At 41.7% G+C, this 1,153,433-nt stretch overlaps 1 protein-coding gene across 4 annotated transcripts; it reads right to left on the reverse strand.

Annotated features, from left to right (window-relative positions):
• Window positions 1-145,035: 145,035 nt before the first annotated feature.
• On the reverse strand, window positions 145,036-758,955 carry ZNF385D (zinc finger protein 385D). Of its 4 annotated transcripts, none has more exons than XM_073630229.1 (8): window positions 758,458-758,955; window positions 584,448-584,590; window positions 421,246-421,356; window positions 285,617-285,776; window positions 236,760-236,993; window positions 194,833-195,011; window positions 154,723-154,824; window positions 145,036-145,339 (listed from the first exon to the last, which is right to left on the reverse strand). In XM_073630229.1, the coding sequence occupies exons 1-8, from the start codon at window positions 758,477-758,479 to the stop codon at window positions 145,106-145,108; spliced, it is 1,185 nt and encodes a 394-aa protein (XP_073486330.1). In that variant the 5' UTR covers window positions 758,480-758,955; the 3' UTR covers window positions 145,036-145,105. The 4 variants fall into 4 exon arrangements, with proteins under 4 accessions (XP_073486330.1, XP_073486332.1, XP_073486331.1 ...); XM_073630231.1 differs by lacking the exon at window positions 758,458-758,955 and adding an exon at window positions 601,993-602,760; XM_073630230.1 differs by lacking the exon at window positions 421,246-421,356 and having other exon boundaries at window positions 758,458-758,953.
• Window positions 758,956-1,153,433: the final 394,478 nt, after the last annotated feature.

Raw genomic sequence — 1,153,433 nt, forward strand, 5'->3', positions numbered from 1 at the left:
CAACATTAGGAGCATATATATTAACTAGGGTAAAAGAAGAGGTCATGTAGCCACACTCCAGGATAAGATACCTCCCATGAGGGTCCGCATGTACTTTTTGGACCCTAATAGGTCAGGATTTTTTAATTTAAAATTGCCACCCCAGCCTTTCCTGTGGAATCTGAAGCTAGAAAGGAGGTGGGAAAAAACCTGGAGGCAAACTTCAACGTACCTCCCGCTCGAAAATGAGTCTCCTGGAGCATGACCACATCCGCCCCCGAAGATCTGAACTCCTTCAGTGCCATCCAGCGCTTCCGAATGGAGCCCAGGCCCTTTACGTTATATGACATGATTCTTAACGCCATATGTATAAGTCGTCGGTGACCACGGATATAAGTTTATGGACCCTTTGAGGAAAACAGAAAACAGAACATAAAAAACCTTGATATCTATTAAATGAACAATATAGGGCATGATGGAGGAGATTATCCCAATGAGACCCATGGAGTAGCACATACATCTCTCGAACATAAACCCCTAACAGTCGAGGTAAAACCTACAACCTATAGAGCTGATACTATGCGTGGACATGTTGGAAAAAGGAAAAACAAAAATGGAAATAGAAAAGAAAACATGTATGGAGGTAAAAAAAAACTCCATACGAAGAAAAGAAAAACACATTTTTGAGACCTGAGATCTGTTGGCATCTCAGGAGGTCTCGCGCCATGGCTGAGACCAAGTAGGGACACATGGGGGTCTCCAACAAGGAGGGTCCAGGAGAGAGGAAAAGAGCACCGCCCGCTCCCCTTAAGAACTTGGCAGTTATAGAAACATTCTGGCAAAGTTAACTCTTCAAAAACCAGTCTTCAATATGCAACTGAACATTAACAGCAACATTACCTATAATACCCCATGAGCTTGGGAAAGTCGAGCCCCTGATACAAATTATCAGGAGGCTCAAAATACCTGAAGTCTAGCACTTAGCATTGTGGGACCTGTAATTGCAGGAGGAAAAAAAAACACAGTTGAGCCAAAAGATCCGACCGGGAGGATCAAGGAGGTTGCTTGGAAAAACGGGAGTGTTGAGGAGTAGATGCTTGCTTTCTTGATTGACCCCTTACAGGGGTCCACACACGACTGGAGGTGGTAGAAAATGGACAAATCTGTCTAGGAGGAGGTAACAAATCTTCAGGTAGTGAGGGAAGATTTAAACGTTTCACAAAGGCGTCACTTTCCTGAAGATCCCGTAAACTGTGCTGAACCCCATCTCTGGACACGATGAGGCGAAAGGGAAATCCCCAGTAGTATTGGACCCGATGATGCTGCAGATGAGCTGTTATTAGTCGCAGGTTCCTTCGTTTCACCAATGTGATGGGAGAGAGATCACTGAATATTTGCAGTGTAGCCCCCTGGTACGTGATCTGTGAATTGTTGCGTGTGGCCAGTGTCATGGCTTCTTTACTATTGTAAAAATGAAATCTCACAATCACGTCCCTGGGCCTAGCTCCAGCCGGGGGTTTCGGGCCCAAAGAACGGTGGGCCCTGTCTAGGCGCCAGTCCACATCTACCACCGGGGGGACCAAAGTGTTGCAGAGCCCCAGGAGATAAGGGCGTAAGGCGGAATCGTAGATTTTGTCTTCTTTCTCTGTTCTCCAGGTCTTCTTGCTGTAACTGCAATTGGGAGACTGCATGTTTAAGGCTAGAGTTCTCTTCCTCTATGACCTGCACGTAATGCACCATTTCGTCAAATTTATGTTCCAGCATGTCTGTACATTCCCCAATTTGAGTGATTTCCCCCCTCAGTTCTGTAGATATTTTACTTACAGCAGCCAAGATAGATTGGGTAATTTGGAGTAGTAGTTGAAATTTAGTGTCTAATTTAGCATCCAGGATGTCTGGGGTTAAAACTGCTGGTGTAGAGGTGAACGGGGGCCTGAGGCCTGTGTTGCAGCCTGTATTGTTGAAGGAGGGGGATTTCCTGCATCCTCCATCCCCAGTAATGGATCCATCGCTGCGAATGGATCGGCGGGGGAACTCGAGGCCGAGGATTGCGGCCTTGTGATGAACCGATCCATGTCGGATCCCTGGCATGGCCCAAAAAGAGGTGTATAGCCTTGGCGCTGCTGGCTGATCTTGCACATGGGGTGCCCGGGTAGGAGAGAGTGTGTACCGGCTTACCTCCCGTTGCTTTTAGAAGCTGATGGTGCTGTGTGGAGATCACGGAGAGCGGACGGAGCCCGGAGCTCTCTTAAAAGACGTCCGCCATGATCGAGAGCCGCGCATGCACCCACAAATGAGGTTTAATGTTGAAAAATGTGTGCATTGTAAGGCATTTGGGTGCTAATAATACGAATGCAAGTTACTCGCTAGGGGGAGAACCTCTGGGGGAATCTAGGATGGAAAAGGACCTGGGGGTCCTAGTAGATGACAGGCTCAGCAGTGGCATGCAATGCCAAGCTACTGCAAGCAAAGCCAACAGAATATTTACATGCATTAAAAAGGGCATTCACTCCAGAGATAAAATGATAATAAAATAATTCTCCCACTCTACAAGACTCTGGCCTGGCCACATCTTGAGTATGCAGTCCAGTTCTGGCACCTGTCCTCAGAAAGGATGTAGCGGTGCTGGAGAGAGTACAGCGAAGAGCAACAAAGCTAATTAAGGGAATGGAGGACCTCAGCTATAGGGAAAGACTACAAGCATTGAACTTATTCTCTCTGGAGAAGAGACGCTTGAGAGGGGATAATCAATCTACAAATACCGTACCGTCGACCCTAGCATAGGAAAAAAACTATTTAGTGAAAGGAAATTCAAAAAGACACGCGCCCATTCACTAAAACTGGAAGAGAAGTGGTTTAACCTTAAACTGCACAGAGCAGTAAGGATGTGGAATTCTCTTCCAAAAGCATGGTATCAGCAGGGAGCGTCGATAGTTTAAAAAAACTATTAGATGGGCACCATATCGACCAGAACATACAGAGGTATACAATGTACTATTGACATAAACACCTACACACACACACACACACACACACACATCATAGGTTGAACTGGATGAACTGGTGTCTTTTTTCAACCTCACCAACTATGTAACTAACAAGGGGCACCCAGATCACACCCCCCCCCATGTGAATGAAGATGAGGTACATAGTATCCCTTTTAGTTCTCAAAAATAAGTTGGAACCTAGAAATAAAGACATCCACATTTTTGACAAGTGCTTCATTGAAAAAAATGAAAGTCCCCAAAAAAAGTGTCTTCTTGTAAACCCATCATCAGTCACATAGTCCAGCGATGCAGATCCATGTCAATAACACAATGATGGGCAATAACCTGCCGGGAAAAAAAACGGCACTGCAGAGACAAGTTCCACTTGTTCGCTTATCGTCCACTGAATGGAAAGTTTGGTAGCTGACAGCTGTTATATAAAAGTGTCTGGTTTTTCCGGTGATGTCATTCACCATATATACGGTACATACTGTATGGTCAATGATGTCACTGAGATCCCGCCTCTTTGCCTACATAGCAGGGGATTCTTGGCCATGTAGGTGAATAGGACCATTAATGTCCCTGGTCATTAAGGACTTGGTGGTGCCTGCACCTGTCAGTGCTTCTGACAGCGGGAATTTGTCATGTGTAGTAGTGGTAGTAATATCTCTATGATACATGACGTTCAGCTCACGCTGAGTGGGTAAATATTCAGGGGTTCTTCTGAATGCCTGAACAGCCAAATTTCCTTGAGTTCATCCTTTTTTGTTAGGGACTGTACCTATCTTTGCTATGGTTTTATAGTAAGTTGCATTAACATGAATTTCTTAAAGGCAGTTCCTCTCTAATGGGCTACCAATGCACTACTAGCATGCAATAATTGACAGGTGCTAATTTTTAATGCATTGCACAATCTTGTGCATTGATGTGCTTTTGTGAGATGCTTTGTGGTGCCATTCAAAATGCACAGATGTGAATCTAACCAAGGAATAAGAAAAGTTATGCCCTCCTTCCCTTCTTATTTAGTTAGGCAGTACTTATGTGATGTTTTTTTCTGTTTTAACACTTCACACCATAAGAACCCAAAAATGTCAATAATTTTAATAATCCTTCCTAAATTGCTATACTGCCAGTTCAAGCCTAAACCGGCGTACCTTTTACAACTGGATAACTAACTACCTTTTTACACTTCAACAAATATTTCTTAGACTTCATTGTTGATGCAAAATCTAATATGCACTGTGAGGCACAATTAGTTTTTTTAGCAATAAATATTTATAAGTAAGCCATTTATGCTTTAGCTTGGAAAAAATTACACAAAAGACTGACTTTAAAATAAAAAAAAGTGACTGCCAATTGTTAACAATTGTACTAAATTGGTATGTGGATAGCTGCCAAATAATGTAATAGCACACACACTGCTTCATGCTTACATAACAGCTGAGGAATGTCACATGCTGTCAATACTTGTGTGTTCATATTTTCATCCCTGCATTGAAGAAATCTTCACTGCACATTAAAATACAAAGTGGATCTGCAATTTCTTTGTACGATGGCAATATTGTCACTCCAAGAACAGTAACTGTTTTATTTCTGCAGTTGTTAAACTTACAATATAATTACAGAAGAATTAATAATCAGACTTCATATGTGAAAAGGCAATGTGCAGTATGTCAATGTCCGTGTTTAAATAAGGTGTTCATGGTTAAGATGAAGCTGCTCATTCATGTGCAAGGGAAAACAAAAGCTAGGCTATTTTTTTTTTTTTACACAAGGAGACTACAAAGCATACACACACAATTGGTGAATTGCAGGTGCAATGTCAGGCTCTTGCAGAAACTGCCTATTGCTCTCTGCCTGTGTCTCTGTCTATCCGTGCTGATTTTAAATGTGACAGTGGCTGAGAGGAGAAGAACCGCCACCCACTGTCAAAAGGGAAGGGGGTCTGTGCGTTAGGGGGCTGTGATTACCAACACAGTACATATGCACCCTATATACAGATGTAACATGTAACGTGTTGGTAAAGGTGAACTTATCTTTTAAAAAACTGCATTCTGCTATCACACTAAAGCCACGTACACACAATCAGATTTTCCGCCGGGAAATGTGTGATGACAGGCTGTTGGCAGCAAATCTGACCGTTTGTACGCTCCATCAGACAACTGTTGTCGGATTTTGTGGACGAATGTTGGATGGCAGGTTTTAAAATTTTCCACGGACAAATGTCTGTTGTCGGATTTTCCGAGCGTGTGTACACAAGTCCATTGTGCAAAAGTCCAAAGTACAAACACGCATGCTCGGAAGCAAGGACAAGCTGGAGGCGGTCACTCTTGTAAAACTAGTGTTCATAATGGAGAATTAACATTGGGCGGGACAGTGGTGCAGTAGATCGCACTTTTGCTCACTCCAAAGACATGCTGGTAGGTTAATTGGATCCTGTCTAAATTGTCCCTAGCATGTATGAATGTGAGTTAGGGACCGTAGATTGTAAGCTCCTTGAGGGTAGGGACTGATGTGAATGTACAATGTATATGTAAAGTGCTGCGTAAATTGACGGCGCTATCTAAGTACCTGAAATAAATATATAAAATAAACATTTGTGATGCGGCAAATAATGAAATCTCCAAATGCTGCGCACATTGTCTTCTTCCTTATAATGGGATAATAATGAAGCTGCTTTACTGGTGATACTGACTGAGTTCTGCCAAACGTATTGTGGGGAAATTAGCTTGCGGGGATCACCTTTTTCTGAATTACACTAAACAGGCACTTTCTTAAAAATCTGGCGGATGCCAGGTTTATTTGCAGGAGGTTTGAAAAATTAAAACAAACAAACAAACAGTAACTTAAATCCTTGCCGTCCGGCGCTAACTAAACAAATAGTCTCCTCTCTATACAGTGCGGGGCTGATCCCCGTCACCCAAAAAAACATGCGGAAAAGCAAACCTTTTAATCCAACACCAAAGCTCCTCTCACTCAGGTTCCTTTCTGAGTCTCAAAACCGGAGCAACCTGCTGTGCTCTTCCTGGATATTTAAAGACCAGCTGACTGTGGACTCCAGTGGACCCGAACATCCGGACCGGAACTCAGCCTGTCACCAGAGGCTGGAAAAACCGGGCCAGATTCCGGTTCAGTCCCTTACAATGGAACGAATGCGAGGTGAAATGTACCTATTATCGTGTATCTCACCTCGCATACCGTCACATATCCTCCCCTTCTGCTCAAGCCCCTGTGGCTGAGCACTTGACCCAACCATACAGTGCACGTGAGAGAGGGCATCTGCGTTATTTTAGAATTTTCCCGGCCTGTGCTCCACCATAAAATGAAAGGGCTGTAAAGCCAGGAACCACCTTGTCACACGGCCATTTTTCTCCCTGTTGTCACACATCCACTTTAGGGGAACATGGTCGGTGACCAGTTTAAATGAACTCCCCAGTAGGTAATACCTTAGGGAGTCTAAGACCCATTTAATGGCGAGACACTCCTTTTCTACGATGGCATAGTTCTTTTCGTGCTTGTTCAGCTTCCGGTTTAGGTATACATCTGGGTGCTCCTCACCATCCCTGTTCTGTGACAGTACAGACCTAGGCCCACCTCAGAAGTGTCCGTCTGTATGACAAACTCCTTGCTGAAGTCCAGGGCCACTAGTATTGGTAACCCACAAAGGGTCTGCTTTAAATTCTGAAATGCCTCCTCGGCTTTGGGATTCCACTTGACCATGACCGACCCTCTACCCTTCATCAGGTCAGTCAGAGGGGTGGCCATGGTGGCAAAGTGGGGTATGAACCATCTGTGATACCCCGTAATGCCCAGGAAGGCCCTCACTTGTTTTTTATTGATCAGTTGGGTTCATTTTTGAATTGCCTGAACCTTATTGGTCTGCGGCTTGACCACTCCCCGGCCAATAATGTACCCAAGGTATTTGGCCTCCTCGAGGCCTATGACACTTTTTTTGGGTTAGCCGTAAGACCTGCTTTCCTAAGGGAATCTATCACCACTTGTACACGGAGCAGGTGCGATTCCCAATCTGGGCTGTGGATGACCACATCGTCCAAATATGCAGCCCCATACGGGCAATGTGGTCTCAAGGTTTTGTCCATCATTCGCTGGAATGAAGCAGGGGCTCCGTGCAGACCAAAAGGCATCCGTTTATACTGAAACGAGCCCTCAGGAGTAGAAAAGGCAGTTTTCTTCTTGGCCGATTCAGTTAGCAGTATTTGCCAATAGCCTTTTGTTAGGTCTAGGGTCGTTATGTAGCGAGACTGTCCTAACCTGTCCACGAGTTCGTCGACCCGGGGCATCAGGTACGCATCGAACTTGGACACACTGTTGAGTTTCCTGAAGTCGTTACAAAACTTGATAGTACCATCAGGCTTTGGGACAGCACTATGGGGCTCGACCACTCACTGTGGGACTCTTCTATCACATCCAACTCTAACATACTTTTTATTTCCTTCACGGCTGCCTCTCGTCTGGTCTCTCGGATTCTATATGGTTTTACATTTACGCGAACCCCTGGTTCCGTCACTATATCATATTGGATCATGTTGGTCAGTCCGGGTAAGGGGGAGAAAAAGTCTCTATTTTTCTTCACAAACACCCTAACATCACTTTATTGTGCCACGGACAGGGTATCTGTTATGGGGACATGGCCAGTAAAGTCTCTCTGTCCTTCCAGGGCTTTAAAAGATTTACATGGTAAATTTGGAGTGGTTTCCTTTTCCCTGGCTGGTAGACTTTGTAGTTTACCTCTCACCCTTTCAACAACCTCAAAAGGACCCTGTTACTAGACTAGGAACTTACTTTCCACCGTGGGAACCAGTACTAACACTCTGTCCCCGGGACTGAAAGTACGGACCTTGGCACCCCGATCATAGACCCTCCTCTGGGCCTCCTGGGCTTGCTCCATATGTTCTCGCACCAGGGGCAGGACAGCTGCGATTCCATCCTGCATCAAGGAGACATGCTCTATGATGCTTCTATATGGGGTGGCCTCCCCTTCTCACGTTTCTTTGGCGACATCAAGCAGCCCCCTGAGATGTCTACCATACAAAAGCTCAAAGGGGGAATAGCCTGTGGATGCCTATGGAACCTCGCGTATGGCAAACATGAGATATGGTAGCAAAAAATCCCAGTTTCTCCCAGCTTTGTCGACCACCTTTTTCAGCATACTTTTTATAGTTTGATTAAATCATTCAACCAGACCATCTGTTTGGTGGTAGACAGAGGTACGGAGATGGGAGATTTTGTATAATCTACACAGTTCCTTGGTAACCCTAGACATAAATGGGGTGCCGTGATCGGTTAAGATACCTTTTGGGATCCCCACTCGACTAAACACCTGAACCAATTCCTTGGCGATAGCCTCAGTGGAGGTGTTGCGCAAGGGTATGGCTTCAGGATAGCGTTTTGCATAGTCTAGGATCACCAGAATATGCTGGTGACCCCGGGCAGATTTCACAACCGGTCCCACGAGATCCATGCCAATCCTCTCAAAGGGGACCTCGATTATAGGTAGAGGGACAAGTGGGCTGCGAAAATGGGGTGACGGTGCTGACATTTGGCACTCGGGGCATGATTCGCGGTACTCCTTGACATCCGCATGCAACCCGGGCCAAAAAAACCTCTAGGCAATTCTCTCCCTGGTTTTTTCAATACCAAGATGTCCCCCCATTACATAACCTTGGGCCAAGTCTAGCACCACCCTACAGAAGGGTTTGGGAACCAGTAACTGTTCTACCTCATCCTCTCCATGTTTTATCACTCAATACAATAAATTGTTTTTAACGGCCATGTAGGGGAAAGACACCACTCAATCAAGATCCACCGGTTCCCTATCCAAGATCTTAACATTTTCCTTGGCTCTCATGAGGGTGGTCTCTCACAGTTGCTCGGTACAGAAATCCTCTCTCCTGACCTCTAAGTAAGACATTTTGGCTACTCTCAATGTCAGGGTCAGAGGGGGTCTCCTGTTTGTTACCCTCAGGCTGAGAGCTAGCTTCTAGGTCCTCCAGCTCCCCAGCCATGACAGGGAAAGGAAGAGGATCTCCGGCTTCCTCAATCCCACCAACAGGATCCCCTTCCCTTTGGCAAAAGGGGTCTGGTGAGAGTTCCCGTGCTTCCCCAGCAGGGGGAGCTCAATCTACCAGCCTCCCCTTGCTCTCCCATAAATTCCAAAAATGGGGAAAATCTCTCCCTACTAAAGCTTCATGAAGCAGTGAAGGTACCACCCCCACTAAATGTGTTACACTGCCCCAGGGGGTATCAACCTCAACCACCAGTGTGGAGGGGTCCACACAATCGTTTCTGACTAGGGTCACCACACTACCAGAGTCTAGCAAGGTTGTGAGTGGCTTTCCATCCACTGAAATAACACACATCTGTTTTTCAATGTGACTCTGCCATGATGCAGTACATGCGACCTGTGCAAACAGAGAAATGCGTCTTTTCATAAAAGCATAATCACATTGCATAGGTTCATCATCTATAGGACAGTTTGCTGCAATATGCCCTAATGCATAGCAATGAAAACACCGTATGTTGTCTACCCCCAGTCCTCTTAATGGCCCCAGAGACCTTCCTGGCTTCTTTGGCCAGTCTCGAGGTCTAGGACCCATAGTCTCATCATCTGTAACAACAGTCTTATCAAATTTCCCCAAGCTCTTGAATATCAGAACAGTCTTACCAGAACCGCTGGGAGATCTTGCACCCCTAGACACACCGGAGTGGGGCATAGATGGGTTCACCAAGCCCTTAGTAGCACTGTACCTCTCCACTAGGTCCACCAGTTGGGCCGCAGTTTTGGGGTCCCCCTGTCTGACCCACTTCCTCAGGGCAGCAGGGAGCGCATGCAGGTACCGGTCCATTACCACACGCTCCATGATCTGAGGGCTTGTCAAGGTCTCTGGCTGAAACCACTTCCTGGTGAGGTGGACCAGGTCAAACATTTGTGAACGGGGTGGCTTGTTGCTGGAGTAGGACCACTGATGCACGCGCTGGGCCTGGACTGCCATGGTGACACCCAAGCGTGCGAGTATCTGTCTTTAGAGTCTCATAGTCCTGGGCCTTATCTGGTTCTAGATCAAAATAGGCCTTTTGTGATTATCCTGTTAGAAATGGGGCCAACAGACCCGTCCACTGTTCTTTTGACCATCCCTCATGGACAGCAACTCTCTCAAAAGTCATAAGGTATGCCTCAACATCATCGACAGATGTCATTTTCTGTAGGTGGTAGGAGGCACGTACCATGTTTGGTTCCACTGGCACAGGAGGTGGGGACCCTTTTTTCAGTTCCACTAGAGCCTCTGTGAACTGCTGGTTCATCTCCTGCTGGGCCGCCTGTTGTGCTGTAGTGGCCTCTGCGAGTTGGCGGTGCATCTCCAGCTGGGCTGCCTGTTGTACTGCATGTTGTGCTGCAGCGGCCTCTGCGAGATGGCGGTGCATCTCCTGCTGGGCCACCTGTTGTGCTGCAGTGACCGCCTGTTGTGCTGCAGCCGCCTCTGCGACTTGGCGGTTGGTTTCCCTCTGAGCTGCATTGGCCTGTAGCAGGACCTTTATAATTTCCTCCACCTTCAGAAATTGCCCGCTGAATCCACCACGAGTGGGGAAATTAGCTTGTGGGAATCACCTTTTTCTGAATGACAGTCAGCAAACGGGCACTTTCTTAAAAATCTGGCAGATGCCAAGTTTATTTACAGGAGGTTTGCAAAATAAAACAAACAGTAACTTAAATCCTTGCCATCTGGCGCTAACTAAACAAATAGTCTCCTCTCTATACAGTGCGGGGCTGGTCCCTGTCATCCAAAAAAAATGCAGAAAAGCAAACCTTTTAATCCAACACCCAAAGCTCCTCTCACTCAGGTTCCTTTCTGAGTTATAAAACCAGAGTGACCTGCTGTGCTCTTCCTGGATTTTTAAAGACCAGCTGACTGTGGACTCCAGTGGACCCGAACATTCGGACCGGAACCCAGCCTGTCACCAGAGGCTGGAAAAACCGGGCCGGATTCCGGTTCAGTCCCTTACAGTGGAGCAAATGCGAGGTGAAATGTACCTATTATCGTGTATCTCACCCCGCATACCATCACAGTATTTATACATTCTTTTTTTTCTAGTGATATCAAGAAGATTTTTTTTTTTTTTTTTGGATCAAGTTACCACAACACCATTATTCCGTAGTTTAGAAGATCAAAGATACAATTAAATTGGTGTCTCCTTGTAAGTTTTACATTGGGAGTAGGCAGGTACATTTTAAAAATACAAACTGTCATTTTTTTTATTTAATAGGGATCACAAGAAGGTCCTATAAAAATCAAGAGGAAGGCAGCGATGGAGAAAATGTTGGAATTGGTAAACCCTTTGTACCCCAGGGCAGACCTCAATTATGTGAAGAGCAAAATTGGGAACCTGAGGAGTACATTTATAGGGAGCACAAGAATGTCCTGGACTCCAAGAGATTGGGAGCAGCAGCAGATGACTGGTATGTCCCCAGGCTGTGGTATTACCACAGCCTATGTTTTTTGACAGACCAGACCGAACCCAGGCCATCGCTGTCAACGCTCCCTTCCACATCGGCTGAGGCCATTTTTTTTCTTGTGCATTATTCAAAAAAAATGCAAAAAAATTATACATGTGGTCTGCCATCCAAACAAAAATTAAATAACTTACTCAAAAATTGCATTCTCAGCATACAAAAATAAAGTATAACAACTAAAATCATAATTTTTGAACAAAAAAAAGCAAATTAGTAATTATATGGATGAAAATCCCCAGCCCAGTGGTGTTGTTGGGGGTCTTGGGGCTGGAACTGCCAATGTCTGGCATGCTGCTGTGGTGGGTGGGGCTGCTGTGGTGGGGCATCCAAATCATTGATCTGGGTTTTTGATGTTTTCTCCCCTCCTCCCATTGTTGAGGAGCTGGAGGATTCGTTCCTCACACATACTCCTTTGTTCCACATCCATCTCCCTCAATTTATTTGCTGTCAGACAGCCAAATGCCTCAGCGACATCTGGGGCCATAGTGATGGCAGTTGTTGCGTGGCTCAGGAAGCAGCTGTGGCCTCGTCCAGGTTCCTGCTCTTCCTGGCCCTTTTAGCAGAAGGGTGTAGGAGAGGGATCTGGGACTCCATGTGGCTGCTGCCCATGGCCTCCTCCCGACTGACACTTTCCTGTGTATGAAAATGGGGCATAATTATTTTTGTTAAAATTTTGTTCATCATTCACACACAGTTTTGAGCTCATGACTGTTGCAAATTGAATGTTGAGAAATAAGAGACTATCATTCTGACCCCAGCATTTTTCCTTCTTGTCTCAATCATTTTTTGCCACTACTGTCTATTGATATTGAAACCACTTTGTTAAGTCAGACATTTTGGAACAATAATGTCTAGTTATCATCATTCTATTTTTGGATAGAAATATGTTATACAATGCTATACCTGGGTCAAGCTGGGCTCCTCCACATCTTCATCCTGTGTTGAAGGACCAGTGTGGACCTCATCCGATGTGGAAGAGAGTGTTGACAGTGATGGCCTGGGTTGGGTTTGGTCGGACAAAAACGCAGGCTGTTGTAGCACCACAGCCTGGGGACATATATGTCATCTGCTGATGCTCCCGATCTCTGTGATTCCTGGACCTTCTTGTGCTCCCTATTAAACGAACTCCTCAGGTTCACAATTTTGCGCTTCACAAAATTGATGTCTGCCCTGGGGTACAGAGGCTTCACCAATTCAAGAAGTTTCTCCATCGCTGCCTTCCTCTTGATTTTATTTGAGTAATCCCTACTTTTCACCTTCCGCAGACAGGGCAGCTCCCGGTATTGGTCAAGAGGCAAAAAATGTGGTGCAGTGAACTTATCCACCATTTTATAATATTTCTTTGATGCCATCAAGACAGAACACAAGACAAACCATAAAGTCAGGCTTAACTCATAATCTGGTCCCAATATAGGCCTCAATCTAAGCAGTATAGGCCACTAACACCAGCGATGCCCCAATTTGCAATTGTACCTTTGTTTTATGGTTCCTTTTGTGTGTTGGCAATCGTTCGTCCTCCACAGATTGTTCCTACGGCCATTACATCGAGCGCACGTTATGGCTTTATATACACTGCGCATGCATGAAACTCTGACCCTGTCCTTCTTCTTTCTAGTGTATTACCTGCCTCTTCTCTTTTGGGGCAGTGGGAGAGCAAATGGCGACGAGACAGCAGGTGTGTAGTGAGAGCAGCAATGAGAAAAACCTGGAGAAAGCCACTTCCAGATCCAGGAGGCGCTATAAGGCCACAAATATGTCATTTGAAGAAATGGTAGAGATGGTGGACATCTTAGTGAGGACAGACTATGATAGGAAGCATGGACCTTACAGAAACCCAAATGCCAGAAATGCCAAGATCATGGCTAAAGTTGTGAGAATAAACAAATATGATGGTGAACCCGCGCAACAGAAAATAAATGAAATAACCAAAAAGTAGGATAGGACTGCTGCCTCCACAGAAGCAATCACCACCGAAGTTGGAGAAAACTGAGTATGAAAGAAATGTTAATGTGTGGGTGTGGCGCTGTCCTAATTAAAACGCATGTACAAATATAGATTTAAATATGAATGAAATCATCTAGTATATGTGCTATCATTGTGGTAGTGAACTAACTATACCTTTGAAAAACCAGTTACATATTACAAATGTGAAATGGTACCATATCCGAATAGGCTATTGCAAAAGTAGTGAACGAAAAATATATATAATACATGAAGTTAATATAATCCACTCTAGCACATGGAAATCAAAACGTACATAGGTAGATGGGGGGGGGGGGGGGGGGGGGCTTCGGCGAAAGAAGGGGATGGGAAAGGGAATGCAGGGAAAAAGTGAACCAAAAATATATATAAACTGCAATCGAAAATAGTTGCTAAAAATAATCGTAAAGTGCATATATAAAAAAGTGACTTGTGCTCAGTGCAACAATAGTAATTTCAAACAGTCCTTATAAATTTTGCTGGCATTTAAGATAAACAGGTGTATCCAAAACACATATTCTAGTCTTTATTTAATGTGGTGACCAAGTGGTTGTATCTCATGCTCTTATTATGCAAACACTCACCAGCTTCCTTAACCCCTGCAGGGGTGACAAGCAGTCACAGTCTATGCCACTGTGTGGCAGTCCTTGGCACTCTTGCAGTCTTTCTCCAGGCACTGCACACTTAATTTAAAGAAGCTCCTGTGAATTGGGGGTATCAACCTCACTCTGGTGTCTGTATAAGGTGTCGGCAGAAAGGAATCTCCACTCCGGGTGTCACTTCCAAGTTGACAGGTTAGCAGAAAAACCCTTTTTAAGGGTTTACCTTAAATTAAGAGAGGAAGATCAGTATAGAAAGATCAGGAAAGTGCTACGAAAATAAGTATTTGTCCTGTGTTCCTATTATTACTTTTGTGCTGGTCCATGTTCTTTTCTTTACTGTTCTACAGTTTCAAATGCCAAGTTTTATTTCCGTGGACACAGGAATCATTTACGGGACATTAAACATTGTTTGATCGACCACTAATACTTCGTTATTGGGAGATGCATATTAAATGCATTTGTTATGACCTATTTTGATGTAAATAAGTTCATTATATTGTTGTCTAGATGTGCTTGTAGCTAATGAAATGTCAACTTTATTCAGTGTCAGTAGAGGACACTCAGCAGCTGTTACGTAGCTGTACACAGGAACACCAGTGTGGGACACCATAACACCCTTGAGTGAATACTAGGGGTATATCCATGTGTGAAACTTGCACAAAACAGATAAGTATTTCTGCTTTGGAAAAAATCATGTATTCAGCTTGGATCTCTGCCAAAAGAGACAATTGAAAGTCACTTCCAAACAATGTTTCATATTACTATTTCTAGTCTAACATATCTGTCTGCTAAGTATACTTTTTGGATTCACATAGGGGAGAAAAGAAGAGGGTCATCTGAGCTGTGTGCGGACACCAGTAACCCAGCACCTCCTGAAAATACAGAAAGTCAACTCACCAGACACCCTGAAGAAGATGCTGATGCTGATGTGCAGGAAGTACTTGTGAAGTTCTCAAAACTGTGTCGACCACAGGTCAGTGTCTGAGACCACAGCCTCAAGTAATAGATGGATGCCTGCATATTTATAATACATGGTGTGTTTTCTAATTTTTAGGTGACGTGGATGTTGTGGAAGACCAAACTCACTTCAGCTGTGCAAGTGCACAAATACCTATCAGTGAGCTCTTGGTTTGCAATAGGGAATTGGAGAAAATTAAAGAAAACATGCATGATCTCCAAAACAGAGTTATCAACATCATCGATATTTTAGCTAAAATTTAAAAACTAAACACGTTTTATTTTTTTTGTTATGTTATAAATGTGTTTGTACAGTTTTAAATTGAGACCAGATGACTCAGAGACATGACTTGTAGGACACAGACTTGTGGGCACCGAGCTTCACACAGTAGTATAAACACAATAGCAGGAGCTAATTACAATTAACAATACAAACAACAATCTCCCCCCCTCCTCAGCCTAGTCATCAACAGTTCATCTCCTAGCCAGTCCTGGAGGCTAATGTGATCAGCTCACTCAATTAACAGGTTGAGTTCAGAATCAAACAAACCCATAATAGTCTCTACATACATCCTGGGAGATATTGTGGACAAATATTACTGTCCCATTTTAAGTAGTCCAAGATATTTTTTCTCACTTACCCTGTGTCAGGATAGCACAGGGTGACTTAGACATAAGAGGTATATGGGGAGCTGAAACAAGGACATCCCCTACTTTGCAAGGGATTCTGAGTTCCAAGGGCCCTCCCGTCACACTAACCTTTGCCCATTTCTCAGGGTGGTTTGCTCCCCCAGCTACAGCATCAAATTGGACACTGCACATTGTTAAATATGGTGGGGTAGCTTGTACAAAAGTATTGTCATGTAAAAAAAGTTTGAAGGTGTGCTTTCACACATTGTACAAATATCCTTGTTTTATATATTACTATTTCACCCAAAAATCTGAATACTTTCACCAGTTTTTTTAGTTACACGATAACCTGTAATTTTTGTAGTTTTATAAAACTTTTATAAGAAAGGTAGCTGTTAGCCAAGTTACATCTAAAAAAAATAGGAATCAACTTTGTGTCTATCCTTGCTTCTTTAGGAATGCTGTATTTTGTTTTCAGGAAAGTACAAATACGTACTTTGTTCATTTAAGGATGCAAATTGGTTTGGGCAACAAAGCCTTATGTAGCGAGTGCAAAAGTCATTGTAAGCCCTGGTTCACATTGATGCTACTTTGAAATCGCACTACTTCACTTGAATTTGTGTGATTTCTAAGTAGCAAGGTCAGCAAGATTTCAGGTGCTACTTGATAGACATTTGTGTGGCTTCATGTCCAGATGTCTATTGAAATCGCACCTGAAATTGCATAAAGTAGTGCAGGAACTACTTTTGCAAATTGGTGCGCCACTGCTAATTCTGGGTCGCACTGATTGGAATAGTGCCTTTGCCTCCAATAGGCTGCGACTTGTCATGCGATTTTATCTCGCAAATCACATGACAAATTGCTCCAATGTGAACCTAGGCTTTAGTGTCAGAGGTCAGTGTTTCTCCACTCCACTTCTCCACCCGATTCTTTTTTCTGTATTTTCCTCATTAAAAAAATGACTGTGTGAATTACTAACATTGAAAATGATGTCATCATCTGTGACAAAAGCAATATATATAGAAAACATGACCTGGGAAAGCATCTGGAGAAGGAGAGATGGGAAACACTGCCCTAGGTAATGTTAATTGTAATGTTTATGTGTTTTTAAGAATATCAAAGGTAAAATTTGAAGATGCCCACAAATGGTGCCGAAATATTCTTATTTCCCTCATGATCCCATGCCTAAAATGTGTGTCTTTCCCTACATCTAGTTTGCTAAAGTCACAAAACAAACAGTGGGTCAACATGTGCTAGCTCTCATCATGGGGTATCAATGGATGTGTTTTGGCAGTTGCAACCCCTTTCTCTTACCTACTTTAGTTATGAGGTAGGGGTTGCACCCCCAAAACATGCCCATTGATACCCTGTGATGGGAGATAGCATATGTTGACACACTCTGTGTTTTGGGGCTTTAGAAACAAACCTGTTTGTACCTACACACATTTTAGGCAGGGGATTATAAGGAACATTTAACAGTTATGCCTCTACGTGGATGTGTCTTCAAATTTTGGCTTTTAGAGGGGTGAGATCACCCCATCTGAGAAAGGCAACATCAACACAGTCTTGGGATACTAATGTCTCATATGGCCTTCACTTTAACAAACTTGAACTTTCTAAGTTCCTGAGTTGGGGATGTGTATCTTATGTTTTCAAACATGCCTGTTTAGCCCCAAAAAAGGCAAAATAATGGCAAACATTCATGTTTATACACCAAGATGTTGGTTTGTTCTAGAGCCTTAAAACGCACATGTGAATGTGCTTTGAGTAAAATGTTTTTTACTAAACAATGTGTGGCTTATTATTTCAATGTTCTATACCAGTGTATTTGTTAAGTTGGTGTAGTTACAGTGACAATATCCTCTAAAATGTGCCAAACTCAGGCAAGTTTATGGCCTCAAAGAAATGAAAGGAGTTGAAAAAGCATAATGTTTTTGAACTTATTGCATTATATACATTAAGAACAAAAACATTGTGTGTGAGTAGCAGACCCACAGCACAACATGATAGTTAGCTGAAGAAGAGATTGTCACTACATGTAGCAAATATGGTACGTTTGCACTATTGTCTAAAATGGACAAAAAAAAGGCCATTTGACAGCCTATTATACAGATAAGAAACAAAGACAACAGTAGTTCAAATGAAATAGTATTTTGTGAAAAAATATGATTCTTGATCAGCTACATTTTGCTGCCAAGCCACACCCCCATTACCCACAAAATATTCTAGATATTTTTGCCCAATATCTTGGGCATTTTGTGAGGACAACCCAGCACGGGCAGGTTCCAGAGCCATCATGTTTCCCACTGATGTATGAGCTGCAGCCTCTTCAGCTGGCCCCCCGCTGGGCGGGGTCAACATCAGCTGGCAGTGATGAGAGATAGCTGCCTGCATTTCTCCATAAAAAAATGTGGAGGATGCAACAGCACAAAACCACATAGTTAATTTTATATTAAGCCAGTTTGATGGGGGTTAAAAAGAGCCTGAAATTACTTGACAGGATGCCAAAGGCATTTTCAACAACCCTTCTGGCATGAGAGAGCCTGTAGTTGAATTATCTTTGCTCTGGGGTGAGGTTCCTCATAGGAAAGGGCTTCATAACATGTTCCCCAAGAGTAGAGACCTCATCTGCAACAAAAACAAAATTGAGGCCTTCAGAATTGTCCTGAGCAGATGGCAAATTTAAGGTGCCATTCTGGAGCCGATGGTAAAACTCGGTCTGCATGATGACACCTCCATCCGAGTTGCGGCCATTCTTCCCAACATCCAAAAAAAGAAACTCATATGTTGCAGAAACAACAGCTAGCAGCACTATGCTGCAAAAGCCTTTGTAATTATAGTAGTATGAGCCTGAGTTGGGTGGTGAGACAATCCTCACATGTTTCCCATCAATTGCACCACCACAGTTGGGAAAATCTCACTGATGCTGAAACTGGCCTGCAACATCCTGTCATAGCTGGGGGGTGGAAGGAAACTGTGGAGTCAAAAAAGAAAGAAGAAATTACTACTTCTGCACATAACATTGCAAGCAGATTTGACAAAACATTATTGACCAAGATAAGTATAAAATTGAAATGAGTATTTAAAGACAAAAGTGTAAGGTCATCTTATCAGATTCATCACTCCCTCTGATGGCCCATTAGAAAAATGTTATGGTGGAGGGAGGTAATGGGTAGATGTTTTGGACAGGTAACCCTCTCCACTTCCATGAGAGCTGGATGCATAAATAACGTGTGATACATTGGCCAGCCCCTCCTTAATGACACTATTGGCAACCCAGTGGACAGGTAAGAAGTGTCATGATCGAAAAATATGGATACACACTCTCCAAATTGAAGCACATTTTGGCATTCATAAATTATCTATCAAGATAATATGAGACAAAAACTTACTATGTTACAATTTGAAGGTAATCAGACATGCCCTTGCACTATATGCTTTGGTGAATTCATCCAGAAATAGAACCACAAAAAGGGGAAAAGTATGTATGGGTTTTGCAAAGTCAGCAGATAGAGTATTGGTATCGGTTGTCTTAGCATTTGAGGGGGAGAGGGTTCCAAATGAGTTTGGGCCCCCAAAAAAATGACCTTTTACACTCTGCCTGAATTTGAGGACTAGAATAACATTTGTACACATTTTAGGGGGTGTTTAGGGTAAGCACAAAAATGTAGCTGACAAAATACATTGTTAAGTTACTAGGCTAGGTGTGTATGGGCCCAGGATAGCATGCCGGGGAGGTTAGTGAAGGAAAATATGCATGAAGGACAAAAAAGAGCATTAAAAGCATGCATGAGGACAAAGAGGACATTAACAGCAATTACAATAATGGTAATTATGGAATGAAGAAATTAATACAATACATTAGCAAACATTAAATACATAGAATGTGGAGGACTTGAATAATGGCAGAACAGGTCTCTGGAATAATGAGTCCCAGAGCCTGGGGGGAGATCCCAGTTGTAAACTTCAGGTCCTGGAGATTTCTCCCCATCGCCAAGTACCGCAAGATGGCTATGAGCCTTTGCTTGGGAGTAATGGCAAACCGCTTGCATGTGTCCTGCTTCTTAATATAGGGGTCAGCAATGCCAAGAGACGGTGAAAGCAGGGTTCCATCATCTGGAGATAATTCCTAAAATCATCAGGATTATTCTCCTGGAGCTCCCGCAACAAAGGCATATGAGAGAATTGGTCACAATTAAGCAACCAATTCTTTGTCCAAGAGCTCCTCCTCCTCCTGTTCCTGGACTGGACTTGGGTCAAAGCAACAACTTTAAGCCCAATGATAGCATGATCTCTCCGACAAGAATGCAACATAGCTAGTTGACGAATGGCCGCTCAGAAACGAACTGACAAGCACAACTTTAAAATCAGAAACGAACTGACAAGCACAAACTGAAAATCAGAAATGAACTGGTAAGCATGAACTGAGAATCAGAAACAAACTGACAAGCATGAACTGAAAATCGTGAATCGACACTCACCAAACTTCTACTAACATGAAATTAGTAGAAGGAGCCCAAAGGGTGACGCATGACAATTGAACTTCATTTTTATAGGCTCATAGTACGTCTAGTACGTCACTACATTGTGTGATTGTTGGCCGACAATTGTGTGACATTTGTATGCAAGACAAGTTTGGGCCAATGCCCTTCAGACAAAAGTCTGCGGTTTTTGTCGGTGGAAAATCCGATCGTGTGTACGAGGCTTAATAGTTGATTGCAGTAAACACAGTTTCACTTTATATATGTCAGAAACCATGAACCAGACCGAGACAGAAGTACAGTTAAATCACACTTGTTTATTAATAAAAATAAAAAGGTAAATAGAGTAAGCATAGTCAAAGCATAGCCAGAGTCCAGTAACCGGATCGGGTAGTCAGCCAAGCCAGAGTTCAGTAACCAGATCGGGTAATCAGCCAGGCCAAAAGTCAGGGATCCAAGTGGAGGAACAGCAAGCAGGATAAGGAGATAGAAGGGATGTTAGCAATCCAGTCTTTAAACAGGAACACAGGAGATGGTTTCTTGTGCTGTGACCAAGGCGAAGGCAGGAAAGAAGTGAACTGGACATTTTTAAGTAGGCAGGACTGACGAGCAGATCCACAACAGCTGGTTAACTGTGGAGAGAGAAGAGAGCTGGCAATTAGCCAACAGCTAAGCGGCCAGCTCAGAGAAGGAAGGGCTGAGCCAGCCCTGACAATTTACTAACATTTACTTTGCTAAGTGAACAGTCTCTATTAACCCTATTGTGTTTCATTGAGTGGGGGAAGCATTAAAATAAATGTTCCACTCTTTTATGGCACCCATATTCACTTGTACCAAAACTACAAGTGTTTGAGTAAGATCTACCACCCTCCACCCTTTTGGAGTTCCAGGTTTTCTGTAAAATAAAAAAAGTTAAAAAAGCTTCAACCAAAACCCACATTATCCGTGGTCATGGAACACAAAATGCAGGGAAATTTACTCAACGTACATATAAACATTGGAGAAAAAACTGCCATACGTTCTAACCATTCTTGCATTTATCCAATACTAAACTAAAACATAGAAAATTGTAAATGCAATTTTTATTATTATGTATGTTTTTGATATGAATAAATAAAGAATATGAAAAAAAATCTTTTGTCTGGGGTTACACATAAATGAAGCATCCAGCATGGAACAGGAAAGCCTTAATAATGTACATAATAAGTGGCCATACAAGAGAAGGCAAGATCCATGATTTAATCTCGGAGAATGGCAGTGTGTGTGATTGAACTCTTAAGCATATACAAAAGCCTAAAAATCCAAAAACAAAACCCATAAAATTTCATTTAATTTCCCTGTCAGCCTTTCCATGCTCCCAAGCTATTTTAGTTTTACCCTTGTTAATTGAAGAAATACCTAGAGTTTAAAGGCTTATGATGTGGGTTGCTATGGCCATTTGTATTGTCTTGATAGCAATAATATAGAGTTAGGTTTGGTAAGAACATATGTTTACAGAGGCCCTTCCCCCTCCATTGATATGTAAATAAACCAGATTGATAGGTTTTGGAGCTGAGCAGAGGAAGTTGGTGTATGCAGGAAATGGGTGGGAGGGGCTTGGGGAGAGTTGGAAAGAAACGTGTTTGGACAACAGAGATGTGTTTTGGAAGGACAAAGAGGAAGACATGGCTGCCGGATGCTGGATAACTTTGGAGACGCTTCGGTGAGTTGGACTCTGAGCAAGGAACTATGAAGGACATCTTGACCCCTAAGTTGAGTAACTGTTTAGTTTACTTAATGTGTACATATTGTACTTGCTTATATTTGTAGGCATATTTTGTAAGCTATAAGTTGTGTTGTGCATCCTACAGTTTGTGCAGATTTTTTCCTGTTTAGTAAGCATTGATACACTTCAGAAGTTTAAGCTTCCTTGGTTTTGCCACAAGAACTTAATAGATAGACGGCAAAGCATTACAATGGGGGCTCGTGGTCTGGATTTGTGCTACAATTTCAACTTAAACAGATCTGTTTTCTGTGGTGTGTTTTGTTGCTTGTGCTGGGGGGAAGATGCTGTGTACACTGTTTAGGAAGAGTAATGCTGCAAAGGTTTCTGGTGTCCAGGAGGCCACCAGAATTCCAACCGTGTGTGGGCTCCATCGGACTTTTTCCATCGAATTTTCCGACACACAAAGTTTGAGAGCAGGTTATAAAATTTTCTGACCGGATCCCTAATACTGAAGGGCTTCCCACTTCACACCTTGATCCCAGAATAACAGCAGGTGCTCCGGATATTGAGATTTTCTAGGAACTGAGGACACATAACGTAGCCGAAGTTGCTTACTACCAAAGCTGATGTCTAACTACGGATGATCCTGCTAACCCCTTTTTCTTCATAGGTACGCCTCATAGAGCACTTTACCGGAGGTATTCACTGCTGGCGTGGACTGCATTTTGTCTTAATTTTATAGTTTAACTAATATTCTTCGAAGGTATGTTGAGCCTTATACTGTAATGGTTAGTAGACTTAAGCATAGAATAGGTTTTAAGCTCATTCGCTATACTATGTAGATTTTATCTTATGCTTAATCTCACACCTTGGAATCTTTGCTGCATATCTCCACAGACATTGCTGCAATTCCAGAGGTCTGAGTGACTCTTAACGAAACAAAAAACATGGTACTCTATCTCGAGTAAAGCACACATAGGATGTTCTTCGGAATCACTGAGGTGATCCAACCATCACCTCTTTTGCTATCCATGGTGAACCCCAACGTCAACGGATAGTGCACTGATAGTGTACCCCTCCTTTATTTAACTTTCATGGTCACGTGATGGCGGGGCCTACACCCCTCTCACTCACACACCACCTCACTCGTGTAAGGTTTACACCAACCCCCACACGGCAACGGTGCAGTATAATAACCCGTATCCCACGGGATAGGAGCTGCACCCACGCTGTATTATTCCGATCCCTTTTGTAGACCTGAGAAGGCGGGATAATCAAGGGATTGATTATCTCCGTAATCTCTTCGGATAATCAAACCCCCCCCCCCCCTTTCTTTTTTTTTTTTTTGTGATTGAAGGCTATGGATCTTAATCACGCACTAGCTGATAAGGAGCTATCTCCCGCTCTTCTAAATCTTCATTCCGTCAACATACGCGGTCTGAACACACCAGAAAAACGTTCCCTCTTACTCTCCTCTCTGCACAAGTCCCAGACCCATATTGCTCTGATCCAAGAAACACATTTCAGAACGGACACAATTCCCAAATTACAGGACCGGCATTTCCCAACAAGTTATCACGCATCTAATGATGAAGCCAAATCGAAAGGGGTGTGCATCCTCATATCTAAAAATTGCCCACTTGTTGTTTCAGATACCCTTAGGGACCCCCTTGGGAGATACATTTTCCTAAAAGGCACCCTACATGAACAACCAATAACTATAGCAAACCTGTATGCCCCAAATTCGCGACAAGTCTCCTTTTTCCGCGACACTCTTCAGACACTCACATCTTTTCGATCAGGTCTGTTAATACTTGGAGGTGACTTTAACGTCCCGTTAAACCCTAACCTTGATACATCCAATGGTCACTCCTCCCTCACATACAGAGCCCTTCGGGCCATAAAACAACAACTGAGAGGCTTACTCTTGCACGATACCTGGCGTACTCTATACCCTAATGAAAAAGATTTCACCTTTTACTCCCCACCACACTCTAAGTACTCACGGTTAGACTATTTTTTCATTTCCCAAGACGACTTACCAATGGTCAAAAAATCCTCTATTGAACCCATGGTCTTATCAGATCACAGCCCCATATCATTAACTTTACAACTGCCCGCCAAAAGACTACACTCCCCAATATGGCGTTTAGATAATTCCCTCCTATCTGACATTGCTGTCACAAATTCGATCTCCCATCAACTTACCAAGTACTTCATGGAAAATGGCGAGGGAGAGCCCACACCTGAAGTGGTATGGGCAGCACACAAATGTGTGGTACGAGGCATACTCATCTCTGCAGCTGCAAATCGCACCAAACTTCGAAAAGCGAAAATAGATGAACTGACTAAACTTATCGCGCATTTAGAACAAAAACACAAACAATCCTTAGCTTCTGAGGCACTTACCGACCTAACGCAAGCCAGAAATGATTTACTAGAAGAACTCCACAAACGATTAAAGCGCAAATACATTTTACAGCGGAAATGTTTTTATGAGTTTGGTGATAAGTCAGGAAAACTCCTAGCGAGAGCACTGCAGGCCAAGAGAGCCGCACATACCATACACACAATTAAAGACCCTTCTGGTACACGTCATGTTTCCTCCGAAGCCATAGCACATCAATTTGTCCAATACTTCACAAAATTATATAACTTACGAACCTCCCATACGCCAAATTCCCTAGAGGATAGACAGGAAGCTATCAACCATTTCCTAGCCCAATACGCCCCGACCCCACTCACGGCAGAGGACTCAGAGGCACTAGATTCTCCCCTATCGATAAAGGAGCTTACACTAGCTTTAACACAGATGAAACCAGGCAAAAGTCCGGGCCCAGACGGACTTACGGTAGGATACTACAAAGCCTTTACTGACATTTTAATCCCACCTCTAGCCAAAGCGTACAACAACTTTCCGCCTTCTAGTGTCGCTATCAGAGACACATTAGAAGCACACATCTCCCTTATCCCGAAACCAGGTAAAGATGAAACCATGGTCACCAACTACCGCCCTATCTCTCTACTAAACGTAGATATCAAACTGTTTGCCAAAGCTATCGCCAACCGTCTTATACCTCTACTCCCCAAACTAATATCCACAGAACAGGTAGGTTTCGTCCCCGGCCGCGAGGCCCGAGACAACACCACCAAAGCGCTAAACATCCACCATTGGATCACTACCTCTAACTCCAAAGGCTTCCTCTTGTCCCTCGATGCGGAGAAGGCGTTCGACAGGGTGGCATGGGACTTCATGGAGGCTACCCTGCATTACATAGGTTTGCCTCCACACTTACTCCGGATGATCATGACACTGTATTCTTCCCCCACAGCAAAGGTGAGGGTGAATGGTCGCCTGTCGAACGCCTTCTCCGTATCCAACGGTACCAGACAGGGATGCCCCTTATCCCCACTGATTTTCATTATCACTCTAGAACCATTCCTCCGCAAACTTAGGGATAACCCGAACATCAAAGGGCTGGAAATCGACAATAAACACTTTAAAATAGCCGCTTACGCGGACGATATCCTACTGTTCCTCACTGACCCGCTCATTACCATTCCTAACCTACTTAAAGAATTTGCTCACTTCAAATTTCTTTCTAACCTACAAATAAATTTCTCTAAGTCCAAAGCACTAAACATATCTCTACCTGATGAAATAGTCACTCAATGTAAACTTAACTTCCCGATTGACTGGGAACCTCATGCGCTCACGTATCTTGGCATTAAAATACCCTCCAAATTGACAGACCTATATAAACTAAACTTTTTACCCATCTTACAAACCATCCAAGCAGATCTAAAAAAATGGAGCTTGGGACCGTTCTCCTGGTTCGGAAAGACGGCGATCCTAAAAATGAACATACTTCCCAGATTGCTCTACTTATTCCAAACCATCCCTATACAACTCCCTCCTTCCTTCTTTGGCATACTTAAGAGAACATGTAGGAACTTCGTATGGTCTTCTAAACAACCCAGACTGAAATGGAACAGATTGACGTCTCCTAAACTCCAAGGAGGCTTACACATACCAGATATACAAAAATATTACTGGGTATGTCACCTCGCTAGGATAGTTGACTGGCACAATAACAGACCTAACAAAGACTGGATACATGTAGAAAATGCTTTTACCGCAATACCTCTACATCTTTTACCATGGATTAAGCAAAATAAAATACCTGAGGGGGCCACACATAACCAATTCATCAATGCAACTCTAAACACTTTTAAAGTAGCCTGCAAACTACTCCAACTGACACCCACACCGGGTCCCTTGACACCTTTGGAAAACAACCCGGACTTCATACCAGGAATACATAATAAGACCCCAAAGACGGATATGAATCGCCCCAACCTTAGACTACAACAATTGTTCCAACAGGGCACTCTCATGTCTTTCCAGACCATGACTCGGACATTTCCAGACTACCACATTCCCTTTTATAAATACCTGCAGATACGCCACTTCGCCAATAGCGTCCAACCTATTGCAAACTTACACAGAGATCTTACACCCTTTGAAAGCTTTTGTAATAACCCAGAGCCCCAAAGACACCTTATCTCGTCTATATATAAACTCTTATTCACATCACAAGAAATCAAATCTGATAGTCTGATTTTACAATGGGAAAGGGATTTAAATCTAGACCTCACCACAGAAGACTGGCAACATGCCCTTACTCATATACACAAGGGTTCTCTCAATATCTCCACACAGGAAAACAGATATAAAATCTTTACAAAATGGTACAGAACTCCAGATAGGATACACAAATTCCACCCAAACCTTCCCCCCCTCTGCTGGCGTTGTCAAGCATCCAGGGGCACTCTCCTCCACATATGGTGGGATTGTCCCCTCATACAAAATTACTGGATAGACATACATCGACTAATTACACAGATTACGACTTATTCGCCTGATTTCACCCCGGCCCAATACCTACTTCATCACACCTCCCTTCCACAACACACCTACAAGAAATCCCTGGTTCTACACCTCATCAACGCAGCTACCTTATGCATCCCTATCCACTGGAGAGACACCTCCCCCCCCACTATTCAAGAATGGATGCAGAGGGTAGACAGAATAGCTGAAATGGAACACCTTATACATCAATCCAATGATACACCATCCAAGTATGAACATATATGGGCTTGTTGGACTCATTTCAAATCAACCCACATACTGCACACTTCCTCTGACCCCACCCCTCAAAGGAATGGAGAGACAGTACACACGCATTCAACTGCTTAATCCATGGAATTATCTTTGGGCTTTCATTGTTCTTCCATCATTCCTTCCCCCTTCCCCCTCCCTCGTAGGACCCTCTCTACCACCCAAGGGATCACTAATGATCTGCATGATCCCTCGCTGCCGTTCTGAGATCTGATAGGCATCACAGTTACGCCTTTTTTCAAACTATCTAGGCAGATTCGACATGCTTCTGTCTTCTCTGTCCTCATATGTCCCACACTGGGCACAGATTGCTCCCAATAGGGGTGCCCAGAGGTGGAACGGAGCAACCAAGGTCGGTTAAGGACAAGGAAAGACTTTAGGAAAGAAAGCAGGGAAATAGAGTAGGTTGCTGACCGGATGATAAGGAGAAGAGAAAGGAGGAATTGGAGATAGGATTTAATTGAAAACATAACAATACGCTTTTACAACGATTTTCATTCAAACTGCTACCTTAAATTCCAATTTTATCGACCTAAGTTACACCTTGACTCAAAGGTAGATATAATTGCATTGTACTGATATAATACACACCTTACCTTAGATGTAGACGTAAACACATTAATACCTATAAAGTCTGGGATGATAGCGTACTATGGTTTATTCCCCTTTTTTTTTTTGTTTTTTTTTTTTTTTTATTCCATCCTTTCCTGCCACATTGGCAATGCATTTTAATGACAAGAGAATTTCGCAGATATATTTTACCACAACTCAAGGCTTATTCCCCCACCACATAAGATATCACCTACAAAATTTCTGATTGTAGTTCCTTCGTTCGTTTGTTCATACTATGTTATAGTACTTATAATGTCATGCTTTATGATGTAATGTTATATCTGGCTATGGGCTAATATGTGACATTTACTTTCATGCTTTCATTTATGTAACACTTGTGTAAACTCAATAAAATTATACTTTTAAAAAAAAAAAATAAATAAAAAAAAAATAAAAAAAAAATAAAATTTTCTGACAACAAAATCCGATTGCGTCAATTCTGACCGTGTGTGGACAATTCCGGCGCACAATGTGCCACGCATGCTCAGAAGAAATTCCGAGACGGAACTGCTCGATCTGGTAAAATTAGCGTTCGCAATGGATATAGCACTTTCGTCATGATGCAATGTTTGAAATTCTTTAATGCAGTGCACTCTCTTCTTCTTTATAATGCTAGAAGAATGAAATAGTTTTGCTGCTCATATTCACACAGACTTCTCACAAACTTCTTTCTTTATTATTTATCGTGATTTCATCACTATATTTTGATTTGTCACATTTGACTAAAAAATTTTCAATTTTTTTGGTTTGTATTTTTTTCAGGCCTGATCTTTTTTTAAAATTTTTTTGACTAGAATATTTTTGGGTGTGTGTTGTGTTTCAAGTTACCACAACACCATTATTATTGAGTATTATTTAATCTCAAGGAGGTTGCTTGGTGTTGGTGTCTCTTGTTAATTTCACATTTTATTTTTGAAATGTACCTGCCTCCTCACAAACAAACTGTCCTTTTTGAAGGAAAACACACATAGGCAAGTATAATTGAAACAGTTCTTGGTAACTCGCAAAAAGGATAAGCTCACGAGATTGGATTTGGAAATCAAGACCCTCAAAGACAATCTCCTTCCCTATAAAGATGATGAAGAATACAAAGAAAGGACCAGTTCCCTGATAAAAACCCTTGATAAAGAGGAGAGGGAACAAAAAATCAAAAAACGCAAAAAATATAATAGGGATTATGATGACTATCAAGCTAGCCTGGTTTTTGAGTGGCAGAAAAAAATGGTGGCTGAACAAACGGCCCATTCTGACCCCCGTATGAAGGCCATTACCCAGGGAGAGGCACGCCCAGATGCAAAGTATGCCCCCAGTTTGGCCAACCTATTTATGGCCAAGTGGGAGGAGGACGTCATCTATAAAGACCGAAGTCCTCACCTCAAGTTTTGGGCCAGGTATATAGATGATGTCCTCCTCCTATGGGATGGGTCCATCTCCCAGCTTGAGGACTTCTTCTCTGTAATTAATGACAACAACAGGGGGATAAGGTTTGTCCATGAAAACAGCTATGAGAGGATCAACTTTCTTGATCTTACTATCTCTAAGGAAGGCGATATGTTTACAACAACTTCTTTTTTTAAGAAAACGGATCGGAACTCTTTCATTCCCATTGGGAGTTGCCACCATGATCCGTGGCTTAAATCCATTCCGAAGAGCCAGTTCACTAGAATGAGGCGCAATTGCACTGACATCAGAGACTACAGGACACAGGCTGATATCATATCCAAACGATTGGAGGAAAAAGGATACGATAAGGAACTCCTAGTCAAAACTAAGCAACAAGTGGAAACCATTGATAGAGCCTCCCTGCTGAATGAGGCCCCCAGAGACAACTTAGGGGGACCATCATTACCGTTCATCACGGGCTTTTCCACTCAACATTATCAGATCACAAGGATCTTGCGAAAACACTGGCACCTCTTAGAAAATGATAGGGTCATCAAGACAATTTTGCCCATCAAACCACAAATTGTCTTTAGGGGGGTCCCTTCGTTACGGGACAAAATTGCCCCTAATGTAGTTGACCCTCCCACTCAAAAGATATCCTTTTTCCAGAATCTATCTGGCTATTATCAATGTCGAAGGTGCCAGATATGTTCACTTAATAAGAGTAAACAGAGGAAAACAGAGTCTTTCGTATCCTTCAGCACTTCTAGGGTCCATAAAATTGAGCCTTTTGTCACATGTAGCACTAAAGGGGTGGTGTATTTATTGCAATGCCCTTGTGGGTTGCAGTATATAGGCCACACCAAACGACCCATGCAGGTCCGCTTAGGAGAGCATATCACTAATATTAAGAACGGATATCAATACCATTCGGTATCAAAACATTATGCGTTACATCACAATAGGAACCCTGCTAACACTTTATTTTTGGGGATAGACAGGTATAGTGCTCACTGGAGGGGTGGATCCTTGGTCAGAGAATTATCCAGATTGGAAATGACTTGGATCCATCGCGTCCGGTGTTACACCCCCCATGGTTTGAATATTGATACCGATGTGAACGCTTTCATTGATAATGGTTAAATATGTAATTTTGTGGCCTTGGTCTGAGATCATGGTGTCCGGAGGTGGGTGAATAAAGTATGGATAAACCCCCTCAACCCCCCTCTTTCATGCAATTTTTGAGTTTTTTTAGTCTTTTTTACGTTTTTTTTTTTTTTTTTTTTTTGAGTCAATTCTAGTCTGTGACACAGTTGACACATTGATTGGATATTCCTGATATCCTTATAGGAAAAAAACATTCTTGGTCACGAGGGAGTAAGATACTTGGGCTATACTTCATCAAGAAGTTTGGTCCATTCAATAGGCAAAAAGGTCCACTAATTCGTTTTTGGGCTTTCGCAATGAGGCATTATTTGTAAAAATTATGACCATCTTATCAATTCATCAGCACTGGTTTTGGATAGCATAGGATAACTAATACCCCTTTGTATGCTATCTAGATTTGAGTAAGTGACGCTTTTTACCTTTAAAGGGAATTCCCTCTTTTTTGACAATTTTTTTATCCTTCTATAATGAATTTTTAAGTATAATTGAGATTCATTTGTATAAAATATTATTTTTTATATCTATTCATATTTGGGTTCCATACGGTATCCCAATATCAATTTCTTCTTGAATCTCATGTTGCATTCCCACACGGATAGACAGCAGCATATAGTTAATATTGACAGGGATGGTGTGACCTCCTTGCCTATGGTGTTTTTCACTATGATCAAATGGGTCACTCTATGCTAGTAGTTTTTGAACCTTAAGGGTTAAATCACTAGTTTTTTCTGGCCGGAGGCTATATTAATACCATTAGGTCATCAGGGCTTTTAAGGGTTAAATTACTAATTTCTAGCTTAGTCAATGACAGCATTAGGCCACTAGGGCACCCTTATATGCTGATGATCTGATATTTTCTTCTTAAAACTTTTTTTATTAATTTTTTATGCTTTACATGATTCATTACTTTCAGATATGGTGTAATCCGGTCTGAATCTTAGAGTTCCTTTGGTATTCAGGGTATCATTGTGGCTTATACGCTATGGGCAACAATAGAGTGTATAGGCTTATTTGGTCTTTTCTCCTCTGCCCTGACTGTGATTACACTCTCAGTAATAATACACAGGTCCCAGTTGCCCTATTTAAAGATGGCGGCGATGGCCTCGGACGCCCTGATCTCAGAGGGGGGCGTTCCCTTGTCTTTGAGTTCTCATATAGGTGGTGTGTCAGCACGCCGCCCGTACCCCAGGAAGACGACAGATTTGTCGAAACGGCGTAGGGAGGAGCGGCGTGCTAACGTCACCACCACACCACGCTGTACCCGGAAGGAACAGGCAGCAACTGAAGCCGGCCGGCGCTTTTGTGATTTTAGAGGCGAACATACACTGCACATTTTGTAAGTGCTTTTCTTTTATTTAATAAAGTAGTTTTTAACTGTATTACGCTATGGAATATTTTTCTTTATGTTACATTCATGGATTGGGAGCGGTAACATCATCATTAGGCTGATTTCCCGGAGAGGTGGCTTGTGACACATATCCTGACAGAGACCCAGTGGCTGGGGGACACAGCCACTTGCGTGTTTGATCTCCTTGACAGGAGATCTTTGGATCTGGTAAGGGGCTCATTTACTTGAGGTGGAGGAACTCCATACAACACCACGCTTCCTAGAGTGACAGTTTTTTCCTGCATGTTATCCATCACTTGAAGAAAGGGTGTCTTTCTCCCTCTATCCATCAAGTTTCTGCACCCATAGGGACTTTAATTTTTTGATTATACGGACTCAATTGTTGTGATCACTGTACTCTTATTCACCTTCATGCATGTGATTTATATCTTTCAGGTATTGAATATTTTTTACTATTTTGCTCACGTTTAATTATCACAATTATTTTACTTACGTTTAATCAACACCTAGTTGGTTGTACTCATCGTGATCACATTCATTTATTAGCAGCGCAGCCTATTATTTGTACATGTATAATTGAAACAAAAATTCCTTTATTAAGGGCTCATAACCAAACAAAGAGGGAGGCAATGCTGGATAAACAGCAGAAATTGGCGAAGCCTTTGGCCCCAAGGGCACACATCAATTATTTTACTGCAAAATTGGTGGCCCGAGGAGTCCATATATAAGGGAGTACAGTCTGGACCAGAAGTCCAAGAGATCATGAACAGCAGCAGATGACATGTATGTCCCCAGGCTGTGGTCATACCACAGCCTGCATCTTTTGCCAGACCAGACTGAACCCAGGCCATCACTCTCTGGTCTTCCTTACACGCTTCCTTCCCAGCTGTGTCTCTGGTGTTGGAGGTGTGGCAGGAGGAGGAGTAGGACCTGGAGGAGGAGGAGTAGGACCTGGAGTAGGAGGAGGAGGACCTGGAGGAGGAGGAGGAGGACCATGGGTGAGCTGACAAATGTGGCTTTCACATGTGAGTTGGCCCCTCAACCCCTTCTGTAGGGCTTCTAAAATGACACACTCACATAAGAGGTGTTGGCCCTCCTTCATTTGCAGCATTTTGCAGGCTGTTATGGCAGCAAAATCCTCTTACACACTGTGGGGTGTTCTGAGGGCCTCAGTAGCCTTCCAAAATAGGCCAATTGCAGCCTCCTCCAGGTTACTCCTCTTCCTGCCACTTTTTCTTTGAAGGTGGAGGGGAGGAACCTGGGTATCAGGCAGCCTACTTGGCCCAGCCACCTCCTGGCTGAGACTTTGCTGTGTATGAAAAAAGGACATGGTTTTAGTTTTTGGTTCATCACAATCAGAAATTAGTACTCCAGTCAAACATAGATTTAACATCATTAATTTGACAACCAGAAATATTTAGAAGAATGCTATACCTGACTCAAGCTGGGCTCCTCCACATGTTGCTGCCTGGAAAGCCCAGGTTGGATGTCGGAAGCCTCAGCTGGGGAGGAAGGAAGCGTGGAAGGAAGATTAGAGTGTGCTGGCCTGGGTTCAGTCTCACCTGCCAGAAAATGCAGTCTGTCATAGTATCACAGCCTGGGGACATAAATGTCATCTGCTGCTCCTCATCTCTGGAAACCCTGGACCTTCTTGCATTCCCTAAGATAGGTGCTCCTCATGGCACCAATTAGGATCTTCAAATAAGTGATGTCTGCCATGGGGATCACCGGCTTCACAAATTGCAGCAAATTATCCAGCGCTGCCTTCCTCTTTGTTTGGTTCTTATAATCAGACAATAGACAAGGCAGCTCCCTGAACATATTTATGAATATGCTCATAAACTCCTGATCCTTCAAGATATCCATTTTCTCTGCAAGACACAACACAAGACAAACCATAATGTCAGGCTAAAGTCTCCTAATCTTGTCCCAATAGAGGCCTGAACCTAGAAGCAGTATAGGCCCAATGTTAAATCTTACCCTCGTTATCACAATCGGCACCTCTGATACTCCTTCCTCCGCTCACAGATCGTACATACTACGCACACGTGATATGCTTTATATACACTGCGCATGCGTGAAACTCCGCCCGCCCCTGACGTTCTTTCTAGTCTATTCCCCACCCCTTCTCATTCGGCGCAGTGGGGGAAGAGCACATGGCGGAAACACAGCAGGTGCGTGCTAATTACAGCAACAAGGAGGAGGAGGAAAGCCCGGAGACAGAAACGTCCCAATCCCGGAGGAGATGATTTAAGGCCTCAAATATGTCCTTTGGGGAGATGTTGGAGATGGTCGACATCCTGAAGAGGACCGACTATGATGGGACGTATGGACCTTACCCCAACCCCAATGTCAGAAAGGCCAAGATCATGGCAAAAGTAGTCAAGAGTCTGCAGAAGAATTTTGGGGTACGACGATCGAAAGATCAACTGAGGAAGCGGTGGTCGGACCTCAAATTAAGGGAGCACGAGCAGTACAGAAGGATCAGGAGAGTGCTGCAAAAAAGTAAGTAGTTGTCCTGTGTTCCTATTCTTTATGTTTCTAACGTTCGTGCTGCTCCATGTGCTTTTCTTAACTGTTGTACAGTTTAAAATGGCAACTTTCATGTTCATGTGCACATTATTCGTTCGTATGAAACATTGTTCGTTCGGCATAAAAACACCATGTTTTGGACATATGCATTTGAATACATTATTGCTAGCCTACTTATCTTCAAATAATTTTTGTGTCTAGATGGGTTGTTAACTAGAATGAAATGCAAACTAGATTCTGTGTAAGGAGAGACTCTCAGCAGCTGTTTACACATCTGGACACTGGAGTAGTGTTGGACACCAGAACACCCTTTTTATTATGGGGTCCCACACAGGTGCTCCGGTGTATACTATAGGGGTGACTCCATCTGTGAAGCTTGTACAAAACAGGTAAGTATTCAAGCTTGACAAAGGAAAAAAATATTTCTTCATCTTGCAACTCTGCCAAAAGAGACAATTGTATCCCACTTCCAAGCAATGTTTCATATTCCTATTTCTGTCATAAAATATCTGTGTGCTAAGTATACCTATTTTTTTTTTTTACATAGGGGAGAAAAGACTCAGAGGACACCACTTATCCGAGGAGACCACAGACCCCCCACCTCATGAGGAAGTGGAAATCCCCCAAAGGCAACAGGAGGAGGAGGAGGAGGAGGAGGAAGGAGATGTGGTGGAAATTGTCACCACAACAGGTAAGTGTCTGCGACCACAGGCTCAGGTAAGAGATGGATGGCGGCATATTTATAATACATGGTGTGTTTTTTTATATATTTTTAGGTGATCGGGATGTTGTGGATGAAGGACATTTCACCAGTGAGAGTGCCCAGATCCTGATCGGGGAGATCATGGGATGGAAAACATCCAGAAAAACATCAGTGATGTTAAAAACAAAATGAAGAACATCATTGATGTTTTAGGGAGAGTTTAGAACCCCTCAAAATCCCTAATGTAGTTTGCATTTTTTCCACAAAAAATTGTTGCACCTTTTTTTACATAGTGTTGAAAAGCCAGATTTTCAAGATGCACACAGTGTGTCAACATGTACTATCTGCCATCACGGGAGATCAATGTATGCGTTTTGTGGGTGCAACCCCTTCCTCAATAATAAAGTAGCTGAGAGGAAGGGGTTGCACCCACAAAACACGTCCCTTGATCCCCCGTGATGGCAGCTAGCACATGTTGACATTCTTGAATTTGTGTGCATCTTCAAAATTTGGCTTTCCAGGGGTGACTTCACCCCATCTGAACGCAATATCAAGCACAGTTTAGAAATACTCATGTCTGATATTGCCTTCAATTTATAACAAAGTTGAACTTTGTAAGTTCCAGAATTGTGTATTTCTTGTTGGTTTTAAACATGCCTGTTTTACCTTAAAGGGACATTTCTACTTTTATTAATGTGACCCCAAAAATTGTTATACAACAAACATGTTCGTTTGTGTTAAAAACCTTTGATAAATGCACATGTGATTATGTTAAAAAGATTGTTCATCAAGAATGTGTGGATTCTTCTTTCAATGCTCCCCAAATTTTTGGTTGTTAAAATTGTTGGTTTCTGTGACAATGAGGGTTATTTCCTAAGGGCAAATCCACTTTGCACTACAAGCGCAGTTTCAGTGCAGTCTCAAGTGCACTTGTAGTGCAAAGTGTCTTTGCCTTTAGTAAATAACACCCAGCAATGCTTTCTAATGTTACACAATTACGCCATTTTCAGGACTCCCCAAATTTATGTCAGGGTCAGCTAAAAGAAAGACAAGCAGTAAATGTCAGCAAATATTTTAGTTGTTCAAATTTGTTTTTTATTAAAAAAAGTCTCAGACATTGTCTGGCATATTGATGGCCCCCCTACCCGCAAAGTATTCCATGTATCTTAGACGGACCTCGCGGGCACTCAGGGGGAGCAAGCCAGGACGGCCAGCTTCAAGTGCCGTAAGGGGTGGTTCATTTAATTGAATTCCGGATTGAGGCCCAACTGAGCCAGCATAGTTCACAGAATTTCTCTGTAAAAAGTTGTGGAGAACACAGCATGCCAGGATGATATGATTGAGTTTATACTCCGCCATATGTATGGGTGTAAGAAATAGGTGGAACCAGCTGGCCGTTATTCCAAATGTGTTCTCCACTACTCTTCTGAATATAGGACCAGGAGAGCATGCTGGGGAGGTAAGTGAAGGCAAATATGTATGAAGGACAAAAATAAAAATTACATAAAAATCCAACATGCATGAGGACAAAGGGGACATTCACAGCATATTACAATCATGGTAATTAGGGAATGAGGAAAGAAATACAATACATTAGTAAACATTAAATACAATAAAATGTGATGTTAAAGAATAAAAATCTTACCTTAATATACTCCTTCTGCAGGACCTGGATGATGGCAGAACAGGTCTCTGGGATAATGATCCCCAGAGCCTGGGGGGAGAAGCCTGTCGAGAACTTGAGGTCCTCTAGGCTTCTCCCCATCGCCAAGTACCGCTGGGTGGCGATGAGCCTCTGCTCTGGAGTGATGGCTTGCCTCATGCAGGTATCCTGAATGCTGATATAGGGGGTCAGCAAAGCCAACAAACGGTGAAATACGGGGTTTGTCATCCTGAGAAAGGAAGCCCAAACTGAACAGCAGAAAACGATCTGAAAGCCACGAGTCTGAAAAAGCGTGAATCGTCTCTCACCAAACTTTTACTAACACGAGATTAGCAAAAGGAGCCCAAAGGGTACCGCGCTTGGTTCTGAACTGCCCTTTTATAGTCTCATCGTACGTGGTGTACGTGACCGCGTTCTTGGCGATCGGAAATTCCGACAACTTTGTGCGACCGTGTGTATGCAAAACAAGTTTGAGCCAACATCTGTCGGGAAAAAATTCATGGATTTTGTTGTCGGAATGTCCGATCAATGTCCGATCGTGTGTACGGGGCATAAGTGTTTCTGTTGCCATACTGTTGCCATGCTGTGAAGACTGGACAACAGCAGGCCTGTGTGCTTCCCAGGACAGCACGGAGAGACATGCAAGTTTATTCATTATGTTGGAAGTCAATGCCTTTCCGTGAAAGTGTTTCAAGGCAACAGTGGGCACCCTACAATAGTTTTGCAGTTAGAAATGGGCAGATAGAGAAATGTGAGCAGTGAGCTATGTTTTTGGCACAGTTGGAAGGAACATATAATCTGCTTTTTCTCTTACTCTTTTCAGGTATTGAGCATCGAGATGGTGGAGCAGGTAGAGCAGATGACCATGCTGGATGAGAGGAGGCAGACCAAAAGAGAGCCTAATGAAGATGCAGATGATTTCCTGATGGTGGCTGAATTGGAGTGGACTTTCATCTGAGCATTTCCTTATGACCAATAAGACAAGAGACTTTCATCTGGGACTTTCTTTACAAGCTGCCAAAAGACATTGTTAACCCTGCTCAAAAGTAATGTTGCAGCCTTCCAGGGACAAACAAATCGTCTGACCGCCCAGAAGATGGGGGTTGTAAGGGAATTTTTTCCTCCCATTTACAATATGGGGGGTTTATTTCACCCTTTCCTGAACAAAAGGCTTTAAGAAGTTTCCTATATTATCCTATAAAGTCAAGAGGTGGTATGTGTTGCTATGGCCATTTGTATTGTCTTGATAGCAATAATATAGAGTTAGGTTTGGTAAGAGCATATGTTTACAGAGGCCCTTTCCCCTCCATTGATATGTAAATAAACCAGATGGATAGGTTTTGGAGCTGAGCAGAGGAAGTTGGTGTATGCAGGAAATGGGTGGGAGGGGCTTGGTGAGAGTTGGAAAGAAACATGTGTTTGAATAACAGAGATGCGTTTTGGAAGGACAAAGAGGATCACATGGCTGCCGGAAGCTGGATAACTTTGGAGACACTTTTGTGAGGAATTATGAAGGACATCTTGACCCCTAAGTTGAGTAATGCCCCGTACACACGGTCGGATTTTCCGATGGAAAATGTCCGATCGGAGCGTGTTGTTGGAAATTCCGACCGTGTGTGGTCTCCATCGGACATTTTCCATCGGATTTTCCGACACACAAAGTTGGGGAGCAGGAGATAAAATTTTCCGACAACAAAATCCGTTGTCGGAAATTCCGATCGTGTGTACACAAATCTGACGGACAAAGTGCCACGCATGCTCAGAATAAATAAAGAGATGAAAGCTATTGGCCACTGCCCCGTTTATAGTCCCGACGTACGTTTTTTACGTCACCGTGTTCAGAATGATCGGATTTTCCGACAACTTTGTGTGACCGTCTGTATGCAAGACAAGTTTGAGCCAACATCCGTCGGAAAAAATCCTAGGATTTTGTTGTCGGAATGTCCGAACAAAGTCCGACCGTGTGTACGGGGCATTACTGTTTAGTTTACTTAATGTGTACATATTGTACATGCTTATATTTGTAGGCATATTTTGTAAGCTATAAGTTGTGTTATATTGTGCATCCTACAGTTTGTATGTGCAGATTTTTCACTGTTTAGTAAAGCATTGATACACTTCAGAAGTCTAAGCTTCCTTGGTTTTACCACAAGAACTTAATAGAAAGACGGAAAGCATTACATGATGTGAAATCGCACAATGTTGCGATCATATGGATAGGATAAGCTCAGATGGACATAAAGTTTTAAAGGGATTTTAATTAAAAGAGAAACAAATTAGCAGCAAACTCCAGATAACACTTTTTAAGAAATTACAGCAACAGTTTATTTGTGTTTTGGAGGACTGCTTAGGTCACATGAATAAATGCTGACTGTTATAAGCACCCTTACTCTTATCTTATTGGGTTGTCAAATCCAATAAAGGGTAATTCCACTTTCAAGGGGGAAAAAAATAGGAAATAATATAACGTACAATTGCGATACAAGTCATATTGTAATTGAATTTTATTAAAAATGACTTTTCCTTTTCAATCTGCAGCCACTGTAATTTTCTATAAATGTAATGCAATTTGGCTACCTGGAGTTGTTCTGTACACAGAATATGTACTGACCACCTCCCAGAAACATCATTTCCTGCTTGTGTAATTGGCTCACCAATTTTCTTAGAAGTTTGCCTAAGATACAAGTCTGATTTCAGGCATCCCCTGCAGCAAAGATGTCATTTTTGGTGAGATACTTTCAATAGGAACCCAACTAAAGGGATGTATGCCCAGCAGCTTTCCTCATTAGTGCCCTGCAGGTGCCACAGCTGACTGATAATTATGAAACCACTCCCATTAGATGCACTCAGCACAGAGGCACAGACAAACACACAGTGATTTCTTCAGAATAACAAAAGGTAGGAATCTGCAACAAAGGTTGTTATAATCCTTGTAATGTACAGTACATAGTTCACCCAGAGGGGAATTTTTTTTTCTCAACAATAGTGGAGTTACGCTTTAACTGACTGGCACTGTTGCTGGACAGCTTGGCCTGTTACAGGAAGGTAAAAAATAATGGATATACTCCAAAAATTATAGCCAAATCTAACTGAATATGTTATTAAAATCTTGCTGTCGTGGCACAGAACTTAAACTTTTTAAACTCCATCCCCTAGCCATAATTTACACCATAGAAACCATAGCAAAATGAAATAAAAGACACATGTTTAAATGATCCTAAAGTTGCCTTTTCTTGAGAATTATTTTGTTTGACATTTAGATGAGTCCCTTAGTAACCTAGGGCAAAATGATTCTATGTTCCCCAAAATGATATTTTAGAATTCTGCTTGGATGAGCAAGTTTGTAATGAATGACTGTTTGGTGTTTGTTGGTCTGACCATTGCTTTTCAGTCAAATTTCTCCAATGATTGATGTTCTCATTGAGTTATATAAATCAGTTTACTTTTAACATGATACTTGTCACGGAGGTAATGGGTTTTCACAATAACCATGATAGATTTATCTTGCTGAGTATAGAATACAAAAAAGTCTTTTGAATAACAAAGATTTAATGTGAAAAAGAAGTCCTGCTACAAAATAACAGAGCAGTTATTAATTTGCTAAATCCCTAATCAACATGTCATTACTGTTTGTATACTTAAGAGCAGGCAGGTGGGTAGGGACTATTTTTAGTGTTTTTCTGGTTGGCTTTGTAATTCCATGTCTTGGAAATACATATGCCTATTGTATGTTTTTGTGACTGTGAATCCAAAGCTTTTCATTTGGGAACATGTCACAGCATGCTTTACAGTTTTTATGTGTAAAATAGGAGTGAAATTGCTGTGCTAAACCAAAAAAATTGTAATATAAAAACTAAGAGCAGCTAGCACACAAACCAAGTCCACTGAGAAGTAATAGAAATAAGTGCAGCGCTAAAAGTATCAAATATGCAATATATTGACATATAAATGTGAATCAAACACACATTCAAGTGCAAAAAGTGAAAAAAATAAAATAAAAAGATCAAATGTCCATATGTGAAATATGAAAGAGCAAAATGAACTTCTAATTACTGAAAGTCCACAGGTGAAATGCAAAATAATAAAGGGGTTTCTTCTCAATTTCCAATCAAAGGGTGAATATGTGTAGATATTCAATAGGTAGAGGTAGGTACCCTTACCAGATCAGTAGGACACACATACCATATAGCAGTGCGTCAAAAAGGCATAAGGAGGATCTCTCGTGATGTAATGATGTCAAGCCGGACAGTATCCTGTGAGTCACGAACAGCAATGGATACAAGGAGGAAAATGGTCCCAGGCGGAGGTTCGAAGGCCATCACTCACAATACCCTTTTTCAGGAGGGGATGGTCCAGGGATGATCATCAGTGTTCAAACATGGGAGAAAGAGAGAGGGGAACTCCACATGGTGCAGGTCAACCAAAATGGGATTTTTTGGAATAAAACGCCATATATAGATAAAAAAAAGTGATCACAATAGCTGTAAAGATAAAAATGGCAATGTGGGAAGCTAAAAATGCTAGCCCTACGCATTTCAACTGAAAAGTCTTTAACAGGGGCATGGTGGGTAGGGACTATTTTTAGTGTTTTGCTGGTTGGCTTTGTAATTTCATGTCTTGGAAATACGTATGCCTATTATATGTTTTAGTGACTGTGAATCCAAAGCTTTTCATTTTTGTCACAGCATGCTTTACAGTTTTTATAAAAACATTTTTGGGTTTTCCATTGTTACCCCAGATGACGGCTCCTTAGCTGAAACATGTCGGGTGGACCCCTCACGATCGCCGCTATTTGATATTCGAGCTCTGTTTCATTCTTCCAAAATGTGAGTCTGTTTTTTATTATTTAAATAAACTAATGTTTTAAAACGTTATTACGCTATGTAAGTTTTGTTTGCTCCTTGCATGGCATATGAAACTACACGTTTGGCTTATGTTGGATTACTTATGGGAGAGGAAGCCGTGCGGACCCCCCCTTTTCTTTCCACCATCTGTTGATGACATCTGACAAGACGCATTTCTTAGAACCTGTGGTTATTATGCTTTTTTGACTTGTCTGGCGTACGCCATTTCAGGTCAATTTTTTCCGGTAAGCCTCCTCTACTCCTGGTGTTGGCCCCGGCACTGATGTACAATCTACGCACACTTGTGGTCTTCTTTCTGCCCGCTCGCCAGATTTGGTGTGACTAAACTTCTGTGAATACCATCTGGCCATGCATCACCCCTCCTTTGAACTCTGCTGATGTTTTCTTCACTATTTTTCTACACATTTTTTATGGATTGTTAGGTTTCATGTTTTTTTATGTTTGGTGTCTGGCTTTGGAACCAGCACGGGTTCCTATTAATCACTGGCAGATCTGATAACTAAGTATTACTGTGTATTTACCTTATATGTGATCAACACTGATTCATTATTTGACACTATCCATATTATGGTCATACATTTTTTGGTAGTATTCACCATTTATATATGTCTTTATTGTAATACACACGGCTGTGGATGTGATATATAGCGCCACATTTTTTGTTTCCAGAGATTCCTCTTTGTCTGTTCCAGTAGTAGCACTGATCAAGACAGAAATTGAAGCACAAACATCAATAAACAATGGAAAATGTACTAACTCTTCCCCACATGGTTACTTGGTGCTGGTCACCTTTTTAAGTGCATTTTACTTGCTAAAAATCCTTACATGTTAAACTTGCTGTGTAATGTTTAGCAGAGGACTATGGAGTTAATGTTTAACATAATCAACTGTGTCTGTACTGTGTTTGTAGTTCTTCATTACCAGCTATAACCTATTACCTGTAATATATGGCCTGCCTTAGAATCAGAGATGACACCTTATCTTTAGAAGCATCTAAAACGTAAGTCTGTGAATGGGGAGCAGGTGTGTTAAATTTGGTGTTATCGCTCTCACTCTCTCATACTGGTCACTGGAAGTTCAACATGGCACCTCATGGCAATTGAACTCTCTGAGGATCTGAAAAAAAATGCCAGTGCTTGGTTGGCTGACCTCCAAAAGGAATTTAATCTGCCCAAGAACAGCCTAATCTGTGACTTGCCCACCAGGTGGAATTCAACATTGGCCATGCTGCAGTGGCTGCACATGCAGCAGAGGGCCATCAATGAGTACCTATGTGACTGTGGCACCAGGACAGGGTCAGGGGAGCTTGTTTTTTTTCACCATGCCAGTGGGCTATGATCAGGGATGCATGCACTGTCCTGTCACCATTTGAGGAGGCCACAAGGATGGTGAGCAGTGACAGTGCATGCATCAGTGACACTGTCCCTGTTGTCCACCTGTTGGAGCACACACTGCGTGGAATAATGGACAGGGCACTTGAGGCAGAACAGAGGGAGGAAGAGGAGGACTTCCTTGCCTCTCAAGGCCCCCTTTATCCAGACAGCGTTCCTGTGTGCCCGCCGATCACACAGGAATAGGACAAGGAGGAGGATTGTGTCAGCACTGAGGTGGAGCCTGGCACTCAGCATCAGCAACAGTCTTCAAGGGATCATTTACAGTCCGAAGAAACCCATGGACTTGTACATGGCTGGGAGGAGGTGGCTGCGGATCATGTAGTCCTTAGTGACCCAGAGGACTCTGTCCCGAATGCCTCAGCAAAACTACACTGCATGGCCACCCTGATCCTGCAAAGCCTGCAGAAGGATCCTCATATTCGTGGTATCAAGGGGAGGGATCATTACTGACTGGCAACCCTCCTTGATCCACATTACAAGGGTAAGGTTGCGGACCTTATCTTGATATCACAGAGGGAGCAGAGGATGAAACATCTTCGGGAGGCCTTGCAGAAAGGTTTGTGCAACGCGTTTCCAGAGCCTAGGAGGTTACAATTTCCTGGTCCTCCTGGACAACGTGTTGCTGAGGCTTCGGTCAGTCACAGAAGGAGCGGTAGAGAAGGTGGCTGTCTGACCTTTTTTAGTCCGCAGCCCCAAGGTATGATTGGTTCCAGCAACCATCGCCAGCGCCTGATTCACATGGTGCAGGATTACCTAAGGGCAAGATCAGACTTGGACACCTTTCCCACCGAAAATCCTCTGGGTTACTGGGTCTTGAGGATGGATCACTGGCCAGAGCCAGCACAGTATGCAATTGAGCTACTGGCTTGTCCTGCATCCAGCGTTCTTTCGGAACGCACATTCAGTGCTGCTGGAGGCTTTGTAACCAATCACAGGATGCGCCTGTCCACCGAATCGGTCGATCGGCTGACCTTCATAAAAATGAATCAGTCTTGATTCACCAGCTACCAAGCACCTGATGCTGATGTGACCGATTGATTTTTTTTTAATGTGAGATCCCTTCAAGACTGCCTATGCTGATGCTGAGTGACTATCCTGTTATGCTGAGTGACAATCCTCTTCCTCCTCAATTTTCATGCTGATAGCTTGTAAGAACATTTTTGGTTCTGGGAACCGCCACCAGTGGCCAAGGCCCAATTTTTCTGCCCCTGTTTAACAGGGGCATGTAATTACAATTTTTTATGCAATACTTTGCAGCAGGGCTCATTCCTGCTCTCCAACTATAGTATCTGTGAGGGGTTGCAGTGTTTTGGCACCAGCACCAATGCCTAAGGCCCAATTTCTCAGCCCCTGTCTAACAGGGGCGTGTAATTACAATTTTTGATGCAATACTTTGCAGCAGGGCTCATTCCTGAGTTCCAACTAGAGTATCTGTGAGGGGTTGCAGTGTTGTAGCACCAGCAGCAGTGCCCAAGGCCCAATTTTTCAGCCCCTATTTAACAGGGGCGTATAATTATAATTTTTGCTGCAATACTTTGCAGCAAGGCTAATTCCTGTGCTCCAACTATAGCATCTGTGAGGGGTTGCAGTGTTGTGGCAGCAGTGGCTAAGGCCCAATTTTTCTGCCCCTGTTTAACAGGGGCGTGTAATTACAATTTTAGATGCCATACTTTGCAGCAGGGCTTATTCCTGTGCTCCAAATATAGCATCTGTAAGGGGTTGCAGTGTTGTGGCATCAGTGCCAATTTTTCTGCCCCTGTTCAACAGGGATATGTAATTACAATTCTTGATCTAATATTTCACAGCAGGGCCCATTCCTGCGCCCACCAAGAGTAACTGTGAGGGCTTACAGTGTTGTGGCAACACCACCACCACCAAAGGCCCAATTTTTCTGCCCCTGTTCAACAGGTGCATATAATTACAATTCTTGTTGCACCAGGGCCCATTCCAGCGCCCACCAAAAGTAACTGTGAGGACTTACAGTGTTGTGGCACCAGCACCACCACCACCACCACCACCACCAAAGGCCCAATTTTTCTACCACTGTTCAACAATGGCATGTAATTACAATTCTTGATCTAATATTTCACAGCAGGGCCTGTTCCTGTGCCCACCAAGCGTAACTGTGAGGGCTTACAGTGTTGTGCCAACACCAACACCTAAGGCCCCGATTTCTGCAGAGTATATAGGGCAGGCCCCTACTTTCAAACATCCAACTTACAAACAACTCCTACTTGCAAACGGAAGCAGACAACAGGAAGTGATACGAAATCTACCTGTAAGAGTTAATGTGGGAAAAACATGTCTCCTCTTCACTGATGCTTTATCACCAATCCTTGTTTCACTAAAAACCCCACATTTTCAAAAAACATTTGTCATTGGGACAGAAAGTGAGGTGAAATCTTCTGAAGAGGTGCACAGACAGCAAAACAAATTTTACAGGGGTGATAACCCTTCCCTATGTTTTCCAAAAAGCTTAAAAATAGATTTTTTGGCTGGAGCTACACTTAAAAAATGTACCAGTTCAAAATTACAAATAGATTCTACTTAACAACAAACCTACAGTCCCTGGCTTGTTTGCACCGCCTGTATACTGCTGTTCAGAGTATATAGGGCCTGGGGGCCCCATGGCTTTCCTTTTATAATTCTGGTGCGGGGTTCCCCTTAATATCCATACAAGACCCAAGGGGGCTGGTAATGGACTGGGGGGTACCCATACCGTTTGTCTCACTGATTTTCATCCATATTGCCATGACCCAACATTACATTAAAACCGCAAGCAGTTTTAAATGACTTTTATTCCTTTGCAAATGTAATTTTGTGCAGGGACTGTTCTAAGCACGGGAAACACGCGCCACTTTACAGGCATAATATAGACACCCCCAGGTACAATATTTAAAGGAATATTTCACTTTTTTTCACTTTAAGCATCATTAAAATCACTGCTCCCGAAAAAACGGCTGTGTTTAAAACTTATTTTAGCATTGATATATGTCCCCTGGGGCAGGACGCGGGTCCCCAAACCATTTTTAGGACAATACATTGCATATTAGCCTTTGAAATTAGCATTTTTTATTTCGAACGTTCGAGTCCCATAGACTTTAATGGGTTTCTAAAGTTTGCGCAAACTTTTGTTCTGTTCGCAGGTTCTGGTGCGAACCGAAACGGGGGGGTGTTTGGCTCATCCCTACTTCAGAGGTTGAAGGGGTGTGGGGGTCAGCTTGTCAGTGCTCAGACCATATGCTGCACACTGCATCAAATTGGTCTGCATGGCTGTCGTCCCAGAAGGATGCCTCTTCTAAAGATGATGCACAAGAAAGCCCGCAAACAGTTTGCTGAAGACAAGCAGACTAAGGACATGGATTACTGGAGCGATGTCCTGTGGTCTGATGTTACCAAGATAAACTTATTTGGTTCAGATGGTGTCAAGTGTGTGTGGCTGTAACCAGATAAGGAGTGCAAAGACAAGTGTGCCTTGCCTACAGTCAAGCATGGTGGTGGAAGTGTCATGGTCTGGGGCTGCATAAGTGCTTCTGGCACTGGGGAGCTATAGTTAATTGAGGGAACCATGAATGCCAACATGTACTGTGACATACTGAAGCAGAGAATGATCCCCTACCTTCGGAGACCTGGCCACAGGGCAGCATTCCAACATAACGACCTCAAACACTCCTCCAAGATGGCCAGTGCCTTGCTAAAGAAGCTGAGGGTAAAGGTGATGGACTGGCCAAGCATGTCTCCAGACCTAAATCCTATTGAGCATCTGTGGTGCATCCTCAAACAGAAGGTGAAGGAGCGCAAGGTCTCTAACATCCATCAGCTCCATGATGTCATCATGGAGGAGTGGAAGGGGAATCCAGTGGCTAACTGTGAAGCTCTGGTGAACTCCATGCCCAAGAGGGTTAAGGCAGTGCTGGAAAATAATGGTGGCCAAGCATAATATTAACACTTTGGGCCCAATTTCGACATTTTCACTTAGGGGTGTACTCACTTTTGTTGCCAGCGGTTTAGACCTTAATTGTTGTGTGTTGAGTTATTTTGAGGGGACGGCAAATTTACACTGTTATACAAGCTGTACACTCACTACAAAGTGTAATTTCTTCAGTGTTGTCACATTAAAAGATACAATAAAATATTTACAAAAATGTGAGGGGTGTACTTTTGTGAGATACTGTATATTTCTAAAGGTGCTATTGACATGACATTTTCACTGCATGTTGGTAACAATCCATGCAATCTATACACACAAAGAAACCAAAACAAATACGTTCAGAGACTAGGTTATATGTAATAAAATGGAATGACGCAGGGAAGAAGTATTGAACACATGAAAAAAGGGTGGTGCGAAAAGGCATGGGAGGCCAAGAAACCACCTGAAATTTATCAGTAATTAGAAAGCAATCCTGCCCCTTGTCAGTACAAATACATTTCAGCTGGTTCAGTCTCAACTGATGGCCTATAAAAAGGTCTCATTACCAAGGTGTCACACAAGAAACATCTCATGCTGGGTAAAAGTAAAGCGCTCTCTCAAGCAAGACCTTCACAACCTTATTGTTGCAAAACATACTGATGGCATTGGTTACAGAAAGATTTCTAAACTTCTGAAGGTTCCAGTGAGCAGAAGTGGAATAAAAATCATTTCACCATAAACCGGCCACAACCAGGTGCTTCTGGCAAGATTTCTGACAAAGGGGTGAAAAGAATTATCAGAAGTGTTGTCCAAGAGCCAATGACCAGTTGTGGAGACCTTCTGGAACTGGAATTAGCAGATACAATTGTATAAAAAAAAAAGTAATGCACTCATGCATGCTGCATCCTGCATGCATGCTCACCATGCAAGACTCCATTGCTGAAGAAAAAGCATGTTGAAGCTTGTTTAAAGTTTACTGCACAGCATTTAGACAAGCCTGTGAAATATTGGGAGAACAAAGTCTGGTCAGATGAAACCAAAATTGAACTCTTTGGGTGCCATAATACACACATGTTTGGAGGTCAAATGGCACTGCACATCACCCCAAAAACACCATACCAACAGTGAAGTTTGGAGGTGGGAACATCATGGTGTGGGGCTGTTTTTCAGGATATGGTACTGGCTAGGGATGGTCCCGATATTAGAGTCGAACGTAAGTTCAACTTAAACAATGGGTGTTCGTTCGTTCACAAACGAACTGAAAATATGCAGCAAATTCGAGTGCTGCAGAGCGCCCCATAATGCACTGCGAGATCACCAGACCGCATGCTTTGGCCAATCACAGTGCGATCTGCTGTGAGAGCCGTGATTGTCTAAAGGCAGGGTGCGTTTGGCCAATCATGGTTCAGGGGGCTATGTCCACGCACCTCACTATATAAGGCTGCTTACGTGGCAGCCGTGTATAGTGTGATAACATGGAGAGGAGAACTTGAGCTAGATTAGGCAAATTAGTTAGTGGCATGCAGGCAGTTTAGTATATATATATATATATATATATATATATATATATATATTTATATATATATATATATATATATATATATATATATATATATATATATATATATATACAGTACAGTCAGTGCAGAGTATATAATGGTGCATTGAAGTGGTCACCCTATGACAGAATTAACCCCTTAGTGCCGACCGTACACACATATGCAGCCTTGGCTTTAAGGGGTTATACAGGGATGCCAGCAGCTGCAGGCATCATCCCGGTACCATTTTTTAGAGCAGGCGGTCGGCTCTTCAGGGATAACAACTGATGCGGCTAAAAGCTGCTCCGCTGTTTTCCCAAAGGAGCGAGAGGGGACGTCCCCCCTCCTGCTGCCTTCAACCGCTCTTACCGGGACTCCCATCACACTGGGAGGCCCGATCCACGATCCGGAACTTCCGCCGGCTAGAGTGAGACTGGAAGGAAGTTAGAAATGGCTTCTTTCCAGTATCCTAAGGGTAAACACGAAAGCGACGTCACTTCCGATTTACTTGGCTGCCAATGGCGGGAAATTTAACAAAAATGACAGTGTTCAGAATCGCTGTTTTTGGCGATCTGAATACTTTAAAGTGCAAAGGAGGGACGTGGGGTCTTTTAGATGTTTACATTCCTTGTGACAGCAATAAAAGTTATCTTTTTTTTTTTTTTTTTTTTTAAGAGACATGGTAAAAAAATAAAAATAAATAAAATAAATAAGAATTTTTTTTTTAAAGAGCCCTGTCCCCACGAGCTTGCACAGCAAAGAAAACCCACACGTAAGTCTCGCCCGCATATGTAAACGGTGTTCAAATCACACATGTGAGGTATCGCTGCGATCCTTAGAGTGAGAGCAAAAATTCTAGCAGTAGACCGCCTCTGTAACTCTAACCTGGCAACCATTCATTTTTTTAAAGCGTTGCCTATGAAGATTTTTAGGTACCGTAGTTTGTCACCATTCCACGAGTGTGAGCAATTTTAAAGCATGACATGTTAGGTATGTGTTTACTTGGAGTAACATCATCTTTCACATTATACAAAAAATTTGTAAAAATGTAAAAAAGTAAAAACCACAATAATCAATTTTTGACAATTCCATTATTAAAAAATAAAGAAAATAAAAGTGTTCCACGATGTCCATCCATCTTCAATCATGCTGCCCTAAGGACCCGAAAAAAATATTTTTAAAAAAAGGTCCGCCTTGATGGGAGGCTTCCCGCCCACTGCTGTCTTTTGACTGTGACAGCTGTTATATAGACAAGGGCGGGGCCACCCGGGGATGTAACTGAGTAACCAGGACCCTTCTGACATCATGGGGGCGGGGTCATCCAGTTACATCAGTGGGTGGCCCTGCCCTTGCCTAAAGACAGCAGTCACCGGGAGGCTTCCCATGGAGGCAGAGTTTTTTTCTATTTTTTGGGTCCGCTGGGCTGGCGTGATTGAAGATGGATGGACATCACATGACACTTTTTATTTATTTCTTTTTTTTAATAAAGGAATTGTCAAAACTGTCTATTGTGGTTTTTACTTTCTGACACTTTTTTTGGTGAACCTGTAGGGGTAAACTGTACCCCATACCCATTCACATTGGGGGGGCGGGATCTGGGGGCCCTCTTGTTACATAGTTACATAGTTAGTAAGGTTGAATAAAGACACCAGTCCATCCAGTTCAACCTGAGTGAGTGTGGGTGCATGTCTACAGAGCCGTCAATTTATGCAGTGCTCCACACAAACATCAAAAACACACAAAAAAGGGGGCTTCCAGATTCTGATAAGCCCCCCACCCACAGACCCCCACAACCACCCAAAGGGCCTGGTATGGACTGGGGGGGACCCACACCAATTTTTTCCTTGATTTTTCATCTCTATTGCCGGGAGCAATACATTACAGCCACGAGCAAGTTTAAATGACATTTTTTCTTTTAGAAATGTCATTTTGCTGTGGCACTGTTGTATACATCACACAGATGTGCCACTTTACAGGCAGACTAATGGGACCCCCCAGGCACAATATTTAAAGGAATATTTCATTTTTATTCTTTCAATGTAAGCATTATTAAAATCACTGCTCCTGAAAAAGTGGTTGTTTTAAAAACTTTTTTTTGCATTGATACATGTCCCCTAGGGCAGTACCTGGGTCCCAATATGTTTTTTATGGCAATAACTTGCATATAAGCCTTTAAAATGAGCACCTTTGATTTTCCATATTCGTGTCCTATAGACTTTAATAGGGCTCGCACAAATGTTTTGCCTGTTCGCATGTTCTGTTGCGAACCGAACCAGGGGGTGTTTGGCCCATCCCTAGTACTGGCAAACTTTATATCACTGAAGGAAGGATGAATGGAAAAATGTACCAAGACATACTTGATAAAAAGTTGCTGCCATTTAGCAGGAGGAAGAAGATGAAACGAGGGCGGACATTTTAGCAAGACATTGATCCCAAACACAAAGCCAAGGAAGCTCTCAATTGGTTTCAAAGAAAGAAAACAAAGCTGCTATAATGGCCCAGTCAATCACCTGATTTGAATCCAATAGAAAATCTATGGAAAGAACAGATCAGAGTTCATAGAGGAGGCCCAGGGAACTTTCAAAATCTGAAGACTGTTTGTGTGGAAGAATGGGCCAAAATCACAACTGAACAATGCATGCGACTGGTTAATCCATACAAAGAGGTGTTTTGAAGCTGTCATTACCAACAAAGGATTTTGTACAAAGTGTTAAATACATTTCAGTTAGTGTGTTTAACACTTTTTTCCCTGTGTTATTCCATTTTATTACATATAACTTCATTTCTAAACTTATTTCTTAGATTTTTTTATATGTATGTATTGCATGGGTTGTTACCTACATGTTGTGAAAATGTCATGTCAATAGCACCTATAAAAATAGATTTACCTACAAAAATGGTGAAATGTTTTACCTATTTTACCTGCTGTATATACAGTATATACAGTGGGGACGGAAAGTATTCAGACCCCCCTTAAATTTTTCACTCTTTGTTATATTGCAGCCATTTGCTAAAATCATTTAAGTTCATTTTTTTCCTCATGAATGTACAAACAGCACCCCATATTGACAGAAAAACACAGAATTGTTGACATTTTTGCAGATTTATTAAAAAATAAAAACTGAAGTATCACATGGTCCTAAGAATTCAGACCCTTTGCTGTGACACTCATATATTTAACTCAGGTGCTGTCCATTTCTTCTGATCATCCTTGAGATGGTTCTACACCTTCATTTGAGTCCAGCTGTGTTTGATTACACTGATTGGACTTGATTAGGAAAGCCCCACACCTGTCTATATAAGACCTTACAGCTCACAGTGCATGTCAGAGCAAATGAGAATCATGAGGTCAAAGGAACTGCCTGAAGAGCTCAGAGACAGAATTGTGGCAAGGCACAGATCTGGCCAAGGCTACAAAAAAAATCTGCTGCACTTAAGGTTCCTAAGAGCACAGTGGCCTCCATAATACTTAAATGGAAGACGTTTGGGATGACCAGAACCCTTCCTAGAGTTGGACGTCTGGCCAAACTGAGCTATCAAGGGAGCCTTGATGAGAGAGGTAAAGAAGAACCCAAAGATCACTGTAGCTGAGCTCCAGAGATGCAGTCGGGAGATGGGAGAAAGTTGTAGAAAGTCAACCATCACTGCAGCCCTCCACCAGTTGGGCCTTTGCGGCAGAGTGGCCTGACGGAAGCCTCTCCTCAGTGCAAGACACATGAAAGCCTGCATGGAGTTTGCAAAAAAAACACCTGAAGGATTCCAAGATGGTGAGAAATAAAATTCTCTGGTCTGATGAGACCAAGATAGAACTTTTTGGCCTTAATTCTAAGTGGTATGTGTGGAGAAAACCAGGCACTGCTCATCATCTGTCCAATACAGTCCCAACAGTGAAGCGTGGTGGTGGCAGCATTATGCTGTGGGGGTGTTTTTCAGCTGCAGGGACAGGATGACAGGTTACAATTGAAGGAAAGATGAATGTGGCCAAGTACAGGGATATCCTGGATGAAAACCTTCTCCAGAGTGCTCAGGACTTCAGACTGGGCCGAAGGTTTACCTTCCAACAAGACAATGACCCTAAGCACACAGCTAAAATAACAAAGGAGTGGCTTCACAACAACTCTGTGACTGTTCTTGAATGGCCCAGCCAGAGCCCTGACTTAAACCCAATTGAGCATCTCTGTAGAGACCTAAAAATTGCTGTCCACCAACGTTTACCATCCAACCTGACAGAACTGGAGAGGATCTGCAAGGAGAAATGGCAGAGGATCCCCAAATCCAGGTGTGAAAAACTTGTTGCATCTTTCCCAAAAAGACTCATGCCTGTATTAGATCAAAAGGGTGCTTCTACTAAATACTGAGCAAAGGGTCTGAATACTTAGGACCATGTGATATGTCAGTTTTTCTTTTTTAATAAATCTGCAAAAATTTCAACAATTCTGTGTTTTTCTGTCAATATGGGGTGCTGTGTGTACATTAATGAGGAAAAAAATTAACTTAACTTATACTTAACTTATACTTTCCATCCCCACTGTATGTATGTGTGTGTATATATATATATTACAGTATCTATATTTTTTTTTTGATATGCTGTGTGAATTGTAACACAACAAATATATATAGTAGGTGTTTTTAACTGCAAAAGTGGAAATACCTTTTTTTAAAAAAAGAAAAACAATCACTTTAATGCCTAAATGTCTGTCAAACAAATTATACAGAAGCTGTTTTACCTGCCAGAGTATGTTTATTTCTGTGCATTCATTCATGAGATTTACACAGCTCTGCAACATACCAAAGCACTGTTTGGCATGGCAGGAGAAAGGGGGAACTGTTAAGCTCATCTCTCTGTTTATTCTTCTCTCTCCTCCCATAAGCATGTTCCTTGTAAGTACATGAGCACTGTATCATGACCATTTGGCGTCTTGTGCTGCTTCTCCTCTCCCAGTCTGAGCTCAGTTTTGCGTTTCCTACAGTTAATTAGAACAACCTGTTCTTTGTTAGGGTGATTTACAGAATAACAAATAATTATAATATTGATAGCTAAAAAGTGCTGCTGAAAATTAGCAGGCTTATTTTAAACCAGCACAAAACCATTCTGGTATAAAGAGGGCAACACATTTGTAGACTGCATTGTGCAAAAGCAGCATGCAGATAATGTGAAAAAATTTAGCTTTGGCATCTGTTATATGAATTGGTAAATAACCATTATACAAGACTTTCTTCTGCATGACTACATTGACATTGGCAAATTAATGATTTAGACATTTATTGCATAAAGGATTGTATTGTAATTATAAACTGTTTTTTTTTCAGATTCTGTCTGTATTTGAAATTATTATCCCCATACTGTATATTTGCGCAAATGTAGTATATTTGTTTAATCTCATTTTATTAAGTTTTCAACACATTGAAGTACAAAAAAAACCATCCATAAGCCATGTAAAAAGCCATGTGTAGGTCCATGTAAAGTTAACATTTACACATGTAGATAATGCCTATCTAGGCAATTGACAGTAATAACATAGTTATGGTACAGAGAGGAAGAACAACAATCCATAATATATGGCATATGTACTGTCAAGTCTTAGGATGCATTTTTTTACATTTATTATGTATTCATCTTTGGAATACTGTATTTTGTTATGGAATATATCATGTAATTATACATATTATATAATATGTATATATAATGTTATATATTATATATTATTATAACTACAATTCCGATTGACAGCATGGTATTTGGTTGATTTGCTACTTTACTACTATTGTATTTATCAATACATTTGTATATCATTTATCCATTCATTGGGTGTGTTGCTCCTCATTTAAAGTTCCAAGGGCTAATTTATGTGTTTTTAACTTCAGTCAGTCTCAGTCTGTCTCTCCCTTGATTTATTAAGTAAATAGTTCATTCTTTATCATCTCATTTTGTCACCCCTATTAAACTTATCATTGAAAACCATAAAATCCCTTGTTTCACTATGCTGGACTCTGGGCCAGGGCGAAACTTCATGAATATTGAATTTGCCCAAGACAATAACATTTAAATGGGAAATAACTAGACTTGCACTGATACAACAACCGATAAGACTGAGTACAAGTACCGATACATTTTTCAAGTACTCACTGATACTGATTACCAATACTTTTTTTAATGCCATGTGATAGTGGCACTAATATGCAGCACTGATGGGCACTGATAGGTGGCACTGATGAGGCGTGGACTGTGTCAGTTTTTTTTTTTTTCATTTTATTTTATTTGTTTACATTTTTTTGTATTTTTTAAAATGTATTTATTTTTTTATTTTTACAATGCCTTCTTTTGTGTTTTTTTTTTTTGCTTTGTTTTTTAGGTGGGGGGGGGGAGTGGACGGTGTCAGTGTTCTTTTTATTTAAATTTTTATTTTTACAATTTAACCTTTTAAATATTTTTTTATTACAATTCTTTATTTATTTAGTTTTAATCATCACTGTTGGGGGGCTTTGGGGAGATATCAGGGATCTAAACAGACGCCTGACTTCTCTCCTTTGAGACAGTGAAAGGGACTGATGACACAGATTACCCAGTCCCTTTCTCTGCATCCTCAGCTGCACTAAAGATGAATGGACAGGAGACAGAGGTATCTGTTCATTCATAAACTGAGACATCATAAACACAGTTTACGATGTTCAGTCATGAATGGACAGAGTCAGTGATTACTGACTCTGTGCATCTGGAAAAGGAAAGAGCCATTAAATGACATATATACCAGCTCCATGTAATGTAATGATGTGTTGAGTGTGTTTTTTCACCGTTTTATGGAATATGAACTTTATCATTGGATCAGACTTTATATGTATACACTGTATTCAACCACATGATTTTATTGGACATTTTGTTAATAAATTGTTTTTCCAATACCATCTAGAAATAATCTCTGTGATGTTGCACATTGCTGTTTTAAAGTCCCACTGGGGAACAAACCTTTTTTAGATAAACCATTCTCGGGGTGCACAGCTCCTTTGGTCTCTTTCATATGTGTCTTTCCCATTTGCATTTTCTTTTGGGTGGTTAAACACCTCTTCCCCGCTATGACACAATAGAGATCCAAACAGGAACTGTGTGTGTTTTGCCATCTTCAAATTCCTGCATTTGCCAATTTTTTATACATTTTTTGTAAAGAATAGAATTTTTCTAAAAGGTTGTCTAATGGGTAAACCCAAGTTTGGGATTACATACACATTCCCTTTTGGGGAACTGGATTGAGATCAAATCCCTTCCCTCTCCATGCATCAGGAGGAATCCAATGGACTCCTATATTGCATGATGCTCAAATATCTTACACGGTATTTGTGGTGAAATTTTACTGGATCTCATGCAGGAAGATGGGGTTATGGTCCTAGCACACTGCTCCTGTGTACAACACACAATATCTACTGTTCCTTTTTTGGTACATTTATATGACCTTATCTAATTCATCATTAATATGTCCCTTTGGTACATTCTATGTCTCCCATCACATGATGCACTTTCATAGTGACTTCATAATTTTATCCACATTGCACGTTTTTATACACACACTTTGTATTCTTTGTGCACCACATTTTTTATTTGTAATATTATTGAATACTACTATTTATGTACTACTTTTCCACATCAGCACACCCCTTTTTTCATGCATTAACTGAATACTAATTTACTTTGATTACTCATATTTTTTTTTATTTTTTTATTTTGTATTTAGTTTTAATTTCATGGGACGCAAACAACATTTTGAAATACGTATACATTGATATTTTTATATACTATCAGTCTCATTATATACAACTAGAAACATTTACAATGATGATTCAATTACTAGTTTATTAATTTACTAATGGCTACCAATGGGTGTTTGTTGCAGGTGTATGCTCCTTTGCCCCCCGGGAGGCGTGTTCCAGTGTGGCTCCTTGTAAGCCGCTTGGGGTTGGCTCCTCTTTTCTGGGGAGGGGGGGGTGGCCTGCGCACCCTTCGGACTCTCCAATGGCTCTGACCATCTTAGAACTTGAAATACTTATTCCTTGTCAAAAAGGTTTTTATTAGTTGAGCATAAAAGTTTAATACAATTAGGTACAATAAGTACTAATAATATAATATAAAAGAAATGATAAATGGTACAACTCATTGGCTTATTAATTCATTACAACCAGGTAATCAGTACAATATCTTCCATTTAACATTTGGTTACTGTCTGACCAAGGGAATGAAGGGGATTTTATGTTAAAATAAATTGTCTTATTTGTTGGACCAGAGCTTTGAAAATATTGTTGTATTAAATCATTACATAGGTAAAATATAGCAAAAATGAGTTTAAGATGTAAGAAAGGGGAAAGGAAAGAATAGTAGGAAAGATAGAAATAGAAGAGAAAGAGTCCACAGGATTGATCCAGATAACATGGCGTGATTTTGTTGATATTAAGACCGCTATATTATCATAATAATGGGGTGAAGAGTTTCCTTAGCTACCACGGTTTAAGAATTGAATTATCAAATATTGGTGTTAAATGATACTTAATCCAAGGGTTCCAAGTTTTTACAAATATAGGAATTTGGTCTCTTTCTATTGCCAGCATTTTGGCATGTGACATGAAAGTGTTTAGTCTGTGTTTGGTCTCGGGTATTTCTAAGTTGGCAGACCTCCATGCCTTTGCAATTGTCTGTTTTGCAGCAGTGAGGAGTTGAGTAAAGAGTTTAAATTGATAATGTGTGAGACAATCTGGTTTTAAGTTGAGTAAGGCTATGACAGGATCTGGTTGCAATTTTAGTTCAAACATTCTGGAGGCAATTTCAAATATTTTTCCCCAAAACGTTTGTACCGTTGGACAGGACCACCATATATGCATATGAGTGCCTGGATCTGAACAGCCCCGAAAGCATTGAGCTGCTTGGGTTGGCACAAATTTGGCCAACCTGGATGGTACAAGGTACCAATGAGTTAAAACCTTATCGTTAGTTTCTACCGCCAGAATGTTTGGTGAAAAAGATTTAGTTGCAGTCCAGATTTTAGACCAATCAGCCATATCCAATGATTTTTCCAAGTCCTCCTCCCATTTCTGGGCATAAGGTGGTTTTTTCGAGGCCAGGATTCGTTGAAATTTGTGAATATATGGAAGAAATCATACCTCTTGAGTGGGGGTCTTTTAGGCATACTGATTCAAAATTATTGATTTGGGACATGGAGGCATTTGTGCTTACCAAAGGTGAATAGAAATTTTTAATTTGAAGGTATCTAAACAGTTTGGAGTGTGGTAGCTTATAGGTATCGCAGAGGGTAGGAAAGGTGAGGAAGGATGTGGAGGAAATCAGTTTATTTAGCCGAATAATGTCTAAAGAGGTCCAGGCTTTGAATGATTTAGGGGAGACCCATGCTGGATAAAAAGCAGGGTTTTTGAGGAAGGATAAAAGAGGGTTATGAGGAGATTGTAATTGGTGTTTAAATTTAAGCTTATCCCATAAGGATAGAAAGTATTTGGTGATAGGATTACGTAGATTCTTCCGATCTTTGGAGTGGAGCCATAATAGATTTGAAATAGAGAGTGGGTCGCATTCTGAAGCTTCTATTATTACCCATAAGGGTATTTCTTGTGTTGCATGGTATTTAGAGAGGCTGGCAATGTGTGCTGCTCTGTAATAGTTTGCAAAGTTCGGAAAGCCAAGGCCTCCCTTGAGTTTTGGCAGGTGTAATGTGTGTAAAGATATGCGGGGTTTGATGGAGCCCCAGATAAAAGTTGTTGATCTTTTTTGTATTATTCTTAAATAGTGAGGAGGGATTGAGATTGGCAAAATTCTAAATAAGTAAAGCAGTTTTGGCAGAATTGTCATTCTTACTGTGTTAATTTTGCCTATCCATGATAATGGAAGATGTGTCCATTGCTGTAGGAGTTTTGCAATCTGTTTCAGGATTGGGGGGTAGTTGCTGAGAAGAGGTCATGATAAGAGGCTGTTGAATTGCTAGATAGTGAATTCCTAGATAGGGAATTGACCTTTCAGCCCAAATAAATGGAAGTGCATGTTTTACCGAGTCCAATTCCACTTTGGAGAGAGATATATCCAGGGCTATGGATTTTTTAGGATTTATTGAGAGACCTGAAATCATCACAAAATTATTGAGAATGGGCAGGAGATTGGGTCCAGAAATTTGTGCAGATGACAGAAATAGTAAAATGTCATCTGCAAATAGACATAATTTGTGATGGTATCCAGCGGTTTCTATACCAGTGATAGTCAGGTCTGATCGAATTTGTTGGGCTAAAGGTTCTATTAGGAGGGCAAATAAGAGAGGGGAAAGTGGACATCCTTGGCGTGTTCCCCTCTCTATATTAAAAGAATTAGATTTGTATCCCGCATATTTGATATATGCTTTGGGTTTGTTGTAAAGTGCTTCAATCCATGTCAAAAAGTGGGGTCCAAAACCACATTTTTGTAATGTGTAGCGTAGATAAGGCCATGATACAGAATCAAAGGCCTTTTTTATATCGAGTGAAATGAAACAAGAAGGAATATGGCGTGCTTTAGCTATTTGCGCTAATAAAACTGCTCGACGTACATTGTCGCCAGCTTGGCATGTTAGCATGAAGCCTACTTGGTCCCTGTGGATTAAATTGCCTATGATCTTGTTTAGTCTTTTTGCTAAAATTTTTGCTAGAATTTTGATATCTAGATTCAAAAGGGATATTGGATGGTAATTTGTGCAAGAGATGTCATCAGTGAGAGGTTTGGGGATCATGCAAACTATGGCAGTTAGTGATTCTTGTCTAAAAGATTTTCCCTCTAGTAACACATTAAAAGCATCAGCTAACATAGGTGATAGGGTATCTGTAAAAGTTCTATAATATAAGGCAGAGTAACCATCCGGGCCTGGTCTCTTACTTATCTTCAGTTCTTTAATGGTATTAGAGACATCTTCTGGAGAGATGCTTTCTTCTAGTAGATTCTTTTGATTTAGGGAAAGCTCTGGTAATTTTATGCTAGAAAAGAAAGCATCTGCTGAGTTTGAGTCAAAATTGTTAGAAGATGAATATAATGAGGTTAAGTGGGAGTGGAATTTTTGGACAATTTTGATAGGGTTACTTGTGTATATGTCTTTTGCTAATTTTAAGCGAATTGGTTTAAAGGGTTTGTTTATTGAGTTAAGTGTATGTTCTAAGTAAGTACCCGGTTTATTGGATTTCATAAAATAGTCCCACAATCTAGGATAAATTTTAGAAACGGGATCCAACATAATTAAGGAGGAGAAACGGGGGAAGTGGGAAATTTGAGAATGTTACTAAGCATTTTCAAGATCCCATGGTAAAGTGTGTATCGGGCTGTAATAATGAAGAAGGGAACTGGAGGATGGAATAGGATTAATGGGTCCCTAAACTAGTAATAAGTGTAGAACAATAGGTCGACCTGAAGGGTTTGGAGTGAACAACTCCTATGATATTAACAGCATATTAGAATTCCTAATATTAAACTAAAAGTCAACTAAAGATTGAGAACTATAATAAGTAAATCAATTAAATCTTGTGGTCAGACTAAATACTTTTAGACCTTCTGTAAGTATCTTTTGAGGAGGTTTAAAGTATTTTAAATTTTCTACACTATATGTGCAATGGTCTATATTCTAATTTTAGGATATTGACCGTAGTTTTAGAGAAAAAAAAAAGGGGGGGGGGGAGTATATATAAAAAAAATGAAAAAATGTAAAAATATTAAAAAAATACATTTAAAGATAAGTATCTTCAGCTGTGACTAAAAAGATAAATGAAAATTATAAATCATGTGGTAATTAAATAAAGGAAATGTAAAATAGAGGTTTTATATTAGTAGATTACTAGTTTCAAGGCAAGAGTGCACGGTGCATCTGTGATTAAAGCTTTTATCAGGATGAAGAATGAACAGTAAGCTCTGCTTAGATTACTTCCTTCAGTCCATAGAATCATCTCTTTCCTGAGGGGGAGATGCAAAGCGACCTCTCTTATGGGATGGATGGTTTCCATTTCTCAAGGTGGATTGAGAGGAGTTGCCTGCGGATGATAAGGATGGTGATCTTCTACGTGTTGAAGTAATATGTGGTGAGGAATCCATTAGGTGCAAGTCTATGAGCGTTTGTTGAAGTTCTTCATTGGATCTACAGATGTATTTCGTTCCATTGTAAGCAAAGCGTACAGAGAATGGGAAGCCCCATTGATAAATGATGGTCTGACGTTGCAATTCCATGAGGAGGGGTTTCATTGCTCGCCTTTTTGATATAGTGACCTGGGATAAATCAGCGAATAGTTGGTAGTTGTTACCTTGAAAATTTAGGCCTTTTTTATCTCTGGCTGATGATAAGAGCTGTTCCTTTGTGCGATAATAGTGAAATATCACGTGGCGGACCGTCTAATTTTTTTTGCTGTAAGGGCTCGGTGTATTCTGTCAAACTCCAATCTTTCAATTGGGATATCTGGTTGCAGTTCATGACATAGAGCCATTATGGTGGATTGTAGGTCAATGATCAATTCAGGAATTCCCCTTATGCGTAGATTGGACCTTCTGGCTCTATTCTCCTGGTCTTCCAATTTAGTTTGGAGCATTAGGTTTTCCTCTCTGAGATTTTCCATAGCAGTGTTATGTTCTTGTGTGACATTTTCCAAATCATACATTTTAAGTTCTAATGCAGCTGTGCAGTTGCCTAATTCTCTTATTTCTCTAGTAAGGTTGGTTGTAATTTGCTCAGAGGTTTGTTTTAGGGCTTTATGCAACATACGTTCAAATTGTTTAAGTATAGCTGGAGCTAATTGTAAATTCTGTGAGGTATCCTTTGAGGTGACAAGTTCACTTTCTGAATCAGCTGGGGAGTCAGGCTGTGTCATTTTGTGCCTGTCAGGCTGTGTCATTTTGTGCCTGTGAGAGCGCACTGAGGCAGTGTATGAAGAGGGGGGTGGCGCCATTTTAACCGCTGCTTTCCCCTGTGAGGTGAGGGGATTCTTTAACTTAGAACGACCGCCTCCCAGAACCATATTTTCCCACAAAAACGGACCCCCGAGTTCCCGGGTAGATACTGAAGCCCGTGGATATTTCAAATACTTGCGCATTTTAGTTTGACAGCGGCTCTTCTCCTGTACGGTACGGAGCTCTAACTGTGCATGTCCGCACCGCTAGACTCCGCGCATGCGCCCCCTTTTTTTGTTTTTTCCAATTGATGGATCAAGGGCGGCAGATCTGAAATACTTATTCCATACTTTAACGGTAAAACCCACCACTATGACTTATTTAATGTGACAAATGACAAAAATTTTTTTTTATAATTCTGAATAGAAGTATTATATTTTTAGATCCAAATGTGCCCCCTAAATAGACCATATCTAGGTCGAAACGCATCGGGGCTTATATATCATACAACACCATGTAATGTAATGATGTGTTGAATGTGCTTTTTTACCGTTTTATGGAATATGAACTTTATCATTGGATCAGACTTTATATGTATACACTGTATTCAACCACATGATTTTATTGGACATTTTGTTAATAAATTGTTTTTCCAATACCATCTAGAAATAATCTCTGTGATGTTGCACATTGCTGTTTTAAAGCCCCACTGGGGAACAACCTTTTTTAGATAAACCATTCTTGGGGTGCACAGCTCCTTTGGTCTCTTTCATATGTGTCTTTCCCATTTGTATATACCAGCTCTTTCCTCCGCTCTCCAGATCCAGGACAAGAGGGGGACCGGAGGAGCACAGAGGGGGCAGAGAAACACGGAGGAGGACATGGAGGGGGAGTACAGAGGGGGACCGGAGGAGCACTCAGGAGGACACAGAGTGGGAGCACAGAGGGGGACTGGAGGAGCATGGAGGGGGACACAGAGGGGAGAACAGAGGGGGACCGGAGGAGTTTTGGGATGTTGGTGATAAAAAAAATTCAGATCAGTTACCACCTCATTGACCATATGACTGTCCCACTAAATTGCTTCCAGGGGTAGAAATAGCCTTTGACCATATTTAGTCTCTAATAGAACCTAAAATGAAGGTGCTCAGGTAGTGGCTTGATGAGAATTTAAAGGAGGGCTTTATCAGACACTCAAGCTCTCCTGCTAGGGCAACCTTTTTCTTTGTCGAGAAGAAGGACTCCACCATGTGTCCATCCTACTGTATTGATTACAGGGATTTGAACAAAATTACTGTTAAAAGTCACTATCCGCTCTCTCTAATTCCAGAAATGCTGGGAAGACTCCACTCTGGTAAAGTTTTTACCAAATTAAATTTACTGGCGGCAAACAACCTTGTAAAAACGTGCCCTGGGGACAAATGGTAAACTGGTTTAGAACCAGATATGGACATTTTGAGTCTTTGGTCATGCCTTCTGGTATTTGCAGTTCTCCCACAACTTTTCAAAATTTCATTAATAATGCTTGGTGAGATCTGTTTGACCAGTTTGTAATAGCATATTTGGATGTTCTAATTTTTTTCTGATAACTTGGAAGAACATCACAGGCATGTCTGCACTGTCTTTGAAAAGCTAAGGCGGATTTAACTTTACATCAAACTGGAGAAATGTGAGTTTGTACAAACTCAGATCCAATTCTTGAGATACATAGTTTCTCCAGAATGAGTAAACAAGGATCCTGATAAGATCAAGGCAGTGATTGATTTGTCAAAGGAAATACAATGATTTGTTGGATTTGCCAAGCTTTACAGAAGGTTCATTAGGTAATTGCTCCGATTGTGCAGCTGACAAATAGGGGGCATGGAGTTGATACTTCAGATACTGCTGTGGGAACTATCCTTGCTCAGCAAATTGGAGAAAAGATGCAGCATCATCCTTGTGCGATTTCTCTTGATTAATGTCTTCAGCTGAGAAGAATCGTGACATTGAAAAAAAGGAGTCACTAGCAATTAAGGAAGTGGAGACATCTGCTGGATGGGACTAAGCATCTTGTAACAGTCTTCGCTAATCATAGAAATTTAGAATGTATTCGCTCTGCCAAAAGAATGTCATCTAGACAAGCACATTGGACCTTATTCATCTACATATTCTATTTTGTTATTTCATACCATCCTGGCCCAAGGAATGGCAAGGCTTATACCTTATTGTGGATGTTTGGGCCTCTCCAGGAAAGCAACTCTAAACATACAATCCTGCCTCAATAAAATTTTCTGGTGGAAATGAGTTTTAACACATTTTTAATCTTCTCAACGAGGGGTATAAGCATGACCCACTTCTCAATCAGCCTCCTAAAGACATTAAGTTTGAGTAAAGGCATAGATTTTGGACTCATGTACATTGACTCTTTGTATCTGAATCAGTTCAGGTAGAAGCTCTCTGGTTGGTTCAGGGCTCTAAACTTGCTCAGCATTTTGGGGAGTTCTAAAACACAACAATTTTTATAATGTTCCTTTTGGTGGCCTGGTTACAAGAAATATATCAAAACCTACAGTATGTGGCCTCATGTCTGACCTGTGCACACAATAAGGCACCCCGATTTTCCCTTTTGGGGTTACTTCAACTTTTCCCTTGTCCATCAAGACCATGGGGGTCAATTTCTATGGCCTTGTGGTCGATCTTCTTCCCTTAAAAGAGATGACTGGTATCTTGGTAGTCATCAACCATCTCACTAAAATGGCTCATTTTATACTGTGGATTTTATACCATGGAGTTGATAGCTTAAGATGTCTTTAAACTACAAAGGATTCCTAAAAATGTAGTGTCTGACAGATGGGTACAGTTTCTAAATTTTTTTTTAGAAAAGCCTTTGCTCAGCTTTAAGTGTAATGCCGCGTACACACGAGCGGACTTTCTATCCTACTTGGTCCGGCACACTTTCCGACGGACTTTGTCCGCCAGGTGCGCCGGACTTTAAAACGAACGGACTTGCCCACACACGCCGGGATTTTCCGGCGGGCTAAGTCCGCCCGTCTTTCCGACGGACTTTCGCCGGAGTTCCGGCGGACTTTCAGAATGAACGGACTTGCCCACACACGGACAAGTCCGTTCATTTTGAACGTGACTCAGGTGCGACGGGACTAGAGAAGGATGTCAATCTTGCCGCTTTTATCGGCGAGATTGACACCTTGCTAGCCCCGTCGCGGGGCATACCAGGCCCTTAGGTCTGGTATGGATTATAAAGGGGAACCCCGCTACGCCGAAAAAACGGCGTGGGGTCCCCCTAAAATCCATACCAGACCCCGATCCGAGCACGCAGCCTGGCCGGTCAGGAAAGGGGGTGGGGACGAGCGAGCGGCCCCCCCCCTCCTGAACCGTACCAGGCCGCATGCCCTCAACATGGGGGGTGGGTGCTTTGGGGGAGGGGGGCGCCCTGCGCCCCCCCCCCCAAAGCACCTTGTCCCCATGTTGATGAGGACAAGGGCCTCTTCCCGACAACCCTGGCCGTTGGTTGTCGGGGTCTGCGGGCGGGGGCTTATCGGAATCTGGGAGCCCCCTTTAATAAGGGGGCCCCCAGATCCCGGCCCCCCACCCTATGTAAATGAGTATGGGGTACATGGTACCCCTACCCATTTACCTAGGAAAAAAGTGTAAGTAATAAAACACACTACACAGGTTTTTAAAATATTTTATTAAACAGCTCCGGGGGGGGGGATCTTCCTCCGGCTTCGGGGGTCTTCTTCCGGCTTCGGGGGTCCCTCCGCTTCATCTTCTCCCGGCGTCCGGTTGGTTCTTCTCCGCTCTCCGGCCTCTTCTCCCGGTGTCGCAGGTCTTCGGCCGGCCCCTCCGCTCTCTTCATGTAGCTCTATTGCGAGCGGAGGTCCGGACTTCTTGGCTTCTTGGCTTCTTGGCTTCTTGGCTTCTCTTCTCTTCTCTTCCCCCAGATGTTGACACGACGCTCTCTCCGGCTGGACTGGTCTCTGAGGGCTGCGTTGTGACTTATATAGGCGGAGACCCCGCCCCCATATGATGTCACAGTCCCTGGGCATGCTGGGACTGTGACGTTTTAGGGGGCGTGGTCGACCACGCCCCCTAAAACGTCACAGTCCCAGCATGCCCAGGGACTGTGACATCATATGGGGGCGGGGTCTCCGCCTATATAAGTCACAACGCAGCCCTCAGAGACCAGTCCAGCCGGAGAGAGCGTCGTGTCAACATCTGGGGGAAGAGAAGAGAAGAGAAGCCAAGAAGCCAAGAAGCCAAGAAGCCAAGAAGTCCGGACCTCCGCTCGCAATAGAGCTACATGAAGAGAGCGGAGGGGCCGGCCGAAGACCTGCGACACCGGGAGAAGAGGCCGGAGAGCGGAGAAGAACCAACCGGACGCCGGGAGAAGATGAAGCGGAGGGACCCCCGAAGCCGGAAGAAGACCCCCGAAGCCGGAGGAAGATCCCCCCCCCCGGAGCTGTTTAATAAAATATTTTAAAAACCTGTGTAGTGTGTTTTATTACTTACACTTTTTTCCTAGGTAAATGGGTAGGGGTACCATGTACCCCATACTCATTTACATAGGGTGGGGGGCCGGGATCTGGGGGCCCCCTTATTAAAGGGGGCTCCCAGATTCCGATAAGCCCCCGCCCGCAGACCCCGACAACCAACGGCCAGGGTTGTCGGGAAGAGGCCCTTGTCCTCATCAACATGGGGACAAGGTGCTTTGGGGGGGGGGGCGCAGGGCGCCCCCCTCCCCCAAAGCACCCACCCCCCATGTTGAGGGCATGCGGCCTGGTACGGTTCAGGAGGGGGGGGGCCGCTCGCTCGTCCCCACCCCCTTTCCTGACCGGCCAGGCTGCGTGCTCGGATCGGGGTCTGGTATGGATTTTAGGGGGACCCCACGCCGTTTTTTCGGCGTAGCGGGGTACCCCTTTATAATCCATACCAGACCTAAGGGCCTGGTATGCCCCGCGCTCGCCGCAATAGGAAGATTTGTTTTTCCTATTGCAGCGAGCGCGAGATGCAATACCATCCCCTCGTGTCGTATCTGGTCTGTCGGACCAGCCTACACACGAGCGGGCTTTCCGTCGGACCAGCACACACACGAGCGGACTTTCCGCCCGAAACTGAGTCCGACGGAAAGATTTCAAACATGTTTAAAATCTAGGTCCGGCGGGCTTTTGGGAAGAAGTCCGCCGGAAAAGTCCGCCGCCGCCCACACACGGGCGGATTGTCCGGCACACTCTGGTCCGCCGGACCAAGTATGCCGGAAAGTCCGACCGTGTGTACGCGGCATAATTCTGTCCTTTGCTTTTCATCCTCAGTCTAATAGTCACACGGACAGGACCAGTCAAACTGTAGTGGTACCTTTAATGTTTTGTCAGTTTTCTTCAGGATGACAGAGTGTATAATCTTCCTGCTGCAGAGTTTGCTTGTAAAAATTGTAAACATGCTCCACACCCATGCTCCAAAGCCCTTTTTTTTCTTGAAGTGATTCTAAAGGCAGAATTTGTTTTCACCTACATTCTATGCATTAAGGTAAAAAAAAACCTTCTGAGTGCAGCACCCCCCTCAGCCCCTCCTACTACTTACCTGAGCCCCATTTCAAGCTGTGCACAAGAGCATTGGCTCTCCAGAAGTGGGAGCCAAAAAGGAGAGAGAGGGGGGCAGGGCCAAGCAGCGCTCTGTGTGTGAATGGAAATTGTCCATTCACAGGAGCTCAGCTTGGGAGTGAGCCTGCTCGTGTGCCTCCATAGCAAGAGGCTTGCTGTTGGGGGCACTCCACAGGGGGAAGGAGCCAGAACCACTAGCGGAGAACCCGAAAAGAAAAGGATCATGGCTTCTCTGTGCGGAATTATTCCACAGAGCAGGTAAGTATAACATGTTTGTTATTTTAAAAAACCTTTAGAATCACTTTAACCACATGCCGACCAGCCTCCGCAGTTACACTGTGGCAACATGGCTCGGCTGCGCGAATCGCTGTCTTGGTATGTCGGTACGCTCCCTGCTCGCCCACGGAGCCGATGTGAGTACCCGGCGGTCACGATCACCACCGGGCTCCCACGATCACTCGGGGCACACTGAGACTCGGGATCTGTGTGTGTGTAAACACACAGTTTCCAGTTCTCTGAGGGGAGAACAGACAGATGGTCTGTTCATACAGAGTATGAACAGACGACCTGTCATGTCCCCTGCACAGTCCCCTTCCCCCTTCAGAACACGTACTAGGATACACTTAACCCCTTCGCTGCCCCCTAGTGGTTAACCCCTTCACTGCCAGTGACATTTTTACAGTAATCAATGCAATTTTATAGCAATGATCGCTGTAAAAATGCCAATGGTCCCAAAAAAGTGTAAAAATTCTCTGACGTGTCTGCCATAATGTCGCAGCCCCGCTAAAAATCACAGATCGCCACCATTACTAGTAAAAAAAAATTAATAATAAAAAAGCCATAAAACTATCCCCTATTTTGTAAACGCTATAACTTTTGCGCAAACCAATTAATATACGCTTATTGCTATTTTTTTTTACTAAAAATATGTAGAAGAATACGTATCGGCCTAAACTGAGGAAAAAAATGTTTTTTATATATTTTTTGGAGATATTATTATAGCAAAAAGTAAAAAAAATTGCGTTTGTTTAAAATTGTCGCTCTTTTTTTGTTTATAGCGCAAAAAATAAAAACCGCAGAGGTGATCAAATACCACCAAAGAAGGGGGCGGAGCCGGCAGCCAGAGCGGATGGTAGTGTGAGGAGAGAGCTCTGACACAACGGCTTCTACAGAGCGGCTCACAGCAACACTACACCCTGCAAAATACATCCACAGAGAGGGGAGACACAGTGGAATCCAGCGGTTAAGATGTACAAAAGAAAAGCGAGAGAAGCACCGAAAAAACTGACCGATTTCTACCCCCTCACGGCCGGCCGAGATTTCCAAGATGGCGCCCGCTCCGAGAATAGAAATGCGGCATCCCCTGCACACTCCTGCAGCCATCCGTCGCCATCCTCGGGTGAGTCTAATCTCACACAGCATCCACCAACATCCTCACCCTCTGATAGCCCAGTTAAGCAGAAAAGGAGGATTGGGGTGGAGGAGGAGAATCAGGATGAGGCAGGGGCAGAGGAAGACATAATGGAGGATTCATCCTCTCATAGCCAGCAATTAGATGCCTTTCCCACATCAGGGCAGCCCATCCTGGATACCACAATGAAGGAAATGTTATTAACCCTCAGGGGGGCCCTCCAACAGGATATGTCAGCATTTATGCACACTACAAAAAAAGAACTGTCAGCGATTGGTAGCAGAGTAAAGTATGTGGAAAAAAAAATGGAAGAATTTACACTAGCTCATAATGAGCTGGTGGATGCGCACTTTGATGTAGAAGATGAGATAAAATCTATGCGCCTTAAAATGGCGGACATCGAAGACAGGGCACGAAGGAACAATATAAAGTTCAGAGGGATCTCTGAATCGATCAAACCAGCAGAACTTACGGCGTACCTCCAAAAGCTCATGACCACGGTTCTGCCGTCCTTGGGGCCTAACGACATAATCATAGACAGAGCCCACAGACTGCCAAAACCCTCATTCCTGCCGGACCAAATTCCCAGGGATGTCATTGCTAGGATCCACTTTTACCACATAAAAGATCAGCTGATGCGATTTGCCAGACAGCACCCCACACTCCCTGATCCATTTACCGGAATCGCATTGTATGCAGACTTATCGCAAGCTACACTAACGGCAAGGCACAACTTAGTCCCTATTACAAAAATCTTACGCAATCACAAGATTCTGTATAAATGGGGATTCCCTGCCAAACTGCTGCTAGAAATGCATGGCGAATCGCACGCAATTACTTCACTGGAAAAAGGAATGGATCTCCTCAGAAAATGGCGACTTCTACCGCTGGATGGAGAAGCTGCAGACCCTGATCCACTGCTTGACAGACGAAACAACTTCCGTCAACAAAGAAGAGGCAAGTAAATTCTACTCGGCTACACGGCCGTCTCAGTAGATGGCTTTTATACACGTGTGGCACATCTCTCAGGATCATCAACCCCTGATGCCTTCCAAATCTTCCATGTTCTCAGGTGTAGACTCCAGAAGCAGCCGTTGTTCGGCTAATATGTTTCTTAGATATCCCCCTTCTTCATTTACAGGATGACACCTGTGACCTGTTCTACACAAACTTTAAAGTTTGATTGGTATATATTGCTGCAGAAGTCAGCTTGGTTTTTTGTTCATGTTTTTCTTTTTCTTTTTACTATTCTGACTTTTTTTTCAGAATATTTATTTCAATCCTTACACATACCCAACATCAATCCAAGAGCATATTGTTTATTGATCTTCACCACTAGATGGCAGCAGCTTGTACTCATTGAATGGAATGAATCTTAAAATAGTATCACACAATGTGAGAGGTCTAAACAGCCCCTACAAGCGCAGGGCTATGTGGAAGTCAGCTCTGGACCTGAAATGTGACATCCTATGTGCACAAGAAACACACTTCGCCAGCAGCAAACCTCCAAAGTGCACGCACAATAAATTTTCCAAAGTATTCACCGCTAATGACACTTCAAAAAAAAATGGGGTATTGATCGCTATTAAGGACACATTAACCTTTTCTTTATTGCAGATCCATAATGACCCCCATGGACGCTATATTATTTTGATCGCAGAAATAGATCGGGTCCTCTACACACTGGTAAACTTATATGCCCCAAATGTTAAGCCAATGAAGTTTATCCGTAAGGTTGTTAAACATGCCAAATCCTTGCAAAAGGGCAATCTAATAGTGTGTGGGGATTTTAATATGGTCATGAATGAGGAATGTGACTCCTCCTCGGTGGCTCTGAGGAAGAGGCCCTCTTTAAGCACTTGGTGTCATGAAGAAAGGCTCTTTGATCCCTGGCGCTGCCTTAGATCCACCGAGAGGGACTACTCTTATTACTCTATGGTGCATAATAGCTACTCTAGAATTGACTTTTTTCTAACAGATATGTATACCCTGCAGAAAGTGATTAAGGCTGATATCTTCAACATTACGTGGTCTGATCACGCGCCTGTGGCCATTGAGGTTGAAACTAGCAATAAAACATCCCACAAACCACTATGGCGTAACAATACCTACCTACTGTCTTGTCCTCACATTAAAGAGGAAGTAGAGAAGAAACTTAAAGAATACTTTAGTATCAATGCCAATGGGGAATGCTCCCCAACAATGATCTGGTGTGCTCACAAAGCATACGCTAGGGGTATTCTTATTCAGATTGCTTCAAGAGAAAAGAAAAAGAAATCACATCGCTTAGCGAAACTCCATAAAGATATTGCAGATCTAGAGGCTCAACACAAGGACCCCAACACCGCATCCCCCAGTATCTTAAAATGCCTTAATTCTTGTCGCGAAGAACTACGACAAGAACTTAGGGCAGATTACGATCTATATTTCAAAAGGCTGAAACTATCATTTTACTCCCAAAGCAATAGGGCAAGCAAACTTCTGGCCTCGCAAACTAAAAAAAGACATGCAAAAGCCAACATCACTCATATTCAACATCATAGCTCTAATACCACACTCCACAATCCTAAGGACATAGCTAATGCCTTTGGAGATTACTACAAAACCCTTTATAATCTCAATAAGGATCCATCCACCTACCAACCCACAGATAAAGAGATAGATAAGTTCCTTCAAGGAATCCAACTCCCCTCAGTAGACTCAACAACTCTCCAAACCTTAAACTCCCCAATCACCGATGCAGAAATTGAGGCAGTTATTAAAACTCTCCCCATGCATAAATCCCCGGGAGCGGACGGTTTTTCTGCTGAGTATTACAAGGCATTCAGCTCCCTGCTCGCACCGAAACTAGTAGATGTTTTCAATAAAGCAGCCATAGGGGGATCCTTCCCAAAAGAAATGCTCCAAGCAATAATAGTAACACTACCCAAACCCGGCAAAGACAACTCCCACCCCCAAAATTATAGGCCAATATCCTTACTCAATTGTGACCTAAAGATATATGCGAAAATATTGGCCAACAGGTTATTAGAAATTACCCCTTCCCTAATAGGATTGGATCAGGTGGGATTTGTAAAGGGCAGACAAGCACCGGATGGAACTAGAAGGATGTTAGATCTACTAAGATACGCAGAACTTAATCAACTACCAAGTATTTTTCTTGCATTAGACGCCGAAAAGGCGTTCGATAGGGTGCATTGGGGTTACCTATCGAAAACTTTACAAAAATTTGGACTATCAGGAACAATACATTCGGCAATTATGTCCCTATACTCGAACCCATCCGCCCAAGTCTATACCTCTAGTCTCCTATCTGATCCTTTCCTACTATCTAATGGTACACGACAAGGTTGCCCCTTATCACCAATAATCTTTTCACTCATTATAGAACCTCTGGCACAAAGCATTCGGTCCAATACTTCCATCAAAGGCATAAATATAGGTAAAGAGAATCATAAAATAGGACTCTTTGCCGACGACATAATACTAACCCTATCCGAGCCAACAACCTCTATACAAGAAATTAAAAAACTATTGCATAATTTTAGTAAAGTCTCCTTTTACAAAATCAACACAAAAAAGTGTTTTGCTTTAACACTCAATATACCCCCAGATGAACAAAGCACGATTAAACATTTGTTTCCCTGTAATTGGGACCCCCCCTCAATTACGTATCTTGGTGTGCAGCTCACCTCCTCTTCCGCTAAACTATACTCCAGCAATTACGCTCCTCTACTTACAAAGGTGGAAGAAGAAATGGCCCAAATAGGTAAACTGCATTTATCATGGCTGGGGAGGATAGCTGCATATCAAATGCAAATATTACCTAAACTTCTATACCACTTCAGAACTATGCCCATACCTCTCCCTCAAACATTCTTCTCACAACTAGCGAAAAACTTAAATAAATTTATTTGGGCAGGAAAAAAACCTAGAATTGCACTGACTCATCTATATAAACCCAAACAATTAGGAGGAGCAGGTCTCCCAAATGCACACACTTATTACCAAGCTGCTATATTGGAACAAACCCGATATTGGTTTGCATGCCAAACTGACAATAAATGGTCTGAATTAGAACAAGAGATTACTCCCGGACATAATCTACCAGCCCTGGTGATAGCAGCTGGCATACACCATAGACCAATCACTCCACTATACCCTACGGTACAAGCTTCTATAACAGCCTGGTCCTCCTTGCTAAGACAACCATTTAAGGATACTCCTATGCAGGTAATACAAATCCCTTTGGCATCATACGAATACTTGATCCCAAACATTTCGACCCATACTTTGAAAATTAGAGGGGAACATTTCCACACACCTGACCTACAAGGACAGGAAACATTGGAAAATTATCAACTGTTTCAAATAAAGCACTACCTAAAACAGAATAACTCTAGACCACTTAGACTACCCCAAATACTGTGGAACTATCTAATAAACAAAAACCCGGGGAAAAACAAGGGAATATCGTTATTCTACAAATTCGCTACCCCTCTATACTTCCAAGCTAAATTGCCTAACATGAGAAAGTGGGAACAGGACCTCAAAAAGGAATTCCCATTACATCAATGGCAAATAGCGGTGAAGAGCAATAGTAAATCTTCAGCGTGCATAGACCACTGGGATAATGCATTGAAGATACTACACAGGTGGTATCTTACTCCCCTTCGTATTCACAAAATGAATCCAAGTTCTCCCCCAATATGCTGGAGGAAATGTGACAACACCGGCAACCTTCTACACATATTGTGGAGCTGCAAGGTAATAAAACCTTTCTGGCAGAAAGTAGCTTCCATCATCCACACAATTACCAACACCACGAGCCCACTAAATCCTGAACTTTCCCTCCTTAGTTTGGGCATAGACAACTTTCCTCATTTGACGAGAAAGGTTGTTATAAATATTCTAGTTGCAGCACGCATATCATTAGCAAGAGAATGGCGCTCTCAATCACCCCCAAAAATCGAAGAAGTAATTTCCAGAGTGAATGCCCACTACACAATGGAAAAAATGCTAGCGTATAAGGAAAGAAGAGTCCCAGCCTTCCACAAACACTGGGAGGTCTGGAAATCTTCTCAGTATGCTCCCTCTCACTTGTGAAACCGAGTACTGTGTTTCATGATATTTAGGCTAAACGACTAGGCTTATAGTGGTAAAAATGTTTAAATAATTAGATAAAGCAATCAGAATATCAATAAACAAGTCGACATCATTAGAAGTAGTCAAACCAGAAAAACCATCCCAGACTATATTATTAAGTGACTGCTCTAAAAGGTATGTGTTTTCTGTTCTTAATGTACTAAGAATATATCTATGTTTGAAGTTCATAAGATAGCTGTCTACAAAGTTCAATATGAATATATATAGCATTTCCTCACTATTGACCCTCATTAAGGTCAGTAGAGGGCTGCCTGGTTTAAGACTACTAGAGGTTCCTGCTCACAGTCTGTACCCAGTCGGGGTGACAGGGCCTACCTCCTGTTGAGGTCATTAGCTACATGGTTATAGGCGGCTCACGTAGAGTTATCTCTTTGTGGAATTATGACTGTCAGTCAATTCTCACCCTGTTTATGTCTTATACTGTAAACAATGCTTTGTACTTCATGTATAAACTGAAATTCTTTAATAAAAATCTATGGTTAAAAAAAAAAATACCACCAAAGAAAGCTCTATTTGTGGGAAAAAAAGGACGCCAATTTTGGAGAATGTTCATGCTCCAGATTGACAAAAGAGGTTTACCAGAGATTTCTTCACAATCCTGGCCCTAAGATGTCCAGGGGCTGTCTTGGAAGGAGGAGAGTACTGCCAGGGTCCAGATTTGAACCTGGGACCTCTGCGTAGCAGAGAGCAGAGCTCTTCTCACTGTCTCACCTGAGATTCTGGACAGCTTCTTGCCTGACCCATTGGACAACCTTGCATTGTATCTTCTGAGGCTGAGGAAGAAGCAACATGCTTTGAAACGTGTTCCTCTCTCCAAACTCACTCCTAGCAGTGTCAGACATCCCCTCCATCTCATCGGGTTGTCTCCCTGCAGCAGCAGCTCCCTCCTGCTTGTACTCTTCCTACCCTACTCATGAACGAAGCAGAGGAATTCCACTGTGGCTCCAGGTTACAGAGGCAGCAGCTTTGACTTTTTCAGCTTTGCACAAAAGCTCCCCTTTTGTGAGTGCGTTTTTAATCATTAATAAATACTGTTCACCTTGTTTACTACACTATGGAGGTTGTGCTTGTCTTTCCCCCTTATTTTGCATTTTATCCTGTTTCTAGTGAACCTTGAACTCTTTGCTCCTCCCATGAACTTCCTGATTTAAGCCATGTATCTGAACTTCCTATTTGTCAGATATTTGTGCTATCTCTAGCTGATATATTGCACGTTGTATTCCTGCTGTTGTTCTTAAATTCGTTAAAACTCATTTTTGACCCTTGGCTTGTTCATCAACTACACTTCCTTCTCATTCCATCTGATCCCACCTCTCTATTGCTACAGCTATTGGCTCACAAGCCTAATCCAAGACCATGACAGTCGTGTTTCTATTGCTATATATTTATAGGTCAGCTTTTTTATTCCTTGTTTGTATAGACTATGCCTAGTAACATTTTTTCATAGATCTTATTTCAGTCATAGTCAGTGAGCTATGAATACTTACTGTTTATTATTTTGTGCTTATATTACATGGTTCAAGGGTCCTGCATTGCACCATAGTGAAAAAGTTAACCTTTTTCAATTAAGCAAAAGAGTAAGGAGCTTTCATTCCTCTCCTTTAGCGCTGAAGTAAGATCGTGTTCCATGAAAGCCATAGGTGAAACTATATATAGAGATGTGGTAAAATTAACTCAAACTAATGAACTATTATCCTTTATATATGCTCATATATCATATACTGTATATATGACTTTTAAGATTGCTCTTTTAGTGGGGGAAAATCCTCATCTGCTTCCATCAAATTTCCTAACTGCTTCATTCAAACTCAAACAGTCCTGGTATCAGTGAATAATATCAGAAAAATAAACGTCTAAAAAGCATCGATAAGGTAAGTGACATAAAATGTGAAGAGACTCAGTGAGGAGAAGTTTGTAGAAGACACCACCACCAATTGCATGAAGGCTTACCGGAAGTAATGGACTTAAAGGGACTTATACATCTTAAGTCAAACAGGTTTATGGCGATAAACACTGTATATGGAAAACCATCAGATCTCCTGGACAGATCTTTGAATAGTATTGATAAACATCAAATCCACAGCATACAGGCACATGAGGCTCAAAATGGAAGGAGGGAAAGCCAGAGGCCTCTGGCTTTCCCTCCTTCCATTTTGAGCCTCATGTGCCTGTATGCTGTGGATTTTATGTTTATAAACACTATTCAAAGATCTACTCAAGAGTTCTGATGGTTTTCCATATATGTGTTTGTTGCCATAAGCCTGTTTGACTTAAGATATTGTTACTGAAATACTGAGCTTCCTTGCGGATGAGGCACAGCACTGCTTCTTAATAGTCATTAAACAAGCTCAGCGTTTTTTGTCTTCCTTCTGTCTTTGCAGTAAAATAAATGCCAGCCCCTAATAAAGACCAGCGCCACAAGCAAAGGTAGGGGACAGTGCTCATCTTCTTCCCAGGAAAACAGCCCTATTCAGACTCTTCCAAAGAGGAAGATACAGATAGACAGTCATACATGGCTGTATGAATCCTGCTTTGTTAAAGCAGTCAGTGATGAAGATGGTGAGGACCAAAAGGTTGTCAAATTGAATTAAGCACATTGTAAAGGAGTTTTTTCCACTCAACCTGTGTAAAGATTATCTATTTTGGCAATAGCCAGTTTTCCTTCCAGAACCAATCAACTAGTTTCAGAGCCTTCCCTGGCTAATCAATCCTAATGTGACTCTTCCAAAGAAGATGCAGATGAGGATGACCAGTTTTTGATCCCTCCTTTGGAAGGCTGGTGAGATGTCTTAAAATAGAAGGAAAGCAGTGGCAGTATTTCAAGTGCCTTCAAAGAAGTCTTTACAATTTCCCTGTGGTGACTGAATCAAAGCTCATTCTGAAAGAATGGTGGAAAAAGCATGTTTTCACAGCGGATGTCAAAGTTATGCCCTTGTAAGTAAGAAGGTGTGCAGCATTTGAAGTCACCCCTTTTGGTCAGCGTGTTCCTTATGAGATTGGCCAGATACGTGAATTAACCTTCAGAAGATGATGTGTCATGTACCTTTTGGAGATCGAGCTGGAGAGGGGGCTTCTCTTGAACCTCATGTTCAACCCCCTTGGACAAATGGCATGAGGGCCGGTGTAGCAGGCAGCGCTGGCTAGTGTTTGCAGGAAGCAGATGACCATAGATCACCAGGCAGCAGCCAGGAACTGGAATACAGTGACACTTGATTGGTGGACAAGAGCATAGCCAGGACACAAGCTAGAAGGTTATCAACCGCTGGGTAGTGAGGTATAGGAACATCAGGCAGAGGCAAAGTCAGGATTCAAGCCAAGATCTGTACACAGTCAAGCAGCAAGGTACAGGAGCGCATGACAGGAGCAGAGTCAGAACACAAGCTGAGGTCACAGTAGGCAGGCAGAAAACCAAAGACAGGCCAGGAGCAAGCTGAGTTATACATGGGTATCCAGATAAGGCAGGTCAAGGCCCAGGTTAAGCAGGAACTAGGTAAACACCGCTCAGCAATCCATTCATGTCATAGCCTAGCTTAAATAGGCCGTTTAGTGCATGCTCGCACACGGTGTGTGCGTACACATGCTCATGCGCATGTGCATACATTTTCTGCACACGATAATACCATCAAAAGGGAAGAAGAACAAAATGTACTTTTAATATGCCAGCAAGAACACACAAATAAAAACAATACATTTTATTAGTTAGTCCAACATGTACAAAACATTCTCATAAAAGACGGCTAATAAAAAAAAAATTGACCTCCCTCTGGTGCCTCCCACAGAGTAACAAACACCTAATACATCAAATTAACAAATAATTCAGAACTGAGAATAAAATAACAGATAAGGTGTTTTACATGGGTAGGTAATCTTGCTCAATCTCAACCCATTTCACAGGTATACCCCACTTCTTCAGGAAGCGAGGGAGCTGAAAGGTAAAATATAATGAGTCACAGTACAGAGTAAGTGATTTTCAATAGAAATAATACCACACAAACATCATAGTAATCTCACCAAGCTACAGTATATAGGTCTAACCAAGAACAAGAGGGGGTGCAGCATGGTCAGAGACATGTACTATCTCTCCCCAGGGGCAGGTATGGGAGTCAGGGCAAGGTGGCAAAACTCATTATCCTACCACTATAAAGAAAAATTCCCATGACAAAACTGAAAAATAATAATAGTAATAGTGTTTTTGGTTGGACCTATATAGCTTAGTGAGATTACTATGATGCTTGCGTGGTATTGTTTCTATTGAAAATCACCTACTCTGTACTGTGAATCATTATATTTTACCTTTCAGCTCCTCCCGTCTCCTGAAGAAGCAGGTTATTCCTGTAAAATGAATTGAGACTGACCAAGATTACCTACCCACGGAAACTTGACTGTTATTCTATTTTCAGTTGTAAATTATTTGGTAATTTGATGTATTAGGTGTCTGTTACTCTGTAGGAGGCACCTGAGGGAGGTCATTTTTTTAATATTGGCTCTGTCTTTTATGAGACAGTTTTTTTTACAGTACATGTTGGAATAATAAAATGTATTGATTTTCTTTGTGTGTTCTTGCTGGCACCTTAAAAGTCCATCTTATTCTTTTTCTCCTTTTGACCGTAGTATAGGATGTTGGCGCCTTTTGGCAATCCTTAATATTTTCCTACAAATTACCTATGCACAAGCTAATACATTTTCACGAGTATGCCAATGCCCATTGCACAATGAGCCTATGTTCATAATTATCAGCATGCGCATGAGCCTTCTTGTTCCAACACAAACTGAACTTCTCCTGCAGTGCATGCCTGATGATTATTGGGACCATGGTCTCTCCTGTCCTTGAATTCTGTAAATCAGTGGCACCCTTTCCAGAGGTTTTTTTCTTCAACAGTGGACATGCATCAATTGGTGCAGATTTAGTTTGCTCTCATGGGAGCATGGAAAAGCAGCATGAACAAAGTCTACAACAAAGTCTGGCTAAAATTCCTAAGTACCTGCTACATCAGAGAAGTTTGCTCCAGGGAAGTTTGTCATGTCCTCGGTTTTTCTCAGAGGTTTTGACATGGACGTAAGCTCTCTGTACAAATTTGGCAATGCCAAATCTAACTAAACTCCCACCCATATGTGGGAGTGATGTCATCCCGGCCAATGAAGCCCGGAAGTCTGCTGCCCAAAGATGTCAGCAGCCAGGCAGGGAGCTCGAGGACAGCGCATCGCTGGAACTGAGGTGAGTATTTGTCGCTTTAATTACATTTATTTATTTAACTGATAATGTGCATATGTTATGTAGGACTCTGCAGAGTACATCATTTAAATGAATGCCCCATTACAACCCTTTCATACGAGGCTCGTCTGTTTTGATGGACTCTGGTTGCTGAGCTGGGGATTGATCGGTTGAGGAGAATTGTTTTTTTCTTGAGTATTTTTTGTTGGGGAAGGTGCAAGCTGCTTCAGTGACAGAGTTGGTTAACTCCTAACTTTCACCTGGGTTGCCCACCCTTATAGGACAAATGCCTCAGGTCAGGTACTAAGGAAGTACTTTGAAGTTTGTGCAAATTAGTATTACTTCACTGGTAGCATAACTTGTGATTACTGGTTGGTATTGCTAGATTACTTGCATATTTTTTGTTGTAGCAGCTTGGGATTTCTATAATGTTATGCCCATTCCCAATACGCTTAAAGCCTGTTGGCTGTAATGCCCTGTACACAGGATCGGACATTGATCGGACATTCTTACAACAAAATCCATCTGATTTTTTCCGACGGATGTTGGCTGAAACTTGTCTTGCATACACACGGTCCCACAAAGTTGTCAGAATTTCCGAATGTCAAGAACGCGGTGATGTACACCATGTACGACGAGACTATAAAAGGGCAGTTCAATACCAAGCGCGCCACCCTTTGGGCTCCTTTTGCTAATCTTGTGTTAGGAAAAGTTTGGTGAGAGACGATTCACGCTTTTTCAGACTCGTGGTTTTCAGATCATTTTTATGCTGTTCAGCTTGTGCTTGTGGGTTTGTATCTGGTCTTCAGTGCGTGCAGTGAGTTCCCATTGGTTTATTCAGTGTGTTCTTGTCCGCTCGTTACTGATTTTCAGGTCTCTCTTCACAGGCCTTGCTGTTCTTCAGTGCATTCTGTTACTTTGTTCTGACCAGCCGACCATTTTAAAGCCATGTTGCGTGTATGTACTCATCGTAGAGTTCATACTGTGTGGGGGCTTGGTGTTGGGGTTTTTACTTTGACACAAGCCTAGTCCATGAACAGGGTGGGGAGGAGTTCATGGACCAAGAATTGGTTGCTCCAGCGTGACCAATTCTGTCACATGCCTTTGCTCCGTGAGATCCGTGAGAATAATCCTGCTGATTTCAGGAACTTTCTCAGGATGACGGATCCCGTTGTTCACCGTTTGTTGGCTTTGCTGACCCCTTATATCAGCAGGCAGGATACCTGCATGCAGCAAGCCATCACTCCAGAGCAGAGGCTAGTCACCACATTGTGGTACTTGGTGACTGGTAGAAGCCTGCAGGACCTCAAGTTCTCGACAGGTATCTCCCCTGAGGCTCTGGGGATCATTATCCGGGAGACCTGTTCTGCCATCATCCAGGTCCTGCAGAAGGACTATATTAAGGGAAGATTTATCCTTTAACATCACATTCTATGTATTTAATGTTTGCTAATATATTGTATTTCTTTCATCATTCCCTAATTACCATGATTTAATATGCTGTGAATATCCCCTTTGTCCTCATGCATGCTGGAATTTTTTAACGTTTTTTTTGGTCCTTCATGCATATTTGCCTTCACTTACCTCCACAGCATGCTCTCCTGGGTCTATATCCACCTCGCCTAGTCACTTAACAATGTATTTTGTCAGCTCCATTGTAATGATTTACCCTAAACACCCCCTAAAATGTTTAAAAATGTTATTTGTGTCCTTAAATTCTGGCAGAGTGCCAGAGGTTTTTTTTGGGGTCCCAAACTCATTTGGAACCCTCCCTCCCCCCCAACCGCTAAGTCAACCCATAACAATCCTCTATCTGCTGACTTTGCCAAACCCATACACACTATACCTACCTCTTTTGTGGTCAGATTTCTGTATGAATTCCCCAAAGCATGTAGTGCAAGGGCCTGCCTAAATACTTTCAAATGGTACTGTTTAAAGTTTTTGTATCCTATTATTATCTTGATAGGTAATTGCAGAATGTTAAAATTGTGCTCCAATTTGGACAGTGTGTATTTATATTTTTGTATTATGACACTTCTTACCTGTCCAGTGGGCTGCCAATAGTGTAAGTATGGAGGGTCTGGCCAAAGTAATACACATTATTTAGGCATTCATCTCTCAATGAAGTGGAGAGGGTTACCTGTCAAAAACACCCCCCCTTAAAATTTTAAGGGCCATCAGAGAGGGTGATGAATCTGATAAGTGGATCTTATATTTTTGTCTTTAAATACTCCCTAAAATAAATGTTATACTGATGTTGGCCAAGAATGTTTGTGTCTAATCTGCTTTCAATGTTTATGTGTAAAATGACTAATTTTTTTTCTGGTTTGACTCCACAATTTCCTTCTACGCCACAGGAATGGCAGACTGTGGCCTCCCACTTTACTCAGCGGTGGGACTTTCCCAACTGCGGAGGGGAAATTGATGGGAAACACGTCCACAAAGTCTGACCCCCCAACCCGGGGTCATACTATTACAGCTACAAGGGGTTCAATAGTATTGTGATGTTGGCGGTGGTGTCGGCTACTTACGAGTTTCTGTTTGTGGACGTGGGAAAGAATGGCCAGATGTCGGATGGTGGAGTCATCACCCAGACCGAGTTCTACAGGCATCTCCAGAATGGCAGCTTGGGTTTGCCACCTCCAGCAGAAAATGCGGAAGGACTCCCATTCGTCTTTGTTGCGGATGAAGCGTTTGCGCTGGGGGACCATCATCCTATGAGGACATTCCCTATGAGGAACCTCACCCCGGACCAGAGGGTTTTTAATTACTGGCTGGCAAGAGCCAGAAGAGTGGTGGAGAATATATTTGGAATAATGGCCAGCCGGTTCTGCCTATTTCTTACACCGATACACATGGTGGAATATAAACTCAATCACATCATCCTGTCTTGCTGTGTTCTCCACAACTTTTTAAGGATAAATTCTTTCAACTATGCTGCCTCAGTTGGGCCAGAGGCCGGAATTTAGAATGAACCAATCCTGACGGCGCTTGAAACTGGCCATCCTGGCTTGCCCCCCCAGAGTGCCCGCAAGGTCCGTATAAGATACATGGAATACTTTACGGGTAGGGGGGCCATCAATATGCCAGACAATGTCTGAGACATTTTTTAAATGAAGATATATTTGAAACTGAAAAAATATTTGCTTTGATTTACTGCTTGGCTTTCTTTTAGCTGTCTCCTCGGTTATCTTTTATTAATGTTATTTTTTTTGGCCATTTTCTTCAACAGTGCAAATGAAACTTTATTGACACATGAGGTGACAATCTCTTCTTCGGCTAACTGTTATTATTATGTTGTGGGTCTGCTACACACACCTTGTTTTTGTGGTTAATGTATGTAATGCATTACTGACAAAATTATTAATATTTTTCTGCACCATGATCGAAATTTGGGGAGTCATGAAAATGGCGTGATTGTGTAAAATTAGAAAGCACTGTTAGGTTTTATTTACTAAAGGAAAATACGCTTTGCACTAAAAGTGCACTTGAGACTGCACTGAAACTGCACTTGTAGTGCAAAGTGGATTTGCCACTGAAAACAACAACTTTATTTCAAAAAATGCTTTTGAGCATTGAAAGAAGAAGCCACACATTGTTGATTATCAATCTTTTTAATAAAAGCACAATCACATGTGCGATTATAAAAGGGTTTTTGAACAAACCAACATGTTTGTTGTATAACATTTTTTTAGGTCACATTAAGTAGAAATCGCCTTTTAAGGTAAAACAGGCATGTTTAAAACCATAAAAAAATACACAACTCTGGAACTTACAAAGTTCAACTTTTATAAAATGAAGACAATATCAGACATGAGTATGAACAAACTGTGTTTGATATTGTGATCAGCAGATGGGGTGAAGTCACCCCTGTAAAAACGGAAAATTGAATACTCACCTTTCTTTAATTTTCCTTTCCTGGTGCCTACCCATGGCAGAATACCAATGGTTGGTGGCTCCGCCCTCGACCAACCCACAGGACCACGTAACTCTATAAAAAAAAGAGTTACTCCTCCCTTCCGGTATTCTTGTAACTAGTCTTTGAACCTTAAGGATTATTGAAGAGGGGGTGTATGCTGCCATGAGTAGCCACCAGGAAAGGAAAATTACAGAAAGGTGAGTTTTCAATTTTCCGTTTTCCTGGTGCCTCCATGGCAGCATACCAATAGTAAATAACTTGCTTACAGGGTGGGTACTGCAATAATAATTTTTAATGAGTTTACAGAACTGAATGTTCTAAGGCTCTTCTCCACAAGTCTCGGGAGGTAAGAACCTCTGGATCTAGGCTAAAGTGCGACATGAAGGTGTTGAAGGATGACCAACTAGTCGCTCTGCAAATTGTCTCAGGGGAGACCCAAGCCAAAGCTGCCCAAGAAGAAGCCATCCCCCGCATCGAATGGGCATTCACCCCATTTGGAACTGGGAGACCACTAGCCCGATACGCCTTCTGGATTACTTTCACGATCCAGCTGGCCAAAGTCGTTTTGGAGGCTGCCATTCCTTTTCTTGCGCCCTTGGGAATAACAAATAGTCGATGATCTTTGCGAAATTGTTGTGTCAGCTCCAAGTAATGCCTCAGGGACCTTGACACATCTAATTCATGTAGTTTTGAAGAGGTTGAGTCCTCTCCAAAGGCTGGGAGAACCCATTCTTGATTGAGATGGTAGACCTTTGGGACAAATTGATGAATAGGCTGCAGAACTACCCTGTCTGGGAAGAACGTGACATAGGGTTCTTGTGCTCCTAGAGCTTGAATTTCTGACACTCTGCGCCCTGATGTGATGGCGATCAGAAAGGTTGTTTTCCAGGTAATGTCTTCCGATGCACATTCCTCCATAGGTGCAAAGGGTGGGCTGGCTAAGGCATTGAGGACAACTGTCAAATCCCGTTTGGGGTAAAGAGTCTTCCTGGGAGGACGTAACCTAAGGACTGCTTTTAGGAAATGGTCTGTGAGGGGAATGCAGTGCCCATCGTGTGTCTGTTAAAGCTGATAAGGCCGAAACCTGAACCTTCAGAGTGCTAAGCCCCAAGCCTAAGTCTAGGCCTGACTGTAGAAATAGTAGAATATTATGGACCCCAGGATCCATTGGATCGAAATGGCTGGAATCAGCCAGCTGGACAAATTTCTTCCATACCCTGTAGTAGGTTGCATTGGTAGATGACTTCCTGGCTTGTAGCAATGTTTGGGTGACCTCCTGTGAGCACCCTAAGTCAGCCAGTCTCTTCCGCTCAATTTCCAGGCCTTCAAATCCAGGATCTCTGGATGTGGATGAAAGACGCTGCCTTGAGATAGGAGTTTGTCCGTGTGGGGAAGCGGAAGTGGGCCGCACAGAGCCATCTTGACTAAGAGCGGAAACCACTGTCTCCTTGGCCAGTATGGAATGACCGCCAGGATAGTGACTTTCTCCGATGTTAGGCGCTGGAGGAACCTCAGTATCAGAGGAACCAGAGGGAAGGCATATCCCTTCTGAAAGTTCCAGGGCTGGATTAGGGCATCCACCCCTGCTGACCTCGGAGATGGGAATCTCGAGAAAAACAACAGAGTTTTTGAATTTGAGTGGGGAAGCAAAAAGATCTATTTGGGGAGTACCCCACTGTTGGCATATCCAATGGAAGACTTGAGGGTCCAGTGACCATTTGATGTTGTTGCTGAAAGACCTTGAAAGGTGATCGGCTAGTTGATTTTCAGGGGCTGGGATGTAAGTGACCCGAAGATCGACCAAATTGTTCTCCACCCAAGATATAATTGGGGCTACTTCGCTGGTCAGGGACCTGCTGCGTGTCCCCCCTTGGTGTTGAACATAGGCCGCTGCTGCTCAGTTGTCCATTTGGAGCAGTATGGACTTGCCCTTGAGAAGAGGAGCCAGATGTAGAATTGCCATCCATGCTGCCCTTAGCTCTAGGATGTTGGAAACTATTACTTCCGCCTTGAATCGCCACCCCCTTTGCACTAGCTGGTCCAGATAGTGCACTCCCCATCCTAACTGACTTGCATCCGATGTCAGGACGGACCATGAGACAGGTCCCAGGGAATGATGGTTGGGTGGTCTTGTCCACCACCAGAGGCTGGATTTTATGGTCAAGGTGATGATTATTAACTGCCCCAAATGCTTTTTTCTCCATTGCGCCAGAAACCCCGATTGGAAATCTCGTAGATGCCATCTGGCCCATTTCACCATTGGTATGCAGGATGAAAGGGACCCCAGGAGACTCAGACAGTCTGATGCTGGCATGGAGCGGCTCCCTAACACCTGCTTCGCCTTCCGTATTAATATCGGGATCTTTTCTGGTGGGAGTGGCAACACCTTCTCCGGGGTGTTGAACAAAGCTCCCAAGTATATCATTTTTTGCATAGGTGTCAATTGACTCTTTGAGTAATTGATAAGCCACCCGAATAGGCACAAGGTGTTCAGGACTAACTGTACTTGCACCTCCAGAGTTCCTCTGTGTAGCGACAGGATTAGTATGTCGTCTAAGTAGTGCAAGACCCTGACCCCCTTTTCTCGGAGGGGAGCCAGGATTGCCACTAGAACTTTGGTAAAAGTTCTGGGGGCTGATGAAATCCCAAACGGCAGGCACTGGAACTGAAGGTGGAAATCACCCACCTTGAATCTGAGGAAAGATTGGAGAAGATGGTGGATGGGGATGTGAAGGTACGCATCTTGAAGATCTATAGAGACCATCCAATCCCCTGGTTGTACTGACAGGATGACTGTGTTCAGGGATTCCATCTTGAAATGTTCTACCCAAATGTACTTGTTTAGCCTCTTCAGATCCAGTACGGGCCTCCAGCCTCCCGATTTCTTGGGGACTAAAAAGATTGGGCAATAGAACCCCGAGTGTCTTTCTGAGTGTGGTATTGGTAGAACCGCCCGCTGCTGAAGTAGTATTTGGATATACTGAAAGAGAACCTGCTTCTTCTCCTTGGAAGTCAGAATCTTGGTGGGCTGGAAAGAAAAGGGTGGAGGATGGCTTTTGAACTTACAAAAATGCCCTTGAAGAACCGTGGAGACTGCCCATGGATCCGCACAATTTTCCACCCAAACCAGGGCAAAAGACCTGAGTCTTACTCCTACTGGACTGGCTTGGGTGGGTAAGGAGTCAAAAAGACTTCTGGCCCTCAACCGCTGATGTTGAGGCCTTTGGCTTCCCCAATTAAAGAAAAGTGGCTTGTGAGCCCTTACAGCCTCTTCTGTACTCCTTACCGAGCCGATACATTCTGGCATCTCTAGATCTTTGTTGGGTAGCTGGTCGTGAGTTGAATTTCCTTCTCCTATTCCTATCCTGAGGAATTAGGCCACTCTTGCCCCCTGTGACTCTGGTTATGGCTGTATCCATTTTCTCGCCGAACAGGGCCTTTCCATCGTATGGAATACGACACCAGGACTGCTTTGACGATGGGTCCGCTGACCATGGTTTTAGCCATAACGCTCTTCTGGCTGTAATGGAGTACAGCATGGCCCTCGAGGAACACCTCAGGATATTGATGGCTGCCTTTGCCATAAAGTCCGAGGCCAGTTTCAGCTCATCCAGTGCCTTGATGATTTCATCTGCCCCTAAGCCTCGTCTGAGGGCCGTCTCAATATTATCTGACCATACTCTGGTAGCCCTGGAGACTGAAGACAGTGCCACTGCTGGTTTTCAAGCTCCCCCCGTTGCCTGATAAACTTTTTTAAGATCCGAATCGATCAAATGATCCAGGGGATCCCTGAAGGAGACTGCATCCTCTAAAGGCAATGTTGTGTTCCTGACTAATCCCATGACAGATGCATCCACAATCTGAACAGAATCAAAGAGATGAGCATCTGCCTCTGCCAGTGGGTAAAGTTTTTGGAACCTATTGTAGGCGACAGGTCTCTTGTCCACTTTCCGCCACTCCTCTGTGACCACTTCCTTTATTTCATCCATCAAGGGGAAGTTTGAAACCTTTTTTGTCAAGTGAGGAAAATACTTTTTGGTTTTGGATGGAGGCTCCGGGTCTTCCTCCCACTGAATTGCATCTTTCACTGTGACAACGAATGGATCCACCAAGGCGAAATCAAAGTATGTTGAATTATCCTCGACTGCAAACGATTCGTCCTCTGAATTAGCCTCCAAACTGGGTCGGAGAAGAGGCGTGTCCACCGGTCTCTCTTCCACCAGCGGAACTGACTGATCCTGAGATATGGCTAGCTCCCGGATGGAATCTTTGATCAAATCTTTAATTGAGTCTATGGACCCTTGCTTGTCTATCGTGGCTTCCAGGAGGCACTGACTACATGCCAATTTTCCTGGTAGGGCTTGTTTCCCGCAGACCCAGCATGCTTTTTCCCCTGGACGTGTTGATCTGCTCTGGGAGTCACGTCTGCTTGAGGTGTGATGAGGTGACCTCCGACTGCTACGGGAAGCATGAGCAGAGGATGAGCGTGAGTGACCAGAGCTTCTGTGACCTTTCGACCTATCATCAGAGCCTCTGCAGGAAGATCTGCAAGATGAATCGTGGCATGGGCTGTGGAAATAAAGAATAAAGGGATATTTCCATTTGCCCCAAGAAAGCTCTTTTAAAGAAGAAACTTACCTGATTGATGCAGCCCTTACCTAGTGGTATGTTGAGGATCTTTATTTTGATGTGGCATTGTGACAGCTAGGTACAGAAAGGGATAATATTAATAGTTATACACATATATATATATATGTATATATACACCGTTACATGTATATATATAAATATACATGTAACGGTGTCAGATATATATATAGATATATATATATATCTATATATATCTATATATACACATATGCATATACATATATAGTAATTAGCCTAGGGTGCACCAAGATGGCCGCTGCTTGGCCTCAGAAGGCTACTGCGCATGCGCCGTATGTTCCGCCGAAGCTCTGTCCCCCCCAGAGGAGATGAAAATGTGCTGAGAGACGCCAACGTCCAATGCGCACACAGGAGGGCAGGGGGCGGACATCTGAGCAGGAGGAGGCTTCACTAGGCTGACAGCGACTCCAGGAAGCACGCTGTGTAAGAGGGGAGCGGTATGCCGGTCCAACTTGCAAACACACAGGTATTTTGCCACTGAAAGTCCCAGACCGTTTGGTATAGCCAGCGTTAGAGACAGAGGGGAAGGAAATGCTCCTGGATCTCACATGCCCCAAAAAAGATCCACAGAAAAAAAGGGCTTCCATACTTATGTGGTGCATTTAGCAAGTAATGGGACTCCATACTGCAGGAGAACATGAACCTGGAGGATGAGGGATGAGGACAGGAAAAAGAATACCGGAAGGAAGGAGTAACTTTTTTTTTATAGCGTTACGTGGTCCTGTGGGTTGGTCGAGGGCGGAGCCACCAACCATTGGTATGCTGCCATGGAGGCACCAGGAAAGCCAAATTTAGAAGATGCACACAAATTGCCTAATGTCAACATGTGCTAGCTGCCATCATGGGGGATCATTAGACGTGTTTTGTGGGTGCAACCCCTTCCTCTCAGCTACTTTATTATCGAGGAAGGGTTTGCACCCACAAAACGCGTACATTGATCTCCCGTGATGGCAGACAGCACATGTTGACACACTGTGTGCATCTTCTAAATTTGGCTTTTAACATACGTAAAAAATTTTAGTCATAAAAAAAACAGAAGTAATTTAGGGATTTCTGGGTGTTTAAGATTCTCCCTAAAACATCAGTGATGTTCTTCATTTTGTTTTGAACATCATTGATGTTTCGCTTTGTTTTCTAAATCTCGATTACACCCCATTATCTCCCGATGAGGATCTGGGCACTTTCACTGGTGAAATGACATTCCTCTTCCACAACATCCAGATCACCTACAAAAAAAACAAAAAAAACCCACCATGTATTATAAAAATACAGGCATCCATCTCTTACCTGAGGCTTTGGTCACAGACACTTACCTGTTGTGGTGACAATTTCTACAACGTCTCCCTATTCCTCCTCTGGTTGGGTTTGGGGGATTTCCCCTTCTTCCTGAGGTGGGGGGTCCCTGATATCCTCTGATGAGTGGTGTCCTCCAAGTCTTTTCTTCCCTATGTGTACAAAAATAGGTATACTTAGCACACAGATATTTGATGGCAGAAAAAGGAATATGAAACATTGCTTGAAAGTGGGGTACAATTGTCTGTTTTGGCAGCATTCCAAGCTGAAGAATTTTTTTGTCCTTTGTAAAGCTTGAATACTTACCTGTTTTGTGCAAGCTTCACAGATGGAGACACCCCTATAGTATACACTGGAGCACCTGTGTGGGCCCCCTAATAAAAAGGGTGTTCTTTTGTCCCACACTAGTGCTCCAGTGTCCAGATGTGTAAACAGATGCTGAGTGTCCTCTCCTTACACATAATCTAGTTTGCATTTCATTCTAGTTACAAACCCATCTAGACAACAAACTTTTTTGATAGAAGTAGGCCAGAAAAACGGTATTGAACTGCATCTGGCCAAAACATCGTATTTTAGTGGCCGAACGAACAATGTTTCCTACGAACGATTAATGTGCCCATGATCATGAAAATTGCCATTTTAAGCTGTACAATAGTAAAGAAAAACACAAGGAGCAGCACGAACATAATGAAAATAAAGAATAGGAACACAGGACAACTACTTACTTTTTTGCAGCACTCTCCTGATCCTGCTATACTGATCATGCTCCCTTAATTTGAGGCCCGACCACCATTTCCTCAGTTGATCCTTGGATCGCCGTACCCCAAAATTCCTGTGCAGACTCTTCACAACTTTAGCCATGATCTTGGCCTTTCTCACATTTGGGTTGGGGTAAGGTCCATACTTCCCATCATAGTCTGCCCTTTTCAATATGTCCACCATCTCTACAAAGGCTATATTTGAGGCCTTAAATCTCCTCCGGGATCGTGACGTTTCTGGCTCTGGGCTTTCCTCCGCCTCGTTGCTGCAATTATCATGCACCTGCTCTGTCTCTGCCATGTGCTCCCCCCACTGCACCGAAAGAGAAGGGGTGGGGAATAGACTAGAAAGAACGTCAGGGGCGGGTGGAGTTTCACGCATGCGCAGTGTATATAAAGTGTAACATGCGTGCGTCGTACGTACGATCTGTGAGCAGAGGAAGGAGTATCGTGATAACGAAGGTGCAAGTTTAACTTGGGCCTATACTGCTTATAGATTGAGACCTATGTTGGGACAAGATTAGGAGAGTTTAGCATGACATTAGGGTTTGTCTTGTGTTGTGTCTTGCAGAGAAAATGGATGGCTTCAATGATCACAACTTCCTCCTCCTGTTCATAGACAAATACAGGGAGCTTCCCTGTCTGTGGCAGGTGAAACACCCGCATTATAATCATTAACAAAAAAGGCAGGAAGCGCTGGAGAAACTGCTGGAGTTGGTGAAGCCAGTGGTCCCCACAGCAACCATCCCCTATTTAAAAGCCAAAATTGGTTGCCTGGAGGAGCACATTGGAGGAGCACATATCTTAGGGAGCGCAAGAAGGTCCAGGATTCCCAGAGATCAGGAGCTGCAGCAGATGACGTTTATGTCCCCAGGCTGTGGTACTATGAGAGACTTTGTTTTCTGTCAGAGCAGACTGAAGTCAGGGAATCACTCTCAACCCTTCCTTCCACTCTTCCTTCCACCCTATCTTCCACCCCAGCTGAGGCTTCCGACGTCCAACCTGGGACTTCCAGCCAGGAAGAAGTGGAGGAGCCCAGCTTGAGCCAGGTATAGCATTGTTCTACATATTTCTTAATAAAGAAAAAAAGTTCAGTGCGCTACTCAAAGTAAAACCAAATAATGTGAATATAAAGAAATGAAAAAATTATAGTTCATATGGAAAGCGATGGTATCATAAACCAGAGTTGTGATTCCTCTTTAAATCTTCAGTAAATCTTCTATGGATCTTCTAAGACAGTGCAGAAATAGGAAAAGGGGGCTGCTTACCAGATTTGATGGATCCCCACCACAGAGATCATGCGAGCCTGAACAAACTCCTCTCGGGGTCAGGAACAGCTGGTCTTTGAGTAGAGACAGACTTCCTTCCACGCCAGTTAGTTGAAATTTCAGAGGCGGCAATCAGGAACACTCTCATCCATTAGCTGCTCCAGCAAGACCACTCGTAGCAGGAAATAGTATATTTTAAAAGAAAAAGAGGCGCTTCATTGTGCAGTAGTTTAAAATGCTTTAATCCATGAATGGACAACTGACATCAAAGCACTGGCAGGGTAAAACACAGTTGCAATTAAAAAACACAGCCGACGCCAAAGCCGATCAGCTGAGAGTGTGGTGACCTCAGGTCCTCTGGTTCCACCCAATGCTACATTTCTCCTAAACAGGCATCTACTGGCATCTACAGCATCCTCTCCCAGTAGATGCCTGTTTAGGAGAAACAGAAACAATTTGCAACAGTTATGAGATGAAAATTGTGTGTGATTGATGAAGAAAAAACAAAAACTATGTCCCTTTTTCATACACAGGAAGACCTCAGCCAGGAGGAGGCTGTGGAATGTGGCACACAGGAGGAGGCTGTGGAATGTGGCAGCCAGGAGGAAGCGGAGGTTAGTGGCAGCCAGGAGGAGGCAGGGCCCAGTAGGAGCCTGACAAAATCGCAGGTTCCTCCCCTCCATCTTCCAAACAAAAGACCTAGGAAGAGGAGTAATGTGGAGGAGTCAGCACTTAGGCTGATTCAGGAGGCTTCTGCGTCCCTCAGAGCCACCCCCACTTGTGAAGAGGCCTTTGCCTCCATGACTGCCACAAAACTGCAGGACATGGAGGAGGACCAATGCCTCATGCGTGAGGAAATAATTTATAAAACATTAAATAAGGGGTTGAAGGCCCAAATCACACCCAATACCCACCTGTGTGAGTTTCATCCTCCTCCTCCTCCTGCCACAACTCCAACACCACAGACACAGTCTGGAAGGAAGAGTGGAAAGAAGACAAGAAAGTGATAGCCTGGGTTCAGTCTGGTCTGACAAAAGATGCAGGTTCTTGTATGACCACAGCCTGGGGACATACATGTCATCTGCTGCTGTTCATGATCTTTTGGTCTTTTGGACCAGATTGTACTCCCTTAGGTAAGGACTCCTCAGGCCACCAATTTTGCCCTTAAAATAGTTGATGTGTGCCCTGGGGGCCAAAGGCTTTGCCAATTTCTGCTGTTTCTCCAGCGTTGCCTCCCTCCTTATTTGGTTAGGACCCCTTAATAAAGGTATTTTTTGGAAATAATACTTGCCTATGTGTGTTTTCCTTCAAAAATGACAGTTTGTTTGTGAGGAGGCAAGTATATTTCAACGTGAAATTAACAAGGGACACAACCAATCTTCTTGAGATTAAAAAAGATAAGATAATAATGGTGTAGTGGTAACTTGACACACAAAACACACCCAAAACAATTATGAAGATCACCAAACAACAAAAAAATAAAAAAAACATGAGATCTGGATTTTAAAAAAATACAACAAATAATACAAAAAATAAATATAAAAAATAAAAATTTTTTTGGTAGATGTGACAAATAAAAATATTATATTCATGAAATCACGAGAAATAATAAAGAAAGAAGTTTGTGAGAAGTCTGTGTGAATATAAGCAGCAAAACAACTTCATTCTTCTAGCATTATAAAGAAGAAGAGAGTGCGCTGCATTCAACAATTTAAAACATTGCAGCATGACGAAAGTGCTATATCCATTACGAACGCTAATTTTACCAGACCGAGCAGTTCCATCTCGGAATTTATTCTGAGCATGCGTGGCACTTTGTGAGTCAGAATTGTCCACACACGGTTGGAATTTACGTGAACGGATTTTGTTGTCGGAAAACTATATAGCCAGCTCTCAAACTTTGTGTGTCGGAAATTCCGATGGAAAAAGTCAGATGGAGCCCACACACGGTCGGAATTTCCGACAACAAGCTCTGCTCACACATTTTCCGTCTGAAAGTCCGACCGTGTGTACAGAGCATAAGCGTTCCAGGAATGCTGTGGAAAGATGTGCACTTTTAGTTTTTTAGTCAGAAATGGGGACAAAGTAACTTAGAAATCTCCCTTGCTTATACCCAAATATCATGAGAGTCTTAAGTACTTTTGTTTGTATGTTTATATAATCTGCTAAGCTTTTTTTAACCACTTCATGTCCAGCCTATAGCAGAATGATGGCGATTGGTGGTGCAGTGTGTCAGTCTGACAGACGTGACTCTGACGGAGGCTCTTTACCATGTGATCAGCCGTGTCCAATCACGGCTGATCATGAAGTAAACAGGAAGAGCCATTGATCGGCTTTTCCTCACTCGCATCTGACAGACGCAAGTAGAGGAGAGCCGATCGGCTGCTCTCCTGATGGGATGATTGTATGTATCCACTAATATGGGGCTAATTTTTGCCAATCCCAAGATAGGTGTGAATGAAAAGATACCCCCCCAAGTAAGTAATGAGGGACTTTGTAGGCAACAAAAAGGAAAATTAATCAAAAAATGTATAAATGTATAAATGATATTTATTTTAAGGAAGATATAAAATTATTCAGGTGCAAACATCACCTAAGGAGTATATTGAATAAAAACAACAAGTTACAACAATGAATCGTTAGTGCGTGGTAATTTTGTGGATTTTCGGCCCAACACGTTTCAGGACACTTGAGGGGGTCCTTTCATCAGGGGCATTCAAGACAAGGTGAAAACTACCATAGCATATTCTAAAAACAGAAACAAAAAAGAGATATAATAGTAATGATAGAAAAAACTATAAGAGTAAAAATAAAAATAAATATAAATAATAATAAAAATAAGAAACAGTAAAAATAGAATCCATCATGGATGAGGGTCAAGAGAAGAGGAGCATCGTTGAGGCCGAGATTGGGAGTTCACCTACCGATTGTATAAACTTGATACTGCATACACATCCAAATAGCATGCCAATTGATGTCATACAGCCATAGCAACAGAGCGGATGCCATGGGGCAGTATGGGATAGAGATGACTGGTTAGTTGTAGCTAGCCAAAAGTTTTGCATAGTTGAATGTGAATTGGTATAATGCTTCAATGGAGCAAATAACCGCGCTCTAAGCGGCAAAGTATCTGTAAAAAATAAAAAATGTATAGAAAAATAATGTCTTTAAATGTAAGGCTCATCAAAGAAGCTCATTATTATCCACATGCTAAAGGGGTACACCCCAAAGAAGGGAAGACATGGACTTTGTAGGCACCAGTCATAAAATTAAATATGGATTTTTATTTATACAAAAGATACAAAAAAGCACAAACATAAACATTAATTTATAATATTTTTTATTGAGACGCAGTACTGTCAAGGTTTTGTAAAAAAACGATATTAAATATTTTATTCCTTGTTTTGGTGTATGTCTTTTTTCTATTTTTTCACTATCACAGGTAACTCAAACAAGCTCCTGAAGAAGCATTTAATTGCGAAACATGTAGAGCTACACTGAGCTACATCAGTTTGAGGTTTCTTAGTGGAAATAGAGGGGTTGAATTCCCCCCTTGTAAGGGATACCCCCCGGTCTATTTTCAATGTATTTATGTGGTAGTACCTATCACCATTTTTGCAATGTATTGCGATTTTAAAAATGTTTATGTTTGTGCTTTTTTGTATCTTTTATATAAATACAAATCCATATTTATTTTTATGACTGGTGCCTACAAAGTCCATGCCTTCCCTTCTTTGGGGTGTACTCCTTTAGCATTTGCAGTTTAGGACGTTGGCACTGCCCTATATATGAAATCTCCACAGTCCGTCCTGTGATGAGATTTAGCAATCTTCCATTTTTTCATTATTATCCACCATGATATTGTCATTGAGAGTAAAAAGTATCTTTGTTTATTTAAGGATCCCCGCCAAATCATTAATTGACAGGCTCAAATTATAAATGAAAGTGGGGGGTAAAAGGTAACTCAATATTAGTGTTGGTCATTTAATGGATATTGCCAAAGGGGGAGAACTTAGACAATAAAAAGATAAAGGAGAAGGTCAGTTGTATAAATATGAGTCCTTATGCTAATAATAAGCAGGTAATGTGCAGGAAATCTTCAATGAGATGCCCCAAAGTGATTTAAAATGGACAGATACTTTGTATGATAAAATAGTGAAACCCGGACCTAGTACAATAGCTCTGAATCCAGTGTTGTATAGACAAAAAAAAAAAAAGAGAAATGTCCTATCATTAGAATCATATAAATAAAGTTGTATCTCAAAGCTGGATAGTAGACTGACCTTGTAGTGGATATCGATCATGAGCTATCCCATATATATGCTGGCGTCCATCCTGAAGGGAGTGGAGGAGGCTAATGCCTGTGTTTAAGCTTCTGCTTATGTAGTAAGGGGAGGACGCGTGCGCAGTGTCCCACCCTATGCACGCTGTGTCATGTTGGATGGGGGAGGCGTATCATAGGGCGAGGTCTGATGTCAATCCCAGCCTCTGTAGTGCACAGCCATCGTCTGTCATTCAAAAGCAGACGTGGGCGGCAGACGCAGCAGCGTTAGCAGCGCCGTATGTCCGCCTCCTCCATGTCCCCATATACTGAAAAGAGACACAAGGGGCGGGGCTACAGTGCCGAGCAGCTGAAGATGCCTGTGTCTACTGTGAAAATTCCCCCCACAGCAGCAGGGAGAAAGTGGCAAATAACATGTCGCTCAGAGGGAAGAAAAAGCAGCTCCCAGTAGAGCTCCAAAACTAAACCAGATCCAAAAGGCATAAGAGTAATAGTTGTGCTGGGACTAGAAAGAAAAGGAGCAGTGTCGATGGCATAAAAGTCATGCATCTTGGCTGCATAAGGATATGCATGCAGCTATATACATGTTTAAGTAATTGTCTAATGGGCATAATGTTTCTAGTCCTGCACACATGAACTAAAAAGCAGAATGAAGCTCAGAAGTGACAGTAACCACAAACACTAAGCCATGGTAGTAACTCCCAAATAGGGATGAGCTTTGAGTTCGAGTCGAATTCACGTTCGACTCCAACATTGGCTGTTCGCCAGTTCGCCGAACAGCAAACAATTTGGGGTGTTCGCGGCACATTCGAAAGCCGCAGAACACCCTTTAAAAGTCTATGGGAGAAATCAAAAGTGCTAATTTTAAAGGCTTATATGCATGGTATTGTCATAAAAAGTGTTTGGGGACCTGGGTCCTGCCCCAGGGGACATGGATCAATGCAAAAAACGGCCTTTTTTTCGGGAGCAGTGATTTTAATAATGCTTAAAGTCAAACAATAAAAGTGTAATATTCCTTTAAATTTCATACCTGGGGGGTGTCTATAGTATGCCTGTAAGGGGGTGCATGTTTCGCGTGTTTAGAATAGTCTGACAGCAAAATGACATTTCAAAGGAAAAAAGTCATTTAAAACTACTCACGGCTATTAATTAATTGCCGGTCTGACAATACACATAAAAGTTCATTGATAAAAACGGCATGGGAATTCCCCACAGGGGAATGGTCTGGTATGGATATTAAGGGGAACCCCGGCCAAAATAAAAAAAAATGGCGTGGGGTCCCCCTCAAAATCTATACCAGACCCTTTCGGTCTGGTATGGATTTTAAGGGGAACCCCGCGCCAAAATAAAAAAAAAATATGACATGGGGTCCCCCCAAAAATCTATACCAGACCCTTATCCGAGCACGCAACCTGGCAGGCCACAGGAAAAGAGGGGGGACGAGAGAGCATCCCCCCTCCTGAACCGCACGAGGCCACATGCCCTCAACATTGGGAGGGTGCTTTGGGGTAGCTCCCCAAAGCACCTTGTCCCCATGTTGATGGGGACAAGGGCCTCATCCCCACAACCCTTGCCTGGTGGTTGTGGGGGTCTGCGAGCGGGGGACTTATTGGAATCTGGAAGCCCCCTTTAACAAGGGGACCCCCAGATCCCGGCCCTCCCCCCTGTGTGAAATGGTAAGGGGGTAGTTTTTGACAATTCCTTTATTTAAATGCTTCTTCTTTCTTCTATCTTCTTTCTTCTATCTTCTTTCTTCTATCTTCTATCTTCTTTTGGTTTCTTCCTCCATCTTCTTCTTCTTCTGGTTCTTCTGGTTCTTCCTCCAGTGTTCTCGTCTGACATCTTCCTCCGCGGCGCAGGCGTCTTCTTCCCTTCTTCTCCTCGGGCCGCTCCGCAAACATGATGGCATGATGGGAGGCTCCTGCTGTGCGACGCTTCTCCTCTTCTGACGGTTCTTAAATAATGGGGGGTGGGGCCCCCTGGTGACCCCGCCCCCCTCTGACGCATGAGGACTTGGCGGGTACTTCCCTGGGGCATTCCCCGTGACGTTAGGGGGCGGGGTCACCCATTACGTAACCCTGCCACCTTCTGACATCACGGGGAATGCCACAGGGAAGTCCCCGTCAAGTCCCCGTGCGTCAGTCCCCGTTATTTAAGAACCCTCAGAAGAGGAGAAGCGTCACACAGCAGGAGCCTCCCATCATGCCATCATGTATGCGGAGCGACCCGAGGAGAAGAAGGGAAGAAGACGCTGGCGCCGCAGAGGAAGATGCCGGGCGAGAACACCGGAGGAAGAACCAGAAGAAGAAGAAGATGGAGGAAGAAACCGAAGGAAGATAGAAGATAGAAGACAGAAGATAGAAGATAGAAGAAAGAAGACGCATTTAAATAAAGGAATTGTCAAAAACTGTCTCTTGTCATTTTTAACATTTTTGACAGTTTTTTTGTGAAATGGTAGGTGTACTTTTGTACCCCCTTACCATTTGACACAGGGGGGAGGGCCGGGATCTGGGGGTCCCCTTGTTAAAGGGGGCTTCCAGATTCCGATAAGCCCCCCGCCCGCAGACCCCCACAACCACTGGGCAAAGGTTGTGGGGATGAGGCCCTTGAGATGCGTCAACACAGGCCTTGCTGCACTCAAGGACGGGAAACCCTAGTGCAAACCGAGACAAAAGAAAAACAGGGGCGCACCAGCCTAGTGTATTAACTTTTATAAAAGGATTTATTTAAAAATGATTAAAAGAAACAACTCACAAGCAATGGATGGAAGAGGCACAACACGAAGTGTACCGACAGCCAGCATGCGACTATAGGATGAGCGATGCCTTCCAAAAATCGTAGAGAAATGCATACATATCACAACAGCTTACGCGTTTCGAAGGGAAAATCCTTCTTTTCCCTTCGAAACGCAAACATATGATTATGCTTTTTTCTTGTGCTGGAGAGTTGTATAAGGCTTATATGGAGCATATTATAAAGAATATCCCCACATTCATCTCCTTTATGAACATTGTTTCTAAACAAAGTTTGCCAGTCCTTAGATAGTTATAAGGACCACTAGAGATCTTTCTCACACACTCCTGACTCGAAACCCTCCAAGATAGGCCAAAAACTAAGTTGGGTGTTCAGGCCTGGGAAGGCAGTGGCATTTAACTCCACTATCCATCGAGTTTCTCGCTGTAGGAGGAGCTTATCCCAGTCTCCTCCCCTAGTGCTTGGATGGATTCGATCCAGTATTAAAAAGTTGAATGTGGGGCATAGTCCACCATGGTGGTTGGCTACATGTCTGCCAATAGGTAAATTTGGATCTGCTGTCCGCATGCTGGGGATATGTCACCTTGCTCGCGTTCAAAACTCCAGTTTTGTCTTACCTATGTAAAAACACTTGCACTGGCACACCAATAAGTATACCACCCCAGGAGTTCTACAATTGGCGTAGTGTCATGGTTTGAACACCACGCCATTGGGTAATAGGATATTTTTTTAAATGTTCATGTATCGGCATGTGGTACATCAACCACAGGTAAAAGTACCCATGTTTTTACAGGGATCTGATCTAAATCTCCCAACAAATTCACTCTGAACCAGTTGATCTCCTATTGATTTGGTTCTACTGTATGTAATCACTGGATATAATGGTACATGTGGTCTTAGGATTGGATGAATGGTAAGCAAGTGCCCATATTTTTCTTAATTGTTTTGTGCTAGCTGTTATATCTCGTGATAATACGAGTTATCTGTGGTTTGATGTTTTCAAAGTTTTGAGTTTCCGGGAAAAGAAGGCTATTCCTTGATTGCTCACTTGCACTTTAAAGGCTCTCTTGAGGCGTTTATGCGAGTAGCCTTGATCTAGGAGTCTCGTCCTAAGATGGTCGGCTTCTATATGAAAAGACTCCTCAGTTAGCAGTTTCTCCTTAGCCTTAGGTATTGGCTATAGGGGATGGACTGGATGAGAGATCTGGGGTGTGCACTGGAGGCATAGAGGACAGTATTACCCACAGGAGGCCACTGGAAAGGGTGCCATCCTCATTTTTGGAAATAGCGATGTAACGAGCCCCTTGCTCCTCTGCAGCTATTGAATCAGATTGCAACGTCTGATGGTTCGGTCATCCGATGCTCCGGGACTAGAACTACAGCTCTGTGCCGTTCTAGTCCAGTTGTGATAGCTCAGAACAAACACCAGGCAGGCTGTATGTAAGTTCAAACAGGAATCTCACTTTATTGCAAAATACAGGCTTTTATACACTAAAAGTGGAGGTGCAGACCTCCTGCTCATATTACTCTAACAATACAGCTGTAACCTAATTAACCTAATTAACATGAGCTAATTAACTAATCCCTTTAGACAGCCTAGATGACTCAGACATTACTTTTAGGCCAGGCTGGCCGTCTTGTAGTTCAGAAAATCCAATCAACATTATCACAATCAACATAGACTCTTCTTCACACAATAGCAGAGTTAATTAACACAAACAACAATGGGGATCTAATGACTCTTAGATCCCATACTATAGACGTATTTACAATACACATTTTAGCAGACAACAGACAGACAGGTGCTGGAATTTACATCAGCATCTCCTAACAGTATCTGTCCCAGCATTATGAATCAGCCACTATTCCAATATGGCAAATCCAGGGTCCCCAGAGTCTGTGTGTCCTGGGGGACCAGGACCCGAATCCACAGTAATACCACCTCAAGGGTCCCCAGGCATACAGCTCACAAAGAGCACCATTCCCCCAAATGCAAGGGCCCCCGATCGATCAGCAAGAGGCTAGCATACAGTCCCCTCCAAAAGTCTCTCTCATGGCTAGGTCTGTCACATTTCTCCCCTTTCGGCAGGAGACTAACACAGGAGGAGACCCCAGACGGGTTGACTCCGAAGTTAGTCAGTAGTTCCAGTCCTCTAATGCCTGTACCCACACAGTACCCCAAACAAATTGTTCCAAACAAAGCATTACTCACCCAGCCAACCTCTGCCTCTCTCAGAGAACATATCTGCCGCTGGGGAGAGGCCTGGACTGGCCCTTCTCCCTGGAGTCCTTTCTGCCGCTGGAGAGAAGACAGGGTGTCTGGGCTCACTCCGTCATGCTGTTGGGGATCTGGGCCGACTGCCCAGCATCCCTGGGGTATACAGGTGGAGACTGAAGTCCCATCCACCTTCACAGGACATCCATCCTCTGTTAGTTGAGGGAAGAGTCCAGCAGTAATCGGCCCTGTTGCCAGCCCTCCTGCTGGAAACCCCACACCATCTGCTCCGGCTAACTGTTGGGGTGGGACGACGAACACCTCCTCTCCCTTCTTCCCCTGTATCCTGATCTTCTGCTGGGAAGTGACCACCTCCTTCTCACCCTGAGCCTCCGGAACCGCCGCAGGTGTAGGGCAGAGATCTTGGACCCTCTGTCCGGTTGCCAGCGCTTCAGCTGGGGAAGTTCCTTGTAACTTCACAGATACTTCTGTTGGTGCTGGGCAGAGCATAGTGAAGTTTAGCCCTAATAACAGCTCCTCTTCTGCTGGAGGCTCACCAGGTTGTTCTTCCTTAGCAGAAAAGTCTATCAAATCCCCTGTCTCTGCAACTGGTGTCTGGGGATAAAGGTTCACCATCTCCTCTCAGTGGAACACAGAAGATGCTATCAGTGCTGGGCAGAGCACAGTGAAGTTTGGCCCTAATAACAGCTCTTCTTCTGCTGGAGGCTCACCAGGTTGTTCTTCCTCAGCAGAAAAGTCTATCAAATCCCTTGTCTCTGCAACTGGTGTCTGGGGATAAAGGTTCACCATCTCCTCTCCGTGGAACCCAGAAGATGCTATCAGTGCTGGGCAGAGGTTAGCAGAGCTCTGCCCTGTTGTCAGCACTTCAGGTTTGGGGATGGCAATCTTCAGATTTTCCACTGCCGATTCTCTGGCAATCTGCTGGACAGGCACATTGCTCCATCCAAGATCATCCAATGCAGAAACAGGTTCATCAAGGTCAGTCAGCACTTGCTGCATCCGCCATAAGACCTCTGCCTCCATAGCTGCGAGGGCAGGTTGGCAAAGCACACTGTTACTCTGCCACATTGTCAACTCTTCAGCCAGGATTTCAGAGTTGTCAACTGGTATTTCATGATAGTCCCAGGCAAAGGGAGCACCACCCTGCTGCTGAGCAGAGTCTAACAGCTGTTTGTAGGCGATCTCCAACTCCCATTCCTGAATGGCCAGAAACTCCAAATCTTCCAGTGCCCAGTGCACTTCTGAGACATTCAGTCTCCGCTCTCTGTGCTCCATTATTTCCTCCAAACGCCACTCCCAAACACTTCCAAAGTCAGGGTCCCTGGACAGCCTCCAGTATAACAATCCCAGGCCATCGTAGTCAAAGCCTTCTGTGGGGCTGTCATCCGCTGTCCATGGGCACACTTGGGCTACATACCACTGGAGGGCTCTGTAGCTCTCGTCCAACCGCATTTCTGCCTGGATCAGCCTGCTTAACTCGGCTGTCCACTCCTGGTTCGGCTGTTCCCCCAAAAACAGCATTCGCACTTCATACTGCGACCAGTACCTCACATTGATGAAGGGGAGAACTTTTCCCTGGTGTCGCTGCTCACGGGCTAGCGCTTCCTTCCAGAGTTGACAGCGGATAGAATCAAACCATCCTAGCAGGACCTGCACTGATACTGGTCCTCTGTGCTGTATCTCCTTCTCTCGCAACCTCCTTCTGAATTCCTCATCCATGGTGGCTGGTATCTCTCCTCTCCTGCTATCCTGCTACCTTGGATCCAGGTGATGGTTTGGATGTGTTCACGGCAAGGAAGCACGATCCCACCATTCCCTCCACAGCTCTCAAGTAAGTCTTTCAGCGTGGCTCTCCTGCAGGCTGGTTTGGAGTGTCCCAGTAACTGGAGAGCAAATCCCATGGCTGCCAACTAATGTAACAAGCCCCTTGCTCGCTCGGTTCCACTCTCCCGACACTCCTCTGCAGCTATTGAATCAGATTGCAACGTCTGATGGTTCGGTCATCCGATGTTCCGGGACTAGAACTACAGCTCTGTGCCGTTCTAGTCCAGTTGTGATAGCTCAGAACAAACACCAGGCAGGCTGTATGTAAGTTCAAACAGGAATCTCACTTTATTGCAAAATACAGGCTTTTATACACTAAAAGTGGAGGTGTAGACCTCCTGCTCATATTACTCTAACAATACAGCTGTAACCTAGTTAACCTAATTAACATGAGCTAATTAACTAATCCCTTTAGACAGCCTAGATGACTCAGACATGACTTTTAGGCCAGGCTGGCCGTCTTGTAGTTCAGAAAATCCAATCAACATTATCACAATCAACATAGACTCTTCTTCACACAATAGCAGAGTTAATTAACACAAACAACAATGGGGATCTAATGACTCTTAGATCCCATACTATAGACTTATTTACAATACACATTTTAGCAGACAACAGACAAACAGGTGCTGGAATTTACATCAGCATCTCCTAACAGTATCTGTCCCAGCATTATGAATCAGCCATCAGGAATCAGGACCCGAATCCACAGTAATACCACCTCAAGGGTCCCCAGGCATACAGCTCACAAAGAGCACTGTTCCCCCAAATGCAAGGGCCCCTGATCGATCGGCAAGAGGCTAGCATACAGTCCCCTCCAAAAGTCTCTCTCCTGGCTAGGTCTGTCACAAGTGACATACAAGAATGTAATTGTGTCCTTACTACAGGACATAGTAAAAAAACAAATTGAAGTTGTTTTTATTGATGGCTAGCAAAAATGTGTTTAGTAGCTCAACTGATCCCTCCCAGATGATGAGGACATCATCTATGTACCTATACCACGTAGTGATATGGCACATCAATGTGGTCAAATCCTCATCATCTAGGAGGTACCGTTCCCACTCCCCCAGGTACAGGTTCGCGTAGGATGGGGCACAGCAAGTCCCCATTGCTACTCCCTGCACCTGGAGGAAGTGGGAGCCATTGAAAGAGAAATAGTTGTGTGACAAGATAAATTACAGAGAGGCAGTGATAAACTGCCAGATTTTCCAATCATCTTTGTGAGACTGTGAGAGCATGTGCTTCACAGCTGCAATTCCCAGATGATGGGGTATCGAGCTGTAGAGCGCCTTGACATCTATAGCCACTAGTAGAGTATCTGGGGTGAGTTGAATTCCTTCTAGGTTTTTTTAAAAGATGTATCATATCTTTTATATATGATGGAATATTCTGTACGTAGGGTCTAAGTTGGACATCTACAAATTTACTTAGATTTTCAGTAATACTTCCGATTCCTGAGATTATTGGTCTGCCTGGTGGAGTCTGCATGTTCTTATGTATCTTTGGCAGGCTGTAAAAAGTGGAAATCCTAGGATGTTTTGTACGTACATATTCCCAGGTCTCTCTACTGATTGCCCTGTTGGCAAACCCCTCATCCACTAGGGAATAGAAGTCTGTGTTGTATTTTTCAATCGTACTTTTTGAAATTTTCTTATATCACTTGCTGTTTTGGAGAATCTTGTCACGCATTTCCTGGTATTGGTCATTTGTCATCACGACAATATTCCCCCCCTTGTCCGCTGGTTTGATCGTTAAATCGTGTTTGTCTTTTAGTGATTGCAGTGCGATTTTTTTCTTCTTTGGTTAGATTTCCAATTGGTTTGATTTTGTTTATCTTGATTTTTTTAAGATCCACACTTACAAGATTTACAAACACTGCCAAATTTGTGTTCTCAGACAGGTGGGGGAATTTGTCTGATTTCTTTTTAAAGACAGGAGGGGCTGATATGGGTTCAATTTTTTTGGCATGCTGTTGCAGCACATTAATGATGTCAGCATTGTCGGATAGATCGTTTGGATCGGATTCCTCCAATAAGCTGACTGGAGTCTCCAATGCTTCATCTGTTTCAACATTTTTAGTTGTTTCTTCTTCATTTGTTTCTACATTTTTAACTGTCTCAGTTATGTTTTTTTTCGAGTAAAGACTTTTTAGGAATAGCCGTCTTGTGAACAGTTGGACATTCTTGGTTTTTAGTTCATGTGTGCAGGACTAGAAACATTATGCCCATTAGACAATTACTTAAACATGTATATAGCCGCATGCGTATCCTTATGCAGCCAAGATGCATTACTTTTATGCCATCAACACTGCTCCTTTTCTTTCTAGTCCCAGCACAACTATTACTCTTATGCCTTTTGGATCTGGTTTCCTTTTGGAGCTGTGCTGGGGGCCGCTTTATCTTCCCTTTGAGCGACAGGTTATTTGCCACTTTCCCCCTGCTGCTGTGGGGGGAATTTTCACTGTAGACACAGGCATCTCTAGCTGCTCGGGAATGTAGCCCTGCCCCTTGTGTCTCTCTTCAGTATATGGGGACATGGAGGAGGCGGACGTACGGCGCTGCTAACGCTGCTGCGTCTGCCGCCCACGTCTGCTTTTGAATGACATTAGACGATGGGCGTGCACTACAGAGGCTGGGATTGACGTCAGACCCTGCCCTATGATACACCTCCACCATCCAACATGACACAGCGTGCATAGGGCGGGACACTGCGCACGCGTTTTCCCCTTACTACATAAGCAGCAGCTTAAACACAGGCATTAGCCTCCTCCACTCCCTTCAGGATGGACGCCAGCATATATATGGGATAGCTCATGATCAATATCCACTACAAGGTCAGTCTACTATCAACTTTATGCAACTTTAATTATACAACTTTAATTATACGATTCTCATAATAGGACATTTCTCTTTTTTTTTTGTCTATACAACACTGGATTCAGAGCTATTGTACTAGCTCAGGGTTTCAATATTTTATCATACAAAGTATCTGTCCATTTTAAATTACTTTGGGGCATCTCATTGAAGATTTCCTGCACATTACCTTAAGTTCTCCCCCTTTGGAGATATACATCAAATGACCAACACTAATATTAAGATACCTTTTACCCCCCTCTTCCATCTATAATTTGTGCCTATCAATTAATGATTTAGCGGGGATCCTTAAATAAACAAAGATACTTTTTACTCTCAATGACAATATCATGGTGGATAATAATGAGCTTCTTTGATGAGCCTTACATTTAAAGACATTATTTTTCTATACATTTTTTATTTTTTACAGATATTTTGCCACTTAGAGTGTGGTTATTTGCTCTATTGAAGCATTATACCAATTCACATTCAACCACGCAAAACTTTTGGCTAGCTACAACTAACCAGTCATCTCTATCCCATACTGCCCCATGGCATCCGCTCTGTTGCTATGGCTGTATGACACCAATTGGCATGCTATTTGGAGGTGTATGCAGTATCAAGTTTATACAATCGGTAGGTGAACTCCCAATCTCTGCCTCAACTATGCTCCTCTTCTCTTGACCCTCGTCCATGATGGATTCTATTTTTGCTGTTTCTTATTTTTATTATTATTTATTTTTACTCTTATGGTTTTTTTCTATCTTTACTATTATATCTCTTTTTTGTATCTGTTTTTAGAATATGCTATGGTAGTTTTCACCTTGTCTTGAATGCCCCTGATGAAAAGACCCCCTCAAGTGTCCTGAAACGCGCCGGGCCAAATATCCACAAAACTACCACGCACTAACGATTCATTGTTGTAACTTGTTGTTTTTATTCAATATACTCCTTAGGTGATGTTTGCACCTAAATAATTTTATATCTTCCTTAAAATAAATATCATTTATACATTTTTTGATTCATTTTCCTTTTTGTTGCCTACAAAGTCCCTCAATACTTACTTAGGGGTATCTTTTCATTCTCTCCTGGTGGGGGGGTCTGTGCTGATTGTTTATCAGTGCAGCCCCCCTCGGATGCCTGCCCAGGACCACCAGGATGCTGCCAGGACCACCAGGGATTGCCACCACACTGGACCACCAGGTATGCCACCCTAGACCACCAGGGAAATGCCAATCAGTGCCCAGGCAGCTGCCAATCAGTGCCCATCCCCAATGCTTACCAGTGCCATCAGTGATGTCTATCAGTGCCATCTATCAGTGTCACATATCAGTGCCCATCAGTGCCACGTATCAGTGCTCATCAGTGCCCAGCAGTGCCACCTATCAGTGCCCATTAGTGCCACCCATAAGAACCCATCAGTGCAGCCTTTCGGTGCCCATCAGTGTCGCCTATCAGTGCCCATCAGTGGCCACCAGTGCCACCCATGGGTGCCCATCAGTGCCACCCATTAATGCCCATCAGTGCTGCATATCAGTGACACCCATCAGTGCCACCTACCAGTGCCCATCAGTGCCACCTATTAGTGCCCATCGTCAGTGCCCATCAGTGCCACCTCATTGGTGCTGCCTTATCAGTGCCCGTCAGTTCCACCTTATCAGTGCCCATCAGTGAAGGAGAAAACTTACTTATTTACAAAATTTTATAACAGAAACAAAAGAAAAACTTTTTTTTCAAAATTTTCGGTCTTTTTTTTATTAGTTTAACAAAAAATAAAAAACACAGAGGTTATCAAATACCACCAAAAAAAAGCTCTATTTGTGGGAACAAAATGATAAAAATTCTGTTTGGGTACAGTGTAGCGTGACCGTGCAATTGTCATCTAAACAGAGACAGCGCTGAAAGCTGAAATTTGGCTTGAGCAGGAAGGGGGTGTAAGTGCCTGATATTGTAGTGGTTATCCACTTCAATACCCAGCAATAGTCAAATGACCAGAAAAAAATGGGGGATTAACTGCGCATAAGTGAGATTGTGTAATCAATAAAATAAAAAAATTAATTAAAAAAGCTGCGGATTCCTATATGTAACACAAACACAAAAATAAATAATATAAAACTATTGAATCGTGCTATTGAGAAACAGATGTGCATACAAGTGATGATCAGTTCACTTTTGGGATATAGTCCAAACAAATGTGTAAACATGGAAATTATATATTATATAAATTGGCATTATATAAATAAATAAATAAATAAATAGCAAATAAATAAATCAATCATCAAAAGTGCAATCTTGATGTGCAACAGTGAGAAAATTATTAATGTGAGTCCATATGTGAAAAAATAGAACACCCGAGTGTTGATTAAATTGTAATGGAGGTCCTTCTGGATGAGGACAAGGTGCTTAAGTCCATATCAGTGTCACATATCAGTGCCCATCAGTGCCACGTATCAGTGCTCATCACACCACCACATACAGAGTGACTGGCCGCTTACCAGAAACTCATGACCCCCCGTTACAGAGGGTCTGAGTGAGCTGTTAGATCTGATGGGACCACCGAAAAACCAAGATTGACACTGGGATGGAACGTCAGGGACCTTGGTGTGGATGGATGGATCAGCGGAAGTCAGGCTCAGAGCTCCATGACACATTCATCTCTAAAAGTGTCTATAAGCGCTTTCATTCACAACTCTCCTGCGTATTTCTTTCTGTGATGGACAATGAGCCAAGAAGTTCCAGCGGACTCCTCATGGATGTCTTCCCTCTCTTCAGTCTCCTTAGCATTTCCTGAAACTCCCCTTTTCAGGGAGTTTAGCACTTCCTGAAACTCCCCTTTTCAGTTTCAGGAAGTGCTAAGGAGACTGAAGAGAGAGAAGACATTGCCCCCTAAACAAAGAGGACCTGTCATCTAGTACCTGTCATCTAGTACCTGTCATCAGGAGTACCTGTCATCTAGTACCTGTCCATCAGGAGTAGGGATGAGCTTCGTGTTCGAGTCAAACCCATGTTCGACTCAAACATCGGCTGTTCGATCGTTCGCCGTTTTCGTGTGGCGCGTCACGGCCCATAATTCACTGCGGCATCGCAGTGCATTGCTTGCTGATGATTGGCCAAGCATGCACTATGACCCGCATGCTTGGCCAATCACAGCGCCGCCTTAACAGAGAGCCATAATTGGCCAAAGCCAAGGAGGCTTTGGCCAATTATGGCTCAGGGGATTTAGTACACGCCCCACACTATATAAGGCCGCCTGCACGGCGGCCCTGTGCAGTGTGTTCCGGTGTGCTTAGAGAGAGAGAGAGAGACAGTGTCATTTCATTTGAGTTAGCTAGATTAGGCAGGACAGTCAGTCAGTTAGCTGCACTTAAAGTGTATTGTGTATATATATGCATCCCAGGTGTTGCATATATATATATATATATACACTGTATTCAGTTTAGCTAGATCCGTTCCTGTTATCTTCTAGACTATTTACATTTAGTGCACACAGTCAGGCAGCTAGACTATTTACATTTAGTGCAGTGCGTCCTGCTCACAGTGTTCAGCTAGATCCATTCCTGTTATCTTCTTACTGACAGGCAGGCTTGTCTTGTTACAGTATTTTAAAGAAAATTACTGGTGTTCTTTTGATCCTATTAGTACCACAGTCAGGCAGCTAGACTATTTACAGTTAGTGCAGTCCTGCCCACAGTGTTCTGCTAAACCTACAAGTAAGTGGGGTGCGTCCTGCTCACAGTGTTCAGCTAAACCTACAAGTTAGTGGGGTGCGTCCACCTCACAGTGTTCAGCTAAACCTACAAGCTAGTGGGGTGCGTCCTGCTCACAGTGTTCAGCTAGATCCGTTTCTGTTATCTTCTTACTGACAGGCAGGCTTGTCTTGTTACAGTAAATACAGCTACCTGAAGAAAATTGCTGGTGTTCTTTTGATCCTATTAGTACCACAGTCAGGCAGCTAGACTATTTACAGTTAGTGCAGTGCGTCCTGCTCACAGTGTTCTGCTAAACCTACAAGTTAGTGGGGTGCGTCCTGCTCACAGTGTTCAGCTAAACCTACAAGTTAGTGGGGTGTGTCCACCTCACAGTGTTCAGCTAAACCTACAAGCTATTAGGGTGCGTCCTGCTCACAGTGTTCAGCTAGATCCGTTTCTGTTATCTTCTTACTGACAGGCAGGCTTGTCTTGTTACAGTAAATACAGCTACCTGAAGAAAATTGCTGGTGTTCTTTTGATCCTATTAGTACCACAGTCAGGCAGCTAGACTATTTACAGTTAGTGCAGTGCGTCCTGCTCACAGTGTTCTGCTAAACCTACAAGTTAGTGGGGTGCGTCCTGCTCACAGTGTTCAGCTAAACCTACAAGTTAGTGGGGTGCGTCCACCACACAGTGTTCAGCTAAACCTACAAGCTAGTGGGGTGTGTCCTGCTCACAGTGTTCAGCTAGATCCGTTTCTGTTATCTTCTTACTGACAGGCAGGCTTGTCTTGTTACAGTAAATACAGCTACCTGAAGAAAATTGCTGGTGTTCTTTTGATCCTATTAGTACCACAGTCAGGCAGCTAGACTATTTACAGTTAGTGCAGTGCGTCCTGCTCACAGTGTTCTGCTAAACCTACAAGTTAGTGGGGTGCGTCCACCTCACAGTGTTCAGCTAAAGCTACCTGTAGAAGGTTGGTGGTGTTCTCATACTACAGGCAGGCAGTTGATTTTGCTAGCTGCAGTATCAGTACATATATATATATATATATATATATATATATATCCCAGCTTAGTGCAGCTACAGGCCATTAGTATGTCTGGAAGGCCAAGAAGGAGAGGCAGACAGTCACAAGCCAATAAGAGAGGGCAAGCAGGCTCTGTGTCTAGTGCTGGTCGTGGAGACGGTGCATCCTCATCAGCATGTGGCCATGGGAAACGCTTGGCCTTTTTTTCGGCAGCTGGCCATGTTGAGCCGCAACATGCGGAAGACTTGGTCGAGTGGATGACCAAGCCGTCCTCATCCTCCTCATCCTCTCTCACCCATGCCCAGGGTACTTTGTCTGGCAAAGCAGCGGCCTCTTCCCTCGGCTCAATGTCATCAGTGACTCCTTCCCTAGCCCCACCATGTCCTCCTGAGGAGTCCCTCGAACTGTTTGACCACAGTGTTGGGTACATGCTCCAGGAGGATGCCCAGCGTTTGGAAGGCTCTGATGATGATACTGAGCTCGATGAAGGCAGTAACACGAGCACGGACAGAGGGGGTGCCCAAGAAGGACAGCAATCTGGCAGTCATGCTCCCCCTGCTGCAGCATACTGCCAGGTTTGCTCCAGTGATGAGGAGGGAGGGGATGATGAGGTCACTGACTCAACGTGGGTGCCTGATAGGAGAGAGGAGGAGGAGGAGGAGGAGGAGGCGGCACATCACCAACGAGGCAGGATGCCCTCCAGGGGCCAGCCTAAGGGCAGCACATTGACTGCATCACACCCCAAAGCTCCACATGTGCAGGGCGCTGCAGTCTCTGCACGTTATTCAAAAAGTTCTTTGGTGTGGGCTTTTTTTGAGACGAGTGCATCAGATCGCACCGCTGCTATTTGCAACATATGTCTCAAGCGTATCTCGCGTGGCCAAAACATCTCCCGCTTGGGTACCACATGCTTGACCAGACATATGTTGACCTGCCATGCAGTTCGTTGGCAAGCGTATCTAAAAGACCCACACCAAAGAACAAAGAGGACCTCTGCTTGCTCCTCATCAGCTGAGATTTCCAACCCCACTAGACCTTCAGTCCTCTCTGAGACCTGCACTGAGAGGAATGAAGGTGTAGAATTAGGTGTGTCACAGCCACGTACTTGTGGGCAATCTGATTTTGGTACACCGACGTCAGATTGTACCAGGCAAATTTCCCTGCCCCAGCTGCTGCACCGCCGAAAGAAGTTTGCTCCCAGCCATCCACATGCCCAACGGTTGAATGCTAGCTTGGCAAAATTGCTAGCACTTCAACTGCTGCCTTTTCAGTTGGTAGACTCTGCCCCCTTCCGTGAGTTTGTGGAATGTGCGGTTCCTCAGTGGCAGGTACCCAAACGCCACTTTTTCTCACGGAAGGCGATTCCGGCTCTCTACCAGCATGTGGAAGGCAATGTCCATGCCTCGCTGGACAGGGCGGTCAGCGGTAAGGTGCATATTACCGCTGACTCATGGTCCAGCAGGCATGGACAGGGACGTTACCTAAGTTTCACGGTGCATTGGGTGACTCTGCTGGCAGCTGGGAAGGATGCAGGACAAGGTGCAGTAGTGTTGGAGGTTGTTCCGCCACCACGCCTCCAAAATGCTAATGATTGTGACACACCTCTCTCCTCCACCCCCTCCTCTTCTTCTTCCTCCATGGCCTCTTCCTCGGAACCAGCGGTGCTCCGTAGTCGTTCAAGGGGCTACGCAAGTACGCAGGCCAAAAGATGCCATGCGGTGCTTGAGCTGGTGTGCTTGGGGGACAGGAGCCACACTGGGGCAGAGGTTCTGTCAGCTCTGCAGGGGCAGGTTCAGAGGTGGTTGACGCCACGCCAACTTAAGGCAGGAATGGTGGTTTGCGACAATGGCACCAACCTCCTCTCTGCCCTCCGACAGGGACAAATGACCCATGTGCCCTGTTTGGCTCACGTCCTTAACTTGGTGGTGCAGCAGTTCTTGGGCAGGTACCCGGGCTTACAGGATGTCCTGAGGCAGGCCAGGAAAGTCTGTGTGCATTTCCGCCGGTCATATAATGCCAGTGCTCGGCTGACGGACCTCCAAAAGGAGTTTAACCTGCCCAAGAACCGCCTAATCTGTGACATGCCCACCAGGTGGAACTCAACGTTGGCCATGCTGCAGCGGCTGCACACGCAGCAGAGGGCCATCAATGAGTACCTGTGCGACTATGGCACCAGGACAGGGTCAGGGGAGCTTGGTTTTTTTCCCCACGCCAGTGGGCCATGATCAGGGATGCATGCACTGTCCTGTCACCATTTGAGGAGCTAACGAGGATGGTGAGCAGTGACAGTGCATGCATCAGTGACACTGTCCCCCTTGTCCACTTGTTGGAGCACACGCTGCGTGGAATAATGGACAGGGCACTTGAGGCAGAACAGAGGCAGGAAGAGGAGGACTTCCTTAGCTCTCAAGGCCCCCTTTATCCAGACAGTGTTCCTGCGTGCCCGCTGATCACACAGGAAGAGGAGGAGGAGGAGGAGGAAGATTGTGTCAGTATGGAGGTGGAGCCTGGCACTCAGCATTAGCAGCAGTCTTTAAGGGATCAGTCCCAAGAAACACATGGACTTGTACGTGGCTGGGAGGAGGTGGCTGCGGACCATGTCGTCCTTAGTGACCCAGAGGACTCCGGACCGAATGCCTCAGCAAACCTACGCTGCATGGCCTCCCTGATCCTGCAAAGCCTGCGTAAGGATCCTCGTATTCGTGGTATCAAGGAGAAGGACCAATACTGGCTGGCAACCCTCCTTGATCCACGTTACAAGGGTAAGGTTGCAGACCTTATCTTGCCATCGCAGAGGGAGCAGAGGATGAAACATCTTCGGGAGGCCTTGCAGAAAGGTCTGTGCAACGCGTTCCCAGAGACTGGGAGGTTACAAACTCCTGTTTCTGGACAACGTGTTGCTGAGGCTTCGGTCAGTCAAAGAAGGAGCGGTGGAGAAGGTTGCCGTCTGACCGATGCGTTCAGACAATTTTTTGGTCCGCAGCCCCAAGGTATGATCGGTTCCAGCAACCATCGCCAGCGTCTGTTTTACATGGTGCAGGAATACCTAGGGGCAAGATCAGACTTGGACACCTTTCCCACCGAAAATCCTCTGGGTTACTGGGTCTTGAGGATGGATCACTGGCCAGAGCTTGCACAGTATGCAATTGAGCTACTGGCCTGTCCTGCATCCAGCGTTCTTTCGGAACGCACATTCAGTGCTGCTGGAGGCGTGGTAACCGATCACAGGGTGCGTCTGTCCACTGACTCGGTCGATCGACTGACCTTCATAAAAATGAATGAGTCTTGGATCACCACCAGCTACCAAGCACCTGATGCTGATGTAACCGAATAATTTTTTTTGAAATCTCAGATCCCTTCAAAGACTGCCTATGCTGATGCTGAGTGACTATCCCTGAGTAATTATCCTCTTCCTCCTCAATCATCACGCTGATAGCTTGTAAGAACATTTTTGGTTCTGGGTGCCACCACCAGTGCCTAAGGCACAATTTTTCAGCCCCTGTTTAACAGGGGCGTGTAATTACGATTTTTGATGTAATACTTTGCAGCAGGGCTCGTTCCTGCATTCCAACTAGAGTGTCTGTGAGGGGTTGCAGTGTTGTGGCACCAGCACCAGTGCCTAAGGCCCAATTTTTCAGCCCTTGTTTAACAGGGGCGTGTAATTACAATTTTTGATGCAATACTTTGCAGCAGGGCTCGTTCCTGCATTCCAACTAGAGTGTCTGTGAGGGGTTGCAGTGTTGTGGCACCAGCACCAGTGCCTAAGGCCTAATTTTTCAGCTCCTGTTCAACAGGGGCATGTAATTACAATTCTTGATCTAATATTTCACAGCAGAGCCCTGTGAGGGCTTACAGTGTTGTGGCCACAGCAACACCTAAGGCCCAAATTTCTGCTGAGTATATAGGGCAGGACCCTACTTTCAAACAACTAACTTACAAACGACTCCTACTTGCAAACGGAAGGAGACAACAGGAAGTGAGAATAAATCTACCCCTAGGAAGGGAAATTCTCTCCTGTAAGAGTTAATATGGGAAAAACATTTCTCCTTTCCACTGATGCTTTCCAATCCATTGGGACAAAAAGTGAGGTGAAATCTTCTGAAGAGGAGGAAAGACAGCAAAACAAATGTCACAGGGGTGATAACCCTTCCCTATGTTTTCCAAAAAGCTTAAAAAAGATTTTTTGGCTGGAGCTAAACACGTTAAAAATGTACCCGTTCAAAATTACAAAGAGATTCTACTTAACAACAAACCTACAGCCTGTATACTGCTGTTCAGAGTATATAGGGCCTGGTGGCCCCACACCTTTCCTTATTTTAATTTGGGTGCGGGGTTCCCCTTAATATCCATACAAGACCCAAAGGGCCTGGTAATGGACTGGGGGGTACCCATGCCGTTTGTCTCACTGATTTTCATCCATATTGCCAGGACCCGACATTACATTAAACCCACAAGCAGTTTTAAATGAGATTTTTTCCTTTAAAAATGACATTTGGTGCAGGGACTGTTCTAAACACGGGAAACGCGCGTCACTTTACAGGCATACTATAGACACCCCTCAGGTACGATATTTAAAGGAATATTTCACTTTTTTTTTTTTTTACTTTAAGCATCATTAAAATCACTGCTCCCGAAAAAACGGCCGTTTTTAAAAGTTTTTTTTGCATTGATACATGTCCCCTGGGGTAGGACCCGGGTCCCCAAACCCTTTTTAGGACAATACCATGCAAATTAGCCTTTAAAATGAGCACTTTTGATTTCGAACGTTCGAGTCCCATAGACGTCAATGGGGTTCTAACGTTCCGGGGGGTGTTCGGCTCATCCCTAATCAGGAGTACTGTACCTGTCCATCAGGAGTACCCGCCACCTCACCAGAGTACCTGCCACCTCACCAGAGTACCCGCTACCAGAGTACCCGCCACCTCTCCAGAGTACCCGCCACCTCACCACCTGCCACCAGATTACCTGCCACCAGAGTACCCGCCACCTCACCAGAGTACCCACCACCTCACCAGAGTACCCGCCACCTCACCAGAGTACCTGCCACCAGACCAGAGTACCTGCCACCTCACCAGAGTACCTGCCACCTCACCAGAGTACCTGTCACCAGAGTACCTGCCACCAGAGTACCCGCCACCAGAGTACCTGCCACCAGAGTACATACAGCCACTATGTCCAGAAAGGTGTACACCCCAGAAGAGGCATACCAAATACTCAGCCTGACCGATCAGAGCAACGGGGAGCTCTCACCGCTCAGTTCTGATTCCGATTCTGGTTCAGAATATGAGCCCCCCGAAGGCAGCACATCAGGATCCAAATCAGAGGAGGAAGCAGTCTGTCCAAAAAGATGATGGTCTGAACACCAGGCAGCTACCAGCAGTGCCAACGGCGGTAGACCCCAGGAGGAGAGGCCCAGTACAAGCGCTGCTAGACCCCAGGAGAAAAGGCTCAGTACAAGTGCATGCCAAGAATTAGGGCCCAAACCCAGCTTCTAGATGCCTTGGCAAACCCATTGTGGCTGCCTTCTACCACAGGGTCAGCCACGATCCCCCCTTTTACAGCACAGCCAGGTGTGCAGGTCAACACTGCAGGTTTTTTACAAATGGATTTTTTTAACTTATTTTTCTCTGAAAAATTAGTTCAAGGCATCATGGACCAAACCAATCTCTTTGCCCAACAATTCATTGCAACCAATCCCAGCTCCAGCTATGCCCACCCTTTTGAATGGAGACCCCTAACAGTGGTGGAGCTTAAATTGTTTTTAGGCCTAACGCTTAACATGGGGCTTACAAAAAAATTAAATGCATAAGTATTGGTCGACCAAACCCATCCACCATATGCCAATTTTTTCATCAGCCGTGTCCAGGTCCCGATAGGAAATTATAATGCGCTTCCTGCATTTCAGTGACAACTCACAGTGCCCCCCCCCGAAATCACCCAAACTTTAATAAACTATATAAAATTCACCCACTAATTAATTAAGAAGTTTGCCAAACTTTAAGTCCCTGACAAAAACATATCTGTGGACGAATCCCTGGTGCATTTCACAGGCCGGCTGGGAATCAAGTAGTATCCCCAGTAAGAGGGCAAGGTACGGCTTGAAGCTCAACAAGCTCTGTGAAAGTGACACCGGTTATGTGCACTCATTCCGTGTTTATGAAGGCAAAGATTCCCAGCTCCAGCCCCCTAAATGTGTCCATCGTACATGGGAATAAGTGGAAAAATTGTTTGGGAGTTGGCATTCCCACTCCTCCAAAAGGGGTATCATATTTACATGGACAACTATTACACCAGTTTGCCCCCTCTCCGCCACCTATAAATAAAAAAACTTTGGCCTGTGGTACAACAGGGAAAAACCGAAAGGGCTTCCCACAACATCTTGTCACCACAACCATTCAAAGGGGGAATCGACAAGCTTGAGGAACAAGGAAGTGTTGGCTGTGAAGTGAAGGGATAGAAAAGATGTGTACATCGTGTCCACCATCCAAGATGACACCTCGGTGGAACTTTGCAGAAGATGCGGCCCCGTTCGCAAGCCTTCCTGTATCAACGAGTACAATAAATTCATGGGGGGGTGGATTTAAATGATCAAATGTTGCAGCCCTATCTTTCAACAAGAAAATCCCTCTTCTGGTACAAAAAAGTCGCAATTTACTTTTTTCATTTGGCCCTTTTAAATTCTTTCATCATCTACCAAAAATCAACGGAAACACCCACCACCTTCATAAAGTTTATTGAAGACATTGTCACTGCCCTGATCTACCAACAAGTATCCCCCCCAGAAAGCATTCGCTACGATTGTGTCAGCAGACTACATGAGCGCCATTTTCCGGACCATATTCCACCAACAGGATCCGGAAGACAACGCCAAAAAAGCCAGGTGAGCACCAAAAGAGGAATTAGGAAAGTAACTTCCAGAGTCCTGACTGTCCTTCCCAACCTGGCATTTGCATCGGAGAATGCTTCAAGCGATAACACACTCTCGAAAACTATTAGCCTATATTTGTAATACTGCCCTTTCCCCGTTTTCAATTTCTGTCCTGAATATTTCCCTGCTTCAACCAACCATATCATTGTCTTCCATGTGAACTGACTCTGGTCTGTTTCTTGACTATACCTCTGCCTACCGTCTGCATTGTTTATCCGCCATGTTTCTGCCTTTCACGTGAACTGACCCTGGACTGCATCGACTATGCCTCTGCCTACCGTCTATTTCTGCCTTTTACTTGCACTGACCTCGGCCTGTTGACCATGTTTTTGCCTTTTGGATTGATCTTTCACCCTGCTACAAAGGGGTCTCAGATATGGGAGAAGCCTCTACCCCTGTTCCTATTCTTTCCTGACCAATGCCCTAAGCTTGATGGTCCTGCCTGCTCCCTGGACAAATACTCTGGCTGTGCTGACCATACCTCTGCCTGCTGCATGTACTAACTATGGACAGTATTCCTGCCTGCTGCATGAACAATCCTTTCATCCTTTTGCTGCTGCTGACCACATCCCTGCCTGCTATCTGAACCAATGCTTTGGCTGTGCTGACAACATCTCTACCTGTACTGACTATTCCTGCCTGCTGCCTGTTTTTCTGTCACTGTCCATTTTCCTGCCTGCTGCCTGGATCGATGCTCTCCTCTGTGGACCACTGCACTACTAAAACCACAGGTAATCTTTTCTTTACCCTTTGCTCAGCAGAATTTATTTTGGTTTGTAATTGGTATGTACAGTACATGCTATTTGTTAAAGATATGAAGGGCATTCAACAATGTGATAGGTTGGCAGGAATTTATGTGTGTAATTTATGCTCATAGAACACCTGACAGTGCTACTTGGATGTTGGGCCTCTGTATGTGGCCAGGCTGTGTAAAAGTCTCACACATGTGGTATCGCCATACTCAGAAGGAGTAGCAGAATGTATTTTGGGGTGTCCTTTTTGCTATGTACATGCTATGTGTTGGAAATATCTTATAAATGGACAACATTGTGTAAAAAAAAACATTTTTCAAAAACTTCTGGAAAAAAACAAACCATTCAAAAGACTCATGATGCCCATAGATTATACGTTGGGGTGTTAGCTTTCCAAAATGGGGTAATTTTGTGGGCGTTTCCATTGTCCTGGTGCTCCACGGTCTTCGAAATTGTTATACAGGTAGGTGATTGAGAAATGAGGTGTGTAATTTATGCTTGTAGAACGCTTGACGGTACTACATCAATGTTGGGCCTCTGTATGTGGCCAGGCTGTGTAAAAGTCTCACACATGTGGTATCGCCATACTCCGGAGGAGTAGCAGAATGTATTTTGGGGTGTCATTACAAGTATGCATGTGCTGTGTGAGAGAAATAACTTGTTATTATGACAATTTTGTGCAAAAAAAAAAAAATCTTTCCCAAGAATTGTGGGAAAAAATTAAAACTATGAGTAAGCATTTGGTGTAAGTGTGAAATGCGTTAGTTATTCTTGTACCACCCCACTGTAGTGTTTTGTGTACCCCATGATCCTGTATTTTGAATAAAAAGATGGATTTATCCATTCTGGTGAGCGGCTGTCCAGGTCTTCTTGTTCTCTTCTACTTATAAATGGACAACTTTGTATAAAAAAAATGCGTTTTCCTTTTTTTTTTCACATATTCCAAAAACTTCGGGAAACAAATGAACCATTCAAAAGACTCATTATGCCTCATAGATTATACGTTGGGGTGTTAGTTTTACAAAATGGGGTCATTTTGTGGGCGTTTCCATTGTCCTGGTGCTCCAGAGTCTTCAAAACTGTAATAGGTGGTTGAGAAATGAGATGTGTAATTTATGCTTGTAGAATGCCTGACGGTGCTACTGCAATGTTAGACCTCTGTATGTGGCCATGTGGCCAGGCTGTGTAAAAGTCTCACACATGTGGTATCACTATACTCAGGAGGAGTAGCAGAATGTATTTTGGGGTGTCATTGCAAGTATGCATGTGCTGTGTGAGAGAAATTACTTGTTATTATGACAATTTTGTGCAAAAAAAATTAAAATTTTCCCAAGAATTGTGGGAAAAAATTAAAACTTCAAAAAACTCACCATGCCTCTTACTAAATACCTTGGAATGTCTGCTTTCCAAAAAGGGGTAATTTGGGGGGTATTTGTACTTTCCTGGCTTGTTAGGGTCTCAAGAAATGTACATCAGGTGTGATCAGATGCGATCATTTTTCAATGATTTGCACCATAGCTTGTAGTCTCTATAACTTTCACAGAGACGAAATAATATACACTTATTTGGGTTGTTTTTACTAGAGATATGTAGCAGTATACATTTTGGCCCAAATTTATGAAGAAAAATGACTTATTTGCAAAATTTTACAATAGAAACTACACAAAAGTTTTTTTTTTTCAAAAATGTCTCCCTTTTTCGCTTATATTGCAAAAAATGAAAAACCCAACAGTGCCAACAGTGATTAAATACCACCAAAAGAAAGCTCTGTTTGTGAGAGAAAAATGATAAAAATTTGGTTTGGGTACAGTATAGCATTACTGAGTAATTGTCATTCAAAGTGTGAGAGCGCTGAAAGCTAAAAATTGGTCTGGGAAGTAAGGGTGTATAAAAGCGCTATATTGAATTGATTAAAGAAGGTAATTCAAATGTGGGTAGGTCCATACCTAAGGTGTTAAAAAAGACTAAATTAATTAAGGAAAATGTTGTTACTGTGGTGCATATGGGACAAAGGGGTTTTGGCTATGCGATTTAAACTTAAAGCTTTACCTACCATACAAAAAATTATAACAAGAGTTATGCCCTGTACACACGGTCGGACATTGATCAGACATTCCAACAACAAAATCCATGGAATTTTTCCGATAGATGTTGGCTCAAACTTGTCTTGCATACACACGGTCACACAAAGTTGTTGGAAAATCCGACAACTTTCGTCTCTTAATTTATTCTGAGCATGCGTGGCACTTTGTGTGTCGAATTTGTGTACACACGATCGGAATTTCCAACAACGGATTTTGTTGTTGGAAAATTTTATAGCAAGCTCTCAAACTTTGTGTGTCGGAAATTCCGATGGAAAATGTGTGATAGAGCTTACACACGGTCGGAATTCCCGACAACAAGGTCCTATCACACATTTTCCGTCGGAAAATCCGACCATGTGTACAGGGCATTACAAGGAGAATTCAAAGGGATACGTTAATGGTTAAACAAGGGAAAGCTTCTTTGCTTAAGTTACCACAGTCACCGATGCATTCTGGGAGGAGGGTAGAAACGGATATTTATATTCTTACTGAGTGTCAACAAATATCTCGAGAGAATAAGACTGACATACAGTATATGGGGAGAATGAATATTAATGGACCAGTCAGTACAGTGACATTACAGTAGTATGTGAGGTGGGTGTGCCCTTCACTAATATTTATTTATAGAATTATACAGTATAAGTGCTTAATTTGCAAGAAGTGTAATTGTTTAGTACATGTTAACCACTTGCTTACTGGTCACTTAAACCCCTTTCCTGCCCAGACCAATTTTGAGCTTTCAGCGCTGTCACTCTTTGAATGACAATTGCGGGGTCATGCTACAGTGTACCCAAATTCAATTTTTATCATTTTATTCACACAGATAGAGCTTTCTTTTGGTGGTATTTAATTGCTGGTTTTTTATTTTTTGCTAAAAAAAACAAAAAGGGATTGAAAAATTTGAAAAAAAAAGTGTTTCATAGTTATAAAATTTTGAAAACAGGTAATTTCTCTCCTTCACTGATGTGCGCTGATGATGCTGCACTGATGGGCACTAATAGGCACTGATAAGGCAGCACTAATGGGAACTGATAGGTGTGGCACTGATAAGCACTGATGAGGTGACACTGAGAGGTGGCACCGATGGGTGGCACTGAAGGGCACTGATAGGTGGCACCGATAAGTGGCACTGATAGGTGGCACTGATGGGCACTGATGATCACTGATGGGTGGCACTGATGGGGACTGGTAGGCACTGATCTGTGGCACTGATTATGAGACACTGATGGGCATTGATTGACAGCACTGGTGGGAATTGATGGGTGGACCTGTGGGCACTGGTAGGTGGCACTGGTGGGTACTGCTAAGTGGCACTGGTAGGTGGCACAGTGGGCACTGGCAGTTGACACTTGTGGGCACAGAAAATGCAGCCACGGCTTTCTGTGTGAGGGACCAATGTCCCTCTGACAGAAGCCGTTGAAGGCTTTTTTTCCCTCACCCTGACAGTGTGAGGAAAAAAAATACTGATTACCGAGCTTCTGTTTAGATCACGTGATCAGCATAATTGGCTGACAGCTGATCACGTGGTAAGGGGCCCCTTACTCGGATCTGTGATCAGCCGAGTCGCATTGACTCAGTGATCACAAAGTGCTTGCTTGGGAGGACGTCCATGGATGCACTCCCGGCAATTAAGGCCCACGCTGTAGCCATCTTTCAGCTATAGTGCGTGCGGCAAGTAGTTAAATGTGTTTAGATGACTCTTTAAAGGTAAAGGAATAGAATTATTTCAAGGGTACCAATGAAAGTGCTTTAGGTGTGCTGGGGGATTGTGTAGAGAGGAAGGCTTTTTAATGAAAAAAAAGGATTTAGATAACAGGGGGAGAAGAAATAATATTAGGGTCAGAGGTATCCCGGAGACCGTGGAAGCTGACCAAATCACCCCAGCCTTACAGAGGGTCTTCAACAGCCTGCTAGAGAGACCAGAGGAGACAGACATAGAATTCATAAGAGCACACAGAGCACTCAGAGCAAAAGGCCCAGACAACATGCCATCACGAGATATCATATGCTGTCTGCAGAACTTTTCTCTGAAAGAGGACATTATGCGCAAAGCACGCAGAAACGATCAGATTGTATTTAATGGAGAGACTATCATGCTCTTTCATGATCTATCACAGATCACTCTAAAGAACCGCAGAGCTCTTAGACCATTATTGGACAAACTAAGAGAAAAAGATATCCGTTACACCTGGCGATTTCCGTTCGGACTCCTGGTAAATCACAATGGGAGACAGCACACATTGCGCTCTCCAGAAGATCTTCCGGATTTTTGTCAGGCACTTAAATTGGAACAAGTGGAACTACCAGAGTGGTATCAGGAATTCATGCTGCCCCCACTGGAAAGATCTCCCTTTGCATCGCTGGAAAAACGCCTCCCTAAAAAGATGAAAGCTTCACGTTCGGGTGGCTCTCAAGCAGGAACACCTAACAACAGACCCCACTCCTCCAGAAGTTTTGAAGAGGATTCTCAGTCTGCAGCTGAAGAGAACGGTAGGAGTACTCCTCACCCGGACCTCCCTCTAACATATGCTGGAATGTCAGGCTTTGCAGCCGACATTAAAGCCACCTTTTTGGCTGCAATAACGCAAAAACAGACCCCACTCCTCCAGAAGTTTTGAAGAGGCTTGAGATACTCCTTGAGACTAACATTACCCCTGGTAGGCCGTAAGTAGCCTTAACTTGCCTGAGACGAGGCCCTGAGGATTGACTCCATTGGGTTTAGTCAACAAAACCCATAGACACTCCGGCTGGAATGTCCTGTTAAACAAGACCTCACTCTCCTTACAGGAGCGGAACTTAATGAATAAGTCGCTATTGCCCATCCTTACCAAACGGGGATAGCACTCCACTGGACTAAAATTTACTTTTCCCTTATTAGGGTCCAACAACTTAGGGGTTATTTAACTTAGTATTTAGGACCTAAGGAAATGTCGATGATAAACACCTCTATGAGTTTTAAAAATCTTAAAAAAAAAAAAAAGAAGAAGAAAAAAAAAAAACAAAAAAAAAAAAAGAGCATAAGTTAATATTTAGGCCTTTTTGCAATAATTCTAGATATAAGACAATGAGATGATGCCCCTGCGTGGAAGGAGACCTTAGTGTCTTCAGAGAGAGTAGGTACACCATCATACATATTGTCAGGTAGATCATCGACATTTCCCACTAAGTTGGTTAATATGTTAAATGTTAGGGGTTTTCGAAAGCTCCTTCACTGTTGCATCTTAGGTGTCTAATTGACCAATATGGTTTATGTTTGCTTTTAGTGGCTGCTGCCGGTTCTGGCTCATTAGTTGGGTGTTACATATTTACTTGATTAATTGGATTATTTTGAGCAATTAAGCGGCTGCCCACCACGCTCCAACAAAGTGCTCCTTACCAGGAGAGACCCTCTTCCCCTTACTTCATATCTTCTTACCTAATCTTTATTTCTTTCTACTCCTTCTCTCATATACTTTGGAATTTATACCTCTCTTACAGGTTTACAGACTATAGGTTTGTGTACTATACAAGACCCAAAAAAAAAAAAAGGAAAATTTCTAACGGAATCTTAAGCTTTTTTTTTTTATTTTCCAGAGACTGATTCGACAGCTCTCTCTGAGTCCTCAATATGGCATACTCATCATTGGGGCATGAGCCTACAGTAATTTCCCACAACACGAAAGGTTTGAATATCCCTGAGAAGCGCAAAACCCTCTTAAAAGAACTCAAAAAAGGTAATCCCCGCTTTGTATTTTTACAGGAAACTCACTTCAAAACCCAACAAATCCCCAAGATTACTGATTCCTTCTTCACACAGGCATACCATGCAACAAATAACCAAGCAAAATCCAAGGGAGTGTCCATTCTCATTAGTAGAGATGCCTCCTTTGAATTATCAGACAAACTTATTGATCCAGAGGGAAGGTTTATATTTCTGAAAGGAAAATGCTGTGGTACACCTATTACGCTAGCAAATGTTTATTTCCCCAACACAGCACACCTGACCTTCTGCCGCAGATTGCTAGGAAAACTCAAGGAATTTAGCTCAGGATGTATCATACTAGGAGGGGACTTTAATGTCCCACTAAATCCTCTTACTGATACATCCACAGGCAAAACCTATATCATGTACAAAATACTTAAACAAATAAAAAATCTACTATACTCATTACAACTAGTGGACTCATGGAGATTCATTTACCCTGAGGACAAAGATTACACCTTTTACTCCATTCTGCATGACAGATACTCGAGAATAGACTACATTTTTATCTCGCAAAGAGATTTGGAGAGGGTTGCGGATGCCAAAATAGGGATCCAGACTTTTTCGGATCATGCACCCATTTCTCTTTCGTTAAAAATATCAGAACCACAGCCAAAAACGAACACTTGGAGATAAAACTCTGCACTGCTGACAGATCCAATCTTACTACCTCAAATAGCCAAGTCATTGACGGAATACTTTCAAACTAACACCACACCAGATATCAACCCCCTATCAGTTTGGGAAGCACATAAATGCACAATCAGGGGAGAACTCATCAGAATGGGTTCCCAACGCAAAAAAGAAAGAGACAAAAAAATTAAAACCCTGACCGAGAAAATCCACTCTTTAGAATCTTTACATAAACAAACGCTGACAGAGCACACTGCCGTAGAACTCCTAGAAAATAGAAAGGCACTCCAACAGTTATTTGACACAAGGGCCAAAAGACTTTTATTCTTCCCAAAAAAAATTTACTATGAACATGGTAACAAAGTAGGAAGTTTATTAGCGAGAGCTGTGAAAGATAAGAAAACACAACAGAATATTTTGGGCATACGTACAAAAGATGGGAAACTAGACATTACCACCAAAAACATTGCTCAACACTTTCATGACTATTACACGGCCTTATACAACTTACCTAACCCACAGAAACCCAGTACAATGCAAAACACTAGGTTACAAGCCATTCAACAATACTTGAAGGAATCAAAGCTACCAACATTGTCCACTGACGATATATCTCAGCTAGAAAGCCCCATAGAAGTTTCGGAACTACAACAAGCAATAAAACATCTTAAGACAGGGAAAAGTCCGGGACCAGACGGTTTCACGGCAATTTATTATAAAACTTTTCAGGATACTCTGCTTGAGCCGCTTCTACGAGCTCTGAATCATCTATCAGAACCTAGAGAGATTCCAATAAATTTCCTCTCAGCGCATATAACGATCCTTCCCAAGCCAAATAAAGATCTGACAGAGTGTGCTAGCTACAGGCCAATTTCATTGTTGAATCTGGATGTGAAATTGATTTCAAAAATATTGGCTAATAGACTGAAACCTCTGCTTCACAACCTGATAGGAAGTGAGCAAGCAGGATTTATGCCAGGTAGAGAAACCAGAGACAATGTTATTAAAACACTCAACCTAATACACGCTACTCAGATGAAGGAAAATCAAGGGCCTTCTCCTGTCCACGGACGCGGAGAAGGCCTTCGATCGTGTGGCCTGGGATTTTATGTTAGAAACCTGCAGGTACATTGGCTTGGGAAGTCATATGATGTCTTGGATCTCTATGCTATATAAAAATCCCACTGCGCAACTCAAGATCAATGGTTCTCTTTCAGACACAGTACAAATCAAAAATGGTACGAGACAGGGTTGCCCTCTCCCACCCCTTCTGTTTATTCTTACCTTAGAACCATTCATCAGACGGATTGTAGCAGAGAGGGCTATACAAGGGTTCGAGCTCGGTGGCAGGGAGTTCAAGGTGGCGGCCTACCTGCTATTCTTTATAACGAACCCACACCTTTCACTCCCTTCATTAATGAAAGAATTCGATACCTTCGGCTGCATGTCAAACTTAAAAATTAACTATGCCAAATCAGAGATATTAAACATTTCTATCCCCACAAATAAAATAGAATATATCAAGTCCAATTGTCCCTTTAAATGGGTGGTTTCTGCACTCAAATACCTAGGGATATGGCTGACGCCCAAACTCTCTCAAATTTACGACCACAATTTCATCCCCCTATTGAAGGCAGTGTGTTCTGATATTAAGAGTTGGCACCCAAAAGGCTTCTCCTGGTTTGGAAGGGTGGCCATATGTAAAATGATTGTCCTTCCAAGAGTACTGTATCTATTCAGAAATTTGCCAATAAAAATTCCCCAGAGTTTCTTCAAAACGCTTCACTCAACTCAAATACAGTTCATCTGGGCACACAAAAAACCTAGAGTGAGATACACGAGGCTTACTCAGACCAAAGACAGAGGGGGTATGGGCATCCCGGATTTCCGCACCTACTATCTAGCTTCCCATGTAACTAGAATAATAGACTGGCATTGCCACTACAAAATAAAAGATTGGGTCGAACTAGAAGAAATATTAAGTCCTATGCTGATCAGATACTCACCATGGATTCCCTGGAAGAGTCTTCCAGCTAACAAAAGATCACATCCCTTAGTGGGTACCACTTTAGCGACATTTAACAAACTAACGAAACTCAAAAATTTTTCGTCACAACTAAGTCCGCTCACTCCGCTACAACATAATCCTGACTTCCTGCCAGGAGTAGGAAATAGATTTTTGCAATCTGAAGACACAAATAGACCCCTGTTAGCTATGCACTGTTTTCACAATCTGGAGTTCAGAAACTTTACAGACATTAAAATCACTAACAAACTGCCAGACTTACCGTTATGGACTTATTTTCAATTCCGTAGCTACCTCAACAACACATCGAGAAAACATGACTTCAACAGACCATTAACAGAACTAGAATCAATATGCCAGACAGAGGAACCTATTCCTAAAGTGACCTCGCTAGCATACAGATGGATTCAAGATGGGGAAAATAGGTGCGAGGAGGATCTCAGAGAGAGTTGGTCGAAAGCACTGGATACCCCATTGTCGGTATCACAATGGAAAAAGGCATGCATTTTCGCTCATAAATGTTCTTTGAGTACAAGAACTCAAGAAACAGCTTACACATTACTCACTCAATGGTATGCCACGCCAGTAAAGGTACATTCTTGGTTTCCTAATCACTCGGCACTTGTTGGCGCTGTAATAATGATAAGGGTTCATTGATACATATTTGGTGGCACTGTCCTATACTCAGCCCCTTTTGGGCAGAGGTCAGGGAAAAAATATTCTTGATCACGGAAACCAAGTTGAAGCTAGATGCTAAGGGTTGTCTCCTACATGTCACGGAATTCCCCATAAAGAAGTACAAACACTCGCTCACGAAACACCTTCTGAATGCCGCCAAAGCCCTAATCCCACTCTATTGGAAGTCTACAAAAATCCCAACTATTCGGGAATGGTTTAATAAAATCTCAGAGTTCTGTGAAATGGAGGAGACTATTGCCCAAGCAGGAGAAAATGTGGAACGCTTTCATAAAACATGGTCACCATGGCTCATATATAAATACTCTCAAGCATTTCTTGATGTAATGAACTAGACTGATGTCGATGTGAATACACTTAGTTAATGCATATGGAAAATAATAACAATAATTACCTGAATGTTACAAATTCAATTTTGTAAATATGATATGAAAAAACACTACCATTCAATATTCCGTATAGAACTCCCAATTGCCTGAAGTAGAAATATTGTACACAACTATGCTTCTTTCTTTCTATCTGTTTTCAAACTTTCTATTCTCTTTTGAAAGCAACCTTAGGTTAGACGACTATTGGATAATGGTAAATGTTTGGTTAAATTTAGAAGTTGAAATTTAACAACCATCTAACTAACTAATACAACATTATTAGAATCATTTAAATTTTTCTAATGTATTACACAAACTGAAGTTTACTGAGTGGAGCTGCGTCTCCACAGTTGCATTTCTTTATTCTTTATCAATAAACATTGATGTTAAAAAAAAAAGAATAAAGTAAGTGAGTTTAAAAGTTTAAAGGTGTTTTAATAAGAACACCCTACATTGGAAAGGGTAATGTAAGTTAAGATTTGAAGGAAAAGTCAGAGAGGAGTTATTTATTCATGAAAGGTAATAAATTGAAAAACAGCAGCCAAGAAAACTCAGGGAGTATTAGCGTCTTAGGATTGCAGTGGAAAAGTTAATGGAACTTACCACTCATAGGCCAGGTAGAACTCAGATCTAGAAGCTTAGTAACTCTGTGTCTGCAGTTTAATCCATTATCAAAGGTAAATTAGTATGCTACCAATATGCCATACAGTTCAGAGGCAAGACACACAGAAGTAAAATAAAGTTTTAAGTTTTAAAAATGGGAAGTGACATTACGGAGCTTAGAGGTTTAAAGGGGGCATTGGAAAACATTGATGGTGAAGCGTACCATTCCTGGCAAAGTGTCCATGTGTTTGCTGTAGCTACACAGATATTTATCGTTATCCATATTTTGATGATTATGTAGTGAAACAAGGGATGGTCAGGAATGATCGTCAAGGACAGTCCTAATCCTAGTTTTTTAGCAGTTAAAACTAGACTGATTTGAAAAGTTTTCAGTATAAAATGAGGAGCAGCCAGTCTCAATCTACGCAGTAAATTTTGAGATATATATGTTAGCCCATGTACTACTATTGAAACTAAGAAAAGGGGAACTTGACATTGAACATAGTATTATTATTTATTATCATTTAATATTACCACATATAATATTGCCATCTTTGTTCTGATAATTCAATAATAAAGGTTGGAAATTAAAGTAGATAAAATGATAAAATAGATTCTTATAAATTTTGCTTTATGGGTGCACTTTACCCTCTATTATTCGAGAATGCATATTGCTACATTTGCATTCCACGTTCAGCAAGTCCTAGCCTTGCTGGAATGGAAGGTGAGTGTGGAAGACAAATGCGAGTTTTTGAAAAGGGTTTAGTTCAGAGAAGTTATCTGTATAGATTTACACAGAGATGGTTATCTCAAGTGAGTATGTTCTCTTATTTTGGGTGTAGAGGTTATTAGGCCCATGTTTCTGATAATTTATAAATGTATATTTACAGAAGATTTTCCTAGAAGTGTGGGGTTACATTTAAAATTTGATAATGGGATTTTGGTAAAAAAAGGGTGAAATTATAAAAGTTTAAAGAGTTACTTAAATTAAGTAATCTGGACCAAAATAAATTGTTGCATGTATATTGAGTCCGTGAAATGCTAAAATTTGAGGGGAAAGTTTGTTTAAATAACAGACAGGGTGACTATTCTGAATATATTACTTTTTGAATTCCCAGAATTTCAACTGTAAAGTGTTGATGATAAAATGTTGTTTTTTCATCAAATGCTTTGTTTGTTGCTGATTAGGGATGAGCTGAACACCCCCAGGTTCGGTTCGCAGCAGAACCTGCGAACAGCCCGAAAATTCGCACAAACTTTAGAACCCCATTGAAGTCTATGGGACTCTGATGTTCGAAATCAAAAGTGCTAAATTTAAAGGCTAATTTGCATGGTATTGTCCTAAAAAGGGTTTGGGGACCTGGGTCCTGCCCCAGGGGACATGTATCAATGCAAAAAAAGTTTTAAAAACTGCCCTTTTTTCGGGAGCAGTGATTTTAATGATGCTTAAAGTGAAAAAAAAGTAAAATATTCCTTTAAATATCATACCTGGGTGTGTCTATAGTATGCCTGTAAAGTGGCGCGTGTTTCCCGTGCTTAGAACAGTCCCTGCACAAAAAATAAAGGAATAAAAGTCATTTATAACTGCTTGAGACTTTAATGTAATGTTGGGTCCCGGCAACATGGATGAAAATCAGTGAGACAAACGGCATGGGTACTCCCCTCCAGTCCATTACCAGGCCCTTTGGGATTTGTATGGATATTAAGGGGAACCCCGCACCCAAAATAAAAAAAAGAAAGGCGTGGGGCCCCCAGGCCCTATATACTCTGAAAAGCAGTATACAGTATGCGGTGCAAACAAGACAGGGACTGTTAATTAGAATCTGTTTGTAATTTTGAACTGGTACATTTTTAAAGTGTAGCTCCAGCCAAAAAATCTATTTTTAAGCTTTTTGGAAAACATAGGGAAGGGTTATCACCCCTGTGACATTTGTTTTGCTGTCTGTGCACCTCTTCAGAAGATTTCACCTCACTTTCTGTCACAATGACAAATGTTTTTTGACAATTTGGGGTTTTTAGTGAAACAAGGATTGGTGATAAAGCATCAGTGGAGAGGAGACATGTTTTTCCCATATTAACTCTTACAGGAGAGAATTTCCCTTCCTAGGAGTAGATTTCATCTCACTTCCTGTTGTCTCCTTCCGTTTGCAAGTAGGAGTCGTTTGTAAGTTGGATGTTTGAAAGTAGGGGCCTGCCCTATATACTCTGCAGAAATTGCGGCCTTAGGTGTTGGTGTTGCCACAACACTGTAAGCCCTCACAGTTACTCTTGGTGGGTGCAGGAACGGGCTCTGCTGTGAAATATTAGATCAAGAATTGTAATTACATTCCCCTGTTGAACAGGGTCAGAAAAATTGGGCCTTTGGTGGTGGTGGTGGTGCTCGTGCCACAACACTGTAAGTCCTCAAAGTAACTCTTGGTTTGTTTAGAAATGGGCCCTGCTGTGAAATATTAGTTAAAGAATTGTAATTACATGCACCTGTTGAACAGGGGCAGAAAAATTAGGCCTTTGGTGGTGGTGGTGGTGTTGCCACAACACTGTAAGTCCTCACAGTTACTCTTGGTGGGAGCTGGAAAGGGCCCTGCTGTGAAATATTAGATCAAGAATTGTAATTACACGCACCTGTTGAACAGGGGCAGAAAAATTGGGCCTTAGGCACTGGTGCCACAACACTGCAACCCCTCACACATACTCTAGTTGGAGCGCAGGAATGAGCCCTCCTGCAAATTATTGCATCAAAAATTGTAATTGCACGCCCCTGTTAAACAGGGGCTGAAAAATTGGGCCTTAGGCACTGGTGCTGGTGCCACAACACTGCAATCCCTCACAGATACTCTAGTTGGAGTGCAGGAATGAGCCCTCCTGCAAAGTATTGCATCAAAAATTGTAATTGCACGCCCCTGTTAAACAGGGGCTGAAAAATTGGGCCTTAGGCACTGATGCTGGTGCCACAACACTGCTACCTCTCTCAAATACTCTATTTGAGCGCAGCAATGAACCCTCCTTGCAAAATATTGCATCAAAAATTGTAATTACACGCCCCTGTTAAACAGGGGGTGAAAAATTGAGCCTTAGCCACTGGTGGTGGCGCCCAGAACCAAAAATATTCTTACAAGCTATCAGCATGATCATTGAGGAGGAAGAGGATAGTCACTCAGCATAACAGGATAGTCACTCAGCATCAGCATAGGCAGTCTTGAAGGGATCTGACATTTCAAAAAAAAAATATTCAGTTACATCAGCATCAGGTGCTTGGTAGCTGGTGGTGATCCAAGACTGATTCATTTTTATGAAGGTCAGTCGATCGACCGAGTTGGTGGACAGACGCACCCTGTGATCAGTTACAAAGTCTCCAGCAGCACTGAATGTGTGTTCCAAAAGAACGCTGGATGCAGGACAGGGCAGTAGCTCAATTGCATACTGTGCAAGCTCTGGCCAGTGATCCATCCTCAAGACCCAGTAACCCAGAGGATTTTCAGTGGGAAAGGTGTCCAAGTCAGATCTTGCCCCTAGGTATTCCTGCACCATGTAAAACAGACACTGGCGATGGTTGCTGGAACCGATCATACCTTGGGGCTGCGGACTAAAAAATTGTCTGAATGCATCGGTCAGACAGCCACCTTCTCCACCGCTCCTTCTTTGACTGACCAAAGCCTCAGCAACACATTGTCCAGGAACAGGGGTTTGTAACCTCCCAGTCTCTGGGAACGCATTACACAGACCTTTCTGCACGGCCTCCCGAAGATGTTTCATCCTCTGCTCCCTCTGCGACAGCAAGATAAGGTCTGCAACCTTACCCTTGTAACGTGGATCAAGGAGGGTTGCCAGCCAGTATTGATCCCTCTCCTTGATACCACAAATGCGAGGATCCTTCCACAGGCTTTGCAGGATCAGGGAGGCCATGCAGCGTAGGTTTGCTAAGGGACTATAAATGATCCCTTAAAGACTGCTGCTGATGCTGAGTGCCAGGCTCCACCTCCATGCTGACACAATCCTTCCTCCTCCTTGTCCTCTTCCTGTGTGATCGGCGGGCACGCAGGAACACTGTCTGCATAAAGGGGGCCTTGAGAGCTAAGGAAGTCCTCCTCTTCCTGCCTCTGTTCTGCCTCAAGTGCCCTGTCCATTATTCCACACAGCGTGTGCTCTTACAGGTGGACAAGGGGGACAGTGTCACTGATGCATGCACTGTCACTGCTTACCATCCTCGTGGCCTCCTCAAATGGTGACAGAACAGTGCATGCATCCCTGATCATGGTCCAGTGGCGTGCGGAAAGAAAACAAGCTCCCCTGACCCTGTCCTGGTGCCATAGTTGCACAGGTACTCATTGATGGCCCTCTACTGTGTGTGCAGCTGCTGCAGCCTGGTCAACATTGAGTTCCACCTGGTGTGCATGTCACAGATTAGGTGGTTCTTGGGCAGGTTAAATTCATTTTGGGGGTCAGCCAGCTGAGCACTGGCAATACATGACCTGTGGAAATGCACACAGACTTTCCTGGCCTGCCTCAGGACATCCTGTAAGCCCGGGTACCTGCCCAAGAACTGCTGCACCACCAAGTTAATAACGTAAGCCAAACAGGGCACATGGGTCAGTTGTCCCTGTCGGAGGGCGGAGAGGAGGTTGGTTCCATTGTCGCAAACCACCATACCTGCCTTAAGCTGGCATGGTATAAACCACTTCTGAACCTGCCCCTGCAGAGCTGACAGAATCTCTGTCCCAGTGTGGCTCCTGTCCCCTAAGCACACCAACGCAAGCACCGCATGGCATCTTTTGGCCTGCGTGCTTGCATAGTCCCTTGAACAGCTACGGAGCACCGCTGGTTCCGAAGACAAATCAGCACAGGAAGAGGCCATGGAGGAAGAAGAAGAGGAGGGGGTGGAGAAGAGAGGTGTGGCAGAATCACCACTAGTAGTATTTTGGAGGCGCGGTGGTGGAACAACCTCCAACACTACTGCACCCTGTCCTGCATCCTTACCAGCTGCCAGAAGAGTCACCCAGTGCGTGGTGAAACATGATAGGTAATGTCCCTGTCCATGCCTGCTGGACCATGAGTCAGCAGTTATATGCACCTTCCGCTGACCGCCCTGTCCAGCGAGGCATTGACATTGCCTTCCACATGCTGGTAGAGAGCCGTAATCGCCTTCAGTGAGAAAAAGTGGCATTTGGGAACCTGCCACTGAGGAACCGCACATTCCACAAACTCACGGAAGGGGGCAGAGTCTACCAACTAAAAAGGCAGCAGTTGAAGTGCTAACAATTTAGCCAAGCTAGCATTCAACCTCTGGGCATGTGAATGGCTGGGAACAAACTTCTTTCGATGGTGCAGCAGCTAGGGAAAGGAAATTTGCCTGGTACAATCTGACGTCGGTGTACCAATAGCAGATTGCCCCCAAGTACTTGGCTGTGACACACCTAATTCTACACCTTCATTCCTCTCAGTGCAGGTCTCAGAGAGGACTGAAGGTATAGTGGGGTTGGAGATCCCAGCTGATGAGGAGCAAGGAGAGGTCCTCTTTGTTCTTTGGTGTGGGTCTTTTAGGTACGCTTGCCAACAAACTGCATGGCAGGTCAACATATGTCTGGTCAAGCATGTTGTGCCCAAGCGGGTGATGTTTTGACCATGCAAGATACGCTTGAGACATACGTTGCAAATAGCAGCAGTGGAATCTGATGCACTCATCTCAAAAAAGGCCCACACCAAAGAACTTTTGGAATAACGCGCAGAGACAGCAGCGCCCTGCACATGCGGAGCTCTGTGGTGTGATGCAGTCGGTGTGCTGCCCTTAAGCTAGCCCCTGGGGGGCATCCTGTCTCGTTGGTCATGTGCCTCCTCCTCCTCCTCCTCTCTCCTATCAGGCACCCATGTGGAGTCAGTGACCTCATTATCCCCTCCCTCCACATCACTGGAGCAAAGCTGGCAGTATGCTGCAGCTGAGGGAACATGACTACCAGATTGCTGTCCTTCTTAGTCACCCCCTCTCTCTGGGCTCACGTTACTGCCTTCCTCTAGCTGGGTACCATCATAGGAGCCTTCAAAACGCTGGGCATCCTCCTGGAGCATGTACCCAACACTGTGGTCAATCAGTTCGGGGAACTCCTCAGGAGGACATGGTGGGGCTAGGGAAGGAGTGACTGATGCCATTGAAGCGAGGGAAGAGGCCACATTGGCAGCTGCTTTGCCAGACAAAGTACCCTGAGCCTGGGTGAGAGAGGATGAGGAGGATGAGGACGGCTTGGTCATCCACTCTACCAAGTCTTCCGCATGTTGCAGCTCAACGCGGCCAGCTGCCGAAAAAAAGGCCAAGCGTGTCCCACAGCCACGTGCTAATGAGGATGCACCGTCTTCACGACCAGCACTGTTGCCTCTAGACACAGAGCCTGCTTGCCCTCTTTTATTGGCTTGTGACTGTCTGCCTCTTCGTGTTGGCCTTCCAGATATACTAATGGCCTGCAGTGAGATGTAGCTGCACAAAGCTGGGATGTATATATATACTGATACTGCAGCTAGCAGAATCAACTGCCTGCCTGTAGTATTAATAGTATGAGAACACGAGCAATTGTCTTCAGGTAGCTTTAGGTGCACACTGTGCAGAGGACGCAGTACACTAACTGTAAATACTGTAGCTGCCTGCCTGTGGTATTAATAGGAGCAGAACAACAGCAATTGTCTTCAGGTAGCTTTAGGTGCACACTGTGCAGAGGACGCACTACACTAACTTGTAACTACTGTAGCTGCCTGCCTGTGGTATTAAAATAGGATCAGAAGAACACCACCAATTTCATTCAGGTAGCTTTAGGTGCACACTGTGCAGAGGAAGCAGTACACTAACTGTAAATACTGTAGCTGCCTGTCTGTGGTATTAATATAGGTTCAGAAGAACATCACCAATTTTAGTCAGGTAGCTTTAGGTGCACACTGTGCAGAGGACACAGTACACTAACTGTAAATACTGTAGCTGCCTGCCTGTGGTATTAATAGGAGGAGAACAACAGCATTTATCTTCAGGTAGCTTTAGGTGCACACTGTGCAGAGGACGCAGTACACTAACTGTAAATACTGTAGCTGCCTGCCTGTGGTATTAATATAGGATCAGAAGAACACCACCAATTTAATTCAGGTAGCTTTAGGTGCACACTGTGCAGAGGACGCACTACACTAACTGTAAATACTGTAGCTGCCTGCTTGTGGTATTAATATAGGATCAGAAGAACACCACCAATTTCATTCAGGTCGCCTTCGGTGCACACCGTGCAGAGGACACAGTACACTAACTGTAAATACTGCAGCTGCCTGCCTGTGGTATTAATGTGAGCAGAACAACAGCAATTGTTTCCAGGTAGCTTTAGGTGCACACTGTGCAGAGGACACACTACACTAACTGTAAATACTGTAGCTGTCTGCCTGTGGTATTAATAGGAGCAGAACAACAGCAATTTTCTTCAGGTAGCTTTAGGTGCACACTATGCAGAGGATGCGGTACACTAACTTTAAATACTGTAGCTGCCTGCCTGTGGTATTAATATAGGATCAGAAGAACACCTCCAATTTTCTTCAGGTAGCTTTAGGTGCACACTGTGCAGAGGATACACTACACTAACTTGTAAATACTGCAGCTGCCTGTGGTACTGTACTAATAGGATCAGAAGAACACCGCTAATTTTCTTCAGGTAGCTTTAGGTGCACACTGTGCAGAGGACGCACTACACTAACTTGTAAATACTGCAGCTGCCTGCAGAACTGCCTGCGGTACTGTACTAATAGGATCAGAAGAACACCACTAATTTTCTTCAGGTAGCTTTAGGTGCACACTGTGCAGAGGACGCACTACACTAACTTGTAAATACTGCAGCTGCCTGTGGTACTGTACTAATAGAATCAGAAGAACACCACTAATTTTCTTCAGATCGCTTTAGGTGCACACTGTGCAGAGGACGAACTACACTAACTTGTAAATACTGCAGTTGCCTGCGGTACTGTACTAATAGAATCAGAAGAACACCACTCATTTTCTTCAGATAGCTTTAGGTGCACACTGTGCAGAGGACGCACTACATTAACTTGTAAATACTGCAGCTGCCTGCGGTACTGTACTAATAGGATCAGAAGAACACCACTAATTTCCTTAAGGTAGCTTTAGGTGCCCATTGTGCAGAGGACGCACTACACTAACTTGTAAATACTGCAGCTGCCTGCGGTACTGTACTAATAGGATCAGAAGAACACCACTAATTTTCTTCAGGTAGCTTTAGGTGCACACTGTTCAGAGGATGCACTACACTAACTGTAAATACTGTAGCTAATAGGACTAATAGGATCAGAAGAACGCCAGTAATTTTCTTATGGTAGCTGTAAATACTGTAAAAACACCTGCCTGCCTGTCAGTAAGAATAGAATAACAGGAACGGCTCTAGATAAACTGAATACAGTATATATATAAAAAAAACTAGGATGTATATATATGTATATATATATATATATATATATATATATATATATACACAATACACTGTAAGTGCAGCTAACTGACTCGCCTGCCTACTCTATCTAACTCAAATCAAATGACACTGTCTCTCTGTCTATCTATCTCTCTCTCAATGCCGGAACACACTACACAGGGCTGCCGTGCAGGCGGCCTTATATAGTGTGGGGCATATACTTAACTCCCAAGCCATAATTGGCTAAAGCAACCCTGGCTTTGGCCAATTACGGCTCTCTGTACAGATGGCACTGTGATTGGCCAAGCATGCGGGTCATAGTGCATGATTGGCCAATCATCAGCCAGCAATGCACTGCGATGCCGCAGTGAATTATGGGCTGTGACACGCCACTCAAATTTGGTGCGAACAGCCCATATTGTTCGTAATTCGGCGAACGGCTGAACACACGATGTTTGAGTCGAACATGGGTTCGACTCGAACACGAAGCTCATCCCTATTGCTGATGGTCAGATATATTTGCAAAGTTGGGAGGCTGACTTCTGAGTCAGAATAAGCATTTGGGTAAAATGTTCTGTTCTGAGGCCCACGGGTCCACTTGTGTCCCAGGGATAGAAAGAACTAAAGGTGTTTATATTTTGTTGAAATCCTGCTGTAATACTGGATTTGGTAAAAATGTTTAGTTAAATATAGTTAAATATTGGATCTATATAATGAAAACTGTTGCTGAGAAACATTTTTATTTCTGCATGCTTTATGGATTTATGTTTGAATTAATGCGGGATACTATTTTTAATACCTCCAATGGTCAAGGCCTGAATTGATCAGATAGATTCTGTGGTTATTCATGTTGGATGAGAAGTATCCACCCCAGCAAGTATTCACCCCCATCCCCATGCACATGAAGAAATGCCCCCCCATTCACGCTCATTCATACCCTCCCTATACCCTATCCGGATGTCAACTTATTTGAAGAAATTACTACAGCTTTTACATGGAAATCTTCATTGTTCATCTTTGTTGTTCTAATGCCATGGGAGGTGCTCAGATGAGTAAAGGCGGACTCCTGCTGGAAAATGTTTCTGGAAATGATACCTTGAGGGGGAGCCAAACCCGATGTCTATGAATTCCAGTGAGCATCACAAGGGAGAGATCCAGTTGCCAGCCCAAAGACCAACGTCTAGCCCAATGCATCAATTTCAGTCTGTATGTGGATGTCTAGTTCTGTCCTTACAAAGAGGCAGGGTTTGGGGCCGAGAATTTATTTCTGTAAATATGGATTAGCACAGAATCAAACCAAAAGTTTGGGAAAAGTTTCAGGAAAAGTTTAGGTGAATGGAAATTATGTGGACATTTTCCTTTTCCTTCTTTTTTATGGACTTTCATAAGCCATACAAGAGACTTTTTTTTGTGTTTTTCTTTGGGACTATTTTTCATTTGGCCTAAAGGCTGTCATGCCCCTCCTACTTGCTTTTATGGACTGTCATGCCCCTTCCTCTTTATATTTCATGGACAATTCCTATGCAGCCAAGATTTTGATATCTACTAATTCTGATGTGTTTGTTTTCTATTTTTACATATTTAAGATAGTAGTATATTTATGGGAAAGTAGTCCAAGTGAATGTTGGGGCATATTGGGGGCAACAGGTTTTGTGATTGTCACGTTCATGATAACAGAGAGGATTGAAAGAGTCATGTAAAAAGCCCCCTTGTGTTTTGTAATCTAAGGCTCAACTGCTCCTTTAAACCTATCATTTTGCTGATCAAGTAAATATATATATTAATGTTCAAGAAGTGAATTTGTGTTGAAATCGAAACCAGACATAGGGAAGTTACATGTGTGTCATAAGATGGTCTACAGTTATGTCTGTCTTGGGTGACATAATATAATGTGACATAATGAGTTATAATGCTAAAGAGTTAATGACTATGATTGGTTGAAAGTATGTTAAAAGGAAATGTGTACCCCTTATTGGGGGAAGATGGTCGATAACGCCTATCTTTTATCCATATTAAACCCCTTGTCGGGGATAATAAAATCTGAACAGTGTATGAAGCACTGTGCTATGTCAATTATTCATATACACTGTCTCCTATGCATAGAGAAATATTTGGGTATGAAAGCAATGGAATCTGCCGACAAGGTAATTATTATTAGATAATAAGATAATAGTCAGGACTAGTGGTTAAAGGTGAAATTGCACCTTTCAGTAGGAAGAATGTGCCTTACACTAGTGGCCAGGGGTAAGGATTCCCTCTTACATTGGCAGGCAGTGGAAATAATTATCCTGAAATTGGACTTCATTGAGGACAAAAAGTTGCACTAGTGGTAGAAGAGGATAAGCGGAACTTATCAATGTACAATATGTATCAATGTCTGGTAAAAATGTAGAATCACACGACTCCCATGCGTTTACATACAATAAACCCCACACTATCGCCACTATGTTGGAGAGAATGCTATCACAAGGGCAACCTCCTACATATCATGTGGCATTGTAAAGCCCTACACACCTTCTGGAAAGATGTGTTCTCCCTACTATCGAAAACTACCAATACTATATGTACACCCTCTCCAGCACTAGCTTTATTAAGCCTAGGGATAGAATCTTTCCTCCCCTACATAGGAAAGTGATAATACACATTCTCTTTGCAGCACGCATCTCTATAGCAAAAAGGTGGAAGAAAACTTCTCCCCCCAACATCAAAGAAGTTATTGCTAGAGTGAAATCACAAAGCCTTATGGAAAAAAATGCTAGCACATAAGGAAGGCAGGATACACACTTATTTTAAGTATTGGGATAGTTGGTTAACCATCCAAGATAACCTCTAGTGTTGAGTTGGATGATACCTACTACACTCAATTATTGAAACATACAGCGCATCTAAGGTGCTTTAGCAGTCACAGGACTAAGGGATTAATGGCTAGAACTATAAACGTGAAGACTTACTATGGTTATTATTAAGATTTAGTACAAACGATTTGTATTTCAGATAATACATACTAGGAAAGGTTAGAGTTAGTATTACTTGGTTCCGAAACTAAAGTATTGGTTATACTACATGATCTACTTAAAATGACCGCCTTCCGGGTCGCAAACTCAGTTCCTCAGAGAATAACTGGCAAGCCTGCTCACAGAATGCTCCCAAATGGGGTGACAGGCTTCTCCCTCCAATGCCGAATACTCAAAATGTTTTATGGGGAACCCTGACGTTCTATGTGTTCTCAACTGTTGATGTAATAAACCGAGGATACTCAGTTTTACTTTTATTTTATTTTTTTTTGCTCCATGTAAATCTGTATTCCTTTCTTTTCTGTACAACTACTTTGTATTCAACTACTCTGTATATCTTGTATAACATGAAGATCTAATAAAAATTCTCAAAGTTAAAAAAAAAAACAAAATGTAGAATCAAACTCATTTCCATATTTAACTGAATCCAGTGGCTGGAGCAAGGCACAGTGACCATCATTGTACAAGGCTGCACAGTAATGTTGTACACTGTCCTGACCCCCATACTCTAAATGCTACATAGTGCTGATCTCTTCATTCTATAGGCCAGTGATGGCGAACCTTGGCACCCCAGATATTTTGGAACTACATTTCCCATGATGCTCAACTACACTGCAGAGTGCATGAGCATCATGGGAAATGTAGTTCCAGAACATCTGGGGTACCAAAGTTCGCCAGCACTGATATAGGCTATGTGTTACTAAAAAAATGATTGTGCAGGGGTGGGGGTTAAATAATGTGCTGTGCTGGGAGTTAATTATTGTGAAATGTTGGAGACTTATCTTTTGTGCAGGGCTGGGGGGTTTATTATTGTGTTGTGCTTGAGGTTTTATTATTGTGCCAAGCCAATGGTTATTTATTGTGCTGAGCTGGGGATTAAATATTGTGCTGTGCTTGGAGTTAATTACTGTGCCAAGCTGGGGGTTAAAGGAGTTGTAAAGGCTGACAATTTTTCACCTTCATGCATTTTTTGCATGAAGGTAAAAATCCTTCTGTGTGCTGCTTCCGCCACAGCCCCCCTAATACTTGCCTGATCCCCCTCTCAATCCAGCAATGCTCACAAGAGCCTCAGATGCAAGGAGAGTAGGGATGGGACTAAGCTACAGCTCTATTTGTCTTATGGATGCATAGAGCAGGGTTCAGGAATGAGCATGCACCAGTGCCCCCATAGCAAGCGGCTTGCTATTGCGGGAACTGGTCAAGGGGGAGGATCCAGGAGCATCGGTAGGGGACCCAAGAAGAGGAGGATCATGGCTGCTCTGTGGAAAATTACCTGCACAGAGCAGGTTAGTAAAACATGTTTGTTATTGTATTTTATTTTTTAAAGGCGAACCTTTAATACCACTTTAATTATTGTGCTGTTCTGGGTGTTAAATTGTGTGCTGTGCTTCAATATTGTACCACATTGGGGTCTGATTATTGTGTAATGTCTTGGAGGTTATTTCTGGCCCTGACATATGCTGGGGGTCATCATTGCTTGTCCTTACACTTGCTGGGAGTTAGCATTGCTGGTCCTTACACTTGCTGCGGGTTATTACTGGCAATGACACTTTCTCGGGGTTTATCAGCTCACACTTCACCTTGTAACTTTTAAAGGGTACAAAACAGGAGTAAAAGCACCACTAAGGCTCCCTGTGCTAAGGGCAAAGCTCTGAATTTTCACAACTGAAGACCAGAAACTACACTGTGGTTTTACACAGAAATGCCACAAGACAGGAGAGAGGATCTAGGAGACATGCTCTTTTCCATTAGTCCTCTCCCTCCCATTGAGCAAACACTCTAAGGAGTCTTCAATGACAAAGGTCAACCAGATGGAGCATTACAACTCTAGACCTGTAGAGCACATTGCAGCTAACTGGGGGAAGATTTACTAAAACTGGTGCACTCAGATTTTGGTGCAGCTATGCATGGTAGCCAACTGTTTCTAACTTTAGATTGTTCAATTAATCTTTGGCAAAAAACTGGAAGCTGATTGGTTTCTATGCAGAGCTGCACCAGATTTTTGCACCATGCAGTTTTAGTAAAACCCCCCCCCCAGTGTCTAGGCAAGCACTTAATGCAGATCCCAGTGCCCTCAGGACACATTAAAGATCATCCCCAATACTTCTTCCCAGTGGGTTCCAGGACAGACAGTCATAAAAGCTGCAAAATTAGCCTCATATGGCTCAGAAGCTATTGTAAAAACTTTGTGAAAGAAATTGTTAAATCGTGATAAAAAGTAATTTGTTTGCTTCACTCAGAGCAGAAGGAAGATATCTGTTCTCTTAGGGCACTAGCAAAAAAACTGATGCAACGAGGGAGTGGGACAAATTGTCTTTACAGCTTTGTTTTCCATTGTCCAATTTCAGTTGGAGGGCACAGCATAAACCTATGTACCTTAATACTCATCTCATAATATATGATTCAAAATGCTTTATTTCATTTTAAATGTCCTTGCCTATGATTGGATGTACTGTATGTGTTTATGTCACCTTATTTCATGGCAGTTCACCATACTTTATTTCTTTGTAAATCAGAATTATTAAGTAAGTGCATACATTTAGGGCCATTTACATTTTGTGGTGCTTTAACTCGTCATAAAATGTGTGACTCAAACACATATAATTTAATATACAGCATATAATATATACAGTATACTGAAGCCCAATAAAACTATGTTTATATTAAAAAAATCCAGTATCTTTAAGGGAGAAATAAATTAATTTCATAATTTATTGTAAACCCTTACCTTATAAAGCAAAGTTTAAAATAGAAATGAAAGTAAGACATTTGTATATAGATATAAAAACATTACAAATACCTTTTTCCCCCTTTTTTTATAAGTGATCACATTCCCTCTGTTCTCAGCTGCATAATAGCTGGGGGAGGAGAAACAGAAGCTTCCCAGTGAAAGGCTGCGCAAGGGGGAGGGGGGTGTCAGGACAAGTCTGATCATTGGAGACAATTTTTTGGGGGGGGCTGCTGTGGTGGTGCTGCAAGTGGGGGAGAAGTGCTTACTGGGGTGAGCAAATGCTCTAAATATCCCAATTAGGACCTGCAATGATAACCCCAGAAAGTGCCAGAGTCAGTAATATCCCCCAGCAAGTGTAAGGACCAGTAATGCTAACTCCCAGCAAGTGTAAGTACAAGCAATGATAACCCCCAGCATATGTCAGGGCCAGCAATAACCTCCAAGACATGTCACAATAATCAAACCTCAATGTGGCACAATATTGAAGCCTTGGCCCAGCACAAAACTTAACACCCAGAACAGCACAATAATTAAAGTGGCATTCAAGGTTCACCTTTAAAAAAATAAAATAAAATACCAGATGTTTTACTTTCCTGCTCTGTGCAGTAGTTTTTCACAGAGCAACCCCGATCCTCATCTTCTCGGGTTCCCCGTCGGTGCTCATGGCTCCACCTCCTTGACCAGTGCCCCCATAGCAAGCCACTTGCTATGGGGGCACTGGTGCATGCTCACTCCCCAGCCCTTCTCTATGCGTCCATAAGGCTAATAGAGCCCTACTCTCTCCTCATTGGCTCTCTGGGAGTTTCGGGACATCTGAGGCTCTCGTGCACATTTCTGGATTGAGAGGGGGCATGAAGGCAAAAAAGTTTCATCATTTACAACCACTTTAACCCCCAGCTTGGCACAGTAATTAACTACAAGCACAGAACAATATTTAATCTCCAGCTTAGTACAATAAGTAACCACTGGCTTGGCACAATAACAAAAAAGTCTCCAACACTGCACAATAATTAACTCTCAGCAAAGCACATTATTTAACCCCCATCACTGCACAATAATTTTTTGTGACACACACAACATAGCCTAAAGAATGAAGAGATCAGTACTGTGTAGAATTTAGAGTATGAGGGTCAGGACAGTGTACAACATTACTGTACCCCCTTGTACAATGTTGGTCACTGTACCTCCCTCCAGCCACTGGATAAAATTCAATATGGAAATGAGTGTGATTCTACATTTTGACCAGACATTGATACACTTTAAAGCTTAATGCTGAATTTCACTTTAAATGTGAAGTTACACTTATCCTCTTCTACCACTGTTGCAACTTTTTTCTTTTTCTCCTTTTCCTGACAGTACCTGCTCCCTTTGCTTTTCTCTAGATGGGAAGAGCAGAAGTCTGTTCTCCCCCCAGCCCACATTTCTACAGACCCTCTGCTTTCAGTAAATATGTAATGTTTTTGGGGCTTCCAAATAATCATCAGACCAATAATGAGCACTTAAACATGTGCACAAAAACAAAGAAAAAAAAGGGTTTAAAGGCCACTATAGTGAAATATATTGTGTTCTGGTAACTGTATATGATTAATATCTTTAGTGATTGAATTCAATATATTGATTTCCTTTTTTTTTTATTTCACATCTCTTGTATTTATATTTTTCTCCATCTTTACATTCAGGCCAAGCTGTTCAGCATGTTTTCAAATGGCAAATTCAGCTTTTGCTAAGGAAAGCTTATGTTTGACTTGCTTTGCCTGCATTTCAAATGCACATCAATAGTACATGTTGCAACCAAAGAAACCCAGCGCAATGCAAAACAGATTAGACACAACTTCAGTTCAATGTCAAATTACCATGTTGAAGAGAAAAAAACAACGCCCTAAAACTGCCCTCTCTACAGGATGATAGCTTTTTTTTTGTCAAATGGACACCATTGTCATCCTATTACAGGAAGTGGAAAATCAACATTCATTAATAGGATAAACAATTGTTAAAACAGGAGGGAAAAACAAACACAATTGTGTTAATGCTAATGATAGTCAAATTAACAATTTTTGCTTTTGCCCTTATTTCTAGAATAAATGTATTTCAAATATGTTTGAATTTTGGAAGCAAACCTCAAAAATATACTATCTAATGTAGTTGAGATGCTGAAGAAATGCTGTCAACTATGGGTAGGCAATTAGTTCTGAGCGAGAAACTCTTACTAAGAACTATTAGGTGGAGTGTAAAACACTGGGAAACTGTGTTTTTATAAATAAGTAATTATTTTCTACATTATCTTATCACATCTGTTACAATTTTTATAGTAATGTGTTTTATTTTATAAACACATTTGTTAATGTATTATGTTATTTATAGGTATGTACCAGGCCTTATACATTAGAAAAACTACACTTTGAAGCAGGTTTTTTGGCAGATGCTAAGCTTTGAAACCAAAGCCTATCTAACTGTAGAGGTGTTGTGTAAGAGAGTACCAATCCACTGCGCTTTCTGTGAATACACATTTAATAATTTATTTCACTTTATGGCATGTATCTTCCTTAATCTGATAAACACAATAAATTATTTTTAATTTGTATTTTCTTCATTTGAAATGAGCTATGTTGTTTTCTTCTAAAAACAAATACATTTGGTAAAATCCATGAAAATAGCTCCAAAAGGCAAATAAAATATATATAGGTATAGTGAAAAAGCAGGAACTATGTTTAAAACACAGAATGTATTTCATTTAAACATATTCCCTAAATGAAAATTACATTGCACTGTTTCCCCGTTAAAAACAATCTTACAACATTAAAATTAACTCCCACTATGGAAAGTTAATTTAACAGTTCAGCTATAAATCCCATAGCATATTTAATAGAAGCCTATACCATAATGGCTGAGCAGCAGGAATACATCTGTGTGTTATTACAGAGAACAGTATCACATACATGAAAAGTCTGGGACAATAGTCCACACATACACACATGGCACATATAATACATTACATACTGTATTTCATTCACTAAATGACAATCCATAATACAGCAGTAAACATATTTAGATGAAGATACACATAATCTCCTTAGCATTTTAGTTTTTTTTAATTTTGCTTGTATAGAGCCTAAAATATCTTTAAAGAAATATTTAAAATGTATTTTGGAAATGCCAAGATCAGCTAATGCCTTTTTTCTCTAAATAGGACAACATATAACACTACTGCTTGAAAAAATACCTATAGCTTCCAATAAGTTTAGGTACCCAGCAAGCCTTGAACTGAGCATGACTTGGATACCATTCACAGTGTTTATACATTGGGCATCAAATATCTCCTCATCTCTGAACTCGTAGGGTATAAGGGCCAAATGTGTCTTTCAAAGCTAAAGGAGAATACTACTTACACTACAGAGGGCTACTTGGCTTCCCCTCCATGCTATGGCTGTTGGTATTTTGTCAAAATGAATAAAGGTGTCTGAAAGCTTCTGGTCTTGCACTAAGCAACTAGGTTCCAAATATATTTTTTCAGGAGAGATTGTAGAATCCAAAAAGATTAGTTGCTATGAACAAGACAGTACATTTTCTTTTATATATTCTTGATACAAGAAGTTGGGTGTTTCTAAAAGCACTTGGTCAGTAGAAGAAAGAAGACCAGAGATACCATTGCTGCACTCTTTAGCTATTCTAGAGTTTCTCTAGGAAAGGAACAAAGGTGATATCACTTGAACAGGTCATCGATAGTCTCTGCATCTCAGAAGTTCCCCAAATTTAGTTTATTCATTTTTAGTTTTCAGGATTCTTGGTCAAAAGTCGAGATTTTCCTATTAAATTACATATTGACAACCTGGAACTTAATATTATTTTGCCTTTAATGCTAATAAAGTGGCAAATATATAGGCCAGGAAATATGTTGCCACACATTGCAGCAATTTAACAAGAAAACTGCACATTAGGGAATGCTTACATTTAGGAAAATACAACCTTTGATGTTTATCTCCAGCATTTTCTGCTATGAAAAGTTCTGGCTTACTTTAGAGTTCAAACTATAAATAACAATGCATAGTTCTTTTCTATATTTTTTTATTTTGTTTTGGAAAAAAAATTATTGCAGTACAGTCATCCCTGCTTCAAGTTCAGTAAGGAGCAAACAAAACAGGTGTGTGAGTGGTCCGTATTGGTCCAGGAGCTGGCCTCAGAAGTGCTGGAGGAAGTGCTGACGTTTGGAATAGCGTGGCTGCTGGTGCAGTTCGGAGGCTGAAAGATGAATTCACAGCCGCGGCGCAAACAGCGGCAGCTGCTGCAAGTGGATTTGATAGGATCCGTGCTGTTAATGGCTTTAGACGCTGTTTGGAAAAAGCTAATTTTATCTATAAAAAAAAAAAATAGTTTTTAGACATTTAATCTGTGTAATTGTCACAATAATAAAACAAGAACACTATAAAATAAAGATAAATACTGTAAACTACTACAAAATGTACAATTTCATATTTGGTAATCTTTGAATAATATAAATCAGTCATGATAATTTCATTCCACTTGTAAAAAAATGTACAATTTCATAATTGGTAATGTTTGAATAATATAAATCAATCATGATAATTTCATTCCACTTGTAAACGCTTGTACTGTATACTGATGCACTTATTGTATAACCTTATGGGCCTGATAATGTGTTCTTTTTTCTTTGCTATTCTTTGTTATATTTTATAAAAAAGTCAATAAAAATGTATTGATGCAAAAAAAATATATAAATCAATCATATTTTAAAACATAAACGTTATCACCAGCAAGAACACCACCATCATCGGTCATTATTATTATTATAAACAGGTAGCACTTATCCATTGCTTTACCGTGTATGTACTAGTATTGAAATAGCAGAGGCTTGCATATTCACTCTAGATATTAGATAGAATATTACACTTTAAACCTGTTTGGCCATACTGATGTCTTTCAGGGAAATAAGAGCCCACAGTTTTTGTATTTCACTAAAAGAAGTTACATTTACAAAAAAGGCAATACAGTTAATGTAGTTCAGTTTGAATCAGCTAACTACTGCACATTCTGGCAGCTCCTACACAGCGTAGGACTTTCATGATAACCTTGGGTTTTGGTAGGAATAAGTAGTTAGGAATTGCCACATCATAATATTAGGGTACAAATATAAATCCATAGTTACTTAACACTTTTTTGGGCCAGTGAGGTCCTGGTCCATCTAATTTATTAAAGAACAACTCCTGGAAAAACTCTGCTGGGTTAAAAAAAAATAATAGTCAGGAGATGTATGCCACCTCCTGGATCTCTGGCTGTTATTTACAGTTAAGTAGTTAGGAATTGAAGAATCACATCCTAATATGTGAATACAAGTTTGTTTCAATGCTAAAATATATACAAACCCAGCACATGTCATAGGTTGTACTTCCACTCCCTTCATCAGGGCTTGACAAAAATTGAAACCGTGAAACTATTTTTGTGTACTCAAAAACAGTTTGTAGTTAGATATTCTTAATATGGGGTTGCACAAATACCGTAAGCATCTAGTTTGTGCTTATGGAAAGAAATATTTCCATTTAAACCCATCCTGGTTCACACTAGTGCGATTTCAGATGTCACACAGAATTGCATAACAATGGAAGTCACATTGTATTCAATGGGGGCCATTCACATCAATGCGCCTGAGCGTGGAGAATTTTTGGAAAAGGTCCTGTACTTTATTAGTGCGATTCCAGCATGATTTTGTCCCCATAGACTTTAATAGAAATGCACAGAAATCACATGTGCATCCAATCACGATGCGAGTTGGCAAGCAATTTCATTTTTAATGTTAACCTTTGACTTTCCTCCCAGGCAAATAAGTAGTGGTTGTAGTAGTACAAAAACACACAGCCATAAAATTGTATCAACACTGCAAAGAAGTCGCACTATATCAATGCACTTGAAATCGGATCAAAATCATATCCCACTAGTGTGAACCAGGCCTTAAATGTATTCCAATTATATGGGCTTAGATGCTACAGATTAATATTACACTTCCAGTGAAAGTAACTCAGCTCTCTACTCTTAGCACAAAGGTGCCTTTGAAGCATTATTTCTGTTCTTAAATATTAATGAACAATGTAGATGTAAAAGCAGCTATATTGTAGAAGAATGACTACATGCAGATTGGTGCAATTAGAAAGCAAACTGACAAGGGTATTCCCTTGCTTTTAAAGCAGCACTGCTAAATACTTTTGTAAAATATTAAACATATCTAGATTATTAAATTAGCATAAGACATAGATTGCAAGCTAGTAAAAAATTAAAGCCATATTAAGCATACACATTTTCTTGTTTTATTTTTTCTCTCAAGATATGCTATATTCAGATAAGAGAAATGCTTTTACAGAGTGCTTATCTTAATTTTACAGTGAAACACCCTGGAGGACAAAAATCCATTCTTGCATGCAGAATGTTCTAATAGCTGTAGATACTTTCATTTGATGATTGAAAATGTTCAAAAGATGTTCTTTTAAGATAATTTTTATCAAAGGATTCACTAATTTGGAGAGAAAAACAAGCCTACAAGAAATTATACAAGTTTAAGTGCTGTTTACTAAATGTTATTTTGAAATAAGATGAAAATATACTGTAAGTACTGTAACTTTTATGTTATAATATAATCAAAAGTATGGTTAAATTAATAGCACATACTTGAACTGATATAGTATTAAAAACCCATTGACGCAACAGGTAAATAATACCTACCAACATATATAGACATTATAGCAGATGATTGGATATCAATTGGTTTGGCTTTTGATTACGAAAACATATTATAATTAGGAAGTTAGTGTTCCCAGACAAAATATTCAAAATGTATTTCAATGTTTGACCGGCAAAGCTATATCATGTGCAACACAGTTCTATATTGACTGGTAATGTGCTCTGTTGTTATATAGCAAAGTAATTAACACCTTCCCTTCCCATCTGGTCTTTTGTAAAATGTTAGCTGGGCAGGAGCACTGTTGTTCTGGAAGGACGTCATATGATGGGCCACTCTTCGGCACAATCTGTCACCTGCCGTTTCCACTGGACATTACAGATGACAGATCACTTTACTGTTCTGCTGCCAGTACCATGTGATCACTGTGGCCAATCACAGAAGATCACATAACAGTTGTACACAATGAAAGGCTTTGATTCATGCCTTTCATTGTGTTCTATTATGATGAGCTGTGTGATTGGTCAGTCATCACATGGTGCAGACAGGGCCAATCACAGCCCACTCATATCATATAATTGGCTGTGGCCAATCACAGCTAATCACAATAGTAAACACTGAATGAGTACTTTTCATTTAAAAAAATGGTTGCTTATAACTGTAAAATTCACAGTTAAAAGCAATCACAGTGTGTAAAAAAAAAGAAAATCTGTTCACCTCCCCAGAGTAGTACAGTTACATTTACTGTGGTAACACTGTATTGCTCTGGTCTGGTTAAAAAAAAAGAAAGAAAATAATAATAATAAAAAAAATGTATGTATTTATTTTTACATACTGTCACCAGTCAGTGTTGCTTTTCACTGCCACACCAGTTATATGATGATGCTTCACTGCACTGGTGACAGTATGTTAAAATGTTAAATCTTTTTTTTTTTTTCTTAATTTTCAAAAAACATGCCATGCCTTTTACTAAATACCTTGGACTGTTTACATTCAAAAAGGGGTCATTTGTGGGATATTTGTACTGTCCTGGCATTTTTGGGCCTCAAGAAATGAGATAGGCCGTCAGTACATCAGGATTGATCGATTTTCAGATATACCATAGTTTGTGGACTCTATAACTTTACAACAGACTAAATAATATACACTGAATTGTATTATTTTCATCTAAGAAATGCATTTTGGCCTAAATGTATGAAGAAATATAATTTATTTGCAAACTTTTATAACAGAAACAAAAAAAAAACAAATTTTTGTTTCAAAATTTTAAGTCTTTTTTTAATTTGTTTTCCAAAAAACAAAAACAAAAAACAAAGATTATTAAATACCACCAAAAGAAGGCTCTATTTGTGTGAAAATAAAGGATGCAAATGTCATATGGGTACAGTGTTGCATGACCGCGTAATTGTCATTCATAGTGTAGTTAAAGACTAGTTACAATAATGCAATTTAAAATTAAATTAGTAGTTTTAGATGGGTGTGCAGCAGGTAGTTTTAGATGAACTGGCAATCATTTGACAACAAGTTCCTGTTTACTCTGAAAACCCAATCATTCACAGATACTTTTCACATGATTAGAAACATTAAGAGAACATTCATACACATTATTGAGTGAAGCTTCTCAACTCCTTTAGTAAAATATGCCAATCTTATTTCCAATTAGGGTAACCGTTCCTATGTGCTGTATAGTGAGATCTACAATAAGATAGAACAAGTTCTGCTAGTGCTGATGTCATTGTGATCTGGAGACTGAACTCACTAATGACATCAGTACCGAATAATAGTTTGTAATGCATGTACTATCAATTTTCTACTCAACTTTTTCTGTATTCTGGTGCCTCAATGGCTGCTTTAAGAGAAACTTTTAATTTACACAAAGGGAAAAAACAGAAGCTGAAAAACAAACAAACAGGGAAAAGCCTAGGTCATATACACTGAGCAAAATTATAAACACAACACTTATGTGTTTGTCCCTATTTATCATGAGCTGAACGCAAAGATCTACAATTTTTTTTATGTACACAAAAGGCCTATTTCTCTGAAATATTGTTCACAAATCTGTCTAAATCTGTGTTAGTGAGCACTTCTCCTTTGCCAAGATAATCCATCCACCTCACATACTCACTGGACATGTCATCCATTGAGCTTGCCATTGAAGAGGAATGGACCAACATTCCACAGGCCACAATCAACAACCTGATCAACTATATGCGAAGGAGGTATGCTGCACTACATGAGGAAAATGTTGGTCACACCAGATACTGACTGGTTTTTGGACCCTCCCGACTCCCCAATACAGTAAAACTGCACGTTTTAGAGTGGCCCTTTTATGTGGCCAGCCTAAGGCATACCTGTGCAATAATCATGCTGTCTAATCAGCATCTTAATATGCCACACCTGTGAGGTGGATGGATTATCTCAGCAAATGAGAAGTGCTCACTAACACAGATTTAGACAGATTTGTGAACAATATTTGAGAGAAATAGGCCTTTTGTGTACATAGAAAAAGTCGTAGATCTTTGCGATAAATAGGGGCAAACACAAAAGTGTTGCGTTTATAATTTTGCTCAGTGTATAAACCATTCAAGTGAGAGCTCTGCTGTTTTTTTTCTTGTGCGTGCCAAACTCTTTAATAACCTAAAAAAAAAACAAAAAAAAAACATGCCGTATTATTATCTACATTTTCTTGGTGTCTTAGCCTTTTATTTTCCCTGTAAATCAGAGCACAGTCTGAGAGAAAAAGGACAGCAACATGAGCCATTCAGCTGTGCTGTAGTTCATATATGATAACAAGGAGCATGCTGATAGGATGAGAGGGATGATTGAGCTGAGTAAGTAGCTCTCAAGTATACTGCTGCTCCTTCTCTGTCCAATCAGCAGGTTGGAGACAAAGAAGTGACCTAACGGTATTGCTCAATCGAACCTTAAAAAAGTTTGGTTATCATCTTGGCACTACTATCAGCCAGAACTGTGTAAATCTCAAGACTGGCTTGACAAAATCACAAGTTCTCTGACAGGTAAAAACAGATGCCATATATATTTTAGCTGTGTTTGCTTGGAGTTCAGCTTTAATGTTGGTTCTTTGCAATCCAATGCATTTATAGACTACCAGACAAGGTCAGCAGGAGGCAGAAGGAGTGTACTATTTGCTTCCTGTATCACCAATCACATTTAAACTTACAAGGTGGGTCTAACCCTTTAATTGCCACAAATCAAAGGCTTATGTTGGCAGCAGCTGTGGCATTTAAACACACTCCTGACTACACCAGCATCTCTTGGGGGTTTTATCTTTATTGTTGCAGGAGCTTTTTTTATTTTCCTGTTATTTATATATGCAGAGCACAACAATTGCCACTTTATATGCTAATGCTTTGGAATGACCACCTTTACCTAGTAGGCACTGCCAGTAGAAAACAAACATGCATTTGTGTGGGGAACGTTTTTTCCTATAAAAGACCATTCAAAAGTAACCTTTAATAAAAAATTAACAATCTAATTTATTATAATCTCAAAAAATCAGTGAACTGGCAGATGTTTGAACCTGAGTAGTAAACTGTAGTTGGAACTTATTTTGTTTAGGACTTGGTCAGCTACAGTAAGAGGGAAAAAAACATATAGTGTCTACTGGAATTGCCCAGCTAAGACTGAATTTTAGTTTTCAAGACTATTTTAGCCTTGCTTCATATGTACTTTAAAATCCAATGTGATTAACCTAATTACATTCATGGCATAATACAATTAAGTTATCTAAATGTTTAGGTTATCTTAAATTACCTTCAATCAGGAGTAGGGAATAGAAATAAAGTATTCAAGAGTTTGAAAAAGCTAACTTTTTACTAGAATCAAAGGGTATGCCTAGACAAAAACATGTACATTTCTAATCCATAGACATTCCTCCATGTTTTATCCTTAAAAACAAAATAGAGTCCTATTTCTCTTTTACCATTGGAAGAATGGAAAAAGAAGCACATGTAACATTGTGCCTTCACCTCCAGTTCTCACGCTGCACAGCAAGAAGATACACATTATCCTGCCAGTCTTGAGCACATGCAAAGTGGACCTAGTCTCTTCCTCTGTCAGGGAGCCAATCTCAAACAACCTGACTCCAGGATCCTCTTCACAACTATCCTAATGCCTCAGCTAGGAATACTTAAATAGCAAACTCAACTCCTGGCTCCCTTGCATGTCCAGCCCGGTGCTGAAGCTCTAAGGCTCCTCTACACAATAGGTCCTGAATGCTGAGGAGGGGGAGCCCAGGACATGTGCAGCAGAGAGACTGGAAACAGCAACACTGGGCTGGGCATACAAGGAAGACAGATGTGTTAAGCTTTTTTTGTCCCATGCACCTCTGTGCTCTTCCTGGTTCCTCAGTATCTCTCCCACAGCAGAACTTTGAAAGATAGCTCCTTATCAACAATCCCTAACACAATTCACCTTGCCCCTCAAATCAGCCCTCCAGCACATCTCTTGCCCCAAATTGCCACCAGCAAAACCTGCCTTTTCCCCTTCCCACTCAGTGTTCTTACAGCAAATCCCCATCATAAGTGCCCTTTCTCATTACACTGTGTCCTCATTACTCTAGGAAGTGCATGCATTTCTCCCCACACATCATACAACAGATACCACCCTACCTGAGCACAGTACATCCCTTTCCTTCACATACTTCCCACCATTAAACTCTCCAACACTTCTCTCCTGCACATACTGCTTACTACCATAACCTCTTCCACTCCTCTGCAGCATTTACTGCCTGCTGTTTAATGCTTCACACTTCTCTTATGCACATATTGCTGTCAGCATGCTATCCACACTCCCCTCCATCTCATACTACCCATTACCATATACTTAACATTCATCTACTGCACACATGGACACACTTTTGGACACATTGCAAAAATGGACACACTTTTGCTAGTTCCTGCTGAACTACAGAACCCCACCAGTTGTCATTGCTCTCCACATGCATAAATTGATTTCATAGCCAGCAAAATAATGCTACTTCCTTGACTCGCAGAAGCCTTCACAGCCATTGCATGTGGGAAAAGAGGTTTTGGGAGCTGTAGTTTCGGTGGTCTGCCTATGTCAGTAGGAACTATTCCTCCAGTACCTACACCTACAGTGTGATAGACCAACACAAAGTGGCACATAATTGTGAAATGCAAGGAGAATGATAAATTGTTTTCAAAATGTTTTACAAATAAATATGTGAAAAGTATGGTGTGCATTTGTATTCAGCCCCACTGAGTCAATACTTTGTACAACCACCTTCTACTGTAATTACAGCTGGAAATCTTTTTTGGGTATGTCTCTACTAGTTTTGCACATCTACAGACTGACATTTTTGCCCATTCTTCTTTGCAAAATAGCTCAAGCTCTGTCAGATTAGATGTAGAGCGTCTGTGAACAGCAATATTCAAGTCTTGCCACAGATTCTCAATTGGATTTAGGTCTGGACTTTGACTGGGCCATGCTATCACATGAATATGCTTTGATCTAAAAAGATTATAACAGGTTTTTTTCTAAGATTGCCCAGTATTTGGCTCCATCCATCTTCCCATCAACTCTGACCTTCTTCCCTGTCCCTGCTAAAGAACACCATCCCCACAAAATTATGTTGCCACCACCTTGTTTCACGGTGGGGGTGATGTGTTCAGGGTGATGTGTAGTGTTCGTTTTCCACCACACATAGAGTTTTGCTTTTAGGCCAAAAAGTTAAATTTTGGTCTCATCTGACCAGAGCACCTTCTTCCACATGTTTGCTGGGTCCCCCATATGGCTTCTCACAATCTTCAAATGGGACTTCTTATTGCTTTCTTTCAACAATGACTTTCTTCTTGCCACTCTTTCATAAAGGCCAGATTTGTGGAGTGCATGACTAAAGCCCTATACACACAATTGGACATTGATCAGACAATCCGACAACAAAATCCATGGATTTTTTCCGACAGATGTTGGCTCAAACTTGTCTTGCATACACATGGTTGCACAAAGTTGTAGGAAAATGCAATCGTTCCGAGCGCGGTGATGTAAAACACGTACGTCTGGACTATAAACAGGGCAGTAGCCAATAGCTTTCGTCTCTTAATTTATTCTGAGCATGCATGGCACTTTGTGCGTCGGATTTGTGTACACACGATCAGAATTTAACCGATCAGATTTTGTTGTCGGAAAATTTTATAGCCTGCTCTCAAACTTTGTGTGTCGGAAATTCTGATGGAAAAAGTCCGATGGAGCCCACACACGATCGGAATTTCCGACACTTTTTCCGTCGGAAAATCCAACCGTGTGTACAGGGCATAATAGTTGTCATGTGGACAGATTCTCCCACCTGAGCTGTGGATCTCTGCAGCTCCTCCAGAGTTACCATAGGACTCTTGGCTGCTTCTCTGATTAATGCTCTCCTTTCCCGCCCTGTCAGTCTAGGTGGACAGCCATGTCTTGGTAGGTTTGCAGTTGTGCCATACTCTTTCCATTTTTGGATGGTGGATTGAACAGTGCTCCAGGAGATGTTCAAAGCTTGGGATATTTTTTAATAACCTAACCCTGCTTTAGGCTTCTCCACAACTTTATCCCTGACCTGTCTGGTGTGTTCCTTGGCCTTCATAATGCTGTTTTTTCACTAAGGTCCTCTAACAAACCTATGAGGGCTTCATAGAACAGCTGTATTTATACTGAGATTAAATTACACACAGGTGGACTCTATTTACTAATTAAGGTGACTTCTAAAGGCAATTGGTTCCACTAGATTTTAGTTAGGGGTATCAGGGTAAAGGTGGCTGAATACAAATGCACACCACACTTTTCAGATATTTATTTGTAAAAAATTTGGAAAACCATTTATCATTTCCCTTCCACTTTACAATTATGTGCCACTTTGTGTTGGTCTATCACATAAAATCCCAATAAAATACATTTAAGTTTTTAATTGTAACATGACAAAATATGGAACATTTCAAGGGGTATGAATACTTTTTCAAGGCACTGTATGTAATGATTTAAAACAAAAACCTTAATTTTCTAAATCGTATGCATTACATGAATTCAACTTACCACAGCTGGAGTGGGCGTCTTCTGTACTTTATTGTAAGGACTATATTTAGGTTTTGGTGGCTTCCCAGCTGCTCTGTCTTTGTGCCTTCGACTGCTTATGTGCTGAAAAATATTAGAACGGTAATAACAGAGTTGTAAAAAAAAATTATTGGATCCCTTTTAAAAAGTAACAACTACATGTCACAATCAATAGCTCATTCCAAATTGTTATTGTTCATTCCCATGCAAAGGAACATACTGTATTGATCTGTTTGTCTCTATACATACAATAACATGCAATATTTTGATCAACCTGGTTAAATTACAGCATCGATTTTCCCAGTGAAAATAATGTGATACATAAGCATGACGTGTTTCTGCAAATTCACAATTAATTGGAAACAAAAAGAACATAAATAAGGAACCTTCAAAAGTTTGAACAACCTCCTGAGTAATCCACAGGTGTTTTTTTTTTTCGTGTTTTTTTGTAAGGTACCAGACTTTATTTTCTAAGGGCTTATTCCAAGATAGGGGGGGAACAATTCTGTGACCCTTTGAATCTGTCAAGGTGGTGTTCTCACAGTTAGCAGCCATGGACTTGGACATGAAAATAAATATAACTGATTCTCACAAAGCTTTGTAAGGATATCAAATATATAATTTTAATTTCTGTAAAATCACTAAGATATAAAGGAGTTAAAAGTAAATGTTAAAGTTGAAACAAAATCAGGAAAACCAAGAAAAATCTCCAACAGAATCACTGGTAACCATACAAAACCCCAGTATCACTCCAATAGACCAGCAGTAGGTTTAGGTTTAGTTGCCACTTATAGTGCATTACTTTACTGAAGAAAAATGATTAACATGGAAATGTCACCAAAAGGAGACCTTGCTTGTGATCACTTTACTAAAATCAATGTCTGAAGTAACAAACATAACACTTAGATACGTAAAAGACATTTTGGAACCAACTGCTTTATAGTAAATGAGTCAGGAAGGCACTAGCACTAGTACAGCTGAAGCTCCTAGATGTCCATAGGGGCACAAATGTGCAGGTGCCCATTTGCCTGTGCATAACTTTGCATGAATGAGCATGCTCCTGTTGCTAATGTTGGCACCAATGACACTATTTAAAATGCAGCATGCTATCAGCTAGTGTTGGCTGATCTGTAGCTATTACCTGTGTCCTTGCATTGACTCCTGTTATTGACCTGGCTTGCTTGAACACTTCCTGCCCTGACCTTGGCCTGTCTCTGGATTTGCTCTGTCTCCTGTTCGTCTGCCTGATTCAACATCGCCGTCCTTTGCTTGTACCCTGACTGTTCTCTGCCTGTATGAGAAGCCTCCCTCTACATGTCAGGCTCTGTCACAAGGTACATGACAAAATCATAACACATTGCTATTATAGCAAGATATATTTGGAGGAAAAATAAGAATTTGAACAATACAACTGTTCCAATTGTTAAAGCTGAAATCCAGCAGATATCAATTAATGCTGCTATGTTGTGGAAACACACAATAGAAGATACCTGTTACTGCAATGCATGATGATGTATGAATGTGTGGTTGCTTAGTGGTGCCATGCTTTCTAAATGGAACCCAAATGCTATTTTACAGTTGTGGGCAACACACTCATTCAACACACGCTAAAGTGTGTATGGCCACCTTGCAAGAACAATGCATTAAAACCTAATTCCATAAATCTGTACCTATAAATAGTACCATATGCTATGCTTTTAACTGAAAAAGTTCTAAGGATATATTCAAGTGTTCTAAAACCAAATAGTAATTGCTACTTTTTCCTAATTCCTAAATTTTGCAGCATAAATTTTGCTAATGCTTTCAGCTGCTGAGTGAACAGTTAGTATACATAAAATATTGCTTGATTGATTTTGTATGTACGACAGGGCTATAGTATTTTTGTTTAATTAGTTTTTATTAAAGAATATAACATGAACAGCATCATATACAGTTCAGAGAAGAGCAATACACTTTAGCATTGTAGACAATCGGTAGGCAAGTAGAAATATTAATGTAGGAAAGGTACATATGTAAGGGAATATTAATTATCCCTTCAGTCTGGAGCAGATATTCCCGAAGGCTATCCAGTACACAACATGAAATCCCTATGAATCATATATCACAGATAGGTGACATAGTCCCCTCTGAGAAAAAATGATAGTATATACAAAATAGCATAGAAACTGAAAGTAGGGAAGAGAGAAAGAATAGTAGAAAAAGGGTATACAGAGAGAAGGGGAGGTTGGGATGGGGGGGGTGTTAGCACCTCGGTCCAGACTCTATTGGAGCAATAAAAGTTGTCAGATGCTAATTATTTGGTTGAGGACATAATTTCCGCGAAAGCGGTTGTATATTTAAAGACAAACCAGGGGGACCATATTTTTTCGCTAAGTCAGATTTTTGTCTAAGAGAGAGAGTAAGATCTTCCATAAAGTATAAACGATCTACCTCCAGCAGCCAGTGGCGTATGTTAGGTATGCTCGGTTGTTTCCAAAAACGGGGGATGAGAGCCTTTGCAGCATTAAGGAGGTGTGGTGTTAAAGATTTTTTATATGATACCACTGGTTTGTCTGTACAATGTAGCAATACAATCCATGGGTCATTAGGAATCTCTGTACCTTGGATCTCATTAATCCAGTAAAGGATGGACAACCAATAAGGTCATATAAAAGGGCAAAACCACCATATATGAGCATGTGACGCATGTTCCCCGCAACTTCTCCAGCACAGAGGAGATGTTTGAGGAAAGGTTTTATGAAGCATGACAGGGGTATGATGCCATCTCGTGAGTAGCTTATAATTTACCTCTGCTGCTTTAGATGCTCCAAAAGAGGCATGGGCCATTGTGAGAATAGTCATTTTTTGTTCCGGTAGCAATTCTTTTTGTAGATCTTCTTCCCATTTATGGAGGAAAGACGGATCTCTAGAGGGGGTTAAACTGTGCAAGGCTTGGTAGAAGTAAGAAACGGGTTTCTCAACCAGTTGCTCTTCATTGAAAGCTAATTCAAGGGGTGTCAATTCCGAGATGGACCTTAGAGGTTTTAGGAGAGAATGGACAAAGGCTGCCAATGTACCATGGGCGTCACTGCAGAAGGTTGTGTAAGTTTATTTAGTGGCAAAATACCCATTGGGGTGGTTACGTGATGCAATAGGGAAAATGATCCAAAAGACCATGAGTGTGACTCAGGGTCCATGTTTCCCAGTGGGAAGTAGTTGTGTCCAGTAAGAGGTAAAAGTGGTGAGTTGTATGCCCATCTATGTGTTTTGCATGAGTCCCATATCATCAAGGTAGAGCGTGTGAGTGGAGATATTGTTGAAGATATGCTCCTGTATCTCTTGGGTATCCATATTTGCATGAGATCAGATCCACTAAGTTCACACTCCAGGTTTACCCACAACTTGGAGTTTTTATGATACTTCCAATCAGAAATTCTACTCAATACAATTGCTAAAAAAAACTTTTCAAATCTGGGAGGGCTAAGCCCCCCTCCCTTTTAGGTCTAGTGAGGAGGGATCTAGCAAGTCTAGGTTGCCTTCTGTTCCAGATATACCGACTAATTAAAGAGCTAATGATCGTAAAAAAGCCTACCGGTATACCAAAAGGTATTATTTGAAATAGGAAAAGCAACCTGGGTAGTATATTCATCTTTACAACTCTAATTCTCCCTAGCCACGTATGAGCTATTTGAGACCACTTCTGTAAATCTGATTTAATCTGATTTAGTAAAGGCAGAAAATTATGACGGAAAAGGGCTGACAGATTCGGAGTGAGATATATACCTAGATATTTCATTTTATCAGTCTGCCAGCAGAAAGGGAAGGACTGTTTCAGGTGTTCTACATTTTGGGCCGGGACTGAGACATTGAGGATTTCAGATTTTGACATATTAATCTTAAAATTGGATATGGCGCTAAATGACGAGAACTCAGACATAAGGTTAGGTAGGGAAATCAAGGGTTGTTGTATGTAAAACAGAATGTCATCTGCATATGCAGCGTATTTATGTTCGAAGTCACCTATAGGGATACCATGTATGGAGGGGTTCCGACGCACAGTTGATAGAAATGGTTCCAATGAGAGGGCAAACAAAATAGGCGAAAGTAGACATCCCTGTCGGGTGCCATTATATAGGGTGAATGAGTCACTGAGAGTGCCATTTATGCGCAATTGCGCAGTAGGATAATTATATAGGGCGGCAATCCGTGACAAAAGAGAAGAGCCTATGCCGAAATGTGCCAGCGCTGCCATAAGGTAGTCCCAGTCCACCCTGTCGAATGCTTTTTCGGCATCTGTAGATAGTAACAGGGTGGACTGGGAGGACCCATGGACCTGTGCCATTAAGGAGAGGGTACGTAGGGAATTGTCCCTAGCCTCCCTTCCGGGGATGAAACCAGTTTGTTCATTAGATACCCACTGAGGGAGCAAGGGGAGAAGTCTATTTGCAATCGTTTTGGCATACAATTTAGCATCTATGTTCAGTAATGAAATAGGCCGATAACTTCCACAATTGGTTGGGTCTTTTCCTGCTTTAGGGATTATGGTAATATGTGCGTGTATAGTCTTGGGTCAGAGGGTACCACCATTAGAAGTAGTGTTGGCATAGCAAGATAAGTGAGGTATTAAGATGTCTGCAAATGCACAGTAATAAGCTACCGTAAACCCGTCGGGGCCAGGGGCCTTGCCAGTAGCCATATCTTTCAATGCAACACGTAATTCAGAAACAGTGATCTCTCCCTCTAGGCTAGACAAGGATTCAGGTGATAGTTTAGGTAGATTGGCTTTTTCTAAGTAGTTTCTAATGAGATTGGATTTAGTGACCTGATCTGGTATAGTGTTTTGGACATGATATAGGTGTTGATAAAATTCTCTGAATTCTCTCGCTATGGCGGAGGTATTATATAGTAGAGTATCTGAGGGACCTTTTATTTTCGCTATAAAAGATGCAGATTTCTTCTGCTGCAATGATCGGGCTAGGAGCCTACTCAGTTTGTTTCCCCATTCATAGAAACGTTGTGCTACTATGCGTGCTTGATGTTTCTGTTCAATGTGAAATAGGGCTTTTAGCTCCTCTCTTTTTGCTGTCAAAGTAGTGAGTATGGCTTGTGTTAAGCTTGCTTTATGTTGTATCTCCAGGGCCTCAATTTCCCTAAGTAGCTGAGCTTGTTGGCATAAGCATTCTCTTTTTTTTCCTGGCTCCCAGTTCCATTAGTTTACCTCTTATATGGGCCTTATGGGCTTCTCAAAGTATGCCTGGTGATACGTCTGAGTGGGTGTTTTCCTTAAAATAAAATGCCAAGTCCTCTGCTATTTGTTTTCTATCTATGTCCTCAGTTATAAGGGATTCGTTAAGCTTCCAATTAGTGGCCCTCAGGGGTAGTGACGGGATTTTCAGTTCAAGCGAAATCAGTGTGATGAACCTGGGAGAAATGGGTGTAGTCCTTCGCCCCTGGGTGCATAATCCTCCAAACGTCCATCAATTGGGAGTTACGAAGTCGCTTACGTATAAATGACAAACGACTGTGTGAAATACTAGATCTCCCTTTGGACGTGTCTATACATGGTTCCAAAGGAACATTAAAATCTCCAGCCAGGAGAATGCATCCCTGGGCGAAATCCCTCAGTTTTTTCAAGGTGGTGGTCAAGAATCCTACTTGATCTCTATTAGGAGCATAAAGATTTGCTAACGTGCATGGCATACTACCCAGGCTGCCCCTAAGGAATAGAAAACGGCCCATTGGGTCACATAACATCCTAGGAAAAGGAAGGAAAAGAGGGAATAGGTTAGTAAAGAGAAAGAAGAAAAGCAGGAAAAATAGGGAAAAAAAACACAGCATTGATTCGTAGAAAAAACCGACCACGTAAAAAAGTGGTCAACATGTGCACGCAGTAAACTGCCGTTATGGAAAGGGTGCAAGTGATGCCCAACACCCACACAACCCGAGGGGGGCAGGATCGCGAGGGCATGGGGCCACGCCGCACCCTATGTTGGGGGAGTAAGGAGTTCCAGGCATCCAAACGCGGACGCTAGATTGGCGAGCGCGTCATCCCGAGGCTCCGACTCCGGCACCATATCTCAAAAAAGTATTGCTAATAAAAAGCACTCAATATATTGTTTGAATGTTGTAACATGTACTCAAAGAGCAACACTTGGCCTAGGATCTATAGGCATCGGTTGTAAATAATAAAACCTTAAAACGTATAATGGTCTAAGATAATCAAAATAAGTAAAATAACATACTATAGAAAAATAAAAGATGATGAGGATGTTAGGATCAAAGCATGTCCACCATCTTATACAGCCCTCGCGGCATGGTAAGATGTATCAAGGTCTATTCCCCCAGCCAGGAGCGTAGGGTAGGAGCCGAAAAATGAAAAAATAGAAAATGAAAAATAAAAAGTCAAACCATAGTAAGCCAAAAGGGAAAAAGAAATAATAAAAAGGGGGGGGCACTTGTGGGCCACAATGATCCGGTAAAATCAGGTGGAAGGAATGGAGTAGACAAGGCCATTTTGTTTAGGAACTATTCCCCCGGGGTCAAGCTCCCTACGGGGGAGGTTCGGTGCTTACGGCCCACTTTCTGCCACCTGGATTCTGAGTTGTTGGGCAGAGCCGGGATCACCTCCTGCCAGCCAGGTAGTTCAGGCAGTGTTATGTTAACGTCCATGCAAAACTTCTCAAGGTCCTCTGGGAACCGTAAGATCGCCGTCTTACCATCTCTATTTGCAATCAACGCTGCTGGGAAGCCCCACCTGTATTTGATAGAGGCAGCTCGCAGCTTCTCCGTCAGGGGACGCAGGGCCCTGCGCCGTTACAAAGTTTCCCTGGCCAGGTCAGGATAAAAGGATAAAATGGCGCCATCAAAGTCCAGTGATGTGGCTTCCTTGGTTTTCTTCATGATCAATTCCTTTTCCTCATAGTAGTGAACTCGACAGATGACATCACGGGGGTGTCTGAGGATAGGTTGCGGGGTCTAAGGGCCCTGTGAACGCGATCAATTTTTAGAGGGTAGTCAGCGGCCTGGCCCAACATGCCGTTAAAGATCCCCCAGACAGATGGGAGGAGATCTTCATCCCCAGTCGCTTCAGGCAGTCCTCTGATGCGTATATTATTATGCCTGTTGCGATTTTCCTGATCTTCGATTTTGTACATAGCCATTCTATGTGCTATTGCAAGTGTGCGGGTGGTGGACTGAAGGTTTCTTATGGCCACCGCGTGGCGATCCAAGAGTTGCTCCGATTCCTCCACCTGCTCCAGTACCTGGGAGAGATCGGAGCGTACAGCAGAGACCTCTTTCTTAATGGCCCGCTCTAGGCTCAGTAACATGGAGGCAAGTTCCGTTTTAGTGGGTAAGTCACTCACCAGGGCCACGACTCCTGAGTGCCTGGATGTGATTTCTTCCTCCTCCGTGCAGGCTGAAATGCCGGCAAGCAATGTCTACGTTCGGGTCTGTGCCGGGGGGCGGGGCTTACGCCGGAGCTCGCGCCCTGCGAGGCGAGCAGCCTAGGCCATCCATATCCCCTGGATCGTCTGGGTCCACAGCGAGAAATCACTTAATCGAGCCGCTTGAGGGTCCCTTTTTAGGTAGGGGCTTGCCAGACCTCTTTCTCATCCTAGTTGGAGAAAGGATGGTGGTAAAAGATAAAACGAGTGCTGTAAACCTGGTGTCGGCGCCGGAGCTCGGGAGAGACACGTCCTCACTGCAGCCCCGACAGGGCTATAGTATTTTTCCTGATGTTAATATCTCTAGTCCCAAATCACTACATGTCAGATCTCACTATCTAGCTATCCTTTGTGATAAAGTAGATTTGGTTGTAAATCCATTGGTGTGACTGGATCAGTTTTCATATGCCCTCATCATCCAACCATCCAGGCTACCCAAATTATGCATATAAGCAGATACTCCGTCATTTGGCTGTAGTGTTCTAAAGGAATTATTCAAACAGAACTATAAAAAAAAACATAAAAATTGCTAGAGATGTGCTAACATGTGTAGAAAAGTTGCAGACTGAATTCTATAAAGATAAATGTATCTAATCATTTATTAGGGCATGGTTCATACAAAGTCTACCCTTCTTTGAAAGCAGTAGATAAAATGTAGATTTGGGTTAATAGTAGAATAAATGTAATTGATAATAAAACCTATGAGTTCAATAATAGCCCAGGCATGATCATAACTGTTTAGCACTGGGTGTACATAAGTAAATAAAATGATTATTCAACTGTAAGGTTTCAGGCCTAACACCAAACCTTTGAGATTAAAAAGATTGGACCCACAACTTTTGATAATGTTCTTTTATTCCATGTAAAATAAATTACTTTACAGAACATCTCTCTCTAGGTCAAATTACAAAAGAAGCACAAAGGGACCTGAATTGGATTACGTTATTTACACTGGACCTTTCCAAAAGGTAATTGTGCAGGGACTAAAACACATTGCCTGCTTCATTTAAAATCTTGTAGCTATACAATAAACAGTAATTTAGAGGTGACATTGGTTGAGAACTGCTATTCCCCTGCGAAGAACTGCACTTTAGATTAACAAATTGATGCAAAGCTGACCAATAGACTGCTCTCCTGTAGCAACATCATAGATTATGGAAAACGATAGTTTTAAATTTCATGTGAAGCCTTTGTGAAATGAACCAGTTTAGTTACAATAACTTGTAAGGTTACCTATTAAACTTTGCACTTATAGGAGTACAACAGAGTTGCAATGAGTGGGTTGGGTTTCTTCTGTCTCCCATATGAGAAAGAGAGATCAGCAGAAGTTCTGAGACACACACAGCAATAAAAATATAACAACAGTCTTAACTGTTTTCCGCTACAGTCAAACCAAAAAATGAAGTATTTTTTTCACATTATATATTTTTTTCTAATCATAACAACCCCTCCAATTTTCTATATTTTTATCTTTTCTAGATAAATTATCCAGTCATTATTTTATGCCAAACCAAGTTTCTGTAATAATGATTATTTCATAATCTTTGACTAACCAATCAACAATTTAGAGCTGGTTTTCTTTTTCCTGATCTGTTGCAGCTACATAGGTACCTTGGGATAGAAACATACGCTGAGAACATTACACACTATGTATACTTTCATAGAAGAAAAGTGGATGTTAATTAAAACACAATGGCAAAGACATCTTCTGGAGGCTGGATAGTTGCTTAAAATGATTGTATTTTTTTAAAATACCAGACATGTCATACTTACCTGCTCTGTGTAATGGTTTTGCAGAAAGAAGCTCTCCTTCTCTTCTTGGGTCCCCTGCCGGTGCTCCTGGCCCCCTTGCTGAGTGCCTCCATCACAAGCCGCTTGTTATGGGGCCACTCGTGCATGTTTGTTCCTGACCTGGCTTTATGTGACCCTAAGACACACAGAGTGTGGCTCAGCCTCACCCCACAGCTGGCTGTGATTGACAGCAGCAGAAGTCAGTGGCTCGACTGCTGTGTCTGAGCCGATGAGGATGCAGCAGGGGGCAGGGAAATGAGGAGGGAGAGAGCACCTGTTCCGATGCACATCGCTGGTTTGATATGTAAGTATTTAGGGGGGTGGGGGGGAGGCTACATACTGAAGGGTTTTTACCTTGATGCAGAGAATACATTAATGTAAAAAAACCTTCAGGTCTTAGAACTACTTTAAAGTCTATCTATCTATCTATCTATCTATCTATCTATCTATCTATCTATCTATCTATCTATCTATCTATCTATCTATCTATCTAGATAGATAGATATCTATGTACCGTATTTATCGGTGTATAACACGCGCCGGCGTATAACACGCACCCCAAGTTTAGGAAAGAGTTTTAAGGAAAAAAACTTTTAGGAGGGAAGTTTAAGGAAAAAAAACTTACATTAAAATGCCCATCAATGCAGCCTTATCGTGTCCATCTGCAGCCTTGTCAGTGTCATTGCAGCCTTTTCAGTATCAGTGCAGCCTTGCCCCAGTGTCCATTGCAGCCTTGTCAGTGCAGCTTTGCCCCAGTGCAGTCTTGTCAGTGCAGCTTTGTCCCAGTGCAGCCTTGTCAGTGCAGCCTTGTCAGTGCAGCTTTGCCCCAGTGGTCAGTGCAGCTTTTCCCCAGTGGTCAGTGCAGCCTTGCCCCAGTGGTCAGTGCAGCCTTGCCCCCAGTGTCCATGCTTGGACAGATCGCCGCCGACATACACCTAGCATGTAGTTTTAAATATGGCGCCGCTGAGTTCGGAGGGACTCGGCGATGCTGAACGAGCGCCGCCGAAATCACAGTGACTGGGTGAAGCCGCCGAGATACACATAGTCGAGTGTACTCGGCTCTTTCCGGCGCCGCTCACAGTCCCGCCCAGTCCCACCCTATGATGGACATAACACAGGTCCAATGGCGGGACTGGGCGTGACTGTGAGTGGCGCCAGAAAGAGCTGAGAACACTCGACTATGTGTATCTCGGCTCCGCCCAGTCACTGTGATTTCGGCGGCGCTCGTTCAGCACCGCCGAGTCCCTCCGAACTCCGCGGCACCATATTTAAAACTACACGCTATGTGAATGTCATCGGCGATCGCCGCCGATAGATCACAATTAGCGGGGATCGGCGTATAACACGCACCCACGATTTTCCCCTGATTTTAAGGGGAAAAAGTACGTGTTATACACCGATAAATACGGTATATAGATAGATAGATAGATATCTATCTATCTAGATATACTGTATATATATATATATATATATATATATATATATATATATATATATATAGATAGATAGATAGATAGATAGATAGATAGATAGATAGATATCCCAAAATGTATTTATCTCTCTCTCTTTTTTTTTTCTTTTGCTGTCTGTGTCTTTTTGGGGGATGTTCTTTTACTTCTTGTCTTGGAAATGCAACATTTGGTCTCATGACAACTAGAATTTAGGTTTTTACTGTATATATATATATATATATATATATATATATATATATATATATATATATAGATAGATAGATAGATAGATAGATAGATAGATAGATAGATAGATAGATAGATAGATAGATAGATAGATAGATATCCCAAAATGTATTTATCTCTCTCTCTTTTTTTTTTCTTTTGCTGTCTGTGTCTTTTTGGGGGATGTTCTTTTACTTCTTGTCTTGGAAATGCAACATTTGGTCTCATGACAACTAGAATTTAGGTTTTCCACTTACCTTCTTTTTCAGTGACAATCTTCACCAGGACAAATAAGGGGTGAATCTCCCCAGCAGGGACACAACCACAGCAAAAGTTTGGAAGAGAGTCTATCCCATCATTACACCACCCAATTTTTTTTTTTACCAACAATCTGCCCATTGCTGTGGATCTACTTTAGGACCCTAGAATGTATAGTTCACAGTCCTTAAAGGGGTTGTAAACATAATTTTTTTATTTGCTAATTAGCTTCCTTTAAGCTAATGCAGTGCTAGTTCACTTACCTGTTCCTTCTTGTTCTCTGCCAAATGTCAGAAATCCTTCCTTGAAAAGTGCACTTCCTGTTGCTCTCCCTGTAGCTTGCCACCGTCATCCGAGCCGTTGCTCCTAGTGGTGACTGAACGTGCTCGCCCCCTCCCTTGGACTACAGCCCTGCGTGGAGACGCTCTCTACGTTTCAGAGAGACACAGGGGCTGGGAGTTAGTGGGCGTGTCTACGATGCTGCAGTGATACGCCTCCATACACTCATCTTCACTGCCCCGCCTTAACTCCGCCCCCTTGCAGTCCTCATACTTGGATTCCTAAATCCATACCATTTTTCATTTATGCTCGCAGGGAAGGCTGGGGAGGCTGGGGAGGCGGGAATGGGCGTGTTTAAACTGTGCAATGTGTGAACGAGAATGTTGCTCGTTCTCGTTACAAGAAAAGTTTAAAAACGGCACTGCGCATGCGCGGTGCCGCTAAGCACACTGGGAGATGTAGTTCCGTGGTTGCGGTGACGCTGCTTTAATGCACGCGCACCGCAAACCAGGAAGAAGAAGCCAGAATCACTGTGGCATAGACGGAGGCGATTTTGAAACACATATTGCACTAGTAAGTAAAGATTTTGGCTTGAATTCATACAATTCTTTGCAATAAGTATACAATTAACAGCGGAAATATATTAAAAAAAAATTATGTTTACAACCCCTTTAAAGTACATCCAAACCCATAAGAATTTAACACATTGTAGCCTACCAGTCCTTAGAGATGGTGGCTATATTCATTTTTTTCAAAGGCTTTTCTTTTCCTTTTTTTTTTTTTTTTTAGTAAGTGATCCTGCTAGTAACACACTTTTTGTCCTTGGATGCTCACTAGCTGTACTATATCTAGCAGGAAGCACAGTTGTCACTTCTGGACAACAAGGATCGATTATTTTATGGAAAAAAAAAAAATTGAAAATGTCTTAACATTCATGCAGGCATAATGAATAATTCATATAATGTTTGTAATATGTGTGTAATAGTTTAATTGTTGCCTTTTTTTAATGTAACAACTCCTAACATTCAATCCCAAGAGAAAAATAGCTGAAGAACATTCAACCATGAGAGTTAATTGTCTAAGAACATTTGACCAACAAGGGACATAATATGAGGGAAAAATCTACACTATGTGCAGTCTATGAAGAATCTTGTCCAAATGATCACCCTTAAACTCCAAACTCTTTATCTGAGCATGCAGCCTGGGTGGCAGGTAAAGGGGTGGGAGTGAGCAATCTGAATCATACAAGGCCATATGTCCTCATTATGGGGGGGGGTACATTTTTTATAGAGCATTCCAGATTCCAATAAGTTCTCTGCCTGCAGACCCCTAACACCACTGTGGCCTGGTAAGGTTCAGGGAGGGAAGGAACATGCTTTTCCCCTTTTCCTGGCCACCCAGGTTGCATGTTCAGATAAGGGTCTGGTATGGATTTGGCAGACACCATGCCTTTTTTCCTTATTTTTTGTGTGAGGTTCCCCCTTAAAATCCATACCAGACTCAAAATAGATAGCAATTCCCTAACAACCAGGAGGAAGCTGTCACATTCTTCATAAGCTGCACACAATAAAGAAGTCTCCCTCAAGTTATGCCCCCTGCTGGTTAAATGTTCTTAGCCTATTAACTTCCATGGTTGAATGTTCTTAAGTTATTTTCTCTTAGAATTTAATTATTTGCTCAGTGAAAAGCAAAAAGTAAGCTATTACACACACACATTGCAAACATTATGGGAACTAACTGCTATGCTTGTATGAATGCTGAGACATTTGTAAAGTAAATTGAAAAAAAAAGGCACTCTAGTGTGTTAGGACAACAGAAAACTCCTACTCTCTTCTCCATAATGAGGAGTGTTTTTAGTCTACAGAGGAAAACTAGAAATAATGCTAAATGATAAAAATCTGCCACATGCAGAGAGCACTGGAAGTGATCAGCTCATGATTTTTCTGGCAGGATCAACAACTATATATATTTTTGCACTTAATAAATAGATATGATAAAATAAGTTAAATTGTATATTTAACAGAGCAAAATTGAGCAAATAAGTTATGTTTATTCTTAAGGTTTTTATACACAAAAAGGAGAATAAAAGCTATGACAAATGTCCCATAGCCATTAACTTATCATGGCTTGGTATGATATTCAAGGAATCACCCCAAAAGATCTCCATGCAGGGCAAGTCAAGGAGTGTATGCACAAATAGAAACTACTACTCTATTATATTTAGTCTATCAACAAGGAGAGGGAGGGGGAAGTAACAGTAGGGGCGACAGATAGGAAGGGGATAGCTAGGAAGGGGAGGGAAAGGGGTCAGGGAAACATACCAAAATACAACAACATGTAGAAAAAGACATAAGTAATATAGGTGTGTATGCAGCAATGCCTACTATGCAATAGCCTAGTAAAAAAAAAAAAAAAAGGTAAACAAGTCAACTATACTCTCCAGATTAATAGAATTTATGGTCTGTCAAGGGTTACCCTGTGGAGAGGGTAGTCAAACTGTTCACTTAGGATTAGAAGTATAGCTAGAGGGGGTCTAGAGAACTATCTTTGAATACATATAATTAATTCAGATTGGAATATTTGTTTTGAAAAAAAAATCATGAAAATAGCTGCTTTTCTTTCTCCCTTTCATGTCTTTGCAGTTATTTTTATTTTTGTATTCCTTCTGCAACATGGGTTTTGAACAAATCCCGCACTTCCTATTTTGAATGCCATAAATAAAAACAACAATAAATGTATTGGTAATTTTATTGTGGTAAGCCTAATTAACATTTTTAAATGCATTCTAAGTATGCAGTGAAACTCAAATCTCTCTTTTCTTGTAAAGAGTAAAGTAAAAAGATTTGAAATGTTAGAGATTATTAGATGTAAAACCAATATGAGTGGGAGACAAAAGAAATATTGTATTGTTTGAGGCTGTATACAAATGAATCATAGAGTGCTTCACAAATACATCATGTGAAGTAAATTACAGGGTACCCTGTTACATTCCAGCTTGTAGTTTGTTTTATTTTCAACATAATCAATAATAGCAAGCACACCTTTTCCACTGTATACAATACACTCTAGGTTTTAACATGCAGTTCTTTGTGTTAATACCTTGAACTTTCAGTTTTACCAAGGCTCATTATTCAGTCCTTTTTAACTCCTTCTTGGCCAGGAAGTTTATGTGATGGAACGAACTCTGGTCAGAAGACGTTGGATGTGGTGACTAGAGTTGGGCCAAGCAAAAGTTTGACTGGCATATCGCCTGTTTGCCTGTTCGGTGAACACCCAACTTTGCAGAGCCCTCAGCAAGCGAACACCCTGAGTGTTGCACAGTGCATTCTAATCTCTGATTGGGCAAAGCTTTGCCCAATCAGGCAAAGTGAAAAGGCTGGTTGTTAAGGTGTGGGCCGGGAAGCCAGCCGCTGTGTAATTAACAACGGATGAGTCATCAGCTGTCAACGGGCTTGCCCTCTGACAGCTGAATGAAAAAAAAAAAAAACATTGCCGCAATAGAAAAAATGGCATGGGGGTCTCCCCCCAATCCATACCAGGCCCCACGGGTCTGGTATGGATTTTAAGGGGAACCCCATTCCAAAATTTAAGAAAATGGCGTTGGCCCCACAAAATCCATACCAGAATCCTTATCCGAGCATGCAGCCTAGCAGGACAGGAAAGGGGGGACGAGAGAGCTCCCCCTCTCCTGAACCATACCAGGCCACATGGCCTCAACATAGGGACCTTGTTGATGTTGATGGGAACAAGGGCATCTTCCTGACAACCCTGGGCGATGGTTGTGGGGGGTCTGCGAGCAGTGGGCTTATCAGAATATGGAAGCCCCCTTTAACAAGGGGCCCCCAGATCTGCCCCCCATGTGAATAAGTATTGGAGCACATTGTACCCCTACTCATTCACCTGAAAAGTGTCAAAAATAAATAAAGTTCTTGACAATTCCTTTAAAAAAAAAAAAAAACAATGTCCCCAGTGTAGATCCTTCGCCAATCATGATGCCTGCTGCACCGCCGAACCCGGAAAAAAAACATTTCGCCCACGACGAAGGCTAACTGCGGAATGCCCGGTCTGATAAGGGGCAAGGCCACCAGCCACCAGATCCATGCCAGATCAAAGGGTGGGGGGACCCCCGCAACTTTTTTTTAACATTTTTGCATTGCCAGCAATGGTATTGTATTGCCAGCAGTTTAAATGTCATTTTTTTTAATAACTATCAGTTTTGCTGAACCAGGTTCTATACACGATACAGATGCCCACTCTACAGGCAGACTAAGGGGACACCCCGGGCACTATATTTAAAGGAATTTTTCATTTTTTTTCACTTTAAGCATAATTAAAATCACTGCTCCAATAAAAATGATCTTTTTAAAAAATTTTTTTGCATTAATACATGCAGTACCCAGGCCCCCGTACCCTTTTTATGGCCAATAACTTTCATATAAGCCTTCAAAAATGGGGACTTTTGATTTTTCAAGTTTACGGCCCATAGACATTAATAGGGTTTGAGGTTGGGGTCCGTACGTTTGTAATGTTCGAGAGTTCTGGAGTGAACTGAACTGGGGCTGTTCGGCCCAACTGTAGTGGTTGCCTATGTCTTTCTAATTTTTGACAATAATAGGTATAGGCAATGGCCTCAGCCAAGCAACAACCCGGTATGAAAGCAATCAACCAAGTACACATGATCATGTACACGTGTGTGCTGTAAGAAATGTACTTTAAACCTCTAAAAAATAAATAGCAACAGCAGATCTCATCCTTGGAATGCTCAACAAATAAGGGCATAAATATGATATGATATTATGTTTTAAATCATTAAGAGGTTAATAATAGTGGAAAAAATAAAGACTTACTTTACTTACTTGAAGTGGTTATAAAGCCTTAAAGCATAACTCTAATGCCGCATACACATGAGCGGACTTTTCGACCGGACTGATCCGACGGACTATCTGACGGACTTTTGGTGGACTTCCAACGGATTTTCCCAATGAACAGACTTGCCTACACACAATCACACCAAAGTCCGACGGATTTGTACATGATGATGCATGACCGGATTAAAATAAGGAAGTTGATAGCCAGTAGCCAATAGCTGCCTTAGCGTCAGTTTTAGTCCGTCGGACTAGCATACAGACGTGTGGACTTTTCGATAGGAACTGGGTCCGGCGGAGGTCCGACGTAAAGATTTGAACATGTACCAAATCCAAAAACCGTCAGATTCTCGACCGAAAAAGTCCATTGCAGGTCCAGTGAAGCCCACACACAGTCGAATTGTCCACCGGACTCGGTCCGTCAGACCAATCCGGTACAAAAGTCTGCTTGTGTGTATGCGGCATTACACTGTTGAAAATATTCCCCTCTGGGTGATCTATTAACATTACAAGGATCTTAACAAACTTTGTTACAGATTTCTACCTTTTGTTATTCTTATTCTGTTTGTCTGCATTCATGTGGCAAAGTGAGTCTAATGAAAGTGGTTTCATAATTATTAATCAGCTGTGCACCTGCAGGGCTCTAATGAGGAAAGCTGCTGGGCCTACATTCCTTTAAGCTGGGTTCACACTGGTACGACATGACAGTCGTACAAATGTCGATCCAACTTTGCCCTGCGACTTCATGTCTGACTTTCATCCGACTTCAATGAATAGGATCCGACTTTGATCCCAACAAATACTAGGTCCTTTGAGCCTGGTATGAATCTTCAGGAGGAACCCTTTGCCAAAAGAAAAGGTCTGGTATGGATTTTAAAGAGGAATCCCCACTCCAGAATAAATAAAAAACAGCGTGGGGTCCCCCCCAAGGTCCATACCAGACCCTTATCTGAGCATGCAGCCTGGCAGGTCAGGAAAGAGGGGGAGACAAGCAAGCACCCCCCTAGACCATACCAAGTTACATGCCCTCAACATGGGGGTGGGTGCTTTGAGGACAAGGGCCTCTACTCGACAACCCTTGGCGGTGCTTGTCGGAGTCCTTTATTAAAGCAACTCCAGCATCTCTTCTCGCCATGCTGATGTCTTTTTCCTCTAGTTCTTCTCGCTGCACTACTGACTTCTTCCTCTGCTGGTTCTTCCCCCATTCATCTGGTTCTTCTTTCCACTGTTGTGCGAGCTTCACTCTCTGCCGGTTCTTTTATAGACATAGGGCGTGGTCATCCGATGATGTCATCTGGAGACCCCGCCCCCATGAAGACATCACCGGTGGGAGAAGAAATCGGAGGGAGAAGAGACGCTGGAGCTGCTTTTGTCAAAAACTTGTGCTGGTTTTATTTCTTCAACACTGTTTTTGGGTGAATGGGTAGGGGTACAATGTACCCCATACTCATTCACTAAGGGTGGGGGGCCAGGATTTGGGGGGCTTACAGATTTTTATAAGCCCCCCCGCCCGCAGACCCTGACAACCAATGCCCAGGGTTGTCAGGAAGAGGCCCTTGTCCCTATCAGCATGGTGACAAGGTGCTTTGGGGTGGGGGGTGCAGAGCCCCCCACCCCAAAGCACCCACCTCCATGTTGAGGGCATGTGGCCTGGTATGGTCTAGGAGGGGGCGCTTGTTAAGCCCCCTTCCTGACCTGCTGGGCTGTGTATTCAGATAAAGATCTGGTATGGATTTTTGAGAGGACCCCACACCATTTTTTTTCTATTTTGGCAAGGGAATTCTCCTTAAAACCCATAAAACCCATACCAGACCGAAGAGCCTGATATGGAATTGGGGGGAACCCTATTCCATTTTTTTTAAATTTTGGTGTGGAGTTCCCTTTAAGATCCTCAGAGCACAAGTCACATGCCAAAGTCGTATCAGTTAAGATGATGATTCGACTTCAATTATATTCAATGGGCTAAAGTAGGACCAAAGTCAAACTAAAGTAGTGCAGGAACCTTTTTCAAAGTCGGACCGACTCATGTCGGAGCAGTTAGGACGGCTCTCATAGGGAATCATTGATTTACCTATGTCATGCGACATATGCTCCTAAAGTTGGAGCGTATGTCATACCAGTGTAAACCTGGCCTCAGACATGATTTTCTATTTGGAATATCATACCAAAAATGACATTTTTGTTGCAAGGGATGCCAGACCTCTTGGGAAATTGGTCAGCCAAATCACACAAGCAAGAAATTATGTTTCTGGGGGGCGTTCTGTACACATTCTGTGTACAGAGCACCTCCAGGTAGCCATGTTACATTGCATTTTAAGAAAATTACAGAGCTGCAGGGGGGGCGTGGCGACTGGACTCCAAGATGGCAGCTTAACCTAGGAGCTCCGCTCACCCATCGGAGAGAATCCGCAGCAATCAGAGCCCACCGTCACCATCCGCGGCTTCAAACACAGCCATATTCTCGGTAGATCACCGCTGATCCCAGAAAGGATGCCAAGGCACCGTAAAAACCCGCAGCAGCCACAAAAAATGACGAGCTACTACGCCTCGCGCGGGCCACAGCAAAATGGCAGCGGCACCCAAGATAACAGGCCAGACCAGCGGCCTGGACAGAATTGCGGCGACACCGGGCTATCATCGGCTACCTCTCTCTTGGATAACCCACCCAGTAAAGTCTCCTCAGGCCCATCAACCCCCACGATGAGGAGCCAGGCCAAACTGAAGCCAAGGAGGGACTCCCCAGTCAAGCAACAGGCCGATCTGGCCATGGAGGTAAGCGGGCCTCACAATACCACAGGTCAGAGTAATCAGGGATGGGACCCTATCAAAGATTTTCCCACAGAAGACAGGCCAGTGTCAGATACACTGATGAAGGACATGTTGCTGTCCCTGCACTCCTCATTACAGGCAGATAAAGTTAGAGGAATCAATAAGTGTCAGAGGGAAGTGCAAACACTAGGCCGCAGAGTGAACCAAGTGGAGCACAAGATGGAGGGATATACCTCATCCTACAATGTCATGGTAGAAGCGCACACAGCACAAGGGGAGGACATTTCATGGATAAAAGATAAGCTGGCTGACCTCGAGGACAGGTCCAGGAGGAATAACCTCAAACTGAGGGGTATACCAGAAACTGTCCCCCCTTCTCAGCTTCTGCAATATGCCCAGACCCTATTTTCCACATTAATTCCTGAAGCAACTGCATCAGATCTCCTTGTGGACAGGATTCATAGGGTCCCCAAACCGTCATTCCTCCCTGATGACACTCCTAGAGATGTATTACTGAGAGTACACTATTAACACATAAAGGATCGTATACTGCAGGCTTACCGTAAACCGGAAAACATTCCCCAACAGTATACCACCATAAGAGTGCTCCCTGACCTGTCCAGGCACACATTACAATGCCGCAGAAACCTAATGACAATCACTAAAGCCCTGAGAAATCACAATATCCTCCATAAATGGAAGTACCCTGCAACTCTATCTATCACACATAATGGACATAACATTTCAGTATCCACTTTAGAGGAGGGGCTTAAGGCGCTAAGGAATTGGGGCATTATTTCTGACCAGCCCGCCCAACACTTACCTCCTCCAGGACCGACCCTTCTACAAAGCGATTGGCAAATTGTTTCCCACAAACGTTCAAACAAGAAAAATGCCGGTGGAAGCTCATAATACAACCCACAGCTATAAAAAGTTTATCTCCAGGGTAGAGTTCAAGTTCGACTCTCACCAAACCCCTACAACACCAGTAGCAGTTACACCTGCGCAGGGATCGATTATTGGATCCATTTCTTATGCAACTCTTGTTGACTTTCTCTTTTTCTTTTTTGTTCTTTTTACATTTTATTCTTGATATACACAGTTTCGTTCATAGCAGAATCAACTCACCTACGGAATATGAAGAAACGATGAGAACTTTCTTCACTGACAAACCCGCAACAATCCACACATCATCTGAGCGCAGTGAGTACTCTCAACACTTCACTCCACACAATCCCACACACCCCTTACAATGACGATTACATGTCTTTCAATTAATACCCGGGGCCTAAACCATCCAGCAAAAAGGTTCTCATTATGGAAGGAAGCTAATAAACAAAAAGCGGACATTCTATGCATCCAAGAAACCCACTTCCAACTAAACAACGCTCCACAGTGTACGCATAAAGACTACCCACACATCTATATGGCTAATACACCGAACAGCAAAAAAGGAGGTGTCTTACTAGCCTTCAAAAACTCACTCTCAATGCAACCTAAAGATATCTTTATTGATGCAGGAGGCAGATACATCCTCTTCACAGGAGATCTTAATTCTAAACCGTATACAGTAATCACGCTGTATGCCCCGAATACACACCAAATTCGATTCCTTAAGAAGGTTCTACACAAAGCTAACTCAATGAAATACGGCAACTTCCTGATATGTGGCGATTTCAGCATAACTTCAGATCCGACTTTGGACACTTCATCAGGCCAATCAAAAGGAATTCTATCCCTTCAGGCTCTTCTCCATCAGACACATGGAGGTGTTTACACGTCACTGAAAGAGATTATACCTTTTTCTCCAACAGACACTCTTCATACTCACGAATAGACATGTTTCTAATGGATAAATGGCTCTTGCAAAATGTGAAATCAACAAGAATTCATGATATCACGTGGTCAGACCACACTGCCATATCCATGTCTATCGTGGAGAGGGGAGTCTCCTCCTCACCCCCCCATCTGGCACTGTAATACACGACTTACACAAGAATCTAACTGTCACAAGTAAATTTCCCAGCATCTAAAAAATTTCTTCTCAGATAATAGCGGATCAGTGAGTGATCCATTTACTATATGGAATGCACATAAGGCCTTCATAAGGGGTATCTTAATCCAATTAGGGGCACGAGAAAAGAAGAGACAGGCTCAGCAGCTAAACACTGTTCTCACTGACATACACCTTATTGAAACTCAAAACAAAACATCCCCATCTACACCACTTATCAACAAACTAAACTCTCTTAGAGAAAAACTTAGAACAATCCTAACCCAACAATATGACAAACACCTTAGACGCCTACGACAAAATTATTATGTTAATGCTAATAGAGTCGGCAAATACCCAGCGAATAGATTAAAAGCAGCTCGCACAAAAACTAGAATAGCATACCTTCAACATCCCACACTAAAATCCAACTACTATTTTTTTTGGGGAAGACAATTCCCCAAAAAATTCATCACTATATTTACTCCTTTTACTCATTGTTTTTTATTTAACTTTTTATATTTATTTTTATATTTATTTTCTAGCCCTCCTTTTTACAAGGCTGCCTAAGATTGTTTTTTTCAAATATACCTGGCCGTTCTGTAGAGGATAGCAAGCAGCATAGGCAATTGGTAACAAGAGCCCCTGTCAGTACTGGGAATGCATTTTTCTTGCAGCTACATGTAAAATGTAAGTTGTGTTTGTTGTAATTGGTTTAAATGCAACAAGATATATGCGATATGTATATACATGATTTGTAACAATGTCATTTTTGAAACTTTAGAACATGATGCAATCCTTCCCTGAGGAAGACTTTGTTTTGATACTATAAAGTTGAAATGCATTGGAATTTTTCTACTTGACGCCATCGCATCAATCTAGGTGGTGATTGTATCAAGTAGCAGGATGTATCACTGTTTAGGAGCCACAGCTCCCTGCTTTTTTTCATGTTATCTGAAGACTTTTTAATTGTATAAATACGTTAAATTTTTTTTGTATGTTTAAACACTTTTTTGGAATAATAAAATACCCCTTTTTAATATATAAATCTTTTCTTATTACATTGCCTTAAAAATCCCATATCGAGGTATATATTTGTTTTTCAACATCCCACACTACCCCACAAAATTACGAACCCACAAGACATAGCAAACCAATTTGCGTCATACTATAGCTCATTATACAACCTACATAATGATACTAGTACACCTCAACCAACCATAGACAATATAAACTCATTTTTGAAGAACATAAACCTCCCCTCACTTTCTGAACAACAATTAGAGACTCTGAATGCTCCGATCACAAACCAAGAAATAGAAATGACCATACACTCACTCCCCAATGGGAAATCTCCTGGCCCAGACGGATATTTTAAAATGTTCACCAATATCCTCTCACCACACATGACAACAATATTCAACAAAGCTGCTGAGACTGCCTCTCTTCCACAAGAAATGCTGAGAGCACATATAGTAACATTACCTAAACCAGGCAAAGAACCCACCACACCAGCTAACTTTAGACCCATTTCCCTACTCAATTCAGATACAAAAATATACCCAAAATTATTAGCCAAAAGATTAACAAACATTGTACCCACTCTTATAAAGTGAGACCAGATGGGCTTTGTGAGGGGAAGACAAACCTTGGATGCAACCAGGAGAATTGTTAACGTGATTCATTATGCTGAAAAAACCCGAACGCCTTCTCTGCTGTTGTCAATTGACGCAGAGAAGGCATTCGACAGGGTCCACTGGACATATATGGAAATTACCCTAATCAAGTTTGGATTTAAAGGCCCTATATTGCAAGTAGGGATGAGCTTCGAGTTCGAGTCGAACTCATGTTCGACTCGAACATTGGCTGTTCGCAAGTTCACCGAACAGCGAACAATTTGGGGTGTTCGCGGCAAATTCGAATGCCGCGGAACACCCTTTAAAAGTCTATGGGAGAAATCAAAAGTGCTAATTTTAAAGGCTAATATGCAAGTTATTGTCATAAAAAGTGTTTGGGGACCTGGGTCCTGCCCCAGGGGACATGGATCAATGCAAAAAAAAGTTTTAAAAACGGCCGTTTTTTCAGGAGCAGTGATTTTAATAATGCTTAAAGTCAATCAATAAAAGTGTAATATCCCTTTAAATTTCGTACCTGGGGGGTGTCTATAGTATGCCTGTAAAGGGGCGCATGTTTCCTGTGTTTAGAACAGTCTGACAGCAAAATGACATTTTGAAGGAAAAAACTCATTTAAAACTACTCGCGGCTATTGCATTGCCAACAATACACATAGAAGTTCATTGATAAAAACGGCATGGGAATTCCCCAAAGGGGAACCCCGAACCAAAATTAAAAAAAAAAAATGACGTGGGAGTCCCCCTAAATTCCATACCAGGCCCTTCAGGTCTGGTATGGATATTAAGGGGAACCCCGGCCAAAATTTAAAAAAAAAAATGACGTGGGGTTCCCCCTAAATTCCATACCAGACCCTTCAGGTCTGGTATGGATTTTAAGGGGAACCCCGTGCCAAAAAAAAAAAAAAAAACGGCGTGGGGTCCCCCCAAAAATCCATACCAGACCCTTATCCGAGCACGCAACCTGGCAGGCCGCAGGAAAAGAGGGGGGGATGAGAGTGCGGCCCCCCTCCCTCCTGAACCGTACCAGGCCACATGCCCTCAACATTGGGAGGGTGCTTTGGGGTAGCCCCCCAAAACACCTTGTCCCCATGTTGATGAGGACAAGGGCCTCATCCCCACAACCCTGGCCGGTGGTTGTGGGGGTCTGCGCGCGGAGGGCTTATCGGAATCTGGAAGCCCCCTTTAACAAGGTGACCCCCAGATCCCGGCCCCCCCCTGTGTGAAATGGTAAGGGGGTACATAAGTACCCCTACCATTTCACGAAGAAAGTGTCAAAAATGTTAAAAATGACAAGAGACAGTTTTTGACAATTCCTTTATTTAAATGCTTCTTCTTTCTTCTATCTTCCTTCATCTTCTGGTTCTTCTGGTTCTTCTGGCTCTTCTGGTTCTTCCTCCGGCGTTCTCGTCCAGCATCTCCTCCGCGGCGTCTTCTATCTTCTTCTCCTCGGGCCGCTCCGCACCCATGGCATGGGGGGGAGGCTCCCGCTCTTCTCTTCTTCTTTTCTTCTCTTCTTCTCTTCTTCTTTTCTTCTTTTCTTCTCTGGGCCGCTCCGCAATCCATGCTGGCATGGAGGGAGGTGGCATGGAGGGAGGCTCCCGCTGTGTGACGGCGCTCCTCGTCTGACAGTTCTTAAATAACGGGGGGGGGCGGGGCCACCCGGTGACCCCGCCCCCCTCTGACGCACGGTGACTTGACGGGACTTCCCTGTGACGTCACGGGGAATGCCACAGGGAAGTCCCGTCAAGTCACCGTGCGTCAGAGGGGGGCGGGGTCACCGGGTGGCCCCGCCCCCCCGTTATTTAAGAACTGTCAGACGAGGAGCGCCGTCACACAGTGGGAGCCTCCCTCCATGCCAGCATGGATTGCGGAGCGGCCCGGAGAAGAAAAGAAGAAAAGAAGAAGAGAAGAAGAGAAGAAAAGAAGAAGAGAAGAGCGGGAGCCTCCCCCCCATGCCATGGGTGCGGAGCGGCCCGAGGAGAAGAAGACAGAAGACGCCGCGGTGGAGATGCTGGACGAGAACGCCGGAGGAAGAACCAGAAGAGCCAGAAGAACCAGAAGAACCAGAAGATGAAGAAAGATAGAAGAAAGAAGAAGCATTTAAATAAAGGAATTGTCAAAAACTGTCTCTTGTCATTTTTAACATTTTTGACACTTTCTTCCTGAAATGGTAGGGGTACTTATGTACCCCCTTACCATTTCACACAGGGGGGGGCCGGGATCTGGGGGTCACCTTGTTAAAGGGGGCTTCCAGATTCCGATAAGCCCCCCGCCCGCAGACCCCCACAACCACCGGCCAGGGTTGTGGGGATGAGGCCCTTGTCCTCATCAACATGGGGACAAGGTGTTTTGGGGGGCTACCCCAAAGCACCCTCCCAATGTTGAGGGCATGTGGCCTGGTATGGTTCAGGAGGGAGGGGGGGCCGCACTCTCGTCCCCCCCTCTTTTCCTGCAGCCTGCCAGGTTGCGTGCTCGGATAAGGGTCTGGTATGGATTTTTGGGGGGACCCCACGCCGTTTTTTTTTTTTTTTTTGGCGCGGGGTTCCCCTTAAAATCCATACCAGACCTGAAGGGTCTGGTATGGAATTTAGGGGGAACCCCACGTCATTTTTTTTTTTAATTTTGGCCGGGGTTCCCCTTAATATCCATACCAGACCTGAAGGGCCTGGTATGGAATTTAGGAGGACTCCCACGTCATTTTTTTTTTTTAATTTTGGTTCGGGGTTCCCCTTTGGGGAATTCCCATGCCGTTTTTATCAATGAACTTCTATGTGTATTGTCGGCAATGCAATAGCCGCCAGTAGTTTTAAATGAGTATTTTCCTTCAAAATGTCATTTTGCTGTCAGACTGTTCTAAACACAGGAAACATGCGCCCCTTTACAGGCATACTATAGACACCCCCCAGGTACGAAATTTAAAGGGATATTACACTTTTATTGTTTGACTTTAAGCATTATTAAAATCACTGCTCCTGAAAAAACGGCCGTTTTTAAAACTTTTTTTTGCATTGATCCATGTCCCCTGGGGCAGGACCCAGGTCCCCAAACACTTTTTATGACAATAACTTTCATATAAGCCTTTAAAATTAGCACTTTTGATTATTCATGTTCGTGTCCCATAGACTTTAACGGTGTTCGCATGTTCGAACGAACTTTTTTCCTGTTCGCATGTTCTGGTGCGAACCGAACAGGGGGGTGTTCGGCTCATCCCTAATTGCAAGCTATTATGGCACTGTACTCTTGTCCGTCAGCGCAAGTGTATTCTGCGGGGTTCCTATCCACAACCTTCAATATCTCTAATGGAACGAGACAGGGGTGCCCCCTTTCCCCTACCATCTTCAATATGATGTTAGAGCCTTTAGCTGAGGCTATAAGAACACACCCCCTAATCACGGGCTTCCAGTTTGGAACTAACACTCACACCATCAACCTATTCACGGACGATGTAATCCTGCTCCTGACCAATCCCACTATTTCTCTAAAACAAGCCCCCAAAATCCTTATTGCCTTTGGGGAAATATCCTATTACAAAGTTAACTTCACTAAATCGTTAATATTAGATATGGGTGTTTCAACCAACACCCGTAATACACTACAAACACAACTACCATATATGTGGAGCAAAAGGAGCATCACATATCTAGGGATTGCACTTACGAACAAAGTCTCCACAATGATAAAAGCCAATATGATACCACTGGTTGACAAACTGGAAGCTCAAATTAGAAACATGTCAAACAATGAGATATCATGGATGGGTAGAATTGCAGCTTACAAAATGATGATATTGCCGCAAATACTATATATATTCCGCACCCTACCATTGAACATCCCTCAACATTTCCTTAAAAACATTGCAAATCTTGGCTGGAGATATATATGGAATGGGAAAAAAGCTAGAGGCTCACAAAATAACCTCACATCCCATAGAAAAGAGGGCGGCTCAGGACTAGCAGACATACATGACTACTTCTGGGCAGTACGCCTAGACCAAAACAAACATTGGTTCCAAACAACTGGTACACCATTATGGGTGGACATCGAAAAGACAACAGTACAGACAAAAGATTTACCCTCACTACTCATGACAGACAGGTGGATACCATGGGACACAAAAACAATGTATCCTACAACGCAGATATCATTAAAAGCGTGGAGATTCATAATGGGACAAACATGTAGGGACATTTAGGACACACATTACAAAATCCCCTTAAATTCTTAGAGACAAAGATTCCAATGCTGACAGTCAGAGACTTGACAACTAAGGGCATAACACATATATCAGACCTTTATAATGGTACACAACCTAAATCTGTGGAACAACTCATGACGCAGTACCACCCTCCAACGGAGAAGAGGTTTACATGCTTGAGGATTGTACACTTCATTAAATCTCAACCTACACCGATTATATCCCTTCCTAGTAAAATATGGCAATTTTACTCCACAACTAATGCCGCGTACACACGAGCGGACTTTACGGCGGACTTTGCCCGGCGGACTGGATTTCGTCGGACAATTCGATGTGTGTGGGCTCCAGCGGACTTTGTTTTCTAAAAAGTTGGACGGAATTAGATTTGAAACTTGTTTAAAATTTATCCGACGGACTCTTCTTTCTAGCGGACAAACCGATCGTCTGTGTGCTAGTCCGATGAACTCAAACTGACGCATGCTCTGAAGCAATTACAAGACGGAAGCGCTCGGTCTGGTAAAACTAGCCTTCGTCTTGAAGCTAGCACATTCCTCTTCTGTCGTCTTTTAATACAGCCTTTTTTTAGGATTGATAATGCGAGAGGAATGAAGTTGTTTTTCTGCTTTATATTCACACAGAGTTCTCACAAACTTCTTTCTTCGTGATTTATCCTCCTGCCATGACTAATATAATATTTTGTAACAGCCAGATCTCCATAAATTTTTAATTGTAAAATATTTTTTTTTTTTTTTTTTTATTTCAACACTTTAGCTATTTTACAATGTGTGTTAAATGCTAACCACATTTTTGGTGTGTATTTTCAAGTTACCACAATTAACATTCATATTTTGTGTTGTTTTAAAGAACCTTAATGAGGTTGTTGTCCCTTGTTCATTAGACATAGGGGGGTGTATTTAACAAATGCAAAATCATTTTTCACTCCAATTGCTAATTATACATATAATTCCACATAAAGAGCATTTTGAAGTGTGTTCGCTGTGGATCCGAGGGGCACATGCAAGGAAGCCCAAACCAAAACAATTAATTTTTATTTGACATGTTTTTCTGAAAAAATCAGCAGAGCTTCCCCCGAGCTTGTTTTTGACAAAAGGCTTAAATCATTTAAGAATATCAAGTGAAACGTTCACTTGAGAAATTGCACACCAAGTGCACTTGTTGGAAGTGCAGTCGCATAAAAACTGAGGGCAAGAGCTTAAATTCGGGGAAGCTCTGCTGATTGATTCCTAAAATCATGTAAAATCAAAATAAATTCTTTTTATTTGACAAAAACACACATAGGGGTTGCTTTCCTAAAGGTAAAAAGGCTGTGCATTTTTGAAATTGCATTTGCCCTCTGCAAGAGCAGTTGCTCCCAAGCTTTATTAAATGTGAAGCAGCTCTGCTGACTTCCATCATCCAATCATGTGCAAGCAAAAAGGTTATTTTTTTGGTTTTACTTGCACAGGATTGTGTACTCTTTGCAAAGTCAAGCTTTTAACTAATTTCTGATGCTCTGGAGCAATTGCACTTGCAGAGGGCAACTGCCCTCTGCAAAGTGCACAGACTATTTGCTTTTCTAAAATCAACCCCATAGTCTTTTCGACCTGTACCTGCCTACTCCCAAACAAAATGGCGTCTTTTAATCCAAAGACATAGGCAAGAATGTAAGGTAAACCCAAAAGTATTTTTTTAATAAACACAAAAATTAGGAAGGCAACACTGGACACACTTTTAGAATCTGGGAAGCCTTTCGTCCCCCAGGACACACATCAAGTTTCAGGACAAGAAAATAGGTATCTTGCGACTATAGGGAGCACAGGGAGCACAGTCAGACCAGACAGAAACCAGGCAATCACTTTCGACTCTTCCGTGTAGCCTTCCCTCCACGCTTCTCTGCAGCCTTCCCTCCACGCTTCTCTGCAGCCTTCCTCGGAGGTTGTGCCTCTGGTGGTGTACTTGGGGCAGGAGGAGGAGGAGGAGTAGGAGTGGCTTCATCTGCTATATATGTGTTAGCAGTAAGCTCCCCTCTCAAGCCCTTCTGGTAAGCCTGGAAAAATAGACCCTCACAGAGGAGGCGTTGGCCCTTTTCCAACTCCTGTAATCTGCCGGCTATATAGGTGCCATACGCCTCCTCTACATTGGGAGGTTTACTCAGGATCCGGCTTGCTTCCCGTATGAGCTCTAGGGATTCCTGCTCTGTTGCAGTCATCCTCCTGGGCGCATCCACTTCATCTATGGTGAAAAGGCCCAGTTCATCCTGGGACTCCTCAGCTGGGGTGGAGGTGGATGGAAGGCTGGAGGGAAGGCTGGAGGGAAGGCTGGAGGGAAGGGTGGAGGGAAGGCTGGAGGGAAGGGTGGAAAGGGATTGCCTGGCTTCGGTCTGCTCATCCAGGAATTGCAGTTTGTGGTAATACCACAACTTGGGTACATAAACTTGGTCAGCTGCTGCCCCGGATCTCAGCGACTCCAGGATTTTTCTGTGTTCCCGCTTATACATATTACGCAAGATACCTATTTTCCTGTCCACAAACTTGAGGTCTGCCTGGGGGAGTCGAGTCTTCACAAACTCTAAAAGTGTGCCCAGTGTTGCCTTCCTAACATCACGATTATAATATTGGGGGTGTTTGACCTCCCAGAGGTTTTTCTTCTGCTCATAGAGATCAATGAAATGTGTCAAAAACTCTTCCTCTTTAAAGGGATTCATTATTTCTGCAAGACAAGACACAAGATCAAAACTTAAATGTCAGTCCCAAATCTCAGGATTAGTTTGTGTTGTAATCTAGGGGACACACACGGGGACACACACAAACACACACACACACACACACACTTTAATCTTACCTTCGTTTGTTCCGCTCGCTACTTCCGCACGGACATACATAGGCCATCGTACTAGCTTTATATACACTGCGCATGTGTCATGCTCCGCCTGCGTCGCCCGCCCCTGACGTTCGTAAGTACGATTTGGCCCCGCCCCTTCACTCTTCGTTGCGCAGTGGGAGTAGATAGCAAAAGATGGCGGAGCGATTAAGTGCAAGTAGCGCGGAGGAAAGCCCGGAGCCCCAAACATCCACATCCCGGAGGAGATATAAGGCCACCAACATGGCTTTTGGAGAGATGGTGGAGATGGTGTCCATATTAAGAAGGGAGGACTACGATGGCAAAAAAGGACCGTACACACGACCCAATCTGAGAAAGGAGAAAATAATGTCCTCAGTTGTCACCGCTCTGGAAGAGAAATTTGGGACAAAACGTTCGAAAGAACAATTGCGGAAGCGGTGGTCTGACATAAAAAGTCGTGAGCCAGAGCAATATTGGCGAATAAAGAAGCTGCTGAAAAAAAGTAAGTACTTGTGTTTTACTATTGAGATACAGAACTTGCATGCTGATCCTTATTTTTGGCGGTTTTTCTGCATCGTTCGTAAATACCGTTCTTTGGAATAGATCGGATACTTTAGAAAGTGACGTTATTTTTTCGCCAAATACGATGGTACAGGGTTGGATATACATTTATGGCTTGATAATTTTGCGAATTCCCACAATGAGTTGATGTGGTGTAGATGTGTTTGAAAATATAATGCTTCATCCAAAATGATTCAGTGTAATGTAGGGACAGGACACAGCAGCTGTTTCCACATCTGGACTCACGAGCACTATAGTTAGTGGGAATGATTTAGCAGTCCCACTATTGTTCTTCGATTTTATTTGTGTATAAATTTACTTAGACTTTTCTTCCGTACGTTTTTTGGCTCTGCGTAACTTCTGCATACTTTCAGCTATTAAAACCATTCAACTATTAAAATGTTCGTCTCTTTTAGCTGATGTGTGGTCATTTTCAAATTTGTTAATAACATTTATACTTTCTTAAATAATAATTTTTTATTCACTTTTTTCAACATTGAATTCAATGGGAGCATGCTTGAAATCCTCAAATTCTTCTTCCGCTCCCAAAAGTTTCCGGTCCTTCATACTTTCACCTAGAGACACCAAACAAACTTTACAATGTTCACTAAATATTCATCTATCTGGCTATATCCTTTCTGTTTGATATTTTTTTAAATTTTGGAGAAAAAGATTTTTGTTTAGAGGTCATTTCGTGACATTTTAGACATTAATCAGAGTGTACTGTGTTTGTTTTGTTGCCATGGTTACCCAAGCTTCTGTTATACACAGGGGGGAGGTGGCTGGAGCATCTCAGCTCTGATTACAGAGCCCAGGGGGAGGGGACAGACACACCATGTACTGATTTATAATATAGGAATATGATGGGGCAGTTTTGATGGCGGTCATTTTAGCCATGTAGCTATTCAGCATTCCCACGCATTTTGCTAAGGAAATGCATTTTCTAGTGTACTATGTGACCATAACGAAATTTTTGAGGGGTAATACACATAGGAGATCATTGAGGTGTCAGCATCTGTGCAAATTTCGAAAAAATATTAACTAACGTTCTACTTTATTTATTAAAACATAAAAGATCAGTGTTTTTTAACTATACCTTTTTTTCTAATCTCATAGGGGAGAAAAGACTCAGACAACAGTCCAAGGATCTCAGGACCCCCCCAAGTCACCAGCCTGAGGCCGAACCTACCCCAAGCCCCAGCCCAAGACCACGCCCACCCGACGACCTTGAGGAAGGAGAGGTGGAGGAAGTGTGCGAGGTTTCAAGCCCACCAAGTGAGTGACTGACACCCCAGCTTCAGTTTTACTGTATTTTGGCGTGCATATTGTAAACCTTGTTTTTATTCACTCGTTTTAGGTGAGTTTCTGGTTGTGGAAGGCCAAGCGGCAGAGCACTTCACCACAGACAGTGCACAAAGATTAATTGGCCAGATTATGCTGTGGAATGGCCACATAGATCAAATGCGTGAACAAATTCACAGCATGAAACTTCGCCTGGACTCCATGCAACAGGAAATGAAGAACATGATTGATGTTTTGGGCCGAATATAATCACGTTTGGCCTAAAAACATCAATCATGTTCTTCATTTCCTTGTGAAGTTATTTTGTTATCAAAAATTTTGGGAATATTTTGGGGGTATACCCAAATTTAAAATGTGTGATGCACACGGTGTGTCATCATGTGCTATCTTCCATCATGGGTTAGCAATGTACTTGTTTTGTGTTTGCAAACCCTTCATCCTGAAAATTCTTTGGTGGTGAGAGGAACCAAAAATGGGATTGCACACACAAAACACGTACATTGCTCTCCCATGATAGGAGATAGCACATGTTGACTTGACCCTTTCTTAAAGCTCAATTTTGAGCATCTTATAAATGAACAATTTCCAAGGGTGACATTACATGCACCGTTCTCGAAATATTGTTGAACTTTGTAAGTTCATTTATATTCTAATTTTTGTTTCTAAAAACACTGTTGTGTATGTAAATCTTGTTAGATAAAGGTCTATATTTTTGAGAAAAAATGGCTTGAATAATTTACTAAAATAGTATTTTTTTACACAACGTAAAATATTTTTGAAAAAAAAAAAAATATGGTAAAAAATGCACCTTTCAATGTGCACCAAGTAAAATTTTTTACACTATACAATGTGTGTGGCTGTTTCTTGAAGTCAAAATTTAGGGGTTGTTTTTGTGGGCCTGATTAACTAAAGCGAAACGCACTTGACACTACTACAAGTGCACTAGGAGACAGACATAACTTAAAGGTAAACAACAATAAAAACAAGATATTTAGATAAACCAATTTTCTTTTTTATTTTTGATATAAACTTACAGCTGTTGCTGAATAGCAATGGCCCCCCGACCATTAAAATAATTGACATAACGGTCACGCACTTGACGTGCGGTTCGGGGGGCCAAGCCAATACGCCCAATTTCTAGGCCTGTGAAAGTGCTACTAGACTCTTCCAGTCTGGGCTCAGGCCCAACAGAGGATAGATATATAGCTGAATGTCTCCTTAAAAAGTTATGCAAGATGCAGCAAGCAAGGATGACGTGGTTGATTTTATAGTCCGCCAAATTAATAGCCGTAAGGAAGATACGGAACCGGCTGGCCAGAATACCAAAGGCATTCTCCACAACCCTTCTTGCTCTGGCCAGCCGATAATTAAATACCCTCCTCTCAGGGGTGAGTGTCCTTTGGGGGAACGGCCTCATCAAGTTCTCACAGAGAGCAAATGCTTCACCAGCAATAAAAACTGAGGGGAGTCCATCCACATTATCGTCATCAGGTGGCAATTCCAGGCCACCGGTCTGGAGACGATGGCACAGCTCGGTCTGTGCAAAGACTCCTCCATCAGACATCCGGCCGTTCTTCCCCACATCCACAAACATAAACTCCAAATGTGCCGAGACCACCGCCATCAAAACTACACTATGGAACCCCTTGTAGTTAAAGAAATAAGACCCCGAATGCGGTGGTGGCACAATCCGGACATGTTTCCCGTCAATCGCCCCGACACAGTTGGGAAAGTCCCAACGGTCAGCGAACTGGGAGGCCACAGTCTGCCATTCCTGTGGACTTGTAGGAAACTGTGGAGTGCAAAAAAAAAAGATAAGGACTTTAATAACAAAAATTTTATTTCAGATTACACCAAAACATTAGTAAACAACAGCAGTCAAATATTATGAATATGTGTGTTTGTAATTGAAATGTTTAAAAACATAAGGCACACTTATAAGATTAATCACCCCCTATGATGGCCCATTGATACATTTGAATGTGGGGGAGGGGTTCTAATTAGGTTAACAAACACACCTGACTGGCTGAAACATTAGTGGGGTGGGGGAGGGGTTCTAATTAGGTTAACAAACACACCTGACTGGCTGAAACATTAGTGGGGTGGGGGAGGGGTTCTAATTAGGTTAACAAACACACCTGACTGGCTGAAACATTAGTGGGGTGGGGGAGGGGTTCTAATTAGGTTAACAAACACACCTGACTGGCTGAAACATTAGTGGGGTGGGGGAGGGACAAACAAGACAATGGAGCAGACAATATACATTGTTCAATGGACTATAGTCTAGAGATAAAAATGCACCCAGCATTGCATGGTGGGGAGGTTAATGAAAAAAATTAGGCATGCATAGGGCAATAAATTATTAAAATAGGCATTCACAAAGATAAAGGGGACATTCACAGCAGATTGAAAGCATGGCAATTAGGTAAAGAGGACAGTTCTACAATACATCAAAAAACATTTAATACATATCATGTAATGTTAAAGGATAAAACTTACCTTCATATATTCCTTCTGCAGGACCTGAATAATAGCAGAACAGGTCTCTGGGATTATGATCCCCAGAGCCTGGGGGGAGATGCCTGTCGAGAACTGTAAGTCCTGAAGACTTCTCCCTGTTGCCAAATAACGTAACGTGGCAACTAGCCTCTGCTCCGCACTGATGGCTTGCCTCATGCAGGTATCCTGCCTGCTGATATAGGGGGTCAGCATAGCCAGCAGACGCTCAAAGATGGGGTCCGTCATCCTGAGAAAATTCCTGAAATCATCAGGATTGTTCTCACGGAGCTCACGGAGCAAAGGCATATGACAGAACTGGTCACGCTGGCGCAACCAATTCTTGGTCCATGAACTCCTCCTCGCCCTGTTCATGGACTGGACTCGGGTCAAAGTATTAACCCCAACACCAAGTCCCCACAAAGCACGAACTCGAGAACGAGAACGTCCACTCGACATGGCTTCAAAACGGTCGGCTGCTCAAACAAACAAACTTATAACAAACGCACTGAAGAACAGCAAGGCCTATGAAGAACGACCTGAAAATCAGGAACGAGCGGAGCAGAACGGCCTGCAAGGCAGGTTACGAACTGACCAACACGCACTGAAAAGCAGATACAAACCTCACAAGCACAAACTGAACCGCAGAAAACGAACGAAATAAGCTGAAGTGTGAAAAGCGCGAATCGTCTCTAACCAAACTTCTACTAACACGAGATTAGCAGAAGGAGCCCAAAGGGTGCCGGAGTGGGGCTTGGACTTCCTTTTTCTAGTCCCGTCGTACGTGCTATACGTCACCGCGTTCAAAACCAGCGGACTTTTGCAGTGACCGTGTGTGGCCAAGTCCGTTCGTTTTTAAGTCCGGCGCAAGGAGCAAACAAAGTCCGACGAAAAGTCCGCCGGGCAAAGTCCGCCGTAAAGTCCGCTCGTGTGTACGCGGCATAAGCAACACATAAGAGGTATATCCTTTTTTTATAACATCACCAGAGATAAACTCACACTTACAAAAACTATAGCAATGAAAAAATGGGAGGAAGAATTAGGTATAGAAGTTTCAGTAGAACAATGGCAACAAATATTCAGGGCAATACACAAAGCCTCTCACTGTGTCAAACACTGGGAATTAGCTATCAAAATGGCAAACAGATGGCATTACACTACATATAGAATAACGAAATTCTTCCCTGGAGCTTCACCACACTGCTGGAGAGCCTGTGGACAAATAGGAAACCTATTACACATGCTTTGGTATTGTCCTACAGTTAAATGCATGTGGAACCAGGTATTTCAAATGATATCTACAATAACAGGAGTACTCACACCCCCAGACCCGGTGCTGGCAATTCTGCATCTGAACATAGAAAAATTTCATACAGATTTTAGGCCAGTTATAACACACATACTACTAGAGACATGTTTATTGATCTTACGAAACTGGAAATCCACAACAGCCATCAATATGTCAGACATTACCAAAGCGGTTCATAGAAATGACACTTTTGAGCGTCTCTTAGCAATAAATTCTTTACAATGCACAACTTTTGACAAGTACTGGTCTATATGGCCCAAAGGTTAATGTTACTGTTAATGAGGATAAAGTAAAACAAAGAAAAATAATATGAACAATTGAATTACTCTGCTTACAATGATTGTTTTTCTGACGTATCGACAACAAAAGTAATGTAATAATTACTGAGATGTACATCAATTGAATGTGTATATCAATATAAAAAAAAAAAATTACAGAGCTGCAGATTGCAAAGGAAAGGGATTTTTTTTGAATAACATTTATATACAATATGACTTATGTCGCAATTATATACGCTATATTATTTTTTCCTTTTTCGTTTTTTTTTCCCCATGAAAGTGCAGTTATCCTTTAACGTTTTTCACCTTAAAGCTTTCTATGTATTCACAATGTATTTTGCTTTGGCTATATTATGTCATATTCCATGCTAGGCTAAAGCGTGTTTGCAAAGATCAAGTGACAGTTTTCTATAAGACCAGTTAGTCGTCCTTTTTACATCTGTTTTTCATCAATTTTTTACATTCACAAGCTTAGAGGCCTTAACCACTTGAGTCCCATTGCCTTTTTTTCACGCAAAAACAGACCGTTTGTCCGTTTACATACGTTTTTTGTCCGATCTATTTTTTTTAATGGAAGAAAAATAGGGCTTTGCTCCGTTCCAAAAAACGGATGTTGACAGAAGCGGATGTATATGGATGTAACCCCTTGTTTATTAATATAAAAATGTGTTTTTGTCTATGTACCCATTATTTCCTGTACTATCAGGAAGGGAGGGAAATCTTATCAGGGACACAGATGGCAATAAAAACAGATAGGGTTTCTAACCCTTCTTTGCTGTATCCAAAACAAAATGACATATTTTTGCTGGATTTGGGCTTTAAACATCGTCGGACTTGGCAAACTCTGGAATAAGAATGTATATATCTATGTGTCTTATTATAAACTGTATTACATAAACCATATGGTTATTGTATTTTTTAAAACATAAGCTTATAACTGTTTTATGCTTATAGAAAATATTTACCATAATTATTTATGCACGACAGACAACACAGATTACAAAAGCAAACATCAATGATATATAAAATGAAGAGTATCCTGTAGAAAACAAGGATGTTATTACAATGTAAAGACAAAGTAATACATTCTTTCCTCTCACAAACTGTAATCAATTCAGGTTTCAAGATAAAACAGTAACCGTCATTTTAGGAGATACATTTTTCCTAGAGGCATTTGCCTCTCTATCAGCTATCGGGAGTATTTGCATGTTGCAGAGCATGCTTGGATTTATATTAGGAGAGCACAGGAATGGCTCTGCACTTGTTGATTGCTCCTGCAGACTTCAGATCTAGACGAGATCCTCTAAGGAGGGTAGTTCTCTTCTGAGCCATTTAGATGACTCATTTAGGGTGTGTGTCATATTCACCCCTTGCTGGCTAAAAGGGTAAATATTAAATATGTATATGCAATAGTTCTTATCTAGTTGACCATAAAATATTTTCAAGAATATTACTTTGTATTCCTGAATACAGTACATGCATGCAGAATACTGTATATATGCAGAAAGAATATATATTAGCTTTAAAATGTGTACACTACATTTAAAGCTCAAATTATTCTGAACAATAGCTATGGGCAATATTTTTCTTAAAGTATATCTGAAAGCAATTTTTTTAAAATGTATTGTGGATAAAGTGGAGTAGGGTTAAAACTGCTGTAAGTTTTTTTTTCTGCCATCTGCATCTCATTAATGGGATTTACCATCGTTTTCTGGCCTGTAGACTCAAATGAAGTGAGAAGATAACTTTCCAATGTGAGGGAAATTCCCTGTTAGACAGTTTTCATAGTAACAAGTGTCCCCATTTGAAGATTTTTCATCTATTCCTGTTCTGGTCGCAATTTAAAACTTTTGAATTTCCCTCACTTGTATTCCAGGTGATCAGAGAAATTAGAAAGAATGAATCTTCCTAAATAGGATCGCAGACAATAGAAAGTAGATAGTGGTTCTAACCCTTAACCACTCTGGTAAAATTTGAAAACAAGTTTTGCCCTTAGTTAAAACTATATACTAAACTTTAGAGCCCCTGAAACCTTCCCTTATGACCCCCATGAGTCCTGGAGTGTTTTTTTCTTCAGAGGTGTCTCCGTGTTGTGTCTTATACAGTACCTTAATGCAACGTTCTTAATGAGAAGGATTATATGCTCAGGAGCTGATCAGTTCATGTCCTGGGCTTAATGCTGGGCCACTTCTGTCACTTACAGCCAATGGTTCCAGCACTGACTTTCCCTAGAAACTGTTGGAAATGCTGAGACAAGGGGCTGCTTTAAACCACAAGATAAAAAAATATGTATATTTCTACATTTTTAATGAAAGTTAAGTACAAAAATATAAAAACAATTACCTCTGGTATCCCCTACTGCTTTAGAGTGTGCCCAATAGTGGAAACATCAGATGTTATTATTTATAATATTTGGTTCTGATTTTTAACCAACACATTAACAAATCTTTAAAATAAACCTGTCAAGAGAAAAAACTGAGAACCTCCTTTGCTGACCATCTGAAAATGTTAGTGTAATGCCCTGTACACACGGTCGGACATTGATCGGACATTCCGACAACAAAATCCATGGATTTTTTGCGACGGATGTTGGCTCAAACTTGTCTTGCATACACACGGTCACACAAAGTTGTCGGAAAATCCGATCGTTCTAAACGCTGTGATGTAAAACACGTACGTCGCGACTATAAACGGGGCAGTAGCCAATAGCTTTCCTCTCTTAATTTATTCTGAGCACACGTGGCACTTTGTGCATCGGATTTGTGTACACACGATCGGAATTTCCGACAATGGATTTTGTTGTCGGAAAATTTTATAGCAAGCTCTCAAACTTTGTGTGTCCGAAATTCCTATGGAAAATGTGTGATGGAGCCTACACACAGTCGGAATTTCCGACAACAAGGTCCTATCACACATTTTCCATTGGAAAATCCTATCGTGTGTACAGGGCATATTGGTCCTGGCTATTATGTTGTCCCTCTGACCATTGTTTATGAGCCATTGGGACAGAATAAGTATCAACAAATTCAAAGTAAATTCTGAAGCATTAATCTACATACTTGTTTCAGGTCAATGACCACTAAATCAAAAGGGTCAGCATGATAGCCTAACAACTAGCACTTTCAGAAGAAGAGGTCCACAGTGGCTGCCTTTATGTTTCTCTCATGGCAAATTTTCTTTAATGTTTCTTGAAAAGAGCATCACTGAAAATGGTGTAAAGTTAAGTTAAAATGCCACATCAAAATGTAACCCTCTATTAAGTGAAAACACACATGAAAAATATTGAACTGATATGGGAACATATCACAATTAGAAAGCTTAAAGGAACATGGAGGGCCTATATTATAACAACCCCCTCCATTTCTTAGGAGACTTGTTCTCCTTCCAAATACTACTGTAATCCTCCCTGAAGCAGGTTGTCATGTGTCTTTTTGCTTAATTCATCTTTAAAGCACCAAAGCAGCATTAAATGTCGATTCTCATAGAGCTTTGAACTGTCATGGTTAATTGTTTGGAAAAATAAAAATGAACTGTCATTGTTAGATGGTTCTACAAAAAAACAGGAGTTAGAACCCAACTGGTAGCTTCACATAAAGTCATGCTGTATAAGAGTTTGAGATTTGTATGAGAGTTTCAGCCCAGAAGGGTGTTGCATCAGCACAAAGAAACATAGAGTATGTAAGCATGTACTGTACATTAAAGCAACATTTTCACTGTGTATAAAAAAAATAAAAAAAAATTAAAAATGGGCTTGCAAAGCAAACCATGAATACTTACCCATTCTATCACTCAGGATGTCAAACTCCACTGACTTTAAAACCTAATCATATCTTTATCATCTTAATCATATCTGATCCTTTTTTATTTCTATTGCTCTTGTTTTTGAGGATAGATCTATGGTTGTTCCAAGCATATTTGATTTTACTTATTGTTGACTGTCAAACTGCCTCTGCTGGAAGTCTGTTCCACACTTCGACTTCTCATTTGGAAACATAATATACCTGGGATTAGTTTAAGAAAAATTCCTGACAGTTTGAGGTTATGGCCATGTGTTCCTGATCCTAGATTCATATTAAAAACATTTAAGATGCAAATTTTCATCTGACACTTCCAGTATTGTTGGATATTGGCAAACCCCTGCTGAGCTGTATGGTTCTTTCTTTTAAACCCTACATCACTACAGGACACAAGGACTTTCTGAAAGAACCCAAGAGCAGAGTGGGCACCAGATGTTACAACTGGACCAGACACGTGACCAGTCATGTTTTTCGTTTTATAGTTTTTCTCCAACAGAATTTAGTGAACAGTGACCAGTAAATATTGATGATTTTCTTGGCAGGTTTGGCTTGCTCACGTTAATTTTACATACAGAGTTGCTTTATTGTTTATATTACTGGCTACATATGTTAGCATGCTATTACCTGTTTAAGCTGGGTCTCAGAATTGACATGGACATCACAAATTTCACAGTGAAATGTTTTGTTTTGGAGGCCTGTGTTCCCTTTGCTGATAAGCAATCTTCCTTTTACACCAGCTCGTGGAAATGCTTTAATAGTGCCACTTCCGTTTCGAGCTTCCACCATGGTTTTGTGCTTTGTACCTGCAAATATGGGAAAAGATAACAAAAAAACAACATAGCATTCTTTTAAATTTCTGTACTTTAAAATAAACAATAAAGATATACTAAATGACATTGACTGTATATACGTACATTAAAGTGGTTGTAAAGGCAGAAGGTTTTTTTTACCTTCATGCATTCTATGCATAAAGGTAAACAACCTTCTGTGTGCAGCAGCCTCTCCAGCCCCCCCAAATACTTACCTGAGCACCCTCTTGATCCAGCGATGTCCAGGGACTCACACTCCTGATTGGCTTTTGGCAGCAGCGGAAGCCATTGGCTCCCGCTGCTGTCAATCACAGCCAGTGATCCAATCAGGAGACAAAGGGAGCAGGCCGAGCTGCATCTCCATGTGTGAATGGACATACAGAGCTGAGGGTCAGGGACATGCCTGCTTGGGTGCCCTCAGAGCAGCCTGCTTGCTGTGGGGGCACTCGGCAGGTGGAAAGAGCCAGGAGCATCACCGTGGGACCCGAGATGAGGAGGATCCGGGTGGCTCTGTGAAAAACCACTGCACAGAGCAGGTAAGTATAATATGTTTGTTATTAAAAAGAAACAAAAAAAATTTAATATCACTTTAACAGGGCTAAAATGTGCTGTCCTGCATTAAATAGGAAACATTATTCATGCATAGTGCTAGGATATGGTATAAATACAAGTTGCAATAACAATAGTAGTAAAAGTATTACATTTTAGCTCATTTCATTGTATTTTTCAGAAAAGTGTGATTTTGGACTAAACTGTTTGGACTAAATTATCTGACATAAATTACTCCTAAATAAGATTTGTTTTTAATCTTGCCCAAATATTTTTGAACAGTCTTCTAATTTTTTTCTAGGCTAGCTATAGGTTTATACAAAAAAAAAACTCAGGGTGAAGCTGTGAACTGGTTTGGGGTCAGTAAATAAGAGACTTATAGTTAGTGCTATCTATGTTGCTTTTAGTATGTTAAGATACTCCGCTCACTGGATCATAGAGAATGATGGGCAAGCTACCTTGTGCACAGCATAAGCCCACAGGCAGCAGAAGTTCTAACAATAGTGGTGCTATCAGCAGATCTAAACTGTACCATTCCTGTGGTCTGAAAGTAATTTTTATATAAACGTAGGGTAAGCTATAGCGTAAAGCCTATAACTTTAGGAATTATATTTTAAGATACAGAAAAAATTGATTAGAACATTTGTATTAGAATGGGTTATCATATTTGTACCCAAACATACACAGGGTCAATATCCTGATTTACACTAATATACAGTGCATCGGGAAAGTATTCACAGCACTTCACTTTTTTCACGTTTTGTTATATTACAGCCTTATTCTAAAATGGATTAAATTGATTATTTTCCTCCAAATTCTACAAACAATACCCCATAATGACAACATGATAGAAGTTTGTTTGAAATCTTTGCAAATTTATTAAAAATAAAAAATGAAAAAATCACATGTACATAAGTATTTACAGCCTTTGCCATAACACTTAAAATTTAGCTCAGGTGCATCCTGTTTCCACTAATTATCTGTGAGATGTTTCTACAACTTGATTGGAGTCCACCTGTGGTAAATTCAGTTGACTGGACATGATTTGGAAGGCACACACCTGTCTATATAAGGTCCCACAGTTAACAGTGCATGTCAGAGCACAAACCAAGCCATGAAGTCCAAGGAATTGTCTGTAGACCTCCGAGACAGGATTGTATTGTGGCACAGATCTGGGGAAGGGTACAGAAAAATTGCTTGCAGCATTGAAGGTCCTAATGAGCACATTGGCCTCCATTATTGGTAAATGGAAAACATTTGGAACCACCAGGACTCTTCCTAGTGCGGTCAGCCCAGCCACACTGAGCGATCGGGGGAGAAGGGCCTTAGTCAGGAAGGTGACCAAGAACCTGAGGATCACTCTGACAGAGCTCCAGCATTTCTCTGTAGAGAGAGAAGAACCTTCCAGAAGAACAGCCATCTCTGCAGCACTCCACCAATCAGGCTTATATGGTAGAGTGGCCAGATGGAAGTCACTCCTCAGTAAAAGGAACATGACAACCTGCCTGGAGTTTTCCAAAAGGAACCTGAAGGACTCTCAGACCATGAGAAACAACAATTCTCTGGTCTGATGAAACAAAGAATAAACTCTTTGGCCTGAATGCCAAGCGTCATGTCTGGAGGAAACCAGGCACCACTCATCGCCTGACCAACAACATCCCTACAGTGAAGCAATTTTTTAGTGGCAGGAACAGGGAGACTAGTCAGGATTGAGGGTAAGATGAATGCAGCAATGTATAGAGACATCCTTGATAAAAACCTGTTCCAGAGTGCGCTGGACCTCAGACTGGGGCGAAGGTTCATCTTCCAACAGGACAACAACCCTAAGCACACAGCCAAGATAACAAAGGAGTGGCTATGGAACAACTCTGTGAATATCCTTGAGTGGCCCAGCCAGAGCCCAGACTTTAACCCGATTGAACATCTCTTGAGAGATCTGAAAATGGCCGTGCATCAACACTCCCCATCCAACCTGATGAAGCTTGAGAGGTCCTGCAAAGAAGAATGGGAGAAACTGACCAAAAATACATGTGCAAAGCTTGTAGCATCATACTCAAAAAGATTTAAGGCCGTAATTGGTGCCAAAGATGCTTCAACAAAGTATTGAGCAAAGGCTGTGAATATTTATTTACATGTGATTTTTTAAATGTTTTAATAAATTTGCAAAGATTCAAAACAAACTTTTTTCACATTGTCATTGTAGGGTATTGTTTGTAAATTTTTGAGGAAAATAATTAAGTTAATCCATTTTAGAGTAAGGCTGTAAAATGTGGAAAAAGTGAAGCACTGTGATTACTTCCTGGATGCACTGTAAAGGAAACACATGCAAAGGTAGATGCTAGCATATCCTTAAAATATTGTATCAAACATTGAATACATATATGTTAGGGAGCATATAATAATTCTTAAAGAGGAAGTAAACTTCCATGTAGTATTTGTATCTATAGGTAAGCCTATAATAAGGCTTACCTATAGGTACTGTAAATATCTCCTAAAAGTGCACCGTTTAGAAGATATTTACTGTATATGCAATCAATTACATCTTCAGTACATGCACTCTGAAGGAATGGCGACCGTGCTGTTTCTTCAGAAGCATGTGCCGTGACCAGTAGCTCCCATGCACATGCGTGGGAGTGACATCACGCGGCTCCAGCCAGTCACACAGCCAGAGTCCGCAGACCCAGAAGGAACCAGAAGGAAGACCGGCGGAGATGGATGTGGACAACGATGACTTCGTTTGCAGGCAAGTTTAACATAAAGTGCTAGTATGAGATGCATACAAGCACATCATGCCTTTACATTTGCAGGTCAGTAAAAAAGGGCCTTTACTTCCTATTTAAATTCTGCTGTGCAGTAACTGCTCACAGGGTAGTGTGGGATCATCACAGCCTACTGATTACTCATCAGATGCCAAATGCCAAAGAAAGGAATAATTTATGTCTCCACTGAGTCTCATGCATGACGATAGTTGGTAAAGTATGTGTTGGCTACAGCAATCGAATTGTCTTCCTCTCAATGGGATTGGAATCTAAAAGCTGATTGGTGTAAATGCAATTTGAGTTCAAATCAATCATGAGTTCTCACTGAACCCAGCCTGTTTGTGGTTTACTGAACCAGTGAGGGTCATAGTGATTAACAAGGTTTTACATCACTGGATGAGGTGATTGACTATAAAGTTGTATTGGTGGACATTATTAAATTGTTTTAAGTTTACTTCTTATTATAAAAGTGGCTTCCGGCTTCACATTCCTACTATACTGTATAATTTTTGGAGAAGAAGATGTTGGAAGAGGCCCTTGTCCTTCAACATTGGGACAAGATACCTTGCAAGAAAGGGGATACTTTGCCACTTACCTTATATGGTACCGCCCCAATGTTAAAACGCATTTTGCGGCCTGATCTGATACAGGAAGGGGGGCCACACACTCACTGTGCTCCTTTTTGCTGGCCACCAAGGCCACATGCCTGGATAAGGATCTGGTTGGAATTTTAAGGATAATTCCATGCTGTCTTGTTTTAGTGACAGTACACTTTTTATGAAAAAGGATAAACAGTTCCCTCTAATAAATCAATCCAGGCCCTTATTCAGGCATGCAGCTTAGATGGCCAGAAAAGCAATGATGACAACAAGCATGCTCCTCCCTTCAGGGGAATGAGTACATCAACACCCCTTATTACTCATCCCCAGAAAAAGTCACATTTATTAAACAAGAAAATGTCACAGTGTCATTCATCATTAATCATGTCATCCACTGAAGTATATCTTATGTCAATAATGATGATCTAACTATATCCTAATTAACTAACTATATCTTCTCACAGCTCAACTTTGTTTCCCAATGGTACTCCTATCACAAATGATTGCTGGTGCTGTGATAATGTAAACCCAGCAGAAGGGATCCCAGATAATGCCATCATCCATTGGCAGGTGGTGGGTGGTGGTGGTGATGGGAAAACATTGGCTAGCAATGGATTTTCATGACGATGAATTTACATCAATGGATGATATGATTGATGATTAGTTTACATCAGTGAACATTAGTTCCTTTTTGTTTGTTTTTTGGATTTACATCAGGGACATTATTTCCTTTTTTGGATTGTTTGTGTGTTTATTTACATTTGACTTTTTGGGGGAATGAGTAATAAGGGACATTAACATATCCTTGTACTCACTCTCATGGAAAGGGGCAATGATCTGGGGGCTACTTATTATAAAGGGAGCTTACAGGTTTCTTATAAGTCCCCCCACAAATTCTTTTTGTGAAAGAGAATGTTGGGAGGGGACCCTTTCCCTTCAACATTGGGCCTAAGTGCCTTGCAATGAGGGAAAGGCTTGACCAGGCTCACTTTTTATGCACCCATTTTTTCAAGCAACTACAAGTAGGAAGGCTTAAATAAATTTGTATGAGGAGGCCTGTCCTAGAAATATCTGCCCCATTCCTCCCCTTTCAGTCAGCGTTTCTCTTCACGTTATCACGTGTACAGCGTAATTTCCAACGCAACCTTTCTGACTTCACTTCCGTGTTTTCGTCTCGAAAGGGAAGATGTGCGGCTACAGCAGGCTCCACTTCTCCCCGCTCTCACATGCGGGTTACATGTTTTGGTCAGGGGGTGTATGGGCGGGGTAGTGGGCCACCCCATCTGGACTATCTCAGGTCATGGTGTTGGCCATGGGGGGGCCAGAGGGCTGAGCAAGATCGGGCATTGCTGGTGCTGGGGAATGGCAGTCCCGGGCTCCTCTCCTCCTCCGGCGGCGGCACTATTGTTCCCGGTTCCAATGGTGGGATGATGAGGCTCCCCTCTACCAATCACTGGGGCACACCGCTCCTACGCTACAGCCTGATCCAGGTGCCGCTACTCTCCCCCTCCCGGGTATGGTTATAATGTTCAGAGCCCCGCCGGGAGCCTGTTCCCAGTATCAGTACAGACGTCTCTGTGGCTCGGTCCCCCAGTGCCTACTTAGCGCTGTAGTGGTGGCTGGAGCTGGCCCTGGACTGTGAGCTCACATTTCTGCTGTTCTTTGTGAGGGGATGCCTGCCACCTTCTGGAAACAGGGAATGGTGCAGTTAGAGGGGAGAGCGCTGCAGTTACTCTGTATCATGCATCATTTCCGGGCCATGTCCCATACACAGGAGGCTCTCTTCACGGAGCATTAGCACCAACACAAGGGCTTTCAATGGGAAGGAATGTTTTTTAGTAGTGTGCCTCTCTTGCTCTTCACTGTATTCTGTGTGTGTGGAATATGTGTACATGAATATATGTATAATAATATGTATTAGTCAGTAGTATGTTTCTCTTGCTCTTACTTACATGTTGCCAATACAGGATAAATGCATTGCCTGTGGAAACGTGAGAGGAGTGTTAGGAGTAGAGATAAGTGCATGTCCATGTTGCCATGGCAGTCATAGTAGTGGAATGGAAGGGGCCCTCCTCTCCTCCTACTTGTGAGTCCTCTGAGGTTGTTGGCTGAGCGGGGTTCTGTCCTGTGTGCTGCTCGGCAGGCTGTCTGATCCCTTCCCAGCGATCTGCCTGACAGCAGCATCATCGCCTTCAGAGTACACAGGGACCCATCCACTCCATGTCATCAGTAGGGGCCCCGACACATCCTGACATGAGAGTGATGATCCCCCCTTCCCCTGTAGAAGGGTGTGGAGCCGGGGCGGTGCGCCCACAATAACTATAAACATAATCAATACCCATATTCATATCCTGCAATAAATGAAATAAATTGTATAATGAACCTTTTTAGGTAAAGCACATTGAGTCCGTAATATAAAAAGTGTTGCAAAAAGTGTTTGTGATACGCTTATAATAAAAATAAGATAAAATAATAAAATACTTTAAAAGTGAAAGTCTTAGGAGGTATATAACAACAAAAAAGTGAAAAGACTGGTACATGTGTTGATAGAAGATCCACCACCACTTTAAGTTGGGGGCTTACCGGAAAGATTGGACTCAGATGGGTATATACCCACTGAGCCAATCTAGCTTGTAACTGTGGGGATCCACGTTGGTGTCTGTGTAACGTAAAAATTTAATCCAGGTGACCCAGGTACTTGTGAGTAATTATGTATGGCAAAGGAAACTCATCCACTCAGGCATCTCAAGTGTTTGGTGCTTATATCGTCCAGAGGTAAACTCAACGACACCCTAGACCCGGTGCTGGTGAAACAGATGTATCGAGAGTGAAGCTAACAGCCCGCTTTAAACCAGCAGCTCCACTGAGAGTTATTGCTACACCTGCATTTCTGCTAATTCTTGCTGGCGAAGCAAATCAGCTGCAGGCTCTAATTGTTTAATGAGTAGCCATGACTAGCCATGACCCATGTCTAGGGTGCCGTTGAGTTTACCTCTGGACGATATAAGTACCAAACACTTGAGATGCCTGAGTGGATGAGTTTCCTTTGCCATACATAATTACTCACAAGTACCTGGGTCACCTGGATTAAAGTTTTACGTTACACAGACACCAACGTGAATCCCCACAGTTACAAGCTAGATTGGCTCAGTGGGTATATACCCATCTGAGTCCAATTTTTCCGGTAAGCCCCCAACTTAAAGTGGTGGTGGATCTTCTATCAACACATGTACCAGTCTTTTCACTTTTTTGGTGTTATATACCTCCTAAGACTTTCACTTTTCAAGGATTTTATTATTTTTTCTTATTTTTATTATAAGTGTATCACAAACACTTTTTGCAACACTTTTTATATTACGGACTCAATGTGCTTTACCTAAAAAGGTTCATTATACAATTTATATCATTTATTGCAGGGTATGAATATGGGTATTGATTATGTTTATAGTTGTTAGCGCTGCACTTTTCTGTATATGTTGTATTCACAGGATTAGATCACTTGTATGTGCTAGCTGCTTGCACACGGTTGTTTTTTGACAGCGCGATATTTCTATATATCTAATTTTGTTTGGTGCGCCCACAATGCCCACCATCAGGTCATGTGGTATGGTGATGAGAGGTGGCAGTGCTATGGCCCTGTGTGTGAATGGCAATGGGAAGGGATGGTAGAGGGCAGAGAGGGGGGAACAAAGCAAAGGATGGGAGAGAGGTGTAGGTCAAAGCCTCCCCCTTCCACCCCCCCGGTATGCACCAAGCTCCTCACCTGGACAAAGAGCACCTGCTTGTCCCCGGGGAGGAAGTCCCCCACCTGGCCCAGCTGGAGGCCTTGGATTTGACCCAGAATTGAATCTTCTCATACACGTATCTTCACACGTTAGGTCTTATGGCGTTACACCAATGCAGTGTTATGATCACGTTTATGGGTACTAACGGAGTGAGATGATTGTTTCAATTGGCTTGTATGGTGGCAAGTCTCGTCATCCATTCTCTCACATGGCATACGTCACAATTTTCTTACTTTACAATGGTTTTATTACTCATATCATTTGCTTGACACATTTCAGGTTCCATGGGCCTGAGTTCATGTTTTAAGTTACCTACTACGCCTCAGGTAACTTGGCCTCTGTATAAGTCACGAGACTGACACGTAGGGATGAGCCGAACACCCACCCGTTCAGTTCGCTGCAGAACATGCGAACAGACCAAAAAATTGTGCGAACATGCGAACCCCGTTAAAGTCTATGGGACTCGAATGTGAAAAATCAAAAGTGCTAAGTTTAAAGGCTAATAAGCAAGTTATTGTCATAAAAAAGAAAGGAAAATACCCGCACAATGGGATGCAGATTAAAGACAGAAAGTCTGTTAGAACTGCTGCCACTACCAAGCACTTCCACTAGGTGGAGTGTAATGTTGAAAGAGGAAAAAAAGGAGTAGATAGGGCGCTGTTCCAGACCTGGTGAATTCAGATGTGTGCTGCTCCTTTGATTGGGAGGAAGATATTGGGTGGGGAAAGAAATAGGTGTTTCCTATAAATATGTGTATTATACTCAAGAATATAGGGGTTAATATGAAGCCTTGTTATAGACTCCTGAGTGTGTGTGAATATCAAATTGTATAACTGGTACAATAAAGTGCAATGTGTATGACACCAACTTGTTCCATAAATAAATAAATAAATAAAATAAAAAATATAATAAAGTGCAATATTCCTAATTTTTATACATATGTATCAACCATATAAACAATATAAACAAAGTGAATTAAAGTGCTAATGTGAATAACCAGTGAACATCTGATAGGTGCTATAGTGCCGGTGAATAAGTCCGTTTAAATTCTGGTGAACTTTCCAATGAATAAATCCTTGATGCGTGCCTTATTCGTGCTCTTATAATGACTGCACTCACCAGATCCTTCACCCCCTCTTGGGGTCTCACACCTCCACAGTATATGCCACTGTGTAGCAACGTAAGATATCTCCGTCCTCAATGTAAACTCTTAGGCCCCTTTCACACGAGGCGGACTCCATTTCTATGGAGCCCGCCTCGGTCCGCCGGCTCAGTGGGAGATCTGTCCGTTGATGACAAGTCCCTCTCTGCTCACTGAGCGCGGAGTGGCTTGTCAGGCGCCGCTGCCGCCTATGGAGGGATCGGATGAAAACGGACAGCATGTCCATTTTCATCAGATCTCACCTGATCCAATCCGCCAGCGATGGACCTGGACGTAGAGCCATCCGTCTGCTTTTAGCGGATCAGATGGGGTCGGATGTCAGCGGACATGTCTCCGCTGACATCCGACGCTCCATAGACTAACATGGAGTGCCCATTCAGGTCCGCCGTCAAAACTGACAGGCGGACTTAAACGGTCCGATCGTGTGAAAGGGGCCTTAGGGACAGCTATTGGATGAATTAAGAACCTGGTGGGATCCGGGTGCTGCGGCTGGCATCAGTCAGGGGCCCCTTAGAGCCGGCACAGGGCGCAGAGTCCACTCACCATGGAGAACTCCCCCCTCAGACACAAGCTCGGAGTTCTCCATGGTTAGCGGACTCTGCACCCTGTGCTGGCTCTAAGGGGCCCCTGACTGATGCCAGCCGCAGCGCCCGAGTCCCCCCGGGTTCTTAATTCATCCAATAGCTGTCTGCTCTCCCTAAGAGTTTACATTGAGGACGGAGATATCTTACGTTTCTACACAGTGGCATATACTGTGGAGGTGTGAGACCCCAAGACGGGGTGAACAATCTGATGAGGGCAGTCATTATAAGAGCATGAATAAGGCACGCACCAAGGATTTATTCATTGGAAAGTTCACCAGAATTTAAACGGACTTATTCACCGGCACTATAGCACCTATCAGATGTTCACTGGTTTATCCACATTAGCACTTTAATTCACTTTGTTTATATTGTTTATATGGTTGATACATATGTATAAAACTTAGGAATATTGCACTTTATTATATTTTTTATTTTATTTATTTATTTATTTATTTATGGAACAAGTTGGTGTCATACACATTGAACTTTAGTGTACCAGTTATACAATTTGATATTCACACACACTCAGGAGTCTATAACAAGGTTTCATACTAACCCCTATATTCTTGAATATAATACACATATTTATAGGAAACACCTACTATTTCTTTCCCCACCCAATATCTTCCTCCCAATCAAGGGAGCAGCACACATCTGAATTCACCAGGTCTGGAACAGCGCCATATCTACTCCTATTGTCATAAAAAGTGTTTGGGGACCCGGGCCCTGCCCCAGGGGACATGTATCAATGCAAAAAAAAGTTTTACAAATAGCCATTTTTTCGGGAGCAGTGATTTTAATAATGTTTAAAGTGAAACAATAAAAGTATGCCTTTAAAGGGGGTGTCTATAGTATGCCTGTAAAGTGGCGCATTATTCCCATGTTTAGAACAATAAATAAATCAAGAGAAATCACCTAAGAGTTAATTCCCAGAAAAACTCCTACAACATCCCATATTGTGACAATTTGGAAAAGAGGATGCCCTTAAAGGGATTGTACGGGTAGGAATATGAGTAAGGGATAGAAGCAAAAAGTACTAGAGTATATAAAAAAGAAACAAACAAATTTTATTACAAAATGACAATCACAAAATACAATTAGATATTCCTAAAATCATAGAATAGGATATATATGCATATACAGTTGCTTGTTGTTTGGATCACATATGAACAGACAAAAAATTCGTTCGAACACCCGAACACCATTAAAGTCTATGGGACACGAACATGAATAATCAAAAGTGCTAATTTTAAAGGCTTATATGCAAATTATGGTCATAAAAAGTGTTTGGGGACCTGGGTCCTGCCCCAGGGGACAAGGATCAATGCAAAAAAAGTTTTAAAAATGGCAATTTTTTCGGGAGCAGTGATTTTAATAATGCTTAAAGTGAAACAATAAAAGTGTAATATTCCTTTAAATTTCGTACCTGGGGGTGTCTATAGTATGCCTGTAAAGGGGGCATGTTTCCCGTGTTTAGAACAGACTGACAGCAAAATGACATTTCAAAGGAAAAAAGTCATTTAAAACTACTCGTGGCTATAAATGAATTGTCGGTCCGACAATACACATAAAAGTTTATTGATAAAAACGGCATGGGAATTCCCCATGGGGGAACCCCGAACCAAAATTTAAAAAAAAATGACGTGGAGGTCCCCCTAAATTCCATACCAGGCCCTTCAGGTCTTGTAGGATATTAAGGGGAACCCCGGCCAAAATTAAACAAAAAAAATGGCGTGGGGTCCCCCTCAAAATCTATACCAGACCCTTCAGGTCTGGTATGGATTTTAAGGGGAACCCCACGCCAAAATTTAAAAAAAAAATGGCGTGAGGTCCCCCCAAAAATCCATACCAGACCCTTATCTGAGCACGCAACCTGGCACGCCGCAGGAAAAGAGGGGGGACGAGAGAGCGGCCCCCCTCCTGAACTGTACCAGGCCACATACCCTCAACATTGGGAGGGTGCTTTGGGGTAGCCCACCAAAACACCTTGTCCCCATGTTGATGGGGACAAGGGCCTCATCCCCACAACCCTTGCCCGGTGGTTGTGGGGGTCTGCGGGCAGGGGGCTTATCGGAATCTGGAAGCCCCCTTTAACAAGGGGACCCCCAGATCCTGGCCCTCCCCCCTGTGTGAAATGGTAAGGGGGTACAAAAGTACCCCTACCATTTCACAAAAAAACTGTCAAAAATGTTAAAAATGATAAGAGACAGTTTTTGACAATTCCTTTATTTAAATGCTTCTTCTATCTTCTTTCTTCTATCTTCTTTCTTCCTTCGGTTTCTTCCTCCATCTTCTTCTTCTTCTGGTTCTTCTGGTTCTTCTGGTTCTTCCTCCGGTGTTCTCGTCCTGCATCTTCATCTGCGGCGTCTTCTTCCCTTCTTTTCCTGGGGCCGCTCCGCATCCATGATGGCATGGAGGGAGGCTCCCACTGTGTGATGCGTCTCCTCTTCTGACGGTTCTTAAATAACAGGGGAACAGCCACCCGGTGACCCCGCCCCCCTCTGACGCAGGGGGACTTGACGGGACTTCCCTGTGGCATTCCCCGTGACGTCAGAAGGGGGCGGGGTTACGTAACGAGTGACCCCCGCCCCCTCTGATGTCACGGGGAATGCCACAGGGAAGTCCCCGTTAAGTCCCTGTGCATCAGAGGGGGCAGGGTCACCGGGTGGCTGTTCCCCTGTTATTTAAGAACCATCAGAAGAGGAGAAGCGTCACACAGCAGGAGCCTCCCTCCATGCCATCATGGATGTGGAGCGGCCGAGGAAAAGAAGGGAAGAAGAAGCCGCGGATGAAGCTGCAGGACAAGAACACCGGAGGAAGAACCAGAAGAACCAGAAGAACCAGAAGAAGAAGAAGATGGAGGAAGAAACCGAAGGAAGATAGAAGAAAAAAGATAGAAGATAGAAGAAAGAAGAAGCATTTAAATAAAGGAATTGTCAAAAACTGTCTCTTGTCATTTTTAACATTTTTGACAGTTTTTTTGTGAAATGGTAGGGGTACATTTGTACCCCTTTACCATTTCACACAGGGGGAGGGCTGGGATCTGGGGGTCCCCTTGTTAAAGGGGGCTTCCAGATTCCGATAAGCCCCCCGCCCACAGACTCCCACAACCACCGGCCAAGGGTTGTGGGGATGAGGCCCTTGTCCCCATCAACATGGGGACAAGGTGTTTTGGGGGGCTACCACAAAGCACCCTCCCAATGTTGAGGGCATGTGGCCTGGTAGGGTTCAGGAGGGGGGCTGCTCTCTTGTCCCCCCTCTTTTCCTGCAGCCTGCCAGGTTGCATGCTCGGATAAGGGTCTGGTATGGATTTTTGGGGGGACCCCACACCATTTTTTTTTAATTTTGGCGCGGGGTTCCCCTTAAAATCCATACCAGACCTGAAGGGCCTGGTATGGAATTTAGGGGGACCCCCACATCATTTTTTTTTTTTAATTTTGGTTCGGGGTTCCCCTGTGGGGAATTCCCATGCCATGGAGGAAGAAACCGAAGGAAGATAGAAGATAGAAGAAAGAAGATAGAAGATAGAAGAAAGAAGAAGCATTTAAATAAAGGAATTGTCAAAAACTATCTCTTGTCATTTTTAACATTTTTGACAGTTTTTTTGTGAAATGGTAGGGGTACAAAACCCCCTTACCATTTCACACAGGGGGAGGGCCAGGATCTGGGGGTCCCCTTGTTAAAGGGGGCTTCCAGATTCCAATAAGCCCCCCGCCCACAGACTCCCACAACCACCGGCCAAGGGTTGTGGGGATGAGGCCCTTATCCCCATCAACATGGGGACAAGGTGTTTTGGGGGGCTACCGCAAAGCACCCTCCCAATGTTGAGGGCATGTGGCCTGGTACGGTTCAGGAGGGGGGCTGCTCTCTCGTCCCCCCTCTTTTCCTGTGGCCTGCCAGGTTGCGTGCTCGGATAAGGGTCTGGTATGGATTTTTGGGGGGACCCACACCATTTTTTTTTTAATTTTGGCGCGGGGTTCCCCTTAAAATCCATACCAGACCTGAAGGGCCTGGTATGGAATTTAGGGGGACCCCCACATCATTTTTTTTTTTTAATTTTGGTTCGGGGTTCCCCTGTGGGCAATTCCCATGCCGTTTTTATCAATTAACTTTTATGTGTATTGTCGGACCGGCAATTCATTAATAGCCGCGAGTAGTTTTAAATAACTTTTTTCTTTTGAAATGTCATTTTGCTGCCAGACTGTTCTAAACATGGGAAACATGCGCCCCTTTACAGGCATACTATAGACACCCCCCAGGTACGAAATTTAAAGGAATATTACACTTTTATTGTTTCACTTTAAGCATTATTAAAATCACTGCTCCCGAAAAAACGGCCATTTTTAAAACTTTTTTTGCATTGATCCTTGTCCCCTGGGGCAGGATCCAGGTCCCCAAACACTTTTTATGACAATAACTTGCATATAAGCCTTTAAAATTAGCACTTTTGATTTCTCCCATAGACTTTTAAAGGGTGTTCCGTGGCTTTTGAATTTGCCGCGAACACCCCAAATTGTTTGCTGTTCGGCGAACGGGCGAACAGCCAATGTTTGAGTCAAACATGAGTTCGACTCGAACTCAAAGCTCATCCCTAATGTCTAATAAAGAGAAAAAATTGTATTTCAGTATGATAAAACATACAATGGAAAGTATATATGTATATTTACTTAAAATAGCAGCAATTGTATAAACATAGCGGAACAAATCAGGACATGGAATAAGAGATATACTCACAATTACAATATCCGTTGTAGGATAGTGCACAAACCACACTGAAGAGCGACGAAGCCTCAGGTCTCAAAAAATATTTAAACAGCAGTATTGTGCCAGAGATACGGATATCAGCCAGTTAAATAGCTGGTCACTGAAACTAGTAAACATTGAAAAACCCTAGACTGGGATGTTTCCAGACTGTGTTTCAAAGTATGCCGTGGTGTGCATTGCCTCCACCATTAAGCAGCAAATCAAAACTCGCAAGGAACAGCCATAAAGTCAGGGAGCCGTCAATCTAACAAAAAAGTAATAAATATAGAATGGTATCAATAAATGTATATTCATTCTTAATGATGCTCCGTCGCTGTATTTCAGAAACATGTTGGGATTTTTTGTGATCATAGCATCTGCATGACCCCTTTTTTGGAGTCCATATGTGATCCAAACAACAAGCAACTGTATATGCATATATATCCTATTCTATGATTTTAGGAATATCTAATTGTATTTTGTAATTGTCATTTTGTAATAAAATTTGTTTGTTTCTTTTTATATACTCTAGTACTTTTTGCTTCTACCCCTTACTTATACTCCTACCCTTACAATCCCTTTAAGGGCATCCTCTTTTCCCGTGTTTAGAACAGTCCCCGCACAAAATGACATTTCTAAAGGAAAAAAAGTCATTTAAAACTGCTTGCAGCTGTAATTTAATGTTGCCCCCCCAGCCCATTACCGGGCCCTTTGGGTCTGGTATGGATATTAAGGGGAACCCTGCACCCAAAAAAAAAAGGCGCGGGGCCCTCAGGCCCTACTCTAAAGAGCAGTATACAGGTGGTTCCCGGGTTACAAACAAGATGGGGACTGTAGGTTTGTTGTTACGTTGAATCTGTTTGTAATTTGGAACAGGTACATTTTTTAAGTGTAGCTCCAGCCCAAAAATCGAGTTTTAAGCTTTTTGGATAATATAGGGCAGGGTTATTACCCCTGTAACTTTTTTTTGCTGTCTCTGCCCCTGTTCAGAAGATTTTGTCTCACTTTCTGTCCCACTGACAATTGGATTTAGAACATTTTGGGTTATTAGGAAAACAAGGATTGGTGATAAAGCATCAGTGGGGAGACACCTTTTTCCCATATTAACTCTTACAGGAGAGAATTTCCCTTCCTAGGGGTAGATTTCCTCTCACTTCCTGTTGTCTCCCACCGTTTGTAAGTAGGAGTCATTTGTAAGTCTGATGTTTGAAAATAGGGGACCGCCTGTATATACTATACGGCCTGCCCTATACACTTAGGTGTTGGTGGTACTAGAACACTGTAAGCCCTCACAGTTACTCTTGGTGGGTGCTGGAACGGGCCCTGCTGTGAAATATTATATCAAGAATTGTAATTACATGCCCCTGTTAAACAGGGGAAGAAAAATTGGGCCTTAGGCGGTGGTGCCGGTGGTGGTGGTGGTGGTTGTGGTACAACACTGTAAAACCTTACAGATACTTTTGTTGAGCTCATTAACAGGCCCTGCTGTGAAATATTAGATCAAAAATTGTAATTACGCGCCCCTGTTAAACAGGGGCAGAAAAATTGGGCCTTAGGCGGTGGTGGTGGTGGCACAACACTGTAAAGCCTCACAGATACTCTTGTTAAGCACAGGAACGGACCCTGCTGTGAAATATTAGATCAAAAATTGTAATTACAGTACAGTGCAGCCATAGTGCAGTTGCTACTACTTTTCTCGTGGTGTACACAGTACACAATACAGTGTAGTGCGGTGTTGCAAAACAAAATATACATCATGTCCAGCAGGCCACCAAGGAGAGGCAGACGCTCACAGGCCACTAAAAGAGGGCAAGCAGGTGGGGCACACTTGCCGCTGGGGCACACTTGTCCTTTTTTGCTGCTGCTGGCCGTGTTATTGAGCCAGAACATGCAGAAGAGTTGGTGGAGTGGATAACAAAGCCGCCCTCATCCTCCTCATCCTCTGTCACCCAGGCTCAGAGTAGTTTTTCTTCCTATGCAGCTGCCAAAGCGGCCTATTCCAAAAGCTCCTTGTCCACAGTCATTCCTTCCGTAGCCCAACCATCATGCATGGAGGAGTCCCCCGAACTATTCGACCACAGTGTCAGGTACATGCTGCTGGACGATACACAGCGATTTGAAGGCTCTGATGTTGGTTCCCAGGTTGAGGAAGGGAGTAACGTGAGCCTAAAGAGAGGGGGTGCCCAAGAAGGACAAGAAACTGGCAGTCATGTTCCGCCAGCTGCAGCACAGTGCCAAGTTTGCTCCAGTGATGAGGAGGGAGGGGATGATGAGGTCACTGACTCTACTTGGGTGCCTGATAGAATAGAGTAGGAGGAGGAGGCACAACTCCAACGAGGCAGGATATCCTCTAGGGGGCAGCTTAAGGGCAGCCACCCTACTGCATCACACCGCAGAGCTCCACAGGTGCAGGGCGCTGCTGACTCCCCGCTGATTTTGAAAAGTTCCTTGGTGTGGGCCTTTTTGGACACGTGTGCAACAGATCGCAGCGTTGCTGTTTGCAACCTATGTCTAAAGCGGATCAAGCGTGGCCACAACAGCAGCCGCCTGGGCACCACATGTTTGACCAGACATATGACGACCTCCCACGCAGTCTTTTTCCCATATACTATATTTGAGATTTAATATCTCAGATATGAGTTAAATGAGAGTTATTTGACCATGAGTGAAAGCTTTAACACAATAACAACATTTATAGTATAGAGTAGTTGAAAGTCTATCTAATACACAACCATCTATCTATAGTCTACACCAGGGAAGAAAATATTAAGTTAATATTAGGTTAAAATAAGAGAATTACATGAAGGAATACAGAGTATATTCCTGAAAACATTAATATGCAAACATACTTAGTTACAAGTAAAATGCAGACCTTTCCCATAATTACCCTTTGCACCAAGTTTCCATTCTGATGGTTGCTCTCCCATAAAAGTGTGTGTTTCCCTCCCATCTAGTTTGTGTATTTCATTACATGCTGATGCCTCATTGGTTGGCATAGCGTGGCTTTGATTGGTGAGCTTCCCTATTCCTGGTTAGGGACTGGCTACATCTCCAATTCCTATACTTTGCATAAGTCAGCCCCCTTTAATGCAAATCTTTGTCACTATTCTGAGCAGGAGCTTAACTTGAATTTTCCCGGGAAGTTAAGTATTGATTAGGGGTTGGCCTCCCTTCATTGCATATCCCAGCATGGGATCCTTTGAAGTGAGTATGTGTAAAACAATGAGGTTTGGATCCCATTGTTTATATACACAAGCCTAGGCACCGACTTGTCTGGTCTACCAGAGATTTCTGTGAAAATAATATGTTCAGCCCTATATAGATAAAAGCTAAATTAAATATATTCATTAAATATAAATGAATTAAATATAAAAATATATAAATATAAATAATTAAATATGAATTCAATATATTCATAATTCCAATATTTTACACCTATTAATGTAGATTTCACATAAACTCATAAGGCAAGTCCATAGACCCACATCAAAGAAAAAGGCGGACTTCCTTGCTCCTCATCTGGGATCTCCAACCCTACTCCAGTCCTCTCGAAAACCTGCACTGAGAGGAATGAAGGTATAGCAATAGGTGTCCCAAGTACTTGCAGCTAATCTGCTAGCAGTACACCACCATCTGATTTTAGCAGGCAAATTTCCCTACCACAGTTACTAAACCGTAAAAAGAAATTCCGTCCCATCCATCCACATGCTCACAGTCTAAATGCTAGCTTGAATGCCAGCTTGGCCAAATTGCTAGCGCTGCAACTACTGCCTTTTCAGCTGGTAGACTCTGCCCCCTTTTGTGAATTTGTGGAATGTGCTGTACCTCAGTTGCAGGTTCCAAAACACCATTTATTTTCATGGAAGGCTATTCCAGCTCTCTACCGACATGTCTCTACCGACATGTGGAAAGTCAATGTTTTTGTCTTGTTGGACAGGGTGGTCAGCAGTAAGGTGTATATTACTGCAGACTCATGGTCTAGCAGGCATGGGCAGGGATGTTACCTTTCCTTCATGGTGAACTGGGTAACTCTGCTGGCAGCTGGGAAGGATGCAGGACAGGGTTCAGTATTGTTGGAGCTTGTTCCGCCACCATGCCTCCAAAATGCTAACGGTGATTCTGCCACAGCTCTCTCCTACACCCCCTCCTCTTCTTCTTCTTCTATGGCCTCTTCTGCAGACTTTTTCTCTGAACCAGTGGTACTCCGTAAGAGTTCAAGGGGCTACACAAGCACTCAGGCAAAAAGATGCCATGCGGTGCATGAGTTACATAGTCACATAGTAGGTGAGGTTGAAAAAAGACAAAAGTCCATCAAGTCCAACCTATGTGTGTGATTACATGTCAGTATTACATTGTATATATGTTGCGGTAGTTCAGGTGCTTATCTAATAGTTTCTTGAAACTATCGATGCCCACTGCTGAGATTACCGCCTGTGGAAGGGAATTCCACTTCCTTGCCGCTCTTACAGTAAAGAACCCTCTACGTAGTTTAAGGTTAAACCACTGCTTAGGGGAAAGAAGCCACACTGGGGCAGAGATTCTGTCAGCTCTGCAGGGGCAGGCTCAGAGGTGGTTGACGCCATGCCAGCTTCAGCCAGGAATGGTTGTATGTGACAATGGCACCAACCTTCTCTCTGCTCTCTGATAGGGACACTTGACCCATGTTCCATGTTTAGCACACATCCTGAATTTTGTGGTGCAGCGGTTCTTGAGCAGGTACCCAGGCTTACAAGATCTCCTGAGGCAGGCCAGAAAAGTCTGTGGTCATTTCCAATGGTCATACAATGCCAGTGCTCGTCTGACATTCAAAGGGGATGCAACCTGCCCACCAGCCACCTCATTTGTGACATGTCCACCAGGTGGAAGTCAACGTTGGCAATGCTGCAGCGGCTGTACACACAGCAGAGGGCCATCAATGAGTACCTGTGTAGGAGAGGGGAGCTTGGATTCTATTTGCCACACCACTGGCTACTGATCAAGGATGCATGCACTGTCCTGTGACCATTTGATGAGGCCACGAGGATGGTGAGCAGCGACAATGCATGCATCAGTGATACTGTCCCTCTTGTCTTCCTGTTGAAGAACATGCTTCAAGTAATAATGGACAGAGCACTTGAGGCAGAACAGTGTGAGGAAGAGGAGGACTTCCTTACCTCTCAATGCCCCCTTTATCCAGATATTATTCCTGCAGGCCCGCCATATACACAGGAAGAAGAGGAGGAGGAGGATTGTGTCAGCATGGATGTGGAGGAAAACACTCAGCAGCAGTCTTCAAGGGAGGGTTTTCAGCCCCCAGAAACCCAAGAGAGTTGTACGTGGCTGAAAGGAGGTTGTTACGGATCATGTGATCCTTAGTGACCCAGAGGACTCAGAATTGAATGCCTCTGCAAACTTTTGCAGGCTTTGCAGAATCAGGAAGGCCATGCAGCGTAAGGATCCTAGGATTCGTGGTATCAGAGAGAAGGAATCATTGCTGGCCGGCAACCCTTCTTGATCTACGTTACAAGGGTAAGGTTGCAGAACTCATCCTGCCTTCGCAGAGGGAGCAGAGGATGAAACATCTTCAGGAGGCCTTGAAGAAAGGTTTGTGCAATGCATTTCCAGACCCTGTAAGGATACAATTTCCTGGTGCTGGACAACATGTTGCTGAGGCTTCTGTCAGGTCACCTGAGGCCAGGTGACAGATGCACACTGTTGGGGTCAGGAGTGCACCGCAAAGGTAGTGGACCCTACAGATGACTGCTGCTGATGGGAGTCTAAGTAGTTAAGGAAGGCAGGTCCGCTGGAACACCAACACAGGTCCCACAGGGGCTAGAGCGTAAGATTCCCCAGGGTGCGGAGTCTAAGAGCCAGAAGGTGTTCACCAGAGCCTCTAGTGGTGAGGATGGACTGGGCTGCAACTGGCTCCAGGTCGCAACCCCCAGGGTCTTCCAGCTCACGCCCACAGTAGGCTACAGGAGGACAGAGATAGTAAGGGAATAAGCCAAAGGTCGGGGCGACTAGCAGACAAGGATAAACATAGAACACGCCAAAGGTCATGGTCACAAGCAGATAGGGATAGTTGAGAACAAGCCAAGATCGGTAACTGGAATCAGATGTAGAAGACACAGCAAGATGCACATGGAAGCTAAACACACAAAGGTTGATCAGCAAGGCAGGCTTGCAGTGCACAGGTTAATATAGAGTTCCCTGATAGGGGCTGGGGTGGAGCCATGCTTTGAGGAGAGATTATTTAACCACTTCAGCCCCGGAAGGATTTACCCCCTTCCTGACCAGAGCACTCTTTACAATTTGGCACTGCGTCGCTTTAACTGCTAATTGCGTGGTCATGCAATGCTGTACCCAAACGAAATTTGCGTCCTTTTCTTCCCACAAATAGAGCTTTCTTTTGATGGTATTTGATCACCTCTGCCGTTTTTATTTTTTGCGCTATACACGGAAAAAGACCGAAAATTTTGAAAAAAATTGATATTTTCTACTTTTTGTTCTAAAAAAAATCCAATAAACTCAATTTTAGTCATACATTTAGGCCAAAATGTATTCGGCCACATGTCTTTGGTAAAAAAAATGTCAATAAGTGTATATTTATTGGTTTGCGCAAAAGTTATAGCGCCTACAAACTAGGGTACATTTAATGGAATTTACACAGCCTTTAATTTATGACTGCCTATGTCGTTTCTTGAGGTGCTAAAATGGCAGGGCAGTACAAAACCCCCACAAATGACCCAATTTTGGAAAGTAGACACCCCAAGGAAATTGCTGAGAGGCATGTTGAGCCCATTGAATGTTAATTTTTTTTGTCCCAAGTGATTGAATAATGACAAAAAAAAAAATTACAAAAAGTTGTCACTAAATGATATATTGCTCACACAGGCCATGGGCATATGTGGAATTGCACCCCAAAATACATTTAGCTGCTTCTCCTGAGTATGGGGATACCACATGTGTGGGACTTTTTGGGAGCCTAGCCGCGTACGGGGCCCCGAAAACCAATCACTGCCATCAGGATTTCTAAGGGCGTACATTTTTGATTTTACTCCTCACTACCTATCACAGTTTTGAATGCCATAAAATGCCCAGATGGCATAAACCCCCCCCCCAAATGACCCCATTTTGGAAAGTAGACACCCAAAGCTATTTGCTTTGAGGCATGTTGAGTCCATGGAATGTTTTATATTTTGACACAAGTTGCGGGAAAGTGACAAATTTTTTTTTTTTTTTTGCACAAAGTTGTCACTAAATGATATATTGCTCACACAGGCCATGGGCATATGTGGAATTGCACCCCAAAATACATTTAGCTGCTTCTCCTGAGTATGGGGATACCACATGTGTGGGACTTTTTAGGAGCCTAGCCGCGTACGGGGCCCCGAAAACCAATCACCGCCTTCAGAATTTCTAAGGGCGTGAATTTTTGATTTCACTCTTCACTGCCTATCACAGTTTCGGAGGCCATGGAATGCCCAGGTGGCACAAACCCCCCCAAATGACCCCATTTTGGAAAGTAGACACCCCAAGCTATTTGCTGAGAGGCATGGTGAGTATTTTGCAGCTCTCATTTGTTTTAGAAAATAAAGAAAGACAAGAAAAAAAAATTTTTTTTTTCTTTTTTCAATTTTCCAAACTTTGTGACAAAAAGTGAGGCCTGCCAAATACTCACTATACCTCTCAGCAAATAGCTTGGGATGTCTACTTTCCAAAATGGGGTCATTTGGGGGGGGGGGGTTTGCCACCTGGGCATTCCATGGCCTCCGAAACTGTGATAGGCAGTGAAGAGTGAAATCAAAAATTTACCCCCTTAGAAAGCCTGAAGGCGGTGCTTGGTTTTCGGGGTCCCGTGCGCGGCTAGGCTCCCAAAAAGTCCCACACATGTGGTATCCCCGTACTCAGGAGAAGCAACAGAATGTATTTTGGGGTGTAATTTTACATATTCCCATGGCATGTTTGAGCAATATATCATTTAGTGACAACTTTGTGCAAAAAAAAAAAAAATTGTCTCTTTCCCGCAACTTGTGTCACAATATAAAATATTCCATGGACTCGACATGCCTCTCAGCAAATAGCTTGGGGTGTCTACTTTCCAAAATGGGGTAATTTGGGGGGGTTTTGAACTGTCCTGGCATTTTATGCACAACATTTAGAAGCTTATGTCACACATAACCCACTCTTCTAACCACTTGAATACAAAGCCCTTTCTGACACTTTTTGATTACATGAAAAAATTATTTTTTTTTTGCAAGAAAATTACTTTGAACCCCCACACATTATATATTTTTTTAAAGCAAATGCCCTACAGATTAAAATGGTGGGTGTTTCATTTTTTTTTTTTCACACAGTATTTGCGCAGCGATTTTTCAAACGCATTTTTTGGGGAAAAAACACACTTTTTAAAATTTTAATGCACTAAAACACACTATATTGCCCAAATGTTTGATGAAATAAAAAAGATGATCTTAGGCCGAGTACATGGATACCAAACATGACATGCTTTAAAATTGCGCACAAACGTGCAGTGGCGACAAACTAAATACATTTTTAAAAGCCTTTAAAAGCCTTTACAGGTTACCACTTTAGATTTACAGAGGAGGTCTACTGCTAAAATTACTGCCCTCGATCTGACCTTCGCGGTGATACCTCACATGCATGGTGCATTTGCTGTTTACATTTGACGCCAGACCGACGCTTGCGTTCGCCTTAGCACGAGAGCAGGGGGGACAGGGGTGCTTTTTTTTTTTTTTTTTTTCTTTATTATTTTTTTGCTTTTTTATCTTATTTTTAAACTGTTCCTTTCACATTTTTTTTAAATCATTTTTATTGTTATCTCAGGGAATGTAAATATCCCCTATCATAGCAATAGGTGGTGACAGGTACTCTTTTTTGAAAAAATTGGGGTCTATTAGACCCTAGATTTCTCCTCTGCCCTCAAAGCATCTGACCACACCAAGATCGGTGTGATAAAATGCTTTCCCAATTTCCCAATGGCGCTGTTTACATCCGGCAAAATCTAAGTCATAAAATGCTCGTAGCTTCCGGTTTCTTAGGCCATAGAGATGTTTGGAGCCACTCTGGTCTCTGATCAGCTCTATGGTCAGCTGGCTGAATCACCGGCTGCATTCTCAGGTTCCCTGTTGAGACAGGAGAGCCAGAGAAAAACACGGAAGACGGTGGGGGGGGCATTCCCTCCCACTGCTTGTAAAAGCAGTCTAGAGGCTAATTAGCCGCTAGGATTGCTTTTACATGAAAGCCGACCGCTGGCTGAAAAGAATGATACCAAGATGATACCTAAACCTGCAGGCATCATTCTGGTATAACCACTCAAAGTCGTGAATGGCGTACCTGAAGACAAAAAAATGGTTAACAATAAAGCACAGTAAACGGTAAAGTATAAAAAATTGCAGACCTGAAAAACAAACATGATAAAACATAATAACAATAAAACATTGCAGAATAGAATACAGTAAAAAAGAGCAGAACAATAGAGAGAGAATAGAGAGAGAGAGAACAATAAAACGACAACTATTTTTTTTATTTTATATTTTTGTATGTGTTTTTTTTTTTTTTTTTTTTTTTTTACACTTTTTTTTGTAACTAACTTTTATAACTGTAACCGGTTCCAGGTTCGGGTCTCTCAAAATGTGATGGCTTCTTGGGAGACCCTGTGAAAGTGTATCTAGTCTGTGCAGTGCTGTACCCTACGCTAATACTCAACTAGTGAATGGTAGCATTCAAAACATTCACCAATGCAAAGACCAGGATTGTCAGGACAGGAGGGACAATAATAGCGGGTGTCACGCCTATATCCGCGCTTGCTGCAGACACAACATCTTTTTTGGGGGGGTTCGTTGGGTAGGGGTACTCGGGAGGACATAAAAATGCCTCTCATGCAGCCGACTGCATTTGGTTGGGGATGTGAATGGGGGAAGTATGGGCGCTGCAGAAGTGGTGGGTTCCCAATTAGGATTGGTGAATGCAGCAGGAAGGGCATTATGGGCACGACGGGCCTGTGTTTGTCTTTTTGGTGGCAGCGGGACACTACTTGTGCTTGCCACCTCACCAGCTTGAACTGCATTTATGGGACTCACCACGTCACCAAGTGTTACTGCAGTGCTGGTTTGACTACGACCGGGGTGTACTAGGCCGCTGGTGCTTGCCAGTTCACCAAAACGCTACCAAAAAAACTGTTAGCGATCGCAGTTATGCGTTTAGTGTTTTGTAAGTGACAGTGATCGATCGATACTGCACTTGGGTGGGCTGGGCCGGACTGGGCGGAGGGGCAAAACGCAGGTACTAGCAGGTATCTGGGCTGATCCCACTAACAGTGCGTTTTTGGGAACCCTAAACTGCTGGGGACGCTAGTATAGATCTGATCGGATCAGGTATTGATCTGATCAGATACTATACCACTAAGGGAGGTGTACGGTGCGTGCGTGGGTGTTAGCGCGACTGGCGCTAACCTGACGCTGCCTGGGGCTGGTGCTTGCCAGTTCACCAAAACGCTACCAAAAAAACTGTTAGCGATCGCAGGGATCAGGCCTGACTCTGCGAACGCTGCAGTTATGCGTTTAGTGTTTTGTAAGTGACAGTGATCGATCGATACTGCACTTGGGTGGGCTGGGCTGGGCCGGGCGGAGGGGCAAAACGCAGGTGCTAGCAGGTATCTGGGCTGATCCCGCTAACACTGCGTTTTTGGGAACCCTAAACTGCTGGGGACGCTAATATAGATCTGATCGGATCAGATATTGATGCGTTCAGATACTATACCACTAAGGAAGGTGTACGGTGCGTGCATGGGTGTTAGCGCGACTGGCGCTAACCTGACGCTGCCTGGGGCTGGTGCTTGCCAGTTCACCAAAACGCTACCAAAAAAACTGTTAGCGATCGCAGGGATCAGGCCTGACTCTGCGAACGCTGCAGTTATGCGTTTAGCGTTTTGTAAGTGACAGTGATCGATCGATACTGCACTTGGGTGGGCTGGGCTGGGCCGGGCGGAGGGGCAAAACGCAGGTGCTAGCGGGTATCTGGGCTGATCCCGCTAACACTGCGTTTTTGGGAACCCTAAACTGCTGGGGATGCTAGTATAGATCTGATCGGATCAGATATTGATGCGTTCAGATACTATACCACTAAGGGAGGCGTATGCTGCGTGCGTGGGTGTTAGCGGTACTGGCGCTAATCTGACGCTGCCTGGGGCTACGCATATCACCGCCGGGCGATCAGGGGGCTAAACCTTTATTCGGTAATAAACGGCGGGTGCCCTGACACTATGAAAAATAAACCAACTAACCAGCTTCACCCGTAACGGTTATACGGTGATCAGTGGTGGATCAGGGTTAACTAGGGGGCAATCAAGGGGTTAAAACATTTATTAGATAGTATATGGGGGTCCCTGTCGCTATAAAATGCTGACGGCGAACCTAAATATTTACGTCCCTAACTAGGGGCACCAGTGACACTAATACAGCGATCAGAAAAATGATCGCTTAGTGACACTGGTGACAGGGGGTGATCAAGGGGTTAAAACTTTATTAGGGGGGGTTAGGGAGGTACCCTAGACCTAAAGGGGGTAACACTCACTGTCCTACCACAGTAACTGTCACTAACTGACACCCTGCAGTAACCAGAAAAAAAAAAAAATACTGCTTGGTGTCAGTGTTACAGGGAGGGGTGATTGGGGGGGGATCGGGGGGCGATCGGTTGTGTTTTGTGTGCCTGGCATGTTCTACTGTGTGTGTGTTGGTGCACTTACATGTCTTCTCTCCTCGGCGCTAGAACGGAAACTGCGGAGCCGAGGAGAGATGACATCACATCCTCTGCCTGTGTGTACTATACACAGGCAGGGGATGTTCCTCATTGGCTGGGAGCGATCGCGAGGGGGGGGCCACGATCGGATGGTCTCCCCCTCATCTCTCATCGCTCCTAGCCAAATGCAGACTGCCGCTGGCACCGGGGGGGGTCCGATCGGACCCCCCGCCCGCGGGAAGGCAATCACGTATGGGTACGTGATTTTGCCTGCCCGTGCCATTCTGCTCACATATATAGACGTGAGGCGGTCGGCAAGTGGTTAAGTAGCCTGGTGAGAGTGGCTGGCCTCTAAAGGTGAACACATGGAGGAGAGGTAAGCTGACAAACAAAGATTACTGTATAACCATGACAGCTTTGTTCAGTCAGAGGAAGAGAAGTGGAGAAGGTGGCCGGCTGACCGATGCCTTTAGACAATTTTTCAGTCCTCAGCGCCAAGGTCTGATCAGTTCAAGCAACCATCACCAGCATCTGCATTACATGGTGCAGGAATATCTAGGGGCAAAAGCAGACTTTGAGACCTTTCCAACAGAGCATCCACTGGGTTACTGGGTCTTGAGGATGGACCACTGGCCAGAACTTGCTCAATATGCAATTGATCTACTGGCCTGTCCTGCATCCAGCATTCTTTCTGAATGCACATTCAGTGCTGCTGGAAGGATTGTAACGGATCATAGAGTGTGCCTGTCCACAGATTCCCTTGATAGGCTCACATTCATAAAAATGAACCAGTCTTGGATCAGCAGCTATCAAGTACCTGATGCTGATGTAACTGATTGATTTTTCTATGGATGTGGGATCCCTTGAAGATTGCCTATGCTGAGTGACTACCCTATTCCTCCTCAATCTTGATGCTGCTAGCTTCCAACAATATTTTTGGTTTAGGGCACCACCACCACTGCCTAAGGCCCAATTCTTCTGTCCCTGTTTAACAGGGGCATGTAATTACAGAATCCGACACACAAAGTTTGAGAGCAGGCTATAAAATTTTCCGACAACAAAATCCGTTGTCGGAATTTCCGATCGTGTGTACACAAATCTGACGCACAAAGTGCCACGCATGCTCAGAATAAATAAAGAGATGAAAGTATTGGCTACTGCCCCGTTTATAGTCCCGACGTACGTGTTTAACGTCACTGCGTTCAGAATGATCTGATTTTCCGACAACTTTGTTTGACCGTGTGTATGCAAGACAAGTTTGAGCCAACATCCGTCGGAAAAAATCCTAGGATTTTGTTGTCGGAATGTCCGATCAATGTCCAACCCTGTGTATTACTCTTAATTTCATTCCAGCAATATCAAGAAGATATTCTAGATGGTAAAGACGTTTCCCAAGGCAGGTTTTTTTTATCTCTTGGGTGTTGGCACCGATTCTCGGGTCAAACTAGATTCCGTGGCTTTTTTCCAATTTCCACTTTTGGGAGTGGTTCTTCCAGCCCTGGAATGGCATCATCATGTTCATCCCTGCATTTGTGGTGTTGTCTCCTCAGGTCATTACTGATGCTGCTGCCACCAAAGGCTATGCAATTTTTTGGCACTCACTGGTTAGCAGGACCATGGCTAGATGATTGTCTGGCTTTTCCCAGGTTTGCAAACATCAGCTTTGGTGGAGATTACCCCATAGGGTCTGCAGCGCAGGTGTGGGGTCACTTATGGACAGGTAACACTGTAAGGTTCACCTCAGACAATCAGGCTACCTCCGAGATATTCAACAAGGTAGGTCCAGTTCATTACTCATTATAGCTTTTGTATGCAGGCTCATTGAGCTGTCTCTCCAGTTCAAATTCCAGTTGTGCTATAGGTTCATTAATTGGTATACAGAATACAGCTGTGGACGCTCTATCTAATTTTAATTATCCGTTGTTTTCCAGCAGGTCCCAGATGCAGATGCCTGTGTCATCCAGTCATCACACTTCTCACTTCTAATGATGGATTAGATACTCACTGGGCTATCGCGGTAGGGTTGGTTGACAGGTCATTATCTGCCAACACGGGAAAGGCTTATAACACGGCCTGGAATACTTTCCAGACTTTTCAAGCATGGTACCTTAGGCCTGATTGTTACAACATTCAATACCTTCTGGCTTTGTGGCCTACTGCCTCTTACAGCTTGAACTGTCCCATAACACCATTTAGACATACTTGGCAGGAATCCTACATTTGTATCCTTATGGCATCCCGAAAGGCCATCTATTTTCTCGGCACATTCCATTGAGGCTATTCTTAAGGGTATCCAGATGGATAACCCCTCTACCACGGCCTTATCACAGCGCTCTTGGTCAAACATTACCGCACCCTCCTGATGTACTTTGGGTTGGACCCTAAGTCATATTCAGGTTATTCTTTAAGGATAGGGGCTGCTTCAGCGGCCTCTCTCCAAGGGGTTCCTGGTCACATTATCAAGAGGTTAGGTAGGTGGAAGTCGTCATGCTACTCTAGGTATATTCCAGATCCACACATCGAGGTGTCCCATGCATTTGCACACTTGGCTGATTAACCTGTGGTGCATTTTTTTTCAAATAAACCTCCTTTTCATGATCATCCTACTGTCTTTATTTTTTCCCCCTTTTAGGCATAATGTCCACATGACCACGGCACACCCCAAATCACTTTCCCGCTTTCCTCCATTACAATTCCTTGATTATCTTCAAAAGACTCTGAGTACAAGTAGGAAGGCTGGCTGCAGGCCAGCCTGAATTTGTATGAGGAGGCTCGCCCTATAAATATTTGCCCCATTGCTCCCCTTTCCATCAGAGTTTCTCTTCACATTATCCCATTCCCTTTGTTTCACTTCTTCTTTATTTCCAATTACTTCTTGGGTATGCCCCCTCTTAGGCATACTGTCCACGTGACCACAGCACACCCCAGGTCACTTTCCCTCTTTCCTCCATTACATTTCCTTGATTATCTTCAAGAGACTCAGAGTCTCCGGTTTCCACAAATTCTTTTTGGGAAAGAGAATGTTGGGAGGGGACCCTTTCACTTTTCATGCACCCATTTATTCAAGCAACTAAGTAACATATTATAAAATGTCACTAGTTGAAACATGCATAATGGGAAATAAAAGTTCTGAAAAATCATGTTGCACCTGCCACAATATCAAAATCTCAATTATCTTTAAACCAGGCTAAGTTAAAGGATAAGTTAAAGTGGATGTAAACCCAATGTCATCCTTTCTAAACTACTGCCATAGGGGTTATCTATAAGGCTATACATGCCTCCTGCATGTATCCTTACCTGTCAAATGTCTCCCTTCTGTCTGTTATTAGACACGAAAAACTGCATATTCTGTGGCTGGATCTGTTGTCTGGAGCTCGGTGGGCGGAGTCGTGATGTCAGTAGACTCCCCACCCACCTCTACACTCCCCTTGTCAATATGCATTTCTCTGTGTATTTCTAACACTGAACTTCTGCTGAACTTTTGCTATGATCTCTAACATCCAGTGAAAAGACAGGAAAGTAACCACATGACTTCAGCATGCCAAATCATGGTGAGGTTTGGAACAGCCAATCCTTGCAGAGCTGCTGAAGAAAGGAGTGGGGGAGGGAATTTAAAAATACTGCATGTCTCTTAGGCTAATGCACGAGATGTAAATCACCTGTCACTCACAGCAAGGGGGAGGATTTGACAAATTTTTCTTAGTTTGTCAAGAATTGTCTCACTGAACAATAAAAGCGGATTGCTCAGAGATGGATTAACTCTGTGTGGCAAGACTGTGCTCAAATGATAGCAAATCTTATACTCTACAGTATGATATAAAAAAAAAAATCGGGTTTACATCCACTTTAATCTTTGTAAAATAATAGTAATAATAATAAATGCACATCTTTTTGCAGGTAAAAAAATTAGCATTTTCTTTTCTTTTTTTTTTTAATAGGAGCCTGCAAAGCATTGCACCCGCGATCAGCAGATCACGGGTGCAATGCAGGGCTCTTGCAGACTGTCAGTGTAAGCTGTGTGCTCGTACCTTTTCAAAGGTTTTTAAAAAAATGTCAACCTTTGCAACATCGCTCTGTTAAAATGACTTCTTTTTCAGAACATCGTTTTGTTTTACAAACCTGAGTATGTGATATTAAGTGTAATGCCCCGTACACACGATCGGATATTGATTGGACATTCCGACAACAAAATCCTAGGATTTTTTCCAACGGATGTTGGCTCAAACTTGTTTTGCGCACACACGGTCGCACAAAGTTGTCGGAATTTCCGATCGCCAACAACGCGGTGACGTCAAGCACGTACGGCGAGACTAGAAAAGGCCAGTTCAGAACCAAGCGCGGGACCCTTTGGGCTCCTTTTGCTAATCTCGTGTTAGTAAAAGTTTGGTGAGAGACGATTCGCGCTTTTTCAGACTCATGGCTTTCAGATAGTTTTCTGCGGTTCAGTTTGTGCTTGTGGGTTTGTATCTGCTCTTCAGTGTGTGCAAGCAAGTTCCGCATGACTTTAATTAGTCATTGTGTTCTTGTTCGTTCGTTACTGTTTTTCAGGTCGCTCTTCACAGGCCTTGCTGTTCTTCAGTGCGTTCTGTTACTTCGTTCTGAGCAGCCGACCGTTTTCTAGCCATGTTGCATATACGTACTCCTCGTAGAGTTTGTGCTGTGCGGGGGCTTGGTGTTGGGGTCCTTACCTTGACACAAGTCCAGTCCATGAACAGGGTGGGGAGGAGTTCATGGACCAAGAATTGGTTGCTTCAGCGTGACCAGTTCTCTCATATGCCTTTGCACCGTGAGATCCGTGGGAATAATCTTGATGTTTTCAGGAACTTTCTCAGGATGACAGACCCCGTATTTCACCGTTTGTTGGCTTCGCTGACCCCCTATATCAGCAGGCAGGATACCTGCATGAGGCAAGCCACCACTCCGGAGCAGAGGCTCGTCGCTACCCTGCGGTACTTGGCGACAGGGAGAAGCCTGCAGGACTTGAAGTTCTCGACAGGCATCTCCCCCCAGGCTCTGGGGATCATTATCCCAGAGACCTGTTCTGCCATCATCCAGGTCCTGCAGAAGGAGTATATGAAGGTAAGATTTGTATCCTTTAATATCACATTTTATTGTATATAATGTTTGCTAATGTAATGTATTTCTTTCCTCATTCCCTAATTACCATGATTGTAATATGCTGTGAATGTCCCCTTTGTTCTCATGCATGCTGGATTTTTATGTAATTTTTTTTTTGTCCTTCATACATATTTGCCTTCACTAACCTCCCCAGCATGCTCTCCTGCCCCTATATTCACCTCATATAGTCACTTAACAATGTATTTTATCAGCTCCATAGTAGTGTTTTACCCCAAACACCCCCCAAAATGTTTTGAAATGTGATTTGTGCTTTAAATTCAGGCAGAGTGCCAGAGGCTTTTTTTTGTGGTGTCCCCAAATCATTTTTATTAACCCTCCCTCCCCCCAACTGCTAAGTCAGCTGTTCCCAATTCTCTATCTATCCTCAATCATCTATCTGCTGACTTTGCCAAACCCATACACACTATACCCACCTCTTTTGTGGCCAGATGTATGGATGAATTACCCAAAGCATGTAGTGCAAGGGCCTCCCTGTATACTTTCAAATGGTACTGTTGAAAGTTTTTGTATCCTATTATTATCTTGATAGGTAATAGCAGAATGTTCAAATGTGCTCAAATGTGTACTATGTGTATTTATATCTTTGTATTATGACACTTCTTACCTGTCCAGTGGGCTGCCTATAGTGTAACTAAGGAGGGGCTGTTCCAAGTAATACCCTGTATTTAGGCATTCATCTCTCAATGAAGTGGAGAGGGTTACCTGTCCAAGATTCCCCCCCCCTATAACATTAGAAATGGCCCATGAGAGGGGGGGGGGATATGATAGGTGTACCTTATACTTTGGTGTTGTAAAATTCCCCTTAATAAATGTTATCTTGATGTTGGCCAAGAATGTTTGTGTCTAATCTGCTTGCCATGTTTATGTGCAAAAATACAAATTTTTGTTTGTTTTCCTCAACAGTTTCCTTCCACGCCACAGGAATGGCAGACTGTGGCCTCCCACTTTGCCCAGCAGTGGGACTTTCCTAACTGCGGAGGGGCAGTTGATGGGAAACACGTCCACATAGTCCCACCATCCAACTCAGGGTCATACTATTATAATTACAAGGGGTTCAATAGTATTGTGATGTTGGCGGTGGTGTTGGCTAATTACGACTTCTTGTATGTGGACGTGGGGAAGAATGGCCTGATGTCTGATGGTGGAGTCATCCCCCAGATGGAGTTTTACAGGCATCTCCAGAATGGCAGCTTGGACTTGCCACCTCCAGAAGACAATGTGGAAGGACTCCCATTCGTCTTCGTTGCGGATGAAGCATTTGCGCTGGGGGACCATCTTATGCGGCCATTCCCAATGAGGACCCTCACCCCGGAACAGAGGGTTTTTAATTACCGGCTGGCCAGAGCCAGAAGAGTGGTGGAGAACACATTTGGAATCCTGGCCAGCCGGTTCCGCCTATTTCGGACACCCATCCATATGGCGGAGTATAAACTTAATCATATAATCCTGGCGTGCTGTGTTCTACATAACTTTTTACGCCAACATTAGGCCAACTATGCTGGCTCAGTTGGGCCTGAGGCCGGAATGATACATGAAACAACACTGACGGCGCTTGAAAGTGGCCGTCCTGGCTTGCCCTCCCTGAGTGCCCGTGATGTCCGGTTAAGATACCTTGAGTTCTTTGCGGGTAGGGGGGCCATCAATATGCCAGCAAATTTGTGAAGCCTTTATCAAATAAAAAGCAAAAAAAAGCAAATCTTTGTTGACATTTACTGCTTGTGTTTGTTTTAGCTGACCCTGACAGAAATGTGGTGAGTCCAGAAAATGGCGTGATTGTGTAACTTTATACAAAGCACTGTTGGGTGTTATTTACTAAAGGCAAAGACACTTTGCACTAAAAGTGCACTTGAAACTGCACTGAAACTGCACTTGTAGTGCAAAGAGGATTTGCCCTTAGGAAATAACCCCCATTTTCACAGAAAGCAGCAATTACATCACCACAAAAGTGTTGTAGCTTTGAGACAATAATCCACACATTCTTAATTCACAATCTTTTTAATACCTGCACAATCACATGTGCATTTAGAAAAGGTTTTTCAAACAAACCAACATGTTTGTTGTATAACAATTTTTGGGGTAGCATTATAAAAAATAGAAATGTCCATTTAAGCTAAAACAGGCATGTGTAAAACCAACAAGAAAGACACAAATCTTGAACTTACAAAGTTCACATTTGGTAGAACTTGAAGCCAATATCAGACATGAACTGTGTTTGATATTGCGTTCAGAAGGGGTGAATTCACCCCAGGAAAAGCCAAATTTGGAAGATGCACACAAATTTACCAATGTCAACATGTGCTAGCTGCCATCACGGGGGATCAAGGGACGTGTTTTGGGGGAGCAACCCCTTCCTCTCAGCTACTTTATTATTGAGGAAGGGGTTGCACCCCCAAAATGCATCCATTGATCTCCTGTGATGGCAGATAGCACATGTTGGCACACTGTGTGCATCCTCCAATTTTAGCTTTTTGAAAAATCGCTAAAAGATTTTTAACATTGTAGCACACAAAAAACAAAGGGATTTGGAGGGGTTTTAAACTCGCCCCAAAACATCAATGATGTTTTTATTTATTTCTTATAACATCATTGATGTTTTTCTTGAGGTTTTCCAATTGTAAATTACAGCCCATGATCACCCCGATCAGGATCTGGGCACTTTCTGATGTGAAAGGATCTGGATCCACAACATCACGATCACCTAAAAAGATAGAAACCAAAAAAAACAGGTATCAAAAATATGCCGGCATCCATCTCTTACCTGAGCCTGTGGTCGCAGACACTCACCTGTTGTGGTGACAATTTCCACCACATCTTCTTCCTCCTCCTGCCCTTCTTGTGTTGGGTGGATTTCCCCTTCTTCCAGAGGCGGGGGGTCTATGGTCTCCTCGGATGAGGGGTGTCCTCTGAGTCTTTTCTCCCCTACGTAAAACAAAAATGGTATACTTAGCACACAGATATTTGATAGCAGAACTATAAATAGGAAACATTGCTTGGAAGTGGGGTACAATTGTCTATTTTGGCCGAGTTCCAAAATGTAGCATTTTCAGTGTCCTTTGTCAAGCTTCAATACTTTACCTGTCTTGCACAAGCTTCACAGATGGAGACCCCCCTATAGTATACACTGGAGCACCTGTGTGGCCCCCTAATAAAAAGGGTGTTCTTGTGTCCCACACTAGTGCTCCAGTGTCCAGATGTGAAAACAGCTGCTCAGTGTCCTCTTCTTACACAGAATCTAGTTTGCATTTCATTCTAGTAACAAAGCCATCTACACAACCAAATTAGTTTCATACAAGTAGGGCGTAAAAATTGTGGCCAAATGCATATGGCCAAAACAATGGTGTTTTATAGGCCGAAAGAAAAATGTTTGATACGAACGAATAATGTGCCCATTAACATGAAAGTTGCCATTTAAAAATGTACACTTGTAAGAAAAGCACATGGAGCAGCACGAACTTAATAAACATAAAGAATAGGAACACAGGACAACTACTTACTTTTTTGCAGCACTCTCCGGATCTTTCTGTACTGCTCATGTTCTTTTAATTTGAGGTCCGACCACCGCTTCCTGAGCTGATCTTTCGATCGACGTACCCCGAAATGCCGGTGCAGACTCTTGACCACTTTCGCCATGATCTTCTGACATTGTGGTTGGGGTAAGGTCCATACTTCCCATCATAGTCGGCCTTCTTCAGGTTGTCCACCATCTCCAACATCTCCCCAAAGGACATATTTGAGGCCTTAAATCGTCTCCTTCTGGATCGGGACATTTCCGGCTCCGGGCTTTCCTCCTCCTCCTCCTCCTTATTGCTATAATTAGCACGCACCTGTTGTGTCTCCGCCATGTGCTCTTCCCCCACTAAAAGGGGTGGGGAATAGACTAGAAAGAACGTCAGGGGCGGGCGGAGTTACACGCATGTGCAGTGTGTATAAAGCGTAACACGCGTGCGTATTACGTACGATCTGTGAGCGGAGGAAGGAGCATCGGAGGCGCCGATCGTGATAACGAAGGTAAGATCTAAACTTGGGCCTATACTGCTTCGAAATTGAAGCCTATATTGTAACAAGATTAGGAGAGTTTAGCCTGACCTTAGGGTTTTTCTTGTGTTGTGCCTTGCAGAAAAAATGGATGGCTTCAATGACCACAACTTCCTCCCCCTGTTCATAGACAAATACAGGGAGCTGCCCTGTCTGTGGCAGGTCAAACACCCACATTATAATCATAAACAAAAGAGGCAGGCAGCGCTGGAGAAACTGCTGGAGTTGGTGAAGCCGGTGGTCCCCACAGCAACCATCCCCTATTTAAAAAACAAAATTGGTGGCCTGAGGAGCACTTATCTTAGGGAGCGCAAGAAGGTCAAGAAGGTCACAGATTCCCAGAGGTCCGGAGCTGCAGCAGATGACGTTTATGTCCCCAGGCTCTGGAACTATGAGAGACTGCGATTTCTGTCAGACCAGACTGAAGTCAGGGAATCCCTCTCCACTCTTCCTTCCACTCTTCCTTCCACCCCAGCTGAAGCTTCCGATGTCCAACCTGGGCCTTCCAGCCAGGAAGAAGTGGAGGAGCCCAGCTGGAGTCAGGTATAGCATTCTTCTACAGATTTCTGGTCAATAAATAAATGATCTTTACTAGATGTCATTATTGATCACTAATTGCTGATAGAAAAAAAGTGTTTTACATATCAATAGACAGTAGTGGGCACCCAAAATTAGGACAAGAATGAAAAATGGTGGGCTCAGAATGATAGTCTGTTATATTTGTTAACATTCAATTTGCAACAGTCAGGATGTGAAAATTGTGTGTGATTGATGAATCAAAAACTAAAACAATGTCCCTTTTTCATACACAGGAAGACCTCAGCCAGGAGGAGGTTGTGGAATGTGGCAGTCAGGAGGAGGCGGGGATTAGTGGCAGCCAGGAGGAGGTGGGGCTAAGTGGCAGCCAGGAGAAGCCCGGGACCAGTCGCAGCCTGACTGAATCGCAGGTTCCTCCCCTCTGCCTTCCATACAAAAGGGCGAGGAAGGCGACTCACATGAAGGATTCAGCGCTCAGGCTAATTCAGGAGGCTTCTGCGTCCCTCCGAGCCTTACCCACTCCTGAAGAGGCCTTTGCCTGCATGGCTGCCACAAAACTGCAGGGCATGCAGGAGGGTCAACGCAAGCTATGTGAGGACCTGCTTTATAAAGTCCTAAGTAAGGGGGTGAGTGGGGAACTAACACCCAATACCCACCTGAGTGAGTTGGCCCCTCCTCCTCCTCCTGCTGCCACAACTCCACCCCCAGAGCCACAGCATGGAAGGAGGCGTGGAAAGAAGACCAGAGAGTGATGGTCCTGGGTTTCAGTCTGGTCTGACAAAAGATGCAGTCTCTTGTATGACCACAGCCTGGGGACACAGATGTCATCTGCTGCTTTCTGGATCTCTGGGACTTCTGGACCAAACTGCACTCCCTTAGATAAGGACTCTTCAGGCCACCAATTTTGCTTGAAAATAGTTGATGTCTGCCCTGGGGGTCCAAGGCTTTCTGCTGTTTCTCCAGCTTTGCCTCCCTCTTTGTTTAGTTGTGAGCCCTTAATAAATGATTTTTTTGGAAAATTATACTCTCCTATGTGTGTTTTCATTCAAAAAGGACAGTTTGTTGGTGACGATTCAGGTACACTTCTAAAGTACAATTAACAAGGGAAAACAACACCAAACAGTCTCCTACAGATTAAATATAACAACATATCAATGGTGTTGTGGTAACTTGACACAAAAAACACGCAAAAAATATTCTGGAGTAAAAATAAAAATACAATAAAACAAAAATCAGCCTTGAAAAAAATACAAACCAAAAATAACTAATCTGTCTTAAAACCAAAAAAACAAAAAAAAAACAACACCATGCCTTAAAACCAAAAAAAAAAAAAAAAAACAACACCAAAATAATGTTGTCAGATGTGACAAATCAAAATATATTGAGGGAATCCCGATAAATAATAAAGAAAGAAGTTTGTGAGAAGTCTGTGTGAATATGAGCAGCAAAACTACTTAATTCTTCTCACATTATAAAGAAGAAGAGAGTGCGCTGTATTAAACCATTTTTCACATTGCACCGTGACGAAAGTGCTGCATCCATTGCGAACGCTAAGTTTACCAGACCGAGCTGTTCCGTGTCGGAATTTCTTCTGAGCATGCGTGGCACTTTGTGCGTCGGAACAGGCCACACACGGTCGGAATTGACGCGATCGGATTTTGTTGTCGGAAAATTTTATAGCCTGCTCTCAAACTTTGTGTGTCGGAAAATCCGTTGGAAAATGTCCAATGGAGCCCACACACGGTCGGAATTTCCGACAACACGCTCCGATCGGACATTTTCCATCAGAAAATCCGACCGTGCGTATAGGGCATAAGTGTGTAAGTAAGCATATATGATTTGACCATATATTTGCTAATAAAGGCAAAATGAGTTAACAGTGACAATACAAGAAAGAGTAACTACTTTGGCCCTGAACCTAAAGGCAAAAGCCATCTGTGCCTAAATGTAAATTGAACCTTGATGAAACAGTCTTTACGAATTTCCTTTCATTGCCTAAATGTGTTTTACACTATTAAAGTGCAACACTTTTGATTTTAACTTTCTCTATTTTAATTGAATACTATAACTGTGAGCAACATAAAGCTTATCTATATTAAAAAAAAAATGTTTTTCACTACCCCTGTCTTGCTGGGGAGATTCCCATCTTCTTCCTCTTCTAAATGAACATCAAGTGAAAGTAAATCTCTCAAAAATGAAGGAAAAGACAATTGTCACCAGATTAAGTGTCCCCATTCAAAGATTTCTCCTCATCTCCTGTTCCAGTGACCACTGAAACATTTAAGAAGATATCGTTTCACTTTCTGACCTAGTGATGAAGGTCACCAGGACAACTAGAAAGGCTACTCTCCTGATGAAGGGACAGAGATAGCAATAAAAAATAACAGGAGTTTTAACCTTTTCCCCTCTCTATCTAAAGTGAATACCTACTTTGTTTTAACCATTTGCCTACTGGGCACTTTTACACCCTTCCTGCCCAGGCCAATTTTCAGCTTTCAGCACTGTCGCACTTTGAATGACAATTACACAGTCATGCAATACTGCACCCATAAGAAATTTTTATCATTTTTGTTCACAGAAACATAGCTTTCTTTTGGGGGTATATTTATTCACCACTGGGTCTTTGATTTTTTTTTCTAAAAAAACAAGATATTTGAAAAATAATTTTTTTTTTTAGTGGCTGTTATAAAATTTTGCAAACAGGTATTTTTTCTCCTTCACTGATGTGCGCTGATGAGGCTGCACTGATGGGCACTAATAGGCTGCATTGCTGAGGTGACACTTATGGGCATTGATAGCCTGCACTGATGGGAGCTGATGAGGTGGTACTGGTGGGCACTGATAAAAATGCACTGATGAGGCTGCACTGATATGCGGTGCTGATGAGAACTGATAGGTGGTACTGATGGACACTAATAGGCAGCACTGAAGGCACTGATAGGTAACACTGATAGGCAGCACTGAAGGGGGCTGATTGACAGCACTGATTGGCACTGATTTGCAGCACTGACAGTCACTGATTGGCATCAATGATGGGCACTGATTGGCACTGAATGGCAGCACTGATGGGCACTGTTGGGGCTGCACTGATAATTAAGACACTGACGATCAATGTCCTGATTATCAGTGCAGATGTCCCCATTCACACTGTAACAGCGTGAGAAAAGGAATGCTGATAAATGGCAAGTGTGCTTACATCCTGATCAGCTGTGATTGGACACAGCTGATCACTTGGTAAAGAGCCACTGTGATTGGCTCTTTACCCTGATCTGTGATCAGCTGTGTCCGAAGGACAAAGCATTTACAGAGCGCATTGAGGCGTGATCACAGGAGGATGTCATATGACACCCTCCCAGAATTGGACTACTGCGCTGTAGCCTTCATTTTGCTATAGCCCGGTTGGCAAGTGGTTAAACATCAATATATTTTAGATTTATTTTTCACTACCTCTCTTTAATTAGTAATACTTAAAATTATTTTCTACCTAAAAATACTGGAATTACTGATTTTCAGAAGTTCATTAGAATTAATTTTACTTCTCTATGAGGTAAATACTCAGAAATGTTTAAATGTTATACATGTTGAATGCAACTCAGCATATAATCCAAATAAAAGAAAGATGTTGTAAAGCTAAAGGAAAAATTTAAGCTTATTACAGATCTTTTTCACTTAAGCAGAACTTTTGGCAAGGTAAAAAGAAATAATTTTGGCAGTGAAGACATGTAATTTACTCCTTAAATAGGCCTCAAGCTGAATTTAGAATTATTAATGATGTGTTTGATATTGCTGTCCAAATCCTTGTGTATGAGATCCTGGAAGCTGCAATGTTCCTCTACCTTTTAAGATGATGAAACATAGAGCATTTACAAAAAAAGGCCAGATATTACTTAAAGGTGAGGTTAGGAGTTTAATACAATCTCCCACTTCCTCCAACTAATATAATGTTGAGGACTTTCTCTGGGGAAATCTGCCATTACTAAATGCTACAACATAGCAACCACTGTATACTCAGACAAGGCAGAAACCCATCAGTTGTAATAAAGGTTATCAGGAAAATCCATTCTGTTTGACTGCAGATCTTTGTCAAAGTAGCATTTTCACTTTCAGTCAAGCAAGGCAAATGGCTATACAGTAAACAATAATAGTGCTTTAAAGTGTAACTCTGTTTTTTCTCTTGTGGAAAACATAAGTCCCTATAGGGAATCTATACATTACAAAGGTTTTAGCAAACTTTTTTGCAGATTTCTACTATTTTCTGTTCTGGTGGAGTAGGTGTTGGTTTCACAATGTCCTTTCCAGAGTGATTTCTAAATAGGAAGGTCTGCCTTCGTTTTAGCCGCCTAATGAAAGCTTAGCTTTCTAATGAGGAAAGCTGCAGTGTTTGCATTAGAAAAGAATGGGCCTTTGAGAGTTTCTCACGAAAGATTAAACTCTTGCATCTCAGTGCAAACTTCTGAGAAAACAAATGAACCAACACCTTTTGTTTTTATAGTGGATAGACACAACATCTAAAAATTTTAGAAAATGATAGCACATTGAAATGGATAGGTCATTTTTTTAAAACATTATTTTACAAAAATAGCTTCAGTAGCAAATATGTGTTATTACTTTAACCAAGTGGACTTTTCCTTCAAAGCAAAACAAATTAAACTATAAAGTAGTAGTAGTAGTGAACTAACACTAAAAGCTGGAGGCACCTACCCCTTACTACAAAATTTCTCAATTCTTTGCTATCCACATTTCAATTGACTTTATCACACAGTGCAATGCCCGGTGCTTTACTGAACAATCTGCAGCACTGGTCATTGTCACATGGTGTGTGGTGGGTGTACATATGCTTGTACAAATAAGCCAAAGATTCTAGCTGTATAGCCCATCTGGTAAACCTGAGGTGGGAGATATATGCTTACATTTTAAGATGCTGGCTACCTGCTATAATTGCTTAATGTGAAATGTTGTGTTCCATATAGATATGCATTTTTTTTAAATAAATGCATATCTATATGCATTTTTTTAAATAAATGCATATCTATATGCATTTAAATAGATGCATATTATTATTATTATTATTATTATTATTATTATTATACAGGATTTATATAGCGCCGACAGTTTACGCAGCGCTTTACAACATTAGGGCAGACAGTACAAATACAATACAATTCAATACAGAGGGAATCAGAGGGCCCTGCTGGTTAGAGCTTACAATCTAGGAGGGAGGGTCAAGTTATACAAAAGGGTAATAGCTGTGGGGGATGAGCTAATGGAGAAAATTTTGAATTTAATTTGTTGGGTGAGTGGTAGCCAATGGAGGGATTGGCAGAGAGGGGTTGCAGACACTGAGCGGTTTGTAAGGTGGATGAGTCTGGCAGCAGCATTCATGATGGACTGAAGGGGGGATAGTCTATTTAAAGGTAAGCCAATGAGGAGGGAGTTGCAGTAGGTAGTTATGCATTTATTTAAAAAAAAAAAAAAAAACAAGAAATACATTCATATCTCAGGGAATCAACTGATCTTCTATATAGGTAAAAACCCCTAATGCAAAACACCTGACAAGTGGCTATGTAACTTATAGAAATTTAGGGTTTACTAAAATGACATTGGGCATCAAGGTGACATAATGCACAAGGAAAAATTTGCAGTTTAGAATAATTTGAAAAAACACAATAAATAACTCCGTAGTCATTCATTGATACATACAAATTAATTAATATAGCACAGATACAATATAACAACCTATGCGTCCCTTTAAATGATATTTAGACCAAGCTGATATTTTGATCAGAAGATATATTGTATATCTAATAAGTTTTTATTACATGTATGAGATTCTTTTATTTATATTAATATATTCATCAAAAATAATCTAAATTTTTAAATGTGATTTATAGATTCATTTAGATGAATACATATTATTTCATGCCTTTTTTGTTGTATTTATGATGTTTACTCTAAGCTCTAGAGTTTCATGAAGGCATGTATTTGTAACTAATGAAGTCTATGTAATCTACCAGCTCCCTGTCCACACTTCAGTCACCTTTGACTCTATCTACTTAGATTACATGGTAATTGCATGGCTACAGAGGCAGTGAGGAAATTGCAGTCTCTTACCACTGTTGTGAGCCTCCAGCTGTGAGGCAGAGTTGACAGCGACTTTGCATAGTGAACAGTAAAGAAGTCTTTTAGCCTTTTCTTCCTCAGTCTCTCCTGAAGGGCATATGCTGCTGCTAGTTACCAGAGTGATTTTCTTGTCAACCTTTGAGGTGCTCTCTGTTGTCATAACACTGATTTTTCTTATTTCTAATGTTGTATTTGCTGATATTGCTGGGATTCCTGGGGCAATTTCTGAAAGTAAACAAAACAGTTTGTTAAATGGGAAACTACCATTATTTGACATTTTTACATATGTTTACAGCATGTAATGGTTGAAAGATCATGTTGACAGCCTATATATTCTAAAAACCTAAACATTGTAACCATCTCTTATTAGTAAGTCCTGACAGACAGAGGTAGCAATAAATTGAATTATGCACATAAAGCATATATGACAAGACACTATATTACTTTCAGGTTATATAAATATATACAGAATTGTAAGAAAAACAAGTGAAACAAATATCTGCGCTAACAAAAAAGAACAATAAGAGCAGCCAGCATAGTTTGTTGATTTCATCAAACACAAATATAAAAAGTCAAAATGCAGCGCTTAGGTGAAAAAAATTTACATATAAATGTGATAGTCCATAGAAAATCAATAAGGAGTAAAGATGACGTGAAGCCTCCACCAAACTTCAGTGTGCAAAGGAAAGGCACACCACACCCACGTGCTATCAATCTGCTTACCAGAAAGATATGAAAACAAGCGATGTAATCATATGATGCAAAGGGTTAACAGTAGATCCGAATGGCACACTCCATCATTGACAGGCAGATCATGGAAATAGTTAGGTCGTCACATATCAAAAGGACATCAGGACTGTAGGTACTGGAAATATCTCCTAAACCTGCACGGTTACCATATATGCTTGCGCCAAAGAAACGGGTAGGGTTGCCACCTCATCCCTTTAAACCCGAACACATATGTGTTCGAATCTCCGTCGAATCTTCTGTGAACATTCGACAGACACCATAAACCTTCAATGACAGATTCGACCTTAATTCATTTGGATTTTCGGACGAATGCAATTTTTAACAAAAAACAAAAAAAATAAAAACGAATTTAGGGAGTAACTAAATAAATGTATTTTTCGGACGAAAACGAAATTCCGAAACAAAATATTTCAGTGTGCACATGTCTAGTGCACATGAGACAGCAGGGGACAGCAGGGTGTAGATGGAGATTATTTTTAATAAATGTTTCGTGAAAGAAACTGTCTAGGCAAGTATTCATTCAACAGGTGAGTCTTAACTTCTATAACTTTCTGTGCATGTGTAGTACACGTGCCAAAATGATCTGTTCCAACCACTTTATAGGACTAACTGCTAGTTTGTAGTACAGAATGTTTGTCTTTTGGCTTAAGGGGAACACAAATTTGAAATTAAAAGAACACTTGATTTGATTAGTCATCTGTCCTATAGGCATTTCAAATAGAGTCCAGTGATCAACATTAATTACAGTTAATATACTTGTACTTTGGACAAAGCTTTAAAGCACTTCATTTAACACCTATACTTAATTGAATCTTTAACGTAATATTAACATGAGCTAGGGAACACTTTATTTTTAAGTATTAAATATCTTACTTCTTGTGTCTTGTGTTATAATTGCCCCTGCTTTTAATTATACACTTTGCATTACATTCAAAACATAGATTACATGAAGATGTTTGTTACAGAACAAGTTTACTATTTTTCTATTATCTGAAACTTAAATAACAGTTTTATAATATAGTATTAGATTATGTATAAGTACTGTATGATGCACCAATAATGTCACTTCACAGGGCATACTACTCCAGGAGACAGGGACTATAGGACTCCAAAGGGACTGACAATAGTCACATAGAGAGCACATTAAAGAGGAAGTAAACCCTGGCGGGTTTTACTTCCTGTTTATTTCCCTGCAAAGGTAAAGCATAATGGGCTACTATGCATCGCATAGTAGCTCATTATGTGTCACTTACCTGACACCGAAGCCCACGCTGTCGCCGTTGTCCCCATGAGCAGGGAGCTTCCATCTTTGCCCCTCTTCCTTCCGGGTCCGCAAACTCCAGCTCTGTGACTGGCCAGAGTCGTGTGACGTCACTCCCGCGCATGCGTGCGGGAGCTGCCAGTCACGGCATGACCCCTTTTAGAAACGGCACGATGTGCCCTTTCTAAAGGGCGCATGTGCCATAGTTATCGCCGCTCATCATTTTACTAAATATCTCCTAAACTGTGGAGGTTTAGGAGATATTTCAAGCACCTACAGGTAAGCCTTAATATAGGCTTACCTGTAGGTAAAAGTAGTTGTACAGGGTGTACAACCAAATTAAATCCTGCATACAGGATATTGTGAAACAGTTAGCATTTCCCTACATCTCCCAATATCTGCCTACTGCTCCCCTGACTGTCCTGCAAGAGTCTTCTGCTTCCATTCATGTAGAATGTTTACAGAGGGAATTAAAAGCAACCACTTTACAAAAGTCATTAATTGTAAAAGGGTTTGCATGTTACCTAAACAACAGTGCTTAGTTCTGGAAGGCACCAAATACTCCGTTGTTGAAGGTAAGATTGGGATTGGTAATTTATCTATTCAGTTTATAGAAATGTACTGGAAAGACAGCAATCCATGTATTTATATTGTGTTGGCAATTTATTGTAAAGAGGAGCAAAACAAGAATTCAAAAACAAAACACTGAGATCAGATGGTACTTGTAGGAAGAAAAGAAACAAGGTGCTTTCCAGAAGCAGCTGCGTGGATGAGTACACTGGTTGGTTTTGTTATCTGTTACAGATGTCTCAACATTCTCACTGAGGCAGAGAATTACCTTCTTTTTAAAGCACCGTACACCCTGGATGAAAAATGTCTTGCACTCACTTCTTTGTGGAACACATCTAAAAAAGTTGCCTCCAAGCAATTACTAATGAGGCCTTTTAGAAAAATATTTTTTTTTTCTGTAGACTTATAAATACTTTGAAATACTTTGAAATCCATTTGTGGCACTGCTGGAAACAGCTTCATATTGATGCATTGAAACAGCAAGACCTGCCATTCCTGCAGAAATCTGAATCAAACATATTTGAAAAATGGGCCAAAATACACTTGTAACTTGATATAACTTTTTCTTATTATTTAAACCTTTTTCTACAAGGAACTAGCACACTTTATAGAATCAATACTTATGTACAACATAATTGCACAACTCTTTTGAGCTTTTGAGCTCTTCCCTATCCTTGTGAGCAAGCCAGGAATGGTGAAACATGTCATGTCATGTTTTTGAGTAGTTTTGGCTGAGTTTTGGCACTTATGTTGTACATATATACATTTAAAAAAAAATATTACTTAAATTAAACCATATCTGTTGGTGTACAATAAACACACCTGACTATGTGAGAACATGCCTCAATAAACACACATTACTAAGCTAGAACATTTTGGTCATAAACTATGATGTGTTATTACACTGAAGGTTTTCCATTCCTAAATAAATCAACTGGAAGGTTTCATGGACCTACACTACCTGACAATATCATCATCATGCACTTTGCATAAACCACTATTAATATAACGTGATACAAAAAAAAGGATGCACAGTTTTCGCCAAAGCTACAGTATAATTAAACAAAAATGTTAATGCTTCAAGAATAGTTCATAAATACTGTTTATTAAATTTGAATTAGACATTAATGTTCAGTATAAGCTTCATCTATTAGGCCATGTCTAAGCTGATGAATATGATGTGAATGGTAAAAAAAAAAACTTAAGCTGTTCAATTAAACATAATGGATTGCAATATTTGCTACTACAACATTGTGTCTGCTATCATTGCTTATAATAGAAAAGGCCTTCACCAGTTAAATGATAAACACAATGTTTTTGTGTCTGCAGGCACTGGTGTGCCAGTACAATACTGCTTCTGTGTGTGTGGACATGTTTTTGGCATCTGAAACAATACTGATTCTGTGCCTGTTGAAATTTCTTTGGTCTTTTTAGTATGGTACTGATTGTGTTTCTGCAATCCTGCCACTACACTGATGTGCAGTTCTGCATTTATTACCACTACACTGATGTAAAATTCTGCATTTATTACCACTACACTGATGTGCAATTCTGCATTTATTACCCCTACACTGGTATGCAATACTCTATTCTTCTGCTGAAGTCATACATATTTATGTACTTATTCCCTAGGCACCAAATCACACCCCTGCACTCCCTGCTACTGCCCTGTGCACACTTCTGCACACACCACCTCTGCACGGTCAATTCTGCTCCTGCAATTACTTCACATCTAAGGATTTGTAAGCTACAATATATTCCATTTTTGTTTTTGGGCCCCAAGTTGAGTGAAATATATGAGATGCTGCTGCATATCTCTGCTTCTATAAATACTAGTTGCCTGGCTATCATGTTTGTGTATCCAATGGCTTCAAGACCTTTCTGAATAACTGACCTGGAACAGATATGTAGGTCAGGAGTGATAATTTCACTTGCTACATTCTTATAAAGTATCTTAGCCAAAGAAAGCCAAGAAGCTAGACCTTTAACAAGGTCAGCAATGGCATCCCACATATTTTGGTTAATATAGGCTTATTTTAAGAATATTACAGTAGGAAAGCTGACATAGACTAATAAAATGTACAATTTAAAAAATTCTTTAAAGCTTTAAATATGTAATATATGATTAATGAGCCCACACCCTAATTTTCTGTCTAAACATACTACATCTGCTATTGGAAATAGCAAACAATGTGTTTAGCCAAAGCTGATCTAGTGTAACACATTCATTTAGAGACAGCAAAAATATATCAGCTTTTTTTTCCAGCTGGTGTGCTAGAAAAAGTCTCCTAATAAAAATGTCTGCCCTAATCCCCACTCATATCAGTGAATGATTATATTTTAATCAGAGGCCTAAAACTGTCAAAATGCTTTATTTATTTTGAAATGATATTACATAATTCTTCTAGCCTCAATTTAAGAATGTTTCACAAGATTTAAATTAGACTATTTTGGTCACGCCATATTCAATCATGCCCTGCATAAAATAAATATTAAATGTTATGTCACACAGTAGGCTTTGAACACATCAACAATTAATTTGAAGAAATTGATTAAAAACAGATAAGGTCAATTAGAGGTCTGTGATAGTCTGTGAAATTTAAGTAAAAATTTCTGTAGCACACAGAAAATCTGTAAGGATTTCAAAAACCAAATGTGAAACAGGCAGCGGTATGGTTGAGAATATAAAATGTATAGTAATGTTTTTGACTCATGCACTTTTTTTTAAAGTTGTAGCGCAAACATTTTCCAACACTCTTTCTCTAAGTACATACCACCAGAACAGTTATGGTAGAAAGTTGCAATCACTTCCAGGAGAAAAGGTTCTCACAGACTGTGTGTTTTGATCTTATAGAACTGACCTAAGGCAATGCAAAGAGCAGTGAAGATGGAAAACGTTTAATAAAGCTTCCAAGGGGAAAAAAAATTCACCCTCTCCCCACAATATAGTTGGGATTTGTTGGGATCAATTTCCTGAATCAAAAACATTACCATGCTATCCTTTGATCTAATTAAAGTACATAAAAAAAAAAAAAAATATATATATATATATATATATATATATATATATATATATATATATATATATATATAAAATATATATGTATGTTGGGATAGAGTGGTGTGGGGTTAAAAGTTCTGTTTTCTCTATTTGTCTTGGCTGGTGACCACTGGCACAGAACTGAAAGGTAGAGATAACTCACCAGAACAGAAGTAGAAACAAAAACCTCCAATTGTAATATTTGTTGTGGTAACAATTAGTAGAGCATTTATCTTACTTTGGATAGACTATCTCTCACTTCTTGTTATGTTTACTGGACAGGAGATGAAGTGTTACCTCTCAAATGGTAAACAGAAGTCAAAGAAAAATAAAATTTGGCTAGGGCTTTTACCTTTCCCTGCTCTTTTCAAAATAAAATGTTTAGATGATTTAGCTATACTTTAGCTATACTATGGATATGGTTATTTGTGAGAAAATCATTCAAATCTCTTTTATTTTATTATATATTTTAGAATCATAACACTAAGGGCCCATTTACACCCATGCATTGTGGTAATGTGAATGTTTTTTCATATATTACTGCAACACAGAGTAACACATGCTATGTGTGTTGCTGCATTGCATTACTGCAATAAGTTTAAATGGCTCCTCAAATCCACCCCAGTGGTGTTGGTAGGGAGGTGGGCGCGGACAGCACCCGGATGATACCGGCCAGAGGGGTGACACCAGGGGTGGACTGAGCCAGGCTGCTCTGATGCCCCCTGAAAGGCTGCACCACTTCTGTGGCAGACATGTAGGGCTGGCGGAAAACCTGTGGCTCCATCCACCTTCTCCTCTCCTCCCCCTCCTCCAATGACTGCTTCGTCCTCTGTGTGTGCTGGTGATAGCCGGTTCATGAGTTGCAGCTGTCCTAGAAGGATCCCCACACTGCTCTGTCCACCTCCAACATGCCTGAGCATGACACCTCCCTTCCCCCCTCTCTGTGAAGCCGACAGCCACATTGAAACAGAAGGCACTGACTGAACCAGTGAGCCCTCGGGACAATCCAAATGAGTGAGCACTGACCAGACCCTGACCTAATCTCTCTCTCCCTACCCCCCTCTCTCTCTCTCCCTGCCCCCTCTCTCTCTCTCCCTGCCTCGCCTTCTTCCTACCCCCTCTCTCTCTCCCTGCCCCCTCTTTCTCCCTGCCTCTCTCTCTCTCCTTGCCCCCTCTCTCTCTCCCTGCCCCTCTCTCTCTTCTTGCCCCCCTCTCTCTCCCTGCCCCCTTCTCCCTGCCCACCCTTCTCTCTCTGCCTTCTCTCTTCTGCAGGTTGAAAAAATTATTTAGCGAGGGTGACATGTTTTACCGCACCAGGTGACATGAACCCTAGTGATGCCACTGATCCACCCTTACAATGCACATTTGTTGCAGTGAACTGCAATGGTAGATAATGCACTACCATACAATAAGATGAGCTGGGTCACAGAAAATCACGCTTGCCCATTATTCTTGCATTGGTCCATTAGCACAACATGTTTTAATGAGTGATATGACAGTTTACCCTAATGCACCAGAACCTAATAATAAGATTGGGCTCTAAAATGTTTGAAATCTGTGAAAATGTGAATTTTAATTGCATTTGATACTTCATCTCACGATTGTTTTCCTATTAACATGTTCAAGTTGCATACATAAATATCATGCACATGTAGAATTGCTAATTTTCACATAAAATAATGTATTAATTGTTTTAGTAATTTGACTGACTCATTACACCTCCCATGCAAAGTTTGACTACTCTTACCATAAAAAAAAACCTTTCTAAATCATCAGTAAAATTGATATTCTCTATATGTCCATTTGTTCTTTATACAGTCCTTGAAATGAACCAAATCTTTATCTTGAACTTAGGTATTTACACATATGAATTGGATAACTTATGAGTCTTACTGCATATTTTGTTTAATCCTTTATTATAATTGAAATCTTCAAATCCATTTGAATAATTTAGCTTACAGATTAAGTGAAATCAAGAGGTTTCATTTAGAAGAACTTTTGGTGATGGAAAGCAGTATATTTGAATTGAAATCAATGTAGAAGGTGAATTTTTTTTAAAAAACATAGTGGCTTTAAATAGTTTCTGAGGGTTATGAAAGCTCCTTTTAACTATCTTGGACCTATTTCAAAAACAGTCCCCATCAATGTTATTTTTTTTTTTTTTATTGAAAACAGAATAGCCTAAGCAATATTACCCAAGGCCAATGTGCCTTGAAAGCTTGCACTACTGTGTATAATCTTTTAAATTAGTCAATAAATAGTCCTCCTAAATCAAAACTTCTCAAGTTATTGTAAAATATTTTTTGTGCGGCTTTTTTTTTGCAAATTAGTAGCTCCAGTCCCATCATTCAGCCTGCTTTTGTACACCCACATAGGGTGGCGTACAAAAACGCAACTATCATTTTTTTATTCTACAGGCCCTCTGCATTAAGAATACATATAACGTTCTGAGGGTTTTAGGTCATTTTATAGGCAATTTTTATTGTATACAGAAGTGAGAAGAATTGGTTACACTAACAGCTAGACAATATATTGTTTATTCAATGACATTAAAAAGGTTTGGATTTACTGACACTTTAAATGAATATACTCTAGGATAATGAACGCAAATGTTTAATTTGTTCAGGTACTTCTAAATAAAGCAAAATAAAATTACTTTTAATGAACATTATTTATTGACAAAAAAAGAAAAAATACATTAAAATATGAAAACTTAAAAATAAATAGAAGGTAATATATGTATTTATTCTAGAAATAAGATGATTATGAAAATATAAGCTTCTAGTAGTCCACAGAAGAATTTGCTCATGGTGACGGTACTGTAAACATATTTGTCTTTAGAGTTTATATGTAAATGAAGCATCTTGCCCATAGCAGCAAGCAATCTGTTTGTTTTAAATTTTATGTAATTACTACAATGCTGGAGAATGTATGCATAGGCAAAATATAGAAAATGCTGGTTAACAAACAACGTCTACTTCAGCATTCATATTATCTGTTCCAGCTCTGTATCACACCTGTTCAAGAATCGTTACTATGCATAATGGAAGAACAGCCCAGTATACACTGTATGATTTCTGTGTAATATTATTACAGACAAAGTTTTATAGACACTGTTTGGCCAATTATAAACAAAATCTTATTTCACTGTAAACAATATAAACAACTCACAGGTATTTCTTTTTATATAGCTGAACTCAATGCAAATATAAAATTGTCTCTTTTAATATACCAAATAAAAATAATTTTAAATGTTACCAGTATCCTCACTATCTTTATATGAGCTTTCTCATTTAGACCAATGCTTACAAGAAGGGAATGCATAGTGAAAACCTCTTTAGTATGCTGCTGCTGATTTATTGCCCAAGTACCAGGATGAGGTAGGGGAGGTGATGAGGTGATAGGTCTCCATTTCATTATGCAGTATAGCAAGGATGTCTAAATCACAGGAGTGGCTAGATAGAGATAGTTTTAAAGGTAAATCGGTCACACATATGTGTCTGAAATGTTTAATTAACTGTTTGACCACAGTTTGGTTTTAAGACTTTTAGACTTTAAGACTTTTAGTGAGCTATCTATAGTTTTTCAAAGAGAAGTAACTATTTGTGGATAAAAATCATTGATAAGGAATCTTAAGATTATTTCTACTAATTATATACACATGTGCAGATTTGAACATTTACATTAACATGGCTATTACTATTTCCACTGAGGCCATCAAACCGTATGGAGCCCAAAGACATTTTGGCCAAGGCTGTCCATAGTTACATAGTTAGTCTGACTGAAAAAAGACCAGTCCATCTAGCTCAACCAATAAAAGGGAAACAAAATACAATCCTATATACACAATCCTATACCCACAGTTGATCCAGAGGAAGGCAAAAAAAAACAGTAAAGCATGATCCAATTTGCTCCAGCAGGGGAAAAAAAAATTCTTCCTGATTCCCCAAGAGGCAATTGGATATTCCCCGGATTAACTTTACCTATAAATGTTAGTATCCAGTTATATTATATACATTTAGCAAAGAATCCAGGCATTTTAAAAGCAATCTACTGAGATGGACAGAACTAGCTTTTGAGGGAGTATATTGCACATTTTCACAGCTCTTACTGTGAAGACGCCTTTCCATATTTGGAGATTATATCTTTTTTCTTCCAGCCGTAAAGAGTTTCCCCTTGTCCTCTGTAAAGACCTTAAAATGAATACCTCAACATTAAGTTCACTATATGGACCACTTATGTATTTATATATGTTGATTATATTCCCCCTTAATCTCCTCTCTTCAAGAGAGAATAAATTTAGTTCCTCTAATCTATCCTTATAGCTGAGCTCCTCCGTGCATCGTTTCAGTTTGGTTGCCCTTCTCTGCACTTTCTCCAGTTCCCCAATATCCTTTTTATGAACTGGTGCCCACAACTGAACTGCATATACCAAATGAGGTCTTACTAATGATTTGTACAGGGGCAAAATAATATCTTTCTCTCTGGAGTCCATTACTTTCGTAATACAAAAAAGGATTTTGCTTGCTTTGGAAACCACTGATTGGCATTGTGTGCCAATATTAAGCTTATGATCTATCAGGATACCCCCAGATCCTTCTCCACCATTGATTCCCCCAGTTTTACTCCCCCTCGCATATATAATGCATGCATATTCTTAGCCCCCAGGTGTATACTGTACCTTTACAGTTATCAATATTAAACACTTGCCGACTTCCTTCCGCATATATACTGAGGCAAGGTGGCTTGGCTGTGCAAACCGACATACCTGTATGTTGGTCTGTGCATGTGGTACTGCAGGCACTCACGCCCGTCCCGTGGCATGGGAGCTCACCCGCGGGTTCCGGTAGACTCGATGTCCACCGGCCACCCACGATCGCAGTGAAGAGAGGCAGAATGGTGATCTGCCTATGTAAACAAGGCGGATCCCCGTTCTGACAGGGGAGGAGAGAGAGATCAGCTGTTCCTAGTGATCAGGAAGAGCAATCTCTCTCTACTCCCAGACAGTCCACTCCCCCCTCAGTTAGAAATACCTCTCTAGGACACACTTAAGCCCTTGATCATCCCCTAGTGTTAACCCCTTCCCTGCCAGTGACATTTATTCAGTGATTAGTGCATTTTTTTAGCACTCTATTGGTGTCATTGGTCACCAAAAAGTGTCACTTAAGGTCGAATTTGTCTGCCGCAATGTTCCAGTCCTGCTAAAAATCGCTGATCCCTGACATTACTAGTAAAAACAATAAAAAAAATTAAAAAGTCCCTAAATCTTTCCCCTATTTTATAGATGCTATAACTTTTGTGCAAACCAATCAATATACGCTTATTGTGAATTTTTTTTTACCAAAAATATGTAGCAGAATACATATTGGCCTAAACCGATGAATCAATTTGTTTTTTTTATATATTTTTTTTGGATATGTATTTTAGCAGAAACAAAGAGATATGGTGTATACTCATCAAATAATGACAAATATATATGTGTCAATCTAGTAGGACAAAATCATAAAGCATGACAAGAACAACAACCAATAACTATATACTGTTTGACCAATATAAGCAAGGGTATTCCATAGGTTCAGGGATGCACAGGTAGTTAAAGTAAGAACCAAGAAGCGTGGATGGTAAGGGTGTCTCCATCTCATGCTGTACCACGGTGAGAGAGAGAGCAGATTCTACTTGCTAAGAAAGATATCACATACAGAGATTACATTTATTTTTTTATAACCAGATTAAGCACAGGTGTAAGCGAGCCTGCATAAGCCTCTCAGAGCCATATGAGTGGCTAGAGGTGTAAAAGACACAGGGGTGATCACAGGGTGCACTCGCATCATTTAGAGGATAGGGGTATTTGAAATGGTAAATTTAATCACAGACCCTATATCATTTATAAAGATATTAAAAAGTAAAGTAAATATTTTTTTCCCAGCAAGAACTCATCTGGTCTTTTATTAAACTCTCCAGTATCTTCCCAACTATAGACTATCACTTTCAGTTTCACTTACAACTCCATCTCCTCCTCTTCCTCTTTCTGTTGGGGTACCCCAAGGATCCATCCTTGGCCCCCTCCTATTTTCTCTCTATACCTCTTCCCTGGGCCAGTTGATAACCTCCCATGGCTTCCAATACCACCTTTATGCCGATGACACCCAGATCTATCTCTCCACTTAACTCACCCCCTCGATCTCCTCATGGATCACAAACTTACTGAATGACATATCAGTATGGATGTCACGCCACTTTCTCAATCTTTCTAAAAATTAGCTTGTTATATTTCCTCCTTCCCATTCCCCTCTCCATGACCATGACCATTAAGATCAACAGCACAACCATTGATCCCTCCACACATGCCGGGGTGCTGGGTGTAATCCTTGACTCTGACCTCTCCTTCAGCCCCCACATCCAATCACTGGTTAAATCTTGCTGCCTTAGACTTTGTAACATCTGTAGAATTCGCCCTTCCTGGTGAATGATACCACAAAGCAACTTATCCACTCCTTGGTTGTTTCTGGCCTCGACTACTGCAACTCTCTCCTTAATGTCATACCCTTACGCAGGCTATCCCCCTTCAGTCTATTATGAATGCTGCTGCTAGACTCATAAACCTCACTAACCAATCCATGACTGCTGCCCCTCTCTGCTAATCCCTTCACTGGCTTCCACTACCCCACCGTATAAAATCCAAAATACTAACCACAACATACAAGGCCATCCACAACATCGCCCCCAGCTACATCACCAACCTCATGTGCAGATATCTCCCAAATCGTCCCCTCTGCTCCTCCCATCACCTCCTGCTCTCTAGCTCCCTTGTTACCTTCTCTCATGCTCCCCTACAGGACTTCGCTAGAGCCTCTCCCATCCTCTGGAACTCCCTGCCTCGTTATGTCCAATCAGCCCCTCCCTATATATTTTTTTTTTTTTTTAATTATTATTCTGTTCTATTGTTTTTCTATGCTTTTCTTTTCTATCATTTTCTATTCTATAAGTCTTTTCTATTCAAATTCAAATTCATTCATATTGTTTTTATAGTCTCTTCTTTTCTACACTGTTCTAATATTTTCTATTCAAATTCGTATTTATTTTATCCAAAATCTGAATATATATATATATTTATACATAGGGGACAAGACAGCGCAGCAGACCGGGTCCCCGCTAGCAAAAGAGCTGGAAGAAGATAGCGGAGGGGCCCGGGAGAAGAGGCAGAACACCGGGAGAAGAAGTCAGAAGAAGACCCCCGAAGTCGGAAGAGACCCCCCTGGAGCTGCCTAATAAATTATTTTTAAAACCTGTGTAGTGTTTTTTCCAAAGCACCCACCCCCCATGTTGAGGGCATGTGGCCTGGTATGGTTCAGGAGGGGGTCCGCTCGCTCGTCCCCACCCCCTTTCCTGACTGACCGGGCTGCATGCTCGGATGAGGGTCTGGTATGGATTTTGGGGGGACCCCTACGCCGATTTCTCGGCGTGCGGGGTTCCCCTTACAATCTATACCAGACCCAAGGACCTGGTATGCCCCTGGGGGGGAACCCATGCTGGTTTTCTCATTTAAAATTTGGTGCGGCGTTCCCCCTCAGGATTCATACCAGACAGCTGTCAGCACTGCCTGTCGCTCATCGCGAAGGGAAAAAAAGTTTTCCTTTCCCGAGAGTGAGCCAGCGCGACATGCACAGTACCTGTCGCCGAGAACCAGCGCAATGGAATCGCGCTGGAAACATAATCTCGTGGTCAGGTACTGTATATATATATATATATATATATATATATATGTATATACAGTGGGGACGGAAAGTATTCAGACCCCCCTTAAATTTTTCACTCTTTGTTATATTGCAGCCATCTGCTAAAATCATTTAAGTTCATTTTTTTTCCTCATTAATGTACACACAGCACCCCATATTGGCAGAAAAACACAGAATTGTTGACATTTTTGCAAATTTATTAAAAAAGAAAAACTGAAATATCACATGGTCCTAAGTATTCAGACCCTTTACTCAGTATTTAATAGAAGCACCCTTTTGATCTAATACAGCCATGAGTCTTTTTGGGAAAGATGCAACAAGTTTTTCACACCTGGATTAGGGGATCCTCTGCCATTCCTCCTTGCAGATCCTCTCCAGTTCTGTCAGGTTGGATGGTAAACGTTGGTGGACAGCCATTTTTAGGTCTCTCCAGAGATGCTCAATTGGGTTTAAGTCAGGGCTCTGGCTGGGCCATTCAAGAACAGTCACAGAGTTGTTGTGAAGCCACTCCTTCATTATTTTAGCTGTGTGCTTAGGGTCATTGTCTTGTTGGAAGATAAACCTTCAGCCCAGTTTGAGGTCCAGAGCACTCTGGAGAAGGTTTTCTTCCAGGATATCCCTGTACTTGGCCGCATTAATCTTTCCCTCGATTGCAACCAGTCGTCCTGTCCCTGCAGCTGAAAAACACCCCCACAGCACGATGCTGCCACCACCATGCTTCACTGTTGGGACTGTATTGGACAGGTGATGAGCAGTGCCTGGTTTTCTCCACACATACTGCTTAGAATTAAGGCCAAAAAGTTCTATCTTGGTCTCATCAGACCAAAGAATCTTATTTCTCACCATCTTGGAGTCCTTCAGGTGTTTTTTAGCAAACTCCATGCGGGCTTTCTTGCACTGAGGAGAGGCTTCCGTTGGGCCACTCTGCCATAAAGCCCCGACAGGTGGAGGGCTGCAGTGATGGTTGACTTTCTACAACTTTCTTCCATCTCCCGTCTGCATCTCTGGAGCTCAGCCACAGTGATCTTTGGGTTCTTCTTTACCTCTCTCACCAAGGCTCTTCTCCCCGATAGCACAGTTTGGCTGGATGGCCAGCTCTAGTAAGGGTTTTGGTCATCCCAAACGTCTTCCATTTAAGGATTATGGAGGCCACTGTGCTCTTAGGAACCTTAACTGCAGCAGAAATTTTTTTGTAACCTTGGCCAGATCTGTGCCTTGCCACAATTCTGTCTCTGAGCTCTTCAGGCAGTTCCTTTGACCTCATGATTCTCATTTGCTCTGACATGCACTGTGAGTTGTAAGGTCTTATATAGAGAGGTGTGTGGCTTTCCTAATCATGTCCAATCACTATAATCAAACACAGTTGGACTCAAATGAAGGTGTAGAACCATCTCAAGGATGATCAGAAGAAATGGACAGCACCTGAGTTAAATATATGAGTGCCACAGCAAAGGGTCTGAAAACTTAGGACCATGTGACATTTCAGTTTTTCTTTTTTAATAAATCTACAAAAATGTCAACAATTCTGTGGTTTTCTGTCAATATGGGGTGCTGTGTGTACATTAATGAGGGAAAAAAATGAACTTAAATGATTTTAGCAAATGGCTGCAATATAACAAAGAGTGAAAAATTTAAGGGGGTCTGAATACTTTCTGTCCCCACTGTATATAGTATATTTTTTCTATGCTGGTCTATTGTTTTTCTATGCTATTAATTTATATTATTTTCTATTTTATTCTAATCTTTTCTACTTGAATGCAAATTCATTCTATACGAAATTCGAATTTTGGAAAATGGTTATATAGAAATAGAATGAAATAGAATTCTAATAGAAAAGACTAGAATAGAAAAAACAATAGAACAGAATAGAAAAAAATATCATATATATATATATATATATATAATATATATATATATATATATATATATATATATATATATATATATATATATATATATATATATATATATATGTATAAAACCATCTTCCGAAATTGGAATTTGGTACATCTTTTCTATTCGAATTTGAATTAATTCTGTACCAAATTTCAATTTCGGAAGATGGTTATATTATATATAAATAAATAAATTTAAAAAAAAATAAAATATATATATAACCATTTTCATTTCATTCTATTTCTATATAACCATTTTCTGAAATTCAAATTTCGTATAGAATGAATTCGCATTCAAATAGAAAAGATTAGAATAATAGAAAATTATAGAAAATAATAGAAAAGAATAGCATAGAAAAACAATAGACCAGCATAGAAAAAATATAATACACATATATATATATATATATATATATATATATATATAAAACATCTTCCAAAATTCAAATTTTGTATAGGATGAATTTGAATTCAAATAGAATTAAAAGATTAGAATAGAAAATAATAGAAAAACAATGGAACAGAATAGAAAAAAAATATATATATATATATTGTTTTTCTAGTCTATTATTTTCTATTATTTTCTATTCTAATCTTTTCTATTCAAATTCAAATTCATTATATACGGAATTTCCTCCGAAATTCAAATTTCATGTAGACTGAAATCAAATTTGAATAGAGAAGATTGGAATAGAATAGAAAATAATAGGACAGAATAATAGGACAGAATAGCATAGAAAAACAATAAAACAGAATAGAATAAAATGTAATATATATATATTGTTTTTCTAGTCTATTATTTTCTATTATTTTCTATTCTAATCTGTTCTATTCAAATTCAAATTCATTATATGCGAAATTCGAATTTCAGAAGCCATCTTCCGAAATTCAAATTTTGTATAGAATGAGTTCAAATTCGAGTAGAAAAGTTTAGAATAGAATAGAAAAGAATAGCATAGAAAAACAATGGAACAGAATAGAAATATATATATATATATATATATATATATATATATATATATATATATATATATATATATATATATATATATATATAATTTTTTTCTATTCTGTTTTGAATAGAATAGAATAGAATAGAAAAACAATAGAATACACTAAAATATAATATTATATATATATATATATATATATATATATATATATATATATATATATATATATATATATATATATATATATATATATATATATATAAATATATATATATATTTCATTCGATTCTGTTCTATTGTTTTTTATGCTATTCTGTTCTATTATTTTCTATTCTATTCTAATCTTTTCTATTCAAATTTGATTTCAGTCTACATGAAATTTGAATTTTCCAAATATATATATATATATATATATATATATATATATATATATATATATATATATATATTATATTTTTTTCTATTCTGTTCCATTGTTTTTCTATGCTATTCTTTTCTATTCTATTCTAAACTTTTCTACTCGAATTTGGATTAATTCTATACGAAATTCGAATTTCGGAAGATGGCTTCTGAAATTCAAATTTCATATAGAATGAATTCGAATTTGAATATAAAAGATTAGAATAGAAAATAATAGAAAAGCATACACTAGAAAAACAATAGAACAGCACAGAATAAAATATAATATATATATTATATTTTATTCTATGCTGTTCTATTGTTTTTCTAGTCTATTCTTTTCTACTCTATTCCAATCTTTTCTAATCAAATTCATTTTATACGAAATTTGAATTTCGGAATATGGTTTTATATATATATATATATATATAATATTTTTTTTTCTATTCTGTTCTATTGTTTTTCTATTATTTCTATTTGAATTAAAATTCATTCTATATGAAATTCAAATTTTGGAAGAGGTTTTATATATATATTATTATATATATATATTATATTTTTTCTATGCTGGTCTATTGTTTTTCTATGCTATTCTTTTCTATTATTTTCTATAATTTTCTATTATTCTAATCTTTTCTATTTGAATGCGAATTCATTCTATACGAAATTTGAATTTCAGAAAATGGTTATATAGAAATAGAATTAAATGAAAATGGTTATATAGAAATAGAATTAAATTAAATTCTGATAGAAAAGACTAGAATAGAAAAACAATAGAACAGAATAGAAAAAAAATTATATATATATATATATATATATATATATATATATATATATATATATATATATATATATATATTTATATATTTATATATAATATAACCATCTTCTGAAATTCAAATTTGAATATAAAAGATGTACCAAATTCCAATTTCGGAAGATGGTTTTATATATATATATATATATATATATATATATATATATATATATATATATATATATATAATATTTTTTTTTCTATTCTGTTCTATTGTTTTTTCTATTCTAGTCTTTATTTAGAATTCTATTTCATTCTATTTCTATAGAACTGAGCGATCAAAGATGTATGATCCATTTTTGAGCACAGAGTGGTGACTGTCAGTCACCACTCTGTGCTCTGCCCCTCCAGTGCTCACTGGAGCACTGGACTGTGGAAAGGACGAGAGCAGCTAGCTCAGGCTCTTAGACATCTGGATGGATCCCGATAATATTGTCTGGATCCCTGCAGAGCCTGGACTGGCTCTGTGATGTCTCAGAATCTGGGTCACAGGAGTCCAGAACTAAGTGCACTCCTGTGTCCCACAGGAGAGGTATAGCCAAAAAAGCTTTTGGTCATATTTCTCCTTTAAACTCTTAAAATGCCTTCAACTTAGTTGAAACTGCTTTGCTGAGTGACTGAACAGCAGAGAACATGGCTTTTAGCAGGTCAGGGGGTATTTTTCTATAGGTCTATATGCGGTGGGGGCCATGGGTAAATATACATGTATTGCGAACCATCTGTTTTTTTTTACACTGACATACCTTTTATATTATGACAGTTTGTGCTACATTGTATGTAAATCCTAAACATAAATCGCTCTTACTTTTTCCCTTATTATCTCTTAAATGTTGACTTTTTAATTTTTATCTCACCAATAAATTTAATGAATACCTAGTAATTTTGTCAGTTTATGGGCCTTTTTTTTTTTTTTTTGCTCTTCCTTTGTCAGAGTGACTAAACTATTCACAGGCTGTTGCACGCATGCATCCTCCCTCACTGTGACTGTAGCAGAGTGACTATTTACTCACCATGCTCAGATGCAGTGCAGGACCCCTTTAACGTCTTTTCCCACAACTCCCTGGGTTCCTGAACAACCACTAAGGATAAGATCTCAGCTTTCCAAGCTATATACTTTGGCTGCAGCTTGTCACTAGCTGACCCAAGGTAGAAGAGAGTAAATGTACCATAAAATGATGGGGAAAAAAAGATGAAATGCACCCTGGAGAAGTCAGGGTAGGCAGCTTGAAGTAGGCACGATCTGTGAACATAACAAAGGTCAGGGCAGGTAGAAGACATAGAGGAATCTGTGAACATTTTAAGGGTCAAGGTAGACAGCCCAGTTTTCCATAATAATAGCAAAGGTCAGGGTATGTGGAAGACAGAGAAGAATCTGAGAATGTATGTTAGCAACAGGATAAAACAAGCAAGTCAGGTATACTTGGTCAGCAAGAAGTGCTATCATAAGCACTGATGCACAGATTACTAAGGTTTAAATAAGGTATGTTCTGTGCAAAGGACCAATCCAGGGGCAGGGAGGTGTGTACCAAAACCTTTCCTGGCAACTGAAAGGAGACCCAGGGGAGCTATAGGGCAGTGGGGACCAGGTGCATGGAGACATGTACAGTTTTCTATTGCAAATAGAGATAAGATAAGAGAGGTGAAGCATCCTGTTGCTTAGCAACTAGGATGCAGAGTGGCATTAAAAGGAGAAAAGCTGCATCCCGTTGCCCGACAACTGGGACACGAGGTGGAATCAGGAGGAAGGATGTCAGCCCTCCAGATAAGTATACAGGCCAGCAGCTGAGTTTCTGTCTTTCAAGCATATAGCTTCATGCATACTCTAATGTAAAAATGAATGCAATAGAGCAGTTATTTTGTGTCAATGTTCCCATAGCAGTTTAGATATTTCATTGTAAATGAAATAACAAAAATGTCAACCATCTGAGCTAGCATTTTTGGTAGCTTCATAATTCTAACATAATTAAAAATTGTTTACCAGAGATTGTATTTAACATTAACAATAGCATTCAGATCGTTACTAAAACTTGCTTTTTCCAGCTGTATTTTAAGCATACAGGATTCAAAATATTTGCTTTTCCAGCTACAGTCACGCTGCTCATTCAAGATAATGCCAAATGCAGCAGTTAAAGAAAATTATTACTTTGCATTCAATCTATTCCAAGAAAGCCATGCTCTTTCTTTAGCCGAGGTTATTATTATTATTAGCTTACAGTATATATTTAGAACTTTAAACAAAACTATAGGTGTTTTATTATTCTAATTTTACATGATATATTTTATAATTTTTTTTGGTGTTAGTTTTAATAGACCAAGTACTACAATTTATAAACCTTAACACATTAACTTATAGCTGCATACAAAGATATCCAGCTTTAAACATATAGTTGCAAAATTCTAAAAAATAATAATAGGGACACTTTTTTGTATGTAGGCGGGGCCTTATTTTAATTAGGGGTGGGACATTCAGGTTTGGCCTAGCAATAATGGGGGAATGGGCAAGGCTTAAACTAAATATTGGGCGTGGCTTTGCAGGGGTGTGGTTAGAGTCTGAGATGAAAGAGGGATGGAGGGAGAAGGAAGAGGGAGAGAGAAAGAATGAGAGAAAGAGGGAGAGAGAAAACGAGAGAAAGGGAGAAAAAGGGAGAGAGAAAAAGAGAGAAAGGGAGAAAAAGAGAGAAAGGGAGATGGTCATAGAGTGTGCGGAGATGATACAAGAGATGGTCAGAGAGTGTGCGGAGATGATACAAGAGACAGTCAGAGAGTGTGCGGAGATGGTACAGTAGAGGGTGAGAGGGTGCAGATATGGTACATGAGAGGGTAATGGGGTGAAGACATGGTGGGTGAGAGGGTAAGAGGGTGCAGACATGGTGGGTGAGAGGGTGCAGACATGGGGGGTGAGAGGGTGCAGACATGGTGGGTGAGAGGGTGAGAGGGTGAGAGGATGCAGACATGGTATGTGAGAGGGTGAGAGGGTGCAGACATGGGATGTGGAAATTGGGACTGTTGGCACATATGGTTAGGGTGGTATATAGTGCCAGGTTAGGGTGGTATATAGAGTATATAGAGTCAGGTTAGGTGATATAGAGCCAGGTTAGGGTAATATAGAGCCAGGTTAGGGTGGTATATAGAGCCAAGTTAGGGTGGTATATATTGCCAGGTTAGGGTGGTATATAGTGCCAGGTTAGGGTAGTCTATAGTGTCAGGTTAGGGTGGTATATAGAGCCAGGTTAGGGTGGTATATAGTGCCAGGTTAGGGTGCTATATAGCGCCAGGTTAGGGTGGCATATAGACCCAGGTCATGGTGGTGTATAGTGCCAGGTTAGGGTGGTATATAGTGCCAGGTTAGGGTAGTCTAGAGTGCCAGGTTAGGGTGGTATATAGAGCCAGTTTAGGGTGGTATATAGCACCAGGTTAGGGTGGTATATAGTGCCAGGTTAGGGTGGTATATAGAGCCAGGTTAGGGTAGTCTAGAGTGCCAGGTTAGGGTAGTCTAGAGTGCCAGGTTAGGGTGGTATATAGAGCCAGTTTAGGGTGGTATATAGCGCCAGGTTAGGGTGGTATATAGTGCCAGGTTAGGGTGGTATATAGAGCCAGGTTAGGGTGGTATATAGAGCCAGGTTAGATATTCAACAGGTCATCATCACCCCATGGCCACTCATCTGCAACATCCTGGTGCCTGCAGGAGGGGTCGGATGGCAGCTCTGTCGCCCACGGGATCTCCATGCGGCTAGCAGTTCTCTTCCATGTGTACAGTGGAGAGGGGAGGGGCCTTTGACCCAGTCAGGCAGCTAATCAGCTGCAGTGTACAAGTGAATTGCTCTGCTTGTACGCTGAAGAGAGAAGCCGATTAGCTGATTAGGTGCCCAGGCGTCGGAGGCCCCTCTACTGTACACAAGGAAGAGACCTGCTAGCTGCAAGGAGATCCCCCTGCGGCCATGTCTCTTCACAGATGGGAACTGCGGCTGGAGATCCCATGGGAAAAAGACAATTTCCTGCAATTTTTCCCAGGACATAGACAGACCGAGACAAAGGTCTGAATATTGTGAATGTCTGGAAAATCTGGACTGTTGGCAGCTATGCAAAAAGTGTGTGGTACTTAGCTTAATGAAACTTCCACACATATAATGAAAGTGATTCTAAAGGCAGAAGGTCTTTTACCTAAAGTAGATGTACTGTAAACCCTCACATTTACCCAGTGAAGTGAACAGCCTCAGATGATACACAGGGATGAAACAAATCTCCCTACATAAGCTGTACATATATATCTGCTGTCTTCAGCTTTATATACTGTTTAGAAAGTGCACATCCTGTTAGAAAATGCATCTTCCTGGTTCATCTGTGGGAGTGGATTATTGCTAGACACTGTGAGACAGATGATTGGAGGAAAGGCACACACACCCTCCCCACACATTCAGAGGTTGCCTGTGAATAATTTAGCTGTGTGCTAGTCTATTTATGGCAAGCTCCCCCAACATACACTTTACACTCTCGTCTTGGAGAGCTTGACAAAAGTTATCAGGCTGATAACAGAAGAACAGAGCAGGTCAAAGCTACGGGACTTAGTGCTTTGAAGAGAGATACAAAAAAACACTGCAGATAGATGTGCCCAGCTCAAATTTCATGAATCAGGCTTACATCCACTTTAATGCACTCTCTGCATTAAGGTAAAAAACCTTCTGTATTCAGCTGCCCCATCAGCCCACTCTCAAACTTACCTGAGTCTGGTCTCAATCCAACGTTGTTCACAAGAGCAGTGGCTCTTTCCACTCTCTACCTCCTCACATGTCAGATTGACAGCAGTGGTAGCCATCGGCTTCTGCCGACCCTAGAAGAGGAGGATCAGAGCCGCTTGATGCAAAACCATTGTACAAAAAATGACCCTTTACAATCACTTTAATATTGCCTGCCATTAGAACAGACTGAAATAGCCCCCAACCATAAATCAACAATCATGTTATTCTGTTAGATATATATAAAACTTTGTATAGTACAATCAAAGTAGAACATTTAATTTTATTATTGGTAATAATGTTATTGTTTCCAGCTTCATATGAATCTAATTATAAACAGTATAAATTATTTTACATTTGACCAAATACTTTATAATTTAACACACTTCTACTGTAAAGGGCATGTCATGTGAACCCCTTAGGTGGTGAACAATGGCAGCTGGCTATCAGCATAAAATACAATGGAATTCAGTCAATAGTTCCTATGCCCCAGTTGTATGCAGAGCCATACCTTCCCTCTACATTGAAAGCCCAACCATCTCCTAGTGCTAAACATTCCCCCTGTCTTTCAGCTGCCTATTGCCCCAATATGGTTTGGAAATAGATATTTTTTCAGTTGAATGGTAGGTGATGAGGATTCATGTCAAAGGGGGCATTTACAAACCTGTTCATGTTACCTTTATCTTAATGTAGCATGTAATGTGGTATATATTGCAGTTTACCAATCCTCAAATGTACTGGTTGCATTTTTTTTGTTTTTTATTTAGACTTTTTGATGGCATTGGACACACTTTTTTTAAAGTGCTCACATCCCTACTGTTCTCTATAGGGCTGTCAGATGGAAAACAGACCGGCTGTTCGTTTGCATCTGACTGTCCCCCTATCCACTGTTTTTGGTGGACAGGATCGGATGCCAGCGGGTGTGAGTGGACACATGCCCACTGACATCCACAGCTCCATAGAGAGCTATGGATGGTCCAATCGGATCCACCTGAAAAACTGACAGGCAGATATGATCGGACAGCCCCTCTGAAACCAGCCTTTACATATTGCATTTGCTTTCCTGGTGCTTCAAAGTGTCTCCAAAGCCTCCATAGAAGTCTATGACAAAGCTTGCTAGCAGCACCTGCAGCTTTTGAGAGGCTTTTATTCAGCTTCAGCTTTGCTTTCTTTTGGAGGTATTGCAGGTACGGGATATCCTAGGATGCACTGGTAAACCAAAAAGCCAACCGAAAAGACATCACCAGCAGTCACTTTCAGTTCATGTGTAAATATTCTGGAAGTACACAGTCCATATTCCCATTGTACATGTTCCTGTAATGAGCTCTCAAGATACCAGGTGCTGTAGTGACCACCAGCTGTATACTACCACCACACCATTAGACGTCATTGAAGATCCTTCTGCCATATATTTGCATTCTATATTCTGGAGTTGTCTGGTGCAGATGTCACATCTGGTGTGCAGCAGGGAGCAACAGGAAGGTGAACAAGATCTGACTGTATCTCAGCAATTAGCAGGCGGCACACATGGTGTGCAACATAGGAACGCTATAGCAGAAGGTGAGCAGGGATTGAAGGGATAGGACTGAGCAGCAGAGGATCAACAGAGCTGGGGGCCCGGAGCAGGAAAACTAGCTATGTCACACGTAGTGCGCTGCATGGGAGCAATATAGCGAGGAGGATCAGAAAACCAGAGGATCAGAGCAGAGCTGGGAGTTACTACTGAGTGAGGGATCAGCAGAGCTGGGGGCTACTACTAAACTACTGAGCAGGGATCAGCAGATCTGGGAGGGTTACTACTGAGTGGGGTATCATCAAAGCTGGGGATACTACTGAGTGGAGCATACATAGAGCTGGGGAAACTACTGAGCAGGGGATCTGCTGAATGAAGGTACTAATAAGAAGGGGATCTGCTAAACAAGGGTATCAATAAGCTTAAGATCTGCTAAACAGGGGTACTAATGATCTGGGGATCTGCTGCGTGATGGTACTACTGAGCTGGGGTTCTGCTGGACCCCTTTAAAACAAATAGAAAATCAACACACACACAGGATATTTGCCAAGCTTTATTAACACTTCAAAAAAGAATAATTGAAGCAACATTGAAGCGTCACCGTAGCATCAATGAAGCATCAAAAAAGCATGTTGAAGCGGTAGGCGCTTTAATGTGTGTTGGAGTCAAAGCAAGTGTAAACAAGACCCTTAGGGTTTAATACTATTTTAAAGTTTCTTGATGATGTGTGTAACACAAAATTCATAGAGGCTGCATGTCCACTCTCCACTGACGTCATATCTGGATTTGTTGGTTCCTAACCCTTGTGTTTTGAAACGCACGCTGTGGCTGGTAGAACAGTGTGCACATCTATCCTAAGCTGTACATGTCGGCGCTAACTTATAGCATATCTCAATATAGGTGCTCATTGCGTTACATATTTGTATATACTGGCACTTAACATATTGCGCTATGATTGTTCATATGCTTTTCCAGAGCTACTGTATATTGCCTGATTATCATCAAAGATAAAGGGACCGTCTTCACTTATGCTGTTGGTTGAGAAAAAATCCATTATTCTCACAAGGCTTTTTTAGTTTAAGGGTCCGGTGAGTTTGCATTTTTTTTGCACAATTTGTGGTGGAGCACCATTTGAAGGACACTATTTGCCGACTTTTTTCATGGTGATTGGACTTTTTTTCTTTGTGAAGATATATTGAAGAAATGTAATTGGATTACTTATATACATATATATAAAAAAAAAATATATATATATATATATATTATTTTTTTTTTTCTTTTTTGGAACGTTTGTTTGTTTTATATGAGTTTATCACAAATGTTGAAAGATGAAGGTCTATATATGAGGTAGAGCCACACCTTTTCTCTCATACCTATTCACTGTTTTAAAGGTGTTATCCTATATCCTAATGTATTCTATGTGTAGCAGCCTCCCCAGGCCCCTAAATACTTACCTGAGCCCCATCTCTCTCAAACGATGTCCACGAGTCCCTCGGCCGTCAGGGACTCTTCTTCTGATTGGCTGAGAAACAGCAGTGGCAGCATTGGCTCTCATGGCTGTCAATCAAAGTTAGCCAAACAGGAGAGAGGGGGCGGGGCCAAACTGCAGCTCCATGTCTGAATGGACATATGTAGCTGCAACTCAGCACGGGTGCCCCCACAGCAAGCTGCTTGCTGTGGGGGCACTAGACAGTAGGGAGGGGCCAGGATCAACAAAGAGGGACCTGAGAAGAGGCGGATCTGGGCTGCTCTGTGCAAAACCACTGCACAGAGGAGGTAAGTATTGTGATAGACACACCCGGAACAGAGGCTTTTTGAGGGGACTGCATGCTAGCCTCTTGTATACTGACTATGGGCCCTGGTATGTTAAGGGGAACCTTTGTTTCCGCTCCCTATGCACCTTCTATGTATAAGTTACTCTGTGTCTATTAGGGGCACAGGGTGACTGAGAAAATGATGGACAGCCATTTAGTGGGCATTAAGAATGTGGCTTGGAACAGTAATATTTAGCACAATATCTCCCAGGAAATATACAAAGGCTATTCCTGGTTTATTTGATTCTGAACTATACGTGTTAATTGAAGGAGCTGATCACATTGGCCTCTGTACAATGTGGGAGATGGATAGTCTGCTACTGGGGGCTCCTGCTTTTGTGTGAAGGTGTCCTGTGTTTATATTTATGATAATGTGGATTGTGTCTTCTGAGCTAGAAGATGACAAGTCTGACCTGAAAGGTCCGGCCTCTGAGTCACCTAGGCTGGTTAAATGACTAGTTAATTAGCTCATGTTAATTTATGTTTCTGGTTATAGTTGTATTGTTAGGGTAATATGATCGGGGGGATGTCTTTCTCAAGTGTATAAAAGCCTGTATACTTATTTCAAATAAAGAGTTCTATTTCTGGTGTACTCCAAAACTGGTGTTGCCTGGTTCTTGGGGTTACTATATTCAGATCCATTGGCCCTGTGTTTCAGGACTTGGGAAGCAGCTTTTTGGCAGAAATACCGAACAGGGTGTCTGGAGTCCATCACAAGTATAAAAAAATGAATAAAAACCAAGCGCTGATATGAATAGATATGTGTGATATAAATAAATTGTGCTTAAAAATATATATATACCAATATAGTTAGTGCTATGATAAAATCAGTAAATTAAAACTGCTATCAATATAGGGTGATCAGATAACCAAACAAATAGTACTAAGTATAAAATTGATGCGCTTTAAATAAATAGTGCACAATATGCTGCTGCGACTAAGTTTAAATGCAGGAATAAAAAATGCATACATGTGAATAAAATAGATAAATAATTATGGTGCTAATACATGTGTTAAAATTGCCAAAATAAATCTTCAAATTGGTGATGTGACGGTGAATATAAATAAAATAATAATGACACTCTGAGTACAATGTCGAGGATGAGATAAATAGTGGGGGAAAGTAAAAATAATTAAACAGTTCCTTCCCTTAATCCAGATTGATTGACTCACTGGGTTAGATCGTTTGTATCAGGATATTTAGTTTTTCTTGCATCCCGCTTTAGCCATAATACTGCTGGTGATTCGGCTCTCAGGATAAAGGTTTTATGCAAAGCAAGCAAAGAAAAAATAGATCATTGTGCAGTGAACTTACTAGATAGTACACAAGCAAAACAGGGACAAGAGATACACTCACAAACTCCAGGTCTATTAGAAGCATTCAAATATGCAGATTGCAGTCAGCCGCTGTGGATGAGGTTTCCCATAGAGAAACAGCTGCTGTTAACCTTCAGGTGTATTGCAGCACTGAACGTCCTAAGCTCCTCTCACGCGTTGCATCACTGCACGTGACTTTTTCAAGGATAAAGTCACGTGTCAGTGATGCAACGCGTGGGAGGAGCTTAGGACGTTCAGTGCTGCAATACACCTGAAGGTTAACAGCAGCTGTTTCTCTATGGGAAACCTCGTCCACAGCGGCTGACTGCAATCTGCATATTTGAATGCTTCTAATAGACCGGGAGTTTGTGAGTGTATCTCTTGTCCCTGTTTTGCTTGTGTACTATCTAGTAAGTTCACTGCACAATGATCTATTTTTTCTTTTCTTGCTTTGCATAAAACCTTTATCCTGAGAGCCGAATCACCAGCAGTATTATGGCTAAAGTGGGATGCAAGAAAAACTAAATATCCTGATACAAACGATCTAACCCAGTGAGTCAATCAATCTGGATTAAGGGAAGGAACTGTTTAATTATTTTTACTTTCCCCCACTATTTATCTCTGCCTGGACATTGTACTCAGAGTGTCATTATTATTTTATTTATATTCACCGTCACATCACCAATTTGAAGATTTATTTTGGCAATTTTAACACATGTATTAGCACCATAATTATTTATCTATTTTATTCACATGTATGCATTTTTTATTCCTGGATTTAAGCTTAGTCGCAGCAGCATATTGTGCACTATTTATTTAAAGCGCATCAATTTTATACTTAGTACATCACAAGTATAACATGTTTGTTGTTTTTTTTTTTTTTGAAACGAGACTTTACAATCACTTTAAGACTAACCCTACACACACTGCTTATTGGCAAGTAGTATCTATTGTTAAGTCTTGATCTTAGTGGGTATAGACAACATAAATCTGTCTAGGTACTAATAGATCATTGTCACTGTAACCAATGTTTGAAATTTAGATCTATTGTCAAAATTACTATATGCATCCCATGCAAATGACTGGAATCAAACCAGAGATGTTCTGTGAGGGTCTTATAACATAGGGTATGCCCAGTTTGATTCAATGAAATGGCAAAATGAAATGTTAATGGTTGTATTTCTAAAGCTGAATTCATAGTAGCTTTAACCATATGAAAACACACAGCATAAGTTTCTGCTATGCTATAATAACTTTGCAGTCATTTGAAATCTCTCACTCACTACTTAGTAAAAGGTAGCAAAACACAGAGCCATTTACAGAATATTGCTTTTGTTTTTAGAGTGCTTAGTAGAGATTAATTTCCAAAATTCCAAACATATTTTAGTGAATATTACAACTTCTGTACTGTGCGATTTACTGTTCATTTAGCAAACGCCATTTAAAAATTCAGGTTAAAGTGATACTAAACACACACTGTTTAATTTACAGTATCCCTTCTCTTTCTGTATATGTATGATGGCATTGTAATTAATTAAAAAAAATCTCAGTCTCTTGATCTCTAATTGATATACAGCTGTTACGTGACCCAGCTCTTTCCCAGCCTGTCTGTAGGGCAACAATGGCAGGAGGAGCTTCTTGTCCTTAGCTACTAGTCACATGTTCAAAATGTAAAAAAAGAAAACATTGATTGATAATAACTAAATATTATCAATAAACTGTTTTAAATGGTCATAGAAATATATATTTGAAATCAAACCTTTAATATTTTTGGTCATAACATGGTGTGAGTGGGTTTCTGACAATTACAGGCTTCACCTCCAGCCTGTGACTATTGTGTGCATGTGCTTAGAATAAGAGGGAGGTGAAGCCTCCAACAATCAAGATGTAATATCCCACCCGATTGTGTTTAGCTGTTTAGTGGGCATGGAACAGGAGGAGCAACCATTTTTTTTGCAGAATACAGAAAACAAATTCCATAATGACTGAGTGAGTATGAACAGCATGCAATGCACCATTTATTGATAGTTTTTAATGATGTGGGTTTAATGACACTTTACTATCTCAAACATTTCTGACCTGAAATGCTGATATGGGCTTGATTCACTAAATTTACAAAAGTGCACAGCACCATGCACATTTTTTGGCACAAAGTTGTTTCCTAATTTCACAATTTATCATGAATTAATCATGATTGTCAAATCACATGCAAGGTTTATGCTAACCTATCCATTACTGAGGGAATGGTAACCAACATTTTTTATCGCTGAGTTATTTCAAACATCTTTGAAAAAAAAGTGTAAACTAATCAGTAGACATAGATTTATATTATAGAAACAGTGAGGAAAAGCTTGGTGTAATCCCAAGCTTGATGGTAACTGTACTTCAGTCTTCAAGACAAAAATATGCAACCATATTTTATAGAACATTGGATGATCTTACAAATGTCTTTTTGAGATACACAGAAATGCTGCCACAGTCTCTGATCAAAAGAGAAAACAGAACATGAGCAGTCTAAAGGGAATTTAAAGTGTTACTAAACCCACAACATATAAGATCAGTCTGTATATGCAGTAAAGCATGCTTGTCATACTGACTGTGGATTGTGTATAAAGGCTGTTTGATCCTGTCTTCTCTGATCCTCCCCTTCTTTTTACGGTCTCCAATCCATCTGCGGATAGAACAGAGCCCTAGGAGGCACATGTTCAGTTTGGTGTGTATTGTTAAAGAGTTTTTTGTTTTTTTCGGAGGGTGTATGTGACCAACACAATGCCAATTAGCACTATCCAAACAGAGGGTCAGGGGCATGCAGCCTCATAGGACAGTCAGAGGAGGATGAAAACTTCTCCTACAAGCTTTAACCAGTGCTTGGCCAGACTCTGATAGAAGTCACAAGACTGCTATACTATACTGCTGATGAGAAAAGGTATTCAGCAGTTTAGATTTACTAACATAATTGCACTTCTATGTTGTGTGTACTGTGGGAGACCAGATATAGTGAATGCTGAGTCCTGGGTTCAGTAACACTTCAAATAAGATCTAGTTCTGGCTACTATGCCATGTTTAGTACGTAGTATGTTTGCAGTCTCTGACTGTCTCCTGTAGTATGTTTGCAGTCTCTGACCATCTCTTGTAATATGTCTGCAGTCTCTGACTGTCTCCTGTAGTAGGTCTGCAGTCTCTGATCATCCCCTGTAGTATGTTTGCAGTCTCTGACTGTCTCCTGTAGTATGTTTGCGGTCTCTGACCATCTTCTCTAGTATTTTCACAGTCTCTGACCATCTCCTGTAATAGGCCTGCAGGCTCTGACCATCTCCTTAAGTTTGCAGTCTCTGACCATCTCATGTAGTATGTCTGCAGTCTCTGACCATCTCCTGTAGTAGGTCTGCAGTCTCTGACTGTCTCCTGTGTTAGATCTGCAGTCTCTGACTGTCTCCTGTAGTAGATCTGCAGTCTCGGACCATCTCCTGTAATATGTCTTCAGTCTCTGACTGTCTCCTATGATAGGTCTGCAGTCTCTGACCATCTCATGTAGTATGTCTGCAGTCTCTGACCATCTCCTGTAGTAGGTCTGCAGTCTCTGACTGTCTCCTGTGTTAGATCTGCAGTCTCTGACTGTCTCCTGTAGTAGATCTGAAGTCTCGGACCATCTCCTGTAATATGTCTTCAGTCTCTGACTGTCTCCTATGATAGGACTGCAGTCTCTGACCATCTCCTGTAGTGGGCCTGCAGTCTCTGACTGTCTCCTGTAGTAGATCTACAGTCTCTGACCATCTCCTGTACTAGGTCTGCAGTCTCTGAACATCTCCTGTAGTATGTCTGCAGTCTCCGATCATCTCCTGTAGTATGTCTGCAGTCTCTGACCAACTCCCGTAGTAGGTCTGCAGTCTCTGACCATCTCCTGTAGTAGGTTTGTAGTCTCTGATCACCTCCTATGACAGGTCTGCAATCTCTGACCATCTTCTGTGGTAGGTCTGCAGTCTCTGATCATCTCCTGAGGTATGTCTAGCACTAAATAATATGCACATCCTTTTGGTCTGTCAGGGGCTGCAGTTGAGGCCCCAAAAATCTCATCAATTGACCATCACAGCAATGTGTACACACCCCAGCAGCTGTTCTGTTCATAGAGGTAGGTGGTCAAGAGGCAGTTCTCTTTTGAGCCACTCTTAGACGCAATCTGGTTATACCCATTGCTCTCTGTGGTATGCATAGCAGAACTTTTTTTCTAGCTGATTTGAAGGGGGGCTGATAATTTGTCATGCTGTGTTGACTTTTTAATTGTAAACCAGACAAATTACTTATGGGTATTGCCAGTGCTTACATACAGTATTGTGTTTATAGTGTTAAAATATCAATTGTCTTCATGTCTAATAGGAGTTCTGTAATTTTTATGTTCTCAGGAAAAAATTAGCTCCATCAGTAAAGTTTCCATGTTTTGTCAGTGAACATGGTTGATGTTCCTGTTGCACAGTCCCTGGTTGAGGACGTAGTTGGCATCCCCGAGGACCGACTCCAGGGCTTGGAAATGGCTGGCAGTGGAGGTCAGGCTGGCCAGGTTGTTCTGGTCCTCCGCTGGCAGCTCTACTCAATTAGCAAGGTCCAGGCAGCAGCTGCAGCAGTCTAGGCTGATGGGAGAGTGGCAACCCTCCACCGGGGAAAAGTTCTGTCGGGGAGAGATGGCTGAGTGTAAGGGGTTGGAGGCTCCCTCTGAAGTAAAATAAGGGATGGAGGCTGCGACTGAGGTGACAGAAGCTGTCTGTGAGGGGATGGGTCTCCTCTGAGCTGATATGAGAGATGGAAAAAAAAATCTGAGGTGACAAAGCTTGTATAACGGTGTGTCCTCCCCACAATGTCCTCCTCTCTATGAGGTGTGTGTGTCCTCCATCACAGAATCTTCTGACATCAAAATTCTTTGAGGAGACTTTATATTAACACAGGAACTTCTACTATGTCATTACTACACACAGCGTCCAAAATGTCCTGTCACCAAATATTTCTACATACAGAGACTGCTATGTGTCCTGTCACTGAACATTACTACATAAAGCACCTCCAAAATGTCTTGCCTTGGCAATATGTAGGTGAGGCATTGTGTGGGTGTGGCTTGAGTGGGGGCAGGGACACAGGGGGCCCCATGATCTCCTATTTCCAGGGGGCCCCATGAGTTGTCATTCTTCCCCTGACTGTAATTGTTAGATACATTTATAGTATATTTTTAATAAATTTTTGTGCAAAACGGAATGTGTTTTTTACCAAAATGGTGTACCAAAAGTTATATGTTATAAAACTCAATTTCATTTTTTATTACAGATACTTATATAGCACTATCAATTTATGCAGCACTTTACATATATATATTGTACATTCACATCAGTCCCTGTCCTCAAGGAGCTTACAATCTAAGGTCTCCAACTCACATTCACACATACACATACTATGGCCAATTTAGACAGGAGACAATTTACCTACCAGCATGTCTGTGGAGTGTGGGAGGAAACCAGAGAATCCAGAGGAAACACACACAGGCACAGGGAGAACATGCAAACTCCTGGCAGGGAGTGCCATGGTTGGGATTTAAACCAACAACCATAGTGCTGTTAGGTGTTTGTGCTAACCACTTAGCCCATTGATGCTGTTAAATTTGGCTTGGGCATCTAGGTTTGACCTCTGCTCAAAAATGGGTTCAACAAACTTGCTTTGCACTTTACCTTAAAGCAATGTTCCGACTAAAAAAAAAATCAAAAAAGTCAGCAGCTACAAATACTGCAGCTGCTGACTTTTAATCATTGGACACATACCTGTCCCAGGGTACAGCGATGTGGGGGGAACGAGGCCCCACTGGTCTCCCCCTCCTCTCTGCTGTGCCCGCATTGTCACTGTGGGCGCCCAGCTGTGGCTTCATGCTCCAGCTATGCTGCGCGTTGCGTGCTGTGACTGGCCGGGCAATCATCTGTGACCTGTGACGTGTCCCAGATAATTGAGAGAGGGAGGGGTGAGAGGTGAACTTACTTCTGGTGCTGCAGTACCCCAGTGCCCCAGGGGGAAGTGGGAGCTGGAACCCTTTAAAAAAAAGGTTTCTGCCCCCCCAAAAATGACATGCCAAATGTTTCCATTTTGGGTGGAACTCCGCTTTAAGGGAGAATAAAGCTCATGACTTCAGAGCTAGGTAATGAAAACATATCAAGGCATCAGTCACAGAACTTCCAAGGTCTTTCCAAGGTATTTCTGCTGTACCTGCACCCCACCCAGCAAACATATGCATGCATCTACTGGGGAAGCTTTTTTTTGCAAGCATACGTTAAAGAATATTTTTTCTATCATGTATAAATGATGAGTCTTCATTTTTGCTTTAAAGCTCAACTCCAGCATTTATTTTTATCAAAAGGGACACATTTAAAACTTCTGTGAGGTTTTTACTGCATATGGAGCAAAAATTGGGGAGAAAGGGGAGGGGAAACATTTGGACTTTAAATGAGGCCACGGCCTGGTAAGGTCATGTGCCTTCATCCCTGACAATGATATTGTTAAAATTAGGAGCAAGAGGGTGGGACTTTGAATGAAGCACATGGTTGAAATGAATACAATGGTGGAAATTAAGATATTTAATATTACGTAAAAAATAAGATTACACACATAATTTCCATATACATACAAATAGGAATACACATTAAATGTGGAGTCAATTCCTAAAAGAGCGGTAACTGGTATTAACATGGTTAAAATTGGGTAACATGATAGAGTTACAAAGTCCACCATATGTCACTGTTATCTGGGAGCTGCGATGCACACTGCGGGGCAATCCCTCCCTCCACCCCTTGTGATGGTCGGGGGCGGACACCCAGTCACTGCGCATTGACATCACACACTGCGTGCCAGATGTGCGGCGTCCTTGTGGCGCTGCTTCCCGGTGAGCATTTTCCATCTCCACGAGGGCTAAACATGGTTGTGAGGGTCGCCGGGTCTTGCCGCTTCCTCCCATTCATGGCGCTCGTGCATGTGACATTGGGGGCGGTCCGGTGGCGGCGCGCATTTGATTATGGGCGGCTGCCCTGGTCGGTCCTTGTCACACGAGGCTCCTGCACACACTAGATTTCATGTCCCTCCTGGACCAGGGCTCTTTTCTCCCCCTTCTTCAGCACCAGGTAATCTTTGTACAATTTACAGTCACTTTGGTTTGTCGCTTATACACACTCCTGTCCTCAAGCGTCTTGGTGGCAACCTTTCGCCATGGCTGTCCACCCTCACTCCTGTTCATTCACCCCCCACCAGTCCCCCCCTTTTTTTCCCTTCCCCTGTATCCCACCACACGACATAGACCTCACTGTCATCACACCCCCTTTCACACCAATTTTGCACTACATTTATTTGACCTAACCACCTCCTACTCTTATAGTTAGGTATGCCCTGTGTGCCCGGGTCCGCCCAGGTTTCCGCACGTGATGTGTGTCGCCGTTGGACCAGCCCCCCAGCTCCCGACACTGATGTCTTTGGGTGGTCCATGGTCCCTGACATTACGCCTCCAGCTGCATATAAACTTGTAAGTGATCTATTGGGGGGTTTCCATCTCCATTCTCCTCCCTTCTATTGTTACAAGATTATTTATCTAGTTGTTCATCTCACATTTGCAGATACACCATGTGCTTTCTCCTGATGAGTGGCACCAAGCCTCGAAACATGTCAAGCTAACAACTGCCATGTACCAATATACTATAGCTCTAACAGTTTCTAATGATTACTGTATATATTCGTACCATCACATTATGTGACAGGGACTAGTAAGGTCATAGGCCATGCAGATGTTACCTTACGACATTCTTGTAACCAACTGTGACATATGGTGGACTCTGTAACTCTCTCATATTACCCATTTTTAACCATGTTATTACCAGTTATCACTGTTTTAGGAATTGACGCCACATTTATTGTGTATTCCTATTTGTATGTATATGGAAATTATGTGTGTAATCTTGTTTTTTACGGAATATTAAATATCTCAATTTCCACCATTGTATTCATTTCAGCAACATGCTTAGTTCAAAGTCCCACCCTCTTGCTCCTAAATTTTTACTGCATTTGGGATGGAACTCACAAGTGCTTTTGCCTCCCGGAGTTCATAATTTTTAATAATCCATTTCACTGTAGGTCAAGACAGGTTGATCTTAGTTGACTCTCATTTGCACAACAAAGGAAGAATTGTAGCCCAAAATGTACAGTAAGTACTGTATACTAAATTTTAAACTTCTATACGCTTCCATCAATACAATTTTCTAATTGCATATTCCTATATTAACAAAAAAAAGAGTAAATATAGCCAATTAGTTATTTGTAATGTATATGTGGTATAAAACAGTGTAATTTGCTTTTATGTCATTGTGCCTGGTGCTGTATCAAAATCTATCAAAATGTTTAGTTATTTAGTTATTTAAATGCTCAAGAACTGGTATAAAGAGATGACAAAGAGATGTGGAATTAACAAATATATTTAACCCCTTGACGACTGTGTAACACATAAATGCAGCATCCAGGAGGGCGCCATATATACAGTATGTGTTCCTTTGAGCTGAAAGCAAGCTCGATCGCGCACTCTCACCACTAAGACTGAGCAATCGGTAACAGCTTCTGGTCTTGTGCTAATTATTGAGAGCTGGTAAAATTGTCTATTCATGTGATCACTGTTATTAGCCAATCATAGTAATCACTACTGTGATTGATAGTGTATTGCTTGCCCCTGTGTCGTTTCTCCTCTGTGAAAGAGGAATATCTTTTTTGCCCTGCTAAAGGGGAAGTATGTACAAAAAAAAATAATGATTGACTAGTTTAGGGCTTGATCTAGTTTAGTGAGTATTAGTGATAGTGTTGGTGTCAGTGCAAGTTAGTGTCAGTGTATGTGTCAGTTAGTATCAGCGCCAGGTAGTGTGTTTTAGGAAAGAAACAAAAAAGGTTATATATTTTGTGCCAGTGCTAGTTAGTGTTAGTGTCAGTGTGTTTAGGTAGGACAAAAAAGAATAAAAAAATGTTTACTATTGATCCTTGGCCCTACTATGGGTACAAAGAACAAATAATGTGTGGTTTCACTAGAATCATTAGGTGTAGGAGACTTTATTCTGTGTTTTTTTTGGTGGTGCATTAGGGTAATGGCATAAAAATATACAGCTAAATTAAATATATATATATATATATATGTTTTGCTGTTTTGGGTCTGTTTTCCTTTCATAATCAGGGGATATCGATGAACATTTACCACACTGAAAGCCCAGTCTGTCCTGAAAACAACAAGACAAAATCCACCTGGATACACTAAGTAGCGATGATATGTACAGTTTTAGTTACACATGTAAAAGTTGCAAAATTGGGTTTGGGCATTAGGTCAGGTTGGGATCAGGTCCAGCTGCCAGTTTGTCAGGCAAACCCAATCGGACCATCTATTGTTTTCTATGGAGCGGCGGATGTCAACAGACATGTGTTCGCTGACACCTACAGACATCCCATCCTGTCAGCTAAAACCAGATGGATTGGGATGAATTCTCCATCTGTCTGACGGATCGGATGAGAGTCGGGTGGAAATGGACAGGTGGTCTGTTTCCATTTGACAGCCCCATAGAGAACAGTGGGCTGCGTTAGATAATGCAGAGCGGATATGGACCTGTCATTCGGCTGCTCAGCGAGGATCAGCGGAGAGATCCCCTGCTGAGTGGGTGGATCCACTTGCGGACTCTGGCAGTGTGAAAGGGGCCTTACGGTTTGTTTTGACCCTAGTCATGAAGGGGTTAAAGATTCAAAATGTATTGGAAATTTCTTTGGTTTTATTTGACATACATTGCCCTTCCAGTGCTCCTTGCTGCAAAGACCACTTATAGGTGGGGGCAGTGACCATTTTTTTGCAGCATGTTCTGTTGAAAACCAACAGACTTACTGGATAGATCACCAAGTGAAAATAAAGAAAAAAAGCCTAAAAAAAGGGAAAACTAATGCAGTTACCACTTTTGTGAACTGATAAACTGCCAAATAATATCTGTTTACTTTTGGGTTTAATACCACTTTAAATTGGGCTTTTAGTCTCTCAGTGACAAGGAGACTGAATTGTTCATGTAACCCTAGCCTAAAGCCTCGTACACACGATCAGATTTTCAGCAGGGAATTGTGTGATGACAGACTGTTTGCTTAAAATCCAACCATTAGTATGCTTCATCAGACAATTGTTGTCCAACTTTCGGCCAACAAATGTTGGATGGCAGGCTAGTAAATTTTCAATGGACAACCGTCTGTTGTCCAATTTTCATATCATGTGTACACAAGTCCATCACACAAAATCCAAAAGTACAAACACGCATGATTGGAATCAATGCTCACCAAGCACGACATTAGCAGAAGGTGCCCAAAGGGTGGCGCTCAAGAGCTGAAATTCCACATAGTACATCACTACGTTCGTGTTTGTTGGCCAACAATTTGTGTCGTTGGTATGCAAGACAAAATCCAGGCACACGCCCTTCGAACAAAAGTCTAACCCTTTGTTGGCCAACAATCTGATTGTCTGTACGAGGCGTTAGACATTTTTTTAAAATAAAACTGTGAAAGTGATATTCACCATACATTTATAGGTAGTTAATCATTCCCTCTAATTTAAAATACTGTACATGCACCAGAAATATTCACTGCCTTATAAAATATACCCCATCATGTTTCATTTTAATTAGAATGAGTGTCTTTTCCTAAACATAGAATAGGAGGGCATATTACTTTTTGTGAATGTCTTACACTTTGGGGAACGGTGACCTCAACAAAACATAATTGGCAATATGCAAGCTTCAATTTAAAAAAGAAGTGTTTATTTAATAAGGTACACACTATGTACAAGTAAAAATGTAAATGTAAAAGTTAGGTTTTCTTGTCCAAGAAATGTTTAATAGGATTACCAGTTACAATTTATTCACCACTGATCGGCCTTTCTCTCTCCAACTGGTTATGTGAATAAAAAATTAGTTATCGCTGTTCTATTACTAGCCATGTCTCCATCCCTCCACGATTTATTAAATACCATACATGTACATGCACTTGCTGCTTCACAGATTGTACTGTATGCATTAGAACTAAATTATGGGCAAAGAGCAAAACAGTAGTGTTTTACTTGACAGTAAATTATATGTTAGATTTTAATTCAGGCTATAGATCAAAACCTCAAATTAGGAATGGCCATTGCCTACATATACAGTAAAAAAAAGTCTGAAGAAATATAACAGAGCATAACTATAAGATAAGTATATACTAAAAGTGGTGGATTAGTGATTGGTAGTTTGCTATTTTAAGGCTTTAAGATTTATAATTTGAGAAGTACGATGGGAAAAGAATGTGTTAACAGTGGGGTTACAACAATAAAAGAAAATTACTATTCAGGTAGTATAGTCAGAAAAGTCTATGCTGCTGTAAATTGTTCTCTACAGTCTATTAATTTGAATATTCTTTAGTCATTGTCCTTGTATGGAGGAATAATGCTCCTGGATGTAAAAGACTGGAACATTTTGAAATATGTTCTACAGCAAGCTAATATTGAAAAACTGCGTACACTGGCATTAGAAATGCCAGTATTTGCTTTAGGAGAACAGGGCACGTGAGTCTTAATGCTAGGAAGAACCAAGAATAACATCTGTTAATAATTGTAGATAGTTACTGTTTGCTTAATGGGTTATAGTATTTGCAAAGTCTTATGTAATCTGTTCATTTGGAAAAGGAATACATTAAGCAGACATAATTCAAGAAGCAGCAGCAGAAGGTTTTATTTGTATTTGTGAGTTCTGGAAAGCTTTCAGAAACTAATATTTAAAAAAAAAAATCACCAGTTCTGTAATATAATTCTTTTTTAGTTTGTATCCAGGAGAAATCTCGCTTGTTACAGTAAACTGTGGTTTCTGACTAGAGATGGGCCGAACACCCCCCTGTTCGGTTCGCACCAGTACTCCCGAACAGAGAAAAGGTTCTGACCCAAACGGCGAACCCTATTAAAGTCAATGGGACCTGAACTTGAAAAATCAAAAGTACCCATTATGAAGGTTTATATGCAAGTAATTGGCTATATAAAGTGTATGGGGGTCCAGGTACTGCCCTGGGGGACATGTATCAATACAAATTTTTTCTTTTTTTTAAAAAAGATCGTTTTTACAGAAGCAGTGATTTTAATGATTGTTAAAGTCCAACAATAGAAATGAATAAATCCTTTAAATATAGTGCCTGGAGTCTGCCTGTAAAGTGGCGCATCTGTAACATGTATAGAACATGCTGAAGTAAAAATGAAATTTCTAAAGAAAAAATTAAATTAAATTTAAATTGCTGGCAATACAATACCATTGCCGCAAGAAAAAAAAATGGCGTGGGGTCCACCTTACAATCCATACCAGAGCCATATCTGAGCATGCAGCCTGGCAGGCCAGGAAAGGAGGGGGGTGAGTGGTGAGCCCCCCCCAAACTGTACCAGGCCATATGCCCTCAACATGGGGGGGTGAGTATAGATTTTATGATTGTATTAGTAATACATGTTATAGAATACTAAAAATTATAATTTTTAAATAAAAGCAGCACTGCAGACCTTTATTGGGTGCCAGGAGCATCCTACTATATATTGTGTAATTTTAACTTTTATATTTATTATTTTAGCTTTGGCAAATATACCACCACTTTGCCTTGCATGGGTAAGGTGGCATGGTCTCTTTAACGACCTTCACATGGGGAAGCATGTGATCCTCTCTCCTCCACTATACGGTGGTGATTTCTGGCAATTGGAAACTAGCACTGTATCCTGTGAAGAAGAGGAGAGTGTCACATGCTTTTATATACTTGGAATTGCCAAGCATTTCCATGGACTCCGACAGGTGAAAAGTGCAGTGGGTAAGTATGGTAAAGGTGAGCATTTGTGGAATACAATAGTGTCTATAACACAAAATCCCACAAACAGTTATAGTGACAGCTCAGAAAAACAGGTTCATGGGGTGAATTTGACCTTAGTGAAATAAAAATAATTGCTTTTTTAATAACTTGGAGAAACTGAATGGAACTCTGCCTGCACATAAATACAAAAGCTACCAATACTGACATTTTTGAAGATGTGTGGATTTATGGCGGTCATCCTTATTTTTGTTTATTACTTAGTGGCTAATAAACTATTGCTTGTGTGAGCATATCAAGTGTCTTGCTACTTGATATGTTCATGCTTGTTCATGGTTAACGGAATACCAAGTATTAAGAAATGGGTCAAAATGACAGCCTTAAAACTTGCGTCCTAAAAAAAAAGGAAGCTCTCATAATTTTCAAGTTGACCAATAAGAATGCTCAGGCAGCAGAAGGTGGGGTAAAGCTCTGGTTGTAATGATCATTATGACATGTGGTTTTCACAAAAGGTAACTTACTTATGCATTTACATTATATGCTCATCTTGAATTTTCCAGGTTTGTGACAGATTTTTTTTTAATATCCAAATAAAATCATATTTAATATTGTTTTAATTGTATTTAACTTTGAATACCCGTTAGTCTCCGGAAACAATGTAATTTCAAGAACTATAGCATGCATTAACAATCATAAACATTTAGACATACAAGATGGTTTTGAACTCAGATACAAATCATTTCAGTCTATCTGTTTTGTAGGGTATTCTTGTACATAAACTTTCAGGAGTACAGAGGTCTTTTCATCAGACAGCACATTGAATGTCAGTGTAACACCTTGCTACTCTGATATATTGGTCTATTTAGATGCATTATTATCAGTGAGCCAGTCTGCTTATTCTGAAATTAATGTACACACACCATACACACTAAAAAAGCTTGGTACAAAGGATTATGGTAGTGGTTATGAATTAAACTAACAGAAGTTAGAATTTGTTAGTGTTAAGTATAACCTATCTGAGATATCATTAGGATATATTTGCTGCATGGCTGCAACTGCTGTGAAGCTTAAAAAAAAACATCTCTGGTATATTAGCAATAATTTTAATAGTTCTATCTCTACTCCTAAAACAACATTTATAGCTCTGGTTATAAGGTAAATATTCCTGTATCATTTACTAAATTAAGTGCCTTCCTATGTCATGAGAGGGTGTATTATATTATATTCAATTTTAAAGTTGACATATAGAAGATAAATGATCCCATTTGTAAAAATTCCAAAGAAATGACAGGAAACCATAAAATGAATTAAATCAGCCACCTCCTGAGCCTTTCTATTGAGCAGTGAGCTGGCCATTGACAAACTTGGTTAACTATAATGCCCTGTACACACGGTCGGATTTTCCGATGGAAAATGTGTGATAGGACCTTGTTGTCGGAAATTCCGACCGTGTGTAGGCTCCATCACACATTTTTCATCGGATTTTCCGACACACAAAGTTTGAGAGCAGGATATAAAATTTTCCGACAACAAAATCCGTTGTCAGAAATTACGATCGTGTGTACACAAATCCGATGGACAAAGTGCCACGCATGCTCAGAATAAATAAAGAGATGAAAGCTATTGGCCACTGCCCCGTTTATAGTCCCGACGTACGTGTTTTACGTCACTGCGTTCAGAACGATCGGATTTTCCGACAACTTTGTGTGACCGTGTGTATGCAAGACAAGTTTGAGCCAGCATCCATCGGAAAAAATCCTAGGATTTTGTTGTCGGAATGTCCGAACAAAGTCCGACCATGTGTACGGGGCATTAGTCTTGTCAATGTTAAATCATAATTATCAGCATGCTTAAGCACTAGGCTGCAAATATTGTATAGGTATATTCAATATATACAGAGTCTATGTTATTTGGAAGATCTTATTGTTGAAGCCCCAGGTAACTTTCCTTTTTTTTGGGTAGAGGGGATAATTTAATCACTTACTTACTGGGCACTAGGGATGAGCTGAACACCCTCCTGTTCAGTTCGCAGCAGAACATGTGAACAGGCAAAAAATTTGGTAGAACACACCAACACTGTTAAAGTCTATGGGACACAAACATGAAAAATCATATATGTAAGTTATTGTCATAAAAAGTGTTTGGGGACCTGGGTCCTGCCCCAGGGAACATGTATCAATGCAATTTATTTTTTTAAAAACTGACATTTTTTCGGGAGCGGTGATTTTTTCAATGCTTAAAGTGAAACAATAAAAATGAAATATTCCTTTAAATATCGTGCCTGGGGGGTGTCTATAGTATGCCTGTAAAGTGGCGCACTTTTCCTGTGTTTAGAACAGTAACACAGCAAAATGACATTTCTAAAGAAAAAATTGACATTTAAAACTGATCGCGGCTGTAATGAATTGTTGGGTCTGGGCAATACAGATAATTGAAAAAAAGAGCATGGGATCCCCCCGTCCATTACCAGGCCCTTTGGGTCTGGTATGAATATTAAGGGGAACCCCAAATCAAAATAAAAAAAATTGCGTGGGGGCCCCCCTAAAATCCATACCAGTCCCTTCGGGTCTGATATGGAAATTAAGGGCAACCCTGCTCCAAATTAAAAAAAAAAAATGGCATAGGGGTCCCCTCCAAAATCCATACCAGACCCTTCAGGTCTGGTATAGATTTTAAGGGGAACCCTGCCCCATTTTTTTTAAATTTGGTGCAGGCCCCCCTGAACTGTACCATGCCACGTGCCCTCAACATGGGGAGGGTGCTTTGGGGTAGCCCTCCAAAGCACCTTGTCCCTATGTTGATGGGGACAAGGGCCTCATCCCCACAACCCTTGCCCGGTGGTGGTGAGGGTCTGAGGACAGGGACTTATCAGAATCTGAAAGCCCCCTTTAACAAGGGGACCCCCAGATCCCGGCAGCCTTTCCCCTGTGTGAATTGGTAACGGGGTACAAATGTATCCCTACCATTTCACAAAAAGTGTCAAAATGGTAAAAAAGACAAGACAGCTTGGGACAAGTCCTTTATTAAAAAAATAAAAATGTCCCACGAAGTAAGGTCACTCCACTGACAGACCAAAAAAAAACCCGCGATTAACCCACCACTGATGTGTCTTCGCTGTGACTGCTATATAACTGAGGGCAGGGCCACCCGGTGATGTAACCGAGTGACCCAGCCCCCCCTGACGCCACAGGGACTTCCCCATGGCTTCCCCGTGGTGTCAGAGGGGGCGGGGCCACCCGGTGACGTAAACAGGTTGTCTTTTTTACAATTTTGACACTTTTTTTGTGAAATGGTACGGGTACATTTGTACCCTGTTACCAATTCACATAGAGGCAGAGGGGAGGCCGGGATCTGGGGGTCCCCTTGTTAAAGGGGGCTTCCAGATTCCGATAAGCCCCCCCCGCCCGCAGACCCCAACAACCACCAGGCAAGGGTTGTGGGGATGAGTTCCTTGTCCTCATCAACATGGAGACAAGGTTCTTTGGGGGGCTACCCCAAAGCACCCTCCCCATGTTGAGGGCATGTGGTCTGGTACGGTTCAGGAGGGGTTCTTGTCCCCCCTCTTTTCCTGCGGCCTGCCAAGTTGCATGCTTGGATAAGGGTCTGGTATGGATTTTGGGGGGACCCCTACACCATTTTTTTAAATTTTGGCATACCAAACCTGAAGGGTCTGGTATGGATTTTGGGGGGACCACTATGCCATTTTTTTTACATTTGATGCAGGGTTCCCCTTAATTTCCATATCAGACCTGAAGGGCACTGATAGGCTGCAATGATAGGCACTGATAAGGCAGAACTGATGGGCACTGATAGGTGGCATTGATGGGCACTGGTAGATGGCATTGATGGGCATTGATGAGGCAGCACTGTTGGGCACTGATCAGAAGGCATTGATGAGGCTGCACTGATAAGTGACACGATACTGATAAGCAGCACTGAAGGGCACTGTGAGGTGGCACTGATAGGTGGCATTGATGGGCACTGATGGACGCTGATAGGCACTGGTAGATTACACTGATAGGCAGTACTGGTGATGAGGCACTGATGGGTATTGATAGGTGGCACTGGTGGGCATTGCTTAGCGGCAGTGACTGTCAGTGTGTGGGACTGATGTCCCTTTTATACAAGCTGGTAATTGGCTTATCTTCTCTTCATGTTGCCAGCGTGAGGGAAAAAAGCAGATTACTGGCTTCTGTTTACATCATGTGATCAGCTGTCATTGGCTGACAGCTGAACACATGATAAAGGGCCGGGATTGGCCCTTTACTCCAATCTGTTATCAGCTGAGCCCCATGGACTCGATGATCACAGAGCGCGCCGCCCGTATCCCGCAGGGGGTGCATGGGCAGCGCGAGCATGGGAGGATTTACATGGATGTCCTTCCCGCAATTTAAGCCCATGCTGTAGTTTTCTTTCGGCTATAGCATGGATGTGAAGAGATTAAAAACACTGTTGGGGCTTTATTGCTGTTTGTGGCACCACTGGGGAGATCTTTACTGTGATATTAGGACAAGAAAGGAGGGGAACAGACTTAAGTGAAACTGGAACACACAGACAAGAAGAAAAACTAAAAGAGATTTTAACTCTTCCCAGTCTGCTGAAAAGTGTTTTTCTCTGTCCTTTTCCCTGATAATTTTCTCATTGCTTCCTGTTTAAGTGACAACATTTGCTGTGGTAGAAAGTAAGAGTATATTTCTGAGACAAACGTAATAAAAACCTGTTCAAGGTTCTAATCCTCTACCACTCTATACAAAGCAAAAAATATATTGAGCTTTGAAGATTGTTTTCTAAAGATAATTGGTTTAGTAGTTAATAAAGCCTAAACCATATATTTTTTCTAGCAATAATTATAACCAATGTCAAAAAACAATGGCGTAATAAATATCAAAGGTTCCCACATATTGTCATGCATGTGTAAGTGGATTTCAACAACTGTGGATGTGTTTAGGTGGACCAGATAAAGTGAGGTAACTGGTGGATTACATTTTGCTAATTTTTATCATTATTAATACATGATACAAATCCATCAAAAAAATTATCAACTTCAGGACCTTGAGCATATTTTAACTATTAAAAGCAAACTCTAAAATACTTTTAGGATATTTAGTATATGTAAAAAAAAAACACTTTGGCAATTTGCAGATGTGTACATTTTGAATACTGCACTTTAGGTGCATACGTACATACAAAAAATATGGTAAACATTGCATATAAATCTGTGCAACTTTGCCTCAATAAAGTAAAAATAATATGTACAAGCTTATATAGTATTTAAAGTGCAGATTGCTCAGGTGTGGTTGTTTTATGGATATTTCTTCACCGCTTGCCGACCAGCCACTGCAGTTGCACTGCGGCAACATGGCTCGGCTGCGCGAAACGCCGTCATGTTCGCTTCTTCTGATGGCCACTAGGGGCACGCCTCCTGCTCGACCCCCGGAGCCGATGCGGATGCCTGGCAGTCTCGATGACCGCCGGGCTCCCGCGATCGCTCATGACACGGCAAGAACCAGGATCTCTGTGTATAAACACAGAGATCCCGGTACTCTGAGGGGAGAAGAGACAGATGATGTGTTCATACAAGGTATGAATACCGATCTATCTCTTCCCCTAGCAAGTAACATCCCCCTTCAGTTAGAACACACACTAGGGAACACAATTAACCCCTTGATCGCCCCCTTCCCTTCCAGTGACATTCTTACAGTAATTAATGCATTTTTTATTGCACTTATCACTGTATAAATGCCAATGGTCCCAAAAATGTGTCAAAATTGTCTGATGTGTCTGCCATAATGTCGCAATCATGATAAAAATCACAGATCACTGCCATTACTATTAAAAAAAAATAAGAATAATAAAAATGCTATAAATCTATCCCCTATTTTATAGATGCTATAACTTTTGCGCAAACCAATCAATATACGCTTATTGAAATTTTTATTACCAAAAATATGTAGAAGAATACATATCAGCCTAAACTGAGAAAAAAATAGCTTTTTTAAAAAAAATGGTTATAGTAGTAATAGTTATAGCAAAAAGTACAAAATTTTGCGTTTTTTTCAAAATTGTCGCTCTTTTTTTGTTTATAGCGCAAAAAATAAAAAATGCAGAGGTGATCAAATACCACCAAAAGAATGCTCTATTTTTGGGGAAAAAAAGGACGTCAATTTTGTTTGGGTGTAATGTTGCACGACCGCGCAACTGTCAATTAAAGCGACGCAGTGCCGTATTGCAAAAAGTGCTCTGGTCAGGAAGGGGGTAAAGTCTTCTGGGGCTGAAGCTGTTAACATATGCAGCCAATTTCAAATAAAGCTCTTTATACTTTAAATTGTGCATTTAATCCTTTACCTTTAATTCCTAAAGACATTTTCTTGTAAATGAACCGCTGCAAGAAATTTTCCAGGTAGAGTTTTTCCCTTAGGGTTACATCATTTTTCGCAAAATGCTAAATAGAACTAACATGGCGCATGAATCTAATGATGATCCATTCATTAAAAAAGAGCTGCTCTTTATCATTGAAAATTATATATGTAATTATGTATTTAAAGAGAGCCTACCATTCCAATGCGTAGATTTAGTTCTAAGAAATCTAAAAGAATGTAATCTATGCATTACCAATAATGGATCTAGATCAGAGGTTCTTAAGCCTTGCATCAAGCCACAACAACCATACAAGCTTTTGGGCTATCCCCACAAGTCTTCTAAAATGTGATGTGATCGTCATCAAAGTTAAAATAAATACTGTTATTTCCTATACCAATGAAATATCTCATCATTTTGACATACAAGGGTTGATATAGCATTTTGTATCACCCAATCTCAACAGATAACTTTGTCCTCATTTTAACTCATTTCAGTTCAATAGAGGGCACTTTCACCCCCTTCTTGCCAGGACCAATTTTCAGCTTTCATTGCTCCCACAGTTTGAATGACAATTACTCAGTCATGCTACACTGTATCCCAAAAACATTTTTATCATTTTTTCAAAGAAATAGAGCTTTCTTTTTGTGCTATTTAATCACCACTGGGTTTTTTATTTTTTGCAATATAAGTCAAAAAAGAGCAAAAAGGTTTGAAAAAAAAACCTTTTTTTTAGTTTCTATTCAAAAATTTAGCATTTTTATTGGCTTTTTACCCTGATCGGGGATGGACTGTGTCAGAGTGAAATGCCTCATCACCGATCGCTGCACGTGAGAGGCATGCACAGAGACCTGTGGACACAGAGGCTGTGGACACAGCCGGACACGTGGAAAAGAAAAAAATTTAATTTGCTCTTTACCCTGATCGGGGTTGGGCTGTGTTCCAAGGGACATGCTTCATCCCCGGAGTCCGAACAAGAGCAGCAAGAGCAGGCAGATGTCATATGATGCCCGCCCGGAGGGAGGGAATGTTCCTGCCGGCGTCATTGTACCATGTGCCGGTAGGGAAGTAGTTAACCACTTCCCGCCCGGCCTATAGCGGATTGACGTCCAGGAAGTGGTTCCGTTATCCTGACTGGGCATCATATGACGTCCAGCAGGATAACATGCATCTGCGCGCCCACGGGGGCGCGCATTGTGGCGATTGGTGGAACGGTGTGTCAGTCTGACACGCCGCTACACAGATCTTGGTAAAGAGCCTGAGGCGGAGGCTCTTTACCACATGAATAGCCGTGTCCAATCACGGCTGATCACGATGTCAATAGGAAGAGCCGTTGATCGGCTTTTCCTCACTCGCGTCTGACAGACGCGAGTAGAGGAGAGCCGATCAGCGGCTCTCCTGACAGGAGGGTCTGCGTTGATTGTTTATCAGTGCAGCCCCCCTCAGATGACCATACTGGACCACCAGGGATTGCCACTAGGACCACCAGGGAAGGGGCAACAAGTGGATGGCCAGGCATGTACCCCATGGCCATCCACATGTGCCCAATGTGCCCAGTCAGTGCCCAATCTGTGCCAATCAGTGCCCACAAATGGGCACTGATTGGCAACATAATATTGCCTAGATGCCCTGCAATGCCAACCTTAAGAGCATCAGTGCCACCAATCAGTGTCATCAGTACCACCCATCAGTGTCCATCGGTGCCACCTGTCAGTGCCCATCCGTGCCCATCAGTGCCCACCTATTAGTACCCATCAGTGCCCATCCATGCCACCTAGCAGTGCCACCCATAAGTACCCATCAGTGCCACCCCTAAGTACCCATTAATGCCACCTACGAGTGCCCATCAGTGCTGCCTATGAGTGCCCATCAGTGCCACCTATGAGTGCCCATCAGTGTCGCATACCAGTGCCACCTATCAGTGCCCATCAGTGCCCATCAGTGCCGCCTATCAGTGCCCATCATCAGTGCCCGTCAGTGCCACCTCATCAGTGCCACCTCATTGGTGCCACCTCATCGGTGCCCATCAGTGCCGCCATATCAGTGCCCGTCAGTGCAGCCATATCAGTGCCCATCAATGAAGAAGAAAACATACTTATTTACAAAAAATTTTAACAGAAACAAAGAAAAACTTTTTTTTTTTCAAAATTTTTGGTCTTTTTTTATTTGTTGCGCAAAAAATAAAAAACGCAGAGATGATCAAATACCACCAAAAGAAAGCTCTATTTGTGGGAACAAAATGATAAAAAAATTGTTTGGGTACAGTGTAGCACGACCGCGCAATTGTCCTTCAAATTGTGACAGCGCTGAAAGCTGAAAATTGGCCTGGGCGGGAAGGTGTCTAAGTGCCTGGTATTGAAGTGGTTAAAAAAAGCAGTCAGGCAAGAGTTGAACTCAGTTTAATTGGGGAGGCTCCCACCATTTACAATGCAACCTTACCTGTTTCAACCAAATATTTACTAAGGACATGGAAAAGTAAAATGTGTGTGTTCAGTAAATAATATTGTCTATTATGGATGACTTAGATGAAGATGATATTAAACATAATATTAATGAATATTAATGAAGATGATATTAAACATTTATGCAGAAACCCTCAAAATTCTTAAGGTTTCACAAACTGCCACTCGCCACTGTATCCTCATTTGATCAATCGTTGAGCTACCTGATTGTTTCTGAGTGAATACCAATATTGTTAGTTAGATACGGAGTGGTTGGAGAACCCACAATCTAGATCAAGCCAACTAATTAGCATGACAGGCACATGACTGGACTGATAATGAAACAAGAAAACAAACAAAATAAACATTATTGCCTAACCTGTTTTTTCAGAGTTGCCATTGATGCCATTGGTAGGGATATTGAAGATAGTCTTTGCGTTGTCCTTAAGCGTAACCATTTTCTGCTTAATTTTCATGGCTTCCAGTGCTTTAAGCTTCTTGGCATGTTTAGTGCCTTTGTAGTGGGCCGAAGCCTGGCCCTACAAAAGGAAACAAGATGAATTATGCAATTAGGCTCATTTCTAGACTTACATTTCTGTAATAACACAAATATGTCAGTTATTCTAGATAAAAACAAAGTGAACAAAACAAAACCAAAAGGCCCTTTGTTTTGTCATTAAATACAATAGAACGACTTCTTTAAATGTATGTTTAAATTTATCTCTTCTCTTTATTGTTTAATTGCATACCAAGATCGTGTTTTTAAAAACCTTGGGCAGATTCTGTCTTCACTGTCTAGATAGTCACCAATGTGAGAGATATTGTGTATGCAGGTACCTTCCTCAGCAGTCTGCATAGCCCTGTTGCTACAGGTAAGTCCTTGTCTATTCTGATGGAAAAAGCTCCTGCAGGTCTTTATTCATGTAGAAAAAAAGTCCCACTAGAGTCATTATATTTAAGTGTGCATGTTTAGCATGTTAAATTAATAAAAAAACAGGAAAACTTTTATGCTGTGCATACAGAATATGTAGGAAGTAGGGATCTCTGCTTGTTTGTACAAGAGAAACTGTAAAAGGGAGACTCTTTAAAGTGGTTGGAAAAGTCACCTGAAAGGATGTAAGCCTAATATGTTTTGCTATGGCTGTCATTTTATTAGAGACATGTAAATACCTTTGTTCAAAAAAAGATTTTCACTGTGTTGTATTAATACGAATACAGATACATTTCAATGAAAGCTACCATATGAGTTTTAAAAACTCTGAATAACTGTAACTAAATAACTGAGTTTTCCATTAATAACTATTTACTTATACAGTATGTAGAAATAGGAATTTAGAAGTATTTTAAAAATAACTAGTTCATAATTAAACAGCAGAAGCCCAGATGAGTCAGTAAGATGTAGAAACAATACTAGTTCGCACACTGCTTAGCACTCGTTCACACTGAACGTGGCTTTGAAATGATACAACTTCATCTGAAATCACACGATTTTAAAGCCACGACTTCAGGTGTGACTTCATGCACCCGAAATTGGCAAAAGTAGTGCAGGAACTACGTTTGCAAATCGGTGCAGCACCGCAAAGTTGATGTTGCACTGTTTGGATTGGTGTCATTGCCGGCAATAGGCTGCCACTTGTCATGCAATTTGACCTGTCAAATTGCATGACAAATCGCTTCAATGTGAATGAGGGCTTAAAAGGGATTTATTTTTTATGTTTGGGGTCTAATGCCGTGTACACACAACCGGACTTTCCTTCAGAATAGACTCCGACGGTCTTTCCAACAAAAGTTCCGATGGAGTTTAGTTGAAACGGACTTGCCTACACACAATCACACCAAAGTCCGTTTGTTTAGAACACGATGACGTACGACGGGACTAGAAAAAGGAAGTTCAATAGCCAGTAGCCAATAGCTGCCCTTGTGTCGTTTTTGGTCCATCGGACTAGCATACAGACGAACGGTTTTCCCAATAGGAATTGAGTCAGTTGGAAAGGTCCGTCAGAATTTTAGAAAGAAAAAGTTTGATGAAGCCCACATACGATCAGAATGTCCTCTGGAATGATTCCGTCGGACCTTTTCTGCTGGAAAGTCTGGTCGTGTGTACACGGCATTATTGTATTGTACATGAGAAACCAACTGACTTTAGCAAGATCATTTTAGTCAGTGTGAAGTTATATTATAAAACCTTTTTTTAATATGTATAGTTTATAATTATAAATGTACATGGGGAAGATATGCTTACACATTGCATATACAGGCTCTGCTTCCTGCTCTATTGTGTTACATAGTAGTTTGGCTTTACAGATAATCTCTATCAGTCTGCAGATGATCGGAAAACAACTCCTTCCTTGGGTGATATTTTAACAGCTGTTTCTTGGATGTCTTAAATAAAAAGTGCTTTCTATGGCCTGGTTCGCATTTTTGCTTTTTTCAGTACACATTTTGGAACCATTGAAGTCTATGGAACCAAAAACCAGGAAAAAAGTCCCTGGCCCTTTCCATAAAATGCACAGATGTGAACTACATTCATAGGAAACCATGGTAAATGGACTGTAGTGTGTTTCTCCAAAACTGAAAATGCACTAATAAATGCATAGGTGTGAACCAGGCATAAAAGTGGGCACCACAAGGTGCCTGGTATTAACTCATTTGTCCAAAAAGCCAATCCAGTTTATAGTTATTGGTTTGCAGGTGAGACATAAGTCAGTTAGGGCTTTTTCACACTATAGCAGAGAGCTGCATTTTTCTGCAAGGGCACACAGAAAATAATGGTTTTCTATGTGCCCACTCACACTTTCCCGCAGCTGTCACCTTCGGTGCGGAATGGTGCAGAAAACTGCAACACTGCTACAGTTTTCCACACCACTCTTCAACAACCGCAGCAGCGGCAATCCAATGGATAGTTGGGAGTGATTGGTGTGGTGGGGGGGCAATCACAAGAACCAACCTCCCTGTATAGATTTTCTTGAAGCAGTTGAAAACTGTTTCTCCTCCTGCAAGGCTTTCAGCTGATTCATGGAGAGCTATACAGGGAGATTGGTTTTCATAATGATCACCCCTCCAGATTCCCACTCTTGCCAGGGACCCCCTGTGTGCTCCCCTGGCCCCACCAGGTCCCCTTGCAGTGCTTCCGGCTTCCCTCCTCTCCTCTCCCACTGGCTGATGCTGGGGATGATTTCAGGATGGAAAGTGGGGAAAGGGGCCAGTAAATATGTCATTTACTGACTCCTTCCTTTTCTGCTTGAACACAGTGAGTGATCGTTACCAATTGTTCCTGTGTCCATTCATAACTGAAGCATAGTAAACCCTGTTTCCTGTTCATTCATCTGCAATTCTCTTAGTCCATTTTCTCTGTCTCAAAAGCAATATTTCAGGGGTCTGTTCAGACCCCTGATATTTCACCAAACCCCCCCAACAGGGCAGTTAAAAGAACTGTAAAAAAAAAAAAAAAAAAAAAACTGAATTGTAAAAAATAATAAAAAATAAAATTGTAAAAAATAATACAAAATGAAAAACGACTGAAACTGTCTACTGCTCTACTGACACCACCCACTGCTGTACTAACACAATCCACTGCCCCTTAAAAGCATTGAGAAAAAAATGTAATAAATAAAAAAAATTACAACAAATAATAAGAAAGAATAAAAACAATAAAGATGCAAAAAAAAAAAAATTATACAAAATTAAAGGCTTATTCACACAGATTCTCTTGCACATACTGTGTGAATGAACAGTTTGTTTGTGCAGCTGGAGCTGTCTGTTACTCTATGGGGAGGCAGTGGCTGTACAAACACAGGTCCTGATTTGACAAGTGTGCAGGTGTGGGTGAGTGGTCCCAAATGCACACTGTCTGTATTTGGAGCCATACACATGCATTCACACACCTGTCAAATTAGGACCTGCGGCTGTGTTCATACAGTTGCTGTGCCCCCATAGGAAATGATGACACGGGAAATAGTTCTCTTTGCACACACGTGAAGAACAAGAACTAATGTCAAGCCATATGCTTAGGTCTAATTAGGGCTACACTAACCTAAATGTGAAAAAATCTTAAGATACCTATATAGCAACTATAAAAATGTGCACTTATTGTTGTTGAGTATTTTTGGACTTGTGGGTTTGCAATGAGTTTAGCTCTGCCATTTGGTTTCAATGGACCCCCATTGTGTGTCCAAGGGCCAAAACACATATGTGCCTCATTTCTTTTTATGTCCACCTCAGTCAACGCAAGTGTTCTTTATTATTTTTATTTTTTTTTGAGGTACACTGAAGAGCATGTGAGTTTGTTTACTCCATGTATGCACACTGAGTGTCATTAATAATAAATGGAAATGTACTGCAACATAAATACTGTACATACAGGTATACATGGCGCATTTTTAAACACACAAAATAATGCATGCACACACACATGCGCAAAGTTTAAATATGACCTTAAATGTTACTTTTTTTATTCATTGGATCATTGCAGCTCAACTTATTGTAATCCTAAGGGAACATTTTTTGAAGTACTCAAATGCACAATGGTCTAACAAAGTATGCTGTTTATAATCTATAGAAGAATTTAGGGATTATACTGTTTACATTTTAAAAGTACAACTGGAACAGTGGAATTGTCTTCCCCAGATTTTTGCTGTACATGCTTTGTATAGAGGACAGTGAAGGACATCCATTGATCATTTTGAGTTACACCTTAAAATGACTGAAGGCCAGGAGAACAAACAAACACAGGCGTCCCAAATATTCCACTTTGATGCCAGGTTTTACAGTTTTTTTTTTCAGATGTCAATTTATTTCAGATTTATGTAACACCATCATTAAAAAAGTTTCATTTTTACTGGTTGAAAAAATGTTTATGCACACTGTTTTTAGTCGATGTAAATGACAGCCAGTGAGTTAGAGCAAAACAGGATTGTGCTTGCATAGTAAACGAGCTCATCATTAATCATGTCCTACATAAACCTTACACTGAGTGAATCTGTATTCATTATTTCCAAACTGTAATCAAAATGTAATCTATCAGTCTTTTGCACAAATTAATGTAAATTGTTTCAAGCAAGCATCAGCAGCAACTTGATTACCCTTTTCGGCTCTGATGCAAAGTGATAGCTATAGTTTGCTCTGTCCTGTTGTCTAAGTGATTGGTGAATTAAGTGACATTTATGCTCACTAATAATTCATCACTTATTCAAACATCATTTGCATAGAATTCCATAACAATCTAAAATAGGATACAGATAAATAAGTGCTCTGGAAAATGTTGACATTATTTTAAAGTACTAGCAAAATGCAAATCACTTCTTACAGCCACTGTTCTCATTTTACTAATGCTGCAGCTTAAATTTAGAGAAAAATATAGAAAACAATGAGAGTTATTTACGAAAGGCAAATCCACTTTGCACTGCAAGTGCATTGAAAGTGCACTGAAAGTGCACTTGGAAGTGCAGTCGCTCTAAATCTAAGGGGTAGGTCTGAAATGAGTGAAAGCTCTGCTGATTTTATCATCCAATCATGTGCAAGCTAAAATGATGTTTTTTATATTCCTTGCATGTCCCCCTCGGATCTACAGAGACTTTACTTTCAAGTGCACTTGCAGTGCAAAGTGGATTTGCCTTTAGTAAATAACCCTCAATGTGTCCCTTGTGCTGCTGGCTCCTCATTTAGTTAAAATCTTTTGTCCTCTGCACACAGCCACCCCCCTACCACCACCATCACCTCCCACAGCTGAAGTTTCCGGTGCGGCAGGGTTAATAGAACCACAGGACCTGACTATGTCCTTCCATTCTGCTCACCTTCTCCAGCTGTATTATAGCTCCTTTAAATTAAAAATGTTCTATGAATGGAGGAATCAAACCTTTAAATCACCCTTCTGTCCTCCATTCAAAGACCATTTCTTATTCATGGAATCTACAGTACAGCTTCTATAAATGGAGGAGGTTAGAGGACAAGGTGAGCATAGTCTGAACTCTTAATAAGTGCAAATTACAGGTCCCACAGCTCTATTAACCCCAACCACGCTGAAAGATTGCAGTGGCCTGGGTGGTTGGGAATTGGAGGAGGACTTCAACTACATGAGGAGCCAGCAGCACAAGGGAAACATCAGGTTGATAGTAAGTTATGTCCCTTTTGCTGATTTTATTTATTTTTACTAAATATAGCTTTAAACTGGCTTTAAAATGCCAGTTTCAAACAAGTGGAGGTGGCTCTGAGCTGACAAGCCTTTCCCAGCAACCTGCATTGAGAGTGGTTACACAATCACTCACTTTCTGGATCCTATGTGGCAGCTCGCATTTACTTCCTCTTGTTGGAAAGTTGGTAAACTTCAGGGAAAATCAATTTCCTTAGTTTCCATAGCTAGATCGAAAATTTCCAACAAGCAGAGCCTTTATATGAAATATGAAGATGACTTTATAATATGAAGTGAAATGCGCCTAAGGCTTCATGTATACTGGGCTACATTTACCACGTCCATGGGAAAATGCAAAATGCTGCAACACCATGGCATGTTTTTTGGCGTGGTTTTGCCACATTTTTGCGCTTTCCCGAGGCCGGCAGTCAAAACATTCTTATCCTGAATGCAATTCTTTCACGTTCAAGAGAGGGAGGTTGAAGCTCACCTAAATGCAGAAGTTCCTAAACTCTGCTAAAAGCCTATGTGTACATTGACACATAGGGGCTGATTTACTAAGAAGAATGCGCTGCGCCAGTTCATACATTATTTGGTGCGCTGGAAAAGTCATTAACCGAAAGTGCGAACTGGTGCACTTTGAAGCGCAAATAACGATAATAAATACCCACGTATGTAAACTGCAACTGTTGCTGGGATAACTGCAGTTTTCTCATTGATAATAGCACACGCCCAATCCAATTGGTTAATTTTATCTCATTGGATATGTCTTGTTAGGCAATTAGTAGGTGTTCTCAGTTAATTAACCCTTTTGATGCTAATCTCATTCCTATCAATTCTAATATATCTTTGAAATGTTTTTTTTTCTTTTTTTACCCAAGATCTTGATCTTTAAAGGTGACCATACACTGCAATCAGTTAGATCTTAAATAAATTAGATTTAGTGCAAGAGCCTGATTGATTTCCTATATTTTGAATTCATTGCGTCTTCCTATTACCTATTTTGCCTAAATTTAGAGTTGGACAGAGATTGGTCAATCAGATTGCATAGTGCATGACCATCTTAGGTGCCAAATTTGGAATGCAGATGTGCCATGACCCACTTGTATTTTCCAAACGATATTTCTTGGGCATTATAAAAGGCACATAGGAACCCACGTTTTTTCAAGACATGCTAGAGTGATCAGGAATCTTCAAACTACGGCTCTCCAGCTGTTGCAGAACTATACATCCCACAGGCATTGTAAAACTCTGAAATTCACAGACATGACTAGGCATGATGGGAATTGTAGTTCATGAACAACTGGAGGGTCACAGTTTGAAGACCCCTGTGCTAGATCATTATTATGTCTCCAGAATTTGGAGTGTGGCATCTACCCAACTTCTCTCTGCTGGTGGACACAAGAACCTACATCTATAGCTATATATTTGGGAAACACAGTGGCGTAGTGGTTAGCACTTTCACCTAGCAGCAAAAAGGGTCTCTCGCGAATCCCGCCTGCAACACTATCTGCTTGGAGTTTGCATGTTCTCCCTGTGCCCATGTGGGTTTCCTTCAGTACTCTGGTTTCCTCCCATACAGACACCACCCCATGTAAAAAAAAAAATTATCTTAATTTGCAAATAAGGATCATCTCTTCCTCAAAGAACAGTGAGTGGGGCATGGTGGTGGGAGAAATTAACAGCAGTACAAGCAACTTCCTGGAGGGGCCTGATGTCATTCCTGTGTGCTGGCCACCTCATCTGTGAACCAGATATGCGCCACGGGTACATACCTCTGGGCACACAGCAGTTGCGCATCTCACATACACATCGGCCGCGCATCTAGCTGCAGGAACCCAATTTTTATGGAAATTAATAGTAAAGCAGATGCAGATTTCCAGGACTGGACTAACAAAGGTTTCTAGTGAAAGGCAACTGGTGTTTTCTATTAAACAAGGTCTAAATGGGCCATTGACATGCATCACAGTTGAACTTAGGAATGTGTCTTTGCAAAGTTAAACTAGATTAAATCCTTTCTTATTTTTGCTTGGGGATAGAGTGTAGAGGGATTAGAAGTCTTGTCAGTTTTTGGGGGTGTCTGCACCCCTGATAGGATGCAGACACCTCCCAAATTTTGCCACTTTCTCTATCAAATGTATTCACTTCCTGTCACATAGCCAAACAGGAAGTGAGGGTAAAACCCTACCAATGTCTTTCATTGGGGACACACAGGTCAATCTAAATAATTTCCCCATTAGGTAAATTGCACTCTAGCATTTTTCTGTGTACACAACAAATTAGTAGGTATCTTGGACTTTGGGGTTTATTTACTAAAGGCAAATCCACTTTGCATTACAAATGCACTTGGAAGTGCAGTTGCTGGATATACGAGGAGGACATGCAAGGAAAATAAAAAAACAGCATCACTGCTTCTACATGATTGAATGACAAAATCACCAGTGCTTCCCCTCAGATTTACAGCAAGTACACTTGTATTGCAAAGTGGACTTGCCTTTAATAAACCCCCAAATACCTAATAATTTAGAGTTTACACAAGAAAGTGCTAGAGTGCAATTTGCCTAATGGGGACACTAGTTGGATTGACCTGTGGGTCACCAAGGAAAGACATTGGTAGGGTTTTACCCTCACTTCCTGTTTGGCTATGTGACAGGAAGTGAAGCCAATTTTCAGAAAAGGGACACAAAGCCCAACCTAAAAAAGACAAGCAGGGGTTCTAACATTCACTTGGTTTCCCTCAAATGCCCACAATTAGAATAGGATTGTCTTGAGCTAGATTTTAGCCCAGTGCCCTAAATCAGTGCTTCTCGACCCTGTCCTCAAGTACCCCTAACAGGCAATGTTTGCAGGTTTTCCTTCATCTTGCACATGTGCTTTAAATCAGAGTCACTGGCTTGGTATTTTGGACAGCTATTTTAGCTAAGATAAATTTCCAAAACATGTCCTGTCGGTGGTACTTGAGGACTGAGGCTGAGAACCACTGCACTAAAATGAAAAATTGAATACTTACCTCTCTGTAGTTTTCCTTTCCTGGTGCCTATCCATGGCAGCATACACACAATCCATGCATATGCTGCCATAATCAGCCTAGTTAAGCTGCAGCTGGGAAATCAGAATATGGTTTTGAGGTCTGACCATTTTGCAGAGGAAATTAACAGGAGTTAAAAGGACTGTGCCCACAAATGGACAGTCTATTAAGGATTTAAACATTTATTAATTACAACATCTTGAGAAAGATTTTGCAAAATAATGCAGCACAGTCAATTAAATCAAAGTGAAACTAACAACCTACAAACGACACACACTGACAACATCACAAATATTTCAGGGCAAAATATCCCCCCAAAAGAAATAAAATAAACAAAAGTAAAAAAGACTTGCTCTTTTGCAAAGACACAAAGACACAAGACACAAAATACAAAGAGAAATGTGTTACAAACTCTATAAGGACACCCAGATGTACTTTCTTGCCTGCCTGCCTGCCACTCACACACACACACTTGCCTCTTGTCAGGGCAATGTAAAGAATGCTATCTGCAAGATTTATATAACATAGGTTTGCGTGCTAATGAGGCAATTGAAAAACCCATGCACAGTCCATGAAACACGAAAAATGCAAGTTCACCCAATGTAGAGACAGAACTTCAAAGTGGGTACACCTGTTAAGGATGTCCTTAAATTACTAACCCAAAAAACATACTCTCTGAGCATGACCAGAAAAATCCAAGTGCATTTCACACACCAAAAATCCACAGGAAAAAAATCAAAGTCCCTGAGCATGCCCAAAACAACCCAAATGCAGCTAGCACAAAATAAGCCACCCCACTGTCCAAAATTAAGCACATCATCCAGCATGCTACAAAATTACAGATGGGACAAAGACCCCCCCGGTCCAGGGGGTCAAACAAAGAGCCTAACATGGGCAAAAGTTATACAGCAAATACCATTGCAGTCTACGGGAACTGACTTGTTAATTTTGCTAGTCCCCACTTGGCTGGCTTATTTTCTAGTTATTGGCCTTAAAATGGGTATGGGAGCCCAGGTCCCACCCTGAGGGACATATATAAATGTCACCAATTTGGACAACCCCAAAAACGAAACAAGGAGAAGTGCCTTTAACCGCTTGCGGACCAGCCGCCGCAGTTTTACTGTGGCAGGTTGGCTCCTCTGTGCGAAGTCACGTTATTGTGATCTCACAAGGCCTGGATAGCAGGCGCACCCGCTGCAAGCTCCATGAGTCCGACCGCGGGTCCCGTGGACTCGATGTCCGCGGGGATACCCACGACTGTCTCACAGAGGGGAAGAACGGGGAAATGCTAATGTAAACAAGCATTTCCCCATTCTGCCTAGTTACAGGACACTGATCACAGCTCCCTGTAATCGGGAGCAGTGATCAGTGTCATGTCACACATAGCCCATCCCCCCACAGTTAGAATCACTCCCTCGGACACACTTAACCCCTGCAGTGCCTCCTCCTGGTTAACCCCTTTACTGCCAGTCACATTTACACAGTAATCAGTGCATTTTTAATTGCACTGATCGCTGTATAAATGTGTATGGTCCCAAAATAGCACCAAAAGTGTCTGATGTGTCTGCCACAATGTCGCAGTCATGATAAAAATCGCTGATCGCCACCATTACTAGTTAAAAAAAAATATATATTAATAAAAATGCCATAAATCTATCCCCTATTTTGTAGATGCTATAACTTTTGCGCAAACCAATCAATATACGATTATTGCGATTTTTTACCAAAAATATGTAGAAGAATACATATCAGCCTAAACTGAGGAAAAAAAATTGATATTTTTTTATTATAGAAAAAAAGTAAATGTGAAAACATAATGTGTTTTTTCAAAATTGTCGCTCTTTTTTTGTTTATAGCACAAAAAATAAAAACCGCAGAGGTGATCAAATACCACCAAAAGAGAGCTCTATTTGTGGGGAATAAAGGACGTCAATTTTTTTTGGGAGCCATGTCGCACGACCGCGCAATTGTCAGTTAAAGTGATGCAGTGCCGAATCCCAAAAAGTGCTCTTTGGCCAGCCAAATGCTCTGGGGCTGAAGTGGTTAAAAATGCTAAATTGCTTAAAAGCTAGTAATTGTGGGGGGGAGTTACTCTGCCTGTAAAGCGGTGCATCTGTAGCATGTATCCAAAATACTGCTTCAAAGATGTACGGCTCTAGAGAAAATGTACAAATCTACACTGCAGCTGCAAGATTTTAGCACAAAACAAAAAATAGCCTGCCCCCAAAACATACAAGGCCATTTGGGTCTGTTATGCTTAAAATGAGTGCCCCCATGTGAAAAATACCACCTCAAACTAAAAAAATATTGTGTCCCTCCCACACACTGACAAACCCCTAGCCAAACACACAGCAAGCCAGCCCATGAAAAGGGGTGGATGCTTGGGGCAGAAGGGGCTCAGGCACCCCAAAAGTCAACCACCTTGTTCCCATATTCAGGGGGACAAGGGCCTCTTCCACACAACCCTAGGCTAGGGGGTTCATAAATATGGAAATGTGCGTTGTGCCTTGCCGTGCACCTCTACTGATGGTGCACGGCTTTCGTAAATCATCCCCACAGGCTTTTATGGGGTTGAGTTTAGGAACTTTGGCAAAAAACACCAAAACCTCCTAAATTCAAGTTTAGGAGTTGCCGGTGTAGACTAGTGTATATGAAGCCTTACAGTTCAACTCTTTTAGGTTAAGTGATGCTATTTCTTGCATTCTGAAATACAATTACTGAATACAAATTTAGAAAAAAAAAAGCTCTTCTTACTGTAGTTTCTGTCAGTAAATTTTGTAAATAAGTAATTTTTCTCCTTCAATGATGTGCACTGATGAGGCAGCACTTATAGGCACTGATGGGCACTGATGAGGCGGCATTGAAGGGCACTGATTGGGTGGCACTGATGAGGAGGCACTAATATGCCGCACTGATGGTCACTTATGGGTAGCACTAATAGGCAGCATTGATGGGCATTGATAGGTGGCACTGATGGGCACTGATAGGCGGCACTGGTGGGCACTTATAGGCGGCATGGATAGGTGGTGCTGATGGGCACTGATGGGTGGCACTGATGGACAGCACTGATGGGTGGCAATAATGAGCAGGCACTTATAGGCACTGAAAGGCAGCACTGACTGGCATCACTAATGGGCTCTGATTGGTGTCACTGATGGGCACCAATTTGCTGCCCTGATTACCTGTATAGGTCTTCCCTGTGAGGAGATGCCGCTAATCCCCTCTCCTCATCACACATTCTGTCAATGTGAGCCAAGGAGAGCTCATAAATGACACTTCCTTGTTTACATGTGACCGAAGAGATGCTTCATCGGCTCTTTATGGAGATCGGGGTCACGCTGTGTCCTAGGAACACAGTGTGACTGCGATCACCGTGCTTCACTCCCCCCATAGGAGCGCGAGAGCCGCGGTTCTGGGGCGCCATCATATGACGTCATCCCAGAATGTGAGTGCAATAGTCATTTTACTATCCGGCAGGTGGGAAGTGGTTAAACAAATAATATTGTGGATATTAATAAATAATATCAATATTATTGATTCACTCCCACTTCTCACTGTTTGTTAAGGGTAGGTCAGCAATGAAACACACAACACAAACTGTAGGTGACTGTATTGTATGAAGATTTAACATGAACAGCTTAGCTACTGAACTGAATGTCAGCACGTGTATACCCAGCATTATGAAGGCAAGGAAGATTAGTTATTTTGATGAACAGGAGGCAATCTTGTCAATACAATTTTAATTTTTTTAATCCATAAAAATATATTAATTGCATATACTGTATGTACTACAAATGTATATTTTATTTTTGCATCACCATTTCTTACGATATTATAGTAGTACTATGTGAAAATGTAATAGCATCATATTATTAACCACTTGCCGACCGCCGCACGAGGATGTACGTCCAAACTTTGAAGGGGTATATCGTTGTTAACCCCGGTATCCCCGTTTTCGTGTGGCGGCTGGCTTTCAGATAAAAGTGGTCCCTGCGGCGGATTCGCCGCAAGATCACTTTTATCGGTGGCGGGAGAGGTGCCCCCTCCTGCCGCGATCCGGTGACCTCCGCCACTTACCAGAGCCATCGGTAGCAGCGGAGGCGATCGCATCCGTCTCTGTCCTGTGCCTGGAGACGAGTGAGGCTAAGATGGCGCTCACTCGTCTCCATGACACTGCTGGGCGGAAGCGGCGTCAAAACATCACTTCTGTCCACACCTCTTAAAGGCACGTTTTTTCAAATGTCATTTTTTTAATTACTTTTTTTAAAATTGCATTTTAGTGTAAATATGAGATCTGAGGTCTTTTTGACCCCAGAGCTCATATTTAAGAGGTCCTGTCATGCTTTTTTCTATTACAAGGGATGTTTACATTCTTTGTAATAGGAATAAAAGTGACACAATTTTTTTTAAAAAAACAGTGTAAAAATAAATAAAAAAATGTAAAATAAATATTAAAAATAAAAAAAAAAAACCCCGTCCCGACGAGCTCGCGCGCAGAAGCGAACGCATATGCGAGTAGCGCCCGCATATGAAAACAGTGGTCAAACCACACATGTGAGGTATTGCCGCGACCGGTAGAGCAAGAGCAATAATTCTAGCCCTAGACCTCCTCTGTACTGCAAAATATGCAACCTGCAGAATTTTTTAAACATCGCCTATGGAGATTTTTGAGGGTAAAAGTTTGAAGTGTGCTTTTAAGACCGCTGCGCAAATACGGTGCAAAAAAGAGTATTGCAACGAAAGCCATTTTATTCTTAAGGGTGTTAGAAGAAAAACCATATATAATGTTTGGGGGTTCTAAGCAATTTTCTAGCAAAAAAAACAGTTTTAAACATGTAAACACCTAAAATCCAAAACGAGGCTGGTCCTTAAGTGGTTAAAGCATATACATAACATTTTACCTAATTCTGTTTCATGTGACCCAAAATGTAGTGTTTGTATTTTATGTTATAATGATAGGATCAAATATACCCACAAAAAAACGGGTAACCCGATAGAAATCCTAACCACATCTAACAGTATGAATAGTACTTCTAATAATCCCAAAAATTTGTAATACTTCAATTAGGTATAAAATATTATTTATCATTTCTAAAATAATAATGTCAGTAATTATAATTACTAATAATACTTCTAATAATAATAGTAACAATACTTTTACCATGATTCACAATTCATATTATTGATATTAAAATACCATTACCATCATTAATATAAAATCTGTACGTTAAAAACTAGGCTTTTTAATGTTAACGATGACAGAATAAAACTGGACAAAAAATAGTGCTAGCAAAAAGAGAAGATATTAGTGGCACAGCTGATGAGAAATGTGTAAGAAAATATACTGTACATATACAATTAAGTTTTTCAGACAGAATATTGTGATGGACTGCCTTGCACCCGCCTGAGTTCTTTTGCCAAGATACAGCATTTTCCACTCTGAAACCAGGAAACAGGTATTATAGCTGAGAACTGCACCCTAGAACTAGAAGACACTAGCTTAGGTGCAAACCGAAACTGACTCTATATTGTAAATTCACACAGAATTTATACCCCACAAAATCAGATAAGAGTTTGATCACATTATCCTAAACAATGCAAACTGTAAACAGTAATATCATCAGTACATCTAACAGTACATCCAATGACAATCTAACATAAACACTTAAACATCCCACAATAGTTTGATAATGAGGTGAAGTAGACAAAATACTAGCAGACAGACAGAAACAATAGGTGACTCAATTAACAATGGTAATTCACACCAAGGAGGCACACAATGGGGAAATATACAAGAGAAAAACGCCTTAATAAACAGATTACATATAACAGCAGGAGACAGAAGCATCAGGTTGTTTGAAGCTGATTATAATATTCTGCTTAGAGTTTCTAATGCCCCGTACACGCGATCGGACATTGATTGGACATTCCAACAACAAAATCCATCAGATTTTTTTCTGACGGATGTTGGCTCAAACTAGTCTTGCATACACACAGTCGCACAAAGTTATCAGAAAATCCGATCGTTCTGAACGCGGTGACGTAAAACACGTACGTTGGGACTATAAATGTGGCAGTAGTCAATAGCTTTCGTCTCTTAATTTATTCTGAGCATGTGTGACACTTTGTGCGTCGGATTTGTGTACACACGATCAGAATTTAAATGATTGGATTTTGTTGTCAGAAAATCCTGCTCTCAAACTTTGTGTGTCTGAAATTCCGACGGAAAAAGTCAGGTGGAGCCCACACACGATTAGAATTTCCGACAACACAATCCGATCGCACTTTTTCCGTTGGAAAATCTGATCGTGTGTACAGGGCAATAGTCTAGGAGAGGGTTTGAAGCAATCAATGCTGGTATGGGAACAAAGGCCCCAAATCTGTATCCAGGTCTTAGGTTCCCAGAGTTTGTGTGTTTTCAGGGAGACATGGACTTACATTTGAAGAAAAACCACTTCAAAGGTCTCCCAGGCACACACCTCCCAAAGAATAGCGCCCCCTCAAAAGCCAGGAACCATGGTCAATAGGCAAGAGACTACCTTGCAGTGCCCTCCAAAAGCCCATGTCCCCGCTGGGTCTGTCTTTAAATTAATTCACAAATTACCCCCATTGTATTAAGAAGTCGTAAATGCATTGCCACTGGGTCACACAACAGGAAAACAGACCAAAATAGTGAAAAAATTTGAATGAGGCAAAGAATGACCTTGTAACTGTACATTTATAGTACAGGTATGTGCAGTATTGGGGAGAAGAATATAGAATCAAGGGAAAAAATTAGGAGCTTTAGATTTGTGGCTGTATTGGCACTGATCAGGAAGCATCCAAAGTAGGTCTTCAGTGAAATAACAAGGGGAGAGCTAAAATTGGAGATGAGATGAATTGCAAAAGGAAACGTTTGACCCTTGCATGACTATGAAGGCTGGAGGATTAACCCCTGCATACCTATAATGGAGAATGGGGAAACTGGAGATCACTCTCAGGTTAGATTCAGGAATTATTAGGGCACAGATGTGGGGGTGAGAAGTATAGTGTGACAAAGCGAGGACTGTAGAAAGCTTGAGAGTGAGACATTACTAAAAGTGGAAGTACACAAATGTCATTGGAATGTGGGCATAGAGAGATAAAATTACTTAATTTGATTGTTGCTGTAAATGAGGGGCCAAAGTTGGAAAAAACTGGAAAAAGTTACAAGTGAGACAGAACAGAGCAAACAGTAACTGAAGTTCCATACCAAATAGACTTAGCAGATTCGTATGAATTACAAGATCTCTATTGTTTTATTCAAGCCATCTGAAATGAGGGTATTTAAAATGTATGTTACCTAAACATTTTGTATTCCTGACATGTGTCTGTTGTGCCATGTACTTGTATGTGCAAGTATCCTGTTCTCTTTGCATTGCTTCTTTGTGTGAAATACCTAGTCATCCTGCCAGTCCCCCTGCATCCCTATTTCAAACTGACAATGCCATGGCATGGAAGCACATCTATTGCTTATTTTGCACAGTATCACTAGAATTTTGCACAGTCGCAATTTAGCGATTTTGCATATAACATATCGCATATTGTTTATTATTTACATATATCATTAAGCTGTGCTGATCATTATTCACTTTATAACCTCTATTGCTGCATGGTCAGTTTTCTTCTTTGCATTCTACTTGGGAGCACAGTCTGCCTGTAATCCGTTAGTCAGACTTCTACTGACACACCTCCCTTCACAGCTCTTTACTGGGAAGATCAGTGTTATGCTGTTTCTCTGCCTCCTGATGACACCCCCCCCCCCCTCAGCAGGCTCCACTGTAGCTCTCTAAGCCCCTTATGCAGCTGAGAACAGAGGTCACATGTTAACTACTTTTATTAAAAAGAAAAAAGTTATCAATATATATATATATATATATATATATATATATATATATATATATATATATATATATATACACACACGCACACGCACACACAATTTTTTTGTTGAATGGGTTTGTTTTACTAGGTAAGGGTTCACATGTACATTAAGTTGTAAAGTATACAAAGTCTCCCTTTGACAGGGTTTCTTAAAACATTTAACCTGGATAGATGGAGGTACCTGTATCGTCAAAGTAATTACCTGACACAAATCTCCCCTACTACCTTCATATTCACCCACACAATACCTTTCCTCCCTCACTCATTTGTGTTCTCCCAATGTCAATCACATTCCTTACTTGTCCCCTCATTCAGTAAACATTCTATCACATTTGAGTCCTGCTCCTTGCATTCAGTTATAGTCATCCTTGTTCAATTGTCAGTTACATAGCCCTAGTCACCATCCCCATCTCTACTTCTGCCTCCCTTTCCTTTTAGCACTATACCCACTCCTTTGCCTTTAAATCCAGTGTACACACACTTCTGGTGCTGCCTGATCTGTGATCTGTAACAGCCGAAAATCCTGAAAGCACCTCACTTTGTCTCTTGATTGTATAAACTCCTCAATATTGCTCATATAATAAATATAGCGACAGGGTCATTCCTTGTCCCGATGAAATTGCATTTGAATGTCTATAATATGGAATGTGAATCATAGTACTACCTATTATTATTATTACTATAACTTTTCATTTTATTATTTTTTTAATATCATTGCACTCATAATTATAATTTTATGATTATAATTTTATGATGATTCCTATTTTATGTATAATTGAAGTTTTATAAATTATTAGGATTTGCCAATTTTGTGAGATTTTCTTAATTACTGGATTATTAGATTATTTATTTTTGCTATTAGTATTATTTGTACTATTATTATTAGTACCATTCCTCCTGTTAAATGTGGTTAGGCTCATTATCTTGTTGCCCTATATTTTGGTACATTTAAACCTTTTGTTATAATATTTGATATGCATACCATTATACATAAGTACAGGCACTATATTTTGGGTTTTGTAAGACAGATTTATGTAAAATGATCCGGTTATGCTGTACTAATATTTGGCCCATAATAATCATCCATCTATACAGATTATCACTATAATATGATTTCATTATTACATATACAATATACTATCAGTCTATTTATAAATAAGTTTACATATATACAGTATATATATACAGTATATGCTTTTTTATATGCCTCTTATTATTCAGTTGATATGGATAATTAGAATATTTTTATATACTATGTATTTCTCATAATTTTTACTATATAATTAATACTATTTCATAATATTTTATTCCAAGTCCTGATGAAATGGGTATTTTTAAGGTCCAAAAATGCATTGGCTTTTGTACCTGACTTGCAGAGTACTGCGCATTCTCGATTTTCCTATTACATTCACTTCAGGTAAATATTCCTGGTGCATGTGTTTTAGATTATGCGGGTTCAGATAATTTTCGGGGAGTGTCACAATAAATGTTTTATAAATATATCCCTTATATTATTGGGATAAATCATTTCTGCGTAAGCTTTCTGCAATTAATATTGTTGTTAAAGTGCACTTTATGTATGCACTAACAGTAAAACTACTCCATATTTCCCAGGCAGCAGTCTCCAATTTTCATGTAATATTTTAAAAGCTATACTTGGAAGAATCAATATGATTTTTAAAGGAATTTTTATAGCATGATAGTTTGTGTTACACACAAAGGTTGGGTACGTATTTTGCTTTTATTGTACACAAGAAATGTCCTACAGTCCAACAAATTTTAATGGAACTATTTTGGCTACTGCTTTATCCAGAGGAATTTTTTTTCCTCTGTATGTCTGGCCATATTTGCATGGCTAATAAACAATTTCTTTGGCCAGCATGCTAGCCAGATGACATCAGCAGCATGATGGTTACACATCATTTATAAAGGATAAGCTTTGAAAAGGGCTGCACAATAACAAGCATTCACCATTCTGGCAGCTGATTTTACTCAATTTATCAATGTCTGTTGGTTCAGTTGTTTAGCAGCTGTGGTGATTTTTGGGGTACTTATAGTGTAGAATCAAATATGTTATTTTCATTGAAGCAATGGTCCATACATGTCTGGCTCTACGCATCATAATATGCCCATTGTGGATAAAGGACACTTATTTATTTTGTAGATAGATAGATAGATAGATAGATAGATAGATAGATAGATAGATAGATTCAAAGTAAAGCATTCTACTAAACCTGTGTATGTGTATACTGTGGTATAAGTACAGTAATGTTGCAAAACTAGTGGAAAAGTTTCGCCAGGGGGCTTTTAAGCAGCAAAATATTTCTGAAACAATGTTTAGTAACCATGTTTAGTGAAAATATTATTTAATTCAGACATAGAATGCATTACATAGATACAATCAATATCACATAAAATTTCCAGTAGTTGACACAAGCAACAACAAAGGACCATCTCCCATGGCAATCAATTCATTAAAAAAGTTCTAATTGAACAGTTACATTGTATCAATACTATCCATATGAATCCCCATGAATACCCCAATGCATTTTGACCCTTTTTCCTTTTCTGGTCTTCTTCATGGGGGTTTTAAATTCTAAAGAGATACATCAAAAAATTCCATTAGGATTTTCTACAATATACAAAACATGATAGATCATTTTGTGATATTTTGAAAGTTTTGAAAGTACATCTCCATACATATGGCGAAGTACTTACCATTTGGGAATAGGAAAGTGGGCTTGTGTCGCATAGTTTGAGATAATAAAAACCATTGCATGCAGTGGTCCCACAATGTTTGCTCATTCCCTCTGTCACCTCTGGGCGCGTCCATAGTCTGTCAAAATAGACAGAGCAAGGTAGCCAAGTCTAGGAGGAATAAACTCCACGGGTGAAATAGACAATATTTCTCCCTCCTTTTTGTTTCATTTGGATTGGTGGGATCTAATATACCTTTAGCTCTTCAAATTAGATAATAAAATTGCATCAATATACTCTTCAAATTAGATAACAAAATCGCATCAATATACTACACACACCAACTAATACAATTTTAATAATCCTGGTTGCCTTTCGGTACACACATTATTTATGATGTGTGTCCCGCATGGAGCGCCGCGTCTCTCTTGTCACCTTTGGGTTGGTCCCTCTTTTCCACTCGGCTCCCCGGCACGGTGGGGAGACGCGGCTGCCCGGAGTCTCCCCACACATGTGCTTCCACGGTGGGACCCATTCTTGTTTGGGCCACTGGAGGGAGCTCCTCTCCATGCCAGTGGTGTTCCTGGATCACCGCCGGACGTTTAGGGGTTTCGCGCGTGCGAGGTTTGACCTGCGCATGCATGAAACGTCATGACGTCACGCATATTGCATCGGGGCTGACGCCTGTTGCCGGGGCATCGCCTTCCGGAACGCCGAGGGGGCCATGCTAATACTGCCAATTTGCGGTTGGGTCTCCAGTTGCAGGGGGAGGATGTGGGGTGGAGATGAGCACCTGTGATCAAGAGGCAATTAACTCTATTAAAAAAAGGTGCAGCTTCCTGAGGATCTTGAGATGATCCCTGGATTGCTGCTGTGGGGTGGAGATGAGCACCTGTGATCAAGAGGCAATTAACTGCAATAAATAAAGGTGCAGCTTCCTGAGGATCTTCAGGTGATCCCTGGATGCTGCCAACACATGCAGGAAGGGTCAGAACCAACAAGTAAGTGCTTGTACTGGATGTGTCCTGCCAATCTCAGCTCACATAGTATGGAATATATTCACATATTTTTTATGATTTAGGTTTCTCAATACATTTATCACATTGACATCTTATACACATGGTCCAATAATAACAGTATTATTATTTTCGCCACTTGTTTATAACCTTAGATATTCCTTTATTAGGCACTTCACATTACTTCACCTTGTATAGATTGTTTTCACCATCACACATCACTAGCCTTCTTAGTTCTTTTCCCTTTTTCACATGTTTGTTAAATTTTTTTTACACGTTTTTGTTTTTGGCACACATCAATAACACTTTATTTATGCTATATTTCATTACACAGACCCCATGCTTTTGGCACTTATCAATAACATTTTATTTATGCTACACTTTATCACATAGATCCCATCACTTAGTTTTTTTCACATACTACCTCACCACCCAGTATCATCACCTTTGTAAGGTGATGCATGAAAATATAGAGCTTGTTTAAAGTGTGTGTTTTCTTTTTTTTTTTTTTTTACATCAAGTACTATATAAACTTAGTTCAACCTATCATATTCACATATCACAATTTAGATCCAAAAATTATTAAAATATGAGCAAAGGGACAATATTAGTCTAATGCCCCGTACACACGGTCGGATTTTCCGATGGACAATGTCCGATCGGAGCGTGTTGTCGGAAATTCCGACCGTGTGTGGGCGCCATCGGACATTTTCCATCGGATTTTCCGACACACAAAGTTGTGTTCCGACGCACAAAGTGCCACGCATGCTCAGAAGAAATTCCGACACGGGACAGCTCGTTCTGGTAAACGTAGCGTTCGGAATGGATACAGCACTTTCGTCACGCTGCAATGTTCAAAATGGTTTAATACAGCGCACTCTCTTCTTCTTTATAATGTGACAAGAATTAAGTAGTTTTGCTGCTCATATTCACACACACTTCTCACAAACTTATTTCGTTACTATTTATCGGGATTCCCTCAATATATTTTGATTTCTCACATCTGACAACAAAATTTTTTTTTTTTTTTTGGACTTTAATGTAGATTCTTTTTTTGTGTTTCTCTTTTTTATTTTTTTTTTTTTTTTTTTGGTGATTTTGATTTGTATTCCCGAAAATGTTTGTGTGTTTTTTGTGACAAGTTCCCACAACACCACTAATATGTTGTTCTATTTAATCTGTAGGAGATTGTTTGGTGTTGTTGTCCCTTGTTAATTTCACATTGTACTTTAGAAATGTACCTGAATACTCACCAACAAACTGTCCTTTTTGGATGAAAACACACACAGGAGAGTAGAATTTACCCAAAAAAATTTTATTAAGGGCTCACAACTAAACAAAAAGGGAGGCAACGCTGGAGAAACTGCAGAAGTGGGCGAAGCCTTGGACCCCCGGGGCAGACATCAACTATTTAAAAGCAAAATTGGTGGCCTGAGGAGTCCATATCATAAGGGAGGGCAGTCTGGTCCAGAAGTCCCAGAGATCCGGAAAGCAGCAGATGACATCTGTGTCCCCAGGCTGTGGTCATACGAGAGACTGCAGCTTCTGTCAGATCAGATTGAACCCAGGGCAATCACTCTCAGGTCTTCTTTCCACTCTTCCTTCCAGCCTTTGGCTGTGGTGGTGGAGTTGTGGCAGCAGGAGGAGGAGGAGGAGGAGGATCGTCGATCTCAATGACATCCGTCTTGTGTGTCAGTTCCCCACTCTCCCCCTTACGAAGGACTTTATAAATCAGGTCCTCAGAGATCTTGCGTTGACCCTCCTGCATGCCCTGCAATTTTGTGGCAGCCATGCAGGAAAGGCCTCTTCAGGACTGGGGAAGGCTCGGAGGGACGCCGAAGCCTCCTGGATCAGCCTGTACGCTGAATCCTGCACGGGACTCGGAGTGGCCTTCCTGGCTCGTTTATATGGCAGGCGGAGGGGAGGGACCTGAGACTCAGTCAGGCTGCGACTTGTCCCTGGCTTCTCTTGGCTGACACTTAGCCCCGCCTCCCACTGGATGCCACTAATCCCCGCCTCCTCCTGACTGCCACATTCCACAACCTCCTCCTGGCTGAGGTCTTCCTGTGTATGAAAAAGGGACATAGTTTTAGTTTTTTATTCATCAATCACACACAATTTTCACCTCCTGACTGCTGCAAATTGAATGTTAACAAATATAACAGACTATCCTTCTGAGCCCAGCAGTTTTCATTATTTTCCCAATTTTGGGTGCCCACTACTGTCTATTAATATGTAAAGCACTTTTTTTAATCAGCAATTAGTGATCAATAATAACATCTAATAAACATCATTTATTTATTGACCAGAAATCTGTAGAAGAATGCTATACCTGACTCCAGCTGGGCTCCTCCACTTCTTCCTGGCTGGAAGGCCCAGGTTGGACATCGGAAGCCTCAGCTGGGGTGGAAGGAAGCGTGGAAGGAAGAGTGGAGAGGGATTCCCTGACTTCAGTGTGGTCTGACAGAAATCGCAGTCTCTCGTAGTACCACAGCCTGGGGACATAAATGTCATCTGCTGCAGCTCCGGACCTCTGGGAATCTGTGACCTTCTTGCACTCCCTAAGATAAGTGCTCCTCAGGCCACCAATTTTAGCTTTCAAATAAGGGATGGTTGCTGTGGGGACCACCGGCTTCACCAACTCCAGCAGTTTCTCCAGCGCTGCCTGCCTCTTCTGTTTGTGATTATAGTGGGGGTGTCTCACTTGCCACAGACAGGGCAGCTCCCTGTACTTGTCTATGAACAGGGGCAGGAAATTGTGGTCGTTGAACCCATCCATTTTCTCTGTAAGACACAACACAAGACAAAGCCTAATGTCAGGCCAAACTCCCCTAATCTTGTTACAATATAGGCTTCCGTTTCGAAGCAGTATAGGCCCAAGTTTAGATCCTACCTTCGTTAGCACGATCGGCATCTCCGATGCTCCTTCCTCCGCTCACAGATCGTACGTAAGACGCGCGCGTTACGATTTATACACACTGCGCATGCGTATAACTCCGCCCGCCCCTGACGTTCTTTCTAGTCTATTCCCCGCCCCTTTTCGTTCGGCGCAGTGGGGGAAGAGCACATGGCGGATAAGACAGCAGGATCATGCTAATTGTAGCAACGAGGAGGAGGAGGAGGAAAGGCTGGAGCCTGAAACGTCCCGATCCAGAAGGAGATTAAAGGACTCAAATATGTCCTTTGGGGAGATGTTGGAGATGGTGGACGTCCTGAAGAAGGCCGACTATGATGGAAAGTATGGGCCTTACCCCAATCCCAATGTCCGAAAGGCCAAGATCATGGCGAAAGTGGTCAGGAGTCTGCACCGGAAATTCGGGGTACGACGATCGAAAGATCAGCTCAGGAAGCGGTGGTCGGACCTGAAATTACGAGAACATGAGCAGTACAGAAAGATCCGGAGAGTGCTGCAAAAAAGTAAGTAGTTGTGCTGTGTTCCTATTCTTTATGTTTATTACGTTCGTGCTGCTCCATGTGCTTTTAGGAACTGTTGTACAGTTTAAAATGGCAACTTTCATGTTCGTGGGCACATTATTCGTTCGGATCACACATTGTTATTTCGGACGATAAAATACCATTGTTTAGGCCATATGCATTTGGCCACCATTTTGACGCCCTATACTTGTCTTCAAAGAATTGGGTTGTGTAGATGGCTTTGTTACTAGAATGAAATGCAAACTAGATTCTGTGTAAGGAGAGGACACTGAGCAGCTGTTTTCACATCTGGACACTGGAGCACTAGTGTGTGACACAAGAACACCATTTTTATTAGGGGGCCACACAGGTGCTCCAGTGTATACTATAGGGGGGGCTACATCTGTGAAGCTTTTACCAAACAGGTAAAGTATTGCAGCTTGACAAAGGACACTAAAAAAGCTACATGTTGGAACTCTGCTAAAATAGATAATTGTACCCCACTTCCAAGCAATGTTTCATCTTTATAGTTCTGCCATCAAATATCTGTGTGCTAATTATACCATTTTTGTTTTACATAGGGGAGAAAAGACTCGGAAGACACCCCTCATCCGAGGAGACCAGAGCCCCCCCCCCCCTCTGGAAGAAGGAGAAATCCCCCCAACACAAGATGAGCAGGAGGATGAAGACGTGGTGGAAGTAGTTACCACAACAGGTGAGTGTCTGCGACCACAGGCTCCGATAAGAGATGGATTGCGGCATTTTTTTGAAACCTAATTTATTTTGGGGTTCCTCTCTTTTTAGGTGATCGTGAGGTTGTGGACCCAGATCCTTTCACATCCGAAAGTGCCCAGATCCTGATCGGGGAGATCATGGGGTGTAATTTACAATTGGAAAACATCAAGCAAAACATCAATGATGTTATTCCAAAATATAAAAACATCATTGATGTTTTGGGGCGAGTTTAAAGCCCCTCCAAATCACTTTCTTCTTTTGTCTGCTACAATGTGCTAAATGTTTTTGTGATTTTTCCCAAAGCCAAATTTGAAAGATGCACACAGTGTGTCAACATGTGCTATCTGCCATCACGGGAGATCAATGGACGCGTTTTGGGGGTGCATCCCCTTCCTCAATAATAAAGTAGCGGTGAGGAAGGGCTTTCTCCCCCAAAACACATCCCTTGATCCCCCGTGATGGCAGCTAGCACATGTTGACATTGGGAAATTTGTGTGCATCTTCCAAATTTGGCTTTTCCAGGGGTGATTTCCCCCCATCTGAACGCTATATCAAACACAGTTCCTAAATACTCATGTCTGATATTGCCTTCCAGTTTTACCAAATGTGAACTTTGTAAGATCAAGATTTGTGTCTTTCTTGTTGGTTTTACACAGGCCTGTTTTCTATAAAATGCACATTTTGATTTTGGATAATGACACCACAAAAATTGGTATACAACAAACATGTTGGTTTGTCAGAAAAACCTTTGGTAAATGCACATGTGATTGTGCAGGTATTAAAAAGATTGTTCATCAAGAATGTGTGGATTATTGTCTCACGCTACAACACTTTTGGGGTGATGTAATTGTTGTTTTATGAGAAAATGGGGGTTATTTCCTAAGGGGAAATCCACTTTGCACTACAAGTGCAGTTTCAGTGCAGTTGCAAGTGCACTTGTAGTGAAAAGTGTCTTTGCATTTAGTAAATAACAGCCAACAGTGCTTTGTATAAGGTTACACAATCACGACATTTTCTGCACTCCACATATTTCTGTCAGGGTCAGCTCAAACAAACACAAGCAGTAAATGTCCACAAAGAAGAGCCTGGGGGGAGATGCCTGTCGAGAACTTGAGGTCCTGCAGGCTTCTCCCTGTGGCCAAATACCGCAAGGTAGCGACCAACCTCTGCTCCAGAGTGATGGCTTGCCTCATGCAGGTATCCTGCCTGCTAATATAAGGGGTCAGCAAAGCCAACAAACGGTGAAACACGGGGTCCGTCATCCTGAGAAAGTTCCTGAAATCATCAGGATTATTCTCACGGAGCAAAAGCATATGAGAGAACTGGTGACGCTGAAGCAACCAATTCTTGGTCCATGAACTCCTCCCCACCCTGTTCATGGACTGGACTTGTGTCAAGGTCAGGACCCCAACACTAAGCCCCCACACAGCACGAACTGTACGAGGAGTACGCATACGAAACATGGCTAGAAAACGGTCGGCTGCTTAGAACGAAGTAACAGAACGCACTGAAGAACAGCAAGGCCTGTGACGAGCGACCTGAAAAACAGCAACGAGCAGGCAAGATCACACAGAAAACTCTGATACGAACTGACTGCACGCACTGAAGAGCAGATACAAACCCACAAGCACAAACTGAACAGCAGAAAACGATCTGAAAGCCACGAGTCTGAAAGCGCGAATCGTCTCTCACCAAACTTTTACTAACACGAGATTAGCAAAAGGAGCCCAAAGGGTGCCGCGCTTGGTTCTGAACCGGCCTTTTCTAGTCTCGTCGTACGTGGTGTACGTGACCGCGTGGTTGTCGATCGGAAATTCCGACAACTTTGTGCGACCGTGTGTAAGCAAAACAAGTTTAAGCCAACATCCGTCGGAAAAAATCCTAGGATTTTGTTGTCGGAATGTCCGAACAAAGTCCGACCATGTGTACGGGGCATAAGACCACCTTATTAATTGTTTTCAATATTAAGCAGTCTGGCTATATAGGACAACACGGAACACTCACCCGACACCCGCTGACTACATACTAATTTTTACAAATACCAAATTACAGGTGCCTCGCCCTACACCTTCCCCACTGGGTCCAAATGCGTGGCTCCTTGCAAGCCCCATGGACTATGGACGCGCCCAGAGGTGACAGAGGGAATGAGCAAACATTGTGGGACCACCGCACGCAACGGTTTTTATTATCTCAAACTATGTGACACAAGCCCACTTTCCTATTCCCAAATGGTAAGTACTTCGCCATATGTATGGAGATGTACTTTCAAAACTTTCAAAATATCACAAAATGATCTATCATGTTTTGTATATTGTAGAAAATCCTAATGGAATTTTTTGATGTATCCCTTTAGAATTTAAAACCCCCGTGAAGAAGACCAGAAAAGGAAAAAGGGTCAAAATGCATTGGGGTATTCATGGGGATTCATATGGATAGTATTGATACAATGTAACTGTTCAATTAGAACTTTTTTAATGAATTGATTGCCATGGGAGATGGTCCTTTGTTGTTGCTTGTGTCGACTACTGGAAATTTTATGTGATATTGATTGTATCTATGTAATGCATTCTATGTCTGAATTAAATAATATTTTCACTAAACATGGTTACTAAACATTGTTTCAGAAATATTTTGCTGCTTAAAAGCCCCCTGGCGAAACTTTTCCACTAATTTTGCAATGCTTTTTGGGTTGTGCAGCTGTGTCAACTCTTGCATGTGTTACTTCACTTTGAAGTACAGTAATGTTATATCTTTTTAAGTTGCTTTCGGTAAAACAGTTTTGCAAATATTTGATTTACAAAACCAAACAGTACATATATACAGTATATTTTTTTTGCTTAGCGACCTGGCCAATAACACATATCTCCTATAGTCATTGTAAAGTCTTGTTTTTTTTTTTTTTTAAATAACAAACATGTTATACTTACCTGCTCTGAGCAGTGGATTTGCACAGGGCAGCCTAGATCCTCCTCTTCTCTGGGCCCTCTTCTCTGCTCCTGATCCCTCCCTCCTGTTGAGTGCCCTCACAGCAAACAGCTGCTATGGGGGCACCTGAGCCAGGCTGAAGCTCTGTGTGTCCATTCAGACACAGAGCTGCGGTTCGTCCCTGCCCCCTCTCTTTTCTTTCTCTTTTACATTGTTGACCCTGCAGGCAGCCAGATTATTGGACCTCACCTATAGGTTTTGTCCGGCTGGACAATTCATTATAGTTTAGTGATGCGCATGCGACTCTGCGGGGTCCTGAGTTGCTAAAGTTATAGAAGTATTTACATTTTTTCCTTTTTTTTTATTAGTAGCCTGGTGTGTGCGGGCCCCTCTGTGGACTGACCACTACCCCCCACATAGGGTTTTCAGCACCCGTAGCGGCATTAGCTGAACTTTAGAACACAATGTTTCTTATGCGGCCTCTGAGGCCAAGGTTTTTCTTCCTCTGTTTTCTATCTGTTTTTCTCTCTATCTCTCCACTTATACTTATCTTACAACTCAACACTAAAGGAGGTTTCTCTAATACCTCTTGTCACCCTTCCCCCACTCCCCTGGAGACAGCGAGCCTCTCCCATGTTTTATTATACCTAAATATCAAATCCTCTTCCCCATGGCAGTGCAAACCCCCCTGAAAGTCTCCTCTTTAAACTGCAGGGGTTTTAACACCCCAGAGAAAAGGAGGCAAATATTATATAATTTTCACAAAAACCGTACCCAAATTCTACTCCTTCAGGAGACTCATTTTAGGTCTGACACGATTCCGCATCTCCTCTATAAACAATATCCCACTTGGTTCCACAGCACCAACCCCTCAGCGAAATCTAAGGGGGTCTCGATCGCATTCCATGTTTCATTCACACCAGATGTGCTAGACACCCTTATTGATCCACTAGGGAGATATGTTTTTTTAAAACTTTCATATATGAACATGATCTATACTATAATCAATGTTTACTCTCCAAACCAGGATCAACTGCAATTCCTCTCCATGGTGTCTACTCGCCTGAAAAGATTTAGCACGATCAACATGATCCTGGGAGGAGACCTCAATGCTGCCTTGATACCACGCCTTGACACCTCAATGGGTAAGTCCTCACTCTCCCCGGCTTCCCTGACCAAAATACATACACTCCTTTCAGACTTATCGCTAGTGGATGTCTGGAGGATGCTACACCCCACCACTAGGGATGAGCCGAACACCCCCCTGTTCGGTTCGCACCAGAACATGCGAACAGGAAAAAAGTTTGTTCGAACACGCGAACACCATTAAAGTCTATGGGACACGAACATGAATAATCAAAAATGCTAATTTTAAAGGCTAATATGCAAGTTATTGTCATAAAAAGTGTTTGGGGACCTGGGTCCTGCCCCAGGGGACATGGATCAATGCAAAAAAAAGTTTTAAAAACGGCCGTTTTTTCAGGAGCAGTGATTTTAATAATGCTTAAAGTCAAACAATAAAAGTGTAATATCCCTTTAAATTTTGTACCTGGGGGGTGTCTATAGTATGCCTGTAAAGGGGCGCATGTTTCCTGTGTTTAGAACAGTCTGACAGCAAAATGACATTTTGAAGGAAAAAACTCATTTAAAACTACCCGCGGCTATTGCATTGCCGACAATACACAAAGAAGTTCATTGATAAAAACGGCATGGGAATTCCCCAAAGGGGAACCCCGAACCAAAATTAAAAAAAAAAAAAAATGACATGGGAGTCCCCCTAAATTCCATACCAGGCCCTTCAGGTCTGGTATGGATATTAAGGGGAACCCCGCGCCAAAAAAAAAAAAAAAAAACGGCGTGGGGTCCCCCCAAAAATCCATACCAGACCCTTATCCGAGCACGCAACCTGGCAGGCCGCAGGAAAAGAGGGGGGGACGAGAGTGCGGCCCCCCCTCCTGAACCGTACCAGGCCACATGCCCTCAACATTGGGAGGGTGCTTTGGGGTAGCCCCCCAAAACACCTTGTCCCCATGTTGATGAGGACAAGGGCCTCATCCCCACAACCCTGGCCGGTGGTTGTGGGGGTCTGCGGGCGGGGGGCTTATCGGAATCTGGAAGCCCCCTTTAACAAGGGGACCCCCAGATCCCGCCCCCCCCTGTGTGAAATGGTAAGGGGGTACAAAAGTACCCCTACCATTTCACTAAAAACTGTTAAAAATGACAAGAGACAGTTTTTGACAATTCCTTTATTTAAATACTTCTTCTTTCTTCTATCTTCCTTCATCTTCTGGTTCTTCTGGTTCTTCCTCCGGCGTTCTCGTCCAGCATCTCCTCCGCGGCGTCTTCTATCTTCTTCTCCTCGGGCCGCTCCGCACCCATGGCATGGGGGGAGGCTCCCGCTCTTCTCTTCTTCTTCATCTTCTTCTCTTCTTCTTTTCTTCTCTTCTTCTCTTCTTCATTTTCTTCTCCGGGCCGCTCCGCACCCATGCTGGCATGGAGGGAGGCTCCCGCTGTGTGACGGCGCTCCTCGTCTGACAGTTCTTAAATAACGGGGGGCGGGGCCACCCGGTGACCCCGCCCCCCTATGACGCACGGGACATGACGGGACTTCCCTGTGGCATTCCCCGTGACGTCACAGGGAAGTCCCGTCAAGTCACCGTGCGTCAGAGAGGGGCGGGGTCACCGGGTGGCCCCGCCCCCCGTTATTTAAGAACTGTCAGACGAGGAGCGCCGTCACACAGTGGGAGCCTCCCTCCATGCCAGCATGGGTTGCGGAGCGGCCCGGAGAAGAAAATGAAGAGAAGAAAAGAAGAAGAGAAGAAGATGAAGAAGAAGAAGAGAAGAGCGGGAGCCTCCCCCCATGCCATGGGTGCGGAGCGGCCCGAGGAGAAGAAGATAGAAGACGCCGCGGAGGAGATGCTGGACGAGAACGCCGGAGGAAGAACCAGAAGAGCCAGAAGAACCAGAAGATGAAGGAAGATAGAAGAAAGAAGAAGCATTTAAATAAAGGAATTGTCAAAAACTGTCTCTTGTCATTTTTGACAGTTTTTTTAGTGAAATGGTAGGGGTAGTACCCTCTTACCATTTCACACAGGGGGAGGGCCGGGATCTGGGGGTCCCCTTGTTAAAGGGGGCTTCCAGATTCCGATAAGCCCCCCGCCCGCAGACCCCCACAACCACCGGCCAGGGTTGTGGGGATGAGGCCCTTGTCCTCATCAACATGGGGACAAGGTGTTTTGGGGGGCTACCCCAAAGCACCCTCCCAATGTTGAGGGCATGTGGCCTGGTACGGTTCAGGAGGGGGGGGCCGCACTCTCGTCCCCCCCCTCTTTTCCTGCGGCCTGCCAGGTTGCGTGCTCGGATAAGGGTCTGGTATGGATGTTTGGGGGGACCCCACGCCGTTTTTTTTTTTTTTTTTTTGGCGCGGGGTTCCCCTTAATATCCATATCAGACCTGAAGGGCCTGGTATGGAATTTAGGGGGACTCCCACGTCTTTTTTTTTTTTTTTTTTTAATTTTGGTTCGGGGTTCCCCTTTGGGGAATTCCCATGCCGTTTTTATCAATGAACTTCTATGTGTATTGTCGGCAATGCAATAGCCGCGGGTAGTTTTAAATGAGTTTTTTCCTTCAAAATGTCATTTTGCTGTCAGACTGTTCTAAACACAGGAAACATGCGCCCCTTTACAGGCATACTATAGACACCCCCCAGGTACAAAATTTAAAGGGATATTACACTTTTATTGTTTGACTTTAAGCATTATTAAAATCACTGCTCCTGAAAAAACGTCCGTTTTTAAAACTTTTTTTTGCATTGATCCATGTCCCCTGGGGCAGGACCCAGGTCCCCAAACACTTTTTATGACAATAACTTGCATATTAGCCTTTAAAATAAGCACTTTTGATTTCTCCCATAGACTTTTAAAGGGTGTTCCGCGACATTCGAATTTGCCACGAACACCCCAAATTGTTCGCTGTTCGGCGAACTTGCGAACAGCCAATGTTCGAGTCGAACATGAGTTCGACTCGAACTCGAAGCTCATCCCTACCCACCACTAAAGATTTCACATACTACTCCCCAGCACACTCCAACTACAGTAGATTAGACTACATTTTCATCTCCCAATCCTTACTAGATTTCTCCCCCACCGCTTCGATAGGCCTCACTTTGTGGTCTGATCACGCCCCCATACATATGAGCTTGGGAAGCATACCCACACAAAAAAAGAGAGCCACATGGAGATTAAATGACAATCTGCTTTCGGACTTGGTATGCACCCAGGACATCACACAAACCATCAAATACTTTGTTGCAGACCATGCCCGTGACGACACCAACCCACTTATGAAATGGGAAGCCCTCAAATGCGTCATTAGGGGTAAACTTATCCAACACGGCTCCAGACTAAAACGTGCGCGAACAGCAGACATCGCACGCCTTCTGTCCTTAATAGCCACCTTAGAGGAGGACCATGAACGATCCCCCGATGAAAAAATACAACTAGAACTTACTAACGCTAGGAGAGACCTCTTGCAAATCTTCACACAACGCTCTCTGGTAGTGAGAGATAAAGGGCAATTTGCCCATTACTCACAAGCAAACCAGTGTGGCAGACATCTCGCACAGACTCTTCAACCCAAACAGGCCCGGAAGTCTATTCCCTGTATTAACTCTCCCAATAAAGGCAAAATAATAAATAACTCTTCCATAGTAGAAGAATTCCATCAATACTATGACACCTTATATAACCTCAAGCCCCAGACACCGTCACCCAAACTCCAAACAGACCCTCCGAATCAAACACTGTCCTCATACATTCAGGAAACTGCACTCCCAACTATTCCAGCCTCTGAAGCAGAGGACTTAGAATCCCCCCTGACTGACTCTGAATTACAATTTGCCATAAAAAACTTAAAGAATGGTAAAAGCCCAGGACCAGATGGGTTCTCCTCACGCTTCTACAAGACGTTTGTGCCTTTTGTTATCCCCCCTGATGGCCAAAGCATTCAATGCCATAGATGAGAACTTATCTCCCTCCCCTACTTTATTACAAGCCCAAATAGTAGTCATCCCAAAACCAGGCAAGGATACATCCCTATGTTCTAATTATAGGCCGATATCCCTACTAAATATAGACCTTAAATTGTATGCTAAGATCCTAGCGAACCATATCTCACCTCTTTTGCCAAATCTAATACATAGAGATCAAGTGGGTTTTGTCCCTGGATGTGAAGCCAGGGACAATACCACCAAAACCATCCACCTCGTGGCATATGCCCATCGTAACCACATACCGACCTGCCTTCTCTCCTGTGATGCGGAGAAGGCTTTTGATAGGGTCAGCTGGCCCTTTCTTCAAGCTACTCTCTCCCAAATAGGACTAAGACCTAGAAAGCTTGCTCACATAATGTCTCTATATTCTAAGCCCTCAGCCACAATTTTAGTTAATGGAACCCAATCAGAGAAACTCACTATCTCAAATGGCACGAGACAAGGCTGTCCCCTTTCCCCTCTCCTATTTGCCTTAGTAATTGAACATCTAGCCCAAGCTATTAGAGCAAACCCTGATATACGAGGGATACAGACCCCGTCCTCACAATGTAAACTTTCCCTTTATGCAGACGACTTGCTTCTTTATGTGACTAACCCCCATATTAGTATACCATCCATACTTGCTGAGATCAACCGGTTCGGTGGTCTCAGTAATTATAAGCTGAATATCTCTAAAACAGAAGCACTGAACATATCCTTAACACAGTCGACCCTTTCCTCCCTTAAGGCCAACTTCTCATTCCAATGGCAAACAAAATCTATTTCATACCTAGGTACAGCCATCCCAAGTCGTGCCTCGGAAATATACGCCCTAAATTACAGTCCACTTCTCACGAAACTCAGACGCCTCACTGAAAGCCGAGGGGACCTGCCAATATCATGGTTTGGTCGCATGAACGTGTTGAAAATGGACATACTCCCTAAATTATTGTATTTGTTTTAAGCCCTCCCAATTGCTTTACCGGCCGCCTTCTTCCGCACTCTTCGTTCTATGGCCATACGATTCGTTTGGAGGGGAAACCACCCCAGACTGAAACACAAACTTTTATGTGCCCCCATTTCTAAAGGTGGGACAAGCCTTCCAGATTTTGAACTCTACTACACAGCAGCAGTGGTTTCCCGTATCCTGGAGTGCTTTCCCTGCCCACTACCTAAAGCCTCCACTTTGGTGGAACAAGACTTATCTTCAATTGACCTCCGGGCTTTGCCATGGGGTTATGAGCGGACCCATAAATCTCTTACTAACCTGTCTCCACTGACCAGAGATGCCCTACTAACCTGGTACCGTAGAAAAGAAAGATACTCACTTTCCACTGAACCAAGTCCCCTTACTCCTCTATTTGACAACCCGGCCCTCCCTGAAGGCAGCTCAGTTCAAATCATAGACGATCATAACATAGCCACTTGGCCCACAGCACGACAATTTGTCAACAGCACACATGGTACTTTCACGTCGAGATTAAACATCGCATCATCCAATGTAACGTGGTTAACGCGTCTACATCTGACAGCCTACTGCAAAAAACTACATGACTCCAAACAGATTCACAGACCTTTGACTGGCTTTGAACAATTATGCACACTATCAGAAACTCCCCGTTACACCCTTTCATTGAGCTACAAACTGATTATAGAACACACCCATGATACCTTACCCAATTACACCAAAGCGTGGTAAGAGGAACTCAGGAGGGATATAACTGAGGCTGAATGGGGTAAGGCCTTTCTCTTTACCCACAAATCAGCCATTTCGTGCTACACCAAGGGAAAAAAATTATAAGGTTTTATCCAGATGGTATCGAGTGCCAACAAATCTCAGGATCATGTTTCCATCAACCACCGACATCTGTTGGAGATGTAACTCTGCAAAGGGTACGTAGAGTCACATCTGGTGGGAATGCGACGTGATACGTCCGTTCTGGACCCAAATCTTCCAGACCTATACCGAAATTTACGATAAATCACTCTCTCCCTCTCCTTTCATTGCTCTTCTATCTATACTACCTGGTAAAATTAAGTCACAAAAACGCAACCTCTTAAAAATTTTTATCAGTAGTGGCAGGCAATTAATCTCTAGACACTGGAAATCCACCACTCCCCCATATCTTCTAGAGTGGGTAAGTGAAATAAACAATACCATGCTTATGGAGGAAATGCAAGCCAGAGCCATAGACAAATATGCAAAATTCTCTTTCATTTGGAGTATCTGGAGGCATTACTCCATCTCAGATAAGCTAAAACGCAGACTCACAGATACGAAGGCACCTAGTCAAGTAACAGAACCTACCAACTCTACACAAACAACCTAGCAATATAGGTCCCGACTTGGGATGAGGCTCGCTGTCCCCCTTCCTCCCCCCCTTCTCCCCTCTCCCCCCCTCTCTTACTTACCCTGCCAGTCTTCCTTCCCGCTCCCCCCCCCCTCTTTTCTTTCCTCTTCCTGTCATTCTAACACTTTTCTTTATTCTTATACTACCCTTTTGGGCTATCTATAGCCAAGACTTATAACCTACAGTATTCTGCTCTTTAGTATCAATTTTCTCACAACTTCCAACAGACTGGACAAAATACCAAGGTATATATGCTGTTGGCTTTCAAATTATCTGTCTGTTTATTTTGAGTTCTTTGACATCTGGGCGCAACATGATCCCGTTGGGGCGTCCAGATCTGGGGAATTTTTGTTAATAAGACTAATAGCAAAAGTTCTGAAAGCTGTTGAGATACTACATTATTTTCATATTGAGGACAGAACGCATAATATTGTACTGATCTGCCTATGTATGTTTCTTTTCTATTAAACCAGATTGCCGATGTTGAGCATCTGGTCTTGTTAATGTATTCATCTTCCGTTTGGAAAATTACTTTATATACAATAAAAACTTATTGAACCTCTCTTTTCTGATTGGCTAACTGACTTTGACTGCAGCGGGAGCCAATGTTGCCACTGCTGTGTCTCAGCTAATCCAGAGGGAGAGTCCCGGATGGCCGAGGGACTCATGGTCATCGCTGGACAGATATGAGGCTCAGGTAAGTATGGGGGGGCTGAGGGGGGCTGTTGCACACAGAAGGATTTTTATCTTAATGCATAGAATGCATTAAGATAAAAAATCTTCTGCCTCTACAATCACTTTAAGGTGGTTAAACTCATTCCTGTACTGTATCTATGGAGGTGCAGCATCACCACCATCAAAAAGCAGCATTGTAAACCTATGAGGAAAGTAGTGTTAGATTGATTAGTAGAGTTAAAAGACTTTATATACATGATTAATGCATTAAAGTCTTAAGCTGATTACTCATGCTTGAATGTTGGCCAGTTCCTGCTGAGTTGGCTAAAATATGAATAAAAAAAGTAGCGCAGCTCTTATTATTTATTATTTGTTGGGGTGGTCACCTTTTTAGTGCAAACCGCTCGTTTGTTCTGAATGCTCACTGTTCTTTTGTTTGGCCAAAATATGATCTGCGGGTGACCTGTCAGCCCTACGCAAGTCAACAAGCTTTGACTAAAAAAAAATCAAAAGTCAGGTGAAAAAAATTGTCAGCCAAACAGCAACTGTAGTAACCTGCTAAACAATAGAAACATAAATGTGCATTGATAACCTAACTCTAGCACATTTTCTTTCAAAATTAACTGAAATAACAAGGTATGTACAGCCATATTAACGCAATCACATTCGGCATAGAGAGCTAAACCCATCTACTATGTGCATGATAATATGATAGAATAGTATCCCTGCAGACGAAAAGCAACTTAGCAAACTTTAATAAAGATGACATTGCATACAAGGCTGACATTAAATAAACAGTACTGGATAAAGAACAAACAAAGCAGAGGTCCTGGTCATAATAAAATAACAAACAAAAGAAACAAGGGCAACAAGCACCATTACTCCAGACGCAAGTGATCATCTAAGACTATGCCAATAGATTAGGAATATGATCCCAGTATTCCCATTTGGAATAGAAAGCTGTTAGACATTGGTTGTTATGGGCTAAGAATTTCTCATATAAATAATGAGCATTAACTCTACTGATGACATCTGTGATATTAAATGATTTACTGGATTGCCAATCCAGCCAACACCTTTTAAGCAGTTACAGCAACTATTGAAAAACAGGCATGGCCTTGTTGACAGAGGTGTTTGTGTATGACAGTTGCAATTGTTAGTATTGTGACACTCTCCAGAATTTAAATCCCTACAGGGGATCTTGTACAAATTCAATTACACATGTTTTTTTACCATTTACCATTTTTACCATTTACATTTGCCAGTAGCTACATGCAGCTGGGATTTTTTTCCTTTAGATTCATTTTAGATTTTAATTAATTTTTCTATTCATCAAAAATCATTTTTTAACCTACAATGCTTTCACACTACCCATAAGCCATTGCTCACTTCCTCTTCATGGATACATTTTTGAGTGAGAGCGTGACCTTGAGGTGTGTGTGTGCTGTGCAGAGAATTTACTAGAAATGGAGTACAGATCTAAGTTGTTGCTTATGATTGTGGCCTGCTTGAGAGGTGAAAAGATTGAGGCAGACGGCTGGAGAGGTATTGTGAAGGTGTTGAGCAAACTGTATACACCCCATAACATGCTTGTTCCTAATTAGGAGATACTTCATACGTATGTATGGGGAAATTAGAAGATATGCTGACAAATTCTTTATCTTTACCAAAATGTTGGTGGCCTCCTTTGAGAGCTTACCTACTATTGTCAGTGATTCAGTCAGCAACAGTAAACCATTGGATCTTAGGTACTGGGGTATTGTGAGCTGTGCTACTTGATTAGAGAAAAATTAAACATTTTAGCTATGAATGCACCACAGTAATAAAATATTTCTTACATCTAAATAAATGCGTGATATATAATTGTGTGTTTGTCAGCTTACGTTGGTGTTAAACCTCCTGCAGGCAAAAGCATCACTGTGAAATCCGAACGATTTTATTTTGATTATAAAATTAAACACATAAGATACAGTATATTTGCAGTACATTTCAATAGCATTTGTAAGCTTTATCCTTTGTTAAATAAAGTTTTGTTTTCATTAACAAGGTTATTGTGAATTTTCTTTTGATAAAAAACACTGAAAGCTTTGCAATCTGAAATGCATATACTGTGCTTACCATGCAATTCAAATGTTTCCCTATTGACAACAAATGAATTAAAAAAATGCAATTTACTTAAATAGGATAACCTCTCTTCTAGAGCAATTATGAAAAATTGATGGTGGTGTCCCCATGGATACTTGGCGTCATAGTTAAATACACAATTTCCAACAGAAATTGTGTTATAAACCTAGGACATCTGATTCCCTTATTGAGTTAGAATCTAGATGCAGCAATAGAGGCGAGCCCAAAAACCTTTTGTCACAAACATATAAACACTTACTGTGACTTGATTCACATTCTCTTTGGTAAATATTTAAAATTAAACATTTTCCCTATAGTATGAAGGAAATATTATTTGGTTTTAATTTGTTGACTAACATGTAGAAGTTCATTGTACTTGTGTTTGAGGCAACTGAGACACTATGAAGAACATATTATAGATCCTGAATGTTGAAAGAGATGTATTTAAAATGGAGTTGTTTCCTTTAAGTAAGGCCTTGTATACACTTGTGGTTGTGGGGCAGTAAAAACGTGCAGCTGAGGGGGGTGTACATGGGACTCACCCAAAATTCTTTGCATGATGGCACAGCAAAACCTTACCCCCACTATTGCATTTGGTTAGCAGTACTGCCAGCTGAACGTGACCTCTTCAACTGAATGGGAGGACCCCACAACCACGTGCAATGCATGCGGTTGAGGTACTTGTGTGGAGTTTAAGGAGTTAAAATAGGTGGTGATGAGGCAATATAATGCCTTCTAACCACCTGTCAAATGACCTCTAAAGAGTGATCTGATCACAGATAATCAAAGTGCACCACATGTGTAAACAAGCCTTAAGTGTACTGTAAGTACCTTGAGAAAAATACATAATCTAGTCAGCCAGCATCAACATTGAATTGAAAGTACTTCTTAACTGCTTAAATACTGGGTACTTTCACCTCCTGACACTGATAGGCTGCACTGATGGGCACTGATAGGCGGCACTTATGGGGGCACTGATGGGTGGCACGGATAGGTGGTACTGATGGCAGCACTGATGGGCACTGATAGGTGGCACAGATATGCGGCACTGATGGGCACTGATAAGTTGCACTGATGGGCACTGATAGTCGGTATGAATAGGTGGTACTGATGGGCACTGATGGGTGGCACTGATGGGCACTGAAAGGCAGCACTGACTGGCAGCACTAATGGGCAATGACTGGCATCACTGCTGCACACTGTTGGGGCTGCACTGATAATCAGGGCACTGATCACCAGTGCACAGATAATCAGGGCAGATCTCTCATGTGAGGAAATGTCGCTGGTCAGCCCTTCTCTCCTCACACACTGTCAGTGTTAGGAGAGGAGAACTGATAACTGGAATTTCCTTGTTTATGTGATCAGCTGTGATTGGACATAGCTGACCGAATGGGCAAAGAGCCTCGTCATCGGCTCTTTACTGAGATCGGTGATGAGATCTCAGAGCCGCCTTCCCGTCATTTTATGATATGGCGGGCGGGAGGTGGTTAAAAACCTACAGGACCCTTTTAGTATAACACTAACATTATACCTTCAAAGGTATTCCTAAAATTTAATTATGTGAAAGGCAAAAACTAATAAAGGCAGTAGAATATGGGCTTTATATAAATTTGAGCATAATATCTATTGTGTGTTTTCGAAATGTATTTTTTCTTTTTCTTTTATTTAATTACATTACTTTTTCTAATTTATTTAGCTATTTTTTTAACTGGCAAAAGGAAGATTAAATCACTCATGTGATAGTATGCATTGGTCCTTTCAGAGACAGGGATGAATCTCCAGGGATAAATAGAATGAGCAGATGATGGGTCAGTTTTTCACTCCCTGTGTTGGAGGTTTGTTTCATCCTTCTGTGCAGTAGTGAGGTAGTATCTACAAAACAGTTTGGAGTTATTAGGCCACAATCTATTTTTATCCATTTTATTGCTGTAACAAATTTTGCATGTCATTGGCTAGCCTGAAAAGAGACAACCATGTAGTAAAGGACATGTCATGGTCAAAAGGTCAGTAATTTGTTCAACAAATTTGTGGAAATGTAAAATATTGTAGGCATTGTTTGATAATAAGACTGCCTTTTATATTTCGGAGCTATTCATACAGAAATCCAAAATATTACTTAAGGTTCATGACATTTTTTTTTTCACAACTGTATTTCTTTAATTTGCCCTTTTCATAAATTCCTGAAATAAAACAATTTTCTAAAAAAAAAAAATGTTAGAATTATTTAAAATTTTCCTAGCATTCAACAATATATTATTGTTCATTGCATTTTTAATCTTGCAATTTTGTGTCATAACACAATGCTACTTACCTTTTTGAATAGTAGCTAACATTTTCTTTAAAAGTTGGCAGACCTATGTAGAAAACGTTTATTTTTTTTTTTAAGGACAATGAGGAACAAGTAAAGAAGGGTAATTATTGTAAGACTCTATTTTCACTACAGTTGTCATAGAAACAAAAAAATGCATGAATTATGCAATCAACCTGAAATTTGATTTATTATGTCACGCCTACATTATGCTTTCAACAGGCTGTTTTTTTCTACACTTCCCCAAATGTATAGGTTTTCCCATTAAAAAAAAAAAAAAAAAAGTATCAGTTATTTCAGAACCTAATAAAAAATTATTTCTAGGTCTCAAATGTATGGAATTTAAATTTTAATAGATACTGATCTAAAATTGTTTACATATTTTCTTAAAGTGGAGCTGTTTAGATTACTAAGTATCATACATTTATATTATTGCATTGGCTTCTAAAAATGAGATGGCTACTAATAAGAAGACCATCTTAGTTACTAAGTGAGAAAAACAAAATCATTCTTTTTTCTGTCCTACCATGGTTTAAAGAAAACGTGTCAGGGGAAAAAAACATAGGAGTTGTCATTGCTGACTTGTTTTTAAAGACACATGCTCTGGGACTTATTCTTGTTTACCTATTAGAACTCATTCACGTGGACTGCAGATCCTATCGCCCCTCTGAAAAGAAATCTGTGGTGCCTTGCTTTTCACAGGTGGTTTGCAGGCATTTAGGAAGTGATACTGGCACCTCCTGAATGCCTATTTGTTTTGTTTTTTTGTTTGCCAAAGAGTTAATTTGCATTGAAATACTGTGCTGCACAAATGAGCTATGCATTAGCCTCATGGTTGCAGCTCAATCCAAATGTCTTCAAAACTTTAACATTAGTACAAACCCCTGCAGCTGCCATGTTAGGTTTTAGGTGGGTGATTGGGGGTTGGTAAAAAAAAACAGCTCAACTGCCTGCTTTTAATTACCCCTTTGCTACCCATTTGAACTTAACTTAACTAAATGACTTCCCTAGAACAAATAAGTGTATGGTAGGTGCCCAACACCTAATACTTGCTGCCGATTCGGGATTCATCAAATAGTAATTTGAGGATAAGGATGGAAGCCCTGATATTTGTACCTTCAGAAAGGTCAGCATTTATAGTTTCCTTATTTCTGTTTTGTGAAGTTCCTTATCAGATCATGGAAAGCCAAGGGGAGGTTTGTTTTGTCTGTACCAACACCCACCACTTTAGGGCCTTACACATGGGCCAATTATCAGGTGGTATCTGCTGATTCAAAAGAAACTATCCAACATTCACCCCGTATGTACGGCAGCCGGTCCAACAGAAGCTGGCTGAATGTCTGACTTCTGTTGAAGGGGCATGACCGAAAAAAGTCTGCCGATCGGCATCAGGTGTGTTTTTTTCTTTCTTTTGAATTTTCATTGCAGTTTTGTTGTATATGTGACCAACAGGAATGAATAGGCCTCCCTGACTTTTGAAGAACAAATATCTATGATAAATCATTTGTGAACATTTTGAAACTTAATGACCAGATGGATATGCACCTAGTTAAAAGAATAAATAATATAACACTAGATGCACACTTCTGCTTAAATTCTACATTTTGACAGTCCAACAGAAATTTATTAGCACAGTTTAAAGCAAATTAGTGAAAAGTGTGTAAGTTTAGCATAGCATTCCAATTCGATGTAGCAGATCACCTAGAAATCTTCTGTTTTTCCATCTTTACAGGAAACTATTAGGGGTTTAATAGGCATATCCACCCACTTGTTTTTGAATAAAATTGATGGTATCATCAAGGTATGGGGTCTAGGAACAGGAAAACCTGTGCTAAAGAAACACTGGGGTGGATTTACTAAAATTGGAGTGCAAAACCTGGTACAGCTGTGCATGGTAATCAGCTTCTAACTTCACCTTCTTCAATCAAACTTTGACAATAAATCCTGGAAGCTGATTGGTCTCTATGCAGACCTGCACCAGATTTTACACTTTCCAGATTTAGTAAATCAATCCCATAGTGCAATGGAAGGAAAAGATTGCTTGAGAGTCATTCATGCCTAAATTGGACCTACACCAAACTGTCTACTTATTACAAATTGACCACCTCCATCTCAAATTGCTGCATTAAAATATATAAAAATGCATGTGGAAAAAAAGATATAAGTAGGGATGGTCCTGATGTTCGAGTCGAACGTAGGTTCGACTTGAACATTGGGTGTTGGTTTGTTCATAGAACAAATGAACATATTGGGTGCTCGTAGGAAGTTTGCCCACTGCGATGCGCCCCATAATGCACTGCGGGATTGAAGGCTGCTGATTGCCCAAAGCATGCACCTGACCTGTATGCTTTGGTCAATCACAGCATGATGTGCTGTGAGAGCCATGATTGGCCAAAGGCAGGGTGCCTTTGGCCGGTCTTGACTCAGGGGCTAAGTCCACGCCCCACACTATATAAGGCTGCTTACATGGCGGTCGTATATAGTGTATATGAACGGAGGTTAGGCGGGTTAGCTAATTGATTGAGCGTGCAGTCAGTGTAGAATATATAACCCAGTGCAGAGTATATAGTTCAGTCAGTGTAGAATATATAACCCAGTGCAGAGTATATAGTGTAGTGTATATAATACAGTGCAGTCAATATAGTGTATATAACACAGTGCAGAGTATATAGTGCAGTCAGTGTAGTGTATATAATGCAGTAAAGAGTATATAGTGCAGTTCAGAGTCTATAATACAGTGTATTGAAGTGGTTAAGGGAAACCCTATGACAGAATTAGGAAAAAACAGCAAGGGGTCCCCCATAATCCATACCAAGCCCTTTGGGTCTGGTATAGATTTTAAGGGGAACTCCATGCCATAATAAAAACAAATTGGCATGGGGTCCCCCCAAAATCCATACTAGACCCTTATCAGAGCATGCAGCCTGACAGGCCAGGAAAGGGCGGGGTGAGCGAGTGCCCCCCCCCTCCTGCACCATACCAAGCCACTTACCCTCAACATGGGGAGGGTGCTTGGGGGTGTCCCCAAGCACCTTGTCCCCATGTTAATGGGGATAAGGGCCTCTTGCCGACAACCCTGTCCAGTGGTTGTCAGGGTCTGTGGGCAGGGGGCTTATCGGAATTTAAAAGCCCCCTTTAACAAGGGGGCCCCCAGATCCCACCCCCCCTATGTGAATAGGTATTGGGTACAGTGTACCCCTACCCATTCACCAAAAAAAGTGTAAAAAAATAAAACCACAGGGTTGTCGGGAAGAGGCCCTTGTCCTCATCAACAAAGCACCCTCCCCATGTTGAGGGCAAGTGCCCTGGTATGGCGCTTGCTCGTCCCCCGCCTTTCCTGGCCTGCAAGGCTGCTTGCTCAGATAAGAGTCTGGTATGGATTTTGAGGGGGGACCCCACGCCATTTTTTTTATTCTGATGTGGGGTTCCCCTTAAAATCCATACCAGACCCGAAGGGCCTGGTACTGAACCCCCCACCCTGTTTTTTTCATTTATTTTCATCTATATTTCTGGGAGCCGGAAATACGTTACAGCAGCGAGCAAGTTTAAATGACATTTTTTCCTTTAGAAATGTCATTTTTGCTGCAGCATGTTCTATACATTGCACAGATGTGCCACTTTACAGGCAGACTAAGGGGACCCACCAGACATGGTATTTAAAGGAATATTTCATTTTTATTGCTTCACTTTAAGTATCAATAAAATCATTGCTTTTTTTGCATTGATACATGTCCCCCAGGGCAGTACCCAGGTCCCCATACACTTTTTATGGCAATAACTTGCATATAAGCCTTCAAAATGATGACTTTTGATTTTTCATGTTTGTATCCCATAGACTTTAATAGGGTTCTCATATTCGCTAGAACTTTTTGCTTGTTTGAGATGTTCTGGTGCGAACCAAACCAGGGAGTGTTTGGCCCATCCCTAGATATAAGATATACATACTTTTCCCCTAGTTTATGCATTGGAAAAAATGTTGCTGAGTGTGTTGTGTTGTGGAGTCTTCTCTTGAGATTTAGGATACTCAGCATTCCCAAAATCTTGCTGAAGGAGTGATGTCACACTCAGCTGGGCACCACAGGCAGAAACAGGGGGTAAAGTAGAATACATTTTCTATCATTTGTTTCATATGTGTTTTTTAGATCTCCATAGCAGTGATTTGAAATGGGGAAGGTTGAGATGGATGCAAGATCCACTTCAAAAAAGTCACACAGGTGACATAAATCCTTATGAAAACTATGTGGTCATATGAACAATGATCATATAATCCAAAGCAACCAAAATGTTTAGTTTTCGTTGGTTTGTCAGAGCGAAGTTGATTGTTACTGGTTACTCTGTTGCTACACATCCCGTCAGTCTCAATAAAAAGTCTGCATATTGTGAAAGATAGCTAAAATGACTGGAACAAAGATTTTTTTTTTTAAATCAGATTTTATTTATGTGAAAAAATCTTAAAAACAGAAGCAAATAAACAAAATGAACAAAATGCACAGCAAAAAAATGAAAAAAGGAAAGAAAGGAAAAAATCTACAAACACACAGAGCATACCTAAATGCAATCGAAACTATGAATAAGTAAATAGCATAATAACGGCCAATAAAAAAATGACAATGCACAATGAACAATATATCTAATGTATACCTAAAAGGGCTTGAAACCTAATTTAACACCAGACTCTTACGATCTAACCAAGGTGACCAAATTGTATCAAATTTGTATCAAATTGAATTGCACTGAATTTCTAAGAAAGAAAGTGTGTCTCTCATAAGAAATACACTTAATAGCTAGTCAGATATGGTCGGAAGGTGCAGGGAAGTCCACCTAAGAGCAATTTGCCTTTGTGGCCACGAACAGCGAACGTACAACAGTGATCCGCATTGGCTTAAGCTGAAGTAAAGACTGGAGCAAAGATAATAGCCCTGCCTATGTACCTGATAATTATTTCAATCACTCAACTTTATTTTCTCTTAAAATTGATTTAAATGTAGACACACATTCCTAGTTATCTGTACATTCAACTGTACATTAATCAGAGTGTGGCAAAAATATTAAGGAGTCTTTTGACATTTATGCATTGCAGAAAGGTGCATTTTATGTCTCATTTCCACAAAGCACTGCAACATGCATAAAACAGTGCATGTGCATTGCTCTGCTATTCATTTTTTTTAAGTAGCTTGCCAGAGTTGCCCATGAAAGTGTCTTTCTTTTTCTTTTTTTTTTTTATCATTGAAAATTTGTATTAGTTTTGAACAATACAAGGATATAAATTCTTAGCAAAGAAGAGTACACCAACATTTTAAGTAACAAATTGGTATTATACAGGAAATGTTCCTTACAACCTTAAAACAGTATGATTCCTTATGGATACAGTATTATTCGTGATGGTAGAGAATTATTTGCAATATTCACTGTTAGGGTCACAAATCGCACTTCCTAAGCATGGAATTTATTGTTTATCATACGCATGCAGCTATCTCTTTATCTAGATTGCCCATCTCAACTTAGGAAGTCATAACAGATTTACAACATTAGAGGAATCCTCTAAATAAAACAGATCAAAAGGAGGTAAATATACAAAATGGAAATTTCCATTATCGCTAGTGCTACAATGGAAGTAACCCTCAACTATTACTAATACTACTACTACTAGTATTTCTAGTCCTCACTAGCTAGCTTTTTGATACTGGATATGTACCTGCCCGTGTTTTAAACTTTTCAGAAGATATTAGTTCATTTATACGTTGTAATCCACATTTCCCATTTTCGTTTGAAGTTGTCTTTATTGCCATGGATATTAGCATATGATTGTTCATAAATGCAGTGTAAATTTACTCTATAGACAACTTCTGTGAGTGTGGGTGCTATGTCATTTTTCCATTGACACATTATGGATAGTCTGGCTGCTATTAAAATATGTAAGACTATTGTTCTGAAATTGGTAGGAAAGAGTTCTATTGAAAGTCCTAGCAACGCCAATGCTGGGGTGGGTTTGGTTATGATACCTGTGATAGAGGAAATTAGTTGGAAAATGGACTTCCAGTAGCTGGATATAGATTGGCAATACCAAAGTATGTGCATCAAGTTCTCAGGTTGCCAACAGTTACGCCAGCAATCTGGGGAATGTTCTTTATACATTTTCGCTAATCTAACTGGTGTTAGGCACCACCTATATAATATTTTATAAACATTTTCCCAATGTAACACACAATGCGAAACTCCAAGGCTAATTCTAATTGCTCTAGACCATTCTTGTTCCGAGAATGTTATATTTAAATCTTTTTCCCATTTTAGTATCGCTGGTGTTTGTTTTATCGGAGTATTGGATTGGAGTAGGGAATAGATAAGTGAGATGCCCCCTTTTTGTATAGAATTATTATGATAATATTCCCATATGTTTTTCTGCTATTCATATTTGATGGCATTGCGAACACTGTTACAGTGGTCAGCAATGCACCAGCACTGCAGCGTACCACAACACACGTCATGTGATATACTGCTCTGTGTTTTAAAAAAAGGATCAAGTCCATTTTTTGACTGGGTTGTGGTGAATTGTCAGCTCATTCAAAATACAAAATGTGTTATCACAAGTTTGGTAAGGCAATGCAATGCAACAATGTATAACAGGTCCTGCATAACATAGCACTACAGAAGTACATAACCACATTTTCTTTTTTTAGAACTGCATGGCTTAAAGTGTAGCTAAAGGTAAAATTGTTTTTGTTTTATTTAATTTTGGATAGAATAAGGGAGGGTTATAACCCATGACGGTTTTCCCCCAAAGTGAGGGAATCCCAGGATGTCACCAGGATCACCAGAACCAGTGTTCCCATTGGAAGATTTCCCCTCTACTACTGTTCCTTTGTCAACCCAAAATGTGGGATTTTCTTTTACTTTCAATAAAAAACAGTAAACAGGACAATTGGAGAGGGTAAATCTCCCTTCTCCCTAATGAGGGTAGACAGCAATAAAAAAACAGGTGTTCTAATCCATCTCCACTCTATCCAAAACTAAAAAAAAAATGCTTTTAATTACACTTTTACTATTTGGCAGCATGTATAGTCCTAAAAGTTATACAACCAAAAGCTGTAATCAATAAACTCCTATAGTTGTCATATTTAGTGATGAGAGCTGAAGATCATAATCTCACTGCTAAAAATAACAATTGACAATTAATGCATGAATTCAGCTTTTCAAAGCCTAAATATCAAATGATAATAATATTATTTAATGTCAAAATATAAAGTAGCTGCTTGGAAAAGACCAGTGATCGACCTAGCTTTAGGGAGCAAAAGCTAACCTGCATCATGCTCAACCAAAAAATGGATAGTGCCCTATGGAACAAACAACCCCTGTTTGAAAAGGTATGGACCTCTTAGCTTTAATACCTATAGGCATCGGACACTCATTGGACCTGTGGTAAGGTGGATTTCTGGATTGGTATGGTTTCACTTCTCTGCACTATTCTCTGGTTTTCTTTGTTCTCTTCTCTTTACCTGCTTTTTCTATCTTCCTCCTCGGGTGCAATATTGGTCCTCTAGTCTGACCCTCTGTCCCTTTGTCGCTCCTTAGGGGTTGTGTTCAGAGTTTTATATGTTACAAGATATCTTAAAGAGTAAGATAAATAAGTCAAGGGTTAGGCACCATAGTGGTTCCTATGTTAGCCATAGTTTTATTATTATGGTTATAGCCTGCTCTAGTGGAAGGGTGGGCGGGTGTAGTCCTGCTTGACCCCGCGGCCAAGCCTACAATGTTGGCCTGAAGTAAGGCCCATCAAATTTTTTCCTGATTCTTGGCATTTAGCCGAACATGTATTGGAATACGGGACTCTTTACAGTTAACCACTTTGGCAAAGTTCCTGCTACCTAATAATTGACTTTTCATTGGTTCATGCCTAAACTCATTATCCTTTAAACATGCTATTGTCACCATTAGGGATGAGCTTCGAGTCGAACTCATGTTCGACTCGAACATTGGCTGTTCCCAAGTTCGCCGAACAGCGAACAATTTGGGGTGTTCGCGGCAAATTCGAATGGTCCTGCCCCAGGGGACATGGATCAATGCAAAAAAAGTTTTAAAAACGGCCGTTTTTTCAGGAGCAGTGAAGGAGATGAAGGAAGATAGAAGATAGAAGAAAGAAGAAGCATTTAAATAAAGGAATTGTCAAAAACTGTCTCTTGTCATTTTTAACATTTTTGACAGTTTTTTAGTGAAATGGTAGGGGTAAGTACCCCCTTACCATTTCACACGGGGGGGGCTGGGATCTGGGGTCCCCTTGTTAAAGGGGGCTTCCAGATTCCGATAAGCCCCCCGCCCGCAGACCCCCACAACCACCGGCCAGGGTTGTGGGGATGAGGCCCTTGTCCTCATCAACATGGGGACAAGGTGTTTTGGGGGGCTACCCCAAAGCACCCTCCCAATGTTGAGGGCATGTGGCCTGGTACGGTTCAGGAGGGGGGCCGCACTCTCGTCCCCCCTCCTTTTCTGCGGCCTGCCAGGTTGCGTGCTCGGATAAGGGTCTGGTATGGATTTTTGGGGGACCTGACGCCTTTTTTTTTTTTTTTTTTTTTTTTGGCGGGGGGTTCCCCTTAAAATCCATACCAGACCCTCAGGTCTGGTATGGAATTTAGGGGGAACCCCACGTCATTTTTTTTTAAATTTAGGCCGGGGTTCCCCTTAATATCCATACCAGACCTGAAGGGCCTGGTATGGAATTTAGGGGGACTCCCACGTCTTTTTTTTTTTTTTTATTTTGGTTCGGGGTTCCCCTGTGGGGAATTCCCATGCCGTTTTTATCAATGAACTTCTATGTGTATTGTCGGCAATGCAATAGCCGCGAGTAGGTTTAAATGGGTTTTTTCCTTCGAAATGTCATTTTGCTGTCAGACTGTTCTAAACACGGGAAACATGCGCCCCTTTACAGGCATACTATAGACACCCCCCAGCTACGAAATTTAAAGGGATATTACACTTTTATTGTTTGACTTTAAGCATTATTAAAATCACTGCTCCTGAAAAAACGTTTTTAAAACTTTTTTTTGCATTGATCCATGTCCCCTGGGGCAAGACCCAGGTCCCCAAACACTTTTTAGGACAATAACTTGCATATAAGCCTTTAAAATTAGCACTTTTGATTATTCATGTTCGTGTCCCATAGACTTTAACGGTGTTCGCGTGTTCGAACTAACTTTTTTCCTGTTCGCATGTTCTGGTGCGAACCGAACAGGGGGGTGTTCGGCACATCCCTAGTCACCATTTTCTTATCCATTGAATTTGATGACAGTGTCATTATGCACCTTTTGTTACATTATAACATGTTTTTTTTTTCTTTATATTGTCATTTAAAAAACTGAATAAAAAGACTGAAACAGAAAATATAAAGTAGAATAAACTGTGACACAAAATTGGGGGATTAATATCTGGATTTTTTAAAATAATCAAAAATACACATTCTAATCATTTTGTAAAGTATAGCAGACGGATTATGGAAAACAGTAATACAAATGTCTGCAAAGAAACCTATGTCAAAGGCCATAAACACAAACGCTTTCCAATGATCAGATGTTAGTTTGAAGTGGTTCTTCTGTAAAGCTCCTCTGTAATATTGCTTGTCTGTCATAATTAGAACCTACTGTCAGATTTCCTATATGTTGTCAGATTAAGTAAGCCACTGAAGCACTTTTTTCATACTTTCTATGGAACTGCACAAGAAAGCAAAAATAAATGCTTAGCCAGTAATTCTGCCTCCTACAGTGATGAGTAATACACCCAGCATAGGCTTTTCTGGTTCACTGCACATGTGTATGAGAAAATTAAGAAATGTTGGGGGTAAGGAAAATATTAATATGGGATTACTGTTTTTTCGGTTCTGGGTCATGGTTCTGCTTGCAATAGTCAATGAATATATTAAAACTGTATTATTTTTTTTTTTTTTTAGAGGGATTGCACACACTTTTCTTTAACTCTAAGATGCCTAATAATTTGATCAGGACAATGAGAAAACATGTTTAAATCAATACAGATGCCTTTGTCATTCTACTATTTTAAGTGATATTATACAGTATCTATAAATTATTTACCTTCGTGCCAATATGTGTATCTATGTGGATATTTGATTTTGATGGGGGTGGGCAGGAATCCAGCCACACACCGTAAGAGGTGGAATAGACGGTGCAACTTATTGTGAAATGGTGAGTAGCAGGTGGGATGATTAACACGTCGTGGCTTTTCAAAGCCATTAACACATAAACACATAAACAGTAAAGACTAATTCTTAGTCATTATTTAAATAAGGACCATTGTAAAGGCAATGTGCTTTGTTCGCAAACTTTTACTTTCTTTTTACTTAAAGTAGTAGGATAGCAGATCCTATTAAAAATCCATTGCTCTTGCTCAATTATTGTAAGAGACTGACAGAGATCACTTGCCAGAAACATCTGACTGTCAGAGATTTATCCTATGTAACAAAGTACTGTCATAACCTGATTTAATGTAACAAAAGGCTGTCATAATACAGGAATCGGCCGAGATTTGAACCATGTATGGGCAGGCTGACTGTACCAAGCTGATCAATCAATCTACTTCTATAGCTGCTAGCAATAATCACTGTCTCCTCCCGGAAGGATGGTTGCCCTGCCCCCCCTTCTGGGAGAAGACAATGGCCTGGCAGGAGGGATTCCACTGTTAGCACTGTATGTATTGATGGGGGAATCTAGCAAATTTCTTTCCTGCAACCCGCGTCTCAGGAAAACAATTTGCTCCATGTATGGCCAGCCTAATTGATCTATATCAATAGTCTAATTAACAGCATAAAAAAAATGAATAATATATGACAATCAAGAAATACATTTTGATCATACCACCCAACTGACATGGCATGTTCTGTTATGTCTCTTCAAAGACTGTGGGGTTGATCTACGAAAACTGGAGCAATCTGGTGCAGCTGTGCATGGTCGCCAATCAGCTTCCAACTTCAGCTTATTCAATTAGACTTCGGCAATAAAAAAAATATATATAGTAAAGTCCTCGGGGTGCGGTGCACATTGGTAATTAGCACAAGTGCAAAGCAATCACGCCTTCCCAAGGGCCATATGTATAGAAAAATCAATGGGATTGCTGCACAAGAATTATTCAATTAAAAATAAAAAAATAAAATTACATAGTATTCAAGGTTAACAGTTTTGGGCTAAACAGGTAACACCCTTCTTCAAAACTGTATACATCCAAATACATAAGCATGAAGCAAGATATATATATATCAAGTAGACAATCTGGAACCAATTAACAATTAGATAACAAATTAATCAAAAAACTATGAATACCCAACATAACATAATGTTGAAACGAGAGGGCCACTAGGTGTATCAGATTCCCCACACCTCATGAAGCTATTGTCAGATGGGGACCTATTATCAAGAAAAAAAAGAAACCTTTACCCATATGAATATCTACAATATCACAAAATAAATACATATCATAATCTGGAGTCCAAAAAATTACATATGGGTAAAGGTTGTTTTTTTTTTTTTCTTGATAACAGATCCCCAGCTGACAATATCCTCCTGAGGTGTGGGGAATCTGATATACCTGGTGGCCCTATCGTTTAACATTATGTTATGTTGGGTGTCAATAGTTTTTTGATGCATTAGTTAATTAGTTCCAGATTGCCTAATTGGTGTATATATATCTTGCTTCATGCTTATATATTTGGATTATTTGGTTTTGAAGAATGGTTTTTCTGTTTAGTCTGAAACAGTTAACCTTGGATACTATGTAATTGCTTGTTTTTAATTTTTCATTAAATATTTCTTATGCAGGAATCCCATCATTTTTTCTAGATAGATAGATAGATAGATAGTCTTTATTTTGACACAGGCAAGTAAAAGTTTAAAGGTGATGGCAGCAGCCTAATGCACTTATACCTTACCCAACCCTCTCACAATTTCCCCCTTTCACCGCAATGGGTCACCTAAATTTGTGAACCCAAGGCAGCTGCTCCTTTTGCCCATATAGCAAATGATGTCTTCCTGTGATGCCTGCACTATCTATTATTTTGAATGTTGCATCTAAAGTCAGCCTAAATGGCTAAGAGTGGCTGATACTCATAGAACACTTTAAGTGTTGAGTGTCTGAAACAAGCCACTTAACAACCACTTGTTTGCATGCTGTAACAATTACATGTAATTCCAACAACTAAGTAAGCGGTCAGCTCTCACGCTCACCACATTTGTATACTTTGTGTAATCTGTAAAACTGTAAACAATTTAGGTGAAGTTAAAGATATGGGTGGTTAATACTGACAGTAGTACTTACAGCATTTGTAAAGGAAACTTTTTTTTTTATAAGCATGTCATACTTACCTGATCTGTGCAATGGTGTTGCACATTGCAGCCCTGATCCTCCTCTTCTTAGTTACCCCACCGGCGCTATGCTTGCTATGGGGGCACTTGTATATGCTCGCTCCTGAGCTGGCTCGCTGTGTCCATAAGACACAGAGAGCGCAGCCTTGCCCTGGCCCCCACTGCAGCTTCACTGGCTCATGCACTGGCTTGTGCACTAAGTGCTTTCCCTGACTTGTTCATTCCCCGACTTGTTCATTCTCCGACTTAATTGCGGTAGGCAGAACACTTTGGTGGGGGTGGGTCTGCCACGCTTCTTGACCATTGACCTCTGGGGACCCGCCTGCTGACCTTTGACCTTTTGGAGGAGGTCCCTTCTCCAATCTCTGAGTCCTAACCTTGTTCTTCAAGGGGAAACCCTTACCCTAACCCTTAACCCTAACCTCATTGAATTGAGATCGGGCTTGAGTAAGTATTAGGGGGGACCGAGGGGGGAGCTGCACACTGAAGGTTTTTTAAAACCTTCAGCTTTTACAACCACTTTAACATTACCTTTCCCAAATTTTCTTAAACCTTCATGACTGAAAAAAGTGTAGTGACTACTACCCCTATTATCTTTCTTTGCAGCATATTATCATCCTAAAAATGGTAGATGTAGCATGAAATAAAACTTAACTCTGTTTCTATCTAAAATAATCACCAAGCATAACCTTATTATAATTTAGAAAAAAAATGTTATTTCTATTAGAATAAAGACACTTTTTTGGAGTCTCCATGGTTTGTCATGACACTATGTTAAAGCATAACTTCACTTTTGTTGAGAAAAAAACATTCTCCTCTGGGTGATCTATGTAAGTTACAAGGATTGTAACAAACTTTGTTGCAGATTCCTACCTTTTGTTATTCTGAAGAATTTACTGTTTGTTCCTCTGTGCCCCTGTGGTGATTGAGTCTAATGAGGGTGGTTTCATAATTATCAACCAGCTGCTGCAGCTGTAAAGCTCTAATGAGGAAAACTGTTGGGTCTGCATCCTTTTAGATGTGTTTTCCTATTGGAAAAAAAAGAACATTTTGTTGCAGGGGATGCCAAAAATCTGACTTGTATCTTAGTGTAGGCTTCTGGGAAAATCAGTGCGCCAATCACACAAGCAGGAAAAAATGTTTCTAGGGGGCGTTCTGTACACATTCTGTGTACAGTACACCTCAGGTAGCCATATTGCATTGCATTTACAGAAAATTACAGTGGCTGCAGATTGAAAACGAAAGGTCATTTTTCATAACATTCAATTACAATATGACTTGTGTCGCAATTGTATATGCTATATTATTATTTTTTTATATGCTATTTTTTTTCCCATGAACGTGGAGTTACCCATTAAGCCATACATAAACAGATCTAAATTGTCAGAAATCAACTCAGATGTTCAAATTGATGCTTCTGTTATCTAACATGAAGATCCAGTATTTAGTTAATAGTCAATACTTTATTACTGCCTATGGGGCATGACTTGTTTTGACATTTAATCTACAGTATTAGCAAAGATGAGTAGAGAATTGGACTAAACTTTCAAGCCAGTCCAAGTGCTAGTGTAGAGGACACTGAATTCCTGATAAGGACATTCACAAGTGCATCCACTGTATGATCATTTGTATTATGCAGCAATATCTTAAAGGGTCTATGTCTCTGGAGGGAAAGGGGCAAACTACTGCAGATATGAAGTGCAGGCATCTTTAAATATCTACAGCAACCTCCCAGACCTTCCTGTCAAAATGCAACTGCCGGACTTTCTGTCAGGTAAACTTCTAAAACTTCTGAATAGTAGGAATTTGGCATTAAGCTCTGCACCCACACATTCCTACTAGCTTTTCATTATGATTGGCAGCCTTGCTGGTGAATAGGATTGTGAAGGATCTAAACAGTGCAGGCACTACTGGGAATTTCTAATGCCCCATACACACGGTCGGACTTTGTTCAGACATTCCGACAACAAAATCCTAGGATTTTTTCCGACGGATGTTGGCTCAAACTTGTTTTGCCTACACACGGTCGCACAAAGTTGTCGGAATTTCCGATCGCCAAGAACGCGGTGACGTACACCACGTACGACGAGACTAGAAAAGGCCGGTTCAGAACCAAGCGCGGCACCCTTTGGGCTCCTTTTGCTAATCTCGTGTTAGTAAAAGTTTGGTGAGAGACAATTCGCGCTTTTTCAGACTCGTGGCTTTCAGATCGTTTTCTGACGTTCAGTTTGTGCTTGTGGGTTTGTATCTGCTCTTCAGTGCGTGCAGTCAGTTCGTATCGGAGTTTTCTGTGTGATCTTGCCTGCTCGTTGCTGTTTTTCAGGTCGCTCTTCACAGGCCTTGCTGTTCTTCAGTGCGTTCTGTTACTTCGTTCTGAGCAGCCGACCGTTTTCTAGCCATGTTTCGTATGCGTACTCCTCGTAGAGTTCGTGCTGTGCGGGAGCTTGGTGTTGGGGTCCTGACCTTGACACAAGTCCAGTCCATGAACAGGGTGGGGAGGAGTTCATGGACCAAGAATTGGTTGCTTCAGCGTGACCAGTTCTGTCACATGCCTTTGCTCCGTGAGATCCGTGAGAATAATCCTGATGATTTCAGGAACTTTCTCAGGATGACGGACCCCGTGTTTCACCGTTTGTTGGCTTCGCTGACCCCCTATATTAGCAGGCAGGATACCTGCATGAGGCAAGCCATCACTCCGGAGCAGAGGTTGGTCGCTACCCTGCGGTATTTGGCCACAGGGAGAAGTCTGCAGGACCTCAAGTTCTCGACAGGCATCTCCCCCCAGGCTCTGGGGATCATTATCCCAGAGACCTGTTCTGCCATCGTACAGGTCCTGCAGAAGGAGTATATGAAGGTAAGATTTTTATCCTTTTATATCACATTTTATTGTATTGAATGTTTGATAATATATTGTATTTCTTTCCTCATTCCCTAATTACCATGATTGTAATATGCTGTGAATGTCCCCTTTTGTCCTCATGCATGCTGAATTTTTATATAATTATTATTTTAGGTCCTTCATACATATTTGCCCTTCAATAACCTCCCCAGCATGGTGTCTCCTGGCCTATATTCACCTCATGTAGTCACTTAACAATGTATTTTATCTGCTCCATAGTAGTGCTTTACCCCAAACACCCCCTAAAATGTTTGGAAATGTTATTTTTGATTTAAATTTAGGCAGAGGGCCAGAGGCTTTTTTTTGTGGTGTCCCCAAATTTTTTGTAACCCTCCCTCCCCCAACTGCTAAGTCAGCTGATCCCAATTCTCTATCCTCAATCATCTATCTGCTGACTTTGCCAAACCCATACACACTATACCCACCTCTTTAGTGCTCAGATTTATGGATGAATTCCCCAAAGCATGTAGTGCAAGGGCCTGCCTGTATACTTTCTAATGGTACTGTTTAAAGTTCTTGTATCCTATTATGATCTTGATAGGTAATAGCAGAATGTCCAAATGTGCTCAAATGTGTACAGTGTGTATTTATATCTTTGTATTATGACACTTCTTACCTGTCCAGTGGGCTGCCAATAGTGTAACTAAGGAGGGGCTGTTCCAAGTAATACCCTGTATTTAGGCATTCATCTCTCAATGAAGTGAAGAGGGTTACCTGTCCAAGAGTTCCCCCCCCCCCTATAATGTTAGAAATGGCCCATGAGAGGGGGGGAGGGGGAGTATGATAGGTGTACCTTATACTTTGTTGTTGTAAAATTCCCCTTAATAAATGCTATCTGGAGGTTGACCCATAATGTTTGTGTCTAATCTACTTGCCATGTTTCTGTGAAAAAATAGTAATGTTTATTGTTTTTTCCTCAACAGTTTCCTTCCACGCCACAGGAATGGCAGACTGTGGCCTCCAACTTTGCCCAGCGGTGGGACTTTCCTAACTGCGGAGGGGCAATTGATGGGAAACATGTCCCACCACCCAACTCGGGGTCGTACTATTATAATTACAAGGGGTTTAATAGTATAGTGATGTTGGCGGTGGTGTCGGCTAATTACGACTTCTTGTATGTGGACGTGGGGAAGAATGGCCGGATGTTCGATGGTGGAGTGATCACCCAGACGGAGTTCTACAGGCGTCTCCAGAATGGCAGCTTGGACTTGCCACCTCCAGAGGACAATGTTGAAGGTCTCCCATTTGTGTTCGTTGCTGATGAAGCATTTGCGCTGGGGGACCACCTGATGCGGCCATTCCCGATGAGGACCCTCACCCCGGAACAGAGGGTTTTTAATTACCGGCTGGCCAGAGCCCGAAGAGTGGTGGAGAACACATTTGGAATCCTGGCCAGCCGGTTCTGACTATTTCTGACACCCATCCATATGGCGGAGTATAAACTGAACCATATTATACTGGCGTGCTGTGTTCTCCATAATTTTTTAAGAAAACATTCAGCCAACTATGCTGGCTCAGTTGGGCCTGAGGCCGGAATACCAAATACATCAACAATGACAGCGCTTGAAAGCGGCCGTCCTGGCTTGCCCTCCCTGAGTGCCCGTGATGTCCGGTTACGATACCTGGAGTTCTTTGCGGGTAGGGGGGCTATCAATATGCCAGACAATCTGTGACACCTTTTTCAAATAAAAAACAACCAAAAGCAATTCTTGGTGGACATTTACTGCTTGTGTTTGTTTGAGCTGACCCTGACAGAAATGTGTTGAGTGCAGAAAATGTCGTGATTGGGTAACCTTATAAAGAATAGTGTTGGCTGGTACTTCCTAAATGCAAAAACACATTTCACTACAAGTGCACTTGCAACTGCACTGAACCTGCACTTGTAGTGCAAAGTGTATTTGCCCTTAGGAAATAACCCCCATTTTTGCATAAAACAGTTATTACATCACCTCAAAAGTGTTGTAGTGTTGAGACAATAATCCACACATTCTTGAGTAAGGCACTTTTTTATACCTGCACAATCACATGTGCATTTCCCAAAGGTTTTTAAAACAAAACATGTTTGTTGTATAACAATTTTTGGGGGGGCATTATCAAAAATTGAAATATCCATTTCAGATAAAACAGGCCTGTGTAAAACCAACAAGAAAGCCAAAAAACTTGAACTTACAAAGTTCACATTAGATAAAACCTGAAGGCTATATTAGACATCAGTATTTAGGAACTGGGTTTGATATAGCATTCAGATGGGGGGAAATCACCCCTGGAAAAGCCAAATTTGGAAGAAGCACACCAATTTACGAATGTCAACATGTGCTATCTGCCATCAGGGGGGATCAAGGGACGTGTTTTGTGGGAGCAAGCCCTTCCTCAACGCTACTTTATAATTGAGTAAGGGGTTGCACCCCCAAAACGCGTCCATTGATCTCCCGTGATGGCAGATAGCACATGTTGGCACACTGTGTGCATCCTCCAAAGTTGGCTTTTCTAAACATTGTAAAAATTTTAGTAAGATAAAACAGGTGATTTTGTGGGGTTTAAATTCGCCCCAAAACATCAATGATGTTATTATTTTTTTTAATAACATCACTGATTTGTTGCTGGATGTTTTGCAATTGGAGATTACACCCCATGATCTCCCCGATCAGTATCTGGGCACTTTCAGATGTAAAGCGTTCTGGATCACGATCACCTAAAAAGAGATAAAGAACAAAAAAAACAGGTCTCAAAAATCTGCCAACATCAATCTCTTTTACCTGAGCCTGTGGTTGCAGACACTCACCTGTTGTGGTGCCAATCTCCACCACATCTTCTTCTTCCTCCTGCTCAGCTCCTTGGGTTGGTATTTCCCCTTCTTCCAGAGGGGGGGGTCTCTGGTCTCCTGGGATGAGGGGTGTCCGAGTCTTTTCTCCCCTATGTAAAACAAAAATGGTATAATTAGCACACAGATATTTGATGACAGAACTAGAAATAGGAAACATTGCTTGGAAGTGGGGTACAATTGTCTATTTTAGCCGAGTTCCAAGATGTATATTTTTTATTGCCCTTTGTCAAGCTGTAATACTTTACCTGTTTGGTACAAGCTTCACAGATGTAGCCCCCCCTATAGTATACACTGGAGCACCTGTGTGCCCCCCCTAATAAAAATGGTGTTCTTGTGTCCCACACTAGTGCTCCAGTGTCCAGATGTAAAAACAGCTGCTCAGTGTCCTCTCCTTACACACAATCTAGTTGGCATTTCATTCTAGTAACAAACCCATCTACACAAACAAATATTTGGCATCCAAGTAGGCCCAAAAAAAATGTGGGAAAATGCATATGGCCTAAACAATGGTGTTCTAGAGGCCGAAAGAAAAATGTTTGATACGAACTAATAATGGGCCCATGAACATTAAAGTTGACCTTTTTAAACGTTACAATTACTAAAAGCATATGGAGCAGAACGAACGGAATAAAGACAGAAAGAATATGAACACAGCACAACTACTTACTTTTTTGCAGCACTCTCCGGATCTTTCGGTACTGCTCTGGCTCTCTCAACTTCAGGTCCGACCACCGCTTCCTGAGCTGATCTTTAGATCTTCGTACCCCGAAATTCCTCTCCAGACTCCGGACCACTTTACCAATGATTTTGGCCTTTCTGATGTTGGGGTGGGGGTAAGGCCCATATTTTCCGTCATAGTCGGACTTCTTCATGATGTCTACCATCTCCAACATCTCCCCAAACGACATATTTGTGGCCTTAAAACGTCTCCTTCTGGATCGGGACGTGCCTGGATCTGGGCTTTCCTCCTCCTCCTCCTCCTCGTTGTTAGAATTATCACGCACCTGTTGTAACTCCGCCATCATGCTCTTCCCCCACTGCGCCGAACGAAAAGGGGCGGGGAATAGACTAGAAAGAACGTCAGGGGCGGGCGGAGTTACACGCATGCGCAGTGTGTATAAAGCGTAACACGCGTGCGTATTACGTACGATCTGTGAGCGGAGGAAGGAGCATTGGACGCGCCGATCGTAAGAACGAAGGTAAGAGACAAACTTGGGCCTATACTGCTTCTAGATTGAGGCCTATATTGTAACAAGATTAGGAGAGTTTGGTCTGACATTAGGCTTTGTCTTGTGTTGTGTCTTGCAGTGAACATGGATATCTTAATGAGAGATACTGACTTCATGTCACTATTCATTGATATGCTAAGTGAGCTGCCCTGTCTGTGGGAGATTACCCACCCCCATTTCAAGAACCAAGCAAAGAGGAAGGCAGCACTGGAGCAATTGTGTGAAATTGTGAAGCAGGTGATCCCCACGGCAGACATCACTTATTTAAAGATTTTCATTGGTGGCCTGAGGAGCACATATCTAAGGGAGCGCAAGAAAGTCCTGGATTCACAGAGATCCGGAGCAGCAGATGACCTCTATGTCCCCAGGATGTTGTACTACGACAGGCTGCACTTTCTGGCAGGCCAGACTGAACCCAGGCCATCCCTCTCCAGTATTCCTTCCACGCTTCCTTCCCCCCCGGCTGAGGCTTCTGACGCCCAACCTGGGCCTTCCAGGCCATATGTGGAGGAGCCCAGATTGAGCCAGGTATAGCATTCCTCTAAATATTTCTGCTTGTCCAATCAATGATGTTACCTAGATGTTAGTTGGGAGTACTAATTTAGGATTGTGATTGATGATGCAAAAACTAAAACCATGTCCCTTTTTCATACACAGGGAAGTCTCAGCCAGGAGGTGGCCGGGCCGAGCCGGCTGGCTGATATCAAGGTCCCTCCACCCCCCCTGAAAACAGAAAGTGGCAGTAGGACGAGTGCCCTAGAGGAGGCGGCTATCAGATTCTTTTGGAGGGCTACAGAGGTCCTAGGAGCACCCCACACCAGGCAGGAGAACATTGCTGCATTCATTGCCTATAAAATGCAGAGGATGGAGGAGGGCCAAAAAGCCATGTGTCAGGCCCTCATATCAGAGGCTCTGGAGAAAGGTGTGAGGGGCCAAATTACACCTCACACACAGCTTTGGGATGGTCCTCCTCCTCCTCCTGCAGGTCCTCCTCCTCCTCCTCCCTCTCCTCCAGGTCCTCCCAGTCCTCCTCCAGGTCCTCCCAGTCCTCCTCCTCCTCCTCCTCCTCCTCCTCCTCCAGGTCCTACTCCTCCTCCTGCCACATCTCCAACTGCGCAGCCACAGCCCGGAAGGAAGTGTGAAAGGAAGACCAGAGAGTGATTGCCCTGGATCCAGTCTGGTCGGCCAAAAGATGCAGCCTCTTGTGGTACCACAGCCTGCGGACACAGATGTCATCTGCTGCTATCCGAGTCTCTGTGAATCCCGGACCAGACTGCCCTCCCTTAGATATGGACTCCTCAGGCCACCAATTTTAATGTATAAGAATTGATGTCTGCCGTGGGGGTCCCAGGCTTCACTAATTTCTGCTGTTGATCCAGTGTTGCCTTCCTCTTTGTTTGGTTCTGATCCCTTAATAAAGGATTTTTGTTTTGAATTATACTCTCCTATGTGTTTTACTTCAAAAATGACAGTTGGTTTGTGAGGATTCAGGTACATTTCTAATATACAATGTGAAATGAACAAGGGTCACCAACAACAAACAATCTCCTTGAGATTAAATAATAAAAGATATCAATGGTGTTGGGGTAACTTGACACACAAAACACACACAAAAATATTCTGGAGTAAAAATAAAAATAACATTGAACAAAGATCAGCCTTGGAAAAAATCCAAACATTAAAGAAAAAAAAATCAAAAAAAAAAAACATAAAAAATATAAAACTGTCAGATGTGACAACTAATAACAATATATTCAGGGAATCCCACTAAAAAAACACAAATAAAACTTTGTGAGAAGTGTGTGTGAATATGAGCAGCAAAACTACTTCATTCTTGTCACATTATAAAGAAGAAGAGAGTGCGCTGTATTAAACCATTTTTTACATTGCAGCGTGACGAAAGTGCTGTGTCCATTGCGAACGCTAAGTTTACCAGAACGAGCTGTCCCGTGTCGGAATTTCTTCTGAGCATGCGTGGCACTTTGTGCGTCGGAACAGGCCACACACGGTCGGAATTGACGCGATCGGATTTTGTTGTCGGAAAATTTTATCTCCTGCTGTCCAACTTTGTGTGTCGGAAAATCCGATGGAAAATGTCCGATGGCGCCCACACACGGTCGGAATTTCCGACAACACGCTCCGATCGGACATTGTCCATCGGAAAATCCGACCGTGTGTACGGGGCATAAAGCTTTGCTTTTTAGAACTGCCATATATTTTCTTTAATGGGAATATTTGAGAGGCTCCTGCAGGTATGTGTTGCCATGTGGCATCTGCAGCAGTTTACCCCCCCCCCCATAACAGAGTCTCTTTAAATTTTTTGGCCATCTTGTTCTCTCCCTAACTGTATTCTAGAATCCTCATTACGGAAAAACAAAAAACACTTATTTAGTAACACATATTTATGACTGTATCTATAAACATCTAATATAAGGGAATAATTTGTGACATTAACATTAACCAGCATAACAAATGTGTTTCATGAATTTATTAATGTTCAGGCATTTTTCAAGGATTACATAATGAAGTAGTTACTAGGATTTCTAATGCTATTCTTACCCCTAGAGATGAATACACACAAAGTCATCATAAATCAAAAGTAATTTCTAAAAAGGCATTTCACAGCTGATGATGTGCATTTCCGGACTGTCTTAAAAATCTTTTCCCCATATGTGTTCATTGAAAAGACTTCCCTAAAACTCTACAGATTTACACACCAGAATACAAAACATAATGCAGAGTCTAAAAGGCAAACAGAATAACAAGGAAGCCAAATGCATCTTAAAAAATGCAGCATTGGTGTAATGCAGCGTTGGCTTTGAACCTGATAGATTAAATCACACATACTCAGTAAAGGCTTTGTTGTGTGGTGTGGGGTTAAAATTACTAAATTGTAAATTTATAATCAACTTTCTTTTTGCTTTAAAGAAGAAGAATCAGAAGATATTTGCTAACTCGTATTACTGAATATAGGTATATATATGTGTGTATACTGTATACAGAGCCACCAAGTTAAGAAGTGGCACAGAGTATAGTAGCTGTCCTTGATGTTGATAGAAAGGATCACCATACATATAGGACAATATTCACTATGTGTCATTTCCTTCCTGTGCAGATGAACTAGGTATCACTTTCTCAGTGGAAACTTACATTTTGTGACATTTCCATCAGAGGGGGAGCAATACTTTGCTCAAGAGGTCAGTGAAGGCAAGTCACAAAATTGAATTGATGATTGGAAAAAACTACCAACAGAGGTAGTGAGACAGTCAACAGTAAATGGCTTTAAACATGCTTGGGATAAATCTATAGTCAGACAACAAGGTTAATGAAAAAAAAAAAAAACGCAACCCCCCCTCCCCAAAAAAACAAAAACAAAACAGAAACAAAATTAAAATGGGCAGGCTCAATGGACTACTTAGTCTTTTTCTGCCATCACTTTTCTATGTTTCTATGAATCAGGTGAGTATTTTTGCTGTAGTATCTAGGTCTGACAGAATAAATTTTGTGACATGATCCTTACTAAATTTCTAAGTCCTCACTACTATCTCTTTGTTTGATCAAATTTTTTTCCTCGCTTATTCTTTCCTCATCTCTCCTCATTTGCTGGTCCTGCCTTCCAAACCTAAACCTTTCTAATAGCACATTCTGTTAATCATTCAAATGTACAGTCATAAACCTTTTTAAAGCTCTCAGGCCTCCCTAGTGAAAGCCATGTCTCATTTCTCCCATTTTCATCCAAACTATCTGAATAACACATTCACGTGGAATTGGCAAGCTATCTCACTGTTAACTCCCTGTTTGATCATCTTCTCTCTGGCTTCTGGCCTAATCATTTAACTTTAAATTCCTATACTAAAGATACCAATGATCTGCTGAATGCAACGAATATAAGTCTCAACTCTATGCTTTTTCTTCTTGACCTATTTTCATTCTTAGACATGAGTGATCACTCTGCTGCCCCATATGGTCTTGCACTTTCTTAGATTTCCTGTTTTCTAAATGAATGTCAATGTGCATTTTTCTCACACTATCCCCTGTTTTTACTCACTGTTTTCTGTTCTAACACATGATTCTGCCCTTGGTCTCTTTCCTTTCTACATCTTTACCTATGAACTTGGATTTAAATATTATTTATATGCTGATAATACTGAAATATATTTCTCAGACCTAAATTTCTCTTGTTCCTCTGTGTCTATATAGTGTTTTATTTTCATGTTCCAGCAATTTTTTGAGGTCAATAACTACAGCTCATTAGGGTGCTGAAGTATATTATTTGATCATCACGTAACTACCTCATTATCGCTGTAAGTATATATTCTGGAGGTTATACCGGGATCAGGGTTGAGGCTACAACCATAATCCCAATACTGTTCTTTTCAGGTGGCGATTGGCTTTTATGTAAAAGTAGCTATACAGTGACTGAATCACTTTTTAAAGCAGCAGAAGGCCCCCCTACCTCCACCTTTACCCTCTTCTGTAATTTCAGAAACCATAAGCGACAAGGATTTTGTCATTTCTGGTGTCAGTTTGTTTGTTGACAAGCTAGTAGACTATATATATATATATATATATATATATATATATATATATATATATATATATATATATATATATATATATACAGTGCAGGCAGTGTATTAATATATATATATATATATATATATATATACACAGTGCATTTAGTGTAGAATATATAAACAGTGCTGGCAGTCTAGTATATATATCGTATCTCACAAAAGTGAGTACACCCTCACAGTTTTGCAAAGATTTATTATATTTTTTCATGTGACAACACTGAAGAAATTACATGTTGCTACAATGTAAAGTATTGAGTGAACAGCTTGTATAACAGTGTAAATGTGCTGTCCCCTCAAAATAACTCAATACACAGCCATTAATTCAAACAAGATATCAGAGATGATAAGGGTCTCTGATCTCAGCGCTCAAAATGGATAAATAATAATTGCCTATGCACTACAAGCTGCTATTATAAAAGACAAAGGTTATGTAAAAAATATACCCCCTTAGAAGAAGAAAGTATTAACAGCGCTTAATATGAATAAAAAATTCACCAATATGATATTTCATATAGTGCAGTGATCAACTGTTTCCACTCAGACCATACTGAACAATGAAACACTTGATAATAAAAAGACCATCAATCCTTGAATACAATGATGATGCTAATATAATTTACAGGATCTGGTGAAAAAAGAAAGTGTATAAAAGTTTTAAACACAAGATCCTTAAATGTTCAATGGTGATGGTGGTCAAAGCACACATAAAAACTAAACTGTAAAAAGAATGAAAGCACTCAGTCCGAAAGATCTATAGAGTATAACACAAGTGATGTATCAAGTCCTTCTATTAGCAATTCCATGCATGCAGCTGACAGCGATAAAAGGTGGGCTTCTAAACCAACCGGAGTGCACCAACCATGGGCCACTACACCTTCACTGAATCACCTCGTGATAACCCCCTTTGAATATATGCTTACCAGAGGTAAGTATCAACAGAGCTTGTGGTAACTTTCCCAGAGTTAGTCTGCTCCTCAGCCTCTGTGTGGATCAGCTGTCCATGGCCAGAAGGTTTCAATGCCATGGACATGTCATGCAGAAATACAAGGGGGGGCTTTCCATAGTGTTATACTGTTTATTTAAAAAAAAAACAACCCCCCTAATACAAGTTATGCTTACAAGAGCAAAAATGATTAAAATGCAGCCTGTCACAGTGCCAGAGTCAGCTCACCACTGGTCAGAATTGCAAACGTCCCACCCACCGCGATGAGTCCCAGGATGATGCTGTCTGTGTGAAGCTGTTGGGTCGCGTGGTCACGCACTGATGCATTTCATCATTCCGTCTTCAGAGGACATCAATTGTGTTATGCTCTATAGATCTTTCAGACTGAGTGCTTTCATTCTTTTTACAGTTTAGTTTTTATGTGTGCTTTGACCACCATCACCATTGAACGTTTCAGGATCGTGTGTTTAAATCTTTTATACACTTTCTTTTTTCATCAGATCCTGTATATTAGATTAGCATCATCATTGTATTCAAGGATTCATGGTCTTTTTATTATCAAGTGTTTCATTGCTCAATATGGTCTGAGTGGAAACAGTTGATCATTGCACTATATGAAGTATCATATTGGTGAATTTTTTATTCATATTAAGCGCTGTTAATACTTTCTTCTTCTAAGGGGGTATATTTTTTACACAGCCATTACTGTCTAAACCGCTGGCAACAAATGTGAGTACATCCCTAAGTGAAAATGTCCAAATTGCGCCCAAAGTGTCAATATTTTGTGTGGCCACCATTATTTTCCAGCACTGTCCTAACCCTCTTGGACATGGAGTTCACCAGAGCTTCACAGGTTGCCACTGGAGTCCTCTTCCACTCCTCCATGATGACATCACTGAGCTGGTGGATGTTAGAGACCTTGTGCTCCTCCACCTTCCATTGAGGATGCCCCACAGATGCTCAATAGGGTTTAGGTCTGGAGGTCCTTGATGACACCCTGAGGGAGGGCGAAATGCCTTGACATAATTTCCTGTTCCGATTGATGCAATTTCTAGTCCGTGGAGCGCACGCTATGAACAGCTGCTTCCTGTATCTACAGGTCTTTAATTCATGCCTGTTTTTTTAATTTTTTTTTTGTAAATACCGATCCCCATGTGCATTAAATCAACTTTTATAACAGTACTTCACTATTAGTCCATGCTCTTTTTACTTATGGGTGCCTGCATATTCTGTTGAGAGCCTCCTATTGGAAATCTATTATCTGATGTTCACACAGACTCATCATCTGATGGTTTGACACCAATTCACATGTTTGGGATACCATTTACAAGCCTGAAGTGACCCCTGGACTGCAAAGCTGGGGGTCATCCTGTTCTGGTGAGTGAGGATGCAAAAGGGGGTGTCACTGTACTCCTGCAAGTCTGTGAAGCATTTTCTGCGCCTAATTCATTTTGGACCTACACTTTAGTTATATTTATTTGAACTTATTTGTTTATTTCACTTATATTGTGTGTTGTGAGCGCTGTATTTTTCTATCCACATTTTTTCAAGTGATTAGCACCTTATCTACAGCAGCTGCATTTTATTAAAAAAGCGCAAGTTTATATTTAGAAATATATCTTGACACTACATTGCAGCTGCGAGCAAGTTTAACTAGTTAAGGACCAGAAGGATTTGCCCCCTTAATGACCATTGCGATACGGCACTGCGTCGTTTTTTTTTTTTTTAACATAAGGAATGTTTATTGAATCAACTGCATAGTACACTTGTAAATGCAATATACATACAGGACCTCAGTTGAACAGGGTATACAAATTGTGTTGGTATAGTCACAGAAATATAAATTAAGTAGGGAACCATCATAGCTAGAGTACCATCCAGATTTGCTAATATAAGAACAATAGTGAAGCTTAACTCAAACAGCAAACATCATATAGGCCAGTGTAGCTCATGCACAAAGGGACCAACGTCAGTCTCCAGGATCCGTTTATAAATGAAAGGTGGGAAGGGGGGAAGGTGGAAAGAGAAGGGGAGAAGGGAAAAAGGCAGGAAGGACGGTGGGAGGGAAAAAAGGGAAAAAAAAGGGGGAAAGAGAGAGGAGTAAGGGGCAGCAGTCCCACAGGGAAGCAATCAGGTGAATACCATCCAGAGCCTTGAGGAAAAGAAGGGGAACAAAGGGAAAGAAAGGATAGAGAAAGCACGTGATGAGAAAGGACCGACCTGTTATCATTCTGGAGTCGTTAATGCCCCCATACATCTATGTCTCTCACAGGGAGGTGTAGGGTCTTCTTAACTGCCACAATTCAACTAATCTCCAAAAGGAGAACATCACAGTTTATTCATATTGTAAGGTGTCTAGCTTCCACCCAAGCCGCCCATATTTTGTCGACACTGCCTCGCTTTAACTAACAATTACGCAGTCGTGCGACGCTGTACCCAAACAAAATTATTGTCCTTTTTTTCCCACACATAGAGCTATCTTTTGGTGGTTTTTGATCACCTCTGCGTTTTTGTTTTTTTTTGCGCTATAAACAAAAAAAAACGACAATTTTGAGAAAAAAAACAATATTTTTTACTATTAGCTATAATAAATATCCCAAAAAAGTAAAAATAAATAATTTCTTCATCAGTTTAGGCCAATATTCTACATATTTTTGGTAAAAAGAAATCGCAATAAGCATACACTGATTGATTTGCGCAAAAGTTATAGCATCTACAAAATAGGGGATATATTTATGGCATTTTTATTATTATTATTTTTTTACTAGTAATGGCGATGATCAGCGATTTTTAGTGGGACTGCGACATTGCGGCAGACTGGACATGTTTGACACTTTTATATATATATATATATATATATATATATATATATATATATATATATATATATATATATATATATATATATATATATATATATATATATATACACAGTTGTGTGAAAGTATTTGCCCCCTTTCTGATTTTTTTTTATTTTATTTGTCACACTTACATGACTCAGATCATTAAACACATTTTATTATTACAAAAAGATAACCCGAATAAACACAAAATGTAGTTTTTAAATGATGGCTTTTATTAGGGCAAAAAAGCTGTCCAAAACTGCCTGGCTTTATGTGAAAAAGTAATTGCCCCCTAAACTGGTTGTGCCACCCTTGGCGGCAACAACTGCAATCAAGCGTCTTTCACATTGCTGTGGAGCAATTTTGTCACACTCTTCTTTGCAGAACTGTTTTAATTCAGCCACATTGGAGGGTTTTCCAGCATGAATGGCCTGTGTAAGGTCATGATACAGCATCCCAATTGGATTTAAGTCTGGGCTTTGACTAGGCCACTCCAAAACCTAAATTTTGCTTTGTTTGAACCATTTGGAGGTGGACTTGCTGTTGTGTATCGGATCATTGTCCTGCTGCATAACCCAAGTGCCCTTCGAGCTTGAGGTCACAAACTGTTGGAAGGACATTCTCCTTTAGGATTTTCTGGTAGAGCTCAGAATTCATGGTTCCATCAATTATGGTAGGTCGTCCAGGCCCTGAAGCTGCAAAGCAGCCCCAGACCATCATACTACCACCACCATGTCTGACTGTTGGTAAGGATGAGCCGAGCACCCCTGGTTTGGTTCGCACCAGAACAGGCAAAAAATTCGGACGAACAAAAGAACACCATTAAAGTCTATGGGACACGAACATGAGAAATCAAAAGTGCTCATTTTAAAAGGTTATATGCAAGTTATTGTCATAAAAAGTGTTTGGGGACCCGGGTCCTGCCCCAGGGGACATTTATCAATGCAATCCCCCCTCTTTTCCTGCAGCCTGCCAGGTTGCATGCTTGGATAAGGGTCTGGTATGGATTTTGGGGAGACCCCTACAACTTTTTTTTTAAATTTTGGTGCAGGGTTCCCCTTAAAATCCATACCAGACCTTCACGTCTGGTATGGATTTTGGGGGGCCCCTATGCTATTTTTTTTTATTTGGTGCAGGGTTCCCCTTAATATCCATACCAGACCTGAAGGGCCTGGTATGGATTTTGTGTGGACCCCCACACAATTTTCTTTTAAATTTTTTTTTTGGGGTTCCCCTTAATATTCATACCAGACCCAAAGGGCCTGGTAATAGACTGGGGGGAGCCCATGCTGTTTTTTCCAATGAGTTTTATCTATATTGCCATGACCTGACAATTCATTACAGCTGCGATCAGTTTTAAATTACTTTTTTTCCTTTAGAAATATAATTTTGCTGTGGTACTGTTCTAAACATGGGAAAACTGCACCACCTATAGTACCACCTGCGCCAACCTGCGCCAACTATAGACACTCCCCAGGCACGATATTTAAAGGAATATTTCATTTTTATTGTTTCACTTTTTGCATTATTAAAATCACTGCTCCTAAAAACGGCTGTTTTAAATTTGCATTGATACATGTTCCCTGGGGCAGGACCCAGGTCCCCAAACACTTTTTATGGCAATAACTTGCATATAAGCTTTTAAAATGAGAACTTTTGGTTTTTCATGCTAGTGTCCCATAGACTTTAACGGGGTTCAGCGGCATTCAAATTTTCCGCGAATACCACATAATGTTGTTGTTCGCTGAACGTCCGAACAACAAAAGTTCAGCCCAAACTTATGCTCGGGCCGAACCGTTTGCCCATCCCTAACTGTTGGTATGATGTTCTTGTTATGAAATGCTGTATTCGTTTTATGCCAGATGTAATGGGATGCACACCTTCCAAAAAGTTACATTTTTGTCTCATCAGTCCACAGAATATTTGCCTAAAAGTCTTGGGGATAATCAAGATGTTTTTTGGTAAATGTGAGATGAGCCTTTGTGTTCTTTTTGGTCAGCAGTAGCTTTGGCCTTGGAACTCTCCCATGGATGCCATTTTTGCTCAGTCTCTTTATTATTGTTGAATCATGAACACTCATGTTACCTAAGGCAAGTGAGACCTGCAGTTTGTTAGATGTTCTTCTGGGTTCTTTTATGACCCCTTGAATGAGTCATCGTCATGCTCTTGGAGTAATTTTTGTAGGCTGGCCACTCCTGGAAAGGTTCACCACTGTTCCAAGTTATCTCCATTTGTGGATAATGGCTCTCCCCGTGGTTCACTGGAGTTCCAAAGCCTTAGAAATGGCTTTGAAACCCATCCTAGACCGATACATGTACATTACTTTGTTTCTAATCTGTTCTTGAATTTTTTTTAGATTGTAGCATGATGTGTGGCTTTTTGTGATCTGTTAGCACGCTTAACTTTGTCAGACAGCTTCTATTTATGTGATTTCTTGATTCAACAGGTCTGACAGTAATCAGGCCTGGTGTGGCAAGTGAAATTTAACTCAGCTTTCCGAAAAATTGTGGTTAATCACAGTTCATTCATGATTCAGCATTGGAGGGGGCAATTACTTTTTCACATAGGGCCAGGCAGGTTTGATCAGTTTTTTTCCCTTAATAAATTAAATAATAATTTAAAAACTGCATCTTGGATTTACTCAGGTTATCTTTGTGTAACATTAAAATTTGTTTGGTGATCTGAATCATTTAAAGCAGAATTCCACACAAAAATGGAACTTCTGCTTTTCGGAATTTCCCCCTCCGGTGTCACAGTTGGCACATTTCAGGGGGGGAAGATGAGAGCAGATACCTGTCTAATACAGGTATTTTGCTCCCACTTCCAGGCATAGATACCCGCACCTCCTGTGGGTATCTACACCACTTCCTGTCCCCCCGCTGTCTTCTGGGAGACACACGGGTCCCAGGAGACAGCAGACACCAGTGGGAACGCACAGCAAGAGTCATGCATGTGCAGTAGGGAACCAGGAAGTGAAGCCGCAAGGCTTCACTTCCTGATTCCCTTACCGAAGATGGTGGCAGCAGCACCCGAGAGCTGAGCAACAGATCGGCTTCGGGTGCCGACATCACAGGTGCCCTGGACAAGTAAGTGTCCATATTTTAAAAGCCAGCAGCTGCAGTATTTGAAAAGGGGCAAATACTTTTCACACAACTCTATATATATATATATATATATATATATATATATATATATATATATATATATATATATATATATATATAGACAATATACTATAAAAAATATATATATATAATGATATATCGATGGATCCGCGCTTCAGGATATTTAAATGACTGCTGCCCCCCCATGTGAGTAGGGAAACCTCAGTGAAACCCCGAGAGAATAAGAGCAGGATATAGGGGATGGCGCTGTGTCATGAAGAGGGAGTATTGGTGTAAAATAACTCTAATTTCTAAAGTGACGGGTGCACCAGTGCGGTGGTTCAATCCCTTCACTAATATGAATAGACAAGGGTAATAATTAAATAAATTAAAATAAAATGAAACAAAAAAATGTAATAGTGTGTATTATAAATATAAAGTGATAAGTGCTTGGTTAGTGCAAAAAAGAATTGTAAACTGTATATACATACATTAACACAGTTATAATCCCATATAGTGAACAAACAGAAACACAGATCCTGATCATATATATACACAGTATATACATTTCAAAATCCTACTGCCTGACCCTTTGCTTACCAGTACTTAATACATGTTTGACACCTGTCAAAAACAAATTATACTTCACTTGCTGTTACTCCATCATTCAAACTCTGTAATTGTACTACAGTCTAAATGGAGATGGCACTAATAAAGATGTTCAGTGTCAAAGAACAAAGATGCTGAATGGCTAAAATAAAAATGTAAGTTTCTTATTCTTGTTATTCAAAGATAAAGTCTGTAACATATTATCCTGCAACAGAGGGAGAACTGATTCAAGAAATAGCCTAACATTTTATTAGGGTTTGGTTCAAAACTTCATTCAACACTGTTCTTTAAAACCATTCATAGTAATTCATTAGTTTGGATAATCTTTCAGGTTATTGCATTTTTTTTTCATGTATTATTGGTATTAATATATAAAAATGCATTAATATATTCTTTACTTATTTTTTTTAGCTGTTTCTAGCTGATGTATAAACAGGCATTGCATTAAAAAAGAGAAACGTGAATTTACAAAATCATCAGAAAATAAACAGAACTGCATTTAATGAAAGTCTCAACACACATCAGAGCTTAAAATGTCTAAACAACTGAACTTACAATGTTATCGACAACTGAAAGTTTAAACTTATTCTTTAGTTTGTAATCACTCCTTAGGAGAGCATATTGTATACATTACCATACATGAGTGGTTTTAGATAATGTTGAGATTTGTGCAAAGTTAAAATTTGTCCCTGGGTGCTGAAATCCTGGACTGGGGATCTCAACAGATTGAATGGGCTAGGGTTGAAAGATGTAGGTCTGAGATGCATGGGGATAGTCAAAGACAAGATAGTGCATGAGATTGTATTAAAGGCAGATATAAAATCTCAAATTTAACATAGTTCTGTGTCAAAAACACACACCCATGGTGACTCACAAACCTGTGTCAAAAACACACACCCATGGTGACTCACAAACCAGGCCGAGGACCTTGTTTGGTGGTGGAAGAATGGGAAGGGAGTTTACTTTGAGAAGGTAGAACCAGCTGGGATACTGTTATCACAACCCGCAATAGCGCATGTCACCCCTTGAGGGAGAATTCACCCAAATCTAGCTGGCTGGCCACACACATGCAGATACATTGCTTAAATGCAATATGGCATACTCTAAAGCCTCATACAACATGATCGGATTGTTGTCCAACAAAACCGTGGAATTTTGTCCCAAGGGCGTTGGCCCAAACTTGTCTTGCATACACACGGCCACACAATTGTTGGCCAACAATTATGAAGGTAGTGACGTACTAGACGTACTATGTTGTTTTTCAGCTCTTTAGCGCCACCCTTTGGGCTCCTTCTGCTAATTTTGTGTTCGTAGAAGTTTGGTGAGTGTTGATACGCGGTTTTCATTTCGCACTTTTCATTTTGCACTTTTCAGTTCGTGCTTTTCAGTTAGTTTCTGAATGGCCGTTCGTCAATCAGCCATGTTGCAGAATCGGAGGAGATAATGTGTTATTTATTATTGGTCTTGGAGTTATTGCTTTGACATTATTTTTTTGGTTGAATAATGATTTGATTTGGTAAATTTTCTATATTTTTGGATGCATAGAATGTACTTTTTGGTTAAGTTCTATTGGAAGATAGCATGTTTAATTTTATTTGTTTTATTTTTTTTAATGCACAATAAAAAAATTGTGTAGAATAATACTTGGCTATGTGTTTTACTTCAAATGACAGTTTGGAAGTAGGCAGTTAAAAAATACAATGTAAAATTGACAAGGGACACCAACATAGTTGTATCTTTGATCTTAAAAACTATGGGATAATGGAGCTGTGGTAACTTGCCCAAATAAAAATAAAAAAAGCATAATAATATTATTCTTGATATTACTAGAAAAAAAAAGCCTTTGAAAATTTGTTTGCAATAACTCCATCAGTATCACCAGCAAAGCAGCTTTATTATTATCCCATTAAAGAAGAAGAGAATTGTGCGCTGCATTTGGAGAAGACCGACTGCTTCTGCTTCCGAGCATGCGTGTTTGTACTTTGGAATTTTGTCCGAAGGACTTGTGTACACACGCTCGGAAAATCCGACAACACACATGTGTCCGTGGAAAATTTGAAAACCTGTTAGCCAACATTTGTTGGCGGAAAGTCCGACGACAATTGTCCGATAGAGCATACACACGGTCAGATTTACTGCCAACAGCCTGTCATCAAACATTTCCCGTCGGAAAGTCAGATTGCTTAAGAGTTGTGGCCTATTCATTTTTGCACACCTCTGAGGTCCCTAAGATATTCTGTGAGCTAAAATTTTTTCCTACTATTTTAAAAATGTTTCCCATTGTCCACACACATCAGACACATGGCTTAGGGTAGCGTGCTACCACCCGCTTCTTGTCAGCTGATTGGTCTGCTAGGCAACCATATACACTCACTTAAGCTGGCCATATATTCTACCTTTAACTATGTCGTGCAAGGGCCTGCCTGATTGTATACAAATTGAAAGTGTTTAGGTGTGACCTCATATTCTATGGTTTTGGTAAATCTAAAGGAAAATCCCCTCTGGCAGATGCTGTAGTTCTCCCACCCTGATGCTAATCTGCATGCAATCAGATTGGTCACCCGGTTTTCTGTCCAAAAACTGCTGCTAATGCAGAGAATGTGAGGACAAAGGCACACAATGTAAATTCTCTTAGATTAACAGTGCATTTATGACTGAGCACACAAACACTGGTATAAGAATCTCCCTCTAGAAATATAAATTCTTACTTTAGTTCCAGAAGACACTTACTAATTTATCATTCAATAACCTGTGGCTGTCAGTGCATAGAAATATTTGCAAAGGTAAAACAATTACAAAAATACAAATCAGTCAAAGGGCATACAGAAATTGGGCTATTTGCTTCTTATTAAAAAGGGAGAAATTACAGAAATAACCTTTACCTTTGGGGAATTATGGTTGAAATGTTATTGGGAAGCACAACAGAAAGTTTTTTTTAACTGCCATGTCCCAAACATACACACATGGGTTGTAAAATTTATTTTTCATGCTGCTTAACTTACTGTGGTATGGATTGGGACAGATTTTAACCCTTGGTCAACTCACCTGCTGAGAGGAGAGGTTCTTGTCTTCTGATTTGGCCACATGCTATTTGGACCATCTGCAACAATTCCACAAATCTGTGTAGCTGCCATGAGCAGGTCCCATATAATTGATTTGTTCCCTAGGTGGTTCTGTATGACCAGGATATACAATTTTAATTCTGCACAAAGCTCAAACACGTACCATCAGAAGGAATCAATTTCATATCCCTGTGACCAATGTTTTGGGTTTTGTTAGAGGTGAAAGATAATTCCTCTGATCTTTCAAAAATGACAAATGCTTTTCAGACAGTGTGAAGCTTTCTATATGTGATCACTTTAGCCCCCTGATAATTATGTAGCTGACAGGATTGGTGACATGACAGTTGTTCTCTCTTATCTGGACATGATCCTGTCAAAAACTTGTTGGCAGCTATGTGCTAATTCAGGTTTGCAGACCTGTTTTGTTCTTTCAAGTCTTAAGTTGAACATTTGTCTGAATATTGATCAGTAATTAATATAATATTTGCAATAACAAATTAGGAAAATATCTGTGACATTATCCCATCTCTATATTTTAATGTCACATCCTATATTCTTTATTACATCATTAAAGTTTTTCTTTTAAGTCAAGCATTGTATCTGCAATTGACTTGATATCACCTTTTTGCTGTCCATTGTACAGCACAGCTCAGATAGGGGGAGGGAGAAGCATCATATGGAGCCAATCAGATGTGGCACAGGGCAATGAGCATGCAGACTGGAGGAGAGAGCCTGACATATTGATCCAATGTAGATAGTACATAAGAGCTAAAGATGAATATATATTCAAAAATCATCTGTTCCAGCAATTCACTCTGCCAATTGCTAATTAAATTTTTATTTGTTTTCTACACCATATAAATATATATATTATAGGCCACATATTTCAATAGCTAAAAACCCTGATTGTTCATCAAATACCAATCCTATGGGCATTATCTTCTTCTGTACCTCAAAGAAGAATGTGGGAGTATAGTAAGAATGGGGTTCTACATTATTACCCATACCTCAATGAACAGTAGAGCAATCTTTATAGCCTAAAAGTGAACCATGCCAAAGAATGTAATGGTATAATGGTAGTGTCAAAATGCTAGTTTTAGAGTAGGACTGCTTAATCTTAACTAGACTTAAAAATGTTGCACCCCCACCCCCCCTCCCCGCACGCCAATACAGATGCTGACTAGCTTGTGTAAAAATAATGCATATACTTACCTATTTTCAGCCTGCTCGAGTCTGGTAGCATGATCCTGCTCCCTAGTTTCAGCCAGCAGCAGCTGCAGGGAAGAGGGGGGAGCGCCGACAACAGATGAGTCATAGGAGCCTATGGATAACATCACCAGTTCAGACTTTACCAGCCATTTTTGAGTACTCACCTTTCCTATGCAGCCATCACTGGCTGATACAAGGAATCATGTGGCTGGACCTGAGTGGACTGAAAATAGGTAAGTATATGCATCTTTTTTACACAGGTTAGTCAGCATTGATGTAAGAAAGGGAAGGGGACATATTTAAGGTTAATTAGATTTAAGCTGGAATTCTACTTTATTTCTCCTGCTGATGAGCATCCTTCCATTGATGAGAAATTACTGGATGAAGTTTCTTTCTGAAGTGTCAATTTCCTGGCTCCCTAGCAATGCTTAGTGGGTCTTCCTGTCAAATCATATGTTCCTACTCTTTCTTTTACTGACTTAGGGGTTGGTAGGAAGAACTATTGAGCATGATGGGAAGAGGTATGTATTTATTTATTTTTCTTCACAGGAATAGCTTTTATTGGGATATTTAGTTGAGCAACATTATCGGAGTCTTATAAATGCCAATTCTTGACTGGTTCGGTCAAATATATACAATGACTAATCAATAGAATTAACAGGAAACATAAATCAATTATATGTTTTATCATACTGTCTATTGTGTGTCTTAGCTGTTTGAACATCCTTTGAAGACACACAGAATGTTTAATGAACAAGTAATTTAGGGAGATCAAAGAGAATCATGCTGTTAGCAGAACACAGGACGCACAAATAACAGCACTAATTACTGTTTGTATTCATATTTACTGGTAATCTATTTGCAGCATTTTGAAGATGGCCTGGTTCTGAGCCATAAAGGGTACACCAACGTCCAATTATTATATTCCTGTCATGCCAGACACTGCTGATAGATTTTCTAACAGATTATAATGAAATATTTTTTATAAGATACATACTGTATATAAGATACAGCTGACATACATATTTTGTTAATAATCTATTTTTAATTGTGTGTCTTTCTTTCTCAAATTATTGTTTAATACATAACATGTTTTTTTTTTCTTTTGTTTCACATTGGATGGAATTTTCTAAGTGAACCAATACCTACTATAAAGGAAATATAGAAGCAGAAAAAGTACACTGCCCTGGTTTGTTTTTCAGTTCTAAAGGTTAGTGTATTTTAGAAGTGTGTTGTTAAGCTGACTAAGTTCTGATCACACAGGACAGGTATTCCTGATTCCATTTCAGTTAAAATGTCAGATTGATTTCATTTAACAAGAAAAAAGTTTTCTATAGGATGGTCATTTTGAAGTCTGTGTGAGTTGAAATGTCAGACCAATTTGATTTAACTAGTGATAGCTTTTCTATAGGAATCCATTTATAGCATCACAGAGTTGTATAGACCAGCAAATAATGCCACAAAGCAATATTTTTTTTTAATTAAAATGAACTTTACCTAGCCTAACTGATTTTGAAGGTAGCAAAAGTACTGAAGAGTAAGGCTGGAGCTTGATCTGAACTTGAGCAAAGTCAAAGCTTTGTGTATAATCTGTAATAGGTAATCTAGTAGAATTCAATATTTTAGCAAACCATATGAGCTAAAACAGTAATACAGTATATTAGAGTATATAATACATACATTATTATTGTTTTGTTTAAAGTTTTCAAATTTTACTACAGAATGGCAATATAGAGTGTAAAATGTAATAGTTCTTAGTCTAAGTGACGTCAGAGAGGGCGGGGTCTTCTGGTTACATTAGTGGGTGGCCCCACCCTTGCCCATATAGGAGCTGTCAAAGCCAAAAGACAGCAGTCGCCGGGAAGCTTCCTATGGAGGCTGAGTTTTTTCATTATTTTTTTCATCTGTTTTTCTGGTCTGTTGGTCGGCGTGATTTACGATGGATGTACGTCGTGGGACAGTTTTTTTTTTCTTTTTTAATAAAGGAATTGTCAAAAACTGTCTTTTGTGGTTTTTACTTTTTGACACTTTTTTTGGTGAATGGGTAGGGGTACAATGTACCCGATACCCATTCACATAGGGGGTGGCGGGATCTGGAGGCCCCTTTGTTAAAGGGGGCTTCCAGATTCCGATAAGCCCCCCACCCGCAGACCCGGACAACCAATGGCCAGGGTTGTCAGGAAGAGGATCTTGTCCCCATCAACATTAGGGCAAGGGGCTTTGGGGTGACCCCAAAACACCCTCCCCATGTTGAGGGCCTGTGGCTTGGGATGGTTCGAGAGGGAGGGCACTCGCTCCCTCCCATCCTGTCCTCCAGGCTGCATGCTCAGATAAGGGTCTGGTATGGATTTTGGGGGGAACTCATGCCAATTTCTTTTTACATTTTGGCATGGAGTTCCCTTTAAAATCCATACCAGACCCAAAGGGCTTGCTATGGACTGGGAGGGGGAAGGGAACCCACGCCGATTTTTTTTTTTTTTTCTTGATTTTTCATCTATATTGCCGGGAGCTGGCAATACATTACAGCCACAAGCTAGTTTAAATGACATATTTTCCTTTAGAAATGTCACATTGCACAGATGCGCCACTTTACAGGCAGACCAAGGGGACCCCCAGGCACGATAATTAAAGGAATATTTCATTTTTATTGTTTAACTTTAAGCTTTATTAAAATCACTGCTCCTGAAAAAACGGTTGTTTTAAAAACTTTTTTTTGCATTGATACATGTCCCCTGGGGCAGTACTCAGGTCCCCATACATTTTTTATGGCAATAATTTGCATATAATCCTTTAAAATGAACACTTTTGATTTTTCATGTTCATGTCCCATAGACTTTAATAGGGTTCGCATGTTCACTAGAACTTTTTGCCTGTTTGCATGTTGTGGTGCAAATGGAACCGGGGGTGTTCGGCCTATCCCTAGAGTCTACTTTATATTGCTTCCAGAGCACATCATCAACCCCAATACTTCCTGGGACTTATCCTTACCTGGTGGGTTTGATTATGCTCAATGATGTTCAATTATGGTTTATGTATATCTTAGTTAGACATGGGCTGAACACCGCCATGTTCGTTTTGCAGCAGAACTCCTGAACAGGGGGAAACTTCTAACCCGAATGGCAAACCCTATTGAAGTCTATGGGAGCCAAACAGGAAAAATAAAAAGTGCCCATTTTGAAGGCTTATATGCAAGTAGTTGGCCATAAAAGGGGTATGGGTGTCCAGGTACTGCCCTGGGAGACATGTATCAATGCCAAAAAAAATGTTTAAAAACATTTATTTTTGGGAGCAGTGATTTTAATTATGCTTAAAATGCAACAATAAAAATGAAAAAATAGTTTAAATATAGTGCCCTGGGGGTCCCCTTAATGTGCCTGTAAATTGGTGTATCTGTATCTGTATATATATTATAATATACCATGCTGCAGCAAAAATGACATTTCTACAGAAGAAAAATGAGTTTCCATTTAAAATGACTTGCGGTTACAATTGCCGGCCCCTTCTAATGTAATGAATTGGTTGATGCTGGGACTGTGATTTTACAAGAGGGTGGGGCCACTGGGTGACATTGCCAGGTGGCCCCACCCTTTACCTGTATAAGAACTGTCAAAGCTCAGAGGAGGCATTCGGTGTGATTAAGTCCCAGAAGGCAGATCATTTATTTATTTATTTTTCTGGGTCGGTGGGTCAGTGGGTCAGCGGCCAGCGTGATTGATGAGTTGCCCCACCCTTTACCTGTATAAGGACTGTCAAAGCGCAGAGGAGGCATTCGGCGGGAGGCCATTCCAGAAGGCGGGGCATTTATTTATTTTCTGGGTTGGTGGGTCGGCGGCCGGAGTGATTGACAATTAGGATTTACATTGAGGAGCACTGTTTTTTTATCTTTTAATAAAGGATTTGTCAAAAAACTTGTCTCTTGTTTTTAATACTTTTTGTACACTTTTTTGGTGAATGGGTATGATGTACTAGATACTCATTCACATGGGGGGTGGAATCTGGGGGCCCCTTTGTTAAAGGGGGCTTCCAGACTCTGATAAGCCCCCTTCCCGCAGAGCCTCACAACCACTAACCATGGTTATGGGGATGAGGCCCCTGACCCCATCAACAAAGCACCCACCCCCCCATGTTGAGGGCATTTGGCCTGGTATGGCTCAGGAGGGGAGGTGCTCGCTCATCCCCCTTTTTCTGAGATGCTGGGCTTCATGCCCAGATAAGGGTCTGTTATGGATTTTGGGGGGACCCCTGCCTTTAAAAAAATAGACGTGGGGTTCCTCTCCAAATCAATACCAGACCCGAAGGGCCTAGTATTGACTAAGCCGCTTTTTCTTTATTTTTTAACTGGCACCTTTTTTTGTTATTATTCAGCTGTCAGCGGGGAAATACATTGACAGCTGATAACTCATCGGTTGTTAAGGACCCCGCGGCCGGCTTCCCGAATCTGCTCCTTAACAACCAGCTTATACTCCTTTGCCCAATCAAGGTGCAGAATGTGCAGAGCTCAGTGCATTGCAGGGTGTTCATCAGGATGAACACCCCGCAAACACCCTGCAAATTTGGGTGTTTAGCGAATAGCCGAACAGGCAAATGTTTGGCCCGAACTCATGCTTGGGTCAAACCATTCATCCATCCCTAATCTTAGCATGTTGACTTTTTGATTCTTAGTGCTTTTTTTCCCCTTGTTCATTAGCATCCCTATCATGCATTTCCTGAAGAAGCCACAATGATGAAACGTGTAGAATAATAAGTGTGAAAGGATGTCACTTTTTACTTGTTGTATATGAATTTATGTCTAAATCAATGCATCAGTGTTTTTAACCCACATTTTTAATTAAAATGTATGCAATTTTAACAGTAGTTCATGTAATAAGTATTTTGCACCTAAATCCCATCCTTTAACCCTTTCAGTAGTAGCCTTTGATTAAAAGGGATGATGGTGGCAATTAGATTTTTCTCTGTTTTTATCCTCAATACCCCATATTGAAGAAATTAACAGAAATGGCATGTGTGTGCCCTGACAAATCTAAACCTGCCTTTTATTTATCTCTATTTTCCAGCAAATGCAGTGGGTAGCCTTATTAGCCTATAGGAAATTTGGGAGGTGAACCAGAGAATGCCCGCCTGCTTTAATTACCTAGGCAGGTTATCAGATTTTATACAATGCGCTTTTAAAAAAAAAACTGAAATGTCACGTTACATTGAATTGATCCTTTAAATAAGTCAGTAAAATAAAAAAAAATAAAAAAAGCAAAACATAACATTCACCATATTAAAAAAGTATTATCAATAAGGTTAAAGTATAGTTCCTGAGCATAAATTAAAAAGGTAATATATCAAGGTTTCCTATTAGGAGTATATGTAGGGCAATAAGTTGGCTAGCAGAGATGCTCTATTAAATCTACAAATCTATGGCTACATTATGAACCACTTGGGAAATAAGTTATTTTAAATTAATTTATAATGACATGTCTGTATCCCACAGAGCTATACCTAAATACACTCAAAGACAATTTGCACTAGTTTCTGGCTTTTTCCTTTTTAATTTAATAATTAGTTGTAGTCTAATACATTATACAGAGAGCATTACATTACGATGACTTACACTGAAAGTATATACTTATACAGCTTTAAATTATAAGGCTTCATTCACACCAGAGCTGGGGCCCATATGACACGAACAAGCACTTTGCTTATGCGGCTGGAGCCACCTAAAGCTGCATGCAGGCAGCCTATGTTTCTCTATGTGGACACAGTGGCTGTACAGACACAGCCACTCATCCTTATGTGACAGTAGGGATGAGCCGAACGCAGCAGAACATGCGAACAGGCAAAACATTTGTGCTAACATGCGAACACCATTAAAGTTTATGGGACGCGAGGTACCAGAACACTGTAAGCCCTCACAGTTACTCTTGTTGGGGGCAGGAACAGACCTCGCTGTGAAATATTAGATCAAAATTTGTAATTACATGGCCCTGTTAAACAGGGGCAGAAAAATTGGGCCTTTGGTTTTGGTGGCGCCAGAACACTGTAAGCCCTCACAGTTACTCTTGTTGGGTGCAGGAACGGGACCTGCATTGAAATATTATATCAATATTATATAAAAAATTGTAATCACATGCCCCTGTTACAAAGGAGAAGAAAAATTGGGTTTTCGGTTTTGGCGGCGCCAGAACACTGTAAGCCCTCACAGTTACTCTTGTTGGGTGCAGGAATGGGCCCTGCATTGAAATCTTGTATCAAAAATTGTAATTACATGCCCCTGTTAAACATGGAACATGTGTCCCTTTCGGAGGGCGGAGAGAAGGTTGGTGCCATTGTTGCATACAACCATTCCTGGCTGAAGCTGGCATGGTGTCAACCACCTCTGAGCCTGCCCCTGCAGAGCTGACAGAATCTCTGCCCCAGTGTGGCTCCTGTCCCCTAGGCAGACCAACTCAAGCACCGCATGGCATCGTTTAGCCTGACTACATGCGTAGCCCCTTGAACGCTTACGGAGCACAGCTGGATCAGGGGACAAATCTGCAGAAGAGGCCATAGAGGAAGAAGAAGAGGAGGGATGGAGGAGAGAGCTGTGGCAGAATCACCACTAGCATTTTGGAGGCGTGGTGGTGGAACAAGCTCCAACAACACTGGTGGTGGAACAAGCTCCAACAACACTGATCCCTGTCCTGCATCCTTCCCAGCTGCCAGCAGAGTTTACCAGTGCGCCCTGAAGGAAAGGTAATGTCCCTGCCCATGCCTGCTGGACCATAAGTCAGTGGTAATATGAACTTACTGCTGACTGCCCTGTCCAATGAGGCCAAAACATTGCCTTCCACATACCAGTAGAGAGCTGGAATGGCCTTCCATGAAAAGAAATGGAACCTGCCACTGAGGTACAGCACATTCCACAAATTTACGAAAGGGGGCAGTCTACCAGCTAAAAAGGCAGCAGTTGCAGTGCTAGCAATTTGGCCAAGCTAGAATTTAGATGCTGAGCATGTGGATGACTGGGACTGAATTTCTTTTTACGGTTCAGCAACTGGGTTAGGGAAATTTGCCTGATAAAATCATTTGGTAGTGTACTGCTAGCAGATTGGCTGCAGGTACTTGGGACACCTATTGCTACACCTTCATTCCTCTCTGCAGGTTTTTGAGAGCACTGGAGGTATAGTATGGTTATAGTAGGAGATCCCAGATGAGGAGCAAGTAGAAGTCCACTTTTTTCTTTGATATGGATCTTTCAAGTGCTGTTGCCAATGGACTGCATGGCAGGTCATCATATGTCTGGTCAAGCATGTGGTGCCCAAGCGGCTGCTGTTCTGACCACTTCAGACATAGGTTGCAAACAGTAACGGTGGGATCTGCTGCACACGTGTCGAAAAAGGCCCACACCAAGGAACTTTTAAAAGTCAGCGGGGAGTCAGCAGCGCCCTAGCATCCCCCTAGAGGACATCCTACCTCGTTGGAGTTGTGCCTCCTCCTCCTCACTTTCCTCCTCTCTTCTCTCAGGCATCAAAGTACAGTCAGTGACCTCATCATCCCCTCCCCATCACTGTAGCAAATTTGGCAGTATGCTGCAGCTGTATTGCAGCTATATTGCAGCCATTTGCTAAAATCATTTAAGTTCATTTTTTTTCCTCATTAATGTACACACAGCACCCCATATTGACAGAAAAACACAGAATTGTTGACATTTTTACAGATTTATTAAAAAAGAAAAACTGAAATATCACATGGTCCTAAGTATTCAGACCCTTTTCTCAGTATTTAGTAGAAGCACCCTTTTGATCTAATACAGCCATGAGTCTTTTTGGGAAAGATGCAACAAGTTTTTCACACCTGGATTTGGGGATCCTCTGCCATTCCTCCTTGCAGATCCTCTCCAGTTCTGTCAGGTTGGATGATAAACGTTGGTGGACAGCCATTTTTAGATCTCTCCAGAGATGCTCAATTGGGTTTAAGTCAGGGCTCTGGCTGGGCCATTCAAGAACAGTCATGGAGTTGTTGTGAAGCCACTCCTTCGTTATTTTAGATGTGTGCTTAGGGTCATTGTCTTGTTGGAAGGTAAACCTTTGGCCCAGTCTGAGGTCCTGAGCACTCTGGAGAAGGTTTTTGTCCAGGATATCCCTGTACTTGGCCGCATTCATCTTTCCCTCAATTGCAACCAGTCATCCTGTCCCTGCAGCTGAAAAACACCCCCACAGCATGATGCTGCCACCACCATGCTTCACTGTTGGGACTGTATTGGACAGGTGATGAGCAGTGCCTGGTTTTCTCCACACATACCGCTTAGAATTGAGGCCAAAAAGTTCTATCTTGGTCTCATCAGACCAGAGAATCTTATTTCTCACCATCTTGGAGTCCTTCAGGTGTTTTTTAGCAAAGTCCATGTGGGCTTTCATGTGTCTTGCACTGAGGAGAGGCTTCCATCAGGATACTCTGCCATAAAACTCCGACTGGTGCTTCAGTGATGGTTGACTTTTTACAACTTTCTCACATCTCCCGACTGCATCTCTGGAGCTCAGCCACAGTGATCTTTGGGTTCTTCTTTACCTCTCTCACCATGGCTCTCCTCCCCCGATAGCTCAGTTTGGCCGGGCGGCCAGCTGTAGGAAGGGTTCTGGTCGTCCCAAACGTCTTCCATTTAAGGATTATGGAGACCACTGTGCACTTAAGGAACCTTAAGTGCAGCAGAAATTTTTTGTAACCTTGGCCATATCTGTGCCTGAGCTGTCTCTGAGCTCTTCAGGCAGTTCCTTTGACCTCATGATTCTCATTTGCTCTGACATGCACTGTGAGCCATAAGGTCTTATATAGACAGGTGTGTGGCTTTCCTAATCAAGTCCAATCAGTATAATCAAACACAGCTGGACTCAAATGAAGGTGTAGAACCATCTCAAGGATGATCAGAAGAAATGGACAGCACCTGAGTTAAATATATGAGTGTCACAGCAAAGGGACTGAATACTTAGGACCATGTGATATTTCAGTTTTTCTTTTTTAATAAATCTGCAAAAATGTCAACAATTCTGTGTTTTTCTGTCAATATGGGGTGCTGTGTGTACATTAATGAGGAAAAAAAATTAACTTAAATGATTTTAGCAAATGTCTGCAATATAACAAAGAGTGAAAAATTTAAGGGGTCTGAATACTTTCGTCCCCACTGTATATATTTACTAGACCGTATATATTTATTAATACACCGCCTGAAGCGTATTAGAAACAGTACACCAAGAATTGAACTGTAGATATAGGGTACACTGAATGCAGAGTATATATATATATATATATATATATATATATATCTGTATACAGTATATATATTAACACACTGCCTGAAGTGTATTAGAAACAGTACACCACGGAATCACGGAATGCACTGTAGATATAGGCTACACTGGATGCAGAGTATATATATATATATATATATATATATATATATATATATATATATATATATATATAAATATTTTAATACACTGTCTGTACTGACTGAATATAGAGTAAACACTGAATAGATAGTCTATGCTAAATGGAGAGTATATATATATATATATATATATATATATATATATATATATATATATACTAGACTGACTGCATATATATATATCAAATACACTGCCACTAACTGAATAACCTGCCTGCTTAATCTAACTCAAGCTATCTCTGTCCACACCAACAACACTACACACGGCCGCTCTGTAAGCAGCCTTATATAGGGTGGGGCGTGGACTTAGCACCCTGCCTTTGGCCAATTATGGCTTTCTCAGCAGAGAACGCTATGATTGGCCAAAGCATGCAGGTCAGGTGCATGTTTTGGCCAATCATCATACAGCAATGCACTGCGATCTCGCAGTTCATTATGGGGCATTCCATGGCGCTCAAAGTTTCCGCGAATGCCCCATAATGTTCGCTGTTCGGCGAATGAGCGAACACCTGATGTTCGAGTCGAATTTATGTTCGACCCAAAAATCAAGCTCATCCCTATGTGACAGGTGTGCAAGGCTGGATGAGCGACCCCAAATATAGACAGTGGCTGTGTTTATATAGCTGCTACATCCCCATAAACTAATTTAGGTTGTTTTTACACAGCTCCAGGTGGCTCTAGCCACATATACAAGATGCTAATGGACACTGTACAGGCCACAGGACCAGTGTGAATGAGCCCTAATGGGCTTAATAAATAAATCTTTGCATGGTATTGTTTATGTGCTGAGTGTATTGTTGTTGGTTTCAGTGTATAAATAGTTGTTAGTTGAGGTGTTTTGCTGTGAAAATAGCACCTTAAATTATTTTGAAACAGCACATTTGTAAAGTTTTTTTTGTTTTTTTTTGCTTAACTTTAATCAGTGCTTAAGCTTGTTGCAGTTGTATTAGTGCACTTGCAACAACACACTTGAATACTGATCATTTTTTTTTTTTTTTTTTTTTTTTTATTAGCACAGTTACAGTTTCATAACTAGCATTTAGGTGTCTACCCCTTCTTTTAGGTCCAGGCAGTACTGGTTGGACCTTAATTAAAATGGTAGACTCTGGAAAACCTGTCCTGAATATTTAACTTTTACAAATACAAATACCATAGACGGCACTTATTTAACCCCTTAGCGCTGACTGACATATGTTGCCTCGGCTTTAAGGGGTTATACCGGGGTGCTGCAGGCATCACCCCGGTAGCGTTTTTAGAGCGGGCGGTCGGCTCATTAGGGATAACAACCGATGCCGCTAAAAGCTGCTTGGCTGTTATCCTAATGGGACATCCACCCTCCTGCTGCTCTTTCCAGTCCACCATTTCCGGCACTGGCTAGGCTGAGACTGTAACAAAAATGGAAACAGCTTCATTCCAGTCTCCTACTGTATGTGAAAACACAGAAGCGACGCCACGATTTACTCGGCTGCCAATGGCACCGATTTTAAGAAAAAATTACAGTATTCAGAATCACCGTTTTTGACGATCTGAATACTTTGAAGTGCAAAGGAGGGATTTGGGGTCTTTTAGACCCTCGATCCCTCCATAAAGAGTACCTGTCACCACCTACTACTGCCACAAGGGATGTTTACATTCCTTGTGACAACAATAAAAGTGATCAGAGTTTTTTTTTTTTTTAAAGTGACAATGTAAAAAAATAAAAATAAATTAGAAAAAAAGCAACATTTTTTAAAGCGGCCCTGTTACCGCAAGCTTGTGCAGCCAAGAAACACATACGTAAGTCATGGCCGCATATGTGAACTGTGTTCAAATAACACATATGAGGTATTGTTGCGATAGTTAGAGTGAGAGCAATAATTCTAGCAAGATCTCCTCTGCAACTCTAACCTGGTAACGGTTACATTTTTTTAAAGCGTCGCCTATGGAGATTTTTAGGTACCATAGTTTGTCGCCATTCCATGAGTGTGCGCAATTTCAAAGCATGACATGTTACTCTTTACTCGGCGTAACATCATCTTTCATTATACAAAGAAAATGGGCTAACTTTACTGTTTCGTTTTTTTTTTTTAATTCATGAAAGTGTCTTTTTTCCCAAAAAATTGCGTTTGAAAGACCGCTGCACAAATACCGCCTGACATAAAATATTGCAATGATCACCATTTTATTCTCTAGGGTCTCTGCAAAAAAAAAAGTATAATGTTTGGGGGTTCTACGTAATTTTCTAGCAAAAAATACGTATTTTAACTTGTAAGCAACAAATGTCAGAAATAGGCTTAGGCATGAAAGGGTTAAACTGCAATTCTGACCTTCTGTGCCTCTACTGTCTGCAATCAATGAGCTTGGGTGTAAGTTTATAAGAGGTTCCACCTAAAAATGTCTAACTTAGAGTTGTAGCAATGCAAAATAGTATAAATGGTCTGTAGTGTACACAAAGGCCATTCATTTCACACAGAGAAGGTAACATGAGTACATGAGATGAATACATTTTATATACTTATTTAACACTAAATTAAATTAGAGCATTTCAAAATGTTATAAAATAAGTAGTAAAAATGTAACAAATTGTGTCCTTTCCTTTTAATTTCCCCCTGCTCCAACCCTGCTGCCTCTTGCCATCCTACTATTAGTGAGGCGGCCTTTAAAGGTCCTGGAGTAAATCTAGCATCTACAAAAGCAGGTTGCTGTTCCCACAACCAAGATGGGTTTTGGGAGTCTTTAGCTGTTATACTGGAATCAAAATGTTGTTGTAAGCACCTGAAGATGTTGCTGTTTGAAGAAAGTGTCAGCTTACTTTCTTTTTTTGGGATTAACATGATCAAATAGAGTATACCCTTTTATTTCTAAATGAAACAAATAATGAAAATGTAGGCTTGAATTTTAAACAATGGCACTCAGTCCTACTTTTTTTGTCATGAAACAGCACAAAGAAATAAAACATGCTGCTGTTATTGCTTTCATGGCTATGAGAATCCTATAAAGTTTCCATTCTTTATTTTAGAAAAACCTACTTACAGTATATTAAATGTTATTATAATTAATTCAGTCCTGTCTAAATGAGATATATTATATTACGAAAGTACATAGTTTTAATGTCAGCTGTCCTTCAAAATTAATGATTATGCATGTATTTTATGTCAATCTTCATGACAGCTTTCATGTTATGTGTGAGCAAGTGCTAACTCTCTAAGGAGAATTATGCATATGATGCATATAATGGATTACTATACATCAGCCAAAAATATTTTCTTATGACACTTGATGTTTTATGGTTGAGGAGTTGACTTCATAGTGAACCTTGCCAGTACACTAGCAAAAAGACTAACATTGATTACCTGACACCTGCTGAAAAGCTAAAACCCTATATGATGACTAATGCCAGCATATGGCACTATCCCATTCCAAATGCTAGACAGAACTAAATCTCTGACAAACAAGATGTCCTTTGATTGACAGGTTCATGTGATAATCAGATACTGCATGAAATTTAAAAAGAACAGAAAAAGTTACCTTGGGAAATATGTATTGAAAGAAATCAGATTAGTGGGCATTACATTTTTAGTTGATTGTCCATATTATTCCCATTTCATTGCAATATTAAATGCTAATTCTGTGGGAAAGAAGAATGATTTTCTTATGTAGGCATCACAGATGTTTGCAGAAGTTATACCACTGCACGCAACTTTTGCCCTCATGGTGGATTTAGTTCTTCCTCCTATGTAAAACTATTGCTCAGTGTAGGGTCCTTTTGTATTCCTCCCAGCAAATAGACACATGTAGCATGGTCTACCGCAATTATTAAATATTTTATCAGTAGAATTGCTGATTCATACACTTCTGTAGTCAAATCACACAAATTAGGAATGCTAATTATTATGATTAATAAGTTTTCCTGCAGATGACACAAATCAGAAGATTATTGATTCATGGGTTTTCAAATCAACTTCCTCTTTACGAATGGCAACCACTGTTACTAGCTCTTAACCACCATGCGCTCGCGCTATAGCCGAAAGATGGCTACAGCGTGGCGCTCAATTGTTGGGACGGCGTCCCTGGACAGCCTCCTGTTTACATTCCCCTGTGCGCCGCCGCGGGTGTGCGACAGGGGAAATCTGTGTTGGCCATGTCCCTTGGACACAGCCAATCACAGATCGTGCTAAATGGCCAATTACAGTGGCCATTTAGCACTCGATCAAAGTGTCCAATGAGAGATGATCCCATATGTAAACATATGAGATCATCTCTCATTGCCGGCTCTTCCTCCTCACACAGAGACAGCGTGTGAGGAGGGAGAGCTTCCGTGCTGCAGCGGGAGTCAAATCACAGTTACACTAACACAACACAGTGCCATCTGTCCCCAGTGCCACCTGTTAGTGCCATCTGTCCCCAGTGCCACCTGTCAGTGCCACCTGCCTTCAGTGCCACCTGCCCCCAGTGCCACCTGTCCCCAGTGCCACCTGTCAGTGTCACGTGTCATCAGTGCCACATATCAGTGCCATCTGTCATCAGTGCCACCTGTCAGTGTCACGTGCCATCTGTTATCAGTGTCACGTGTTATTAGTGCCACGTATCAGTGCCACGTATTAGTGCCATCTGTCATCAGTGCCACATATTAGTGCCATCTCTCATCAGTGCCACGTGTTAGTGCCATCTGTCATAAGTGCCACATATTCGTGCCATCTGTCATCAGTGCCATGTGTCATCAGTGCCACATATTAGGGCCATTTGTCAACAGTGTCACGTGTCATCAGTGCCACGTATTAGTGCCATCTGTCATCAGTGTCACGTGCCATCAATGCCACGTATCAGTGCCATCTGTCATCAGTGCCACATAAGTGTCACGTGTCATTGTCCTGGTGCTCCAGGGCCTTCAAAAGTGTAATAGGTAGTCAACAAGTTAGATGTGTAATTTATGCTCCTAGAACACGTAATGGTGCTCCCTACATGTTGGGCCTCTGTATGTGGCTAGGCTGTGAAAAAGTCCCACACATGTGGTATTGTAATACTCAGGAGGAGTAGCAGAATGTATTTTGGGATGTCATTTGTGGTATACACATGCCATGTGAGAGCAATAACCTATTACAATGACAATTTTGTGGAAAAAAAAAAAACAAAAAACAAAAAAACAACTTAATATTGCAAAGAATTGTGGGAAAAATTACAACATCAAAAACCTCACCATGCATCTTACTAAATACCTTGGAATGTCTGCTTTCAAAAAAGGGATCATTTGGGGAGTATTTGTACTTTTCTGGCTTGTTCAGGTCGCAAGAAATGAGATAGGCCACCAGTTCATCAGATGTGATTAATTTTTTATGATTTGCACCACAGCTTGTAGACTTTCTAACTTTCACAAAGACCAAATAATATGCACTAATTTGGGTTATTTTTACCAAAGATATGTAGCAGCATAAATTGTGGCCAAAATTTATGAAGAAAAATTAATAATTTGCAAAATTTGTCACAGAAACAAAGAAAAAAATTTTTTTTTTTTTCAAAATTTTCGGTCTTTTTTCATTTATAGCGCAAAAAATAAAAAACCCAGAGGTGATCAAATACCACCTAAAGAAAGCTCTATTTGTATGAAAAAAGGACAAAAAAAATAATTTGGGTACAGTATTACATGACTGAGTAATTGTCATTCAAAGTGTGAGAGCACTGAAAGCTGAAACTTGGTCTGGTCACGAGAGGGGTTTAAGTGCCCAGTTGTCAAGTGTTTAAAGGGTAACTTCACTTTTGTGGGGAAAAATAGCAAATAAAGAAAAAATATTAATATAGCATATACAAGTGCGACTCAAGTCATATTGTAATCGAATGTTATTAAAAATGACCTTTCCTTTTGAATCTGCAGCCACTGTAAGTTTATGAAAAATGCGATGCAATATGGCTACCTGGAGGTGTTCTGTACACAGAATGTTTACAGAACTCCTCCCATATATGTAATTTCTTGCTTGTGTGATTGGCTAGCCGATTTTCCCAGAAGTCTGCACTAAGATACAAGTCAGATTTCAGGCATCCCTTGCAACAAAATGTAATTTTTGGTGAAATACTCCCAATATGAACATGTCTAAGGCTCCTTTCACACGGAGGTACTTTACAGGTTCCATAGCGCTAAAAATAGCACCTGCATAGTGCCTGTAAAGAGCCTCTCCTCTCACTCCAGTGTAAAAGTCTGAGTGTTTTCACACTGGAGCGGTGAGCTTGCAGGATGGTAAAAAAAGTCCTGCAAGCAGCATCTTTGCAGCACTGTAGGAGCGGTGTACACACTGCTCCTAAAGTGCCCCTGCCCATTGAAATCAATGGGCAGCGCCACCAAACCACTGGCAAAGCGACGCTGCAGCGGCACTTTGCAGGTGGTTTTAACCCTTTTAGCGGGGGTTAAAAGTGTCCTGCTATCAGCAGAATAGAATCGCTAAAAAGAGGGTAAAGCACTGCTAAAAATAGGGGTGCTTTACTGCCAACGCCTCCAACGCCCCCAATGCCCCAGTGTGAAAGTAGCCTTAAGGGATGCAGGCCCAGCAACTTTCCTAATTACTGCCCAGCAGCTACTGCAGCTGATTGATAATTATGAAACCACTCCTATTAGACTCACTTTACCACATGGGCACAGTTCCCACATGGGCACAGAGGAGCAAACAGTAATTTCTTCAGAATAACAAAAGGTAGGAATCTGCAACAAAGTTTGGTAAAATCCTTCCAATGTACGTAGATCATCCAGAAGGGAATTTTTTTTCTCAACAAAAGTGGAGTTACACTTTAAGTGTTGAAGAACAAAAAGATTAATGTCACTTATACTCATCTGACCACTACATATTGTGCATGGCATGCCACATGAATCAGAACATTGTACATTTTAACAATATTGAATTGATGCACTTTGCATTTTTCTCTACATATTGTATTTTTATAAATTCATTTTTTAATACTGAAAGGGCTCATGCACATGCAAGCATTTGTCTATGCAGGATAAACACATATTTTAGTGCCTCTGGGCTCCTGGTGATGCATACAGTCCCCCATAGACATGAAGAAGACATGAAAGCAGCACGGGTAATCAGGGCTGGACTGGGACAAAAATTTGGCCCTGGACTTCATCCAGACCGGCCCACTTTACTCCAACCTGGTGTTGGCGCTTCAATCTTCTCGGCACCATGGTTCATATGGTGTCAGGATGATTGAAGCGCATTATTTATATTATTACATTGTAATATAACATGAAATAGTTCAACTCACCATAATGCAGAATCAGTGGGAGCCTTGAGTGTGTCACCTGCCACCTCATTTGCCACATCGCCTGCCACCAGATGCAGTGTTTCACTTGCCACGGCACTTGTCAGCAGAGGCAGCTTGTCACTTGCCACGTCGCCTGCCACCAGATGCTGCATGTCATTTGCCACGTTACCTGCCACCAGATGCAGAATGTCACTTGCCACGTCACTTGTCAGCAGAGGCAGCTTGTCATTTGCCACGTTGCCTGTCACCAGATGCAGAATGTCATTTGCCACGTCACTTGTCAGCAGAGGCAGCTTGTCATTTGCCACGTCGCCTGCCACCAGGTGCCGCATGTCACTTGCCACCATCGCCTGCCACCAGATGCAGCGTGTCACTTGCCACGTCACCTGCCACCAAATGCCGCATGTCACTTGCCATGTTACCTGCCACCAGATGCAAAACGTCACTTGCCACGTCACTTGTCAGCAGAGGCAGCTTGTCACTTGCCACGTCGCCTGCCACCAGATGCTGCATGTCACTTGCCACATTGCCTGCCACCAGGTGCTGCATGTCACTTGCCACCATCGCCTGCCACCAGATGCAGCGTGTCACTTGCCACGTCGCCTGCCACCAGATGCAGCGTGTCACTTGCCACGTCACCTGCCACCAGGTGCTGCATGTCACTTGCCACCATCGCCTGCCACCAGATGCCACATGTCACGTTACCTGCCACCAGATGCAAAACGTCACTTGCCACGTCGCCTGCCACCAGATGCCGCATATCACTTGCCCCGTCGCCTGCATCCTGCCAAGTCACTTGTCACCAGATGGCAGATGCAGTGCTGCTACAGGACTTGATGGGCACCTCCAACCCAGCTCTGTAACCCCCCCAACACACAACGTGACAGGGGAGGAGAGAGAGATACACAGCGCCAATTGTAGCATTAAAACAACTTGTATTCCACTTAAAGAACGTTACTGACAAAGTTTGTAGGGTGAAAGGCATTGAAACACTGTGCAAGAGTTCAGGCTTGTCATCGATCTAAATTAGGAGCCGCCACCGGGAACCAAATGGGCCAGTAGATGCAGAGCATCGGTGTGTACTACTACTTCCTGGTAGCGGTGGAACGCATGATGGGGCGGACATGATGTCATCATCCGGAAATGATGCAAGATGTGAGAGGTGACGCATCCTTCAGGCCATCATTCCTCCACCACCAGGAAGTAGTAGTACACACCGATGTGCTCTGCATCTACTGGCCCGATCGGTTCCCGGTGGCCGCCCGCTCCTAATTAAAATTGTTGACAAACCTGGATTCTTGCACAGCGTTTTCAATGCCTTTCACCCTACTTTGTCAGTAACGTTTTTTAAGTGGATTAAAAGTTGTTTTAATGCTACATTTGGCGCTATGTATCTCTCCTTCCCTGTCTCTGAAACTGGCCCACTGAGCCATCGGCCCACCGGGAATCTCCCGGTAGTCCCGATGGCCAGTCCATCCCTGCGGGTAATGTGTGTTCAGGACACTACATCTGTGTGCATGCACCACTCTACACAAGTAGCAGAGTGTAGCTTCATAGAGTGTCTTTCAGACAACATGTTGCAGTATTTGTAGGATACCCATAGAAAATGGGACAGATAGAGGTATTATGGCACATATTCTTTAGCTGCATTTGTTTTATTGTCAGCAAAATTACCGTACTTATCACCATGGGCAAAAATAGCACATTATTAGATGTCAGCATTTAGAACAGGCCTGTGCTTGTGGAGAACAATACAAATTCAACTGCAAATGAGATTACGAAAATTCCAGTCATATGGCAAAAAGCATTGCTGTACAGTATTAGTATATGAAGCCAAAAGTGTAAAAAAAAAATGTCAAATAGACAGTAAAAATCATAGAACCTCTGTCAGGTTTGTTTTGCAGTTTGTGTTCCCACTGGAAAGATTTGCCCACTTTATTTACTCTAGTAACCATTTAATGGGAAATCTATAATTTGACAGTTGTGAAAGAAGGAAGAGAGGGAAAATCCTCATATTAAGACATCAGTTCCAATTGCAACTATTTAAGGAAGATTTAAACTCATTATTTTGTGCCTCTGGGGCAAGAAGTAAAATCTCCCAAATAGGCAATAAAGACTAACCAAAGACAAAAAAAACTGACATGGAGTTTAAGCTTTTTTTTTTTTACAATTTCAATGCTAAAATAATAACTTTAGGTTTTTAGATACACTTTACGAATTACTTACACAAAAAAGTATGTGCTTAACCACTTCCCGCAAACCGCCATAGCTGTACGTTGGTACTTTGACGTAGAGTACCGGGATTATGGCAGCCGATAGCTGCCATAACCCCAGTATTTTCTGAAATGGCAGGCCATCCTCTTTAAGGTAAAAGTGATCTCCATGATGGATTCGCAGCAAGATCACTTTGATTGGCAAGGGGAGAGGTATCCACCCCCCTCTCGCCACTTTCCGGTCGTCTCCACTTCTTACCGGAGCCGCCGGTAGCGGTGGAGGCGATCCAATCCTTTCCCCTCAGAGGCTGTGAGTTGAGTGAGGCTATGATGGCCCCACTCGACTCAATGACGTTGGATGAGAGAAGCGACATCAAACATCACTTCCGCCCAACAGCCTTAAAGGGAATTTTTTTTATTGAAAAAAAAGATTTTTTTTTATTTTTTTGTTATTGCATTTAAGTGTAAATGTGATATCTGAGGTCTTTTTGAACTCAGATCTCACATTAAAGAGGTCCTGCATTTTTCTATTACAAGGGATGTTTACATTCCTTGTAATAGGAATAAAAGTGATACAAAATTGTATTTTTTTTTAAATTTAAAGCGCCCGTCCCTCCGAGCTTGCGCGCAGAAGTGGTCACATACGTAAGTCGTGCCCGCATATGTAAACAGTGTTCAAACCACACATGTGAGGTTTCGCCTCGATTGTTAGAGCGAGAGAAATAATTTTAGTAACAGATCTTAAATTCATTGCTATAAGCAATCATAATGTGTAAATAAAAAATACTAATCATTTCCCCAAAGAAGTACAATGTTCTTATGGTAACAGTATATTGCTCTGGTCACAGTGTGTAAAAAAAAAAAAAAAATCATAAAAAAGAAAGAACATGTAATAAAAAAGAAAAAAACATCAAAAAAGTTTTATTTTTTTCATACTGTCAACAGTTAGTGTCCCTGATCACAGCCACACTAGTTATATGATGACGCTGTATTGCACTGGTATTACGCTGTATTCAAAAAGAATATGACAAAAATCTACAACTTCAAAAAACTACTAAATACCTTGGACTGTCTACTTTCCAAAAAGAGGTCATTTGGGGGATATCTCTACTGTCCTGATATTTTTGAGCCTTAAGAAAGGAGATAGGCCACCAGTCCATCAGGATTTATTGATTTTCAGATATATATCATAGTTTGTGAACTCTATAACTTTCATAAAGACTAAATAATATACACTGATTTTGGTTATTTACACCAAAGAAATGTAGCAGAATACATTTTGACCTAAATGTATGAAAAAATATTATTTATTTGTCAAAAATTTTTCACAGAAACAAAGAAAAATGTTTGGTCTTTTTTCATTTATTTAGCAAAAAATAAAAAAAACAGTGGTGATTCAATATCACAAAAAAAAACTCTAGTTGTGTGAATAAAATTATAAAAATTTAGTTTGGGTACAGTGTTGCATGACAGCGCAATTGCCATTCAAAGTGCAACAGTGATAAAGGCTGAAAATTGGCCTGGGCAGGAAGGGGGTAATGGTGCCTGGTATTGAACTGGTTAAGAATCTGTGGCTGTCACTATCTAAATTAGTCTCTCATGTTGGTAATTTTACTAACACTGGTGCAAATTCTTGCCAGAATTAGGAACAAATAGTTCTTAAGGAAATTGCCACCAAAAAAGCATAGTAATACTTTTACTGAATTCCCCCCCAATGTCTTTTAGCAACAGAGGTCCATTGTTAATAAGAGGTGTGAGGAGTTGTCCCTCTTTATTAGAATACTAACAGGCCCTATAAATAGATTATTATATATATATATTTTTTTTTTAGAAATCTCCTAAATATATAATAAACCAGAGTAAAAAATAGTTTTACTGAATAAATATCATGATAAAAACACTGTAGTTTTCCTTGAATATAAAGATATCTGTACTCATGGATTTTTGAAACTTATTTTCTGTACATTATTTGCAAAGTCCTTTTTTTCATCTAAATTTCATCTTGAAATGTCAGCGTGTTATTAGGATAAGACCAGAAAAAATAATTCTGTTGCATTTCAGGTGACAGTTGATAATAGAATGTGTCATTTATGAAAGTATTACTGCTTCCATTTGTTATCACTGAAACATAACAATTTGCCATGAACCAAAACTGTAACATAAGTATTTTGTGCGATTGTACTGATTACAAAGCTCACAACACACAAAGAAACAAACGTGAGAAACAAATTATGGCATGTCACCCCTCACTATTCTTAGAAAACCTAACAATTATTTTAGCCCTTAATATGTGATGTCCTGAGCGGTTCTAGAGGAAATGTTATCTGGGAAATAAAAAGAATGTCTATTTGCATTCTCCACTGGGACCTTATTCTGCATTTGTTTTAGCGTAGATTTAATTAAAAACAGATTTTACGGTGTAATGTGAATAGAGTATACTTAATCTCTGCTGGTTTCAGCTTATTGACAACAGCTGGTTCACAATGCTTCAAGAACTATTTTTTTGCTTTAGAATGTGGATTATAAAAAAAAATTGTATGGAAGGCAGAAAATTATCCATGTGGAGTAAATGTAGAAACAATTATGGAGATGCAGAAACAAATCTACAGATAAAACCCATATTGTCACCACATTTTAGTATGTTGCCATGAGTTGCATAGCATAGAAAGTTTGCCTTTTAAAACTTTTTAACAGTATAACCATATAAGACTAACAACTTTTGTGTTTAAGGTTTTAATGAATGTAGACAATAGAACACTGTGCTGCATAAAATGTAAAAACAAATCTACCACTGAACATTCAACAATGTATGTGTTAGTAGATGGGATCAATATTCAGTTTCTGAATGCTTTAAGACAGGTACAGACATCTTTCCAAGAGTGTTATTCATACAGGTGGTAGATGATTCTCATCTAATCAGAAAGACCACCTGCTTGCTGATGTAATTGGCATAAATGGCTCTATCTCCAATATGTCATTTTTTCTACAAAATGTATGAAAACTGGGATGACTGATATGGCACCACAACAGAGTATAATCTTCATGTTTGTAATTGTTGGTTGGGGTGTGATTGAAGCAGTTTAGTTCTGTTGAAGTTCTGGATTAAAAATGTACAGTTCTCATGCAGAAAGCACACTCTAATGTGCATTGACTGAAGCTGTCCTGGCTCAGTCATGTTTCCAAGTTAGGCTTCTATACACACAGACTAGGTTAACCGCCAGCCACAGGAAAACGCAAAGAGCGGCAAAATCGTGCCACGATTTTACCGCGATTTTTCTGCGTTTTGAAGCCGGCGGTCAAAGCATTCCTGTTCTGAACACGATTCTTGGCACATTCGGAAGAGAGAGGTTGAACCTTCCCTAACCACAGCATCTTCTAAACTCTTGTAAAAACCTATGTGTACATGGACACCTAGACTTTTATGGAGCTGAGTTTAGGAGCCTTCAAGTTTAGAAGCTGTAGTGTACATGAGCTCCTAATGACTGAGCTAAAGTGCAGTTACCTTATGGTCCCTGTGTCCATGTAGAGGCCTCATAGATACAAGGCATGGGATGTAAACTAGATACTAGATTGCAAGTTTAGATTAAGACTTGTCCCTGTGATTCAACTGTCAAATGTTACAATGTCCACTAAAACATTTGATAGTTGAAAGAAAGGGGCAGACCTCACAGCCAACAGGTTGGGGCTTAAAGTTGAAGTAAAGGTAGTTTTTACTTATTTTACCTTACTATACCCTACCTTTACTTGCTTGCAGAAAACAACAGCAGAACTTTAGTTGCCCCTTAATCTCAACTGACTAATGTCAAGGCTCAATGTATAGCCTAGACCTAGACTCCAAGGATTGACACAGGGAGTGATATGAACAATAACACAGATATTTGCAGGCACCACAAGGTCCCTGTATTTCAACTTTATTAAATTACAAGTTTTTGGCTAGGTCAAGTTCACTTTAGCAGGAATTAGAGTTTTGTGGCATACATACATACAGCAAGTATTGGTACATTGTAAACTTATCAGGGAATAGAAAAGGTTTAAATAACATGGTGATCTCATCTTGAGAAGTGAAGAGAAAGAAGTGTGTTATTTACTATAACCGGTTGAGGAGAAAGGCAAAGACATTTATGACACATCAGGAGACATGCCTGATAAAGAGGGCAAGCAGCCCAAGGATACAATGAATACGTAACTTCAAATGCAAGCCCAAGTGTTACCAGATACAAATTCTACGACAGAGTGCAAAGTAAACTGACTGATCAGCTTATAAAAGGCCTAAAACTATCCAGTCAGAGACTGTTCTTTCATTGATATTTATGAAATAATTCATGACAGAACTGTATTTGGAACAAAATCCCCCAAAGTATAAGGGAAATGAATAATTCAAGGTGCTGATCTTTTTCTAAGACTTGGCATGAGACAATCTGAAAATCAGTCAGAGCTTGAAAAATTTCGGAGGAATAGGCAGTTACCTGGAAAAAAAATCACTCATATTTATTTATTTATTTATTTTGTCCCTAGTAAGAAAACTCTTAAAAAAAGCCCAGTCTTTCAAAGGAAATCTCAAAAGAATAATGCATTTGACAAAGCAATTTATTGTTACTTCTGGAATCTTAGCATACTATGGCATGTGAAAAAGTGCAATTTCAGGTTGGTGAGTCAGAAAAAAAGCCTTAGTGCTCTATTGTTGCAGGGAGCGAAACACATAATTAATGTTTTTAAGTCACTGATTAAGATATACCGGTATATAAGCTATATATACAGTATAAAGTATGACAACCATTGAAGTGATGTTAAATCCTAGGAACACGATTTTAGTTGCTGATACCCTAAGCAGGCAAGCACTCAAAGACAAGAACACTACTGATGAAGCACTTGAAACTCAAGTGCATTTCATTATGCCCTGCTTTCCTATTTCAGATAAGAAAATGAGACAACTGAAAGATCACACAGCTAATGACTTTCAGCTTAGAGCACAACAATATGCCATACTCAATGGCTTGCCAAAGGCAAAGCATTTGTGTCCTCAGACAGCTTTGGAACTTTCATGAACAAATGTTTATTATTGATGATCCTATATGTAATAGGTTGTTTGCTCCTAAATCCATGATTACGTAAAGATTAAAAAAATATCAAGGGCACATGGCAGTTGATACATGTAAGATCAAAGTTCAAGATATACAGTATCTCACAAAAGTGAGTACACCCCTCACATTTTTGTAAATATTTTATTATATCTTTTCATGTGACAAAACTGAAGAAATTACACTTTGCTACAATGTAAAGTAGTAAGTGTACTGCTTATATAACAGTGTAAATTTGCTGTCCCCTCAAAATAACACACAGCCATTAATGTCTAAACCACTGGCAACACAAGTGAATACACCCCTAAGTGAAAATGTCCAAATTGGGCCCAATTAGCCATTTTTCCTCCCCGGTGTCATGTGACTCGTTAGTGTTACAAGGTCTCAGGTGTGAATGGGGAGCAGGTGTGTTAAATTTGGTGTTATCGCTCTCACTCTCTCATACTGGTCACTGGAAGTTCAACATCATGGCAAAGAACTCTCTGAGGATCTGAAAAAAAGAATTGCTGCTCTACATAAAGATGGCCTAGGCTATAAGAAGATTGCCAAGACCCTGAAACTGAGCTGCAGCACAGTGGCCAAGACCATACAGCAGTTTAAAAGGACAGGCCTTGCCATGGTCAACCAAAGAAGTTGAGTGCACACGCCCAGCATCATATCCAGAGGTTGTCTTTGGGAAACAGACGTATGAGTGCTGCCAGCATTGCTGCAGAGGTTGAAGGAGTGGGAGGTCAGCCTGTCAGTGCTCCGATCATACGCCACACACTGCATCAAATTGGTCTGCTCGGCTGTCATCCCAGAAGGAAGCCTCTTAAAAAGATGTTGCACAAGAAAGCCCGCAAACAGTTTGCTGAAGACAAGCAGACTAAGACCATGGATTACTGGAACCATGTCCTGTGGTCTGATGAGACTAAAGATAAAGATAAACTTATCTGGTTCAGATGGTGTCAAGCGTGAGTGGCAGCAACCAGGTGAGGAGTACAAAGACAAGTGTGTCTTGCCTACAGCCAAGCATGATGGTGGGAGTGTCATGGTCTGGGGCTGCATGAGTGCTGCCAGCACTGGGGAGCTACAGTTCATTGAGGGAACCATGAATGCCAACATGTACTGTGAGATACTGAAGCAGAGCATGATCCCCTCCCTTCAGAGACTGGGCCGCAGGGCAGTATTCCAGCATGATAATGGCCCAAAGTGCACCTCCAAGATGACCACTGCCTTGCTAAAGAAGCTGAGGGTAAAGGTGATGGACTGGCCAAGCATGTCTCCAGACCTAAACCCTATTGAGCATCTGTGGGGCATCCTCAAATAGAAGTTGAGAAGCGCAAGGTCTCTAACATCCAGCAGCTCCGTGATGTTGTCATGGAGGAGTGGAAGAGGACTCCAGTGGCAATCTGTGAAGCTCTGGTGAATTCCATGCCCATGAGGGTTAAGGCAGCGCTGGAAAAAAAGGGTGGCCACACAAAATACTGACACTTTGGGTCCAATTTGGACATTTTCACTTAGGGGTGTACTCACTTTTGTTGCCAGCAGTTTAGACATTAATGGCTGTGTGTTGAGTTATTTTGAGGGGACATCAAATTTACACTGTTATACAAGCTGTACACTCACTACTTTACATTGTAGCCAAGTGTAATTTCTTCAGTGTTGTCACATGAAAAGTTATGATAAAATATTTACAAAAATGTGAGGGGTGTACTCACTTTTCTGAGATTCTGTATACTACAGGTCAGAAATTAATGATAACAGGAAATGGCGCTCAAATGTCCATTTTTCTTGCTGCATCATTCTTTGAACTAAAGGGACCTTAACAATTACAGAAAAGTTGCACCATTTCTTTTTGAGCTTTAGCTGACAATGGACAGCATGGTATTGTATATTACTGCAGTTTTAGGAAAGGAACCATATACATGAGAAGTTAAAAACAGTTTTGAGAATTCTTCAAATTGTCAAAGGTTTGCTTTCAAAGACAAAGCAAGGTGGACGAAACTCTTTCTGTATATTGCCATGCTGGAAAACAGGAATAACTACAGATGGTGGAAATATCTACAGATGGCATAGGACCATAATCTCAGATGCTTACTGTACAAATCAATGATTGTGCTCCACCGATCCATTACAAGCAACTAGCTGCAACCACACATCATTCCACCAGGCCTAGTAAAAAAAAAAAAAAACGGCATGCTGCTACATTAGGAGGAGTTTTGGATACTAAAAACTTCTTTGTTTGGTGCAGCTCTTCAACAGAATGAAGATCAGTGTCCATGGAAAGCATTTCTTTTTTTGCAGCATGGCTTCCCTTTACAAAATGGCTTTTGTTTCAGGGGTACTATTTTAAGTTTTTCTTATCTTTTGGTGGTTTTGATTTTTCATTTTACATTGATGGACCATTTTGAGCCTGAGATGCTCAAAGCTTAGCAGTCACTTGTTACTGTTTTTGAAGCTACCTTTTGTTCACAGCATACTGCAGTATGTGCACCTAAACCACCTAAACCACTTCACATTATATCACTCATTTTCCATACATCCCCCTCCCATCCTTATAGTAAGTAAAAAAGGTTAAGCATACACTGGTTAGGCCTATTATCCCTGGTTGAAATTATCCTTCTAATGGCCATTTTTATACTCCTGTATCCTCTGCACTAATTCTTGTAGTAAATCCAGCCTGTGCTTTCTCTTTATAAATATGGCCTTGCTATCCTTGGTATTTAAAACTTGCCTGTTGCTGGACAATTTTATACTACTGTATCATCTACAGTAAAAACACCTGTCTGTAATTGTTGTCTTTAGTATGTAGTAAAAACTTCAATTTATTTGTTCCAATAAATTCGGCCTTGCTATTCAAAATTGTTCTGCTAATGATCAATTTTCCACTTTTTTATCATTTGCAGTCTTCTAATTCATAGGGAGTGTTTGATAGAAATTGGCTAACAGCAGGACAGTTTTGCATCAGTGGAAAACAGGGAATTCCTTAGCAAACTTCTGGACCATTGCTGACAGTCAAAGCAAGTCTATTACAATTTAATGAAAAAGCACATCTCGCTGCTAAAACTACCTGAAATTATATTTTTTTTAAACTGAAATTATTCAAATTGGGGTGCTGCTGTAAACAAACCAAGGTAATTTTTAAAAAGAAATTCAATTCTATAGCTAAATATTTGCTACCATGGTACATCATCTCTGAGACTGTCATGAACATCTTATGCCGCGTACACACGAGTGGACTTTATGGCAGACTTTGCCTGGCGGACTTTTCAACGGACTTTATGACGGACTTTCTGAATGAACGGACTTGCCTGCACACAATCCACCAAAGTCCGTCGAATTCGTACGTGATGACGTACGAACGGACTAAAACAAGGAAGTTCATAGCCAGTAGCCAATAGCTGCCCTAGAGTGGCTTTTTGTTCGTCGAACTAGTATACAGATGAGCGGACTTTTCAACCGGACTCAAGTTCGACGGATTGATTTAAAACATGTTTCAAATCTAAGTCCGTCCAACTTTTGAGAAAACAAAGTCCGCTGGAGCCCACACACAATCGAATTGTCTGACGAAATCCTGTCCGCCGGGCAAAGTCTGCCGTAAAGTCCACTCGTGTGTATGCGGCATTACTATTAGATAACACTACATATAATTTTAAGAAATATCCCAAACATGTTATTTAAAGGATTTTCTGTAATTTTAATGTGGCCTCTAAAGCCACTTGAAAATATTCACTTTCTGCTGTAGTTTGCCTATTAACCCTAAAAATAATTCAGAATCTCCTAACAAGATTCACCCCTCATATACTTCACTGGGATTCACCTCTTAGTTTGGGTTTGCCGAATTTCAATGAGGATTCACCAAATTCTCAGTGAACTGAACCCAGGCCCATTTGGTCCCAACTTGCAATCAACAAAAAAACAAACAATTTTACGAACACCAATGCAAGGGGTGTCAGAAAGCAGAACCATGCAAATGCACTTTCTGGCATTGTAGAAGCCATTGAGCCATTTGTTTTTGCTTCTAGAACCACCAGAGCTGCTTGCGGGCAGCTTATGTTAGTCTATGGTGACCAATCGCCATAGTGGATGTACAGAAGCAGGTACACATCCTAATTTGGCAGGCATGCAGGGATGGCTGCCAAATAAATAAATAGCTTATTCATGCTATACAGGTTGCACTGCCCATGTGACATTCTTTGGACATTTGTCTCATTTGATTTTGAGCTTTTTTGAAAAAATTGGGTGTAGCATATTGTTAATGATAATACAGCACGGTAGATGTACAATTTTGATTTTCATAGTTGCAGGTTAAGGCCTCATTCACATAGGCGTACTAAAGCATATGGGCTGTGTTTGCCCTCGGATGCACAGAAATGCACAGTTTTTTTGTGCATCCCCATGCAGGCAGTCCCATTCATGTCAATTGGGACACAACAACTACATGGACACAGCCGTTGTTCCTAATCTGACTTCTTTGAGGGCAAATTGGCAAAAAAGACAAAGCATTTATTTCAGAAAAAAACCTTGTACCTTTTGTTTTACATTTCTTCTGTGCTTGAAATCAACAGAAAATTGCCCTTTTTTAGACTTTTCATCAATTTTTCGCTTATTTTCTTAAAAAAAAAAAAAAAAAAGATGCTATAATTTGAAAGTGTGGTATCAAAAGACAGTTCTATTATGCCCACAATACAATGTCAAGATTCTCTAGATTGACCGCAAAAAAGCTACAATTGTAAGACAATCTACAGAATACTCTAAACCTGAAAAAGGACTCAAGAAGGTTTAAGGTGCTGGGACACAAGTGGTTAAATCTAATTAACAATTACTGTCATTAGCTTTATACCTGCTGTTTTAAGTATTTTGCCTCCTAAAATAAATATATTACTAAATATTTAATTATGAATCAAATCAAGTTAGAATTATCATGTATGTGACACATGTGGAGCAGAGACCATAGGCAAACAGTTTCTATTCTTTCTTTTATTTAGCCAGTGTAGAAGGTAAGTAAACGATTGGAAGAGTTCCTATTCCCACTTCACAATGGTATGGCAATTAAAAACACACTGTAAAATAAATTTAGGTGGATATGGCCTCACTTACAGTATCATTAATTTTCTCCATCACTCCCTAAAATCTTTTCAGGAACGACCAATAAATAGTGGGTATGGGGGTAAATATGCTATTTAATTTTACTTGTATAAAAGGAAAGCTGCGCTGACCCAAAACTAAATATGTGCAAACAATATGACAAGTAGCAGCTGACACACAAACAAACCAAGTCGCATCAGATATATAAGAAAAAAGTGCAGCGCTAAACCGTAAACATGTGAATTACTAAAAAATGACACAGAAGTGAAACTGTAAACATGTGAATTGCTAAAAAATAACACAGAGTGAAACTGTGCCCAGTATAGTAACTGGATATGAAGTGAATCAATATAAATAGTGTAATAATTAACAATAATAGTGAATACGGGGATCACTGAAATGAGCGTAAATGTCTATGGTATCATGTGTCAAACTATGTGACCAGAGTCCATAAAGATGAAAGAAGTCTTCTCAGACAATGGGGGTGCTAAAACGTAAGATGTTGGCTCAAGCTGAACTGAACAGCAACCATAGGTAATGCATCATGAACATCTGAAGTTGGACACTCTTACCGGATGATGTGGGACATATCTGCCATATAGCAGTACGTCTGTCAGAGCCTGAGGAGGTAGCCTCCTGTAGAATCCGCCAGGTTGTTGTCACTTCGGTCCCGATCTCGAATAGGCAGGGTTGTCCCTCGGGTCACGGTCACCGGTGGCCGGAATCGTCTCGGGTGGCGACTGTCCCCTCACTCACACGATCTCCAGCTCCAGGCGAGTTCAAAAGGTCAAGGGCAGTCAAATAGATGAAATCATGAAGAAAAAAGAAGAAGAGGGGCTCCACATGGCGTAGGTCAAACATTAAAAGGATTTTATTGGATAAAAAGCCTTACAAGATAAAAAGTGATCACTGAGTAAAATAATGGCAACGTGGGAAGCAAACGCCCTACGCGTTTCGACTGAAAAGCCTTCAACTGGGGCATAAACCAACCTCTCCACGTTGCCCATATATATAGACTACAGACACCATTTCCAAGTAATTGGGTCCGCCCCCATCATGGCGGGACCGGAAGTGCACTGTTTAATACTGTAATCCTAATAAGCTAATCTCCCATAGTGTTATTCCCATATATGGTAACACAGAGCATTAGAATGAAGGAGAGGGAATCATTCTAGGATTAAACCGGAATAAACACCGCGGAGGGGGCCCCGAGCGTCGGATTGCCGAATCGGCTTGCGCTCCAAGCCTCACCTCCACAGTGATCATCCCGGTGATTGGAACGGCTTGCGGCTCGAGACGTATTGGATATATGAGCTCAGGTGTTTCTCACCGCACGGTATGAATGTCGAGTGGGACATCAATAGTTTCATTAACTGTGCGTGAGTGGCACCTTTGTTTCCGCGCCACGACACCCCCCCCACCCTTCTTGTAGTTCTGTCTATTCATTGGGATGTTGTTATGAGTGATATTGGGTTCAGTTCAGTAGTTAGGCCTTTCCGTTTACATTATCGTGTCCCACTTTATTGATTCGGGATACCATGTCCCTACTCCAGGATTTCTATGTTTAATGGACTAGCTGATCGTTTCTATTTACCTATGGTTGATTGAATGGTGTTTTGTGGTACTATCCAATGTGGATTTATGGCGGTTACCCATATAATTTGACCACCCCCCCTTTTTTCTCGTTAATTTCCCCCTCAGTATTTGGGTGAGGGACCACCTTGCCATGTCTGACTAGACGAGTGGCCCACCATTTAATCCTCACTCTATTGAGGGTGAGTGCATCTTGTGTGGGCTTATCCACTGTTTGGCCAATGATTCATCATGACATGATTACAGTGGATCATAACGTCAATTTTTTTCTATTATAGGGCCCCTGGGCTCCCCCCGGGTCGTTTGGATGATGTGGCATCGCTCGGCCCTTACCTCTGGTGGCCTGAGTGTGCATTACTTCGTCTGTTATGTAGGGGGGTGATCTGGGCCAGTTTGGATGTGTAGCGGGGTAAGTTTAATTCCACACTAGGATGTACTGCATTAGATGGTTTCTGTATACCTGTTTAACATGCTGGGTATGTCCTGAACGATAGTGCATATATAATCTATTTATTTAGCTATTTGGGCTGGTGATTAGGCAGCCAAAATGAGACATGTCATTAAGGTTGAGCTACCCCGTTATTGTCATCTAGTGTTGCCAGAGCGATTGGTCTCGGGGCTTTGAGATGACAGGAGGGGGAGTGTTTAGCTGCCCAGCACGCCCATTAGGGCTTTGCCCTCTCTCTGGTTCAGATGTAATTAATACGAGAACGGCCCCCCTCCCTCTCACACAATAGGCTGTGACTGTACGTTCCATAGGAACGAGTGAGGTTAGATACCGGCTGCTCATTGGCTATTACATCCTTCCCTGTTACATCCAGGACTTGGAGCGCACGCTTCCAGTGGACGGCCGCGTGAGACGTCAGCGGCGCACTGCTCGCCGACTGCTGTCTCCTTCCGGGTCACGTGCCCGGAGGACTTGGAACGCAAGCCGTTCCAATCACCGGGATGATCACTGTGGAGGTGAGGCTTGGAGCGCAAGCCGATTCGGCAATCCCACGCTCGGGGCCCCCTCCGCGGTGTTTATTCCGGTTTAATCCTAGAATGATTCCCTCTCCTTCATTCTAATGCTCTGTGTTACCATATATGGGAATAACACTATGGGAGATTAGCTTATTAGGATTACAGTATTAAACAGTGCACTTCCTGTCCCGCCATGATGGGGGCGGACCCAATTACTTGGAAATGGTGTCTGTAGTCTATATATATGGGCAATGTGGAGAGGTTGGTTTATGCCCCAGTTGAAGGCTTTTCAGTCGAAACGCGTAGGGCGTTTGCTTCCCACATTGCCATTATTTTACTCAGTGATCACTTTTTATCTTGTAAGGCTTTTTATCCAATAAAATCCTTTTAATTTTTGACCTACGCCATGTGGAGCCCCTCTTCTTCTTTTTTCTTCATGATTTCATCTATTTGACTGCCCTTGACCTTTTGAACTCGCCTGGAGCTGGAGATCGTGTGAGTGAGGGGACAGTCGCCACCCGAGATGATTCCGGCCACCGGTGACCGTGACCCGAGGGACAACCCTGCCTATTCGAGATCGGGACCGAAGTGACAACAACCTGGCGGATTCTACAGGAGGCTACCTCCTCAGGCTCTGACAGACGTACTGCTATATGGCAGATATGTCCCACATCATCCGGTAAGAGTGTCCAACTTCAGATGTTCATGACGCATTACCTATGGTTGCTGTTCAGTTCAGCTTGAGCCAACATCTTACGTTTTAGCACCCCCATTGTCTGATAAGACTTCTTTCATCTTTATGGACTCTGGTCACATAGTTTGACACATGATACCATAGACATTTACGCTCATTTCAGTGATCCCCGTATTCACTATTATTGTTAATTATTACACTATTTATATTGATTCACTTCATATCCAGTTACTATACTGGGCACAGTTTCACTCTGTGTTATTTTTTAGCAATTCACATGTTTACAGTTTCACTTCTGTGTCATTTTTTTAGTAATTCACATGTTTACGGTTTAGCGCTGCACTTTTTTCTTATATTTAATTTTACTTGCCAATTAAATTTATCTCTAGTTTTACAATTATGATACACAACTTTGCTGCTATTTAGAGGAAATATAGGCCCTGAGGCTTTGTACTGTATTTCATAAGCTGGCCCTGGTGCTCAAGAATGCATTTGCTTCACTCAAAAGGGGAACTCCGCTTGTTCGCACCCTCCCCCCTCCACTGCCACATTTGGCACTTTTTTGTTTTGACAACTACCTGCTCCCACTTCTGGGTAAGATCGCCAGGCAAATCTCTAAGCATTTCAGGCCCCTCCTCTTTCCCCCTGCTGCCTTCTGGAACACTCACAGGTCCCAGAAGACGGCGGGTCCATTCAGCACTCCATGGAGGTTCAGAATAACATCCAAAATGTAGAGCATACTGTGGTCAGTTCTCTAGCTGTGCTGGGAACCCAGCCTACTCTCCTCCAATGATGATTTGTCCTGACACACCCCCTGCTCAGCCTTTCACTGGGAAAATCAGTGTACTGTTGCTTCTCCTCCCTCCAGAGTTTAAGCAACTGAAAGCAGAAGGAGCAATGTTTATTATTATTGTATATATATATATATTTTACATAATACTGGCATGCAAAGTAACTAAGCCACATGTATGCTTTCTAGAGTCATGATTAAATATTCAAACCCAGTCATTGGACATGAGGGGACATCATCACAACTGTAGCATGACTACATCATTAAATGTTGTTTCGTGACATTTAAACCTAGGATGTCACACTTATGACACAAAGTACTGCAAACTTAACAACTGTAATGCTTTTATTCAGTTATGCACATTGAATGTCCTACTAATGGAGGGAAAAAAATAAAGTAATGGGGGTAGGGAGGCTTGGGTGACAAGTAAATGGTGTTTTTGACTCTGTTGCAGTCCCTGTTCATACTCCAATAATTCATATGAATTTTCTTCAAATAATTTTCTAACATTTCTAAAACTCCCATGTTGTGTGCATGAGATGAAAATATATTCATGCTCTTTAACATAAATGATTTGCTGTAGCTATTTTCCTAATTTGTGGAAAACGTTTCCTTCATAGAACTTGATGTTTCTTATATTTAGCCCTGGTTCACACTGAAGCGTTTTGACATGCAATTTGACATGTCAAATCGCATGTCAAATCGACAGCAATTGCCATCAATGGCACCGTCCTAATCGGTGTGACGCCCTGTCTGCGGCACTGCACTGATTTCAAAAAGTAGTTTCTGTACTAGTTTTGCAATTTCAGGCTGTGCTTTACATTGACATCTGTGCAGAAATCTGCGGCCAAAATCAGGACTGACATGTGGGAGTGAAATCATGTGAGTTCAGCTGAACTCACACGGCTTCATTCCTGCAGCTCAGTGAGAACCTGGGCTTACAGCCGTTTTCTATAAAAATGAAGAAGACATAGTACCACATGGAAAAAGACCAACAATAGAGCAAGATGGCTCTCCTATTGTGTTTGTCTTCTATAGCTATCTTTTTTCACAGCTAACATCTTAGTCTGTCAGCACTTAGGGAAGACATAAAGACATAAAGAAATAAAATTCTAGCTTTGGAATTTTGAACCGTCGGAGACAAGCATGGCTTCATGCTTTAATAAGATGAGAGTTGGGTTGACTACAGTAGGAGTTGACTATTTGTTTGCAAATTTGCCATCATAGGGAATTGCTTAAAAGGCAAGGAAATAAAAATAATACTGTCTTCTCCTGTTTAAGCAAAATAACTCAGGAGGAGTAACAAATTGCACTAAAATAAAATAGTCATAAAATATTTACAAATATTTACAAAACAAAAGAAAATACTTCCACTGTATGACAGGAGGAATGAGCACCCAAAGATAAAAAGGGGTATCATAAATAGTAACTGGTGCAGAAGATTCCGACTGGGATCTGTAAGAAACCTTGCACATAGCGCAAATTAGGTCCTGAGTGGGTAGGTTTGTAACTGTAGGACAATAACCTTCCTGTTTAGCACCAGATGTGCTCCCAGTCAAAAAGCACAAGAGAAAGGTGCTACCCAACTACTCCAGGAAAACTCACAACCAGCTGAATTTGATGTGAATCTGAAAATAGAAATAAGACAGTTTGACCAATGTCACTGCTGGTGGGGTGATATCCAGAGGGATGTGTATACACTTTCATTGAGTCTCTAAGAGGCTGTCAGAAGCTGTTTGTTAAATCCCTGGCACAAACATTATAGAATTCCTCTGCACTAGCAGAGAAATGAGACGACAGCAGGAAAAGAGGAAGCCTCCCATGCACAAAGTATATGGTAAACATTCCGCGCTACCCCCAACTGTGATAAACCAATGTGAAATTTAAATTAGTGAAAATCTATTTTAAAGTGCACAAAAAACACACAAAATTGCAAAAATATATGAAACATAAATAATCCTGAGTGCTGCAACTAAAAAACCTTGAACATGAGGTTTTGTAAAGTATAAAGAAAAAAGTTCAGTGCGCTACCCAAATTAAAACCAAATAGTGAATTTAAAAAAATACTATTTCCTGCTACGAGTGGCCTTGCTGGAGCAACTAATGGAGGAGAGTGTTCCTGATTGCCGCCTCTGAAATTTCAACGACCTGGCGTGGAAGGAAGTCTGTCTCTACTCAAAGACCAGTTGTTCCTGACCCCGAGAGGAGTTTGTTCAGGCTCGCATGATCTCTGTGGTGGGGATCCATCAAATCTGGTAAGCAGCCCCCTTTTCCTATTTCTGCACTGTCATAGAAGATCCATAGAAGATTTACTGAAGACTTAAAGAGGAATCACACCTCTGGTTTATAATACCATCATTTTCCATATAAACTATAATTTAATTTGAGTATCACATGCACAAAGTGCCTGAGGACTTCGGCCAGTTGGTAATGCTGCTTATTCCCCTGGCATTTACAGAAGCCATCAATGAAACTCCAAAGCCAACCAGGCTTAGTCCAATCCTTGCATTGACAGAAGCCATCACAGAAAAGCCTGTGCCCACTGGCTAACTGGAAAGACTTCCAGGATTTCCAATATACAACCTGAATCTACTAGTTAAAAAAAAACAAAAGTGAAGGAGACATTAATACTTCTAAGGACACACGAAGAAGAACTAAACAGGTGTAAGAGCCTTAAGTTGTTTATAGCCTCTATGTGCCTAGTGCCCATTTCTCCTGTAGGTAGCAACACAACCCTAGCTTGCTTAAATATCATCAAACTGTGGCCCTCAATGGATGATAGAGAAACATGTTTATCCATATAGCCAATAATAAATCAGATCGTCCATAGCTAAATTCCCATAGACACACACACATTGCACTTAAAAGAATGGTCATGGAATTAACACCATATGACATCTGTAGAGCTTTAAGTAACACGCAAGTGAATCTCAAATCCACAATGATTTATTACTGACTGGGATACCTTTTCTATTTGATCTAATGGTTAATATTTCAAGACAACAGTTTAAGGTCTACCCAAGGGCAGCTACAGAAATTTTTTTGTGGGGGTGCTGTGCTGGTCAGGTAAGAGTATGCCACAACTGTGGGCATTTTCAACAATTGAGTGGGGTCAGCAAGTGGGCAAAGCCAGCAAACAAGTGGATGTTTCTTCATGGTCTAGTGTAGTGTGACACTTTTCTCCCTTTGTATAGACCAAATAAGGCCTGTGGATGAACTGAAGAGACTGTGGGAATAATATAAGCCCAGTTTGGGCCATAAATGATAACTCCCAGCTCGTGTCAGGTTCAGCAATAACTCCAGCACATCAAAAATATAAATTCAACGCACACCATAATAATTAATCCCCTGTAGGACATACTAATTAATCCCAGGCACACCATAGGATATAAGGGGCACAGGGCATGGGTCAATGCACTCATAACCCTCCGCATGTCACAACAATTAACCCCCAGCAAGGCACAATAATACACCCCCAGGACAACACAATAATAAAATCAGAGAATAGCACAATTATAATCCCCCAGCGCAAAATAATAATAAACCTGCATCACAACACTGTAAAATACACAGCACAGTAATAAACCCCCAGCACAACACAATAATAAACCCCAAGAATAGCACAGTAATTACCCTCCAGCACTACACATTAATTAATCCCCATCATTACACAATAATAAACCCCAGCAGTATAGCAGTCAGTGTGCCTTCTTCTTGTTCAAATATTTTATTGGTAAAAGAGAATAAAACATTCACAAAACGTAGAGACATACAGTGTAGCCCCCAGAGAAGGGGAATATAACTTAAGGTCCAAAAAAAGTAATGTTTAACTGATTGGGTCTCAGCCCACACATTAGGACAATGGCAAATCAAGGTAGAACATATAGGTATATAACTATTATATTGTTCTAGGATATTAGAGGTCGAGAAATGCCATACGTATACAATAAGCTTCAGGAGGAGAGAACCCTCGGAGAGGTGGTAGCAATAGGTGGTAATGTGAAGCCCAGTGTACAAGGGGCATTTAATAGGGATTAAAATGAGAGGAAAGAAGATTAACCATATGATAGATGAGAATAGTGATGAGGGGGTATATTATGGTTGCCAAGTCGGTCAAAGTCCTGAAACATCTAATTTAGATGAGATCAGGGCATGTCCTCATAATTAGAGTGGATTATTGCACAGTGTGCCATCTTCATTGTGCAACATATAACATAGCATAAAGAGTGAAGAGGTTAGCACTATGCAGCATATAGAGTGTGAGGGTCAGGAATATGTACAACATTCGTTTTTCAGTGAGTCCTCTTATATGGGTGGTCAGTACTCAGTGTCCTCCCTTACATTGGTGATCAGAGTGCATCTGCACAATGGCAGTGTGCCCCCCTGTACAATGGTGGTCAGAGTACATCTGCACAGTGAAAGTGTACCCCCCTGTACAAAGGTGGTCAGTGTGCTCCCTGTACAGTGGTTGTCAGTATGCCCCATACACTGGTAGCCAGTGGCCATGCATACTGATGGTCAGTGGCCCTACATACTGGTGGTAAGTGTGTGCCTGTATACCGGTGGTCAGTTTCCCTACACACTGGTTGTCAATACCTCTGTATACTGGTGGTCAGTGCCACTGTATACTGGTGATCAATTCCCCTGTATACTGGTGGTCAATCTCCATGTTTAGTGGTGGTCAGTTTCTCTGTATACTGGTGGTCAGTTCTCCTATATACTGGTGGCAAGCTCTTCTGTATAGTGGTGGTCATTTCTTCTGTATACTGGAGGTGAGTCCCCTGTATACCGGTGGTCCGGTCCCCTGTATACTGGTTGTCAGTCCCCTATATACTTGTGATTAATTCTCCAGTATACTGGCGGTCAGTCCTCTGAATACTGGTGGTCAGTCCTCTGTATACCGGTGGTCAGTTCCCCTTTATACTGGTGGTCAGTCCCCTGTATATTAGTGGTAAATCCCCTGTATACTAGTGATCTGTCCCCTGTATATTGTTAGTCAGACCCCCTTATACAGTGATGGTCAGTGTATTGGGTCTCTCAGTCTCTCTAGTAATATTCAGCTTCTCTTCATACCTCTTCTTGACTGCAGGCAAGCTCCAGCGCCTCTGCTTCTTCATGGTTCACGCCTATAAGTGTAGCCAAGCCCAGCCTAGTAAATAGCTGAGACAGTACTGAGAGAGCATGTGCAGTTGGAACTAGAAGAAGCCTATCAGCACCTGAGACTCTAAGCCACTGTATCCCTGCACAGCAAGTCCCTGCTTACTCACTTTGATTTGCAAGTTTGCATCAATCCAGGGTGGATTGATGCTATTATGCAAAGCAATGTGCATGGTCCAGGTAGGTGCATTTATGGAGGTACTTTGGGGGTGCTGGAGGAATTTTTGGGGGTGCTTTAACACACCCAAGCACCACGCCATGGTCTATCCCTTTGTTCTAGGTCCAGTCAACACTGATATACAGAAGTTGTTCAAAATAATAAAGCAAAACTCCAGCTAAAAATAACAAAATAACAATGAATACTAGGTCAGGTTTGTTACAATGTTTAGTCTCAATTTGGAGCTCTTCCTCCTTTTTTTGCTACAAGAAGCTTTCGGTCTGATGGCAAACATTATTCAACCCACTTCCTTTGAGCCCAGGTCTTTCTTTACCCATTCCAGCCTGTGACTGGCCAGTAAAAGCAGAACCAGCAAAGTGAAAAGCTTATTTCTCTCACACTTGCTTCTACTAACTACCAGCATACTCCTTGCCAGCTCATGAATTGATTGGCTTCTTTTGATGCTTCTTTCTCTTACACCCAAGTCCTGCTGTATAGGGACTGTGAGATGCTGATACAAGGTTGAATCCAGGTACCTACACCGCTTGCATTTAAAAAAGTACATTTAATCACATATTGAATATAGAGGTGCATTAGTTTGTGCCTATTATCCCTTATTATCCCTTCAAGTGCCCTTATACCACTACAATCATCATAATCAATTCCATAGTGCAGACAGATCCCCAGTTATTTTATGTAATACTGCTGGAAAATGATTTTGAGCCTCTATAAGGAAATAGGACAGGGCTGATTTAAAATAAGCACTGCATAAAGCAGGATTAAACACATGACAAGTATGTGATGAAGGCAAAATTTAACACAAATATAATGAAAAGCCCATCAGCTCTATTTACTGTAATCAACCCAAATGGTGGCAATTTCAGTACCATACAGGTAATATATTCAGTGCACTTAGAAGCAAAGTGATTTATGACTGAGACAAAACATTTTATTATCTGGTGTGAAGGAGTGTAAGCCATAACTCATTCTGGAAAGGCTCACAGAACATATAAATTCTGCTTTACAAATAATGAAATAGAAAGGATAGATTATGCAATTCATGAGGAGAGCAAATTACAAAATATTCAACCTTTGTAACCATGTATTGATTTTTAGAAACTGTCATCAGATGCTCTTGAATAATTTTGCTGTGTGAAGAAATGCTTGGAGTGTATTTTTATATTATGTGACAACAGATAGTTGTGATGAGCTGAGAATGATTGGTAGAAAGAGGATCCGTGAGTATTTAAAATATAGAATTATTTTGTTGAATGGTGGTAAAGATACACTACAACAGTGCAAAAAATTAAAATATCAACCTGACCTATAATAAAATACTTATGGAACATTTACAACAGAAGAGAGAAGAGAATAAGACAGGTCATAGATGATGTGATTTTCTTTCTTGGGTTGCAGGAAATAAAATTGCTGAATTCCCCCATCAACACAATCACTGTTGATGGGAGAATCCTTCCCATGGATCTATTGTGTTCTCCCGTTGGGGGGGGGGAAGCACAGGGAGCCATCCCTGCTGGGAGAACACAGTGATTATTTCTAGGGGCTATAGCCACAGTTGGTCCCTGCTGAACTGGTAAAGTTTTGAACTATCTATGGCTGGCTTTAGATCTACTTTATCTCTTGGAGTCACTGTATGTCCAATTACTGCTGTGTGATGTGGGTAATAGTGATGGACCAATAGAAGTGAGCGATATAATGAAAGGTGCTTTTTCCTTCAAAAAGCATACCTATGATTAAAATATAGTGTGGAAAGACCCTCTTTTGGTCCTATGTTGCTACCGCTCTAATAGTGACAAAGGAAGAATTCATCAGACACTAAATTCTTGAATTTGCACAGAGGAATGCCTGGTATAAGAATCCACCTCACTTAAAGAACATTTTGATATATTTAATGGTTAAAAGCATCAAATACAGCCAACGTGTTTTGTGGAAAAAACCATCCCTTCTTCAGGGTTTGAGCAATCAATGTTAATAAAATCAAGATGACCTTTAAGAGGAGTTCCACCCAGGGGGGCCGTCAAAAAAAAAAAAAAATTAAAAGTCAGCAGCTACAAATACTGCAGCTGCTGACTTTTAATTGGGCACTCACCTGTCCCTGGGTCCAGCGATGCGGGGGATCGAAGCCCCGCTCGTCCCCCCCCTCCGCTCGTCGACGCCGGCATTTCAACTGTGGGCGCCGGGCTGTGGCTTCACAGCCTGGCACCCACTGCGCATGCGCGAGCGGCGCCGGGCGCCGTGATTGGCCGCTCAATCACCTGGGACCTGTAATGGGTCCCAGATGATTGACAGGAGGAGCAGAGCAGAGCGGAGCCCTTCCTGTGCCCGGGGGGGAAGTGATGTCACCAGTCCAGGCAAAGGAACAGGCAGACTACGAGGGACCACCTAGTAACAGGCATTTAGAGGTAAGTGAAAAAAAAAAATATCCAAATGTTTTTTTGGGTTTTTTTTTTAGAATTTTTCCAGGTATTTTTGTTTTTTGGGTGGAACCCCACTTTTAGTGCCATCAGGAGAGATTAGGTTTCATTAAGCCTTAACACAGGCCCTTTAATGCATTCTGTCATGATTTTATTACCACATCCAATTAGTGCCATGGAAGCTAACCTGCTCCAAAACCAACCTTAAAAAAAAAATTAAGCAGAGCCCGTAAAAGAAGATTACTAATGCTTATCTGTCTGGTGGGATTCTGTTCTTTGCTGCCTTGATAAGCTAAAGCCATTATTAATGTGTTAGATATCATATCTCCTAATGTATGCTGTGGTTCCACCTGCCATCTGCTACATTACTATTGTGTCCTGTAGTAACATAGATTCTAGCGGATTGAACTACTACTAGCGGGGAACACAGCAGCCAACACGCTCAGGATGTTGGATGCCAACACAGGCTACAAATGTGTATGAGCTCATTTTGAAGTTTTCGCCCATCAGAAAGGGAAGTACTTATTCATTTATTTTACAAGGCTTTGCAACATAACTATTTTCTGACAGAAACTGTGTCACTTTAAAGTGAAAGTCCAGTTTTATTGGGAAAAAACTTTTCCCTCAGGAGAACTATATTTATTGCAGGGATTTTTATCAAACTTTACTACAGATCCTTAATTGCTTCTGCTATGGAAATAATGTTGTGGGTTATGCAAGATGTTTTTTAAACTAAGTGTGGGGGGGGGGGGGGGGGCTGCCCTATCACCACCTGACCAGGCTCTGTGTTTTGATAGAAAAAGATGCATCTACAACAGTTGCAGCAGGTGAATACTCTGTTAGAAAGCCTGAATGGAAGAAATTACAACCTATGTAAGTGATGGATTATGGGTACTTTTCTCTGTGCACCAATATAATCTTGTTTTATCTCTTTTTTCATCTCATATATCTGCTGTAAACCAGAGGCATCTTCGTATAAATGTGTAGTGACACATGGAAAGTATGCAATGGTCCACACTAATGTTTGCAACGATCAGAAAATAAGCAGAGATAGCTGAAATTTGAAAACAGAATAAGTTAGCATTTGAAAGGGAAATGTTACCAATGCATCAGCGTATCATAAAAAAAGCAAACAGCATGAGACAATCTTGCCTGAATAAGCATCAAGTGGGACACAGACAACAAGATTACATGTAAATGCATTTGGTGTGTCAGTAATGGCAAGTATTCAAAGAAGGTAAAAAAGACCAAGATTAACTGAATTACATGCATATTATGTAAGAGAAAAGTCGGCAACATTCATTCATTTTAACATGACAAATGGTCTCTTTAACTGAGATTTGTTCAGTTCAGTAGAAATTGATCAAACACAATTAAATTGGGTCTTTTCTAAATGAGCTGCTTACTAGAAAGAAATGCATTAGTACTAAACCACGAACAAGAAAAAAGTACAAGTGCCAACATGAAGAATCATTTTACATCAACGAGAAAGTGGTTTACAGGTACATCCCTGTCAAGCAAGAGCATTTTATGTTTAAAGTGATATTAAAGGCTCAATGTTTTTAAGCAATTTCAGGTGCTGATTATACCTCTTTCTTGGAATGTAAGTCACTTTCTTCCTGTATGAAACTTTGTCTTTTTTACAGTTTTATACTTTTTTTTTTCTTGCATGGGCCTGCTTTCTGGTTTTAGGGTGACTCCTTTCCCTTGCAGGCTCTTATTGGAGTCACCCCATTGTGCATGCTCCTAGTGATAGGACAAGACCCTGATGGGAAAATGCTCCCTGTGCCAACTCGCACAGCACCAGATGAAAATATACAGCAGGCATGCCTCTGCTACTCCTCCTAATGTCAGGCAAATTTCAAGGGGCACACATGCATGCTAGCACAACAAGTGATGGGGCATGTAGTCCCAGCTATTATTACCAAGTGCTTTGTGATTATCTTTTGAAAACACACACCCTTGTGAGAGGTTCATGTAAGTGACAAAGAAAAAAATGGGAGATGTGGCTGTAAACAAGTACTAATGTACAGTGTGTCTTTACACAATTTTTGGAAATAAATGGCTAATTGAATAGTGCTACATTAATCTCTAGCAATTTGATTTTTGGTAAAAAATTAAGATGCTTTGTTACTACTTTAAAATGACTCAAGGGACTCAAGGGACCCAATCCCAATCCTATCTGTTGAGTAGCTTTTATTTCCATTTTAGTATCCTCTAAATCTGGCTCCCCAGAAGCTCACTACACATGTTAGCATCTTCTGACTGGATGCAATTGTAAGCAGGGAAGGTTTCTCTTTATTAAGAACAATAACCTTCATCTCAGTCCATGCAGCTTTACCTACATATACAACTGAATGAGGGAGAAGGCCTTCATAGAACTATGTAATGAGAGGCTGTATTCCCATTGTGAAAAGCATTGTGAAAAGCCTGAGGAGTCTGGCTTAAGGTGAGTGTAGTATATTTAGTATATGTATTTGTTGCCTTAAAGTGCTTTTAAATGTTAAATTCACCTTTTTGAAACTTGTTGTATTTGTATTTAGGGTGTAACATGTAACATGTTCCCCGCTCCCCTCAATCTTGCCCCATGACAGAGGGCAGGGGTTCCTCTCCCACATAATGGATGTGTAGGGATCTGCTCATCCAGCCGCTTCATTCATTCACAGAAATCCTTGAATGAAGAAACTACAGGTTTCATCTTCCACTGCAGCAGATGGTTTGTAGTTTGTAGTTTTAATGGACTGAGAAAATATGTGCATTTATTATTTTTTTCTTAACGATGAACTTTTAACAAATTAAAGTAAATCCAAACCCTCACTAAAGAATACTTAATTTTGTAGAGCACTAAAAACAATAATTTTTTTCTTCTTTTGTTAAAAAAATACAGTTTTAACCTTATGATTTTTATGCTTGCCTCAATTTCCAGTGAATGAGTGCATGCTCCATAGGTGTCTGGGCACCAGAGTTTTACTAATTTATTAAAGAAGTTGATCATCTTCACTCAACAGTTTGTTGAGTTTAAATACACTATAAAGCTGGTTTTGATTTAGGTAATGTTATAACCCTACAGACCACCACTCTGTTTTATATGCTCATGTTTACTTTCAGCAGAGATCATAAATGTCATTGTGAGAGATCATGAAATAACAATGAAGCAAATATGCAAATGGCAAACATATTTGACTCTAAGCATCTTAAAATCATTGTTTACATTTAGGCACAGTAGGTAGAACATGTTATGTGTATTTCCAGTGTGCTCCTGAACTACTATGTACATTGCACTAGAATTGTAGTAGACCATGAAACCAGAGATGCACATTGATTTGCAGATCCTCAGAAGACATGTTATGGAGTGCAGTCTGTCTCATAGTTCTGTTGTACAATATGGAGTAGGGAACCATAGCTATGTCCAATAACATTGTTGTGAAGCCACAATTCCCTAAATGGCCACTTATACCTCAGCATGAACAAAGAACCCCTACAGCTATAGGCATTTCTAATCAGAGCTAGCCTTAATGCCATGCAAGTCTCTAGCTAGTGATGACTCCAAACTAGAGGTCCTAAGGTTGGGGTAGGAAACCATAGCTATGTCCAATAATGTTGTTGTGAAGCCACTATTCCCTAAATGGCCACTTATACCTCACCAACAACAAAGAACCCCTACAGCTACAGGCATTTCTAATCAGAGCTAGCCTTAATGCCATGCAAGTCTCTAGCTAGTGAGGACTTCAAACTAGAGGCCCTAAGGTTAGACATGCTTGTAATAGATAAATAGGTCAGACAACTCATTGGAAATATAATTCTCTTAGCCAAGGGTTATAAAAAATTGCAGCGTTGGATGACCAGGTTTGCGAACATTAGCATTTTACATACAATAAATGTCAAGTAAATTTCAATCTGCACTCTGTTACTACTATGTCTGCCAGCCTAACTTATTAATATATTTTCATTAAATCTATGTTTATACTCCTAGAGCAAGCCATTAGATTCAAACGTTAATTCCCTGGAAGTGGTTTTCCAATGTCAGACTGGATCTGATTACATAGTTAGTAAGGTTGAATAAAGACACCAGTCCATCCAGTTCAACCTGAGTGAGTGTGGGTGTGTGTCTACAATTGTCCTTATACCTATACATTGTGTCTCATTAATATGTTCATCTATTATTATTATTAATTTAAGGTACCCATATAGCACCACCAATACACAGCGCTCCACACATACATTGCACACTCACATCGGTCCCTACCCTCAAGGAGCCCACAATCCAAAGTCCCCAACTCACATTCATATACTAGGACCAATTTTTTTTTTTTTTGGACAGAAGCCAATTAACCTACCAGCATGTCTTTGGATTGTGGGAGGAAGCCGGAGTACCCGGAGGAAACCTACGCAGGCACAGGGAGAACATGCAAACTCCAGGCAGGTAGTGTCATGGTTGGGATTTGAACCATTGACCCTTTTTACTGCTAGGCAAGAGTGCTACCCACTACACCACTGTGCCACCCAAAAATTTGATTGGTTGCAAAGCGGCAATACAATCATTAATTTTCTAGCACATACTGATCAACATTAGTTTTTCAGGCTTCTTTTAATATATGACCATGTTTCTTAAGAGAGATGCTACCTTTAAGAACCAAATAGGAGCTCTATGTTTATATAATGTAGGAAAAAAACTTTAAATATTGTTTCTGCACAGAACTGTCTAGCTTGACAACACATTGCATTAGAATTGTCAATTATGAAACATTTTACAGTCAGTACATGAAGCGCTTTGAATTTTGATATATGTACACTGGGACAAAAAATGATTTAGTCAGCCACCAATTGTGCAAGTTCTCCCGCTTAAAAAGATGAGAGAGGCCTGTGATTGTCATAATAGGTATACCTCAACTATGAGAAACAAAATGTGGAAACAAATCCAGACAATCACATTGTCTGATTTTTTTAAAGAATTTATTTGCAAATTATGGTGGAAAATAAGTATTTGGTCAATATCAAAAGTTCATCTCAATACTTTGTTATATATCCTTTGTTGGCAATGACAGAGGTCAAACGTTTTCTGTAAGTCTTCACAAGGTTGTCACACACTGTTGCTGGTATGTTGGCCCATTCCTCCATGCAGATCTCCTCTAGAGCAGTGATGTTTTGGGGCTGTCGCTGGGCAACACGGAATTTAAACTCCCTCCAAAGGTTTTTTATGAGGTTGAGATCTGGAGACTGGCTAGACCACTCCAGGACCTTGAAATGCTTCTTACGAAGCCACTCCTTCATTGCCCAGGCAGTGTGTTTGGGATCATTGTCATGCTGAAAGACCCAGCCACGTTTCAACCTCAATGCCCTTGCTGAAGGGAGGAGGTTTGCACTCAAAATCTCATGATACATGGCCCCATTCATTCTTTCATGTACACAGATCAGTCATCCTGTTCCCTTTGCAGAGAAACAGCCCCAAAGCATGATGTTGCCACCCCCATGCTTCACAGTAGGTATGGTGTTCTTTGGTTGCAACTCAGCATTCTCTCTCCTTCAAATACGACCAGTTGTGTTTCTACCAAACAGTTCTACTTTGGTTTCATCTGACCATATGACATTCTCCCAATCCTCTTCTGGATCATCCAAATGCTTTCTAGCAAACCTCAGATGGGCCCGGACATGTACTGGCTTAAGCAGGGGCACATGTCTGGCACTGCAGGATCTGAGTCCCTGGCGGCGTAGTGTGTTACTGATGGTAGCCTTTGTTACGTTGGTCCCAGCTCTATGCAGGTCATTCACTAGGTCCCGCCGTGTGGTTCTGGGATTTTTGCTAACCGTTCTAGTGATCATTTTGACCCCATGGGATGAGATCTTGCGTGGAGCCCCAGATCGAGGGAAATTATCAGTGGTCTTGTATGTCTTTCATTTTCTAATTATTGCTCCCACAGTTGATTTCTTCACACCAAGCTGCTTGCCTATTGCAGATTCAGTCTTCCCAGCCTAGTGTAGGTCTACAATTTTGTTTCTGGTGTCCTTCGACAGCTTTTTGGTCTTCACCATAGTGGAGTTTGGAGTGTGACTGTTTGAGGTTGTGGACAGGTGTCTTTCATACTGATAACAAGGTGCCATTAATACAGGTAATGAGTGGAGGACAGAGGAGCCTCTTAAAAATGAAGATACAGGTCTGTGAGAGCCAGAAATCTTGCTTGTTTGTAGGTGATCAAATACTTATTTTCCACCATAATTTGAAATTCTTTCAAAAATCAGACAATGTGGTTGTCTGGATTTGTTTCCACATTTTGTCTCTCATAGTTGAGGCATACCTATGATGACAATTACAGGCTTCTCTCATCTTTTTAAGTGGGAGAACTTGCACAATTGGTGGCTGACTAAATACTTTTTTGGCCCACTGTATACTGAAGGCTAAGTTCACCTTTAAAAATAAATAAATAAATGCACATATTTTTGCAGGTAAAAAATGGTGCATTTTTTTCTGGAGCCTGCAGAGAATTGCGCCCATGATCAGCAGATTGCTGGTGCAATGTCAGGCTCCTGAAGAATCTCAGGATAGCTCTCTACTCATACCTCCCATACAGGCAGACAGTTACTGGAGAGCAGGAAGAATAATGAACCTAGGAGAATGCTCACCAGAGCCCTTGCAGTTTATTGGGAACTACAAGCTGTTTGCAATGGTAGAAGACAGTATTTGTAGTTTATTCATTTATAGATCGCTGCAAATGAATGATGCAGCCATGTGAGAGGAGCCCTGCATGGCTGTGCTCTTTCTAAATTGTGACAGTGGAGGTTATTTACTAAACCTGGAGTGTGCAAAATCTGGTGCAACTTTGCATGGAAACAAAACAGCTTTCAGGTTTTATTGCCAAAGCTTAATTGAATAAGCTGAATTTAGAAGCTGACTGGCTACCATGCACAGCTGCACCAAAAGTGTACCACTTTTAGTAAAACTCACCCAGTGAGTGCAGAGAGAAGATCCCCCACCTGCTGTCACAGCGGGAAATCGGAGGGGCGCAGGCAGGTCCTTTTTGGTAACAAAACCAAATAAATTTCCAAGCTCAACTTACCAACCAACCAGTGACCAACCAAACTGACCTGTCTAACAATATACATTAAAAACAGGTTTTGTATGACATACGTCGCCCTTCCAGAGCTCCTTGCTGCAAAGACCAGTTATAGGTGGGGTCAGTGGCCACTTGTTTGTATCTTTTTAGTAACATGTTACAAGTTAAAATATGGGTACCCTAAACCCTACACCCTAAATATGGGTGTAGCATGTAACATGTTACTAAAGGTGAACTTTAAGAGAAAATCTGGAAGATCTGTGCATGTGTCTAATTCTTGTTTAATAGCAAAAATATTTATTTTACAAAGTGGAAAGCAATTATTACTTTGTGCAAGTCATGTTTACTGTTCCATTGAAAACAGCTGAGCAAAAAAGGACATTCTGTTTTGTTCACTGAATAAACTATATGCTGACAACACTGTAACAGACCCAAAGAATAAATAGATGATAATGAGAAACACTGACCTTAGTACTCTTTATATGGTTATAAAAGATTGTACACATTTTGGTAGAAAAAAAATTATGTCATACTAAAATTTTTATAAACATGACTAAGTAACTATTTGAGTCAAACACAGAAATAATACCTAGCTTCAATGTTCTATATTCACTAACAACCCTGCATTCAGTTTGTTTGACAAACTGACAACTGATAGCTGTATTCAAATTGCACCAATGCCCAGTCTATGGACAATTAAAAATATTTACAAGCAGTAAAAGAGTTTAAAACAAGCCATCACTGACCTCTGGAGCTGCAGACATTTTGTAGAAATTCATCTTCAAAGTTCATTACAGAAACACCAAAAAAATGTTCCTCTCCCCTTATCTTTCAATGTAAACAAACAGCAGGTGCTCTAAGCTGTTAGAAGCCAACTTTTAAAGATGAATAACTCCACAGGAACAGCAGCTACAAAGGTATTTATTGTACTTCCTTTTACAAATAAATAAACATTTTTGTGCTTATATTCTGGGTGCAGTTTCATATTAAGTACAGATTTGTAACATAACAGCGTAGCATAATGCTCAGGTATCAGGGTTATGTAAGAATTCACAGCACAACCATCAATACTTCAGTGTGAGTTTTTGTCTCTTTGTCATTGTAACTGCAGCATTTCTATGCTGTTTTTTAACAAACTTGTTCTATTAGCTTTATAAAATAAATTATTCAATAAAGAGATCAAAGCATGCCGTACCAATCTAACCTATAGCATTTTCAGCTTTTTCCATCTCAGTGATGATGATCTCCTGATTGCTTTGCAACCACTTTCTGTGTACATGCGTTATGGCTGCATATTATTTCCTGATGGTGACAACAACATTGCATCCTGCCTGCATAATGTCTAAATGTCTGCTTGCAGTCTCCAGTGGCATCCCATGTGACAGAATGATATGGAAGGAACACAACTGGGAGACATACAGAGTGTTGTTACCCTATAACAGGAAGTTGAAAAAAAGGATCTTCATGGCAGGATCACTAGGTATTATTTTAAATAAAGATGCCAATTTAAAATACATGTAAAATTACTTTTAAAATTACATTACCATGTTAAAGCCTTTATTAGATTTTAGTGATTGGTTGAACATATACACAAATACACATACACTTTAAATAACCACAAAGAAAAAAATACACCTATATTTTAACTGAAAGTTTCAAATGACATCCCTGTAACCTCCTGCTAATTGTTTCAGCATGATGTTTACTTAATAGTTATTGTTAGATGTCTCCTTGATGTAACTTCTCCTTGACTGCCTCCAGATTGCTCTACAGACATCCTCTGCCAAACATGTTGGTGAAAGGAGCTCTGACTGAAGTTTTAATGAATTATGGAAGCGCTGTTCTTCAACCCTAATCCAAGCCAGATCACAGAAACAAAGATGTAGGAGCTAAGGGCAATCAGTGGGGACTTCAAAAGAAATGTGCATTTTCTTGAAAAAACAGTCCAGTCCAGATCACTTATGTACATTGCAATTATTTTAGCTAACTTTATTGCAGATTCTCCCTTGGTTCAATCCCCTGGATACATGACAGGCCATTGCATTAACTTGCTCAGATTCTTAAAAAGGATGGTCTGCATACTATAATCAAACACAACACGTCGTTCCTTTGGCAAGTGATCTCAACAAAATCTTGCTGAGGATATTTAAAACTGTATCTCTAGCACTCTGAAGACAGCTGGGAAAAGCAATAAGCCAATCACATAAGTAAGGATATTAGATTTCTGGCGGTATCATATATGTAAATAATATACAGAAGACTTAGGGTAATGTCAAGGTTGCTACTGTTGGGATTTTGTTTTTGCTAGGTTTAAACGTTACATTTGGCTACAGATTTAATTGAAGAAGTAATTTTTAACAGTGTTACAAGTTAGAATGTGTAATGCCCCGTACACACGGTCGGATTTTCCGATGGAAAATGTCCGATCGGAGCGTGTTGTCGGAAATTCCGACCGTGTGTGGGCTCCATCGGACATTTTCCATTGGATTTTCCGACACACAAAGTTGGAGAGCAGGAGATAAAATTTTCCGACAACAAAATCCGTTGTCGGAAATTCCGATCGTGTGTACACAAATCCGACGGACAAAGTGCCACGCATGCTCAGAATAAATAAAGAGATGAAAGCTATTGGCCACTGCCCCATTTATAGTCCCGACGTACGTGTTTTACGTCACCGCGTTCAGAACGATCGGATTTTCCGACAACTTTGTGTGACCGTGTGTATGCAAGACAAGTTTGAGCCAACATCCGTCGGAAAAAATCCTAGGATTTTGTTGTCGGAATGTCCGAACAAAGTCCGACCGTGTGTACGGGGCATTACAATTATGTAGGATCTATCAGTTCTCAATGTAAATTATAGGTTCCTTTAAACATTTTAACCCCATAGAACATTGCATAAAACTTTGATAGGTGAGTCCTAGAATTGAATATGAAAACTTATGCCCCGTACACATGAGCGTTTTTTCCGATGGAATTCCGCTCAAGCTTACCTTGCATACACACGATCACACAAAAGTTCTCTGAAATTTCGACCATCAAGAACGCTGTGATGTACAACTAGGGATGAGCTTCGAGTTCGAGTCGAACTCATGTTCGACTCGAACATCGGCTGTTCTCCAGTTCGCCGAACAGCAACAGTTTGGGGTGTTTGCGGCAAATTCGAAAGCCGCGGAACACCCTTTAAAAGTCTATGGGAGAAATCAAAATTGCTGATTTTAAAGGCTTATATGCATGGTATTGTCATAAAAAGTGTTTGGGGACCTGGGTCCTGTCCCAGGGGACATGTATCAATGCAAAAAAAAGTTTTAAAAATGGCCGTTTTTATGGGAGCAGTGATTTTAATAATGCTTAAAGTGAAACAATAAAAGTGTAATATTCATTTAAATTTCGTACCTGGGGGGTGTCTATAGTATGCCTGTAAAGGGGCGCATGTTTCCTGTGTTTAGAACAGTCTGACAGCAAAATTACATTTCAAAGGAAAAAAAGTTATTTAAAACTACTCGCGACCTGAAGGGCCTGGTATGGAATTTAGGGGGACCCCCACGCCATTTTTTTTAAATTTTAAATTTTGGTTCGGGGTTCCCCTGTGGTGAAATACCATGCCGTTTTTATCAATGAACTTTTATGTGTATTGTCGGACCGACAATTCATTAATAGCCGCGAGTAGTTTTAAATGACTTTTTTTCCTTTTGAAATGTCATTTTGCTGTCAGACTGTTCTAAACACGGGAAACATGCGCCCCTTTACAGGCATACTATAGACACCCCCAGGTATGAAATTTAAAGGAATATTACACTTTTATTGTTTCACTTTAAGCATTATTAAAATCACTGCTCCCGAAAAAACGGCCGTTTTTAAAACTTTTTTTTTGCATTGATTCATGTCCCTCTGGGGCAGGACCTGGGTCCCCAAACACTTTTTTTGACAATAACTTTCATATAAGCCTTTAAAATTAGCACTTTTGATTATTCATGTTCGCATCCCATAGACTTTAGCGGTGTTCGCGTGTTTGAACAAATTTTTTGCCTGTTCGCACATTCTGGATGTGAACCGAACAGGGGGGTGTTCGGCTCATCCCTACGTACAACACTACGATGAGCCAATAAAATAAAGTTCAATGCTTGTGAGCATGCGTCAAATTGTTTCCAAGCATGTGTAGGAATTTTGCGCGTCGGAATTTGTACAGATGATCGCACTTTCGGATAGGAACTTTTCCCGACTGAAAAATAGAGAACATGCTCTCAATCTTTTTTTCAATCAATCTTTTCCGCCAGCAAAAGACCAATGGAGCATACACACGGTCGCATTTTCTGACAAAAAGCTCTCATCCGAGTTTTGCTGGCGGAATTTCCGATCGTGTGTACGCGGCATTAGATGAATGTTCCCATAATCAAAACTTCTAAATCTTCTTGTTTTTCTGCATTAGACTCTCCTCGGTTCTATTTTGTGGCAAACTACAATGTTAACTGACAAGACAATGAAAACTATTTTAAAGGAATATAAAGCATTCAAACAAGAATTCATTTAGATCTCATTCTATAGCTCTCAAAACCTACATCTACAGTATCTATTCACTCTGACTTAGACTTTCTCAGTCCTTAAAAAAGCTATTTAAATTACCACCCAAACATTTCTTTATGGGTGTTTCAGCAGTACACACTTTATTCAAACTAACTAATTAAATGTACTCCTTCACCTTCTAGACCACCCACTGACATCTGAGACACAGTGTTTTCTACTTTGTTCATGAGTAAGCCTTAAACTTGAACCTGCACTATGCCAATTCAGAGCAAGGTAACAGATTTGGTATCTTCACCCAATGAAGCAACTGAAATGCTCAGCACTTCCATATAGGGAGCATGTAACTCTCTCCTCTTACTGCCACCAGTAATGCAGTACTGGGTCCCTGAGGAGCCAATCACAAGGCCCCACTGCTGTCATGTGGGGGGCAGGGTTTCAAGTAAAAGAAGGAGTACAGAGGGCTATGTATTCAGAGGGCTTTTAGGAGCACTTTTAAGAGAAATTATTCCCCCAAACTTTTTGGTTACCCCAACATTTCATATTCGTGATATGTGTATGTTGAACCATGTACTTTTGTTAAAAATGTATTTCTGGTGATCCTGCCAGTCCCTCTGCTTTCCAACTTCAAACTGACTGCACTAGGCATGGAAGCACATCCATCCTAGTGTGGTTAGTTTTCTGGCTGTGCTGTGAGCACAGCCTGTCTGTACTCCAATAGTCAAATGTGTGCTAACATGCCCCCCTGCACAGCCATTCACTAGGGAAATAAGTGTACTGCTCTTTCTCTGATTTTTGCTGACACACCCGCTGCAGTTTCCACCCCCTGCTCGTTAAGTCTCCTATGCAGCTGAGATCAGAGGTCATGTGGCCACTTTATAAAAATATATATATATTTATATTGTTTTTTTAGTTCTATCCTCAAATGTTTTGCCTTGCATTTCTACCTTAAACTGAATTGTTTGTTTTACAAGGTAAGGGTTCACATATACTTTAAGCCCTTAAATGTTTCTAAGACTGCCTTGTCTTAAATAGGCATTTTTTGTGAATGAGAAGTACATATGAGTCAGTATATGCATTGCATAGAGCTGTTTATATTTTTCAGAAATATCTAACCTAAGAGGCCAACAGATTAAAGAGACCAGCAAAGATTTACTTATCCTAAAAAAAATTCAAATTATTCCGTTCTATGCCGATTCTATTATTAAAATGTGAGATGAAACAGTGAAAAAGAAATTTATCAAAGCTAGAGTAGACAGAATCTGGAGCAGATATGAATAGCAATCAATCAGCTTCGTTCTTTCATTTTCAAAGTTTAAAGCATAAGTTTACGTTAAACAAGCAAAGAAAAAAAAAATCAAAACAGAGGACATTACTTACGTTTTGTGAGATGTGTCCCATGTTCTGTTGTGTCCTCCTATCACTGAAATCTTCCTCCTCCAATACCCCACCCACTCACACTACTGTAATCATCTGATGTGGTGGGGGTTAATAAAACTAAGGGGCTCTGAAAGGCACTCATCGAGAGTGTCTGACTATGCCCACCCTTTCCACCCACCTGCTTCATTCATAGAAGCCTTTACTACAACTTCCATGAATGAAACAGAATCTGTAAATGGAGGACAGGTGGATGATTGATAAGTTCACCTCCTCCCTTCATGGATCATGTTTTGTTCAAAGAAGCTATAGTAAAAGCTTGTATGAATGGATCAGCTGGGTGGAAAGGGTGGGCATAGTTGGGCATTTTTGATGAGTGCATGTCACAGCCCCTCAATTCTATAAATTCCTAACACAGTGAAAGATCAAAGCAGAGGGAGTGGGGGTGCATCAGAGGAGGAAGATTTTGGTGAAAGGAGGACACAGCAGCACAAGGGAAACTTCTCACTGAAGGTAAGTAATGTTCTTTGTACTGATTTCTTTTTTTTTTTTGTTTTAGGTACATTTAAATAAATAAATAAATAAATAAATTGCTTTAAATAAACAAGCTGAAGATAGGAAGTGATTGGTTGCCATCCACAACTGCTAACAATTCTGTCTGCTCCAGTATTGATAAATTCCTTCTTAAGTGTAGAAATATTATTGCTAGTTCACATTTATTTAACAATGTTTGACTTTTCTATTGCATGTTCATGTAACAAAATGACTTTAGTCCTCAAAAAAGACAAGTGTATTCTAAATAATTATTTTATCTTTTGATGTAAAAATGAAACTGCAGTCAACTTTTACGTATTCTACAACTTCAAAGATTTGTAATCTACAAATGATTCCATTAATAAACAGAAAATGGTGCTGTATATTTGCATGTTTAGCTGTATGTTGTAAATGTGCTGTTGTGTATCAAGATGAAAAACATGACAGTGTAAACTGTTTAAGTGAACAAATAATTAGCTAGAAAATGGATTGCAAAGTGAGATGTAAGCATTTAAAACTTAATGCGTGCATATAAAATATTTGCAAACCATAGCTAAAAAATGTCAATACTTACACATGAATTTGAGTTTAATAACATATAAAGTCATGCACACAGGACATTTTAAATGTTGTTTTTAGAGGCATTTTGCATTATTTTGTCTGCTTCTAAACGCCCCTCAATGTTAGCCTATGTGTCCATGCACACATTGGCATGTACATGCATTTAGCCTGGGTTCACACTGATGCGAATTTATAGTGGGTTTGATGCATTTAGGAACACACAGATTCACAGGTCATGTAAAAAGCATAGTATTCCATATCTTTGGTTCACATCTATGTGTTGCGAATTTGGTGCGAGGAAAAAAAAGGGTCCTGTGCGAGTTGACTGCCAGTGCAATCAGAATTCCTATGGTGCAGTGCGAATTTTATATTCATAGGCTTCAACTGAACTTGCAGTAAACTCGCAGCACACAGTTCACATCTTTGTAAATTGCTCACTGTCTACCTCCTAAAATTTGTGGTAAAATCGCAGTAAATTCACGGTAAAATTGCTGTAAATTCGCACCTATCTGCCTCAAAACGCAAGCCAAATTCGCACCTCACACAGGACAAAAAAACAGATCAAATTCGCAATACATCGCATCACAGTAGTGTGAACCTAAGCTTAGAGTAAGGAAAGAAAAACCCAGAGCCAACACGTCCAGAAGAGGAGCGTTGCAGCATCAAAAAACACTTGATGCATCTAAGTGCATAAAAAAAGATATGTTTTACACAGGAAAAGTAAGATAGAATCCACTTCTTTTTTTTTAAGCCGTGGTGTGTGAACACACTCCAAAAACTCCACCCGGTGCAAAAAAAGTGCACATCAAAAAGTGAGACACAGAAAGCTCACAGGGTGGTCCTCCTCCGAACAGAAGGGACCTTTGCCCTGATCCCCTGGGGCATTAGGCTCTAGATGGGTACTAGGGTACTTTCACATTGTCCATCTAGCTGAAACCAGAGGGACCCCATTCTCTGGGAGGTCTGCCAAAACAGACTACCCCAAATACTTGGTGGAGCTTCCCCGAAGGGAGACCCCATGAGAGGGGGTGAACCAAGCAAGAAGGCCATGTCCATCCCCTCCCAAGATGTTCAGGGCAGGCTTGAGGACCTACACCCTACTAATCAAACGTGAAACGTGTACAAACCCAACAACCAAAAAAATACATAAAGTGACAGACACGCAAAACAACATAAAGTTGGGGAGAAGGGAACTGGAGAAAGTGCAATGGTGCCATTGTTGTGGTGCAATGGCCAGCCCTAAGGCCAGGAATAAAAATAGATGGAGATAGGGAGAGGGGGTATTCTGCGGTCCAATTTAGGTGAGAACAGCCTTGGACAGAAAGTGTGTTACTAACAAGATCAACATCTGAAAAATAATCCAAAAAAGAAAACTAATGTGGCCACTGTATATAAGAAGTAGTAAGCAACAATATATTACATTTCTGGTCTTGGGTTTAGGTACACTTTAACTGGCTTCCTCTCACAATGGCCCTAGTGTAAACATACGTGCTTTTCAAAAAGCACTGCATAACAGGTTGATGTTATATAACTAATTAAAACAAATAATAACACCCAAAATATTTTTAGTCTGAAATGAATGGTGATGGTTTAGAAACTTCTGTCAGGCTTTTGTGTGTAAATACTTTTTTACTCCCTCATTTCTTTTTAGTCTACAATTAAGCTCCAGCAAGGGGGTGAAATGCATCAGTGGAGAGTGATGGGCGAACACCAATTGTGAGGCTCTACAATTTTTTCTCTTACTGGGTTTTTGTTGCTTCCCCTCCATTGTATAGATTTCCCCTTTACTTTCTTTCCTGGTAATGGGTGTTACTGGAATAGAAAATGTGTGTAATTCTTCCCATAAGGACAATGAAAGTAATAAAGACCTGACAGAGCTTGTATGTTTTCCTGACTATATTAAATATTGGGATTAATGGCTAACTCCAATGCTGTGTACAGACGATCGGACATTCCGACAACCAAATCGGTTTTCGACAGATGTTGGCTCAACAGTCGCATAAATGTTGTCGGAAATTCCCATCGCCAAGAATGCAGTGATGTGCAACATGTACGACGAGCTGAGAAAAATTAAGTTCAATAGCCAGTGCGGCTCTTCTGCTTGATTCTGAGCATGCGTGGAACTTTGTGCATCGGAATTGTGTACACACACTCGGAATTTCTGACAACAAGTTTTCTTGTCGGAAAATTTGAGAACCAGCTCTCAAACAGTTGTTGTTGGAAATTCCGACAGCATATATCCGATGGAGCATACACACGGTTGGAATTTCCGACAACAAGCTCACATCGAACATTTGTTGTCAGAAATTCCAATCGTCTGTGCGCGGCATAAGTATACATTCATTCATAAATGAGTACCACAAAGATTGACATATCAGTTTTATTTCCCTACTTAAAAACAATACTGAATGCAGATGCTACTATATAAAAAGAAGAACCCGTTCATGAACCTTTCGCTGCCAGGTTCTGGCTCCACTTTTAAACCCAGGTGGCCAGACAGTTTTTGCAAAATGTTCTACCTTTTAAAATAATTTTTAACTTACAGCTTTCAAAGTTTGTTAAATATGTTTCCTGAAAGCAGGGGAAAGGTAGAATAAAAAATAAATAAAAAAAAGATGCTACAATTTTTTAGGTCCCATGATATTTGTGCAAATATTTATCAAATAACTATTTTCACTAAAAATACACTAAAATCATAATTAGCGGCTAGAAACACAGAATAGTTTACAAAATTCCTGCTTAATTCCTACTAAATCTAGATGCTAAAACTGCATTGAGCTAATAAGTAACACATTTTTTTTTTATTTGTAAATTTTAAAGTGTGCCTTTTTGTACAACAGTGAAAACTGCAAAACTGTAAATAAGCAATCTGGAGATTGACTATGCATTTTGCGCAATGTCCAATTGCAGTGCCATGTGTGTATTGCATTGCTGTGATAAAATGATGCATGCATACATTATATTGCAATACAGTGTGTTACAACGTGTAGCAATGTGTTCAATGCATCGACATACATAGAGTTGAGTAAATGTAATTAACCACTTCAGCCCCGGAAGATTTGGCTGCTCAATGACCAGAGCATTTTTTGGGATACGACACTGCATCGCTTTAACAGACAATTGCGCGGTTGTGCGATGCCGTACCCGAACAAAATTGATGTCCTTTTTTCCCACAAATAGAGCTTTCTTTTGGTGGTATTTGATCATCTCTGCAATTTTTATTTTTTGCACTATAAACAAAAAAAGAGCGACAATTTTGAAAAAAACACAATATTTTGCACTTTTTGCTATAATAAATATCCCCAATTTTTTTTAAAAAAAGCAAATTTTTTCTCAGTTTAGGCTGATATGTATTCTTCTACATATTTTTGGTAATATAAATCGCAATAAGTGTATACTGATTTACACAAAATTTAAAGCGTCTACAAAATAGGGTGTAGATTTATGGCATTTTTATTATTTATTTTTTATACTAGTAATGACAGCGATCTGCAATTTTTATCATGACTGTGACATTATGGCTGACACATCGGACACTTTTGACACATTTTTGGGACCATTGACAATTATACAGCGATCAGTGCTATAAAAATGCACTGATTTCTGTATAAATGTCACTGGCACACTAGGGGGCGATCAAAGGGTTAACTATGTTCCCTGACTGTGTGTTCTAACTGTAGGGGGAGGGGACTGACTAGAGGGCATGGCAGATCATGGTCCCTAGCTATTAGGAACTCACGATCTGTCTCTCCTCACAGAACAGAATAGGGATTTGTGTGTTTACACACACACATTCCTGTTCTGCCTCTCGTGCCCGTGATCGCTTGTGGCCGGCGGTCATCGTAACTGCGGCCATGAGCATAGGCGCCCCCGCAGTACATTGGACACGTGCTCCCAGAGCCAGCGCACGCGCCTGCTATCCCGCTTAAAGGAGCCGGTGTATAACTACAACGGCTCGTGGGAACGTGACAACCTGCCACAGTATAATGACAGCGGCTGGTCGACAAGCGGTTAAAAAAAGGAAATGTAAAAAAATAAAAAATAAAAATAAATCAAAGCACTGCAACGCTTTCTAAGAATGGACTGCAGTGCTTGTGTACAAAGCTTACCAGTGCACGCTGGTTATGTGCACCATAACGCATGTCCAGTGAAGTGACTGGGCCCTTAGTGTGTTGGTGCATTGCAGCTGTGCGTAGGCAGCCTATGTTACTCTATAAGTACACAGTGGCAGTGCTGGGTGTGGGTGAGAGTGCTTGGCCAAGAACACAGACAGTGCGCATTCAAGGGCACTCACTTGCACCTGCACACCTGTCAAATTAGGACCTGGGGGTCTGTTTGTACATCTGCTGTGGCAGCGTAGGCTTCCTGCATGCTCCTCCAAGCAGGCTCGAGCCTCATTAACAAATGACTCATTTGAACTATATGGCCCAGAACGCCTATATGAATGAGTGCTCAAAGCCTTGTTCACATGGGGCTTGCTGCAGCGCACGCCCATATAAGGATGTGTTTTCCTGCACAGGGATGCACAGGTGTTCTGTGCATCCCCATGCAGATAGTTCCAATTAATGTCAATAAGGACACAGACACAGCCTCTGCTTCCAATTTGACATCAATGCAGGTGCGGGTACACCACTCAGAACACAGACAGTTTGAGTTTGGAGATGAGGTTTATAAAGAATAAACAACAATCTTATAAGCAGCAGTTGACATATTTCACATCATAGTGCTTAATCATAAGGGGCCATATAATTAAGCACTACAGTGTGAAGGCATTCTATGGCTGCTGCTGATGTGAGCTGATAAATTTTAATAAGCTTCACAGTTCTTGAATTTTACTCTTTGGACCTTTCCTTTATTTCATATATCTTGGACATTCAGCCAGACAAGGCTGTGGTGATGGCAGTACACAGAGAAGTGGATATTGGTGAACCCCCTAGTGGCAGGCTCTGCCTCATGTATAGCGAATATAACAGTTTTTTCTAGGGTATATATAAAGTATAATTCCAAAATCTAATTCTGAATTTGACATTTGTATTAAAATACCATGCAATCCATCATTTGCCTCAAAAATAATGATGTCTCAGAAACAGTGATCAGCTACCCTAAATACAGTGAATGTACACACTGCTCAATATGCTGAGTTAATATCTAGGCAACTATTTGGTGCATGAGGACCAGAAAGTCAAGAACTTACTTCAGAATTAAATTTCAGCTGACAAATATTGCAGGGGGGGATTGGCTTTCTTCGTTGCGGTAGGGGAACCCCAAATGTGTGATTTATGACTGCTTTTTGAACTGGGTCCATCTGCAATGAAAAGACAAAAATAAGTCTTGTTTTACCCAGACTTATCTTCATATGATGAAGATGATAGCAGTGTGGTGTACCATATACTGGAGTATATGGGGTAAGTCCAAAAAAACGCAAAACCTGCAACTGTATTATGTATAAAATGTAGATGTTGCCACTAGAACTAATAAATAACTGACCTGACTATAGCACAAAAATAGATCCTCTTGATTTTTACAATGATTAATGTAATGCCTATAATGGAGTCTTCTCTGATGGAAAGATAGATATCAAACACCATTATAACAACAATAACACAACATAGCTAAGACCCTATGGTATGTGCTGATACATAGTCCAAATGCCTGTTATCCCTCCCATTTCCAACACTGTAGATGGTCTTGCCTTGGATGTAGAAAACATACATAATGCAGGAAAGGAATCACATCATCATCAGGTAATAATGGGGCTCTTAGGGGATTTAAGAAAAATCTACTGAAATAGAGATAGCTTAAAATGATGGAAAATTTGTATTCTGGATAATAAAACATAGACATAAATATCAATAATAAGTACCAACTAAAGTCCAATGTGTTTTTTGCATCTTTGTGCATTTCACAATGGTAGATAGGTAGAAAGGCTGTTAGGCTTTATTCTAGGAAAACAATGGCAATTACATAGACATTTATCCAATTGTATTGTTTGAACTGAACACTTGTATATGTAATTGTCAGATGTATTTAAAAGCCTTTAAAAAGCATAACAACCTTTCTATACAGATATAAATCAAACAAACCTCTTCAAAATAATCCACTATCCACTAAACAAGGTGCTGGTGGTGAAAGTAATGTCATCTGCCCCTCCCCTCAACCTTGTCCAATCAGAGAACGCCTTTGGGGGAATTTACTAAAACTGGAGCACGCAGAATCTGGTGCAACTGTGCATGGTAACCAATTAGCTTCTAGGTTTTATTGTCAAAGTTTAATTGAGCAAACTGAAGATAGAAGCTAATTGGTTCCTATGCACAGCTTCACCAAACTCTGCTTCATCTTTAGTACATTCACTCCCTTGTATTCATTATTCTCAGTTCGGCCCGAGCATAAGTTTAGGCCGAACTTTGGCTGTTAGGATGTTCTGCGAACACCGAACAATATGCGGTGTTCGGGGCCAATTCGAAAGGCCGCCAGAACACCGTTAAAGTCTATGGGACATTAACATGAAAAATCAAAAGTGTTCATTTAAAAGGCTTATATGCAAGTTATTGTCATAAAAAGTGTTTGGGGACCCAGGTCCTGCCCCAGGGGACATGTATCAATGCAAAAAAAAGTTTTAAAAACGGCCGTTTTTCAGGAGCAGTGATTTTAATAATGCTTAAAGTGAAACAATAAAAGTGAAATATTCCTCTAAATTTCGTACCTGGGGGTGTCTATAGTATGTCTGTAAAGTGGCGCATTTTTCCTGTGTTTAGAACAGTCCCTGCACAAAATGACATTTCTAAAGGAAAAAAAGTCATTTAAAACTACTCATGGCTATAATGAATTGTCTATGGGAGAAATAAAATTTTAAAGGCTTATATGAATGGTATTGTCATAAAAACCTGAAGGGTCTGGTATGGATTTTGAGGGAGACCCCTACGTCGTTTTTTAAAATTTTGGTTCGGGGTTCCCCTTAATATTCATACCAGACCCAAAGGGCCTGGTAATGGACTGAGGGGATCCCATGCCCTTTTTTTCAATGACTTTTATCTGTATTGCCGGGACCAACAATTCATTATAGCTGCTAGTAGTTTTAAATTACTTTTTTCCTTTAAAAATGTCATTTTGTGCAGGGACTGTTCTAAACACGGGAAAAATGCGCCACTTTACAGGCATACTATAGACACCCCCCAGGTATGAAATTTAAAGGAATATTTCACTTTTATTGTTTCACTTTAAGCATTATTAAAATCACTGCTCCCGAAAAAAACAGCCATTTTTTAAACTTTTTTTGCATTGATACATGTCCCCTGGGGCAGGACCCAGGTCCCCACACACTTTTTATGACAATACCATGCATATAAGCCTTTAAAATTAGCACTTTTGTTTTCTCCCATAGACAAGTCATTATAGCAGCTAGTAGTTTTAAATGACTTTTTTTCATTTAGAAATGTCATTTTGTGCAGGGACTGTTCTAAACAAGGGAAAAATGTGTCACTTTACAGGCATGTTATAGACGAAAGGTACGAAATTTAAAGGAATATTTCACTTTTATTGTTTCACTGCTCCCGAAAAACGTCAGTTTTTAAGCTTTTTTTTGCATTGATACATGTCTGTGCCAAGGTCCCTAAACACTTTTTATGACAATAACTTGCATATTAACCCTTAAATAGCACTTTTGATTTTTCAAGTTCGTGTTCCATAGACTTTAATGGTGTTTGCGTTTTCAAACTAATTTTTCCTGTTCACGTGTTCTGCTGCAAACCGAACCGGGGGGTGTTCAGCTCATCCCTTCAATATAAGATGTTTGGTGAATGGCAGAGGTGAAGAGCAAGAGACTATCTGTGTTCAGTGTACCAGAGTGGATATCACTCCAGCAGCTCCCAAAACAGGACAGTACTTACTGTATGTAGCACATACTACTACAGTGGACTTTAGAAATCCCAGTGGCCCTCTGGATGTGACTTATTGATAATTATGCAAGGTAACCAAGCTGATCCAATGTAAACTTTAAAAAATAAATGATCCCTGGAGTTTAGCTTTAAGATTCTGTTTTTTTAATGTCATCGGTACTTCAATTGATAGTTCAGGGTCTTATGGCAATGCCCATTAAGAGTCTCCATTATTGCCTGGGGTATAGTTATTTTCCAGGATCTCTAATGAAAAAGGATCAAACTAAATTTCAGAATGCTAGCAGCCAGTCCCTCTAAAAGCTAATAACTAAACTGAAGGTCCAATGACTTGTTTCACCAAATTGAGAGCTATTTATATCAGATCATTTCTACATCTTAGCCTGATGGTGTTTCAACTAAACTAATTATCAAAAGCATGCTATTTACAGACAGCACAATGACAGAGATGATAGGTTACATTTAATTATTTGCACCCCTGATCTTTACTGTATTCTGTTTTGGGTCACAGCTACCGGTATTGGCTGAAAGAAAGAATCCTGTATAAAAAAACAGTAATCTGAGGTTCTACTCTCTGCAATTACAGCAGCATTGTGATTGATACACATATGGCCAATATAATGTTATCTTGGTTGGCAGGACAAATGGAAACTGTGTGAAGCTGAAACAAAGGTATTACCTATTATCAAACAGCCAACCACATCAAATAATGTACTGTATAAATTTCACATTTCAATACAATAAATACAAATCTAAACACAGGCAGGTTTCTGACATTAGACAGGGTTATGCCCATTTTTCAATCATAGGTACATGAATACCTAGGGTACTGTGACAGTTTTATGAGTACTTATGAATGCAAAACTGAAATCAGACCACTTTAACACTTTGCAAACTTTCACTGAATAGGACACCTGGTGTTATGAAGGAGCACAGTGCATTATAAAGTGAAAAAACTCTATTGCAGTTCTTATAAGTAACTCTGAATTAAAAAATAAAAACATTATTAAATGTGAATGTCTAATATATGTTAAAATTATGAATAAAATGAATGCTACTTGACAGCGCCAATATATATATTTATTTAAAATAGTTATATTTCCAAAATGTTTCAAACTAAAAAGGGATTTTTTTTATAAGAATTGCGTGATACCATAAAATAAAATTACTGTGTAAAAAATTGACAATCTTAAAAGAACCACCTGTGGCCAGGCTATGGAAGCTCAGATATTTACATATCCCTAACAAACAGTAAATGATCTTTAAAAAAAGCCCCACTAACCTCTGCAGCTTCATGCACTGTGGAGCAATTTCTTATTTACTAATTGTGAAAAGTGTATTGTTTTTGCTAGAGTAGGAAAGGTTGGATGTATTACCCTTAGGTTATTTGTGCTGTCTGTGTCTGACAAGGGAGATTTTTGTTTACTTCCTGTCCTGGAGGAACAACCGAAAATAAGGGGAAATCTCCCCAAAGTAAAAGAAATCTCCTTCTTAGAAAACTGTCTCTGGAACATGTGCCCCAATTGAGTGATTTTTTTTAACTTCTTGCTTTAAGTACCACTTTTGGGTTTATTTTTTGCAAAAATTCATTTGTCTAATGTAAATCATACATTTAAATTGGTATTGACAGTAGTTTTAAGATGTTCTAAATGAGTGGTAAATTAGTCAACATTGCTATAATGTGTTTTTGTTGTGGTTATTGGATTTTGTATTTCACGTAATGTATTTATGTTTACAGGCTCCTACTACCTCTATATGCAAAGGTTCAGTGCAGTGATGGGGACTATTTGCACACTTTTATATGCAAACCTGTACCTGGAGGAGTGAGGGAGTGGGAGTGTGATTTATTTCTCATGGGGATCTCACCATGTACCTGTGCCACATGATATCATGGCATAGGTACATTGATGACATCGTCTGTTTCTGGAATGGAACAGTTTATTGACCTAATGCATTTTCACACAGATTGAATACAAACAATTAAATCTATGATTTACATTTGCATAAACTTTTGCATACATTCTATTGTCTTCTTGGATATCACTATTATGTAGGAGATTAATGCAAAAATAAGTGCCAGTCTTTTCTGTAAACCTACAGAGGTGAATAATTGTAAATCCAAATTCTGACAATATTTTATTGCAATGAGCCCCCTTTAAGGTGTCTGCTTTCAGAAAATACTTTATGTAATGTTTTTGGGGTTTTTATAATATTCAGTAAACAAAAAAAGCAAAAATGGCTCTGGTAGCAAAAGGATTCATGTAATTCTATTTGATGAGTTTGCTCATCAAATGAGCATTGAGCATCTTGAGCAATATTTGGATGGCGACCATTAGCTTTTGCACCTATCATTTGCTTGAGGCAAACACCATGAGTGCTGCTGGATTATTATGCCATAAATGCCATTATTTAGACAAATATATTTAAAGTGATTGTAAACCTCAGACATGAAATATGAATAAAGCACATCCCTCTATAGTGTGTACTTGTCTCAATTAAAAGTATTAAGTGTAATTTCTGTCTGCTGCTTCATAATTCTACTATCAGCATGAGTCACTTCTGATAAGTTTCCCTGACACTTAAGCCCCGTACACACGATCGGACTTTCTGACAACAAAACCGTGGAGTTTTGTTCGAAGGGTGTTGGCTAAAACTTGTCTTGCATATACACTGTCACACAAATGTTGGCCAACAATTACGAAAGTAGTGATATACTAGATGTACTACGTGGTTTTTCAGCTCTTTAGTGCCACCCTTTGGGCTCCTTCTAATTTTGTGTTAGTAGAAGTTTGGTGAACGTTGATTCGTGCTTTTCTTTTTGCATTTTTCATTTAGAGCTTTTCAGTTTGCGCTTTTCATTTTGTGCTTTTCAGTTTATTTCTGAACGGCCGTTCATCAACCATTCATGTTGCGGAATTGGAGGAGATAACGTGTTATTTAGTATTGGTCTTGGAGTTATTGCTTTGACGTTATTTTTTTGTTTGAATAATGATTTGATTTGGTATATTTTCTATATTTTTGGATGCATAGAATGCACTTTTTGGTTAAGTTCTATTGGCAGATAGCATGTCTAATTTTTTTTTTAATGCACAATAAAAAAAATTTGTAGAATAATACTTGGCTATGTGTTTTACTTCAAATGACAATTTGGGAGTAGGCAGTTACATTTTAAAAAATGCAATGTAAAATTGACAAGGGACACCAACATAGTTGTATCTTTGATCTTAAAACTAGGGGATAATGGTGTTGTGGTAACTTGCACAAATAAAAAAAAAAAAAACATAATAATATTATTCTTGATATCACTAGAAAAAAAAATGTTTGCAATAACTCCACCAGTATCACCAGCAAAGCAGCTTCTTTATTATCCCATTAAAGAAGAAGAGAATTGTTCGCTGCATTTGGAGATTTCGTAATAAGACCACTTCTGCTTCCGAGCATGTGTGTTTGGACTTTGGACTTTTGTCTGACGGACTTGTGTACACATGATCGGAAAATCCGACAACACACTTTTGTTGGCGGAAAATTTGAGAACATGCTAGCCAACATTTGTTGGCGGAAAGTCCGACAACAATTGTCCAATGGAGCACACACACGGTCAGATTTTCCGCCAACCGCCTGACATCCAACATTTTCCGACGGAAAATCCGATCGTGTGTATGCAGCATAAGAGAAAAAAGGTGACAGGGAGAGAGCTCCAGCTGATTGACAACCTCAGCTCTGTTCCTGTGTGCTGTGTGAAGGGGGTTGTATCCCTTCCCTCCACTCTGCTCTCAGAGCTCTCCTCACTGAGCTCTGCAGAGTGTAACTTCAGCTCTCCTCCCTTTTTTTTCTGACAACTTTATAAATTCTAGACTTTGAACAAATGTAGAGAAGAGAAAACTGCAGATAAACTTGTACAGCTTATGTAGGAGGATTTGTTTCACCTCTGCGATTCACATGAGGATAGTCACTTCGCTGGGTATATGGAAGGGTTTACAACCACTTTAAATGTTTTTGTTATACATTTACTGTAGATAAAACCTCTTTATCTAAATAAGATTTTAAATATTCCCACCTCTGTGACTATTCCAAGTTTTGGTCATTTTCAATTATTTATTTAACAATTTTTGTATTGTATCCCCTTCACGCCAACCATACACAAATTTGCGTTCATGGCTTGAAGGGGTTAAACCGGCGTGTATATATAGTTGATTTATATCCTTTGTGCTATCAAGGAATTTATTTAAATGAAATCCTTTATGCCAGTTTTAACAGCAAACAGTACTTGCTTACTCCTAAAGATATGCTGAAAATCTCTGGAACCCAGCCAATTCAGTCTCTTCTAACCTTTTCTAGTGATGTAATGCTTTACCTTCTCCTGGCTCAGTGCTGGAAGTTCTAGAAATTAGTCAGTGATGTCACCACAAGCTAGAGGATGAAATGCTTCAAATGTTTTATAAATAATTTTCAACAGTTCTCAGATGATTTCTTTCAGCATACACATTTTACTCTGAAAGAAACCATGCCTACATCATGAGCTATTTAATATTCGTTTACTTAAAAATGTGGCCTAAAGCTGTCTAAATTGTTCATAATGAAAAACAGAGCAAAGCAAAGTTCAGAGCTGATCATAAATGAGAATATATTATTTAAAAATCTAACTGACTATTATAACATTTAAGATACTTGCTGTCCCTTCTCCTAACCTTCTCCTAATAATCCTGTAATCTGAATTTACAATTTATAGTTGGTGCTACAATCATCATAAGGTTCATAATTATAAAGGTGTGATCATTTACCACTTTTTTGGTTCCAGCTGGCCATCAGAAAATCTGCTCTCTTTATAAATGACGGTTTTCATCTGCATTCACCCACACATTCTCATTTTTAACATGGTAAATATAATATACTTGTAGTAAACACTTTAAGATATTCACTATTTTTTAATGATATTGTTCACAGAAATTACTTTGGAAATCAGACACTCTCAATCCTGTGTGCCCATGACCAAACACACCCATTGAATATTTGATGTTCTGCAAATTAGCATTTTGCCCTAAAGTCTTCCTTTTGCATACACTGGCATGAATGTGAAAGGCAACTGCCAGCACAGCCGGTAAATATTTTGTTACAAATATGCCCCTAAGTCAAATTATTTTCCATTTTACAGTTTCAGAGTCTGACTTAAAGGCCTGGGCTCCAGCATATAACAATGAACTCTGTTATATTGTACTCTGGTATCTACTCTATTGTCTGAGAACTCTTATATATTGAAGCTCATATATGTGTGAAGAAAAAGAAAGAGTCATAGACATACACTTGTATATAACATATTCATAGTATGCTTCCTGCACAGCAAAAATACTCTTTAGTCAAACATTCAGCACACAATATTTGACATTTTAACTACATATTTCTAGTTTCAATGTTTTGGGATCTTCTAGGATTTTTTCAAAATTTTTGTAACTAACATAAAGAGCAAACCAAGAAAACATGCAAAACCAAATTAACTAATACAAACGCTTCTAAAATTGCATGTGAAGTCAAATGATGCCTTACTTTTCCTTTACTGCATTTGCATCATACATGAACATGTAGGAAATCTGTTCTAGTTCCCACTGCTCTAAAAATATATTCGTATAAACCCTAAGGGCCCCTTCAAATCATGGCAGTGTGTTGGTGCACAAGAGCATTATGCAGCATGATAAAATGCACTGCATTTTATAGCCTGCCTAATGCACCAAAGAACCATTTCTGGCTGCACATTGTATGAGACATTAGTCCCTAACTACATGTTTCACTATGCTGCAATGCACATCAATCAGCAAGGTTCATTGAATGACACTGCAACACACCAAAATATGCAATGTGCATTGTTACCAAATAGTTGTATAATTTATTTTATTACAGTAGGGATGAGCTTCGAGTTCGAGTCGAACGCATGTTCGACTTGAACATCGGCTGTTCGCAAGTTCGCCGAACAGCGAACAATTTGGGGTGTTCGGAACACCCTTTAAAAGTCTATGGGAGAAATCAAAAGTGCTAATTTTAAAGGCTTATATTTATGGTATTGTCATAAAAAGTGTTTGGGGACCTGGGTCCTGCCCCAGGGGACATGGATCAATGCAAAAAAATTTTTTTAAAATGGCCGTTTTTTTGGGAGCAGTGATTTTAATAATGCTTAAAGTGAAACAATAAAAATATAATATCCCTTTAAATTTCGTACCTGGGGGGTGTCTATAGTATGCCTGTAAAGGGGCGCATGTTTCCCGTGTTTAGAACAGTCTGACAGCAAAATGACATTTCAAAGAAAAAAAAGTCAGTTAAACTACTCGCGGCTATTAATGAATTGCCGGTCCGACAATACACATAAAAGTTCATTGATAAAAACAGCATGGGAATTCCAAAAATTAAAAAAAAAAAAATGACGTGGGGGGTCCCCCTAAATTCCATACCAGGCTCTTCAGGTCTGGAATGGATATTAAGGGGAACCCCGGCCAAAATTTAAAAAAAAAATGGCGTGGGGTCCCCCTCAATATCTATACCAGACCCTTCAGGTCTGGTATGAATTTTAAGGGGAACCTCGTGCCAAATTTTTTTAAAAAACACGGCGTGGAGTCCCCCCGCACGCAACCTGGCAGGCTGCAGGAAAAGAGGGGGGGCGAGAGAGCGCCCCCCTCCTGAACTGTACTAGGCCACATGCCCTCAACATTGGAAGGGTGCTTTGGGGTAGCCCCCAAAACACCTTGTCCCCATGTTGATGAGGACAAGGGCCTCATCCCCACAACCCTGGCCGGTGGTTGTGGGGGTCTGCGGGCGGGAGGCTTATCAGAATCTGGAAGCCCCCTTTAACAAGGGGACCCCCAGATCCCGGCCCTCTCCCCTGTGTGAAATGGTAAGGGGGTTACCCCTACCATTTCACTAAAAAACTGTCAAAAATGTTAAAAATGACAAGAGACAGTTTTTGACAATTCCTTTATTTAAATGCTTCTTCTTTCTTCTATCTTCTATCTTCCTTCAGCTTCTTCCTCCATCTTCTTCTTCTTCTGGTTCTTCTGGTTCTTCCTCCGGCGTTCTCATCCGGCACCTTCCTGGTTACCATTTCACACAGGGGGGAGGGCCGGGATCTGGGGGTCCCCTTGTTAAAGGGGGCTTCCAGATTCTGATAAGCCCCCCGCCCGCAGACCCCCACAACCACTGGCCAGGTTTTTGGGGATGAGGCCCTTGTCCTCATCAACGTGGGGACAAGGTGTTTTGGGGGGCTACCCCAAAGCACCCTCCCAATGTTAAGGGCATGTGGCCTGGTACGGTTCAGGAGGGGGGACGCTCTCTCGTCCCCCCCTCTTTTCTTGCGGCCTGCCAGGTTGTGTGCACGGATAAGGGTCTGGTATGGATTTTTAGGGGGACCCCATGCCGTTTTTTAAAGTAATTCTGGTGCGGGGTTCCCCTTAAAATCCATACCAGACCTAAAGGGTCTGGTAAAGATTTTGAGGGGGACCCCATGGCATTCTTTAAAAAAAAATTTTGGCCGGGGTTCCCTTTAATATCCATACCAGACCTGAAGGGCCTGGTATGAAATTTAGGGGGACCCCCCACATCATTTTTTTTTTTTACATTTTGGTTCGGGTTTCCCCTGTGGGGAATTCCCATGCTGTTTTTATCAATGAACTTCTATGTGTATTGTCGGACCGGCAATGCATTAATAGCCGCGAGTAGTTTTAAATGACTTTTTTCCTTTGAAATGTTATTTTGCTGTCAGACTGTTCTAAACACGGGAAACATGCGCCCCTTTACAAGCATACTATAGACACCCCCCAGGTATGAAATTTAAAGGGATATTACCACTTTAAGCATTATTAAAATCACTGCTCCCGAAAAAACGGTCCCCAAACACTTTTTATGACAATAACTTGCATATAAGCCTTTAAAATTAGCACTTTTGATTATTCATGTTCGTGTCCCATAGACTTTAACGGTGTTCACACTAATTTTTTGCCTGTTTGCAAGTTCTGGTGCAAACCAAACAGGGGAGTGTTCGGCTCATCCCTATATTACAGGTACTTATATAATGCTGTCAATTAACTGCTTTACATATATATTGTACATTCACATCAATCCCTGCCCTTGTGAAGCTTACAGTCTAAGGTCCCTAACTCACATTCATACATATCAGGGCTAATTTAGACAGAATCAAATTAACCTACTAGCATGTCTTTGGAATGTCAGAGGAAATCCATGCAGGCACAGGGAGAACATGCAAACTTAAGGCAGGCAGTGTTGCAGTTGGGATTCAAACTGACAGCCTTAGTGCTGCTAGGCAGAAGTGCTGATCACTTAGCCACTGTGCTGCCCACTGCAGCAGTGTGAATGGACCCCAACAGAATTTATTTAGTTTTGTTAAAGCAATGTTACATAGTTACATACGTACACCCCTCACATTTTTGTAAATCTTTTATTATATCTTTTAATGTGACAACACTGAAGAAATTACACTTTGCTACAATGTGAAGTAGTGAGGGTACAGCTTGTATAACAGTGTAAATTTGCTGTCCCCTCAAAATAACTCAACACACAGCCATTAATATCTAAGCTTCTGGCAACAAAAATGAGTACACCCCTAAGTGAAAATGTGCAAATTGGGCCCAAAGTGTCAATATGTTGTGCAGCCACCATTATTTTCCGGCACTGCCTTAACCCTTTTGGGCATGGAGTTCACCAGAACTTCACAGGTCCTCTTCCACTCCTCCATGATGACATCACTGAGTTTGCACTCCTCCACCTTCCATTTGAGGATGCCCCACAGATGCTCAATAGGGTTTAGGTCTGGAGACATGCTTGGCCAGTCCATCACCTTTACCCTCAGCTTCTTTAGCAAGGCAGTGGTTATCTTGGAGGTGTGTTTGGGGTGATTATCATGTTGGGCTACTGCCCCGTGGCCCAGTCTCTGAAAGGAGGGAACCATGCTCTGCTTCAGTATGTTACAGTTCAGTACATGTTTGGCATTCATGGTTCCCTCAATGAACGGTAGCGCCCCAGTGCCGGCAACACTCATGCAGCCACAGAACATGACACTCCCACCACTATGCTTATCTGTAGGCAAGACACACTTGTCTTTGTACTCCTCACCTGGTTGCCGCCACACACGCATGACACCTTCTGAACCAAATATGTTTATCTTGGCCTCAGCAGACCACAAGACATGGTTCCAGTAATCCACATCCTTAGTCTGCTTGGCTTCAGCAAACTGCAGGCTTTCTTGTGCATCATCTTTAAAAGAGGCTTCCTTCTGGGATGACAGCCATGCAGACCAATTTGATGCAGTGTGCGGTGTATGAACTGAGCACTGACAGGCTGACATCCCACCCCCGCAACCTCTGCAGCAAAGCTGACAGCACTCATACGTCTATTTCCCAAAAACAACCTCTGGATATGAAGCTGATCACGTGCACTCAACTTCTTTGGTCGACCATGGTGAGGCCTGTTCTGAGTGGAACCTGTCCTGTTAAACCGCTGTATAGTCTTGGCCACTGTGCTGCAACTCAGTTTCAGGGTCTTGGCAATTGTCTTATAGCCTAGGCCAGTGGTCATCAACCTTGTCCTCAGGGCCCACTAACAGGCCAGGTTTGCAAGATAACTGAAATACATCACAGGTGATATCATTTGCTGCTCAGTGATTGCACTATTCTAGTCTGCATCTCCCCAAGGTAATACATAAAACCTGGCCTGTTAGTGGGCCCTGAGGACAGGGTTGATGACTACTGGCCTAGGCCATCTTTATGTAGTACGATCCTTTTTTTTTCAGATCCTCAGAGAGTTCTTTGCCATGTCAGTGTTGTCACATGAAAAGATATAATAAAATATTTACAAAAATGTACTCACTTTTGTTAGATAGTATATATATATATATATATACACACACACACACACACACAAACACACAATGTGTATTATAAACAATGAACATATTGTTTTTTAATACAAATATTACTTTCCTTTCCTTTTTTTTATTCTTTGTTGCATATAAGCATTGCTGATCTGCAACCTCTTTTGCAGCCACTTTGGAGTTAATTAAATAAGCTGAAGTTAGAAGCGGATTGGCTACCATGCACAGCTGCACATGCATTCTCTCTAAGTGACAAAAGGGAGCAATGCCTGTGCAATAAGCCTTAGAATAGAAGTTCTTCTTCATTGGGAGAGTGCATGACAGCGTGGCAATAGGAGTATAGGAGTATAAATGTGACACTGGGACATAGTCTTGTCATCTTATTACAGAAAGTATATACAAAGGAGCTTTCATTGCAGGATCACCAGGTATTATTTGTATGAAAGTTACATATTTAAAAAATGTTGACAATGCCTTTTGAAATGATATTATTATATTTATCAAATATAAATAGACTTTATAAGTCTTTGGCGTTTTTTGCTGCTATTTTCAGGTAGGATTTGAACAGAAATTAAAATTGTAAGATAGCAAATTGTAGGATTGCAAATAAGTGGGCATACTTTGACCATGTATTACAAACAATATAACCTTAATTTTGTTTTATAATAATGCACTTATTATTGTTTCCCAATGTATTTTCTGTTTTAGGCCCCTTGCAGATGTGACGGACTCCAGATGGATCTGCCTGCTCAGCGAGGGATCTGTCCTCTGATCCCCACCGAGCAGGCGGATGACAGGTCTGCTCCGCTATGCAGAGTGGACAAGGACACAGCCTGCTCTTCTTTATGGGGCGGTTGGATGGAAACAGACTGCCTGTCCTTTTCCATCTGACTTTCATCCAATCAGATCCTCCTTAAGGATGGAGAACGAGTCTGTTTTTAGTGGACTGGATCGGATGCTGGCGGGTGTCAGTGGACAAATGTCCACTGACATCCGCCGCTCCATAAAGAGCTATGGATGGTTCAATCAGATCTGCTTGAAAAACTGACAGACGGACCTGCAGAAGAACATAGTATACAAACACTTTCTTTAGGACTGCAGCAGGAAAATGAATTACATTTCTATTTTACGGGGGACAAAAGGACATTAGGTAACTGAGCATGAAAGATGTACTGTATCTGAACAAGAAAAAAAGAATTCTATTTTTAAAATTGAGGTTAATTACTTCATTAGAATATCACCCATGAGAGCATGACAACTGAGGATGAAGCAAACACAGGGAAGCTCATTAAAATCTATAAATCTTTGCTGCTGCTAAATATTAATAAAATGCAAAGTGTGATTTACTGAAGTATGCCTATCATTGATCTTTAAACATTAGCTTGTTAGGATCTGATGATCATTCATATGCAAGATGACTTATTTGCTGTAACAACTACTAATGTAGCAATTTTACCTTTGTATACTGCACTTCTAACCTTCCCAACATCTTCAAAGACATAATTTACAACTGTATATAGATACCCTTTCTTATCTACTCACAAATAATTAATTACTATAATGTGGTTTTAATTACAGATAGATTTTTAAAACTTAAGAAAAGAAATACATGACATAAGTTCAAGGATGATAATTAATGTTTCCACTGACTGAATGTTAAATGCATTCTTAAGAACATGCATGAAAATACTGAGACTAATGCAATTTAAATACAAGTGATGTTTAAGATAACCAAGCATCATATCTGCAAATACAGCAAATAATATGAACAGTACAGCAGCCCATAGCAACCAATCAGCAGTTTCGATATTATTATTCAGAATACTGATTCTTTGCACATCATCTGTGTACTTTCTATTACCACTTTAATGAACCTGATTTGGGTAAAATATATTGTAAAATACTTACATGTAGCAATGATGTGCAAAATTTAGCATACATTTGTTTAGCTAATTAAAGGTATATACAAAGTATTTTTTTTTTATTTTAGATACAGTAGATAAGGGTTATAACCTCTCTTAAGTTTTTATTGTTGTGTGTGTCCACTTTGCCCTCTTTGTGTCCCCTTCTCTATTTGGCATGATGATTGTTTAAAGGACAGACAGTGAAGGAAAATCTAAAATTTTGAAAAAAGCTTAAAAAAGTAAAAAAAAAAAAATTGAATTAAGACTGGAGCAGACGAAATATTCCAGTGGAGACACTTGTTCTAATGAAAACTGTCTAATAAAGGATTTCTTTTATTTTGGAGAGATAACCTCTCACTTCCTGTTGTGGTTCAAGACAGGACATAAAGGAAAATCTCCCCTATAAGATACATAAACAAAAAAAGACAGGGATTTTAACCCCTTTTTACTCTCTTCAAAAAAAGTTTTGACTTTAAATATACTTTATTTATTCTCAATCATGCAAACACCACTTGTATAAACAGGAATCATTATCAACACATATTGTCAAATATTGCTAATATTTTACCCATCATCATATACGTATTTATTTACCTAGAGAGACATTCACATTGGAAAAATGTTACTAGATACCTTCATTTTTCTTTATTGATGCATCATCAGGCAGGAGAGCTCTTGTGATGTAGTAAGGCTTGTGAACAAAAACACATGTTGTATAGACAAATTTAATAATGTAATTTAACCCCTTACATCTGATGAGGTTGTGGGTTACTATAGGGTAAGGGTAAACGCATCCTTTATTACATACCTATAGAGAATGTGACTGTCTTCACACAGAATCACCATTGGCCACTCCCACTGCCAAGAGATGCCCAGTCCTTAAGCTAGGTACACATTGTTAGTACCCAGCAGGCTGAATGAAAAAAGACTAAAATTGAATTATTTGGCCACCAAATGTTATGTCTGGTGAAAATGCAATACAGCTCACCATCCAGATAACACCATAACTACAGCAAAGCATTGCAATGGTAATATCCTGCAATGGGGCTGTTTCTCTGCAGCAGGGACTGGAACACTTGTCAACATAGAAAAAAAAATGAAGAACAGTGGATGGGGCAAAATACCATCAAATTCTTGAGGAAAATCTGCTGCCCTCTGCCAGAAAATTGTCAATGGGAAGAAGGTTTTCCTTCCAACATGACAATGACCCAAAGCACACAGCAAAAATGACCATGTAGTGGTTGAAGGAGAAAAAGGTGAATGTCCTTGCATGGCCTAGTCAGAGCCCAGACTTAAACCCCATTGAAAATCTGTGGAATGATTGAAGCCTGCAGTCCAAAAACGATCACCATAAAATTTAACTGAACTTGAGCAGTTCTGCAAAGAAGAGTGGGCAAATATTGCAAAGTCTAGATGTAATTAAAGCAAAAGGTGGTCCAATAAAATACTGACACAAGGGGTGATCCTTTTTCCAACTCAGTCATTCTGTTTTTTCTTTTTTTTTTCTTTCTGACATGTTATGCCCCGTACACACGATCGGACATTGATCGGACATTCCGACAACAAAATTCTAGGATTTTTTCCGACGGATGTTGGCTCAAACTTGTTTTGCGTACACACGGTCGCACAAAGTTGTCGGAATTTCCGATCGCCAAGAATGCGGTGATGTTAACCACGTACGACAAGACTAGAAAAGGCTAGTTCAGAACCAAGCGCGGCACCCTTTGGGCTCCTTTTGCTAATCTCGTGTTAGTAAAAGTTTGGTGAGAGACAATTAGCGCTTTTTCAGACTCGTGGTTTTCAGATCGTTTTCTGCGGTTCAGTTTGTGCTTGTGGGTTTGTATCTGCTCTTCAGTGCGTGCAAGCAAGCTACGCGTGACTTTGATTAGTCATTGTGTTCTTGTTCGTTCGTTACTGTTTTTCAGGTCGCTCTACACAGGCCTTGCTGTTCTTCAGTGCGTTCTGTTACTTCGTTCTGAGCAGCCGACCGTTTTCTAGCCATGTTGCGTATACGTACTCTTCGTAGAGTTAGTGCTGTGTGGGGGCTTGGTGTTGGGGTTCTTACCTTGACACAAGTTCAGTCCATGAACAGGGTGGGGAGGAGTTCATGGACCAAGAATTGGTTGCTTCAGCGTGACCAGTTCTCTCATATGCCTTTGCTCCGTGAGATCCGTGAGAATAATCCTGATAATTTCAGGAACTTTCTCCGGATGACGGACCCCGTATTTCACCATTTGTTGGCTTTGCTGACCCCTTATATTAGCAGGCAGGATACCTGCATGAGGAAAGCCATCACTCCAGAGCAGAGGCTCGTCGCCACCCTGCGGTACTTGGCGACGGGGAGAAGCCTGCAGGACCTCAAGTTCTCGACAAGCATCTCCCCCCAGGCTCTGGGGATCATTATCCCAGAGACCTGTTCTGCCATCATACATGTCCTGCAGAAGGAGTATATTAAGGTAAGATTTATCCTTTAATATCACATTTTTTTGTATTTAATGTTTGATAATATATTGTATTTCTTTCCTCATTCCCTAATAACCATGATTGTAATATGCTGTGAATGTCCCCTTTGTGCTCATGTATGCTGGATTTTTATGTAATTATTTTTGTTGTCCTTCATACATATTTGCCTTCGCTTACCTCCCCAGCATGGTCTCCTGCCCCTATATTCACCTCATGTAGTCACTCAACAATGTATTTTATCAGCTCCATAGTAGTGCTTTACCCGAAAAACCACCTAAAATGTTTAGAAATGTGATTTGTGTTTTAAATTCAGGCAGAGTGCCAGAGGCTTTTTTTGGGGGTCCACAAATCATTTGGAACCCTCCCTCCCCCCAACTGCTAAGTCAGCTGATACCAATTTTCTGTCTATCCTCAATCATCTATCTGCTGACTTTCCCAAACCCATACACACTATACCCATCTCTTTTGTGGTCAGATGTATGGATGAATTCCCCAAAGCATGTAGTGCAAGGGCCTGCCTGAATACTTTTAAATGGTAATGTTTAAAGTTTTTTTATCCTATTATTATCTATATAGGTAATAGCAGAATGTCCAAATGTGCTCAAATGTGTACAGTGTGTATTTATATCTTTGTATTATGACACTTCTTACCTGTCCAGAGGGGCTGTTCAAAGTAATACCCATTATTTAGGCATTCATATCTCAATGAAGTGGAAAGGGTTACCTGTCCAAGAGCTCCCCCCCTATAATGTTAGAAAGGGCCCAGGAGAGGGGGGAGGGGGAATATGATAGGTGTACCTTATAAATTGGTGTTTAAAAATTCCCATTAATAAATGTTATCTTGATGTTGGCCAAGAATGTTGGTGTCTAATCAGCTTTCGCTGTTTATGTGCAAAATGACTAATTTTTTTTGGTTTTCCTCAACAGTTTCCTTCCCCGCCACAGGAATGGCAGACTGTGGCCTCCCACTTTGCCCACTTTGTGGGACTTTCCTAACTGCGGAGGGGCAATTGATGGGAAACACGTCCACATCATCCCACCACCCAACTCGGGGTCATACTATTATAATTATAAGGGGTTCAATAGTATTGTGATGTTGGCGGTGGTGTCGGCTAATTACGAGTTCCTGTATGTGGACGTGGGGAAGAATGGCCGGATGTCCGATGGTGGAGTCATCGCCCAGACACAGTTTTACAGGCGTCTCCATAATGGCAGCTTGGACTTGCCACCTCCAGAAGACAATGTGGAAGGACTCCCATTCGTCTTCATTGCGGATGAAGCTTTTGCGCTGGGGGACCATCTTATGCGGCCATTCCCTGTGAGGACCCTCACCCCGGACCAGAGGGTTTTTAATTACCGGCTGGCCAGAGCCAGAAGAGTGGGGGAGAACAGGTTTGGAATCATGGCCAGCCGGTTCCGCCTATTTCTTACACCCATACATATGGCGGAGTACAAACTGAATCACATTATCCTGGCGTGCTGTGTTCTACACAACTTTTTACGGAAACATTCTGCAAACTATGCTGGCTCAGTTGGGCCTGAAACCAGAATTCAAAATGAGCCAACCCTGACGGCGCTTGAAAGTGGCCATCCTGGCTTGCCCTCCCTGAGTGCCCGTGATGTCCAGCTAAGATACCTTGAGTTCTTTGCGGGTAGGGGGGCTATCAATATGCCAGACAATGTGTGAAACCTTTATCAAATAAAAAAATAAGGAAATCTTTGGTGACATTTACTGCTTGTGTTTGCTTTAGCTGTCAATGACAGAAATGTGGTGAGTCCTGAAAATGGCGTGATTGTGTAACCTTATACAAAGCACTGTTGGGTGTTATTTACTAAAGGCAAAGACACTTTGCACTACAAGTGCGCTTGAAACTGCACTTTTAGTGCAAAGTGGATTTGCCCTTATGAAATAACACCCATTGTCACAGAAAACACCAATTAGAGCACCACAAAAGTGTTGTATCGTTGAGACAATTATCCACACATTTTTGATTAACAATCTTTTTAATACCTGCACAATCACATGTGCATTTGACAAGGTTTTTAAAACAAACCAACATGTTTGTCGTATAACAATTTTTGGGGTGGCATTAGAAAAAGTAGAAATGTCCATTTAAGATAAAACAGGCATGGTTAAAACCAACAAGAAAGACACAAATCTTGAACTTACAAAGTTCACATTAGGTAGAACTTGAAGGCAATATCAGACATGAGTATTTAGGAACTGTGTTTGATATTGCGTTCAGATGGGGTGAAGTCACCCCAGGAAAAGCCAAATTTTGAGATGCACACCAATTTACGAATGTCAACATGTGCTAGCTGCCATCACGGGGGATCAAGGGGCATGTTTTGGGGGAGAAACCCCTTCCTCTCAGCTACTTTATTATTGAGGAAAGGGTTGTACCTCCAAAACGCGTCCATCGATCTCCCGTGATGGCAGATAGCACATGTTGACACACTGTGTGCCTCTTCAAAATTTGGCTTTTCTACAATTTGCGAAAAAATGTTAACATTGTAGCACACCATAAAAGAAAGGGCTTTTGAGGGGTTTTAACCACTTAAGGACCAGACCATTATGCTGTTTAAGGACCAGAGGACTTTTTCCAATTTGGCACTGCGTCGCTTTAACTGCTAATTGCGCGGTCATGCAATGCTGTACCCAAACGAAATTTGCGTCCTTTTCTTCCCACAAATAGAGCTTTCTTTTGATGGTATTTGATCACCTTTTTTTATTTTTTGCGCTATAAACGGAAAAAGACCGAAAATTTTGAAAAAAAATGATATTTTCTACTGTTTGTTATAAAAAAAATCCAATAAACTCAATTTTAGTCATACATTTAGGCCAAAATGTATTCGGCCACATGTCTTTGGTAAAAAAAATGTAAATAAGCGTATAATTATTGGTTTGCACAAAAGTTATAGCGTCTACAAACTAGGGTACATTTTCTGGAATTTACACAGCTTTTAGTTTATGACTGCCTATGTCATTTCTTGAGGTGCTAAAATGGCAGAGCAGTACAAAACCCCCCAAATGACCCCATTTTGGAAAGTAGACACCCCAAGGAAATTGCTGAGAGGCATGTTGAACCCATTGAATATTTATTTTTTTTGTCCCAAGTGATTGAATAATGACAAAAAAAAAAAATATTTACAAAAAGTTGTCACTAAATGATATATTGCTCACACAGGCCATGGGCCTATGTGGAATTGCACCCCAAAATACATTCAGCTGCTTCTCCTGAGTACGGGGATACCACATGTGTGGGACTTTTTGGGAGCCTAGCCGCGTACGGGGCCCCGAAAACCAATCACTGCCTTCAGGATTTCTAAGAGCGTAAATTTTTGATTTCACTCCTCACTACCTATCACTGTTTTGAAGGCCATAAAATGCCCAGATGGCACAAAACCCCCCCAAATGACCCCATTTTGGAAAGTAGACACCCCAAGCTATTTGCTGAGAGGCATGTTGAGTCCATGGAATATTTTATATTTTGACACAAGTTGCGGGAAAGTGACAAATTTTTTTTTTTTTGCACAAAGTTGTCACTAAATGATATATTGCTCACACAGGCCATGGGCATATTTGGAATTGCACCCCAAAATACATTTAGCTGCTTCTCCTGAGTATGGGGATACCACATGTGTGGGACTTTTTGGGAGCCTAGCTGCGTACGGGGCCCCGAAAACCAATCACCGCCTTCAGAATTTCTAAGGGTGTAAATTTTTTATTTCACTGCCTATCACAGTTTCGGAGACCACTTTAGATTTACAGAGGAGGTCTACTGCTAAAATTACTGCCCTCGATCTGACGTTTGCGGTGACACCTCACATGCATGGTGCAATTGCTGTTTACATTTGACGCCAGACCGACGCTTGCGTTCGCCTTAGTGCAAGAGCAGGGGGGACAGGGGTGCTTTTTTTTTTTTTCTTTATTACTTTTTTGCTTTTTTATCTTATTTTTAAACTGTTCCTTTCATTTTTTTTTTTTAAATAATTTTTATTGTTATCTCAGGGAATGTAAATATCCCCTATGATAGCAATAGGTAGTGACAGTTACTCTTTTTTGAAAAAATTGGGGTCTATTAGACCCTAGATCTCTCCTTTGCCCTCAAAGCATCTGACCACACCAAGATCGGTGTGATAAAATGCTTTCCCAATTTCCCAATGGCGCTGTTTACATCCGGCGAAATTTAAGTCATAAAATGCTCGTAGCTTCCGGTTTCTTAGGCCATAGAGATGTTTGGAGCCACTCTGGTCTCTGATCAGCACTATGGTCTGCTGGCTGAATCACCGGCTGCATTCTCAGGTTCCCTGTTGAGACAGGAGAGCCAGAGAAAAACACGGAAGACAGTGGGGGGGCATTTCCTCCCACTGCTTGTAAAAGCAGTCTAGAGGCTAATTAGCCGCTAGGATTGCTTTTACATGAAATCCGACCGCTGGCTGAAAAGAATGATACCAAGATGATACCTAAACCTATAACCACTCAAATTCGTGAATGGCATACCTGAAGACAAAAAAATGATTAACAATAAAACACAGTAAACGTTAAAGTATAAAAAAATTGCATACCTGAAAAGCAAACATGATAAAACATAATAACAATAAAACATTGCAGAATAGAATACAGTAAAAAAGAGCAATACAATAGAGGGAGAATAGAGAGAGAGAGAACAAAAAACGACAACTATTTTTTTTATTTTAAATATTTTTTTTTTTTTTACACTTTTTTTGTAACTAACTTTTATAACTGTAACCGGTTCCAGGTTCGGATCTCTCAAAATGCGATGGCATCTTGGGAGACCCTGTGAAAGTGTACCTAGTCTGTGCAATGCTGTACCCTACGCTAATACTCAACTAGTGAATGGTAGCGTTCAAAACATTCACCAATGCAAAGACCAGGATTGTCAGGACAGGAGGGACAATAATAGTGGGTATCACGCCTATATCCACGCTTGCTGCAGACACGACATCTTTTTTGGGGGGGTTCGTTGGGTAGGGGTACTCGGGAGGACATAAAGAAAATGCCTCTCATGCAGCCGACTGCATTTGGTTGGGGATGTGAATAGGGGAAGTACGGACGCTGCAGAAGTGGTGGGTTCCCAATTAGGATTGGCGAATGCAGCAGGAAGGGCATTATGGGCACGACGGGCCTGTGTTTGTCTTCTTCTTGGTGGCAGCGGGACACTACTTGTGCTTGCCACCTCACCAGCTTGAACTGCACTTATGGGACTCGCCACGTCACCAAGTGTTACTGCAGTGCTGGTTTTACTACGACCGGGGTGTACTAGGCCGCTGGTGCTTGCCAGTTCACCAAAACGCTACCAAAAAAACTGTTAGCGATCGCAGGGATCAGGCCTGACTCTGCGAACACTGCAGTTATGCGTTTAGTGTTTTGTAAGTGACAGTGATGGATCGATACTGCACTTGGGTGGGCTGGGCTGGGCCGGGCGGAGGGGCAAAACGCAGGTGCTAGCAGGTATCTGGGCTGATCCCGCTAACACTGCGTTTTTGGGAACCCTAAACTGCTGGGGACGCTAGTATAGATCTGATCCGATCAGATATTGATCTGTTCAGATACTATACCACTAAGGGAGGTGTACGGTGCAAGCGTGGGTGTTAGTGCTACTGGTGCTAACCTGACGCTGCTTGGAGCTGGTGCTTACCAGTTCACCAAAATGCTACCAAAAAAACTGTTAGCGATGGCAGGGATCAGGCCTGACTCTGCGAACACTGCAGTTATGCGTTTAGTGTTTTGTAAGTGACAGTGATGGATCGATACTGCACTTGGGTGGGCTGGGCTGGGCCGGGCGGAGGGGCAAAACGCAGGTGCTAGCAGGTATCTGGGCTGATCCCGCTAACACTGCGTTTTTGGGAACCCTAAACTGCTGGGGACGCTAGTATAGATCTGATCCGATCAGATATTGATCTGTTCAGATACTATACCACTAAGGGAGGTGTACGGTGCAAGCGTGGGTGTTAGCGGTACTGGCGCTAATCTGACGCTGCCTGGGGCGACGCATATCACTGCCGGGCGATCAGGGGGCTAAACCTTTATTTGGTAATAAACGACGGGTGCCCTGACACTATAAAAAATAAACAAACTAACCAGCGTCACCTGTAACAGTTATACAGTGATCAGTGGTGAAAGGGTTAACTAGGGGGCAATCAAGGGGTTAAAACATTTATTAGGTAGTATATGGGGGTCCCTGTCGCTATAAAACGCTGACGGCGAACCTAAATATTTACCTCCCTAACTAGCGTCACCAGTGACACTAATACAGCGATCAGAAAAATTATCGCTTAGCGACACTGGCGACAGGGGGTGATCAAGGGGTTAAAACTTTATTGGGGGGGTTAGGGGGGTACCCTAGACCTACAGGGGGCTAATACTAACTGCCCTAACATAGTAACTGTCACAAACTGACACCATGCAGAAAAAAAAAAAACTGCTTGGTGTCAGTGTGACGGGGGGGAGGGGTGATTAGGGGGTGATCAGGGGGGATCGGGGGGTAAAGGGGGGTGTTATGTGTGCCTGGCATGTTCTACTGTGATGTGTGTGTGTTGTGCACTCACATTTCAGTCTTCTCTCCTCAGCGCCGGAACGGAAACTGCCGAGCCGAGGAGAGATGACATCACATCCTCTGCCTCTGTGTACTACACAGAGGCAGGGGAAGCATCTCATTGGCTGGGAGCGATCGCGAGGGGGGGGCCACGATCAGATGGCCTCCCCCTCATCTCTGATCGCTGCCAGACCAAAGGTGACCGCCTTAGCACACAGATATTTAATAGCAGAACTATAAATATGAAACATTGCTTAGAAGATGGGTACAATTGTCTATTTTGGCAGAGTTCCAAGATGTAGAATTTTGAGTGTCCTTTGTCAAGCTTGAATACTTACCTGTCTTGTACAAGCTTCACAGATGGAGACACCCCTATAGTATACACTGGAGCACCTGTGTGGGCCCCCTAATAAAAAGGGTGTTCTTGTGTCCCACACTAGTGCTCCAGTGTCCAGATGTGTAAACAGCTGCTGAGTGTCCTCTCCTTACACAGAATCTAGTTTGCATTTCATTCTAGTAACAAACCCATCTACACAACCAAATTATTTTCAGACAAGTAGGCCCTAAAAAATGTGGTCAAATGCATATGGCCAAAACAATGGTGTTTTCTAGGCCGCACGAAAAATGTTTGATACGAACGAATAATGTGCCCATGAACATGAAAGTTGCCATTTTAAACTGTACAACAGTTCCTAAAAGCACATGGAGCAGCATGAATGTAATAAACACAAAAAGAATAGGAACACAGGACAACTACTTACTTTTTTGCAGCACTCTCTGGATCTTTGTGTACTGCTCGTGTTCTCTTAATTTCAGGTCCGACCACCGCTTCCTGAGCTGATCTTTCGATCGTCGTACCCCGAAATTCCGGTGCAGACTCTTGACCACTTTCGCCATGATCTTGGCCTTTCTGACATGGGGTTTGGGTAAGGTCCATACTTTCCATCATAGTCGGCCCTCTTCAGGATGTCGACCATCTCCAACATCTTTGATGCCTTAAATCGTCTCCTTCTGGATCGGGATGTTTCAGGCTCCGGGCTTGTCTTCTCCTCCTCCTCGTTGCTATAATTAGCACGCACCTGCTGTGTCTCCGCCATGTGCTCTTCCCCCACTGCGCCGAACGAAAAGGGTCGGGGAATAGACTAGAAAGAACATCAGGGGTGGGCAGAGTTACACGCATGCGCAGTGTGTATAAAGCGTAACTGTATGCGTAGTACATAGGAGTATCGGAGGCGCCGATCGTGATAACGAAGGTAAGATTTAACATTGGGCCTATATTGCTTCTAGATTGAGGCCTGTATTTGCACAAGTTTAGAATACTTTAGGCTGACATTAGGGTTTGTCTTGTGTTGTGTCTTGCAGTAAAAATGGATATCTTGAAAGATAATGACTTTATGGCAAGTTTCATTGATATGTTCAGGGAGCTGCCTTGTCTGTGGCAGATAAACCACCCACATTATAAGAAGCAAACAAAGAGGAAGGCTGCACTGGATCAATTGCTGGAATTTGTGAAGACGGTGGTCCCCAAGGCAGACATCACCTATTTGAAGATCCTAATTGGTGGCCTGAGGAGCACTTATCTAAGGGAGCACAAGAAGGTCCAGGATTCCCAGAAATCCGGAGCTGCAGATGACATCTATGTCCACAGACTGTGGTACTATGACAGGCTGCATTTTCTGGCAGGTCAGACTAAACCCAGGCCAGCACTCTCCAGTCTTCCTTCCATGCTTCCTTCCACCCCAGCTGAGGCTTCTGACGCCCAACCTGGGTCTTCCAGGCAGCAACATGTGGAGGAGCCCAGCTTGAGCCAGGTATAGCATTCCTATAAATATTTCTGGTTGTCCAATCAATGATGTTAAATAGATGTTAGTTTGGAGTACTAAGTTATGATTATGATTGATGAAGCAAAAACTTAAACCATGTCCCTTTTTCATACACAGGGAAGTCTCAGCCAGGAGGTGGCCGGGCCAAGCAGGCTGCCTGATATCCAGGTCCCTCCCCTACACCCGCAAAGACAAAGTGGCAGGAAGAGGAGTACCCTGGAGGAGGCTGCCTTAGGCCTCTTTTGGAAGGCTATAGAGGCCCTGAGAACCCCCTACACTGTGGAGGAGGACTTTGCTTGCATAACTGCCTGCAAAATGCTGCAGATGGAGGAGGGCCAATGACTCCTGTGTGAGTCCTTAATTTTGGAAGCTCTCAATAAGGGGTTGTGGGGCCAAATAACATCTGCTACCCACATTTGTAACCTCACACATGGTCCTCCTCCTCCTCTAGGTCCTACTAGTCCTCCTCCTCCTCCAGGTCCTACTCCTCCTCCTCCAGGTCCTACTCCTCCTCTTGCCACATCTCCAACACCAGAGCCACAGCTGGGAAGGAAGCATGGAAAGAAGACCAGAAAGTGATGACCCTGGCTCCAGTCTGGTCTGGCAAAAGATGCAGCCTCTTGTAGTACCACAACCTGGGGACACAGATGTCATCTGCTGCTTTCATGATCTCTGGGACTTCTGGACCAGACTGCACTCCCTTAGATATGGACTCCTCAGGCCACCAATTTTGATGTTAAAGAATTGATGTCTGCCCTGGGGGTCCAAGGCTTCGCCAATTTCTGCTGTTTATCCAGCGTTGCCTCCCTCTTTGTTTGGTTCTGAGCCCTTAATAAAGGATTTTTTGTTTCAATTATACTCTCCTATGTGTTTTTTCCTTCAAAAAGGACAGTTTGTTTGTGAGGATTCAGGTACATTTCTAAAGTACAATGTGAAATTAACAAGGGACACCAACACCAAACAATCTCCTTGAGATTAAATAATATAAGATATCAATGGTGTTGTGGTAACTTGACACACAAAACACACACAAAAATATTATGGAGTAAAACTAAAACAAAGATCAGCCTTGAAAAAATACAAACCTAAAAAAAAAAAAAAAAAGCCTTTAAAAAAAAATTGTCAGATGTGACAAATCCAAATATATTGAGGGAGTCCCGATAAATAATAAAGAAAGAAGTTTGTGAGAAGTCTGTGTGAATATGAGCAGAAAAACTACTTCATTATTCTCACATTATAAAGAAGAAGAGAGTGCGCTGTATTAAACCATTTTTTACATTGCACCGTGACGAAAGTGCTGTATCCATTGCGAATGCTAATTTTACCAGACCGAGCTGTTCCATCTCGGAATTTCTTCTGAGCATGCGTGGCACTTTGTGCATCGGAACTGGCCACACACGGTCGTAATTGACGCGATCGGATTTTGTTGTCGGAAAATTTTATAGCCTGCTCTCAAACTTTGTGTATCGGAAAATCCGATGGAAAATGTCCAATGGAGCACACACACAGTCGGAATGTCCGACAACACGCTCCGATCGGACATTTTCCATCGGAAAATCCGACCATGTGTACGGGGCATTAGAGTTATAGTATATCTTTCGCTTGGATGTTATAAGTTGCACTAGCAAATACAGCTGGATAAAACAAAAAATTTGTATGTCTTCATTTCAGGCTGCAACTAAACAAAATGTGATTATTTGAAAAGGGGGGGGGTTCTTTACCCACTGTATGTGTTGGATATTCTCTAATAGTATATCATAATTAGTATGAGGTAAATTAAAAGAGGGTGAGGCCAGTCTTATACCTAAATAGGTTAAAGAGGCTATTTGGTGCCTAGGAGAAGGAGTAGATATTGGAAAGGTGTGATCTAACAGCAGGGTCTAAACTAGGGTCAAGCATGAATAACTTTGGAAAGTTGCTCTTATGTAAGGAGACTAAGTTGAAATTTTCCAGTTTTCATTAAAGAGCGGGGAGTGAGATGATAGGGTCAGAAATAGACAGCAACACATTTTCAGCAGTCTGATTTAATTTTCGTGGTTACCCAAAAGGATCGTTGATATTAGGGGATTAGAGCAAATTGATTTTTCCAGGGGTTCCATAATGAAGGCAAAAAGAATAGTTGATAAGGGGAATCCTTGTAGGGTTCCATTAGTAGTGTCAAATAGGTGGGAGAGAAGGCCAGACTATTTCACTATGTAAGGTGTTCCAGAATTTTTTCTTGCCAGATGCTTTTTAAGGTAATGCAAGCAGTTTCTTTGCAGTGTCCCTCGTTGTATTGTAGCCAAAATGCCATAAAGTATAACTAAAAAGGAATTGTGCTGGCGCTCACACATGGACTATGTAATATTATCCTAGTTACATTGTGACAGCATAAAAGAAGGTTTTCAATGACATTCAAGTTCACTCGACTGTCAGAAATTCTACCTAAAGTGCCCATCTGACATTGCCTCAGGACCTGGAATGGGTGAAAAACATCAGCTGAAACAACTTAACCCTCCTGTCTTGTGAGAAAAATGCCAGCTGAATTATGACACTAGCTCCCTGAGTTTAAATGACAGCTATGACAAATTACTGCATGCATTTCCAAATCCATCTATGTTTCAGGCCTACCAATATTAGGTTAAGCACCACGATCTGTATTTGTATGTAAACTGCATGTGGTCATTCTGACTGGTGGTCCCTAGTTCATTGCCAGAAACAGCTTTTTGGCAAGGATGCTACAAATTGTCAGCATCTTGGTTTTCAACCATGAGCCAGATTCAAATACGGAAGAATAAAAGATTTAACCTTGAAGGTGATTGTGTGCAGTTGTATTAGTGATTTGTGCATAAATTTGCTCACTTCACTCACATGGTATAATATAATTGTCATCGTATCCAGTCAATTTCACCTGCACTCGTACATTGTGAAACAGATTTTTAAATACAGCTAGAATAAATACCTGAATTTGATGTGGTAGTGACCTTTGGTTTGTGATTTCCTGTATAGCAGCACTAGAAACTGGGAGAAGAAAGAACAGCATTGGGGGGCCAATCAAAATAGATATATACTGAAAAGGAAAATGCTGACAGGAGAAGAGATCAAACTACTGACACATCAGTCACAAACCATGGGCTTGAAATTAGCTGTGTTATTTAACTGCTATCGAAAAAAGTTAGGTTGCTAGGCTAGCTCTGCTATCTGGAAAGGCTGTGTAAATCTCAAGACTGGACAAAGTTACCAATCCTTCGGCAGATAAAATAGCTTATATGTATTTCAAATCTGTATTTAACTGATTATAATCTGACTGGATGCTTCACCCATATGTTATTGAATATACCTGAGCATACTTTACTAATATTGGTTTAATGCAATATAAATTAAGTAGTTCTAAAGTCAGGAGTTTATTTATTTTTTTACCTTAATGCATTGTATTGTGCTCCTAGCCAGAGACAAATTAAGGCAAGTAACATCTTTGCCCTGCCCCCCCCTCCATATTTTTGATTGACATTGATAAGAATTACAATAAACACAGACAAGATCATTTGTGTTGTCTTTACTGATACAGCTACATCAGACACCAGTTGCATCCTCCCATGTAAAATGACCAGTAAATGAACATGTTGACCAATTGTGAACTCTTCATGGTTTACTTCAGGACTCAGGAGTATAAAGATTGTAAAAGTTGTAGTTGGGTTCCCTGGACATCCACTAGGTCCTAAGTTCTGGCCTGGGTTGCCTTGTGGATCAAACAGGTCTGATAATAGTGTATAACCAAATGTAATCTGGCAATAATCGTGGAAAATGGCAGGCATCAGTGATTGGCTAAGAAGTATTTGTGGGTGTAGCCAGCAGCAGATGATGAATGCATTAGAAAAAGACTAAAGCCCCATACACACTATCAGATTTTCTGCTGATTTTTGTCTTCAGATTTACCAAAACCATGTAGTGCAAGGACCTGCCTGATTGCATACAAATTGAAACTCCTAAGGTTTGGGAGGAGGCAGGAGGCGGAGCCTAGCGGAGCAGACATGCATTGTTAGAGCTCCACACCGCTGAGGAGAGAAGAGAAGGACAAAGCGGAGCCTGCAAACTCAAAAGGTATCCATTTGAACCTTTTTGCCCCTGGGAACAAACTGTGAAAGTTTGGGCAGGAAATATGGTACTGGGAGGAAACCGTGGCAGAAATAAAAATCACCTCACAAAGAGCTCACAGGCACTCACTGCAGCTGAAGCAGCTCCAGTCACCTCACAAGATACAGCATCAGGGCGCTCTCACAGACAGAAAATGTCACAGCAAGACTCTCCATTGGAGTCAGATACAGAACAAATCCTCTCACAAACTTCTCCACAAGCCTCCTCAGTATCCCCAGTAATATTATTACAATTTGAAAAGATGCTTCATAAGGCTTTAAAACAAACCTCAGACCAAATAACAAAAAGCCTAACCAAAGAAATAAGAGAGCTGGGAAACCGCACCGCAGCCTTAGAAATAAAAATGGATGAAATTGAAATTACAACCCAAGAAAATATAACAGAATTGGAACAATTAAAAAAAGAGAATTTAATACTTCAAACTAAGCTCGAAGATTACGAAAATAGAGCCAGACGTTCAAACTTGCGCATAAGGGGAATACCTGAAACTGTGACAGACCTGCAATCTACTATTACTGCTCTATTACAAGAACTAAAGCCAGATATCCCTATTAAACGTTTAGAACTGGACAGAGTACACAGAGCCCTCACAGCCAAAAAGAAAGATGGACCCCCACGTGATATAATCACAAAATTTCATTATTACAGAACGAAAGAACAAATACTAATTGCTGCAAGAGAAAAAAAGGAACTTAATTTTCAAGGACACAATTATCAAATTTTTGCTGACCTATCCCAACTTACTATTACTAAAAGACGATCCATGAAACCTCAACTAATGGAACTGCAACGCCACAACATTATGTATCAATGGGGCTTCCCCTTTTCAGTCAGATTTAACTACCAAGGTACAATTTACAGAAGCAGATCAGCAGATGAACTACAACAAACCCTTTTAAAATTAAATCTGACAGAACCCACAAGCAGAAGAATGGCATCATCTTCACCTTCAGGCAGCACCCAGAAAATTTCAGAACAAAATGGGAATCATCATTCTCACAAAAGAGGCCGTTATGCCACATCATCCATGGACAAAGAAGATTCAATGGACTGACATCCTAATTCCTGATATCTCTTCATTTATTATACTAAGAGATGGTTCTCTATAAAAAACCTGTATTTATAACTGAATGTAACTGCATTCTGATAGTCACACACTGTGTGGGATCATGTTACATTCCAGTTATATTTCTTATTACTTCTGATTCATATAGCCTTAGAATATATAAGTGAAATAAGTAAATTCTTGTTCAGTTATATATTATCAGGTAATAACAATAGATTTATTACTTTTTAGGACAAATATGTTCAATAATCCAGAAGTAATGGAAGCTTTTTCTTTCTTTTCTTAAAACAAATATATTATTACCTAACTAGTTCCTAGAATTATGTTTTTGTTTATTCTAATCTGAAGCAATACAACCTCAATTTTATGAGTTAACATATCTAAACAGTTACATATGAATAAAATATGTAATTGTTTACTCTAAAAGGGTTAAAATCCCAAAATAATTCAAACTATCTTCATCAATACCAAAGTTATTAACAGTACCTTTCTAACTGAATTATTTAGCCTAGGGCAAGACTAACCATATACAACCACCCTGGAATAAATAATTTCAACAAAAACTATATTCTGCACTCCAATTAATGAAACATCATTTTGATGTCTTTTGACATAGCACTTCTCTCCTGTAAGCGGAAGATCCGTGTACCCCCATTAGCCCTCCTCATTCTCCCAACCATATTATGTGGGAGTGTGATGAAGGCACTTATTCCCCTGAGAGAGATATTTATTCTCTTTCACGGGTAAATTGTGATTACTTGCAAAAAATAATTTATACAATGTATCATCTAATCTCATATGTTTTTTGTTTACTCTTTACTCCAGAATTCACTGGTTTCTTTTCTATCTATTCATCTCTTCAGTCCACACAGGTTGATCTGCGCAGTCAGCTCTGCATAACAAAAAGTAAGTCAAAACTATTTGATCTATTGCCATGGCACCACTGAATATACTTTCCCTGAATGTTCAGGGAATAAATGTCCCTCAAAAAAGGACCAAAGCCTTCCGTACTTTCCATAACAAGAAGGCTCACATAGTATGCCTCCAAGAAACACACTTCACCAAAGATTCTACTCCAAAATATATTTCTCCTTTTTATCAACAAATTTACACGGCTTCTGCCTGTACCAAGCAAAGGGGAACTCTAATTGCATTTCACCGATCCACACCATTCACCTTATCATCAGAAATTAAAGACCCAGAAGGTAGATACCTGATACTCATGGGTTATATAATGGATACAGCAATCACGATGATTTCCTACTACGCTCCTAACAAACAACCTACACCATTCCTCTCACATATATTACAAGTGATTAATACACACAAAATAGGAACAGTGATAATGTGTGGGGATTCGAACCAGGTCCTCCTCCCATTTCTAGATAAATCACCTTTTACACCATCCAAAATAACCTCTAGATTACCTTTTTCTCAACTTCTTTCCAAATACAATCTGGTAGATTCATGGAGAGAAAGTAACCCAATGAAAAAGAAATTCACTTATTTCTCGCACCCTCATCAAACCTTCACCAGAATAGATCATATTTTTCTAACAATAGGAATGATACCAGAAATGATTGCATCAGATATAATTCCGATTCCGTGGTCTGACCATAATGCAGTATACACTACTATAGCCTCAGCCATACCAAAAGCGCATGACCCAACGTGGTACTTACCGGACATAATGCTCAAACACCCACTACATCAGATGGCCATTGAACAAGCTTTAAAGGAATACATATCAATTAATAATACAACAGACATCTCCCCAATAACACTGTGGGAAGCTCATAAGCCTGTCTTGCGTGGTACAATACAAAGACAAATGGCACTATTTAAACGGGAACGCAAAAATCTAGCAAAAAAACTAGAACTCAATTTTAATGCAGCCTACATATCATTTCAAGATAATCCATCTCAGAGTCCAAAATCTCATCTGGAAAAATCTAGATTGGAATACGATCTATTTCTCACCGAGTCAGTTGATAAATCCCTCAAACGCTCCAAACACAATTTCTACATGAATACAAACAAACCAGGTACATATTTGGCTCGGGCATTAAATTCAACTAACAAATCTTTCAAACCAATACGTTTGAAATTTTCAAAAAATGTTTACACTTGTAATCCAGTTAAAATAGTCCATAAATTTCACTCACATCTCGCAACTTTATACAAGACAAACAATGAATTTAATCCTACAGAGGCTGAATCCTTCTTCTCAAAAATAACCTTACCTGAGTTATCTCAGAATCAAAAAAGCAGTTTGGATGAGCCTATAACTATAGATGAAGTTGCTAACGCCATAAAAGACCTAAAACTTAACAAAAGACCAGGCCCAGACGGCTACTCGGCTTTATACTATAAAACATTCTCAGAAATACTCTCTCCCATTCTCACTGAAACTTTTAACAAACTTCTAGATGGACATTCTTTTCGGCAAGAAACACTAATGGCAATTGTTTGTATGATCCCAAAACCCCTTTCTGATGATACTTCCTGTGTGAATTATCGGCCTATTTCTCTGTTAAACCTCGATATTAAATTATTAGCAAAAATAATAGCAAAACGCCTCAATAGCATTATAGGAAAATTAATACATAGAGATCAAGTAGGCTTCATGCCAAATAGACAGGCAGGCGATAATATACGCAGGGCAGTGTTATTGGCACATATTGCTAAAAAACGGAAAATCCCTTTATGTTTTCTATCTCTCGATATTAAGAGGGCATTTGACACAGTATCCTGGCAATATATGCAATATTCATTACAAAAATGGGGCTTTGGACCCCACTTTTTAACATGATCAAAGCATTATATAATAAACCCAAAGCCTATATAAAATATGCTGGATACAAATCTGAAGCCTTTAATATCGAAAGAGGTACCCGACAGGGTTGCCCATTATCTCCCTTATTATTTGCCCTTATACTCGAACCCATGGCCCAATACATCAGAACAAACCAAACTATAACTGGCATTGAAGTAGGAGGTATTACACACAAATTATGTATATTTGCAGACGATATATTACTTTTTCTATCATCACCACAGGTCTCTGGTCCTAACTTAATACCAGCTCTTGATGGATTTGCAGCCCTATCCGGCCTTATGATTAATCCTAAGAAATGCCTAGTGCTTAATATTTCACTCACAAACATGGAATTGATCCCGGCTAGGGCTGCACTCCCATTCACATGGGCAGAAAAATCAATCCCATATCTTGGAATTCATTTAACAGCATCTCATTCTGACTTATTCTCAACCAATTATCCTCCTGTATTAAGACAGATCACAAATCTAATAAAACAATGGTCGCAACTTCCTTTATCCTGGATGGGGAAGATTAATGCAATCAAAATGACTATTCTACCCAAATTGCTTTATCTATTCAGAGTCCTCCCTATTCCAATTCCTTCCTATTTTTTGAGAATAGTACAAAAAAGAGCAACTTCGTTTATATGGGGCTCTTCTAAACCACGTATACCTATACACACACTACATCTTCCCAAAAATAAAGGAGGCCTGGGATACCCTAATTTTACTAACTACTACAGAGCAGCACATTTGGCCAGTCTGTCCAAATACCATGCAAAACAGGAAATCCCATTGTGGGTGTTTGTAGAGGCTTCAGAGAATGACCCTCTATTGATGTCAAATTTATTATGGCTTGATCCTAAAGACCGCTTTAAAATTCATAATCCCATAACTAAACACTTCTTATCTCTCTGGGATAAACTAAAAACCAAATATCAGTTACAATCTCCACACAATCCTCTCCTTTCTTTTATCAGAAATCCGGCCTTTTATCCGGCATGGACCTACCCAAATTCTTTTAAAGCTTGGACAACATCAGGCATTCAGACACTAAATGACTTCATAGCATCTAAATCATTCCTTTCATTCCCATCGCTTAGAGAAAAATATGATCTACCAAACTCTGAGATATTTAGATATCTCCAAATCAAAAATTTCTATACACCATTCCTAAAGGGGGATACACCATTATCCCAATTATCCATTTTTGAATCAATCTGTACAAAAGATCCATTTGCTAAAGGTACAATTTCATCACTTTATAATCAATTATATGGAGTAGCAAATCTTAATAGACCCTCTTACGTTCAGAGGTGGGAGGAGGACCTGGGACGAACTTTAGAAGACACGGACTGGTCTAACATATGGCTCACATCTAAGTCATCTTCACCCAACATCTTAGCACTGGAGACAAATTATAAAGTCCTAACTCGCTGGTACCTTGTACCCGCTAGAGTGGCAAAATATTCACCTAATACCTCAGCTCTTTGTTTTCGAGGATGCCCAGAAATAGGCACATATTTACACATATGGTGGACGTGCCCAGTAATCCAAACCTTCTGGAAGGAAGTCTTCGTGATTGCATCTAAAATATTTAAAAAAATAATACAACCAGATCCATATTTAACTTTACTTAATCTAAAACCGGAATGGTTAACACTCTCTCAATTCAAACTAATGATCCAACTAATAACGGCTGCAAAACAAACAGTGGCCAAGGCATGGAAATCTCCTACATTGGTACTAGCAGAAACAATTCACAGAATGAATAATACAATGTCCCATGCTAAGATGGTAGCCATCGATCAAAATCAAATTCCAAAATTTGAAAAACTTTGGCATCCTTGGATAAAACAACAGTTCCTGTCAAACTTCAATGACTCTGTCCTGTTGCCATGGTAACAGATTAAATGACTTACAGAGACACCCATTCTAAGGCTTCAAAGAGAACTAAAAAGAATAATAAACTGACGAGCGGGACAACCTTGTGGACCATACCTCTACCTTTCAACCCTTTTTCTTCTTTCTCTTTCCTTTTCTCCACCTTACGATTAAAGCTCATTATCAGAATTTATTTGACCTATATACACTCTACTTGTAAACAATATGTATAGTAGGTATAAATCATTTAAATACCTACAAAAGTAACTAAGGAAATTATATATATCTTTAATTTAGGTTTACGTGAACCCAATGTTTAATATTTGAAATTTCATGATATTTACCTATATAAACCCTACTGTAAAACAATGAGCTTACTTTATAGATCCTTGTAAACTTACTTTATGTATCTTTATAACATTGTATACTCAATAAACTTCTTTTGACAAGGAAACTCCTAAGGTTTGACTTCATATAATATGGTTTTGGTAAATCTGAAGGAAAAAATCAGCAGAAAATCTGATAGTGTGTATGGGGCTTAACCCTAACCCCCGCCAGTTGTTTCCCCTTCTCACAGCAAACACATTCAAGATTGCTTAAGCCATTTTGTTGGTTGGACTGTGCTATACTTCAGCTCCTTTACTGATATTACAGTATTATAAGAACAGAGAACCTTTGCTGGGACAATGTCAGTACAACCTATGGCAGAGGAAATGTACTTGTGCAGGTGCAGAGCAGTTGGGGGATGAAGCAAACCAGTAACCGGACAGAGGAGCTAAGTGTGGTAGGTATGGTAAAGGCTCTTATTTGAAGGATTTCCCTCTTACCAAAATGGGTAGATGCTGACTCTTAGGAGATCAGTGACACCCGTTACAGGAGCAGCGCCAATACCGGGCTCATTGAAAATAATGGATTTGGAATGATCTTCAGTAGAGAAAAAATCCAGAATTCCAAAGGTTTAAAAGGTAAATATTTATTTCCAGTTGTTTATAGACTAGTGAAAATTCCTTAGGAAAATTGATTTTGCTTTATGAACTGAAAGCGTGGATCACCAGGGAAATTGAATAGCTGTAACTTTTTATAGAAAGGGCAAAATGGTGAAACTGTAAGGATTTTAATTTAATCTCCTTATAAATAGGACTCTAAGCAGTGACAACAATAAAACGTTTCCGGCATCTAAAGAAAGCTATTACAAATGTTTACTGTGAATTGAAAATATTTACTGAAATATACTAATTGGCTTACAAGATCTCACATTTTAAGTACAATAGAAACCCACTAAAAACTATTCAAGGAAATCCCTCCACGCTGATTAATGTTATCTGAATTTTTGCCAAGTATACTTTAAGCAGATAATCGTGTCAGAAGCACGATCTTGCACTGCTGTACTGCACAAAAAGATAAAAAGCAGATTAGTGGAAAACACTGCTGTGCATCTCTCATAGGTGTACTGCTAGATTCAATAGGAATAGATTGTTAGTAAGTAGCTTGTTCACAATTACTGATGCCTATTTTTATTTCTTCTGGTTAGGATCTAATTTAAAGTATATTTAAACCCCAGAACAAAAATGTATCACATTGTAGCACACCAGTCTTTGTATGTGGTGGGTGCTTTTGTTTGCTTTTCTCCCTTATTTTCATCTGGGAATTCTGTCAGTAAAATACTTCCTAAGCTCAAGAACAAACAGGGTGCTGGATTCAGATTTTCAAGGTTACTGAAATTGGCTCTGGATTGACAGCACTCTATAAAATGAGAACTCATCTCAGGGGCAGGAAGAGTTGAGTTGAGAAGCAAATAAAACAATCTATGACTTTTAGGGGTCAAACACACTCCTCCTTCTGCTGTGCTTAAGCAGGCTAAGGTAGCGGTAGGCAACCTTAAAGAGGTGGAGATCTACCTGAACAACAAGGGAGAAGTCAAATATCACCTGGCACAGAGTCGCCTCTAAACCTCTAATTGTCATACTACCATGTGGCAATCGTGGGTTTAAATTGGGTGGTGAGTAGACAACGTATCATTTCCTTGCCACCTGTCAAACGCACTCGGATTGCTTTTCAGATGAGCAGCAGTGCCTGCTGCACTTGTGAATGAGCCCCCAGTTCATTCACATTCAAGTAAATAGGGCCAATCTGCAAGTGCTCTGCAACTGCATACTCTTACGGGACCAAGGGGTTAAAGCTGGTGGTGAGAAAGCAACACAAAGCTGCCTGCTTTCACCCCTTGTTTTCTGCACTGCACAAGATTGTAGGACACGTGCAGAGTGGCCTCATTTATTTGAATGGGTCATGCTTGGCAGGTGCTACACCTACCTACTATGACAGTACCCTGAGCCTGGGAGAGAGAGGATGGGGAGGATGAGGGTGGCTTGGTCATCCACTCGACCAAGTCTTCCTCATGTTGCGGATCAACACGGCCAGCTGCCGAAAAAAAGGCCAAGCGTGTCCCATGGCCACGTGCTGATGAGGATGCACCATGTCCATGACCAGCACTGTTGCCTCTAGACACAGAGCCTGCTTGCCCTCTTTTATTGGCTTGTGACTGTCTGCCTCTCCTTGTTGGCCTTCCAGACATACTATTGGCCTGCAGTGAGATGTAGCTGCACAAAACTGGGATGTATATATATATATATATATAACGATTATACTGCAGCTAGCAGAATCAACTGCCTGCCTGTAGTATTATTAGTATGAGAACACCTGCACTTGTCTTCAGGTAGCTATACTGTAGGTGCAACTGTGCAGGGTACACAGTACAGTAACTGGAAAAACATCAAGAGCTTACACAAGCACCTGGCTTCAGGTAGTTATACTGTATGTGCAACTGTGCAGGGTACACAGTACAGTAACTGGAAATACGTCAAGAGCCTACACAAGCACCTGGCTTCAGGTAGTTATACTGTAGGTGCCACTGTGCAGGGTACACAGTACAGTAACTGGAAAAACGTCAAGAGCCTACACAAGCAGCTGGCTTCAGGTAGTTATACTGTAGGTGCAACTGTGCAGGGTACACAGTACAGTAACTGGAAATACGTCAAGAGCCTACACAAGCACCTGGCTTCAGGTAGTTATACTGTAGGTGCAACTGTGCAGGGTACACAGTACAGTAACTAGAAATACGTCAAGAGCCTACACAAGCACCTGGCTTAAGGTAACTATATTGTAGGTGAAACTGTGCAGGGTACACAGTACAGTAGCTGGAAATACGTCAAGAGCCTACACAAGCACCTGGCTTCAGGTAGTTATACTGTAGGTGCCACTGGGCAGGGTACATAGTACAGTAACTGGAAATACGTCAAGAGCCTACACAAGCACCTGGCTTCAGGTAGTTATACTGTAGGTGCAACTGTGCAGGGTACACAGTACAGTAACTAGAAATACGTCAAGAGCCTACACAAGCACCTGGGTTCAGGTAGTTATACTGTAGGTGCAACTGTGCAGGGTACACAGTACAGTAACTGGAAATACGTCAAGAGCCTACACAAGCACCTGGCTTCAGGTAGTTATACTGTAGGTGCAACTGTGCAGGGTACACAGTACAGTAACTAGAAATACGTCAAGAGCCTACACAAGCACCTGGGTTCAGGTAGTTATACTGTAGGTGCAACTGTGCAGGGTACACAGTACAGTAACTGGAAATACGTCAAAAGCCCACACAAGCACCTGGCTTCAGGTAGCTATACTGTAGGTGCAACTGTGCAGGGTACACAGTACAGTAACTGGAAATACGTCAAGAGCCCACACAAGCACCTGGCTTCAGGTAGTTATACTGTAGGTGCAACTGTGCAGGGTATACAGTACAGTAACTGGAAATAAGTCAAGAGCCCACACAAGCACCTGGCTTCAGGTAGTTATACTGTAGGTGCAGCTGTGCAGGATACATGTTACAGTAACTGGAAATACGTCAAGAGCCTACACAAGCACCTGGCTTCAGGTAGTTATACTGTAGGTGCCACTGTGCAGGGTGCACAGTACAGTAACTGGAAATACGTCAAGAGCCCACACAAGCACCTGGCTTCAGGTAACTATATTGTAGGTGCAACTGTGCAGGGTACACAGTACAGTACCTGGAAATAAGTCAAGAGCCTACACAAGCACCTGGCTTCAGGTAGTTATACTGTAGGTGCAACTGTGCAATGTACACAGTACAGTAACTGGAAATACGTCAAGAGCCCACACAAGCACCTGGCTTCAGGTAGCTATACTGTAGGTGCAACTGTGCAGGGTACACAGTACAGTAAATGGAAATACTGTAAAAACGCCTGCCTGTCAGTATATTAGGAAAAGAAGAACAGGATCTAGCTAAACTGAATACAGTGTGTATATATTATATATTATATATTATATATATATATATATATATATATATATATATATACACCTGGGATCTTTATATATACACAGTACACTGCAAGTGCAGCTAACTGACTCGACCTGCCTACTCTATCTAACTTAAATCAAATGACACTGTCTCTCTGTCTATCTATCTCTCTCCACCGCAACACACTACACAGGGCCGACGCGCAGGCGGCCTTATATAGTGTGGGGCGTGTACTAAACCCCCTGAGCCATAAATGGCCAAAGCCTCCCTGGCTTTGGCCAATTATGGCTCTCTGTACACACGGCGCTGTGATTGGCCAAGCATGCGGGTCATAGTGCATGCTTGGCCAATTATCAGCCAGCAATGCACTGCGATGCCGCAATGAATTATGGGCCGTGACGTGCCACTCGAATTTGGCGCGAACGGCCCATAACGTTCGTAATTCGGTGAGCGACCGAACACACGATGTTCGAGTCGAACATGCGTTCGACTCAAACACGAAGCTCATCCCTAGTGGGCAGGAGTTTGGCTTTAATGCAATTTATCACTAATTAATGAAATGTAATGCCCTATACACGTGACCGGTTTTGCCTTCGGAATAAACTCTGAAGGTTTTTCCAACGGAATTCTGCTCAAGCTGTCTTGCATACACACGGTCACACCAAATTCCGACCGTCCAGAATGCAGTGACGTACAACACGTACAACGGGACTAGAAAACGGAAGTTCAATAGCCAATAACTTCCGTCTCGTACTTGCTTCAGAGCATGCGTCGTTTTTGGTGCATGGGAACAGCATACAGACGAGCGGTTTTTCCAATAGTAATTTGTTCAGTCGGAAAAATATAGAACATGTTCTCTATCTAAATCCATCTGAATTTTCGATAGAAAATGTCCGATGGGGCATACACACGTTCAGAATTTACGATGAAAAACTCCCATCGGACGCTTTCTGTCAGAAATTCCACTTGCGTGTATGCGACATCAAAGTGTTTCAAAATATTTTTAGTTTGGATCTTGTCAAAAAGAGGGGTGAGGGACATTTGTTAGCACTGGAAGCTAGTTGGATCACCCATTATATTATCGTCTATGGGTTTGCTGAGAGCTAGGAAGTGGCTACCACATGCCAAAGGTTGGATTTACATTTCTTGAGCCTGTAGACACACAACCTTGGGTGTCCAATACAACCCTTCTACTAGGATAACACTGAAACACCATCTGCAGCATCCACGTAAATATACAAGCCCATGAATACAGACAGGCATTGCTCTTGTCATAGGGATTGCATGATAATTAAAAAGAAAAAGTTAACTCTGAACCTTTCCTACAATAATGCTTTACTGTGGCTGGCATCTAACATGATAGGCATTATATAGACACTCCCATCATTATTACTAATATCTGAAATGTCCATTTAACCTCCATTTAACACTATAATTTATTGCATCCACATGATATCCGTTCATGCTAAAAAGTAATTCTATGTAGAAATTACTATTAAATAGTATAAAGAACTTTCCCTAAAAAAGAAGGAAAGGCAGATGAAATATTTGACAGTGTGCATTGACACAATAAAACTTCAAACACCTTAAATGGCATGAAGTAAAGGGACTCAGAATAGTTATTGTTCATTGTTGACTTTGATATGTGGCCCCCATTATGTTTTATATTGGTTCTTTTTAGCTTTAGGTGTTCAGATGGAAACATAAATCGCACGAAAAAACATTTTTAAAAATGTCACAAAACGATTTATAATATAACATCTGACAGCTTTATTTTACAATGGTGTAAGAAACAGTGTTGGTGGCGGGGATTATGCAGCAGAAAGAACAGATACCAAAGCTAGTCCTCCAAGTAACAAATCAATCTATACACAATACATTGACTCTAATAACTCCCATATCACACAGAAAGGTTATTTGTTTGAGATAGAGAGGTGACAAACAATAGTATCTTAAAGTGGTTCTAAATGCAGAAGGTTCTTTTTTTTTACCATATTGCAGTCTATTCAATAAGGTATAAAACCTTCTCCCCCCCCAGCCCCCCTTATACTTACCCTTATTCTTACCTGAACCTGATCTTGATCCAGTGCTGTACCCAAGAGCAGCTCTCTCTCTCATCGCTGGCCATGGAGGCAGCCTGTAAGGAGAGAGCAGGGGGTTCAATCCCACATGAGTGCTTCCATAGCAAATGGCTTGCTATGGGGGCACTCAGAAGGGAGGAGGAGCTAGGAGCGCCAGTAAGGGAACTAACTAGAGGAGGAGTAGGGTTGCTCTGTGCAAAACCTTTGTACAGAGCGGGTAAGTATACCATGTTTGTTATCTTAAAAAATACCTCTAAAATCACTTTAACCACTTGCCGACCGCCTCACGATGATATACGTCGGCAGAATGGCACGGGCAGGCAGAATCATGTACCTGTAAGTGATCTGCCTTCCGCGGGCGGGGGGTCCGATTGGACCCCCCCGGTGCCCGAGGCAGTCGGCATTTGTCCCCCGGCGATCGGAGGTGAGGGGGAGGCCATCCATTTGTGGCCCCCCTCCCAATCGCTCCCAGCCAATGGGATCATTCCTCTGCTGCTATATGGTAAACAGCAGCAGAGGAAATTATGTCATCTCTCCTCCGCTCGGCATTTTCCATTCCGGCGCCGTGGAGAGAAGACATCGATGTGAGTGCACAAACACACACACAGTAGAACATGCCAGGCACACAATACACCCCCGATCACCCCCCGATCACCCCCCGATCATCCCCTAATCACCCCTCCCCCGTCACACTGACACCAAGCAGTTTTTTTTTGGTTTTTTTCTGATTACTGCATTGGTGTCAGTTTGTGACAGTTAGTGTGGTAGGGCAGTTAGTGTTAGCACCCTTTAGGTCTAGGATACCCCCCTAACCCCCCCTAATAAAGTTTTAACCCCTTGATCACCCCCTGTCGCCAGTGTCACTAAGCGATCGTTTTTCTGATCGCTGTATTAGTGTCACTGGTGACGCTAGTTAGGGATGTAAATATTTAGGTTTGCCATCAGCGTTTTATAGCGTCAGGGACCCCCATACACTACCTAATAAAGGTTTTGACCCCTTGATTGCCCCCTAGTTAACCCTTTCACCACTGATCACTGTATAACTGTTACGGGTGATGCTGGTTAGTTAGTTTATTTTTTATAGTGTCAGGGCACCCGCTGTATATTATCGAATAAAGGTTTAGCCCCCTGATCGCCCGGCGGTGATATGCGTCGCCCTAGGCAGTGTCAGGTTAGCGCCAGTACCGCTAACACCCATGCACGCAGCATACACCTCCCTTAGTGGTATAGTTTCTGAACGGATCAACATCTGATCCGATCAGGTATATACTAGCGTCCCCAGCAGTTTAGGGTTCCCAAAAACGCAGTGTTAGTGGGATCAGCCCAGATACCTGCTAGCACCTGCGTTTTGCCCCTCCGCCCGGCCCAGCACAGCCCAGCCCACCCAAGTGCAGTATCAATCGATCACTGTCACTTACAAAACACTAAACGCATAACTACAGTGTTCACAGAGTCAGGCCTGATCCCTGTGATCGCTAACAGTTTTTTTGGTAGCGTTTTGGTGAACTGGCAAGCACCAGCCCCAGGCAGCGTCAGGTTAGCGCCAGTTCTGCTAACACCCACGCACGCACCGTACACCTCCCTTAGTGGTATAGTATCTGAACAGATCAATATCTGATCCAATCAGATCTATACTAGCGTCCCCAGCAGTTTAGGGTTCCCAAAAACGCAGTGTTAGCGGGATCAGCCAAGATACCTGCTAGCACCTGCATTTTGCCCCTCTGCCCAGCCCAGCCCACCCAAGTGCAGTATCGATCGATCACTGTCACTTACAAAACACTAAACACATAACTGCAGCATTCGCAGAGTCAGGCCTGATCCCTGCGATCGCTAACAGTTTTTTTGGTAGCGTTTTGGTGAACTGGCAAGCACCAGCGGCCTAGTACACCCCGGTCATAGTAAAACCAGCACTGCAGTGACACTTGGTGACGTGGCGAGTCCCATAAGTGCAGTTCAAGCTGGTGAGGTGCAGGGCCGATCCTAGGGTCACCGGCGCCTGGGTGCAGAAATATTTCTGGCGCCCCCACATGGGCGTGGTCATCTTACCAACTCCTCCCCTTTACAAACGATTCTATGGCAACGACTCAAATACAGAGCTGCTCCTCTAAGAAGTCTTCGTTACCCTGAAATCCTCCCATGATCTCTTAACAATAAAGAAAATACAGGAAGAGAGAACATTAATGAGACCTGGAGGGGAGTCTCTCTGATGCACACAGAGAGGGCTTCTGTTAGAAAGAGTCCCAAGACATAATACAGGATACGGTCAAAGACTGCAGACATGATACAAGAGATGGTCAGAGACTGCAGACATAGTACAGGAGATGATCAGAGACTGCAGACATAATACAGGAGATGATCAGAGACTGCAGACATAATACAGGAGATGATCAGAGACTGCAGACATAGTACAGGAGATGATCAGAGACTGCAGACATGGTACAGGAGATGATCAGAGACTGCAGAAATAGTACAGGAGATGATCAGAGACTGCAGACATGGTACAGGAGATGATCAGAGACTGCAGACATGGTACAGGAGATGATCAGAGACTGCCGACATGGTACAGGAGACGATCAGAGACTGCAGACATAATACAGGAGATGATCAGAGACTGCAGACATGGTACAGGAGATGATCAGAGACTGCAGACATGATATAGGAGATGATCAGAGACTGTAGACATGGTACAGGAGATGATCAGAGACTGCAGACATAGTACAGGAGATGGTCAGAGACTGCATACATAGTACAGGAGATGGTCAGAGACTGCAGACATGGTACAGGAGATGATCAGAGACTGCAGACATGATACAAGAGATGGTCAGAGACTGCAGACATAGTACAGGAGATGGTCAGAGACTGCAGACATAGTACAGGAGATGATCAGAGACTGCAGACATGATACAAGAGACAGTCAGAGACTGCAGACATAGTACAGGAGATGGTCAGAGACTGCAGACATAATACAGGAGATGATCAGAGACTGCAGACATAGTACAGGAGATGATCAGAGACTGCAGACATAGTACAGGAGATGATCAGAGACTGCAGACATGATACAAGAGACAGTCAGAGACTGTAGACATGATACAAGAGACAGTCAGAGACTGCAGACATGGTACAGAAGCTGGTCAGAGATTGCAGACATGATACAAGAGATGGTCAGAGACTGCAGACATGATACAAGAGGCAGTCAGAGACTGTAGACATGATACAAGAGACAGTCAGAGACTGCAGACATAGTACAGGAGATGGTCAGAGACTGCAGACATAATACAGGAGATGGTCAGAGACTGCAGACATAGTACAGGAGATGGTCAGAGACTGTAGACATAATACAGGAGATTATCAGAGACTGCAGACATTGTACAGGAGATGATCAGAGACTGCAGACATAATACAGGAGATTATCAGAGACTGCAGACATAGTACAGGAGATGATCAGAGACTGCAGACATGATACAAGAGACAGTCAGAGACTGTAGACATGATACAAGAGACAGTCAGAGACTGCAGACATAGTACAGGAGATGGTCAGAGACTGCAGACATAATACAGGAGATTATCAGAGACTGCAGACATAGTACAGGAGATGATCAGAGACTGCAGACATGGTACAGGAGATGATCAGAGACTGCAGACATGGTACAGGAGATGATCACAGACTGCAGACATAGTACAGGAGATGATCAGAGACTGCAGACATGGTACAGGAGATTATCAGAGACTGCAGACATAGTACAGGAGATGATCAGAGACTGCAGACATGGTACAGGAGATGATCAGAGACTGTAGACATGGTACAGGAGATGATCAGAGACTGCAGACATAGTACAGGACATGATCAGAGACTGCAGACATGGTACAGGAGATGATCAGAGACTGTAGACATAGTACAGGAGATGATCAGAGACTGCAGACATAGTACAGGAGATGGTCAGAGACTGTAGACATGATACAAGAGACAGTCAGAGACTGCAGACATAGTACAGGAGATGATCAGAGACTGTAGACATGATACAAGAGACAGTCAGAGACTGCAGACATAGTACAGGAGGTGGTCAGAGACTGCAGACATGGTGCAGGAGATGATCAGAGACTGCAGACATAGTACAGGAGATGGTCAGAGACTGTAGACATGATACAAGAGACAGTCAGAGACTGCAGACATAGTACAGGAGGTGGTCAGAGACTGTAGACATGATACAAGAGACAGTCAGAGACTGCAGTCATAGTACAGGAGATGATCAGAGACTGCAGACATAGTACAGGAGATGATCAGAGACTGCAGACATGGTACAGGAGATGATCAGAGACTGTAGACATGGTACAGGAGATGATCAGAGACTGCAGACATAGTACAGGAGATGATCAGAGACTGCAGACATGGTACAGGAGATGATCAGAGACTGCAGACATAGTACAGGAGATGATCAGAGACTGTAGACATAATACAAGAGACAGCCAGAGACTGCAGACATAGTACAGGAGGTGGTCAGAGACTGCAGACATGGTGCAGGAGATGATCAGAGACTGCAGACATAGTACAGGAGATGGTCAGAGACTGTAGACATGATACAAGAGACAGTCAGAGACTGCAGACATAGTACAGGAGATGGTCAGAGACTGCAGACATGATAGAAGAGATGGTCAGAGACTGCAGACATAATACAGGAGATGGTCAGAGACTACAGACAAGATAGAATAGATGGTCAGAGACTGTAGACATGGTACAGGAGATGATCAGAGACTGCAGACATGGTACAGGAGATGATCAGAGACTGTAGACATGGTACAGGAGATGATCAGAGACTGCAGACATAGTACAGGAGATGATCAGAGACTGCAGACATGGTACAGGAGATGATCAGAGACTGCAGACATAGTACAGGAGATGATCAGAGACTGCAGACATGGTACAGGAGATGATCAGAGACTGCAGACATAGTACAGGAGATGGTCAGAGACTGCAGACATGATACAAGAGACAGTCAGAGACTGTAGACATGATACAAGAGACAGTCAGAGACTGCAGACATAGTACAGGAGATGGTCAGAGACTGCAGACATAGTACAGGAGATGGTCAGAGACTGCAGACATGATACAAGAGATGGTCAGAGACTGCAGACATAATACAGGAGATGGTCAGAGACTACAGACAAGATAGAATAGATGGTCAGAGACTGTAGACATGATACAAGAGACAGTCAGACACTGCAAACATGGTACAGAAGCTGGTCAGAGATTGCAGACATGATACAAGAGATGGTCAGAGATTGCAGACATGATACAGGAGATGGTCAGAGACTGCAGACATGATACAAGAGATGGTCAGAGACTGCAGACATGATACAAGAGAAGGTCAGAGACTGCAGACATGATACAGGAGATGGTCAGAGACTGCAGACATGATACAAGAGAAGGTCAGAGACTGAAGACATGATACAAGAGAAGGTCAGAGACTGAAGACATGATACGATACAGGAGATGGTCAGAGACTGCAGTTCCTATGGACGTTAGTAGATAATGGCCGATCGGCCCTCTCACCTGACCCAGCGATGGTTCCTCTGATCAGGAGTCAGCTCACTCTGAATTGCCCATGGTGACTCCGCTGGGTAGAACCCAGATCTGTATTCTGGCAATGACTCCATTCCTTTCTCTGCCAGGGATGGCACCAGGCTGTGTGTCTTTCACTCTGGTGGCGCAGGGCAGTGGGGTTTCCTCTCTGATGGTGTTCCCTCAGCACTGCCCTCTCCCTCTGGAGTCCTGGGTGTACTTCCCTGAAAGCTTTCCCAGGCTCCTGTATCTCTCTCTCTCTCTCCCATTCAGCTGAGCCTGCTGTGTGGGCTGCAGTTTCCGTGTTACAGTGGGGCTGCCAGTCCTCGGGACTACATGTCCCACAATCCTCTTCTCCTTTTTCTATTCTATTTTTCCCTAGCTGATATAAAGGCGGGGGAAGAAACATAGTGGGAGGCTGTGCTGGCCAGTGCCGCTCACTAGTATAGCAGTGCACGTGCGGAGGAGAGGGAGAGGGAGGGGAAGGGGCGAAAGGAGAGCCCGCAGCTGCAGTGACGGCACTAGGGTTGGTGTCACCAGGTGCGGTATAACATGGTGTCACCCTCCTTCTACCAACTTTAGTCCCCCCTTCGTCAGTGCAGACCCCCCACTAAGTATAAACCCCTCTCTCAGTACAGACCCCCTTCATCAGTATGGACCCCCCCAGGACAAACCACCCCCCTCCATTAGTAGACCCCCACCAGGACAACCCCCCCTCCATTAGTACAGATCCCCCCAGGACAAAGCCCCCCTTCATTAGTACAGACCCCCCAGGACAACCCCCCTCCATTAGTACAGACCCCCAGGACAAACCCCCCCTCTATTAGTACAGACCCCCAGGACAAACCCCCTCCATTAGTACAGACCCCCCAGGAGAACCCCCCTCCACTAGTACAGACCCCCACAGGACAAATCTCCCCTTCATTAGTACAGACCCCCCAGGACAAACCCTCCTCCATTAGTACAGACCCCCCAGGACAAACCCCCACCATTACTACAGACCCCCCAGGAAAACCCCCCCTCCACTAGTACAGACCCCCCAGGACAAACCCCCCTCCTCTAGTACAGACCGCCCACCAGGACAAACCCCCCTCCAATAGTACAGACCCCCCAAGAGGACAAACCCCCCTCCATTAGTACAAACCCCCCCCAGGACATCCCCCCTCCATTAGTACAGACCCTCCCGGACAAACACCCCCCTCCATTAGTACAGACTCCCCCAGAACAACCCCCCTCCATTAGTACAGACCCCCCCAGGACAACCCCCCTCCATTAGTACAGACCCCCAGGACAAACACCCCCCTCCATTAGTACAGACCCCCAGGACAAACACCCCCCTCCATTAGTACAGACCCCCAGGACAAATCCCTCCATTAGTAAGACCCCCCAGGACAAATCCCCCCCTTCATTAGTACAGACCCCCCAGGTCAACCCCCCTTCATTAGTACAGACCCCCCCAAGACAACTCCCCCTCCATTAGTACAGACCCCCCAGGACAACCCCCCCATTAGTACAGACCCAGGACAACCCCCCATTAGTACAGACCCCCAGGACAACCCCCCCATTAGTACAGACCCCCAGGACAACCCCCCATTAGTACAGACCCCCAGGACAACCCCCCCATTAGTACAGACCCCCCAGGACAACCCCCCATTAGTACAGACCCCCCAGGACAGCCCCCCATTAGTACAGACCCCCAGGAAACCCCCCATTAGTACAGACCCCCAGGAAACCCCCCATTAGTACAGACCCCCCAGGACAACCCCCCATTAGTACAGACCCCCAGGACAACCCCCCATTAGTACAGACCCCCCAGGACAACCCCCCCATTAGTACAGACCCCCCAGGACAGCCCCCCATTAGTACAGCCCCCCCAGGACAGCCCCCCCATTAGTACAGACCCCCCAGGACAACCCCCCATTAGTACAGACCCCCAGGACAACCCCCCATTAGTACAGACCCCCCCAGGACAACCCCCATTAGTACAGACCGCCCCAGGGACAAACCTCCCTCTATCAGTACAGACACATAACACCCGTGCGGCAGCTAGAGAGGACAGTGTGAAGCCGCGCCGCCCGGGTGAAGAACAGATCGAGACAGCCAGGCAGCAGCTTAGGCGGGAGTGAGAGACAGAGGAGAGAACCTGTGTCAGGCTGCAGGCACGGGCCGCCCCCCCTCCCCCCAGCGAAGTCACTGCGCGGCTGGTCTCGCTCAACACAGAGACCAGCCGCTCCGATCTCCGGCGGCTGCTCTCCTCTGACAGGAGGAGGAGGGAGGGGGGATGGGCTCTAGCAGTGAAAAGCACAGCGGCCGCTCCGCGGCGGTGACCTGCGGACAGAGCTATCCAGAAGTGTCCAGAAGCACGGAGGGGAGAATGAGGAGGGAGGGGAGCACTCTTCAGCGCCCCCACCTCTCTGGCGCCTGGGTGCACTGCACCCCGTGCACCCGCCTGGGACCGGCCCTGGTGAGGTGGCAAGCACAAGTAGTGTCCCGCTGCCACCAAGAAGAAGACGAACAAGCCCGTCGTGCCCATAATGGCCTTCCTGCTGCATTCGCCAATCCTAATTGGGAACCCACCGCTTCTGCAGCACCTGTACTTCCCCCATTCACATCCTCAACCAAATGCAGTTGGCTGCATGAGAGTCATTTTCTTTATGTCCTCCCGAGTACCCCTACCCAACGAACCCCCAAAAAAAGATGTTGTGTCTGCAGCAAGCGTGGATATAGGCGTGACACCCGCTATTATTGTCCCTCCTGTCCTGACAATCCTGGTCTTTGCATTGGTGAATGTTTTGAACGCTACCATACACTAGTTGAGTATTAGCGTAGAGTACAGCATTGCACAGACTAGGCACACTTTCACAGGGTCTCCCAAGATGCCATCGCATTTTGAGAGACCCAAACCTGGAACCAGTTACAGTTATAAAAGTTAGTTACAAAAAAAGTGTAAAAAAAAAAAAACACAAAAAAATATATAAAAAAAAAAAAAAATAGTTGTCGTTTTATTGTTCTCTCTCTCTCTATTCTCTCTCTATTGTTCTGCTCTTTTTTACTGTATTCTATTCTGCAATGTTTTATTGTTATTATGTTTTCTCATGTTTGCTTTTTAGGTATTCAATTTTTTATATTTTACCATTTACTGTGTTTTATTGTTAACCATTTTTTTGTCTTCAGGTACGCCATTCACGACTTTGAGTGGTTATACCAGAATGATGCCTGCAGGTTTAGGTATCATCTTGGTATCATTCTTTTCAGCCAGTGGTCGGGTTTCATGTAAAAGCAATCCTAGTGGCTAATTAGCCTCTAGACTGCTTTTACAAGCAGTGGGAGGGAATGCCCCCCTACCGTCTTCCGTGTTTTTCTCTGGCTCTCCTGTCTCAACAGGGAACATGAGAATGCAGCCGGTGATTCAGCCAGCTGACCATAGGGCTGATCAGAGACCAGAGTGGCTCCAAACATCTCTATGGCCTAAGAAACCGGAAGCTACAAGCATTTTATGACTTAGATTTCGCCGGATGTAAACAGGGAAATTGGGAAAGCATTTTATCACACCGATCTTGGTGTGGTCAGATGCTTTGAGGGCAGAGGAGAGATCTAGGGTCTAATAGACCCCGATTTTTTTCAAAAAAGAGTACCTGTCACTACCTATTGCTATCATAGGGGATATTTACATTGCCTGAGATAACAATAAAAATGATAAAAAAAAAAATGAAAGAAACAGTTTAAAAATAAGATAAAAAAGCAAAAAAAAAATAAAGAAAAAAAAAGCACCCCTGCCCCCCCTGCTCTCGCGCTAAGGTGAACGCAAGCGTTGGTCTGGCATCAAATGTAAACAGCAATTGCACCATGCATGTGAGATATCACCGCGAAGGTCAGATTGAGGGCAGTAATTTTAGCAGTAGACCTCCTCTGTAAATCTAAAGTGGTAACCTGTAAAGACTTTTAAAGGCTTTTAAAAATGTATTTATTTTGTTGCCACTGCACGTTTGTGCGCAATTTTAAAGCATGTCATGTTTGGTATCCATGTACTCAGCCTAAGATCAACTTTTTTATTCCATCAAACATTTGGGCAATATAGTGTGTTTTAGTGCATCAAAATTTTAAAAAGTGTGTTTTTTCCCCAAAAAATGCTTTTGAAAAATCGCTGCGCAAATACTGTGCGAAAAAAAAAATGAAACACCCACCATTTTAATCTGTAGGGCATTTGCTTTAAAAAATATATATAATGTTTAGGGGTTCAAAGTAATTTTCTTGCAAAAAAAAAATGTTTATGTAAACAAAAAGTGTCAGAAAGGGCTTTGTCTTCAAGTGTGTGACATAAGCTTCTAAATGTTGTGCATAAAATGCCAGGACAGTTCAACCCCCCCCCCCCCAAATGACCCCATTTTGGAAAGTAGACACCCCAAGCTATTTGCTGAGAGGCATGTTGAGTCCATGGAATATTTTATATTGTGACACAAGTTGCGGGAAAGAGACAAATTTTTTTTTTTTTTTTGCACAAAGTTGTCACTAAATGATATATTGCTCAAACATGCCATGGGAATATGTGAAATTACACCCCAAAATACATTCTGTTGCTTCTCCTGAGTATGGGGATACCACATGTGTGAGACTTTTTGGGAGCCTAGCCGTGTACGGGACCCCGAAAACCAAGCACCGCCTTCAGGCTTTCTAAGGGTGTACATTTTTGATTTCACTCTTCACTGCCTATCACAGTTTCAGAGGCCATGGAATGCCCAGGTGGCACAAAACCCCCCCAAATGACCCTATTTTTGGAAGTAGACACCCCAAGCTATTTGGTGAGAGGTATAGTGAGTATTTTGCAGACCTCACTTTTTGTCACAATGTTTTGAAATTTGAAAAAAGAAAAAAAAATGTTTTTCTTGTCTTTCTTCATTTTCAAAAACAAATGAGAGCTGCAAAATACTCACCATGCCTCTCAGCAAATAGCTTGGGGTGTCTACTTTCCAAAATGGGGTCATTTGGGGGGGTATTGTGCCATCTGGGCATTTTATGGCCTTCAAAACTGTGATAGGTAGTGAGGAGTGAAATAAAAAATTTACGCCCTTAGAAATCCTGAAGGCGGTGATTGGATTTCGGGGCCCCGTACGCGGCTAGGCTCCCAAAAAGTCCCACACATGTGGTATCCCCTTATTCAGGAGAAGCAGCTGAATGTATTTTGGGGTGCAATTCCACATATGCCCATGGCCTGAGTGAGCAATATATCATTTAGTGTTGTATTAATCTACAGATCAAAGGAATGAATTTCACTCACATATGATGTAAGTTAGAGCATTCTGACAGTAAGAAAGCAGATTTTTTTGTTTTTTTTGTTTTTTTTTTATAAAAAAATGTTCCTATTTACTCCATTGTAACGTTTACCTTACCACAATAAGCTGTAATGAACTATATCCTCCCTTTTTTTCCTTAACTAAGTTAAGTAAGTTTCTTTAACCAATTTAACTATAATTTTCCTGATTTTTTTTTTTAATATTGCTGGTTTTCTAACCAATATTTCAACTTTTTTTCCCTTATTTTTCTTATGTCACATTTAGAAAAAAGGGCAAATTTGAACAAAAAAATATTTAATTCATAAATAACTTTGCAAAAGCAAAATTATAATTTTTTTAATCTATTTCTATCGGACACTGGGGAACAGAGCGACCTGTACCTGGCTATTGTGATTGGCTGTGACCAATAACAGCGATCCCATGTTCACAAGTAAATTATTGTCATAAATGGCTTTCATTCATGATTCTTTATATAATATTGTGATGCTGTGATTGGTCACTGTGATCACATCACAGGGTCAATTACAGCAGCCCTGAACCATATGACAGCTGTGGCCAATCACAGCATCACAATAGTAAAAAGAGTCATGAATGAAAGCCATTTGTGGCTGTTAAAATTATTGCTGTTACAGGGCTGTGTGTGCTATAACAAGCATTCACAGTGTAAATCCTGATCACCTCCCCAGAGTAGTACATTGTAAAAAATAAAAATAAAAACTGTAAAAAAAGATTATATTTTTTATTTACACACTGTCACCAGTCAGTGTCCCTAATCACCGCCACCCACTCAGCATCCCTAATGCACCAGTTGCAGTGTCCCTGATCACGGCCACACCAGTTACAGTGTCTGTGATTTTCCTGACTACCAACACACCAGTCCCAGTGTCACCAGACCAGTGTATGCCAGCAAGAGTGTTTCTTACAACTATAACTACCACACCAGTGCAATGTTGCCGCTGCCTGTCATCTGTATTAACCCTGGCCTGTATATTGACCACATTCCTCCCAGTTGCCTGGACCAATCCTTTTCCTATTTGCTAACCATGTCTCTGCCTGCATCTGAACTGACCTATCTGTACATCCCATTGGCTACATTCCTGCAAACATGGCATTTCTGGGGGGCAGTCATGTACCAGTAGGCTAGGCTTGATTGATTTTTAGGCACAGGGACTGCTATATGTGAGGCTACACTAAGCCATTTTCCCTGACCACTCATATAGAGGCAACCATTTCAATACATTGTGTCACGGAATGTCCCACACTCCGCTTGAGTGCTTCTGTCAGTATACCGCTTCCTAAGTTCTGGAACACGAGTCCAATGGATCTGGCTATAGGAACCCCCAAGAACTAGACAACACCAGTCTTGGAGTACATCAGGACTAACTCTTTATTTGAGATCTCACACACATTTATACAGCAGGCTGACTCAAAGCTAACCTAATTAACATGAGCTAATTTACTAAAAAATTTACTCAGACCAGATGACAGACTTGTGGGCACCGAGCTTCACACAGTAGTATAAACACAATAGCTGGAGCTAATTACAATTAACAATACAAACAACAATCTCCCCCCCTCCTCAGCCTAGTCATCAACAGTTCATTTCCTAGCCAGTCCTGGAGGCTAATGTGATCAGCTCACTCAATTAACAGGTTGAGTTCAGAATCAACCAAACCAATAATAGTCTCTACATACATCCTGGGAGATATTGTGGACAAATATTACTGTCCCATTTTAAGTAGTCCAAGATATATTTTCTCACTCACCCTGTGCCAGGATAGCACAGGGTGACTTAGACATAAGATGTATATGGGAAGCTGAAACAAGGACATCCCCTACTTTCCAAGGGATTCTGAGTTCCACGGGCCCTCCTGTCACACATTGGTTTTGATACAATTGGTTGATTTGTGTGATACACAAGATATAATGTCTGATATGCAATCATTCCAGACAGTGAAAAAGTCTCACACATGTGATATTACCATACCCAAAAGATTTTTTGAGTTGTAATTCTAAGCATGTCCATGCTGCGTGTGAGAAATATCTTATTAAATTTACAACTTTGTGTCAAAAAATCAATTTTATTTTCATTTCACATTTTCCATAAACTTGTGGCAAAAAAACTAAGTCTTCAAAGAATTCGCCATTCATCTTAGAAAATACCTTGGGGTGTTTGTTTCCAAAATGTGGTCATTTTGTGGGTATTTCCCCTGTCCTGGTGCTCCAGGGCCTACAAAAATGTGATTGGTAGTCAGGCAATAAGATGCCTAATTTTTGCCCCTAGAAAGTCTGAAGGTGCTACTTGGATTTTGCCCCCTCTGTATCCCCAGGCTGTGAAAAGTCTCACACAATTGGTATCCCCATACTCAGAGGGAGTAGCATGCCTATGCTGCGTTATACATATCTTATTAATTAATAACTTTGTGTAAAAAAAATAATTTTCATTTTATTTCCTGCATTTTGCAAAAACTTGTGCCAGGAAAATGCCAATTTCAAAAGACATATGAGGCCTCCTAGCTAATACCTTGAAGTGTTTTCTTTCCAAAATGGGGTCATTTTGTGGGTGTTTTCCCTGTCCTTTGATTTTTGCCCCTTCTATGCATCCAGGCTGTAAAAAAGTCTCACACATGTGGTATACCCATACTTGGCAGGCATTGCAGAATGTATTTGGGGGTGTAATTATAAGTATGCCTATGCTGTGTGTGTAACAATAACTTGTTAAAATGACAAATTTGTGAAAAAATAATTAAATTCATAATTTTTCAAAAAATTCTGCTAAAAAATTACCACTTCAAAAACTCTCCATGCCTCTTATTAAATACCTTGGATTGTCTACTTTCTAAAAAGGGGCTATTTGGGGAGTATTTATACTGTCCTGGCATTTTAAGGCCTCATGAAATGAGATCAGTCAGTACATCAGGACTGATCAATTTTCAAATATACAGTATATACCATAGTTTGTATAAGTTTTACACAGACTAAATATAAATATAAACTTATTTGGGTTATTTTTACTAAAGAAATGTAGCAGAATACATGTTGACCTAAATTTATGAAGAAAGATTATTTAATTGCCAAAAAAAACGAGATAAAGAAAAACTATTTTTTTTTCAATATTTTCTGTATTTTTTAATTTATATTGCAAAGATAAAAACTCAGTGTTGATTAAATATCACCTAAAGAAATTTCTATATGTCTCTAAAAAATGGTCAAAATATAATTTGGGTACAGTGTTGCATGACTGAGCAATTGTCATTCAAAGCGTGACAGCAATGAATGCTGAAAATTTGCCTGGCAGGAAGGGGGCGAAAGTGTCTGGTGTTGAGGTGGTTACCCACTTGACCTCTGTAAGATTTAGCCCTCCTTCATGACCAGGCCATGCAATGCTGTACCCAAATACAATTTGTGTAATATTTTTCCCACAAATAGATATTTTTTGATATTTGATCACCACTGTGTTTTTTATTTTTTGTGCTATAAACAAACAAAATAATATTTTTTACTTTCTGCTATAAAACATATCCAATAAAAAATTTAAAAGATCAAATTTCTTCATAAATTTTGGCCAATATGTATTCTGCTACATGTTTTTGGTAAAAAATCCCAATAAATGTATATTGATTGGTTTGCGTAAAAGTTATAGCATCTACAAACTATGGTATACTGTATATACTGGAATTTTTATTTATTTTTATTTTTTATACTAGTAATGGTGGTGATCAGCAACTGCAATATTGCAGTGGACAATTGGACACTAACTGACACTTTTGACACTTTGTGGGAACCAGTGACACTAATACAGTGATCAGTGCTAAAAATATGCACTGTCAATGTACTAATGACACTGGCTGGGAAGGGGTTACATCTAGGACGATCAAAGGGTTAGAGTGCTTAGCCAGTGCTTTTGTGTACTCTATGTGCTTTTTTTACCAAGGGAAGTGATGTATTTTATTCCCCTGTCAGAACGGAGCTCTGCCTTCTTCACAGAAGTCTCTTGCCCGAAGTCTGTGTCTCTGCCCGAAGATTGGCAGGTGCCGGAGGACATCCACAGATGGGCTTTTGCTGTGAGTAATAACAGCAAAAGCGACCCATCAGCGGGGCGCACCCCCAATGTGGAAGTTCAGCATCATTTATATATATGTGATTTTGCACAGGAGGGCTGCCCTGTAACAGTATATCTGCTATGGTTAAACAGGAATAATTATAGTTTTTGTTTTTTTACTTTTTCATTAACAGCAACAATGTCTATTTTTAAACTAACGAAACTACTTTCAAAGTAGAAGAAAATGTATTTTGCATAGCTTTTATAGTTTTTTATGGATTGCATAAAAAATAATGTCCTTTTGGAGGAACAATAACATCAACAGAAAGCATACCTTTGTTTTCTTAAGCAATGACAAAGTTATTTCTAAAAAACAGATTAATAGCAGAAATGTGAAAATGTTTCTGGTCCACAGGGGGTGCACAGGTGTGAGAGATAAATTGGTTAAATTCATCTACAGTTGATTGACTCCCTAACTCTGCTGGAAATCCTTTCCAAGCATCTACCACTTTTTCATAAAATAATACTTTCCATGCTAGTTTGATGTCATGACCCATGGTAATATTTAAAAAAATACACCCTCCTGAACCTAATTCACACCTGTATGGTATTTAAAGGTGTTAATCATGCCAGCTCCCCTTCCCCCTCTTTCTATCCTTTCCTTGAGGCTGTACATATTAAGTTCCCAAAGTATCTCCTGATATGTTTTAGCCCTCAAACTTTGCTCTATTTTGGTTGCCTGTCTCAGGACTCTATCTACCTTATCAATATCTTTTGAGTGAGGTCTTCAAAACTGGATACAGTATGGATAAATTAGGTCTGACCAATATTCTATATAGTTGAGATAATAATTAAGACCTCCTCCCTCCTGTTGGCAACCCCTATGGTGATGCACCTCAAGTTTTATACAATCAAGATTATACTGTGTAACTTGGCATTTGAGAGAGAATTTTCAAAATTCTAGCCATTATTAAATCTTTAAAATTTTCTGTACAGATGTTGCACATGTTAATTGGCTCTAGCGCAGTCTGGAAAGTTGAACAATTCATGTTTGGATTATTTGCTGAGTCTTACAGCTCAAATTCTGGTATTTTGAATCTATTAATATATAGAACAGAAAAAGCTACCCTGAATAGTCATTACATTACTTGGAAACATTACGAGGAGTTTGTAGCACTCATGGTTAATGGCCTGGGAATGTCTTCCCAGCTTCTAATTAACTTCCAGTACCAAGATCTCCAAAAGCATAGTATAGCATCCAAATATATCAGCTAGGCAGATAATAATGGTCCCGCACTCCGGGGGATTCTTTTTTACTAAAGAAGCAGAGGCTATTTACTTTGCAAAGAGAATGTTCCCTTAGTTTTGTAAATAAGGTGAAGATATGTTTACTTTGAATACCCAGTCATGTGCTAAAGAAATTCAAAAAACAATATCTTTGGTTACAAATAAATGGACATTGTGAACATAGACTGTAAAGCAGAAAATCTCTTCTTTAGTAAATCAACCCCACTGTGAAAGGCTTAAAGGAGTTATAGGCAGAAGGTTTTTTATCTTAATGCATTCTATGCATTAGGATAAAAAACCTTCAGTGTGTAGCAGCCTCCGCAGCACCCTCTAATACTTACCCAAGCCCTGTCTCTGTCCAGAGATGTCCATGAGTCCCCTGGCCATCCGGGAGTCTCCCCCTGTTTGGCTGAGACACAGCAGCAGTGCCATTGGCTCCTGTGGCTGTCAATCAAAGTCAGTTAGCCAATCAGAGGAGAGAGGGGGCAGGGCTGGGTCAGGGCTCCATGTCTGAATGGACACAGGGAGCTGTGACTCGGCTTAGGTGCCCCCATAGCAAGCTGCTTGCTGTGGGGGCACTCGACAGGAGGGAGGAGCCAGGAGCAGAGAAGAGGGACCCGAGAAGAGGAGGATACAGGCTGCTCTGTGCAAATCCACTGCAACAGAGCAGGTAGGAATAACATATTTGTTATTAATTTTTTTTTTTTAAACTAGAGTTTACAATTGCTTTAATGGATATCTAAACCCAAATACAAAATTGGAATATGAGGTCTGACTGGAAAGTATCCAGCCATGTAATGTGAAAAATAAAGCCTTTTTGTGAAGAAGATACAAGAAACATTGTACATAGGACATTGACGCCACAGTTGCCTTCAAAGTAGGCAACATGAGACCTTGCAGTTTTTCCAGCATCGCTTTCACTGTTCAGAGCTCTCTGCAAAATCCATTGTTGTAATACCCAGATCAGCTTCTAATTCTCGTACTCACAGTCACCAATCTTTGTTGATTGCAGCCGGTACTCCTTCAACATTCTCAAGTGTCTTTCTTATGGCCTTCCAGAACATGGATCACTTTCAACAGATTCTCAACCATCTCTGAAGCATTTGTGCCACACTTTTATTTGCGCCGCACTCATTGCATCACCCTGAAAGCCTTCTGAATCATCTGAATGATTTCTGTGAAGGAATGTTCAAGCTTAACTACTTGCGGACTGCCCACCATACATATACTGTGGCAGGGCAGCTGCTCTGTGCCAGATCACATACCTAGCATGTGATCTGTCAATACTGAGTTCTGTGTCTCACCCAGCAGCGGGTACTGCAGACTCAATGTCCGCAGGCCAACCGCCGATTACACAGTACATAGGCAGAACAGCGATCTATGTAAACAAGGCAGATTGCCGTTCTATCAGAAGGGAAGGTATTGATCCAAAGCAGGAACATGGACCTTTGCCTTCCCCTAGTCAAATCACCTCCCACATAGTGAGTAAGCACAGGCTAGGCACACATTTAACCCTTTGATTGCCACTGATGTTAACCCCTTCCCAGCCGGTGTTATTAGTACAGTGACTACATATTTTTAACACTGATCACTGTATTAATGTCACTGGTCTCCAAAAAAGTGCCAAAAGTGTCAGTTAGTGTCTGATTTGTCCAACGCAATATCGCAGTCTCACTATAAGTTGCTAGATAAAAAGGAAAAGGTCTGATGTCACCCGCAAACCACCTCCCTCTCAATATATGCAACAAAATACAGGAAATCGCCCCTGGACTTTAAATGAGTTGAATGCGGTTAGCCAACAATTGATAGTAGGAGTAAATGCAATCTCAACCATCAACCATGAACCTCGACCATGCTCGCTTTATCAGGGGTAGATGCATGTGTAGTACATCAAAGGCTGGATCAGACTCCCAAATGCTGAATACCCAGATGTGGCAGTAATGAGTGTCTGGCTTGGGAGCTGAGGAGGCAGAGGAAAAACCAACCCAACAGAGCACAAATGGGGGGCAGACATGGCTGGGATGGGGGTGTGTGTCACCAAAGATCTCCCAGTATCCATTAATACTGTCAACTTGTAGCTCCCATTGTCTGGATCCCTGGCCATGTAAGCAAACAGGTAGGGGTAGGGTAGTGACATCTTTGCTTAATTATTACCATATAACATTGAACAAATATAGTATAGCCATATACTATACTATATTTTTAATAAAGGACTTGTCAAAACCTGTGTAAGTGTTTTTCATCCACTGTTTACTTTTTGTGAATGAGTAGGGGTACTATGTATTATGTACTTATTCACGTGGTGGCCTTTCCTCTGGATGCCACCTTGTTAATTAAGGGGGCTTCCAGATTCTAATAAGCCCCGGTCTGTAGACCCCCCACAACCATTATTCATAGGTTGTTGGGAAGAGGCCCTTGTCCTCATCAACATAGGGACAAGATAGTTGCCAGGTGGTACACCCCCCATGTTGAAAACATGTGGTCTAGTATGGTTCAGGAGGGGGCTACTCTCTCATACTCATTTCTGACACACCAAACCACTTGCTCAGATTTAGGGTCTAGTAGGGATTTTGGGGGAACTCATATATTGTATAGGATTTACTACAGCAAAAGTGACATTACAAAGAAAAACGCTTTAAATTGATGGTAAATCACAATTTATTCCTGGCCCTGTAAAAAGCAGTTGCGCTTTTTCACAGGTATGCTTAGGTAACCCCCCTCAGGGAGATTATTTAAAGGAATTGGGCATTTTCAATGTTTCACTTTGAACATGATTAAAATCATTGCTCCTAGCCAAATTGTGTTTGTTTTTTATTAGCATTAGTACATGTCCTTCAGGTCAGTGGCCACCAGTCCCCCGTGGCATTTGTTTGACAATCCCTAACCTAATAGCCAAAGAAATATTCAGATTCAGGCCCCATTGATGTCATGGAGTTTGGATTCTCTGTCCAAACTTATCTAGTGTTCAACCCTGCTTGAACATTAGGCTCATGACTTTGTGGAAAGTGCTGAATCATTAATTACTTGTTTTTTGTGACCCTATTACATACTCAAGGAGGAAAAAGTAAGTGAACTCAAATTTAGTTTGAATTGTTCAGATTCATTGATTCCCAAAATTCTGAATGACAGTCGATTTCTGATATGATTTCTAAATTTTGACTTTCTCAAACCCAGTAATTCTATCTTAGAAAGGTTTTATTTCAATAAAGTCTCAAAGTTAGTATTAAATTAACTAAAAAAAGATTGAGCATGCTCAGAAAACCACATGTAAATCCCCTCTAATTGCTTCCATACATCTCGGCTCGGCGTGAGTTTCTGAGTTCAGTATTCAGGTTTGGAAATAGCATTATGTACAGTTAAAGCAAGAATGATCAACTCCAGTAATATACAGAGCATAAAAGTCAGAGACACCTGTTAGGATTAGAAATGTAGCAGAATGATGAAAGCTTTTCAAGAACACAGCTAAAGCTTTTGGTATCTTTCTTGTACAAAATACTGGCTGTACTTAGAAATTAGGAAATTTTTCTGGGAATTAGTTTCCTTTATGACTAATAAAATAATTGATTATTGTTACACAGATATGTAACAGGGCAGAAATGGCAGCTTAACTTGATTGTTTGTTGCTAGGATCCATGTTAGAACTTCCCCAAAATTTACAGCTGGTAACTACACAAACAGACTGTTGCATCAGCTTCTGCAATTTTTCCATTATGTGAAAAAGAAATGAAAAAAGAATGAAACATAGGGGGTGATTTACTAAGAAGAAGGCACTGCACCAGTTCATACAATAATTGGTGCACTGGAAAAGTCATTAATCGAACAAACGAACAGGCGCACATTGAAAAATAGTGATAATAAATACCCGCATATGTAAACTGCAACTGGTTCTAGGGTAACTGTGGTTTTCTCATTGATAACAGCACACGCCCAATACAGTTGGTTAATTTCATCTAATTGGATTTGCCTTGTTAGGCAATTAGTAGGTGTTCTCAGTTAATTAACCCTTTTGATGCTAATTTCATTCCTATCACTTCTAATATATCTTTGAAATGTGTTTTTTTTTCTTTTTTTACCCAAATCTTTCAATACATTACAAAGAACAGAGAAGTGTTTCTAAACCCAATAATATTTTCAGATCCTGATCTTTAAAGGTGAGCATACACTGCAATCAGTTAGATCTTAAATAAATTAGATTTAGTGCAAGAGCCTGTTTGATTTCCTATCATTTGAATTCATTGTTCAAGTGGGTCTTCCTATTACCTATTTTGCCTAAATATCGAGTTGTACAGAGATTCAATCAGATTGCATTGTGCATGACTATCTTAAGTGCCACATTTGGAATGTAGATGTGCCATGACTCACTTGTATTTTCCAAACAATATTTCTTGGGCATTATACAAGGCACGTGACAAACCACCTTTTTTCAACACATGTTAGAGTGATCAGGAATCTTCAAACTATGGCTCTCCAGCTGTTGCGGAATAACACATCCCACGAGGCATTGTAAAACTCTGACATTCACAGACATGACTAGGCATGATAGGAATAGTAGTTCCGGAACTGGAAGGCCATAGTTTGAAGACCCCTGTGCTAGACCATTATTATGCCTCCAGAATTGGTAGTGTGGCATCTACCCAACTTCTCTCCACTGGTGGACACAAGAACCTACATCTATAGATCTATCTATCTATCTATCTATCTATCTATCTATCTATCTATCTATCTATCTATAGATAGATATAGATATATCTCTAAATGCTAAGTGCTCTAAATCAGTGGTTCCCATCCCTGTCCTCAAGTACACCCAACAGGCCATTTTTGCAGGTTTTCCTTCATCTTGCACAGGTGCTTTAAATCAGAGTCAATAGCTTGGTACTTTGGACAGCTATTCCTAAAACATGTCCTGTCGGGGGTACTTGAGGACTGAGGCTGAGAACCACTGTGCTAAAATTGAAAATTGAATACTTACCTCTCTGTAATTTTCCTTTCCTGGTGCCTATCCATGGCAGCATACGCACAATTCATGCGTATGCTACCATGAAGGCACCAGGAAAGTAGCTAGACAAATTACACCTTTTTTTGTTTTGCTATGCCAATCGGCCTAGTTAAGCTGCAGCTGGGAAATCTGTTGCATGAAAATTGTTTAGGGGGGAGTGTAAAATGCATTACTTGGATTGAGCATGCATCTGTAAAACAAATTATTAACAAAACACATAAAACATAAAAATTGCTACAAATTTTATTGGTCAACAAAACAGGACTTGGAAAAGAGCAAGTTAGGCAAAAAACACATGTATATTAATTTGAGACATTAACAGAATATGGTTTGAAGTCTGACCATTTATCAGAGGAAATGAACAGGAGTTAAAAGGACTGTGCCCACAAACGGACAGTCTCTTAAGGATGTAAACATTTATTAGTCACAACATCTTGCGGAAGGTTTTGCAAAATAATGCAGCACAGACAATTAAATCAAAGTGAAGCTAACAACCTACAAATAATACACATTGACAACATCTAAAATATTTCAGGGAAAAATATCCCCCCCCCCCAAAAATAAACAAAAGTTAAAAATAAATGTACTCTCTTGATACACACACACGTGTTAAGGATGCCCTTAAATTACTAACCCCAAAACCACACTCTCTGAGCATGCCCAGAAAAATCCAAGTGCTGTTCACACCCAAAAAGCACAAAAAAACAAAGTCCCTGAGCATGCCCAGACCAACCCAAATGCATTTCACACACCAAAAGCCACAGCAAAAAAACAAAGTCCCTGAACATGCCCAGACCAACCCAAATGCAGCTAGCACAAAATAAGCCACCCCCTGTCCAAAATTAAGCACATCATCCAGCATGCTACAAAATTACAGATGGGAAGTTCACCCCCCGGTGCAGGGGGGCAAAAAAAGATCCTAACATGGGCAAAAGTTATACAACAAATACCTTTGCAGTCTATGGGAACTAACTTGTTAATTTTGCGAGTCCCCACTTGGCTAACTTATATTCTAGTGTTCTCTTCCATACAACCCTAGGCTGGGGTTGTGGGGGGCTGCAGACAGGGAGCTTTACGGAATGTGGAAAACCCCTTTAAACTAGTGGATACAAGGTGCTTTGTGGTTGGTATGGGCTAAGCCCAACATGCCCCAAAGGCAGCCAGCTATGTTGAGTGCATGTGGCCTTATATGGTTCAGGAGGGGAACGGGCGATCACTTTTCTCACCCCTTTCCTAGCTGGCCCTGTTGTATGCTCTGAAAAAGGATGTGGTTTGGATTGGTGAAGACAGCTCACAGCCTTTTGATAATGGAGTGGAGTGTGGAGTTCCCCTTTAAAAGCAAAAGTTAGCCCATGGAAATCCAAGGGATTAGAGGAGGGAGACAAGAGCATTGGAGAATGGAGTGTGGCATTCCCCTTTAAAAGCAAAAGCTAGCCCAAGGAAATCATGTGCATTAGAGGGGGAAGGTTAAATGCCCTTTTAGGGGGAGCTAGAGGAGCGAGAGTCTTTTTACATAATTTTAACAAGGTGCATGTCACATGTTGATAACGTAACATGCTAACCTGACCTGTGTGCAAATCTCCTTAAAAAATACATAAAGGTGAACCAGCTTAAAAAAAAAAAATTATCAAGTTTAGAGGTGCGCCCGTTCAACCCATGCAATTGCATATGCGTTGCTTAACATTTACTAAGATTTTGGCCGTGCATGCAATTGCATGTACGTTGCTTAACATTTACTAAGATTTTGGCCATGCAGTGAACAAACTCATGTGAACAAGCGCAAGAGCCGCTTGCACATGTGCACTGCTTACATTGATCTTACGCAGTTCTAAACGTACTTGCAGGCACAGCAGGCTTTCTCTAAAAAAGTTACTTTCTCATTCTATTTTGGGCATATTTGTTACTTGGGCAGTTGTTACTAAACTTCCTCACATCACCCCATAATATTGGCACCTCCATTTTCTGTTAATAGTGAATTGAAGATGCCGTGCGCCATGTCCATAGTGGCACACAGATTGCATTCTCCCGTGCGCTGAGATCGCTATAGTAAATGGGGGATTCAAGCTCTGTTACCGGCGCACCATGTCGTAAATATGGAAATGTGCATAGCGCCTCGCTGTGCGCCTCTACTGATGGCGCACGGCTTTCATAAATCACCCCCATAGTGTCAAATTAGTAAGGAAATAATCTGATTGTAAGTTTAAAGTTGCTAAAGATTCACGTCACACAAATGTTTTTGCTAATGTTGAAAACAAAAAACTGTTTCTTATATCTTTTTGAGACTCTTGGCCAGAGCTCCATACTTGAGCTAATGGGTCTATACCCTGATGTGGCCATTATGAGGGGTTTCCACTGACCCTGTTGGATTTCTTTTTTTTTTATATTACAAAGAGCACAAAGGTGGGTTGGTACATTTAACAATTCCAGATGGACTGGAACAGAGTCTGGAATCACAACAGAAAGATTTATTTGTTGAGTTATACAAGAGGGAGCTGACTCGCAACAAAACTATCAATTTTGGTTCAACTTGTTCTTTAATCACATAATTAAGGCATATCTTGTTTGGTCATAGCAAATGCTTTTAGATCAACTATAAATGTTTATCATTCAAGTAGAAGAATGGCTAAAACTATTCTTACATCTATAAACAAAAAGTAGAACAGCCACACACCAATGACATACCAGTAATCAAGGCTTTATTCCAGCATGTATCATAGCCATAGTACCTGCTATGAGACCACCCATTTTAACATATTTCTCCAACAATGCATAGTTTTAGACCTAAACCTACATCTATTACACCTGATAATGCTTTTTCCACTACTACTCATTTTTCAACTACTATGAATTATACAGTGCTTTGAAAAGGTATTCATAACCCCTGAAATTTTTGACATTTTGTCATGTTACAACCAAAAACATAAATGTATTTTATTGGGATTTTATGTGATAGACCAACACAAAGTGACACATAACTGTGAAGTGGAATGGAAATGATAAATAGTTTTCCAAATGTTTTACAAATAAATATGTGAAAAGTGTGGCATGCATTTTTATTCAGCCCCCTGAGTCAATATTTTGTAGAACCACCTTTTGCTGCAATTACAGCTGCAAGTATTTTTGGGTATGTCTCTCCCAGCTTTGCACATCTACAGAGTGACATTTTTGCCCATTCTTCTTTGAAAAATAGCTCAAGCTCTGTTAGATTGGATGGAGAGCGTCTGTGAACAGCAATTTTCAAGTCTTGGCACAGATTCTCAATTGGATTTAGGTCTGGACTTTGATTGGGCCATTCTAACACATAAATATGCTTTGATCCAAACCATTCCATTGTAGCTCTGGCTGTATGTTTAGGGTTGTTGTCCTGCTGGAAGGTGAACCTCCGCCCCAGTCTCAAGTGTTTTGCAGACTCTAACAGGTTTTCTTCTAAGATTGCCCTGTATTTGGCTCCATCTATCTTCCCATCAACTCTGATCAGCTTCCCTGTCCTTGCTGAATAAAAACATCCCCACAACATGTTGCTGTCACCACCATGTTTCATGGTGGGGATGGTGTGTTCAGGTTGATGTGCCATGTTGGTCTTCCGCCACAAATAGCGTTTTGCTTGTAGGCCAAAAAGTTCAATTTTGGTCTCATCTGACCAGAGCACCTTCTTCCACATGTTTGCTGTGTCCCCCACATGGCTTCTTGCAAACTGCATACGGGACTTCTTGTGACTTTCTTTCAACAATGGCTTCCTTCTTGACACTCTTCCATAAATGTCAGATTTATGGAGTACACGACTAATAGTTGTCCTGTGGACAGATTCTCCCACCTGAGCTGTGGATATCTGTAGTTCCTCCAAAGTCACCATGGGCCTCTTGGCTGCTTCTCTGATGGATGCTCTCCTTGCCCGGTCTGTCAGTTTAGGTGGATGGCCATGTCTTGGTAGGTTTGCAGTTGTGCCATACTCTTTCCATTTTTGGATGATGGATTGAACAGTGCTCCGGGAGATGTTCAAAGCTTGGAATATTTTTTTATAACCTAACCCTGCTTTAAGCTTCTCCACAATTTTATCCCCTACCTGTCTTGTGTGTTCCTTGGCCTTTATGATGCTATTTGTTCACTAAGGTCCTCTAACAAACCTCTGAGGGCTTCATAGAACAGCTGTATTTATACTGAGATTAAATTACACACAGGTTGACTCTATTTACTAATTAGGTGACTTCTGAAGGCAATTGGTTCCACTAGATTTAGTTAGGGGTATCAGAGTAAAGGGGCTGAATACAAATGCACGCCACACTTTTCAGATATTTATTTGTAAAAAAATTGAAAACCATTTATCATTTTCCTTCCACTTTACAATCATGTGCCACTTTGTGATGGTCTATCAAAAAATCCCAATAAAATAAATTTACGTTTTTGGTTGTAATATAACAAAATGTGGAAAATGTCAAGGGATATGAATACTTTTTAAAGGCACTGCAGCTATCATTGCCTCTTTGAACTGCAAGACCAAAAGTTATAGTATGTGGTATATGCGGTTACTACTTCTACAAATAAAATTCTTTTGCTAATGAAAGCAGATTGAATACTATGGTTTCTGTCATTAAAGTTTTTAACCCAGCTCTTTTATCTTCTCACACAGGGATTTGCATCACAAAAGACATGCCCTGGTCTAGACTCTGAAATATTAGGGTTTCTCTCTAGAGCCTGTAAACCCTTTAACTGTTTGCAACTTAGACGTGATATGCCTTTGAAGTTGGCTTTTAAACTACACACATTCCCCCTATAACAACCAGAACATTTTGTGATTTTGCATCTGCACAGACCTCACTGATCAGAAGACAACTCTACAAAAAGCCCACCACAGAGGTGGTCATAATATCAGCACAGATGTTGGTCCACATATATGACATCCCAGAGTTTTCCAAGCTGTCCTCAGGTTTGTGTTACATCAGTTAAAGCCTGGTATCACACTCTGTGATGTAAATCTGTCAAACATTCTAAAGTATCCCGACATGCATCCCGACTTAAAAGCAAATACAAACAGATAGCAAAAAATGCTTGAGGTCATTCCATTGTTCCCATTTCAAACCACTCTGTCAATAATGGGTTAACAAAATGAGGGACATTCAGGGCATAAACACAGAAAAATACACATGACATTTTTTTGTTTTTTATTCTTTTTATTGTAAGAATATAAGGTGAAAAATACAAAACAACGCCTATTGGGCATACCTAGGTTTGGAATTAAAAACAATAAAAAACAACAAAAGCAAAGAACATCAAGGTGATTGGTAACCAAGGCCTGAGGTGACTTAATTCAAGGTATCTGGAGTGTGCAAAGTAAATATCATGTGGTTCTCTCCCAGTATACAGTGCCATACCTAAAAAATAAACATAAGCAAAACAGAGCATCCAATGGAGGTGTTGCCAAGGACCTGACAGTATCCCTGGACCCTGTCCAAATATCCCATACCTTGGAGAATTTTTTTGGACATCCCCCAGATTCATATGTAAATTTATACAATGGAACCGTTTTGTTGACAATATTCTTACAATAATCTAAGGTAGGGACCTGGGTAGATTTCCATTTAGGGAGTATAGACTTACGTGCGTAAAACAATAAGAGGCTTTTCAAGGTTCTCATAGATGTAGAGGTAGCCAGTAAATGAACGAGTCCTAAGATGCAAACGTCAATAGATAATGGTACAGCAATAGTGGTGACTGTGCAGATACATCGGGGAACCGCTGCCCAGATTAATTTTATGCCCATACACTCCCAATACACATGCAGGAACGTGACAGGGTCAGTCGTACAGTACCAACATTGTGAGCAGTGTGAGTGATAAATCTTATGTAACCTTTGAGGTGTGAGATAAACTCTATGAAGAATCTTAAATTGTATTAGTCTGTCTCTGGCTGAGACCAAGCTTTGCGTAGGGTAGTCCCAAACATCCTCCCAGTCTTTGGAATCTAACTCTGGAACTTGTCGAGGCCGTCATGAACAGAGGGTTGAAGAGACTTATATATTGAAGAGATAAGGTAATATAAAAATAAACCACCCTCAGTCCATGGCCTTTGCAAGATTGTCAGCTGAAACCTAGGCCTTTGAGCTCCCCAAAGAAATGAAGTCACTGCAGATTCAAATTGCCTAAAATATTTCCTAGGGATTCACACCAGGGTATGGCGAAGGATATAACATATAGAGAGTAGCAACTTCATTTTGATAAGATTAATCCTGCCCATGAATGAGAGGGGGAGGTGGGACCACACTAATAAACGTTGCTTCATTAAATTCAATAGCGGCAGTAAATTTAGGGTCAGTCGGATGCTTTGGGGGAGATCACTACTCCCAAATAATTGGCAAAAGCGGTCCACTTTAGGGTCAAATCCTGGTCCGCCCTGGCCTCAGTCTCCCGATCTATGGGCAGGAGAAGAGATTTATCCCAGTTAACTTTCAAACCTGTCAAGGGAGAATACAAGGAGAACAACTGCAGCGCTTCTTTAAGGGAAGGCCTAGGGTCATTCAAACAGAGAACCATGTTGTCGGCATAGAGCACCACTTTTTCATTGATGGCACCAACCTGAATACTTTGAATGAAGGGGAAATTATGTATGGCTTGCGCTATCAGTTCCATCACTAGCGCAAACAGTGCCAGGGACAACGGGCACCCATGTATGGTCCTTCTACCAATGGGAAACATGTCCGAAAACTCACCCCCCAATTTAATTTGTGCCATAGGGGCTTTGTATAGGATCTTGATCCAGTTACGAAAACGTGGACCAAAACCCATCACTTCTAACACAGTCGTCATGTAGACCCAATCTACCAAATCAAAAGCTTTCTCTATGTCAAGCATAACAAGAACCCTAGAAGCTGATTCGTTAGGGGAGAGCTGCAAGTGAGTCAGAAATCTGCATAGAATAAATGTCTGTTGATTTCCCAGGGATAAAGCCAGTTTGATCAATACTAACCCAGGATGATAAGAATTTGTTCAATCTTGTAATGCCAGCCGACAGATAGGAAGCACCCCAAATGGCAGATAGAAAAAGTCTAGAGCCTAAGTCTAAATGCGGGAGCCAGATTTGTGTGAGGCAGAATAATGAGAGTAAAAACGGTCTAGAGGGAATTTATATCTCCAGATCTCTGTCAAGTCAAAAGTGTGAGGCCAGGACTCAAGGTCCACACTGGACACCCGCTGAGGATTGGAGGAGTCCAAGTCAGCCTGCAAGACAGCATTAAAGTCCCCAGGACAAATAACTCTAGTAAACTGTAATGGTGCTAATTTCTCCTGGATGGTGTACAGTATGCGAGGAGAAAAAGGCAGGGGAATATAAACATTGATAAATCTACACATTTGTGTATTACCTTATAAGCAAGAGATTTATGTAGAAGAATGGTGACCCCCCTGGCATAACTGGAATAAGTGGCATGAAATGCTTCTTGCACCCATGCTCTGTTGAGGGATAACATTTTATTTCCTAGGAGGTGAGTCTCCTGTAAGAAGAGAATATGTGGTTCGAGATTTAAGGAATTTAAACATCAGGGCTCTTTTAAATTTATTATTGAGACTCCTTATTTTCCAAGAAACTAATTTCAACTCCATGGGGACACTATAGTAGATACACATAGTAAAATGGGCACAGGGTACAGAGAGGTATAGGAGGGGCCCTGAAACCAACCCGAAGAAAGGAAAGGGGACCCACCCTCCTGGGGAGCCATCACACCCCCATGGACAACAACACCTAGGGAATTAACCTCGATGAGGGCACTTAACCAAATGAGGATAAATGTTAAGCAAGGCAATTGGTTACCAAATAACACAAAAATAGTGAACATAGTAAATATAGCAAACTCCCTACCAACCAGTGACCCCAACAACCAGTCAGTTTGATAACCTTAACTAGGGATGAGCTTTGAGTTCGACTCGAACTCATGCTCGACTCGAACATCAGCTGTTCGCAAGTTCGCCGAATAGCGAACAATTTGGGGTGTTCGCGGCAAATTCGAATGCCGCGGAACACCCTTTAAAGGTCTATGGGAGAAATCAAAAGTGCTAATTTTAAAGGCTTATATGCAAGTTATTGTCATAAAAAGTGTTTTGTCCTCCAGATCCCCCCCCCATGTGAAATGGTAAGGGGGTACAAAAGTACCCCTACCATTTCACTAAAAAAGTGTCAAAAATGTTAAAAATGACAAGAGACAGTTTTTGACAATTCCTTTATTTAAATGCTTCTTCTTTCTTTTTTCTTCTATCTTCCTTCATCTTCTTCTTCTGATTCTTCTGGCTCTTCTGGTTCTTCTGGTTCTTCCTCCGGTGTTCTCGTCCAGCATCTCCTCCGCGGCATCTTCTATCTTCTTCTCCTCGGGCCGCTCCGCACCCATGGCATGGGGGGAGGCTCCCGGTCTTCTCCTCATCTTCTCTTCTTCATTTTTTTCTCTGGGCCGCTCCGCATCCATACTGGCATGGCGTCTCCTGTCTGACGGTTCTTAAATAACAGGGGGTGGGGCCACCCGGTGACCCCGCCCCCTCTGACGCACGGGACATGACGGGACTTCCCTGTGGCATTCCCCGTGACGTCACAGGGAAGTCCCGTCAAGTCACCGTGCGTCAGAGGGAGGCGGGGTCATTGGGTGGCCCCGCCCCCCGTTATTTAAGAACCGTCAGAAGAGGAGATGCGTCACACAGCGAGAGCCTCCCTCCATGCCAGCATGGGTGCGGAGCGGCCCGGAGAAGAAAATGAAGAAGAGAAGAAGAGAAGAAGATGAAGAAGAAGATGAAGAAGAGAAGAAGATGAAGAGAAGAGCGGGAGCCTCCCCCCATGCCATGGGTGCAGAGTGGCCCGAGGAGAAGAAGATAGAAGACGCTGCGGAGGAGATGCTGGACGAGAACACCGGAGGAAGAACCAGAAGAGCCAGAAGAACCAGAAGAAGAAGAAGAAGAAGAAGATGAAGGAAGATAGAAGAAAGAAGAAGCATTTAAATAAAGGAATTGTCAAAAACTGTCTCTTGTCATTTTTAACATTTTTGACAGTTTTTTAGTGAAATGGTAGGGGTACTTTTGTACCCCCTTACCATTTCACATGGGGGGCCGGGATCTGGGGGTCCCCTTGTTAAAGGGGGCTTCCAGATTCCGATAAGCCCCCCACCCGCAGACCCCCACAACCACAGCCAGGGTTGTGGGGATGAGGCCCTTGTCCTCATCAACATGGGGACAAGGTATTTTGGGGGGCTACCCCAAAGCACCCTCCCAATGTTGAGAACATGTGGCCTGGTACGGTTCAGGAGGGGGGGCGCTCTAGGGGGACCCCCACGTCATTTTTTTAAAAAATTTTGGCTGGGGTTCCCCTTAATATCCATACCAGACCTGAAGGGCCTGGTATGGAATTTAGGGGGACCCCCACGTCATTTTTTTTTTTTAATTTTGGTTCGGGGTTCCCCTATGGGGAATTCCCATGCTGCTTTTATCAATGAACTTTTATGTGTATTGTCGGACCGGCAATGCAATAGCCGCGAGTAGTTTTAAATGACTTTTTTCCTTTGAAATATCATTTTGCTGTCAGACTTTTCTAAACACGGGAAACATGCGCCCCTTTACAGGCATACTATAGACACCCCCCAGCTACGAAATTTAAAGGGATATAACACTTTTATTGTTTGAATTTAAGCATTATTAAAATCACTGCTCCTGAAAAAACGGCCATTTTTATAACTTTTTTTTTGCATTGATCCATGTCCCCTGGGGCAGGACCCAGGTCCCCAAACACTTTTTATGACAATAACTTGCATATAAGCCTTTAAAATTAGCACTTTTGATTATTCATGTTCGTGTCCCATAGACTTTAACGGTGTTCGCATGTTCGAACAAACTTTTTTCCTGTTCGCATGCTCTGGTGCAAACCGAACAGGGGGATGTTCGGCTCATCACTAACCTTAACTAACAAAATGTCAGTCTTCCATAAAGAAGTCCCAGAATGCGGCAGTGGTAAAGCCACTGAAGCCTCTTTAGGAAGGCAGAACCTGAGGGGTTAGGTGCGTAAACTAAGTACTTAACTAGTGAGGTAGCTCCAGAGAAAGAGGAACCAAAAAAAAGGGTATATAACATGACTAGGATCATAAGGACTGCTTACTTCCAGAAACTCAGTGAAGAAAAGCTTGTGCAGTAGAACCACATGACATTTACAGACAGTGTGAACACAAGCAGCATTCTGGGGAAGATGTAATTTGTGCATTTATTATTTATACATCATGTTACAGAGCAAGACCATGTATACTCTCCCTTTTTCAAGAGAATATTAAAACATAGCATCCCTATAACAGTCATACACACTCAAGAGCTAATTTGGTCAAAAGCTAATTGAATAACATATAAACATATATCCCTGGTGGAAACTAATCCCATAATCCCAGTGATGCAAGACAAATAAGTTAACCAAAAAAAATGCTCTGAATATTCCAATAATGGCATCATTTTGTTGCCTGTCCAGACTTCATTCATCATCTTTTCTTCTAAGCTGTGGGATACACTTGGAGAGGGTGGCCAGGAATAACTGTTCTACTCTTGGTTAGTGCTATAGGGTGCCAAGAATAGCATTATGTAATGTGGAACTAAACTATATACTCAGACAAATCATTCAGTAAAGCCCACAAACTACCTTTCCCTTTTTTCCCAACTGCAAATACACAGTCATCTGTCAGGCTTAATGTAATTGTTAACTAATTTACCTACTAAGGGGTCTCTGGATTCTGGAGAAGCTGACATAGCCCTCATGTACCTTGTATCTAGGCTCAGCACTGTCGTTATAAAGATTATTCTGAAAAATAGCCTTCTTTCTACTGAAAGCTGATGATTGAGAAAACCCAATTTCAATACAATTTAAATTTCCTTGCTGTATCTCATGTGCCATTTTAAATGTTAATATTAATGAATCACATTTTTCTCACTAACTGTAAAGGTAATTTCACTATCTTTCATCAGGTAATCAATTTTCTTTCATTAAGATCACAGTAGCTCCACGATTAAAGATGAAGGTCTTCTTTTATTAAGTTAAATACCCATCTGCAAAGAGGCATCATTTCATTACAATGTTGATCCTCTTCTGATAAAGAAAGAAACTCAAAAGCCTGAGAATGAAAATGTACTGGGAACCAAGTGATCAAATTTGTATTGAACGCATGAACGTTAAATATATATTATGTGAGGCACTAAATAGTTCTTTCAAGTCCAATTTACAGTGTCCAAAAGAATTTTACAGACACACACAGACAGCAAAAAAATGCTACAACAAATGTTATAACCTGAAAAAGTCAGGCTGATTTACTCAAGAATCTTCACTCCATAAACTATAGCTGTGTATACTTTAAATAGACAATATGTGCAGACTAAGTATACATAATGAATTTCCATTTTACGTGACTATGAAGTTGAAGGTATTCTTCACTCTACTGCATTATTCACAACTCCTTTAGTAAGAAAAAAACCTAATTGTTTTACTGAATAGTTCAGGGATTGGATTTTTTAAGCATGTTAAGCACACAGAATACACTGAACACTGAATACAGATAGGTTGTTAGTGTTTAGAGATGCCAACAATAACATGCAATTTCCTGTACATTTTCACTTGTTTATGTCCACAACTGTAAATGATCTGTTAGTGTATTGGTACCATAACTATGTTCCTAAAAATATGGCCAATAAAATACAAAGGACTATGTAGGATGATATTTTAAACTTTTTCTAAATTTCTGTCTTTTTACATGTGATTAGACTTTGAGCACATAGTAACTTGGGTTTCAGAAAAGCCCATTATTTAAAAAAAAAAAAAAAAACAACGTCTCAAGATATATCCCTTTCTTTAACTACAATTTAGGATAGCTAGCCTTTATACAATTTCTTTAATATATTTTTTTTCTTGTGATCTTTATTGGCTGTCTGATAGTTTCCTCATAATAACATGCAAATGAAATGCAAAATGAGCATTTCAAATTAAGCCTTTTAGTGTGAGAGAAAGGAAGAGGATTACAAACAGCATGTACTTCAGCTTATCTGAATATGATTTGCATTCTGTTTTGACTAGTATGAGGTTTCTCTAATCCTTTAGTTTTAACGTTGTATTAACCTGTGTCAAAGTTACCTAATTATCATTTGTTAAAATCTAGAATATTTAATTACATAGTTTAAGGTGTACAACTATGACATAAATGAAATATAAAGTGTGTATTAAAGAATGCATAAAAGAATGATCATATAAACTTAGCCACAATATGAGGGAATTTAGATTTGTTTTTTAAATCAAGAAGTTACATTATTTAAAAGTATACATACAATCCAATATGCAAACTGAATATGCATCCTATTTCTACCTTCCTTCCCCACTTCCTTCCCCACTCATAGTCAAATGACGTCCGCAGATGGGATCTCCCATCCTGGGCAGATGTCATATAACGTCCTCGGCTTCCCGGCCGTCTAGGGTCGCTCATGAGCCGATGCGCGTGCCCGGTGGCCTCGATGTCCCAGGGCACCTGTGATTGCCTGTAATACAGAGCAAAGATGTGGATCTGTGTGTATAAACGCACAGATCCATGTCCTGTCAGGGGAGAGGAGACCGATCGTGTGTTCCCAGTACAGAGGAACACCGATCGGTCTCCTCCCCTAGTCAGTCCCCCCTACAGTTAGAATCACTCCCTAGATAACACATTTAACCCCTTGATCACCCCCTAGTGTTAACCCCTTCCCTGCCAGTGACATTTATACAGTAATCACTGCATTTTTATAGCACCAATCACTGTACAAATGCGATTAATCTCAAAATAGTGTCAAAAGTGTCCAATATGTTCGCATTGTCACAGTCATGATAAGAATAGCAGATCGCCGCCATTACTAGTAAGAAAAATTTAAAATAAAAAATGCTGTAAATCTATCCCCTATTTTGTAGATGCTATAACTTTTGCACAAACTAATCAATATACGTTTATTGTGATTTTTTTTACCAAAAATATGTAGAAGAATACATATCAGCCTAAACTGAGGAAAAACTTTTTTTTTTTAAACTGGGATATTTATTATAGCAAAAAGTAAAAAATATTGTGTTTTTTTCAAACTTGTCACTCTTCTTTAGTTTATAGCGCAAGAGATAAAAACCGCAGAGGTGATCAAATACCACCAAAAGAAAGCCCCATTTGTGGTACAGTGTTGCATGACTGCGCAATGTTCATTCAAAGTGCGACAGCGCTGAAAACTGAAAATGGCCTGGGCAGGAAAGGGCTGAAGTGGTTGAAGTGGATTGAAGTGGTTAAAGCATACAAAGTACAAAGTAGCATCACATAGTGCTGGCATAGCCATCCAGTACAAAGCACATAACATTATATAGAGCCAGCATAGACAGCCAGCAATCAAAATCATAAAACCTGTTTGTTACCAAATACTATGAGCACGTACCTGGAGTATCAAGTCACCTAACCCAAATGTATTAAAATTTGGTTCAGTGACTCTATTAAGAAAAATATAATATTCATGTTTTATCCCCATTTCCACATCAAAGATGATTCATCTGACTTCCAATATTGCAATATTAGCTTCCTAGCCTAACATTGGGATCTCAAATTTAATTTTTTTTATTTAGAGTTTTGATAGATGTTCAACAAAGGAGTCCTAGAGACATTGTTTTGGATCCTAAAAAAAAACAACTATTTAATTAAACTAGATAGATAAAAACAGAATTACAGAGTTACATATTTAGTTAGGTTAAAAATAATACATACAAAAGTCCATATAGTTCAACAACTAGAAAAATAGAAAACTTTTATATACAATCCTATACTGTCAGAAACTATGAATCAGACTGAGACAGAAATACAGTTAAAGCACACTTGGTTAATAATAATAAAAAAGGTAAACAGAGTAAACATAGTCAAAACATAGCCAGAGTTCAGGAACCGGAACGGATAGTCAGACAAGCCAAAACATCAGGGAGCCAGAGATGAGTGTAATAGAACAGCAAGCAGGATCTGGAGCCAGAGGGAATGTCAGCCAAGCAAGTCTTTATCAGGAACACAGAAGAACGTCTCTAGAGATGTGACCAAGGCGAAGGCAGAGATCATCTGGGCTGGACGGCTTAAGTAGGCAGGACTGTTGAGCAGGATATCATCAACAGATGAGTCATTGTGGAGAGATAGGAGCTGGCAATTAGCCGACAGCTGAGTGGCCAGCTCAGAGAAGGAAAGGCTGAGCCCAGCCCTGACAGTACCCCCTCCTCAATTACCCCTCCCCCTCAGAGGACCACCAGGCTTGAGGGGAAAGCGTCTATGAAAATCACAGAAAAGGACATGGACATATATGTCCGAAGATGAGACCCAAGAGCATTCCTCCGGACCGTACCCTTTCCAATGCACCAGATACTGTATGCACCCATGGAACCTACGGGAGTCAACAATGGACTGTACTTCATATTCCTCATGCTTAACCTGTACAGTGGTGGTAAAACGGTTGCAGACCAAAGGTTTTAATAAGGTGACATGAAATACATTTGAGATACGTATATTAGAAGGAAAGCCTAATGCGTAAGTCACTGAGCTAATCCTGCAAAGAATACGAAAAGGCCCAATAAACTATGAACTTCAAAGAGGGAACATGAAGTTGGAGGTTGCGAGATTACAGCCAGACCCTGTCCCCAACCTGGTAAGAAGGCGCAGACAGGTGTCTGCGGTCAGCATGGAGTCTGTACCTATCATTAGCATGTTGCAAAGCCTCCTGGACTTGTGCCCAAGTGGAACAAAGACCACGGAGATGCTCCTCTAACGCAGGAATACTCAGCGGAACAAATGAGTCAGGCAACATGGAAGGTTGGAAACCATAGTTCACCATAAACAGGGACAATCGGGAAGCAGAATTCAAGGCACTATTGTGAGCAAACTCCACCTACGGTAAGAGGTCTGACCAGTTGTTATGATGGTCAGAAATATAGCAATGTAGGAATTGCTCCAAGGACTGATTGGCTCATTCTGCGGCCCCATTAGCCTGCAGGTGAAACGCAGGGGAGAAAGCAGGCTGAATTACCAACTGTGCACAAAAGGCTTGCCAGAACCGGCACACAAACTGACTACCCCTGTCTGAGACAATCACTTTGGGTATCCCATGTAAGCGAAAGATCTCCCAAGCAAAAATGGAAGCCAGTTCCTTAGAAGTGGGCAACTTCTTAAGTGGAATAAAATGAGACATTTTCGAGAACTGGTCAACCACCATAAGGATAACTGTGTTGCCCTGGGAGTTGGGTAACTCTACAATGAAATCCATAGACAGGTGGGTCCAGGGCCTCTCTCCATTGGGTATGGGTTGTAGGAGGCCCACTGGAAGGTGTCGTGGAGTCTTACTCTGAGCACACAGGAACAGGCAGCTATGAAGGCGGTTACATCAGCATGTAGACTAGGCCACCAGGATTGTTGGGAAATGGCCCAAAAGAGTTGATTCTTCCCAGGGTGGCCAGCAGCCTTGGGAGAATGGTAAGTCTGGAGCATGGCAGTACGGAGACTCTCTGGGACAAAGCAGCAGTCACAAGGTTTCTCAGGAGGAGCATGGACCTGAGCAGATATAATTTTGTCACCCAAAGGAGAAGTGAGACTGGTGCGAACTGTAGCCAGAATACGATCAGGAGGAATCATAGGAACCGGAACCGACTCCATCTTGGAAGTGGGGGGAAATTGTCGTGACAAAGTGTCAGCCCTTACATTCTTAGTACCGGTTAAGAATGAGACAATGTAATTGAAACTAGATAAGAAAAGAGCTCATTGCACCCTTCTGGGAGAGAGGCGTTTAGCCTCAGACAAGAATGTGCGATTCTTATGGTCAGTAAAAATGAGAACTGGCACAGTGATACCTTCGAGGAGATGTCTCCATTCTTTCAGGGCTAAAATGATCGCTAACAGCACTCTGTCACCAATCTTGTAATTGCACTGCGCAGGTGACAATTTCTTGGAAAAGTAGCCACAAGGATGCAAGGATGCATAGTGCTCTCAGAGGTAGGACATTGAGACAGAAGGGCGCCAACTCCAGTCTCAGAAGTATCAACCTCAAGGATAAAAGGTAACCTAGGTTCAGGCTGTGCCAACACAGGAGAAGATATAAAGGCAGCTTTGAGACTCTCAAAGGTCTTAATGGACTCCGGAGACCAACTCTGTGGGTTACCGTCCTTTCTGGTCATATCAGTCAGGGGCTTGACCAGAGATGAGAATAAACTTCCGATAATAGTTGGCAAAGCCAAGAAAATGCTGCAGAGAACTTAAACCCACGGGTCAGGTTCACTGTAGGACTGCGGAAAGTTTCTCTGGGTCCATCAAAAAACCAGCAGTGGAAATTACATAACCCAGGAATTTAACTTGTTCATGATGGAATTCACACTTCTCCATTTTACAATAGAGATTGTTCTCTCTTAGTTTCTGAAGCACACGACAGACATCTGTGTGGTGGCTCTCCAGGGACTTGGAAAATATGAGGATATCATCGAGATAAACCACCACACATAACTGCAACAAATCTCTGAGGACATCATTAATAAATTCCTGGAAAACTGCCGGGTGTTACAAAGGCCAAAAGACATTACGAGGTACTCATAATGGCCTGTTCTGGTATTAATTGCAGTTTTCCACTCGTCACCCTCCTTAATCCTCACAAGATTAAATGCCCCTCTCAAATCAAGCTTCGTGAAAACCATTGCTCCCTCGAGGCGGTCAAATAACTCCGTAATCAATGGAATCAGATAAGCATTCTTAATCGTGAAATAATTGAGACCCCTATAATCAATACAAGGTCTCAGTTCACCACTCTTCTTCTTCAAAAAGAAGATACCAGCACCAGCAGGAGATGAGGATTTGTGGATGAAACCTCAAAAAAGTGCGTCTGCAACATACTCCTCCATAGCCTTATCCTCCAAGACCGACAAAGGGTAAACTCCTCCATGAGGGAGCATGGCACCAGGTTGAAGGTCAATTGCACAATCATACGACTGATGTGGAGGCAAACTACCAGCTTGACCTTTGTCAAAGACATCGCTAAAGTCGCGGTACTCCTCCGGCAGGGAGGAGAGTGAAGAAGTGCACAGGACCTTGGCTACCTTTTGGAATCATGTCTTACTGCATTGTGGTGTCCAGGAGAGAACTTCAGCATGGAGCCAATCAAAAGAGGGGTTGTGCCTCTGTAACCAAGGATAACCAATAACCAGCGAAAACTTAGGTGAGGAACTTGGAACTGGATTATGTCATGTTGAAGATCGCCTATGGCCATGGACAATGGATCAGTCTCATGAATCACATGGGCAGGCTGTAGAGGTCTCCCGTCAAAAGCCTCAATGACAAGTGGAGTGTCATGCAGCTGTAGTGGAATCAAGTGCTTTGATACAAAGGCAGCATCAATGAACAGGCCTGCAGCCCCAGAGTCAATTAGAGCCTGTATCTCGATGGACAACTCAGCCCAAGAAAGGGTATCCAAAATGAGGGGCTTATCCTTCAGGATAACTGGGGACGAAACGCCACCTAAGGTCTGTCCGTGACAGGACTTCAAGGTTCAGGTGTTCCCTGAATGGGTAAGACAAGACTTTAAAAAGTGACCTGCCTGGCCACAATAAAGGTACAATCTCTCCCTCCTCTTAAGGGTTCTCTCATCCGCAGAGAGACGCGTGAAGCCCAAGTGCATGGGTTCATCTTCACTGACTGACTCGGTACCAGGAGGCATGGGAGGTGAGGGAGGCAAGGGTGGGACTGCAAAGCTCAGAGACAAATGTACAGGAGGCTTCTGCAAGAGCGCCTTAAAAGAGAGTCTTTCTCTGAGTCTGGAGTCAATGAAGATGGCAAATGTGACCAACTTCTCCAGCTCAGTGGGTATATCTCGGGCTGCTATCTCATCCTTGATGGTATAAGAGAGACCATGAGAAAAAGCAGCCACGAGGGCCTCATTGTTCCACGCAACCTCTGCTGCTAGTGTACGGAATTCAATGGCGTAATCGTTCTCGTACTCTGATGGACATGAGGCACTTGGCAGCAGAAGCGGAGCATGCAGGAACGTCAAATACCCTTTTAAAAGAAGCCACAAACTCAGGGTAACTCAAGACAACAGGTTTTTGTGTCTCCCATAGAGGGTTTGCCCAGGCCAAGGTAAGTTTCTCATTGCGAAGAAATTTTCCATATGTGAAGTTTAAATCTCTTTTCATCCAGACATAAAATGTCCCCCCTTGTACTCTGTATTGACCTGAAAGTGGATAATTTAACACCCTGGTTCACTATATGAACCACTTATATATTTATACATGGTGATCATATCCCCTCACTTAATCATTTCTCAAGAACAAATACATTCAATACAGCTAATCTTTCCTAATAGCTGAGGTCCATGCCTCTTATCAGTTTGGTTGCCCTTCTCCACACTTTCCTCAGTTGTCTGATAGCCTTTTTGTGATCTGGTGCCCAAAACTGAACTGCATATTCCAGATGAGATCTTACTAATGATTTGTACAATGGAACAATTATCTTTCTGTCTATCTTTCTGGAGTCTATATCTCTTTTAATAAAAAAACATATTGAACTTGCTTTAGAAACTGCAGCTCAGCATTGCATGCTATTAAGTTTATGATCTACCAGAACACCCACATCCTTCTCAACCACTGATTCCTCCAGCTGTTCTCCTACAAGAATGTGTGATGCGTGCATGTTTTTAGCCCCCAAGTACATAACTTTACATTTATCAAGATTAAATCTCATTAGCCACTAGGGATGAGCCGAACACCCCCCTGTTCGGTTCGCACCAGAACATGCGAACAGGAAAAAAGTTCGTTCGAACATGCGAACACCGTTAAAGTCTATGGGACACGAACATGAATAATCAAAAGTGCTAATTTTAAAGGCTTATATGAAAGTTATTGTCATAAAAAGTGTTTGGGGACCTGGGTCCTGCCCCAGGGGACATGGATCAATGCAAAAAAAAGTTTTAAAAACGGCCGTTTTTTCAGGAGCAGTGATTTTAATAATGCTTAAAGTCAAACAATAAAAGTGTAATATCCCTTTAAATTTCGTAGCTGGGGGGTGTCTATAGTATGCCTGTAAAGGGGCGCATGTTTCCTGTGTTTAGAATAGTCTGACAGCAAAATGACATTTTGAAAGAAAAAACTCATTTAAAACTACTCGCGGCTATTGCATTGCCGACAATACACATAGAAGTTCATTGATAAAAATGGCATGGGAATTCCCCAAAGGGGAACCCCGAACCAAAATTAAAAAAAAAAAATGACGTGGGAGTCCTCCTAAATTCCATACCAGGCCCTTCAGGTCTGGTATGGATATTAAGGGGAACCCCGGCCAAAATTAAAAAAAAAAAATGACGTGGGGTTCCCCCTAAATTCCATACCAGACCCTTCAGGTCTGGTATGGATTTTAAGGGGAACCCCGCGCCAAAAAAAAAAAAAAAAACGGCGTGGGGTCCCCCCAAAAATCCATACCAGACCCTTATCCGAGCACGCAACCTGGCAGGCTGCAGGAAAAGAGGGGGGGACGAGAGTGCGGCCCCCCCTCCCTCCTGAACCGTACCAGGCCACATGCCCTCAACATTGGGAGGGTGCTTTGGGGTAGCCCCCAAAACACCTTGTCCCCATGTTGATGAGGACAAGGGCCTCATCCCCACAACCCTGGCCGGTGGTTGTGGGGGTCTGCGGGCGGGGGGCTTATCGGAATCTGGAAGCCCCCTTTAACAAGGTGACCCCCAGATCCCGGCCCCCCCCTGTGTGAAATGGTAAGGGGGTACATAAGTACCCCTACCATTTCACGAAGAAAGTGTCAAAAATGTTAAAAATGACAAGAGACAGTTTTTGACAATTCCTTTATTTAAATGCTTCTTCTTTCTTCTATCTTCCTTCATCTTTTGGTTCTTCTGGTTCTTCTGGCTCTTCTGGTTCTTCCTCCGGCGTTCTCGTCCAGCATCTCCTCCGCGGCGTCTTCTGTCTTCTTCTCCTCGGGCCGCTCCGCACCCATGGCATGGGGGGGAGGCTCCCGCTCTTCTCTTCTTCTCTTCTTCTCTTCTTCTTTTCTTCTCTTCTTCTCTTCTTCATTTTCTTCTCCGGGCCACTCCGCAATCCATGCTGGCATGGAGGGAGGCTCCCGCTGTGTGACGGCGCTCCTCGTCTGACAGTTCTTAAATAACGGGGGGCGGGGCCACCCGGTGACCCCGCCCCCCTCTGACGCACGGTGACTTGACGGGACTTCCCTGTGGCATTCCCCGTGACGTCACAGGGAAGTCCCGTCAAGTCACCGTGCGTCAGAGGGGGGCGGGGTCACCGGGTGGCCCCCCCCCCCCGTTATTTAAGAACTGTCAGACGAGGAGCGCCGTCACACAGCGGGAGCCTCCCTCCATGCCAGCATGGATTGCGGAGCGGCCCGGAGAAGAAAAGAAGAAAAGAAGAAGAGAAGAAGAGAAGAAAAGAAGAAGAGAAGAGCGGGAGCCTCCCCCCCATGCCATGGGTGCGGAGCGGCCCGAGGAGAAGAAGATAGAAGACGCCGCGGAGGAGATGCTGGACGAGAACGCCGGAGGAAGAACCAGAAGAGCCAGAAGAACCAGAAGAACCAGAAGATGAAGGAAGATAGAAGAAAGAAGAAGCATTTAAATAAAGGAATTGTCAAAAACTGTCTCTTGTCATTTTTAACATTTTTGACACTTTTTTCGTGAAATGGTAGGGGTACTTATGTACCCCCTTACCATTTCACACAGGGGGGGGCCGGGATCTGGGGGTCACCTTGTTAAAGGGGGCTTCCAGATTCCGATAAGCCCTCCGCCCGCAGACCCCCACAACCAGGGTTGTGGGGATGAGGCCCTTGTCCTCATCAACATGGGGACAAGGTGTTTTGGGGGGCTACCCCAAAGCACCCTCCCAATGTTGAGGGCATGTGGCCTGGTACGGTTCAGGAGGGAGGGGGGCCGCACTCTCGTCCCCCCCTCTTTTCCTGCGGCCTGCCAGGTTGCGTGCTCGGATAAGGGTCTGGTATGGATTTTTGGGGGGACCCCACGCCGTTTTTTTTTTTTTTTTGGCGCGGGGTTCCCCTTAAAATCCATACCAGACCTGAAGGGTCTGGTATGGAATTTAGGGGGAACCCCACGTCATTTTTTTTTTTTAATTTTGGCCGGGGTTCCCCTTAATATCCATACCAGACCTGAAGGGCCTGGTATGGAATTTAGGGGGACTCCCACGTCATTTTTTTTTTTTAATTTTGGTTCGGGGTTCCCCTTTGGGGAATTCCCATGCCGTTTTTATCAATGAACTTCTATGTGTATTGTCGGCAATGCAATAGCCGCGAGTAGTTTTAAATGAGTTTTTTCCTTCAAAATGTCATTTTGCTGTCAGACTGTTCTAAACACAGGAAACATGCGCCCCTTTACAGGCACACTATAGACACCCCCCAGGTACGAAATTTAAAGGGATATTACACTTTTATTGATTGACTTTAAGCATTATTAAAATCACTGCTCCTGAAAAAACGGCCGTTTTTAAAACTTTTTTTTGCATTGATCCATGTCCCCTGGGGCAGGACCCAGGTCCCCAAACACTTTTTATGACAATAACTTGCATATTAGCCTTTAAAATTAGCACTTTTGATTTCTCCCATAGACTTTTAAAGGGTGTTCCGCGGCATTCGAATTTGCCGCGAACACCCCAAATTGTTCGCTGTTCGGTGAACTTGCGAACAGCCAATGTTCGAGTCGAACATGAGTTCGACTCGAACTCGAAGCTCATCCCTATTAGCCACATAGTTGCCCAGTTAAATAGTGCATTGAGGTTGGCTTGTAAGTTGGAGACATCCAGGACGTTATTCTACTGCATAGCTTGGGGTCATCTGCAAACACTGAAATGGTACTTTTAATCCCAAACTCTATTTCATTTATAAAAAGTAAGGCTTTCAGCACTGAACCTTGGGGTACACCACTAGTAACTTTAAACTGTTCAGAGTATGAATATATATTCACTACTTTCTTAATATGGTCTTTTAGACAGTTACACATTAGCTGTGTGTAAGGAACTGTGTCAAAAGCTTTTGCAAAAGTATACTATATCCACGGCTACTCCTTGGTCTAGGTTTAACTTACTGCCTCATAAAAAAGAAATCAGATTTGTTTGACAACTTTGGTCTTTCGTGAATCCATCCTCACCTGTACCTAAAATATTGTTCTCTAGCAAAAACTATTCTATGTGGTCTTTTAATAAACCTTCAAGTATTTTGCCAACTATAGAAGTTAAACTAACTGGTCTGTAGTTTTTTTGGCAAAGACTTTGATTCATTTTTAAATATATTTATTATTATTATTATTATTATTATACAGGATTTATATAGCGCCAACAGTTTACGCAGTGCTTTACAACATTAGGGCAGACAGTACAATTACAATGCAATTCAATACAGGGGGAATCAGAGGGCCCTGCTCATTAGAGCTTACAATCTAGGAGGAAATATAGGCATCACATTGGCCTTATGCCAGTCCAATGGTACTACACCAGTCATTACAGAGTCTCTAAAAATTTTAAAACAATGGCTTTGAGATAACAGGTTTCAACTGTATGGGGACATGTAGGTGTAAGCTGTTACGGTCTACCCTGCAGATTTCTGTTTGTGAAATTCTTACCTCCTTGCTGCAGTGTTCTGCTAGATCTGTGACTCCATTTCACATGTGTTGCTGGGTTTTTTTGTTCACCTATGGGTGTCACCTGCTCTACTGTGGGTTTATATCATTTCCCTTCTATTACTTCCTGGGTCATCTCCCTGCTTGCTTCCCTATATATAAACATGCTCAGTGCGGCACTGCTGGCCTGTGTACCTTCACAGTTTTCTAAACTCCCATTTGCTACTGCCTGTGTCTGACTACCTATGTACCGATCCCAGGTTTGTCTAACTTCTGTGCTTGCCTGCATCCCTTCCTGACCTCAAAATGTCTCCTGGATTTCGTGTTTTGTCCTGCTGTTTGTACTCTGCACACTCAATTGGTTTTTGCATCTGAAATTGGGTGTACCAGAGGGCTGAAACCTGGTTCTAGTTTTCTGCAAGTCCATCCCCACCATCAGGGGCCCTGGTAAAGAAGCAGGCTGGGGCTTAGACTCTGCACCCTGGGGATGGAGATTCACAAGGGCTCACTACCACAGGCACTTGGCATAAGCCATCTGGTCCGGGAGCTTTATTCATCTTTATTTTGTCTAAATGTTTCTGGACCATATCAATTTTGAGCCATTGTGGATCATTCAGGGCTATGTCAGTATTGTTAATATATTTGAAGAATTTGGGGGGGGGGGGGGGTTGTTCTACTCTCTTGTGCAGCAATTATTGTTTAGCATTTTTCATGGTGTTGAATTTCTTTTTTTATATTCTGTTATATTCTTTGAAACTTTTTTTGCTCATTTCTTATTAGTCATATAATTTTCTCCTTTGGATGTGAGCTACATAGGTTTTATTTTTGCCTTTGAAACTTTTTACTCAAGGGAGTATATTTTGTGGTGTGTTTACATACAGATAATTCTGGTATTCCCATTACTGTTCTGTATTCTTTAACCACTAGCTGACCAGCCACCGCAGTTATACTGCGGCAGGTTGGCGCGGCTGCGCAAATCGCCGTAGCTGGACGTTGTTCCTTTAAGACATCACAGCAGGCGCACGCGCGCACGTGCCCACCACGTGTCCCCAGACCTGATGCGCATCTGTGTGTTTACACACACAGATACGTGTTCTTACTATGTCACAAGCGACCGATGGGCACCTGCGATCGCTCATGACAGAGCGAGAACCCAGATCTGTGTGTGTAAACAAACAAATCCCGGTTCTCTCAGGGGAGAGGAGACAGATTGTGTGTTCATACTATGTATGAACACCCACCGTTTGGTCTCCTCCCCTAGTCAGTCCCATCCCCCCTACAGTTAGAACACACCTAGGGAACACAGTTAACCCCTTGATCGCCCATAGTGTTAACCCCTTCCCTGCCAGTGACATTTATACAGTAATCAATGGCTATTTTTAGCTTTGATCGCTGAATAAATGTCAATGGTCCCAAAATAGTGTCAAATGTGTCTGATCTGTCCTCCGCAATGTTGTAGTCCTGATAAAAATCGCAGATCACCGCCATTACAAGTTAAAAAAAAAAAAATAAATAAAAATATTGTAAATCTATCCCCTATTTTGTAGATGCTATAACTTTTGCGCAAACCAATCAATATACGCTTATTGTGGGTTTTTTTACCATAAATATGTAGAAGAATACATATCGGCCTAAACTGAGGAAAACATTTGTTTTGTTTTTTTTTTAAAAATTAGATATTTATTATAGCAAAAAGTACAAAATATTGTGTTTTTTTTTTCAAAATTGTCGCTTTTTTTGTTTATAGCGCAAAATATAAAAACGCAGAGGTGATCAAATAGCACCAAAAAGAAAGCTCTATTTGTGGGGAAAAAAAGCACATAAATTTTGTTTGGGTACAACGTTGCATGTTGGAAGCCAACATGGTTTAATATCATACTTCTGGTATTTCATTTCTTGGTTGATGCAACCAGGTGGCCTACGTTGGAATGTAACCAGTTACACATGGCTCTGGCTCTCTCTCTGTCTTTGACCACCTTGAGACCTTGCTCTGGATGGTGGCTTGGGCCTAAGCCATGCGGCCCAGAGCTCTCTTTTAACATCTGGAGACCAGCCAACGAGTCAATGAGATCTGTGATAAGTATCTTTGATATTCTTGTATTATGTTCTGATTGTAAGACTTGTAATATTGTAATATCTTTTAATACTTTCATGTTAGCGTTTCCTGTTGTCTTGGGAAAAAAATAAGTTTTATTAAGCCATGTGCTTGATTTCATAGCTAACCTTGTATTATAGTGATATCATCAGTAACATGTGCTTAGAGTTTAATATAGACTAACTAAATATAGGGATTAGACAAATTAATATATAGGTACAATAATAATTATTGTACCATTTTTACTTCATCGCACGACCGCGCAATTGTCAGTTAAAGCGATGCAGTGCCATATCGCAAAAAATGGCCTGGTCAGAAAGGGGGCAAATCCTTCCGGGGCTGAAGTGGTTAATGACAACATTCCATCCCAGTCCAACACTTTGAGCACAGCCCTCAGCCCTGGAAGAGTTGCTCTTTTAAAATTAAGTTTTATATTACTAGTAATATACTATTTATTTACAGCTAACACTAATTGAAATATGTTATGGTCAATGCTACTCAGGTGTTCCTTTATACAAACATTAGTAATAAACACCGCAATGTTTGAGATTGACAGGTCCAACAGCACATCATTTCTAGTTGGGGCTTCTATAAATTGTACAATACATCTTCTTGTAATAGGTTAAACAATGCCTACCCTGTAACTGGTTCAGCAGTACCTTTACTCCAGTCAATTTCAGGGTAGCTAAAATCCCCCATTATTATAAATGTCCCAGCCCTTGCAGCTCTTTCTATCTGTGCAAGTCTCCACCTCCTCTTTAACATTGGATGGCCTTTAACAAACTCTAATAATTAACTTTAAAGTACACGCATCCATATGCAGCTCCACCCATAATACTTCTACAACATAACACTTTCCATGAGATCCTTTTTCACACTCACTTTGAGATTACTTCTCACATAGAGACAGACACTGCCACCTATTTGATTTACCCCTTTTTCCAAAAGAGAGCATGGTCATAAATATTAATAGCCCAATCATGTGAAGAATTAAGTCAAGATTCAGCAATACCAATTAAATCATAGTTTTCTTCATGCACCAAAGCTTCCAACTCTCCTATTTTGCTTGGCAGAACTCTAGCATTGATTAATAAACACATTAATTCATTGTTGCATTTAGCACTTATGTTTTGCATATCATACCAGCTTTGCACATCTAGAGAGTGACATTTTTGCTCATTTTTCTTTGCAAAATAGCTCAAGCTCTGTGAGATTGGATGGAGAGTGTCTGTAAACAGCAATTTTCAAGTCTTGCCAAAGATTCTCAATTGGATTTAGGTCTGGACTTTGACTGGGTCATTCTAACACATGAATATGTTTTGATCTAAACCATTTCATTGTAGCTCTGGTTGTATGTTTAGGGTCATTGTTCTGTTGGAAGGTGAACCCCTCAGTCTCAAGTCTTTTGCAGACAGGTTTTGTTCTGATATTGCCCTGTATTTGGCTCCATCCATCTTTGCATCAACTCTGACCAGCTTCCCTGTCCCTGCTGAAGAAAAGCATCCCCACAACATGATTATGCCACCACCATGTTGGTGTCTTCAGGGTGATGTGCGGTGTTTGTTTTCTGCCACACATAGCGTTTTGCTTTTAGGTCAAAAAGTTCAATTTTGGTCTTATCTGACCAGAGCACCTTCTTCCACATTTTTGCTGTGTCCTCTACATGGTTTCTCACAACCTGCAAACAGGACTTCTTATGGCTTTCTTTCAACAATGGCTTTCTTATTGCTGCTCTTCCATAAAGGTCAGGTTTGTGGAGTGCATGACCAATAGTTGTCCTGTGGACAGATTCTCCCACCTGAGTTGTGGATATCTGCAGCTCCTCCAGAGTTGCCATGGGCCTCTTGGCTGCTTCTCTGATTAATGCTCTCCTTGCCTGGCCTGTCAGTTTAGGTGGAGGGCCATGTCTTGATAGGTTTGCAGTTGTGCCATATTCTTTCAATTTTCAGATGATAGATTGAACAGTGCTCTGTTAAATGCTCAAAGTTTGGGATATTTTTTTATAACCTAACCCTGCTTTAAGCCTCTCCACAGCTTTATCCCTGACCTGCCTGGTGTGTTCCTTTGCCTTCATGATGCTGTTGTTTACTAAGGTTCCCTAACAAACATCTGAGGGCTTCACAGAACAGCTGTATTTATGCTGAGATTAGTGATCACATTTAGTGATCTATCACATACAATCACAATAAATTAAAAATGATGTTTTTGGTTATAACAAGACAAACTGTGGAAAATTTAAAGGGGTACGAATACTTTTTCAAGGCACTGAAGATGACAGTCTCATTTCTGTGGAACCTGGGCAAGATCACTGTACAACAATATTGGTGGGGAACAACTGCTATTGTTTCTTCTTGTAGTAATTTGCCCTCGCCACTCTTCATTTTAATAAACAGGATACCTAGCCAAGCTGAGATGTCATGAATGTATGTGAGGCAGCCAAGACTGTGTCTGAGAGAAGAGGGATTGTAAATGCATGTCACGGGCATGCTTAGACCACCAAGCAAGCCAATGCTGCTGCTTACATCCCAAATGTTACTGCATGGAGAAGGGGGAGAATAATCAATTGTTAGTCACATTGCATTTTAAAATGAATACTGACTTTGCATAAGTAAAAGTTTTCAGCATAACAACTTTAATATACACCCACTATATTTTAGCAGCTGTTAATATCTTCAGTATGTGGTATTGTTAAGTATTCAAACACTGAATATAATGTTAGGTGTGTTCGTATTGAAAACACAAATAATAACACTATTTACTTTGGCTCGTAAAGAAATCAAAGAGCTAAATGCTTTCTAGATTGCTCACAGATACTTTAATCTTGTTTTTTTAGAATACAAATGATGTATTGAAAATGAGAAGCAATTTTCTATTGTGATATTTTCCAGAAAGTGTCCATATTTTTGTCTACATGCTGAATAGAGCAAGCCTTTTAACCAGGATTTTAGAATCCAAATAACATAGTCTGCAGGAAGAGCCAGAGCTTTAAAAGCATGCAGCTCGATGAAGGGCAAAATCACACAAAGTACTTACTTTAATGCACCATAAGCTGCATGAGAACAGCACTAATGATGCCCAATTACTATGCAAATACTCTATAATTGCTCTAATCAAAACCAAAGCATAAAGTGCATAAAACTAGGAAGACACAGGGCATAGCTTATATTTTTTACAAAATACAAAATATGACAAGTATTTTGCCAAGCAGTAATCTTTCCCCTGTAGCCAAAGCACTGTATCTCCCAATAAAAACACAGGGCTTCTGAAAATTACTGCAACCCATGCTTTCCTCTAATTTGGATTTTACTGTCTCGGATTGATCAGGCAAGTTAATGATGCAAAAAATTACATTTATAATCTGCTCTGAATGCAATGTTGCTGGAAATTCAGCTCAACACTCCAGAGGTAAATTGGATTAATGGACTGTCCCTAGCAATCTTTATATATATTGGTTACTAATTAACATATTTCTTTATGGAAGAGCTAGTTAGAAAAAAAAATTGAATAAAAGTGCTAAGATTTCCAGTAGACATTGTCATTATAGGCCAGTCATGCAGGCAAGAGCCACAATGGGGTCATTACGGCTGTAAATAGGAAACTGGCATTGGGCAGTACAATCAGTGAACTCTCTCCTTCTACAATCACTAGAATCTTCAATATCAAGCCGTTTGTTTCATGTTACAGCAAATTAATAGTAACAAGCATGCCATTTAAATTAAATACCCACTTTAGGTAATATGTTGAGTTGGGAAGAACAAGCTTTATAACTGCACTGACTCAACTAGATGTCATGCATAAAAGACCTGAATGTTTAAAAAAAAAAATTGTGACACTTGTATGTACACTCATTTGTTGCAAATGCCTTTCTTGAAACAACAGTGCTCAAAGAAACTGATGATCTGCATTCTGTTGTGCCAAAACTGAAAATAGGGAAATAAAATTTAGCTAATTATGAGTGCCTCTGATCTTTAAAAATGGCACCAGCAGACAACTATGTTATACAGACTAATACCTGGTACACACATTCATTTTTTTTTGTTCAACCCAGTGGGCTGAGATTGCTGTACTAAACAAGCAGATATTATCAATGATAGTACAGCGATCTCTCCCACTATGCTATTGTGTTTTGACAAGGGGACTGCCCCCCCTCCCCACCAGAACACACTAATCAGAACTTGCAGCCATTGGCTGCAAGCACTGAGCAGATGCTCAGACTGGCATCTGTCAGAAGGATAGCTGTACACATGGGCTGAACAGGCTGAGACTAGATAGTGGTAGATTAGGCCAGAAAAAATCCCACTGAAGACTGGTACACATGGACCGAATATTGGCAGAAACCGGCTGATAATGCCAATATTCGGCCAATGTGTACCAGTCTTAAGTGGAATTTTTTTTGGCCTAATCTACCACTATCTTGTCCCAGTCTGTCACTATCTGTATAGAACAATGACTCTTAAGCTTTTTTTACTCTGAGGATCCAAGAAGATTGTTAATGTGCCAGGACCCAAGAAGAGAGTTCTTTTCAACACGTAAGCAAAGCCATACAAAGTCAAATAACGCTTTGCATACTCCTCTGTAAGCTTTATTTAACTAGTTCAGATCTGCACTATAGCCGAATGACAGCTAAAGTGCAGACCTGCTTTGCCGGGAGTACGTCTATTGATGTCCTCCCGTGCCCAAACAGCCTGTGCGCCCCCAGCAGGGCTCACGCAGTGCGCTTTGTGATCAGTGAGTCTATGAGACTCGCTGGATCACAGATCAGAGTAAGGGGTCAATCCCGACCCCTTACCACATGATCAGCTGTCAGCCAATGACAGATGATTATGTGATGTAAACAGAGCCGGTAATCGGCTATTTTTTCTCCTCACGAGGAGAAAAAAGAAGCCGATCACCAGCAGGTGTGAGAAGGACATCGGTCCCAATCATGGAGAGCTGCCGCCAGCTCATCTGTGCCCACCTATGCCACCTGCAAGTACCACCTAGCAGTACACAACATTGCCGCCTACCAGTGCCCACAGTGCCACCCATCAGTGCCCACAGTGCAACCCATCAGTGCCCACAGTGCCACCCATCAGTGCCCACAGTGTCACCTATCAGTGCCCACAATCAGTGCCTCATCAACAGTACTGCCCATCAGTGCCACCTACCAGTGCCCATCAGTGTCACCTACCAGTGCCCATCAGTGCCGCCAATCAGTGCCCATCGGTGCCACCTCTCAGTGCTAAATATCAGTGCCACCTATCAGTGCCCATCAGTGCCATCTATCAGTGGTACCTATCAGTGCCCATTAGTGCCACCCATCAGTGCCACCCATCAGGGCCCATCAATGCCATCTTATCAGTGGCCATCAGTGCCGCCTTATCTGTGCCCATCAGTACCACCTTATCTGTCCCCATCAGTGCCGTCTATCTGTGCCTATCAGTGCTGCCTTAACTGTGCCTATCAGTGCCCACCAGTGCAGCCTATCAATGCCCACCAGTGCTGCCTCATCAGCGCATATCAATGAAGGAGAAAAATTTCCTGTTTGCAATATTTTATAGCAAACTATGAAACATGAATTTTTTTTTCAAAATTTTCCAACCTTTTTTTGTTTGTTTAGCAAAAAATAAAAACCCCAGCTGTGATTAAATACCAACAAAGAAAGCTCTATTTGTGTGAAAAAAATTATAAAAATTTAATTTGGGTACAGTGTTGTATGACCGGTATGGTATGTCATTCAAAGTGTGTCAGCACTGAAAGCTGAAAATTGGTTTGGGCAGGAGGGGGGTTTAAGTGCCCAGTAAGCAAGTGGTTAAGCTAAGAAAAATGCATTTTTAATTAGATTTTATTCTTTACGTGCCCAACTAGCACCATGTCACTTGTGCGCCTGTGCTGTCAGTTCTATTTATGTGATTGCTTTAAAGTTTGTTAGTGGAGTGGTGTTGTCATGGGTAGGTATATTTATTACAATATTTTTCTATAGAATTGAACACTTTATGGGACCGTTTAATCACATTAGGAACACAGAAAAATAAAGTATGCTATATCACTCACCACTGATTTTGTGCTTGGACAAATTAGGCAACATTTGTTACACTACCATGTAGCGATCCATCAGAAACATGTTTGTGACCCAATCTCAGTACCAACCCATAGTTTCGGAAACACTGGTTATACTGTGTGTAAGAGGCAAATGATGATTCTATTTGCCTGCATGCAGTCATTAAACAGTCACTTCTAATTTATTGAGGGAACACAAAGTTGTTTTTAGTACTGAAAGTCAAGATCTTTCAACACTGGTGATACAGATATATATGGCACAAACTAGCCACCTGACTTGGGCTAATAATGCTGTCTGGTCTTGAAAACTGACCGCTTACTATTTTTGAAGCATGCATTTTTCAGTATTGTAGTTTGGAACTATTTTGCCTGTACTTACTGTGATAGCAGAGCCTGTACCTGGATTATCAATATTTCAACATCTTTATGTAAAACATACTATAACTATAGTGGAAATATAGCAAAACTAGAACTAGTCTAATAAATGACTGTATGTTCCAAATTCCAATTTTTTTAACACAATTCCATAATATCACTTGTTCTGGTTACAGGATCACATTAAATGGACACATTCCATTCAGAATACACATTTTTTGTGACAGTAGGCCTAATTTGCAAAGCTTTACCATGAGGATATTTGAGCCATTTGACTGTAATTTTAAAATTTCATTAGACTTAGCCAAAAATAATTGTCACTTTTTGAAAAATAAGGATTCTTTTCCTAGTGTGTGAGCTTTGTTAATTGAACCCAAAATGTGGTGTCTCCAATGCCGCGTACACACGACCGCACTTTCCGGCACAAAAAGGTCCTACGGAATGAATCCGTCGGACATTCCGATCGTGTGTGGGCTTCATCGGACCTTTTCTGTCGAAAAATCTGACGGACCTTAGAAATAGAACATGTTTCAAATCTTTCCGACGGACTCGATTCCTATAGAAAAAAACCTTTGTCTGTATGCTAGTCCGACGGACCGAAAACGACGCAAGGGCAGCTATTGGCTACTGGCTATTGCACTTCCTTTTCTAGTCCGGTCGTACGTCATCACGTTCAAAACAATTGGACTTTGGTGGGATCATGTGTAGGCAAGTCTGTTTCATTGGAACTCCGTCGAAAAGTCCTTCGGAGTTCAGTCCGATGAGAAGTCCTTGCATGTGTACGCGGCATCACAGTACACATAAACAGAGTATGTAGAGATTTTAGAATGACTGACTTAACTTCAAATTTGTTGGGATTGCATAGTTTAAAAGCAATTTTGATTAGCTTCCTGATGTTTAAGCATAATTTATGCTCACTAATTCATCCTTTCATTACAATATACTGTACACTATAATTATATCAAATTGTATACCGTAGTTATAATTATATTTAGATGAAACATTATTTTTTATTAATTGTACTTTCCTACATTTATCTATTATGCACACTTAGTTCTTCATTGTAACTATAGTTTAATAAAACATATGAGGATGTTGAAATTTCAAAAATAAATACAACTGCTAACCAGTATGAGGGTGACAGGCAATCTTTTCAAAAGCTGAGTTTCCTAGTTAAATGCATTTAGTTCAATTGCACCTTAATAGGACATACACAATGCAACACAGTTCAAATGCAGCCTTTGAACTCCTATATGTACTGCTCAATGAAAATAAATGGGATTTTGCTGACCTGCATTTTACGTGTGTTCCAAATGCACATCAAATGCAGGAATTCAATGCCTACTGACATAAGCCCTAAAGTGCACTTCTTTCTTGTGAAGAACCTTGACTGCCTCCCTCCCTCACTTTCCTATTGGCCAGTAAGGTAGCCCAGTATAAAAATGGGCCAACAGGAATGTGAAGAAGTGTCAGAGCTTTCCCCATTTAAAGCAGCCCGCAGGCTTGCAAGCGGATAATATTCCAGTCCCTTTACTCTATGTCTGTTAAGCCAGCCATACATGGATCGAAAATCAGTCAGTTCAGCAAGGACCAGACAAATTTTGATCCTTGTATGAGCTGGCTGGTTGTATATAATTTGTTCTACTTGGGCTGTAGGCTGTACAACCAGCCTGCCAGGTTTTTCCCAAATAAACATGCTACAGCCTGTAACACTGATCCTTGTATTCTGATGGCAGGGAAAGTTCCCTGATAGCAGAATACAATACCACAGAGAAGGATTCCTCCATTCACATCGAGTTGAATTAAAAAATTGAAAAATCTAATTTTTTTTTCATTCAACCTGCTGGTTGATTAATGTATTTTTTAAGAATGAAGTGTTTTGGTTTATTGATATTCTACTAACTTATGTGCTTATTATGCTTAAGCTACTGCATTTTTCAGATATATCTCATAAAAGATCATGCCTTTTGTTTAGGATAATGGTAATATGTTCAGAAATGTTTTTTGTATTTTGAACACTTTTATATTTTTCACACAATAGATAATGAAGTACTAATGTTTCTAGATAATCAATGAGTATGTAGAAAGGACTTAACCGAATGCCTAATTTGGAGTCTAGATTTAGCGCTTATAGAAGTGAAGCATTTATCTTCTTTTTAAGCATAATTGGGCAAATGAGACTCATTCGTTTTAGATGGCAACTTATCTAAAACAAATTAAATTACCCAACAGAAAAGCAACACTTTGTTCTGGATACTCAGCAAGCCAGATTTTACTTTGGTAAATAGTGTGTCCACCTATGTCTATGTAATGTCAACAAAAATTAACACATTATCTACATAATGTTTAAACCACTGTTTCTCAATGCTTTGCATATTTTCCAGATCTCCTAAAAGACCATGGGTCATATAATAATTATTAAGGCTAAACTCCAGCCAATAACAGTATTTGGACTTGTGCACTGTAAAAATAAATTAGCACTAATAAAGTTATATAGTTAATACTCGAGCGCTGGTATAGCAATAAACAATAATATTATAGGTTACGTATGAAAAGCTGCAACCAAACTAGTGATCTCTCACTCTAAATTGTGCATAAATATGTATAAATATGGTGCACTGATCTCCTATAAATTGATATACAATTGTGCTGTATATTATGATAATGCCTCATAAATTGCAAACCACTGTGTAAATTGTCAAGTGCTATAAATTAGTCAATATAAAATAATGTGTTGAATAATGAATAAATTTCCATTTAAACACAACAAAAATGTGTATATATAGATAAAATTAAAAAAATATATAGGAATAATAAATTGATCACACACAAAGATGAATCCTCCCAATAAAATACCAATAAACTCCAGAACAAGCACTGGTGATCAGTAAATTGCATTTTTAATGTGTATTTAGCTGTCTAGAGTTCAGCTTTAACCACTTCAGCCCCGGAAGGATTTACCCCTCCTTGACCAGAGCACTTTTTACAATTTGGCACTGCGTCGCTTTAACTGCTAATTGCGTGGTCATGCAATGCTGTACCCAAACGAAATTTACGTCCTTTTCTTCCCATAAATAGAGCTTTCTTTTGATGGTATTTGATCACCTCTGCGGTTTTTATTTTTGCGCTATAAATGGAAAAAGACCGAAAATTTTGAAAAAAAATTATATTTTCTACTTTTTGTTATAAAAAAAATCCAATGAACTCAATTTTAGTCATACATTTAGGCTAAAATGTATTCGGCCACATGTCTTTGGTAAAAAAGTCAATAAGCGTATATTTATTGGTTTGCGCAAAAGTTATAGCGTCTACAAACTACGGTACATTTTCTGGAATTTACACAGCTTTTAGTTTATGACTGCCTATGTCATTTCTTGAGGTGCTAAAATGGCGGGGCAGTACAAAACCCCCCCAAATGACCCCATTTTGGAAAGTAGACACCCCAAGGAAATTGCTGATAGGCATGTTGAGCCCATTGAATATTATTTTTTTTTGTCCCAAGTGATTGAATAATAACAACAACAAAAAAAAATTACAAAAAGTTGTTACTAAATGATATATTGCTCACACAGGCCATGGGCATATGTGGAATCGCACCCCAAAATGCATTCAGCTGCTTCTCCTGAGTATGGGGATACCACATGTGTGGGATTTTTTGGGAGCCAAGCCACATACGGGACCCCGAAAACCAATCACCGCCTTCAGGATTTCAGGAAGGGCGTAAATTTTTTATTTCATTCCTCACTACCTATCACAGTTTTGAAGGCCATAAAAAAATGCCCAGATGGCACCCCCCCCCCAAATGACCCCATTTTGGAAAGTAGACACCCCAAGCTATTTGCTAAGAGGCATGTTGAGTCCATGGAATATATTATATTTTGACACAAGTTGCGGGAAAGTGACACATTTTTTTTTTTTGCACAAAGTTGTCACTTAATGATATATTGCTCATACAGGCCATGGGCATATGTGGAATTGCACCCCAAAATACATTAAGCTGCTTCTCCTGAGTATGGGGATACCACATGTGTGGGAATTTTTGGGAGCCTAGCCGCGTACGGGGCCCCGAAAACCAATCACTGCCTTCAGGATTTCTAAGGGTGTAAATTTTTTATTTCACTCTTCACTGCCTATCACAGTTTCGGAGGCCATGGAATGCCCAGGTGGCACAAACCCCCCCAAATGACCCCATTTTGGAAAGTAGCCACCCCAAGCTATTTGCTGAGAGGCATGGAGAGTATTTTGCAGCTCTCATTTGTTTTTGAAAATGAAGAAAGACAAGAAAACATTTTTTTTTTCTTTTTTCAATTTTTAAAACTTTGTGACAAAAAGTGAGGTCTGCAAAATACTCACTATACCTCTCAGCAAATAGCTTGGGGTGTCTGCTTTTCAAGATAGGGCCATTTGGGGGGGTTTGTGCCACTTGGGCATTCCATGGCCTCCGAAACTGTGATAGGCAGTGAAGAGTGAAATAAAAAATTTACGCCCTTAGAAAGCCTGAAGGCGGTGCTTGGTTTTTTAGGGTCCCGTACGCGGCTAGGTTCCCAAAAAGTCTCACACATGTGGTATCCCCATACTCAGGAGAAGCAACAGAATGTATTTTGGGGTATAATTTCACATATTCCCATGGCCTGTATGAGCAATATATCATTAAGTGACAACTTTGTGCAAAAAAAAAAATGTGTCACTTTCCCGCAACTTGTGTCAAAATATAAAATATTCCATGGACTCAACATGCCTCTCAGCAAATAGCTTGGGGTGTCTACTTTCCAAAATGGGGTCATTTGGGGGGGGGGTTGCCATCTGGGCATTTTTTTATGGCCTTCAAAACTGTGATAGGTAGTGAGGAATGAAATCAAAAATTTACCCCCTTCCTGAAATCCTGAAGGCGGTGGCGGTGGCATGTTTGAGCAATGTATCATTTAGTGACAACTTTGTGCAAAAAAATAAATAAAAAAAAGTTTCTTTTTCCCGCAACTTGTGTCACAATATTATTATACATTATTATTATAAAGGATTTATATAGCGCCGACAGTTTACGCAGCGCTTTACAACATTAGGGCAGACAGTACAAGTACAATACAATTCAATACAGGAGGAATCAGAGGGCCCTGCTCGTTATACAATATAAAATATTCCATGGACTCGACATGCCTCTCAGCAAATAGCTTGGGGTGTCTACTTTCCAAAATGGGGTCATTTGGGGGGGTTTGAACTGTCCTGGCATTTTATGCACAACATTTAGAAGCTTATGTCACACATCACCCACTCTTCTAACCACTTGAAGACAAAGCCCTTTCTGACACTTTTTGTTTACGTGAAAAAATTATTTTTTTTTTGCAAGAAAATTACTTTGAACCCCCAAACATTATATATTTTTTTAAAGCAAATGCCCTACAGATTAAAATGGTGGGTGTTTCATTTTTTTTTCACACAGTATTTGCACAGTGATTTTTCAAACGCTTTTTTTGGGAAAAAACACACTTTTTTAAATTTTAATGCACTAAAATAGACACAGACCCTATCTGACCCTAAAACCTAACTTATATCACCGCCAGGTGATCAGGGGGCTAAACCTTTATTCGGTAATAAACGGCGGGTGCCCTGACACTATAAAAAATAAACTAACTAACCAGCGTCACCCGTATAAGTTATACGGTGATCACTGGTGAAAGGGTTAACTAGGGGGCAATCAAGGGGTTAAAACCTTTATTAGGTAGTATATGGGGGTCCCTGATGCTATAAAACGCTGACGGTGAACCTATGTATTTACCTCCCTAACTAGCGTTACCAGTGACAGTAATACAGCGATCAGAAAAATGATCGCTTAGTGACACAGGCGACAGGGGGGTGATCAAGGGGGGTTAAAATTAGGGGGGTTAGGGGTGTACCCTAGACCTAAAGGGGGCTAACACTAACTGCCCTACCACACTAACTGTCACAAACTGACACCAATGCAGTAATCAGGAAAAAAAAAACTGCTTGGTGTCACTGTGACGGGGGGTGATTGGGGGTGATCAGGGGGTGATCAGGGGTGATGGGGGGTGAAAAGTATGCCTGGCGTGTTCTACTGTGTGTGTTGTGTTGTGCAACTCACTCAGATGTCTTCTCGCCAGCGCCGGAACGGAAAATACCGAGCCGAGGAGAGATGACATCACTTCCTCTGCCGCTGTTTACTATACAGCAGCAGAGGAAGGATTTCACTGGCTGGGAGTGATCGCGAGGGGGGCCACGAATGCATGGCCTCCCCCTCACCTCTGATCGCTCCCGGACAGAAGCCGACCGCCTCGGGCACCGGGGGGGTCCGATCGGACCCCCCGCACGCGGGAGGCAGATCACGTATCAGGTACGTGATTTTGCCTGCCCGTGCCATTCTGCCGCAGTATATCTGTGTGAGGCGGTCGGCAAGTGGTTAAAATGTATCTAAACTCAACAAAAATGAAATATTTATTGTAGCTTACTAGTCTGTGGATGTGGTGACTACAGTACTTTTCTTTTCTTAGACTTTTTATTTCTTTACTTTCACCTGGTGATCCTGCCAGTAACACCTAGGTTGACAACACTCAATTCTGTATTAAATCTATGAAAGAGTAGTGTCATAACCCTAGGACAATATTACAGAATACCTTCCTCTTCACAAAGAAAGCTAGGAAAAGTGTAACTGATAAGAGTGCAGCAGAGGCAGAGAATGCAGGAGGTTATCTACTTACAAATGTTCTGTAAAGATCAGCCTGTATTTTTTTTACATATAAAACAAATAATAAAACACTTTCACTGGTATATTTAAAAGACCAAAAGAGAGCAAATAAGAAAAATTCAGTTAGGGTTTGCATACACTTTAATTTGCAAGATATGTGAACTAGAGCAGTGCAAACTAAATCCTGTTGACATTTTCAAGTCTTCAGATGGATGTCGTTGCTCGCTTTGGATGGGTGTGCATACCCGCCGGGCCTGAATAAGTTGTGTTTAAATGTTTTCTACAATATAACTTTAATGCCTGATAGGGTCCATGTTTACTACTCCCCACACCATGAGGTATTTTGCTCTCACTTACCATCAGGGTGTGATTACACATCTTAAAGCAGAAGTAAACCATAAGACTAAATTCAAACTTACCTAACCATGTGATTCTTTCCAGTGTTCTGACTTTTGACTGTTCAGGCCCAAATAATGTAATTCCCTCATATATGCACATGGGGTTAATTCCTCCTGTCACAGAATAATGCTGTACACTGAGTTGCGCATGCATGGCTCAGTGTACGCTAATAAAAAGGTGCTGACAGGCAGGTAGAAACATCTATAACAGAAGAGATAACACTGTTTCTTATGCCATGCAAAAGCCTGCTTGTTAGCACTATATATAAAAAAAACTTTGCTTCCACTTTAACTCTCTTTAATGGAACAGTAAAAATGTATTACATTTTGAAGGTCTGCTGTTTCTCTCACACCACAACCATTAGAATTTGGGAGCTTTGTGTCAGACTTCAGTGCTACACTGTATTCCCTACTATTTATTAATAAGTATTGGATAACTTTACCAGTTTTTATTTGAAGTGTTCAGCTCATTTTCTAAAGACCTACATGTAACTTTCAATAAGGTACAGATTTACAGATGATTTCATTTTTGTTCTTCTAAATATTGCATTCAGGTAGCCCACCAGGTGCTGTGGATTATAATGCAAGCTCACTTGCTTGGCGTGACTGGGTAGGCGTTCTTAATCCACTCAGTAAAATACATCACCATTTTCATATATGTGTGGGTGTACAGACATAGGAGGTAGACAAAAATACAAAGAAAAAAAAATTCTAGCATATTTTGTAAATGTTTCTGAGTTTTTGGTGTCACCTAAAACTCTGATTAACTCTCTATGTGCAAGTAATTAATTTTTGCTTCTTGAAATACATTTACATGAAGGAATGTATCATGTTAATACTTCACACGTGTACAGTGTCTGGCTGGGCAGTTTTCATGGCTAGACAAATATATGCTCGGCAGATACTGATCTATTATCAAAAGCAATTTCTATATTAAATGTTAGGGATTGCGAACTGTGTCTTATTTAAGGAAACATGATGTATAAAACTATAGAAGTTTTTGTCAACTGTATTTTTTAGAGTTTAAACCATTATACAGTATATTGATTTTATTTTTTGCATTATTTTTTATTTGTATGAAATCTCTATTTTGCAAAATGCATGGTACTTCCATATTTTAGTGTGTGCAATGTATGCTGAGGTTTCTAATTATTATTATTATTATTATTATTATTATTATTATTGTTAATGTCCACCACTAGTTCTGCATTTGGCTACTCTTGCAGATTAAAGATTTTGATGGAACCAACCCTGCCACCGGTATATGTGTCAATAATCTGAAATATAGCTGTCAAGATCTGTATTCCCAGCACAGCAGTAACAGACCAGATGAAACCCTCAAGTACAGATTCAGGACATGTTACAGTATAAAGCAAGTATGAAATTGAAGCTGTTAACTTTGTGTTAGGGTTCATGCTTAGTGCATAGGCTGGGTTAGGAATTGAGGAAAAGGTTAGGAGTGTAGAATAGGGTTTTTAGGAGGATGTGTTAACTTTTTGGTGTCCAACATAAGGGTACATACTTCCACACCTGATGGAGTTGCCAAAGGATATAGTACTTTTGGCAGAAAATGTTTGAAGTTTATCATAACTTACAATCCATACAGATCAGGGTGACTCCAAAAATTGTAATGTTGTCCTGGTGTCAATATTAAAATTCTGGAAATCCACTGTTACCTCACCTTTATCCACATGACCTTCTATCGTGAACAAATTGATGTATATGAGTAATCTGATTTGTCCCTTTCCAAGGGGAACTCTTGATCCTCTCACTCCTTTGATTGCTCTAGCTACTTAAAAAATATTACTAACTAGTAACCTACTCTGAGTGGTGGTGTGTCTTTCTGTTGCAACTTCTTTTTTCCCCCTTTTTCTCCTCTTTCTTGTCTTTCTTATACTCCTCAAGCTTCTTGTTTCAATGCTTTTCAGGTAATTGTTTTATATTATGACTTATCTGTTCAAATGTGCCCATATATTTTTGTGCTTGTTTTTTTAATGTACTGTATACTAGCCAACGTGTTGTTCAAATTCAGGTCTCATTGTATCTCGCTGTGAGGACATGGATACTGCATTGACCATTGTGTATGCTCTTTGTTAAACACAATAAACAAATGTTTAAGCTAATTTTAGGGGTAGGTTAAGAATTAAATGTTAGGGTCAAGATAAGTGTTATGGGTTGTTGTAAGTTAAAAAGAAGGGTTAGGAAGTAATGTATGGGTAAGATTATGTTTTAACATCTGGATGAGGATAATATTAAGTGTTAGATAGAGCCTCAGAGCCAGCTTAAGTTCATTGGGTTGGGAGACATTCGTTTCACTTATTTTAAACAAGCAAAGACCAACACTAAGAATATTCCAAACCAGGATATAAACAGTTTAGCTTTAAAAGTAAGCATGGTTTTACGCACAGCACAGATGATTATTTTGCACATTTTAATAACTTTAAAAAACTGACAAAGGGATGTAGGTTTTACAGGTATAATGTATTTTCATGTGAGAATGACTTTCAACATACGTGTTTAAATATCAGTGTTAATGTGTACAAAAATTAAAGGTTGATATATATAGGGACAAAACAAAACATATCTATGAATAACCTGTGTCAGCATCATAGTTTTTTTTTAATTTATTAGTCATAACATATGCTTTTATTTCTGATGTTAGAAATATTTATTAGTCCAGTTCTATTAGTTCTATGCAATGATTGCACAATGGTTTAGTGCTTGTCATTTTTGTTCTCAATCTCGTTTGCATTTAGTTTTCCCTGGGCTAAAAAGAAATGCATTTATATATTGAGCTTCCTTAATTTAGGACTAACATATGAAGGAGGAATAGCATGCTTAATAGGTTATAATCACAAAGGAAATGACAATTAAGCTTAGGAAGATTTTACAATCCATATTTAATCTCTCATGATAAGTCTGTTTATTGACATTTGCATAAAATTATCAATTGCTTATGTATTTTGTTCCACTAGTAAATGAGACAGTAAATTAAAGCCTTCCATTAGACTGCAGCATTTCATTTTGACAGCATTTTTCATTCTGTCTATATATATGCACAGTATGTAATTCTGTGAAGACCTTTTGTAAGAAAAACATGTGGATCTATTTCTTCTTGCATAAAAAATTATGTCTTGGCTTTTTTTTTATACCTTAATTTAAAGCTGATCTCCAACAGTGGAGGAGATGTGAAATATGATATATGGATACTGTTTACTTGCTGGTAGAAGACTTAAACTGGTTGTCCCCCCCATGAATGGTAGTCTAATGACCGATAGAGGAATAACTGAATAGCAAGAAAGACTCAAAAAGTACACATTCACAGAATTAATTAAGCAAAAGAAGCATAAGCAGGGAAAGCCTCGCTCTATAGATTTCTTTCTAATAAGGTGCGCAGTGAGATCTCGCACACCTATTGGGTGGGGTCAGGTGGGAAGTTAGGAGTGGTGAAGCCTTTCTGGCATATAGCAGTGATCAAAGGGCTTTACAGCTTCCCAAATCAATTCTATTACAAAGCCCAATATCAGTTCAGCAAAATGTAAACTAACCACAGATACTAAAAAGTATATGAGTGGGAGGAGTTATACCCTCTGTCAAGTTTTTATTTCTGTCTGTGTGCTTTTGCATAAATTCACCCCTTCGTTTGCCATATAAACCATTGTCACTAAGACATAGAAAGTCATAGAAATTTCAAAATTTTTAAGTTGTCACCTAAGCAAGACGTGAGGGAAAATACTTCAATCAAGACACCTGTTCTTATGACAACTTTCTGAGATAGTAATGCCATTCAATTTGAAAAGGTGTCCTCTCATTTCCTGTTGCATCTCCAGCACATCAAGATAATTCTCCCATGTGGGACACGAGCAGCAGAAAATAACCTGATAGAGATTTTAACCCTTTCCTATTCTATCAAAAACCAAAAAAAAACATTTTAGGGTTTGCTTTTTAAGTGGAGAATTAGAAGTATGAAATGAGTGGGTTCCCAGAGAAAATATAGAACACAAAAGAGGTCTTAAAATAACTTTTCACCAAATACCAACCTTAAGCAATCATTTGTTTTAGGCTGGCCATACATGATTCATTCTTTCTTGTTCTACCAGTGGTCTGTATGAGGAAAAAAATGAGCCCATTCCCCCATCCACACATTCGACGTGGATGAGGGAATAATCCCTGCTGTAGTATTGCATTCTGGCAATGGGGATATTCTAACATGGCAATCACCATGCACTCCTTTGATGGCATATGCGCTCTTTCTTTTAACATTGAGGAAATCTTAACAGAGCTTTGCTTTGCATGGGCAATTAGAGAAATATTCTTGCCTTGGACATTGTATCTAATTTATAGAGGTGTCCTCAAATTTTATTCTAATTCACTGTAACTACTTGGCTTGGAGGCACTTTTTATTTGATCCAGATCAGTAACCTAATTCAATAGATCTCAGCCTTCAGGTCAAAGCCTGTGAGGTAATTAATTGGCCTAGAAAGAATGGCCTTTTGACAGGAAAATATAGCAAGGATGAAAATGTGCTTTTTTTTTAAAAGATAGCATTCACATTGTATTTCAAACGGAACAAAAAGTTAGCTCCCGCTGCTGTCAATCAAGGCCCATTATGAGGGAGCAGAGAGAGGGGCTGAGTCCTGCTGTCTGTGTCTATAGACACAGACAAGGAGGCTTGGGAGTGAGCCCTCTTGAGCAGCTCTATAGAAAGCAGCTTTGTATGGGGGCATTCACTGGAGAGAGAGCGCTTGCAGGGGACCCTAAGAAGAGGAAGTTTGGGGCCACTGTGAAATTCCACATGAGTATAAACCTGTTTGTTATTTAAAAAATGCTTCTACAATCAAGTTTAGAATATTTTAGTTTACCTAGATCTGAAATGTCAATGCCAGATTGCTGAAATTGAATGGTGTGGCTTGAAATAACAGGAGCCACTGGAAATTATATAATGTGGTGATGAAAAAAATGTGAAAGCATTGTTTTTCTTATAGATAATCTGAATGTGGTGCTCTGAGATTTCATACCCAACAGATATGTGCTGATATTTGAGTTACAGTTTCAACCTGTACTGGCAGACACACTACAGGTGTTCACACTGCAATTTTACATTGCACCTAGGCAAGCAGATACATTATAGTGTATAATTTTAGGCACTATTATTAATTTAGAAGGCATACAAATGGGGTCCAAAATTACAGATGTGAAAGCTAATTATAGCAGTTTCTAGTACTTCCAGAGGGATAAAGGTTGATAAATTGAAATTTAAAATACAGTGTGTAACACTGACCCCTGAAGGAGCTGTTGGTTATTATTTTGGGTTTTTGAAGTCACCCCTTACCCACAGTTCACCATACCAGAAACTTAAAGTCTATACTGGGTCTTTCACCCACTAATGTATGCACCAGTCAATTAGTTCTTTTTCCAATGCTTTTTATTAAAAAACTTGAGCAGTAGAGGGATGGAGAGTTAAGGGAAACTTCAGATACCTTGTGCAGATCACTGAGGAACTTGAGATCCCGGAGACAAGTACACCTTCAGTCAATGGATCTTGCTCACCCGGATAGGCCTTTCTCACTGGCCTAGCAGCCGGAATGATGCACAGACAAAAGTCTCTGCCACAGACTTGATGAGAACAATAGTTGTTGAACAATCCTCTGCCACAGGATTTAGTGTTAGTTGAACACAGCAACACAGCACCAAATTTCCTTTAAGCCATGCGGCAGTACTGTGGGGTAGATTGGTTAGGATGCATCCTCCAATTGAGTCACCAGGCTCCTCTTGAGATACCAGCCTTTCGCTCGGTCCTCCTCAAGATGAGTCCCCCCCCCCCTGGTCTTTCAATTGCTCAGCTTCTTCCCGCAGGACAGACAGCACAGGACCACCTCTGAACCAGTAGGCCCCAGATAGCTTCTGGGACTACTTGCGTTCATGTAGCCGCGAGCCAGCAGGGCCCTGAGACAGAAAAGGAATTGTCACATACCTTAGGCCAGGTGGGCCATGAGGTGAGAGAGCAAAAAAAGGCGTCTTCCCCTTAAATATTCTTTCCCAGAATGCACAGCAGCAAACCACTCCCACTGGGCTGTGTCTGGGGAGGAATACACCTTAGCCTGTTGCCCTTCCATCACTGACCTGTGGTGACAACGACACCTACAGACGACAGTGTGGAACTGCACGCAACACAGCCAATGCTGGAACAGAGGCTAATTTAGTCATAACATTGAATCTGAACTATGTACAGAACAGACAACCCACTAAATTTACATGCAAGCGCCTGGTCAACAGGAGCAGGGTGCTACAAGTGCAATTGAGAAGTCACAGTACATGTATTGTACATTGGTAATATATGACCTAAACAATTTTAGAAAAATGATATGTCTTTCTGTCATTAAAAAAGAACAAACTTGTTATTTGGGTTTCAAAGCCATACACAGGCAGAAAAAAAAAAGAAAAAAAAATAGAAAAAAGAGTGTGTATGACCTCCTATTATGGCATAGCTTTCAGTAGTAAAAACATATACAATGTGGCTTACAATGACTCTCAAATCTGATCTTAAATCAGTATGGACAAAGACATCAAATTATGATTGAACCTTGCTTTAAAGAGTCAGATAGAATCCTTTAGAGCAGTGGTTCTCAACCTGGGGGTCGGGACCCCCTTGGGGGTCAAATGATGATTTGCCAGGGGTCACCGAATCCTGGGCTGTTCCTGAAGTCTGTGCCAATCTCCCAGCCTTTTTGTGGCCGCCCAGCAGGGCTGTCCCTGGAGCCCACTCAGCCTCTTTGCAGCCACCCATTCAGTTCACGACATGGCTGGGGGTCAGAGACTAGAGGTCAGCTGACTGGTGAGGAATGTGAAGTGGGAGGGGCTGGAAGAGACCCTATCTCCTGATTTTGGCATAGGTGTCACTGGTACGAGACACCACAAAGTCAGAGACACAGTGAGTAACACTGCCTGTGATTATAGTTGCCATTAAAAGTCCTCACTACAGTTCTCAGATCAGCAGATGACCTTGATCAGGAGCACCTAAGTTGGATGATCAGAACTCCCACCCCAGCATTACCACTCATCCCATTCCCCCCACCAAGGAGTAAGAGAAGGAATAAAATAGAGAATACATGGAAGGGAAAGGAAAAGAGGGGGAGGAACAAAGAAAAAGGGAGAGCAAGAATAAGAGAAAGAACAAGAAAGTTGGCTAGAGAGAGGGATGGGGAAAAAAACAAGAAATTAGGATAGAGAGAGATAAAAGGGAAAGAAAGGAGGACAAAGAGAGAGTGGTACATCCTAAAATTTACCATAAGGGGTTTTAATACTGTACGAGTGGAAGGGACTCAGGGAGAGCTAAATATCTGTGGGTTAGGGGCACAAATTACTTGTCTTGCCTTGGGTGCTGACAACCCACGCTATGAAAATAATTTTACTGTTAGGGGTCCCCACAACTTGGGAAATTTTATCAAGGGGTCATGGCATTAGAAGGTTGAGAACCACTGCTTTAGAGTCTATGCAAAACTACACCAACAAATTTTAGGCTACAGTTGGGAAACAAGTATTTTCAAAAATTCTCGTTACTATTACTATTACATTCATTGCATTTCATGTGTATCTACAATACAATTGTGTATCAGAAAGATTAAAGCACTTATAAAGAAAATACACTGAAATTGTCAAATAAGTTAAGCTTGTTCTTTAATTAAGTAAGTTTCCACAAATAATGAAAGATACCAATTGACTCACAAGTGTGTCTTTTGTCCAGAAATTTTACACAGGTGGTAAAATTAATGACATGAATCTCAAAGCAATATTAATTTCAAGATAACTAGCACATCTGGTACTTATAGTTTTATTGTACTATTGGGGTTCACAGAGATGCTAATATCCTGCACAACAGATTTACCTAAAGTAATCCCAACACTGACTTCTACTTCTTTTCTGCACATTTTCTTAGTATACTCCACAATACTTATATTATATCTGCAAAACAGTTACTACATTGCTTGAAGGTGTTCATATAGCTTGATCCAGGAGGTCTTCATTTTTCAGTCTTAGACATAAACTAGTATATTTTTTTTAGTAAAATAAACAACTAAAATTAGCACAGTAAATGCACTAAACCTAGTGTTACTATGACAAGAGAAATAACTCAAGCATTAATAACACACAGGGCATACATTTCAAAGGTTATTAATACTTAAACAGTTTTTTTCTTTTTGAGGACTGCTCAAAGTGAGTGCCAATAATTACTGCTCTGAAATAAATCAGGGCTATGACATTAAATTAGACCAATGAAAATGCAATCAGATTTAGGGCTGATGAGTAAATTATGCAGAGCAAAAAAGCAAGACACTTGTATAGTGCTGATTGAAAGTGGAAGCGAAAAATAAAAAAAATGCTAGGAGGAGTTTTTTTGCAGATGAGACACTCAAAGTCTCTTCTGCCAAAACACTTCTAACTCTTGCTTCTATAGGCTTTTATTTTTCGTACACTGCATCTGGCGCATGCACAGTGTAGTGTACACCCAGGGACTGGGACAATGTAAATCCTGGAGTTGCAACATGAATGAAGGCCCAATGACAGAGCTGAAAGACTACTGGCAGAAGATAATGCTGAAAAAAGGAGAGACATGGGGGAAGGGACATTGCGTTGATGGAGGAGGGTGTTAAATGTGTCTATGCAGAAATATGTTTTGCATACTTGCACATTATGATGAAAGGCCACCTTAAAAGTGGTAAAGGTCCACTTTAATTTAAAATTTGATTGCTGGTAATGTATTAACCATATTTGAAGCCATTATGATGACAGAATCACACTGCTCCACAAAATAAAGTTTAAAGCGGAAGTAAACCTATCCAACCCACTCCCATTGATTGTGCTCTCAACCAAACTGTCAAACCATCCAATGGCTGGTGTCATAACTGATCACATGTGCAGCATCATGGCAGTTGTAGATTAAACGGAGGCTAATATGGCAGCTTCCTTGGCAGAAAATGACACTTAAATGAACTGGCACCTCCTCACGTTACAGTAAAAAGCAGGAGATTTGGGGAAGATTTACAATGTTGGTTAACCTGAAGTCAGGGCCAATCCTGGGCTGGTGAGCCATATGCATTACACCCAGGCGCTGCAGAGGTGGGGGCGCCGAAGTGCCATAGTGCTCCCCTCCCTCCTCCTCTTCCTTGTGGGTGTCCAGAACACCAGCACGAGCATAAGGCAGCCTGTCCAGCCTGGCAGTGCTCGGAGGGAGGGGCTGCTGCTCTTCGTGACATGAGGGTTCTTTTAGTTTTCTTTTCAGTGGCTGCTGATGTGCGGTAATGAATTCCTCACACTGGGACCTTGCGCTGTCTCTATACCAACTCCAGCTAGACTGCCTCAACTCCCATCTCTATCACAAGCTACATGGAGAGAGAACCAGGGTGAGTCACAGTGTTTAGTGGGCTGTGTGCTGGAGGATCTATAGATATATATATTGATATATGTATATAGATATATATATATATAGGATACACAGCCCCTGTCCCTTTTTGCGCCTCGGTAGTCCACAGTGGCAGACCATTGGGGGCGTCCGGGCACCACCTCCTCTCTCCAGCCACCCCCTCTGTGTATCATGGATAGATTCATGCATTGAATGAATCTATCAATGGCCGCCGCCACCCCCCTATTCAGGCGTCCAGCCCCTTTACAGATGCCAGGTGCCATAGGCTCTAATAGGCTTCAAAAAAGGAGACCTGCGAGCGCAAAGCATTGCACTCGTAGTTCACCCAGGTATGTTAGAAAAGTGAATGAATATTCGCTTTCCTAACACTGAACTGCCTCTCAGCCAATCAGGTGTGCGGGTCTGTTACCCATCACCTGATTGGCTGAAAGGACAGGCGCTGAGACTGGATGCCTATCAGGAGGAGGGGAGGAGACGCACGGAGGACACAGGAGCCACTGCAAGGTCCCACCGCTTGCCACCATCACCTGCTGCTTGACGGAGACAGGGTAAGTGCTGGGCAGATAGCGAGCGGCGTGGGGGTCACAGTGGCACTATTTGATGGTTACAGTGGCAGCATTTGATGGGACACAGTGGCAGCATTTGATTGGGCACAGTGGCTGCATCTGATGGGCACAAGGGCTGCGTTTGATGGGCACAGTGGCTGCGTTTGATGAGCATTTGATGAGCATAGTGGCTGCGTTTGATGGCACAGTGGCTGCGTTTGATGGGCGCAGTGGCTGTGTTTGATGGGTACAGTGGCAGCATTTGATGGGCACAGTGGCTGCATTTGACGGCACAGTGGCTGCGTTTGATGGCACAGTGGCTGCATTTGATGGGCACAGTGGCTGCGTTGGATGGGCACAGTGGCAGCATTTGATAGGCTTGCGCCCCCCCCAAAAATTTTGAGCACCAGCCACCACTGATCTACAGATGTGATGTATAATGAGATGTACTAATGGGCCCCTTTCACATGGGCAGACAGACTCCAGATCAAATCCCTCTGCTCAGTGGGGAATCTCTCCACTGATCCCTATTGAGCACACAGATGACAGGTCCACTATGCAGAGCGGACACAGATAGAGCTGGCTCTCCTTTATGGGCAGTTGGGTGTAAAGGGCCCTTCTGTCTATTTACATCGGACTGTCACCAAATCCAATCCACTAGACCAGGCATGTCCAAAGTCCAGCCCGCGGGCCAATTGCGGCTCCGGTTCCAGTTTCAAACAGCCCCACTGGTAATTTGGCTATATATATCTTTTGTGGCCCCCAACGAATCCCTGAGCCCCACAAGGGCCACAAAAGATATATACTCGTATTTATGTGTATATATATGTGCCTCAGAGGGGACAGGGAGAAGGCGGGACAAGCGCCAACAGAATACATACAGTGAGAATTTCCTGTTTACACAGCGGCCTCTGTAATAGGAAGTTCTGTCTCCTGGGCTGCCATTGGACGACTGTTCTGTCTATCATAGGAGGCGGGACTTTGTATTAAAGAGGCTGCAGAGAAAACAGGAGATCCTCCTGTATGTTACCTGTTGGCGATAGTCCCGCCCCCCTCCCTGTCCCCTTTGAGGCTGCAGATGGGCATCTATCAGACTGCACTGGTAATGGCAATGGTAAGGTTGCATTCATGCAATGGTGAGGCTGCATTCATGTCACATGTGAGGTTTCATTCATGCAATGGTAAGGCTGCATTCATGCAATGGTGAGGCTGCATTCATGCAATGGTGAGGCTGCGTTTGAGGCTGCATTCATGTCAATGGTGAGGCTGTATTCATGCAATGGTGAGGCTGCATTCATGCAATGGTGAGGCTGCGTTTGAGGCTGCATTCATGTCAATGGTGAGGCTGCATTCATGCAATGGTGAGGCAGAATTTGAGGCTGCATTCATGGCAATGGTAAGGCTGCATTCATGTCAATGGGGAGGCTACATTTGAGGCTTCATTCATGGCAATGGTGAGGTTGCATTTGAGGCTGCATTCATGGCAATGGTAAGGCTGCATTCATGCAATGGTGAGGCTGCATTCATGCAATGGTGAGGCTGCATTTGAGGCTGCATTCATGGCAATGGTAAGGCTGCATTCATGTCAATGGTGAGGCTGCATTTGAGGCTGCATTCATGGTAATGGTGAGGTTGCATTTGAGGCTGCATTCATGGCAATGGTAAGGCCGCATTCACGCAATGGTGAGGCTGCATTTGAGGCTGCATTCATGGCAATGGTGTGGCTGCATTCATGGCACTTGTGAGGCTGCAGACGGGCACTAATTAGGCTGCACTGATGGGCACTGAGCTTTATTTTGCTTCACAGTTCTTTATTTAAAATTTAAGTTTTTTCCTGAAACGTCCTTCTTAAAGTGAAGGTGCGTGTTATACGCCGATAAATACGGTATATCCAAATAACAGGCCTGAGCTCATCTTTAGTCCTGAGCGGCACTCAGGGATTCATTGGGGACCACTATATATATATATATATATATATATATATATATATATATCCAAAAAACATGCCCAAGCTCATCTCTTCACCGCACACAGCCACAAAGGTAAGACAATTCTTGTCGGGCAGTGTATTAGTGCTCAGACGAACACACTTATGCCACGTACACATGATCGGACTTTCCGACGGTAAATGTTCGATGGGAGCTTGTTGTCAGAAATTCCGACCGTGTGTAGGCTCCATCGGACATTTTCCATCGGAATTTCCGACAAACAAAATTTGAGATCTGGATCTCAAATTTTCCCACAACAAAATCCATGCATGCTCAGAATTAAGCAGAAGAGCCGCACTGGCTATTGAACTTCATTTTTCTTGGCTCATTGTACGTGTTGTACGTTACCGCGTTCTTGGCGATCGGAATTTCCGACAAGATTTGTGTGACCGTGTGTATGCAAGACAAGTTTGAGCCAACATCCGTCGGAAAAAAAAACATGGATTTTGTTGTTGGAATGTGCGATCGTGTGTACGCGGCATTAGACCAAATTTTAATGGTTCAAGGTTTGTCAGGCAAAATGATCGGCCCTCACGCATGTTCACTTCATCAAATCTGGCCCTCTTTGAAAAAAGTTTGGACACCCCTGCACTAGACAGATGGGGAATCCATCTGTTTTTAGCAGATCAAATTAGATGCAGGCAGGTGTTTATGGACACATGTCCATTTACATCCGTTTCTCCATAGAGGAGAATAGATGGTTCAATCATGTCCGTCTGAAAAACGGACAGGTGGACTCCTTCGGGAACATCTGTGTGAAAGGGGCCTTAAAGCAGTAATAAACCACAGCAGTTTACAAAAAAACACCTTTAAGGCAATGGCATAATGTGCTAGTATGCATTGCATGCTAGCACATTCTGAAAAATTTACCTTAGAACAAAGCCCTCCAGCTCTGCGCTGTAACCACTGACAGGGCTTTCATCTTCCCCCGGTCTCTTTTCCAGGTCTGTGGCCTTTGGCTGTATGAGCAGCTGGAGCTGCAATGACGTCACTCCCAAACATGCGCGTAGGAGTCCGCGGCTCTGGCACAAAGCTCTGTAGGTCCGGTGCGGTATGCCGGACCTTCAGAGCACATGCACTGGTGACATCAGCGGCTGCATCCAGGGTGAATATCTTCTAAACAGTGCAGGTTTAGGAAATATTCATTTTATCTACAGGTAAGCCTTATCATAGGCTTTATTATAGGCTTACCTGTAGGTAAAAATCACAAAGCCGGCTTTACTACCACTTTAAAGGTAAACCTTGTACAATGTGTGCAAAACAGTATCATACTACACATCAGTCAGAATACTTTTGGGGCTTTACAGTAGAACTAATGGCAAAAAAGGAGCATTATAATCTCTGTCAGCTTTTTTTAAAATTCTTTTTTGCTGTGGGGGGAAGGGGGGATTTGGGACAATCGGGGGGCAGCAAAGTGCACCTTCGCCTGTTTAGGCAAAAATCCTTGCACCAGCTCTGTGTGTGTGTCACACACACTGCACCAACTTTGGTCTGAAATACCCGGTGACGCTGTAACAAAGTCCCGCCTCCTAGACGGCTCCTGTGAGATAGACAGGTCACTGATCCAATGCAGTGAAATTGAATCAGTGTGATGTGTATCATAGGAGCCACGACCCGGTCTAGAAGGTGGGACTTTGTTACAGTGGCTGCCCGGGAGATTGAAATCAAAGCTCCGTGACAGCAGGAGATTATCTCTGGCGCTGCTCTGTGTGATCCAGGGACACTGGCAGGCTGCAATTGGCGGGCACTGGCAGGCTGCATTTGATGGGGACCGGTAGGCTGCATTTGGTGAACACTGAAAAAGCTGCATTTGATGGGCACTGATAAGGCTGCATGTGGTGGGCACTGGTAGGCTGCATTTGGTGGGCACTTGAAAGGCTGCATTTGATGGTCACTGATTGATAAGGCTGCATTTGATGGGCACTGATAAGGCTGCATGTGGCGGACACTGGTAGGCTGCATGTGGTGGGCACTGGTAGGCTGTATTTGGTGGGCACTGATGAGGCTGCATTTGCTGGGCACTGATGAGGCTAAATTTGATGCATTGATCTCTTGTATCATGTCTGCAGTCTCTGACCATCTCTTGTATCATGTCTGCAGTCTCTGACCATCTCTTGTATCATGTCTGCGGTCTCTGACCACCTGTTGTAATATGTCTGCAGCCTCTGACCATCTCTTGTATCATGTCTGCTTTCTCTGACCATCTCCTGTATCATGTCTGCGGTCTCTGACCACCTGTTGTAATATGCCTGCAGTCTCTGACCATCTCTTGTATCATGTCTGCTTTTTCTGACCATCTCCTGTATCGTGTCTGCAGTCTCTGACCATCTCTTGTACTATGTCTGCAGTCTCTGACCATCTCCAGTACTATGTCTGCAGCCTCTGACCATTTCCTGTACTATGTCTGCAGTCTCTGACCGTCTCCTATACTATGTCTGCAGTCTCTGACTGTCTCCTGTAGTTTGTCTGCAGTCTCTGACCATCTCCTGTAGTATGTCTGCAGTCTCTGATCATCTACTGTACTATGTATGCAGTCTCTGGCGATCTCATGTACTATGTCTGCAGTCTCTGACCGTCTCCTATACTATGTCTGCAGGCTCTGATTGTCTCCTGTAGTTTGTCTGCAGTCTCTGACCATCTCCTGTAGTATGTCTGCAGTCTCAGATCATCTCCTGTACTATGAATGCAGTCTCTGATCATCTCCTGTAGTATGTCTGCAGTCTCAGATCATCTCCTGTACTATGTATGCAGTCTCTGACCATCTCATGTACTATGTTTGCAGTCTCTGACCATCTCCTGTATCATGTCTGCAGTCTCTGACTGTCTCCTGTAGTATGTCTGCAGTCTCTGACCATCTCCTGTAGTATGTCTGCAGTCTCTGACCATCTCCTGTAATATGTCTGCAATCTCTGACCATCTCTTGTACTATGTCTGCAGTATGTCTGGGGTCTCTTTCTGACAGACTCTGTAACAGAAGCCCTCTCTGTGTCCATCAGAGAGGCCCCTCCAGGTCCCATTAGAGTACTCTGCTTCTCTTCCTGTATTTTGTTTATTGTTAAGAGATCATGGGAGGATCCGAGGGTAATAAAGACTCCTTAGGGGAGCATCTCTGTGTTTGTGTTGTTGCCATAGAAACATATGTAAAGAAGGGGAGGAGTTAGTAAGATGACCACGCCCATGTAGGGGCACTAGAAATATTTCTGCACCCAGGCATCTGTGACCCTAGGATCAGCCCTGCCTGAAGTTATATCATACAAGATAGAAGCATGTCAGTGTTTCTCTACTTTGAATGCACAGTGGTGTGGCTGCAGCATAAATGCCACATAGCCTAATGGGTTGGTAAGCAACTGTACCACCTCCAGCCATGACAATTCCAGGGTACAATCACAACTATACACATCCATTTTCACTTCATTCAACTATTACTTTTCTTCTTTTCTTTACATAAAGTTTTGAACTAATTCTTAATCTCCCCGCAATTTAAAAAAAAAAACTGCTTCATATGCTAGCTATTATAATAAGGCATAGTGGAAACAGATTCAGAATTCAAATGAATAGGAAGAAAAGTATATACAAACTTTAATCAACACTGCACTTTTTTAACATGTGCCAATCACATTTAAAAAGAAGCCTATATCCACGGTCTACTGTTTGGCCAATCAGTACAATGAATTTGATTTGAATGAGAATAAGGAATCTGCATTTTTATACCAGTTTTAGAGCACCAAGTGAATAACCTTGTGCGAATGTGCATTGGCTGATAAATTATTGGGCATGCTTATATAAGGTAGATATGCATATGTAAGCCAGTCGGCAGGCTTCTGAGCAATAAGATAATTATCAAATTAAAATCCTATGTGCGTATACTTATTAGAATAAAAGACAGATGGAATGCTCTCACTTATCCAAACAGAGATATACATTTCCAAAGATAAAAGTTTAATAAATTGTAAAACATGTGAAATTTACAAACATAATAGTACTGTATTCTTTTTTAGAATGTTTCAAATAAAGCGTTGCATTGGTTTACAAAGAAACAAACCTTCACATATTTCTAACAAATATATATATATATATATACCGTATTTATCGGCGTATAACACACACTTTTTTCCCCTTAAAATCAGGGGAAAATCGCGGGTGCGTGTTATACGCTGATCCCCTGCGATCCGGAGCTGCCAGATCTTCAAAATCGCCGACCGCGATTTGAAAATGGCGCCGCCGGCGCCGAAATACACAGAGCCGGTCCTCGGCTCTTCTCGGCCACTTTCGGCTTCACTCGAGCACCGCCCGAACCTAGCCGAGTGTACTCGGCTAGGTTCGGATAGCTCCGCTCACAGTCATGCCCATCCCGGGCGGGACTACGAGTGGAGCCGAAAGTGAACGAGAGTCGCCGAGAAGAGCCGAGGACCGGCTCTGTGTATTTCGGCGCCGGCAGCGCCATTTTCAAATCGCGGTCGGCGATTTTGAAGGCTGCACTGGGGCAAGGCTGCACTGGGGAAGGCTGCACTGGGGAAGGCTGCACTGACAAGGCTGCACTGGGGAAGGCTGCACTGACAAGGCTGCACTGACAAGGCTGCACTGGGGCAAGGCTGCACTGACAAGGCTGCACTGGGGAAGGCTGCACTGGGGAAGGCTGCACTGGGGAAGGCTGCACTGACAAGGCTGCACTGACAAGGCTGCACTGACATGGCTGCACTGGGGCAAGGCTGCACTGAGAAGGCTGCAATGATGGGCATTTAAATGTAAGTTTTTTCCCTTCAACTTCCCTCCTAAAAGTTTTTTTTTCCTTAAAATTCCCTCCTAAATTGGGGTGCGTGTTATACGCCAGTGCGTGTTATATGCCGATAAATACGGTATATATATATATATATATATATATATATATATATATATATACAGTGAGGGAAAAAAGTATTTGATCCCCTGCTGATTTTGTACATTTGCCTGTTGACAAAATCAGCCTATAATTTTAGGTAGGTTTATTTTAATAGTGAGAGGCAGAATAACAACAAAAATATCCAGAAAAACTAATTTAAAAAAAGTTATAGTACAACTGCGGTGGCTGGTTGGCAAGTTGTTAAAGGGAGTGCTCCTAATCTCAATTTGTTACCTGTAAAAAAGACACCTGTCCACAGAAGCAATAAATCAATCAGATTCCAATCTCTCTGCCAAGGCCAAGACCAAACAGCTGTCCAAGGATGTCAGGGACAAGATTGTAGACCTACACAAGGCAGGAATGGGCTACAAGTCCATTGCCAAGCAGCTTGGTGAGAGGGTGACAACAGTTGGTGCTTTTTTTCAGCAGGAACTAGGGGGAACTCAGTTTCACCACCTCTGTCTCAGGTCTTCTGCTCCCTGCTCACCATTATCACTTGGTAGCACTGAAATTCAGTTTCTGCATTTACAAGTGATAGCTTATCTCCCAGTAGCTCCCACAGGTCAGATCTCCTGCACAGATCCCACTGAGTGCTGGACAGGGCCAAGGGAGATACAGAACAGATGCCCAGATTCAGTGCAGTCATGGGCAGGAGAGGGCGCATGGTAGGCTGCACCCTCTGTGGTCTCCATTTTTTCCCTGGTGACCAGTTGTTGATGTTCCTACTGCATGATCTCTCTTGCAAGTGACTGTAGTATAGTATAGTATGCTGGGAGGTACTACAGCCGGATAGGAGTTTGAGCTTAATATTGCAACAAAGGTAAGACATATGATAGATGGTGGAGCTTTTAAGGAAGGGGGAGAAGATGAGGGCAGTGAGTGGAGGGAGGGGTTGTATGCAGAGGGAAGAAATACTATTTGATGCCATTTGTCAGGTAAGTGTGTGTGGCGGGCATGGTTGAGTTCCTGCACCTATTCTCTGAGAAAAAAAAGCCCTGGGTGCGATTATTCGCAAATGGAAGAAACATAAAACAACTGTCAATCTCCCTCAGTCTGGCGCTCCATGCAAGAGCTCACCTCATGGAGTTTCAATGATCATGAGAACGGTGAGGAATCAGACTAGAACTACATGGGATAATCTTCTCAATGTTCTCAAGGTAACTGAGACCAAAGGTCAAAAAGAAAACAATTGGTAACAAACTACGCTGCAAATGACTGAAATCCTGCAGCATCCGCAAGGTCCCCCTGCTCAAGAAAGCACATGTACAGGCCCGTCTAAAGTTTGCTAATGAACATCTGAATGATTTAGAGGAGAACTAGTGTTGTGGTCAGATGAGATTAAAATCAAGCTCTTTGGCATCAACTCAACTCGCCATTTTTGGAGGAGGAGGAATGCTGCCTATGAAATCAAAGATGTTGGTGGAAACAATATGCTTTGAGGGTATTTTTCTGCTAAGGGGACAGGGCAACTTCACCAAATCAAAGGGATGATGGACAGGGCCATGTACCATCAAATCTTGGGTGAGAACCTCCTTCCCTCAGCCAGGGCATTAAAAATGGGTCATGAATGGGTATTCCAGCATGAAAATGACCCAAAACACAAGGCCAAGGCAACAAAGGAGTGGCTCAAGAAGAAGCACATTAAGGTGCTGGAGTTGCCTAGCCAGTCTCCAGACCTTAATCCCATAGAAAATATGTGGAGAGAGCTGAAGATTCAAGTTACCAAACGTCAGCCCAGAAACCCTAATGACTTGGAGAGGATCTGCAAAGAGGAGTGGGACAAAAACTCTCCTTAGATATGTGCAAACCTGGTGCCAAACCTGGTGGCCAACTACTTAATAATGAATCTAGGGATGGAAGCACATTAAGTTTGGTGTGATAGTATCCATATTCAAATTAATTCTATCTATTGTACTACCCTTGCTCTACAGGGCTTATACCCTGGGGATGTACCTGTCTGTCTCCATCACTTGTTATCTTTTTACTTCTTATCCCCATCCCCTCCAGGAGTTGAGATGCGCATCGCGGGACCTCCTCATCCCTCTTTGTTGGGGCGGAGGGATGCCCTCACCTCGCACGACGATGTCACCCTTTTGTGCGCCAGGGAGGCGGCATCACTACGTTGGGGCCGCCTCACTGACGCTGTTTTCCAACCTGGCGGTTAGATGGGGGGTTGAGTTTGGTGCCAACTCTGGATCCCCCACCCATTTGATGGCGCCTCCCTCCCCCTTCACAAGCCATTGTGACGTTGGTGAGTGTGTGTTGGCGATTGCGCCCATAAGGGCTCCGTCCTTGGGAGACTATTTCACTCTCACAGTTCTAATCTTTCCACATGGTTAGATCACTGTGGGCTAGTTTCAGGTAACTCGCTCAATCAACTTATATTTTTTATCAAGAGCCTCTATATTTTCACGTTATGTTTTTTCATTGTTTCACTTGGTGACTTCATCCACTATTCCTACCACCCTTGTAACCCTCTACTTGTACCTATCTTGGACTTTACTGGCACTTTGCTTATTAATCACAGTCCTGTCCTCTACCTAGCACAGGATCTATACACTTTATTAGGCTATATGATCCTCACAGTAGTCCATTCTTGGTTTCAGCACTCATGGAATTTCCATGATTACCAACACTTTCTGGAGATCCAATTTCCTTTCCTGTTTAATTGTATTTCTAGAGATCCAATCCCCTGGATGCTGTCCATGTTGGGTGATTGACCCCCCTTGCCGCCTCAGCTCCTGGTGGTGATGCCCCCTCTGGGGCTCCATGATCCCTAGTGCCACACTTCATTCTATAGTTACCCATGTAAGTACTATTGTAAGTGAGGGCCCCTTTGGGTTTATTATTTTTATTTTTTATATATACTACTTTTCCATCATCATCTTCTTCCTTGACATTATCAGACCAAATCAAAATTCCTTATTATATATACCTCAATCACATGCATGCTCCTGAAGATTGGATTAATCCATGAAACGCGTAGAGTTGATATATGCGGTGTTTCAGTTCTTCTATGTTCTACCAGTTATCTTTAATATTTTATACCATACTACTGTTTGTAACCATGTGAATATTTACCTCTACCAGATGTATGTGTATCTATGTATATACATCAAAAATACTTGGAGATTTTACATGTACCATAATTACCATTATGTATTTTGTTATCAACAGATTCTATTTTTATACATATTAAAATCATTTTTTAGTATCTATGTGCTTCATTTAAAGTCCCACTTCCCCATCCCCATTGTTCTACTTATTTCACTCAATAAAATGCAAATCAATTTATAACTTTTTTGAAATGCGTTTTTCTGGATTTATTTTGTCGTTATTCTGTCTCTCACTGTTAAAATAAACCTACCTTTTAAACTATAGACTGATCATTTTGTCAGTGGGCAAAATATATATATATATATATATATATATATATATATATATATATATATATATATATATATATATATACTGTATATATATATATATATACAGTATATATATATATATATATATATATATATATATAATATATATATATATATAGTGTCTAACAAAAGTGAGTACACCCCTTACATTTTTGTAAATATTTTATTATATCTTTTTATGTGACAACACTGAAGAAATTACACTTTGCTAAAATGTAAAGTAGTGAGTGTACAGCTTGTATAACATTCCCCTCAAAATAGCTCAACACACAGCCATTAATGTCTAAACCACTGGCAACAAAAGTGAGTACACCCCTAAGTGAAAATGTCCAAATTAGGCCCAATTAACCATTTCCCTCCCCGGTGTCATGTGACTCGTTAGTGTTACAAGGTCTTAGGTGTGAATGGGGTGCAGGTGTATTAAATTTATTGTTATCACTCTCACTCTTTCATACTGGTCACGGGAAGTTCAACATGGCACCTCATGGCAAAGAACTCTCTGAGGATCTGAAAAAAAGAATTGTTGCTCTACATAAAGATGTTCTAGGCTATAAGAAGATTGCCAAGACCCTGAAACTGAGCTGCAGCACAGTGGCCAAGACCATACAGCGGTTTAACAGGACAGGTTCCACTCAGAACAGGCCTCAACATGGTTGACCAAAGAGGTTGAGTGCACATTCTTGCATCATATCGAGAGGTTGTCTTTGGGAAGTAGACATATGAGTGCTGCCAGCATTGCTGCAGAGGTTAAAGGGGTGGGGGGATCAGCCTGTCAGTGCTCAGACCATACGCCACACACTGCATCAAATCGGTCTGCATGGCTGTTGTCCCTCTTCTAAAGATGATGCACAAGAAAGCCCGCAAACAGTTTGCTGAAGACAAGCAGACTAAGGACATGTATTACTAGAACCATGTCCTGTGGTCTGATGAGAGCAAGATAAACATATTTGGTTCAGATGGTGTCAAGCATGTGTGGCAGCAACCAGGTGAGGAGTACAAAGACAAGTGTGTCTTGCCTACAGTCAAGCATGGTGGTGGGAGTGTCATGATCTGGGGCTGCACGAGTGCTGCCACCACTGGGGAGCTACAGTTCATTGAGGGAACCATGAATGCCAACGTGTACTGTGACATACTTAATGCAGAGCATGATCCCCTCCCTTCGGAGACTGGGCCGCAGGGCAGTATTCCAACATGATAACGACCCCAAACACACCTCCAAGACGACCACTGCCTTGATAAAGAAGCTGAGGGTAAAGATGATGGACTGGCCAAGCATGCCTCCAGACCTAAACCCTATTGGGCATCTGTGGGGCATCCTCAAACGGAAGGTGGAGGAGCGCAAGGTCTCTAACATCCACCAGCTCCGTGATGTCATCATGTAGGAGTCCAGTGGCAACCTGTGAAGCTCTGGTGAACTCCATGCCCAAGAGGGTTAAAGCAGTGCTGAAAAATAATGGCGGCCACACAAAATATTGACACTTTGAGCCCAATTTGGACATTTTTTCTTAGGGTGTACTCACTTTTAGTTGCCAGCGGTTAATGACTGTGTGTTGAGTTATTTTGAGGGGACAGCAAACTCACACTGTTATACAAGCTGTACACTCACTACTCAGTGTTGTCACATGAAAGGCTATAATAAAATATTTACAAAAATATGAGGGGTGTACTCACTTTTGTGAGATACTGTATACAGGGTATATATAGTCATATATTAAAACAATTGAAAAGTTTACTTTAACAACCATAATGCAGGAAATAAAATCTAAATAGTACACATGCTGCGCTTATCAAAATAAAAATGTAAGAAACTTCTACTAAAATATAAATAAAGTGATATTGTGCTTAACATACAAAATATACAAAATCTATTAATACTATACATTAATGTGCAATAAACTTCAATGAATGAATAAATAGGTAAAAGTGCTCCAATCAGCCTGTGTATTGCAAATATTCCACAAAGCTTGTGCAATTTTCAAACATTAATAGATAATTCAAAACAAACATCCATGCGATTTAGTGTTGCATCCATGCATTTCAGTGCTGCATCTATGCAATATGGTGTTAGTGCAATGTTCAAACAATAAAAAATTTAAAAATACAAAAAAACGCATCCATGCGATTTGGTGCTGCATCCATGTGATTCTATGCAATTCAGTGTTACCTATTTATTCATTCATTGAAGTTTATTGCACATTAATGTATAGTATTAATAGATTTTGTATATTTTGTATGTTAAGCACAATATCACTTTATTAATATTTTAGTAGAAATTTCTTAAATTTTTATTTTGATAAGCACAGCGTGTGTACTATTTGGTTTAACTATTTTGCATGGTTATGAGACATGCGTAACATTAGCAGCTGATCATTTGCAAAGATACACTATTTTGGAGACCAGATTTGGTCAATTACCTGGAGGCTCACAGGACTACTAAATTAGCATTCTGAGGAAATAAAATCTGCTTTACCTTTTGTGATTGGCTGTGAGCTGAAATGTATCTTCTACCTACAGAAAACACATTAAAGCACACCTTTTCTCAAACAGCGCACAATTGCCCCCCCCCCCCCACTAATGCCATATGCCCCTACACAAATCACAGATCAAAATATCATCTTATTTAAAAGGCTACAGCCCACTTTAGGTCACAGTCAAAATGTTACCCTTGGAGTCTGGCTGTGTGGTAGCACACATACACACGTTTTCCATAGTATTTAAAAAAAAGGACTGTGTGACATATAGCTTAAGCTGACAATAGCCGGTTAGTTTTCTTTCATTCAGCTAGCAAGTTGAAAGAAAAAAAAAAGATTTCTCCTTCCACACAAACAAGGTGGATGGAGGAATTGTATTTTGACAGCAGGATCATCCCTTTCAATTGATCAACATCTGTTGATCAGGGATGGCCACACACTGATTGAAATTCCACCAGGCCCTGCTGAACCAACCCTTTTTCAATCAGTGTATGCTCAGCTTTACATGGAGAGAACAAAGAGGACCAAATGTGGACACATTGAACCTAAGAACACTTATGCCGCGTACACATGACCGGACTTTACGGCATGCTTTGCCCAGCGGGCCCCCCCACCACAATGCTTTGCCCAGCGGGCCCCCCCACCACAATGCACCTTGTCCCATGTTGATGAGGACAAGGGCCTCTTCCCGACAACCCTGGCCATTGGTTGTCAGGTCTGCGGGCGGGGGGCTTATCGGAATCCGGGAGCCCCCTTTAATAAGAGGTCCCCCAGATCCCGGCCCCCCACCCTATGTGAATGAGTATGGGGTACATGGTACCACTACCCATTTACCTAGGGAAAAAGTGTCAATAATAAAACACACTACACAGGTTTTTAAAGTAATTTATTAGACAGCTCCAGGGGGGTCTTCTTCTGGCTTCGGGGGTCTTCTTCCGACTTCGGGGGTCCCTCCCATTCCTCTTCTCCCGGCGTCTGGTTGGTTCTTCTCTGCTCTCTCTGGCCTCTTCTCCCGGTGTTCCAGTTCTTCTGCCGGCTCCTCCGCCCGGACTTCTGGCTTCTTGACTTCTGGGCTTCTTCTCTTCTTCTCTTCTTCCGATGTTGCCATGACAGTTTCTCAGGCTGGAATGCTCTCTGAGCGCTCCGATGTGACTTATATAGGCGGAGACCCCACCCCCTTATGCCGTCACAGTCCCTGGGCATGCTGGGACTGTGAGGTTTAGGGGGCGTGGTCACTGGGTGATGACCACGCCCCCTAAACGTCACAGAGGAGAGAAGAAACCCAGAGGCCAAGAAGCCAGAATCCGGGCCTCTGCTGGAAAAAGAGCGGCATGAAGATAGCGGAGGAGCCGGCAGAAGAACTGGAACACCGGGAGAAGAGGCCAGAGAGAGCGGAGAAGAACCAACCGGACACCGGGAGAAGAGGAACCGGAGGGACCCCGAAGTCGGAAGAAGACCCCCGAAGCTGGAAGAAGACCCCCCGGAGCTGTCTAATAAATTACTTTAAAAACCTGTGTAGTGTGTTTTATTATTGACACTTTTTCCCTAGGTAAATGGGTAGGGGTACCATGTACCCCATACTCATTCACATAGGGTGGGGGGCCGGGATCTGGGGGCCCTCTTATTAAAGGGGGCTCCCAGATTCCGATAAGCCCCCCGCCCGCAGACCCCAACAACCAATGGCCAGGGTTGTCTGGAAGAGGCCCTTGTCCTCATCAACATGGGGACAAGGTGCTTTGTGGTGGGGGCCCTGCAGGGCACCCCCTCCCCCAAAGCACCCACCCCCCCATGTTGAGGGCATGCGGCCTGGTATGGTTCAGGAGGAGGGGGGCTCGCTCATCCCCACCCCCTTTCCTGACCGGCCGGGCTGCGTGCTCGGATCGGGGTCTGGTATGGATTTTAGGGGGGACCCCACGCCGTTTTTTCGGTGTAGGGGGTTCCCTTTAAAATCCATATCAGACTTAAGGGCCTGGTATGCCCCATGCTCGCTGCAATAGGAAAATGTGTTTTTCCTATTGCAGTGAGCACGAGATGCAATACCTTGCCCTTGCGTCGTATCTGGTCCGTCAGACCAGCATACAGACGAATGAGACGAATTGGCTTTCAATCAGGAACTGAGTCCGGTGGACTAAGATTTGAAACATGCTTCAAATCTAGGTACGGCGGACTTTTGGCAAAAAAAAGTCCGCCGGAGCCTACACACGATCAGATTGTGTGGCGGACTCTGGTCCGCCGGACCAAGTATGCCGGAAAGTCCGCTCGTATGTATGCGGCATAAGTCCGTCAAACTTTTGAGAAAACAAAGTCCGCTGGAGCCCACACACGATCGAATTGTCCACCGAAATCCAGTACACTGGACCAAGTATGCCGTAAAGTCTGATCGTGTGTACGCGGCATTACTGAAATAAACTAATGTCAGGTAAAAAATGAGCAGTAAATGCTGTCCCTCACGTTGAATGGATTTCCTCTAACTTCCTGTTTTGGTTACGTGACAGGAAGTGAAGCAAAATCTACTCAATGGGACACAGATGGCAAAACAAACTGACAGGGGTTATAACCCTCTGTTAATTTAAAATGAAAAAAAATGCCTTTAGTGACACTTATTAAATACGGTAAAGCGGTGTTCACTTTAAGCCCCCAGTCACACGGTACGACTTCAGGTACGACATGCGATTTACAAATCATACCTGAAGTAGCATCTAATGGGTTTCTATGGCAGTGTCTTAATATGTATGATTTCAAGTAGTATGATTTGAGAAGTATTTCATGTATTACTTTTTCAGGACTGCAGCATGATCTCACTGTCATAGACTATAATGTAAATCGTGATGCAAATTGTACCTGTGTATATCAGCACTACTTGAGCCTGAAAGAAGTTAAATATTAACCCTTTCCTACTTAAACTTTTGTTCATAAGATCACTGTTCCTCAATGTGACATGGACAGCCCCTGTCACTGAAGTAGCACTGAAGTCATATCAAATTGTTACAAATGTCACAGAAGTAGTGTTGAAGTTGGGCTTTAAATCGTACCACTTTAAATCGTACCACTATAAATCGTACTAGGTGTGATCACAGGCTAAGTATCCATTTAGAGTCAAGGGATAAAAACCATGGCAATATAGAAACATAGAAAAGTGACAGCAGAAGAAGACTGAGTAGTGCATTGAGTCTGCCCATTTCTTTTTTTGCTTTTTTTCTTTCATTTTTTTGTCTGAGTATAGATCTATGCTTACCCCAAGCATGTTTGAAGCCATTTACTGTTGACTGTCTCACTACCTCTACTGGAAGTTTATTTCAAACATCAACTACCCTTTCAGTAAAATAATACTTTCTAAAATTAGTTTTGAACTCTCCTCCAGTTAGTTTGAGGTCCTATCCTAGTGTTCTTGATTTTGGTTTCATATTTTTGCATGCATGCCGATGAATAGGAATCAAATCATGTTTAACCGGTTCAATACAGGGCATTTTCACCCCCTTCATTCCCAAGCCAATTTTTAGTTTTCAGCGCTGTTGCACTTTAAACGACAATTGCGTGGTCGTGCAACGTTGTACCCAAAAAAAAATTGACATCCTTTTTTCCCCACAAATAGAGCTTTCTTTTGGTGGTATTTGATCACCTCTGCGGTTTTTATTTTTTGCGCTATAAACAAAAGAAGAGCGACAATTTTGAAAAAAACACAATATTTTTTACTTTTTGCTATAATAAATATCCCAATTTTAAAAAAAAAAAACAATTTTTTTCCTCAGTTTCGGCCGATACGTATTCTTCTACATATTTTGGTAAAAAAAAGTCGCAATAAGCGTATATTGATTGGTTTGCGCAAAAGTTATAGCGTCTACAAAATACGGGATAGATTTATGGCATTTTAAAAAAATTTTTTTTTTTTTTTTTACTAGTAATAGCGGCGATCGCGATTTTTTTCCATGACTGTGACATTATGGCGGACACATCGGACACTTTTGACACATTTTTGGGACCATTCACATTTATACAGCGATCAATGCTATAAAATTGCATTGATTACTGTGTAAATGTGACAGGCAGGGAAGGGGTTAACCACTAGGGGGACACAAGGGGTTAATCATGTTTCCTAAGGGAGTGATTCTAACTGTAGGGGGCGGGGACTTACAAGGGGAGGAGACCGATCAGTGTTCCATTGTACTGGGAACACAGATCGGTCTCTTCTCAACTGACAGGACGTGGATCTGCCGGGCAATCACGGGTGCCCGGCAGACATCGCGGCCACCAGGCACACGCACCGGGTCCCGAGCAATGCGCGCGCGCCCCCTAGGTGGCCGGGAAGCCCAGGCTGTCATATGACGTCCACCCAGGATGAGAGATCCCACCTGTGGATGTCATTTGACAATGGCCGGGTAGCGAAGTGGTTAAGGGATAAAAAACAAAAAAACATTTGTGCTTGCACATAATTGGACAATTTAAGTAAACACAGACTCACCTCATCACTAAGCTATGGGAACATATACTTTACATACTGAACAAAGTAAACATGATGTATTCCTTTAGTAAATAAACCCCATTACATCAGTGTGGTACTTAAAAGTAGGGACCACTTGAAAAAGCCAGAAATGCTGGGAATGGGAACATTGGGAAGGTCTCTCAGCCATAAGACCCTAGAATGGCAATTATTAAACTATTGCAAAGTTGCTTTGGATGCTCAGTGTTTACAACATAACAATGCGGTTTGATTGCTTTGTCCAGTACTCATTGGATAGCCTTTGTGACCTGACATCTATGTTCAGCATTTAATACATAGCTACTGCAGCTTGACTGCTTGATTCAGCACCTATAATACATATGTTATAGCTTGACTGCTTGATCCAAAATGTACTCTTTAGCTACTGCTGCTATAGAAAGCTATCAATGTAGAACTAAACTATCAATGTGGAACCAAGATTACCTAGCATTGGTGGCAAGAGAAGTGATTTTGAGAACGGATATGCAGTGGAGCTGACAAGACCTGAGAATGGGTTCCATCAGCTGATGAGCAGATTCTATCTGCAGCACCACAGTCCCCCAACAGTGGATCATGGTGAAGCTTTGTCAACACTCCAGCTTCACACTAGAACTGAATGCTTAAAGATAAAGCCATATGTGTAAAAATGTAACTTTACACTGGAATAATAAACAGAGATCCCTGGACTTATGTGCAATGCTGCTACCCATACGTTGCGTAAATTGAGGGAGCTATATAAGTACCTGTAATATATGAAGAAACCAATGCATTAGATTAGTGCTTTTATAAATATGAAGGAAAGTTGAAAAGTCTGAATGGCTTTGGGTAAAATGTAGGTATGTTTTTAGTAGTTTTTACTATGCATAAAAAAAAAGACTTTTTTATTTTTTGAAAATTTGGCTGGTAGTGAATAGATAGATGTAGACACTTTTTTTTGTTTTAAAGTGATATTAAAGGCTTGTTTTAGGGGGGCTAAACTAAAAAAGGATGGCATACTTACTTACAGCTCTGTGCAATGATATTGCCACCTCTTTTGTGGTCCCTCGTTGGAGCTGTCTGCTCCTCCTAATACCCCCTCAGCAAGCTGGGTGCTAAGGGGACACAAATGCAGGTGCGGTCCTGAGCTGGACTGTGTGTGTCCATAGACACCAGCAAGCCAGACCATTGTTCCATCCTCATAGGAGTTTGACTGACAGAGCCCTCAGTGTCTCCTGTAAGACCATGAAGAGAGGAGAGTGGTGCTACAGCTTGAATATGGCTGGAGTGGTGAGATGGGTCAGGTAAAGGTTTAAGGATAGGCAGGTGGAACAGATAGCAGGGCGTTTTTTACGTTAATGCAGGAAATGTATAAAAGTAAAAAATGGTTTGAGTTTAGAACCACTTTTATTCATGCTGTGATGTAATGAATGTTAAAGGTGCAACAGAGTTTATGGCAATTAACCACTTCAGCCCCAGAAGATTTTACCCCCTTCCTGACCAGAGCACTATTTACAATCTGGCACTGCGTCGCTTTAATTGCCAATTGCGCTGTCATGCGATGCTGTACCCAAACAAAATTTGCATCCTTTTTTTCCCACTAATAGATCTTTCTTTTGGTGGCATTTGATCACCTCTGCAGTTTTTATTTTTTGCGATATAAACAAAAAAAAGCGACAATTTTGAAAAAAACAATATTTTTTACTTTTTGCTATAATAAATATGCCCATTTTCTTTCCAGTTTAGGCCGATATGTATATTGATTGGTTTGCGCAAAAGTTATACCATCTACAAACTATGGGAAAGATTTATGGTACTGCGACATAGCGACGGACAGATCGAACACTTTTGACACATTTTTGGAACCATTGACATTTATACAGCGATCAATGCTATAAATATGTACTGATTACTGTATAACTGTCACTGGCAGGGAAGGGGTTAACACTAGGGGGCGATCAAGGGGTTAATTGTGTATTCCCTCAGTGTGTTCTAACTGTATGGGACTGATTAGGGGAGGAGACATATCGGTGTGTTTACACACACAAATCCCTGTGCTGGCTCTCGTGTATCCGATTGTGCGTGGCCAGTGGCGATTGCAGGCCATGCGCATTGGGTCCCCCGCTGTGCAGCGGGCACGCGCATGCCTCCGATGGCACGTGCACCCTCTGGCGGCTCCTAAAAGGAACCCCGTACCCGTGCACTAAAAAGGGAAAATGTACAATTGATGTGCATCACTGCTAAGTAGAAAAGGCAATCTGTATACAGTATATAATAAAGGCCTGGCTCTGCATATCTACATACACATCCAATGACTATGCTCAGAAATAGTTTCTCCTAACAGGAACACACATTATTATGGGTAATTGCAGTAATAGGACAGTGAATCTTTTACAAATTTGTGCAATTTCAAACTAAGCATACAATGAATAAAAGGGATAATCAAATATGTTCAGTAAATTTGTTCAGTAAAATACACATGCCAAAATGATCAACAGACCCAATAATATGTGCAATGAGATTTACATGTAGTTTGGTCCATCTTATTAGTCAAACAGACTGCTTATTACATTTAAGGGCCAATAAAGATCTTTAAAAGTGAGACCATTACAGGATAAAATCTTAATCTGCCTAGATCTCTTTATCTGTTGATCATCCTCCCTTTGGGTTCAACCTTTTTTAACCTCTAATTTTTCACTAAAAATGTATCTGTCTTGAGAAAAGTAAGGGGGCTGCAATTGCTGACCCTTCCTTTGAAAGTGTCACTTCCCTGACTGTCATGTTTATACATTGGCTTTAGTACTTTCTAAGCCTCTGACTTGGAACAAATCATTCCATCACTAATTTACAGCATGTTAGTTCTTGAGTCTGCAACTCAAAGGTAGTGAAGCCAGACAATGGTATCTCTTATGCCGCGTACACACAAGTGGATTTCTCGTCGGAAAAAGATATGACCGCTTTTCCGACGGGATTCCGCTCAAGTTTGCCTTGCATACATACGGTCACGCAAAAGTTCGCTGAAATTACAACTGCCAAGAACGCGGTGACATACAACACTACGACGAGCCGAAAAAATTAAGTTCAATGTTTCTGAGCATGCATCAAATTGCTTCTGAGTATGCATAGGGATTTTGCGCGTCAGAATTGCCACAGATGATCACATTTTCGGATAGGAACTTTTCCCGACTGAAAAATTGAGAACATGCTCTCAATCTTTTGCTGGCTGGAATTCCGCCTGCAAAAGACCAATGGAGCATAAACATGGTCACATTTTCCGATGAAAGACTCTCATCGTTTTTTTGCGGGCCGAAATTCCGATCGTGTGTATGCGGCATTATAGTTTTCTCATGACAGGGTCACTTTATGCTTAGTTTAAAATGCCCAGATTTGTTACAGGTTTAGCTTATGCTTATTACATTTAGGTGTATAACTAAAATCATTAGGATGGCAATAGAATCCCTCTGTAATAATTAACAGTTAGGCTTACCCTTTTTAATCACCAAGCTCAATTCAATAACTCTGTAATTAACTTGGAAATACAGATGCATTTCTATTTTAAAATTGGTAATTAACTTGGAAATACTAATACGTTTCTGTTTCTCTAAAACTGTGAAATTTGTTAGTTTATGCATTAATTTAAGAATAATGTTGATTTCAACTGATTAGAAACTCTGTGAAAAAAAGCATCCACAACCAAAATGACTTTTAATGCGTTCATTTCTGTTTTGTTCCTAGAGAAGGCATATCACTGTGTAGTAGTCATTACCAATTTTAACTGAAATGGAGAAAACAAGATCTTTACACACAAGCTGCAATCAGTTATCCTCCAGTATCATCATTTTGCTCTTCCTTTAAGACATTGGTTTGCGCTTTCCTTTCTAAAAATCAAGGACAACACAATATTAAGCGCTGTAAGAATGAGCTATTGATTTAAAAAGTGACATTGTTCTTGATTACATTTTTGTCAAGTAACAAAACAAATGACTAGCTTTCCAGAATGCATTCTAGCTCCAAATATTATCAGTAAAATGTGTTGAAGTTTAGTGTTCTGGACTGTTATTTAAAGCAGAATATGTGAGTTAATACACATATAACTGACATTAAAGAAGGGAAATAAACACATTTCTAGACAAGCAAGAACCAAAAGTCATGCTTTTTTAAGGAAAATTTGCCTTAAAGTGTTACTAAACCCAGGACCCTGATTTCACTATATCTGGTCTCCCACAGTATACAGAACATATAAATGCAATTATTTTAGTAAATATAAACTGCTAAATACCTTTTTTTTCAACAGCAGTATATAGCAGTCTTGTGACTTCTATCAGTGTCTGGTTAAACTTGTAGGAGGAGTTTTCATACTGCACTGAGCTGTCCTATCAGGGTGCAGGACCCCTGACCCTCTTTCTGGGCAGTGCTGATTGGCCCTGTGCTGATTACATCCACTCTCCCAAGAAAAAAACAACTCTAACAATACACCCCAAACTGAGCACGTGCAGCCTGACTCCAGTAACTCCGTCTTATCCGGACATGTTTTGGAGACAGTGGAAGAAGAGGAGGATCTGTACATACAGGATCAAACAGCCTTTTTACACAATGCAGAGGAACACCTTAGGTTCCACAGTGATTATAACAAACATACTTTACTGCATATACAGACTACTTTTACTGCTATGGGTTTAGTAACACTTTAAAATAATGAGAGATTCTTTAAAGCTCCAGATACTGCATTTTAGCCGATAATTATTCTTTTGTTTTACAAGGTCAGTTGTTCAACTTCCACTACGGATACTATTTGCATGGGCTACATCACTGAACTGCATATAGCCTTTGCAGAAAGCCGAGCTAAAAGTGGAGTCAGCATACCACTATGGGATGGGGTGGTTGATGCTGACCTTGCACTAGGAGTGGACACAGCAATTATTAGTCTTTCTTGCAGGAACCTCCTAAAGAGATGCAAATTGTACTTGGATTTCTGCTTATTATTTATTAATTACAGGTATTTATTTAGCGCCATCAATTTACGCAGTGCTTTACATATATATTGTATATTCACATCAGACCTTGCCCTCAAGGAGCCTACAATATAAGGTCCCTAACTCACATTCATACATACACATACTAGGGTCAATTTAGACTAGAATATTCAGTGGAAACCCACGCAGGCACAGGGAGAACATGCAAACTCCAGGCAGTTAGTGTCATGGTTGAATTTGAAAACCAGTGACCCTAGTGCTGATAGGTGAAAGTACTAACCACTACACCACATAATTATAACAAATATACCTTAACTTAGACATAGTGACATCTTCACTGAGACAGTGTGCTTCTCTATGCAATGAATACAAATCAGGACTGATGGAAGGGACAACAAGGCCACTGTACATACATTTCTGAAATCATCACACTAAGGCCTGCCTTGGTCTTCCTCTCAAGAGTCCTCAGCACTGATGCAATCAGTGGACTTGCTCTGGATATTAAAATATCAAATGCTTTGATGGGTGGAAGGAGAAGTGAAATTCAATGAATGAAAAGGACAGCCCAGGAAAGTAAGGCTGGGGAGCAAAAGGCTAGATGATGGTGGACATCCTCCAGGAAATAGGATGGGCTCTATCTGACTCTCTGCAGCTTCTAATGCACACTGAGAGAAGCTCGCAGTTTACAATGAGATCTGAGTAAGCAATATCAGTACAGGGGAGGAGCATCTATAACTGTGCAAGACCGAAGTTAAGGCTGGAGTTGAGCTCTAAAGATGTCAAGTCAAATTTCTCATCTCTATCTAGTACTTGTTTAGCAAATTTTTGATTAAGACTGACTAGCTAACAGCAGCTCATGGTATCCCACAAACACTCACAGATACACCAACACTCCTGGCAAAGGCAAATCATGCCACTTTTAGGGGCTTAGTTGTTCTACACATTACCATATTACATTTTGGAAAATACTGCAGGAATTACATTTTTATATACATGTACAGACGAACAAAATATATTGATATATAGTGGTTTATATTGCTAGGAATACTGCTTATATTAATTAAAATGTTATTTATGTTTTCAAAAAGACTACCATGAGATTTACAGCATCTCTTGTTATCATATTAATAGCGCTTGCTGAGAATGCAATTAGCCAGGCATACTTGTATTTGAATCTGGAATCCCTTGATTAATTATATTTATATATTGTTCATTTAATGAATGTAAAGCACAAATGCACTGAAATTGTATGAATTATTGTTCCTGAATATGCATTATTATATAACTTAAAAGTTATCCAATGATCTAAAATTGAATACATTTTTCAACAGTTATAAAAATTGTCTTTAGGGCTTGATGGCAGGCAGGCTTGGCTCTTTTGCTAAGGAATCATTTACTTTCAACACATATTTTGCTTCATTGTCTGTAAATTGAATGCTGAATTATAGGGTTTCAGGACTCTCTGAGGAAAGTTTGCAGGAATTTCAGCCTAATCAAACCATTTTAGACAGCTTTTATTCATAATGGTATTATGTCTTCTTGTTTTTCTACAGACCAGAAGCACCAAGACATTATTTTCACTTTGGAAGGGAATTTACACTTATTTTAGTGAATTTGGTAAATGTCTACTTTTAAAAAATACCTATTTACATGCAGGACAAATGAAAAAATAAAAACAAGGTTTTCTTGGACATAAGTGAAAACTCCCTTGCAAAGTAAAAATGCACTTTACTTAGGCTGTCCATATATGGATCTCAATTCAGCTAGTTGAGCATGGTCCAGCCGAATTTCGATCCATGTATGGGCAGGCTAGTTGTACACAGGCCAATCTATCGATCGACTTGTGTTCCACCAGTCTGTCAGGATTTTCCCAAATGATCAGTGCAGATGGCTATAGCTGGCAGCATCAATCACTGTGTTCTGACAAAGTCTCCCTGGACGTCAGAAGACAATAGCATAGTGAAACTGCTTCCCCCATCCACCTCGAGCGTGTGGATGGGGGACTTTAGTCTTTTTTTTTGTTCAACCATCCGGTGGAATGAAAAAAATGATTGATTAATATATGGGCAGCCTTAGTGAACAACCTAATCTCCTTTATTAAATGAACTTCTATGTGTTACTAAAGAAGAAGAGGATTTTCACTCAGTAAAGTTTGAAGTGAACAGGAAAGCTACGTTAAAAAAAAAAAACCCACAAAAACAAACAAAAACACACAATTGAGTAGTTGAGGTAGTTTAGTTTGTGAAGTGAAAACTCTCTACTCTGCTAAATCCTAAGGTAACTCCTCTGTCAAATGTTGTATATGTTTTTTCCTATGAATTTTGTTTTTTTTTTATTTATTGTATTTTGTTATTTATGACAACTGTACATTAAAGTATACATCTAAAGACAAACCCTTTTTCTTACATTTAGATGGGGAAGGGTAAGAACCTGTTAGATTTTTATGTGTGTGTGTGTATCCCTGCTGGGTCCTTTTTTACTGGTATCCATTATACCCAGAGACAGAAAGTAAAGAAACATGTAACATTTTGTAGGTGGCATTGGTGCAGGAGGGGAAGGAAAAACTTCCAATGAGGATACCAGTTTGAGTTACAATTTTCTGCTTACTTTGGAGAATTTATTTTCAATTTCTATTGTGTTTTCAGGACAGAAAGTGAAATATTTCCCCTAATGAGATACATACAGCAAGAAAAAAATCCTACTGTGTCTATAAGATGAGCAAATGAGCAAGCTTGCAGGGGAAAGGAAAGGGTTGCATGGGATGTTGTTGGCAAATTTGTAGCAGTTTATTACCCACTTTAGCCCCAAAAGATTTGGCTGCTCAATGACCAGGCCAATACAGCACTGCGTTGCTTTAACTGACAAATGCGTGGTCGTGCGACGAGAGCTTTCTTTTGGTGGTATTTGATCACCATTGCGGTTTTTATTTTTTGCGCTATAAACAAAAGAAGAGCGACAATTTTGAAAAAAACCCAATATCTTTTACTTTTTGCTATAATAAATATCCCATTTAAAAAAAATACATAAAAATTTTCCTCAGTTTAGGCTGATATGTATTCTTCTACATATTTTTGGTAAAAAAATCGCAATAAGCGTATATTGATTGGTTTGCGCAAAAAGATATATCGTCTACAAAATAGGGGTTCTATTTATGGCATTTTTATTATTTTTAATATAAATTTTTTATTATTTTATTATTTTATTATTTTTGCTATAAAAATGCACTAATTACTGTATATCACTGGCAGGGAGAGGGTTAACACTAGGGGGCGATCAAGGGGTTAACTGTGTTCCCTAGGTGTGTTCTAACTGTAGGGGAGATGGGGCTGACTAGGGGAGGAGAGAGATGGTGTTCATACTTGGTATGAACACACAATCTGTCTCCTCTCCCCTGAGAGAACTGGGATTTGTGTGTTTACACACACAGATCCCATTTCTCGCTCTGTCACAAGCGATCGCGTGTGTCACACACTGTGGGCGCGTGCTACAGCATCTTAAAGGGCAGGCGTAGAGTTATGGTGGCTCGCCCAGGGGAGCCAACCTGCTGCAGTACAACTGCGGTGGCTGGTCGGGAACCAGTTAAAAAGGAACATCTTAGTTGCATCTAGTACTGTGATTTAATGTATAACATAATACATGATTTACCATTGGCATAAGTTTTATTTCCACATGTCCTTTTGATGATAGACATAGTCATAATACAACACAAGTGAAGTATATTGTAAAAATATGTAGCTAGACTAAACATTCTTCCATTATTTGCATCACTGAAATTCTGTAGAAGTTATTAGTGAAGTTAAATCAACCATTTTGGGGATAATTCATTAGCTAAAGTTGTCATTCCCAAAGAAACAAAATATTGCTATGCCCAATCAGTTTTCCAAGTCCTCAAGAGAAAAGTCAACAGTGAAACAAGGTGTGCAGTGAAGAGTTCTCTGAATCCTTATATATGATCCATATGCTAGCACTGATACAAACTGGATATATTAGGCTTCAAACAATAGAGTAATTGTTTCTGCAATCTACATATGGCATCCTGCTTACTATACAATCTGATTATACAATCTCTGTACAATTTCCTTTAGATGTACCAAAATGATATACTAGAAGAACATACTATCTATCCAATCACTCTGTATCCAGTAAGGCAGGCCGTTGCATTACATAGTTGATGGTAGATCTAAAGGACATTGTACAGTCAGATGGTGTAGTGTATTGTGAGCTTTACAGACTCACAGGAGGCAGGGGAACACTTCTCCTGTTTTCAATACTACAGCTCTGATCCACATAAGCTCTTACCACTCAGCACCTGCACACTCTGCCAAATGAATGATCTATGCAAGAAGATGGTAACATACAAAAAAAGGAAGAGCCTGGCTGTGTATTTAGTGAGAACAGAGCTGGCATTGCCTGCTCTGGAAAACAATAATTGCAGGGTGGTTGGGTGGGCACAATCTCCTGGAGGAAGAGGGCAGATGCAGAATGTGTGTTAATGAGGTCAGTTGGCGAAGTAATTCCTTCTACTGGTTTTTCTGTCCCAATTACCACATTTCAGGATGTGTTTTATACAGGAGACTGGAGGCGGAGGTAAGGCTTGTCCTAAAAGACAGAGAAAGCTTTTTCTTTTCTGCAAAAGAGGTACATTAATGGTATATTGGTACATAGGGGAGCTGGAATTTAGAAGAAAAATAGGTGAACTTAGCCTTTAAACTATACATGTGCCAAAAACATGTGACTTTTTCTAGAGACTAACATTTTGGAATTTTGTTTCTTTCAAATGCACTAATATTCACAAATAGATGAATGTGAGTATTGATACAGATTTTTGATTACCTAAGTTACTGTTTATCCAGGCCATACTTCTATTAATAGTAGTATTCACAATCAACTGAACATGTTCTATAATGTTGAGTTTTATCAATCCTTGTGGCTTCTTCAGGACTGAAAAAGGTACTTAAAGAGGAGTTCCACACAAAAATGGAACTTCCGCTTTAAGTGACGGTGACCCCCTGACATGCCACATTTGGCATGCCATTTTTTTGGCGTGGGAGCGTATACCCTTTTTTAAAAGGCATCCAGCACCCACTTCCTCCCAGGGCTCCGCGGCCCTGGAAGGAAGATCACCTCTCCCCCCTCCCTCTCTGCAGTCTTCTGGGACAAGTTACAGGTCCCAGAAGATTGCCCGGCCATTCACAGCACAGCTGGGCACCCACAGTAAGAATTCCAGCACCATGGAGAGGAGAGGGAGAAGAGCGGGGCCTCATACATCCGCATCACTGGACCGTGGGACAGGTGAGTGTCTGATTATTAAAAGTCAGCAGCTACACTTTTTGTAGCTGCTGACTGTTATTTTTTTTTTCAGCGGAACTATGCTTTAAATCAGTGTTGAAAGGTCTTAAACATTATACAATGAAGTTCAGCTAAGTATAACTAACCACTCCTAGCTGTTACTTATTATTTCACAAGGTTTGCACACTATTCACCTTCTATAGTTATTTGATTAAATGACAGGTTTACTTTGATGCCCTCAACCTATTTTATTTGTACTTACTTATTTGCTCAGTAATTCATTATTCATGTCACCTTTTTGTTTTGCCTCTAGTCTTTTCACTGGCTAAAAAAATGACCCATAACACCATTCAATCCAGTGCATCAAGAATCCCCACCTACCCCGAGACTTACAGATTAATCCTGAGGGAAGTGATGCTACATCCTTACACGGTGGTATTTTCTGCAGCATTCACTAACTGCCCACCACTATAGGTGTGCGCAGCCTTTTGCATTAGGGTGTGCACCCCAAAGCTGAAACACATATATATAGAGAGAGAGAGAGAGAGAGAGAGAGAGAGAGCAAGAGCAGTTTGGCCATGAAAAGTGTCAGTAGAGCAGTTAACGTCAGTAGGGCAGAGATTGGTGTCAGTATTTTATTTTATTTTTTTATTATTACTTACCATTTTGTTTGTTTATTATTTTTGACATTTTTTTTTTTACGAGCCCCATTTGCTGAAATATCAGGGGTCTAAACAGCCCCTGACGTCTCACTTTAGAGACAGAGAAAGGGACTGGGGACAGAGATTCCCCAGTCCCTTTCTCTGCAGCCAAGCAGCAGGGGGAATCTGCGCAGTACAGGGTGATTAAGGTGTGCCCAGGCAACCTGGCACCCTGTGCGCACGCCTATGCCCACCACCAAAGGAAGAAAGCGAGAGGTGAACCTGTGATGTCACTGGACCTAACCGAAGACACCTGGAAAAAGGTGAGGAGTGCTACAATTTTGGTCCAGAGCCCAGACATTAGCTTTAAATCACATTATATGCTGGCACAAACTTTATTCTTTTTGAAATTACATACTTGTGAATCTGATTTATTAAAGTATCACTGGCATTAAAATCATGTTAGCAAAAGGATACTACTGTTCAAGTTTCAAGTCCAGTTCCTATTATACATTGCTTTGTGTGCTGTGTAATTAGGCAGAACCAAAAGCTTTACCAGCACCCCCTGTGCTCACAAAAGGGATATAGAGAATCTAGCAAAAAAAAACAACATTCATGGCTTTACTCAACATCTTTCTGTAGCATTGTGTCACAAAAAGGAAGATATTCCGCATTCTTTAGACTTTTTTTTCCCCACATAATCAAGACTGTTGTGCCAGCAAACATGTATTCAATATATGCCAAACACATTTTCTGTCTTCACAAAGCAGATAAAAAGTTTCAAGCTGGTACTCTTCTCATGTAATTACAATATTATGTGTATAGCTTGACTGTCATAATACATTCAAAGCAAAAGACTTGAATTAAAAACATATTCTTTTCAACAAAATGGACACTTAAGCCTCGTACACGCGATTGGATTTTCCGCAGACAAAACCTCAGACTTTTATCCGAAGGGCGTTGGCCAGGAACTTGTCTTGCATACAAACGGCAAGGAATTGTCGGCCAATAAACACGAACGTAGTGACCTACTACGTGTTCTTTCAGCTCTTCAGCGCCACCCTTTGGGCTCCTTCTGCTAATTTTATGTTAGTAGAAGTTTGGTGAGTGTTGCCTCACGCTTTTCATTTTGTGGTTTTCAGTTAGTTTCTGAACGGCCGTTCGGCAACGAGCCATGTTGTGGAATCAGAGGAGATAACGTGTTATTTATTATTGGCCTTGGAGTTGTTGCTTTGACCCAAGTCCAGTCCAGGAACAGGAGGAGGAGGATGTCTTGGACCAAAAATTAGTTGCTTTATTAATCGTGACCAATTATGTCATATGCCTTTGCTGTGGGAGCTCCAGGAGAATAATCCAGATGATTTTCGGAATTATCTCCTGATGACGGGCCCCTGCTTTCACCAACTCTTGGCATTGTTGACCCTTATATTAAAAAGCAGGACACATGCATGAGACTTTTATTTTATTTTTTTGTTGTATAATGATTTGATTTGGTATATTTTCTATATTTTTGGATGCATAGAATGCACTTTTTGGTTAAAGTTCTATTGGCAGATAGAATGTCTAATTTTATTTGTTTTCTTTTTTTAATGCACAATAAAAAAATTGAGTAGAATAATACTTGGCTATGTGTTTTACTTCAAATGACAGTTTGGGAGTAGGCAGTTAAATTTTAAAAAATACAATGTAAAATTAACAAGGGATACCAACATAGTTGTATCTTTGATCTTAAACACTACGAGATAATGGTGTTTTGGTAACTTGCACCAAAAAAAAAAAAAAAAAATAGCAAGCATGATAATATTATTCTTGATATTATTAGAAAAAAAAGCCTTGAAAATTTGTTTGCCATAACCCCATCAATATCACCAGCAAAGCAGCTTCATTATTATCCCATTAAATAAGAAGATAATGTGCGCTGCATTTCGAGATTTCATATTTTACCACTTCACAAATGTTAATTCTCCATTGCGAACGCTAGTTTACAAGACCGTCCGCTTCCAGCTCGTCCTTGCTTCCGAACATGCGTGTTTGTACTTTGGACTTTTGTCCAATGGACTTGTGTACACACGCTCAGAAAATCCGACAAGAGACATATGTCCATGGAAAATTTTAAAGCTTGCCATCCAACATTTGTCCGTGGAAAATGTGACAACAATTGTCCGATGGAGCATACAAACGGTCGGATTTTCCACCAACAGCCTGTCATCACACAATTCCCATTGGAAAATCTGATCATGTGTACGAGGCTTAACCTGTACTGTGTTTGTCAGAAAGTGGCCTAAGCAGGGAAATACGAATACACCAAAATCAAATAAATATATGTTTAAATAATGAATTGATATTGAATATCTAGAATGTGGATTAGATGAATTATATAAGAATATAATGTTACAATAAAAATGTAATTAAAGTGATTGTAAAGGCAGAAGTTTTTTTTATCTTAATGCATTCTATGCATTAAGGTAAAAAGCCTTCTGTGTGCAGCAGCCGCCCCCAGCCCCCCTAATACTTACCTGAGCCCCATTTCTATCCAGTGATGCCCAAGATTGGCACCATTGGCTCCCACTGCTGTCAATCAAAGTCAGTTAGCCAATCAGGAGAGAAAGGGGTGGGGCCGAACCGGGGCTCTGTGTCTAAATGGACACACAGAGCCACAGCTTGGCTTGGGTGCCCCCATAGCAAGCTGCTTGCTGTGAGGGTACTCAACAGGAGGGAGGGGCCAGGAGCACTGAAGAGGGACCCACGAAGAAGAGGATCGGGGCTGCTCTGTGCAAAACCACTGTACGGAGCAGGTAAGTATAACATGTTTATTATTTTTATAAAAAAAAATGAGACTTTACAATCACTTTAAATCTGGCAAATCTTGAATAGCCTTTGGCTATTTTTAATGTTATTTATGTTTTGAATATTTATACACCGATGTTGATTATTTTTTAAATATATGTATAATTTCCTTGTTGAACAATTAAATGTTTTTTTACAGGGTGACAAGACACTCTGTATGTATGCTGGACTTTCCAGAAAGGAATCAAAACACTACATGCAGCATTTTTAGCAGCTTCTGCACTGTCTGAAGACTGACTGGTTAAAATGACCCCCCTCCAATTGTAGCAGAGAAGTGGGGAGTGTAATCATCCACTGACTCATTTATCTGTATGTAGACATACAATATACAATTAGAAATATGTTTAAAAAATCTTGTTATTTTGTGATTCTAAACATAACAAATAAAGAAATACATTCTCTGAGACACCTATTGCTAGGTCCACTTTATTACCACCCTCTTATCAATATTTATTTTAATACAGAGAATATTGAGCAGGGAACACATGTTCCTTACTTCTGCTTTTTTTGTGTTGGTTGAACTAGATGGACTTGTGTCTTTTTTCAACCAAATTAACTATGTAATGTATCTACTGTACATTTTGTAATATCACAGACCACATGAAAAAGCTCAGGAGATACAGAAGGGAGTGTCAATGTACTGGAACAATCTCTGAAGCAACTTCCATTTGAAATCACATTTCTGACTTTTGAGACTCCTTTTCCATTCTTACAGTAAAAAAAAAAAAAAAAAAAACTAAGACCTTTTTCTACTTTTAGGTAAATTTGAGAGGAGTTAGAACCTCTGACTTTTTTTTCTGTCTTTGGAAGGATGGGAACATTAACCATGTCTTGTCCAAGATACAAAAGATACAAGATAAAATAATCTACCTAAAGTGAAGGAAAATCCAGTAATGACAATAAAATGTTGGATTTTCCATCACTTTCTGTCACAGTGACAATAGCCAGAGAAATATAGAAGCTAAGCCTTCCTGGCAGGGACAAAGACAGATTTAAAAATCAGGCATGGGTTTATTTTTTTTTCAAAAAATGCAAACAAGTATTGATTTAGGTATGCTTTAAGTGGAAACTGTACAATGATAAATCATTTAAAGAAGTTCAAAAGTTGTCATCCAGGACTGGAGATTCAGGAGTTGCAAATTCTTTACTAGATGAGATTCAGCTGAATCTGCAGGTGACTGAATCATGACTTATGTACTGTAATGCCCCGTACACACAATAGGATTTTCCGACGGAAAATATTCTATGGGAGCTTGTTGTCGGAAATTCCGACCGTGTGTACGCTCCATCGGACATTTTCCATTGAAATTTCCGTCACACAAAATTTGAGAGCTGCCTCTCAAATTTTCCAAAAACAAAATTCCGAAATTCCGATCGTGTGTACACAATTCCGACACACAAATTTCCACGCATGCTCGGAATCAAGCAGAAGAGCCGTACTGGCTATTGAACTTCATTTTTTCGGCTCATCGTACGTGTTGTAAGTCATCGCGTTCTTCACGTTGAGAATTTCCGACAAGATTTGTGTGACTGTGTGTATGCAAGACAAGTTTGAGCCAACATCCATCGGAAAAAAAACATGGATTTTGTTGTTGGAAAATCCTATCCTATGTGTACAGGGCATTTCAGAATGCATGGACAGTATTCCTCATGTTTATCAGCTTGTGGTGCTCTTGTCAGATCCAAAACCTTTTACAACTGCCATCCCAGAGGTCTCCTTATAGAAGTCCCTCAGGGTTGGTTTACACTTGCATATATTAGGAACACATATTAAAGTGCCTACCACTTTAACATACTTTTTAAATGTGTTTCATGCTTTTGAAGACTTAATGATGCTTGGCAACTGCCATGTGTGTATTGGTTTTCCATTTGTTTTTAAAGGGCTCAGTAGAACTAACGCTCAGTAATACCTGCTGCTCAGTAATGCCCCCACTCAGCAGATCCCCAGCTCATTAGTACCCCACTAAGCAGATCCCCAGCTCAGCAGTACCCCAAGCTCTGTTGATCCCCCTCCCAGTAATAACCCCCAGCTCTGCTGATACTCCAGTTTGCTGACCCTTCCCCATCACCGATTCCTGCTCTATATTGATCCCTTGCTATGCACCATGTGCTAGTTTTTCCCACTCCATTCCCCCAGCTCTACTGATTCTCTGCTGCTCAGTCCTCTCTCTCTGGTCACCACTCTCCTCCTGCTATATTGCTCCCATTCTGGGCACCATATGTGACCTCTGCTAGTTTCTCCTGCTCCAGTTCCCCAGCTCTGCTGGACCTCTGCCACTCAGACCTCTCTCTCTATGGTTCTCACACATGTTCTGTCTGCTAGTTGCTCTGCTCAAGTCCGGTCCCTGCTCACCTTCCTGCTACTCCACACTGCATGCCAGATGTGACACTCTCATTATATATACACATGAACAGGAAGTGAGTGTTGATGTTCTATTTCCAGTTCGCTTGTTGGTTCCCATTGCATCCCAAGATATCTCATACCTCCAATACCTCCAAAACTGGAAGACTGTAAGGTAACCATTTTATTTAGTGATAGCTGCTTTGATTGGCATTCAGAGTATTTTAAAAATGTGTGCCAAATGCAACATTTTGAAGCAAGTGTAAATGAGGCCTTATTATGTTTAAGAAGTTATGCCACACTCCCAAACGCTAATGTGTTAGTATACTTTTAAATCTGCTTGGATAGCAATTTTCAAAATCAGCATATCATATCAAACCATATGTAACAATAACAAAACAAAACAAACAATGCATCACTCCATAAAGTGTCCTTTGATATGAATTTGCTTGCATATGCTCAAACTTTCATAAAAAACAGGCTTGTGTTCACATATCCAATCAACTGCTTCCCTAATTAGTATTCACCAATATGTGCTCCAATCATCCACAGGTATTAGTAATAATCCTCTCATCTGATCTGCCCTCACCTGGGGGATAATACCAACCAATGGTCTATATGTTTAGAAAGTGTGTAAAGGTGTGAGCGATCCACTTAGTAAGTTTTGTAGTTGTATAGCACTCAATAGCAAGTGCACACATTTTTAAGAGGCCTTATTATGCATTTTTTGTTGTACAGGGAAGGGGTAAAACCCTTATCAAGTTATTTGTTACTTCTATGTCCTACTGGGAAGATTTTCCTTGACTTCCTAACCTGGAAACACTACACAAAATGAGAGAAAATCTCTCCAAAGTTCCATCTTAGAGAGTTGTCGTAGGACAGGCGTGCCCGTTGGTGAAGTTTCTCTCACCTTTTACCCTGGTGACAAGTTCACAATTTTTTATTTTTCAGTACTTTCTATCACTGATACAAGTAGAGGGGTGAATCTCCCCAATGGGGAGACAGACAGCAATATAGACTTGGAAAAGCCATTAACTCAACCCTACTCTATCCAAAATCAACTAAAAAAATATTTTAAAAGGCAAGCACCGCAAGTAGCAATTAGGCATTATATCAAGCCAATCACCAACAGAAGATTTCTTTTCAACAAATTAGGAGAGCCATTACCTTGCTGCAAAATGTCCTCTTTTCTTTAATTTGATTAGATGGTAACTCTGATTTACTGTAGAAATAGATAACCTTCACTCAATAAATAGTGTGAATATTTAATTCAGTTGTCCAATCATGTGAAAAGTGAATTTGTGTATAATTTGAACACCCAATGTGGTGTAGATCAAATCATGATGAAATCATTAAAGTGAATATTCACACAATTAAGCCCAAGTATTTGGTTCTGTTATTGCTCCTAATACATTATGGTTTATTCACTCTGAAATCTGAAACCGCCCCATTTTGGCTTACAATACAGCTTCTGAAAGCTTAAGGCCGGACAAACATGGTCCAAATCTCGGCCAGTTCAGCAAGAACCGGCCGAGATTTGAACCCTCAATGGGCAAGCTGAATGTACCAAGTTGATTGGGTACATTCAGCCTGTCGGATTCTATTGCGATTATTGCTAGCAGCTGCTATAGCCGCTAATAATAACCACCGTCTTCTCCCGGCGTGGACAGATTCCCTCACACCCCGCTCCCACCCCCCCCCACACCCCCTAAGCCTAAAGATCTGCCCCATCCCATTTTGTGTTATCTGAAGATCTGCCCCATCAGACTCCAAATTGTGTGATTAGACACTAAGAGGTGCAAATAGAAGGGACTGCACACATAGCATTGTATTATATTTCAGCAACCAGTGTAAGCAGCCTGATTTAAAAGTAGGCATGTAGCCTTTTTTTTTAATTATATGTAAAAAAAAATAAAAAAGGCTTTTACATTTGCTCATCTGTAAACTATACAGCTGCAGTATATAAGTTTATGTAAAATTTTCCTTATCTTCAGTCTCAAAAAGATTGTTTCCTTTATTCCTATATTTCCCAGCGTTCTAAGGTTACACATCTTAAAAGAAGATATTCAACTTATTAAAGAGCTGAAATGGAAAATTGGGCACCAGTCCAGGAGTGACAGAAGTGCATGACTAACAAGCAATTGGAATATTCAAGTTGATGCCAGTAAAAAACAGAAGATAATGCAAAATTTTCAGTTCAATTCACATAAAAAAAAAAAAGAAAAACACAGGAGGGTGGTGAACACAATAGAAATCAAATGAGTGGAATTATTTCCTCACAGAGGGGATAATGGATGCATTGAAATCCTCTCCATGAATAAGTGCAAGTTAATACAGTGAAACTGCATCAGGAGTGATTGCCATTGGATTGAATAACGTTATAAGTAGGATAGACAGGAGGAGAATATGAGCTTACACTTTTCATTTAACTAGCTACTGGGCTTTAATTTCATTTATTTTTTTTTTGCTAAAGACATGTGGCTATATTAAATGGCAGGAAAAAGACCTATAGCACACTATGTGAATATCTTCATTGTACTGTGTATATGCCATGTCCTGATAGACTATGGATATTGCATGTCTTATTCAAGCTGCTTACAGTCAGTGTGCCAAGTTCTCGTTTTTAGTGGTGTATAGACTTTCATTGCTGCACAATTCATGCTGTAGCTAGGACCACAATTGGACGGTTACATGGCACTGTATCAATTACAGGATTCCTTCCCAGAATCAATACAGTGCTGTGCCTTTAAAACTAGCGTAAGTGGGGAGTAATGAAGAATTAGAACCATGTTTAGATTTTTACTGCCTGTGTCCATGTCCCCATCCTGGAGATTTTCCCTCACTTCTTGTCCAAGTGTATTGAGGAAGAATTTCCCCAACAGGATTACAGATAGTAGTAAAAACATGATAGATGTTCTAGCTCTTCCACATTCTACCAAACACTAAAATAAAGGCTTTTAACTAATTTTGCATTGTAATCCCTGATCTATCTTCTGAATCTGACTTAACTTCAAATAATTTTGCTCTTGCCTAGGCTACTCACAATCCACATTTCTAGAGATCTTGTCTGTCATTGTGTACTACACAGGGTATTTTACTAAAGACAGCAAGTTGATGCAGAAGTGGCATATATACATAAAATGAATGACTAGAAGATTGGAAAAAAGCAATTAGTTTCTACAGCTTATTAGCAATGTTTATTTTCCTAAATTTTACTTAGCTAAGTAGAGCTAACAAAATACCTTTGCTCAATTAAAGTGGTTCTTTTATACCAAGATGTTCCCCTAGGAACTAATCTGCTTGATTCAATGGAATTCAGCAATTATTTATATGGCTAAATGTTCTAAAATTAGCATTGAGGAAACTAATTGTGGACAGAAATCACATTACATATGAGTGTTGGTTTTGCTGAAAGTCTTCTGTTAATAGTTGAATGGAAATGTTTTAAAATATATATATATATATATATATATTGTAGATCAATGTATTAAATCTTTGCCATCTTAAATGAAGTCTCCACAATGTCTACGTAAACTCTAATGCCCTGTAAACACGATCGGACATCGATCGGACATTCCGAGAACAAAATCAAGGGATTTTTTCAGACGGATGTTGGCTCTAACTTGTCTTGCATACACATGGTCGCACAAAGTTGTTGGAAAATCTGATCGTTCTGAATGCGGTGATGTAAAACACGTACGTCGGGACTATAAACGGGGCATTAGCCAATAGCTTTCGTCTCTTAATTTATTCTGAGCACGCGTGGCACTTTGTGCGTTGGTTTTGTGTACATACGATCGGAATTTAACCGATCGGATTTTGTTGGCGGAAAATTTTTTAGCCTGCTCTCAAACTTTGTGTGTCAGAAATTCCGATGGAAAAAGTCTGATGGAGCCCACACACGATCGGAATTTCCGACAACACAATCCGATCGCGCTTTTTCTGTCGGAAAATCCGACTGTGTGTACAGGGCATAAGACCACCAAAGATTGATATTTTCAATATTGATTAAACCTGGTGAGCTGAATCACTTGCATGTGTCCTTGTATCTGTTAAAAATTCTAGTTGTGTGATCTTCAAATAAGATTTCCCAGATACCTTCCCACTGTGACCTCTGTGAAGCTAAGTATGGTTTTCTCTGCTACCTTTCTTAAAATAACATTACTAAACTGAACACAGTATGCCAGAGACAACAGTGAACCACTTCACAGCTGGAAATTCGGGTGGTGGGCATGAGGGCAATTATCTCTGCTGAATTTTTCCCAGCACTGAAATACACATTTCAAGTGATTTCAGTATCTTGAGCTAATCTGCAACAACCCCAACAAAAGTTATTTTTGTATGTTGTATGTCCAATTATGTTGTGAAATGTATTCATGTATAAAATCCAGGCATTTAAAATCACGTTCTGTTTCCCTTATCAACAACCCATGAATATTATGTGTGTGTGTGACTGCTGTGTGCAAAATCTCCCGTGAGCTAAAAAAGCATAGCCACCCACACATTCCCATACTCATGATTTGTTTTTATTATTTAAAACTTTTTATTTCTACAAATTACTGATCATGCTGATTTATCACAAGCTATTGGGATAATAATTTTTAGCAGGGGTTCCCTGGGACCTGAAAGTTATTCCATGGGTTTTCTTGAGGTAAAAAGGTTGTGAAAAGCTGCTGTAAGCAGTAATAGTCTTTACAAAGTCAGTCTATCCCCGAATTCAATTGCAATCTGAAATATGCTGATGAGAATTTTAGTGACAGTTCATTCTTTGCAAATGTCAATAGTTTTCTGTTTCTTCTTTATGCATCTAGTAAATAAACATTAGAAAATATATAGTAAATAGAGAATTGTTGCTTACTTTGTGGACTCAAACAACTCTAATACAAAAGAATATATATACTCAACCATGAACCACATATAACATAATATACAAAATTGTATTTAAGCATATAAGCTAGCAGACTTGTTAAAACATTTTATTCCTTCCTCTGATCCAGTTGGCCAGGATTGGTAAAACCAGTCAGGTAGAGGCCTAATTTTTTTCTCCCTAAACAGATTATCTACTATTCATGACCCACATGGAAATGTGCTACCAAATAACTGTTATGGAGCTTTGGGACACTGGATCTTGATCTTTGGGTGTAACAGCCATGGTACTATAGAGCCTTTTTTGGTCCCCCAGTTTTGGACTCATTTCAGTTTCATTTTAATTATAAATACCTTTTGCGTTTTTTTCCTACTGGGAAGACCTTGACATTTAATAAGTTTCCTGTGTTCTCCATGCTTACTGGGAAGGGAATTCATTTGCATAACTGTCTTTTTGATAACCAAGAGCTTATGACCAGTTATAGGCCTTATGTGTATCTTCATGATGTAGTGCAAGTGATTTATGCCATCACACTATTGTGAAGGAGTGTTCCCCAGGGTGTTGACACATGCATCAATTACTAGCCAGTAGTATTCTATGATATAATGGCTATTGACAGTTAAAGAGACATAGATTTAGGCTATTGCTAGAGTAGTGTATGACTGGAAGTGTCTGCTTAGGATGGTACATTATGACTAGACAGAGTTTTCAGGTTTCTTTTTTTCCCCCAAAAGATTTTTATTGAAATAGAATAAAATTGCATGTATAATACTATTAACATGTCCTTGAAAGGAGCATCTATGACAATGTTTCATAATGGCAAAACAGAGAAATTTATTACAGCATGGGTCATGAAAAAAAAAGAACCGCAGGGTTCCTTAAAACATAATAAATCATGTAAGAATATAAGCGCTATATGAAAAACCAACATTTGTACATCTTAAGGTGAGACACCACAACTGAAGCAAGTATTGCTATAACTGGTTGTTGTCCATGGGGATCAATATCAACAGGTCCATCCATGGTATTAAAAAGAGCATTAAACTTGTTTGAGGGGTAGGGTAAGGTTCACGTGTCTCTGGTGGGAGAATTAAGCATAGTTTGATGGTTGTTTTGATATGATGGCATAGGAATAGTGTGGGGGGTAAGAGTAAATGAAAAGAGAAGACTTTTTGGAAGGGAAGGAATTAGGAAACAGAGAGGGGGGAAAGGGACTAGTTGGGGGGGGAATGAGGGGATAAGAAGAAGAAAAAGTGAGGGAAGGATAGTGGGGGCTGCTCCTCATTTCAGACCCCCTGGCTCCAGTCAGGGTACAAAGGAATCGGTTCTAGGTAGGATGGGTAATAGAGTATCACAGAGGGAAATAGGACTTATAGCATTCTGTAGTCTTGAATTGTGTCCAGCAAGCCCAAATATTGGTGAATTTCTGTATGCGATCTTGTGATGTGTAAATCAATTCCTCCGTCTCCTCAATCTTTGCAATCCTGGTTAGCCATTCTCTAATGGTTGGGGTGTCGGTTGACCGCCAATGAACAGGAATGCAGAGTCTGGCTGCATTAACCATGTGCATGGCTAGCGATTTATGATAGCTTTGTTTAGGCAGGGTTGTATGATAGAGGAGATATTGAGTAGGGTTATAGTCCAGGGTGTAGCTGGGGACCCGTGTTATTATGGAGTGTATCTCCCTCCAGAATCGTTGGACCGCAGTGCACTCCACCAAATGTGGATCATGGAGCCTTCTTCTCTTTTGCATCTCCAACAAATGTTTGGGATTAAGGTTGAGAATTTGTGTAGGCGAGTTGGGGTTATGTACTATTTTGTAACTATTTTGTAGCCATTTTCCTGGATTGCTACATTCATTGATCCCTTGTGGGCGTGTGTGTATATGGTTTCCCATTCATCAGTGAATGTTACTTGCAGGTCCCTACCCCAAGAGAGCCGCAAGGTTTCTGTCTGTGAGGGATGGGGGTCATCTTGGAGTAAAGAGTAAATGAGGGATATTAGATGTCTTTGTGGTGTATTGTGGGAGTAAAGTATTTCAAATGTAAAGGTGTAAGTTGTCTCAACCATGTGTCAGTTGAGTCTTTAGAGGTGAGAAAATGTCTCAATTGTCTATAAGACCAAAAGGGAAATCCCTTTGTGTGTGATGTTGACATCAGGTTTTCACAGGATCGTAAACGACCCTTGTGAAAGAAATGGTGTGCTTGGATATCATCATGTGACCATTCTTGTAGTAAAAATGTAGTCGACTCTCCTGGGGGGAAGTCTGGATTCCCCCTTAGAGAGGTTAATGGGCCTGGTTGAGAGGATATGTGGCAGGAAGTAGGGATGAGCCGAACACCCCCCTGTTCGGTTCGAACCAGAACATGCAAACAGGCAAAAAATTTGTTTGAACACGCAAACACCGTTAAAGTCTATGAGACACGAACACGAATAATCAAAAGTGCTAATTTTAAAGGCTTATATGCAAATTATTGTCATAAAAAGTGTTTGGGGACCTGGGTCCTGCCCCAGGGGACATGGATCAATGCAAAAAAAAGTTTTAAAAACGGCCATTTTTTCGGGAACAGTGATTTTAATAATGCTTAAAGTGAAATATCCCTTTAAATTTCGTACCTGGGGGGTGTCTATAGTATGCCTGTAAAGGGGCGCATGTTTCCTGTGTTTAGAACAGTCTGACAGCAAAATGACATTTCAAAGGAAAAAAAGTAATTTAAACTACTCGCGGCTATTAATGAATTGCCAGTCCGACAATACACATAAAAGTTCATTGATAAAAACGGCATGGGAATTCCCCACAGGGGAACCCCGAACAAAAATTTTTGAAAAATTGGCGTGGGGGTCCCCCTAAATTCCATACCAGGCCCTTCAGGTCTGGTATGGATATTAAGTGGAACCCCGGCCAAAATTTAAAAAAAAATGGCGTGGGGTCCCCCTCAAAATCTATACCAGACCCTTCAGGTCTGGCATGGATTTTAAGGGGAACCCTGCCCCCAAATTTAAAAAAAAACAGCGTGGGCCCCCCAAAAATCCATACCATACCTTTTTTTTTTAAATTTTGGGGCAGGGTTCCCTTTAAAATCCATACCAGACCTGAAGGGTCTGGTATAAATTTTGAGGGGGACCCCACGCCATTTTTTTTTAAATTTTGGCCGGGGTTCCCCTTAATATCCATACCAGACCTGAAGGGCCTGGTATGGAATTTAGGGGGACCCCCACACCAATTTTTTTTTAAATTTTTGTTTGGGGTTCCCCTGTGGGGAATTCCCATGCCGTTTTTATCAATGAACTTTTATGTGTATTGTCGGACCGGCAATTCATTAATAGCCGCGAGTAGTTTAAATTACTTTTTTTCCTTTGAAATGTCATTTTGCTGTCAGACTGTTCTAAACAAGGGAAACATGCGCCCCTTTGCAGGCATACTATAGACACCCCCCAGGTACGAAATTTAAAGGGATATTACACTTTTATTGTTTCACTTTAAGCATTATTAAAATCACTGCTCCCGAAAAAATGGCCGTTTTTAAAACTTTTTTTGCATTGATTCATGTCCCCTGGGGCAGGATCCAGGTCCCCAAACAGTTTTTATGACAATACCATGAATATAAGCCTTTAAAATGAGCACTTTTGATTTCTCCCATAGACTTTTGAAGGGTGTTCCACGGCATTCGAATTTGCCACGAACACCCCAAATTGTTCGCTGTTTGGCGAACTTGCGAACAGCATGAGTTCGACTCGAACTCGAAGCTCATCCCTAGCAGGAAGATACTGCTTTGTTAAAAGCTAGTAGCAAGGGATAGATGAGTGGATGTGTCTTGATTAGGGATGAGCCGAACACCCCCCGGTTCGGTTTGCACCAGAACCTGCGAATGGACCGTAAATTCACACGAACGTTAGAACCCAATTGAAGTCAATGGGACTCGAATGTTTAAAATCAAAAGTGCTAATTTTAAAGGCTAATTTGCATGGTATTGTCCTAAAAAGGGTTTGGGGACCCGGGTCCTGTCCCAAAGCACATGTATCAATGCAAAAAAAAGTTTTAAAAATGGCCATTTTTTCAGGAGCAGTGATTTTAATGATGCTTAAAGTGAAAAAAAAAGTGAAATATTCCTTTAAATGGGGAAACAATTTGACGCATGCTCAGAAGCATTGAACTTCATTTTCTTGGCTCGTCATAGTGTTGTACGTCACCGCGTTCTTGACGGTCGAAAGTTCCGTGACTGAAAGTTCAGAAAGAAAGTGACCGTATGTATGCAAGGCAAGCTTGAGCGGAATTCCGTCTGAAAATACATCCAAGTTTTTTCTGACGGAATTTCTGATTGTGTACCTGGGGGATGTCTATAGTATGCCTGTAAAGTGGCGCGTGTTTCCCGTGCTTAGAACAGTCCCTGCACAAAATGACATTTTAAAAGTAATAAAAGTCATTTAAAACTGCTTACGGCTTTAATGTAATGTCCGGTCCCGGTAATATGGATGAAAATCAGTGAGACAAAAGGCACGGGTACCCCCCAAGTTCATTACCAGGCCCTTTGGGTCTTTTATGGCTATTAAGGGGAAACCCGCACCCAAATAAAAAAAAGGAAAGGCGTGAGGCCCCAGGCCCTCTGAACAGCAGTATACAGGCAGTGCAAAGAAGACAGGGACTGTAGGTTTGTTGTTAAGTAGAATCTGTTTGTAATTTTGAAATGGTACATTTTTAAAGTGTAGCTCCAGCCAAAAAATCAATTTTTAAGCTTTTTGGAAACATAGGGAAGGGTTATCACCCCTGTGACATTTGTTTTGCTGTCTGTGCACCTCTTCAGAAGATTTTACCTCATGTTCTGTCCCAATGACAAATGTTTTTTCGACAATTTGGGGTTTTTAGTTAAACAAGGATTGGTGATAAAGCATCAGTGGAAAGGAGACATGTTTTTCCCATATTAACTCTTACAGGAGAGAATTTCCCTTCCTAGGGGTAGATTTCATCTCACTTCCTATTGTCTCCTTCCGTTTGCAAGGAGTCGTTTGTAAGTTGGATGTTTGAAAGTAGGGTCCTGCCCTATATACTCTGCAGAAAATGGGGCCTTAGGTGTTGGTGTTGCCACAACACTGTAAGCCCTCACAGTTACTCTTGGTGGGCGCAGGAACGGGCTCTGCGGTGAAATATTAGATCAAGAATTGTAATTACTTGCCCCTAGGTATTCCTGCACCATGTAAAACAGACGCTGGCGATGGTTGCTAGAACTGATCATACCTTGGGGCTGCGGACTAAAAAATTGTCTGAACGCATCGGTCAGATGACCACCTTCTCCACCGCTCCTTCTTTGACTGACCGACGCCTCAGTAACACATTGTCCAGGAACAGGAGTTTGTAACCTCCCAGTCTCTGGGAACGCGTTGCACAGACCTTTCTGCAAGGCCTCCCGAAGATGTTTCATCCTCTGCTCGCTCTGCAGCGGCAAGATAAGGTCCGCAACCTTACCCTTGTAACGTGGATCAAGGAGGGTTGGCAGCCAGTATTGATCCCTCTCCTTGATACCACGAATACGAGGATCCTTTGCAGAATCAGGGAGGCCATGCAGCGTAGGTTTGCTGAGGCATTCGGTCCAGAGTCCTCTGGGTCACTAAGGACGACATGATCCACAGCCACCTCCTCCCAGCCACGTAACAAGTCCATGGGTTTCTTGGGACTGTAAATGATCCCTTAAAGACTGCAGCTGATGCTGAGTGCCAAGCTCCACCTCCATGCTGACACAATCCTCCTCTTTTTCCTCCTCCTCCTCTTCCTGTGTGATCAGCGGGCATGCAGGAACACTGTCTGGATAAAGGGGGCCTTGAGAGCTAAGGAAGTTCTCCTCTTCCTGCCTCTGTTCTGCCTCAAGTGCCCTGTCCATTATTCCGTGCAGCGTGTGCTCCAACAGGTGGACAAGGGGGACAGTGTCACTGATGCATGCACTGTCACTACTCACCATCCTTGTGGCCTCCTCAAATGGTGACAGGACAGTGCATGCATCCCTGATCATGGCCCACTGGCATGGGGAAAAAAAAATCCAAGCTCCCCTGACCCCGTCCTGGTTCCATAGTCGCACAGGTACTCATTGATGGCCCTCTGCTGCGTGTGCAGCTGCTGCAGCATGGCCAACGTTGAGTTCCACCTGGTGGGCATGTCACAGATTAGGCGGTTCTTGGGCAGGTTAAATTCCTTTTGGAGGTCAACCAACCAAGCACTGGCATTATATGACCTGCAGAAATGCACACAGACTTTCCTGGCCTGCCTCAGGACATCCTGTAAGCCCGGGTACCTGCCCAAGAACCGCTGCACCACCAAGTTAAGTATGTGAGCCAAACAGGGCACATGGGTCAGTTGTCCCTGTCGGAGGGTGGAGAGGAGGTTGGTACCATTGTCACAAACCACCATACCTGCCTTAAGCTGGCGTGGCATCAACCACCTCTGAACCTGCCCCTGCAGAGCTGACAGAATCTCTGCCCCAGTGTGGCTCCTGTCCCCCAAGCACACCAGCTCAAGCACCGCATGGCATCTTTTGGCCTGCGTGCTTGTGTAGCCCCTTGAACGCCTACGGAGCACCGCTGGTTCCGAAGTCAAATAAGCACAGGAAGAGGCCATGGAGGAAGAAGAAGGAGGAGAGAGGTGTGGCAGAATCATCACTAGTAGTATTTTGGAGGCAGTGGCAGAACAACCTCCAACACTACTGCACCCTGTCCTTGTCCTGCATCCTTCCCAGCTGCCAGAGGAGTCACTCAGTGCGCGGTGAAAGATAGGTAACGTCCCTGTCCATGCCTTCTGGACCATGAGTCAGTGGTAATATTCACCTTACTGCTGACTGCCCTGTCCAGCGAGGCCAAGACATTGCCTTCCACATGCTGGTAGAGAGCCGGAATCGCACATTCCACAAACTCACGGAAGGGGGCAGAGACTCTTTAGCCAAGCTAGCATTCAACCGCTGGGCATGTGGATGGCTGGGAGCGAACACCAACAATTTATTTAAAGGTAGCTGTAAATACTGGAAAAACACCTGCCTGCCTGTCAGTAGTAGGAAGAGAATAACAGGAATAGATCTAGCTAAACTGAATACAGTGTATATATATATATATATATATATATATATATATATATACACAACACCTAGGATGTATATATATATACACAATACACTGTTAGTGCAGCTAACTGACTCGCCTGCCTACTCTATCTAACTTAAATCAAATGACACTGTCTCTCTGTCTATCTATCTCTCTCTCAACGCCGGAACACACTACACAGGTGCACACACCGTGCAGGCGGCCTTATATCGTGTGGGGCGTGTACTAAACCCCCTGAGCCATAATTGGCCAAAGCCTGGCTTTGGCCAATTATGGCTCTCTGTACAGACGGCGCTGTGATTGGCCAAGCATGCGGGTCATAGTGCATGCTTGGCCAATCATCAGCCAGCAATGCTTTGCGATGCCACAGTGAATTATGGGCCGTGACGCGTCACTCGAATTTGGCGCGAACGGCCCATATCATTCGGAATTCGGCAAACGACCAAACAGGCAATGTTCGAGTCGAACATGCGTTCGTTTCGAACATGAAACTCATCCCTAGTCTTGATAGATTGGGGCCAATGTCTTGGTGAGAGCCAGAGAAGAATGTGTATTGGGTTACGTATTAAGGAGCTTTCCAATGTGACCCAAGCTTTCCCCAATTGGTGGGCTTTCCAGTCCACCAATCTAGTTAAGTGGCATGCTAAGTAATATTTGTGGAGGTCTGGTAGGCCAATTTCTCCTTTAGTCTTGGCACATGTCAGGCATGTGTATTTAATGCGTGGGGTATTATTTTTCTAAATGAAGGTTGTACAGGTTTTTTATAAGATGAAAAAAAGGAGGGGGTAGGTGAACTGGGATTGTCTGCATAAGATAATGAAAGCGAGGAAGAGCGATCATTTTTATTAGGGCCGAATGCCCAAACCATGATGCATTGAGATTGGCCCACTCCTTCAGGTCTGTCTGGATTTTTGACAGGGCGTGTAGGAAATTATGGTTATAAAGGTCTGTTATTCATCTGGTGATTTGAATGCTGAGATATTTAATGGCTTCTTTTTTCCATTGAAAAGGGAAGGAATCTTGACAGTGGAGCACTTCTTGCTTGGGTAGGGAAATGGTTAGGGCATGGGATTTGGAGTAATTGATTTTAAGGTTCGATAGAACACCAAAGTGTTTGATATCTCTCAGAAGGTTGGGTAAAGATAGTTGGGGTGATTGCAGTGATAGTAAGATATCCGCAAATGCGGCTACTTTAAATTCCTTGCGGTTGATCGAAATAACCTGAATGTCTGTATTGGCACGTAGTCTGTTTAAGAGGGGTTCCAATGTCAGAACAAAGATCAAGGGGGATAATGGGCAACCCTGGCGAGAACCATTGCTTATAGGGAAGGCGTTTGACAGGAGGCCATTTGCTTTTACCCTTGCTGAAGCGTTGGTATATAGGGCATTGATTTGTGCAAACATGTGGGGTAGGAGGCCTATGCCTTTTAGTACTTCCTGCATGTAATCCCAGGCCATCCTGTCAAACACCTTCTCAGTGTCGAGTGATAGAAGGAATTCCTTGGTCTCTGACGCGGTGAGCCAGTGGTGTACGTATGGTGTTGTCCCTGGCCTCCCTACCCGGGATAAAGCCTACTTGATCAGATGAAATAAGGCTAGGGATGAGGGGTAATAACCTATTTGCTATCATCTTTGCATAGAGTTTGATATCCACGTTAAGTAGTGAGATGGGTCTGTAATTAGATACCTGTGAGGGGTCTTTGCCTTCTTTAGGGATAACTGCTACATGGGCTTCTAACATGTTGCCTAAAGGGGTAAGTGGAGTCAATAGGGAGTTAAATGCTTCCAACATCTTGGGTGAGAGTGTATCTGAAAAGATTTTGTAATAAATTAGTAGATGACCGTCAGGACCTGGGCTTTTACCCACTTTCATTTGTTTTATTGCTAGGTGTAGTTCTTCAGTAGACAGTGGATGTTCTAAGGCTTCAGCTTGTTGTGAAGTGATGGGTTTGGAGCAGTATTGAGCTAGGAAATCTCCTATTTGGGATGGTCTGTCGGGTGTATCAGATGACTCTATGTTGTCTCCTGATAGGTTGTAGAGTTTAGCATAAAAGTTTTCAAAGTGTGTGGCAATGTCTTCATTGTTAGAGAGAAGTGTACCTTGGTTATCTTGAATATGGTGAATTATAGATGAAGTTTTAGCTGCCTGTATAATGCGGGCTAACAGTCTCCCACTTTTATCGCCCTCTAGCTCATCCATCAAAGAGGAGCGAGCATGTAAAAGGTCCCGTAGTGTAGTTTGTGAGGTTGAATGTTTGTGGGCTGCCTTAAGTCGGTTGATTGTTTTGTTAAGAGAGTTGATCTGTTCCTGATGTCTCTTTTTAGCGATTGTTGCTAAGGATATGAGTTTCCCCCTTATAATACATTTGTGTGCCTCCCAAAGTGTGATGTCTGGGGTGGATTCAGGTTTCTTTTTTAACAACATATATACATATGGAGCACAATTTGAGGTTAAAGTTAGAAAACATTGATACTAGGATGACTCTTTTCTCCTTCTCTATGTTGGTCTTGTATTTATAAGAAGGACATTAGTAGGCCACGCCCCTGTGTCAGGCTCTTCACGTGGGACACATCTTGGCAGGTATCTTTTCAAAATGGCTGCCATGATCTTAAGCTGGCCATGCATGGATCAAAACTAGTTTAGCAGGGACAGGCTGAATTTTGATTAAAGCGTGATCATAGTGGTTTAACAGTAGTCAATTTCCCGACTCGACTTCTGTTCATCCACCCTGTTGGTATTTTGTCACTCGATTAGCGCTACAGGTGATAGACTGCATTGCTGATCTGTGTATTCTAATGGGGGGAGTCTCTCTGATGTCAGAATACAATGACTCAGTTGGAAGGATTCCTGCATCCACATCGACTGTGTGGATGAAGCAATTAGGTCAGTGTTTTTGTTCAACCAGCTGGTTTAAAGAAAGAAATTAATGCATGTCTGGCCAGCTTATGCTATATGGACAATCTCATTGCGACTCATTGGATATCCTAAGGACACTTAATTGGTAGGTATCACAGGCTACATCTGCATATCTATTAATCCATCAACTCTATGTGGAATCATTGGACACTACATTGGCAGACACCTTCCAGAGAAGTTGTGCCTTTGGTCTCTAGATTACTGTCTAAAGTGTTCAAATCATATGATAGCTTTACTATCGAATCCTATATTTGTTGATGCCCCTGCCCACTACTGAAGGAAGCCACTATATAATAAATGCCAAAATTAAAATATATGAGTTGGTTAGCCTCTGGATGTAAACACTTTATATTTAATATGAGGATTGTATTGTGAGATGAATCCATCTTAAAGGTATTTTAATTTTCAACATATTTTTTTAACAAGTGTGTTAACTCATATTTTTAAATAAAACGTTGTATATAATGTTATAAGCCATTCGCGGTTGATAGCATATATTATTTTGTATTAGAGTTGTTTGAATCCACAAAGTGCATTCTTTCTTGGGTTTTTTTTTATTACCATGAATTTGTGATATAGAATTGTACAGTAGTTTTGAATCCCTAGACTATTCGCTATATACAGTATATACACAGTATATATCACCAACAATTTACAGTCAATTAATCTACCACCACGTATTTGAAGTGTCAGAGGAAATCCATCCAAGCACAGGTAGAACATCCAAGCTCCATGCAGGTAGTGTCTTGGTTGGGATTTGAACCAAGGACCCTAATGCTGCAATGTAGAAGTGCTAACAATTAAGCCACTGTGCTTAAAACATGTCTAGAGTAATCAAAAAAATACATGGTTTTATGATATAAAGCCTTTGAATTGATTTTTTTTATAAATCAGAGAAATATGGAAAAGCAGTAGCAGATAATTATTTTTAGATTGTACACAAAATGGAACATTTTAGCTTTACATTACTGTAATCTATTTTTTTCTCAGTTGCTTAAAATGTATAATTTTACTAGTAGCTAATTTCATATGCCATTCTACTTTCGCTACTCTGACAAAAGAGAATCACAAGTCATAATTACAGAGATGATTATGAGATTGCAAGGTGTAGCAGATACAAATCAAAGAGTTCAAATCATATGACGCAAAATGTCACAACAAACCATCAATTGCCTGTATATATGTATTTTAGTACAATGAGAAATCAATGTCATTGTCAAATGCAATTCATATAACCCTCCAATTACTAGGAGGGAATCTTATCAGTTGTTTTCTGTGATACATGTAAAACAAATGCATTAATGATTCTCTGTGTTTCCAGGTATTTACTCTATGCTTTTTAGGGTACCCACAGGAAAGCCAGATTCTTACTGATAATGGTGGATAGGGAGAAACCTGCCCAGCTTTTTTAGACTGCACCAGGGACAGATTTTACATTATGCTTGGATGTGACTTTTCCTTTAAGCTTCATGCACACTGTGTTATATAAATGCTTTTTTTTCTCCTACAGGAGTTTAACAGCAGCAAAAACACATTTGTTTGCATTCCTGCATCTGGTGTTAATATGTTCTATTGGCCAGAATTCTGGTCATTAGAATGCATTAACGCAGGAACACGCTTAAGCATTCCTAGTGTTGATGCGCATTTATGTGTGTTTATGCATGTTTATACGCGATTAGGCGCCTTTAGCTTTCTTTTTATGCTCAAAAGCTCCTCTCCCAAATGCACAGGTGATTTTTTTTTCTGCCTCTAAACACCCCCGCCTTTAATCTCCTATGTGTGCATACACACATAGGTTAACATGGAGGGGCATTTAGAGGCAGGGAAAAAAAAGCTCAAACGTCTGTAAAAGCAGTGTTTTGAGCTGAAGTGTGCATAAGCAGTGCTGGGACAAGGTTGCCCTGCACCCAGGGTGAAGATGGTGAGTTGCACCCCCCAAAAGGTGGAGTCCCCAGTGGAGTCCCCCTTTACAGCAGGTATCCCCAATAGGGTCCCCCTTTACATCAGGTGTCCCAATCAGAGTGCCCCCTTACATCAGCTGTCCCCAATAGAGTCCACCTTTACATCAGATGTCCCCAATATAGTCCCTTTTACGTCAGGTGTCCCCATCAGAGTGTCCCATTACATCAGGTGTCCCAAATAGAGTCCTCCTTTACATCAAGTATCCCTAGTAGAGTCCCCCTTTACATCAGGTGCCCCCAATAGAGTGCTCCTTTACATCATGTGTCCCCAGTAAAGTCCCCCTTTACATGCATATATTGTATGGGCAAACACTGAAATCTGAAATTAGCTGGCACCTTTCTGATTATGTTTTGATCTTGATTAAGTAGGCAGTAGCTTACCAGTTTTATCTAAATCGGTCATGTAATCAGGAATACAGATCACATCGGTTTGTGAGGTGGTGGAAACACCTTCCACATACCTGTCTTTCGAATGTGGGATAATTTTGATTTCCCTTACCTCACAAAGGGTGAGCTTATCCAAGCTAGAATTGTTTTAGATATTCTACAATTGTACATAACAATGCAGAACATTTCCAGATAATTTATATTGCCTGGTGTCTACTTGACTTTAGGGTATGAGATCCAGGAACTGTCACCCTTGAAGTTATTTAACTTCCTAGTGATTTATTGACTGTAAAAATTCTACAGGTTAGATGCTTTAAATAAACAATAGAAAGAGCCGGCAACACTGGAATCCTTAAAGTGTTATTTATTGGTTACATCTAAGTGGCAATAAAACAACCAACAAACAATGACAGCACCACTATCCCCTGTGTTTTACAATAAAACAATAGCGCTGACACATTTTGGCAGAAGCCTTAGTCATAGCAGATGCTCTAAATCTATTGGTTGCATGCTTGCTACAGGTTAGTGACTAAAGCCTTGTACACGCTACTGGGTTGAACAAAAAAAACCTGACAGGTCAGGTTGGACTCGCTGTACTAACAATCCAATGTTAGTACAGCGGTCTCCCTTTCTATGCTATTGTGTTCTGACAGGGGGATGTCCCCCTCGCCAGAATACTCTGGTCGGTGTTACAGCCATTGGCTGTCGTACAAACAGTCAAAATGTCGGCTGGTTTCTATTGGACCAGTGGATTCTGCCCAACATTCGGCCTGCGTGTACTAGGCTTATCTAAATAGTGGCAATGGCTTCCTGTGCAGTTGCGCGATGTGCTAATACTTTAGTGCTCTCCACCAAAGCCAGGTGATACTCACAAGTTCTATTATTTAGCTATATTTCAGGGTGGTGTTCCAAATATTTTATAAGTGATAAAAGTGTAAATGGTGTAATTAATTACAAACAATTTTAAATAAACCATACTAAGTAAAAAATCAGGCTTCTTGTAGGTAATGGCAAGTGAAGGGTTAACTAGAAAAGGTTCTAACATCTGAGCTTTAACTCTCTTTTGTGCATGCAGTCTGCACATGTACAGAGCTGATCTGTTATGAGATAGGCATCTGCAGGCACATGATATTAGATAGGAAGTAGAAAATCAATAATTTATTACACCAACATTTCAGCCTAAAGAGAACATTAATCATTATAGCTCAGTGTTATTATTGCCAGAAAAGGGTTTGTGACTAGAATTCTGACAGTTGTCATTTAATTGTAAACTTTGAAATACCATGTTATTGCAATTGTTCGGTTATTTTATAGAGAATGCTGTGTAACTGTATAGAATAGATAGATAGATAGATAGATAGATAGATAGATAGATAGATAGATAGATAGATAGATAGATAGATAGATAGATAGATAGATAGATAGATAGATAGATAGATAGATAGATAGATAGATAGATAGATAGATAGATAGATAGATAGATAGATAGATAGAAAGTGTGTGTGCTTTCATTGAGCTATGTAAATAAATGACACCCATTTGTATTATTTTGTAATATAAAAGGATGCGTTAACTGCAATACCAATTTAACATTTTCATTAGTAACAATAGCACAGTTCCATGATGTTTAAAAAACAACTATTGTTCATTCTTTCATTCATTTTCAGCTTCTCAATAAAAATCATATACTTACTGCAGTCAGGTTTGGAAAGAGATTAATTGCCGCTGTACTGTCCAAAGAAAATGGAAGGAGTTGTTTTAGGTCCAGTGGAGGTTGTAAGTTTGGGATTGGAGGACGAAGCAGCGCAGAAAGAGCTGGGCTCTGGCACGTACCACCTAGAAACAACAGAAAAGAAGGCATAATCTTTTATTTGGCATAATACACTCATATTTACAATTTATTCATTTTTTATAGCTATGTGATTTTTTTGGGCTGCATGCAGAAAGCGTTCAGAGAGGTGGAGACAAAACCAGTCACCATGCACAAGAATAGAGATCAGTAGAGACTAGTCTTTATAGGAAGCTTCTGCATAAAAGACAAAGTTTAATGTTGGATTATGGCATAGATCTACAAGAAATACACATATGAAAAACAAAATGTAAGTAAGAATACACATGTCTCTTACACGTGCACCAAAACAAAAGGTGTGCAAAGTCTTATCTGTCAGCATGATGCCGAAAAATACCATTGCTTTCTGTGTGGAAACAGTGGTCTTCCTACAGAGATCTGGCATGCCCCTTGATTGCAAATGGAAGGGCAGTGCCCCAGAATGTGGGTTTTTCCAGGCTGTTGTTGGCCCTTCCATCTTAAACAGCTAATACTTCTGGAGAGTGTTTTTTTCTTACATATGGTAGAACATATTAGACTCTCTGGTTTCTCCAAGTGGACACTTCTCATCAAGGTGCACATGTCTTGGAAACAGGCCTGGGTACCAAAGAAATCTTTATTTTACTACTGTTCACTCTTATTGCCCAGGCCCCTTTTTTCTCTTTGTAACACCCTTCCTTTGTTGGACTCCTTTTTGGCTTGTCAAACTTCACCTTCTTTTTTCTGTTTTCCTACTTGTCATCTTTTTATATAGAATTGTATAGAAAGCTAAGACAAAAAAAGAGTAATACAAATTATAAATGAGAAATGAGAAATGTACTTCATTCTCCCTGGAGAACCATGCACAGAATTATTTTGTTTCTAGGACAAAAAAAAAATATCCAGTCAAAATTTGCATGACATCAATTTTCTGTTGTTAGTTCTGACTTATTCATCAGAACTGGTATTAAAGTTTGTAAGATTGCACAATATTAATCTTCCAGTGCATTTATTTGTGTTTCATGTCTGTTGTATATTCATCTTTGGTGTTGCCGAGTGGATAATATGTAACCTAATATATATTTTTTTTATTTTGCAGCTTCCTTTGCAGACAATACATTTTCTCAAACAATTTTGGGAAGCAGGGATTTATTGAAAATTGCAACTTTTCATGAAGGTTATGTAAAATGTATTTATTTGTTTTCCCACAGATGTTACACTAATCAGAATGGACAATTAAAGTGGAATCACAGACAAGCATTTAGGTACAAAGTTGAAATACATTTGGTCACTGTTATGCCTTCCAAAAGTTTTCAAAAAATTCAGCCTTTCTTGTAATTAAAACCTTTGCAGGTTGTTCCTGACCCTGACCACATTGTCCTGTGTCCCACATCTAGTTCACAGTGAAATGTTACATCCAAGCACATTCTGCTCACATTCTGTCCTGCCTACAATATATGCACCAATACCCCACCACATTTCTTACAGCACCTCTGACCCTCTTTCTTGTGCACATTGACCACCACTACATTTTTTTTCACCACCCAAAGACTCTTAATTTTCTCACTTCTTCTTGCACTATGGAGTCCATAGACTCATCAAGGGTCCCTGGAAAGACCAGAAAAAATGTTATTCCTACAGGGATATAAGATAAAAAATACAGTCTCCTTTAGTACAGTTGCAATCATATGTGTTGGATGTAATACAGAGTTAATTAGACTGTAGCCTGGATTTGCTCTCTAAGCACTCTGTGCCTTATATCTTAAATTTAGATCTTGCAAACATCAACACTTTTTTTTTATGATATAATATTCTAGTCCCATTGCAGGTGGAAGCAATTCATTCTAGCAACATACTTGCTAAAATAGGAAATATTATTGATCTGATGTTTGGCTTTAGAACCATATATTAACTTTTAGGATCTATGTGTTACTGGAATGCTAAGAGTTAGCAGCCTGTTAAGATACAACGTTCGTTTGCACAGGATTTTATGCTATAAGAGACTAGTGCTATATAAACTAGTACTTTATGCTATAAGAAACTATGCTATTAGAGGCTAGAGGAAAAAATAACTCAGGTGTATGCTATAAGTCCAGGAAAAGGGCTAGAGTCATGAGCAAAATATTGAACATTGCAGAGCTCCTCATGGACTTACATGTTGTCTGTTTAGATTGTAAGCATTACCTATGATTATATAGACTTCAATAGATTTAGGGCTCCTATTACCTTTAGCGTAGCGCTGATGGTTTTCTATATTTTACTTTCATGTGAAAGATACAGTACATCCATAGCATTTTGTTAGATTTCATGTTGAGGACAAGAACTCAAACATGAATGTTGATTGGTTGTGATGGTTACTGCACTGCATACAGTACACTTTAACATTATGGAATAAGCCCATTTGCGTACTAACAAATAAGAAAACAAAAAGCAACTAATGTTTCATCCTTTTATACTTAGCATAGTTTAAGCTTATGGCTACCCTAAGGATTAATAATAGAAAACATTATAAAGAAAGATTATGATAATGAGAGAAAATAAATGAACCACCAGACAATCAGAAATTGTAGATTTGAAGGCTGCATGATGCCCTATGGTACAGTGAGGGAAAAAAGTATTTGATCCCCTGCTGATTTTGTACATTTGCACACTGACAAAGAAATGATAACTCTATAATTTTAATGGTAGGTTTATTTTAACAGTGAGAGACAGAATAACAACAAAAAATCCAGGAAAACGCATTTCAAAAACGTTATAAATTGATTTGCATTTTAATGAGTGAAACAAGTATTTGACCTCTTCGCAAAACATGACTTAGTACTTGGTGGCAAAACCCTTGTTGGCAATCACAGAGGTCAGACGTTTCTTGTAGTTGGCCACCAGGTTTGCACACATCTCAGGAGGGATTTTGTCCCACTCCTCTTTGCAGATCCTCTCCAAGTCATTAGGGTTTGAGTCTGATGTTTGGTAACTTGAACCTTCAGCTCCCTTCACATATTTTCTATAGGATTAAGGTCTGGAGACTGGCTAGGCCACTTCAGGGTCTCAATGTGCATCTTCTTGAGCACACCTCCTTTGTTGCTTTGGCTGTGTGCTTTGGGTCATTGTCATGCTGGAATACCCATCCACAACCCATTTTCAATACCCTGGCTGAGGGAAGGAGGTTCTCCCCCAAGATTTGATGGTACAGGGCCCGTCCATAGTCTTTTTGATGTGGTGAAGTTGTCCTGTGCCCATCTCAGAAAAACACCCCCAAAGCATTCAAATGCAAATCAATTTATAACTTTTTGAAATACGTTTTTCTGGATACTTCTGTTGTTATACTGTCTCTCACTGTTAAAATAAACCTACAAATAAAATGATAGACTGATCATTTCTTTGTCGATTGGCAAACGTACAAAATCAGTAGGGGATCAAATACCTTTTCCCGTACTTATTGTGCTTTCATTGGGCCCCAGAAGCTTAGTAGTGTTTTGCTTGTCTGTGTGATTGTCCAGGAATAATGTAAGAAAAAAGTAAATAAACTGGTTTCTACTAAATCATTTGGCTTATATCATTCATATGTTCTTACTTTTTTTCTGTTCTGTCTGTGCTTCATTTTTGCCTTTTATTCGTTGACCTCTTACTGTATGTTAGATTGCTAATGAATATCAAATATGGCACTAGTAATGGTCTAGGCTACATACACATTTTTTTATTAGGTGCATAAAACAGAGTCCTACAGCAAGAATCAGTGTATTCTTGCGGCTGGAATATGCCATATGCACCTATTTACCCATGTGAATGCAGCTAAAAGGGTGCTGTAGGAGACACTGAATTGCATAGGAAGTGTAATGGAAATGATCTCTAGCAGTCTCTTGTAACATGGCCCAAGTTCCTGGCAATCTCCTGCAGCATGTCTCCAAAGCTCGAATTACACCTTTAGCATTTCTGCAATTTTTGACCATCTCCTGTATCATGCTCGCAGTCTATGACCATCTACTGTAGTATTTCCAGCCTCTGTCTGTTTTCTATAGCATTACATGCACTAAACATCATGTATGCCCCTTGGTAATATCAGAGGCTGTACTTGAGGTCCTCTATATTAAATAACTTGAATTGACCATCCCCACTGTAGATTATTGCTTTTAAGTATAGCTCCCCATACCACGAGAACTTAAATCTATGTTCCACTTGTGAACTTGCAGTGTGAACCTGTTCATGTTCTAAGTTCACTGACAGTCAGAAGACTCAGGCTAACAATCATGGTGATCATATGTAGGATGAAGAGGTTTGTTTACAGATGGCACTGCGCTCCATGCTGTGCACTGAGACAAAAGTACAATGTTAGGAAAGATTGCAGTGCATACAAAAATAAATTATTTAAAAAGCTGTTGCCATAAAAATCTACAGTGTACAGTAGCCAAAATGTAACTTTTAAACATGGTGTCAATTTGTCTACTGGTAATATTAAAAAAAAAACATCAGCAGGGTCTTTCCTAACATACAGATCGTAATAAAAAAAACACGCAATGGGCAGGGTCCTGATGACCAGTATCGGTGGTCAATTCAGGTAACAGGTTACCGGCTCACCTAATAGGGTGGTGTTCCTTGTCAGAACAGGAGAAGTAGTCAAAATAAAAGGGGAGTGGGGATAGGACCCAAGGTGTCCTTACCTTCAGTGAAGGAAAAGGAACAAACTGCAGTTTAACCTGATCTAACTTTATTAGAACAATTAGAAGAAAAACATTTTAATCATTGAAAGGAAAGCATAAACAATAGGAGATTGCATAAGGTAAAAACTGACAACGTTGTCACTTAAAAACGCATGCCCATGAGCTCAGCCATATCCCAGTCATCCACACGTGTCAATCATCTCACGTCATTAAGTGTGACTTAATATATAATGCTTACATATGTTTAGGCAAGGTGAGTTCCGGGAAACCTATAGTTAGTGAACAGGACAGGTTTGATTTCTGGATGTAGCACTGTCAATCATAGAGATAATATATATTAAAAAAAAAAAATGCAGCACGCTGTGATGCAAGCATGCGACTTGAGTCAAGGAGAAACAATAGATCCACAACAAGCCTGTTAGTCATTCAGCACCATGTTTCCATGAAACATTAAGGATAGCACCGCATATAGATTGGATAGGAAAATATAGTCAGCTGAGTCAAAATACAGAGCCTCTGTAAAAAAAAAAAAAAATTCTAAAAAGTTCAGGCTGTGATTGCTTGCTGGATATACCAGTTGAAAAGAGACTCACTGTTTAGATGATATTAGATTGGATATGGCTGAGCTCATGGGCATGTGTTTTTAAGTGACAACGTTGTCAGTTTTTACCTTATGCAATCTCCTATTGTTTATGCTTTCCTTTCAATGATTAAAATGTTTTTCTACTAATTGTTCTAATAAAGTTATATCAGGTTAAACTGCAGTTTGTTCCTTTTCCTTCAATGAAGGTAAGGACACCTTGGGTCCTATCCTCACTCCCCTTTTATTTTGACTACTTCTCCTGTCCTGACAAGGAACACCACCCTATTAGGTTACCTGTTACCTGAATTGACCACTGATACTGGTCATCAGGACCCCACCCATTGCGTTTTTTTTATTACGATCTGTATACCTTTGTAGTCTTTTGGACCATTCCTGAGGCAGGAAGTGTTATTTGACATTAGAAAGCCTTACAATAGGATTGCATTTATTACTGCTGTAAGTGTAACTGCTCAGATAGATACTTGCACACTGATGGCGTTTGTAATTGGAGATGACATAGAGGAGGAAATCAGACTCACTTTCAGCGACAGAGGGGAAGAAGCCACTCCCTCTGCTGATGAATCAATAAAAAAATGTATTTAAACTACATAAAAAGCTTACAATAAAACAACTAAATAGGAAATGGGACATTCTATCTCTAGAATCCTATATTGCTAAAGGTTTAATTCCTCGAGGGTTACGTGAGCATGTCATTCCAGCAGAACATCTACATAATGAACGTTTTCTAACTAAATGGAAGCAGGAATGTATTGATCATGGTCTGTCCGTAATGAAACTCATAGTGGAGGAGGAAACACTACAGGCTTCTGAGCTACAATTACAAATTGTGGCTAGTCTACAACATCTTGAACCCTTCAAGGACCAACTGGAATTTGAAAAACAAAATGAAATTTTGAAAAAAGAAGTTATTAAAACACAAAAAAATTTAAGACACACTAAACAATCTAAATTTCAAAGGGATCTAGACGATTGGGCCAAGGGAGAAATCTTTGATCTGACTAAGATTAGGGGTAGAAGCACCTCAAGAAAAGGCCGACAATGGTCACGCTCCTCAACCAGAGGAACACCAAAGCGACGAAGATACAGAAAGAATGGTTGGTTTTTTAGGAGAAGAACGCTCACCTTTGGAAGCGACAACTGCTACCAAAGGGATCCTAAAGCCCACAAGAGGAACAAGAGGAAGAGGAAAAGGAAAATACAAGAGTGCTGGGGACAGAGGAGAAACGACCAGGGCCAATACCCGGAGCCAGCAGAAATGACAGAAATAATCTCCCCACTATCATCAGACATCACTACCTTAAACCCTCATCCTGATCAACACTCCAAGACTATTATCAACCTCTCAGACTTTAAATTAGAAGAAAGGCATAGAAAATTGCTTGAAAAAGGACTCTCTTATTCACCTACTGGGTCAATGAACACGTTTGAGGTATATAAAGACATCACTTTGTTTTTACGAAAAGTCTATCAGACAGTTACATCAAAGACCTACCCAAGACGAAGATGAAAACCCCCCAACTGAATCCCAAGATGATGAAGATCTAGATATACTTACCTCCTTATTAATGGAAAGTAAGGATGATGACCAATCCATCCCTACTCCCTCTAGCCCATTGAAACGAGACGCCAATCTACTTATAAAATCAACAAAAATGCCCCCTTTCTGAAAAAATAGATGGTTGGGGGTCTTCTTAGACCTGGTTCAAGATGACCTTACTAAGGTGAATTGGCAAAGAGGAAGAAAAGACAACCTGGATCCTGAACTGCAGTTTGTTCCTTTTCCTTCACTGAAGGTAAGGACACCTTGGGTCCTATCCTCACTCCCCTTTTATTTTGACTACTTCTCCTGTCCTGACAAGGAACACCACCCTATTAGGTTACCTGTTACCTGAATTGACCACTGATACTGGTCATCAGGACCCCACCCATTGCGTTTTTTTTATTACGATCTGTATGCCTTTGTAGTCTTTTGGACCATTCCTGAGGCAGGAAGTGTTATTTGACATTAGAAAGCCTTACAATAGGATTGCATTTATTACTGCTGTAAGTGTAACTGCTCAGATAGATACTTGCACACTGATGGCGTTTGTAATTGGAGATGACATAGAGGAGGAAATCAGACTCACTTTCAGCGACAGAGGGGAAGAAGCCACTCCCTCTGCTGATGAATCAATAAAAAAATGTATTTAAACTACATAAAAAGCTTACAATAAAACAACTAAATAGGAAATGGGACATTCTATCTCTAGAATCCTATATTGCTAAAGGTTTAATTCCTCGAGGGTTACGTGAGCATGTCATTCCAGCAGAACATCTACATAATGAACGTTTTCTAACTAAATGGAAGCAGGAATGTATTGATCATGGTCTGTCCGTAATGAAACTCATAGTGGAGGAGGAAACACTACAGGCTTCTGAGCTACAATTACAAATTGTGGCTAGTCTACAACATCTTGAACCCTTCAAGGACCAACTGGAATTTGAAAAACAAAATGAAATTTTGAAAAAAGAAGTTATTAAAACACAAAAAAATTTAAGACACACTAAACAATCTAAATTTCAAAGGGATCTAGACGATTGGGCCAAGGGAGAAATCTTTGATCTGACTAAGATTAGGGGTAGAAGCACCTCAAGAAAAGGCCGACAATGGTCACGCTCCTCAACCAGAGGAACACCAAAGCGACGAAGATACAGAAAGAATGGTTGGTTTTTTAGGAGAAGAACGCTCACCTTTGGAAGCGACAACTGCTACCAAAGGGATCCTAAAGCCCACAAGAGGAACAAGAGGAAGAGGAAAAGGAAAATACAAGAGTGCTGGGGACAGAGGAGAAACGACCAGGGCCAACACCCGGAGCCAGCAGAAATGACAGAAATAATCTCCCCACTATCATCAGACATCACTTCCTTAAACCCTCATCCTGATCAACACTCCAAGACTATTATCAACCTCTCAGACTTTAAATTAGAAGAAAGGCATAGAAAATTGCTTGAAAAAGGACTCTCTTATTCACCTACTGGGTCAATGAACACGTTTGAGGTATATAAAGACATCACTTTGTTTTTACGAAAAGTCTATCAGACAGTTACATCAAAGACCTACCCAAGACGAAGATGAAAACCCCCCAACTGAATCCCAAGATGATGAAGATCTAGATATACTTACCTCCTTATTAATGGAAAGTAAGGATGATGACCAATCCATCCCTACTCCCTCTAGCCCATTGAAACGAGACGCCAATCTACTTATAAAATCAACAAAAATGCCCCCTTTCTGAAAAAATAGATGGTTGGGGGTCTTCTTAGACCTGGTTCAAGATGACCTTACTAAGGTGAATTGGCAAAGAGGAAGAAAAGACAACCTGGATCCTGAACAATGCCGGGCCTTACGAGAGCTGAAGGAGGCACCAAATTTGGTGATAAAGAAAAGTGACAAAGGGGGCAATGTGGTATTGCTTTCAACAGAATACTATGAAAATGAGATAAAAAGACAGTTAAATGACCGATCCACCTATGAAAAACTTCCTGCTAACCCCTTTACCTCTATAATCAATGAACTGAATTTTAAACTTATGTTTGCACAGGAAGCCGACCTCTTCTCGTCTCGGAATGAGTATGAGTATCTGAAAGTGAAGGAGTTTAATACCCCTACAATCTACATCATTCCTAAAGTCCATAAATCCCTGACGAACCCACCAGGCAGGCCAATCGTTTCAGCGGTGAAGGGTCCTCTGGAGAAAATTGGAAGATACCTAGATGCCCTACTGAAATAAATGGTCTTTGAGTTTCCCTCATACATTAGAGATACCCTTGATGTATTAGCAAAAATTGAAGAGGTAACCGTATCTCCTGGAACTCTCCTGGTAGGCATTGATGTAGAGTCTCTTTATACATCTATACCCCATGCATGGGGCTTGGCACCAGTGGCACACTTTCTTGACCAGAAATTTCCACGTATGGGACCTCAGAATGAGTTCATCCTTGAGATGCTGCAGTTTGCCCTGACTAACAACTGCTTTGAATTCCTAGGGGTCTATTATAGACAAATACAAGGCACCTCTATGGGGGCCCCTTGGGCACCTTCCTACGCATGTTTACATCTTGGTTATTGGGAAGAGGAAGTTGTTTATTGCTCTGAATCTTATCTAGACCATGCCAAATTGTGGGTAAGATTTATCGATGATGTCCTCCTGCTTTGGCAGGGGTCTGTCGAATCCCTTGAAGGGTTTTTGAGCGAACTGAACGAAAACAGCCGTAATATGCGCCTAACATTTACCTACGACTTTAACAAAATTTCTTTTATGGACCTCCTAATAAGGGTTGATGGAGACCATCTGTCCACGAAAACATTTCATAAAGCAACAGCAGCAAACACCCTTCTTGAGGCAACCAGCCATCATCCTAAGTCCTTGGTCAGAGGTATACCAACAGGGCAGTTTCTGAGAATAAGACGCAACTGCTCACTGGATCAAGACTATCAGGCTGAATCAAAGCAACTCTATAAAAGATTTAGAGAAAGGGGTTACCCGCATAGATCTTTAAAGAACTCAAGAAAATGAGCATCTGCAATTGACCGGAAAGAACTGCTAATACCAAAGAATGACCAAGATGCCAACAAGAGCCTTTCTGATCAAGTGAAAATCATCACCACGTTTGGTACACAGTGGGAAGATGTGCGAACGATCTTGACTAAACATTGGCACGTAAAGATTCGAGCTCCCCAGATGGCTTCTATAGTTGGCCCTAAACCCTTCATGGTAGCAAGAAGAGCCAAAAATCTGACTGATGAACTCGTCAGATCTGAATATACCAGACCCAATCCACACAATTGGCTCACGGACCTGCCTCCATTGCGAGGGATGTATGCTTGTGGAAAATGCCATATTTGCAGATTTGTATATAGACCTGACTCATTTACAGATGCAACAGGAAGAAAGGTGTATCAAATTAAACATTTCATTAACTGCAATACTACACGAGTACTGTATATGCTGGAATGTTCCTGTCATAAACTGTATATAGGCAAAACAAAGCGTCCTTTAAAGGTCCGTATAGGGGAACATCTCTCAAGCATTCATTCCCCAGATGACGATACCCCCATAGGAGAACACTTTTCAAAATATCACAATAGGGAAACAAACGGACTCAAAATTAAGGGGTTCTATGCCTTAAAACTTCCAGTAAGAAGAGGTGACTTTGACCTGATACTACTTCAAAAAGAAAAGGAGTGGATTTTTCGGCTGGGGACGCTCGCGCCAAATGGATTAAACACTGAGCTGAATTTACAGGTATTCCTGACTCCATAAGTTGATCTCCACTGAATTGATCGATTGTCAAAATATTATACTAAGCCTCAGTTTGTATAAATGTATCTATCTGTATTTAGCTTTACATTCACATCTTAATACAACTACTATTGAATTTAATAGATGTGATTAAAAGCATATAATGTCAACTTGTGAATGGCGATTTTACCTTATACATCAATGATTATATACTATGAACTGCAATAGTCATATACTGCCACAAGATGGCAGCGGTGTAAAAACACTTTTTCCTTACAGCTGTCTGAATTCCCCTATGGGGTTAACCATGTCTAGGCAGGAAGTGATGTAACAGGAAGTAACTCACTGAGTGTCACTCTGCCTATAAAAGGATTCTGTCCATGCAAACACTTCACCCTGAAGAAACCCACGTCACAAGTGGGTGAAACATGCCCTCTGCTGATAGCCAACTTGGGCTTTTCATCACTCCTTAGCCCTCATCCTAGCTCCGCAAACTGGAAATCCACAAACAACCGGAAACTGGAAGTAAATGGCCAGGCGGCCCCATGCTGGTTTAGAGTGTATAACATCCTGTGCGTGTCACCAGGACTAGGAATATAGAGATTCGCATCCTGCACACCTGTGGACCCCTGCAAAGGACTCTGGATTCACCACCTTGTCACTGCTATTGAGGTCTTTTCAACTGGTATATCCAGCAAGCAATCACAGCCTGAACTTTAAAAAAAATTTTTTTTTTTTTGGGAGGCTCTGCATTTTGACTCAGCTGACTATATTTTCCTATCCGATCTATATGCGGTGCTATCTTTAATGTTTCATGGAAACATGGTGCTGAATGACTAACAGGCTTGTTGTGGATCTATTGTTTCTCCTTGACTCAAGTCGCATGCTTGCATCACAGCGTGCTGCATTTTTTTTTTTTTTAATAAATATTATCTCTATGATTGACAGTGCTACATCCAGAAATCAAACCTGTCCTGTTCACTATCACTATCAGGAATACTTTCTAGCCAGAATTGCATTTATTTGTCTGAGATAACCAATGCTTTCTTTAACATTGTAAAGACTTAATGCAGCAACTCTATAGGCATATAGGGAGTCTGGAGGTCCATGGTTAAGCACAATACGGGTACCGACTTGTGCTACCAAGGTTTCCCGGAACTCACCTCGCCTAAACATACTGTATTGTAAGCATTATATATTAAGTCACACTTAATGACTTGAGATGATTGACATGTGTGGATGGCTGGGATATGGCTGAGCTCATGGGCATGCGTTTTTAAGTGACAACGTTGTCAGTTTTTACCTTATACAATCTCCTATTGTTTATGCTTTCCTTTCAATGATTAAAATGTTTTTCTACTAATTGTTCTAATAAAGTTATATCAGGTTAAACCGCAGTTTGTTCCTTTTCCTTCACTGAAGGTAAGGACACCTTGGGTCCTATCCCCACTCCCCTTTTATTTTGGTCTTTCCTAACATAATGTGCTCCTAAAAAAATAATTATTAGGGTAGGCCAATTAGTCATTAGTTTTTTCATGTTAACAGATGCCTACTGAAGCTTCTTAAAGTTGACCTGGGCTTCTAGGATTTATTATTCTCTGCTCATGAAGGGGTTATCCCTTCATGCATACATAATCAAGACCCTTTTTTAATTCTGGCTTCACTGTGTGTCAATGTTGGGTTTGGAACAAGGAACCCACATCACTGCTATGTGCCTCCTTAGGTCAAGTGGGACTTTGGGAGGGTGTGACACTATTTAGTTTTACTGAGGATAAAATAAACTCTGCTACTCTATTAAAGGTTTCAATAGCACAATGCTATGGACTAGAATACAAATCCAAAATGGAAGACAGAGTGAGGTTACTGTTAAAATAAGAAGGGTGATGAGTTAATTTACAAATAATTGAATTAACAAACACTTTTTTTCTTCTCCCAATTATTATATGCATGCAGGTTTGTCTACTCCGCAGATTATCATACAAACCATAATGAAAACAAAAAATTCCAATATAATTATTCTTCACAGATCAGCAATATCTTCTGCAAATATTCAAGCTCAGGAATTAGTGATACCAACCAAACCCATATTTATATTTTCCCTGGTTGCTGCCATAAAATCACTTGCCGCCTTCTAACACACCTTTTAAGATCTCTTTCAGAGCTCCAATACTGAAATCTCTGGGCCATCATTTACATATCCTCCCATCTTTCATGGCTTTTACAAAGTTGAAGGATGCTTTCACAACTTGATGACTTTTTTGTCATGAATATGAGGTATGTCTAAAAAGTTTGGTGAATGGTATTAGAAAACAAACAAAACAGAAGATACAAACAAATTATCTTTATTGGCCTTCAAGATAATCACCATCTCTCACAACACAATTTTAACAACGTTCATAAAGCTTCTAGAAACTGTCAGGAAAGGCCTCTTTAGGAATCGGTCGCAGAACCTCTGTCATACATTCTTGGATTGCAGCCACATCCGCAAACCATGCTCCTTTCTTGGAGCTCTGCAGGCGGGGAAACAGAAAGAAGTCCGCAGATCAGGGGAGTGCAGTGGATGATCGAGAACAGGTACACCGCTCTGAGCCAAGAATTGGTGCACATGAATCATACAGAAAGGATGAATACTGGTCACACACGGTAATGGAATCGCCAGAGGTTTCCATCCACTTTGCTTTCTGTTCATCTGTCAGCTTGTGTGGTACAAACCAGGAACAGATCTTCCCCTTACCCAAATCTTTGCAGATGATGGTGCGCACCGCATCCTTGCTAATGCTCAATTCCTCCGCCATCAATCATATAGTCAGTGTCAGCATTTTTCGTACTCGCTCGATCATCTCAGCATGGGTTCTGCTTGTTGATGGCTGACCCGAATGTGGCTCATCCTCATTAGTTTCCATCCCATCACAAAAGCATTTGAACCAGTCACAAACACATTTTTTGCTCATGACTTCCATCCCGTACACTTGCACCAACATTTCATGTGTCTCTGTTGCCGTTTTCTCCAATTTATAGCAGAACTTCATTGCTCCACTGCACTGTGACCCTACCTCCCCACATTGACTATGTTCGACTGCCCGCAGCAGGCTTACCCTGATGGTCACATGTACTCCAAGCTAGGTGGCTCTTCTTGACATGTCTCTGGATAGCCATGTGCATGCGTGCGCACCTGGCCTATGCTGCCATTGAGATATTGGACCATTCACCAAACATTTAGACACACCTCATATAACAATAATTAGGGGTTCCAGTTGTGGATGGGGAATGTCATCATTTTGGCCACAGAGGAAGGGGAAAACCTACTACTGGTGTCTTTGAGGAATATTACAAGTTTACAGGTGATTCAACCTCATATTACATGCGCAAAACAAAAATATTAGTTTTTGAATGGCGTTGACTTCTATTAAGTGAATTTTTCCAAACTAACTGTCATAAGCACAAATAATAAACAAATGCTCATTATACATTCAAAGTAATAGCTTTTCCAAAACAGAATATTACATTCAATAGCCCAGAGAGAACATTGCCAAGTGAGCCTTGAGAAGCACTTGTTTGATCTCAGACACAGCTATTGTAAATATCATTGCGGTGAAAACAATCTCCTCAAGTGTCTGTTTTCATTGACAACAAGTTTGTTGACAGTCCCCTAATGCAATATGCTGGCCTATAATATATTAATTCATCAAAATGAACATCTTGTAGGGAGCGATGAAAATAAATCACACTATGGCACAATTATTTTGTAAACATCAGTATTTTAGCGAACATTCATTTGAATATCCATTAGCAATCATAATAACCAATTTCACAGTCTGCTATGCAGCATATTTAAACAATATGCAATATAATATTAGCACTTAGTTTCCATTCTCATTGTTATTACAGTACCAGCCTGTACAAGTATTATGTACATGCTGACAAAGAGATGATGAACCTGCATAGGTTCTGTCTTCAAATAAAGAACTTCGGTCTAATTCAAAAGCAGGGTATTTTAAATGAGGAGCAGCTGAAGTCAATAAATGCAGACAATTACCATTTTTATCTTCTTTGTTAGCTGTTGGGGAACATTTTATCCTGTAAACGAATGTCTTATTGACGTTGCATTTTTGTTCTCTCTCTCCACAGCATCAACGTTATACATACAGCAGAACAAAAATAAAAAAAACCCTTCACACTAAGTAAGGACATGTGAAGATTGCCCACACATATGACCACTCAAAGAAACAAACAAGCACAAAATGGGCTTTTGAAGTGCCCCAGGAAGACCATACACTTCAGTATCATATAATAAAATAAGGGGAAATATGAACCTCTCTTTAAATTTATTTTTGCAAAAGTATTAAAACCCAGTCAGAGATAATGTCAGACACCATTTTTTAGCCAGTTTGACATGCTCTTAAGGTGGTATAAGTGAAAGAGCTCCCTGGATGTATGGTTAATGTGTCAGGAGTGTATATGGAAGCCGGTGGGCATTGCATTACTAGGAAAGCTGTTCTATCGGGTCAAGGACTCCGTGCAGGCCAGTCAAGTTCCTCCACCCCAAATTTGCTCATCCACGTCTTTATGGACCTTGCTTTGTGCACTGAACCTTGCTTTGTGCACTAGTGCGCAGTCAGTTTAGAACAGAAAGGAGCCATCCCCAAACTGTTCCCACAAAGTTGGGAGCATGAAATTGTCCAAAATGTCTTGGTATGCTGACACCTTGAGAGTTCCCTTCACTGGAACTAAGGGGCCAAGCCCAACCCCTAAAAAACAACCCCACACCATAATCCTCCCCGCCACCAAATGATTTGGACCAGTGCACAAAGCATGGTCCATAAAGACATGGATGAGCGAGTTTGGGGTGGAGAAACTTAACTGGCATGCACAGAGTCCTGATCTCAACGTGATAGAACACCTTTGGAATGAATTAGAGTGGAGACTGCGAGCCAGGCCTTCTTGTCCACATCAATACCTGACCTCACAAATGCACTTCTGAAAGAATAGAAAAACGTTCCCATAGACACACTCTTAAACCTTGTGGACAGCCTTCCCAGAAGAGTTGAAGCTGTTATAGCTGCAAAGGGTGGGCCAACTCAATACCGAACCCTATAGACTAGGAATGGGGTGCCTTTAATGTTCATGTGAGTGTAAAGACAGGGGTCCCAATATTTTTGGTAATATAGCGTACATCTAAAGCCAAAACAATTTTTTTTCCGGATAGCGTAGGAAATTAATAAAAACCTCTTTCCATTTTCTACCACGGGAGGAAAACTACTAAGTCTCAGGTCTTAAAAGAGAAGTACGGAATCACAAAAAATAAGGAATACATACTGACGTAGGTGGATGCAGCATTGATCCAATGCTGCATCTGTCCCCCACTTGCTCTTCACTGAGAACTAAGTGATCAAAGACCACTGATGGCGCAGTTCTCCCCTCCGCTCTGAGCAGAGAGCGGTGACTGCCAGTCACCAACTCTGTGCTCTGCCTCTCCAGTGCTCACTGGATCATTGGACTGTGGAGGTGGCAGGAGTGGCTGGCTCAGGCTCTCAGCATCAAGTTGAGAGGTTGGGCCATCTGCCGGTCAGGGTAGATCCTGACATTATTGCTGGGATCTCTGCAGAGCCTGGACCGGCTCTAAGACATCAGTCGACAGCAGACTTTATCCCACTTTCCACTAAGGTCACAGGACTGCAGAACTAAGTGCACTCCTGTGACCCACAGGAGAAGTTTGGCCAAAAGAGATTTGGCCATCATTCTCCTTTAAGAAGACATATGGCCAATCAATGAAGTTGGATGAGAAGCAGTTAGATAATCTTAAACTGCGTAAGGGGTTCTTTACTGTTAAGGTGGTAAGGATGTGGAACTGCCTTCCACAGTTGGTGGTGTCAGCGAGAAGTGTTGATGTTTTTAAAAAACTTTTAGATGGGCATTTTAGCAAATTCAGTATACAAGGATATTTGAAATGGTAACAATAAATAAACAAGCAATAAACAAACACACACACTAAGACAGGTTGAACTGGATGGACTGGTGTCTTTATTCAAGGTTACCAACTATGAAACTATTTTTTTTCTGTCATCTATGTCCCATTAGGAGAATAGGGAACTTCCCTTTACTTACTGTTCTGTGGACAGAAATAGAAGAAAGTACATATCTCCAAAGTGAGAGAAATACCCTCTTAGACAATTGTAACTAAGTGTTTTGATTGGATGATTTCTTCTCTGCCCTTATTGGTGGCAAAATTATGGATTTTCCATCACAGTCAGTCACTAGGACAAATAAAGAAGGCAAATCTCTACAATATCAACAAAGTAATAAAAACAAGTGACAGAGGGTTGCAAGGATTGACTTTATATTAAATAATTAAAAAAAAATACTTTTTTTTTAACTTTTGCTGTTTTCTTAAAGTAATAATTAAGGTAAATTGCACCACAATATAATGCATTAGAAGTGCTTAGTTTTATGCAGTCTATTGTGAACAGCCAACATGCAAATCTCATACTTAATGTATCTGAACTGAGTAACCCATAGATTATCAACCATAGTTAGTTGAAAGTGTAGAAACCTTAATGTACTAATGAGCAGACTTAGTAGTAAAACTACACTGTAATGATTGTCACCTCAGGAATCGTTTTTTTCCAGCAGCAGGAGATACAGGACACTATTGCATTACTGATTAGAGAGCTGCAGGCAAAACACATCATTCTGTAGTAGATATATAAAGGGTGAGCTGTTAACTGTATCTGCTTTTTGTTATCATTTATACTGTTAAAAAGAAACAGTAATGTTGTAGTAACACATTAGTTCCGCAGCTGTAAATTAAAACTGATCTCTAGGTTATGTTATGGCCCCCCTCCCCCAACCCATCTAACAAATCAAAAAAATGAAATGCCCTTTTTACTCACCTAAATGCAGGAGATCAAGAAGAGGCGCTAGTGTTTGGATATCTTACTTATTGGTTTATATAGGTGTAGCACCCCCCTGGGTGTACTGTAAGCAAAGAGGGTACCTCCAGATACAGGGAGCGGACTTGCATTCACCCCAGGGCTGAGTCCATGGCTATAATGAGGAGTTAGAACAAATGTGGATGCCAGTCACTTTAGGCAGTTTTCAATGCTTTAATGAAGAACGAGGTTGAGGGGAGGTTGCAGATACCATTTTGTAGTAGATCACTTACAGACTCCTTAGATTAAAGGACAAAACACAGCTTTCTTCTAGCAGATCTTGAATATCTGGGTAGGCCTCTCTCTCACACAGACCTAGCAACCAGTAAGATGTTTGGATAAGCCTCTCTCACAGACTTAGCAGCCAACGGATGCCTGGATAAGTCTCTCTCACAAACTTAGCAGGCAGGAATGTATTACCTTGATTGGATTGTAGAACAGCGTCACAGTACCAGAACCTTTAAGCCAATCCGGCAGTACTGTGAGGATAGGTTAGATGTAGGTGCGTCCTCCAAGTAAGTCACCAGGCCCTTCTGAGAGACCAGCCTTCATCCTGGTTCTCTCCAGCAAGGGTCCTCCCCTGGATTTCCTCAGCTTGGCTCGGCTTCTTCCAAACAGGCAAGGCAGCATAAGGACCACCTCAGGACTAGTAGGTCCCAGACAGGCTTCTGAGCCTACTTGCACAGCTTGCAGCGACATAGCCTCCGGCCTGGAGGGCCACGAGGGAAGAACTGATTAAAGCACATAGCGTCTGTCCCATAAATACCCCCTCCCAAAATGCACAGTGGCAGGAACCTCCTACTGGGCTGTATCTGGAAAAAGAATATTCATTAAAACTTAACTATTGTAAGTTGTTATTCTCATACTGTCCTGTGGTACCAGTGACACCTACTGGCAACAGTGGTAAATGCACAACACAGTCAAATTTAGGACAGAATCAATAAACTATGTACAATCAACCTGAGCTGTTTACAGCTCAGCCAAAAACTAAATTTACAATATAGCCCCATTTTTGGGAACAGGGGGCTACATAGGAAATAGATTATAAAACATTAAAAATTAAGTTCTAAAGGAGCAGACAAGCTGTAGAAATCTTAGGACTGGATAGACAGAAATACAAATCCTTTGGCAGGTAAAACAGCTATCAAGTATGCATTTCATCGGTGTATTTAGCTTTTTGTCTGGAGATCAGCTAGAAAATATTGGACCATATTGTGCAAATGTGCAGGTGAATATGGATAGCAAATGTATCTTTTTAAATTTTCTACCTAGTGCCCAAGCAAACTTTTGCTATGCGTTACACAAAGTAATTGCCTTTTTGTTAAAGAAATATGCTTATAAAAGAAAATGCAATCCTGTTATTCTGAACTTAAGCATTAGATAAAATGAGAAGAGTTCAAATAGAGTTTAGAATGTATTGCTTTATATCAGTGAGATTTTCTGGGAAGGATGCTGAGCATATTCGATTTCAATCTGAAGAAATGTCATGCAGCTCCCAGACACGTTTGCATTGACTAAGTCAGACTTAAATAAATAGGTGTTCAGCGAGATCCTGAAGTTTATTTAATCAGATTACAAGTTCCACTTTAGTTTTGGGAAAGGTTTTTTTTATGGAAAACATTTTAGCATTCAAAATATTATTTGAAATATGGACGAAAACAACATTTTACTAGTATACACATTTTCACAAAGGACATTCATGGCCATAAATTGTATTGATGCATTATGGTTTATCTAGAAAGATGATATGTCTGCAACGAGGTAGAAAAGGTGAAATTATTATTAAAAAATACCTAAAGGTGCTCTTCATATAAAGCTTATTTTCATTAAAAAATAAATAAAAAATTAAAAATTTCTATGTGCATCCAAATCTGCTTTGAAAAAAAAAGCCAAAAAGCCAAATCTGCTATCCAGATGTGAGTTATTAGGGCTTTTAGGCAGAGGACATTTTATGTGGCTGTGCGGCTCTGCACTCCTGTGACCCATTTTCAGCAGACAGCGAGCTGAAGCCCACTGTCAGCTGATGTCACAGAGCTGGTTCAGGTTCAGGAAAGATAGGGACCATATGGTGGGAATCTGTCCACATGCCTGTCAGCGAGCTGCTACGAGCCTGAGTCGTCCCCTTCTGCCCCCTCCACATTCCAGTGCTCCAGTGAGTGCGGGAGGACAGAGCACAGAGCAGGTGACTAACAGTAACCCGCTCTCTGCTCAGGGAGCTGTGAGAACTGAGAAATCAATGGTGTTTGATCGCACGGTTATCAGTGTTGTGCTGCATACACACGATTGGAATTTACAACAAATGTTCGATGTGAGCTAATTGTCGGAAATTTCGACCGTGTGTAGGCTTCATCGGACATTTGCTGTCGGAATTTCCTCGAACAACTGTTTGAGAGGTGGTTCTCAAATTTTCCGACAACAAAACTTGTTGTCAGAAATTCAGAGCGTGTGTACACACTTCCGATGCACAAAATTCCACACATGCTCGTAATCAAGCAGAAGAGCTGCACTGGCTATTGAACTTCATTTTTCTTGACTCGTCGTACGTGTTGTACGTCACCGCATTCTTGACGTTCGGAATTTCCAACAACATTTGTGTGACCGTGTGTATGCAAGACAAGTTTGAGCCAACATCCTTCAGAAAAAAATCCACGGTTTTGTTGTCGGAAAATGCTATCATGTGTATAGGGCATTAGAGTTGGTTGGGGACAGATGCAGCATTGGACAGATGCTGCATCCAGCTAGGTAAGTATGATTTTAAAAAATCCCATACTTCTCTTTTAACCAATCAATGCCCAATTAATTCAGCCTCAGATGCTAGCTGTACCATTCAGGAACAGGAATTTGCCAGTTATGAGGAAGCAGGGTCTTTGATGACTAGACTGACTACAACAAATGCCGGGTTTACAAAAGGAAGAGCTGTGGAGGGGTTACACTTCTGCATAGGATTTCCTTAATACAACAATGTAATTTTATTTTTAAGCATAGAACCTTGTTAATTGTCCCCTAAGGACTGAACATTATAACCAATTTCATAATAAAGAAAAATGCATTACATTCCAACATGCTCTAGTAACAAATTCCCTGCTGAATTGATAATAATTATACTTGCTTCAGGTCTACTGACTATATATGGAATATGGGGTAATTGTTCCTAGAAACAATTCAGAATTTTTATGTGAATGCAGCTGTAACCCCCTGATAGCGTTGCTGGGGAAAGAAGCTCTTGAAAGTTTTACATTAGTAAACCTTTGCAACAGGTCAAGCAATATCCTTCCCTGTTGTTGACTGGCTAATTGTTGGTGTCACTCTTGCTGATTTGTGCATAACTTTCTTCTTTGTGTCTTGAAAGAAGCTAGCTGGTAAATTGTGGATCACAGTCTCAGTAAAATACAATAGAAAGCAGGGAAATATTTCTGTACAGAAGGGAACAAAGTATCCAAAAAATTTGACTCCCTAGTTTTCATAATATTGATCAGGGATAACAAACATCCAAAAAAAAAAACAATAATCTTCACACAAATAAAAGAGAAACAGTTAATCGTAATAGAGGGCAGAGGAGCAAGTGGTACCTTCAGTGTACCTCATATAGAAGGTTTATATAATGGAGAGCAGCTTCCCTTATATTGTTTGAATATTATGGCTATGGAGCAGACGTTAAACTGCTAGAAACCTGCATCCTTTGGTTAGGGAGCAGGAGGGGGGTGGGGGTTGGGGGCTTGCAGTGGACCAGTATAATTCCAAAAAAAATGCAGAATCATTAGTTAAGATAATGTGTATTTGTGCTGTAGCTAATTCATTTTGTGTACTGCTGTAGTCCAGAGCCACTGTTTAAAGGGTCTGAGCTACTCAGCAAATTGTTGGATTTATTCACGTTAACATGTTTTTCTACATCTAGAATAGGCAACCGTGGGCATACCATTAGTATAACTTCCTTGGCTTCCAGGAGGTGTCACATCGATAGATGCCAGTCAACATCCTTTGGCTGGAGCCACCCTTAAGGTTGCAAGGTCTGTTTTCAAACATACAAACCTTTCACCTTTCCCGGGCCCCTAATTCCAATTTTGGGTAATCCATCCTTTCAACTGGAACTGAATGATCCTAAATTTGATATGCCTATTTTTAGGGGTCCTCCCGTTTGTTGCATTTAATTCAAGAAAATCGGCTGATGACAAGTAATGAAATAGTAAGCAATTTCTCCAACAGTTTGGACTTCCTTCGCTGTGCTCAGCTAGGTGCATATGTCTATAAAATACCGGAGAGGTTTTCTGATATAAGAGATCTGACCACGTTTGAACGGATCTGCCTTGACGGAAAGTCAATGAGACATTTACTATCTCATTCGTACTCCTTGTTAATAAGGGCTAATGTTCCACAGGATCTTTCTTTCAACAATGGGAAAGGGATTTACAAACCAACTTCACTCAAACTCAAAAAGATAGAATTTTATTATTTGCACATAAGTCATCTATGATGAGCAAATATCAAGAAGGGGGTTACAAACTCCTTACAAGATGGTATCAAACGCCATCACTTTTCCTCAGATGTCTGTTGGCGCTGTTGGTAATCAGAGGGCACCCTATTTCCCATTTTCTGGGAATGTCCGCAGTTGAATAACTTCTAGGATATGATTGGACATTCAGTTAAAGAGATAACAGGTGTGTCTCTTGAGAGGAAGAAGGTAGCGTATTTACTTCATGATACACCCTTATCTAATAAGAGATATAAAAACTCATTGTTACGATATCTTTTAACGGCTGCCAAAACATGTATTTCTGCACTTTGGAAGAGCCCAGTTGTGCCGACTAAAGATAAATGGATGGCTACAATTAAGAAAAATCCAGGAAATGGAAGACCTTATGATGACAATGAAAGAACAGGGAGAGAAATATGGGAGAATTTGAGCTCCATACTTATCGTATAAAGATTGGTCCCCTTTAGGATAGAAAGGTAATACTTAGGCGGATAGGTGATTAACATGACCATAGAGGGATGGTGGTAGGGTTCTTTTAAAGAGGGAAAGAGAAGAAGGGAAAACAGTGAATAATAAGCACATATCTCTATCTTAGTAGGGTTTGATAATTTAAGGTAAATTAGTTGAGAAGAATAGTAGTTATACATTATAGTAAAGAGCCATAGGCAGTAATTGTTAATATTTAGATAAGCGGGATTTAAATTTGTAAATTGTATACATTTCTTTGTAGTTTTTTTTTTCTGTGTGCTGTCTGGTAATTCTCTGGATATATAGTGATGTTGTTATTTTATATTTTTGTATATAAATAAAGAATTAAAGAAAAAAACAACTTGCAAGCTTCAATACAAATACCAGCTGATAGGAATCTGCATTTTTTAAAAACATTTCTAACATCAGGAATTGTCCAGGAAACTTTTTTGTTTTTGTTTTTCTAAGAAAAAGGTAAAAGTTGGAATTTAAAAAACCTTAAAAGAGACTTCAGTGGTAAAATCCCCAATACTACTCTGTATCATAGATTTTTTCACCAAAATGAAGTAGTCATGTTTATGGAGCTGCCTTATTCTATTAAAATTCATATGATGCTACCATTAAGTTTTGTACTGGTGTTGCAATTGGGCAAAGCTTTATATTCTGTTAGAGATATCTTATAATTAGTTCCCCCAAGAGACATTACAAGGCAGCCTGTGGTTCATCTTGCCAGAAACCAAATACAATTGGCACAATATAAATGTCTGGAATCTTAGCTTCTAAATAAAAAGTTGAAAATGCTGGTAGCAATAAAGGTTTGTTCTGCTTTCTGTTGATAGAGACAGGGGTTGATTAACCACCTCAGCCCCGGAAGGATTTGCCCCTTTAATGACCAGGCCATTTTTTGTGATACGGCACTGCGTCGCTTTAACTGATAACTGCGAGGTCGTGCGACACTGTACCCAAACAAAATTGAGGTTCTTTTTTTCCCACTTATAGAGCTTTCCTTTGGTGGTATTTTTTGCGCTATAACCAAACAAAGAGCGTCAATTTGCATATAATACATATCCCAAAAAAATATTTAAAAAAATTATTCATTAGTTTAGGCCGATATATATTCTTCTACATATTTTTGGTAAAAAAAAAAAATCGAAATAGGTGTATATTGATTGGTTTGCGCAAAAGTTATTATGTCTACAAACTACGGGATATATTTAGGAACTTTAATTTTTTTTTATTGTTTTTACTAGTAATGGTGGCGAGCTGTGATTTTTAGTTGGACTGCAACATTGCGGTGGACAAATTTGATCCCAAATTCCACTTTCTGGAGACCAGTGACATTATTACATTGATCAGTGCTATAAAAATGCACTAATCAATGTATAAATGACACTGGCAGGGAAGGGGCTAATACTAGGGGGCAATCAAATGGTTAACTGTGTTCCCTAGGTGTGTTCTAACTGTAGGGGGGACGGGCTGCCAGGGACATGACAGAGATCACTGTTCCTAATGACTGGGAACAGTAGATCTCTGTCATGTCCCCTGTCAGAACAGGGATTCGCCTTGTTTAAAAAGACAGATCCCCGTTCTGCCTCTGTACTAGGTGATCGCGGGTCGCGGGTCGCCGGCAGACAGATACCAAGTCCGCTTGACCCGCGGGCATGCTCCCACAGCATGCAGCACGCCACCGGCAGTGTGCACCCGCCCACAACTGTGCCTGTGCCAGCCGCCGTACAGCTACAGTGATTCGCGCAGAAGTGCCAACCTGCTGCCATATAACGATGGCGTCTGGTTGTTGAGTAGTTAACTAAAACTGGAGAGTAAAAAATATGGTGCAGCTCTGCATAGAAACCAATCAGCTTCCAGGGTTTTTGTCAAACAAGCTGACGTTAGAAGCTGATTGGCTGATTGGATTTGACTAAATCAATTCCATAGTGACAGTATTTGTGACATGGTTGCCTCCTGACCCGCTGATACTCATTAAAATGATTCCAGATATGGGGGAACATTTGTCCTCCTTCCATACCTCAGCGCTCAGACCTAACTTCTAATCACTAGGCCCCAACACTGTCACATTAAAGAGGGATCAATGGAAGGGAGCTAAAAAAATATTTATTTTAACATGTAATTATAACACTATTGAAGGCCATAAAGACCTGAGCTGGTCAAAACCCCAGTATGCCTCTCCAGTCTGCAGTGAACCAGGTGCCTGGCCTCAAAAACTCAGCTCTGCTTGCATCCAAAGCAATTGTTTAAAAAAGTAAACATACTGATAATGTGACTTAATTTATGTTTATTGCACTAGAATGGCTTACTGGTAGTTCCTGCCTGTGATCATACCCCATTGACATGTTTCACCATTATTGAGCCTACGCAGAGATCAGATTAGTGGAATAAACATCAAAAGAGTGATATCATCGATGAAATTATAACAGTTATTTGTTTCCTACATGCAGGCATGCGTTATTATGTGAGCTCCATAAAAAAAATATGACCATAATTATTTCAATATAGATATGATCGCATGCAAAAACACACTGACAAGTAATCACAACTAACAAAATATAAAGGTTTCATTCCTTTTCTTAATAAACAGCTAGATACGAGCATGTTCACCATTTTCATTATTATAAACTGTTATTTATTTTATATGTGCACTTGTTAATTAAAAGGTCGGCCATTAATGATGAACTACAATAACATTCTTCTGCATGGTTCCTATAAAAGCATCAACCACCTCAGTACATTAGATTTATTACAAGAAGACCTTTTTTTTATAACATTTTCCATTTTGCTAGAGATTTAAAATGAAATTACTAACAGCCCAGCTATTAGATTCAAACTACAAATGTTACATGTTGACAACTTTAACCTTAATATTTTATCAGATGATCTAATTACACTTTTCTCCAGAGGCACATTCAAGTGTTGTCAGATATCAGAACAGGGCAATTCAGAGGCAGTTTTGTAGGAAATGTGCAGCCTGTGATTTGATAATTTTGTAGGTAGCAACTAATCAAAATGTAATCAAGATTTCTTTTTAAAGATGCAATATAAAATGACCCAACCTTCTCCTTTAATGCTAAAGATCACTAAAAAAAATAATTAATTCTGGCTACAAATAGTGTTGATGCTTTTATTTTCAGCTAAGATTCAGAATGTCAGAAAAGCTTTCTGATTTGTAGACAGTTTAATTTTACAACCTTTTTTTAATTTTTTTTTTTTTTTTTTTACCGAAATGTATATTTAGCTGAAGGTTAGAGATGTATTAACCCAGCAATGCCATGACATGGACAGCCATTCTCCAAATAAAAAGCAAAAGGAACAGCTCAGTAATAGAGAATGCTGAAGCTTTTAGTGGTATTAAACCCAATATAAAAAATGTATTAAAGTGGTTGTAAACCCAGGCAGAAAAAAAAAAACCTGCAAGACAAAGGCATAATGAGCTAGTATACAAAGCATACTAGCTCATTATGCTATACTTACCTTAGATTGAAGCCCCTGCAGCGTTCCATGCACACCGCTTTGGCCGGCGTCATGTCTCTGTGTATCACGGGCTCCGGCACTGTAATTGGCTGGAGCCGCGATGACATCACTCCCGCGCATGCGCGTGGGAGATACCGGTAACAGCACACCAGCTGAAGACGTACAAGCCGTCTCTTCAGTGCACATGTGCCGATGACGTCAGCACATGCGTATACAGGGAATATCTCATAAACTATGCAAGCTTAGGGGAAATTCACGGTAGCTACAAGTAAGCCTTATTATAGGCTTACCAGTAGTCAAAAATGATTGTAAAGGGTTTACAACCACTTTAATGGCTGCTGTAAGTTTTCCATTTTAAGGCTTTTTTCCTTTATTTTCATCTGCTGATCCAGCAAATAAGTCTGTTATTTTTCAAATTACTTGTCCATACAAAGTTTCATTTAGAGGGTTAAAGTAAACCATTTGGCACTGACAGGGGTGCTTACAATGGTCATCTTTTATTTGTTCATGTAATACCTTTATCCCAAAAGGAAAAAATAAACAGTTACTGTAACTGCCAATAAAGTGTTAGCTTGAGTGTTAGCTTGAGTTCAGCTTCAATGTGTTAGTCAGGTCCATCTAAATCTGCTAGTCTAACAATACTCTCCCAGCAAATTCTCAATGCTGCTGTTTAAAAATGCCTGCTTTACTACTTCATACAGAATGCAAACACCAAAGGACAGGTAATGCACTACTAGCCATACCTCCAGGTGAAAAAAAAGGAAATAAAAGCCTAAAAAAGAAAATGAATACAGCCACCACATCTAAGATTGGTAAGCTGCTATATATTGCATTTTTGATTTGGGTTTAATTCCACATTTTTCCACCTGGCCACTGTACATATATGGCTGGGTGGGACAAGCATAGTTCTAGGATGATGTACCTGTATGTCCTCCCTGAAGTGAGTCTTGTGTGTACCCCAGGGCACACAGAGGTGCAATCTGTGACTGTTGCATCCACTGGACACAGTACTGGGTTGCTGTGATCCACCTTGGTTCCATGTGATTGCTGCAACCAATCATAGCGATCACATGTCCAGTAGTAAACAATGGCTGTCATTTAGAACACCATTGCTTACTACTGTGATCTCTGTGATTGGTCATAGTGATCACATGATACAAGGCTTTCATAGCGGCATTGCACCATGTGCTAGCTGTGGCCAATCATATCTATCATAATAGTGTTGCCTCTGCCTGCAGCCTATACTAATATTGACCTGTTTATTAATCACATTTTTGCCTGTTGCCTGAACAGATTATTTGCCTGTTTGCTGACCATGTATCTGCTTGTAGCTTGAACTGCACATCCCACTGACTGAGTTCCTGCCAGACACCAATCTCAGTCACCCCTGCAGACTACTGCACTCCTGGAACCAAAGAAACTCTTTGGTTCTTTCTTTTTTTAGCCTCCTGTACTTCCTGGCCTCTGGACATGCCATTCCTGGGGGCAGCCATGTACCAGTAGGCTAGTCTTGCTTTGCTTATAGAAGCTGGGACTGCTATGGATAGTACACTAAGCTATATTCCCTAACAATTTTGTATAGAGGCGACCATTACGATACATTGGTCTTGATACAAATGGTTGATTTGTGCAATACACAAAATACAATGTGTGGTATATAATCAGTCCAAAACTAAAAAAGTATCACATGTGATATCATACTCAGGAGAAGTAGCAGAATGTTTTTGAGGTTGTAAATCTAATGCTGCGTACACATGATCGGACATTCCGACAACGAAATCCTGGGATTTTTTTCCGATGGATGTTGGCTCAAGCTTGTCTTGCATACACACGGTCGCACAAATGTTGTCGGAAATTCAGATCGTCAAGAACGCGCTGACGTACAACACGTAGGACGGCACTATAAAGAGGAAGTTCAATAGCCAGTGTGCCACCCTTTGGGCTCCTTCTGCTAATCTCATGTTTATCTCGTGTTAGTAGAAGTTTGGTGAGAGACGATTCGCGATTTTCAGCTTCGTGCTTTTCAGTTCGTTACTGCTGTTCAGTTTGTGCTTGTGGGTTCATTTCTGATTTTCAGCTCGCTCTTCTCAGGCCTTTCTGATTTTCAGTGTGTTCTGTTAGTTCATTCTGACCAGCCGACCGCTTTGAAGCCATGTTGCAGGTACGTACTCATCGTACAGTTCGTGCTGTGCAGGGGCTTGGTTGGGGTTCTTACTTTGACCCAAGTCCAGTCCATGAACAGGGTGAGGAGGAGTTCATGGACGAAGAATTGGTTGCTCCAGCATGACCTAGTCTTTCATATGCCTTTGTTGCGAGAGATCCGTGAGAATAATCCTGATGATTTCAGGAATCATCTCTGGATGACAGACCCCATTTTTCACCGTCTGTTGGCTTTGCTGTCCCCTTATATTATGAAGCAGGACACCTGCATGCGGCAAGCCATCACTCCCAAGCAGAGGCTCGTCGCCCCCTTGCAGTACATGGCGGTGGGGAGAAGTCTGCAGGACAACAAGTTCTCGACAGGCATCTCCCCCCAGGTTATGGGGATCATTATTCCAGAGGCCTGTTCTGCCATCATTCAGGTCCTGCAGAAGAACTATATTAGGGTAAGTTTTATCCTTTAACATCACATTCTATGTATTTAAATAAATGTATTTTTAAAATAAATTTGTATTTTAAACTGAAAGATATTTCCTTCGATTTACTGCTTGTGTTTCTTTAAGCTGTCTCCTAGGTTCTCCAATTTTATTTTTATTTTGGCTATTTTCTTCAATAGTTCCAACGTAATTTCTTTGATACATGAGGTGACAATCTCTTCTTCAGTTAACTTTTATTTATGTTGTGGGTCTGCTACACACACACCTTCGTTTTGTTGTTAATGAATATTCATCATTTTCAGCACCCTGAATTAATTTTTTGGAGTGACGATAACGGCCTGATTAATGCAAATTATAAAGCACTGTGGGTGTTATTTACTAAAGGAAAATCCACTTTGCACTACAAGTGCACTGCAAAAGTGCACTTGAAAGTGCACTGAAACTGCACAGAAAGTGTACTTGTAGTGCTAAGTAGATTTCCCTTTAGGAAATAACCCCCATTGTCACTGTACACACCAATTTAAGCAAGAAACTGCTATTGAGCATTAAAAGAAGAAGCCACACATTGTTGAGTAGAAAAATTTTTACTCACATGTGCACATTCACATGTGTATTTAGAAAAGGGTTTTTGAACAAACCAACATATTTTTTTTTTTTTTTTTTGGGACAGTAGAAATTTCATTTTTTGTGGTAAACAGGTATGTTTTTTAAAACATAAAACAATACACAACTCGGGAACTTACAAAGTTCAACGTTGATAAATTGAAGGCAATATCAGACATTAGTATGTCCAAACTGTGTTGATATTGCCTTCATCAGATGGGGTGATGTCACCCCTGTGAAAGCCAAATTTTGAAGATGCACACAAGTTGGGAGTCAAAATGGGGATTTCATTCCTGATCTCATGCCTAATGTCAACATGTGCTAGCTCCCATCATGGGGGATCAATGGATGTATTTGGGGGGTACAACCCCTTCCTCTCAGCTACTTGGGTTGCGAGGAAGGGGTTGCACCCACAAAACGCGTTTATTGATATCCTGTGATGGCATATAGCACATGTTGACACACTGTGTGCATCTTCCAAGTCTGACTTTCAACATTTATTAGAAAAGTTCTAATAAAAATTAAAACATTTTTAAAATTGGTGTGTTTTATATTCTGCCTAAAACATCAATGATGTTTTTGAGTCTTTTTTCAACATCATTGATGTCTTCCTTGATCTGCTGTAAATCCCGATTGCACACCATGATCTCCCCCCGATGAGGACATGTGCACTTGCACTTGCGAAATGAGATTCTTCTTCCACAACATCCACATCACCTAAAAGAAAACAACACACCATGTATTAGAAATGTGCAGGCATACATCTATTACCTGAAGCTGTGGTCTCAGACACTCACCTGTTGTGGTCACCCACTTCATAAATCTCTCCTTCCTCCACATCCTGAGGTTGTGGTGTGGTGACTTCCCCTTCTTTAGGAGGTTGGGGGTCCCTGGTGTCCTCTGACGTCCCCACTCTTTTCTCCCCTATGTGAATAAAATAAAGGTATACTTAGCACACAGATATTTGAGGCAAGAAATAGGAATATGAAACATTGCTTGGAAGTGTCGGACAATTGTCTGTTTTGGGCAGAGTTCCAAGCTGAAGACATGATTTTTTAACTTTCTTCAAGCTGAATACATGCTGTGACATACTCACCCGAGACAGAGGCTTTTGGAGAGGACTGAATGTGAGCCTCTTGCCTACAGATTATGTGCCCTGGCATTTGGGGTACCCTTGAGGTGTTGTTACTTGTCTCCAGGACACACAGACTCTGGGGACCATGTATTTGCCATATTAGCAATAGTGACTGAGTCATACTGTTGGTACACATACTGTGAGGAGATGCTAATATTAACTCAACTCACCTGTCCGATGTCTGCTATAATGTGTTTAATGTAAATGAGTCTAGTCTGTCTTACCACAGCTTCTAAGGGTATTCCACACATTGTTGTTTGTTCTAATTAACCCTGTGTTGATGTTTATGTTAATGAGCTAGGAGACGTAGTCACCTAGTCTGGGTAAATGATTTAGTAAACTAGCTCATGTTAATTAGGTTACAGTTGTATTGTTAGAATAATATGAGCAGGAGGGGGGAACCTCCTCTAACAGCATATAAAGTCTTGTAATTTTGAATCTAAATAAAACAGTCCATGTTAGCAGTGAAACAAGTGTCGCCTTGTTTTGTGCTTATGAGCGGTTGGAATATCTGATATCTGTATGCAGACTGGGAGGAAGTGGTATATGAGGGAAGCACTCAAGCAGAGTGTGGGATGTTCCGTGACACTTACCTTTTTAGGTAAAGTTTCACAGATGGAGACACCCCTAGTATCCACTGGAGCACCTGTGTGGGACACCCTAAAAAGTTTGTTCTGGTGTCCCACACTAGTGCTCCTGCGTCCAGATGTGTAAACAGCTGTTGAGTATCCTCTCCTTACACTGAATCAAGTTTGCATTTCATTCTAGTTACAAACCCATCTAGACAACAATGTACTAAACTTCTTTTAATACAAATAGGCCTGAACAAATGTAGCTAACCTGCATCTGCCAAAAACATCGTATTAGTGGGCGAACAAACAATGTTTACTATGAATGATTACTGTGCCCACGAACCTGAAACTTGCCATTTTAAACTGTACAACAGTAAAGAAAAGCACATGGAGCAGCACGAACATAATAAGAAGAATAGGAACGCACAACAAAATACTTACTTTTTTGCAGCACTCTCTTCTGTACTGATCCTGCTCCCTCAATTTGAGGTCTGACCATTGTTTCCTCAGTTGATCCTTGGATCGCCGTACCCCAAAATTCTTCTGCAGACTCTTCACACCTTTAGTCATGATCTTGGCCTTTCTGACATTTGGGTTTGGGTAAGGTCCATGCTTCCCATCATAGTTGGCCCTCTTCAAGATGTCCACCATCTCCACCATCTCTACAAAGGACATATTAGAGGCCTTAAATCTCCTCCGGGATCGGGACATTTGTGGCTCTGGGCTTTCATCGTTGCTGCTGCCTTCATGCACCTGTTGTCTCTCCACCATGTGCTCTGCCACTGCTCCGAAAGACAAGGGGTGGGGACTATACTATAAAGAAGGTCGGGGGGTGGGCGGAGTTTCACGCATGCGCAGTGTATATAAAGCATAACACGTGTGCATCGTACGTACGATCTGTGAGTGGAGGACAGAGTATCGGAAGTGCTGATCGTTCTAAGGAAGGTACAATTTTAACTTGGGGCATCGGTGGCCTATACTGCTTAGAGATTGAGGCCTATATTGGGACAAGATCATGCGAGTTTAGCCTGACATTAGGGTTTGTCTTGTGTTGTGTCTTGCAGAGAAAATGGATCGATTCAACGATCATGATTTCCTCCCCCAATTCATTGATTTGTACAGAGAGATGCCCTGTCTGTGGCAGACAAAACACCCCTTTTATACAAATCGACTAAAGAGGAAGGCAGCACTAGATACATTGCTGGAATTTGTGAAGCCACAGATCCCCATGGCAAACATCAACTATTTGAAGTGCAAAATCAGTGGCCTGAGGAGCACATATAATAGAGAGCGCAAGAAGGTCCAGATTTCCCAGAGATCAGGAGCAGCAGCAGATGACATTTATGTCCCCAGCCTGTAGTACTACGACAGACTGCGATTTCTGTCAGACCAGACTGAAATCAGGCCATCACTCTCAACCCTTCCTTCCACTCTTCCTTCCACCCCAGCTGAGGCTTCCGACATCCACCCTGGGCCTACCACCCAGGAAGAAGATGTGGAGGAGCCCAGCTCCAAATAGGTGTATATTATTTGGTCTGTGTGAAAGTTATAGAGTCTACAAGCTATGGTGCCAATCTCTGAAAATTGATCACACCTGAAGTACTGACGGCCTATCTCGTTTCTTGAGACCCTAACAAGCCAGGAAAGTACAAATACCCCCCAAATGACCCCTTTTTGGAAAGTATACATTCCAAGGTATTTAGTAAGAGGCATGGTGAGTTTTTTGAAGTTATAATTTTTTCCCAAAATTTTTTGCAATATCAAGATTTTTTTTTCTTTTTTTTTCACAAAATTGTCATATTAGCAGGTTATTTCTCACACACAGCATATGCATATCACAAATTACACCCCAAAACACATTCTACTACTCCTCCTGAGTATGGCAATACCACATGTGTGAGACTTTTACACAGCCTGGCCACATAAGGAGGCCCAACATGCAGGGAGCACCATCAGGTGTTCTAGGAGCATAAATTACACATATAATTTCTTGACTACCTCTTGCACTTTTGAAGGCCCTGGAGCACCAGGACAATGGAAACGCCCAAAAAATTACCCATTTTGGAAAGAAAACATCCCAACATATAATCTATGAGATATAATGAGTCTTTTGAACATGTAATTTTTTTCTACAAGTTTTTGGAAAATGTGGAAAGAACACGAAAACGCATTTTATTTCACACAATGTTGTCCATTTATACCATATTTCTAACACATAGCATGTACATACCAAAAATGACAACCCAAAATAGATTCCCCTACTCCTCCTGAGTATGGTGATACCACATGTGGGAGACTTTTCCACAGCCTGTAATACTTCATATTCCCATTGCACACGTTTCTGATATAAGCTCTAAAGGTTCAGGTGCTGCAGCAACAACCAGCTGGATACTGGTTCGAGTCACAACGTAGATATTTGCCAGCACACCAGGGATCGGCACAAAGTGGCGTCCAAATGGTTTAGTTTATTGCATGATCACAACACAAGAAGGTGCAACGTTTCGGAGTCACGCAGGACCCCTTCGTCAGGCATGTGATGATGAAGGGGTCCTGCTTGAGTCCGAAATGTTGCACCTTTTTTTCTTGTGATCATGCAATAAACTAAACCATTTGGATGCCACTTTGTGCCAATCCCTGGTGTGCTGGCAAATATCTAAGTTGTTTTCCAGAGCCTGGCCACATTCAGAGGCCCACCATGTAGGGGGCACCATCAGGTGTTCTAGGGGCATAAATGTCAAATCTAATCTACCTATTACACTTTTGTGAGACACTGATGGGCACTGTAGTGTCACTGATCGGCACTGTAGTGGCATGGATGAGGCATGGATGAGCATGAATGGGGATGGCTGGGTATGGCTGAGTATGGCTGAGTATGGCTGAGTATTGCTGGGTATGGCTGAGTATTGCTGAGTATGGCTGAGTATGGCTGGGTATGGCTGAGTATGGCTGAGTAGGGCTGGGTATTGCAGAGTAGGGCTTGGTTTTGCTGAGTATGCGTGGATATTGCTGGGTATTACTGAGTATGCTGAGTATGGCTGTGTATTGCTGAGTATGGCTGAGTATTGCTGGGTATGGCTGAGTATGGGTAAGTCTGGATGGGTATTGCTGAGTATTGCTGGGTATGGCTGGGTTTGGCTGAGTATGGCTGGGTATTGCTGGGTATGGCTGAGTATGGCTGGGTATTGCTGTGTATGGCTGGGTAATGCTGGGTATGGCTGAGTATGGGTGCCTGGGTATGTCTGGGTATTGCTGGGTATGGCGGAGTATGGCTGGGTATTGCTGGGTATTGCTGAGTATTGCTGAGTATGGCTGGGTATTGCTGGGTATTGCTGAGTATTGCTGAGTATGGCTGGGTATGGCTGGCTATGGCTGAGTATGGCTGAGTATGGCTGGGTATTGCTGGGTATGGCTGAGTATGGCTGTGTATTGCTGGGTATGGCTGAGTATGGCTGTGTATTGCTGGGTATTGCTGAGTATTGCTGAGTATGGCTGGCTATGGCTGAGTGTGGCTGAGTATGGCTGGGTATTGCTGGATATTGCTGGGTATGGCTGGGTATTGCTGAGTATGGCTAGGTATTGCTGGGTATTGCTGGGTATTACTGAGTATGGCTGGGTATTGCTGAGTATGGCTGAGTATGGCTGGGAATTGCTGAGTATGGCTGGGTATTGCTGGGTATGGCTGAGTATGGCTGGGTATGGCTGGGTATTGCTTAGTTTTGCTGGGTATGGCTGAGTATTGCTGGGTATGGCTGAGTATGGCTGCGTATTGCTGGGTATTGCTGGGTATGACTGGGTATTGCTGAGTATTGCTGAGTATGGCTGGGTATGGCTGGTTATGGCTGAGTATGGCTGGGCATTGCTGAGTATGGCTGGGAATTGCTGGGTATGGCTGGGTATTGCTGAGTATGGCTAGATATTGCTGGATATGGCTGGGTATTGCTGAGTATGGCTGGGTATTGCTGGGTATGGCTGGGTATGGATGGGATGGTTGAGTATGGATGGCATGGCTGAGATGAATGGATGGCTGAGTATGGATAGCATGGCTGAGTATGGATGGTAGAGTATGGATGGCATGGCTGAGTATGGATGGCATGGCTGAGTATGGATGGATGGCTGAGTATGGATGGCATGGCTGAGTACGGATGGCTGAGTATGGATGGCATGGCTAAGTATGGATGGGGCTGAGCATGGATGGATGAATTTTGCAAAGGGCACAGAGCAGCGCTGTGGGCACTACAGATCCAGCCCACAGCGCTGCTGCACCCAATCTCTCCCCTCTCCTCTCACACTGTATCAATCAGTACAGAGAGGGGAGAGAGAAACCAGACGTGATGCCAGTTTGTTTACAAGTGATCGCTCCATTTGACGGAGCGATCAAGTGGTAAACGGCCACTGTCAGTGGTCATTTACCGTGATCCGTGATGCGCTGGGTCCTCGGGACCTGGCGGTCATGGATACTCCCATGTGCACGCCCCAGGGGGCACGCAGGAGCGTGATTCTGGGAGGACATCATAGTACACCCTCCCAGAGTTATCGAGCTGCGCTGTAGCCTTCATTCGGCTATAGCGTGGTTGTTAAGTGGTTACAATACATTGATGTGTTTGCTTTCCAAAATGTTGCTATTTGTGGGTGTTTACACTGTCTTGATGCTCCAGAGCCTCCAAAAATGTGAAATGTAGTCAGGAAATTAGATGAATAATTTATGCCCCTGGAATGCCTGAAGGTACTCCTTTGATTTTGGCCTCCCTATGTGGTTAGGTTGCGAAAAAGTCTCACATGTGGTATTACCATACTTGGGAGGAGTAGCATCATGTGTTTTGGGGTGTAATTCTAAGTATGCCTATGATGTGTGTTAGAAAAAAATCTTATTAATTGTCAATTTTGTGTTGAAAAAAATTAATTTTTATTTTCTTTCCTGCATGTTTCAAAAACATGTGGAAAAAATGACATTTTAAAAAAACTCACTATGCCTTTTAGAAAATATCTTGCTTCGCTTTCCAAAATGGGGTCATTTTGTAGGTGTCTCCACTATCCTGGTGCTCTGGGGCCTACAAAAATGTGATAGGTAGTCAGGAAATTTGATATATAATTTATGCACCCAGAAACAAATGTGTTTTGGGGTGTAATTAGAAGTATGCCTAAGTTGTGTTTGAGAAATAACAACAATAATTTCCTAGTTTTGCAAAAAAAGTTGACAAAAAATACAGCTTTCAAAATCTCACCATGCCTCTTACTAAATACCTCGGACTGTCTACTTTACAAAAATGGATCATTTGGGAGATATTTGTACTGTCCTGGCATATTAGGTATAAATCTTTATTAGCAACTATCCAAAAAATAGAAATTACTACATTTAATTATATAAATGTCACATTAACAACCCTATTTCCCAATTCACATTAAAAAGACCTAGTGTCTAGAGAAGGTATAGGTGGCCACCATTTTCTAATTATAGCTCATGCAACTCTCATTCTCACATACACATACACTGAGAGATCTTGATTGCTCATAAGATCTGTTTGAGTTGTGGATATACACATCAGGTGATCAGGAGGATTTATCAATGAAAAGGACTAGTGTGGATAATGTTAATGAACAGTCTCGATCACAGATGGTCTAGTTACAGTTTATGGCAATCTTATAGATAATATAAAGTGCAGGTGTGGTGAGGTAGTTCCTTATTGCTTCCGTAAAACTAGTTTATGACATTTGCAGCTTCAATTTCACCATATAACCAAAGTCTATTCAAAAGTAACCAGAAATTAAAGTGGCACAGCAGATGTTATACAGCGTCTAAGCGAGATATGAGAAATGAATCTGACTTTACCATCAGCTGGAGCGGTTCAGCAAGCAGCACATCATGACAAGTAACAGAAGATCCGGAATACAGAGAGCGTCATTCAGAAAAGACCTAACCGGTCTATAAGTAGCTGTCACTGAGGCTGAAGTACGGAGTCCCACTTACTTATCTCTGTGCAGCTTCCCGCATTTACAATGCTTGCTTTCATCAGCTGGTTGTGTGAGTATCACCTCCTCGCTGTCATTGCATGTAGAATGTCCGTTGTTAAAGCTGCTGTCATCAGGCTCTCAGGCTAGTTCTCGGTCAGTAGGAAGCAAAGAGACATGCTGGGCGATTTTAGTGAATATATCTGTGGCCATCCATAAATCCTCCTCGGGGATACCAGTTAGTGCTGCTTACATGTTTCGCTAATTCAATAGCTTCCTCAGACCTCTTATGAGCGATCAAGATCTTTCAGTGTATGTGTATGTGAGAATGAGAGTTGCATGAGCTCTAATTAGAAAATGGTGGCCACCTATACCTTCTCTAGACACTAGGTCTTTTTAATGTGAATTGGGAAATAGGGTTGTTAATGTGACATTTATATAATTAAATGTAGTAATTTCTATATTTTTTTGGATAGTTGCTAATAAAGATTTATACCTTTATCACCGATATAACTCAGAGGACAACTAAGTCCTGGGATCTCTGATTTTTATTCATAATCCGAGATACCGGACTTTGATGGTGTGACTGTTTTTTCAAAGAATCCCCATTAAAGGTCCAGGCCAAGGTTACGGCCATTATATTTAGGAGTAGTTGAGATTTCCTTTTTAGCTTTTTGCCTCTTCTTTTTTTACCTGGCATATTAGGGCCTGAAGAAATGAGATAGGCAGTCACTGCATCAGGACTGATCAATTTCCAAAAATATATACCATAGTATGTACGCTCTAACTTTCACACACAATAAATAACATACATTGATTTGGGTTATTTTTAACAAAGGAATGTAGCAGAATACATTTTGGCCTACATTTATGAAGAATATGTATTTATTTGCAAGTGTTTATAGCAGAAACTAAGAAAAACATTTTTTTTCAAGGTTTTCTGTATTGTTTGCTGATAGAGCAAGAAAATAAAAAAAAAACAATGTTAATTACATATCACCAAAAGAAATTTGAGTGCATTGTTGCATGAGTGAATAATTGCCATTCAAAGTGTGACAGCACTGAAATTGAAAATGGCCTGAGATAGTGAAAGTGTCCAGTCTTGGGGTGGTTAAAGTGATACTAAAGTCTCAGTTTTTTTTCTTTAAAAATAACAAACATGTTATACTTACCTGCTCTGTGTAATGGTTTTGCACAGAGCAGCCCAGATCCTCCTCTTCTCTGGTCCCTCGCTGGCGCTTATGGCCTCTCCTTCCTGCCGATTGCCTCCACAGCAAGCAGTTTGTTATGGGGGCACCCAAGCCGAACCGCAGCTCCCTGTGTCCATTCAGACACGGAGCTGCGGTTCGGCCCTACTCCCTCTCTTCTGATTGGCTAACTGACTTAGACAGCAAAGGGAGCCAATGGTGTAGCTGCTGTGTCTCAGGAGGGAGAGTCCCGTACTGCCGAGGGACTCATGGACATCGCAGTACAAAGATGGGGCTCAGGTGAGTATTAGGGGTCTGAGGGGGGCTGCTGCACATTTTAAGATCCATTACAACTGATCACCTGACCAATTACTGAAGTAAAAGATGGAGTAAACCCTCCTATCCTTTTCAGTCAAAGAAGCTGCCATCTTAGCCTCTGTTTTATTTGCAACTGCCATGATGATGCAAATGTGATCAGTTATGACTCCAGCTATTTGATGGTTTAACAGTTTGGTTGAAAGCAAAAGCAAATGTGACAGTTAGCATTTCCGACATGCTGGGAATATAACTGTTTTTTGAAACCGTTAAATTAATGGGTTTAGTTCTGCTTTAAATGCCAACCCTGATGGTTCCACTGAGTCAATTATTCTACAAATGTATGATGCTACACTGAATACTAAATTTAGGGTGGGTGCTGCCATTTTCAACCATTATTTGCAGTGTTTAAATAAAGAGCAGTATCAGCAGCTTCTGCCTCCATGCATTTTTTTGCTTCAGAATTTGGAATTTAAATGATTTGAAGGCAGCAAAAGTGTTTATTTTCTACTGTTGATTTCTGGCAATAGTAACATGAAAGTATAATAAAAGCAATAACTACATTGTTTCAGTCTTCTCAAAAATACAGTGATCTTTCTTCCTGTATGACAGATTTATATCACCCATACCTGAATGCAAACTGTGAGCTCAACATTTTCCTCTACAATGCACAGGAAAACAAAGAAAGGATTAGAGAAAGAGAGCATGACAATGAAGCATCTGATAGAGCATCCACGTCCAAACTCACATAAAAAACTGATCCACATTTAGGAAAAAGAAACTTTTTGGCTTTGATTAAATTTATGTCTATTGTGTATGTCATCACCTATGAGTTATGCCTACATTTAGCCAAATTCTAAAAATTAAATACAGAGATCCACAACACAAAATGGGTTTAATGAAATTTCAAACTACATTACATACTGTCTTTTAGTGAACTCTTGATTTCAGTGATCTTATAGTAATAGAAAGTCAGTAATATAAAGGTTGAACCGTTCCCTGGGAATACTGCTGAACACACATAGTAACTGAAACCTCAGACCTTTGGTTCCATACTATACCTCTGCAAAAAAGGAGCCACTTTGAACTCTGGTCATTATGTAATGAGCACTGGAGGGGTCTGGATCTGCTTTTTGCTTGATAGTTGGTAAATGTGGCTTGGAAATATCATATTTTTTTCCATGTGCACCTTATTCTAAAATCTAGTTATAAATCGGGGTGCTTGCAATTTTTTTTAGCCTGCATCTGCATACCCTTCAGGGCAGGTAAGCAATTAAGGCATTCTGTTACTTATGATCACTGTTCACTTTATACTGTCATATTTCTTCTGTTATGTATTCATGCCTACAAAACCGTTAACACAGCTTTAGGTTAAAGTTAAACTCTGGACTAAATAAATCGTATCTAAATAGCCACGTGTATTCCAAATCTAAATCTTGGTATCCTTTGTCTATTTCTTCCAGATCTGTTTAGTAATACGGAATCAAACAACTCTTATGCTGCATACACACGGTCGGAATTTCCGACAACAAATGTTCGATGTGAGCTTGTTATTGGAAAATCCGACCGTGTGTATGCTCCATCGGACATTTGCTGTTGGAATTTCCAACAACAAATGTTTGAGAGCTGGTTCTTAAATTTTCCGACAACAAAACTTGTCAGAAATTCCGAGCATGTGTACACAATTCCGATGCACAAAATTCCATGCATGCTCGGAATCAAGCAGAAGAGCCGCACTGGCTATTGAACTTAATTTTTCTCGGCTCGTTTTACGTCTTATACATCATCGCATTCTTGACTTTCGGAATTTCCGACAACATCTGTGTGAACGTGTGTATGCAAGACAAGTTTAAGCCAACATCCGTCGGAAAAAAAACCACGGTTTTGTTGTCGGAATGTCCGATCGTCTGTACGCGGCATATACTTTGCCTCTATGCAGGACTTACCTGTAACATAGTCTGGTCACTGCTGCTCTTTTTCCCTATTCAGGCTGGCTTGTCTTGTACCCATACTCCTGTAGTTTTCTGCAGGCAGCCTGTAGTGGGAGGACCTGCTAGGTCCCACCCACAGCTCTGCTCTCTGCATAGTTATGAAGTCACCACTACTTTTACAAGGCTTGCAAAGGAACTAGGTGCAAATAAAGTGGCTGTTGAAGCTTCCAAAAATAGGTGAGCCTGTGCATTGCATCCATGATGCCCTGGTCACAGTTGCAATGGTTTGCAGGGTCAAATGAAAAAAATCAGGTTTAGTGTAAAAGACTCATTTACACCTAAGATAGGGTGGTGGTAAAATATGGTGGTTTATTACTCTCCTAATTGGCACGTTAAAATTACATGGCAAAAAATTATACCTCCTGTCACAGTCAGTGGGCATTACTGTCTCCAAATTCAAGTGAATAAGGGTCATGCCATAACCATAAGCCATGTACATGCATTCAAAAGCCCCATAAAAAAATAAATAGGCATTCAGAAGGTGGCAGTATTGCCTTTTGAATGTCTGTCCGCACAAGGGTAAATTAATCATAACTGTACCATTTCCCTGCACAGGAACTTTAAAACAGGCCTTCACTCATGGAAATAAGATTCCCCCTTACACAATTTCAAAATGTTTCCTTCATTTTGGAAAGATGTATAACCTTTTATTGCTACAGCCCAAAACATTCTGCTTCCTCACCTAAGCGAAAATTCCAGACCTGATGGACCATTTGGTTGTTTTCTGCTGTCATTCTTCTACGATTCTAAGATCTTAAGGATACTAGGAGTCTAGGTTCACAGCCTATGGAAACTTGTCTTTTCACAAATTAATAATATAAATACATCTAAAGTTTATAGTAAAACTTCCAAAGCCATGATCACTTTCACACAAAAGACCAGAAGCCCTTGCCTATAGGCTTGTTCATCAAATGAGCTGGAAGCCTTGACTCAGCGATCTCATATACAAGGAAAGAGAACAAATCAATACATCACAGCGTAGTGATAGCAGAAAGAACACATCATTTGTAGGTAAATACACATGGTTTCTTCAATAATCTCACAAAGTCGTATGCAAATGGATGGCTCAGGGTTAATATCACTATTACCCTATAAATTGGCAACGGTCAGTGAATATGTTAATGGTGTTATTAATGAAGTAAATGCACTTTACATTTTTCATAATAACATATATTAATCTTACAGGATACACTACTGTACACACAGTATATACTGTATATTTATTAACAAATACATCAGATGGTGTAAATTACTTAAAATGTTATACCCAAATGCAAGCTGAAAGAGCTGGTAATTAATTCCAATACATGTTTTGTCTTAACCAATAAGAGTTTATATGCTGAGTAATTATGAGTTGCCACTAAAATAGGCATTAAAATGGAAAGGTCACTACCACCTGCAGATTACTTTTTCGCCATTTCATGGTGGAACAGAATGCTATAGGTTAAAGAATGTGTTTCATGAAACATGTGCCAGGGTGCCGAATTGAATGCTTAATATGGTAAAAGGTGGGTATTTCTAAATCACATGCTTTATTGTGACCCACCTTTTTACCTCCTCTATGAATAAGACAATAGAAAAAAGGGGGAGTCAGGTCTCACCTAACAATGAGAGTATCACAGATCGTGTGTAACCACACCTAAAGTAAACAGTCTGCTGAATGACACTCACTGACCAGTTGCCTGTATGCTGACTGCAGATAGCTCAGCAGACAGACCAGTACCTCTGAATCATTAATGACAATGTAACTAAAAAGAATAAAGATCTAAAAGAGATTCTTCAAGGAGGTACACTCAGGTCTTAAAAAGATACAAAACGGTTCTCTTTATTGAATGTTAAAAAAGTATCCAGACAATTGGACATATAAGTAATACATTTCCTCCACCATAGTGAAAAACAAAATAAACCAAACCAGACACATCACCAACTCACTCCTCATTCACTCCAGTTTTTCACAATCATAGGCTGTCATCCTAAATCTATAATGTTTCAGGGTTGTATAATATTGTACCCTTCTCCTGAGTGTGTGAACAAGATGTTAGATATGGGACAGTCTCTATGTGGGAATGGAAGGGAAGAAAATGTGACAGACTTTCCACGTTGCGGTCGTTTATAATGATGAAAAAATCAAGTTATTCATATATATTCCTGTGCAGTGTCAATGAATAAATAACAGCACTTGCCCATATGAAGAGAGGGCTCCTGACGGTCATAAGATACACAGCATCAAGTTAAGGCAGTTATTTGGTCACATCATTTCTTTGGGAGAGCATTCTCAAAGATAATAAAAAGTTCCGCTTGTCTCACCTGATTTTGGATTTCCACTGTGGATGGACAATACCATGTAGGTGGGAACCCTTGATAGTGCCAGAATGGTAAATATCTTCCTGAAGGGATGTGATAACTGGTGTTTCAATAGATCCTGTAACAGGTTCGTAATGAGAACATCCCGTAATTCCTCGCTGTAACCCAGTCTGACACTGCACTGTAAACGCTGCCACGGGACGGACTGAGCACTGCAGCCGTGCAGCACTGGAAGCGGAGCACACATGAACAGCTCTTAAGCGGAAGTCAGGACAATCTATGCTGGACAGGATACTTCGAATATGGACACCTGGCAGCACATACTCCTATCCCGGAGGCAGTCCATAAAAGCACACATAGAGGAGCACATGGCTTATCCCCATTTTCTGTCCTTTGGCTGATCACTGGCATCTTCCACAACTGGGACCCTGTGCTCCTCTATGTGTGCTTTTATGGACTGCCTCTGGGCTAGGAGTATGTACTGCCAGGTGTCCATATTCGAAGTATCCTGTCCGGCTTAGATTGTCCTGACTTCCGCTTAAGAGCCTGTTCATGTGTGCTCGGCTTCCAGTGCTGCACGGCTGCAGTGCTCAGTCCGTCCTGTGGCAGCATTTACAGTGCAGTGTCAGACTGGGTTACAGCGAGGAATTACGGGATGTTCTCATTACGAACCCATTACAGGATCTATTGAAACACCAGTTATCACATCCCTTCAGGAAGATACTTACTGAGGTGTATCTGATGACCGTCAGGAGCCCTCTCTTCATATGGGCAAGTGCTGTTATTTATCCATTGACACTGCACAGGAATATATATGAATAACTTGATTTTTTCATCATTATAAATGGCCGCAATGTGGAAAGTCTGTCACATTTCCTTCCCTTCCATTTCCACATAGAGACTGTCCCATATCTAACATCTTGTTCACACACTCAGGAGAAGGGTACAATATTATACAGCCCTGAAACATTATAGATTTAGGATGACAGCCTAGGATTGGGGAAAACTGGAGTGAATGAGGAGTGAGTTGGTGGTGTGCCTGGTTTGGTTTATTTTGTTTTTCACTATGGTGGAGGAAATGTATTTCTTACATGTCCAATTGTCTGGATACTTTTTTAACATTCATAAAGAGAACCAGTTTGTATCTTTTTAAGACCTGAGTGTACCTCCTTGAAGAATCTCTTTTAGACCTTTAGTCTTGTTTAGTAACGTTTTTACATCCTCTAGCATCAGCTTTCTTTGCAACTCCAAACTTAATGTAATATGACGTTTCAAAGCTGAAAAGGAAGTTGGTGCTAGAAACATGTAGCTATAAAATCCTCAGCATGCATCTGCTTGCTCTGGTCCATGTCAGAATGCTAAAAAATTTCAACTCAAGATAACCAGCCTAACATAATTTATTAGTATTGGCAAATGCCCCCTGCCGCCATCTCAGTCTTCCTTTCTTAATTACTCAAAAGAGAGTCATGTTAACTGAAATAACTGCACAAACATACTGTATTTCATTACAACCTAAATGTTGTGCATGAGAACAAATACTGACTTATTATGTTGTGGAAGATGTCTCCAGGGCATTTGAAGTTTTATCTTGAACAATGAACTTTTAATCATATGCCAAATATAAAACTAATTATGAATATGCATGTCAAATCTTTTGTGGTTATCTAAGGGTGCATTGATGAGATAACATCAATGCTATCCAGTATTGTCATCCATGACATATGGCTTACAAATGTTTGGAACTTTACAACAAGCAAGCATTGTTGAGTCACTTTATTTCTGCTTGTACAAAACATACAGCCCAAAACTCTTTTTAATTTCATTATATTTTACAGTGATGGTGAAAGCAAACAAATGCCATTTTTTATGCTGTTTGATTAATCACTTATTTTTTAGTCACCTAATGACCAGCCAGAGTAATCAAATGTCCAGTTGAAGCACCTGGAGAGGAGATTTAAAATGTCTTTGACTGTATTGTGCTATCAAAAGAGTGGCTCCCTGCCTTGTGATCACTGTAAACCAATCACAACAATCACACAAATTAAACGATGGCTGTGATCAGCAAGCAGAAATTAGATAACAACCTTTGTAGAAGACCCAAAGCTGTTGTAGAACCTTAATGTAAAAAAGGCTTGAACCATTATTTTATTGTTAAATGATGAGAGCTGTACACTTTTTGGACACTAGTCTAAATGTTTATGTTACTTTGAAAAGCAGATAATCCTTCTACTGGTATATATCTATAGCCAGTTTGAGTGCCTGCCTGGTTTAAAATATAAGACCTCCATATATCTATAACTTCTATGTCTAACTTTCATCACCACCTACTATTGTTTTAGGACAACCTACTGTAATGTTCCTTATGTGTTCTAAAATTACCTTAATCATTATTATTCTAGGAGAAGCTCAGAAAAGTGTTGTATTTATAAACCTGGAAGTCTATAAGTGAAGATCTTGAAGAATAGTGAAGAAAGACTATTTATTTAATATGTTTTATAACAGAAAGCAAGGGAAACCTTTTTTTTATGTTGGTCTCATTTCCTTTATATAACAAAAAAGGGGTAATTAAATACCACTAAAAGAGAGCTGTATAAAAAAGGATATAGAATTAATGTGGATACTATATTGCATGACTGCATAATTGTCAGTTAAACAATCACAACACTGAAAACAAAAAAAATGGTCTTGAAAGCAAAAGGTGTTTAACATGCTGCCAATGAGGTGAGTAAAGAAATAAAATTGCTATCATCTAAACAATACACTACATTCTTCAAAGAACTGCATAAAAAATGCCCCTTTTAGTTTCAAAATATTTAAAGGGGAGATTGTATAAACTTTCTTTATTCATTTTTTCAGCTACAGCTGTTTATGCCATGTGTGACATGAGGATCTGTCTGTGATGAAAGCTGTGAGTGGCTGCTCAGTCAGAAGCAAGCAATTGGGGCTTTAACCCCACACAGAAACAGCCCCTCCACCATGGCTAACAGACAGAAAAGGAAATGAAGCAGTGGCTGCTGGGACTCAAGGGAACCCTACTTTGAAACAGATGCAAGTATTTGGAGGTATGCATTGTAATATAAACCGCAAGAGGACTCAACAATCTCCTGACTGGCTGAATATCTGATCAAAGGAACATAATGCATTCAAGGTTAAATTAAATAATTATGGTTCATGCACATGGAGCATTTATAGCCATTTTTTAGGCCAAGTGTAAATTTTCCTGTGACTTCCCACAAATGTGCATCATACAGTCTTACACCTACACATAGCTAACAGTATAGATCCCTGTGTTATTAACTGATCTAGCATCTTTTATTCTCTCACATAAACACTCATCAATCTGAATAGCTGACAACTTATTTTAGCCCTTCCACTGTTGCACAGTAGTTAAGTCCAACAAAACATCAGAAATGTTTTTTCTGTTTACCTCCACTTATGTTCTAACCCATACACTCACTGGTGTGGAAACTTTTTATTTTTTTTTTTTACTTTAAAAGGTTTTTTATTGAGTTTTCAATATCATACAAAGACAGGGTTAAAACAAATAAAAAGACAAATGTAAACAAATATGATTAACAAGTATGAGTGGGAAGCACAGAGCCAGAGTGATCGTATTTAGAATTACAGTAATATATACTTACAGATACTTATGTATATTTGTATTTGCTAGTCCATAACACCCAACATTTGTCGAATTTATCACAGTAAAGTGAGTTAATTGCTAAGAGACGTTCAAATGTATAATTTTGTTGCACTCTTCTGATCACATCATTTATATTGAGTGTTAGGGTGCTTTTCCAGTTTTGGAGTACCAGGGACCTAGCTACTAGTAGTATATGGGTAACTATGTGTCTCATGTTGTGTGGAAATTTTTCTAGCCCTATTAATAGGATAGCCAATGTGGGATTTGGGGATGTGAGTATTCCTGTAATGGACGAGATGAGTTTAAATGTTTGATTCCAGAAGCTAACTACACTGGGGCACTCCCAGAACATGTGGAGAAGGTGGCCTTTATGTCCACATTCTCTCCAGCATAGGGGTGACGTGTTGGGAAACATTTTTGCAATTCTGCATGGGGTGTATTGCCATCGGTTCATCACCTTTATTGAGGATTCCCAGTGGCTAATACAGTGTGAGGCACGTTTTATAGTTTGGAACATGAATTTCTATTGGTCTTCAGTAAGCGTTTTTCCTATGTCCATGTCCCACCTTATATGTACTGCGGATTTTTTGAACACTCTTTTATTCTGTAGCGTGTTATAGTACAGTGATATACCCTTATTGTTTTTTGAACCTTGGGTGAGGTGTCGCCATATGGAGGGCGGGAGTTTGAAGGTTCTTATTGGGTTTCTTTTCATAAAGTGAGATACTTGTAGGCACGTGAAGAGCATATGCTGAGGCATATTATGTGTTTTCATAATGTGTTCTGCCGATTGTGGGGTGTTGTGTGTGAGAAGGTCATGTACTTTTGTTATCCCATGGTTGGGGAGCGCTTTCAAGGAAATCATTGGAATATTAGCTTCAATCATGCTTAGAGAAAGAGTAAAATCTATTGTCTCGCTGTTACTAAGTGTGCGTGTTAGGAGGAATCTCCAGGCTTGTAATGATATGAAGATAGTTGGGGGTAAATTTCTGAGGTTCCAAGGTATCCAGGTGTCTCCTAAAAGGACCGTCTGCAGGTCTGCTAAAGGAGCTAAATGTTTTTCTATGTCTACCCATAGCGGACTATCCATGGTTGAGAACCAGTATTTGAGTTGGTCAAGTCTAGTTGCCCACATGTAGTCGTGTATGTCTATCAGGCCTGCGCCCCCTACAGATTTGTTTTTTTGGGTCCCCATAAGAGTTTCCATTGAAGGTTAGAGAGGGATTTAAGATAATGTGCCGGAATAGGTAGTGGAAGCACTCTGAACATGTACAAAATTTGAGGGAGAATCAGCATTTTAAATGCTGCTAGCCTACCTAACCAAGATAATTCTCTGTTTGCTATATTGCAAGTTTGAGTTTCTATTTTGTAAATGAGTGACTTCATATTAGTGGCCATTAGTGAAGTAATATCATTAGTTAGGGTAATGCCCAGGTATGTTATGCCTTTAGTGCTCCATGCGTATGGGAGGGATTGTTGTAGTTCAAGACAGTCTGTATTCGGTACACCCAAGTTAAGTATGAGGGATTTTGAGAAATTTACCTTGTAATATGAGATATCACCAAAAGATTTTAGTATTTCGTGTGCTGCTGGGAGGGATTTTAGTGGGTTTGATAGCATCAGGATCACATCATCTGCAAATAAATTGATGACATGGTGGGAGGAGCCAAAATGGAATCCATGTATATCAGTATGAGTTCTAATGGCCTCCGCCAGGGGTTCAATCATGAGGTTGAAGATCGTTGGGGATAGAGGGCAGCCCTGGAGGGTACCATTAGTTATCTGAAACGGTATGGAAAGCATACTGGATGTGTACACCTTCTCTGCGTCAATTGAGAGCAGCAGAAAAGGCGTTTGATTTTTAACAGGATAGTGGATTATATTAACCATTCTCCGTGTAGCATCTGAGGTTTGTCTCACCTTCATGAAAGCCTTTAGCATTTCCGGGGGGGAAGGATGATGTGTCTGCTGCTTTTGTAAAGACCTGTTGAAGATATGGTGTAAGGTGTGATTTGTATATTTTAAAGTATTCATTGGAGAACCCGTCAGGTCCTGGCGATTTGCCATTAGGCAGTGAGGCTAATGCATTTTCTATTTCGGGTATGGTGAATGGAGAATTCAGTAAGATAATTTGGGATTCCGATAAGGAAGGCAACTTCAGGTTGTGAAGGAAGTTTTGTATATTTGGTTGAGTTGGTTGGTGTGTGGTAGAGTCATCTTTAATATTGTACAGACTACTGTAGTAATTAGCGAATTGGTTGGCTATGTCCTGTGGATTAGTGATTTTATGTTTGAGGGTGGGGTGAATCAGATTTGTGATTCTCGATTTGGATTGTATCGCTTTTATTCTATTGGCCAAGTATTTGCCTGCTCTATTAGCATTGGCGTATGAGTTCAATTTCAGTTGGCGTAGGTGGTAGTCATATTGTTGGGTCAATATATCTCTTAATTTGTTTCTCAGTGTGGAGAGTTGTTGTGTGAGATTAAGGTCAGGTGTTTGTTTATTTTGTGATTCTAAGGAATGTATATCCGTCAGAATGGAGTTGATATGGGCTGTGCGTCGCTTCTTTTCTCTAGCACTCAGCTGTATTAGTATTCCCCTCATATATGCCTTATGGGTGTTCCATAGAGTAAAAGGGTTTTCTACCGATTTTGCATTATCATGAAAAAAATTTCTAAGGTGTTGAGATATGATTGTGGACGTGCGGGGTTCTTGTAATACTTTGATGTTATTGCGCCAGATGGGTGGAGAAGAGGAGACAACCTTGTCATTGATAGTAATAGTAATAGCTGCATGGTCAGACCACATGATATCATGTATCTGTGCAGAGGAAACTTTCTGTAATAACCATTTATCAGTGAGGAATAAGTCAATTAGTGAGTAAGAGCAATGCCTGTGGGGGAAAAAGGTGTAATTTCTAGCATTCGCGTTTAGGCAACGCCAAGTATCAAAGAGTTCTGCACTGTGAATAGTTTTGTTCAAGAATGTGTTACCATTCATTTTGGTATTTGTCGTATCTAGTTTCGGGTCCACAATGAGATTAAAGTCACCGCATAGTATGAGGTTGCCATATAGTTGGGACTTCGTCTTCTTAAGAAGCCTGTTAAGAAAACGGGTTTGATGTGAATTTGGTACATATATAGACACCACCGTATATGGAGTTGAATTAATATCGCCCTTAAAGATGATATACTGTATCTGCCGTTAGCATCCAGAATGGTTTCCTTGTGTTGAAAGGATAGCGTATTTCTCAGTGCAATTAGAACTCCTCTCTTTTTATGTCCTGGCGTGCATGCCAAAAACCCATGGGGGTACTCTTTGTTGGTGCATGTCGGGGCATTGGATTGCTGGAAATTAGTCTCCTGGACACATAGTATGTCTGCCTTGTGTTTTAGGGCCTCGGCCCACATGGAGCACCTTTTAGTAGGGTGGTTTAAGCCCCTGGCGTTTATAGATAGGCAGTTAATTGGCATGGAGAAAATTTCGGGGATTGTGCAGCGTCATTGTGCAGGATATATACTCACTGTGACGAATTCTATCTTCTGTCACGGCAGAGTTGATTCTGTTTAATTCCGGATCGTAAATGGCGTCTACTACTGGTCAGCCTGCTTCCATCATAAAAAAGGTAAAAGAAAACAAACAATGGAGAAAAAACAAAGTTAATGTTGCAAAGTTAACGAACTTATTAAGAAAGGGATCCATAAACAGTTCCATATGCAGACGTAACTGCTGCTTAGGTGTTGGCGGGGAGAAAACAGGGATTGAACTTGGACACCCTGTATCCGGAGAGAAGGAATGTCATAAGTCGTGTTACGTTTATTCATTTCCACCAGCAGGTTTCTTAGAGGAGCGTTTGCGTGAAACCACTTGCCAGTCTTCTTGTATTGGAGTAGGTGTAGGAGCTTGGACAAGTGGCGGAGAATGAGCTGGTAGTATGCCCCATTGTCGCAATTCTGCAAGGCCTTCATCCAATGTGGAGATCAGTACTGATGTACCGTTATGGGTAACGGACAGCTTGGCGGGGTATTTCCACTTGTGGATAATGTTGTGTTTTCTTAAAGCCTTGGTTATTGTCACTAGGTTGCGACGTTGTTGGAGAGTGTATCTGGACAGGTCTGGTAACAACTGCAGCTCAGCGTATTGCGGGTGTTTGCCGTCAGGACTATGTGATACTATCAGGAGTTGTTCCTTGACATGATAGTAGTGTACCCTGAGTAGCACATCCCTGGGAGTATTTTCCGGAAGGAAGGTTTGGGGATACGGTGGATGCGATCCACAATGAGGTCCTGTGGAGACAGGGATGGGATTAGGGTGGAGAAGAGCGCTTGGGTATACGACAGTAGTTGTGTAGCAGGAATAGATTCAGGTATCCACCTAATCTTGAGATTGTTCCTCCTGCAACGGTCTTCCAAATCTGCTACTTTTGTTTTCAGCCATGCGATTTCTTCTGTGTGGTTACTGTGTGCATCCACCATTGTATTGAAGGATGAGGCAAAGTCACTCATACTTTGTTCAATATGGCCTACTCTACTTCCCAAAGCCTGCACTTCTCTGACAGTGGTTGATTTCTGCTGTCATATCAGCATGTAGTGAGGCTTTTAGTGATAGTAGCATGTCCTTTAGGACTGTATCAGACACCGGTCTGTCAGAAGTGGGGAAAGCTGCTGTAGGGTCTGGTGCATGAGTTGTAGCTGGTACTTCAGTGGTGTGAGGCCTGCTTACCTCCATGTCAGGGTCCATCAGCGGTCTCTCAGGGGAAACAGTCCTTTGTTTCTGCTTTACTGGGCTTCTGGTGGACGGACTAGAGGTCCCAGAGGAAGACCCGCTATCCGTTCGGGTGTTTAGTGGCTCGTTTTGAGGACCGGAGCGGCTGTTTTGTGTGGATGCAGCCCGCTGTCCTTTCTGGCTCATCATCACGCTAGCGCCATTTTGGTGGTGATCGTGCACTTGGAAGAAATCCTGCAGTTTCTGCAGATTCTGAGGGTTTTTTGGGTGCCTGGGCATATCGGCGGGCACAGTGGGTTCCAGGGATTCCGTAGATGGATCGTGAGGCTGGGATGATGCCGGTGTTCGCGGATGTTTTCGGATTCTCTCCGGCGGACGAGCGGAGCTCTCACATTAAGTGTCCATACTGGAGCTCGGTCGCCACCTGGAAACATTTTATAAGGGTATTGGGTCAGCCCCATGCTCAAAATGGCCAACCAGATCTATCTTAATTCTAGAAAGAATTTATATTTCTGCACCAAACCTTCACATATGTAACCCAGTAAAGGAACCTTTGATCCCTGGTGAAATCCCTGGTGATCCTGCCAGTCCCTCTGCTTTCCTTTTAAAACTTGACCACACTTCCGGTTCTGGCGCCACATGAGGAGGAGGTGAACAGACCCAGCTCCTGTTGTGCACCTCTCTATACCTGCTTTTCAAGCCGGCTGACACTTCAGGTTACCCTCCACCTCCACTACCCTCCGGGACCTCCATGGATCAGTTTGTGGAACAATCCCACAACCGGTCTGTCAGCAACCAGCGAGAGACACAGTGACCGCCGGAGCTAAGATGGCACACGCTCCCGACGCTGTGGACAGATCACTATCCTCTCCACAACTTGAGATGACAGCACATGAATCTGCTTCTCCCGCGGGCATTACCGAAGCTGTTGTAGCCCTTCTTACACCCACTCTGGCTGCCACAGTAGAAACAGCAGTTCAAAGGGGTTTGGAGCAGCTGCATGTGGAAATCCAGGCACAAGCACAGAGGCTCACACATGCAGAGGAAAGAATATCCTCCCTTGAAGATGACAATACAGCTATCTCTGATATATTTGCATGCCTTTCCAACTCCCACAAAGATATCTGGGAAAAGCTGGATGATCTGGAAAATCACGCATGGCACAATAATTCTGATTTCTGGAATCTATTTCTTCTGCACAGCTTACAGACCTATGTGCCAGATCCATTCCTGAGCAACTTGGTCTCAGCATTCCTTGCACTGTAGAGCATGCCCACTGTATTGGTCAGCAGACAGATCATCGTAATAAACCCCGGCCTGTCATTGTTCAGTATCTTAACTACGCAGACAAGCATGCTATTCTGCAGAAGTACCCTGTCAATTGATGGAGCAGACCTGCTGCTTTTCCCAGATTATTCAGTGGAGGTGATGAAGCAACGCAAAACCTTCTCCGCGATCTGCTCGATGCTATACCATAAACACATCAAATTCACCCTGGCTTATCCGGCTGTTTTACATATCCACTCCTCGACAAAGTCTGAGTGGCTGACATTTTCACACTTTGTCTGATACATGTTGTATTTTGTTTTTATCCTCATGTGAGTACCCATTGGTACCTTTTATAATAAAACTGTATGACAGTATAGCACCATGAGTCTGTCTTTTTCTTCTCTCCATGGTCCATTGATGATGTTTTGAGGAGTTGTGATGCCTACTTGAGGGGGTTCTTCTGACAGTTACCCTGGATAGTACTCATAAACTTATGACCCTTATGTTAGAGGTCTGATATCTCTATGAAGCGTCTGTGTTTGCTGTTGGAGAACAGGAGTGATCACGTTCAATTTCCAATCAGCACTTCTTTGCCTGTAAATGAACTTTGTTTCAATTGTGGCATTTTTTTTTGTTTTCAAAAAATTTTTATTAAAGGTAACAAAGTCAGTATACAAAAAAGAACAAGAATATACATCCTTCAGAGTTATAGGAATGTCATTTAGAACAATATAAAGATGTGCAGTCATGTTAAGCTTTGAGACCACCTTGACCATACAGTGGCCCTCTGTATTACACACAGAATTAGCAAAACGCTACAACCCTGAAGGGTGGTTATACTTGTGAAAAGAAAAAATACAAGTAAGAGAAACAAAAAGTAAATAACAAAGTATTATCCAATGTAATCTATAAACGGTCAGTCTTGAAGTCTGATTAGAAACCACAGATTCCATTTGGCATCAAATACCGGAATGGAATCGTGTAGGGTGTGGAAGATTCCATTTGGCATCAAATACCGGAATGGAATCGTGTAGGGTGTGGAATATTTTCTCAGCTACCATCATACTGTCTATGCGTGAGATAATTAAAGCAAACGGGAATGTAGAGGATTTCCAGTGCAATGCAATGACCCAAAGCATAGCTACACAAATAGAATGGATTAATCTCATAAGGGGTTTGGCTATATCAAGGATGTCTTGAAATAGGATGCAATGGTGGAAAGTGAGATTAATAGAATTTACAGCCAATTTATCAATCAGTTTTAAAACCTCTTTCCAGGTGGGTTGTAGATTTTCACATTCCCAGAATACGTGTATGTAAGTGCCTAAGTGGGAACAACCTCTGAAGCATCTGGGAGAAACCTGCAGATAAATCCTGTGGAGACGGGCCGGGGTATAGTACCATCTAGTTGTAAGTTTAATGGCTGTTTCCCTGATTGTTAAGGATTTTGTGCATTTGCGTATGTTTTGCCAACCTTTATCCCAGTTTAAATCCTCCTGGTCTAAGGCTAATTCTTGTTCCCATTGTGATCTATACTTCAAGGTAGGTATTTCATCAGCTGATTCCAAAGAGCTATAAATATGGGAGATAAGGCCCTTTTGACGAGGGGCTGTGTGGCACAGATCCTCGTAGAGTGTCGTAGTGTCTGCTGGGGGGTTGGAGTAGTGTTGCTGAAAAAAATGTCTGATTTGAAGGAAACAGTAAAATTCTCCATCTGGATAATGATATCGAGTTTTAAGTGTTGAGAATGTGATAAATTTGGAGTCAACCAGAAAATCCCCCAGAGTAATCAGGTTTTGTTGGGTCCACGCCATGAAGGACTCCGGGTGGTCATATGCCGGGGGGAATCTAGGATCACCTAGATAGGAGGCTCCAATGGGTATTTGAGAGGAGAGATTGTATCTAGACTTATAAGTCTTCCAGAGTTTCAATCCTATCGACACTACTTGGTTTTTGGTAGAAATGTCTGGGGAGGAGGGGATCGAGGACCACATTAACCCAGGGATATATAGGGGAGCAATGGAATCCTGTTCAAACTTGACCCATGGGACCCTGGAGTCCCTAATGTTCCATTGTGCTTGTTGTGCGAGTCTACTGGCTATATAGTATAGCCAAATACAGTGGACACCCAGACCCCCCTCTTTGGGGAGTGGTAAAGGATCTCCCTAGCAAATCTCGGGGATTTGTCCTGCCAAATAAATTTATTTAAATGTGCTTGAAGGTTAAGTAAGTAAGATTTAGAAACTCTAATTGGGAGGGAACAGAACAGGTAAAGTAACCTGGGGAGTATTGTCATTTTTAGAGCTGTGATCCTACCCAAGAAGGAAATGTGCAGCTGATTCCAGAGTTTAAGGGTTTTTTCAATTTAGAGATCATGGGAGGATAGTTAGCCTCAAAAAGTTTGCAGAAGTCACCAGTCAGATCAATGCCTAAAGATGATAGGTGAGTTTCGGCCCAAACAAAGTGGAAGGCACTCTTAAGTTGTTGGATTTCCAACGGGGAAAACCCTACCGGGAGAGCAACTGATTTCAAGACATTAATCTTGAGGCCAGAGACTCCCAAAAACCTCGATAGAGTCTGTAAAAGGTTGGGTAGAGAAATGTGGGGATTAGTTAAAAACAAGAGGACATCGTCTGCATACATACAAAATTTGTAGGAAGAGGGACCTTTAGTGTAGCCGGGTATATCTAGGTTGTTGAGTATTGTGATCGCTAGAGGTTCTAGGGCAAGAGCGAAGATTAAGGGGGAAAGTGGGCACCCCTGCCTAGTGCCCCGTCCAATGGAGAAGAAGTCAGAGCTACATCCCAGAATCTTACTGCGGATTTTGGGGTTTAGATAAAGGGCCTGGTAAGCATGTAAAAATTCGTCCCGAAAGCCCATTCGTTGTAAGATGGTAGAAAGATAATTCCAGGAGACGCTATCAAACGCCTTGTGTATGTCTAGGCTAAGCATAAGAAGTTTTCGGGAGGACAGATTGGCATCTTGGATAATATTAGTAGCTAACCGTATGTTATCTGTAATGAATCTGTGAGGTATAAATCCAGATTGGTAGGGAGAAATAAGCGAGGAGATAATGGACGCCAATCTGTCTGCTAGGATTCTACTAAAAATTTTCAGATCATTATTCATGACCGATCTTGGTCTATAATTCTGAGGGAGTAAGTGGTTGTTGTTTGGTTTCGGGATCAGGGACATATTGGCCAGCAGCATTTCCTCAGGGAAACTCCCCCCTTGCAGAACCCAATTAAATAGTTGCACTAAACTAGGTGAGAGAAGGCTTGCAAATTTTTTGTAGTATATGGCCGAAAAGCCATCTGGGCCCGGGGCTGAGCCCGTCTTCAGAGATTTGATCACATTGAGTACCTCTGAGGTAGCGATAGGAGCGTTGAGCTTCTCTAATTGTGCTGGGGAAAGGGAGGGTATAGATATCCCTTGGAGCCAGTTATCTTCAGCCAGTGTGGGTGGGTTCTGGACAGGTGCCAGTAGGGAAGAGTAAAATTGTTCAAAAATTCGAAGTACCTCTTAGGGATGGGATGTGGATAAGCCTGCTCCTCCCAGTGCTAGTTTATAAACATGTGGGGGGGCGAGAGGACCGATTGAGCCTTCTGGCAAATAAGGTTGAGGCAGTGTTATTATGAAGTAGAAATTTGGCTTTAGACCATCTGAGAGCCTTTTCGGTCTTAGAAGAAAGAAGTGAGTCTAATTCTTGGCTCTTCTGATCGATCAGTTTTCTGGTGGACTCCAAGCCCAAAGAATTAGTATTTATAGACGGTCAAGGTCCGTTGTGAGGTCATAGATTTTTTGTGTATGCGTTTTGTTATGGGAGGAGGCGACGCTAATTAATTTGCCCCTCAAAACCACCTTATGGGCCGTCCAAACAATCGGGGGCGGGGTTTCAGGGAGGGCATTAAGCGAAAAATATTCCTCAATGGACTTAGCTGTCTCTGATTCTACCACTAAATCTGATAGCAAAGCCTCATTTAGTCTCCAGGTGTAGGGGATGGGGGCCAGTCTTATAAAATCTGTTGTAAAGGAGGTATCATGATGAACCGACCAAACACAGGGGTGGATCGTGCCGCCAGTGGAATTAGCTAATATGATGGGGGTAGTGTAAATATAATCCACCCTGGCATAGCTGTTATGGGGATGTGAGTAAAAGGTAAATTCCTTACAGCCCATATTGTGCGTTCTCCAGGTGTCCACCAGCTGGTGGTTTAAAAGGCCATGGGTTAGCGACCTGGGGAAGGCTTTGGAAGCAGTTGTGGAGGAGGATCTATCAAGTGTGGGGTTAGCCACTAGGTTGAAATCCCCCCCTACAATCATATGGGGGGATTCCAAGGAGGCCAATCTGTCAAAAAAAGACTTAAAAAAGGATGCAGGTGCGTCATTAGGGGCGTATATGCTGGCTATAGTAACTTCCCTATTATGCATTACTCCTTTGATGATGACAAATCTGCTATCCTTATTTTTTTAGCTTTGCTTAATCTCCATAGGAATGGAGGAATGTAACAGAATGGCAGCACCCCTGCTTTTGGATGAGTGAAGGGAGTAAAATGATTGAGGAAAATTTCTATGAAAAAAATTTGGGTGTGAGGAATGAGAGAAGTGAGTCTCCTGAAGTAAAAGAATCTTGGCGCCTATCTGACCATAAAGATCAAAAGCTTTACGCCTTTTATCAGGGGAGTTAAATCCTTTCACATTATGTGAAATACAAGTGATTACCATGTTAAGTTAATACTGCACTATCAGGCAGAAAAGGTACAGAACTGACCATGCAGGAAGGAATTAGTACTAAGCATATTAGGCCCAGTAAGGGCGCTGCCATTACACCAAACAACAATGGTAAATATGGTACAGATCGATCTTATTAAGTCGGTAATAAAGGAAGAACATACAAATCTCACAAGTATAGTATAGAGAGAGCAAATATTCCAGACTATATATTGACTGACCAATAAAAAGGAAAAAAGCTGTAAAAATGCACAGAACCAAAAAAAGAAAAATTTGTAAAGTACTGTAAATAGACATGAAGTCCAACTTCAAAAGTGGATCAAGTAGAGTAAAAAGTAAACAAGAACTTTACCTGAAAAAAAAACGACAAGAAAACTTATGCGCGAGACAACTAGGTCTCGTACCCAGCCGGACTTCAAAATCCCACTAGTGGGTTTGCAGGGTGAGAAACCTGTGGGGCTGACAAAAGGTAAAAAAAAAAACACAAAAAAAATTCTAATAGAAGTATATTGCCCGAAGTTTCAAAAAGAACCTTTGCTGGGTGGGGTGAACATGCAACGGCTCTGTGGGACAGTCGCCTGTAATGAGGTGATGGAAAGTTTGGTGCAATGCGTCTCAAGGAACAGTGGAGTGATAGGCAGCAAACCTGTCATCGGGGATGCTCAGCGGGTCCCTCTCCAATGTCATATCGGATCCTCCTTCTATCTCTCCTGGGTGGTGGGGTTTGCTAGATGGGAGCCGGACGAGGGGTCGATGGTGGGCGACGGAGTGCAGGCTGCATCTAGGAGGCCAAGTTTCACCAGGATTTCCTGGCCCTCGTGTAGGGAAGAAGCAGAGAATGTGGTGCCATTGTGGGGGACCAGCAACTTAAATGGAAATCCCCATCTGTAGTGAATGTGAGCAGATTGGAGTGCAGTGGTTATTTCCTTCAAGCCTCTGCATCTATCCAGGGTGGTCGGGGAAATATCTGGATAGATCTGGATAGGATGATTATCCAAGGTAATCCGTTGTTTGTTTCGGGAAGCTCTCAGAATGTCCTCTTTAATGAAAAAGTCCTTCATGCAAAGGACTACATCCCTGGGGGGCTTATCATCTGGAGGTTTTGGGCGAAGTGCCCTGTGGATGCGGTCACACTTGAAAGCTGCAGAGTCATAGTCCGGGAGTAGAGATTTAAATAAATGTATCACAGCAGGGATTCATTCAGTCTCTGATTCCGGGATACCTCTTAAACGGAGGTTATTGCGTCTGTTTCTGTTGTCGAGATCTTCGACTTGGGCTTGAATCGCAGAGAGTGCCGTAGCCAGAGAATCATGCTCTCGACTGAGATCGTTGTAGGCCAGGGCAAGCTCATCATGCTTGGTTTCAAAGAGCTCAGTGTGTGAGCCTAAGGCCGCAATTTCTTGTGATAACGTGTGGGAAGTTTTATGTAGTTCCGTCTGGAATTTGGTAGCCAGTCTGGTGTACATAGCTTCCAGACTGATATCAAGATCAGCCTTAGAGAGGGTGGTGTGGTACTCACTCGTGCTGCTTATGGTGGGAGAGGGATTCGGTCGAGGACGGAGGAGCCGGAGCAGGAGAATCCCCTATTCCCGCCGTGCCATCTTGAGACATGCTGTATGTTTCCCGCGTGCGGAGGAGATAGTGGGTTAGGGTGTTCTGAGCCGAGCCTCGGGATTTCCTTCTCCTCGACGGCATGCACCAATGTTGCGTGGCTCGAGGGGTGCGAAAATCGCAGTTATTTGAGCTGTTTATAGCCCTCGGGAAGCCATTAGCGGAGCGGAGCTATTGTGTCAGGAGTCCATTTCCTTTGGTGCGCGCATGCGCCCCAGTTGTGGCATTTTTTAACTTATAATATTATATTTGTTTGTGATTGTGGGACATTATTTTATATAAATTTGTATTCCCTGATTTGTTTAACAGTATATACTTATTGAGACATTATATATTAAGGTTAGGTATATTTTGTTTTTTTATTTCACTTTTGTTAGTTCATATATACTATTAAGGTTAAAATTGGGGGTTTTAAGGGACTTTGAGTGAACCTGTGGCCTGGTAAGGCCAACTGTTCCATCCCTTGGGACTTTACATGAAAATGTGGCCAGGTAGGGTCACATATTTCCATCCCTGTCATCTATCAAGAAAAAAGGGGGGGACAAAAGCAAGGGGGGTGGGACTTTATATGAAGCGTGTGGTGGCAAAAGAATGAAAGGTGGACAATATGGAATCTTGTTATTTAATAGTTTGTATTGGGATCGATTGCCACTAAGTGCAATCAAATAAAACAAGTACAACATGTAACAATGGTACACTGGTAGTCCAAAATGCATAACATCATACAAACAGTATCACATATAGGATTCTTCCAAAGTGCTACCATTGAGCAACACAGTATGGCTAAAATCACATAAATAATATCGCATAAATAGCAAACAAAATTCATTCATAGTGCACCCAAATGTAGTTGAATGAGACAGTAAACCACGGTGGTAATTGCAGGGTCTATGACCTCTGTGGTCCAAGAAGAGGGAAATGCAGTTAAACTTGGTATGCAGGTAATGTGTGTTGTAATCATAGCATATGGCAGCTCTACGCGTTTCGTGGCTAGAGGGCCACTCATCAGGAGCAGGCACAAGATGTATCTGTGGGTGAGAAGGATTGACCAATTGGTAGGGTGTATATACAATAAAAGAATAATGGGGTAACAACCCCCTAACCCAGGGTTAGGAACTTACTGAGGTTCGCATGTTGGCTGCGTGATGCCAGGCACCATAGGCCGTCCGAAGGAGTGCTCCCAACCGGGAGCTGCGGTAGACATATCGCCCGAGCTCCCCCAACAGGCGCTGGCCAGAGCAGGCCATGGAACACAAGGCCACCTAGGTGTGAGTGAAGAGGAAAAAATAAACTATGGTGGGACTGTGTACATGGGGCGTGTGGGTGATGGATGATGGACTGACTAAAGTGGGGGAAACCAGGAGAACAGTGAGGAGCGAGGAAGTTGGCATAGAGTGAATAGAAAGTGAGGTGACCTGTCTATAGGACTGTGGCAGTGCAGTGAAAAGCGGGGAAAAAATAGACAGTGACTGTTACCTGTGAAGTAGATCAAGTGAGGAAGAAGCGTGAGGTAAGAATCCTGGTCTGCCGTGGTAGTGAGAAGGAGCCCTGAGTGCCAAAGCCGGCCCGGGAGCCGCCTATAAAGGGGTCGCAGCGATGACGTCACCGACATCACGCCAGCGCAGCGGAAGTGAGAGGGGGAGGAAGGGGGCGGGAAGGAACCGGCAGCCAGTTCCGAACCCTACGCCACCGCTCATCCCTCAATCCGCTCGCGAGCGTGGTAACCGCAGCCAAGGACGCAGCGGCGCCAAGAAGCGCCGGACATCCGACGTGGGGTGCGTGACGTAGATGCGCAGTGGCGGTGCCCCCACCCCCACGAACGAACGTACACAGTCCCACCATAGTTTATTTTTTCCTCTTCACTCACACCTAGGTGGCCTTGTGTTCCATGGCCTGCTCTGGCCAGCGCCTGTTGGGGGAGCTCGGGTGATATGTCTACCGCAGCTCCCGGTTGGGAGCACTCCTTCGGACGGCCTATGGTGCCTGGCATCACGCAGCCAACATGCGAACCTCAGTAAGTTCCTAACCCTGGGTTAGGGGGTTGTTACCCCATTATTCTTTTATTGTATATACACCCTACCAATTGGTCAATCCTTCTCACCCACAGATACATCTTGTGACTGCTCCTGATGAGTGGCCCTCTAGCCACGAAACGCGTAGAGCTGCCATATGCTATGATTACAACACACATTACCTGCATACCAAGTTTAACTGCATTCCCCTCTTCTTGGACCACAGAGGTCATAGACCCTGCAATTACCACCGTGGTTTACTGTCTCATTCAACTACATTTGGGTGCACTATGAATGAATTTTGTTTGCTATTTATGCGATATTATTTATGTGATTTTAGCCATACTGTGTTGCCCAATGGTAGCACTTTGGAAGAATCCTATATGTGATACTGTTTGTATGATGTTATGCATTTTGGACTACCAGTGTACCATTGTTACATGTTGTACTTGTTTTATTTGATTGCACTTAGTGGCAATCGATCCCAATACAAACTATTAAATAACAAGATTCCATATTGTCCACCTTTCATTCTTTTGCCACCACACGCTTCATATAAAGTCCCACCCCCCTTGCTTTTGTCCCCCCCTTTTTTCTTGATAGATGACAGGGATGGAAATATGTGACCCTACCTGGCCACATTTTCATGTAAAGTCCCAAGGGATGGAACAGTTGGCCTTACCAGGCCACAGGTTCACTCAAAGTCCCTTAAAACCCCCAATTTTAACCTTAATAGTAGACATAGGGATGGAAGCATGTGGTTTGGCTCTAATTTAATAATATGTATTACCCTCATTGCAACTGTTTAGTCTATGACAATTCTCTTGATCCATTTTTACCCTTCAATTACAGCTATTCTTTTATAACCGACTACCAGAATACCTTTTTATTTTTACAATTTTTATTCCCTTTGCTTGCTTCATTAATTAGTGATTGATTGACCTTCCACTTATTATTTTACTTTACAAGTCCCCGGGCTGTTTGGCCTTGCTCTGGTCCGTCTCTGGGGGCTGTGTGGGTTGGCCGGGCTGCCTGCCGCCCGTGTTGATCTCCGAATCTGGGAGCTGAGACGCGCCTGGCGGACCTCCTCCCTCTAAGTTCGTGGGGGTGGGGGCACCGCCACTGCGCGTCTACGTCACGCACCCCACGTCGGATGTCCGGCGCTTCTTGGCGCCGCTGCGTCCTTGGCTGCGGTTACCACGCTCGCGAGCGGATTGAGGGATGAGCGGTGGCGTAGGGTTCGGAACTGGCTGCCGGTTCCTTCCCGCCCCCTTCCTCCCCCTCTCACTTCCGCTGCGCTGGCGTGATGTCGGTGACGTCATCGCTGCGACCCCTTTATAGGCAGCTCCCGGGCCGGCTTTGGCACTCAGGGCTCCTTCTCACTACCACGGCAGACCAGGATTCTTACCTCACGCTTCTTCCTCACTTGATCTACTTCACAGGTAACAGTCACTGTCTATTTTTTCCCCGCTTTTCACTGCACTGCCACAGTCCTATAGACAGGTCACCTCACTTTCTATTCACTCTATGCCAACTTCCTCGCTCCTCACTGTTCTCCTGGTTTCCCCCACTTTAGTCAGTCCATCATCCATCACCCACACGCCCCATGTACACAGTCCCACCATAGTTTATTTTTTCCTCTTCACTCACACCTAGGTGGCCTTGTGTTCCATGGCCTGCTCTGGCCAGCGCCTGTTGGGGGAGCTCGGGCGATATGTCTACCGCAGCTCCCGGTTGGGAGCACTCCTTCGGACGGCCTATGGTGCCTGGCATCACGCAGCCAACATGCGAACCTCAGTAAGTTCCTAACCCTGGGTTAGGGGGTTGTTACCCCATTATTCTTTTATTGTATATACACCCTACCAATTGGTCAATCCTTCTCACCCACAGATACATCTTGTGCCTGCTCCTGATGAGTGGCCCTCTAGCCACGAAACGCGTAGAGCTGCCATATGCTATGATTACAACACACATTACCTGCATACCAAGTTTAACTGCATTTCCCTCTTCTTGGACCACAGAGGTCATAGACCCTGCAATTACCACCGTGGTTTACTGTCTCATTCAACTACATTTGGGTGCACTATGAATGAATTTTGTTTGCTATTTATGCGATATTATTTATGTGATTTTAGCCATACTGTGTTGCCCAATGGTAGCACTTTGGAAGAATCCTATATGTGATACTGTTTGTATGATGTTATGTATTTTGGACTACCAGTGTACCATTGTTACATGTTGTACTTGTTTTATTTGATTGCACTTAGTGGCAATCGATCCCAATACAAACTATTAAATAACAAGATTCCATATTGTCCACCTTTCATTCTTTTGCCACCACACGCTTCATATAAAGTCCCACCCCCCTTGCTTTAGTTCATATATAGTTATAAGAAGCAGGTGTATTTATGTATATACACTCTTCTGTTGTTTTTATTCAGACAATCACTGAGTGCTTCTTCTGTATAATTTTGTAAGTTTTTATTTTGGTTATCATCACCTAGCACAGATGTATTTTGTTTTTTGAATAACAACAAGATACCAACGCATTTCAGCCAAAGTCTTACTCCCAACTGACTTGTTGTAAACTTCCCCTTTTCAGCACAGCGGTAAGCACAGGGAATCAGCAAATCATCTGCACCACAGGCAAGCTAAAAGGTCTAGAGATAGATTGCACAGTCAACAAAATAATAACAAAATATAAATTAAATTACACCCTACCTGCCAGCTGTCAACCACCTGCTCACACCACACAATTATAAAATTAGGAGTTTAGAAATCTAATGTGGATACTTGCCATTGAAAGGGGGAGGGGGTGTCAGATTAAATTTTTTTTATTTAGCTAAAGTTATGTGCAAACCCTTATTCATTCTATTAAATGGGGGGAGACCAGGTGGAAAAGAAATGCCATGTGACAGGACTCTCCTTCTATCCAGGAGTGTTCTCTGCAGTGTTATTAGTTGCTCACAGTGAATTAGTTGCTGATTGCACCTGACCTGTATGCTTTCGCCAATCACAGCACAATGTACTGTGAGAGCCATGATTGGCCAAAGGCAGGGTGCCTTTAGCCAATCATGGCTCAGGGGCTAAGTCCATGCCCCACACTATATAAGGCTGCTGCTTACATGGCAGCCTTATGTAGTGTGTTAGAGGAGATTAGGCAGGGTAGTTAGTGGATGGTGTGCTCAGTTAGCTTAGTGCAGTCAGTGTAGTGTTTTTTTTTTTATTCTTTTTTTTTTTGGGAGCAGCAGCACTAAGAATATTTAGGAAATAATTGCTGTCCCACCTTCTGCACTGAAGGGTTTCCTCTTTTTGCATCAGCAGTGGTTCCTCTTTTTTTTGCTTTTTTTTTTTTTTTTGGTGCAGCAACACTAAGAATATTTAGGGCATATTTGCTGTCCCCCTTCTGTGTCGTAGGTGTTCCTCTTTCTGCATCAGCAGTGATTTCCTTTTTTTTTTTTTTTTGCTATATATATATATATATATATATATATATATATATATATATATATATATATATATTTTTTTTTTTTTGCCGCAGCAGCAGCACTAACATTAATTAGGGCATAATTGCTGTTCCACCATTCTGTACAGAAGGTACAGAAGCCAGTCATTGGCTTTTTTTTCTCCTCACGCTGTCAGCATGAAGAAAAGAAGAAAGCCGTTAACCGGCTTCTGTTAGAGGAATCTCTGTCCCCTTAGTGCCCACCAGTGCTGCTAATCAGTGCCTTACAGTGCTGCTAATCAATGCCCACCAGTGCCATCTATCAGTGCCCATCAGTACTGCTAATCAGTGCCCACCAGTGCTACCTACCAGTGCCCATCAGTGCTGCCACTAGTTCCCATTACTGTCTCATCATCAGTGTCACTTATCAGTGCTGCCTATCAGTGGCGCCTACCAGTGCCACCTCTCTGTGACTCATATCAGTGCCCATCAGTGCCACCCATCAGTGCAACTTCATTAGTGCCCACTAGTACCGCCTCATTAGTGCCCATCAGTGCCACTTAGCAGTGCCCATCAGTGCCACCTATCAGTGCCCATCAGTGCCGCCTCATTAGTGCCCATCAATGCAGCCTATCAGTGTCCATCAGTGTAGCCTTTCAGTGCCCATAAGTGCCACCTGATCAGTGCCTATCAGTGAAGGAGAAACATTTCCTGTTTGCAAAACTTTGTAATAAAATATGAAAAATGTTTTGCTTTTTTTAAAAAAATTTCTGTATTTTTTTGCTTGTTTAGCAAAAAATAAAAAACCCAGTGGTGATTAAATACCACCAAAAGAAAGCTCTATTTGTGTGAAAAAAATGACAAAAATGTCATATGGGTACAGTGTTGCATGACCGCACAATTGTCATTCAAAGTGTGACAGCGCTGAAAGCTGAAACTGGATAAATGAACGAACAGGTAAAAGAATCCGCTCCAGGTGTCTGAATTTCCTGTCTCAATACAGTGGCTATTCTTTGCCCTATTAAGAGTTCATTTTACAGTGTTTAGAATACTTACTCACGCACAATTACTTCATGTTTGACGATGACTATTACCTGCAGAAATGCAGGGCCTCGACGGGAGCCAAATTTCCCCCCTCCCTCGCCAATGTCTACATGGGATGGTGGGAGAGGTCCTGCATTTTTTCATGTGATAGCCCCCATTGCACTGATACCTTCTTTTACTGTCGTTATATAGATGACCTGCTATTCATAGCCTCGGATAGGGCTGGCTAGGGCTAATATTTGGATGTCCATTTAGAAGGCAGAGATGGTAAGGAGAAAACAAACATTTTTAGGAAACCCATAATAGGTAATACGATTTTACGTGCAGACTCGAGTCACCCAAAACATACCCTGAGAGGAATTACTGTAGGACAACTTTTGAGATTGAAAATAATTTGCAGTGACACAGATTACAGACATGAAGAAGAGGCTATGTTTAGACATTTCAAAGACAGGGGTTATCGTAGTACTATCTTGGATAGAGCTATGAACATTGCTGCAAACCCCCCACTAGAACATCTATTGAAAGACAAAATAAGCAAAAGAAAAAGGAATCGATCATGTACTAATTTCACTCTCCAAAACCCCGTTTTCTCTACTCCCTTTAGTAATGAGTACAACAAGATAAAAAAATATTGTTTTGAAATATTTACCAATCTTATCCAATTACCCCATTTATGCTGAAATTTTGTCTAAAGGAGTAAAAACTGTATAACGCAGAGCCCCCACTTTGGGTAGGACAATGTCACCTAGCTTATATACAAGTAAGCGCCCACAACAGCATTGGTTGCAATTCAAGGGCACCTTCTGCTGTGGATCAAATGGGTGTCTGTGCTGTAAACATATTCTTAAGGGAGATACCCTACAAGCAATGGCCTCAGACAAATTTTCAAGAATTATATCTTTTATAAACTGCAACAATAAATACTTGGTATACATCATTACATGTAAGTCATGCCACATACTGTATGTAGGTCAAACGACACACAGGTTGCGTGAACGGTTTCAAGATCATCTATATCAGTGTTTCTCAACTCCAGTCCTCAAGGCGCCCCAACAGGTCATGTTTTCAGGTTACCCATTATTTTGCACAGGAGATTTGATCTGTTTCACTGCCTCAGTAATTACCACAGCCGTTTCATTTGAGGGAAATCCTGAAAACATGACCTGTTGGTGTGCCCTGAGGACTGGGGTTGAGAAACACTGATCTATATGACATACATAAAGATCACAACACCAATGTGGCCAGACACTGGAATAACATACATCAGAAAGATGTTTCCAGTTTGGCCATCCAAGGTGTAGAGAAAATAGTGTTACCTATCAGAGGGATAAATTTAGGGCTTTATGTAAACGTGAGGTTTATTGTTTTTTTTTTCCTTGTCAAAAGAAGTTTATTGAGTATACAATGTTATAAAGATACATAAAGTAAGTTTACAAGGATCTATAAAGTAAGCTCATTGTTTTACAGTAGGGTTTATATAGGTAAATATCATGAAATTTCAAATATTAAACATTGGGTTCATGTAAACCTAAATTAAAGATATATATAATTTCCTTAGTTACTTTTGTAGGTATTTAAATGATTTATACCTACTATACATATTGTTTACAAGTAGAGTCTATATAGGTCAAATAAATTCTGATAATGAGCTTTAATCGTAAGGTGGAGAAAAGGAAAGAGAAAGAAGAAAAAGGGTTGAAAGGTAGAGGTATGGTCCACAAGGTTGTCCCGCTCGTCAGTTTATTATTCTTTTTAGTTCTCTTTGAAGCCTTAGAATGGGTGTCTCTGTAAGTCATTTAATCTGTTACCATGGCAACAGGACAGAGTCATTGAAGTTTGACAGGAACTGTTGTTTTATCCAAGGATGCCAAAGTTTTTCAAATTTTGGAATTTGATTTTGATCGATGGCTACCATCTTAGCATGGGACATCGTATTATTCATTCTGTGAATTGTTTCCGCTAGTACCAATGTAGGAGATTTCCATGCCTTGGCCACTGTTTGTTTTGCAGCCGTTATTAGTTGGATCATTAGTTTGAATTGAGAGAGTGTTAACCATTCTGGTTTTAGATTAAGTAATGTTAAATATGGATCTGGTTGTATTATTTTTTTAAATATTTTAGATGCAATCACGAAGACTTCCTTCCAGAAGGTTTGGATTACTGGGCACGTCCACCATATGTGTAAATATGTGCCTATTTCTGGGCATCCTCGAAAACAAAGAGCTGAGGTATTAGGTGAATATTTTGCCACTCTAGCGGGTACAAGGTATCAGCGAGTTAGGACTTTATAATTTGTCTCCAGTGCTAAGATGTTGGGTGAAGATGACTTAGATGTGAGCCATATGTTAGACCAGTCAGTGTCTTCTAAAGTTCGTCCCAGGTCCTCCTCCCACCTCTGAACGTAAGAGGGTCTATTAAGATTTGCTACACCATATAATTGATTATAAAGTGATGAAATTGTACCTTTAGCAAATGGATCTTTTGTACAGATTGATTCAAAAATGGATAATTGGGATAATGTGTATCCCCCTTTAGGAAAGGTGTATAGAAATTTTTGATTTGGAGATATCTAAATATCTCAGAGTTTGGTAGATCATATTTTTCTCTAAGCGATGGGAATGAAAGGAATGATTTAGATGCTATGAAGTCATTTAGTGTCTGAATGCCTGATGTTGTTTTTTTTTTTTTCTTTAACACTAGGATACCAGTGGTATGAATTTTGAGTGGGATGTCACTCATTATTATGAGTGACAGCACCCATGTTCATTACCAGCTGTATCTTCTTCCTTTTCTTTTACTTTATATACAATAACATCAGCCTCTCTAACACACAAAAAAAGTTTCACAGTATGCAATTGTTTGCTCATAAATAGCAACAATTGTTTTCTCTTTTGTTATTCATCATGTGTATGTCAGTGTCAGCCCCCTCTTTTTCACCATAAGATAAAACAGACTTTTTTACTACAAGATAAAATAGATTTTTCTAGAAGGCACTCGACACATCACACACACAGATATGTGTGTGTGTGTTTTCACACACGGTCACATATATGGATGCGTATACATCCATATAGAATTTGTGTCATACATAGTGTTTTCTCTGCTGATATCTATTGTCTTTTCATTAAGCCTGCATTTTTCTTAGCACCCATTTCAGTACTCTTTCAATTTTTTACTGTCTTCACTTTCTCATGTACACATACACACATGTTCTTTTTCATGCAATCATTTGAATTAATATATTAAAATCTAGAAAAGATAAATAGAAAAGTAACCTTTTGTGAAGGTTCTTACTGTCAATAAGTGGCCAATATGTGTTCTATATTTTTTGCTGGAAGGATTGCTTTCAAGTCTTAACATAATTAAACAAAGCTCTTTTTTTCTACCGTATATGGAATGCTGCATTTAATGACACACACACACACACACACACACATATATATATATATATATATATATATATATATATATATATATATATATATATATATATATATATAAATATATGCCACTCAAGTGCCACAACCGATTAAACATCTTAAGACTTAAACTAGTAATATTAGACTTTACTGGCACATGAAGGGAACAAATGCAATGATTCGAAAAATAATATATTTTATTTTACACAATAAAATACATATTAGCTCCACAAGAATACAAAAGGGGGCACATTAAAAACAACCGCAATGCTCACTAGACCCACTGACACTTATTTCCCATATCACATATTATCCAATGTATTCATAAAATACTTGCCTATAAATAGATCAGTAAGTGGAAATAAGTCCTCATGGGTCGACGCATTTCCCGTTTTATGCTTCTTCAGGACACATGAGATGTAAAGCAGTGGCAAATGTCTAATGTGAAGCGAGTATGCACAATACTCTCTGGGTGGGCACCAGAATATCAAGGAGATGGAGGAAGAGCAACAACTAAAGTGGCTTCATATAAACTATCATATAACGCAAAGATACCATAAGTGTGAGCAATGTGATGGACCTCTGAAGAGTAACCCCACCCATGTTTAACTTACATATAATAACAAGCATTGGGCTCAATGGTGACACATGAAATCTGCGCAGATGATTACCAAGTATTGATACCTAAAGGACACACACACATTAATAAGACAAGTTACAATATAAATGCTTACAAACGTCCCTTTGCAGCTGTAAATCATTAAGTTCCCAACATTGAGCTCAAATGAATATCACAGGTCCCAGCTTTGCTCTAACACACAGTATGTCCACCATCAGAAATAAGGAGAACCTCCAGTCAAATATGCTGCTTTATGTTAGGGCAAAATCAAAGCGTTCCACCTTGTCCTTGTGAACTTCAACGGTTGTGCTGTGAATCTAAATGGCTATTTCAGTCAACCTTGGCAGTCTTGTTTGTCTGTTCCCTGCAATAAGCTTCTACCAGACACAAATCTTCATGAGCACAAACTGCTATGACCCATGCTGGTTTTTAAACTATAGCCCTTATCTAATCCAGTAATTTTTACTTTTCATCAAACACTACGATAAATTCAACACAACCATTCCTTTTTTGGGATCCAAAATGCCCATACTCTGTAAACCAGGACTATCTTGCCCTCTACCAACTGTAACTGATAGTAATAGTCCATATCACTGACAAGCATTCAAACCTATGCCTTATACCTTCCCTACTTTGTTTTCTTATTCCCCTTCTCCCTGCTTCTCCTCCTTGTAACCCACCCACTTTTTGTTTATATAATTTATCTCCTCAGACCTCTATTTATTCCAATGAACATCTTTATTTTGCACCTTTTATTTTTTGGACTCATTCCACTTACCAGTACATTGCCTGTTTCCATGTAAGACGTCTGACCTGTAATTTTGGAACAATTCTAGCCATTGTTCCTATTATTTAAACCTGTCTGTTAAAGTGGTTCTAAAGCCTAATTTTTTTTTGTACCTTAGTGCATTCCTTGCATTAAGGTAAAAAAAAGTTTAGGCTTCGAATTGGGCCCCTCACCTCCTTATATTTACCTGAGCCCTCATTTGATCCAGGAGCTGTACAGATGTACAGATGTCTGCAGCTCTTCTCTCCCCTCACTTCTGCATCTTTCATTGGCTCCCAGTGCTGTCAATCAAAGCCAGTGATGAGGGAGTGGGGGTGGGGCTGAGTCCCGCCATCTGTGTCATTGGTGCAGCAGCGGGGCTCGGGAGTGAGCATGCAGAAGTGCCCCAATGAAAAGCGACTTACCATGGGGGGCACTGGACAGAAAGGAAAGGCTGGAGGAGGCCCTGAGAAGAGGGGGTTCGGGGGCCGCTCTGTGCAATTCCATTGCACAAAGCAGATAAGTATAGAGATGTTATTTATTTATTTATTTAACTATTTACTTTGCTTCACTGTGGGTCCTCACTCTTTATTTAATAACGTTTCTGGTTTCTGCAACCTTATTTATTACTGTACCTCTCAAAAAATGTATTATTGTCTGTAAATAAATAGATACATAAATAAACCCACAACTACCCTCAGACAGACTTTTGTTGCTGCCATCTAAATAAGGTGACAAGATTTTTTTAAATAAATAATCATATCAATATACAATAGTTTCACATGTCATGCTATGATTCCTCCCAGAGACCATGGCATGCACCCAGGTATTTCCCTCATGGTTCAACTATATATAGCATGGGGGTCCCAAGGGTTTTTCAGGGGTTGAGCTTGGCCCCCTTAGTTCCAGTGAAGGGAACTCTTAAAGGGATTGTAAAGTCTCAAAGTTTTTCACCTTAATGCATTCTATGCATTAAGGTGAAAAACCTTCTTTGCTGCAGTGCCCCTCCAGCCTCCCCCCCTTTTTTCTTACCTAAGCTTGTTTGTTCCAGCTCCCTGCACGAGCCCAGTGGCTCCAGCCACTGTCTCTCATCTCATTGGAGGCTTGACACAAGGAATGCAACCGTTGTAGCCCATGTCCTGGATACGTCTGTGTGTGGTGGCTCTTGAAGCACTGACACCAGCCATAGTCCACGCCTTGTGAATCTCCGCCAAATTCTTGAATGGCCTTTGCTTCAAAATCCTCTCAAGGCTGCGGTTATCCCTGTTGCTTGTGCACCTTTTTCTATCACACTTTTTCCTTTCACTCAACTTTACAATAATATGCTTGGATACAGCACTCTGTGAACAGCCACCTTCTTTAGCAATGACCCTTTGTGACTTACCCTCCTTTTGGAGGGTGTCAATGACTGTCTTCTGGACAACTGTCAAGTCATGATTGTGTAACCTACTGAACCAGACTGAGAGGCCATTTAAAGGTTCAGGAAAACTTTACAGGTGTTTTGAGTTAATTAGCTAACACCATGAGTCTACAATATTGAACGCTTTCACAATATTTACATTTTCTGATACTGAATGTTGGGTTTTCACTAGCTGTAAGCCATAATCATCAAAAAGTAAAAGAAAGAAATGCTTGAAATATATCACTCAATATTGAGTTGGCCCACCCTTTGCAGCTATAACAGCTTCAACTCTTCTGGGAAGACTGTCCACAAGGTTTAGGAGTGTGTGTATAGGAATGTGTGACCATTCTTCCAGAAGTACATTTGTGAGGTCAGGCATTGAGAAGCCCTGGCTCGCAGTCTCCGTTCTAATTCTTCTCAAAGTTGTTCTATCGGGTTGAGGTCAGGACTCTTTGCAGGCCAGTCAAGTTCCTCCACCCCAAACTTGCTCATCCATGTCTTTATCGACATTGCTTTGTGCACTGGTGCTCAGTCATGTTGGAACAGGAAGGGGCTATCCCAAACTGTTCCCACAAAGTTGGAAGCATGACATTGTCCAAAATGTCTTGGTATGCTGATGGCTTAAGAGTTCCCTTTACTGCAACTAAGGGGCCAGCCCCAACCCCTGAAAAACAACCCCACACCATAACCCCCTCTCCACCAAATGATTTGGACCATTGCACAAAGCAAGGTCCATAAAGACATGGATGAGCAACTTGGCCTGCCCAGAGTCCTGACCTCAACCTGATAGAACACTTTTGGGATGAATTAGAGTGAAAACTGTGAGCCAGGCCTTTTTGTCCACATCAGTGCCTGACCTCACAAATGCGCTTCTGGAAGAATGGTCAAACGTTCCTATAGACACACTCTTAAACCTTTTGGACAGCCTTCCCAGAAGAGTTGAAGCTGTTATAGCTGCAAAGGACGGGCCAACTTTATATTGAACCCTACGGACTAAGACTGGGATGCCAATAACACATATAGTGTATACACTGTACTAAAGTGTTTGTTACAGTACCCCAAGGCTTCATATTCCTGATATGTGCCTGCTGCACCATATACTTGTATGAGAAAGTATCCTGTTCTCTTTGTATTGCTTCCTTTATGTGAAATCCCTGGTGTTCCAACGAGTCCCTTGCTTTCCTATTAAAAACTGACCACGCTAAGCAGGAGAGCACATTGTGGTCAGTTCACTAGCTATGCTGGGAACTCAGCCTGCTTGTCCTGATACGCCCCCCACACGCACACACAACCATTTACTGGCAAGCACAGTGTACTGCTGCTTCTACCCCCCCCCCCCCCCCAGCTCTTATGAAGCTGAGAACAGAGGGAATGTGATTATTTATAAAAAAGGGAAAAAAAGGTATTTATAATGTTTCTTTTTATATCTATGCAAAAATGTTTTAGGGTTGTTTTACAAGGTGATCATTTACAATCACTTTAAAGAAGACTTTCTCAAGTAAGATGCCAAAATTAATGTTCATTTCACTAAATTCATTTAATTGCTATTGCAAAACTTCATTAGATTTCAAATACCTAATTATACTTTGGTTTTTAAGTTCAGAAGAACAATATTTACTCTAGTAAAGACAACATTTGTGATTTCTCAATTGAATGTAAGATGTTTCAAGCAACAAAACTAGTCCACACAAATCATTAAAAAGCTTTGAAAAGCTGCCTAACCATCTGGTAAATAGCGTATAGGGATTGGATATAGCTGTCCTTGGAGGCACATAACAGTTATTATTTCAGCTTTCATAATTGTAGATCTTTTTTATTGAAACATATTATCTGCCAGGACACCTTGCTTACTAAAATGTGTGAAAAAAATGAGAGAACACATTCTAGGCACATTTAAAGACCCTGAATAACAGCAACGCTATAATCAGTTATAAGGCTATTGTGTACACATGGCACACAATCCAAAACCCTGTTCCATGGGTGTTCTTTGAGTGCTAGATTGAATTTATTTTTTTAGCTGCAGTGATCTGTTTTAGTGTTTGGTGTACACCACCATGGAGTCTACAGCTTTATTGTAATGGGTTGCTGTAATGGTTGCACATAATGTTCTGAGCAATTCTCTCTAAATATCTGATGTTCTCAACAAAATGTACAAGAGCTGCCATGTGGTTTCAACCGATTCCAAAGCACTCTACGAAGCAGGCAAGGAAAATGATAATACACGTATACGTGGTGACCAGAGGGAAATTAAGAGGTCTGTATGGTAGAAGCATGACATCTAATGATCAGGAAAATCCATAAATTGCATTGTGAAATACAGTAAATGAACTGAGCAAAGGACATCTGTATTACTTATACACAACAAGCATTTTAATAGAGATTCCACAAGCACAGTGATGGAGGTGTACTCTGTAAAACCTAATGGAATGATGTACTAATGGAGTAGCGAATGTTCATTCTGCAAACTGAATATTGGCTTAGCTGTGTGAAAATTTTGAAAGAAGCGTCAATCACGCCTAAGCAAAAGTAATGATTTTTTTTTTAATCTGAACTCTAGGCAGATAGAAAAAAAATGCAACATATTGCAGTTCATTATTCAATAATGCAGCATTAAATTTACTGCAAGCAGGGTAAATACCTATATTTGACTTGATATAAGCCTTTGCAGGCCCTGTACAGCAGAGGGGCAGGGGAAGCCGCTTGCGATAATTGCAAGCAAATCCAGCAGGCTGATTGTGCCCAAGATGATGGATCGAACAACTTGTTACATTCAGCCTGCCAATTAACAGTTTGAATCTTGGCCAGTTCAGCAGGAACATTCGAACCATGTATGGCCGGCCTTAGCTAACTGCCTGTCATACAGGGCTGTGCTGTGTAGCAGAGCTAAATGTAGCAGAGCTAAGTAAATCCCAGGACAGGATGGACAATTCTTTGGTAGGTAAAATAGCTCCCATAAATGCAACTAAGCTAAGTAAACATTTACTGTGCAAACTGAACATTCTCTACTAACTAGTGACTCAACCTCAAAGAGTAATGGTGTAATATATGTTAATGACTGAACAGTTAATTACATTACAAAGAATTTTACTGAATGGTGTGTGGGCAGGTCTTGTTGTATTTAGTTGCATGCCTGGGAGAATGCAGTTTCTATCATTAAACTGATTGTAAAGTCTATTTTTCTTTTCTTTTTTTTTAAATAACAAACATGTCATACTTATCTGCTCTGTGCAGTGGTTTTGCACAGAGCAGCATGGATTTTCCTCTTCACTGCTCCTGGCCCCTCCCTCCTGTCAAGTGCCCCCACAACAAGCAGCTTGCTATGGGGGCGCCTGAGCCGAGCTACAGCTCTGTGTGTCCATTCAGACACGGAGCTGCCGTTTGGCCACCGCCCCCTCACAATCCTGATTGGTTAACTGACTTTGATTGACAGCCACGGGAGCCAATGGTACAGCTGCTGCATCTCAGCCAATCAAGAGGAGAGTCCTGGACAGCCGAGGGACTTGTGGACATCGCTAGATAGAAATGGGGCTCGGGTAAGTATTAGGGGGTGCTGGGGGGCTGCTAACACACAGAAGGCTTTTTATCTTAATGCATAGAATGCATTAAGATAAAAAAAACCTTCTGCCTTTCCAACTCATTTAAAGAGTGGAATTTACCAACATCCAGCTAAAATATTATTGAATACGTATTCAGCCAAATTGAACTTTCAGTTTAAATCAGTTTAATCATACCAGGTGTTTCAAAACTAATTTTTTCCCCTGCCAGCATGCTGCAGAGAAATACCTTTGTTCTCCCCCCAACTGAACCAGATCTTTCCAATCAGCAAAGCTCATGCTCCATGCTGATTGGACAGCTCTAGCTCTGACTTGGCACACGGACCAAGGGTCCTTCTGTACAGCATGATGGTAGGGGACAGGCTTTTCCGCTCAAGCTGTGGCTCCATTCTAAGGGAGAAAAAACCTGTAACTTAACGCCTTTTGTTTTGATGCACTCAGAATCTATTTAGCTGATTTAAAGCAGTAGTAAACCACAGCTGTTAAAAAAAACAAAAAATTCCCTGCCAGGCAATGTCATAATGTGCATCGCATACTAGCACATGAGAAACTTACCTTAGAACGAAACCTTCCATTGCTGCACTGTCAGCGCTGAAAGGGCTTTCATCTTCCCCCAGTTCCCCTTCCCTGTTCGCAGGCCCTGGCTAGATGAGTGGCCGGGGGCGTGATGATGTCACTCCCCCGCATGTGCACGAGAGCCGCCGTTTACAGGACTGGCTCTGAAGGTCCAGCACTGTATGCTGGATCTTCAGAGCGCATGCACCGGTGATATCACCGGCTGCATGCACACTGAAAATCTCCTAAACAGTGCAAGCTTAGGAGATATTCACAGTACCTACAGGTAAGCCTTATTATAGGCTTAGCTGTATGTATAAGTGGTGTAACAGAGTTTACTTTTACCGGTTTAAACCAAAAGTTCAGTTGGTCTTTAAAACCCATTGAATGGAATTTTGTCTTGCATTTTAAAATAATGGCACTACTCACTTTTATTAAGAAGCAGTGTACTCAAAATTAACATGTGGCCAGGCAATGAACATACATACAGTATCTAACAAAAATTAGTACATCTCTCACATTTTTGTAAATATTTTATTATATCTTTTCATGTGACAACACTGAAGAAATGATACTTTGCTACAATGTAAAGTAGTGAGTGTACAGCTTATATAACAGTGTAAATTTGCTGTCCCCTTCAAAATAACTGAACACACAGCCATTAATGTCTAAACCTCTGGCAACAAAAGTCAGTAAGCCCCTAAGTGAAAGTGTCAAAATTGGGCCCAAAGTGTCAATATTTTGTGTGGCCACCATTATTTTCCAGCACTGCCTTTACCCTCTTGGGCATGGAGTTCACCAGAGCTTCACAGGTTGCCACTAGAGTCCTCTTCCACTCCTTCATGATGACATCACAGAGCTGATAGATGTTAGAGACCCTGCGCTCCTCCCCCTTCCGTCTGAGGATGCCCCACAGATGCTCAATAGGATTTAGGTCTGGAGACATACTTGTTGGAATACTGCCCTCCCCAGTCCCTGAAGGGTGGGATCATGCTCTGCTTGAGTATATCACAGTACATGTTGGCATTCATGGTTCCCTCAATGAACTGTAGCTCCCCAGTGCCCGCAGCACTCATGCAGCCTCACACCATGACACTCCCACTACCATGCTGGACTGTAGGCAAGACACACTTGTCTTTGTACTCCTCACCTGGTTGCTGCCACACACGCTTGACACCATCTGAACCAAATAAGTTTATCTTGGTCTCATCAGACCACAGAACATAGTTCCAGTAATTTGTCTTCAACAAACTGTTTGCGAGCTTTCTTGTGCATCATCTTTAGAAGAGGCCTCCTTCTGGGACGACAGCCATGCAGACCAATTTGATGCAGTGTGCGGCGTATGGTCTGAGCCCTGAAAGGCTGACTCCCCCACCCATTTAACCTCTGCAGCAATGCTGGCAAAACTCATCTGTCTATTTCCCAAAAACTACCTCTGGATATGACACTGAGCAGTGCACTCAACTTCTTTGGTCGACAATGGTGAGGTCTGTTCTGAGGGGAACCTGTCCTGTTAAACCACTGTGTGGTCTTGACTTGTGCTGCAGCTCAGTTTCAGGGTCTTGGCAATCTTCTTATAGCCCCGGTCATCTTTATGTAGAGTAAAATTCTTTTTTTTCAGATCCTCAGAGAGTTCTTTGCCATGAGGTGCCATGTTGAACTTCCAGTGACCAGTAAGAGAGAATGAGAGCGATAACACCAAATTTAACACACCTCCTCCTCATTCACACCTGAGACCTTGTAACACTAATGAGTCACATGACACCAGGGAGGGAAAATGGCTAATTGGGCCCAATTTGGACATTTTCACTTAGGGGCGTACTCACTTTTGTTGACACTGTTATACAAGCTGTACACTCACTACTTTACATTGTAGCAAAGTGTCATTTCTTCAGTGTTATCACATGACAAGATATAATTAAATATTTACAAAAATGTGAGGGGTGTACTCACTTGTGTGAGATACTGTATATTTACATATTCTTAACAAGCAGTAAATTTACTTCAAAACAAGACCTCAATGACCTCTGCAGCAAAAGGCACAGTTAAGCAATTCATTCTTAAATTTCATAGCAGAAGAAGGTATCGCCATACTCAGGGTGAGTAGCAGAATGTGTTTTGGAGTGTGATTTTTGCTATATACATGCTATGAGTTAGAAATATATTTTAAATTGACAACTTTGTGTAAAAAAAAATATGTTTTTATCTTCTTTCCATGTTTTCTGAAGACCTGTGTAAAAAAATTAACCGTTCAAAATACTCATAATGCTTTATAGAATATACGTTGGGGTGTTTGCTTTCCAAAATGGTGTAATTTTGTGGGTAATTCCATTGTCCCAGTGCTCCAGGGCCTTCAAAAGTGTAATAGGTCGTTAGGAAATTAGAGGTGTAATTTATGCTCCTAGAACCCCTGATGGTGCTCCCTGCATGTTGGGCCTCTCTATGTAGCCAGGCTATGTAAAAGTCACACACATGTGGTATCGCCATACTCGGAAGGAGTAGCAGAATGTATTTTGGGGTGTAAGTAGGCATATGCTGTGTGTGAGAAATAACTTGAAAATGAAAATTTTGTGGAAAAAAAAAATCTTAATTTTCCCAAGAATTTTGGGAAAAAATTACAATTTCAAAAAACTCACCATGCCTCTTACTAAATACCTTTGACTGTCTACTTTTCAAAAAGGGGTCATTTGGGGGGCATTTGCACTTTCCAGACATTTCAGGGCCTCAAGAAATGAGATAGGCCGTCAGTGCATCAGGTGTGATCAATTTTCAATGATTTGCACCATAGCTTGTAGACTCTATAACTTTCACAGAGACTAAATAATATACACTCATTTGGTTTATTTTTACCAAAGAGTTGTAGCAGTATAAATTTTGTCCTAAATTTATGAACAAAAATGACTTATTTGCAAAATTTGATCATAGAAACTAAAAAAAATGTTTTTTTTTCAAAATTTTCTCTTTTTTCACTTATGTCGCAAAAAAAAAAAAAAAAAAAACAGTGGTGATTAAATAGCACCTAAAAAAAGCTCTATTTGTATGAAAAAAATTATAAAAATTTTGTTTGGGTACAGTGTTGCATGACTGAGTAATTGGCATTCAAAGTGTGAGAGCGCTGAAAATTGGTCTGGGCAGGAAGGGTGTGTAACTGTATTGAAGTGGTTAAGCTAGGAGGTATACTATCATGGGATGACTAATTTAAGAAGTTGACTTTATATTTTAGTTAGAAATGGTGATGAAGCACTGGGCACTGTTGTCAGGGACATAAGTTTTTAAGCTTTTGTGGGTCAGTAACTGGTTTGAATGTCTACACAGAAAACAGGCAGTTAGCAACTCTGTAAATACAGTTTACACTTTTAACCAAATTATTCTGCGAAACCATGTGTTTAGTGACATGGGAACAAATTCAGATTTTCATAACAAAGTTTTCACTAAACGTTTTCTCACTTGCAGTTGGATTGAGATCATTATTCTCAGCACATTACTTCTACAAGGGTGAGAGCACTAACCATCACCCCTTGTATTTTCTGCCAAACTAACTGTGAGTCTAGAAGTCATAAATGAGCCACATTGCTGCCAAACTCTATTGCTTGTTTTACAATATTAAAGTGAAAAAAACGTCTATAAAGTTATTGAATATAAAATGCAAAAACCAGAAAAAAAGTGAAAAAGTGTACCTGTGTTTATGTTTGGAAGCATTTTAAAACCAAAGGTCCCAGCCATCATGGTGGTTTAGTTAGCAGGGCTATGGGCATAGACTAGATCCCCACCAAGGATATTATGAAGTTTGTGTGTTTTCCCTTTGTGTACATTTCTTTTCACAATTCAAAAATACCTCAGGGTTAATTGGCTTCCATCCTAACTGGCTCAACTTTACCTCTATGAAACCTTATTTAAATACGAGAATTGACATAAATGCTTGAATGTTCTACTGTAGGGAAAAAAAAATTGTGGTACAATATAAATAAATGAAATCTGTGCTATAAAGGTTTGGTATCATGCACAAAGATCTATCTGCACTATTAGCTACAATCTATATACTGTTGCCATGTACTAGCTACTGCACACAGTTATTTATTTAAACTTTAAAGCCCAGTACACACATACTAAAGGTTTCAGTACATGTGTACCACTGTCTGTTCAATAGAAGCCAGTCTTATGACCACCTTCTGTCGAATGGTCTTACTGGAAAACAAGCGATCAGCACTTTCAGCCAATGGCTGCAAGCACTAATCAGTGTATTCGGCAGGGGAATAGCCCCTCTGTCAAAATACAATAGAGCAGTGGGGCAGATCCCTGCATCACACATCATGGTGTTGATGTGGGAATCCGTCAGTTGTTTTTTATTGTTGCTGTTCAATCCGCTACACGTGTATACCCAGCTTAAGTTCATGTTTACATTTGTGGTTGGGGGGGCAGTAAAAACATGTCATTGAGCCTCAGCAAAGGCAAAGGATGGGAAGGAGTGTACGCATGATGTGATTGTGATGCTTTGCATTGTGGCAAGGCAAAAATGGTTCCTGTTGTGTTTGTTGGGCAGTACCGCACTTATTCATAACATATTCAACTGAATGGGGCTTTGCCGCAACCGTGGGGAAAGAATGTGGTTGCTGCATGCTGCTGAAGCTTTTTAGGGGGTCAACCACATCTGCCACAGATGATGAACTCACACAATGCCAAAGCTGCACATCAATGCTAGACAAATGACTTCAAGTCTTCAGTGCAGGTGTGGCCATTTTTTCCCTGACTGGAGTTTAGTCACACCAATAGGTAGGGTCAGCTATGTATCTTTCTACTTATATTCTCTGGCTATTTGTAGCTGGCTACAGAGTTGCTTTTGTAGTCTATAGAATTTTTCCATGCAACTACAAATTGTCGATGTGTCATGATCATCAGAGTAGCATTGGATAACTTGAGTAGCTACTGAAGGTGGATATTCTGTAACTAGTTCAAAATGCGGACAACTGAGCTACAAATCACTGGAATCACCACAACACATACCTTTCATAGGCAGCAATTCATTTATTCAAAGCAACAAAAATGCAAAGGAGAAAAATTCTATAGCTGCTACAAATCACTGCCTCAAAATCGTTTCTGCAACAAAGCCTCTATGCCAAACAGAATTCATGTAATACAAGACTTGTTGCTTGTACCCACAGCAAAAAAAATGTAATTTCATTGTCTACAACTGTATTTATAGTTTGAAATGTTTCAAGTTTCTACCCTGTATATTGCTTATGTTAAAGTCGTATCCATTTAGGGCTGAACAGTCACATAAAACCTAAATTCAACATAAGAAAGCATTGGGATGAAATATATAAATGAGGACAGTGCGGCCAACATACGAACGTAGCAAGATTGGCATCTTCCTGATTAAGCACCTGTCTCCCAGCAAGCCGTCAATCACGTCATTCATCTCTAACCTTGATGCTCTTTCATTGTCATGCAATAATGGCTGTTTTAAGTATGCCACCATCAAGTGTGTTCTCAGCAGATCTGAATCAAATGTTTTATTTACATAAATATCTTGTTCCATCTGCATTATGCATTATGGTCAGCAAGGTCCTGACTTTTAACTTTGCATATATGTGAAGATTTTGCCTTGAGATACTGTTTGTCATTTTCACACACATACACACACACAAAAGCAAAATGACTCATGCAATCTTACAAAACACACTCTTAAAAACTGAAACCCACATCTTTTCAAGTTCTATTCTTTGTTATTAAAGAGAGCCTGCCTGTGACCAAGCAATATGAATAGCTCACTCAGGTTTGGTTTATACTATGTACAATAAGAAGTTATACAATCCACATGTTATGAAAGTTAAAGCTCATATTAATATATTACAAAGTGGTTCCTCTCTCCTCTTGAGACACAAAGATGCTCCCATTAGGGGTGCATTGGAGGGGGAGGGGCACCGCAACCTTGACAGTTATTATTATAATGATAAAAATGCTGTATGAGTCCTACATGGTTCAAATCCCTTGTTATTCTGTTAGTTCACAATTTTTTTTTATCTATTGTTACTCCTTTATGTACAGCAACCTGCTGTATGACGAGCCTGCCTGCTCAGCAAAGTGTAGAACTTCACAGTGGCTAGTACTATGTAATTTAGGTTTAAATAGGTTTTCTAATAAAACATTCAGCACAAGTGTATCAAGGTATATCGTATTGGGTTTACAGGAATAGCAGGATATATTTTCTCATTCAAACAATTTTATTATAGAGATTAGGTATACAACATTAAAAAAAAAAGTACACCCGTAAGCCAAAGATACACACAGACAGTTTATCTAAAAAACATTATTCAAATTGAGTCCCTGTTGTACCAGACAAGACATGATTGTCTTAACGGTAGATTCATCAAAAGAGTAGTCCAAAGTGAGAACCAGAACTAGAAGAAGGTAATGTAAGTATGGTAGAAGAGGGAAGAGTAGGGTAGGAAAAGGGGTCTTACTGAGGTTAATTTATAGAAAAAAGGCCACAAAGAAATGCAAAAGCGTATATGCCTTTTTTTTTAGTTCCAAAAGATAATGATCAAAGTCTGTGGAAAGGAAATAAGTGACGCTTTGATCACAAATTTTCCAAAAATTTGCAAATGTACCTAGCAGTTTGACTATACATTTCTCATTAATCAGTATCTATTGCAATCTAAATTTACCTTTTTCAAAAGGTATTGTGTTGGTGAGCAGGTGCTATCATTTCTTTGTGGCCATCAATAAATGTGTCATAAGTGTAAATTGGCATTAGCAGACTATATTTTTAAATGATCACATCCAGAAAACAACAAGCAACCAGCTAGTGGCCTTAGTCAATAAAGAGTGCTATTTCTTAAAGTTCATGTAAAGGTAAAACTTTTTAATTATGGATAGAGTAGGGAAGGGCTATTACCACTGACATGTATTTAGTGGTTTATGTCCTAGTTGGGGAGATATACCTCTCTGGTTTTTCTTGTTACCATGGTCACCAAGACAAAAAGTGAAAAGAAATCTTAAATATTAGAGTTGTCATTAGGGCTAGATGTGAAGGGAAATCTTCCAAATGTTCTGGGACAGCTGCAAGGAAAGGGATGTTCGGCACTCAGGATGACATTCAAAAAATGGCAGCCTACATGTTTTGGAAGTTATTCCTTAGTCATGACTAAGGACTAACATCTGAATCGTGAGGCTGTTTTTACAACATTGTACAGTACATGTCTTTTCCATAAAGGAATACCATTTTTTGGATGTCATCCTAAATGCCGACCATCCCTTTCCTTACTCTGGTATGTCGGAGGTGTTGGCAGCCTTGAGGTCTGAGCACCAGGTGGAGATGTTATGTGGGAAAGTTGTAGGATCCACACACCTGTTTTCCCATTCTGGGACAGCTGCCTAAAATGGGAATTCCCTTAAATGTCTCCAAAACATGAAGTGAAGGGAAATATCTCCAGCTGGACAGTTAATCCCCTTAAGTCCACTGGGAAACCAATATTTCCAGGAGTGTCGATCTTGTGGTGTACCTGCAGCTCTCATTGGTTCCACCTGCAGACATCTATGCATTACAGTGATAATATGGAGGTCAGCAGAAAGATTCAGTGACAGCTGCGGGAACCCAGGAGGTCAACATTCCTGGAATATTTGTTTTCCCAGAGAGCTTCAGGTGGTGATTTCACAGCATTGGATTTGTATTTAGCAGCACAAGCAGTGGGAAAATAATTTGCATTCGTCTTTACAGGTATGGCTCTTCTTCACATTTTTTTTGTAAAGTTACAGGTTCACTTTAAGTGCAGTAACCCACAGCAAACAATCATGTACTAGTCTGATTCCTGCAGAGTGAATTCTGTATAGTTGCAATGAGGTCTCTGGAGTCTTAAATTCTTTCCTTGCTATGAAGGGAGCTAATATACAACACAGCTGATCTGGCAACCTCAAGATTTACATCATAAGGATATGGCCACTCCCTCCACTATATCCTCCTGACAGGCATGACAGCTCGTATAAACCAGGCACAAGTTTTGCATGAGAAAAAAGGAAATTATATACCTACTTCAGACTTGCATATTGGCTGCACATAAAACTGTGTGAGAGGAAGCCTAAGACTGTTTAAGCAACTGTCTTTTCACTTTGCAGGGTAATTTTTCCTTAGCTTAGTCATGTGCAAGGAAAAGAAACAGTATTTTTGCTTGCACATGATTGAATGTTGGAAGTCAGCAGAGCTTCACTTTATTCACTAAGCTAAGGAAAATTCCCTTGCAAACTAAAAATTCAGCTTCAAAAAGAGCAGCCTATTTTAATTCAGTAAATCAACTCCAGTCTGACAATTAAAGCTACCCCACCCACAGTATCTACTAAAGCTGGCCATAGATGGGTGGAAAATTATTCAGAAAATGATTCAAAATGCTCGATCGTTTGAAATTCCAAATGTTAGTGGGCTCATATCAATTCTCGAAATGCAAAGCTTTATGGCAAAAAAAAAAAAACAAGCGTGCTGTAATTTTGCTGTGTAAACAAACGATTTTCTAAGTGTAAGTAGTGAAATTAATCGAAAAAAGCACAAAAAAATATACAATGCATGAGCATGGCAAAGTTAACCCCGGAAGCACAAAAAAGATCCCCCTCCTAACTTTCTTGCAAACATAGAGACTTCATAAAGAGAAATGAATTGATACGTGGTGAGATATCAGATTTATCACTTATCCTGTATTCTATTATTGGTAGATAATGCTAATGTACTTGCAGTAAACAAAAACTGCATTTTAGAACTTAGCTATATTTTTTGGGGCTTAATTTTTATTATTATCATCGTATGTCAACCAAATATACTGTTTGTATATATCTGTTATTTTAATAAGTAAAATACTACTTGTTTCCATCAACAGCCCTTAACATGTATGTAAAGCCAAAATATGAATTAATTAATTAATCAATATATATATATATATATATCTATACACACACACACACACACACAGGTGCGTCTAAAAAAAATAGAATATCATCAAAAAGTTAATTTATTTCAGTAATTCAATTCAAAAAGTGAAACTCATATATTAAGTAGATTCAGTACACACAAAGTGATATATTTCAATCATTCCTTTCTTTTAATTTTCACAATTATGGCTTACAGCTAGTGAAAACCCAAAATTCAATATCTCAGAAAATTAGAACATTACATAACACCAATAAAAAAAAAAAGATTTTTAATACAGAAATTTTGGCTTACTGAAAAGTATGTTCATGTATGGTATAATATGCACTCAATACTTGGTCGGGCTCCTTTTGCATGCATTACCGCATCAATGCGGCGTGACACGGAGGCGATCAGCCTATGGCACTTTTGAGGTCTTATGGAAACCCAGGTTGCTTGGATAGCGGCCTTCAGCTTGTCTGAATTGTTGGGTCTGGTGTCTCTTATCTTCCTCTCAACAATACCCCACAGATTCTCTATGGGATTTAGGTCAGGCGAGTTTGCTGACCAATCAAGCACAGTGATACCATGATCATTAAACCAGGTATTGGTACTTTTGGCAGTGTGGACAGGTGTCAAGTCCTGCTGGAAAATTAAATCAGCATCTCCATAAAGCTGGTCAAAGAGGGCAGCATGAAGTGCTGTAGAATTTCCTGGTAGAGGGCTGTGCTGAATTTGGACTTGATAAAACACAGTGGACCAACACCAGAAGATAACATAGCTACTCAAATCATCACTGACTGTGGAAACTTTACCTGGGCCTCATGCATCTTGGATTCTGAGCCTCTCCCGACTCTGGGGCCTTGATTTTCAAATGAAAAGCAAAATTTACTTTCATCTGAAAAGAGGACTTTGGACCACTGAGCGACAGTCCATTCCAGGAGAAAACCTTAGCTCAGGTAAGATGCTTCTGACGTTGTCTCTAATTCAGAACTGGCTTGACACAAGTATTGTAACCATTGTAGCCCATGTCCTGGATACTTCTCTGTGTGGTGGCTCTTGAAGCACTGACACCAGCCGTAGTCCACTCCTTGTGAATCTCCGCCAAATTCTTGAATGAATTACCTAGTTTTAGTAGATTTCTAGTTGATTGCATGGTCAGATTATAATATGTATGGTGAGCCTTAGACAATTGTTCTTGGATTATTGGGGGAAGATTTCCCCTCCTGTTGCTGTGACAGCTCTAAAATTTTGGATCTTCTATTTCTTTATGCATCAGAGACAATAACCACCAGAACAAACAGCAATGAAATCAGATAAGGCTTTTAACCGGTTCAATACAAGGCATTTTCACCCCCTTCCTTCCCTGGCCAATTTTTAGTTTTCAGCACTGTCGCACTTTAAACGACAATTGCGCGGTCGTGCAAGGTTGTACCCAAAAAAAATTGATGACCTTTTTTCCCCACAAATAGAGCTTTCTTTTGGTGGTATTTGATCGCCTCTGCGGTTTTTATTTTTTGCGCTATAAACAAAAGAAGAGCGACAATTTTGAAAAAAACAATATTTTTTACTTTTTGCTATAATAAATATCCCAATTTTTTTTTTAAAAACAAATTTTTTCCTCAGTTTCGGCCGATACGTATTCTTCTACATATTTTTGGTAAAAAAAAATCGCAATAAGCGTATATTGATTGGTTTGCGCAAAAGTTATAGCGTCTACAAAATACGGGATAGATTTATGGCATTTTTAAAAAAATATATTTATTTATTTTTTTAGCGGCGATCGCGATTTTTTTTCGTGACTGCGACATTATGGCGGACACATCGGACACTTTTGACACATTTTTGGGACCATTCACATTTATACAGCGATCAATGCTATAAAATTGCATTGATTACTGTGTAAATGTGACAGGCAGTGAAGGGGTTAACCACTAGGGGGCGGGGAGGGGTTAATATGTTTCCTAGGGAATGCTTCTAACTGTAGGGGGAGGGGATGTACAAGGGGAGGAGACCGATCAGTGTTCCTCCGTTCTGGGAACACAGATCGCTCTCCTCTCACCTGACAGGCTGTGGATCTGTGTGTTTACACGCACAGATCCACGGTCCAGCCTGGTTAACGGGCAATCGCGTGTGCCCGGTGGACATCGCGGCCGCCGGGCACACGCACTGGGTCCCGAGCAACGCGGCGGGCGCGCGCGCCCCCTAGACGGCCGGGAATCCCAGGACGTCATATGACGTCTACCCAGGATGGGAGATCCCATCCCAGGATGTCATATGACTATATGTGGGTAGGGAAGTGGTTAAACTTCCTCAAAAAAGAAAGAAATTTTGGCATTACACACAGTATACTTTAAATTTGTGATTTCCTGAAAAGTTAGCCTTATAGATGGTAGGAAGGCATGGGGTCACTCTAATACATACACTAGAAAAGAAAAGGTCATAGCTATTTTAAAACCATATTAGGTCTTTTGTTTAATGCTTTAATCATAGAAAGGAACTTAGAGTTCAAGGGTGTGCCACATACTTTACAAAGGGAGGTATAATATCATTAATAGGTACCATCATCCTAAATATGAATAAGGCAAAGAGTGGGATTGAAAGAGAAACCAGAGCAGAGACCTCTCCAATAGGGTCCTGCCTCTTTCAGAGGGAGTGGGACTATTGCGGTACCATGAGGAGAAAGAGACTTTGTTTAAAAAATAGTAAATTTATTTCAAAATGACAATAAAAAGTCCTGCAGGGGACATGTAATATACATTATCATGATTTAACATACACAAAAACATTTGGTGATTGTTACAGCATTGTTGACACTAAGTTGGTATGACTGATGCCCACACAAATGCATGGACAAGGGTTATATGATATAATACTTGCAGACGTGACCTCTACAGTTTCGCAGTCACAGCCGCTTCTTCAGGAGGCGTCTGATAGTATATAATCTATAAGGATGAAGGAAACAATACAGTATCAACATGACAAGCAAAAATACATGAACAGTTGTCAAAAAAAAAAAAAAAAAAAAGGGGGTACACAATTGATATTGGAGAACAATATTGAAACTTGAAAGTTGCACTCACCAAGCTATAACCTCAAGGGTTCTCTGGAATGATGCTGTGAGACGCCCTCAAAAGGCGTTCCCCCGGTGGCGGGCCAGGGAGGCAAGTTGGGGTGATACTATTGTAAGAAATTCAATAAAATGAAATTTTGGAATTTATACAGTGTGTGTTCTACTTGAGAGGCCACCCGGGAGTGTCAGGTTTATAGGTAAGGAGGGATGAAGAGAGAGAAAAGGGAAAAGGGAAAGTAAAAAGCCAAGAATAGAAACCAGAGAATGGTAAAAGAGGGGAGGAATGGATGGGACATGGGGGGGGGAGGGGAAAGGTAAGGATCACAGGGGAGGAACGGAGTGGGGGTGGGCGGGGAAAGGGAGAGAAACACAAGGGAGACGGGGGGGAAAGGGGAAGGAGGGGGGGGGGAAGGGAAAGGGGGGGGGAAGGGGGGAAAGGAAAGCGAGGGGGGGGGAAGGGAGAAGAAAAGGGGAACAAGGGGGATAAGGGAGGGGAAAAAGGTTGAGGGAAAAGAGTAATGACCCAGTCACCTGATTAAAACGATGAAAGAACACACTGAACTCAATAAAGGGTCATGGTATCAGAAAGGTTACCCACCGTTGCTATGATAAAAGCTAGACTCAGAGGCTGCTGGTGCCCAGAATGACGTGACTGATGCAGTCGATGACCAATAAGCCACACCACACTGTCAGAAGGAGTCACTGTAAGGAATGGATAAGGGAGGATATTAGGGGATGGTTTGAGAAATATGCATGGGTCGCAAGGTACTCTGTGCCAGGAGGGAGGGGGGGGAAATACCACCAACAAGTAATGGCACTCCCCGTCCTACATGGGGGACATAACATGGGTACTTACATAGGCTCCTATTAGCGTCGGTGGATTAGTTGGGCGTCCGCCTGTAACAGTGAGCAGCCGAGTCTAGGCGTTTTAAATGCCTCCAACCCGGAGGTTCAGCGGCGCCGAATACGACCGCCGCTAATTACTTCCGGGTCCAGTCCTCCACTGTTGCGCAGGCGCGGGAGAATCACCCGGCGCAGGCGCACAGCTCAAATAGTGATCAGTGCCAGAGCAGTGATCGGATGAAGCAGCAGCTGGGCTCCATAGAGCCCCGCCTGCTGCCGGAGGAGCGCAAGCCCGCCGTGGGGGGAGAATTAACTCCTCACATCCCTCCAGAACAGGTTGGCTAGTGCAATTGATAATAATAACTTAGGTACAAACAGTGTTGGTCAGAGGATAAACTGGGAGGGGGGAGGAGATGCATGGTCTCCAACAATGGGAGCATAAAAGGGCCCATAGTTAAGGGGACATGCATCTCAGCCCAAACCAGGATATATAAAAACAGTTCAATTTAAATATACATAACTCTTGTTAATAAAGCATGTAATTTACTGGGAATTTGAAGTCAGCCATAAATAAGAAAACATTAACGAATAAAAATAATATAGTGAAACCACTATATGTGAAGAGTCCACTTATATGCAATCATAGGAAAAAACCTGTAACTTTGTTGGAAAAGCCTGAAATTTTTGGAGTCATGGCAGAGGCTGGGGGGACTGTAACGAAGTTATTCAAGAAAGTATTTATATGAATGTGCCTCATTGATACCGGGAGGAACACATGCATTAAGTCGCTCAATCCAGAGGGACTCACGTTTTAAGATTTCACGGTCCCAATTGCCCCCGCGGGGGTCTTCAGGGACAACGTCTAGCACGGTGAACCGGATGTAATCAAGATTAAAGCGATGGTGAATGCCTATATGGCGGCCCACAGTAGTGAGCTTGCCATTTGTAGAAGCATATAAGTGGTCCCCCAGTCTCTGCCGTAACTCCCTGATTGTCTTCCCCACATAAAAAGCGCTGCAAGCGCAAGTCAGGAGGTAAATTACCCCACGTGTGCCACAATGGGCTGAATGTTTGGGGAAAAACATTTCACCATTGGGAAGTAGAAAGTGTTGTCCTTCCTGGATCCAGGGGCAGTGTGGACAATCGCCACATTTAAAAGTGCCCCTGGGTTCCGACGGACCGGAGGAAGGAATCCTATAGTGACTGTGTGTTAGTCTATCCCTCAGGGAGGTGGCCCTCCTGAAGACCAAGTCAGGGGTTGGTTTAATATATTTTCTAAGCGTGTGATGATCAGTTAAAATATGCCAATGGTTGGACAATATATTTCGTAATTGCTGGTGGTGAACAGAAAATTTAGTAATGATCTTAGTCATATAAGGCTGTTTGGGACGTGAGGGGCCAAATAATAATGTTTGTCGGTCCAGAGCTAAGGCCTTGTTGAATGCTTTTCTCAACACGGTGCGTTTATAGCCTCTAGCCAAAAGTCGTGTACGGAGAGCATTGGCCTGTTTATAGAAATCCCCGTCCTCTGTGCAGTTCCTTCTCAGTCTCAGATACTGAGCATAAGGAATGCTGCGAACCAGAGGACGGGGATGAAGACTAGAGGCGTGCAACAAGGTGTTGCCCGCGGTGGGTTTGCGGTATAAATCCGTGGTTAAATGTCCAGTAGAATTTTTAGTAATCTGTACATCCAAGAACGGGATGCTCAGTCTGTCATAAGAGAAGGTGAAGTGAAGGTTGAAAGAGTTGATATTAAGCTTTGCAATGAAAGTTTGTAAAGATTGCTCTGTGCCTGTCCAGATGACCAAAAGGTCATCAATAAACCTGAACCATCCTAAAACATGGTTCAAGAAAGGTTCCATAAGGTCGTCACTGAAGACAGCCCGTTCCCAACCCCCGAGATACAAATTCGCGTACGAAGGGGCACAAGACGTGCCCATTGCGACGCCTTGGATTTGAAGGTACATTTGGTCCATAAACAAGAAATAATTTTTAGTCAGAATGAATTCTAAAAGTTTTAAGATAAAGGTGTTGGTGGGCCAAGTATGATGGTCCTGTTCCATCAAGAAGGAGCCAGCCATCCGGACGCCCTGCTCGTGGGGGATGCTCGAGTACAGAGCCTCGACATCAATAGCCACGAGGAGGGCGTCCGGAGGGATCTGGACCCCCTCGATGTGTTTTAGCAGATCAGTTGTATCCCTGATGTAAGAGGGTAGTCTCATGACGTGGGGTAAAAGAAAGGTATCTACCAGTTTGCTGGCGTTTTCCATTAGTGAACCTTTGCCAGAGACAATAGGTCGACCTGGAGGTGCAGAGAGATTTTTATGAGTTTTCGGCAACGCATAAAACGTAGGAGTACGTGGGTATTGTACATTGATGAATTTATAGGTATCTTCATCGATGAGGCCCTCGAGGAAGGCCCCCCCGATGAGTCCCCTAAATTCATCAATGGTTTGTTGAATGAAGTGATTTTCAATGGGTAAGTACCAATTGGAATTGGAGAGAATTTTAAGGCACATAGTCTGGTATTGGTGATGGGTCATCAGCACCAAGTTACCGCCTTTGTCAGATTGCTTTATGACCAGGTCGGTATTTTTTTGAAGTCTAGTAACTGCTCGAAACTGTTGTCGGGTCAGATTAGAGGGTAATGTTTGCCATCGCTCTCTTTTGAGGGATAGGATACATTCATGCAAAAAGGCCCAAATGGATGGGCAAGTCAATAGGTCGGGGAAGGCTTTAGATTTCATTTTTAGAGAAATTTTGGGGGTAGGATGTTGAGACTGGAGGGTACTGCTCATTTGACAGGAAGAGGGAGAGCCGGAGCTGCCGTCTAAGGCATCCGACTCGACCTCTCCCTCGTCAAAGAGTAACATGAGGTCCCGTAGGGCTCTGGATTCCGCTATCGTGAAATTCTTAGTTTTTTCCGCTAGTTCTTTTTCCAAGTTGACGCGTTTACGGTCAGGATCAAACATGAAATTAAAGGTCAATTTACGGGCAAATAAATAGAGATCCTTAATTGTCTCATAGATATCGATTGGCTCCGATGGACAGAAACCCAGGCCCAAATGAAGGACCTGTTCCTCCTCCGGAGTCAACCGGTAGGGTGTGAGATTGATAATATTAAGGGAGTGGGCATCTTTTCCGTTGGTGGGAGTGATTAATCGTGAGACGTGCTTGGAGTTGGGGCCTTCTGTACAAAATTGTCCAGATTCCCTTGTTTGGAGGGCTCTGGGCCTGGTTGTACTAAAAAACCAGGCTGTGAAAGGAGTGTTTGGATATTAGGTTGTAAAAGTTTTGGGATGATGTTGTGTAGAGTGGGGTGGAGAGAACCCGTGGAGGGGGTCTGTCCACTCGGCCTTGGTGTTTGTGGTGTTTTTAGTGCTTTGCCATATTGTTTGCCTTTTTTAGGGTGTTTAGTGGTGGAATTGTCACCAGTAAGGGACCTTTTCTGAGGGGCACCTGGTGCTCGTGACAGGGTAGAGCGGGTAGTGACCTGTAAAGATACAGAAGATATCGATGAGTCAGACTCCGTGTAATCTGTTGCTGTCGGAATCGGAGATTGCCGATTTTGACGCTTGTTTTTGCGGGGAAATGATTTTCCGGACCACTTGTAAGCATAGCCCTCCGAAAATGCCAATTTGTCCTGGGAGAATTTTCTTTGTTTTTTAATGATGATGTCTTTGTTAAGACTTTCAATTTTATCTCGTATTTCCTTCCACTTGTTAGTGAAAGAAGTTGATTCTTGGATATTGGGAAATTGATTGAGTAGTCTGTCAATTTCCGCATCTAGAGACATCATGTCAGAACGATACTGGGTGGTGAGTTTTGACATGAGTTCTATGCTACACTTGGTTAAAGTATTTTCCCACGATTTTTTGAAATCCGCGGAGGGATCTTTAATTGTAGGGAATAATTGGACACGGAGTCCAAGAGGACAAACTTTTTCATTAATGTACAGTTCAAAATATTGAATGTGCCAATATAGATGGGATTTTTTCTTCAGGAGATTAAACAACCTGTCTATGAACGTTTTAGTCTCGTCCTCTAGCTGTTGATTGGCTAAACATCCTGCTTGTATGGTGGACATAAATTCCCCCCAGGCAGTGCCCAAAACATCCATAGCCAAAAATATATGAAGCAACAGGAAAGAACCTTGACCGTAAGTAAGAAGGACTCAAACAGGGAAAACTGGTTAAATGAGAGGCTGCTACAAAGCCAGAAATAACCACAGTTTAGAAACATATATGAGATCAATTAAACAAGTGGCAAGGGGGGAACAAAAAAGGGGGGAAAAAAAGGGGGGAAAAATTGGATCCGAGGATCCGGGTGTGTTGTCCACCCAGTGTTGTCCACCATTACTTGTTGGTGGTATTTCCCCCCCCTCCCTCCTGGCACAGAGTACCTTGCGCCCCATGCATATTTCTCAAACCATCCCCTAATATCCTCCCTTATCCATTCCTTACAGTGACTCCTTCTGACAGTGTGGTGTGGCTTATTGGCCATCGACTGCATCAGTCACGTCATTCTGGGCACCAGCAGCCTCTGAGTCTAGCTTTTATCATAGCAACGGTGGGTAACCTTTCTGATACCATGACCCTTTATTGAGTTCAGTGTGTTCTTTCATCGTTTTAATCAGGTGACTGGGTCATTACTCTTTTCCCTCAACCTTTTTCCCCTCCCTTATCCCCCTTGTTCCCCTTTTCTTCTCCCTCCCCCCTCCCTTTCCCCCCCCCTCGCTTTCCTTTCCCCCCTTTCCCCCCCCCTCCTTCCCCTTTCCCCCCCGTCTCCCTTGTGTTTCTCTCCCTTTCCCCGCCCACCCCCACTCCGTTCCTCCCCTGTGATCCTTACCTTTCCCCTCCCCCCCATGTCCCATCCATTCCTCCCCTCTTTTACCATTCTCTGGTTTCTATTCTTGGCTTTTTACTTTCCCTTTTCCCTTTTCTCTCTCTTCATCCCTCCTTACCTATAAACCTGACACTCCCGGGTGGCCTCTCAAGTAGAACACATACCGTATAAATTCCAAAATTTCATTTTATTGAATTTCTTACAATAGTATCACCCCAACTTGCCTCCCTGGCCCGCCACCGGGGGAACGCCTTTTGAGGGCGTCTCACAGCATCATTCCAGAGAACCCTTGAGGTTATAGCTTGGTGAGTGCAACTTTCAAATTTCAATATTGTTCTCCAATATCAATTGTGTACCCCCTTTTTTTTTTTTTTTGACAACTGTTCATGTATTTTTGCTTGTCATGTTGATACTGTATTGTTTCCTTCATCCTTATAGATTATATACTATCAGACGCCTCCTGAAGAAGCGGCTGTGACCGCGAAACTGTAGAGGTCACGTCTGCAAGTATATCATATAACCCTTGTCCATGCATTTGTGTGGGCATCAGTCATACCAACTTAGTGTCAACAATGCTGTAACAATCACCAAATGTTTTTGTGTATGTTAAATCATGATAATGTATATTACATGTCCCCTGCAGGACTTTTTATTGTCATTTTGAAATAAATTTACTATTTTTTAAACAAAGTCTCTTTCTCCTCATGGTACCGCAATAGTCCCACTCCCTCTGAAAGAGGCAGGACCCTATTGGAGAGGTCTCTGCTCTGGTTTCTCTTTCAATCCCACTCTTTGCCTTATAGAAAGGAACTTAGTGAAGTTCTTTATTAACTAGTAACATTTTAAAAGAGCCTTAGTAATCATTTCACTTGTGATTCTATGAAAAGCTTGCACTGTGCACTGTACGTGGTCCTAATGCTATGTATGTGCAAGTGCTGGATGAAAAGGGCATGTCACAGCACTAAGCAATACTGAATCACAAAACACTTATATGTAACAAATCTTTTCTATTTTGGACATTCGATTAGTTCAGCCATTTTCCAAAAGTATGCCTCCCCCCTTTTTTTTTTAGTATGCACAGATCCTTAAAGCGGCATTAAACCCAAAGCAAATATTTATTATTTTGCAGCTTACCAATCCTTAGATGTGATGACTGTAATAGTTTTCTTCTTTAGGCTTTCTTTCTTCAATGTTCATCTGGTAATCCAGCCAGTAAGACTTTTGCTTTTCAACAGAAAAGCTCTCTTGCAGTTACATGGATGAGACAGGCCATTTAACACTGACAGGGGTGCTTACAATGATCAGCCTATATCTATTTATGTAAAATGTTTATCCCAAAAGGAAAAACACTGTTTGCTGCAACTGATTATAAAGTATTAGCTGGAGTTCAGCTTTAATGTGTTACTGTATTTAAATCTGCTAAGACATCTAACACTCCCCTCCCCCAAGATTGACAATGTTGCTGTCCAAAGGTGTCTCCTGTGCTCCTTAATGCATGACTATTTTCTACTTTGTCTACTTTCAGACGATTCCTGAAAACTCATCTCTTCAGAGAAGCCTATCTGTCCCCCACCTAACAACTGTACATTTATTTTCTCCATCAGCTCACCCCCCACAGTTATTACCTTTAGTATCACTTGACCCTCCCTCATAGATTGTAAACTCTAATGAGCAGGGTCCTCTGATTCCTCCTGTATTAACCACTTCAGCCCCGGAAGGATTTACCCCCTTCCTGACCAGAGCACTTTTTACAATTTGGCACTGCATCGCTTTAACTGCTAATTGCGCGATTATGCAATGCTGTACCCAAATGAAATTTGTGTCCTTTTGTTCCCATAAATAGAACTTTCTTTTGATGGTATTTGATCACCTCTGCGGTTTTTATTTTTTGCGCTATAAACGGAAAAAGACCGAAAATTTTGAAAAAAAATGATATTTTCTACTTTTTGTTATAAAAAAAAATCCAATAAACTCAATTTTAGTCATACATTTAGTCCAAAATGTATTCAGCCACATGTCTTTGGTAAAAAAAAATGTCAATAAGCATATATTTATTGGTTTGCACAAAAGTTATAGCGTCTACAAGCTAGGGTACATTTTCTGGAATTTACACAGCCTTTAGTTTATGATTGCCTAGACACCCCAAGCTATTTGCTGAGAGGCATGATGAGTATTTTGCAGCTCTCATTTGTTTTTGAAAATGAAGAAAGAAAAGAAAAATTTTTTTTTTTTTTCTTTTTTCAATTTTCAAAACTTTGTGACAAAAAGCGAGGTCTGCAAAATACTCACCATACCTCTCAGCAAATAGCTGGGGGTGTCTACTTTCCAAAATGGGGTCATTTGTGGAGGATTTGTGCCATCTGGGCATTCCATGGCCTCCGAAACTGTGATAGGCAGTGAAGAGTGAAACAAACATTTACACCCTTAGAAAGCCTGAAGGCGGTGCTTGGTTTTCAGGGTCCCGTACGCAGCTAGGCTCCAAAAAAGTCTCACACATGTGGTATCCCCATACTCAGGAGAAGCAGCAGAATGTATTTTAGGGTGTAATTCCACATATGCCCATGGCATGTTTGAGCAATATATCATTTAGTGACAACTTTGTGCAAAAAAAAAATTGTCTTTTTCCCACAACTTGTTTCACAATATAAAATATTCCATGGACTCGACATGCCTCTCAGCAAATAGCTTGGGGTGTCTACTTTCCAAAATGGGGTCATTTGGGGGGGGGGGGGGTTGAACTGTCCTGGCATTTTATGCACAACATTTAGAAGTTTATGTCACACATCACCCACTCTTCTAACCACTTGAAGACAAAGCCTAATACTATTTGAAAATTTTTTTTTTTTTTTTTTTAAATTACTTTGAACCTCCAAACATTATATATTTTTTTTAAAGCAAAGGCCCTACAGATTAAAATGGTGGGTGTTTAATTTTTTTTTTGCACACAGTATTTGCGCAGCGATTTTTCAAACGCATTTTTTGGGGAAAAAAAACACACTTTTTTTATTTTAATGCACTAAAACACACTATATTGCTCAAATGTTTGATGAAATAAAAAAGATGATCTTAGGCCGAGTACATGGATACTAAACACGACATGCTTTAAAATTGCGCACAAACATGCAGTGGCGACAAGCTACATACATTTTTAAAAGCCTTTAAAAGCCTTTACAGGTTACCACTTTAGATTTACAGAGGAGGTATACTGTTAAATTACTGCCCTCGATCTGACCTTCGCGGTGATACCTCACATGCATGGTGCAAATGCTGTTTACATTTGATGCCAGACTAACGCTTGTGTTCGCCTTTGCGCGAGAGCAGGGGGGGGGGCAGGGTGCTTTTTTTTTTTTTTTTCTTTCTTTTTTTTTTGCTTTTTATCTTATTTTTAAACTCTTCCTTTCATTTTTTTATCATTTTTATTGTTGTGTCAGGTAATGTAAATATACCCTATGATAGCAATAGGTAGTGACAGGTACTCTTTTTTGAAAAAAATGGGGTCTATTAGACCCTAGATCTCTCCTCTGCATCTGACCACACCAAGATCAGTGTAATAAAATGCTTTCCCAATTTCCCAATGGCGCTGTTTACATAAGGCAAAATCTAAGTCATGAAATGCTCGTAGCTTCCGGTTTCTTAGGCCATAGAGATGATTGGAGCCATTCTGGTCTCTGATCAGCTCTATGGTCAGCTAGCCGAATCACTGGCTGCATTCTCAGGTTCCCTGTAGGGACAGGAGAGCCAGAGAAAAACATGGAAGATGGTGGGGGGGGCATTCCCTCCCACTGCTTGTAAAAGCAGTCTAGAGGCTAATTAGCCGCTAGGATTGCTTTTACATGAAATCCGACTGCTGGCTGAAAAGAATGATATCAAGATGATACCTAAACTTGCAGGCATCATTCTGGTATAGCCACTCAAAGTCTAGCAACATACCAGTACGTTGCTGGTCCTTGTTGGGCATATATTGTAATCTTTTTTTATGCAGCCTGTGGGCTGAACGAAAAAAAGAGATTGATCGGTGGGTATGCCCACCATTAGAACACCTCCCTTCATCCACCCACTTCTAATGATGGGTATACATGCACCGTTTATATATGCTGAAGCATGGGGGCATCTGCCCCAAAAGTTTGGAGCAAATCGCTCCTCCACCCCTGCTGCCCCCATGCTTCGGCATATATCACCTCCGACAGCGCTGGAGTCACGGCTTTATGTATCCTGGGAGCAAACGCTGTTGCTGTCAAGATAAATAAATCCGCGCTGCAGCTGAATGGCATACCTGAAAAAAAAAAATGTTTAACAATAAAACACAGTAAACAGTAAAGTATAAAAAATAACATACCTGAAAAGCAAACAGGATAAAACATGATAACAATAAAACATTGCAGAATAGAATACAGTAAAAAGAGCAGAACAATAGAGAGAGAATAGAGAGAGAGAGAGAGAGAACAATACGAACGAACAATAAAATGACAACTATTTTTGTTTTTTTTATTTTATATATTTTTTGTTTTTTGTTTTTTTACTTTTTTTTTACACTTTTTCTTGTAACTGTAACTTTTATAACAGTAACCGGTTCCAGGTTCAGGTCTCTCAAAATGCGATGGCATCTTGGGAGACCCTGTGAAAGTGTGCCTAGTCTGCGCAATGCTGTACCCTACGCTAATACTCAACTAGTGTATGGTAGCGTTCAAGACATTCACCAATGCAAAGACCAGGATTGTCAGGACAGGATGGACAATAATAGCGGGTGTCACGCCTATATCTGCACTTGCTGCAGACACAACATCTTTTTTGGGGGGTTCGTTGGGTAGGGGTACTCAGGGGGACATAAAGAAAATGCCTCTCATGCAGCCGACTGCATTTGGTTGGGGATGTGAATGTGGGAATTACGGGTGCTGCAGAAGTGGTGGGTTCCCAATTAGGATTGGCGAATGCAGCAGGAAGGGCACGATGGGCCTGTTTGTCTTCTTCTTGGTGGCAGCGGGACACTACTTGTAAAAAAGGTGTTCTTACGGGCCCAAAAGTACACCACTCAGCGCCAGGGAAAGATGCTGTTCTGAAGCAGGAATATACAGAAAAAAGAATACAAATAACACCAATTTGCTGACACAATAGGTACAAAAGGTATAAAATCAAAATAATGCAAAAGCAGCCGTTTAAAAATATGGATAGATCATAATAAATAGTGGTATAAAATAATCAGCAGATAAGACTATAATATCACACTCAAAACAGCGCTAATGTTGAGCTAAAATAAATATACATGTGGCCAACGTCGCGCCCTCTGTTGAAGTCAGGATATGACGAAACGTGTCAGGGCGTGGCCTACACGATGCCGGAAGTGACGTTTGCGCTCCACCACAGCCTGACTCGCAACCAGGAATTAGAGATCGCTCCTTGGGAAGCTGAGCCGGCTGATGTTTGCTATGGTGAAGTGCACGGTTTAAACGCTCCCTCTGATGTGCTCTGTTGATTGCAGTGTTGATGTACGTTTATTTATTGAAGGGGGGTTCTTTGTGTGATGTGATGGGCTTTTAATCAATAAATAGGATTATGCTATGTGCGCTTTTCTTTTGTTGTTGGGTTATTTCTGAGCTCTGATCATCTGTGAATCCTCCGGAGGGGTGCTGGCAGTGGCTTGTGGCTTGGATGTTTCTTTCCTTGGAGGCTCATTATTACTCAGTTCTGGTGAGTTTAACCCCCTGAGGGGAGTGTGTTCTCACATGGTGGAATTGGATTGACCGGTGGAAGGTGCACACTGAGTTTCTATACTATGATCACCTATGAACACTTTCTGAACTACTTTTTGAACTACCCACCACTCTCAAAGGACTTTTTTTGTGAAGTTGGCCACATGTATATTTATTTTAGCTCAACATTAGCGCTGTTTTGAGTGGGACACTACTTGTGCTTGCCACCTCACCAGCTTGAACTGCACTTATGGGACTCGCAACGTCACCAAGTGTTACTGCAGTGCTGGTTTGACTATGACCGGGGTGTACTAGGCCTCTGGTGCGTGCCAGTTCACCAGAAGGAATAGCGGCTCTGGTACTGCTCTGCTCCATACGAGGGACCTGCGGTTCCTGCACCTCAACAACAGCAGAAGAAGATTGGGGTCAGGTACGCCTGACCTTGACAGGGACCACAACTCCGTCGTCAGAGCTATCTGTCACGGAGCCGCTGTCGTCTACAGGTTCGTATTCTGAGCCTGAATCTGACAGATGAGTGATTTCCTCTTCACTATCTGTCTTGCTCAGAAACGTGTAGGCCTCTTCACTAGTGTACCTTCGATTTGCCATTTTGGGCTCTAAATTTAGTGGTACAGTAGTGAGACTCACAGGTAAAAAAGCTCCTGACTGTTAGCGACTGATTCAAACGCTACCAAAAAAACTGTTAGCAATCGCAGGGATCAGGCCTGACTCTGTGAACACTGCAGTTATGTGTTTAGTGTTTTGTAAGTGACAGTGATCGATCGATACTGCATTTGGCTGGGCTGGGCCGGGCGGAGGAGCAAATCGCAGGTGCTAGCAGGTATCTGGGCTGATCTCGCTAACACTATGTTTTTTGGGAACCCTAAACTGCTGGGGACGCTAGTATAGATCTGATAAGATCAGATATTGATCCGTTCAGATACTATACCACTAATGGAGAGGTATGCTGCGTGCGTGGGTGTTAGCGGTACTGGCACTAACCTGACACTGCCTGGGGTAATGCAGACCCTATCTGACCCTAAAACCTAACTTGTATCACCCTCCGGGTGATCAGGGGGTTAAACCTTTATTAGGTAATAAACGTCGGGTGCCCTGACACTATAAAAAACAAACTAACTAACCAGCGTAACCCGTAACAGTTATACGGAGATCACTGGTGAAAGGGTTAACTAGGGGTCAATTAGGGGGTTAAAACCTTTTATTAGGTAGTATATGGGGGTCCCTGACGCAATAAAATGCTGATGGCGAACCTATATACTTACCTCCCTAACTAACGTCACCTGTGATACTAATACAGTGATCAGGAAAACGATCGCTTAGTGACACTGGCGACAGGGGGTGATCAAGGGGTTAAAACTTTATTAGGGGGGTACCCTAGACCTAAAGGGGCCTAACACTAACTGCCCTACCATTTATAACTGTCACAAAATGACACCAATGCAGTAATCAGTAAAAAAAAAAAAACTGCTGTGTACTGATCTGTACAGTGGAGGGGAGAGATCAGATGGCAGCAGTGCCAATACTCTGCCATACCCTGCCAATACTCTGCAATGTCCTGCCAATACTCTGCAATACCCTGACAATACCCTGCCAATACTCTGTGATACCCTTCCAATACTCTGCAATACCCTGCCAATACTCTGCAATACCCTGCCAATACTCTGCCATACTCTGCCAATACCCTGCCATACTCTGCCATACTCTGCCATACTCTGCAATACCCTACCAATACTCTGCCAATACCAGCCAATACTCTGCCAATACTCTGCAATACTCTGCCAATACTCTGCCAATAACCTGCTAATATATTATTACAGTGGGGGAGATTGCGGATATTACAGTGGGGGAGATGATGCGGATATTACAGTGGGGGAGATTTTTTTTTGTTGATCCAAAAATGATCCAAACCGTGACTCCTGATCCGAGGAATGATCCGAACCGTGAGTTTTTTGATCCGTTGCACCCCTACTGGCAAGGAAGGGGTTCACACCAGGGGTTATAAAAGGGTTAGAATTTCCCTAGGGAGGTGCTTTCTAACTGTGGGGTAAGTTGACTGATAGGGAGTACAGAGAGATCTCTGTTCCTAATCACTAGGAACAGACAATCTCACTCTACTCCCCTGACAGAACGGGGATCTGCTTTGTTTACACTGGTAGATCTCCGTTCTGCCTCTCTGTGGATCAATGGCGGGTGGCCGGCAGGCATCTGCCGATTGGCTTCCCCGCTAGCACCCACAGATCGCCGTGTATGCGCCCGACGTACAATGACGGAGATTTGCAGTACAACTGCGGCTGCTGGTCGGGAACAGGTTAAGTTGCACAACTTTCAGGTCGCAGCAGTGTGAACTGAGCCTTACACAATAGGTGTGTTACTGGTCAGATCACAAGGGAATACAGAGGAAAAAAAGGCCAAATAAGGAAAACTAATATGACCAATGCATCTAATGATTGGTAAGCTGCAATATAATACATTTTTGGTTTTGGGTTTTATTACCACTTTAAAGCGGAGTTCTGCTAAACAAAAAAAATTAAAAGTTAGCAGCTACAAATACTGCAGCTGCTGTCTTTTAACAATCAGACACTTACCGGTCCCAGGGTCCAGTGATGCGGGGGAATAAAGCCCCGCTGGTCTCCCTCTACTCTCTGTGGCGCCGGCATTGTAAGTGTGGGTGCCCGGCTGAAGTTCAATTTTTGAGTGGAACTCTGCTTTAAAGGAAAGCTCCTTTAAACCTGCAACCAATCATGATTCTAGTACTACTACTACTACACCGAGACTGATTGAGTGGTTATAGTAAAAGTAGACCCTTCAGCTTAGATGAAAGTTGTAAAAGTACTGCTGAGGTGTATTACAATATCCAGAACAAAAACAAAAATACATTTTTTATAAAATCTTTTGCATAGTATATGGTTTAGCTATCCACAATGGTACGCTCTTTATAGGGCATTTGGCAGGCAGTGAATAGTCATAAGGGTTGATTTACTAAAGGCAAATAGATTGTGCACTTTGCAAAGTGCAGTTGCGCACTGCAAGAGCAGCTGCTTCAGAGCTTAGTAAATGAGCAGAAGCTCCACTTACTTCCATCATCCAATCACATGCAAGCAAAAATGCATTTTTTAAAAAATTTTCCTTGCATGTGATTGGGTATTCTTTGCAAAGTGAATCATTGCCTCATTTACTACGCAAAGTGCACAGTCTATTTGCCTTTAGTAAATCAACCCCTTTATGTTGTCTCCTCATCGGCTATTTTAACCCCTAAAAACCTGCACCACAGTGCTGCATCAGCTTACATTGCACACAGTTGCAGATCAGTAGTGGTGTGGCACCATGCAGGTCAATGGCTCACATTCAGTGGGCAGTACTATTCTCTGAGCATGGCAGAGGGGATAATTTTTGCTGTGCTGCAATTCAAAGCATCACAACTGTGGCATGTATACACCTGCTGCATTTGTAGCTTAAGGGGGAGTGGTTAGGGGTGGTAAAAATATGCTCAATCATGTGTTTTGCTGCCCCCCCAAACCACAAGTGTTAATAAGTCCTTAAATGGTTACTAAACCCTTGTGTGTGTTTTTTTTTTGTAAATAACAAACTATATACTTACCTCCACTGTGCAGTTCGTTTTGCACAGAGTGGCCCTGATCCTCCTCTTCTGGGGTCCCTCAGCGGCGCTAGTAGCCGCTCCCCTCATCAAGTGCCCCATCAGAGAAGTGCTCTCCTATGGGACACCCGTGCGGGAGTGATCCCGAGTCCTGCTTCTGTGTCTATTAACATAGAAAGCAGGACTCGGCCCCGCCCCCAGCGCCCGTGTCATTGAATTTGAATGACAGCAGGTAGAGCCAATGGCTGCGCTGCTATCAATCTATCGAATCAGGACATGAGACGCCAGCTAGAGCTGATGTGCTCATGCCCGGGGAGAAGGAAACCGGGTTCAGGTAAGTAAAACGGGGGCACTGGGGGGGCTGCAGCACTACAGAAGGTTTTTCTATGCATTTAGGGGAAAAACCATTAGGGTTTAAACCTTGTAAACCTGTGTTTTCCCCATTAAAATCAATGGTTAAGCTAATTGCATTCCCCCTTTCCTTGCTGTTTTTATCCACCTTCCCTTTCTTCCCCTACCAGAGCAACAAGAGGTGCCTGACAGCATGTTTATTTTTCCTGAGTCTTTTTTCTGAGCGTGCACCGAGCCGTGCATGCAAAGCTCAATATACAAACTCAACATGACTGTTTGCCAAGATCAATGAACTCCTGTGCCAAGCGTTACATCATCTTAGCCTGGCCAATCAAGAGGACTAAAGACTCTGATGCCCGAAGACTGGGTGAAGATGAACGGACCAGTGAAGAGGGGGGATAGCAGCTGTCGCACCACTGGAGAAGGCCATTCACAAGGTAGGTGTGCCATAATGTGCTAATATGCTCAGCAAATGTGCCCATTATGGCAAAGTCCCCTGAGGGGGGGGGGGGGGGCACAACTTTCCTGAGCGGTTTACTTCTGCTTTAAGGATAAGCAGTGTCTCCACCATATACCTGTACCTTTAATAAACCAATCCACTTTGGTGAGTCAAAGCTAAATCGAACTTTAAGCTCTTTTATTGGAAAAACAGCCCAGTGGGTACATGTAAATGTTTACAGGTTCCCATTATGATTTTCTGAAAACCACAAATATAATAGTTTTTTTATAAACTTTCTGTACTTATCTATTGTTTTTCACTAGAGGTCTCAAATAAATAAAGCTTCCAATGCTTTTAAAAGTACTCTTGATGTGTTAGAACAAAGAAACCAGCACAAAGTCAGGAATACAGTCGTTTCTTTTCATGTGTTACACAGAGAAAGCAATATCTTTCAACCCCTACCGCTATAGAACTTGCAATCTACAGCAACACCACTTAAGCATAATAAAGGCATAAAACAAACATGCACTACATTGTGCTCTCTACAGATGAGTCTGGATTGTGGCAAATTAAATGCTGGCCTAACAAAAACTAATTGCCCATCCAGCACAACATAAATAATAGTACATAAAACCCAATACTTGTTATTGAGTGTACCGCAAAACAGATATAAATTGCTTTCTATATTTCAGTATAATGTACGCTTGCTGTGACATTTATATAAAAGGCCATTGTCATGATGTTGACTTAAGCTAAGAAGTAATACATTCAAGGGCTTGATTTTAATATAGATGAAACAGCTTATGACTTTACACTATAAAGGTTCATTTTTAGGCTAAATGAACAAGCGCTTTTTGAAGTAATCTATTTTCCCCCATATGTGGTTTTAGGTTACTGCTGTTTTGAATGGGAAGCAAACAGCATAGAAACTGTAGCCTGTCAATGTGACATTATTTTTAAAGATGCAACTTTCCCTTTGTGGCTTTCTTATCTACATTTTATTTTTTTTATTGTATTTTATTATTACTAATATTTTAATTACTATTACTATTATTATTATTATTATTAATCAGGATTTATTTAGCAAAACAGTTTGCACAGCACTTTACAAAATAAAGGCAGACAGTACAGTTACAATCCGATTCAATACAAGAGGAAGCAGAGGCCCCTGTTAGAAGGGGATCAGCAATAGAGGCTCAGGAAAGCTTTACATTACATTTCTACATTTCTCCATTCTCTTAAAGTGGACATTAAGGTGTTTTTAAATGTAAAAACGTATAGGCTCGGTTCACATGTATGCAAATCGGATGCATTTTTAGCTGCATCCGATTCGCATACCATGTAAATTTGACCAGCTTTCAATAGAGCTGGTTCACACATTTCCGGGGCAACCAGGGTCCATTTCTAAAAAGGGTCCTGTGTGATTTTGGGTCCGGTTTAGGAGCAAATTCCAGTAAAAATTTGCACCTGAATCACACCTGAACTGGTAAACAAAACCGCACTAGACTCCGGACTGCAAACCGCAGCCGGCCATGTGTGAACCCAGCCTGAAATTGCAGCTTACCAAATCTTGGATGTGGTGGTTGCATTCGTTTTCTTTTTTAAACTTCTTTTTCCTTTATTTTCACCTGCTGATCTATCTTATTGGGCCCCGTTTCACACTGGCATTAGAAACAGGTGTTCGTGGGGCATTTTTTGGTGTTCCTCAAATGCCTAATAAATAAGATAATAAGATAAATAAGATAAATAATAAAAACAACAGAAGAGAGCAGCGCCACCTATGTGCAGTATTGTGAAACCATTTATAGACAAACATAAATGAGGCAACTCACAGTGTTGCAGGTATAGTAACGCATGTGGTGGAGGAATAGTTCTGTGGGGGGGAAGTGTTGCAGCGTGGGTATGAAAAGCCGTTGGTTTCGGCTACGCCGGTGACTCTCAGCGCTTCCTTGACACTCGGGTACACACTGCTCTGGCCACTCACGTCACATTCGGGTCAGGGGTTGAGCGGGCGGTGCAACACTGTGAGTTGCCTTATTTATGTTTGTCTATAAATGGTTTCACAATACTGCACTTAGATGGCGCTGCACTCTTCCTTTGTTTTTATGCATTTACAAAGTTTCTTCTAGCTCTTCTTCTAGCTCTTCTAGAGCCAGCAGCCATCCAGTACCAGATATCTTATCACCAGAGACTTTTCTCACCATTGATGGACTTTATTGCTATATTTGGCCAAGCCCTTGTATATGCCCGTGTTTCTTTATGCTAATAAAGCAGCCTGCTGTGGATATAATGGACAGCTGTTCACATTTGAAAACAAATATAGTGTTTGTGTCGCTTCGCATTTCTGTGACTTGAATGGATGGAGTTCACAAGCATCAACTCCTCCCAAAGATTTGACATATAGGGGGTTGATTTAAAGGCAAATAGACTGTGCACTTTGCAAGTGCAGTTGAGCTTAGTGAATGTGACGAAGCTTTAATTTGTAAAGAATACGCAAGCAGGTGCAATGAAAAAAAAAAACTTGCACATGTTTGGATGATAGAAATCAGCAAAGCTTTACCACATTCACTAAGCTCTGGGCAAAATTAGTGCAACTGCACTTGCAAAGTGCATAGTCCATTTGCCTTTAGTAAATCAACCCCTATATGTCAAATCTTTAGGAAGAGTTGAAGCTTGTCAACTCCTTCTATTCAAGTCTATGGTAACACATCATAAATGTACCTGTAGCGTTTACAGCGCGTTTAAGGAAGCATTTACATTGCTTTTGACAGTCATTGATCAAATATCATTGAGATAGAAAGTGGAATATTCTACCAGTGAGGTGGAAAAAAGACATAGTGTCAATGCTATAGGTGTGTTGATTCGCGTTACTGTCAGTGTGCAAACTTCGCCTAAGCCTGTGATTTTTCAGCCTCCTTTGACAGGCCAAGCTGTCCAGTAAAAGTCACAGTTAGAATGTTGAGACAAACCATTTACCACTGACAGGGTTGCTTACAGTGGTCAGCTTTTATTAACCACCTCAATACCGGGCACTTTCACCCCCTTCCATTTTTCAGCTTTCAGCTCTGTCACACTTTGAATGACAATTGCGTGGGCATTGCTACACTGTAACCATGTGAAATTGTTATCATTTTCTTCACACAAATAGAGCTTTCTTTTGGTGATATTTAATCACTGCTAGGTTTTTTTATTTTTCCCTAAAAATAAAAAAAAGACCAAAAATGTGGGGAAAAAAAGTTTTCTTAGTTTCTGTCAGTAAATTTTGTAAATGAGTAATTTTTCTCCTTCACTGATGGGTGCTGATGAGGCAGCACTGATGGGCACTGATAGGCTGCACTGATGGGGACTTATGAGGTGGCACTTATGGGCACTGATTAGGTGGCACTGATGAGGAGGCACAAATATGCCACACTTATGGGCACTGATAGGTGGCACTGATATGTGGCACTGATGAGCACTTATAGATGGCACTGATGTGTGGCACTGGTGGGCACTGAGCACAGATAGGGGCACTGGTGGGCACAGATAGGCTATACTAGTGGGCACAGATAGGGGACACTGGTGGGCACATATAGGCGGCAAGGATAGGCGGCACTGATGAGCGGCACTGATGGGCATTGATGGGTGGCATTGATGAGCAGCAGAGATGAGCATTGATGGGCAGCAGTGATGGGCATTGATGGGCAGCACTGATAGCCAGCACTGACTGGCATCACTAATGGCCCCTGATTGCTGGCACTTGTGGGCACTGATTGCTGGCACTTGTGGGCACAGATTGGCACTATTTGCTAGCAGTGGTGGGCACACAGTTCTGGCACTGCTGGCACTTAATTGTAATCAGGGCACTGATGATCAGTGCCCTGATTACATCCCTAGACCTTCTCTGTGAGGTGATGCCACTGATCGGCTCTCCTCTCCTCACACTCTGTCAGTGTGAGGTGAGGAGCATCGATTACTGGCATCTCTGTGTTTACTTGACTGGCTATGATTGGACACAGCCGATCACATGGCTCTTTACACAGATCGGGGTCGTGCCGTGTCCTAGCAACACGGCGCAGCCACGATCGTCGCACTGCGTGCCCCCGGAGGGCGAGCGAGAGCAGTCGTTCTGGGCGGCTGTCATTTAATGTCCACCCAGAGTGAGAGCCGCGCCACCCAGCCGTCATTTGAGCAGGGCGGGAAGGGGTTAAAATGGAACTATAGGCAAAACTTTATTTTTTTCATTTTGGATAGGGCAAGGGAGGGTTATAACCCCTATCAGATTTTCTTTGCGCCATCTGTGTCCCATTTCAGGGATTTCCCTTAACTTCCTGTCCCATAGCCAAATGGGAATTGAAAGGAAATTCCTGCATATTAAGGGAATCCCTTGGGGACCCCCAGGTCACCAGAACTAGTGTCCCCATCAAAAGATTTCCCCTCTATTACATTTCTGGGGACAACCCAACAGTTAGGATTTTCTTTTACTTTCAATGATAATGGTAAACAGAACAAATAGACAGGGGGGATCTCCCTAATGAGGGCACAGACAGCAATACAAACTGACAGGGGTTCTAATCCCTCTTCACTCTATCCCAAACTAAAAAAAAAAGTTTTGCCGTTAATTATGCTTTAATGTATGTAAAATCTTTATACCAAAATGAAAAAGAAACTGTTGCTGTACCTAACTGTTTAAAAAGTGTTAGCTTTAATTTAGTAGTCAAGTCCATCTAAATCTGCTAATGCATCTAACACTTTACTCTCCCCAGAGTAGCAATGCTACTGTCCAAAGGCGCCTCCTTTGCTCCTCTCTCCAGAGTGGAGACATCCTGTTGTGGCTGATATCTGTACAACTGTTAAAGTAGTAAACCCAAGGACAAAAATCTAATATATTTCAGCTTATCAAGGCGTAAAAATGTCTGGTAGCTGATCTCTTTTTTCTTTTTTTTTTCTGCTTTTGTTCTCCTTTATTTTCACTGCTGATCTGGCCTGTAACACAGTTCATGTTTTAAGCTGACCGTTCATGGCTCCGTTTTTTCGGTCAGTCAGGAGTTGAAAAAAACAGAACCAATTCCCCCATCTGCACATTTGAAGCGGATGTGGGAGTCCTCCACGCTGTGCCATTATATTCTGACAGTGGTGGAGTCAAGTAAACTCATTCACTGTCAGAATACACTGATCAGCGCCGCAGCCTATTGGCTAGAGCGTTTTTCGAATTCAAGTTTTCCAGCAAACCCGTTCATGAGCAGTTGATCATCAGATCAACAGCACTTGAATAGGACCAGCCGTAAATGGATTGAATTTTGACCAGTCCGTGCTCTACTGGTTGACATTTGATCCATCTATGGCCAGCTTTAGGGTTGTTCTAGAAGAAACAGAGCCACACTAATGCCGCGTACACACGAGCGGACTTTCTATCCTACTTGGTCCGGCACACTTTCCGACGGACTTTGTCCGCCAGGTGCGCCGGACTTTAAAACGAACGGACTTGCCCACACACGCCGGGATTTTCCGGCGGGCTAAGTCCGCCCGTCTTTCCGACGGACTTTCGCCGGAGTTCCGGCGGACTTTCAGAATGAACGGACTTGCCCACACACGGACAAGTCCGTTCATTTTGAACGTGACTCAGGTGCGACGGGACTAGAAAAGGATGTCAATCTTGCCGCTTTTATCGGCGAGATTGACACCTTGCTAGCCCCGTCGCGGGGCATACCAGGCCCTTAGGTCTGGTATGGATTATAAAGGGGAACCCCGCTACGCCGAAAAAACGGCGTGGGGTCCCCCTAAAATCCATACCAGACCCCGATCCGCGCACGCAGCCTGGCCGGTCAGGAAAGGGGGTGGGGACGAGCGAGCGCCCCCCCCCTCCTGAACCGTACCAGGCCGCATGCCCTCAACATGGGGGGTGGGTGCTTTGGGGGAGGGGGGCGCCCTGCGCCCCCCCCCCAAAGCACCTTGTCCCCATGTTGATGAGGACAAGGGCCTCTTCCCGACAACCCTGGCCGTTGGTTGTCGGGGTCTGCGGGCGGGGGCTTATCGGAATCTGGGAGCCCCCTTTAATAAGGGGGCCCCCAGATCCCGGCCCCCCACCCTATGTAAATGAGTATGGGGTACATGGTACCCCTACCCATTTACCTAGGAAAAAAGTGTAAGTAATAAAACACACTACACAGGTTTTTAAAATATTTTATTAAACAGCTCCGGGGGGGGGATCTTCCTCCGGCTTCGGGGGTCTTCTTCCGGCTTCGGGGGTCCCTCCGCTTCATCTTCTCCCGGCGTCCGGTTGGTTCTTCTCCGCTCTCCGGCCTCTTCTCCCGGTGTCGCAGGTCTTCGGCCGGCCCCTCCGCTCTCTTCATGTAGCTCTATTGCGAGCGGAGGTCCGGACTTCTGGGCTTCTTGGCTTCTTGGCTTCTTGGCTTCTCGGCTTCTCTTCTCTTCTCTTCCCCCAGATGTTGACACGACGCTCTCTCCGGCTGGACTGGTCTCTGAGGGCTGCGTTGTGACTTATATAGGCGGAGACCCCGCCCCCATATGATGTCACAGTCCTTGGGCATGCTGGGACTGTGACGTTTTAGGGGGCGTGGTCGACCACGCCCCCTAAAACGTCACAGTCCCAGCATGCCCAGGGACTGTGACATCATATGGGGGCGGGGTCTCCGCCTATATAAGTCACAACGCAGCCCTCAGAGACCAGTCCAGCCGGAGAGAGCGTCGTGTCAACATCTGGGGGAAGAGAAGAGAAGAGAAGCCGAGAAGCCAAGAAGCCAAGAAGCCAAGAAGCCCAGAAGTCCGGACCTCCGCTCGCAATAGAGCTACATGAAGAGAGCGGAGGGGCCGGCCGAAGACCTGCGACACCGGGAGAAGAGGCCGGAGAGCGGAGAAGAACCAACCGGACGCCGGGAGAAGATGAAGCGGAGGGACCCCCGAAGCCGGAAGAAGACCCCCGAAGCCGGAGGAAGATCCCCCCCCCGGAGCTGTTTAATAAAATATTTTAAAAACCTGTGTAGTGTGTTTTATTACTTACACTTTTTTCCTAGGTAAATGGGTAGGGGTACCATGTACCCCATACTCATTTACATAGGGTGGGGGGCCGGGATCTGGGGGCCCCCTTATTAAAGGGGGCTCCCAGATTCCGATAAGCCCCCGCCCGCAGACCCCGACAACCAACGGCCAGGGTTGTCGGGAAGAGGCCCTTGTCCTCATCAACATGGGGACAAGGTGCTTTGGGGGGGGGGGCGCAGGGCGCCCCCCTCCCCCAAAGCACCCACCCCCCATGTTGAGGGCATGCGGCCTGGTACGGTTCAGGAGGGGGGGGGGCGCTCGCTCGTCCCCACCCCCTTTCCTGACCGGCCAGGCTGCGTGCTCGGATCGGGGTCTGGTATGGATTTTAGGGGGACCCCACGCCGTTTTTTCGGCGTAGCGGGGTTCCCCTTTATAATCCATACCAGACCTAAGGGCCTGGTATGCCCCGCGCTCGCCGCAATAGGAAGATTTGTTTTTCCTATTGCAGCGAGCGCGAGATGCAATACCATCCCCTCGTGTCGCATTTGGTCTGTCGGACCAGCCTACACACGAGCGGGCTTTCCGTCGGACCAGCACACACACGAGCGGACTTTCCGCCCGAAACTGAGTCCGACGGAAAGATTTCAAACATGTTTAAAATCTAGGTCCGGCGGGCTTTTGGGAAGAAGTCCGCCGGAAAAGTCCGCCGCCGCCCACACACGGGCGGATTGTCCGGCACACTCTGGTCCGCCGGACCAAGTATGCCGGAAAGTCCGACCGTGTGTACGCGGCATTAGAAGCAGCATTATCAGACTGGGGTAAGGGTAGTGTTAGCTATAAAAGCAGATTGGACTCCAGCTAACACTTTCTAAAAGAGATGTATGGAATTTTTTATTTTCAGAATCATACTTACCTAGGTGGATGCAGTATTGGTCTGATGCTGCATCTGTCCCCTGCAGGCTCTAACACTGAGAACCGAGCGATCTAATACCGCCGATCGCACGGTTCTCAGAGTTCTATGAGCAGAGAGCTGGTGACTGTCAGTTACTGCTGTCTGCTCTGCTCCCCCCCCCCACTCAATGGAGCGCTGAACTGTGGAAGGCGGAGGGAGCAACTGGCTGAGGCTCTCAGCGGCTCGTTGTGAGGCTGAGCTGGGTGCCGGTCAAGGCATGTGGGCGGATCCCAAATCCATTGTCGCGATCTTGCCCGAGCCTGGGCCAGCTCTGTGATGCCAGCAGACAGCGGACTTCAGCCCACTGTCTGCTGAAAATGGATCACAGGAGTGCAGAACGAACTGCACTCCTGTGATCCATAGGAGAAATACAGCCAAACAAGCTTTGATTGTACTTCTTCTTTAAGCAACTATAGCAACAGTTGTTTTTACATGAATCAATAAAGGCTGACCATTGTAAGCACCCCTGTCAGTGGTAAATGGTTTGTTCTAACTGCTACTTTTGCTGGGCAGTATGTCTGTTAAAAAAAAAGTTAAAAAATAAAAGACTTATCAATAACCTAGAACACTATTGTCTTCATAAAATAATTTTCTTACACCACCTTGAAAAGCAAAATTATCAGTCTAACTCTTATTTTCACACCCAAATACTCTTGAGCAAAAACATTTACAAAATCTAGCTGCTAAATAATGATATTGTTCCTGACCCCATATTGGAATTTACAAAAAAAAAAGCATTAGTGATTTTTATATATGATTTAGAGGCCATTAACATGTCAGCATTTTTCATGTTTTGCAGTATGCTTTTGATATATTACATGTGTTTTACATATGCTTCCCATACGGTGCCATTCATACACTGAGAAGATCCACATGGTGGAAACTGTAGCAAAGATGAGAGGATTTATTTTAAAATGAAAATCACTAACATGTAAAAAAATAAATAAAAGCTCTTTTATATTTTAAACCTTTAATAGTAACTGTTCTGCTAGGGATGAGGTTCAGATTCAGAACTACCATGGACTCAAAACACATCCTGCACTCGCAGGGTACGGGAACTCTGCAAATTTATGGTGAATTTCACTAAGCCGAATTCTTTGTTACCAAAACGAAGTGCAATAGCTTTTGAACGAAGGTCATCTGAATAATAAGGCTTTGGTATGTGTCAGCCACTTCATTATAAAAGGATGGCATGGAGTAACAAACAACACAGTTAGAAAACTTTACTCTAATTGATAGCTCTATGGACAATTAACCTCTTTTGCTGCTTTTTTTATGGTGGGTTTGTCTTAAGCATTCTGTTGCAGTGCATTAGTGCACATGTGTTTCTTTAATAGATCATTCATTATGAATAGTCTAACAAATAGATGCAGTGCACCATAATAGATGACAAAACATGTTTGACCCCTATTTAACAACACAGTGCACCACAACCATAGGAATCTTTTAGGAATCTTTTTTTTTTGCTGCATGGCTTCCCTTTAAAAAAAAAAAATCACCAACTGGTGAGCTGCCCAATACAGGCCAAGTTGGGCTTAAGTAATTACTTTGCATTTTGATAACCTGTGAAAATCCATATCCAATGCCCCTCTACCACTACATCTTGGACCTTTAAAATAATTGTGTATTTGTTTTGGGGACAGTATTTTGTGCGGGTTATATACCGTAGTTTACTTTTAGGTTAAATGGCATTTTTGCAGCAGAGCTTCCCATTAAAAAATAGTTTTTTGTTTTAGGGGGTGTTGTTTTTTTTATTGTATGATGTTAGAATCTTTTTTGTTAGGGTTTTTTTTTTTTTCTTGCTACAAGGCTTCCCTTTAATAAAAAGTGGGCTTTTGTTTTAGGGGGTGAGGTTTTGAGGTGTTCTTTTCTTTAAGGAGTTTCTCGATTTTTATTGTATAGTTAAAGTAAGTCAGTGGAGTCAGCCCGGATTCCCAGCAGTCAGTTTACAATACTGCAACTGGGGATCTATCATTTAGAAATGGAAGTGCGTTCTGTACACATCAGTGGGTGTCAAGTCATTTTGACTGATGCTGGATGTACATCAATGTAAGTATGCGTTTGGGTTTTTAAATGACTTTTTCATGGAGCATGTGTTTATTTACTCTTAACTATTTGTGGGAATAGGAAAGGGGTTCCAATTTACTTCTGTACTCACTCCCATGGGCAGGGGCAGATATTTGGTCCTCTCTTTATAACCCCCACCACTTTCCTCGAGTACCAAAGGTTAGAAATAGGTCCTTGTTTCTTATCACTAAGACATGATGAACTTTGCAAGCGGGAAGACTTTACTGCCTACTGTTGCAAGCCCCCCCCCCCCCCCAACAATAAAAGATATGTGGCCTAGTCTTGTACAGGAAGGGAGGACCACATTCTCACTGCCCTTCTATTCCTGTCCACCCAGGCTGCATACCTGAATAAGGGTCTGGTTGAACTATTAGGGAAAACTTTTTTCCCTATTTTTATGTCTTTAAAGTGGTTGTTAACCCACTCTGTTAACTTTATATAATCTTCTGTGTCTTGTTATGCTAGGTTCTCCTGTCTCTGTGTTTTATAAAAAAAATGCGGTTTATACCTGTTTTCAGAGCCCCGCTCAGTGCTCACGTGACCGGCTGGGTCTCTTCTTAGTCAGGACGAGGTATAAACTGCATTTTTTTTATAAATCACAGAGACAGGAGCACCTAGCATAACAAGACACAGAAGATTATATAAAGTTAACAGAGTGGGTTAACAACCACTTTAAAGACAAAAAAATAGGGAAAAAAGTTGAGGTTTTCCCTAATAGTTCAACCAGACCCTTATTCAGACACAGAGGATTATATAGGATTTTCAAAATTATTCTAGCAGCAGAAAGGGGGGGGGGTGGGCACTGTCACTAGCTGACAGGAAGGGAGGGGAGGGGGGAGGGAGGACATAGGAGAGACAGGAGAGCTGCGGATGATGGAGGTACATAAACTAACCACGGTCTCAGGGCTCAGCAGCCATGATAAATAGTTGTCAGTTTACAGGGGGAGGGCAGAAGTTGGCAGGATCAGACAGGTATTTTGGGAGATTCAGGGGGCCAAATGACACAGCACAAGCACTGTGCTGTATAACATGCTTTAACCACTTTAAAACCACCCACCGCACATATACTGTGGCAGGGCAGCTCAATTGCATGAAACGATGTACCTGTACGTAGTTTCATGCAATAGATACTGTGGGTGTGCGCCTGGTAATTAAGGGGGTAAATCCTTCTGGGGCTGAAGTGGTTAAAGGAACAGGATCTTTTTTTGGGGGGTAACGCTTTTAGGACAACATTAAAACTGATTTTGCCATGTGCTTTTCTTAAACCCACTTTTTGCACTGTATACACTTGATGAAGCCTTGTTTTGATTCAAGACATGTTGGATTAAGGGATTTTTGTGTTTTTTTATTCTTTATTTTTCATTTCATTTCAGCACTTAGATTTATTGGGGCAATGTGGGTTTAGTTGTAGGAGGAAAATGAGATTTTTGTGGGCTGGTAGAGATAGTGGATTATAAAAGTGTATTCTTTTCCCAGGCTGGAAGGGTACTGTGATATATTTGATTTTGATGGGCAGCTGAGCCTTTTAGTAACCCTCAGTTTAACTCCATGTCTTTGGTTTGTGGTATGTGGCCAGGACACTGACCCTACCCTATACATATCTCGACTCACAGAAAGATTAATCAATGGCAGCTAAAGACATACTTGCTGTCTGGCTGTTATATCCCTTTAATTAAGGCAGTTGTATATCTGTTCCATTATTTTGTATTTTTGCACTAATTCCACATTGCCCTATAAGGTTATACACCTGCCATCCTTATGACTTCCTTTCATTTTCTACATTATGAGTTTTAGGCAGTTATGAATAAAAGTGAAGCTTTAGGTCATAGTGGGTTTGATGCGTGGGTATAGTGCATCCCTGTAGTTTCTATATAAACATTCAAACTGAAATGAATCGCTACACATTTGGGACAGACTGTCGAGGACCCAGAAATTCAAATCGCCCACAATCCACTAGCTCCCCTTTTGAGAAATTGGGAGTTTACCCCGGGCCTCACCCCCCCCCCCCCCGCTTTTGAATGGTGGTCCAACAAGGGTTTCATAAGGATAGTAGATGTTTGTCAGCAAAAAGGTATGCATGCTATCCAAAAGATTGCTGATAGAAAAACACCAACTCTATAGATATACCCGTATACACCATCATCTGTAAACCCTATCACGCAAAGGTGACCTCGCAACTATGTCACCTATGGAACATATGTGTGGACAATATGATAAAATTCGGGGTCACATATCCGCAATGTATACTATTTTAATGCATGTCTCAGTAAAATTTACCTATATAACCCAATGGGAACAAGAGATCCAGGAAACCCTGGACCTTGAAGAATGGCACTCGATAGCATTGACAGCTTCTAGATCACTCATTAACACTTCAATTGTAGAAGCAAATTACAAGGTTTTATTGAGGTGGTATTTGGTACCGGCTGGACTGGCCACTTTTGTTCCCAGGGCTTCATCTAAGTGCTTTTGGGGCTGCGGTCAGGAAGGGACGGCATACCATATATGGTGGCAATGCCCCAAGGTACAGAGATTTTTGATTAGGGTCTATAACTTAATTTATACTCTCACCCAGACCAACCTGGCCAAGTCCCCAAAGCACGCACTCCTGGGTAGCAAGGTAGAGGAAGCCTCCAAAACTCATAGACGGCTCCTTACGTTCATATTTATATCAGCCAAAATCACAATAGCTAAGAACAGGAAGTCAGCAGCCATACCATTTGACCAACTTAAACAAAAACTATCTTGGCTCATGCTAAATGAAAGAATGACGTCAATTATGCAGGATAAAATGAAGTTGTTTAATAAAGTGTGGGATCCATGGATCAGATACTTAACGGATGATCCCCCGGACAATCACTGACTTGGACTTTCTCTGATCGACATAGCACAGAGTGTGGAGTCCTCCCCCCCTCTCTCCTTTCCTCCCCCATCTTGCCTCCTAAACTCCTTGATCTCCTCTTCCCTTCCTCTCACTTTCTATCCTTTTCTCTTCCTCTGGGACCCTGGTGTTGTGGAACCTGGATTGTGCCCCTCCATGGCTTGGGGGGGGGGGGGGGCAGGGCATCCCCGAATACCTGTTGGGGATGCACAAGTCTCCTGGCATGGGGGGCGTACTCTGGGACCCATACAATGAAGTTGACATAAGGATACAGGGTATCAAGATGGATAGTCCACTGAATAGTTTGCTACATAGATCAACAACCAAGATTGTAGATAAAACAATGTTGGCATCAGAGGCTTTGATATCTTGCCTCTAAAGTGTAGGAGGCAGATTGTCCTTGCCTAAACTGTATGTATCACAGACTATGAAAACTATACACTGTTAAAAAACAATGCCAAGGTCTTTAATTTGTACTGTGAAAACTTGAATAAACACTATTGAAAACAAACTGAAATGAATCAGATTAGGGTTCTGCTGCTGTATGTAAGCCAAACAAATTGTAAAAGAGAAAGAAATAATTCCACAGCTTAACCAATTACTAGCCACCCTATAGCAGATTACTGCTACAAAGAGGCTCTCCTGTGCAAAATCATGTGTATATATATATATATATATATATATATATATATATATACGTCATTCTGTACTCGTGCGCCGTCTGCAGGCCACTTCTGCTGTGATTATTCACAGCAGAAGCCATTCTGCGGGTGCTAGGCACTGGATGTCTGCCGACACCCGCTGATCATCGGTGAGACACACAGAAACAAGGCTGCTCTTCGTTTCCTAAAGCGGGGAAGGCATGGATTTCTTCCCTAAGTAAAAGCAGCACACATAGTACAGTAAAGCACTGGGTAGGCACACCCTTTGATCGCCCTAGATGTTCAACTCCTTCCCAGCCAGTGTCATTAGTACAGTGACAGTGAATATTTTTAGCACTGGTCACTGGTTCCTGCAAAGTGTCAGAACTGTCAGTTAGTGTCAGATTGTTCACCGCAATATCGCAGTCCTGCTATAAGTCGCTGATGACTGCCATTACTAGTATAAAAAAAAAAAAAATTACAGTTCTATGACAAAAAACAGCATCCCTGGTTTAGACACTCTGATATTCTTTTTCAACCTATAGAAAATGTATCTCAATTATCGAAGGTTCCTGTTGAGAATTTAACCACTTAGGGACCAGCCTCATTTTGGATTTTAGGTGTATACATGTTTAACCACTTGCCGACCGCCTCACGTCTATATACGTCAACAGAGCGGCACGGGCAGGCAAAATCACGTACCTGATACGTGATGCCTTCCCGCGGGCGGAGGGTCCAATCGGACCCCCCCCCGGTGCCAGCGGCAGTCGGCATTTGTCTGGCAGCGATCAGAGATGAGGGGGAGGCCATCCGATCGTGGCCCCCCCCTCGCGATCGCTCCCAGCCAATGAGAAACATCCCCTGCCTGTGTATAGTACACACAGGCAGAGTATGGGATGTCATCTCTCCTCGGCTCGGCAGTTTCCGTTCCAGCGCCGAGGAGAGAAGACATCCGAGTAAGTGTAAAACACTACACAACACAGTAGAACATGCCAGGCACACTAAACACCCCTGATCCCCCCCCGATTGCCCCCCGATCCCCCCCCAATCACCCCCCCTGTCACAAACTGACACCAAGCTGTTTTTTTTTTTTCCTGATTACTGATTGGTGTCAGTTTGTGACAGTTAGAGGTGGTAGGGCAGTGAGTATTAGCCCCCTGTAGGTCTAGGGTACCCCCCTAACCCCCCCTAATAAAGTTTTAACCCCTTGATCACCCCCCGTCACCAGTGTCGCTAAGCAATCATTTTTCTGATCGCTGTATTAGTGTCGCTGGTGACGCTAGTTAGTGAGGTAAATATTTAGGTTCGCCGTCAGCATTTTATAGCGACAGGGACCCCCATAAACTACCGAATAAATGTTTTAACCCCTTGATTGCCCCCTAGTTAACCCTTTCACCACTGATCACTGTATAACCGTTACGGGTGGCGCTGGTTAGTTTGTTTATTTTTTATAGTGTCAGGGCACCCGCCGTTTATTACCGAATAAAGGTTTAGCCCCCCGATCGCCCGGCGGTGATATGCGTCGCCCCAGGCAGCGTCAGATTAGCGCCAGTACCACTAACACCCATGCACGCAGCATACGCCTCCCTTAGTGGTATAGTATCTGAACGGATCAATATCTGATCCGATCAGATCTATACTAGCGTCCCCAGCAGTTTAGGGTTCCCAAAAACGCAGTGTTAGCGGGATCAGCCCAGATACCTGCTAGCACCTGCATTTTGCCCCTCCGCCCGGCTTGGCCCACCCAAGTGCAGTATCGATCGATCACTGTCACTTACAAAACACTAAACGCATAACTGCAGCGTTCGCAGAGTCAGGCCTGATCCCTGCGATCGCTAACAGTTTTTTTGGTAGCTTTTTGGTGAAATGGCAAGCACCAGCCCCAGGCAGCGTCAGGTTAGTGCCAGTAGCGCTAACACCCACGCACCGTACACCTCCCTTAGTGGTATAGTATCTGAACGCATCAATATCTGATCCGATCAGATCTATACTAGCATCCCCAGCAGTTTAGGATTCCCAAAAACGCAGTGTTAGCAGGATCAGCCCAGATACCTGCTAGCACCTGCGTTTTGCCCCTCCGCCCGGCCCAGCCCAGCCCACCCAAGTGCAGTATCGATCGATCACTGTCACTTACAAAACACTAAACGCATAACTGCAGCGTTCGCAGAGTCAGGCCTGATCCCTGCGATCGCTAACAGTTTTTTTGGTAGCATTTTGGTGAACTGGCAAGCGCCAGCGGCCTAGTACACCCCGGTCGTAGTCAAACCAGCACTGCAGTAACACTTGGTGACGTGGCGAGTCCCATAAGTGCAGTTCAAGCTGGTGAGGTGGCAAGCACAAGTAGTGTCCCGCTGCCACCAAGAAGACGAACACAGGCCCGTCGTGCCCATAGTGCCCTTCCTGCTGCATTCGCCAATCCTAATTGGGAACCCACCGCTTCTGCAGCGCCCGTACTTCCCCCATTCACATCCCCAACCAAATGCAGTCGGCTGCATGAGAGGCATTTTCTTTATGTCCTCCCGAGTACCCCTACCCAACGAACCCCCCCAAAAAAGATGTTGTGTCTGCAGCAAGCGCGGATATAGGCGTGACACCCGCTATTATTGTCCCTCCTGTCCTGACAATCCTGGTCTTTGCATTGGTGAATGTTTTGAACGCTACCATTCACTAGTTGAGTATTAGCGTAGGGTACAGCATTGCACAGACTAGGCACACTTTCACAGGGTCTCCCAAGATGCCATCGCATTTTGAGAGACCCGAACCTGGAACCGGTTACAGTTACAAAAAAAAAGTGTAAAAAAAAAAAAAAAACACAAACAAAAATAAAAAAAAATAAATAGTTGTCGTTTTATTGTTCTCTCTCTCTCTATTCTCTCTCTCTCTATGGTTCTGCTCTTTTTTACTGTATTCTATTCTGCAATGTTTTATCGTTATTATGTTTTATCATGTTTGCTTTTCAGGTATGCAATTTTTTATACTTTACTGTTCACTGTGCTTTATTGTTAACCATTTTTTTGTCTTCAGGTACGCCATTCACGACTTTGAGTGGTTATACCAGAATGATGCCTGCAGGTTTAGGTATCATCTTGGTATCATTCTTTTCAGCCAGCGGTCGGCTTTCATGTAAAAGCAACCCTAGTGGCTAATTAGCCTCTAGACTGCTTTTACAAGCAGTGGGAGTGAATGCCCCCCCCCCCACCGTCTTCCATGTTTTTCTCTGGCTCTCCTGTCTCAACAGGGAACCTGAGAATGCAGCCGGTGATTCAGCCAGCTGACCATAGAGCTGATCAGAGACCAGAGTGGCTCCAAACATCTCTATGGCCTAAGAAACCGGAAGCTACGAGCATTTTATGACTTAGATTTCGCCGGATGTAAACAGCGCCATTGGGAAATTGGGGAAGCATTTTTTCACACCGATCTTGGTGTGGTCAGATGCTTTGAGGGCAGAGGAGAGATCTAGGGTCTAATAGACCCCAATTTTTTCAAAAAAGAGTACCTGTCACTACCTATTGCTATCATAGGGGATATTTACATTCCCTGAGATAACAATAAAAATGATTAAAAAAAAAAAAAAATGAAAGGAACAGTTTAAAAATAAGATAAAAAAGCAAAAAAATAATAAAGAAAAAAAAAAAAAAAAGCACCCCTGTCCCCCCTGCTCTCGCGCTAAGGCGAACGCAAGCGTCGGTCTGGCGTCAAATGTAAACAGCAATTGCACCATGCATGTGAGGTGTCACCGCGAACGTCAGATCGAGGGCAGTAATTTTAGCAGTAGACCTCCTCTGTAAATCTAAAGTGGTAACCTGTAAAGGCTTTTAAAGGCTTTTAAAAATGTATTAATTTTGTTGCCACTGCACGTTTGTGCGCAATTTTAAAGCATGTCATGTTTGGTATCCATGTACTCGGCCTAAGATCATCTTTTTTATTTCATCAAACATTTGGGCAATATAGTGTGTTTTAGTGCATTAAAATTTTAAAAAGTGTGTTTTTTCCACAAAAAATGCGTTTGAAAAATCGCTGCGCAAATACTGTGTGAAAAAAAAAAAATGAAACACCCACCATTTTAATCTGTAGGGCATTTGCTTTAAAAAAATATATAATGTTTGGGGGTTCAAAGTAATTTTCTTGCAAAAAAAAATAATTTTTTCATGTAATCAAAAAGTGTCAGAAAGGGCTTTGTATTCAAGTGGTTAGAAGAGTGGGTGATGTGTGACATAAGCTTCTAAGTGTTGTGCATAAAATGCCAAGACAGTTCAAAACCCCCCCAAATGACCCCATTTTGGAAAGTAGACACCCCAAGCTATTTGCTGAGAGGCATGTCGAGTCCATGGAATATTTTATATTGTGACACAAGTTGCAGGAAAGAGACAAATTTTTTTTTTTTTTTGCACAAAGTTGTCACTAAATGATATATTGCTCAAACATGCCATGGGAATATGTAAAATTACACCCCAAAATACATTCTGTTGCTTCTCCTGAGTATGGGGATACCACATGTGTGGGACTTTTTGGGAGCCTAGCCGCGCACGGGACCCCGAAATCCAAGCACCGCCTTCAGGCTTTCTAAGGGCGTAAATTTTTGAATTCACTCTTCACTGCCTATCACAGTTTCGGAGGCCATGGAAAGCCCAGGTGGCACAAAACCCCCCCAAATGACCCCATTTTGGAAAGTAGACACCCCAAGCTATTTGCTGAGAGGTATAGTGAGTATTTTGGAGACCTCACTTTTTGTCACAAAGTTTTGAAAATTGAAAAAAGAAAAAAAAAAATTTTTTTCTGGTCTTTCTTCATTTTCAAAAACAAATGAGAGCTGCAAAATACTCACCATGCCTCTCAGCAAATAGCTTGGGGTGTCTACTTTCCAAAATGGGGTCATTTGGGGGGGGTTTGTGCCATCATGGCATTTTATGGCCTTCAAAACTGTGATAGGCAGCGAGGAGTGAAATCAAAAATGTATGCCCTTAGAAATCCTGAAGGCGGTGCTTGGTTTTTGGGGCCCCGTACGCGGCTAGGCTCCCAAAAAGTCCCACACATGTGGTATCCCCATACTCAGGAGAAGCAGCTGAATGTATTTTGGGGTGCAATTCCACATATGCCCATGGCCTGTCTGAGCAATATATCATTTAGTGACAACTTTTTGTAAATTTTTTTTTTTTGTTGTCATTATTCAATCACTTGGGACAAAAAAAATAAATATTCAATGGGCTCAACATGCCTCTCAGCAATTTCCTTGGGGTGTCTACTTTCCAAAATGGGGTCATTTGGGGGGGTTTTGTACTGCCCTGCCATTTTAGCACCTCAAGAAATGACATAGGCAGTCATAAACTAAAAGCTGTGCAAATTCCAGAAAATGTACCCTAGTTTGTAGACGCTATAACTTTTGCGCAAACCAATAAATATACGCTTATTGACATTTTTTTTACCAAAGACATGTGGCCGAATACATTTTGGCCTAAATGTATGACTAAAATTGAGTTTATTGGATTTTTTTTATAACAAAAAGTAGAAAATATCATTTTTTTTCAAAATTTTCGGTCTTTTTCTGTTTATAGCGCAAAAAATAAAAACGGCAGAGGTGATCAAATACCATCAAAAGAAAGCTCTATTTGTGGGAAGAAAAGGACGCAAATTTCGTTTGGGTACAGCATTGCATGACTGCGCAATTAGCAGTTAAAGCGACGCAGTGCCGAATTGTAAAAAGTACTCTGGTCAGGAAGGGGGTAAATCCTTCCGGGGCTGAAGTGGTAAAACCGGTATTTTTGCTAGAAAATTATCTAGAACCCCCAAACATTATACTGTATATTGTTTTTTTCTAACACCCTGGAGAATAAAATGGCAGTCAATGCAATACTTTTTTGTGCACCGTATTTGCGCAGCGCTCTTATAAGCGCACTTTTTTTGGAAAAAAATCACTTTTTTGAATAAAAAAATAAGACAACAGTAAAGTTTGCCCATTTTTTTTTATATTGTGAAATATAATGTTATGCCAAGTAAATTGATACCCAACATGTCACGCTTCAAAATTGCGTCCGCTCGTGGAATGGCTTCAAACTTTTACCCTCAAAAATCTCCATAGGCAACGTTTAAAAAATTCTACAGGTTGCATGTTTTGCGTTACAGAGGAGGTCTGGAGCTAGAATTATTGCTCTCGCTCTACCAGTTGCAGCGATATCTCACATGTGTGGTTTGACCACCGTTTTCATATGCGGGCCCTACTGACGTATGCGTTCGCTTCTGTGCGCGACCTCGTCAGGACGGGGGGGGTTTTCATTTTTTTTTTAATTTTTATTATTTATTCTACATGATTTTATTTATTTTTACACAGTTTAAAAAAAAAATTGTGTCACGTTTATTCCTATTACAAGGAATGTAAACATCCCTTGTAATAGAAAAAAGCATGACAGGCCCTCTTAAATATGAGATCTGGGGTCAAAAAGACCTCAGATCTCATATTTACAATAAAATGCAATAAAAAAAAAAAAAAGTCATTTAAAAAAATGACATTGAAAAAAATGTGCCTTTAAGACGTATGGGCGGAAGTGACGTTTTGACTTCGCTTCCGCCCAGCAGTGTCATGGAGATGAATGGGCGCCATCTTAGCCTCACTCATCTCCAGGCACAGTACGAAGAAGGACGCGATCGCCTCCGCAGCTACTGATGGCTCCGGTAAGCGGCGGAGGGCACAGGATAGTGGCGGGAGGGGGGGCCCGTCTCCCGCCACCGATAAAAGTGATCTCGCGGCGAATCCGTCACAGAGACCACTTTTATCTTAAAGCCGACCACCGCACAAAAACAGGAATACTGGGTTTATGGCAGCTAGCTGCTGCCATAACAACGATATCCGCCGCCAAAGTTTGAACGTACATCGGCGTGCGGCGGTCGGCAAGTGGTTAAAATACTAATACTTTACAATTATAATATACCATTTATATGGTTAGAAATATACCTTTATCATTTATATCATACAATATTGTAGCAAGAATTTGATTATTCTTACAAGTTCTTCTTATATTTTATATTTATCTCCTTTTTGTTGAAAAAATGTATTTCAATAACCCTTTGACTGCATGCATACAATGTATTGTCTACTGTATTTTTGATGTGCAATATTATCTTGTACCACTATATTTTTCTAAATAAAAAGTTTGTATACAAAAAAAAAATTTCCAGTATATATCCCATAGTTTGTAGAAGCTATAACTTTTGTGCAAACCAATCAATATACACTTATTTGGATTCTTTTTACCAAACACATGTAGCAAAATACATATTGGCCTAAATTTATTAAGAAATTAGATTTTAAAAAATTTTTATTGGATATTGTTTGTTTTTTTTTCGAAATTGTCTGTCTTTTTTAATTTATTGAGCAATAAAAAATGCAGTGATGATCAAATACGACCAAAAAAAAGCTCTATTTGTGGGAAAAAAGGGCATCATTTTTTTGGGGTACAGTGTTGCATGACCGTGCAATTGTCAGTTAAAATAACGCAGTGCCGTATCGCAAAAAATGGTCTGGTCATGAAGGGGGTAAATCTTCTGGAGGTCAAGTGATTAATATGCACTGCCAATGCACGCTGTCATCAGAAAACCATATTAATCCGTTACACCACATAGAGCTTTAAAGCATTCCCCAATGAAGGCAAAAAAAATACAATACAATGGGGGTTATTTATGAAAAGCAAATCCACTTTGCACTACAAGTGCAAACTACAAGTGCAAAGTGCACTTGAAATTGCACTGAAAGTGCACTTGGAAGTGCAGTGGCTGTAAATCTGAGGGGTAGAGCTGAAATGAGGGGAAGCTCTGCTGATTTTATTATCCAATCATGTGCAAGCTAAAAAGCTAAAATTCTGTTTTTTTATTTTCCTTGCATGTCCCCCTTGGATCTACAGCGACTGCACTTCCAAGTGCACTTTCAGTTCAATTTTAAGTGCACTTTGCACTTGGAGTTTGCACTTGCAGTGCAAAGTGGATTTGCCTTTAATAAATAACCCCCAATATTCGCCTCCCATAGATTTAAGTGAAGTTTGATGCTAACTTCAGGTTTTTCAGAGTTCAAGCAGGATTCTCCGAATCTCCCTCAAACAGAACCCAGGCAGGTTCACTTATCTCTAGTCCTGCCTATGAGCCAGCTGTTACCTATATTAGCCAAAAAGTAAAGATGTCCAAAGAGTTTTGGATAGAGGAAGAAAAGGTTTAAACCCTTGTTGGTTACATTTGTGTGAACTTATGGGGTTCCTTTCACTTCCTTAACTCTATACAAAGTGAGGAGAATGCCCTTCTTAGACAGCTGTCATCAAAAGACGTGTTCTCATTCGAAGATTTTCCTTCTTTGGTGACAACTGTAAAATTTTGGATTCCCCATCATTTTCTGTTTTGATGACAGTGGTCCCCAAGACAAAAAGAGAGAATTAAGTCCAGCGGGGACACAGAAATTCATAAGTATATGGCAGGGGTTCTAATCCTTCTCTACCCTTTCCAAAACGAAAAAAAAAAAAAGGTTTGTCTATAAGTACATTTTATGCTAAAATGAAAGTGGCATAGCAGAGAGTGACATTTTCACACGCAGAACTGACTTTGTGGTCTGGTAATTCAATAAAGGACACCACCAACAATCATTGCAAACAACATAAATTGTTACATAAATGTCAAATATCACGATGTCCAAACAGTTATGGCTGATCCTACATACTAGCTGGGAATGATATTTGGAGCTCTTTCATATAATGTCACTTCTTTCCTCCTTTTTTCTCTAGGATTGTTTATTCCTGGAAGAATTAATCAACATAAAATAATCTTTTCAAGCACACCATGGATATCTCCTCTGTTTGTGTATAACAACTGAAGTTTTGACACTTTCCTTATAACATACACTTCTAGATACCTGTCATAATAAATGACTCATGCCCAGGCAAAGTGAATCATATTTTCAGATATCAAATGTCATCTGAATTGAAATAATATAATGCACTTTAGTAAGTTGTATTAAATGTTTAAACATTTCCATATTTGTCTACATATGTTTCTGTTTTTATAGCCTATCGGATTTGTTTCACAGAGCACACACATAATTATAATGACAGTGACGAAGGGTCTGTCGTATTTAGAGTACATGTAAAGAAAACAACTCATTGTTTGCCTCCTTTAACCACTTCAGCCCCGGAAGAATTGGTAGCTCAGCTGCTTTAACTGACAATTGCGCAGTCGTGCGATGTTGTACCCAAACAAAATTGAAGTCCTTTTTTTCCCACAAATAGAGCTTTCTTTTGGTGGTATTTGATCGCCTCTGCGGTTTTTATTTTTTGCGCTATCAACAAAAAAGGAGCAACAATTTTGAAAATAACACAATATTTTGTACTTTTTGCTGTAATAAATAGCCCCAATTTTTTTTTTAAAAAAAGCTAATTTTTTCCTCAGTTTAGGCCAATATGTATTCTTCTACATATTTTTGGTAATAAAAATCTTAAAAAGCGTATATTGATTGGTTTGTGCAAAAGTTATAGCGTCTACAAAGTAGGGGATAGATTTATGGCATTTTTATTATTATTAGTAATTACTAGTAATGGCAGCGATCTGCGATTTTTATCAAGACTGCAACATTATGGCGGACACATCGGACACTTTTGACACATTTGTGGGTCGATTGACAATTATACAGCGATCAGTGCGGTCACGAGCATCGTCACCCCCGCTATGCAGCCTGCTATCCCGCTTAAATGGACCGATGTATAGCTACGACGGTTCTTGGGATCGTGCCGACCAGCCTCAGTATAATGACGGCGTCTGGTCGGCAGGTTAAAATCATTCCCTGTGCCATGTCTAATGGTGGGTAAGAGATCTGTAACAGGAAGTCAGAATTTTTTTTGGGGTATTAAGGGTCTTAATCATAAATGTACATGAGAATAAAACATCCAACTAATTTCAGCGTCCCCTCTTTGGGGGACATCCTCTTCTTTAGGGCTCTGCATTAGGCCGGCCAGAAGCGGTTCGAATTTCGGCTGGTTCAGCAGGAATGGGCAGGCTGAATGTACCAAGTTGTACCAAATTGATCGATCGAGCCTGCCAGATTCTTTAGCGATTATTGCTAGCGCACTGCTATCACTGTCTTATCAAGCTTCTAGCCCCCCCGCCGGGAGAAGACGATTGCTGATTCCCCTGTCAAACAAATTTGCACCATTTATGGCTGGTCTTAGAATTAGGGAAGCATATACAAATATTTGATGGGGGTTTGGAAAGGGTAAAGATAACACCGAGAACTACATGCTTGTGTTGATCAGATCCTAGGTCATGTTCCAAACACTATGCCCTATGGGCTGTTCTTTAGCAATGCACCCTGCTGAAACCTGAGGCCAACCTTGCTTCAAATAAACCTATCAGACCAGAAATATGGGAGTCGTAAGAGCGGGAGATCGTCATCGGAGACTACTAGCCAGAGAGGCCTATTGGATATTTAGATTACAGACCAGGGTTCCACAAGGCCTTAACCATAGGTGGGACCTGGATCTACATCTGAATTAGCCCTCCTCTAACTCTCAGATACAATTTTGTTTCTTTCTAATGACTGCCATTTGTATTTCTAATTATTTAATATTTAATTTTTTACTCATATTATATTTCTTTTGTTCATTATATATAGCTTGAATATGTGTATGGCAAATGACAGTGATACATTTTCATTCAATAGATGAGAGAGGCTAGTAGACCTTGAAAATCATTGCAGGGTTAATTTACCTGATCTGAAGACTACCCTCTCCACTCCTCCCTCTTGCGCCTGTGGATTTTAGTATTTAAAACCTGCTTTCTTGTTGTTATTTTATTATGACTAAGGCCTATGTAGGAGGCTGAAACATGTGAATAATTACAGGTATTGATTCCTTTCTATAGATGGGTTTAATAAAATTCCATATGTTTTATCTTTGAGACATTGTGGTGCCAGATTATTTTCTCTTTGATTGGATGATTGAATGCCTGAGTACTACGGCTGTCCGAGCACAAGAGTCTCCATCTCATCCTGTTTATTAAGGGTTATTTTGGAGTAGCAGCACGATTTCTGGAGAGAAATATGGGAGCTACCTGTACTAAAGCAGAGGATCAGCCCATGCCACCCCTCTGAAAAGCTATCTGCAGTGGATGGTATTTCAGAGGGTATTTGACAGGTGGCGAGGAGGTGATATTGGCCCCATACACTTATACGGCTTGTGTTCACTGCCATCCACCAATTATGGTATGTGGCCAAGGAGCAAAGCCTCACATCTGTGGCATGTGTACAGTCCTTAGTGGCTGCATGTCCTTTTTTAGGTGGGCAGTAGTTGGGTGGTAAATATGTGTCTCAACCACCTGCTTTTAACATCCCTTGTCTGCATATCTGAGTAAGTCTTCAAGGTGAAAAAAGCAGATTCCTGTATGAGTCTAATCATGACTGGCCCTCTTTCAGCAGCTTGTCTGAGAATATAATAAGATCACTCTGGGCTGTTCACTGTTCTAAATGAGAAAATCCCTCTATGGTGGGCAACAAAGTATTTGCAATTATACAGAGACCAGCCTGTTCTTAGGAGGATTAGAATGCAGTAAAGTACTGTATAGCCACTTACTTATGTCAGTATATGCAGTGAACCCTGCACCCCTCAATATACACCCTGCCCCCACCCAACAAAAATCCTGCACCCCTCACTGTACACCCTGCCCCCACCCCACAGAACCCTGCACCCCTCACTATACACCCTGCCCCCAACCCAGAGAACCCTGCACCCTCACTATACACCCTGCCCCCACCCCATAGAACACTGCACCCCTCACTATACACCCTGCCCCCACTCCATAGAACACTGCACCCCTCAATATACACCCTGCCCCCACCCAACAAAAATCCTGCACCCCTCACTGTACACCCTGCCCCCACCCCACAGAACCCTGCACCCCTCACTATACACCCTGCCCCCAACCCACAGAACCCTGCACCCCTTACTATACACCCCGCCCCCACCCCATAGAGCATTGCACCCCTCACTATACACCCTGCCCCCACCCCATAGAACACTGCACCCCTCACTATACACCCTGTCCCCACCCCATAGAACACTGCACCCCTCACTATAAACCCTGCCCCCACCCCATAGAACACTGCACCCCTCACTATACACCCTGCACTCACCTCATAGAACACTGCACCCCTCACTATACACCCTGTCCCCACCCCATAAAACACCGCACCCCTCACTATACACCCTACCCCCACCCCATAGAACACTGCAACCCTCACTATACACCCTGCACCCACCTCATAGAACACTGCACCCCTCACTATACACCCTGCACCCACCTCATAGAACACTGCACCCCTCACTATACACCCTGCCCCCACCCCATAAAACACTGCACCCCTCACTATACACCCTACCCCACCCCATAGAACATTGCACCCTCACTATACACCCTGCACCCACCCCATAGAACACTGCACCCCTCACTATATACCCTTCCCCCACCCCATAGAACACTGTACCCCTCACTATACACCCTGCACCCACCTCATAGAACACTGCACCCCTCACTATATACCCTGCCCCACCCCATAGAACACTGCACCCCTCACTATACACCCTGCCCCCACCCTATAGAACACTGCACCCCTCACTATACACCCTGCATCAAGCTCATAGAACACTGCACCGCTCACTATACACTCTGCACCCACCCCATAGAACACTGCACCCCTCACTATACACCCTGTCCCCACCCCATAGAACACTGTGCCCCTGTCAGGCTTAGGCCCTAGCTCTGTCAGGCGGAGGGAGCTTTGTTACGTAGACTGTATCAGGCCCATGACTTCTGACGGTGGCCCTGATGCTCTGTGTGCTGGCGGGGTGATGGGAAAGCTCTCCCTCTCTTCTCTTTCACTATGCAGGTGGGAAGATGATATATATAGATCTATCTATCTATCTATCTATCTATCTATCTATCTATCTATCTATCTATCTATCTATCTATCTATCTATCTATCTATCTATCTATCTATCTATCTATCTATCTATCTATCTATATACACACACACTCACACCCACACGCATGTTTGAGCTTTGGGATGCACACCCTAATGTAATAGGCTGTGCATGCCTATGCTCTACAAGCCTAATCATGAAGGGGTCATCTTTTAGCTCTATGTCAAAGCCAAAAATGAGATCACAGTGGACTGATCAATGTTCTTACTAGGAAAGGCTAGAGGACAGACAGTTTTTTGTAGAATATGAATGCAGTCAAATACAATATAGCCTCCTAGGTCAGCATATGAGCTAAAAAAAAAAGCAGATTCCTCTACAAGCCTTATCATGTTTAGTCATCTTTCAGCAAGTCAGAAACTAATGGACTGATCACTGTTCTGACTAAGGAAACTCTATGTTGGCCACCAAAACATGTGCAATTATAAAGAGGCCAGCCAGTTCATAGGAGAATCAGAATGCATTCAAGTGCTGTATACTTATCTATGTCAGCATATGAGGTCTGTTTTTGCATACCTTTTCAAGCTGAGGATTGGCTTATGGTGCTTTGTGTTCTAATTTGCACATATCGTTTAATAAAACAGCTTATTCCATCTATCACAGCAGGTCTGATAATAAAATTGGTCGCTATAGGCATTAGCACTTTTTTTTTGTTGAAGTTTTATTTTTTTCATAAAAAGTTTTATTTTTTTCATAAAATTGGTCGCTATAGGCATTAACACTTTTTTTTTGCTGATGTTTTATTTTTTAATCAGTCTGCGATTTTTCTATTTTGGATATGTATAAAAAATCTGAACACTAGACAGATATAAAAGACAGCTCTGTAATCATTATTACATCATGAAGTGTAGTTTTAAATAATATCAGTGTAGATACCTAAATCTGGCTTGATATCAGCCTCTGCAATCCTTGTATAGCAGGCCTGGAATGTGAGAGGCAGCACAAAAAGCCAATCAATACATGTGCTGACAAGGATAGGGGAGGTGACACAATTTTTTGGGGGGCCCACACATTTTCTTGTTTTTTTTGGCATGGAGTCCTCTTCAAAATCAATACCAGACCCAATGTACCTGGCAGGGATTGGGGGCACCCTCATGCTGTGTTTTTTTTTTTTTTTTTTTTTAATGCCGGCTCTTTTGGTTATATTCTCCTGTCAGTGGGGTTGACTCATTGTTTGTAGGAAGCCAGCAGCTGCAGGCCAAGAAACTTTAGTAAAAAAAAATGAAAAAGGGAAAAAAATGCACATCAAAAAACGCATCAAAAACACAATGCAATCCATATAAGGGCCACGAAACACGCACATGCAGAAACACACCTGGAACACATCTGGACTGCGTTTCTATGGTATGAACTGGCTCTTAGGTGATGAGCTTTGATCTGCATATAATATCAATTAAAGTACCCTGACAAGTAAAAAAAAGTTTTTTTATTAACCGCTTGCCGACCGGCTCACGCCAATATACATCGGCAGAAGGGCATGTACAGGCATATTAACGTACCTGTACAATTCCCTTTAAGAGGCGGTTTGTGCCCGCGTGCGCCGCAAGCTCCGTGAGTCTGATCGCGGGTCCCGCGAACTCGATGTCCGTGGGGATACCTGCGATCATCTCACGGAGAGGAAGAACGGGGAAATGCTGATGGAGCGGTGATCAGTGTCCTGTCACACATAGCCCAGCCCCCCCACAGTTAGAATCACTCTCTAGGACACACTTAACCCACACTTTCACTGCCCCCTAGTGGTTAACCCCTTCACTGCCAGTCACATTTACACAGTAATCAATGCATTTTTAATCGCACTGATCACTGTATAAATGTGAAAAAATAGCGCCAAAAGTGTCCGATCTATCCACCATAATGTCGCAGTCACGATAAAAATCGCTGATTGCCTCCATTACTAGTGAAAAAAAATTATTAATAAAAATGCCATAAAACTATCCCCTATTTTGTAGACGCTCTAACTTTTGTGCAAACCAATCGATAAACGCTTATTGATATTTTTATGTAGAAAAATACGTATGTGCCTAAACTGAGGAAAAAAATGTTTTTTTATAGATTTTTTGGGGATATTTATTATAATTAATAAAGACACCAGTTCATCAAAGTTCATCCTGTGTTGGTGTGGGTGTGTGCTTATGTCAATGCCAATTGCCATATAATCATATCCCTGTATATTGCATTAGCTAAGATGTATATCAAGAGTTTTTTGAAATTATTAACACTTTCCACTGACACCACCAATTGTGGAAGGAAGTTCCACATCATTACTGCTCTGACAGTAAGGAAAACCCTATGCATTTTAAGGTTAAACTGCTTTGCCTCTAACATCACTGACTGTAGTGTGCAGCAGCCGCCCTCAGCCCCCCTAATGACCTGTACACACGATAGGATTTTCCGATGGAAAATGTGTGATAGGACCTTGTTGTCGGAAATTCCGACCGTGTGTAGGCTCCATCATACATTTTACATAGGAATTTCCGACACACAAAGTTTGAGAGCTGGCTATAAAATTTTCCGACAACAAAATCCATTGTCGGAAATTCCGATCGTGTGTACACAAATCTGACGCACAAAGTGCCACGCATGCTCAGAATAAATTAAGAGACGAAAGCTATTGGCTACTGCCCCGTTTATAGTCCCAACGTACGTGTTTTACGTCACTGCATTCAGAACAATTGGATTTTCCGACAACTTTGTGTAACTGTGTGTATGCAAGACAAGTTTGAGCCAACATCCGTCAGAAAAAATCCATGGATTTTGTTGTCGGAATGTCCGATCAATGTCCGACCGTGTGTACAGGGCATAATACTTACCTGAGCCCCATCTCTGTCCAGCGATGTCCACGAGTGTTTCAGCCTGCCCTCCTAATTGGCTGAGACACAGCAGCGGCGCCATTGGCTTCCGCTGCTGTCAATCAAAGTCAGTTAGCCAAACAGGAGAGAAAGTGGGTGGGTTGGGGCCGGGCCGTGGCTCCATGTCTGAATGAACACAGGGAGCTGTGACTTGGCTCAGGTGCCTCCATAGCAAACTGCTTGCACTCAACAGTAGTGAGGGGCCAGGAGCACAGAACAGGGACCCGAGAAGAAGAGGATGTGGGCTGCTCTATGCAAATCTACTGCACAGAGCAGGTAAGTGCAATATGTTTGTTTTTTTTATAGAAAAAAAATGAGACTATCACTTTAATATTTTTCAACATTAAGCCTCATTTGTCATATAGTTTCCCGCCCCTTTATCTCACTCAGCATGGACAAAAAAAACAGTACATTGTAAAGGGAAATAAAAGCCTTAACTTTAAGTAAATTAAATATATGTATTTTAAATGTGTATTTAGCTGTTTTATGGCGTTTGGCTTTATAAGTAATCAATTTAGGGTAAACAGGGGGCTAAATATGTTCCATACCTTAAATAAAACATTATAAGTTTTCGAGCCAATAACAGAAGAGAAGGCATGTCATGTTATGGGATGAGCATGTTCATCCTCCTATTAATTTAGGATAAGTTTATCTATTTCTAGTTGCAGAAATTGCATACAGGCTTTGAAGGCTATACAATTAAATTGCTTTGTTAAATTTATTAGATTCATTACTGTTTGTTCAATATACACTACTGTCAAACAAAAATTTGCATTTAAATTAGCATAGGGACAAATTGCACCTGTTGTGAGACTTTAATTTCTATTGTTCCTCCACCTAATTGCCTATAATTGCCAATATCCTTATATCTGAATAGCCTTGAGTCTGCAGAAACGCAAACTGGTGAACGTGATCCATGATTGTAGCACTGCCTCCTCCTCTCTCTTTTTCTACAGTTCTGCCACATACATTGGAACATAACTGAAAGTCACAAAGCACAGAACTACAGTATGTGACAGAAAAGTTGAATCTCCCCCCAGGAGCACTGTGAAAGGCTGCAATACAAAATGAAAAAAATTCATTTTACATGTAACTTCAGTGGAATTTATGACCAAAAGTGCATATAAACCATTAGGGTCATTCACATCATGTCCAGAGACCTGAAATTTTGTACACTGGATAAACACAGGTCACTGCAAGGAGGCATTAATGCCTGTATAATCAAAGCATCTGAAGTGAAAAAGAAAATTAAGTATTTAGAAAGACTGACACGCCTTGTCAAAGTATTTTATTTGTTTAGCTCTATTTGAACTTAACAAAACATACCAAAACAATATGATGTCAGACAAACCTCCATAGCAGATCCTCAGCATTTGCAGATCCTCACTGTACTCTGACCACATATTAAAGCACTACAGCTGTCATTCGGAGGCAAACAAAAAAGGTTTGAGGATATGGGTGCTGTCACTACCCATATAGAGTAACCCATCATGTCCAAGTTGGTCACATGATGTTTGTGGAGTGACATTATTTACTGTATATGGTAATCCAACACCCCTTTGTGAAAGGAAATGCTATGTATCCCTTACTTATTCATGAGATTGAAGGGGCAGATATCTAGGATCACTTATGACAATTAAAGGGGGCTTCAAGATTAATTTAAAACCCCTGCTTGCAGACCCCTACAACTACCAGGCCAGGGTTGTGGGGAAGAGGTCCTTTTTCTCATCAACATGAGGACAAGGTACTGCGTGAAGGGGATTTATAACATGTGGCCTGGTATGGGTCAGGATGGAGGAGGGAGACAAGTGTGCATGAGCTTTCTGGATCAGCCAGGGTGCATGCTAGGTTTGGATTTCTTGTGGGAGAACCTCACTCTGCCCATTTTTAATATTTGTTCCATAGTATACCCCTTTAAATCCATACTAGACTCACTGGGTCTGGTGTTCTCTTTCATGATCCAATCCACACCCTTATGTAATATGGAGTTGGTTGGAGTTTGGGGACAATAGGCCTGCAAAATGGTGAACAACAGATGCACATTAAAATACAAAAAAATGTAAATGCAACATGCTTAAAAATGCAAAGTGTATAAAAATGCATGCACAAGTGCACATACATTTTCAATGCATTGCAGGGCACATTTTTATGTGCAGTATGGTGTGAAAGGACCCTAAGCCATAGTTCAGATCAGTCCTCATGCAAAGCTCAGCGTTTACTGTGGGAGCAACTGTACATATGGGCTCTGGTAGGGAGCGGTGCAATATGCATTTCAGTGTGCTGTGGAAACATGTAGATATGCTGAATTTTTCTGCACTACACCACAGTGCACATCTCCATCTCACACCATTTAAAGTGGTAGAATTTGTCCACAGGAGTGGCAAGAAGAAAGTCATAATTGAAGAAAAGCCATGAGAAGTCCCGTTTGAAGTTTGCGAAAAGTCATGTTGGGGACTGCAAACATCTGGAAAAAAAGCAAAGCACTATGTGTGGTGGAAAACTTACACTGCACATCACCCTGAACACACGGTGGTGGCAGGATCATGTTGTAGGGATGATTGTCATTAGCAGGGATAGGGAAGGTGGTCAGAGATGATGGGAAGATGGATGGAGCCAAATACAGGACAATCTTACAAGAAAACCTGTTAGAGTCTGTAAAAGACTTGAGACTGAGGAGGAGGTTCACCTTCCAGCTGGGCAACGACCCTAAACATACAGCCAGAGCTACAATGGAATGGTTTGGATCACAGCATATTCATGTGTTAGAATGGCCCAAAGTCCAGACCTAAATCTAATTGAGAATCTGTGGCAAGACTTGAAAATTGATGTTCACAGATGCTCTCCATCCAATCTGACAGAGCTTGAGCTATTTTACAAAGAAGAATGAGCAAACATTTCACTTTCTAGATGTGCAAAGCTGGTAGAGACATACCTAAAAAGGCTTGCAGCTGTAATTGCAGTGAAAGGTGGTTCTACAAAGTATTGACTAGGGGGGCTGAATACAAATGCACGCCACACTTTTCACATGTTTATTTGTAAAAAAAAAAATGAAAACCATTTATCATTTTCCTTCCACTTCACAATTATGTGCCACTTTGTGTTGGTCTATCACATAAAATACCAATAAAATAAATTTACGTTTTTGGCTGTAACATGACAAAATGTGGAAAATGTCAAGGGGTGACAAATACTTTTTCAAGGCACTGTATGTCTGTGTGTTGAACTGGGTGGACTTTTTTTTTAAACTTAGATTAACTATGTTACAATGTAACATAGAGTAAGTAAACCTTAAATATTTTTTTTATTTTTGAGTATGTCTATAGTTTTACTGTAAACAGCTTTCTTATGCAAGTAATTTTTTGTGAATTTGTTAGCAAACTGTGGCATATTAATGAATACAACAGCTGCAACGTTATTGATAAATGTCCCCCACAGTGCTTTAGCTAAGGTAACATTATCCACAACTGTTACAATGGGGAACATTCATCAATAAAATCAAAGCAGTTGCATATGTTAATGTGCCCCAATTTGCTAATCTATTGTAGAAATACAACTGAATTATCATAATTCTGTATGTCATGTAATAAATGTGTTGTATCAGTTTATTCCAATTGTTTTGTCAGATTATGCAAAAGTGTTTCACCTGCCATGTCCTTAGCAACCAGTGGCGTCACCCGGCTCTATTCATCTACTGGTCAGGAATCCCTGGTCATTTAAACAAGGGGCAGGGTTAGCATGACTTCATTGAACATATATGGCCACATGGTCATATTTGAGCAGCAACATTGACCCAATGTTGCTGTGGTCATATTTGGTCAATGCAGTCATCTGGGAGGCTGTCCCTTGTTTACTTTAGCAACAGGGACAAAAAAATGTTATTCAGTGTGAGTGAAGCAACAGAATTAGATAAGTCAGCTGAGTTTTTTATTTGGCGGGTAACGTTCATGGTGATTGAGGTGGATGTGCCTCATTAGACAACATGATTGATGGTAGGTTTACATTAAAGGATTTTTTTTTCTCTTTTTCATTGAATGACATGTCAAACATTACTCTAGTGTGTTTAAGTACTTTTCACTTTTTCATTAATGAGTACTTCTTCACACCTCATTCTCATAGGGGGCAGTATCTGGGAGCCAGTTAGCCCCCCACCCACAAACACCCACAGTCACCAGGCAAGAAGAGACCCTTGCCCTCATCAACATGGGGACAAGATGCTTTGCCACGAATATCCCCTCTGGCAAGGTATCCCCCCATATTGAGTGCATGTGGCTTAGTATTGCACACACACTTCCCCTTTTCTGACTTGTCAGTTTGCATGCTCAGATAGGGGCCTGTTTTGAATTTTGGGGGTACCCCATGCTTTGTCTTTTTTGCATGGGGTTTCTGCTTAAAATTCATACCAGACCCAAATATTCTGGTATGGAGTTCAGGGGACATCACACGGTTTCCTTTTTTGGGTGTGGTCCCCCTTGAATCCACACCAGAAGACCATCATCCAGGAAAATGGTCTGCTATAGAGTAAAGGAATGCTGAGCCATTTGTTTACAAATAGAACTAAAGCATCTGAGGCCATCATTTGCTGGAAATTAAAAAAAAAAAAAAAAAAAATGTTTTTCTTTCTAAATGTCAGTTTTTCTATAATAAATTGTATACATTTTACAGATACACCACTTCACAGGCAGGGTAAGGGCAGCTCCCAGGCATGTTATTAAAAAAGGAATTTAGCATTTTTAACATTGCCCTTAACCACATGCCAACTGCCTGCCATCAATCGATGGTGGCAGAATGGCACTCCTGCGGAAATCGCCATAGCTGTACCGCGGGCACTTTAAGGAGTATAGGGGGCATGGGCGCACGCCCGCCGCATCCCTAAGAAGCCGATGCGAGTGCCCCGGTGGCCACAATGTCTGCCAGGCACCCATGGTCACTCCTGACAGAATGAGAACGGGGATTTGTGTGTGTACAAATCCACATCCTGTCAGAGGAGAGGAGATAGATTGTGTGTTCCTAGTCTATAGTAACACCGATCGGTCTCCTCCCCCAGTGAGTCCCATCCCCCCCACAGTAAGAACACACAGTGAGGAAACATATTTAACCCCTTGATCACCCCCTAGTGTTAACCCCTGCCCTGCCAGTAACATTTATACAGTAATCACTGCATCACTGATCGCTGTATAAATGTCAATGGTCCCAAAAATTGTGTCAAAAGTGTCCGATATGTCCGCCACAATGTTGCAGTCCTGATAAAAATCACAACTTGCTGCCATTACTAGTAAAAAAATTAAAAAATAATAAAAATGCCATAGATCCCCTATTTTGTAGACGCTATAACTTTTGCGCAAACCAATCAATATACGCTTATTGTGATTTTTTTTACCAAAAATATGTAGAAGAATATATATATCTTGGCCTAAACTGATGAAGAAATGTTTTTGTTTGTTTACATTTTGGGATATTTATTATAGCAAAAAGTAAAAAATTTTGTGTTTTTTTTTTTAAATTGTCGCTCTTCTTTTGTTTATAACGCAAAAAATAAAAACAGCTGAGGTGATCAAATACCACCAAAAGAAAGCTCTATTTGTGGGGAAAAAAAGGACATCAATTTTGTTTGGGTACAGTGGTGCATGACAGCACAATTGTCAGTTAAATCGCTGCAGTACCGTATCGCAAATAATGGCTTGGTCAGGAAGGGGGTAAATCCTTCCGGGGGTTAAAGTGGTTAAAGGATTATTAAATTGCTGCTTCTCTGACAAACAAAATTTACAGTTCCCCAGGGCAGTGCCAAATCTCCCATGCCATTTATTTCACAATTCCTTGCCTATTAGCTTAGGCCGTTACTGTTTTTTTTTTTTAATTCGGCCCCCATTGACTTCAATGGCGTTTGGATTTGGAGTTCAGACTTTGCTCATGTTCTGCGAACCCACCGCAAATTGAAACCAGGTACGTTTGACTCATCCCTATTAGCCAGTAAAAAAAAGACTCCAAGTCCAGGCAGAGTGCATTCATCTGAATATTTGTTAAATCATATGTTATTTCACTATAAATTTATTTTCAGGCTAGAAAGCATATACAAATCAGGTATCTAGATGTGTATGTTTGTCTACATTTGTGCATTTATGTAATACATAACTATAATGCCCTGTACACACGGTCGGACATTGATCGGACATTCCGACAACAAAATCCATGGACGAATGTTGGCTCAAACTTGTCTTGCATAAACATGGTCACACAAAGTTGTCGGAAAATCCGATCGTTCTAAACGCGGTGATGTAAAACACGTACGTCGGGACTATAAACGGGGCAGTAGCCAATAGCTTTCATCTCTTAATTTATTCTGAGCATGTGTGGCACTTTGTGCGTCGGATTTGTGTACTGTACATACAATTGGAATTTCCGACAATGGATTTTGTTGTCGGAAAAATTTATAGCAAGCTCTCAAACTTTGTGTGTCGGAAATTCCGATGGAAAATGTGTGATGGAGCCCACACACAGTCGGAATTTCCGAAAACAAGGTCCTATCACACATTTTCCATCGGAAAATCTGACCGTGTGTACAGGGCATAAGAGGTAGATAGATAGATAGATAGATAGATAGATAGATAGATAGATAGATAGATAGATAGATAGATAGATAGATAGATAGATAGATAGATAGATAGATAGATAGATAGATAGATAGATAGCGCTCTAATGCCCTGTACACACGGTCGGATTTTTCAAGGGAAAATGTGTGATAGGACCTTGTTGTCGGAAATTCCGACCGTGTGTAGGCTCCATCACACATTTTCCATCGGAAATTTCCGACACACAAAGATTGAGAGCTTGCTATAAAATTTTCTGACAACACAATCCATTGTCGGAAATTCCGATCGTGTGTACACAAATCTGATGCACAAAGTGCCACGCATGCTCAGAATAAATTAAGAGATGAAAGCTATTGGCTACTGCCCCGTTTATAGTCCCGACATACGTGTTTTACGTCACCGCGTTTAGAACGATCGGATTTTCTGACAACTTTGTGTGACCGTGTGTATGCAAGACAAGTTTGAGCCAACATCCGTCAGAAAAAATCCATGAATTTTGTTGTCCGAATGTCCGATCAATATCAGACCGTGTGTACAGGGCATAACAGTGACATTTCCTTAAATTATGTGTTTTTCCTGAAGTAATATTTTTTTCTAAATGTTAAAACTGGCAAACATAACTAGTTAATCTTTTGTAGAAATCCCTAGTGAACTCAACCTTCATGATTTATTCATTTAGTGCATCTGACAGCATTGCACAACAGAAAACAACATAGAAATAGAAGCCATACCAAATGATTACAAAAAAATAACTTTATAAATTTCATGGATAGCAAACTGATGAATTCATGGAGTAAAATTAGTTATTATTAATACTCAATCATTTATAAATATAAATAGGCCTGAAGATTACTGTATTTATCAGCGTATATCATGCACAGGCGTATAACACGCACCTTAATTTTAAGAGGGAAGTTTCAGGAAAAAAACGTACATTTTAAATAAAGAACTTTGAAGCAAAATTAGGGTCACAGCTCATCAATGCAGCCTCACCAGTGCCTAACTGCAGCCACTAAATTGCCCAACAATGCACCCTGCTTAGTGCCCATCTGCAGCCATTAAATTGCTCAACAATACAGCCTGTTCAGTGCCCATCTGCAGCCTCACCTTTCCCATCATTGCAGCCTCACCAGTGTTGGATTACACAGTGTTGGATTATTCCTGCTGTCTCCGAGGGAAGAGGAGGAGAGAGCGCCACTGAATTATACCGATCTCCTGTGTACCCAGCACTCCGTCACTCACAGCCATGCCTCCTGGCCCTGCTCATATGATAGACAGAACAGTGGCGCAATATGGGGCCAGGAGGCGTGGCTGTGTGTGACGGAGTGCCGGCTACACAGTAGATCACGGCTCTACGTAATTCAGCGGCGCTCGCTCCTCTTCCCTCAGAGAAAGCAGGGATCGGCGTATAACACGCACACACGATTTCCCACTGATTTTCAGGGGGGAAAAGCGCATGTTATACGCCGATAAATACGGTACTTAAATCCTCCAAAACATTATGGGGGAAATTCAATAATGCTGCTGCATCACTTTTCTGTCATTAATAACTTTGGGTAATTCATGAAGCATCTGCAACACTTTTGGTTCTGACAGGGACTTGTGCACCAAATTCAGGTAGTTCAGCACTTTTACATTGTGATGCATTTAATGTGCCACTTCTACATTGCGTCACAATAAATGAGCCAAATTCAAAATAAAACACCAACTTAGAACTAAGAGAGCTAATGGAGCTAATTAAGACAAACTGTGTTTTGGCGGACAGAGAGGAACTGGCAGAGACAGATTTTGTGAAAGTGTCTCAAGTGCGTTCTTACAAGTTCTAGACAAGTACAGGAATTTGGTACATGCTGCACCACTATTAGAGCATATGAGAGACACTTTTGCAAAATCTGTCTGTTCCAGTCTTTATGAATTCCAGGGCATATGTTTCTGAATACACAGACCCTGAAGTGGCAGTTGAAATTTAAGCAGAGACCTTGTAGAAAATAAAATGGTGACAGTTACAATTGTTCTTGTAACAATATATTTGCACTACAGTTTATCAAATCTATATTTTGAGTAAAAAGAAATCAAAACATTTTTAGTGTACACAAACACAATATAACATCATTTTTTTAATAAAATATAAAAGATGACGTTGTGTCAATTAAAGAGACAACAAATATGTCAAATCCTAAAATTGTGCACACCCATGAAATAGTGAAAACATTACAGTACCCAACATTTCTGGTAAATAAAAAAGTATAGTCTCCTATTCTTCTTATGCTTGCATGTCAATATAAAAAAAGTAGTTAATTCCACCTGTATTGTGTCACAGTGAAAAATGCTATAAATTGTGCACTGCCTCTTTCGGTGGCCAGACATGTAATCTCAACAAATGGAAAATCCTTAGGACTCTAAAGACTTGGTCCCCCAAAATGCATTGGCTGTCTTTTGACCTGTTTGTTGTAACCAATTGAACAATAAAGACTTTGGACACCTAAGGAATTTTCAGTTGGCCCTCTTTTTGACCTCCATTATAATGTGGTATAGAATGGGGTCAGGTAACTACAGCCCTCCAATTCAGAGGTATTTTTATGCATAGTTTGATAGCTGGCATGTCTTTGCTCCTATTGTGTCAGTCTGCAAGTTGCTGGCAACGCTCCCTGAGACTACTGTAGGGCATCCAACTAAATCTGACTGCCTTCAGAGCAACAGACCTAAAACAGAGGCTGTTGTGCTTAGTAGTTCCAACATTTATGTAATATAAAATTAGAGCATCCATGTTCATATTTCAAAAACAAATATAATTTGACAATTAAAATAGCGATGAGAATGACTATTCCAGTGCTAGCTCGTGTTACATTTACATTCCCTGGGGCATAGGCAAAACACCACCATCAGCAGCAAGGGTATCTTCCTGTCCCCGCCAAGTAGCTGACACAGTAAGTTAGAAAGCTTGTTCATTTTTCCTGTCTGTTGGTCAACCTGAGAGCATTCTCTAAGCTATGGTTCTACTCAATCCTTTTCATTAGTTAGACTTAAGGGAATACATACAGAGCATCTACAACACTCTTTTAGAATTCAGATGTGCCTTCACATGACAAATGTTGGTGCACATGACAGATTTATGCACCTGTTGGAAACAAATATAAAAGTTTGGTTCCCCATCAGGTCTGTTCCCCTTGCAATTGACAGCTGACATTGGGCAGATCCATTGCCAATAGACATCCTGCTATTAGGTAGAGAACTCCTCCTCTGCTTGCTGTCATTCAAAAGGAGAATATGGACCTGAAGGTGAACTAATGTCTCAGCTTTCCCATCAGGATCTGCCCAGTGTCAGCATCCTTGGTTATAAGGATGACAGTGTCCTTAGCAACCAGTTGGGGAGAAAAGAAGGTAGGAGTGGCATGCTACACAGCATATGGAGACAGGCACTCTGTCTGTCTCCGTATCCCAATTTACAGTTGTCTTATTTACCTCCAGCCTTCTTATCTACAAACTTAAGGTAATTGTTTTTGAATTTGGTGTCATAAAAGTGCCATTTTGTAAAAGTCGCCTATTAAGAACCACACAGCCAGAAAAGTGTTATTAGAGCCTCACATGAACTATGAATTCCACATGTCTTCCACATGTTCAAATTTAAACCCTCTTTCTGCAGGGTGCAAATCTGAAATTTAGCTGCAGAAATATTTTGAAAGAAATATCTAGGGTTAAAATGGATCTTAAACTTTTCAAAGACAGCATGGAATCAGCTTCCATAAGCTGATCTACAAACTTCTGGCTTGGTTGGATTCCACCCTAAAGATACTCAACAAGTAAATCAGTTAGCAGTTATATTATGTGCTATACTGTACTACCAAATCAGGGGGAGTGTGCTCCTTGGAGCTGAGGCACTAACAACTGATCAGAGATGCATGTCACCATTTAAGGCCCTTTGAAAAGGCTACCAGATTGTCAAAAAGAAAAACTAAGGCATGAATAGTATCCTATGTCCCATGGAATGTTTTCTGGAATAGCATTTAGCAGCTTGCTAAATGGTGTAAAAATTCTACAAAGATTATGGTCTTCAAGTTATGGTATAACACCTAAGACAGTATTAATTTAATACATTACCTTGATGCAACATGTATTTGATGCCAGGTAACATTTGCTAACAACTATGGTGGAGAAATAAACATAGCTGAATGCTTATTTTTGTGGAAGTTATGATTGTGGATTACATTTTCTAAGCTGCAATCATAACCTATGCTCTCTGGAAAGAACATTTTATACAAGCATTTTATATAAGCATAAATGGTGCACCTCAATTACACTTAAAGTGGAACGAAACTGAAAAAAGGAACCTGTTAACAGGCAAGCTCTTTATAGAAGAAGCGATATGTTATATTTCTTCTGCACTAAAATGAATGTAGCTGTCTGTTTGCAATTTTCTTTAGAATGTACACTGAGCTGGAATGAATAAACTTCCATGCACATACACAGGAGTTACATCTTTCATCGTTACATCATTTTTTGTGAGTATACACCGACATGCACATTTTTATTTATAGCACACATGTAGCGCTAAGTTTGTGGTGGTTCTAGTGCTAATGGTTTTATTTTTATGCATAGCTCAGATTTATGTTTTTATTTTTCATTTCTAATTAATACATGGCTTTGTTCTAGTAATTATAAACAATTTTCTACGGTACATTATCATTGCATTGATTATTCTTTTTATGTATTTGTTATCTAACCATCATATCATCATGTTACGCCTTTTCCCCTGTTTTTATAACCTGATTATAATTATTGGCGGATTTTATGTCATTTAAAATGTTGTGATCATTGGAAGTTTCATGTATTTTGATATATCTTTTGATGTTTTTTAAAGTTTTCTATGACAATCATCTAATTCAATTATTTTTTAAATATGGCGAATAGGGACAATAGCTTTTTTTACAAATTGTTGAATCAATCTTTTATTTTTTAGAAAAAGTTGTTTGCATTTATTCATTATCCTTTTTCATTATTTTTTACTGCTAGATGTAAATAGCGAACACCTTTATTAAATACATTTGGTTGTCAAATTACAAGTGGGCTGCACAAGCGTATGAATGCTTCTTTTGTGTATCTGTTTATTATTAATCCCCTTATAAGTGTTCAGTGCCTCCACATCTCTCCCATTGCTGTTTCCACTAGTGGCATATTTCTTTAGGGTGGGTAGCGGGGTCAGGTTAGCTGAGGACACTGACACTGCACTATTGTTACATAGCTAGTCTGGATGAAAAAAGACACAAGTCCATTCGGTTCAACCAATAAAAGGAAATAAAATCATACAATCCTATATACACAATCTTATACCCACAGTTGATCCAGAGGAAAGCAAAAAACCCCAGCAAAGCATGATCCAATTTGCTCCAGCAGGGGAAAAAATCATTCCTTATCCCCCAAGAGGCAATCTGATATTCCCTGGATGAACTTTACCTATGAATCTTAGTATCCAGTTATATTATGTACATTTAGGAAATAATCCAGACCTTTTTTTTAAAGAAATCTACTGAGCTGGCCAGAACTAGGGAGTCAATTCCACATTTTCACAGCTCTTACTGTGAAGAAACCTTTCCAAATTTGGTGATTAAATTTTTTTTTTCCTCCAGGCATAAAGAGTGCCCCCTTGTCATCTATGATGACCTTAAAGTGAATAACTCAACACCAAGTTCACTATATGGACCATTGCTGTATGTATTTATACATGTTGATCATATGCCCCCTTAACCTCTTCTCAAGAGAGAATAAATTCGGTTCCTCTAATCTTTCCTCATAGCTGAGCTCCTCCATGCCTCTTATCAGTTGCCTTTCTCTGCACTTTCTCCAGTTCTTGAGCTGTGTCTCCCCTTCCTCCTTTTTGTATTTTTTACATAATTCCAGCCCAGCCTATCAAGATGCTGAAGATCCCAAAACAAGAAGAAGACCAGGTGAAGATGTCTTCACCAGTGAGGGAGCAAGGGGAGGAGGGTTTAGTTCTGGTTTAAATCACAGGCAATGTAAGCAATTTAGCATAAACCCATTTAAATACTATCATAGGCTTAGATGTCCACACATTTGATTTTTGGGATCATCTGAGTTTCCAGCACAATATAGTATACAACTTTATACGACTATGACCTGAAAGTATCATTAACCAAACTGTAGCTTTGGCCATTAGAACTCATTATTTAATTTGGCTGGAGTACCTGCCTTTATTTCCAACAGGCATTTGTTCTGTGCTATGCAACTTCTAACTTATGAATGGAAAAATGTAAGATGCTAATTAAAAATGTAATAATGACTATGAATTGTTGTAGCAATGGATTATTGTTTATTCTGTGTTGATTAATAAACTCTAATACATATATAAAAATAACTGCATGGTAGACAGTAAGTACATGTTCATAAAATATTAACAGCACTTACCTCAAAGCAGAACATAATGTGGTATAGAATGACAAGTATACTGTACAAACTCCCTTTAATTATTAGTCTAAAAATCATTAGAAATGACAAAATCATGATCTCCGTAGTGTCGTTAGAAATACCCCATAAGTAATAAAATTAAATTTAAGAGCTCATGAGTTATTCCTACATTTGCAGAGATAATTATAGCTGAGGTTTAATTTGCTTATACTTTGCCTTCCCTGGTTCCTCATTAACCCCATCTTCTACATGCTGATGATGTTTCATTTAATTTCATTACATAACTTATTTCAGACCCAGTGACCTAATTGTATCCCTGTTCTACTCTGTGCAGGTAGAACATGGCTTGAGGGGCCTGCAGGATGCTGTACATAACTGCCTAAAGACATTACTGCACCCTGCCTCAGTGGTCCTCACAAGAGCCTTCGGCCCTGATACAAACAATAGGCGGATACTTGGAATGAGTTATCCAATATCAAAATTCCTTGATGGTGGATGTTAGTCCGGAGGATGGGTGTTCTCAGGCAGTCTACATTTGCACACAGACTGCTCTTGGTAACACTACATAGGATGCAGACCCTACTTGTTTGAAAGAATTGAAATTTATGAATACCGCATCTTAACGAATGGAACATAACAAATTCAAATTTTTTCGAAGTTAAAAATTTATTCGAAACAACAAATTTCGATCATAACGAATGACCCGAAAAAAAAAAAAAAATAAACAAATCTTTAAGCAATGCACATGTCTAAGAAAAACTCAAAGACTGGAGCAACCAGATTCTGGAACAGCTGGGTATGGCAAAAAAAATCAACTTCTAACTTTCATTTTCATAGATAAAGTTAGAAGCTGATTGGTTTCTATGCACAGCTGCTCCAGATTCCTTCAGCTCCAGTTTTAGTAAATTACCTCCCAATGTAGTTTTACATGCATGTGTAAGTACCTAATACTGTCTTGATATCATCCCTTGCACAGCAGCACTGAGAGTGGGAGAGGAAGGGGCAGCTTGAGAAACCAATCATGCTCTGCTGTATGCACATGTACTGATAGGGATTGAGCTACCTGGCACTTGCTACCTGGCAGAGATGCGTTAATTACAAAAATGGCTGGCAAGAATTACACATCTTTTGGCACATAGGACAAATCACACTTGTATAGTGCAATTGCATGTTTAGTTGTTTTCCTGGAGAACAACTTTAATCACTTTCCACCTGCGCTATAGCTGAAAGACAGCTACAGCACGGCTTTCCAATGACAGGAGGTCAACAATAGAGTTCCTCCTGTTATTGCGCTGCCTGCTTGCCTACCGTGGACTTGGCTGATCACAGAACAGGGCCAATCACACTGGCCCTTTACCACGTGACCAGCTGTCAGCCAATGACAGCTGATCACAGAAGTAAACAGAAGTCGGTTATCTGTTTTTCTTCTTCACATGATCAGCGTGAGGAGAAAAGAAGAAATCTTGTGACCGGCTCCTGTTGTAGGGATATCGGTCCAAATTTGTGTCCACCAGTGCCACCTATTAGGTCGCACTGGTTGGCACTATCAGTGCTGACCAGTGCCCACCAGTGCCACCTAACAGTGCCCACCAGAGCCTCATCATCAGTGTCACATATCAGTGCTGCCTATCAGTGCCACCTACCAGTGCTCATTGCCGCCTATCAGTGCCCATCAATGCATCATATCAGTGCCCATCAGTGTCACATATCAGTGCCACCTATCGGTGCCCATCAGTGCCACCTCTCAGTGCCCTTCAGTGCTACCTATTAGCATCCATCAGTGCCAACTATCAGTGCCCATCAGTGGCACCTACCAGTGTCCATCAGTGCAGCCTCATCAGCCCACATCCGTGAAGGAGAAAAATTACCTGTTTGCAAAATTTTATACCAAACTATAAAAAATGTTTCATTTTTTTCTTCAAAATTTTCAGTCTTTAGCAAAAAAATAAAAAGTGATGATTAAATTCCACCAAAAGAAAGCTCTATTTGTGTGAAAAAATGATAAGAAAATGTGTTTGGGTACAGTGTTGCATGGCCACACAATTGTCATTCAAAGTGCTGAAAGCTGAAAATTGGCCTGGGCATGAAGGGGGTATAAGTGCCCAGTAAGCAAATGTTTAAGAATGACTGTTGTGGGATAATAAATTACAAGGGAAACTATCCTGTGTTTACTGTTTCCAATAAAGAATATAAACAGAACTGTAAACATTCAGCATTTTGTATGAGACTGCAACAAGTTTTATACCCATGGAGTGCTGGAAGAGCATAATATGTTGGGCACCAGGGAGCCAAAGCAAAACAAACGATTGTGATGCTTTCTTCAGGAGGGTTAGCCAAGTATAGTTCTATGTGACAAGGTCATTTGACTGTGTGGGGCTGAGGCTGACCACTAGGGATGAGCCGAACACCCCCCTGTTCGGTTCGCACCAGAACATGCGAACAGGAAAAAAGTTCGTTCGAACATGCGAACACCGTTAAAGTCTATGGGACACGAACATGAATAATCAAAAGTGCTAATTTTCAAGGCTTATATGCAAGTTATTGTCATAAAAAGTGTTTGGGGACCTGGGTCCTGCCCCAGGGGACATGGATCAATGCAAAAAAAAGTTTTAAAAACGGCCGTTTTTTCAGGAGCAGTGATTTTAATAATGCTTAAAGTCAAACAATAAAAGTGTAATATCCCTTTAAATTTCGTACCTGGGGGGTGTCTATAGTGTGCCTGTAAAGGGGCGCATGTTTCCTGTGTTTAGAACAGTCTGACAGCAAAATGACATTTTGAAGGAAAAAACTCATTTAAAACTACCCGCGGCTATTGCATTGCCGACAATACACATAGAAGTTCATTGATAAAAACGGCATGGGAATTCCCCAAAGGGGAACCCCGAACCAAAATTAAAAAAAAAAATGACGTGGGGGTCCCCCTAAATTCCATACCAGGCCCTTCAGGTCTGATATGGATATTAAGGGGAACCCCGGCCAAAATTTTAAAAAAAAATGACTTGGGGTTCCCCCTAAATTCCCCCTAACTTCCCTGTGACGTCACGGGGAATGCCACAGGGAAGTCCCGTCAAGTCACCGTGCGTCAGAGGGGGGCGGGGTCACCGGGTGGCCCCGCCCCCCGTTATTTAAGAACTGTCAGACGAGGAGCGCCGTCACACAGCGGGAGCCTCCCTCCATGCCAGCATGGATTGCGGAGCGGCCCGGAGAAGAAAATGAAGAAGAAGAGAAGAAGAGAAGAAAAGAAGAAAAGAAGAAAAGAAGAAGAGAAGAAGAGAAGAGCGGGAGCCTCCCCCCCATGCCATGGGTGCGGAGCGGCCCGAGGAGAAGAAGACAGAAGACGCCGCGGAGGAGATGCTGGAGGAGAACGCCGGAGGAAGAACCAGAAGAACCAGAAGAGCCAGAAGAACCAGAAGATGAAGGAAGATAGAAGAAAGAAGAAGCATTTAAATAAAGGAATTGTCAAAAACTGTCTCTTGTCATTTTTAACATTTTTGACACTTTTTTCGTGAAATGGTAGGGGTACTTAATGTACCCCCTTACCATTTCACACAGGGGGGGGGCCGGGATCTGGGGGTCACCTTGTTAAAGGGGGCTTCCAGATTCCGATAAGCCCCCCGCCCGCAGACCCCCACAACCACCGGCCAGGGTTGTGGGGATGAGGCCCTTGTCCTCATCAACATGGGGACAAGGTGTTTTGGGGGGCTACCCCAAAGCACCCTCCCAATGTTGAGGGCATGTGGCCTGGTACGGTTCAGGAGGGAGGGGGGGCCGCACTCTTGTCCCCCCCTCTTTTCCTGCGGCCTGCCAGGTTGCGTGCTCGGATAAGGGTCTGGTATGGATTTTTGGGGGGACCCCACGCCGTTTTTTTTTTTTTTTTTTTGGCGCGGGGTTCCCCTTAAAATCCATACCAGACCTGAAGGGTCTGGTATGGAATTTAGGGGGAACCCCACGTCATTTTTTTTTTTTAATTTTGGCCGGGGTTCCCCTTAATATCCATACCAGACCTGAAGGGCCTGGTATAGAATTTAGGGGGACCCCCACGTCATTTTTTTTTTTTAATTTTGGTTCGGGGTTCCCCTTTGGGGAATTCCCATGCCGTTTTTATCAATGAACTTCTATGTGTATTGTCGGCAATGCAATAGCCGCGGGTAGTTTTAAATGAGTTTTTTCCTTCAAAATGTCATTTTGCTGTCAGACTGTTCTAAACACAGGAAACATGCGCCCCTTTACAGGCACACTATAGACACCCCCCAGGTACGAAATTTAAAGGGATATTACACTTTTATTGATTGACTTTAAGTATTATTAAAATCACTGCTCCTGAAAAAACGGCCGTTTTTAAAACTTTTTTTTGCATTGATCCATGTCCCCTGGGGCAGGATCCAGGTCCCCAAACACTTTTTATGACAATAACTTGCATATTAGCCTTTAAAATTAGCACTTTTGATTTCTCCCATAGACTTTTAAAGGGTGTTCCGCGGCATTCGAATTTGCCGCGAACACCCCAAATTGTTCGCTGTTCGGTGAACTTGCGAACAGCCAATGTTCGAGTCGAACATGAGTTCGACTCGAACTCGAAGCTCATCCCTACTGACCACTGACATCAGAGGCTGTCAGCCCACTGTTCTAATATGTAAAACTACTGTATGCATTATACTTCTGTGTTAGGCCCCCGTCATGCGGCTGCAATATGTTGTGGAACATTTTTGTCTATATATTCATTTTTCAAGTCAACATGTGATGCATTAACTGCACAATGGACCAAAAAGAAAAAAACCTGCGTGTTCCATTGTACGTTAACATACATTTTGGTAAGGTAGCCCACTCATTTTGCATGCGCTGCTAACACATGGTAAGGCCCTTTTTTGCCACAATGCATGACATGTGCATTGTGGTGCACTGCAGGGCAAGTGCCTTGCCCACTACTGGAATTCTGTGTTGGAGTGTCATCGAGATGGGAGGAATTGAGAGAAAGGGAGACAATAATGCATGGCATTGCAATGCACCACACAAAGTGCTATGTGCTACAAAATAAATTGCCCCTCACCCAATTCCATGCACCTCAAGATGCAAAATAAAGTTTGCAAAATGCCGTTTTTATAAATGTATTTAAATGTTTTCTGTTGCTCTTTAATTTAAGTATAGATGCTATTGTGCAGCCCTCTGACCCTCTGGATGTTTCTGAGGCTGCTCTTGAGAGAGCACAACTAAATTATTTCTTTGTACTTCATATAACACAATAAATAGGGAATATGTCCCTTTTAACAGCCCCCTAATATAAGGAAAATAATAATTACATAGTTTATCATGATAAAAGGAAATAAAAACATATGTAAATGAGTAACTTGCAAATCATTTTTTCACATGAACAGATTTCCACTTCCTTCCTCGAGAAATACCACTGACCTTCCTAACAGTCCAAGGAAAAAAGACATTTAAAGCTTCAAAGATTTTTTTTGTCATCTTAAACACCAACACAAGGCATCTCATTTAAGATTCCATGAATTTCAAACGCTTGAATTAGTATTTTTTTGTGAAATATAAATCTGCAAAAAAGACCAATTGTAATATATGTGCCGCATACTTTCAAAGTGCAATATAATTTGAAAGATTATTTCAAATTTTAATAACATTTTTAATATTTGTATTGTAGAATATACACCGTGCCCATTCAAATTATATTTCTGCATATCATAAATCATAAGCAGTGATTTTCTCAGAATACAATGTCACTTATTACCTTTTTGTTGTACAAATATATAGTGAAGGAGGTAAGCGTAAATTCATATTCATGGCCATTCAACTGTTACATGAAGAAAGTGATGTTTTTATTTCAGACTTAATCCCCTTGAGCACAGAATAACACCATTTAAAAAAAGGTGAATAATAATTTTGAGAACATTATTTAAATGTAATCAGCCACCATTGCTTTACCCTTACTGAGGGTTTTTTCTAGAAATTATATTATTTATATATATATATATATATATATATATATATATATATATATATATATATATATATATATATATATATATATATATATATATATATTATACCTCAACCCTCACAGAGAGAAAAGATCAGAGTGCTACCTAGTAGATGTACCTAAACAGCACCTGTACCTAAACAGCAACACTGCAACAGAGAATATTACATACCACCATCTGTCAAAAGTGAGAAATTAAAATTGTTTTTAATTTATATGTTTTTAAATAGATTGCTTTAGCTGGAGATATTGAGCTCCGTGAAGAACAGTCTTTTTTAATGAAATAGTTAAAGATTAATTTGGTAAATATGTGAAAATTTCCAAGCTTCTAAAAACACTTGCAAAGCTGTCATCAAGCTTTAAAGTTAGCAAATAAATAAATCTAAATACTCCCAGTCAATGGGAAAAGGTGGGATTGAGGAAGGGAAAAAAGTTGACAAAGTGAATTTTTACACCGCACTTTTACAGCTGCTATCTAGGGACTACTTGAGAGCTGTGACACTAGAGAGGAAGCGATAAAGAGTCATTTGTTTTATGTCAGAAAGCAAGTGGAATAGCATGGGTCATTTTAATATATAGTCAGCAAAAAACTGTGAAAATATACATATAATTTTTTCCCCCAAACAAAATGTATTGAAAAAAATGTTGGAACATGCAGTACAAGAATATGTCAATTACGTAGTTATACAATTAGTGTGTTGTAATAAACAGTAGTAGGGGTATTACAGGTAAATCAAGTTGGCCACTCTAGAGCTTTCGTTACATGAAACGGAGAAAGGCAACATGTGTCTATCATCTGACATTGAACATCAAATAACTGGGTAAAGCCCAAACAAGTAGATAATTAAGGGGGCATTTGAAGAATTATATATATATATATATCTATATATATAGATCTATATATATAGATATATAGATCTATATATATAGATTTATATATATAGATATATATATCTATCTATATATATATATAGATATATATATATAGATAGATATATATATCTATATATATATTTTATTCTTCAAATGCCCTCTTAATTATCTACTTGTTTGGGCTTTACCCAGTTATTTGATTTTCAATGTCAGATGATCGACACATAGTTAAAGTGGGGCAAAAGTGTATTTAGTCAGCCACCAATTGTGCAAGTTCTCCCACTTAAAAAAGATGAGAGAGGCCTGTAATTGTCATTATAGGTATACCTCAACTATGAGAGACAAAATGTGGAAACAAATCCAGACAATCACATTTTCTGATTTTTGAAAGAATTTATTTGCAAATTATGGTGGAAAATAAGTATTTGGTCACATACAAACAAGCAAGATTTCTGGCTCTCACAGACCTGTATCTTCTTCTTTAAGAGGCTCCTCTGTCCTCCACTCATTACCTGTATTCATGGCACCTGTTTGAACTTGTTATCAGTATAAAAGAGACCTGTCCACAACCTCAAACAGTCACACTCCAAACTCCACTATGGTGAAGACCAAAGAGCTGTTGAAGGACACCAGAAACAAAATTGTAGACCTGAACCAGGCTGGGAAGACTGAATCTGCAATAGGCAAGCAGTTTGGTGTGAAGAAATCAACTGTGGGAGCAATAATTAGAAAATGGAAGACAATACAAGACCACTGATAATCTCCCTCGATCTGGGGCTCCACGCAAGATCTCACCCCGTGGGGTCAAAATGATCACAAGAACGGTGAGCAAAAATCCCAGAACCACACGGGGGACCTAGTGAATGACCTGCAGAGAGCTGGGACCAATGTAACAAAGGCTACCATCAGTAACACACTACGCCGCCAGGGACTCAGAACCTGCAGTGCCAGACGTGTCGCCCTGCTTAAGCCAGTACATGTCTGGGCCCATCTGAGGTTTGCTAGAGAGCATTTGGATGATCCAGAAGAGGATTGGGAGAATGTCATATGGTCAGATTAAACCAAAGGAGAACTGTTTGGTAGAAATACAACTCGTCGTGTTTGGAGGAGAGAAAATGCTGAGTTGCAACCAAAGAACACCATACCTACTGTGAAACATGGGGGTGGCAACATCATGCTTTGGGGCTGTTTCTATGCAAAGGGAACAGGATAACTGATCTGTGTACATGAAAGAATGAATGGGGCCATGTATCGTGAGATTTTGAGTGAAAACCTCCTCCCATCAGAAAGGGCATTGAAGATGAAACGTGGCTGGGTCTTTCAGCATGACAATGATCCCAAACACACCGCCTGGGTAACGAAGGAGTGGCTTCGTAAGGAACATTTCAAGGTCCTGGAGTGGCCTAGCCAGTCTCCAGATCTCAACCCCATAGAAAACCTTTGGAGAGAGTTGAAAGTCCGTGTTGCCCAGCGACAGTTCCAAAACATCACTGCCATAGAGGAGATCTGCATGGAGGAATGGGCCTATATACCAGCAACAGTGTGTGACAACCTTGTAAAGACTTACAGAAAACGTTTGACCTCTGTCATTGCCAACAAAGGATATATAACAAAGTTTTGAGATGAACTTTTGATATTGACCAAATACTTTTTTTCCACCATAATTTGCAAATAAATTCTTTCAAAAATCCGACAATGTGATTGTCTGGATTTGTTTCCACATTTTGTCTCTCATAGTTGAGGTATACCTATGATGACAATTACAGGCCTCTCTCATCTTTTTAAGTGGGAGAACTTGCACAATCGGTGGCTGACTAAATACTTTTTTGCCCCACTGTAGGAGGGTTTGTCAGGGGTACAAAAGAGTGCAAAAAAGTGACAAAATACAATGGTCAATGACTATAGAGGAAAGATAGATCATTGCAAGATCTCTCTGATGGAGACCCCCCCCAGTCCCTCCCCCCTCGTATATTTCTATCTTATACTCTCCAGTTAGTATGCTAAGAGACTTAAAAATGTGTATAGTTCTTGAAACAACTCCTTTCATATATAATCATAAAAGTTGATATTACTGTCAAAGCATTAGAGTAGGAGGGTCTTTTAAAATACTTTCTCTATCTGAAATGATAACTAATGGTTTAGTTCACCAGGGAGTATTGTGCATAAAGCAGTTGCTGCTTGTTAATAAAAGTTTACTTTTCTCATTAAAATGCTTTACTGCCCTATAAACCAACAGGAAGGATGAAGCATGAGGGAGGAAAGAGAATGTAGAGTTTCTAAATCCATCAATCACATTTGCTTATGGTAATTTTTAGCTGATTTTAACTTTGGTTTTTAAAGGTATAAATGCAGGACTAGTTTTATTACATTTGGTCTTGTATATTATGTAGAGAAAGTACAATGATTTGTAAGGGAATATGAGTCATAAGTCATACTACTGTTTATATCAGTGCATTACTGAATCTAAGATATATGCTTAAAGCGAACCTTCACTAATCTCTTGCCCTGCCAAATTCCACACTTCCATGATGCAATGAACCATTGGGTTACCATAGGTCATCTGCTGGTTCTACAGTACACTGCATTGTAACATGAATGCCACAGAAATCCCACTGTTAGCATGCATCTTTTACATTTCTGGAATATGCAGAATCATGAAGGGGTTGAGTGAGAGATACCAAAATCATAATGATTTGGGCATCAAAAACCATACCAAAAGTCTAATCTCATATGGGAATGAAAAATCTACAGCAAAAGTCTTTAAAGCTGAATTAATGAAACTCTGTAATCTTTAGTAAATCATTCATTAATTTTTTTGATGCAAGCAGTATAAGTACCTGAATTTGACTTGGTATCAGCCTCTTGCAATCCCTGAATCCCTGTATAGCAGAGCTTAAGTTTGAGAGGAAGAAGTAGCACAGGAAGAACATGAGTTCATATGCTAACAAGAAGGATTCTGATAGGAAGAGTGACAAAGAGATGAGCTCATCATTGTGCTGTTTTTGTTTCTCTGCTCGGTCATAAGCTAGGATGGCTCCCAGATAACCTGGGCTCTGAAGAAGTGGGTTGAATGATGCTGCCCATTAAATTGAGGACATTTTCAATTTCTGGATTGAAGGTGAAGGTCACAAAAGCTGGTTTTAGTTGTCTTGTTGTTATTATTGGCTGGAGTTCTTCTATAACCATCTTACTGTTGTGTTTTTTGTCAATTCTTTTTTTTGTTTACAAACTTTTTTATTAGGTACAAAATAATGGTACAAACAGTGGTATTTTATATCAAGAAAAATGCAATATAAAAAATCTACTAGTAAGGGGAAATATGACAGAATGTTATACTAAATATTGGGATTACAATGCTTAGATTGATAAACATCCAAACAATAGTAACATTGTAATCGGCAATCCATTTTTAGTTAATAATAACTTCTTACATAATGTATTACCGTATTTATCGGCATATAACACGTGCCGGCGGGAAGTTTAAGGAAAAAAAAAATTTCCATATAAATGCCCATCAATGCAGCCTTATCAGTGTCCATCTGCAGCCTTGTCAGTGTAATTGCAGCCTTGTCATTGCAGCCTTATCAGTGCAGCCTAGCCCCAGTGTCCATTGCAGCCTTGTCATTGCAGCCTTGCCCCAGTGCAGCCTTGCCCCAGTGTCCATTGCAGCCTTGTCAGTGCAGTCTTGCCCCAGTGCAGCCTTACCCCCAGTGTCCTTTGCAGCCTTGTCATCGCAGCCTTGGATGGATTTAAAATTGGTGCCGCCGAGATCGCAGGGACTGAGCAGAGCGGAGTGAGCACCTCTGAGATCACAGGGACTGGGCAGAGCCGAGGTACACATAGCTGAGTGTACTTGGCTCTTCTCGGCTCCGCTAACAGACATGCCCAGTCCCGCCCTATGATGGACATAACACAGGTCCAATGGCGAGACTGGGTGTGACTGTGAGCGGAGCCGAGAAGAGCCGAGTACACTCGGCTATGTGTATCTCGGCGGCGATCACTCAGCTTCGCTCACAATCAGCAGAGATCGGCGGGGATCGGCGTATAACACGCACCCATATTTTTCCCCTGATTTTAAGGAGAAAAAAGTGCGTGTCATACGCCAATAAATGTGATATTTATTCAGGGTCCCATTTTTTTATCATAAAAATGGTTTGTGTTATGTAAGGTATGAAATATTTTCTCCATAAGATTAAGGTTGTTTATTCTTACTTTCAGTTGGGATAGGGGTACTGATGGGGATTTCCAATGATAAGTTATCAGCCAATGTATGGAAACACATATTGTGTGGATGAGTCTCATAAGATGGAGGGGTAGGCTTATAATAGGGAAGAATAATAGACAATTAGGGAAATTGAGTTGTATGATATTGCCTGAAATTTTGGATACAAAGTTTTCTAGTTGTTTCCATATTTGGGAGACTTTCTCACATTCCCAGAATATATGTGAGAATGAGCCAGTAGAAATGCAATCTCTGTAGCATGACTGAGAACCTGAAGGAAAGATAGTATGAAGTTTTGCAGGTGTGTAATACCATCGTGTAAACAACTTAATTGTTGTCTCTCCATTAGTTATTGATCTTGTGCATTTACATAGAATACTTTCATCCCAGTTCTCAGTTGAAAATTATATACTACACTATATCTCAAACAGTAATGACACAAGCGATGGGGAGTAGAGGTTTTTTAAATTAAGTACTGTCATTTGTTGCTGATGAATCAAAGAGAAACTTAGAAAACTATCTGGAAATATAACCAACCAATAATGGAACACAAAGAAAGGATTCTCAACATTGTTTTTAGCCATAACTAATTTGGTTGATTGATCTTTATCAAATCCATGTTTAAGACAAAACACAGGCATTTTCCTAATGTTCAAACCATTGAAATTGGGACAGCTGGCAAATGTACATGGGGATTCCTTGCCTCTAGTCTTGTTGAGAACTTTTGTTTTGGTAAAGGCTTTATTGGTGTGCTATTGTTATTGTACTAAATCTTTTACTTCAATGGCATATAATTGCAAAAAATAATTATGAAACCCTGTGAATACTGTATATTTTGTGTATGAACATAACATATGCAACAGCCAGTCAAGCTCTATGAAGCCATTTGGATATTTTGTAAACCCCACTGATATTTGTGCTAGGAAATCTGAGATGTAAATATTACAGTCCAGCAGCAGAAATGTTTATGCCTGGACTGGGAAAAGATCTATTTTTTTCCTCATAAAATGATTATCCAGACAACGATGTAGACCCATAATTACATCTAGCATTAAACAATAAATGTCAGATAACTTGGCATTACCTACTTAAGGCAAACCTGTACTTTTCCCATGTAAGGCTGGCCATACACAGTTTAAATCTTGACCGGTTCAGCAGAAACTCGTCCGGGATTTGAACCGTTAATGGGCAGGCTGAATTACCAAGTTGATCGATCAACTTGGGTACAACCAGCCTGCCAGCTATCATTAGTGGCTGCTATGGCCGCTAGCGATATTCACGGTTTTCTCCCAGGGGGGCAGACAATTGCTAATTCTCCTGTCAGCACTGTCTGTGTTGATGGGGAAACTTTTCTTTCCTGCAACCACGGGTTGCGCCATGAAAAAAATTGCACCGTGTATTTCCAGCTTAGGTAAAGTAACAGGTTCACTTCAATTGTTAGTCTATCACTTCCCCTGTAGCCTAAAATCACATTTTGGATTCAAAGCAAGAGGAATGTCCTGAGTTATCTCCAAGTTTTTCTGGTTGGAATTTCATAGGGCTTTGGACCCTATCTCTGCCCCCATGTGACAGTACTGGACCTAGGGAGTTGATGGTCAAAAAACCAGCACAATTCCATGGACATGCAAAGGGAATGTGAGTATACTATAGGTAGTGATCAGAGAGAGCAATTACCGTATTTATCGGCGTATAACACGCACCAGCGTATAACACGCACCCCAAGTTTAGGAGGGAATTTTAAGGAAAAAAACTTTTAGGAGTAAAGTTTAAGGAAGAAAAACTTGCATTAAAATGCCCATCAATGCAGCATTATCGGTGTCCATCTGCAGCCTTGTCAGTGTCAGTGCAGCCTTGCTCTAGTGTCTATTGCAGCCTTGTCAGTGCAGCTTTGCCCCAGTGCAGAATTGTCAGTGCAGCTTTGCCCCGGTGCAGATTTGTCAGTGCAGCCTTGTCAGTCCAGCTTTGCCCCAGTGCAGAATTATCAGTGCAGCCTTGCCCCAGTGTCCATTGCAGCCTTGTCAGTGCAGCTTTGCCCCAGTGCAGCCATGTCAGTGCAGCCTTGTCAATGCAGCCATGTCAGTGCAGCCAATTCAGTGCAGCTTTGCCCCAGAGCAGTCTTGCCCCAGTGCAGCCTTGCCCCAGTGCAGCTTTGCCCCAGTGCAGCCTTGCCCCAGTGCAGCTTTGCCCCAGTGCAGCCTTGTGTGATCACCGCCGACATACACAGCCGTGTGTAAATTCAAATATGGCGCAGAGACTGCAGGGACTCGGCGGAGCCGAGATACACATACCCGAGAGTCCTCGGCTTTTCTCGGCACCGCTTACAGTCCCGCCCAGTCCCGCCCTATGATGGACATCACACAGGTCCAATGGCCTATAACACGCACCCACGATTTTCCCCTGATTTTCAGGGGAAAAAGTGCGTGTTATATGCTGATTAATACGGTATTTAATACATGGGCACACTATGAGTTCACTTTAAAGCTCAGCTCCAGCTTAAAATATTTAAAAATTAATAGCTTTCCAGGAACCAAAATAGAAAAACAAGCTCTCATTGAAATACTCACTATACTTCCAGAGCCCCCCCCCCCCCCAGTAGGGGGTGGAATAACATTCAACATCATTTACCATACTTCCTATGAAAATGGACAACATAGACATACCCTTGGGCTTGCTTGTGAATGCCGCAAGGATAGCTCCATCCTTTGAAGCTTTGAGGAGCACCCACCACCAGAGGAAAGAGAACAGCACATCACATGACCATCCAGAAGAATGCAGGATGAAAATTATGTATACAGATATTTTAAAAAAATTGGGGGGAAGCCTTTAGAGAGCGGGGTGTTCGAAAGCTGGAGTTGGGCTTTAGGCTTCTGAGAGTCACCATGATTTATCCATAAGAGAATAGATAATATAGGAAATACATTCCCCCATGGCTACAGACATTTGTCTTATGTTTTGTGCACACCAATAGTAGTTACAGGAAATTACCATTCTTATTAGAGCTCAGAATATATTTGGTCATTTCGAGCCAAATTATTAAAAGAGCATAAAACTGAACCTAAAATACATTTAGAATATCTGCTTTGTCAGAAAATAAAACAGTAAGCAGGGCACATTAATAAACGTGCTATATAGTATTATAAAGACACAGCAAAATCATAACTTTTAACTAATGCAATAGCACACTGGGTTGTGTTTTTGTCAGCATTTTTTTTACTAAAAGTACATTTGGAATACTTCAAGATAGATAATTAGCATATTTTAAAAAATAAATGAAGCTTCAAATAACTGAGAGACCACTTACAGGTTTGGCAGTTACTTAAATGATTCATTCTTAATGTTTGCTTGTGAGACTTAAAAGTACTGTACTGTGGTGCAAAGAATGGCCATCCATACAAATATAACACTTTTTTATTGCTTTCAAAGGGAAAACTAGCTTAGATTTAGTCATTTAAAAGAAAGAAAGCTTTGTGTAGTTGAAAACAAATACATATCTATAAATCTTGTTTCAGGCTTTATAGGTTATGTAAAAATGAAGAAAATTATACTGAAAAGAGTACATGTCTACCAAGAAAAATTGATGCAGATTTTCTTTACAGTATCAATATTTATAAAAATAGAAGAGGGGATTTAGAATGCAAGAAGAGCAATGAAAGGAAAACTGTCTTCAGAGAAATATGCAGGCTGTCATTGCTGAAAAAGCTGAAGTCTAATAAGCTTAAAAACCATTACCTGTGGGTGTATACCCCCCCTCATTTATTTTAAAGCTGAACTCCAGTCTTTAGCCTTTAACCTTGCAAAGTTGTAGTTATACAGACTCCTCTCCTGTACTAAAAATGTTCACCTCCTTTATTCATTCAATCTCTTTTCTTTCAATCATGGAGGCTCAGCCCCACACGTGGGTTTTACATAGGGTGGTATGCATGCAAATACAGTCTGCCTAGGCTGCCTAGGGAAGCTCACTCCTCTAGACCAGGGGTTTCCAGACTTTCTAAACCAAGAGCCAGTTTACTGTTCTTTAGATTTAAGGGGGGCCAGATGTTGGTGTGAGTGGGAGGAATAGTACCCCATTGTTGGTGTCTCTGTGAGGAAAAATGCCCAATCGTGGTGTCTGTGGGGAGAAAAATGCCCCAACATTGGTGTCAGTGGGAAGAATAATGCCCGACTGTGTTGGTGTAAGTGGGAGGAATAGTGCCCCATTGTGTTGGTTTAAGTGGGAGAAATAGTACACCATTGTTAGTGTCAGTGGGAGGAATAGTGCCCCATGATTGGTATCAGTGTGAGCAATAGTGCCCCATCGTTGGTGTCAATGGGAGGAATAGTGCCCCATCATTGGTATCAGTGTGAGCATTAGTGCCCCATCATTGGTGTCAGTGGGAGGACTAGTGCCCCATCGTTGGTGTCAGTGGGAGGAATAGTACCCCGTCATTGGTGTCAGTGGGAGAAATAGTGTCTCCTATCTATGAGAGGAATAGAGCCCCAAGCACTGGATAAGGGCAGACAAAGGGCCACATCTGGCCTTGGGCTGCAGTTTGGAGACCACTGCTCTAGACTGACACTCACCCATCAAGGCATTTTGATATTTGCATAAGACATATATAAAGAAAAAAACACTTCCGAGAGGAGTACTGAGACAGAGGGCTGTGATGTTTTAGAAAACTTTGTACAGTACCCTGTTACCCCCCCCTCCCCCCCAACACACACACACACACTTCAGAGCTGTCATTATTTGGCAGCACTAGCTGGGGAAGAGGCTGATCAAGCACGAGCTGTATTTGATTAGTTTTTGATGAGTCCTTTAATGACACTAGGACTCTAATAGACCCCTGATGTCTCCTTAAAGAGGGTCTGTCATTTCTTATAAGCTAACACATAGGGGGTTAATTGTAAACTGATACCTGCTAAGGCTTTTGAAGCTTCATCTCTGGGTCATTATAAGTACAGAATTGTATTGCTTTTTCACATTGCGAACTCATTGTTAAAATTTTACAAAAAAATGGATATTATATGGTATTTGTATGCAATGTAATTAGGCTTAGTGTATTTCTAACTCAAAATATGGGCGCGTCAAACATATGCGTAATTATCACGTGACATAAAACATTGCAACTGTCATTATTTTATTCTCCAAGGTCTCTGTTTTCAGAAAATATATTATCTTTGAGGTTTTAACAAATATCCAGGCTGTAAATGTGCATTTTAATGTTTGCAAAAACAAAAAACAAATGGCTCTGGTGGTTAAATACCATGCCGCCCTAAACATGTACGAATGGCGATCCCCTTCCTTAAAAGCTACATTTATTTTGTAAACAAACTTGTTATTTGATTACTAGTGAAATAATTACATTTAACATCCACTATAGATACAGTTATTTAACCTCTTGACCTCCAGAAGATTTATCCTCTTCATGACTGGGCCATTTTTTGCAATACAGCACTGCGTTATTTAAATTAACAATTGTGCGGCCATGAGACACTGTACCCACAATAAATATATGTCCTTTTTTCCCCACAAAATAGAGCATTGCTTTGATGGTATTTGATCACCTCTGTGATTTTTATTTTTTGTGCAATAAACAAAAAATGACAGACAATTTTGAAAAAAAAAAAAAAAAAACAATATTTTTTTACTAACTGCTATAAAACATATCCAAAAAAAAAAATTGAAAAAAAAATCGAATTTCTTCATATATTTAGGCCAATATGTATTCTGCTACATATTTTTGATATAAAAAATCCCATTAAGCATGTATTGATTGGTTTGTGCAAAAATTATAGTGTCTACAAACTATGGGATAGTTTTAATTATTTTTATTTAATTTTTTTTACCAGTAATGGCGGCAATCAGCGACTTATAGCGGGACTGTAATATTGCTGTGGACATTCTGACACATTTGACACTTTTTGGGGACCAGTGACACTAATATAGTGATCAGTGCTAAAAAATATGCACTGTCAGTATGCTAATGACACTGGCTGGGATGGAGTTAACATCAGGGGAGATCAAAGGGTTAACTGTGTGCCTAACCTGTGTTTAACTACACTGTGTGAGGTGCTTTTACTATGAGAAGATATCAGGGACACAAATTCCATCCCCTCCCTCCTGTCAGAATAGCGATCTGCCTTGTTTACTTAGGCGTTCCGCCTCTCTGCCTCTCTGCCTAATGATCGGTGGGTGCTGGCAGACATTGGGTACTGTGCACCTGCCGATCAGCTTCCACTGTGTGTAATCACAGTGGAGGCAAGCCGCTGGCAGTGCGCTTGCGCACCCCCTGCCCAGAAGTGTCAGATCGCATATATATATATATATATATATATGTGTGTGTGTGTGTGTCACCCTGTAGCAGTAAAACTGCTATAGGGTGGACCTGAACTGATTAAGGTCCACCAAGCAATATCATGCAGAGAATACATAGCTAGAGGGAGTTATCTATAAACTTCTCTCAGTATCCCTTTAGCCGCCAAGATGACAGGTCAAGAGTGGCTTATAATATATACAGCTTGTAGGCAACAGTAGGTCCCTCCCTTATCTATTTGATAAAATTATGCTAATTTAGGTGGTACAGCACTGGGGCTTCAAAATTACCAAAGAACATCCCTGGGTGTTGCTACAAGGAGAAATCACAAACTGAAAACCAATTACTAAACAAAGTGAAAATCCCTTTTAACATAACAGGTATTTGAGTTCCGCATTAGCACAATAATAAATCTTCATATAACATCAGATGTTTTAACATACACAAAAGAGGTTTATAGACATGTGTGGCACTGGAATTCTTGATAATTACCCATTACTAATCTTTTAGAAATGGCAGCAAAGAAAAAAAAAACATGGACAGTCTTTTATTTAACTACTCTAGTCTGTTTATATTACAGTGTCTGCACATGAGACCATGATAAGCTTGTGCAAAGATAAAATAAAATTCCAAATACTTAAACTTCATTACAGCTGCTGCAATCCTATTATGCTTGCCAAGTTTTTCAAGTGGTGAAGAGTAATTTTGCTTTGGCCAAAATCAAGCAACGCAAGAAAAAAACCTTGACAAAACAGCATGTGCCATGTTGTGAAGTTGCAATAAAACCTTTGGTCCACGGCCACATTGTTCTCTGCATATACGTCTTTTACCACTTATCCTTCCCATAATATATTGCCGGAATTTGTAAAAGCATAGTTTAAAGAAGACCTGTCCTGTGCCAAACTTTAAAATATTACACTTGCAAAAGAACCATGTAGCATTACATAGTAAACTAGGTCAGGAAAGAGCACTTTTAATAAAGTTTAACTTGATCTCAAGGCTAAAGAAAGGGAAACTGCCTCAAAATGCATACTCATCATAAGCGCAGAACACAGCTCTGCATATATCTAGTAAATGGGTCTGCTGCAGTCATTCCGTCACATGGCACAGCCTAACCCAAGTTGCTGGCCATAGTGAAAGGGGTCATCTGGACTAGACCTGGGCCACTGATGAGCTAACATCATCTCACCATCTTGTGAATGCATTTATTAAATTTACCAGACTCTCTGTGCACTTTCTGTTTTGTGCTTGTCTTTTGGACATAATTGTCGAGATGGTCCTGGCTGATCTGATGAGAGTTGCAATATAGTGGTTTTGATCTCTTCCATGGGATTATGTCTTTACCTTCTTCAATATATATTCAGTTCTATGATGGAGTTCAATTAGGATTGCTTTTCTGATTTGAGTAGCTTGGTTGTACAGATGGACATACATGGCCCAACTATGACAAGCAACGTGCCTGATTTAGTTATATCTTACAATGGATGGTTTTCCTAAGAGGAGATAGCAAGTACCACTCCAATCACTCATTTGTATTTAAACACATTTTCCAACATGATGGAAAGATGTTGCTCTAATGGGCGCCTATTCTTATTCACCTATTGTTATCTTTCCTATGAAGAAGGGGGGAAAAAAATCACTTACTATACACGACTGCATTCACCCTTTAGCCAATTAAGAGAAGATCATATCTATTCAACTATTTGAGGAAAGACATCTGCTTTTCTATGACCAGTTATAAGGAATGCAAACTAATCCTCCCAAGGTGACTATTGTCAATTTTTTATTTGTAGTGAATAAAAAAAAGTTCCCAACCCCATAGATGGCCATTGAACTTTCTAGATCAAATTATTACCGCTCCTCCATTTAAATTTTATAATTCAGGTTTCTGTTGTAACAAAGACATTTAACCACTTGCCTACCTGGGCATTTTTGAATTTTTCACATACATGTTAAAAACTGCATTTTTGTGAAAATTACTTAGAACCTGTAAACATTACATGTGCTCAAAAGCAGAGGCTCTAGAGAATAAAATATTGGCTGTTGCATTTTTTAATGTCACACAATATTTGAGAAGAAATTTATCAAACACAAATTTTCAGGAAAAAAAGACACTCAAATAAATTTTAGTGCACACAAATATAATATAATACAAAATTTTTGGTAAATGTAAAATATTGTGTTGTGTCGAATAAATACATACCAAAAATGTCAAGATTTAAAATTGCACATGCCTGTGAAATGATGACAAACTATGGTACCAAATATTGTCCATAGGCAATGTTTTAAAAGCCTTTACAGATTATAATCCTAGAGTTAAAAATGAGCTCAGGTGATAGAATTATTGTTCTTACTTGGAAGCTCATAGTGATACCTGCACAGAGGGAATGGGGGTGCTTTTATTTTGTTTATATATTTTATTTACTATTTGTACACTTTTTTTGTTTCATTGCTTCGTGCAGTGATAGGTACTTTTTTATGGACAGATCAGGGGTCCCCTGATCCCCCTTCTGTCTTTCAAAACATATGATCAATCACAAATAGTTTAATCAGATGCTTCCCTGGCTGTACTGAACAGGGAAACACATCACTGAAACCAGAAATGACAAAATCCTCTTTATTTCCTGTTTGATTAGTCAAAAAAGAGATCAGGGAATGATTGTTCCTCCATCTCTATGTGCAAAACCAACCTGAGGGTGCAGACTTCCTTGGCGGCAGCAGGTGTCCACGGCCTCTGGGCAGCAAGTGGTAAAGGTTCTACTGGTTTGCTTTCCCACTCTACTCCCACATCATGTATCTGCTGGTAAGAAATACTGCCAGGTCCTTTCACTTTTCCTTTTTATGATAATTTGCATAACATAAAGTATTGACATGTTAGACCATGGGATCAAGACAGAGAAACTGAGAGTTCAGTTGCCAAGCTGTGATAGATGAAAATATTTCACAAGAGAAACAAGGGGGTTGTCATTTCTGTTCAAAGCTTATACAAATGCAAGCTGCCTGGCTATCATGCTAACTTTCTTGCTTTAATACTTGTATTTATTTATAAGACCCAGACAAGGACTTTTAACTTTTCTCTGATCTGCATACTTCTTCTGGGTCAATGACCCAATAATTATTAAACACAATAAACAGACAACTGGCTATTTTCACAACCCTCATATTATCTCTTATGACAGATTCACTTTAACTATTTAGTTGATTAGCTTTCAGCCTTTTTTTTTGTGCATTTCATCTAAAAAGGTTCTGATGAAATATATGCACCAGTTAGCTAAGTGTAAGAACTGAATTGCAAGATCTTGGGAGATTTGTATGGTCCATTACCTTGGTATCTTAGCTGGAATTGGACTGATTCCATATTAGAACTAGTCCCTGTAGGTCTAAAAGCTTAACAGTACAGGCAAGGACATTGCTTACTCTTTTTTTACAAAGAAGTTGAGATATGGTAGGGAGAAAGGAGTATTATTTTAAAGCTGAAGTTTAGTTAAATGTTAGTTTTACCTACTGCTGCAGTCACATAACTTAACTGTAATGAAGTAGGTTCTGCAGGCAGATGGTTCCTAAAGAAATCTTCTGTCCTGTGATGCTTGGTCCTCTTCAGTGCTCTAAACTCCCAGATCTGCGGGGGTTAAAAGGTTCGGGTCTAATGTAGCAATGCATTTCATAAGCTTCCAATGGCGGCCTGCCCCCTTGTTTACTGAAAAAAGCCTATTAATTAATTTCACTTAATCTAACTGTGTACGTTTCAGGCAGATTACCATATATTTTTCTGTACTTCCAGGACATCTAGGAATAAAACATGGACAAATGTATATATATTTTGGGATGTTCTGAATATGTTTTCTCAATTTAAAATTTTCTTTGATTTACACTTTAAGTACCAGCAGCCTTAAAAGCGAAATTTCAATTGGATCAAACAGAGACAACAGATATTAACTAAGGAGCAGGAAGTCTGCACTCACTTTGAGCATGGGAACCATGTTGGGGAAGCCCCCAAACAATCTAATTCATGATGAACTGTCAAGCAGTCTTTGGACTATTTTTTGCCAGTCCACTATTTTTCCAGCTGAAGTTAGTATTTGCCTATCAATGTAATAATTGGTTCTGATCAGCCTTAATTCCATAATCCTGCATTTAATTACATTCAGTAGTGAAGTAAGACTTGAGCTCTGTCCCATTCCTCTAATCATTCTTTCTCAACAGCATGAGGTTATAATATACACAAGCCTGTCAAAGGAAAATGTATTGCATATGGACCATTGTGCATGTAGGTCCCCTACTGAACATACGTCCCATTGCAGATAGAAGGCTTTATGAACAAACAACCTATGCTGTGTAATTAGAAACATTTTTAATGGTAACGTGTCATATCTTTATGTTAAGGAATATCTCCTAACCCTCAGTCAATGACAGTGTTTTTGTCTCTAAAAAGAAGATTCCCCTTCCACCTAGGAATCCCACATGATTGTATATATAGAGCATGTATCCATAAAGATTTAAGAGGATCTCTGTAATTACATTCTTAGAATTATGTGCTTCTCTTTGATCATAAACATCCACAGCATTAGGAGTGTTTCCCTGATCAAAGAGAATCATGTAACTCTGACTAAGCTTGCTAGCTCCACTCAGTCTTGTGGAGATTTAATGTGAAAGATAAGGCATTGAATCACTTAAACTGGCCATACATGAGGACACTAGGAATATTCTTTTTCATACACATGTACTACTAACTTCATGTCAGGTAGTGACAAGTGGCAAAAATATATCATATAACTCTATACACATAGAGAAGTGTATTTTGTTGCTGTGAAATCTCAGAGAAGAACTGTTAGGGTTGGTGTTAGGATTAAGAACTGAGGACAAGTTAAAAGGTATGGATCAGAAACAATTTGAGATACTTTGTCATTTACATACAGAAAACTAACCACACTGGAGTTATGACACCAATAAACATGTACCAATTTACACAGACCATAAACACAGTGCTGGATTTACCTCACAGTCAACATTGTTCAACTTTGGTGTACCATGTCTGTTAAGTCTAAGCTCACTTACAGTATTCACATCAAAGCCCTATAAAATAAGTGAACGAGCATAAATAAAGTATTGACACAATATTAGAAGAAAATATTTCTTTCAAAGAAAAGGGGTCTTGATTCTTCAAGGAAAGAGGCCCACAACTGACCTGTCAGCAAGCATCCCTGTTTCTATAATTGTGACAAAAAAAACAACATACACAATATTGCTAAAAGTATTGTGACACCTGCCTTTACACACAATTTTAATGGCATCCCAGTCTTAGTCCGTAGAGTTAAATATTGAGTTGGCCCACCCCTTGCAGCTATAACAGCTTCAACTCTTCTGGGAAGGCTATCCACAAGGTTTAGGAGTGTGTCTATGGGAATATTTGATCATTCTTCCAGAAGTGCATTTGTGAGGTCAGGCACTGATGTGGATGAGAAGGCCTGGCTCACAATCTCCGCTCTAATTCATCCCATAGGTGTTCTATCAGGTTGAGGTCAGGACTCTGTGCAGGCCAGTCAAGTTCCTCCACCTCAAACTCGCTCATCCATGTCTTTATGGACCTTGCTTTGTGCATTGGTCCAAATCATTTGGTGAAAGGGGAATTATGGTTTGGGGTTGTTTTTCAGGGGTTGGGCTTGTCCCCTTAGATCCAGTGAAGGGAACACTTAAGGCATCAGCATACCAAGATATTTTGGACAATTTCATGCTCCCAATTTTGTGGCAACAGTTTGGGGATGGCCTCTTCCTGTTCCAACATGACTGTGTACAAGTGCACAAAGCAAGGTCCATAAAGACATGGATGATTGAGTTTGGGGTGGAGGAATGTGACTGGCCTGCACAGAGTCCTGACCTCAACTCGACCTCAACCCTGACCTCAACAACATTGGGATGAATTAGAGGGGAGACTGCGAGCCAGGCCTTCTCATCCAACATCAGTGCCTGACCTCACAAATGCGCTTCTGAAAGAATGGTCAAACATTCCCATAGACACACCCCTAAACCTTGGAGACAGCCTTCCCAGAAGAGTTGAACCTGTTATATCTGCAAAGGATGGGCTAACTCAATATTAAACCATATGGACTAAGACTGGGATGACATTAAAGTTCGTGTGCGTGAAAGGGCGGGTGTCCCAATACATTTTACAATATAGGGTATATGATGCTATAGTCCAACTTAAGTTCCATGAGGGTTTTTGAAAATTGGAACCTCAACATCCCTTGTTCATAACATGTTCTGAGCATTGTATTGGAGTATTGTATCATAAAATATCATATTTTTGATAACTGCATGTTTACAATTCTGAAGTAGAATTGAAGCCTTGAAAAATGTAAAATTAGTAAGTTTATAAATCCCAACAGCATACATTCCCTTAGAGAAATGTAGAAATATTCTAAGATGCAGATATCAGTCTGTTGTGATTTTGTGACTAAAAGAACATGGGAATAGGGATTTATAAAATCCCCTAGTTTCCTAATATGAGGGCCACAAAACACTAATTATAGGTGAGATTTTCCTTGTTTTACAGATTTAAAACCTAACTCTTCTGTTGTGACAAATGTAATACTGTATGTTAGGGTACTGAAAAAATAAACTCTGTAAATATTAATTATTACAAAATTAGCTTTTTTATGTTTTTATAAGGTTACTATGGGGATAATTTACTAAAACTGGAGAGTGCAAAATCTGGTGCAGCTGTGCATGGTAGCCAATCAGAACTTCAGCTTTTTCATTTAAGCTTTGACAAAAAGCCTGGAAGCTTATTAGTTTCTATGCAGAGCTGCACCAGATTTTGCACTTTTCAGTTTTAGTAAATCAACCCCTGTGGCTTTAAGGAAACAAGAAAAAAGTGTGTCTGTCTATTGAACATGATGAAATTCCCAATTCGTAAATACATTTCTAGTGGTATGAATGTATAATGTGTGTGTTATTAACGATGAAGAGCTAGAGGCTCTTCATAGTTATCCATGGCTACTATTATCTGTAGACTTGGTCTGAACCTTTATTGAGTCTGGTTGGCTATGATGCCATATGAATGTCCCCCTTCAGCAATATTAGATGTTCTATATACATAAAGTAACTCTCTACTGGCCAGGTTGAGTTCATTTTTAGGAAGCAAGCAACAGCAGCCCCTAATCAGGTATAAATTGTGATGTGCTGCTCTCCAACATCAGCTTAAGGGAAAAAAATAGACATTACTCTGTCCCTGATTGGCTGCTTGAAGTGTATACATGTTCCGTTGGCCAGAGTTAAATTGCCTGGCTCATAAATCACCCTCCTGATGTAATGCCTGCTTCACCTTTACTTTTGAACTTTGGTCAGATGAAAACTCATTTCACCATTGGCTTTCATATGTGATCAGGGTGGAAATCAACATAGAAAGTATACAATATATATTAATGAATGCCCTGCAGCACTGAGGTCCAGGGTTTAATTATAGCCAGAGCATTATTTGTATGCAATTTGGATGTTCTCATATTTGTGCTGCCAGACTTTAGGGACCCAGTCTTCCTCCCATAGTAAATAAAATACTTATAGTTAAGCTCAGTGTGCCTTAACTTTAATAGATTTCATACTCCTTTTAAACTGTCAGTGTTTACCAAGCATTCATAATATATGTCCACTTATCTCAAGTATCCTTTGGCATATTTCAGTGTATTTTAGAACCCTCTAATTCTAAGCAAACTGCTTTCCAAACAGTCACTTTTAATTTTACAACAAATCAAAATACTTTACCAGATCTGTTTCATTTATGATTTGTATTGCTAAGACTGCAAACTGTTAAAATAAATTTACTTTACAAGCAAAAGAGACCCATGGACCTTTCATGTGACTCCTGGTACGCAGTCATACTACTTGAAAACTTGATAGCTTAACAGTCCTCTGCTCTGCTGTAGTTCCATTAAACGGTAAGCTCCAGAGGGCATGGACTGATGATATCAGTTTATCATTCTCTATATTGGATAGTGGAATATGTTGGACTTTCAGAAACTAGCATCAGTGAAGCCCAGCTAAATAAGAAAGAAGTAAAACATGACCCCAAGACACAAAAATGTGATTCTTTTACTTAAAAAAAAAAAAAAAACTATAGAGTTTCATGTTTTACATCTTCCACAACCACCATCACAACTACACCCAACAATATCAGTATCATGTTTAACCTTCATCTCTTGCTTTTACAGCTTTAATACTTTTAATCCATAAATCAGCACAGTGTGAAACCTTAAATCGTTCAGTGCAAGCAAAACTTTAAAACCCAAAGATGTAGAGTTTAAGTCTAAGTGGATTTTCATAGTGGTCACATTTGATCTATTATCACTTTGAGGAGTATTATCCAGGCCAAAAAAAGTCGTATTAGACTTTATGTCCGCTATAACACTTCTGACAGGCAAACATAAGCTGGTTTTACTGTTCTATTAAGAATGTTTACACCATCTTTTTTATACTTTTCTTTTAAACAGTTACACCGACAGTGATTCAATGTACTACATAAAAAAAGTTATCACTTGTACAATTAAAGTGTAAATATAGGATGTGTCCATGTGTCCTGGCTAGCAGCACAGTTCACCTTGTGGGTGCCAAATATACTGGTGACACTTCCAACATTAAGGAATAAAATGACTGACTTCGGTCTTTATTGGCTTAGACAAACCATATAATTATCTTGGGATAATGATTGCAATTGTCACTATATGCTAACTATTGAACAAAAAGCAATCCAAAAACAAATGGATTCTATAAAAAGCCCACAACCAGTTCGAGAAAAACCTGAATATATATTCCTAGAATAATATGGAAATTGGAATGAACTTAAATGATTTGCAGTTCAGCATTTTTTACAGTATATTACCTTGGCATAGCCCCCTTAGCTATTAGTTTATTACAAAATGTACTGTCCATTTGGCACTAAACATTTATTGTAGCACCTGTACTCTAATTCCTGACAGCATTCAAAAATAATTGCTCCAGGATGCTAGTGAAGAGTGTGAAATGTGACAATTATGAGAAAATATATAGTTTATGATGGATCCCCATGCAGTGCACTCAAACGACGAGGTGTGAATGTTTCAATCCATCCTTCATTTGCCCTTCAGTGACTCACATTCTACAATGCTATTAACCAAATTCCATCACAAACATATTTCCATGACTTCTAGTGTTTCTTTCCTTGCTATTGTTTTTCTGCTGCAAATGTCACTTGCTCGAGCTTCCCCTTACTACTGTTTTCCATTGCTTAAGCAAAGTCTGTTCCTGGATTTAGTCAACTTTAATTGGAAATTAACTATCACTAGCTTATACTCAAGTAACCACTGAAGCTAATGATAAGGCAATTCTGCACAGTAAACGTTTTCTGAAAATAATTTTATTTTTCTATAAGTGTTGTCTTGTTGCCCTGGATGACTTGTCATTTTAAAATGCCTGACGGGTAATACAAAGAAGTAAATGACACAACCAGCTATTATGGTCTTCTGATAGATCGCACCTTAAGCATTCAGCATTCTATGTTAGCTATGTCTTGTTCCCCTTGCACTTTAATTTGGACTTAGTTGGTAAGCAGTGCAGAGTGCAGTAAACCATGTCAACCAATCAGAAATCATCTGCTAAATGATATGACAGCAGTAAACTAAAATCGAATGTCTCCTGACCATTACTGATGAAAGTATCCACCTTAAAGAGCTATTAGCATAATGAATAAGTCCAATATTATATATGAGCTTACCCACAAAGGCAGTGCAGTAATGATCTGCAAAGTGCAATAGTTCATAGCAACCAATCAAATTAACATTTTACTAGCTGACCACAGTCACATAATTAATAATTCGAAATGGTTAATAATTTTGAATGAAGTTATACACATTACCTTGTGTCTTTCACAAATGACTGATTACTTTCAACATGTAAGTAGGTCTGGAAATCATTTTTAGAAGTAAGCATTTTTTCTCCAAAAATCAGGAATTCACCATATTAAAATATTTAAACAGCTAATACACAGAAATTTACATTTTACTAAATTACTAAATGTTATTTAAGCACTTAAAACTCTGATATAATAACCCACAAACTGACATAAGCATTTTTTTTTATTTTTTTTGGTGGGGAGGGGGGCGTTAAGTTTTCTCTTAAAAAAAAAAAAAATAACTAAAAAAAAAAAAAAAAACAGTATTCAGCATATGTTACTTATTGAGAAGAACACACAATCAGATCATTCTGAAGCATTGCTCTGCTTTCAGAGAATACTATAGTTATTACAATAAACACACAGCATAAAGTTTCACTGTCTATGAAATGAGCTAATTACTGCAAGAAACCATGTCAAGGATTTTGTGGCCATGAAACTTCTGGCTAAATGAGCAGCCCTGGATGTAAGGACCATTATTCTGGACAAGAGGAGTGCTTGTCCTGCTAAATGACAGTGCACAACCTTCTACACTACAGCTGGGGGAGCTTGTAAGTGAAATAAGCAAACGACAGCATGTAACGTGCAGGCAGGTCCAGGGGTCTGCTAAACCTGGGAGGGGGGGGGGTCATATTTTCAGAACTAAAATGATATTAGGCTGTTCACTGACACCTTATTAAATCAGCGGTGAGCCCTCTATAGACTTATTAAAACAACAAATGTATTTTATAGCTACGCTAGTCATAAAAGTAATAAACACAATTCTTTGTTAGGGGTGGAATTCCTCTCTAAGCACAACCCCTGATAAATAAAAGGAAACGTAAAAGCAAAAACATAAAAGCAAAAAAACATAAAATCACAAATGACAACAAGATTGCTTTTTAAGTGGCTGATTGGCTTTTCAGTTACTTTTAAAGTAAACATGTAGTCAAGTTTATTGAGCCATCCACCCTGGTCTGTAGTGAGAACTGTGAGATCTAGCCATTGCAGATCACTGCACACATACAAACCCAGCAGCACTACAGGCAAAGTGCTGTAAGCTAGGTGCATAGACTGATTGTGCACACGTCAAAACAGCTGCTTTTCAATGGACAAGTCATAGCATAGTCATAGTCATAACAGCACAAAAGCGTAGCACTTACCAAAATACATTATGTTTCTCATTCCAATCACAAGGCTGTCTGCTCTCTATTGTGCATTAACTCCAACACAAGCTTGTCATGTGCAGCAAGGATCTCTCATTCTTCAGGAGGTGCAAATGTCCCCAGCACTGGCACAGCGATCGGTGCTTTCTTGTGTTTAGGATGAGTGTTGAGCAGCAAGTCTTATCCCTGTTCCAATCCCCTGTCTGATCTAGCATTGCCTGCACGCTGCACTGCCCATTCTTACTGTAATCTGACTCCTCCTTGTGATGTCCTTGCCTTGCATGTGACATCAGTTCTAAGAGTACTACAAACGGGTTTTCCTCACTTTGCCTTCACATGCTCCTCCAAAGGTGTGCTAATATCCTTTTCCAATAAAGGCGTTTCTTTTGGGAACAAAATCTCTTATCAACGTGTTTCTCATTTTGCTCATTTTTTTTTCCTTCCTTTTGCAGACTGTTAGTAAGTGCAACTGCTCATCTGGGAAAATGCATTCAGGAAAGTTGATAAGATAAATCATGCAATTAGCTGATAGCGAGGCTCACAATAGTAACCATTGATGGAAGAGGGGGGCACTTAATATAAGATGATGCATGGGTTACTGATGTATTGATTGCTTTTGTTTCATAATAGTGATTAGATCACTCCAACACAGGCATCCAGACTTTTCTTTTTTTTTTTTTTTTTATCTTGTACATTTTCTATTATTTATTCATATACAAGCAGCTGCAAAAGATTGGAGCGTGGAGAAACATGGCGTTTGAAATATCGCATCTGAAAATAAAAGGAGGCCATGAGGTTGTTTATTGGTTCAAGCTGCTAGTTTAGAAGTGAGAACTAATACATGCAAAATGCATGTGCGTTCATGTTTAATTCATATTTATGATGTTTTGAAATTGAAAGCGTTAAAAGCAAAATTACTGGTTATCTTTTATACCGCAGTAGCAAAAAAGAACTCCCCTGTGCAGTGACAGGACAAGGTCCTCTGGCACCTAAGGCGAAGATGCCGAAGTGCTACAACAGCAGCCTTTGTTTATGAATTAAGCATGGCTCTCCCAATAAAGTCAGTGGACTGATGTCACTTTGACTACTGGTCATCAGAAATGCTGTTAGGACATTGACAGCAGAGCTCTGGTGATTATACAGGGGATGCTGCTGGGAGTCTGTCCAATGCAATCTGCAGCACTGGGCTGTCAGTCGGAAAGTTTGGTCCTGCACAGTGCAAAAGATTGATTGGGGGATGTAGAATACGACTCCCCCAATAAAGTCAGTGGTGCTCTTTGACTACTGGTCAGCTATGCTCTGTTCATCAGAAATGCTGTCCAGACATTGACAGCAGAGCTCTGTTGATTATACAGGGGATGCTGCTGGGAGTCTGCTCAATGCAATCTGCAGCAATGGGCTGTCAGTCTGAAAGCTTGGTCCTGCACAGTGCAAAAGATTGATGGGGTGATGTAGAGGTAAAGCATGACTCTCCCAATAAAGTCAGTGGTGCTCTGCTGTCACTTTGATTACTGGTCAGCTATGCTCTGTTCATCAGAAATGCTGTTGGGACATTGGCAGCAGAGCTCTGTTGATTATGCAGGGGATGCTGCTGGGAGTCTGCCCAATGCAATCTGCAGTACTGGGCTGTTAGCCTGAAAGTTTGGTCCTGCACGGTGAAAAAAGTTGATGGGGGGATATAGAGGTAAAAGAGGCTCCTGCCCAACTCACCCCCCCACACAACACCCGAGGTGGTTGCCCCACCTGACTATGCCTTGGCCTGGACCTGTCCCAGAGGACTTGTGGTAGAGTGGGTTTAGAAGAGGCTTTTGTGTGACTTGGCTGTACTCCCCACGTTTGCTGTGTGGCTGAAACATGTCACTGAGCATTACCATTCCTTTTTGCCCTGTTTGGAGAATAAACTTATATGACTTGTGAGTTCCTTTAACCACTTCCGGACTGCCTTATAGCAGCTTTACTGCTACAGGGTGGCTCTCCTATGCATATATATACATGATTATGCACTTCAACCTACAGGGGGCACACACGTGCTGTTGGGCTGCTTCTGCTGTGATAAATTATTCACAGCAGAAGCCGATCTGCGGGTGCCAGGCACTGGATGTCCACGACTCCCGCTGATCATTGGTAAAACACACAGAATGGAGATCTGCCTATGTAAACAAGGCAGATCGATCTCTGTTCTGATATGGGGAAGGGATAGATTTAGTGTCCCTGTAAAGCTGGGAATACAATCCATTTCTTCCCCTAGCAAAAGCAGCACATAAAGCACACAAAAAACACTGGCTAGGCACACAGTTAACCTATTGATAACCCTAGATATTTAACTCCTTCTCAGCCAGTGTCATTAGTATAGAGACAGTGCATATTTCTAACATTGCTCACTGTATTAGTGTCACTGGTTCCCACAAAGTGTCAAAAGTGCCAGTCAGTGTCCGCAGCAATATCCCAGTCCCGCTTTAAGTCGCTGAGTCATTACTAGTATAAAAAAAAATCCTTAAATATATGCCATAGTTTGTAGACACTATAACGTTTGCATAAACCAATCAATATACACTTATTCGGATTTTATTTACCAAAACCATGTAGCAAAATATATATTGGCATAAATTTATGAAAAAAGATTTTTTAATTTTTATTTTATTGGATATGTTTTATAGCAGAAAGTAAAAAATATTGTTTTTTTTTCAAAATTGTCAGTCTGTTTTTATTTATAGCGCAAAAAATAAAAACCGCAGAGGTGATCAAATACCACCAAAAGAAAGCTCTATTTGTGGGAAAAAATGACACAAATTTTATTTGGGTATAGCGTTGCATGACCGTGCAATTGTCAGGTAAAATAATGCAGTGCCGTATCGCAAAAAATGGCCTGGTCATGAAGGGGGGTAAATCCTCCAAAGGTCAAGTATAATTTGTTTGTGGACATTTCACACATAATCCTTATTAGAGGATTATTATTTCAGCTGGTAAACAGATGGTGATTTGAACTATAAACAAATCTTTGGTAACTTTTGTGACAACTGTGTAATCGTCTCAAATACTGTAGGGATGAGCCGAACACCCCCCCGGTTCGGTTCGCGGCAGAACATGCGAACAGACCAAAAATTCGTGCGAACACGCGAACCCCGTTTAAGTCTATGGAACTTGAACGTGAAGAATCAAATGTGCTAATTTTACAGGATAATATGCAAGTTATTGTCATAAAAAGTGTTTGTGAACCCGGGTCCTGACTCAGGGGACATGTATCAATGCAAAAAAAAAGTTTTAAAAATGGCCATTTTCAGGAGCAGTGATTTTAATAATGCTTAAAGTGAAACAATAAAAGTGAAATATTCCTTTAAATATCGTGCCTGGGGGGTGTCTATAGTATGCCTGTAAAGTGGCGCATTTAAAACTGCTTGTGGCTGTAATGTAATGTTGCCCCCCCCAGCCCATTACCAGGCCCTTTGGGTCTGGTATGGATATTAAGGTGAACCCCGCACCCAAATTAAAGAAAATAAGGCGTGTGGCCCCCAGGCCCTATATACTCTGAGCAGCAGCAGTATACAGGCGGTCCCTGGGTTACAAACAAGACAGGGACTGTAGGTTTGTTCTTAAGTTGAATCTGTTTGTAATTTGGAACAGGTACATTTTGTAAGTGTAGCTCCAGCCAAAAAAATCTATTTTTAAGCTTTTTGGATAACATAGGGAAGGGTTATCATCACCCTGTAATATTTGTTTTGCTGTCTGTGCCCCTGTTCAGAAGATTTCACCTCACTTTTTGTCCCAATGACAATTTAAAAATTTTGGGTTATTAGGGAAACAAGGATTGGTGATAAAGCATCAGTGGGGAGACACCTTTTCCCCATATGAACTCTTACAGAAGAGAATTTCCCTTCCTAGGGGTAGATTTCCTCTCACTTACTGTTGTCCTGTTCCCTCCGTTTGTAAGTAGGAGTCGTTTGTGAGTCAGATGTTTGAAAATAGGGGACCACCTGTATATACTATACTGCCTGCCCTATACACTCTGCAGAAAATTGGGCCTTAGGTGTTGGTGGTACCAGAACACTGTAAGCCCTCACAGTTATGCCCCGTACACACGGTCGGACATTGACCGGACATTCCGACAACAAAATCCTAGGATTTTTTCCGACGGATGTTGGCTCAAACTTGTCTTGCATACACACAGTCACACAAAGTTGTTGGAAAATCCGATCATTCTGAACACGGTGGCGTAAAACACGTACGTCGGGGCTATAAACGGGGCAGTAGCCAATAGCTTTCATCTCTTTATTTATTCTGAGCATGCGTGGCACTTTGTGCATCAGATTTGTGTACACATGATTGGAAATTCCGACAACGGATTTTGTTGTCGGAAAATTTTATAGCCTGCTCTCAAACTTTGTGTATCGGAAAATCCCATGGAAAATGTGTGATGGAGCCCACACACGGTCGGAATTTCCGACAACAAGGTCCTATCACACATTTTCCGTCGGAAAATCCGACCGTGTATACGGGGCTTTACTCTTGGTGGGCGCTGGAACAGGCCCTGCTGTGAAATATTATATTAAGAATTGTAATTACATGCCCCTGTTAAACAGGGGCAGAAAAATTGGGCCTCAGGCGGTGGTGGTGGCACAACACTGTAAAGCCTCACAGATACTTTTGTTGAGTGCAGGAACAGGCCGTGCTGTGAAATATTAGATCAAAAATTGTAATTATACACCCCTGTTAAACAGGGGCAGAAAAATTGGGCCTTAGGCAGTGGTTTGGTGGTGGTGGCACAACACTGTAAAGCCTCACAGATACTTTTATTGAGCACAGGAACAGGCCCTGCTGTGAAATATTAGATCAAAAATTGTAATTACGCACCCCTGTTAAACAGGGGCAGAAAAATTGGGCCTTAGGCAGTGGTGGTGGTGGTGGTGGCACAACACTGTAATGCCTCACAGATACTTTTGTTGAGCACAGGAACAGGCCCTGCTGTGAAATATTAGATCAAAAATTGTAATTACGTGCCCCTGTTAAACAGGGGCAGAAAAATCGGGCCTTAGGCAGTGGTGGTGGTGCCACAACACTGCAACCGCTTACAGATACTCTTGTTGAGCGCAAGATTGAGCCCTGCTGTTAAATATTTGATCAAAAGAGGAGTGTGTATGCACGGAACCTCCATAATGGATGCCTGAGCTCGGAGCTCCGTCCCGCTCCGGTCTCCCTGGCCTTATAGCGAACGATAGCTGCAACACCCGCACCTTCCACGGGGCTCATCCGACTCCAGAATATACCGGGAACACCCCCATGTCCTCGGGAACTGTGAGGAGAGACCTCTCCCAAGATCCTGGATTCAGCCTGTCAGCTGAAGGAAAATCTAAGATGGCGCCCAACACACTAAACACAGAGGAGGGGGGAGAGGCCATGGAAGCAGCCACTGACTAAGGAGTGCTGGCGGCTCCTCTGCAGGGCACTGAGTATGCAATAGTGAGTAACCATTTCCCCAACATCTTATCCCCAGCATCCACGGAATCCTTACTAGAAAGGACCCTTGATGAACTTATAGCTTCCCCAGGGACAGGCCATCCAGCCAGCCCAGCTATGTCTGCTATTCTCAGTCCACTGTCTCCTGCAGGCCCCCTGGACTTCAGCACAATGATGGAAGCCTTTTCTAAGATGCTGTCCAGGGGCCTGGCACAAACGGCTTCCCAAAGAACCTCTACCATTCAGGCTGATATGCAAAACTTAGGCTCCAGAATTGAGGCTACAGAACAAAAGGTGGAACAAACAATATCCAGAGCAAACCAGAACACGGCCCACATTCAGGATTTGCAGGATCAATTGGACACGGCTATCACCAAAATCGACGACCTGGAGAACCGCTCCAGGCGTAATTTCCGCATCAGAGGTCTCCCAGAAGCAGTCAGACACCCACCTAGCAGTCAGATCTTTTATTAAAGAACTTACTGCCAAGGCATGTGGTGGTCAATCCACACTTTTATGGGGTAAAGGAAGAGGTCATGCGTATAGCCAGAAATGCAGAGCAGCTGTGCATTCAAGGTCACCCGATCCAAATTTTCGCAGACTTATCCCTCTCACTATTCAAAGCAGAAGGACCCTGAAACCACTGTTGCAAGTCTTATCCCAAAAAATGATCAAATTCTGGTGGTCCTTTCCCTTCTGCTTGACGTTTGCATACAAGGAGAAAGCATACGGCTTCTCCTCTATCCATGAAGGGGAACGTCTGCTGGTACATCTCGGCCTCATTTCACTGGAGTCTTCTTCTCCTGGGAACCCGAAGAACGCAGGATCGACTAAACGCTCATCACCGCAGAGCCCAATCGCACCAGTCTGAAAGAAGCAGCAGTCCAAGCGATCAAAAGAATCTCACCCATCGTAAACACTAGGGACTCTCTTTTTCACTAATTTTTCCTGTTTACTCAAGAGATAACTCTCAGGGATACCTCAAACAGGCACGCCACGAGTACCTCTAAAGAAGAGGGATGTAGCACCCTTAACGTATGCCTGATTGCCCATCCGAAAATCTAACTCCTTTTTCTAGTATCAGAAAAAAAAAAATTTTCCTCTCCCCACAGGGGGTCCAGTTGTAGACAGTGTATAGTACACAAGAGTTGTGGCTGAACTAGTCAGCCCTTAATTAATGGACCTGGGGGGGTTTGATAGGGGGGTGTGGGCGGTGAAGACCAGCTCCGCATTCCCCTTTCCTGCCAACCAGGTCATCAAAGTTTATGGTTAACTCAAAGTTTATGGTTACTCACATTCATACTACTGTACTTATTGGCTTCAAATGGTTCCAGCTGTCAAGGTTATAAGCTAATGTTTTATTCTAACACTTAACTGTGCTCAATTTTGTTATTCTATGGTTCGGATGCTCCCCTCCCGGAGGGCAGGGGGGGTGGATGCCGTCCCTATATAGGGCGGATCCTCCCTTGTGCACGCTCCTGGGAGTGGAGTGCCCCTTGGGAGGAGGGGGGAGTTTAATACAGCAAAGACTAAAAATGTGTTAACATGCTAGGCCCCCATCTCCCCTATAAGCCCTAATAGGTGGTCGGCGGGGTCGGAGCGGATGTAGTATGCCTCCCTCTGCCCCCCGCATGAAGGCAGGTTCCTCGCACAATGGTGGAAGTCGATCTGCCTATTAGGCGATCGCCTTGGTTAGTATTTAACAAGAGAAGGGGTGATTGAACCCACTCTTCTCTTGAGGGTACCGAGGAGGGTGTTGATGGTGACACATAGAGGCACTCTCAGTCACCCACGTCATTTCATCCTTTTTCTCATTCTCACTTTCTTTTTCCCTATCTCACTCTCCCTTTACATTTTCTTTCACAGACAACAGAGAGGAACCATGATCGAGCACCCTAAGAAGAATGTACCCCCTTTCATGGTCTACAGTGGCTCCTGGCTGAAATTATCTGGTGGAAGGTAGGTCTCCGCTCAGTGACACAAACACTCCCCCCTCTGATCCATGGCACCACATGACGGACAACTAGCTCTCCTACGGGTGACCTCTCATAATGTACAGGGTCTGAACTCCCCTCTGAAGCGTCGAAAATATTTTCATAACGCATCAACTCTACAAACGGAGGTGCTTCTCCTTCAGGAGACTCATTTTCCACAATCATATAACCCCTCGTTTGTCCACACTGGATTCCCACAATTTTTCCTGGCGAATGCAGAAGATAAAACCAAAGGGGTGGGTATCTTCCTCTCCAAGGCGGTCACATTTTCCCACAAGGAAGTAATTTGGGATCCCGAGGGCAGATAAATCCTCCTATCTGGCTTCGTGAATGGGACTCCTTACACATTCATCTCATATTATACACCAAACCGAAATCAGGCCAGGTTCTTTACCCCTATGTTAGAAGCCCTTTCTCCTCACTTTGTGGGTACAGTAGTCATGGGGGGCGATTTGAACATAGCTTTGGATCAAATGCTAGATAAGTCAGGAAAAGGTCATTCCAGAATCCTCAGACCCCCAAAACAAAGCCTAAAGATAGCCAAAACCCTTCACACCCATGGCTTGGTGGATATTTGGAGAGAACTTAACCCCACAACGAAGGATTACACCCACTTCTCAGCACCCCACCAAACCCTGGCGAGGATTGACCACATTTTCGTGGATGCTTCCTCTATCCCCCAGGCCACTAGATCATTCATTAGGGACTCCCCTTTGTCTGATCACTCAATGGTTATGCTCTACCTCACGAGACAGTTGGAGGCTACGGGTACTTTCCGATGGCGATTGAATGAATCACTGCTTAGCGATCCAGTTCAATGCACCATACTGGACAAAGAAATTAAAGAATACTTTAGGGTCAACGACAATGGTGAAGTCCCCCCTGCAACGCTCTGGGCCGCACACAAAGCGGTAATACGGGGCAAGATAATCCAAATCTCCACTAAACTGAAAAGGGAATGAAAAGCTGGCTTAGTCAAACTGGAAGAGGACTTCCAGAAACTCTCCAAAGCACACAGACGTAACCCCACGACTGAATCGTGTACCCTTATGGAATCAGGTAGAGTCGCCCTAAATCTAGCACTTACTACCCAAGCTGAAAAAAGCCTTAGATGGTCCTACGCCCGCTTTTATTTTCATAAAAATAGGATAGGGCCTAGACTGGCTTCTAAACTGACACCCAAGCCCCAAACTTTCTCCTTCCCCAAGGTACGCAACTCCACAGGCATGCTAACGCAAAACCTGAAACAGATTATGTCAGCGTTTCATGACTTCTACACAGACTTATACAAATCAAAGGGTACACCCGCTCCCCATGCCCTCACTGACTTTCTAGATGAGACCCCCCTATCTACACTGACACAGGAACATAGCACCATGCTAGATAAACCAATCACTGAAGCAGAAGTTTTAGGTGTCATTAAAAACTTCAAGAGGGGATCAGCCCCTGGCACCCATGGATTTTCTACCTGTTACTACAAAACCTTCACAACCACGCTAGCACCCCAGCTGACGAGATTATACAACTCCCTTCGGGGAAGATCATCCCTGGACAGAGCCGCAAACCTAGCAAATGTGTCTGTCATCCTCAAACCGAACAAGGACAGCTCTGAAGTGGGTAACTATAGACCCATTTCATTGATCAATAACTATCTCAAAATACTAACCAAAATCATGGCCAATAGACTTTCAGAATTTATAGGGGGCTACATCTACAAGAACCAGGCAGGGTTCATCCCGGGGAGGCAGGGACCTGATCAGATCCGCAGAGCGGTAGATGTCATCTCCCTACTGAAATCGAAATGGGATGGGGGCCCTCCCAGGAAGGATACCTTTTATCTGTTGGTCTACAAAAAGCATTTGATACTGTAGTAATGCCATATTTCTTTGAACTACTAGATAGATGGGGGTTTGGCCCGAAATTCATACAGCTACTGAGGAACTTATACTCCAACCCAAGTGCTCAAGTCAAACTCCAGGGTCACTACTCAATTCCTTTCTTGATACATAGAGGTATGAGACAGGGATGTCCCCTTTCCCCCATTATATTTGCCATAGCGATTGAAACCCTAGCCACGGCTATAAGGAATCACATTGACATACACGGAGTTAAATGTGGTCCCCGTGTCCATAAATGCTCCTTATTTGCTGATGATCTACTGCTCTTCATTACCTCTCCCCTCATATCCACTCCCAATATTTATAAAACTCCTACGGGATTTTGGCAAGGTCTCGGGGTTAAAAGTCAATACGGCCAAATCAGTAGCTCTAAATGTCACCACCCCAATACCTATAGTCGAGAGTCTCAAAAATCACTTCACTTTTACCTGGGAATCTCGTTCGCTCCCCTATTTAGGCATCAAACTGACAGCTAGTATTGACTAATTATACCACGCCAACTACCCTCCCATGTATAAAAAACCAAAACGAGGACCTATCAGTTTGGGGTCGGGGGGAATTTGTCCTGGATAGGTAAAATAAACGCAGTGAAAATGACCCTCTTCCCGAGATCTTTATATTTATTCTGATCCCTGCCCATCCCGATCCTGAGACGACCCCTGAGAAAATTACAATCCCAGATAACTAGATTCATTTGGGGAAATAAGGGACATCACTGCCCGAACAGTGTGCTCCTTAGAAGAAGCACACAAGTCGGAATGGGCCTGCCAGACCTCTGGAGATACTACCAAACTGCTCAATTATGACAGTTCTTGATCATATACTCTCAGGGAAATAAGCTGCATTGGGTAGACATGGAGAGGCAAGCTATCCCATTGCACACTATTGATTTTTTTTATTGCCCTAGCTTGGATCCCCCGTCAAAACAGACCCCCATAATGGCTCCTATTCTATCGCATTCCATGGCCCTTAGTGGCCTCCTATACAGATCCCCCCCCCACCTAATATCCGATACTCACCCCTTAGCACATATTTTTCACAACCCCAGCTTTCCCCCAGGCCAGGATATTGGGGCGTTTCAGTGGTGGACAAATAAGGGGTTGTTCCGTATCGGTCACTTTCTCTCCCCCATGGGACCCATCATGGCAAGCCACTGTAGTAGCAAACTGGACATGCCATCCTCCGAAAGGTTCTGTCTACATCAAATTCAACATTTTATCTTCTCATTCTGGACCACAAAACCCGAACCCTTGAATGTAACAGCATATGAAAAATGGTGCTCGGATGCATGGATCAGAGGGGAGGAATTTCTAGGATTTATGCCTCACTCGTGGAAAATACCAAGAAACCATCATACGCACTGGGTTGGGAACAGGATCTTAAAGTCTCTTGGGACACCAATACGTGGTACTCCAAATTCCAGAAAGCCTTTAAGGGCATAACCAACATCTCCCTGTTAAAAGAAAAATATCATGGGTAATGGTTCAAGAAAAAACAGTCAGTATACTCCTGTCCACTACAGAAAACAAGATATGGGAACCCTGGAAGACCTATATACAAAAACCTACACATCTCCATAAGTAGTAAACAACCATTCTACTACTAAGTAGCTCTCTGATGCTTAAAAGACCTCCCCTCCTTCTTCTTTCTTTTCCCTTTCCTTCCTCCTTCTACATTACTCTCTGTACAACCCGGTAATCCACTAGCATGACACCACATGCGAACACCAGGGGATAATCTGACACTGACAATACTACCATTCTAACTCTGGCAAACTTTAGCATCTGGTAGTATAGTCAACACATAAGTTTAACAGGTGCACCGAAGACACATACCAACTTCTCACCTTCCTTTCGTGTATCTCCATATTATCCAAGAATTAGCTTGGGACAGGGACTAAGTGGGGCACATAAGGTGTCAACTCTACCCACTGGATATTGAATGTTTTTATGTTTCCTATATTTTGTATTATGAACCGGTGGCAAATTCTCCCTCACCCTGACACAGTCTGATCCCACTAGGGGTGTGGGGACGAGAAAGATGGGTAGGTCAATCATCACGAACCCCACAAGTTTCCTTCACCACTTGGTGTTCTATGCCTTCTCGTGTTAAAGTTTTGTATGTATAACAGACATCCATTCAGATATCTCTTGATTAATGCTTTTGTCTTTCATTGCAAAATCTCAATAAAAATATTGTAATAGGAAAATATTTGATAAAACATTGTAATTACACGCCCCTGTTAAACAGGGGCAGAAGAATTGGGCCTTAGGCAGTGGTGGTGGTGCCACAACACAGCAACCCCTCACAGATACTCTTGTTGAGCACAGGAACGAGCTCTGCTGTTAAATGTTTGATCAAAAATTGTAATTACGCGCCCCTGTTAAACAGGGACAGAAAAATTGGGCCTTAGGTAGTGGTGGTGGTGCCCTGAACCAAAAATATTCTTAGAAGCTATCATCATGAAAATTGAGGAGGAATACGATAGTCACTCAGCATAATAGGATAGTCATTCAGCATATGCAGTCTTCAAGGGATCCCACATGCATAGAAAAATAATTTGGTTACATCAGCAACAGGTGCTTGGTAGCTGGTGATCCAAGACTGATTCATTTTTATGAATGTGAGCCGCTCAACAGAGTCTGTGGACAGGCACACTCTGTGATCGGTTACAAAGCCTCCAGCAGCACTGAATGTGCATTCAGAAAGAACGCTGGATGCAGGACAGGCCAGTAACTTAATTGCATATTGAGCAAGCTCTGGCCAGTGGTCCATCCTCAAGACTAGGGATGAGCCAAACACCCCCCTCGAACACGCGAACACCGTTAAAGTCTATGGGACACGAACATGAATAATCAAAAGTGCTAATTTTAAAGGCTTATATGCAAGTTATTGTCATAAAAAGTGTTTGGAGACCTGGGTCCTGCCCCAGGGGACATGGATCAATGCAAAAAAAAGTTTTAAAAAGGGCCGTTTTTTCGGGAGCTGTGATTTTTATAATGCTTAAAGTGAAACAATAAAAGTGTAATATCCCTTTAAATTTTGTACCTGGGGAGTGTCTATAGTAAGGGGCGCATGTTTCCCGTGTTTAGAACAGTCTGACAGCAAAATGACATTTCAAAGGAAAAAAAGTCATTTAAAACTACTCGCGGCTATTAATGCATTGCCGGTCCAACAATACACATAGAAGTTCATTGATAAAAACGGCATTTTAAAAAAATGGCATGGGGTCCCCCTCAAAATCTATACCAGACCCTTCAGGTCTGGTATGGATTTTAAGGGGAACCCTGCGCCAAAATTTAAAAAAAAATGGCGTGGGGTCCCCCTAAAAATCCATACCAGACCTTATCCGAGCACGCAACCTGGCAGGCCGCAGGAAAAGAGGGGGGGACGAGAGAGTGCCCCCATCCTGAACCGTACCAGGCCACATGCCCTCAACATTGGGAGGGTGCTTTGGGGTAGCCCCCCAAAACTCCTTGTCCCCATGTTGATGAGGACAAGGGCCTCATGCCCACAACCCTGGCCGGTGGTTGTGGGGGTCTGCAGGCGGGGGCTTATTGGAATCTGGAAGCCCCCTTTTACAAGGGGACCCCCAGATCCCGGCCCCCCCCGTGTGAAATGGTAAGCCTACCATTTCAATAAAAAGCTGTCAAAAATGTTAAAAATGACAAGAGACAGTTTTTGACAATTCCTTTATTTAAATGCTTCTTTCTTCTTTCTTCTATCTTCTATCTTCCTTCAGTTTCTTCCTCCATCTTCTTTTTCTTCTGGTTCTTCTGGTTCTTTCTCTAGTGTTCTGGTCCGGCATCTTCCTCCACGGCGGCGGCGTCTTTTTCCCTTCTTCTCCTCGGGCCGCTCCGCATCCATGATGGCATGGAGGGAGGCTCTTCTCTTCATCTTCTTCTCTTCATCTTCTTGTCTTCATCTTCTTTTCAGGCCGCTCCACATCCTTGATGGCATGGAGGGAGGATCCCGCTGTGTGACACTTCTCCTCTTCTGACGGTTCGTAAAAAACAGGGGGGCGGAGCCACCCAGTGGCCCCGCCCCCCCCTCTGATGCATAGTGACTTGACGGGACTTCCCTGTGGCGTCACGGGGAATGCCACAGGGAAGTCCCGTCAAGTCCCCGTGCGTCAGAGGGGGGCCCCGCCCCGCTCGAACCAGAAGAAGAAGAAGATGGAGGAAGAAACTGAAGGAAGATAGAAGAAAGAAGAAAGAAGCATTTAAATAAAGGAATTGTCTAAAACTGTCTCTTGTCATTTTTAACATTTTTGACAGCTTTTTATTGAAATGGTAGGGGTACTTTTGTACCCCCTTACCATTTCACACGGGGAGGGCCGGGATCTGGGGATCCCCTTGTTAAAGGGGGCTTCCAGATTCCGATAAGCCCCCGCCCGCAGACCCCCACAACCACCGGCCTGGGTTGTGGGTATGAGGCCCTTGTCCTCATCAACATGGGGACAAGGTGTTTTGGGGGGCTACCCCAAAGCACCCTCCCAATGTTGAGGGCATGTGGCCTGGTATGGTTCAGGAGGGGGGGGTGCTCTCTCAGCCCCCCTCTTTTCCTGCGGCCTTCCAGGTTGCGTGCTCAGATAAGGGTCTGGTATGGATTTTTGGGGGGACCCCACGCCGTTCTTTTTTTTAATTTTGGCGCGGGGTTCCCCTTAAAATCCATACCACACCTGAAGGGTCTGGTATAGATTTTGAGGGGGACCCCATGCCATTTTTTTTTTAAATTTTGGCCAGGGTTCCCCTTAATAACCATACCAGACCTGACGGGCCTGGTATGGAATTTAGGGGGACCCCCCACGTCATTTTTTAAAAAATTTTGGTTCGGGGTTCCCCTGTGGGGAATTCCCATGCCGTTTTTATCAATGAACTTTTATGTGTATTGTCGGACCGGCAATTCATTAATAGCCGCGAGTAGTTTAAATGACTTTTTTTCCTTCGAAATGTCATTTTGCTGTCAGACTGTTTTAAACACGGGAAACATGCGCCCCTTTACAGGCATACTATAGACACCCCCAGGTACGAAATTTAAAGGGATATTACACTTTTATTGTTTCACTTTAAGCATTATTAAAATCACTGCTCCCGAAAAAACGGCAGTTTTTAAAACTTTTTTTTGCATTGATCCATGTCCCCTGGGGCAGGACCCAGGTCCCCAAACACTTTATATAACAATACCATGAATATAAGTCTTTAAAATTAGCACTTTTGATTTCTCCCATAGACTTTTAAAGGGTGTTCCGCGGCATTTGAATTTGCCGCGAACACCCCAAATTGTTCACTGTTCGGCGAACTTGCAAACAGCCGATGTTCGAGTCGAACATGAGTTAGACTCGAATTCGAAGCTCATCCCTACTCAAGACCCAGTAACCCAGTGGATGTTCTGGTGGAAAGGTCTCCAAGTCTGATCTTGCCCCTAGATATTCCTGCACCAAGTAATTCAGATGCTAGTGATGGTTGCTGGAACCGACCAGACCTGGGCGTTGAGGACTGAAGACTTGCCTGAAGGCATCGGTCCATCAGCCACCTTCTCCACCGCTCTTTCTGTGACTGAACGAAGCCTCAGCATCACATTGTCTAGCACCAGGTAATTGTAACCTCCCAGGCTCTAGAAACGCATTGCAAGGCCTCCCAAAGATGTTTCCTCCTCTACTACCTCTGCGAAGGCTGGATAAGTTCTGCAACCTTATCCTTGTAACGTGGATCAAGAAGGGTTGCCAGCCAGTAATGATCCCTCTCTTTGATACCACAAATCCTAGGATCCTTTTGCAGGCTTTGCAGGATCAGGGAGGCCATGCAGCGTAGGTTTGCAGAAGCATTCGATCCTGAGTCCTCTGGGTCAATAAGGATCACATGATCCTCAACCACCTCCTCCCAGCCACGTACAACTCCATGGGTTTCTGGGGACTGAAAACGATCCCTTGAAGACTGCTGCTGATGCTGAGTGTTATCCTCTACCTCCATGCTGACACAATCTTCCTCCTCCTCCTCTTCTTCTTCCTGTGTGATCGGTGCCTGCAGGAATACTAGTATCTGGATAAAGGGGGCCTAGAGAAGTAAGGAAGTCCTCCTCTTCCTCCCGCTGTTCTGCCTCAAGTGCCCTGTCCATTATTCCATGAAGCGTGTGCTCTAACAGGAAGGCAAGAGGGATAGTATAACTGATGCATGCACTGTCACTGCTCCCCATCCTCATGGCCTCCTCAAATGGTGACAGGACAGTGCATGCATCCTTAATCAGTAGCCACTGGCTTGGCGAAAAAAAGCCAAGCTCCCCTGACCCTGTCCTGGTGCCATACTCACACAGGTACTCATTGATGGCCCCCTGCTGCGTGTGCAGCCGCTGCAGCATTGCCAACATTGAGTTCCACCTGGTGGGCATGTCACAAATGAGGAGATTCTTGGGCAGGTTGCATTCTCTTTGAATGTCAGCCAGCCGAGCACTGGCATTATATGACTAGCGGAAATGACCACAGACTTTCTTGGCCTGCCTCAGGAGCCTGGGTACCTGCTCAACCTGCACCACCAAATTCAGAACGTGAGCCAAAAAGGGAACATGGGTCAAGTGTCCCTGTTGGAGGGCGGAGAGGAGGTCGGTGCCATTGTTGCATACAACCATTCCTGGCTGAAGCTGGCATGGCATCAACCACCTCTGAGCCTGCCCCTGCAAAGCTGACAGAATCTCTGCCCCGGTGTGGCTCCTGTCTCCTAAGCAGACTAACTCAAGCACCGCATGGCATCTTTTTGCCTGAGTGCTTGCGTAGCCCCTTGAATGCCTAAGGAGCACCGCTGGTTCAGAAGAGAAATCTGCAGAGGAAGAGGCCATAGAGGAAGAAGAAGAAGAGGGGGTGGAGGAGAGAGCTGTGGCAGAATCCCCACTAGCATTTTGGAGGCGTGGTGGCGGAACAAGCTCCAACAATACAGAGTCTACCAGCTGAAAAGGCAGCAGTTGCAGTGCTAGCAATTTGGCCAAGCTAGCATTCAGACGCTGAGCATGTGGATGGCTAGGACCAAATTTCTTTAGATGGTTTAGCAAATGGGGTAGGGAAATTTGCCTGCTAAAATCAGATGGAGGTGTACTGATAGCAGATTGGCTGCAAGTACTTGGGACACCTATTGCTATACCTTCTTTCCTCTCAGTGCAGTTTTCTGAGAGGACTGGAGGTATAGTGTGGTTAGAGAACCCAGCTGATGAGGAGCAAGGATAGGTCAGCCTTGTTCTTTGATGTGGGTCTTTTAAGTGCTGTTGCCAACGGCCTGCATGGGAGGTTGTGATATGTCTGGTCAAGCATGTGGTGCCCAAGCGGCTGCTGTTTTGGCCACGCTTGATACACTTCAGACATATGTTGCAAACAGCAATGATGCGATCTGCTGCACACGTTTCAAAAAAGGCCCACACCAAAGAACTTTTTAAAATATGTGGGGAGTCAGCAGCATCCTGCACCTGCTTAGTTCTGCGGTGTGATGCAATAGGGTGGCTGCCCTTAAGCTGCCCCCTGGAAGTCATCCTACCTCACTGAAGATGTGCCTCCTCCTCCTCTCTTCTATCAGGCACCCAAGTTGAGTCAGTGACCTCATCATCCCCTCTCTCCTCATCACTGGAGCAAACTTGACAGTATGCTGCAGCTGGGGGAACATGACTGCCAGTTTCTTGACCTTCTTGGGCACCCCCTCTCTCTAGGCTGATGTTACTCCCTTCCTCAACCTGGGTACCATCATCGGAGCCTTCAAATCGCTTTCTCCTGCAGCATGTACCCGACACTGTGGTCGAATAGTTCGGGGGACTCCTCCATGCATGATGGTGGGGCTAGGGAAGGAGTGACTGTTGACATGGAGCCAATGGAATAGGCCGCTTTGGCAGCTGCATTGGGAGGCAAACTACTCTGAGCCCGGGTGACAGAGGATGAGGAGGATGAGGACGGCTTTGTCCATTCCACCAACTCTTCTGCATGTTGTGGCTCAATAACACGGCCAGCTGCAGGAAAAACGAACAAGCGTGCCCCATGGCCACGTGCTGAGGATGCACCATGTCCACGACCAGCACTGTCGACTGTAGACACAGAGCCTGCTTGCTTTCTTTTAGTGGCCTGTGAGCATCTGCCTCTCCTTGGTGGCCTTCCGGACATGCTGTAAATTTTGTTTAGCAAAAAAAACTACACTGTATTGTGTACTGTAGGGATGGGCTTTATGTTCAGGTCGAACATGAGTTCGACACGAACATTGGCTGTTCGCCCGTTCGCTGAATAGCGAACAATTTGTGGTGTTCGCGGCAAAATCAAAAGCCACGGAAAACCCATTAAAAGTCTATGGGAGAAATCAAAAGTGCTAATTTTAAAGGTTAATATGCAAGTTATTGTCATAAAAAGTGTTTGGGGACCCGGGTCCTGCCCCAGGGGACATGTATTAATGCAAAAAAAAGTTTTAAAAATGGCCATTTTTTCGGGAGCAGTGATTTTATTAATGCTTAAAGTGAAACAATAAAAGTGTAATATTCCTTTAAATTTCGTACCTGGGGGGTGTCTATAGTATGCCTGTAAAGTGGCGCATGTTTCCCATGTTTAGAACAGTCTGAGAGCAAAATTACATTTCTAAAAGAAAAAAAGTCATTTAAAACTACTCGTGGCTAGGGATGAGCTTTGAGTTCGAGTCAAACTCATATTCGACTCGAACATCGGCTGTTTCCCAGTTCGCCGAACAGCGAACAGTTTGGGGTGTTTGCGGCAAATTCGAAAGCCGCGGAACACTCTTTATAAGTCTATGGGAGAAATCAAAAGTGCTCATTTTAAAAGCTTATATGCATGGTATTGTCATAAAAAGTGTTTGGGGAGCTGGGTCCTGCCCCAGGGGACATGTATCAATGCAAAAAAAAGTTTTAAAAAGGGACGTTTTTTCGGGAGCAGTGATTTTAATAATGCTTAAAGTGAAACAATAAAAGTGTAATATTCTTTTAAATTTCATACCTGGGGGGTGTCTATAGCATGCCTGTAAAGGGGCACATATTTCCCGTGTTTAGAACAGTCTGACAGCAAAATGACATTTCAAAGGAAAAAAAGTAATTTAAAACTACCCGCGGTATTAATGAATTGTCGGTCCGACAATACACATAAAAGTTCATTGATAAAAACGGCATGGGATTTCCCCACAGGGGAACCCCAAACCAAAAAAAAAAAAAATGGCGTGGGGGGGTCCCCTTAAATTTCATACCAGGCCCTTCAGGTCTGGTATGGATATAAAGGGGAACCCCACGCCAAAATTAAAAAAAAATGGCGTGAGGTCCCCCCAAAAATCCATACCAGACCCTTATACGAGCACGCAACCTGGAAAAGAGGGGGGGACGAGAGAGCGCCCCCCTCCTGAACCGTACCAGTCCACATGCCCTCAACATTGGGAGGATGCTTTGAGGTAGCCCCCCAAAGCACCTTGTCCCCATGTTGATGAGGACAAGGGCCTCATCCCCACAACCCTTGTCCGGTGGTTGTGGGGGTCTGCGGGCGGAGGGGTTATCAGAATTTGGAAGCCCCTTTAACAAGGGGACCCCCAGATCCCGCCCCCTTGTGTGAAATGGTAAGGGAGTACAAAAGTACCCCATTTCACAAAAAAGTGTAAAAAATGTTAAAAATGACAAGAGATATTTTTTCACAATTCCTTTATTTAAAGTCTTCTTCTTTGCATCTTCTTCTTTGGGTCTTCTTCCTTCTTCCTTCCTTCTTCCTTCAGTCTCTTCCTCCATCTTCTTCTTCCTCTGCTCCTTCCTCCGATCCTCTGCTTCTTGCTCCTGTGTTCTTGTCCGGCATCTTCCTCCGCGGCGTCTTCATCCCCACTTCGTTCTTGGGCCGCTCTGCATCCATGGGAGGCTCCCGCTGACACTTCTTATATAACGGAGGGTGGGGCCAGTGTCAGAAGAAGAGAAGCGTCACACAGCGGGAGCCTCCCATGGATGCGGAGCGGCCCAAAAACGAAGCGGGGAAGAAGAAAAAAAAATGCGTGGGAGTCCCCCCAAATTCCATACCAGGCCCTTCCAGTCTGGTATGGATTTTAAGACGAACCCTGTGCCAAAATTAAAAAAAAAATGGCATGGGGTCCCCCCAAAAATCCATACCAGACCCTTATCCAAGCACGCAACCTGGCAGGCCTCAGAAAAAGAGGGGGGATGAGAGAGAGCGCCCCTCCTCCTGAACTGTACCAGGCCACAAGCCCTCAACATTGGGAGGGTGCTTTGGGGTAGCCCCTCATAGCACCTTGTCCCCGTGTTGATGGGGAGAAGGGCCTCATCCCCATAACCCTTGCCTGGTGGTTGTGGGGGTCTGTGGGCGGGGGGCTTATCAGAATCTGGAAGCCCCCTTTAACAATTATAGCCGCTAGTAGTTTTAAATGACTTTTTTCCTTTAGAAATGTCATTTTGCTGTCAGACTGATCTAAACATGGGAAACATGTGCCACTTTACAGGCATACTATAGACACCCCCCAGGTATGAAAATTAAAGGAATATTACACTTTTATTGTTTCACTTTAAGCATTATTAAAATCACTGCTCCTGAAAAAATGGTCGTTTTTAAAACTTTTTTTGCATTGATACATGTCCCCTGGGGCAGGACCCAGGTCCCCAAACACTTCTTTTGACAATAACTTGCATATAAGACTTTAAAATTAGCACTTTCGATTATTCATGTTAGTGTCCCATAGACTTTAACGGTGTTCACGTGTTCGAACAAATGTTTTTTTGCCTGTTCGTATGTTCTGGATGCGAATCGAGCCGGGAGGTGTTTGGCTCATCCCTGTGTACACCACCAGGAAAGTAGTAGCAAGGAGTGCACGGTACTGTGTACACGAACAGAAGTGTATTAACAACTATGGGTACACTGTATGTATTGTGTACACCACCAGGAAAGTAGTAGCAACTGCACTAGGTTTGCACAGTACTGTGTACATCAACAGAAGTTTAATAACAACTATGGGTGCACTGTATGTATTGTGTATACCACCAGGAAAGTAGTAGCAACTGCACTAGAGGTGCATGGTACTGTGTACACCAACAGAAGTGTAATAACAACTATGGCTGCACTTTATGTATTGTGTACACCACCAGGAAAGTAATAGCAACTGTACTAGGGGTGCACGGTACTGTGTACACCAACAGAAGTTTAATAACAACTATGGGTGCACTGTATGTATTGTGTACACCACCAGGAAAGTAGTAGCAACTGCACTAGGGGTGCATGGTAATGTGTACATCAACAGAAGTGTAATAACAACTATGGGTGCACTGTATGTATTATGTACACCACCAGGAAAGTAGTAGCAACTGCACTAGGGGTGCATGGTACTGTGTACACTAACAGAAGTTTAATAACAACTATGGGTGCACTGTATGTATTGTGTACACCACCAGGAAAGTAGTATCAACTGCACTAGGGGTGCACGATACTGTGTACTAGACATGTACACACTGAAATATTTTGTTTCGAAATTTCGTTTTCGTACGAAAAATAAATTTATTTAGTTACTCCCGAAATTCGTTTTTATATATTTAGTTTTTTGTTAAAAATTGCATTCGTTCGAAAATCCAAATAAATTAAGGTAGAATCTGTCATTGAAGGCTTATGGTGTCTGTCGAATGTTCAAAGAAGATTTGACGGAGCAGCTAAACTGTACGTGTACATTTACGGTCGAATTTTCCGCCTACAAGCTAGCTGTAGTAGAATTCTAATGTTGTATGATTAGTAATAATTATATTTATTAATTATTTTACTAGTCAACCAACATTAGAATCTTTCTATAGCCTATGGGCAGATGCATTTGACCGAAAAAATGTATGATTGCAGTATCATACAGTTTAGCTGCTCCGTCAATCTTCTAAGAACTTTCAACAGACACCATAAGCCAAAGATTCAACGTTTGTATGTTTTTCGTTGCTTTGTCGAATCTTCATCGTTCATGTTGAATGGTCTACTCTACCCCAGCAGTCAGCCAACTTTCACATTCGTTTCTCAATCACCAAGTGCAATATCGGGCGTGGCATCTGACGTTGTGTCAGATATTGATATGGCATTATAATATAGAATCTATAATAATAACTCCCCCCCCACAACATGGGCAACATCTGAGGCTATCACAACACTAGCAACACTAGTATCACTATCACGTTCATAACACTAACACAATAACAGCAGATTATTATGAAAAAGTTAAGTTGAACTGTAGCTTGTTTCACTATTGTTCTGCTGCTGTGCTTATGCTTAATTGCTAAATAATTCAGGTTCTCTGACAAACGGACCAGCTAAGATTGTCTTCTGAAATGATTCAGTGTGTGTGTCTCTCTCTGCTAGCAAATCGTAAGTGAAAGTAAGTTGGCTGTACCTGTGTACTTAGTTCTAGCTTTTTAACTGCCCCTCCTCTTTGGTTACAATCGGCCAATAACATTCCTCATCATCATTATTTTTATTTTACTTCCCCCACCCAATTCCAGCAGCGATCTTTTCTCTCTATGTCGAATCTTTTCTCTCTATGTCGAATCTTTTCTCTCTATGTAGAATAATCTTGGACAAATAGAGTTAAGGTTAGGCACATTCGACCACATGTTCGATAGACACAGATTGTTATTGTCAGCGCCATGTCAAATCTCCTATCTATATTGAACTGTTGTCGCAACGAAAACGAAAATAAAGCATTTGTTTATGTCAGATCTTTTGGTTTTCGTACTCTGCACTTTTGTTATCATTTGTTAAAATGATAACGAAAATACCTGAAATTTGGACGAAAATGCATTCGGACGAAAACGAATGCACATGTCTACTGTGTACAACAACAGAAGTTTAATAACAACTATGGGTGCACTATATGTATTGTGTACACCGCCAGGAAAGTAGTAGCAACTGCACTAGGGGTGCACGGTACTGTGTACACCAACAGAAGTGTAATAACAACTATGGGTGTACTGTATTGACCACCAAAAAAATATGAGCAACTGCACTATGGGTGCACAGCACTGTAGACTGCATACACTGCCTGAAGTATATTAGAAACAGTACACCAGGAATGGCCTGCAGTCAGATATAGCTAAACTGTATGCAGTGGATATACATATATATATATATATATATATATATAAAAGACTGTCTGTATATATATATATATATATATATATATATATATATATATATATATATATTAAATACACTGCAGTAACTGAATCACCTGCCTGTCTGAAGTATATTAGAAACAGTACGCCAGGAACCAGGAACGGACTGCAGTCAGATCTAGCTAAACTGGATACAGTGGATATATATATATATATATATATATATATATATATATATATATATATATATATATATATATATATATATATATATACATAGATAGATAGATAGATAGATAGATAGATAGATAGATAGATAGATAGATAGATAGATAGATAGCTAGATAGATGAGACTGTCTATATATATGTATTAAATACACTGCAGCTAACTGAATAATCTTCCTGCCTGCTCAATCTAAATGACACTCTCTCTCCATCCACGCCAATGACACACTACATGAGGCCGATGTGCAGGCGGCCTTATATAGTGTGGGGGATGGACTTAGTCCCCCTGAGCCATGATTGGCAAAAGTCACCCTGCCTTTGGCCAATTATGGCTCTCTTAGCTGAGGGCGCTGTGACTGGCCAAAGCATGCAGGTCATGGTGCATGCTCTGGCCAATCATCATACAGCAATGCACTGCGCTCCCGCAGTGCATTATGGGCCATTACGCGCCACTCGAATTTGGCACGAACAGCCCATAATGTTAGGTTTTCGTCGAAAGGGCGAACAGCCAAGGTTCGAGTCAAACTCATGTTCGACCCGAACAGAAAGCTCATTCCTAGTCACAAATAACACACTATGGGGGTTATTTACGAAAGGCAAATCCACTTTCCACTAAAAGTGCAAACTACAATTGCAAAGTGCACTTGAAATTGCACTGAAAGTGCACTTGGAAGTGCAGTCGCTGTAGATCTGAGGGGAACATGCAAGGCAAATAAAAATCAGCTTTTAGCTTCCATACGATTGAATAATAAAATCAGCAGAGCTTCCCCTCTTTTCACTTCCAAGTGCAATTTCAGTGCAATTTCAAGTGCACTTTGCACTTGTAGTTTGCACTTGTAGTGCAAAGTGGATTTGCTTTTCATAAATAACCCCCCTTGTTAACCATATTCTATAGAGTAAATAGAGGTTTCTGTGTTTATGTTAAATTCTTCCTTAATATATGTTTAATTTGTTGGTTTTTAAAACAAGTACACAATGATGATTCATAAAAACACATAACAAAGCATAAAATCACATTTTCATTTTTTTTTTTTTAATTGTAACTAAATGTAAACTGTAGGCCAGGTCAGGCCCCCTCCAACTGCTCCATAGCTTATCAAAAGTAAGGTAAATGCAGGTAGTGATACCAATCAATGGATAATGTGTAATGCACTTTTAAGTTGTACAAAGAACTCAAACTACCAGGTAAAAGTATACTTGACTGTGTATTTGTGATAGTTGAAAAAGAACAATGCACATCATAAACTTTCTGAAGGTGACTCGAGGTAAAAGGTCGTAATTTTCAATCTTCTCTGGCAAGAAGATACATAAAAGACTAGTTTGTGCTGTAACTTTCTTTTCTTTGTGTTGCTTAGTAATACTGACAAGGCACAGTTCTGGTACAGATGTAGTTTGGAGTGGATACTGTATGATGGGCATTATGAAAAATTCAGAAGTCAACACACTATTTTTTAGTTTACTTTTCCTGCATTAAATATAATCTGCTGTGATACCATCTTTGAGGCAATCTTGTCAAAGAAGGATACATTAACTATGAGTGGAGGTTCTTGGTCAGTAATCAATGTTTATCCACTTTAATACTGGGCACTTTCACCCTCTTTCCTGCCCAAGCCAATTTTCAGCTTTCAGCGCATATGAAATGGTTATAATTTTTTTGAGCCAGATAGAGCTTTCTTTTAGTGATTTAATAACCAATGGGGTTTTTTTTGCTAAACAAACAAAAAAAAAAATACAGAACATTGTGAAAAAAGGTTTTCTTAGTTTCTGTTATAAAATTTAGTAAATAATTAGTATTTCTTCTTCACTGATGTGCACTGATGGGGCTGCACTAATGAGCACTGATGAGACTGCACTGATGAGGAGGCACTGATGAGGCTGCAGTGATGAGATGGCACTGATTTGCACTGATAGGCGACACTGATGGCCACTGATAAGCTGCACTGATGGGAACTGATGGGACTTGCTCTGATAATCAGGGCTCTGATGATCAATGCGCTGATTATTAGTGTAAATAATGTACTAACAGCCTTGCCGGTTATCTCCTTTCCTCATACAGGCACAGCATGTGAGGAAAGGACTGCCAATAACCGGCAAGTCTGTGTACATGTGATCAACTGTGCTTGGACACAGCTTATCTCATGGTAAATGGCCTCTATGACTGGCCCTTTACTGCGATCTGTGATCAGCTGTGTCCAAAGGACACAGTGGCCACAGAGTGCACCCGATACATGCCCCAGGGGGAACTTGGGAAGTGGGTTCCTGGGATGACGTCCATGGACACCCAAGATGAGATGAGTGTGGCAAGATTTTTGATTAAAAAACTGTAGGCTAACCTAATGGTAATTTTAATCCATTTAGCTATAGATGTCTTGAATGTCTGCCTTTCTTTGTTGGGACTCCTAGAAAGACCAAACAAAGTTGCAGACTACCTAAAACCTTTAGTCACGTCTATATAATTCAATATACAGTTTTTTATGTCCAATGCAGCAAAGTATTGTTCCTTTTTTCTTGTTTGGTTTACTGAAAAAATGTGGGAGAATGATTTTCTGTAATCAGTGGAGTGTACTTTTGGAAGGAACATAGAATCCATCTTCAAAACTACCCTGTCCAAAAACAAGATTACAGTGGTATTAAAGGTTCGACTTTAAACAAAAACAAAAAACAAAAACAAACATGTTATACTTACCTGCTCTGTGGTTTTGCACAGAGCAGCCCCAATCCTCTTCTTCTCGGTTCCCCTGCTGGAGCTCCTTGCTCCTCCCCTTTGACCAGTGCCCCCAATAGCAAGCCGCTTGCTATGGGGGCACTGGTGCGTGCTAGCTCCTGAGGCCTGTTCTATAAGTCTATAAGACATATAGAGTTCCGGCTCGACCCCATCCCCACTCTCTCTCTCCTCATTCGCTAACTGGCTGTGATTGACAGCAGTGGGAGCCAATGGCTCCCGCTGTTGTCTCAGCCAATGAGAGGGAGTACCAGGACAGCTGAGGCTCTTGTGCACATCGCTGGATTGAGAGGGAGCTCAGGTAAGTATTAGGGGGCTGTGGGGGGAGGAGAACACAGAAGGTTTTATACCTTCATGTAATGAAAGCATGAAAGTAAAAAAAATCTTCAGTCTGTGCAGCCACTTTAAAAAGGGTCCATTGACTAAAAATGTCTGTAGCTCGCTGTCCTGACTGGCTGTGGTAATGGCTACCATGAAGACCAATTTGCAAGTCAGGAATTTTAATGATAGATGGTTGCATGAGGGCAGTACGTACAAAGGATAGGTTCCAAACAGGAACAGATGGGGAGTTTGCAGGACGTATCTTAGATGGCGCCTTGAAGAATGATTTTTGATGAGTGGAAGATATGCTAAGGACTGGTTCAGCTAGACAGACAAAGTGACAGTATGAACCTTTAGTGTATATCATGAAAGTCCCATTCCGGAGGATCCACACTAAGAGATTCAGATTCCTTAACTGTGGCTGCAACATATGGATTTAAAGTTATTTTGATGATTATTCCTGATTGGAAGAAAGAATGGTGGTTCCTCCACAACAAGACCTACAGTAAGAGAGAGAACTAGGTTATTTTCACTCATAATGGAACTATGAGGATCACTAGTGTCTGATCTGACTGGATCTTTCTTAGCAACTTTTAAATGAGTTGAAGTGGAAGTAAAGCATAGCATACCTTTGTAGCACTAATTCACGGTGGAGCTGCTGGTTTAAGCGGGTCTGTTACCTTCACTCTGCTTCCCTCTGTTTCACCGACACCGGGTCTAGGGTTCCATTGAGTTTACTCCTGGACAACACACGCACCAACACTGGAGTACGTTTTCAATGCTTTATTAAAACAAACGACTTAGGAAGTAGCAGGAAAGAGGTAGAAAGGAAACTTGCAGAAGAAACTCAAATATTCTCTGGTAGGGTTCTCTTGACAAAATGTCCTGGTAGAATTCAAATACTATTTGAAATGCGCTCCCCTCATGGGACACACTCCCTGCTCGTCTGGATAGGCCTCTCTCACCAGTCCAGCAGCCAGCACGCAGCACGAATCAAAGTCTCTGCCACAGACTTGTTTGGGAATGAAATCCATACGATCCTCTGCCACAGGATGTATAGGGTTTTCTGTAGTGAAAGTCAGTCACAGTGCTTGAACCTTTAAGCCGAGCTGGCAACACTATGCTGTATAGTTACTTTTGGATACATCCTCCAACCGAGTCACCAGGCCCCTCTATAGACCAGCACGTGATCTCTCCAAGACGGGTCCTCCCCTGGGATCTCCTCGGTTGTCCAGCTTCATCACACAGGACAGACAGCTCAGGACCATTCCTCGGCTGCGGTGGTAGGCTCCAGACAAGCCTCTGGACCCACCCCTGCGCCGCTGTATCGTGGGCCTCCTGAACGGAGGTCCACGAGGTAGCTCCTTAACGCACACCTGTCGGCCAGGAGGGCCAGCAGGTGGCTGTAAAACGAACCCCAAAATATGGCATCTGTCCCATAAATACCCTCGCCCAGAATGCAACTCGGAGGACCACTTCCACCGAGCGTGCCTCCTGGACATGGGAGCATCCATACGTTTCAACACATTGCCTTTCCAACCCTGACCAGTGGCAACAGCGACACCCACCGGTCAGCACGGAAACACACACAACGTCAGCCAAGCTGGAACAGAGGCAAACTTTAACCTTCCTAACGCATAATTTACAAAATGTACCTAAAATGCGGTAGATTGCAAATCTACCAGCGCTACACCTTGAAATACCGATGGTAAGATTCTCTTCTGGAATGCCCAGCATCTTGTGATCATGTTGAACTTCTCCTGGTGGGGTTTCAATTTGCTATGATCTATGTCTAAACTTATGGAATCCCCTTATATGGTCCTGAAAACTTGTAACTGATTCTTTTCTTCTTGTTTGCCACTCACAAGAAATGAGGGACAAGAGCTGTTAAGGAACGTTTAACTTCTGCTTCTGTTACCTGTAAGTAGGTGGAGTCTATCTCTCATGTGACCGTTCTGGAGGATGATATTGGAAAATAAATTGCCAGCACCCTCTAAAAGAAAAACTTTAATACTCACCTTTCCGGCAGGTGGTTTATTATTTTGCTTTTATGAAGAGCTTTGGGTGCATTGCTAACGGACACTTAAGTGTTTACTTGTCTGACAAATCACACCATCATATAAAATTGTGGTTGGTATAATGTTTGGCAAAGGGTAGATACTACAGCAGACCCCTGTGCAAAGGAAGAGTGACTAGAACATGAATCTGTAAAGAACTCAAGGGATACTTACTGTGTCTTGTACTTGCTCCTTCACTTAGTTTTAGCTGTCTTTGTTACCAGCCAAATCTCAACATTCTCTAGCCACTTAGTCATTGTATTTTTTTTTTTTTTAAAACAACCACCTTCATGATCAATGGATATGACAAGCCCCCTCCTATCTGCTCACAGTATCACTGTGATTGGTGGCCTCAGTAAGTAATAGCAGAGCTTTTGTCTGGTTGGAACATACCTACAGAAGTGGTCTTGGTCTCTCTGATCACCACTGTCACTTTTAAACACAGCTTTTGTGTTTATAAATGACAGTGCAGCTCTCCAGGTGGCTATGACCTGCACCATTCCATCCAATCACCTCAGAGGAGGGGGCAGGGGGGTTCACACAGCTTTTTCATTGCCTGGTGACACTGGCTACTTCTGCAGCAGAGGCATATCTTTTTTGTAGTGTCTTATCAGGCTGACACATGCAAAGTCCTCACAATTGACCATCTTGGAAATGCTGGTTTACACGTACTGTACATGTTTTGACAATAAATGATGAGGGTGTGTGGTCACAAATTATTTGACCAGGTGAGTGTGAAGGATGTCATGGATGCTTCTGCTCCTCCTCCAAGTGAAGTGATTGATAGCAGACTATCCGTAGAGAATGAGCAGAGGTGTGTCTTGTGTGTGTTAGCCTCCTAAACTGCTTGAGCATGTCAGTGCAGGCAGTGTTCTCACAGGAAACATGTACAACCACTTCTATTTTGGAAATAGGGGTCATATGTGTGACGGGAGTCACTTTGGGTGGGGGGCTTGTGCAACCCAGCTTACCTTGGAGAGCTCTGAAAACTCTGTGTCCAGCTCACCCGGCCCCTCCTATGTGTAAATCACCCTGTGTCAATTAAGGGCACAGGGTGAACGAGAACCTCAGTCTGATCTGTGCTAGTCAGACTCACTGTACAGCCACACTGGAATGTTGTATATATGTATATATTGTGTGTTGTCTCATGGTGTTCATGGACTCTTTGCTGACATCCTTTGGGGTGTGGTTATATTCTATTGTGTCTGTCTGCCTTGGGAGAAAATTATATTATGGGATGTTTGTCTATGTGGAGGGGGGGATTCCTCCAGAAGCCCCTCCCTTCTGATAAGAGTGTTTACTGATAAGAAGTTTGAATACACCTGACCTGTGTGTTCCTTATTGCTGATTGGACAGTTTACCCCACCCTGAATTCAAGGGAGGGGGGATTGTCCTTGAGTTGTATATCTGTTTGTACATGTGTTTCAATAAAGAGTTTGATGTTTTTCTCCCTAGTCCCTACATTGAGTTACGGCTAATGACTGGGTGCTCTGCGGGATCTTGGATCGTGGGGTACAGGACAGAGGAAGCATTTATGTCAGGGAGACTCATCTTGAGTACGGGGTCTGTCACAAAATGTATGGGGGAAAATGTGAAATTACAAGAAAGGAAACATTTAAAACATGCAGGAGTTGAATATAATGTAAGTCTGGATTTCAGCTGCTGTATTTCTTACAAAAAATAGGGTTTAATGTCAGTTTAACTTTCCAAACTTTGGAGTTATCAAACTCAAGGAAGTAAATTTCTTAGTAATAAGGTAATTGCATAGAATCTGAACAGTACACTGAAGTGGTATGTTTACAGAATGACAAATACTTGTAGAAATCAAGATCCAACTAACTTGACATCACTAAATAGCTGCACATAAAATTCTGTTCATGTTATGTTATATGAAGCTGTCTGAGACTACAGTCATGCAATAGAATTGGACAGAGCCTACTAACATGCTACACAAGATAGCCAGAGACTGCAGATATGCTACAAGACATGGTCAATGCTGTCAATGATTCCTAAGGAAGCAGCACTGCTGCTCTCATTGGCACTATGCTTACATGGCATAGCAGTAACAACCTTAAACAAATATGGTCACTGACCATATATGGGCAATGACCTTGACTAAATATGGCAATGGCCATATATGGTTGATGATGGAACTGCTATCCCCACCTCTTTTTTTATATAACTGATGACAGATTGTGGAGCCTGTCATTTGGTGAGCAGCACTGTCAGGATTGGTCGTGTATGCCGGGTCTGTCGGGTTTTTAATTTCTGTGAGCCAGAGGGCAGTGAGCATCATGATTGAGAAAGGATTCACAATGAGGGACAGTTTTTGAAGATTCTTATTTTTTAATCAAGGACTTGTCACATGTTTGGGTGTCTTTATTTCTAGGCTACTTTTTGTGAAAAAGTAGGGGTACTATGTGTTTATTTTTAAATAGGGATTCTGATAAGTTCCCCCACCTGCAAACCCAACCAACCAATAGCCAGAGTTGTGGGGAAGAGGTCTTTGTCCTCATTAACATAGGGGCAAAGTGTTTGCATGGGGGGTGTCCCCTGGCATGGCACCCCCCATGTTAATGGCATAGTATAATTGGGGGGGCAAACATTTATCCTCCCCTTCCAAAGCCAGCCAGGCTGCATGCTTGGAATAATTGCTTGGTATGGATTTTTCGAGGGACTTCACACACTTTTTTTTTGCCCGCTGTACTCCCTTAAAGCTATACCAGGCTCAAAGGGGGTTATTTACTAAAGGCAAATCCTACTTTGCACAGTATTTATGCTTGCACATGATTGGATGATAAAATCAGCAGAGCTTTCCCTCATTTCAGAGCTTCCCCTCACACCTACAGCGATCTACAGTGATCTACAGCTACTGCATTTCCAAGTGCACTTGCAGTGCACTTGTAGTGCAGAGTGGATTTGCCTTTAGTAAATCAACCTCATAGAGTCAGGTGTGCATTTTGAGAGGAACTCTACGCTAGGGCAAAGAAAAATGATGCAGTTAAAACTTTAATTAGCTGGCAAATTACATTTCATTGCCAGTTTTGTACTTTAAAAAAAGCAGCATACAGGTCCCTCCAAATATTTTGGGGGACCTTTGGTGGGGTCTGTGTGCCTTTTTTTAATGGATGCCAAAAGGGAAATGATTATTATTGTTATTATTAATTTTATAATGCAGGATTTATATAGCACCAACAGTTTCTGCAGCACTTTACAAAATGAAGACAGACAGTACAGTTACAATATAATCTAATACAAGAGGAATGAGAGGCATCATTTGCTGGAAAATTAAAAACCATTTTTTCTTTGCAAATGTCAGTGATTTAAAAAAATCAGTGCTCCTGGCTTAATTTTATTTAATAAAAAAAACAATGTCCGCACTGGTGCATGTTTACCAGGACAGTGTTCACCCCATGCAATTTTTTGACAACCCTTTGGCTGCTAGCCCAGAAAATGGGCATTATGGTTTTGACTTAGCTCGCATTGATTTCAGCAGGGTTCGGCATCCAAAGTTTGCTGAACCCTGCTCAAACCAAACCCAGGCAGTTTAACTCATCCCTAATGAAGATTTATCCCTGCTAGTTATGCTTTGAATCCTGTAAGTCTCTACAACCAGGAAGGGTGGTCCTGTTGAGTCAGCATCATATTTTTACTAGATTGTAAGCTCTAATAAGCATGGCCCTCTGATTCCTCCTGTATTGAATTGTATTGTAAAAAAACAAACAAACATAAGCATCAGCAGCTTTAGCCGAATTCCCTCCACCATGTTCCAGCCTGAAGCCTGACAGCTGTACTTACATCAAGAACCCAGCTTCAACCAGCCACATGCCTGCTGTGCTCTGCAGCCTCGCGGTGATGTTATGAAGGTCTATATGGGTCTATGACAATCCTTGATCTACTTTTATCTAGTGAGTGTATTTTTAGTGTCTTTTATGCTTTTTTTAATAAATCGCTATACCTAGATGGAGGTGTCCTCTTGTGTTTGTTTTTTATATGTACGTTAGGATCTCAAGACCTAATTTGAGAGGAGCTGCATCCATTTTACCTCTTGTTCCCTACCACTCCCCTGGCCCTTTTATGTGCCCCATTTAATTACAGTTAGTTCCAGTCAGCGCAAAAGCGTATTCATTTTAATTGAATTGTATTGTAACTGTACTGTTTGCCCTCATGTTGTAAAGTGTTGCACAAACTGTTGGTGCTATATAAATAATAATAATATAATTTAGACTAATTTATCATTTGGCTAAGATAAGGCTTCTTCTGTATTGTATTGCCACCTCCAATTCGTACTTTTGTTCCACAGTTATAATTTTCAATTGTGGATCTGAATCTGGTTAGTGGCTTTGGAGAACAATAGAACAATTAAATGATAAATGAGGTTGATAGTGTATTTGTTTCTAATTATCTTGATTGTTTTTAGTCTGTTGTGTGAGTGAGTGAAACTGTAGGAATTGGAAAACTTGGAAAACTACACGCAAAAGTTTTTTTTTGGAAACAAACAAATTTGCAGCCTTTTGTTTCTTTCTACACTGTTGCTAGGCTGCCTATTTCCTAATATTTTAGACGGGGAGGGGGACATCTAGCATTGCTACAAAAGGGACGAAAACTAAGGATGTGTTTTCTGGTGTATTTAAAAGATGACATTTTACATCTCCCTTTTTATTTTAACAAAAGAGCAATTCACTTACCCAAACAAGGAGTCATTTCAATGGTGATTGGTTTGTTTAGGACGTCTGCACCAAGGCGTTTACCTGCATGAATAGGTAAAATCTATAGCTGAAAGACGCTTTGTTTTAATGTAGCTAGAAGAAATGTGTGTTTGTAGAAAGGTCCCTAGCTGACTTTAAAACAGATGTACGACACATGGAGAATGCTGGAATGATCTTGAAATTCATGAGAAATATGCTTATATTTAATGGAAAATGAAACATGAACGCAATAATTATGCAATTATATTAATGACAAAACTGATAATTGTTAACAGAGCACACGTCCTTTAGTGAATGCTCTGAACTACATGGGAGTGCTCACATGTTTAAAAGCTTTGCCTTTAGCAGCACCAACAGCTTTGAGTAAAAGTCTGTATGCTTTAAAACTTTTTGAATTGCAGCATGAATAGCACCTAAATTGTTCTCTGATCTTTGAAAAAAAAAAAAAAAAAACAGTTAAAAATATAGCCCATAATGTTTGATTTTAGCATATATATTTTATGAACAAATGTATTTGAACTATCACGTTCACTAGGGAAAACACATGTTAATGTTATATTTAGTTAGTAATGACACCTCCTAAAGTGAATGTAAGGTCAAAATATATAAATATATAACACGTTAAGTTCATTTTATCAATATTTCCCAATTGTTTCCTTTAAAAATGCTGCAGGCGCAGAGAAGGCCCTGTAGATCTGCCAGAAATTCAGTATGCTTCTCACATGGAATCGCAGGCCGCATAATCCCTCCTCCCCCCAGCTTACACCAAATAAAACACTGAGAACAAACATATGGCTTAAATAATGGCCACAGCACTTTTATTGGTATTAACCACTTGCTGACCAGCCAGCCGTCATTATACTGCGGCAGGTCGGCACGATCCCGCAAATTGCCTTAGGTGTACACCGGCACCTTTAAGGGGGATCCGATGCACGTGGCTGATGGCCCCAATGTCTGTCGGCCACCCGCGATCACAGGCACGAGAGCCAGAACGGGGATCTGTGTATGTAAACACAGAGATCCCCATTCTGACAGGGGAGGAGAGACAGATCTGCTGTTCCTAATGATTAGGAACAGCGATCTCTCTCCTCCTCCAGTCAGTCCCACCCCCCCCCCACAGTTAGAAACACACATGAGGGAACAGATTTAACCCACTGATCGCCCCCTAGTGTTAACCCCTTCCCTGCCAGTGACATTTACACATTAATCAGTGTATTTTTATAGCACTGATCGCTGTATAAATGTCAATGGTCCCAAAAAAGTATCAAAAGTGCCCAATCTGTCCGCTGCAATGTCGCAGTCCCGCTAAAAATCGCAGATTGCTGCCTTTACAAGTAAAAAAAAATGCCATAAATCTATCCCCAATTTTGTAGACGCTATGACTTTTGCGCAAACCAATCAATATACACTTATTGCGATTTTGTTTTACCAAAAATATGTAGAAGAATCTATATCAGCCTAAACTGATGAAGAAATTTCTTTTCTTCAAAATTTTCGCTTTTTTTTTGTTTATAGCGCAAAAAATTAAAACTGCAGAGGTGATCAAATACCACCAATAGAAAGCATTATTTGTGGGAAAAAAAGGTTTTTGTTTGAGTACAGCATCGCACAACTGCGCAAGTGTCAGTTAAATCAACGCAGTGCCATATCGCAAAAAATGGCCTGTCATTAAGGGGGAAAATCTTCCGGTCTGTAAGTGGTTAATATACAAATATTTGAATCATCAAATATCTTAACCACACATTGAGCCCTGGGTCACATTGATGCGATTTGGCATGCGATTTGCTGTCAAATTGCATGCCAAATCGGCAGCAATTGCTGGCAATGGCAGCGTCCGAATTGGTGTGACGTCGCATTTGCAGCGCCGCACCGATTCCCAAAAGTAATTTCTGTACTACTTTTGGCGATTTCGGGGTGTGATTTCCATTGACACCTGTGCAGAAACCCGCTCACATGTCACTGAAATCGCCCCCCCAAAATCGAGACTCATATGTGGGAATGAAATTGTGCAAGTTCAGCTGATTTAATTCCCGCAGTCAGTGTGAACCAGGGCTAAATAATTAATACATTTTCAGGAAAACCTGATCAGTGATAGGACTCGAGCAAACATCAAAAAACTTCAAATGTAGTCCCCCCTTGATCCAAGGGTGACACACCACAAAAAGTGCCTGCGACAGGGAGGGGAGGGTGGGGGATCAGTGTCCAGTGTCCAATCAGCAGCAAGAGGCCCAGGTATGTGCAACCTTATATACCCAGCCAGGTGTGTTCTAGAATATTCCACAGGTCACATGTTTCACCTGGACCATTCAGGTAACACCTGTACAGGTAACTCAGAAAATTTTAAAGAGACAGTACCATAAATTATAGCAAGCAACAATATGGATATATTTATTTAAATAACAAGGCAGGGGAGGGGCAGCAGCCATAAACCAATGCCCATGGGCACAAAAAAATTGCGCTGCCATTAGGTAATTCTGTTTAAGCAGACAACAAAGCTCCTTTGTTGCACTGGAACCAACCAGCATTGTCAGTCTTGCCTACTAGACTTCAAGTCTAGAAGTTAGTAAATGTTGTGACCAGGGATGAGCAAAATTTGGACTTTTCAAAACTTTGACAAAAGTCAAGAGATTTCAGCTAAATGTCACCATTTTGGCAAAATGCATTACAGTAAGTGTGATAATCCAAAATGAATGTGTTTTTTGGTGGATTAGTACAATTAACCTTAAATGGCTCATAAAGGTTACATACAAATGCTCCTTACAGATGATGGAAACAGAATAGAAATGCAAGGTTTTGCTTCCAGATGATCTTTGTGGCATTGAGGAAGCAATCCAGCAAACAAATTAGATCAATAAGGATGAACTGAAGTCATTTTCAGTGTCTGTACAGAGATGGTGGACTAAAGATAAGTTTGAACTGTTAACGGGCAGGGTGAATGTACCGAGTCGATCAATCAATCAACTTGGATGTCGGATTCTCTTGCGATTGCGATAATCACTCCTGCCAGGAGACGACAATTGCTAATTCCCCTGTCAACACTGTTTGTGTTGATGAGGGAATTGTGTGAATTTCTTTCCCGTGGTTGCAGGAAATAAATTTGCACTGTGTATGACAGAATACTTCCCAACTTTTTTAGATGGAAATGAGGGACACCTACTAGCAAAAGTATGTAGGCATAGGACACACACACCCTGTCACTTCCCTTAAAGGAGAATTATACATAAAAAAAGATTAGTTAAAACCACAAGTGTTTTTTTTTTTTTTTTTTTTTTTTACCTCCCTTTTCATTTATACTGGCTTTTGAAATGTACAAATGCAACAATTCAGAAATTGGATGAAAGGTTCAGCACTGGGAAACAGTTTTTGAAAGCTAAAGAGTGCATTTTATATAAAACTATATAGATCAGACCAAAATGAGGGACAAATGAGGAGGATACAGGGACTGAGGGACTTTGTTCCAAATCAGGGACAGTCCGTCAAAATCAGGGACAGTTGGGAGCTATGATGACAATTGCACGTTCATGCGACACTGTACCCATATAAAATGTATGTACCGTATTTTTCGGCGTATAACACGCACTTTTTTCCCCTTAACCCCTTCCCGCCGAGCGTACGCAGATGTGCGTACTCGGCTTTCGGAGGTTATACTGGGATGATGCCCACAGCTGCAGGCATCATCCCAGCACCGTTGTTCACAGCGGGCGATTGGCTATCCAGATATAACAACCGATGCAGCTAAAAGCCGCTCGGCTGTTATATACGTCCCCCCCCTCCCGCCGCCTCCCGCCGCTTTTACCGGGCCTCCCATGCCATCGGGAGGCCCAGTGACCAGTCGGGGGCATCCGGCGGCTGGGGGCGGGCTGGAACGAAGCTGTGGGCAGCTTCGTTCCAGCCTTCTAATTGTAAACGCAGAAGCGACGTCATGACGTCACTTCCTGTTTACTCGGCTGCCAATGGCGCCAGTTTTAAAAAGATACACAGTGTTCAGAATTGCCGTTTTCAGCGATCTGAATACTGTGAAGTGCAAAGGAGGGATCGGGGGTCTTTTAGACCCCCAATCCCTCCATAAAGAGTACCTGTCACCACCTATTACTGTCACAAGGGATGTTTACATTCCTTGTGACAGCAATAAAAGTCATCAAAATTTTTTTTTCTAAACACAATTTATAAAAATAAAAATAAATAAAATAAGTAAGAAAAAAAAAATTTAAAGCGCCCCCGTCCCCGCGAGCTCGCGCAGCAAAGAAACCGCATACAGAAGTCGCGCCCGCATATGTAAACGGTGTTCAAATCACACATGTGAGGTATCGCCACGATCGTCAGAGCGAGAGCAATAATTCTAGCACTAGACCTCCTCTGTAACTCTAACCTGGTAACCATAAAAAAAAATTAAAGTGTCGCCTATGGAAATTCTTAGGTACTGTAGTTTGTCGCCATTCCACGAGTGTGTGCAATTATAAAGTGTGACATGTTTGGTATCTATTTACTCAGCATAACATCATCTTTCACATTATACAAAAAAATTAGGGTAGCTTTCCTGTTTCGATTTTTTAAAATTCATGAAAATGTCCCTTTTCCCAAAAATTTGCGTTTAAAACACCGCTGCACAAATACCGTATGATATAAAATATTGCAACAATCGCCATTTTATTCTCTAGATTCTCTGCTAAAAAATTATATATAATGTTTGGGGGTTCTAAGTAATTTTCTAGCAAAAAATACGGATTTTAACTTGTAAACACCAAATTTCAAAAATAGGCTTAGTCATGAAAGGGTTAAAATCAGGGGAAAATCGTGGGTGCGTGTTATACGCCGATCCCCGCCGATCTCCGCTGATTGATCCAGCAATATACACTATGTGTTTGTCGGCGCCGCTTGTTCCTCTCCTCTCGCAATCAGTGGAGATGGGCGGGACTGCGAGAGGAGCCGAAACTAGCCGAGTACACTGGGCTTTGTTTATCTCACCGGCGCTTGCTCCTCTCCGCTCACAGTCAGTGGAGACGGGTGCCAATTTTAAATAATCAGCGGCTGGGCAATGCTGCAAAGAGACTGGCAAGGCCGCAGAGGCACTGGGCAAGGCTGCAGAGGCACTGGGCAAGGCTGCAAAGGCACTGGGCAAGGCTGCAGAGGCACTGGGCAAGGCTGCAGAGGCACTGGGCAAGGCTGCAAATGGACACTGGGCAAGGCTGCAGAGGCACTGGGCAAGACTGCAGATGGACACTGGGCAAGGCTGCCATGATGGACAAGGCTGCAGATGGACACTGATAAGGCTGCATTGATGGGCATTTAAATGTAAGGTTTTTTTCCTTAAACTTCCCTCCTAAAAGATTTTACCTTAAAATTCCCTCCTAAACCTGGGGTGCGTGTTATACGCCGGCGTGTGTTTTACGCGATAAATACGGTAATTTTTTTTTACACAAATAAAGCTTTCTTTAAAAAAATATTTTTTTTTTTACTTTCCGCTATAAAACACATCCAATAAAAAAATGTAAAAATCAAATGTCTTCATAAAATTAGGCCAATATTTATTCTGCTACATGTTGTTGGTAAAAAAAAAAACAATATGCGTACTTTAATTGGTTTATGCGAACGTTATAATGTCTAAAAACTATGGGATATATTTAAGGATTTTTTTTTTTTATACTAGTAATGGCAGGCAATCAGCGACTTATAGCGGGACTTCGATTTTGCGGTAGACAATCAGATGCTAACTGACACTTTTGACACTTTGTGGGAACCAGTGACACTAATACAGTGATCAGTGCTAAAAATATGCAGTCCCTGTGCTAATGACAATGGCTGGGAAATGGTTAAACATCTGGGGCGATCAAAGGATTACCTGTGTGCCTAGCCAGTGTTTTTGTGTACTGTGTTAGGTGCTTTTACTAAGACAAGAGATGGATTTTCTTCCCTGCTTTGCAGGAACACAAAATCCATTCCTTACCACCTGTCAGAAATGAGATCTGCCTTGTTTACATGTAAATATGTAAAACTGCTATGGGGCGGATGGCAAGTGGTTAAAGTGGTATTAAACCACACACCAAAAATGTATTATTTTGAAACTTCCACATCCAATCAGTAGATGGTTGCATTTGTTTCCCTTTTTAACCCCTCTGTTTTCACCTGGTGATCTGACCAGTAACACACCTTTTGTATTAGGGTGCCTCCCACTCTGGATGAAGGAGCACAGGGGACACCTTTGGACAGTAGCATTGTCAGTCGAGGGAGGGGATAATTAGATATACTAGCAAATTTAGATACACTAACAAATTGAAGGCAAACTCCAGCTCACACTGCAGTTACACAAGCAACAGTTTTTTCTTTATGATAAAGGTTTTACATAAATAAATATAAGCTGGTCAGTGTAAGCTCCCCTGTCAGTGGTAAATGGTTTATCATTTGCAGGAGAGCTTGTTCTGTTCAAAAACAACAAACTTAGGGCCCTTTCGCACGGGACGGATCCGTGATGATCCGCCCCGTGAACATCCGCTTGCTCAGCGGGGATCGCTCCGTTGATCCCCGCTGAGCCGGCGGATGACAGGGCGGTCCCCCTATGGGGGATCAGATGAACACAGACCGTCTGTCCGTGTTCATCCGATCCACTCTGCAGACGGATAGAAAAATAGGATGTGAACTCCGGGATAAGTAAATATTGCCTTATTACAAGAGTCATGTGTATTCTTTCAATCTTAGTGTGCTATGGATATGTTTTCAGATCTGTGCAATAAGCCAGTGTGAAACTTTGCCTCTGTGCAGAAACTTCCTGCAATAAGCTGCAGCTGCACCTGTAGTTTTCTACAGGCAGTCTATAGTGGGTGGGGCCTTCTGGGTTCCTCACACACCTCTGCTCTCTGTACAGGCCATGTACAGGACAGAGATGATGTCACTGCTACTTTTACAAGGTAATATATGGGCTTGCAAAGACATTTGGTGCACATAATGTGGTTTTATACTCTTTGGGGTTGATTTACTAAAGGTAAATGGACAGCGCACTTTGCAAAGTGCAGTTGCACTCTGCAAGAGCAGTTGCTCCAGAGAATAGTAAATGAGCAGAAGCTCTGCTCATTTCCATCATCCAATCATGTGCAAGCAAAAATGCTGTTCTCTTTATTTTCCTTACATGTGATTGGGTATTCTTTGCAAAGTGAAGCTTTACCTCATTTACTAGACTCTGGAGCAACTGCTCTTGCAGTTTGCAACTGCACTTTACAAAGTGCCCAGTCTATTTACCTTTAGTAAATCAACCCCTTTCGCGTCTATTGGGGAATATATTTAAATGAAAGTTCTTGTAACTGGAGTTCAGCTTTAAGGTTATCTTAGATGGACCCATAATTAGAACATCAAAAAAAGTATGGTACAACAGTGGGGATACCAGATGCAGAGTTTCTGAAATATGCCATGTGCAGCAGAAATTGAAAACCGGAAAGCTGATTAAACACACCTTGGTGAGAGCTTATAGTCTGGGCATCTGCAGTGGCAGCAACCTCCAACGTTGCTAGTTTCTTTGGAAAAAAATATTTTTTAAGGAAAAATGACTCCAGGTAATGTAGCTTTGTAGACAATGCATTTGCATCCATAGATCCCAATACCATGTTCTAAATGTTACCACCAGAAGAATTTTTACATGATAGCATCTTGCAATTTGGGACTTAATTGTACTTGGTGTACATAGATGAAGAAGGGGCCAAGGGGGTACCACATCCATATGAAATTGCTAATGAAAAAGGGGGAACATTGGAGCGGACTTTATAGGTACCAGAAAAGGAATACAAAATATTATTAGAAAAATAATTAATTTAGTATACAAAGATATAAATTGACAATATAACATTAAAAACAAATAACGTTGGCTTCCAGTAAAAAAAGCCACATATTTCTCTATAGATGGTCACATACTGTGTCCTATGGAGATATTTTTCCTGCATATGTTCTGAGGCCTCATCATTCTCTTTTGAGGTAACCTCTGTTCATTATTTAATGATAGACCTTACTGGGGTTCTTTAGCTGTCTACACTTCTGACAGCTTCTTTTCATTTTAGCCCACAGCCACTGTCCTTTCACCTAGAGTCCAATCTGGTACACGTACACCCGCTAGGCTTGATATTGAAACTTTTACATCTCCATAGCCAAGTAAGTATTTGCTGAATTTAGGGCTACTTATTATCATTACTATTTTTTTTTTCTAATTCCATCCCAAGGTTTTTGGATTATTTAGAGTATGCATATTTTTATATTATATAGATTTTTGATTGACCCCTCTGGGCATCCTTGTGATTCTTGGTACCATCCAGGCACCCGGGGAAGGCGTGGGGCATGTCATGCATATGAGAGTTATGCTGTTCTAAGTGAGTGGTTTCCTCTATGCATCACTTATATGTCTTTCTGGGACATCTCACATTTTGATATGTATATCTGTACCCATTGTCCATATTTGAAATATGATTATTTCTCCTTTCTTATGCAGAACCCTTCTGCTTGGTGTCAGGCATATAGGTCCTGAGGAAGCGAAAGCGAAAGGTCGACCTGCCATATTCAAGCAGCAATAGGGAGCAATATACATACTTTGTGTGGCTTATTTTATTGGAAGCCAACGCTATTTGTTTTTAATGTTATATTGTCAATTGTTTATATCTTTGTATAATAAATTAATTATTTTTCTAATAATATTTTGTATTCCTTTTCTGGTACCTATAAAGTCCGCTCCAACGTTCTGTAGTTGGTGTACCAAATATGTGCTATTTAGCTTGCCTTCTTAGCAAAAAACTGAAATCCTGAAAGCTTGGTTAAACACCTGTCATTCCATTGGTAAGGTACTATGATAAATAAGTTCTTAGAGATGCAAACATTACATGACCATATAATGTCTTTTAGACAAAGCTAGATTTACCATTAGGCACAGTAGGCAAGTACATATCAGTTAAACAATGAAAACACAGTGAGCGCGTCCCTTTCTTTCTTCCTTATGCTTTAAAGTGGTTGTAAAGGCAGAAGGTTTTTTATCTTAATACATTCTAATTCTATGCATTAGGATAAAAAGCCTTCTGTGTGCAGCAGCCCCCCTCAACCCCGCCTAATACTTACCTGAGCCCCATCTCTGTCCAGTGATGTCCACAATTGTCAAAGACTCTCCCTCCTGATTGGCTAAGACACAGTAGTGGCGCCATTGGTTCCTGCTGCTGTCAATCAAAGTCAGTCAGCCAATCAGGGGAGAGAGGGATGGGGCCATGCCACAGCTCCATGTCTGAATGGACACAGGGAACTGTGACTCAGCTCGGGTGCCCCAACAGCAAGCTGCTTGCTGTGGGGGCACTCAACGGGAGGGAGGGGCCAGGATCACAGAAGAGGGACTCAAGAAGAGAAGGATCCCGGCTGCTCTTTACAAATTCACTGCAACAGAGCAGGTAAGTAGAATATATTTGTTATTTTTATTGAAAAAAAATGAGACTTTGCAATCACTTTAATCCATGTGATTATTGTGAAATAGACAATAAATAAATGTCCCACTACATATACATTTATGAAAAAAATAAATATTACTATACAGTAATCAATAGTTAATAAATAAAAATTGTGATCAACATAGTATAATGTAAATGGTGAATACTCTTTGATAATAAAAAAGAAAGGAAAATCAAATTGTCCTTGTGATAAATGTTGTGAATGGTTTGTGCAAAACACTATTTTAAAAAAGTGTCCTTATTTATATATTAATCAATCCAATGATAAAGTAAAAAACACAGAACACCTTTTTTATTACAGGCCATCACCATCAGAGCTCTGATGAAGTGGGTTCACCCCTAGAAACGCATTAGTTAGTCTTGGTGGCACCAGAATCATGCTGATACTTGATGTTATGATGGTCATCCTGCTTTTTGAGTCTGGTGTATAATGCTATATTAGCCCATAGTTCTTTCCAATAAAGTTTTATCTGGTAATGCACTAGGTCTTCTCCCCCTTTTTCTTGTATGTTAAACTTCAAGATTTTTCGATCTCAAGAGGGCAGCACCGGTGTAGCTCATCAGGTTGTGACTACAAGTGATATTTGAATGGTCTATATTGTATCCCTGTTGGTCCTTTTGAAGCCTCCAGCACTACAATGTCATTTGAAGAATTTACTTGCGTTGGTGACATTTTTCATTTTAAGAACATTCATTCAGTTTTCTAAATGTTAGCAGTGTCAAATCAGACGCAGATGTAAATTTTTTCTTGGACAAACAAATTTCTAACAGTGTATGTGATCCATTCATTTCAAAATTGAATGTTAAAAGCAAATCAAATTTTGATGTGCTTTTGAATGACATTCATCAAGTCATTGAATGTGCTGGGAGGTTTTCACACACAATTTTTGTACACATTTTCACAAGAATGTTCATTTGAAAATCTACTAGCGTACAGCTAGCTTTAAATGTAGGCAGTACTGTACATATATTTCTAGGCCAATTTTCAGCTTTCAGCGCTGTCACACTTTGAATGACAATTGCGCCATCATGCAACACTGTACCCATATGAAATTTGAACCCTTTCTTTGAGACAGAGCTATTTTTTTTTTCCATAAATTTTTATTGAAGATAATGAGACATACAAGTATCAAATCTCACATTATGATATGAATACAGCATGAATTAACTGGTTGTTAATTGAAACACATGAACTTTAGTAGGATTACAAATAGCATATAATAGAGATTATTCATTTTCAAATACGAGCAGCTCCATGTAATATTATCTTGACCATAGAAGGTATTTGGTTAGTTAGTTCCTATATATAATCATACGATGTCAGATTTCAGAGATATTTGTTGGCTGTAGAAAATGGTGTGCTTATTTTATTTACTATTACTATTATTATAAGGAGATTAGGAAGAAGTAGAAAGGTAGGGGGTAAAAAAAAGAAAAGTAAGGGGTGAAGAAAGGGGAAGGAAAGTGGGGGGGGTTCCAGATACCCCTCTCTATCTGTTTGTGTGGTAACAGGCTAATTGAGAGTGTAATGAAGTTAATCATTTATTACTAGGTGAGATGAAAGGTCCCTCTGTTAAAGTCTTGTGTTAGGGACCAGAAGAAGAAACACCATGCAAAGTATTTGTATGTATCAAATTCAGTAGAATGGACGTGATAAGAATGAATTATCACATATTCATCGACTATGCAGATATTGTTTTAAAGTGTTGCCAACTGTACAAGGTTGATGTGAATTTAGATACCTTTTTATGCGAGATACTGATGAGTAGGGATGGGCCAAATGGACCCCTGTTCGGTTCGCACCAGAACTTTCGAAGACAGCGCAAAAGTTCAGACCCGAATAATGAACCCCATTAAAGTCAATGAACCCCGAACGTCAAAAATCAAAAGTGCCCATTTTGGAGGCTTACTGTATATGCAAGTAATTGGGCATACAATGGTTATAGGGGTCCGGGTCCTGCCCTGGGGAACATGTATCAATAAAAAAAAGGTTGTAAAAAATGTCATTTTTAAATGAGCAGTGATTTTTTTTTATTTTTAAAGTGAAAGCATAAAAATGAAAAATTTCTTCCAATATAGTGCCTGGGGGGTCCCCTTAGTCTACCTGTAAAGTGGCAGATCTGTACCATGTCTAGAATCTGCTGCAGCAGTAATTGCATTTATAAAGCCCAAAAAAATGACATTTTCCCTGCAAGCTGCCTTTATTTTGCTCAGCAACAGCTGGGGAGCCAGTGTGTAAAAATTGGTCTTTGGATGTCAGTGGCGCCTTCCCACCACCGAACAGCGAACAATTTGGGGTGTTCGTGGCAAATTCGAAAGCCGCGGAACACCCTTTAAAAGTCTATGGGAGAAATCAAAAGTGCTAATTTTAAAGGCTTATATGCATGGTATTGTCATAAAAAGTGTTTGGGGACCTGGGTCCTGCCCCAGGGGACATGTATAAATGCATGTATCAATGTATCAATACACATAAAATAGGTGACTCCGCCCCCCTCTGACAACACAGGGAAAGTACCAAATCGTCACACGGCGGAAGACTCCCACTGAGGCGAGTCGTGAGGACGGAGAGGAGAAGATGCCTGGAGGAAGATGCAGGACGAGAAGAGCGGAGGAAGAAGAATATGGAGAAGAAGAAGATGAAGAAGAAGAAGAAGATGCAGGAAGAAGAAGAACGCAGAAGGAAGACCAGAAGAAAAAAGATAAAGGAAGAAGAAATTAATATAGGACTTGTCAAAAACCGTCTCTTGTGTTTTTTAAACTTCTTGACACTTTTTTTGTGAAATGGTGGGAGGTGGGAAATGGGGGTGGGATCTGGGGGTTCCTTTGTTAAAGGGGGCTTCCAGATTCCGATAAGCCCCCCGCCCGCATACCCCCACAACCACCGGCCAAGGGTTGTGGGGGATGAGGCCCTTCTCCCCATTAACATGGGGACAAGGTGCTTTGGGGGGCTACCTAAAAGCACCCTCCCAATGTTGAGGGCATGTGGCCTGGTACGGTTCAGGAGGGGGGCACTCTCTCACCCCCCCCTCTTTTCCTGCGGCCTGCCAGGTTGCCTGCTTGGATAAGGGTCTGGTATGGATTTTTGGGAGGACACCACAGCATTTTTTTTTTATTTTGGCGCGGGGTTCCCCTTAATATCCAAACCAGACCTGAAGGGCCTGGTATGGAATTTAAGGGGGCCCCCACGCCATTTTTTTTTAATTTTGGTGTGGGGTTCCCCTTAATATCCATACCAGACCTGAAGGGCCTGGTATGGAATTTAGGGGGACCCCCACGCATTTTTTTTATTTTGGTTCGGGGTTCCCCTGTGGGGAAATCCCATGCTGTTTTTATCAATTAACTTTTATGTGTATTGTCAGACTGACAATTCATTAATAGCCGCGAGTAGTTTTAAATGACTTTTTTTCCTTTGAAATGTCATTTTGCTGTCAGACTGTTCTAAACATGGAAAACATCCTTTACAGGCATACTATAGACACCCCCCAGGTACGAAATTTAAAGAAATATTACACTTTTATGGTTTCACTTTAAGCATTATTAAAATCACTGCTCCCGAACAAACGGACGTTTTTAATTGATCCATGTCCCCTGGGGCAGGACCCAGGTCCCCAAACACTTTTTATGACAATAACTTGCATATAAGCCTTTAAAATGAGCACTTTTGATTATTCTTGTTCGTGTCCCATAGACTTTAATGGTGTTCACGTGTTCGAACAAATTTTTTGCCTGTTCGCAAGTTCTGCTGCGAACCGAACCGGGGGGTGTTCGGCTCATCCCTAGCTGTGACATACAGTTACAGTCTAGTCAGCTGCTGTGTAGTGTAACAAAGCCCCGCCTTCTCCTCATTCTCATCCATTATAGGCTGAACACTGACTCACTGCTGGGAAACGGAGTCAGTGTTCCATCACCACGCACAAGGACGAGGAGGAGGCGGGGCTTTGCTACACTACACGGTGGCCGACTAGACTGTATGTCACAGCGTTGGAGATCATAAGGAGGCACCCTCGATTATGAAGGTCCTCCAGGTGTCTGTGGATTTCTAATATGTGGGATAGGTTTGAATCAGAGGATCTTTGAACTTGCCTGATGACATCTGCATGCGAGTAGTAGTCTGCTCCAGTGTCCCCATCTGAGCTGCGATTGTGTGCAAGTCTGCCTTTAGGTCAGTAATTGCTGCTGACAGAGTAGCTTTGATGTCTGCTGCTACTGCCTGTAAGTCTGTAAGGCATAAGAACTGTGATGCTGGAGCAGGCTTGCCAACGTCTTCCCGATGTGCTGGTTTTGCTAGCGATGTGTGGGTTTGCTAGCAGAGCAAGGCAGCTCCATCCCAGAGGCCGCATGGCCATCTCCCGCGGCCATACGAAACATTGCTTTAATGTTTCCAGAGTACTGGGAGAGAGGGTCTTTGAGGCTGCGAGAAGCTGGTGCAGTGTGATCGTTTTTCCCCATAGTTGCAGGGCTTGTTATGTCCTGAAAGTACCGGTTTGAAGGTTCGTTGTGCAGGAGGATTTTGCTCAGGCAGCCCTCACGGAACAGAGCTAAACCACGCCCCAGCTTTTTTTGGTGGTATTTGATCACCACTGGGCTTTTTTTTTGCTAAACAAACTAAAAAAAGTCCAAATATTTTTAAAACAAGAATGTTTTTCCTAGTTTCTGTTATAAAATTCTGCAAATAAGTATTTTTTCTCTTTCACTGATGTGTACTGATGAAGCAGCACTGATGGGAACTGATAGGCTGCACTGATGGGCTGCACTGATGGCCACTGATCGGGAAGCACTGATGGGCACTTATGGGGAGGCACTGATTGGCACTGATGAGAAGACACTGATGAGGCAGCACTGATAAGGAGGCACTGATGAGGCAGCACTGATAAGGAGGCACTGATGGCAATGATATGCAGCACTGATGGACACTGATAGGCAACATTGATGGACACTGATAGGTGGCACCGATGGGCACAGATAGGTGGCACTCATGGGCACTAATGGGCACTGATAGGTGGCACTGGTAGGCGGCACTGATGGGCACTGATAGGGCTGCACTGATCATCAGGGTACTGATGATCAGTGCCCTGATATCAGTGAAAATGTCCTCTGTGAGGATTGCTGGCTCTCTGGTTACCGGCTCTCCTCCTCTCACTCTGTGACAGCGCGGGAGGAAAGTTAATATGAAAGATGGCAAGTCAGGGGTCGTGGTTGTGGTTGGGAACTGGTTAATCCTAGAAGAAGAGAATAGGAAGAAATCAAAGATGGTGCTGGTGTCTTTCGCAAGCAGTTCAGAAGAGTGTTTATCAGTGTTTATAATACACATTCTAAGCTACAATTCTGACTTAAGAACTGACACAGACGGTGTTGCCTACTTTTTTGGTGTGTCAGTGGATAAAACATGTCTTTGCAAGTGAAAGACTTATGTTAACCTTCAGTTTTAGGGGGTGAAACATGTGGTACAGTTTTAGGCTTCAAACATATGGGTGAAACTGGGGTCAGGCTTAAACGATGCAGCTGGGTCTTTGAAACCTCTCATCTCATCTGTAAACACCTGAGAATATTTCTGAATAACTCTGTGTTTTCAGTGTTTCCATGTCTGGTACAAGGCAAGAATCATCCGAGTTTGCTGTTCAAGGTGCAGAGAGAGAGAGAGAGAGAGAGAGAGAGAGAGAGAGAGAGAGAGAGAGAGAGAGAGAGAGAGAAGGGAAAGAGAAGGGGGGGCTTCCATCTCTCACTTCCCTCCTTGTGTAGTATAAGGTTGCATCGCCTATAGGAGAATGTGTAGTGTGTGAAGGGTGATGGCCTTTAGGGTCCTTTCACACTTGCGGACCATTTGTCCATTTTTTCATACATCCGTTTACGGATTAAAACGGACATCAATGCTACTCTATGGGATAGCGGACATTAGCGGATGATCATCCACTAACATCTGTTAACATCCGTGTCCATTAAGCTCAGTTTTTTTGGACAGAAGAAAACCCTATTTTTATTCCATAAAAAAAGAACGGAACTGACGAAAAACGGATGTTGGCGGATGATCCGTTAACATCCGATCCACTGACATCCATTTTTCATCAAAATATGTAATTTAATATGCATACATTACAATTAACCTATGACCCAGGTAATGGTCATTAGTAAAGTCACATGCACAAGCACATGCTGCCTAGTGCCTGGAGAGAGGAGAAAGATAAGAAATGGCGAGAGATGTATCCCATGAGCAGCTCATCCAACTTGTGCATGCCAGGCCAAGAGAAGTGCAGAATACAGCAACCAAAACAGCAGAAGCATGAAGTGGGAAGAAATATTCGAGGAGGTCACGCCAAACTGGTTGTCGCTCAGTAATAGACACCATCGGATACATGGTAAGCAGTTTGTGGGATGGGGGTGGGTTGGCATGGTTAAACTTGTAGTACACCCGTATGTCAGCATCCTGATGATAATTGTAGTCCAACTCACCATGCAAATTCCAGCACTCTTCTCCTACATTAGGCCCCATGTACACGTTTCGCTGGTGCAAACTCTTCTGAACGAAGCTTGAAACCGGCATTTAGAAACGCTCATTTTGTCACATTTGCATGCTGCGTTGAACGTCGTTTAGCTTATTTTTGTATTTAGCGTGTCACTTGCCACATCACCTGCCACAAGTTGTGGATTGTCCTCCTGCCACATCACCTGGCCACGTCACCTGCCATGTGACCTGGCCACGTCACCTGCCACATCACCTGCAAACTCCACCTGAAATGTGACCTGACCATGTCACTTGCCACGTCACCTGCAAATGCCACCTGCCATGTGACCTGGCCACGTCACCTGCCACATCACCTGCCATGTCACCTGGCCACGTCACCTGGCCACGTCACCTGCAAATGCCACCTGCCATGTGACCTGGCCACGTCACCTGCCACGTCACCTGCCATGTGACCTGGCCACGACACCTGCAAAGGCCACCTGCCATGTGACCTGGCCACATCACCTGGCCATGTCACCTGCCACGTCACCTGCTACATCACCTGCCACATCACCTGCCATGTGACCTGGCCACGTCACCTGGTCACATCACCTGCCACGTTGTCATCCTGCAGTGTACAGCAAATATATCCTAAACGGCGCAGAGATAATTACAGTACTTCTAGTGAAGCCTTTTTATAGGCTTACCTATATGTAAAACTGACAAAAAATTGTTGTTAAAAACCACTGTATTCCACATATGGGTTTTAAATAGTATACGTAATTGTCATGTTGGAGTTCTATCAGTTCATTGTGTCTACTGTTCCTATGCAGGCGAAAAAAATCATGACAAGGTGGAGATCCCTAAGAGACCGCTATAGGCGGGAGCTGAAAGAGGAAGCTAAAGAAAGTCGGAGCAGAGCAGGATCATCCAGAAAAAAAGCCCCTTCTTTGAGATGCTGGACTTCTTGAGATGTGTGATGGACTTAAAAAGGTAAGTAAATACATTATTTCTCCCCATATTAAATTATTTGGCCTAGTCAGGCGCCGTTGTCAACGCTTTTTTAGCAAATAGTAGGTTTAGGAGATATTTCTTGCACCTACCTGTAGATAACAGTGGTCTGTAAGGTTTACAACCACTTTAACCACTACCTGACCGGCACACGCCGATGTACGTCGGCAGGATGGCACAGCTGGGCAAGTGGGCGTACCTGTAAGTCCCGTTTGAATTCCCCGCTGTGCCATTGCGCACGCTGGCCGGGAGCTCCGTGAGTCGGGTCGCGGGTCCTGCGGACTCAATCACCGCGGGAATACCCTCGATCGACCTTATGGAGATGACGAACGGGGAGATGCTGATGTAAACAAGCATCTCCCCGTTCTGCTTAGTGAGTCTCACTGATCTCTGCTCCTTGTCATCAGGAGCAGAGATCAGTGACGTGTCACAGCTAGCCCATCCCCCCTACAGTTAGAAAACACTCCCTAGTACTGACTTAACCCCTCCCCGCCCCCTAGTGGTTAACCCCTTCACTGCCAGTGTCATTTACACAGAAATCAGTGCATTTTTATAGCACTGATTGCTGTACTGTATAAATGACAATGGTCCCAAAAATGTGTCAAAAATGTGTCTGCCATAATGTCGCAGTCACAATAAAAATTGCTGATTGCCGCCATTACTAGTAAAAAAAAAAGTATTAATAAAAATGCCATAAAACTATGCCCTATTTTGTAAACGCTATAACTTTTGCGCAAACCAATCAATAATCACTTATTGCGATTTTTTTACCAAAAATATGTAGAAGAATACGTATCAGCCTAAACTGAGGAAAAAAAATGTTTTTTAATTACTTTTTGGGGATATTTATTATAGCAAAAAAGTAAATAATAATGCGTTTTTTTCAAAATTGTCGCTATTTGTTTGTTTAAAGCGCAAAAAATAAAAACCGCAGAGGTGATCAAATACCACCAAAAGAAAGCTCTATTTGTGGGAAAAAAAGGACGTCAATTTTTTTTGGGAGCCACGTCGCACGACCGCGCAATTGTCAGTTAAAGTGACGCAGTGCCGAATAGCAAAAAGTGCTCTGGTCAGGAAGGGGGTAAAAATTTTCCGGGGCTGAAGCGGTTAACAGTAATGACACACATGGATCACAATGACACATTGTAATAACTATACTGTACTGAGCTGTAATCCATCTATGTACAAATATTTTACAGTACCACCAGCAACATTTCTGATACAGAAGACGAGGGGGATGCAGTGGACACCCAGCCTGCGCAAGAGGAAGACATGGGAGTTAACGAGGAAGGTCCCTAAGAAAATCCATCCTCCCAATCGACAGCAACAGCCACGCTTGAAAGACAACGTGTGCCTGTAAGTATCCTATATAAAATGCCCTGTTTTGAAATGTTGACAAAATAAAATCTGCTAATAAATGTTCCACCCCTCAGATTCGTTCTGTTGGAGCTACCGCACCGAGAGGCAGGAAACGTCACGGACATCCCAAACGTGACATGGATGCAGCCATGTTAACTTTTATGGAGGAGATGAGGGCAATAAGAAGGGCTGATACCACAGACCCATTTTCAGACCCCAATAACAAGGATGCTAGTTTTGTTAGGAATCTGTACCACCATCTAAAGTTCCAACTGAGCGTAAAATGGATGTTCAAATGTCGATCTTTAATTTTACTGGTGTGTGCATAAGGGTTGCAATGTCTGGAGAACCCATGCCACCAGTCATTATCCATCACCAATGTCCATACCATGGTGAGCAAGCTCCACAACATTTATTTCACCATCCATATCATCCAGGCATTAACCCCCATCACCGCAAGTGGCACCCACCTATGAGTCCTCCACTTCACAGGCCACTTCATGCAGTCATTCCTCCCAGTCATCCACTCCCTATTCCACTTCCCACAGTCCTTATTATCAGGACCTTTAAAGAATCCCCATTTTAAGTTGCTCAGTTGTAGTTGGCCACCAAGTTTGCACTGAAACACAAGATGTTATATATGTGTTATACATTTTTGTACAAACATTTTTGTGATATTTGTTGTGGTCATTGTCTATTATTAATAAAAATAATTGACTGCAAGGAAAATTTAATTTTATTATTGTACTCTATATAAACCAAAAACAACTGATACAAATGAATGTGATGGTCCTAGGGTGAGTGATGATCGATGTTGGCACTAGGAGACTGAAAACAACAAGCTTTAATAATACACTGATAGAGGTCACAAGACTGCTATACTGCTAACGTGAAAATGTATTATTTCGTCAAACTATTGAATTTCCATTTTCTATGGGAAAACAAATACAATGCAGGGTACCAAAAGGGGGTCTAACATGGTACTAGCAAATTGTACCTAATAAAGTGCCTGGTGAGTGTTTTTACACATGTTGATACTGCCACGGAACCTCTCCCTCTGGGGACATAAAATAGTTTGCAAACATATCACGCATGGTAACGACTGAATTGTTGGGTCGCAGTCCGGTAAACCGTACAGAAGGTAAATCGATCTCGTCCTCTTCCTCAACAGTAATTCCTTCTTTCTCACGTATAATGTTATGGAAGACACAACATGTTTGTATAGCTAGTTCGGCATTCTCCAGGCTCAGTTGAATTGTTGTATGGAATATGTGCCACTTGCTGGTCAAAATGCCAAAGGTGCATTCAATAAGGAGCCTTGCACGACTCAACCGATAGTTAAACATTTTTTGGGGGGTTAGATTGTGCCTGGCATAAGGCCTTAGGAGATGCCTAGAAAGTGCAAATGCCTCATCAGCTACAAGCACAGTTGGCATTTCTGGCCCTACAGTTCCTGGAAGAGGTTTGTCTGATGGCAAATGAAAGTGGCCCTCAAACACTCTTGAGTCTGCAGTACGTCCATACGCCCCAATATCTACAGCTACAAACTTATAATTACTGTCACAGATTGCCATAAGCACAAGGGAGAAGTATTTCTTATAGTTAAAATATTGTGAGCCAGATCCAGGTGGCATCTGAATTTGGATGTGTTTCCCATCCAGGGCTCTAACACAATTAGGGAATTGAGTCTTCTTCCAAAACCCATTTGCAATTTCCTGCCACATGGATGTATCTGGAACAGGCATTGCAGTACACCAAAGCTCCTCCCATATTGCTTGACAGGTGTCATGCACAATTCCAGAAATTGTAGAGGTTCCCACCAAAAAAGTAGTGGTTTAGGGACGTATAGGATAGTCCAGATGCCAGAAACCTAGGAAGAGTAGAACAAATGATGAAAGGAATCCTACATTATGCTAGACATAATCAAGCAGAAAGGCTGGCTGGCTTACCTCAGGGTAAGCAGAAGTCACTCCTCTGGTGGCACACAACGTCTCATATCCGTGTTCATTCTTTCCAAACAGGGATGCAACTTTTCTAATATAAATTCAAACGTTGGTACAGACATTCGCGTAAAATTAAAAATTTTTGGTTTGAAATGTCGCAGATCTGCATACTGCAGAGCAAAAAACCCTTCAGTGGGCCTCTTGAGCAGCATGAGATGTGTCCAGCACTTGCGCCTTATTGCAGAAATCTTCCTGGTCATCCTTTTCTGTCTCCTCCAATAAGATAGCATGACAAATAATGTCACATGCTCAAAAAATCTGACCAAATCCATTGCTCTAAATAAGCACGTACACTACAGCAGGGAATCAGGAAACACAAAGCAAGCTGAAACCACAAAGCAGCATGGGAAGCATAATGCATGCTGGGGAATACAAAGAATCATGGGAAAATTCCCATAATTCATGAAAAACTGATTAAATACAGTTCTGAAAAAAAAAACAAAAACAAAAAGGACATAAACAGATGAAAAACAGACATACACGGATGTAAAATGGATGCAAAACGGATAACAACGGATGAAAAATGGATGACAACGGATGAAAAATGGATGACAACGGATGTAAAACGGATGACAACAGATGTAAAGCAGATGACAACGGATGTAAAACGGAAATGAAAATGGATGAAAACTGATGTTTACTGACAACAACTGAGTATAAAAAAACGTGACTGAACTGATCTAATAAACGGTCCGCACGTGTGAAAGGGCCCTTATGGGTAGGTTTCTGAATAATTTTATCTTTATCAGATCTGCACAATCATTTCAAATCTCTCAAATTGGCAGTTCATAACAAATCCCACTTCTGGTTCCAGCCAAAAAACACAAATAAAAACAAAAATTTCTGATATTAACCACTTGCTTACTAGGCACTTAAACCCCCCTCCTATCCAGACCAATTTTCAGCTTTCAGTGCTCTCACACTTTGAATGACAATTACTCAGTCATGCAACACTGTACCCAAATGATTTTTTTGTCCTTTTTTCATACAAATAAAGCTTTATTTTGGTGGTATTTGATCACCTCTGGGTTTTTTATTTTTTGCGCTATAAATGAAAAAAGACCGAAAATTAAAAAAAAAAACACATTTTTCCTAATTTCTGTGATAAAATTTTGCAAATTCGTAATTTTTCTTCATAAATTTTGGCCACAATTTATACTGCTACATATCTTTGGTAAAAATAACCAAAAATTTGTGGAAATTATTTGGTCTGTGTGAAAGTTTTAGAGTCTACAAGCTATGGTGCAAATCATAAAAAAATTATCACATCTGATACTGGTGGCCTATCTCATTTCCTGAGACCCTAACAAGCCAGGAAAGTACAAATGCCCCCCAAATAACCCCTTTTTGGAAAGTAGACATTTCAATGTATTTAGTTAGAGGCATGGTGAGTTATTTGAAGTTGTATTTTTTTCCCACAATTCTTTGCAAAATTGAGATTTTTTTTCCCCACAAAATTGTCATTGTAATAGCTTATTTCTCTCACGTGGCATGTGTATACCCACAAAATGACCCCATTTTGGAAAGCTAACACCCCAACGTATAATCTATTCAGTCTTTTGAATGGTTTATTTTTTTCCAGAAGTTTTTGGAAAATGTGGAACAAAATGAAAACACGTTTTTTTTACACAAAGTTGTCCGTTTATAAGATATTTCCAACACATAGCATTTAGATAGCAAAAATGACACCCCAAAATACATTCTGCTACTCCTCCTGAGTATTACGATACCACATGTGTGGGACTTTTTCACTGCCTGGCCACATACAGAGGCCCAACATGCATGGAGCACCATAAGGTGTTCTAGGAGCATAAATTACACATCACATTTCTCAACCACCTATTACACTTTTGAAGGCCCTGGAGCACCAGGACAATGGAAACACCCACAAAATGACCCCATTTTGGAAAGCTAACACCCCAACGTATAATCTATGAGGCATAATGAGTCTTTTGAACGGTTCATTTTTTTCCAGAAGTTTTTGAAAAATGTGGAAAAAAAATGAAAACGCATTTTTTTTTACACAAAGTTGTCCGTTTATAAGATATTTCCAACACATAGCATTTGGATAGCAAAAATGACACCCCAAAATACATTCTGCTACTCCTCCTGAGTATGGCGATACCACATGTGTGAGACTTCTACACAGCTTGGCCACATACAGAGATCCAACATGCAAGGAACACCGTCAGTTGTTCCAGGGACACATAGCATGCACATACCAAGAATTACACCCCAAAATACATTATGCTAAGCAAAGCATAAACAAAAGATTACCTGTGGTTGTAGTAGCGCAGTTGTACACAGGAGGATAGCACTGGTCCAGGCAGCAGGCAGGGACTTGGTCAGCAGCGGCGAACACAATTGTCCAGGCAGCAGGCAGGGTTACTGTCCACATAAAGTCCAGGGTCAGTGCAGGCAGAGATATTGTCCGTAGTGCCAAAAATATTGGTCCTGGTAGTAGGCAGGTCCATGTGGTGTGGTCAGTGCGACAGGCAGAGGCATGACGGCAGTAAGTGCTACAGGCAGAAGTAGGGCCTCGTTCAGGACAGAATGGGGACAGGGGTAGAGGCTTCTCCCACCCAAATCTCTTTGAAGCCTCCGAGTCTCCAGACCCTAATCTAGGATTGAGAAAACAAAAAAAATTGTTTTCTTCATCCAGAAAAACAATTCTGGAGCCCCTCACATATGTGAGACCCCTGTGTTGAATCCCACTAGTCCAGTATCAGGGTACAAGATCAGTCCAAGAGGCAGGCAAATATCATGGTCAAACAGTCCAAGGTCAGTTCCAGATCAGGCAGATGTATGTACAGAATCGTTAGGCAGAAGCATGGTCAAATAACAGTCATGGGTCAGTTCCAGATCAGGCAGAGGTATGTGCAGAATCGTTAGGCAGAAGCATGGTCGAATAACAGTCCAGGGTCAGTTCCAGATCAGGCAGAGGTATGTACAGAATTGTTAGGCAGAAGCGTGGTCAAATAACAAGCCAGGGTCAGTTACAGAGGAGGCAGTGGCATAAGGGGTGTGAGGGTAAATTGCAGGAACGGAGGCTTACGTTTACCATACTTCACTAATAATTTAGTGAAGTATGGTAACGACGAAAACATTCACCTGCGCAGAGGCCTGGTTCAGAAGGACATTGTGCACAATAATAAGATGTGTCTCTTCTGAATCCTGCTCTGGTACACACCTTACATTTTTTTGCCGTCGTTGGCCTGTTGGTTTGGGAGGGATCTTATCGGGAAAGTGGCGTTCGGAGAGTCGACTTAGAACATCTGATCGGATATTTTCTGGTGGGCCGTTCGGGAATGTAAGGGCAGTGAAAACTTCCTCCTGGTAGCCAAGGAAGCGTTTTGGGTTTTGGGTGGAGTTACGATAAATGACATATGAATTGTAGATGGCCAAATGAAAAAAATAAATTGCGACTTTCTTATACCAATGGTATGTCCGTCTTGTAGCAAGGTACAGTTCCAGCATCTGGTCATTCAAGTCGACTCCCCCATAAACAAACTATAATCAAAGATGCATTTAGGTTTCTGTATGGGGCCATTTCTTCTGGGGATTTCCATGAAGGTATCATCGTGGATTGAAGACAACATGTACACATCTCTTTTGTCTCTCCACTTCACTGCCAAAATCTCGTTGTTTTGTAGACTTGCCGTTTCTCCTTTTCTCAATTTCTTATTCGCCAGACTTTGAGGAAAGCCCTTCCATTTCATTGTAACGGTACCACATGCAGGCGTCTTCTTCCGATGAAGGTTGTGGAACAGGGGCAGAGATGTGTAGAAGTTGTCTACATACAGGTGGTAGCCTTTCTCCAGTAGGGGGTATGTGAGGTCCCAAACAATTTTCCCGCTTGATCCCAAGTAGTCTGGGCAGTTAGGGGGTTGCAGCTGGGTGTCTTTCCCTTCGTACACTTTGAAGGCATACAAGTAACCTGTGACTTGGTCACATAATTTGTATACCTTCACCCCATAGCGGGCCCTTTTACTGGGAATATATTGTTTTATTTTAAGCTTGCCACTAAACTTAACAAGGGACTCATCCACACATATGTTTTTGTCCGGGGTAAACAGCAGGGGGAATAGTGCAGAAAAATAATTTAAAAGTGGCCGAATTTTGAAAAGTCTGTCATAGTTTGGGTCATTTCGGGGAGGGCACTGGGTATTGTCATTGAAATGAAGAAACCTCAAAATCATGAGGTATCTGTTTCTGGGCATTACCTTGGAGAATACTGGCATGTGGTGGAGGGGGTGGGTTGACCAATAGGACAGCAAAGTGTTTTTTTTTGTGAGTCCATTGTTAAATGTGAGCCCTAAAAAAACCTTCAGCTCCTCCACCGTTAGGTCTCTCCACTCATAGGGCATAGTAGGACGTTGAATTATTCAAAATGAATTGCTGTGCATAAAGGTTGCACTGGGCCACAATATTTGACAGCATGTTCTCGGTAAAAATTAAATAAAAAAAATCTCTTGGGGAAAAATTCTCCGTGTTCACCTGGACTCCTGGCTGGGCAGTGAAAGGGGGGATGTTGGCTTCTCCTGAATTAGGAGGAAGCCACAAGGGGTTCTGCAGGGCATAGGGAAGGCTGGCATGGGTCCTTGGCCTTTCTTGCCGAGGCACTGCGGTGCTGGTGGATGGCACTGCGGTGCTGGTGGATGGGACTGCGGTGCTGGTGGATGGGACTGCGGTGCTGGTGGATGGGACTGCGGTGCTGGTGGATGGGATTGCCGTGCTGGTGGATGGCACTGCGGTGCTGGTAGATGCCACTGCCTCCTCACCAGAACGCCTTCGTTTGGCAGGCCGAATCTCTTCCTCCTCTGAGTCACTCAGTGTTACTGAGGACTGGCTCATAATTTATGTCTGACTCAGAATTGGAGTCGGAAAGGGAATCCAAAACAGAGAGCTCCCCGTTGCTCTCGTCGGCCTGGGACAGTATTTGGTATGCCTTCTCTGTGGAAAAGCTTCTGTGGAAAAGCTTCTGTGGAAAAGCTTCTGTGGAAAAGCTTCTTTTGGACATGGTTGCTAAGCCTGCACTGATGGGCACTGATGAGGCAGCATTGATGAGCACAGATGGGCACTGAGGTGGCACAGAGCAGCACTGATGAGGTGGAACAGATGTGCACTGATGAGGTAGAACAGATGTGCACTGATGAGGTGGAACAGATGTGCAGATGTGCACTGATGAGGTGGCGCTGGTGGGCACTGATGAGGCGGCACAGGTGGGCACTGATGATGTGGCACAGGTGGGCACTGATGAGGCGGCACAGGTGGGCACTGATGAGGTGGAACAGATGTGTACTGAGATGGCACAGATGTGTACTGATGAGGTAGCACAGATGTGCACTGATGAGGTGGCACAGCCGGGCACTGATGGGACGGCACAGATGGAGCGGCACAGATGGGGCGGCACAGATGGAGCAGCACAGATGGGCACTGATGAGGTGGCACAGATGTGCACTGATTGCACAGATGTGCACTGAGGCAGCACAGATGGGCACTGATTGGCACAGGTGGGCACTGATGAGGTGGCACAGGTGGGCACTGATGAGGTGGCACAGGTGGGCACTGATTGTGCAGATGTGCAGCTGGACACTGATCACCGCTGGGCAGACAGGTGGGCATTGATTGGCACAGGTGGGCACCGATTGGCACAGGTGGGCACCGATTGGCACTTTACTGATGGGGCACTGTAATGATGGGGCACTGTAATGATGGGCACTGTAGTGATGGGCACTGTAATGATGGGCACTGTGGGCACAGTAAAACTCACAGATCGCTGACAGATCTCTCTCTCCTCACACGGTGTCTCTGTGTGAGGAGAGAGAGCCGGCAATGAGCGATGATCTCAAATGTTTACATTTGAGATCATCGCTCATTGGCCATGGTGATCGCGCTGTAAATGGCCTCTGTGATTGGCCATTTACAGCGATCTGTAATTGGCTGTGTCCAAGAGACACGGCCAACACAGCATTTTCCCGTTGCGCGCTCGTGAGCGCGCATGGGGAGCGAGGAAAGGGGAGGCCGTCATATGACGGCCTTCCGGGAATTGACATCCGCGCTGTAGCTGTCATTTGGCTACGGCCGGATGTCAGGTGGTTAAGGCAGGCCATACATGAGTCGAATTACGAAATAATTATTTTTTTTGTAAAATCTTATCTAAGAATTTTTGGTCAAATTTCGCACCATTAGTGGGCTGCAGCAACAGCCGACTTTCGTGCGGCCATCGAATTTGAGTAATCAGACATGTTGGAAAATGCGCATAAAAAATAAAATTCCCGGAAATAAAAGGAGATTCCCAGCCACAAAAATTATTTTCTGTAGCAACAGGAGGTGAAATTGATGGCTTGGCTGGTAGAATTTCGAAATCAACGGTGGCACCATTCGGATCACAAAACGCACAATATTTCTGATCTTTAAAAGAAAATTATTTCAAAATTCGACCATGTTTGGCCAGCTTAAGACCTATTCTATGCATCCAATTTGTTTATGTCTTCTAAAAATAAAGAGCGTTTTTAACATCTTTAAATGAAATTATTCTTTTAAAAATTAAACAAAAAATTAAAAAAAACAATAGTGAAGGGGGGCAGGAGGCGGAGCCTAGCAGAGCAGACATGCATTGTTAGAGCTCCACACCACTGAGGAGAGAAGAGAAGGACAAAGCGGAGCCTGCAGGCTCAAAAGGTATCCATTTGAACCTTTTTGCCCCAGGGAACAAACTGTGAAAGTTTGGGCAGGAAATATGGTACTGGGAGGAAACCGTGGCAGAAATAAAAATCACCTCACAAAGAGCTCGCAGGCACTCACTGCAGCTGAAGCAGCTCCAGTCACCTCACAAGATACAGCATCAGGGCGCTCTCACAGACAGAAAATGTCACAGCAAGACTCTCCATTTGAGTCAGATACAGAACAAATCCTCTCACAAACTTCTCCACAAGCCTCCTCAGTATCCCCAGTAATATTATTACAATTTGAAAAGATGCTTCATAAGGCTTTAAAACAAACCTCAGACCAAATAACAAAAAGCCTAACCAAAGAAATAAGAGAGCTGGGAAACCGCACCGCAGCCTTAGAAATAAAAATGGATGAAATTGAAATTACAACCCAAGAAAATATAACAGAATTGGAACAATTAAAAAAAGAGAATTTAATACTTCAAACTAAGCTCGAAGATTACGAAAATAGAGCCAGACGTTCAAACTTGCGCATAAGGGGAATACCTGAAACTGTGACAGACCTGCAATCTACTATTACTGCTCTATTACAAGAACTAAAGCCAGATATCCCTATTGAACGTTTAGAACTGGACAGAGTACACAGAGCCCTCACAGCCAAAAAGAAAGATGGACCCCCACGTGATATAATCACAAAATTTCATTATTACAGAACGAAAGAACACATACTAATTGCTGCAAGAGAAAAAAAGGAACTTAATTTTCAAGGACACAATTATCAAATTTTTGCTGACCTATCCCAATTTACTATTACTAAAAGACGATCCATGAAACTCCAACTAATGGAACTGCAACGCCACAACATTATGTATCAATGGGGCTTCCCCTTTTCAGTCAGATTTAACTACCAAGGTACAATTTACAGAAGCAGATCAGCAGATGAACTACAACAAACCCTTTTAAAATTAAATCTGACAGAACCCACAAGCAGAAGAATGGCGTCATCTTCACCTTCAGGCAGCACCCAGAAAATTTCAGAACAAAATGGGAATCATCATTCTCACAAAAGAGGCCGTTATGCCACATCATCCATGGACCAAGAAGATTCAATGGACTGACATCCTAATTCCTGATATCTCTTCATTTATTATACTAAGAGATGGTTCTCTATAAAAAACCTATATTTATAACTGAATGTAACTGCGTTCTGATAGTCACACACTGTGTGGGATCATGTTACATTCCAGTTATATTTCTTATTACTTCTGATTCATATAGCCTTAGAATATATAAGTGAAATAAGGAAATTCTTGTTCAGTTATATATTATCAGGTAATAACAATAGATTTATTACTTTTTAGGACAAATATGTTCAATAATCCAGAAGTAATGGAAGCTTATATATTATTACCTAACTAGTTCCTAGAATTATGTTTTTGTTTATTCTAATCTGAAGCAATACAACCTCAATTTTATGAGTTAACATATCTAAACAGTTACATATGAATAAAATATGTAATTGTTTACTCTAAAAGGGTTAAAATCCCAAAATAATTCAAACTATCTTCATCAATACCAAAGTTATTAACAGTACCTTTCTAACTGAATTATTTAGCCTAGGGCAAGACTAACCATATACAACCACCCCGGAATAAATAATTTCAACAAAAACTATATTCTGCACTCCAATTAATGAAACATCATTTTGATGTCTTTTGACATAGCACTTCTCTCCTGTAAGCGGAAGATCCGTGTACCCCCATTAGCCCTCCTCATTCTCCCAACCATATTATGTGGGAGTGTGACGAAGGCACTTATTCCCCTGAGAGAGATATTTATTCTCTTTCACGGGTAAATTGTGATTACTTGCAAAAAATAATTTATGCAATGTATCATCTAATCTCATATGTTTTTTGTTTACTCTTTACTCCAGAATTCACTGGTTTCTTTTCTATCTATTCATCTCTTCAGTCCACACAGGTTGATCTGCGCAGTCAGCTCTGCATAACAAAAAGTAAGTCAAAACTATTTGATCTATTGCCATGGCACCACTGAATATACTTTCCCTGAATGTTCAGGGAATAAATGTCCCTCAAAAAAGGACCAAAGCCTTCCGTACTTTCCATAACAAGAAGGCTCACATAGTATGCCTCCAAGAAACACACTTCACCAAAGATTCTACTCCAAAATATATTTCTCCTTTTTATCAACAAATTTACACGGCTTCTGCCTGTACCAAGCAAAGGGGAACTCTAATTGCATTTCACCGATCCACACCATTCACCTTATCATCAGAAATTAAAGACCCAGAAGGTAGATACCTGATACTCATGGGTTATATAATGGATACAGCAATCACGGTGATTTCCTACTACGCTCCTAACAAACAACCTACACCATTCCTCTCACATATATTACAAGTGATTAATACACACAAAATAGGAACAGTGATAATGTGTGGGGATTCGAACCAGGTCCTCCTCCCATTTCTAGATAAATCACCTTTTACACCATCTAAAATAACCTCTAGATTACCTTTTTCTCAACTTCTTTCCAAATACAATCTGGTAGATTCATGGAGAGAAAGTAACCCAATGAAAAAGAAATTCACTTATTTCTCGCACCCTCATCAAACCTTCACCAGAATAGATCATATTTTTCAAACAATAGGAATGATACCAGAAATTATTGCATCAGATATAATTCCGATTCCGTGGTCTGACTATAATGCAGTATACACTACTATAGCCTCAGCCATACCAAAAGCGCATGACCCAACGTGGTACTTACCGGACATAATGCTCAAACACCCACTACATCAGATGGCCATTGAACAAGCTTTAAAGGAATACATATCAATTAATAACACAACAGACATCTCCCCAATAACACTGTGGGAAGCTCATAAGCCTGTCTTGCGTGGTACAATACAAAGACAAATGGCACTATTTAAACGGGAACGCAAAAATCTAGCAAAAAAACTAGAACTCAATTTTAATGCAGCCTACATATCATTTCAAGATAATCCATCTCAGAGTACAAAATCTCATCTGGAAAAATCTAGATTGGAATACGATCTATTTCTCACTGAATCAGTTGATAAATCCCTCAAACGCTCCAAACACAATTTCTACATGAATACAAACAAACCAGGTACATATTTGGCTCGGGCATTAAATTCAACTAACAAATCTTTCAAACCAATACGTTTGAAATTATCAAAAAATGTTTACACTTGTAATCCAGTTAAAATAGTCCATAAATTTCACTCACATCTCGCAACTTTATACAAGACAAACAATGAATTTAATCCTACAGAAGCTGAATCCTTCTTCTCAAAAATAACCTTACCTGAGTTATCTCAGAATCAAAAAAGCAGTTTGGATGAGCCTATAACTATAGATGAAGTTGCTAACGCCATAAAAGACCTAAAACTTAACAAAAGACCAGGCCCAGACGGCTACTCGGCTTTATACTATAAAACATTCTCAGAAATACTCTCTCCCATTCTCACTGAAACTTTTAACAAACTTCTAGATGGACATTCTTTTCGGCAAGAAACACTAATGGCAATTGTTTGTATGATCCCAAAACCTCTTTCTGATGATACTTCCTGTGAGAATTATCGGCCTATCTCTCTGTTAAACCTCGATATTAAATTATTAGCAAAAATAATAGCAAAACGCCTCAATAGCATTATAGGAAAATTAATACATAGAGATCAAGTAGGCTTCATGCCAAATAGACAGGCAGGCGATAATATACGCAGGGCAGTGTTATTGGCACATATTGCTAAAAAACGGAAAATCCCTTTATGTTTTCTATCTCTCGATATTAAGAGGGCATTTGACACAGTATCCTGGCAATATATGCAATATTCATTACAAAAATGGGGTTTTGGACCCCACTTTTTAACATGGATCAAAGCATTATATAATAAACCCAAAGCCTATATAAAATATGCTGGATACAAATCTGAAGCCTTTAATATCGAAAGAGGTACCCGACAGGGTTGCCCATTATCTCCCTTATTATTTGCCCTTATACTCGAACCCATGGCCCAATACATCAGAACAAACCAAACCATAACTGGCATTGAAGTAGGAGGTATTACACACAAATTATGTATATTTGCAGACGATATATTACTTTTTCTATCATCACCACAGGTCTCTGGTCCTAACTTAATACCAGCTCTTGATGGGTTTGCAGCCCTATCCGGCCTTATGATTAATCCTAAGAAATGCCCAGTGCTTAATATTTCACTCACAAACATGGAATTGATCCCGGCTAGGGCTGCACTCCCATTCACATGGGCAGAAAAATCAATCCCATATCTTGGAATTCATTTAACAGCATCTCATTCTGACTTATTCTCAACCAATTATCCTCCAGTATTAAGACAGATCACAAATCTAATAAAACAATGGTCGCAACTTCCTTTATCCTGGATAGGGAAGATTAATGCAATCAAAATGACTATTCTACCCAAATTGCTTTATCTATTCAGAGTCCTCCCTATTCCAATTCCTTCCTATTTTTTGAGAATAGTACAAAAAAGAGCAACTTCGTTTATATGGGGCTCTTCTAAACCACGTATACCTATACACACACTACATCTTCCCAAAAATAAAGGAGGCCTGGGATACCCTAATTTTACTAACTACTACAGAGCAGCACATTTGGCCAGTCTGTCCAAATACCATGCAAAACAGGAAATCCCATTATGGGTATTTATAGAGGCTTCAGAAAATGACCCTCTATTAATATCAAATTTATTATGGCTTGATCCTAAAGACCGCTTTAAAATTCATAATCCCATAACTAAACACTTCTTATCTCTCTGGGATAAACTAAAAACCAAATATCAGTTACAATCTCCACACAATCCTCTCCTTTCTTTTATCAGAAATCCGGCCTTTTATCCGGCATGGATCTACCCAAATTCTTTTAAAGCTTGGACAACATCAGGCATTCAGACACTAAATGACTTCATAGCATCTAAATCATTCCTTTCATTCCCATCGCTTAGAGAAAAATATGATCTACCAAACTCTGAGATATTTAGATATCTCCAAATCAAAAATTTCTATACACCATTCCTAAAGGGGGATACACCATTATCCCAATTATCCATTTTTGAATCAATCTGTACAAAAGATCCATTTGCTAAAGGTACAATTTCATCACTTTATAATCAATTATATGGAGTAGCAAATCTTAATAGACCCTCTTACGTTCAGAGGTGGGAGGAGGACCTGGGACGAACTTTAGAAGACACGGACTGGTCTAACATATGGCTCACATCTAAGTCATCTTCACCCAACATCTTAGCACTGGAGACAAATTATAAAGTCCTAACTCGCTGGTACCTTGTACCCGCTAGAGTGGCAAAATATTCACCTAATACCTCAACTCTTTGTTTTCGAGGATGCCCAGAAATAGGCACATATTTACACATATGGTGGACGTGCCCAGTAATCCAAACCTTCTGGAAGGAAGTCTTCATGATTGCATCTAAAATATTTAAAAAAATAATACAACCAGATCCATATTTAACTTTACTTAATCTAAAACCAGAATGGTTAACACTCTCTCAATTCAAACTTATGATCCAACTAATAACGGCTGCAAAACAAACAGTGGCCAAGGCATGGAAATCTCCTACATTGGTACTAGCAGAAACAATTCACAGAATGAATAATACAATGTCCCATGCTAAGATGGTAGCCATCGATCAAAATCAAATTCCAAAATTTGAAAAACTTTGGCATCCTTGGATAAAACAACAGTTCCTGTCAAATTTCAATAACTCTGTCCTGTTGCCATGGTAACAAATTAAATGACTTACAGAGACACCCATTCTAAGGCTTCAAAGAGAACTAAAAAGAATAATAAACTGACGAGCGGGACAACCTTGTGGACCATACCTCTACCTTTCAACCCTTTTTCTTCTTTCTCTTTCCTTTTCTCCACCTTACGATTAAAGCTCATTATCAGAATTTATTTGACCTATATACACTCTACTTGTAAACAATATGTATAGTAGGTATAAATCATTTAAATACCTACAAAAGTAACTAAGGAAATGATATATATCTTTAATTTAGGTTTACGTGAACCCAATGTTTAATATTTGAAATTTCATGATATTTACCTATATAAACCCTACTGTAAAACAATGAGCTTACTTTATAGATCCTTGTAAACTTACTTTATGTATCTTTATAACATTGTATACTCAATAAACTTCTTTTGACAAGGAAAAAAAAAAAAAAAATAGTATTTTTATTAAAACAGAAGAAAAGAGAAACAGCCCGGTCCAATTAAACAAACGCTCATGGAGTAGAGAAATTAAAACAGAAGTTAAGACAGAAAACAGCTAATTAAGCTACAACTGCTACCAAACAACTAGCTCAAAGGCAAGAAAAAACTATGAGACCCTCAGATGATGTCATGAGTGACGAAATGCTTCAGTATGGAGCCATACGATGAGTAGTAGTGACGTCAGCACGTCGTTCGGGGACACGGCTGGTGACTACCGCTTGACATACAAGCTCAGTAGGGTAGGAAATGCCGCGATGATACCTGATCGTGTAGGCTGACTATATGTGAACAATGCTAATGTTATATGCATATTCTGTAAGTGCATTTCTTAAACGGGGGTGTTTTTAAGCAAAAAATAAAAGGTGTTAAAACTGGATTACGCAATCATGTTCCTTCCTTTTTCTCTGCGAATGATTCCATGACTGAGGGATTCAGTGGTCTGGCATCGCCTGATCTGGGAAAGGAAATATCCATGGAGAGAGTGTAATAATCTGTGATTAATGTGCACTGTTCAAGCTCTTTCTGGTAAGAGTTTTACAAGAGGGGGTTCAACCCCCCCTCTCTTCTCTCTGCGCTTGTGGAGGTGTTGGTATCAGCAATCTTGGTAGATGTGATCAGAAAGGATTGAACTGTTTTACCTGCTTTGAAAGTACCTTACACAGCAACCTTTGAAAAACAGATTATGGACTAAAATGAATATGTATATATTGTCCTAACTAATTGTTTTGATAAACTGTGTGCATAGCTTTGCCTGAGTCTATTTGACTACATTGTTTTGAATAGTGTTTTTATGTATAAAACTTCTCTAACTTGTCCTGGAAAGTGTATTCTCACTGTTTGCACATCCACTGCACATTGGTTTATCCTCATTTTCTTAAGTCAGTACAAATGTATATAATCAAACTGTGTAATTTTTTAATAGAAGAAAAATGTTACATTAACTTAATGCATAGTAGTTATATGTATGTTATAGTGACCTAATGCATAGTAGTTATATATGTATATTACATTAACTTCATGTAATAATGCAATATTTGTTCTTTAACATGTTCAGTACAGCTTTGCAAAACTGACATTTTGAATTTGCAGAATAAACCTGTTCTTTTAAAGTGTACCCTCTAATGGAATGAGTAAAAAGCAAGTTTGCTCCTGGTCAGCATCCTCCCCTGTAAACTCCTATCCAGCACTCTCCTCTGTGTTCACAGGGAGGTAGATCACAATCTGGGCAGACAGGAAATAGAGTGTATATTATTTTGCCACCTTTTTTAGCTTGCTGAGGCAATGTGTATGGTGCAGTATTAGAGATTGTTTTCTGAAAAGCTCAGGACTCAGCTATAGAATTATTTTTTAAGATAGTTGGAAAACACAGAGGGCCCTATTATGATTTTGCTGCTGGGCCTGGTCATTTATAATGAAGTTTTTGCTAGCTATCAATCAATTTAAAAGGGGATTCAGCTTTAGACAATTGTTTTTCTATCCATTTATAGGGGAAGGATTGTAGAGGGGATAGGAAACAAATGCCCCCATGGACACTTTGAAAATGAGATGGCACATACTAAGATCAGCACATATTACACATATAAAAATATCACTACATACTTTTAGGGGCATAGTTATAAAACAATGACTGTGACTGTCACCAAAAGTCCACTGGTGGTGAAGCAATCACAGTCATTTATAACACATGCACCTAGACCAGGGTTGCCAACTGCCAGTAAATTTACTGACAGTTTGTTAAAATCAGTGATTTTTTTTACAACTGCCAGTAAATATCAGGGGCTGATCATTTCATGCTGTGTTGACTTTTTAAGTGTAAATCAAGCAAATTACTTTGTTATAGGTATTGTCAGTGTTTCCATATCATGTTTATACTATTCAAATAATCTCTGTGTTAGTTTTCAATTGGAGTTCTGTAATTTCTCAGGTTGCCAGTAAAAAATGTGCTCCACCAGTAAATTTTCCATGTTTTGTCAGTAAAAAATTATGTGGGAGGTTGGCAACCGTGACCTAGACGATTAAGCTGCAGTGAATATTTGGTGCATGTCAGATTCAGAGGCGGCCCCATTAGGGGCGCACGGGCACCGCCCCCCCATCCATGCGTCTGATCCCCTAATCTAGGCAGGGCGCTGAATGCATGGATTCCAATGGGGGTGTTTTTGTTTTGAAGCACGTGATTAGAACCAGAGGCTCTAATAGGCTTCAAAAAAGGAGCCCACCCAGTTGTGTGACAATAGTGAATGAATATTCACTATTGTCACACTGATCCTCCTCCTGGCCAATCAGGACTCGTCACCCAATTGGCTGAAAGGACAGGCGATCCTATTGGACGCCTAGGAGGAGAAGGGAGGAGATGCACGGCAGAAGCTGCCATGATGCAGAGGAGGAGAAGACGCGATAGAGGCCATCGCCCATCAACCGTAGGAGCGCTGCCTGCCAACAACCTAGATGGGGTAAGTGCGGGGCTGGATGACCGACTGATCGCGAGACCCCCGGGGTACCACGGGCCGACTGGGGGTTGGTTGTTTGCCGCCCCCCCCCCCCAAAAAAAAAAACACCAGCTGCCACTAGTCAGATTCATTACTTTATAAATATGTTCTTGCATATGATCCTGCATATGCTTTTTTTTTAGCTAGAACTGGTGTTCTATTCCCATGGACCACTCAGCTGTGAGCAGGGATGGATATAAAAGCAATTGCCTATTGTGGCAAGGATAGCAGGAAAAGCACACATGCACCCACACATCTTATTGCTGACTGTCAGAGCATATTCCTATATAAGGCTTGGTTCACACCTTTGCGGCTCCGCATTTGCCGCGTTTGCATAGGTACAGCAGCCCATTTATTTGAATAGGCTACTATGTCTGTTTCAAGTAGGAAAAAGGCGCACCTTCTTTAAAATGCAGCAGCAGGGAAATCACATGGTGCTTTTGCACCATGTGATTTCCCGCACATTTCTGCACCTGCAAACCGCTGCATTTTTAGATGCGTTGGGGTGCAGTTAAGAATGAATGGCAGCCCCACGCATCTGTTAAGAGCACCGCGTTTTTACTGTGGGTGGTTGCGGGTGCGGGAAGAGGTGAGATTCCTGCAGCAGAAACCACCCACATAAGTGTGAACCTAGCCTTTTGCAAAATGTGGGACACTGCTTCCTTACCAGTGGAGTCTGACAGGGTTCTTATTGTTGCTGTTTCTATACAATTTGTGCACTGTTAATTGCAAATAATAGGGTTAATTTACTAAACCTGTAGAGTGGAAAATCTGGTGCAGCTCTGCAAAGAAAACAATCAGCTTCCAAGTTTTTTTGTCAAAGCTTCATTGAATAAGTTGAAGTTCGATGCTGATTGGCTACCATGCACAGCTGCACCAGATTTTGCACGTTCTAGTTTTAGTACTGTAAATCAACCCCAATGTGTTGATGTGAAACCCAGACTTTGGGCTTGATTTACTAAAACTGGAGAATGCAAAACCTGGTGCAGCTCTGCATAGAAACCAATCAACTTCCACATTTTATTGTCAAAGCTTAACTGAACAAGCTGATTGGCTACCATGCACAGCTGCACCAGATTTTGCACTCACCAGTTTTAATAAATCAACCCCTATGTCTTTTGCAGAGAAAATATAATCCAAGTTTACTGAATGTACATCCATGATATTTTACACCAAAAAGAACATATTTTTGCTTATTGCCTATGCAAAGATGATTTCCCTATTAGTATCAGAAAATCTGATCAACATGCTCATACATGCATTATTTTAGTGAAGGCGGTTGGAAAAGTTCTCATACCAATAAAGACATATGCAGTCAATATTCTTAGAACCTGAGAGTTTGATAAATTGAGCCATGGACAATTGATACACTTCCACCTTACATGGCTGTAACAGATTTCTCAGATTTCCTGTATGTGTTCAGATGTCTGAAAAAGATATTTTACTCCAGTTATGTATAGTACTCAATAAAATGTTTAACTGTAGTACCTTAGTCTGTCTTTGTGGTGTCCCTCTGTAATCCCTTGTACATCAGCATTCTGACCAGGAGAGGAAGGGGCAATACTGTAAGCCAATAACACTTTACTGCACTTTAAATTTCTGTGAATCTAATACTTTGACTTTGATGATTGGAGGAGGTAGTGCAGAGATAACCTCAATATCGAGCTGCTGCACATCCACTATCCAAGCACAGTCTATCCCAAACTGTGTTGCTTTAACTTTGGTGGATACATTTATTTTGTATAGTATTTGGCACAGTTATATGATTAGAAAACTGGCTGGATAAAATTTCTTGGCAGTTAACATAGTTCACAATTGTATATTTAGCTGTTTGCCTACACTTCCACTTGATTAATTGCCCAAAAGTAGCAATATAATTGTTCACGGAAAGTATATCAAGGAAATTGCACAGCAGGTCTTTTAAGGCAAAGGTACCTTAAATAGGATATCCCTTATTCATCCTCAACCTAAAAATGATTGTATTTATTTTAATTGATCTTCCGCTACCTAAAGATGAAATTGTTTTGCTTTCAAGTGGTGCATTTGTTTGAGAAACAGATTTAGCGCGTAAAAAGGGTAACATTTTTATTTTATAACAAGCATAATAGGCATCTTAATGCTTACCTTCCTTACCTGCACCCCATCCCCCCCCCCTCCGGTAAACCTGATCTGACCAAAAAATATATAGGGTGATGTAAATTTCCTCCAATTGACAAGTGCCCAGTAATTGGTTTTGACAGGTAGCAGTCTTAGGCCCCTTACACACAAGCGGGTCAGCCTGTCCATTTTTCAGGCGGACCCGATTGGACCACCCATTGTTTTCTATGGGGCGGTGGATGTCAGCAGACACATGTGACAGTGACAGCAGGGGGTGCTGTAAAAGAAATAAGTACTTGTCGAGTACTCTACCTCCTATAATGTGGATCTGTTACCTTTTCTGCTATGATATCTATTGTATCCTGCCTTCTCTGTTCAACTAACTAGCAGAGATTGGGCAAAAACATACATTAAAGTGAGTTTACTCAATGTCACCAGCTACTGGATTGTTATAGAGAGTATTCATCTGTCAAAGGACACCCAAGACATTGTTCCATCACTCACTATAATTCTTAAGTATCTCACTCACCAGCATAGGAGCATTTATTCAGCACCCCTTGCTGGTTCAGGCAGAAACAAGTGTTTTCTCTGGTTCCTCTGTTGCAGCCAGTGACAAGATTACTTGTTTTACATGGACCTTACATTTCAAATATCACTATTGAGACACAGGAGTTGATTTACTTTTTTAAGGAAAATACGTTGTTCATTTTGCAAGGGAAGTTGCACTTTGCAAGGATATTTTCCCCCGAGCGTGAACGAGGGAACGAGGTCAAGCTTGGCTGGCTTCCATCATCCAAACATGTGCGAGCAAAAATGCTGTTTTTATTTTTATTTATTTCCTTGCACTTGATTTGGTTAAATATTTACACACCACTTTCACTAAGCTCTGGGAGAAATTCCCTTGTAAAGTGGAACTTCCCTTTGCAACATGAACAGCCTATTTGCCTTTAGTAAATCAACCCCACAGGTTACAAGTTAAAATCTGGCTTCATGTTGCATGTTCTATTTGCAGTCAAACAAAACAGGATTTCCTAATAAGCAGAGTAACAGAACATTATTTTTATTTTACTGGCAGATTTCAGAGAAGCAAACTGTTCTGTGGGGAAAAAAAAGCTTATATCAATCTCATAAATAACAACAAAAGGTCATATGAACTCTTGAACCTGAAAACCTGAATGTTTTAATAGAACATGGTATCCAAGTCCAAGTTCCATTTCATTGCTCATACTCCCAGTGGAAGTTCTTTCAATGTTTTCTAGATTGCAACAGTAAAGGGAAGTATGTGGGAACATCTCCAAGAAAAAAGGGAGTTATGTTTAACTCTAGTGCACTGCCATTTTTTTGAGCCAAGGTTAGATGTATATTATTAATATTTATGTGGTTCACATACTGATAGCATTGTTTATTTTGTCTTAAATTACTGGGAGAAACTGACAGATACAATAACAATTGTTATTTTAACATTATAGAATATTCTTAACATTTCTGTGAGCAAAAACTGAATTTTATTAGGAAATTCAGACAAGTGATGCCAGCAAAGTAAAAATCATTTGAAAATGTGTCAAATGCAATTGTGAGTGGTAGGGAGAGGAACCCAGATCCTGATGTCACAAATCCTGTAGGAGTGTTTTCTTTAAAGCTAATATATCATGATTTAAAGCGAGATCTTTATGCTTCAGCAAAATTACAAAAAAAATACAGATTTGTTGTATTTATATATCAGTTTGCTTTGCACACAGTAATGCACTAGCTCATATTTGGCTTAGACTTGAGAGCTCCTGGAGCCTGGGCAAACCAGTGTTATGCCCTGCCAATTATGCTCATGTCAAGGTGCACCGGGGTGATCAGGGGATCGAAGGTGAAATTTACACAGCACCATTGGCAGCTTTACAGCAACGTCTGCATAGTGAAAATGTAAAAAATTAATCTGCACCTCCTAATTAGTGTACAACCTAATCTAATTTAAAGAGTTGTGCTCCAGCATAATTGAGCATGAAAGGAGTCACTTGGTCAGATTGTTCATTGATTGGGAGATATGAGTGAATGGTGCCTTTTTTGAGTTTACAATTTAGCCATTGTATTACAATAAAGGTCTTTCATTTTCCAAGTGTTAAATGAAACTCTAGGAATTATCTATTTTCCATACTTACATTGGTGCAGCTTGGCTTGATGTAAGTATCCTTATCTAATATCCTGGGAGCCACAGGGGATGCTGAAAATCCCTACAGAAGTTTGTACTACATACAGCAATGACCTTCATCTAGCAGCTTCTCCTTTGCACACTGAACACAGGGGATCACTCACTTGGCATCACCGCCATTTAGGGAATGCCTTGTATTTTTTTTTAAGCTCTAATGAGCAGGGCCCTCTGATCCCTCCTGTATTGATTTGTATTGTAAGTGTACTGTCTGCCCCCGTGTTGTAAAGCGCTGAGCAAACTGTTGGTGCTATATAAATGCTGTATAATAATAATAAATGAATACAAGGTGTTCCCTGATTGAACAAGGTAGAGATGATGGGTGTATGATGTTTATCTCATCCAATCAGAGAACATGTTGTATTCATTGGAAAAAACACAAGAAATTCTCTAAATGGTGTTGGTGCTATACAAGGAGTTCTCTAAATGGTGTTGGTGCTACACAAGGAGTTCTCTGAATGTTGTTGGTGCTGAGCAAGTGCCTCCTGGGTCCAGTGTTATTGAGGGAAAGCTACTGGAGTAGCACCCAGAAGATCATGACTATCACCCTGTGACGGCCTGTCCATTAGGGGCACACGGACGCCACCCCCCCATCCATGCGCCCGGCCCCCTGATCTACATGCATGGCGCCAGATGCATGGATTCCATACATTTTTTTTTTAAGCACATGATGGGGTAAGGATGGGGTAAGTGTGGGCCCCCGATGACTGACCGGGGGGGTGCCGCCTGTGACCCTGCCGACCGGGGGGGAGGGGTGGGTGTAGTTTGTGACCCAAATGACCAGGGGGGTTAGGTGGGTGGATTGTTTACCGCCCCCCCCAAAAAAAACACTGGCCACCACTGCTATGTAGAGCGGATTGCTACAGTGATTTTAGGCATTCCTAGCAGCCCTCCAGATGTGGATACTTCTATCAACAATGTTAGTATGAAAAAAGATAATTCCTGGAGTTCTGTTTTACATTTGTAAAATAAAAAGTGTAAAGGGAACCATACAATTGCTAAACTGTGAACCCCAAAAAAGGCCCCTTTCACTCATATCTCCCAATCAATGAACCATCTGACCAAAGGGACTCCTTATATGTTCAAATATGCAGAAATACTTGCCTTTAAATTTGACTGCGTTATGTTTAAAAAAGTAATGAAAGAGAGAACCCCCCCCAAGGGTACAACATGAGTATGACCTTGAACTAGCTTACCATGTTAAAAATATGTAACATTTCTCACGTTACATTGTTATTAAAGATACATTGAACCCCTCTTTTTAGCCTGAAGAAGGAACTCTTTCTGAAAAGCGTCAGGCTTTGTCCTGATGATTATACTCAGACTGACCAAGTCGGTTGTTTGTTATCAGTTCCTATTGGTTTATTTTAGACAAGAACAGTATTCCTGATCTTATACTGGAACATGTTGTACTTCTATGCCATAACTTTTTCTGGTTCAGCATATTTTATTGATTGTTTTTTAACTTTTGTAATAAGTTAATAAGCATTCGCCCTTTTTTTTATATGTAATCTTTATTTTGTTATGCGAAAAACAAAAATTTCCATATAAAATTAAATGACAAGCATAACATGAAATACAAAGGCCACAACATACATGAACCACAGCATATATTACATGTCTTTAAGCATGAATCACATATCATGAAGCACCACTGTTGAAAAGATAGACACAGCGACAAGTATTCTCAGCTTTAAGGAGAAAATTTCAACTTTTGAGATTGGGGTCTGGCTATCGGTGGCCATTCCCAAGGGGAGTGGGAATGATCAGGGACCAGCTCTAATAGCCAGCACTACCAAAGCTGATGGCTGAAAGGGTCCACCGGGAGTAGCACCCAGCAAAGACCAGACCCCAGGCATCCTAACAGCCACCCCAACCAGGCGAGGTACTCCTAGGTGTGAAGGCAGTACATGTCATAAGAAAGCAAAACAAAACAAAACAACAAAAACAAGAAAAGAGGGGGGGAGGAAAACAGAACATCGAAACACCTCAGTGAGCTAGAAAAACCAAACAAAGCAGAACATGTTTTAACAAGTATCTCAGGACATGTAAGGCCAAGTTGCTTCTAATAGTCAAAGAAATAACCAATAAAAGGGGACATGCTACCAGAATTAAGTGGCTTCCAGACCAGCAACTCTCACTAGAGAGGGCAGCACTGTGACGAGGTCCCCGAGGCCCTGGATGTGAGAAACAGATTTAGCACGTAAAAAGAGTAAAGTTTTTAATTTATAACAGGCATAATAGGCATATTATTACTTAACTTCCTTACCTGCACCCCCCATACACCCCCCCCCGGTAAACCTGATCTGACAAAAAAATATATAGGGTGATGTAAATTTCCTCAAATTGATAAGTGCCTAGTAATTGGTTTTGACAGGTAGCAGTCTTAGGCCCCTTTCACACCAGTGGGTCATGCTGTCTGTTTTGGAGGTGTAGTGAATCCATGTGGCCCAGATTGTATAAAATTTGCTATAACAATCCTTGCACTTGGCCATCCACTCTTCCACCTCCATAATACTATTAACCAGTTTGATCCACTAGGCCCGGCCGGGCACCTGTTTTTTTTCCAGTAGATCAGAATAAGGCGGCGAGCAGTGTTAAGAAGGTGCTGCGATATAATTTTCCGATAGTGACTTATTGGAATGGATAGCAGATGTAGCAAGAACCACATAGGAGTGTCTGGGAAATCAATATTGAGAATCAACTTAATTTGTGTCCAGATGTCCTGCCAGAAGGATCATAGTTTAGGACAATCCCACCACACATGGAAGTAAGTTCCACGCTGGCCACAGTTCCTCCAACATAAATCAGATATATTAGAATAAATCCTGGCCAGCCTAGTAGGTACCCCATACCAGCGGGTTAACAGTTTAAAGCATCTTTGTGTCCACTGAACTGGTATGGGTCAAGCGGAACAATTGGTCAAGTTGGGTTTCTGAAAAATTGTGCTTCAGGTCTCTCTCCCACTCTCGAATATAGAAGGGCTTCACAATAGGTCCTTTTGACTGAAGAAATGCATATATCACTAAAATAGAGTGAGGTATCGGGTCTTTCTCCATACAAAATCTCAAAAACTGAGTCAGTGTGGATGGTGGGCGGGCATTTGCCTTTTAAATTACATTTGTGATTTTGCCTATAAAGTCCCTTGGGGGGGTTTCTCTCTTTCATTATGCTTGGTGGCTAGATAAGGATGTTGGCAAGACACTTTTGAAGATATCACTCTGCTTTATGTGTTCATATGTTTAACCACTTCTGCCCCGGAAGGTTTTACCATCTTAATGACCAGGCCATTTTTTGCGATTTGGCACTTCATTACTTTAACTGACAATTGCATGGTCGTGTGACACTGTACACAAATAAAATGTGTTATTTTTTTTCTCACAAATAGAGCTTTTTTTGGTGGATTTAGATCACCTCTGTGGTTTTTATTTTTTGCACTATAAACGAAAAAACCAACAATTTTGAAAAAAAAAAAACAGAATTTTTTACTTTATGCTATAAAACAGGGATATGCAATTAGCGGACCTCCAGCTGTTGCAGAACTACAAGTCCCATGGGGCATAGCAAGACTCTGACAGCCACAAGCATGACACCCAGAGGCAGAGGCATGATGGGACTTGTAGTTTTGCAACAGCTGGAGGTCCGCTAATTGCATATCCCTGCTATAAAACATATCCAAAAAAAATGTAAAAAAAAATAATCAAATTTCTTATTCAGTTTAGGCCAATATGTACTCTGCTACATATTTTTGGTTAAAAAAATTCCCAATAAGTGTATATTGATTGGTTTGCGCAAAAGTTATAGCGTCTACAAACTAGGGGATATTTTTATGGAATTTTCATTTATTTTTATTTTTTTACTAGTAATGGCAGCGATCAGGGATTTTCAGCGGAACTGTGACATTGCAGCAGACAAATCGGATACCTAACTGACACTTTTGACACTTTTTTGGGGACCAGTGACACTATTACAGTGATCAGTGCTAAATAATATACCCTGCTTAGCAGAAACACAAGAGCTCCATCTTCCTCCCTCACAGAACGGCAGTCTGCCTCTCCTGTGAACGATCATGGGTGTCAGCAGCCATCGTGGCCACTGGACCTGCTGATTGGCTCCCGCTATGTCCAAATACAAAAAAGTTTGAAGAAAAGGGATATCTACTTGAGTTAATTAGCAAAGCTTATCTGTCTAATATGAACCCTCCTTCTAGAAAGAGGGTCTCTAGAGAAGATTCACGCAATAACCACACTGTAAGGTTTGTTTAAACTTTTAACAATAAGTTTAAATCAGTGTCCAAAATTATAAAAAAAAACCTACAAAATTTTGTTGTTAGATCAGCGTCTGGCTCCGGTTTTACCAAAGGTTCCATAAGCCACCTTCCGAAGAGCTCGCACTATGAAAAATGTATTGACACCCAGTAAAATATTAAACAAATCAACAAGATCCCCTTTGAATATTAGGTCATACTTTGATGACAGGAAAGGCATTTTCCAGTGCAAAAAAAGAGGATGCCTAACTTGCCAATTTATTGTCTATGGGTTTAAGATAATCACTACTAATTTAGGAAAGAACTATGAAATCAGTCAATTTATTACTTGCTCTACTGATTTTGTGATTTACGTCCTATGGTGCCCTTGTGGCCTCTGCAACATGGGTCGCACTATTCGTGCATTACGCGATAGAATAGGCGACCACCGCAGATTTATTTTGTTCCCCTGCATTTTCATCATTTCCATAACAAAGCTATCAAATGCCTGGAGGTGTTTGTGATAGAAACTATCCCTAAAGGAACCCTAATGCCTTGTACACACGATAAGATTTTCCAATGGAAAATGTGTGATAGGACCTTGTTGTCGGAAATTCCGACCGTGTGTAGGCTCCATCATACATTTTCCATACGAATTTCCGACACAAATTTGAGAGCTTGCTATAAAATTTTCCAACAACAAAATCCGTTGTCGGAAATTCCAATCGTGTGTACACAAAGTGCCACACATGCTCAGAATAAATTAAGAGACAAAAGCTATTGGCTACTGCCCCATTTATAGTCCAGACGTACGTGTTTTACGCCACCGCATTCAGAACGATCGGATTTTCCGACAACTTTGTGCGACCGTGTGTATGCAAGACAAGTTTGAGCCAACATCCGTTGGAGAAAATCAATGTATTTTGTTGTCGGAATGTCCGATCAATGTCCGACGTAGTGTACAGGGCATAACTGCAAACGAGAGATTTTCCCTTTTATTCAAAGGGGAAGTGTTCTGGATATATAAGTTTGATCCGCTGGCCCCAAAAGGGTTAAACGAAGAACTAGAAACTAGCAATTTTGTGTAGTGATTTCTATTTGATTTTTTATTTGAATTTGACTTTTAATATTTTTAATACAAGATTGGTAATTTTTAGAAACGGTATGTGGTTTATAGCAACATGATTTACATTTTTATTTACTTATATATATTTTTGTAGCTACTATAGTTAGTTTTTTAGACATAGTTTGGTGCCAGCAGGCATATGTTTATTTAAAGTTTATGGATATTGATTATACTAGTATTGGTTGTGATTTCTCTGAGCAATTAGAAGTTAATGTAAGAAGTCACTCAGTATTATCCTGCCCCCTAGCTCGTTTAACTCTTCCCCACCTTAATTAATTAATCAATTTTCCTGTCCTAATTTTTCCCACCATAATTTTTCCCGCCCTTTATTATTTAAACATTGCTTAGTTTCCTCTATCCTTGACTATGACAAAGCGCTGGAGCGCGAAACGCGTCATCAAGGCAACAATAATACAACTCTTTGGAGTAGCCATCAAGTCCCATTTATTATCACCAATTGGGATTTTTTATCCTCAGGCAAACATTGGCAGTTTTACAGCCCTCCCAGCCTTCCCTGCCTGTCTGGACTTTTGCAGCTGTGTTTTACACTTCCATAACAGCAGTCAATACAGCGCCTGACACCGCATGTGTGAGGGGACTATCAGTTGTAGAAGCATTGGTCTGTATCAGTCGTAGCAGTGCATGACATCGCATGTGTTAGAGGGATCGTCTGTTGTCACATCAGCTTTGGAAGCAGTAGGTGATTGCATCGCTGATGCACGAGCGATCTAACAACTAATTCATCCCAGTGAGGCTGGGTTGTTTCTTCCCTGAGTCAGCGTCTCAGCTGGTCTGACATCACTGTCCCGTGTGAGATGGAGCTCCTTCCCATCCTCCCTGCTGCATATGGCTGTCATGTCTATTGCTCTACAAGCCGGAGGTCTCGCCACATGCTGATGAATAGCTGCCCTTTGGGATTACATCTCAATCCAGCATGAGTCCGTTGGCTGTCCTAGTTTTCTTCTCCCCCTTTCTCTGCTTTGGGAGAACAAATCGGTGTGTGACTAAACATAGCCCCTGTTTGCTCAGAGGACAGCTAGTGATATGCAAACCTGAAACATTGTTTTATTTTTATTGTGAGTGAACAGAACTGTATATTCAGCAACTGCTACTTGGAATAAACTCATTCATTACTCAGCATTTTGTTTCACACGTTGCAGACTGTTTTTCTCGAAACCCTTGGAGCGCTGGTATTTTTTATATTTTCACTGTTTGATCCATTTCTACCAGTTATGGTTTTTGTCCAGCAGCCCTTCTCATTGACTTTTTTCCTCATTAGTTTGGACTGCATCACAGGTTTCCACTATTTAGCGCTGGTGTTCTGTTGTTTTTTCCTGCTATGTCCAGTCACAGCGGGAGTGGGTCACCAGGGGCGCACGTGTGCTCCCCAGATGCACTGCACAAAATCACGTACCTGTATACCTCTGTGGGGCAGTCCTTAAAGTGTTACTAAACCTACAACAGTAAATCATGTCTGTATATGCAGCATAGCATGCTCGTTATACTCACTGTGGAACTTAAGGGGTTAACCCTGCATTTTGAAAAAAAGGCTGTTTTATCCTGTATGCACAGATCCTTCCCTCCCTGCGCTGTCTATCTGGGGAAGGCCAGCTAACACAGGCAGAGTAGCCAACCTGCACATGCTCAGTTGTGTCTTTTATGATGGAGAGAACAGTTACTTGTTGATCAAAGCTAGCCAGGTCACATGATATTGACATCACACATGTGGGCGTGTATAAAGGCTGTAGTGGAAATCTCCTCCTTCCTGAACTCTCAGCACTGGAGAAACTCTGCAGTTTATCATGTAACCGTGGTATACAGATCATCCAAAAAGGTATATAGTGGCAGTATTTAAGTGTAAAAAGATGAATTATAAGCTGCGGGCACTGTGGGGGGGTGAACTATTTTCATATTACTGGGTTTAGTAACACTTTAAAAAAAGAAGAGGGTTTCCCCAGGGTGGGGTTTTTTGGCAGCAGAGTAAAATTATTGAACCAATATTATATAAAAAATATTATATTTTATTGTACAAAAAAATGATATAAACACAAAGGTTAAAAATGAGCTCTAGTATAGAGTGTTTACAAGCCTTGTAGGATCAGACACACATTATACAGACATATTTCCATAACAACATTATACAAATATTGTCAACATCAGAAAATAAAACCTGATGCGTTTCAACCCATATATCCAGGGTCTTCTTCAGAGGTCAGTCTGTTAAGGAATATATGATAAAGGTACATATGTAAAGACTTAATTGCGCATAGTAAGAATAATGTGCAATACTCTATATGATATAATTACCCAATAGTGTATGTCCTAAGAACAAAGGGCTTCCTACCTGAAGGTCCCCTTTAAAAAACGTGCCTATTCTCTCTCCCCGAGGGGTCACAAAACACCTCCACTGGCACAGCCACCAGCACCGGAGCAAGAGTCCAAAGATGTGGCTTACGAGAAGTCACACTAAAAATTGCCCCCCATCTGGCCAGACGATCGGTTGGGGAGCAGGCCACACCTGCAGCAAAAACCCAAAAACACACTAAGAGACACACCCATAATGTATATCAAAAAGATTACATCAAGAAGTCTTCCCTTAATTAGGTAGTCAGGTGAGAGGCACCCATCTGCATGCATACCATATGTGCAGATTGTGGCCTCAAAATATTATTAAATATATACATAAGTGAGAAAAAGTATTGAGTGAATAAGAGGAGTACGTAAGAATGGTTCAAATAACCAATTAGTTAGAAAGTTGAATAAGATGAAAAGTCCAAGTGATGTACACCAGCTCATTTAGATAGGGTAATTTGAAGTTGGATAAAGAGAATATAATGTGTAGGTGATCGTGAATACTCCAAGCTGTGGGGGTGAAAAAGATGGTACGTGCAGTATATACTGCACATACTAGGAAGCAAACAAGAACCAAACGTGCAAAAACAAGAAATGTGACTATAATCAAAAAAGGGAGTGCCCACAATAGAACGAGGACTTTTTCACTTGGACATAAGTCTTTACATATGTACCTTTATCATATATTCCTTAACAGACTGACCTCTGAAGAAGACCCTGGATATATGGGTTGAAACGTGTCAGGTTTTATTTTCTGATGTTGACAATATTTGTATAATGTTGTTATGGAAATATGTCTGTATAATGTGTGTCTGATCCTACAAGGCTTGTAAACACTCTATACTAGAGCTCATTTTTAACCTTTGTGTTATATCATTTTTTTGTACAATAAAATATAATAATTTTTATATAATATTGGTTCAATAATTTTACTCTGCTGCCAAAAAACCGCACCCTGGGGAAACCCTCTTCTTTTTTTGTTTTCACTATCAGGGGTGAGCACCACCTTTTTTTCCCTCTTCTTTGTGTCCTCTCTTTGCTAGTAACACTTTAAGTAGTTAAAAACATACTTAATAATTAAAGTGGTTGTAAACCCTTACATGTACCCAGTGAAGTGACTGGCCTCAGGTGATACACGGAGATTAAATAAATCCTCCTATATAAGTTGGACCTGTCTATCCAAAACTTTCTCCTATCCACAGCCTTCTATATACAACGGTTCAAAGACTTTTTCTAAGCTCCAAAAGGGAGAGGGCGGAGATTTGACTTCACACACAGCACACTATAGAGTACAGAACTGTGTGTAAGCTGAGACTTGAGTGGAGGGAATGGCCACACCCCACTCTACACAGTTCCATAGGGAAACATGAACAGCTAAGGTTGCAAGTCACCTGCCATGTGCTGAAGGGGGGGCAAAGCCATCTACCAGGATTACAGGATTACTTGGTGTTGAGTCACTATTAGATATTTAGATATTAGATATTTTTTGTTCAAAGTGTTCTTGGTCATGTCTAAATTCAAAACTGTTAAAAAGCTAACACTCAGGGGGTGTGGCTAGCTGGAGAAGTGAATGGCTGCTTTCTGAGACAGCTCCGCTACACCTCGGGTCATCGGAGACTATTACAGCAGGTCAGAGCCTGGGATTAGACTGCCAGCAGGCACACACAGAGTGGGCAAACTCCCCAATGCATTCTCGGAAGAGAAAAGAGTGCACTAAGCCGAGCAGAATGATGGATTTCTTCCTGCTGCCGCGCCGCTATAATAACCAAAATGGCGCCGGCAGCTCTGAAGAACATGCACGCGGGTCTCACTCACAACCCGATCCATCCTACAGGGCAAACCACGGACATAACAACAACAAGCAGGGACGGAGAAACCACTCTCCACCGCCATCAGCCTCCAGCAGCCCAGCAAAGAGCAGGCAGAAAACATCTTCCACACCAGAGGTGAACACAGAGGTAAGCTGCTTTGATCCCTCACTAGAAGACACCAGAGAGTTACAGGACTCTATCACTGACTTCCCCACCACTAATCAACCAGTAATGGATACCACACTAAAAGATATGCTGGTATCCCTGCGATCCACGTTACATGCAGAAATACTGGCTATAACACACCAATTCAAGTCAGAGGTGACAGCGGCCTCTAACAGGGTAACCCATATTGAGTCTAAAATGGGGGAATTTACATCCACCTTTAACGACCTGGTAGACGCCCACAACGACAGGGAAGATGAACTGTTGAGAATAAACACCAAAGACCTTAAGGAATTCTTTAAGATTAACGCCCCCTTGGTTGATGATCCCTTCACACTATGGAATGCTCACAAGGTATATGTCAGAGGCTTGTTAATACAAATGAGTGCAAAACTAAGGAAGCAGAGGGCAAAATGGCTTAATGACCTGCTAACTAAAATCCAAAATCTAGAAAACCTTAACAAACAAAATACCACACAAAAAATCAGAAACCAACTATTCTATACTAGACAGGAACTTCGTTCTCTTTTGGTTTTCCAACATGACAAGCACCTCCACTCCCTAAAAGACAACACATATAGGTGTGGGAACAAAGTGGGGAAACTATTGGAAACTAACCATGACAAACCCCACAACAGGTGACACAGTCTCTAACCCAAAAGATATAGCTGATGCTTTCAGCGACTATTATGAATCACTCTATAATCTAAAGAATAACCCTGACACATATCAGCCAACAGAAGACATTATAACAGACTTCCTTAATTCAGTAAAACTACCTAAACTTTCACAAGCAGACCTGTCCATACTGAACCAACCATTCACAATCCCAGAAATAGAGAAATGAACAAAGAGTCTGCCCCACAACAAATCCCTGGGCCGAGATGGTTATTCATCTGAATATTATCACATGTTCAACACAATTCTTTCTCCGTACTTAGAGCGAGTCTTTGAAGCCGCAATGTCCAAAGCTTCTTTTCTGCCTGAAATGTTAATGGCCACAATAGTCACCCTACCCAAACCTGGCAAGGAAACCAATGTAACGCAGAACTTTAGACCAATCTCATTATTGAATGTTGATGTAAAACTGTATGCTAAACTACTTGCTAATAGAATGACAAACCTACTACCGAAACTAATTGACCAAGATCAAGTTGGATTTGCTACCGATGCCACCAGGAGAATAGTAAACCTCCTACACCTAGCCGAAAAATCGGGGGGAGCCTTCTCTGCTTCTCACATTAGATGTGGAGAAGGCCTTCTATAGAGTACACTGGGGATATCTCCATAGAGTTCTAGACAAATTTGGTCTGACAGGCCCAATTCAGAAAGCAATACTAGCATTGTATTCTTCCCATCAGCATACGTCTTTACAGAAGGCATGTTCTCCAAAAATTTCCAAATAACGAATGGTACAAGACAGGGATGCCCTCTGTCACCATTGATTTTTGCCCTGGTCATGAAGGCTTTGGCAGAGAAAATCAGATCAAACGTGGCTATCCAAGGCATTCACTCCCAGGGCAGACAACAAAATGTCACTGTTTGCAAACAATGTCATATTGACATTGTCAAACCCGACCATCTCCTTGCCAACGACTCACGAAACACTCCTTATTTTCAGTAAAGTGCCCTACTATAAGTCAACGCCTCAAAATCAAGTATATTAAGTGTAGCAATCAATGAACCCACTAAAACCTATTTGCAAAAAAATCTGCCATACCCTTGGTCCACAGGATCTATAAATTACCTGGGGATTTGCCTTACTTCCCCTCACTCTAACCTATACAGCACTAACTACGCTCCACTCATATCCTCCATCCAAAGTGAAATTTCCAGAATTCAAAAACATTTCTTGTTGTGGACTGGCCGTTTGGCTGCATACAAAATGCTATTATTACCCAGAATAACATACTACTTCAGAGCCCTCCCTATTCCTATACCATTCTTTCTTTGCAACAATGCAAAGACAAATGACAAAATTTATACTGGCAGGAGGCAGAGCTAGATGCTCTCTTCTAATCCAACAGAAGCATAAATCAGTAGGAGGGATGGGCCTACCCATTTTGAAAGACTATTACACAGCACTTGTTCTGGACCAACTAAAAGACTGGTTCACAAACACAGGAACTAAACCATGGTGCCAATTAGAGCATGCATGGTTATCCCCCAAATCTCCAATCTCTCTTCTGGTAGCTTACAACCTACCCCAAGCAGAGATAACCATAGAGCACCCTACCATACTAGCAACACTCCAAGCATGGTCATACTTAAAAAGGACAGAGGTAAATAACTCCGCTTATACCAATATCCTTATAAAATTAGAATCTCTCAAATGGATAATCACAAATATTTCCTTGAACAGCCTACTGGACAGGGAAATTTATCATCTGACAGATATCGTCCAGAAGAGCAAATTGATGCCCTTCACTGACATACAGGAAAAGTACCGAATTCCCTCTTCAGAATATTTAACTTTTGCCCAGATCTCGTCTTTTTACCAGCACTTAAAAATGACCACATCTCCATCCCTACAAAGGTTTGGACATTTTTACATCCCACAAATCCAAAGAGGAAAGGCATTTCTCTGATATACAATTTACTACAAGCTAAGACCACCTTTGTCAAGTCCACCCCCTACTTAAGTGGGAAAAGGAATTGGGCAAAACTTTTTCAGAAACACAATGGCTATTAGCAATTAGGTCCAACTACCAATTTTCACATTGCTCCAATTATGAAGAACTAGATAAAAAATTACTATTAAGATGGTATTACACCCCATACATTGTTGCAAAATTCGCTCAAACCAACTCAAACCTATGCTGGAGGGGATGTGGTACTATAGGCACTCTAAAACATATGGTATGATCCTGTAGACACCTTCGCAGTTTATGGTCAGAAATATTCAAACTAATCTCCAGAGTCACTGGGGTTATCACTCAAATATGTCAAATTACCCAATTTCACTTAGATCAATAACCATGTATATCCTCCATGCTGCACGCTCGGCAGTAATACAAAAATGGAAATCCAGTGGAACCCCCAGTAGAGGAGAAGTCATCTTGAAAGTCAATATTATTTCGGAATATGAAAAAATTCTGGTGTACAGAGATGGAAACAAATCCAAATATGAATCTAATTGGCCTATGTGGAAAATCCTTTCGCCGATCTCTTAATTTGCTATAACCGTACCCTCTTTTCTTGTCCTTACCCTTTTCACATATTTGATCTCTACAGAGAGTGAATTGGCTTACAATATGAGCCTCGATGGTTGGCCCTTAAGCCTATTTCTTATTAACTTCTAGTTTGTTATTCAAGGACAGAACGTGAATAATATACTATTGCCATATTAATAACTTCAACTCTCTATTACCAACAGTTAATTGTGTTTGTCAAATCATTCACGGTTTTATGCTCTACTGTCCTTCTGTTTGTTCATTACATTGTAATTTTACAAATTTCAATAAAAATTATATGTGAAAAAAAAAAAAGCTAACACTCATTCTAAACTGTATAGAAAGGAGTAGATATTGTCAGCTTCCTAAATGCACCAGGAGATAAGGAAATGCTTTAATTTAGGCTGTTTTGCCCTCTGGCCATATTTACGTGAGTTCCATGTGTAGGCTTCAAAATGCTGGCTGAAATAAAATTCAAGGCCACTCCTACTCTAGCCACACCTACTTTTACAGTCTAATGCCCCGTACACACGGTCGGACTTTGTTCGGACATTCCGACAACAAAATCCTAGGATTTTTTCCGAAGGATGTTCGCTCAAACTTGTCTTGCATACACACGTTCACACAAAGTTGTCGGAAAATCCGAACGTTCTGAACGTGGTGACGTAAAACACGTACGTCGGGACTATAAACGGGTCAGTGGCCAATAGCTTTAATCTCTTTATTTATTCTGAGCATGCATGGCACTTTGTCCGTCGGATTTGTGTACACACGATCGGAATTTCTGACAACGGATTTTGTTGTCGGAAAATTTTATATCCTGCTCTCAAACTTTGTGTGTCGGAAAATCCGATGGAAAATGTGTGATGGAGCCTACACACGGTCGGAATTTCCGACAACAAGGTCCTATCACACATTTTCCGTCGGAAAATCCGACCGTGTGTACAGGACATAACACACATGTTTCTCATACCAAACCTTTAAAGCCCTGGCTTTGACATTAAAATTTAAAGCCCATTTAAAGTTTCACACCTTTTTACCTTTTTATAGACTTGTACCCATGCTTGTGACAGACTTTGTTTGTAATAGTCTTAAAATGCTTTTTTGTTGTGAAAATCAAGCTTACTACCCTCCCACTGTAGTGCTCTATGCTGCTTTAGCAGAGGAAAAAAAAACCTGTGCCCTTACATAAACAGTTATTGCAAAGGAAGTGAGGGCATTTCAGACCAGATCTGCTACTGAGGAAAGACTAGAAAAATTGAGGACTGTTGTGTTGTAATTCTTATTCTGTGCACATGAATTAATGTTTCACAACGAATATTCAAAATGTATATATTTGTTACTTCCCATACACCAAGGCATGAATACAAGGGTAACTTAAATGGGTGTCAGCTCACTAACTAGACACAACAAAGAAAAAAAAACACTGACAATACAGAAATATTATAAAAGAACACAGTTAATCACTGACACAGTGAGATACAGTTAATTACCGACAATTGTTGGCAACTGTGCCTCATTGTTCCTCACAGGCTTACCTACAATTTAGAAATCATTAAGTGCCTTTGTGCATGTCTGTGTATATATATATATATATATATATATATATATATATATATATATATATATATATATATATATGTGTGTGTGTGTGTGTGTGTGTGTGTGTGTGTGTGTGTGTGTGTGTGTGTGTGTGAACATTTTATTACCAGCTATGACTAAGCACTGATGTTGGCGTGAAACATGTTAGTGCTATGTACCCTTGAATGTAGTGTGGAGAGTCTTTCTTGAATATGTATAAATAAAGGTGATTTTATTGGATGTGTAGCCGACTAGATTCTTCTCTTCTACAGTACTGTCAAGCCTGTGATGAACAGAGCCAGCACCTGCTAGCATGCAGTGGAGGTGATATAGATGGAAACGAACCTAGAGCTAAATTATCTTCTCTTCATGTGTGTGCAGTAGCTTTTCATTAAGCAGTGCATACCTTAAAACAGAAAATTAAAAGATAGGTATAGTTTCTAACAAAGTGAACTTATCCTTTTTGTCCCTCCCCTACTGTTCGTGTTCTAACATAGCCCCGCCCCTTCTACTTACTTTAAAATCTAGCACATCATTTTGGGCTTTGTTTACATCTCACTGCTCATTTTCCCTGTGCCACACATGTGTAGCACCCTCTAACTAGGGTTTTTTTCAGTGCAGATAAATTTAGCTTCTTGCTAGGCCTGTATGTTTTGATCTGTGTGGGCTGGGATTCGCTCAGTGTAGGCTGGTGACTCACAGGGAACATTATCTTTTGGTTACCTCCCTCTAGCTTCTAGAGGATTCTAGAAGAGAGGAGGGGAAGAAAGGTGGAGCGATCTGGGGTGTTCTGATGAGCTCTGACCAATCCCCCAACCTGGATTGGCCGGGGGCAGGCCTCCTCAAATACTCAGGGGTTAGCCCAGCTTGGGGAGAAGTCAGGTGGAAGAACTGGGAGATGGAGTACTAGCTGTCGGGGCCTTGGAGGGAGCTCTCCAGTCTGGAGGGGGGTGACTTTGGAGCCTGGAGCTCGGGAGTGAAAGGGACCCTCGAACAAACCACAGGGGTGTTCTGACCAGGAGCAGGAGAGGACAGTGGAAGGTACTGCCAGGCAAATTCTCCAGGAGTGATCCACCAGGTGTCAGTGAGTGGCAGGCACAGTGGGGAGAGCTGGGGAGGCATATCAGAGCGGACTGGGAGTGTGCAGTCTGAGATGGATGTAAAGCCAGGGGAGAGACTGTGATGTCATGGGCAGTGGAATTAGGCAGCTGCATCCAGGAGGGCTGGCAGGGCCTGAAGAGGACTGACTGGGAGCAGTAGTCCACCATAAGTCAGCTAGCACTAAATACTTTTTTCTCCTATTTGCTGCTACATCAAGGGGACCTGCAGTCCCTGCCTGCAAATGCCTGTTGCTAGGGCCTGACTGTGTCAGTGCTGGGCCTAACCATGTGCTAGCTGTACCTTCGGTGAAGTGTTGTGCAGGAGAGAGAGAGAGCAACAGTCTGCAAGCAAGTAAAGTGCTGGAGGAGACTGAAGTTGTAAAGTGTACATAGAAATTCCACTTGATCATATACTGATCCAACTATTCATCCTTGGGCATCCCATAAATCCCTTACCCATCCAAGTTCAAATCCCCTCAATAAAAATACAAAAACAAGCATTTGTCTCAAAAGTGACTGAGAAGTGAAGGGCAGGCTGGGCAGGGTTACCACAACTTTCAGCAGCCCTGATGGAGGTACCGCTACACATGTCTGTGCAGTAGCTTCTCATAGTATTCTTTAGGGCCATCTCTTAAAGCAGGGGACACTCAAGGGACAGCCCAACAGAAGCTTCTGTGCAGGTGCAGTTGGTAAATGAAGGACTGACAGCGGGATATAAACAAACCACAAATGCCACAGGCATGACTGCATGGTAAGCATACAATTTCGAAAGGGGGCCTGAGTGAACACATTGGCAGAAAGGATAAATGCACTTTAAAAAATGGTTCTAAATCTATTGACATTTCAGTCTGAAAGACTAGGAATCCTGGTCCTTTCTTACAATTTGCCACTTTGTAGCAGTAGATATGCTCAATGTTTGCAATATTATCAAATGCATTCGTACAAACTCTTGAATTTTCTCAGATTTTAAGTTATGCTATCTCATATAATGCTATATAAATCCTGTATAATAATAATAATAATAATAATATAATCTGTATACAATTACATGCACAATCACAGTTTGGCTTTAGCGGCCACTGAGGAACAGTTTGGAAACCAATGGTATGCAGCAACACAAACATAAAGGATATTAGAATCCTTCAGAAACACTTCATCAGTATGTTTCTGGAGGTGATCAAACAGAACTCTGTGTTTTATGTACTTCAATGTTCTTTAAAGCAACTATATTTTCTTTTTCATGTATCCAAACCTGACCTTTCTCGATGTGCTGCATTATTTTGGCAGAGGATCAAACTCTACTGCTTATGTCTGAACGTCTCTCAAGTGATAATACACTAAAATATTTATTTGTGTAACTATAACATATATTTCACAATAATTAAAGTTCTTGAAAAATGTTAGTATGAATAGAGAGATAATAATTACCAAACATATGCCATTATACAATAACTGTGAGGTGCATTTGTGTGTGTACCAGCGCTTCGGTGACCTAGAGCTTGATTAAGTAAAATACATAGCAGTTATAAAGTATTACCATCTGTTATCTGTTTAAAACAGAACTCCACACTCCATCAAGTCTAATTGTAAATGAATGGACATATTGAGATGTGATGGCTGTATTAGGCTCAGTTCACACTGGAACCGGCTGCGGATAGCACAGGAATGCGTCCCCATTTTCCGGTTCAGGGACTAATCTGGGCCGAATCTGTGCCTGAATTCGGCCCTGAAACAGAGCTAAAGATGCACAGCGTTTCTGTGCAGTGCTCTCCGCAGCGACCCTGGATATATTTTGAACTGGCTCCATAGAGAGCAGGTTACATTCTCGTGCTATGCGAATTGAATTGGATGCGGGGAAAAACGCATCCAATTTGCATAGGTATGAACCCAGCCTGAGTTTTAGTTTTTTTTCTTTCTTTCTTTTGTTTTCAACTGGTGATTCAGCCAGCAACTCTGCTGTTTTTCATGGATTAAACAATCCACTTATCACTGACAAGGGTGATTAAAATAATCAGCTTTTATTTATTCATGTAAAAACTTTATCCCAAGAGAAAAAAAAACAGTTGTAACTGCTTGTAACGTGTTAGCTGAAGTTTGGCTTCAGTTTGTTGTATTCAAATCTGCTAATATTTTAAACACTCCCTTCCCCAAATGACAATGCTGCTGTTTGTTGTGCCTTCTGTGCTCATTCCTTCAAAATGGTGTCTCATTAATACAGAAGGTATTTTACTGGCAGGATCACCAGGTGAAAACAAAGGGGAAAGCCAAAGAAGAGAAAACAGATGCTGCCACCACATCTAATGATTGGTAAGCCACAAAATAATACATTTTTAGTTTTGGATTTAATACCACTTTAAGTTTGGTGCTTCTGTTTTTTTTCCTGTACCACCTGCCCCTTAAGCCTCGTACACACAATCAGATTTTCTGCAGACAAAACCTCACACTTTTGTCCGAAGGGCGTTGGCCAGGAACTTGTCTTGCATACAAACGGCAAGGAATTGTCGGCCAACAAACACGAGCGTAGTGAGGTACTACGTGTTTTTTCAGCTCTATAGCGCCACCCTTTGGGCTCCCTCTGCTAATTTCGCGTTAGCAGAAGTTTGGTGAGTGTTGATTTGCACTTTTCATTTCGTGCTTTTCATTTTGTGCTTTTCATTTCGCGCTATTCAGTTAGTTTCTGAATGGTCGTTCGTCAGCCAGCCATGTTGCGGAATCGGAGATAACGTGTTGTTTATTATTGGCCTTGGAGTTATTGCTTTGACCCAAGTCCAGTCCAGGAACAGGAGGAGGAGGATTTCTTGGACCAAAAATTGGTTGCTTTATTAATTGATATCAATTATGTCATATGCCTTTGCTGCGGGAGCTCCAGGGGGATAATCCAGATTTTTTTCCGAATTATCTCTGGATGACAGACCCCTGCTTTCACCAACTCTTGGCATTGTTGACCCCCTATATTAAGAAGCAGGACACATGCATGAGGCTTTTATTTTATTTTTTGTTTGAATAATGGTTTGATTTGGTATATTTTCTATATTTTTTGTTTCATAGAATGCACTTTTTGGTTAAGTTCTATTGGCAGATTGCATGTATACTTTTATTTGTTTTCTTTTTTTAATGCAATAAAATGCAATAATGCAATAAAAAATTGTGGAGAATAATACTTGGCTATGTGTTTTACTTCAAATGACAGTTTGGGAGTAGGCAGTTACATTTTAAAAAATGCAATGTAATTAACAAGGGACACCAATATAGTTGTATCTTTGATCTTAAAAACTACGGGATAATGGTGTTGAGTTAACTTGCACCAAAAAAATAAAAATAAATAACAAGCATAATAATATTATTCGTGATATCACTAAAAAAAAAAAGCCTTTGAAAACGTGTTTGCAATAACTCCATCAGTATCACCAAAGCAGCTTCATTATTTTCCTATTAAAGAAGAAGAGAATGTGTGCTACATTTCGAGATTCCATAATTTGCTGCATTACTAATGTTAATTCTCCATTACGAATGCTAGTTTACAGGACCGACCGCTTCTGGCTCATCCTTGCTTCCGAGCATGCGTTTTTGTACTTTGGACTTTTGTCCAATGGACTTGTGTACACACAATCAGAAAATCCGACAACAGACATTTGTCCGCGGAAAATTTTAAAGCCTGCCATCCAACATTTGTCCGCAGAAAATCCAACAACAATTGTCCAATGGAGCGTACAAACGGTCGGATTTTCCGCCAACAGCCACATCCAATCACAGCCAAATCATCACACAATTCCCGTTGGAAAATCCGATCGTGTGTACGAGGCATTAGAGGCCTTTTTGCCTCTGTGGGCTCCCAGGCAGAGCCTTTGTACATTGCAATACAGTTTTTATTTTGACTGTCCATTGATATAAATTTGAATCCAGCGCCTCCTTCCTCCATCTCTTACAGTGCCTTGAAAAAGTATTCATACCCCTTGAGATTTTCCACATTTCGTCATGCTACAAGCAAAAACTGAAATGTATTTTATTGGGATTTTATGTGATAGACTAACACAATGTGGCACACAAATGTGAAGTGGAAGGAAAATGATAAATGGTTTTAAACATTTTTTACAAATAAATATGTGAAAAGTGTGGCATGCATTTGTATTCGGCCCAGATATGTCTTTATCAGCTTTGCACATCTAGAGAGTGACATTTTTGCCCATTCTTCTTTGCAAAATAGCTAAAGCTCTGTCAGATTGGATGTAGAGCATCTGTAAACAGCAATTTTCAAGTCTTGCAACAGATTCTTAATTGGATTTAGGTCTGGACTGGGCCTTTCTAACACATGAATATGTTTTCATCTTTTTTCAGGTTTTCTTCTAGGATTGCCCTGTATTTGGCACCATCCATCTTCCCATCAACTCTGACCAGCTTCCCTGTCCATGCTGAATAAGAGTATCCCCACAACATGATGCTGCCACCACCATATTTCACGGTGGGGATGGTATGTTCAGGGTGATGTGCAGTCAGGGGCGGACTGACCATTCGGTCACTCGGTCGCCGACCGAGGGCCCGACGTCAGGAGGGGCCCCATGAGCTGCTCAGTCAGCAGCGGAAAAAAGCCGCCCGCTGCACCGCACGAAAACCCCGTCCTCCCGGTCACCGCGGCCAGCCCGCTGCCAGAGCAGACCTCGGCTTAGGATGAGAGAGGCTCTGTCAGCAGGGAGGGGCAGGGCAGGGAGCTCCACTGACGCTCTGACCCTGCCCTGCCCTGCCCCGCCCCTCCTCATGTAGTCTGAGTCTGTATAGAGCGTCTCTCCTGCACTTCTGAGAGCTCCGCTCTGGACCACAAAAATCCCCGCCCCTACCGACGAAAGCCCCGCCCCCTACCGACGAAAGCCCCGCCCCCGGACCTCTGAGAGCGGGAGGTGAGCCCGACTGGTCAGGTAGGTCCTTCTGCCTACCGTAGATACCCGGCCTGTAGACCCCTTTTTTTTTTGCTAAAGCATCCCTGGAAATGTTGTTTATCCCCCTGTATAGCTGTGCATTGCTGAAAGTTTGAATTTTAAAACTGGCTACCTGGTCATCTCCTGTAGTCGCATCCTCAGTCTGGTTATCTCCTATAGTCGCATTCGCAGTCTGGTTACTTCCTGTAGTCGCATTCGCAGTCTGGTTATCTCCTGTAGTCACATTCGCAGTCTGGTTATCTCCTGTTGTCGCATTCGCAGTCTCTGGTCATTTCCTGTAGTCGCATTCGCAGTCTCTGGTTATCTCCTGTAGTCACATTCGCAGTCTGGTCATTTCCTGTAGTCGCATTCGCAGTCTGGTCATTTCCTGTAGTCGCATTCGCAGTCTATGGTTATCTCCTGTAGTCACATTCGCAGTCTCTGGTTATTTCCTGTAGTTGCATTCGCAGTCTCTGGTTATTTAATGTAGTCGCATTCGCAGTCTCTGGTTACTTCCTGTAGTTGCATTCGCAATCTGGTTATTTCCTGTAGTCGCATTCGCAGTCTGGTTACTTCCTGTAATCGCATTTGCAGTCTGGTTACTTCCTGTAGTCGCATTCGCAGTCTGGTTATCTCCTGTTGTCGCATTCACAGTCTCTGGTTATCTCCTGTAGTCGCATTCGCAGTCTGGTCATTTCCTGTAGTCGCATTCGCAGTCTGGTCATTTCCTGTAGTCGCATTCGCAGTCTATGGTTATCTCCTGTAGTCACATTCGCAGTCTCTGGTTATTTCCTGTAGTTGCATTCGCAGTCTCTGGTTATTTAATGTAGTCGCATTCGCAGTCTCTGGTTACTTCCTGTAGTTGCATTCGCAATCTGGTTATTTCCTGTAGTCGCATTCGCAGTCTGGTTACTTCCTGTAGTCGCATTTGCAGTCTGGTTACTTCCTGTAGTCGCATTCGCAGTCTGGTTATCTCCTGTTGTCGCATTCGCAGTCTCTGGTTATCTCCTGTAGTCGCATTAACAGTCTCTGGTTATCTCCTGTAGTCGCATTCGCAGTCTGGTCATTTCCTGTAGTCGCATTCGCAGTCTGGTCATTTCCTGTAGTCGCATTCACAGTCTATGGTTATCTCCTGTAGTCACATTCGCAGTCTCTGGTTATTTCCTGTAGTTGCATTCGCAGTCTCTGGTTATTTAATGTAGTCGCATTCGCAGTCTCTGGTTACTTCCTGTAGTTGCATTCGCAATCTGGTTATTTCCTGTAGTCGCATTCGCAGTCTGGTTACTTCCTGTAGTCGCATTCGCAGTCTGGTTATTTCCTGTAGTCGCATTCGCAGTCTCTGGTTATTTCTTGTAGTCGCATTCGCAGTCTGGTTATCTCCTGTAGTCGCATCCCCAGTCTCTGGTCATCTCCTGTAGTCGCATTCGCAGTCTGGTTATTTCCTGTAGTCGCATTCGCAGCCTCTGGTTATTTCCTGTTGTCGCATTCGCAGTCTGGTTATTTTCTGTAGTTGCATTCCCAGTCTGGTTATCTCCTGTAGTCGCATCCCTAGTCTCTGGTTATCTCCTGTAGTCGCATTCGCAGTCTGGTTATCTCCTGTAGTCGCATTCGCAGTCTGGTCATCTCCTGTAGTCGCATCCCCAGTCTCTGGTCATCTCCTGTAGTCGCATTCGCAGTCTGGTTATTTCCTGTAGTCGCATTCGCAGCCTCTGGTTATTTCCTGTTGTCGCATTCGCAGTCTGGTTATTTTCTGTAGTTGCATTCCCAGTCTGGTTATCTCCTGTAGTCGCATCCCTAGTCTCTGGTTATCTCCTGTAGTCGCATTCGCAGTCTGGTTATCTCCTGTAGTCGCATTCGCAGTCTGGTTATTTCCTGTAGTCGCATCCCCAGTCTGGTTATCTCCTGTAGTCGCATTCGTAGTCTGGTTATTTCCTGTAGTTGCATTCGCAGTCTCTGGTCATCTCCTGTAGTCGCATCCCCAGTCTCTGGTTATCTCCTGTAGTCGCATTCGCAGTCTGGTTATTTCCTGTAGTTGCATTCGCAGTCTCTGGTTATTTCCTGTAGTTGCATTCGCAGTCTCTGGTCATCTCCTGTAGTCGCATTCGCAGTCTCTGGTTATTTCCTGTAGTCGCATCCCCAGTCTCTGGTCATCTCCTGTAGTCGCATTCGCAGTCTCTGGTTATTTCCTGTAGTCGCATTGGCAGTCTGGTTATTTCCTGTAGTCGCATTCGCAGCCTCTGGTTATTTCCTGTAGTCGCATTCGCAGTCTGGTTATTTTCTGTAGTTGCATTCGCAGTCTGGTTATTTTCTGTAGTTGCATTCGCAGTCTGGTTATCTCCTGTAGTCGCATCCCCAGTCTGGTTATCTCCTGTAGTCGCATCCCCAGTCTGGTTATCTCCTGTAGTCGCATTCGCAGTCTGGTTATTTCCTGTAGTCGCATTCGCAGTCTGGTTATTTCCTGTAGTTGCATTCGCAGTCTCTGGTTATTTCCTGTAGTCGCATTCGCAGTCTCTGGTTATTTCCTGTAGTCGCATCCCGGGTCTGGTTATTTCCTGTAGTCGCATTCGCAGCCTCTGGTTATTTCCTGTAGTCGCATTTGCAGCCTTTGTTTATTTCCTGTAGTCGCATTCGCAGTCTGGTTATTTTCTGTAGTTGCATTTGCAGTCTGGTTATCTCCTGTAGTCGCATCCCTAATCTCTGGTTATCTCCTGTAGTCGCATCCCTAATCTCTGGTTATCTCCTGTAGTCGCATTCGCAGTCTGGTTATTTCCTGTTGTTGCATTCGCAGTCTCTGGTTATCTCCTGTTGTCGCATTCGCAGTCTCTGGTTATCTCCTGTTGTCGCATTCGCAGTCTCTGGTTATCTCCTGTAGTCATTTATGATATCTATGGCTATGCATATTTATTGAATCCATATTGAGCGCTATATTTGATTGGCTGTTTGCTTCTGCTTAGGCCTGGCAAACACGCACAATCGCACATGATGATGACTTCATCATCATGTGCGTGATTGTGCGTGTGTGCCAAGCAGAAGCAGCCAATCAAATATAGTGCTCGATATGGATTAAATAAATATTGGGAAGATTGTTCCTTCCATTGGTGATCAGTGGGAAGAATGTTTCTATACATTGGTGGTCAGTGGGAAGAATGTTCCTTACATTGGTGGTCAGTGAGAAGAATGTCCCTTACATTGGTGGTCAGTGGGAAGAATGTTCCTTACATTGGTGATCAGTGGGAAGAATGTTCCTTACATTGGTGGTCAGTGAGAAGAATGTTTCTATACATTGGTGGTCAGTGGGAAGAATGTTCCTTACATTGGTGGTCAGTGGGAAGAATGTTCCTTACATTGGTGATCAGTGGGAAGAATGTTCCTTACATTGGTGGTCAGTGAGAAGAATGTTTCTATACATTGGTGATCAGTGAGAAGAATGTTCCTTACATTGGTGATCAGTGAGAAGAATGTTCCTTACATTGGTGATCAGTGAGAAGAATGTTCCTTACATTGGTGATCAGTGAGAAGAATGTTCCTTACATTGGTGGTCAGTGAGAAGAATGTTTCTATACATTGGTGGTCAGTGAGAAGAATGTTCCTTACATTGGTGGTCAGTGGGAAGAATGTTCCTTACATTGGTGGTCAGTGAGAAGAATGTTTCTATACATTGGATGTCAGTGAGAAGAATGTTCCTTACATTGGTGGTCAGTGGGAAGAATGTTTCTATACATTGGATGTCAGTGAGAAGAATGTTCCTTACATTGGTGGTCAGTGAGAAGAATGTTTCTATACATTGGATGTCAGTGAGAAGAATGTTCTTTACATTGGTGATCAGTGAGAAGAATGTTCCTTACATTGGTGGTCAGTGGGAAGAATGTTTCTATACATTGGTGGTCAGTGGGAAGAATGTTTCTATACATTGGTGGTCAGTGGGAAGAATGTTCCTTACATTGGTGATCAGTGAGAAGAATGTTCCTTACATTGGTGGTCAGTGGGAAGAATGTTCCTTACATTGGTGGTCAGTGAGAAGAATGTTCCTTACATTGGTGGTCAGTGAGAAGAATGTTTCTATACATTGGTGGTCAGTGAGAAGAATGTTCCTTACATTGGTGGTCAGTGAGAAGAATGTTTCTATACATTGGTGATCAGTGGGAAGAATGTTCCTTACATTGGTGGTCAGTGAGAAGAATGTTCCTTACATTGGTGGTCAGTGAGAAGAATGTTCCTTACATTGGTGATCAGTGGGAAGAATGTTCCTTACATTGGTGATCAGTGGGAAGAATGCTCCTTACATTGGTGATCAGTGGGAAGAATGTTCCTTACATTGGTGATCAGTGGGAAGAATGTTCCTTACATTGGTGATCAGTGGGAAGAATGTTCCTTACATTGGTGATCAGTGAGAAGAATGTCCCTTACATTGGTGATCAGTGGGAAGAATGCTCCTTACATTGGTGATCAGTGGGAAGAATGCTCCTTACATTGGTGATCAGTGAAAATGATATAAAGTTAATAAAAATAATAAAAAAAAAAATGTAAAGCACCCCCATGATCCCCACACATGCTCTATATGAAAAGCTTTATGTAGGATGAGCACATGTATGTAAACGTGTCTATAGACGCAAATGCTGGACACGGGAGCCCACCTGCAAGGTAACCCCCCCCCCCCCCGGGAGAGCGCTTCTCCTAGGGAGTTATCTAATGTGGGGAGGAGCCGCGAGAGCCACCCCCAGATGTCAAGGTTCGGGGCCATTCTGTGCAAAACGAGCTGCACAGTGGAGGCAAGTATGATATGTTTGTTATTTAAAAAAAAATAAAAGAGCCTTTACAATCACTTTAATTTTGGAAAGGTACCATTGTTGCACTTTCTTTAATGTAATTCTGTGACGAACGCATGTAGTGTGGGCAGTGCAAAATGTAGGTGGGGATTTGTGTGGGTGTGGCTTGAGTGTGGGTGGGAACACATGAGCGGGGACAGGGGGCCCCAGGATCTCCTATTGCCCGGGGGCCCCATGAGTTGTCAGTCCGCCCCTGTGTGCAGTGTTAGTTTTCTGCCACACAGCATTTTGCTTTTAGGCCAAAAAGTAAAATTTTGGTCTCAACTGACCAGAGCAAGATCTTCCACATGTTTGCTGTGTCCCCACATGGCTTCTCACAAACTGCAAACAGGACTTCTTATGGCTTTCTTCAGCAATGGCTTTCTTCTTGCCACTCTTCCATAAAGACCAGATTTGTGGAGTGTACGACTAAAGCCCCATACACACTATCAGTTTTTCTGCTGAGTTAGTCCTTCAGAATTACCAAAACCATATAATATGAGGTCGAATCTTAGGAGTTTCAATGTGTATGCAATCAGACAGGCCCTTGCACTACATGGTTTTGGTAAATCTGAAGGACTAACTCAGCAGAAAAACTGATAGTGTGTATGGGGCTTAATAGTTGTCCTGTGGACAGATTATTCCACCTGAGCTGTGGATATCTACAGCTCCTCTATATTTACCACGGGTCTATTGGCTGCTTCTCTCAATAATGCTCTCCTTACCTGGCCTATCAATTTAGGTGGACGGCCATGTCTTGGTAGATTTGCAGTTGTGCCATACTCTTTCCATTTTTGGTCAATGGATTGAACAGTGCTTCTTCAGATGTTCAAAGCTTGGAATTTTTTTTATAACCTAACCTTGCTTTAAACTTCTCCTCCTCTGGTGTGTTCCTTGGCCTTCATGATGCTGTTTGTTCAGTAAGGCTCTCTAACAAACCTCGGGGGGCTTCACAGAACAGCTGTATTTATACTGAGATCAAATCACACACAGCTGGACTCTATTTACTAATTAGGTGACTTCTGAAGGAATTTGGTTCCAATAGATTTTAGATAGGAGTAGCAGAGTATAAAGGGCTGAATACAAGTGCATGCCACACTTTTCAAATATTTATTTGTAAAGTAAAATTAAAATCATTTATCATTTTCCTTTAACTTCACAATTATGTGTCACTTTGTGTTGGTCTATCACACAAAATCCCAATAAAATACCTTTATGTTTTTGGTTGTAACATGACAAAATGTGGAAAATTTGAAAGGGTATGAATACTTTTTCAAGGCACTGTATATACCATCCAACAGGCTACCGCCAGCTCTGTATGCTCTTATGGAAATTTATTCCTTTTTATCTGTACCTGTACAACGGCTTTCAAGCTTGCTGAAAACCTGTTCTAAGCCGTATTCAGTCCAAGTGTTTAGGTGTTGCCATGCTCAGACTGCTGATTCTTTTTGTGAAATGCTGCTGGACACTCCCTCTGATGTTATTTCGGGAAAGCTATTTAAAATGTGAATTACGCAAGAACAAGTATCGGCTCCCAGGCTCCTGTTTTCATGATCTCTGTTAAAGATTTGATACCCTTTAATGGCTGTTTCTTGATGATCCTTGTTATTGAACAGTTTTGACATTTCACCTTCCAATGTTGTACCATGCCTAATTTCTGCCTGCTGTCAGCTGTTGCCAGTTTGCCAGAAGTTGCAGTTTGCTGGAAGGCATCAGCAGCAAAGCCTATAATCTCTTGGTTGGTGCTCAGGTGAACACTTTAGCCCTCTCTAGACACCAGAGGCTCGTACACACTATAAGAAATCAGGCAAAATTTTTGTCCAAAGAATTTTCATATGATTTTTGTATAGTGTGTACACAACTTTCGACAGGCGATTTCAACTTTTCGTAAGAAAATTCCCAAAGGGACAAACTTCCAAATTTTTCTCGTAGGTAACAGAACAAATAATTTTTGTTTAATGTGTATGATTTTTGTAAGATTTTTGTACAAGAAAATTCAGAAAAGAAAGACTGTGCATGATCAGAAACAATAAACAACAAAAAAAGCCTTTATCGTATGAGAATTTTCAGACGAATTTTCGTTCCTCGGTTCCAATTTGCTGTAAAACAACGATCGTTCGCCCGATTTTCTTATAATGTGTACCCCACTTAAGGCTGCATCCACACATGATTGCAGGCGGAATTGCAGCAACTCTGCCCCATGATTTCAAACGGCTGTAAAACAAGGGACACATTTGCGATGCCATTACTTCTAATGGCACCCCAATCGCACAGCGATTTTGCCATGATTTTGTCTTGGTAAATCAAAACGTGTGACGCTTGTTGCTCAAAAAAGGAACATAAGCTTCTTTTGGGCAACAGCGTCATTTGTTACGATTTGCTGTGATTGCAGCATGATTTACTGCATGACAATTGCAGCAAAATCAGTTAGGGTGCCATTAAAAGTAATGGCATTGTAAACGTGTCCCGCGTTTTGCAGCCATTTGAAATGTGTGAATGCAGCCTAATAGAGACACAACAGCACTCTACCTCCCATATCCTGAAGGGCTGGAAGGACCGATGCAAAACCAACAGTAAATGCTGACTCTCAGATGCCAATAGAAATAGAAGGAAGCTGGCAGCATGGTCTCATCTTCAATAATCAATCCTTTATTTATTGCATGGTAAAAATCCATTAAAGAAAAATGCTTATGTGTTTTAGTTAGACAGCCTTAAAGGGTAACTCCATTTTGTAGGAAAAAAATTGAAATGAAAAAAAAAAATGATTATAGCATATACAATTGCGACTCAAGTCCTATTGTAATTGAATGCTAATAAAACGACCTTTCCTTTTCACTCTGCAGCTCTGTAATGTTCTGTAAAATGCAATGCAATATGGCTACCTGGAGGTGTTCTGCACACAGAATGTGTACAGAACGCCCCCCAAGAAATGTAATTTCCTGCTTGTGTGACTGGCTCACTGATTTTCTCAAAAGTCTGCACTAAGATACAAGTCAATTATCAGGAATCCCCTGCAACAAAAATGTCATTTGTGGTGGGATACTCCCAATAGGAAACCACATCAAAAGGGATGCAGACCCTGCGATTTTCCTCATTAGAGTCCTGCAAGTGTAGCAGATGATTGATAAATATGAAACCATGCCCAGTAGATTCACTTTCCACTTGGACACAGAGAAACACACAAGGATTTCTTCAGAATAACGAAAGATAGGAATCTGCAACAAAGTTTGTTAAAATCCTTGCAATGTACATAGATCACCCAGAGGGGAATGTTTTTTTTCAACAAATGTGCAGTTACTCTTTAATCATAGCACTCTTTGTTCTGACATTATTAGTCCCAGATTGGGCAAAGGGGGCACATCATTTGGGCCCACTTTCTTGGGACAGTGGCCACCCAGCCCTGGTATTTTGTTAGAGTTTACATTTGAATGTTTCAATATATATTACTATGTTGGGGACACTGTCCCTTAAAATATTTAAATTATTGGATCCAAAATGGTCCAATGGGAATTCCTGGAATGTTCTGAAATTTCCCATGGGACTTTATAAATAGGCTGCAGAGCTGTTTTCCCCTGCAGTGGCCAGTTAGTGCAGCAAAAGAGCTCCCTACCTCCCTGCCTTTTCGGCAACAGCATTTTGTGTGGTTTGGGTCACCCTGGAATCCTGGGGGGGATGTCTGTGATTCTTTGTTAAATAAAGTTTAAGATGCTCAAGTTCTGACAACTGAGCAGAGTTTTCTCTGATGGTATGATATTTTAAGTTGTGATAAATCTACCTGTTTGTTATGTGAGTTGTAAAACCAATAAAGTGCCGCAACCATTTCTTGCCAAACTTTTATGGTTGTAAGTTGCTTTTTATTTGGTTGTATCTGGGGAATATGTTCGTGGGCGGGTGTGGCCTGCAGTCCCATAGTTCCTGTAGCCATATCCAAGTAATATAAACAAGAAAGTGCAGCACTCGAAGAATAAACAAAAATGTATAAAGCAAACACAATATTACAATAATATTAACCATATAATTAAAAGTCCATTAATTCGTATGAGCTCAATCAATAATGCAGATATAGTGTCTTCAATAAAGAAATAATGACTATCCACCGCGCAAAAGAAGAAATAAGTGCTGCTTATCCTCCACCTTTTATGCACTGACCAGATGGTTAACAAATACAGCATATGTTATGAACTATCCATTCCACTGGAGCATTCCACAGGGATTCACCTAATCTTCATCAGGGGACATTCTGTGTTGAAATTTGTGAAATTTGTGGCAACGCCAGTTATTTTGCATAAAAAAAAGGAAAACAAAAATAAGTGAATTTTAAGCAGCATAACCTAGCAAATGCAGCTCTTCCACACCTACAAGTTCCAATCCAGCATTATTAAAGCATAGGAGAGGAGTGCTATGGATCTGAAAAGAGCTAGCGAATAAAAGAGAGAAATCCAGAGGATATGACAGCACATAGTATTTACAGGAGAGGAGTGTGTTGGGTATTCTAGTGGTAAGAATGTATAGGGGCAGTGTAGAGGGTTTAAGATCATACAGGATGTACAACTGAGAATTAGAGAGGAAAATAAAGTGAGTTACAAGTAAAGAATAGGTGAGTGGAGGGTATGACAGCAGGCAGTGTGTACACGAGAGGAGTTGGAGGGTCTGTCATGAGGTAGTTTCTAGAGAAGAGGAGTGTGGAGGGTACAATGGCACACAGTGTGTACAGAGTGGAACAGTACCATGTAGACATGTGCATTTGTTTTTGTCTGAATGCATTTTCGTGAAGATTCGACGAAGCAGTCGCTGCGAGGGGACATTTATGGTCAGATGCTCCGCCCATAGGCTATAGAAGAATTCTAATGTTGGTTGACTAGTAATAATAACTAATAAATATAATTATTACTAGTGTCATACAACATTAGAATTCTACTAAAGCTTGTAGGCGGAACATTCGACCAGAAATGTACGATTGCGGCATCGAAAAGTTTAGCTGCTCCGTGGAATCTTCTTAGAACATTCAACAGACACCATAAGCCTTCAATGACAGATTTGACCTTAATTATTTTGGATTTTCAGACGAATGCATTTTTTAACAAAACAAATTAAATAAAAACGAATTTCGGGAGTAACTAAATAAATTTATTTTTCCAACGAAAACGATATTCCGAAACGAAATATTTCAGTGTGCACATGTCTAGTACTATGTAGAGAAGATGATTTTGGAGGTCTAATGGTAAACAGTATTGTAGCACCCTGTAGCTAGTGTGCTAGTGTAAATAGGTTAGTTGGTAGAGTAAATAAATTGGCTTGGCTGAGAGCCAGGCCTGGGTTGTAAATCTGGGTCAGGGTTTAGTGACTCAGGGAGGCTGGATGGCTCACCTGGCAGCTCTCTCTGACACTTCCCCCTGATCTGGAAGGTGTAGAAACTTCCAGAGCTGGAGGGTGTGGAGTAAGGAGGGGCTGCCATGCATATTTATGGGGTCCTCAACCAATCGAAAGTGCTGCGCAAATAAAGTTCATAGACAACTAATAAAATTGTAGTGTGGTAGCAGTATAGAAGAGCAGGAACCACCGGTGACAATAAATATCTGAATGGTGACTTTATCCCTCCACCGCTCTTAGATGGCCCCTCACCTCAGATATTCGACCTGAAACAGGTCACACCGCTTATAGGATTGAATGGATAAATCTGTAAGATACTCCTTCACTTCCTTCAGCTCACAATGCTCAGTGTAGGCAGATGATGAATATAAACAGTCATTAGATGTGGTGGCTGCATTCATTTTTATTTCTTCATTACTTCATTTTCAGGAAGTATAGAAAACACCTGCTGATCCTGCCAATAATGCAGTGTCTTTGTCACTTCCTGTGAGCTGAGTGCCTCGAAAAAATGTCTTCCGCTGAGAGCTCAGATGCATGATGCGTGAGCTCTCAGCGGAAGACATTTTTTCGAGGCACTCAGCTCACAGGAAGTGACAAAGACACTGCATTATTGGCAGGATCAGCAGGTGTTTTCTATACTTTCTGAAAATGAAGTAATGAAGAAATAAAAATGAATGCAGCCACCACATCTAATGACTGTTTATATTCATCATCTGCCTACACTGAGCATTGTGAGCTGAAGGAAGTGAAGGAGTATCTTACAGATTTATCCATTCAATCCTATAAGCGGTGTGACCTGTTTCAGGTCGAATATCTGAGGTGAGGGGCCATCTAAGAGCGGTGGAGGGATAAAGTCACCATTCAGATATTTATTGTCACCGGTGGTTCCTGCTCTTCTATACTGCTACCACACTACAATTTTATTAGTTGTCTATGAACTTTATTTGCGCAGCACTTTCTATTTATATACATGTCTTTGAGGTATTTTTTGAGTTGACCTTAGTGCCTGCTTGCATTTATATTGTTATATTAGTCAGCGCTGAATTTTATCACATTATCTCTGTCCTCAACCAATCCCCAGCAAACAGGGTCTGGAAGGTGGCAGGCCACCTCATAAATAGGCATGAGTCATGCCAGCAGGGGCAGTCAGGTGGTAGATGGAAATGTAGTGCTGAGGAGGCTGTCGGTGGCCCTTGAAGGTGCTCCCTATTCTGGGGGTGACCTTGAGCCTGGGGCTCGGGTGCTGGAAGATTACCCCAACAACGCATGGAGGAAACCCTTCCTGGAGGCACTGGAGCAACTGAGAGGACAGCAGGAGCAGGTCAGCACATCCAGGAGATCTCCTGAGAGTCAGTTAGGTGGGCTGGAGAGTGTCAGTCTGGAGGACAGTGGGGAGAAGTTAGCCTGGAAGGCTAGTGAAAGGGTCAGCTGCAGCCAGGTGGGATGGCAGTGCCTGAAGAGGTGGTGCTAGGATCAGTAGCCACAGGAGGAATGTAAGCTGTACAATGAACTTTTGCTACACTTCCAAGGGGCCTTGGGTTCCTGCCTATAACAGGCTATTGCTCTAATCTGACTGGGTTATTTGTCAGATCTTTACAATGTACCAGCTGGATTTTTGCAAGCAAGTGAGTGCTGGAGGAAGAAGTGGAGTGTACATAAAGACTGTATATAGAAAGAGTTGCTCCTGAAGTTGTTCTGAAGTCAAATGGCCATCACATTATCTCCATTCCCAAGTTTATATCCCTCAATAATAAAAAAAAACAGTCACTGACTGTTCACTGAGGGCCTGCAGAAATTCGGTGTGCTTGGCTGTGCAGGGTGGGGGATCCCAGTTATTTGCGGCTCCCTAGGGGGTGCCCTACAGTAAGTACAGAGAGAAGGTACAATGGGCAGCAGGTTTGGTCATTCCTGCCCCACAGCCCACCACTTTGCTTACTGAAGAGCAGTAGCAGCAGTAGCAGTGTAGTAAAGCTCTAAGGAGCAGGGCCCTCTGATTCCTACTGTTTTAAAGTGTATTGTATTTGTACTGTCTACCCTCAAGTTGTAAAGCGCTACGTAAACTGTTGGCGCTATATAAATCCTGTATAATAATAATAATAGTAAAAATAGAGTGCAAGCCTGGAGTTTGGCTAGACAAAGTTATATCCAATTGTTCATGTACTGTGCTACCATTTAACACTCTAAGAATATTCATGTTCAAACACCTTATATATCCAAGTGCAGATGGAATAGCATCCAGCATCTGTGTGGCATCCACTTCCTCTGAGAAATTGAGTCTGCCAGGTAACACAGGAATGTGAATTATTCATAAAATTGCATTCATTCAGTGTATAAAATCACACAAATGTCTGCAATCAACTGTAAGGTAGTTAGTCGTATATTTGTAATCCCTGGATATCTACATTCTAAATAAACTACAATTGTTATAATGCAGTGTCCATATGTTAGAAATCCTCAGTAAATATTCCATCCCGTTTCCATGTGCCAGAGCTACAATCCAAGCAATCCACTGGGAATATTTGTGTAATGCATCTCATAGATCCAAGAGCAGATAATGGGTAATGGCATAAAGCTTCTGTATGACAACCACACTTATCTGCCAGGTAATGCAGGAATATTACCCGGTGTCGCCAGTTCTTATTTATTTTTGTAGGTAGAGTAAATAAGCTTTGTGTGTCTATGAATTACCAGATTCAGAGATCAGAAAACAAATATTTTACTACCTGTGATGTCATCCAGTCTCCACTTTCTAAACTATTCACATCCTATCACATGTAATCAATCATGCAATGATTACCTGTGGATGATAGGCCCTTGCATGAGTGATTACATGAGATCAGCTGTGAATAGCTGTGGGCACTGTCAGCCTCTCAATGCTTTTAATGGGGCTTTCCACTCACTGTTAATTGCAGGGAACCCCTGCTGGGTCTCCCACAGCTGGTTGCAAAGGGCCCCATCTGCAAGTGTGAATGAGGCCATAATCGGATGCTTGGAGCTCTGTAATACATCCTCACCTAATTTCTTCCTGTATTATTGGACTACATGTCCAGTTATTCCTGGTCCTGATTTATGTTACCAAAGGAGCACTGCAAACCCTATGTGGGCGGTGAAGGACCAGTCCCCAAGCAGTTTGAACAGTGGCGGCTGGTGATAACATTTTTTGGGGGGTCGCAAACCCCTCCAAGTCCTTACCTGCCCATCCTCAGCTGTCACGGCTCCCGATACCTGGTAGGTCGCGAAACTGGAAGTGACGTGATGGCAAATTATGATTCGCTATAGTCAAAGGTGGGAGGGTATGGGGCGCAGTGCTCTGCTGTGTTCAGAGGCAGCTAAATCACTACTGTTTGCAGCTACATTCTGGGCAACACATTGTCTGCATCTGCATACCTCCCAACATTTGACCTTCCCAATGAGGGACACTTGAGGCAAGGGACAACCTGCGGCGTATGCCATGGCAAAATGTGGGTGTGTAATGTACAGAGTGCAGGGGTGTGGAGTGTGTAATGCACAGAACGCAGGGTCGGGAGTGTGTAATGCACAGAACGTAGGGTTTGGGAGGGTGTAATGCACAGAATGCAGGGTTTAGGAGGGTGTAATGCACAGAATGCAGGGATCAGGAGGGTGTAATGCACAGAATGCAAGGGTCAGGAGGGTGTAATGCACAGAATGCAGGGGTCAGGAGTGTTTGGAGTCTGCATTTTTTACTACTTAAATAGTGCAGGGTTGTGGGGTGCACTGCGTACTGAGTGCAGGGTGCGCTATGTACAGAGTGCAGGGTTGCGGGGTGTGCTACGTACAGAGTGCAGGGTTGCGGGGTGCACTACGTACAGAGTGCAGGGTGTGCTACATACTGAGTGCAAGGTGCGCTATGTACTGAGTGCAGGATGTGCTATGTACTGAGTGCAGGGTACGCTATATACTGAGTGCAGGGTGGCGGGGTGCACTATGTACAGAGTGCAGAGTGGCGGGGTGCGCTACGTACAGAGTGCAGAGTGGCAGGGTGCGCTGTGTACTGAGTGCAGAGTGGCGGGGTGCGCTGTGTACTGAGTGCAGGGTTGCAGGGTGCGCTATGTACTGAGTGCAGGGTTCTGGGGTGCGCTATGTACTGAGTGCAGGGTTGCGGGGTGTGGGGAAAAGGAAGGGGGAGAAGGAAAAGGGAGGGGGAGAAGGATGTGGGAAAAGGGGGGAGAAGGAAGGGGGAGGGGGGGAGAAGGAGGAGAAGGGGGGAGAAGGAAGGGGGAGAAGAGGAGAGAAGGAAGGGGGAGAAGGGGAGAGAAGGAAGGGGGAGGGGGAGAAGGGGGGAGAAGGAAGAGGAAAGAAAGAAGGGGGAGAAGGAATGGGGAGTAGGGAGGAAAGAAGGAAGGGGGAGGGGGAGAAGGGAGAGGGGGAGAAGGGAGTGGGGGAGGGGGAGAAGGAAGGGGGAGAAGAGGAGAGAAGGAAGGGGGAGAAGGGGAGAGAAGGAGGAGGGAGAAGGTGAGAGAAGGAAGGGGGGAGAAGGTGAGAGAAGGAAGGGGGAGAAGGTGAGAGAAGGAAGGGGGAGAAGGGGAGAGAAGGAAGGGGGAGGGGGAGACGGGGGAGAAGGAAGGGGAGAGAAAGAAGGGGGAGAAGGAATGGGGAGAAGGGAGGGAAGAATGAAGGGGGAGGGGGAGAAGGAAGTGGGGGAGGGGGGAGAAGGAAGTGGGAGGGGGAGAAGGAAGGGGAGGGGGAGAAGGGGAGAAGGAAGGGGAGAGAAGGAAGGGGGAGAAGGGAGGGGGGAGAAGGGAGGGAGGAGAAGGAAGGGGAGGGGAGAAGGAAGGGAAGGGGGAGAAGAAAGGGGAGGGAGAGAAGGGGGAGAAGAAAGGGGAGGGGGAGAAGGGGGAGAAGGAAGGGGGAGGGGAAGAAGGAAGGGGGTAGGGGGAGAAGGAAGGGGAGAAGGGGGGAGAAGGAAGGGGGAGGGGGGGAGAAGAAATGGGGGAGAAGGGAGGGAAGAAGGAAGGGGGAGGTGGAGAAGGAAGTCGGAGGGGGGAGAAGGAAGGGGGAGAAGGAAGGGGAGGGGGAGAAGGGGGGAGAAGGGGGTGAAGGAAGGGGAGAGAAGGGAGGGGGGATAAGGGAGGGGGGATAAGGGAGGGGGAGAAGGGAGGGGGGAGAAGGAAGGTAAGGGGGAGAAGGAAGGGGAGGGGGAGAAGGGGGAGAAGAAAAGGGAGGGGGAGAAGGGGGAGAAGGAAGGGGAGGGGGAGAAGGGGGAGAAGAAAAGGGAGGGGGAGAAGGAAGGGGGAGGGGGGAGAAGGAAGGGGGAGAGGGGGGAGAAGGGGGGAGAAGGGGGAGAAGGGGGAGAAGGAAGGGGGAGGGGGAGAAGGAAGGGGGAGGGGGGAGAAGGAAGGGGGGAGAAGGAAGGGGGAGGGTGGAGAAGGGAGGGGAGAAGGAAGGGGGAGAAGGAAGGGAGAGGGGGAGAAGGTAGGGGAGAAGGAAGGGGGAGGTGGGAGAAGGAAGGGGGAGGGGGAGACTGAAGGGGGAGGGGGGGAGAAGGGGAGATCCTAGACCTGTCTGTGGTCCCTCTTGTGGGAATGTGTGTGTGTGACACAGTACCTTCCATGCAGTGCCCGTTCTCATAGCTGGGTGGTCACAGGAGGTCACAGAGCTGCTCCATCCAGCGTATCTCTTTGCTGCTGTCTCTGGCTGCCTGAACGTCCTTGTTCTCCTGTCAGCGTGCGCATTGGTCCTGGGTAGGGATGTGCTTTGTGTTCGAGACGAACCCATGTTCGATTTGAACATTGGCTGTTCGCCCGTTCGCCGAATTGCGAACGATATGGGCCGTTCGTGCCAAATTCGTGTGGCGCGTTACGGCCCATAATTCACTGCGGCATCGCATGGCATTGCTGGCTGATGATTGGCCAAGCATGCACTATGACCCGCATGCTTGGCCAATCACAGTGCCGTCTGTAGAGAGAGCTGTAATTGGCCAAAGCCACAGTGGCTTTGGCAAATTATGGCTCAGGGGGTTTAGTACACGCCTCACTCTATATAAGGCGGCCCTGTGTAGTGTGTTCCGGCGTTGAGAGACAGAGACACTGTATTCAATTTAGCTAGATTCGTTCCTGTTATTATCTTCCTACTGGCAGGCAGGCTTGTGTTGTTACAGTATTTACAGCTACCTGAAGAAAATTGCTGGTGTTCTTCTGATCCTATTAGTACCACAGTCAGGCAGCTAGACTATTTACAGTTAGTGTAGTGCGTCCTCCTCACAGTGTTCAGCTAAAGCTACAAGTTAGTTTAGTGTGACCTCTACACAGTGTTCAGCTAAAGCTACAAGTTAGTGTAGTATGACCTCTGCACAGTGTTCAGCTAAAGCTACAAGTTAGTGTAGTGCGTCCTCTGAACAGTGTTCAGCTAAAGCTACAAGTTAGCGTAGTACACAGTGCTCAGCTAAAGCTACAAGTTAGTGTAGTGCATCTCCTCACAGTGTTCAGCTAAAGCTACAAGTTAGTGTAGTGCGTTGTCCTCACAGTGTCCAGCTAAAGCTACAAGTTAGTGAAGTGCGACCTCTGCACAGTGTTCAGCTAAAGCTACAAGTTAGTGTAGTGCGTCCTCTGAACAGTGTTCAGCTAAAGCTACAAGTTAGTGTAGTGCACAGTGTTCAGCTAAAGCTACAAGTTAGCGTAGAACGTCCTCCTCACAGTGTTCAGCTAAAGTTACACGTTAGTGTAGTGCGTCCTCCTCACAGTGTTCAGCAAAAGCTACAAGTTAGTGTAATGCGTCCTCTGAACAGTGTCCAGCTAAAGCTACAAGTTAGTGTAGTGCACAGTGTTCAGCTAAAGCTACAAGTTAGTGTAGTGCGTCCTCCTCACAGTGTTCAGCTAAAGCTACAAGTTAGTGTAGTGCGACTTCTGCACAGTGTTCAGCTAAAGCTACAAGTTAGTGTAGTGTGACCTCTGCACAGTGTTCATCTAAAGCTACCTGTAGAAGATTGGCGGTGTTTTCCTGATCCTATCACTACCGCAGGCAGCTACATTATTTTAACGTTGGTGTAGTGCATCCTCCGCACAGTGTTCAGCTAAAGCTACAAGTTAGTGTAGTGTGACCTCTGCACAGTGTTCATCTAAAGCTACCTGTAGAAGATTGGTGGTGTTCTCATACTACAGGCAGGCAGTTGATTTTGCTAGCTGCAGTATCAGTATGTATATATATACATTTTTTACACGTTAGTGTAGTGCGTCCTCAGCACAGTGTTCAGCTAAAGCTACCTGTAGAAGGTTGGTGGTGTTTTCCTGATCCTATCACTACCGCAGGCAGCTACATTATTTTAACGTTAGTGTAGTGTGTCCTCTGCACAGTGTTCAGCCAAAGCTATCTGTAGAAAGTTGGTGGTGTTTTCCTGATCCTATCACTACCGCAGGCAGCTACATTATTTACATGTTAGTGTAGTGTGACTTCTGCACAGTGTTCAGCTAAAGCTACCTGTAGAAGGTTGGTTGTGTTTTCCTGATCCTATCACTACCGCAGGCAGCTACATTATTTACACGTTAGTCTAGTGCGACCTCTGCACAGTGTTCAGCTAAAGCTATCTGTAGAAGGTTGGTGGTGTTTTCCTGATCCTATCACTACCGCAGGCAGCTACATTATTTTAACGTTGGTGTAGTGCATCCTCTGCACAGTGTTCAGCTAAAGCTACAAGTTAGTGTAGTGCAACCTCTGCACAGTGTTCATCTAAAGCTACCTGTAGAAGATTGGTGGTTTTTTCATACTACAGGCAGGCAGTTGATTTTGCTAGCTGCAGTATCAGTATATATATATATATATATATATATCCCAGCTTAGTGCAGCTACATCTCACTGCAGGCCAGTGTCTACAGGCAACAGTGCTGGTCGTGGACACGGTGCATCCTCATCAGCACATGGCCGTGGCGTTTTTTTCGGCGGCTAGCCTTGTTGAGCCACAACATGCGGAAGACTTGGTCGTGTGGATGACCAAGCTGTCCTCATCCTCCTCATCCTCTCTCACCCATGCTCAGGGTACTTTGTCTGGCCTCTTCCCTCGGCTCAATGGCATCAGTGACTCCTTCCCTAGCCCCACCATGTTCTCCTGAGGAGTCCCTCGAACTGTTTGACCACAGTGTTGGGTACATGCTCCAGGAGGATGCCCAGCATTTAGAAGGCTCTGATGATGATACTGAGCTAGATGAAGGCAGTAACGTGAGCATGAACAGAAGGGGTGCCCAAGAAGGATAGCAATCTGGCAGTCATGCTCCCCCTGCTGCAGCATACTGCCAGGTTTGCTCCAGTGATGAGGAGGGAGGGGATGATGAGGTCACTGAAGATTGGTGTTTTTTTCATACTACAGGCAGGCAGTTGATTTTGCTAGCTGCAGTATCAGTATATATATATATATATATATATATATATATATATATATATATATATCCCAGCTTAGTGCAGCTACATCTCACTGCAGGCCATTAGTATGTCTGGAAGGCCAACAAGGAGAGGCAGACAGTCACAAGCCAATAAAAGAGGGCAAACAGGCTCTGTGTCTAGAGGCAACAGTGCTGGTCATGGACACGGTGCATCCTCATCAGCACATGGCCGTGGCGTTTTTTTCGGCGGCTAGCCTTGTTGAGCCACAACATGCGGAAGACTTGGTCGTGTGGATGACCAAGCTGTCCTCATCCTCCTCATCCTCTCTCACCCATGCTCAGGGTACTTTGTCTGGCCTCCTTCCTCGGCTCAATGGCATCAGTGACTCCTTCCCTAGCCCCACCATGTTCTCCTGAGGAGTCCCTCGAACTGTTTGACCACAGTGTTGGGTACATGCTCCAGGAGGATGCCCAGCATTTAGAAGGCTCTGATGATGATACTGAGCTAGATGAAGGCAGTAACGTGAGCATGAACAGAAGGGGTGCCCAAGAAGGATAGCAATCTGGCAGTCATGCTCCCCCTGCTGCAGCATACTGCCAGGTTTGCTCCAGTGATGAGGAGGGAGGGGATGATGAGGTCACTGACTCAACGTGGGTGCCTGATAGGAGAGATGAGGAGGAGGAGGAGGCACATCACCAACGAGGCAGGATGCCCTCCACGGGCCAGCCTAAGGGCAGCACACTGACTGCATCACACCGCAAAGATCCGCATATGCAGGGTGCTGCTGTCTCTGTGCGTTATTCCAAAAGTTCTTTGGTGTGGGCCTTTTTTGAGACAAGTGCATCAGATCACACCACTGCTATTTGCAACATATGTCTCAAGCGTATCTCGCGTGGCCAAAACATCTCCCGCTTGGGCACCACATGCTTGACCAGACATATGTTGAATGGCCATGCAGTTCATTGGCAAGCATATCTAAAAGACCCACACCAAAGAACAAAGAGGACCTCTCCTTGCTCCTCATCAGCTGAAATCTCCAACCCCACTTGAAGTAATCGATATAATTATTAATATTATATCTGTGTATTAATTTGTCTAGTCCCTATAATTAGTTGGTCTATTAAACTCTGAGCACATGTTATTGTTAATATCACAATAATACCAGGTTAGCTATGAAACCAAACACACGGTGCTGCTAGTAAAACAATATCTTATTTTATTTCCCAAGGAATTAGGAAACTATCATAAATGTACTAAAAGGGTATTACAATGTTACATAGCTTACAATTCAAATATAATATACTAAACAGCATATCTCTACAACATATAACAACAATGAAATATCAAAGATACTTATCACACATGGTTTCCTCTGCTGGTTCTGGATGATAAAGGGGGTCTGGGCCACATGGAATTTAGGCCCAAGCCCTCGGTCAGAGCAAGGTCCCAAGATAGCAGAGGGACGACCTTATGGCAGACTTCTCAGCAACCAAGAGAAAGAACAAAAGCCTGTGTGTCCCTTTAATTCAAACATACACACCCACTCGTAGCCACCCCCATTTGCCTTTTATCCAATATACATTGCCGAGAGGCATCCCTTCAAATGTCTGCCCATTCTCCAGGAAGCATGCTATATTGTCCCCCAGGGCCAGCGTCTCTATTAGCCCTGTGTCAAATCTCAATAAACATCTTGGCAGCATTGGTCTCTTTGAAGCTTGTACTCGCACATGTCACAGCAGGTGGGCTTGAGCCAAGGCATTGTTCTTCTGATCACAAAGCTTTGATGTCTTTCATTCCTACCTGGCTGTGTCAAACAGGAAGAGAAATACCAGAAGTAAGATATTAAACCATGTCGCTATCCAACATATGCCGCTTTGCGCCTAAAGGGCGCATACCACCCTTCTTCAGACACGGCTCCTATTGCACAGTCCATAACTGTTTTTTCCCCAACATGTGTTTCCAAGCCAGTACCTATAAAACAGTCTTTAACTGTCTTAACGTGTTGTGTTTTTCAACATGTGCAGAAACAGCCCCTATGGAACAGTCCATAATGGTCCTAACGTGCTGTGCTTCCCAACATGTGCCGCTTTGCTACTGGGTGACACACCAACATCATTCTTCCGTGACAGCTCCCATGTCACCATTCTGTATCTTCTTCTTTCCAACATCTTCATGAAAGGGTATAAAACAGGCAAGGGGTGTCCATACACACATCATTCACCAGAACACATCCAGAGCAGCATCTTAACCAGCTTTCAGATATAGAGTCTCAAGGAGGGCCTTTTGCCCATATTACTAGCTTAAAATATACCTTTATCACACTATACCATGACGTAAATCAACCCATTACCATAATATATACATATATACCTATGACCCATCAGATTTCGAGCATGTCAGCGGTATTGCAGGGCTCTGACTTGGCAGCAAAATCTCTAACTTGTACGCAGAGACCCTACCGTCACTTCGTTCTCCAGCTTGCATAGATAACTGGGCGACCCTTCTATATAAATATCAAGTTTAACAACACATATAAATCTGCAACAATGACAAAACCCACACAATTCCATCCCTGTGCCTGGATTTCAGAGACCATGCCCAGGGTATACCATGCACCCCTACCTATTGTTAGGTTCAAAGAACCATCTAGTTCCATGACCAACGTTACATCGGCATTCTTTAGGACAAGGAAACAAACTCGTCTATGTCCCAAATAATACCCAGGTGCTTCCTTCCCAGCAATGATCCTTCCATCCCAAATACAGAATGAAATATCTTCCCAACATTTTTCGTTCACCACCATGTATTGACCTGGCATACAATGAACATCATGGTCATGCTTCCGACCGAGGGAAGTATCAACCTGCCTCCAGCTTCCATCTTCACTGATCATATGTGGGCAATTAGCCTCAAACGCAACAAGATAGAAACCCCAGTCAGTAAGCCAATTAATGCCACCAAATATACAGACCGAGTCTGCACTTCTGTATATGAGATCATACAGCATAACACCTTTCACAATCCAAACTGGTACAGCCCATCCAGGCATTCGACCACCACTTTGGATCAGTGTAAGCGACGTGTTTGGCAAAGTCTTACTGAGCGGTGATGCTAACACATAAGGCCTCTGTCCCTCATATGGAGACTGTACAATCAGCTCAATGCTGGTTGACACTTCCACCTGCCACTTCCTGCACACAAGAGCCAATGACAGATTCCTGTCCTATACCATCACATTCTCTACCAACCTCTCAACATGGTTGACAAAATCTTGAGCCACTTTAACCTGGGTATTTATGTGACTTTGTTGAATGCTCTCATGGATGCCACCAATCTCTCTGAGTTCCAAAGCCCCGCTTAAGTTCTGAAGCTATGGCTGCCAGTTTGTTCCTCAGGAGGCCGATGTCCACCCCATTAACAACACCCATCCCAGCTCCTATTCCCCCAATATAGTGCTGAATACATCCCTCCTCTTCCGGTTACTCCTCAGACATACGCGCCCTGCATGAACCTCATTCTGTGTCCGCACATCTCTGGGAGCAAGTCACTGGTACAATGATCGCACTTGATTCAGTGTATACTCAGCACACATAGGGTAATAGGTTTTTATCAACCACTGTGAGATGTTGCAGCACCATGTGGTGAAGGCATATTGTACCCTGGTAGCCAGCGTTTGTTCCCTTTATCTAACGGAGCGTGCTCCTGTGTGTATTCACTGGCATTACCTGTGCAGGGTTTTTCACCTTTCCGGTGAGACATCAACCAGGCGTATCCCCCCATACAAGGAAATTTTCACCCCATTGATCTGTCACCTGGCCAACCTCTAGTCTGGCCAACCGACACCTTATTATGTATAAGCGCCAGTCACCTGGGCACCTGCACCATATTACTTCCGTTATGTCAATACATGTCATACATTAAAAACCTTTTCTTCTTTCAATTCCTCCCTTCAACAAAAAAACATATTTTACATTTCAGGTTCTGACAGATTGGATGTGTATATTCCTTCCCCAACCTCCAATCCATTGCATATGTCTTAATAGTATGTTTGCATGCATCAGGAGAGACCCTGGCAAAAATGTTTCACAAATCTTGTTGATAGGCAAAGTTCTTCAGATCCAGCATTAGCCCTAAATTGTCCATAAGCAAAAACAAGTATTAAACTGAATCTTTTCATCTGTCCCTTCTCTCCTGATGTCTATCAGAACAAATTTGCGGTGTGGTATGGTACAGACAAACTGCCAACCAGATGAACATCTGTCATCCATGTTCCAGAAACCCCTCCAATCTCGCTCCACCAGGACTCTGGAATTGAAACACAAGAGCAGAATCAAATTCTTATCCATAATATCTGTTCGCTTGCTACGTTTATTTACAGTTCCTTCCTTGGAACCCAGGAACTTAGTATTCCTGCCTTCTGCAACTCTGACCAAACTATCAAAACAACCATGACCTCTTTAGGCTGAACCCACTCTAAAATGGATCCCCATGGTATGATCAAATATTTAAAAACAAAACGAATGTCAATGTTGACTCTCAAAAATTCTCAATTTAAGCATCAAAAAGACAATGCATTATCTGTACTTTCAGACCTATGCACCAACCCCCCTTTCAGGTGGACAAAGCGTACACCTTGTAACTTTTTCCACCTGAATGAACATAAAACAAAGAGAAAAAAACGAACTCCAGAAGCTAGAATGACCTCCTACCAACAACTCTTGTCTTAAATCAACAAAATGTATTCAGCTGCAGGACATATCCCATGACCATCTATTCAGCTGCTAATTGACGGAATAGCCAATTACCCCCCTTTCAGGTGGACTAAACAATAATTTCTCCACCTGAACAAACAAAAATAAAATGGATGACTAAACAAATACCAAAAATATTTAAAAAATTAAAAAACTTAATAACAAAAAAATTAAAATTCTGGCCATTATTACACAAAAACAACATGACAAGACAACCACCATAAGACAATGACAAACACTCAACTTTTAACTAAAGACATCCATGGATTTTCCTCCTGAGAAGAGTAAGTGCTCATTTCCATCTGAAAGACAATTAGTTAATGGGAAAAACAAAAAAACAAAACATCTGTACCTCATCACAACATTTGTAACTTCACTTGTAACACTTGAAACCCTTAATGCCTAACTATTGTTTGTCTTATTTTTTCATTGTTTGCAAACAATTACTAATTAATGAGCTCATGGTACCATTTGATAATCGATTATGCCTTTACCATAACCTAACCCCTGTTTTGCTAAATGTGCCCACTGTTGTTCTCTCTTTGAAGAACCTGTAAACAAACACAGACATTAGTATCCAAACCAGTTTTATCTTCTTCCAAGGTCTCTGAAAAAGGAACACAAAGACGTTGATTACACACAATTATCATGACAATTGACTTTTTAAGTCCCCCAAGCCTTTTCCCATTAATTGTAATGTAGGGGAACATTTGCTATGTATAAGGTTTAGATGTGAGCGTCGTATTTAAATAAAATATGGCAAGGAGCATCCATGCAGCTCACTAAGTGCTGCTAACATTGTTTCCCCCAGTGCTACATTCGAATAACCATGCGGCTACCTCCATTTTGACTTTACATAACTGTTCTACATACTGATGATTTTCAGTCTGTAGTCTCCACATTTGGGTCTTTAAAGGGAAATGGGTTTGATTACTATGGCCTCCATGCTTTGGGTTGCTACCCCATCGGGCAGAATATACTTCACAATGCCTTGGGGTCGTTTTGGGGTACTGCGATCTTCTTTTGATATCATTAATCGCCGCCCAACAATACTTAGCGATGTGACCCCCCCCCTTTTACACAAAAACATTTGAGGGCTGGTCTCTCTGTATAGGCCCTTTCTTGAGCATACGGCATTGGAAACTCACATTGCTGGACATTATTACTACGATTACTATGCTTGGAATAAGCAGACTTTACACTTTCATCGTCTGAGGACTCATCAGAAGTTTCAACTCCTGAATCACTTTCAAGCACAGTTATCGCATTTTTATTTACATCTTCACCATTAATTTCTGTCATAGCAACATCACTTGCAGCAATAAGAGCGTCTGGTTTTTCTGCATGCTTCACTTCTATCTTTGCTGAGCACTGCGCATGTGCGTAGGGTACCTCCACCATTGCATATTCAGCTTTTGCATGTTTGGAGGAAAACTCTGTTATGGCTGCCTGTGCACCCTGTAATTCTGGAGTTTCCTGCTCCATGCTAGCAATGTTAAGAGCTTTACAAAATCTATGTCCATGCCTATTCCATTTAGAACGTCTGAACTCTCTCTGCCTTCCTGTACCTCTGCTTATTACGGATACACCTGCCTTTGACCCATATTCCCTATCACTGGACTCTTGACAGAAGTCTCGCAGGATATTGACAAAATTTTGGTAGGATCTAGCATTCCTCAGAGCCATTCTAGTGGGATAGCTTACATAACACTTATTGGCCATTGAGTATATGAAACTTGTATCATCCTCCAATAAGTCAGGACAGTTGAACACTTTCATATATAATGCAAGATACTCACTGCAGAACAAAATTGGGTCATCTCCTCTCCTAAATCTCATTTATTGTAAATCACTCATACCATTATCACGACTGTCCACAACACGCTGCAACTCTTTCCTCCGCACCTCTGCATCTGCTAAGTTATCAGTTATCATTAACCTGTGCAAATAACTGGCCTGTCAAAGGTCCTGTTAGCCATGCTCTCAGAAGAGAACATGCATCCTCATTACTCAAATTAAATTTAAGGACTAGAGCCTCAAATTTATTGGACAGACTCACTGGTGATTCCAGGGCATTAAATTCACCCAGAATCTGGCACAAAGTCTCTCTTGGATTGTAATCAAACTGCCATTCTGCTTCGAAGCTATGGGTGCAATAGCAGAATGTGTTTCATCACAGCCCTTCTCCTCATTGACTGTGCAGATATTGGCAAATTGGCACGTTCCTTTGTGCTCATTGAGCGATACTATACATTGCTCTTTAGTAAGAAGCTGGGAGTGTGCATTTGCTAATTTTCTTTCTAAAGACATAACCAACTCTTCCATGTCTGACACCTTTATTCGCAATGAATCTAAAAGTTTCCTCTTCATATCACAGTCCATGCTGCACCTCTGAAGCTGTTCTTGTAGCTCACTGTTTCTTTCTGACAAATTGCCGGCTGTAGCCCGCAATTCATCCATCTCACTACTGGAGGCTGTTGCAATCTTTAGAAGGTTTTCACTGATTTTCTGTATGTCCTCCCCGAGACAACTCCTCTCTGCTTCCCACTTCCCCTCCATTTGCTCAGATATAAATTTAATTCTGAGCAACACTGCAATTTCATTTGCCAACTTTTCTTTTTTAACTTTCTTTTTTAGTTGTTTACCCAATCTGCTATTATGTTGCTGACACTGTGACAATAGAACCTTACACTGGCTTTTAAGAGGTTCATCTGCACATGAATGATAATTGGCAGAAGCGTACTTTTTAACATATGTATACAACAGTTCCATTTCACAACCATACAATCCACACAATACACAATTCTATTTGTACTAACGTTCCAACACTGCACTGAGTAATAAACTAAACTTAATTATCGTTAGCTCTTACAACTCACAAAAAAAAACTGAATCGCTCTTCTAGCATTCAATATTCTTCATTCATTACCACTTTTACCTGATATCATTCAAAACCATTAAACTTTTGCATATCCATAGAAAAGACCCACCACATTTACTGTGGCATTATCGGCTGCCTTGTATATGAGCACTTCTGTCCTGTAGGTTCTATGTGGCTTTTAGGATTACCATATGCTTACTGGGGAAGATCCATTGATATGCTAATTAGCCTACCCCCACTGAAGCTCGTCTGGTTGCATGGTAAGCAACCAGAGTTGCTTACCATGCAAAGACAAACAAACAAAAAAAAAAACTGATACAAAGCCATTTAAACCTAACAGTGACTTGTAGTTCTACAGCCTACCAGACGCAAGGCACATTCTAAGACACAAGGCAGACTCTCAATCAATGCCTTCCCGTTAGGTTGCAGGCCACATTGATCTCCTATTGGAACAAAGCTATTTCACTCTCACGTGGGTAAAAAAATTAAAATAAATAAAAAAATTAAAAATTTAAAATAACAATCTATATTTCTCCCACTTTTTCTTCAAAGATGTGTGGTAATTCCTGTCAATCTCTAACCAAGGGTGATCAGCCCTTTTACTCGCCAGCACCTTTGGCTGGTTACAGGCCTAAAGCATATTAATGATACAAACGTTTAACATATATACATATATCAGCGAAAGATCTCACCAGGTTCTACGTTTCCCTGATGAAATATTTCACAGAATCTTCATGACCATCCAAGCGTGGTTTCAGAATTCGCAAGCCAGCGCCAATCTTGTCCACACTAGAGATGATTTTGAGTTCTGGGTGTAGTTGAGGATTTATGCTTACAGGGACTCAAGACAAAAATACATTAGGTTTTTGTGGATTCTGTGTAAAAATAAAATTCACACGCTTTTCTGGATGCCAAATGAAGTAATCGATATAATTATTAATATTATGTCTGTGTATTAATTTGTCTAGTCCCTATAATTAGTTGGTCTATTAAATTCTGAGCACATGTTATTGTTAATATCACAATAATACCAGGTTAGCTATGAAACCACATGGAATTTAGGCCCAAGCCCTCGGTCAGAGCAAGGTCCCAAGATAGCAGAGGGACGATCTTATGGCAGGCTTCTCAGCAACTAAGAGAAAGAACAAAAGCCTGTGTGTCCCTTAAATTCAAACATACACGCCCACTCGTAGCCACCCCCATTTGCCTTTTATCCAATATACATTGCCGAGAGGCATCCCTTCAAATGTCTGCCCATTCTCCAGGAAGTATGCTATATTGTCCCTCAGGGCCAGCGTCTCTATTAGCCCTGTGTCAAATCTCAATAGACATCTTGGCAGCAGTGGTCTCTTTGAAGCTTGTACTCGCACATGTCACAGCAGGTGGGCTTGAGCCAAGGCATTGTTCTTCTGATCACAAAGCTTTGATGTCTTTCATTCCTACCTGGCTGTGTCAAACAGGAAGTGAAATACCAAAAGTAAGATATTAAACCATGTCGCTATCCAACACCACTATACCTTCAGTCCTCTCTGAGATCTGCACTGAGAGGAATGAAGGTGTAGAATTAGGTGTGTCACAGCCAAGTACTTGTGGGCAATCTGCTTTTGGTACACCGACATCAGATTGTACAGGCAAATTTCCCTGCCCCAGCTGCTGCACCACCGAAAGGAGTTCCGCTCCCAGCCATCCACATGCTCAGCTGTTGAATGCTAGCTCTGCCCCCTTCCGTGAGTTAGTGGAATGTGTGGTTCCTCAGTGGCAGGTACCCAAATGTCACTTTTTCTCACGGAAGGTGATTCCGGCTCTCTACCGGCATGTGAAAGGCAATGTCCATGCCTCGCTGGACAGGGCGGTCAGCGGTAAGGTGCATATTACCGCTGACTCATGGTCCAGCAGGCATGAACAGGGACATTACCTAAGTTTCACGGCACATTGGGTGACTCTGCTGGCAGCTGGGAAGGATGCAGGACAAGGTGCAGTAGTGTTGGAGGTTGTTCTGCCACCATGCCTCCAAAATGCCACTACTAATGATTCTGACACACCTCTCTCCTCCACCCCCTCCTCTTCTTCTTCCTCCATGGCCTCTTCCTGTGCTTTGTCCTCCGTAGTCGTTCAAGGGGCTACACAAGTATGCAGTCCAAAAGATGCCATGCGGTGCTTGAGCTGGTGTGCTTGGGGGACAAGAGCCACACTGGGGCAGAGGTTCTGTCAGCTCTGCAGGGGCAGGTTCAGAGGTGGTTGACGCCACGCCAACTTAAGGTAGGAATGGTGGTTTGCGTCAATGGCACCAACCTCCTCTCTGCCCTCCGACAGGGACAAATGACCCATGTGTCCTGTTTGGTTCACGTCCTTAACTTGGTGGTGCAGCAGTTCTTGGGCAGGTACCTGGGCTTACAGGATGTCGTGAGGCAGGCAAGGAAAGTCAGTGTTCATTTCCGCCGGTCATATAATGCCAGTGCTTGGCTGGCAGACCTCCAAAAGGAGTTTAACCTGCCCAAGAACTGCCTAATCTGTGACATGCCCACCATGTGGAACTCACGCAGCAGAGGGCCATCAATGAGTACCTATGCGACTATGGCACCAGGACAGGGTCAGGGGAGCCTGTTTTTTTTCCCCACGCCAGTGGGTCATGATCAGGGATGCATGCACTGTCCTGTCACCATTTGAGGAGGCCACGAGGATGGTGAGCAGTGATAGTGCATGCATCAGTGACACTCTCCCCCTTGTCCATCTATTGGAGCACACGCTGCGTGGAATAATGGACATGGCACTTGAGGCAGAACAGAGGCAGGAAGATGAGGACTTCCTTAGCTCTCAAGGCCCCCTTTATCCAGACAGTGTTCCTGCATGCCCGCCGATCACACAGGAAGAGGACGAGGAGGAGGAGGATTGTGTCAGTATGGAGGTGGAGCCTGGCACTCAGCATCAGCAGCAGTCTTCAAGGGATCATTTACAGTCCCAAGAAACACATGGACTTGTACATGGCTGGGAGGAGGTGGCTGCGGATCATGTCGTCTTTAGTGACCCAGAGGACTCCGGACTGAATGCCTCAGCAAACCTACGCTGCATGGCCTCCCTGATCCTGCAAAGCCTGCGGAAGGATCCTCATATTCGAGGTATCAAGGAGAGGAAACAATACTGGCTGGCAACCCTCCTTGATCCACGTTGCAAGGGTAAGGTTGCGGACCTTATCTTGCCGTCGTAGAGGGAGCAGAGGATGAAACATCTTCGGGAGGCCTTGCAGAAAGGTCTGTGCAATGCATTCCCAGAGACTGGGAGGTTACAAACTCCTGTTTCTGGACAACGTGTTGCTGAGGCTTCGGTCAGTCAAAGAAGGAGCGGTGGAGAAGGTGGCCGTCTGACCGATGCATTCAGACAATTTTTTAGTCCGCAGCCCCAAGGTATGATTGGTTCCAGCAACCATCGCCAGCGTCTGTTTTACATGGTGCAGGAATACCTAGGGGCAAGATCTGACTTGGACACCTTTCCCACAGAAAATCCTCTGGGTTACTGGGTCTTGAGGATGGATCACTGGCCAGAGCTTGCACATTATGCAATTGAGCTACTGGCCTGTCCTGCATCCAGCGTTCTTTCGGAATGCACATTCAGTGCTACTGGAGGCTTTATAACCAATCACAGGGTGGGTCTGTCCACCTACTCGGTCGATCGACTGACCTTCATAAAATGAATCAGTCTTGGATCACCACCAGCTACCAAGCACCTGATGCTGATGTAACCGAATACATTTTTTTGAAATGTCAGATCCCTTCAAAGACTGCCTATGCTCATGCTGAGTGACTATCCTGTTATACTGAGTAATTATCCTCTTCTTCCTCAATGATCATGATGATAGCTTGTAAGAACATTTTTGGTTCTGGGCGCCGCCAGTCCTGCCACCAGTGCCTAAGTTCCAATTTTTCAGCCCCTGTTTAACAGGGGTATGTAATTACAATTTCTCATGCAATTCTTTGCAGCAGGGCTAGTTCCTGCGCTCCAACTAGAGTATCTGTGAGGGGTTGCAGTGTTGTGGCACCAGCACCAGTGCCTAAGGCCCAATTTTTCAGCCCCTGTTTAACAGAGGCGTGTAATTACAATTTTTGATGCAATTCTTTGCAGCAGGGCTAGTTCCTGCGCTCCAACTAGAGTATCTGTGAGGGGTTGCAGTGTTGTGGCACCAGCACCAGTGCCTAAGGCCCAATTTTTCAGCCCCTGTTTAAAAGGGGCGTGCAATTACAATTTTTGATGCAATTCTTTGCAAAGGGCTAGTTCCTGCGCTCCAACTAGAGTATCTGTGAGGGGTTCCAGTGTTGTGGCACCAGCACCACCACCACCACCAAAGGCCCAATTTTTATGCCCCTGTTCAACAGGGGCATGTAATTACAATTCTTGATCTAATATTTCACAGCAGGGCCCTGTGAGGGCTTACAGTGTTGTGGCCACAACAACACCTAAGGCCCAAATTTCTGCTGAGTATATAGGGCAGGCCCCTACTTTCAAACATCCAACATACAAACGACTCCTACTTGCAAACAGAAGGAGACAACAGGAAGTGAGATGAAATCTACCCCTAGGAAGGGAAATTCTCTTCTGTAAGAGTTAATATGGGAAAAACTTTTCTCCTTTCCACTGATGCTTTATCACCAATCCTTGTTTCACAAAAAAAAACAAATTTTCAAAAAACATTTGTCATTGGGACAAAAAGGGAGGTGACATCTTCTGAAGAGGAGCACAGACAGCAAACAAATGTCACAGGGGTGATAACCCTTCCCTATGTTTTCCAAAAAGCTTAAAATAGATTTTTTGGCTGGAGCTAAACACATTAAAAATGTACCAGTTCAAAATTACAAACAGATTCTACTTAACAACAAACCTACAGTCCCTGTCTTGTTTGCACCGCCTGTATACTGCTGTTCAGAGTATATAGGGCCTGGGGGCCCCACACCTTTCCTTTTTTAATTTGGGTGCGGGGTTCCCCTTAATATCCATACAAGACCCAAAGTGCCTGGTAATGGACTGGGGGGGTACCCATGCCGTTTGTCTCACTGATTTTCATCCATATTGCCAAGAACCGACATTACATTAAAGCCGCAAGCAGTTTTAAATGACTTTTTTCCTTTAAAAAATTTTGTGCAGGGACTGTTCTAAGCACAGGAAACACGCGCCACTTTACAGGCATACTATATACACCCCCAGGTACGATATTTAAAGGAATATTTCACTTTTTTTTTATTACTTTAAGCATCATTAAAATCACTGCTCCCGAAAAAACGGCCGTTTTTAAAAGTTTTATTTGCATTGATACATGTCCCCTGGGGCAGGACCCAGGTCCCCAAACCCTTTTTAGGACAATACCATGCAAATTAGCCTTTAAAATGAGCACTTCGAATGTTCGAGTCCCATAGACGTCAATGGGGTTCTAACGTTCGTGCAAATTTTCGGTCCGTTAGCAGGTTCTGGTGCGAACTGAACCAAAGGGTGTTCGGCTCATCCCTAGTCCTGGGCTGGGAGGTCTTCAGAGCTCTTCTCCCTGCTCCAGGGCAATCGGTTCTGGCCGCCCTCGTGGCTCTTGATCCCTGCCACCTCATGGAGCCCTCAGCCACACAAAACACAGTGCAGGACTCGCTCCCAGCCAGACTCCCGGTTGGGAGGCGGCCGGGTGGAGACAGAGCTGGGAATGAAGAGGTGACACTGTCGGCTCAGCTTGGAGATGTTCACCCGCTCCCAGCCACGGACTCCTGGCTGGGTGGTGGGGGAAAGCAGAGCTGCCCACTGACAATGAGCAGAGCCAGTGACAATGCTCAGGAAGGTCGGAGATTGAAAGGAAAAGATGCCACCGGTCAGTACCCACTCAGCCCGCTGCTAACTGAACTAGAGTGGTAGTATTCACTGGTTGTTTCTTCCTGCGGGGGAGGGGACAGTGCACAAGTGCAGCGCACAGGAATGCCCTGCTGCCAGAATCCTCACACGGAGTGGAACTCAGTGCCGGAACATGCACTGGCACTGTTTTCCGGGACTCTAGCCCATATCCGTGGAACCCCGGGACACACTTGAAATCATGGGACGATCCTGGGGAATCCAGGACGATTGGGAGGTATGCATCTGTGGTTGGTCAGAGGAGTAACAGTATCCATTGACAACTGCTGCTGGTGGCCTGCAGTGTGTTCAGGCAGTATTTAGAACTGCTGATCCACTGATTCTCACTAGCGACCATCCCTTTCCGCTGCTGTGTAGCCACGTGAAAGTAGATTTAGTGTCCTGGGTCCCTTTCTAAACACTGCCTCAGTGCTATGGTCATATACAAACTGGCTGATTAGCTGTGGCCAGTTTTCTGTGCTGCCAGAACATCACAGAAATGTCAACCCTGGACACACACTGGCTGAGTTCAGGGTCAATCAGAGGCTTCATTCGCATGTAACACATTATACATTACAGATCTGACAACTGCTGTTGGTTGCACACAGTGGGGTTGATTTACTAAAACTGGAGAGGGAAAAATCTGGTGCAGCTCTGCATAGAAACCAATCAGCTTCCAGTTTTTATTGTCAAAGCCTAATTGAACAAGCTTTCTCAGTAAAAGACATGGGGGGTTATTTACGAAAGGCAAATCCACTTTGCACTACAAGTGCACTGCAAGTGCACTTGGAAGTGCAGTCGCTGTAAATCTGAGGGGTAGATCTGAAATGAGGGGAAGCTCTGCTGATTTTATCATCCAATCATGTGCAAGCTAAAATGCCGTTTTTTGTCTTCCTTGCATGTCCCCCTCGGATTTACAGCGACTGCACTTCCAAGTGCACTTGCAGTGCACTTGTAGTGCAAAGTGGATTTGCCTTTCGTAAATACCCCCATGGTCTGGGTTTTACAGCAACCGATTGGGGTTCATTTACTAAACTTAGAGAGCGCAAAATCTGGTGCAACTGTGCATGGTAGCCAGTCAGCTTCTAACTTCAGCTTGTTCAATTAAAGGCTGAGTTCACCTTTGTTCACCTTTTTTTTCTAAATTCCAGCTCCCCTATGTACCAATATAGCATTAATGTACCTTTTTTTCCAAAAATGATACAGCTTTCCATTAATTCTACACAAGCTTACCTCGCTCTCTTCATAGCTGTTTAAACACACTGCTCGATTACTTTTGCCTTACTTCCTGGTCAGACTTTAGGTCATGACACAGTAAGGAGTTGACCAGCTGATCTAATTAGCACACACCCTGCATCATCTACCCTGCATCATCTACCCTCAGCTGGTCAATTCCTTCCTGTGTCATGACCTAAAGTCTGACCAGGAAGTAAGGCAGAAGTAATCGAGCAATGTTTTTTAAACAGCTATGAAGAGAGCGAGGTAAACCTGTGTAAAATTCATGTAAAATGTTTATTTTTGCTAAATAAGAACCTTAACAACGTCAGCCATAGAAGGATTTGCCCCCTACCAGACCAGGCCATTTTTTGTGATACGGCATTGCATCGCTTTAACTGACAATTGCGCGGTTGTATATGACGTTGTACCCAAACAAAATTAATGTCCATTTTTTCCCACAAATAGAGCTTTATTATAGGGTTATTTGATCACCTCTGCGGTTTTTATTTTTGCGCTATAAACAAAAAAATGCGCCAATTTTGAAAGAAAACACAATATTTTTTATTTTTTGCTATAATAAATATCCCAATTAAAAAAAAAAAAAAATCTTACTCAGTTTAGGCCTATACATACTTTTCCACATATTTCTGAAAAAATCACAATAAGCGTATATTGATGGTTTGCGCAAAAGTTATAGCGTCTACAAAATAGGGGATAGATTTATGGCATTTTCATTATTATTATTATTTTTACTAGTAATGGCGGTGATCTGCAATTTTTATCAGGACTACAACATTGCGATGGACACAATTTGACACTTTTTTGGGACCAGTGACATTTATACAGCGATCGGTGCTATAAAAATGCACTGATTACTGTATAAATGTCACTGGCAGTGAAGAGGCTAACACTAGGGGGCAATCAAGGGGTTAACTGTGTTCCCTAGGCGTGATCTAACAGTGAGGGGGAATGTGGCTGACTAGAGGAGAAGAGAGATCATTGTTCCTACTTAGTAGGGACACACGATCTGTCTCCTCTCCCCTGACAGAACCAGGATTTGTATGTTTACACACACAGATCCACACAGATCCTGGTTCCCACTCTGTCACAAGCGATCACGGGTCCCTGGTGGTCGTCGTGCCCGCCGGGCACTCGCATCGGCTCCGGCGACATGCTTCGCATACTTAGTATGAACACACGATCTGTCTCCTCTCCCCTAAGAGAACCTGGATTTGTGTGTTTACACACACAGATCCTGGTTCTCACTGTGTCGCACTGTTGGGCACGCACATTGGCTCTGGGGACATGTGGCGGGCGCGTGCGCGCGCCTCCGGCAGCGCGCGCACATCTGCTGTGATGTCTTAAAGGAGCGACGTACAGCTACGGCAATTTGCACAGCCGTGCCAACCTGCCACAGTAAAACTGCGGCGGCTGGTCAACTAGTGGTTAATGCTATATTGCTACATAGGGGAGCTGAAATTTAGAAAAAAAAGGTGAACAAAGGTGAACTCAGCCTTTAAAGTGGTTGTAAACCCATTGCAACCACTTTAACCTACAGGTAAGCCTAGATTAAGGCTTACTTGTAGGGGGGCAAACGAGGGTCGCTTCGGGGGCTTCCATCTCAGGTAAGTAATTCATAATGAGCTAGTATGCTATGCATTCTAGCTCATTATGCCTTTGTCTTGCAGGGTGTATTTTTTTTTTCAGAGGCTTTACTTCCTCTTTAATTGAACAAGCTGAAGTTGGAAGCTGATTGGCTACCATGTACAGTTGCATCAGATTTTGCGCTCTCTAAGTTTATTAAATCAACCCCAATGGGTTGCTGTAAAACCCAGACTTTTGCAGAGAAAGCTTGTTCAAATAGGCTTTGACAATAAAAACTGGAAGCTGATTGGTTTCTATGTAGAGCTGCACCAGATTTTGCCCTTATTAATGCTATATTGGTACATAGGGCAGCTGGAATAATAAAAAAAAGAAGGTGAACAAAGGTGAACTTAGCCTTTAGGCCTCATGCTCACTGGACGTTTTTTGACGTTTTTACAGCAGCTGTTATTGGCTTCAGACGTTTTTTTTCAACAGTCATTAAACTCTCTATCATGTTATCCTATGTGTCCATGCTCACATAGGCTGTTATCAGCAGTTTTGGGCAGTGGCATTTTTGAGCAGTAAAAAAACCCCATAACTAGTGGGTACTGAGAGACTTTTTCAGTTGTAAAAATGCTCTAACGCTGATAAACATTGATAAATGCTCAAAACCGTCACTCACCAGCATTTTTTAACATTTTTGATCCGTTGAAAAAAAATGCTAATATGCTAACACGGAAAAATGCTAAAAAACGCTAATAAACGCTAAAAAACACTATTGCAAAAACGTTGAAAAAAGTTGAAAAACTCACTGCAAAGCTACTGGCGTTTTTAGAACGTTATTTTAATGCCCAGTGTGCATGGGGCCTAAAGCTTTGACAAAAAAACCTGGAAGCTGATTGGCTACCATGCACAGCTGCACCAGATTTTGCACCCTCCGGTTTTAGTAAATCAAACCCAATGTGTGCAGGCAGCTTTTAGAGCCTCGAGCAAGAATTTACTGATTCTAGGCCCTGACCAATGTTATTCTGCTGCTTGAATGAAGCCTGTTTTGCAAGATTCCTGGTAAAGACCGAATGCTCTTACAAATGTATTTCTCATGGAAGCCCATGCAACCAGCTGTTAACAGAGGATCTCGACTAACCATGTAAACATATCACATGACCATCAGACCAGGAAGATTGCACAAATATTTTCACAGTAATTTAATGTTAGATATACACTATGTACAGAAAGCATAATTTAATTTTTGTTGTTAAGTAACTTTTTGCATAACAATGAAATATGGTTGGAAACAGGCACTAAGAATGAGGTCAGGAGGAGTGCAGGATAGATATAGAGGACTGGAACAGCTGGAAAATGTTTCTAGCGACAAAGGGGAAGAAGTCAAGGAGGATTAGAAATCAGAGGTGTGGGAAAGTTAGACAAAATGGTAGGATGGATCTCATGGTATGTATAATCCAATTTGGCTTTGACAAGGATAAGGTGTGGGAAGAGAAGAAGCAAGCTTCTGAAAATACATAAAAATAAAACATGTCCTATCTACAGATTCTCTAATAAATGCAAATGTATGTGTTTTAATTGTATGTACATGTTTGTCCTGTGGTGGATATTATCATTCCTGCAATGCTTAAACTAGATGTAAACCCAAACACGAAAATCTGATATAAACTTTCATTTGTTCATGTAGTTTCAAAAGTCTTTCCTAAATATTTTTTCATCTACAGCTTTCACTAAAATAATACCTTTTTTTCGTTTTGTCCTTGTCTACCAACTGTGCTGCTTTGTAACGCTGTTAAATGCTCTTTCAGTGGAGGTGTTGAAATGTTCCCCTGTTGTCAACATCAAGAAGTCAACCCTAAGAAATTTCGATGTGCAGCCTTTGATGGAGTGCAAGTAGACAGGAAATAGCTGCAAATAAGCTGCAAGAGATTAGTAGCACTGAGAGGCAAGAAAGAATGAAAAATGGTGAAAACAGTATTTTCTAAAAGAAAAAAAGATATGGCAATTGCTTATGATACATAGTGCTAATGCAAACTAAATGACATTCATTGAGAGTTTACATGAATTTAACATATTTTCTGCTACTACTTCAAAACCTTAACAAGCATGTGAACATTAATTGATTTTTTTAACATTTTTTGTGTCTTGATTTATAAGTACAGTATGGGGTTGATTTACTAAAACTGGAAAAGGAACACAAGGGCAAGTGCAGCATCAATAGATTTATTATGATTAAAAAGTTAAGTGCAAACTCACAGAAATATAAAATTAAAGAGCTTATCTGCAGCCATGCCACATTGGATGGAAGCCATCCCAGGTGTGATGTCACATCCTGCCCTGTGTTCCACAGTGGCTCTCCTCACTTCCTGGAACATTGGACTTGGTTTTCATACTGACAACCTGCTGTTTGCTGTCACAACTGGCTCTTCTGGTAGACAGCTTCCATCCAATGTGGCATGGCTTCAGATAAGCTCTTTGATTTTATATTTCTGTGACTTTGCATTTGGCTTTTTATTCAAAATAAACCCATTGATGCTGCACTTAGCTGGCGCCCATTTGTGTTCCTCTTGTAATTTCAGAGATTCGTTCCTGCCCCAGGTGGAGCTGCCTACTGAAGTACAACACCCTTCCTATGGGATTTTTATGAACTCCTTATGAACATTTTATGAACTACCTATGCTACACAAGTGTATCTTCACATTGATATAGGGGGGAGAGGCTAACTCATGTGGATGGATCAACAGCATTTATTTGCGTGACAATTTCATTTGTTATTTACTAAAACTGGAGAGTGTCAAATCTGGTTCAGCGGTGCATGGTAGCCAATCAGCTTCTCACTCCAGCTTGTTTAATTAAACTTTGACAATAAAAAACCTGGAAGCTGAATGGTTTCAATGCAGAGCTGCACCAGATTTTGCACTTTTCGGTTTTCGTAAATCAACCCCTATGTGTATTTATGTAATTCTAACTGAATTTCAATACTCCGAGGTCTAAAACATTTAAGGGTCTATTTATTACATTTTCACCCAGAATTTACACATTTTTAACATTTACTAAATTAGAAATGTCTAAATCTTGGGTAAAATAAGTTGCTAAATAGACCCCTTAGCTTTTTTTGTTTTAGTGTATTGCTGCAGGTATGTTTTATTTATCTGCAGTTCATAATCAGGTAGTATCAATATCAAAAGAGGTTTTCTGGAGAATGGGTTCTGACCCCTGTCGAAACTAAAAATGAAACTATGACATGAATACAGGGATCACTGATTGCTTACTTAGGGCAATCTTTTTCCATCCAGGTGTTTCTGTACTGCAACAATTTATCTGCCACGAAACATCACTCGTGTTCTTGTAATCCTGTGTTTGGGAGCATGAACACTGAATGACTAATAAAGCAGTGCTGGAAGAATGTATCATCAACTAAAATAAAGCTACTTTTAAATAAGAGTACAAGCAGTGCAAATATCTGATTTGACTTAGTATCAGCCCCTTGCAGTCCCTGCACCACAGAGCCTAAACTGAGAGAGGGAGAAGCAGCACAAGAAGTCATTCAGTTCACATGATGAAGACGCATGTTGTAAGGATGTGAAAGCAGAGTGACAGAGATAAGCTGATCACTTTGCTACTTCTTCTTCACTTTCCAGTTATAGGCTGGGGGTAGGTCCAAGAAAACATGGGCTCACCGGAAGTGGGTTGAATAATGCTGGCCGTTATTCACCCTAGAGAATGATGATATTAGCAGAAAAAAAGTTCTCTGGATTTTAGTATTGCAGTAAACATACTTTTTATTATCTTTCATTTGGCTACAACTTTTCTTGACTCGAGTTCTGCTTTAGGCTGGCCATACATGGTCAAATTTCAAAAGAATTTTCTTTTGAAAATCAGAACGTTTGTGCGTTTTGTGATCCGATGGTGCCACCATTGATTTCGAAATTCGGCCAATCAAGCCTTCAATTTCACCTCATGTTTCTACAGAAAAGAATGTTTGTGGCTGGGAATCTTCTTTTCTTTCGGGGAATTTTCTTTTCTTGCACATGCGCATTTCTTTTTCAATTACATTTCTTGCACAATTCTCCCATCATTAATTAGAAAATCGTTAGTTTTTCAAAAAATTTCCGATTACTCAAATTTGATGGCTGCATGAAAATTGTCTGTTGCAGTAGCCCACTAATGGTGCGAAATACGAACGAAAATTCCTAGATAAGATTTTTGAAAGAAAATTCTTTCAAAATTCGACCCATGTATGGCCTGCCTTAGACTGGTTTTCTTTCTTTTTGATAATTGTCATTTTTCCTGGACATCTTAACAGTTTACTGACTGCATTTTGTGGCCTGCATATCTGCTTTAGTATGCATAGCAACCAGGCATGTACTGGCCATTGGGACTACAGGGAGTTTCCCGGTGGGCCGATGGCTCAGTGGGCCGATTTCAGTGACAGTGGACCGCTGCCTCCCTCCAGTCCTCTGTCCCCCCCCCCGCAGTGCTCACCTCCTCTCCCTGGCTAGTTATGCAGCGCGCCTGAATACAGACATGATGCTCAGGAGTCAACACTTAGAAGCTCATCATACGATCTGGAAGGAGGGCGGCCTCACTTTCCTGCCTAATCTTGTTCCATTGGGGGGGGCGCCAAACTGATTCTTTGCCCCAGGTGAAATAATGTCTAGCTTCCCCACTGATAAGAGAAATAATGTAAAATGGCTAATAGCTAGTGGGGGGGGGGGGGGGCTTGGGTGGCAAGCCGGCATGGGAGAGACCTGTCAAAGTGGGCCAGTCTGGGTGAAGTCCAGGGCCAAATTTTTGTCCCAGTCCAGCCCTGATAGCAACTGGAATACATACTGTAGCTGTAGCACACATGCTACATAATATTGCACCTCGCTGGATGGCACTGCATGTCACCATACAGCAAGTGTGATGCACTGTGCTGCTGTATGGTGACATGAATGAAGCATCACTTTGTACACTTCAAATAAAGTGAAATAAAACATGTCACTGTAGCCCAAAACAAACTTCTGCCCCCACACTAAACCACTCCGAGTGTGAATGGACCCTAAGCATTATTTATTTATTTATTTATTTATTTATTTCAGGTACTTATATAGCGCCGTCAATTTACGCAGCGCTTTACATATATATATATTATACATTCACATCAGTCCCTATACCCTCAAGGAGCTTACAATCTAAGGTCCCTAACTCACATTCATACCTATACTAGGGCCAATTTAGATAGGATCCAATTAACCTACCAGCATCTTGCCCACTCCCTCGTACTTGCCTTAGCTCTATTAACCCAAAACTCTAAACAAAATATTGCGCTTGTGATACAAAACACCAACAAAAAATGTGTTTAAAGCTGCACCGCTAACGTGAGATATTTTCACAGTAAAACAATATACAATAACTGTGTTGTGCTAATAACATATAAGAAAAAAGCAAGATGTGCAAAAAGCAAACAAAATAAAGTTGAAGTGTCAATAGTCTCTAGGGTAGACCATGTATTCCAAATGTGTCATATGAGGTGAAAAAAAATCTTGCATTCAAGATAAATCAAAATTCCACTAACAGGTGTGTTCACAGACACCAAGATGGACTCTTACCAAAGAGCTTGGACCCTCTATTATGGAAGGTCATACAGGCTAAGAAGTTTAAATTCCTCTACAGCACTAGTCACAGATGTAAGACAGGGGAAGTGACCCCACACCGGCCACAGGGTGATTCCAATCCTCTTTCCTCAGGCCGTCCAATTGGTAGTAATATCCCCAATAAAGTAAAAAATGCTAATAGTGTAAAACCTCTCAATAGTTACATTTATTAAAAAATATATTGCACTAACATGTTTCCAGAAAACGATCGGCATTGAACAGTAAAAAATGGCAGCCGCTAGAACATCTTGACTTAATTGTACATTGCCTCTCTGATCTGAGAGGTAGTGAGCGGTCAGGAGCCGCGGTCGCATGGTCTACCTGTCAGATGACTGTGATTGACAGGTAGATCACGATCAATGGCTTGCCGACCCTGATTCTAGGGGGATCTCTCAGGCATGGTATATGCATAGTTACATTGGTTAAAGCTGGACCATTGTAATTATGTAAAAAAAATCATACTGTACTTGGAATTCTTCTTCAATCATGCTAATATTGTGCCTAACTTTTACATCCGCATAGATAAATATTATACATGAAAAATAAGAGTAATGTTCCCTGTGTAGATAGAAGCATAAATGGTGTATGAAAATTATAATTTGCCTGTAATAATTGCAACTCTGAAAGTACAGCAACATATCAAATCACAAGCTATTGTTTTCTCCTGGGCTTTCCAGAGGTAAAATGGTTTTATTACCTTTGAATCTGCATTCATTAGCAGGAAATATATCACTTGAATGTAGCAGCCTTAAAAGACTTTCACAGGATGCCACTTGACCACACTGTGTATGATAAAATTACAGCAGATCATGCATCTGAAATCTTTTTCTTTTTCCCACAGTTCTCTCAAGTTTGAAAATCTGTAATCTGAAATAATAATTTTCTGAAATGTAGATTCCTGATGTGTTCCATACAAGAATATTATTATAGCCATAGTAGGTTGTGAGATTTCTATAGGGTCTAGCAGAAATGGGGCCAAGAACAATAATGTTTTATTCAAAAAGTAATAGCAAATCTTGTTAATTTAACTACTCTCTATATTGCACAGTAGAGGCAACTTTATTTGACAAAAAACAAGTAAAAACCAATAGTGTTTTAGAATAACAAAACTCTCTGTAGCAGAGTTGCTGTTAGATCAAAAACAAAATGAACAGGGGTTCTATAAAGACCTTTCTCTGGGGCTAAATCACCCATGATCCCATTAAAAGGTAATTTATAAAAGAGTTTCTTGAATAGCTTTAGAGTCATTTATAATTTATTTGCATCCATCGGCGCATAGCCTTGTTTCGGCCAATGTGTCCATGCATATTGTGGCATTTAGATCTGTATTTTAGAGCAGCTCTAAATCTACATTCACAGGAAAGCTTACTGACATAATTTATGCACATACATGTGTAAATGCATATAAACACATATAAATTTATTCTAGTGGCTAGAATAATTAAATATGTTAGCCAATAGAATAAGTCTATGTGCATAGGTTTCTAAATGCTATACTCATGTAAAGGTGCATAAATCCATGTCATTATATGCCAAAACAAGTTTTTTATTTTTTATGCTAGATTATTTTGCTCAATGTAGTAACCTTAGAGGTTGAGTTTGCTTCAGAAAGAACACCTAGCATCTATCTGTATATGCTATAGTTGCCTAACAGTACATACAGTACCAGGTAGCTGTAAATTTAGAAAGCCATTCCTGAGAAATGCTAACAAGTTCCTCTATTTCTTCCATTTTATTGAGCCTATGGAACCATTCCCCTATCGTTGGAACGTTAGTCGAACGCCAGTGACAGGGAATGCAATTCCTGACAGAATTTATCATAAACATTACTAAGGATTTAAGGTAGTGTGTCTTAGGAATGGAGGTGTAATGGAGTAAGTATTGCGCAGGGGAGAATTCTATATCATCAGAAGTGACTGCTAAGATAATCTTGTGTATGTCTTCCAGTTGGATTTTGGAGCACGTCCACCAAAGTTGGTACATCATCCCTTCTTCTTCCTTGCATCTCCAACATTTATTGGAGATCTGAGACTAGAATTTGTGTAGAAGAGCAGGGGTCCTGTACCATCTGGTCAGTATTTTCTATCCACATTCCTGGGTTGCAACTTTCAAGGAACCTTTGTGTATAAAAGTGCAAATGGTTTACCATTCAGAGCCTAAAAAATGCAAACCAAAGTCTTGGTCCCAGGCCATGAGGCACTGGAGTAGCCTGAAAGATCTCCAAATAATGTCATGTATAGGGATGAGCTCCGAGTTCGAGTTGAACTCATGTTCGACTCGAACATTGGCTGTTCGCAAGTTCGCCGAACAGCGAACAATTTGGGGTGTTCGCGGCAAATTCGAATGCTGCAGAACACCCTTTAAAAGTCTATGGGAGAAATCAAAAGTGCTAATTTTAAAGGCTTATATGCAAGTTATTGTCATAAAAAGTGTTTGGGGACCCGGGTCCTGCCCCAGGGGACATGGATCAATGCAAAAAAAGTTTTAAAAACGGCCATTTTTTTCAGGAGCAGTGATTTTAATAATGCTTAAAGTCAAACAATAAAAGTGTAATATCCCTTTAAATTTCGTACCTGGGGGGTGTCTATAGTATGCCTGTAAAGGGGTTCATGTTTCCCGTGTTTAGAACAGTCTGACAGCAAAATGACATTTCGAAGGAATAAACCCATTTAAAACTACCCGCGGCTATTGTATTGCCGACAATACACATAGAAGTTCATTGATAAAAACAGCATGGGAATTCCCCACAGGGAAACCCCGAACCAAAATAAAAAAAAAAAAAAATGATGTGGGAGTCCCCCTAAATTCCATACCAGGCCCTTCAGGTCTGGTATGGATATTAAGGGGAACCCCGGCCAAAATTTAAAAAAAAAATGACGTGGGGTTCCCCCTAAATTCCATACCAGACCCTTCAGGTCTTCTTCTCCGGGCCGCTCCGCATCCATGCTGGCATGGAGGGGGGCTCCCGCTGTGTGACGGCATCTCCTTGTCTGACGGTTCTTAAGTAACGGGGGCGTGGCCACCCGGTGTCCCCGCCCCCTCTGACGCACGGGACATGACGGGACTTCCCTGTGGCATTCCCCGTGACATCACAGGGAAGTCCCGTCAAGTCACCGTGCGTCAGAGGGGGGTGGGGTCACCGTGTGGCCCCGCCCCCCAATATTTAAGAACCGTCAGACGAGGAGACGCCGTCACACAGCGGGAGCCTCCCTCCATACCAGCATGGGTGCGGAGCGGCCCGGAGAAGAAAATGAAGAAGAGAAGAAGAGAAGAAGGAAGAAGAGAAGAGGATGAAGAAGAAGATGAAGAGAAGAGCGGGAGCCTCCCCCCATGCCATGGGTGCGGAGCGGCCCGAGGAGAAGAAGATAGAAGACACCACGGAGGAGATGCTGGACGAGAACGCCGGAGGAAGAACCAGAAGAGCCAGAAGAACCAGAAGAAGAAGAAGATGAAGGAAGATAGAAGAAAGAAGAAGCATTTAAATAAAGGAACTGTCAAAAACTCTGTCTCTTGTCATTTTTAACATTTTTGACAGTTTTTTAGTGAAATGGTAGGGGTAAGTACCTTCTTACCATTTCACACAGGGGGGGCCGGGATCTGGGGGTCCCCTTGTTAAAGAGGGCTTCCAGATTCCGATAAGCCCCCTGCCCGCAGACCCCCACAACCACCGGCCAGGGTTGTGGGGATGAGGCCCTTGTCCTCATCAACATGGGTGTTTTGGGGGGCTACCCCAAAGCACCCTCCCAATGTTGAGGGCATGTGGCCTGGTACGGTTCAGGAGGGGGGCTGCACTCTCGTCCCCCCCTCTTTTCTTGCGGCCTGCCAGGTTGCGTGCTCGGATAAGGGTCTGGTATGGACTTTTGGGGGGACCCCACGCCGTTTTTTGTTTTTTTTTTTGGCGCGGGGTTCCCCTTAAAATCCATACCAGACCTGAAGGGTCTGGTATGGAATTTAGGGGGAACCTCACGTCATTTTTTTTTTAAATTTTGGCTGGGGTTGCCCTTAATATCCATACCAGACCTGAAGGGCCTGGTATGGAATTTAGGGGGACTCCCACGTCATTTTTTTTTTAAATTTTGTTTCGGGGTTTCCCTGTGGGGAATTCCCATGCCGTTTTTATCAATGAACTTCTATGTGTATTGTCGGCAATGCAATAGCCGCGGGTAGTTTTAAATGGGTTTTTTCCTTCGAAATGTCATTTTGCTGTCAGACTGTTCTAAACACGGGAAACATGCGCCCCTTTACAGGCATACTATAGACACCCCCCAGGTACGAAATTTAAAGGGATATTACACTTTTATTGTTTGACTTTAAGCATTATTAAAATCACTGCGCTTGAAAAAACGGCCGTTTTTAAAACTTTTTTTGCATTGATCCATGTCCCTGGGGCAGGACCCGGGTCCCCAAACACTTTTTATGACAATAACTTGCATATAAGCCCTTTTAATTATTCATGTTCGTGTCCCATAGACTTTAACGGTGTTCGCGTGTTCGAGCAAACTTTTTTCCTGTTCGCATGTTCTGGTGCGAACCGAACAGGGGGGTGTTCGGCTCATCCCTAGTCATGTATAATGTAGAAATAAGATGTCTCTGAGAGTGTTTCCTGCTATAGAGAATCTATAGGATCGTAAGAGGTCTGGTCCAAAACTGTGTCATCTGACGTCTGGTCAAAAAATGCTTTAACTGTAAGTATGTCCAGAGGGCAAGATGTGCGTTGATAGCTTCAAGCAAGAGCAATTTGCCCCTCCAAAAAAATGAAGGGCTAAGACATCCCTATGGGGCCAATTCATTTTCAAAAAGTTATTATTTATGTCTGTGATAAAGTCCAGATCAGAGCAGAGTGGGTTAAGCAGGCCAAGCAAAGAGACCAGAGAAGTGTTCCTGTCTATCCAACGAAAAATCTCCAACATTGGGCCTATTAAGTGATGGGAACTAGCCAGAGGTAAATTATGGCAATGATTCATCCATGGTAGTGTTCTCAATCACTGAGGTATTATAAAGTGATCCAGGGCTACCCAGCCCTTCACCTTCTGATGTAAGTTCCAATATGCATGCTAAATACAGTGACCAATACAGAGATCAGTGCTAAAAAAATTCACTGTCACTGTATACAGTTCACTGGCAAGGAAGGGGTTAACATCAGGGGCAATCAAAGGGCTAAGTGTGCTCCTACGGAACTCTTTCTAACTGTGGGGGGATGGACTGACTGCAGGAAGAGAGACATCTGTGTTCATGATCAGCAGGAACACAAGATCTTTCTCCCTGTCTGACAGAATGATAGTCTGCCTTGTTTACATAGGCAGACCGCCGTTCTGTCTCTCCTCCAAATGATCACGGGTGGCCAGTAGCCATCGCGGCCCTGAACTCACTGATTGGCTCCCGCGCCCCAGACCCAGAAGTCGAGAACAATGAACAGGTACGTTGTTTCACGCAGCTGGGCTGCCCTGCCGCAGTATATGTGCAGTGGGCAGTCCGGAAGTAGCAAGTAGCAAGCAAGGAGGCATTAAGTCTCCAAATCTTTGTCCTAGTCACAATTTCGGGAGATACTAATGAGACGGTAATGGGATGGTGATCCAAAAGTATTATGGGTTCAATTGTGGCCTGTTGCAAGAAGGCAAGATCTGCCTGAGACAAGAAGAAATAATTGATTTAAGAATATTTTTCATGGATAGGACAAACGTTAATAGTCTTTTTGTTGGAGTTTCAGAGTATGCCATGTATTGTGTAGCATGAGATCATGTAATTGCAGCTCGATTTGTTAAAGTGGTCTACAGTGTATATAGAAGAGCTGAGATACATGAAGAAGAGTTCAGGAGTGGAATTAGAGGTATGTTAAAATCACCACCTAGAATTAGAATGTTTGAAGAAAAGGAAGATAATACATCTCCAATAGATAGATGTTAGCAATCGTGATGGGACATTCTCCAATCCTACCCTTAAGGAAAATGTAACCAGATCAAGCAAAGTATTAAGTAATTGAAATGGGGTATGTCTAGATACTAGGATTGAGACACTTTTTGTCTTAGAGCCTACATTCGTAGCATGAAAGGCATGTGGAAAACTCTGATTTGTGAACTTGGGGATGGTGTCCCATTTGAAGTGAGTTACCAATACAAACAATAGTAGCTTTTAATTTGTGGAATTTTCTAAGAAATTGAGAGTGTTTCTCAGGGATGTTGGAGAAGTAAGAAGAAAGAGTGCACACAAGTTATGGAGATAGAGAAGGGAGGGACAAACCACCAATGGAGAGAGAACAAAAAGAGGAGGGAAGGGGCTGATTTACTGGAAGTAGAATTAGACCTGCTAGTCCACCTGTAGAGGAAAATGAAAAAGGCCAGACATGTCAGCATGTCGGGTACGGTTCAGGAGGGGGGGCACTCTCTCGTCCCCCCCTCTTTTCCTGCGGCCTGCCAGGTTGCATGCTCGGATAAGGGTCTGGTGTGGATTTTTTGGGGGGGACTCCACGCCATTTTTTTTTATTTTGTCACGGGGTTCCCCTTAATATCCATACCAGACCTGAAGGGCCTGGTATGGAATTTGGAGGGCCCCATGCATTTTTTTTTTTAATTTTGGTTCGGGGTTCCCCCGTATATTGCCAAAATCACTGCTCCTGAAAAAACGGCTGTTTTTAAAACTTTTTTTTGCATTGATACATGTCCTCTGGGGCAGGACCCAGGTCCCCAAACACTTTTTAAGACAATACCATGCAAATGAGCCTTAAAATTAGCACTTTTGATTTTTCATGTTCGTGTCCCATAGACTTAATTGTGTTCGCGTGTTTGAACAAATTTTTTGTCTGTTCGCATGTTCTGGTCCATCCCTATTCAGTATCAACATACTACATGAGACTAGGCTTGGGCTCACATGGTAAGTCTGCATATGTCTGTATATAACTTAGAATTAGAGGATAAGACATTAAAAAAGAAAAACAAGGTAAAGCAACACATCAGAACAGAACAGCACAGTCAAAAGGTTTTAAACCATAGTTCCATATCAGATACAATAATTTTAATCAGTAGTGATTGTCTTGTACCAGTCAGTCCACGGTTTCCACCGGAAGTTAGCTGCTTGATACCTGCTTTGAGGAGAGGCAAATAATATTTCATGTGTGTCCTGCATGTGAGTTACCTTTATCACCTCATTTATAGAAGGAGCTATATGGTCTTTCCAAAGTCATGCCAGTGATAATGGTGCACTTAATAGGGTGTGAATTGCTTTGTCTCTAATAGCTGCCGGTACCACTTCTATGCCAGGGATAGAATGGCTATGCCTGGCGATAAGGGATTATTTATTTATCCCTAAAATTTGTGTAAGTTATCAGAAAGTCGCTGTCCAGAAGGTAAAAAGACATGTCCGAAATATGAGGTACAGGAAAGATACAGGAGAGACTTATTAAAATATGGAAATCCTATAGGTTGTTAAGTACTATTGTAGCAATATTTTTTGCGTTAACTCCCACAGGTTAACACTTTTTTTTGCTGCATATGTGACACTAAGTGCCTTTTGCCATTGTGCAGAATTGTAGCAAATACTAATGTCCTATTTCCATGCTCTGTAAGGTGAAGATTTAACAAACTCATTTTTACTTTTGAGCAAATAATAGAATTGGGAAATACCCTTACTCATGGTATTAGGCATATTATAATATTGGGCTACTCGCCATAGCAAAGAAATGGAGGTGCTTGGATTGGAGCGAAGAAAGTGCGTGACCTGTAAGTATTTATTACCATGTATTATTTTAATGAAAGCTGTAGATTTAAAATAAAAATTCAAATAACCTCTTCAATTGCATTAACATGTTAGAAATTATCAGAGATTTTAGCGGTTAGGTGTCTCATTTTCTGTTTTCACGCAGTAAAACAGTGACCTTTGAGCAATACGTGACTCTCTTCTATCTTTGATGCTGCCTGAAGCAAGTTCTCTGCTGGGTCTCGGTAGTACTTGACTATATGATCACTTGTCATATCATGTTCACACCAAATTTGCCTTTTGTATAATTATACTACTAACAACAGTTTTATTAATGCAGTTTTTGATCCTTTGTGTGGTTCAGCATTGACTGCAGTGTTTTAATGTGACTTAACAGCTGCAAAGGTTGGGGATCTCTGCAAAAGAGGGTGATTAATTCAATAGACTATTAAAAAGATGCCAAAGAGATTTTTCCTTTTTTTTAATACCATAGACTATAGTCCACATACATATTCTGTCTCTGTCTTTTTACCAATGATGTCTCCAGATCTCACTTTCAGCGTGGACTGTCTCATAGAATTCAGCCCAATACAGAAAACTGATCTGATGGCAGAAATGCCAATATTGTGTCACAGCAAGGGGACAGAGAAATTATGTGAATACAGTTTAACTTCAACCACAACTAATCCAAAAATGGACAAATAGATATTTCCACAGAACTGTGCCTGTATTTTAATGTTACATTTTTTTTTATAACAAAAAGGTATGCTTACCTGCTCTGTGCACTGATTTTGCACAGAGCAGCACCTACTGTATCCTCCTCTTCTTAGGTCCTCCACCGGCGCTCTGGCCCCCTTCCTCTTGCCGAGTGCCCCCATAGCAAGCCTTTTCCTATGGGGGCACTCATGTGTGCTCAATCCTGAGCCCCACTTATGGACACAGATGGCGTAGCTCATCCCTCCCTCCTCACTGCCTGTGATTGACAGCAGTTGGAACCAATGGCTTCTGATGCTACATCTCAGCCATTGAGGAGCGAGAGACCCAGGAGAGCCACTGCTCTTGTGTACATCGCTGGATCAAGATCAGGCTTACGTATGTATTGGGGGGCTGAGGGGGGAGCTGCACACCAAAGGTTTTTTACCTTCATGCATAGAATGCATGAAGGTAAAAAACATTTAGCCTTTAGAGCCAATTTAAACTGAAATCCAGATAAACAGCTAAAACACAAATTAAATACATATTTTATGGAATTAAGGGAAATTTTTAACCTTCTAAAGATTTGTATTTCTGTCCATCCAGTTCTGAGATACAGTGTATATATACTGTATATATATGTGTGTACATATTTTGTTCAGAAAAAACTTACACTAAACAAAAGACCATTTCAATTTTTTGTACCATTCTCTACTCTGTGATTTCTGCAATCCTATTTGGACTAGGTATATTAAATTCTGGAATGTGAAAATTGTTTTCTGATTCAAGATGGTAAAAACTGTTTTTTAGAAAAGGTGTTTCATATCAAAAGTAGATGGATAGGCACAGATAGATAGATAGATAGATAGATAGATAGATAGATAGATAGATAGATAGATAGATAGATAGATAGATAGATAGATAGATAGATAGATAGATAGATAGATAGATAGATAGATAGATAGATAGATAGATAGATAGAAATATACATATATTTAAAGACTGAATAAATACTTGTACCATATGTTTGACTCAAACCTAAGCAATCTTTTAAAAAACACATTGAATATGCAAAACATTTAAAAATGTAAAACTGACAAAATTCAGTTTGAATAGCATAATTTTTTTCAGGGAACATGAGAACCTAAAATCAGCATGTACTCAGATGTTGATATGAAGCAAAGCCTTAAGCTACATTTCAAAAGCATGCAAAATCAGGTCTCCTAGTCAGACTGTAATATCTACCAAGGCTGCATATACAGTGTATATTACACTTTTCACCAATAATCAAAGTTATTGTTTCTTTGCTCCATTTTTTCACTGTGGGGGTGGGCGTGTTGAGGATTAGATGTATGTTCTGGAAATGTTTTTATGTTAAAAGTGGACAAATTCTGAAAAGTTTCTCAGACCTTATCTATCTAGCAATCATTTAGCACATTTTTTTAGCTAATTTCACAAGGCAGGAATCCAACCCACCACAGCAGTAAACCATGGAAAGGACAAAGAGATGGAAAGAGAAGACTCATCAATCCCATCACCCACAGATTCCAAGTAACTTGTCTGTAGCCTGACAAAAAGAGAAAGAGGAAATGAAAGCTCTGCTGCTACCACTTCTCTATACCAGCCTGATCTTAATCCCCCCTGGATAAAGTAAGGTTACAGGCACCCCTACGAGTGATGATCCAATCCTATTCAAGGTTGACAGCCAGCACTAACTTTTAAAATTGAGAATGTAATGGTTGATATTACTCCACTTAAACAAGACTCTTATTAGGAGCAATCACCAGAGCTTGAAACACAAATCAAAACATGCAAAGAAAAAACCCTCCCAGGGAAACCTTTGCAATCATACATCACCAAAGTGTACAGAGTTGACATTTAAGATCTAGAAAACTGTTTTAGGAGACATATCTGCATGATTAGTCTATATAAATGCCCTGAAGCAGATAAGGGTTTGTTATATTAATATCAGTATTTATTTCTAGTACCTTTGCTTTGAAAAATGTGTGCTCACCAAATCTATACCTGCTGTGTGTTACTGATGAATCTATACCACATAATCATATTTTTTAAACAAATTGTTATGCCAGAGAATTGACAGGCATTAAACTGAAAAGACTGATGTCCCCTACCATAAAGTATTAAATAAGTTAACAGTTTACCGTACCATAAGCTCACTTATAAATGATCTGTGAAATTTGACTGTATGTGTTATCCAGGTCAAAAGAGATGTTTTATGTTTTATTTAAAATATTGCAGAGTATATAGTGTGTGTTGATGGATGAGATGATGTTATTTATTATTTTTATATGTGTTGTTATTTTGTGTTTGTTGTGATCAAATATAATGTGCATACCTCCAATGAATCAAGTGATTCATATTTTCTTTTTTTTCTTATTTATGCAGCCTATCAGTTTCAATAATCATATATTTGTATGTAATTATGTGTTCTGCAGTTGTCCTTCAGTGCTAATCTATCCTTTCCACACTGTATAAACCTTAATAAGTATTTTTACCCTTGACTCAAAAATGTCAGTTGCAGAAAACTACAATATTTGTCAGGATAAATACCATTTAACTGCAGCTGGACCCAAAGGAACTAAACAGAGGCGCACGTGAATACAGCCAGAGGAACTTAATTAATCTTGCTGTCACTTTCATGATGCTTTTCATTAGTTGTTCTGCTATCTAATCTACTGGACTCTTCTCTATTGGAAATGGCTATCAAGAAAATTCTGTTCCAGAATTTCACAAACACTGGAGAGTAGATGCTTAAAAGTAACAATAAAAAAATGAACCAGTCAATGAAAATTACACAAAATGAATTCCTTCCTTCCATGCCAATTTTCAGTGGGGGGGGGGGGGGGGGGGGGGGTTATAATAAGGGCAGAATGGGTGGTTCAATGGGCTACTTAACAAATTCTGCAATTCAATGCAGTAATTCAGCTTCAGCTTTGCAAGTCTTAAGACTTTAGATTGGTACAACATTTTATCTGCAAGAACAAACATCTATCAAAAATACTTATCCAGTATACAGTATATACAGTTGAGCTTGAATTTAAGATAGTGTAAAAAAAACAGAGTGCAGAGCAAGGTGCATAGTTGGGGTAGGGCAGAACCGAAGAGTCCAGTGACCATTTGTGGTCATTGCATGATATGGACCACACATAATCTCACTGTCTAGTTCGCTGAAAGTGTAACATGAAGAGCCATAAGCCTGGTATTCCCTGGTAATGTGGTCATGTAATGCTAAGGAGATTGTGGGACAATTTAAATGCTTCAGTTGTCTGGTTATAAGCCATCAATGTTTACCAATTTTTTCATGAACAGTCAAAAGTCTGGATTCATTCAGTGTAACATTAAATAGGAAGTAAACCCTGATGGATTTTACTTCCTCTTTTGTTCCCTGCAAACCCTGCAAAGTAAAAGCATAATGGGCTAGTATGCATCGCATACTAGCCCATTACGTGGCACTTACCTGCAAACGAAGCCCGTGCTGTCCTCACTGGTGGCCACATCCATCTTCACCCCTCTTCCTTCTGGGGTTGCGGACTCTGGCTCTGTGACTGGCCAGGTCCACGTGATGTCACTCCCGCACATGCGCCCCAGAGCAGCCAGTCACGGTACTCGCTCAGGAAGAAACGGCACAGATGACATCACCGGCGCACTACAAGCTAAATATCTACTAAACGGCGCATGTTTGGAGATATTTACAGTACCTATAGGTAAGCCTTATTCTAGGCTTACCTATAGGTACAAGTTCTAAAAAGGGGTTTACCATCACTTTAAGTAAACTACCATCTGTTTCTGGAGCTATGGGACTAGTATGAATCTTTGTTGCTATGGGAAGTTTACAGGACCAATTTGAGAGCAGGTAAGTAGGGCAGTTGTTTGCTATATCAAGGCCAGAGGACAGTGTATATATTGGCCTCCAAAGAATTTTTTTTTTTTAATTTTCGCACATACAATAAAGTCTGCATTTTTGGCTAGAAAATAACCAAAAACCCTCAAAATATTATATTTTCTGAAGGCAGATACCCTGTAGAATAAAAAGACAGAAGTTGACATTTTTTATATGATTTTGGCACAACTGTTTATCAAATCTATATTTTTAGTAAAAAAAAACAAAATAAAAGATGAGGATGTGCCAAGTAATTAGATATCAAGATATCAAGTCTCAAAACTGTGTGTGCCTACGAAATGGAGGAAAATTATAGTACCCAAAATTATCAATAGACAGAATTTTAAATGTCTTTACAGCTCATGAGTTTAGTATTAAAGGAGTTAGAATTATTTCTCTTGTGCAATACATTTTTGTATACATGTGTATTCCCTATGCATGCATTTGTGCTTGTATGTCTGTGGGGCAATATATTTGGGTTATTTTTATTTATTTTATTATATTTTTTTGTTTCAATCCTTTTTATTGAACAAGGTAATAAAGTTGTTACAAACGCTTGCATGGTGGTATACATCCATTTAACCTTGGATTAGAAATAATTCTTATGTTATAACCTTTACATTTCTCCTTAGGTATCGGCTTATATAGTATGTAGGATTTACTTTGTTATGTTAATGGCTAAGTCAATCTGCATCATCTCATGCAATCTCTCAGTATGGTTGCAACCTCCGAGCTAATATCTCATCTGTATATCCCATTTGCTTCTGTATCCAGTACAACATGTTAGAAGGATTCAATGGTTGTGTACACTATTTATAGTAACTTTAGTAACTTTAGTATCCTTTGTATCTTTGGTAACAAAACAACACAGTAACATAACATAAAAGTAAGTGACATAAAAAAAAAAAAAAAAAGAATAAAAATCAGAATAGCAATCAGTCAAAGTACTCTCCTGGTCAGATCCATATTCTCAGGGTGATTAGACTATAATGTGTTCAATCGCCTTGAGTACCAGTCGATCCATGGTGACCATAGTTTGGATACCTTCTCCTTCCCCATTGTTGATGAGTGTAGTACTTAATATGTGAGTGGTGGCTATTACTTCTCATATAGTTGGGGCCTCTATGTCTTTCCAGTGTCTTAGAATTGTTAGCCTAGTTGCTAGCAAGATGTGTGATATTACTGTTCTATGAGAAGGTGGTGTAAATTCTAATTCTAGTGAGAGTATAGCCATTTCTGGGTTTAATGAATGGTTCAATCGTGTAATAGTGCGCATGATGTTTTCTATCTGGGACCATAACGGTTTAATTTTAGGGCAGCTCCAAAGAATATGAAACAAAGTGCCATATTCTCCTCACATTCTCCAACATTTAGGGGAGGCATTGTGGTATATCTTTGAGATGCAACTAGGTGTTAGATACCATCTAAGTAAATTTTTTTGCTGCATCTCCCATAGAGTGGTGCTTTTGGTAGAGGTGTAAATAAGTTTAAATGTTTTTGCCCATTGTTCAGCTGGATAGGCTTGCCCCAATTCATTCTCCCATGCTATCACAGACTGTTATTTGACACATGAGTTTTTCTCTTGAAGACCTGAGTATAAAATCGAAATCCCTTTTAATTTGTTTGGGGTTTGTGTATAGTATTGGGTTATCTTTATGGGTAGTGTGATTATTATGTTCGGTTCCTTTTAAGGAGTTGAGTAACCTTAATGTGTTTGCATTGTTCTGTTGACTATACTCCTTATGTAGGGTGAGGAATGACTTAACTGATGAGCCGTCTACTACATCTTCTATGTATTGGATGCCTTTCTCCTTCCATGACTTTAGATTAATGTCTGGTATGATGTAACTAAGTGCTGAAATAGGTAGGTTTAGTGGTAGTTGTACTCAGGACCATTTAGGGTGGTTCCTAAGATGTCCCCAGTCTCTTAGTGCTGTGAGTATGGTTGGTAATCGTTTGTTATCTAGAAGGGAGTTGAGATGAGCTGTCATTAAGAAGTCTCTCAGAGACCCTTTAATAACTTGTGCTTGTTCTATCTCTGCCCACAGTGTGATGGATTCGGGGTCAGGGGTTAACCAATGTCGAAGTTGTGCTAACATTGTAGCAAAATAGTAGTCTTAGATATGTACGTGTCCCACCCCTCCAGCTCTTCTATGTTTTATTAGCCCACTAAAGGCACATCTGGCCTTTTTTCTTTGCCACATGTACCTGTTCAGTATGGGTTGTAGGGAGTTAAAGTAGGAGTTGGGTAATGGGATTGGAAGAGTTCTAAAAAGATATAGCAGCTGTGGCAGAACCTGCATTTTAAAAGCTGCAAGTCTGCCTAGCCACGATAGTTCTGTTTTAGCTAGTGCCTTTAGTTTACTATCTAGGGATTTCAAGAAGGGGGTGTAGTTGGCTGCCAGAAGGTGTCCTGTCTTAGGGGTCAGTGTAATACCTAAGTATTTTATCCCTTCTTTCTTCCATATATAGGGGAATTTTTGTTCTAGATTTTGTTTGGTCTGTTCCAGTATTCCTAGATTTAAAATATATGACTTAGATTCATTTACCTTGTATTACGACACACTATTGAATTTTTGTAAGGCATTGTGGACTGTTGCCAAGGAAATATCTGCTTTAGTGAGCATCAGGAATATGTCATCCGAGAAGAAGCTTTTTATATGTCTCTTTGTACACCAGATATGTGTTGATGTGTTCTCAAATGGGTTCCATTAACAAGTTGAAAATCAAGGGGGAAAAGAGGGCACCCCTGCCTTGTCCCATTAGTAATTTGGAATGGGATAGAGAGAGCTCCTGATATGAACACTTGTGCTGATGGGTGTGTATATAAGGCCATAATGGCTGAGTATATAGATCCACTAAATCCAAACTTTCCCAGAACCTGAGAGAGAAACTGCCAATTAATTCTGTCAAACGCCTTCTCTGCATCCAAAGCGAGGAGCTGGCTGAGAAGGTGTTTTATGTTTATCAGCTAAGTGAATGACATTGATCAAGCATCTTGTGGTGTCAGATGTCTGCCTTCCTTTAGTGATCCCTAATTGGTCTATATTGATAATTGCAGGAAGGATGTCCATCAATCTAGTTGCCAAAAGTTTTGCATATATTTTGACATCATTATTCAATAATGAAATAGGCCTGAAGTTTTGTGGGGAGTCTGGGTTTTTACCTGGTTTAGGTAATACGATTATAGTAGCTTTTAACATTTCTGGGGGGAATGATGAGGAGACAACAGCAGAACCAAATATTCCCACCTGAGAAGCCATCTGGACCTGGGGATTTGCTGAGTGGCAGCGATTGTATAATTTGGCTTACTTCTGTGTCTATTATAGGGGAATTCAGTATGTGGAGGTGTTCTGTGGTAAGCTTAGGTAGTTGAAATGTTTGCAGGAATGTTTCTATAATTTCTGGGGTTGGTTGTTGTATAGTAGAGTCGTTTTTAAGATTGTATAATGAGCCGTAATAGCGGCTAAAGGCATCAGCTATATCTTGCGGGTGTTGGTGTTTGGTTTGTGTCTTCAGGTGTATGATATGTTGGATATGTTGGATGTGAGTCCTGTATCTGTGTCCCCTTAATTGGTTGGGTAATAATTTTCCTGCTCTGTTGCCGCTGGTGTAGTATGTCAGTTTTAGCTTCCTGGAGGCCTTCTCAAAGTCCTCCAGTTGCATTAGTCTCAGCTCTGTGCGGAGGAGTGTAAGTTGATCTATCAGTGTTTGAGAAGTTTGGGACATGTTTTGTTTCTCTAATGCCACGTACACACGATTGGAAATGCCGCCAGCAAAACTCTGATGACAGCTTTTTGTCGGAAAATGCGACCGTGTGTATGCTCCATCGGTCTTTTGCTGGCAGAATTCCAGCCATCAAAAGACTGAGTGCATGCTCTCTATTTTTTGGTCGGGAAAAGTTCCTATCCGAAAATGCGATTGTTTGTATGCAATTCGGATGTACAAAAAATCACGCATGCACAGAATCAAGTACAAGACGGAAGCGCTCGTACTGGTAAAACAAGCGTTCGTAATGGAGATAGCACATTCGTCACGCTGTCAATTTTTGGATCTGTTAATACAGCACATTCTCGTCTTCTTTATAATGCTAGAAGAATGAATTTGTTTCGTTGCTGATATTCACACAGAGTTCTCACAAACTTATTTCTTCATTATTTCTCATGATCCCCTGAATAATCTGTTTTGTAAGCCAGATCTCCATAATAATGTTTAGAATTATTTTTTATAGTAATTTTTTTTTTAATCAAGATCTCCTGTTTTTTTGATTATTTTTAAATTATTTTCTAGTGATCTCCATATATATATTTTTTGTGTGTCAAGTTTCCACAACAACATTATTATCTTGTATTTTTAAAGCTCAAGGAGGTTGGTTGTTGTCCCTTGTTAATTTGACATTGTATTTTTGAAATGTACCTGCCTACTCACAAACAAACTGTCCTTTTTGAAGAAAAACATATAGGCAAGTATTTTCATATAAAAAAATCTATATTTATTCTGGCTCATAACAAAATAAAGCGGAAGGCAACGCTGGAGAAACTGCTTGAATTTGCGAAACCTTTGTACCCCAGGGCACACATCAACTCTTTGTAACTAAAAATTGGTAGCCTGAGAAGTCCATATAAGTCCAGGACTCCCAGAGATCATGAACAGGAGCAGATGACATATATGTCCTCAAGCTGTGGTACTACCACAGTCTGCGTCTTCTGTCAGACCAAACTGAACCCATGCCATCACTTTCTTGTCTTCCCTGCAGCCTTCCCTCCACGCTTCCCTGCAGCCTTCCCAGCAGCCTCCCCTGGAGGCTGTGGCTCTGGAGGTGGACTTGTGGCAGGAGGAAGAGGAGGAGGATGGGCAAGTGCACATAAGTGCATGTTCTCACTAATTTGGCCCCTCAACCCTTTCTGAAGGGAGTGAAAAATAAGATTCTCACACATGAAGCATTGACCCTCCTCCATTTGCTGCATTTTTGCAGCTACATAGCAGCCATAGGCCTCTTCAGCATTGGGGGGTGTTTTTAAGGGCCGCATTAGCCTCCTTAATGAGGCCCAGTGCTGCCTCCTCCACATTATTCCCCTTCCTGGCCCTTTTTGCTGTAAATTGGAGGGGAGGCACCTGGGATTGGATGATGCTACTCGGCCTCGCCACCTCCTGGCTGACACTTACCCCCACCTCCTCCTGGATGACACTTATCCCCGCCTCCTCCTGGCTGACACATTCCAGAGCCTTGTCCTGGCTGAGGTCTTCCTGTGTATGAAAAAGGGACATAGTTGTAGTTTTTGGTTCATCAATCACACACAATTATCAGCTGATGACTTTTGCAAATTGAATGTTAATAAATAGAAAAGACTATCATTCTGAGCGCAGCATTTTTCATTCTTGTCCCAATCATTTTTGGCCACTACTGTCTATTGATATGTAAAACACTTTTTGTTAAATCATTCATTTGTTATCAATAATAACATCTAGTTAACACCAATCATTTTCAGACAATAAATATGTTCAAAAATACTATACCTGGCTCCAGCTGGGCTCCTCAACTTCTTCCAGGATGGAAGGGCCAGGTTGGTCCTCGGAAGCCTCAGTTGGGGTTGAGAGAAGGGTGGATGGAAGTGTAGAAAGTGATTCACTGGCTTCAATCTGGTCTTCCAGAAACCGCATCCTGTGTACCACAGACTGGGCACAGATCTTTTGCTGCTGCTCCTGATCTCATGGAAGCCTGGACCTTATTAAGCTCCTTCCTATACGTGCTTCTCAAGCTACCAATTTTCTTATCCACAAACTCGATGCCTGCATTGGTGACCTAAGTCTTCACAAATCGCAGCAGTTTCTCCAGCGATGCCTTCCCAGCTGGTTTATTTCGATTTAAGCTTATAAACCTAGCAGATTTATTTCGATATAAGAGGTTTTTAACCTCCCACAAATTTCTCATATCCCTTGTTTGCTGCAAGACAAAACACAAGACAAAAACACTAATATCAGGCTAAACTCTCCTAATCTTATCCCAATATAGGCCTCAATCTCGAATCAGTATAGGCCACTGATGTCCCAAGTTAAAATGTTACCTTTGTTATAACATTCAATGCTTCCTCCACTCACAGATCGTAGGTATGACATACACGTGTTAGCTTTATATACATTGCGTATGCGTGAAACTCCACCCGCGCCACCCGCTCCTGACCTTCTTTCTCGAATATTCCCTGCCCCTTCTCTTTTGTCACAGTGGGAGAGGAACATGGCGGAGACACAGCAGGTGTGTGATAATAGCAGTAACGAGGAGGAGGAAAGCCCAGAGGCCAAAACATCCTGATCCCGCAGGAGATTTAAGGCCTCAAATATGGCCTTTGTAGAGATGGTGGAGATGGTGGGCATCTTGAAGAGGGCCGACTATGACGGGAAGTATGGACCGTACCTAAACCCAAATGTGAGAAAGGCCAAGATCATGACTAAAGTTGTGAAAAGTCTGCACAGGAATTTTGGGGTACGAGGATCAAAGGAGTAATTGAGGAAACGCTGATCAGACCTGAAATTGAGGGAGCAGGATCAGTACAGAAGGATCAAGAAAGTGCTTTAAAAAAGTAAGTAGTTATCGTGTGTTCCGATTATTATTATTACTTGCATGCTGCTCCATGTGATTTTCTTTACTGTTGTACAGTTTAAAATGGTTACTTTCATGTTCATGGGCACAGTAATCGGTCGTAAGAAACATTGTTCATTTGCCAACTAAATACAATGTTTTGGACAGATACAGGGTTAACTACATATGGTCATGCTAATTTGTATTAAAAGAAGTTTAGGGCATTGTTGTCTAGATGTGTTTGAAACTAGAAAGAATTGCAAACTTGATTCAGTGTAATGTAAGGAGAGGGCACTCAGCAGCTGTTTACACATCTGGACTAGGGATGAGCTTCCTGTTCGAGTCGAACCCATGTTCGACTCGAACATTGGCTGTTCGGTCGTTCGCCGAATTCCGAACGTTATGGGCTGTTCGCGCCAAATTTGTGTGGCGCATCACGGCCCATAATTCACTGCGGCATCGCAGTGCATTGCTGGCTGATGATTGGCCAAGCATGCACTATGACCCGCATGCTTGGCCAATCACAGCGCCGTCAGTAGAGAGAGCTGTAATTGGCCAAAGCCAGGGTGGCTTTGGCCAATTATGGCTCAGGGGGTTTAGAACACGCTCCACACTATATAAGGCCGCCTGCACGGCGGCCCTGTGTAGTGTGTTCCGGCGTGCTTAGATAGAGGGAGAGAGACAGTGTCATTTCATTTGAGTTAGCTAGATTAGGCAGGACAGTCAGTGAGTTAGCTGCACTTATAGTGTATTGTGTATATATATGCATCCCAGGTGTTGCATATATATACACTGTATTCAGTTTAGCTAGATCTGTTCCTGTTATCTTCTTACTGACAGGCAGGCTTGTCTTGTTACAGTATTTACAGCTACCTGAAGAAAATTGCTGGTGTTCTTTTGATCCTATTAGTACCACAGTCAGGCAGCTAGACTATTTACAGTGCAGTTGTGCAGTGCATCCTGTTCACAGTGTTCAGCTAAAACTACAAGTTAGTGTGGTGCGTCCTCCTCACAGTGTTCAGCTAAACCTACAAGTTATTTTTTTGCGAGCTCTGCACAGTGTTCATCTAAAGCTACAAGTTAGTGCAGTGCGTCCTGCTCACAGTGTTCAGCTAAAACTACAAGTTATTGTGGTGCGTCCTCCTCACAGTGTTCAGCTAAAACTACAAGTTAGTGCAGTGTGTCCTGCTCACAGTGTTCAGCTAAAACTACAAGTTAGTGTGGTGCATCCTCCTCACAGTGTTCAGCTAAACCTACAAGTTATTTTTTGCGAGCTCTGCACAGTGTTCATCTAAAGATACAAGTTAGTGCAGTGCGTCCAGCTCACAGTGATCAGCTAAAACTACAAGTTAGTGTGGTGCGTCCTCCTCACAGTGTTCAGCTAAAACTACAAGTTAGTGCAGTGCGTCCTGCTCACAGTGTTCAGCTAAAACTACAAGTTAGTGTAGTGAGACCTCTGCACGGTGTTCATCTAAAGCTACAAGTTAGTGCAGTGCGTCCTGCTCACAGTGTTCAGCTAAAACTACAAGTTACAGTAGTGTAATGAGACCTCTGCACAGTGTTCATCTAAAGCTACAAGTTAGTGCAGTGCGTCCTGCTCACAGTGTTCAGCTAAAACTACAAGTTAGTGCAGTGCGTCCTGCTCACAGTGTTCAGCTAAAACTACAAGTTAGTGTGGTGCGTCCTCCTCACAGTGTTCAGCTAAAACTACAAGTTAGTGCAGTGCGTCCTGCTCACAGTGTTCAGCTAAAACTACAAGTTAGTGTAGTGAGAGCTCTGCACAGTGTTCATCTAAAGCTACAAGTTAGTGCAGTGTGTCCTGCTCACAGTGTTCAGCTAAAACTACAAGTTAGTGTGGTGCATCCTCCTCACAGTGCTCAGCTAAACTTACAAGTTATTTTTTGCGAGCTCTGCACAGTGTTCATCTAAAGATACAAGTTAGTGCAGTGCGTCCAGCTCACAGTGATCAGCTAAAACTACAAGTTAGTGTGGTGCGTCCTCCTCACAGTGTTCAGCTAAAACTACAAGTTAGTGCAGTGCGTCCTGCTCACAGTGTTCAGCTAAAACTACAAGTTAGTGTAGTGAGACCTCTGCACGGTGTTCATCTAAAGCTACAAGTTAGTGCAGTGCGTCCTGCTCACAGTGTTCAGCTAAAACTACAAGTTAGTGTAATGAGACCTCTGCACAGTGTTCATCTAAAGCTACAAGTTAGTGCAGTGCGTCCTGCTCACAGTGTTCAGCTAAAACTACAAGTTATTGTGGTGCGTCCTCCTCACAGTGTTCAGCTAAAACTACAAGTTAGTGCAGTGTGTCCTGCTCACAGTGTTCAGCTAAAACTACAAGTTAGTGTGGTGCATCCTCCTCACAGTGTTCAGCTAAACCTACAAGTTATTTTTTGCGAGCTCTGCACAGTGTTCATCTAAAGATACAAGTTAGTGCAGTGCGTCCAGCTCACAGTGATCAGCTAAAACTACAAGTTAGTGTGGTGCGTCCTCCTCACAGTGTTCAGCTAAAACTACAAGTTAGTGCAGTGCGTCCTGCTCACAGTGTTCAGCTAAAACTACAAGTTAGTGTAGTGAGACCTCTGCACGGTGTTCATCTAAAGCTACAAGTTAGTGCAGTGCGTCCTGCTCACAGTGTTCAGCTAAAACTACAAGTTACAGTAGTGTAATGAGACCTCTGCACAGTGTTCATCTAAAGCTACAAGTTAGTGCAGTGCGTCCTGCTCACAGTGTTCAGCTAAAACTACAAGTTAGTGCAGTGCGTCCTGCTCACAGTGTTCAGCTAAAACTACAAGTTAGTGTGGTGCGTCCTCCTCACAGTGTTCAGCTAAAACTACAAGTTAGTGCAGTGCGTCCTGCTCACAGTGTTCAGCTAAAACTACAAGTTAGTGTAGTGAGAGCTCTGCACAGTGTTCATCTAAAGCTACAAGTTAGTGCAGTGTGTCCTGCTCACAGTGTTCAGCTAAAACTACAAGTTAGTGTGGTGCATCCTCCTCACAGTGCTCAGCTAAACTTACAAGTTATTTTTTGCGAGCTCTGCACAGTGTTCATCTAAAGATACAAGTTAGTGCAGTGCGTCCAGCTCACAGTGATCAGCTAAAACTACAAGTTAGTGTGGTGCGTCCTCCTCACAGTGTTCAGCTAAAACTACAAGTTAGTGCAGTGCGTCCTGCTCACAGTGTTCAGCTAAAACTACAAGTTAGTGTAGTGAGACCTCTGCACGGTGTTCATCTAAAGCTACAAGTTAGTGCAGTGCGTCCTGCTCACAGTGTTCAGCTAAAACTACAAGTTAGTGTAATGAGACCTCTGCACAGTGTTCATCTAAAGCTACAAGTTAGTGCAGTGCGTCCTGCTCACAGTGTTCAGCTAAAACTACAAGTTAGTGCAGTGCGTCCTGCTCACAGTGTTCAGCTAAAACTACAAGTTAGTGTAGTGAGAGCTCTGCACAGTGTTCATCTAAAGCTACAAGTTAGTGCAGTGTGTCCTGCTCACAGTGTTCAGCTAAAACTACAAGTTAGTGTGGTGCATCCTCCTCACAGTGTTCAGCTAAACCTACAAGTTATTTTTTGCGAGCTCTGCACAGTGTTCATCTAAAGATACAAGTTAGTGCAGTGCGTCCAGCTCACAGTGATCAGCTAAAACTACAAGTTAGTGTGGTGCGTCCTCCTCACAGTGTTCAGCTAAAACTACAAGTTAGTGCAGTGCGTCCTGCTCACAGTGTTCAGCTAAAACTACAAGTTAGTGTAGTGAGACCTCTGCACGGTGTTCATCTAAAGCTACAAGTTAGTGCAGTGCGTCCTGCTCACAGTGTTCAGCTAAAACTACAAGTTAGTGTAATGAGACCTCTGCACAGTGTTCATCTAAAGCTACAAGTTAGTGCAGTGTGTCCTGCTCACAGTGTTCAGCTAAAACTACAAGTTAGTGTAGTGAGACCTCTGCACAGTGTTCATCTAAAGTTACAAGTTAGTGCAGTGCGTCCTGCTCACAGTGTTCAGCTAAAACTACAAGTTAGTGTAGTGAGACCTCTGCACAGTGTTCATCTAAAGCTACAAGTTAGTGCAGTGTGTCCTGCTCACAGTGTTCAGCTAAAACTACAAGTTAGTGTAATGAGACCTCTGCACAGTGTTCATCTAAAGCTACAAGTTAGTGCAGTGTGTCCTGCTCACAGTGTTCAGCTAAAACTACAAGTTAGTGTAGTGAGACCTCTGCAAAGTGTTCATCTAAAGTTACAAGTTAGTGCAGTGCATCCTGCTCACAGTGTTCAGCTAAAACTACAAGTTAGTGTAGTGAGACCTCTGCACAGTGTTCATCTAAAGCTACAAGTTAGTGCAGTGTGTCCTGCTCACAGTGTTCAGCTAAAACTACAAGTTAGTGTAGTGAGACCTCTGCACAGTGTTCATCTAAAGCTACAAGTTAGTGCAGTGTGTCCTGCTCACAGTGTTCAGCTAAAACTACAAGTTAGTGTGGTGCATCCTCCTCACAGTGTTCAGCTAAACCTACAAGTTATTTTTTGCGAGCTCTGCACAGTGTTCATCTAAAGATACAAGTTAGTGCAGTGCGTCCTGCTCACAGTGATCAGCTAAAACTACAAGTTAGTGCAGTGCGTCCTGCTCACAGTGTTCAGCTAAAACTACAAGTTAGTGTAGTGAGACCTCTGCACGGTGTTCATCTAAAGCTACAAGTTAGCGCAGTGCGTCCTGCTCACAGTGTTCAGCTAAAACTACAAGTTAGTTTAATGAGACCTCTGCACAGTGTTCATTTAAAGCTACAAGTTAGTGCAGTGCGTCCTGCTCACAGTGTTCAGCTAAAACTACAAGTTAGTGTAGTGAGACCTCTGCACAGTGTTCATCTAAAGTTACAAGTTAGTGCAGTGCGTCCTGCTCACAGTGTTCAGCTAAAACTACAAGTTAGTGTAGTGAGACCTCTGCACAGTGTTCATCTAAAGCTACAAGTTAGTGCAGTGCGTCCTGCTCACAGTGTTCAGCTAAAACTACAAGTTAGTGTAGTGAGACCTCTGCACAGTGTTCATCTAAAGCTACAAGTTAGTGCAGTGCGTCCTGCTCACAGTGTTCAGCTAAAACTACAAGTTAGTGGGGTGCGTCCTCCTCACAGTGTTCAGCTAAACCTACAAGTTAGTGTAGTGAGACCTCTGCACAGTGTTCATCTAAAGCTACAAGTTAGTGCAGTGCGTCCTGCTCACAGTGTTCAGCTAAAACTACAAGTTAGTGTAATGCGTCCTGCTCACAGTGTTCAGCTAAAACTACAAGTTAGTGTGGTGCATCCTCCTCACAGTGTTCAGCTAAACCTACAAGTTATTTTTTTGCGAGCTCTGCACAGTGTTCAGCTAAAGCTACCTGTAGAAGGTTGGTGGTGTTTTCCTGATCCTATCACTACCGCAGGCAGCTAAAAAAGCTACAAGTTAGTTTTTTGTGAGCTCTGCACAGTGTTCAGCTAAAGCTACCTGTAGAAGGTTGGTGGTGTTCTCATACTACAGGCAGGCAGTTGATTTTGTTAGCTGCAGTATCAGTACATATATATATATATATATATATATATATATATATATATATATATATATCCCAGCTTAGTGCAGCTACAGGCCATTAGTATGTCTGGAAGGCCAAGAAGGAGAGGCAGACAGTCACAAGCCAATAAGAGAGGGCAAGCAGGCTCTGTGTCTAGTGCTGGTCGTGGAGACGGTGCATCCTCATCAGCACGTGGCCGTGGGACACGCTTGGCCTTTTTTTCGGCAGCTGGCCGTGTTAAGCCGCAACATGCGGAAGACTTGGTCGAGTGGATGACCAAGCCTTCCTCATCCTCCTCATCCTCTCTCACCCATGCTCAGGGTACTTTGTCTGGCAAAGCAGGGGCCTCTTCCCTCGGCTCAATGTCATCAGTGACTCCTTCCCTAGCCCCTCCATGTCCTCCCGAGGAGTCCCTCGAACTGTTTGACCACAGTGTTGGGTACATGCTCCAGGAGGATGCCCAGCGTTTGGAAGGCTCTGATAATGATACTGAGCTCGATGAAGGCAGTAACATGAGCACGGACAGAGGGGGTGCCCAAGAAGGACAGCAATCTGGCAGTCATGCTCCCCCTGCTGCAGCATACTGTCAGGTGTGCTCCAGTGATGAGGGGGGAGGGGATGATGAGGTCACTGACTCAACGTGGGTGCCTGATAGGAGAGAGGAGGAGGAGGAGGAGGCAGGACATCACCAACGAGGCAGGATGCCCTCCAGGGGCCAGCCTAAGGGCAGCACATTGATTGCATCACACCGCAAAGCTCCACATGTGCAGGGTGCTGCAGTCTCTGCGCGTTATTCAAAAAGTTCTTTGGTGTGGGCCTTTTTTGAGACGAGTGCATCAGATCGCACCGCTGCTATTTGCAACATATGTCTCAAGCGTATCTCACATGGCCAAAACATCTCCCGCTTGGGTACCACATGCTTGACCAGACATATGTTGACCTGCCATGCAGTTCGTTGGCAAGCGTATCTAAAAGACCCACACCAAAGAACAAAGAGGACCTCTCCTTGCTCCTCATCAGCTGAGATCTCCAACCCCACTATACCTTCAGTCCTCTCTGAGACCTGCACTGAGAGGAATGAAGGTGTAGAATTAGGTGTGTCACAGCCAAGTACTTGTGGGCAATCTGCTTTTGGTACACCAACGTCAGATTGTACCAGGCAAATTTCCCTGCCCCAGCTGTTGCAGGGACGTTACTTAAGTTTCACGGCGCATTGGGTGACAGCTGGGAAGGATGCAGGACAAGGTGCAGTAGTGTTGGAGGTTGTTCCACCATGCCTCCAAAATGTCACTACTAATGATTGTGACACATCTCCTCCACCCCCTCCTCTTCTTCTTCCTCCATGGCCTCTTTCCTGTGCTTTGTCCTCGGAACCAGCGGTGCTCCGTAGCTGTTCAAGGGGCTAGGCCAAAAGATGCCATGCGGTGCTTGAGCTGGTGTGCTTGGGGGACAGGGCCACACTGGGGCAGAGGTTCTGTCAGCTCTGCAGGGGCAGGTTCAGAGGTGGTTGAAGCCACGCCAACTTAAGGCAGGAATGGTGGTTTGCGACAATGGCACCAACCTCCTCTCTGCCCTCTGACAGGGACAAATGACCCATGTGCCCTGTTTGGCTCACATCCTTAACTTGGTGGTGCAGCGGTTCTTGGGCAGGTACCCGGGCTTACAGGATGTCCTGAGGCAGGCCAGGAAAGTCTGTGTGCATTTCCACTGGTCATATAATGCCAGTGCTCGGCTGGCGGACCTCCAAAAGGAGTTTAACCTGCCCAAGAACCGCCTAATCTGTGACATGCCCACCAGGTGGAACTCAACGTTGGCCATGCTGCAGCGGCTGCGCACGCAGCAGAGGGCCATCAATGAGTACCTGTGCGACTATGGCACCAGGACAGGGTCAGGGGAGCTTGTTTTTTTTACCCCACGCCAGTGGCCCATTATCAGGGATGCATGCACTGTCCTGTCACCATTTGAGGAGGCCACGAGGATGGTGAGCCGTGAAAGTGCATGCATCAGTGACACTGTCCCCCTTGTCCACCTGTTGGAGCACACACTGCGTGGAATAATGGACAGGGCACTTGAGGCAGAACAGAGGCAGGAAGAGGAGGACTTCCTTAGCTCTCAAGGCCCCCTTTATCCAGACAGTATTCCTGCATGCCCGCCGATCACACAGGAAGAGGAGGAGGAGGAAGATTGTGTCAGTATGGAGGTGGAGCCTGGCACTCAGCATCAGCAGCAGTCGTTAAGGGATCAGTCCCAAGAAACACATGGACTTCTACGTGGCTGGGAGGAGGCGGCTGCGGACCATGTTATCCTTAGTGACCCAGAGGACTCCGGACCGAATGCTTCAGCAAACCTACGCTGCATGGCCTCCCTGAACCTGCAAAGCCTGCGTAAGGATCCTCGTATTCGTGGTATCAAGGAGAAGGACCAATACTGGCTGGCAACCCTCCTTAATCCACGTTACAAGGGTAAGGTTGCGGACCTTATCTTGCCATCGCAGATGGAGTAGAGGATGAAACATCTTCTGGGGCCTTGCAGAAAGGTCTGTGCAAAGCGTTCCCAGAGACTGGGAGGTTACAAACTCCTGTTTCTGGACAACGTGTTGCTGAGGCTTCGGTCAGTCAAAGAAGGAGCGGTGGAGAAGGTGGCCATCTGACCGATGCATTCAGACAATTTTTTGGTCCGCAGCCCTAAGGTATGATCGGTTCCAGCAACCATCGCCAGCGTCTGTTTTACATGGTGCAGGAATACCTAGGGGCAAGATCTGACTTGGACACCTTTCCCACCGAAAATCCTCTGGGTTACTGGGTCTTGAGGATAGATCACTGGCCAGAGCTTGCACAGTATGCAATTGAGCTACTGGCCTGTCCTGCATCCAGTGTTCTTTCGGAACGCACATACAGTGCTGCTGGAGGCTTTGTAACCGATCACAGGGTGCGTCTGTCCACCGACTAGGTCGATCGACTGACCTTCATAAAAATGAATCAGTCTTGGATCACCACCAGCTACCAAGCACCTGATGCTGATGTAACCGAATAATTTTTTTCAGATCCCTTCAAAGACTGCCTATGCTGATGCTGAGTGAATATCCCTGAGTAATTATCCTCTTCCTCCTCAATAATCACGCTGATAGCTTGTAAGAGCATTTTTGGTTCTGGGCACCAGCACCAGTGCCTAAGGCCCAATTTTTCAGCCCCTGTTTAACAGGGGCGTGTAATTACAATTTTTGATGCAATACTTTGCAGCAGGGCTCGTTTCTGCATTCCAACTAGAGTATCTATGAGGGGTTGCAGTGTTGTGGCACCAGCACCAGTGCCTAAGGCCCAATTTTTCAGCCCGTTTAACAGGGGTGTGTAATTACAATTTTTGATGCAATACTTTGCAGCAGGGCTCGCTTCTGCGTTCCAACTAGAGTATCTGTGAGGGGTTGCAGTGTTGTGGCACCAGCACCAGTGCCTAAGGCCCAATTTTTCAGCCCGTTTAACAGGGGTGTGTAATTACAAATTTTGATGCAATACTTTGCAGCAGGGCTCGCTTCTGCGTTCCAACTAGAGTATCTGTGAGGGGTTGCAGTGTTGTGGCACCAGCACCAGTGCCTAAGGCCCAATTTTTCAGCCCCTTTTTAACAGGGGCATGTAATTACAATTTTTGATGCAATACTTTGCAGCAGGGCTCGTTCCTGCGTTCCAACTAGAGTGTCTGTGAGGACTTACAGTGTTGTGGCACCAGCACCACCACCACCACCAAAGGCCCAATTTTTCTGCCCTTGTTCAACAGGGGCATGTAATTACAATTCTTGATCTAATATTTCACAGCAGGGCCCATTTCTGCACCCACCAAGAGCGAGTGAGGACTTACAGTGTTGTGGCACCAGCACCACCACCACCACCAAAGGCCCAATTTTTCTGCCCTTGTTCAACAGGGGCATGTAATTACAATTCTTGATCTAATATTTCACAGCAGGGCCCATTTCTGCGCCCACCAAGAGCGAGTGAGGACTTACAGTGTTGTGGCACCCGCACCAAAGGCCCAATTTTTCTGCCCCTGCTCAACAGGGGCATGTAATTACAATTCTTGATCTAATATTTCACAGCAGGGCCCTGTGAGGGCTTACAGTGTTGTGGCCACAACAACACCTAAGGCCCAAATTTCTGCTGAGTATATAGGGCAGGACCCTACTTTCAAACATCTAACTTACAAATGACTCCTACTTGCAAATGGAAGGAGACAACAGGAAGTGAGATGAAATCTACCCCTAGGAAGGGAAATTCTCTCCTGTAAGAGTTAATATGGGAAAAACATTTCTCCTTTCCACTGATGCTTTCCAATCCTTGTTCCACAAAAAACCCCAAATTTTCAAAAAACATTTGTCATTGGGACAAAAAGTGAGGTGAAATCTTCGGAAGAGGAGGACAGACAGCAAAAGAAATGTCACAGGGGTGATAACCCTTCCCTATGTTTTCCAAAAAGCTTAAAAAAGATTTTTTGGCTGGAGCTAAACACGTTAAAAATGTACCCATTCAAAATTACAAACAGATTCTACTTAACAACAAACCTACAGTCCCTGTCTTGTTTGCACCGCCTGTATACTGCTGTTCAGAGTATATAGGGCCTGGTGGCCCCACACCTTTCCTTATTTTAATTTGGGTGCGGGGTTCCCCTTAATATCCATACAAGACCCAAAGGGCCTGGTAATGGACTGGGGGGTACCCATGCCGTTTGTCTCACTGATTTTCATCCATATTGCCAGGACCCAACATTACATTAAATCCGCAAGCAGTTTTAAATGAGATTTTTTTCCTTTAAAAATGACATTTTGTGCAAGGACTGTTCTAAACACGGGAAACACGCGCCACTTTACAGGCATACTATAGACACCCCCCAGGTACGATATTTAAAGGAATATTTCACTTTTTTTTTTTTTTTACTTTAAGCATCATTAAAATCACTGCTCCCGAAAAAACAGCCGTTTTTAAAAGTTTTTTTTGCATTGATACATGTCCCCTGGGGCAGGACCCGGGTCCCCAAACCCTTTTTAGGACAATACCATGCAAATTAGCCTTTAAAATGAGCACTTTTGATTTCGAATGTTCGAGTCCCATAGACGCCAATGGGGTTCTAACATTCGTGCGAATTTTCAGGCCGTTCGCAGGTTCTGGTGCGAACCGAACCGGGGGGTGTTCCGCTCATCCCTAATCTGGACTCAGGAGCATCAGTGTGGGACACAAGAACAAACTTTTTACGGTGTCCCACACAGGTACTCCAGTGGATACTTGGGGTGTCTCCATGTGTGAAACTTGTCGAAAAAAGGTAAGTATTCCAGCTTTGGTAAATGAAAAAATTATGTCTTCAGCTTGGAAATCTGCCAAAACAAACAATTGTACCCCACTTCCAAACAATGTTTCATCTTCCCATTTCTTGCTTTAAATATCTGTGTGCTAAGTATACCTTTTGTTTCATTCTCATAGGGGAGAAAAGACTCCGGACATCTAAGGACACCAGGAAACCCCCGCCTCCTGAAGAAGGGGAACAGAGGACATCACAACCCGAGGATGTGGAGGAAGGAGAGGTGGCTAAAATTGTCACCACAACAGGTCAGTGTCTGACACCACAGATTCAGGTAATAGATGTATGCCTGCATATTTATAATACATGGTGTGTATTTTTGCTTTTAGGTGATGTGCATGTTGTGGAAGAACAATCTACTAATTTCACGACTGACAGTGCACAAAGGCTAATCCAGGACATAATGTTTTGTTGTCAGGATTTAGAAACAAATGAATGCTAGTTGCGCTGTGATGAAGAGGGGAAAGGGAAGTGGAATGTGGGAGGGACTAAATAAAAAATTATTGTGATGGAGGGGTGAAAACAGCCCAAAAGGGGCCACAAATACACTTAAAAAGGAGATAACAATATACAAAATGATAGAATCAAGTGTAGTATGTATAGTGTATAATAACTGTGGCAACTGTGTAGCATATAATAAAATATTTCAAAAAATGAATATATAATAAATAAAGTTAAACAAACTTAGGTGAAAACACTCAGCAAAATGTCTAAGTGGTCTAGTCTCCAAACTAGCACAAATTGACTAACATAAATATGAAAGCTGAATACAGTGAGTCCATGTAGGTGAATAAATAGCAGTCCCGCCACCAAACAGCATACAGTACAAATCTTCAGTGTGAACACCTCCATGTCTTTAAGCAGCTCATCTTACTGCTGTAAGGTATACAGCATGTGCTTAGTTACAGATCACGGGCCGACATGGATATCCAATCCGGTGTTGCAAATAGTTCCAATGATGGATATATAGAATGATAATTAAAAAAATGACATAAGCAATATATCAAATATAACACCGTGACGACCAGGGGGGGGGGGGGCGGACCAAAAGGAAGGGATGCACTCACTTTTTATAAAGTGAGTGTGGGCATCAATCCACGAACGCCGAGTTTGTATGCCTTAGTGGATGTCCTCAGTTGGTCCCGGCTCCGCAATGCTTGTCAGATAAAGTAGGTGTATATTGGGTATAGAGAAAGAGTATACATAGCATAATCCCGTATGGTAGACTAATTTTATTTAAAACAGTAAAGCAGACTCACATTTAAAAGCAGACTGCGGCACATAACATCCATGAGCGCCGAGCTCGTCTCCTGCCATTGAGATGTGACAGTGTCCCGTGCTCCAATCCTGAAGCGTATCATCACGTGACTTCATCAGGGGATTTAGACCTCATCAAGCAAAAAACAAATGACATAGAACAAAAACTGAAGAACATGATTGATGTACTAGGAAGAATCTAAAGAACAACAAAATGACACCATTTTCTAGTTTTGGGGACCATTTTTTTTTCTATTTTTACGCATTTTAAAAGCCAGATTTTGAAGATGCACACAGTGAGGTTGATTTACTGAAACTAGAGAGTGCAAAATCTGGTGCAGCTGTGCATGGGAGCCAATCAGCTTCTAACCACACCTTGTTCAATGAAGCTTTAACAAAAAACCTGGAAGCTGATTGGTTTCTATGCAGAGCTGCACCAGATTTTGCCCTCTCCAGTTTTAGTAAATCAACCCCAGTGTGTCAACATGTGCTATCTGCCATCAGGGGATATCAATGTACGCATTTTGTGGGTGCGACCCCTTCCTCGTAACTCAAGTATGTGAGAGGAAGTGGTTGCACCCCCAAAACACGTCCATTGATCCCCCATGATGGAAGATAGCACATGTTGACATTAGGCATGGGATCAAGAGGGAAATCCCCAGTTTGAATCCCAATCTGTGTGCATCTTCAAAATTTGGCTTTTACAGGGGTGACATCACCCCATCTGATGAAGGCAATATCAACACATTTTTGACACTATAATGTCTGATATTGTCTTCAGTTTTTCAATGTTGAACTTTGTAAGTTCCTGAGTTGTGTATGTTATGTTTTGAAACATGCCTGTTTATGTACTAAAAAAATATTTTCAAGGTAAAAAAATATGTTTTTTATAAAGAAAAAAAAAATTTACAATGCACATGTGAATGTGCACGGAGTAAAATGTTTTATACTCAACAATGTGTGGCTTCTTCTTTCAATGCTCAATACCATTTTTTGTATTAAGTTGGTGTTTACAGTGACAATCGGTGTTATTTAATAATGGAAAAACCACTTGGCACTACAAGTGCACTAGGAGAACCTAGGAGACAGCTAAAAGAAATACAAGCAGTAAATCAAAATCAAGATTTGATCAGATCAAATTTTTTTTATATCTAAAACAATTACAAATTTGCTGGCATAGCAATGGCCCCCCCTACCCATAAAATAATCTACATATTTTTGATGCACTTCACGGGCGCTTTGGGGGGGCAAGCCAGGACGGCCAGTTTCCAGGGCCGTCAGTGGATTTTCTGGAAGTCCAGCCTCAGGCCCAACTGAGACAACATAATTCGGAGCATTTCTCTTCAAAAAGTTGTGAAGTATGAAGCACGCTAGAACTATGTGAATAAGTTTGTACTCCGCCATATTTATTGCCATAAGAAATAGGCAGAACCGGCTGTCCATTATCCCAAAGGCATTCTCCATGACTCTTCTGGCTCTGGCCAGCCGGTAATTAAAAACCCTCTTCTCTGGGGTGAGGGTCCTCTGGGGGGAATGGCCTCATCAGGTGATCACCCAGACCAAATGCTTCATCAGCGATAAAAACAAATGGGAGTCATTCCATGTTCTCTTCCGCAGGTGACAATCCCAAGCCACCACTCTGGAGACGTCGGTAGGTCTTGGTCTGGGCAAAGACTCCACCATCCGACATCTGGCCATTCTTCCCCACGTCCGCATAGAGAAACTCATATGTCGCCGACACCATCGCCATCAACACAATACTATGAAACCCCTTATAGTTAAAATAGTATTCCCCCGAGTGGGGAGGTTGAACGATGTGGACATGCTTCCTATCGATTGCCCCTCTACAATTGGGAAAGTCCCAACGATGAGCAAATTGGGAAGCCACAGTCTGCCATTCCTGTGGTGTTGAAGGAAACTGTTGAGTCAAAAAAGAAAAAAAATATTAGTACTTTTGCACATAACATTGCAAGCAGATTAGACATAAACATTCTTGGCCAACATCAGTATAACATTTATTTTAATGTATTTGAAGACAAAAATATAAGGTCCACTTATCAGATTCCTCACCCCCTCTGATGGCCCATTGGAAACATTTTTGGGGGGTTATAAATGAGTTTTGGACCCCAAAAAAAAGCCTCTGGCACTCTGCCTGAATTTAAGGACAACAATAACATTTGGACACATTTTAGGGGGTGTTTAGGGTAAAGCACTACAATGAAGCTGACAAAATACATTGTTAAGTGACTAGGCTAGGTGTATATGGGCCCAGGGTAGCATGCTGGGGAGGTTAGTGAAGGCAAATATGCATGAAGGACAAAAAAGGAGCATTAAAAGCTTACAGCATGCATGAGGACAAAGGGGACATTCACAGCATATTACAATCATGGTAATTAGGGAATGATGAAAGAAATAAAATACATTAGCACACATTAAATACATAGAATGTGATGTTAAAGGAGAAAACTAATATATCTGCAGGACCTGAATGATGGCAGAACAGGTCTCAGGGATAATGATCCCCTGAGCCTGGGGGGAGATGCCTGTAGAGAACTTGAGGTCCTGTACACTTCTACCCATCGCCAAGTACCGCAACGTGGTGACTAGCCTCTGCTCCAGAGTGATGGCTTGCCGCATGCAGGTGTCCTGCTTCGTAATATAAGGGGACAGCAAAGCCAACAGATGGTGAAAAAGGGGGTCCCTCATCCGGAGAAAATTCCTGAAATCATCAGGGTTATTCTCATGGATCTCACGCAGCAAAGGCATATGAGAGAATTGGTTGCTGGAGCAACCAATTCTTAGTCCATGAACTCCTCCCCACCCTGTTCATGGACTGGGCTTGGGTCAAAGCAAGAACCCCAACACTAAGCCCCAGCACAGCACGAACTCTACGACGAGCACGTACCTGCAACATGGCTTCAAAACGGTCGGCTGGTCAGAACGAACTAACAGAACACACAGAAGAACAGAAAGGCCTGTGAAGAGCGAGCTGAAAATCAAAACTGAAAATCAGAAACGCACTGAAAAAACAGATACGAACTGACTACACGCACTGAAAACCAGATACAAACCCACAAGCACAAACTGAAGAGCAGCAACGGACTGAAAAATACGAAAGCTGAAAAGCTCGAAAGCTGAAAAGCACGAATCGTCTCTCACCAAACTTCTACTAACTCAAGATAAACACGAGATTAGCAGAAGGAGCCCAAAGGGTGGTGCACTGGGTATTGAGCTTCCGTTTTCTAGTCTCGGCGTATGTGTTGTAGGTCACCGCGTTCTTGATGGTCGGAATTTGGTGTGACCGTGTGTATGCAAGGCAAGCTTGAGCGGAATTCTGTCGGAAAAACCATCCAAGTTTTTTCGGACGGAAATTCCGATCGTGTGTACACGGCGTTAGATTCTGATTTGATTTATAATTTTCATGGTTTGTTGTTAATTCAACCTCCTAGCTCTCGCCCCTTGTTGTATCAGAACCCCTCTGGCGAACGCCTTATGGGCATTCCAAAAAGTGAAAGGATCAGAGATCGATTCTTGGTTGATTGTGAAGAACTCCTTCAACCGCTGCTCAATATACACCTTGGTCGGGCCATGCTGGAAGAGCCCAGGGTTAGACCTCCAAATAAATGTGTTCTTGCGAACAGATGAGTCCCCCACTTGTAGCTCCACCGGAGCATGGTCCAACCAAGTCACATCTTGGATCTTAGCAACTCTGCACTTGAACAGCAGTTGTTTATCAACCAAAGGTCTATTCTACTGTAAGATTTATGGTGTGAGAAAAAAGGAATAGTCTCTATCATTAGCATTAAGGCATCTCCAGGCATCATATAGTGCATATTTACGAAGTAGCAGTAGTAAGGATGGTGGAGTTCTTTTTGGGTTGGATGTGGAGTCAAGTTTGGGATCAGGTACTACAATAAAGTCTCCACATATCACCAATGCTCCTTGATGGATCTGGCTTATTTTCTTCAGTTTTGTGAAGGAATTTGAATTGTCCAGTGTTGGGGGCATAGATGTTTGCCACAGTAAAGGTTGTAGAGTTGATGTCGCACACCATGATTATATATCGACCCTGTGGGTCTAATGTTAACGTTGTGTAAATGGAATGTGATTGTATCTTTGACTGATACCATCACTCCTTTCAATTTTGTTTCCGCATTTGCGCAGAAGAAATGTGGGAATTTACGTTGCATTTTGGTGGTGTTGAGAGTTGGAAGTGAGACTCTTGGGTACACAAAATGTCACAGTTCCTCTGTAATGCTTCTTTCCATAAAGACCTGCGTTTGGCCGGATGGTTAAGGCCTTTAGAGTTAATAGTTAAAAAATTCACTGCCATGAGAGTGGCTTGGTGGGAGATGTGGAGAGCGTATGCTGTATGCTTCACTTACTATTGTTGATATAATTTCTTGTGGTGTGGATAAAGATGTGTCATTTGGCTGTCCTGAGGAATGTGGCATCCATTTTGGTATAGATCCATTCCTTCTTGGAAATGAAGTGGTACTTTTGACTGATAAGTAAGAAAGAAAGTTTATACAATCAAAAAGTTTTGTGGCTGATTGCCAACTAACAAGTAAAGGTGGTAGAGTGTAACTTTCAGTCACTCAAGATTAACTTGGGGGTAGTAAGTTTTAACAAACTTTACGGATCTGGTATAAAATCTCCTAAGCGGGTTATTGGATTTGTGAACCGCCCAAGGTGATATCAGTTATGGGTGGGGGCATTCCTGCGGTCTACAGTACGCCATTCAGGTTCTGGGCTTGTAGTGGGCTCCTTTGGTGTGGAGATGTTTGGGTTTCTGGGATAATTCCCAAGAGATAACAGCGCCATGCCTTTGGCCACAGAGTCCATCACATACTCCTTGCCTTCCCTTGTGACAATCAGCTTAGTTGGGAAACCCCATTTCTACCCCAGCTTATTGTTCCTAAGGGCTTTTGTGATGGTCGTCATGTTTCTGCGCTTCTGCAGGGTGTATTGTGATAAGTCTGCGTAGAATTGCAGATTAGAGTATGGTGATAGGATCAGATCTTTTTGTCTTGAAGCTGACATGAGCCTTACCTTCGTGTGGTAAAAATGTAGACGTAAGATGACATTCCTTGGTATGTTATCTGATAGGTAGGTGGGTTTAGGGAGTCTGTGAATTCTGTCTACACTGAAGTCTAAGGCTGATAGATCAGGTAGGATTGCAGTGAAGAGCTGGGACACATAGTTCCTCAGGTCCTGTTGTTTGACAGTTTCCGGAACCCCTCTGATCTTAACATTATTCCTCCTGGACCTGTCCTCAATGTCTGCCATTTTGGCTTTGATTTCTTCCAAATCATCCTCCTTGCTCTCATTTGCGTCTACTAGATTGTTAATGGTGGTGGCATATTCTCCCCATTCTATGTTCTATATGTGTCACTTTGTCTGATACAGACCGGAGCTCAGTTCTGAATTTATGTATACATGAGATCATGTCTGAGTGAAGTGATCCCCTTAGTGATACTAGCATCTCTTTCAGCATAGTATCTAAACTGTCTGGCCATTAGTGGGGAATGAGTCTATGAAATCTGGTAGCTCCCTGGTGTCATCTCCTGAGTTGGGGGGAGCTTACCTCAGTGTTGTCATCCAAGGCATCCACCTTGAATCTTGCCTTTTCTGGGCTTCCTGAGGATGGTGTAGCTGGTGAAGACCTGGTGTCTTTGGGTGGGCTGCTCTTTTTTTGTGTCCTCTGCTGTTTGCTGTGAGGATGGGCTGCGGATGTCGGTGTGGATGTGGGGCTGGTGCCATCTTTCTTGGCCTCATAGGAGAAGTACTCCGTCAGACGCATAGGCCGGTTCCCCTCCTTCTTTCTCCTGGGCATTTCTGTGCTGTGTTTCCCGGGTGTGGGAGAGCCAGAACGCCGTGGTTTGGACTCGTTTTGAGACCTGGGTGAGTTGCTGCCTACTGTTATGTTGCCATTGGATCCAGAGCTCCGCTGTTACACGTCCATCTTGGACTCCGGCTAGCTCTGCCCCCCATTTTATTATAGATTTTTTTTTAAATCCATAGCTTTATTGCTATCATCAAAGGACTAACAGGCCCCCTATGTGATAACATTGAGTAGGTGATAGGTACTCTTTATGGAGCATCAGTGGTCCATTAGACCCTAATGTCTTTCCTGCTCTCTGCTTCAGCATATAAAGCAAACATTGTGCTTGATCTGCAGTTTACCTGGCTTCTCAGCAGGGATTTTGACCCCTCTAAAGCTAAAAGTGCTTGGAGGTGATTACTTCTGGGATCATATTCTGAATAGATGTTCCTCCTGCTTGCCATCCTGACAGTATTTATTGTAATTCCCATCTCCCAGGAGGACTATGAGAGCCTGGGATTTATGGAAAGGGTCCTTGGGGGGTGTCACCTTGCTCCACAGCTGCTCAGATCACCTTTATGAAATAGCCCTAAGCCTGCAGACAAAAAAGAAACAAGCTCAGCCATGAGCTTTTTTCAACCACTTCAAACCCAGGACATACAAGATACATCCTGTGTAGTGCAATGGTTAAAATCTGATGAGAAAACCCTCCAATGGGTGCATAGACAAAAACAAGAACACTATTTTAATGGGGAAGGGATACAACATTTCTTTAAACTGCCTGTACCTTCTAGTCCACGAAAAAGCCAAATTTGGATTTATTTTATGGGTCTCACAAGGACAGGAAGCAAAGGAAAATATCCAACATGGGTTTTAAAGATGGAAAACCTGACAGAAACCTGACAGAAATTCTCACAGAAATTCTAAATATTTCCCTTTAAATCCAAAACCAAACAGTTAACTGGAGTAAGACTTTATGAGCAATGTTATGCTCTACAACTGGCATTCCCAGATCTTAAGTCCCACAGGGACTTGCAAATGAATAGAAGCACCCTACGCCCTAAACATAATTTACTGCACCACTGGGCACCTACTTCTATCTGCTTTCAGCAAAGTCACTGCAGCTTCTGAAGTCTGAGTAGCAAATTATATGGGAAGGCACTGATGACACATTAAATAATCATACTAATCATGTAAAATGTAGACTAGAGTGCCACATGCTGACATGAAAAAAAACAGTTTGTAATATTAATATGATGTATTTAAAAAAAGAAAATAATGTTACAGCTTTTTATAGTTTTAAAAAAGAAAACACATTCTTACAAAGTCACTGTACATTTTTGACATTTAAAAATATTCTTTAAAGTGGGGTGCCTAGAGCACAACTTGTATCTTTATATCTATCATGTTGATGAATACCTTTGGATAGGTATTTCCTTATTATCTTAAAGGCATCCCACAGTTTGATGTATGACATAGTCATTCCCAATGTAATGCATCTAGTTTTATGTGTCCCGTGCAACACAGACACTGGAAATTCCACATATTTCTAGATGATGAAATGGAAGCTTCTTTCCCAATGGGCCCTAAAATATACTGTGTATCTTAAGAATTAAAAAAAGCTTTATGCCTTTACATTAAGAAACATTGTTCAAGCAAGAAAACTCTTGAATAGTAAACGTTTGCCACCCTCAGTAAAGCAATGAAGGTGAGTAACAAACCATTCTATTTGTGTATGTATTAGTTTTTATACATACAAGCTAAGCATATAAAAATTATTAAGTCTTGCAATAGGAGAGGGAATTAATAAAAGGTGGAATGCTAAAATTTTATAAAACAGTAAAAGACAGAAACACTGTTTTTTACAGACAAGCAGCTCTTCTACTCAATAAGCCTCTTTTCCTCTGTACCTATTTGTAGTGGAAACAAAATATATAACAAATAAATAAATTAAAACTATACTAATATTTAAAGTATAGCATTTAATATTTAAAATATTTAATAGTTAAAGTCCAACACTAGGCAAAACATTTGTAGGTTTTGAAAAAGGTGGAGAAGGGTTATAACCTCTGTCAGGTTGTATCCCCATTGAGAATTTTTCATCCATTGGGGGATGCATGCACACAACAGACCTGAATAGCAGTGTTCTAGGCCAGCTCCGCTCACCCAGGCAAATCTTCTGAATACCCCCTGCGCTATATGACAGCTAAAGACCCGCCACACACCTTCATGAGTAGGAGGTGTAGAACACGCTCTGGACTCATGGAGCAATCCAATAAAGCTAAGAAATTGATTAGAAACCTCAATGGCGCCCTGCAGCCAAGATGGCACCAAGCCCAAAGAAGGACAAAACCACAAGGCCTTCCATGAGCAACTCTGGTAAGTCTTCCTGCAGCCTCCAGCAGTTCTCCTCAGCTCTTCACTCAAATAACGTTGATCAACTACCTGTACCCCACTGTTCCCATACCCTTCCCTCCCCTTAACAGAAACTAAGGTTCCCTAACTGACTCTTGAGCTAAACCAACCCGCATACACATAGCTCTAATTTAAACTAATATGTGGAGCTTCTCCCTTGAAACCCATCCTTGATGATGGATTTGATGTTCATGCACTTCCCGAGACATTGAGTGACTCAAATCTATCACTTAGAGAACTGGTAGGATAACATGCTAAGGACCGGTTGTAAGTGCCCCCACCCACTCACAGTTTATTCCCAATAGGGGTGTTTGGGTGTCTTGGTGGCGAGCCGGGTTTCTCTACAAACTCCTCATAGAGTCCCTCATCTGTCTCACCATTATTACCCTATGGACTAGACCCGAACGGGTTTTTCTGGTTATATATATTATTTTGTTAAATTGGTTGTTGCTACAGTTATTATAATTATTCTGGCTGTACTTCATATGTATTATTATTATTATTATTATTATTATTCAGGATTTATATAGCGCCAACAGTTTACACAGTGCTTTACAATATAAAAGGGAGACAATACAGTTATAATACAATACAATACAATAGGATTAAGAGGGCCCTGCTCAGAAGAGCTTACAATCTAATAGGGTGGGGCAAGTGGTACAAAAGGTTGTAACTGTGGGGAATGAGCTGGTGGAAGTGGTAGGAGATTAGTTGGAGACATGATAGGTTTTCCTGAAGAGATGAGTTTTCAGGGATTGCCTGAAGGTAGCAAGAGTAGGGGATAGCCGGATAGATGGAGGTAGCGAGTTCCAGAGGATGGGAGAGGCTCTGGAGAAATCCTGGAGATGAGCATGGGAGGAAGAGATGAGAGAGCTTGAAAGCAGGAGGTCTTGAGAAGAGCGGAGGGGTTGATTTGGGCGATATTTGGAGACAAGATTAGTGATGTAGCTTGGGGCAGAGTTGTGAATGGCTTTGTATGTTGTGGTTAGAATTTTGAATTTAATTCGCTGGGTGATTGGGAGCCAGTGTAGGGATTGAAGTAGAGGGTTGGCAGACACTGAGCGGTTGGTAAGGTGGATAAGTCTGGCAGCAGCATTCATGATAGACTGAAGAGGGGATAGCCTATGGAGCGGTAGGCCAATGAGAAGGGAGTTGCAATAGTCAAGGTGAGAGATAACAAGGGAGTGAATGAGGAGCTTGGTGGTTTCATTTGTTAAAAAAGGGCGAATTTTAGAGATGTTACGGAGGTGAATTCTACAAACTTTTGACAGCGATTGGATTTGAGGCTGAAATGACAAGTCAGAGTCTAGGATTACACCTAGTACCCTGGCGTGAGGGGAGGGACTGATGGTTGCATTGTTGATTTTGATGGAAAAGTCATGGAGGGGGGCACGGGCAGGGGGGTATATTAATAGCTCAGTTTTAGAGAGATTTAGTTTAAGGAAGTGGACTATTATGACTGCACGAATGCAAATTGATATCTGTTTCTATTCATGTATAATGGAAAACCTTGATAAAAACATTGAAACAAAAAGAACGTTGATCATGACTCGGGCTGGCTCGCCAAAAATCAGGGATATTGTCCGTGAGGAACTGGCTTTGACAGCTAAGACACTCTCCACTGATTTTCAGAAGGACATTAAATATTCAGGCCAACATACAGCACTCATGGAAACCAGGATGGAAGCTGGCACCACGGTTCTAGATACCCATGAGACAGACCAAGAAGCGCTTCAAGGTGAGATTGTCTCACTGCATTCACAGAGAATAGAGCTAGGAGATGTAACATTTGCCTTTAGGGGCTCCCAGAGAGTTTTAGAGATCTTCAGGGCTCAACCTTGGCCTTTTTGCAGGAACTAGTTCTAGGCATCCCCTCAGACTGCTTGGAAATGCATTGACGCCAAGACAACTTGATGGTCTTCCCAGGGACATTGTCCGGAATTTCCACTTTTACCGTACTAAGAAAGCCATTATGCAGGTGGCCAGTGACACTCCTGAGTTTTCTTGCCAGGTTTATGCGGATCTTGAACAATCCACCATTTTTAACAATTCCTTCAATCCCATGATATCAGCTACTGATAGGGCTTCCCTTTAAACTGTTTGACCATCAAGATGCTCATTATGAGGCGCCCATATTTTCTAAACTTTGGAAGTACCTTAAAGCTGTGGGATTGGAGGTACCAGCAGAGCTTGACTTGCAAAACGTGAGTGCATCACATCAAAAATGCACATCCAGACAAACCCCCACCAGACCTAGCCAGAAATCTCAGCAATCTTGATCTCAGTGTTTTCAGGCACTCCAACTCTTTCGTACCCAGACCTTCCAGTCACAAGCAGAGGGTTGAGAGGGCTTGTCACGGCTGTGGCATTAGCACTGGGGACTCCATCATCTCAATCCTCCTTCCCTCTTCACTTTACCTAAGGAAGGCGTTATCCTACTGGGAGTATCCCACATTCTGTATTACCGCTATGAGACATTGATCACTGTGGACTATACTGCTTATGTCTCCTTCATTTGACCCCTACATTAGCCAATCTCTTGACATCCGGTCAGCCACCGGATATTCTGGTCAATGAACTGTGAGTTGTGTCTACTTGGCCTCTGTGGGTCCTACTTTGATTAACCTTGCTTCTGCAACTTTGGCCTCTCTTTGAGAACTTTCTTGGTTGTTTCTTTCATTTTTTTAGTTTCTACTCAGTTCATATGAAGTTGATTGATATAATGTACCTTTTATGCATTAAGATCACTGCATAAGCCATTAGACCACAGCCTTGTAGATGTGGTTTGCTCACTGATGTCTCATTAAGTTGCCACCGCCTTTGGGGGTGGTGGAGGGACATGGGATGCCTACTTGGGGTGCGCCCCCTTGGAGAACCATCCTGGGCCAAAGCAGGGCCAGTATTGATCAAGCAGAGAAGGTACCAAAACAGCAGTCAGAAGGCAGAGGCAGATCACTAGCCAGAGTCAGCAATGGGTTATCAGGAACAAGCAGAGTCCAAAACAGGCTGGGTAAACACAGAAGGAAGCAGAGGATCAGGTCACAGATGGCAGAAGCTGATGACCACTTACCAACCCTCTGTTCTCTGGAGCCACTTTAACCACTTGCCTACTGGACACTTTTACCCCCTTCCTGCCCAGGCCAATTTTCAACTTTCAGTGCTGTCACAATTTGAATGACAATTGCGCGGTCATGCAACACTGTACCTGTATTAAATTTGTATAATTTCTTTTACACAAATAGAGCTTTAGTGGTATTTAATCACCACTGGGTTATTTATTGTTTGCTAAACAAATGAAAAAAAAACACAAAAATCTTGAAAAAAATAAAAATGTTTCATAGTTTGTTATAAAATTTTGCAAACAGGTAATTTTTCTCCTTCACTGATGTGCACTGATGAAGCTGCACTAATGGGCACTGATAAGCTGCACTGATAGGCTGCACTGATGGGCAATGATGAGGCGGCATTGATAGGTGGCACTGATGGGCACTGATTAGGTGGTACTGATGAGATTGCACTGATAGGCGGCACTGCTGGGCATTGAATGGTGGCATTGATGGGCACTGATAGGAGGCACTGATGGGCATTGATAAGTGGCACTAATAGGCGGCACTGATGGACACTGATAGGTGGCACTGATGGGCACTGATAGGCAGCACTGATGAGCACTGATAGGCAGCATTGATATGTGACACTGATGAGGAGGCACTGATGGACACTACATGGCAGCACTGATGGGCACTGATTGGCAGCACTGGTGGGCATTGATTGGCAGCACTGCTCGGCACTGTTGGGACTGCCCTGATTATCAGTGTAGATGTCCCTTCGACACAAGCCAGTTATCGACTGTCAGCGTGAGGAAAGGAAAGCTGATAGCCGACTTTTGTTTTTTGTTTTAGCTGTCATTTGACACAGCTGATTATGTGGTAAAGGGCCACTGTGTTTGGGCCTTTACCCCTCCCAGCAAAGTAAGCTCGTGATGTAGCAGTCTTTTGGCAAGTGGGCGCCAAGTATTCCCATTTACTGACGATAACACACGTGCACACATGCAAGTTAGGGCACGTCTAGTTGCCACTCGAGAATTATTATGCAAAAAACACATTTTGCCTCCTCCTTTGTCTCACGTTATTTTGATGCAGAATACCCCCCAGATTTTTAATGCCTCTGCACCTAGTAAACAGCACACAGTTTTGGTGGCTCTTCAAAAAAGAGTTCCCGGGGGCAGGAGGCGGAGCCTAGCAGAGCAGACATGCATTGTTAGAGCTCCACATCGCTGAGGAGAGAAGAGAAGGACAAAGCGGAGCCTGCAGGCTCAAAAGGTATCCATTTGAACCTTTTTACCCCAGGGAACAAACTGTGAAAGTTTGGGCAGGAAATATGGTACTGGGAGGAAACCGTGGCAGAAATAAAAATCACCTCACAAAGAGCTCACAGGCACTCACTGCAACTAAAGCAGCTCCAGTCACCTCACAATATACAGCATCAGGGCGCTCTCACAGACAGAAAATGTCACAGCAAGACTCTCCATTTGAGTCAGATACAGAACAAATCCTCTCACAAACTTCTCCACAAGCCTCCTCAGCATCCCAAGTAATATTATTACAATTTGAAAAGATGCTTCATAAGGCTTTAAAACAAACCTCAGACCAAATAACAAAAAGCCTAACCAAAGAAATAAGAGAGCTGGGAAACCGCACCGCAGCCTTAGAAATAAAAATGGATGAAATTGAAATTACAACCCAAGAAAATATAACAGAATTGGAACAATTAAAAAAAGAGAATTTAATACTTCAAACTAAGCTCGAAGATTACGAAAATAGAGCCAGACGTTCAAACTTGCGCATAAGGGGAATACCTGAAACTGTGACAGACCTGCAATCTACTATTACTGCTCTATTACAAGAACTAAAGCCAGATATCCCTATTGAACGTTTAGAACTGGACAGAGTACACAGAGCCCTCACAGCCAAAAAGAAAGATGGACCCCCACGTGATATAATCACAAAATTTCATTATTACAGAACGAAAGAACAAATACTAATTGCTGCAAGAGAAAAAAAGGAACTTAATTTTCAAGGACACAATTATCAAATTTTTGCTGACCTATCCCAACTTACTATTACTAAAAGACGATCCATGAAACCCCAACTAATGGAACTGCAACGCCACAACATTATGTATCAATGGGGCTTCCCCTTTTCAGTCAGATTTAACTACCAAGGTACAATTTACAGAAGCAGATCAGCAGATGAACTACAACAAACCCTTTTAAAATTAAATCTGACAGAACCCACAAGCAGCAACACTCCCACACGCAGAAGAATGGCATCATCTTCACCTTCAGGCAGCACCCAGAAAATATCAGAACAAAATGGGAATCATCATTCTCACAAAAGAGGCCGTTATGCCACATCATCCATGGACCAAGAAGATTCAATGGACTGACATCCTAATTCCTGATATCTCTTCATTTATTATACTAAGAGATGGTTCTCTATAAAAAACCTGTATTTATAACTGAATGTAACTGCATTCTGATAGTCACACACTGTGTGGGATCATGTTACATTCCAGTTATATTTCTTATTACTTCTGATTCATATAGCCTTAGAATATATAAGTGAAATAAGGAAATTCTTGTTCAGTTATATATTATCAGGTAATAACAATAGATTTATTACTTTTTAGGACAAATATGTTCAATAATCCAGAAGTAATGGAAGCTTTTTCTTTCTTTTCTTAAAACAAATATATTATTACCTAACTAGTTCCTAGAATTATGTTTTTGTTTATTCTAATCTGAAGCAATACAACCTCAATTTTATGAGTTAACATATCTAAACAGTTACATATGAATAAAATATGTAATTGTTTACTCTAAAAGGGTTAAAATCCCAAAATAATTCAAACTATCTTCATCAATACCAAAGTTATTAACAGTACCTTTCTAACTGAAATATTTAGCCCAGGGCAAGACTAACCATATACAACCACCCTGGAATAAATAATTTCAACAAAAACTATATTCTGCACTCCAATTAATGAAACATCATTTTGATGTCTTTTGACATAGCACTTCTCTCCTGTAAGCGGAAGATCCGTGTACCCCCATTAGCCCTCCTCATTCTCCCAACCATATTATGTGGGAGTGTGACGAAGGCACTTATTCCCCTGAGAGAGATATTTATTCTCTTTCACGGGTAAATTGTGATTACTTGCAAAAAATAATTTATACAATGTATCATCTAATCTCATATGTTTTTTATTTACTCTTTACTCCAGAATTCACTGGTTTCTTTTCTATCTATTCATCTCTTCAGTCCACACAGGTTGATCTGCGCAGTCAGCTCTGCATAACAAAAAGTAAGTCAAAACTATTTGATCTGTTGCCATGGCACCACTGAATATACTTTCCCTGAATGTTCAGGGAATAAATGTCCCTCAAAAAAGGACCAAAGCCTTCCGTACTTTCCATAACAAGAAGGCTCACATAGTATGCCTCCAAGAAACACACTTCACCAAAGATTCTACTCCAAAATATATTTCTCCTTTTTATCAACAAATTTACACAGCTTCTGCCTGTACCAAGCAAAGGGGAACTCTAATTGCATTTCACCGATCCACACCATTCACCTTATCATCAGAAATTAAAGACCCAGAAGGTAGATACCTGATACTCATGGGTTATATAATGGATACAGCAATCACGGTGATTTCCTACTACGCTCCTAACAAACAACCTACACCATTCCTCTCACATATATTACAAGTGATTAATACACACAAAATAGGAACAGTGATAATGTGTGGGGATTCGAACCAGGTCCTCCTTCCATTTCTAGATAAATCACCTTTTACACCATCCAAAATAACCTCTAGATTACCTTTTTCTCAACTTCTTTCCAAATACAATCTGGTAGATTCGTGGAGAGAAAGTAACCCATTGAAAAAGAAATTCACTTATTTCTCGCACCCCCATCAAACCTTCACCAGAATAGATCATATTTTTCTAACAATAGGAATGATACCAGAAATTATTGCATCAGATATAATTCCGATTCCGTGGTCTGACCATAATGCAGTATACACTACTATAGCCTCAGCCATACCAAAAGCGCATGACCCAACGTGGTACTTACCGGACATAATGCTCAAACACCCACTACATCAGATGGCCATTGAACAAGCTTTAAAGGAATACATATCAATTAATAATACAACAGACATCTCCCCAATAACACTGTGGGAAGCTCATAAGCCTGTCTTGCGTAGTACAATACAAAGACAAATGGCACTATTTAAACGGGAACGCAAAAATCTAGCAAAAAAACTAGAACTCAATTTTAATGCAGCCTACATATCATTTCAAGATAATCCATCTCAGAGTACAAAATCTCATCTGGAAAAATTTAGATTGGAATACGATCTATTTCTCACTGAATCAGTTGATAAATCCCTCAAACGCTCCAAACACAATTTCTACATGAATACAAACAAACCAGGTACATATTTGGCTCGGGCATTAAATTCAACTAACAAATCTTTCAAACCAATACGTTTGAAATTATCAAAAAATGTTTACACTTGTAATCCAGTTAAAATAGTCCATAAATTTCACTCACATCTCGCAACTTTATACAAGACAAACAATGAATTTAATCCTACAGAGGCTGAATCCTTCTTCTCAAAAATAACCTTACCTGAGTTATCTCAGAATCAAAAAAGCAGTTTGGATGAGCCTATAACTATAGATGAAGTTGCTAACGCCATAAAAGACCTAAAACTTAACAAAAGACCAGGCCCAGACGGCTACTCGGCTTTATACTATAAAACATTCTCAGAAATACTCTCTCCCATTCTCACTGAAACTTTTAACAAACTTCTAGATGGACATTCTTTTCGGCAAGAAACACTAATGGCAATTGTTTGTATGATCCCAAAACCCCTTTCTGATGATACTTCCTGTGTGAATTATCGGCCTATCTCTCTGTTAAACCTCGATATTAAATTATTAGCAAAAATAATAGCAAAACGCCTCAATAGCATTATAGGAAAATTAATACATAGAGATCAAGTAGGCTTCATGCCAAATAGACAGGCAGGCGATAATATACGCAGGGCAGTGTTATTGGCACATATTGCTAAAAAACGGAAAATCCCTTTATGTTTTCTATCTCTCGATGTTAAGAGGGCATTTGACACAGTATCCTGGCAATATATGCAATATTCATTACAAAAATGGGGTTTTGGACCCCACTTTTTAACATGGATCAAAGCATTATATAATAAACCCAAAGCCTATATAAAATATGCTGGATACAAATCTGAAGCCTTTAATATCGAAAGAGGTACCCGACAGGGTTGCCCATTATCTCCCTTATTATTTGCCCTTATACTCGAACCCATGGCCCAATACATCAGAACAAACCAAACTATAACTGGCATTGAAGTAGGAGGTATTACACACAAATTATGTATATTTGCAGACGATATATTACTTTTTCTATCATCACCACAGGTCTCTGGTCCTAACTTAATAGCAGCTCTTGATGGATTTGCAGCCCTATCCGGCCTTATGATTAATCCTAAGAAATGCCTAGTGCTTAATATTTCACTCACAAACATGGAATTGATCCCGGCTAGGGCTGCACTCCCATTCACATGGGCAGAAAAATCAATCCCATATCTTGGAATTCATTTAACAGCATCTCATTCTGACTTATTCTCAACCAATTATCCTCCTGTATTAAGACAGATCACAAATCTAATAAAACAATGGTCGCAACTTCCTTTATCCTGGATAGGGAAGATTAATGCAATCAAAATGACTATTCTACCCAAATTGCTTTATCTATTCAGAGTCCTCCCTATTCCAATTCCTTCCTATTTTTTGAGAATAGTACAAAAAAGAGCAACTTCGTTTATATGGGGCTCTTCTAAACCACGTATACCTATACACACACTACATCTTCCCAAAAATAAAGGAGGCCTGGGATACCCTAATTTTACTAACTACTACAGAGCAGCACATTTGGCCAGTCTGTCCAAATACCATGCAAAACAGGAAATCCCATTATGGGTATTTATAGAGGCTTCAGAAAATGACCCTCTATTAATATCAAATTTATTATGGCTTGATCCTAAAGACCGCTTTAAAATTCATAATCCCATAACTAAACACTTCTTATCTCTCTGGGATAAACTAAAAACCAAATATCAGTTACAATCTCCACACAATCCTCTCCTTTCTTTTATCAGAAATCCGGCCTTTTATCCGGCATGGATCTACCCAAATTCTTTTAAAGCTTGGACAACATCAGGCATTCAGACACTAAATGACTTCATAGCATCTAAATCATTCCTTTCATTCCCATCGCTTAGAGAAAAATATGATCTACCAAACTCTGAGATATTTAGATATCTCCAAATCAAAAATTTCTATACACCATTCCTAAAGGGGGATACACCATTATCCCAATTATCCATTTTTGAATCAATCTGTACAAAAGATCCATTTGCTAAAGGTACAATTTCATCACTTTATAATCAATTATATGGAGTAGCAAATCTTAATAGACCCTCTTACGTTCAGAGGTGGGAGGAGGACCTGGGACAAACTTTAGAAGACACGGACTGGTCTAACATATGGCTCACATCTAAGTCATCTTCACCCAACATCTTAGCACTGGAGACAAATTATAAAGTCCTAACTCGCTGGTACCTTGTACCCGCTAGAGTGGCAAAATATTCACCTAATACCTCAGCTCTTTGTTTTCGAGGATGCCCAGAAATAGGCACACATTTACACATATGGTGGACATGCCCAGTAATCCAAACCTTCTGGAAGGAAGTCTTCGTGATTGCATCTAAAATATTTAAAAAAATAATACAACCAGATCCATATTTAACTTTACTTAATCTAAAACCGGAATGGTTAACACTCTCTCAATTCAAACTTATGATCCAACTAATAACGGCTGCAAAACAAACAGTGGCCAAGGCATGGAAATCTCCTACATTGGTACTAGCAGAAACAATTCACAGAATGAATAATACAATGTCCCATGCTAAGATGGTAGCCATCGATCAAAATCAAATTCCAAAATTTGAAAAACTTTGGCATCCTTGGATAAAACAACAGTTCCTGTCAAACTTCAATGACTCTGTCCTGTTGCCATGGTAACAGATTAAATGACTTACAGAGACACCCATTCTAAGGCTTCAAAGAGAACTAAAAAGAATAATAAACTGACGAGCGGGACAACCTTGTGGACCATACCTCTACCTTTCAACCCTTTTTCTTCTTTCTCTTTCCTTTTCTCCACCTTACGATTAAAGCTCATTATCAGAATTTATTTGACCTATATACACTCTACTTGTAAACAATATGTATAGTAGGTATAAATCATTTAAATACCTACAAAAGTAACTAAGGAAATGATATATATCTTTAATTTAATTTAGGTTTACGTGAACCCAATGTTTAATATTTGAAATTTCATGATATTTACCTATATAAACCCTACTGTAAAACAATGAGCTTACTTTATAGATCCTTGTAAACTTACTTTATGTATCTTTATAACATTGTATACTCAATAAACTTCTTTTGACAAGGAAAAAAAGAGTTCCCTTCACTTGTCACAAATCCATCTCTGACCCACAAGGGCGGTATGTATTGTTGCTTGGAACTGGATGGACATGGAGGTCACAATCTGTACTTACTATGCAACGACTGAGAGGCATCTACCCTTTTTGTCTCAACTTTTCAATGTAATTTGCACCCACCTAAAGAGCACATTGCTTCTCTGTGGCGACTCTAACCTGATACTAAACTCTATGCTTTATCATTCTTCCATGAGCCCATTATAATCTGATGCTCCTTATGGAGACCTCCTTGACACCTTTGACCTTGATGACATCTGGAGAATAAGCCACCCAATTGCTAGAGGCTAGACACACTACTCCCCTCCTCATGCCCAGTATTCCCGTATTGACCATGTGTACACTTAAATGCAATTTGTTCCCCAGGTCCTGTTCATCATGATATTATCTGTTCCATGATCGAACCATGACCCCATACTCTTCACTTGTAAATCTCTTTTGTTTAAACCCCCACTCTCTTTGTGGTGTATGAATAATTTTCTCTTATCCCAGTTTAGCATTGTAGAGGAACTGTGCGCCAAGAGTAGAAAAGTATTTCAATCTCTATGTCAGCTCGGTGTGCTCCTCAGTCAATCTGTGGGAGGCATACAAGGCAGTTATTGGAAGCTGTCTTATTCAGAAGGCCTCCAAACACAAAAAAAAGATCAAGCCCATATTAAACATTTAAATCTGGTGCAGCTTTGCATGGTAGCCAATCAGCTTCTAACTTTAGCTAGTTCAATTAGGTTTGACAAAAAGCCTGGAAGCTGATTGGTTGGCACTCTCCAGTTTTAGTAAATCAACCCCTTTGAGTCTGAGATAGGAGCAGCTACCACTCAATTGAAACAGCATCCCTCACGGTTAAGTAGGATAAAGGTTGAGAGTTTCCGAGCAGACCTTGATCTCTGCCTGATGGATAGGACTGAGCTCCATTTTCGATGGATCAAACAAACATTTAAAACAAACGGCAATAAAATTGGTTCCATGCTGGCCAACAAACTTAAATAATTCACCCTTAAGCACTCCACTATTTACCTTAGAACTCTGTTCCAGATACGTACCTCAAGCCCAGTTAAGATTCTTGATGAGTTCAAACACAACTTGGCTTATATTCACCCTTGGGCAAACAATCCACCATTTATCTCGTCACTTTCCTGGCAGTTTTATCTTTCGACTCCAAAACCAGATCAGGTACTGGAAGTTCCTCAAGGACTTGAAGGCCCATAAATGCCCAGGCCCGGATGGCTTCACAGCTCTCATTTTTTAGAAACTTCCAGACATTATAGTCCCCATCTTACTACTGTGTTTAACAGTCCTTGAGACAGAGATAGTCTCACTCCTAATATGCTATGGGCCTCCATTGTTATGTTGCCTAAACCCGATAAGGATACAGCATTGTGGGCCAGCTTTCATCTGATCTCCGTAGTAAACATAGACATTAAAATATTAGCCAAAATCAATAAGATTATCCACACTCACAAAGACCAGGTGGGGCTCGTCCCCCTCAGAGAGGGCCCAGATAACATCTGATGAACCATCCTTCTTTCCCATGTCGTACGCTAGAGATCCCAACAACTGATGTTGCTCTCTATGGACATTCGTAAAGTGATCAATACACTCTCTTGGCCCTAACATCGAGTGGTCCTTGTCAACTCTTTTCTGGTTCAATTCTTCATATAACAGGCCTTCAGCTTCCATTAAATATATGAGTTATGGTTCCCCTTCTCAAACCTTAGGGGCCTGAGGGGGCATTACAATATCTTTACAATTCTTATGAAATTCCAGAGTCTGAATGATTTTGTTATCTCCAAAATTCATCACATTCTAGAATCTCTTACTAAAAATCATGATCACTTCTTGCTATTGACAGACTTTGAGATTAGATGTCAATCCTGTCCTATGACCCAAGGCCTTATCTCTTTGTTATACTATCCAGAACAACACTGGGGTGCAAACTCCCTCTTACTGTTCAAGATTGGTGTCAGGTCACCTTGAGGCTGGGTGACAGATGCACACCGTTGGGATCAGGAGTGCACCACAAGGTAGTGGACCCTACGGCTGACTGCTGCGGGTGGGAGTCAGGTTGGTAAGGAAGGCAGGGCCGCTGGAACACCAGAGTGGGGTGCGGAATCTATGAGCCAGGAGGTGTTCACCAGAGCCTCTAGTGGTGAGGATTGACTGGGCTGCAACTGGCTCCAGGTCACGACCCCCAGGGTCCCCCAGCTCACACCCACAGTAGGCAACAGGAGGATAAGGATAGTAAGGGAATAAGCCAAGGTCAGGGCAACAAGCAGACAAGGACAACAGAGTTCATGCCAAGGTTCAGGGTCACAGGCAAACAGGGATAGTCAGGGACACACCAAAGGTCAGGGTCACAAGCAGACAGGAATAGTCGAGAACAGGTCAAAGTCGGTAACTGGAATCAGACGTAGGAAACACAGCAAGTACACATGAAAGCTAACAGACAATGGTTGATCAGCACTGCTGGCTTGCAGTGCACAGGTTAATATAGGGTTCCCTGATAGGGCCTGGAATGGAGCCATGCTTAGAAGAGAGGTTATAAAACCAGCCAGGTGTGAGTGGCTGGCCTCTTAGTCTGAACACATGAGGAGAAGGTAAGCTGACAGAGAAAGATTACTGCATAACCATGACAATCGGAATTGTCATAAGATGGGGGAGGCTTTAATTAAATAATCTCATATTGTGCTTGCTTTAGAAAACTCTTTTAAGGTCATGTCCCATATTTTTAACCAGCTAGGATAGCAAAATGCTTACTCACATATCCAGCAAATTGTTTTCAGGGCTGCCTGGACCTGGATGATATATAACATATATGGTGGACATGTCCCAAAGTTTTGAGACTTTGGATACGGGTATATACACTGGTCAATATGGTTCTCCATGTTAACTTGAGCCCTTGGGAAGCACTCCTACATAAAACTATTGTGAACTGTACTCAACGGGAACACATACTCATTACCCATATAGTTTTTGAAATTGAGGCTGTGTGTGCTATAAGTTCACACACCTTTACATCAGTACATATAATAAAGTTCTATTAGGTAGTCAACATCTCTTTATAAAATTGGAAATCCCTTGTGATTAAAAACAGCACCAAAGACTCCTAGCTTGTACCCATAATAAAACATAAAAAAATAAATAAATCATATAGTCATACATGCTCCCACCAGGTCCACCTGTGTAATGACTTATTACCCACATTTTAGAATTGGCAATGAAACAAATAAGTGTGAGGACGTGGAAAACACCTAGCTTTGAGAAGGTTAAGAACTGTGTTTATGGTGTACTTAACAAAGAAAAATGAACAGTGATTCTTAATGACACGCACAACACATTTGTATGCATTTGGCAACCCTGGCTTGATCAGTTTCCATCATCACAAATTACTTCCCACTTCCATGAACTGTAACTGCTTTCTTTCAGGTTGACAGATGCCTCTAGGGCACCCCCACCCCCTTTCTTCTATCCTATCCTACTCCCTTTGCCTCTGGACCTTTATCTTCCTCCACCCCCCCCCCCCCTTTCTCTATGTTTCTTCTTTATTCTCTTCCCTTATTTAGGCCTTAGCTGGTTATTTTGTACTCTCCCTTCTTTTTCTCTCTTTATTGTGTGTCCATTGATTTTTCTTACTATTTTTTTCATGGTACCTCCCTACACGGGAGGGGATACTTCTTCCCTCACCAATTAGGCCAGGTCTCTCCACTGTAGGTTCTACTTGATCCAATCATTGGCTATACAGCCATGGATTTCTGTGTTAAATTGCTTCAATAATTAATTTTCTTTTGTCAACATGTACTGAATTCCTCTTACACTACAATTCATTTTTAATTACTGTATTACGGATTACTGTATCGTCGGCTATGCACCCAGGTCATATTCTGCAGTCATATTATTTTTGTTGTTTTGTACAGTGGGTTGAGATTCTGTAGTAGTGTACTTTCAGATGCAACTTTTATGCTGTGTATGTATATTATTTTTCCTGTTGAATTCTCAATAAAAACAAAGCGAAAGAGAATTTTCCATCCATTGCCTGTTCTTTCTTACACCCACTGTTCACGGCATACAGATTTAATTTTTCCAGCACTGTGTTAGCTGACTTTGACCTATTCATCAGGCCTGGACTTTGACCCATAGAAAAGGCAGACAACTATTGATATAGATTGTCTAGACTGTAGAGATTTTATTTGTATTGGAATATAGAACTTTTTGGTAATTTCAATGTAGAAACGTCTAAAAAGGTAGAAAGAGCGTGGTATCTTGACTTCATACTGTCTACAGGTGACAAACTCAGTAAAGTAACACCTGTTGTCTCCTGACAGCATTTATCACCTTAGCATGGCATTTTGGCAGTAATACAACACAAAAGAGATATGTAGTCTTATTTTAAATGCCCTCTATGACTCATGGGAAATTGATTTTGTATAGAACAAGACATTGAAGTACAACTTCTGTAAAAAATGTTTTTATGAATTCTTACAAGGTTACAGTGGAAGAAAGCTAGATTCCAGAACCACAATACACAACAGTTATGTATGTGCATACATACTTTATAATTTATTTATTTATTTTTTTCTTAGTGGTACTTATTTTGTGTTAACAAACACAACACATGGTCTGTATTTGTCAACCAACCAGTAACAATAAACTAGAGAAGAACATACAAATCATTCTTTTTATTTGCAAGCGCTCATTGTTTGATTAGAGAAGAATGTCAAACCCTGAAGTGCTGCATTCATCAAATTGACAAAACATTTTTCAAGGGGTGGATTAGTATGCTTATGCTTTACATATGTTAGACAGTTTGGGAAAAAACACATAACGTGGTTGGCATTCATCAGCCTATACAGTAACAACATTAAACTAAGAAGCATATTTCTAGGAAGGAACACAATGCTATCTGCTGTGCTATGGCTGCATTTCTCAAGGGGTAACACAATTAGGTGAGACCTCCAAATAGGAGAATTCTTTATTTATATTTAAAAAAAAAAAGGTCAGTCAGTCAGTACTTAATGCTGGAGAACTGTGCAAACACTATTATAAATCTTGCAAATAAGACAAAGGGGTTGATTTAATAAATTAAATCAAATGTACATTGTGCAGAGGAATTTGCACTTTGCAAGGGAATTGTTTTTCTCAACCCACATGCCACACTCTCCCATGAAATTTTGGAGTGAAAAAATGCACAACTTCTTACCCTTTGGGTCTCTACTGAACTGCACAGCAACTGCTGACATGCTCTCTATAACCATGAAAACCACAAACCAGGGAGAAAGGCCACTAAGAGAAATCTCATTGCGGAGATTAGGGACATCCCCTTAAAGACTCCCCTAATATACAGTATATGTACTGTATATATTGTAGATGTAGGGGAGAATGCACCAGTGGTTAATAAATGGCCATTTGAGGTGTAAGAGATAATGCAGCTGGTAACATCACAGATTTTTATGTAAAATTGGCCTGTTTGCCACTAGTTTGATGAGATATCATGCTTGTCTCTTGATATAAGATTTGCCAGTTAACAATTAATATTTTCATTACACAAGGTGTGCGCAGGGGGTGTGCCAGGTGTGCCTAATTACCCCTACTGCCCAGGCTTTCCCCCTGCTGGCCCTGCAGTGCTGCTGGCTTCCCTCCTCTCCTCTGGCCCTCCAGCTGCTGCGGGGGATGTTTCAGGATGGAGAGTGAGGGGAGGGGCTAGCAAATATGTCATTTACCAATTTACCAACCCCTTCCTTCTCTAAATGAACACAGTGAACACACTCACTCACTGTGTCCATTCATAATTGAAGCATAGTAAACGGTGTTTACTATGCCTCAGTTTGTGAATGAACAGGAAGCCACTTAGAACAGAGCATTTCCTAATCATTCACTAACCCATGCAGATGAGGCTGCAGAGAAAGGCATTCATGTTTGAGCTTTTGGAGTACTTCTGCAATAGACTGCGCACACCTATGGGTTATTAGATCAAAAATCTCCAATGAACATATCTGTAAAAAAAACTGTAAATATTTCCCTTCACAGCTGCCCAGACCATCAGAACACCTCTCCATCTATGAGATATTTTGTAAAGGGTACACATCCATAAGCAGGAACTCACTTCTGGGAGTGTTGATCTCCTGTGTCACCTTTAGCTTATGCTGGTTCCTCCTGTAAACTCCCACTCATTGCAGGACACAGTAGTGATGTGGAGGTTACCAGAAGAACTCCTTTTACATATATTGTTTTTTGGAAGTTTTTGTTTAATTGGCAGGATCTCTTTATGAAACTTCCTCCTCCATCATCCCCAGTGAGCAAACTTTAGATGAGACCCTCTTTATATTGGTATCTTCCATCATCTCTTTACATATGTTGGTAACTTAGAAGGTGGTGTATGGGGTAAATCCGCGCAATGAATTGAATGTTTTAGTTATGGATATGGCTGCTGCCTCTACACATACAATACCACCTAAGTGGAAAGTATTAAAAAATGGTAAAAAAAGCAGGAGTAGTATGGCGCTGCCCTTATGGAGACAAAATTTTTTTTTTTTTTTCTTTCTTTGTAGTGAATGTATTGCCTAGTATCCTTAAAGAATTGCTTCTAAAACCTGTATATGTTAAAAAATTGAATAAAACTGACTGGTGGTGAATATTTCTATTCAAAATGAAAATACAACAACTGGTGCTCCAATTGTTCAACAAAGGTGCATTGTGCCCTTTAAGTTAAGTAATAGATGTAATATCATCTAGGTGGAAAGTGTTAAAAAAAAAAAAAGGAAAACAGGAATAGTATGGCGCTGCCCTTATGGAGACAAAAAAAAAAAAAAAAAAAAAAACCCTCTCTTTAAAATGACTTTATAATTCCTAAAGTGTGTGTGCCAAAAATGAATAAATATGTGACTGGTGCCAAGTCCTTACTGTTAAAGGTACAATTGCAACATAAGGTGCTTCAATTATTCAACAAAAGTGCATAGTGCAGCATCACTAAAGTGACCAGTGTTAAATCATACAAATCCATACAACATTGTGCAAAATATCCATCATAAATAGTGACTCTTGTGCTGTGACCAGTATTGGTTGGATAGGAAAAGTTCAGTTTATGAAAAAAACAAGTTCTTTTTGCAGTATTTTGTAGTGTTCAATCTTTGAGGGTCAAATATCTGTAGGAAAGCTTCTTATCCAGGTGCTGGTTTCTTTAATTAGTGCCTTGTCTGCATGCTCTGACAATGCTTGCACTCACCGGATTCTCCTTTCCCCTGCAGGGGTATGCGCGGTCACAGTGTCTGCCACTGTGCAGCAATCAAGGATATCCCCCAAACTTTACTTGCGTATTGTGGTGTAGTAATTACACGCCCCAGTAGAAGTCTGACGACGAAACGTGCGTAGGGCGGGTTACGAACGTCTTGCAGCACCTCTAACAAAGGGAATTCGCTAACTTTTGGCATGCTTGATTTGTTCATTTGAAATGTGAGTACATTTGTCTATTAAATTTTAATAAAAGTTCTCCTATGGTTTTACGCGATGGGCATACCTTCTTTCCTTTACATGTAATTACTACACCACAATACGCAAGTAAAGTTTGGGGGATATCCTTGATTGCTGCACAGTGGCAGACACTGTGACCGCGCATACCCCTGCAGGGGAAAGGAGAATCCGGTGAGTGCAAGCATTGTCAGAGCATGCAGACAAGGCACTAATTAAAGAAACCAGCCCCTGGATAAGAAGCTTTCCTACAGATATTTGACCCTCAAAGATTGAACACTACAAAATACTGCAAAAAGAACTTGTTTTTTTCATAAACGGAACTTTTCCTATCCAACCAATACTGGTCACAGTACATGGATTTGTATGATTTAACACTGGTCACTTTAGTGATGCTGCACTATGCACTTTTGTTGAATAATTGAAGCACCTTATGTTGCAATTGTACCTTTAACAGTAAGGACTTGGCACCAGTCACATATTTATTCATTTTTGGCACACACACTTTAGGAATTATAAAGTCATTTTAAAGAGAGGGTTTTTTTTTTTTTGTCTCCATAAGGGCAGAGCCATACTATTCCTGTTTTCCTTTTTTTTTTTTTTTTAACACTTTCCACCTAGATGATATTACATTTATTACTTAACTTAAAGGGCACAATGCACCTTTGTTGAACAATTGGAGCACCAGTTGTTGTATTTTCATTTTGAATAGAAATATTCACCACCAGTCAGTTTTATTCAATTTTTGAACATATATAGGTTTTAGAAGCAATTCTATAAGGATACTAGGCAATACATTCACTACAAAGAAAGAAAAAAAAAATATTTTGTCTCCATAAGGGCAGCGCCATACTACTCCTGCTTTTTTACCATACCATACCAGAAGGTGCACAATGTAAATTCTTTCTCTGTAGCTCCCCAAAAGGATTATTTGCCAATTCTGTACATGCTTTAATGATGTATGGCCCCCTTGTAGCCATGTGTGTGAGTCCTAAGATATAATAGTATTCGACTAGTTTAAAATAATACTTTATCTGGTGATCAAATCCATCAAATGATAAATTGGGTGCTGTATTGGTGGTATCTCTGCCAAAGTTACCTTGTAGCTGCAGGACTATTCTCAAAGCACAGCATGTTTCACGCATGCACAGTGGGAAGCCGGCTGTGAAGCTGCAAGCTGTTACAGTTTGCTTCCCACACTAAAGAAGCTAGCGTTGGGGATCCAAAGGGCTGGCTGGTGAGAATTGTGCTGGATCCCTGGAGAGGTAAGTGTCCTTCTATTAAAATTTTAAAATTCAGCATCTTTTTGTTTCTAGGGTGAAGAACTGCTTCAAAAGGTATATGGGCAGCACAGTGGTGTAGTGGATAGCACTCTCACCTAGCAGTAAGAAGGGTCGCTGGTTCGAATCTCAACCACGACACTACCTGCCTGGAGTTTGCATGTTCTCCCTGTGCCTGCGTGGGTTTCCTCAGGGTACTCCGGTTTTCTCCCACACTCCAAAGACATGCTGGTAGGTTAATTGGCTTCTGTCCAAAATTGGCCCTAATATATGAATGTGAGTTTGGGGACCTTGGATTGAGGGCTCCTTGAGGGTAGGGATAGTGAGTGTGCGATGTATGTGTGGAGCGATGCGTAAAAAAATTGACGGCGCTATATAAATAGAGATAATTGTAGACACGCACACTCACTCAGGTTGAACTGGATGGACTGGTGTCTTTATTCAACCTTACTAACTATGTAACTATGTATGTGTGTGTGTGTATATATATATATATATATATTTTTTTTTTATATATTTTAACTGAATATTTATGAATATAAATTCAAAACTGGAATTATGGATATTTCTGTCATGTTTGTTGTTAGAACAAATATTATATTCCAGTGCCATTTATACCTTAGGTAAGTATAATCACAATGTTTATATACTGATATATCTGGTAAAAGGCTAAGGATGCAAAGCAACAGACTTAAAACAACCATCATAAAACCTAGAAACTGATTTCACATTATGGATATGTTTTACTGTTTTAGTGTACTGTTAAAGCCTAGTTTAATAAAAAAAAATCTGCAAAAAGAACAGTACTTACAATCATTTTGAACTGTCCCCTGTGCCGCTGGCTCCTGCTTCAGTTGAAACCCTCTTTCTTCAATCCTCTCTACCCCTGTCACCATACTCTTCAGCTGTGTTGGAGATTAATAGAATTAAGGGACCTGTCATATGCACTCATCAAAAGTACTGCTCTTCCATTCATAGAAGCTATACTATACTATGATTTGGAGAATGGGTGGATGAATTAAAGGTCCACCTCCTCCATTCATAGATCATTTTTAATTCATAGAAGCTGTAGCACTTCTATGAGTGGTGAAGGGTAGCAACCATATTAACCCTACCACACTGAGAAATTACAATGTTGGGGGTGGGGGATTGGAAGAGGAATATTTCAACAAAAGCAGGAGCCAGCAGCACAAGGTACAAGCCACATTGATAGTAAACAATGTCCCTTGTGCTGTTTTGTTTTGGGTTTTTATTTGTTTGTTTTACTAAATGTAGGTTTTACATTATCCATAACCTCTATATGATTGTTATTCCACACATTGACTGCTTCTGTGTAAAGACTGAATGCAATGCATTTTGCTGTATTTGCCTGGAATAACCTTGACTGATTTCATGTTTGACTGATTGATCAATTAACGGATTTATGTGTTTGCTGTTGATGTGTAGATACGGTATATATAACAGAGAGCTGATCTTTCCCAGGCAAATTCTACTGGAGAAAGCAATGCAGCGCAGAGAGAAAGAGTGAGAGGACTATGCTGTGGAGACCATCCCAGAGGAAAGAGAGAGAGTGAGACCAAGCCACTGGAAAGCCCTTTGCTGTGCTGAGGACTAGAGAGTGCAGAGCTGTAACCTGTGTGGTGAGGAGCTGAGCCTTCACCAGAATACTGTCACATGGGGAAAAGGACCAGAGATGCCCGAGGTAACTCAGAGGGACAGACATCTAATTGTAGGGACCGCTGCTGCTGTGTTGTTGAGTCTTGTGAGAGGGCCTTGTGGCCATAACCTGTTGCCACTAGAGACTGAGCCCTTAAGAACTGACTACACAATTTTTTATAGCTGTATTATTGCCTGCGGGCCTTTTTGACTGTCCTCAAGTGTGCCAATGGTATCACTGGGCCCTAACATTAGCCGGCTGAAGAGTCAGGACTAAAGACTGCCCCTTTACAGTTGCTACTCCAAGACCATTGCCACTTTGTTTAGCATAATAGGTACCTCTCAGTGAATGCTGTACCATACTCTAGCCATTCCCTTAGAGTGCACTTAAACCCAATTGCAGTAATATTATTCACATTGCAGTCAACATTTATATGCACCATCCCAAGAGAGAAGGTTTGCATGTTGCGTTGCACACGTTTCACATGCATGCGTTGATTCCAAACTAGTGGTACCAAAGTCTATTCTAAGTTACTTTGGCATAGCTATTACACTGTCTAGTAGACTGTGTCTAAATCTACCTTTTGTTTGCTTATTTATGCTTAACTACCATTTATTCCAACTTGTACCAATATATTGAGTTAATTTACCACTTAACGGTCTTGTGTTTATTTTCTGCTAGTGTGTAGATATTTTCTATTACACCACAGATCTTTAGGTTGTCCAAGCAACTTTATTGAAGTATGAACAGCTTTATTGAAGCACATGGTATTCTTATAAATATCTACACTGTGTCATGTAAGATCCTGCCCTTCTGCAACCAGCCAAGAGGGCACTGTGCTTCATATGGGCCGAGTGCCCCCTGATTAAGGGGTTCTGAGCCTCTGTTCTACAACTCTGGTACTCTGTCACTGTAAAATGACAGGGACTTCCATTCCCAATACTCCTCAATGTCAATTTTGGCAGTGACTAGAGTAATAATTCCTAGACACTGCAAATCTCCAGTAGTGCCTACTTTGGCTGAATGGGTATTAGAATTGGATTCGCTCATGGATCTGGAATATTTACCGGGGATGGAGCATGATAGCTCAGATAAGCATGTTGCGACCTGGGCTACCTGGACTACATATTGAACTATGCAGGAGTTTTGATCCATCTTTGTTTCTTGCGGTGGTTTTTATGGCGGTGCAGAGAGCATGTATGGTACATTTTTTGGGGTTTTGTTCTATGGTTTGTTTTTGATATGAAACTCAGTTTGTCAGTTGTTTATTTTATTTTTCATGAAATTTTCGGAAATCTATTTGTTAGCATATATTTATGTGTAATTTGTTATAAGTATTTAGTTAGAGATTATGTGGACATCTCGTGTATGTTGGGCTATGGGAATATTGCTAAATCCTTATATGTTATAAAGACATTTCTATTTTGTATTTGGTCAAATTCTCCTAATATTCTTTAAACAATAAAATGAGATTAAAGAAAAAAAAAAAAAGAGATCCAGTCTCCAGATTGTGATTGTTGCAGCACCCAGTATCCTAGAGCTTTTTCCAGAAACATGTGCAATGGGAATATAGACAGTTATTTTCTGGTAGTAACTCATAGCCAGGTTAAAGGTATCTATACTCGTGTCCTTATATGTTCTTGCAATGACTTTCATTCAACCAGGTGTGTCAGAGGGACTGAGGTTGTTTCTGGAGTCGAGGCGCAAAAGAGAGAACCCAATCTACTAAGCGGCTTCTGCAGGAGTAGGCCCTACAAAATGTTTTTGCTCTTGGAGTAGAACTCTGGACATACAGTAAAAATTATTATTGCTAGCAAATGTACTTGCCAGCTTATTCATAAAATAGTACATGCCTGGCAATGCTACCAGTTTATGGTCATTTTTCCACAAGGAGGGAATGCTTTTTTCCTCTAGTGAATTAACTGATTAACTACAGTGTTGTCACCCTTTGCTGTGGCGTGCTGATATATGCTGTTACTACTGAAAACCTTCCCTGTCAATCAGAGCTGGGAGTAAAGATCCAAGATGATGTTCTGCATCTTAAAGAAATGATGTGAGATGGTCTCTTGGATTCCTACTCTTGGCGCCAGCCCAAGTAAAGATCTTGACAGCCCCTGTCATGATGTCCCAAAGGCAAAAAAGTGGATTACATTGTTTCTGGAGGAAGGTAATGTAGATTACGGGAAGGGAAATAGTGAACAAACAAAAAATGTTACCTATTTGTTATCTCACTTTTGTTTCATTTGTTTCCAACTCTAGATACACGTACACAACACAACACATACACGTACACAACACATTTACTGAATCACGCGGTATATTTTTTAAATATTTTATTAATTACTCATTATAAATACCCAATATTTGTGGATTAAGATTCACTGTAGATTGGACCAGTACCTGCAATTCCTGACTTCTCCATTTATTCATGTAGGGTGTTTTTTTTTAATTTTTTATAAAGGAACAAAAGTGCCCCAAACTTACCCCTGAACCCCTAAGCTATACGAATAGCAACAGGTAAGCACTTAAGATGATTATTTATTATGAAGGTGGCCCTAAAAATAGCATACAGCCTGATTAATAAATCAAAAGAGCAAACTTTTGCATGTAAAAAAACACCTCACACATTCATGCATGATTTATGAAAATTTGGAATATGCACCCAGGCCTGAAGTTGTGTGTGTTCCTCTGCCAGTTTTGTATGCAAACTCTCCTGACAGCACACTTTGTCATGTTCAATCTATCATTGGTGTAGGCAGACAAGTATCAGAGGCAGGGGTTCTCCTGCATTTTCTGCAAAATTAGGCACAATAATATAAAATAAATTAAATTTTGATTATTGATGTTGATGAAAACTCTTTTTTTTTTTTTTTTTTTATCTGTTTTGCAAAGAAAAACCACATGACATATGTCTATGCTGCATAGCACACCTTGTTCAGCTTGGACTACATAAAATCAAACACCCCGTCCAGAGCCTAATTTAGTAAGTTACTTTAACATTTATTCTCATACAGTAATAGACATGTTTTTAATGTCAAATTAATATAAAAATAAACACACAGTATTATTTATAACCAGGACAAGGGTGAAATCCCACCTGCTCCTCAGCTAAATGTCAAGTGGTACCTTTACTGAATCAGACCAGAGATCATTATGTGCTCAGGTGGATAGCTTCAATAAATGAATGGATGGATTAGCCAACTCAGATATAGTAAGTCCATAATTTGCTTCTGTACAGAAACTGTTGATACAGGACATATGCTCCTTTTTATTCAACAGATTGAGGCCTGGTATATACAGTAAAAGAAGACAAGAGAAATGTATTCATTTTTCCTTGTCAAAAGAAGTTTATTGAGTATACAATATTATAAAGATACATAAAGTAAGTTTACAAGGATCTATAAAGTAAGCTCATTGTTTTACAGTAGGGTTTATATAGGTAAATATCATGAAATGTCAAATATTAAACATTGGGTCCACGTAAACCTAAATTAAAGATATATATCATTTCCTTAGTTACTTTTGTAGGTATTTAAATGATTTATACCTACTATACATATTGTTTACAAGTAGAGTGTATATAGGTCAAATAAATTCTGATAATGAGCTTTAATCGTAAGGTGGAGAAAAGGAAAGAGAAAGAAGAAAAAGGGTTGAAAGGTAGAGGTATGGTCCACAAGGTTGTCCCGCTGGTCAGTTTATGATTCTTTTTAGTTCTCTTTGAAGCCTTAGAATGGGTGTCTCTGTAAGTCATTTAATCTGTTACCATGGCAACAGGACAGAGTCATTGAAGTTTGACAGGGACTGTTGTTTTATCCAAGGGTGCCAAAGTTTTTCAAATTTTGGAATTTGATTTTGATCGATGGCTACCATCTTAGCATGGGACATTGTATTATTCATTCTGTGAATTGTTTCTGCTAGTACCAATGTAGGAGATTTCCATGCCTTGGCCACTGTTTGTTTTGCGGCCGTTATTAGTTGGATCATAAGTTTGAATTGAGAGAGTGTTAACCATTCCTGTTTTAGATTAACTAAAGTTAAATATGGATCTGGTTGTATTATTTTTTTAAATATTTTAGATGTAATCACGAAGACTTCCTTCCAGAAGGTTTGGATTACTGGGCACGTCCACCATATGTGTAAATATGTGCCTATTTCTGGGCATCCTCGAAAACAAAGAGCTGAGGAATTAGGTGAATATTTTGCCACTCTAGCGGGTACAAGCTACCAGCGAGTTAGGACTTTATAATTTGTCTCCAGTGCTAAGATGTTGGGTGAAGATGACTTAGATGTGAGCCATATGTTAGACCAGTCCGTGTCTTCTAAAGTTCGTCCCAGGTCCTCCTCCCACCTCTGAACGTAAGAGGGTCTATTAAGATTTGCTACTCCATATAATTGATTATAAAGTGATGAAATTGTACCTTTAGCAAATGGATCTTTTGTACAGATTGATTCAAAAATGGATAATTGGGATAATGGTGTATCCCCCTTTAGGAATGGTGTATAGAAATTTTTGATTTGGAGATATCTAAATATCTCAGAGTTTGGTAGATCATATTTTTCTCTAAGCGATGGGAATGAAAGGAATGATTTAGATGCTATGAAGTCATTTAGTGTCTGAATGCCTGATGTTGTCCAAGCTTTAAAAGAATTTGGGTAGATCCATGCCGGATAAAAGGCCGGATTTCTGATAAAAGAAAGGAGAGGATTGTGTGGAGATTGTAACTGATATTTGGTTTTTAGTTTATCCCAGAGAGATAAGAAGTGTTTAGTTATGGGATTATGAATTTTAAAGCGGTCTTTAGGATCAAGCCATAATAAATTTGATATTAACCAGTTGCCGACCGCCGCACGACGATGTACGTCGACAGAGCGGCACGGGCAGGCAAAAGGGCTTACCTGTACGTCCTTGCCTGCCAGCGGGTGGGGGGTCCGATCGGACCCCCCCCGGTGCCAGCGGCGGTTGGATCGAGGTCAGGGTCAATCAAAGGTGAGGGGGAGGCCACTCATTCGTGGCTCCCCCCTCGCAATCGCTCCTGGCCAATGACAAGCTTCCTCGGCTTCTGTGAACGTAAACAGAAGCGGAAGAAGTGATGTCATCTCTCCTCGAGCCGGTCTTTTCGTCCGGCGCAGAGGAGAGAAGACATCCAAGTAAGTGCACCAACACTACACTAACAGTAGAACACGCAGGCACACTTGTCACCCCCCTGTCACCCCCCAGTCACCCCCTGATCACCCCCCTGTACCCCCTGTCACTCTGACACCAATAGCAGGTTTTTTTTTTCTGATTTATTGCATTGGTGTCAGTTTGTGTCAGTTACAAGTGTTAGGGCAGTTAGGTTAGCCCCCTTTAGGTCTAGGGTACCCCCCTTTAGGTCCAGGGTACCCCCCTAACCCCCCTAATAAAGTTTTAACCCCGTGATCACCCCCCGTCGCCAGTGTCACTAAGCGATCGTTTTTCTGATCGCTGTATTAGTGACACAGGTGATGCTAGTTAGGGAGGTAAGTATATAGGTTTGCTGTCAGTGTTTTATAGCGACAGGGACCCCCATATACTACCTACTAAAGGTTTTAACCCCTTGATTGCCCCCTAGTTAACCCTTTCACCAGCGATCACCATATAATTGTTACGGGTGACGCTGGTTAGTTGGTTTGTTTTTTGTAGTTTATTGTAGTTTATTACAGTTTTAGGGCACCCGCCGTTTATTACCCTATAAAGGTTTAACCCCCTAATTGCCCGGCGGTGATAGAAGTTAAGTTTTTAGGATCAGATAAGGTCTGCGTCGCCCCAGGCAGCGTCAGGTTAGCGCCAGTACCGCTAACACCCACGCACGCAGCATACACCTCCCTTAGTGCTATAGTATCTGAACGGATCGATATCTGATCCGATCAGATCTATACTCCCCAGCAGTTTAGGGTCCCCCAAAAAAACGCAGTGTTAGCGGGATCAGCCCAGATACCTGCTAGCACCTGGGTTTTGCTCCTCGGCCCAGCCCAGCCCAGCCCACCCAAGTGCAGTATCGATCGATAACTGTCACAAAACACTAAGCACACATAACTGCAGCGTTCGCAGAGTCAGGCCTGATCCCTGCGATCGCTAACAGTTTTTTGGTAGCGCTTTGAATCAGTTGCTGACAGTCAGGAGCTTTTTTGCCTGTGAGTCTCACTAGTGTACCCCTAAATTTAGAGCCCAAAATGGCAAATAGAAGGTACACTAGTGAAGAGGCCTACACGTTTCTGAGCATGACAGATAGTGAAGAGGAAGTCACTCATCTGTCAAGTTCAAGCTCAGAATACGAACCTGTAGAGGACAGCGGCTCCATGACAGATAGCTCTGACGACGGAGTTGTGGTCCCTGCTAGGGTCAGGCGTACCAGACCCCGATCTTCTTCTTCTGTCCTTGAAGTGCAAGAACCGCAGGGCTCTCGTATGGAGCAGAGAAGTACTAGTGCCGCTACTCCTTCTGGTGAACTGGCAAGCACCAGCGGCCTAGTACACCCTGGTCATACATCCAGCACTGCAGTATCACGTGGTGACGTGGCGAGTCCCATAAGTGCAGTTCAAGCTGGCGAGGTGGCAAGCACAACTAGTGTCCCGCTGCCACCAAGAAGACAAAGACAGGCCCGTCGTGCCCATAGTGCCCTTCCTGCTGCATTCGCCAATCCAAATTGGGTACCCACCACTTCTGCAGCACCCGTACTTCCCCCTTTCACTGGCCAACCCGGAATTCAGGTGGAAACAGTTGACTTTATGCCACTGGATTTTTATTCACTGTTTTTCACCGAAGATCTCTATAGATCTATTGTGGACCAAAGCAATTTTTACGCTGGTCAACACAACGCCGCTAATCCCCAGTCCTCCCTTGCCAGAGATTGGAGACCAATTACGGTCTCCGAATTTAAGATCTTTCTGGGCCTTTCCCTCAACATGGGCATAACCAAAAAGAGTGAGTTGCGGTCATATTGGTCCACTGACCCAATTCACCATATGCCCGTGTTCTCTGCTTCAATGGCCAGGGCACGATACGAGCAGATTTTGCGGTTCATGCACTTCAACGACAATGAACTCTGTCGTCCTCGTGGAGACCCTGCATACGATCGGCTCTACAAAATTCGGCCCCTCGTAAACCACTTCAACCAACGTTTTGCAGACTTGTTTACTCCCCATCAAGTTATCTGCGTTGATGAGTCCCTGATTAAGTTTTCTGGCCGCTTGTCCTTCAAACAGTACCTTCCCAGCAAGCGTGCCAGATACGGGGTCAAGATGTAAAAGCTCTGTGACAGGGCCACAGGCTATACATGTAGATTTATGGTTTACGAGGGCAAAGATAGTCACGTAGAGCCGATAAACTGCCCTGACTACATAGGAAGCGCTGGCAAGATAGTGTGGGACTTGGTGTCACCCTTATTCGGAAAGGGGTACCACTTGTACGTGGACAATTATTATACGAGCGTGCCACTTTTTAGTCACTTGTTTGATCAGCAGATTGGAGCATGTGGCACCGTGCGACCTAATCGCCGGGGCTTTCCCCAGCGGCTTGTAGAGTCCCGTCTTAGGCTGGGGGAGAGAGCCTGCTTGCATTATTATTGTCCCTCCTGTCCTAGCAATCCTGGTCTTTGCATTGGTGAATGTTTTGAACGCTACCATACACTAGTTGAGTATTAGCGTAGGGTACAGCACTGCACAGACTAGGACACACTTCCACAGGGTCTCCCAAGATGCCATCGCATTTTGAGAGACCCAAACCTGGAACCGTTACAGTTTTAAAAGTTACAGTTATAAAAAAAAAAAGTAAAAAAAAAAAAAAATACACAAAAAAAATATAAAATAAAAAAAACAAAAATAGTTGTCATTTTATTGTTCTCTCTCTCTCTCTCTATTTTCTCTCTATTGTTCTGCTCTTTTTTACTGTATTCTATTCTGCAATGTTTCATTGTTATGTTTTATCATGTTTGCTTTTCAGGTATGTAATTTTTTTATAGTTTACTGTGTTTTAAACATTTTTTTGTTTTCAGGTACGCCATTCAGCTGCAGCGTGGATTTATTTATATTGACAGCAACAGCGTTTGTTCCCACGATACATAAAGCCGTGACTCCAGCACTGTCGGAGGTGATTTCACCACCACAGTTACATACTTCAGCATATATGCCGAAGCGTGGGGGCAGAAGTGGGTGGAGGAGCGATTTGCTCCTGCCTTTTGCGGGAGGATGCCCCCATGTTTCGGCATATATATATTTTAGGTAGGCACAGGTTGCGTTAAATGTTTTATTTTTTACTATGTTTTTTTTTTGTATTTGCTTTGCAGGTATGGTAAGTATTACTGTTATACTGTAATGTTACTTTGTTTTTTGTTAACCATCATTTGCTTAGCAGGTACGCCATTCAGTTGCAGCGTGGATTTATTTATTGTGACAGCAACAGCATTTGCTCCCACGATACATAAAGCCGTGACTCCAGCGCTGTCGGAGGTGATTTCACCACCACAGTTACATACTTCAGCATATATGCCGAAGCGTGGGGGCAGCAGTGGGTGGAGGAGCGATTTGCTCCTGCCTTTTGCGGGAGGATGCCCCCATGCTTCGGCATATATATATTTTAGGTAGGCACAGGTTGCGTTAAATGTTTTATTTTTTACTATGTTTTTTTTTTGTATTTGCTTTGCAGGTATGGTAAGTATTACTGTTATACAGTAATGTTACTTTGTTTTTTGTTAACCATCATTTGCTTAGCAGGTACGCCATTCAGTTGCAGCGCGGATTTATTCATCTTGACAGCAACAGCGTTTGCTCCCACGATACATAAAGCCGTGACTCCAGCGCTGTCGGAGGTGATTTCACCACCACAGTTACATACTTCAGCATATATGCCGAAGCGTGGGGGCAGTGGGTGGAGGAGCAATTTGCTCCTGCCTTTTGCGGGAGGATGCCCCCATGCTTCGGCATATATAAATGGTGCATGTATGCCCATCATTAGAAGTGGGTGGATGAAGGGAGGTATTCTAATGGTGGGCATACCCACCGATCAATATCTTTTTTTCGTTCAGCCCACAGGCTGCATGAAAAAAAAGTTTACAATATATGCCCAACAAGGACCAGCAACGTACTGGTATGTTGCTGGACTTTGAGTGGTTATACCAGAATGATGCCTGCAGGTTTAGGTATCATCTTGGTATCATTCTTTTCAGCCAGTGGTCGGCTTTCATGTAAAAGCAATCCTAGCGGCTAATTAGCCTCTAGACTGCTTTTACAAGCAGTGGGAGGAAATGCCCCCCCCCCACCGTCTTCCATGTTTTTCTCTGGCTCTCCTGTCCCAACAGGGAACCTGAGAATGCAGCCGGTGATTCGGCCAGCTGACCATAGAGCTGATCAGAGACCAGAATGGCTCCAAACATCTCTATGGCCTAAGAATCCGGAAGCTACGAGCATTTCATGACTTAGATTTCGCCGGATGTAAACAGCGCCATTGGGAAATTGGGAAAGCATTTTATCACACCGATCTTGGTGTGGTCAGATGCTTTGAGGGCAGAGGAGAGATCTAGGGTCTAATAGACCCCAATTTTTTCAAAAAAGAGTACCTGTCACTACCTATTGCTATCATGGGGGATATTTACATTCCCTGAGATAACAATAAAAATGATTTAAAAAAAATAAAAATGAAAGGAACAGTTTAAAAATAAGATGAAAAATCAAAAAATTAATAAAAAAAAAAAAAAAAAAAAAAAAAAGCACCCCTGTCCCCCCCTGCTCTCGCGCAAAGGCGAACGCAAGCGTTGGTCTGGCGTCAAATGTAAACAGCAATTGCACCATGCATGTGAGGTATCACCGCGAAGGTCAGATCAAGGGCAGTAATTTTAGCAGTAGACCTCCTCTGTAAATCTAAAGTGGTAACCTGTAAAGGCTTTTAAAGGCTTTTAAAAATGTATTTAGTTTGTCGCCACTGCACGTTTGTGCGCAATTTTAAAACATGTCATGTTTGGTATCCATGTACTCGGCCTAAGATCATCTTTTTTATTTCATCAAACATTTGGGCAATATAGTGTGTTTTAGTGCATTAAAATTTTAAAAAGTGTGTTTTTTCCCCAAAAAATGCGTTTGAAAAATCGCTGCGCAAATACTGTGTGAAAAAAAAAAATGAAACACCCACCATTTTAATCTGTAGGGCATTTGCTTTAAAAAAATATATAATGTTTGGGGGTTCAAAGTAATTTTCTTGCAAAAAAAATAATTTTTTCATGTAAACAAAAAGTGTCAGAAAGGGCTTTGTCTTCAAGTGGTTAGAAGAGTGGGTGATGTGTGACATAAGCTTCTAAATGTTATGCATAAAATGCCAGGACAGTTCAAACCCCCCCCAAATGACCCCATTTTGGAAAGTAGACACCCCAAGCTATTTGCTGAGAGGCATGTCAAGTCCATGGAATATTTTATATTGTGACACAAGTTGCGGGAAAAAGACAAATTTTTTTTTTTTTTTTTTTTTGCACAAAGTTGTCACTAAATGATATATTGCTCAAACATGCCATGGGAATATGTGAAATTACACCCCAAAATACATTCTGTTGCCTCTCCTGAGTACGGGGATCCCACATGTGTGAGACTTTTTGGGAGCCTAACCGCATAGGGGACCCCGAAAACCAAGCACCGCCTTCAGGCTTTCTAAGGGCGTAAATTTTTGATTTTACTCTTCACTGCCTATCACAGTTTCGGAGGCCATGTAATGCCCAGATGGCACAAACCCCCCCCAAATGACCCCATTTTGGAAAATAGACACCCAAAGCTATTTGCTGAAAGGTATAGTGAGTATTTTGCAGACCTCACTTTTTGTCACAAACTTTTGAAAATTTAAAAAAAGAAAAAAAAAATACGTTTTTCTTTTCTTTCTTCATTTTCAAAAACAAATGAGAGCTGCAAAATACTCACCATGCCTCTCAGCAAATAGCTTGGGGTGTCTACTTTCCAAAATGGGGTCATTTTGGGGCGGTTTTGTGCTATCTTGGCATTTTATGGCCTTCAAACCTGTGATGGGTAGTAAGGAGTGAAATCAAAAATTAACGCTCTTAGAAATCCTGAAGGCGGTGATTGGATTTCGGGGCCCCGTATGAAGTTAGGCTCCCAAAAAGTGCCACTCATGTGGTATCCCCGTACTCAGGAGAAGCAGCAGAATGTATTTTGGGGTGTAATTCCACATATGCCCATGGCATGTTTGAGCAATATATCATTTAGTGACAACTTTGTGCAAAAAAAAAAAAAAAAAAAATTGTCACTTTCCCACAACTTGTGTCAAAATATAAAATATTCCATGTACTCATCATGCCTCTCAGCAAATAGCTTGGGGTGTCTACTTTCCAAAATGGGGTCATTTGGGGGGGTTTTGTGCCATCTGGGCATTTTATGGCCTTCAAAAATGTGATAGGTAGTGAGGAGTGAAATCACAACTTTACGCCCTTAGAAATCCTGAAGGCGGTGCTGGGTTTTCGGGGCCCCGTATGCGGCTAGGCTCCCAAAAAGTCCCACACATGTGGTATCCCCATACTCAGGAGAATCAGCAGAATGTATTTTGGGGTGCAATTCCACATAAGCCTATGGCCTGTGTGAGCAATATATCATTTAGTGACAACTTTGTGCAAAAAAAAAAAAAATTGTCACTTTCCCGCAACTTGTGTCAAAAAATAAAATATTCCATGGACTCAACATGCCTCTCAGCAAATAGCTTGGGGTGTCTACTTTCCAAAATGGGGTCATTTGGGGGGGGTTTGTGCCATCTTGGCATTTTATGGCCTTCAAAACTGTGATAGGTAGTGAGGAGTAAAATCAAAAATTTATGCCCTTAGAAATCCTGAAGGTGGTGCTTGGTTTTCGGGTCCCCGTACGCGGCTAGGCTCCCAAAAAGTCCCACACATGTGGTATCCCCGTACTCAGGAGAAGCAGCAGAATGTATTTTGGGGTGTAATTCCACATATGCCCATGGCATGTTTGAGCAATATATCATTTAGTGACAACTTTGTGCAAAAAAAAAAAAAAAAATTGTCACTTTCCCGCAACTTGTGTCCAAATATAAAATATTCCATGGACTCAACATGCCTCTCAGCAAATAGCTTGGGGTGTCTACTTTCCAAAATGGGGTCATTTGGGGGGGGAGGGTTGTGCCATCTTGGCATTTTATGGCCTTCAAAACTGTGATAGGTAGTGAGGAGTAAAATCAAAAATTTATGCCCTTTGAAATCCTGAAGGCGGTGCTTGGTTTTCGGGGCCCCGTACGCGGCTAGGCTCCCAAAAAGTCCCACACATGTGGTATCCCCGTACTCAGGAGAAGCAGCAGAATGTATTTTGGGGTGTAATTCCACATATGCCCATGGCATGTTTGAGCAATATATCATTTAGTGACAACTTTGTGCAAAAAAAAAAAAAAATTGTCACTTTCCCGCAACTTGTGTCCAAATATAAAATATTCCATGGACTCAATATGCCTCTCAGCAAATAGCTTGGGGTGTCTACTTTCCAAAATGGGGTCATTTGGGGGGGGGTTGTGCCATCTTGGCATTTTATGGCCTTCAAAACTGTGATAGGTAGTGAGGAGTAAAATCAAAAATTTATGCCCTTTGAAATCCTGAAGGCGGTGCTTGGTTTTCGGGGCCCCGTACGCGGCTAGGCTCCCAAAAAGTCCCACACATGTGGTATCCCCGTACTCAGGAGAAGCAGCAGAATGTATTTTGGGGTGTAATTCCACATATGCCCATGGCATGTTTGAGCAATATATCATTTAGTGACAACTTTGTGCAAAAAAAAAAACAAAAAAAAAACAAATTGTCACTTTCCCGCAACTTGTGTCCAAATACAAAATATTCCATGGACTCAACATGCCTCTCAGCAAATAGCTTGGGGTGTCTACTTTCCAAAATGGGGTCATTTGGGGGGGGTTTGTGCCATCTTGGCATTTTATGGCCTTCAAAACTGTGATAGGTAGTGAGGAGTAAAATCAAAAATGTATGCCCTTTGAAATCCTGAAGGCGGTGCTTGGTTTTCGGGGACCCGTACGCGGCTAGACTCCCAAAAAGTCCCACACATTTGGTATCCCCATACTCAGGAGAAGCAGCTGAATGTATTTTGGGGTGCAATTCCACATATTCCTATGGCCTGTGTGAGCAATATATCATTTAGTGACAACTTTTTGTAATTTTTTTTTTTTTTTTTGTCATTATTCAATCACTTGGGACAAAAAAAATAAATATTCAATGGGTTCAACATGCCTCTCAGCAATTTCCTTGGGGTGTCTACTTTCCAAAATGGGGTCATTTGGGCAGGTTTTGTACTGCCCTGCCATTTTAGCACCTCATGAAATGACATAGACAGTCATAAACTAAAAGCTGTGTAAATTCCAGAAAATGTACCCTAGTTTGTAGGAGCTATAACTTTTGCGCAAACCAATAAATATACGCTTATTGACATTTTTTTTACCAAAGACATGTGGCCAAATACATTTTGGCCTAAATGTATGACTAAAATTGATTTTAATGGATTTTTTTTATAACAAAAAGTAGAAAATATCATTTTTTTTCAAAATTTTCGGTCTTTTTCCGTTTATAGCGCAAAAAATAAAAGCGGCAGAGGTGATCAAATACCATCAAAATAAAGCTCTATTTGTGGGAAGAAAAGGACGCAAATTTCGTTTGGGTACAGCATTGCATGACCGCGCAATTAGCAGTTAAAGCGACGCAGTGCCAAATTGTAAAAAGTGCTCTGGTCAGGAAGGGGGTAAATCCTTCCGGGGCTGAAGTGGTTAATAGAGGGTCATTTTCTGAAGCCTCTATAAATACCCATAATGGGATTTCCTGTTTTGCATGGTATTTGGACAGACTGGCCAAATGTGCTGCTCTGTAGTAGTTAGTAAAATTAGGGTATCCCAGGCCTCCTTTATTTTTGGGAAGATGTAGTGTGTGTATAGGTATACGTGGTTTAGAAGAGCCCCATATAAACGAAGTTGCTCTTTTTTGTACTATTCTCAAAAAATAGGAAGGAATTGGAATAGGGAGGACTCTGAATAGATAAAGCAATTTGGGTAGAATAGTCATTTTGATTGCATTAATCTTCCCTATCCAGGATAAAGGAAGTTGCGACCATTGTTTTATTAGATTTGTGATCTGTCTTAATACAGGAGGATAATTGGTTGAGAATAAGTCAGAATGAGATGCTGTTATATGAATTCCAAGATATGGGATTGATTTTTCTGCCCATGTGAATGGGAGTGCAGCCCTAGCCGGGATCAATTTCATGTTTGTGAGTGAAATATTAAGCACTAGGCATTTCTTAGGATTAATCATAAGGCCGGATAGGGCTGCAAATCCATCAAGAGCTGGTATTAAGTTAGGACCAGAGACCTGTGGTGATGATAGAAAAAGTAATATATCGTCTGCAAATATACATAATTTGTGTGTAATACCTCCTACTTCAATGCCAGTTATAGTTTGGTTTGTTCTGATGTATTGGGCCATGGGTTCGAGTATAAGGGCAAATAATAAGGGAGATAATGGGCAACCCTGTCGGGTACCTCTTTCGATATTAAAGGCATCAGATTTGTATCCAGCATATTTTATATAGGCTTTGGGTTTATTATATAATGCTTTGATCCATGTTAAAAAGAAATGTATTCATTTTTATTACCAAATGGAATGGTGGATTCTTTTTAGCATCTGTGGGGGGGGGGGGTTTGTTTTGTTTTAGTTTTCCTCGGTATAATAGTTTACAGGCATGGATTCCAAAGGATACATATTTCAGTTTAGTAGCATGGGTTAAGAACTTTCTTATCCCTACAGTGTCCTTCCCTACCAAGTTTCTGTTGGTACTGGTACTTTTTAAAGGTTCTTACTTAAGGGTATGGTACTACACACTTGCTGGAATGAAGGGGTTTGTGTTTAACTGTCCTAATTCACATTTGTCATGTGTTTGTTTTTGTTTTGCTTTGTTTTTTCCCACATTTGAAAGCTGAGGCCTGTTGCCCTTTTTTATTTAGGGGTTTGGGATAAAAAGGGGGAAAAACGTATGTATCCGACTCTGAGGGATAAGGTGTCCAGTGTTTTGATTTTATTGGGAAAAATACATATGATGTTTCTTTTCTGCATACGCAACATAGGCCCTATCAGCTGTTTTATATGTATTCACTGTTTATGTTGATGGAGTGTATATGGTATTAATATTATTTATTTTTTTGGACCATTAATTGTGATTCAATGGCTCAGTAATTTCAGGAAAAATCAGCTGACTGGGATAGTACTAAAAGCTGCCTGTTCACTGTTTTCTTCATAACGGGCCATATGGTGTGGGCAGGGTAATCCTTTTTTTATTACTTAAAAATAACTTTTGAAATGAAAGATGAAATAATTCAATCTGGCTAACAGCAGATCAAGTGAACTATATGTATTGCACATGGAGTACATTTCTAATTATTTCCAGTTGGTACTCCTTGTTGTGCAAAAGGTGATAAGGATTATTACTAGTAGGAATACCAATAATATTATTAATAATAAATACAAGTAAAAAAGCTCTATTGATAGCATAGTATAGTTACAGCTCTACTATGCTTTTAACAGGACTTTCATCAATTTTCAACAGTGTTGAAAGATATTGTGCAGAAATAATTGCACTTTAGAAGATTTGTCTTTTGGTTATTGGAGCATGGACTTTTAGTCACCTTTCATTTGACTACTTGATTATAATTTTACTGATGTATTTGGCCTATGAAACATGTAGCTTAAAATACCTGTACATTAAGCATTGTACATGTTTTATCATCAGCAGTCTTTCTAAATGCAAAGCTACTCTACAAATCCAGTTGAATGTGTTCGTAATGTATTTCTTCACGGTTGCTTAATCACAAGTGGTTTAAGAGGATAATTAATTAAATTCAATGGGAGATGTTGCCTGATAATAGCCTGACTAGCCCCTTTGGACTTGCAGAGTCAACCACTTTTCATAGTGTTATAATTTATTGTGGCTTTGCACGCATCACACACATATGCCCTCTTTAACTATACATTCTGTTACCGTTTTCTGTATTTTTTCTTGTGGTTACTTTCTGAAGGTTTCCAAGGTTTCTGCTGTTTTCATACACATTTGACCATATATTTCAAGTAAAATTTTCAGAAAAAAATATTCCCTGGAGCAATGGAAACTACCCCAATAGCTCTTCACCCTAACCTCAAGGATCAGGAATAATAGTCCGACAGATTTTCTTGAGACCAGAAGTGCCACCTCTTCTAGTGGTATCACAGGGACATGTGCCTAGGTTGTTGACTGGGAATGGGCCAATGAGGAGTAATCTGTCACCCCCAGCTATCAAATAAAACCCCCTGCCCCTCTGTGGTCACCATATTGCTCCAGATGGCAGCTCATGTTGATCTTTGTTTCTCTGTAATGGGAGGGGATCACATTGAAATTATAAGCTTACATGTTCTTTTTTAAACCTGCAACTTTTTTTAACCAGATGCAGACAGCCCCACATATATTTACTGTGGCAGAGCAGCCGCTCTGGGCAGAATAATGTATCGGGTCTGGGGTGTGCATGCACGCCACTGGAGACCTGCTCCCGATGTGACTGAACATAGCAGGAGCTAAGCGGAAACACCGATCTCTGCCTTGCTATAGTAAAAGTATCTCCCCCACAGTTAGCAAGCACTCCCTAGGAACATATTTACCCCTTTGATCGCCCCTGATGTTAATCCCTTCACATATTATACAGGTAAGGTTCACTGTTGTCAGAAACAGGAAACCCACCCTGAAAAAGCCCATTCAGACAATATTGGAGTGAAAGTAGGCAGGATTCGACTGCAAAACGAAGCTGTACGAGATCAGCAGTACTAAGATGCAAGGATGGACAAAAAAAAGTAAAAGCAAGTAGTTTATTTATTTTTGTATTTTAATGGCAATTCTTTACAATATATGCTGCCTTAGCAAATGAATGTCATATGGTTAGGATTTTTGTTTACTTTAAATGCACTGCCCTTTATAAAGTGGTTGTCTTTAATGCTTATAAAATTTATAATGAAAATACATAACCAGAGAAACAGATTACTATTAACTAATGCAAAACAGAAAAAAAAAATGGTGTGCCATTGTACAGACTGGCATTGATTTAACAAGCAAAATGAATAAATGAGGCCGGTAGAGTTCAATCAATATTTATGGTATTGATTTTTCCAAAGCATAATAAAAGAACAGCAACATTATTTTAATTATGATGTAAAATAAAAAATAAGAGATCTATGTACCAATCATTAATTTGTTTTACAGTTATAAATTTCATTTATAATGTTCTCCGGGAAAATGAAAATATGCTATATTGAGAAGTATTTCAGTACTTTTCATTATTTCTAAAAGGGTCATATAAAGCTAATTTTTAACAAGGTATCATGTTTTTGCTTGTCCTGCTTCTGATTATTCCTATTAAAAAGCAGGAAAAGTATTGATGACAGAGTGATTGACCTTGGTGTAAGTATTACAATTACAACGTTGTATAGCAGTTTATTTCGAAGAAGCTCTCTAAAATCCAATGGGCCCAAACGTGGTTCTCAGAAGGGAGGGAAGTGGAAAAGAGGAAGTGTCACTCTGTAGTTGACAGTCCAAAAAATGTATTTATTCCTCACAATAAAAGTAAGAAGAAGTTTCGGGGATTACAGAAGGCTCTCTTCAATGGCATTTAAAAGCATTACACTGATGAAGGACTGGTATTAAATTTGATGAGAATGAATAGAATCTACTTGGTTTAGCAGCCCGACTATTAAAATGTGTCTGGTCTTTTAGGTACAGCTTGGATTCATATTTCTACTGGCCCCTGAAGCCCAATGATGACCTCCAGAGTTAAGGACAGCTGACATCCTTCAGTGTAGAGTGGGTTACCAGGCATGGTGGGTGTAATGCAGGATGAACAGGTGGGCGCCAGACACTTCTTGAATGCAAAGAGATTTCGTGTCTCTTAAACAGAACTGTGGGAGAGAGGATTAGGGCCAGGACACCCTTAGGTAGATGCAAGGTAATTGGCAGACTCTGAGACTTCTATAGGTAGACAGCTACAGTATACAGGTGAATGCCTCCAGCCGGACTCTACTTCTGTATAAGTAGGACCGCTGTCTCCTATGGCAACAATCTTGTAGCTGTTAATAACAGTTAAAGGTATTCAACTTTCTGCAACTCCAACATTTCTATTTACCCCACACTTGCTCACTGTGGGTCTTCACTCAACAACCTCCCAGTCTCTATCACTAGACTTCAGATCCATTAGCCACTGGACCCCCTGAGCTCTTTCACTGTAGCACTCAGTATCTTCCTCAAGTGTCACCCCGCTTCACTGTTGAGTCCCTGACTTGACACTGACAGATACTCCTCAAACTTCACCCCTGCAGACACGTTAGGTCCCTGGCTTGGCATTCCACAAGCGTCACCTCTGCTGTCCCACTGGGTCCCTGACTTGGTACTTGCTGATGCTTTCCCACCGCTTCACCATCACCAGTTGGCAAGAAGTCTGCTCTGGTACTGCCTCAGCTCACTCACTGTGGTCTCCGGTAGCAAGTTGGATGGTCCCTTTGTTGGCGATAGCTTTCCCTCTACCTCCGACCACAACTGGTTCCCTGGCCAGCGGAACCATTACTTCTGGTTGGACTACAAGCCCGCAGTCCCAACCCTGCGCTACTTCTGGTTAGGCTCTCAGATAGCCTAGCAGCCAGATGTCCCTGGGATAGGCCTTAGGTTTCTGGCCTAGCAGCCTGGGGCAATACGACACACGTCCACCCAGACAGCCGTCCAGGTGGCACAGAACCCCGATCACTTGACTCCACCCAAATAAATAGGTTCTTCCAGCAGGCCAAGGTACCCAACAAAATCCTTGCCCATTGGCTGAGACACCCCATTCATTCCTATTCTGTCCTTGCAGTGCCCTTGTCTTATCTACTGTCATCAGATACCCGGCCATCTAGCGACAGAAGAGAGAAGTGCAGCAATTCCAGAATTAGGTCAAAATCAATCTACCTCATAACAATTGGCAAGGCAACTATCACTTGGCAAATAAATTTAATAGCAACCCTGCCTAAACATCAAGGTGCTACACTACTATAAGAAAGCAGAACACCAATGCAAGTGAGAATCCTTTTGCCATGCTGCTGTACCAGATAAAACTTTTTGACTTGTTTGTTGTTAATGTGGTTGTAAACCCTCGCATATATCAAGTGAAGTGACTGGTGAAACACAGGAATGAAACAAATCCTCCTATATAAGTTAAACCTGTTTATCTACAGCCAACTTCCCCCCACAGCCATTCAAAGTGAAGAATTTGCACAGGATCTCTTAGCTCTGAAAAGCAGGGGGTGGATAGCTGAAACTATATAAGTGAGGAGAGCTGTGAGAGCTGATTGGAGTGAAGGGACACACACCCCTTCACACAGCACATAGGAACAAAACTGAGGCTATTGATCAGCTGGAGCTCCCACCCGTGGTGTCAGGAAAAATTGTCAGAAATGACTCAAGCTTATAGCAGAGGAATGAGGCAGTGGACAGAAATGACATTAGTGCTCTGGATTGAGACAAGCACACATTATAGAGGGATATTCTATGTCCATATTTCATGTCTGAGGTTTTCAACCACTTTAAGGAAGTCACCTATTAGCAGAAGGTTTATATCATATTAGTGTAAGGAAGCTAACAATACATACCAGCCTACACGAGTTTTGTAATGGTGTTTGTGTTTGTAATGTGTTAAAGGGGTTGTAAAGGTTCACGTTTTTTCACCTTAATGCATCCTATGCATTAAGGTGAAAAAACATCCCACAATGCTGCCCCTCCCAGCCCTCCTGTTTTACTTACCTGACCCCTAGAAAGTCCCGCGCTAGATCCCGACATCCTCTTCACTGCTCAGCCTGGCCGTTGATTGGCTAGAATGGATGGATTGAAAGCAGCACAGCCATTGGCTTGCATTGCTGTCAATTACATCCAATGACACGGCGCCAGGGGGGCGGGGCCGAGTGATACAGTCAGTGGCTATAATCCTTAAAGTCCACAATTACCGTATATACTTGAGTATAAGTCGACCCGAGTATAAGTCGAAGCCCCTAATTTACCACAAAAAACTGGGAAAAACTTACTGACCTGAGTATAAGATGAGGGTGTGAAATGCAGCAGCTACTGTAAGTGGAAACAGAGGGTTAACAATGCCCATCTGCAGCTGCCTGCCTCCCTGTGTCCTGTGCATGTGTCCTGTGTCCTGTGTCCTGTAGATGTGCATGTGCATGTGTCCTGTGTCCCTGTGTCCTGTACATGTGCATGTGTCCCTGTGTCATGTGTCCTGTGTCATGTGTCCCTGTGTCATGTGCAAGTGTTCTGTACATGTGTATGTGTCCTGTGTCCCTGTGTCATGTGTCCCTGTGTCATGTGCATGTGTCCTGTACATGTGCATGTCTCCTGTGTTCCTGTGTCCCTGTGTATGTGCATGTGTCCTGTGTCCCTGTGTATGTGCATGTGTCCTGTGTCCCTGTGTATGTGCATGTGTCCTGTACATGTGTATGTGTCATGTGTCCTGTGTCCCAGTGCAGCCTACCTGTGTCCTGTGCAACCTCCGTGTGGCGATCTCCATCCTCCCTGTGGCGATCTCCATCCTCTGATCAGCGTGTGATAATAAAGTTCAGCGGCCATTCCACTCTTCAAAAGCCGCACCTCCTCCTCGTCTGTGATTGCAGTCAACGGTCAGCCTATCACAGACATTATCTCATTCTCATACCAGGGGCGAGGATGAGAGAATATCCGTGATAGGCTGTACACTGACTGCTGGGAAATGGAGTGTTCAGCCTATCACAGACGAGGAGGAGGCGTGGCTTTTGAAAGCTGGAATAGCCTACGAACTTTATTATCACACGCTGGCCGCTGTCTGCCTGCATGACACGCTGATCATGTAGGCAGATGGCGGTGACTTGAGTATAAGTCGAGGGGGGCACTTTCAGCCTAAAAAAAAGGCTTATACTCGAATATATACGGTAACTAAAATCCGAAACATAAAAATCAGCACAAGTGACATGACTTATAGTTAGTATGATGTATTCTTTCTGCGAATTTTTATTTTTCTAGGATAAATCCTCCTCTGTTGTAAGCTCAGACTGAACACTAGCTGTTCAGACATTAGTCTCCCCTTATTCAATATACATATGGTGCAACGCTATAAAAAAAAAAAGACACATATAACATCTTAATCTCAAAAAATTAAAAAGCATTGTGACAATATATATGTGACATGGTGAAATGTTCAAATTTATCAATAAAAGTCCATAAAACTAAAAAAAAAAAGGAAAAAGGAGACATCAATAGAATACTGTATAAGAATAGATTCCAGTGTCCCAGAAGAGCATATTCCATGGGAAAAATATATAACAGATGACTGCATGCATAGGGGAGCCAGCTTCCCCAGCTCGTCCCTGACGACGTCAAGTATATGACGAAATGCGTTGGATGGGACCAGACATGACATCACCATGCTCTTCAGCCACTCGTTACTCTGCTTATGGCCATTGCTGCAGCATTTTTGTATGATTACATGCTCGTTTTACACTATGGATATGTGAGTGCACCTTTTTATATTCAATAAATAGCCTTTTATACATTATCTTGCTATGATCTTTTATGTTCTAATACGTATGTATCAGGAAAGAGACCTTGACTTGAAGCACGCCAGGACTGCCAGTACCTCTATGGACAGATTTGGGAATGTTTTTCCCTACAGCGCTTTTGGCTTTTTCATTAATTTGGAAACCAACACATTCTGGTAAGCTGCTATCATCTACATTGTTGGTGTTGCACATGGATGATCTGGGGAAGTTGGCTCTCCTATGCATGCAGTCATCTGTTTTATCTTTTTCCTGTGGAATATGCTCTCCTGGGACACTGGAATCTATTCTTATCTATTGATTTCTCCTTTTCTATTTTTTTTTTTTTGGAGTTTTATGGACTTTTATTGATGAATTTGAACATTTCACCATGTTGCGTATATATTGTCACAATGCTTTTATATTCTTTGAGATCATGTTATATATGTCATTTTTTTTTATAGCACTGCACCATATATGTATTGATTGTTTTGAGGTGTTTTATCTATTGACCTGTGCTAGCAGCTGTTTTCATCACTCGCGGGTGTTTTTTTCATTTACACACATATCTAGAGCGAATATTTTTTGCTTTTTTTCACAGTCTCCTTTGAGTGACTTTCGTGGGGTTCAGATTTAGCATCCAAACTTAAGTAATGTTCACAGAACCCTGGTTCATTAATTTTATCACTGTTTGGGGTGTGCATTTTGTTTTCTGTTTGAGACCTTAAGGCTGGGTTCACACTGAAGCATGGAGGGTCTCACAGCAGGGGTCTGGTGCATCCCTGTTCACTGCTCCAGGTCTGATTTCAGTCCGAATTTTTGGCTAAATTTGGACCTGAAATGGACCAGAAGATCCACATGACTCCTATGCAATTCGCATCGGAGCCGCTCCGGAGATGTGTTAACCGGCGCCATAGAGAGCCAGTCACAATCTCCCGACATGAGAATTGGATGCGGTAAAATCCACATCCAATTCGCAATAGAACAAACAGTGGGAATTTGTAGAGTTGTGCACTGCTTGGATGATTTTCTGCTGAGTGGAAACTATCAGATTTGAGATCTTGCTAATAAGCAGTATTCAAGGATTGGGATTGCTCACACTTGATACCAATGGAAAGAGATTTTGTTGAAGGCTGGAGTTTAGCACTAGAGGGATCATCAAGCAATGGAATAATGTTATTGGTTAAATGAAAATTTAAATTTGCCCATTGACACACCTGGTAGTTTCAGGAGGTATGGTGAACAGGTTGTCAGAAATTGGGGAAACAAAGTAAGGAGACATAGAGGTGGAAAAGGAGCACTAAATCCTACATTGGTTGCAGTGGTAGATCAAGGCCACTCACAAGGCTGATTTTAGTACTCTTTCAGGGCTGCAAGTGGGAACAGGCTCGGACCACGGAGCATATTTCTAGTACTGAAACACAAAAAAGGGGGGGGGGGGGTCCAGAGATGTAGCATGTCTGGCATGATGGGCATTGTCCAAGGGCTTGTCTCAACCTGGACTACTAAGTACCAACTGGGTTTAGCTGAAGGATGGAGCCCAAACAAGCCATGATTGTGGTATAGGGACTCTGGAGGCCATCACATAAGGGCCTTGGCTAAGAGGTCTTGACTGAGCATATCCTTAAATATTAGACACAGTCAAATTGTCATGTTCTGTGCCCATAGTGGTTTTAAAGGTTTGAAAGTGGTTCAGCCTTTATTGGGGTTACAAATGGGGAAAAAAGGAAGGAGTGGCATCTAGACCTTGGGCAATGGGTTTAAAAGATTGGGAGGGTGAGACTGAACAGAGCAAACAGTGTGGGGAAAAAGTTTTCTCACCCATCCAAGATGGCACTGTGAGCCCAATCAGAGGACAGTGCTATTGGGGAAAGAAAGGGGAGGTTAATGATAGCCAGGCAGAAAAAGGCCAGCAGCTTATTGGGGCAGCAGGCAGAGTGGGGCAACAGGTTTAAAAAGTGGAGGGGCAGGCTGAGACTGGGCAGAGCAGGCAGCATGAGAAGATTTCACACCCATCCTCTCACGCCAATATTTGTCTGTTTCTTATTTGTCTGTTTCTTTGCAGGTTTGTTTCATAAAGATTTAACCACTTCAATACAGGGCACTTTCCTCCCTTGCTGCCCAGGGCAATTTTCAGCTTTCGTCGCTGTCACACTTTGAATAACAATTGCGCAGACATGCAACACTGTACTCAAGCTAAATTTTTTATCATTTTCTTCCCACAAATAGAGCTTTCTTTTGGTGGTATTTGATCACCACTGGGATTTTAATTTTTTGCTAAACAAACTAAAAAATACCAAAATTTTGGAAAATATTTTTTTTCTTTGTTTCTGTTATAAAATTATGTTTTCTCCTTCACTGACGGGCACTGATGAGGTGGCACTGATAGGCACTGATTAGTTGGCACTGATAAGGTGTCACTGATGAGGAGGCACTGATATGTAGAATTGATGGGCACTGATAGGCGGCACTGATATGCAGCATTGATGGGCACCAATAGGCGGCACTAATATGCAGCACTGATGGGCACTGATAGGCGGCACTGATGGGCACTGATAGGTGGAACTGATGGGCACTGACAGGTGACACTGATGGGCACTGACATGCGGAACAGATGGGGGCTGACAGGCTGCACTGATAGGCGGCACTGACAGGTGGCACTGATGTAAACTAATAGATGGCACTGATGCCATCTATTAGACTGACACACAGCACTACTGATCGCCTCGCTGCATGCCTCAGTGGGCGCGCGCAGGCATGTTATCCTCCTTGACGTCATATGACGCCCGGTCAGAATAACTGAACCACTGCCCGGTCACCATTCTGCTATAGGCCGGGTGAGAAGTGGTTAAAAGCTTGTTGGCATATCTGGGCACCTCACAGGTTGAATTTTGGTATCCTCTCGGGGCTGCATGTGGTTCTCTTTAGTGAAAAAAATGTAGGTCTATAAAGTCCTACACCTGCACAGTGACCTTCAGTGTGAAAAACAAATTAGTGTGGTGAATAAAAAGTTAATATAAACTTATATAATTTGTGTTTAGTTTATACTTGGAGCTGCTTGTTTTAAAGCTAATTTAGCCTGGGATGGTAAATAGAATATATTGAAACCACACTCCCAGTTAATCATATATAACATTAATGCCCCGTACACACGGTCGGATTTTCCGATGGACATTGTCCGATCGGAGCGTGTTGTCGGAAATTCCGACCGTGTGTGGGTGCCATCGGACATTTTCCATCGGATTTTCCGACACACAAAGTTGGACAGCAGGAGATAAAATTTTCCGACAACAAAATCTGATCGCGTCAATTCCGACCGTGTGTGGCCTGTTCCGACGCACAAAGTGCCACGCATGCTCAGAAGAAATTCCGACACGGGACAGCTCGTTCTGGTAAACTTAGCATTCGCAATGGATACAGCACTTTCGTCACGCTGCAATGTAAAAAATGGTTTAATACAGCGCACTCTCTTCTTCTTTATAATGTGACAAGAATTAAGTCGTTTTGCTGCTCATATTCACACACACTTCTCACAAACTTTTATTTGTGTTTTTTTACTGGGATTCCCTCAATATATTGTTATTAGTTGTCACATCTGACAGTTTTATATTTTTTATGTTTTTTTTTTAAGCCTTTTTTTTTCTTCAATGTTTGGATTTTTTCCAAGGCTGATCTTTGTTCAATGTTATTTTTATTTTTACTCCAGAATATTTTTGTGTGTGTTTTGTGTGTCAAGTTACCCCAACACCATTGATATCTTTTATTATTTAATCTCAAGGAGATTTTTTGTTGTTGGTGACCCTTGTTCATTTCACATTGTATATTAGAAATGTACCTGAATCCTCACAAACAAACTGTAATTTTTGAAGTAAAACACATAGGAGAGTATAATTCAAAACAAAAATCCTTTATTAAGGGATCAGAACCAAACAAAGAGGAAGGCAACACTGGATCAACAGGAGAAATTAGTGAAGCCTGGGACCCCCACGGCAGACATCAATTCTTAAACATCAAAATTGGTGGCCTGAGGAGTCCATATGTAAGGGAGGGCAGTCTGGTCCGGGATTCACAGAGACTTGGATAGCAGCAGATGACATCAGTGTCCCCAGGCTGTGGTACCACAAGAGGCTGCATCTTTTGGCCGACCAGACTGGATCCAGGGCAATCACTCTCTGGTCTTCCTTTCACACTTCCTTCCGGGCTGTGGCTGTGCTGTTGGAGATGTGGCAGGAGGAGGAGTAGGACCTGGAGGAGGACTGGGAGGACCTGGAGGAGAGGGAGGAGGAGGAGGAGGACCTGCAGGAGGAGGAGGAGGACCATCCCAAAGCTGTGTGTGAGGTGTAATTTGGCCCCTCACACCTTTCTCCAGAGCCCCTGATATGAGGGCCTGACACATGGCTTTTTGGCCCTCCACCATCCTCTGCATTTTATAGGCAATGAATGCAGCAATGTTCTCCTGCCTGGAGTGTGGTGCTCCCAGGACCTCTGTAGCCCTCCAAAAGAATCTGATAGCCGCCTCCTCTAGGGCACTCGTCCTACTGCCACTTTCTGTTTTCAGGGGGGGTGGAGGGACCTGCAGATCAGCCAGCCGGCTCGGCCCGGCCACCTCCTGGCTGAGACTTCCCTGTGTATGAAAAAAGGACATAGTTGTAATGTTTTGCATCATCAATCACAATCATAAATTAGTACTCCCAACTAACATATAGTTCACATCATTGATTGGACAAGCAGAAATATTTAGAGGAATGTTATACCTGGCTCAATCTGGGCTCCTCTACATATGGCCTGGAAGGCCCAGGTTGGGCTTCAGAAGCCTCAGCCGGGGGGGAAGGAAGCGTGGAAGGAAGACTGGAGAGGAATGGCCTGGGTTCAGTCTGGCCTGCCAGAAAATGCAGCCTGTCGTAGTACAACATCCTGGGGACATAGATGTCATCTGCTGCTCCGGATCTCTGTGAATCCAGGACTTTCTTGCGCTCCCTCAGATATGTGCTCCTCAGGCCACCAATTAATATCTTTAAATAGGTGATGTCTGCCGTGGGGATCACCTGCTTCACAATTTCACACAATTGCTCCAGTGCTGCCTTCCTCTTTGCTTGGTTCTTGAAATGGGGGTGGGTAATCTCCCACAGACAGGGCAGCTCCCTTAGCATATCAATGAATAGTGACATGAAGTCAGTATCTCTCATTAAGATATCCATGTTCACTGCAAGACACAACACAAGACACAAAGCCTAATGTCAGACCAAACTCTCCTAATCTTGTTACAATATAGGCCTCAATCTAGAAGCAGTATAGGCCCAAGTTTGTCTCTTACCTTCGTTCTTACGATCGGCGCGTCCAATGCTCCTTCCTCCGCTCACAGATCGTACGTAATACGCACGCGTGTTACGCTTTATACACACTGCGCATGCGTGTAACTCCGCCCGCCCCTGACGTTCTTTCTAGTCTATTCCCCGCCCCTTTTCGTTCGGCGCAGTGGGGGAAGAGCATGATGGCGGAGTTACAACAGGTGCGTGATAATTCTAACAACGAGGAGGAGGAGGAAAGCCCAGATCCAGGCACGTCCCGATCCAGAAGGAGACGTTTTAAGGCCACAAATATGTCGTTTGGGGAGATGTTGGAGATGGTAGACATCATGAGGAAGTCCGACTATGACGGAAAATATGGGCCTTACCCCCACGCCAACATCAGAAAGGCCAAAATCATTGGTAAAGTGGTCAGGAGTCTTGAGCGGAATTTCGGGGTACGAAGGTCTAAAGATCAGCTCAGGAAGCGGTGGTCGGACCTGAAGTTGAGAGAGCCAGAGCAGTACCGAAAGATCCGGAGAGTGCTGCAAAAAAGTAAGTAGTTGTGCTGTGTTCATATTCTTTCTGTCTTTATTCCGTTCGTTCTGCTCCATATGCTTTTAGTAATTGTAACGTTTAAAAAGGTCAACTTTAATGTTCATGGGCCCATTGTTCATTCGTATCAAACATTTTTCTTTCGGCCTCTAGAACACCATTGTTTAGGCCATATGCATTTTCACACATTTTTTTTGGGCCTACTTGGATGACAAATATTTGTTTGTGTAGATGGGTTTGTTACTAGAATGAAATGCAAACTAGATTGTGTGTAAGGAGAGGACACTGAGCAGCTGTTTTCACATCTGGACACTGGAGCACTATTGTGGGACACAAGAACACCATTTTTATTAGGGGGGGCACACAGGTGCTCCAGTGTATACTATAGGGGGTGCTACATCTGTGAAGCTTGTACTAAACAGGTAAAGTATTGCAGCTTGACAAAGGACAATAAAAAAAAGACATCTTTGAACTCGGCTAAAATAGAAAATTGTACCCCACCTCCAAGCAATGTTTCCTATTTCTAGTTCTGCCATCAAATATCTGTGTGCTAAGTATACCATTTTTGTTTTACATAGGGGAGAAAAGACTCGGAGGACACTCCTCATCCCAGGAGACCAGAGACCCCCCCCCTCTGGAAGAAGGGGAAATACCAACCCAAGAAGTAGAGCAGGAGGAAGAAGAAGACGTGGTGGAGATTGGCACCACAACAGGTGAGTGTCTGCGACCACAGGCTCAGGTAAAAGAGATGGATGTTGGCAGATTTTTGAGACCTTTTTTTTTGTTCTTTATCTCTTTTTAGGTGATCGTGATCCAGAACGCTTTACATCTGAAAGTGCCCAGATACTGATCGGGGAGATCATGGGGTGTAATCTCCAATTGCAAAACATCCAGCAGCAAATCAGTGATGTTATTAAAAAAAATAATAACATCATTGATGTTTTGGGGCGAATTTAAACCCCACAAAATCACCTGTTTTATCTTACAAAAATTTTTACAATGTTTAGAAAAGCCAAATTTGGAGGATGCACACAGTGTGCCAACATGTGCTATCTGCCATCACGGGAGATCAATGGACGCGTTTTGGGGGTGCAACCCCTTCCTCAATTATAAAGTAGCGTTGAGGAAGGGCTTGCTCCTCCAAAACACGTCCCTTGATCCCCCCTGATGGCAGATAGCACATGTTGACATTGGGAAATTTGTGTGCATCTTCCAAATTTGGCTTTTCCAGGGGTGATTTCCCCCCATCTGAACGCTATATCAAACCCAGTTCCTAAATACTGATGTCTGATATAGCCTTCAGGTTTTACCTAATGTGAACTTTGTAAGTTCAAGTTTTTTGGCTTTCTTGTTGGTTTTACACAGGCCTGTTTTATCTGAAATGGATATTTCGATTTTTGATAATGCCCCCCCAAAAATTGTTATACAACAAACATGTTGTTTTGTTTTAAAAACCTTTGGTAAATGCACATGTGATTGTGCAGGTATAAAAAAGTGCCTTACTCAAGAATGTGTGGATTATTGTCTCAACACTACAACACTTTTGAGGTGATGTAATTGCTGTTTTATGCAAAAATGGGGGTTATTTCCTAAGGGCAAATACACTTTGCACTACAAGTGCAGGTTCAGTGCAGTTGCAAGTGCACTTGTAGTGAAATGTGTTTTTGCATTTAGGAAGTACCAGCCAACACTATTCTTTATAAGGTTACTCAATCACGACATTTTCTGCACTCAACACATTTCTGTCAGGGTCAGCTCAAACAAACACAAGCAGTAAATGTCCACCAAGAATTGCTTTTGGTTGTTTTTTATTTGAAAAAGGTGTCACAGATTGTCTGGCATATTGATAGCCCCCCTACCCGCAAAGAACTCCAGGTATCGTAACCGGACATCACGGGCACTCAGGGAGGGCAAGCCAGGAGGGCTGCTTTCAAGCACCGTCATTGTTGATGTATTTGGTATTCCGGCCTCAGGCTCAACTGAGCCAGCATAGTTGGCTGAATGTTTTCTTAAAAAATTATGGAGAACACAGCACGCCAGTATAATATGGTTCAGTTTATACTCCGCCATATGGATGGGTGTCAGAAATAGTCGGAACCGGCTGGCCAGGATTCCAAATGTGTTCTCCACCACTCTTCGGGCTCTGGCCAGCCGGTAATTAAAAACCCTCTGTTCCGGGGTGAGGGTCCTCATCGGGAATGGCCGCATCAGGTGGTCCCCCAGCGCAAACGCTTCATCAGCAACGAACACAAATGGGAGACCTTCAACATTGTCCTCTGGAGGTGGCAAGTCCAAGCTGCCATTCTGGAGACGCCTGTAGAACTCCGTCTGGGCGATGACTCCACCATCGGACATCCGGCCATTCTTCCCCACGTCCACATACAAGAAGTCGTAATTAGCTGACACCACCGCCAACATCACTATACAATTAAACCCCTTGTAATTATAATAGTACGACCCCGAGTTGGGTGGTGGGACGATGTGGACGTGTTTCCCATCAATTGCCCCTCCGCAGTTAGGAAAGTCCCACCGCTGGGCAAAGTGGGAGGCCACAGTCTGCCATTCCTGTGGCGTGGAAGGAAACTGTTGAGGAAAAAACAATAAACATTACTATTTTTTCACAGAAACATGGCAAGCAGATTAGACACAAACATTATGGGTCAACCTCCAGATAGCATTTACTAAGGGGAATTTTACAACAACAAAGTATAAGGTACACCTATCATATTCCCCCTCCCCCCCTCTCATGGGCCATTTCTAACATTATAGGGGGGGGGAACTCTTGGACAGGTAACCCTCTTCACTTCATTGAGAGATGAATGCCTAAATACAGGGTATTACTTGGAACAGCCCCTCCTTAGTTACACTATTGGCAGACCACTGGACAGGTAAGAAGTGTCATAATACAAAGATATAAATACACACTGTACACATTTGAGGACATTTGAACATTCTGCTATTACCTATCAAGATAATAATAGGATACAAGAACTTTAAACAGTACCATTGGAAAGTAGACAGGCAGGCCCTTGCACTACATGCTTTGGGGAATTCATCCATAAATCTGACCAGTAAAGAGATGTGTATAGTGTGTATGGGTTTGGCAAAGTCAGCAGATAGATGATTGAGGATAATGAATTGGGATCAGCTGACTTAGCAGTTGGGGGGGGAGGGTTACAAAAAATTTGGGGACACCACAAAAAAAAGCCTCTGGCCCTCTGCCTGAATTTAAATCAAAAATAACATTTCCAAACATTTTAGGGGGTGTTTGGGGTAAAGCACTACTATGGAGCTGATAAAATACATTGTTAAGTGACTACATGAGGTGAATATAGGGCAGGAGACACCATGCTGGGGAGGTTATTGAAGGGCAAATATGTATGAAGGACCTAAAATAATAATGACATAAAAATCCAGCATGCATGAGGACAAAGGGGACATTCACAGCATATTACAATCATGGTAATTAGGGAATGAGGAAAGAAATACAATATATTATCAAACATTCAATACAATAAAATGTGATATAAAAGGATAAAAATCTTACCTTCATATACTCCTTCTGCAGGACCTGGATGATGGCAGAACAGGTCTCTGGGATGATGATACCCAGAGCCTGGGGGGAGATGCCTGTCGAGAACTTCAAGTCCTGCAGACTTCTCCCTGTGGCCAAATACCGCAAGGTAGCGACCAACCTCTGCTCCGGAGTGATGGCTTGCCTCATGCAGGTATCCTGCCTGCTGATATAGGGGGTCAGTGAAGCCAACAAACGGTGAAACACGGGGTCCGTCATCCTGAGAAAGTTCCTGAAATCATCAGGATTATTCTCACGGATCTCACGGAGCAAAGGCATATGACAGAACTGGTCACGCTGAAGCAAACAATTCTTGGTCCATGAACTCCTCCCCACCCTGTTCATGGACTGGACTTGTGTCAAGGTCAGGACCCCAACACCAAGCCCCCGCACAGCACGAACTCTACGAGGAGTACGCATACGAAACATGGCTAGAAAACGGTCGGCTGCTCAGAACGAAGTAACAGAACGCACTGAAGAACAGCAAGGCCTGTGAAGAGCGACCTGAAAAACAGCAACGAGCAGGCAAGATCACACAGAAATCTCCGATACGAACTAACTGCACGCACTGAAGAGCAGATACAAACCCACAAGCACAAACTGAACGTCAGAAAACGATCTGAAAGCCACGAGTCTGAAAAAGCGCGAATCGTCTCTCACCAAACTTTTACTAACAGGAGATTAGCAAAAGGAGCCCAAAGGGTGCCGCGCTTGGTTCTGAACCGGCCTTTTCTAGTCTCGTCGTACGTGGTGTACGTCACCGCGTTGTTGTCGATCGGAAATTCCGACAACTTTGTGCGACCGTGTGTAGGCAAAACAAGTTTGAGCCAACATCCGTCAGAAAAAATCCTAGGATTTTGTTGTCGGAATGTCCGAACAAAGTCCGACCGTGTGTACGCCCTATTACACTTGTTCATATAAAGGTTAATAGCATTAACACAACTTTTGGTGATTAGAAATACTTTTACCAAATAATGTGAATTATTATTATTATTATACAGTATTTATATAGCTCCAACAGTTTCCGTAGCGCTTTACAACTTGAGGGTAGACAGTACAAATACAATACAATTTGATATAATGTGAATGTGCAAACCCATCACCAGTTAACAATGTGCAGTATATGTGCTAAAATAATGTTCATAATCGAAAGCAGCCACAAAAATGTCCAAAATAAAAGGTAAATCCAATTAAAGATGTGCTGTTTTATCCCCCATTGTGAAAAGATTGTGTTTCTTATCCACTGACATAGTGGACACAGCACACTCACCAGACCCCTATTACAGGGAGTCAAAGCCAGCATTGTGAAATGCTTAGGTTTGCAAGCTGTTCATCAGGCTCCAACCCACAAAAACTCCAGCTCTATCTGCTCTCATCCAGCCAGGGATCAAAATAACCCATAGCCTCCAGAACCAACAACACAGCGCTCCGGTGCCCTTAAACACTCAACAGGAGGTGTGATAACACGATCCGCCCTGAGCGCTGCCAGCTGAATCCTATGTCAGCATAAGCGGAGGTACATGAGGAAACTGAAAGTGTTGTAAGAGGAAGTGTTTGTCCAGTCTCGTGTTTTTTTAATGTGATTTTACATGTATATTCATTGTAAGTGCGATTCCTTAGTTTTAATAAATTGATTGCATCAAACTATATTACACTATGGGCGGTCTCTTTTATATCTGTTTATACCATGGGCAAGGCCAATCCAGGAATATACTCCAACGAGTGCCTTAAAGGAGAACGTACCCACCTTAGAGATGGGAGCAGTGGGAGACCTTACTGAGAGGGTACCTAGTGGAAGGAAAAAATAGAGGGATCCCCATACTGGGAGGACTACTGATATATGCTGAGACACAAGTATAAAGAAGGTGAAAGGCTTGTGAGCATAGCGGTGATAAAGCAATGTCATTGAGTGACGCAGAAGTCTATTTTGACATAAAATTGGTGACACGCAAATAAATAACACAAGAAAACAATTTCATGTTTATGAACTTTTAATATATAATTTTGTAATAATCAGATTGCTTTCATTTTGATTTATTAACATATTTCAATGATTGGATATATTGTATTTTAAGCATTTACAGATGATTTGATCAACATACTGACATATTAATGCGCTTTAGATACTTTTTTATCTATAGCGATATTTTGCTCATTGATTCATTGTATATTTGCACATTTGCAGCTCTATACACTTTATTCATTTATGTACTGTATGTACTGTATGGTTGTAGAAATACTTTTTAGTGTTTGCAGCAGCTAAGTAATTCACTAGATTTGAGTGATAGCGTGGAAGTATTATTTGTATTATTGGTGATATTGCTTAGTGCTTGTAGCTCACGCAATTTCATAAGCTTTGTTAAGGTCATTTTTATACTTTTTTATTTCCACCCCTGTCTAGATTGCTTTAGAATTGCACTGTGTTATTAGAATTGCACCCATGACTACTGTGTTTAGTCGGCATAACTATATTGATATTTTTTTACTGCTAGGGAATTATTTAATTTGTTTAGTGAATGTATATCTTTTGATGTTTTTTTTTTATAGAAATTAAATGGGCTCAGGCTCAGTGATAAGCTAGGCCTGCAATGGACACTTGTATATAGAGGTCTGGTGACATCACGGATAGAACTTTCCAATGTTAAGCCAGTTAGGCATTTGTGCATCTCTGAGGGAACTGAGTAGCCAACTCTTACAGACAGAAAATGAGACAATCAGCTTGCCTGATTAGGTTCAGCCACCATCCACTGTGTCAGTTAGTGGGGCCAGTGTGTGCTAACCGTTCAATAACTAAAGAGGATGAACCACACTTATCATGCAGTGGTTTGAATGTAGCCTAATTATCATCATTATTATCAACATTCTGTATAATTGTTATTTCTTGCTGTTAATTCTGATTTTGAAAAAGACCCTATCACCAAACCTTTGATTTATGCAAAAAATCAGTAATGCAAAATGACATCAATGAACTTACTATTAAAGTGTTTGTTACCCTAAAAAAAAATGGATCCTGTTCCCTTAAAGCATGTTATAAAGCACAGTGTTTGTGCTGTGTAATTTGGCCCCGCGTATCACCTAAAATAATTGGTTGATCCTGCCTGGCTATATCCCCTCTGTAAACTGACAACAGTTTATCATGGCTGCTGAGCCCTGACACCGTAGTCAGTTTACGTGCCTCCATCAGCCGCAGCTCTCCTCTCTTCTCTCTTGTGCTCTCCACCTCCCTCCCCTCCATGCCTGTCAGCTCCGTCCACTCCACGATCCTCCCCTCCTGCTGCTCTTATAGCTATACTATAAGCGCTCACATGACTCCTCAGCTCTCTCTCCTCTCTCCTCCCCTCCTCCACAGCTGATGTCAGCCCTGCCCACTATACAGTGGGGACGGAAAGTATTCAGACCCCCTTAAATTTTTCACTCTTTGTTATATTGCAGCCATTTGCTAAAATCATTTAAGTTCATTTTTTTTCCTCGGTAATGTACACACAGCACCCCATATTGACAGAAAAACACAGAATTGACATTTTTGCAGATTTATTAAAAACGAAAAACTGAAATATCACATGGTCCTAAGTATTCAGACCCTTTGCTCAGTATTTAGTAGAAGCACCCTTTTGATCTAATACAGCCATGAGTCTTTTTGGGAAAGATGCAACATGTTTTTCACACCTGGATTTGGGGATCCTCTGCCATTCCTCCTTGCAGATCCTCTCCAGTTCTGTCAGGTTGGATGGTAAACATTGGCGGACAGCCATTTTTAGGTCTCTTCAGAGATGCTCAATTGGGTTTAAGTCAGGGCTCTGCCTGGGCCATTCAAGAACAGTCACAGAGTTGTTGTGAAGCCACTCCTTCATAATTTTAGCTGTGTGTTAGGGTCATTGTCTTGTTGGAAGTTAAACCTTCGGCCCAGTCTGAGGTCCTGAGCACTCTGGAGAAGGTTTTCGTCCAGGATATCCCTGTACTTGGCCGCATTCATCTTTCCCTCGATTGCACCAGTCGTCCTGTCCGTGCAGCTGAAAAACACCCCCACAGCATGACGCTGCCACCAACATGTTTCACTGTTGGGACTGTATTAGACAGGTGATGAGCAGTGCCTGGTTTTCTGCACACATACCGCTTAGAATTAAGGCCAAAACGTTCTATCTTGGTCTCATCAGACCAAAGAATCTTATTTGTCACCATTTTGGAGTCCTTCAGAGTTCAGGCCACTCTGCCATAAGGCCCCGACTGGTGGAGGGCTGCAGTGATGGTTGACTTTCTACAAATTTCTCCCATCTCCTGACTGCATCTCTGGAGCTCAGCCACAGTGATCTTTGGGTTCTTCTTTACCTCTCTCACCAAGGCTCTTCTCCCCCCGATAGCTCAGTTTGGCCGGACGGCCAGCTCTAGAAAGGGTTCTGGTCGTCCCAAACGTCTTCCATTTAAGGATTATGGAGGCCACTGTGCTCTTAGGAACCTTAACTGCAGCAGAAATTTTTTTGTAACCTTGGCCAGATCTGTGCCTTGCCACAATTCTGTCTCTGAGCTCTTCAGGCAGTTCCTTTGACCTCATGATTCTCATTTGCTCTGACATGCACTGTGAGCTGTAAGGTCTTATATAGACAGGTGTGTGGCTTTCCTAATCAAGTCCAATCAGTATAATCAAACACAGCTGGACTCAAATGAAGGTGTAGAACCATCTCAAGGATGATCAGAAGAAATGGACAGCACCTGTGTTAAATATATGAGTGTCACAGCAAAGGGTCTGAATACTTAGGACCATGTGATATTTCAGTTTTTCTTTTTTAATAAATCTGCAAAAATGTCAACAATTCTGTGTTTTTCTGTCAATATGGGGTGCTGTGTGTACATTAATGAGGAAAAAAATGAACTTAAATGATTTTAGCAAATGGCTGCAATATAACAAAGAGTGAAAAATTTAAGGGGGTCTGAATACTTTCCGTCCCCACTGTAGCTGTCAGCTGGACAGAGTAGATAGCTGAGGAGTCAAGTGAGCGCCGGGAGACACTCTGATATAAGGTACAGATCAGCATCTTTTTTATATAACACAGGCACAGGGGCACATAGCATTATATAACAGAGGGGATGCCATGATCATTGTATAGTGGACTAAGAACCACTTTAAAGCTATTCTTTTTAAAAAATGCTGGCTGTGTTCAGAGCTACAGCCTTCATTGATGGAATGTGTAGAGCAGTATTCAAATGTATACTACCTTATGCCCTCGAACCTCCCCTGCATACTCGAGGCTGTGTTTACAAGATCATGCATCTACCTGGGATCATACCACGCATGTGTGAGATCCCTGCCCAATGACAGATCTGTGGCTATTGGGGATGCCAATGTTAATGACAATATGTCAGCTTCCAAAGCTGCATGGAGGAAGTTTTCAAAACCTCAGATGTTGGCACCTTTGGAGTAGAACAAAGTGCAGGTGATTTTTGGATGGACAAACTGAAAGTAATTTAAAAAAAAGCTGAGGAAAAACAGAGAGCTTTTTTAAAATGTATACACAGCCAATTCTTTATTTTAGCATTGTAAGGAGTTGACAAGTTTTACTATTCTCTATATCTCCACTGGGGAAATGAACTCTCTCTATACTGTATGTCCTGGTTATGACTGTCACTGGGATAAAGGTGATGGCAAATTCAGAACAGGAATAGGGAGATGAGAGGAAATCTGTCTAGTAACATCTAATTAGGAAGGAATTTTTCCCCCTACACCTTTAAAAAAAACTGTCTACACTCCTTAGTTTACATTTATCTGTCAGCCAGGAATCAACTGGGCAGTGAAGAGTCTGTGGATGTTAGGATACTGGCGGGTGCCGGCTCCCTGACAACCAGTAAGGTGCTGACACATTTAGCAACTGTAGTATTACTGCTGCAAATGTTTTACTTACCACTGCAGCCGAATTTCTGGTCTGCAATAAAATATAGTGTAAAATGCCCCAAATAGCAAAAATGAATGCACAAATTAATGCATTATTTAACCATTTTTAAATTGAGTCTTAAAGGAAGTCTTAAAATATAGCTTGACTTTCAATGCTGGTTTTTAAAAGCTGATATTAATTACAATTACACATGTGCAGATGGCAATGACCTGTCCAGTTTGCCATTCAGAGTTTGTATATAATTTAAAATAGTTGTAAAACCCGACAGATATTTAGTTTGCAAAAGTACTTTGTATCAGGTAAAACTGCCTTTTTTTTAAATAAAATACTGTTGTCACCTTTCTTCTTCATCCTTTATTGCAACTTAGTGATGCTGATCTCTGCAACCTCCTTGCAGCCACTTCACCTCTACATACTTATTTTGAAATTTAGTCAAAAAATAAATCTTGCTCATTTCAGGATGTCCCCTTTTGCAGGCATAGCTATGCTATGTAAAACATTAAAAATAAGTGCCTATACTGCGTGGGTAAGCAACCTGTAGTTTGCAATTTACCAGTAGATCGCGGACAGGTGACTGGTAGATCGCGGTCGGACTTGCTGACCCAACATCCCAGAGCATCAAATGGAGTACAATGCAAGGGGGCTACTTAGTGCTGTAATAGGGAGTAGGGATGAGCCGAACACCCCCCGGTTCGGTTCGCACCAGAACCCGCGAACGGACCGAAAGTTCGCACGAACGTTAGAACCCCATTGACGTCTATGGGACTCGAACGTTCGAAATCAAAAGTGCTCATTTTAAAGGCTAATTTGCATGGTATTGTCCTAAAAAGGGTTTGGGGACCCGGGTCCTACCCCAGGGGACATGTATCAATGCAAAAAAAACTTTTAAAAACGGCCGTTTTTTCGGGAGCAGTGATTTTAATGATGCTTAAAGTAAAAAAAAAAAAGTGAAATATTCCTTTAAATATCGTACCTGGGGGGTGTCTATAGTATGCCTGTAAAGTGACGCGTGTTTCCCATGTTTAGAACAGTCCCTGCACCAAATGTCATTTTTAAAGGAAAAAATCTCATTTAAAACTGCTTGCGGGTTTAATGTCATGTCGGGTCATGGCAATATGGATGAAAATCAGTGAGACAAACGGCATGGGTACCCCCCAGTCCATTACCAGTCCCTTTGGGTCTTGTATGGATATTAAGGGGAACCCCGCACCCAAATTAAAATAAGGAAAGGTGTGGGGCCACCAGGCCCTATATACTCTGAACAGCAGTATACAGGCGGTGCAAACAAGACAGGGACTGTAGGTTTGTTGTTAAGTAGAATCTGTTTGTAATTTTGAACATTTTTAACGTGTTTAGCTCCAGCCAAAAAATCTTTTCTAAGCTTTTTGGAAAACATAGGGAAGGGTTATCACCCCTGTGACATTTGTTTTGCTGTCTTTCCTCCTCTTCAGAAGATTTCACCTCACTTTTTTGTCCCAATGAAAAATGTTTTTTGAAAATTTGGGTTTTTTTGTGGAACAAGGATTGGAAAGCATCAGTGGAAAGGAGAACTTGTTTTCCCATATTAACTCTTACAGGAGAGAATTTCCCTTCCTAGGGGTAGATTTCATCTCACTTCCTGTTGTCTCCTTCCGTTTGCAAGTAGGAGTCGTTTGTAAGTTAGATGTTTGAAAGTAGGGTCCTGCCCTATATACTCAGCAGAAATTTGGGCCTTAGGTGTTGCTGTGGCCACAACACTGTAAGCCCTCACAGGGCCCTGCTGTGAAATATTAGATCAAGAATTGTAATTACATGCCCCTGTTGAACAGGAGCTGAAAAATTAGGCCTTAGGCACTGGTGCTGGTGCCACAACACTGCAACCCCTCACAGACACTCTAGTTGGAACGCAGGAACGAGCCCTGCTGCAAATTATTGCTTCAAAAATTGTAATTACACGCCCCTGTTAGACAGGGGCAGAAAAATTGGGCCTTAGGCACTGGTGCTGGTGCCACAACACTGCAACCCCTCACAGACACTCTAGTTGGAACGCAGGAACGAGCCCTGCTGCAAAGTATTGCATCAAAAATTGTAATTACACGCCCCTGTTAGACAGGGGCAGAAAAATTGGGCCTTAGGCACTGGTGCTGGTGCCACAACACTGCAACCCCTCACAGACACTCTAGTTGGAACGCAGGAACGAGCCCTGCTGCAAAGTATTGCATCAAAAATTGTAATTACACGCCCCTGTTAGACAGGGGCAGAAAAATTGGGCCCTAGGCACTGGTGCTGGTGCCACAACACTGCAACCCCTCACAGACACTCTAGTTGGAATGCAGGAACGAGCCCTGCTGCAAAGTATTACATCAAAAATTGTAATTACACGCCCCTGTTAAACAGGGGCTGAAAAATTGTGCCTTAGGCACTGGTGGTGGCGCCCAGAACCAAAAATGTTCTTACAAGCTATCAGCGTGATGATTGAGGAGGAAGAGGATAATTACTCAGGGATAGTCACTCAGCATCAGCATAGGCAGTCTTTGAAGGGATCTGAGATTTCAAAAAAAATTATTCGGTTACATCAGCATCAGGTGCTTGGTAGCTGGTGGTGATCCAAGACTCATTCATTTTTATGAAGGTCAGCCGATCGACCGAGTCGGTGGACAGACGCACCCTGTGATCGGTTACCACGCCTCCAGCAGCACTGAATGTGCGTTCCGAAAGAACGCTGGATGCAGGACAGGCCAGTAGCTCAATTGCATACTGTGCAAGCTCTGGCCAGTGATCCATCCTCAAGACCCAGTAACCCAGAGGATTTTCGGTGGGAAAGGTGTCCAAGTCTGATCTTGCCCCTAGGTATTCCTGCACCATGTAAAACAGACGCTGGCGATGGTTGCTGGAACCGATCATACCTTGGGGCTGCGGACCAAAAAATTGTCTGAACGCATCGGTCAGACGGCCACCTTCTCCACCGCTCCTTCTTTGACTGACCGAAGCCTCAGCAACACGTTGTCCAGAAACAGGAGTTTGTAACCTCCCAGTCTCTGGGAACGCGTTGCACAGACCTTTCTGCAAGGCCTCCCGAAGATGTTTCATCCTCTGCTCCCTCTGCGATGGCAAGATAAGGTCCGCAACCTTACCCTTGTAACGTGGATCAAGGAGGGTTGCCAGCCAGTATTGGTCCTTCTCCTTGATACCACGAATACGAGGATCCTTACGCAGGCTTTGCAGGATCAGGGAGGCCATGCAGCGTAGGTTTGCTGAGGCATTCGGTCCGGAGTCCTCTGGGTCACTAAGAACGACATGGTCCGCAGCCACCTCCTCCCAGCCACGTACAAGTCCATGTGTTTCTTGGGACTGATCCCTTAAAGACTGCTGCTGATGCTGAGTGCCAGGCTCCACCTCCATACTGACACAATCTTCCTCCTCCTCCTCTTCCTCCTCGTCCTCTTCCTGTGTGATCGGCGGGCACGCAGGAACACTGTCTGGATAAAGGGGGCCTTGAGAGCTAAGGAAGTCCTCCTCTTCCTGCCTCTGTTCTGCCTCAAGTGCCCTGTCCATTATTCCACGCAGCGTGTGCTCCAACAGGTGGACAAGGGGGACAGTGTCACTGATGCATGCACTGTCACTGCTCACCATCCTCGTGGCCTCCTCGAATGGTGACAGGACAGTGCATGCATCCCTGATCATGGCCCACTGGCGTGGGGAAAAAAAACCAAGCTCCCCTGACCCTGTCCTGGTGCCATAGTCGCACAGGTACTCATTGATGGCCCTCTGCTGCGTGTGCAGCCGCTGCAGCATGGCCAACGTTGAGTTCCACCTGGTGGGCATGTCACAGATTAGGCGGTTCTTGGGCAGGTTAAACTCCTTTTGGAGGTCCGTCAGCCGAGCACTGGCATTATATGACCGGCGGAAATGCACACAGACTTTCCTGGCCTGCCTCAGGACATCCTGTAAGCCCGGGTACCTGCCCAAGAACCGCTGCACCACCAAGTTAAGGACGTGAGCCAAACAGGGCACATGGGTCATTTGTCCCTGTCGGAGGGCAGAGAGGAGGTTGGTGCCATTGTCGCAAACCACCATTCCTGCCTTAAGTTGGCGTGGCGTCAACCACCTCTGAACCTGCCCCTGCAGAGCTGACAGAACCTCTGCCCCAGTGTGGCTCCTGTCCCCCAAGCACACCAGCTCAAGCACCGCATGGCATCTTTTGGCCTGCGTACTTGCGTAGCCCCTTGAACGCCTACGGAGCACCGCTGGTTCCGAGGAAGAGGCCATGGAGGAAGAAGAAGAGGAGGGGGTGGAGGAGAGAGGTGTGTCACAATCAGCATTTTGGAGGCGTGGTGGCAGAACAACCTCCAACACTACTGCACCTTGTCCTGCATCCTTCCCAGCTGCCAGCAGAGTCACCCAATGCGCCGTGAAACTTAGGTAACGTCCCTGTCCATGCCTGCTGGACCATGAGTCAGCGGTAATATGCACCTTACCGCTGACCGCCCTGTCCAGCGAGGCATGGACATTGCCTTCCACATGCCGGTAGAGAGCCGGAATCGCCTTCCGTGAGAAAAAGTGGCGTTTGGGTACCTGCCACTGAGGAACCGCACATTCCACAAACTCACGGAAGGGGGCAGAGTCTACCAACTGAAAAGGCAGCAGTTGAAGTGCTAGCAATTTTGCCAAGCTAGCATTCAACCGCTGGGCATGTGGATGGCTGGGAGCAAACTTCTTTCGGCGGTGCAGCAGCTGGGGCAGGGAAATTTGCCTGGTACAATCTGACGTCGGTGTACCAAAAGCAGATTGCCCACAAGTACTTGGCTGTGACACACCTAATTCTACACCTTCATTCCTCTCACTGCAGGTCTCAGAGAGGACTGAAGGTCTAGTGGGGTTGGAAATCTCAGCTGATGAGGAGCAAGGAGAGATCCTCTTTGTTCTTTGGTGTGGGTCTTTTAGATACGCTTGCCAACGAACTGCATGGCAGGTCAACATATGTCTGGTCAAGCATGTGGTACCCAAGCGGGAGATATTTTGGCCACGCGAGATACGCTTGAGACATATGTTGCAAATAGCAGCGGTGCGATCTGATGCACTCGTCTCAAAAAAGGCCCACACCAAAGAACTTTTTGAATAACGCGCAGAGACTGCAGCGCCCTGCACATGTGGAGCTTTGGGGTGTGATGCAGTCAATGTGCTGCCCTTAGGCTGGCCCCTGGAGGGCATCCTGCCTCGTTGGTGATGTGCTGCCGCCTCCTCCTCCTCCTCCTCCTCCTCCTCCTCCTCCTCCTCTCTCCTATCAGGCACCCACGTTGAGTCAGTGACCTCATCATCCCCTCCCTCCTCATCACTGGAGCAAACCTGGCAGTATGCTGCAGCAGGGGGAGCATGACTGCCAGATTGCTGTCCTTCTTGGGCACCCCCTCTGTCCGCGCTCATGTTACTGCCTTCATCGAGCTCAGTATCGTCATCAGAGCCTTCCAAACGCTGGGCATCCTCCTGGAGCATGTACCCAACACTGTGGTCAAACAGTTCGAGGGAATCCTCATGAGGACATGGTGGAGCTAGGGAAGGAGTCACTGATGACATTGAGCTGAGGGAAGAGGCCGCTGCTTTGCCAGACAAAGCACCCTGGGCATGGGTGAGAGAGGATGAGGAGGATGAGGACGGCTTGGTCATCCACTCGACCAAGTCTTCCGCATGTTGCGGCTCAACATGGCCAGCTGCCGAAAAAAAGGCCAAGCGTGTCCCATGGCCACGTGCTGATGAGGATGCACCGTCTCCACGACCAGCACTAGACACAGAGCCTGCTTGCCCTCTCTTATTGGCTTGTGACTGTCTGCCTCTCCTTCTTGGCCTTCCAGACATACTAATGGCCTGTAGCTGCACTAAGCTGGGATAGAACACCTGTAATTTTCTTCAAGTAGCTTTATATACTGTAACCAGACAAGCCTGCCTGTCAGTAGGAAGATAACAGGAACGGATCTAGCTGAACACTGTGAGCAGGACGCACTGTACTAAATGTAAATAGTCTAGCTGCCTGACCGTGGTACTAATAGGATCAAATAGAACACCTGTAATTTTCTTCAGGTAGCTTTATATACTGTAACCAGACAAGCCTGCCTGTCAGTAGGAAGATAACAGGAACGGATCTAGCTGTACACTGTGAGCAGGACGCACTGTACTAAATGTAAATAGTCTAGCTGCCTGACCGTGGTACTAATAGGATCAAATAGAACACCTGTAATTTTCTTCAGGTAGCTTTATATACTGTAACCAGACAAGCCTGCCTGTCAGTAGGAAGATAACAGGAACGGATCTAGCTGAACACTGTGAGCAGGACGCACTGTACTAAATGTAAATAGTCTAGCTGCCTGACCGTGGTACTAATAGGATCAAATAGAACACCTGTAATTTTCTTCAGGTAGCTTTATATACTGTAACCAGACAAGCCTGCCGGTCAGTAGGAATTTAACAGGAACGGATCTAGCTGAACACTGTGAGCAGGACGCACTGCACTAAATGTAAATAGCAGGAACGGATCTAGCTGAACACTGTGAGCAGGACGCACTGCACTAAATGTAAATAGTCTAGAAGATAACAGGAACGGATCTAGCTGAACACTGTGAGCAGGACGCACTGCATTAAATGTAAATAGTCTAGATAGAAGATAACAGGAACGGATCTAGCTAAACTGAATACAGTGTATATATATATATGCAACACCTGGGATGCATATATATACACAATACACTGTAAGTGCAGCTAACTGACTGACTGTTCTGCCTAATCTATCTAACTCAAATCAAATGACACTGTCTCTCTCTCTCTCTATCTCTCAGCACACCGGAACACACACTACACAGGGCCGCCGTGCAGGCGCCTTATATAGTGTGGGGTGTGTACTAAATGCCCTGAGCCGTAATTGGCCAAAGCCACCCTGGCTTTGGCCAATTACAGCTCTCTCTACTGACAGCGCTGTGATTGGCCAAGCATGCGGGTCATAGTGCATGCTTGGCCAATCATCAGCCAGCAATGCACTGCGATGCCGCAGTGAATTATGGGCCGTGACGCGCCACACGAATTTAGCGCGAACGGCCCATAACGTTCGCAATTCGGCGAACGATCGAACAGCCGATGTTCGAGTCGAACATGGGTTCGACTCGAACACGAAGCTCATCCCTAATAGGGAGCAAGCATAAGCTGACATCTCCTCTGTAGTGCTGGCTCCTATCCCATGTGGCATGGCCCCATTTACTTAAATGGGTCGTGATTGTCAGGAGGTAGAATGCAACAAAAGCAACAGGGGACTTAATTCCTGCTGTGGCATGTGTACACCTTTGACTGTTGCCTCAGCGGCTAAAGAGGGTAGGGATTGGGGGCAGTAAAAACGCAACTGAACCGCAGGGTTTTACGTGTGAACAAGCCCTAAGAGTGCCGCTGCCGAATGCAGCTAAGGGCTCATTTACAAGTGCAGCAAGCACTGATGCTCCTCTAAAAAGCGAGTGTATTTGATAGGTGATGAGAAGGATATATGTTGCCTTCTCACCACCTCAAACCCATGATTGCCGTGCAATACACACAATTGCGACACGGTAATACGCCAGTTACAGGTTTAAAACTGGTGTGAGGAGGCGACACTGGATGACACTGTGCCTGGTGATCTTTGACTTCTCCCATGTTGTTCAGGTAGATCTGCACCTTAATAACCACTTCAGCCCCGGAAGATTTTACCCCCTTCCTGACCAGAGCACTTTTTGCGATTTGGCACTGTGTCGCTTTAACTGACAATTGCGTGGCCATTCGACGTTGCACCCAAACAAAATTGACATCCTTTTTTTCCTCACAAATAAAGTATTCTTTTGGTGGTATTTGATCACCTCTGCGGTTTTATTTTTTGCACTATAAACAAAAAAAGAGCGACAATTTTGAAAAGAAACCAATATTTTTTATTTTTTGCTAAAATAAATATCCCCCAAAAATATATAAAAAAAACTATTTTTTTCCTCAGTTTAGGACAATATGTATTCTTCTACATATTTTTGGAAAAAAAAAAATCGCAATAAGCGTATATTGATTGGTTTGCGCAAAAGTTATAGCGTCTACAAAATAGGGGATAGTTTTATGGCATTTTTATTATTTTTTTTTTTATTAGTAATGGCGAAGAGCTGCGATTTTTCTTTTCAAATATTTTATTGGCAATTTCACATACAACTGCTACATTAAGTTCCATGCATAGTTTCTTACAATTAGATGATCGTGTACATAGAAATAATGTCGGAAAACAATGTATTAAGGAAAACTGAGTTTTTAGATAGCAGATATATTTCCAAATCATACAGTTTGCTGGAACTAAACACGTAAATGTATGAAAGATTAAAGGGGACTACAATCCCATTTTTAACACTATAAATTTGGGCCTTTCCCCAACACAAGTGATGGGGGGCCCCAAAAGTAATACATGTAACAGAGTATATTACCTATTTTTGGATTTGGAGGGTAAAGTGAAAACAAGGGGTGGAATAAAGAGAAGGGGTAGAAAGAAGGGGATGTAGGCGAGAGAGTTGTGGGCTGGAGAGGAAGGGGGAGGAGAGGTGCCGGCCTGCCCGCGTGGGTAAAGGAATCATATTAGAGTCTGGAGGTGGTGTTCATGCCCACTTAAAGCGATATTAGGTCTTCAGCTATGTCCGTTGGTAGAAAGTGTTCAACCCAGGGTCGCCATACTCGGTTATGTTGGGTGGCTTTATCGAGAATTTTTGCTTCTATTTTGTCATGGATCATTGCTAGGGTCACCCTATTTTTTGTTTCAACTATGTTAAGAGTGGGTGTTTTCCAAGCCTTAGCTATCGTCTGTTTGGCTGCGGTGAATAAATGTAGGAGAAGTCTGAGTTGTGATCTGGTGTAGTCTTGTGGGAAAAGGTTGAGGAGGGCTATTGTGGGGTTAGGGGATAAGGTAATTTGGTGAAGAGTGGTAGCCATCTGGAATATTATTGCCCAGAAGCGCTGTGCTTGAGGGCACGTCCACCATATATGTAGGTGCGTGCCCCTGTCTCCACAGCCTCTGAAACAGTTCGGGGAGGATTCAGGTAGAAATTTAACGATTCTAGCTGGGACAAGGTACCAGCGCATTAGCACTTTATAGTTCGCTTCCGAGGCAACAACATTCCGGGATGAGTTTTTTGTATTGGACCATATGGTCGACCAGTCTTCTGGTTCGAGGGTAATATCGAGGTCTCTCAACCATCTCTGTGCATATGTGGGTAGATCTGGGGGTGGTGATGTAAGATGGGAGTATAGACGGGAGATAATACCTGGGGCATGCGGGTCCGACTCGCACATATGCTCAAACTCGGTTAGAGTATCCAGTCCAGAGTTAGATTTTATAGTTGATTGCACGAAGTGTTTAATTTGGAGGTAGCGGAAACATTCTCTGTGAGGGAGTTGCGCTTGTTCCTGGATAGATGGGAAGGATTTCACAGAGTCTCCACTAACAAGATCACAGATGCGAGTCAGCCCCGCCTGAGCCCAGGCGTGGAAAGAAGTTGGTTCTGTGTAGGCTGGGGGGAATTGAGGGTGACCTAAATAGGATAGAAGTGGGGAGTGTGGGGAGATTAGTTTGAAGGGAGTTTTTAGTCTATCCCAAAGTTTAAGTGTGTGAAGTGTAATTGGGTTAGCCAAGGGTCTTCTTGTTGATGTGGGGAGCCACAGTATGTTGCCTATATTAATCGGATGTAGATCGATGGCTTCGAGGGCAACCCAAAGTGGGGTCTCTGTTTTGGCGTGGTATAGAATGGACTGAGCTAGACGGGCTGCGTGATAGTAGTGTGAGAAGTTGGGAATACCCAAGCCGCCGTGGAGCTTGTTACGGAGAAGAATGGGTCTCGCCACTCTGGGTCTAGTTGGCCCCCATATATATTTGAAAACTTTATTTTGTATGATCCTATGGTAATAAGGAGGGACTGCGATAGGGAGCACTCTGTATAAGTATAACAGTTTTGGTAATAGGGACATTTTCACGGCTGCTATGCGTCCTATCCAGGAAACGCATAGTGGTAGCCAGGTATTAAGTAAGGAAGATATTTGTGAGAGCATTGGGAGGTAGTTGGATTGGAACAGGTTGGAGGGATCCTTAGTTAGCCTAATCCCTAGATATGGTATCGAAGAGGAAGACCAGTGGAAGGGATAATTGCTTCGTAGTGTTTCAAGATCAACTTGTGGCAGGGACACATTGAGGGCCCTCGATTTGGATTGGTTGACCTCCAGTCCAGATATGCTGGAGAATTTATCTAAGGTGTTCATGAGGTTTGGTAAAGTGGTATGGGGAGAAGTAATAAACATAAGTGCGTCGTCGGCAAAGAGACATATTTTATGGGAGGTGGATGCTATTTCTAGGCCCCGGATGTCGGGATTAGATCTAATCAGGGCTGCTAGGGGTTCGATAGTGAGTGCGAAGAGCAGGGGAGATAAGGGGCAGCCCTGTCTAGTCCCCCGTGATATTGGAAAAGGGTCCGACCGGAATCCGGAGTAGTGCACATACGCCTGCGGGTGGGTATAGAGGGCTTTTATCCAGTTTATGAAATTGGGGCCGAAGCCCCAGCGTTGAAGGATAAAGAATAGATAGGGCCAAGAGACCGTGTCAAAGGCTTTTCGTATATCTAAGGAGAGGAGGTGCATAGGGATCTTACGGGAACGGGCCAGGTGTTGTAGGAGAATTACTCGTCTGATATTGTCGCTCGCTTGTCGCTTGGGTATGAAACCAACCTGGTCCTTGTGTATTAAACCGCCAATGATGGGATTGAGGCGTAGAGCAAGAATTTTGGCCAAAATCTTGATATCCACATTGAGAAGTGAAATTGGTCTATAGTTGGACCATAGCGTGTTGTCAGTGTTCGGTTTGGGGATCATTGAGATAAGAGCAGTCAATGTGTCCCTACCAAAAGAGTGTTGCTTTAGTATGGCATTAAAAGTGTTGGTAAGAAGGGGGGATAGTTCTGTGGCAAATTTTTTATAATAGAGGCTGGGAAGGCCATCAGGGCCTGGGCGTTTATTTGGTTTTAGGGTTTTTATGGCTGCTAGTACTTCGTCTGTCGAGATCGTGCTCTCCATTAGCTCGCGATTGGATTCAGACAAGGTTGGAATGGGCAGTTTATGAAACAGTTTCTCTGCTTGGCGCTGTGAAAATGTTGTTTTAGAGTCATAGAGATTTGATAGCTGTTTACGAAACTCCGAAAGAACCTTGACAGGGTTGCTGGTGACTACATCTCTAGTTAGCCTGAGTCTAATTGGAATACGAGCCCGGTCCGGTCTACGTAAACGTAATGCCAGGTAGGTGTCCGGTTTGTTTGCTTTAGTATAGATTTTATGGTTTGTTCTACGGATAGTTTTGTCAGCCATCTCGGCTAAGAGAAGATCTAGTTCTAGTTTAATTTTTTCTAGTGTTAATTTACGTGTTTCGGTAGGGTCAGATTGGAATAAAAGAAAGCTATTATGATAGTCAGATTCAAGCTGTTGTAGTTTGAGTTTCTTGTCTCTATTAAGGTGGGATGCCACTGAAATACATGTGCCACGTATCACGGGTTTGTGTGCCTCCCAGAGCAAGATGGGGGAGATGTCGGGGGTTGCATTGTGTTTTAGGTAGTCCTTGAGGGCTACTTGAATATCTAGGCAGTAAGATGGGTTGGTTAAGAGAGAGTCATTCATACACCATGATCTGTTAGTAATTTGTGGGATTAGGGATGACACTGTAGTGATGACGGCACAGTGGTCCGTCCATGTAATTGGTTGGATATGTGAGTGAAGGAGAAGTGGTGCAGATGATATTGAGGTAAATATATGGTCAATCCTGGAGAATGAATTGTGGGGGTGTGAATAAAATGTATAGTTTCTCTTTGAGGGATTGAGTTCTCTCCATGTGTCTAGGAGGGAGGCTGATTGTATTAATTTACGAAATTGTGTGGAAGGGGTGTAGTGTTCTGGAGCATAGGGCGATTTGTCTGTGTGCGGTTGTAGTACAGAATTGGAGTCTCCGCAGAGGAACAAAGTTCCCTTGCAGTGCGCTTGCACGACTTGCAGTAGATGTGAGAAAAAGGGAATCGGGTTTGTGTTGGGGGCATAGTAGGAGACGAAGGTTGTGGTTATGTCCTGCAAGAGTCCCACTAGAATGAGATAGCGGCCTTCAGGGTCTTTTATCTCAGAGAGTGGGGTGAATGGCATAGTGTGGTGAAAAGCTAGTAAAACTCCTCTATGTTTAGTATTTGCTGAAGCAGTAAATACTTGTGGGTATCTTGAGCTAAAAAAACTCGGAGTGTGGCGTATGGAAAAGTGGGTTTCCTGGAGGGCTACAACTTTAGCTTTCAGGGACACAAAGGTTTGGAATGCTTTTACCCGTTTATGTGGGGAGTTTAACCCCTTAACGTTCAGGGTAAGGATTTCAAGTGGGGCCATTATGGGGTGTTTGAGTGGTCTATATCGAGGAAAAGGGCCCACGCGAGCCAACCGGCATAGAAGAAAGAAAGGAGTGAAGGTGTAGAGTCAAAGAGGGGGGGGAGAGAGGGGGGGAAGAGGGAGAGCATTGTGGGTCGGGTGAAGCACTGGGCGACCCCTTCAGTAAGGGGGCAACACCCCAGTAGTGCCCGACTAACGTGTGCACTGACTCCGCGACCGAGGTTCTGGTCAAAGAGTGAATGCACTACAGGGGGGGTAAGCATTGACTGCTCCCCGCCGCAACCGGGAGCAGCAAAAGATTAAAGATACCTTATAAGTGAGTATGATAAAAAACAACAAAACAAAGTATAAAGAAAAAATACAATATATTCCCCTGTGCCCCCAGATAACGTGAATAACAGCAGAACATCAGGTGAAAGGTGGGGGGTGGGGAACGTGAGAGCTTTTGATGCAGCTCAATTCAGTAAGTGATAAGCATTCATGTGAGTTTTTAGTTGAAGTCGCTTATCATGAGGGATTAGTATCGTTGAGTTGGGGGAAGAGGAGGTTGGGTAGGAGGGAGGGGGGAATGGGAAGGAATGTAGATGGGAGGGGATGGGAGGGGAAGGAAGGAAGGAGAAGGGGAGGGTTAGGGGGAGGAAAGGTAAAAAAGGGGGGGGGGAGAGAGGAGGGGGAGGGGTTAGGATGGAGTAAGGGGAGGAGGGAGGGGGAAGGGGAGGGTGGGAGAGGGGTAGAAGGGAGGGGGGGGGGAGGGGGAAAGGAAATGGGGGGAGGTGGGAGGAGGGGGAGGTGGGAGGAGGGGGGGGGGAGAGGGTGGATATGGGGTACTTACTGAAAAGATATGCAAGTAACTCACGGTAGGTCAATCAAAACATTAAAGCTGTCTAGTTGTTACATTACCGGTACTCAATAATGAAAGCGACAGAGTAGCAGGGTTCCCCTGGTTCACAAATTGTAAACCAGGTCAAGTGCACTCTGGAATGTGCAAAACTGAATTGTGCGTTTAACAATAACTTTGCTACGATCACAAAATAAAAAGGATTTGAAAAATAAGAGAAAAATTGAACAAAATTGAACAAAATAACTGAACCTGAGGAGGCCTTAAAAGGCCTACGAGCCCTGAAAAGGAAACAATTTCAGATTACCAAGAGTCCATTCCTGACGGAGGTCCTCTGGCAGATCTCGGTCACGGGTGGGATCTCATAAGGTGGTGTGGAGTCATTCACTGCTAGTGCGACCGAGTACCTGCATATTCAAAAAAGACAAAAAAGGAGATAAAAGAAAAGAGAAAAGGAAGTTCCTTGGTCTTCAGCGTGGAGCTCGGGATTTCGGGCTGCGATAGGAGTATTCAGATAATCTGGTTGGTGTTCCTTTCCGGATGGATGGTGGTCCGGTGTTTTTCCGATCGTGGTGTATGGTTGAGATGCTGACCTGGCTGGAGTGCGAGGAAGGGCTGTGTCTGAGTGGACATTCTGGGGAGACAGGTGGAGCGATTCCAGTAGCCTTTGAAGAGATTCTGGTGTGGTGGAGGTGTGTTGTTGACCTTGATAGGAGAATTGCAGTGCGAATGGGAACCGCCAGGTGTACTTAAGTTGGTGCTGTATAAGTACCTGCAGTTGGGGCTTCATAGCACGGCGTTTAGCAATCGTGAGGGGCGCTAGGTCGGAGAACAATTGATATGTATGGCTCTGAAATTGCAGGGTGTTATTGTTGCGGGCGGCTGCCAGGAGCTGTTCTTTCGTGCGGAAAAAATGCAGTTTGATAATAATGTCTCTCGGTGGCCCGTCAGTTTGACGTCTGGTGAGCGCTCTGTGAATTCTATCGAATTCAAGACGTTCGATGGGTATGGATGGTGCTAGCTCTTGAAAAAGTGCTGTTGTAAAAGATTGCAGGTCATCGATTGTTTCTGGGATTCCTCTGAGACGTAAATTGGATCTGCGGGAGCGATTTTCCGCGTCCTCGAGACGGGATAAAAGCATAGAGTTCTCCTCCCTGAGGGCGATTTGCTCTTGTGTTTGTTCTTGGAGTGTGAGTTCTATGTCATCTACCCTTGTTTCAAGGTCTGCTGTGCGTTGGCCTATCTCGCGTATCTCACGTGTCAGACTAGTAGTAATTTGGTCTGATGTTGCTTTGAGGGCCTTATGCAGCATAGATTCCATGATTCTCATAAAGGCAGCTTGTGACATACCTGTATTAGGGACAGATGGGGAGCCGCCTGAGTCCTCTCGTATATCAGCCTCCTCATCGCTGTCAGGTATGTCAGAGTGGGCTGGAGATGTTGCTGTGGGATCAGCCAGGTTCCGGGCCTTCGACGCCATCTTGGAGGAAGCGCGGGCCAGCGCTTCTTTGATGGGTTTGTGGTTAGGTTTTCGGCGATGGCCCGTTAACACCATACCGGAAGGTGCACTGGTTTGTGGAGAAGCGATCCCCGTGAAAATGGCTCCGATTTGCCGGTTCAGTAAGGCGCAATAGTCTCGGGTATGCGGCGGGGAGTGCGGAGCCTCACAGAGACACGTCTGCCATGTAAAGCTTCGCGCATGCGCCCCCAGAGCTGCGATTTTTATCATGACTGCGACATTATGGCAGACACATCGGACACTTTTGACACTATTTTGGGGATCATTTATACAGCGATCAGTGCTATAAAAATGCACTGATTACTGTGTAAATGACACTGGCAGGGAAGGGGTTAAACACTAGTGGGCAATCTAGGGGTTAAGTGTGTCCTAGGGAGTGATTCTAACTGTGGGGGGGAGTGGGCTACCTAGGACATGACAGCGATCACTGCTTCCGATCACAGGGAGCAATGGATCTCTGTCATGTCACAAGGCAGAACGGGGAAATGCCTTGTTTACATAGGCATCTCCCTGTTCTGCAGCTCCATGACACTATTGCGGGACACCCGTAGACATCGAGTCCACAGACCCGCGAGTGCAGTCAAGCTGTACACGACACCCGCTAGCCCTGCCAATTAAAACGGACGTACAGGTACGCCCATTTGCCCACCGCTGCCATTGTGCCGACATATCGGTGTGCAGCGGTCAGCAAGTGGTTAAGGTTGCCTACCCCTGCTATGCTATGCAAAACCCAGTAATACACCACCTCACCCTGCTCTGCACATGCTCAGTCGTAGAAGCCGATTTGCTAACAGCCTTAAAGCAGAATTAAACTCTCCTATCGTTTAAAGCCAAGGAAGCTGCTTCTGTTTGATCTACAACTGCCATAGTGATGCAAATTTGATCAGTTATGGAACCAGCCATTTGATGGTTTGACAGTTTGGATTTAGGACATAAACAAATGTGACAGTTAGCAATCCTGACATTCCAGGAATATAACTGTTTTTTGAAAAACTGGTAGACCTCATGTACACTGCTGCTGGTAAACAGACGTTTAGGAGCAGTTGGGAGTTTTTTTTCAACTGTCCCTGAACTCTCCTCTATGTTATCTTATCTGTCCATGTACACAGGGTCCTTTACAGTCATTTCTAGGAAGTTGAGTTTAGAGGCATTTTTTGGAATGCAAACAGGCATTTCAAGCGCCAAACGTTTCTAAACGCGGCTTAACGCAGTAACTTGTGTTTAGCCGCTTTTCGTTTACAAGCGTTTTTCATTTTTGCCTATTTTGAAAAAATAAACGGACGTTTTAACCAGTTACCAACCGGCCCATAGCCGAATGACGGCTGCAGGGCGGTTGGATAACTCTGGGTGGACGTACTATGACGTCCTTCCAGAATTCCCCTCTCACGCGCCCCCTGGGGCACGCACCCGAACACATCCGTGACCGCCGGGTCCAGGGGACCCGGCGCATCACGGATCCCGGTAAATGGCCGCTGATCCCGGCCGTTTACCATGTGATCGAGCCGTCAAATGACGGCGCGATCACATGTAAACAGACCGGCGTCATCTGATGACGCCGGTTCCTCTCCTCCCCTCCTGTGTACCGATCGGTACACAGTGAGCGGGGAGGGGGATGGATGGATGTCTGCAGCGCTGTGGGCTGTATGTGTAGTGCTCACAGCGCTGCACAGAGACATCCATCCATCCATGCTTAGCCATCCCTCACTACTAATGCTGTGCAATACTCTGCAATACCCCCACAATACTCTGCAATACCCCCACAATACTCTGCAATGCTGTGCAATACTCTGCAATACCCCCACAATACTCTGCAATACCCCCACAATACTCTGCAATGCCCCCACAATACTCTGCAATGCTGTGCAATACTCTGCAATGCTGTGCAATACTCCGCAATACCCCCACAATACTCTGCAATGCTGTGCAATACTCTGCAATGCCCCCACAATACTCTGCAATGCTGTGCAATACTCTGCAATGCCCCCACAATACTCTGCAATGCTGTGCAATACTCTGCAATGCCCCCACAATACTCTGCAATGCTGTGCAATACTCTGCAATGCCCCCACAATACTCTGCAATGCCCCCGCCATATTCTGCCATGCCCCCGCCATACTCTGCCATGCCCCCGCCATACCCCGCCATACTCCGCAATACCCCGCCATACTCCGCAATACCCCGCCATACTCCGCCATACCCCGCCATACTCCGCCATACCCCGCCATACTCTGCAATACTCCGCCATACCCCGCCATACTCCGCCATACCCCGCCATACCCCGCCATACTCCGCCATACCCCGCCATACCCCGCCATACTCCGCAATACCCTGCCATACCCCGCCATACTCCGCCATACCCCGCCATACCCTGCCATGCTGAGCCATGCTCAGCTGTACTCGCCCTCTGTATGTGGCCAGGCTGTGGAAGTCTCACACATGGGGTATCGCCGTACTCAGGAGGAGCAGGAGAATCTATTTTGGGGTGTCATTTTTGGTATGTACATGTTATGTGGTAGAAATATTGTATAAATGGACAACTTTGTGTTAAAAAAAAAAAAAAGCGCTTTAACCACTTCCCGCCCACCGGCCGTCATACAACGTCCTTGACTTTGTGCGGAGATATCTGATTGATGGTTGCAGCTACAGGCATCATTCAGATATCAGCTTTTTCAGCCGGCGATTCCCTACACCATGAGAATGATCATAGCAGTTGTTCCACTGCTTGATCGTTCTTACGGGAGGCGAGAGGGGACGTCCCCCCTTCCCGCCGCCTTGCGGTGCTTCTACCGACTCACCGCTATGATCGAAGCCAGGATCTTTTTTTTTTTTTTTTTTTTAATTTCAGGCTTCCCAGCCTAGAGGTGAGATGTGGGGTCTTATTGACCCCATATCTCACTGTAAAGAGGACCTGTCATGCCATATTCCTATTACAAGGATGTTTATATTCCTTGTAATAGGAATAAAAGTGGTCAAAATTTTTTTTTTTGGGAAAAAAGCATCAAACTAAAATAAATAAAGTAAAATGAACAATAAAAAAAAAAAAAAAAAATTTAAAGCGCCCCTGTCCCTGTGTGCTCGCATGCAGAAGCGAAAGCATACGTAAGTCCCGCATATGAAAACGGTGTTCAAACCACACATGTGAGGTATCGCTGCGATCGGTAGAGCGAGAGCAATAATTTTGGCCCTAGACCTCCTCTGTAACTCAAAACATGTAACCATTTTAAAGCGTCGCCTATGGGGATTTTTGAGTAGCAAAGTTTGGCGCCATTCCACAAGCGCGTGCAATTTTGAAGGGTGACATGTTGGGTATCTATTTACTCGGCGTAACTTCATCTTTCACATTATGCAAAAACATTGGGCTAACTTTACTGTTTTGGTTTTTGTAAAGCACAAAACAGTTTTTTTTCCAAAAAAAACGCGTTAAAAAAATTGCTGCGCAAATACCGTGCGAGATAAAAAGTTGCAACGACCGCCATTGTATTCTCTAGGGTCTTTGCTAAAAAAACATATATAATGTTTTGGGGTTCTAAGTAATTTTCTAGCTAATAAATGATGATTTTTACATGTAGGAGAGAAATGTCAGAATTGGCCTGGGTGCTCCAGAACGCCTGAAGGTGCTCCCCTGTATGTTGGGCCTCTGTATGTGGCCACGTTGTGTAAAAGTCTCACACATGTGGTATCACCATACTCGAGAGTAATAGCAGAATGTGTTTTGTGGTGTAATTTGTGGTATGCATATGCGGTCTGTGAGAAATACCCTGCTAATATGACAATTTTGTGGAAAAAAAAAAAAAGTAAAAAAAAAACCTTGATTTTGCAAAGAATTGTGGGAAAAAATGTCAACTTCAAAAAACTCACCATGCATCTTTCTAAATACCTTGGAATGTCTTCTTTCCAAAAAGGGGTCATTTGGGGGGTATTTGTACTTTTCTGGCATGTTAGGGTCTCAAGAAATGAGATAGGCCGTCAGTACTTCAGGTGTGATCAATTTTCAGATATTCGCACCATAGCTTTTGGACTCTATAACTTTCAAAAAGACCAAATAATATCCACCGATTTGGGTTATTTTTACCAAAGATATGTAGCGGTATAAATTTTGGCCAAAATATATGAAGAAAAATTACTAATTTGCAAAATATTATAACAGAAATGAAGAAAAATGTATTTTTTTACAGATTTTTCGGTCTTTTTTCTTTCACGGCGCAAAAAATAAAGAACCCAGCAGTGATTAAATACCACCAAAAGAAAGCTCTATTTGTGTGAAAAAAAGGACAAAAATTTCATAAAGATACAGTGTTGCATGACTGAGTAATTGTCATTCAAAATGTGAGAGCACCAAAAGCTGAAAATTGGTCTGGTTAGGAAGGGGGTTTAAGTGCCCAGTTGTCAAGTGGTTAAACTTGGTTACTATCTGTCAAATCATGTTGGAGAAGTTGTAAAAATGTCCCATGTACATGAAGCCTTAAATCAATGGGTTTAGGTACACTTTGTGATTTACTGCTGTTCAGGGGCTCTGGGCTGCCACAAAGTGCCAGCCTCCAGCAAGAAGATACAGGAGCAATGCTGGAGGCAATTTACAGCACACACTAATTTGGGTAGCATATTTATTAATGTGAAATATATTTTCCTTGCTAAAGAACATTGTTTTTTTATCAAGTTGTTATGGGTAAAGTTCCGCTTTAAGCTCCAGCAACAGCATTATGGCATGCAAGTGCGCTGGCGATAAAAATAGATGACCGTGTTTGTGTAATGTGTGTTGAAACAACCACTTGTAATCTGCATTGGAAGTATATATGATAGGATAACAATAGGGAGAGAAGAACAGAGCATTGTTACTGTATAACAGGATGTGATAACACCAGATGATATTTTAATGAAAGATTTAAAAATACAGAAATTTACTTTTGAAAATACATTAGCATGCTAAAGTTATTGGGGGTGATTAGTAGGAAATCAGCATGCATATCAGGTTTAATTACTTTTAAAATGTTGCTCTGCTGTATGCCAATGCCAATGTTGTGGTGGTTTGTGAATATGGAATATTATATGTAACAGCTAAAAAGAATATTTCCTTTGCAAAGTAACTAGAGTGTGTCATTATCATACAGTAACAATGTCCACATGAGCCTGAATGTTGAACAGATTATACCTGATTAGCTGCTTATAATCAGCTTTATTATGTGTACAATTCTGACTCCCATGGCTGATTAACTTTCATTTTCATCCATCGAATAGTTTTTCCTTCTATTGTTTCCTGATTATAAGGAATTACATTAGGATCTTGAATTTTCAGACTCCTCATTATTTGGCAAAACATTTCTGTGATCAAACTTGTTTAAAACAGGACTCACGTCTTACAATCAAAGGTTAGAATTAAAGTTATGTTCAGCACTGTCCCTCTTCCTATTTTGTAACTAATCTTGGACCACCACCAAAACAAAGAGAATTTTTATTTAAATATATGTACATTTTTAGCATGTATCTTTGGCCTGGTTCAATGATGTCACAGGTCTTCCTTGGACTTTTCACCCTCCATTGGTAGAAGAAAAGAGTATGGAGTGTGATTATAGTCCAGGGCGAGGGAATGGGGCCCTTAACCACCTCAATACCAGACAATTTCACCCGCTTTCTGCTCAGGCCATTTTTTATTTTCCTGTTTAAGGACTCGAGTGTTGCAAATGTATGAGATGATGCAGCTTGATTAAAATCCATTGTCCCTAGAGGCAATTATTTACCTCCAGTAGGCCCAGACTGTGACAGGGTCAACACAGGCGACAGCCGCCGCTCACCCACCGCTATGCGGCCATGCCTGTGTCATCTCCGCCCACACCCCTGTGTCTGCCCCACCCACACATCCCCGAGGAGATGTAAAGGAAGATTGAACACAAGATAAAAGCTGCAGGCAGCCCGCATCTGAGCCTTCAACTTGGGGTGAGTAAGCTCACCCTCTCTCCTGCCTCCCAGTGTATATAGAAAAGAAATTTAAGGGGTTCTCTTTGGACTCTGATGCAAGAGGGAGGCTTTGGTGACCAGAGACCCCCTTACATCAGAGTTCCCCTTTGCACCAGAGTCCACAGCATTCCTCCTTAAATCAGGGTTTTCAGAACACCACTTTACATCAAATCTCCCCTTAAATCAGAGTTCCCCTTTACATTAGAATCCACAGAGCTCCCCCTTACAGTAAGTGGAAATTCTACAGACTCTAAGAGGGCCCTGTGTGGACTCTGATGTAAGGGGGGCCTGTGCGGACTCTGATGTAAGGGGGGTCTGTGCGGACTCTGATGTAAGGGGAGTCTGTTTGGACTCTGATGTAAGGGGGGTCTGTGTGGACTCTGATGTAAGGGGGGGTCTTTGCGGACTCTCATGTAAGGGGGGTCTTTGCGGACTCTCATGTAAGGGAGGTCTTTGCGGACTCTGATGTAAGGGGGGCCTGTGTGGACTCTAATGTAAGGGGGGTCTGTACAGATTCTAATGTGAGGGGGGCCTGTGCAGACTCTGATGTAAGGGGGGTCTGTGCGGACTCTGATGTAAGGGGAATCTGTTTGGACTCTCATGTAAAGGGGGGTTTGTGTGGACTCTGATGTAAGGGGGGTCTTTGCGGACTCTCATGTAAGGGGGGTCTTTGCGGACTCTCATGTAAGGCAGGTCTTTGCAAGCTCTGATGTAAGGGAGGCCTGTGCAGACTCTGATGTAAGGGGGGGCCTGTGCGGACTCTGATGTAAGGGGGGCCTGTGTGGACTCTGATTTTAGGGGGGTCTGTATGGACTCTAATGTAAGAGGGGCCTGCGCTGACTCTGATGTAAGGGGGGTCCTTGTGGACTCTGATGTAAGGGGGGTCTGTGCGGACTCTGATGTAAGGGGGATCTTTGCAGACTCTGATGTAAAGGGGGCCTGTGCGGACTCTGATGTAATAGGGAGGTCTGTGTGGACTCTGATGTAAGGGGGTCTGTGTGGACTCTGATGTAAGGGAGGTCTGTGCGGACTCAGATATAAGGAAGCAGGGGCGGGAGGAGCTGGAAATCTGCACAGTGAGCAGAGAGTATAAAGGGGGCATGATTGCAGGGTCACTGTAATATAAAGGGGACTGCTTTGTAAAGTCGCACTTCAATCATTACAGTGCCCCTTTACAGTGCAGTCACCTTTATATTTATATCACAGTGTCCCTACACATTACAGCATGGAGGACTGACACTTCCCCGGGTCTCTGGAAAAATTGGGCTCTCAGTCTAAAATGCCCGAGCCTATTTTTTGTCCCAGTCCAGGCCTGACCTCCAGTATCCCATGTTTGGAGAGTATTCGCATAGGAATATACTGTGCATGTTTTCTGTTAAAGCGTACCTTGCGACAGGGGCTTATGGCTGGATTGAGTGATCAATATAGTGAGGCCATGTGCACACAATATGGTGAGATCTCTCTTCAGGCATGTATTCAGCAGTGTCCGGACACAATGGAGGTTGATTTACTAAAATTGGAGAGTGCAAAATCTGGTGCAACTGTGCATGGTAGCCAATCAGCTTTTAACTTCAGCTTGTTCAATTAAGCTTTGACAATAAAACCTGGAAGGTGATCGGTTTCTATGCAGAACAGCACCAGATTTTGCTCTTTCCCGTTTTTGTAAATCAATCCCAATGTGTTTTTAGCTAAGTCAACGTTGTCTAGCATAAGGGTGGGTGTAAGGTGTTTATATTTTAATTTGATTTGTATTGATAAGTCATTTTTGTAATAAAACTTGAACTTTTAATACTACTTGGTGAGTTTGACCCTGACTGTTTAGATGCCGCAAGGGTCCTTAGTAAGGTGGTTCTTTCTGAGGTGACTGTGCCTCAATTTTTCTGTGGTGGACGGTAAAATCATGCAGTTGAGCTTTGGTCTTACCTTTCTCAACCACTACTTCCTTTAGCTGCAGAAGCAGTGGCTGGGGTTGTACACTTGCGATGGTTGTGGTGCTTAGCTTCACAGCTGTTGGAGGAATTATATCCCCTGTACACCCACCAATCCTGACCCATTCAAATGAATAAGGGTTGCTTGTGTAAGGTCCAAGGGTTTAAAGCAGGTGTTGAGGAGTTAATACAGTGCTTCCTCACTGCCTGTCAAATGCTCTCTAAAAACTGATCGGAACACGGATGGCCCTTCAGAGAGCATTTCACATGTAAACAATTCCTTCTGATGACACAATGACTGCTGTGGCAGTAATCAGGGACACTGTTACTGCTGTGGTATGATTAGGGATACTGTAACTCGTGTGGCAGTGATAAGGGACAATATGACTGGTATGGTGGTTGTCACAGAACGTCCCACACTCCGCTTGAGTGCTTCCGTCAGTATACCGCTTCCTAAGTTCTGGAACACGAGTCCAATGGATCTGGCTATAGGAACCCCCAAGAACTAGACAACACCAGTCTTGGCGTACATCAGAACTAACTCTTTATTTGAGATATCACACACATTTATACAGCAGGCTGACTCAAAGCTAACCTAATTAACATGAGCTAATTTACTAAAACATTTACCCAGACCAGATGACAGACTTGTGGGTACCAAGCTTCACACAGTAGTATAAACACAATAGCTGGAGCTAATTTCAATTAACAATACAAACAACAATCTCCCCCCTCCTCAGCCTAGTCATCAACAGTTCGTCTCCTAGCCAGTGCTGGTGGCTAATGTGATCAGCTCACTCAATTAACATAAACACAGGTAGTTGGAGTTGATGACACCAGCATCTCCTCACAGGATGTGTCCCAACAGTATAATTCAGTCTTATCATTCTAATATGGCATATAAAGGGTTCCCAGAGTCTGTGTGTTTTGGGGGGACATGGAGCTGAATCCAAAGTAACACCAACCCCAGGGTCCCCAGGCATACAGCTCACAGAGAGAACCATTCCCCCAAATGCTAGGGCCCATAATCGGTGGGCAAGAGGCTTGCGTTCAGTCCCCTCCAATAGCCTCTGTCCCGGGTGAGTCTGTCACAGTGGTTATCAGAGACACTGTAACTGGTGTGGCGGTAATCAGAGACAATGTAACTGATGTGGCGGTGATTAGGGACAATATGACTGGTGTGGCGGTGAACAGGGACACTGGGACCTGTTTGGTAGTGACCAGGGATACCGTAACTGGCGTGGCAGTGTACAGGGACTCTGTAACTGGTGTGGCACTGTGCGCCTGAGCGGGAGGATATCCCTAGACATCCTCCCAGAACTAGAAAACACCCATCTGGTTGAATAGGATTGATGGCTGGGTCCATGGGGGACAGTGCCAGAGACCATAGCAGCCAGAGTGCTTTTTAATTTTTAAAGCCCATGAAAGTTCTGAGGTAGATTGTGAGGAATTCAGTAAAATTAGAGAAGACAGAATCTGATGAAGCTGCACCTTAAGGCTACTTTCATACTGGAGCGTTGGGGACGCCAGCGGTAAAGCGCCTCTATTTTTAGCGGTAGGCATGTGCATTTCGTTTCGTTCCGAATCGAAATTCGGATGAATTCTTCATTATTCGGAAATTCGGATGCATCCGAATTTCCGAATAATGAAAATAATAAACCGAATGGTTTTATTTATATATATATATGATTTGGATCTTTATTTATTTGTTTAATTGTTGGAATAAGCATTTAAAAGTAGCCAGATAAAGTAACTTTATGATGGGGATATCTTTTTGTTTTTACTCATGAACGTATCATTTCCCTGCATCTTTATAGGTATTTTGAATATATTAAAATGGGAGTGAGGAGATTGAGAGATTTGACACCTGCTGCTTATCCTTGCTTTAATGGCATGTTATAGATAAACATATGCATATATAGATGTTAACTGGTATGCGATTTGAATTAATTAGCCACATTGATTCCATGTGTGAAGTACTTCACTAAACCTGTATTTAAATGAATGATTGAAATGAAACCTTCAGATGTGCTTCCCCGGATCTCAGGAAGGGCGTAAGCATACTAGCCCGAAACGTAATCCATTCATATCTGAATCTACTCATATCTGAAACTGTGTAGGCAATTGTTGCCTTTGATATTGCTTGGAATGATTATGCTTGCTTTGTAAATCTCTCCTGAAGATATTGTGAAATAAAGCAAAGAAGTTTTTTAAGTGCAGCAACCTCTTGGACTTTTCTTCTATATACAAGGTCGGTGGGAAGACCTGATTGCTGGCACTAAACCGTAAGCAGAGTGCGGTTCTCCTCTACAAGTGAATATATTTTCCCCTGGGAACAAACACCAGCTATTATCAAGGAATCACCGCAAGGATGGCAACAGGTGGCTCATACTCATTCTCTGAAACAGAGGCTTCAAGGATCTTCATTGACACCATGGGATCTAGGGATTTTCTGATCCAGTCCTCCTCAATACAACTTACCAGAAAAATGGAGAAACTAATGCAAAGAGCCATCACTATGGAACTCCACGAGGTAACGTTAGCCAAATACTATAAGTTACAAATGATACCTAGAGGGCTGAGGGTTCACCTGACTCCAACCCTCTTTTCTTCTTATCTATCTATCTATCTATCTATCTATCTATCTATCTATCTATCTATCTATCTATCTATCTATCTATCTATCTATCTATTATCTATCTATATTATATAGATATATATATATATATATATATATATATATATATATATATATATATATATATATATATATATATATATATATATATATATATATAAATATATATATAGATAGATATATCTATTTATATATATCTATATAGATATATAGATATCTATATACATAGATATATATCTATATATAGATATATATCTATCTATATATAGATAGATATATATATAGATATATAATATTTCTTTCTATTCTGTTCTACTGTTCTATTGTTTTTCTATTCTATTCTTTTCCATTAGAATTTGATTTCATTCTATTAATATATAACCATCTTCCGAAATTCGAATTTCGTATAAAATGAATTTGAATAGAAAAGATTAAAATAGAGAAGAAAGAATAGACTAGAAAAACAATAGAACAGAATAGAATAAGATATAATATATATATTATATTTTATTCTGTTCAGTTCTATTGTTTTTCTAGTCTATTCTTTTCTATTATTTTCTATTCAAATTCGAATCCATTCTATACGTAATTCAAATTTTAGAAGCCATCTTCCGAAATTCGAATTTCGCATAGAATTAATTCAAATTCGAATAGAAAAGTTTAGAATAGAATAGAAAAGAATAGCATAGAAAAACAATGGAACAGAATAGAAAAAAAATATAATATATATATATAAAACCATCCATCAAAACTGGAATTTGGTACAGAATGAATTTGAATTCGAATAGAAAAGATTAGAATACAATATATTATATTTTTTTCTATTCTGTTCTATTGTTTTTCTATGCTATTCTTTTATACTTTCTATTCTATCCTAATCTTCTCTATTGAAATTCGATTTCATTCTATGCGAATTTAAAATTTCGCAAAATGGTTATATATAGTTTACTTTTTCAAATTCAGTTAATGTTTTTTTCGAATGTGGTAGAATTTTTTCGAATTTGATAGCTTTTTTCGAATGTGGTAGAATTTTTTCAAATTTGACAGTTTTTTTCGAATGTGGTAGAATTTTTTCGAATTTGATAGTTTTTTCGAATACGGTCGAATGTTTTCGAATGCGGATGAATTTATTCGAATGCGGTCAAATTTTTTCGAATTCGAATACGAAACTAAACGAATTCCGAAAACGAATGTAATGAATGCAACAAATTTAACTAAACGAATTTAGTTAAATAATGAATCGAAACGAAACTAAACTAAACAAATTTTTTCATCCTTCACATGTCCATTTAGCGGCACTTTACCATTTTTTTTGTGGAGGTTTTCGGCCGCTAGCGGGGAGCTTTTAAACCCCGCTAGTGGCTGAAAAAGGGTTAAAACCACCCGCAAAGTGCCGCTGCAGCAGCGCTATGCCAGCGGTTCGGTGGCGTTGCCCATTGATTTCAATGGGCAGGGGCGCTATAGGATACACCGCTCCTACAGCACTGCAAAGATGAGGCTTGCAGGGCATTCTTTGGCATCCTGCCAGAACACCACTCCAGTGTGAAAGCACTCAGGCTTTCACACTGGAGTGAGAGGAGAGGCTCTCTACAGGCGCTATGCAGACACTATTTTTAGCGCTATAGCTCCTGTAAAGCACCTCAGTGTGAAATCAGCCTTAAGCGAGGCTAAACACAATCAATTTAAAGCATAACTAAAACCATTTTAACAGTTTCAAAAAACAGTTTTATTCCTGCCATGTGCTGGGAATGTACGGTTACATTGGTTGTGCTCTCAAGCAAACTGCCAAATGACTAACTGGCTGGTGTCCTAACTGATCACATGTGCAGCATCATGGAAGTTAAAGATCAAACTGAGGCCAAGATGGCAGCTTCCTTGGCTGAAAACTCTAGGAGGGTTTAAATCTGCTCCAACTGCTTCCCTAAACAGTTAAAATCAAGGTATGCCGTGAATGATAACTGTCACAAATTCTTGTGTTCTCATCCGAACTGTCAAATCATCAAATGGCTGGTATCATAACTGATTACATGTACAGCACTATTACAAGTAAAATAAAGGCGGATATATCACCAATCCCAGACCTCATGTAAATTTAAAATTAGCAACAAAATAGTTTTTGCACCATTAGCTGCTTATAAGAAATAACCAACATTTTACATTTATGCTTAAAAACATTTTCAGTTATTGCAGCATTATCAGCGCTCCTCCAGTGTATTACACACCATGAGCTTCCAAACAGTTCAAGGTATATTCCACCGTGTGAGTAATAAGGCTATAAGAGCAATTCCACTGCTCTGATTTCCGTGAGGATGATATGAATGATTGAATGCACAAATCCCGTCACCTCTTGAGATCCGCTCCCCTTAGATATTGTTCCAATGAAGTCCCACTAGGTGTAGGGTCCTCCTCCCACCACAATCTCTCTCATGTTATAAAAGAGACAAACTCCATAGTGTAATCCTGTTACAAAATGTATTCTCAAAACACCCCCTCTTTTTTAAAACGCAGTTACAAGAAGTAACATAAGCACAGCATTGATCAAATAAATAATTGAGAATACATTTTGTAAGAGGATTACGCTATGGAGTTTGTCTCTTTTATGGTATGAGAGAGATTGTGATGAGAGGAGAACCCTGAATACAAGTATGTCTTTTCAAGTCATTAAGTTCCGGTAAGCCTCTTGATGTTTCCGGTGATGGCCCCAACACCAATCTAGACCCTCTGTTCACCTGTGGTTCCTTCATTGTCTACTTACCTGCCAGATTTGGTGAATTTCATCTACTTGTGAACTTGGGAGTTACATTTCCACCATTTCCAACGTGCAACCCCCATAGACTTTTGGTGGTGGTTTTTGTCTTTCACAAATTTTTCTACAAATTTACATTGTGGACTTTTTTCTTTGTATAAATTCAGGTGGTAGATTTGCCGAACCTTTACGGTTTAAGTTATTGCTTATAATTGTCAATTAAGATTTACTATTTATTGTTTCACCCTAACTGTTTTGTTGTATAACACAGTGTCACTTTATTGTGCAATTTACATTTATGGTCATACAAGGTGTGATAAGGTTCTACTTACTGTCTGTATGCACTTATGTTTTTTCGATTAATATGTCTGTATAATATATAGCGCTACACTTTTTTTGTTGTTGTTATTCCCTACCTTGAGTCTATAGGTGTGTTAGCTGCTATTTTAGTGTTTCTTCTGATTTTAGCGCAGTGCTGTACTTATCTCCCCATTGTTCCTACTTCGGCTGTGTTAAAAAGAACATTCAATTTTTTCCATTATTATTTAAATATATTTGCACATACAGTTTATAACAGTGGGTAACATGGGTTTAATTTAGATACAGTTTTCAGAAGACATAAAATAGCTTAACCACTTAAACTGTGAAAGATTTTACCCCTTCATGACCAGGCCATTTTTTGCTATTTGGCACTGCACTACTTTAAAGTGGAGTTCCACCCACTTTTACAACTCTTCAGCATCCCTCACTAAACTGTGCACTGTAAATGAATTGGATATTTTTTTTATTTTTTTTCTCAGCACTTACTGTATATCTGCTGTATTCATTTTTCACTTCCTCCTCTCTGGCCGCAGCCCATCGCATCATTTCCTGTTTGCAATGCCTACTGGGAAGAGGCGGCAACTTCCTCTGATACTGCCATTGCTATGGAAACCTGACCTGAAACCTATTACACTGCTTGTGCTGCACTGAGCATGTGCGAGATCTGTAAAGATGAGATCCAGGAAGAAATACAGTCTGGCTTCAGATGCCCAGACTTAAGATGGCCAGGGTCTGCTGTAAGTTTATAAAATAGCAAACTACTGCTATAAACTAACAAAACAGACCTTAGTTTATAGACTAACTTTACTAGAATACATTAAGCTTGTGTATTATAGGGGTATTTTTATTTAAAAAGTATAATTTTGGACGGAACACCACTTTAACTGGAAATTACACAGTCATGCAACACTGTATGCAAGTGAAATTTATAGTTTTTTACACACAAAAAGAGCTTTCTTTTGATGTATTTAAAGTGGTGTTCCGGCCGAAATTATACTTTTTAAATAAAAATACCCCTATAATACACAAGCTTAATGTATTCTAGTAAAGTTAGTCTGTAAACTAAGGTCTGTTTTGTTAGTTTATAGCAGTAGTTTGTTATTTTATAAACTTACAGCAGGCCGTGGCCATCTTAAGTGTGGGCATCTGAAGCCAGATTGTATTTCTTCCTGGATCTCATCCTTGCAGATCTCGCACATGCTTAGTGCAGCACAAGCAGTGTAATAGGTTTCAGGTCAGGTTTCCATAGCAACGGCAGTTTCAGAGGAAGTTGCCGCTCCTTCCCAGAAGGCATTGCAAACAGGAAATGATGCGATGGGCCGTGGCCAGGGAGGAGGAAGTGAAAAATGAATACAGCAGATATACAGTAGGTGCTGAGAAAAAAAATAAAAAAATATCCAATTTGTTTACAGTGCACAGTTTAGTGAGGGATGCTGAAGAGTTGTAAAAGTGGGTGGAACTCCACTTTAATCAAAATAGTTTTATTATTTTTTATTATAGAAAAAAGAACAACAATTTTAAAAATAAAAAATATTTCCTACTTCCTGCTATAAAACAAACCCAATAAAAAAATAAAAACATCTAATTTCTTCATAAATTTAGTTCAAATTGTATTCTGCTACATAGTCTTGGTAAAAAAAAATTCCCAATAAGTGTATATTAATAGTTTTTTTGTGAAAATTATAGTGCCTACAAGCTATGGTGTATATACACTATATTACTAAAATAATTGAGTCACCTGCCTTTACATGCACATGAACTTTAATGGCATCCCACTCTTAGTCCATAGGGTTCAATACTGAGTTGGCCCACCCTTTCCAGCAATAACAGCTTCAATTCTTCTGGGAAGGCTGTCCACAAGGTTATAAGTGTGTCTACGGGAATGTTTGACCATTCTTCCAGAAGCGCATTTGTAGGTCAGGCACTGATGTGGATGAGAAGGACTGGCTTGCAGTCTCCACTCTAATTCATCCCAAAGGTGTTGTATCAGGTTTAGATCAGGATTCTGTGCAAGGCAGTCAAAATCCTATACCCCAAACTCGCTCATCCATGTCTTTATGGACCTTGCTTTGTGCAACTCAATATTGAACCCTACGGACTAAGACTGGGATGCCATTAAAGTTCATGTGCGTGTAAAGGCAGGCATCCCAATATTTTTGGTAATTAGTGTATATTTAAAAATTGATCAATTCTGATGTATTGACTGGCTATCTCGTTTCTTGAGGCCTTTAAAATGTCAGAACAGTACAAATACACTCAAATAACCCCTTTTTGGAAAGGTGATAGTCTTAGGCATTTAGTAAGAGGCATGGCGAGTTTTTTAAAGTTGTAATTTTTTTGTCCAAAGCTTTTAGAAAGTTTTTTTCCCCACACTTTGTTTTACAGTACAGCGTAAAATGACTGGTGTTGCAGTGATCAGGGACACTGATTGGTGACAGTATGTAAATAATTTTTTATTAATTTTTTTGAATATTTTTAAATATGTTTTACTATTTTTCTTCCATTCTCTCATTAGATTAGTCCAGCGTCACCATATTAACACTGTACTACTCTGAAAGGGTGATTTTATTTTTTTTACACTTTGATTGTTGTTACAATGATCATTTTATCAGCAATATTTTCAACTGTCATGAATGGGTTACATTCATTACAGCTGTGATTACTAGTCATCTAATGATCTGTGATTGACTACAGCTGATCACATGGTACAGGGTGCTGTGATTGGCCCAGGTACAGTGTGATAGCCATGGGTCAATCACAGCTCACTGTAATAATAAACAGAACTGTTATGAATGAGATTCATTCACAACAGTTTTGTTGACATAGTGATCATGTGATTGCATAGTGATCACTTCTGCACCCAGGTAACGGGGGGGAGGGCACAGCCCACTCCATGATTGTGTCTCCACGTGTTACCCCGCCATAGTACTGTGCCTCCGTTGACTCTGGCAGGTTGGCAAGTGGTTTAAGAGTAATATAAGAATATAATATATAATATATATATATAATATCTGCTCCTTGTCAGAATTGTGATTTAGCCCAATACCAAGAATAAGAATGGTGAGTGTAATGTGGGTTGTGTGATATTATAGTGAAGTTGGGATGGGGAATGATTTTGATAAATGGGAGGATGTATGGATAGAAAGAAGGATGTGGGAAGGGTAGGAAGTTGTACTGGTACTGGTGTACTCGTGTTAATGTGCCCCAAATGCCCAAATGCCAAGACTGGATAAATAGAAATAAAACCCCTTTCCAGGTAAAAAATCTCTCATATATATATCTATATATCTATATAGATATAGATATATCTATATCTATATAGATATAGATATATCTATATCTATATAGATATAGATATATATATACTGTATATATATCTATATATCTATATAGATATATATATATATCTATATCTATATAGATATATATATATATCTATATAGATATAGATATATATATACTGTATATATATATATATATCTATATATATATCTATATATATATATAGATATATATATATAGATATATATATATATATATAGATATATATCTATATATATCTATATATATCTATATATATAGATATATATAGATATATATAGATATATCTATATCTATATATCTATATATCTATCTATATATCTATAGATAGATATATAGATATACATATCTATATCTATATCTATCTATCTATCTATCTATCTATCTATCTATCTATCTATCTATCTATCTATCTATCTATCTATCTATCTATCTATCTAGATCTATATATCTATATCTATATATCTATATCTATATATCTATATCTCTATAGATATAGATATCTATATCTATAGAGATATAGATATATCTCTATAGATATATATATATTTTTTTTTTTTTTTAAGTGAATTTAACTGTTTTCCTGGATCTCAACTTTAACCATAGTGATTATTCTAAATCACGTACAGACATGTTTATTTCACATGATGTCAACAGGAGAAAAATGCAGCTTGAATTATGTAATCATAAAATCTTTTGAATGTTATCCAGCTTTCCCCTCCTTAACTACACCATTCCAATCTCCTTCACTTTTTTCTGGTTTTACCACTCCATCTGTCACAGTGCACATAATTATTAAAATAGGAAGGTTTTAGCTGCATTTGAGTAATAAAACTCAGAGAGAAAAATGATAAAGCATTTCTCAATATGGGAATACCTTGTTACGGAGGTTTCATTTTTTTAACTGAATAAATTATTTCATAGTTGTAAGGGAAATTAAAAAGTTGCCTAAAATATTTTACTCTATGCAATACCAAACTAACCTCAAAACAGCATTACTATTGATTTACTCTGAATCGCAGATGTATTTAATTACGGTAATATCTGTTTATAGTAGGACCAGCAATTGCATATTTTTATTATTGTTTGTCTTCCCAAGTGTTGTAATACCCATTCCCTAATTGTAACCAGTTTTCCAAATTTTCTCAGTTGCACAAATCTTTTGTATTGCTTCTGCCTCTCCTTTGGCCTGAATGCAGCGTAAACACTTTCACCTATATCTGAAACAAAAGGTTAACAAAAATGGATGAACATTCAATACAGTTTATTGCTTTCTCTTCATTTTAGTAATCTGCACTGTCAGTGCATTGTAACCTTAATTTTAAATTTTAGCTGATTTTCAAGTAATAATAGGTATTTAAAGACAGAAGATAATTGCATATAACAATGCAATATATCAATTGATTATACTCATGGGGATGCAAAAAACTCTCAGGTATCAGAAAATGCCAAACTCAATTCCAGGCAGATATAAAATATGCCCTGGAAGATGTCATCTATGATGAAGCATGTAGGGAGGAGCTGGTGCTGTCTTCATCATGTTCCCAGAAGTGCTGGGGCTTTACATTGTTTGCCGACGAAAGGAGATTGTATTGCGCAATTTTAAAGGTTTTTGATGTAAGTGCATTTATTTTTTAATACATTTTAGATAATATGGTTTTACACTATGTGGAGTGTTTTCTTCCCTGTAAGCTGCTGCTGGAATTGTGATATGCGGACCATCCTTGTAAGGATCCTGGTCATCTTGAGGATTGTGCCAAGGGACGTGTGGTGATCCCAATGCATTTCCAACAGGCTCTTCGTGACCATTTGGTATATATATATAGTTGGTAAGCGTGCATTTATACCATTGGGGTGGTGGCTTTTTTTGCATGGATTTCTTAATTCATCGGTGGTGGAGAACCAGCTCTGATACTGTGGCTTTATCGACTCTAGATAAGAGGACTTTTGGACATGTGGACTGTTTCTTTCATTTTTTTTCTTTTTTATTGATTATATATGTTTGAATTGAATTTAAATGTTATGTGTACATATTCACATGTGGATGGGGTTCAGGATTCTAGCACAGCTCAGGACACTGAAGGTATAAAATGTACAGATTAATGCGGCTCTCTATTAATTAATACATTATTAAAGCAGACCTTGCACCTAAAAAGCAAGTCTTACTTACTGCTGTAAAGAAAAGTGTTAAAAATCACCTGTAAGAGAAAAAAGATAGTATACTTACTGTTCCCCCGGCTTCTGACCACAATGTCTAGGCAAGTATGTGTATATCTGGTGTTGACTGTGCTACCATCTAAATCAATGATCTACATATACATCAGTGATTTTCAATAACTCTTAATATCACCACTCAGATCTACCATTCTAAAAAACATATATAAATTGAAATGTATAGAGTCCAGTTTAAATTCACTTGTACTGATAAAAACGTGGGTCCCTGAGTGGGCTCTCCACTGCCGTTGTGCTGTTGTAGTGCTCTAGTTTCTCCTTAGTGCTTAAAGTGACTTTCAGTGCCAACACCACCACCGCATAAAAATTGGTCACTCACCAGATAAAAATACATACAAGCCCTCGGTTCATTAAGGGATAACCAATCCGCTTATAGCATCCCCAATGCCATTTAGCACGTCAATCCGTCATCATAGAAAACAAATAGCATTTATAGTGCAATATGCTAAAAACCATTTATTAAAGATCAAGTAAAAGCAAAGGCTATGCAACTCACATGTTGCCGGTGCCCATAAGCCGACACCAAGCTTATCCAGCAGTTTGAATGGATGGTAAGGGTCGCCGTCTATCTCGTTCGCCGGTGTGCGGAGCAAGCCTCATCCCCGCTCGTCTTCCAGTTTGCGGCTCAGGCCCCCACTTTCGCCTGATGGGAGATGACGTTGTGGCATCACGTGTGAATTCCCAGCAGTCTCTATGCTTTTCGCAATGATAATTACGTCATCAGGAAGCTTTTATCACACATATCACAATGTCTAGGCAAGGATGACATCATCCTTCTTCTGGTGAGATCTGAAGAAGGTGGATCACTCCTAATTTCCCTGAGAGTGCTGAAGAGTTGAAGTGTCTTTTGGTGAGATTTGGAGTATTCAGTATCCCTCAGGACCTCATCAGAAGATGATGATGTCACCCCCTACACCATGGAAGTTGGAGGAAAAGCGAGTATAAAGCTGACCATGATAAAATTTGCTTAGTGATTGGCACCGTCAGCCCTGCTCCTGGGTGCCAAGCAGAAAATAGTTGGCTGAATAGTGGCGGCATCCAATCAGATTTACCTCCTGTTTAGCTATTCTGACCGTTGCCATTGCCATGTTTTCACATGCAGTGCAAGTTCCACTTTCAATATTTTTTAAACTGCAGCTAGTATAAGTACCTTAATTTGACTTGACATTAGCCTTTTGCAATCCCCTATGCAGTAGCAATGGAAGAGGGGAGGGAAAGGGTAAAGAACATACTGATGGAATGAGAGAACAGAGTTAGCAGTAAGATGGCTCTACAAGGCTGTTACTACTCTTGTCTGCCTGCAAGGCTGCACTACTCTTGTCTGCCTGCCTGTAACTGTATGTTACTTTAAAATTTGCTTCCTGGTCATTCATGTGCTATTTTAAACTGGTAAATGTCATCCTGGGCCACTTTTACATGATATTTCAAAGGTTGCAAACAATCCTTGTAGGATTTTTTCTGGTTTCCAATCTCCCCCATCTTGACAGAGCAATATTTTAATTTTCTTTATTCTTTTAGTTAGTTTAGACACTTAACATATTATGGTCTTTGTGATGTTAAAACTAAGTTCCAGTCCCCCCTCTACCTGAGTTCTGGGTGCTGTTTTTTTTTCAGATATTTGAGTATTCTTTTGTACACTATCCCAGTCTCATTACCCCCATTCTGGGTCCAGCTGGCCACCGGGATGCCCACCTCCCGGTATATTGTATGATTTGTTAGAATGTAGTTGCATAGTTTTAAGCTTACAAGTCTGTTTTGCCTCTCTCATGTCGCTACTCTAATTGCCGTACATGTTTTACAAACTGCAGACCACTCTCACATTTGCCATGTTCTACATGAACACCTATACTGTGTTCTGCTAGGCCTGTTGGCATGTAACTCTAAGTGAGAGATTTTCATTGATATTTGATTATGCTATGTTTCTCCATTTTACTGTTGGACTGTAAATTGCAACTTTTAGAAAATAAAGGAATTAAAATAAAAAATTTAAAAATAAGTTCACATTTGTACAATTATTTTCAGAGGATAATGTGGCTTTGGATCCCTCTGAGGCAACACGTATTAGCAATATCTCTAGGAACATAACTATGCAAGCGTTTAAAGTGTATTTTCTCTCCCATTTTTTTCCCATAGTTCTGATGAAAGAAATTGGATTATTTCCTATGCAGGGTATCCATCAGAATGCTTGAAAGCCAAAGCAACTCTCTTTTGTAGTCTTGCATATGTCTGGAAAGGTCACGGCCTAGATATGATGCCCCAGAGAGTTTCTGGTTAGCTTCTGGCATATTCACGTGTAAGGTTTTCTTAATGTGTGTATTTTCTGTATTCATTTTTGAGATAAAATAAAATGAGAAAGGAGCTAATTTACACCTAATAGTTTAAATGAGAAAGTTTCCAAGAAATTCACAAACAAACTATAGCAGTCCGGGAGGTAGTCCAATAGGAATAGGTTATATTTGGCAATGTCAAATAAATATTAAATAGTATATGACAATAAATGAGAGAGGGAGAAAGAGAGAGAGAAAGACAGAAAGAAAGAGAGAAAGAGAGAAAGAGAGAAAGGAAGAGAGAAAGAGAGAAAGAAAGAGAGAAAGAAAGAGAGAGAGAGAGTTTCTTACATAAAGATTTTTTTTAGATAATGGGTAAAACGTGTGTATACACACATAATTGTCACAAGCACCTGAGGCATTAACATTATATTGTTGTTGAAAAAGGTCTAGCAAAAGCATTTTACACTTAAACTTTACTTTGTATGGTATACTGTATGAAAGATCATAAGTGACTGACACCATTCACACCTAAAGCAGTCTGTCATCTGCACAGATGAACATCTTCAGCATAGTCTTCAAAGTCACTTTATACATGTTTGAACACAGGAAATAACACTGACATTAGTGCAATATTTACAGTAAATAAAGACAAAAGCAAAAAAAGTAGTCAAAACCAGTCCCTGAAAGATTGATCGTCTCTTTTCTAATAATTTTGATTGCATTACAAATTTTTTTTTCAATAATACCACTTGTAAATGTTCTCTGTCTATGCTTAAAACCTAAATAACGAGTAATGTAAAAGATATTTTTAGTGTATAGATATCTATGGTATCTATGATATCTATTCATACATATTATTGTATATTATATGTTATATCATATATTTATTTTTTTATTGTATTTCATGAAAAGGTGTAGTTAGTGTAGTAATGATACTCATGCTGTTGAGAGATATTATGACTAGCTGTCATACTAACCCTCATGTTTCTATACCTTTAATATCTGAGCAGGAACAAGAATGCAGATAAGGATTTCTGACGTTTCTGCGACTTTCAGGATATGCAGACCTTTGCTAGGATATGCAGACCGGAATATAAAATAAAAACCTAGGATATGCAAATGTAATGCAGATAATTCCTTGTTCAAATATTTTTTTTTTTTTTTTTTTTCCATAAAAGTTTTTATTGTGAACAAATGATGTTACACAGTTTTTACAAACAATAGGTGGATAGACAACAAGGCACTTATTAACATGACTTATTTCACAACAGTAAAGCGAGTCAGTTGTGTATTCAAATGTAAGTCAATCAGACATATAGCAGAGTAAGAAAGCCTCGAACTCGAGGTTTACCACATCATCTGAGATCAGGAACCATCTTGGGCAGGAGTATCGCCTTGGATACTATTTCAGAAGTTAGGGGTTAATTGAGGAGATGGACGAGTGTGGTCAACTATGAGTCCCTATGTTTGTTCCTGAACACGCGTGGATGTGTCGGGCTAGCAACGTGGGGTCTGTCTGTATGGTAGGTTAGTCTCGTCAGTTTTTGAAATGTGAAGATTGGATGGTGAATTATACATCGGGGATAGGTTCGTCACGGGAGTAGGTAGCTGGTTGTCGTCGTCAGTTCAGTTGGGGTAGGGGAATAGAGAGGGAAATAGACATGGATATTCTTGTGTGCGGATCCCTGTCTGAAGGGGGATTCCCCCCGGGATCCACATTAAAGCCGGAGTGAGCTAAGCAGCGAGTTTTGATGGGTAGGTGTATGTCTCAAGGGGGTTTTTGGCTTATTGCAATCAGTCGTTGTGGGAGGATTCGGGACAGTTTGGCTTCATGATGGAGGAATATCTCTCTGTGGTGCAAAAGTGGGTCCAACAAGCCCACGTTCGGGAGTATTTTGAAGGCGTATCTTTTGCAATGTGGATTAATTCCTCCATTTCAGCAATTTTGTCTACACGGGAAAACCATTCAGACATAGTTGGGCTACAGGGGGATCTCCATTTGGCCGAGATGCATAGTTTGGCTGCATTAATCATATGTATTCCCAAAGACTTTCTGTATGTGTGGGCTGAAGTGGAGGAATAGTGGAGAATGAGTCTGGAAGGAGTATAGTCCAGGGGGTATGTGGTTACCTGGGAAGTGATGTCATGCACCTGTTTCCAGAAAGTCTGGAGAAGAGGGCAGGACCACCAGACGTGCAGAAATGTGCCTATATCATTGAAGCATCTCCAGCATTTGTTAGACGTATCAGGATTAAATTTGTTTAGTAATTCAGGTGTACGGTACCATCGGGATAGGGTTTTGTAGTTATTCTCTTGTATCGTGACATTGAGGGAGCCCTTGTGTGCTATTGTGAAAATTCGTTCCCAGTCCTCTTCCGTTCTATTTGAAGATCCCTTTCCCAAGTCTGGCAAGCCTTTGTATCTTTGGGGGAGGTCAGGGCAAAGAGCATGGAGTGGGTATTTGCAATCAAGTGCTGTTGCGGTGTGGTTTGGGAGCATAGGTTTTCAAATGGGGTTAGGTCTCTAGATACCGACGTGTTTCGGTGTGTTGTTGCCAGAAAATGGCGAATCTGGAAGTAAGTCCATAGCGGGAAGGGTTCGCCCCCTGTATTTCTGGGAAGTGCATCACGGTTTATGAAATTGCCCTCTCTAAAGAAGTGTTGGGCTAGTATGTCTTTGTGTGGCCAGGTGTCTTTAAGGAGGTTATCGGACATCCCCGGGGCAAACGCTGGGTTAAGGCGTATAGGCGTAAGGGGCCCTGGGTTAGAGGAGATTTTGAATTTTTTGCATACTTCCCTGAAGCTCTTAAGGGTAGCCTCTATTAGGGGGTGTTCTTTTAGGGTTTTGGGAATGTGGCATTGGAGAATCCATGGGGTGTTTCTAATGGGCAAGTGGGAGAACGAGCCTTCTAGTCTCACCCAGTCTTTAACCCCTTCGTGTACTGCCCAGTCTACAATTCTTCCCAGATGACAAGCTCTGGAATAATTCTGCAAATCTGGTAGCCCAATACCCCCTTTGTGTTTGGGTTTCGAGAGTTGGGAGTAGCTTATCCTAGGATGCTTGTGTTTCCACAGAAACTTCAGCGATTGTTGTTTGATCGTGTGAAAGAAGGCTGCAGGGAGTTTGATGGGTATTGTTTGTAGCAGATATAGGACACGCGGGAGCACATTCATCTTTAGGATGGCCGCACGGCCGAACCAAGAAAAGTGGGGTTTGTCCCATCTGCGTAAGTCCTCGGAGATGTTGCGAATCAGCGGGGTAAAATTTTTAGTGTACAAGTCCGACAGGCGTGTGGTCAATTGGATTCCCAGATAGGTGATGGAGTTTTGTTTCCAGACAAAGGGAAAATTAACTTGGCATTGGAAACTAGGTCTTTCGGGAGGGAAATGTTGAGGGCATGGGATTTTGAGAAGTTAATCTTTAGGTTGGATATTTGCCGGAATAGGTCGAAATCTTTGAGGAGGTTTGGGATCGAGGTAAGTGGGTCACTTAGAAATAGCAAAATGTCATCGGCAAAAGCCGCTATTTTAAACGTACTTCCTGCAATGGGGATACCCTTGATATTCTCGTTCGATCGTAGGCAGCGTAGTAGGGGTTCTAGGGTTAAGATAAAAAGGATAGGGGACAATGGACATCCTTGTCTCGTTCCATTCCGGATGGAGAAGGCGTCTGACAGGTGGCCGTTGACTTTGACTTTTGCAGTTGGTGTGGTGTATAGGGACATAATTAGGTTGAACATACGGTTCTGTAGACCTAGGTGGCGTAAAACCGCCCCCAGGTAGTCCCAGGCCAGCCTGTCAAACGCCTTCTCCGCATCCAGGGATAGAAAGAAGCCTCTTTGTTTTTGGGAAGTTAGCCAATGGTTTAAGTTAATTGCCTTGATGGTGTTGTCCCTGGCCTCCCTGCCAGGAACAAATCCAACCTGGTCTTTCCCTATTATTGTAGGAAGGAGGGGAAGGAGTCGGTTTGCTAGGATTTTTGCAAATAATTTAATATCTACGTTGAGTAGGGAGATTGGTCTGTAACTAGTGACTGAAGTGGCATCCTTCCCCTCCTTTGGGATGACCGTGATATGTGCTTCAAGCAGTCTGTGAAAAGGTAACTTTGATGAGGTTAAGGAGTTGAAGGTCTTTAGGAACGGGCCTGATAGTATGTCTATGAAGGTCTTATAATATGGTGCTGAAAAGCCATCGGGGCCTTGTCTTTTGCCTGTTTTTAGTTGTTTTATCGCTCTCTTAAGTTCCTCTTCGGATATGGGGTTGTCTAAATCACGAGCCTCTTCCCGGGGTATAGGTTTGGGGCTGAATTGTTTGAGGAAGTCTGTGATAATGGCTTTTCTAGAGGTTTGGTCTACGGCTGTTTCGGGTTGCTGCGGTATGTTATAAAGTTCTGTGTAGTAGCGTTCAAATTGAGATGCTATGTCTGCGGAGTTTGAGCTTGAGTTACCTAAGGGGTCTTTAATGGTGTGAATATTGGTGCTAGCTTTCTTGGATTGTATCGCTCTAGCTAGTAGCTTCCCGCACTTGTTCCCCTGTTCATAAAATAGCTTTTGGTTTAACATAAATTTGCGTCGGGTTTTACGGTTGAGGACTTCCAATAGAAGTTTCCTGGTTTGGGTAAGTTCTAGGTATGTGTCTTGTGTTTGGGACTGCTTGTGAAGTAATTCTAGTCTCTTTATTTTGTTAGTGAGTTCCCGTAAGGTTATTTGTTGTGTTTTTTTCCGATTGGTCTGAAGTGTGAGGAATTCCCCTCGAATGACGCACTTATGTGCCTCCCAGAGGGAAAGGGGTGCTGTTTCGGAGTTGTCATTTTCCCTGAAGTAGTTGCTGAGGCTGGTGCGGATGTGGTTAGTGTCAATTTCTGAAGTGAGGAGAGATGGGTCAAGACGCCATATCTTTGTGACCAAGTTTCTTTCCGGGAAGGAAAGGGAGAGGGTGATCGGGTGGTGATCTGAGATGAGTAGGGGTTCAATGGTAGCGGATTTTAGGAATGGGAGATCTTTTTGGGAGAGGAAGAGGTAATCAAGCCTAGAGTACCTATTGTGAGGTGCGGAGAAAAAGGAGTAATCTTTCCCATTCGGGTGTAGGGTACGCCATGTGTCGTGTAAAAGAAGTTCCTGTATTTGTATTTTAATTTGTCTCAGTGCCCTGTAGGGAAGGGTGGAAGACCCCGATGAGGAATCTAGGATGGGCTGAAGTGTCACATTAAAATCGCCTCCAAGGATTGTAGTCCCGGCTTGGAAGCCTGCAAGGATGGCTGCGATAGAACGGAAGAAGCTGACCTGGGCAGTATTGGGGCTGTATATGTTTGCTAGAGTGACCGTCCGATTATGGATGGTTCCCTTCAGGAACACGTAGCGGCCCTCTGGGTCTATTAGGGAATCTATCAGTTGCCATGGAAGGTTTTTAGAGAGCAGAATTGTAACCCCTTTTGTTTTGGCTAGAGGGTTTGTAGCATGGAAGGCGGTAGGGTATCTGCGGCTTGCTAGTTTAGGGATATTGTTCGTGCGAAAGTGGGTTTCTTGCAGAAACACCACATCTGCTTTTAATTTACTCATCATGCTGAGAATTTGGCTACGCTTCTCAGGGATATTTAGTCCTTTGACATTTTGAGAGACTACTTTGAGCGTGTTGTGTTGCGTAGTAGAATGTAGGGGGTCCATGATCGTTGGGTATAGTCTAGTTGGTATATTAGGTACAGGGAGGGGGTGCAAATTGCCGTTGTGGCCGATGTGGGTGTGTGTAATCTGTGGAGAGACGTAAGCTCTTCAGAGGTATTTAAGCTTTATAGTGGGAAATGCTACGGTGGAGACCAGGGAGGGGGAGTAGCCCAGATATCTAAAGGGGGAGGGGGGAGGGAGGGAAGAGAGTGTAAATAAAAGGGGGGGGGGATAGGAGAAAGGAGGGGGGAGGTTAGTCAAGTGGGGTTTAGTAACGGGGAGTAAGATGTACTTACCGGAGGTAAACGTAGTCCGGCTACCTTACCCTGTTATGGGTTGAAACGTCCGGTGTGGGTCAACTAGGATAGTCACTGTCCTGTTGTGTGGAGGAGTGGAAGGGGCTCGAAGAAAGGTTCGAGAGACGTTCTGTCCGTGGGAGGTCACCCTGGGTCTATTCGACTTGTATGGAGGGAGCCTGCTTACGTATGAAGGGGAGAATGTGTGGTTAAAGATCTCAGATTGATGATGTGAAAGCAGAAACAATCAATAATATAGACATTTGGAACATTGAACAATAAACTGTGGTCCTAGCAATAAACTAGGTACGTTAGAAAACATGTGGAGGTCGCCACCTGGACAGCGAGTACAAAGGCTCAGGAAGAGTGACTTTGCTAGACCAACTATAGTTATATCTTAAAAATAAAACTGAAACTAGCAGCAGCCATAATCTTAAAGAAAGGTTGGTTTTAGTGTAGATTATGAGCTTGTGGTAAGTATTGAGGCTTTATGGGGGCGTGAGGTGGCGCAGCCTCTACGAGGCTAGCTCACTATAATTTGGGGAGGCATTTGACTATGGGGGGGAAAATAAATAAGGATCCATGGATGTTTACGTGTAAGGATTAGTCTAAGTGCAGACTAGACACCGAGTTAGGATAGAGCTGTACCTCGAGCAGTTGCTCATTCCCATAGTGGTCTATGGTAGTTCCTAGCAAAATTTAGCAGTAGATTAGGTATGAAGTGGTCTTTAGTAGGTGTCTAGTAGACTGTACACAACTCAGCGGCTGTGGCCCTAGAGTGGTTGGTTTAATACAACCTGCCTATCCTTAGGAGGCTCATCCCTCATGGACGTCCCTGGCAAATGTAAAGCAAATAGGAGTGTGTCAGGTAGGGAAAAAGCCTTTATCCATGTGGGATGAGCCCCTCTCCTTTCCTATAAACAAATCAAAACATTCAACATAAGCATGTTCAAAAGCAGTAAATCAAGTTGATGGGATAAAAAGAAAAAGGGGAGAAACAGAAAAAAAAAAAAAAAGAAAAAAAAAAAAGAACAAAAGGGGGCCAAAAAAAAAAAAGAGAGAACTCTAAATGTATCTCAGCGCATGGTGGAATACCGTGCGTTAAGCATCTGACTTGTTTTGGTTCCAGAGGTTCAGTTCGTTACTTTGTTGCGTCGTCTTCAGTCTGGAGAAGGTACCTGAGAAGAAAAAGGGGGGGTTGGGATGGGTAGGGAAGTGGGGGGGGAGGGGAGAGGGGGAAATGGTGGGGGGATACTCAAGTGGTGTAGTGAGCTGTGGAGTATGACACCATATTGAAGGGGGGGTCCATCGCAAGCTGTCATTCCTGGACTCAGTGAAGGCTGGCAGTTGAGTGAGGATGTTGGTGGTTTGTGTGGTGGCCTGTTGTTCAGCCAGACAGAATTTCACTGAGGATGTAAGCGGCTTAAGTTCTGAGTGGATTGAGTTCTGTTGGGGCCTGAGGGTGAGGGATGTGTCCTCGAGGCGAATGTCCTGGAATTGAGTTGATGTGGAGGTGTGTAGCGTGGGGTCTTCCTGGGTTTCTAGGTTTGTAGGAGTGTATTGTTGTCTGTCTGTATCTGGTGGATCCAGTTCGGGTCCGGTTTGAGGTAGGCCGCTGTCATGTGGATTTCAAGTGTCGATCGGATTGCTGTTCTGCTCTGATGCTATGGTCCTGGAGCTAGGGTTGGGGTGGCGACCTAAAAGAAACTGTAACTCTGAACATGAGTGCTGTTTTCAAACATTTGGACAGGATTGATTAAGGCTGATCTGGCCGAGCCCGCCTGTGAGCTGGGGACGCTGTTGGGCTCTGTCGGTCTCTGTCCAGCTGCTCCCTCTGAGGAAATGGTCTTGGAGAGGATGATCTGCGCCTTCTAATGTGGAATTCATCTCTCACCGGGATAGCTTCCATGGAGTTGGTTCTTTGGAGCTGGGGGGAGCGAAAGTCTCTATACCAGTCCGGGAGTTCAATGAATGGTATCTGCAGAGTATTGCAGAACCCCCTGAGATCTTCTGGGACTTTCAGATTGGCAGTACGTCCAGCATTTGTTGCAGACAGGCAGAAGGGAAATTTCCAGCGATATTGGATCCCTTTTTGGCGCAGTAGGTCGAGCAACGGACGTAGGTCTCTTCTGTTTTGTAGGGTTATGGGGGACAGATCTTGAAAAATCTTGATTTCTGCACCCTGGTACATTAAGCTGCGGCGCTCTCTGGCTCTTCTTAGTATGTCTTCCTTCAATCTGAAATTTACTAGGCAGCATATCACATCTCTGGGAGGGTCTGAGTCCCTGCCTCTGGGTTTGAGAGCTCTGTGTAGACGCTCGTATTCAATGGGGGACTCGGGGGGTCTTCCCAGTAAGTCATTGAAAATCTGGATAGTGGCCTGTATAATGTGATTCTGCTCAATGGACTCAGGTATGCCTCTTACCCTCACATTATGGCGACGTCCGCGATTGTCCAAATCCTCCATATGCCTATGTAGATCTCTGAGCTGGCTGTTGTAGATTTGGGACGAGTGCTGTATCTGTTGTAAGGCGGCATCATGGCGGGTAGTGGTTATTTCTAGGTCATCAATCCTCATGTGCATCGATTGAATCTCCCTCCTAAGATCTGTAAAGGCAGCAGCAAAGGAGTCTTTTATATCTGTGGCCACCGACCTGAGATCATCCATGGTAAGTGGTCGGGCGGTAGATGGGCTCTCTGCACGCTGTGAGCTTCTCCTGGCAGGGCTGAGGCTTGAGGCGCGTGTTCCGGAGTAGGCCGGAGATGAAGCCGGGGCCTCGCGTGATCGCGGCCGGAAGATTTCTGGGATGTTATGTCCGGAGAGCGGATCCGTGCCCCTGGGGGATCGGGACCAGGACTGGGATGTTTTGTCCTTCGGTTTCCCCATGTGAGCGGCAGTTAAGGGCTCCTTTAGGCAGCTTGCAGGACCTCCGTGGGACAGAGCGAGGAGATCAAGCAGCCATTCTCGTTCGGCTCCAAGCCATGCCCCCCCAAATATTTTATTAAAGTTTCAAAAGAACGGTTACAAAGATATATCCCAGAATAATGCAGATAATTCAGACTTTATGTTTCTCCACAAACTGAATGCTCAAGCTACTTACCTCCTGTCATCTGGACCTACCTTTATCTGACATTTTTAAGACCTGATGAGGGGAATATGTTGACTTTTTATTTAAGGGTTTTTTCAATAGGGGCTAAATAATGACAGTCATATTTATCTTAGGAAAGGTTTTTTTTAAATAACTAGTGTCAAGTAAGTGACATCCTTAATACATAGTGTGTAGGATGCCAGCGATCAGTCCTGAATAGGAGATACATTTTCCCACTATTTGGGTTGTGGTCCCTTTAAGAGGGGCAATGAAAATACAGATTTAAGTACTCAGGGGTTCTCACCCATGCAGGGGGAGGGGTTCAGAGTTAGTACAGTCAGAGAGGAGAGGACTTATTTACAGTGCTCTCGAAAATGGGAAGTCCTAATTTGGGATCCAGATTTGGAAGGCTCAGACTTTGGGTAGGAAAGATCCTCCAATCCTGAGCACAGGGAGTTTGGTCCTGAAAGGGTTAACCCATTTACAGGGGAGGCCTGAAAAGAAGCAGAAAGGAATCAGTATTTGTTAGTGGAGTGGAATAGTTCACAGCTGTGAGCAGGTGTGAACTTTCTGGCAACTGAGACATTTGTTTGCTGTGTTCCTGCTGCCTTTGAGGTACCCATGAAGCAGACACCAACTCTAAACCCAGGTGTGGGCCTGGTATACTGGCGGCGAGCCATTATGTTGCATTAAATATATCAGGATTATGGACTGTTTGCTTTTACTATTGCTGAAGAAAGCTGTTTTTGTTTGTTTGTTTTGAGAAACCAATAAAGCCTGTTCACTTTTATAAGTGGATGGCTGGTTATCCTGTTCTCCCCATATTACGATAGGCATTTTTCACAGGAAAGCTGCCCAGGTGTCAAATATTTAAATAAGCTTACTCGAGTGAAGGCTGGCAACTTTTTCGAATTTATGAAATTACCACACATTTAATCTTGTTATTATCTGTTTACATTACCAATAATGGTCACAATAAACCAATGTTATTTTTCACCCAAAGATAAGGCTACTTTCACACAGGGGTGGCGGGTCAATTAGCTGTAAAGCGACGCTAGTTTGAGGGTGCTTTTCGGCCCCTAGCAGGGCACTTTTAACCCCCAAGAAGGGGGTTAAGAAGGGGTTAAAAGCACCTGTGTTGCAGTGCTACCAAAGCACTTTTCAGGTGCTTCGGAAGCGCTGCCCATTCATTCCAATGGACAGGGGTGGTGTAGGATTGCTGTATACCGCGCTCATAAAATGCCCCAAAGATGCTGCTTGCAGGACTTTTTTTCCTTTCCCGCAAGCACATCTGCCCAGTGTGAAAGCAGGCACAGTGATTTTAATTATCCTTTAATTATCCTTAAAGTGCAACAATAAATTATGAAAAATTCCTTTAAATATAGTGTCTGGGACGTCCCTTTAATGTGCCTGTAAAGTGGCGCATCTGTAGCATGCATAACACATGCTACAGTAAACATGACATTTCTAAAGAGAAAAAAAAACGAGTCAAATTCCATTTAAAATGACTCGCGGTTACAATTGCTGTCAACTGGCTATACTGACATCAGAAGGGGGCGGTGCCACTGGGGGGACATAGCCAGGTGGCCCCTTGCCTATATAAGATATGTCAAAGTGCAGAGTGGCCATACTGGAGGAGGTGAGAGCGTTTTTATTTTTTTTCTATTTTTCGGGTTCGGCGGGCGTCATGATTGAGGATGGAGTTACATTGAGGGACACTATTTTTTAATAAAGGACTTGTCAAAAACTATTTATTGTGGTAATTACTTTCTGAGACTTTTTTTGGTGAATCGTTAGGGGTGCGATGTACCCGATACCCATTCACATAGGGGGGAGGCTTCCAGATTCCGATAAGCCCCCCCGCCTGCAGACCCTGACAACCACAGCCCAGGGTTGTCAGGAAGAGACCCTTCCCATCAACATGGGGACAAGGTGCTTTGGGGTAGGAGAGCCGAGCACCCACCCCCCCATGTTGAGGGCATGTAGCCTAGAATGGTCCAGGAGGGGAGGGATCATTCGCTTGTCCTTTCCCCTTTCCTGACCTGCCAGGCTGCATGCTCGGATAAGGGTCTGGTAAGAATTTTGGGGGGACCCCATGCCATTTTTTTTTATTTTGGCGAAGGGCCTGGTATGGACTGAGGGGGACCGCCAATGTTTTTTCATGATTTTTTTTACAGGCCCTTTTTTTTTAAATTCAGCGAGGAAACCCATTGACAGCTGATGACTCATCAGTTGTTAAGAACGCAGCGGCCGGATTCCCGGACCCACTCCTTAACAACCAGCTTACATTGTGTCCTGATAGGGCAAAACTTTGCCCAATCAGGGCGCAGAATGCACTGTGCAGCGCTCAGTGCATTGCAGGGTGTTCATCGGAGACTGATTAGGACTGTGTTAGTAGTAGCTAAGCTATTATAATAAATAGGAGATGTTGTGCATATACTGTAACTTAGCCCTTGGGTAACCTGTGACTCTCTGGTACTTCAGGTCAGTGTGTTTTAGTTTGCTGTGACACAGCATGCTGTGCACCCTTGAACTTCCTCTGATTACACACAACCCATACAATTGCTGTTCATGTTACAATCAATATAAAGTAAATTTTGACTTACAATATTCTTATAATAATTACTTTATTTTATGCATTCCTTTTTACTTTGGGTAGTTGCATTTTGAAATTTGCAAGGGAAATCAGAACTGTTTTTTTTTTCTGGTTAGGCACAGTTAAACTCAAAGCAACATCCTCTGCAGTAATAATGAAAGGTCTGGATCATCTATAAATCTTGTCACTTTTTCTTTGCTCAGACTATATAATTTATCTATCTTATGACCTGAGTTATTGATGAGTTTCAAGGATTCTATTTGCTGCCAAATAAATCTTGGCTGCTTTCAGGACACACTGGCTTAACTAGTGTAATCTGGTGCGGCAAGGTAGTTTAATCTATTACAGATATGCATTAGAGTTAACATGCAAATTATCATTACAAGTGTTTAATTCATAAAGCATCACTATTTCACAAAGTGTTGCTGCACCTTTAATACATTTATTCAGATTTCCACTAGTGTTTGGTTATGTTGAACAATGATTACAGACAAAGGATTGTGCAATCAGATGAATACTCATAGAATTCGAAGAACACTTTTGCATGTGCTACTTAATTAGCTCTGCTCCCCCTTGAACATAGATTTCACGTATTTGTTTTTCAGTTTTGCAGAATTAGTTTATAAAAAAGTCTTATAACAATTACACTGTTTACTGTTCACCTAGCACATGCATGAACCAAAGAGCTGTTGGGCATTAAAAAAAGAGAATAATTACTGTCAGTGCTTTTTTATTTTCAATAAAGATGGAGTGCAGTTGTCCAGATTGCCTCTACTTTATACTGTGCATAGCTAAATGACCTGAGCTGGCACCCAAATATATGAGAGGTATAGAGGATTGTAGCGGCAGACCCGCCTGAAACAGCAGCACATTTTCCTTAAAGCCGAGTTCAGGCCGAAATATGACTTTTAAGATAAAAATACCCCTAGAATACTCATGCCTCGTGCAATTTAACAAAGGTTTGCTGTAAACTATGCCCAGTTTTCTATCTGTGGAGCATTGCTTTCTTACTGTGTGAAGTTTCTGCACAGCGAGGTCATTTCCAGTGTGGGCATCTGAAGCCACAGGGTCCTTCTTCCTGTATTCTGTGCGTGATGGCTACCCAGTATGCACCTGCCAATCTCACGCATGTACAGTGTGGTGCAATTTTGGTCAGGTTGGCATGGCACAGCCATGCCAAGCTGACCGAACTTTTGCGTAGATGCCAATGTTAAATGTTACTGGAGCCATGCAATGTCAAGCTGACCAAGAATTTCCATGGATACCAATGTTAAATATTACTGGAGCTGTGCAATGCCAAGCTGGCTAGGAATTTCCATAGACACACAGGCAAGGTGACCAAGATCTCCCAGGAGCCAATGCAAAACCAGAAATGACACATGGCACCACAGCCCCCTAGAGTAGAGGAGGAAGTGAACTTAGATATAGAATTAAATCAGGTAAGGGAACAAAAAAAAAATCGCCAATTCATTTTAAGGATGCACATTAGTGCTGCATGGTGAGGAGTGAAAAATGTGGGTGGAACTCCGCTTTAAAGAAGAGTTTGTTCAATTGTCAGTGGGACTTTAAACATTTAACTATTGTTTAAATACAATACAATATCCTTGTTCAGATCTCCAGTACATACAGTGAGGGAAAAAAAGTATTTGATCCCCTGCTAATTTTTTACATTTGCCCACTGACAAAAAAGTGATCAGTCTATAATTGTAATGGTAGATTTATTTTAACAGTGAGAGCCAGAATAACAACAAAAAAATCCATAAAAACGCATTTCAAAAAAGTTATAAATCGATTTGCTTTTTAATGAGTGAAATAAGTATTTGACCCCTTTAGAAAACATGACTTAGTACTTGGTGGCAAAACCCTTGTTGGCAATCACAGAAGCCAGACGTTTCTTGTAGTTGGCCACCAGGTTTGTACACATCTCATGAGGAATTTTGCACCACGCCTCTTTGCAGATCCTCTCCAAGTCATTAAGGTTTTCGAGGCATACCTTTGAGCAGAGCCTGACGAGCAGAGGAAGGCATCTCACACAGCCCCAGTTCAAGGACTGCTGAGGTTGCAAGAGTGGCCGCAAGAGCACAGTGAGGTAGGAGTGCCTGCGATGTTCTGCGTTAGCAGGTAGGTAGGAGAAGCTGATGGTGCAATAGTTGAAGATGCTGGTTTGCTGTGGATGCAGGCACATTGTGTCTGCGGGTGTGCTGCGGATGCAGGTACGCTGCAGGTGCCGGTGTACCATGGATGCAGGTACATAGAGGCTGTTGGAAGCTGAAGAGACTGGGGCAGAGTCAGACAAGCCAGGTTATACACAGGGGATCAGATACATCAGAGACATCAAGCAAAGAATGATCAAAGTTCAGGCAGAGGTTTGACAACAGCAAATCAAGTAGATGCAGAAGAATCAGGGTCAAGGCAAGCCAGGGTCAGGATTGGAGAGAATTAGGATGGTCAGGAAGCCGAGTGAAATAAGATCAAGGACAAGGACAGGAACAGGATACAGAGGAAAGCTGCAGATCAGACAGCAAAGCCCTAGTGCAGCTGCCCTTCTTATATATGCCATTTTGGCGCCAATGTTTACCTTGCAAATATTTATGCACATGCGCCTATTCAAGTGTCTGTGACTGACAGGCATGGTATTCGTGGGATTGTGCCCATGCATGCATAATTGCCTCTGCCCTTTTACCTCTACTGCGCATGTTCCTGACACTGACGTTTGGTAACTCGAACCTTCAGCTCCCTCCACATATTTTCTTTGGGATTAGGGTCTGGAGACTGGCTAGGCCACTCCAGGACCTTAACCGGTTACAAAACATGCTATAGCTGAATGACTGCTACAGCGTGGCTTGATAACTCTGGGAGGGCATACTGTGACATCCTCCCAGGATAACTCTGGGGCACGCACACAGGACTATCTGTGCTCGCCAGGTTCACAGGACCCGGCGCAACATGGTTTGCGGTAAAGGGCCAATCACAGCAGCCCTTTATCACGTGATCGATCTGTCCAATGAAGGAGCGATCCCAATGTAAACACAGCAGGGTCATCCAGGGGTTCAACGCTCTCCTCTCCTCTCACTGATACAGCGTGAGTGGAGAGGAGAGCGATCGAGTGCCAAACAGTGAGTTTTCCTATATTACAGTGCCCAGCAGTGCCCAGCAGTGCCACATCAGTGCTCCACTGTGCCATCTGTGCCACACCTGTGCAACCAGTGCCACATCAGTGCCACCAGTGCCACATAAGTGCCACATAAGTGCCACTACAATACTTATCTGTGCCATAAGAGCCACATCAGTGCCACCAGTGCCACTACAGTGCCACCTGTGCGCATCAGTGCCACCTGTGCCCATCAGTGCCACTACAATACTCATCTGTACCATCAGTGCCACTACAGTGCCACATCAGTGCCACCTGTGCCCATCAGTGCCCCCTGTGCCCATTAGTGCCACCACAGTGCTCATCTGTGCCACCAGTACCACTGCAGTACTATCAGTGCCACTACAGTGCTCATCAGTGCCACTACAGTGCCAATCAGTGCAACTACAGTGCCAATCAGTTCCACCTGTGCCCATCAGTGCCACTACAGTGCTCATCTGTGTCATCAGTGCCACTACAGTACCATCAATGCAACTACAGTGCTCATCAGTGCCACTACAGTGCCCAATAGTGCACATCAGTGCCTATAAGTGAGTGCTCATCAGTGCCATCCTATCAGTGGATCCTCATCAGTGGCAACTAATCAGTGCAGCCACAGTGTATTAGTGCACATCAGTGCACCCTAATTAGCACCCATCAGTGCACCCTCACCAGCACCCAGCAGTGCAGCATATTCAGCACCCAGCAGTGAACCTTTACCAGCACCCAGCAGTGCAGCCACATCTTTCCTAGTTTCCCCATCGCTCCACAGTCACCAGTATGGCAAAAAATATTTTTTCAGTGAGGTGGCATACCAGCGTCTTAGCCTGGCCGATGAGAGCAGCGGGGAGCTCTCTGAGTCTCAGTCCAATTCTGATTCAGCATATAAACCCGTTTTAAGCAGTGGGTCTGCTACAGAATTGGAGGAAGAGGAACGTGTACCCATGAAAAGAAGGCGTTCTGGCGTGGAGCAGCAGCCTACTACCAGCAGCTCAGTGCTGTCCACCTCGAGCACAGTGCCATCCACCTTGAGCGCAGTGTCATTTATCTCGAGCACAGTGCAATCCACCTCGAGCACAGTGCCATCCACAAGAGTACCATTGCAACAAAGGCCAAGCACTAGTGGGGTGTCATCTCAGCCCCAAAGAGATGGTGCCCAGGCCAGCCTTCCCTATGCCTTTCAAAACACCCTGTGGCTTCCCCCTGATTCCGGAGCAGCAAACATCCCCCTTTCACCACCCAGCCAGGTGTCCAGGTGAACACCGATAATTTTTCCTTTCTTGATTTTTTTCATAAAATTTTTACTGAAGACCTACTATATACACAGCAGTTCCTAGTAAGCAAGCCTGGTTCTAGTTCTGGAGAGAACTTACCATAGAGGAATTTAAAATTTTTTAGGCCTAACTTTTAATATGGGACTCACAAAAAATATGAATTATACTCCTACTGGTCCACCAACCCCATCCACCACATGCCAATCTTCTCATCCATTATGCCAAGGTCAAGATACAGTATATCACAAAAGTGAGTACACCCCTCACATTTTGCAAATATTTTATTATATCTTTGTATGTGACAACACTGACGAAATTTCACTTTGCTACAATGCAACGTAGTGAGTGTACAGTTTGTATAACAGTGTAAATTTGTTGTCCCCTAAAAATAATTAAACAAAGAGCCATTATTGTCTAAACCACTGGCAACAAAAGTGAGCCCACCCCTAAGTGAAAATTTCCAAATTGGGCCCAAAGTGTCAATATTTTGTGTGGCCACCATTATTTTTCAGCACTGCCTTAACCCTCTTGGACATGGAGTTCACCAGAACTTCACAGGTTGCCACTGGAGTCCTCTTCCACTCCTACATGACAACATCACAGAACTGGTGGATGCTAGAGACCTTGCACTCTTCCATCTTCCATTTGAGGATGCCCCACAGGTGCTCAATAGGGTTTAGGTCTGGAGACATGCTTAGGGGGTCCATCACACTTCTTTATCAAGGCAGTGGTCATCTTGGAGGTGTGTTTGGGGTTGTTATAATGTTGGAATACTGCCCTACGGCCCAGTCTCTGAGGGGAGGGGATCATGCTCTGCTTCAGTATGTCTCAGTATATGTTGGCATTCATGGTTCCCTCAATGAACTGTGGATCCCCAGTGCTGTCAGCACTCATGCAGCCCAGACCATGACACTCCCACCACCATGCTTGACTGTAGGCAAGACACACTTGTCTTTGTACTCCTCACCTGGTTGCCACCACACATGCTTGGCACCATCTGAACCAAATAAATTTATCTTGGCCTTATCAGACCACAGAACATGGTTCCAGTAATCCATATCCTTAATCTGCTTGTCTTCAGCAAACTGTGGGCTTTCTTGTGCATCATCTTTAGAAGAGGCTTCCTTCTGAGACGACAGCCATTCAGACCAATTTGATGCAGTGTGCAGCGTATAGTCTGAGCACTGACAGGCTGACCACCCACCCCTTCAACCTCTGCAGCAGTGCTGGCAGCACTCATACGTCTATTTCCCAAAGACAATCTCTGGATATGATGCTGAGCACATGCACTCAACGTCTTTGGTCGACCATGGTGACGCCTGTTCTGAGTGGAATCTGTCCTGTAAACCGCTGTATGGTCTTGGCCACTGTGCTGCAGCTCAGTTTCAGGGTCTTGGGAATCTTCTTATAGCCTAGAGCAATAATTCTTATGTAGAGCAACAATTCTTTTTTTTCAGATCCTCAGAGAGTTTACATAGTTACATAGTAGGTGAGGTTGAAAAAAGACACAAGTCCATCAAGTCCAACCCATGTGTGTGATTATATGTCATTATTACTTTGTACATCCCTGTATGTTGTGGTCATTCAGGTGCTTATCTAATAGTTTCTTGAAACTATCGATGCTCCCCGCTGAGACCACCACCTGTGGAAGGGAATTCCACATCCTTGTCGCTCTTACAGTAAAGAACCCTCTACGTAGTTTAAGGTTAAACCTCTTTTCTTCTAATTTTAATGAGTGGCCACAAGTCTTGGTAAACTCCCTTCTGTGAAAAAGTTTCATCCCTATTGTGGGGTCACCAAAAGGGATGAGCTTCTACTCATGTTCAACTCGAAACAACAGTTTGCGGCAAATTCGAAAGCCGCGGAACACCCTTTAAAAGTCTATGGGAGAAATCAAAAGTGCTCATTTTAAAGGCTTATATGCAAGTTATTGTCATAAAAAGTGTTTGGGGACCTGGGTCCTGCCCCAGAGGACATGTATCAATGCAAAAAGAATTTTTAAAAACAGCCGTTTTTTCGGGAGCAGTGATTTTAATAAAGCTTAAAGTGAAACAATAAAAGTGTAATATTCCTTTAAATTTCGTACCTAGGGGGTGTCTATAGTATGCCTGTAAAGGAGCGCATGTTTCCCGTTTTTAGAACAGTCTGACAGCAAAATGACATTTCAAAGGAAAAAGTCATTTAAAACTACTCGCGGCTATAATGAATTGTCGGTCCAACAATACACATAAAAGTTCATTGATAAAAACAGCATGGGATTTCCCCACAGGGAAACCCCGAACCAAAATTTTAAAAAAAAATGGTGTGGGGGTGCCCCTAAATACCATACCAGGCCCTTCAGGTCTGGTATGGATATTAAGGGGAACCCCGCGCCAAAATAAAAAAAATGGTGTGGGGGTCCCCCTCAAAATCTATACCAGACCCTTCAGATCTGGTATGGATTTTAAGGGGAACCCCGTGCCAATTTTTTTTTTTTAAATGGCGTGGGGTCCCCCCAAAAATCCATACCAGACTATTATCCGAGCATGCAACCTGGAAGGCCGCAGGAAAAGAGGGGGGATGAGAGAGCGCCCCCCTCCTGAACCATACCAGGCCACATGCCCTCGACATTGGGAGGGTGCTTTGAGGTAGCCCCCAAAGCACCTTGTCCCCGTGTTGATGAGGACAAGGGCCTCATCCCCACAACCCTTGGCCGGTGGTTGTGGGGTTCTGCGGGCGGGGGCTTATTGGAATCTGGAAGCCCCCTTTAACAAGGGGACCCCCAGATCCTGCCCCCCTGTGTGAATTGGGTGACCCCGCCCCCTCTGACAACACGGGGAAAGCCACAGGGAAGTCCGAGGAGGGCGGGGTCACCGGGTGGCCCTGCCCTCCCTCCGTTATATAAGAAATGTCAGAAGAAGTGAAGCGTCACACGGCTGAAGACTCCCACTGAGGCGGATCATGCGGATGGAGCGGAGAAGAAGCTGGGACAAGAAGAGTGGAGGAAGAAGAAGACGAAGAAGAAGATGGAGGAAGAAGAAGAACACCAGAAGAAAGAAGATGGAGGAAGAAGCGGAAAGAAGAAGAAATTAATAAAGGGCTTGTCAAAAACCATCTCTTGTGTTTTTTAACTATTTTGACACTTTTTTGTGAAATGGTAGGGGTACATTTGTACCCTATTACCAATTCACACGGGGGGGCTGGGATCTGGGGGTTCCCCTTGTTAAAGGGGGCTTCCGGATTCCGATAAGCCCCCCGCCCACAGACCCCCACAACCACCGGCCAAGGGTTGTAGGGATGAGGCCCTTGTCCTCATCAACATGGGGACAAGGTGCTTTGGGGGGCTACCTCAAAGCACCCTCCCAATGTTGAGGGCATGTGGCCTGGTATGGTTCGGGGGGGGCAATCTCTCATCCCCCCTCTTTTCCTGCAGCCTGCCAGGTTGCATGCTCGGATAAGGGTCTGGTAATGATTTTTTGGGGGACTCCACGCCATTTTTTAAAAAATTTTGGCATGGGGTTTCCCTTAAAATCCATACCAGACCTGAAGGGTCTGGTATGGATTTTGAGGGGGACCCCCACACCATTTTTTTTTTAATTTTGGTGCGGGGTTCCCCTTAATATTCATACCAGACCTGAAGGGCTTTGTATGGAATTTAGGGGGACCCCACACCATTTTTTTTTTAAATTTTGGTTCGGGGTTCCCCTGCGGGGAAATCCCATGCAGTTTTTATCAATGAACTGTTATGTGTATTGTCGGACCGACAATTCATTAATAGCCGCAAGTAGTTTTAAATGACTTTTTTCCTTTCAAATGTCATTTTGCTGTCAGACTGTTCTAAACACAGGAAACATGCACCCCTTTACTGGCATACTATAGACACCCCCCAGGTACGAAATTTAAAGGAATATTACACTTTTATTGTTTCACTTTAAGCATTATTAAAGTCACTGCTCCTGAAAAAACGGCTGTTTTTAAAAATTCTTTTTGCATTGATACATGTCCCCTGGGGCAGGACCCAGGTCCCCAAACACTTTTTATGGCAATAACTTGTATATAAGCCTTTAAAATGAGCACTTTTGATTATTCATGTATGTGTTCCATAGACTTTAACGGTGTTCGCGTGTTCAAACTAATTTTTTGCCTGTTCTCAAGTTCTGCTGCAAACCGAACCGGGGGGGGGGGGTGTTTGGCTCATCCCTAGTCAGTATGGTATTTGTATATTGAAATCATATCCCCTCTCAAGCGTCTCTTCTCCAAAGAGAATAAGTTCAGTTTTCGCAACCTTTCCTAATAAGTAATATCCTTCAGACCCTTTATTAGCTTTGATGCCCTTCTATGTACATGCTCCATTTCCAGTAAATCCTTCCTGAGGACCGGTGCCCAGAACTGGACAGCATACTCTAGGTGCGGCCAGACCAGAGTCTTGTAGAGTGGGAGAATTATCGTTTTATCTCTGGAGTTGATCCCTTTTTAATGCATGCCAATATTCTGTTTCCTTTGTTAGCAGCAGCTTGGCATTGCATGCCATTGCTGAGCCTATCATCTACTAGGACCAAAAGGTCCTTTGCCATCCTAGGTTCCTCCAGAGGTTCCCCCCAGTGTATAGATTGCATTCATATTTATGCCACCCAAATGCATTATTTTACATTTTTCTACATTGAACCTCATTTGCCATGTAGTTGCCCACCCCATTAATTTGTTCAGATCTTTTTGCAGGGTTTCCACATCCTGCGGAGAAGATATTGCCCTGCTTAGCTTAGTATCGTCCTCAAATACAGAGTTTATACTGTTTACCCCATTCTCCAGGTCGTTTATGAACAAATTAAATAGGATTGGTCCCAGCCCAGAACCCTGGGGGACCCCACTACCCACCCCTGACCATTCCGAGTACTCCCCATTTATCACCACCCTCTGAACTCACCCTTGTAGCCAGTTTTCAATCCATGTACTCACCCTATGGTCCATGCCAACGGACCTTATTTTGTACAGTAAATGATTATGGGGAACTGTGCCAAATGCTTTTGCAAAATCCAGATACACCATGTCCATGGGCCCTCCTTTATCTAGATGGCAACTCACCTCCTCATAGAAGGTTAATAGATTGGTTTGGTAAGAACGATTTTTCATGAATCCATGCTGATTACTGCTAATGATACCGTTCTCATTATTAAAATCTTGTATATAGTCCCTTATGATCCCCTCCAAGAGTTTACATACTATTGACGTTGGGCTAACTGGTCTGTAATTCCCAGGGATGTATTTTGGGCCCTTTTTAAATATTGGTGCTACATTGGCTTTTCTCCAATCAGCTGGTACCATTTCAGTCAGTAGACTGTCAGTAAAAATTAGGAACAATGGTCTGGCAATTACTTGACGGAGTTCCCTAAGTACCCTCGGGTACAAGCCATCTGGTCCTGGTAATTTATTAATGTTAAATTTCCCAAATCTAATTTTAATTCTGTCCTCTGTTAACCATGGAGGTGCTGCCTGTGATGTGTCATGAGGATAAACACTGCAGTTTTTCCTACTGAAGCCCCCCGATTCCCCTGTGAAGACTGAGAAGAATAAATTCAACAATACCTTCGCCATTTCCCCATCCTTTGTAACCAGATGTTCTTCCTCATTCTTTATGGGGCCAATATGGTTTGTCCTCCTTTTTTTACTGTTTGCATACTTAAAGAATTTCTTGGGATTTTTTTTGCTCTTCTCCTTTCATGTTCTATCTTAGCCATCCTTATTGCACCCTTACATTTCTTGTTGCATTCTTTATAAAGTCTGAATGCTGATGATGATTCCTCAACCCTGTATTTTTTGAAGGCCTTCTCCTTTGTTTTTATATGCATTTTTACATTGGAGTTAAACTATCCAGGACTTTTGTTTGCTCTTTTAAATGTATTAACCAATGGGATGCATTGACTAATGCCCTTATTTAATATGCTCTTAACGCAAACCTATCTCTCCTCTGTGTTCTTTGTTCCTAAGTTTTTATCCCAATTTATGCCTTCTAGCAAGGCTCGTAATTTAGGGAAGTTGGCTCTTTTAAAATTCAGTGTCTTTGTATTCCCCTTATTTTTCCTATTTGTGTGATTTATACTGAAGCCAATTGACCTGTCATCACTGCTACCTAAATTGCCCCGTATTTCCACATCCATCATCAGGTCTGTATTGTTGGTAATCAGTAGATCCAGTAACGCTTTATTTCTAGTTGGTGCGTCTACCATCTGACCCATAAAATTGTCCTGCAAGACGTTTAGGAACTGGCGAGCCTTAGATGAATGTGTGGTTCCCTCCGCCCAGTCTATGTCTGGGTAGTTAAAATCCCATCCTTGCTGCTAATCCAAATTGTGATAGGAGATCTGTCTCCCCTTCTTCCCTCAGATTAGGGGACCTATAGCTTGCCCCCCAGTATTATTTTCCCCTTAGCTTCATCCCTTTTGAGCTCTACCCGTGAGGATTCCACCTCCTACCTAGCTCCCTTAGTGATGTCATCTCTCACATTCACTTGTACATTATTCCTGATATATAGGCATACTCCTCCCCCCTTTTTACCCTCTCTATCCTTGCGATAAAGGGTATATGTTGAATGTTTGTGTCAGACTTTACTTACCAGACCAGTGAGTCCGCTTGGGCAGAGGGTGGTCTCTCGTACGTATCCCACTCGCAGCTCCTGGTAGAATGGACAGGGGGCACGTGAGTAAGGAATTGTAAGAGAGCCTGATGAGGGATCCAGGTGCTGGATGGAAGAGGAACTTCAAGCAGCAGATGGTGAACTGGAACACAGGCAAACAGGTGCTGAGCAGGAGCAAGCAGGCAGGTCAGGATACAGGCAGAGTTCGGCAACAGACAGGCAGCACGGTACAAAGGAGCAGGCAGAAGAAGGGTCAAACAAGCCAAGGTTGGGTACGGGCAGCAATCAAAGGAGAGTCAGAGGCAAGCCGGGTCGCCAGGAGATCAGGAACACAGGAACCCTGGAACAGGTAATGGGGAGCTAAGGAACCGGAAGCTGATGATCAGGCAGCACCGAGCAGAGTGTATGGCAAACCTAAATAGGCTGATTGGCGCCAAACAGGGTGCGCATGTGCACGCTGACGCTCACAGGCGCGTGCACACGCATGCGCCCGCACGCCAGTACACCAACTAGCGCCTGCAGGGACATGCACAGCAGCACGCACAGGAACGTGTGCGTCAACGCGCCCCGGCGCGCACCAGCACCGCGACCAACCAGGTGAGCTCTCTGACAGTGCCCCCTCCTAAAGGGCAGCCTCCGGATGCCCAGCTGAGCCAGCTTGGAGGCATGAGCGTTCTTGAAAGACCGTAAAAGTTCTGGGGCATGCAAATTGCTCTCAGGCTCCCAGGAGTTGTCTTCCGGCCCATACCCCTTCCACTTGATGAGATATTGAATTCTGTTGTTCCTCCTTCTACAATCCAAGATTGTCTCAACCTCAAACTCTTCTTCATCATTAATTATGACAGGTTTAGGTGGGCCGGGTCGGCCAGTAAAGGGATTCGGAATAGCAGGCTTCAACAGAGACACATGAAATACCGGGTGTATTTTTAAAGAATCAGGCAGATCAAGCTCATATGCGACATCATTTATCTTCTTCTTTACAGGGAAGGAACCCATGAATTTGGGGCCCAGTTTCCTTGAGGGACAGGCCATTTTTAGGTTAATGGTGGATAACCACACTTGGTTGCTGGTTTCCAGGATCAGTTCTCCACGCCTCTTCCTATCATACATCCTTTTGTTGTACTCTTGAGACTTGGCCATCGTTTCCTGCAAAAGCTTATTGTTAGAGGAGAAAAAAATCCATGGTTTCAGCAACTGCAGGAACGGTACACTCAGGTAAAGAGCTCGGCAAGAAGGAAGGATGAAAACCGTAGTTAGCAAAGAATGGCGTTTGGTTGATAGCTGAATGCAATGAGTTGTTTTAACTAAACTCTGCAACAGGTAGTAGAGAGACCCAGTCGTTTTGCGAGAATGCAGAGAAGCAGCAAAGGTATTGCTCTAGGGTTTGATTGGTTCTTTCTGTTTGCCCTTTTGTCTGGGGATGGTAGGCTGATGAGAATGCCAACTCTATTTCCAGGGAACCACAGAGAGCCTTCCAGAACCTCAAAGTAAATTGGACTCCGCGGTCAGACACAATACTTGCCGAAACTCCATGCAGCCTCACCACTTCTTTAACAAAAATCTTTGCAGTGTCCATGGCCGAGGGTGTGCCCTTCATGGGCAAGAAATGTGCCATCTTGGATAGACTATCGATGACAACAAAAATGGTGGAAAATCCCTCCGACGGAGGGAGTTCTAAGATAGAGTCCATCGATATCCTTTTCCATGGTCTCTCTGGAATGGGTAAAGGTTTTAGTAGACCCCAAGCCTTTGTCCGGCTGTTTTTGCTTTGGGCACAAGTGGTGCATGAGTGCACATAACTTTTGCAATCACTGGACAGTTGGGGCCACCAAAAGGAGCGCTGCACCAACTCTATAGTTTTCAACACGCCAAAATGTCCAGCTAATTTATGGTCATGACAAAGTTCCATCACCGTCACCCGTAAAGATGCCAGGACTACGACTTTATCTTCATGCCAAAACAGGCCGTCACTCATATTGGTTTCAGGAGCAAAAAGTTTCCAGAGGGAAGGATCGTGTCAGGAGGCCCAGTTTTTTCGGAATCCAAAAACATACGCGAAAGCGCGAAAGCGCGAAAGCGCGTCTGGCTTAATGTTCTTCGAACCTGGTCTATAGGTTATATGGAATTGAAATCGGGAAAAGAAAAGTGCCCATCTGGCTTGCTGTGGTCTCAATCTTTTGGCTGTCCTCAAATATTCCAGATTTTTGTGATCTGTATACACCAAGATGGGATGAGCAGCACCCTCCAGAAGGTAACGCCACTCCTCCAGAGCCGATTTGATAGCAAGAAGTTCCTGATCTCCCATATCATAGTTCCTTTCTGAGACTGAACACTTGCGTGAGAAAAATGCCACTGGGTACAAAAGAGCTTTGGCACCTTGCCGCTGAGACAGAACCGCTCCAACTGCTATTTCTGAGGCATCGACTTCCAGGACAAACGGTAAAGCAGGATTAGGGTGTTTCAGGATGGTAGCCGATGTGAAAAGCTCTTTAAGTTTCTCAAAAGCTGTCTGGGCCTGAGGAGTCCAAGAGAATCGGGTTCCCTGCCTGGTTAGTTCGGTTATTGGGGCAATTATTGCTGAAAACCCCTTAATAAACTTCCGGTAAAAATTAGAAAAGCCGATGAAGCGTTGCACACCTTTTTTATCCATGGGCGCAGGCCAATCAAGGATGGCGGACACCTTCTGAGGGTCCATCTTGATGCCATCCACCGAGATGATTAGACCTAGGAATTGGATGCTCTGGAGTTCGAAATATACATTTCTCTAATTTTGCATAGAGGCCGTGTAGTCTGAGCCGGGTTAGGACAATTCCAGACATGTTTGCGGTGATCGGCCAGTGAAAAGGAGAAGATCAGAATATCGTCCAGATACACAATTACGTACAAATCCAGATAGTCACGGAAAATGTCATTGACAAAGTGCTGGAATGTTGCAGGAGCGTTGCAGAGGCCAAAGGGCATGACAAGGTACTCGAAGTGCCCAAATCGAGTGTGGAATGCCGTTTTCCACTTGTCCCCTTCCCGGATTCGAATTAAATTATAAGCTCCCCGAAGATCAAGCTTCATGAACACGACTGCGGATCCCAACCTTTGAAAAAGTTCTGGTACTAAGGGTAGAGGATAGCGGTTCTTGATAGTTATCCTATTCAATTCCCGATAATCTATGCAGGGACGTAGGGAATGGTCTTTCTTTTCGACGAAAAAGATGCCCGCACCAGCTGGGGAAGTAGAAGGGTGGATAAACCCTTTTTCCAAGTTTTCGTCGATGTAGGTTTTTAGTGTGCTTAACTCCTGCTCAGTTAGCGGAAAGATTCTTCTGAAAGGGACCTCAGTTCCCGGTAGAAGCTCTATAGGGCAGTCATAAGGCCTGTGCTCAGGTAATGTTTCTGCTCCTTTCTTGCTAAATACATCTGCAAAGTCTTGGCAGGGTTCAGGAATGGACTGTCGTAGTTCCAGATCTGAGTCCATACAAAGGAGGGGAGAGGTTTCAGTAGAAGACCTGTACAGGCAGTGTTGTTGACAGTATTCGGAAGGAAAAGTAATTTCCCCTGTGGTCCAGTTAATGCTGGGATTGTGGGCTTGCAGCCAAGGTATTCCCAAGATGATGGGAAAGAGGGGAGAGGAGATGGCATCCAGACGAAGGAGTTCCTGGTGACAATGATGGCCAATAAAGGGACGGTCTCTTTGGTGACCGGACCAGAATGAAGTGTAGAGCCATCTGCCAGGTGTGTTGTAAATCCTTGGGTCTTAGGTTGAAGTGGAATGCGAAGATTGGCAGCGAAAGTCAGGTCGACGAAGCAACTACAGGCACCGGAATCAGTGATGGGCGTTACTGGGGTAGTCCCTCCTGGAAGTGGCAAAATGATGGAGAGAGCAAGGTGAGAACTGGTCTTAGGTACCATAGATGCACAAAACGAAGAAGCAGGAAGGCACTTACGCATCTTGTTGGGGCAGGCCCTCACGTAGTGCCCGGGTTCACCGCAATACAGACAAAGATTGTGGGCTCATCTACGCAGCTTTTCCTCAGGAGTCAGTGTGGGATGGAGAACACCAAGCTGCATAGGCTCTAGGGCGTCTAGAGCAGGTGCGGTGGAGATGCGAGGAGGCTGACTGATCGCACTGGGAACCTTAGGTAGCGTCCAAGTAAGGCGGAACTGGTGAGAAGACCTTTCTGACCGACGTTCCCTCAAACAATGGTCTATCTGGATGGACAGGTTGATGAGTTCATCCAAGGAAGGGGGTATCCCAACACGTGCCAGCTCGTCTTTTAGTGGGTCCGAAAGTCCCATTCTGAACTGGTGATGCAAGGCAGCGTCATTCCAGTTGGTGTCGGAGCTCCAGCATCTGAACTCCACCGCATAATCTTCCGCTGCCCTGCGACCCTGCTGAAGAGAGTGCAGAGCGGCTTCTGCAGTCGCAGTCAACTGTGGATCCTCATACAGTTGGGACATGGCCAGGAAGAAGGCATCTAAGCTATCTAAGGATGCTGATTTTTGTTCCAGCAGGCGGTGGGCCCAGGTTTGGGGTTCACCGGACAGTAGTGAAATAACAAAGCCCACTTTTGTTGCTTCTAAAGAAAAGGTGCATGGTTGCAAAGCAAAATAGAGCTCGCAGGCGTTGCGAAACGCACGGTACTTGCTGCGTTCTCCGGCAAACCTTTCAGGAGTGGGTACTCTAAGCTCAGGAGGAAGCATTACCACGGAGGGTGCAGATGAAAGTCCAGCAGAAGATGCTCCCTGGGGATCAGAGGGAGCGGATAGGACCGAAACTCGCTCCTCCAATCTTGCATAGCCTTCCTGAAGGCTCTTCACGGCTTGGGTAAGACCCGCAAGGTGTCTGCAAAGTTCATCCATGGAGGAGGCCCCCTGCCCGGACTCGGTCATGGCTACCTGATACTGTCAGACTTTACTTACCAGACCGGTGAGTCCGCTTGGGTAGAGGGTGGTCTCCCGTACGTATCCCACTCACAGCCCCTGGTAGAATGGACAGGGGGCACGGGAGTAAGGAATGGTAAGAGTGCCTGATGAGGGATCCAGGTGCTGGATGGAAGAGGAACTTCTAGCAGCAGATGGTGAACTGGAACACAGGCAAACAGGTGCTGAGCAGGAGCAAGCAGGCAGGTCAGGATACAGGCAGAGTTCGGCAACAGACAGGCAGCACGGTACAAAGCAGCAGGCAGAAGAAGGGTCAAACAAGCCAAGGTCAGGTACGGGCAGCAATCAAAGGAGAGTCAGAGGCAAGCTGGGTTGTCAGGAGATCAGGAACACAGGAACACTGGAACAGGTAATGGGGAGCTAAGGAACCGGAAGCTGATGATCAGGCAGCACCGAGCAGAGTGCATGGCAAACCTAAATGGGCCGATTGACACCAAACAGCGCGCGCACGTGCACGCTGACGCTCACAGGCATGCGTGCACGCCTGCGCATGCGCACGCACACCAGTACACCAACTAGCGCCTGCAGGGACATGCACAGCAGCACGCACGGGAACGCGCGCGCCAACACGCCCCGGCGCGCACTGGCGCGCACCAACACCGCGACCAACCAGGTGAGCTCTCTGACAGTTTGCCAGCCAATCATGAGAGCTGTTGAACCAGGTCCAGGCGTATATTGATTGGTTATCATGAGGGATGGACACATTTAGAAAAGGTGTGTAACATTAATGTCGGGGCCCTTCCCAGGCATAAAATCCATTGCATCAAATTGTCCAACACCTTAGAGAGGTGGGTGGCTAGGATTTTTAAGAGTATTTTCGCATCCACATTTAGCAACAAAATAAGCCTATAAGAGGCGCAGTCCCGAGGGTCCTTTCCGGGTTTAGGCGCAAACACAATAATCGCCTCTGCCATAGAATCAGGGAATCCAAAGACCCACAAAATCCAAATCCTCCTTGTACAACAGTATCTCTAGTTCACCCATCTTGTCCACCAGGCTCCTGGCATTGGTGAACATGCCACGTAGTTTAGACCGGTCACATATTATCCTCTTATTGGGTGTTCCAAGACTGCAACTAAGACTTGCTACTATACTTACCTTGGGTTTATGTGCTTTGGTCAACCTACCAATAATGCCCCTAATACTACCCCCTGGAATATGTTCCACGCTGACTATATCTACCTCTGGACCCTCCCCCCATCGCCTAGTTTAAAAACCCCTCTAACTTTTTGGCCATCTTCATTCCCAGCATGAGGCAAAGATCAGCCAGTGACCAGTGTGAGAGAGTGAGAGGGATAACACCAAATTTAACACACCTGTTCCCCATTCACACCTAAGACTTTGTAACACTAACGAGTCACATGACACCGGGAGGGAAAATGGCTAATTGGGCCCAATTTGGACATTTTCACTTAATGGTGTACTCACTTTTGTTGCCAGCGGTTTAGAAATTAATGGCTGTGTGTTGAGTTATTTTGAGGAAACAGCAATGTTACACTGTTATACAAGCTGTACACTCACTATTTTACATTGTAGCAAAGTGTAATTTCTTTAGGGTTGTCAAATGAAAAGATATAATAAAATATTTACAAAAATGTGAGGGGTGTACTCACTTTTGTGAGATACTGTACCTTATGATTATGGGGTTCCTCCACTATAATGACAACACCCAGTGCCCTCCCCGAAATGACCCAGCTTTTGATAAATTATTTAAAATTCGGCCACTTCTAAATGATTTCTCTGAAAAATCCCCCCGTTATATACCCCTGACCAAAATATCTCCATCGATGAGTGCCTTGTCAAATTCACAGGCAAGCTGGGCTTCAAACAGTTTATCCCCTGCCAAAGGGCCCGATATAGGGTTAAATTCTACAAACCTTGTGACCGAGCCTCAGGGTACATCTACGCCTTCCTGGTGTACAAAGGGAAAGACTCCCAACTGCACCACCCTGAATGCCCAGAGTACATTGGAGCCAGTGGAAAAGTTGTCTGGGAGCTTGTCTATCCACTCCTTGGAAAGGGACGCCATCTTTATGTGGCTAATGTTTATACAAGCTTGCCCCTCTTCCGCAATCTTCACTGGAGGGACACTCCAGCATGTGGTACAGTGAGAGCCAATAGAAAGGGCTTCCCGCAAAAACTCGTCAATGAAAGGCTACAACGAGGGGACATGGCATCTTCACAAAGCCAGGAGCTATTGACTGTCAGGTGGAGGGGCGAAATGTCAACATGCTCACATCGATCCATGACGACACCTACATGGAAGTCCCCAGAACAAACGGCCCAATCCGTAAACTAGCTTGTGTCCATGACTATAATTTGTTCATGGGGTAGTGAACTTCAATGATCAGACCTTCCCACAAGAAAATCCCACCACTGATATAAAAAAGTCTCCATTTATTTTTTCCGTTTGGCCATGTATAACACTTATGTTATTTACCAAAAATCTACTGAGACCCCTTTATCCTATCTGCATTACCAAAAAGAAGTTATCTCCGCCCTTTTGTACCCTGAAGGCCCACCAGAAAATATTTGCTCTGATTCAGTGAACAGACTCCACGAACGCCACTTTCCTGAGAAAATTCCCCCCTCCGTGAAACAGGGCATAGACGTCAAAAGAAATGCGGGTGTGCTCCAGAGGAGGAGTTGGAAGAAACACTGTGTATTATTGTCCCCAATGTCCTTCCCAACCAAGCCTCTGTATAGGTAACTGTTTCCGCTGTTACCATACTTCTTTACATTATTAGGGAAGTATGGTAAATGCAATTGTCATTTACCTCCACACCCCTTATGACACTGCACTAAACTACATACCGCTGCCTTCTCCAGAACTGACCTTGGCCTGCTATCTGAACATTGCTTCTGCCTAACGCTTAACATATCTCTACCTGCTCTGGAACTGACCCTGGCCTGTTATATGACCACACTTCTGCCTAACGCTAAAATGTAAACTGTACCTACCTCTGCCTGCTCTGGAACAAACCCTGAACTGTTTGAGCACGTTTTTGTCTGCCTCTTGGACTGATCTTTTACCCTGCTATGGTAGTGGAAACACAGGTGTCTCACATATGTGAGGGGCTCCAGAATTGTTTTTCTGGATGAAGAAAATTATTTTTTTTAGTTTTCTCATTTGAGTGGGAGAAGCCTCTACCCTTGTCCCCATTCTTTCCTGGCCTGCTACCTGTACTATGGACCATGTTCCTGCTTACTACCAGGACCAATATTTTGGCACTGCTGGCAATATCGCTACCTGCACTGACCTTGGACTGTATGTGGACAGTATCCCTGCCTGTACTGACTATGGACAATATTCTGCTGCCTGGACAATTCCATTCTCTGTCGCTGACCATGTTCCTGCCTGCTGCCTGGATCAGGGCTCTCCTCCTGTGGACAACCAAGGGTAATCTTTTGTTTACCCTTTGCTCTGAAGAATGTATTTTGGGGTGTAATTCTTGGTATGAACAAGCTATGTGTTAGAAATTTGAAGGGCCTTCAAAAATGTGATAGGTTGCCAGGAAATTAGATGTGTAATTTATGTCCCTAGAACACCCGATTGTGCTCCTTGGATGTTGGGCCTCTGTATGTGGCCAGGCTATGTAAAAGTCTCACACATGTGGTATTGCCATACTCACGAGGAGTAGAAGAATGTATTTTGGGTTGTCATTTTAGCTATGTACATGCTATGTGTTGGAAACATCTTATAAAATGACAACTTTGTGTAAAAAAATAAATAAATGTGTTTAAATTTTTTTCCACATTTTCCAAAAACTTCTGGAAAAAATTAACTATTCAAAAGACTCATTGTGCCTCAATGATTATACATTGAGGCGTTTGCTTTCCATTGTCCTGGTGCTCCAGGGTTTTAAAATTTGTAATAGGTGGTTGAGAAATGAGATGTGTAATTTATGCTCCTAGAAAGCCTGAAGGTGCTACTTCAATGTTGGCAATGCATGTGTATGTGGCGATGCTGTGTAAAAGTCCCACACATGTGGTATTGCCATACTCAGGAGGAGTAACAGAATGTATTTTAGGGTGTAATTTGTGGTATGCACATGCAATGTGAGAGAAATTAACCTGTTATAATGACAATTTTGTGAAAAGAAAAAAAAAAATCTTAATATTGCAAAGAATTGTGGGAAAAAATGACAACTTCAAAAAACTAGTCATGCCTCTTAGTAAATTCCTTGGAATGTCTACTTTCCAAAAAGGGGTCATTTTGGGGGTATTTGTACTTTCCTGGCTTGTTAGTGTCTCACAAAATGAGATAGGCCTTCCGTACATCAGGTGTGATCAGGTGTGATAATTTTTCAATGACTGGCACCATAGCTTGTAGACTCTATAACTTATTTTTACCAATGATATGTAGCAGTATAAATTTTGCCCAAAATTTATGAAGAAAAATGATTAATCTGCTAACTAAGAAATTTTTTTTACATAATTTTCAGTCTTTTTTCATTTATAGCACAAAAAACCCCAGAGGTGATCAAATACCACCAAAAGAAAGCTCTATTTGTGTGAAAACAAGAGGAAAAATTGTATGGCTACAGTGTTGCATGACTGAGTACTTGTCATTCAAAATGTGACAGCACCGAAAGCTGAAACTTGGTCTGGTTAGGAAGGGGGTTTAAGTGCCCACTGGGTAAGTAGTTAATGTGCCTTAATCTTCATGAGCCACTCCTTTGTTGCCTTGGCCATGTGCTTTGGGTCATTGTCATGCTGGAACACCCATTTTTAATGCCATGGCTGAGGGAAGGAGGTTCTCACCCAAGATTTGATGGTACATGGCCCGTTCGTTGTCCCTTTGATGCAGTGAAGTTGTCATGTCCCCTTAGCAGAAAAATGCTCCTTAAGCATAATGTTTCCATCTCCATGTTTGACGGTGGGGATGGTGTTCTTGGGGTCATAGGCAGCATTCCTCCTCCTCCAAACACGGAAAATTGAGTTGATACTGTATCAAGAGTGAGAAAATTTCAATGTTTTTGTATATATATATCTATCTATATATATATCTATCTATATATATATATATATATAGATAGATATATATATAGATAGATATAGATATATATCTATCTATATATATATGTCTATATATATATATATATATATCTATATATATCCTTATATACATATCACTAGTCCGTCCAGCCTGAGAACAGTGGTTTCTTCAAGCATCTGTAATATTGGGTACCACATAGCTTGGTTTTAACCTTGTGATTATTATTCACATATGTTATATATACTTGTTGTTATTCTTAATAAACAAATACTGTTTATACTATACCATTTGGTCTGTCTATAATAGGCAGACGGCGGCCAGCGTGTACTACATTACACTCGGCAGTGGTTCTCACTGTTCAAAAGCCGCGCCTCCTCGTCTGTGATAGGCAGTCAGTGTACAGCCTATCACGGACATTCTCTCATCCTCGTCCATGGTATGACCGCTGTGCTGCTGGGAAATGGAGTTTTCTGCCTATCATGGACGAGGAGGAGGCACCGCTTTTGAACTGTGAATGGCCGCCACAGACGCTGATCAGTGCAGACCGGCACACGGAGGATGCACAGGACACAGGTAGGATGCACACAGATACATGCACACAGGTACATATACACATGACACATGCACACATACACAGGTACATGACACAGGTACATATACACATGACACATGCACATATACACAGGACACAGGTACATGACACATGCACATATACACAGGACACAAGTACATGACACAGGTACATATACACATGACACATGCACATATACACAGGACACAAAAAAAATTATTGACCCGAGTATAAGACGAGGGTGAGAAATGCAGCAGCTACTGTAAGTGGACCGTGTGTGTGTGTCTTTTGCTTTTTGCATATTAATAAAATAAAGTAACTTTTTTTATCTTGGAGTGCTAGCACTTTTTATCTCTATCTATTTTGGCTGTGGACCTGGTTGGCACCTAGGTATCTTCAGCGTTTGTGGATCTCCTTGCGGGCTGCCTTGGAGTGGTGTATACCCTGCATGCTCTCTACTATATTCCTAGCAGAGATGATGATAACAGTTTTAAACAAAGAAATGTGGGAGTAGCTACAGAAAGGATACAATTTATTTTATTAGTTAAAGTGCAGTGAAGTGGTTAACAGTGCAAAAGAGGAAAAACAATTGAACTCTATTCACATCTGACACCGTTGTCTTGGACAGAGAAATACTGCAATTGTAAAGGAACTAGCTGAAGATTAGCATGTTAGTGGCATAAAATTGACTCATGCAGTCAAATTTTGAAGTTTACCAGTTGCAAAAAGAGAAAAATTACCAGGAAAACGTTTTCCAAAATTTGCATCAGCAGAACCTGACAGCCCATGGACTTGATTTGCTCATGTCTATTTGGTCCTATGAAAGCTCAGAATCTAGGAAAGAAAAAGTGTTGGACTACTCAGGGTTTACTTTGATCTGTCTGTTACTCAGCATAGGTGAAGTTCCTGATAAATGTGAACAATATCCTGCTCAAGTAAGCAAAGAATGTGGCAAAATACTTAAAATACTCTGAAGAGTTAATGACATAGAATACACAAGTGGTAAAAAACAAGCTACACTTTATGTGAAAGCAGCAGAAGTATGCTTTTTGATGCAGATATGTCAATAGCATATTGGGGAGAGGCAATAACGTCTGCCTTTTATTTCCAAAGAAAACTCTATGTGAGCTATGGAATGGAAAGCATCCTGACCTGGAACATATACAAATCTTTGGAAACAAAATATACATACATGTTTCTAAAGAAAAGTAAAAATAATAAGGGCCTATTCTCATATCAACAGAAGCTTGCAACTTACCTATTTATTGCTACTAAACATGCCATTGCCAAGGCCCAGAAGTCACCTTCGGTGCCATTTGCAGTGGTGAAGAGCAACCTGACCACCTTGATGATCAACGAAAAGATGTCCAGTGTCTTACATAAATCCCCTGCTAAATTTCTGAAAGTATGGGCTCCTTGGTGGATGTATGTATGTTCTCCCCATCCTGCATCAGCCTGGGCACTTTATAATTTTTGTGGCTATGGCCCAAGCCTGCAGGACCTCCCCTAAACCTTCCCTCTCCCCCCTCTTTTTTTTTGTTCTCATCCTGTGTATTCTCTCCACCTTCCATTTTCTCTTTCTTTCTCTCTTGGCCGACTCGTCAGTCCACCCCTTAGATTTCTCTATGGTATAACCCTGAGCCCAGCCCTGGCTTAGGTAACTTATGTGGACCTATGGCCCCCACTGTGTGATCATCTATTGGAAATCCTTTCTCATTTAAATGGATGTTGCACAAGACTTCACCCATGTTTGTATGCAATGTTTCGCATTGTGTAACTACTGCATGGGTGACTCGCTGTATTGTTACCTTTGAGTGCAACAATAAAAATTATTGTACCAGAAAAGTAAAAATAATGGGATCCCTGTGCTTGGTAAGGTATATTTGTTGGCTACGAGTCTCAAAAGGGTTACATAATTCTGAACCCAGGCACCAATACAGTAATAATTAGCAGAAGTAATTATTAATGTAACCTCTGTGTGTAAATAGCCTCAGGTGACAGTGTCAGTGTCATCTGAACAACATTTTAATCAAAGGGATCTAACAGCATGGCTGCAAAAGGAACAGAACATCACTGAAATTGCAATTTGCATTTGTGATTTATACTCTGAAAAGGAAAAAGCGTAACCACTTGCTCTGATAAGAGCAACCTATCTAGTCTCTTATCATATATGGATCATACAGCATCACAGCCTGAGCCAGCATCACGGGAAGAAACATTTCCACTTTTATTTTACCTGTTTATTAGAAGCAAAAGCGAATTAAGCTGCAGATTAAGCGATGGTATCTCAACTAGCTCCATACTTAGAAACTTACAGAATTACCCAAGGCAAATATGCAAATTATTATTAATGTTATTATTCAGGATTTATATAGCACCAACAATTTGCACAGCGCTTTACAACATGGGGACAGACAGGAGGGATCAGAGGGCAAATAGATATAAGTGGCCAAATATGTCTTTAAAGGTAAAGTCAACAGATATTGAGCAAGATTGTCTGCAAAAGGGATACTCAGAAAAGTTGGGTAAAAGCCATGATGTAATTTTTGCTTCACTTTGAATTATATTGGTGATATAACACGACCAGAAGGATATATATGAGCTGGAAAAGAACATTTTGTTTATACATTACATAGATCATTGTATGGACTTAAGCAGTCCGCTAAAGGATGTAATTAAAAAATTAATAAAGTCTTGTAAGGCAAAGTCTAACAAGAATTAAATCTCATCTATGGCTGTACTCTAAATTTACAGATGGGAATCAAGCATTTAACAGAATAAATAATTGGATGAATTATTAGACAATGGAGTAATTGTAGCTTGCAGTTTACTAAACAGGTGCAAAGTTAGAAGCAATAATGCAAAATAGGTTACATCCTATTCCGCATACGCTGCAGCATCATGAAAAACAAGTTAATGATGGAAAAGAACATGCATACACTGCTGAGTCTGATTATGAAAACTGTGCAGACATAGGCTTTTCACAGCAATGTCTCTATGACTCAATTAGAGTAACATGTGGCTGCATAGCATAGTCTTTATAAGACTCAAAAAGAACAGAGACTTAAGCTGAGAAGCACTACATCAGTAAAGCAGTTCCAAACATAGCTACTTGCGATTATCTTCATAACACAGGTGGAGGGATCCCAATGTCACACTCTCCTTTTCTAGGCTCCTGCGCCAGGTTTTTACCGCTAGGTGCAGCCACTAGCTTCTGGCCAATCCCAGAGAGGGCTCTGTTTTGGATTGCTCAGTGTTTGTGCAATGTGTCCACATGTTAGCAGCTGGACATGCTCTGCTCCTTGTGTGTCGAAGCTTATACCTTGCTTTGCTTCTAGTGTGTCCTAGCTTGTTCCCTGCTTTGCTTCTAGTGTGTCCTAGTATTTTTCCAGCTTTGTGTAACATAAACGTGAATGTGTTACATAGATGTAAGAATAGGTTAGTTTTGCCAATAGCTGGGAGGTGATGTGATCTGTAGAAATAGTGTAATTGTAGATGTAGTTTAATTCTGTAGCATAAATCGATAAACAATCAAGAAATTTTTGTTACTCTATTAGCATTTGAAAGGACTGAGCAAGTACCTAGATGCCAATAAAATTATCCCAATTAAGTAGACATGGATTTCTCACCTTTCTGAATCCTTAAAGAAAGCCCTAGTCATTTTGGCCACAAGAACCAGCAGGGGACAGTGAGAAGACCCCGAACTGTCTGCCAGCTTTGATTTCTAGCAACAGATCTAAGGAATATACAGGGGGATTCATAAAGAAGTATACAGTTTCCAGATGCTGTAAAACAGTACCAGTTGAAGACATGGACCACAACTATGAACCGCTAGGTAGATGTACTCATAAAGTTTGTGTCCCGCTACGGAGGGAAGTGATGTAGGCTCTAGCACGTAGGTTTGTGTGTCACGTGACTGGTCAGTCAAAATGGCAGCGTTTGCAGTGGAGAAGACGTTTTGTGTTCTTGAATTAGGCAAAACAGAATCTGTAACTGTTGTGCAATGGCATTTTCGATCAGAAAAGAACCTCCAACCAGAAAATGTTAAGTCTTTAGTTGATGTCACAGTTGCAGGATGACAGTGACAACTTTATTCTCCAATTGGATGGTGAACCACCACACTGGTCAGGCGACATGTGAGATAACCCGTAATGAACATCTTCCTCACCGATGGATTGGACAAGCCGCGGACTACAACATGCCACTGACCCAGAAGTCCTAACTTAACACCTTGTGACTTTTGCCTGTGGGGGCACGTATAGGACAAGTTATTCACCCCTCCCCTTCCTGTTGATCTAGCATATCACAGCCACCATCACTGCACTTCATTCAGATATCGTAACGCGCGTTTGGGCAGAATAGGATTGGGCTTGAACAATGCTATTCCTGGCTCAAGGTGGGCTCCTCCACATCTTCCTGGGTGGAAGGCCCAGATTGCACGTCGGAAGCCTCATCTGAGGTGGAAAGAAAAGTGAAAGGAAGGATTGAGAGCCTGGGTTCACTCTGGTCTAACAAAAACTGCAGTCTGTCGTAGCACCAGAGTCTGGGTACATAAATGTCATCAGCTCCTGCTCCTGATCTCATGGAAATTCTTGTGCTCCCTATTATATGTGCTCCTCAGGCCACCAATTTTGCACTTCAAATAGTTGATGTCTGCCGTGGGAATCACCGGCTTCACCAATTCCAACAGTTGATCCAGCATTGCCTTCCTCTTTATTTTGTTGTTATAAAATTGGTGTTTCATTTGCCACAGACAGGGCAGCTCCCTGTACTTATCAATGAAGTTGGGGAGGAAGTCATGGTCATTAAATTTATCCATTTTCTCTGCAAGACGCAACACAAGACAAACCCTAATGTCAGGCTAAACTCTCCTAATCTTGTCCCAATATAGGCCTCAATCTATCAAAGCAGTATAGGCCACTAACCACTGATGCCCCAAGTTAAAATTGTACCCTCGTTTGCATGATTGGCGCTTACGCTACTCTGTCCTCTGCTCACAGATTGTACGTACGACGCACGCATGTTATGCTTTAGATACACTACGCATGCATAAAACTCCGCCCCTGACCTTCTTTCTTGTATATTCACCGCCCCTTCTCTTTCAGCGCAGTGGAAAAGCACATGGCGGAGAGACAACAGGTGTGTGATAATAGCAGCAATGAGGAGGACGAGGAAAGCCTGGAGCCAGAAACGTCCCGATCCTGGAGGAGATTTAAAGCCTCAAATATGTCCTTTGTAGAGATAGTGGAGATGGTGGACATCTTGAAAAGGGATGACTACGATGGGAAGTATGGGCCGTACAGCAAAACAAATGTGAGAAAGGCCAAGACTAAAGTTGTGAGAAGTCTGCAGAGGAATTTTGGGGTACGACGATCCAAGGAGCAATTGAGGAAAGGCTGGTCAGACCTTAAATTGAGGGAGCAGGATCAGTACAGAAGGATCAAGAGAGTAAGTATTTGTCATGTCATCCTATTTTATTATTACTTGCATGCTGCTCCATGTGCTTTTTTTTACTGTTGGACAGTTTAAAATGGTGTTTAACCGCTTGCCACCTGTCATATGACGGCCAGGCGGTGTGGATCTCGTTCTGGGAGGGCGTCATATGACGCCCTCGCCTTCCCGGCCCACCAGGGGGCGCGTGCATGCCGCTGGCAGCAATCGTGTGTGCATGCCGTGTCACTGGGCACCCGATGCGCATGCCCAGTGGCCGCCAGGCACACATGCCTGGTAACATAGCAGGACTGTGGATCTGTGTGTATAAACACACAGATCCACGTCCTGTCAGAGGAGAGGAGACCAATGTGTGTTCTCAGTATAGAGCAACACCAATCGGTCTCCTCCTCTTGTGAGTCCCCTCCCCCTTCAGTTAGAAATACTCCCTAGGAACATAATTAACCCCTCGATCACCCCCTAGTGTTAACCCCTTCCCTGCCAGTGACATTTATACAGTAATCAGTGCATTTTTATAGCACGGATCACTGTATAAATGTGAATGGTCCCAAAAATGTGTCAGAAGTGTCTGATATGTCCACCACAATATTGCAGTCACGATAAAAATCACAGTTCGCCGCCATTATTAGTAAAGAAAAAATAAATAAAAATGCTATAAATCTATCCCCTATTTTGTAGACGCTATAACTTTTGTGCAAACCAATCAATATATGCTTATTGCGATTTTTGTAGAAGAATATGTATCGGCCTAAACTGAGGAAAAAATTTGTTTAAAAAAAAAAATTGGATATTTATTATAGCAAAAAGTAAAAAATAAAGGAAAAATTTTCCTTTTCTGATGGTCTCCATGGCAGCCTACATGTGGGTTAACCCCGGCTCCTCTCCAATGCTATAGGACCCCATTCACCACTAGCTACTGCATTCCGTAACTAGCCTACTCTTTGACCAATGGGTGGGAACTCCGTCTGCCATGGAGTCCATCAGGAAAGGGAAATTACGGTAAATATTTGACAATAAATTTTCCTTTTTCCTGACAGACTCCATTGCAGCCTCACCACACAGGTGGGCATGCTGAACAAAACATAATTTTAATTTGTCCTATCAACCGATAGGATTTTCAACCCAAAGTTTACAGAAGACAGTGAAGCAGGCTCTATGCAGTAATGAGACATGTGGAGGCCGCTTTGCAAATGGTGTCTGGAGCCACATGTTGGGCCAGCGCCCACGAGGCTGCCATTCCCCTGGTGGAGTGAGCTGTCACCGCCTCTGGAGGAGCCAAGCTCTTAGCCCTGTATGCTTGCTGGATGATCTGCACAATTCAGGCCACAAGTGTCCTGGTTGAGGCTTTCTTCCCTTTATTGCTACCAGAATGCAAGATAAAGAGGTGATCAGAACGTCTAAAGGGAGAAGTAATTCGTAGATATTCCTTTATAGCCTCACCTAGTGAGTTTCAGTGTACCCCGGGGACCTAAATGTAGGTAAGATGATCTCCTGATTCTCGTGGAACACTGAAGAAACTTTCGGGTTTGAACTCAGCATGGGGATGAGAACTACACGGTCTGGGAAAAACGTCAAGAAGGGTTCTTCATGATTCAGTGATCCAATCTCAGAGACCCTTTTAGCCGAGGTGATGGCTACTAAAAAGGCTATTTTTGCTGAAAAGTCCTTGATGGAAAGCAGGGAGGACCCCGTGGTACTGATTCCAGAGATTGAGTCGAGGACAAGTGGAAGGTCCCACTTGGGAAATCTTGGTTTTCTTTGGGGCTTGGGCCTTGATGCTCCATGGAAAAATTGCCGAATCAAGGGATGAACCGCCCATGAAGTACCGGAGAAGGCCGACAAAGCAGACACTTGGACCCTAAGAGAGCTGACAGATAAGGGTAGATCTAGACCGGTTTGAAGGAAGCTGAGAATATCCTGGACTTCTGGATGTCTGAAAGACCTATGCATAGAAGAGCATAATTCCACAAATTTGGTCCAGATTCTCCCATACACCTTATTTGTGCTTGATCTTCTTGAGCTCATAAGGATGGAGATCACTCTCAAGGCACAGCCAAGGGATTCTAGCCTCTCCCTCTCAAGAACCAGACCATCAGTCTCAGTACTACCCGACAAGGGTATAGGACTGTCCCCTGAGAAAGAAGGTCCGATCTGAGAGGGAGAGGCACCAGGTCTCGGAAACTGAGTTGGATAAGGAGGGGGAACCAAGGCCTGTTCGGCCAATAGGGAGCTATTGTCACCACTTCGACTGCTTCCGCCCTGAGCCTCTGCAGAAATCTAAGGATAACTGGATACGGAGGAAAGGCATACGCCCTCCTGAACCTCCACTGATCCGTCAGGGCATCTGTTTCGAAGACCTGGCTGCAACGGCCTTGGGTGTAAAATTTCTTCATCTTGAAGTTGCAGGGGGAAGTGAACAGATCTACTTTGGGATCGATTTCCAAGCAACAGGATCCACTTGAATGACTGTGCATGAAGGGACCACTCGTTGTCCAACTGAGAACGTGATAGGAAGTCTGCTTGAGTGTTCTGGACTCCTGAGATGAAGACTGCTGACATGTTGGATAAATTCTGCTGTGCCCATGATAGAATGGGTTTGACTTCTCAAAGGAGTGTGGAGCACCGAGTACCCCCTTGTCTTTTCACATAGGAGACCGCCGTGGTGTTGTCCATCCTTAATAACACCGACTCCCCTTTCAGAAGGTGAGAAAAGGACTGGAGAGCACACCAGGCCGCTCGAAGTTCCAGGACGTTCGAGTCTGGATTGGGGAGGTGAGTGTCCCATTTGCCCTGAGCAAGGTTCAATCCGCAGAGGGCTCCCCAACCAGTACCGCTGGCGTCGGTCGTGACCCAGGAGATGGGGGCAATGATGTGGCAAGTTAGAAGGTTCTTGTGTTGAAGCCACCAGAAGAGGCTGTTCCTCATCATTGTAGTTATGTGGATGATTTGATTCTTGTCTCCTGGCTTCCATTGCCTGAGGAAACCTTACTGGAAAGGGCGTAACCTCCACAAGACCCATTTGATCATGGGATTCGTGGAGACCATCGTGCCAACAATCTCCAGGCACTGGGAGGCTGTCAGACGTGGGGCATGTAGGGACCGAGAAATTCTGTCTCGAACAGTCGGGATCTTCTCTATTGGAAGGGAGATGGTGTTTTCCACTGTATTGAATTGAGCCCGTAAGTATATTAGACGTTGAACTGGGTCTAGATGACTTTTTCCAAGTTCAAAAGCCACCCAAAGCTGGACAGGGTGGAGATCACTTGCTCCCAGTGGACCAGCAACTGCTCTCTGTTTTGAGACAACACTAGGAGGTCATCGAGGTAATGGTAAAGACGTACCCCTTTTAATCTGATGAGAGCCACTATGGCCAAGAGAACCTTTGAAAAGACCCGGGGGTACATTGTAAGCCTGAAGGGGAGGCAGATACATTGTAGGTGATCTTGCCCAACTTGGAATCGGAGATATTTGTAAAATTCCTTTTCCATCGGGACGTGGAAATAAGACTCCTTTAAGTCGATTGAAATCATCCAATCGCCTGGTTGTATGGCTTGCTGGATAGTTGACAGGGTTTCCATTTTGAACTTTCTATGCTCTATGAACTTGTTGAGGTAGGTCAAGTCTATGACCGGGCGCCAAGAGCCACTCTTCTTTTGAACTAGAAAGAGAGGTGTGTATATCCCCTGGAACCATTCGTTCTTCAGGCCATGTACCACTGCTCCCTGAGCCTTCAGTAAGTCCATGTAGGACAGTAACACTTGTTTCTGTTCCTCTGAACAAGGAAGTAGAGTGGGAACGAATCTGGGGGTAGGAGTACTGGAAAAGGCCCATCTGTGCCCTGACGAGACTGCCCTTACGACTGAGTAGTCCGAGATTGAGGCCACCCAGACGTGCCAGAAGAGGAGCAGACGAGCCCCCACCCGACCCGCCTGGGTGGGCACAATCTCAAAAAGACTTGGCCTGCTTACGTCCGCCTGATGTCTGGCCTTTAGCGGGCTTATGAAAGGATGCCTGCCCTCTGCTCCAATTTTTCCTGAAGTCACGGCCAGGCTTGCATGAGCGTGCTTCTCTGGAGCGCTCCGGACTGCGTCTTCTATACTGGGGTTTCTTCCGTCCAAGCAGACGCCTGTCCTGGGGGAGGAAGCCCGACTTACCGCCCGTGGCCCATGTTATGGCATCATCTAATTTGTTGCCAAACAGTGAGGACCCCTCAAAGGGAATTTTACACCAGGCTTGCTTGGAGACCGGGTCAGCGAGCCAAGGACGCAACCATAAATCCTGCTTGGCCATGACTGATGATAACAACTTGTGCCAGTAGGCGGATCACATCAATAGACACCTCCCCCAGGAAGACTGCCGCTAGCTTTAGTTCTGCAGCTGCTGAACTTCCAGCCAGCTCCTCCGAAACATCCCTGAGAAAGGAATCTACATTCTCCATTCAGGCCTCCATGGCCTTCGACATGGCCGTTAGTGCCAGGGCTGGCTTACAGGCCGTTCTGGCAAGCCCGTAAATTTTCTTCACATACTGATCTATCCTTCTTTCAAGACCATCCTTGAAGGACACCGCATCTTCCAAAGGGAGAGTAACATGTTTGGCCAGACGCATTAAGGCTGCGTCCACAAGGGGAGCATTTTCCAGATACTTCACTTCTTCTGACTTGAAGGGGTATAATCTGGAGGTTTTATATGACATCCAGGACTTCTTGTCCGTTCTACTCTATTCCTCATCAATGATGTCCTTTAATTCAGAAAGGAGCAGAAAGTTTGAGCGTTCCTTCCCCAGGTGTTTAAAGAACTTTTTCTGTTTAGCTGGGGGGGGTGGAGGAGTCTTCCCACTTAAGGGCCTCCTTAATTGCTTTGATTAATGGCAAAACCATACTGAAGTCAAAGCCTCTGATGTCCTCTTCTCCTTGAGGTTCATCATCCGAAGAGTCAAGAGAGGCAACGTAGGGCTGGGAAGTGCCCGGATCATCACTGCCCTTGTCAGCCGGAGGGCCAGACAAAGTAGTAGACTGGCTCAACATGTGGGGTGTATCTATCTCTTTCATTGATTGTTGCACCACACGTTTCACGAGAGACTCCAAGCGCTGGTTTTCCGTCTCTTTTTCCCTAACCGCACGGGCATAGCAACGGTCACACAGTGACTTGCCCTTCGGAACACGTGTTCCACATCCCCAGCAGGCTCTTTGATCAGAGCGGCTGTCATGGTGGTGGGAGTGGTGTCTGGCGGAGGAATGGGAACATCTCCTCTGGTGGTGAGTTCCAGACGGGGAGTCTCGTCTGGATCTAGACGATGAGCTGTATTGTGGCCTGGCAAGGTCTCTGTCATTCTGGACCACCATCTGAGGGTCCGATTTAGAGGGGCTGGAGAAAGAAAACAAAAAGGGGAGGAGATATGCCATCAGAAAATGCAAATATTTGCGACTGAACCTCAACCCCTCTCCTCACATGCACATACCTTGTGCATGAGGGCTGGCCACTTAAAGGCGGTGACTTGTCCATAATTTCTGGATGAAGTGCGACACAGTACGGGTGGTCTGCAGACAGAAATGGCCTGAAAAAGCCAAGGCACCAGTAAGGGGAATTTTAAAACAATCTTGCCCCCCTAAAATAAATATATATATATACCTACCAAATATGATATTCCATTTTGTTAATATATCTATTTATTTATTTATTTTTAAAACAAAAAATCATGTCCTGGATAAAACAAACATATATTCTGCAGAAAACATATAGATAGATAGATAGATAGATAGATAGATAGATAGATAGATAGATAGATAGATAGATAGATAGATAGATAGATAGATAGATAGAGAGATAGATAGAGAGATAGATAGAGAGATAGAGAGATAGATAGAGAGATAGAGAGAGAGATAGAGAGATAGAGAGAGAGATAGAGAGATAGAGAGATAGAGAGAGAGATAGATAGAGAGATAGAGATAGATATAAATGAATGAATTTAAATTCCCCACTCGTGACGCCATCACCCCCACCTCGCTTCTGTGTTGTGGGGCAGCGGCCGTACTGCGCACGCGCGAGCCAAGCCTCAATCCTGAGGAGGTCACTGCGCATGCAGTGGAGGAGACAGACTACACAGAGACAACTGTCATGGAGGAAGAACGAAAATCATTGCAGACCTTGCCAGCCGTTGATGCGTCCATCCATCCGGCATACAGAGGCGACCATCCCTCCACCATAGGGGTAACACTCCAGCCTCTCAAAGCTACTCGCCTGCCCGTGGCTGGGCTCTGAGCTGCACCGCATGAGGTATGCCAACATCCCGGATCCATCAGATCGGATGCGAACAGCATGTGTAGGTCCATTGGAGGAGGACAAAAAAGGAACGCAGTAGCTAGTGGTGAGTGCTCATTTATGGGAATGGGGTCCTATAGCATTGGAGAGGAGGCGGGGTTAACTCACACATAGGCTGCCATGGAGTCTGTCAGGAAATTGTGTTTTTTTCAAACTTGTCACTCTTCTTTTGTTTATAGCGCAAAAAATAAAAACGGCAGAGGTGACCAAATAGCAACAAAATAAAGCTCTATTTCTATTAAAAATAATAAAAATTTCATTTGGGTACAGTGTTGCATGACCGCGCAATTGTCATTCAAAGTGTGACAGCGCTGAAAACTGAAAAATGGCTTGGGCAGGAAGGGGGTGAAAGTGCATTCTATTGAAATGGTTAAAATGGCAGATTTCAGGTTCATAGGGACAGTAATCATTCGTAGTAAACATCGTTCGTTCGACCACTAATACGATGTTTTTGCAGGTTAACTACATTTGTTCATGCCTAAAGAAGTTTAGTACATTGTTGTCTAGATGGGTTTGTAACTAGAATGAAATGCAAACTTGATTCAGTGTAAAGAGAGGACACTCAGCAGCTGTTTACACATCTGGACACAGGAGCACTAGTGTGGAACACCAGAACACCCTTTTTAGGGTGTCCCATGCCGGTGCTCCAGTGGATACTAGTGGTCTCTCCATGTGTGAAACTTTATCAAAACAGGTAAGTATTCCAGCTTTAAGAAATGGAAAAAATCATGTCTTCAGCTTGGAATTCTGCCAAAACAGACAACTGTACAATACTTCAAAGCAATGTTTCATATTCATATTTCTTGCCTCAAATATCTGTGCGCTAAGTTTTTTTATTCACATAGGGGAGAAAAGAATCGGGACATCTGAGGACACCACGAACCCCGCACCTCCTAAAGAAGGGGAAATCCAAACACACCATGAAGAAGATGTAGAGGGAGGAGAGGTTCAGGAAGTGGGTGAAATAGTAACCACAACAGGTCAGTGTCTGAGACCACAGCTTCAGGTAATAGATGTATGCCTGCATATTACATGGTGTGTTTTTTATTTTTAGGTGATGTGGACGTTGTGGAGGAAGAAACTATTTTCAACAGTGCAAGTGCACAGATCCTCTTCGAGGAGATCATGGTGTGCAATCGGGAATTAGAAAAGATCAAGGAAAACGTCGATGATGTTGAAAAAAGACTCAACAACATCATTGATGTTTTAGGCAGAATCTAAAACACCCAAAAATTTTGACGGTTTGTCGTTATATTTTTTACTTCTACAAAATTTTTAAAGTAATTTGGAAGCCAAATTTTGAAGATGCACACAGTGTGTCACACAGTGTGTGACACAGTGTGTCAACATGTGCTATCTGCCATCACGGGATATCAATGTACGTATTTTGTGGGTGCAACCCCTTCATCACACCTAAAGTAGATGAGAGGAAGGAGTTGCACCCCCTAAACACGTCCATTGATCACCCTTGATGGGAGCTAGCACATGTTGACATTAGGCATGGGATCAGGAGGGAAATACACATTTTGACTCCCAATTTGTGTGCATCTTCAAAAATTGGCTTTTACATCACCCCATCTGATGAAGGCAAGAGCAACACAGTTTTGACATACTAATGTCTCCTATGGCCTTCAATTTATCAAAGTTGAACTTTGTAAGTTCCTGAGTTGTGTATGTTATGATTTTAAAAATGCCTGTTTAACCAAAAAAAGGCTATTTCTACTGTCAAACATAAATGTTATACAACAAAGATGTTGGTTTGGATGTTGGTTTGCTAAAAAACCCTTTTATAACACACATGTGAATTTGCATGGAGTAAAATGTTTTCTAATATACTAAATGTTAACAATTTGTGGCTTCTTCTTTCAATGCTCAATACCAGTGTTTGGCGTAAGTTGTTGTAGTTACAGTGACAATGGGGGTATTTACTAAAGGCAAATCCACTTTGCACTATGAGTGCACTTTCAGTGCAGTTTCTGTGCACTTTCAAGTGCACTTGCAGTGCAAAGTGGATTTTCCTTTAGTAAATAACCCCCACTGTACTCTAAAATGTGTCCCAATCAGGCCATTTTAGGGACTCAAAGCAATTAATTCATTGAGCTGAAAAGGATGATTATTTTTTTCATTAATGCATTACATACATTAACAACAAAAACAATGTGTGTGTGTAGAAGACCCACAACATCATAGTTAGCTGAAGAAGAGATTGTCACCTCATGTATCAAATAAATTACGTTTGCACTATTGAAGAAAATGGCCAAAATGAAAAGGTCATTGGAGTTCAGTTTATACCAAAAAAAATGTATTTAAAACAATGTATTTAAAACAATGTGTGAAACAATGTATGTTTCACACATTGTCTGGCGTATCAATGGCCCCCCTACCCGCAAAGTACTCTACATACTTTTGTCTTACTTCGCGGGCACTTTGGGGGATGATTCAGTTTATATTCCACCATGTTGATTGCTGTGAGAAATAGGCGGAACCGCTGGTCATTATTCCAATCATATTCTCCACCACTCTTCTGGCTCTGGCCAGCCAATAATTAAAAACCCTCTGTTCTGGTGTGAGGGTCCTCATGGGGAACGGCCGCATCAGGTGGTCACCCAGTCCAAACACTTTATCAGGGACGAACTCAAACGGGAGACCAGCCACGTTGTCCTCCGGATGTGGCAAGCCCAGGCTGCCATTCTGGAGACGTCTGAAGAACTCCGTGTGGGTGATGACTCCACCATCTGAAATCCGGCCATTTTTCCTCACATCCACATACAGGAACTCATATGTAGACACCACCGCCAACATCACAATACTATTAAACCCCTTATAGTTGTAATAGTATAACCCCGAGTTGGGGGGTGGGACTATGTGGACATGCTACCCATCTATTGCCCCTCCACAGTTGGGGAAGTACCAATGCTGGGAAAACTGGGAAGACACAGTCTGTCATTCCTGTGTGTTTGTGGAGTCGAACAAGAAAAAAAAATAATTAGTACTTTTGTACATAACATTGCAAGCAGATTAGACACAAACGTTCTTGGCCAACATAAGTATAACATTTCTTGAATTGTGTATTTAAAGACAAAAGTATAATGCCCACTTGATTCCTCACCCCCCCTGATGGCCCATTGTAAAAATTTTAGGGTGGGGGGGTGGGTAGATGTTTTGGACAGGTAACCCTCTCCACTTCATTGAGAGCTGAATGCATAAATAATGTGTGTTACTTTGGCCAGCCCCTCCTTATTTACACTATTGGAAGCCCACTGGACAGGTAAGAAGTGTCATAATACAAAAATATGAATACACATTGTCCAAATTGAAGCACATTTTTACATTCTGCAATTACCTATCAAGATAATAGGAGAACAAAACTTTAAACAGTACCATTTGAAAGTATTCAGGCCACCCCCCAAAAAAAGGCCTCTTGCACTCTGCATGAATTTAAGGACAAAAATAATATTTGGCCACATTTTAGGGGGTGTTTAGGGTAAGCACTACAATGGAGCTGACAAAATACACTGTTAAGTGACTAGGCTATGTGTGTATGGACCCAGGATAGCATGCTGGGGAGGTTAGTAAAGGCAAATATGCATGAAGGACAAAAAGGAACTTTAAAAGCTTACAGCATGCATGAGGACAAAGAGGACATTCACAGCATATTACATTCATGGTAATTATGGAATGATGAAATAAATACAATACATTAGCAAACATTAAATACATAGAATGTGATGTTAAAGGATAAAACTTACCTTAGTCCTTCTGCAGGGCCTGAATAATGGCAGAACAGGTCTCTGGAATAATGATTCCCAAGCATGGGGGGAGATGCCAGTCGAGAACTTGATGTCCTGCAGACTTCTCCCTGTCACCAAATACCGCAAGGTGGCGACTAGCCTTTGTTCAGGAGTGATGGCTTGCCACGTGCAGGTGTCCTGCTTCCTAATATAAGGGCACAGCAAAGCCAACAGACGGTGAAAAACGGGGATCCTGAAATCATCAGGATTGTTCTCCCGGATCTCCCGCAGCAAAGGCATGTGCGAGAATTGGTCACGTTAGAGCAACCAATTCTTTGTCCATGAACTCCTCCTCGCCCTGTTCATGGACTGGACTTGGGTCAAAGCAAGAACTCCAACACCAAGCCCTTGCACAGCATGAACTCTACGACGAGTATGTACCCACCAACATGGCTAGAAAACGGTCGGCTGATCAGAAACGAGCGCACTGAAATTCAGAGAGGACCTGAGAAGAACAAGCTGAAAATCAGAAACGAGTGGACAAGAACGCACTCAAAAACAGATATGAACTAATAAATAGAATGCACTGAAAGACCGGAATGAACTGATAACACGCACCGAAGAACAGATACGAACCCACAAGCACAAACTGAAGAGCAGTAACGAACAGAAAAGCACGAAGCTGAAAAGCGCGAATTGTCTCTCATCAAACTTCTACTAACACGAGATAAACACGAGATTAGCAGAAGGAGCCTAAAGGGTGGCGCACTGTCTATTGAACTTTCTTTATATAGTCTCGTCGTACATGTTGTACGTCACCGCGTTCGTGATGATCTGAATTTCCGACAACATTTGTGTGACCGTGTGTATGCAAGACAAGTTTGAGCCAAAATCCGTCGGAAAAAAAGCCATGGTTTTGTTGTCGGAATGTGTGATCATGCTTACGCCGCATTAGATTCATATCTGCTTGTGTGTGGTCAGCCAGCTGGATTGATTCAGCTGTTGCAATCAGCCACCATATAACAGTTTTGTGCATTTCTCCTGGATTCTAAATGCCCTACAAATACAGATGTACATATACATGTAGCCCAACATGTGTATAATCAGAAGGAATTATTTTCATCTCTCTATCACTAATATTCTAGCTTTTATGAGTGTTAAAATAGATTTCTTAGATCTGTTGCTATAAATCAATGTTGACAGGCAGTTCGGGGCCTTCTCACTGTCCCCTGCTTATTCTTGTAGCCACATTGACTAGGACTTTCTTTGAGACTTCAGGAAGATGGGAAATCTATGTCTACTTGAATGGGATAATTTTATTGGCATCTAGGTGTCAACTCTAGCATGGAAGCTTACTCTGTCCTTTCGAATGCTAATAGAGGAACGTATTGATTGCCGATTTATACTACAGGATTAAACCACATCTACAATTACTCTATTTCTACAAGACATGTGTGGTTTGTTTTATAATAATAACTAATTTAAACAAATCTAAAATAAGAAATGAAAATTTCAGACAAAATTCAAATTGAATGGTTTTCGAATCAAATTCAAATAGTTTTCTAATAAAATTAGAATAATTTTCTAATCGAATTTGAATTTCCGCAAATAAAAAAATAGAATAGAAAACAAAGGAATAGAATAGAAAAGAATATAATACAATAGAAAAAAAAAGAAAATAAAAGAATAGTATATAATAGAGTAAAACAGAACATAATACAAAATAAAAGAATACAAAAAAAAGAATAAAAAAAGGTATAGAATAGAAAATAAAAGAACAGAACAAAATAGAATAGAAAATAAAGCAATAGAATAGAATAAAAAATAGACTAGAATAGAGTAAGATAGAAACAATATACCCATCTTCTGAAATTCGAATTTCAAATAGAATAAATTCCAATAGAATAGAAAAGAATAGAATAGAAAAGAACAGAATAGAAAAGAACAGAATAGAAAATAAAATAATAGAGTGGAATAGAATAAACAATAGGAAAGAATAGAAAACATTATACCCTGAGATTTACTGTTCTCCCTAGTTTTTTTTTTTTTTTTATCTCTAGGTTTTTTTCTCCCTTTCTTGCTAGTTATAGCTTCTCAGTTACAAAATGGGAGGGTTCCTAATTAGAAATACAGTATTAAATCTGTAGATTTACCGGTGCTTTAATGTTATATTACCCCTGTAAGAGATAATTTGTTATTTCAATGTATTTTCCTCTTTTGGCTGTCTTGGTCAACGAGGAGTCTTTTTATGTCTGGAATGTCATTGTTACTACTGCATTGCAAAAACTTCAATAAAAATATTGAACGAGGAAAGAATAGAATAGAAAATTATAACCCTTTTTTGAAATTCAAATTTTGAATAGAACGCATTTGATTAGAATAGAAAAGAATAAAATAGAAAAGAAAAGAATGTAAGATAAATGAATAGAATATAACTTTCTTCCAAATTTCAAATTTCAAATTTGATTTAGTATTGAATTTGATTTGAGTGCAATTTAAATTGAATTTGAATGGAATTCGATTTAAATTTGAATGGAATTCTAAAAATTCAAATCGATTTGAATTTGAATAAACTAAACAAATTCGGAAAATTAATTAAACGTATTTACCTAAACAATTTTGTGCAAAGTTTGCATCTTCTAGGCCCTGCCTCATCAGGGTGCATGAAATATCATAGATATGCACACAGGGGCTATGAGTCATGGTCCCTCTTTATCACCCTTCCACTGGCCAGTGGTAAATAACTGTCAGTGTCCGACATTGGGGCCCAAGACTAAATTGGAGCACTCTAAACAGAGTTTTGCAATTCCAATAGGAAAATGTTAATACTCCTCATAACAAATTACAGAGAGTCTCAGAAAAGAGTGGTGGTGTCTCTTTACGCAGGAGTATAGCAAGGATGGTGGCCATTTCCTCTTACCACTCTTTCCCTCTCCTGGGTGTCCAGAACACTGGATACCTAGACAGGCTTGTGGTCTCTGACTGGCAGCAGCTCAGAACACAGTAGCACAAACCCTGGATGAAGCAGAAGATGTTCTGGGTACAGATGTTTAACTCTCTCACAGCACGTTGGGCCTTGCGGTAATATGGCAATGCAGACATGGACACCACAAATTCAGCAAGGTCCCACCTGGGCAAAGAAATGGGAAACAGTCTATTACAAACCATAATGCACAGTCTAACATCTGTAGCCTTGTGGATCCCTCTGCTTCAGGGAAAGGTCCGCACACTCAAGTAGCAATCTCTGGACAAGTATAGCAGCTTGGCCTCCATGCAGCAACACAGCCTAGCACCAGGACTCAGGAGCTTGACCAGGAGTTTCATGTATCACACCCAGGGCTTTTTTTCTCAGAAAATAGGTGCAGGAACTCAACCATGACCCCCAAAACCCCCTCCCCTACAAACAAACACCCTCACAACTGCATCAAATCGTGGGTGTGGTCACATTTTACGTCAAACAGTGGAAGGGTCTTAAAGGGGCATTAAATACCAGGGGTGCATTATGTACAGATCGTACAGTTCATGGGGGAAGCGATTCACACAGATTGCAGAGTTCAGGGGTGCACGACACACAGAGTGCAGAGTTCAGCCTTCTTCCACAGCTGCTTACCTCTGCACCCCCATCCACATTTCACTTTCACCCCTCTTCAACTCTGACCTCTGCATGTAAAACTTCTACCACTGCCCCGATCTTCTCCCTTCCTGCTTAAAAGCTCCACCATCTTCCACATATCTTATCTTGCTGTATTAGGCTGAAACACCCAGCCAGCTCTAGTACCTCCTTGCACATTGTAGGTGGCTCTGCCTCTCTCACTTGCAGGGAGATCATCCAGTGGGGGTGTCAGGATCTGCACTGCTCCCCAGGCATCTGCATCTCCCTTGTCCCCATCCTGCACTCAGTGGGAGCCACGCAGGAGATCAGATCTGTGGGAGTCATTGGGAGACAAGCTGTCACTTGTAAACACAGAAGCTGGACTTCTGTGATTACAATTGATAGTGGTGAGCAGAGAGTCTGAGCCAGAGGTGGTGGAACTGAGTTCCACTCAGTTCCAGCTGAAAAAAAAGCCCTGATCACAACTCTCTCTCCAGTTGTCCACATGTAACTGACTGTACTGCAATGCATGCTTTTGCAGACCTTTGTCTCCTGCTCCAGGTTACCCCCTCCAGTTAATCTCTTTTGTTCAGAGACCATTTCTTTAGGAACTAGACTTCCTATCATCTCCCCTCCAGCACCAGGAATTAATAGGTAAACTTCCTCTTTGCTTGGGCTGTGGCTAATCAACATTCTCCCCCAGCTGGCTGTAGGTGGTATTTCCAATGCCCCCAGCTACATCCTTTTCTAGTCTCTCTCTCATCTCCATTCGTGGCTGGTCTAATTGATCATGGCAGGGGAGGGGAAGATGACAGCACTGTGAGTAGCCTGTTAGTGCATAGGGATACACGGGCTACATAAATATACTATTAATAATGTTTTGTTATATCCATTATATAATTGTTGTTCTATAAGTGTTATATCTGTGCTATGAGTGCCAAAAAATAAATGATCAAGTGAGCTGATAACCTTCCATGCTCCCTGCCTGTGCTGCACTTTATCAGTTACATTGCTCTCAGCTTGATGGACTGCAGAACACCTTTGCTTATGTTATGTCGATAAGTATGGTGGTGGTAAGAGGAGGTACTGCTCCTCCATAGATACATTACAGTAAGTGGGGTAAGCTTTGGCACAATAGGACAGAAAGTGTATTAAAAGTGTATTAATAGCTGGATCACCAGGTCAAAATAAAGAGCCTGAAAATGAAACTTAAATTCATACTAAACACATGCTGTTTAATTTACATTGTGTCTTCTGTGACAGACCTAGCCGGGAAAGAGACTTTTGGAGGGGACTGTGTGCTGGCCTCTTTCCGATCGATCGGGGGCCCTTGCATTTGGGGGAATGGTGCTCTTTTGAGCTGTATGCCTGGGGACCCTTGGGGTGGTGTTGCTGTGGATTCGGGTCCTGGTCCCCCAGGACGTGCAGACTCTGGTGATCCTGGATTTGCCATATTGGAATAGTGGCTGATTCATAATGCTGGGACACATACTGTTAGGAGATGCTGATGTAAATTCCAACACCTGTCTGTCTATTGTCTGCTAAAATGTGTATTGTAAATAAGTCTACTATGAGATCTAAGAGTCATTAGATCCCCATTGTTATTTGTGTTAATTAACTCTGCTATTGTGTGAAGAAGAGTCTATGTTGATTGTGATAATGTTGATTGGATTTTCTGAACTACAAGATGGCCAGTCTGGCCTAACGGTCATGTCTGAGTCATCTAGGCTGTCTAAAGGGATTAGTTAATTAGCTCATGTTAATTAGGTTAATTAGGTTACAGCTGTATTGTTAGAGTAATATGAGCAGGAGGTCTGCACCGCCACTTTGAGTGTATAAAAGCCTGTATTTTGCAATAAAGGATTGTCCTGTTTGAACTTACATACGGCCTGCCTGGTGTTTGTTCTGAGCTATCACAACTGGACTAGAACAGCACAGAGCTGTAGTTCTAGTCCCGGAGCATCGGATGACCGAACCATCAAACGTTGCAATCTGATTCAATAGCTGCAGAGGAGTGTCGGGAGAGTGGAACTGAGCGAGCAAGGGGCTCGTTACATTGGTGGCAGCAGTGGGATTTGCTCTCCAGTTACTGGGACACTCCAAACCAGCCTGCAGGAGAGCCATGCTGAAAGACTTACTTGAGAGCTGTGGAGGGAATGGTGGGATCGTGCTTCCTTGCCGTGAACACATCCAAACCATCACCTGGATCCAAGGTAGCAGGATAGCAGGAGAAGAGAAATACCAGCCACGATGGATGAGGAATTCAGAAGGAGGTTGCGAGAGAAGGAGATACAGCACAGAGGACAAGTATCAGAGCAGGTCCTGCTAGGATGGATTGATTCTATCCGCTGTGAACTCTGGAAGGAAGCGCTAGCCCGTGAGCAGCGACACCAGGGAAAAGTTCTCCCCTCCATCCATGTGAGGTACTGTTCACAGTACGAAGTGCGAATGCTGTTTTTGGGGGAACAGCCGAACCAGGAGTGGACAGCCGAGTTAAGCAGGCTGATCCGGGCAGAAATGCGGTTGGACAAGAGCTACAGAGCCCTCCAGTGGTATGTAGCCCAAGTGTGCCCATTGACAGCGGATGACAGCCCCACGGAAGGCTTTGACTACGATGGCCTGGGATTGTTATACTGGAGGCTGTCCGGGGACCCTGACTTTGGAAGTGATCGGGAGTGGCGTTTAGAGGAAATAATGGAGCACAGAGAGCGGAGACTGAATGTCTCAGAAGTGCACTGGGCACTGGAAGATTTGGAGTTTCTGGCCGTTCAGGAATGGGAGTTGGAGATCGCCTACAAACAGCTGTTAGACTCTGCTCAGCAGCAGGGTGGTGCTCCCTTTGCCTGGGACTATCATGAAATACCAGTTGACAACTCTAAAATCCTGGCTGAAGAGTTGACAATGTGGCAGAGTAACGGTGTGCTTTGCAAACCTGCACCCGCAGCTATGGAGGCGGAGGTCTTATGGCGGATGCAGCAAGTGCTGACTGACCTTGATAAACCTGTTTCTGCATTGGATGATCTTGGATGGAGGAATGTGCCTGTCCAGCAGAATGCCAGAGAATTGGCAGTGGAAAATCTGAAGATTGCCGTCCCCAAACCTGAAGTGCTGACAACAGGGCAGAGCTCTGCTAACCTCTGCCCAACACTGATAGCATCTTCTGGGTTCCACGGAGAGGAGATGGTGAACCTTTATCCCCAGACACCAGTTGCAGAGACAGGGGATTTGATAGACTTTTCTGCTGAGGAAGAACAACCTGGTGAGCCTCCAGCAGAAGAGGAGCTGTTATTAGGGCCAAACTTCACTCTGCTCTCCCCAGCACCAACAGAAGTATCTGTGAAGTCACAAGGAACTTCCCCAGCTGAAGCGCTGGCAACCGGACAGAGGGTCCAAGATCTCTGCCCTACACCTGCGGCGGTTCCGGAGGCTCAAGGTGAGAAGGAGGTGGTCACTTCCCAGCAGCAGATCAGGATACAGGGGGAGAAGGGAGAGGAGGTGTTCGTCTTCCCTCCCCAACAGTTAGCCGGAGCAGATGGTGTGGGGTTTCCAGCAGAAGGGCTGGCAACAGGGCCGAGTACTGCTGGACTCTGCCCTCAACTAACAGAGGATGGATGTCCTGTGAAGGTGGATGGGACTTCAGTCTCCACCTGTATACCCCAGGGATGCTGGGCAGTCGGCCCAGATCCCCAACAGCATGACGGAGTGAGCTCAGACACCCTGTCTTCTCTCCAGCGGCAGAAAGGACTCCAGGGAGAAGGGCCAGTCCAGGCCTCTCCCCAGCGGCAGATATGTTCTCTGAGAGAGGCAGAGGTTGGCTGGGTGAGTAATGCTTTGTTTGGAACAATTTGTTTGAGGTACTGTGTGGGTACAGGCATTAGAGGACTGGAACTACTGACTAACTTCGGAGTCAACCCGTCTGGGGTCTCCTCCTGTATTAGTCTCCTGCCGAAAGGGGAGAAATGTGACAGACCTAGCCGGGAAAGAGACTTTTGGAGGGGACTGTGTGCTGGCCTCTTGCCGATCGATCGGGGGCCCTTGCATTTGGGGGAACAGTGCTCTTTGTGAGCTGTATGCCTGGGGACCCTTGGGGTGGTGTTGCTGTGGATTCGGGTCCTGGTCCCCCAGGACGTTCAGACTCTGGGGACCCTGGATTTGCCATATTGGAATAGTGGCTGATTCATAATGCTGGGACAGATACTGTTAGGAGATGCTGATGTAAATTCCAACACCTGTCTATTGTCTGCTAAAATGTGTATTGTAAATAAGTCTACTATGGGATCTAAGAGTCATTAGATCCCCATTGTTATTTGAGTTAATTAACTCTGCTATTGTGTGAAGAAGAGTCTATGTTGATTGTGATAATGTTGATTGGATTTTCTGAACTACAAGACGGCCAGTCTGGCCTAACGGTCATGTCTGAGTCATCTAGGCTGTCTAAAGGGATTAGTTAATTAGCTCATGTTAATTAGGTTAATTAGGTTACAGCTGTATTGTTAGAGTAATATGAGCAGGAGGTCTGCACCTCCACTTTGAGTGTATAAAAGCCTGTATTTTGCAATAAAGGATTGTCCTGTTTGAACTTACATACAGCCCGCCTGGTGTTTGTTCTGAGCTATCAAAACTGGACTAGAATGGCACAGAGCTGTAGTTCTAGTCCCGGAGCATCGTAATCACACACATAGGTTGGACTTGATGGACTTGTGTCTTTTTTCAACCTCACCTACTATGTAACTATGGATGACCGACCCATCAGACGTTGCGATTCAATATCTGCAGAGGAGTGTCGGGAGAGTGGAACCGAGCGAGCAAGGGGCTCGTTACATCTTCTATTTCTGTATATGGATGATGGCCCTGTAATTATTTTAATAAAAAAAACATCTAAGTACCTTTTTCCTAACTGATATACAGCTGTCACTTGACCCACCTTTTTCCCAGCCTGCCTGCGGGGAAACATAACTAGGAGTAGCTACTAGTCCTCTGCCACTAGTCACATGTTCAAAATTAAAAAACAGGCTTTGGAATACAGAGTAAAAATAAATAATTAATATCATTAAAATGTTAAAATGATCATACAAATATACATTTGAAATCAAATCTATATTATTTTTTGACAATAAAATGCTGTGGGCAGTATTTTGCTATTTACAGGCTGTGTTACGCCCCTTCAACCTGTGTCTTAGAATAACAGGGAGGTGAAGCCTCCATCATTCACGATGTAATATCCCACCCCCATTGTGTTTAGCTGGTTAGTGGGCATGGAGGAGGAGGGAGGGAGTGAGCTGTCCTTTATCACTGTGCATACGCCCACATGTGTGACTCTATATTCACATAGGCTGCTCATATGTGAGGGAGGAAATGCTCAGCATAGATCTCACTGAAAACTGAGCAAGTGCAGAGCTGCCAACACTGCTCTGCAAAATCCCTAGCTGCATTGGGGGCTTGGAAAGGAGGGGGAGATAGAGAATAGCAGGATCCACCAGGTTTTCTGCAGATTACAGGAATCAAATCTTATAGTGACTAAGTGAGTATGAACAGCATATAATACAGCATTTATTGATTGTTTTTTTATAATGTGGGTTTAGTGACACTTTAATGCAACCACAATGTCTAAGGACTGGTAAGCTGTGATATAATGCATTTTTGTTCTTGGGTTTAGGAATACTTTAATTTTAGTTTTTTGTTACAAAAAAGCAACATCTAATATGCAAATGATTGTGCATTTGTGTACAGTAAGTTAGAATACTATTAATTTGAAGAGAGACCTATTTCATTGAAAAAAAACCTAGTAGCACAAAACCTAAAATTACAAATCTAATGGTATTCTGGAATTTCCCAGAACATGGATCATGATTATGTTTTAAGCAGTCAGTAAATTTGATTTGGTTGTCTTCCAAATTTGTAAAAAGGAATGTTCCAGATGGGAAATATAGTCTTGCCATCAGTATTCACATTAGGTTGTGTGGCTGAAATGCATAGAAAAGAACTCTTTCAGTATTCAGCCCCGTGGGAATATATTTAGAGCATTGTTAAGTTAGTATTGTCTGTGTTGAAGGGCTCTACAATTTTTTTACAGTTTAGAGATGAGAGGCCTCTTATTCTTATATAAAGGTGCAATTTATTTGTGAAAAAGAATATAACATAAAAACAGCAGTGGGTGATATTTATATACATATTGATCCAGTCTGCTCCTGAAATTTTGGAAACATCCCAAATGTGACTTTTTTTTTTTTAATTTTATGAGAACACATGTAACATGAATCAAATATATAGTGATGCTGACATTGTGAATACCAGCTGCTAAAGCCTGTTTGATTTGTGCTTACCAAAAAAGAGCCTATGTTCATATGTTACTATTTAGTGCTGGATAATTGGCACAAAGGTTTTCTGGGTGGTTGTTTCGGTGTTGAAAAATCTGGTTGTACACAAGAACAATTTACTGAAATAGAATAAAAGAGGTATATAAAAATAGTGTACTAAAGCACTGATATGTTGTGAGATCAATAGATAATCAATGAAAAAATTAATGAAAAAATTAAAATAGGAAATGACCAAATAATCAAGCCGCAACTATGTGAAAGCGTTCTGATACCACTGAAGTGAATATATCAAACGATAAATAGTGCGCTAAAAATTAACTTCCTAATATGAATATAAAATGATGTGCGTAGGGCAGATAGCAATACCATAAAATATCAACCTGCATGAAATAAGATCATCCTAGAAATAAGGGCAAAAATTATTCCTGGATAAGTGCATACACAAGGTCCAAATAAAGTTGTAAATGAGCATGGGAAAAAAACTACAACAGTTTACGGTTGCTTATTCATTCATTAGACAGCTGTCTGCACTGTAGGTTTCTCCACTGCACTGCTGATAAACCAGGCTAGTTGTTTTAAAATTCCTACAGTCATGTGTTTCATTCATGTAACCAAAAGGAAAACATAATTGCTCAATGAACCAAACCACTGTATCAATCTCCTTACTAGACATAAATGATTGCACTCACATAAGATACAAAATAACAGCGCATATGACCAATCAGTCGCTCACTGCAATCTCTCTCCTCGCACCGTATGCAGTGTATAGCGAACAGGCGCATCGGATGATGTCACTGGCTCCTCCCAACGCATTGTGTCACGTGACTTTATCAAGGGTCTTGATAAACTTTATCAAGGGCCTTGATAAAGTCACGTGACATGTGACACAACGTGTCGGGAGGAACCGGTGATGTCATCTGATGTGCCTGTTCATTATACACTGCATACGGTGCAAGGAGAGAGATCACGGTGAGCGACTGATTGGTCATAAAATGTGTAGTGTAGTCCCTCGCGCTATATTGAGTAATCGGACTAAGTTAATATCGACGTAACTGACTAAAATGACGGATGATAAAAAATTGTGGATGATAAAAATTAGTGAAAACGTGTAAATAGTGATGATGTCTCTATGGACTGCAGCAAAATCAAAAGTGTTCACTTACACTCAACAAAATAATAATAGTAAAGTGATTTCGCGCTTCAAATCTATCACATCAAAGCATGATTATATATACAATTGTGTAAGTAAAGTGTATTCTACAGGTATAAATCAACAGTGCAACATAGTATAAAGTGCAACATAATATAAAGTGCTCAATGTTAGTGAGTGATCATCAAAAGTGCTAATGTGCATCAATAGATCAAAAGTTTATATTGTGCTTCATCCACTGGGACCATATAATGGAGGAAGAAGGTGATGGTGATATCTTTTAATTGAAGTGATCCGGTGAAACCGGGCTCTCTGGACTCTCACCTTAAATAAGATAAATTTGGGCATCAAGACTGGTTCTTTATTGGATGTAGTGTGATGTCATTCAGGTAGGGCTTCTCTGGTGGTGTAATGATTCTCCCGAAATAAAGCACCTATCAGATAGAGGAAAGAAGGGGGTTGCCCACCTGGGCTCCACCAGTTCGGTGGAATGACATCATCCGATGCGCCTGTTCGCTATACACTGCATACGGTGCGAGGAGAGAGATTGCAGTGAACGACTGATTGGTCATATGCGCTGTTATTTTGTATCTTATGTGAGTGCAATCACTTATGTCTAGTAAGGAGATTGATACAGTGTTTTGGTTCATTGCGCAATGATGTTTTCCTTTTGGTTACATGAATTAAATACACGACTGGAGGAATTTTAAAACAACTAGCCTGGTTTATCAGCAGTGCAGTGGAGAAACCTATGGTGCAGACAGCTGTCTAATGAATGAATAAGCAACCGTAAATTGTTGTAGTTTTTTTCCCATGCTCATTTACAACTTTCTTTCGACCTTGTGTATGCACTTATCCACGAATAATTTTTGCCCTTATTTCTAGGATGATCTTATTTCATGCAGGTTGATATTTTATGGTATTGCTATCTGACCTACGCACATCATTTTATATTCATATTAGGAAGTTTATTTTAGCGTACTATTATCGGTTTAATTTATTTCATGTTATTTTATGGTATTGCTATTTTCCTTAATACACATCATTTTATATATATATATATATATATATATATATATATATATATATATATATATATATATATTAGGAAGTTAATTTTTAGCGCACTATTTATCATTTCATAGAAAAAAAGAGGTGTTGTCATTTATCCCTAAACCAACCATAAACTTCACAGCCATGCCATTGCCATCTGCCCTTTTTAAGGTAAAATCTTCTGTTGATCAGACATTAATATCATTTCATTCAACTATTACACTCCTGTTAACCAGGCCTGGATGCCACCAAAATCAGAATGCATGTTGAAATGTCGGAGATTGGAGCTCTGAACGGGGATCACTCGCAGAACAATATCAGTGACTCAGTCATTGACACCTTAATACAGATGTGCTTCTCTGTGAAGCTAACGAATCCACACATCATTAACCAAGACAAATGTCCATATTGCAAATTATATAATAGGAGTAGCCCTGTGATTAGGCAAGAGCTAAATAGATTGCGTAAACTAGCATGTTCTAGATTTGTCCAACTGATGAGTGCTGGAAATTCATAAAACTTTGTCAATCTTAATAGTCAACAGGAGGACTCACAAGCCTAAATAAATCTCTGCTATGATATACACATAATCTAATGATCAGACGAGATCCACTAGTCCATTGCTAACGAGGTTCATTAAGCCAAAGCATTTGGTAGATGTGGGTGTGCTAGATTTAGCAAATGTAATTTAGTTGTTTTAAACATCCAGTGGGTGCTGCTGAGACTTAGGCCCCATTCACACTAGCGCGTTTTTTGATGCATTTTGCATTTTGCAGAAATGCACGGGAATTTTTTAACATGGGTTCCTATGGAACATGTTCACATCAATGCTTTTTTGTATCTCAGCGTTTTTGGAAAGGGTCGGGGACTTTTTTGCATGCAAAAAGCAGCGTTTTGCATGTAATGGTTTTCAATGGACAAGCATCAAAAACGCAAGTGCTGCGTTTTTGCAGCGTTTTTGATGCGTTTTTGATGCGTTTTTGGTGCGTTTTTGCCGTTTTTTTTTTTTTTATTTTTTTTTTTTTTGTAATTTTTTTGTAAGACTGTAAAAAAAAATGAAAAAAAAAAAAAAAAAAACGCAAAACGCAAATCGCGGCAAAAACGCGGCAAAAACGCGGCAAAAACGCGGCTCAAAAACGCTGCAAGCATGAAAAAAAAACCTCCAAAAACGCTCAAAAGCAACATGCATAGGTGTGAATCGAGCCTTAGAGGCCTATGTGCAATTTCCAGAATGTCTTTCTTATTTTGAGAGAGTTATTTGCATGTGCTTCCAAGGAAGAATTGCCTGAAAGTCCCCCTATAAGGCCCCATTCACACTAGCGCGTTTTTTGATGCATTTTGCATTTTGCAGAAATGCACGGGAATTTTTTAACATGGGTTCCTATGGAACATGTTCACATCAATGCTTTTTTGTATCTCAGCGTTTTTGGAAAGGGTCGGGGACTTTTTTGCATGCAAAAAGCAGCGTTTTGCATGTAATGGTTTTCAATGGACAAGCATCAAAAATGCAAGTGCTGCATTTTTGCAGCGTTTTTGATGCGTTTTTGGTGCGTTTTTGCTGTTTTTTTATTTTTTTTTTTTTATTTTTTTTTTTTTTTGTAATTTTTTTGTAAGACTGTAAAAAAAAATGAAAAAAAAAAAAAAAAAAAAAACGCAAAACGCAAATCGCGGCAAAAACGCGGCAAAAACGCGGCTCAAAAACGCGGCAAGCATGAAAAAAAAACCTCCAAAAACGCTCAAAAGCAACATGCATAGGTGTGAATCGAGCCTTAGTAGGGGAGGTTGGGGTGTAGTATAACAAGACAGGTAAGAAGCTGATCAGACAGAGAGTAATTGTAATTTGTAGTTTACTAAGCAGGTGCAAAGTTAAAATCAATAATGCAAAACAGCCAGAATGGGAAAGAGTATGCAATAGACATGTGCACTACCTAAAAATTTTTTTGTTTTGTTTTCGTTTCATCCTTTTTTTTTCGTTTATCGGATCACTTGTTATGATCGGCATTCATTATTTCGGATCATTCGGGAAATTCGGATGCATTAGTATTCGCTCTGTTTGATTTGTTTAGATGGGGCATTTGTTTCTTCAGATAATTTGTAAGTTGGGATGCTTTCGTATTCGTTCCGTTCCATTTATTTAGATGAGGCATTTGTTACTTTGGATAATTTGTAACTTTGGATGCATTCGTATTCGTTACGTTCCATTCGTTTAGATACGGCATTCGTGTTGGCTGTTCACGAGAGGAAGGGACCGGATGCGGAAGTCGGGTCGGAGCGGCGGCTGAGCCTGTGAGCCCATGAACCTTCCCCCATGAGATGCGCGACTAGGGTGGAGACGGCAAGCGTCTCCTTCCATTGGCCGGGACCCCTCCTGTCTCTGACAGGCAATTCCACCCCCTCCTCTTGTCACCGGTCTGATTGTCCCGCTGCTGGTACCTTTGTGGGGTTTGCCGCTGGGACGAGAAGCAGCTCCCCACCTTCCAGATGCACTGGATGATCGCCTGCCTTCCACGCCTTTAGCAAGCCATGCGACTCGATTGGGAAGACTAACACAACTGATAGAAAGCGGCACTGTCAGCCCTTGGAAGAGGAGATAAAAGGGTGAAGTCTGTGTGTGATGAGAAACCCACAACCTACAAACCACAAGTACCAGGGGTATTGTCTATATGCTGAGGGAATAAAGTGCAATGCTAAAGCTGGATGGCGATGCAAAAGCGAGAGCTACAGATCTAATTGTGTGATAAAAAGTGAATCTGAAATACCAAAAGTGTTGTGACAGGGGATCTGATAGTTAAAGATTACCTTTCACTCTTGCACTGCTACGCTGACACAAAGACTATAATGTAACCAGGGTGAAGGTATATTGGCTCTAACTTGACATATTTGCTAAGTAGTATGTGAGCTGGTAAAGGCGTGGGGAAAACTTAGATCAAACAAAAAAAAGTGCAAGGGGTAAAGGGGTTGGCAGCAATAATTCAGAGGTCCGCTTGCACTAGAACGCCTAGAGCACAGTCCACACTTGAAAATAGACGTGACCCCCAGTAAAAGGTGGCCTTTCCCGCCCAGGTGTGGGTATAAGGGGACTGTGGACAGCGACGATTGTACGGACCTGCCAGTGACAAGGAAGGTTATAAGGCTCACTTTCTCACGCTTTTTCTTTCTTATTTAAATTCCTTTTTCTATGTGGAACCTTGAATAAAGCTGCATGAAGGTATAGATCCCTCATTGGGAAAGGGAGACTGTGGTGGGAGACACCCAACTGATCATTTCTATAAACATATATGTATTACTGAGAAATGAGAGGTAAATCAGTGAAAGGGGCAGCAGTGATCCCTACCCACTCTACCCAGCAGCCTAGGACAAGTGCAAGCCCAGGAACTATTAAAAAATATATGGTCCAAGAAGGAAGTAAAGAAAGCCCGGGCAAACAAGTGGAGGTTAAAAGCAGAACTACAGAAGGCAGTCACAAGATGGTGGTAAGAAAACAATTGGAAGATATAGATACCAGTTTGGCGGGTAGCAAGTTGCCAGTAGCAGCAGAGGAAGAAGTCAGAATGGATCCCAAACAAAAAAAACAGCTACCAACTAAGAGTGAAAAAATGGCAGAAATGTTTGCGAGATTGGAAATATTCATAAAAGGAGAGATAGCAACCCTCCATGAAGATATGCACCACATAGTAAAAAGAGTGGAAGATACTGAAGCCATACTGGACACGCAGGGAGAAGAGATAAAAAAACTCAAGACACAACTAACTGAGATCCAACAAGATCAAATACATATATTATACAAGATTGAAGACCAAGAGATCCGGAGTAGAAGGAAGAATCTTAGGATTAGAGGCCTACCGGAGATACAAGGAGATAAGGAAGAACTGCAGGAAAAAATGGACACAATATTTTGAGAGAACTGAAGTTTTTGAAAAGTGAAGTGGCACTGCTTCAAAAGACACACCTCTGTCTGGGCAAAGGTCAAAAAATTTTTTCCAAAGATTTCCCCGTATGGTTTTATGGAGATTCCCCGACTTAGGGTGCAAAAGGAGTTGCCATAGGGTTCACCAAGGAGGTAAGGTTCGAGCTGGAAGAGAGACTGACTGACCCTGAGGGGCGATATCTCTTTTTGAGAGGTAAGTTAAACGGCTCGGATTGCTCACTGGCAAACATCTACGGCCCGAATAAGAATACAAATAGATATATAATGGGAGTCTTGGCAAAGTTTGAGGAATTCAAGAAAGGGGGGCCATAATAGCTGGGGACTTTAATTTATGTCTGGACCCAGGGAGAGATAGTACGTCCCATGCACGGGGGACAGGTGGGGTTTGGGTGAACAAACTGAAAAAGAAGTTGCACCAGTATCAACTCATTGATGTCTGGAGGATGCAACATAACAATGTAAGAGATTACACATACTACTCCCCTGTGCATGCGACATACTCGAGAATAGATTTCTTTCTGGTGGATCACCGGTTACTTGAGGCGGTCACTGGTACAAGTATTGGTAACATGACCTTCTCAGACCATGCGCCGGTGAGCCTACAGATGAAAATAGGGGAGCGCCAAACCCAGGGCAATAGTTGGAGATTGAACAAGGATCTCCTTCAAGATAAGGAAATTGATAAGAGAATTAAAGAAGAATTAGACCTGTACTTTAAAATAAATGTGCCCGGGGAGACAGCAGAGGCAACAGTTTGGGAGGCCCACAAAACTTATATTAGGGGCATTTTAATGATGGTGGGATCTGAGAAAAAAAAAGAATGGTAAAAGATAAGACTGCCCTGTCAAAGGAAATCTATGAGTTGGAGCAGCAACATAAGATATCGGGAGACGGGGAGGAGTTGGCAAGGCTACATAGGAGAAGAGAAGATATGCGGGACCTAATTGAGCAAGAAATGCGTAAGGCGTACAACCTCATGAAAAAAGAAAGATACATAAGTGGCAACAAACCGGGTAAATTCCTGGCAAGGGCTTTGAGAAAAAAGAAAAACATCAACTATATTGAAAAAATAAAGACAAAGTCAGGGGAAATCAGATATAAAACGAGCGATATCGCGAAAGCATTCCAAGAATATTACGGAGGGTTATACGCAATTAATAAAAATGACTCGCAAGAGGTTAACGGGAAAAAAAGAGAGAAAATAAAATATTACCTAAAAGATGTTCTACTACCTAAAATTGCGGAAAGCGATAAAGCCATTTTAAAGGCCCCTATAACAGATGAGGAGCTCAGAAAAGCTCTCCAGGAAACCCCAACCGGAAAAAATCCAGGGCCCGATGGGTTGACAGTCCTATACTATAAAAAATACCAGGACCTGCTGATCCCCAAAATGTGTTCATATATGAACGGGATAGGGGAGAAATGGAAGATGAGGAAGGAAGCACTAGAAGCCAGTATCGCTATCATTTGGAATGACGGAAAAGACAGCACGCTATGCTCCAGTTATAGGCCCATATCACTCCTAAACATAGATACGAAATTATTCGCTAAAATTCTAGCTGATAGGATGAAACGGATAATTAATGAGATCATACACCCAAACCAGGTGGGATTTGTACCAGGTAGAGAGGGGAGGGATAATGGTATCAAAATGTTATTGGTTGTCCAGAAAATTAAAGATAGTGGAGCCCCAGGACTAATCCTGTCAATTGATGCTGAAAAAGCTTTTGACAGGGTAGACTGGGGCTTCATGTGGGGCACACTAGAGGAGATCAGACTGGGTGATAGAATGCTCAGCTGGATAAAGGCCTTATATACCCTTCCCACAGCAAGAGTGAAGGTAAACGGCACTCTCTCTGAATCATTTGAAATGTGTAACGGCACAAGACAGGGGTGCCCACTTTCCTCACTGTTGTTTGTGTTGGCTTTGGAGTCCCTCCTATCTAAGATAAGGCAAAACCCGGATATTAGTGGGGTTAAAATGGGTGAAGAGGAGTACAAACTAGCTGCCTATGCGGATGACATATTATTTTATGTCACCCACCCGAGGACCACCCTTCCGAATCTGATAGCGACCATAAAAGATTACGGGAGGCTTTCCAACTTCTGGGTCAACCCGGTTAAGTCTGAAATGTTAGATATTTACAAAGGCAAATTTGTGACACTGCATATCAAAAGTTTTTCCCATTTAGATGGGGGATAAAAGAACTTTATTTAGGAGTCAAAATAACCTTATCAAAAGAGTCATTATTCCAGGCTAACTTTATGTCACTGCTCAACGAGATCAAGAATGAATTGAACAGAATCTCACAAAGCCAACTTTCATGGGGAGGAAGAATTAATTTATATAAGATGACAATCCTGCCAAAAATCATTTACAAGATGCAAATGCTTCCAATCCCACTCCCACAGGTCTTTTTTAACAGTTTGCACACCATGTTTTTAAGGTTCATTTGGAAAGGGAAAAAACCTTGAATAAATTTTACACAATTAACTAAAGATAAAGTAAATGGGGGGTGGGGGGCACCTGATATCAGAAAATATTATGAGGCAATTGCCTTATCTCGCATACTAGATTGGGTTAAAAATAATAAAGAAAAACAATGGGTGAAAATAGAGAATACAATGAGTGAAGCAGAGTTGGGTATGATAGTATGGATACCACCACAGTGTAGAAAACTGAGCACGGAAATAAAGGAGATCACAAAAAATGCAGTTAAAATTTGGGATAATTTGCACAAAAGGGAGCACTGAGAGTTTAATTCACCATTAATCCCGCTTAAGGACTCAGAATATTTTGCACCGGGAAAAAAAGACTTGTTCGGGAAGTGGATATTGAAGGAAGACGCCCAATTAAAAGATGTCATGAGACAGGGAAAAATGTGTACATTTCAAGAAATAAAAGATAAAGACGAATGGTTTGTCATAGACTCTTGGCGGTATAAGCAACTGAATCATTTTGTTGACTCACTCCTGCAGCCAAATAGGTCGATGGAAAATCTGCTCCCTCTGGAGAAAATATGTATGGAGAAAAAAGGGAAGGGGGAGTTTCCAAGATGTATAGAGTACTGATCGAATCAGGGGGTGCGGTGATTCCGCCATACATTGAGAAGTGGGAGAAGGAATTGGGTATCAAGCTTAATGAAAGGGAGGCGTGGCAGGTTTTGAAAAGGGTGAATGCCACCTCGGTTAACTGTAAGTTATCTGAGATGAACTATAAGTGTCTGGCGAGAATGTATATTACCCCCGATAGAGCACATAGAATCCAGAGGGAAACATCGCAACTATGTTGGAGGGGGTGTAAAGAAATAGGGACAATGGCGCACATTTGGTGGCAGTGCCCAGAAATTAAAAAATACTGGGGTGAGATAAGGAGAACCATCAGTGAGATCATTAATATCGTTATCCCAGACGACCCTTGGGTGTGTTTACATCATGGGAGCGAAGTGCCCATGAAGACATACCTGAAATCGCTATTACCACAGCTCCTTAATGCAGCCAAAAGTCTTATTCCTAGATATTGGCAAGATAAAACAAGACCTACAATGCGGGAGTGGTTCAACAAAATTAATGAAATTTATTGTCTCGAATATTTGAGGTACAGTGAAGGGGCGGAAATGAAAGTTTTCGAGATGAAATGGAGGGATTGGGTAAAATATAAGTACTCACTCCGAGTGGCCGAGGCGTGGGGAATATAGTTTGACGCCTCATAGTTAACACAGAAACTAGACGATTAATATCAGAGAAAGTGAGACGAGTGAGGACCAGACTAGATAGGAGTAATGGTAACAGGGGCAGGAGTCGGGAAGGTAATAAGAGATACGAGGGTCAGGGCTTGGGGGGTGGGGGATAATGGGGTAGAGTAAGGGGGGAGGGTTTAGGAGGGTAGCAGGGGATAGATAATCTAATGGGGTTGATTTTTATTTTATATTACTATGATTAATTGGCTAATAATGACTGATGATAATGCCACAATGATGTGATAATGTAAAGGGGCGAGATTGACCTGTAAAGTTGAAACAACAGCCCCGGAAAATACTTAGCTGAAGTGGCAAAAAAAAACAGCATTCGTTACTTTGGGCGCGGACCCTTCGTTCATTCGGACATTGGTGGTTGTATTTTTAATCAACCTACCACACCCTGTCTGGACTCTGGCTGGAATGCAGTCTGACACAGAAAAACACACAAGGGAATAAGAGATAAGCTCATTGGCCAGAGATAACACAGTAACACTGCCCATCCAAAAATCGAGTAAATCCGAATATATCCAAAAGAAATATGAATATGAATGCATTCACCAATTATTTCTTTATATTCAGTCATTACAAATAGTCAGAAAAAGAACGAAAATATGAAAAAACGAAATTATCCGAATGTACCGTATTTTCCGGCATATAAGGCAACCGGGCGTAAAAAAAGAGGACCCCCTAATTCTCCAGTTAAAACATTGGTTTTGGGCTATACTCACCGAATAAGATGACCCCCTTCTGACTAGTCTGTCAGCCCGCTGGATGTGCGGTAATACCATATGTACAGTAGTAGTAGAAATGTATTGTATTAATGAATACAAAGCCTGCTCAGATTGGCTTTGAGAGTCAAAGTGGCACGGGCTGATGATGTTCCAACCTCTGCCAATCACGGCGAGCAATGTATTCTATTAATGAATTCAAAGTCTGCTCGGATTGGCAGAGCTTGTAACATCATCAGCCTGGGCCTCTCTGACTTTCATAGCCAATCCAGAGCAGGCTTTGTATTCATAAATAGAATACATCGCTCGCCGTGATTGGCTCAGCGTGGTATATTGTATGTAGCCGAAGCTACATACAGTATTACCACACATCCAGCGGGCTGACAGATTATAGACATTCGAACAAACTAAAAGTGCACATTTTATATTGGCATATAAGACAACCCCCGATTTTTGGGGGATGTTTTTAATTATAAAAAGTCATCTTATATGCCAGAAAATACAGTAATTGATTCGTTAAACTCAGAGATTGAATCATTTTTCATTCTTTCGGATATCTGTATTTTTGTATTTTCGTTCTTTCCGATTTTTGTTCGTTAGAATTTTTATTGTTTCTTACAATTTGTTTTCATGCACATTTGTCAAAAGAGTCTTTCGTTCATTCGGATGCTCCCAAATGAACGAATATGCTGAATTTCGTCCAAAAACAAATTCGTAATGAAATGAATTGCACATGTCTAGTATGTAAACAATACCGAATAATGCAAAACAGATTCTGAAAGATGCAATACTTCCTCTTGAATAATAGTTTACTCTCACTTCATTAATTGAAATCACTGACCAGAACTATGATTTTCTGTACTGTATACATGTTCCTGGTCAGTGTCTCAGAAAATATAAAATATAATAGGTCAGTATTTTCAGAAGGAGGTAGGAAAGAAAGTGCCTGTATTTTATGTATCACTGGTTTGTTTTATTGTATATGTATAACCAAAACTTTAATTGCATCTCACTTCTTGTTGTGGTGACAACTGACAACTGTAAAATTGTGACCTTCTCATGACTTGCCTCTGTGACAATGGTCACCGGGAGAAGAACATAAGATGAAACTACACAGATACAGACAGCAATGAAAACTTAACAGGGATCCAAAACTAAAAAGAAAAAACACTTGAAGGGATTGTCAAAAAGCTAAATACATGACTCAAAAACTACCTAAAGGGAACAACCTTGATAATTGCCCTAGGAGTCATGGAATAGCAGTTTCAGTCAGAAGCTTATGGGATAAGTATGTAGATAAATTCTTTTTAACTGACAATACTATGTGAACAAAAGCTGTTCATGTTCTACAATACAGTAAAACATTCTTACTGAAAGATTCACAACTGATGTAATTAATTACCATTCAGTTCATGTCAGTATTTGACAACCTGACATCTCCTTTTTAATACTAGTTAGCTAGTGGTTCATCCATGGCACTTGCTTTTAATGTTTCCTAACTACTATTAAAAGCTTGAAGTGCCTTGTCCTTTAGAAACGTTGACACTCCCATAATGTCAATGAATGACATTTAGTCTTGTAGACTGTAATTAGCTGTAATTTGAAGTGTAACAGCTTTTGCTTTATCCTATTTTTACAGGTGCTATTTCCTGAACTTGACCCCAACATTTCTATGTTCCTCTTCTCTGGATTGAGCACAATTTTCTTGGTACAAAGTTAAGACTAATCCATGCATTAGGAGTAAAATGTGCCATTTAAGGTGAGAGAAACATATAATTTGCATTTCTTTTTTATTTGTTTTGAGCAGGAATCAAATTGTTATACAAGCTGAAAGTTTAAAAGAAAGTAGACATTTTTTTAAACCAAACTCTATCAAGAATGATATACATAGACTGTATATACTGGTGAAAGGTATGAACAAATCTGGCTTTCAGTTGAAAACAAACTGTAAAACTATTATGTAGCTACTTTTAAAACCAAAAGAGCCCCGTCTGCAAATAAATAAAATATAATGCTTATATGTCCTGCTGCCTGCACTGCATCGTCATTCTCTTGAAGAGCTAATTTTGCTGAAGAAACTTCAGAATCTGACACACTTCCAAATGTGTTGGATGCATGGTCCTCTGTTGTGCATTGTAGTTTCCTCTTGTGTCCTGTAATGATGTTGGATCCTGCAGATGGAACCACAGAGTTCAGTGGGGGACCAATTGTTAGACTCTCCCAGAAATATTGAATGCAGGGCAAAGGTTCAATGTTTTTGTACTCCTGACGAATCTGATATGGAATCTGGAGGGACCTTGCATCACTTTTTTTTTTTTTTTGCATGGGGTCTCCCTTAGATTTTAAATCAGACTTGGGGGGGCACACCCTTTTTTTTATTATTCCATCCCTTTGCTTACATTACCAGGGATTTCCTTGACTTTTACACAAGACACAAAACATCAATACAAATTTCCTGGACCTGGAACTCCTCTTTATGTTCTTTTGAGCCCATCAAACTATCCTGAATTATTGACTCCAGACAAGTATAGAAAATAAAAGTTCTGACACTACCTTGACCTTAGTGGTTGCATGCTTGCTCCAAGACAGAAGTGAAGTTAGATTAAGCTGGACATCTAAGAAGAAGTCCAGCAATTGCAGCCCCTATATTTTTCTCAGTAAGTTTGCTTTAATGCCATATGTCAGGCTTACAGGCATATCATTATCTGCAAATAGCAGTAAAATAACCATTCCATCCACGAGTACATCTTGATACACTGTCTATGATAATTACAATCAGTAGTAGTAGAATCAAAACACTGCCTTTATGAAACTTAAAGTGGTAGTAAACCTCAGACATGAAATGTAAACAAAACATATCCCTCTATAGTGTGTACTTGTTTCAATCCAGGGCACTAAGTGTTATTTCTGTCTGTTGCTTTGTTCCTCTATTATCAGCATGAGTAACTTCCGACATGTTTTCCTGACACCAAGAGAAAAATGGTGATGGGGATGGACCTCCAGCAGATTGACAGCCTCAGCTCTGTTCCTGTGTGGTGTGTGTGGATGGGGGTGTGTCTCTTCCCTTCTGTCAGCCCTGCAGAGTGTAATTTCTGCTCTTTGCCCCATTTTTTCTGACAGCTCAGACAAGCTTATGAATTCAACATTTTGATTGCATATACAGAAAAGAATACTGCAGATAAACGGGTACAACCGATGAAGGATAATTTGTTTAATCTATGTGTATCACCTGAGACCAGTCACTCACTGGGTATATATAAGGGTTTACAACCACTTTAATGATGCCTTAAAAAAAATTCAACTTAACGCCAAGAATATGAATAACCCTGACTTTTGTTGCCTAACAAAGCATAACACCCAACTGTAGTTAATCTACATCAAGCAAAAATTCCTGTAAGTTATCCATGTACAGATTCAAGAATGGAAGCATACATTTAATTAATTGTGTTCTCATGGGATTATTTAACTGTAGACTGTATTAATTTTAAAGGCCTATTGATTTTTACCCTTGACAGAAATATATAAAGGAAAAAAATCAATTGAATGCATCAGTAGATATGCATACATTGTAAAATATGTGATAACTTACTGCTCATAATTAAAACTCATTTGATTTTTTTAATTTGTAGGTACATATATTGTGATTCACATATTGTCAAAAGTATTGGGACACCTGCCTTTAAATGCACATAAACCATTCTTTTCAATTTGTTTTTACTGAGCAATTTAAGAAATTACATTGGAACAGTCATTAGGTCATCTTGCAAGTTATACAATGGTGGTATAGATCTACAATTGACTTTTAGCATATTAAGTATACAAGATGCAGTCAGAAGTTCTATACAATAAATCTTTTCCACAGTTGGGATTTGAACTTTTATAAAATTTAAGGGGTAAAGAAAAAGAAGGGAACTAAAAAATTGGCGTAAAGAAACAGATGTAACATATCATAGACACTATAGTATACCAAAACAAGGAATTCCAAGTGGCAAGATCCTATTGGGCCTTCAAAATTATGTGTCGCTTATCGGGAATATACAAGACCAACATTTCCAGTTTTTATTACATTTTTGTAGCAAGTCCGTACTATGTGCTATTACTATGTGCTAGGGGAACTAAATAGCTTCTGTTAAGCATTTTTAAGAAGTTGTCCCAATGGTTAACACACCTTGATGCTTTAAAAGTAATTCCTCTAGCTTGTTTCCATTCTAGATAACTAAAATTGTTGCCTAGGTCTTTTTAACAGGCCAACATAGGGGCCGTTTTGATGCAGCTATCATTGGGTTGTAGATGAGCATATAATCTTGAGATGCCTCCCTTTTTAAATGGTCTATCCTCTAACTTCTGCCAAATTTCCCCATTTACCTCTATGGATCTATACATCTTGTTTAGTGAGCAAATGTCTTACCTGTAGGATTTCATAGTGGTTATAGTCTGGGTTCTCCACGTTACTGTTTTTAATATATTGCACTCCATAAGCTATCCAGGGTTGTATTTTAATAGAAGGAATTATGTACTCTAATACGGAAACAGGGGTGGTGATATGGAGGTTTGTAATTTTTTTACAATGTTTTTGATGGATTGAGTTCCAGGCATACACAGATGCCTGGATTGCTGGGAGATTTGGCATATTTACTGGAAGACCCGTTCTTGAAGATAATAATAAGGAGATTAGGTCTGAGGAGCTCATGGACGCCATCTCTAGAGAAACCCAGTGTCGATTGGAAGGAGAGTCGAACCAGGCATGTAGCTGTTCTAATAACACTGATCATGATAGCTTTCTAATGCTAGGAGACCCACCTCCCATTTTGATTTTGCCTTATTAGTGGAGAAAAAGCAATTTTTGGTATATCGTTCCCTTGCCATATAAAACTTTTAAGGAGGGCATTGATCTTCTGGAAAAAGCTTGCTGGTATTATGATGGGAATTGTCCTAAAAAGATAAAGGATCTTAGGAAGCACCACACCATCATTTTAAATGCTGCTATGCAGCCTAACCAATTTAATTCAAATTTTGTAATTTGTAAAAGATCTTGAGAGACTGTTTGTATGAGTGGTAGAAAATTAACTTTATATGTGTTGACTGAAGGGGAGGTTAAGACTATATCTAGGTAAGATAATTTACTCTGTACCCAGATATAGGGAAATTGTTTTTTTAAGGATTCTAATAATGGTCTGGAAATATTAATTGGTAAAACTGTGGACTTAGTAGTATTCAGTTTGTAATAAGAGACGGCTGAAATTATTAATAATGGTTTAAACTGCTTCCAAGGAAAACTCTGGGTTGGTGAGAGTGAGGACTACGTCATCGGCAAATAGTCCTATTTTATGCTGTTGACCTGCTATTGTAAAAGCAGTGACTGCTTGGTTGGTTCTGATTGATTCAGCGAGGGGTTCCATTATTAGAGTGAATATTAGGGGGGACAAGGGGCACCCTTGCCTTGTACCATTAGTAATTTGAAAAGTCTCGGACAATGCATTGGATGTAAAGATACTTGCAGAAGGGTTAGAATATAATGCAGAGAGAGCAAATAAAGCAAATCCTTGAAGTTCGAACTTGCACAGGGTAGCCTGTAAGTACCCCAATGCACTCACTCGATCGAATGCCTTTTCAGAATTGAGAGCTAAGAATTCTGATGATGTACCTCGCAATTTGGCTATATGTATAAGATTAAGCATACGACGGGTACCATCGGGAGCCTGCCTACCCTGAACAAATCCCACTTTGTCTGAATTGACTAATGTTGGGGTGATGATTGCAAGTCTATTGGCTAATAGCTTTGCATATATTTTAAGATCTGAATTTAACAGTGATATGGGGCGAAATTTTTGTGGGCAATCTGGAGCCTTCCCTGGTTTTGGCAGAGTCACTATCGGGGCTTGTAACATTTCTGAAGAAGCTGTAGAGGCTAGTAGGTTGAACAGTGCATTCAGATGTTTTGTTAATATATCCTGAAAAGTTTTATAATATTCAGCTGTAAACCCAGCTGCACCTGGTGATTTGTTATTTGGTAATGATTTTATAACAACTAGAATCTCATCATTTCTAATAGTGGAATTTAAAGCATCAAGTTCCTCTTTAGAGATCGTTGGAAGAGAGACAGAATTTAGGAAGTTGGATATTAACGACTCCGATGGTTGAGGGGTTGTTGAGTCATTAGCTAAATTATACAGGTCATTATAGTATTTACAGAAAGCATTAGCAATATGCTCAGGATGGAATACTTTGGTTTGGGTTTTAGGATCAATAATGGAAGCTAATTTGGATTTGTCTTTGTCTGATATAACTGGCTAGAAATTTACCTGCTCTGTTGCCTTGGGAGTAGTGTAATGCCGTGTACACACGGGTGGACTTTTCGCCATCAAAGGTCCGACGGTCTTTCCGACGGACTTTCGACTGACTTTTTACGGACTTCCGACAGACTTTCTAACAAATGGACTTGGCTACACACGATCACACCAAAGTTAGATGGATTCGTACGTGATGACGTACGACCGGACTAAAATAAGGAAGTTGATAGCCAGTAGCCAATAGCTGCCCTAGCGTCGGTTTTCGTCCGTTGGACTAGCATACAGACAAACGGATTTTTTGACTGGACTCAAATCCATCTGAAAGATTTGAAACATGTTTCAAATCTAAAGTCCGTCTGATTTTCAACCGAAAAGATCCGTCAAAAGTCCGATAAAGCCCACACACGGTCGGATTGTCCAACGGATTTGTTCCGGCGGACGAGTTCGGTCAAAAAGTCTGCCTGTGTGTACACGGCACAAGACTTTAAATCTCCTCAGGGCTTTCTCATGGTTTGCTTCCAAAAGAGATTTAAATTGTTTTCCACAGTGTATCAGGTCTTGTAGTTTGTCCTCTGCCAAGGTAGATTTATGTTGAGATTCAGCTGTTTAATTTGTAGCAACAAGTCAGACATAGCTTGTAGTCTGCACCTTTTTTTCCTTGGCTGCCTTCTGAATCAATAGGCCTTTAGTAAAGGCCTTGTAAGCACACCAGACCAAGGAAAAGGACAGATCCGGGGTGATGTTGTTGATAAAAAATTCTTGGATTTGTTTTTTTTTAAATTCCTCTTTAAATGGCAGCCTGGAAAAGAGGTTTACATTATTATGCCACATGTAAGTGGGCCTTGAAGCATTTAGTTCTGTAGATCTTTAAATTGGAGCACGGTGCGGCTATAGAATAGAATGGATTTTTTGCTACAGTCACTCTGGTCAACAGTTGCAAGTCAGACACAAAAAGGTCAATTCGTGTGTAAACCTTATGTGGGGCCGAATAATAAGTGTAATCCTTATCTATTGGATTAAGGCAACGCCATATGTCGTACAGATCTTTGCTGTGTAGTAAGGGTTGCAGCATGGAACGGGTTTGTGTCCTTGCGGTGGAATCCAGCTTATGATCAACAATAGTGTTAAAGTCTCCACATATGAGAAGGGAACCTTTACTGGTGGATTTTCTTAAGAATTTTGCGCAGAAACTATATTTGGTGCATATTTGGGGCTTATAAATTTGCTATGGTATAAGTGATGTTATTAATGTCACACACTAGGACAATGTATCTTCCGTTCTTTTCCATTACTGATGAATGAAGTTCAAAGGAGACAGAGTTTTTGATCGCTATTAAAGTTCCTCTCTTTTTTTACTTCTGCGTTTGCAGTAAATACATGGGGAAATAATCTGTGTGAACATTTGGGAGGTTTGGAGGCTGCGAAGTAGGTCTCTTGTACGCAAATGGCATTCCCATTGAGAATTTTGGTCTCTGCCACATAGCCTTCCATTTGTATGGGCTAATGAGCCCGTGGGCATTTAACCACTTCCCATCCCAGCCATAGTCATATGACGTCCACAGGAGGGATCCCCCATCCTGGCATCATATGATGTCCTAGGCTTCCCGTCCATCTGGGGGGTGCACTCGGAAGCCAATCCGTGTGCCCGATGGCTGCGATGTCTGCCGGGCACCCGCGATTGCCCATTAACAGAGAAGGACCGCGGATCTGTGTGTGTAAACACACAGATCCATGGCCTGTCAGGTGAGAGGAGACCGATCATGTGTTCCCAGTACAGAGGAACACCGAACAATCTCCTCCCCTTGTGAGTCCCCTCCCCCTACAGTTAGAATCACTCCCTAGGTAACACAATTAATCGCCTTGATCGCCCCCTAGTGTTAACCCCTTCCCTGCCAGTGACATTTTTACAGTAATCAATGCATTTGTATAGCACTGATCGCTGTATAAATGTGAATGGTCCCAAAATAGTGTCAAAAGTGTCCGATATGTGCGCCGCAATGTCGCAGTCTCAATAAAAACTGTGTTCCACAAAGGATCAACTTTTGCTGGTAAAGGACCATCTGACTGGCTTTGGTGTTCTGTGGGCAATAGGCCCCACAGCCTCGCTAGATGCATTCCTTCGTCCACTGTAAGCACCGTGTAATTCTTATGCTCCCATATAACTACAGTAGCAACTTGGCTGGGGATCCCCAGCGGTAAACAACACTGTGATTGCGGTATAATTTAGTAAGAGATACTAGCTTACTGCGGGCTTGCATTGTGTGCTTGGATAAATCAATGTATAATGTGATTGCAGAGTATGGTTCTGGCAATTTGGATTCTCACCTTGCTAGCTGCATAAGTGCTTCTTTCACATGATAGAAATGTATTCTGGTGATTACATCTCATCGTACTTTTTCAGGTAAAAAGGGTGGTTTGGGTAGCCTGTGTGCTCTGTCTACGATAATTTCCCTTTTTGGCACTTCAGGTAGGAGAGTTGCAATTAGCTGCTGGATGTGGTTGCGCAGATCAGCTTGACGTGTTGTTTCAGCTACTCCACGGAACTTTACATTATTTCTCCTGTAACAATCTTCCAGGTGTGCTAATTTTAATTTAATAGCCGTAAGTTCATCTTCTGCTTCATTGTGAGCATTGACAAGCTCATTGTGTGCCACCGCAAAGTCTCCCATTTTACTCTCCATGTGGTGTACTCTCTCTCCCATATCACCCACATCCTGTCTGATTTGTGAAACCATTGACATCATATCCTTATGGAGGGATCCCCTCAGTGACACCAGCATGTCTTTTAGTGTCTTGTCTGAGAGAGGCTGCCCTATGGCAGGGTAGTCATCTATACATTCAATTAACTCACATATTGAGTCTTCAGATAAATCCCCCTGTTCCCTCTCACTTGCATATTGATGTGCTGGAGACTTCTTGGAGTTTGATTTAACAGGGCTATTGCTCAGAGATTCTCTAGGAGAGGGGAGACAGCCGCCGCTGGGGTGGGATCCGAGTGGAGTGCTGTAATGGGAGGGAGAGCATGGCTGATCCCGGCCGGCGCCATCTTTGCCTGAGTGTGCTTCGGCAGAGCTGAAGTATGTAGACAGCTTGCGGGGGCCCGGAGGCAGCTTTCATTTCCCCATGGCTGGCTGTAGTGTGGCACCGACTTGTAGAGGCTGGAAAGGCAATTTTGAGCTGTCTGCCATCACTGTGTTGGGCTGTGAACTGCTGTGAGGTCCGGGAGCTCTTTTCTCTCAGCCATCTTCTTCGGCTGCTGGATCTGCCCCCCCATGAACCGTTCTTACAGAAACGCATTTGTGAGGTCAGGCACTGATGTGGATGAGAAGGCCTGGTTCACAGTCTTTGCTCTAATTTATCACAAAGGTGTTCTATCGGGTTGAGGTCAGGACTCTGTACAGGCCAGTCAAGTTCCTCCACCCCAAACTCACTCATTCATGTCTTATTGACCTTGCTTTGTGCATAGGTCCAAATCATTTGGTGAAGGGGGCATTATGGTGTGGGGTTATTTTTCATGGGTTGGGCTTGGCCCCTTGGTTCCAGTGAAGGTAACTCTTAAGGTGTCAGCATACCAAGACATTTTGGAAAATATCATGCTCCCAATTTTGTGGGAACAGTTTGGGGATGGCCCCTTCCTGTTCCAACATGACTGCGCACCAGTGAACAAAGCAAGGTCCATAAAGACATGGATGAGTGAGTTTGGGGTGGAGAAACTCGACTGGTGTGCACAGAGTCCTGACCTCAACCTGATAGTACACCTTTGGGATGAATTAGAACAGAGACTGCAAGCCAGGCATTCTCGACCAACATCCATGCCTGACCTCTCAAATACGCTTATAGAAGAATGGTCAAACATTCCCATAGACACACTCCTAAAAACCTTGTGGGCAGACTTCCCAGAAGAGTTGAAGCTGTTATAACTGCAAACGTTGAACTCTACAGACTAAAACTAGGATACCATTAATGTTCATGTGTGTGTAAAGGCAGGTGTCCCAGTACTTTTGACAATATAGTGTAATATATATATATATATATATATATATATATATATATATATATATTTATGGTCGGAGCCCTATGTCCGATATGGACATAGATAACACTTAATAATAAAGATAAGACTTACCATCGGAAATAGACCTGGAAGTGTGGACTTACCATATGAAATGGACCTGAAAGTGTGCCTTGGTCTAATGGCCGGTATGCCAAAATAAGGGGGCATACCCTGGTTTTAAGAAATGATTATTCTGTAGAGAGAAATGAGATGAAATGAATGAAATGAAATGAATGCCTTGAAATGGGGATGGGAGGGTGGGTATCGCGCAGAGGAAACCGACAAGCACCACAGGTGAGCGGGCTGCTTAAATACCCACCGGGCTCCTCCCATAAATTCAGGCCACCATACTGGCCTTCCTACTTATGGTCGGAGCCCTATGTCCGATATGGACATAGATAACACTTAATAATAAAGATAAGACTTACCATCGGAAATAGACCTGGAAGTGTGGACTTACCATATGAAATGGACCTGAAAGTGTGCCTTGGTCTAATGGCCGGTATGCCAAAATAAGGGGGCAAAAACATTCAGGTAGGGATATAATATATAATTGGTTTTCAGGTATTCATTGAGCCAATTTGGAGAATGCCTGTGCCATCTCCACTTGAGGATTGGGTATATATCGGGCGACGCAGGCTGATTTCCATCTGCCTAGTCTATTGATGATGTGGTCTGGAACCCCCTGGCGGGTTGCTGCGGAGGCTGCTCCGATGCGGAAGGAGTGTCCGGAGTACTGACTGGGTTTAAGGTGAAGATTGCGGAGAAGTATCCTTATGTGTTTTACAAAGTGACATGCGTTTAAGGGTTTAACTGGGAATGGTAGAAGAGGACTGGTGTCCGATTGTTCAGGCAGGAGTGAGAGGAGACGGTTAAGTACGGTGACTGGACACCAGCTGTTATTGGTTCTGTAGAGGTGAAATGTCCACTCCAGAGCCTGTTTCCTGGGTTTAAGAAACCTCGAGGTGAAGGATGAAATGGTCTTGGTGGCGAAGCAAGTGCCGTCTGCGTAATACTTGGTCTGTGGGGTGGTTATAGGTGAACCCGTAGTAAGCCAACTATATGGCTGCTTGTAGGACCGTGCTGGGCAGGAGACCGAATGGCGAAGTAGCCAGAATAGTCGACATATCCCTGAAGATGGGCCCCGTAATGGGTAAGCGCTTAGTACTAATCACTGGTTGTTGTTTCTGGATGCCCCTTAGGATGGCTCGTATAGCGTGTGATGAGAACAGTGAAGATTTTGTGGGGTCTTCCAGGGTCACGAAATGTTGTATGCCGGCTGGGTATAGCCGAATGGTATTGTAAGATAAGGTCAGCTGAGTGTGGCAGTATGAAATGCAGGCCAATACCTGTTTGACATCTATTGGTCCTTTACGGCAGGATGTGAGAAATTTATTGAACGCCTTTCAAGCTGTCTGGTAGGCTTTGAGTGTGTTATGAGAGAGTGAGTGATTGATGAGCTGCGTTGCTCCTTGTAAATGTTAAACTAGTCCAGGGTCAGTTGTGACCAGGCAGGGATAGGGGCCGACACTGGATCGGCTCCGGGAACCTGTTTGGAAAGGAGGTGTAGTTAGAACGTGACAGTGCGTCAGCAGCTAATTGTGTCTGCCTGGAATAAATGCACAGTGTATGTTAAACTGATGCTGTAAGAACAGTTGTACCAATCTGCGCAGGAAGGACATGACTGCTGGGGAATTGGACCTGCCTTTGTTGATGTCTGCCGTGGCCTGATTGTCGGTGGTGAAGATTACGGTTTGCCCTGTCCAATGGTGACCCCAGAGTTGTGCAGCTGCCACCATGGGGTAGAGTTCGAGGAGGGAAGATGTTTTGAATAAGCCGGGTATCAACAGTATCTGTTGAGGCCAGGGTCCTGAAAACCAATGATGGCCAAAAATTGCAGCGAAACCTGTGGTGGCTGCAGCGTCTGTCACCACCTGGGGTGACAGGGCTGAAACCATGGGTATAATTAGGGATATGCCATTCCGGGAGGACGGAATTCGTCCCACATAGATAGGTCCGCTATTGCTGCGGAGTCTAGATTTAAGATCTGACCGGGGTCTTGTGTTTCTGGCAGGAATCTCAGCAGGCGTGACACGAAGGTGCGGCCTTGTGGAATAATTCGTATGGCGAAATTCAGCATTGCCAGGAGAGATTGCAACTGCTTCTTGGTACACCCCTTGGTGTGGGTGAATTTGTGAAGGACCGCCTTAATGCGGGTTAGTTTGTCGAGGGGGAGACTGGCTTGCATAGCGCAGGTGTCTAAGTTGGCCCCCGAGAAAGGTGATGTTATGTGCTGGCCTTCTACTTTGTGCTTGGTGATGGGAAGATTGGGTTTTCCGAATATCGCTCTGAGTTTGTCGAGGTCTCCTGGGGGCTTGCTGGGAGGTTCCATTAGTAGGAAGTCGTCCAGGTAATGGATGACTTTTGTCACTGAGCCTTGTGTAACAGTATCCAAGCAAGAGACTGAGCGAATGTGTCGAAGAGCCAAGGGCTGCTCTTCGAACCGAACGTCAGTTTTGTGGCCAAATAATATGCCTCCTTCCACTTGATGCCATGCCAGCACCAAAGGGATGGATGGATAGGCAGGAGCTTAAAGGCATCCAAGATGTCGGTTTTGGAAAGCCAGGCACCTGTACCTGCTTTGATGACTGCTTGTATCGGCATGTCTATGGAGGAATATTTTAGGGAGAATTCTTCGGAGAGAATCAGGGAATTGAGACTGGGGATGTGGGAAGAATGAGGCGCAGACAGGCGGTACCCCAAACGTAATTTATTTGTGAATTTGCCCTTGACGAGCCCCAAATAGGGCTGACTCTCCAAGTGCTGAAAGGGGGCTGAGTGAAAGGCCTATAACGTACTCTCGGTCTAGTTCTGTTTGTAAGAGCCGATCTATGGTTTGTTCGTCGATGGCTGCTGAACGAATATTCCCACATTCGTACGTACTGTGAGGTAGTGAAATGAGGCCTGTGTGAAAGCCGACAGAGGGGCCGTGAAGTCTTCGCTGCCGGCCTGTGACATGATTTGATCTGATGAGAATATCCTGTTTTTGAGCTCGTATATTTTTTTTTTTTTTTTTTTTTGTGAGAACGAAATGATTCGAAATGTTTGCCTTGATGTTTGAAATGACTGAACTGCATGACAAAGGTCCGGCCTGGCCGTGTCGTGACTGATGCGACCGTGAACCGGGCCCTGGAGCATGCACTGAAACGAGGCAACAGAAGAAACATTGGTGCACACCGGGACGGATCGGTGCTTGTTTGATGCATCTGGATTCGAATCGGAGCGCAGCATGAAATGAAATGAGAGAAATGTTTACCTTGACCGAGGCTTGAATTGGTTGTGCCGTGTTTTGCGACTGGCAACCGACCGAGCTCTGGTATAGGTATGGATTTTTTTTTTTTTTTTTGAGGAAAATGAAAAGGTGACAATTCGTGAAGGGATTGCTAAGTAACTTGAAGCAATGATTTGTATGATGCTTGCAATCTTGTGACAATGAAATGATTCGAAATGTTTGCTTTGATTGTGAAATGAATGAACTGCATGACAGAGGTGCGGCCTGGACGTGTCACGATTTGTTCGACCGTGAACCGGGCTCTGGAGCATGTATTGAAATGGGGCAACTGAAAATATTGGTGCTCCTGGGACGAATCGGTGCTTGTTTGATGCATCTGGATTCGAATAGGAGTGCAGTATTAAATGACATGAGAGAAATTATTGTTTTGACCGCGGCTCGAATTGGTTGTGCCGTGTTAGCGACTGGCAACTAACCGAGCTCTGGTATAGGTATGAAATGCGATCGGAACCAGTGATGCATGCCGTGACGAATCGGTGCACCTCAGATGCGACTGGTTTCGAAACGGTGATGCGTTGTGGGAGTGAAATGGTAGAAATTGCATGACAGAGATGTGGATCAATCCCCCGATGTCTGCGATTAGCTATGATCTGGACTCTGGAGCATGTGTCAGAAATGTGGCCAATCCTGGGGCACGCCGAGACGAATCGGTGCATTTCATGCGACTGAATTCATGTCGGAACGTGATACGTGGAAATGAAATGATAACCATGACAGAGGTACGAATGACTGATAAAACGTAACTCTGGAGCATGTATAGAAATGAGGCCAATCCTGGGGCACGCCGAGACGAATCGGTGCATTTTTCATGCGACTGAATTCATGTCGGGACGTGATACATGGAAATGAAATGATAACCATGACAGAGGTACGAATGACTGATAAAACGTAACTCTGGAGCATGTATAGAAATGAGGCCAATCCTGGGGCACGCCGAGATGAATCGGTGCATTTCATGCGACTGAATTCATGTCGGAACGTGATACATGGAAATGAAATGATAACCATGACAGAGGTACGAATGACTGATAAAACGTAACTCTGGAGCATGTATAGAAATGAGGCCAATCCTGGGGCACGCCGAGATGAATCGGTGCATTTCCTGCGACTGAATTCACGTCGGAACGTGATAGATGGAAATGAAATGATAACCATGACAGAGGTACGAATGACTGATAAAACGTAACTCTGGAGCATGTATAGAAATGAGGCCAATCCTGGGGCACGCCGAGACGAATCGGTGCATTTTTCATGCGACTGAATTCATGTCGGGACGTGATACATGGAAATGAAATGATAACCATGACAGAGGTACAATTGACTGACAATAACGTAACTCTGGAGCATGTATAGAAATGAGGCCGTAATAACTGGGGCACACCGGAACGAATCGGCGCATCTTTGGTGCGACTGGATTCGAATCGGAGCGCGGTAGGTGACTGAAATGGGAAATGATTTGAAAATGTCAGAAATGAGTTCAGAAATGTTTTCAGAAATGAGAAACGATTTGAAATGTCCGAAATGAGTTTAGAAATGTCTCAGAAATGAGAAATGATTGGTATCGAACTAACTTGATTTGATCTTTTACAAAATTGCGACTGGCTATGGCTGTCTACTGATACCGACATGCTAGAAATGAAGCGACGTCAGCGTCGCTGTGCTATCGAATTTGTAACATATCGAAAGTACGAGCGATATACATTGCAGTTTGTGAAATGCGGGTGAAACGAAATTTGAACTCACGGTTTAGTGACATGATATGAAAAACGAAAAGTCCGACGGGACCCTACCTGCGACAGCCAAGCCAGACGCGTGGTACGAACGATACGGATCGGTAAACACTGACACTCTCGAGCACGAAATAGCAAATGCGGGAACTTCGCGAGACAACGATTTACGGACGTTTGGTATTCGGATAGTCGGCCTAGTGACGTAACGTATCGCGCACAGGAAACCGACAAGCACCACAGGTGAGCGGGCTGCTTAAATACCCACCGGGCTCCTCCCATAAATTCAGGCCACCATACTGGCCTTCCTACATATATATATATATATATAAAATTATAAAACTATACATTAAAAACAAACTGTGATAATACAATCATTGCATTTCTATTTGTTATTGGGTGCTGCAAAACCAGTAACTCATATCAACATTCCTATATAACAACATTTATTGATGGGTCCAGGAGAATGTATAAAAGTAAATGTGCTAAGGCTATGAGAGGGCAGGCATACAGGGGGTTTTGCATGCCCCCTTCTCATGTTTCCAGTTATTCAGGTTTTTTTAGTCAAGCCCAATAAAGAGATGCCAACATACCTCCTTTAAACTTACACTTTGTGCAGCGAGACATGTGAAAATTTGAAGTGTCAGTGACCTTGAAAACCCCAATAGAGCCCCAAAGACCAGTCAGAGAAGGGTAAGAAGTGAGAAGGTAAATAATTAAACTTGATTGATTGGTTTGTTTATTTTAATCACTTGCCGACCAGCTGCCATCATTATACTGCGGCAGGTCGGCACGATCCCACAAACCATCGTAGCTATATGTCGGTCACTGTAAGCGGGATAGCAGGCACGCGCGCTGCACAGTGGGGGTGCCGATGCTCGTGACCGGCGGTTGTGATGACTGCCAGCCACGAATGATTGTGGTCATGAGAGGCAGAACAGGGACGTGTGTGTGTAAACACACACATCCCAGTTCTGTGAGGAGAGGAGAGAGAGATCGTGAGTTCCTATGAGCTGGGAACCATGATCTCTCATCTCCTATAGTCAGCCCCACCCCCCACAGTTAGAACACACACATAGGAAACACAGTTAAGCCCTTGATCGCCCCCTAGTGTTAACCCCTTCCCTGCCAGTGATATTTATACAGTAATAAATGCATTTTTATAGCACTGATCGCTGTAATATTGTCATACAACCCAAAAATGTGTCAAAAGTGTCCGATGTGTGTCCGCCATAATGTTGCAATCTCGAAAAAAATCGCAGATTGCCACCATTACTTGTAAAAAAAAAATAAAATAATAAAAATGCCATAAATCTATCCCCTATTTTCTAGACGCTATAACTTTTGCGCAAACCAATCAATATACGCTTTTTGCGATTTTTATTACCAAAAATATGTGGAAGAATAAATATTGGCCTAAATTGAGGAAAAAGTTAGTTTTAAAAAAAAAAAATGGGGCTATTTATTACAGCAAAACGTACAAAATATTGTGTTTTTTTCAAAATGATCGCTCTTTTTTTGTTTATAGTGCAAAAAATAAAAACAGAGATAAACAAATACCACCAAAAGAAAGCTCTATTTGTGGAATACAGCATCGCACAACCACGCAATTGTCAGTTAAAGCGACGCAGTGCCGTATCGCAAAAAATGGCCTGGTCATTGAGCAGCCAATTCTTCCGCGGCTGAAGTAGTTAAAGAAGCTAAAGCATTTTACAAGTGAAATTATTCTTTGACACCTTTTTGACTGAAGAAAAATCTGTCTACATTCAGGATTTGACAGCAGGGTACACATATGCCTGCACTGTATGACAATTCTGAAGTTTACAAATGATTTTAATTCCTCATCATGTGACCACTATGATAAATGTACCATAGTAATCACATGCAAGCTGTTAGGTTTGTTTACTAAAGCCTAAAGATGGCCACATTCATTTTTCAGCCTAAAGAAAAAAATAACTGAGCGGGGTATTTATTTAAACATTATACCAAGCAGACAATATTGGTAACCTATAAATAATGAGCTTCCCTTATTTGCTCCCTTTTGGTTTGTTAAATTTACCATTAAAAGTACATTGCTCTCTTTGATAAGTGAAAAAGAAAAACATGTTGATTTTTTCACAAATCCAGTTAGCGGATAATGTCCTTTGCACTTTGCCTGTGCTGCACTAAAATATCAAGCAGCATTATCAAGCAGTCTGCATCCAGGGCCTATCACTCACATGTAAACACTGCATGTGCTTTTATATACAGTAGTGGGAGTGATTAGCTGTGGGAACCAACAGCCTCCTATTGCTTTCAATGGGGCTGCCTCCCACAGCTAATTGCAGGAACTCCTGCTGGGGTTCTTGCATCTGATCACAGTATTGCTGCATTCCCAGTGTGAAGGCACCCTAATGTATTGAATTTGTGTGCTTGGGTCTAGATGGGTGTAGCGCAAACCCCAAGCCAGTCTCAATGTTTGTCCCAGGTTCTATTGACAAACCTGAAATAAAAACCTGTAGTAGCTTAACCAACCCTATGGTAGCACATATCTATGGAACTTCACTCACCGTACAAACATGATTCGCTAAAAAGATTTATTGGTGTCAAAAATAAGAAAAAGACATTTAAAAAACAATATACAAACATTAGCATTGAAGCTATAAAAACAAAATCCCCAGGTCTAAATGACCTATGAAGACTGACCTAAGTGTTAAATCACGGTTGAACTGATATTAAAAAAGGGAGGATAAATGAAGTCAAATTACAAAAGTGGAAGCTATAAGATGATATCAATGGTTCTCCCGATCTGCATTGAAAAAAAAAAGCTGTGGACAAGTAGATGATTGTATTAAGATAGAAGGTAGCTGTGAAAAAATGGGGGAGCATTGGGTTACAGTGGTCAAGAGGAGGTGTGCAAGTGGAATGGTAGTGAGTATAAGTGTCCAATAAAGTGATGTATGGCTTACTGGAACCATAAGAACATAGTCCTCCTTGACCTCCCTCTCACTGTACCAATCAGAGTCCCTATGAAGACTCTCTTTCACACCCCAAGTAGAACAGCAAAGTAAAGATGAAATCCTTTCCAGAAAGTAATAGTCCTTTCCCAAGGATGGTAAATGTATTGATACTTATCAGCTTGTGATCAAGTCCATGCTGGCCCATCTCTGGACTACATGCTTTTGACCCATATATGGTTCTACATACTTTGCAAGACTGCTGTTTTCAAAGACAAAGGAGGAATTTACCTTCTTATTTTTGACACCAAAAATATTTTTTGCTAATTGTTTGTATGGTGAGTGAGGTAACATAGATATGTGCTACCACAGGGTTGGTTGAGCTACTACAGGTTTTTATTTCAAGTTTGTCATTTAATCTCTATACTGTGAGCTCCCATCCTCTCCTTCTCCCCCCTTTTTCATTCTTTCATTTTTACTCTAACGTTTTTGAAGGTATCCAACCCCCATATGTTAGTATTGTTTCACCCCTTTTGACATATTAATTAGGTAGACGGCACCTTGCGGGTCCGGCATATATTTTAGTGTATCCCGGGTTCTATTCCCTATTGGGTGCATGGCATCCAGGCACACAGCAGTTTTTAGTCTCTCCATACAATAACCAAGCAGAAGTTTCTTTTTTGGGGGGTATATTGTTTGAAGAACTTGTTTGGGGATAGGGTAAGCCTTGGGGTTCTCCAGAACCAGTGTAGCTTTAACTAAGGACACTCTCTAGTGAGGATTAACTTCTTCAAATTAGGCTTCTAGGATAAGTGGTTGTGTACATACAGCTCAGGGGTATCCCACACTGGAAGCAGACCTAAGCCAGCAAATCTGGAAGTCTCTTCACAAAAGAAGACAAAAACAGAGACAGTCTCTCCAGGATCTCTTTCAGACCTTTACTCACTGTGTCCCTGTATTAGCCTGACCCTGTACAGTCAGCCTTCCGGCCAGATCCTCAGCAGACTTTTCTCGAGACTGTTCCCACTGCTTCAGTGCTTCAGAAGTCAGTCCCCCAGCTCTCCTTGAGCTGGGAGTGTGGTGGACCTCCTACAGACTTAAGCTGCCTGGGACCGCTCCACCAGGGCAAGGACCTTGCTGCTCTAGGCTCTAGACTATTTATGCACACCTCAGCTCCCTTCTGGCCATCCTCTCAACCAAGGATTGGCTGAGGCTGCATGTATATTCTGCCCAACCCACTCAACCCACTATACTCCAGACCTGAAATGCAGGGAGAAGCAGTCAAACCTGCAGACAGCAGAAACCAAAACAGCCAGAGGTAATCAAATCCTGTTACACTGGCAGCCACCTAACTAGGAGGTGACACATAGGCTTTAACCCTAAATAGACTGTGTGGAAAATATTAAAAAAGGTATTCAACAGCAAAATAGTGATGAATGAAAGTCAAATTGGTCAGTCTGTTTAAAAAACATGGTACTATCCAAATAAATACACCATGCAGATTCGCTCACATTTGAGTTGGTGATGTTTACAGGACAATAATTGTATTTAGATGTTAGAGAGTGAAAATAAAGGAATCCAGTGAATCTTCAATGCATCCTCAGTGAGCTCCAAGGAATGTGTAGTGAATATAGACTTACAGTATCTCACAAAAGTGAATTGCTACAATGTAAAGTAGTGAGTGTACAACTCGTATAACAGTGTAAATTTGCTGCCCCCCTCAAAATAACGCAACACACAGCCATTAATGTCTAAACTGCTAGCAACAAAACTGAGTACACCCCTAAGTAAAAATGTCCAAATTGGGCCCAATTAGCCAATTTCCCTTCCCAGTGCCACATGACTTGTTAGCGTTACAAGTTCATAGGTATGAATGGGGAGCAGGTGTGTTAAATTTGGTGTTATCGCTCTCATACTCTCATACTGGTCACTGGAATTTCAACCTCATGGCAAAGAAATTTCTGAGGATCTGAAAAAAGAATTTTTGTTCTACATAAAGATGGCCTAGGCTATAAGAAGATTGCCAAGACCCTGAAACTTTGCTGAAGCATAGTGGCCAAGACCATACAGCGGTTTAAAAGGACAGGTTCCAGTCAGAAAAGGCCATGGTCGACCAAAGAAGTTGAGTGCACATGATCAGCGTCATATCCAGAGGTTGTCTTTGGGAAATGTACTGTGACATACTGAAGCAAAGCATTATCCCCTTCCTTCATAGACTGGGCCACAGGGCAGTATTCCAACATGATAACGACCAAAAACACACCTCCAAGATAACCACTGCCTTGCTAAAGAAGCTGAGGGTAAAGGTGTTGGACTGGCCAAGCATGTCAATAGACCTAAACCCTATTGAACATCTGTGGGGTATCCTCAAATGAAAGTTGGAGGAGCGCAAGGTCTCTAACATCCACCAGCTCCGTGATGTTGTCACTGGGGAGTGGAAGAGGACTCCAGTGGCAACCCATAAAGCTCTGGTAAACTCCATGCCCAAGAGGGTTAAGGCAATGCTGGAAAATAATGGTGGCCACACAACATATTGACACTTTTGACCCAATTTGGACATTTTCACTTAGGGGTGTACTCACTTTTTTTTGCCAGTGGTTTAGACATTAATGGCTGTGTGTTGAGTTATTTTGAGGGGGACAGCAAATTTACACTGTTATATGAGCTGTACACTCACTACTTTACATTGTAGCAAAGTGTCATTTCTTCAGTGTTGTCACATGAAAAGATATAATCAAATATTTATAAAAATGTGAGGGGTGTACTCACTTTTGTGGGATACTGTACTATAGATGAAAGAGGTCTCCATTAAAAATCTATGAAAACATTGTCAGATCTCTGATACAGAAAGATTTATTTTGATTGGTTTCTATGGTTTATTATCATTTTTTCTCTTTATCTTATGAATAAGTCTGACATCATTAGCATTTATGGTCCTCACAATGTTGTACTCTCAAACACTTCTTGCTCATGCACTTTACATTAATGTGTTTCTATTTTATTGTACCTTATTGTAAGACAAACTTTACACAAAATGATTATTATGAAAGATTATGCAGTTTTAGTCCAGTTCTATGTCCCTAGTTTGCCTACATTTAGTGATGCATTGGAAGGAAGTATGAATTTTTTTATATATTTTACATTGTCTTTTCTGTTATTTTCCAGTTTTTATAAAAACAGTTACTTGTACGTGCTGAGGCTTATTGAATTGGGTAGTTCAATGTGCAGTAACCCATACAAAACAATAAAACATTCTTTATGGATCTAACAACAGCAAACTATAATTTGGTGCTTGTATACTTTGCCCATAGTCATTTTGCTTTTTACTTCTTTATGTAATACTCCCAGTAGTATCACACACCAGACCGTGTCTATAACAGCTATTTTCCTTTCGTGCAAATTTGCCTCTGCTGATGGTTTCAGTCAAAAAAATCACACTGCAGTAGCATTTTGTTTGACAACTTCTTCGGAGTGTAGGTGATTATTGAAACCTTAAAAAAACTATTTTATGACAGTATTTTATCATTGCTTATTGTACATTTTGTCAAACTGCATAAGATCTTTTTTGTGTAGCTTGTCTTTTACAACCAGCTAAATGAAATATATTTCCTTGAGTGTGATCAATATATGAAGCTCGGTGTGAGCTGCGTGCACGTACAAAAACTATAGAACATCTGTACACTATCTGTGTAATGTTCCTGCTATCTGGACAGCCTCTTTCCTGAACAATGCTGACATAGGAGGTCAGGAATGAAAAACATTGTAAGTGCAGCTCTGTGGGCAATAAATTGTGCTTAATTGTAAGAAGATACCATAATCATGTGTAGGGTAAAAGAGAGAGGGAGAAAAGCAGGTAATCACTGGCACACATGTATGTTATTTATATAATTTCTCTTGAGTGCTCATAAATAGACAACTTAAAGCCTAGAAAGTATGGAGTTCATTGTAACTTTAAACAGAGAATAATATTATTAACAAAAAGAGCCTATGCAGTGACTGAACTTAGGATAATTCTATAAAAAAGATAGTCCTATAGCATCAGTTTCAAATGTTTTAGGGGATGTTCCATATAGCCTTGCTTATTATTTTTCACAATATTGAAATGGAAATCCAGTCAGCAATTGAAGTGTTACTAAACCCAGGACCATTCATTCACTATATCTGATCTCCCACAGTACACAGAACATGGAAATGCAATCATTTTACTAGATATTAACTGTTAAATACATTTTCTCATCAGCAGTATATAGCAGTCTTGTGACTTCTATCCATGCAAGGTTAAAGCTTGTAGGAGGAGTTTTCATACTCCACTGGCTGTCCTATCACAATGCAGGACCCCTGACCTTCTGTCTGGACAGTGCTGATTAGCCCTGCGATGATCACATGCACCCTCCAAAGAAAAACAAAACTCTCTAGCAATATATGCCAAACTGAGCATGTGCAGCCTGACTCCACTAACTCTGTTTTATCTGGACCTGTTTTGGAGTTAGTGGAAGAAGAGGAGGATCTGTGCATACAGGATCAAACAGCCTTTTTTACACAATGCAGATGATTAACCCCTTAGGTTCCACAGTGAATATAACAGACTGATTTTATTGTTGTGGGCTTAGTAAGATTTTAAGTTCTCTTACCCTGCCCCCTCCCATCCTTCTGGTGAATGCATGCCTTTTTAACATTTACCTTAACCACTTGAAGACTGCCCACAGCATATATACAGGGTGGCTCTATTGCGGGAAACAACGTACCTGTACATTATTTCGTGCAATAGATACTGTGGGCACGCGCCGGCTGCATGGAGGGGGGGGCCTTTATGCTTATGGTGATTTTTTTACCAAAAAAAGTAGCAAAATACATATTGGTCTAAATTTATAAAGAAATTTGATTTTTTAAAATATTTTAAAGCTGCAGTCAAGTGACAGTTTTGATCGTTCTTCCCCTTGTTGGATAGGCCATCAGCAGAGGCTCTCAATTCTTGGTGTCAATAGCATGGAGAGTAATTTGTAGGGGGTGGTAACAAGACAGTCTGCTGGGACAAGAAGTGATTATGCAACTGCTATTGAAGTTTCATTGATGGCATAGCCTTAGAGAGGATTTTAGAGGATCACTGCATGTTTTACAAAATGCTCTCATGTAAAAAAGGTGAGTAGCAAGAATCAGCACACCCAATTAATTTGAAGCTACACAAGAGACTTTTAATTTTTTTTGCTGCTGAAAGATTAAAGCCTCATACACACGATCGGATTTTCCAATGGAAATTGTGTGATGACAGGCTGTTGGTGGAAAATCTGACCGTTTGCATGCTCCATCAGACAATTGTTGTTGGATTTTCCGCTGACAAATGTTGGATGGCAGGCTTTACAATTTTCCGTGGACAAATGTCTGTTGTCGGATTTTCCAAGCGTGTGTACACAAGTCCACCGGACAAAAGTCCAAAGTACAAACATGCATGCTCGGAAGACGAGCTGGAAGCTAAACTAGCGTTTGTAATGGAGAATTAACATTCGTGACATGGCAAATTATGACATCTTGAAATGCAGTGCACATTCTCTTCCTCTTCATTTAATGGGATAATAATGAAGCTGCTTTGCTGGTGATACTGATGGAGTAACTGTCATTTGAAGTAAAACACATAGGCAAGTATTATTCTCCACAATTTTTTTATTGTGCATTAAAAAAAGAAAACAAAAAAAAAATAGCATGCAATCTGCCAATAGAACTTAACCAAAAAGTGCATTCTATGAATCCAAAAATATAGAAAATATACCAAATCAAGTCATTATTCAACCAAAAAATAAAATAAAAGCCTTATGGATGTGTCCTGCTTCTTAATATAGAGGGTCAACAGCACCAAGATTTGGTGAAAGCAGGGGTCCGTCACCCAGAGATAATTCCGAAAATCATCTGGATTATTCTCCTGGAGCTCCCGCAGCAAAGGCATATGACATAATTGGTCATAATTAATAAAGCAAAAAAATTTTGGTCAAAGAAATCCTCCTCCTCCTGTTCCTGGACTGGACTTGGGTCAAAGCAATATCTCCAAAGCCAAGAATAAATAAAACGTTATCTCCTCCAATTCCGCAACATGGCTGGTTGACGAACGGCCGTTCAGAAATGAACTAAAAAGCGTGAAATGAAAAGCGCAAAATGAAAAGCGTGAAATGAAAAGCACAAATCAACACTCACCAAACTTCTACTAACACAAAATTAGCAGAAGGAGCCCAAAGGGTGGCGCTAGAGAGCTTAAAAACCACATAGTACGTCACTATGTTCGTGTTTTTTGGTCGACAATTATGTGCCGTTTGTATGCAAGACAAGTTTGGGACCAACGCCCTTTGGACAAAAGATTTTTGGAGTCCTGCGCTTATGGGAAATGAAGTAATAAGAAAAGAAAAGAATTGCTGCCTCTACCAATATATCCACCTGAGCGAAAATATAAGGTATATATATAGGAGGATAGAAATAGCTCTGTTCTAGGATGGAATGTCTTACACCCCTGAAATAGAAAAAATCCCTGATGGGACAAAGTGTGAAAAAAAAATATATATATATGTTGGTTTAAACCCAATACACATATAGCCTGTGTCCTAATATAACAATCTGGTGTGCCACTGGTAAGAATGGCCTCCAGACAATACGAATAAAAATAAAATAAAAGTGCAATTCCAATATACAGATGTCCTATATGCTAATACAACAATCTGGTGTGACACTAATTCAAAACGTCTCCATGTGATTTAGAAACCATACAATAAAGTGCAGGCAGTCCCATGAATATGTGAACAACAGTGCCTGTATTTAAGCATAAGACTTGATATCCTTAAGGTGAAACATATCTGAAAACATAAAACTTGATGACCTTATAGTGTTACCCTCTGGTGACAAATAATACAGTCTACTGAAAAAAATGTTATGTGCACAAATAGTCCATATGGCATAATAGTGAAAAATAGCAGAAAAATCACAAAAATAATAGAAAGTGACAGGTACTCTTCATAAGCTGTATTCTGTGCTTCTTATGGGTGCCCTATAGGTAATGCACTCACCTGAACCATTTACCCCACAAAGGGGTATAACGCTTTCACAGTATCTGCCACTGTGTAGCTAACAAATAGCCTTTTCCTGTTTCACTGTGTAGCAAACAAATAGCCTTTTCCTGTTTCAGCTGGTTGTTTCCATGTTTGCGGTGTAAGGTATAAAAATCTCCTTCAACTCTGCCTTTTTGGCTCCCACATGCAGAAAAGAGACATCTCCATAGTGTATTACCGTTTAATATTAAAGATTTATTAATAAAAGGGAAAACATACTTGCATTTAGCAAAGTAATACAGAGCGTTTGAAAAACATAGGAAGCCGGGACGGTATGCGTTCCACAGCTCGAAACCGGAAGTGATGCAAAGATGCTGGTAGCTCCGCCCTACATTTCATTACTGGGACATCATCAGACCTCAAAAGTCTGAGGTTTTGTCTGCGGAAAATCCGATCATGTGTATGAAGCTTTAATCTCTTGCTGACAATTACTTCAGTAGTTATGACATTAAGACAATGGCTGGCATATGACTAGGCTACATAGGCAACTTTCATCTCTGCTATTAAATATGCTAGTGATTAACCTGCTGGGAGTATAAATTAAAAAACTGGCTCTCTAGGGAGTAAGCTACATGAGTAGCATCAATCTCACATGATCACACTATACTCCAGAGTGTGATTGATTGCTACAAAATGCTACTACATGCATCTTTTATAGTTTATTCCATAGGGAGCCATTCTTTCTATCTGTTTAGCTACCACTTGCTACTTCTATTGATTAAACCCTATCAATTTTAGTAACACAACTGAACTACAAAAATTTCCCTGTGTAGCTTTAACCTACTGATGTGACTACCAACAATTAATTAAATCTCTCAGTAGGAACGGATTAAAGTTGCCAAACTAGCTTAGCCCTAAGTAAGTCATTGGGGTTGGTTTAGTAAAGAAGTAGAGAAAGGAACTTTGCAAGGGAATGAGTTGAAAATTCACTTTGCAACAAATACCCAACCATTCATAAGGAAAATATAATTGCAGGAAACTGTTTTATGTTATTATTTTATCTCATGATATGGCATCCAAATTTGTACCTTATTCATCACTACTTAGCAATAGTTTTTTTCACATGCAAGTTGAATGCTTAACAATATGGTAATTTAATTTTTATATGACATGGTAAAAAGCATTATGTACAGGTATGTTTCACAGAACAAAATACTTTGAAGCTGAATTTTGTATAACTTAAAAGAAAATCCAGTACTTTAGTTTTTAGTTTTAGTTTGTTCTAATAAAGCTATCCCTTGAATAGGTGTCATAATTATAGACTGGATAATAAAATCAAATAATTGCAGAGATCCTTGGATGTGAGAACATCACCTGTATGAGGGGATATTTATTTAAAGTGTGATTTATGTCAAAATTGAAAACTTTCCTTAACACCCAGATTATGTCTGATAATTCTAGATAATGTATTGCTGGATGCTAGAACGAGATATAAAATGATGTAGATATTAATCCATTGTTTTTTAATTACTTTATACTGAAGAGTACAAAAGACTTTCTAAAATGTACTAAAATAGGAAAAACTATTTGTTAGCTGGTGTTTAGCGTTATAATTATCCCAAGCTTTCAAAGTATGGCATGAACTGGTCACCTGACTCAGACTTTACATAATTTAAGGTTATGTCTGTAAAACTGAACAATATTAATGTCACGGAATGTCCCACACTCCGCTTGAGTGCTTCCGTCATATACCACTTCCTCCCAGTCTGTATACAGATATCAGATATTCCAACCTCTCTGAGCACAAAACAAGGCGACACTTGCTTGTTGCTAACATGAACTCACTTTATTCAGAACCAGAATACAGTCTTATATACAGGAGAAGATGAGGTTCCCCCCTCCTGCTCATATTACTCTAACAATACAAATGTAACCTAATTAACCTAATTAACATGAGCTAATTAACTAATCCTTTATACAGCCTAGGTGACTGAGACATGACCTTTTGCCCAGACTGAGTTAATTATCACAGGACATTTTCTCACAATAGCAGCAGCTCCAATAGGAGTCGTCCTGTCTCCTACATTGTATAGAGGACAACGTGATCAGCTCATTCAATTAACGTAAACACAGGGTTAATTAGAACAAACAACAATGTGTGGAATACCCTTAGAACCTGTGGTAAGCCAATTTACATTAAACACATTATAGCAGAGAACAAGACAGGTAGTTGGAATTGATGACACCAGCATCTCCTCACAGTATGTGTCCCAACAGTATGAATCAAACAACATACAATATATACATATATACACAACTGAGTCCGATTAGTACAGTTCAGACTGGATTTCTAATTCACCTCACAAAGAGTATTGTTCCCTTGAAAATCTAGGGCCCATAATCAAAAGGCAAGAGGCTTGCATTCAGTCCTCTCCAACAGCCTCTGTCCCGGCTAGGTCTGTCACAATTAATGTTTGCCTATTTTTTTTTATATTTAAAAAACAAAAACAAAACATCTAACAAAAAAACAGTCTTCGTGTACTTTCATGCTAAATTGAGGATATTTGCAAGACAACTTGAATCTTAAATATACAACCAGACAAGTTAACAACAGAAATAAGAAAATAACAAAATAACATTTGCAATCCAAAAAGGCTTTTACAGAAATGACTAAAGGCATATATTCAAATGTTTTCTACAGATATATGTAAAGAAGAAGAAGCACAAACTATGAATATTCACAAAACTGTATGCATGAACCTCTACGCTTGGTGAAAAATGAATCAGTAAAGCAAAATAATATATAGACAAGCCACAAATCTACAATGTGTCTGAATACACAAACACTTCAGAGTTATCAAAAGTTAATATACAGATGCACTAACTCACTCAATTCCTGATAAGTACATCAATTTGCACATGTCATTGTATCTTATTTTGCACTTTATATTTATTAATTTTTCACTGTGTACTATATATATATATATATATATATATATATATATATATGAATTTGCAATGTACTAATCAGGAATTTATAGTAAGATTTGTTACTGAACCCTTACAGACTTTATAGGCACCAAGCTACACAATTGTCTTTAAAAATTATGTATTTTATTACACGTTTACTAAAACATGATAGTACAAGTTAAAACTCTCACAATAGCATACTACCCAAACTACAGCCTGAACATCAACAAAACCACCAAAAGGGTCCCCTCGTATCCATAATCAGTGCGCCTGTGAATTGCAGCTGTCAATGTCTGGACAGGTTTGGTGTAAGTTGATGTAACTAATTAAAGCTCTACATGTTTTGCGCCATTGCGCTTCTTTGGGAGTTTAGGGTAAGTATTCTAAGCGGATGAAAATATACAATGAGTCCAAGCATAATAACATAGTACTTATACATTCAGCAATGTTACATGCACTACAGGTCATTATTTCTGCAGCTGATGTGGGAACCCAGGGCCATCAGGAAATGGGGGCACAACATGGATATGGAGACATGTGCAGAAACAACAACCCGCCACCAGGGCATGACAAGGCCTGTGACAGAGAAAATATAAAAAACAAACAATGAGATAATAGTCAGACATAGAAAGCTGACAACGTGAAAGGTTCATGCAGTATGGGACCAACATGGGAGAGCTCAACGGGGCATGCTGTTTTCCCATTTAATATCTTGACAGGTTGTCATTGGTTTCTGTGGCAGTTACATGCGCAGCAACAGGCTGAGGATTGGACAAAATTGGTGGGTTGCCAAAGCCGGCGAATCCGGAGAAGATATAAGGGAGACTGGGACACCGACCTCCCCTCCCCATTTTCTTGAATCAGTCATAGGTGTTGTTTAGTGGGGAATAGTCGTCCAGCAGTGTCTGGATGGACACCGTGTAATTCTTATGTTAATTTATTATAGCCAGGATGGCTTCATATTTTATTTTAATTATTGTTAATACAGTATCAGGTTACCCCGTGGCCTATAAATAATTTTGCCAAAACAAGTGTTGGTTGGTCTTTATTTATATTGAATAATCCCTTTGTGCTAGCCCATGACATACAGTATATGTGGACAGTAGCGTCCCTCAGATATATCAAAAGGAGAAAGGGTACATAGGTATGATAAAATGATATATATCACACGTGGCAAGGCAGCAGATGGACACAATGTCAGAAAGCAGCTCAAAGCTAATAGGGTACTAAATGTCCCAGTAGTCCCACTCATAGCATACACCAGTGCAGAACACTCACTAAAGCAAACGCTGAACACTTTGACCCCTATCTTTGAGCACAGGTCTGCTATATTTTACCTTGAGATCAGCAGCGACCCAAATTGCCGATGCTGAGGTGTCTGTCTATCCTGTTTGGGCACAGGAACTCACTAATCAATTATGCAGATCAGCTAACTTATTTATACACTGCTTATTATTTGGTTTTCATGTAACAAATATTTTTTGGAGTTTTTTTCCCTTTCTCTATTTCTCAAAGATTTAATATTTCTGAACAACGTTACACCCTATTAAACCTTTTCTCAAGAATAAACTTCTCTTTCCCTCTTATTGTGGAAATCAGAGTATCAAGTTCATGGGTTCTAAGAGATCTTCATGCTCACAAATCTGTATGAGATATTTGTAAAGGTGAAAGGGGGTATTCGTAATAAGGAGATATGGCCCTTGTTCACATTTTCTGTGGGAACAAATAGTAGTTTAGCTACATCCTTCTGTATGTGCTATTGTCTGGGAAATCATTCCCATGCACTCTTTGTTTACAGATACCATTTCCTATAGCTGATATTAGATACCTGTGCAAGAATGTAGGACAATCTGCATCTTTGGACTTAGGTACAAATGTAGTTCTTGCATTCCACCTGTAATATCTTCTGTAAAAAGACTTGTATGGAAATGTCAGAATATTTTGAGGATAATGAGATTTAAAGTGAGTCTATTGCCCACAGGGCATATGATTTGTCTGTGTGTGTGATAGAGTGTGATACAGCCAACAGAGAATGAAAAGAACAAGAAGGGGAAGGCAGCACACCCACCCGGAATTCCCTGTAAACTGTAATGCAACAAGGTAAAAAATAATGTAAACGAGTTTTTACATATGTTTTATTATATTCAATATAAAATATTATGTGGTTGGCTATTTTAGTTTTTATCTTTGCTGAAAGATGCCCCTTATTTATATGATTCAATGAGTCATCAGAGCTTTTACTCACCCCTTGTAAGAAGGCTTTTAATTAGACAATAGGAACCACAAAGTAATATTTAGCAAATCCATAGTTCTATAGGAAACCTTTGACATGTACTACATATTTATTTGTAAACCATAAATTGCACACATAAAAAGAGATATCAAATAGCATTTTAAAAAGTGTATACACTTAAAAAAAAACAACAGTTATGGTTGTATTGACCCCAAACTATTATAGTTTATCTTTAAATACATCCAGACATATTCAATAAGGTGAAAATGTGTAACGTGTAATGTGGGAAATGTGTAAAATGCTGTCATAGCAACCAATCATTAGTCAGCAACGATTAGAACAATCTCAGTGATAGCTTTGGATTTCTGTATTCTGTGAATTAATGCAGCTTATTTCTGTGCAAAGAAGTCAGTTGTTTCAATTGCCTAGCTTGTAGACTATTTCAATTAGCTCAATGCAATGTTAAAAAATTACATAATTTATATAAACAATAAAATAATAAAATAAAATAAAACAATAATAAGTGTCCCCTTTAAATGCTATCGGGAAGGATCTTTTCTTGAGGGCGCTAGTATTGGGGAAACACGTCGGGTGGAGCTGCTCTGTGATGTAATCAAGCATGCAAGTCGGTCTTGTGGCGGCACTGTGTATACTCTTTACTTTTTGTTTGTTCCTATTGATCATTAGAGATGGACCGAATACCACCAGGTTTGGTTTGCGCCAGAACTCTCAAACATCGCAAAAGTTTAGACCTGAACCATGTACCCTATTAAATTCTATGGGACCTAAATTAGAGAAATCAAAATCTTTTTGAAGGCTTATATGCAAGTTATTGGCCATAAAAAGGGTATGGGGGCTTCGGAACTGCCCTGGTGGACATGTACCAATGCAAAAAAAAATGTTTAAAAGATCATTTTTGAAGAAGTATTGATTTTAATGATGCTTAAAGTGAAACAATAAAAATGAAAAATGTATTTAAATACAGTGCCTGGGAGGTCCCCTTAGTCTGCCTGTAAAGTGGCGCATCTGCACCATGTGTAGAACCTGCTGCAGCAAAACTGACATTTATAAAGAAAAAAATTACATTTAAATAGATTTTTCCTGTAAGCTTTCTTTATTTGGACAAGCTGCAGCTACCTGTGCGTGCAGGTAGTGTCTTTGTTTTATGATGCAGCGGCTGGGACAGAGAAATTTGCCTGCAATACTCTACAGCTGGTGGTGTGCTGCTGGCAGACGTGTTGCAAGGACCTGTGACACCCTGCGCTATACCATCATCCCTGTCAGTGGAGGCTACTGAGAGGTCATGAGATATAGCGGGGGTAGACATGAAAGGTGAGGAGTGAGGAGGAGAATAATTGTGTCTCTTGTGTGTGGCTTTCGGGTGCTCTTGCCAACAGGCTGAGTATTGGGAGATTAAATGCCTTGTCAAACATGTGGTACCAAAATGGCTGGTGTTTTTGCCATGGTTGATCTGCTTGCGGCAGAAATTGAAAACTGCAACAGTGCGATCGGCTACACATGTGCAAAAAAAGGCCCACATAGCTGAGCTGTGGGAAGTGGGCCAGGAGATATCAGCTCCACAATCTGATGGAATAGGGTGGCTGTTCTCTCCTGTTCCATGATGGCTGCCTTTGGAGGACATCTTGCCTCATTGGGGTTGTGCCTTCCCCTCACTTTCCTCCTCTGCTCTATCTGGCACCCAAGTCGCATCAGTGATCTCATCATCATCATCCCCTCCATCTTTATCATCACTGGAGCCAACTTGGCAATACGCTGCGGCTGGGGGACATGACTGCCAATTTGTTGTTTATCAGTGTTCTCCCCTCTCTGTAGGCTCATGTTACTCCCTTCCTCTACCTCAGAACCAACATCAGAATCAAGTAATGTCTGTGCATCCTCAAGAAGCAAGTGGCTGACCCTGTGTTCAAATAATTCAGCTGACTCCTCCATGCATGATGCTGGGGCTATGGCAGGAGTAGCTGTGGACAAGGAGGCAGAATATGCTGCTCTGGCAGCTGCGGTGGACTTTGCACTAGTGTCAGCTTGGGTCATAGAGGATGAGAAGGATGAAGATGATTTAGTAAGCCAGTCCACCACCTCCTCTGCATGCTGTGGCTGGATAGCATGGGTAACATCACTAAACAGAGACAAATGTGCCCTGCCTGAGGACAGACCATGTCCACCTTTGCTTGTGTTAATAGAGGAAAGGAAAATGGACTTTAATAGCCCAATACTATTCGAATAATAATTAACATGTAAATATTTTATTGAGTATACAAGAATTAAAAATCATTCATTAATACCATTACAGTTTTTTAACATACAACAATTCATATTATTGGCATCACCATTAGCCCTCATAATTGGGATAGGACTCCCAAGATAGTACAAGACAACAGGAGTCATGGGAGAGATATCCCTAGTCTCCTAGTACAAAGTGGTGATATCTTAAAGGGTGGGAGGGTGTCTAGTCCATGGTCCTGCTCAACATGTTTTGTGACAGACGTGCTTCTTCAGGAGGTTAAGAGTTAAAAAAAGGGAATTTTTTTTTAAAACAAGATAAGAATAGTGCAATCAGTATCACATAAAAATTTATTTAACAACTAGTGTACAAAATTGCCAAAAGCAGAGGCAGTACTCACTCACAATATGGTATACAATGTACTGACAAAGGCAGGTAGAGAGGGGGGTAGTCAAGTGGAAGGCACACCCCATGTCTCCCAGAGGTGAATGTGGGGGCACACCTACAGATGACAGCGAGGGTTGTGATAAAATATTGCTCCAAAAGATTTAACTAATAAATAAAGTACCCTAGTACTACTTTCTACTTATACTTTTACTACTACTAAAATTTAGAATAAGGCACAGTGTATGAGGTTATGTCCACAGTACCACTCTGTGTTGACATATAACAGGGATATGCAATTAGCGGACCTCCAGCTGTTGCAAAACTACAAGTCCCATCATGCCTCTGCCTCTGGGTGTCATGCTTGTGGCTGTCAGAGTCTTGCTATGCCTCATGGGACTTGTAGTTCTGCAACAGCTGGAGGTCCGCTAATTGCATATCCCTGACATATAACATTGTATACAGCACTAAATGTTATGTAAGGCTGTGTTAAACACTGCACTACACCAACACACTACACTGACACTACACTATACTCACACACTACACTATACTCACACACTATACTCACACTATACTGACACTATACTGACACACTACACTATACTCACACACTATACTCATACTATGCTGACACACTATACTCACACGATACTAATGCCGCATACACACAATCGGACATTCCGACAACAAAATCCATGGATTTTTTCTGACGGATGTTGGCTCAAACTTGTCTTGAATACGCACGGTCACACAAATCTTGTTGGCAATTCCGACCGTTAAGAACGTGGTCACATACAACATGTACGATGAGCCGAGAAAAATGAAGTTCAATAGCCAGTGTGGCTCTTCTGCTTGATTCCGAGCATGCGTGGAACTTTGTGCGTCGGAATTGTGTACACATGATCAGAATTTACGACAATAGATTTTGTTGTCGGAAAATTTGAGAACCAGATCTCAAATTTTGTGTGACAGAAATTCCAATGGAAAATGTCCGATGGAGCCTACACACAGTCGGAATTTCCAACAACAAGCTCCCATCGAACATTTTCTGTTGGAAAATCCAACCGCATGTACTGGGCATAACACTACACTAACACTCTACACTTAGAGTCACAATACGTGAACATACTAACTCGCTAGTAGAAAACTGAGCCCTGCTCTATCCACTCCAAAAACACACTGCAAAAGCTTCCTGAGGGAAGGAACCTTTTATATTGTGGGGTGGGACCATGAGCACTGAGCCATGATTGGACAAAGTGATCATCACTTTGTCCAGTCAGGACTCTGACAGTGCTCTGTGCCCTAATTGGCAAAGCCTTGCACCTGGCCAGTGGTCAGGTGCAAGTCTTTATCCAGTTAGGACCCTAGGAATGCACTGTGCAGTATGCAGTGCATTGTGGGGTGCTCAGCGGGCGAAAATCCCACCGAGCGCCCCGCAAACAGGCAATGTTTGTGCCAAACTTTTGCTCACCCCTAACCGTTTGTCCAACTCTACTGAACATGTGAGGTCAATTCTTTGAAATAAATTCATGTTTACTTTGTGATTGAATTTAAAGGGCACACATGCACTTTTTTTTTGTTTTATTACATTTTTTATGTCCTGTATGCAGATATTTGTGTGCTGCAATTTCATACACTAAGTGTGAGTTTTAATCTTTTCATTTTCTACACAATTTATATACAGTTGGTTTATGCTTACCTGGATCCATTGCTTTTTATATTTTTTGTAAATTGTTTCTATTATTTTTTTTGTTTTTTTGGTCAAGATCAGCTCACTCTTTGTATTTTTTTATGAAGGATTGTATTTCATGGTCAGTGTAATTTGTTGTTTGATAGTACTTACCATGGAATTGTTATTTGCATTGTTTGTAAATTGTTTTCCATTATTGCTGCTTAATGTACAGTATATGTAAACTTGTCTTCCTTGCTCCCTTTTCGTCTGTTATAAACCATTAAAGTGTTTTGTTATACCTGTTAGGTAACTGCACAAATGGCTGTTGATCCTGCTATAAATTCAGTTTTATTCCGGGTCCTGTGCACTCTGCAATGGTGTCTCAAGCAGTCTTATCTTCCTGCCCAGGTTACCTCTGTGAACTAGAGAATGCCATCCTTACTATGTTATAGAGATGAGGAGAGGGGTTGGGGTTCTGTAGTCCTAACAAAGTATCTTATAGAGACAATGCTGCTCCTCAAAAGATACAGTACAGTGAGTAAGTGCTGTTCCTCTACAAATGTTCCTTAATGGTTGGCCCACCTATTTTTCAAATAGTCTGGATTACTTCTGTACTCATAGCTAGGATTGTCCAGGCACAAAATCAAAATACTAGAAAATCATAGGCGCTCAATTTCATGTGAAATGGGACATTACTTGTACTTGCATGTAGGTCCTAATGGCACAGCGATTGCTTCTCAGCACAAACCAGTTAACTTATGGATGTCAACTACTATAGACTAAAGTGCAAATATCAATTTATGCTTTTCCCCACCTCTCAGATTTAAAGGTTTTCTGCTGGGATATGTCACATATACCATTCCATGAAATTCCCAATGGTATTAATACATTAATAAGGTATTAATAAATTATTTTTAATGTTTTATACAGTATAATGAATTTTATATTTTTGCCTGTTAAACATAATCCATATTAATGCTATCAATTGGGAGGTGCCTAATAAAGCTTTAAGTGCCTATTCACTCACAGATAAAGGGAAATCTGATGTTATATGTGTCAAATATAATAGCAATGTTTATTTTCTCATGAATAAGTAATCCTTCCTAAAATATTTAGCAGTCGTAAGTCTGTGCTTTGCTCATGCTTCATTGCATTATTATACCAATGTACAATAATGAATAACATGCAATAAAAAAATGAGCAAATCCTCTACCCATATGAACTGCAAAGCTACATAATACTGGAAGCTCTTTGTCAAGACACCTAATTGTGGAGTCTAGGGTGAAGATAAAGGTGTGCTTTGTGAGACACTTACAGGCACCAAAAAGGTACCTACACATTAAACATTTTGTTACCTTAGACAAATTTTAGCCAGGTCAGGATTACTTTAGACTGTATATTTTGGATTATTTAATTAAAGCTTACACTTGGGGGGTGTGGCTGGATGAAGATGTGAGTGGTTGCATCCACAGCAGCTCTCTGCTCCCATGAGTGGTTGCATCCACAGCAGCTCTCTGCTCCATCATCCTACAAAGGGCACATTTAATCTGAACCCAGCCAGACAGCAAGCCTTCGATCACCTACACACCCTGTAGCAACCGTGTCGCTAAAAACATGACAAAGAATTAGGAGGTGGCAGACCGATCTAGCCAAGATGGTGCCAGAGCACTTCCACAGTGGGGGATGAGGAACAAGCCAAGAGACACTGCCACCCAGCTTGAGAGATTCATCTGAACTCTCACTAGGGACCCAGCGACAGGACAAGCTTCACCCTGCACTTTCTGCTTCACACGATATGCCTGCAGCAGGGGACTCTCTTTCTGTGGTTAAAGATACGGACACATGGGTAAATTCTGCAGAAAACATTCAGTAATACCAGCAGCCATGACACTGACCCTGCACATACTACACATGCCACTAGTGATAACAAGCCTCCTCTGTCTGAAATCCTCATGGTGGTTTCACCTGCAATACATCGCTAGCTACTCTAACACAGGGCCTGAACAGCATTAGGGAAGATGTGTTACTCATTAGACAAGACATGAGGAATTTCAGAGAAAGGGTCACAGCAGAGCAGGGTCAGCTTGCTTGAGGACAGTGTTAACCTCTGTTACAGTCCTCCAAACCCACAGCTCAGAAACTCTCCTCTCATTATCAAAGATTAGAAGGCTTGGAGAAAAGACTTTGCAGGAATAATATCCGCATTGTGGGGCTACTGGAACATTCCGAGGGAAGGTCCCATGTGAAGTTTATTGAAGGATGGTTAAAGGACATTTTTGGGGCCAACAGCTTCACCCCTCTCCTTTCTGTGTGGCATACACACAGGGTCCCCTCTAGACAAACACCTGCTGGTGCCCCTCCTAGATCCTTTCTTCTTAAATTTCTCAATTATAAAGATCAGGACATTATACTTCAGAAGGCTAGGCAATGTGCTGACCTGAAGGTGGTGGGATCAAAGCTATAGTTCTTTCCAGACTTTTCTGCCAAGGTCCAGTGCCAGTCTGAAAAATACTCTAATTTGAGAAAACACCTCAGTAATTGAACATATCCTACTCTACGATGTACCCTGCAAAGTTGCACATAGTGGCACAATGCAATACTCAGTTCTTTGGCACACTGCAGTGGCCTCTAAATGGCTGGATCCCTGTGAGCAGCACTTTGTTTACGATGTTTGCTCAAGAAGTGCCTCACCCACAAATAACACAAATACTAATAAGATTCAGAAAAATTTACTTTCATGGTACCGTATGAACTTACAATACTTGGATATATTATAAAAGTACAAATGTACAAGGGAGGAAGCGTCTCACCAGGCTATAAATTATACAAAACAAAACAATGGCAGTATATATCGTATTTATCTGTGTATAACACACACTTTTTCCCCCTTAAAATCAGGGGGGAAATTGGTTATACGCCGATCCCTGCTGTCTCTGAGGGAAGAGGAGCGAGCGCCGCAATTACATAGAGCCTGTGTAACCAGTGCTCTGTCACTCACAACCATGCCTCCTGGCCCTGTTTTTGGCCACTGTTCTGTCTATCATATGAGCAGTGCCAGGAGGCATGGCTGTGAATGATGGGTACACAGGAGATCGCAACTCTGTGTAACTAAGCGGCGCTCCCTCCTCCTCTTTCCTCAGAAACAGCAGTGATAAGCCAACACTGTTGAGGCTGCAATGATGGGAAAGGTGAGGCTGCAGATGGGCACTGAACAGGCTGCATTGTTGGTCAATTTAATGGCTGCAGATGGGCACTGAGCAGGGTGCATTGATGGGCAATTTGGAGGCTGCAGATGGGCACTGAGCAGGGTGCATTGATGAGCTGTGATGCTAATTTTGCTTCAAAGTTCTTTATTGAAAATGTAAGTTTTTTCCTTAACTTCCCTCCTAAAATTGGGGTGCGTGTTATATGCCTGTGCACATTATACACAAATATGGTAATTAACATTTTTGGAGAAGTTTACAAGCGGATGAACAAACACTTCCCTCCCCCACACACAACTCAAGCCATGTATATACATACATATCAAATTGTAAAAGAGTACACACCTAAAGCTGTCTTGATAATATTAAACAAGAGCAGTGTGGCAGATGGAAAGAGCAGGGACAGAAAACTCGAGGAGAGGGAGCTGGAACCCCAAATGGACAGCTATGGTATGTTTTTCAAACAGATACAGTATATCACAGTTTGTCCTTTATGGACCATATATACAAACAAAGGCTATCTATCAATAAATTTACTAACCTGACATTGGTTATGATCTTATAAAGAGTTATGCCGTGTACACATGACCGGTTTACCTGTCGGAATAAACTCTGAAGGTTTTTCCGACGGAGTTCCGACGGAATTCCGCTGAAACTGTCTTGCGTACACACGATCATGATCAGTCTGACTGTTAAGAATGCGGTGACGTACAACTCGTACGACGGGACTAGAAAAAGGAAGTTCAATACCCAGTAGCCAATAGTTTCCATCTCGTACTTGCTTCAGAGCATGCGTCGTTTTTGGTACGTCAGAACAGCATACAGACGAGCGGTTTTCCCAATAGGAATTGGTTCCGTCGGAAATATTTAGAACATGTTCTATTTCTAGATCCGTCAGAATTTTCGACGTAAAAAGTCACATGGGGCATACACACGATCGGAATATATGATGAAAAGTTCCCATCGGACTTTTTCTGTCGGACATTCCTTTCGTGTGTACATGGCATTAGGGGACTTAAACCAATAAGAACGTATGATATATGATTAATTATATACTGCCATCATTTTGTTTGATAGCTTTGTATTCTGCTTATGTTCACCTGGTTCCCGCACTCGCCCAGGAGGCTGCCATTGCGACCTTGAAGCACCTAGGATGGCTGTGATGTTTTCATGGGTAAGTATGGTTGCTTCTTTCTTTCCTTGGTCAGTCAGCGGATAGTGAGAAAAGGTTTTGATTAATTTTGGATCCCCCCTGTATGAAGTGCCTTACTGTATGGTTTCTAGCCTGTTAAGATGCTTCCTGCCTTGTAGTTATATATATATATATATATATATATATATTGCGTGTTGATATATGAATATTTTTTCATGTTGTATATATTTTCTTCATACAAACTATTTTACTCTGCATTATACTCCTGAAGAAGCAGTTCCCCGCGAAACATGTAGAGTTCATGACTGAAAGAATTCAATGGAAGTTTCCCCATCTTTGGGTTGATATATCAACTTTGTTTCAGTCTATAAGAGGAATTTATATTTTAACCATTTTTCTTTTTGTCCCTCATGGGACCTTTGCGGTATTGTGTGTTACAGTATGTATATATTTGCCCCTTTGGGTAATTTTTAATGAAACTATGTAATAAATTTGTACTTTTATAATATAACTGAGTATTGTAAGTTCATACCGTACCATGATAGTCAATTTTTTTGCCTCTTATTAGTTTTTGTTAGTCTTGATTTGATAGAACATAGGTACTTCATCTTTTTTTATATATAGTAGCACACCTCTTCAGCTTGTTTGTTTGGTTTCAACCTAGACATCATATACTGTTTTTGTATGGTTTTTGCTGTTTATTGTTAGTCTTCTACAGAACTTGTTCCAGCTGTATCAGACTCTGTGATATCCTCCTTGTCACCTCACTCTGAACTTTAGGATTGGATAATTATGCTTCAGACTACATTTCCCATGACTCCTATTGGCATTATAGTGTCCTACAGAACTCCCTCACCAAAGCTCCTCTTCTGAATTTCAAATCTTTATTTAATGACTAAGGGCAGTGTTGTAATTTCTTGAAAACAATTCTCCCTCTCTGGTCTGCCTGAAGGAGACACATCTCCACCCCAAACACTTGAAGCAAATCTCTGGGTATGGCCTTGAGATCGTTTTCGCATGTACTTGTAAAGGTAGGTAAAAAGGAGCGCCCGATATTCAATTGTTTTATTGAAAGTAGCAACAAATGATCAAGCCAATGCCTTTGGGGGGAACAGTGACCCCCCCCCCTCTTCCTCAGGGTTGTCAGAGAAAAATAAGAATGTACAGAAACAAATATATAGAAGAATTTAAATATGTAGAAATGGCGGTTAAAAGGTAAAAATAATATATAATTGTATATCAAAACATCTTATAAAAAGGTGAAGCATATGGAAACTGTATTTAAAAGACATACAGTACATGTATTCTAGAGTAGTGTCATTACTCATTGCTAAAGGTGTGGAATTCACCTGCAGACAGGCCAAGGTGGACAAGTTGGGTCAGTATGTCTTTTTGTTCTGTGTACTACGCAGCAAGGCATGCTGGCCAATGTTTAAATTACTCTTCATACTCATCTTGGGTACCCTGGGATCTACTGCATTTCATAGCTGATAAACCAGACCTTACTGGTTTTAGGGGAAATTCAACAATTATTTTAATTTGGCAATGGATAAATACAATGCTATTAACCATCCAAATCCTAACACCCCCACTCCCTTAGCTCTATATAATAAGCAAAATAGACCTTACTGACATTTGGAGGTTGAAACGGCAGAAGGAAAATATTTTTCATGCTTTTCTCGTACCCACCTGGTCTTATCAAGAATTGATTTAGCACTTGGAAGTCCTCCTTTACCTTCTTTTGTTAGAAAAAAACTGAATATTCTGCTTGAGGGCTCTTAGAACACTTCCTTTTGGTTCTTACTATGAGTCTTCCAATTCCACACTACTGAAAGGTTAATCCATACTGGTTGAACCTTCTCCCTTCTCCCCAAAGTATGGTACTTGCCCTTCAAGAGTTCCTGCTAATCAATAAACAAGCCACACACATATTCATAGTCTGGGATTCTTCAAAGGCCTTTTTATGGGGTACCTTCATTGCTCAAATTTCTAAGATTAAGAAGAAATCTAGGGAATGGGAAACCCGGATAACTGAGGCAGTCCCTCTAGATACATTACGAATCCCTCTCAAGAGCATCAAGCTGTCTGGTTGGAACAAAAACACTTCTATGCTTCCTTATCGTTTGAGGATGCTTCCTTACAACAAATTCTGAGCTCCATAATGTTACCAGACTTTTCAGCGGAAGATCAAAATCTTCTAGATTCTCCCATTACTTTAAAGGAGCTTCAGACTGCTGTTTCCACACCCCATTACTGATGCATTGCCCGCTGTAGCCAGTCAAATAAAAAGTTGTTTCTTCGTGCTGACAGATTATCTCCTGCACATAGAATTTTAATGACCGTTTGTTATTTTTATCCTCCAAATTAATAACACAACACTAGCTTTCACCTACCCCCCCTCCAATACCTTTACACAGTGGTGTAATGCAGTAAATGCTATACTGGAAAAAAAATTAATCTACTAACATAGGGGCCGTCCAAAAAAAAAAAAAAAACTAAAACATTTAGCCCCCCTAGCTATCCTCTCGAGGATTGGACTCCTCCACTCTTGCTTTCTTCAATTAATCTACAGCAGTGGCCAAATTTTTTGAGAATGACACAAATATTAATTTTCACAAAGTCTGCTGCTTCAGTGTTTTTAGATCTTTTTGTCAGATGTTACTATGGTATACTGAAGTATAATTACAAGCATTTCATAAGTGTCAAAGGCTTTTGTTGACCCTTCTTTTTCAAGACCTCTGCAATTCCCCCTGGCATGCTGTCAATCAATATCTGGGCCACCTTTTGACTGATGGCAGCCCATTCTTGCATAATCAATGCTTGGAGTTTGTCAGAATTTGTGGGGTTATTTTTGTTCACCCGCCTCTTGAGGATTGACCACAAGTTGTTTTGTTCCCCAAGCCACTTAGTTATCACTTTTTCCTTATGACTATGTGCTCCACCATGCTGGAAAAGGTATTGTTCATCACCAAACTGTTCTTAAATGGTTGGTAGAAATTGATCTTGGAGTATGTTTTTGTACCATTCTTTATTCATGGCTGTGTTCTTAGGCAAAATTGTGAGAGAGCCCACTCCCTTGGCTGAGAAGCAACCCCACACATGAATGGTCTCAGGATGCTTTACTGCTTTACTGGTGACATGACTGATGGTAGTGGTCACCTTTTCTTCTCTGGGCAAGTTTTTTTCTGGATGCCCCAAACAATCCGAATGTGCCCCCGAGAAGCCCCGAGCCTCAGGCATGCAGCTCGCAACTGAAAGCCCCGAGCGGCGAGCGCTGGGACCGATCTGATCCCGAGCGCCGCCGAGTTTGTCCGAGTGCCATAGCAGGTCCCGCCTTCTGGAGCCTGCAACGCCTATGATGGATGTCCCCCTGGTCCAATGCTGGGACCGCAGGACGTGTGACATCCATCATAGGTGCTGCAGGCTCCAGAAGGCGGGAATTACAATGCGGCCGCCACGCCACATCCCCGCTCTGCGCTCGGGCGGGCCGCTCTCCTCTTCGGGTCCTCCTCCTCCTCTGACTGACTGCCTGGCTGCTGTGACACCGCACACCACAGCTGAGGTAGGTCAGACAGTGTATGTAAATGTCAGTGTATGTGGGTCAGGTAGGTCACTGTATGTAAATGTCAGTGTAGGTAGGTCAGTGTATGTAGGTCAGTGTAGGTAGGTCACTACCATCAGTGTAGTTAGGTCAGTGTATGTAGGTCAGTGTAGGTAGGTCAGTGTAGGTAGGTCACTACCATCAGTGTATGTAGGTCGTTGTAGGTAGGTCAGTGTAGGTAGGTCACTACTGTCAGTGTAGGTAGGTCAGTGTAGGTAGGTCACTACCATCAGTGTAGGTAGGTCAGTGTAGGTAGGGCAGTGTATGTAGGTCAGGTAGGTCACGGCCCAGCCAAGTGAAAGGGCCTCTTTGCTGCCCTTCTTGACACCAGGCCATCCTCCAAAAGTCTACTCCTCACTGTGCGTGCAGATGCACTCACACCTGCCTGCTACCATTCCTGAGCAAGTTCTGCACTGGTGCCTAGATCCTGCAGCTGGGTCAACTTTAGGAGACAGTCCTGGTGCTTGATGGACTTTCTTGGGTGCCCTGAAGCCTTCTTCTCAACAATTGAATCTCTCTCTTTGAAGTTCTTGATGATCTGATAAATGGTTGATTTAGGTGCAATCTTCATAGCAGCATTATCCTTGCCTATGAATCCCTTTTGTGCAAAGCAATGATGACATTTCGGGTAACCATTGTTAACAGAGGAAGAACAATGATTTCAAGTGCCACCCTGTTTTTAAAGCTTCCAGTCCTTTATTCCAACTCAATCAGCGTTACAGAGTAATTTCCAGCCTTGTCCTAGTCAAGACTGACACCTGTGTTAAGGAGAGAATCACTGACATGATGTCAGCTTGTCCTTTTGTGGCAGGGCTGAAATGCAGGGGAAATGTTTTTTTTTGATGGGATTAAGTTCATTTTCATGGCAAAGAGGGACTTTGCAATTCATTTCAATTCATCTGATCACTCTTCATAACATTCTGGAGTATATGCAAATTGCCATCATAAAAACTGAGGCAGCAGACTTTTCTCTACAGTGATCAACATGGTCCCATACTTTGTAAGATTGAGGTCTTGCATGCAATCAGATTACCCAGCTCAACATCCTGGGCAATTATTAAGGAGGCATTCTTTAATTGTATATATATTGAATAAAAAGCAGTCTCTGAAATTCATAACCATATGTACTTTATGTAAATATACACACGGGAACTTACTGTATTCTGTGAATGGGATTTCTTTTTTGTGTGCACATGTATCTTATATTGTACAAAATGTTAATAAAAAAGGACTTGATTTAAAAAAAAAATGCTTACACTTATTTTATATGATTAATAGTGAGGCAAAAACTATTGATCCCAGAAAAATTGTTTATTCAGGATTACTAAACTAACATAAAACTTCCATTATATAAAATTATAACTATTATAAATGAAAATGTTAATGTCCTATATTTCTGTTATGCCCTGTACACACGGTCGGACATTGATCGGACATTCCGACAACAAAATCCTAGGATTTTTTCCGACGGATGTTGGCTCAAACTTGTCTTGCATACACACGGTCACACAAAGTTGTCAGAAAATCCAATCGTTCTGAACGCGGTGACGTAAAACACGGCAGTAACCAATAGCTTTCATCTCTTTATTTATTCTGAGCATGCGTGGCACTTTGTCCGTCGGATTTGTGTACACACGATCGGAAATTCTGACAACGGATTTTGTTGTCGGAAAATGTTATAGCCTGCTCTCAAACTTTGTGTGTCGGAAAATCCGATGGAAAATGTGTGATGGAGCCTACACACGGTCGGAATTTCTGACAACAAGGTCCTATCACACATTTTCCGTCAGAAAATCCGACCGTGTGTACGGGGCATTAGAGTGAATGGGTTTATCATGCATTGATGAGAAATGTGAAGCATGGGTGTTTTTTTTTTTTTTTCATTAATTAATTTTAAATACCCCAGCCCTTAAAAAAAGAAGGTTGGGGTCCTGCTTACTCACCCTTCTCAGCAGCAGGAAGAAGGTTTAAGCCACATTAGTCATGCTGTGTTATGTATATCAGCTTAAATACAAGTGAACTTCACACAAACAGATATATACTTTTAACACTTATATAAAACTGGGATACGTGCAAAAAGTTTTACAATTCTGAACAGCCAAGTCATGTCAGTGACTTTACTTTCCCTTATTACAATTAAGCAATATAGTTTAGTCACCAATCTGCCCACAGTCTAAATATTAAACAATAAAGGAACATCACCATATTGATGAGTGACTGATGACTGCTAGTAAGCTCCTGATGTTAAGCCAGCCATAGACTTTATGAATCTCGACTGGTTCAGCAGGGACAGGCCAAGATTGGAGCCATGTATGGGCAGGCATATTGTACCCAAGACGATCCATCGATTGACTTGGATACAACCAGCATGTTGGATTTTTCTAATGCAAACATTGTCAGCAGCTCTAGCCACTAGCAATGATAATTGCAGAGACGGCTCCAACCCATGGTTGCACGAAGGAGAACTGTATTATCTATGGGCAGCTTTAGATTGAGAGCACTGTTCCCCTTCCCGACCCCACATTTGCTGTTTGGGGGATTGCAGTAAATAACTATAAAGATTCTGGTACTTATGCAGTATTTTTTACCTGAATTAAACTTTGTCTGACTTCAAATTAAACTACATTTTGTGTATGAAGTCCTTTATGTTTGACAGCACTTTCATGAATTGTACAACATACTCTGTAAAGCACAGCATAATATGTTGGAGCAAAATACATTCTGGAAATAGAACACCCTGAGAGAATGCATATCTAACAAATGATAAAATAACTGGATACAGTGTAGGATGCTATTTCTTTATAAATCTTTTTAGTTTTGCAGCTTAGTCTGTTTGTCATACTATGCCATGAAACAGCTGTTGATGTGTGCAGTGCTCAGACTGAACTTTCTAATCGGGTATAATTTCATGTGACTTATGTTTAAACCTCACTTACCACCAACAAAGATGTAGGTAAAGTGAATCTGGATTATTTTTTTCCCTACACTATGTTGACATTTTTTTCATTTTAACTTTTTCAAGGCAAAGTTCAAAATCCTATGGAATAAAATGTCACAGTTTAGATTTATGCATGCTAAAGTTTAAATGATCTCACTGCATTTCCTGTGTTCCTGTGAATAATTTCTGAACATTTTCTGCTCCATGTATGAATTTATAGGCAAACATCTGTCAATGTCAAAGAATCTAAACCATCAGAAATATTTGAACTGTTATTTCACAGGAGCTTAGTACATAAGTTTCCTGCAGTTGGACACTATCAATCAACTACAAAATATAAAACTCCCATGTCAGAGATATCATTTGCAGCTTGTTTATTATTACTGAAAATTATGTGTGGTATACATGCAGTGAAAGCTACGAGGGCAATATTTCAATTCCTGTTTTTGAAAAATAAGACGAAAAAATATAAAAAAGCTATTGATTCCACATAGCACTCACACCAGAGAACCTTTAAAAACAGAAAGATGTCTGCAGCTCTAAGATCTTGTTGTTGGATTGAAGAAATGGATTCTGGACAGCCGCACTCCGATAAAAGCCTTTATTGTAACGATTAGTCAGTTGTCATGTGACAGCAGAAGCAGGAACAAACGGTTTTACTGCTACAGGGCAGCACCTGTGCACCAGATCATGTATATATATATATGTGATCCGACTCTTCTGGGTAGGGGGCATGCATGCATGCCACCGGTGGCTCGCTTCCGCTGTGATCACATACAGTGGGTACCATGGACTCGATGTCTGCTGACATCCGCTGATGATTGAGCAAAGAGGCAGAATGGTGGTCTGTCTATGTAAACAAGGCAGGTCGTCATTCTGACAGGAGGGAAGGTATGGAACCTATGTCTCTGCAAAGCAGGGACATGGATCCATGTCTCCCCTAGTAAAGGCACCCCCCACAGCTTAGAAAAACAAAGGCTAGGCACACAGTTAACAATTTAGTGGCCCCTGATGTTAAACCCTTCCCGCCCAGCATAACTAGTACAGTAACAGTACATATTTTTAGCAGTGATCACTATATTAGTGTCACTGGTCCCCAAAAAGTGTTAAGAGTTTCAGTTAGTGTCTGATAGTCCACCCCTACTAGTAAAATAAATACATAAATACATAAAAATAATTAAACACATCCCATAGTTTGTAGACACTATAACTTTTGCGTAAACCAATCAATATACGCTTATTGAAAAAAATGGCCTGGTCATGAAGGGGGTAAATCTTCTGGAGGTCAAGTGGTTAAAAGAAGTATATAGGAACCCATAGGCTATTCAGGCAATCAACAAAGGGTCTTTTTTTTTTTAAATCTTTATATATATATATATATATATATATATATATATATATATATATATATATATTTTGCATGTCTGTAACAATCAGCACCACCCCTAATTCTAACTAAAGTGCTAAGTTGCTAAGTGCCAAATTATAAATACCAAATACTGTGCATAAAATATATCAAAAATGTCGCAGCTGCTGTACACTCTCAGTAGATTCACTTCACTTTACAAAAAATTGACATATATGTGTATATAGTGCAACGCTACTGATGTGATAACTCAATATCAAACCTTGTGCAAATTATATTCATAAATTAAACATGTTTAATTTATGAATATAATTTGCACAAGGTTTGATATTGAGAGTTATCACGTCACTAGCACTGCACTATATATATATATATATATATATATATATATATATATATATACTGTATTTATTGGCATATAACATGCACTTTTTCACCCTGAAAATGGGGTGCAAATAGTGTGTGCGTGTTATACGCCGATACTGCAATTTGGGCTGCCTAGGAGGGAACGGGGAAGGGGTAGGATGAGCTCCGTCAGATTACATACAGCGAGAATCTCCTGTTTACTCGGCGGCCTCTATAATAGGAAGTCCCATCTCCTGGGCTGGCTTTGGACCAGTGTTCTCTCTATCATAGAAGCCGGTCCAGGAGGCGGGACTTTGTATTAAAGAGGCCGCCGAGTAAACAGGAGATTCTTGCTGTATGTAATCTGACGGCGCTCATCCTGTCCCCCTCACTGTCCCCTCCGAGACAGCAGTAATCTGAGGTGAGGCTGCAGATGGGCACTGATCAGGCTGCATTCATGGCAATGGTGAGGCTGCATATGGGCATTGACCAGGCTGCATTGATGACAATGGTGAAGCTGTAGATGGGCATTGATCAAGCTACAATGATGGGCAATTGTGAGGTTGCAGATGGGCATTGATCAAGCTGCATTGATGGGCCATTGTGAGGCTGCAGATGGGCATCTATCAAACTGCATTGATGGGCAATTGTGAGGCAGTAGATGGGCATTGATCAGGCTGCATTGATGGGCAATTTTGAGGCTGCAGATGGGCATTGATCAAGCTGCATTGATGGGCAATTGTGAGGCTGCAGATGGGCATTGATCAAGCTGCATTGATGGGCAATTGTGAGGCTGCAGATGGCATTGATCAGGCTGCAGATGGGCAATGATGAGGCTGCATTGATGGGCACTGACCCTTATTTTGCTTCAAAGTTCTTTATTTAAAATGTAAAAATTTTTCCTGAAACTGCCCTCCTAAAATGAAGGCGCGTGTTATACTCCTGTGCATGTTATATGTTGATAAATACGGTATATATATATATATATATATATATATATATATATATATATATATATATTGAGCAAAATTATAAATGCAACACTTTTGTGTTTGCCCCTATTTATCATGAGCTGCACTCAAAGATCTATGAGTTTTCACACTCTAAAATGTGCAGTTTTATCACACAGCACAAAGCCACAGATGTTGCAAGTTTTAAGGGAGTGTGCAATTGGCATGCTGACTGCAGGAATGTCAATAATATAATAATAGTGTAGCGCTACTAAAGGTGAAAATAAAAATGGAAACTGGATAACATATCTAAAAGGAAACCAAAAAACAATATGATTTGGATATGCTAAATATAACCCAGTGAGGGTGTGAGAGAAAATGTCCACAAAAAATCTCAAATGGTATATCCCTCAGGTGAGGGTAATCCCAATCGTGAAACAGTCAGTGTAAGGCTTGTCCGTAGTCAACAACAGCGGAACTCAAGATATAAATGGGTACTCTTACCAGCTGTGATGGACCCCAAATGTCATACGACAGAGGGATCAGACAGGCTTGGGATCTTCAACGACGTTCCATTTCTTGTATCCCACATTGCTTTTATTTTATATTTTTTACCTGTTCCTGTGATCACTTTTATTGATTGGTGTTTACCATCTGACTTTTTATTGTTAATAAACCTTATTGGTTTTTGACCTGCACCATTGGAGTCCTTTTTCTTCCTTCTGCTTTTACATGATTATTCCCTGGAGCCCTCACAGAACATCGTTGAAGATGGCTATTTAACGGGGGAGTACTTGGAGCCTTCACGGTCCAGGAGCTGAGGATACCACTTTGAACTGATCCTTCTAACTGTGTCCAGTATCTAAGCGACATCTGATGAATACAACAACATCCGATATACAGAATATAAGATCCCAAGCCTGTCTGATCCCTCTGTCGTATGACATTTGGGGTCCATCACAGCTGGTAAGAGTACCCATTTATATCTTGAGTTCCGCTGTTGTTGACTATGGACAAGCCTTACACTGATTGTTTCACGATTGGGATTACCCTCACCTGAGGGATATACCATTTGAGATTTTTTGTGGACATTTTCTCTCACACCCTCACTGGGTTATATTTAGCATATCCAAATCATATTGTTTTTTGGTTTCCTTTCAGATATGTTATCCAGTTTCCATTTTTATTTTCACCTTTAGTAGCGCTACACTATTATTATATTATTCACTTTGAACGTTGTATGTTTGAGTATCAGCAGCTCGTGTTCACTTATTTGTTTAATTTTTAGCGCAGTCTTTTTCCTCACTACCATGACTACAGGAATGTCCACCAGAGCTATTGCCCTTGAATTGAATGTTCTAATCTCTATAATAAGCCGTCTCCAAAGGCGTTTTAGAGAGTTTGGCAGTACATCCAACCGGCCCCACAACCGCAGACCACATGTAACCACATCAGCCCCGAACCTCCACATCCAGCATCTTCGCCTCTAAGATCGTCTGAGACCAGCCACCCAGACAGTTGCTGCAACGATTGGTTTGCATAACCAAAGAATTTTTGCACAAACTGTCAGAAACCATCTCAGGGAAGCTCACCTGCGTCCTCATCAGGTTCTCGACCAGACTGCAGTTCGTCGTTGTAACCGACTTAAGTAGGTAAATGCTCACATTTAATGGCATCTGGCACTTTGGAGAGGTGTTCTCTTCACGGATGAATCCCAGTTTTCACTGTACAGGGCAGATAGCAGACAGTGTGTATGGCATCGTGTGGGTGAGCGGTTTGCTGATGTCAATGTTGTGGATCGAGTGGCCCATGGTGGCGATGGGGTTATGGAATGGGCAGGCGCATGCTATGGACAACGAACATAGGTGCATTTTATTGATGGCATTTTGAATGCACACAGATACCATGATGAGATCCTGAGGCCCATTGTTTTGCCATTCATCCACGACCATTACCTCATGTTGCAGTGTGTTAATGCACGGCCCCATGTTGCAAGGATCTGTACACAATTCCTGGAAGCTGAAAACATCCCATTTCTTACATGGCCAGCATACTCACCAGACATGTCACCCACTGAACATGTTTGGGATGCTCTGGATCGGCGTATACAAGTGTGTTCCAGTTCCTGCCAATAACCAGCAACTTCGCACAGCCATTGAAGAGAAATGGACCAACATTCCACAGGCCACAATCAACAACCTGATCAACTCTATGCAAAAGAGATGTGCTGCACTGCGTGAGGCAAATGGTGGTCACACCAGATACTGACTGGTTTTCGGACCCTCCCAATAAAGTAAAACTGCACGTTTTAGAGTGGTCTTTTATTGTGGCCAGCCTAAGGCACACCTGTGCAATAATCATACTGTCTAATCAGCATCTTGATATGCCACACCTGTGAGGTGTTATCTCGGCAAAGGAGGAGATGTGCTCACTAACACAGATTTAGACAGATTTGTGAACAATATTTGAAAGAAATAGGCTTTTTGTGTACATATAAAAATTTGTAGATCTTTGAGTTCAGGTCATGATAAATAGGGGCAAACACAAAAGTGTTGCATTTATAATTTTGCTCAATATATATACATATACAGTGGGGAAAATAATTATTTGATCCCCTGCAGATTTTGTGAGTTTGCTCACTTACAAAGAAATGAGGGGTCTATAGTTTTTTTCATAGGTGTATTTTAAATGATAGACCAGGTTTGCACACACTTCAGGAGTAGGGATGAGCCGAACACCCCCCTGTTCGGTTCGCACCAGAACTTGCGAACAGGCAAAAAGTTTGTCCGAACATGCGAACACCGTTAAAGTCTATGGGACACAAACATGAATAATCAAAAGTGCTAATTTTAAAGGCTTATATGCAAGTTATTGTCATAAAAAGTGTTTGGGGACCTGGGTCCTGCCCCAGGGGACATGGATCAATGCAAAAAAAAGTTTTAAAAATGGACGTTTTTTCGGGAGCAGTGATTTTAATAATGCTTAAAGTGAAACAATAAAAGTGTAATATCCCTTTAAATCTCATACCTGGGGGGGTGTCTATAGTATGCCTGTAAAGGGGCGCATGTTTCCCGTGTTTAGAACAGTCTGACAGCAAAATGACATTTCAAAGGAAAAAAAGTCATTTAAAACTACTCACGGCTATTAATGAATTGCCGGTCCGACAATACACATAAAAGTTCATTGATAAAAACGGCATGGGAATTCCCCACAGGGGAACCCCGAACCAAAAAAAAAAAAAAAATGACGTGGGGGTCCCCCTAAATTCCATACTAGGCCCTTCAGGTCTGGTATGGATATTAAGGGGAACCCCGTCCAAAAAAAAAAAATGGTGTGGGGTCCCCCCAAAAATCTATACCGGACCCTTATCCGAGCATGCAACCTGGCAGGCCGCAGGAAAAGAGAGGGGGATGAGAGAGCACCCCCCCTCCTGAACTGTACCAGGCCACATGCCCTCAACATTGGGAGGGTGCTTTGGGGTAACCCCCCAAAACACCTTCTCCCCATGTTGATGAGGAGAAGGGCCTCATCCCCACAACCCTTGGCCGGTGGTTGTGGGGGTCTGCGGGCGGGGGGGCTTATCGGAATCTGGAAGCCCCCTTTAACAAGGGGCCCCCCAAATCCCGGCCCTCCCCCCTGTGTGAGATGGTAAGGGGGTACTCCTACCATTTCACAAAAAAACTGTCAAAAATGTTAAAAATGACAAGAGACAGTTTTTGACAATTCCTTTATTTAAATGCTTCTTCTTTCTTCTATCTTCTTTCTTTCTTCTTTCTTCTATCTTCCTTCGGTTTCTTCCTCCATCTTCAAATAACAGTATCCTAGTAGGAGTGAACAGGGAGTGGATATCCGTGAACCTGGATTGTGAAATGGTACCCCTACCATTCACAAAAAAACTGTCAAAAATGTTAAAAATGACAAGAGACAGTTTTGGACAATTCCTTTATTTAAATGCTTCTTCTTTCTTCTATCTTCCTTCGGTTTCTTCCTCCATCTTCTTCTTCTTCTGGTTCTTCTGGTTCTTCCTCCGGTGTTCTCGTCCGGCATCTTCCTCCGCAGCGTCGGCGTCTTCTTCCCTTCTTCTCCTCGGGCCTCTCCGCATCCATGATGGCATGGAGGAAGGCTCCCACTGTGTGACGCTTCTCTCTTCATCTTCTTCTCTTCATCTTCTTCTCTTCATCTGCTTGTCTTCATCTTCTTTTCGGGCCGCTCCGCATCCATGATGGCATGGAGAGAGGCTCCCGCTGTGTGGCGCTTCTCCTCTTCTGACGGTTCTTAAATAATGGGGGCGGGGCCACCCAGTGACTCCGCCCCCTCTGATGCATGGGGACTTGACGGGACTTCCCTATGGCATTCCCCGTGACCTCAAGTGCATCAGAGGGGGCGGGGTCACCGGGAGGCTCCGCCCCCCGTTATTTAAGAACCGTCAGAAGAGGAGAAGCGTCACTCAGCGGGAGCCTCCATCCATGCCATCATGGATGCGGAGCGGCCCGAAAAGAAGATGAAGACAAGAAGATGAAGAGAAGAAGATGAAGAGAGAAGCGTCACACAGTGGGAGCCTCCCTCCATGACATCATGGATGTGGAGCAGCCTGGAGAAGAAGGGAAGAAGATGCCGATGCTGCGGAGGAAGATGCCGGACGAGAACACCGGAGGAAGAACCAGAAGAACCAGAAGAAGAAGAAGATGGAGGAAGAAACCAAAGGAAGATAGAAGAAAGAAGAAAGAAGCAAGAAGAAAGAAGAAGCATTTAAATAAAGGACTTGTCAAAAACTGTCTCTTGTCATTTTTAACATTTTTGACACTTTTTTAGTGAAATTGTAGGGGTACTTTTGTACCCCCTTACCATTTCACACAGGGGGGAGGACCGGGATCTGGGGGTCCCCTTGTTAAAGGGGGCTTCCAGATTCCGATAAGCCCCCCGCCCGCAGACCCCCACAACCACCGGGCAAGGGTTGTGGGGATGAGGCCCTTGTCCCCATCAACATGGGGACGAAGTGTTTTGGGGGGCTACCCCAAAGCACCCTCCCAATGTTGAGGGCATGTGGCCTGGTACGGTTCAGGAGGGGGGGCGCTCTCTCGTCCCCCCCTCTTTTCCTGCGGCCTGCCGGGTTGCATGCTCGGATAAGGGTCTGGTATGGATTTTTGGGGGGACCCCACGCTGTTTTTTTTTTAAATTTTGGTGCGGGGTTCCCCTTAAAATCCATACCAGACCTGAAGGGCCTGGTATGGAATTTAGGGGAACCCTCCACGTCATTTTTTTTTTTTTAATTTTGGTTCGGGGTTCCCCTGTGGGGAATTCCAATGCCATTTTTATCAATTAACTTTTATATGTATTGTCGGACCGGCAATTCATTAATAGCCGCGAGTAGTTTAAATGACTTTTTTCCTTTGAAATGTCATTTTGCTGTCAGACTGATCTAAACACGGGAAACATGTGCCCCTATACTGGCATACTATAGACACCCCCCAGGTACAAAATTTAAAGGGATATTACACTTTTATTGTTTTACTTTAACCACTTCAATACAGTGCATTTTCGCCCCCTTCCTGCCCAAGCCATTTTTCAGCTTTCAGCACTGTCACATTTGAATGACAATTGCGCGGTCATACAACACTGTACCCAAATGAAATTATTATCATTTTTTCCCCACAAATAGAGCTTTCTTTTAGTGGTATTTGATCACCTCTGCGGTTTTTATTTTTTGCGCTATAAACAAAAGAAGAGTGACAAGTTTAAAAAAAAAAACACAATAATTTTTACCTTTTACGATAATAAATATCCAATTTTTTTTTCTTTAAAACAAATTTTTTCTCAGTTTAGGCCAATATGTATTCTTGTACATATTTTTGGTAAAAAAATCACAATAAGTGTATATAGATTGGTTTGCGCAAAAGTTATAGTGTCTACAAAATAGGGGATAGATTTATAACATTTTTATTTTTACATTTTTTTACTAGTAATGGCGGGGATATGCGATTTTTATTGTGACTGCGATATTGCGGCAGACATATCGGACACTTTTGACACATATTTGGGACCATTCACATTTATACAGCGATCCGTGCTATAAAAATGCATTGATTACTGTCTAAATGTGACAGGCAGGGAAGGGTTTAACACTAGGTGGTGATCGAGGGGTTAACTGTGTTTGCTAGGGAGTGATTCTAACTGTAGGGGGTGGGGACTCACTAGGGGAGGAGACCGATCGATGTTCCTCTGTACTAGGAACACACCATCGGTCTCCTTTCCTCTGACAGGATCGTGGATCTGTGTGTTTACACACACAGATCCACGGTCCTGCTGTGTTCGCGGGTGCCCAGCGGACATCGCGGCCACCGGGCACGCGCACCGGGTGCCCAGTGACACGGCGGGCGCGCATGATCGCCGTCGGCGGGGCGCGTGCGCCCCCTGGTGGGCTAGGAAAGGGAGGACGTCATATTACGCCCGCCACGAGAGCTGCGCCGCCTGGCCGTCAATTGACGGCCGGTGGTCAGCAAGCAGTTAAGCATTATTAAAATCACTGCTCCCGAAAAAACGGCCGTTTTTAAAACTTTTTTTTGCATTGATCCATGTCCCCTGGGGCAGGACCCAGGTCCCCAAACACTTTTTATGACAATACCATGAATATAAGCCTTTAAAATTAGCACTTTTGATTTCTCCCATAGACTTTTAAAGGGCGTTCCGTGGCATTCGAATATGCCGCGAACACCCCAAATTGTTCACTGTTCAGCGAACTTGCGAACAGCCGATGTTTGAGTCAAACATGAGTTCGACTCGAACTCGAAGCTCAACCCTACTCAGGAGGGATTTTGGTCCACTTCTCTAAATCTTTAAGGTTTCATGGCTGTTACTTAGCAACTTGAAGTTTTAGCTCTCTCCATAAATTATCAATAGGATTAAGGGCTGGAGAGTGGCTAGGCCACACCATGACCTTAACCACTAGGGATGAGCCGAACACCCCCCGGTTCGGTTCGCACCAGAACCCGCGAACGGACCGAAAGTTCGCACGAACGTTAGAACCCCATTGACGTCTATGGGACTCGAACGTTCGAAATCAAAAGTGCTCATTTTAAAGGCTAATTTGCATGGTATTGTCCTAAAAAGGGTTTGGGGACCCGGGTCCTACCCCAGGGGACATGTATCAATGCAAAAAAAACTTTTAAAAACGGCCGTTTTTTCGGGAGCAGTGATTTTAATGATGCTTAAAGTAAAAAAAAAAAAGTGAAATATTCCTTTAAATATCGTACCTGGGGGGTGTCTATAGTATGCCTGTAAAGTGACGCGTGTTTCCCATGTTTAGAACAGTCCCTGCACCAAATGTCATTTTTAAAGGAAAAAATCTCATTTAAAACTGCTTGCGGGTTTAATGTCATGTCGGGTCATGGCAATATGGATGAAAATCAGTGAGACAAACGGCATGGGTACCCCCCAGTCCATTACCAGGCCCTTTGGGTCTTGTATGGATATTAAGGGGAACCCCGCACCCAAATTAAAATAAGGAAAGGTGTGGGGCCACCAGGCCCTATATACTCTGAACAGCAGTATACAGGCGGTGCAAACAAGACAGGGACTGTAGGTTTGTTGTTAAGTAGAATCTGTTTGTAATTTTGAACATTTTTAACGTGTTTAGCTCCAGCCAAAAAATCTTTTCTAAGCTTTTTGGAAAACATAGGGAAGGGTTATCACCCCTGTGACATTTGTTTTGCTGTCTTTCCTCCTCTTCAGAAGATTTCACCTCACTTTTCTGTCCCAATGAAAAATGTTTTTTGAAAATTTGGGTTTTTTTGTGGAACAAGGATTGGAAAGCATCAGTGGAAAGGAGAAATTGTTTTCCCATATTAACTCTTACAGGAGAGAATTTCCCTTCCTAGGGGTAGATTTCATCTCACTTCCTGTTGTCTCCTTCCGTTTGCAAGTAGGAGTCGTTTGTAAGTTAGATGTTTGAAAGTAGGGTCCTGCCCTATATACTCAGCAGAAATTTGGGCCTTAGGTGTTGCTGTGGCCACAACACTGTAAGCCCTCACAGGGCCCTGCTGTGAAATATTAGATCAAGAATTGTAATTACATGCCCCTGTTGAACAGGAGCTGAAAAATTAGGCCTTAGGCACTGGTGCTGGTGCCACAACACTGCAACCCCTCACAGACACTCTAGTTGGAACGCAGGAACGAGCCCTGCTGCAAATTATTGCTTCAAAAATTGTAATTACACGCCCCTGTTAGACAGGGGCAGAAAAATTGGGCCTTAGGCACTGGTGCTGGTGCCACAACACTGCAACCCCTCACAGACACTCTAGTTGGAACGCAGGAACGAGCCCTGCTGCAAAGTATTGCATCAAAAATTGTAATTACACGCCCCTGTTAGACAGGGGCAGAAAAATTGGGCCTTAGGCACTGGTGCTGGTGCCACAACACTGCAACCCCTCACAGACACTCTAGTTGGAACGCAGGAACGAGCCCTGCTGCAAAGTATTGCATCAAAAATTGTAATTACACGCCCCTGTTAGACAGGGGCAGAAAAATTGGGCCTTAGGCACTGGTGCTGGTGCCACAACACTGCAACCCCTCACAGACACTCTAGTTGGAACGCAGGAACGAGCCCTGCTGCAAAGTATTGCATCAAAAATTGTAATTACACGCCCCTGTTAGACAGGGGCAGAAAAATTGGGCCCTAGGCACTGGTGCTGGTGCCACAACACTGCAACCCCTCACAGACACTCTAGTTGGAATGCAGGAACGAGCCCTGCTGCAAAGTATTACATCAAAAATTGTAATTACACGCCCCTGTTAAACAGGGGCTGAAAAATTGTGCCTTAGGCACTGGTGGTGGCGCCCAGAACCAAAAATGTTCTTACAAGCTATCAGCGTGATGATTGAGGAGGAAGAGGATAATTACTCAGGGATAGTCACTCAGCATCAGCATAGGCAGTCTTTGAAGGGATCTGAGATTTCAAAAAAAATTATTCGGTTACATCAGCATCAGGTGCTTGGTAGCTGGTGGTGATCCAAGACTCATTCATTTTTATGAAGGTCAGCCGATCGACCGAGTCGGTGGACAGACGCACCCTGTGATCGGTTACCACGCCTCCAGCAGCACTGAATGTGCGTTCCGAAAGAACGCTGGATGCAGGACAGGCCAGTAGCTCAATTGCATACTGTGCAAGCTCTGGCCAGTGATCCATCCTCAAGACCCAGTAACCCAGAGGATTTTCGGTGGGAAAGGTGTCCAAGTCTGATCTTGCCCCTAGGTATTCCTGCACCATGTAAAACAGACGCTGGCGATGGTTGCTGGAACCGATCATACCTTGGGGCTGCGGACCAAAAAATTGTCTGAACGCATCGGTCAGACGGCCACCTTCTCCACCGCTCCTTCTTTGACTGACCGAAGCCTCAGCAACACGTTGTCCAGAAACAGGAGTTTGTAACCTCCCAGTCTCTGGGAACGCGTTGCACAGACCTTTCTGCAAGGCCTCCCGAAGATGTTTCATCCTCTGCTCCCTCTGCGATGGCAAGATAAGGTCCGCAACCTTACCCTTGTAACGTGGATCAAGGAGGGTTGCCAGCCAGTATTGGTCCTTCTCCTTGATACCACGAATACGAGGATCCTTACGCAGGCTTTGCAGGATCAGGGAGGCCATGCAGCGTAGGTTTGCTGAGGCATTCGGTCCGGAGTCCTCTGGGTCACTAAGAACGACATGGTCCGCAGCCACCTCCTCCCAGCCACGTACAAGTCCATGTGTTTCTTGGGACTGATCCCTTAAAGACTGCTGCTGATGCTGAGTGCCAGGCTCCACCTCCATACTGACACAATCTTCCTCCTCCTCCTCTTCCTCCTCGTCCTCTTCCTGTGTGATCGGCGGGCACGCAGGAACACTGTCTGGATAAAGGGGGCCTTGAGAGCTAAGGAAGTCCTCCTCTTCCTGCCTCTGTTCTGCCTCAAGTGCCCTGTCCATTATTCCACGCAGCGTGTGCTCCAACAGGTGGACAAGGGGGACAGTGTCACTGATGCATGCACTGTCACTGCTCACCATCCTCGTGGCCTCCTCGAATGGTGACAGGACAGTGCATGCATCCCTGATCATGGCCCACTGGCGTGGGGAAAAAAAACCAAGCTCCCCTGACCCTGTCCTGGTGCCATAGTCGCACAGGTACTCATTGATGGCCCTCTGCTGCGTGTGCAGCCGCTGCAGCATGGCCAACGTTGAGTTCCACCTGGTGGGCATGTCACAGATTAGGCGGTTCTTGGGCAGGTTAAACTCCTTTTGGAGGTCCGTCAGCCGAGCACTGGCATTATATGACCGGCGGAAATGCACACAGACTTTCCTGGCCTGCCTCAGGACATCCTGTAAGCCCGGGTACCTGCCCAAGAACCGCTGCACCACCAAGTTAAGGACGTGAGCCAAACAGGGCACATGGGTCATTTGTCCCTGTCGGAGGGCAGAGAGGAGGTTGGTGCCATTGTCGCAAACCACCATTCCTGCCTTAAGTTGGCGTGGCGTCAACCACCTCTGAACCTGCCCCTGCAGAGCTGACAGAACCTCTGCCCCAGTGTGGCTCCTGTCCCCCAAGCACACCAGCTCAAGCACCGC

The sequence above is a fragment of the Aquarana catesbeiana genome, linkage group LG05 (assembly GCF_042186555.1).
Source record: "Aquarana catesbeiana isolate 2022-GZ linkage group LG05, ASM4218655v1, whole genome shotgun sequence".
NCBI classification, from domain to species: domain Eukaryota; kingdom Metazoa; phylum Chordata; class Amphibia; order Anura; family Ranidae; genus Aquarana; species Aquarana catesbeiana.

Coding starts and splice junctions, on each gene's coding strand:
- ZNF385D (XM_073630228.1), bottom strand. CDS start 584,615: ATGCCTTCTTTTCTGTTGTTTCTAGGTGGTACGTGCCAGAGCCCAGCT. Junction 421,357..584,447: donor TCTTTCCAAACCTGACTGCA/GTAAGTATATGA, acceptor TTTTCATTGCAG/ATGGACCCAGTTCAAAAAGC. Junction 145,340..154,722: donor AGACGCCCACTCCAGCTGTG/GTAAGTTGAATT, acceptor TTTTTTTTATAG/ATAAAATTAGCTTTTTCCAA.